Genomic DNA, 1,106,302 nt, shown 5'->3' on the forward strand with positions numbered 1-1,106,302 from the left:
CTAGATTGTTTTCTTAATTTCTCCTTCTGATTTTTCATTAGTGTATAGAAACACGACAGATTTCTGTATTTTAATTTTGTGTCCTACTTGACTGAATCCATTTATTAATTCTATTAATTTCTTGGAGGATTCTTTAGGGTTTTCGATGTATAACATCATGTCATCTGCAAATAGTGACAGTTTTACTTCTTCCTTTCCAACTTGGATGCCTTTGTGTCTTTTTCTTGCCTGATTGTTGTGGCGAGGACTTCCAGTACTACATGATACCTGTTCTAGAATATTCCAAGGAGACAAGATGTGTCTTAAAGGTAAATCCTTCAGGATAGAAAACAAAACATCTCAACTGCATATGTACGTAACAGTCCAAAAATGCTAAATGGAAGAAATGGAAAGTATTTCTGAAACTCTGATTCACAAGTTGGACTGAGTCGCAGTGTGTGCAGTTCCAAGCTGTGTGGGACGGCCCTATCCTTTACTGTACCCCTAACTGTCACTCATCAAGCCAAGAGCATTCTGCCTAGACCCACCCCCCCCCCAATGGAACCGCACCAACCACATTCTCTTTTTTGTCTCCCTATCATATAAAGTACTTGAAAAGATGGCAGCCCTCTTAGCCTCCAGACATGTACCCTGCCTGCAGGGGAGGGGGCACGGTTCCAGGAGGTCTCCTCCAGATGAGTGGGCTCAAGCTTGAACACGCATCATTTGAACACATTTCCTTTGAGAGTCCTTGGAGAACTAAAGATACACATTGTGAAAGGAACAAAGTGCGGCGGAGGTCACCAAATTCCATGCACTCAATCACCTCACTAACATGAAAATCATCTGGGGACCCACGCCACCCTCCAATGGTACCTGTCTCTGCACCATGAGCTTCAGAGCACGGTACTCCACGGCCTCTGCCCTTGACTGGTTGACCTTCACAGCACCTAACGGGTCCCCCTACCTGCTGCCACTCCTTTCCGGAGGTCCCCCACCTGCTGGCAGGGAACTTTTCTGAACCCTCCAGGGAGAAGCACAAGGCTCGCCGGGCATTTGATCCCGAAGCGCTCACCGCTCCTCCGAGGCAGCCTCTGGAACTTTCTGCCTGGGGGCGCCATCTTTAGGCTTTGGTCACCCAGGTAGGGCACAGGTAGAGGCCAGCCAGGCTGTCCTGGGTTAGGCAGGGCCTGGTGCTCGCCTCCAGGCTCCGTTGGGGGAACAGGTGCAGATGGAGGCTCTGGTGTGAGGCCGAGTGAGGACAGGGGGCCTGGGAGAGTCTGGGCCTCACATGGACGTGAGGTGCTCGGTCCCCTGACAACCAGTGGCGCCCGCGACCCTCAGGTTCAACCCCACGACCCCAGGCCGGTCCCCTCCGGCCTGCAGAATCTCGGCCTTGCGTCCCAACTGACCTCCGCCGGGGCGGCTCTTACCCAGAAGCAGCCTTACGTCTCCGCGCGCCATCCTAGCCGAGGCCCGCGCCAGTGGGCGGGTCTGTACTGCCTCCCCGCGGCCGGGGTGGGGAGGCACGTAGGGTCTCTGCGGCCTTGGCCGCTGGGGGAGCCAGGGGAAGCAGGGCCGGTTTGCAGGGCCTCTGGCGCGTCTCATCGCAGAGCCCAGGTGTGGTGGTTGGATCCATCGCCGCCTTTCCTGCCCCCACCCCCATGTGTAGTGGGGTCCCCCCTGTCCCCACCCTGGTCCTCTTGGGTCTGTCCATCACCACTTTTCCTGCTGGGTAGACCCCAGGGGGGGCACAAGGAGTCCACAGCGGCCTTGGTGGCCCTGCCCCCGCTCCCCGAGGCTGCCTTAGGCTTTCCTGGGGTTATGGTTGCGGAAACTGCTCAACCAAATGCCACTCCCTGGGAAGTTGCCCAGGCGAGAAGTACAATCAAAAGGGTGGGCCGTTCGAAATGGCCCCCTTTGGGTAGCACGTAGCTCTCTGGGCCAGCAAGCCCCATTTGGTGCTCTGGCTCTCCACCTGCAGGCATCTCCTGTGGCTTTCTTCAAGGCAGGGCTCGGCTCCCTCACTGCGATCCTCAGCCCTGTTACAATAAATAAATAAATAAGGTTTGAGGAGCCTCGGTTGAAGTACCTTAGAATTATTTCCCATATTAAATTGTTTCTGTGAAAATACTTCCTGAGTTAGTTCTGATCAGTACCCCCCTGTCCCCCAGATACTTTCATGTATGTGTTGTAAAGTGACGTTAATGATTTCTTTGCATGGCAGTTGCACCTGCTGGCCTGGGGGTTCCTGGAAGGCAGAGACTGGGCTTCTTTCTTTATAGCCCCAATCCCCCGCACAGGGTGGGGCATTCAGGAATTAAACGTGTTGAATGAATGGCTACTAAAATGCCCAGCAGGCTTCACTTAGTTCAACTCCCTCAAGCAGTTTTTATTTCCAAGGTGGTTGTATGAGGCAGTTAGGGCTTCTGTAACAAACCCCACAGACCAGTGGCTCAAAGAATAGACATTTGTTTCTCCAGTTCTGGAGGCTGCAAGTCCAAGATCAACGTGCCTGCAGATTAGGTTCTTGGTGAAGTCTCTCTCTCTGGCTTGCAGGCAGCTGTCCGCTCACGGGTGCTCACGTGACCTCTCTGTGAGCCAGAGAGAACTCTGGTACGTCCTTCTCCTCTTATAAGGACACGAATCCTATCACAAGGGTTCCACCCTCATGACTGTATCTAACACTAATGACCTCTCAAAGGCCCCCATCTCCAAATATGAGGTATGATCACAAAATACAGCAAATGTTTAAATAAAAACATCTTTATTACACTAGAAGGCTGGGAGGCAGAGGTGGCCTCGTGGGCAGGATCACAGCAGCTCTCCCAGAATGAAACCAACACGCTCTTGCCAAGTACACGGTACAGCAATGGATCTCAATGCTTATACCTAGTATGGTTAAAGTGTTTTTTACTATCTGGAGATTTAAAAATGTTTTCATGAGATTGTAAAAAGCCTAGAGTAATGCAGACAAGCAACCATGCATTCACTGATCCAGAAAAGAGTTATAATCGGGGCCCTGTATCTGCAGGTACCAGATTCAACCAACTGCGGATCATATATATTTGAAAACACAAATTCCAGAAACTTTTTTTCTGAATCAATATCTTGTTCCTAAACCATACAGTGTAACAACTATTTACATAGAATTTACATTGTACTGGGTATTATAAGTAATCTAGAGATGGTTTAGAATATATAGGAGGATGTGTGTAGGTTATATGCAAATACTGTGCCGTTTTACAGAGGGGACTTGAGCACCTATAGATTTTCGTACCTGCGGGGAGTCCTGGAACCAATCCCCTGTGGATACTGAGGGACAACTGTAGTATCATTGTCCCCAAGTCAAGCACAGTGCAGGATTCTGGTGGAACAATGATGACCACACCCACTGCCTGCTTCCCAACGGTGACAGTCAGGCTGGGATACAGGCCAAGCCAATCAACATCATTGGGGGAGTGCTTGGTTTTCATCCCATCTCAGGAGGACCTGGAGGGCTTCCAGGGGGAGGTGAGGCAGGGCTGGGGTCTGAAGGATGAGAGGCAGTAACCAGGTAGGGTGTTTACTGAAGGTGGGGTTGGAGGAGAGGGTGTAATCTAGACCTTGCTACTTAATGGGGGCCCATGGACCAGCAGCATCACTGGGGGCTTGTCAGAAAGTCCCTGCCCCAGACTTATAGAATCAGAATGTGCATTTGAGCAAGATCCCGGTGGTGATTTCTGTGTACATTAAACCTGGAGAAGCCCTGACCTAGAGAATTCTGTGCAAATAGAATCTAAAAAGTCTCGAGGGCAAGAGAGAATCTGGGGCCAATATGGGCAGACAGCATGTGGGCAGGTGGGTGAGACCATGAGAGAGAAGTTTGAAAACAATTGCTCTAGTCCCACCCCTCCAGAGTGAGTGAGGCCAGCAAGACTGAGATGTCGCTCTCCCAGAACGATACTCTCCAGGTCAGCATTCTACCTTCTTTTCCTTCTATTGCAGTGGTCCTCGTGTTTCAAGTGAATGAAATGCAATCCATAAACAAGACATTGATTCAGAGACTGTGGGCAGAGAACAAGGCTCTGCTTTCAGTGTTTGGCTCTCTGGGCCATGGGTGTGAATGACTGTCTGCTTGAATGTTTCTTCTTCATGTAGGCAGAGTTTAGCTGACCGATTAAAGCATCAACCGCTCTGAAGGCAGAGAAAACTTAAAACCCCAAGTTAAAAAGGGGCCAAGGAAATGCAGTACAGTTCACAAAATACATGATACACAGAAAACAATCTTACCAATAAGCAGATGCCCCCAAATTAGCAGGGATTTAACAAATCATATTACTGAAAGTCAGGTGACCAGTCTCATCCACTGCTGAGTGTGGGTTTGGTTATCATTACAGGAAAAGCATCCAGTAAGGCACAGGCCTGACAGACCCTCTGTTTCCTATAACACAGGGACACTGTCCGCTCTAGCCATCTAATGAAAGATCCAACAAAAAAGTGAACGTAGGGAGAACACAAGTACAGAGGTAACATATCAGCATTCCCTGGCCCTGACACTATTCAGTCAAGACACTAATTGGATATTGGATGGTTGCCACGCAGGAGTCTGGGGTCCAGCTGGTCCGTACTTGTAAGCTGGGACGTAATCACTCTTCCAGCATGGCTCAGGACCATTTCTGCCTGGAACCTGTGCTGGGCTGAGCCAGCTTCCTCCTCGCTCATGTGCTCAAGCCTCATCTGTGGAGCACCTGTTACTCTCGGCAGCACTGATTCAGCTGCCCAAGCAGCTGGCATGACTGGCATTTGTTTGGTGGCTTGGAGGCTGTTGTGTGCCAGTTTTTACATCATTTGATGGTTGTTCCTGACACCAGGTATGGTGCCAGAATGCAGGGTCCTGAGAGACTGGAGTATGGCACGCCTGTTGTGAGTGAGGTAGATTTGGGTCAGATGGGGGCTGGCCTTGAGCACTCGAATTTAGATTTTCGTCCTGCAGCTGCAGGGAGCCATGCAAGTGTTTAGACTGGGAGTGGTACAGCCTCATAGAGAAGGTGGATTCAAGGTCAGGGAGGCAGAGGGCGAGGAGACCAATAAGAAAACTAACGCCGGAATCTAGAAAACAGATCATTAGAACAACCTTAGTGAGGGTGCAGAGATTTGAGATGTGTAGGTGGTAGTCCCAGAAGGATCAGTGAGCAGCTCAGTGTGGGGCACTGAGGAGAGGGAGGAGATAAGAATGACTCAGGTTTCCTGCCCAGCCTGTGGGTGTGTGGGGTGCCATCCATTAGGACAGAAATGAAAACAGAACAGGATGAAGTACGAGGAACAGAAAGAAAATAATGGGCAACGTTTCTCCATTTATTTTTTAATGGTATTTTCTGATGATAAAAACAGTATGTACTTAGGAAGTACAGAATTTTAAAAAGAATTCTTAAATCACCTGTACTTCTGTTAGACAGAACTTCTGTTAACTTCTTGGTGCACTACTTTCCAGGCTTCGGTCTCTTTTTCTGTATGTGTGGGTGTGTGTATGTGGGTGTTGGTGCGCATTTAAAATTGTTGGTCTCACGGCCTAGACAGTTTATATTATTTTTTCTTTTACTACAATATAATCATTTCTTGATCTTTAAATTATTAAAATATATTTTAGATGGTAGAAACTATACAACTCACAATACTGACAAGGGAAGTAGGAAGCAAGTTCAAAGGTGAAATAAATCATTGATTCTCATCTACGATGGCTGAGAGCCAAAAGAAATCAAATAAAGCTGCAAATCCAGCAAGAGAAGTGAACGCACACAGCACAGTACAGAGATGAATATTAAGACTGACTGAAATCAGGGGTGGCAGAGGCGGGGACAGGAGGGGACGAGACACTTGCAGGTCATTGCTCACAGAGGGGAGCTCATAGTGTTGCATAAAGAGTAAGACTGAAGGGCTCTCTCTGCCGTTGTATAAAAGCTGTAATTACACGAGTAACCACTATACGAAAAGCACAAGCTCTCTGGGGTAGAAGAACTATACAAAAAAAACAAGTAAAGCAAACAGGTCACACGGTGAAAGGAAAAAATAAACTACACAAATGTGAACATAAAACATAACAGTGTGGCAGAAATGACATGATCTTGTCCTGGGAGGGGGACTGTCCTCCTGTATATTAAAATCACATTAGGTGACAGCCACTAAAACAGCGCACACCAGTGCAAACGCAGGGACGCACATGGGATCAGAAGAGACCAGAAATGGCCTCTAGTTGGCAATTAATCAATAGAATCAAGCCTAACGGCCGCTCATGTAGCAAACACAGCGTGGATACGTTATCTAGAAAAAGGGACGTACCAGGGGCTGCCTCTGAACGGGAGGGTCTACAGGTGTGCACAGGTGAGGCAGGTGACTGCTGCTTGTGTGATAAGCCTCTTGCCATTATTTGAATTTTTAATAATGTAAATTTATTACTTAAATAAAAATTCATTTAGAAATCCCTAAATCATCCCCTTTAATCCATGATTCCTGCTTCTTGGAGTGAATTCCATACACACGTTAGACTCTTACCTTCTATACTCACATTCATATGAATATAGTTCTCTTTAAAAGAGGATGCAATCTTGATGCAACATCCAGCAAATTGCTTTACTAGCTCCACAGTAGTTCCGGGTGTGTCCACATTTCTGTTTCTTTAGGACAGATTTCTAAAAGAAGTATTGATTCAGATGACCTGGGTATTGCAGGGCTCTCTGGAATGGTTGTTCCAATGTACATTTTCCGTCAGCACAGACAGTTGCTACTGCTTAGGCAGCTGTTTGTCACTGCACACTTTGTTCATTTGATTTTTAACTCCTTAAAATTTTGCACGTGTTATTCATAAGACCCGAGCACTTGTCATGTTTCTTGACCCCACTGTTTGTATCCCCACTTTTGTCCGCTTTTGCTTATGGCCTTTGCCTGTTTTTTTACTGGGCGGGCTTTCATGTTCCACTTCGTTGGTGTTTTAAGGGGAGCTGGGATTGGTGAGACATGCAGAAGCAGAAATGATGGTTGTGAAGAAGTCTGCCACACTCCCACATCACTGCAGGACTGGGTAGTGTAGCACCAGCGGGCAAGGGAGGAGGAGGAGGGGAGAACAAGAGCCTTTAGTGTGGTTTCTGCAGGTAGGCACGGGTGAGGCAGGGCAAGAGGCTTAAGATTGGCTAGGCTGAATAATTTCAGCAGACTCTGGGGCACAGGGGCTGTCCTTAATTGTCTGGTACCTGACTGGGGTGACAGAGCAGGTGGATAAAGCAGGTGGCTGGGGGTGGGCTCAGGATTGGCTGATTTGCATTAGAAAGGCTCCCCCAGGTGTGTTGTTTGCTCCCAGGTGAGTTGCTTGCTCTCTCTAGGAACTTGCTACCCCTGGAATCCAGTCCCTCCAGGGTCAGCAGGCTCCCAGATGTCAAAGCATCAGAATACAGAAAATAAAAGACATGCTTTTATTCAGTTGGCTTATTTGAATGCGATTTATATGCAAAGGACAGTGGGCCTTTTTGGTTTTGTTTATTTTTACCCCGGTGACCACTTAAGACCTCTGCCTGTGGACTGTCATCCTGTGGAGTGAGACCTTCCTTTCCCCGTGCCCCTTGATTTCTCTGGATCTGTCCTTTCTGTGTCCTGACTTCCACCCCAGGGTTAAAGAAACACTTTTAGTACCGTGTACCTGATAGGGCTGTTTTGATCAAATGTCAGAATATATCTAATATGCATGGCCAGAATTTGTTGTTCAGTAAATGTTAACTCCGTCCTTATATTTGTTACAAATATTTTCTTCAGTATTTACCCTCACAGCATTTTGATTTTAGCATACACCATTTTTAATTTTAAAAAATAATTTTCTTTTCAATCTCCAATTTTTAACCTTATAAAGACGATAGCATAACGGGTCTTGTCATCAGACATGCTGGTGTTTTGCATCTGGATTCTGCACTGACAGGAAGAACCTGGAGACTTTACAGCACCTCTGTGTGATTCAGTTTCCTTCCTTGTGGGACAGACAGGTAGACAGGCCGGTGCTGGAGATGCACGTTGGGGGATTACCTCCAAGATTTACTAGACGTCTGGCCAGCATATTTTGCAGACTTATTTTAGAGATGAATGGAGTGGACATCTTTGGATAGTTGCTGGGATGTAGTTTAATGACATACTTGACACACTTGATAAAAGCTGCCTGTGAAAGCCACACAGAATGGAAAAAAATAAAAAGTAAAAGCACCAATTTCACGCCACAAAGTTTCACAACAGCACCGCCTAGTGACGAGCACGCAAAATCACATCTGCAATGCCCCCCAGTGTATCGATGGAAAAATAGGATAAACCTGCATAGAAAACAAAAATGAAACTCAAATCAAATTATCCCCTTCGTTTTTAGAAAGCAAATACTCTATTCTGTTTCTCCAGTAACTGTTGCTTCATCTCCTAATGGTTTGAAATCCCACCCCTCCCTTTTTTTTCCTTGTCTGGGTATGGTCAAACAAAAAGTGTTCAGTCATGGAAAGAAGCGTACTTTTTAAGGATTGGTGCAGCAGCTAGTAAATCACGGCTCATGGACATGGCTCACGGCTCATGTCCAGCTCCATTAAGAATGTCTGCTTCACTTGGTGCACACTCCTCTCTAGAGACTGACCCACTTCGCCAGTCCTTGTGCTTGTGGCCGATGTGACTCAGCACTGCCGCTGGATGGTGCACAGAAAGAGGTTTGCTTTTGCAGGTGGGCAGCGCTGGGTCCACTTCCAGGGCAAACACTGTTCTGGCTGTTTTCCTGGGCATGTGCCTAGGAGCTGGTTCCTGGTCTGTAGAATTTGGAGAACAGTTTCCTTGCAGTGTGGCTGTGGGCGGGGGCTGCACAGGTGTTCCCCATCGACCATGCTCAGTCGCCAGGCTGAATACCCGGTCCCATCCTTGTGACCCCTTACGTGTGCTCACTGGGTATCTTTGCTGCTTGCGCTGTCTCCACTCCCAGGATGGGCCTCACATGCTAGCATACTTTATTTCCCTCCCATTTTCAGTATATTTTACATCTTGATAATTGAGCTGGGACCCTCCCTGCATTCAATGTGACCCTTGATCCTTTCCAGGAACCTACATAAAGTAGTGGAGGAAGGAGGACCCTGACACGTCACTGACTGTAACTTCAGAAGTGTGACTTGAACTAAGTATTAAAGAAATTTCCAAACCCAACAAGTTGGAAGTGTTCTTTATTCAAACCAAACTCTTTTATTTCCTTTTCCATATATTATTAACTTGGTGGAACATACAAGTATAAAAATAACATACAAGTATAAAAATAAGATGCTCTTAGAAAACTCCAGTTTTGAAGGGCACAGTACTTTGAACTTGGCTGTAGCGTCACTTCCAAGATGGAGCAAACACTTCTTTACTCCGACCCTTGGTCCTGTCACAACTTTAATTTAAATCAACGTGGTGTCCTCAAAATAGAAGTATGTCCCAAAAGGGAAATATAAAACGATCTGAAGCCTTTTCAGAAATACAAGTTACACTTAAGAGTTGTGTATTAGAGGCTGTTAACCTGGAATAGACACATCAATACGAAGCATGACATCTAGTGTTTGTTTCAGGGAGAGGTCTGCAGCTCTCCAGCCAGCACAGAAACACCACGAATCCAGGAGTAAAGTCCTCCTTTTTAAGAAAAAAAAAGGAGTGGCTGCTTTCAATGCCTGAACATAGGGATTTAAAACTTAAAATATATTTAGTGGTACAAATTAACGGAAGTAGGAGGTGGTACATCATTTTCAATTGCAAACATTCATCTTTATTACATGATATGTTTTATTCTCTTTCCTCTCATTGGTACTAATTCCAGCACTGAATACAATTTCCAACCTCACTGATGAGAACGTTACATCTACAACTAGGAAAGGGAGAAAGTTCTAAGTTGGTACCGCTAGCAAAAAAGAACACAACATTGTATGAGAAACTGGAGTTAAGGGAGTTTACTTGTGGTGGTTTTCATTATAGAATAATAGATCCTGAATTAACTGTGATCATTTTTTTCTTTATCTCAAAAAGATAACCTTTTCATGTTCTCTTAACTTTCATCCAGAAGCATTAACCTCATAATGAGCAGTTCATGTGAAATTTCACTCCAACAGATAAAATGAAGCTGAAACCTTAGTGAAATCAAGAAACTTTCGACAATCTGTACACCCAGCATTTAACAGAGAAAGAACAAGGCCTGTCTGTTGGAGACACTGGCCTTCTCGTGACGTTCTGAGCCGTGTTTGCATCATGAATAAAAATACTTCTATTCCAACTGAAATGAAGACAATTCTGTGGACAAACATCGCTGCTGAAGGAGGCTGTTTCAAAGGTGCTGAAGGTTTCAAGTCTCCTTTTAGTGATGCCATTAAGATGACAGCTGGGCTCAACTTCCGTGAAATCTAATTTATAAATCTATAATTTGGAATTATATAATTATACATCGTTATTGGCAAAATATTCTACTCAGATTGATCTGTGTGGGGTACAGCTGTGTAGAACCGACAATTTAGACTTCACCCAGTTGCTCTTATACAAATAATTTTCCATCTGTAAAGGGAACCATCCACTTCCAGCACTGCCCCATAGGTACAGGCAAACTTGGTCCAGCAGACATCTAGGGGCCAGGCAGATATCTTACTACCATACCCTTCCTGTATCCTGAGGTGCTCACTGGACATACCTGGAGTCGTTGCTTTGGCAGTGATGGGCCAACAAGCACCCGGAGACTTTATATGGGACACACAGGGCCCTCGGACGCCTGAGATCAGGTGCCCTGGGGTCACTCTTGCTATGGGCTGGATCTGAGTTTCAGGAACCTTTATGTGCCTCTTGGCCCAGCCTGCAGTGACTGGGCACATGTTAAGAGAAGGTGTGTTGTTCAGTCACACAGCACAATGCAGTTTAGAAACACTGGACATCTGCATGTAACATCTGTTATAAGAAACGCAGAGAAAGCTTGGGGACAGGTGAGAAAACAGTGTTGATTGAAGTGTGTGTCCTCATGAACCTCGTGTTTAATCCTAGTAACTAAGGGGACTACAGGTTTTGCAGACGCTGATGTCCCTAGGAGGCCGGACTGCTCTCACGTTCACATTCCACAAATTTGGCTGACCGCCGCATCAGGCTGTCTTCACTGGCCCAGGATGAGTCTCACCAGGGTGCTTGCCCAAGGCTGGACGCTATCTTTGCATTCACTAGACTCACCTGGGGACCTACTGAATGGCACTGACTGAATCGCACCAGGTGAGTTCCAGGATGGCATGGACCTGCGGGGAGGCAGTGGCCCAAGGGCCACACTGCTACTGCTGCCCAGGGGCTCTGAGGCTGACAGCAGTGACACAAGAGGGCCTGGTCCCCCTTCAGCTCTTCTTTCTGGAAGTGTCTGTGGCAGGTGTCCCCAGAGGGAGTGTGGTACGAAGTTGTGGGGCTCTGCACCAGCAGTCTGCGATGGAAACGGCTGCATCCAAATTCCTCCGACTTTTATTGTGACTTTTGGGGCAGCTGCTGCCGGGAGCCCTTCTCAGATGCTCAGACCCGAAGGGGACATGGCCAAGGCCCCTTTGGCTCCAGCCTCTTGCCACTGCCCTACGAACTTCCCAGTACACAGCCCTGACCTGCCGCCGAGTTCAGGCATCTCTCGTTTTGGTAGAACAGAGGTATTCTAAATAGCACTGCAGAGCATGTCTCTGCAACACGTTGTAAATCCCGAGGCTCCTTTGGAAAATTCCTAAAAAGCAGGCTGTGCAAAAAACTCAGGGTGAAATGGGTTGCCTATGCCATGCTGGGGTGTTCTTAGCTTGTCCACACTTTTGTGGTAATTTGCTGGCAAAGGGATATGATTTCTTACCTCGCCTTCCTCCCCCGATTCTAGAATTTTCCAAGTCCCAACCATCCTCTACATTCTGTTCCTTGAATGAAGCGATCTTCATCCTGGGCCAGTGAAGGTGTCAGTGCCACCTTCTCTTCCTTTGTCTCTGCTGACATCAGGCCTGTGACTCCAGCTTGAATATTCCTGAAGTTTGGGGTTTGCGGCTGTGTGAAATACATCACACCCCCAACTGATTCAGCAACCTTAAGGGTAAAAGAAATCTGAGGATTCCTAGAATGAAAGCTACTTTCCCAAAAGAGTGAATTCTGCGTATTTGGTTACATATTTTTGATAATTTATTTTCCTTCCCTGCTTTCAAAATGTATTTTTCCTGTTTCTTGTTTAATTGGTAAGTGGCCATAAATTCAAATCCAAAATTCTTAAAACCCACCAGCAATGTACACAATAACTTCTGTTGTGTGCAGTTTTCTTGGCACTAAATACCTAGTGTTGCTTTCGGAAAACCCCCTAATTTTTACATTTTATGGTGTTTAGTTGTTTTTCCTAAAAAAGAAAAAAAATCTTAGTGGCAAGCTTTTCCCTCTGAACAGTTCTGAAGTCAAGTCTAATAAGTTTTTGCAAGAGAAAACACACTGGGATTCCACCCAATTATTTGGTTTCCACTAATAAGGACCGAGTCTGTGAAACTGGATTATTGCTGTTGATGGAGCAGGCTGTTGGGCAGTGATTTATTCCCAATGACATCGCGTGGCGCGAGGCCAGAATTTAGAACCAAACCATGTTTGGCAGCTGCACCACGTGGGGGCCCAGTGAGAGGAAATTAACAAATTTTCACTCTCATGGGGAACCTATTAAACAATGAAATACTTTCTCGCCTCTTAAATGAGATAATGCAATCCCCAAACAACAAATGCTTTGCAAAATCTATGACCCCAAGCTCTGCGGAGTGAATGCTGCCTCGCTGGGAACTACTTTTATCATTTTGAACTGTGAATAATCCCCCTCCATCTCTTTCTGACCAAAACCTCTGCGTTTCATGATGAATCAGGTAAAATCCTTCCGAGCTGGATCTGCTGTCAAATGCAAGGAATCCGTTTAACACTAGGTACTCGTTTTAGGGTCAGAAGAAAAAGGAGATGGTGTGTGTAAAGGCCCGAAGACCTGGCGCCAATCACTTGTGAGGCTTTTACATTCCTGAGGAAAAAGATGAACTCACTCCCTATCTCATTTCTTGCTATTTTTTGAGTTTCAGTTACTGAAGACAGGATTTCATTTCAATCTTCCGAATAACTCATCAGGAATATAAAGCATCGCCCTATTTAAAAAATACGTTGTTTGTGGAGAAGTATCCATTTCCCATTAGAGAGTTGACAATGTTTTGACAACATAATGCTAAGTTGCATTTCTTCCAGGAAAGAACCATCTTCCAACATGTTCCACAGTGTGTTACCGGTGAAAATTTTGACGCCCTCAAATGGTTGCGACTTCCTTTCCTGCTCAAAGCAAGCCTCCTGGAAGGTTTTCCCAGCTAAGCCTCAATTTACATAGCTCGAGGAGGTGGGTGTCGCTAACAGGGTTTGACTCAACGTCCAATTTTCAGCAGCAAAGCATGCCAGGAAAATATCCCACATTCAATTGTCTATTTCATTCTTGCTGCTAAATTATGCTTTTGTAATTTAAGTATTTCCATTAAAATGTCACGTCCAATGACAGCAGAGATGAAAAGGTAGATAGATTTGATAGGAAATACAGAGAATTATAGCAAACTTCATTCAAACACCCTAGCTTGAAATCTAACTTGCTATTATGGATTCTGGGAAAGGTGCCTGCTAAGAATCTGATAGAAATGTTCTGAGCTTAGAAACCTAACATAGGAAAATGGAACAGAAGAAGCCTGCATGAAGAAACAAGGAGCAAAACCGACCAGGTCATAACTGCAGTTCCTTCTTTTTATTCCGGGGGTTTAGGTTTTTCACAGCAAGGGGAAAGGCACTTTCTCTGGGTGTTGCCTTCACTTCTGTGCCAAGTGGCCCACAAAACAGGAACCAATGAAATAGCTACTAGGACAAGAAGAGAATGAGACTTCTAGAGATTCCTGACTCTGAAATTCATTTAAAAAGATCACCTCTCAATTAGCTGAGACCGGATGTGAAAATAAGCTTCTGGTAACAGGGTTTCTCCTACCATCCCATCCCCAAAGGGGCGGCTTGAACTGTATTTTGAAGAACACCTAAGATTTATGTTCTTCTCCACAAGTACCTGTGAGAGCTGGAGTGTCTTTTAGGATACCGTGACACATATAAGTGACCCCGTATCTCTTTGGCATGGTCGTCTATTCCTCAACATGGAGGTGACCCTGGGATCCAGTGAGCGGAGCAGATGGCTGAAACATCCAGATGCAGACTATTTTGAACACAAATAACACTCCAGCCGGAGGAGAAACTCCAGTTAGCCCTTCCAGTGGAATTTTATTATATATCCAACTCATTGCAAAGCAAAGCAAAGTGAACATTGAACTTGGCACACAAACAAGAGAGAAGGGTTACTGGCTTTGAACCCTTCTCCTCATTACGTCAGGTCATATAAGGCTGATTACATCGACTTACAGGTTTCTGATTTTCTCTGGCAAAGGCTTCAAATGATAGTAAGAGGCGATTTCCCCAAATAAGGATACCACTGCAAACCCACGTCGGCACCAGAGATTGGACATGCCAAAGGGAAGAAACATGTGGGTCAACCTCTCAACAAATCCTATTTGTTTAAGCTGCTTCACATGAGCGTGCTTGACTCTAGGGGGTTGTGCAAATGGAAACACATGATTTCAAGGCATGGGAATAACTAGAAGTGCCCACCGAATCCTCTGTGGGTCTTGCATCTTCTTTCCCGGGCATTTAGCCATTTCCCTATTTCCCAAAAAGGTAACAATCAACCTACCTTTGGAGAAGACTTGGAAAAAGAAATAACTAAGCTACTGAAATAGAATTTGTTTTTCTCATTGAAATACTTTTTTTAAATTTTAAGTAAGAGTAAGCATATAAGCTAATGACCAGCGTGGCGACAGAACTCCTCGTGTGCGGTTCAGCACCTGCTCTGTCTGGCCTGTTGGAACGAGGATCCTTTTAGGTGAGGGCAACGGCTGGAGCCAGGCTGCTTGTACCCCCACCCAGGTACAGGACCCTGGGCAGAGTCGCAACAGAGGTAGTTTTTTTCACTTTTATGCCAACAATACGACAGAAGGATCGAGTACAAAAGAACAGGCTTCCTTCCCACTCCACCAAGATGGGCAGAAAGTCTTCCATCTTCAGAAGAGGCTGGTGAGGACCTTTGGGTGATGGTCTCCTCTGAGTGGAGTTTTCTCCAATCCAGGCCACAGAGAGACCCAGAAAAGGGGCTGCTGCTCTGTTTCCCACTGAGAAGGGGGTAGGATGGTTACATCACCAAGCCCCAGGCTGCTTCTCTTGCCGTGATATTGCGAGCCTTCTTGTACCGCTGGGATCTGGGTTGAGGCCTGGCGCAAAATACCCTTAAATGCAACGAATGCACAAAGGTTCCCATTAGCTACAAGAAGATATAAACTACATGTACTCATTTCTCCAGAGACGGGAAGGAGGAGAATTAGCCACATCTTGCTTTTTTATTTGGTGGCACATCTAGACAGTTTCGTATACCAGTCACATAAAGCCTGAAGCCCAATTCACTGTTTTGGTTTAGAAGGAGGTGTTTTTTATTGTCATTTTGTTGGAAGTAGGGAAGAAGAAGGAAGCTTTAAAATCAAGAATCAAAATACAGTGAATGCGGAAGGCATCTGAGAGCAGGACAGACACTTAAGACTAGTGGACATAGGAAAGAACCTTGCCTTTAACCTCTGCCTGCTGCACTTGAAATTTAATTGTCTTAGTAGCTGAGTTCAAGATTGATCAAGTTCCGGCTTTGCTCGTTACTTCCAGCGATGCCGGACAAGGGAGGACTCATCACTGACCACCTCGGGGTCTCGAGGGAGATGCCGACACCGGAACGGAAGGAGTAGCAGGATGATTAAGACAAGAAGGATGATGCCACACACGCTCATAAGCGTATAGGAGACGATCCACAAAATGGGCTCATTCAAAGGCAGGGTGGGGACACAGTTGCTGGCTATGTCGTCTGTTGAGAAAGGCCCAGAAATTTCAGACACCGGAGCACCTGCAATTTCTGAGGAGACAGAAGAGGAAAATCCACAGCTATGAAATGAGCAGTCCACCTGTAACATATGGCCCAAGAGACAATCCCATGCTTCATCAAAGCATCCCATGGGCACCATGTTGCAATGGCGCAGGCATCTGAAGGAGTCTCGGTGGCAGCCTGCCTTTAAGATTCAACCCCCTGCGAATGGAATGACAGTATATTTCAAGGATGCAGGTGTCGAACCTATGTGGTGGAGAACAAGTTATAGAAGGGCACATAGGGAAGCCCCAGGCACTTCGTCGGGGGCTGGCAGGGCTGCTGAGCTCTGTAGATGACAGAGCATCAGCTCCTGGTAGGGGCAGCGGTGTTGGCTGGTGGTGAGAAAGGAAGTGAGAGAAAGCAGGAAGAGCAGTAATGTGGACAGCCGAAAGCTCAGCCAGACCTGCCTGAGTCATGGGCGCTTCTTCCCTTGGTGGAGTCACCTGCGTTCATGCTTCCTGTCGATTCTAATTCTACAATATGGTGGCTCTCATTTTAGTTTTTTGAGGACTCTCCGTACTGTTTTCCATAGCGGCTGCAACATATGATCCAGCAATCCTACTTCTGGGTGGTTATGCGAAGAAAATGAAAACACTAATTTGAAAAGACATATGCACCCCTATATTCACTGCAGCATTATTTATAGTAACCAAGATATGGAAGCAACCTAGGTATCCTGCAATAGATGAATGGATAAAGAAGAAGTGGTACACAGATACAATGGAATATTACTCAGCCATAAAAAGAATGAAATCTTGCCATTTGTGACAACATCGATGGTCCTAGAGGGCATTATGCTAAGAGAAATAAGCCAGACAGAGAAAGACAAATACCATATGGTTTCACTTATACGTGGAATCTAAAATAAAACAGACTCGTAGAAATAGAGATCAAATTGATAGTTGACAGAAGGAAGGAAGGTGGGGGCATGGGTGAAAAAGGTGAAGGGGAATATAGTCAATGCTATTGTGATAAGTTTGCACGGTGACACGTGATTGCTGAACTTACTGGGGTGACCACATTGTAAGGCATATAAACATCAAATAACTACACTGTACACCTGAAATGAATATAATATTGTATGTCAACTATACTTAAATACAAAATTTAAAAAAATTAAACAGCCACACACACAAGAAATCTGCAATAGATAGTGTCCTCACATCAGCCTGACACATACTCTTAATGGGGTCCTCAACCACCCAGGTCCTGCTGGCACCCCTCACTTGTCCTAAATGTCACATCTACAGTGTACAGAGTCCAGAATCAAGAGTGGTAAATGACTGAACATTGAATTCATGCAATGGCTGGTAACAAAGAGAAACCTAGCTAAAACTTATCCGGTGACTCCTGCGAACCAACTCTTGGATGATGCTCTCACTGGGGAGGAAGTTGAGATGATTTCTGCAACCAGGTTTGGGGATTATCAGTATTCTGTTGAGGTACACAAGACTTATCTGCCCCTTTCTGAACTGCAGAATTTGTTTGGCCTTTTAAGTTTGACTTGGAAGAAGAAAAACGCCTCGTTAACCACTGCACCCCTATTTAATTGCAGAAATGAATATTTACGCACCAGAAGATCATGTTGCTAAGCATTTAATTTTTCTGTAACTACAGCTGCAAGATCCCAAGGCCTATCCAATAAGATCCTTTTGGACTGAGGAAAGAAAGAGTCGAAATAACAATGGCCTTGAAAGAATGGTTTAACATGAAGGAAACAACAATCTTGATTGATAAATTTTCTTGCTAATGTGGATTCCACGTGAGGATCCATGGCTTTTTCTAAGTGTCCAGGGACAGAAAAACAAGGAACAAGAGCCTGCAAATACCTCAGAACAAAGGGATGCTGACCTTGGGTTAATCCAGACCCCCCCCCCCCCCCCCCCCAAACGTCTGTAGCTGTAATGAGCGAAAGACATCCACAGGCCAAATCCTGCCTGCCATCTTTTTCTGAAAATCAAGTTTTGTTGGAACACAGCCACATTCATTCCTTCCCATGTTGTCTGTGGTTCCTTTCTTGCTGTAAGAGCAGACGGGAGCAGCTGTGACAGAGACCATCTGCCCCACAAGCCGAAAGGATTTACTACCTGGCGCTTTGTGGTGAAAACTTGCCAATCCCTGGTCTGTAGCATAAAAAATGCAAACATTTAACAAACATTTACAGTAACTAAAAAGAAAGCTATTCTTATTACAAAGGCAGTACAATACATATATATGGTATACATTTTGAAAATATGAGGAAATAAAAATAAGGAAATAAAAACACACTCAGAAATAATCAATATTCATATTTTAGAGTATAATCTTTTTCTAAGCATCAATTTTTGAAACAAAGATGGGACCATGTAGGACATGCTGTTTTGCAAACTATATTTTTACTTCTCATGTGATAAAAATATTTTCAAGTCATTTAATTTTTAACCATGTTATTTTTATGACGACACACAAAAAAAAACATTATGGATGTATAAAATTTATTTTTCCCCCTTTTCCCGCCCCCCCTCCCCGGGACTCCATTCCTCCCCCACCCCCCACACACCCCCACCCCACACCCCCACACCCCCACACCCCCACACCCCCACACCCTGGTTCAAGCCGTTGTTTCTCAGTCTAGTTGTGTAGCACACAGCTCCCTGGCTCATGCTGGCATTATGAGCCTTGTGCACCCCCTGGCTGAGGCAGTCAGTTGCTGGTTGGCTGCAGCACACAGCAAACAGCTCACACCGACTTCCCGCTGCTCAAGGCAGCTCAGCTCCATGGAGAGCTGTTGTTCACAGTCTTAGCTGTAGAGGGCGCAGCTCACTGGCCCACGTGAGAATCGAACCAGCGACCTCGACCTTAGGAGCGCCGGCGCTCCAACCACCTGAGCCACTGGAACAGCCCCCAATTTGTTTACCAATTCTTATTTATGATTTTTAAAGTAGTTTTCACTATCCCTACCATTATAAACACTGATGTATGAAATATCTTGTGCCAAAATCTTTGCTCATATTCTTAAGATTTTAAGAATGAGTTACTAAAAGTAAAATTATGGGTCATAGTATGGTACCTTTTAAGCACCTGGATATATGCTGACAAAAGATCCAGAAGAAAGACCAAGCCAGGATCTATGCTCAGCAACGTGGTATGGGGGTGCCTAATGCCCACTCTCACCAGCATTGTCAAATACAAGGAAGAACGATGGTCCTCAACACAAGATCATAATGTCCACAATTCTCTGATTACTAGTAGGGGGACCATTTAAAAAATATACTCAATGGCCACTTATATTTCTATCATTTCTATCATTTTCTCATTGATTTGTAAGAATCCTTTATATGGCAAAAATTTTCTTATGTTGTAAATGTCTTTTCACAGTAGGTCATTTTGTTTTTAAAATTTTATTTGCTTTATAGATACTTTAACAAATACAATTATGAGAGTGAAAAATGCTTAGTGCAAAGACAATACTCTAATCCAGTAAGTCTTGAAGAAATTAAATATCACTTGAAACCACTTCTGCTTGCAGACAAGATGGAGTAAGAAGGACCAGAATAACCCAAATAGTTATTTCCCACCCAAAATAACTAAAATAAAAACTGGACAAAACGTATGGAAAAAAAAAGACTCTGCAGGTTTTGGAAATTGGGTGAGGAGAGACTGTAATTCCAGAGATGGGAAATGGATAAAGCGAGCCCCACAACTGCCCAGCTTACTGATGTGGGAAAGTTTCCGGGTTGTAGCATAGAAAAGGGAGACACAGGCCGGGACTGGCAGCCTCCGTGAGTTGGGGTAACAGAGGTAGGAAAAGCTGTTAAGCGTTTGCAGAAAGAGTAATGGACAGGAGACAACTGCACAGAGAGAAATTCCACATATCATCAGAGAGGGATTCCCTTGAGCCTTCAGCTGAGTACTGACCAGAACATAAGCGAAGTCCAGTGAAAAAAGCACTTGAAAGGATTAGAAGGAAAAGTGCTTAGAGCTCACATATAGGGCTGAGAATAGTGCCTATTGCCAATTGTTTCCCACAATGAAAGAGAAAAAACAAATTAACAGGGCATAAGAGTACTAAGGGTCTTTCCTCTGAAATAGAAAAATTAACTATAGACTAAACACTACTCTGATCCCATCTAATGACACTTACAAACAAGAGAAGGATCAACTCTTTCTAAGTAACTTAACTTACCAACAACAAATCTCAAGTATATTTGTAAGGATACAAAAGTATTCACAGTTTTGGGTTCCTGGACCCAATTTCAATGTTTGGAGGAGGGTGGTTCCCACACCAACAATTCAACTCAATTCTCACACTCTCTACCTGGAGATAGCTATAAAAAAACAAAAGATCCAAGTCAAATTTCTAGAGATAAAAAGTGTAATGTGAGATGAAAAACACACTGCATGGTATTAATGGCAGATTATACATTGCAGAAAAAAAAGAACATGAAAACACAACAGAAACCATACAAAATGGAATACAAAAGAGCAAAATACTGAAAAAAATAAATATAGAGAACATCAGTAAACTGTGGGACCACTTAAAGTGGCTAAACATCCATGTAATCAGAATACACAAATGAGGGGAGAGGGTGGGAGGCAGAAAAAGGATTTGAAGAAATAATGAACAAAAATTTTCTAAATTTGATGTAAACTATAAACCCACAGATCTAAGAAGCTCAAAGAGCACAAGAAATATGGAGTAGACTACACCAATGAATTGCTGAAAACTACTGATAAAGAGAAAATTTAAAAAGCAGAGAGAGAAAAATTTTTGTACAAAGGAACAAAATGGATTAGAGAAGATTTCATGTCAGAAATAACGCAAGCTATAAGGCAGTGGAGCAACACCTTTAAAGTACTGTGGGGAAAAACATGTCAACCTAAATTCTATAGCAAGCAAAACTATCTTTCAAAAATAAAGATAAAATAAAGGCATTTTCAGAAATATACAAGCTGAAAGAATTCATCACAAGCAGATACCCACACACTGGAATATTATCCAGCCTTAAATCTTGCCATTTGTGACAACATGGATGGACCTGGAGGACACCATGCTAAGTGAAATAAGCCAGTCACAGAAAGACAAATACTGCACGATCTCACTCATATATGGAATCTAAAATACATAGTCGAACTCAACAGCAGAGAGTAGAATGGTGGTTGCTAGGGCCTGAGGTGAGGGGAAATGGAGAGATGTGGGTCACAGTAGAAAGTTTCAGTTATGCAAGATGAATAAGTTCTAGAGATCTAATGTACAGCATGGTGACTATAATTAACAATAAAGTATTGTATATTAGAAATTTGATCAGAAGGTAGATCTTAAGTATTCTCACAACTAAGAAAGAAAGAAAGAGAGAGAAAGAGAGAAAGGAAGGGAGGAAGGGAGGGGGGAGGAAGGAAGAAAAAAAAGACAAAAACAGAAAGAAAATAGTAATTATGTGAGGTGATGGGTATGCTAATTACTTTGACTGTGGTGATCATTTTACAATGCATATTTGTATCAAAGCATCAAGAGCTTTTGGTCAAGAAGGCAGAATAGGTAAATCTGTGCTCCCAGGACATCAAAATTACAACTAAACTACAGAACCATTATTGAGAACAACCTGAAGATTAGCCGAACTGAAGTCCTACCTCTAAGGACATACAGAAGAAGCCACCTACCTAGAGACTGATAGGAGGGGTGGAGAAGCAAAACAGGCTGGCCCCACACCCACATGTGACCATTAAAAATCAAGAGGGCTATCTCGGCTTCAGAGGTTCCCCTCAGAGGAGTGAGGGGTCCCAGCCCCACACCAGGATCCCCAGCACAGGGTTCCGGTGCCAGGGAGAGAAGTCCCCACAACTTCTGTCTGTGAAAACCAGTGGAGACTGTGACTGAGTGAGACAGGGTGGCTGCTGTCCCAGGTGCTCCTCTTAAAGGGCCCACACATGGTCTTACTCGTTGACGGACTCACTTGCTCTGACCTCCAGAGCTGGGGCAGCAGCTCAAAAGGTGCCAGGGACATACAGGAAGAAACTGAATTGTCTGGCTTCAGAGCAAGGGCTGGAGGGGCGGCTTCCTCCCAGATAGAGAACTACTGGCAGATGCCATTGTTCCTTTGTTGAGCTCTCCCCCCACCCAGTGTGCAGATGCAGGCGAGCGCCATTTCTGAGTCTCCATCAACATCACTAACACCATTCACCCCACCCAGGTGATTCCCTGGGACCCCACCCCACCCACCCGAATTGCTTCCAGTGGCTCTCCCATACAAATGGACTGTCTTGGCTAATGCTACGGACTTTCCTAAAATCTCTAAAAGGTTCACAAAACCCAAACAAGCAGCATCTGGTTTTGGGGTGCCCTGTACCTCTTGCTGAGCAGCCCGAAACACCCACTAGTGACAGCCAGAGTCACTTCACAGTTCAGCCTCTTGCAGGCACCTCCAAGCCCAGCACAAGTGGCAACCATCGGCAGATCACTTTGTAGTTCACTCCAAGTGGCCCTAGGCAGAGCACAGGCAACAGCTGACCTTGGCCTGACCCAGAGCCCCTCCCAAGAGGCTCCAGAACCAACACACCCAGTGGCCAGCTTCAGACCACAGGAGAGAACCACCCAACCACCTCCACAAATGACACACCCAAAGGGCAGACCGGGCAGGCACCAGAGCCCCACTAAAGCAAATCCTGCTCCACAGGGTCAGTCCCTACACAACAGCTCCTCCACTGTAGTCACAGCCAGACTTCACAACCAATCAGCCTGAGAGTCAATCCCTCCTACTGACATGCCAACAGCAACCAAGGCTCAACTACAACAGGAGAGCACCACAACCTACACAAGGGATGCACCTGAAACACCTGGATCAGGTGACTAAGAAGACTGTGCCACTGGGCCCCACAGAACACCTACTACATAAGGCCACTCTACCAAGACCCAGAAACATACCATGTTTCCCCGAAAATAAGACCTAGCTGGACAATCAGCTCTAACGCGTCTTTTGGAGCAAAAATTAATAGTAAAATAAGACCAGGAATATAATATAATATAATTATATAATATAAATACAATATAATACAATATAATATAATACCGAGTCTTATATTAATTTTGCTCTAAAAGACACATTAGAGCTGATTGTCTGGCTAGGTCTTATTTTTGGGGAAACAGGGTAGCAGCCCTACCTAATACATAGAAACAAACACAGGGAGGCAGCCAAAATGGGGAGACAAAGAAACATGTCCCAAATGAAAGACAAGATCAAAGCTCCAGAAAATGAACTAAACAAAATGGAGAGTTCCAAACACTGGTTATAAGGATGTTCAATGATCTTAGGGCGAACTTCAACAAAGAGATAGGGAACATAAAAACAGAGATAGGAAACATAAAAAAAGAACCAGTCAAAACTGAAGAATACAATAAATGCTATGGATTGTCCTAAAATCTTTCAAAGGTTCACAAAACCCAAACAAGCAGCATCTGGCTTTGGCATGCCCTGTACCTCTACCCCACACAGCATAGGGAATAGAGTCAATAATATTATAATAACGATGGGTAGTGTCAGATGGGCATTGGATTTATTAGGTGATCACTTCATAAGTTATATACAAGCTAATCACTATGTTGTACACTTGAAATTAATATTGTGTGTCAACTGTAACTGAAAAATTAAAAATTATTTTAAAAACCCCATCAAGTTGTACACTTAAATATATATGACTTTTATTTGTCAGTTATACCTCAATAAAGCTGAAAAAAAGAAAGAGATCATCATAGCCCACTTTACTATAAAATGCAGTAAAGGAAGCCCTTCCAGCAGATAATATGACATGGAAAGAAACCTTCATCTACACAAAGGAATAATTGACACCAGGAATGATAACTACAGAGGCAGTTATAACACCTTTATTTATAACTGTAAATACTGAAAGAAGATGATGGATTTAAAGCAAGAATAATAACAATGTGTTGGATGGCTTATAACATACGAATCAGTGCAGTGTGTCACAAAGATGGCAGAGGGGAGAAATGGCAGTGTTCTGTGGTAGGTTCTCTTACTGTATGAAGTGGCAGACTGAGATAAATTAAAGGTGTATACTATAAAGCCTAAAGCAACCACTAAAGTAACACAACAGAGAGTTATAGCTAATAGACTAGCCGAGGAGATAAAAAGAAATAAAGACACTCAATCCAAAAGAAGGTAGAAAAAGAGAAAAAAAGAACAGATGAGACAAAGAGAAAACAAATAGCAAGACGGTAGACTTAAACACAACCATATCAACCAGCACATTAAATATAGTCTGAAGCAGGGTTGGCAAACTTTTTCTATAAAAGATGGGATAGAAAATGTTAGGCTTTTTGGGTCACATATGATTTTTATTATATTCTTAAATTTTTTTTTTTTACATAACACTTTAAAAGTGCAAAAAGCATTCTGAGTTCAAAACAGGCTAAATGCCAGATTTGGCTGGCAGGCTGTTGTCTGCCAATCTGAATACCCCAACGAGAAAGCAGAGATTGTCAAATGAGATAAAAAGAAAGACCTGACTATATGCTGCCTACAAGAAACCCACTTTAAGTAATAAATACTCAAATATGTTAAAAATCAAAGGATGGAAAAAGCTGTACCATGCTAATGCTGATCAAAATAAACGCAGAGTGGCATGTTAATATTCGTGTCAATTCAGGACAAAGGGTATTACCAGGGATAAAGATGGCAATTTCATAATGATAAAACATTACATTCATAAACAGGAAAACAATACTAAACATTTATGCACTAACAAGAATTTCAAAATACACAAAACAAGAACGATGAAACTTCGAGAAGAAACAGACCAAAAAAAATTCACAGAAGTAGTCAGAGATTTCAACGTCCCTTTCTCAGTAATAGAGAAGTAGACAGAAATGGGTAAGGATACAGTCCACCCAACAGCATTGTCAACCAACTTGACCTAATTGACAATTGTAGAATAGTCCAGCCACAAAGCTGAATATACATAGTCTTCAAGAGCACACGGACTATTTACCAAGATAGACTATATTATGGGCCACAGAACAAATTCCAATAAAATTAAAAGGATTCAGTTCACCTAAGTTCTCTGACCACAGGAATTAAATTATAAGTCAATAGCAAAAAGATGTCTGGAAAATTCCTAATTATTTAGAAACTAAATAACACATTTCTAGAACTATAAAACTTGTAGAAGAAAATACAGGAGAAAACTTTCATGTCCTTGGATTTGGCAAACAATTTCTTAGCTACAACACCAAAAAGCACAATCCATAAAGGAAAAACAATTGATAAAATGGTTTGTCATCAAAATGAAGGACCTCTCTTTGAAACACAGTATTAAGAGACGGAAAAGACTGGGAGAAAATATTTGCAGGTCACATTTCTCGTAAAGGATTTGGATTCTGAATATAAAGAACTCTGAAAATTCAATCATGTGCAAAGAATTCAATGGAAAAGTGGGCAAGAAAATTTGAAAAGACACTTCAACGAAGATGTGTGAAGGGCAAAGAAGCCCATGAAAAGACACTCAAGATCATTAGCCATTAGGGAGATGCAAATTAAAAAAAAAACAAAAAACACAGTAAGAAAACATTGAATACCTAGTAAAATGAACAAGTCTCACTATATCAAGTGTTGGTGATGATGGAGAGAAACTAGGACTCTCACACACTGCTGGTGGGAATATAACATGATACAGCCAACTTTGGGTGGTTTCTTAGGAAGTGAGACATATCCCTGTTATGTGATCCGGCCATCCCACTCCTAGATATTTACCCAGAAAAAATGAAAATACGTGTCCAAGGACTTCTGCAGTAATGTGCACAGTTGCTTTATTTGGAATAGCCAAAACCCTTGCAAACAACCTCAAAGTTCAACAGGTGAGTGGGCATAAAACAATTGTGGTATAGCTAGGTACGCAATTAAGCACTGCTTAGCAGAAAAAAATGAATGAACGATTGATACATGAAACAAAATGGATATATTTCAAGTAATTAGGCTGAGTGAAAGAAGTCAACCAAAAAGGAATACACACTGTAATTCCATTTATATGAAATTCTAAAAAAGGGAAAACTTATCCATCGTGAAAGAAGGCAGACCACTGGTTACCCAGGGAGGTCAGCAAGGGCTGCGAGGAAGGCAGAAGAAAAAAGTACCCGGAAACTTTGGGGTTTGATGGAAATGTTTATGGTCTTGTGTGTGGTGAGGGTTTCAGGGGTGCAAATACATAGAAAATTTATTAAGTTGTACCCTATTATATCTTAAGAAAGCTGTTAAAAATCAAAAGCACCAAGTAGTCAGAAAAGTACGTCAAAGAACAACACATGTGATATGATCGCATTTAGGTTAAAAAAGAAACACGAAACCAACTCCACCTATGCTAAATACATAGGGATGATCAATTTTAGTATTGTTCTTTTAGGTGGAACACCCGAGTTATACATTTTCTCATATATGCTATATATATATCAATATATTAACACTATATATACACACAATAATATAAAAACCTCCAACAAAATCATTTTTTCCTCGATATACATGTGTTACTTTTATAATCAGAAAAGTCACACATTAAAAAAAAAAATTAAAACTAGCACCAATTTATGTTGTCAGACATACTGTATAACCTAGAAACACCTGCGTTGTCACACTGGCTAACTAGCTACTCGATATGAAAGGAAAGTTGATTTAAAACTACGTCTGTAGTATATTTTCTAGGAATGCCATTCACTGGACCTTTATTACACAGTACTAATTCAGAGAACAGATTTAAATTTTAAAATTGCATTCATTTATGAGAAGCTAGACTAAGCAGTGCGTAAGAGCATGGACCTGGGGACAGACTTTTGCGGTTCAGATCCTAGCTCCCTCTTATGAACTGTGTTATCTTGGTCTTGTTACTTCTTTGCTTCTCCGTTTCCTCATCTGTACATGGTGATCACTGCACTGACAAGTCACCGTCTTGTTGCTTAGATAACCAAGTGAATGAAACACACAGCACCACGCCTGGGTGGTAAAGTTACTGCTTCAGAAGAATGACCTGTGAACATATTGCTACTCGGAATTCTATCATCAGTGTATTGGGTTAGAATTTTGACTATGCATTTTCTCTGTCTTGTGCCCCAGAAGGTCAGGATCCAGATGATAATGAGGGCCTGAGGACGCTATGTCAATTTACCAACTCTAAAAATTAAAATGGTTGAGTCTTTTCCCGCCATAGCATACAAAACATAGTGAACTGCCCCTCCCCCACCCCCATCGACTCCCTGGTACTGAGATGTTTTCTGAGCTGAGTGTTCTGGAGTCACAGGACAGGCGATCTGCACCCAGGGCCATCATAGTCAGCGAGCAGGTGCAAGCCACTTGCCATCAGGGCCTCAGGGTTTTCTATCAAACAAGGAGGCAGGGCCGCCTGATCTCTGCCTCTGGGGCCTGTGGCTTTGCAGCTTTTGAGTGCATTCTAACTGGACGGCAGAGGCATATCTTTGAAACTCTGTTAACAGCTAACATTCCTATTTTTAAACATGAACATGGACCAGATGATCCACTTTCAACCTGCAGCAAAGGAAATTCACAGTGAAATGACTGCCACAATCCACGGCGTGTCTCCAGTTGTATAAGCTGAAATCTACACAGTGCTTGGGTGCTAAATGTCTCAATCTATAAAAAGAGATGGGTGGTATTTCAGAAGCTTTGGATACATTAAGAGAGTTGTCAGTTTTAACACTCTATTATTTTTCCAGCTATAGGACACTTGGCTCAGGCAACACAGAGGCTCCAATCTCCAATATCTGTTTCAGATGTGTGGGATTGTAGGCTGAAGACCCAGGTTGGTCAGCTGCATTACACACCGAGACTGCCACCTTGTTTATTGGCTCTGATCTAACACCAGAAGAGTGACTCTCTATAGGAGTGGGGGGTGATTGAAAAGCGGCAGGGCAGCATAACAGAGCATCTGGGGATCTTTTCCCAAAATACCCACCACCCTCCCACCCACCACCATTCTGATATATCCTGGCTGAAAAAGGATGTGAGGATATGGACCATGAGTACTTACAAAGCTCCCCAGAAGACTTCAAAGAGCTCCCACTCACTGCTTTCGTGCCACCTTGTCCCAGCCCTTCCAGAGACACCTAAGCTTATAAACCAGGTGCTGTCTATCAAACACAGATTATTATGAAAACTAAAGTAAAAGACACAGGGAGACAAAGGCGGCTCCCACAGATGTCGGCTTCATTGGGTGCTGGTTGTTGGCACAAAGGTGGAACTTCCTCCAACCGTAACACATAGAAATGAGGATAAAACAAAATTCCCAATTTTTAAATATGTAGCTGAGCCCAGAAATACACCCTAGGGCTGGGGTTCCCATGCCTCGGTGTGTGTGGGGGGGAGGGGACAGAAGACTTGACCCCAGCACCAAGGAGATGGACCCTAGAGCCAAGACACCAGTGCAATCCTGGTCCATTGGTGGAAGGAGCTGGAAAACTATCAACATGGAAAGTTGACTGTGTGCGGTCTGAGAAGTGGCGGGTGAGGAGAACAGAAAGAATCTCCCATGAGGAATGGGGCCTTCAAACCTCAAGACTCCAGCTGGGGTATGTAGCAGTGGGTTTTCAAATTAGTGAAGAAAAGAGGAATTATTTGAGAAATGTTACAGGAGCAATGGGGTAGTCATCTTGGGGAAAGATGTTTTAATCCATACATTCTATGCTAAGGTCAATCAAATATAAAATGAATAATATATGAATATGTCATATCCATATAATATTCAGACATAAAATATGACTAAATCACAATAGAATTATAATGAGGAAGGCCATTTAAAATGTGACATAAACTAAAGAGCCTTAAAGCAAAAGATTGATATATTTTAAATACATGAAAGTAAACATTTTATATTAAAATTCATTATAAATTTAAAAATTATTTACAATTGAGACATGAATTGTAGTTGTTTTCCTCCAAATGGCCAACTCCTCCATTACATAAAGAGCGCCTACAGATAAATACAAAAAACTAAAAACCCAACAGAAAAAAAATGTGAAAAAGATATGAGTGCATAGTTTACAGAAAAGAAAAAACAAATGCCTTTAGAAATATGAAAAGAAACTCAACCTCACCCATATAAAGTAGAACAAATTAAAACAGCACTGAGATAACATTTTTTACCTATCAGATTGACAAAATTTTCCAAAATGTAATAACACCATGTTGGTAAGGGTGCCAAGAGAAACAAGCCATCGTACCCATTGCCTGAGAACTGGTGTAGTTGGATATAAACAAGTATAACCTCTATGGAAGGGAAGGTGACAATATTCATCAGGATTACAAATGCTTATAACCTTTAACCCAACAATTCTACTTCTAGTAATGTCGCCTAGAGGTATCCTTTCACAAGTGGGAGCAGACCTTTATAAATGGTATCCACTGCAGCACCGTCATAACAAAAGACTGGAAACAACTTCAACGTCTACCAATAAGGATTGGTTAAATAAATTAGGGAATAGCCATATAATAGAAGATCACAGGGCTCACAAAAAATAATAACGAGGGAGCTCTTTATGTACTCATATGATTACCTCTCCGGGAGTGGGGCACTATATAATTCGTTGTAGCTTCTGAATATTACCTAGTCAACTTTTCAAATTAAATTAAGAATGATAATGGAGATAAAGGAAATACAAAATTATTATACAACTCGATGAAAAATGAGCCAGTATGTTTAAAAAAGTATAAAATAGCATTTCTGGCAATGAAAAATATAGTCAATGCAATTAAAAAGTCACCGAATAGGTTAAATAGAACGAACACAGCTGAAGAGAGAATGGGCAATATAAGCTGTATCTGAGGAAATTACACAGAATGCAGCAAAGATAAAGAAAGAAAAATAGGAATGAAAGGTCATGGGACATGGAGAAAATAATAAGAAATCTCAAAATTGATCTCACAGGAGACCCAGAAGAAGAGACTAGTAAGAATGTGTGTGAGGCCAGAGTAGAAGAGGTAACAGCTGAGAATTCTCTAGGAGTGATGACGAACAACATGATTAGCAGATTCAGAGAGCACAATGAGTTTTGAGCAAGATGAGAAAAGAATAACCTATTATCTAGATACAGCATGGTGAAACTTCAGAACAGTAAACATTTCAAGTTAAGTCTCAACATCAAGCAGAGAGAAGAAACAGATTACCCTTAACGGTACAACCACAGACCCTTAATTGTGGTCTTTTCATCAGCAATAACGATGGCCAGAGAACAACGAAATAGCATCTTCAAAACACTAAGGGGAATGATCGACCTGGAACTTCATACGTAGTTAAATTATGATTCAAGAGATGGGGCAAAATAAAATTTACCTTTCACACATGTTTATAAGAGAAATCCTAAGGTACAGTCTATAGTGGAAGGGAATTGCTGTGTAGTGTTCTACTGAATGGATAGATGACAATTTGTTTATCCATTCTCCTTTGTTCGACTTTGGGTTGTTTTTAGTTAGATGAAAATGATAGTTAGTTTTAGTAATTATGTAGTACTATAGTTAGTTTTATGGATAAAGCTGCTTCTGGTCAAGTTTTGGGGTGGACATACACATTCATTTATCCTTTGTATATACATAAGAGTGAAACTGCTGGGTCATAGAGTAGGAATATTTCACATTAGTAGAAACTATCAAACAGTTCTCCCACTTATACGAAACAATTTCAGCAAACTGAGAGTCCCTTAACTGAGGATTAGAAAGGAATTCCACAAGCCTACTCCATGTGTCATGCTTAGTGGTGAAATATGATAGGCATTCCCACTAAAGTAAGGAAAAAACCAAAAATGTCAATCATCACCATTTCTAGTCAATAGTCACTAAAGGTTTTACAAAAAGAAAAGTTATGAATATTATAAATGATAAAATTTGCATTAATTCTAGATTATATAACTGTTGTCATAGAAAATTCAAGTGACTCTAACAACAATTTAAAAGGGAGAATTCAGGAAGGTGGGTGGATAGAAAATTAATATACAAAAAAAAACCCCCCACATGCCTAGATACCAAACAATCCATTAGAAATACAGTTTAAAATAATCTCATTTATAGTAACAGTAAGAGCTAAGAGGGATCTAGTAATAAGTATATGTGTAAAGTCTTTTCTGGAGAAAATTATAAAAGATTGGTGTAGGACATAAGAGAAGATCTAAACAAATGATAGTTAGCATATTGGTGGGGATAAGACTCATACAGTAAAGATCTAATTTCTCCTCAAGTTAATCTATAAATTCAATGCAGTTCTGATCAAGATCCCAATAGCGTTTGTTCTTTAGGGATCTTGACAAGCTCGATAAAAGGACAAAAGCAGCTAGGACAATTTTAAAGAAGAATAGGAGAAGAGCTAGCCCTTGCCAGGTATTACATCTCACTACAACTAGAGAAATGAAAACCATGTGGTGTAGCACAAGGGTAGACAACTACACCAATGGAACAAACAGAATGCTCAGAAATAGACCCAGACATATCCTAGGTCTCGGCACATGACAAAGATCCTATTAAAATTCAGCAGGTACCGTGCAAAAAATTTTTCACCTGAAGCTAATCAAGACTCTAAATCAGGGGTGTCCAAACTTTTTTCAACGTTTTTCACCAAGGGCCATATTCGGTAAAATACACAAACAGCGGGCCACTCACTCGAGGTGAAGTACGTATTGCCTCACCTGGTTTATTTAAGTAAACTAAATATATTTTTGGAATTTGCTGCGAGCCAATAAACAATGGATTGCGGGCTGCAGTTGGCCCGCGGGCCACAGTTTGGACACCCCTGCTCTAGAACAAAGTTCAAGTTCAAGGACATATGAGGTTAAACGGACATGTTAACTGCTACCATTAGGAAATACTCAGCTAAATCTGAACATGATATATTCTATAAAACAACTGGCCTTAAAAAAAGATATTACATGATATTAATCAAACATTGTTAATTTTTAGGTGTCATTATAGTATTATGGTTATATAGGAAAATGTCCTTATTTTAAAGAATTGCACAATGAAATATTTAGGATTGAAATATCATGGTATCTGCAACTTATTTGTAAATAGTTCAGCAAAAACTACATATAAACAAATATACATATACTGAGATATGGCAAATGTTAAAAATTATTAAATCTAGTTGGTTGTTATGCAGGACATTATTGTATTATATTTAGTCTTTTCTGTATATTAAAATTTTTCATAATAAAATACTGAGAAGAATCAGAGGGGAAATTATTCAATAAATGATGCTGAGAAAATGAACTATCCTTTAAGAATTAGGGCCTTACTTCACATTTTAGAAGAAAAAGATTTTAAAGTATATGGTATCTTAAAAATAACAATTCTACTTTCTTAGATTAAGAAAGAATTTCTTAAATAAGTACAAAGTGAAAGCCACAAGATTAGTAAATTTTATTTGACTAAATTTAAGAGAAAATGTAAACAAAAGACACCAAAAACAAGTGAAATAAACAACAGAGAGATTATAAAATATTTGCCATGCACATAACCCTGAAAAATTAACAACTCAAATATATAAATATCTCATATATATCAGTAAAAAAGACAAGTAGAAAAACATGCCAAAGTTGTTAATAGAAAGATTCACCATCAGAAAGAAAACTCAAACATCCTATAAACATATGAAAAGTTAAGTCCTCTCGGGAAATCAATTAAACTGTGATACTATTTCACACACACAGACTGGCAAAAAACAAAAACAAAACAACTATGATAATACTTTGAGGGAGTGGAAATTCTGATTTAATTCTGGTGGTCTAGCTACTTTGTAGACAAATTTGACAGTAGGCAGTAACAAAGAAGACTGGCACACCGAATCATCTAGAAATTCCGTTTCCAGAAGATCTCATTCACAAGCACAAAGATGTTCACCACAGTACTGCTTATAATTGCAAATATTAGAGACAACCCAAATGTTAATAGAGGTGGGATTGGGTAAATAATCTGAGCATATTCATGCAATGGAAAACCATACAGAAGTCAAAAAGAATGATCTAGTAGTCATTACATGGAAAATCTCAAAAATGTAGTGTTGAGCTATAAAAGCAAGTTGACAAAGGATATGTACCGTACAACAGCATTCGTATAAATTAAGAACTACCGAAAAACCCAAACCAACCGACCTGTGTTTTGATATAAACACTTATTAAAAGGATATAGTGGTGAGCTTATAAGATGACCCCCAAGGATCCTGTTTCCAGTATTTACTCTTGTGCATTCCCCTCCCCTATCTACCAATAGAATAAGGCAGAAGTGATAGCATATTACTTCCAAGATTAGGTTACAAAAAGACTGTGGCTTCTGTCTTGGGTGCTCTGTTGCACTCTCTCTCTGGGATCATTGCTCTGGGGTGACCAGGTGCTCATCGTGGGGACATTCAGACAGGCCTGTGGCCAGGTCCATATGACAAGGAATGGAGGGCTCCTGCCAACCATGTGACTGAGCCTGGAAGCAGACCCTCCAGCCTTCAGATGGCTGCAGCTCATGAGAGACTGGACCAGAACCACCCATCTAAGCCACTCCTCCATTCCTGACCCTTAGCAACTGCACAGGTTGTAAAGTGCTGCTAAACTTGGGATAAACTGTTCCATAGTTATTTAAACTAATCCAGGGTACTTACAACTACGTGGTGAAATTATAAAGGTGCAGTAATTATGAGAAGAATATACACCAATTTCAGGATAAAGGGTAACCGTGGGGAACATGGTGAAGTGGGGTTTTAGCTATACTTATTTTTTATTTCTATGACAAATTTTTGAAGGAAATATGACAAAATGCTAACATTTGTTAAATTTGGGTGTTCTATAAGTGTGTACATAGTACATGATTTCCTGTAATTTGAAACACTTTCTTTGTTACTTAAAACATGTTGTAAATTCAAAATAAACACTTTGGAAAAGAAAAAAGGCAGGGTATCTCTCTCATTTATTATGGTGCCATAGACCACTGCCTGGCTTGTAATTGCAGCCCTGAGGGAAGTAATTACTTTAACGGCTAAACAATTTGCACTGAAGAGGAAACACATCAGTGTCTATTCCCACCGCTGGTAAAATTTAATGGTTACGTACCAAAACCTTAAATATGTTTTCAAAAAATAGCAACAAAAAACTTAAATAAGAGCACCTCACAGAGAATTCATGATGAAATGCAGGAAACCATCTCTGCCTGGAGACGCTTAATACTAAACAGTTTCCAACAGCAATTCACGCAGGAAACAGACGGCGATTATGTTCTCTGCAGCATTAACTAAAGTGGACGATATAACGGCTGTTGCCATAGTAGCCTCTACTTTGATGGTATTTAACAAGAGAACAGGAATTGTGGGGAAAATTGAGTTAGTTCTTAGACTCTCTGGGTTAAAAGAAATTAAAATGTTTGGTTGGGAGATACAGCAGTGCTTCAGGTTGTACAGTCCCAGGTAATGCCAGAGAGAGAGGTCCCCTCAGTGAAAATCTAGCAGGCTGAAAGAGTTCATGCATGTCTGAAAGGTACACACTTACTCATGACCAAGATTAAAAAATGACGAGACTCAAGGGCCCCGACTGAGTCCGTTCACTAAGGAAGTCTGCACTGATATTTAAGAAGATACACTGCAACGTATCAAATATGTACCTAAGACTAGGTGATTTTGTTTATATACAATATGAACTGGCATAATATTCCAGATGTAAGTTTTCCTTTTACTATTTCTCTCTTCTGTTCTCCAAATTGGTATTTTACTTTGCAGGAATGATGGTGTTGAAACAAAAAGAAGCCTCATTTCGCTGCTTTATTTACCAGGATTCCCTTTTAAGACCACGATTTAGGCAGTAAGAAATAATAAGTCTCTCCCCTCTGAATAAATTAGCCATGATCAGCATTTTGCCTACTCACCCTCATCTCCTCTGAACTCTTTGGCTGGTTTTAGATCAGAGTAAAGGTCTGGTCAGCGCTGAGGCCACCAGCATTGGTCACCGAGCGTCGCAGCCTGTCCCACAACTGTATCTAAGGTTCAAGACTATCTTTCCTCAAATTCACATTTCCTTTCCTTCACTGCACAGTGACCTTGTATTTCACTGTAACCCCCCAGTTTTTTCTGGTCCACCTCCTTGTCATTCATTCTTTCTTCTACCTCACGTTTGCTTAATTGTTCCCTTCCTTAGCACGTGACCAGCACAACTTCAAGATTTCACTCTGTTGCTGACCCTTAGCACTGTACCAGGGTCATTCAGTCGTCTGCAATCCTATTTGGAGGCACTGTGCTCTCCAGCCACTTCCGGGGGTACAATTTCTCTCCAGCGTCTCCAGTGATTCCGTCTACGAGTTACCTTTTCCACGCTAGCTCGGGCTATTAGTCAGAAGTACCTGATCCTCCCACCAAACCATGTGGCGTGGGAACACTCCATTTCAAGCAAACTGTTAAGTTTGAAGACATTTTTCAAGTTCAAGGAGTTTAACCATCCCATCTACTTAATGTGCTCGCCTGGTTTCTCTGAAGACCTGCCCAAGCCTTAAGCTAGACGTTGCAGAATAATGCTGCTGTGTCACCCTCATGCCAGCTCTTCAAAGGAATTCTATGAGAAAAATGGGCTCCTGGGTCTCATTACTTTAGGATTTTGAGAAATAGCAATGACAGGCATTTACTTCTTATTTTATAGTGAGGATTTGAGGGGAAAATAATATACACAGCTTACCTGTAAATTTTCCTCTTTCTCCATTCTAGTTTCACTATCAAAAACTATAGCTCATCCCCATGACCCACAGAGTAGTTTTATTCCTGGGATGAGGTGCCATTGCAAGTTTATTACGAAAGGGAACTATCCTGACTAACCCTCAGCAAGCATTTGCCATGTGCCAAGCACTGGACTAAGAGTTTTACGAGGATTCTCTCACTTTTTCCTCTCGGCAATGCCACGATACATTTTATGGATAAGACTTTGATCACTGATCATATACGTATGAATGAAACAATTCAATGGCAGCTGACTTATCCAGACTGCTTCCAAGTAGGTTAATTGACATAAAATACTCCAGTTCAGTCTCCCTGGCCAATTCAAGGGTCGCTTACCTGCACAGGGGCTTGCCGCAAAGCCCACCCTCTTCCGAGCTCTGTCAAAGACCACATAGAAGCCCTCCATCACGGTAGCACCAATCACCAGCGCATTCATGGAAGGCGAAATGCCGAACCGGTAACATTCATAATTCAGGCCAGCCCCCATCATGGGCTGAATGTAAAGCTGTTCAGGAGGAAAGAGCAGACAAGGAAAAGCATGAGTCAGGCACCATCGCATAACTGCTGAGGTCACAGTGTGCTCAGAACCTCCAAGGTGCTAGAGGGAGCTACAGAGAAAGAAGACACCGGCCCTGCCATCCAGGAGTTGAGATCATAGACGTGGTGATAGACATTACTGAAAATGGTAGCAGCGTGCACACCACGTGGAACTGTACACAGGTCCTGCCCTACGGAAGATAAGATGTCCATTTACCCACCCAGCATCCCCCCAGCAGTTATTTATTGAGCACTTAATATGGCCTAGATACTGTCGTCAGCACCAGAAGTACAAGGATGAAAAACACATGGCTGCTATCCCGCTGCAGCTTCCCATCCATGGGCGCGGCAGGCAGGTATATCCTGAGTGGCAAGTGCTCCAACAGGCTCCACCTACTGGTAATGCCGACCAGGGAACCTTGAGACAAGAGCAGTTGTTTCTCTCTAGCTCACAACTCTCTCTCCCCCTGGCCTCTGAGAGACAGCGCCCTTCTTCTTCCTCACTGGCTGCTCCCTCTCAGGCGTGTGTACTGGCTTTGCTTCACCTTCCTCACCTGTCAGCATCTGAGAACTCCAGAGTTCGGCCTCCTCTCTAGCTTCCCTCCCAGGTGACCCGTGCAGTTCCAGGGCCCACTGTACATCCTCTGTGCTCTGTGCTGAGACGCCCAAATCTTTATCTGCAGTCCAGGTCTCTGCAGCCATTGCCACACTCTTCTGTCCACCTGCCCACTCACCACTCAGCTGACATCTCAAATGTAACATTTAAAAAAACTGAACTTTGGAGCGGCTGGATGGTTCAGTTGGTTACAGCGCAAGCTCTGAACAACAGGGTTGCTGGTTCGATTCCCACATGGGCCCAGTGAGCTGCGCCCTCCACAACTAGACTGAAGGACAACTTGGAGCTGATGGGAGAAACACACTGTTCCCCAATATTTCCTAATAAAATTTAAAAAACAAAACACAAAAACTGAACTTTGGATATTGCCCCCCAATCTGCTCTTGTCTCAAGGTTTGCAGGCTCAGTAAATCCATGATACAGCCATTTACTCAGGCCCAGAGCACTAGGTCAGTATCTCTCACCCTCCACTGAAACCGTGACGAGAGCTGGAGGTCTGCCCTGTGAAACTGAACCTGAATTTTATCACTTCTCCCATCCCCATCGCTGCCACCCTGGTCCATTCTCATCCCCTTCTCTCATGAGCCACTGCAGTGCTGGTTCTTACCCAGCTCCACGATGCCATCTTTCCTAAGTGATCATGTCATCCTCTATCAAGGAGAACTTAAAAGTAGGCAACATGACACAGGTGGGATGATTTCCTCAGTACAAGAGGGGGAAGCCGTCACAATCAGAAGACAGAACATCAACAGATCAGCAGCTCTGAGGTGTGTGAGGACCGGGTCCTGCAGGTACCATGCAGTGTTAAATAAACACCAGGCACAGTCCTTGATCCCCTGGAGCAAGAGTCTGCGGGGAACTGAGTTACTTAATCAGTGAGCAAATCAATGTCATATCAGTAATAACAGTCCCTCTGGTTATTTTTTTTAATGGCAAAGTATTAAAATGTAGGGTAATTGGGGCCGGCCGGGTGGCTCAGGCGGTTAGAGCTCCATGCTCCTAACTCTGAAGGCTGCCGGTTCGATTCCCACATGGGCCAGTGGGCTCTCAACCACAAGGTTGCCAGTTCAACTCCTCGAGTCCCACAAGGGATGGTGGGCTGAGCCCCTTGCAACTAGCATTGGCAACTGGACCTTGAACTGAGCTGCGCCCTCCACAACTAAGACTGAAAGGACAATAACTTGACTTGGAAAAAAGGCCTGGAAGTACACACTGTTCCCCAATAAAGTCCTGTTAAAATAAATAAATAAATAAATAAATAAATAAATAAATAAATAAATAAAAATAAAATAAAATGTAGGGTAATTAAGGGAATAGAGTGGCTTTGTATGAGAAAAACACCAAATTTATTGTTTTGAAAAAAATTCTAAAGTACAAAATGAGTGACAAGAAAGACTTCACCCTGAAGGTCAAAAGCACTAAGAAAAACTTGGAGGAGCGAGTCGAGACTCACCGATTGGCAGTCTCGGGCCTTGTGGCAGGAGCAGGAAAGACCAAAGGGAGACCAGTCAGCGGGTGGGAAGGGGGGGTTGCCTTATGGTGACTGGAGGAGAGGGGCCAGCCTAGAGGCAGACTGACGGGTGTCATGGCAGGGTGGAGAGCTGCTCATTAAGCTTGGGAAGCACAAATACAGTATTTAAAATCTGAACAGAAAAGAAACGCAGAAGTCGTGCTGGAGAAAATGTACGTGATAAAACTGACACCTGAGGAAGACGATGTCACTGCCTTTCGATGTGCAGAGAAGACTGGAGGAAGAGGAGTTTCAAGGCCGGGAGGTGAGGAAGGAAGGACGCAGCAATGGCAGTTCCTGGAGTCTCCACCTGCTAGCCGTCAAGCTGCTGCTGTGTCCAGGGAACTGTTCCAGCACCCAGAACCCTGCCCTCGTTGGTCTGTCTGTCTGTAAACCCTTCTTCAAGGCTGGGGATCATTCTGTTCCTCGCTATATTCTTGGTGCCCAGGCATGTGGTATATGCTAGGCACCTAGGAAGGCCTCCATAAATGAGTGTGGAATGAATGAGCTTAGTCAGTGTTAAATAGACAAGTTCTCATGAGGATCGACTTAAATTAGAAAAAGGTGATGGGGACACTTAGCTGCCTCCGAAACACACACACACACACACACACACACCCCTACCTTTGAATGAACTAATTCCATAATAAAACCTAAACAATTATCAAGTATGATGACAATATGATACAAACTGAATTTGTGTCTTTAACTCTCTCCTTTCTGTGTGTGTCCCAGTTCCAATAAAAATGCAGGCTATAAATTAGTAACATGTTGGGAAAGGTTCAGTACTGCTGGATCTCAGAATAAACTGTCTGCCTTAAACTAAAATCAACACAAATAGATGAACCAGTGGTATTTAAACTGAAACTATTTACATTTATAGGGTTATGTGAGAAAAAAAAATCAGAATTTGCCTGTGAGCTGGGGATTGATTTTTTTTAGCCAAATAGGGTTCAGCCCATGTGTTTTTGGCAAATAGTGTTGATGATAGGCAAAATTTAGGATAATTACCTTTGATACGACTCTGTTCTGCACTAGCAATCATTTGCCCATCTATTACTGCTGGTGCCGGAAAGATCCCACGCAGGGGCCTCATTCTAAAACTGGTGACGGCCCTAAATGTCAGGAAGGGGCTTGGGCAGGCAGAGCTGAGGTATTAGGAGGTGACCCCAGTGCTGTCCCTAAGGGGTGTGTCACCAGCATTTGGGGCTTGTGAGGATCTCATCAGGTGGTAGCTCACAGCTACCTATCTCTGCCCTTCCGAACAAGGCAATGGAAAGCAAGTGGGAGGGTGATGTTGAGTAAGAATCAGGAAAAAAGTGGGGAAAGTAGATTTTTAAACATCGAAAATGTGAGCACTTCAAAGTCAACCAAACTAATATCCATAGTTTCATAAGTGAAAATAAGCCTGAATTCTTATACAAATGAACTGCAGTCCTCCCAAACCACCCTCACATGTCCTCATGCTCACCCAGTGCCCGGTCCTAAAAGCAGTTGACAGTCCCCAGTGAACCTCCATGGCTGTTACCTGCCCTGGACATAACAGATTTCCCCCCAAACACCTGCCTTTTTCTCCTGCTTCTTCTGAGTTCCCAATTCTGCCATCCACCCACATGCCATTTACTTGCCAGTACACGTTCACCTTTGTCCTCGAGCTAGGTTTCAACTTTAGTTATAAACCACATTGATGAAATAACGTCCACATTTTGCTGTTTGACAGACCAAAAAGTGATCGTAAAGAGCACATTATTTTAAAGATGCTGAAAACGTATCCTTCTCACGTCACTCTTTGCAGTGTTGTTCATCTAAGGATACTGCAGGTTTCTGAAAATATCTTTGGCAAGTGTTATTATGTCTCCTTTACAGTTAAAGAGACAGATACAGAAAAGGCGAAGTGATTTGCTTCAAGTTATCGTGTGAGTCAAGGCAGGGCTGAGATTGTAACTTGAGCCTCTCGCTCTCAGCAAATGTGTCCTCTGCTGGGCTGGACGCTTTCAATCTTTTCCCCAACAACTGCCCATTTCTGGAATGCAACATCCCCCATATAAAGCTGAAAATGGGGAGAAGGCAGTATTATCATTTACTCGTTTCTTCTGAAATCATTCCTTTCTTCCCATCCCCTGATCCCACTCCTTTATCCCAAATTCACCAGATTACGATGGTGACACACTGTTTGTTATGTATTTCACAAAGAGGTATCAGGCACGACCCTTTCCTCCATGGCTGTCAGGGAAGGAAGGATGGTCTTTAAAACTTACACTTCTCATCTTCAAGGAATTAATAATGTCATTAAGAAAGAAATATAAGTGTGTGTGTGTTTAGAAAACAGAAATCAAAGGCAAAAGGCCACAGCGTAGAATATACCCTAAAGATATGATCTCATGCCAGATGAGTCGACTAGAAAACATGCATTATGAGTTTGAAGGGCAAGCTCACAAATGGGTTATTCTGCCCAGCTGAGGTTTGACAAAAGACGGGTTGTTTGAGTTGGGTCTTAAAGGATGGGAAGAATTTGGATACACAGATGGAGTGGGGACGAGGGGGCATTTCAGTGGTGGTGGCGGGTGGTGGAAGCAAAGGTTAGGAGACAGCAGCAGGCACAAAGGTCTGGAGGACAGTGACCAATGAGTAGAGGGTCAAGGGTGTATAGGAAATAGGCCGGAGAGCAAGGAAGGGTCCCGTGAGGAGCTCATCAAAGGCCACAGCAAGGAAAGGGGCCGTCAGTACTCAAATAGTGGGGTTGAAAGCTGTGATTTAGCAAGATTAATCTGGCAACAGTTTTCAAAGGAAAACAGCGGGGACTTGGGCTGCCTGGTGAGCAGCCCAGAGGTTCCTGAAGAGGTGAATGGGGAATGTGAGTGACAGGACTGAGGGCTACGGGAAGGCGAGGATGGGGAAGACATGAGAACATGACTAAGGAAGACAGAACTAGGTCTATTTCATTAGATGCTTAGGACGAAGAAGGGATCGATGATTTATTGACTATGAAAAAAAAATCTTCATCTCTGAGACTCTGGTTTTCTAATTTATACATAAAAAGGAAAAAAAACATAGTATCGTGGTAAATGCTGCAAAAACATCCTCAATGTTTGACCTTTCCTTGTAGCCACGCCCTTGTGACGTGACTTTGCAGCTCCCCCCCTCGGGAGACCGCGGCTACTTCGCGACCCGGGAATGCGGGCGGGCCTTGGCCTCGTGTGGGCAGCGCTGTGCGAGAGACCTGGCCCGTCCTGGGTCTGGACTCCAGCAGCCCTGAGTGTTTCTTCTCACTCTGTCAGAACCCTGCCAGCCCTGCGAGAGTCAGCCCCTGGGTGGTGACAGACGGCGACCCCATCACTCCACTGACCCAGCCGCCAGACACAGAGGCCCTCGGAGCCCATTCAGGACCGAGGCCGACCTAGACCCAGCCGCCCACCAGCGGACCAGACACACGCGAGCCAGCCTGCGAGGCCAGCGGACCCGCCCAGACTCACGAGCAGGATTCAAGCTGCGGGTTTCCCTGGGTGTTTGTTACGCAGCATTGTTGTGTGTCTTATAGTCGAGATTGAATACACACGTGATATCTAAATACACGCACAATGCACGACCTGTTTTACTTTCGCATGCTACACGTTACAGAGAGAGACGCACAAATCCAAGTTCATACCTGAGGCAGGATAGTTATGCGGAAGGATCTGCTGGCGTTCTCGTCTCTCAGGTAGATGGAGATTTTAGGGAAGTAAGCCCAAGGTGTTTCGGAATTCGTCCAGCACGCCAGCTGGGACCCGGTCCAGAAGCCATCAGAGAATTCCGGAATCTAGACAAAACAAGATCCCGGGAGAAACAATGACTAGTCTGGTGCCTCAACAGGACAGCTGCGGGCTGTCCTTGTCACCTCGCCAGATGCCCGCAGGGAGAAACAGTGGACAGCTCAGCGAGGCCTCAGTCCACTGGAAGAGTAACGGTAACGACAAAATAACAACTAAAATTACTGAGGCACTGGAGTACTTATTAGCGTTAGGCACCAGTATGAGTGTTTTGCAGCAATAATTTGTTTAATCCTCAAACACCGCCATCATCAGTGCAGTAACACTATCCCTTCAGTTTATGAATGAGGAACCCAAAGCACAGAGAGGTGAAGTAACTTGCCCAAGGTCTCACAGCAGTCAGAATGACCCTTTAGAAGAGAGGCTAGATCCTAAATGTGCCCTTAAGGCTTCTGAGGCATCACCTCTCCTCTGAACTTCCTGTGCCCTGCAAGTTTCCTGCTGGTGCAGAGCCCTGTGTGGGCTCTTCGCTCTTCCGGAACCTCTTTCTCCTCCTCTAAGTCTCAGCTTAGATGCTGCCTCATTCAGGAAGCCCTCCCTGATTTCCCCCACAGAATGCTGGTGCCTCCCCAGAGATTTCCCCTCCTTGTAGCAGGTCTAGTTTTACATTTCTTGGTGTGTTTGGTTAACATGTTTCCTGCACAAGAATCTGAGCCCTCTGAGGACAGAGGCCTGTTGTCTGAACCCACTTGTAGTCCTAACACTTAGCCCATTGGGGAGACTCAGGAAGGATTTGTGGGAAATATGGGTGGGCAGGAACACAGAACGCCCACCTATGCCTCTCCTCAGGGGCCCGGAAGGACGATGACACCCACACATGCCACTGGTTGCTGAATCTGAGGATTAATTACAAGTTCCAGCCGGGCCGTCCCCCCAGGCCCTGCCGTCTCCCCAGGCCCTGCCATCTCCTCAGGCCCTGCCGTCTCCCCAGGCCCTGCCATCTCCTCAGGCCTTGCCGTCTCCCCAGGCCCAGTGAAGGTGACTGAGCAGGCGCCCCGTGTCTGCCGGTTCCTAGAGGGAGGACAGTGCTGGAGGCGCCTCTTCTAACACATCCAGCTCAGTGCCTGCTCAGGTGACAGCTACAGGGGCATATGATAGGGACAGAGTTAGGCGACCATTGACGGGAAGAAAGGGGCTGTCAAAGGCGCATCCCTGAGGAAGAAACCCTTGAGCCGAGTTGAGGGGCAGCTGGGTCTCAGTGAGGCATGGTGGGGAAGGGAGGGCAGAGCATGGGACCCCCCCCCCCCTACATGGAGGCTGGCCCAGAGGACAGGAAGGGCATGAGACAGGCTGGGAGGGAACCAGGCTCACCACTGTGCATGTATCAGGAATCATTTATCAGAGAGCTGAGCTCTGTGGCAGGTTGGGTGTCATTAATACACCCAAGTGGGATTAGTGTAGGTCCCTTGTTCTCTGAGTCCAAACTCCAGGGCCGGGGATAGACAGCCTCTTCCAGAGTCCAGATGGGTGGGTGGAAAGCGATGATGTGGCTGTGGGAGGGTCTGCTTAGGAGAGGGGCCTAGGACCCACCCAGAGAAAGGGGCCAGCCCCCCACCAAGAGGGGCCCAAGGATGGGAGAGGTGCAGGGAGGCGGGTGTGATGGGAGCAGAGACAGGTAAGCAGGGATGCTGCAGAGATGAAACGGGCAGGACTGAGCACACCGGGGTGTCCCTACCAAGTGAGTGCTACACAACCACACATGCAGGTGTCATCTCTCCCTCCCGGAGCGACAGTGGGAGAAAATCCCGTGGTCTCTTCATCTTGTGCAGGTTCTCTACCTAGACTGGTAGTGATTGATCTGTAAAATTTCTAATGCTGGCGTTAATATATTTTATCCTTTTATAAAAGTTAACACGTTGAGTACGGCGGGGTTTAAATCCCTCATATCCCTCTGTTCCGGCAGGTTTTTAGAAGAAACTACTTTAAAATACACTCTTCTCTTTAAAGCGTAAATGCTTCTATGTCATTTATTATTTTTATATGGAATTTTTTAGGATTTACTCACCTATGATGTTAGTAATCCCTCCTGGTGTGATACTGCAGAAAGCAGCTTCCTTTGTGCAGTGGGACAATATGTATTTCATGAGGTATCACCGAAGAGTTAAATAAAATAATTCGGTGTTTTTCCAAAAATAACATAATTCAAAATTGCCTAAGGGATACTAAGGTTCCAAATGTTATAAACAAATCACTACAGTTCTGGAAAACTCTGTTTATTCATACATCCACTGTTGTGAATGTAACACGTGAAATGACTCATGGGTGAAAAAATGTATCCGATTCAAAATCACTATTTTTTTAGAAAAAATAATAATATGAATTCTAAAAAGTGTACATATGATGTAGACTTTATTCATTAACGACATTTGCCCGTTAGATATTAACGAAACACAAATAATTCAATAAAACATGCAAAGTAAAACGAGTCAACAGTAAAAACGAGAATTCTCGTTATCCGTCCTTAATGCATGGCTCAGAAAAACGAAGATTCTCGTGATCCGTACGCAACGTGTTAAGTCGATTTGAAATATGCATCCTAGGGAAAAACCTCTTGCCGGATGAGCCGAGAAGAGGTGGGGCGGTCATTATGCTGGGTTCAGAAGAGTGAAGGGTGGCTGGGCCTGCCGCCGGGCACAGAGCTCCAACGGCAGTGCTTAGATCCAACTGCGACAAAGAACGAGACTCAGAGTGACCAAGTACTCGCCTAAGGGGCACAGCCCAGTCCTGGGTGGGACCATCTACCTCCAAAGAGGAGGGTGAGAGGCCTCCAGGGGCTAAGCCACTTTTCCTTAGGGGAGTTTCGACCTCCGGTCACAGAGCTTTAAAGTCAGAAGTCATATGAACATGGGGTCATCCTGCTTCTGTATTTTAGAGTTGGAGAAACACGGGTTCCAAGCCACCTAGGGGTCCCCGCAGCTGGCAGGGATGGAGCCCAGGTCTCTGCCATACACCCTCCCCCACCACAGGCTCATTTCAAAATACACACCTACAGACCATTTATTTGTAAAATCCCATTTCAACAGTCCACTCCCAGAGCCAGAGCCCAACAGCTGTATTGTGTTTAACTCTCTGAAGTCAGTCCTTTCCTTAACCAGCAGAAGAACCCAAGCCAAGAGAGCGGCTTAGAGGAACCCAGCAGATAGAAAGAACACATGCTTCTCTGGTCTACACACAATAAGGCAGATGCCCCGCCTCTCCCCTTGCTCCATAGGGCTTTCCCTGCCCAAGACACAGAGTCTTCCCAGGTTTCTCCTTCCTGATGCAGGTGCTGAAATCACAGGATCATTTTAGACAAACAAACAGATTTTGTCATTTTGTTCCTTCTGCCTCGTGGTTTTCCTCGTCAGTCACCGCTGACCACCTGATGTGATGACCTCAGGAGTACCCATGCCCGTCCGCCATGGCCCCCCGTTCTCACGGCTCCGAGAAGGGCCGACTACAGGCTAGCTGGACACACACGGATGCTACCAGCGGCTTCCTAGGACCGAGGGAGAGCATTTATAGCTCAGAGCATCACACGTGAACACGCTCGTGGTAACTCTGCTGAGGGCATTTTTACTATTGAGGACAGTCAGCAGATTGCCCCGTATTTCGAGCAGTCTGATTTGCAGCTAGCAAATCAAAGGCACTAAAAACATCACCTGCTATTTTTTTTTCTTTTCTTTTTTTTTTTCTTTTCTGATTCAGCAGATATTAGACTGCTCTGGGCTGCTGCCCTGGACACCTTTCAGTTCCAAAAAGGCCTCGGTGACCGTTCTTTTTTATTTCCCCCTCGGTGTTCTTTTCATTTGCCTGCTGCTCTTTCTACAGCAGTTTTAGAGAATTTTGAAGTTTTGGTTCAGGGCAGCCAAAGCCCCGTTTCCAGCCCAGGTTTCTGCTACCACCTAGAATAAAGCAACTGCCATACATTTTCCTGTCAATTGTTCTTCAAATCCAGCCATCCCAACGGCGTAGTGAGATAATTGGCCTGAATTAGTTCCCGCATAAAGACTGTCCAGGAAACACTCATTTTTGGTGACTTTGCAAGAGTGGCCCTGTGTGGACAGATGGTTATAAAAATGCCCAAGAAGCTAAGGGAAACGTTCACCCCACATACAAACAAACAGCAGCCGCATTGTGCTTTGGACATCGACAGAAGATTCTCTTCACTGAGCAGCTGTGTGCCAGGCACGTAACCCCCACCCTCATGACAACCCTGCAGAGAGAATGTGGAGGCACCTGGAGGGCAGGCAGGAGCCTCTTCCTCGGGCACTCAGCCAGTAAGTACCAGAAACTAGACGCAATTCAGTTCCATCTGGCCCCCACGCTATGTTCCTTCCCATCAGTGACATTCGGCCCCACTGTTTTCCCAAACTGGGAATTGGGGTCACAGCAGGAATACCATCAGCCAGATCCCCAAAAGGTATGCTGCCCTTGACCGTGAGTCCACTTGTATTTCAGGGTACGGCCATGCAGTAATTTTTATATTGCCTGACTGTGAGTCACAAACTTGTATAGAAGAATCATAGTTCCAACATGGCTTGAATGAAGGCCAAAGGAGACATACAACTTTTGGTTTATTTGTTTAGTTTTAAAGGCTACCAACATATTCCTAATTTATGATTTACTTCAATGCAGTATATTACCAAGGGTTTTTTTTCTTAGATTAAAAAAAAGTACTACACCAATGACACTATTCTTTGAAATATGAAAAAGCATTGTACCTTCAGATCCAAGTCCTCTCGGGTTAAAACGAAGGAATTATTTGCTGATTAACATTAAAGAATGAGATCGTGAACTTAATAGGTAATAGTTTTACAAAAACAAACAACCCTTCCAAATCGCCAGATGGAGGTGGTTAGAATCCATGGTCACACTGCCCCGCATGGGGTCGTGACCTCATGCCCTCTGAGACGCATCAGTGTTCTGAGAACTCACCAGAGACGTGCGGGCCACGGCTTCCACCACAGCATTGAACACCTTCTGGGGCAGGCGCAGCAGCGTGGTGCCACTATCCACGATGGCCTTGTCCGCGTTATACTGGAAGGGGGAGAGGGTGGGAGAAGGTACATGAGGGACGCGGCAGCTCAGAGCAACGCCTGGCGCCAGCCCTCCATCACTGCACGTCTGCTACATATAAACGCGGGCAGCCACGGGACCGCCTTAGTGGCTGCCATTGATTTCGTATTCCCAGAACTTGGGAACCAAAGATCTCCTAGCCCAACATTCTCTTTTCACAGATAAAGCAACAGGCCAGGAAAGGGAAGTGACATGACCAAAATCAATAGCCCTCCCAATGCAGAGCTTGTCTCTTACTCAGAGATGCCCAAAAGCCCTTCTCAGGAAGCCCCCACCCCCCTCCCCCCCCAGCAAAGAGGGAAGACCCATGTATCTTCAGAGGCTGAAAGGATATATTAAAGGGCATTTACACAAATGATGCAAAGTCAACGGACTGTTATGCTTCCAGTGGAAAAAGAGAACCAGAGATACATTCATAAGACAATCACATACATACACACACACACACCCCACACACACACATACACAGCCCCCCCCAGACACACACACCACACACATACACATACACACACGTATACACAGAGTTTGGATTTTATTTTAGGTCCTCTGATTCCACTACTGGCTTCTTTAATAGCAAATAAGTACCTTTTGACAATAAACACAGATTTGTAGACAGCGTTGAAACACTATCATGATGGAATGGACCATCATTTAGCAAGTTCTCATGGGTTTCTCAGAGGTGTCTGTGTAGGTGAGAATTTGTCGTGGACTGTGATGGTGAACGTGAAAGCAAGTGACGCACAGGTCGGAGGTGGTATGAAGAAGGAATACAGTGCGTGCCGGTGGTTCTTATAAACCATCCTGCAAATGTTGTAGCAGACTGGGTTCCCTCACGCCATCGTAATCACAAGGCCATCATGCGGCACCAATAAGCCAAAAGGAGTGCGTGGGTGTGAACGAGGTTAGGAAGGAGCCGGGCTCACAGCTCTGCGTGGCTGCCTCCTTGGAGCGCTGGCGAGCTACGCATGTCTTTAGAGCTAACTTTTCCTCACCTGAGAATTGCGTACTGGGGGGAAGGGGTTGGCTGTGAATGGAGAATAGAGCTGATGATTTATTTCTGGCTTCCTTTTGCTCACTTTTCAGTCCCTCTCTGTCCCCTCACGTGCGTATTGCATCCTCTGCAAGAGAGGCGAGGCACCACGAGGGCAAGAAGAATGGGGAACGCGGTGGCTCTAGGTAGGTCTCTTCACTCACCACTTTATGCTCATGTTCCCTCTTTAGCCAAGTGGTGGTAAGGAAGCATTTTTTTTTTGGCAGGGGTGTCATTGATTTAAACTTTCATACCAAAAGGCCCTATGACTTTAAATGTCATGAATCTTTGATTTATCTTGTACGTTCCGATTTCATATTCAGGTCCCAGCTGTAATAGGTGGGTGACCCAGGCACCCCCAGACAGGCGGGCACAGCACAGGTTAGGTACCTCTCTGCAGTCCAGATTCAGGCTCTGGCCTCCGATTTCCAATTTCAGAATTTCTATCTGATAATACCACTCCTCCTTGATAGGGGTATACCAGATGTCTCCTTTGTACAAACTTGGTTCAATTCCACCCAGGACCTGGAAAGGAAAATATTCACAGGTATGAGAGAAAAAGTATGTAGGCACGCAACACGTTACATAGAGCAGCAGGCACTCGTACAGCGCAACTTCCCTGGGATTGGGCCTTGCACTTCATTGTCATGTCACAAATACATGTACTTGAAAATTAAACAGGGAACATTTGGGGACCCTGTATGCAAAGGTCAAACAGCATTCTGTCCCAGTCTAATCAAGACGCTTTGGTGGTTTCCTTTATCTAAAGAAAGTGCACACCTTTCCAGCTTCACGATGTTGAGATTTCTCCCCCAAAGAAGGGCAGTAAAATAGTTAACCAAGCTACTGTAAAATAGACGGACAATAATCGAGTTCCTCAGAAGAGAGAGGATGACCCCACACCTGGCACAGAAAGCAGAACAAAACAAGTTTCCTAATCAAAACTTCATGTGACTAAACTATAGAACATTACAAATCCTGGGTTACCCTGTCCCCTGAAAAGAGGGTAAAAAAGGTGTCAGAGGAGGTGCACTGTTAGCAAATGAAAGCAGCTGAGACTGCTTCTCATGTTGGGAGGCAAAGGTGTGGGCAGCACCCACCTGGAGGAAGGCCCCTTGTGCCTGCTCCCTGTCACCTCCTGCATTAGATGTCTGGGTGCAGGGCCCACCACGGGGGTGCTTTGGCTAGAGCATACCCACAGTGCTGACGGCTTTGATTCTGTCTGGTTAAAAACAATTTTGCGCTGTGTGTGTGTGTGTATGTGTGTGTGTGTGTGTGTGTGTAGAGAAAAAGGACATACAGGTGTCCTGTGTCCTCATCAAACTTATGAAGTCACAGGCACCCCCATTGCTTCCCTTATCCACAGGAAGGCCCATCTGCGACACCCCTCACTGTTTCTCACATGCCCCTCACTCACCCATCAAAAACAGTTACCTTTCAAAGGAAAAATTTCAAAAGCTTTAATGGAATTTGGGGAAGCAACGAGAATCATCTTTTGGATGGCAGCATGAATAGGAAAGATAAAAGTCATACCTAATTTTATCCATTTTTAATAGGTTCCATAATAAGGATTATCAAAAATTTACAGTATGCCTACATGTCTAATATTTGTATCAGGGTCTTAATAAGAGAAAAAAGAGCTCCAGCGATTTGAGATTTTTCGCCTCTTTAAGACTGAAAGATACCCACAAGACTACCTCCGTTGGTACCAGATCCAGCCACTGGGATTCCGGCCCCACACATCTGCATGGAGAAAACATTGGGGATTTCTGCTTGTGTCACGAGCGAATCAAAGAACGTCTCCAGAGAGCTTGATGGCTGCGGAAGGATGACAAGGGACAATGCTTCACAAGTCGTAGTCTGGATGGCAAGTGACGCGATGTATGAGACAGCAGGTATGGTATACAAAATCATTTTTCTTTATAGTTAACTGTTTTCAACTCTAAACAACAAACAAGTTATGACTAAGTACACTAATTCCAACAGGACTTCCTACCACTTGGTGTTTTTCCTTTGGAATGGCTGTATTGTAAACATCAAATAGCATTTCCGGAAGCTATTAGGACACTGTCACATTTATCATGACTGCCTAGTAAGGCAGACGTGAGAAGATGTGGAAGTGGGTTACCATGATACACACTGGGTTCTAACCTTAGATGTTTTGGAGCAAGGAGAGAACAGGGTTTCCAGGAGCTGCCTTTGCAGCTTCAGAAAAAGTTTAGTCACCTCTTTTAGCCAGAGGTGTCCATCACAAAAAGGAGAGGTGCCTGACCCACAGGGACAGGTCATCTCAGGCCCAGACTGTGGATGTGGCTTAGCTCTGCCAGCTGTCCACTGATCTGTGGGGAGCAGGAAAGTCGCAGAAAAGGACAGTGCTATGCTCCTGGAGTTGAGAAGCTGTAGTGGTCCCCACTGCTATGTGGGAGTAGACCTACTTTGCTCTGTATGTCCCTTACATGTAGCCATGCATTCAAGGGAAGCCCCCGTTTCTCCAGGACTTAAAAGCAAATGGTTCCGACTTGGGGGTGCACCATGGGTGCTGGTGGTTAGAAAGGGAGGTACTGGACTGCATTTGGGTTTTGGCTTTGCCAACTGGGAGGTATTAGGGTTACTCCCTGTGGGGTGTTTGTTCTGGAGGAAAGCTTAATTGTAGCAGCACAGATGCCAGAGGCATATTCCCACCAGCTTTGGTTAACCAAAGGCATGGTCAGGTATTCTCTGTAAGCACTCTGAGCGGGGTAGGAGTGCCCCCCATTATCAAATGAGTGTAAGTCTTTCCATTTGTTGAGTTCCTTTGTACCTGCTTCCTTCTGGCTTCTGTGCAGCCTCTGGCAGGATCCAGCACGATCTCTACACATAATCTTTGTCAAAGCACTTTTTGTTTGGGTAACGAGTGAGACAAAGGTGTCTCTTGAAACGGGTTGGGTCTGGTGTTGACCCCATCTGCTGTTTTTCTTCTGTCCATCTCCCTGAGACACAGCCAAGTAAACACTGCCTGGAATTGAATCCTGGCTCCACCACTTGCTAACCGTGTGACTTGCTCCTTTGTATCCTGCTCTGTAAAATGGGGTTAATAATAGGCTTCTAGAGCAGGTCTTGGGCTTAAATGGGCTGGTATTACATATAAGGTTTGGAGTAGTGCCTGACACACAGTAAGGGATCTGTTCTTATTCTGTCAAGTGATTCTTCGGTAGCAATGTGCCCCAGGATCCCTCTAGAGGTCTAAAAGCACACCTTGCCCAGGACCCAAGAGAACCTGCTTCAGAAGGTGTGCAGTGGGACCCCGACATCTGCAGCGTGGGTGCTTCTGACATGCATCCTTGGAGGGGCATCTGGGTTCACGCAGGGACCGCCACACACTATGACCACCCCTGAGTGCTCGGTCAACCTATCAGAAACCCCTGTGTCCGGAGATCCAGGCCACCCTGCCCATCCTGTTTTCAGCCGTGCTTTCCACACGTCCTATTACTGTCTCCTCAACCCCAGGGACATGGAGCCAGATGTTGGTCATCTTGGAATTTTGCAGATGAAAAGACAAAAGGTCACAGGAGGGGTCTGGACATCCCAAAAGAACCCTGAACGAGTTTCTTCTCAAAGGAAGTTCTATGTGTTATCAATTCCAGGTAATTTAGCTGTTCTCCATCACCTTCCAAATAATCAGCATAAAAACAATCCTACTCACAGCTTTCATTTTTCAAAGTCACAAGAAGATGAAATGTTTGGCCCAAGGTCACACTGTCGGTGAAAATGTGTTTAAGGACGTAAGTTATTACCAGTGTGCAAATCCCATGTTAAGCTTACCCTATAGTAAGGACCGAGACAAGAAGGGCTCCAGAACCATCCAGCCTCCGCAGATGCAGTGAGCTGTGCATCCGGGACTCTGTGCCCTGGGCGAGGGGTAACTGCCTCTGACCCTCAGTCCGCACAGCTCTAAAATGGGCATAACATGGCTTTACAAAGTGGGCCTCAAGAACCGAACGAACAGGCACCTTATAATGTTCTCAGCCTCGTGTCACATGGGCTATCCTTTCTCCTTGAGAAGCCACAGGGTTGGGGACCTGCTTGCCCACTGCCCCCCACCCCCACCCACTCCCACCCTCTTATTTCAGCCCCCTGCACCATTTGCTAGTAAACTGGAAATGGAACAGATGTCCCCACGGGGAGAGAAAACAGGCTGTCCCTTTGGGATCCTCATGGACCAACGGGGGTGCTGTTGTCACCTTGTGTGCTGCTCCTGACACCAGGCTTCTTTTGTGCTCCCACTTAGCTTGGGCTCCAGGCCTGATACTGAACAATGACAGGGCAAAGTGTGGTGCCCGATTACAGGCAGAACCTCCTTCTGCTTTGCTCAAGTACACAAACCTGTCGGGGGCACACCCGGTGTCTCATCCTTCCCCCTCTGGCAATCCCTCCCGGTGGAAATTCCCCAGGCTTTGGCGAGCCTGCCCCCCTCCTCTGCACACCAACGTTTGGGTTGGCCCGAGTACAGATATTTGCAGAACATTCACTTCTGTCCTTCTCCGTTTGGGGAAGGTTCTGAGGCTGACGGGAGCAAGGTTCCAACCTTTCTCATGGGCACCTCACTACCCCCAGTGACCAGCGGCCCCCAGGGCAGGCTTTCAGGTTGTCCAGGCTCTGGCCACAGGCATCTGCTCAGAGGTGGTCTGGAGCCATGGGAAGGCAGCATGAAGCTCTCAGCCTGGTGTGGGCACCTCTCCCTGCTGAGGTTCCAGGGTCACAAGCAGGCTGCGTCTTCACGCGAAGGGATGAATTTAATAAATGTGTTTTCTTTTAATCCTGCCCTAATAAAAACTCCTATCCTAAACAGAACCGTAAACAAGGAGATTTGGAACCTATTAATATTTTAAAACTATACAGGTAAGACAGATAAAAACAAGAGACAAATAAACAAAAACAGTCACGCTACCTACTCTCTCTCGCAGGAAGGTTCAAAGAATTGTGCCATTTACCTTTAATTATAAAAATGCATAGAAATTCCCTTGATTGTGTGAGCACTGTTTCAACCACGTGATTCTCACCGACAGCCCATTCATCGGCCCCTCTAAGCATAGATGTTTAGCATCCCCTCCCATTACTCGATGTACTCGGATCCTCGGTCACTCCCACCTTGGCTAGGGCAGCATAAGCCAGTCCCAGTATCCCGTTCCACTTAATGCCAGGCAGAAAGAAGTTCTCCGACTCGAAGATCGTGGCGATGTTGACCACAAAAGACCTGTTGAAGCCTTTTGGGATGGTGATGACGTCCTCCCCCACCAGGCCGGTCCAGCTCCCTTGTGTGTACTTCACTGTGACATCAAAGCCCTTGGGATGGTATGTGCTGGACCTGGAGAAAGGAGAGGAAAGATTCTGTCTGCACGTCCGTGGGTGACAGGACGGCTGTAAGCAGTGCTTCACAAGTAACAGTGTTCGTGTCCACAAAGTAACAACTCCCACAAAACACAATCACTCATGCTTTGGTAACAACAGTGCTGTCCATGCCACACGTAAGCAGTTCCAGGGTTGACGTGTGGCCCCTGAGTTTCACTTCCCTGTGCCCAAGGGAAATCCCTGGAAGTCAGGTGTTTTACTTAACTGTGTGAGCCGTTGAGACACAGGCAAATTTGGGCACCTGCCTGGCTCTCTAGGTTTGTGGGGACCCTGCACTGCTGCTCTGTGACACTGGAAGGGGCCGGCAGCCAAGAACAAATGAGATGCCACCAGCACGTGCCAACAGCAGCCTGGGGGTCAGAATCATACATGCAACCGATGAAATGAATAAAGACCAAGCCATACGCACACCACCTCCTGAGGTCAGGTTCCGTCTCAAGCTTCTCCTCCAGTGCCTCAAAGCTGCTTATACTCAGAGCCAAATGTGGTGGACGAAGCTAAAGACACGCTGTGACACAAGTCACGGGGACACCATCTACAGCCCCCATATACCTAGAGCCCTGAGGCTAGAACTTAATCCAACATAATAATATGAACAAGGTACGACAATGGACACAGCAGATGAAACAGAGGCAGACAACAGACAAGTGAATACACAGAATTCCAGCCAGGAATGAAGCCAGGTGAGGGGAGGGCAGGTGACCTGGATGTCACCCAGGCCTCTCTGATGGGAGAGACCTGCAGGATGACAAGGAGCCACGAGGGAAGGACATCCTGGGGAGAGGACGGCAGGTGTCCAGGCCCTGGGCTCTCCATTCTATAAGGTAATTCTTATACCCAATTCAGTTTGAAAACTCTGCTTGAAAACATATAGTCAGGATCCCAATCAGTTGGCAAAACACGGCATTGAAACCATGGTCCCCCTAGGAAAATGAAAGATTCCTAAGAGAAGTGTCCCATCACCACATAATTCTGGAGTGTTCCTCTTTGTCCGCACTTTTCATTTCACTCTGTTTTAATACTAAGTTTCTGAACATTACTCTTAAAAGTTCCCTGTTTGAGAATTATATGAACTAGTACCATCTTCTTTGGGTTCAGGGAGGGAGTTAAGTCAGAGATGATATGACTTTTTTGGGGGGAGTGGTACATCTGAGAAATTTAAAATGTTCAGTCTTTAATTCAGTAAATTGCACCTATGAGAATCTGACCCTAACACAACACCCAGGAAGCACATAGAGGTTCATGAACAAAGACAGTCATTATGTTTTATTGATAATAGCAAACAGTTAGAAACCACCTAAACACCCAGTGAGAGGGAAATTGTTTAGTAAATCATGGTACATCCATACGATGAATTATTACACAGCACCGAAAAATAGTATTTACTAAGAAATTTTCAACGACATAAAAATGAGTAAAAAAAAAATTTATGTGTCAGAATCTTCTTCAAGATAATTAATTATACACACACCACTATTAACAGCAGCTGCCTCTGCGTGCTGGGGTTTTGTGGAAGAGACTCTCTCTCCTATGGTTAGGCCCTTCCACATTTTCTGCATATATAACTCTCATAATCAGGGGGGAAAAGTTATTTTAAAAATGTCTGGCAGACAAATTTTGGAGACATGTAATTTATTCTAACTTCATCATGGAATATAACATATGCAGAATGTTGAATTTTAATACTTACTTCCTATTTTCACTCACTCCATCATGGTCTTAAAGTGAGAGCATCTTGAAGTGAATGTTTTGTGTGCACGTCTCCTGACAAGGGCAGGTACAGATGGAACCGTGAGAGTGGATGGACCCTGGGACATTCCAGAAATCACACACGTGACGTTCAGGGTCTGGTCATGGAAACGTGGGCACTCGAGGTTTGGCGAAATGCAAGTTTCAGTGCCACCAGAAATTCGGGTGGGCTTGGCACACAATATAGGCTGCAAGCACTTTTGTTGAGTAGCAATGAAAATAGTGAATTATTCAGTCTCTTTCAGACAATTTGGGGTCATTCCTCAAGTTCAAAAATACACGACTGGTAACAGAAGAGGCTTATTATTTGGAAATGCTTGGAGACTATAATCTAGCACACGTTTTCTGTAAAGGGCCAGAAAATAAATGTTTCAGCTTTTGTGGGTCAGATGACCTCCGAGACTCAGCTCAGCGAGTACAATGAGGATGCAGCCACATATGACACATAAGTAAATATGTCTGGCTGAGTTCCAATAAAACTTTATTTATAAAACAGGCACAACAGGCCTGAGCTAGCCTGTGGGCCCTAGTTTACCAACTCCTGATTGAGACGCTTAGTTATCTCCCCCAGAACAGTCTAAAGTACCATGAATTTCTTGAGAAGTTGTTTTATTTTTACTTTGTCCGGACTTCCAAAAACATTAGCATCTGCTACTATTGACAATAACTGCCTGAACGTCTCTTTAGCATGTCTTCATAGTTTTGTGACCAGGTCGTTATTCCCCTCTTAGGGGGAGACATTCTGGATATTTTGGTGCCATTTGCAAAGAGATGAGAGACAGTTGAAGCTACACTGCCCCGGCTCCAATACTACTTCACCCACTTGTTAGCTGTGTGTGACCTTGGGCCAAGTTATGTAACCGCTCTGTGCCTCAGTGTCCTTACCTAAAAATTGGGGATAATATAGTGCCATCCCTCATGGTGTTAATTTTTAGGATTAAAAGAGTTAATACTGTAAAGCATTTAAGAACAAAACCCTAGAACACAGCAGGTACGCAACAAAAATAGCTGCTATTATTATAATTATCTAATCACTTCCTACCTTTAGTCAATGTATGAGCTACTAATTAGAAAATGTGAGATTGTTTCCCCTTAGAAAATGCCCCTATCGTTACAATTACTGAATATCCAGAACTGTCTCACTCTGAAGTCTAACCACCTCCAGGAAAGGGGGCACCTGTGAGGGGGCGACTTGGGTAAGGGGGGCGGGGAGGAGGGGGCGCCTTGCCACTTCCTGAAAGGTAGAGCCACCGTGTGTTCCAGGCCGGCTTTACCCCCTGGACCTGCTGCAGGACAGAAGTCTACACTGATGCTGAGCCAATGGGGCAGCCACAGGCGCTACTGAGCACTTAAAGTGTCATTATAGGGTGACAAAAACTGAACTTTTATTTAACGTGAGTTAATGTAAACAGCCACCTGTGGCTAGTGGCCACCCTTGCAGAAAGCACAGTCCTAGGTCATGTGAGTAAAAGGAATCCGAAACTCACAGTCCCTGGGATCCTTAGAGGAACCTCAGAGAGCAAAAGTCCCAGGCCTGAGCTGCAAGCAGCTCGAAGCGTTATCAATGTGCAGCATCCTATCTCTTGGCACTAAAAGGCCTTGGCTCTCAATCGTTCCACATGTTAATTAACTAAATCGAGAGAGAACCCCAGGTTGGCCTCTCCTTTGAAGACGCCCTTCTGCGTGCTCAGAAAGAGCAATCAATCAAGAGTGTGGGTAGCCAGGAAAAAGTCCACTCACAGCAATAAAATCACTTTGAACCCAATTCAGGAGACGCTCTGCCTCTGATGAGAGTGTTCAGGGAACAGGGGATTGAATAGTGAAATCAATTGAACTGAGGGGGAAAGAGCCGCAGAACATTTCATTATTGTAAAAGTAACCCACCATTGTTTTCAGAGAAGGGGGAAGGAAGGGCAGAAGTCAAAGGAACTGAATGCTTGGGTCATCACACTGAGGGCGGGTCCTAAAGAGCTCTGCCGAGATCTCGCTGGGGCGCTTCTGCACATTTCAGGTTTTTTGGGGATGTTGGCCTGGCCCCGGGGACCAGATACCCCTCTTACCTGTCCACGGTGCTGGAAATGACAGACCAGAGTGGATGGGGCCACTGATGGCCCAGGGGCTGCTTAGTCTGCCTGCCCCACCTGGCGGTTTATCAACATCCTCCACCATGTCCCATGCTGGTGGACGCCAACAGGGCCAGTCCCCTCCTGGACATGCAAACAACAGGCAGGCTCGAACAATTATCCAGATAATTGGGCAAAAACGTCTGTCCTCATCACAGGGAGAGATGAGGCACTCAGTCTTGGGGTGGCGTTCAGCGAGCACCCTTAAGGAGGTCGCTGGGTGATTCTCTCACATCTGAAGTTCACTCACAAGCATCAGCTGAGGAAAAGAAACTGCTCCCTGGTCACAACTGCTCTGTGGGATTCACCCAGATGGAGCACCGGAGGAGACATTTTAATGGAAGTAGACTTAATTTCCTGAATACATTAGCAGGTCAGAGGGATGAGTGTACTGGGTCTCTCATCAAGCTGACTGGCTGGAGGCTATTTTATTGGCCAAAAAAGAAGCCCAGTTTTTAAAACCCACCACCTTCTTTGTGCTATATAGTAATTCATTGGAACACTCGCGGTCATGAAAAGCGGGCTTCTGATGGGAACGAGCTACACAAATGACTAATGGTAGCCTGACATCTCATTCCATAAATCAAACAGATCTTGTCAAAGAAACCCCAAGCCAAATCTCCAATTACTGGAAAATGTGTCAGGAAGCATTAGACCTGAACACCCAAAGTCTGGGGGACCGAATCAGAGCCTGGCGAACCCAACCAGAAACCTCATTGTAACTGAAGGAGATCAGAGGGACAAGCAAATACAGAAACATCAGAGGCCAGAGAGCTGCATCTCAGAAAAAAACCTTTGTGAAAAATTGAGAAAGGAAGTGAGAACAATCTCTTGGCTCCCATCAAATTCAACAGTGGAAAGCATACCTTAGGCCAACTCCCAAGTTAGCTGAAAGCATTAGACAAATTAATCAGACATCATTTACATAGACAGTAAATTATGTTCATAGTTCATATCTTTACGACAATAAAGCTGTGTTAATATAAGTCTATGAGAAGCATGGGAAAAAACAGAGGAAGGGAGACAAAGGAAGGTTATGTGGATCTAAGCGTGGTAGCAGGGATACAGCTGAGGGAACAGAACTGCCGGATACTCAGAAGCGATGCTTCAATCTGATTCAGCTAAGAAGAAACCTGCTAGCCCTGCCTGTGGAAGACAGGATGGTTCTCTTGGAAAGAAAGGCAGTATCAGAGCTAGAGGCCCCAAATGTGAGTAATGTTTTATAGGTACTAAGAAAATGTCCGCAATACTTGCAACTGAGGAAATCCAGCTGAGGTCTGAATGGCATTAAGTACCAATGGGATGAAACTGACCATGTGGGAGAAGCCGGGGCTCCCTCTGCACATTGCTGGGTTCTGTTCTTTCTCCTTTTACTTGCCCAAGGAAGTAGAAATAGGTGAGGACTTTGAGTGCGCAGAAAGCTGGGAGGGAGACCAAAATTCTCTCATGGGGCTAGCAGGAGGGAAGGCAGAGCCACCATGGGAGCTACAGACATTTTCAAAAGCTTCCACATTAAATCTCATGTAAAGAAGCCAGAGAAGCTGAGTCTCTAAATATGAAAAACAGGAACATCTGCCACCTGAACACAAACCTGGCTAGCAAGGTTGGCAGGTAAGTTAAAAGACACGTCCTACTGAGGCCTGAAAGAGAACCATGGTTCAACCAAACAATGAACAAAGTAGAAGTTAAACAAGAAAGACGCCTGGCTGTCTGTAGTCAATTAAATATGTACACATATTAAATGGCATTGTACACAGGATTTGTAATATTGACTTTTATTTACCCTGGAATGTTCCATGATTGTATCTGCGTGGTTAAACAATGACTGGGCTGAAACATGGACTTTGACCTTTATTAAATCCTAGCTGTGACAAAAAATTAGCACTTAACTACCAGGAAGGAAGTAACCATCCACGGTGTTACATTTGAACATTTAAACCTGGATAGTAACTATACACATCACCCTAACGTCGGCTTTGCTCTGCTGTGCTGCTATTTTCTACTTACCATGTGTCTACAGATGTGCGATAGAAAAGTGGGGGAGGAAGCCTGCTAAAATGTAACAGAGCTGTGAGTGTGTTATGCTCTGTGTTGTGGGTGCCGGAATCAGGGTATAGACAGGAGCCGGGCAGCAGGAAAGACGTGGGGCTAAGTCTGCTTTACCAGGAAGACACACATTTCTTACACAGCTTTAAAATACACTGAGTTTGCCAGGAGTGCAACTATTGCGTGAATCGAGGGAAGGTGATACTTTGGTGTGGTGGTGGGTGTGGAGCTTTACCAAGATTCTTCACTGATTTGGAAAATCATGCCATCAACCCAAGCTGCTCTGGTGTCTGAGTCCATCTCAATCGGCTTTTATCTGTCTATACTGGGCGCGGCACACCATGCCCGTGGTGAGGCTCACAGCCTCGGGCATCACCTACGACGTCACATGCCTCTTACTACAGTCTAATCAGAGTGTTTCCATATCGAGGCACTGATCACCTCCTTGTATTCTCCCCTGCACTACATCAGAGCAATAGAACTACATGCACAGGTAAGTTACATTACCTCTGCATTTCCTTCCGGAGCATCACAAAGCACTTGGTATAAAAAGGCGGTGCTAGGGGGCGGCCGGATGGCTCAGTTGGTTAGAGCGCAAGCTCTCTCAACAACAAGGTTGCCGGTTCAATTCCCACATGGGCCAGTGAGCTGCGCCCTCCACAACTAGATTGAAGGTAATGAGCTGCTGGAGGGGTGGCCGGATGGCTCAGTTGGTTAGAGAGCAAGCTCTCTCAACAACAAGGTTGCTGGTTCGATTCCTACATGGGATGGTGGGCTGTGCCCCCTGCAACTAAGATGGAAAAGGGCAACTGGACTTGGAGCTGAGCTGCGCCCTCCACAACTAGATTGAAGGACAACGACTTGGAGTTGATGGGCCCTGGAAAGACATACTGTTCCCCAACATTCCCCAATTAAAAAAAAATTTTTTTAAAAGGGGGGTGAGGTGGGATACTGGGACTGAAGGTTTGGGAACTGCTGGCCCTGTGGGTAGGTGTCTTGGCCTCTGGACCTCCTGTGTTACACGAGTGAAAATGAGAGGTTTGGACCAACTAGATGTTCTGATCCATGATGAGGCAGTTCATTCAGAGTAAGCAGTCGGGTGGGGGGTGGCTTGCGGCAGAGGATTTGGATGCACCACCTTCGGGACAGGGGAAAGGGTAGCTGAGACATCATGAGCCCCTCACCTGCACACAGAGAAATAACCCTCCCCCAGGTCACACCTACTGTGGTTACAGCCACAGCTTCAGGGCACGTATTAGTCTCCATCACAAAGCAATCACTGTCCAGGAGTTTCATCCTGGAATATCAATGATGAAAGGTGACCAATACACTGAGTCATAAACTAAGCTACAGGTTCCTTGAAGGAGGGGCCAATCAGATATCTCTGTAGCCCCCTGAGGCCCCATGAAGCCCTAGCCACCACTCCCCTCCACCTCACACACAGGAGACCACACCTGTTTGTGCCACCAAATTGGAGACCACGAGGTGATACTGACAGAAGACAGATGGGAACCCCTCTCGTGCGCAGCAAGGCAGCCTACTCTATGAAAACTGCCCGGGATTTTCAGAAGCTTTTCCCTCCTTTCCCCACCCCCTCAGATACGTTGGGATTTAGTCCCCGGAACAAAAGACTGTGCACGAGGAGAGTGAGACAGGGAAGACATGAAGAGGGTTGATAGCAGAGAAATGATGCGGCCCTCGTGAGTCTGTACACAGTCCCTGAAGTTTCTTCCTGTTGAGTAGGATCAACAGCCACGTGTCAGCACACTTGTTTGATCTGTTGAGTTTAAATTTTAGGGTTACAAAAATAGAAGTGAAATCAAAGTGTGCATCTATTAGAGCAGCTACTGCCCCCCCTTCTCCCCCCCCCCCCACACACACATTTCAGGCTCTTCCGGAGCTGAGCCTGACAGGAGGCCTTCCTGGCTGTCCCTGAAGGCCACCCAGGGCTCCTCCCAGGGCTGGACCACACAGAGACCTCCATCCTGGCTCTGCTCTCTTCTCACAACCCCACCCCACGACCGCTAGCTTGAAGCCTGAATGCTTTGTGCTCACATTTGTCCTTTCTAAACAAGTCACGGATTTCTCAGAAATACCTCTCCGCACAGAAATGGTTTCCATGAACCACACCTGAACCCCTACTGAATTACGAGGCAATGCAAAGGTGGCTTTCCAAGCAACCCAGCACCCTGACCAGACGTCGCATACTCAGGTCCAGCGCCCCTCCCCCCGCTCGAACCCACCTCTGCAATAAATGTTACAGGATCAAGCGCTCCCTGCAACTCAGGTGTAACTACAAAACTGCTATTTGACTTGCATTTTTATATAGCGAATCTCATGAGAATGCACTCAGAGTATTAAGAGAATTCCCTATGGCTTCCCTCAGAATGAACATGTACACATACATATGCATACATACATATAATACACACAAATACATACACGTGCACATATCCCCCTTAAAATGGAACAGACTCTGGCTGTACTGCTCCAGAGTACTCTGAAGCATTCCTGTGGCGCCCCCAAACCTGGCCACACCCAGCTGTGGCCCCATCACTCACCTCTTCGTGTCAAAGTAAGAGTCTATGTAAGAATGCGGGGCACCAGCCACTGCGAAGTTGCTGCTCCCAGTGTCAACGAGAATCTGCAGCTTTTATTTTTAAGGGGAAATAAGAGAAACCATTAGGTTACTTGAATAAGGCAACGTTCTTGAATAATTCTTCTAAAAATTAAGTACTAAGAATTTATTACTTGGAAAAAACATTGATTAGAAAAATATTCAAAGCTGTTATAAAATTGACATCTGAACCCAGTCCACTAGGAAGCTTGTGGGCTGGGGTGTGGGAGGAGGGAAAACTGTTTTGTTTCCAATACATATCAAGCCTTAAAGAAAACAAATTCAGTGAACTCACTGGGATTTCCTTTTAAGCCATTGGGAATCATTAACAAGGTGGAGCCCTGTCTGACCGAGGGCTGTTGTCACAGGTATCGTTCTTTAGTTTTAATGAGGTATAACTTCCATATAATGAAAATGCAAGTTCTTAGATTTTCCACTGATGAGTTTATACATGGTACGCACCCAAACCAAGACACAGAAATCTCTATTTATTCCCAAAAGGTGCCTTTATGCCCCTTGCCAGTCAATCCCTCCTCTTCTCCAGAGGCAACCATTTTGGGACTCGGGTTACCATGGGTTGGTTTCACCGGTGGCGAGATGTCACATAAAGGTAATCATGTGGGTCTTTCACTGAGTCTGGTTTCTTCTGCTCAGCACGGTTTTCACATTTTTCTGCTGCTGTTGTGGGTCAGTTTTTCCCTGTTGAGGAGGATTCTTTTGCATGGATATATCTTGTACAACTCCTCTATCTCCCTCTTGATGGGTATTTGGGGTTGTCTCCTGTTTCAGGCTATTCTGAACAAAGCGCCTCTGGACATTCTTGTATAAGTGAGTTTGAGGACCTGTCTCCATTTCTGTTGGGTAAAGACCTAGGAGTGAAACTTGTTGGATCACAGGGTGGATGGATTTTTACTGTTTTTAAGAAACTGCTGAACATTTCTCCAAAGTAGATGCAGCACGTTACACCCCACAAGCAGTGGATTCATGGTCCCTTTGCTTCATTTGCTCCATGTCCTCCCCAAATTCAGTATTGCTGGTCTGTTTTATTACGGCCATTCCAGTGCACATGGAAAGGTACCCCAGTGTGGGTTTACCTTGCAGTTCCCTGGTGACCAGTGATACCAAGCAGTTGCACTGTATTTTAATGGTGTCACCCGTCTTGCTGAGGGAATAGTGATATGCAAGGGCAGGGAGGATATATTATCCATCTTTTTATGCCCAGTCTCCATCCCAAGGCCAGACACACAGCCAAATGCTTACAGAATAAAGGAATAGCTTTTAGAAAGAAGCAAAGAATATGTACATATAAGCCCAAAAGTTGATAATCAAGTTGGAAAAAAAACTGTAGACAAGGAAATCAAAACAGGTAAGCTTCCACCTAGGATTGTCTCAGTGATTATAGGGTCAATACCCTCAGTTTTGCCAAATCCAGTGTCTTTGGTCCTCCTCTTACGTGACCCATCAGCAGAATCTGACTCAAGTCATTCATTCCGTCCTCCAGGAAATACGTCCTTCGCTTTGGGTTCCAGGCACTACACTCCCCTACTTTTCCAACCTCCCATCTCCGTCTCCTGGCTGGGGGCCCCTCATCTCCTGGTGATGGAATTTACTGCTGTTCAGCTCTGGACCCACTTCTGGGCTCCAGGCACACTCACCCCCATGGTGAGTCACTGAGTCCCACAGCTTCAAACACCATACGAATGCTAAGGACTCCCAAAGCTCATCCCAACCTGGGTCTCCTCCCGGAGCTGTAGGCTGTACCGACTCAACACCTCCACCTGGAGTTCTAATGGCCACTGGTAGGGGTCAAACAGTGTCCCCACACAGACACATCAAAGTCCTAAACCCCAGGACCTGCAAATGTGACCTAATTTGGAAATAGTGTCTTTGCAGATGGAATTAGTTGAGATGAGGTCATGAGGGTGGGTCCTAATCCAATAGGACTGGTGTCCTTATAAGAGGAAAATGCCACGTGAGGGTGCAGATATGCAAAGAACATCATGTGACAACACAGTGAGAGATTGGAGAGACACAGATGCAAGCCGAGGAACGCCAAGGCTTGACAGGCACCACCAGAAAGTGGGAAAAGACCAGGAAGGATTCTACCCAGAGTCTCGGAGGGATCACGGCCCTGCTACCCCTTGATTTTAGATTTCTAGCCTCCAGAACTGAGAACAAGTTTCTCTTATTGTAGGCCACCCAGTCTGCAGTACAGTTATGGCAGCCCCAGGAACCAAACATACCACCTCAAGTCTGACATGCGCAGAGCAGAACTCCACCAGCCTGCTGCCCCCACGGACGGCACCATGTCAGTCAGTGGTGGCTCCATCATGTCTGCTCCAGCCAAAGAGCTGGGAGTCATCGGTAGCACCCCTGCTTCCTTCATGCCCCATAGCCAGTCCTTCAGGAAATTGTGTTGGCTCTACCTGCAGGGTCTGTTGGGCTCCAGCCTGCTTGTCATCACCTCCACAGGGACCAAGGAGGTCAATGACATGATCGTCTCCCACCCTTCCAACCAGTCTCCCCACATACTTCCATGGTCTACTCCCAACCAGCAGCCACCGCGACTATTAGTGCACAGCTCGGAGCTTGCCAGTCCTCTGCCCTCCCAAGGCTTTGGATGTCTCTCCTGTAACAGCCCAAATCCATACCTGGCTGGCGAGTCCCTTGCCTATCCCCCAAGCACACTCCATCCCCATCACCCTGGCTGCCACGCTGTTCCATGAACACGCCTGATGCTCTCAGCTGGGGCCTTTCCACCGGCTGCTTCTGCCTATGTGGGTACCTGTGTGGCACATATGCCATCACTTCCTTTCAGGCTTTATTCAATGGGTACTTCTCAAAGAAGCCCACCCTGGCCCCGCTTTGCAGCTCCTAGCCCCCGCCAGCACTGCCTGCCCCTCCTCCCTTTGCTCCCATAACACTCACCACCTCTAGCACAATGACAGCCGTGGCAGACATCTAACAGCACCTACTGTGTGCCAGGGACTCCATGCTTCATATACGCAGTTGACTCTTGAAACAACATGGGTTTGGACTGTGTGAGTCCACTTACATGTGAGTATTTTTTCAATGAATAAATAGAATACTGTGAATGTATTTTCTCTTTCTCATAATTTTCTTAATAACATTTTCTTTTCTCTAGCTTACTTTAATGTGAGAACACACTAGATAATACATATAACATACAAGTATGTGTTGATCCACTGTTTACGTCATCAGTAAGGCTTCTGGTCAACAGTGGGCTATCAGTAGTTACATTTTTGGGGAGTCACAAGTTATCCATGGATTTTCAACTGCACGGGAGTCGGTGCCCCAAACCCTAAGCTGATCCAAGGTCAACTGTATGAACTTGACTCCTCACAGCAGCACTGTCATCACCCCCCTCTTCACCGATGGGGAAACTGAGGTGCAGAGAGGCTGACATGCCTGCTCACGCAGGGCTGAGAGGCAGAACTGGGGCTCAAACCCAGGCTGTCTTCCTCCAAATGCATTCTCTTAGCCCGACTTACCCACCTCCTCGGCCCTGCGAGCTATTTTCTAATTCACGCGTCCTGCCCTTCCCTGTACGCCCTCCACCACTGGATGGGAGCTGTCTAGGGCAGGGACTTTGGCTGCTCATTTGATCTCCAATGCCCGGAACAGGGACAGGCATGTGGGAGGCACTCAAATATTTGTTGAATGAAGAGTTAACTAAATTATTCTCAAAATCAAAGACACTAACATTTCCCTTGGTACAAAGAAAATACAGATTCCGGCAACAAGCAAACAAACAAACAAGGTGCAGCCATGCACCTGAACGTGCTGTGTTGCCCTTTTGCAGAGGCACAGTTTGGGGTTGTTGGGCACATTCAACATGGGCCCCTAGTCCTCACCACCCGTCAGGGATTGAAATGTTTCCTGGAGGCAAGATGAACTTGTAAAGTTGCTTGGGTGAAAGCAGGAGAGAAGTGAAGTAACAAAGGATGGGAAAAACAACAAAATTCCCTCATGAGGCAAATCAGAGAATTTCAGGCCTTTCAAAGAAGAGAGCGTGGCTGGTAAGCAAGACACATTGAGGACCTAAAACACTTGCAGTGAGAAGTACTTTTTCTCAGTCATTAAAAAGCACGGATAATAAAAGCCACTAATTCCTGAACCAACATCTTTCCTCGCCATGCTCGTGTCCAATGAGCAAAGCGTGCCATTTTTACGTGTGTTTTCTGGGTCTCTCAGGCAACCACACACCCCACAGCCCAGCAGGATGTGTGTGGAAAGGCCAGGCCGCCTGGCAGCCCAGATTCTCAGGCTGGCATTCCACCCGAAGCTCTCCCACAACAAGGCGCTCAAAGTGGACACAGGACCATTGATCTTGGCACAATGGTCCCAGTGACGGGGCACCGTCTCTGTAGACATTTCACTCTTCTTTCCTGGGTGTGGAATTCCACCCACAGCCTCTGCATCATATTAGGACCTGGTCCAGTCATTTTACACACCCCCATTCTCACTTCTGCCATGCTGCACACTGTCCCCACTTGACAGAGGCAGGGGACACAAAAGCAGAGAAAGTTACACTGAAACACAGACTCCATTATTTTACACACCACGTCTAATGGCCCAGGCGTTCGGTACAACCATCTTCCCCAGCCCGTTCAACAGAAGCCAGCTTTCAAAAAAATTCAATTCAGAGTCACGGCTCGGCAAAGCTGGTCACCACCTGGTCGTTCCTGGAACATATGATGTGAGGAGACGAATTGCCCCAATAAATGAGGCAGCCACAGAGTCAGGCCAGGGATGGCTACCCAGGGAGCAGTAAACGCTCTGGGTTGTGCTGCTAGTAATGTCTCTGAGCAGCGAACAAGCCAACACCTTTTTCTACTTGATGACACTGCCAACAGACGTTTCTCAGGTAGATTGCTCCCCAGGGCTACGACTCCCTTTTTGCAAGTAGTCGCAACCACAAAGGAAAGAAAGAAAAAATAATGCCACTTGCCCTATAATTGCACACGACCCACTGAGAAAAGACTGAAACACGAGGGTTCAGGTGTCCTTCTTCTGGACGCCTCAGCCCACTCACCTGCTGCTTCCTTCTTCACAGGAACTTCCAGAATCCTTTCCTGTCTCCTGGGGTTCAACTCCATGCACACATAAGACTCTAACCCCAAACACTTTGTTCAGTCCCATAAGGGACACTGAAAATACGTACGCGGTCTCAAACTCGGGGACTGTTTTGCCCATTTGAAGCACAAGTGAAAAAGACTCAATCAAGCACACAAGAAGAACATTATCCACCCTCCACGAGGAGGAACACAGATATGTGGCAATTTTATGACCCGCCCCCCCCCAAAAACAAAAACTTTCTTCTTTGGCGTACCCTTCTCCAACAACATTCTCCAGTCCCACCCAAACTTGCAAAAGATTTTATGAAACAATCGTGAAACACAGACAACCATTATGCACACACACGTTACAGGTGGGTGGAAACTGGACCCATTTCAAAGGTGAACGGTTCTTTCTCCCATGTCCAGAGGGCAGTGCTGCCTTCCAGTCAGCATGGCTCGTCACTTGCTGAGCAGTGACAGGCACGCAAAGCCTGGGATCAAGAGGCACTCCACCAATCAGAGCATGAGTCTGGGCAGTTCCTTCTGCATGTTTGTCTGTTTCGTCATCTATGAAGCGGGTGACCAATCACTGTCAGGGGCGCATGGGAGGGGTAAATGCAGTCATGTGAGTTAACTGTAGGTTCTCACGAGAGAGCCACGATTGCCAGCATTGATCACATGTGCCATTTTTAGCAGGAGCCGGGAAGACTGAGGTCATTGGTGGCCATCCACACAACAAACTCCATGAGGTCCCAAGGAACCTCTGGCCAATGGCTGCTTCCAGAGTGATTTGAATGGAACAGATTCCTTTGGGAATGTTGCAGGGGACAGTCAGGACTTGGTTGCTCTGCCTTGCTCTGCCTAGACAAGCTTACTCCTTTTTAACATGGAACGTTGTGTAGGGGTTTATTTTCCTCCTTTTGTTTTGGTGCATTTTGGCACCTTTGGTGACATCTTTTATTGTCTTCTAAATTCTCCAATTTGCCTATCTTTGCTCTCCTACGTTTGCTTGAGGATAAAATCCTTTTTCTTTGTCTCTCTATCTGATGGTCCCCATAGCGACAATAGAATCGCTAATCCCCCTTCCTAAGATGGGCAGGCCCTGTACGTGAGTGAGCTCCGTGTGGGAGTGGCGGGAAAGCAGAAGGAAAGCAGCTGAAGAAGGCAAAAGCTGCCAAGAGAGAGTTCACCAGGCCAAATCCCTGATAGATTTGTGCAAAAAATTTATTTACGTTTTCTAGAATTGGCTAGGCTGGGCTGCCTTAATTAATGTCCCAGCTGCTCTATAAAATAACCACACAGTCAGCTCTTAAATGTCCAAGGATAATCATAGTTTGAAGTGAAAGACGGCAGAGTTTGTTGGTGTCCACCACACATCCTGGCACTCACTCCAGCTTCTGGGGCTTTCTCTACCAATAGACGCAAACCCCTCCAGAGTCCAGGGCAGCCCAGGGAGTGAATGCAGCTGGGGACAGCCCTCACCCCCAAATACACAAGAGCTGACCGACTGAGACCTGCCAGGTAACTGTTCCGAGTGTGCCTGTGGCACCTCCCAGAAACCTGCAGCTGAGCCGATGCCCTCAGCTCTTCCTTCCTGCCTCCCTTCCCTGCCCCCACCAGTGTCTCAGGGTAGGGAGAAACAAGGAAAAGTTGATTCAGGCAAACCTTGTCTAGGTGCCCCAAAGACCAAATACTGAGGGTGCCCCAAAAAATGTATACACATTTTAAGAAAGGAAAACTGTATTAAAATTGTAAAACTCAATATATGCCGATAACAAAAGATGAATACAAGTCACATTTGACTTCTGCAATGACAAGAGGTGCTCAAAGTAGTTACCATCAGTGTCCAGACACTTCTGATTACGGCGAACTACTGCTTGAGCAACGTTGACCAAAGTGTCACTTGTACGTATACATTTTTTTGCACCCCTGGTATGCTTTAACTTAGAGACCCTGAATGAAACAAAAACAGGAAAGCTATGAGCCTCGCAGGGCTAAGAACTGCCTACCACATACCCAGGCCTGGGCCTGCCTGCTACTGCCCCTTCTTAACCTTCTGTTGATGCCTCCGCTGGTAACTGCACAGAAAGCCATTGGCTAATTGCTGCAATAAGGTAAAATGCTGCATGAAAGGGAAGAACTGGGTTATGTGCCTCGTTAGTGATTAGCAGCCTGCGATTTCTCAGATCACTGTCTCTGTTTCAGTAGGTTAATAGGAAAATTAGCAGATCATTTAAATAATGGTTCATTTAACACAACGATTCCTAATTACACGCGAGGCCCATCTGCTGAAGCCTGCGGCAGACGCACCCACGGCGGCGGCCTCTCCCGCCCAGCCACAGGGCTGTTTGCCCAGTTGCTGCACGTGATTACCGCTGCCCGTCCCGATATTCAGGTCCTTTCGGTGCTTAGATTCTAGAAGTGAGCCTCATTTACTTAAACACATATGGTTGAAGGAAGCAAAAATCATCGCCACACACCATTTCTCCACAACCTAAAATTAACGGTGTTTTTATAAAGAAGAGGGGACTTCATATGCAAAGGGTCCACTCAACACAAACAGATGCTTAGCTGAGAGGCGCTTGGTTGTTCAGTTTATTCTGTGTGTGTGTGTGTGTGTGTGTGTGTGTGTATGCACATGCACGTATACTTGTGTTTTCACTACTGCACCATGGGCTCTACTAGGAAAACACGTATCCAGAGCCATGCAATTCTCTGGCTCCTTCTGGAAAAACCACAGCTGCCCAGTGGATGTGTGTGGGGAGGAGCCTGGGCTTGGTGCCTGGTTCCAGAATGTGGTGCCAGTTTTCCACGGAGTGTTTGGCAGGTGAAGCTGACTGAGGGTCGAGAGAGCAGAATGTAGGGTGTTGAGGGGTTGGTGTGGGGTCGCTGTTCGCAGAACTGGAAAGTTATCGCCAGATCAGAATCCTCTGCTCCTGAAACCTGCCACAGGGGGTGGTGGGGTGATTACAGAAGGGCAGGGTACTCCCCAAGTTCTGAAACTCTGCAAACCACCCATCCCTGTTAGGAACAGGGTGGAGGGTAAGGTGGGGAGATTTCATCACATAACCCATGCCCTTAAATATGCTGGCAAAAGTTGTCCATAACTAGGACGTTGTTTTCAAGTTCATTTCCTACGTATGTTCCCAGGACATACTGTGCACTGTCTCTGAAGTAGAGCAGCATGAAAAATACCAGCTTAGGGTCTGTTAGACCTGAATTCTGTTAGAATCTGAGCCCTGGCTTAGTCTCCTTTTGGCTGTGGGACTTCAGGCAAATGACACACCTCTCTGAGCCTCAGTGGCCTCATCTGTAAAGTGGGGTCATGAAGACTTGCTCTGGGGAACACATGAGATAATATATGTATGAGGCACCCAGAATAGTGCCTGGCACACAGAGATGTTTTAATTTCCCAAAGAGGGGTGTGGCTCTGCCTTTCCTCTTGTTATAAGGCTGATTTCTGTCACTGTGCCAAACACGACTTGCATTGAATTACCCACCAGACTTTCACTGGAGTCTCTGCATTGCAGCTAGCCTGGACACAGATCAGGAGTGGCGTGCAGAAGCTCTGGAACTCGCACAGTGTGTGCAGCCATCCACCCTGGTGCACGGAGACTGGTCTTGCAGCTGGTGACGCCGAAATGGATATGACCATGTGCTGGAATGTTTGGGAGTGACCCGTAGGTAGGCAGCGCCCACACTGGGCTGGAACAAGGCAGAGTTCCATCCAAAAGGCTGTAATCCCAGGGTCATTGATACTGTTTTCACCCTGCCTGCCTTTTCTTCCCCACCCTGGTCAGTGAACACCGCGTCCCCTGGCTCCTCCAGTCCCTTTCTCTCTGCCTCCACTTCCATGAATCCGTATGTCCTATCTCTTCTACTTCTGGAATCTTCCTGAAGCTCCTTCTGAGTATGTTCCTCTCTCTCCCCTCGCACCTCCTTGGATCACCACCGTGACTTTGTGTTGCTTACTCTGAGCACAGTGCCTGGCACACAGTAGGTGCTCAGTAAAGGCTGTTGAATGAATGAATGGTACCCTAACATCACGGAGGCCATCCTGTCCCAAGTCCATTTAGATTGAGTTTTCTGGCCTAGGTTTTCTCAGGGTCCCATGCCCTCCCCAGGGTTTTGGTTACTCTGGGGTCTCCCAATCCCAGAGTCTCCTAAACTCTAAGGACAATTTTTAACATGAGTGTTAATAGCATTAGTACACTTGGAAAAGAAGGGAAAATCATCCTCTAAATCCACTACCCTAATGAAGTTGTCTGTGGATTTCCAGCTCTTGGTCTCATCCTGACATGTGTGCTGACTCCCGACTTGTTTTCACTTAATATTCTAAGTCTCTATCTGTCCTTTTAGGCTGTTGACACTCAGAGATGACATCCACTTGCAGGTCCCAGGGGTGCAGTCACACGTCCAGGGCTGTTCCTGGACCAGGGACAGGCAGATCCAGGTCAGAACCTGGAGATGATACACCCCTGGGCTCAAAACTCCTGCAGCAGCCCGGTGTCACACCTGAAGCAGGTGTCTGCCTGTTTGCCAAGAGGCTGAACATGGTGGCATTTTCTTCAGGGATCACAACATTTAGTGCCTGGTTCTCTGCTTTGAGCAGCCTCACGTCAACCAAACTTCTGGAAGTCAGAGCTGGAAGCCAAAAAGTGCTTATTTGTTTGCAAAGGGGATAATGAGTGACAGGCGGGCTAGATGCTTCCATCTGCTCAACCAGCCCCTCCTTCTCTGTAGGCAAACTTGGGAGGGGGACTGGGGAGGCAGAGAAAGAGCGCAGGGGGCACCCTTTCTATGGAGGATGTCATACCCAGGGCGGTTCCCTCAGCCTCTGAGGTTCCCCAGTCTACCTGCTGGCAGGCCCCAACCCCAACAATTGCGAATGAAGGCGGGTATTTACAGTCACGAGTGCGAGTCCCAAGGCTGGACCTCATTCACTGAAGCCAGTAAAAATAATGATCCTTCTTCCCATGGAAAAGAAGATTCCCACGAAACTGCTTCTTGGAAAGCACTATTAAAAAGGACAAAGCAGGTTTGTCCCCGTCTTTTGGTGATTGTGGGGGGAGGGGAACAAACAGGGAAACTTCTACTGACACAGGGCAAGCTAGCGTTTTCTTCCCCAAAGAGACAACTAGAGCCACTCCCCCAAACCCACACACCTTTCCAGGGATTTTAGGACATGTCATTGAAGCAAAAAGTCAGCTCTTTTTGCACATCGTCCAAAAGAGTTTAAACAGATTCTCATCAAAGATGCAATGTCTTAAACTCAGAATGTTTCTGGAGTTTCACTAAATGTTCCGTTATGCTTGAGTTGGTAATAGCGATTGACAAGCAATTTCAGGTCTGAATTTTCAGAAACAATACATGGGATCAATTTCACCCTGGTTCTCAACATTAAAATACTGTCAGGTTTTGGTAAATGTTTAAAAATAAACAAATAACGAAAAAGCATCTACACTCACTGCAGCAACAGACAAGATTTTCAAGTTGCTATTATTATAAAATGGTTACCCCTCCCTCTTATTCTAGGTATTAAGATTCATTTTTTTAAAATTGTGGTAAAATACACATAACATAAAACTTACCATCATAACCATTTTTAAGTGTACAGCTAAGTGGTTAAGTACATTCCTCTTGTTGGGCATCCACCACCACTATCCATCTCCAGGACGCTTTTCATCTTACAAAACTGCTATTGTCCCCATTAAACAACAAGTCCCATCCCCAACGCCCCCAGCCCCTGGCACCCACCAGTCTACTTTCTGTCTCTATGAATTTGACTACTGTAGGGACCTAATAAGTGGGATTATACAGTATTTGTCTTTCATGACTGGCTTTTTTCCTAAGCATAATGTCCTAAACATTCATTCCTTGTAGCCATGGCCTTCCTTCCAGAGGCTAACGAGCAATCTGTATGTACAGACCACATTTTTCTTTAATCCATTCATCTATCCATGGACACTGGGTGGCTTCCACCTTTTGGTCATTGTAAGTAACGCATGTGTGCAAATATCTATTTGAAATTCTATTTCAAGTCTTTTGGCAAGACTTTTTTCTTTTTTCGATAAATATTTAGTGAGCAGCTACCACATTCCTGGGCCACGGAGATGAAAAAGGTATAGTACTTTTTACAGAATTCCCCACCTAACGTTCAGACAAAACAATCAGCCTTCTCTTTTATAATGGTTTTCAGTCTCTGTTGAATTGACTAATGGACTAATGAGGAATAAAGCACAGGTACCTATAGGTGATTTATTTGAGGTTTATCCGCTGAATTAAAAATGTAGGAAGTCTGTCCTAGCCACAGCAATCAGACAAGTAAAAGAAATAAAAGGCATCGAAATTGGAAAGGATGAAGTAAAACTATAATGATTTGTAGATGACCTGATACTATATGTACAGAACCCCAAAGCTTCCACCAAAAAACTATTAGACTCATAAATGAATTCAGGAATGTAATAGGATACAAAATTAATATTCGGAAATCAGTTGCATTTGTACACACTAATAACAAACTATCAGAAAGAGGACTTAAGAAAACAATCCCATTTATAATTGCATCAAAAAAATACCTAGGAATAAATTTAACCAAGAAAGTAAAAGACCTGTACTCAGAAAATTATAAGACATTGAAGAAAGAAAATGAAGAAGATACTAATACATGGAAGGATACACAATGCTCATGGACAGGAAGAATTAACATCGTAAAAATGTCCACACTACCCAAAGCAATTTATAGATTCAAGGCAATCCCTGTCAAAATACCAATGCCATTTCCCACAAAAAGAGAATAATCCTAAAATTTATATGGAACCATAAAAGATCCCGAATAGCCATGGAAGTCCTGAGGCAGAAGAACAGAGTGGGAGGTTTGCTACCTGAGATCAAATCATACCACAAAGCCATACTAATCAAAACTGCATGGTGCTGGCACAAAAACAGACACATAGATCAATGGAACAGAACAGAGAGCCCAGAAATAAACCATGCCCATTTGATCGTTTAATATATGTCAAAGGAGACAAAATATACAATAGGGTAAAGACAGTCTCTTCAATAAATGGCACCGGGAAAACTGGGCAGATACATGCAAAAAAAATGGAGCTGGACCACTTTCTTACACCATAGAAAGTATAAACTCAAAATGGAGTAAAGACTTAAATGTAAGACCCGAAACCATAAAACTCCTAGAAGAAAACATAGGCAGTAAACTCTCCAACATTGCTCTTAGTAATATGTTTTCTAATACATATCCTCGGGCAAGGGAAACAAAAGAAAAAAGTAAACAAATGGGACTACATCAAACTAAAAAATTTTTGCACAGCAAAGGAAATCATCAACAAAACAAAAAGACATTCTACTGAATGGGACAAAATATTTGCCAATGATACATTTGGTAAGGGGTTAATATCCAAAATTTATAAAGAACTCACACAACTTAACACCAAAAAACCAAACAATCCAATTTAAAAATGGACAAAGGACCTGAATAGACATTTCTTCACAGAGGACATATAAATGGCCAATAGACATATGAAAAGATGCTCAACATCACTGATCATTAGAGAAATGAAAGTAAAAACCACTATGACATACCTACCACCTCACTCCTGTCAGAATGGCCATTATCAATGAATCACAAAACAAGTGTTGGTGAGGTTGTGGAGAAAAGGGAAACCTCGTGCACTGTCGGTGAGATTGGTGCAGTCATTATGGAAAAGTTTGGAGGTTCCTCAAAAACTTAAAAATAGAACTACCTTATAACCTAGCAATTCCACTTCTGTGTATTTATCCAAAGAAATCCAAAACACCAATTCAAAAAGACATATATATCCCTATGTTTATTGCTGCATTATTTAGAGTAGCCAAGATATGGAAGCAACCTAAGTGTCCATCAATAGAAAAATGGATAAAGAAGATGTGGTACATATATACAATGGAATATTACTCAGCCATAAAAAAATGAAATCTTGCCATTTGCAACAACATGGATGGACCTAGAGGATATTATCGTAAGTGAAATAAGTCAGACAGAGAAAGACAAATACTATATGATCTCACTTATATGTGGGAATCTAAAGAAAATAAATGAACAAACAAAATTGAAACAGATTCACAAATGCAGAGAACAAACTGATGGTTGCCCAGATGGAGGGGTGTTGAGAGGGCGGAGTGAAAAGATGAAGGGATTAAGAAGCACAAATTGGCAGTTACAAAATAGTCATGAGGACAAAGTATAGGGAATATAGTCAATCATATTGTAATAACTATGTATAGTGCCAGGTGGGTACTAGACTAATCGGGGTTCACTTCACAAATTACATACATCTCTAACCACTATGCTGTACACCTAAAACTAATATAAAATAATATTGAATGTCAACTGTAACTGACAAATTAAAAATTAAAATACTACTTTAAATTCCATAATAAAATAAATTAATCAGCCCTTTGCCCTGCCACTCCACACACACACAAAAACATCTCTGTTTATTATGATATTTGTCAAGCTACCATAACCAATTTTAATACTGTGTAAAACACAGAAGAATTAGGAAAGTAAATTTCCTAATAGGGAAATGGACTGCCAATCACACAATCCACTATTTTGAATTATGCATACACATGACTAAATAATGACAACACGGTGTTTTAAACTCACCCACCAGTGGCCTTGCTAGGTTAGCCTGTTGTGTTCATTCTATGAAAATACACGTACGATACTATCAAAGTGCTTTGAAAGCAGAAAACGCGATTTAAGTCACAAAGATACCAACACCTGAAACACTGGTGAGCACATGAGACGTGAAGGATATTTAATCTAAGTTCCCTCCTATTCAGCTCACTATGGAACTGTGGCCCAGCCTTTCACTGACATCTTAAAATCTAAACTGTTATTTCTATTTTACCTAATCTCTTTGCATGCTGATCTGATCTGCCCACACTGGGACTGTGTCACACAGAAAAGCCATTGTTTTCCGGTTTGCTACCCTGTGCGACTTTCAGGCCAGCCACTGAAGGAACAGGCGATTTCTATGTGGTTTGTAAAAGGCTTTGATATTTTTTCCTTGTTAAACCCACGAGACGAATAAAGGTATTTTAACAGGCGTATAGCGATCAAAGATATCATTCTCTGCTAAAAAGATTTTTTAAAGCCCTTCCAAGTAAATTCCTCTCAGGAAAGACCTTAAATCTCCATTGATCTCCTCATATTTATGGTGTCCAGCTATTTTGAAAGAATGCTAACCCAGGAGAAATGACAGATGCATCCCTCTTTGACTTCTATACCAGCGAAATACAGATGTTTTCTTCATTAGGGTATAGAATAGTCACACAGAAATCTTCCAGAACATTCTAGAAATGGGAAAAATTAAGACTCAGCGAAAAAACCAAAGGCAACATATTAATCTTGCAAAGTTCCAACATACATGTGAAGCTCTTCTATATTATCATTAAACACATTTGATGCAGCGAAAGTAGAGACAGATATTAGGCACCTTCTCCTAATTCCAGCCTTTTGCCCTGGGCACTGGACCCGCTCCATCACCCACTCGGACACAACATGCCCTCAATTCCCCCATCTGTCTTCTGAATGATCAGTTTCTTCCTCCTCGACCAGGATCACTTCCTCCACCTGCTTCCAAACAGACTGTTATATTTCCCATCTTGAGAAAGTCAACACCCCATCTCTTCTTCCAACCCCAGCCCTGTTTCTCTGCAGTTCTTTTACAACAAAGCCCCTTGAAAGAATCGACTGCACTTATGGTCTCCACTCGAATCCTCCCTTCCTCACTCGAAGGCACCATCTCACCACCCCGTGGAAGTAGCTGTTCTCCACATCAGTCATGATCCTTAGGTGCCAAAGCAAACCACTGGACCTTCTCTCTCTGGGGCCATCATGGGACCTGGGACTGTCCATGCGTGACTCTTGGCTCCCATGACACTGCCATCTTCCAGCTCTCCTCCCATCTCCCTAGCTGCTTCTTCTCAGGGCCCTGGGGATTCCTCCACACCTCCCTAACCTCTAAGTTTTGGGGTGTCTCACGGCCCGTCCTTGGAGCTCATCTCCTCTGTCTAGACTCACCACAGGGGATTGCCTCCCTCTAACCCCGTGGCTTTACACGTCTCCTCTGCACAGCTGACTCTCAGATTTCGGTCTCCATCAGGGACCTCTTGCTGGAATGCCAGACTCATATGTGGCTGCCTCTGGACCACTCACCTTGGACACTGGAAAAGGCATGTCAATTTGGCATTTCCAAAACTAATCTCCCAATTTACCTTCTCAACCATGAAACTCTCATCAAGTACAACCCCACCCCCATTTCTCTCAGCTCCTCTCCCCCAACTCCCCCATCGTGCGTGGGGTTCCTTGGAACCCAAGCACATGTTCTTCTCAGAACTGGCTGTTCCTTCTGCCTCGAATACCCTTCCCCGCAGATCTCACCTTCCCTCTTTCTTCAGGTCACTGCCTCCTCTTTAGAGACGCCTTCCCTGGCCATCTTAGGTAAATTAGTAACGCTTCCCCACTCCCAGCATGCTTTTGCCCATGTTTTAATGTTTTTCACAGTATCACCACCATCTAACAACAATGTGTTTCCTTGGCTTGTCTGTCTCTCCCCTGCAAAACGTCAGATCCTGGAAGGCAGGACTTTTTGTTATTCACTTTGTGGCTCATTGCGCTGTCTTCTGTGCCTAGAACAGGGCCGAGCAAGTATGGAGTACGCAGGGAATATTTATTGAACTCATTCAGTCACACGTGAATTATGGTAACTGCCTTCACAAAACAATAACCAAACTCAATCACTAGACTAGACTTTACTAAGAAATACAAACATTGAAGAATTGAAATGAATGTTAATATCATGGCTTTGTCCACTGGAATCATTCCAGGAATTAAAACTGTAGAATCTCCAACCCAGAGACTGGAGCGTGGAATCCATACATTTAACAAGGTCCCAGGCGACTAATGTTCAGCCAGGTGTGGGTGTCCCTGGTGTGGTTGGGCCTCCTGCAATGCAGCACTGCCCTGGAAAACCATCCCAACAGGTGGTCAGATTTCTGCTGGACGCCTCAGTGACGGGAAGCTCATTACCAACTTCAGGGCATTCATTTTAGAACATTCTTCCCTTCTCAGTTTAATTCAAGAAATATTTCTTAAGGATCTACCCTGTGCCAGGCATAATGGTCCATCCTGGGCAAGAGGGAGTTGGTGCCTGTCCCCAGGGAGTTTCTACAACTTCTCAGGGTCCCATTTAAAGTCACCATCCAACCTCATGTCACCTTCCAACGACCCACTAACAAACATCTAGTTATCAATTTCCAGACATGCCAACTAAAAATCAGCCATGCCATGATGTGTGCAACAGACACTGGATTCTAGGTACACCTGCCCATGTAGCACAAAGACCTGTGAAAATACCTCTTAGTAAAAATTGTACTACATAATTTTACAATTCCCTAAAAACACTAAAAACTATATAAACATCAACATCGAACAAAGATGCGATTTGCACTTGATAAAGATACTTCAGCTCTCCAAAACAGCTCACCCATCAGGGCCGCTCACTGTTACCATCCAAGTGAAGTTTTAAATCAATCGAGTTTTAGTTTTCATCACTGACAGAGTAGGGCTTGCTAGTTTGGAAAATATTGATTACTCTTTGAAACTGCCAAAATTAACTCAAATGATTTCTCCCACTGCCAAAATAGATCTCCCTCAGCAATGAGTGTACATGCAGACTTTGGGGGCGGGGGGAATTCACCACACGATTTCCTGAACTCTGATTTATATGAAGAGTCTTGCAGTCTCACTGCAGAGCGTTGTTAATACGTCCCTAACTAGCACACCCGTCACACTTCTTGGTTCCGGGACAAAGTGGAGATTTGAGCTGGCTGCTCAGTCTTAAATGCTCCCTCCAGGGGCTGCCAGGGTTGGAGATCAATGAGCTCTGAGCCTAGCCGGAGATGAGATCGTAAGAGTCACAGCTGAAAGCCTCATACTCTTAAGTGCCAGGTTCCGTACAAAACGTTTCAATCCTTTGTGTTTCGAGTGCTCAGAAGGGCAGGCAGCTAGATAGTCTTGGCCCCTGGAGAACTGGCTATAAAAAAAGCCATAATTTTCTGGTTCGCCTGAATGTCACGATTTTGCCCCAAGTGGATGTGACTTGATTGGTGAAAAACAAACTTTATTAAATGTGTTTCTCTTCGGTCTACCTTTAGCGTGATAAGAGCCAGTGGTTGCTGGTGCTTAGTGTGTTTCTGTTATATGAACATCCATTTATTGAAGAACAAAAGACTTAAGAAGACAAATATTTTTTACAGTTTGGAAAATAAGGCCAGGTGGGATCTCACAGCACAGGGACAATTCTGTCCCAGAAGGCCTGCCCCCATCCTGCCGACATCAAATGGTTGGGGGAGTGATGATGGAAGAGAAGGGTTGGGAGACCTGCGATGCCTGTGCCCTGGAATCTGACAGGGGTTGAGGCCGGGGCTGGGATGGCCACGCATTAGGACCTGATCAGGAGCTGGGATGTCAACAGGATGTGTTAGTTTGCTGGGGCTGCCAACACAAAACTCCACAGACTTGAGCGGCATAAACAACAGAAATTCATTTTCACACAGTTCTGGAGGACGGAAGCCTGAGATGCCAGCAGGGCTGGTTGTGTGTCCTGTGGCCTCTCTCCTTGGCTCGCAGACGTCCGCCCTCTATCGCCTCTTCGTTTCGTTCATCTCTGCCTCTTATGAGAACACCAGTCAAATGCTAGGTCCCCCACCCTGACAGCCTCGTTTTAACTTAATTATCCTTTAAGGACCCTAAATACAGTTGCATTCTGAGCTGTTGGGGGTTAGGACCTCAGCATATGAACTTGGGTGGGGGACACAATTCAGCCCATAGCAGGAACTGGGCAGCATATGTAGAGATAAGGCCCTGAGACCCTGCAGATCACACAGTTTCCGTCCAAGACCCTGTGGGATGAGAACACTGAGAAGATGGAGGCGAGACAGATTCAACATTTGGGCTTCTCCAAGGTTCTGAAGCTCGGGACAAGTTGTGATAAAAAAGAAAAATACGGTGAATGTTTAAATAAAAAAAAATATTACAGTAAAATACACATTGCCATTAACCTCCCCCCCGCCCCAAATACTTCCCCTTGCTTCAGACACACTTATCCCATCGTTCTTGCCACTTTCTGAAGCAGTTCTGGAAGTCCTTTTTCGTGGCTTTCCTTCATCCTCCATTATGACAACACTCCGTGTCACACATCTGGTATATGGCAATTTCTGTCAAATAAAAACATCACGGTGTGTCCTCACCCACTTTATTCACCGGATCTGGCACCGTGTGACTTCTGGCTCTTCCCCAAAGTCAAAATGATTCAGGACATGGAAGCAGCCACAATAGCACAACTGAAGACACTCACGAAACAGGACTTCCAGAACTGCTTCAGAAAGTGGCAAGAGCGATAGGTGTATTCAAAGTGAGGGGGCGTATTTTGGGAGGGATTAATGGCAATGTGTCTTTTACTGTAATAAATTTTTTATTTAAACATTCACAGTATTGTTTGATCACACCTCATATATTTACTACAGACCAACCAAGGTAAAGTGAGGCCTGAATTTAAATGCTCAAAGGATTTGGACAGACTCATAAACACAACAAAGTGTCGCTCTCAATGTCATTATCCCCAGCTGTGTTACGCAGCGCCCTGAGGGAGACGGCGTTTCAGGGGAGAAGGTTTGATGGAGGCTCTCCAGCGGGGTGGGGTTGGGATGCGGATGCACACAGGCTGAGGCGCCCAGGACCCTGCAGCTGCTGTGAGGACCCTCCCATCCTGGCTTGAAGGGGCAGCCTGGAGCCGGAGCCGGGAAGGCACCCGCCATCAGACGGAGCAGTCATGGAGGGAAACGCAGCCAGGCTCAGCTGTAAGGGAAAGTGCGTGGGGTTTGTACACCGCCTGGCTCCTCTTCTCTTGTCCTAAGGGTCCAAAACGAAGCCAGGAGGAAATGGAGCTGAGAGGTACAGTTTGTGGAATTGACCCTCTGGCAGGGGACAGAGGGGCCCATCCCAGGAAAACGCCCTGCTTGCTGAGTCCCCTGGGGGGTGCATTGTTCATCTGAGCACCCAGATCAGATGCCTCCTGCTGGGCACTGGGCAGGCCCTCCTGCACCCACAGAGGTATCCTGGCACCTGTACTCCCCCGGCCTCCTCCCTCTGTCTCCCACGGGAATAAGGTGGGGAAGAGGGCAGGATGGCAGCAGGAGGGCAGCAGGAGGGCAGCAGGAGGGCAGCAGGAGGGCAGCAGCAGGCTCCACAGCCAGCCCGCCCCCCACAAACACAGGTGGAAAGAGATGAGCAGACACTGAGCTGCACCTTGACTTCTGAGATTGTTCCTGAAAAAAGAGGGCGGTGCTGAAACTCACGGGGGTGTAATTCAGACCGGCTGATTGGAAAAAGGGCTAAAGTAGGCCACACCTAGGCACTGCATAGCAATCACTGCTGGGAGATGACATTTATGGGTTAGACAAAGCTTTCAATTGTTCATGTCTATTCTGGGACTGCTCTGGCAGAGGAGCTTATTAAAGAAGGCCACTGGTGTATTCTCCAGAAGGCCAAGTGTCAGGGACAGACCAGCACATGAACAAATGAGTGACTCTTTACCGAGCATCTGTGCTTCTCCAACACCTGGCCCGAGAACCAAGGCACGCTGGCCCCGTTCAGCAGCGGGCAGTTTGTCTTAACCCAAACCAGGTCCACCCTGCCTTACCAGGCTCTCAAGTTTAGACTAGTGACTCTGAAAACTTCTGGATAAACTGCTCATCAAGAAAACTATTTCTACAAACACATGCAAAAAAAAAAAAAAAAAAAAAAAATGAAGCTGGACCAACTCCTTACACCATCTAAAAGAATAAATTAAAAATGGATTCAAGACTTAAATGTAAGATCTGAAACCATAAAACTCCTAGAAGAAAATATAGGAAGTAAATTTGCAGACATTACCAGTAATATTTTTTCTGATATATCCCCTCGAGCAAGGGAAGAGAAAAAATAAACATATGGGATTACATCAAACTAAAAAGTTTTCTCACAGCAAAGGAAATGAGCAATAAAACAAAAAGGCATCCTACTGAATGGGAGAAGATATTTATCAATGATATATCTGATAAGGGGTTAGTATCTAAAATTTATAAAACACTCATCAACTCCACCAAAAAAACAAACAACCCAATTAAGAAATGGGCAGAGGACATGAAGAGACATTTTTCTAAAGAGGACACAGATGGCAAACAGACATATGAAAAAATGCTCAACTTCACTAATCATTAGAGAAATGCAAATAAAAATCAAAATGAGATACCACCTCACATCTGTCAGGATGGCTATCATCAATAAATCAACAAACACCAAGTGCTGGTGAGGATGTGGAGAAAAGGGAGCCCTTATGCACTGTTGGTGGGATTGCAGATTGGTGCAGCCACTGGAAAACAGTACGGAGATATCTCAAAAAATTAAAAATAGAACTATCTTATGACCCAGCAATTCCACTCTTAGGTATCTATCTAGAGAAGTCCAAAATGCTAATTCGAAAAAATTTATGCACCCTTATGTTTATTGCAGTGCTATTCACAACAGCCAAGACATGGAAACAACTGAAATGCCCATCAATAGACAACTGGATTAAGAAACTGTGGTACATTTATACAATGGAGTGTTAAGCAGCCATAAAGAAGAATGAAATCTTACCATTTGCAACAATATAGATGGACCCAGACAACATTATGGTAAGTGAAATAAGTCAGACGGAGACAGACAAATACCATATGACCTCACTTATATGTGGAATCTAAAGAATGGAATAAATGAACTAATCAGAAATAGTCTCAGAGACATAGAGGAAAAACTGAGGGTTGTGACATGAGAGGGGGTGTGGGGATGAGGGAGAAGGTGAGGGGATTAGAAAGCACCATCAGTAACCACAAGACTGCCACAGGGATACAAAAGACAGTTTGGGGAATATAATCAATAATGTTGTAAAGATTTTATAGGGTATCTGATGGACACTTGTCTTATCAGGTAGACCACTTCATGGACAGTGTAGGTGCCTGACTGCTGTGGTGCACACCTGAAGCTGAATAATACTGAATGTCAACTATAATTTTATATATGGTCACGGGATGTGGAGTACAGCATAGGGAATAGAGTCAGTGGAACTGTAACAGCTATGTACGGTATCAGAGGGGTAGCAGACTGGGGGAGGGGGATTATCACTTTGTGAGGGGTATAAATGTCTAACTATTGCATTGTTTTGTACACCTGAAACTCATTAAAGAAAGAAAGAAAGAAAGAAAGAAAGAAAGAAAGAAAGAAAGAAAGAAAGAAAGAAAGAAAGAAAAGAAAGAAAGAGAGAAAGAGAGAAAGGAAGAAAACTATTTCTGAGTACGCAACCCTGTATGTGTACATCTGTCACTCGTGTGCCAGGAGGCAGCTTAGCACTGCGGTTTGGAGCGCACGGTCTGGGACCAGCCCACCCATCTTCAAATCCTAGCTTTGCCCTCATGAATTGTGTCCTCAGCGATATAACCATCTGTGCCTCAGATTTCTCATCTGTAAAATGGGGGTGGTAAATGGTAAACCCTCACCTTCCCGAACATTAATCAGTAGCTCTAGCAAACTAACCAGAAAGGCACTATCTATCTCTAATTTGTTGTTTTTTTCCCTTAAACAAGTGAAATTCTTGGAAAGATCTTTACACAGGTATTAATTCTGTTTACAGGTGAAGGGTTCAAACGTGTTTTTGTAGGCAGCAAACTTCTATCATCTTTGGTAGTAGAAAAGTCAAATGATGATGGAAACATGTAAACACATCATCTTCAAATCTCTCTCTATAGCAGGATTTTCTTTTGAAAAGCAGTTTCTAACTCGGTGTTCAAACACCACCTCAAAGGGGCATGTTTTAATTGTGTTTGCTGTTTTTTTCCAATTTTAGTATATGTGTTGCTGCAGCGAGCACTGCTGTTTTTTTCAACATCTATTCCATAACATGTCTCTGCCTGCCACTTGTAATCATAAAAGTTAGCAACTCTGGTACTGTGGCTTTCTGGGAAATAAAAGCATGCAACTCGTCTTTAGAGGTCTTGCTTCTTTAAAACAAACTAGACCAATAAAGTGCTGAAGGCTGCAAACTGATGTGACAGGCTGGAAGCAAAGGAACGTGTGAGCACAGGTTGTGTTGCCGAGCTGCAGAATCACCCCAACTCTAGCGACCTTTGTCCTGGACAATCTCAAGAGAAAGAATGGCATACACGAGTGTATCCGCTTTCTGAGATGGACAGCAGCACACGATCCACTTTTTTCTCCACCGAGCTTTCCTCACTTAACGTTTTCCAAGGTCGCCCTCATTCACCACAGCTTCATAGCGTCCCACGGTGTATATGCATGTGGCTTATGCACCGTCGGCCCCTTTTGATGAACAGCCGGTTGTTACAATCATGTGCTATCACAGTGCAAGTCATGTTACAATGAATAGACTTGTGAATTGCTTCTCATATTTTTTTCCCAATGTAACTCTTGTGCAGACTCCTAGGAGTGGATTTCTGAGTCAACGGATAAATGCATACTGTGTTTCCCGAAAATAAGACCTCACCGAACAATCAGCTCTAATGCATCTTTTGGAGCAAAAATTAATGTAAGACCCGGTCTTATATTATAAAAGACCAGGTATTATATTATATTATGTAAAACCTGTCTTATATTACATTATATTATATTGTATTATATAAGACCTCATATTATATTATATGATATTATATTATATTAAAGACCTGGTCTTATTGCATAGTAAAATAAGACCGGGTCTTACATTAATTTTTGCTCCAAAAGACGCATTAGAGCTGATTGTCCGGCTAGGTCTCATTTTCGGGGAAACACGGTAGTGTGATGAGATAGCATTTTAATAGAACTTTCTCTTCAAGCGAGCTCTGTAAATTGTTCTTCCTCATCTTTGAATGAAATCTTGGGCAAAGCCTATATTTTTCCAATAGCTCTGTGGTAACCCATTTAGTTTTAGGTATTATAAGTCCCATTTCATACCAACGCTTCTATCTGGCATCCAACACCCTGGGCCTTAGACTCAGAGACCTACAGTGGGGCAGGGGAGGCGTGGTTTGATTAATTTCTATCTCCCCATCTGCTCACGATGCCGCCTGATTTCTCCAGGACAGAAACAGGAGGAAAGGAGGGGTTAGGGGATGGACGTTCTTACTGGACTTCGTGGTGGGTATATTCTGGGTGTGTCAGATGGCTACATGCTCAACCTTCCTCTTGTGGGGTATGCAGTGGGCTCCTCAAAGCACTTTCCCTCTCCCCACACCCGCCACGGGTGACCCACACGTGCAGCTTCCTGATGTGGGTGAACCCACTGCTGGCCAGCTGGCCACTTAGGCTCCCTCCTTAGTCTCTAGCACCTGACAGTCTCAACCAGAGGTCAGCAAACCTTGTCTGTATAGGACCAGGGAGTGAATCAAGCCGGCTTCGGCAGCATGGTATCTGTCTCAGCTACTCAGCTCTGACACTGGGGCGGGGACAAACCAGCACCGCTGTGTTCCAGTAAAACTCAGTTTACAAAACCAGGCAGACTTGCCCACTGCTGGCCAGTTTGGTGATGCCTGTTCTTCCTCATACAAACCCCCTCTGGTGGTCGTCTCACATGGGGCTCCTTGGGTGACACCAATGTTTCCATCCTTGTGACAGGGTCCACATTTTGCCCACTGGAAATAAGTGCCTTGCCAATAACAGCAACAGACACAACAACAGACTTTTAGACTTCTCCTCTTTGTCTCTGGAGACTTCCAGGACAGAAAAAGAATGGCAAATTGCCTTAAACAATTTGTTACATTATTAAGCTATTTTTTTCTCAAAGAGTTATGATGACACATCATTTGGAATATTTTTGGCGAGAAGTAAACAGAAACTATAGGTCTGAAGTGGATCCAACAAGCAGAGATTTGTTTTTCCCATACCAGGAAGTCTCCCGAGATAGTTGGTATTAGGTCAACATCTTAAGGAAAATCAATGTCAAAACACTGCTGTTCCCACTGACCTCTCGCTGAAGGTCAGAAGTTGGCTGCCCCTGTCGAAGGCCATACGTTTACATCAAAGGCAAGAAGGGAGAGAAATTGCCATGTCAACCACACCTTCCACTTTTACCAGGAAACTGTAAGCTTTCCCAGAAACCCCCTGGGAGACGCCACTCAGGTCCCTGTCCACAGCTGTGCCCTCAGTCACAAAGGAATCTGCAGTGAAAAGCTTCAGGCCAGAGAGAGTTCTGACAGCTGGGAAGGTGCTTTGGTTTGATCACCAGATTGAAAATATCTACCACAGGTGAGGGAACAGAATCACTGTCATTGCCATGTTTCAAAAACTAGGCACAGATACAAATAATGAAAATATACTTGACACTGCACCTATGCACAGCCCTGAACTATTTCGTGCTGCTCTCTTATATATGAACAGACAGCCAACAATCGGCAGGTATTTGAGGAAAGTCTCTAGCATGAGACAGAGACCATGACAAACACCCAGACAAGGAACTCAGAGGCAACAGTGAAAAGGTGGGAAGCGGAAAGAAAACTTCAAAAGAATCACAACTTCCTTACAGCAATAGGAGATATGAAAGTTTGAAACAAGAATAAGGCACAACAAAAAAAGAAACATTCTGAGCAAAAGAAGGTGCTCTTGAAAATGAAAGCTAAGATGGCAGAAATGAATATGGAGATAGAATTGAAAGACAAAGAAATGGGAAACGGGACAGACCAATCTACCAGCAGGCCCAACCTCCGGATAACAGGAGGTCTAAAGAGAGAGAACAGACATTTCACTAGAAAATTTCTCAGAACTGAACGTCATGAGCTTCTAAACTGAAAAGACTCACCACGTTTAAGGCCAGCATTAACAAAAGTAAATACATAAAAGAAAGCCTCACTCAGACATCATCATGAAATTTCAGAAACAAGGTCTAAGAATATCACACATACAGTATCTCATTTATATCGCGACATTTCAGATACAAAGACCCAAAATCACAATTGCACTGGGCTTATCAGCAGCATCAGGGTAGAAGATACTGGGAACACAGGTGTGGAGACGCTATCTGGCCAGCAGCGCCAGGACTGCCGGGGAGCCCCTCGGCCCTCACTCACGGGGTGGGGTCAGAGGTGATGCTGACGTAAGGAGGCCCCTGCAGCGTTCCAGTGACGCTGTTGGAGCAGGAAGCTTCGCGCTAAGGTTTAGGAGGTCCCTGTCTCCCCCCCTCACCCCCCTCACCCCCCGCCCAGGCCTGAACACAAACACTGTGATTTTCTCCGGCCAGCGTGATGGTTCAAAACCCCAGGACAATGGGGTGTGTGTTCAGAGACAGGCGAGCAAGTCTGGGGTGAAGCGCCAGCTCAGAAATGGAGGGAAAGGAGAGGATGGTCCTGGGCACACAGGGAATCCACCCCCCACAAACAGCCCAGCTCGTGGGCTGCAGCCTGACCAGCCCGATGGGCACTGTTCTCTCTCCTGTGCGGGCGGAGTGAGCAGGCAGGTGGGGTCCGAGAAGTTCATGTCCTACAGTCACAAGCCAAAGTGTACACATGAGGTCTGACAATGAAGTTCGCGAACTTGTTGCCACGATGTTGCTAACCTTTTTTTGTTATCAGAGGGATTATTCATTATGAATTTGTACCAACTGGACAGTTAACCAAGTTTACTAATTGGAAGTGCTGAAAAGGCTGCGTGAAAAAGTTAGACGACCTGAACTTTTCGCCCACAATTCATGGCTCTGCATCACGACAATGCACCAGCTCACACAGCACTGTCTGTGAGGGAGTTTTTAGCGAGTAAACAAATAACTGTATTGGAACACCCTCCCTACTCACCTGATCTGGCCCCCAATGACTTCTTTCTTTACCCGAAGATAAAGGAAATACTGAAAGGAAGACATTTTGATGACATTCAGGACATCGAGGGTAATACGATAACAGCTCTATGACCATTCCAGAAAAAGAGTTCCAGAATTGCTTTGAAGGGTGGACTAAGCGCTGGAGTCAGTGCATAGCTTCCCAAGGGGAGTACTTCGAAGGTGACCATAGTGATATTCAGCAGTGAGGTTTGTAGCTCTTTTTCTAGGATGAGTTCGTGCGTTTAATTGTCGCACTTCGTATATTTACTGATCAAGACAGTAAAACATATTTTTGAAATCTGTGGGTACATAAGAGTTGATCTTATATGGAACATAAATGAGCTATTAGGTAATACATCCTTACCCACACAAAAGGTATGGGAGCCACACTTTGGTAAACTCAGTCATCGTCTCATCTAAGTGTTGGTGTTTCGGGACTTGGCCTGGCTTCGTAGCCCGAGCCGCCCTTCCACACCACAAGATGCCAGCCATTCAAAAGGCTTTGAAAGTCCTCATGTTCAGAATGCTCGCCTTCAAAGGAGGTTCTGTGGTTGTTTTTAACCTCAAACAATTTCCTTTGCACCCCACCCCTAACCATTTTCACTTGCTCGGCACCTATACATCACCTCTTCTTCTTCCAAGACAAAAGTTCAAAGTACACACAGCAGTGAGTGGCACAATCCAGAGTGACACAGAGCTTCCCCAAGTTAGACATTAGATCAGTTTAGGACGGATTGTAAAGAAGAGCTTTAAAACTGTTTTGTGATTCTGGAACCAAAGTGATGTTCTCAAATATATTCAAAGCTAGAGCATATTCTTTTTTTTTTTTATTCCTCAAGTATTAGCCTAACCTGTACCAGTCACGGTTCCAGGCAGGAGGGACACAGTGGCCGCAGCAGACCCTGCCGACCAAACAATTCTGACCCTAAAACCTCCAAATGCATGCACTGCGACTCCTCCTGATGGCTTTCCCCAGCCAGCTGTGGGACCCGAGTGCTGAATAGTTCCACCCCCAGCAGCCAGCAGCCCAGGACTGACAGGAGTTGGGAGAGCTGTAACTATTTGAATTGTCGCAGAGTTCCTCAGGGGGACTGAGCCCCACGCCACACCTGTAACCTCTCCATCACACACACTTCCTTTCTCACTTCCTTTCCCACTAAGCGTAATTCCTGGGATCACGTCCCAAAGGGACCGCCCACACATCCTCATCTCCGTCTGTTTCTGTGGACTCCTGACCGAAGACACTGTTGGAAACACAGGCAATGGTCTAAGTGGTCTCCTCCACACCACCTCCCCCAGGTACTGAGTTTAATTTCCCTTTTTAATTCAGAAACTCTCCTGGCCAACGATACTTAACTCCACCCCCACTGCACACACACTGTGTGACGCAGAGCCTTTCCATTGTGATCACAAAATACAGGGAATGCTGCTGAGTGCCACACAACAGAAAGGCAGGGATCTTCAATACGGGAAGCGGCGTGTCGAACCTTAGTAACAGTGTGTGACAAGTTTCAACTTGTTTGGTGCAGTCAGTCAGGTGTGAGGTACAGTTGAGAGGTGTGTTTTAAAGTGTGCCGTAAATCATCCTCCACCATCACAATGCTCCGTGTCACACATCGCTTCTGGTATATGGCAGTTTCTGTCAAATAAAAACATTATGGTGTGTCCTCATCCACCTTATTCACTGGATCTGGCACTGTGTGACTTCTGGCTCTTCCCCAAAGTCAAAATAACCATGAAAGGAAAACATTTTGAATCGATTCGGGACATCAAGGCAGCCATGACAGCACAAGTAAAGACACTCAGGAAAGACTTCCAGAACTGCTTCAGAGAGAGGCAATAACGACGGGATAAGTGTGTTCGAAGCGAGGGGAATATTCTGAGGGGGATTAATGGCAATGTCTCATTTACTGTAATAATTTTTTTTAATGTAAACATTCGCTGTATATTTTGATCACATCTCATGTAATGTTTTCACACTCCTTGTAAGATCTTTGTTCTAACAAAATCTGACACCAAAGCACAACTGTAAAGTAAATAGAGGACATGCTGGAGGCATTGCCCACAGCACCCGGGAGCTCCTGCTGTGCACCCTCCCAGCTGTACTGCACCCACCTGGCGTCACCCAGAACACTTTCCCCCAACCTCTCAAGGCTGGTGGTCCTCTCTGCCTGCTGGTCACCGCCAAACCGTACCTGCACAGAAAGGTCTTGTTGAATGGCCCTTTCTAAAGTGCTTTTTGCTTATGTTTTTTATTCATACTCATTACCAGATTGTACTGTCTTCATAACACTTACCTAAAATTCTGCTTACTTTCTTATTGTTTCCCTTCCCAACAGGCACCTAAGTTCTATAAAAGCAAGGACCAACTTTGAACAGTTGACGTTGCCTCCCAGGCCTTAGAACAGGGCCTGGCATACAGGAGGTACTTAATAAATATGCTGAATGAAGAAATGAAAGCATACTCATTCTTTGAATCTGGTTCAAGATTCTTCCTTCTCTTTAATCCCCAGTCACTGAGTTAGAAGTGATTTTTAACTCTCCTGCTGCCTTGCTCTATCTGGCAAAGGCATGTTAGGCTGAGAGGACTGTAAAAACCAGGCAGGGGAGATCAACAGGTGTCAGCATGCTGCCATTCCACACACGTGCCCACAGCAGATGCTTCTGACAGTCTCCCTTCACGGTTCTGGGCAGCTGCTCCCAGGCCAGCTGAGTTGGTGTGTTGAGTTACCAGGACTGTCTCACCCTTGGCACTTGACATTGGGGGCAGGTAATCGTGTGCATGTATACATGTGGGGGGTGGCGGGGGCGGCGTCTTGTACACTGTAGGATGTTGATCAGCACCCCAGGTCTCCATCCACTAGATGCCAGTGGCACCCACGTTGTAACACCCAAAATTATGTCCAGAGAATGCCAAGTCCCCTGGAGGGCACAATTTCTGGGTTGGGAAGCACGGAGTCAGACCTAGCTGCCATCCCTGGGTAACGCTCTAGGCACACCCCATCTTGGGAGCCCAACACTACCACACTTCCTCCTTGCTTTAGCCAAAATAACCACTGTCCCACCAGAAGGCAGGAGGCCCCCACACAAATTTCGTACTGGAACCATTTGAAACAGCTTCTCATTTGCCCTGCCTCTCACCCAGCACGTCCACTTCTGAGAACCCGAGGGCTCTAACAGCACGAATCCACCAAGTTACAGGCTGGCAGCAAAGGACCCTAACCGGCAACTTGCCAACTACGGAGAGGAGAGGAGAGGGGAGGAAGCTCCTGGAAACTTTGATATCAGTGCGATGACATCAGAAACGGGACATCGACAGGTCTGCTGAGTCTAACCATTTCAGAAGTGCCACTTTATTTATATGTCTTTTTTTGTTTTCCTAGTAATTCACTTTTATTGCTCCATGACACACTGGACACTTAAAAGGGTGTCGCCAGCACAGATACTTTGAGCAGTGCGGCTTTCCCAGGAGAAAACGCGCTCCACGTTTGCAACCTGCCAACACCAGGAAGCTAAGAACACAATCTGCTTGAGGTGGACTTTTCCAAACAGGCAGAGGAAACATTTAACCAAACAACTGTTCTGGAAGATGAAAAACACGCCCATTCTGCAGCGAAAACCATGAGCAGAGAAGGATCTAGTCTCCATCACGACCTCCACGTGGCATATCCACGGCTGGGACTGGGCTGGCTGCTCACGGGGGACAAATGCAGAGTCTCAGGCCGCAGCACATGCTGTCTACCCAGTGAGTCTGAACGGAGTGCTGGAAGTCTGCATTTTTAACCAGTTCTAGGCATTCTTAGCCTTTTGTAGTCAGCTGGATTGAGCTGTGAAACAAGGACTCCAGTTGCGGCTTGTGAGCCAGCAGCACCCCGCCCCTCCCTCCTCTTCCTGGCACTGAACCAGACTCTGCATTTTGACAGATGGGGGGAGGGTGCTTACCTGCATACACAGCTGATGGAAATCAGAGCTATCGAAAGCTCTCACAAGTAAAATGGAGTGTAATCATGGAAAGTCAGAGCTCCTAGAAGGGATCTCAGGTCCCCTGGTCAAACCCCCTAATTTACAGGGGAGGAAACTGAGAGCCTGAAGAACTCTCGCTCAACAAGCATGTGGCAAGCAGCGGACCTGGGGAGGGCATCCCAAACGCCGAATTCCCAAATGACAAGCACACCACACAGCCCTGACTGCTACCCAGTGGCTCTTCCGATTGGCAGAAGCCTACAAATGTCCCCAGGAAGCAGCTGATGTCGTGGGAAGGGCTCTGGGCACCCCGCTGAGGCTTCTGGAATCCTCGCCCACCTTCACCAAGAAGCGGCTTCTGTTCCAGCAACACGTCTTCGCCTTGCCAATAAGTCAGACCAGGTTATCCCACCCTCTCTGCCTCCAGGAAAAGCTTTATTCAATACTTTCCACCTTTACTCCCCACAGCCTCACCTTCTCAGGGGGCTGCTTTGTGGGCTGATTACTTGGGCTTCTGGCAGGGGGGTCGCATGGCTGACACACTGAAGTAGTTCCCTGCCCACTGCCAATAAGCCACTTATCCTGCCCATTTGGGAGGGGCTGGAGACCTGCAATGGGGAGGCCATCCTTAGGAGGCCAGGTGTCAATTCCCCTCCTCCGCCATTGTCAGTCTAGTGTGAAATGGAAGGAGAGGTTTCCTGCTGCCCTGTAGGCTCCCTGGAATGATGCAGCTGGCTCAGGCAGCCACAGCTTCACTCTTCAGACCGTCCTCTTCATCCTTCTAAAACGGCAGCACCAAAACGGTGTATTTCTAGATACAGGTATATGATATGCCGTATAATAAAACCCCGAAAACATCCACCCTCAGACCTGTGTTAGATAGTAAGCATTAACTCAAAAACAAACCTACTAGTTTTGTTTCCTTAAGGTGGCTATGTCAGCACTGCAAGAATATTTTTTCCTCTTTGAGACTTCCAAGAGCAGAGAAAAATAACCATTTTTTTTATTGAGTAGCAATAGGCAAAATATCAACTAGTCCATCTGGGCCAAGAGAGGACGAAGGGAGCCAAGTGACATGCAGTCCAACTGTGCGTCACGCACATTCTCCATAACCCGGGAAAACAGCCCAGAATATGGGACATGCATCCTTCCCTGCATTCCACCCATAAATATGTAAGCACGAAGGCACAGAAGCCGAGGTGAGCCAACCCCCTGCCTCACAGGTGTGCTGTTTTCTAGGTGGTATCGGTTTTCATCAGCGTTCAATGAGCCCCTGTATCAATGCCTAGCCCAGGCTGGGTAAGCAGAACAGAGTGAGTGCGAGCAGGCATCTGTGACAGATGGCAGTAGAGCCAAGTGTCAGCAGAGACCCATTGTTAGCTGTGCAGGGAGCTCTCAGGTTGAAGGGAGAAGTGCCTTCCTCACCATCACACAGGACCTACTCCTGCCACACTGTGCGTGAGGCTGGGGCAAGAGTCAGCAGCCACCAACCCACCCTCAGACTAGATGGACCCTGAATCCCGGGGCCAAGAGCTTGACCTGCTCTATTCAGTGTCTGAGACACAAAATAAATCCCAGGGCATGCGTGCTGCCAGGCACCACAGGGAAGGGAAAAATGCCACCTCTTAGTTCCTTGCCTCAGATTTAACACAACCGTGTGCTACCATGGAGTAGAAATCACTAACACAATAGCTACCCTTAACTTTTCCCTTTTGGCTTTTAGTTAGAAGGGGTCAGTGATCATTCTAGGAGAAAACAGGAAGCCCAGAGGAGGTTGGGCCCACCTCCCTACAGCAAAGGAAATCAGACAGAAGTCAAGAAAAGGCTGGGTGGCAGGAAGAAGTACTCAAAATGTGTCCGATTCAAAAGGGGTGACAAAAGCTTTACAAAATTTTTGAAACGTGAGATACAAGCTTCCAAGCCTTCTACATCTGGGTTGTCCCAACATGAGCATTTGTTTGTCAAGGTATTCAAATACCAGTGACCTGAGTTTTCACAAGTGGGCTTCCCCACATTCTGCAATAATTCCAGCAATTACAGAATTAGTGCGATACGACACGAGATGCTTTAAAGTTGTAAGCGATTCCTCTCTACAGAAAAGGATCTGAAACCCTCCTCTCCCCATCCCGCCACCTCCCCACATCCCCCAAGGCCCTGTTGTCATAGGTCCCATGTTAATACAACACCAAGACCACCGTTTGCTACCGCCTTTAATGAAAATTATATTTGAATTCCAAATTAAAATTATTGGCAATTAAAAGATGATGTAGAATGAAAGAAAAAAATCCACAGAATGATAAACTTAGAACAAATTTGTGCATTGAATTGTGTCCCCACCCCCAAAAGACATGTTGAAATCTTAAACCCGGGTACCTGTCTTTGCAGATGTCATCAAGCTAAGATGAGGTCATATCAACCAGGATGGGCCCTAATCCAGGGGCTGGTGTCCTTGTCAGAAGAGGCAAATTTTGACGTGTGCGCGGGGGACAATGTCATGTGAAGATGGAGGCAGAGGTAGGAGAGAGGCACCTAAGAGCCAAGGGACGGCAAGCACTGCCAGCGGCCACCAGCTGGAAGAGGCAGTAAGGACCCTCCCCTGGAGCACTCAGAGGGAGCAGGCGCAGCCCACACCCAGAACTATGAGATGACACATATCTGTTGTTTTCAGTCACCTAGTTTGTGATCATTGATTACAGAGCCACGGGAAACTAAGAACTCAAAGATCACCAACCGATGAGAAAAGGCAAGCATGGAGAGGTTGACACCTGCCCATGGTCACGTGTGTAATGCTGCCAGCATCCAGGCCCCTGCAGTCAGTCCAGGATGCTTCCCGCTACAGCCACAGCATTCACAGACAAATGAAGATGGTTATTTACAAAGGCCACATGCACAGAAGGTGCAGTGGTGCAGTGCTCAGACTGTGCAACTGGACAGACCTGATCTCTGTCCGAGCTCTGCCACTCACCAGTGTGGCCTTAGACAAATGACGTGGCCTCCCAGAGTCGCAGTTTCCCCAGCTGAAAATGAAGTAAGTAATTGTACATACTTCACAGGGCTGTTGCGTGGATTCAATGGGATGATCTGTGCAAAACGCTTACCAACACGCTTGACCAAAATCTTACCAAAATGCGTGCCCCACACGCATGAAATAAATGTTAGCTTTTAATATTGAGGTTAATGATTTCTCAGACTGTCCCTCCGAGTTGTTTTGAGCTATGTCTTGGGTTGTTGGCCTTTCTAAGTCCTCCCCAATACGGCCTTTGATGTGGAATTCTGTCTCTCAAGCTCAGGAGCTGTCACCTTTAGCTCAAATTTGCTGGTGAGACCCCAGCTTTGACTTTGTTATTTAATCCCAGTCATCTTTTCTGCTTTCATTGTCCTTAATAGTTTATCATCTCAGTTTGTTCCATCAAATTTCTTCTGGTCATCACCTTCCCTTTCTCAGCCTCGCTGGCAGTGAGCTTAATGTAATTTGGGGACACTGGATGGCTTACTGTGGAAAAGACAAACTCCTAAATTGCATTACGCTTGGTTTATATTTACAACCCAAAGTCTTCCAAAAAAAAACAAAAACTGGGTACTGCGAAATGGTAATCAAGCCAATGCATCACGATTAAAATGTGTGTCCCCAATGTAATTTCTTAGTTTTTTTACATTTAAATGTTTAAATATGAAAATCATTTTGCAGTCTGTTTTATCCACATTACTGGAGATGACAGGAACTCTTTCAATCGCAACCCCCAGAGCCTTACCGAAGCCATCACAAGGTATAAAGCTGCAGACCTTTAGCATCTTCAGTTGTATTTATTGTGTTTGCATGAGCCTTTTTTTTTAATAATGGAAATTGCTGTAATTATAATCACTTTAGAACACCATTATTATTATTAATAAGACCAAATTGCATGGTTCAAACAGATGCTGACTCTCTATTGTTAGAAAGAAGTGGAATAATGGTATCACACACCCAGCACTCATCTCCATGTCAACGTGGTCCTGCCAACCAGGACTTCTGGGCAGGTGCCTGGGATGCCTGGAAGTGTGGCAGGCAGAGCAAAGGACCCTCAGTTCTTGATGAAAGCATTCAGGGATGAGCACACGTCTGAAGTCGGCTTTCCCAAGGGCGAGCAGGCGTCTGTGGAGCTCTAGTCCCTGTAGAATCTTCTCTCTCGTTCTTTCCCATGCAGACCTGGATGCAACTATCCATTATGCCCTGCAGGAAGGGGCAGGGGTGGGGGGACAGCAGGGATGGGAGATTCCAGTTGTGGTTCTTCACACCTTGTCCTTAACTCATTAAGTCTTTGACACCTTGGGGTGTGACGTTCAGGTGTCTCTGGCTGGACAGGGCAGCCTGAGGCCACAGGCAGGAGGCAGGAAGGGACAGGGGCAGGGATCTGCCTGGGGTTCGCAGCTTGGGTTCTTGAGTTCAGCTGCCTGGGCTCCATCTCTGGCTCTCCCTCTTTCTTGTCCTGTTGCCCTGGGCAAGTCATTCAACTTCTCTGAGCTTCAGCTGTCCCACCCCACGAGGGGTGGTGAGGCCACCCAAGGACAGCACACATACACCACACAGCACAGAGCTTGCCAGGAGGGGAGCCCACCACACTATGTATGACTATTAATTCTCGAAAAAAATTCTTGGTTACTTACTGCTTGAATTTACAGTTTCATTTTTCTGTCCACCTAAGCAAGTTTTTATCGTAGGCTTCAGAGAATCCGCAGAAAATAAATGCATGACCCTTGGCCATGACAGAGCAGGAAAACTCATCACTTCCAGGTTCAGAAGTCTCCCACGGCAGGTTTCCCCCATAACTTGCTGCAAACACCCTGCTGGTGGTCAGACATTTCACCCGGACACAGGGGACAAACGAATCCTAATGTGCTTGTCACTAACACCTGAGTGTTTACAGGAGGCATTTGGAAATACGTATTGTACTAAAAACGAATCGTTATAAAGTAGCTTATAACTAAATCAGGCCAAGAAGGAGACACAGAATATTTCATTTTCTGTCAAATGTAAAAATTAAATCTGGATTGTTAAAAACAGCCTTCCCTGGAAACATGCTAATGTTTAACTGAGAAGTAACCTTGAATGAACTACTTCCTTGGCCAAGGTAAAGACAGAAGCATTAGGTATTCGATACATTCCTGTTAATTAAACGTCCTTGTTTTAAAGTAAAGATCATTGGATTAATTACTAAAGACAAGCTATTATTTATGAAAGATTTTTTTGGTTTGTTTTTGAGAGCCCAAGAGAAATATTTTTTAGTTCTTGAGGCTTTTTTCCCTTCCTCTCTTTCCGTGTATCACAGCCCAAATTTACTTTACTTTTAGTAGAGAGAATGCCCTCCCACTCAAAAGTCAACAGGAGCTTTTTTTTCATCAGGGCACATTTCCCAAAAAGAGAGTTATTCAGGGCCTGTTCCAAAAGGTTACTCTTCACCACAAAAGAGGTTCATCCTCAGTGTCTTGTGAAAGGGAAAATGTACACGAGTTCTCTCCACCAGCACATGCTTTCACGTGGTGGCTTTTCCCAGCACCAACATCTTGTGGTCAAGATAAACCTTCTCAGCTGACACCCTCACCCCCTCCATCCCTCCCACTCGCACCACCCACCCTGGAGATGGCAAAGACAACACTTAGACAAAAGGCAACTGGAATCAAAAGTTTTGAGCAGAATATGTATTTGAAGGTTTTTAAAAACTAAACAAGTATAGAAGTTATTCAGTCGCGTTTCTTTTTTTAAAAGCATTAGCATGGCATATCTTTCCTCTTAAGAAAGTCTTGAATAATTTAATTAGAATTACACCAAAGTCATGAGTCTGTTCTATTTATGGGATAATCATAGCTGAATTAAAACCCAAATGACAATGTAAAAATAAAATCTCTTCAGACAGTGTATTCAATTGATAAACACGTGGCTTCAAATCACTATTAGGTTATTAGGGAGTTTGGAAGGAGCCAGAGGGCCAAATCGACCCCTGGGATTTTGTTTTTCTTAAGATTACCGAGCCTGCTGACATTTTCTTTTTCTTTCTTTCTTTCTTTCTTTTTTTGCTACAAAAAATGCTAATAAATGAAAATTTGAATACGAGAAGAAAGCTGTTTGATTTTATTTTGCATTGAGAGACCACTTGGTCCCCGGAAGCCTAGCTCAGTCCGTCTGTTTTCCCAGCAGCTTTGCTGCATTTAATACTTTTCACACACACACAGGTGTGCAGACACTTCATTCGGTGCCAAGGGGCTGGGTAGCTGGACCAGCCAGGAGGAAGCTGAGAAGCCGACTCCGGGAGAGGAAAGCGGCGCGGAGCGAACGCAGCTCCCGCCACCCGCAGCTCGCCCCTCCGAGAGGGCTGCTTTTAGCGGAGCTCAAATTCCTTTCACAGGGTACAGCGCCCTTGGAGGCAGGCCACCAGGCTGCTTAGCAATGAGACAGCATGGGCGGAGGGGGTGGGGGAGTGGGGGAGAACGGAGACTAGTAACACAAAGTGATTCCCGGGTAATAACAGCGTCGCGCCCAAGGCCCACCCGTAGTCCCCTGGCTGGGAGGAGGTGTCGCCCACCATAAGGAAATCCCCTTAGAGGCAAGTTAGAGGTCCCCTCTCGCCGCCCAGCCTCACCGAGGAGGGGAGCGAACAAGTTCTTAAACACGTGCACACACCCCCGGGCGGGCTGCGCCCCTGGTAGGGCGGCCACCGCTCTGCATCCGGAGCGCCCGCGTCCTGCTCCCAGCCCAGCGGAGCCCTTCGCTTCACCTCCAGTCTAATTTGGGGACAAAGCTAAACCGCGCGGAAGCACGCAGCCCCCCAAAAGCCCGTGGCTGCAGCCGGGGGACCGCAGGGGCGGCGGGGCGGCGGCCGGCCACCACGCACAAACGGACGCCCTTCCACCTACCTTCTGCGGGGGGGTCCCGATCAGCACCTCCAAGTAGTAGCCGCGGCCAGAGTCCCCCTGCAGGTTGTCCACCATGGCCAAGAAGTTGGCCGCGCCCCCGGAGGGCTCCAGGGCGAAGGCGAGGCCGTCGGCGCGGGGCTTGGCGGGGGGCCCGGGCCCGGGGGTGGGGGCAGCCCCGCGGCCAGTGGCCGCGGCCACCTGGAGGGGCAGCGTGAAGGGCGCCGGGGAAAGCGCCGCGGCGAAGCGCAGGAGCCACTGGGCCAGCAGCGGCAGCAGCAGCGCCCGGGCCAGCGCGCCCATGCTGGCGGCGGGGCCCGGGGGACGCGCCGGACCCGGCCCGTCCTGTCCCGTCCGGCGGCGACTCTCAGCGACTCGGCGTTGCGCGGGGCTGCGAGGCAGGGCTGGGAGCGCACCGGGCCGGAGGAGGAGGCTCGGGAAGAGGAGGAGGCGCCGGAGCCGCCCCAGCCCGCGCCGCCAAGTTCAGTAAGTTGATCGCCGCTGCCCCCTCTGGCGGGCAGCGGCTGCCCCGCAAGGGCCGGGCCCCTTTCCGGCGGCCAAGGTCAAAGTAGGGCGCGGGATCCGCCCGGGTCCACACTGGCCGTCCCTGCCCACCCTCGCTGGTCTCCGGCCGCACCTCTTCCCGGGGAAACTCGAGTCCCGAATTTCCTCGGAACGCGCCCCAGCGGCCAAGGCCAACGGATGTGACGAGGCTCATCTGATACCAGAGGGGGAAAGTTTCGGGAACCCTTAAAGGGGCAGCGAGGGCCTGAACTGCCCCCCTGGGCCCGCGTGCGAGGGGGCCCCGCCGGTGTCCCCAGGCCCCGCCGGTGTCCCCAGGCCCCGCAGCGGCGGGGACTACCAGGGGTGACTCGGGGGTCAGAAGGGAGAGTAGGGAATCAAAAGAGCCGTGAGCATCACACGGAGCCAGCGAGTCTGCGCCTCCCCTCGCCAAGTACTTGGCTGCCGCCCTAAAGCCCACTCGAGTGTGGCCGCTTCTCTGGGCATTTCCCGCGTGCTGACCCCCACCCCGGCCCCCATCCCTGCCCATCTCCCTTCTCATCCCCATTTCGGCCTCAGAGGGATTTTGAAGAGGTCTGAGTGGAGGCTGGAAGTGTCGAGGTCTGGGGGAGGCGGGTGAGGACGCGAGAGCTTGGGAGACGTCTCCATAGGATTCCTGGGGGCGGGGGCCGATGGGGGGCTTGGCTGCAGTCGCAATTCTCCCTTTGCGCCCAGTTTCCCGCAGGGGGGTCGGGGGGATGACATCCGCAGCTGGCTTTTTGAACCTGGGCTTCTCCGCCCCAAGCTCATCAGTAATGCAGGTTCGGGGCCGCTGGGAGCTGCTCCCTCACCGCCCCCATGACGCCCTCAGTCCACCTAGCAAGTTGCTGTCACCATCCAAATTCAGAGCTCCGAGTCTGCACCGCTGCAACCAGCCCCTGACTTGCTCCCCCAGCAAGCCAGCTCCAGACGGAGGATTATCTAATTAATACTCGCTTAGCCATCGACACCAGGACCGCAGAAATGCATTCAGTAATTCAAGCAACGAGAGTTATTTTATTTTAGGTACTAAACGCAGGGAGGACTATTACACAAGCCAAGTCCATCGATTTCTGCTGAAACAAGGAGTAGAACCACCTTTCTGCGTCCTCCAGCTGAATTATGTCGGCTGTTGTTAAAAACAAACAAGCCCGTCTTCAAACTGGGGAGGTTGGAACAAAGCTTTGCTCCTCACTGCAATTTCCAGGTACTTCTACTCAGGATTTGATTTTTATCCCTGTCTTCTCAACTTCAAAATCAGGTCCAGCTCTGTGAGGGACACTTATGTCAGAGAGCTTCAGCTGTATTGATTTTTAAATGACTTTATAAATCACATTTTCCCCAAACTACATCCCAACTTTAACAAATCCCCAGCCACATAAAGAAAGGCCTAGATGAGTCCCCTGATGGAAACTAAACATATTCCACATAAATCTGCATGGTTATTCCATAGCTGTTACATTCATATAGTCACGTTTCAAAATCAAGGTCATAGAGGAAGTGTAATTTTTAAAAAGATGGTTATTCATACTCCTCAGTGTCCCCTCTTGAGGGGTTCAAGAGGCCATTGGGACAGCTCTCAGGAGAAGGTAACCTTCTGAGAAGCACATGGAATGTATTAAGGACTTTGACGTAGGGGCTACGTGATGGAAAAGTTCAACATCAGAGACATTTGCTCTCTAATAATTAAAAACCACAAGGGGAATTTTTAAAAATCAAGTCTAATTAAGCTTTGTCCTTCAGGAAACCCCTGGCTCCCTCTAAGTGTGAGTACACATGAGCTTTTCATTTGAAGAGGGCAGGTTTAGGTTTGCGGGTAAACTGGTGCATTGAAGACCCAGTCACAGAGGAGCTTCTGCAGCTTTAATGGATGGCAGGGCTGTCTCATCAGAAAACAATGCACGCTGAAGTGATGGCACCTGACGTCTGGCCCCTGGGTCGTTTCTATTTTTCTGAATGTCTCAGAGTTCTTGATCCCTTCTCAGAACGAAGGTGCTGGCGGATTTAGGAAACAATTGCACTGTCCAGGTGTTTTAATGGAAAGCACATGTGGCCATCCTCATGGGGTAGCATCAGTTTTCCTTTATATCATCCTTGAAGCACTTCTGCAAGAAAGAAGCCACTTCCCATCTTATTAGTGAGCAATGCAGGGGGGAGGGGGCAGGGGAACCCCTCACTCCCTTGACAGCACCCCACACCTTCAGACTGGCCATTCTCCCTCACTGCACCTGTAACTTTCTCTTCACCCTAATCCCCTTCCCCCCTTTTTTCCCCTCCCCCTTCATTTTTTTCTTCCTCTCCTTCGCTTCTCCCCTTCCTCTCCCCCCCTCTGTCGCTTCCCCTCCCCCTTGCTCCCCTCCCTCCAGCCTCTGTGAGCTCCTCTAATGTCAGCCGCGTACTTCCTGGTCCACTCAGGGAAACCATGGCCCTGCTATGAGATGGACCCTCTGTCCTTGCAAAGAGCAAGCAGAGCAAGTGTGTCATTATACACATTCCCTGAGGGTGAGGAAGGGTCTCCCCTCCAGCCCAAAGAACTCACCAGGGATTTCTGGAAGAAATCCATGGCACTGGGCCAGAGAGATTGTCATCAATGAGTTGATGTTCACTGGCTCTGACCACCAGCTCTGACTTCCTGTGACACCAGCAGTTCTCAAACTTTTTGTTCTCAGGACCCCTTTATGCTCTTAAAATTGAGGACCCAAAAGCGCCTTTGTTTATGTGCAGCATATCTAGCAAGGGTTACCAAATTAGGGAATAAAACAGGAACTGTAACATGATATAACAATTCATTTAAAAATAATAAACACATTGCACAGCAACATAATATTTTAATGAAAACTATACTTTTCAAAAAAAATAGTGAGAAGGACATTATTTTACATTTTTGCAAATTTCTCCCTGGCTTCATAGCAGGCAGCTGGATTCTCATATCTGCTTCTGCATTCAGTCTGTTAGGAAGCCTCTGGAAAATTCTCCCCATCACCCAGGAGAGCCTGGGAAAGGTATTATCATAAAAACAGTTTTGAGCTACAGGACCCCCTTGGAGAACCACTGTTGTGTACTTTCTTTCTTTGGTTTCTATCCTTGTGTCTTGTCATTGTCAACATATAAGAATTTCTATGCATCAGGCGCTGTGTCAATAACCGGCAGGAAAAGGCTTTTGCTGATAAGAGCTGATCCTTAAATTTGCAGATGAAGGGAAACAAAGTTTGCTGCCACCACCACCACCACCCCCCAAAAAGACCCCTGCCTTTTGGGATATTGATTTTCAAGCTGGTTACTAAGAAACAAAAGACTCAGAAAGAACCTTTGCTCCCCCACCCCTCCCTGCTCAAGAGAATCAGAGAGAAAAACCTGCTTCAGGGAGGAAACTTAGCATAATCAGGGGTCACTACACAGGAAGATCCACGCGGGAGCCTGTGGACCATCCCTCCCGAGTCCCATTGTCTCGGGGTTGGTTGCCCAGCAAGAATTTGCCTGCCAGGTTGTTCCATCTTCCTCAACTACCTGTAAATCACCCATTCTCACTTCTGAAATCTAATACCTCATCCCCCCCTTATCTCCTTTGTCCATAATGTCACATATACCCAGTGTTGCCTTGCTGCCTGGAATTTTCCTGCTTCTGTGAATTTCCCATGCACATGTACTAAAATTTGATTTTTTCCTGTTAATCTGTTAATTTGACTAGGTATTAATCCAGCTAGAAGCGCTTAGAAGGTGGGAGGAAAAGTATTCTTTGTTTCAGCCCCCACACAGACTAGATCAAGGGGCACTGTCCCTCTCTGTCACCCCAGTGCCTCCCACTTAGCAGGAGGGGACACCCGCCACCTGCAGTCCAGTGGGGCCTGTCATCCCTCTCCTGCAGCGTCATGTTCAACCTGCCTCCTGGCTCCTTCTCAGCAACTGATAAACATGCTTACAGCTCCCACTTCTCTCTCTCTTCTTAACCTGTCTTGGTCCTGGCCCCTGCAGGTTACTGTCCCACATCTGCACCCCTCCACCCCCCACCCCATAGCCACACTTCTTAAAAGTGCTGCCTGCAGCTCCTCACCTTGCAGAACACTCACAAATTGACAGGCCACATAAACATTTCTCCTTCTTATTCTTACCCACCCCCTGGGAGCACTCCCCAGGGTTTCTCCACTGAAGCTCTTTAAAGCCTGGCTCTTTATTGGAACCCCTCGGGGACTGTCTGTGACTCTTCCCTAGAGGTCCCCCTTAAATTGGTTTGGGGCAGCTCCAGAACTGCTATTTTTCAAAGCTCCCCAGGTGAAATGGGAATTGGAGCCTGGGAGAAAGGAGATGCAGGCCGCAGACTGAAGAGGTTGAGTCGTCTTGTGGTCCTGAATTGATCTGGATGTCTCAGTTCGTATTCCTGAGGTCTTTCATATTTAAAAGTATCTTTCCTCCTGTGTTGACTGAAATGGCCTAAAAACCATGAGCGTCTCTTGTGCCCAAATTAGAGTTTTGAAACATCACTACCCTCTAAATGGGGGGCTCCTGGAGAAAGCGATTGCAGGCCTGGGACAGAAACTCAACATGAGCCTGGAACCTCTCATTAGACCCAAAAGCAAGGGTGTTCTCAGGGTCCCGTCTTATGTCTAGAGCTGGGGCAGAGCTGGGACAATTTAAATATCATTAAAAGTAGTAACTTCAATGGCTCAAAACACCTCATTTATGTGGAAACCTATTCACTCATTATGTTCTTTTAAAAAGTGCATGGATTACCTTTGAAGAGTGTTAAGGAACCCAGCTCATTTTTAAAAACTGGCAGAGAAAGGAAAAGAATTAAACATTTGTTGTCGTGACTTTCCTGTACAAACTATACCGCAGAATGACCAAATACTTGACAGAGGGAGCCTTCTGTTTATAGAATTAGTGCAGCTAATACATGAAGAAGGGATGATAGAATTAGAAGAGTGCATTTTGCAGTCCCCAATGAGGTAATGGACCTAGGCATAGAGCACGCAGGGTGACAGCATCACACAAAAAGAGAGAGACCACCCGACATCTGTGCCTCCTCATGGGGGTCTACGTCCGCTACCTGTGAAACGTCCTTCCCGCAAATCAAACCTGAATCTGCCGAAGCCTCTACACCACAGGCTGGCAAACGCCTCCTGAGGCCCACGACTCACCTGCTGCCTGTTTGTGTAAATAAAACTTTACTAAAACACAGCTATACCCATTTGTTTAAGTAACAACAGAGGCCTTATGTCCCCAGAAACTTAAAATATTTACTGCCTACCTTTTTATTGACTAAGTTTGCTAACCCCTGCACTAGATCTAGAGTCCCAACGCCCTTATCAATGAATTGCAATAATGGGACATTATTTGGAGTCTGATTTGAAGAAAATGAAAAAGTTACTTAGGAGGTAACTAGAAAATTTGAACACTGGTTGGATGATGTCATGGAATTATTGTTAATATTTTTAGAAGCTGTCATGCGGGAGACCCTGCTCGCTCCGCCATTTGTCATGTGGGGTGGCCTGTGGGGTCTCTGCTCCCGCTCCCCACATAAGAACGCAGGATATGGCTAGGTGTGGGGACAGAGCCCCAGAGAGCAGTTTCCAGACTCTGGGCCTCACGTGGAAAGGTGCTGGCTCAGGTAGTAGATGGCCGTCGGCTGTAGCTGGTTAGCCAATTGGCCACTGATATAACTGCCACGGCTACATTGGGGAGTGGAGTCGAGGGGAGTCAAGGCGAGTTGGTCGGTTGGCAGCAAAGCGGACAGCAGGTCGCACGTCGTGTGAATCCAGCCTCCAGTGAGACTATAGTGGTATGACTCCCCTACCTATGGCTCTGTGGGTGTTCCTTTCTGGCCTCACCATATCCTGTGTTCTTGTGTGGGGAGCGGGAGCTGAGACCCTGCATGACACCCCGCGTGACACTAAGCCAAAAAGGAACACCAACGGAGCCATAGGTAGGGGAGTCATACCACTATAGTCTCACTGGAGGCTGGATTCACACGACGTGTGACCTGCTGTCCTCTTTTCTGCCTGCCAACCGGCCGACTCCACTTGCTAACTGCAACCCACTGTGCTAACTGCAATCCGCTCTTGCTAGCCTAGCCACCATCTTCTTGTTAGCCCCCATTTTCTGCTAGCGTAGCCACAGCAGTTATATTAGTGACCAATGGCTCACTGGTTACAGCTGATGGCCAAGTAGCTACAGCTGATGGCCATCCAATCACAGTTGATGGCCATTTACTACCTGAGTGAGCACCTTTCCATGTGAGGCTGAGAACCTGGAAACTGCACTCCTGGCTCTGTCCCCACAGATGCAATAATGGTAGTGTGTGTGTGTGTGTGTGTGTGTGTGTATCTAGTGGAGACACATGCTGAAATATTTATGAATGGAATGAGATTTGTTTCAAAATAACATGGGTTGGTGGGGAACATGCCAGGCAGGCAGTATTCTCAGTGAAAGATAGACTCCTAATAATAGCCCTGTCAACAGACACCATTATCATGCCCATCTTACAAATGAGACACTGAAGCACACATATGCTGAGTAGTGAGAATGGGATTCAAATTCTGGGGTCTGATTTCAGAGCCTGTGCTCTTCACCAAGCGGCTAGGGCCACCTGTTGGATATGGCCTTTCTGAAGATCACAGAAGGTCGAGCTGGAGGACCTTCAGCAAAATACAGGAGGGGCAACGGGCCAGGGAGATCCTACAGGCAGTACCCCCATATCCACGTGACTCATTTATCAGGCATATGCTGAGCCCTCCTCTGTGCCACTCACCACGTTAGAGCCGGAGCTACTTGGCCGAGGAAGATCAGACAGGCCCCTCTGTCAGAGACCACAGCTTAGCAGGAGAAAGACCCTAAGTACATTTCCTTTTTGGAAACACCACTCCAGCGTCAGGGATGCTGAGCCTGGAGACAGGCTGTGGGGACAGAGTCCCAGAGAGCAGTGTCCAGGCTCTCGGCCTCACGTGGAAAGGTGCTGGCGCAGGTAGTAGATGGCCGTCAGCTGTGATCAGATGGCCATCAGCTGTGACCAGTTAGCTATTAGCCACTAATATAACTGCCGTGACTATGCTAGCAAGCCTGGATTGCAGCTAGCAAGTGGGGTTAGCAAGCGGGTTGTGGATTGTGGATCGTGTCGATCCTACTCCCTGTGTGGCGGCGGTGGTGCAGGAAGACCCCTCATTGGGCTGGCGGATGTTTGCTTTTGTGTCTCGGCAGCCGCATGGAGATTATAGCGGTATGACTCCCCTATCTATGGCTCTGTTGTTCCATTTTGGCCTCACCGTATCCTGTGTTCCTGTGCAGGGAGCAGGAGCTGAGTCCCTGCATTATACAGGGAAACCAAGTAGGACATTATGGCAGGAAGCCACGAGGATGGTGGCAGGGGCACAGAGAGGGAGAATGTAGCACATAGAGGTGAAAGATCTTCACAACATCGGGCGTCAATTAGGAGCACGCAATGCACACATATCTCAGCAATGGGAGGCTGGGTGGCAGATGTCCCCTTTTATGAAGGGGCATGGAAGGACAGGAGCACTGAGCTTCCATTGGGTCCTGGACCCTTACTGTTTCACCACCTCTGCCATCTGTTCTCTGACTCTTCGAGGCAGGCGTCACGTGCCCACGTCACGAAGAACCCCGAAACACAAAGATTGAAGTGTCCCCAAGATCACAGTGAGAAAATGGTGATTTGGATTTGAACCCAGTCAGCCAGCTGCCGACGCCTATGTTCTTTGTCCTACATCATGTTGCCTTCTTAAAATGATGAAGCAGGCACACTGAGGGAAAAGGGAGTAAGGATTCACCTCAGACTTCCTTTGAATACCAGCTTTCCTTCAGCGTTTAAAACCGGTGGATACAAAAAGCCATGCACACTTGCAGGAACCCATTGTTTGGATAAATGAGGCCCAAGCATATTATATTACATCAGCTGGGTCCCACCTATGTGAGGCTCTACCTAGACAGGTGGGCTGCCAAAATCACGGACATTTCCAAATGTTTGTTCACTACACACGCTGCTTTTTTTAATGAGTGCAGAGGTGAGAGCCAATGGAAGGCACAGAGGCTCTGAGCCCAGAAACCTCACGTCAACTTCTGATTCTGCCACAGGCCATTGGAGTGTCGAGGGCAACTTCTGCTCCCTGAGCCTTGGTTTCCTTATTTGTGTGTCTACTGCACGCCTCCAGGGGTGCATTCTTACAGATGCAGCAGCCATGGCGCCCTCTGAAGTTGTGTATCAGTATGGCTTCCTGGCTTGCTTTAGGAGACCCTTTGTTACAACTAAATTATATTCTATAGTCCCTCAATTCCATTCACATTTTCACTGCTCCAAAGACAGAACACGGACATAGCGACCTGTGAAGGTATGGGTTTGGTGGTTATTCCTGAGGCCATGATTGGAAACCACTCCCCTTGACATGTTAGTTACCAAACCTCTTAAAGATCATTTGAAAAAGGTGTATGAGTCTTGGAGATTGTCTAAAACTTTCTGTTGATATTTTCAGGTAATGTCAAGAAAGCCCAGCACAAATGGTTGCAAGAGGGTGCCAGGGGCTGTGGGTATCCTGGAGACAGCAGTAGGAAACCCCTGTGGTGGGCAGGATAATGGTCCCCTAAAGATGTCCAGGTCCAAACCTCTGGAACCTGTGAATAAGTCACCTGATGTGGCAGAAGGGACTTCACAGGTGTGGCTACATTAAGGCACTTGAGATGGGAGATTACCCGGGTTCATCCAGGTGGGTCCACTGTACTCATGCTCACCCTTGACATCAGGGAATCTTTCCCAGATTCTCAGAGTTGAGGTCAGAGGGAGCCATGATTCCAGAACAGTCAAGAGAGAAGCAGTGTTCCTGGCTTTGAGGAGGAAGGGGACCACGAACCAACGGCTGCAAGTGGCCTGAGACCCTTGAAAGGCAAGTGTCCGCTGAGCCACCGGAAAGGAAAGCAACCCTGCCAACACCTTGATTTTTAGCCCAGTGAGACCCAAGTCAAACCTCTGACCTATAGAAGTGTAAGATATTTAAATTCATGTTGTTTTCAGCTGCTAAGTTTGTGGTAATTTGTTACAGTAGTGGTAGGAAACAAATACACCACTCAGGAAACTGTATCACATCACACTTTACTGCATAGACGACGATACTGTGTGTAAAAACATGGATGTTGACGACTGAGAGTCCAAAACTGATTCAGAAGTTGTCTGGAGTGTGAAAAATTTTAGGATTAATTTACTAGTTTATTTCACCTATATTCATCAATATAAAACAAAAATCCTATGTGATTAAGAAAGTATCATGTCATGATTTCATTGTAATACTTTTTTTTTCTTGTGGTTGAGAGGACTGCACAGCTCCGTTCAGGAGGCAGCTCAGCTCAAGGTGCCGTGTTCAATCTCAGTTGCAGGGGGCGCTGCCCACCATCCCTTGCAGGACTTGAGGAATTGAACTGGCAACCTTGTGGTTGAGAGCCCACTGGCCCATGTGGGACTCGAACTGGCAGCCTTCAGAGTTAGGAGCACGGAGCTCTAACCTCCTGAGCCACTGGGGCTGGCCCTCAGTGTTGCTTTATCTTCCCTGAAAGGGTCCTGGATGTGAGACCTGACCTGCTAGCTGGCTGTGTATGTCTAGAATTTGGGAGGTGCCTATCTCCGTGTCCTCATTCCTAATTACTCACTTCTGGGGCCTGGCCCAAGCACCCTCTTTCCCCGTTCATTCTTCTTTCTTTCCCATCGCGCTAAGAACAGCTTCTATTTCTCATTCTAGAGACTGGGAGTCCTCAGTTAGGCTCCCACGGGGGAGAAAGTGGAATCCTCTTTCCCATATTTAGCGTCCTTCTGGAGACCACAGTTCTCTGTTTTACATAGTATTTAATATTAATGCCAGTGCAAGCAGGGTCCAAATCAGAAGTGGGTTGCTGGCTGCAGACCAACTCGTTTGGCTGCACAGGTGTCTTCTTTAAAGTGCTGTATTTGTTTTGGTCGCCGTCTGAAAGTCTTCATGGCTTCCCTTTCCTGGTGGAAGTCTGGAGGAGGACAAATGCAAGCGCGTGCCTGCAAAAGCATCTGTTTTGGCAGGGGCCGTTTGGGGAATGGAACTGTTCTTTGTGTGGATTTAGGAGTCTGTTGGAGTAAAAGAGCAAAAGAGCGAAGGAGAAAGAACAAGGAAGGAAGGGCAGGAGAAAATGCAAGTTAGACGATGTGGGGGCGCTGGGAAGCTGCATGGTCATGTCCCCTCCCAGGAGCTTCCTGTGCTCAGTGGGGTTTCAGAAGCACTGGCCGGTCCAGTTTCAATCAGATCAGTTTCATCCCACTGAAGAGAGAAGCAATATGGGCCCCGGGAACCACGCTTCCATCAAGCTCAGGGCCCAGCAGCTTATAGTGGGTGGTCCTGGTGGGGGGGTTGGAGGAGGGGAAAGCACCCTTGAGAGAAATAATCAGGCACCATGCTCCCTGTACATATAGCAGCCAGCTGTGGTACTTGAACTCCGATTGCCCCCATGCGCTGCCTGCTGTGAGGTGAGGGACATTTGGTCTGGCAGGGGCCTCGGCAGGCAGCTGAAACCCAGGGGGAGAGAGCGGTGCGGCAGTTCCCTTTAGGATGCCATTCTAAGGAGGATGGGAGGAGGGCTCCAGGCAGCAGTGGAATGCCCGAGCAAGCCTGGCCCCATGCTGTTTACTCCAGCTTTTCCCTTGACTCCTCAGAGATACCCCGGAAACCCCACCAGCAGAGAGAGGCTGGAACTGTGGGTGGGAAAGCCTGGGGTAGTTGTGGAAGAGCTCCTTAAAAATCTCAAGAATTCCACCAGAATGTCACGCCCAGGACCCTCAGCCTTTGCCTGCAGGCTCGAGGGCCCTCTGCAAGCTGGTTCTTAGGCCTGCCCGCTGCCCCCCATTCTGCCTCTGCGCCTCCCCAAGAGGGAGCACGTGGGCTGAGCCCCGCCTCCAATTCCGTTCTCTGCTCTCTCCCAAAGACTCTCACTAAACTGGTTGCAGAGAGCCCATGCTGTTTACCCAATGCATCGATCTTAGCTTTTACCTATAAATATGTGTAGACAATGAGAGATTCCCAGACACACGAGGAGAATCAACAGCTTCAGGAGAGCCACAGAGCTGAGGGCAGTGGAGAACTTCACATAGAATCCGAATATTTTCCTCAGGAAAATTTCAGAAGCTATTAAGTTAGGAAAAAAGAGCTTTCGTTGGTAAAAGAGGAGCAATTGGAGCTCAAAAACATCTTGGAGAGAAAAACATGATTTTTGAGAATCAAAGAAAAACTCAGTAGGGGCAGTGAATGGCAGAACGGACAGAGGTAAGAGCAGACGTGACGAATTCAGCTCAGTGTAATTCAAGGAAGTACTGCAGCCCGGAGCACAGGAGGTGGGGACCACAAAGGGACCATTGAATAAGGAAGGAATCACTAGATCTTTTCTTCCACGTCACAGGGTCCAGGTAGGGAGACCGGAAATGGTGGAGGTGAAGCAACAACCAAAGGACGTTTTCCTTGAGCTGAAGACATCAGATCAAAAATGCTCCCCAAATGCTGGGAGAAATTATTTTAAAGGGCACTGAGGAACTCCAAGGATAAAGAGAAAAAAATGTTTCAATGTGTGACCAACTGGCTTGGGCTTGTTTCTAGAAGAGAATGTGGCAGAGGACAGAAGAACAAGTGACCCCAGCTAAAAATGGTGTCTTTCCTGTGGGAGGGAATAAAGTATTGTGTACAGAAATGCGCCATTCCTGAAAAAAGATCATACTCATGGAATACTTCAACCAAATGAAAAAAGAATATCAGGAGGAGGAATTCAAGAGAAGGAAGGGGCAGTGTATAAGTAACAGACCAATGATAAGAATAAAACTCAGAATTGAATCTGAACAGCTGTTGATAATATGACGAAAGACTTACTACAATTATCAAGAAAGGATTCTTGAAACAGAAGGTGTGATGTAAAAAAAAAAAAAAAAAAAAAAGACCACATAATAACCGAGAACCAAAATTCCAGATTATTTCACCGAACTCTTTCAGTTGGGCCAGAAGGGGTCCCACCTGGGAGAGGGTGGGGCTGCGTGGGGATTTGCTGAGGGCGGGGAGACACCTCTGGCCCCACCACAAAGACTGAATCCTGACACAGGATTGGCCTGCTGTTCCTCCTCACACTGCCTTAGTTTCCTCATCTGTAAAATGGGAGATAAAGCCCACTTCACTGGATATTGTGAAATTAAAACATAATACATGCCAATCACCTCCGACAGAGCAGGCACTTTTTAAATGCTTGATGGTCACTAGCTATTATTTTAATGAATAACAATTATTGATGGTGGGGATAGGAAAATATAGGTTCAACCATATTTAATTTTTTAAATTTAAAAACCTAGGACTTCAGTTATGCCATTATAAAAACTTACCGGAAACCCTTTCAATGTGCCTTTCATTCTGGGTTTGGAATATTAGCATTACCCACCCCAGGGACAAACCTGTGCCCCTGTGGCATCCTGTGGAATGAGACACCTCCCGGCAGACGTGGGGGAGACAGGTGGGGGGCTTCTGTCTCTGAGTGAGCCGTGCAAATGGAGCCTGGCTGACCTGGGTTGGATGGAGTTTGGTTTGCAGGGTGGAATTTGTTTGCTTTTCGTCTAGGAGGTTGGGACTTCTGCCCCTCAGGTGGGTGGGGGCCGAGTCCAGAGCCAACAAGAAAGCACCTGGTGAGGACAGTCACCCTGTGAAAATTCCCCCTCGGGGCAAACAGCAGGATGCAGCCCTGTGTACACAGAGGGATGGCAACTGTTAGTTTTCAGACCACAGGCATGGGATGTGGACCGGAAGCCCACGTTGCTCTCAGTGGCTCCCTTCAGTCTCCAAACTCCTGCAAAGGGCCTTACTCGGTGTGTGAGGAGCAGTGAAGGTCCCTAGTGGCCCCTCCCCCAGACTCTCATGGGGTAACGTCCCTTAAGAGTCACTCGGGTGGTGGGGGTATTGATCATTATTTTATTTGGTTTGGAAAGAAAATACCCCAATACTTTGTCAGGGTGTAGAATAGTAATGCTGCCCCCATGAAATGGAAACAATCTTACCTTATCAGCTCTTTCAGGCTGGTTCTTGGCTTTCTTTTCATGAATGTGGTCACTGGATGGGGAACCTGCACGTCTTCCTGCTTGGGAATGTGATTGCTGCAGTGTTTTTATTTTTCTAGCTTTGTGATAACCTCGGACTGGGGCATTTTGTACTCGAAGCTCAAGGCTAAATAAAAAAGCCCATATGCTTGACTCCCAGTTGTTACCACATTGGACATTGAACTTGATGGGGTCCCTTGATGGTAACCAAGTGTGAACCCTGGGGACGAGCTTTCACGGCCCTGGAAGGACAATCAAGGATAGGAAACTGATCTTTGGCTCCGAGCCCCAGCGTGGAGTTCATGAGCCCTCAGCTCCATCTGACCTGAGCCCTGGGCGGCATTTACTCCAGGGCTGAAACCCTCTTTGTTCTCTTTTCCACCGATTTCTCCACCTCCTGGTTCTCCTCTGTCCACTTGGGTCTCTCCGATACCCTGTGGGGGTCTCACCCAGAATCACTGCTTGAATCGTCCAGCTCAGCCCCCTCCTCGACTCCAACGCTACAACTCTGTGGCTCTGCCTCCGTGCCAGTCCCCTGGGGTGTCTAACAGACACCTCAAATTCAACAGGATCAAAATGGAACATCTGCTTCTTTCCCGCCTCCCACGCCCCCCAACCTTCTACCTGCCATCATCTCCACCTCAGTTACGACCCCACCCATCCTTCCGGTTGTTCAGACCACGCATTTGCGAGGCACCCTTGAGGCTTACTTCCTTCACACCCCACATCCAATCATCAGGTCATACTGGCTCTACCTTCAAAATTTGCCAGACACGGATGACCAGTTTCTTATTCCCCCACTGCCGCCCAATCCCAGCCACCAGCGTCTCCCACCTGCCCTGGACTCCGAGCAGATCCCCCTTGTTTCCTGCAAGTCTTTGCTCATAGGTTACCTCTATGTTTAATCACAACAGCCCCCTTTCTCCCCAGCTGGTTTCAGAGGCTCCTTGACCCTTACCCTCCTCTACATTTTTTGTTCCCTTCCCTCCCTCCCGCCCCCTCCCTTCCTCCATCCTTTTTCTTTCTCGCTCTTTCCCTCCATAGTGCCTATCACTTTATAACAACCCATACGAATGAGTCACTCATTCTGTTTACTGTTCACTGTCTGTCTCCTGCATATCGTCCCTCCCACAGCACGCAAACTCCACGTGGGCGGCAGTCTCTGCCTGTTTTGTTTATCGGTGCATCCCACGACCAGAACAGAGGTTGGCATGCTCCAGGTCCTCAGTGCGTATTTGTCGAATGAATAAAGGGCGGAAGGCATTGCAGGGGCCCCAAAACTGCTCCCAGGACCCCTTTTCTTTCCTAGAGTTCAGCATGTCCTACAGGTTGGGTGGCCCTTGAAAGTTCTCTCTGCTGCTGTGGTTCCTGTCACTGCAGACCACTCCTGATGCACTGCTGGGGTCAGCTCAGCCCTGGGGCCACTCTAGGGCCCAGAGAGGTGGCTGTCATGAGTGGGAGGCCACATCGCTTTCTAGACGGGCTGAACTGTCCATTATGCTATGACAATGGCGATGCCTTGGGCTCAACACATGAGGTGGGGACCCCCTCGTCATCTGCTCCAGGCAGGAGACACTGCTGGCTCCGAGCAAAAGAAAAGCTTATAGAGGAAAGGCTGGAGGAGCAAGCTGAGGACACCGAAAACCTCGTTTGATTTCTGCAGGTACTAACAAGAATAGCCTAATAAATAAAACTTGAACAATAATGTTGTAGGGTTGATACCATTTTTAAGTGAGTGGGCTCTGAAACTTCTAATTTTCGACAAAAGATTGATGATACACATTTTCATCGTTTTATCACTCAATATTTAGGATGTTATGTAACGCCATTTGTCCGTGTTCATGGAAACCCAGGTGAGTCAGGACACATCGGTGTTGGACACTTTTCTGAGGCGCGTTTCTTTTAAGCCCATTTATTGCCGCAGTTTTATGCCTGTTTCCCGTACTATATAGTTTTGTGCTAAAACATCTTTTTCAAAAAGTCGTGTTCTTTTGGAGGTGAGATGTATAAATTCTGAAAATACTGTTAATGTGAGCAGATCTGGGCAGGGACATTCAGGGTAAATGGTTTTCAACTGCATCTCCAGCCAGAGGGCGGAGGGAGGTGGTGGTCTTGGCCCGACTGCGTTCGGGGAGATTCTGCTGGGAAGGAAATAGGAGTGGAATATGGAACACACTGCACTGCGTTCTGGCCCATTCGAGCTCTGCTTCTCTTTTCCATATACGGCCTGGCCTGTTTCTGTCTCTCTCTCTCTCCCTCTTTCTCTCTCCTTCCTCTCTCAATCTTTTCCTCCCTCCCTCCCTTCTTTCTTGTTAACTCCTTTGCACTGTCCGAGGTTTACGCTCATTAGATGTCTTCCATCTGCAGGCCAGCTGACCCGGCAGAGAACCTGACTGACTGACAGAGACCAGCTTGAAGGGCTGGCTGACGTGTGGGGCACTCACTGTGTACACAGAGGGGCATGCTTTTTACCTTTGCTAAGTCATTTAGAAACCATCAGCCCCGTTTTACAGGAGGAAATGAGGGTGGAAAAGGGTTAGGAAGTAGCTTGGAGAGTAAGTGGCGGGAAGGTAACTGATATGAGATGATTTTGTGTTTGAGGCTATTTTGCGAAATGTAAAACCATATGCAACGTAAAGGAGGCATCAGAGCTTTGTTATGTGTGTATCTCCAGAGCGCAGGAAGGCTAGCTAATTCCAACGCCTGAATAAAATATTTTGCTGCAGGAATATTTTACAATATTAAAATAACACGATTGCAGGGCGCGATAAAGAATATCTGTAAGGGTTTCACTATGTTCACAACTCCTTGGAGCTCTCACCATGTAACAGGAGCTTCCTATACACCCCGACTCTCACAACAGCCCGAAGGGCCCGCTGCGTCTTACAGGTGAGGAGAGCCAGGCTCTCCGGCTCAGTGATTTCTGCTCCTTCCTCCACACCTGCTGGCCAGGGCTCACCACTTAGCATCTGGGTGCTGAAAGCGATCCGGGCGACAGCGGTTCGAACAGGCTCTGTCCCCTGTGCTGTTTGAGCAGCACATCAACTCCTCTAAGGCGCTCGGACCAGCCCAGCCCACAGTGACCTCTGCCCTCCATCATCCCACATGCACCGGACCAGACAGTCTGTGGATGAATCACAAGCCGCTTGGCCTCTGCTCTCAGTGTGTTAGCGAAGGTCCCACCTGGCCCCGCCCAGCACTGTGACTTCGGCCAGGTGCCTGTGGACTAGGGGGCCATTCTGTCAAGAGCGTCAGCAAAGATGAGCTTGGACCTTCTCTGGGCTCTTGGGGTCATGGTTTGGAACATGGGTGTGCTATTTTCAGGGGATGCTGCAGGGTCTCCCTGGAGATAGTAACCTAGATGAGAAGCTGTGCCCTTTGTCCTATACAGGAGAGGGTTCAGTCACCCCCCACTGATCTGAGGCCACGCCCAGCCCCACCCTCCAGATGCCCCCATTTCAGAATTCTGAGTTTTGCCACTGAACTGCATGAAATGCCTGTGTACAAGGAACATTGACAGTGTTTGTTTATCCAAGATGAATCTATCCACCGTAATCATTTATAAACCTTGGACCACGTTTTGTCTGCAAATATATCTCTCCCTGTCCTAGTCCATTGAGGAAGGTTTGGAAGAGCTGGCTGGTCTGGCAGTTCTCAGAGAGTTTGGCACTTTCTCTGTAGCCTGTAAGTTTGGTCTCCAGAGCTGAAGGGATGAGCTGGGTCCACCTTCAAAGGGGCAGAAACAGCTCAAGTAACACTTGGGCATGCTTCCACCAAGTGCACCTTGGGCAATTGCTTTCACAGCAGATGTTCCCTTTCCCCAGCCCTCCCACTACCCCTTCTGCTGGCAGGGTCCTCACGCATGGGGTCCTTTCAAAAAAATATGGATGTGGATATTGGATCAGTTTGTATAAGTTCAGTCCCTGACTGATTTTTCCTCTCCTTGAAGCATACTTTTTTTTTTCTGGCTAGGATATTTCTTGGGGGGAAAAAAAAGCATCTGTTGGTTGGTCGCTGAGTGTGTTTCTCTCAGCAGCGTGGATGAATCCCTCTTTGTTCGCTGCCACAAGCACAGGCTTTTATCTCCCTTTTGTTGTCTCCATGTGTGACACAGTACCAGGTAATGAAAGAGTTGTTTTATATTTCCATTCTTTGTTTCCAAGGAACAACAGAGACGGGTATTTCCAGACAAGTGAGTAAACTCTCAGAAGCAAGCGGCCAAGGAGCCTGAATCCCGGAGAACAGAGCTGAGTTGAAGAAGCCCTTTCCACAGCTCCCACTAAGCTGTTTATTTTCTTTCCTCCTCAAACGGTGACTGAGCCAATTCCCCACTAACAGGTGCGCACAGGTCCCTCCTGAGCGGACTGAGCCTGCAGGAGCCTAACGTCCAGACGCAGCTGGGGATGGAGCCGTCGGGAGGGCAGCCCTCTGGATGCCATTCCTAGCCCATCCACGTCCAAGGGAATGAGGACCCCTGGCCTGTGTTCCCACCAGCTCCTCAGGGCCCACATTTGCCCAGAGCCCCAGGGAATGCCATTTTTATCATGCTAATTAGATGAACAACCCACTAGCCTTTCAGAGTGAGGTGCTTGGAATTTCTTGCTCAGTATTAAGGAGAATCAGGAAGCTTTCAGAAGAGACAGCCCCTCAGGAACCCCTAGCACCCCATCCATCCTGCCCCCATCCCCAGGAACGTGTCCAACCGTCATCAGCTGCTGGGCTGCACATGGCAGCTGGTCCTGCAACGCTCTCATGTGTCACTTGCTTCATTATCCTCTCCTGGCAGGGTGTTCCAGGATATAAAGGTGACACTGTCATTCCATTCACCCAGCAGAGTTGGATCTATTGCAAACAACAGAGAGGAGAATGATGAATGTGGGCAGCTTGTCTCAAGTTCACAAGTAAGGTGGGCAAATCCCCAGTGTCAGGATTTTAACCTAACCACTTGAGAGCGTACCTGAGGCAGGGCAGGTGTCTCAGGACTATTTGTTTCTCCACCTTCGCTGGGCCAGGGGCTCCCAATGCACATGTCCCCTGCCAGGGAGGTGCCCGGGGAGGTGCCCTGCCCAGGTGATTCCAGTTTTTAGAGGGAGAGTAACGGTCTCCATCAGGGGCCAGGAGGGTCCTTCTCTGGCCCAGGGAAGCTCTGTGCGTTCGTCCCACTTCCTCCTTCCTCACCTTTCTCCCTCTGGCATTTATCATCCTGTCCCCTCCACTCCGTCTTTCCCGAGCCTCCAGTGTGTTACCTCCCTCTGGTGGCTCTCAGGACTGGCCCTGCTGCTGCCTCTCATCTCAAATCGCTAATGACGACGAAGACAACGGCAGCAACAGCTGACATAGATTGCTTTTCTGAGTTCCTCGGAGGTTCCAGCTTCACGATGTCCTTTGCCCGCAATAGCCACATGGAAATGGGCAGCCCCTGCAGCATTTTTCTACAGATGTATTTATTAGGTTTTCACAAACGTTCTGCTTTTTTTCAGACATCACATATTTGAAAAAACTTTTTGGTTGTTGTTCATCAATATACAATAAAACTTTTTTGAAAGGGGGCTATAAAACCTACACTACGTCTTTCCTGTCACAAAGCTTAGGGGGAGAATGTGAATATAATAACACCAATGATTTCCATTTTTCTCTTTACCAAAGGGCAAGAATAAATACTTTGCATTTCTATAGTGCTTTATAGTAAAGAAATATATTCTCATGATATAATTGGATCATCTCAGCAAACTTGCGAGGCAGGGGGAGCAAGAATTATTATCTGTAGTTTACATATTGAGGAAACTGAGGCTTATACAAGCGAGATGACTTTCTTGGAGTCACAAATAAGTCGTAGATAGCAGAGCACGAATTTTATTTTAGATTTTCTGACTGTTTCTGCTATTGACCTGAATTTCTTTCCTAAAATTACGGTTGGATATAAATTAAAAAAAAAGATGAAAAAACCAAAACAAGTGCTCACGCCATCCCACCACTAAATATAGTCATTCCCATATGCCCCCTTCACTGTCCATTTTCAGATGTCGTGCGGGACACAATCCTTTCTCTGACTCCCAACACATCTTTCACTAGTATTTCATGCTCTCTTTTCCACTTTGTTCCACGGAAGCTGACACATTGACACACACAGTTTTGGATGGCTCCATTGTCCCTGGCATGGTGCTGGGGACGCAGCTACTGCCCCAAGGGTGGAAGTGACCTAGCTGGACTCGCCTCCTGACAAAGAAAAGGAGGCCTTCTGGACCATTTTCCTGAAGAATAAATGACAGCAGCCATGTAACTTGGTGATTTAAGAAAATCACCATCACTGGTTTTCCCATTTGGTATGGGAATTGTCTCAGTAACATGACCCTTTTTACTGGACGGTGACCACGATGTCTTGTCCACCCAGACGTGTGCTGTGAGCTCCCAGGAGGGACAGGCCCAGCAGACATGGAGCCCCAGCGAGCCCAGGAACCCATGTGAGACCCTGGAGAGAGCAGCCTGTACTTACGAGCCCAGTGGGATTAGCCTCGATAGGAACTGAGGTGAAAAGGAGAGAAGCTGTGGGATCGGAGGGGGCTGCAGAGGGAGTGAGGGGAAAGGTGGAAAATGCGGAGGGGACTTCAACCAGAGTCCTGGGGAAGACCAGCTGGTGATGTGGGGTCATCTATAAGCCTGCTTTTTGCTGAATGAGGACAGCCTGCTTTATCCCCGGGGCTACTGAGCTCACTTGGAGATTTTAGGGAAAACCAGAAAAACTCGTTGTGTGACTGCACATTCTTTTCTGGTTTTGTTTTGCTTTTTTTGTAAGGAGGGCACAGCTCACAGTGGCCCTGAACCAGAAACCGTGGTGTTATCAGCACCACGCCCTAACCAACTGAGCTCACTGGCCACCCCTGCACATTCTTTTTTCTTGTCTGTACTTTTCTAACTGAGCTCTGCAGCATTATTGTCACCTCCACCTTGTGAGCTGGCCAGTCCCGGCACAAGTAGCCGTCGTCATGCTCCTCAGCGTTTTCTCTGTAACAGTCTGGGCACCTGGGTCTTGGTCATCGTCACTCTCACAGTGGCCTTCCCGTCTTCAATCTCTGAACTGTGTTCACTAGGATTACAAACAACTCAACTGTCCTCTCATGTTTATTTTTCCACTTAACAACCACAGAATCATATTTGTACAAGAAGAACTCACGTTGCCCTGCCCGTGTTTGCATCCGATTCCTGCCTTCTTACGTGCCATTTGCTGACTCAGTTTTTACAAAGGTCTGGAAGATCAAGGTAAATGGCAGTTTAGTGTCACACAAAGGGCACAGACTTGGAAGTCAAACATCCTGGTGCCACCACTTCCTCCCTGAGATACACTAGTAAAGTTTCTCACCCTCTCTGGTCCTCAGTTTCCTTCTCTGTGAATCAGGGCAAATGGCCCTCCCCATGCGAAACAGGAAGACGCCACGTGCTGTCATGAGTAAGCGTGGCCCACAGGGTCTGGCATGTGGGGTCCTTCCAGGTCACCTCGCTTCCTGGGTCCATCTCCCCAACACATTAATCTGGGGACTAAGGACACCTGGAACACCTACAATTAATTCTGTGAATCACTTGTCAAAAGCCAGGCAAAGCCCTTGGGCCAATGACATCTGGGAGATGACCAGAAGGGTTGCTCTCTCTAGGGCAAGGTGGTGGCGTTTGTGGCACGCCCCTGCGTCCTTGCGGTGACTTCTGGATGAAGGTGATGGCGGGCAGGCAGGTCTGCAGCTCTAGGGCAGGGCCAGGCCTGGAGTGGCCCCGAGGGAGGCTGGGCTGCCCCACTGAAGCCACAGCCTCCACCTCTGCAGGAGCTCAGTGACGCCCTCTGTGCTCCAACTGCACTTGGCCGGACTCTGTTGGCCACTGATGCTTCAACTAAGGTGAACTTTCAGACAGTGAAGCCCATGTGAGGCCAGGGGCCGTGGTAAGTGTACAGGGTGCTGGTGGGGAGGCCCAGGATTATTCCACACAGGGACGCTTCGGCGGCCCACTCCCTCTTTCCACCACAGTCCCTCCCCTTTTATCAGTTTTGCACAGTGGGCACGGCTAAGAAAGCCCCTTGGCCAAATTCCCCTGGAGGGCTGGAAGAGTGCCCACATTCAATACTCCATAACTTCACTTTCTGCTACTGGGAAGGAGGGGTGGTCAACGGGCTGGACAGTGACTGCTGTTCTCAGTGAAGCTGGCGTGGACGTTTGTGTGCTCCATTCCCAGCCAGGCGGGACAGCGGGGTCCTTCTTTATCTAGGAATTAGGTGTCTTGCTTTCTAACAAATATATTAGAGAAGAATAGAAGAAACCCTTTGCTCCTGAAATGAGGTAAGAAAGTTGAGATTGAATGATTCAGTCAAACCTGCCCTAAATGTTGAATAAGAATTATTATGGGTTGACTTGTGCCTCCACCCCCCTCTGCCCCACCCCAATCCCTATGCTGAGAACCTAACCCATAGGACCTGTGGACGTGACCTTGTGTGGACATAGGGTCTGCGCAGATGTAATTAGTTAACAAGAGGTCACACTGGAGAAGGGTGGCCCTGACCGAGTATGCTATGTCCTTGTAAAAGGGGATGTTTGGACAGAGACAAGCATACAGAGAATACCACATAAAGGCAGAGATTGGAGTGATGCTTCTACAAGCCAAGGGACACCAAAGATGGCCAGCAAACTTCTGGAAGCTGGGGGAGAGGCTGGAACACAGGCTCTCTCCCAGCCCTGCCCATATCTTGGTCTTGACTTCCGTTCTCCAGAGTTGTGAGATGGTAGATTTCTGTTGTTTTAAGCCCTTCCATTTGTGGTGCTTTGCTATGGCAGCTCTAGGACATTCACTCAGGAATCAGGACTAGGTTAGTCCTGGGGGAAGCATCATGGTGTGAGAAGCTGTACTTCCTCAAAGCAGGGGCAGCCTGGCCATTGTCTCCGCTGCAGGCACTAGTGCCAGGCGTGTGTCACACCCTCCTGCCCCTTTGGCCCACTGAGCCCAGTATCTGGGTGGGGCAGGGGTTCCTGTGCACTGGGACAGAGAAGACGCCCGTATGGCAGAGGCTGGATGCCATGTGGTCGCTTCTGGTCCTGCAACTTCTGCATCAGTTAGGAAAATCCCTCACGCTTGCAGGTCTACGTAGGTTTCTGAGGAAGCTTTCTTTGCAAGGAAAAGTTCTGTGGTGGAAAAAATTTGTGCACAGTTGAGCCAAGCTGTGGCCTCTCTTACTCAGGTAACGTGACTTGCTGGGATCCTGTTGCCTCCTGTCTCGCGGCTGGTCGTCCAGGGCTCTGTCCTTTTCATCTGTGGCTGCTTGTTCTCACAGAGGGCTTCTCCAGGGGCCAAGGCATTGCTTGACAGCCCCAGCACATTTGGGCATGTTTATTTTCAAGACTCAGAGCTCTCTCTCTTTCCTGTCCGTCTTCCGTTCCAGAAATGCCTGGGACACAGCTGAGCTACCAATTCTTCTCTTTTTTCCAGATGAAGACACAGCCAACCATCCTTCCTGGCTGGTTTTCTACATCCAGCACCAAGGGTTTCTAAGGTCATGGTGTGCTGGGGCTAACAGCCAGCCATTTGGGAATCAGCTGGGCATTGATAACCAAGTAAATACCGAAATTATTTACAAAGCAATGGTTAATGGTGACCAACAGCAAGAAAACCAAGGACATGGGAGACTGTTCCTTCCTGGCATTCTGTCCAAGGTCAGCTGTCAAACTTAAGGCTCCAAAGTATGCTGAGGAAACCCCTGGTGCCTAACATATAGTGTCGTGGAGAGGACGGCTGTTTTGGATTCATTAGAATGAAGAGTACCTAGAATCAGTGGCCCCTTGACGCATGTGTGCTGGTGTGAAATCTACAGACACATCTCCCACTGGGAGCCCTGCCCCACCCAGTTTAAAGGACAAATGAAGGAGATCTGGTTCTGGATGGCCCTGGGTGCAGAAACTCCTGGAGACTCTTCTAACCCCCGCCCGTGAGCAGAAGGTCGATCAGACCAGCTCCTTGACCACCTTGGGCTCTGAGGGGTGACATGCAGGCTGGTCCACCCTGAGCCCCGTGTGCTGGCGGAGCAGAGGCCTGGGTAGGAATCCTGGCTCTGCCATCTGCCAGGCGTGGGGCCTTGGGCGGGTTCCTTAACTTGGGCCTCATCTTGTTGTCTGTAAAATGGATAGAAGAACAGCATCAGCCGGCAGGTTGTATACAGTCCAGACACAGGGGGCCCGTAGAACATGCCTGGCCTAGCACATGTTTGTGGAATGAATATATAAAGCCAATGGCTGGCCGTGGGCAGCGAGGGGCAGGAAGGCAGCCACCCCGGGTGACTGGGTGACGAGAGGACACGCAGACGTCTGGGGGAGCAGCGTCCTGCAGGAGGAACGCTAGGTAACTGCCTGCTCCGCAGAGTTTGTTTCCTACCCTGGCTCTCTCCGTGGGTGGGGATGACACTGTGAGTGCCCACTCACAGTGGATTCACATGGTGGGTTCCTTTTCCTGCCAAACGCCTCTGCCAGGCAGTGAGCACAAGGCAGGCGGCGGCATGAAGCCAAAAGCCCAACTGGCGAGAAGGCTGTTTTGGAAAAGAATCAGCTGTGTGGGTTGGAGTGAGGTTTTCTGTGCGTTTCCATTATTTCCTCAGCCTCCCAGAAGCCTGACTGAGCCGTGCTCCGCGGACTGAAGGCCGGCAGCAGATGGACAGAGCTTTTCCTCAAACTTCTTCTGAGCCAATTTCAAAATACGCAGAGGGACTGACTCTGAGTGGTGAACATACAATGTGATACATAGATGACGGATTACAGAGCTGTACACCGGAAACCTATGTGACTTTGCTCATCATTGTCACCCCAAGAAACTTTAATTAAAAAAATACGCAGAGGGAGAAAAAAACCCTTGTTGCCCTGTTTCAGTTTTGAGGTTTCAGATACAGACACAATTAAAACTCCCCCCCCCCCCCCCGACCCCTTAAGACACTCTGAGATGATGGTGAGGGAACGGGAAGAAACGTATTCATTCAGGAATTTCTCACCCCAACACCCGTACCTTTTCCAACACTTTCCACTGTCCAGATTTCAAGAAGCGGGTGGCTAGGTTTTTGCTAAAGAGTGCACCCACATGTGTGTGTGTGTGTGTGTGTGTGTGTGTGTGTGTGTAAGAGAGAGAGAGAGAGAGAGAGAGAGAGAGAGAGAGAGAGAGAGAGAGAGAGATTACGTAGCAATGTTTGGAATGGCTACAGTAAAAACAAGTTTGGTTTAAGTCTGTGAGAGTAAATAGGCAGAGCCAAGTGTTTTTTTCTACTCAATTCTTAGCCCACCTAGGTCAGCTACCCCACTGAGTGACTGATTGATTGATAACTTATTCAAACACTCACGGAGCACCTGCTATAGCCAGGCACCAGTCTAGTGTTGGGAATCCAGCAGTAAACAAGGCAGGCAAAAAGCGTGCCCTTGTGGACTGACCTTGCACAAGGGGTGGGGAGTGTGGGCAGCCTCGAACACAAGCCCCAGGGGAGGGTCAAGGGCTCATATGCGCTCTCCGCCCCCCCCCCCGCCCCCCCATGTGCTTCCATTTCCTGTTTCCTCGCAGCTTCTCCACATCTGGCCCTCACTCCTGGCTCCCTACGCAGATGGAAACCCCCTGCTGTGCCTTCTTTTGGGAATTCGACTCACCTGGGTTCAAATCTAGGCTCTGCCACTCACCAGCGGTGGCAATGGGCAAGTTGAGCCCCATCTCTGAGACTCAGTTTCCACATATACAAGACAGAGCTGACACCTTTTCCTAGAGCTGGCATGAGAGCGAGAGAGCAGAGACAAAGCGCCCGAATGCGGGCTGGCACAGCTAACCTCCAATAAGTACGCACGGCGCTCACCAGTCTTTCTGGGGTCTCAGACCCCAGGGACTGAGGGGGAGTCCTGGCTCCTTGCAAGGCTTTTGGAGCACGTTTGTCCATCCCCTGGGAAGCGTGCCAGAAGAGTGGTGAAGGGGCTGTACCCTCATTACACAGGCTGTGTGGGGACAGAGCCCCAGAAAGTAGTTTCCAGGCTCTCGGCCTCACGTGGAAGGGTGCTGGCTCGGGTGGTGGATGGCCGTCAGCTGTGGCTGGTTGGCCATCGGCTGTGGCTGGTTAGCCAATTGGCCGCTAATATAACTGCTGCGACTACGGAGGAGAGCGGAGGAGAGTAGAGGAACAGAGCCGAGGAGAGTGGAGGAGAGTCATAGGTCGGTTGGCGGAAAAACAGACAGCAGGTCGCACGTCCGGTGAACCCAACCTCCAGTGAGATCATGGTGGTGTGACTCCCCTACCTATGGCTCCGTGGGTGTTCCTTTTCGGCCTCACCATGTCCTGCGTTCTTGTGTGGGGAGCGGGAGCAGAGAACCCGCAGGCCGCCCCCCACGACAAATGGCGCAGCGAGCAGGGTCTCGCACACGACAGGCTGCCCCACACCTTCTCCCGAGGCCTGGGGTGAGGGCAGGAGTCAGGAGACGACATGGATTTCTCAGCCAGCTGGGCACTGGAGACCTTTCTTTTGAGGGATGCCTTGCTCTCTCGGGTCTGATGTTTTTGTCCACTTATCCAGGGGTGTGAACCACAGGCATCTCCACAGCCCAGCCCCCCACCTTAATGGGGAGGACATAAGACTCCGGGGCTGGCAGGGGCCCCGACATTCACCATCTCCACCCAGGTGTGGGGACAGAGTCCCAGAAACAGTTTCCAGGCTCTCGACCTCACGTGGAAAGGTGCTGGCTCGGGTAGTAGATGGCCATCAGCTGTAACCAAGTTAGCCAATGAGCCACTAGTATAACTGCTGTGGCTACGCTAGGTTGTTGGTTGGTTGGCAGAGAAGCGGACTGTGGATTGTGTGGATCCTACTTCCTGTGTCTCTCCTGGCTGCCAGCAGACTGGGGTGTAGAAAGACCCCCTGTTGGGGTACTGGTGGATGTTTGCTTTTGTGTCTTGACCAGCCGCCATGGAGAATATAGTGGTATGAACCCCCCTATCTATGGCTCCGTTGTTGTTCCTTTTTGGCCTCACCATGTCCTGCGTTCTTGTGCGGGGAGCTGGAGCTGAGTCCCTGCATGACACTAGGAAACAGCCGTAGCTGGGGGTAGTGAGTGGCGGGGAGGTGGAAGAGGAGGTGGGGGGCGCAGGGGGCGTGGACTTCCACTGGCCAGCACTCAGGGCTGAGCTCCTGCCAGGCCCCAGGGGAGCTGCAGGGAGTTTCACAGAACCAACACCCTGCCCACATTTCTGAATTGATTGACTTCCAGGGAGACTGCAGGCTGATCTCTAGCTCAGTCCCCTTGTTGGTGTTTCTCTCCTGCAAAAGGGGTTCAAAGAACACTCCTGTGGTGATTTCCCAGCCCAGGTGCCCAGCGGGTCAGGCCATACCCTCTTGCAGGACAGCAGCCAGCTGGGCAGTAAGTGGACGAGCCAGTGCAGTCTTGACAGCAGGCCTCCCAGCCTGGCCCTGGGGGAGCCCCAAATTCTGGTGACAGGAAGGATGGGATGGTGCGTCCAGCAGGCCGGGTCTGCTTGGCGTGAGGAGTGACGCTCTCTGCAGGGCGCCCCTGGGCCGGGCGTCCGCCCTCTCCCACTGCGTCGGCTTTGCCTATGGCCTCAGGCCCCAGCTCCATACACAGGCCACTCTGTGCCTGCTGGTGTGTTCGTTTGCTTTTAATTTACTAATATTTGCTTCCCAGGGACATTGCTGCATCCACCCCTGTTTGCAGGGGGTAAGGCACAGGCCTGGGACTGTGGGGGGAGGGGTACAGCATGCTCGGTGCCCGGGATTTGGGACACTTCCACATCTGGCTTTTCAGTGATTCCACGACTCAAACAAAACACAACAAAGCAACAACACCGCCTGCCATCACAGCACAGCAACAACGTACAACAGCACCCGTCACTCCACAGTGGGACCAGGACCAGGACAGGGAGAGTGAAGGGCCCTGGGGAGGAGTCCCAGGTACGGAGCGGCCCACCCCCAGGTCAGATGAGAGGCTGCTTGTTCGGCTGACGGCGCCCTTAGAAGCCCATTCTTTCCCCAGAACCACTGAGATGACACATGCAGAGGTGACAGGTGTCAAGGTTAGAGCCAAAACAAAGCAGAGAAAGCCAGGGGCACCCCAGGGATGGTTCAGTTTGGAACTGAGGTTGACCAGCAACCAGCTATGCTCCATTTCAGGTCCATGAGACCTCACTGTGCCTAGTATTCTTTTCAGGGTGGGTCTGACTGACCAGTTTCGCAGGCCCACACCCTGCCAGTGCCCGCTGCCCCCTGAGCCTCTCCCCGCCCACCCGGCTATCCCCTCCACACCACCTGTAGCAGCTGCGTGGAGGACTGGGGCAGTGTCTCCTCCACGGGACGCTCCTGAGCGAGGCTTGTGAGGCTCCAGGGGCACCGTGCTGGGGCGAGGGCAGTCTGTGGCAGCGACCAGCTGGGTAACCCACCCCCGCCCACCTCCCTCTGCTGTCCCTCAGTCTGCTCCCGGGTGGCACTTGCTACTAAGGCAATAGCCTGCACTCTGCCTCTGGCTCTGCTGTCACCTGGGCTCCCACCAAAGGTGCCCATTGTCCGGACACGCCACCAAAATCTGCCCTGTGAGGTGGGACCTCACATATCGCTCGGACAGTTCTTTTAATTTATACTGCAAACATGTCAGATGGGTGTGCTTTGGCCCAATCTGGAGATGAGACGACTGAGGGAGACAATAGTCACAGGACCTAAGTTCCCAAACTTAGGAAATGGGAGGAGGGAATGATGGTGTGCCTTCCCCTCCCCCAGCTGCTTCCCAGGGAGCAGGGAGGAAACAGTGGGAGTGCGGCAGGGCAGGGGTGACTAGTCAGTGACATGCCGTGAGGCTCTCTGGGTCACAGGCATAGGCGGAAAATCTGTGTGTGTGTGTGTGTGTCATGTGCACACGTATGCTTGTGTTTTGTGCACGTGCACGTTTCCTAAATCAGTGAATAGTATTTGCATCCAAACTCTCGTGAAATAAAGGTGGTACTGAAATTGGAAATGGTTGTCTTAAGTGATACCGAGACCAAGTTATTCAAGGGAACTCTGAGGGCCCCCGAGAACTGAGGTTTTACCACGCAAGGTATAATCCCTGTTTCATGGAGCTTATCTGTAGTTAGAGAGGAGACATACCAGTTCCTGGAGGTGTGTGTGTCTCCTGAGGGGTTAGGACAAGAAGAGCTACAGGCATTTGGAGAGAGATGGGTATGTGTTCGGGGGGTTGGCTTGACTCTGGTCTGAAGTTTAGATCCATTTTGGGTTGACAGAGTAACATCGATGGTGATAACTGCACTGACGTGAAATGAGAGAATGAGGGAAGGATGGGTCCCTGGGCAGTACGTGGTTTTCCAAGGATGTGACTCTTGCACTGAGTCTTGATGGATGAAGAACGGCCACCCAAGTGAATGTCTGACCTAAGCTTTGTTTCAGGAAGACAGAAGTGCAAATGCAAAGGCCTGAAGGAAGAAGAGACTTGGCAGGTTTGGGGAGAAACCAGAGAGAGTGTGAATGCCTCTGGAGCTGAGCTGCCTCTGGGATCGTGTTCCCAGTGGGGTGGGATGCCATAGGAATGCATCATTCATGGGAGAGACAGGGCATTATTTACCCCTTCGCGGGGCCACCCCAGCTGTCCGGTGGAGGAAGGACTGTCAGGGCTGAGAATGGAAGGAGGGAGACAAGAGCCGCTGTCTTGTTGTACTAGGTGGTGTCTGTTAGACCGGTGGAGGAAGGAAAAAGGGGACAGATCTGGGGGATATTTTGAAGCTAGAGCTGGTAGATTTTGCTGATAGGCTGGACGTGGGAGACAAGGTAAATGAGAAACTGAGGTTGACTTGGACAACGTGCGATGATGGTTCCATTGTTGAGATGGGAAGACGAGTGGGTTGAAGCAGGGTCAGGGCAGTGACATTTTCTGTTGTGTTTAGGGGCCATGGCACATAACTCAGCTTCGGTTCCCTCCAAAAGCAGACCCTACGACAAGAGCATATGTGCACATCATTTCTTTGGGGGAGGTGGGCCAGGGACTGGGAAGACGTAAGACCCAGGAGGAGGAGAACCACTCAGCAGATGTGGTCTCGAGTTCCCACAGTGGGGCTTTGGGCTCAGTGCTGCTGGGGAGTGGGGGGTGGGGAAGTGATCTCCCACCAGGTCTTATCCCCACTCTCAGGGGCCACCCAGGGTGTGTCTACTACTCTGGTGTCCAGGTGTATGGTTGCTCCCATGTGGCCTCGTGAGTGGGCTCCTACAGACACCCAACGTTACAGCAGCAGAGAAGTCCTGGGGCAGAGAGCAGGGTGTACAGGGCCCCAGGGCGAGGGGCTTTCAGCTCCTCCCATGTGCAGCTGTTTGCACCGCAAGGCTGGGCGAAAGGTGGCTGAGAGGACATGAGGTGGCACATGCAAGATGTCCAGCACAACATCAAAAGAGAGAGTCTGTGAACAGTAGGACACGGGACCTGGAGCTCACAGAGAGTTTAAGTTGAGCTATACATTCAGGAAATGAGGGCAAATGAGGTAAGTGGGTGGCACGGAATCCTGAGAAGTTACATAAGGACAGAAAAGTCATCTGTGACACACTGGTGAGCTTGTCAGGAGTGGTTTCTGTGTTGTGAGAAACTCCCCGATAGGAGGGTGGAAGAGAGGCTGCAGGCCGCTTCTAAGATCCAGGCTCTGAAAGAGCAGACAGGGAGGCTAGAAGGAGAGCGCTGGGCGCACGCTGTGAGGCGGAGAAGTGGTCCCTACTGTGTGTCTGGCAGCTCCTTGCTGTCGCCACATTGTGTGCATATTGCATCTCTGGTCCTCCCAGCCAGCTCTGCTCCCTGTCGTTGTTCACATTTTATGGTGGAGGAAAATGAGACTTAGAAAGATTGTATTACTTGCCCGTGTTCAGATGGGTAAGGGGCAGAGAGGGCCTTTGAACCCCGTGTCATGGACAGTGAAGTCTCATTTCTTTTGTGACCACACTCTTGTAGAAGGGGCAAAGGCTGGGGGGGGGACACTGGGGGGGGGGGAGTAGGAACAGGAGGATAAGGAGCAGGAGGTCATTCTCGAGGTGGCGTCTCTCCCTGTAGGAACTCAGGTTCTGGAAGTTCACCTCGCAATGATAAGTTATCCTCCAGAATGACAACGGATGATGCGGTTTTCTGCCGCTGCAATTTCTGTGATGGGCGGGTTATGACAGCGCTACAGAGCACGGTGGAAAGGAAAGCGCAGGCGTTCCACACAAGATAGACTCAAAACCATTCCCTGCCCCTGTCTTCCCACTCCCCTTATGTTTGCTCTGCTGATGACCCAGGAACTCAGGTCCTGAGGATAATTTCTGAAAATAAGGTAAAAGGGTAACAGTTTGAGAGTTTTTCTTTTTCTACTTTTCCCAACAACAATGATCCCAGGATTCTGCTGTGTGATCGTAGCTAGTCTGACCTATCGCAAGTAGCAGCAGTGGACCAAACAGAGATGGAGTAAAACGCTGGCACAACAGACAGCTAGCTATTCGATTATAGACCTGGCTGCCCAGAGAAAGTGGTACCTGATTAGAGCCTTGATTAGAGCTTTGAAAACAGCAGAATACAAACTAAGTGCTGCATACTCAGGAAAAACCGCTGGGCATGACTTTCTCCATTTTGAGTTGCTGTTACCAATGATGACCTCTCACTGACCAGCAGGTGTCAGTGTGATGTAGGGCTCGCCGGACCCTGCCTGCAAACACTGAAATCTGCTCTGGAGAAAGCAGCTTGCAGACTCCTCAGACCCCAGTCTAAAGACCGGCCTAGACCTGCAAAGTCACAGTGTCTCGTATTCTTGCCTTTGCCATAGCATTGGCAAAGTGTTTGAGGGAAATAACTTCCGATTTCAAAGGAAATGCAAAAAGTATTCAAAGGACTAAAGAAAGTAGAAAGCAAATATTTACTTACATTAACCTCATTCAAAGGCCCTAAGGTAAATATAGACGAAACAACAACAACAACAAAAAATGGGCAAGGAAATCTGATACAGTATTCTAGAACATTCTAGAAATATGTTTATGGCAATAAATGGCGTCCACAACATATTGTTGATATTTTTTAAAAAATAGACTAAATTATCATGTGTAATGTAATCCTTTTATAAAATGTACATTCTATACATTTTAATTAAAAATAGTAAATAAAAATATTTTCTTCTGTACAAATATAATACAGTTCTTAAAGAAATAAACGGTGTGGCTTCTCTCACGCAAAGTTGCACACCTGGAAGCATTGTTAAACTGCCTTTATGGTCATAAGAGTTTCAGTTGGTCATTCTTTCTTGGTGGCCATCTTGCTCTGAAGGTAGAAAGGGGGTAGACCAGTTACTGCCTTTAGAACTTGTCTCATATGCTTGACCTTAGATTTTTTTTTAGCTCAGCACAAAAGGAACAAATGCTTCAGCAAGTTTAGCTGAATAAAAAGATGAATAAGCTTTAATCATGTCCCATAGGAATTTACACCTGGTGGGGAACAAAACACACAAGTAATTCTAGTAAATGTGGTTAATGCGGCTCTTTGCCTGGGAAGTCTTCCTGAGCCCCTCACATTGCCCAGGGGCGGCATCCGCTCTTGCACCTGCGTCTCTGTCCCAGGGCCTTTGCACAGCCAGAGCCCAGGGCTAACTGCCAGGGGATTGGCGTGTCCAGAGCAGCCCTTCATCTGTGATGGATGGGAGATGGTGGTGAACACCCGGCTCTTCACCCCTTGGCAGGACACCCTGAGGGCGTGGACCACAGCCTCCCAGAAATCCCCAGTGGGGTTGAGCCCAGGAGCCGCCAGTGGCAGCCATGCACTGTGCATGGGCCCTTTCCCTTCTCCATCTCATTTCCCCAACCCCACGTGTGCTTCTCAGAGTCACCTCCCAAATAAATTGTGAGCTCGAATCCTTGTCTCAAGGTTTGCCGCTGGAGCAATCAAACCTGGAGCAGGGAACACTCCCTACTGAGGTGTGTACCAGACGGCATTCGGTTTGCCCGTTTTTTTGGCCTGGGTCCCTCCCAGCCTATGAGCTCCACAAGGAAAGGGCCTCTGGAACTCACGGTATAATTACCCTCTTGAAAGATGGGGCGCTCCCTCATCCCAGACTTTTCTTTGCCTAACAAATTAGAGAATAGTTTTGCTCAAAATCTACTTCTGAGCAGAGGAGGCCAACGAATTCTAGGTCTGTTTCCATGTGGGACTTAGCAGAACTGTTTTCCTTTTCCATTTTTCATCCCGCCCCAGATCTTTTCTGTGTTTGAGTACGGACTCCACCACGTGTTGTCCTGTAAGACCTGGTTATTCCTATCACCATGTTCCTTCCGCCTGAAATGCCAGTCCCCTCCTCAACTCTCTCCTTCGCTGGGTCTGTCTGACTCCTGCACATCGTAACAGACATTTTTAAAATCCACATTTCCTTTATCTCCAGGTCGCTGTCCCTCTGCTGTGTCCCATGTTTGGCTGTGTCTGTTGTAGCAGCACCAACAACACTCTGTTCATGGTTGGAGAGCGCCATACTGTAATGGCTGAGGGTACAGACCCTGGAGCCAGACAGCGAGGTCCTATCAGCTCCACCCCCCACTCCTGTGTGGCCCCGGCAACTTACTACCCTCCCCAGGCCACAGTTTCTTTAGTGAAACATGACGACAATAACAGTGCCCACCTCACAGGGCAGCTGTGAGCTGTCACGGGGCGTAAGTGAATGCCACAGTCCCTTGATACAAAGGCATAGTACCCAGCACATAGGAAGCACTCAGTGTATCACCTCTCACGTTAGGCTTTCCTAATGTGCGAGGACGTGTCGTGGCATCTGCCTGCGCTTTGGCGGGCGCGTTTCTGCAGAGAGCTCCCTTTTCATGGGAGGACTGTCAGTTCGCCCGTGTAGCCAAGAATCAGGAACTCAGGAGGCCTAGGGCTGGGAAAAGTGTGTGGATAAGAGACTGAACTCCAGGAAATGCAAACATATTAATGAAACAGTGGAAAACATTGTGAGTAAACTTGTGTAACCGCCCCCCACCCCACACACATACACATTTAACACACAGTTAAAATATGTACATCTTTTCACACGAAGGCTTTTTTCCCACCTTCTTTACTCCAGCGGATGATCTGGTGTCTGTTCGGCAAACACATGTCAGTCTTCTCCCTCTAGGAGCCTCGCAGTCTCACGGCTTGGACCTTTGCACATGCTTCTCCTGGAGCTGTCCTTGAGGCTTCCTCTCCAGCTCCCTGCCCTGGGCCTGGCCAACTGCTCTTCAAACACTTAGCTTTGACACCCACTTTGAAAACGCTTTATTAGCACAAAGGTCTGCAGAAGTGGCCCACCTCAGCAGGTGCCTCTCTCGCTGTGTCTGTCTCTGCTACTGACCTTGACAATGACGGTTGTGCTGTCATTGTCAGCTTCCTCTCTGTCTTTCCTATCAGATTGCTTTATTTTTCTTCTTAGTGATTGCTCTCAGCTTATGATAAGCACTTTTCAACAGTATATTCCTTCCTTACGATGGCTTTTTATTTATGCCATATATTTTACTTCTTTAAATGTTGCAATCCCACAGTTATTATTTTTTGCTTTTAGCAGTCCATTAATGTTTAAATATATTATTGAAAAAAGAAAAAAAATTATACCTACTCTCATTTTGCCTAATTTTTCCACTTCTGGAATTCTGCATTCCTTCATGCATATCTGAGTTTCCACCTGGTATCATTTCATCCTCTGTGAAAAACTTCCTTTAATAACTCTGGTTGTCCAGGTGTGCTGGTCACAACTTCTCTTAGGGTTGTTTGTCTGATAACGTGCTTATTTCACCTTTATTTTTTATTTCTTTGGACATAAAATCCTAGGTTGACTGTTTTTTAAAAATGTATTTTCATTAACATATGGCCCATTTTTTTTTCTGATGAGGAAAAAGGGTGTTCTTATCATCTTATAATTGTTTTCCTGTATATAATATGTCTTCCTCCCCCCTTCCTGATTTTAACATGATCTATTATCACTGGCAATTTGATTATGGTGTGGTTTTCTTTGTGTTTATTCTCCCTCAGAGTTTGTGGGTGTTTGTTTTTCATCAAATCTGGAAATATTTTGTCCATTATTTCTTCAAAAAAAAGTTTTTTTTGTGTTCTTATATCTTTTTCCTCTCCTTCTGAGACTCCAATTATTTGTCTGTTACACGACTTTATCTGTCCCCCACGTAACTGAGGCTCTCTTTGTTTTATTTCAGCCTTTTCCCCCTCACTGTTTTAAGTTTAGATCATTCATGTTGCTCAGTCTTCAAGTTCAATGGTCTTTTCTCCTGAGGTGTCAAAATTACTGTTAGATTCCACCAGTGAATATTTTATTTTACACACTGTGTTTTCTGCTGTAAAATGCCACCCTGTTCTATTTTATAGTTTCCATTTCTCTATTGAGATTCCCCATATGTGCCATCATCATGCCCATGTTTTTCCTTTAAGTCTGTGACCATATGAATAATAGTTGCTTTAAAGTCCTTGTCTGCTAAGCCCACAATTCTCGTCACATCTGGGTCTTTTTCTAATGACTGATTTTTCTCCAGGTAACAGGTCACATTATCCTGCCAGTCTCCATGCCTAGTAATTTTTAAATTTTATGCAGGACATTGTGGAATGCTGGCTTATTAAGTGTCTGGGTTATGTTTTCTTTCCATAAGGAGTGCTGAGTTTTGTTCTGGCAAGTAGCTAATACTTGCAGTTCAGCATGATTCTTTTTTTTTGGGCGGGGAGGTAAGGGGAAGGGGAACAGGACTTTATGGGGCAACAGTGTGTACTTCCAGGACTTTTTACAAGTCAAGTTGTTGTCCTTTCGATCTTAGTTGTGGAGGATGCCGTTCAGCTTCAAGTTGTTGTCCTTTCAGTCTTAGTTGTGGAGGGTGCAGCTCAGCTCCAGGTCCAGTTGCCGTTGCTAGTTGCGGGGGGTGCAGCCCACCATCCCTTGCAGGAGTCGAACCGGCAACCTTGTGGTTGAGAGGATGTGTTCCAACCATCTGAGACATCCAGGAGCTCAGCGGCAGCTCAGCTCATGGTGCCATGTTCAATCTTAGTTGCAGGTGGCGCAGCCCACCATCCCTTGTAGGAGTCGAGGAATCGAACCGTCAACCTTGTGGTTGAGAGCCCACTGACCCATGTGGGAATCGAACCTGCAGCCTTAGGCATTAGGAGCATGGAGCTCCAACTACCTGAGCCACTGGGCCAACCCAACATGATTCTTTCAAGGCTTGTTTTGAAGCTTTGTTAGGGTGGGTATGGAGTAGCTTTTACTCTAGGGCTAAAGACTCACAGTTTCTGAGTCATGGCACTTCTGAAGTGTCACCTGAGTTCCCAGGGTGTTCATTTGAGATCTATTAATTCTGGCAATTTGAAACACTTATGCAAGTTCTGGAATGTCTGGCTCACAGGTTCCTGGTAGTCATTCTTTGCCTGGCCTTGTGGTGTTTCCCTATGTACCTATAGCTTACTATTCAGCCAGATTCAAGGGGACCCCATTACAGATTTCTGGAGCCGCTTCTGTGATGTCCCCTCCCGTCTTGTACTCTGTGCCATAGGCTTCCATCGTGTTAGCAGCCAAACTCCCATCTTTGTCTTTTCTTCTCAGCAAGATCACCACTCTCCTCTCAGCCTTGCCTTCCCTCTGCCATGACCTGGAAAGTGACTTAAGGCAGAAAACTGGGGAAATCGTAGGGCTTACCTCACTTCCTCTCCCTCGGAGACCTCAGTCCTGCTATGTTTGATGTCCCACATCAGCAAGTAGTTGTTTCATATGCTGTGTCCAGTTTTGTAGTTACTTATGACGGGAGAGTTAGTGGTACCAGTTACTCCCTTTGACCCCTCTGGATGTTAGTGTAGGAGGCAGAGACTGGGATTTTAAGTCTGTTCATCCCCAGCCCTCCTAGAGACTGACAGGCTGACAGCTGATGCCTGCGGTAAGGTGAATGATGGCCCCACCAGAGGATGCCTGTATTTTAGTCCCCAGAACCTGTGAATATGTTAACTTATATGGCAACAGAGACTTTGCCAGATGAGATTAAAGTAAGGATCACCCTGGATTTTTAAGGTGTGACAATGTAATGACAAGTCCTTGTAAGAGAGAAGCATGGGTGACAGAGCAGAGAAAGGAGATGTGATGGTGGAACCAGAGGTTAGAGTGATGCACTCTGAAGATGGAAGAAGAGGTCACAAGCCAAGGAATGTAGGCAGCTACTAGGTCCAGGGAAAGACAAGGAAATATTCTCCCCTGAAGGAATGCAGCCGTGCCAACTCTTTGATTTTAGATTTCTGACTTCTGGAACTGCAAGAGAATAAATTTGTGTTGCTTTAAACCATACTCTGTGGTAATTTGTTACAACAGCAACAGGAATCTATTATAATAGAATGCCTTATAAATATTTGTTGAGCAGACTAAGTGGGAAAAGTCCTGCAGGAATTGAGGTTGCTCAATATTCATGCCTTGGTGATAATTAGCTAACAATTTTTTATAATTTGTGACAAGTTAGATATGGAACAAAATGAGAACCCTTCAAAAGATGAAGTGCTGAGAAGAGGCAGGAAAAAAGCCCAGAGTGGTAACTGGGGGAAGCTGTGTCATCCTCTTGTCATGAGAGTTAGGACGTTCCCTGTATCTGCTAAAATAACTCCTCTCCAATGTCTGTCTTCCAAATCTCAGCTCAGCTCTTTGGAGTCAGAAGTTCAGGGACCTTTAATGCAAAATTCCTAGAGTAATTGAGTATATTAGTAGGAATGGAAAGTATTGTCCAGATATACTACATTTCATAGATAAATTTAAGTGACTAGAATAAGCTCACACTGAGATGGGCCTTTTTGACCCTAAAGCTCAGAGCTTGAGCCACCATGCCATGTGGCCCTAGTAGAGAACCAAGCCCATACGAGCACCTTGGGGACATTGCCCCAGTCCTGCCCAGCTGATTGACTACTGGGCACACAGGCGAGTCCTCGCACCAGTACCTGGGTCCTTACATTAATCCTCTTCAGGAACAAACTACCTGCCTATTTTACTTCTCAATTTTCCCTCCTTGGAAATAATACCCAGCTCTGTTAATATGAAAAGAATTATTTTATTCATATTGCTGAGCGTGGGCCCCCTCCCAAATTCCTCATTTGGCATCCACTCCTCTGTGCCCAGCAAGTGAATGAAAGAAAAGAGGACTTAGGGCTCTTTCAGCTTCACGTCTCTCTGCCAAGAATAACTGGTGACTTATTGCTAAAAGCCGAGCCCTGTGAAGGCCTGTCCATTTCTGTGAGGCCACATCTCCGAGCTCTCACCTGTGGTCTATGGGTGGTGGGGGCTGTTGTACCCATGATTGGCAGCTGCCCCTTCATGATGCTTCATTTAAGTCTCAGTCCCTCAGATAAAAATTAGTCTGCTTTTGTCCACACTGACTCTCTTCCCCAGTCTCAGTGTGAGTATAAATAGCTCTGTCTGTTCCAGCACAAGTAATTCACAACGCACACACTGGCTGCCATCTGATTGTAATTATGTAATCACATCTGTGCACACCGCCTGGGTTTGAAAGTGAAGTGATAAATATCAGCTTGCTGATGCTCAGGGTGGGTACCTTGGCTGAGGCGGTTGTGTTTCTTCTCATCCCCAAGAAATGGATACCGGGCCAGATGTTCAGCAATTATGAAATATTATATATAAGATTCAAGCTGCCACTTGGAAAAACTAGGGAAGACCTTCTGGTACGCTGGAAATTGATCTTGCCTGGCATAACTGAAAATCGGAGAGGGAGGGAGCAGAGTGTGGAGTATTTCTTGATTGAGCCATATACATTGCTGAGTGTGCCACTAACTTTAGAAAACTTGTCATGGGCTTGTGTGGGGATGGCAATTTGGATGCTCCTGTGTACTTGACTTTTAAATGTCTCACTGAACATTGTGTTAAGGGCATCTTGTGGGGACATGCATTAATTTAGTGCTTGCTCTAACAACCAGATGCTGGTCAGGTCCCAGGTCATGTTTCTGAGTAGAGTGAAAAGCAAAACGAGCTGTTTCTGAGAGGATCATCTTTACTTGACATGTGCTATTTTCTTGTTAGCATTTAAAATTAATTTCTTAGTTTGATTTGGTATTAAATTTGGGTACCCTCCCTTTCCTCCAAAGGACATAAAGACTCAGGAGAAAGGGCTTATTTGGACACCTGATGAGCTCGTCCCCAAATTGACTGTAAAAACGTGATTGGTGATACATGTGCTCTTTGGAAGATTTATAGTCAAAATTTGAAAAAAGCAAGACAACTTGCCTGAGATGGATGACCCAGAAGTATTTTTCCATTATCCATTTGGACAGCTATCCCTACACTTGCACTTGGAGAATATGCCTTACCTCAGGCCCTCAACCTCCCCCTCTAGTGTGAACTCCCAGGGAAGCAATTGTGCTCAGTTCATTCGTTCACTCATTCAGTAAATATTAAGCACCTATTGCATGCCAGGCTGTGTTCTAGAGGTTCAACAAAATTCCCACCCTCTTTGAACCTGCATTCCAGGGGTTTTGTTTCTATGAGAGCAGAGATGTGTTGGGCAACACTTCATCAAGGCTGGGTACCTCCTGCCATGTCTGCTCTGTGTTGTGGTTCGCTCCGGTCCTTCTGGTGCAGAGAACACCATCACTGTCACCGCCATGTTGAACGCCATCACTGTCACTGCCATGTTGAACGGCATTGCTGTTACCGCCATCTTGAACCTCATGCATGTGTTGTGTGTGCACCAACACACACATAGGGTTGGGTCAGCCCCACTCATCACTGCATGCATTGTAACAGTGTACATGTGTTTGCAGGCTCCCGCTCTTATTTTGTCGTTGATTCGTGAATGTGTTTACTTCTTTTTGTCCTCACCCCTCACTTCCATTTGCCTTTTCTCCGTAAGCGATGATATTCTAGTAACGTGCTTGATGGGTATCTTTTAATTGGAAGGTAATCTTTTTAAAGGGTGTTTTCTTGTTTTATGGGTCTGCATTTTAATTTTATGTAAATGATGAGGACTGGGGCCTCTTGAGCCAGACAGCTTGGATGCAAACCCCAGCACTGCCCCGTACAATCTGTTGACCTTGCTCTAGTTACATTACCTCTCTGGTCTCTGTTTCATCACCTATAAATTGGAGCTGATAACAGTAATCTTCACCACTGGATTGTTGTGAGGCTTAAATGAGTTAATATGAGTAAGGTGGTTAGAGGGGGTCTATTAGGTAGTCATCACACCCTAAGGGTTAGCTACTATCATTACTAGTCTATCTTTAAAGGTGGATGATCTTTGCGTTCCCCGCAAAGGCTAGAGGAAGACATAGTGATTAGTTTAGTTGATTGACACCTGTTAACCTGGCCCCTCATTGTCTCTCACCAACTGATGTGTGGGCAACCCTGGGGTTAGTTGTTCAGCCCCACAGCCAAATAAGTGACCACTCCAGGCAGAAAACAACTTCATGGCATTCTCTGAGCAAGGCTTTTGGGCAGGACCTTTGTGGTTAGAAGTCTGAGTCCGTGAAGAAACAGAAGCCACACAGTGAGTGAAACAGGGGAAGTTTAATATAAAGAACTCCTGGCCATGATAAAAGAGAAACTATAAGACACAAAGAAATACCAAGGAAGGACAGACTCGGGAGTTCAGATCTCACTGGGGAAGGTGTGGTTCAGACACTGACAGTGGGAAGTTTGTTGGTTTGGCCAGGCCAGAGCTGGTCTGGAGCTGCTGGGCAAGTCATGACACCCCCAGGCATGCAGGTGATGTGGGTGTGGCGGGGGCAGGAGACCTTCAGAGCACAGGGCTGCAGGAGAAGCCTGCAGAAGGGTTGTCACCAGCTGAGGCTGCAAGATCTCCCAGGGGCTTGTTCTGGGCCCATGCCTGGGTCCCTTTCCCCAGGACGGCCTCACACTTACAAGACCCATTGTCCACTGGAAACAGCAGGAAGCCTCTTCCTTCTACATGTCCCTCCAGCTCCCTCTACTGAGAAAGCCTAACACTGTGCTTACTTTAAAGGAGAAATAATGAAAGGAATTCTGTGGATGGTCACAGAGCATGACATATAGAAGGTGCGTTAACTTAAAAATCAAAGGCCTTCCAAAGTGAGAGGTAACAAGCATGTATTTGAGGTCAATGAGAATAGCTATTTGGGAATCATTAACTCAGGCAGAAGCCCAAGTATTGTTGCGATTTGGAGACAAAGGTATTTACCAGAAGGGGAAGGGGAACAATTCTATCAGCAAAAGGAAGGCAATTCTGTACTGCAGATGACATAACATAGTAATGCTAATTCTAAACAATGGTTTTAATTTTTAGGCCGGTAGTCATCAGACCTGCTTTCTTGTTATCTTTGCAAACAGCTCTTGGGGACACAGGTTGCCCAGGCCCAGTGCAAAGGTTGTTTTTCCCTGTTTTAACTTTCCATGGTTTGAGGCATCAGACATGCAAGGCGGTTCCTCTGGGATGGTAGCCCTGCTCCAATTTCAAGTGGCTCCGTTTATATTATTATTTACAGGTGTGTTCGTTGCTGAGCAGCAATAAATGGATGCTGTCCAATGCACACCACTCACTGCAGAAAACGGTGTCAGGCTATGTCACGGGGAAGCCACCCATCTGCATCTGACACTTGGCCCTTCCGGAAAATTGCTAGACTGTGTCCAATATTACTGAGCACCTACTGTGTGCCAGCACAGCAACAAAGGTGGGCAAGGGTCGTGTGCTCATGGGGTGCACATTCTAGAGAGGGAATTCGATAAATAAACTAACATATAAGAAAATATCAGGCGATCATCAGTGCTGTGTTCAATAAAACAAGACGGTGGTTGGGCAAAGAACTCTCTGGGCTCTAAGTATCAGGAAGGGCCCTGCCAGGTGAAGGCGTAGAGGAAAGGCTCCCAGGAGAAGGCACTTCGCCTGAAATGCTAAACTGCGTCCCAGAAATCCCAGCATTCATACTTGCCAACCTTCTCATTTTGTAGATAAGAAAATTACATGAGTTGATAACGAACATATTACTTTACATATATTTATGTTTTATTTTGATGTGTATTAAATAACAACACTTAAACCATTTGTATTGCTGTATTTCCTTAAGGATTCTTAAGATTTTTCTGAGTGAAAATTTCCTTGTGGCTCAATTTCGGGTTGGTTCACACAGGATCCATGGTGAGAAATGCGGGGTGCCCTTTAGGGTGCGCCCCTCCCTCACCCCATGCCTTTCAGAGACAGACATTTACTGCTCCTTCCTTCTTTCTCCATCACCTTCATTCTCTGGTCACCCGTGCCCTTTTGCTCCTTTCACAGAAGTCTCCAGTAAGCACTTTTCTCCTGAGAAGAGCTCCATGATTCAGGACGCTCCCCCATCCTCCCTGCCACCTCTCCCCGTCAAATCTCGGATCCAGTCAATGACCACCTCTCAGACAGCTGTCACTGAGAACACAGGGGCTGATGTTCTGAGCCGTCCTATTAGAGGACAACGTACTGTAACGTGTTACTTACCCCAGGTGTATCAGGGACAAAAAGCTCATTTTCTCCAGGGATGCCCTTGGCATCAACCACAGGCAGCTGGAAGAGGTATCTGTGGGTCAGGTAGGAGAGGCAGTCGTCTGTGTATGCTTCAGGCTGGTCCAAAGTAAAGCAAAATGAGCCTCCGTGTGTGTGTGTGTGTGAAGGAGACAGATTCAGTGGTCTCATTTTATTTTCTGTCCCATTGGACTTACTTTTACACACACACACACACACACACACACACACACACACACAGCAAAAAATGAATGGATAAACGAAATGTGGCACATACATACAATGGAATATTATTCGGCCTTAAAAAGGAAGGATAGTCTGACACAGGCTACAACATGGATGAATCTTGAGGACATTATGCTGAGTGAAATAGGCCAGACATGAGATAAATACTGTGTGATTCCACTGATACGAGGTATCTAGAACTGTCTAATCAATCCACAGAGACAGAAAATAGAGCAGAATGGCTGTTGCCAGGGGCTGCAGGAGAGAATGGGGACTTATTATTTAATGGATTTAGAGTTCAGTTTGAGAAGATGGAAAATTCTGGAGATGGATGGTGGTGGTGGTTGCACAACAGTGTGAATTTGCTTAACATCACTAAAAAATTGTTAAGATGGTAAATTTTAGTTATGTATGTTTTAGCACAGCCAAAATAAAATAGGAAGTTCTCACGTCCTGAAGCTGCAAACTCTGCTGCTTTCAGCAAAAGAAAGAGGGAAGAAGTAGAAAGTATTTATTTCCTAAGCTGACACTTCACTGGGACAAACCTAGGCTCCCTGGGGTAGCTCCTTGTCTAGGGACCAAATACCATTTTTTTCTTGGTATTTTCACATATGACTTTCCTCTTATCCTAACACAGTCTGAGCACAGACCTCGTCCTCTGCTGGGGAGAGCCCGTGCCTTTGAAAGTCCTCCCAGCCCAGAATTTGGCAGAGCAGGGAGCTACGCATTTGACTGAGAGCGGAGGGCTGGCAGGCGACAATCCTTGTGCGTCTCGCCCGGTTGATTGTTGTTGAGAAATGCACACCCTACCCCAATTAGTGGAGCAGGCATGGGGTACTTCCTTCATTATTGGAGTATCCAAAGAACGTTGTGCCAACACAAATGGCAGTTTGTGACAGATTGTGTCCCTTATTGGATGTGTCTCAGTGCTCTAATTTTTCTGAGTCCTGAGCATACGGCCACATGCCTCCCCACAAAAGACTTTGCTGAGTCACTACCATTTCCCAGAATGTATATAAAGAGATGACTACTTCCTGCAATTGCACCCCTCTCCACATAGATAAAACACATTTGCCAATTAGCAAGCTAGAGATAGTTGGCCAAACCTTAAGTGTCTGATTGATTGGCACCATTTCAAAGAGTGGGTTTCATTAGGCCACTGACAGATGATTTCACATCCTTTCTGTGGAGATTTGATCAGTCAGAAGTCTATGAACTCCGAGAGGGAGCAAACCTAACTAAGGTTTGGCGTCCTAAGACATCTGGAAGAAGGAACAGCCACAAGTCAAAAGTCTTTGGCGTTGGCATGACCCTAAGGCATTCGGAGAAACCCAAACATAGGTAAGAAATGTCAACACCTCAGGCAGTGCATTAAAAATCACAGTGGCAAACACAAGACCAGTGTAGACATGGTTAGAAAAATCAGGGGCTCAACTGGTACGTTTCATTCATTATAGTTCCATCTGATGGGAGAGGATTTGCACCTGGAATGAACAACGGAGTTACTATAATTTGTCAGGGATTGCACAAGTTCTTCTTACTTGCTTTATATTAATAGAATTCAGAGAACGAAACAACCCTCAGACCACAGCTCTTCCTTCCCAAACACAGATATATTGGGAAGGTATTAAAATATCGATTGGAGAAACATGCACCAGATTCACAACAGTGGTTGCATTTGGGTGGGGAAGGAGAATGGAGTCAAAGTGGGGTAAGAAATGGACTTGAATTCTGTAACACTTTATTCATTTTCTTGAACAGCAAGACCAATATGATCAGTCTTATGTAATTCTCGGTAGTAGAGTGTGGGGGCATGAGCTATATTACATATTTTTACTGTGAATGAAAAACTACCCCCGAAGCCACAAAACATGCTCATCCAGGTCCTCAGTACTTGTGCACTTGCTTGGTGTCACGGCCACATCTATGCTGCTCCTTCTCCACGTGCTTGTGGCTTCACCTTCCTGCACCTGATATCAGCGCTCCTCTGAGGCAGCCCGAGGTCCTCTTCTCAATTTGCACAAGCTCCTGACCTATCGCAGGCATGACTATCATTTCAATAATAACCCATCCTGATAACACTCCAAACTGCATCTATATCCTACACTTTTCTCCTGAGCTCCAGCTCAAATGAGCCACCCTGGCCCACGAGACGACTCCGTTTGGTTGTTCCACGGCTTTCTCAGACTCAAGTGTGTTCAAAATGAAACAGAATGTCCTGTCCCTAAACCTGTTTTTCCTCCTGGAATTGCTGTCTCAGGGAACATGGTAACATCTTCTATTAATTGTCCGATCCAGAAACCTGGGTGTTTTTCTTGGCTGCTGTCTTTCTCCCCCACTTCCCACACTTAGTCCTTCACATTGTTGTGCTTTTTCCAGAAGTAGCTCTGCATGCATGCAGTTCTCGCCATTGCATAGCAACTCCTGTCTTCTTCCATCGTGGACCTGGATTATTGTAACGACTCCCAGCTGTGGTTCTCGACAAGAACCTTCACAATGCACTCCGCACTATGGCCAGAACGATGCATCAAACATGCAAACACAGTCACGTCTCAATTTGCTTACGTCCATCGAAGGCTCCCCATGCCCTTGTCCATGCTGTGGGACACCTCTCTTTTCAGTGTCATCTCTTGCCTCTAGAGCTCAGATCTATCACGGTGGACTGCTCACAGCCCATGGGCATGGTGCTTATTCTTGTTCTCTGCCTCCCCCTGTCTCTCCAACTGCTAAGATAAGCCTTTGTCCTTAGGACCTACTCTGCCCCTACCTGGGCTACCTGGTCCTCCCTCTGGCCCCATCTTTTGTTGGCCAAGCCAGCTCTTGTCATCCATCTGTCAGGAGCAGATATAGTCCCCCACCCCACACATCACGCTCCCTCTTGAGGTTTTGTAACACTTGCAAGCACTTTACCGATGCCATTACTCGTTGCGTCCCTCTCTAATCGGTCAGCTCTGATCTGTCACCCCCGTTTGGTTCACTGCTCTGTTCTCAGTGATTAGCCCATCAAAGGCATTTCATAAGTAATTGTTCAATGAGTGAAGAAATGAGGGTTTGTGAGATTTAAATGGGATACGGCACATGGCCCCCCGCCCAGCTCACTCACAAATAGGTAGATAGATTGAATTCTTTAGCTTCCTCAGATAAGCGAGGTCATGCTGTATGTTCCTTCTGTCTGCCTTATTTCACTCAGCATAGTGTCCTCCAGGTTCACCCATGTTGTCGCATATGGCAGGATCTCCTTCTGTATAAACGCTGAGAGTAGAATGGTGGTTATCAGGGGTTGGGGCAGGGAAACCGAGGGTATTAGTCAAAGGTACCAAGTTTCGATTATACAAGATGATTAAGTTTTAGAGATTGACTACCAGCATAGTGTCTACAGTTACTAATTCTGTAGTGTAAACTTAAACATTTGCTAAGAAAGTCTTATGTTAAATGTTCTTATCTCACACAGAAATAAAGAGGGGGGAGGAAACATTTTGGGGGTGATGTTTATGGCATTGGTTATGGTGATGGGTTTGTGGGTGTATAGTTACTTCCAAACTCATAAGTACTATACATTAATCATGTATAGCTTTTTGTAAGTCAATCATACACATACCTCAATCGAGTGGTTTAACAAAAACCAGGTTGATGGTATTGCTCCTGTTAAGAGCGATGATGCTAAGCCTGTGTGTATGGAGGTCAGTGCCACCCATGCGGGTATTCAGTGAAGGTCATGAAGGTCACAGCAAGACCACGCCTGTGGGTGCTGCGGCTCCAGGAACAGCCAGGACACGCAATAGCTCAGTTGCCCTTAAGAAATTGTTCAAGTCAAAGCTGGATGTGGTTTCCTGTCCCTTGTGGGAAATGTCACCTTGTTTTATGTCAAAGCATGAGGCAGCCACTGCTCAGGGAGACACTAAAGGGCTTAGGTCATCAGAGAAGACACTGTTTCTGGCCCCAGTGAAGGGCTGACCTTTTCACCTTGAGATGGCGCTGTGGCCGGGGGTTGGGAGAAAGAGGAAGAATGTTGAAATGCACTGTTAGGGCCTTTAAAGACACATTTAAGCATTTTTAGGACACTGTTTAAAGATGTCCCACAATTCTGTTTGGTTGACTTGTAGACATATTCTCTCTGATCTTGGACAGATTTGTGTTCACTCTGTTTCCTCGTCTGTAAAGTGGGGCTCTTTCTACTCATCCTAGAAGGGTGCACTGAAGAGAAAAAGGAGTGAAGGGACTTGTTCCTTCTCATTGATTTGTGCTGGGCACCTGTTTTCTGTTAACTGCAGACCCCATGGTGCTGGGGAGTGGAGCCCACAGGTCCATGGGGTCTAAGGTGCAACACGGAAACACCTGCTGGTGGGAAGCACCGGGTCAGTTCCCACTTAATTATACAAGGTGTCTTAGTTTTGGTTTGGGCCGCAAAAGGAAGGAGGAATCAGGAGGAAGACCAGCTTGTGCCAGGCTGTTGAGTTAATTAGCAGTAAGCAGCTTTCCCCACCAGTACAGGGGCAGGTCGCAGGCCCTGGAACCAGGCCGCTGGGGCTCCAGGTCACCCCTCCACTTCCCACTGTGGTCAGGCAGGGTGCAGCCAGGCCCTATCTGCAAACTGGGATGGTAATAATTTCGACCTCCCTTCCTGGCTCCAGACTAGCATATGGTGGACGCTGGCTGTCACCATCATCATCAGCAGCAGCAGCAGCAGTGAAAGAGCGAGAAAATCCAGCGTATATATATCCTGTTGGCTCACTGTAGCCACAGAACTCTCTGCGTGTTGCTTGGTGTGACTTTTCTTGGGGGTTAAATAAGTTTAACAAATCACTGAATCAATGATGATTGAAAGGTCTCTGGTGAGTCACAAGAGATAAGCGACTGACTTAGAATTTGTGCAGCAAGAAACCCCCGGCTCGGAGGCCAGCAGTAAAAGAGCAAAGCTTATGTAGGGAAATATCCAGGACGCCCAAGCATCTGGGGCTGTGGCCTCAGGAGCATTTCTGAGCTGTGGGCCCTCAGAGCTTCGCGGGGAGAGAGGCTGTACCTTGGGAGAAGCAGGTGAGATTTTGACAACAGGTGTCTAACTTAGATGCTGAAATTCTACGTTTAGCAAGTTGTTTTTCTAGTTAAATGTGGTTGTTGTTTTACTTATCTAACTGTGGATTTGTGTTATCTTACTCCAAACTTTTACCAAAACTTGCCTTGGAGGCAGGTCATTCCTTACGTGGAAGCCATCCATGCATAGCCCAGCTTTACAGGAAGTCTCCCCTCCCCCACTTCTTTGAATTTCTGTTCCTTCATTCTTTTACTCTAATACACTAAGCGATTTTAATTACTTTTTACAGTCAGGTACGTAATTTCAAAATAAATTTAGACACATAAATTCAATATATAATTGTTCTAACAAATCCAAACATAGTTGTTCTAATAAATTCAAACAAATTCACATTTAAGTGAAGTGTGAATTACCTACCAAATCCTAAACCACTTACTCTCTGATCTCCAAGCCACCCCATGGGCCTTCACTTACCTGCTGTCATAGCCACGTTTTACTTTCTCTCTCCAACCCCTCTCTTCCTTTTCTTACCTCTTTACCCAGGTACCTACTTATCTGTCTTGAAAATTTCCTTTCATTAGTTGAATAACCTATTGAAATCTTCATTCAACATCATTACACACATCTCATGTTGAAGACAATTGCATTTTGGCTCTTGCATGAATGTAGGTTACTTCCATTATTAACATAGTTGACAGTTACAAACAAAGCTCAGACACCGTAATTTGCTCACTTGTGCTGCCATTTCTCTAGGATAGAAATGATATTGTTCTAACAGAGAGTGTGCGTACCGTGTTTCCCTGAAAATGAAACCTAGGCGGACAATTAGCTCTAAAGCATCTTTTGGAGCAAAAATTAATATAAGACCCAGTATTATATTATATTATATTATATTACATTATATTATATTATATTACATTATATTACATTATATTACATTATATTACAAGACTCAGTCTAATTTTACTTATAGTAAAATAAGACCGGGTCTTATATTAATTTTTGCTCCAAAAGATGCATTAGAGCTGATTGTCTGGCTAGGTCTTATTTTCAGGGAAGCATGGACTTTAAAATTTTTGGAACGAACACATTTCTTCCCCTTTAAAATGTTTGCATCCAGTTACCACCGTAGTATGTGAAAATGATCATTTCCTTACAGCACCACCAGCACAAACGTTCTCAATCTTTAAGCTTGATGTCAAGTTCATGTAAAAAAAAAGGTACCATCTTATTCTTGCTTTAGTCATGTATTTGTTTTTGCTTTTTTGTAAAGATGTGCAAACATTTTCCTCCCGTCTGCCATTTGTCAACTTGGTTAAGCTGGAACTCTATAGGTCTGAGTCTGTCCTTATATGATGCCAGTTAGAATTAGCCCACAGAGGAGTTTATGCAAGATTTGGGAGAAGAAATGAAGCTCCCGTCGTTACTCTCTGGAGATGGTTTCTGTAGATGAGGGGCAGACAGAGGCAGGGATGCCAGCAGGCTCTGTATGGTTCTGCTGTCGTCCACTCCTGCCCCCCTCATTCCCACCCCTGAGCTGGCTGACCGCACAGCTAGACAGGGGAGGTGAATGTGCTTAGTGACTCAGAGTGTCTTGTCTACTTGCCTACTCCTGGGATCCTGCACCTTTGCTACGGGCTCTGTGCTCCCCCAGACTCCCCCAGACATGTGGTCTAAATCTTTCCCCAGCCTGCTCCAGATCTGTGGTCTAAACCCTGCAGGAAACCCCTGCTCCAGAAACACGGATGAGTGACAGCTCCTTGCCTGCACCTCTCTCTCAACTTTGGTCGTAGGCCTTTTCCCATGCAGGGTTTTACATTTTCAGATACTCAGTTCTGTCATGTTCTTTATGATTCCTGGCTCATGCCTGGCATCAAAAGACCGCCTGTTCTCTAAGATTGTTTTTTAAGAATGTATTTCGTATTTTTTCTAGTACTTTCATAATTTGTGAACATTGGTAGATCTTCAGTCTGTGTAGAATATTCAGCTCATGATACGAGGTGGAGACTTAACTCATTTTACCCACATGGTCAGCTAGTTACCCCAACACCATTTCCTGAAATAATCCGTTCTTTCCCTGCTGATGTCACCTGCAGCCCCAAAGTCCCATCTGTCTCCTACAATGTGATCCTCAAGTCACTTAGACTCTTTCCTCCTTGGCTTCCTCATTTGCAGGCTAGGGATTGTTATTGGACCTAACTCACAGGAAATGGGAATTAAATGGACTGAATCATAGAAAGTGCCTACATGCTAATTTCGCAGTAAAGGGGAACTCTTATTACTGTGGTTGTGAAATCCTCTCATTGAGAAACACACAATCTCACCAGTTATTCAGAACGTCTTTTATGTCCCTCCGGAGAGAGTGGTAGTTTCCTTCACATATCTTGCATTCGTTTAGCTGATTTTCAGATATTTTATACATTTTTGGTTGCTGTTGTGTGTGGCTTCTTCATTTTGCAATTAGTTATACGAGTTGTGATAAAAAACAATGGTGAATGTTTAAATAAAAGAATTTGTTACAGTAAAAGACACATTGCCATTAATGCCCCTCAAAATACCCCCTCACTTCAAACACACTTATCCCATCATTCTTGCCACTTTCTGAAGCAGTTCTGGAAGTCCTCTTTCATGAGTGTCTTTAGTTGCACTGTCATGGCTGCCTCCTGTCCTGAATCGATTCAAAACATTTTCCTTTCATGGTCATTTTGACTTTGGGGAAGAACCAGAAATTGCATGGTGACAGATATGGTGAATAAGGTCGATGAGGACACACTGTAATGTTTTTATTGTAATGTTTTTATTAGACAGAAATTGCCATACCAGAAGCAATGTGTGAAGCGGAGTGTTGTCATGATGGAGGATGAAGTCAAGACACTCACAAAAGAGGACTTCCAGAACTGCTTCAGAAAGTGGTAAGAACGATGGAATAAGTGTGTTTGAAGTGAGGCGGGGTATCTTGAGGGGGGTTAATAGCAATGTGTCTTTTACTATAATACATTTTTCATGTAAACATTCATATTTTTTGATCATGCCTCATGTGCGTGTGTGTGATGTTTGTATATTTATTTTATATCTTGTCTCCTTATTAAACTCTGTTATTGGTTTCTCATAGTTTCAAAGACTATTTACTTAGATTTTCTTGGTAGATGTTACATGAACACAACTACACTTTTATTGTTTTTATTCTAATATTTATATTTTTATCCTTTCCCCCCTCTTCTTTAGCATTGATTAAGAGTTTTGGAACAGGGCTGTACAATAGAAATGTCTGCAATTGTGGAAATGGTCTATATCTACATCCTATAGACATTAAAGGAAATTACCTTGTGAACATACACATCGACCCTTCTAGGGAGTAACAAATCAGTAGTTCAAGGAACAATTATAGCTTTCTGGGAAAACTCTTTGGCAGTGTTAATTTATATTATTTTGACACTGTGATCAGAAATCATGCTAATGTAAGATTTCTACTGCTTGGAAAACATCAAGCTTTCCTTGTAGACAGCTTTTCTTTCTTTCTTTCTTTTTTTAAAGATTTTATTGGGGAAGGGGAACAGGACTTGATTGAGGAACAGTGTGAACTTCCAGGACTTTTTTCCAAGTCAAGTTATTGTCCTTTCAGTCTTAGTTGTGGAGGGCGCAGCTCAGCTCCAGTTGCCGCTGTTGCAGGGGACACAGCCCACCATCTCTTGCAGGAGTTGAGGAATTGAACTGGCAACCTTGTGGTTGAGAGCCCACTGGCCCATGTGGGAATCGAACTGGCAGCCTTTGGAGTTAGGAGCATGGAGCTCTAACCGCCTGAGCCACCAGGCCAGCCCCAGGACAGCTTTTCTTTTGGACATGAGAGGAAAAGGATGAAGAAAATAAAAGTAGAACCAGAAAGGGAGGGAGGCATGGCAGGGAGCAGGAAACCTGGGGAAAGACCAGCACACTTGAGTTCATCCTCACAGTGGGCTTTGGCAGGTGTGGACACTGAGAACACCCATAAGGAATTTTACCTCCAGGCTCTGACAGCAGTGTCACTGCTGGGAGTGAGGGAGAGCCAGAGGCTCAGCTCTTTCCTTCTTACTCAGTTCCTTCTGAGCCACGTGTTCCCTGTCTTTCCTGGTGCAGGAGGGTAGAGGCTGCAGCCACGTGAGGGGTGGGCCCCTGTTTTTGCCAGGCGTATGTCACTTTTTGTGCTGTGCTCCCGGCCTTGTCATAGCAGGAAGCTTAAGGAGGACAGAACTAAACATTCATTCCACACAAAGCCACGTTCTGGATACTGCACTTGCTGGACTCGACATCGCTGCCGACTTCTGTCATGTTCCACCTCCAATACAATGATGCCCTTCTGCAGGGTGCTGTTCTTCAGGGCTCTGCCACATTGGGAAAAGCAAGAGTAAGCCAAGTAAAAAGACTTAGAGAAGCAGCATGGCATAGAAACCGCGAGAGTCGGACTAGCTTGGGCCCGTGCACGCATCCAGCATGCGCTGGCCGCTTGACCTGGCGAGGGTCGGAGCCTCAGTCTTCCCACCTGTACAGGTCTGTACCTTGTAGAGCCGATGCCAGGAGTCCATAGAACGAAGCACGTGAGTGTACACCCTGCTTAGGACTCACGTAATTAATGCAAATCCCCTGATCACACACGTCTTCCTGGATGGCCCCCGCAGCCCTCAGCACTGCTGGTACTTCCAGCCTCCAGAAGCCCTCCGGCAGCTCCAGCACCACTTTCTCCCTCTCCTTCCTGCGCTAGCATCTCTGGTCCTCCAAAGGCCGGCTTTGTCAAAGGTTTGCCGAGGTCTTCCTCCCTTCCCTGCCAGCTCTCCTGTGCACTCTTTCGACTTGTGCATTTTGGTGGGGGACTCCTAAATTGGTGTCTATAGTCCTGATTGTCCCCAAGGCCTCACGCCCCATCTCTGGCATCATTTCTTTTCTGGCATCTCCGTCCCTCTTGCTCAGACTGAGATCCAGCTTCCTCCTGCTTTCCTGGGCTGGAAACCCGAGTCAGACATACTTAGCTTCTCCCTCTTCATATTTTCCACTTTCTATCAGCTGTCTCATCCTGTCAAGCCGAATTCTGCAGCCTCTCGTATCAGCGGTGGCATCTGGCCTCTCTTTTCCATTCCCATTATCATCCCTGTAATTCAGACCCGCATTACCCTGCACATGGACCCAGGCAACTGCCTTCTCATTTGTCTCAGCGCCCCCGATTTCTTCTTCTCCTCCGTCCTACACGCCGTGGTTAGGTGAATCTTTATGAAGTACGGCTCTGATTATATCAGTTCCTTGCTCATGTATTTTTAGTGGTTCCTTTGCCTACTAAAAATGGCCACATTCCACAGCCTTCCATTCAGGTCTTCTGGATTGGAACCCAATCGTTGAGTCCAAGATGTTCCTTCCTTCCTTTCTTCTGGTGTCTGTTCCAGCTAAACAGACTCTGTCTTGTTCTCTCAGGCACATCACTTGCAATGTAGAGAAAGTTCCAGCTTGTCAGCCTGGCAAAGGCCCTTTTTATCTGACTTCTGACTTTCTCTATTTCCTGGTATCCTTCCACGCCACCCACTTATACTTACATCCGGGGAAGAAAAACAAGCAGGTTATGGTTTCCCGGACACGTGTCTTCTCATAACTGAACATTTGTCACCGTTTCCTTCCTGCCTGCTGGGCCCTTATGGAACCCCACCCCCCACCATCTGCCTGGGGAACTCCAAGCCCTTCCTTTGTTGGAAAATAGTTATTTCTTAAACTCTCAGTTCAGATATCCTCTTTAGGAAGCTTCCTTGACCAGCCACTCCCTCCCAGGCCCTCAGATAAAATTAATTACTCTGTGTAATCTCTGGGACGTGCGTTTCCTTCTGTTGTTGTGTTTCTCACATTCTAAGTTAACTGATTTGCTTAGCTGTCCAATTCCCTTCAGGGAACGCAAACTCTTTGAGGCTGGGGCTTCAGCACAATGTCTGGCATGTAGTGGCTGCTCCCAAACATGTATTAACTTGAGAATTTAATTGACAAAGAAGGTAACAGGGGGTGTTGGCGTGATCCCTGTGAACCCATGTTGACTCCAGTTGTTGAGGACGTCTTTCCTAAATGCTGTCACAGCCAAAGTCTAATACTGCATCCCATGATTGGTCTGGGGGTCAGAGTCAACCTCACTGATCTGTAGTTTCGGAATCTGTCCGTATCCAGCCTGGGACAGCCTCCTGACATCATGTGCACTCACTGGGGTCACTCAGTAACCAAGGAGGGCTGTTAGGGGCTGAACCGTGTCCCGCAAATTCGTATGCTGAAGCCCTAACTCTCAGTTCCTCAGAAGGTGACTATTTGGAGATGGAATCTTTAAAGAGGCAAATGAGGTCACTGGGGTGAGCCCTAGTTCCAACTGACTGGTGTCCTTCTGAGAAGAACAGATCAGGACACAGACACACACAGAGGGACGACCATGTGACAACAGGGAGAAGCCGGCATGTACATGCCAAGGACAGAGGCCTAACGAGGAAATGAACCTACCGACCTGTTGATCTCAGACTTCCAGCTTCCAGAATTCTGAGGAAGTAACTATTGTCTAAGCCCCCAGCCTGTGGTGTTTTGTTATGGGGGCCAAGCTGACTAACCCAGAAGCCCTGTGACTTCACCCCAATCTCGGATCCTGGGTGGAGACTTGATCAGCCTAGAGATGTGAACTTGTTTCAGAAGCTCAGATTCCTTTACTGAACCTGAACCTACTCTGGCTTCAGTCCTTGGACGTGTTCGTTCTGCCACTCAGGTCTGGCCACGGCCTCAGCTAATGACAGTGGACACCTGCATACAGATACTGCTGAGGCCCATCATCTCATAAACCCTCCACAAATTCTATGGCATAGACTCTATGATTGGCTCCCATGTGCGATGAGGAAAATGAGACTCCATTACAGTACGTGGCTTGTCTTGGGTCACAGTAAGTAGCAGAGCTGAGATCGGAACCAGGTGTCTCATTTGTGCCCTTATGGGACTGGAAACACTGTTTCTCCCTGGAGCTCGACCCAGAAGGAAAACTGGCCCTGATTACTTACATATGTTTGCTGCCATCTCTTATCCACATATCACTCACCTATTCATGGTTTCTCAAACATTCCCCAAGTTCTCTCCATGTGTCAGCCCCACATGGAGAGACATGCATCCTGGATTTTCTTTTTGGCCATCAGGGCTATATGGAAGCAGGTGTCATCCTCAGAGTTTTTCACAGGTGCTCTTTCTGCACGTTTGTCCTTCGGACATAGCTTTTGCCTGAGTGTGTCACATTTTTGGAATTGTCCAAGAATATTTGTCGTGCGGGGCACCCTGCTCGCTGCGCCATGTGTCGTGCGGGGCGTCCTGCAGGGTGGCCTGCGGGGTCTCTGATTCCGCTCCCCACACAAGAATGCAGGATATGGTGAGGCCAAAAAGGAACACCTGCGGAGCCATAAGTCGGGGAGTCACATTAGTATATTCTCGCTGGAGGCTGGAGTCACACGACGTGCAACCTGCTGTCTGCTTTTCTGCCAACTGACCAACTCCCCTCGCTAGCTGCAATCCACCATGCTAACTGTAATCCGCTCTCACTAGCTCCCATTTTGCTGCTAGCATAGCCACAGCAGTTATATTAGTGGCCAATGGCTCACTGCTTACAGCTGACGGCCAACTAGCCACAGCTGATGGCCATCCAATCACAGTTGATGGCCATTTACTACCTGAGTGAGCACCTTTCCACGTGAGGGTGAGAGCCTGGAAACTGCACTCCTGGCTCTGTCCCCACAATATTGCTCCAGTTTGGGACGTGGCCCTTCATCTTTCGGATGTGGCTTGTATGACCTCTGTTCCTCCGAGAGGCTGCTGGGTGGCAGTCACAATGGTTTGCCTGTGCCTTGTGCCTCGTTCACTCTCATGGGTTCATCTGTGTTTGCATCGTCCCAACCTCTTCATCTCTTCTGAGGCTTCCCTTCCGGCACCCCTGCCAGTTTCCTTCCAGCACCCCTGCCAGTGGGCTCGCAGTCACCTTCTCTGAGTTTCGAATGGTGTCTCCACTTTCCAGTCTTCTTGTAACCACATCTCTGATCCTTTATCACTGTCTACCTGTCGTGTGTCCAGGTTTGCTTCTTTCTATTTCTAAGCACAGAACATCGTTCTTTCATTTTATTTCATTGAGGTTACTCTCTGCCCAGATTGTCATGTTCATAATTATAATGTATGTATGGACAGAGATGGACAGAGAGAGAGAGAGAGAGAGAGAGAGAGAGAGAGAGAGAGAGGTGGACACGGGGAAAGAACGAACGCCTTAAGTATTATTCTAACAGTGTCTGCTGTCTGCCTGCAGAGTGAGCTACTCTGTCACCACGTCACCAGCCAGGCTTCTTTGGCTGACGTGGATCTTTGAAGTCAGCTAGAATGATTGGCTTTCAGTAACAATATATTCACTAGTCTAGCCAAGAAGCCTGAATTGATAGCCAGTAAAAAAGTTATGCCAATGATTCTGAAAAAATATTTTATTTAAAATATTCCTTTTCTTCTGGGGAAAACAAAAGAGATGTTTAATAATCCTATTTCTACTTATTTCCTGAAAACTATCATCTTTTATGTTAAATTTGGCTGTATGTTTTTCTGCTCTTTGGAAGTAAATGCATCTAATAATTAGTGTGTTTCTTCTGTACTTGAAGACGTGTTGCGGCCAGTGGCATGGCTATGTCACAGCACCATCTGGAGTGTTAGCAGGACTTGCTGTGTGTGTGCCACATTTATTGTGTGAATGGGATCATTTATTGTGCCTCATATTCATTGCACCCGTATCCACAGAGCTGATGCATTCCTCATGGTTTTTCATTTGCCTTTGAAGAGTCTACTTGTAAAAACAGTGATTTTTCTATAAGTAGTGAGCCCAATCCTATAAACCAAGCGACTTTACAGCAAGTTTGCAGGTAGCAGCCTTAATGAATGAAAGAATATGGTTTCCTCTTGGCCCAGTAGCCCGACTGGGTCCCCCTCCCTCCCGGCAGGAGGCCAGGTTTGATTCATAATACCAGTGTTCTACTCTAGAGGTTGGTGAGACTGGGAAACTTGATAATGGTGGTGCTTCTGGCCCTGTGTGTGTGTGTATGTGGGGGGGCATGGGCTTGTGTCAGTGAGCAGCATTCCCTTCAGCTCATGAACACGTGCCCTCCTTGTGTGCCAGAAGCAATATGGCTTTTGAGCAGAAAGACGAGATGAGAGTGGGGACTTGCGACAGCCTAGGTGTATTTCTGGGGGGAAAAAAACCCCAAAAAAGCAAATCCAGACCTGGGAGGGAATTTTCTCGTCTTTGCTTCTCTGGCCTGTACGTAAATCATCACCCACACGTGCACCTCGCTTATTTGCAAAGAACCGCGAGACTACACTTTGTGATTGTGCCAGAGTTGCTGCCAGATGCATGTTATGTTTCCACAGCAAAATGTTGGCCAATTGATGGCACTCATGGCTCTGGCCACAAGGGACTCGGCGTGTCAATGAAGTGGAAGCACTGTGGTGGCTGGTCTCGCTGATGACAAGAGTACTGCAGAATGAAAAGGCACACATCTGAGTTTTTTGTCTCATGACTTTCGCTGTCATACAGAATGCCTGGAAGTCACATGTGAAAGCAAAACAACAGAACAGCAGGAGAGAATTAGAAAGACACCAGGGCACTGAGCTGGTTTCAGGGCCTTTCTAGATCGCACACGTTTTTCTGGATGTGGGAGTTTTCATAAATGCGATACAGAGGTCCCCATACAGCTAGCGGAGGGGCCCCAGATGCGGTGTGCATTCTGCTGGCAGAGTCTGGTGCAGGAGGGAGCAGAAGTACCAGCCTCCTTCATGGAGGGCCGAGACCTGCAGAGAGGGTTACAGTACAGGTGCTGGCTCTTGCAAAACCATCTCTTCCTCTCTCTGAAATGTCACCAGGGGCTCACTAACAAGTCATGGAGGCCAGGGCTAAGTCCTGCCAGTGGTTCACACGGGAAATGGGCCATACTCTGCGCTCCATACTCAGTGCTCCCGCCTCCCTGGTCCGCCTGCTACTCCTCAAACACGTGTGCATCCTCATTTCTTCCCAGCGTCCATAGGGTTCACTGGCTTTTTCCTAGGAACACCTTCTCCACCTTGGACATTCAACCAGATCTAAACTTCAGCTCATGTCGATGTCCCAGGTTGTCCTTCTTTACTACCTCTGCCCATTCCCCGAGGCTGGACTGAGTCAGGTCACCCTCGTGTGTGCTCCCGTAGCATGCGGTTCGTATCCCTACTGCAGCTCTTCCTGTGTCGTCGGGCCTGACTTTTTCTACCCCAGGATGGAGTCTTCCAGAGGTGTTTGTATACAGTTAGCTTCCAGCAGGGTAATTCAGAGGAGGTGATCGATGTTTGTTGCCAGGATATTTCAATGAATGAGTCGCCCAGAGCCCTAAGTGATACAAGTCTCTGGGCTGCTTTGGAGAGTGGCTGCTACAGCAGAACTGCTGGGTGTCTGTGGCAGCTGGATGGTAGGGATGCAGCCCCAAGGTCATGGCCAGGAACGTACATGTAAATTATGTGAGGATATGTTGACTATTGCAACGTGTAGAATCTTGCTCTCACATGTCTGATATGTGGTGCTCGTTAAATATGCTTCCTAACCTGTTTGTCCTGACACTAGTGTGTAGGGATGGGCAAAGGGCAGAGAACCTTAGAGGAAACTTTTGAAGACATCTCTGCTGTGCCCATCCAGGAAAAACATTCCACAGGGAGAGTTGTAGGAACTCGGCCAGATCAGCAAATGGGAAAAGAGGGTGCAGACACACATCTAGAATGACTTGTGACAGATCATGTCGTCAAAACAACTGCCATGCCAAAGAGCAAGGAACTTTCCAAAGCATAGAAAAAAAAGTGTGCCCAACGCGTGAAGGGACCCTGCAGGTCAGAAATGATGCCACTTCTCCTTCCAGTGGAAGAGCACACTGGACTCTGCTTCTCAGGGTCTGAACTTTAACAATGTTTGAATTCTACCTTATTCTTGTTAGAATTTCACCCTTTCCTGGGGCATTTGGGACCCACAGCTTACCTGGTCATGCACTGGACTAGCCTCTGAAACTAGAGTTGGATTTCCCACTTGAGACAGCGGAATGTGTAGAGCTGGGCGAGGTGGGTGGAGGAGGTGGGAGTCCAGTGAGTAGGCTGAATCCAATCATGTGTTATGTCTGTCTAGCATTCCTACCCTAGAGAAACATGCTCCCTTCTTAATTGTTATTATATTACGCTATATATTATATTACGTTATGTTACGTCACATTACATTACACTTACCTATCTGGTGGGCTCAGTCATGGTGCATTGCACTCTCTGGCCACAAGGGGGCATGTTTCCCCAGCCCAATCAATCACCTACTGCCACTTCCTGGATGCAGGAGTGGGCGAGGGAGTGGGCTGTTTACTGAAGCTGAGACAATTGGAATCCTTTTGTGGCTTTTTCTAGACTAAAGGTTGAGGCTAGAATAGGGTTGAATAGCTTTTTCTTCCTTTTGGTTCATGAACTAGAAGAATTTTGGTCTGGAATTATAGCAACAACTTTCCTACCATGAAAGTTGGATGCAGAGCCCGGAGAGACCAGCAGGTATGAAAAACCAGTGGCGGGAGGGGGCGTTCTGGCAGTGTTGAGTCCTGGTTCTAGCTCCTAGATATACAAACTAACTAACAAGAGTCTCTCCTCACTCTATCTACCCTTCTCAAAGGTAACTGTATTAGCCAGCATTCTTCAGAGAACCAGCACCAACAGATTTGCTTATTTGTTTGTTTGTTTGTTTATTCATTTAGTATAAGGACTTGGGTCACGCAAGTATAGTGGCTGAGAAAGCCCAAGATCTGCAGTTGACAAGCTGGAGACCAACGAGAGCTGATGGTGTCGTTTCAGTGGAGACTGGGGAAGTGCTGATGTGTAATGGCCCAGTCAAGTTGACACATAAAATTAACCATCAAAAGTCCACCCTCTGTCAACCTGGCATCCACATACATCCCCTTAAACCAAATGTAAATATAAATACACACAAACATATTCATAACAAAATAAGAAGAAAATACGACAATGACAGTGCTCATTTCCGTAACTGTTCACACGGTCATAGCTGGTATTTATAACGACTGTTCTGTATTCTCTTTGCCTTCAGCAAGCACTTCAGCTGCTTGTGGTGCTTTACGTGGGGGGGTGATCCAAATCTTCATTCTCGAAGGGTCTGGGCCATTAGTAGTGTATCTGGGTGGGGTTGTTGTGGTTTTTTTATTGACCTGATCACAGGGCACGGTAATACTAAGGGTCACCCTAAGAAGTCTATTAGGTTGGTGCAAAAGTAGTTGAGGTTTTTGCATTTATTTTGAACCTTTTAAACTGCAATTACTTTTGTACCAACCTAATATATTCTTGATATACAGTAGTCTCCCCACTTATCCATGGTTTTGCTTTCTGTGATCCATAAATATTAAATGGAAATCTCCAGGAATAAACAATTCATAAGTTTAAAATTGTGTGCCGTTCCAAGTGGCATGATGAAATCTCGTGCTGTCCTGCTCCTTCACTCCCAGGACATGAATCGGCCCTTTGTCCAGTGTCTCCACACTGTACATGCTCCCCGCCCATTAGTCACTTAGTAGCCGTCCTGGTTTTCAGAGCCACTGGGAGAGCATCATGGGGCTTGTGTTCAAGTACATTTTGTTTATCCATTCCTCTGTTAATGGACACTTGGGTTGTTTCCATCTTTTTGGCTGCTGTGAACATGGGTATACAAAGGATCCCCAGCTTTTACTTTAAGATATATGTGATCAGAGTAGGGGACCAGTTATACATGGACTGAATCGAGATCAGGTGGAGGTGGGTAAGATTCGCAGCCAGGTTTCCAATGGAGACCACAATGGACCTGAGGTGGGAACTTCAATGAAACATTTGAGTGGGGCCATGGCATTGTAGTGAAAACCAGGGTGAGGTTGTGGGTTAAGAGCACTTACACAAGCTAAAACTGGGGCATGATGGGTAGGAAGGAAAGGTTAAGGACAAGGGTAGAGGGACGGCCCCATCTGAAGGTCAGGAGGGTTGAGAGGTTGAACAAAGCAAACTGGGGACCATGCGGAGACATCATCACCGAGCAAGACCTAAACAACTGCTCTGCCCAGGATTTTATAAAATGTCTCTTTGGCAGGAACGAAAGCCCACATGGCCAACCTAGGCACTGAAATTCAGATCAGGTCATTATTATTTCAAAGCTATGAATAGTAGGAGCTACCATTTTATTGAACTCTTACTATGTGACAGGCAGTAAGAAGTGTTTTATGATCCTCAAGTCATTTAATAATCCAGGAAGCTGAGGCACAGAGAAGAACATTCTTAGGTTGTGGTCATGAGCTGGCAAGTAGCAGCTGGCTTCAAGTCTGGAAATTTGACTCCTGTGGTGGGCTCGTTCTTAACCATTATGTTATCCTGCCTCACCTGTTGACCTGTGATTGCTAGACCATTGGAAATAAGCTGCGTCTCACCTGGGGTACTTCAGATGCAAATCAAGGGTCTTAATACATTTTTTCCTTTTAAGTAACATTATACAAGACAATTGGTTTTTAAGCCGGTTGTGTGTCAGCTCACTTGGCTACTTATCAAAATTCCATAGGCTCGGGTTTCCCCCTGGGACAATTTTGAGCCCTGTGATTTTATAGGTCCTGTTCTAATGGACATATGGGAAATACTTTTATAACACATTGTCAGTAAAAGACGGGACCTATTCTCACATTGACAAATGTGATTGTTTCATGCTGGGTCCTTGCTACTCTCAGAGGTAAACACAAGAAGAGCCTAGGATCAGCCAATATTGAGGGTGTAGGCTGTGTCTGCTGGGAAGACCATTTAGTTAATGGAATTTCACACCAAACTAATCAGAATCAGACCTTTAACTATATGTCAGTTTTATGATTCTATGGCACTGTTAAATCAGGAGAAATACAGACAGATCTATTTATCTCAGTCTTCGCGCTCAGCTATTCCTTCTCCCCAGAATCTAGATTAAGTCATATCCTGGAAATAATCACAAAAATCAATGGAGCACAAATAAGAAGGTTTCTTTTTATTGATTGCATCTCATATATTCTTCTCTTTAAGAGAAGGAGAGAGGAAATGTGGCTTTGACCTGTTTTATTTCTATGGAAGAAACGTTCTCTTTGTTGGAGTGTCAAGAAAAAAAATAACCTATGAGATAGAATTGTCCCCTAAGGTAACAGTTGGAGCGGGAATGGGCTGAGGTTCAAAGAGCAGTGAGAGTTTGCAGGGCAGATTTTAATGTGTGCCTTTTCTATAACTTTATTTGTGCTCGCCAGCCGAGATGTTTGGTCCTCTGTCAGAACAGAAACGGTCAGTGTTCTGATTACCTTCATTCTCTCGCTTACCACGGACAAGTCTACAAGGCTTTCCTCTTGTTCGATTTAAATGCAGTTTTGCCTTCGGTATCAGTACGCGCTCACTACGATAGTGGCCAAGTGGGTAATTCCTGGGTTGGGACTTGAACATCTGGTGGCCTCTGAATCTGATGGCCTGTGATTGCAGCAGGGGTAGCTGACAATGGGGGACGAAAGGGCTGTTGTGTGATCTTCCACCATATGTTCCCATTTAACCTCTCTTCTGTCTCCTCTCCTCCTGTGCTCACAGGAGCATCTTCTGGTTGCTGAGGAAGCCTGTCTCTGGGGAGCTGGTGTCCCCCTACCATCACTGGGCTTTCCTGAGCAACCCACAGTCTACGTGGTTAACAGTATAAACAGACCATTGCTTGCCTATCAGTATTCAAATGGTTCCCATTTAACCCTCCTTTCTATCCCTTGTAGTTTTATGCCTTGTTCGGAAACTTAGTAATTTAATCAGTATGATCATAATTAAGAAGGCATGGAGTCTTACAATTCATTAAGTTTAACTGGGAAAAATACCAGTTCTTCCTTAATTATAGTGACTGCTGTATCATATGTAGCCAGTTCTTGTTGATGTCTTTCATGTAAGTCTTAATGAACATTGAGTGAGTGAATGGGTGTTAGGCGGTTGTAGAAGCAGACAAAAGCCATATTTTCTTGAGTCAAGGATGTTGGAGACACCTTGTTAAAGGTAAGATGCTCCCGCCAGGATAAAAGCCAGGGGGAAGCATCCAAATACTAGGCACCAAATGCTCTGGTAGACATCAAGATTTCATAAGCATGTCTGAGTCATCTTCATAGGGCCGTTCTTGGCATATGGTGCGTGCTTAGAAACAGGAGCTATTCTAGATGTGTGGAGAGTGTGAAATGGCCACAATGTAAACAGTTGATTAAGGGGGGAAAAAGGATATGGCAATGTTAGTCAGAAAAGTGAAGACTCAGACGCATGTCATCTGACTTTTTTTCCCGTTCCACCACATGTACTTGGCACCGGATAGTCCAATAACCAAAAGCTCATCACCATCGCCTCAAATAATAAAGATACACGGTAGATAATTCTTGTTTTTCACTTGCAATCCTGGGCTTTACATAGAACTAAGACATTGGGAGAATAGTGTAATGAAATAAGCATCCACGAAGCTGTCAAGTAAACCAGACCCCTGCTAGATTCTCTTCAGGGTTCTTGGGTTCAAGGTGTGGGTGTTGGAGCCCCTAGTGAGGGCAATAGATGTCACTGAGATGCATGGAGACCCTGGAGGTCACAAGCCATCCTTTATCTAAGCTTGGCTTATAGGCTCTTACCATGGTATGTATGGTTCCTGTTCCTACTTGTCAGACTCTGTCTTCTGCTACTGAAAATGTTCTCACTTGTGCCCTTGGAAATCTCTGTTCTTGGCTCTGGTGGGCTGAGTAATAGCCCCTCAAAATATTCACCTCCTAATCTCTGGAACCTGTGATTGTTACCTTGTACGGCAGACTTTGCTGGTGTGATTAAGTTAAATAACTTGAGATGGGGAGATTCTCTTGGGTTATGTGAGTGGGCCCTAAATGCCTTCATAAGCGTCCTTATAAGAGACAGGCAGAAGGAGATTTGAGACAGACAGAAGAGGAGAAGCTCATGTGACCATGGAGGAAGGATGAGAGTGATGTGACCATGAGGCAGGGGATGCTGGCAGCCACCAGAAGCTGGATGACACAAGACACAGATTCTCTCCTAGAGAATCCAGAAGGACCACAGCCATAGGAACACCTTGGTTTGGCTCACTGATGCCAAGTCTACTTGGGAAAATAAATTTCTGTTGTTTAAAGCCACCAAGTTTTTGGTAATTTGTTACAGAAGTCACAGGAAATGAATACTCTGACTAACAGGAAGTTGAGGGACTTAGGAAGTATTTTTTTCTTTTTCATGCTATGTATTATGCCATTTACTTATTCTATAAAACACGAATTGAGAGTCCCCTGTACACACACACACACACACACACACACACACACACACAGTATGGGCTAGATGTTGAGAGGTCGAGAGACACAAAAATAGCATAAAATATTAATAAATAATATGTTGAGTCATATTAAATTGCTAATATGCAACCATTTTGACCTATAAAGTTGTAATTTCGTAAAGTTCAATGTAATTCTTCTTCACCAAGCTTGTTTGGAAGATTATATTTTAAAAAAATGGCCACAAAATAATCTCTCATTCTATATGCTCTCCTTTAATGTGACTTTGATACTCTTCCTATCAAGAGTTGGGGTTGTCTGTATTTCCTCCCTTGAATGTAGGTGGACCTGTGGTTATGCAGAAATGTCACCACGTGCCAATTCATCAGAGGCAATGCAGAACCAATGCAGATGGTTCTCTTAGACACTCAGCTTCAGAGACCTGAGCCAACATGTGAGAAGTCTGAGGCTTCCATGCTCTGAGGAAGCCCAGCCCCCATGGAGAAGCCACACGTGGCTGCTCTGGCCAACATCTCTAGCTGAAGTCCCATTGGCCACCAGCCACAACCTCCAGACACATGAGTGAAGCGTGAAGCTGCCCCCCCCACCCAAAGAATCCTGCCATTTGCTGTTGGGTCACACCTGGCCTTCCAGTCTCCCAGCGGAGACTCAAGACATTCTGGATCAGAGACACTCCACCCATACGCCACCCATTCTTACATTCTGTCCCAAGACACTGTGAGGGGGATTTGTTTAAAATGCAAAGTTTTGGGATAATTTATTACACAATTTGGGATAATTTATAACCAAACAGCTTGCTTTCTTGGCTGATAAAAGGAGGTATGTCTACTTTCTTAATAAAGGAGAAATGGGAATAAAGCATTCAGGAGAATCCTGATACAGAATAACGACTCACGCTACCTTGGTTTCCTTTCTTTGGCATCAAAGAGCTTATAATATAAGGGATGCGACTGATATGGGCAGAAATAGCTATCATAGATGAGAGGGAGTATTAGGCAATGTGAAAGCTAACAGTTCTAAGACATAAAGTAGCTTTCCTGCGCGTAATCCTTCCTGGAAGGGAGCAGTTTCCTTCCATCTTGTTGTTCCACCATCCAGCGGCTCATCTGCCAGTCAGTCCATGCTCCAGCTCAAGTGGAGGGAGGGAGAGAAGAGGTCCAGGGTAGCCAATTCTTTTCAACTGGATGAAGCAGCAGCCACACATTGCATTGGCTCATAGATGCTTGTAGCCACACCTAGCTGCAAAGGAACCTTGGAAATGCAGTCTCCAGCTTGACCTCAAACTGCCCAGTTCTAGTTCTGTGGACAAAGGGGGAAATGGATTTTAATGAGCAAGATGCAATTTTTGACCGAGATACAATGAAAAGATCTGTAATTGAAGTGCAAAGCATAGCGAGAGGACAACACTCATCACCAGTTTGGGCTTAAACATTTGGGTTAGGTTTTTAGTAGGAATTACCAGTCACTTGAAGGAAGAGCAGGGTTTCAATGGAAATGCTCCCCTTACTATGCCAATAGGAATAAGCAGCATGCTTTCCCAACTCAGTGGTTTTTCTTTCATAGTGATTTTTAAGCAACAGACCAGTCACCAAAAAGCCGATCTTCCCTGGCCTCTGAGACTTGATTCTTTGAGACTTGAAGTTCATTTGCTGTTGCTTTCAAAGTGATCCCCAGAGGCGTGGGTGCCATGACGATGCGCTCTGTGAGGCTTGCAATTACAGAAGGGGTTACAGCACTACACTGACTTAGCAGCTCCGATGTCATCTGCTGCCTTCCAGAATTCAGAGCCAGACTGTATCGTTGCATCATTCTTTCCAGAGATGCCAACTGTTGTGCCAAAAGAGAAAGTCACACTAGGGATAGGGAACAAACAAAGGTATGATTATTATCTACGTGACTTTGATAATAATAAATGTGGAAAAACTTCTGATGCTACATATAAGAGAAATCTTTTAGAATATAACTTTTGACGAGGAATTGGCAGCTTACTAGCATTTTAAAACACATGCCATAACATGAAGATAAATTAATTGCTTTAGGAGGTGGTATGAGTCCCTCTCTCGGGAGAGAGAGGCATTGGTGAAAGTTTGGTTACATCCCTCAGGTTGGAAGTGGAGTGTCCAGTTCCTGGACTCACCTGTAGTCTAGGGTCCAGGTAAGCAGGCAGACAGGCTATGCCTGAGGGGGAAGAGGGAGATGCTTGCTGGGATTGAGGGCTCCTGGTTGTGGGACAATGGGAAGGAGAATCCTAGATGGTGAGATGAGAAGAGGAAAGACATGGGCTGTTGAACAGTTCATTGTAGGCTTACAATATAAAAGCTCCCCCAGTCTTCCTAGCAAAATTGTCTGGAAATTCTATGTTGCTCTTTAAAATCTAAGGGAAGTTCATTTATTTGTGGGCACCTGAAGAGGAGGAAGTGGAGTTAACAAGCGCCAATCCTAAGCCTCATTCTCCGAGTTCTCTCAAATATTAAGGATTTCATGTCTGCATAAACGCCATGTACTCTGTGAAGGAAAACGTGTTTTTAGCACAAGAAAGTAAATTTCAAGTACCTCGTACTTCTGACATTTCTTTGGGAGTCCTGCCTCTCTGGCATTTTCTGGTATCATGAGAGGAATTATTGAGGAAGACAGTTTTAGCTGATGCCTTTACCCACAGAGATGTGGGCTCCATTAATGAGGGCCTCGGGCATACCGGAGTGTGAGGAGAAGGGAACATTTCTAATTTACTTCCTGAGAACGGAACCACCACAATGCCAACTTCTCTTTAATGTCGTCTCCTCCAAACCCGAGTCTGTCTCATGATTCCAAACTTACTCGGTGCTAGGTTGCTAGGTAAGCATATATATATTATCTATCTATCTATCTATCTATCTATCTATCTATCTATCTATCTATCTATCTATCTATCTCTATCTCTCATCCGTCTATCTATTAATTTTTAATAAAGGGGCTCAAACTAGATTTGATAGAATACTATCCTCATCTGGATAGACCAATTTTAAAAACAAACAATGCCCTAATTCCAGTGGCTTAGCACACGTTTATTTCTTGTGCAAATGAGTCGATGTGGTCAGGTAGCTTTTCTGGGTTGTTCTCCAAATGCTCGTCAACAATCCTGGTTTCCTTCATCAGGTGGCTGTGCCACCTTAGAGTCCTTTGTTTGGCCCATGGCTGGGAGACTTGGAGCATGCTTCAGGGGCCGGGTGCAAGTGGCCCTACATTCAATGACCAGAGCCCAGTGGGATGGTCCCAACCCAACTGCACAAGAGGCTGGAAGATGTACATTTCCCTTATGCCCTGGGAGGCACATAGGGATTTGGCGTGTACCTATCTAGTCTTTGACACTAGTCGTTAAGGAAGGTTTTATGTCATTGATGACTGTCAATCATGCATGTGATTCCCACAGGGTAACGTGTTGTTCCTCTAACGCAGAGTTGGGGCCATGATAGTCCTAAAATCATGTCATAGAATCATCACTGCTGTGTGGGGGCCTCATCTTTCTTTAACCTCCCCCCTCACACCAGTTCCTCTTCTTCTTCCGCCCTCTTTCATAGCCGCCCACCCCACTGTGTTTATTACATATCCTTGACTATTCATGTGTCTTGTAGAACAAGCTGCCGAGGACAGAAGGTTTCCATGTCTCCACGTCTTTTCCAACTCTTGACATTACTCACTGTGGTTTTCTTGGTGTTATTTTCATCGCTGATGACTTTGATACCCATTCGTACATATACGTCTGTAATTGCTTGTTCATATCAAGTTTTTCTCTATAGGGTTTCAACTTTCTATAGAGTTTTCTTTTGCATTTATTTACAAGAGCCCTTGTCTGTACTAGATGGTAGCAGGCTGTTGATTTTTTATGTGGCAAGTATCTTCTCCTAGTTTGTCATCTCTCTGGTACCTTTGTCCATGGCGTTCATCATTTCACAAAAAGCCTTAATTTTGAGGCATTCCAATTGATCCATTAATCAATTATTTCATAGTTTGTTCTTTTGGTTCTTATTTACAAAGTCTTGTGCTAATTTTGAGTCATGGAGACATATTCCTACATCTTTGCAATTATCTTTCACTTTTAGATTTTTAAACTGTCTGGAGTTTCAACCTTTATATGGTATTAGCTGGGAATACAGCTTTATTCTCTTCTATAGTGATAGGATTTCTCATACGTCATCTACTAAGCAGTTCCTTCTTCCATCAGCGCTCCACGGTGCTGCTTTTCCCAGACATAAAACTGGTCTGGGTTCAGCTCTAAGCTCCTTCAGGGTTCCATGGGTCTATTTGTCCAAATCTGTACGAGAACCATATTGCTTTTATTACAACAATTTTCTCAAGTCAAGCCCATTCTGATCCACACTTTGTTCTTTATTTTCAAGATCACGTTAGCTACTCATGGATCTTTATTCTTTCATATACATTTTAAAATTATGTTGAAGTCATAAAAAAAATCTAGCTGGAATGTTGATTAGGATTGCATTGAATCTACAGATTAGTTTAGGGATAATTGTTATATATTAGGTTGGTGCAAAAGTAATTGCAGTTTTTGCAATTACTTTTAACCTTTTGAACCGCAATTTTTTTTGCACCAACCTAATATTAGGTAAACTGTATTATACTAATTTATACCAGGAACATGGCATAAATCTCCGTTTACTTAGATTATTAATATCTACTAGTAATTAATTTTTTTTGTAAAGGCATTATGTATTCACTTTTAGGCTACATTTTTTTAAAGCATGGGTATTAGTCATAATACAATTTAATTGGGATGCATTCTTGCAAGGACCTTCTGTTATATGCCATCACAGGTGCCTGTAGAAACATGCCCTTCTCAACCAGCGTTGGCATGCTCTACTTGTATTTCCAGCCTTCCTCTTAGACGGAGATCTTATGAAAATTTAAGAAGCTCCAATCAATTAAAATAAATGAACTGCACCCTGGGGATATGATTTAAGACATGAACTCTGCCTGAGTAGAAAAATTTCAGCCAACAAGGCTTCAACAGCACTTCCACACCAGGGAGCTCTGGAACCTTTGTTGTGCTTATCAAAATGACGTGCATACAGAGTGAGGAAGCTGGGAATGCGTGTCCTTTTGGAGAAAGAGTCAGGGCTCCTCCACCACCATCATTTTTGCAACAGAGAAAGGAGAGTTTATGTCACTAGTGTATCTAAGAATTCAGCCCAGGGAGGTCTGAGGCTGGTCCCGATTTTATTTTGAAGTCCTGTGTTTTAAGAGTAAAATTTTACTTAAAATTTTAATTCATCTCCAAAATATGTCAATTATGTCTTTCTAGGCATAAGATAGCAGGAGGTAAAATGGACTCTCCGGGAGGTCATGCTACTTTTCACCTGTGACTTTTTGTAGCCCCAATCCCACTGCCCAGGGGGTCAGTTTGAGGAGACTGGTATAACAAATTTTTGTAATAGTTTTCTTAGGGATTGTTATGGGTTGAATTGCGTCCCTCACAAAATTCATATGTTAAAGCGCTGACACCTGGGACCTCAGAATGTGACTGTATTTGGAGATGGGGGTCTTTAAAGCGGTGATTAAGTTAAGAAGAGGCCCTTAGAGTGGGCCCTACTCCAATCTGACTAGTGTCATTCTAAGAAGAGACCAGGACAGAGACGCACACAGAGGGACGACCATGTGAGGACACAGGGAGAAGACAGCCGTCTACAGGCCAAGGACTATAGGCCCTGAGAAGAAACTAACCCTGCCCGCACCTGGATCTTGGACTTCCAGCCTCCAGAACTGTGAGAAAATAAATGTCTGTTGTGTAAGCCGCCGGTGTGTGGAACTTTGTTATAGCTGCCTGAGCTGACCACTGCAGGGAAAGGCTTGCAGTTTAGATAGTAAAATGATGTCTCTGCAACCTAGTGGTTCTCTAGCCTTTGGCCCATCTACAAACTACTGGTGTTTTGGTGGAAAATAAAGACCAGAAAGAGCTGAGCACAGGTCAGAGGGGGGAAGAAAGGAGTGTGAAGAATGCAGGTAGTCCAAGGTGTGCTGCCAGTTAATGGGGGGGCAGGAAGTCTCTCTACAGGTGAAGTGGTGACTTTCTAGAGAATTCTCAGGAAAGAGGGTGTGCGGTCACCCCCTGTTCATAACACTATGGTAGGACTGGAACAGTAAATGAGAAGGGTTGTTCTGTCGAGGCCAGGGCCAGAGTGGTGGCCTGGACTCAGAGGCTACCCAGCAGCTCCAGGGAAGGGGACTGGGGGCAGAACCGAGTTTGGGACCTCGTAGACAGAATCCAATCCAAGAACCCCTGGCGACCCAGGGGTACTTTTGGATAGGGAAGGTCCGCGAATGATGGATGTCCCAGCATGAACAAAGCAAGAACTCGAGCAGAGCTTGGGTGCAGATTGTGGGGTGCCTGGGCTCCAGTTCTGAAGAAACTGGGCTCCAGGTGGGGCTTGGACATAGGAGCCTAAGGTAGTGCTGGAGCAAAATGAGACATTCAGCCACTTGTTCTCTCGGTCACTTTTAGGAGGGCATCTCGATTCGGGCACTGGCGAAAGCACTAGGAGGTACACTGGCTTGTTTCCAGTCACATCCGCTACGGAACTGGGACTTCGTCACTTTCCTTTCATTAGACACTATTCTGAAAGCTGGAGCTGGGACCTGGCCTACAGGGAGGGGAAGAAACCTCAGCTTTTAAAATTTGAAGGATGAGGGAAAGAACAATAGACAGGTCATTTTAAGGAGGGACTGAGCAGCAGTTTGGGGGTGAATTTTGTGTTGAGGTCAAGGGGCATCGAGAAGCTCTCTGAATGTGGACCCTGAGTTGTGACATGTGGAATCTGTCTATAGGGAGAGGGGAGGTTGGCATTTAGTCATATTACCAAACCCAAAGCTGTAAGATTTGAAAACAAACAATTATTTTAGCAGAAAATGAGAGACCGGCTTCAAGTTTTCTTGTTAAGGACTTGTTTCTAAACAGCTGAATAATTACTGTCATCTATTTAAGATTTCCAGATGGTTTCCAAAAATTTTCTGCTTTCTTCAAATTTTCTCAGCCTTTTTACACTTGTCTCAAAGATTGCCGTAACATTTCTAATTGGATCATAGCATTTACAACAAACATTTCTTGAGGGCCCACTTGCTAAACACTGCTGACTGAAATGCAGAAAAGCTTCCAGGGCGATTTTAAGAAGAGACAGGCATGTGTACGGTTTAGTGTTGTTAGGGTTTTTTGCCCCCATTATATTCACTATTAAGTCAATATCAACAAATCAAATACTGGTTTGATAAGTTGTCTAATTCTGGGTAAAATAGTAAATTTCATAAATACTCCATACAAATGGTATTTTAAGTTGACTTTATTTATTTATTTACTTACTTATAAGACTTTTTCTGACATCTACTTAAATGTTCCCAAACCAGAGTTGCTATAAAATCTTCCTCCCCATTAGGTTGACTTTAAACACAGAACAGTAACAATTTGTGTTCTATTATCTTACATAAGTACTATGGATTTTTCTATTCTTTTGCAGGAAAATTAAATCTGTTTGGGATCCTCTAGTTTCTGATTTTTCATTCAGAAAATAAAGCAAATATATCTCAAGGTCTCAGAGTGGCCATTACAGTCACTCTGCTGTCTGTTATAAATATTTGTCACTAACGTTGTGTTTCAGGTCCATGCAGGTCAGGGTTGCCCCAGAACTGTAGCCCCGACACCCCCTTCCCAGCCTCACCTCATTCCGTTCGTGTGTCTCACTCCAGATCCCTGCACTTGAAGCCACTTGGGTGTCTCGATTTTTCCATACAGGCTTACATTTCCTGCATTCTTTGATTCCTCTTCTATTGATCTCATTTAATTCAGTCTGCCCTGAGGGTCCTGTTGTGGGTTCCATTCCAGACCACCTCAGTAAAGTAATCTTTGGCTGGTCGGGTTGTGGCCTTCAACTTGTAAAAAATGCAACATCTGTGAAGTCAGTAAAGCAAAGGCAATAAAACAACATATGCCTGTATGTTTTCCTTCCTCTGTGTGCTTACTGCATTTCTACTTCTGTTTTACGTGACTGTAACTCTGCTTTGAGTTACAGATAGATATGTACCTGTACAGATACATTCCTATACGGATACGTGCATAGTCTTCTTGATAAATTATTATCCTTGAAGGCTACGGCTGTTATAGATATAGGTAGATACATAGATTATAGATCTAGCTATAGATGAAATCAGTGTAAATATAGATACAGAAATAGATGTCCTCTATCAGCTGATGGTGAGCTCAGGGAGGACAGGGCTATGTTTTGATCATTTCAGCATTCCCAGCGTCTGGAACCCACCTGCTCTGGGTCCCATGTGTTCACCTGGAGCTTTCCCTCACGCAGTGCACACTCGCTGGGCTGTGGTCTCTGTCCATTGCCTCTCCTCCCCACTGCACTGCAGCTTCTCCAGGGTGGGCAGGTCACCATTTATTCTGTGTCCCTGCATCTTGAGGTACATGATGCACAAATGATATCCATCTACACCAATCAGATGGAGACAGAGTCCCTGAAGAACTGGAAGATACAAGGAAAAGATGACAGCTATAATCCCTACGGTTCCATCTCTCACTCTGTCACGCCTGTGCGCCAATGTCACCTTAGAACCGAGGTTCTCCTCGGTGTGGCGCTCTAAAATGAAAGCGAGTATGCGCCCCCACGCAGCACTCTCCTTCCCCTGTTACTTTCCTCCAGAATGTTTATCCGCACACCATACACTTGTTTGTCTGTCCCAATGGGGTCTACATGCCAGACAGCAGGAATTCAAATATATGTGTTGAATAAATGGAAGACTAGAATATGGTATCAAAGTACATCTGAGGAACCATTAAGAACTTTTAATGATTTTTAAAATAAATATTTAAGGGTATGTAAGTAAATGAAAACATTTAAAAGTAATTTTTCAGAACAATAAAGTGTGCAAATAGCTTTATATCGATGCTATGTATGTACCATTCTTCACAGGCTGCATTTAGCTGGTGAAATTTATTAAGATCTGTGAGGGTCCCCTGCAAGGGGCCTTCCCATTACTTGGATAGAACTGTTGACATCACTCACCCCCATCCACGGTCTGTCTGGAATGAGGGCTGATAGGAAGCTGGGTCACTAAGGCAGCTTTTTCTTTTCCAGGATAAGAATCATAGTCCCAGCAGCTGTGAACCCAGACCCTGGGCCTGGCACATTCTCGATAGATGTTTCCTGAATGACAGAATCGCGGTAAGAATGCAATTGTTCAATGCTCCCCAGAAACATGGATCTCACGAATGAAATGCGAGGCTTATTTATACAGCATAAATTCTTCTAAATTAAATGTAGAAAACATGGTTGCAAACATGCTGTTAGGGGAGACGCGTGTCTCTGTTACTGTGAAGTTGGCCAAGAGGTGTGTAGCATGTGGGGTGGAGGTCAGGGGAACGTGAGGAGCCAGCACAGGTCCGAGCGGCGTGTGAGGAAACACGATGGGTTGGACTGGCCCCTGTGGGCACACACAGAGGCTCAGGGTCGCCTGGCGGTCTCTGCCAGGGGCTAGAATCCGGTGTCCACGCAGCCCAGGTGAAGGCGAGCCTGAAGCATGGCGCTCAGCCTTCCGGAAGCACTTGCTCAGTGTGAGGCTGAGCAGCCACGTTCCACATGACACAGCTTCCGCTGAACACGTGTCTTTGGCCTAACTTTGCTGATGCTGCAGGCTGACAGATGACAAACATGAGTTCCCATGTACCATGTGAATGTACCATAACCTTGCCAAATTTCTCATGATCCCCTTTTCTCCTGGAATTTTAGAAAAGACAATCTCTCTCTCTCTCTCTCTCTCTCTCTCTCTCTCTCTCTCTCTTGCTCTCTTTTTTAAATAAATGACACCATATTTGGGGGCTGTACGTTAAATTTAGAGTTTAAAAGAAAGGCTGCAGTGAAGGAAGAAACAGAGATGGTTTGATGGTTTACTTTTTCCTTTGATAGGTAACACCTGCTTGAAAATGGCCTGCTCTGCACATGCACGCACACATGCACGCAGGCGCACACACGCAGGCATACACACCTGTGCCCTTTCAACACTCTGACTGGCCTCCCTGCGGATTCCATGACCCACGATCCCATCTTTGGCATAAACAAGGGCAGGCTTGGGATCTTGGCCTCAAACTCACTCCGAGACGAGCACAGTGGCCTGATATACTGTAGAGCGCCACGTTCAAGCTAAAGCAGCTGCCTTGCTTGCTTCTTCTCGGCTCCCTTTTCTTCCTTTCATTTCTCCTTATTTTCCTGCTCTCCTTCCCACCTGCTCCCTCCCTCCCTCTCCTCGCAAAGACTTTCCTTTTCCTCCAGAGAGAGTGACACAGATGGAGGGAGACCTCGCGTGTCTTTCCTCTGCATATACCCCAGGACCCTTTTTTTTTCCTGTTTGGATTCAGCCTCCTGGGTTTTGGAATTTTTTTCATTGTTTGAATACATGTCTTTGGGTGACTGTACGTAGGGTCATCTGTGTCACACACGCCTCTTTTCTCACCTGTTCAGAGCATCTGAGGCCTTGCTCCAAATTACCTTACCACTCTTTGAACCATTAAAATAATGGGGTTGGATATGGAGGCTTCTTCAAACCCCTTTGTAGCTCCATTTTGGGGGACACTGTGTCTCATTTTGGAGAGAGTGGGGAGGCAGATTAAGAAGAGTGAGAGAGGGACACTTCCTTCCATGTCCTTGACCTCCGAGGCCTGGCCCTCTTTTTCTCTTTGTCATCGTGTGACCTCCCCACCCAGGGACCATCGCTGGGTTCCGACTGTCACCCCTCGGTGTTTCAGACCACGTGGACCCCGGGCCAACAGTGACGGTAAGAAGCTGTCAAGGAGAGCAAGCACATATTGGATTGGAAAGCATAACGTGCTGTTTATTTTATTCTGACAGGCGCCATTTTTTCTTTGTGTATGTCATTTTTTTTTAACGTGGTAAAATATAACATGTACTGTTTTCACCATTTTGAAGTGTAGAATTCAGTGGCATGGAGTTTGTTCACATGGTGCAACCATCGTACCATCCCGTGTGTGTCATTTTTCATGTATGTGCTCCCATTAACAATTTCTTGCTCTCTGGCAGTCATTGAGGATATTTCTGGGCAGTGATGGGTGTTCAAAATAAAGGGCGGTTTTAAGTCAAATGGCTCTGCAGGAAGCAGCTGAAACTCAGTGAGGTTGAAGCGGTTGATTCCACCAGGCCATTTACTCTTCGCTGCCAGCAGAGGGGGCCAGTGAGCCAAGCCTCGAGGAATTCTGAGGCCTTCACACCCGCACGGAGCCCGGAACCCGGGGAGAAGGCAGGCAGGTGCCCTGAGCAAGTCAGCATTTACCAAGCAAGCACCACGCCATGTAAGGGACACTGGAGCCAAACAGTGGCTAGCTGTTTAAAGCAATTTTTTCACCAGTATTTATTGGTTAAAGAAATCATCTGGGAAGAATGCTAGTTCTCCCGTCTCTTCCAGCGTGCTTCTGTCTTTGATTCTGAGCCTTCTTGTCCCAAGGGGGCATTACTTGGGTATTTTAAGCTGGATGGACAGCTCTTGTGTGCCACCCTAGTCAGGGAGAAAGGCCCAGGGTTTGTTGCCAAGCTTGGCATGGAATTTAATTTGATTTAGAGAAGGTGAAGAAATGGGGGTCATTTCTTGTACCTGGAACGGTGTGGAGTGCTGGTGTGAACGGTGTGAACACTGGGAACACGCAGCTGCTCAGAGCATTATGTTGACACCGCAGAGAAATCGGGGCTTCCAGCCTGCAGTTCCCAAAGTGGATCCAGCTGTGCTACCTGCAGGCCAGTGCATTCGCGGGGGGAGTTGCTCTGGAAGGTGCATGTTCTTACAGGCCGCCAGCACCCTTCAGTGGATCACCCGGAGTACACGGAAGAATTCTTTAGAAAATAAACCCCTGGCAATTCTAGCCACAGATGGTCAGATAAAAATGGACCGGTATTGTCAACAAAAAAGTGAAAAAGACAACTTAGTGGTTTTTAAACCTGATAACCTAGAATTAGTTGAAAAGAAACCCAACTTAAACACAAAGAGAGAAAAAAAAAAAATCCCAGCCAAAGCGCCAGGGTCCTTAACCACCCTTCACTAACAAACAACTCATCTTCTAACAGATGAGGAAGTAGTACTTTTTCTACCTGACCTTTGAACAATTTCAGGACAAAAACAATAAACAAAATGGAACAACAAAGCGCCCCCCAAACCCAGCAAACCTCAAAAACCTATTCTGAGTTGCTTTTATTCATCCTTTTGAACCACACTGAAAGAGCCAGCTGGCTTCAGTATTATCAGAAATGCTCCTGACTTTGGATTTCTCTTTCTTTCCTCTCCCTGGCTGGAAAATGAAGTCCTTTATGCAGATTACTGCCTTACGTCTGACTGTCTTGGGTCCATGTAATGGGGTTGCTGACATTTCTTTGACTTCCTAGTGGAATAATTAGGTGCTCTAGTTACCAAGCAACAGAAAGTCGGACGACCCAGGCGCAGAGAGACCTGGGCAGACTCAGAGGAAGGATGGATCCGCTTCCGGAAGAGCCTCTACTAGACATGGGGGTGGTGAGCTTCCTGCCACAGAGGCTGACACTCCCTGGTGGCCAGCTCACCTCCACTGTCCCCGGACAGGGCACCTGCACAAGCCAGCCTCCCATCCTGGGTCCCTGAGCACCTGCTGCGCGCACAGCAGCCCCTGTGCAGAATTCAGTAAACCCTTTTGTGTGTTTATTTATTATTTTAATGTGGTTAAACACACAAGACGTAAAACCGACTGTGTTAACACATTAAGTCATTAAGTGCTCGGTACAGTATTGTTACCGTAAACACAGTGTTATGCGGGAGATCTCTGGAACATTTTCACTTTGCACGATGGAAACTTTATATCCATCGATCAGCAATTCCCTGATCTGTCCACTCCCAGACCCTGAAAACCACGGCTCTGATGTCTGCTCCTGTGAGTGTGACAACTTCAGACACCGCGCACATCGTGCTGTATTTGACCTTCTGGGGCTGGCTTATCGCACTTCGCATCAGGGGTCCCATGGTTGCCTGGTCCTGGGAGGAGACACCACCTGCTCACTTCTCAGGTAATACAACCTTAACCAGGCAGATGGGACTGACCCCTGTACTGGGAGGCAGGCTTGTGATCGATGGGTTTTGTGATTCAGACCGCAAAACCCCTAAGAGAAGAAAAACAGCACCAGAAGACTGTACCTTCCTTCCAAATTTTGTCTCATGAAACTTAGTAACTCCTTCATGCCACATGTCAGGAATGCCCCAGAGTTGAAGAGAAGAGCACGGTGCAAAGCTGTGCTGTATATAGTGCGTCTGTCCCAAAATGTGTGCGTGGTTAGGCGAAAAAAGTCCCAGACTATAAGACCATGTCCCATAATGCCAGCCGTGACTATGCCTGGTTTTGAGAGTATGTGATTATGAGTAATTAATTCCTAAAAAGTTTTATACTTTTCTACATTTCATTAATTTTCTACACTTGACATTACCTTTATCTTTGCAAATATAAACATGTAAGAATGTATGGATGTATGTATACGTGCGTATGTGTGTATGTGTTGTATATACAAAGTCTGACAATTGAGTTCGTGAACTCATCCTAGAAGTGCTTCATACCTCATTGCTGAATATCACTACGGTCAACCTTGAAGTACTCCCCTTGGGAAGCTCTGCACTGACGCCAGCGCCTAGTCCACCCTTCAAAGCAATTTTGGAGCTCTTTTTCTGGAATGGCCATCAGAGCTGTCACATTACCCTTGATGTCCTGAATGTCATCAAAATGTCGTCTTTTCAATGTTTCCTTTATCTTCAGGTAAAGAAAGAAGTCATTGGGGGGCAGATCAGGTGAATAGGGAGGGTGTTCCAATATAGTTATTTGTTTACTGGCTTAAAACTCCCTCACAGACAGTGCCGTGTGAGCTGGTGCATTGTTGTGATGCAAGAGCCATGAATTGTTGGCGAAAATTTCAGGTTGTCTAACTTTTTCATGCAGCCTTTTCAGCACTTCCAAATAGTAAACTTGGTTAACTGTTTGTCCAGTTGGTACAAATTCATAATGCATAATCCCTCTGATATCAAAAAAGGTTAGTAACATTGTTCCAACAAGTTTGCAAACTTAATTGACCTCTTAATTCTCTGACATGTGTATATGTTATATGTGTGTGTGCCATCCAGGGGTTTGTTCTCCAAAGTGTGATTCTCTTTGTAAAAGTGAGTGATCACATAAATCTACTTATTCTTCCAAGGGGAGAAGTAGAAAAGCCCATTCTGAGCAGTGACCTGAACTGCCCTGGTCACAGGTGGGGGTCAGCCATGGGACTCAGAAAATAGGAATTGCATGGTTGTCCGTTCAGTAGGCCAGTTCGTATTTCAGCCACCTTGCTCAGACAGATTCTTCAGCTGTAAATTATGAAAACGAGAGCCAAGATTCACGGAATACTAACTGCATTCCACACGTGCTAAACATTTTCCCCATTAATCCTTACACCAAACCTGAGAGGGAGGTTCTGTTCTCATCCCCATTTTCCAGATGAGAAACCAGAGGCACAGCGTGGTCAGGTGATTTGGTGAAGCTGCCCAGAAGTGAGCTGTGTCTAGGAAGTGGCCTCCAGGGATCGTGCTCCAACCACCAGGCCATCCTGCCCCTCAGGATGTGGTGAGGGGTGAGAAGACACCCCACAGGAGTGTGTGAGAGACCTACAAAATAGATAGTACTGGTGAGACCCTTGGGAACTAAATAGCACATCAAGATTAGTTGTTAAAAATCCATTTAACATTCTGATACTTGCAGTAGAGCCTGTGTTCCTGGTTTCTAGACCTGGGTGAGAAGGCTGCCTTCTTGTGGGATCTGGTTGGGTTCACAGGGCTGGCAGATTCTACCTGGACACAGGGATCACCTGGTCTGGGTCTCTGTCATCCAGCTGCGTCCTCTGGTCCTGGCATGGATCTGGTCTATGAGGACGTGCGTGGCCAGGGCCGACCCACAGGCCAGGGGGAAGACCAGAATGAGCCCAGCCTCAGCAGAGGCCTCCTGGCAGCTTTGCTTCCTGTCTGTGGTTTTCCTGGGGACAAAGCCCCAGTGCTACGTTAGCGCTAAGGTTTAGCGTGCATGTCCGCAGAGTGGGTAGTGTATTGACTGGTTTACACTGTAGTCAAGTGTGTGGCTGTCTGAGCTAGGGCTGCTTGAACAGAAGACCACAGGCTGGGGGGCTTGTGGCTCACAAGTCTGGAGGCTGGGAGCCTGGGATCCGGGTGCCATCATGGTTGGGTTCTGGGGAGGGAAACTCCTCATGGTTTATGACTCCCAACTTCTTCCTCTGTCCTCACATGGCGAGAGTGAGCCAGTGCTCGTGTCTTTTCTCATAAGGGCACTAATCCTATTCCTGAGGGCTCCACCCCATGACCTCATCATCTCTCAAAGCCCCACCTCCAAATACCATCACACTGAGGATTAGGGTTTCAACACATGAATTTGGAGGAGAACACAAAGATTCAGTCCATAGCAGTGGCCAGTATGAAGGACACACCTGAGAATAAACTGGAAGAAGTTTCATGTTAATAATTTTAACTAGTAACTACTCTAGAACAATAATAGGAAAGTCGAGTTGGTTTTTGTGTGTCTCTCTAAAGACACAGGCTCTTCAAAAATTATGGGTAAATTGGCTTTAGACATGTCACATTTGGAAGAGCAGCAGGACAAAAGTATTGGTCAAGCCTTAAGCCACGTGGTGAAAAGAGTTTTAAAAGAGTCTCCTAGAATCCTGACTTCTGGTCAGCTCTAGACAATGCATGACTTTAAATGATTACAACTCTTAAAATGCTCCGTAGTTCTAAATTCAAACTAATTATAAAAACTCTGCTCTCTTTTGATTATCATACGTTTAAAAAAGTCCGCTTTGTAGCTATTCTTCCTCCATAGATTGTGCAAAGACTTCTGGGCTAAGGGTAGTAACATTCTGTGGTTATAAGTGGTGGGTCTCTGCTCAGATCTGAGCAGTTATTTGTTCAGTCAACAAACATTTGTTGAAATACAAAGAGGAAGCAGAAGATACTCCTCTGATCTCAAGGTTCTCTCAACTCTGTGGAGATGTCCACAGCTGTGTGTGTGTGTGTGTGTGTGTGTGCGCGCGCGCACGCACGTGTGTATGTGTGCAACGGTAAGAGGCAGCTTGGGTTAGGGTTTAACAGAACCATTTTTGGACTGAACGTGTTTCTCCATGGCTTTGGAGCTGGCCTGGCCATGCCAGAGCCGAACACAAATAAGGTTTAAATTATGTGCAATTAGAAATTTCCCTTTTCCCCTTTCGTCTGCTTTTGCTCATTTCTAATCTCGTTTCTTACTCTCATGCCCATCATCTAGCCTGGCATTAACGTAGCAGTACAATGTCTATAAAATTAAATTCACAAAGGCCTTGGCAGCTAATTCTGAATCCAGCTTTGATGTAGTCGCAACCCTGGGCTGCAGCCAACTGGTAGACCTGATAACGGCGCTGCAGAGCAGAGAGCCGGGCACCCACTTGAGATCCACCCTTCAACCCTGTCTGGCAGGGCAGGAGGGTGGCAGGCGGCTACCTAATCCACAGAGAAACTTGGGACGGTGGGAAACACTCAATTTGCTTCTTCGGGAACCCTAATCTCTGAGTCTCAAGTAAATCAGGCCTGGAGAGAGAGAGCCAGACCTTTTGAATGAAGTCAGGCCCAAGGGTTAGTAAATTGCTTTAAAACACCCGGTGCTAAGAAGCAGGATCCCAGGAGCCTATTTCCATGATATTTTCACTCTGCCAAGTTTCTTAGGGCTTGACAATCCCCATCATCCCTGCATTTGCCCCTCTTTCTCTCTCCAGCTGAATAATTTGGGTTGTGTAAAACAGAGATACAAAAGGTGATTGTTTTGAGCCTTTTGGGGGATTGGCTACATAACAGGCCCTTTAATTCCCAAGAAAATTGCTTCTTCTTTGCAAAATATACTGTACCATTCACTTCTCAACTTAGCCATTTCTATTCTGACATAGGTCCCTTTCAAATTCGATATACACTATGTAAATGTGAGCCAACCACCAAAAACTCCTTTCTAAAATGGAGACTGTTAATATTTTTCTTTGAAGCTCGTCACCTCTTTCAGGCAGGAAATTACTGTCAACTTCCTTGCTGCCTGGCACTAGTTAACTGAGCTTTTTCTCCCATTTTTTGAAAGGAAATACAGTGCCAGGGACCATTTCTAGAAATAAGTCTATATTTAAAAATCATTATCTTAAAAAATTGGCATCAAAAGTCAGTGACGTCGCTGTATTCACATCACGAAGCTGGAGTACAGGTTAAACATCTTTCCATTGTCTGTGCACTTGGTAGCTCTTGGTCTATTTTAGTAAATGCTTTAGTTCAGTGTAATTACTACGGTTTCTAAAGGAGTTTCTGTGTAATTACCACGTAGTTTACTTCATGGTAACTATGCAATTAACTTGTCCCACTTCTCTAAATGGAAAATAGTATAATTCTCATACAAATTGTTCGGATTTTATGGTTTTCAACCGCACCTTAAAATATCTATATTTAACATGCTTTCTTCATTTTCTCCCTTCCCTTTCTCCAAATAACATATCTGGTTTAGTTAATTATGTTTTGCTTTTATAGACCAAAGAAAGGCAAGATTGCTAAAATTTTATCGGGCAGCCCCAAATTATCAAGAAATCTATTGGGACATAAAAAAAAGAACAATGGGGGTTAAATTATCCACACAAATAAATGCTGGGTCAGGGTTTTTAAAGGACCTATTGAGGTCTGATGGAAATCAGGTCGTGAGCCCAGAAGGAAACCAATCCATTTGTCTCTACTTCTCGGTGTGTTAGAATTAGTGTTGAGAGGGAATTTGCTGGAGTGGGGCCCTTCGTATCTTCTGCTGTGAAGGTGAGAGTGGCCTTTGGAGGACGTCCCAGGGAAAATTCTCTCCTATTGTTTAAGGTTCAGGAGCTGGAACTGGGCACTAAGAAGATGCTTTGAAAAGGGAAAGTAACCCCAGTGCTAATTATAACCTAGGGGACGATGGGAAGTTTCAACCCATAGATATTTTCAAAAAAATCAGCGTGTTTCTGTCTGTATAACCAGTTTGGAGGGCATTTACATGGCCCATTGACACAACTATGAAGTAAGTTCTAAAAGCAAATCAACTTACTTGTCAAACTGTGGGCTCCAGGGCCAGCCCTAGGCATAATGCTTACTCTTCTGATAAATCCATCTGTCCATCCATCTATTCAAACACCCAACATCTATGGAGTGCCTGGGTGCTGGTGATGAAGAAGACATGTCCCCTGCCCTTGAGACCTTACAGCTCAGTTGGGGAGGGAACTGGGCAAAGGCCATGAGAATCTAGCAAGAGAGCACCGTGATGGCATAAGCAGGTGAGCTACGCGAACACACTCTCCCAGTCTGCAAATACTCTACCAGTGCACTGAACACCTCTGTGCTGGGTGCTCTCCTTGGTTGTGGAGATACAATAAAGAGTGAGACTCCCAAGACCCAGATTGTCATGGTGCTTCCATTGTCCTAGGGAGACAGAAAATAGGTCAGCAGGTAAAAATGTGCACCAGTTGCAGGCAAGGACATGTTCTGCAGGGGGTAGGGGAGAGATGGAGAAAGGAAGGGCTGTGCTGGATAAGGTGGTCAGGAAAGGCTTCTCTACGAGAGTGATATTTGAGCAGAGATGCGAATAAAGTCAGGACATGAACCTTAGAAAGATCCGGAGGAACCACAGTCTCCGAGGCGGGATCAGCACGTGGGCAAGCGAGGAGGAGGCTTTTGTCTGAGGAATGGTGAGGCTGGAGAGCAGTGAGCACCGGTGAAAGCTACGGAAATGAGGCCAGAGAGAGGGTGAATCATGGAGCATGTGTGGCCATGTGAACACCATGAGGAACTTGGGTCTTTATATTTGTGTGTTTGTATATTTTTGTGTGGGCTAGAAAGTCACGGGAAGATTTTTGTGAAGGTGCAAAACAAGATCTGATTTTTGTTTTTTAAAAGAAAAGTACTACTTTTCAGCTCTCATGTCAAGACCAGACTATAGGGGGAGCAAGAAGGGGAGCCAATGCTACTCTATATGGTGAAGGATGATGGCGACTTAGGGTGGGGTTTTTGTGGTGGAGGCTGCAACTAGTACAAAGGGGCTGCTGGGCATGTTCTGAATATCGGTCTTGCTACTGAGTTGGATGCAAGGGGGTGGAGAATGAATGGCGGCAAAGCCAGCACCTAGAATTTTGGCTTGAGCAATCAGATGAATGGGTTTGCTGACATGGGAAGGTTTTGGGGGGAGAAGAGTTGGAGTCGATGAGCTGAGTCTCATCCTCGGACGTGTTGTCTGTTTCACACCCAAGTGGAGACATTGAATAGGCAGCTGGACACATGAGTCTGGAGTTGGGGAGGGCCTTGTGAGCTAGGACTCTAAATTGGGGAGTCGCTAGCAGAGGAGGCATTTAGAGCAGCAAGACTAGCTAAACTCAGCAAAGAGAGTCAGAGTAAGAAGATAAAAGGCCTGGGGACGGAGCCTGGGGCGCGCAACATTGACGTACTGGCAAGAGGAGGGAGAGCAGGGGTGAGCAAACGAGGCTGAGAAGGTGCAGTTAGCGAGACAGGGAGAAAAGGAGCAGGGCTTGGAGTCAAGGAAGTCGAGGGAAGGAAGTGTTCAAGAGGGAAGGGACCATCACCCGCGTGGAGTATGAGAGGTCAAGGAAGATGAGAGACCTGCCCACTGGGCTTGATGACACGGAGCTCGCTGTCATTGCAACAGTGTTTCAGGGGGGTATTTGGGGACAAAAACCTAAATAGAGTAGGTTCAAAGAACGGGAGGGGAAGACACCTAACGTATAACAGCATTTGGGGGAGTTTTGTTATAAAGAGGAGAGATGTGACGTGGTAGATGGAGGTGAGTGTGGGGCCAAGTGAGACCTTTGAAAGAAAAGAGACATCACAGCGTGTTTACGGGTTAAGGAAGCGATTCCATGGAGAAGGAAGGACTCGATGATGTACAGAGTAAGGAAATGACTTCTGAAGCAAAGGTGAGAGGGAAGAATGCAGGCTCCCAGAGGAGGTGTGAGTAGAAACAGTCCTAGCAGGAGGGAATGCAGAGTGTGTGGGGGCAGGGGCAGAGGCTGGGGCTGAAGTCGGAGAAAAGAGCAGAAGCTCAGAAAGGCAAGTGACCTGAGGCTGTCCCAGAGTCACAGAGGAAGGTGGCAGCTGGGCCTCCCTACAGCCTGGGATTCCTGGGACTAGAGGGTGGCACTGCTGGTTCGGGTGCTCTCTGCCTCCAAACCTGGCTGTCTCCACCTTTCTCCTCCTCCCAGCCAGTAGGACTTTTAATTAGCCTCCCCTTCTAGGGGCCCCATTCTTCGTCTTTGACAGAAAATAGTTCAGTCTGGACTTGCCCCCTCCCCCCCTTTTTTGTGGTAGTCAGAGCAATGACTCCCCCCAAATGTCTGATCCTGATACCTGTGAATATGTTACTTTATATGACAACAGGGATTTTGCAGGTATGACTAAGTTAAGGTTTTGAGAGTGGGAGATGACCCTGGATTGTCTGGGTGGGTAGACACAAGGTCCTTTTAGGAGGGCAGCAGGAGCCTCTGACTCAGAACAGGAGAAGTGACAGTGGAAGCAGGGGTGCCAGTGATGCACTTTGAAGATGGAGGGAGGGGCTGAAAACGAAGGAACTGGGGTGTGGACTGTAGAAGCTGGAAAACGCAAGGAAATGGGTTCTCCCCTGGAGAGCCCAGAGGGGATGCAGCCCTGTGGAAACCTCGATTTCAGTCTTAGAAGGCTCATTTCGGACTTCTGACTTCCAGAATAGTAAGAGAATAACGTGTGCTGTTTTAAGCCAATGAGTTTGTGGTCGGTTGTTACAGCAGCAACAGGAAACTAATACATCTTATATGAGAATTTACCAGGTGTGAGAGCCATTATTTCGGAGCACTTGCCTTTGTGAAAGCGCTGAACCTGCGGATGGTTACTTCTGGTTTGGAGAAGAGGACAGGCTTGGGAGAGAGCAACAGTGAGCAGTGACTCCTTCAGTATCCATCATTCCAAAGGCCACTCACGCCGTAGGCATAGCTACCCAGACCCCAACTGTGACTTTTTCTTTGACAATGGTCACAGTAAAGAGAGTCATTTCAATAGCACGTGGACACGACAGAAGGAAAGAATAGTCTCAGCTCTGTGCTCTGCCCTGTGTCCCATGACCAAGGCACTGACCCCCAGATTCTGCTCTTTTTTACAAACAGAAGGTCTGTGGGATCCATATGGTGGACTTAGGCTTTAGAGTAGACAGGTGAAAGGCCTTTCGGTCATCTCATTGGGGTAAACAGTGTTTCCCTCGATTTATAAAGTCAGACTTCTCCACAACAGTCCCAAGAAAGCTGCCATTGAGTGGCTTTATGTCACTGCTGCTGTCCTTAAGCTAGTTTACACTGCTAGTTGCCGTTCTTGAGTGAGTTTTTGCTACTAAAATCAATGCATTCATTTTCTATGAACTTCCTGCTTCCAAGGCTACTACTCTTCATGGTTGTAAACTGAGGAAAACCACGGTGTTCCATGTGCTCTCACAAGTCACACGCGAAGCTAAGTCCCAAAGTGAGAATGAAAATATCATCCCATCACAGCTTTGCAGCTGGAAGGTCAGCCAGTCAGGAGGCTTTTTGGAATATTATGGAACGAGATGCCTGGGCAGTCTGGATTGGAAGTCTGTAGTACTCCAATTGCGTCCATAAATTAAACAAAGAAAACAGAACGAGAATGTAAGATGGGAGAGCGTGGGTGCTTTCTCAGACTTGGGGCTTACGTGAGGAGAGGACAGCAGGCGCTGGGTGCCCGAGATGTGAGAAGAGGCACAGAGGAGGGCAGTGGGAGAGAGGGTGTCAAAGACGTATTTCTCAACCTCTGGTGTGTGCCCTGAGTCAGCTGCTGAAACCAGGACCTTCCTACCAACTGGGCAAACACATCTCTCCAATGGCTCCCACAGGGACCCCTTTGCCTCCCAGAGCACGTTAGGCAGGCAATGTCCGGAAATGTTTCTGGTTGTCCAAACTGGGGGCAGATGAATGTTCTTGCCATCTGGAGAATAGAGACCAGGGATGCTGCTAAACATCCCACATTGAACAGGAACGGCTCCCACCACACCTCAAAGCACATACACGGGGAAAAAAACCACCTGGTTCCACAGGCCGGCGGTGCTGGGGTTTGGAAACCCCAGTCAATTCCTTGACATAGCCCCCCACTTTCTTTGACATCAGGAAAGGTGCTTGGAGAGAAGCTGTGTGGGGAAAGGTACATGCTTGGCTGGGGCGTTGTGAATATTTTTGCCTTAGAGATTGCAAAGTAATTAGATGGGGCACATTCTGTTTTGGAAGAATGGGAAGAATTATCTTGTCATCGCAGGACAATTATCCTATGAATATTTTGGCAGCACATTATGTTTTTCTATGTAATTGCAATTAACATGTAAGTGATCTCGTACTGCTGGTGTGTGACATTCCTACCCAGAAAAACATATGACTAGTGTTAAGGGGACAGCTACACACGTGTGGCACGTATCGAAGAAGAGGTGGCATAGGAAGCAGCCCACGTTGTTGGCTTCTTACCCAGCACCCAAGCTCTGCTGTGGTCATGTTTTTAGGTGAATTTTAGGTAAGGAGGTACAGAGGGGACCTGAAAAGCAGTCATCACTTATCCACGTGGAGAGTGGCCAGGTGCGTATGTGACTTTTCTGTCTCTTAGAAATACTTTCAGATCCAACACTGATTCTTTTGAAAGGCCAGCATAGTCCTGATGGCAAAGAATATTCTATCTTTTGTATCAGTAGCATACAATTTCTCTTCTCATACCTTTAAATGTTCCAATCAGGATTTATATATATATATATATATATATATATATATATATATATATATATATATATATATATATATATAAATATAAAATAAAATATATATACATTTGTAAAGGAAATATAGATATAGATATAGATATAGATATAGATATAGATATAGATATAGATTTTTTTTCCTTTACAAATGTGGATCTCATTTTTCTACTAGAATTTTTAGGAGTGTAAGTTTTTCTTTAATGCTTAGTTCTAATATACTTCTTGTCATTGTGTGCATTTGAGTATATACTAAAAGAATAACCTATACTCTGAACTTTCAGTAGTGATTTGCTCATTTTCTTCAATGAGTAAATTTTCTGAAAATGTTTAATCTTGAATTGGAGTCCTTTTCTCCTCAATTGTCAGTGCTGGCAGCAACGTAGGGAAGTTATCATGTGTGTTTGGGTGTTGGGCAGAGCTCTGGCCAGACCCTGGCACGCTGCCACATCGAAGGGGTGTGTCCCGGCGTGGCATGCAAGCCGCGTGTCCCAGCATGGTGTATGTGCCCAGCTCCCCGTGGACCGCTGTTTGGAATTAGGGAGGAAGCCCTGACGTGTGCTCAACCTGGTTCCCTCATCTTGCACATAGAATCAGGCTGGTGGGGACACCCCAGCGCTGCTGCCCATCCTTTGGGGTCTCGGAACTCAGTTTCCTCAGAGCCTGTGGGGATCACCAGGCCCTTGGAAACCTCACTCATACTTGCTAAGCATGCAAAGGTTGATGTGTAAGCACATGCGAGGATGCTGATTTTCAGTGATCCCCGCACTCAGGCTCTTCCAAGGAGGCCGATCGGGTACCAGACCTTGTCCCACTGTCCAGACCCAGCCTGGCATCCCATCGTAACCTCCCAATTATTTGGTGATGACAGTGGCATCTTTTAGTCACCGAGGCTCACTTGGGTTGGTTGCTGACACCACAGGTGTTTATTTCCTGTGTACAATCAGCCACCCAATTGTTTGATTATTTTCACTGTCTCTTTATCATGCTTCCTGCATTTATGTACTTCTTTTTGGTTCCTGCAGCCTCAGAACCTAAGTCAGGTCTGGGCTGCCCCAGTAGCTCGTTCCCAGGCCAGTGCATCCCGGATTCAGCTTCTAAAGCCCAAACACACGAAACGCAGGACACCGGAAAAGCATCATTTTCCGTGAGAAGTCTTCATTTACGAAAGAGATAACCGTGACTTATTTTACTATCACTGTGATCTTACCTAGTAGGTTTTAAAAATCGAATTAGAACTAGGGTCACAAATCAGCTGTGCAGACCTTGTTATCACTACTCACTGATATTTTTATGCTTTAAAATTTTCAGAACATTTATATATGCATTATCCCCCCGGCGCACTTAAAGCGTAATTTGATTTAAAAAGAAATGTTTGCACACACTTTTTCAGAAAGGTACAGAATATCCCCACCATACTTATGCAGAGTGACATGTGCACATTGTATGTGAGTTTGAAAATATGGTCTTCGTTTTACACTGCTACGGTCAAGGGCCAAAAACAAGACCTCAGGCCGGATCCAAACCCCATTTGTCAGCCTCCACCACCCATCAGCCTTCTTGCATCCTGTCTAACTAGACGTCAATCCTGCCGTCCGCTTCTGTGCAATCATTTCATAGTGGTTGTGTCTAAGCTGCTAGTTTAATAATCTAGATATTAACACACCCTGTGCATAGTCATTGGTGATAGTGGCATGTTTATAATCCACGCTGCGAATGTTTTCATCTTTAGAAACACAGTAACATAGTTCTCATACCAATTGGGAATCCCCCATGATCTTGTTTTCTTTTCAGCTGATGGTTTCTTCTGGCGGCGATCGCTGTCATGGCCATCAGAATGCTGCCGGGGCCACCTCTGTGTATTGTGGTCCATTGGCTGGGTCCCCTGCTTCCGTCTCCCCAGATGTCAGTAATGTTCATTCACCTCGTCCAATACTTATGGCATTCAAGGGACATCTCCACGTGCCTCCAGCTTGAACTCGGACATTCGAATTCTCAGAATTAAAAGCACTCACAGTCCACGTTCTGGATGTTAAGGTGTTCCTGTCTAACGCTTCTGGAGGATGTCTTGTGCTTCTCCTTAGCTCCGAGGAGGTGACACATCTGCTCACAGGGAGGGAACCCTGATTGTCCTGCCGATTTAGGCACAGTCAGCCTCGCTCTGATTCCTTCGGGCCCATACAGGGATACAGTGGGGACCGTGGGTTTTTGGCTGGCTCGTGGTGGCAGGGCACAGCTGCTCTTTCCCCCTTTTGCACTGGCTCGTCTCACCTATCATCACATCTCGAGTCATTTATAAAAAAGATAAGAAAATTGTAACTGTGGTTAAGTATTTTGTCCCAAAGTGGGCATAAAATGTTTATGAGGATAACATTCTGGTGTCCTTGACACAAGCACAACAGCTCTGATCTGGCTGCTGGGAACAGGTAATGGATGTAAAATCTGGGTTTATCTAAAATTTCTTTTTGGAGCAAATTAACCATCAACCAGGATGCCAAGAACTCCTAGAAGAGGTGCCTAACAGGTGGCAAATACACTGCAAAAGGAGGGCCGGTCCCCAGGAGGTACAGGGGCTCGCTCCAGGCAAACCAGCGCAGGTCAACTAGGTCCCCCCTGAAGAGCCCCCCCCGCTCATCATGGGACCTGTAAACCACGCGCTTTCCTCTGTTTCTCTGGACCCATGTCCATATGTACAGAGGGTGCCAAAAATTGTATATGCATTTTAAGAAAGGAAAAAACTATTAAAATTGTAATACTCAATGTATACCGATAACAAAAGCTGAATACAAGTCATGTTTTACTTCTGCAATTTCAAGAGGTGCTCAAGGTGGTTTCATCAGCATAACTTTAATACACTTTTTTCCTTTCTTAAAATGTGTATACGTTTTTTGGTACCCTCTGTTTATATTTTGGTCAAATGTTACTGTTATTTGTTGAAATTGTGACAATTTCATGGATATAAATTCTTAAAACCAAGTCAAAGTTACGCATCCAATGCCACAGTGCACCTCAGAATGTTTCTCACTGGTGTCTACATGGCCACAGGAGTAAGCGGAGAGCGGATGATGGAACTGAAGCATTTGCTTTACAGTGGTTTACCTTTTTATACTATCATAGAAATCTGTGCTCATTGTAGAATATTTCAAAAGTAGAAAAAGTGTGCAGAAATAGAATCAGTCACCCAAAACCCACCATCTTGGAACAACCTCTGTTGACATTTTGCATATTTCCTTCCAGACTTTTTTAAAAAAAATATACTTTTTTCTTTTTTAACATAATTGAGAACAAACACATGTATTAATCCTGATAGGCAAAAATAGTGGGCAGAAATCAACAAAATAAATTCAAATAGGGATGAATGGAAATTCTGATATTTTGTTCAATAAGTATTTTTGCAGATTCTAGTTTAGGGAGTCCTGCCTTAATATACTGTGGTTTAAGTGAAGAATGTCTTGCTTTTTTTTTTTAAGTTGGTCGCAAGCTGAATGTGGGGAAACATTGCCAGCACAATTAATTGAAGAGACTCCTGTGTCCAGGTCAAAGCAGGTAATCAGGAATATTTTTGATTGTTTACTACCATTCAGATCAATTTTGAGCATGCACTCCAATGTACATGTATTTATATGTATATCTTTTATTTACATACATGCAACTATAGTAATATATTTTACTTTTACCTCTATGCATGATCATTTTATCCATCGTATATATATATATACTTATGTGTCTACATCCATATCTAATTACATGTATTTATAAAATATATTACCATATTTATTATATTTATGTAAAACATATTACTATAATTGCATGTAATCACATATCTAATGTACTGTAGTGGTATATTTTATATATAATGTTATATCATGTAAATAATTACATTAAATAAATAGAATAACAATTGTATCAATATATTAAATAATTATAAATAAGATATATCATAATCTATTTTGTGTATGATATTATATATAATATATTGCTATAGTTACATGTAGGTAATTAACAGATATATTTGTATGACATATATGTGTGTGTACATATATGATGGGTAAACATGACAATCAATAAGTCACATTTGTTTCCCACATTTTGATTAGTTACCTGGGCTGTTTATGTTGGAAATCATTGATCTAAAAGCATGAGCTTTGCTCTGGGCACTCCAGTATGTACCGTTTACTAGAGATGGTTGCCTGGGACGGTGAGAGGTCTGGGAATTGAGTCACTTGGCGGCAGCTGGGAGACTGGATCTGCTTAGCAACTCCACTGAGACCCTATTGTCACTAAAAGTCCCTGTGTTCTGGTGCCAAGGCATGTAGTCGACTCATCCCCTCCCTCTTGGCTTTTTACCTCTTCTGTGACCATTCCATGTGTGTGCAATGTGACATTTATGATTGTATCCGAGCATTTCCAGAACACTAGAGGCCTGTTTAGTCACTCCTGTTATTAAAAAGACCAACTGGAAACATCACATAATTATAAAAGTGGCCCCAATGAGCTGTTTTGTGTGAACATTCGAATCGTATTACATCTACATGATTAAGACACGTATTTAAAAAACACACACATTCTCCAGTCTGGCACTTTTAGGCATAAAAGATGGGGGAATTGATATGAAAGACCTTTGCTAGTCTTAAAAGATATGTCTGCGATATTAATACACACTCCCGGTTTCAAGTGCCATGGTCACACATCATTTCACCATGGAAAAGCAGATGGTGGGCTTGCCTGAGACCCAAGCACTGCTGAGTTGTCCCCTCACTTTGGTATGTGCTGTGCCTGAACTCTGAGAAGTAGCCATTGCTTCCCGAAGCTGCCACCATCACCACACTAGCCAGTGGCTTGCTTTTGTGGCCATTTATTCCTCTAGGAAGAGGAAGAGCTCGATCAGTGCCCAAGAGCTTCTCACTATGACAGGGAGCAGAGAACCTCCTGGGTTTCTGCAAATGGGGATGCTGGGTGGTCAGCAGGCTCATTCCCTTGCCAAATCATTTGATCCAGCATGCCAGTGTCCTAGCTGGCAACCAAATCCCGGCCTCAGCAAAGTTACAAATTATTACATGTCATGGACACCGGGGATTGGAAGAACAGAAAACTGTATTCTTGAATGTTGGAGGGCAAGTGTGATCCCTTTAGTTCTCCTTAGTTCTGTGGCCACCTGGCAATGTCCCTAACCTCCTTGAGAAGTAGTCACACAGCAGCAGAGGCTCAAGGTATCTTTTTTTTTTTTTTTTTAAGATTTTATTGGGGAACAGTGTGTGGTTCCAGGACTTTTCCAAGTCAAGTTGTTGTCCTTTCAATCTTAGTTGTGGAGGGTGCCGTTCAACTTCAAGTAGTTGTCCTTTCAGTCTTAGCTGTGGAGGGCTCAGCTCAGCTCCAGGTCCAGTTGCCATTGTTACTTGCAGGGGGCGCAGCCCACCATTCGTTGTGGGAGTCGAGGAGTCAAACTGGCAACCTTGTGGTTGAGAGCCCGTGCTCCAACCAACTGAGCCATCTGGCCACCTGGGAGCTGAGCAGCAGCTCATTGACTTCATTCTAGTTGTGGAGGGCGCAGCTCGCTGGCCCATGTGGGAATTGAACTGGTAGCCCCATTGCCCAGAGCTCGTGCTCTAACCAAATGAGCCACCCGTCCACCCCTCAAGGTATCTTAAGTATGATCTTATTACCCATCTCATTTGGCAGAAGAGCGATTTGAGGCTGGGGATTTTCAGAGTGAGTTGGTGGGAAAACCCCAATCCTGCAATTCACTAATCTGTTTCTTTTTGTACAATGTCAAGGTGGGGACAACAATTAGAGGTAATTTGCATAACATGGCCAGAATTAATAAGACAACCTATAGAGTAATGATCCCTCCTAAACCAGGACCAGAATCCAGGACTCCTGAGTCGTGATCCTGTTGCTTCTTCAAAGCCACAGCTGTGGCACTGCCCATCTGTCCAAGGCTATAAGCTTGACCCATGGCCATGGGAAATGTTCACAACTGTTCATGACACAGTGGCACTATCTTTCTAATAATCGCTATTTTTCCATTTTATGTCTTTCTGCACAGTCTTTTGTGAAGGCCCTAAATTTAGAGGGAAAAATGCCATTGGTGAGTTATGTGGCTCAGTACAAAACTTCCTTTCACTGAGATATGAACGAAAAGTCTCTCTGTAATAAACAAAAAGTATTGTGCATAATTTCCCACTGGTCTTTTTTGTTAATTAGGCTCTTCCTCATGAAGCCTCTAATGCGGAGAAGAAATGAATAACTGGCTTTTATGCACAGCCTCCTTTCATTATGTACAAGGGCTCAAAATTTACAGTGAGCTATTTTTAGATCTTACATTATGATATAAAAGATTGCTTATTGCTGGTAACGCAGGAAGCAAATTGCGTTTCTGCTCCTGCCTGTGTGGCCCATACGAGCTTCCATTCTTGCTGATTCGTTAGGTCCAAAAGTGACTTGAGTAAATTCTGATCATTTTTGACATGGACAGTGGCTCTCAAACATTGCTAGTACAATTCAAGTTCAAATTCTGCTTTGGCCAATCAGGATGGAGGTTCTTAGATGAGTCAAATTAAAATTTTCTCATGTGACCCCTGTGGGAGTAAAAACCACAGGAAGTGAATATCATGCAAATGGAAAATACAAAGTCCTCGTGGCGTTTTTGGCCCAAAGATGGCTTCTCTGTACCCTCTCGCCTTCCTTCTCCGGTAAATGCCTCTTCCTCTCCAGCTTTTCTGCTCTCCTTCATTTCCTCCATGATTCATGTTCTGACTCTTTCTTTTAATGTGACAGAATGTCAAGGAAACTCACCTGATGATTCTTGTATTCTAGTGTCTGACTTTTTAAAAATAGAAACAACACACAGAAAATGACTATGAACTCAACAACCTCTTACATGAATTTTATTTAATTCATCACAATGGTTTCTATATACATTGAAGTAATGTTATACATAAGCATGTGAAGAATTATTTCTTCATTTTATGGGCCATTATGGACCCAAGGACACTTCACAGAAGAGCTGCAACTGCCCATATGTTGATAGGTTGAGAATTTATTTTTTCATTAATGGCTGCCTGGTTGCCAGTGATATACTGGGCACTGCAGGTAAACAGATGGACAGGCAACCATTCTGGCCTTCAGGTGGACGCGTGAGAACCAATGAGAGGCTGGGTACCTGGCTTGTCGTCTTCCTCTCTATGCTTAGTAGCTGCGTCACGTTAGGCACGTTGGTTTATCTCTTTGTACGTCAGTTTTCTCATCCATAGCATGGAGATAATATTAATGGCTTCCTCCACTGGATTGTAGCAAGAATTAAACGAGCGATGGCACGTGAAACATTTGGAAGTGGCTGGTTCATGAGAACTCTGAGTGTTGGCCTTATGTTTGTATGCAGCAGGACGGGGATGGCCCGGTCCCAGCCCCACCAGCCTGTGTGTGCTTATGAGGATGTTACTGTTGGCTAGAGGACCGCTCTCAGGCCCCCTCTCCTTAGCAGGATGTGTCCCGTTGGGTCTTCTAGGAAGTAGCTGTCAAGGTAGATTAGGAAGTACGAGGGTTACTGGGAAGGATGGAGGAGGAAGAGCAGGGTGGGTGGGCGGGGGGCCTCAGAGACTCATGTCAGCCGGCAGTGTGAAGGGGGGGAAGGAGGAGCATTGAGCGGGGAGAGCCTCAGACTGCCACGCCACTTAGAGAAAGTCCTGTTGGGTGTTGGGGAGCCCCAGAGCAGAAACTGCCCACGGAGGGGTCCTGGTTGAGCCGGAAGGCCCAGATCTGACACCCCTGCCAAGCTGGTTGTGCTGAAGCAGCCTGGAGCGCTTGGCCCGGGTGATGGCTGTGGTGGCTCCTGATGGTGCAGCAGCTGGAACTCTCCACTCCTGACAAGTTCTCCCCAGAGGGAGGTCTGGGCAGCACATGTCCACGGTGGCCTCTGGGGCCCTCAGCCTTCCCTTGAACCCCCTGAGCTTTCCTAGGAACCCCCAGGTATGTGCTGGGGGTGGAGAAGTCTATCCAGTGCTCCTGTCCCAGCCGGCCTCTCACTATGCCAGCCACGGGGCCACTTGCTTTGGTGCTGAGCCCTGAAGGATGGCTGCTTGTACCAAAGTCTCCCAGAACACACCTCTCGTGGGCACAGCTCCCAGCCACTGGTCCGGCCCCTCTGCTCAGTGAATGTAACAATGAAGAGTGGTTTTTGTCTTTTGATTTCCCATTTTGTCAACTTTTATTTGCCTCTTTAAATACGTTTAGTTCAAGGCATTGACTGATGGATTCAAACCAGTCAATTCCTCCCTGTCTCCTCCCTGCGCCCCCCCACCCCCTTAGCCCCCTTCCAAACTGCTAACTCCATCAACTTTCTGGTCGAAACACAGGAAACCAGGTGGGTCAAATGAACTGTTTGACCAAATAAGACTTGAAGTCTAAGTTCTCCGGTCTGGGACCCGCTGGTGCAGGCGGCATGCCTCCTCTCCCTCTCACATCTCCCGCTCCTGCTGCCTGTTTCTAGAAGTACAGCTGCTCACTGGAAGGGTCAGTGTGGTGGCCGAAGGGCTAGTCTCTGGCTAAGGTCCCTCAAGTGACAAGCGGCTGCAAACAGTGAGCTATTTGGACATCAAAACCTCCCCCCCTCCCCAAACAGCCGCAGAACTCTTTCTGTTGTTTCTAATGATCAAGCGAAGTTATTTCTGGAATTTGGTGGAAGATCTCACTCAAAATTGCTGCAGTCTTGACATCATGCATTATTTACATCTAGGTCAGAACTTTTCTGTTCTTGAGACCTACCTGTAGACACATAGATACGTTTTCAGAGAGAAGTATGTGAGAGCAAACGTTGAACCTGACTACTAGGGGTCGTTTCTGTGCCACATTTTGGTTTCCAAATGAGAAGAAGTGAAGTGGAATTTGGGCATCAGCGACGCCCCGCTGATGGCCAGGTGTGCCCTGCATTACGGGAAACAGCCAGCAGGTGGGAGAGGAGCAGTGTGGCAGAGCACCGGGCTGCCTCCGCTGCAGGAGCGCAAGCTGCCTTATAGGACGCAGTGAGGCATCGCCACACGTACGTCAGTGCGGCGCGGTGACTTCACGCCAGGCTCTGCCCGCCCCCCCCGCCCCTCCCCCGCAGGCTCGCACCCCGCCTGTTGTATTCTTGAAGCCATCTTGTCGCCCTGACTGCTGGCCTCTGGCCAATGGCGTAGCAGGCACGGTCCATTCATGTGCCTGCAGCTCGCCCTGTCCTCTCACGTCTCCCCAGCCTCCTTCCTTCCAGCCGACCTGTTTACTGCAGGACCCGTTCCCTTTCTGCTCACCTCACTTTTGTCCGTTTTCCAACCTAGCTCCGCCTTCATTAATATTTCAATATCAAATGTCTATAAAACAGTACAACTGCATTCAGGACGGAGGATGTTGTGGCTGATTTTTTGTTTGTACCTGACTTGTGGCCAAATAGGATGGTTATAAAAGGACACTGAGCCAGACCAGTGACATCAAATAAATGCCAAGGTAAGCAATTAAAAGGCTCCGTGTAGTACAGGCCCCTGGCGCTGCCCTAGTTAGGGGTCTGACAGTGGCTCAATTATAATGGCTCTTTTCAAGAGGCTGACACCCTCAGCTGGTCATTGTCACTCTGGGCTGCCGCATAATTGGCCACAGTTTTGCATTCTTGGAGTTTCTTTAATTTCGTAAATGCTGGTATTTGTCTTTTACAAGCATGTGGTTAAATTTAGCTGTTTGTTCTTTTATAGGGGCATGAGATGACCCAAAAATTACTGCTGAGAGATGCACCCCATCTCAGTGTCCTCCTGCATCCCTGCCCCTCCTGCCCCCTCCAGTGGCCCCTCCCCACAGGAGTCTTTGAAAGCAAACCTTGAGCTAGACTTTGCACAATTAGGATTGTGCAATTACCTGACTATAATGGGCAGAAATTGCTTTTTTTAAAAAAATTACGTGTGAAGTTCAATTTCATTCCCACATTCCTTTATGTGAAGGACTCAGGGATTTAATGCATTTTATACTTTTTATTAAATAAAGGACCAGTAAAAAGATGTGAACAACTTTTCAATCCATGATGAGGCCAAATATTTTGAGAATATAATTACTTCCTTCTCTCGACACACTTAATTTCTGGAGAAATACAGATGGAAAATCACTGACTATATTCCCTCCGTTGCCTTACATGCAAGGATGGCATTTGTTGAAATCAGATTTCTGCCCGTGTTTCTTCATCACTGGTGTTTGTCTTGTACCTTCTCCTTTTGATTTCCGAGCCTCACGCACCTGGTTGTGAAATTCCAGATACAGTATTTGTGCATCCACACACCGGCCTCTCTCTGTGCATTAGTCTAATCTTTTTTTTTGTTGTTTTTCTGATTTTTGCTTTACTGCCCACACGTTTTCCCATTCTCCAAATATTTCCCCTAACTCCTTCCATTTCTCCTTCATTGTATCCATTTAATAAACTCCTACTTTGGGATTCATAGCAAAAGTCACCACCCGCATGACGCTTTCCCCTGCCCTACAAGGCAGAACCAACGGCCAACTCGGTTAGGGTATTTACCTGTGATAACTTAAATGCTTTCCTCTGAGAAATTCTAGTTCCGTGGGTCAGTGAGACGTTTGCCTCATGGAAGTTGATGATGGTGATGGTGATGATGATAAAGAGGAAGGCAAAGAAGAAGAGGAGGAAGAAGACTAAGAAAAAGACGAAGATGAAGGAGGAGGAGGAGGAAGAGAGAAGAAGAGGAAGGATGAGAGAAGAAAGTGACGATGGCGGTGACGATGGTGATGGTGGTGGTCGTGGTGATAATGATCAATGCATAACTCTTTTATTCAAACACTTACAGTAGTTTCTTGCCATCTATCACAACTCGTAAGTCCTTTACTTCAGTCTCGAGCCTCCACCCTGTCTCCTCACTCAGCTCCCCAGTGTTCCTACCTACGGTGCTCTCCTCCAGTGAAGCTGCTCCTCACACGGTCTCACAGATGTGACCCGCTTTGTCTTACCTCCTGTCCTGGCCCAGCTGCTCCTTCAGCTGGAAACTTTCCACTCATCGCACCTCACCCCCTATGTAAATCTTTTCCTTCTTCAGGACCCCCATGCAGATTTCAAATGCTCTTTTCCTAGTCGTTCTAGATCATTCTGACAATAATAGTAATGGTTCCAGGAACTTTACTTTCTTACTTAATCTGTATATAACCCTGCGGTGTGGCTCTTACTATTTTCAGTTGGGTGATGGAGGCACAATGACATTTAGCGACGTGCCCAAGGTAACACATGGGCAGAGCTTGCTTTAAACTTTGTTTCTCTGGCACCCAAACTCTAGCTTTTATACCATCATACGCATGATGTTCTAGGTTAGTATATAAAATATATTGCCATGTGTGGGGACAGAGCCCCAGAAAGTAGTTTACAGGCTCTCAGCCTCACGTGGAAAGGTGCTGGCTCGGGTAGTAGATGGCCATAGGCTGTGGCTGATTGGCCGTCAGCTGTAACCAGTTAGCCAATTAGCCGCTAATATAACTGCTGCGGCTACGGAGGAGAACCGAGGAGAGTAGAGGAGCAGAGTCGAGGAGAGTGGAGGAGAGTAGTCGGTCGGTTGGCAGAAAAACGGACAGCAGGTCGCACGTCCGGTGAACCCAGCCTCCAGTGAGACCATAGTGGTATGACTCCCCTACCTATGGCTCCGTGGGTGTTCCTTTTTGGCCTCACCATATCCTGCGTTCTTGTGTGGGGAGCGGGAGCAGAGACCCTGCAGGCCGGCCCGCACGACAGCATGTCTGTGTACTAGCAAGACTGATGATTACTGTATGGTAATTTAGGTAACCTGCATAAAAACAAAATGCAGGGGTACCGCTGAACGTAAATGCAGAGGGTTTCTTTAAGGATAAACAAATGAGTTGATACCTGCAAAGACAGACTACTAATAGGTACTGGTTTAATATTTTGCATTGTTCACACCAGTATATTTAAAAATTATTTGTAAAGTGACATGACCTATTCCAGGAAATTAGAAAAAAACACAGCCTGCCCACAAAATAACTGCTTTCTAGTCCAACCTTCCTCTGCCTGGACACTGAACAAGATACCTGTGAGAATTGTCACATTGATACCTCCCAGCCTCTCTGCAGGAATGCCAAAGAGGAAGCAGAGGCCACAGAGATTAAAAGATTTTCCAGTCCACACAGCTAGTAAGTGGTTGGGATGGGATTAAATCTAAGTGTGTCTAACACAAAAGCATGGGCTGATAATGACGGTACGCACTTCAATTAGAAATTGTGTGTGTGTGTATATATACACACATACACACATGCACACATGTACACATAATATTGATTTAAATTTTATTTTCTTATCAAAAACTATCATATTCATACAGTATTGGTATGTATCATAGGCAATATAATATTGGACTTATTTGGGGGTATTTTTTATATTATGTGTTTTGGGGAACTTTAATTATAATTATCTTTCCTACTCTTTGGAAAAGTATATACATACTATAAAATGAATAATTAAAGTAGAAATAATTTTACATAATCCCAAATAGAGAGTAGTTGGCCTACCCTACTGTCATGGTGACCAGGAGTATAGATTCTCTGCAACAAACTGCGAAGGAACACAGCACAGAGACTATATAGCCCTGATCCACAGACTTCACCAATCCTCTACCCAAGCTCTCACTTCATTGTTCTCTGCTTCTTGCAAGTGAATTGTGGATGTAGATAAAAATGTCCACTCATTCTTTGCAGGTTTTCCCACCAAGAGGCAGAGTCCGTTCCCCCACCCCTTGAATCTGGGATGGCCTTGAGAGTCTCTGATCAGTGGAAAGCAGCAGCAGTGATGACATAGGAATTCTGTGCCTAGGCCGTGAGAAGCTGTGCAGCTTCCCTTCTCCTGTGGAACGCTGCTGCCATGTGGAGAAGCCCGGGCTAGCTAGCTGGAACCGTCCACGGCCCAGCGTGTGAGGGCCACCATTATAGATCAACACCTCAGGTGAGCTGTCAGGTGACTGCAGCTGTGGGACTGACCTCACCTGAGCCCAACAGAAGAACCGCTCAGCTGTTCCCAGCCCACAGATTCTAGGGCATGAAAAATGGTTGTTATTGCAAACCACCAAATTTTGGGATGGTTTGTCATGGAGCCATAGGTAAGTGACACAATGTCAGATCATTGGGATTTCCAACTACTTTGGATTTTCCAAGAGTTGAGTCCAGAGTCCCTGGATTTTGAGATGTTGGGACTTTGAGATTCTATGACTTCAATATGTGGGGATTTCAACATTGAACAGAAACATCTGTACCTAGAACATCAGATGAAACATAGGGTGAGACACGAGACTAGTCTGAAGAGGTGATTGGCAGCTTCAAATGCTCTAAAGAACTTGGGTTTACCATGTAAATGATAAGAGGTAGGGATGCTTTAGGACGTGAGTCAGGCATGACCAAATCTATATCTTAGAATGATCCCTTTGGAGGTTCACAAAACCTGGTTGGAGACCTATAAGACTGGATGGAGCTCCAGAACCACAAAGTGAGGCGGGATCATTGAGAGACACAGGTGCAAAGGAAAGATCCTGCGTTGGAAAGATGAAGTGTTGCTTGTGAATAGCCACTGTCTCTACTCCTGCACTCAGGGTCTAACTCCTGGGTACGCACTCACAGCATCTGGGATAGCTCTCAGAAGCTACAAACCTCCAGGCCCCACCTCAGACACTCTGACCCAGGTAGACGAGTGTGCGGCCCAGGCACTGGTATTTTGGGAAAACAACTTGGGTAGCTCTTCTGTGCAGCCATGGTTGAAAACCACTGGATTAGACACATGGATGTATCTGAAGCTGAGGACACAGGTTGAGGTTGAAGGTAGAGATCTGGGTAAAAGCAAGTGAGAGCAGGCAGAGGGCAGAAAGGAGTGGCTGCTGACAAATGACTGGGACGAACCAACCAGTAAGGATAGAAAGAGGAGAGGGGCCATTTTGGGGAACAGGAAGAAGGAACAGCCATTAGAGAGGTAGAGAACCAGGGGGGATGGCAGTTTCCTGAGCCAAGGCATTGAGACCTAGGGTCTCAGTGGTGGTTGGTGCAATGGGCATGTGTGCAAAAATCTACCGTGTGAACCATAAACCACCCAGCCTGAATCAACACACCCACTTTCCCACCATGTGACACTGCTGCCCCAGTGCCAGGGAGGAACATAGTCCTGGGCCATTTGCGAGGAATGACCATTCTATCTCATTGACCATGTGACCATCAAGTAAAGGACCTCCTGCAAAGGGGTGGATTTCATTTGATGAAAAGTTAGTGGAAGAGGACCAAATAAGGTGGAAAACCGAATATTTAAGTTCCGGGGAATACATTGAAGAAGGGAGTGTGGCAAGGGGGTGTTTATTAGCGGAAAACTTTTAACTTCTAGTTAGAGAGGAGCTTGGATAGTTATCATCATCTTTAAGACTGTAAGAATATTAGATGAAATACATCTCTTCATTAGTCCATTTCTTTCATTCGTTGTAATTCTAGAATCGTGACTACTTGGCTTTTGTTCAATGCCTGCTTGGGTTTTGGAAGTTTCTGTCTTCTTCTACCTGCCAAGAGGTGTGGAACTATTACTTTGAATGAGACAAACTCCATAATACACTTGACCCTTTCCTTCCACTGTCAGGTGAGGCCTCATTCTCCCCCCCGAGCCCTGCTCTTGGATGAAATCTTGAGCAAGTGAATAACTCCTTAAATCTTTGTTGAACCATAAAAAGGTGTTCTAGACAATTTTAGACCCTCCAACCATTGTTGATTCAGTATTTTAAATGTCCAATTTAGTTTAGTAGTAGCCAAGAGTGAACACTGAATTCAAAGTTGAAGGTTCTCCCCATCCCTGATTGGGAGGTCCTGGTGGCAGTTGGGGGTGGGGGCAGCGGGGTTAGCCAGTTTTTCCTATTTCTACCGCTGGTCTTCTGTCGCTTTCCCCACCCCACCTCACCAGTGCCTCCAGGGTTAGAGCTGAGACAGTGGTGGGGAGAGGGGAAGAGCAGAAGGTCAAAGACTGGTGTGGTTGAGATGTGGTTTTTGTGCTCCATGGGCCTCACACGTGGTCACCGTTGACCTGTTCCCTTGTGGGGTTCCCCAGAACTCCCCTGGGAACATCTGTTTGTTGATCCTGCGATGTAGGCACTGCTTCTCACTCATGAGCCTCCCCTCAGTGTCAGCATCCCACAGTCCCCCCTGCTGCTGACCTTGTTTCACCCTGGCTGGAGGTCCTCTTGGGATGGATGCTGCAGCTGATACTCAGTGCCCTGACCCTGTCTCTTGAATCCTCATCATCTTGGTAATGCCTGTGACTCTGTTCCGTGGGGACCAGATGATGAATGCCCAGCTTCATCATCCCTCAGGTGGGCAAGTTCCTCACAGTCTCTCTGAGGGTCCCCTCAGGTGCTCACAAAAGTGAACTGTTCAATACAGCACCGCCCCCCTCCTTACTGGCTAATTCCTCCTTTTACTGCAGGTACCCCCTGCGATCACCTCCCATATAAACACTTGCCCTCACACCTATGTCTCTGGGTTCACTCAAGAGGAGACCTGAGAGGAACGTCCCCACCTGCCTTTGGTGCCATGGAGGCCACCGCTGTTGGCTCAGCTGCCAGAGCCTCCATTCACACACTTCCTGCTTCCCAGACACTGGGCCCTTTGGGTTGCCCAGTTTTAAGGGACATGAGATAAGATCCCTGAGAAGTCCCCTGGGAACCCTCCACTGGACTTTGAAGTGATAGGACAGCATAGTCCCCACCCCTTCCTCGTAGGGGGCAGGATTCGGAAAACTCCATATTGTAAACCTCTTCTCAAAGAAGTTCTGAGGAGCAGAGTCTTATGTTAAGGGAGCAAACTGGTTTCTACAGCCTCCTTGGCAAGACCCCATGGGTATTACCCCTCACATTAGAATAGAGGGGTTTGGTGCCTGCACTTTCGAGCCTCATCCAATTGTAACATGCTGCCATTGGTGAAAGTGCTCAGTGCTGAGGAGGGACAATATAGAACACAGACCGAGGGTCTGAGCATTGTGAAGATGGGACCTTCTGTTCACGCGTGTCTCCTGGGCACCTGGGGCATAGTAGGTGCCCCATAAATGATATGGTGCAAAGTACAAGTGTGTGCTCAGATTTTAGGATTGGCACCATGCTCAGTACTGCACTAGTAAGGAGTCTCCAGGGAGACAGAGCCAACAGACATCTCTATAGCTATCTATCTATCTATCTATCTATCTATCTATCTATCTATCTATCTATCTATCTGATGTGATCTGACAAGCAAGTTCACAAACTCATCCTAGGAAAAATACCTACCTCATTAATGAATATCACTACGGCCACCTTTGGAGTACTCCCTTTGGGAAGCTATGCATTGACGCCAGCGCCTAGTCCACCCTTCAAAGCAATTCTGGAACTCTTTTTCTGGAATGGCCATCAGAGTTGTCGTTGTATTACCCTTGATGTCCTGAATGTCATCAAAATGTCTTCCTTTCACTGTTTCCTTTTTCTTCAGGTAAAGAAAGAAGTCATTGGGGGCCAGATCAGGTGAGTAAGGAGGGTGTTCCAATATAGTTATTTGTTTACTGGCTACAAACTCCCTCGTAGACAGTGCTGTGTGAGCTGGTGCATTGTCGTGATGCAAGAGCCATGAATTGTTGGTGAAAAGTTCAGGTCGTCTAACTTTTTCACGCAGCCTTTTCAGCACTTCCAAGTAATAAACTTGGTCAACTGTTTGTCCAGTTGATACAAATTCATAATGAATAATCCCTCTGATATCAAAAAAGGTTAGCAACATCATTGCAACAAGTTCGCGAACTTACTTATCAGAACTCGTATATGTGTGGGTCGATTTCTGGACTCTATTCTGTTTCATTGGTCTGTTTGTCTCTCTTGGGGCCAATACCAAAATGTCCTAATTAATGGATTTTTATAGTAAGTCTTGAAATCTGGTAATGTAAGTCCTCCAATTTTGTTCTTCCAGGTTGTCTTGACTGTTCCAGGTCCTTTGCACTTCCGTGTAAGTTGTAGAATCACTTTGTCAATTTCCACACACACGCACAAACTTATTGAGATTTTGGTGGGAATTGTGTTGAGTCTGTGGAAGAGCATGAGGAGAACAGGCATCTTACCCACATTGAGCTTTCCCATTTGTGATCGTGGTATACTTCTCCACTTAGGTCTTCTTTCATTTCTCACTAATTTGGCTTTCACTAGAGTGGTCTTACATCGACTTTGCTAGATTTACTCCTAGGTATTTAATTTTTTTGATGCTATTTTAAATAGTAGTTTTCCCTTTCAGTTTTAAGATATAATTGACTTAAATACTGCATACGTTTAAGACATACAGCATAATGATTTGACATACATATATTGTGAAATGATCACCACAATAAGTTTAGTTGACATCTATCAACTCATATGGTTACACATTTTTTTTTCTTTGTGATGAGAATATTCGGGTTTTACTCACTTAGCAGCTTTCAAACGTACTGTAGAGCAGTGTCAACTACAGTCCTCATGTTGTACATTCCATCTCAGGACTCATTTATTTTGTAACTGGCAGTCAGAAGGTGCAAACTTCCACTGATAAGGCAAGTAAAGTGCGTTGGATGAGTTTCAGTGAAAACACATAACTAGCTTTTTCTGGCTTAAAGCCTGACAGACGTAGAATTGAAAACTGGTTCTGCCATTACCTAGCGGTGAAGTTTGAGCAAGTTTCTTAAGCTCTCTGATCCTTACTTTACTCATCTTGTGAAGAACTGGCTATCTTGAAACTATTGATTAGCAGGGAGTAAAATCTCTCTTCCCTGCTAATACCCCACAAGGTTACAATACCCTCAAGATCTCTATGATTTGTTCTCCAAATAGTATCCAGCCCTGATATTTGAGATTTGGAGTCAATGTGGTTCCAGGGTAAAGGACTTTTATTACTAACATTTTATAAATGTGGAAGTGAGAGAGAAATGACCAAGAGGTAGGTACATTGTTTCCATAGGGGGGAAAAGAGGGCAGTGATGTCATACCCCAGGAGATCTCAGAAATAAGGGGGATTTGGTTGCCCTCTGAGATTATACTACAATCTCAGAGTACAAATATATAAAATGATCGTAAGAGATAAGACTGCCTCCCCCGTCTGAGAAAACCCTAGTCTGGACTAAATGTGTAAATAGTATTTTTAAAACATTTATTTAAAAATTAGTATTGCTTTAGAGGCCTAAGCTTGAGTTCAGTTTCACCCATTTACTAACTTGTGTCTTTGGACACTTTACCTGCCTCAGTGTCTTCGCTTGTAAATTGAGTTACCAGTTTCTCCACTGTTGTTTTATGCAGAGGATTAACTAGTTGTCAGTGCCAGACTGAGAGATACTCAAACTCTACCCTGTGTGGCAGTTACCTTGAGCAAGTTGTAGGCCTTTTTGATATTCTAGGTCTAGGAAAACTCAGAACTTACCACACCTTCCCTTTCCACACATTCCTTGTAAAGTAAGAGATTCTCTCTCTGTGAGAATCAAATTGTCAAATTTTGAAAGTGGCCCTGCAAAATGCTTGAATGAGTCTATGTTATTGGTTTATGTGTTACATTTTTGGTAGGGAGAGTGGTTTTCTTTTTTTTTCTTCTTTTATTATTATTTTTTAAAGATTTTATTGGGACTTTACTGGGGAACAGTGTGTACTTCCAGGACTTTTTTCCAAGTCAAGTTGTTGTCCTTTCAATCTTAGTTGTGGAGGGCGCAGCTCAGCTCCAGGTCCAGTTGCCGTTGCTAGTTGCACGGGGCACAGCCCACCATCCCTTGCGGGAGTCGAGGAGTCGCACTGGCATCCTTGTGGTTGAGAGCCCACTGTCCCATGTGGGAATCGAACTGGCAGCCTTTGGAGTTAGGAGCATGGAGCTCCAACCACCTGAGCCACCAGGCCGGCCCCAAGAGTGGTTTTCTTGATTTGTGATTTTTGCGGTTCCTAGCAAGGGAGCTGTTCTAAGATCTCCAAGTCAGCCTTCAGCAGAAGCATTCTGCCTCATGACCACCATTTAGGACACACTTAGTGCCCAAATGTACCGAGCAAACGTTCTGCATGAGTTATTTTTCTAAGTACTCATAGATACTTGCCTTTTGATCATAGTAATTGAGACTCCAACCCCTTCAGGGGTTTCTGGAAAGTGCGTTTGGTGGACAGTTGCTCCCAGCGCAGGGAGAAATTGTCGGAGAGGCTCTGCTTTCTGGTGGACCGTTGATAATGGAAAGTAAGCTTCCTGCAAATAGCTCCACTGGCCACTTTGGCCCCACTGCTCGTATGTTTGTCTGCATCTGACAGGCCCCTTGCTTCTCCCCTCTACCTTCTCTGCCATGTCCATTGGGCTTTACGTTCTCTGAGTCCTATTCGCTCAGTCCATTGAGAGGATGACATACTGAGACCTGTCTTTCCCTGTTCACACTCAGACCTGCCTTGCAGCTGGGCAAACCCTCTCCCATAAAGTTCCTGTCCTCAGACCCCCCCAACCACCCAGAAGGCAGCTCAGGCACATTAGAGCTGCCATGTGGCTTCATCTCCCATTTCTAGTCCCACATTCTCTTCTCTCCCCTTGGCCATACGGTCTCTCTCGACACTACTTACTATTTTTCCAGCTACTAGATGAAGAATCAGAATCTCGCCGTGCCTGCCCATTTCATCCAACCTTACACATGCATCATTTTATTAAAAACCATCCTAGAGCTCAACGTCCGTGTTCCATGTCTAAATAGAGGGAAAGGAAGTCACTCAAATTTGAAGCTCAGCAACTCAGTCACATTAAGTTGTGCCTCATTTCTGGAAAAATCATTTAGAAAATGCCCCTCGTTACTTATTCAACCTTGCGTTGCCCAACTTCCAGGGCTGTTCTTTACACAGGATGCCTAGGGCTGCCTGGCAGTGGGGCATGGGACTTGCCCTCGCATTTCCAAGAAGGAAACTAAAGGCAGTTCTCACAAGGTTTTACGAGTCATTCCTGATAACGGCAGACAGGCTATAAATGACTTGACATGGCCCGATAATGGACGGTACCTATAGCAAGACCAGCGACCCACGGTGCTCACAGACCCCACACAGATTTCGCTTGTTCCAGTGTTTTGGATCCCATGGCTAATGTGGGCCTTCCCTGAGACCTAGCTCCAGTTTCCCTCCCAGAGTGGACAGATTTGGTGGGGAGAGGAAGAAGGAGCCTCTGGTAGTAGAAGATTCTACTGTGAAACAGGAAAGCAAGAACTCTGCCTCATTTCAGGGCACCTGCGAGAAGGAGCCCTGAGCCTGAATGTGTTGTCACGGAGATGCCACTGCACCCTGAGAAGCTTAGGCCTCTCTGTGCACAGAAGAGACCTTGGTTGTCTTTAGTTCCCATTGTGTTGTTGACACTCAGCAAATGACTGTTACATAAAGTCACATACGATAGAGCTGAAAGGGGATCTTTGAGGGTATCTAGTTCACCCTCCTCCATTAGTTTTTAGATAAAGAACTAAAGCCCTGAATTGGCTACCTGGTTGCATAGCAACTCAATGATGACAACTAGGCCTTAGGTCTTCTGCCCAGGTCCCTCCTTTCCCAGGCAGGCCACACGGCCTCTTAGAGTCCGAGACAGAGGGAAGTTACTTGGTGGCGTCGCTCAGGTTGCGCGGACTCTCCCAGATGCCGTAGTGCTCATGTGTTTTGGGGAAGCAGGAGAGGCTGAGCTGGCGCTGGCACTAGGATGGGACTCAGCTGTTGGCAGGAAGTTAAGCCAAAGCGTTTGCAGCAACATTCCAAGCATCATGTGTGTCCAGGAGTCTCTTCTCCATAAACGCGGTGCTGCAGTGCCCAGACGCCCAGCGAGAACTGGCGTCAAGACCTTACTTGCGGTTCCGGTCTTCATCTGCACTGAGCGTGCCAGTAATGCCTCGTTCATTGGGCTTTTATGAAGATGCATGGCCCTTTCATCAGTGCCTAGCACAGAGCACAAACTCGGTGGGTATTAGCCATATTTAGTATTACTCAGTCCAGAACAACTTGGTCAGCCTAAACCAGGATGGTGGAAACTGGGGGTCCTCCAATGGGTTGGAGAGTTGGGAGACAGCCTCTTGGTCAAGGACATGTGGAGGACATGCCATATCGATATGCTTACAAATGGACCCGATGGTCTTTCTGGGTGTCCCTGGGCCTCTCTGTTTACGATAATCTGTGACATGTTTTAAAGAAAGAGAGCTTATGTTGCCACAGCTTTTTCCCCCTCTGTATTTCAATCACAGACTATGTGGCAAGAAGGCTAAAGTAATTCCAACTTCTGATTTCCTTAACTCATCTCCCCCCCACCCCCACCCCCACCCGCCCAAGAAAACTGTGTTTATATCCCCCTCCTTTGCCAGAGCTAAGTTTTAAATCACAGAGTCAAGTTATCAATGTTCAGCCAGAGGATTGTAGCAGAGTCATTAAATCTTATTACAAAGCCAAGTGCAGAAAGTAATCGCACATATTTGTAAGTAGCTTAGAATTGATTAAAAATGCATAAAGAAAAGCTGCAAAATTCTCCGTGGGCCTAAGGATGCTACCCCCTCAGGGAGACCATCCCAGCTGCTCATTCTCTGAGTAACCGCCTTTGTTTCCTAGTGAACACTAAGGAAAACGCGTGCTCCCAGCCCTCTGGCCCCTTGGAGCAGAGCCCGTGGCAGCCGGAGAGGTTGCTATGGTTTGGCAAACCCGGCAGGAGTGGAATTCATATTCCTTTCGCGAAGCATTAATGAAAGCTCACCCTACTGAACTTATCGAGTCTTACCCAAGCTCATGGCCCCGACCTCAGAGGCTGCATTTTTTACACGGTAGCACTTGCTACAATGGGTGGATTGGAAAGAGAGAAACAGAGACAAAGTATAGGGAGGACTTTCTGGGAGGAGCTCATCCACTTGCATACAGAAGGACAGCAGATTAACTGTGTGCAGTGGGATTTCAGCAAATTTCCAGGAAAATCCATTGATATTTGTCTCTCCTGTTTACAGCCTCGTGGCAATCATTTCCTGCAGCAATCAGTCAACCGTTATGCTGGTTCCGGGCCCGCCATAGGCAAACCACTGTGATGGGCACGCGAGGGTGAGAAATGACTTCAGTCAACATACTTTCAATGAACACCTGTTATGTTCCAAGAACGGCTTAAGATGTGAAAACACAGGCCGACTTCAACAAGTTCGTGTTATGGGGGAGGGAGGGATATATGCTATTGACAGATGTGTACACAGGGGCTGTGGAAGCCCGCAGGAAGTGGATGAGTTAGGTTCATGCTGTGGTAAGAAAGAACCAAAAACACACTCTGGATCTCAGTGGCTGAGTATGTAAAGTTTCCTTCCCCTTTTCCTTTCCTTCCTTCCCTTGTTCCCTCCTCCCTCCCTCCCTCTCCTTCCTTCCTTCCTTCCTTCCTTCCCTCCTTCCCTCCCTCCTCTCTCTCTCTCTCTCTCTCTCTCTCTCTCTCTCTCTCTCTCTCTTTCTTTCACAAGAATTAAGTAATACTTCATCTGACCTTCAGGAGAAAGGGTTTCTCCTCCTCGCTGGGGCAGGACTTGCCCCTTCCTCTAACAGCAAAGGCAGAACGGGGTTGGTCTGGTTAGCGCTGTACGAAGGGGGTGGGGCTTGGAACCCAGAGTGGCGCTCGCCCCCCCCTTTCTCTTCTGGGCATCTGGGCACAAGCACCAGCATGGAGGTGAGGAAAGGATGGGGGCATGTGGACGAAAGGAGATAAAGAGCTGGGGGTGCAGAGTGTGGCATGTACCCCTATTCATCTAAACACATATATTTTAATTAAGTTTCAGAATATGCATGCTACTGTGAGAAAAAGCCCAAACACTGCAGAAGTACATTCAAGTGCCATGTACAAGAGGCACATATTCTTGCTAGTTCAGTGTATAGCCCCTAGACGGTGTCGTCTTCTTGTTCTGAAACTTCCTTTTTCTCTGCAGCCCTCCTGCCATTGACCACATGTCTAAATCTGACAGTGGCTGCCCCCCAGTGCTCTGTGCCATGCGTGCTGCAGACCGCCTCTCCTGTAGCCACGTTTGCCAGCACCCACTTGGCTCTTCAGTGCTGTGTTCCATTGCTCTGGAGCCCTGACCAGCATCATTCACTAAAATCACCAGTGCACAGGGCTACCAAAGGGGACATCTGGTCACCTCGCTGTGGGTGGCGCACTGTCCTGCTGCGCAAGAGTCAAAGCAAACTGAATAATTTTCTTGCATCTGATTTCTCAAAGGACAGTGGCAACATGTATGTGTTTATATAATGAATTTGGGGACACTTAAATAGAATTAAACACACACACACTCACACACACACACACACACAGAGGCAAGCATCACACAAGCTCTCAAGGAAAGGCTTCAGTTCCCTTAAAGCTGAGACTCCAGGCAAGGCTTTTGGGAACAAATGCCCTACATTATGCTCAAGCCAAATGCTCAGTTGGCTTCCAGAATGTTCTGATCTTCCTAGAACCCACCTCCCCACCATGTTGTTCCTCTTCCCAGTCCCCATTCCTACTGTCTAATCACTGCACTGAGGACGTCTGTCTGCGCCTCACCTTCAGAGCATGATGACCTATGGCAGCCACAGTTCCTATGTTTCTCGCTCCCACCTTTGTACTAGCAAGAAGTGCTGGGAGAAATGGGGAGAAAATGTAACGGTTGCTCATCCACCTGGGGGTAGAGCAGGTTTGGGCCAAACGACATGGTCCTTATCAGTTTCTGGGAAAAGCTTGTTCTTTCCAACGGACTGGATGTTAATATAAGTAGCATTAGCCAGAGGACATTGAAGAACTTAATATTTTCCTCTTGTGAAAGTATTTTTTAAACCAAAAAATTAGAAAATAAAGACAAATAAATAAAATGACATTCATTACCTCCCCCATTCTTAGGCACTCTTGTCGATATAATTCTCAACTTTTATACAAACAAATCACTAAAAATTGCACCACATTGTATAGTTTCACAATCTGCTTTTTCAGTTACAGCTGGAACCCTGCTGTCCGTGGATGTGGTTCTACAACACTGTTGATATTTGGGATAGCTCATCATTTATTTTAATCAGTTCCCTAGTTTGATATTATTTCATTTTCAATCTGAGAAATGAATTATTACAGTTTTATGAATGATCCAGCCCAACATTCTGCTTTGATGTTAATATCTAAATAATGAAGGAAAGAAGAATAAGACCCTCTAGGGCAGCACGTGTGCATGGGGGTGGGGGTGGGCACAGTCTGCCTTTTCAGGTGAGTCTTTCAGCCTCCCCTTTCCACACCACCAGCTCTAATTGCCCATCACCTTGCTGCCTTTTGTCCCCTAGGATCTGGCTGGGGAACATAGCAGACTGTATTGCGATGTTCACATTCTAGAAACATGCAGTCAGGTTTTCCTCTACATGAGATGCTGTTCAATCAACTCTCTGCCCCTCCAGCTGGAATCTGAGTGCATTGCCCCCTAGGAATGGAGCAAATACGGCTTCATGAAAAACCGTGACTTCATTGGAGACCATGAGCACAGGGATATCCTAACCTTTACAACTGATGGACCACAGCTGTATGGTTTAGCTTACTAAAATCCTAACGATATCACTAGATGAGGCTAGAGGTTTCCATGGCAACTGAAATGATACGCAAGCCCTTAGAACAGCATGTCACATGAGGTCCGTGAACCAGAGAGGATGGATGGGGTGACCAGGCAGGAGACCCCACCTTTCCTGCATTAGCAGAGAGTTGACACTGGGTCATGTGAAAGTGGGAAATTTGTCTTCAGCACCTGCCTGCCTCTCCTCCCTCCCTCCTCCTCTTCCTCTCTCAGCCCCATCTTGCTGGGGCGACTCGGAATCTCTGCCTGGCTCTCCAGCTAGGAAGCATCCCACCGACCAGGCCTGTCCGTTCCTCCTTACCTAAGCTCTGGCAGGCTGCTTCTCTGGAAAGGATTGGTGCTGCTGACCTGGATACACTCCCATATTAAAGCCTGTGGAGGGCAAATATCCACTGATGAAATAGCCTTGACAGTGTTGTGCACTAGTAAATGTCCGTAGGTATGCTGCTTCATTCCAGGACTGGCACTTACAATTCCTTGGGAGTTCAGACCTAGCCTTGCTGGTTAGAGACTATGTTGAGAATTATGAGCCTGCAACCAGGTTGAGAGAAGGACACCATGATCAACTAGTGATGTCTGCCATGTGTGTGGGAAGGAAGCTGGTGATGGGCCGGCAAGCTAGGCACTTGCTAACCTTCCTTTAATCCAACTGTGAAATATCAGACAATGGAAGGCTGGAGATAAAAATGAAAATATACCAGCTGAGAGAATTTGTAATTTGTTTGAGTGCAAGCATCTTGAATGCACACCAATTTAACACCCTTCCCTTTTTACGCATGCTTATATTATCAAAGTCCTGGGGAATATGGATACATCAGATGACGAGGAAAAAAGAACAAACTATGTGTCTCCATAGCTCAGGTCTACATAGAAACATGGGTCTGCAAAGATAGATTTTTCTAGTTTCTAGTCATTGTGATTATTCCCTTAACTTTTACCTTAAGAAAGTGTGTTCTAGAACTTGAGTCCCTGGGGGGAGGGGGAAAAGCCTCCTCTTGAGTTAGCAGCTGTAGTTGGAGAAGTGCATGGCCTCATGATAATGGTTTGTATACTCTTAAAATTTGCACCTCATTTGCACAGACATTTGGAAGATAGGGCCAAGTATTTCTCCCAATCAGACTTACATGTGATTCCTAGAATAGTCTCCGTTAGAAGTTTAAAAACTATCTTTAAATTTAGTTTGTATTTAGTTATGCCTGTGCCAAAACTGGAGCACCAGCCTGATGAGCATAATTGCATTTCAAAAATACATTGTTTGGGGTGAAAGGTGATGATCTGAGGAGGTGTAATCAAGTCAGACGGTGGGTGGGTGGGGGAAGGGCAGGTCTCATGCAGCTATTAGGGTGGTGCAAATGTAATTGCAGTTTTTGCAATTTTAACCTTTTCAACCATAATTACTTTTGCACTGACCTGATAAATGGCAGTGACAGTGAGCACAGATGAAGGAAGCTGCTAATGAAGGCTTTCTTGCTTTTCTCTGGGTTCTCCAGTGAGTTAGTTTCCTATTGCTGTTGTAACAAGCGACCACAAATCTAGAGGCTTAACACAACAGGCAATTCCTGTCTTGTGGTTTGGGAGGTCAGCAGTCCTGAAATCAAGGGAGTCGCAGGGCTGGTTCCTTCTGAAGCCTCTGGAAGTTGCTTCCCTGCCTTTTCCAGCTTCTAGAAGTCATCAGCATTTCTTTGCTTGGGGTTTCTTCCGCCATCTTTAAAGCCAGCAGTGCAGTATCTTCTGGTCTCTCTCCTGTCTCTGACTCGGACGGCACATCTTTCTGTGTCTCTGAGCCTCCTCCTTCCCTCTCCCAACCATCACTGTGATTAGATCAGGCCAGATTATTCAGGAAAGTGTCCCCATCTCAACATCCATAATTCCATCTGCCGATACCTTCCTGCCTGGTGTTCACAGGTCCCAGACATGAGGACCTGGGCACCTGTAGGGGCCATTATTCTGCCAAGGCCCTAGTGGTCAGGAATTGTCCCCTTTGGCCTGCTCCAGTGGGGTGGGGCCACCTGGCTGAGTGGCTTCCGGTTCTGTGTTGTTAGTGGCTGAGCTCCTGGGTGAAATTTTGCCTTGATGACCTACCTCCAACCTGAAGACAATAACAGCAAAAACCTTCAATGGATTAAAGACATTAAAGAGCATCAGCTCTGCCGTTGAAATGTAAATGTGTTCTTTGTGGTTCTTCATGAATTAAGGCAACTAGGACTTTAGAAAGAAAATCAACACTCTCACAACGGCCTTTTCAAACAAACGAGTTTTCCAAAATTACAATCCATGAATCACGGCAACAGTTGCATGAGCTGCTGGTTCTTCTGCTTTAAAGGGAGCTCCAAGATGCTTGTGTTTGTTTGTCCCCACCCCACCCTCCGCCCCCAAATTCCTCCTCTGGTGTTGAGAGGTCTAATCTGGAAGTTCAGTGGACTTGTTGCAGCAGAGGGCACATCTATTGATTTTGTTCTCTGATCTGTTATTTCCTTTCCAAGAGCTTGAGTCACTGTCAACAAAACGGTGAGAGGGGTTTGATTACCTCTGAAGGTAGCATGCTCAGGTATGTAATCAGGGCTTAATTGGCAATGCTGAGTGCTGAGTCTGGCCCCTCAGATGAGCAGATGCCCCGCCCTGGGGGGGCGGAGGATAAGTGCAGACCTCTTTGTGGGGCCTCTTGAAGGCCCTCTGTTATGCTTAATAATAGAAATGGAAGGTTCCCTGATTGAGCCCATCTAGGCAATCAACACGGTTGTTTCAGCTGCGTAACACAATTTCAACCAACTCAGTAAACACAATTAATCCTCTTTAAAAGACATGGAGTGAGAGAAAAGAGGTTTTAATTTGTGTCATGCAGGGTGACAGGCGGGTTCTCTGCTCCCGCTCCCCGCACAAGAATGCAGGATATGGTGAGGCCAAAAAGGAACACCCACGGAGCCATAGGTAGGGGAGTCATACCACTATACTCTCGCTGGTGGCTGGGTTGGAGAAACAGGAAACAGGAGCCACACAGTTCTCAACCCTCACTGCACCGCTTGCAAGCTCAGCCACCGTCTTCTTGCTAGCCCCCATTCTCTGCCAGCATAGCCACGGCAGTTATGGTTACACTGGTTACAGCTGACGGCCAACCAGCCACAGCTGACAGCTATCTACTATGTGAGCCACCACCTTTCCACATGAGGCCGAGAACCTGGAAAGTGCTCTCTGGGGCTTTGTCCCCACAATTTTCAATGTCCTCCCCAGAGCTGTCAGCGCTGGGGCTCAGCAGGGTGTATGACCCAGAGCTGGACCTGCCCCCCCAGGTGTGGACCCAGTGATGAATGCCACAGACAGATGTGCACCCGGTCTCACATTCCCACTCAGCCTTCCATAGGGCAGGACTGCAGTCCTGGCCGTTCCTGGGTTGCCCAGCCCGAGCGCTGGCCGAGGTCTGGGTCATCTGCAGCCCTATGGCTGGGGAAGCTGTCTGGTGTCTGTTGAGGAGCCTCTTTTTCCTTCTCTGCGATCTGACCCCTCAGGTGCAGTCGCTCTGCTCCTTATGCCTTGCTTGGGGGGCACAGGAATCTTCGCCTGGTGCCCCCAGTGCAGCCTTGCTAAATGCCCCTGCAGCCATCCCCTCTGAGACTGCACTCTTCTGGGAGCTACTGTCAAATGTTAGGAGGGTCCTTGCTCCTCCTAAATCTGCCCAAGCCACATCCTCTAGCCCTGCAATATGGAGGAAGTCCCCACTCTGTCCCCTGGTTGCCCTCAAAGACACTCCCTGCATAAACTTTTAGATAAGCTTAGGTTCTTACTAAAGACAGGGTAAGTTACTGACTTCCACTGGGTTTTGGCTACTGACTGAGACCAAGAAATACTGAGAGGCCAGTCACCTTCCTGAAAAATAGAAGCGGGAAAAAAATCCTTGCTAACATTTCAAGTGTTTCTGCAACAAGATTGACCCGATGGGCTCGTAGGTGTGTATGAGGTCCCATGTGATGTGTAGAGGTCTAGGTAGGCAGTTTCAGCCCTGATGGGTGGGGAGAATGGGATGGGATGGGGTGAGGAGGGTGAGTGGGGCAGGACCAGCTGTCAGGACCAGGTGCTCAGTGGCCAGGCGATGCAAGAGTTGCTTTCCTGAGAAGGTTGATTGAAAGAAGGCTGGACTCGGGTTCCAGGAAGTGGAACCCAGATCCTGGGCCGGGGGCACAGAACAGGGAATTGGTCAGAAAGCCCTAGTCCATAAAATGGGGGTGCAGGGTCCAAACACAACAACAGAAGGCCATGGGTGCTGAGCTTCCATTTGTGAGGTTTTTGAATCCTTGATGAGAAGGGCCTGGATTCCAGGGGCGGGGCAAGATCTCTCCAGCTGTCTGCCCAAATCTCCCCATCACTGCGTCCCGCTCAGGTTCAGAACATCCATTTTTCTTTTTTTCATCTTCACTCCTCATGGGCAACAGATTCCTTGAGTGGCTGATGAATAGTGTCACATTGCTTGACTTGGCAACCCTCAGCCTGCACCCCCCACACCCCTAACACACTTGCCTGGCCCACCTGCGGGGGGGGGAGGGTGTTGAGCCTTTCCGCTGGGCCCGCCCCTCCCACCTTGGTTCTTGATGTACACAGCCTCGTCCTGCTGTATCCCAGGCTCATCCCTGAGGGCTTTGCTCAAATGCCCCCTAACTTCCGAAGCCCAGGCAGCGTCAATCCTTCCATCGTTCACTCCATAGCTGTTACTTGTGGTTGTTTCCTGATTTCTAACAGATGTTAACCTTTGGGATTTCAGAATGAGAAATCTCAGTTTTGGGGAATTCTCGGAAATGCCCACAAATGTAAGTGACCCTTAAAATACTTCTCCTGTCTTCATACTCTGTACTCACTGTTACCAAACCTAAAAAACGTTCATCAGTAAATATTAAATCCCACAATATTTTCAAAGAATTGCAACTATTCAACACTGGGAAAAAACACCGGGAAATGCTAACGAAGATTAGCAAAAAATTAAAATGTGGGTCACCTATCCAGGTTGACAGCACTGTGCAAAATGGACAATTTAGGGACTTATTTTGTGTTCAGAATGTGTTATTCCATCGAACAGCACTCATAAGATGTGTGTAGAGTAAATAACTTATTACTAATAATTGTATTTCCAAGAATGCCTCACTGTTAGCCACCAGGAACACACGCATGGCTACAAATGGCAACAAAATGCAACGTGACACTATCCATCAGCCACTCAAGGCAAAAGGTGCAGTCAAGAGGGGCTGATGACAACATGGACATTTGTCTCCTAAGTGTTCCTGCCCCGGTTTCGGAAGTGCCCACCTGACCTTTGGATGCCACTGTCAGCACTGTCTGCTCCTGCTTTCAATTTGATGTCAACAGATTCCTTCAAAACACGTCTTTATGATGATTATTCAGTTTATTTTCACTGTTTTTCTTATTTCTTGACCAATTTTTCTCAAACATGGGGGTGTGGAAAAACGTAAATTTCCGAAGAAACCTCAGGAAGGAACTCCTGCATTGGAGCAGTTACGTGGATCTGTGTTAATGTATTAAGAGTGTCTTCCCCTCAATTGTTTATGAACTCGTTGGAAGCAAACCAATATCCTAATGACGACAACTCTGAAAGTCTTACGTTACGAAGTTGTTATTAAACAAGTGTTGTCATTAAATAAATATGAGTATTATTAAGTACACTGAACAATAATAATAACTTCCTCTTCTTTTCTCCTGCTCTCCTCCTCCGTTCCCCTAACACCCCTCCTCATTCCTAGCAGGCATTTACGATGTGGCAGATTCAGGGCTAAGTTCTTGACATGCATTTTAAAAATCAACTTTATTAAGGTATAACTTATATCCAATAAAACACACTTTGGAAGCAAATGGTTCAAGAGATTTGACAAGTCAATAGTCATGTAACCACCACTGCAGTCTTGACATAGGATATTTTCATCACCCCCCAAAGCTCCCTCCCTTTGTCCCTTGGCAGCACAGCAGCCAATGACCAGCTTCCTGCCGCTGTAAGTTTTGTTCTTCTAGAACTTCATGTGTGTGGACTGATCAGTATGTACTCTTCTGAGTCTTACGTCTTTTGCTGAGTGTGCTTTTGGGATTTGTCCGCGGGGCTGCATGTATGTGTATCAGTAGATCATTCCTTCATTTTCCCTTTCCCCCCATCTTTTTTTTGGTCTGAGTCACATCTATTGTGTGGATATACTATGATTGGTTTACCTAGCCCCCTATTTTGGGCATTTGGATTTTTTCCACTTTGGGGCTGCTAAGAATAAAGCTGCTATGAACACTCATATACAAGTTTTTGTGTGGATGCACCTTTTTATTTGGATAAATACTTAGGATTAGAATTGTGGGTTGTAGGACAAGTACATGTTTAACTTTGTAAGAAATAGCCAAACTGTTTTCAAAAGAAGTAGAACCATTTTACTTTACCATCAGCAACGTAGGAGAGTTACAAATACTCCATGTCCCAGCCAATATTTGGCATTGTCTCTTTTCAATTTTACACATTCTGCTGGATTTGTAATGGTGTCTCATTGTGGTTTTAATTTACATTTTCCTAATGACTAATGATCTTTTAATGTGTTTGTTTAGCATTCCTGTATCTGCTATTATAATATATCTGCTCAAATCCTATGCTCATGTTTTAATTGGGTTGTTTGTCTTATTGTTTTTTTTTTAGAGTTCTTTATATACTCCTAACACAAATTCTTTGGCAGATATATGTGTCATAAAAACTTACTCCCAAATTGTGGTTTACCTTTTCATTTTCTGAACAATATCTTTACAAGAACAGAAGTTTTTAAATTTGATTAAGTTTAATTTATAATTGCGTTCTTTTGTTTCTGGGACTCCAATTATCTCTATGTTAGACTACTTGATATCTCACAGTCTGCGAAGGTTTTGTTCATTTTTTCAGTCTTTTTTTCCCTGTGGTTTATTTTGGATGGCTTTTATTGCTAATCTTCAAGCTTACTGGCCTTTCCTTCTATGTTTTTCTCCCATCCGTTCAGTGAAATTTTAACGTTAGATACTGTATTTTTAAAATCTCTAAAAGTTCCACTTGGTTTTTTAATTTACATCTTCCATTTCACTCATAATATTCATGTTTTGCTTACCATCCTTGAACATAGTTATAAGATTTGTAGTAACATTATTTATTTCCTCTTCTACTCATTCCATCATTTCTGGATCTGTTTCTATTGATGTATTTTGATCTTGATTCTTGCTCACATTTTCCTTTTTGTTCACATGTCTATTAACTTTTTTTTATTTTATTGGAGTTAGACATTGTATTTTATGCTACTGAGTGCTATGTTTATTGCTTTTCTTTAAAGAGCATTGGGCTTTGTTCTAGCAAGCAGCTAAGTTGCTTGTAAATGAGCTTAATCTTTTCAAGCTCTTTTTTAAAAAAAATTATGGGATGGATCTAGAGTAGCCTATTTTCAGGGCAAGCTTATCCCTGTACCAAGTAAGACCCAGCTCTCTGGTGTCTGTAATACATGTCCCATGTACTCAGTGAACCGTTACTGCCTGGTGGGTATCTGAATAACACCCAGACTTATGTGAGCTCTGGGGAGTTTTCAGACTGGGGTTACCACAGATCATTTTTCTTTCTCTCGTCGTTGTTTCTTGCCCCGTCTTGTGGATTATTCAAGCTGACCACGTGCTGATTCAGATCCAAGGGACTCCTGACGGAGATTGTTAGAGCTCTTCCTCTGTGTCGCTTCCTTCTCCTGGGATCCTGCTCCACACGTCCTGGCTACCACATGTCTCCTGAGCTATCAAGCCCCTCCCCTCTCCTCAGCAGATTGCTGGGAACTGTTTGGGTTTCCCTTCTCTGTCCTGTGCTCTGGATGTTGTCTCCAGACAGAGATCCTGGGCAGCCACAGTGCTCACCTCAGCTGTTTCCCTTTCATTAGGAATCACTGTTCTGTACTGTGTATTGGCCAATGTCTGAAAATGTTTCTTTCATATGTTTTGTCCAGTGTTGCTAGTTTGTTTTAATGGCAAGAGTGCAAATACTTATCAGTTACTCTTCCATGGGCGAAAACAAGGGTTTGTATTTTTAAATTGAATTCTTATAACCCTAAGAGGTTAGTATCATTATTAATCCCATTTAGGAAAAGTTAGGTACTGAGGGTTCAGAAAACTGATGCTATCACTTACCTAACAATCATTTGGCTTTGTACCAATGATTAATTAATTAATTCAACAAATACTGAGCCCATTGTTCCAAGCAATAGACTTGAGTCTAGAGTGGTTACTAAAGCATACATGGTCCTTATACTTATTTATCATGCAATTTCCTGGCAATGCCCAGCACAGTGCTTGGCCTATTGTAAAATGTAAATAAGAATAATTTGTTGAATTTATGTCAACAGATACAATTGATGTCCTAAGGGCCTCAGCTACTCTGTGGGTGCAGGGCCTGTCCTGCTTCCCCACTCAGTGCACTTCTGCAGTGTTCCTCGTTCAAGGTTATGGAGCGTTGGTTTGGTTGCTTCCCATGACAGGGAGCTTGTTATCGCACAGCCCATTTGGGAACTGTATTTTACTGCAGTTCGCCAGCCAGGATATAAGTGGGTCCCAGGCAGATGAAAATGTATAGAGGTTTCCTGCAGAGGAGAAAGGGCATAGAGTAGGGACCTAGGAGCCATGAAGATGGACTTCATTTGTCACTTCCCAGTGCCAGCACAGGGGTTGTTTATCTTCAAGTCTCCCAGGTCCTTCCCTCTGTGTCCTTACTCAGCAGCGGATGACAGCTTGTCAGAGATGTTGTGCCTGGAATTCATGTATGCTGTGTGAGCAGTGGGGTGGGGGTCAGCTGGACTGGCTGACCTCTAAGATTCTTCTGACATCTTAGAACCTTTGATTCAAGCTTTCTTTTTCCATTTCTCTTCAGAAGCTTTATTTACAGCCAGACCTAAAAAGTATAAAAGCTAATTCCTGCAAATACACGTCCCTGCACATTTCTTTGGCTAGAATTTCCAAAGAGTTTATTTAAAGTCTGTCCAATGTTGTCCTCTGTGCTGTACGATATAAATTCATCCAGCCTGATTTCATAGTTTTCCTCTTATACGTCTGAGTCCGTGCTTCCACCCAAAATTCTATTGTGTGCCATTGATCTGGATCTCAGAAGCAACGAGACTGTTCTCAGTATCAAAGGCCCTAGAAATCCATTTCCCAATGTTTCCATTTGGGCCTTGGATAGACAGGCAGGAAATGCAGGCCTACTGTGTAGGTACTCTGTGTGTAAACTGAGAGGTTTCTAAAGGAAGTTTTATTCATTTTAATAAAGCATTTTAATTTGCTTTGGAGAAAACAAAAAGAAATCTAATTGAAAACAGGGAATAAGATTACCCGATGAATAACATTCCTCTATCATAGCGATTTCAGGCTTTGAATAACCTTGTTAATTCAATTGAACTATGTGCCTGGACTGGCTGAACTGACGCTTCATCCAGGAGACAAGGGAGTAAATTGGATTGCTTGTATCTAAAGCACACTTCCGGTCCTGCTGGCCTGTTTCTCTCAGAGGACAACAGATAACGCAAACCCTTGGCTTTAGCCATAAATAGACCACCTGCCCAACAAACAGAAATATACTGAACTGTGGGTCTGAACCTTTAGAATAAAATAGCATTGTAGATCGCCTTTCACATAAATATTTCAAATGAAATGCATGAGACAAAAATATTGATTGCCAAGACTGATAGCACCGAAAATCGTATGAGTCTCTGCCACACCTAATAGATAAGCTTAATTCAATCACCCAGCTGGACTAATCACCACGAAGCTGAATTTGGAAGTCTCCAGTCAGGGATTTGCAAGTCTGTCAGCCATTCCTTCTGGTAGAAAATCACAGTTTCTGGAAAATATAGTCTTACATTTAAACTGTGCTATGATCTAATATGTGATATGCATGACCTCTACATGGTGAGAAAACTCACCCAGTCCTCCCATTGACATTCTTTCTGCTAAATTTAACTGCTTTGGCTGTTTGCACTTCTCATTAACCATACATGTGTCTTCACTCTCAGCACCAAGAAATTGATTCTATAGGAAATTCTCTTGACCTGGCTTGTATGAATAGTACTAATTATTTTTGTTTTATGTTCTTTCCCCCAAGCTATATCCCCTGACCTTTTCTCTTTTTCCCCCCTAAAGACTTAGCCCTGTGCATGAAAACAAAGTGACTTATTTTTCATTAAGATAAATTTTTATTGTAATATTACTGTTTTCTATATTTCCCTTTCCACCTGGAATAATAAAAATCTAGATAATTCAGTTATCAATCTCACTTTCTGATGAATAGAAAGATTAACATGTACCTTTCAGGGTAACAGATTTTCTTTGTCAGTTTGAGTACTCCACCATCTGAAAAATGTATGTTTCATAGAATACCTAGTAGTTACCGCACCTGGAAACAGATACACACTCTCCTCTTTTAGAGTTGTGAATAAAAGATACATGTGGGTAGTTTTTAAAAGTGGTTCCAGGTGAAGATATAATAAAAAAGTGTTGGCTGTCTTTAACGTATTTCAAGGTTTTAAGCTTGAAAAATAAGTTAGCTATACTGAGATCACATTCTCTGAAGTTTACTTCCTGTTATAAAGAGTAACCTTAATTAATTATTTTTAAAGACTTTTACTAATATATAGCTAATATACAACATTATATTAGTTTCAGGGGTACAACACAGTTATTCAACATTTATATACTTAAAGCAGTGATCACCATGATAAGTCCAGCAACCATCTGACACTGTCCCTTGCTATCACAGTATTATTGACTATATTCCCTATGCTGTACATCCCCATGACTTATTTGTTTTATACCTAGAGAGTTGAATCTCTTACTCCGCTTCACCTTTTTCCTCTTTTTTAAATTTTTCAATTACAGTTGACATTCAGTATTATTTTATATCAATTTCAGGTGTGCAGCATAGTGGTTAGATATTTATGTAATTTAAGAAGCGATCCCCCTGACTAGTCTAGTACCCACCTGGCACTATACATAGTTATTACCATATGTTGTTTTCATTTTCATTTTCATGAAATATCTTTTCCATTCCTTTACTTTTCATCTGTGTGTGTCTTTCAATCTGAAGTGATTTGATCCTCTGCTTTATCTCGTCTGCTGGTGATTCCTGCTAGTGCATTCTTCACTTCAGTTATTGTATGCTTCACTTCTGACTGGTTATTTTTCATGATATCTATGTCCTTTTTTTTATGCTTGCTATTTCTCTGTTGAAGTTCTCACTAAGTTCCTTGAGCATCCTTATAACCATTGTTTTGAACTTTGTATCTGGTAAGTTGCTTGCCTCCCTTTTGTTTAGTTCTTTTTCTGGAGTTTTCTCGTTATTTCATTCGGGATGTATTTCTTTGTTCCCTCATTCTGGCTGCCTCTGTATTTGTTTCTATGTATCAGGTAGATCTGCTATGTTTCCCAGTATTGACTGGGTGGCCTTAGGTAGTAGGTGCCCTGTGGAGCCCAGTGGCACTGTTTCCATTGTCACCTGAGCTGAGTGCTCCAGGAGCATCCCTTGTGTGGGTTGTGTGTGCCTTCCTGTTATGGTTGAGTTTGGTTGCTATTGGCACCATCAGTGGGTGGCATTGACCTTCAGTCTGATTGGCTGTGGGGTTTGACCATGTCCACAGCTTTCTGGCTGCTGTGCTGGGGGGCTCACCCCACTGAGTGGGATTTGCCCCAGTGGGTTCTGGTGCCTGTTGAGACTGCCCTTTGTTTGTGCCACTTATGGGGCTAATTGGGTGGTGTTCTGCTGTGGTCTGAAGCCAACCTCCAAGTACGTTTGTTCTGGGGCCTCTTGGGAAGGACTCCAGGGCAGGCTGAGGTCACCCACTGTCTGTGACCAGCCAGGGACTACCTGGTAGGAGCCACAAAGCAATCTAGGGTTTTTTATTGCCTGTGCTAAACCTGGAGGCACGTGGGAGAGGTCATGCTGTGAACCAAGGATGGCTACTACCATTACCAGGCCTGGGATAACTCAGTAAAAAGCCAGGATACCCTGAGGCCACTTGCCACCTGCTGGTTCCCTTAAGGTTTAGCCACTGATGAAGCCTTGTGTGCTACTACACAAGTTGGATGAGGCAGGGCCTCTGGGAGTTGTGGGGAGAGTTGTGGTCACCAGCTTAATGTAAATTCTGGTTTGGTGCCAGTGCTCAGCCTGAAGGTACTCAGCAAAAGTCTCAAAGTACATTGAGGCCAGTAGCCACCCACTTGGGGTTTGTCAGACTCTAAGAAAGAGTGCAACGAGGGCGGGCCTGGCTGCTCTTGGAGAAAGTGCCTCCAGGGTTGGGTGTTGGGTCCCAGCTGAGTCAGCAGGATGGAGCAGCGGAGCTCGCCGGGCCAACCAGTTTCAGATTTGGCTGTTGGGGGTGGGCTCCACACAGGAAAGATGGCGCATGCCTGCCAGCTGCACAGGAGGAGGGCTCCTCACAAGGGAAAAATGCCTACCGACCGTCCTCCTGGCCTCCCTCGGAAGTCACACGCCTCAGTCTGCTCCCTCGATGCCTCTGACATCCCCCAAGGCACTGCCCTCCGCTGGAGCCTAAGGCAAGTGCCTGAGAGCGAGTGAGTCTGTGCTCAGGTTATTTAAGAGGACGGCTGGATTTCCTGCTGCCTTCCATCTCCCCGAATGGTCAGAATCCCCACTATTTTTCACAACCAGATGTGGTGTGTGCTCCTCTTCCTGGCACAAGTACTCCAGGCTGGGGAGCTGTGGGAGCAGAGCCCCAGAAAGTAGTTTCCAGGTTCTTGGCCTCACATAGACAGGTGCTGGCTCAGGTAGTAAATGGCCATCAACTGTGACTGGATGGCCATCAGCTGTGGCTAGTTGGCTGTCAGCTGTAACCAGTGAGCCATTGGCCACTAATATAACTGCTGTGGTTAGGCTAATAGGAAAATGGGGGCTAGCAAGAAGAAGGTGGCTGAGCCTGCAAGCAGCGCAGCAAGGGTTGAGTATTGTGTGGCTCCTGCTTCCTGTTTCTCCAACCAGCCGCCAATGAGATTATAGTAGTATGACTCCCCTACCTATGGCTCCGTGGGTGTTCCTTTTGGGCCTGGCCACATCCTGCGTTCTCTTGTTGGAGGCGGGAGCAGAGACCCCACCTGGCACCCTGCACAACAAATGGCGCAGCGAGCAGGGTCCCCTGCGTGACAGGAACTTGATGTGGGGTTCTGGGGTCGCTTGCTCCTCTGAGAGGAACCTCCATGGCTGAGATATTTCTCCCAATTCTCAACTGCTACACAGATGTTTGCAGTTGCCAGTTCCGCCTCTGCACCCCTCCTACCAGTCTTGCCGTGGCTTCTTCTTTATGTCCTTAGGACTTCTGTTCAGCCAGACTTCAGATGGTTGTCCAGGTTGATTGTTTCATAATTTAGTTGTAATTTTAATGTATTCACGGAAGGAAGCAGACACAGAGTTTATCTGCTCTGCCATCTTGGATCTCTGAAAACAAAGTTACTTTTTAAGAGGGAAGATACCTTTGAAGGTAACTTTGAAGATTACCCAGGTTATTGTTTGTTTTAAATCTTATTGTAAAACATAGGAGAGCCAGAAAAACCAAACAAAACACATGCATACCTTAAATAGTCACTAGGATGTGCACACACTTGTAACTCATACCCAGGTCAAAAATAGCCCTTTGACGTCCCCCAGAAAGAAGCCTGCCCATGTGCTCCATTCCAATCACACCCAATCCCCCAAAGTAACCGCTGTCCTGACTTGTATAGCGACTGCTTCCTTGCCTTTCTTTACAGTTGACTCTTCAGGTGTGAATCCCTAGACAGCAGACCTTAGCTTCATTCATTTTTCTCTAATCTGAGAGTTTCTTAAGTCTATTTGAATTTACAGGTTTCCCCTCTTCTATCCCTTTCACTCCCTTTCTTATCCGTACAATTTCCCCGTGGAGGCACCTGCGCTGTTTGAACTGCAGAGTTTTCTAGTCTGGATTTTCCTCAGTGTGTAATCATGGTCCAGTCCAGTGTGTGATTCTTCCTTTACAATCCCTGCAAATAGGAGCTGGATCCTGAAGTTTCATCAGATTCAGATTTTTGGATTTGGTCCCTTCACTGAGACTGGAGGAAGTGGTGGAATGTTCTTTCATCAGGAGGCACAGGATGTGTGTGGTTTTTCCCCCCTTAATATTTGTAGTCATTGATGCTCTTTGCCTTAGTCTGTTAATTTATGTGTTTTATTTATTTATTGTTTTATGTATTTATTTAGTTGTAGGTGAGGTTTGCAAATTGATGATTTCTTTTTCATTTGTTAAATGGAATAATTTTATACATATAAAGAGATACTTCCTTACATCTACCGTTTGGTTACCCCAATAGCTTGTTTTACATGTAAACAGAAGTAATTATTGTATTTTCCCCACTCTTTACCAGTTTTCAAGATAATTGCTGTATTCTTCCTCCTTATTTACTTGTGTTTAAAATAATTAATTGGCTCCCTATCATTGTGCAAAGGTGACCAATTAGATTTTTAAAAAATATCATTATGAATGAATGGATTTTAATATATTTGCTGAGTTTCCATTCATGGTACTTGCTATACTTACTGAAGTTCAAATTGTTCCATTTTTGGCCAGTGGGAGCATTTTCAAGTTGCTCTTCATTTGATGTGATCCTTGTAATTTTTAATAGCCCCCCAACCTCCAGGTTTTGATGTGGAAAGATGTTTTAGGCTCATTTTCTGCATTTCCTGTACCAAACTTGGATCAACCATTTCTTTTAAAAAACCCTTGTTTCTTTTAATGGGAAATGTTATTTCTAATCACAGTAAAACAATCTAGTTTGAGGGGTACTGATGCTACTGGGGTTGGTCATTGTTTCAAGCCTTTAAGCCATTTTAGTGGGAACATAGAGGACCCACACACACACACACACACGTGTGAGCGTGCACACACACACAGATATGCACACACACATATAATCTATGAGTACATGTTGACACTTTGATTTAAAATAAAACTACAGCTCTTACCATACAATCTAGGAATCGTACTCCTTGATATTTACTCAAAGCAGGTGAAAACTTCTGTCCACACCAAAACCTGCAGACAGATGTTGATAGCAGCTTCATTCATAGTTGCCAAAACTTGGCAGCAACCAAGACGTCCTCCAGTAGGGGAATGGATGAACTGGGATAGCCTGACAATAGCATATTGTTCAGTGGCAAAAGGAAAACAGGCCATGAAAAGACATAGAGAAAATTAAATGCATGTTTCTAATTTAAAGAAGCCAATCTGAAAGGCTACATAGGTACTGTATCATTTCAACTCTACGACATCCTAGAAAAGGCAAAACTATGGAGACTGTAGAAAGATCAGTAGTTGCCAGGGGCTGGGGCTGGGAGGGGTGAGTCGGCGACACGTGGTTAGGGCAGTGAAATTATCCTGTACGATACTCTAACGGCGGAGACATGCCATTGTACATTTGTCCAAACCCACACAATGTGCGATGGACTCTGGGCGATGATGACTTGTTAATTTACATCCATCAGTTGTAACAGACGTATCACTCTGGTGGGGATGTTGGTGATGGGGTAGCTGTGCATGTGTGGGGCAGGGGGAATGAATGGGAATTCACTGTATCTTCTGCTCGATTTTGCTGTGACCTAAAACTTGTTATGGAAAAAAAATATGAAACTCATGAAAAACTTGGGCTTAAAGAAAGAAAATGGCTCCTTTCCCTTATGATAAACCACCCATCAAGTTGCATTTTTATGTCCCTTAATTATAGAAACATGATGAAGTGAAGCATTTAAAACATACAGATAAGTTCATTTTTTAATTAAAATATTTTACTAAAGCTCTTGGCTCTTTCCTCAAGATATATGTGACTTATCATGTTGGGCTCAGATTTCACCAGGAATAAACTGGCCATGAGATGGGACCTCCTGGATGTGGTCTGAGGAGTCTGCCTGCATCTCTGCTCCCTCGTCTTTGGTTCTGGCCTGTGTTGGGGCCACATCTGCAGGACTCCGTTGGCTGACTCATTAATTCTTAATCACTTTCTTTCAAGAGGAAATTCAATGGGGCTATTTTCTATATTTTTAGCTTGATGAGCTCTTCCCTTGAGTCTTTGTAGATCCTCCTGTTAGTTGATTGGAGATACAGTCCTCCAATGAGCTCTTGAGGTAATTCCCAGGCTTGGTGTGTGGAAGGTGGCTCTGTTTTTCCCAATTTGCTCTTCTGGAAACACTCATGGAGACGGTGGTTTTAATAACCTCAAGCCAGCTGCTCAGCTTGGTGGCTCCATTTGTCTCCCTACCTAAAGGTCTCATAGCAACATGGCATCAAAGACAGGCTTCCCGGGAAAAGCTGGAGATGACTTAGTGACTGGGGCACGTGAAAGTGAAGAGCTTCGTAAACTCGGGTGGCAGCTGTGAAAGGTGGGGCGTGGAGCCTTTGGCTGCTGAGAACTGTGACCAGCCTGCTGAAGAAGGGATGGGCCTCCCTATTGCTTGCTTTGTTTCTCTTTTTTCTTTTTCAATAGGCTCCACGTGTGTGATTTGAGCCCTGACCATGTTTGTTCCTGCTGTTCTTGCAGAGGGTGACAGTGATGGCAATGTTGAAAGTACAGCTCAGCTTCTGACCTTGAACAAGAAGAGCTACCATTCATTAATCATTTACCAAGGTTCTCAGCTGAATATTTCACTTTTGACTCTCGTAGCCATGTGCCTCTTTACACACATGACAGTTGGCCAAGCCGTGTCTGTAAGACGTTATTTAACTGGTTTCTGGCAGGGCCAGCTTTGTCCCTGGGACCGTCTACACCCAGGCCGGTGCCCAGCCATGTGGCAGTCCCGAGAGCTCAGAGGTTGAGCACTCGATCTGGAGGCCCAATGGCTTGGGGTAAAATCCGATCTTTCCACTTCCTGGCTGGGAGACCCCGTATTTCTCAGAATCTGTTTCTTTTTCTGTAGAATGTGGGTAGCAAAGTGCCTCTTCTTAGCATTGGTGTAAGAAGCAATGCATTAAAGTATCACAGCTCTTCGAGCAGCGCTTGGCACATCTGTGCCATGTAAGGAAGGACTAGATGTGGTTGTCATCGTGTCACCTCAAACGGGAGAAGAACATTTCTTAGGGACACACAGAACTGATCATTTTGGGAGGTTTGTTAAATCAGTGTCCAGGTTAAATTGTTTAAATTGCGTTTTTCCTGTTTTTGGTTTTTATTGCATTCTAGATTTCGATTGTGTCAAGTATATTTTTTCACAGATCCGCAAAGGCCAGATTATAAACATGTGCATTATAACACTGTGAGTTCCTATGTGTCACATCGGCATGGATAGAAGTCAGTTACACACATGATAGTTCCATTGCGTTGTGGGGAGATAGAGCGCTCGAGAAACAACTCTCATTCTTCCAGTGAACACATTTAGCCCCTGGTGACAAAGGAGCTGTCTTTGACTCAATCCTCCTCTTCTCCGGACAAGCATGGCCGGAACAGGCAGCCATGATGCTCAGCATCTCTCACTCAGTCCTTAATGCCCCCTTTGTGGTTAAGCCACTTCCACTGACCATGGCTCTCATTCTCACCACTGTCCCCACCTCCCAACCTGTGCTGGGCATCTGTCCTTGTGGTGGACCCAGGAGCCCAGAGCAATGACAAGCAGCTTCACGCTGTACCTCTTCTGCCTTTTCTTTGCTCAGGCTCTCCAGGGAACGTTGGTTCTTCCGGGTCACCTCCTTTGCCATGTCAACATGCCTCCATTTTTATTGGGCACTGTTATGAGCTGAATTGTGCCACTCCCCAAATTTGTATGTTGACGCCCGAATCCCTAACGTGACTGTATTTGGAGGCAGCTTCTTTAAAGAGGTAATTAAGGTAAAGTGAGGTCACAGGGTGTGCCATAATGCGATCTGACTGGGTGTCCTTCTAAGAAGGGGAGATTAGGGCGTAGACTCACACAAAGGGAGGACCAGGTGAGGACACAGGGAGAAGACAGGAAGGGAGGCCTCAGGAGAACCCTCCCTGCTGACACCTTGATCTTAGACTGCTAGCCTCCAGGAGTGTGAAAATAATTTTCTGTTGTTTAAATCACCTGGTCTGTGGAACTTTGTTATGGCAGCCATGGCAAACTAATACAGGCGTTAAGTGAAAGGTACCAAATGTCAGTTTTTATTCTCTGACACTTTGAGTGAACAGAATAATAGAGGCAAAGCAGTTAGCAAGTGTTTTCTCTGCCCCAGTGTTGAGTCAGACACTGTATTTTTAGAGGAGAAGCCTGGATGGGACAAAGGATATAGCACAGTGACTGAGAATATTTTTATGTTGCGTGCTTACGCTAGCTTTCACTCCAAATTAAATAAGTGCAATTGCATCTAAATACATGATATGTACGTTTTCTTTTACTTACTTATTTTATCGAGGTATGATTGACATGTAACATTATATTAGTTTCAGGTATATAGCATAATGATTTGATATTTGTATACATTTCAAAATAATCACCACAATAAGTCTAATTAGCATCTGTCAGCATACATAGATGGTATGTACATTTTAATAAGAAATATGGTACTTTGCTTATAATCAGGCATTTTCACTTTTTGAGAAAAGTGAGAGTGGTATTCAGAGTTCTGATAAAGCATTACAAGTATCCCCCATTGAATTTAATGGGGCTAGCCCTTTAGTTGATGTCTTTTGCCTTACGTCCTAGCTTTTGAGAATGAATAAAGCAGAGGAAAGATGTGTACAGGAAATAATTGAGGTAGGAAAGAAAGTTTCTTTTAACATTCACAGAATTTTTAAAGGAACCACGCAACATCACGTTAATTTATTTTATCTGAGAAAGAAAATACCTTTCAATTGAAAATCCCACTCGGTTCTCTTGTAACAGTAAGTGCCATATTTCCAAACCTTAAATGCAGAGTTGTTTCCTGAATATTCTATGGCTTTGAACCAGGATGGTCAAGCAGACCACCTCCACCTCTTGAACCTGTTGTGGTGCCAGGTACAACCCCATATGCCTAGTACAGGTCCTTAATATGTGTGTGGTCACTTCCTGTCGGTGTGTGAATAGGGGGAGCTGTAGAATGATGTTCATCTTCTCACTCTCCTGGATATGCCAGAAACTGAGGCTGCAGCACGAAGAACTTAGTGGTTTCAGCCTTCTTGTACATATGCTGAAATGCCATTACATCTAGTTGTCCTTAAAAAACCGGGTCCATCACTGAGAACTGCTCTCCACTTATTCTGTTAAAACATAACATCACAGAGTGATCCTGTCCTGATTTCAACCCTCCAGACACTAGCTTTTGCACAAAGAATGAAATCCAAACTCCTCACCAGGATCAAGGAGGTCTCCTGGATCTTGCTGGAATCTCAGCCTTGACTTAGAGTGTGTGTCCTCATTGCATGGGGTCCCAAAGATCGTTGTTGAGTTTTTTCAATTTTCTCAGCCATTTCCAGCTTCAGAGTCGCTCTGTCAAAGGAGAGTTCACCCTAACCTCTCCACCTGAATGATGAGGCCTATTTGCTTCCGGGTTCCTACACTTTTCCTTTATGGCCCTGTTTTGGCTATGAAAATACATAGTTTTATGGGATGATGCAGTATCGATCTCCTTCTCTAAACTGTAAGTCCCACGAGGGAGGGGTCCAATCTACTTTGTTCATCACTTACCTCTGAGCTGATATCCATCAGTAGTTGTTGAATACATGAATTAGTGAAGCTCATAACTGTTACATGACACCTAGCTGTTGTTTAAACGAAAATGTACACAGATTTCAAGAATGCTATCTTGGGACACTCCGTATTTTGTATGTTGCTAACTGATATTCATTAGCAGCTGGGAATGAATTTTTAAGCAGTGTGAACTGGAGGACAGTTCATCACCAGAGGACAGGAAATTACTTCTTTGTCGTCTTAAATGAGGTCTCCTAAGAACACGCCCTTGACCTTGGGCAATTGTGAATTATCCTCACATGCAAATAGGGTAACTTGATACCCTTTTCTTGGCCCCCAACATTAACATTTGATAAGACCATAAACAACTGTAATAAAATGCCTTATGTAATAGAATGCTTTATGCTTGTGTTGTTTACAAAATGGCAGTTTCAATTTGTGGATACATTCTGGGGAAGAAAGAGTTCTCATGCATACCTCGTCGTATTTAATACTGTCTTTGGGGGCCTTTCAGCCATGCTGTGCACTTCCTGCCACGTCTTCCTGGTTTACCTCAGAGGTCTACAAACCAGGCCATTAGCCAGATCTGGTCTGCTGTCTGTTTTTGTGTAACCTGTGAGCTAAGAATGGTTTTTTACATGTTTAATTGGTTGAAAAAAACCATCAAAGGAAGACTACTTCGAGACACCTGGAAATTACATAAAATTCAAATTTCAGTGTCCATAAATAAAGTTTTATTGGAGTACATTCCTCCTTACTTAGTTATTGTCTGTGGCTTGTGCTACAGTGGCAGAGGTGAGTTGTTGTGACGGATACGGTCTGCAAGCTGAAACTATTTTCTCGGTGATCCTCCATAGAAAACGTTAGCCAATACCTCGCTTATCTAATGACGCCCGGCAAGGTGTTCTTCTTGCTGGTTGTCAGCTGAGATCCTCTCACACCCTTCAACATACCGGAGTCAATGTAATTTCTGCTGGGAAGCCTTCCTGACCCCAGCTTATTCTAGGTCCCCATTCCCTATTTTCTCATGATTCCTGCACTCCACCCCGGCCACGCTGTGCTTTTTTTCACGCTAGCACTTGCTATAGTTAATACTGGTGGGATTAGGTGGTTAAAATTCATCTTCCTCTATAGACTGTAAACTTTGTGAGAGGAGGTGTCTGTTTTATTCACTGTCGTATCAGGAGTATTCAACATAACACAGACATATTTATGGAATGAATGATGGAGGTAGTGAATGTCATCTGTGAGTGTCATGCAGCGGGGGAGAACAATTTCATTGTACAAGAGAAGGGGCCTCTAGGAACTCGGCTGACCAGAGCCCATCTTCTGTACCATCCATTGGCCGCGGTCATGGGCCACCAGACAATCCTAGCTTATTATATCCAGGGCAAAAACCCCTTTTGCTTTAACTCAGGAAATCTCCCTGGGATTGCAAATGAGAAGCAAAATGACCAATGTTTATACTACTTGGTGGAAATTTTAGCAAAGCATGGAGCAGCAGCAAGCAACCCCAATGGCGAGCTCGTATTGACTGGCACAGATGCTGCGTGCATCGAGACTGAGTTTCGTGGGCATTATGACACAGTTATCCTAGGCCTGTCTTACAAATGCGACATCCAGGCCCAAGGGTATTATTATCCTTGTGTAGGGTTTGGATTAAGATCTAGATCTGTTTTTCCCTTGCCCCAAAAGTGAGTAACTGGTCCCTGAACAGGGTGAAGCGTAAGTCTCCTTTACTAAACAATCATTCCAAAAGTTTGCCAACACCTTGACATTCTCCAGGGGCGATAGGGTGCTACCAGTGACATGCAGGAAAGGGGGCTCCAAAGAACAGCTGAGAGTAAGTCCCAACCCGAGTAGCTGCTGAAGGCTGTGGAATGCTTTGCTTGGACCTAAGGATATGTTTACAGCACAACACTGAGAAAATCATCCATTTAGAAGGTATTTTTCTCAAGATTTCCCTTGGGTAATTCTGAAGGGCAAAGTAATTTTGAACCCAGAAGCACACAGTATTTACAGTGCCAACTTGTAATGGAAATAATGTCAGCATAACTGCTTGCAGCCTCTGAATTCACAATCACACTAAGGAATACATATAACAGACTTTTTCTAACACCAGGTAATGCTTATAAACCACAAATAGTGTATCCAGTAAAGACCACTTCTGACCGTCAGCAGCTCAACCACTGCCAGTCAATGTATTTTCCTTCTCACCGGCATATCCAAGCTGACAGGCAGCAGGTTAGACAGCAGTCTTCCTGTTTGTGTGGATTCCAGGTTCTGGCTTACGTCACTGTCCTTCTTGAGCAAGTTATTTTACCGTTTCTTGTAAGACAGAGCTGTCAGCTATGAATTTATTCTTAGTCTTTGTCTGTCTGAGAAGGTCGTTGTTATCCTTCACTTTAAGAAAAGGCATCGAACTTTGTGCTTTATTATATGAATATGTTCATGGGACAAACTATTTATCATGTATTTGGCAACAAAGAAAATATTAATTCTTAAAGGAATAATTCCAAAGACTGAACTCTTTAAACTAGAAATCAGTAAAAATGAAAATGGATATCAATATTCTAAAAAGGTCAAACATAGACATTTAAATGTACATGTGAGATATCTATCTATCTATCTATCTATCTATCTATCTATCTATCTATCTATCTATCTCTATCCATCCATCTATCTATATGAAATCATACCTATAATATACAGTCATTGATTTCCTGTTTGTCCAGATTTTTCTTGTTTTAAGTATAAATAAATCACATGTGCTCTAGATAACGTCTTCCATCGGTCCTCAGTGAGGGTTTCCTTGTCCTCTGTGGGCAGAGAGGACTAGGGGCTGATCACTTCAATCCAATTAAGATTATCTTGGAGCTGGTTTCCAATTTTAGCAAGATTTTTTTTCCCATCTGATAAGTTCCTGTTTCTTGGGTGTAGAGCTCCTAGTTTTTTGCTTGATCGCCCCATCCTAGAATGTCTAATCCATCGAGATATTGAACTTAACCCTTTGGCCCTTCACCTTATACACATCCAGAAAACCTGGCAGCTATGTTGACCTGTCATATGTGTTTTGCAGGCTCCCTCCCTCTCATAGGATGTTGTCTCCTAAGGGAGCCTGGGGGAGATTTAACTCTGTTTTAAGCCAAGACCCCTCAGCAGGCAGAACTCTCCTAGACTAATGATTAAAAAGTCTCTGTTTTCTCAGCTCTGAACATCGGGTCCTTCAGAGGTTTGGAAACTTAGCGCTCCCCTCACACACGTTCAAACGTGACTGATGACTTGAGAGGGAGACTTCTGTCTCTAACGGGACTTAATCTCACAAGCACTGGATTACGGTATGAAATTGCGATCTGTGTTTGTATCCAGCTCCCAGCACTGCAGCAGAGCTGCAAAAACACCTCATGGGGAAAGACATGCTTGTCCAGGGGCGACGCCAGGCTCCATCACTCCGTGCACGGGTGACTGCCCCAAGGCTGCTAACAGCATCCCTCACACTGGGCCAAGCCTCATGTTCAACTCATGACCAGACATGGCAGATATGCCCGGAGAAGAAAGCAGTCAGCAATGACCATCTTTAGTCCTTCTAGGCTTTGTCACTTCTACTTCTGTAGCTCTCCAGTCTTAAAATCGTGAGATGTGTAATGTATCCAACTTCTTAGAAAAACTTTGCAGTGGTCTTAGAGGTCTGCTATGGCCTACTGTATCTATTTGGAATCAGAAGACATAGATCACGATTCTTTAATAAGAAAAAATAGGATTTCTTCATTTTGGCACTTGCCTGTATGTACCACTCTAGTGGTAGAGGCCAGCAAAGCTGATCAGATTAGCGGGGAATATGCAGTGTCCTCCCAAGTTTAATGTTGGACTGTCAAGAAGAGTCGGGATCTAATATTTGTGTTTCCAACTTTGAAAGGAACAATAACCATACATACATTTATGATGCTTATAGGCATTTAAGACAACACAGTAGAGGAGAATTCAGCATCATAAAAAGAAGCAGAAACACAGTAGAAGAAATTGCACAATATTACATGAAGCAGAAGACAGTGTCCTGTGGGGCACTTTAATTAGAGCCCAGAAAATTGCAATGTCTTTAGAAACAACACAAAGAACAGGAAATACTCAGGGTAGAGTCTCAAAGGACTACTTAGAGGTAGACCAGAAAAATTATACTGGAAATGACAAACAGGGGAGAGAAACTTGGAAACAAAAGGAAAAAAGAAAAGTTAACTTTAGAAAAAAAAATCTGAAAGTATTTCAACATTATATAATGTTATACCAATCAGGTCAGCGTGCTGCAGAAAAGCCAGGAAACCACCAGGTTCGTTTCTCAACACCTCCGGCAAGGATGTGAGTTGCCAAGCACTTGAGAAAGCTGTGGAACAAATAGTCTGCACGGCTTGGACGTGGTTGGAGTGCGACATGATGGCGGTGGGCAGGAGAAGTGACAGTATAAATATTTGACTGCAAACAGATTTTTGTTCATTTTGGGGGTTCCCTGAGTTTGAAGCATCTTCCTGCTCAAACTATGGAAGTGTATCGTACACGTGTCTTTGTGACGTGTGTGTCCACGAAAGCAAAGGCTGAAGAATTGCATGTCACTAGTAGGTAGGGGAACTCTCCTTCCCAAACACACATGAGAGTAATCGGACATATGTGGATGTGTACCAAGGGGTCCCAAGTTCCTAGAGTACCTGAAATCAGTAATTTCCCGGAAAATTCAAGGCATACTGGGATGCTGTACTGGGACAGTAGAGAGAGAATATGGATTCTGGAGTCAGACCTGGGTTCAAATCCTGGCACCACACTTAATGGATGAGCATGAGCAGCCTTTCTGAGCCTCAGTCTCCCCATGTGTAAGGTGGAGGTAACACCCACTTCATTGATTTTTTGTGGTGATTGACTTGCTGCATGATTAGTGCCAAGCCCGATGCTGGGTACGTGGTCGCATTCCATAAATGACAGCTGTCACAGCAGTGAAGTGCACAGGGAGCAGGGACAATCCGGTGGCTTTAGCAGGGGCATGACGTGGAGGTGACACTTCAGGGGGAGGGGGAGGGCGGCAGTGAACTCCGTGAAGTCACTAGGAGATGAGAGGCAGGAGGTGCAGGTGTTACAGGAAAACAGGGGCTCTGAGAAGATGAGAAAATGAGAAGTGCGGGTGGGAAGCCTGTGATCAGCCCCCAGAGGCGAGTCCCTGAGTGTGGCTTTCCTCAGGTTCTTCTGAGCTCTGGTTTAGCTGTGACACTGTCTTCTCACCAACCACAAGGCAGTCACGATAGACCCGGCCATCCGGTGTCACCATGGTCGTCTGCCCTGAAGCTAGCATAGAGTCCAGTAAGTTTCAGGATTCACATATGACCTCATCCTGCTCACAGTAGTCACCACGGGACCCGGGCAAGCCACCGGCCTGCGTCGTCCCCACCGTCCTCATTTGTGAGATGAGGGGCTGAGATGTTTGACGATGTTTACAAAGCTAAGGATTCATGATGTCTAAGTTGAAGAAACACCTGATCCTTTTTTCAAAACAGGATCAAAGTAAGAAGTGTGCAAGTGTAATATGCAAAGCAAATTACAAACACCTGCTATGAGATAAGAGGGAAACAATGCAGTGGTCACAGTGGGCCACACGCCAGACTCACGTCTTCATTTATGGACCCACTGGGAAACAGGGTAACTGGGCTGGGGGACAGGCAGAAGGAGCAATCCCACCTTGTGTAATGAGGTCAAACAACCATCTTAGTGAGGGGTGGGGGCGGGGTGGGAGATGAAGGTCAAGGAAGGGAAGGCGCTAACGCAGACCCCAGTGCTTCCAGGAAGTGAGACCCGGTGGCTACTTCTTCACAAACAGTCACTGTGTGGAAAAGTGTGGAATATGATTCCCTCTCGCTTCTGTGGCTGGCAGGACTTCTTCCCCTCTGTTTTTAGCCTTTGGCCCAGGCCTGATTGGGCCAGCTAAGTGACTGGCCTCTTAATTCAATTTCCCTGACGAAGAAAACATTTTGTGCTTAGTCAAACGGCGGGTAAGGATGGCGTCTGGAGGCCCACCAGGAGACAGAGCAAATGGGCTTCTCATGAGGTCAGAAAAGAATTCCAAGGAAAACCCAAAAGGCATTGGTCAGAGTAAATGAAGGAAGGGCCGAGCAGGTTTCCTTTAGCAGAAGGTTCTGTGCGTGACCCCTCATTGAAAAAGATGTTGGCTGGGCACAGGTCTCATGCTAAGGGCTTTTGGTCCGGCCCACGGGCGGGGCAGGGGGCATGAGTGTGATCTTGGGTTTCCGGCCAGGAAATAGCACACATGAAGTGTAGGAACTGAGACTTCAGCGTTTCAATCCAGGGTTTCTGAAGTGATTGGCCCTTTTTCCCTCTCCCCCCAATCCCACTCTGTGTAGGCAGTTGGTCAGAGTGATGAATGAGATGGGACCCTATGCCCTCTGACCTAGAGACCTCCTGCAGGGTGACCTGCTACAAGGAAAAGGGGACAGCCATCCTGCAGTTCCCCTTTCTCCTTAGCTTTTCCCTTCAACGGGGAATAACCAGAATTGTTGCAAAGTGATGGGAGCCACGTCCCTTGTGAACAGCTGTAGGGAAGCTGTTCTGGGGGAAATGCTACAGTTCCTGTTTGTCTCATTCTGTCCTGTGTGGACAGAGCCTGACGTGGTCCCCGACAGCCCTGCCTCCTGGTGCTCATGCCTTTGCAAAATCCCCCTCCATTGAGTCTGGGTGGGATCTGTGACTTGCTTTGAGTTGGTAAAATATGACAAAGGAGGAGGGTGTCTGTCCTGTGGTCGCATCATGTTATAGCAAGTCTCTGTCTTATTGGGAGACCGGCTCTTGCTGCCTCCTGCTGGCCTTGAAGAAGCCACATGTCATGCTGTGGATGGGCTACCTGGCAGGGAGTGGTGGGCCCCTGTGGGGGCTGTGGACAGACTCCAGACAGGAGCCATCGAGGAACTGGAACTCTCCTTCTTGTAACTGCAAGGAAATGAATCCTGCCAACCACCTGCATGCCCTTGGGAGAGAATTTGTCCCTGGTCCAGCTCCCAGATGAAAACACAGCCCAGCTGACACCTTAGTTGTAGACTGAGAAGAGGGCCCAGATGAGCTATGCTTGAAAATTCCGAGCCACAGAAAATGTGGGGTAATAAATACGTGTTGTTTAAAGCCACTCTGTGGTAATTTGTTATGCTCCACAGAAAACTCATGTACCTCCCGGGGCTATATTCTCCTTGGGGACTTGACGCCTTCATGGGGAGAGCCCTCAAGGCCATGGGTACGGAGCCCAGTTCTCCCATCCTGTCCACACGGGCGGGCACGAATTGTCATCTATGACGGGATGATCTTCTTCTGACACATCTTCAGTCTCGAGGCACAGCTACAAACAGTGGCAGCACACTGTACAGGGCTCAGTGAACACAGCACTTCCCTTGGGCATGGATTCACCGAGGTTACTATCCTCCTGCAGTGTCAGACTCTGGGCTAGGTGTGTGGCAGAAATACTGAGCACAAGAAACTGCCCCCACCCCCCATCTAGAATCCAGGAGAAAAAGATTTAGATAAATAACATTAATTGAAGGTGCCTCCGTGGTCCAGGCAATGAGGCAGTCCTAAGTAACATATGGACCAGATACCGATGTTGGCTGTCAGGTGGTCTGCTTGCCATGTGCCTCATATGAGCTGACTGCTCTACCTGCTGCCGCTGAAACAGGGCTCTCAAATGCACCTCATTTTCCATCCCAGCCTTGGTTGGTTTGTGTGGCATTCTCAAATGCTGTGCATTCTGTTTTCCTAAATATTCCATAACTCAATGGTGCTCATTCTTTGCAAAATTTCTTTGGTCTTTGATTTCTGCACTCTTTTCCTCTTGCATTAGTTTCCCTTTTCCCTTCAGAAATCCGTGCCTTCTCCTCTATTAAATGCTGATCTCCAAAAGAGCATCTGCTACCCTGTTTCCCTGAAAATAAGACCTAGCCGGACAATCAGCTCTAATGCATCTTTTAGAGCAACAATTACTATAAGACCCAGTATTACATTATATTATATTATATTATAGACCTGGTCTTACAATATATTAAAATAAGACTGGGTCTTATGTTAATTTTTGCTTCAAAAGATGCATTAGAGCTGATTGTCCGGCTATGTCTTACTTTTGGGGGAACATGGTATGTTAGCCCTCTACTTGGAGGTTCTTTTTCAAGTGGACCTATGTAACTGACATGGTTCCCAGGGGCTGTGCAAATTCAGCTTTCTCATTGTGGAATAAGAGATGTGGTCACCATTTGAAAGGGGTTTACACATGGGAGTGTCTGGGAAGACCTTTGCAGACCAGTAGGTGAGAACCTGATTTGCCGGCGTCACACCAGCTCCTCCAGTGTCATTCATGACTAGTGCTGTGTGATGATTAGACATACGGTGTCCCATGTGCATCTAAAACAGTGGTTCTCAACCGGAGTGCTTTTGTCCCCTACAGGATACCTGGCAATGCGCAGAGACATTTTTGGTTGTCACAACTCAGGGGTGGGGACGTTCCTACTCGCATCTGGTTCGTGGAGGCCAGGGTTGCTGCTGGCCCCCTGCAACGCACAGTCCCCACAGTAAAGAACTTTTCAGCCCACAGTGTAGGAGTGCTGAGGTTGAGAACCCCTGATTTGACAGACTTAAAGTCAACCCCATATCCTTGGCAAAGAAAAGAGCACCAACAACAGAACTAGAGGAAGAGAAAATTCCCTCCACGGACCCCATTCTTTCCTTCAGATCAGCCCTCCTCTCCCCTTGACTGGCCGCAGGGTAAGCTCAAGAAAATAGAGTAGGCTGTCTTTTTCCTTTGAATTGCTGCCGGGTGCTACTATCCCTCTGTACTAACTTTATCTTGAGTGTGCCCACCACGAGTTCTGAATTAGAGACAGATAAGCCTTGTTCATTTAGAATCAAGCAGTGACCACTCCCTGACCCTGGGGCACTGTGATGAGAGCCAGGCCAGATGTCCTATATACACATTTCCGAGTGTGTGTCTAGGTGAAGAGTGGACATTCTCTCCTTAGGTACAGGAGCAAGAGGCAGGGGCCTCGTCTCCCTTCCCAGAAGGAAAGAGAAACCCCTTTGCTCCTGGTGGAGGGAAGAGAAAGGGTCCTGGTTCTCATCGTAACCGTGTGGCATGTGAGCACATCCTTTCACGGCCTGGGGAGCCCCACGGCCAGCTGGAGAGTTTTCCCAGTTCCCAGGCCTGATTTCTCCTTGAAGCATCAACGCACTTCCAGATTCAGACACATCTCTCTGGGCTTCTCTCATGCTCTCTACAGCTGTGAATTAACTTCCCAAGTATTGCTCTGCACTCAGGATCCCAAGTTTGCAGACAAATTGATTCAGAAATTCCCATCACTGTCAAATAGTTTCTTTACACCCAACCATTCCAGGGCCTCTGGGGACTGAGGGTGACTTGCGGATCTTCACCATCTGCCCTTTTCCTTCTCTGACCCCCATGTGAAGTGGGTCCTCCTGTCACACAGAAGAAGACCAGCAAGGCCGCTTGTCCAGAGGGCGTTCCTGAGTCACCTCCCATTAGGGTTCTTCCACAAAGCTGACCAGAATGTTCTCCTGACTTAGGTAGAGGAATTGATTCAAGTGTGCCTCCCGCCTTTCTACACACATACATTTACAGTTTAGGATGGGCCTGGTGGAGCCAACAGTCCCACCCACAGGATTACGTTATGGGGGAATTTGGCAAGTTCCCCTGAAATCAGTCTTGAGGGAGTTGTCACTTGCATCTGAGTGACTGGCAGCTTTGTGTCCCCATTATGGCACAGGGACATCTGCCTTCTCTGGATTCTCTCTGCCTTTGCCATGCGTACATACAGTCATTCTAGGATTCCTTCAGATCGTAGAATGGAGGTAAATGTGTTCTAAATTATTTCCAAGGGAAAACATAAAGTTGTAACTTGCTTCTAAAAACCTGGAATAGAGGATGCTAGGAAGCAGGTGTTTATACACGATAAAATAAAGCTCGAAGGTGAGACATATTACATGTATCACTCACACTCTGTTTCGGAGGTTTAAGTGCTCACTGGGGAGACATTGCTGCTCAGAAAGCAGATGCTGAGCTTGGATTCTGTCCTCCATGCGGAATGCCCTAAGTATGAGGGGTCATTCATTCCACGTCCATTCTTCAGGAGGGTGATGACAAAGCAGGCTGTCAGATGCCAGCCGTAGTGCCAAAGACCCCTTTCATCTGGAGGGCAACAGAGACAATGGCTGTCAATTGTGAAGATTAGCTATCAAGCACTCTATTCTGTGATTCTGTCATGTGACAAGAAACTCTTGCTGGATTTTTAAAAGTAGATATTTTAATAAGTAGATATTTTCAAAGTGAATCCAACTTGCCTCAAAGCTCAGCGAGAATGCACAGCAGCTGTCACCCAAAGGTGTTCCTTGAGTTTGCTTTATCCTGTGACCATACAAGGTAGGAAGACAATGCACACCCTGCGCCCTGGGAACCTCCAGGCCATCGTGGGCAGAGGAGCTACTGAGAGGGGAATTGGTGCATCTGCCCCTGGGGTTTAGTTTCAACCAGAAAACTTCCATTGCTTAGATTGGAGGCTGAGGTGTCGTCTATGGAAACATTGGAAAGACCAATGGTCATGTTTCTGCGAGGCAGCAAAGACGTGACTCTGCCTGAAATCACTGTGAGGTGAGAAGGCTTCACGAGTCTTCCATTCCACCCATGTGAAACTTATGGCCAGTACTTGGGTCCCAGGAGGAGGAGGTGGCCAAGGGCAGGGAACTGAGGAAGCCCCTCTGGGGACTGGTTACTGGTCTTCCCTCAATATCCCAAAGGACTGACCAAGCCAGGTTTGCAGTAACTGAGTATATGGACAACCCAGGAGGAAGCTAAGAAAGGTTACAATGTCTTCTTGGTCTCAGGAGAACACAGAACCTGTCACCTGCACGTAACTGAGTTTGAAAGTATTCAGTGAGATACCTTGAGCTCATTGATTCAATAATTGTTAAGTGTTGACCAGGTGGCTCAGGGAATGAGACTGAACAAGACAGATGAAATCATTCTCCCCACAGAGTTTATAATTTATTGGAGAAGAAAGAAATGGAAAGAAGATGGCAGCCATGAAGTGTAATGAGCATGTAAGGAAAGATCCAGCCTCCTCCGGGGTCAGGGAGACTCTCCCTGGAAATGCACCATCAGACTGAGAAGTGAGAGTGGGACAAGCTCCCCAAGCAGATGGCCTGTGGTGCCAACCGCTGCCCTGGGTCACACTCAGCAGAGTGAACGACCTTGAGCGAAGGGGACTTGAGCAGGGGAAACAGCTGGAGGTCTCCTCTTTGGTCTCCTGCACTCAGGGACAGCGCGGCCTCCGTCCCACGGCAACTGTGGAGGCTGTTTCAGAGGAGGCTGTGTTTTTAAAAATAAGTTCTTCCTTTCTTTTTCTCCCTCCCTCCCTCCCTCCCCCTTCCCTCCCTCCCTCCTGTCTTTCCTTCCTTCCTTCCTTCCTGTTCTCCTCTTCTTTCTCCTTATCTTCCTCCTTCCCTTCACCCTTCCTCTCCCCTCCCCCCTTCTATCTTTTTTGCAGAAAACATCAGCCAAACTCATTCGTATCTGTGAGGACTCATCACCTGGCATTTGAAATATGCCCAGAACTGTTCAGAAATCAGACCTCCCACCAGACAACTGGAGCTGGGAAGTGGAGACACTGAAGACCTGAGGGGAAGGATGAAGCCAGAGCTGCGCTGAGAGGGACGGGCGGCTGCCGCCAGAGACAAACTAGGTGCACCTGCATGTTGTGATAGGCAGCTGTTCGCAGACAATTTATTATGATCCTCGATGCACACTTGGCTTTTGTCTGCTAATGCTTGTGCTTTGTCTTTACCGTGTTTCCCTGAAAATAAGACCTAACTGGACAATCAGCTCTAATGCATCTTTTGGAACAAAAATTAATAAAAGACCCAGTTTTATTTTACTATAAGACTGGGTCTTATATAATATAATGTAATATAAGACCCGGTCTTATATTAATTTTTGCTCCAAAAGATTCATTAGAGCTGATTGTCCAGCTAGGTCTTATTTTCGGGGAAACACAGTATAAAGCCGGATGACCCAGCCCTTCCTGGATTACAAGATCCAGAGATCTGGAACCGCTTAGCTGACATAGGAGCCACTTGTCTGGAGCCCAGGGAAGCAGCCCTCATTGCAAAATGGGTCTAAACGGGAGACTGGGAGTCTGTTTCTGTTTCCATTGCACGCTCCCTAAGCTTTCAAAGGGAGAAGAATATGGCCAGGATGGCTTCTGTTCTCTTGCTCTGAGACCTTCTGGTTCATCAGAATAGAGCCTGTCCAGACTCAGTGCTAAAGGAAACATACAGGAGGACAGTTCTGCAGGCTTCACTGAGACAACAGGATATCGCTGGAGGTGCTCACAGCGCACAGAGGGTCAGAGGAAGGTAGACATGGCCCCATTTTACAATAACCTATTCATTAAGGGGTAGAAAATAGGTCACACTGATGTTTCCAAATATACTGGCTTATAGAGATTCAAATAACATAGAAATCAGAATTGAACGCTGGAAAACCATATCTGTTTATGTAAGTTTGGTGTGCTTACCTGGACAGTGGTGGTGACATCAATGTTTCTGTGAGCACAATCTTTGCGCCCTGGGGTGTGGCGTAATGGGCCCAGGCACAGACTTTCAAGCAGTAATTTTGTGTCTTTTTCTGAGGAAGGTAAATGTGTGCCATTACCCCTGTGGCCTCACATTAACGCTGGCATGCCTTGCAAGAAATCTCATTACGTTACTTATTTCAGAGTCAAAGTGCTTACATTATAAAGAAGCTAAAATTTCACCTGTAGGAAAATTGGCACAATTTCTTCTTTCACTCTCCTCAGTGCCAAGCATAAAAAATGCACTTTCTGTTTGGGTAATTTTGCACAGCAGGAACTTTAAATTATTTACAGCTTTCCTTATCTGGAACCAGAGGAAACACACCATTTTCCTTGCCACAATTTATACTGTGAAACGTTTTTAGAAAAAAAAAAAGGGAGTAAATTACAAGAGTCAGAAAGAAGAAAGGCTCACCAAAAAACACGGGGTGTCTTTTGCTCACTGTACCCAAGGTGGATCTAAGGGGCCCTGTCAGCGCAGTAAACATTGCGATGACTAGGAATTGCATTGTTCTTGCAGGCTTTTGCAAATGGGTTTCAAAAGAAGCTGCTGTGAATGACCAAATGCTTGAATGAAATGAACAGAACCTGGGTGTGAGATTGGAAGCCGCGCTAGACAGAGGTGTTAGCTGGCGGGGAAGGCTGCGGAATGAAGGCTGATCCACGTCTTGTGGGAAATTGCCAGCCAAGGACACCTGTTTTGGGAACTCAGTCCTCTCCAGCTTACCTAGCCGAGCATTTACAAGCCTGGGAAAGCAAAGGGAGAACCAAAAGGAAATTTCTTTCTCTCTTCTCAGCTCTCAGTCTTCCAGCAGATTTTTGATCTCCCGATTGAATGGTATTGTGTGCCTGGAGGCATCCTCCAAACGGTGCTCCAAGCACTGCCATATGTTAATCTGAGTGGTCCCCACTGCTAATTAAGAATTAGTGAGAATGAGTCCATTAAGAATCTGGACCTGCGTGGTTAGAGAGCTCACCTTACGATGGAGAGAAGCATTGATGTGCCATTCTTCTTGGGCCCTCTTTCTAATTCTATTAATTGACTCAGTTCCACTAACCATGACAACGGTAACAATAGCACTTTATATTCACTGCACCGGCATCATGATGATTGTTACAGGATTGTCTTCCTTGATCCTTACCTCAATTAAATACGTAGAGTAGTATAAATTTTACGATCAGAGACACTGAAGTTCACACAGGGAGGAAGAGGTGTCGCTAGGACCCAAATCAGACAGTCTGCCTGCAGAAACCACCCTGCCATGCTGAGTAACAAGCAAGTCCTCTTCAATGCAAGTGATTTGCTGCACCTCATGAAGCTCTCCCTTACCATCCTAGTAATAGCAATGTATCCTATTAATAGCCTATTAATATCAATAGCAATAACATTATCACTAACAAGACATTCATTGAGTATGATTTGCAGAACCCTCTGAACCCAAGGCCCGAGCATTATGCCCTACAACTGGAGCCCAACATACTTCTCCTGTTCTCAGATGTCTGTTCCCAATAAATAAAATGCTCTTCGTTAAATTCTGGCAACAGTGAAAGTCAGGGCCTCAGCTGGGTGAAGCACAGTGACAGGCAGTCAGGCAGCGACAAGTGTGGTAGTTCATCGGTTTGTTTCTGCTTGCATCTCACACCCCAGCCAGGAGGCATGCTGGTGCTCAGGGCAAAGAAAGCTCGAGTCTGAAAGAACATTGCCCCTGGCAAGGATGGGTGGTCTTCTCGTGACAGTACAGGAGTAAAGGGAAGTACTTAACCAGAGAGGGGCCAGTACAGAAGACCAAACCCACTGACCCCGCCTGACAGTTTCGGGACTGGCCAATGGGAGGAGAGGCAAAAAGCAAAGGGGAGGTAAGTGCCACATTTGGGGGCAGTAGGAGCTTCTTTGCGATTGTCGTTCAGATAGGAGACTTTGTCTAAATAACAGAAGCTTAGAGATAGGGAGTAATTAAACCCAGCGTGGGGGCTTTGGAGGATCCTCTCAAGAGTGAACTTGGGAGCCATCAGAATCCGGTTACCTCACTTCCAGGGTCTGAAATCTGGGCCAAAGAACTGTTTGCTTCAAGTTGTCCATCTGAAAAAAGGGGATAATTACACTTAGTTCATGAAATTCTTCTGAGAGTTAAGTATGACAAAATACACAAGCAGTATTTAGCAGAGTGCCTGACTCATATGGGAGGGTCAATTAATGTTATTTTCTGTCTGTCTTCTTCCTCCTCCAACACGTACAAGCCGTGAGTGAGTACCATAACTCCATCCGAGGCTGGCTAGGTGGCTTATTCTAAACCCAGGAGTTGGCACATTCAGAAACGTGACTAGTAGGGGTGATACAGACAAGAAGAAAAACCTTCTGAGCAGCTTCTGATCTCCACTGGCTGGGGAGAAGCAAAGGCTAAAATAATTACTCTATGTTCATAACCCTACATAAGAAGCAAAATTCCTCCTGGCCTGGAATGTGGTCTGGTTGGAGGAACATGGTCCCTCATCTACAGATAATTCCTCAATCAAGATGACTAATAAAAAAACAGAGCACCATAGGATCTTGAAGACACTTCAAGAAAAAATGGCAGATCAAGAAAATGGCAGGTTTAGAACACTCACCTGAAGAAAGTTCCCATGAAACAGATGGAAATTGAGGCTAAACATATCTTCAGAAAAATCTATAAAATCTTAATTAAATTATCATCATCAAGCAACATAAAGCAAAAGAGAAAAAAAAAATCAGAGATGCAAGAGCTCAGGGACCAGATAGTAAGACAGAGGAAGTGAAGCATGAAAGTAATACAGAGAGGAAGGTGAACCAAATTTACAATTTTCCCGATGTTTATAGGTATTATCAGCATGAGAGTTGGTTTGTAGAGGTGGTACATAACTGAACTGCAAACAGAAATAACTCCAATACTATTTGGACTATTTCATGGCATAGAAAAGGAGGAAAATCTTACTTAAAAAAATTAGAACAAGACAACTTTGTTATCAAAGGTTAAAAAAATAATATGAAAAACAAAATCTATGGGGCCGGCCCGGTGGCTCAGGTGGTTGGAGCTCCCTGCTTCTAACTCCAAAGGCAGCCGGTTCGATTCCCACCTGGGCCAGTGGGCTCTCAACCACAAGGTTGCCAGTTCGATTCCTCGACTCCCGCAAGGGATGGTGGGCTGCGCCCCCTGCAACTAGCAACGACAACTGGACCTGGAGCTGAGCTGCGCCCTCCACAACTAAGATTGAAAGGACAACCACTTGACTTGGAAAAATGTCCTGGAAGTACACATTGTTTCCCAATAAAGTCCTGTTCCCCTTCCCCAATTAAAAAAAACAAAAACAAAACCCCCTCAAAAAAACCCCCAAAACTACAAGCAAATCTCAATTTGTAACAGCATCCAGCAACATATTGGAGAAAATAATGCCAAGTGAGTGTTGTTCCCAGAATACAAAGTTACTTCAATATTAGGAAATCTTTTAGTAATAATTTACCACATTAATAGAGTAAAAGGGAAAAAGTTTGTAACCTTCATCTTAGATGCTGAAAAGACAGCTGATACACTCCTATACTCCACATCTAACATTAATAAGAAAAGAATAAGATTACACTTTCTCATCAATATAAAATATATCCAACTCAAGATATAACATCCAAATGCAATTTGTGATCTCTGTTTCTTGCCATAAAAGTCATTTTAGGGCCAGTTAGATATAGTTGAAGGTGACCTAGGTATTATAATAATTATTAATTTTATCTTTGATAATGATTGTATTTATCTAGATGAATATTTTTATTTTTTAGAGAGCCACAACTTCTGTAATTTAAGACCATATATATACATATATACTCGTATATACACACACATATACATACACACATATCACACATATACTTGTATTTGTCTATATATGTAATATATATATATATATATTGTGTGTGTGTGTAAAGTAAACAAGGTAGGATGTTAGCAGTTGTTGAATCTGCGTTGTTGGGTTGAAGGTCATGATGAAGAAAACATTAAAACACTGAAAGAACGTGGTGGACTTGAGAGCTGGAAAAGCATACTCTGCTTGGACGGGACTCTGCTTAACTGAACTGCCCATTCTCCCTGGGTTAATGTGTGCATTTAACACCATTGCAATAAAAAGTTGATGGCATTTTTTAAAGAGAGGAAAAAATAAGCTTTCTGAAAAATAACTTTTAAATAAAATTGCTATCAGTAAATTCATAGAAAAGACAGATAGTTGGAAAAGAGCATGGTGACACGATTGATTACCAGCTTAGCACGTTGATTACATTGCAAGGTATAAAAATGTTGACTCACTATATTATACACCTGAAACTAATACAACTAATGTAATATTGTCTGCCAACTGTACTTAAATAAACTACTGAGATTGATGCAATCATCAGAAGATTTTAATGTTAATACCAAAGCTTTACCTCATCCTTTTTAACAGCTGATACTAAATGAATGTGTCATAATGTATTTACACGTTTCCTAATATAGGTATTTAGGGTTAGCATTAGGGTTCCTAATATTGGTATCACCAAGTTTCTATTATATTTTTATTATATTTTATATATTATATTTCTGTTTCTATTTTATATAACATATATAAACATAAGCATATTATACTCAATGTAATTATATTAAATCAATATGAGATAACAGGGCTCAGGAACCTGAAGACCAGCCATGCAAATCAAAACTACAACGAGATAAGGCTTCACCCCAACAAGGAGAGCTGGAATCCAAAAGACAGACAATAACAAGTGTTGGGGAGGAAGTGGAGAAATTGGGACCCTCACCCTCAGACACTGCAGGTGAGAATGTAGATGGTACAGCCACTTTGGAAAACAATCTGGCAGCTCCTCAAATGGCTAAACGTATGGTTACCATATGACTCAGCAATTCCATTTTCCCCCAAGACAAATGAAAACATATGACCACACAAAAACGTATACAAGAATATTGATGCAGCTTTTTGTTCATAATGGCCAAAAAGTACCTAAATATCTATTAACTGATGAATAGGTAAATAAAATGGGGCGTACCCGTAAAATGGAACATTGCTTGGTGATGAAAAAGAGAAGTACTGATACATGGTAGAACACAGATGCACTGTTTTTTTTTTTTAAATTTATTGGGGTGACAATTGTTAGTAAAATTACATAGATTTCAGGTGTAGAATTCTGTATTACATCATCTATAAATCCCATTGTGTGTTCACCACCCAGAGTCAGTTCTCCTTCCATCACCATATATTCGATCCCCCTTACCCTCTTCTCCCACCCCCCACCCCCTTACCCTCTGGTAACCACTAAACTATTATCTGTGTCTATGAGTTTTTGCTTCTCATTTGTTTGTCTTGTTCCTTTGTTGTTTTTGGTTTATATACCACATATCAGTGAAATCATATGGTTCTCTGCTTTTTCTGTCTGACTTATTTTGCTTAGCATCATACTCTCAAGATCCATCCATGTTATCACAAATGGTCCTATATCATCTTTTCTTACCGCTGAATAGTATTCCATGGTGTATATATACCACAACTTCTTTATCCATTCATCTATCGAAGGACATTTTGGTTGCTTCCATGTCTTGGCCACCGTAAACAAAGCTGCAATGAACATTGGAGCACATGTGTCTTTATGTATAAATGTTTTCAGATTTTTTGGGTAGATACCCAGGAGAGGGATTGCTGGGTCATATGGTAATTCTATTCGTAATTTTTTGAGGAACTTCCACACTGCCTTCCATAATGGCTGCACCAGTCTGCATTCCCACCAACAGTGTATGAGGGTTCCTTTTTCTCCACAGCCTCTCCAACACTTGTTACTATTTGTCTTGTTGATGATAGCCATTCTGACTGGGGTGAGGTGATATCTCATTGTGGTTTTGATTTGCATTTCTCTGGTGATTAGTGATGTTGAGCATTTTTTCATATGTCTATTTGCCATTTGTATGTCCTTTTTGGAGAAATGTCATAGATGCACTTTTAAAATGTCCTGCTGTGTGAAAGAAGTCAGTCACAAAAGCCACATAATATATGATTCTATTTTTTTAAAATGAAGTATCCAGAATAGCTTTTAGACTTGAATAAATTCTTTTTTACTTCCCATAAAATAATACCCTCTCTCAACCCTATGTTGCCCCACACCCGAGTCTACACATTGTCACCTTTTTATATAGCCAAGCTTCTAGAAAGAAGAACAATCATATTTTCTCTATTTCCTGACTTTTGATTTACTCCTTAGTTCTCTGTGATCTAGATTCCACCCAATACTGCCTTAAAATTGTTCCTGTGAAGGTCATTAGTCACCTCACGTTGTCATCTTCAACCTCTTGGTAGCTTTCAACATGTTGACCTCTTCTTGCAGCTGCCTCTATAGCATCACTTGTCTGGGTTTCCTCTCAGCCTTTGGGTGGACCAGTCTCCATTTCCTTTTCAGGCTTGTTCTTACCTGGCCATGAAATGCAGTTTCTTGAGGCCTGGACCCAGCTCCTTTTCTTTCACTTTATACTTCTCGCCCCGGGGAATCTCCCTGTGCCCACAGCTTTGTTTCTCCATCCCTAGTCATCCTCTGAGCTGGTCCAGACTTGTGTATCCAGCTGCTGACTGGGCATCTCCACTTGGAAGTTTTGTTGACATGTCCAACTTGACCTGCCTGCTTCTAATTGTAGGATCCCAACCGCATACGTCCCCCATCCACGCAGATGGGGTTCTCCACTGCGTTTCCTCTCTGAGCCAGTGACCGACCGTCTATCCAAGTATGCGAACCAAGCTTCTAGCTCATTCCTGGAGGTGCTAGGTGTGTTCTGGAGTTGGCTTGACTGACTCATGATGGTTGATTGTGAAATTTTCCAGGATTTTGTGGGCTCGTTGTTAAATATCAGATTACCAAAAATTAATTATTAAAAATTAAATGATATTAACATACAAGTAAATAGGTTATACTAAAAACAAAGGTAATAAATATCTGTAACTCACTTTTTCAGTATTTACTATTATCTGTGCTCTTGAGAGAAGTTTCACCTATAGTGTCTGCACGATGGGAATCTTGTTGAACAGTGTGTGTCTTCCCAACCTGCCTACAGTGATGTCACATTGGCAGCTTGAAATCTGACAGGGGGGGAATATTTTCACTATGAAATTGGCAAATATTACCTATCAGGGCTTGATTTATTGCTCTGCTAGTTGTCTAGATTTAAGAAAATATTGAGGATATGTTCATAATGAGTATTAAACTTAAAGGTGTGTTATGCCTTTAGCCATTACAATGCAAATCACTCAAAAATTTGAGGAACAAGATTTCCAGCATTCAAAAATTATTAACCCATTCAGCAAAGAAATAGGTCAGGTCACTTACCAATGAGTAAAGTGCTGACACACATCTATATTATTTTACTTTAGTCTCTCCTGCAAACAAAAATATCAGCTAATGTTTGTGTGAGGAATTTTATCAGTTGGAACACAAGTTCTCTGTAGATATAAGAGTTCTGCCAAAATAAGTAAACACATACTGTGAGAATTAATTTGCTGTGTGGAATTAACAATGAAATAATTATTTATAAATTGTGTACTACAGGCTTTTATGAAAGTATAATTTCCTGCCTTTGTCCAATCATTGCCATTCTCAAATGAATTACTGTGTAAGACCCCTAAAAGGCCTCTTTATATCCACTCTTAACCCTGCCAACCTTTTGAAATCCAACTGTGGTCATTCGTCTTCTCTTTCAATCAGTATTTTATTGAGGGCCTATTATATGTGCTATTTTAGAGGCTGGATATAAGCAACAGTGGATAAAGCAGACATCAATTCTGGTCCTCATGGAGAATTAGAAATTAATAAGTTCTATAAAGAAAAATGGAATGGGGTGGGGACTAGAGAGGGCAAGTAGCAGGTTTGCAGCAAAAATAATAAAAATTGCACAACAATATGGCTGTATACCACTGCCCTCGGGACCTGCTCTGGCTCTACCCTCTGTGTCACCTGACACCCATTGTCCCATCCTGCTTGACCTTGATTGTAGGTCTCCCCCAACCCTACACTATGGCATCTTTCCCTCTCCCCTCATCCTAGTTCCCACAGAGCCATTGAAAACTCAACCTGGGTAAAAGCCTCAGGCTTACAGATTGTTTGAGAAAATAATTTGAATAAAAAGCTGAAGTCATATTCTTATTTCAAGTAAAATTTGTTACTCGACAGACAGTGATTGCTAGAGGGGAAATGTCTAGGGTGAATGAAAATGTCATTGAGCGTGCACATATTTTAAATGAAGGTAGTGGAATTCTATTGTGCTACGTAGTGTTACAGAAGTTCTGCCTTATGCAAATGAGCCTGTTTTGCAAGGCTGCCCCACCTGTTCTCAGTGGAGTAACAGTGGCTGCTGGACCTGGGATTGTCTTGGCTAATGGGAAGAAGGGCCTTTTCCTTCTGAGAAAGAATGCTAGTTTTCTATTACTGCTGTAAAAATTACCATTAACTTAAAGGCTTACAACACAAATCTATTATGTCACAGTTTTGTAGATCAGAAGCTCATCATGGCATGGCTAGTTTCTCTTCTTTGGGCCTCACAAGGCCAAAATCAAGGTGTTGGTCAGGCTGGGCTTTTATCTGGAAGTTCTAGGGAAGGAGCCTTCTCCAGGCTCACTTAGGCTTTGGAAGAATTTGGTTCTATGCATTTGTAGAACAGAAGTCTCTGTTTCCTTGCTGGCTGATGGCCAGAAGTCATTCTCAGTTTCTAGAAGCCCCCACCTTCTTTGGCTCATGGCCCCCTCCATATTCAAAGCCATCAATGGCCTGTCGAATGCTTCAAATCTCTCTGCCTCCCTCTTCTGCTTCTTTGAAGGGTTCATGTGGTTACACGGAGCCCACTAGGATGGCCCAGAATCATGTTCCTATCTTAAGGTCATTTGATTAGTAGCAGAATTACATCTGAAAAGTCCTTTTATCATGTATGTAACATATTTATGGGCATATCACCAGGAGTCCAAGTCATAGGGACCAAAATTCTGCCTGCCACAGTCTGCCCTCTGGTCTCCAAAGCCCATGGGCATCTCTCAGGCTTCCTAAGGCCCTCAGCAGTCTCAGCTCATCACAGCATCAACTCAAAGTCCAATATCTACTCAGTTCTAAAGGACCAGATCTCACCACCTAAATCTGAGGCAGATGCATATTCTATTAAGTACAGGGTCTGGGCACGATTGCTCCCCATCTAAGAACCTGTGACACTGAAGAGAAAACATACCCATCTTCAACATGCAGTGGTGGGACATATACAGGTTGACAGCTATAGACGTTCCCCTACAAAATGGCAGGAAATGGAGGGTCAGAAGAGGTACCGATCCAAAGTAAGTTTGAAATCCAGCCAGGCAAACTCTGTTAGATTTCAAGGCCAGGGAATGTTCTCTCATGCCTCTCGGCTCCGCCTCTAGGCTCTCATTTCAAATATGACCCCTGGGTCATATTTCTTTTTTTCATAAAAGGTAGCACTGCCTTCAGCTGAAGAATTTTATCAGCCTGCTTCCTGCCAGTAGAATTGGGGGTGTGTGCGTCCAACAGCCTCCTTTCATTTCATCCTCTTTGTCCCTTTTGGTCACAACTGGCAGTGCTTCTGCTCGTATAAAATTCTCAAGGACCTTGTGTGACTCTGGAGATGTCACAGGGATTCGCTTGATGGGCCAAAAGGCTGGTTCACCGATCCCACATCCTAAAATGCTGTTATCATCATAAAATTATTATCATCGAATTTCCCATTAAGAATGTTTTCTTTTGCAAAATTTTAGTCCAGAAATCAAGGAGTGAAACACAAGCACAGGTATTCATTTATCGTAAGTCAACTTGATCTAAGAAAATCTGATTTTAGGAAAACATTAGGAAGGGAAGTAGTTTGATTCTCTTTACCCTTGTTGTTGAGGAATCTGGACACTGCTGCAGCCACAAGGCCCTGCAGTTGGTTTGCTATTGGTTTTCCACTGTGGATCATTTCATATTATGAATAAGACTATTACAAACTCTCACTCAAGATCACACTTTGAGAACTACTGGTTGGAAATAAATAAAATATCACATCTGTAAATTAGATAGACATAAAATAGATGGATTCATGGTTGGTCCTTGAATAGAGAGTCTGAAATTTGAAACGAGTAACCACTGAGCCATTTATTCAAATACAGTGGCACCCAAATCAAGGGAACATATTGCCATAATCAAGAATAAAGCAATAAAAGTTTAACAGAGGAATTAACATGAAAGCAAGAAATTTAACAGGACAACAAGAAAAACATTATAGAAGCATCTTGACTGGGGCCATAGACATCATTGTTATAAGCAATATTTTAAAGACAGTCTAAGTTTCTCTTGACCATTGACCAGAATTCTTTTTTTTTTTAATTGGGGAATATTAGGAACAGTGTATTTCTCCATTGTCCTTTAATCTAGTTGTGGAGGTTGCAACTCAGTTCCAAGTCAGTTACCTTTTTCAATCTTTAGTTGCAGGGGGCACAGCCCCCCATCCCATGGGGGAATTGAACTGGCAACCTTGTTGTTGAGAGCTCGTGCTCTAACCAAGTGAGCCATCCGGCCACCTCTCTGGAAGCTCAGCAGCAGCTCATTGTCTTCAATCTAGTTGTGGAGGGCACAGCTCACTGGCCCATGTGGGAATTGAACTGCCAACCCTGTTGTTCAGAGCTCGCACTCTAACCAACTGAGCCATTTGGCCACCCCCACAATTCTTGAGAGTGAGAACAATTAGAAAAGAAAATAACTGGGAGATTAATAGAATATAAGTCAAATATATATAAAAAAAGCAAGAATAAGTGTTGGGATTTCAACAAACTGGTAACACTCACATATGTGTATTTACACACACACACACCCTCCTAATGTTTGTTCCTGTTATTTCTCTAGTGCACTGGAGCTAAAATCTGAATGTGGTCCCCATGAAACAACGAAGGTCCATAATTTACCAAGTTGGACATTTATCACTGCATTTCAAGAATCAAGGAAGGCTTTCAAATTACTGCCCTAAGACCATCCCAAAGATGGTAATTCCTGACATCCTGATATTCACATTTAGAGGTTCCCAGCCTTGGTGACAGATGACCATGGAAAGTACTGTGTCAATTGAGCAGGACGATTTCTTGTCATCAGTATAAGGAAAGATGCTCTTCTGAATTATTTATTTGTCAGGTTATGTGGAAAAGACAATGCTATTGACATAGTAAAATGGGTTTCCACTGGCTTCGCTCCCCCTGCCTGTTAAGGAGATTTCTTTCGAAGCCTGCTGAGGAAGAGGGGCAATTATCAGGAGTCCAGACACTCTGAATCTATTCACATAGCACAGAAAAGGGATTAACTCAAGTTAAAGGCAACAAAAGTGTCATCACGATGTTGTATGGAACTAGATGCTACCACAATTTATGGGGAAGGCCTGATTTTATGTTTTCTTCTTTTCCTATAAAAGCAAATATTGCATGAAAAAATACTAAGTAAAAATTTAGGTCATGGATAAATTATTTCTTTTATTTCCCAGTTTTAATTTAGCTCTTTTCATTCATTCAGCAAATATTCATTGAATTCCTACTATATACCAACCCTGACTGAGTTGGTTGATTAAATATATTACTTCTCATGCTTTTGGCAGCTCCTTTGAGATTTCACTCCTCATCGGTCCTCTTTTTCTCTTTCAGTAGATGGCCCCACTTAGGTTCCTATTTATTGAGAAGTATATTGTTAAAATCTGAATTCGCTTCTCCCACTTTTCTAAAGCAACAGTAATAATAATTATGATCGTCAGAGGTCAAGCTGATTTAATATATTCAAGTATTAACTTTCTTTCCAATTTCAATGCCAACAGATTTTCAGTCACTAATACAAAAAGGGTTAAATGTGACAAGTGACAAGGATTAAAAAAACAACTCAGGTACATTCCACCCATTAATGACCTTGGGAACTTGTTATAGAATGTTTTAAATTTTGGAAGGATGAAATACATGGTTGGAAAGGAACATTAAAAATCATACGCAGTTATAACAATACATTCAGCCAACTAATTGGGGCCTGTTTGCTGTAAAGAACCAACCCGACGTCCACCAGCAATGCAACAGTCAGCGTTAACAGTGGTGATAATGGGACGTGGAAGGTTGTGATGTGAAAATTATCCTCCAGTCAGCTCCTTCAGCCCTGATTCCAAATTGAACCCTTACAGAAATAGTTGGTCAGGACTGTGCTTTCAAAATAAAGCAAATGCACTTAAAAAAATTAAAATAAGTTAGAGACAATGGCTTTACCAGAACCATGTGGATTAGGTGGATTTAGCTGTAATTTCAGACAAAACAAGGTTAGTTTCAGGAGACTCTCCACCAGGACTTTTGAAAAGTTAAACAAAACATGCCAACGCACTAGAATTCCATGCTGGCTGCCTGGTGATAAAATAAATGAGTGCCCTCAGCTCAGAACAAGAATAAATGGTTATTAAGACCAAATGAATTCAAAAGACATAGAGCATACCTAGAGTCTTTTAATAAGAGTTTTATGATTTTTGACAGAAATTACCTAGTACCTGTAGAAAAAGCCAAGTTTGCATTAAGTCTTCTAGTGGAAAATCAAAGCAAGTGTTAAACAACACAGGTCAAAAGGAACACTTCTCTGAAATCAAACAAACAAACAAACAATCAACCCAAAATAATCTATGTGATATTAAAACAAAAAGGGGATTGTTTTGCCCAGAGTATCTACATTAACTACGTGTTACCAGCATCACTGGGTCTGGACCTCACTGCACACAGCAGCTGGCTCGGTCTTTGTGGCGTGGCCAGATGGTTACAGCAAGTTCAGTCTTAGAGTTTAATCTTTTCCTATCAGCCACGTGAAATCCATGCTCTTTTGCAAGGAATCCAAAGCCTTCCCCGTCCAGCCTCGCGTTACCGTGACCTTTGATTCTTCATGCCTGTGCATTATGCATAGGCGGGTCTCCTTCCCGCCCCCTCCCTTGTCTTCCTGTCTCCCTTTCTGTCTTTTCCCTACTCCAGCACCCATCACATTCATTAAGACCATGAGCCCTTGGCTCACATTAAATCTGGGAACCCCTCTCCTGTCTTTATGAGGGGGATGCGCTTTTCATGAAGGGCCTCTGCTAGTTTTCTGTGGCTGCTGTAACAAATTACCACAAACTGCATGGCTTAAAATGGCAAAAAATGGATTCTCCGACAGTTCTCGAGGTCAGAAGTCCCAAATGGTCTCAGGAGACTTACATCAAGATGGTGGCATGGCTGGTTCTTTCTGGAGACTCCAGGGGAGAATCCGTTCTTTTGCTCTTATGGTTGAAATACTTGTGTCGCCCTCAAATTTATACATTGAAATCCTAACCCCTAATGTGATGGCATTAGGAGGTGGTATCTTTGGGAGGTGATTAAATCCTGAGGATGGAGCCCTCGTGAATGGGATTAGTGACCTTAAAAAAGAGGCCCCAGAATGCTCCCCAACTCTCTCTGCCATGTGAGGACACCAGTAGAAGTCAGCCATCTACAACGGGAAGCAGGACCCTTACCAGGACTGGACCGTGATGGCAGCCTGGGCTCCAGCTTCCAGAACTGTGGGAAGTGACGTAGGTTGTTTAAACCACCTGGTCTGTTGTATTCTGTTATAGCAGCTCTAATAACCCGAAGCACTTGCCTCTCTCAGCTTCTAGAACTTGCCTGCATTCTTTGGCTGTGGCCCTTCTTCACATCACCCTGACCTCTGCTTCCATCATCACATCTCCTACTGTCTCCCTCATTTCCTGCCTCCTTTGGAAAGATGCTTGTGATTACGTTGGACTCATTTACATAATCCAGGACAATGTCCCCCTCACAATAGCCTCAATGTAACCACATCTGCAAGTTCTTTCACCATGTAAGGTGACATATTCACCAGGAATTAGGGTGTGGACACCTGCAGGGGCCATTCATTCTGCCCTCCACAGGGCTCACCAAATTCTCCATCACAAAGCATGTCCCGTCTCCTGCAGCCTGCAAGTCTCCTCACTGCCTTGCTGCTACAGCACTTGTGATCTGATATTTTTAGTTATTCACTCAGGCCCCTGAGAAGTTTCTGGTCTTTATGATATGTACTGGCCACTGCCTGCTCTCAGATCCCTTCCTCGGCCATTCCGAGATCTGCTCCTCACCTGGTGGGGCTGGTGCTGTAACCAGGTCACCCGGGCCGTCAGCTGATTCAGGACGAGCTCCTGCAGCGGGAGGAAGGCAGAAGCCGGGGCGTTTCTCTTCTCGTCCCTGGGATGGTGGGGCTCCTGACATCAGCTGTGTGTTCTCTGTGGAGTTCCTCCTGCTGGTGGCCCCACTCCTGCTTCTGTCCCCTCCCCTTATCCCTCCCGCCCAGAGGTGAGTGGTTTCCTGGTGTTGACAACCTCAGCGTTGCCTCACTTCCCCTAATGTGATCTTTCAATTCTTTGAAACACTTTTGTACATATTTAATTCTCCAAATTATATTCCTTCTATTAAATTATCTGATGGGGATTTTGTTTTCCTGGTAAGACCCTGATGGACACACCATTTCAACAGTGTGGGGAGGCAGACACAAAAAGTGGCTTGATGTGTGCTCTCAGAGGCTGACAGTGTGGCTGGGGACACACTGGGACAGAGGGTCCCTGCAGTGCAGGATGAATAAGGCTGCTCCCCTGTGTCAACAAGATGCCCTGGGGCATAGAGACGGGATTCTCCCAGAGACTTTGAGCTTGACATACATTTGTTTTTGAAGGATGGGGAGAATTTTAAGACAATAGGTGGGGAAAGACATTTTGGGAGGTATCAGCGGGTACACACAGGCAGGCGCGTGCAGGGGACACTGGGGAGTGGACAGTAGCCCAGTGTGGCTACCACACACACTCCCTAGAGAGAGATGGAGAAAGAAAGGGCAGTGACAGGTAGATAAGGCTGTATGTCCTGGGGCTGCTGTAATAGTACAAATCACAAATCAGGTACGACCACAAATCGGGTGGCTTAAAACCACAGAGATTTATTGTGTCACATTTTGGAAAAGCTGGAAGCCCCACAGCAACGTGTTGGCAGGGCTGTGCTCTCTTAGGAAGATGTTCTGCTGGTTTTCGGCAATAATTGGCATCCCTCAGCTTCTACAAGCATCACTCAGTCTCTGCCTCTGTGGTCACATGGTGCTTCCCCAGTGTGTTTCTGTGTCTTTGCCTGAATTTCCCTCTTCTTATAAGGACAGCAGTCACTGGATTTAGGGCCCAACCTAATCCAGCCTGACCTCATTTTGACTTGATGACATTTCCCGAAACACTATTTCCAAATAATGTCACAGTCACAGGTACTAGAGGTGAGGGCGTGGACACATCTCTTTGGGGGATACGGCTTCACCCAGGGCAGGCTGCTTTTTGGAGAAAACCCCAGTATTATGCTGAGACATGGCTATGGTTTGGTGACAGGCTATGGTTTCAGCAGGGGAGTGACACATAGGGACTACTGTCCACTGGTACATTTTCATGATCATTTAAACCAATCTCAGCCTCTTCTTTATTAACCAAAACAAAACCAAAACAAAGCAGCAACCTTCCTGCACCCCATTTTCCGTGTGTCTCTCTTCCCCTTAGGAGATACCTGGTCCACACTCACTGTCCCCACTCCCCTCCCCCACTGAGATCTAGACTGTATTTCCATCACGCTCATCTGCTCTCTGTGCTGTCAACCACCATCTTCCCACCTATTTGCTGATGGCACTGCACTCTGCTAAGTGGTGCCACTTATCCTGTCCTACCCTCACCTGCAACTCAAAGTGTCCAAAATTGAACTACTTACCTCCCCAGCCTGGTGTCCAGATGGCAATGCGGGACCCCACTAATCCCCCAGCTTTCAGATCAGCTCTGGAGTCACCCGCAACTTCTTCCTCCCACGCGTGCAATTATATCCTTACACCCCACAATTCCACCGCCTCTCACTGGAATGGCTGCCCCCATCTGCTAGATTGCGGGACCCTCAGTCCAGCAGCCCTAAAATGCTTGGGGCAGCCACAGTGATCTTTCATGTGAATCTGTCATGTGACTCTCCTGCTCAAAAACCTCTCCCGTCTCCAATTACCCAAAAGGTACAGACCCAGTTTCTTTCCATTTCTCACCAAGCAGGACGTACGTTGCCCTGAGTAGGTTGAATCAAATACTAACTACACGGCTCACATTCCTGTCCCCTAAATATGCTGCTTCTCATCTCTTTCTCTAAGACAGAAAGACTCTCTTCCTCCCTCTTCACCTAGTCAGCGCCTCCTTGCTTCATTTTAATGGGGCACTAAGCAGAGAGCAAGTGCAAAGCGGGCTACTGCAATTATCTTTCTGGAACTACCTACTCCCCGCCCTCTAATTCTCCTACTGAGGACCAAACTCAGGCGTCCCTTCTGCTAACAGCACAGGACCAAGCCTGACGTGAATGCAGAACCAGCATCTCGCCCGTCTCCATCAAGCATAGCGAGGCAATTTCCTAATGATGGGAACATTTCAAATACTTGTCAATTCCCAAATGGAGGGGGTAGAATTGGCAGATCACGTAAGTCTTTGATTTTCAAGCCAAGAAGACATAATTTACATAGATGACAGAAAATGTGTGCATGTTTACATCAAAGCCCTGCACATTTCATCATGGACCTGACCATCTGTGGAGGGATTGGCTAACAGACTCCTCACCTAAAAGCACCTCCCAGTGAAATTCCCGAATTTATATTTGGGGAGAGAGCAATGATATCAATGCTGAAAAGGGCCCCGGTCATCCCCTGGTTCAACCCCTTTGCTCTCTAGAGCTAAGAGCAGGCAGGTGTAGACAGAGCAGGTGGCTTACTCAGGTGATTTAGCTCATTAAGGTAACAGCAGGCACAGGTACTCGTGTCTCGAGCCCCACGCAGGTATCTGTATGATGACACTTCCCACTCCCATGGCAGCACAGTGAAGAAGTCTGGAGATTTGGACTCGGACCTGATGAGCTCCTCACCAGCTCTGTGACCCTGGTGAGTGGTTGTCTGAGCATGGGTTTCCCATCTGTACCAAGGTGCAGAAATCTCTCTCCTGCCACTCTCAGGGACCTGTTCATTCAGTCGTTATGCCTCTATTTCAACATTTACTGGTTGTCTTGCTGAATGTTGGGTACTGTGCTATGTGCTGTAATTCTAGGCCAAATAAAAATGTGGTCTTAATGTCAGTCCCCGATAACGTCTCTCTGGCTTTGTCCCCACTGTCTCTGTGGAACCTCCCAGTCCTCATGACATACACAGGGAGGGTTGTGGCGAAGATGCTCTTGCTCGGAGAGACCAGCCTGTGCCTGTGACATCAGGCCCCGGTCTCCGTGCTCTCCAGGTGCCTCTCGCCAATGCTGATGCGATGCTGCAGGTCTTAGTCTGCTCGGGTGGCCATGGCAACATACAGTAGATTAAGGGCTTCAACAACAGAAATTTATTTTATCACGTTGCTGGAGGCTGGAAGTCCCAGATCAAGGCACTTTGGTTTTTGGTGAGGCCTCTCATCCTTGCTTGCAAAGTGCCACCTTGTCACTCTGTCCTCACATGGCCTTTCCTCCGTGTGTGTGCATGGAGAGAGCAGAGAGAGAGAGCGGACTCTCTGGCATCTCTTCTTATAAGAATGCTCAGTGTGTTGAATCAGGGCCCACCCTTATGACCTCGTTCAACATTAATTACTTCCTTTGAGATGACAGCTCCCAATACAGCTACACTAGGGGGCGTTATGGCTTCAATGTATGAATGTGGGGACAGTACCAGCATTCAGTTGGTAGAACCAGGAGCAGGAGTGGCTACTTTGTTTGATGCTGCTGATGTTCCTTTGCTGCCCAGACAGCTTGTTCTACGTATTTGTGGTGTTTCCAGAAAAACAAACATCTTTTAGGCTTTATTGTTTACTTGTTCAGATAAGCAGGAAAGCCATCTTCACGATGCTGATTTCTCTTTCTGGAATGAACGGTACTGTCCCTCCTTTCGCTGAACCAACAGGGTTGGGGCTGTGACAGCACTGATGGTTATCTCCCAGTCCTCCCCCTCTTCTTCTAAGCTGATGGAACCCCAGTTTTTAGTTGGGCCATCAAGCCCCAAAGAAAGGCTTCATTTGTCAGCCCCCTCCCCCCACAGTAGAAGTTTTATCCCCAACCACGGATACTGGCTGAAAGGTCAACTGCAAAACACACAATTGCAAAACAAAAATGAATCAGGAGGGAAGAACTGACATGCAAGAAAAAGGAAGAGCAGCACAGATGGCGATAAAACACACATAAATTTAATTGATGATGAGCTATAAAAATAAGTATTTTTTTCAGGTTGATAAATGTGGAATTAAAGCTAGACAATGGGAATTAAAGCTAGACAACAGAAGGAATAGCCATCTTCATCTTATTAAGGGGTGGGCTAGAGCTATTGAAATAGAAAAACCGGTATACTCTATTAGAATTATAATAAAGTTTGTGCACTAACAACTTAAGAGTAACAACCAAAGAACAGAAAACAATTTGTAATTTCCTACCCAATGGAAATAAGTGCTGGTAAAGAAAAGTTAATAAAGAAATCAATTCAACAAAAGGCAGGAAAAGAGAAATAACAAAGCAAAGGAAAAAAGCATGCTAACACAAAATAAGATGGTAGTAATAAATCAAAATATGTCACAATAAATATTAGGTTGAACAATCTGAGAGTGCCACTTTTTAGGTAAGAATATCTGAACATTCATTATTGCATATGGTTTAACTTATAAGGCAGGATTTTATTTCCTCACTAAAAGGAAACAAATAAGGGAATGGACTTTTAAAAATTGAACTATATTACATGGTAGAACTATTTTTAGTTTTTTGAGGACACTCCATACTGTTTTCCATCGTGGCTTCAGTAATTTGCAATCCCACCAGCAGTGATAAGGGTTCCCTTTTGTTCATGTCCTCAGCAACACATGTTGATGTTTTGATAATAGCTATTCTGACATGATCCAGGATTTCCACTTCCGGGTATTTATCTGAAGGAAAAAAACAAACACTAATTCAAAAAGATATATGCACCTTTATGTTCATCGCAGCATTACTTACTTCCAATTTAAAGATATGGAAGCAACCTACATGTCTATCAATAGATGAATGGATAAAGAAGATGTGAGGCACACATGCACACACACACACACACACACACACACACACACACGGCGCCAAAAAAATGTATACACATTTTAAGAAAGGGAAAAAACTGTATTAAAATTACAATACTCAGTACATACCGATAACAAAAGATGAATACAAGTCATGTTTGACTTCTGCAATTACAAGAGGTGCTCCAAGTGGTTACCATCAGCATCCAGATACTTCTGATTACGGAAAACTACTGCTTGAGCATAGATAATATCTCTTAAAATGTGTGTATGTTTGGCACCTCTGGTATATATATAATGGAATATTACTCAGCCATAAAAAATGAAATCTTACTATTTGTGACAACATGGATAGACCTAGACCTGGAGGACATTATGTGTGCTAAGAGAAATAAGTCAGAGAGAGAAAGACAAATACTGTATGGTTTCACTTATATGTGGAATCTAAAAAAAACCAAACCAAACAAATGCACAAATAAAACAAAACAAAACAAAGACAGACTCACAGACACAGAGCACAAAGGGAGGAATGCCAGAGAGGAGTGGGTGGGGGCGATTGGTGCAAAAGGTGAGAGGGAATCCAGTCAATACTATTGTGATAAGTTCGCATGGTGATGGATTCAACCTATATTGTAAGGTATATCAATGTTGAATCACTATAGTGTACAGCTGAAACTAATATAATATTGTATGCCACCTATATTTAAATAAAAAATATCCTAAAAAATAAAAAAATAAGGACCAAAACCTTCAACTACATGATGCCAAAAAGAGGCATACCTAAGCGGAGTGTGGGAGAAAACTTGAAAGCAAAGTTAAATAAAAGATAGAGGAGTCAATACTAACCAAAAAGAAGCTGGTATAGTTAATGTTAGCAAAATAGAATTTAAGGTGAAAAGCACCATTAGGAAATAAAAACAGATGCATTCATGATAAAACAAACATTTTCCTCAGAACTAGGAACAACCATAAGCCTGCACATGTCTAAAAAAGTATGCAGCTTAATATATATGAAAAGGACAAACTATAAAACGAATTCACTCATAATCTATCTATCTATCTATCTATCTATCTATCTATCTATCTATCTATCATCTATCTATCTATCTATCTATCTCAGAAAATTACAAGAGGAAGTTGACGTAGGTACAATCTTGGTGAGGAAATTTCACACAACTCTATCAGAAATTGGTAGAACAAAAAGAAACAAATGTAACATTATAAAAGATATCTAAAATACCATTTATACACTAACCGAAAAGAATATTCTTGCAATTAAAAAATGGAGACTATACCTTCTTTTCCAGTTCATATTGAATATTGAAAAAAAATGGTTATGTATTAGGGCACAAAGGATAATCTTTAACAAATACCAGATAATTGATAGCATCCAAGTTACAATGAAATTAAATGTAATTAGAAATTAGGAAAAAAAGACTTGTGTAAAATATTTCCTTGAGGCAACAGTAGTACACCCCCAGGTACTTTGGGCAGTTTAGATGGCTGGTCATCATTCAGTAGCATCATTTTTATTCCTAAAAAGTTCATTTATAATCATCTGATTATGGGGGAGATTCCAACAAGCTCCGTTCTGTTAGGAGTTAAGTTTATACTTCAAATGACTCCCATTGGCAGTCGTGATAGGAATATAAAAATAAAATGTATTTTATCATAGTGTATCTATTATTATCACTATTTGTATCATATTGGCTTTATCATTGTCATATAGTATGGATGAAATATCATAAAGTACTCTGGGCCTTTGCCATGCGCTGACTTTAAATGAGTTTCTCTCCGAATGTTTCTCATCCTCTCTTCTCTCTTATGTGTTATTTGCATTATCCTAAAATCACAGAGTAGTACAATCAAACTCAAGACTATTCTGTCCGCCCTGAAAGGCCCAGCTTCTCCTTTCCCATCACCCATTTCCTTCTTAGAAGGCTGGTGGGCTCTTTGACATTTGACAACAAAATTAGTCAGGTATGTCTCACCATTTCTCTGAAGTATAAGCCCTTGTCTAATCCTGAAATGCAAATAGAAGAAACCCCACCTGAGATGCTTCTGCGGATGGATCTCCATGCAGGAGAGAGAGAGAGAGAGAGAGTGCTGGCCCACAGGTCAACACAGGTGGGGCAGGGGGAGGAGCCTGCTTTACCATCCCACACGATGTTCATTCGAGAAGGGGGAAGAATAAAAAACCATGTGAAAGTATTTCAAAGTGCTCTGCCCGTTTTATCCTTTGACCTCAAGCTAGAAAATCGGTAAGAGTGCCTTTTTTTAAATTTGAAGGGCAGTGGTGAAGTGGGGGGTGGGGAGGTATGACATAAAACCTACTTACTGCTTCCACCTCCGGGAAACCAGATCTGTTGAAATAAAGAACTCAGGCTAGGAATCCGAGAGAGATTGCGTTTCATAGGCCTTGTCCCCTGAAGCATATGTTAATCTCTTTATATGAGGAGCAGCTGGAATTTTCAATAATTAAAAGAAAACTCAGAGCCAGACATTTCCTTGAGGAGCCTGGAGACATTTAGGCTGCAGGGTCTGTGTAACCTCCGGCAGCTAACACTTCCAATACATTGGTTTACATTGGGCGTTTTAGATGCATTTGATGGTGACGATTGGCCATGCGAATGCAGTGGGAATAAATTCCTATTTCTTTTCGGGCGCTCCCACCCCAGAGATTATTGTTCTGACAGTATTTATACAAGCAGCAGGTGGTCACGGCAGGTCCAGCATCCAGCACCATCATTCCTTCTGGTCTTGGTCAGCCCCTGCACTGCTGTCCCCTCCCCACCCTTGCCAGTGCCTTTCTCAGGGAGGTCCCAGGCCCTCCACGCAGCCTCTCCTCCCTGTGATCAAACAGGCTGTATTTCTGGCTGCCTTCCTTTTCTCTCTGTGGCCAGGCTTCTGCTTTTTCCTGACACCTCTGATGAATGAAATTTGTGGGGTGATGATTTCCCAGGACAGGTGGGAATTCCTCTTCACTCTCTAACACCACATTTGAAAGGGGACACCTTTTCCCCAGCTGCCATCCATAGAATGTTTGCCTTTGGACTTGATTTTTTATGGTTTCTCTGTCTGCTGCCTTGCAAAGCCTCCTAGGGTGACAGGGAAAAACGGTGGTCATGTGGACAGTCACGGAGCTCAAGGAAGGTGTGTGAATGCAAGTGTCCTGACGCGTTCCAGCAAAATGGCACCTCTACTGGGCAGGGCCGTCCTGAGGTGACTGCTCCCTTGGGTGATGGGCAAGGCTCCCCACTAGCAGTTGCACCCTGAGTCTGTGACCACCCCTAGAGTTTCTTCTCGGACTCCCTGTCATCCTGAGCCACTTATACCAAAAGCATCAGGAAAGGTACAAGCAAGCTCGAAGCTTCTCCAAGCATGTTAGTTATACTTCTCCCGGGAAATCCACAGGGCAGGTTGGGGTCGGGGAGGGACCCTCTCATGCCCAGTTCTCATCAGAATTGCAGAACTCCAGCTGGGCATCAGGCAAGCACAGCCACAGACCGTTCTCCTGGCATTTTCAACCTTTACTTCCCAGTGAGCATAAAGGATTCTCCCTCCTCAATCGGATGCTAGAGGTTGGTTAAGGCAAAGAGAGGGAACATGGAAATGGGAAACACTCTTTAGAACACCAAAGCAAGAAACATATTTACTTCTTCATTTTCTGAGATACCCACTACAATTTCTGAACATTAAAAAAGTCACGCACCCATTGAGAATAATTGAAACTGAAATGTGAAAGGCATTGCGTTTCCATAAACCGTTTCCGAGGGTGTGAATTGCTTCTCTAGCCAACTGCCAGACGGGCTGCTTTATTTCCTAACCTGAATGCTAAAGCTCCCTGGGCCAAGGAGACAGTTTTGCCACCGACTGTGGAATTTCCCCTTCCTTCTGTTTCCTGAGGTGGGCTGGCGGTGGTCCAGGGCTTCCTGACAGGGGCCGACAGGCGGGTACCTGTTTCGCCCCATCCCAGCCCCACAGAGGCTTCATCCCACACTGAGCCTTGAGGAGACAAAAAGGGCATACGGAACACATCCTGTTTGGTTCCCATGCAGCGATGGCTCAATTTCTCCTAGTTTATGGGAATAAAATATGCATGACTGTTAACCTGAAGAGCAGGAACTTTAGGACTTTGTCCACAAATAGAATCATCACAAGAAATGTCTGAACCAAGCACAGCCTGGGGAAGACGGTGCTAGCCTCAGAGAACTGCTGAGCCTCAGGGAACTGCTTCTCCCAGGACTCAAAGTGGGCAGGGGCCCCAGGACAGCCCTGCTGTGTGCTCATAGACCCAAAGCTCCTCCTGCCAATCAGGTTGGGTACGGACCCACTGATGTGCCTCGTGTGAAGGTTTGAGATTGTAGAGATGTCGGGCGGAAAAGCCTTTGGAGGGTGGTTCTCTAGGGGTGGTTCTCTAGGGGACGGTGGACCTCTGAGGATTTTGAGTCCTGAATACTTTCACATTGTCTTATTATTGAAACAGTTTTCTTAGTATAATATGAAGATGCCATTTGTCTTTCTCACTGTATTGACATTTGCACTGATGGCACAGAAGCAATGGTGGGTGTATTTGAATTTGTCAGAGAAACAAAACCAATAGGATGTGTGTGTGCATGTATGTGCATGTGTGTGCACGTGCATGTGCATGCATGTGCACGTGCATGTTTGTGCATGTGTGCATGTGCATGCATGTATGTGTACATGTGCATATGTGTGCATGTGCTCGCGTGCATGTGCATGTGTGTGCATGCGTGTGCATGTATGTGTGTACACACATATATACAGAGAGAAAGAAAGAGAGAAATAGTCCTCTTTGGTGGGATGATATAATACATGTGTAATATATATACAGATATTGATATAGATTAGATAGTTTGGTCGATAGATCGATAGATTGTAGATAGATGATAGACAAGTAGATAGATTAGATAGACGGACACATGCGCACACACACGTAAGAGATATTTACTTTAAGGAAATGGCTTACAAAGTTTTAGGGGCTGGCGTGTTCAAAATCTGCAGGGCACGTGACAGACTGGCGGTCCAGTGAAGAGTTGATGCTGCAGCTGCAGTCTGAAGGCTGATGAGAGGCAGACTTCCCTTTTCCTCAGGAGACCTCAGTCTTTTCTCCTAAAGGCCTTCACTTGATTAGATGAGGCCCGCCCACATTATGGAGGGCAATCTGCTTTACTCAGCATCTATTGATGCAAACTTTAATCAAATCTAAAAATTACCTTCAGGGTGACATCTAGACTGGTGTTTGATGAAACAGCCGGGTACCACGGCCCAGCCAAGTTGATATATAAAGTTAGCAATCACAGTGGGTAGAGGCCTGGTGCTGTGGCATCAACTCTACTGGCATTCAGTGGATTCTCCACTACCATGCTCTCAGAGTAAAGAAAAAGAAACAAACAAACAAACAAAGAATGAAGAAAGGGAAGCCAGTTTCAGTTTCACTGAAGAAAATCCTTGGTGAAATAATAAAACACAGTTGATTCTATTAAATCTTACCCTTGAGTTCATGTCTCCTAACGTTCTGTGTCACAAGAGGGGAGAACAGCTCGAGCACTTCGGCTGTAGCGGAAGTGCAATACTTGTTGCAGGAGAAGCATTCATGTGACTGGGAGCTGCAGGCTCAACCAGCCACATTTCAGGTTTCCTGGAATTCCACTCTTACCTGAAGGGACTGACAGATGGCCTCTGGTTACCCAGATGTGGATATTTGGCAGAGTTGCCATGGAAATGAACATAGCTGGGCTATTACGCTAAGAAAACAATGGACAGGGTCTGGTGTCCAAGATAACATTTACTCTTTTGAGTAAAAACTAGAATAAAAAAAAAAAAAAGAAACGAAAAACAAAAAAAACGGAGCTGGATATTTCCCCAATACTTAAAGACTTTTCTGATGCTATATTTGACATTTTGTAATACACAGTTTAGTGAACCAATATTTTCTAATGATCAATGCATTATGTTCCAGAAGAAGGCCTGAGCCAAAAAGCCATTGCAAGGTCCAGCAGCGTTGTGCACTCTAATGTAAGAGGGTAGGGAAAGGCCACCGCTTCTGACCTCACAGCCTCCAGGGAAGGATGACATCATTCCGGCAGGTGGATTTCAAAGGCAGGGCTCCGGAGTGAAGGATCCCTCACTTGGAGAAGGCAAGTAGGGGCTGGGATGTACTACTTAGGATTGTTGTAAGACACGGAAAACTAACTAGATCTAGTTTGGGCTAGGGGGAACATTTTCTGAGAGGACGATGGGTTACCCTTTTACCAAATCCCAGGAAAGGCAAGAGAGCATATGCATCTCCAGGAGAACAAGACATGGAGACTCTCGTACGGCCATGAGTCCTGTTTGTTTTCTCTGCTTCTCCCAGTGTCCAGTGTCATCTTCCTTCCTTGCTGGCTTTCTCCTCATGGTGCCCAGGTGGCTGCCGAGAGTCCATCAGTCACCAGGCTAGAGAATGCTCCCATGGTTCTAGTTTGAAAAACTCCAGAGAAAAATTCGATTTGCCCTATTTGGGTCTGATGCCAATCTCCGGACTAATCGATTAAAGACAAGGATGTAGGGGGAATGGGATCATGGGGCACAGACATGGCCACTGGCATGCAGATCTGTGTCTAAGCATCCTTTCCAGAGAAGAGAGACTCTCAGAGACCTGCGTAGCCCCTTTCCGTGGGCTGCAGTATGGGAGAGGCTCTCTCTCTCTCTCTTTCTCTCTCATTTTTGCTTCTTTTTAAAATTATTTTTTTCAGTTATAGTTGACATTCAATATTACTTTATATTAGTTTCAGGTGTACAACATAGTGGTTATACATTTACATAATTTATGCACTGATCCCCTGAATTAGTCTAGTACCCACCTGGCACTATACATAGTTATTACCATATCATTGACTATATTCCCTGTGCTTTACTTTACATCCCCATGACTATTTTGTAACTGCCAATTTGTACTTCTTAATCCCTTCCCCTTTTTCACCCTGCCCCCCAACATCCTCCCACCTATCACCCCAACAAATCTAGTCCCCATCTGACACCATACATAGTTATTACAATATAAATTACTCTATTCTTTATGCTGTACCCTACATCCCCATAACTACTTTGTAACAACTACTTTGTATTTTTTAATCCCTTCCCCTTCTTTCATCCATCACCCCAACCCTCCTTCCATCCCACAAATATCAAAATGTTCTCTGTATCATAAGTTTGTTTCTGATTTTTTTGTTAATTTTGTTCTTGGAGTCCACATATAAGAGAAATCACATTGCATTTGCCTTTCTCTGTCTGACACACTCCACTCAGCACATTACCCTCCAGGTCCATCTATGCCACTACAGATGGCAAGAATGCATTTCCTTCCATGGCTGAGCAGTATTCCATTGTATATATATACCACCTCCTCTATATCCATTTATCCATCAATGGATATGCAGGCTGCCCCCACATCTTGGCCATTGTAAACAGTGCTGCAACGAACATATGGATGCACACATTCCCTCGAAGTAGTGTTTTGGGTTTCTTTGGATAAATACCCAGAAGTGGGGGCCTTCTTTGTCTCTTGTTATAACCTTTGTTTTAAAGTCTATTTTGTCTGGTATAAATTTTGCTACCACAGCTTTTTTTGTTTGTTTCCATTTTCATGACATATCTTTTTCCATCCCTTTACTTTCTGTCTGTGTGTATCTTTCAGTCTGAAATGAGTCGCTTGTAGGCAGCATATGTAAGGGTCTTGTTTCTTATCCATTCAGCACTCCTATGTTTTTTGATAGGAGCATTTAATCCATTTACATTAAAAGTAACTGTTGATAAATATGTAGCTATTGCCATTTTATTATTCATAATTTAAAAAAATTTTTTTTCATCTTGAAGAAGTCCCTCTAACATTCCTTGTAATACTGGTTTGGTGATGATGAACTCCTTAGCTTTTTCTTGTCTGGGAAGCTCTTTACCTGTCCTTTGATTCTAAATGATAGCCTTGCTGAGTAGAGTGATCTTGGTTGTAGGTCCTTGCTTTTCATCATCATCACATTGAATATTTTGTGCCAATCCCTTCTGGCCTGCAAAGTTTCTATAGAGAAATCAGGTGACAGTCTTATGGGAGCTCCCTTATAAGTTACTAGTTGCCTTTCTCTTGATACTTTTAGGATTCTCTCTTTGTCTTTAACTTTTGCCATTCTGATTATAATGTGTCTTAGTGTGGGCCTGTTTGGGTTCATCTTGTTTGGGACTCTCTGCCCTTCCTGGACTTGTATATCTATTTCCTTTGCCAGGTTAGGACAGTTCTCAGTCATTATTTCTTCAAATAGGTTCTCAATCCCTTGCTCAGTCTCTTCTCCTGGTACCCCTGTGATGTGAATGTTGTTACACTTGATGTTGTCACAGAGGTCTCTTAAACTAGCCTCATTTTTTTTTTAAATTAATTTTTCTTTTTGCTATTCGGATTGGGTGTCTTATGATACCTTCTCTTCCAAATCGTTGATTTGATCCTATGCTTCATGTAGTCTGCTGGTGATTCCTTCTAGTGCATTCTTCATTTCAGTTATTGTATTCTTCACTTCTGACTGGTTCTTTTTTATGGTTTCTATGTCCTGTTTTATGCTTGCTATCTCTTTGTTGAAGTTCTCACTGAGTTCCTTGAGCATCCTTATAACCATTGTTTTGAACTCTGTATCTGGTAGGTTGCTTGCTTCCATTTCATTTAGTTCTTTTTCTGGAGTTTTCTCCTGTTCTTTTATTTGGGATGTATTTCTTTGTTTCCTCATTTTGGCTGCTTCCCTGTGTTTGTTTCTATATATGAGGTAGATCTGCTATATCTCTCAGTCTTGGCTGGGTGGCCTTACATAGTAGGTGCCCTGGCACAGTCTCCCTGGTCACCTGCTCTGGGTTCTCCAGCAGTGACCCTTGTGTAGTTTGTGTGTGCCCTCCTGTTGTAGTTGAGCCTTGATTGCTATTGGCACTTCATTGGGTGGCTTTGGTCCTCAGGCTGGTTGGCTATGGGGTTTGGCTACATCCACAGCTTATGGGCTGCTGTGTTTATGGGGGGAATGGGCTTACCCCAGTGAGTGGGATTTGCCCCATGGGTTTTGGTGCCTGTTCAGACCATCCTTTGTATATGCCACTTGTGGGGCTAATTGGGCAGTACTCTGGTGTGGTCTGAAGCCAACCTCCAGATATATTGGTTCTGAGGCCTCTTGGGGGGGGGGGGGCTCTGGTACAGGCCCAGGTCACCCACTGCCTGTAACCAGCCAGGAACTACTTGGTAGGAGCTACAAAGTGATCCATGGTTTTTTGCTGCCTGTGCTAAACCTGGAGGCATGTGGGAGAGGCCACACTGTGAACAGTGGATAGCTGCCACCAGTACCGGGCCTGGGGTAGCTCCACAAAAAGCCAGGACACCTCAAGGCCTGCTGCCATCTGCCAGTTCCCTTAAGGTTCAGTCACTGATAAAGTCTCGTGGGGGTATGCAAGTTGTGTGAGGCAGGGTCTCAGGGTTTCACTACAGTGGGAAGTGTTGTGGTCACCAGGTTAATGTAAATTCTGGTTTGGTGCCAGTGCTGAGCCTGGAGCAGCTCAGCAAAAGTCTCAGAGCACACTGAGGCCAGTTGTGGCCCACATGGGGCCCATGAACTCTGATAGTTTTCCAAGAAAGAGTGCAATGCAGGAGGGGTTGGCTGCTCGAGGAGAAAGTGCCTCCAGCTGTGTGCATGTTGGGTGGGGCAGGGTCCCAGCTGAGTCAGTAGGATGGAGCAGCAGAGCTCACCAGACCAATCAGATTCAGATTTGGCCGTAAGTATGAGGGGGCAGGCTCAACACATTAAAGATGGCAGCCACCTGCCTGGCTGCGCAAGAGGAGGACTCCACACAGGAAAATGGTGACTGTCCTCCAGACTTGGCCTCAAAACTACACACCTCAGTCTGCTCCTTGTATGCCTCTGATGTCTCTTGTGTCACCATCCCTCTGCTGGAGCCCAAGGTGAGTACCTGTGAGGGAGTGAGTCTGTGCATGAGCCGTTTAAGAGGATGTTTGGTTTTCCCACAGCCTAATGTCCCACCCAGGTGGTCGGAATCCCCACTGTTTTTCACAGCCAGATGTTGCGGGGGCTCTTCTTTGAGGCACCAGCACTCCAGGCTGGAGTGGGGCTGGGGTTCTGTGATCCTCCATGGGGAACCTCCAAGGCTGAGGTATCCCTCCCTATTTTCAACCACCACACAGAGGTTCGGGACCAGCCATCCTACCTGTCTTGACAGTGGCTTCTATTTTATATCCTTAGTAATAAAACTTCTGTTTAGCCAGTCTTCGGATGGTTCTACAGGTTGATTGTTCTACAGTTTAGTTGTAATTTTAATGTGTTTATTAAAGGAAGCAGGCACAGTGTTTATCTGCTCTTCCATCTTGGATCTCCTTGAGCTGGTCCTTCTCATATGATAGATTCGGTTTCACGTTACTCCCAGTGAGAGTCACTTTGTGTTATCTTTGGTTGTCAAGTTTGAGCTGGTAATCAACCAGGCTACATGGAATTAAGAGGAAGACTCTGTGTCCATATGAGGTGTGAGCCTTGTGGGGGAGCCTTGTGTCCCTTGAGACCCAGTACAAGGGAGGCAGTGGCAGTTAGAGGGAGGCCCCTGCTGAAATGTCAAGGATAAGAGTCAGCCTGAGGGGGTTTTGCTGGCCCCTTCCCCATGGGTGTACCGCTCCATTGCCAACCTTTCATTTTATGAAGAAAGAGTGAGAGGGGAGGAAGAGTTTCTTCACTTGGTCTTGTGGGGGAACAAGGAGGGAGACCCCCCAGAGTCTGCATTGGGGCCAATTGATAATGAGTGATAAGTGGGAAGAAGTATGTCTGAGATGGTGCCGAGATATGGGCACTGAGTCACTGGGTGATCAGCGGCTCCTTTGCATGAAACATAGAGGCATTTGTGCAGAAACTGTAAATTCAGCATTCACGTGCCTTGTCTGATGGGTCTGTGTGACATTCAGCTGGGGACGTCTCATATTCAGTTGGAAATGGGATGGGAGGCTCAAGAGAAAGCCCTGGAGATAGGGCAGAGGCACAGGATTTGTGGACGCTGAAGCCACTGTGGTAGAGAGAGTGGTTTCCATGGTTACCAGTAGTGCTGGTCAACCCCAACACTGATGGGAAGGCAGGCAGATTCCAGAATCTTCTCTATCCTTACCACAGAGCCCCAAAATCAGCATAAAGTGCTTTCATTTTATTTCCCTCTTATCTCTGTCTAGCCACAATTACCCAGCAATATTCTGGATTTCTTATTTTGGCCCCCTCAACAACTCACTTTGCCCCACCAGCATCCTCGCCTCTGGCGGGCCAGGCCAGCTGAGATCATTATGCATTGAGTCTGTGGCATCTCCCTGCTATGCCCCGGACCCTGAATCCCTTTCCTGGACAATCTCATTCTTTCCTATTCTTTTAATTATTACCTCTGTGCTAGACCACTCAGGAATCTCTCGGTACTGATTAGACTGCCCTTCGGACCCACATGACCTGCAATGCCTCTCTCTCACAAATCCATCTTAGAGTCTTCTCTCTAACTTCCTCTGCCAGGGATGTCCTCACTTCCATGTGGCTCAGAGTCTACCTTCTGTCCTCATCTGTCATTGTCTCTGGGAGCTTCCCCTGACTGCCCTACATAAAGGGACACCGTGCCATTTTCTATCTTCTTACCTTGCTCTATTGCCTTCATATGCCATTCTACTGCACATTTAGTTTTTACTGGTTCCAATGTTTCTCTTCCACTGGATATGAGCCCAGTGAGTGCAGGGCACTTGTTTGCTTTCTTCATAGCTGTATCCCCATGACTTAAAGCTGTGTCCGACACATGGCAGGCGCTCAATAGATACTTGCTGAATCAATGAATTCGCTTACAAAGTCTCCTCTTTCCTTTCTATGTACAAACAAGGGTCCTTAAAACACTTTTTAGTATGGAAGAAGGAAAAAAAGTCCCTTCATTTATAAATGACCACATTTCCTCTTACTCTCCTAACTGCACAGCAGCCACACTTGACAAATGACCATCTCTTTGGGACAGTCCTCTTCCATGGAATAGTCACTTTTTGATTTCAGAGTGACACGGACACAGATTCATTCACTTGAGTTAGAGAAGATATCTGTTCCCACATCAGGAAATTCTTAGGTCAGTGCCCCCAAGGGAAGCAGAGAAAGGAGGAAAAAGAAGGGATTTTATAATTGATGAAAATTCTAATTTTAAAGTTTGTTTAAGTAATTATTTTCTGTTAGCTATCACAGCAATACACATATATTGCAGAAAATTTGAAAGAATATAGAAATTTAATTTTATTGATTTTATTTGGTAAACACATAGTGCTTACGCTGTCCTGGGCACTAGTCTAAGAACTTTCTTCGTAACAGCCATGTAAGTCTATAAGATTATTATCTTTTCTTTTTTTTAAAGATGGAGAAATTCAGATACAGAGAGGCTAAGCAATTTGCCTTATCACACAGCCAGACTGGGGTAGAGATGGGATTTGAACTTGGATTCTTGCTCTAGAGTCTATGCTCTCAAACGCTATGGTAATATACAAACATAACAGTGTTGATATTTGGGTATTTTTCTCTCCTACATAGGCTTTCATTTCTCTCTCTCGGCAAATTCTGGATCATTTTGCAGATTGCTGTTTAATTTTGTCAGTAACTCACTGCACAAAATATTACTTAATTAACATTTTCCATGTCATTAAATACTTTAAAAAAGATGACCTTTGTGGCTTCATGGCACTCAGCCCTGTGGACGTATCATAGCTAATTTAACCAGCTCTGACTCTTGAAGGTTTAAGTTGACCATGGTTTTCGCCATCAGGGATCCCCTCCGTGCATTGGCTCTCCATGAGAAACGTCAAGGTGAGAGTCCAACCTCTTCAACCTTTAAAGACGCTTTGATCTGTTCTGCTCTGGTTCTAAGGGAACTGTCATGAGCAGAGTGGGGCTTTGACTGGCAGCATTGATGGTTTCTGCGTGCTCTGTATTTCTGTGGCGCTATTGCCTCTGAGTCCAAGGATGGGCTTCCATCTTCGGCAGAAACAGTACGATCAGAACAAGTCATTCACTCACCATCCATTGAACAGACTCTTGGTACCTACCCCTGCATTCCTGGCGGTCCCCACCAATAAGGCTAAGGACCAGTCTTCACAGGGAAGAGGAAGTTTGTTTCCGTCCTGGCCCCTCACCAAACCTTCTCTCTCGAAGCATGATGTTGCCTGATTTGTGGAGTATCTTTCATGACAGCACGGCTGCTTAGGTGTGCTTTCCAGACAACAGAAGCTCACTGCTTTGGCGCCTATCACTTACAGTGCTTTGGCCACTTCTGATGGAAATAGGCTCAAATCCAGTTCTCAGGGCAGGGATTTGCTTGTCACACTATCCCCAGGGTCTAGAAGAGCATCTGGCACATGACCGGGCACTGAATTAACACTTGTAACTTAATGGATACGTGAGTATGGTTAGGTTTGCCCTAGTCTTCTGCCAAGGGAAGCCTTTGTGCTTGACTCAGGACCCACCTTCCCTGCCTGTGTGACGGCCACCAATGGTCCCCTCCTGCAGCAGGAACCCCCCCCCCCCCCAACTGCTGTCGGCTGCTTTTTTACTGCTGGTGGTGTCCTCTCATCAGATGAGGGCCAATAAATACTAATGAACATCTGAGAATAATTCAGTTGCTAAAGTGCTTCTTACAAACACAGTGCAAAAAAATCAGCTTATTTGCATCTTAAGGTATTTCTTACGATGTGTGAGGAGCGTGCCAGCACCTGTGACAAACCTGTGGTCTGCAGAGCTCTTGTGAGGGGGTGCTCTGAGGATGGCAGAGGGCACATTTGGCACCATTTTCCCTGCTTTTTGCCAGATATACACAGATGCTTGTTGCAATTTACAAAGTAACAGTAACTTGAGTGAGGGTATTAGCATTTCTAAAGAAAGAGTGAATTTATCAGAATGGGAATGGGGACAAGTGTTACAAAGGAAGATGGCCTCCAAGAATTCCAAACACTGCATGGGGAGGGGAGGGCTCCTGGGCGCCTGATGCGGAAATAGAGAAAAGGGGGCTTCTCTGTTTTAGGGGTGGCAGGGATCCCACCTGCTGGGTATTTGGCCCAGTTTGATGCCTTAAAGCTTCCTGTTCTCTTTGGTCCATGTGTGGCTTGGCGTCCTCCACAAAGCTGGTCCAAGCAGAATTAGACATGAGAGAGAGTAAGTGGGAAAAGCCTGTGAAGGACAAACCAGAGAGGGAGGACAGCGGGCTGGTGGGCTTTTAGGACGCAATGCAGGTCTGACACCTGTGCAAGGAAAGTGGGGAGGACCGGGTAGGAAGAGCTTCAGACTCCCAGAAAGTCTCTGCCAGGCTGACAGGGAGCCCCAGAGCAAAGACTGCCTTAGAGGATCCCGGGGTTGGGCAGAGATGGCCAGGCCTTTGTACCCCGCTAGGCTGCCTCGGGAGAGTATGGCCTCAGGGTCAACTCTACGGCAGATCTTGAAGGTGTGGCAGCCGGGTGCTCCTAGCCGGGAGCTGCCAGCCAGCTATGCTCCTCGCTGCAGTTTTCTCAAAAGGGCAACCTAAATGCTGCGTGGCCAGTCACGCAGGCACACCATCACCCCAGGAAGGTAGAAGCTCTGGGCTAGCCCTCTCTCCCTCCCCTCTTACTCATCCTGAATTGTCGTCATGTGCCTGGTCCTGGCTGTGTATAGACTTCTGTCCAGCCGCTCCCAGGAATTCCAGACCAGGTCAGAGAAGGGGCCTTGGTGAAAAAGAAGAAATGCCTAATGGAAAAGTGGAGTCATCAAAAGGCTGCCAGAGAGGACAAAACAGTGTTGTGGCATTATTTTCAAATACTCATAATTACCAGGAAAGGACCCACAGACCATGAACATAGTGAGGAAGGGACATGGAAACCCAGGTGGGTAGAACTGGTGTGGTTGGAAATCCACTGTCAGATCAATCATTATGGATGGCTAATAGCTTTTCTTTTCCTTTTCAGTGGGCTTTGGGTTAATTTCTATTGTCTCATGGTGAGCAGCAACTGTTTTGAAGCTGCGGTGGTCCTAGTTTATACTGTGGTTTCTCCTGCACTTGTGTAGTACACAGCCTGAAACACCATCCCTGCTGCCGTGGGCCTTGGGCGTCTTGGTCCCGAGCTGAGAGTAATGGCCACAGCTATGGCAACACCTCCCAGCTCAGAAGGTGAGGACACACGCTGAGAGCCATTGCAATAGCTTCAACTTTCTGGAAAAGGGGAAGTGGCTCTAGACAGGGAACCCACCACACTTACATTGCCGGGGCTTTCGTCTGCTCTTGGCTCTTAGCTCCTGGGTTCTCATTTGCTTTCGGGTCCTGGTTGTCACTGTTAGGCTTGGGCCTGCATAGACCTTGCTGCCTGGAATCTGACCTTACTCTGGCTCTAGCCTGCTTGCTGGGCCACTTGGACCCTCCCTAAACTGTGGGCATCTTTGTTTGGCACTTCTCACAGGTTTATTTGTCCTTTGTTGCAGATGATGAATATATTTTGATTTACTTAAAGGTGTATTTGTTTAGCTCAAATTTGTTTGTTTGCTTATTCATTTATATATTGACAATGTAAATTTATTTAGCTCAAATGTTAACTTTGTGGTGAAACATAGTTCCACTTTCAACCCTGTTTACCATTTTCTAGAGATGCTTTGAGCATATCAGTGTTTCCTGAAGTGCCGCTGAGCACTTCCTACGGTGGTTCCGGTGGTTTCTGCTCAGAATGGTTCTACCACTGAAATGTGCCCTGGGAAGTTTAATGACCTCCTGGTGGCAGATGATGGTTACTGCATGTTTATCACGATGACGTTCGAGAGCATGCGCGTTTCTCAGAGTCCCGTTACTAGGGTTTCCTGGTGGTGAGGAGGCACTGGTTCATGGCTCTCCACTGAGGCTCTGAAATGGATAACAAATGAGACCTGGAAACACCTAAGAATGATTTTCGTCCTCAAGATGCTAACAGCCTGGTTGGAGAGAGAAGACAAGGAATTCTTAAGTGTGGACGTAAAGTGGTGCCGAATGAGAGGCAGTGACATTCAATCCCATGGAAGAGAGAGTGAGGAGGTCTCTATGGTGTCATGTTTAGCTTGTGGCCATCTTCGCGCACTAGGAATTGCACTAGTAATACTTAATTACTGTGATGCTGTCTGATGGGAGTACTGGGGGGTGCGTGCTCCCCAGAGGAGGGAGGGCATGAGAAGGTGAGAAGAAGCCAGGTGGGAGCAGCACAGACAGGCACCAGTAACTTGAGGACAAGGATCCGAGCCATCTGATGAAAATACGAGGTTCAGTAAAGTGGGTGGTGACAAGTGAGGCTGGAAATCAGGGCAGATACCTCAGAGCTGCTAATTTCAAGACAAACAGTAAGCTACCCCCCCACCCTCCCGGCACAGTGTGCAGGGTTTCAGCAAAGAGGGCCACCCTACCCAAAGCCCGTGACTCATTAGCATGTCTGCCATAATTTTATTTAAAAAGTTGTAGCCCAAAGTGCCTGCTGCTCCATTCATTTGGGGTTCATTTTCCAGTAAGCTCAGATTCATCTTTTCTAAACCCACTTTGTGTGTCTGACCTATTTTCATAGAACCTACCACTTGCCAGGAATTGTTCTGCTCTTTGAGTCCTCATAACAGTCTTCTGAGCTAAGGACTGTTTATTGCCTCCATCTTGAGATGAGGAAGTGATTATGGAACTTGCCCGTGAACTGGGACCGTGTGGGGCTGCCTGGCTCCAGAGCCCATGCTTTTAGCCCTGTGCCACGCTGGGGCTCTGGACGCACCAGTTCTTTCTTGGATTCAAATTAAATGTCCCCTTGTCTATTATTAGATCTCCTAAGATGAAATGTTTAGCATTACTGGTAAGACGATGATGGATTAGCTGTTCTCGTTTAGATGAGTGAGATTTGCATCAGAAGCTCACATGTGGGAACCCCCGACACTGGTTACACAGTGATATAGACGGTGCTTTCCAACGACCAGTTACAGGAGAGTCCCTGCTCTCCTCACCCACATGCTCTTCTCTGTAGAGTCACTGTCATTTTGAGGACTCTGAAATAGTCAAGTGTCCTCTGGACACAGTGCCATGACTTCATCTCATCGATTAAGTATTTGGAAAGGAAAAGAGCAATAGTGTCACAGGTTCCCAAGAAAAAGTACTCATATCTTTGACCTAAGGTGTGCTTGGTCCAATGCCTCTTCTGTCTCCCATCTCTCTGCCTCGCATTTCCATTCCTGAAACAAGGTGGTTGAGTAGCTACATCATAGGACTGTTGTGTAAGAAATCTATATACATCAACTAGCTTGTGAGGTGATGCCAACAACTGAGGCATAATAATCACTCCTTATACTTTTCAGGAATATTTTCTCCCAGAAATTTCTCCCAAAAACATGGAGACCAAGCTTGGAGACCAAACACTGTGAGGGTAGCATTGTGCCAATGGGAGGCCTCAACAGAGATCCTAGAGAGAAGGTGGGTGGAGTGGAGAAAACACTGGGAAGGGAAGCAAAATGGTAAGAAACGAGGCAGGAGCCCAACGGACAGGATAACCATCAGAATCATGTGCACTCTCTAATACCGAGTGTTCAGCCATAAGTATCAACTGATCGTAAATATCCATTCTCACCCTTCCCTCAATGTTGCCTCTTTTTTATTATTAAACATTTTTTGTATTGTTAAGCATTACACATCCAAATGCTAGAACACAATCCTGTGTGGCCCTGGGGAAAGGAACACATTGGGAAGCTCATCTTGAGAACTCCCTGGAACCACGCAGCCGTCACGATTTCCCTAGTGCACGTTGCATGCTTTAGGGAATGTGTACTTTGCCCTCTTGTTTTCCAGATTTAGTGAATACTGAATGGTTTGTTGCTATGGATCTTGGCAATGCCCATGTGGCTTGGCAAGGCTCACCGCTGGTGCCATTGGCAGCAGGAGATAAACGAGTTGTGTCCCAGGAGGGCAAGGCACAGGGGGCAGGCCAATCGTGTATCTTTCCTTTGCTGTCTTCATAAGCACTCCCTAGAAATGCCATCTCTAAGCTCGGTGGTGAATGTACCGTACAAAAACACTCATGTGGGTAAAACCAAAATGCTTCGCAGTCATCATTCATGAGGAAACTACCACTCAGGTGGTCTGATGTGGTGGCTAAATGCTGTGTGGGCAGATCAGTCGCATCAGAGGCAGTACTTGGCAGGTGAAGGTGCCAGCCGTCCTGGGGCTTAGGGCCAGCACAGTGTTAATGTTTTTTGAATTGTACTTTTTGTCAGGTTATGGCTTCAGTGGTTTCCCTTTGTCCCCACCGTTCTATTCTGTCTTATATCCCACCCTTCCAAACATTGTGCTTCCTATCTGGTCTGCACTGGCCAGGTCCCCCAAGTACAGGCTCTCACAACAGCCTAGAGCTTTCCTCAGGGACCATGTCACAAAATTACGTTGAATCATATGTATCATATTTAGGTGTGTCTTCTCCAGCAAGTCATGGCCATAAAGCTGGAAAGTCATGTCTCTGGTTTACTGTCACCAGCCCAGAACCCAGTTGGAGCTCGATGCACGCTTGGAAAACAGTAGGCACCGGTAGACACTCCATTGTCCCTGAAGGAGTGATGCAGGATGGCTGTCACCTTGTTAAGATTAACATGCAAATGAACAACCAACCCATCCTAGTGTCTCCACCCCTGGGTGCGCTGCCTGTTTTTAGTCCAGCCCTCAGATTGGACCATCTGGAATTTGGAACATTTATCTCTACTCAGGGCTTGGTCTTCTCTCTCAGAATGAGATGGGCCATTTTTCTTCCTTGGTTTTCTGGACTTTGAACACAGTTTGATTCCACAAAATCTAAAACAGAAATCCCTGGACGAAGGGAGGCCCCCTTAAAGAAAATCATCCCTCTTTATAGAATATCAACAGAAATATTCTATTTTTTCCCTTCAAATATTTTGCATGTTACCTTTCTTAAGCTTCTATATAGGATCCCATATAGTGAATCCATTTCCTTTTTATCATGTCGCAAAACATTAGACAGATGGGGGGAGGGGCGGGGACAAAATGTAACTGCCCTCAAATCTGCCTCAACGTTAGCTCATTCATGTAGGATGAGCAGGAGACACGACGCATGCCTGTACTTGAGGACGAATAAAGCACCTGCTTACTGGCGATGGTAATTCCGGAAAAGGAGCAGCCTTTGCTGCCGTGAACCTTTGTCATCCTTGGGGTTGGCCTTCACCATTTTCACACAGAGAGGTCATTGGAGGGATAATAGGTTATACAAAATAAAAGAGTTTATGTTTATTCTGGTTTTAGAGGTGGGGAGGGGGTGTTGCCATAACAATATATAGGAGTTCTTAGATTAGACACAAACAACACACTTTAGCATTTAAAACTAAGGCTGTGATGTGTCATTGGGATGGAGAGTTTTGAGGGTGTATCCTAGACAAGCTTTGCCAAAAAGAGCAGTTTCTTTCTCTTTAAGAAAAATATCCAAGTGGCACGAAGATCTGTGTTTTCTTCTTCTGTTCCCCTGTGTATTCTAGGCCTTTATGTGGGTCTGTCCTGTTAGAGATGCAAACAAATGTATAATCTCCACGATGCATCCTCAATCAAATACACATCTTCCCACAACTCCCTGCCAGGCAGGAACTGATGTGGCTGATTTGGGGCATTGCAAGTGGCTTTGCCAGTGACGTAGCTGTGAATGGCCTGGAGTCACATCCAGGCTACAGAGCCGGGTGCGGCTGACACTTAGGTCTGGACTCAGCTGTCACCACAGCTCTCTCAGTTCAGCTTTGCCTGGAGTTCCCTGATCTAACCTAGAGTTCCCTAACTTGTTTTAGCCAATGTAAAGTGACTTCAAATTAAACCTAAACAATGGTTCAACAGCACGGTGAATTTGTCCGCTGGCCCCCCACACATGTGTCCTGTTTGGATACAGAAGAGTCAGGGTTCTTTGGGGATGGCCTTTTGCATTTGGTATCGAACTTCTCTCTGGAGCAGCTGAGTTGAGATGAACACGTGACATCTTGGTGACTTTCTCGTGCACGTCATCTGGTAACAGCACGTGTATTCCTGCCACGTTTCTAAACATGGCCCACAAGGGCGAGCGCTCCCAGCCTCTTCTACGTTCCCGAGTGAGTGGCAGGGAGCACAGCAGCCTCTGTCCAGGCCTTTGGGGGAGGCTGAGCTGTCTGGTCATTTCCCTCCTTCTTTCGGGAGGCCATATGCATGACTGATTCGTGGGATTGAGAATCATAATGACTGTGTCACAGCAGGGGACATTTGTCAACCAGTCATCATGCCTCGAGCTGCTCTGAGCATGTTCTGGGTACAGACTCTTTTCATCCTCTCAGCAACCCGAAGAGGCCATGTATCTGGTAGGGCCAGGACAATAGGAGGTCCGTGTGCCGCACCAGACACACGTTGGATGTGTGGAAACCCTGGCAGACCTCCATGCCCGGCCTGAGCTGATGCCCACGCAGCTGCCTTTGCTGGTCCCCAGCCTGACTGTGAACAGCTGGGAGGGCCTCTCATTGGCAGAATCTAACCAGATCTACTGGCAGAGAAGGGTGGGCAGTGGGTGACCAGGCTGTGCCCCTAGGGAGTCGGGGAGAATTCTGAGGTCAGTACAGGACTGAGCGTCCATACATAAGATAGGTCTCAGAAGCACTGCTATTGTCTCCTCTGTGCAGGGAGGAAACTGAGGCACAGAGAGCTCAACTCACCAGTGACTTGTACAAGGTTGTCCAACTGGTAAGTGGTGGGTTAGGAATCCAAGCCAGGTAACCAGCCTTGTAGTGCATGCTCCTAACCACCTCAGCCGTGCTACCTGTCTGCCAGGTACACGTGAGTCGGCTGCTCTGGGAAGGGCTTCCGTGGGGCCACCTCACTTAATCCTTATGGCAGCCAAGGAGGGAGACAGCAGGTCCACACTCAGTTGTCCTGTGCAGAGGTCAGGAAATAGGCTTGAAGGTGTGGTGTCACTGGAGCCTGCTGGCTGCTTCCCTGACAGCAGACGGAGGGCTTGGGCCATATCCTTCTTCCCTCTGGTCTGACTTGACAGCAGGAGGCCGGGCCAGGCTTGTCCAGGGGCTCCCACATCAGCAGGATGCCTGACGTGAACTCGAGCAGCAGTTGAGGTGAGCCACAGCACGTGTCCTTCATGGAGGTCTCTTGGCTGGTGGAGGTGGCAAGGGGTGTGAAAACCCCACAAAAGTGGCCATGACAGAAGGAGCTGGCATTTGAGCGTCTGCCATGATGGAGGACCACAGACAGCACTGGTGAATCAAGTGACAGCCTTGGGTCTCCTGCTCTATGCTTCCTTCTCGCTCAATCCTGAAGGCCTCAGGGAGGAGGTGACGAGAAGATAATCAGGAGGGATGAAAACAGACCTTGCTGTCTTCCTTGCGGATTTTCAGACCTTAGTCATGCCTGAACAGTGGCAAAACCAATAAGATATTGACATTTAGGAATTAGACCGGACTGACTTTTTAAAATCCGAAAATGAGGCTTTATTTGATGTTGACAAGAAAAGCTGTGGGCTTCCTGGAGACATTGTCCAACTCGGCAGACTAGGGAATTGCCAGCAGTTTTGCAGACCCTGGTGCATTCATGAAAGGAAGACGGCTTCCTGGTTACACCTTCCCCAAATTCAGCCACTTCCATAAACTGGTTACATAGCCATCATCAACCTTGAGCCCTCAGGACTGTCTGAGCTGAGGTCATCATCCCTGCTTTATAGACTAGAAGACTGAGGCTTAGAGCATTCACTGAGTTGCCTGATGTGAGGGCACAGAGCTCGAAAACAGAGGCAGACAAACGCGTGCCGCTGGCTCAGTGCAGTTAAGCTGGACGGAGACTGCTTGAGAGTGTATGTGCCGAGGGATCCGAGAGTTGGTTCCTGTCCAGTTTGGGACTTGGCGGTGGTGCTGTAATAAAGTGTCATGGAAGCGATTATATGAGCACTTAAGGAGAAACTGGTGTGCAGCTAATGAATCATTACTATTCTGGTCAAGCAGCCACTGATGGTGACAGTGGGTAAAGAAGCCAAGTCTAAGGTGCTATTAATTGCTAACTCTGACATTGATTTACTCAGAAGGACATCAAGGTAGTATCTTAGTACTTGGCAGGAGAAGGGACCAGACTGAAATGACAGAACTTCCAGGTCAGTAGTGCCATGGGGAGCAACGCTCTGTTGAAAAAAAAGAAAAATGTGAAAATGACGGTAGGGGAAAGACAGTTATTCCAGACTCAGTTTCTCCAGGATGTGGCACGAGTTGGAATCCCTTACACCTGGAATTCGGGTGCTTGGAATCAAACAAGGAGATTGTGGTACATTTTTGCAACCGGTAAGAGCTGAAACACGTCCTTCGCGTTGTAACACCTGAAGATTGACAGCGCTGACACCATCTGAGCCAGCCCCAGCCAGTGGGAGAGATGCCCCTCGCTGCCAGGTGTTCATGCCTGCAGTGCCTTAGTTTTCTTTCACTGTCTTCAGGATCTCACCTGTCTACATCTATATTTGCCCTTAAATTCACACCACATGTTGTTATTATCATCGTCATCACCACTATCATTACGATACGGTATATAAGGTCTGACAATTAAGTTCGCGGACTTGTTGCAATGCTGTTGCTAACCCTTTTTGATAGCAGAGGGATTATTCAGTATGAATTTGTACCAAATGGACCAACAGTTAACCAAGTTCACTATTTGGAAGTGCTGAAAATGCTGCGTGAAAAAGTTAGATGACCTGAACTTTTCGCCAACAATTCATGGCTCTTGCATCACGACAATGCACCAGCTCACACAGCACTGTCTGTGAGGGAGTTTTTAGCCAGTAAATAAATAACTATTGGAACACCCTTCCTACTCACCGGATCTGGCCCCCAATGACTTCTTTCTTTACCTAAAGAGAAAGGAAATATTGAAAGGAAGACATTTTGATGACATTCAGGACATCAAGGTAATACAATGACAGCTCTGATGGCCATTTCAGGAAAAGAGTTCCAAAATTGCTTTGAAGAGTGGACTAGGTGCATAGCTTCCCAAGGTGAGTACTTCGAGGTCACCATAGTGAGATTCAGCAATGAGGTATGCAGCACTTTTTCTAGGATGAGTTTGCGAACTTACTTGTCTGACCTTCATAAAATAGCATGGATTGGAACTTTTCAAAATGAAATATGGGAAGATAGTATGGAATAGTGGAGTGGAGAGGTATTAACTTTAAGCTACCCTTACTATGTTCCTTTTTTATGCAACCTTGTATAGTTGAATCCAAGTCCTTGCTAAAAAGATAAAATAAAAGGCTCATGTCTGTAGGCACAACTTCGTATCATAGAGTGAAACATAACAAATTACCAGTAAATCAAAGAAAAACGTACCTGTGATTCATAATTCGTAATTCGGCTGCCAGGCCATTCACAAAGTTGTTAGACAACATTAAAACAATGTCTTCCCTGCCTCTAACCTCCAGCATCAGGGTGTGATAACAAACTCTCATCCTGCCCGGCCTGAGGTCCTGAGAGCTCTGGGTTGCTGCTGGAAGACGAGCTCACAGATGTCGGTCCTTTGGCATAAGCTTGCAAGCAGAAATGGTAGCTAAGAAGTCATTTTCAAAGGTAAAACATGAGGATTTGTTGGACAATCCAGAGAGCACGTGATGTGTTTCAGCACAATAGTGACATTGCTATAAAAAGTACAAGGGAAGGGACGCAGTGGGATAGAGCCACGGGAAGGCCACACTCCACACTTGCTGTTTCATGGAGCAGTTACTTTGTGGGGCGTATGGGTTTCTGTGCACTTTGCTTCCAAATCACGTAGAAGCTGCTTTCAGTTCTTTACACAGCACCTTTTCTCCTTCTTTATAGGGACAAACCTCTTAAGGTGGAGTGAGTTGGTGACCCGAAGTGAAAGGGATCCTAGGAAAGTGTATAATGACTGTTCTGAAGTCCTAAGTGGGATAATAAAGCACAAAAACACACTATTTTAAGGATATATTTGAAACTAATTCCTTGGGAATGGATGAGGTATAAGGTGATTTTTACAATCAACGTAGGTCGGAACAGTGTAAAAATCTTTCATGTTAGGAGCCTGAAAAATCTTACTAAATCATTTAGAATAAAATTAAATACACTTAATTACATGTCCAAATATGAGTCTTTTAAAATATTTTAGGTGTTAAAATAGTGAGTAATAAATCTATCCCTTTAAATTATTTAGACAGGATGTTAACTTTCTATTATGATACACCAAGATCTTCAACCTTAGCTTTAGAAAGCACTGGTGTGTTTTAAACCTAACAAGCTTACTACCCAGCATTCGTTTAACTAGAACTCTCTGTTGGCCTTTAGAAACGTTTCTTCACTATGAAAATTGGTGTCCAGAAAAATGACCATGTTGCTGAATAAACAAGTGAAGCTGGTTGAATTTGATTTTGAGGGCCTTTACCTGACATTCTGGACTTTTCACCCAGGATGCTTTTTTCTTCTTTTTTCCCCTTCCCTCAGAACTTAAGTTGTTTTTCCTTTCCCATAAAGTTCTGCTTTGATATCCATAAGCACAAATGCTTAAACAGGTGTAATGTGCAACTCCTTCCAGCGACAGTAGCGACCTCCCTGTGAGTGAAAGTTCCAGTCCCACAAATGAAATACCACAGGAAAAATTCCAGACACAGGGAGGTGTTGGAAAGGTACTGTGGGGACACAGGATTAGGACCTTGCCTCCCAGAAGCCATGCTACACAGGGCTGTCCCATTCTGAAAATGCCCTTTGATCATTAAGACTGCGTTGTATTCAAATGGTTTGGATGTAGGGTACTTCAGTGCAGTCTCTTGCATTTAAAAAACAGTGATCTGCTTATATTAGCATAACCATTTTTTAAAAAAAGTTTGCATCAATGAAGTGTCAGGCATTCTGCTAAGTCTTTTCAGATTTGTTGTCTTGTTTAAGCAAAGTCTTGAATGTGTCCAGGTATCGCCGTCCCCAACCCCTTGCAACTCTTTCTGGATTCACTCAAGTCCTTGCCTTCAGTTTTTTTCCAGATGTCTCCTGCCTCAGCAATTCTCAGTTGCCTTGATAGTGTTGCCTTTATGGTTAATACATTAGTCTGGCGGTTGAAAAAATCAGAAGAGGAATATTTGTGATGTGAAAGTTATAGGAAAGTTAGATTTGTGTCCATAAATAAAGGTTTGTGGGAGCACAGCCATGCCCACTCCTTTCTGTATTGTCTGTGGTCGCTTTTGTGCTATGAAGACAGTGACTAGTTGAGACTGAGATCATGTGGCCCATAAAACCTAAAATATTTATCTGAGCCTTTCGGAAAAACTTTGCCAACCCCTGCACCAAGCCATCACTGTCCCATAATCATCCATGCCTTGAATTATTTCTGACCTTCTCACATACTCAGACGCATAAAGGGAGTATGTGCTTCGTTCTGAGTGTGACGTGAGGCATGACATCGATTCCCACAGGACGTGCGTGACTCACGCAGTGGGTAGTCGGGATTTGACTGAAGATATGAAGATGTAGTCAAAGCAGTAACTAATACTGTCTTTATTTAGTGTTCCCTATGATTCAAACTCCTTACAATCACCTAATATAATTGTCCCTCCAGTCCTGTGTAGGAGGTATTATTATACCCACTTTACAGATGAGAAAACTTGGGCATGGGCAGGTTAAGGGAGGCATTTGGAAACCAAGTCCGTGGGACTCTACGGACAAGACCCGGAGCCACTTGGCTCCGCTGACTTAAGACCTTTGGTGGAAAGTCGAAGGCTGAGTTCTGAGCTTTGCGACCCTGATTTTTTTAGCTGTGTGACCTTGGGCCAGCCCTTACCCTCTCTGGGGGCATGATGACAGAGTCCAAAGGGCTTGTGAAGAGGCTAAAAAGAGGTGGTGTCTATGGACACTTCTGGTAGACCTCGGGCAAAATGTAATGGTCAAATCTCAATGGGTTATGCGCTTTATAAAAGTTCCACATTTATCCTCGATTTAAAATGAACTATTTCCATTCATTGCAATGTTTTACTTATTTCATGATTTTAAAAGCAGTGTGTCCAGTGGCTTTGATGCTGATCTGCGTTGTTGGGAAAGGAACCCGTGCTAAACCCATCTCCTGTCTTCTGCCAGCATCTATGAAACAGTAACAGGCTAAGTTGCTAGCTTGTGAGTGGGTCAAGTCTCAGTCCTTTGCTTTCTTTATTATTTTTTTAAATTTTATATTTTTATTTATTTAAGTGTGTGTTTCCAGGACCCATCAGCTCCTAGTCAAGTAGCTGTTTCAATTTAGTTGTGGAGGGCGCAGCTCACAGTGGCCCATGTGGGGATCGAACCGGCGACCTTCTTGTTAAAAAGCACCGCGCTCTAACCAACTGAGCTAACCGGCCGCCCCACTCCTTCTCTTTCTTGATACGTGTGTGGCGCTGACTAATCAGGATATGGGCAGCGGTCGGTAAAAGAGGGCAGACCTTTCATTTGTTGGTTATACTCATAAAATAGCTTTTTGGGGCACGATGTGAATTTTGGATGAATAATAATAGTGATGGTAACTAATGTTTACTGAGCCAAGCACCGTTCAATGTGCTTCATCTGTGTCTCATTTATTACTAAAAGCACCTCTGTGCGGTAGGTGCTATGATTGTCATCAATCCGTAGGTGAGGAAACTGAGGCACTGAGAAGCTGTCATGTGGCAACGTCTCACGGCTAGCGAGTGGTACAAGTGGGACTCAAACCCTGTCCTGGGCTCCTGCTGTCTGCGCAGTGCTGGGGTGCCATCCTGGTCTCGTCAGGTAACGAGGGTGCACACACGGTTCCGGAAAGGCTGCTGCTGTGTTGGGCTAGAGAGAGAAAAGAGCAGAAAATTAGGAGTGGACACTGCCAGGCTGGGAGCGGACTGTGTCAGAATCTCCAGTGAGCCCTGGACCTCCCTGGGCTGCAGTGACCATGCTGAGCCAGGGACCCCAAAGTCTGACTCTGAATTACGTGACTTTCCAGACATTATTATGTGTAAAGTGCTTTGCACAATGAATAGAACGAAGATCTTAAATGGAAATGGAAGAAGTGGTATAGATCTGTAAAAACGAAATCCAACCAACAAACAAAAACCAGAAAGGCCTGAGTTCAAAATATTGGCTTTTACCAACAACACAACAAAAAACGGTACTGTTCCTGTGTCCACCTGTACAAAAAGACTTCACTGGACTAAGAAAAAAAGTTAAATTTAGTAACATTGTCAGATCCTTGGTTTGGTTACATTTTTATTTTGTCCGTTGACGGTATTGGTATTTCAGATGCAACATGAGAAAAGGTCTAGCGAAGAAAGGGGTCCAACCTGAAGCTGAAGTAGAATAATGTTGTATGTCAATTATAATTAAAAAAACAAACAAACAAAAAAATATATACATATATGTCACGGGAGGTGGAGTCCAGCATAAGGAAGATAGTCAATGGTATTTTAACAGTCATATAAGATGTCAGAGGGGTAGTAGCTTGGGGGAGGGGGTTATCACTTTCTGAGGGCTGTAAATATCTAATTATTATGTTGCTTTGTACACTTGAAACTGAAAAAAAGGGGGCGTCCATTCTGCACCTGGGCCTGCGAAGTTGCCAGTTCCCGATCACGGGAGGCCTCCAGCAGGTGGGGATACATGGCATCCACACACCACCCTTTCCAACACTGGGCAAACATTCCCAAGGACACGCTGGTGTTTGCAGCCCCAAAGGGCAAGGATGGGCTTGGAGTCTGGCCAGAGAAGTCAACGAAAATGTCTAAAATCTGCAACAAGAGGATCTGAGAGTAAAGGGCATGTGGAATGTCACATTGGAGAAGGACAAGACGTGACTTTAAAACTGTCCCCAAGGTTATCAAAAGCATTTTACAGACAAGGTTACCTGTTCTGGAATTTCACTGAATAAATGAATGCAAACTATGACAGCCGTGAGCTAGGGGAAACGGACAAAATAATTTTTTTCTGTAAGGAAAGATTTGATGAGCACTGAATTGATAAAAAAAAAAAAGTTGTGCAATTTGCCTTGGGCTGCCTAAGAAATACATTGTCAACTTTTTTTTTTCAAACTGAGAAAATGTAGCTGAAATCTGCTAGAAAGTAGAAAAGGGAACCAGGAAAGGATTCCTGGAAGCTAACACTTAGGAGGTCTCATTTTTCTTCTGCCCTCGCCTACAAGGTCCATGGTTACCCTGAGTTACGTTGGTGATTCTTTATCCTCAGATATTTAGTTATTGTTCCTGGCTTATGATACTCTTGTCCCTTACAGGGTTTTTTTAAAATAAATTTTATTGAGGAATATTGGGGGACAGTGTGTGTCTCCAGGATCCATCAGCTCCAAGTCGTTGTCCTTCAATCTAGTTGTGGAGGGTGCAGCTCAGCTCCAAGTCCAGTCGCCGTTTTCAATATTTAGTTGCAGGGGCCACAGCCCACCATCCCATGTGGGAATTGAACTGGCAAGTCTGTTGTTCAGAGCTCGCGCTCTAACCAACTGAGCCATCCGGCCGCCCCTCTGGCAGCTCAGCAGCAGCTTGTTGTCTTCAATCTAGTTGTGGAGGGCGCAGCTCACTGGCCCATGTGGGAATCGAACCGGCAACTCTGTTGTTCAGAGCTCGCGCTCTAACCAACTGAACCATCTGGCTGCCCCCTTAAAGGTTTTGTTATTTAAAAAAAGTGATATAGGTACTGAGCTCTTTCAAGCGAAGAACAGTCATCTTGCTATTAGGTGCTAGCAGTAAACAGTGATTTTGGAAAATTCAGATATAATGCCAGTGATGATCAGTCCCTACTCTCTGCCCAGGGGAAAACGGACTTGGAGAGAAGGTTGGAACCCAGATGGGAAATGGCAGGAGACCCTGATTCAAAAAGTGGGAAAGTAAAGGACGAGTCTCCTTGTTGCTGGTACTCTCCCAGTTCACGTTCCTCAGATCAAACCTCCATCAAACAGGTGCCCAGGAGGCCCCAGGAATTTTCACTTTCCTGGGAGTCCCTGGGCACCCCAGCAGCCCAAACCACCCCTGTCAGCAGGTAATCCTGGACAGGTATCGGCCACCAGGTGGCGCCTAGCAGCTCCAAGGACCAGCCCAGGTTGGGCCATGCGCCCAGATCCCCTGCCCAGGCAAGCTCACCTGTCACTGACACCATTGATTTATTTTCAACACCATTTTTTTTTTTTTTTAAAGGCCATTTTACTCTAGTAATCTTAGATTTAAAAAAAAAAAAAGAATACATTACTCCACCTCTCCCCACCCGCGACTTGCACTTCCCAGAGCCATTTTCAATTTTTTAGGCCTTATTTCTCCCTACTGTTTACCTCCATATTCTTCAATAACATGCTTATATTGTGATTTCTTCATTTTGTTCAGTTAAAGAAATGATCTATTGACTTTTTACTATAAGAGTTTTAGTTCTCTTATACCTCTTCCTCCTACCACTTTCCCTTTCTACCTCTTCCCAGTGTATTTACGTAACGACTTTTGGTTAATTCAGTATCAGTGTTTCCACAATTACTGTGTAAATATTAGTCACAGTTGAGCCAATGGTGTCCTGCAATTACATTTCCTGTCCTGCACACGTTTTATTATTCCTGAGGGTAATAGGTACTTCATGTCTTCCATTTGCTTTGTTTTCTCCATGGCCACCATTGATTACTCCTGCACATTCAAACAGAACTATCATTCTCTCCATTCATTGAGAAACATCCGGTAATCTGTTAGTATATTTTTTTTCTCGGCAACCTCCCTCTTGGAGCTCTCTGTGCCCTGCTCCCACATGAGCCGGCTGCACTCGCCCGGGCTCACAGCTCCTGTGCTGGGACCTCCTTCCTCAATGCTTCTGGGGGAGTCCTTTGCCTTTCTCTGGAGGAAGCCCTTCTTCCTGGGGGAGGGTGTGGGGAATGTCATTCTCTGTCACGCTTCACCCCCTAGTTGTGGTGACATAAATCTTCCAGCAGCTTGGCGAGAAAGGATACGTAGAAGGGAACACTTTAGAGATTTTCTCCATCTTTATCCCACCCTTCCACTCTGAGGTTTGGGCAGGATTGCAGTTTTTCCTTCAGGTTTTCAGACATGGCCCCTCTGCATTTGTGCTTGCTATTGAGAAATAGGATGTCCTTCTGGATAGACCATGGTGGGAGATTTTAGGAAAATTTTAGTAGAGTCTTCTATCCCTAGTGTTCAGAAATTTCATAAAGAAGTGCCTTTGGAATTTTAATTAATTAATTAACTAATTAATTAATTTTTGTTCTGGGTGCTCAATGTGGTTTTTCATTCCAAAAGCTCATGTCCTCCAATTCTGGGAAACTTACTTGCATAATTTTCTTGATAATATTTTTGTCTCTACAACCTTTATTCTCTTTTCCCGAAACTCCTGTAATTCAGGTTGGATTTCCTTGATTCATTTTCTATTTTTTCCCTCCTACTTTCCATCCATTTGTTGTTGTTGTTCTGCTTTTTGGGAAACTTCCTGACAACTTTATGTTTCAGTCATCCTGTGGATTTAAAAAAATTTCTGCTAATGTATTTTCAGTTTCAAGAGCTCCTTCGTACTGTCCAAGGAATCCTTTCATAGCATGCCATTCTTGTTCACGGTTGAGAATGTTTTGGTGATTTCTTTGGGGCCATTGATTGTAAGAATTTATATGTATGTATGTATGTATGTATGTATGTATGTATGTATGTATGTACGTACGTACGTACGTATGTATGTATTTTCCTTCTGCTTAGGTGGGACTTTCCTAAAATGTCTGTTATTCCTTGGATGTGTGTTTACATTTCATTGGGAGAATCCAAGTGTTCATAGGAAACGCTACACGTCATGCATGCGGGTTGGGAGGCGGGGCTTGTGAAGGGGTGGGCTCGTCTTCAGGCTCATTAGGTGGAGACCTGGCTTTTGCAGTGGGGAGCTCCATGCCAGGATCCGTGGGTCTTTTCGGCTGCGAAGGTCGCTTCCGCAAAGAGTGGGCTGCAGTCTCAAGGCGGGAGCGGAGGGCGCAGGCAGGAGTGGTGGTAGTTTGTCTTCTTGCCCTCTGGAGCCTGAGCAAGGGGAAGGGAGACTCTCAGCTAGGGGTGTGGCTTTCAACAGAATTCCTTTAGTCTAGAGTGACCCCCTCTCCCCCACCCCGCCCCCAGCACACACACAGGGTTCCTGGTGACTGCCCCAGAAGCGCCCTGGAGGTTTACCTAGGTCTCCTGCCAGGATCCGGGAAACGCCCACCTCAGGCTGCCTGGGGAAGGGGTGCCTGGGACAGAGCTTGCTCCTTGAAGATGCTTCTTTAGGTACCTGGTGCCTCCAGGTCCCTCATTCCCTCCAGGGCCCTATGGCCCTAATGCCTTGACCCCTCCCCCCCCCCCCCCACACACCGACAAAGACTCCAGCTTCTCCTTCGTCCCGTCTGCACACAACCACCTCTTCCATGGCTGCGCAAATATATCAGCATCTTTGGCCTCTTGCCCTCTTTTCCTGCCATTGTTTGTCCTTTTAGACTCAATTCTTCGTCTGCTATCTAGTAGGGTTTCTGAGGGAAGCTTATGTCCGGCTCTCCGCAGGTAACTGGAAATCCCTCCGCTTCTACAGTGTGTGTAGTTTTAGGTTTCAGGGAATGATCCTCAAAGAATTAAGGAAGTCTCCCCCCCTCCCCCGCCCCACCGCAAACACTATGTGAATGTGAAGACCAAGTTGGCAAGCCACAGAAGGCCTGAGCGTCGCCCATCAGCTGCTTGTTCAAGGACAGGTCACACTTCTCCAAATCTGTCTCCTCATCCCGACGACGACGAGCGGAAGTGGCTCACACCCGGGGCACACAGCTATCGGGGTGAGGAGCAAGGGTGCGCGCTTACGCGTCCTGCAAAGCTGAAGGTGTGACGACGGTCCATGCTGTCTTAAAGTTGTCACGTTTGTGACTGCAACGTAATATTTCTTTAGCCTTTTGAAAAACGGATTCTATGCATCATAACACAAGGCTACACTTCGATAAAGGACCGGGAATACAGACAGCAGACCGGTCCACCTTTCCATTTTGGAGGCTGAGTCTACTCCTTGCCTGCTGGTCCTCCCAGCCTCGCGCCCCAGGTTCTCCGCTGCTGCTTTAAGACTGCAGAGCGCCCCGGCGGCCAGAGGCAGGGGAGGGGTCCCCGCTCGCCTCCGCTCGGCTGCTCGCTCCTCGCCCGCCCGCCCGCCTCCCAGGCAGGGAAGGTGAGCGACGGATCACTGTGACTCGGGCCGCAGGAGAGGAAAGATGCGCCTGCCCGCCCGCCTGCTGCCTGGATGTGGAGGCTGAGGGCCGGCGCACGCGAGGCCGCTTGCTGCGCAGTCGGGGCGCCGGGCGCCCGGGATGAGCTCACGCCCGCGTCGGCGGCTCTGTGCACCTGCCGACCTGCCGGCGGCCCCCTGAGCTGACGGCGCACCTGGGCTGCAGCCCGGCGGGCCCGCTCTGGCCGCAGCGTTGGGCGCGGCGCCCGGGAGCAGGTGTGCAGGAGCGCAGCGCGCGGTGAGCGCAGCCCTTGCCCCGGAGCCTGGCCGCGCCGCGTGCCCGGGCGGCTCGGCAGCAGCGGCGGCGGCGGGCGGGCGGCGGCCCCCGGGCAGGTGGCGAGTGAGCGGAGCCGGGCGGAGCGCGGGGTCCCGGGGAGCAGACGGGACACGAGGATACTGGCCCTCTCCTTGTTCCAGAGCTTCGCCCAGGTGAGCGGTCACCGCGCTGCTGGTGTTGCTCCTTTTAAATTTCTGCTATTCGAGTGTCATAAAACAAACATCAAGCTTCTAAAACGGATTTCAGTGATTTGCCCCCCTTTTGTGTTATGAGCTGATAAAGAAACTGCAAACCACTCTGTCGCCTTTCACACTTAATCTAACTTTCAATAAAGGGCCCTTTTATTTTCTCAACACTCCTGTTTACCCCCCCCCCGCCCCGCCCCGCCCACCACCACGTTATCCGCTGCACCTGTCCATTCTCTTTCTGAACGTTTCAGAAGAGTCTCAACTTCCACCAGGTTCCTCCTCAGTGGTTCAAAAGTGACAGATTGCGGGGCCGTGATAAACAGAGGTTTTCAAGGAACTGTGCGTTGTTGAAAAAGCTGAGGGTAGTGTCGGGTTCGGGGCCATATGTTGACATATGGGCTCCATGTCGGGCTTAAGTTAGGGGTGACACCCACGCGTCGTTGCTTTCTCCACTTTTTGTTTTTGCTGTCGCGGTTGGCTTGAGAGCTTCAGCGGTGAGTCTTTCCTAGACAGAACAGGAAGTGACATGGACGATTTCTGGTCATTCTCCACTAAGGTTGGTGGTTTATGGACCCCATGGTGCGCAGGTGTGAGCTCTTCTCTATCTTGAAGCAATATCGGAGAAAGGCATCCAGATGAAACTGTTTTCTATTCTGGCAGAAATGTCCCACTTGGCTCTGTCTGGAGGACTTGGGTCTCCTCTGTGGACAGGCCCCCCATGCTCTTCCCTTGCCGCTGTCTGGGGAATAAGGTGCTGCTCCTGAGTGGCTCACGCTGTTCCCTGCGTGTGCCTGGGCAGAGAAAAGAGGCAACTCTCTTTTCTGCGCCCACCCCTGCTCACACCTGTGCCCTCTTAAAGCTGCTTTCTCTCTGCCTGGGCTCTGTACTTCTGCAGTGGAACTGTTCTGTTTTGGAACTGGATAATGTCAGTTGCTTTGTAATTCATGTATTTTTGTCAATTTTGTTGTTTTCCTGACGACACTAAGCCGTGGGAGGCCTGAGGCGCTGCCTGAGCTCCTGCTGCATATCCCCCGCCCAGCAGGTGTCAGCTGGCAGGAGCCACCCGTGGGCCTTCAGAGACAGACATAATTCTCCTTGAGGTACAGGTCCACGGCTGCTATCTGTAGGTAGCATGTCCAGGCTCACAGAGCAGGGGCCTCTGAACACACATCCATAAGTCATCTAAGAGATCGGCTTAGAGGATAATCTTCAAAAATTAGCCCTGACCCTCACACATGGCTGGTGGGAATGTAAAATTGTGTAGCCACCCAGGGAAACCGTCTTAGAATTCTTCAGAAAGTTAAAAATGGAGTTACAATATGACCCAACAGTTCCATTCCTAGATATACACCTAAGAGAAATGCAAAGAAATGTCCACACACAAAAAAATCATACATGAATATTTATAGCAGCGTTATGGACAACAACCAAAATGAGGAAGCAAATCAAATGTCCAACAACTGACAAATAGATAAGCCAGATGTGGAAGATGAACACCATGGAATATGATTCAGCCATGAAAAAGAATGAGGTAATAAGACATCCTACAACATGGACGAACCTTGAAAATACCATGCGAAGTGAAAGAAGCCAATCACAAAAGGTCACATCCTGTGTGATTCCACTTATATGAAATGTCTAGAATAGGCGAATCCATAGAGAAAGCAAGTAGAATGGTGCTTGTCTGGGGCTGGGGGTGAGGGGATGGGTGGGAGGAAATAGGAAGAGAAGGTTAATGAGTAGAAGGTTTTTTCTGGGGTAGCAAAAATCTTCTAAAATTAGATGTGGTGACGGGGCCCCTACTCTTGTGAATGTGCCCAACCGTTGAATTGTACAGTTTAAAAGGGTCAAATGTAGGCTATGTGAATTATCTCTTAATAATGCTGTTATTAAAAAATCAGCTCTGTATGTCATAATTATTTGGACATATCGAATGTAAGTGATTTAGAGCTTGGGAAAAGAAATACTTGTCCATAAATGGGAAGAAGGGAAAGAATGTGCCCTTTTGGTATCCGAGAGCTATTATTATGTCTGTGGATTTACTGACACATAGGAATACGGATTTGAAAAGTTTTAACCATTTTTTTCCAGAGTAAAATGTTAGTCTGTATTTGCACAAACTGATGGGCAGTAATCAATCCACGCTCTTTGTTCCTTAATTTGGTTCAATGAAGAAACAAATAAATAATGGCTCCAAAATACTATGGAATAAAAAACTGCTTTATTATTTACAAAAACTTGAACTCTCAGAATTTAAATCTTATATGCAAAGCATAGATTTTTCTTTCTATCTCTTAATTCATGGTAATACAAATAGCGAATGAATAACAGTAATCTGACATTTCCATAGGCTTTTAGATACTCTTAATAACTTTAAAATATTCTACATTTTTATTTTAACAATATGTTTGTTAGAAAAACAGCACAGGCAGTATTATTCCCACTTTATAGGTACTTCATTTCAAGGATTAGTAAGATTAAGTGATTTATGCTTAATCACATAATTGACAGAGATAAGATTAAAATGTAGGGCCCCATGCAGCAGCACTTTATCTTACTTGCATCATTTTAATGCAAAGGGAATGACCTTCTTACTCTACCCTCATGCCCAATGAGACACATACAGAGGTTATTTTATATTTAAAAATCCTCTTTTTAATCCTAGTCCTCAATGTCTATATGCATTCATGTTCTCAAAAATCAAGTGGAAGATTCTGAAGGAAAATTGAAATGTTTGCTCCTGGATACAATTTCTCCCTATGGACTGCCCTCACCCTTTCCCAGTTCTGAGCCTGGAGAGCAAATAGGACCGGGGTCACATGTTGCCTCCTCTCAGAGGTGAAGAGTCCAGGACAACAAAGGATGGAGCTTTTCTTGGAGGCCCATCTTATTGCCTTTTGTGTCTTTCCCTGGTTGTTGAACTGACTGAAAGGTGGCGCTATAAAAGGGAGACAAGCAAAGCCAGACCCTTTCTCCTGTGACTGATCCAGCTCTGGCGATGGGAATTCCACCCAGGGAAGAGGTGCTGCTGAAGAGACGGAGATGGGGACAGGAGACCTGGGTTTGATCTGAAGATCACTCTATCACTACGTGGCGGTCATCGCGACTGAGCTCTCCTGAGTTTTGATTATATCACCTGCAGACAAGAGCTGGGCCGCTGAGACTTCTATTTGACACAGTGCCGTGAAGGCCATTTGTTAACGCTGCAGCTAAATATGATTGTGCACAGGGAACACTGTGGTGAGTGAGGCTGGGCTAGGTACTTTCCTTGATTTTTAATGATGTGCACAGTCTGTTGCTAGCCAAGATGGTAGAGTGGCGAGGGTTAGCTAAAATGCCCTTTCAATCTCTGCATAGGCGTGACCCTCCCAAACCTCACACGGCCAACCTCCATCCTTCTAGCTGTGGGAGGAAGGAAGACAAGAAGACCAGTGTTTGCAGAATTTGCCCAGTTTGAGGCACTTTCTTCGTAATGTTGACCTCAGTCACCTGGCTAAGGTGTTGATCAGATGAGGGATGAACATGGGACCCTGACTGGGAGTCACAATGATTTAATAGTGAGAAGTTATTAAAAGGAGCCCAATCGTTGTGATTCACACAGGGATTCCTTTGTTGGTTCAACAATCATTTATTAAACATCCAGCAAGTGGCAGTCCCGCCAGCCCTGGGGGTATGAAGATAAGAGACTCACACTGCCAGCCTGTGAGGAGCTCAGGATTCAACATCCGGCTTCCCGGTAGAGTGTAGGTGTCCAGAGCTGACTGGGCAGAGTTGGTATTAATATCTTGGCCATACCAGCCACTAGCCATGTCACTTTGGGCAAGTTCCATAACTTTTCCAAATTTGGGGTTCCCGGTCAGCACAATGGAGGAAGAAGTCTCTTTACCTCCCAGGGTATTGGGAGGCTTAAGCAAGAGGACCCGGGAGTGGGGGAAAGGGGTCATCAATAAAGACCTGGTGTTCTTGAGTATGATTCAAGCACAGGAGCACTGGATGGTCCCTGAACAAGAGGTGGTTAAGCAGCCAGATGGCCGGTGGGAAACCAGAGAGGGCTGCTAGACCTCAGCCTGGGTGAGAGCAGGTGACATTTGAACAGAGTCCAGAGGGTTAAGGGTGGGCTCTTCCCAAGCAGAGGGCAAGGAGGGGATTTCGGGAAGAGGGCCCAGCATGATGCACTTGGTGTGCTAGGGCAGCGGTGGATGCCTGGTGACGCTGGCCCTTGGCAGGCCTGCACACTGGCGATGTGGGAGAAGATGAGTTTCCGGGATGGGATGTGGTTTTCAAGGCCCCTCTGTACAGTGGGAAGGAGCCTGGATTTGACAAGGGGAACCAGTTGAAAACAGAAATCCCAAACTGTGTTTCCAGAACACTAATGTTTGCACTCTCCTGTAGTCTATTGAGTGTGCAATAGCATCATGTCTAAAAACCAATCTATGCACCTTAATTAAAAATACTTCATTGCTAAACAGTGCTAACCATCACCTGAGCCTTCAGTGAATAGCAATCTTCTTTTCATTATTATTATTTGAAATATTGCAAGAATTACCAAAATGTGACATGGAGACACAAAGTGAGCAATGCTGTTGAAAAATGGCATGGATAGACTTTCTGGACACAGGGTTGCCACAAACCTTCAATTTGTCAAACAAAACAAAACAAAAAAACCAAACCAATATCTGTGAAGCGTGAAGCACAGTAAAGCAAAGGGCCATAAAATGAGGTGTGCCTATATTGGAACAAATACAGGGATGCAATTTAAAATGTTAATAATCTCTGTCCTCCCCAAGTCCCTTGCAGTCCCGCCCTGGGGTAACACATATTAGTAGGCTGGCCAGTGCCTCCTCCATACGCATAGAAATGTAGACACACACTTAGAGAAACCCTGATTACAATGGTCACCCTCTCCTAGCAGAGGGGCTGGTGAAGGGGCTGATATTCTCAGATAAAGGCTCTGCCTGGGGGTCCCCACCGTCCTTGTCACACCATCCCTGTGACTGACTTCTCTTAAGGTCAGCCTGTGTGCACGTCACAGAGAGGCTCATGATAAATGAAATGCCATAAATGCTCCCTATACTGGGCATTTCAGTTGCTATAGAAAAAAAGCTTCTAAATGTATCTCCAGCTAGCACGTTAATGAAGAGATCTGATGCTATATGACCTGAAGGAAAGAAAGAAAGAGAGACCAGCAGTGCCTAAAATAAAAATAATGCCATATATTTTTTAACCCACCCAGAATATTTTATTGCATATATTTTTTTGATCAGTCCGTCAAAGATTTGGCATAGTAAGCAAACTATGTCCTATTCGTGGGGATGCTACTCCTGGATAAATTGTTCCCCCTCCTGAAGAGAGACTGAGGCATTTAGTGTGGCTGTGACAAAACACGGAAGATTGTGGTTGTAATGGTCAGCCTGAGCGGGTCTGAGACGACAGACACAGATGAGGCTTGCCAGAGAGTCAGCTTTCTACTTCAAAAATGTCCAGTGAGCTCTCTCTATTATTTGGATATCAAATTTGTCTAACAATTGATTTTTAAAAATCATGTTGATTCTTATTCTTACTTGCGAGATTAGAAAACAGGCACCCAGGCCATATTTACAATTAACTCATTTGGGAGGAAAACCTTGACTTTTTGGGAAAACTCTGTAGCTGGCAAGAGCCTCTCTGGTCTCATGGAAAACAAGAAGCCAAAGGCCACCCAATAGCACCTGGTTATGACACGTCCTGTCCTGTGGAGGTGAATCTGAAAAGCCAGGGGCTGCTGGTGTCTGCAGATACACGAACATCAAAGGTCAATTGCGATGTGATGAGTCTGAACGGTGAAACCAATTCTCCCCTTTGACTGCAGAGGATTCTGTGTTGAGGAAGAAATTGATGTGAAGTGCCCTCTCTCCATTGAGGCCCCAGCAGGAAACATGGCAGGCAGAATAAAGGACGTGTACCGAGATGTGGGTACCAACGAGACGTGATGACATAACTAAGGGATAGCCCCAGCAGAAAGCTTTTCTACTCCTAAGAATGAAGGGAGTGAAGGGTCTTACAGCCCCCTGTGATAGAACTGGGGGAGACAGGGTTCCAGACAGGGGAGGTAGTCACGAGGACTGACAAAGCCATGGTGTGGTAGGGAGGAGGGAGAGGTGTCTAACCGGACCTCTCTCTTCCTGCCCTCTGGTCTCCTGCCCATGTTTATACTGGCTGAACCCATTGTAAGCCAGTACATCAGGGAGCCCGGATGATGCCATCCAGGAGATTCAGCTGCTTACGGCACCGAGTGCAGGGAGGCAGAGGGACAAATGGAAACTAACCAGTACACATAATGTTGACTCTGCGACCTTATTATATTTTTAAAGTTATAAATAAACATTAGTTGAACTTGCACTTTTATTGTATTTCTAAACTTATATTTTTAAGGGATCATGAGCTATTGCTACATATGACACATTGGATCCCACGTGAAGGCTATCGAGGCTTCATGGTGAAGAAAACATTATTGAGAAAGTAAAGAGCTTCTGTGCTCAATGAAAAATTTTGGTAAATATGGTCTGTAACATTCTACCTACCCACCTGCATTTTATTTTGTAAATAGCTACGCTAAGATGTAACTCACATACCACACAATTCAATCATCCAAAGTGTACCATTCAGTGGTTTTTAGGATATTCACAGAGATGTACCCCCATCCCCACATCTAATTTGAGGGCTCTTTTGTCACCCCCAAAGGAAACCCTTACACATTAAAAGTAAATTCCCTTTCTCCCTTTACCCTACCTCCCGCAGCCCTAGATAACTACGAATCTATTTTCTCTGTATGGATTTGCCTACTGTGGGCATTTCAGATAAATGGAACATACGATATTGGTCCTTCGTGTCTGGCTTCCACACAACCCAGTGTTTTTAAGGTTCATCCCTGTTGTAGCAGCATAAATCAGGACTTCGTTCCCCCTTTTTATGGCTGAATAACATTTTATTATATGGACATACCATATTCTATTGATCTATTGATGTACATTTCAGTTTCCCTCTTTTTTTTGCCTATTATGGATAATGCTTTTAAAAGGTTCATGTAGTCTTTGTGTGAACATCAGTTTTCATTTCTCCTAAGCGGATACCTAGGAGTGCTGGGTCACATGGTAACTCTATGTTTAATTTTTTAAGGAACTGACAGCTATTTTCCAAAATGGCTGTATCATTTTATGTCTCCAGCAACATTAAATGAGGGTTTCAATTTCTTCAAATCCTTGTGAACATTTGTTATTGTCCTTTTATAATATTTAGTGGCATCTCGTCGAAATCTTTATTTGTATTTCCCTGATGACTAATGATGTTGAATATCTTTTCATGTGTTATTGTCCATTTGCATATCTTTGGAGGAATGTCTAATTAGATCCTCTTTGCAAATTGGGTCATTTATTTTTTAATCATTATGTCGTAAGCGTTCTTCATATATTCTGGATGCAAATCCCTTATCAGATGTATAATTTGGGAATATTCTCCCATTCTATGGGTTGTGTTCTTAATTTCTTGATGGTGTCATTTGCAGCACAAATGCTTTTAATTGTGATAAAGTCTGATTTATGCATTTTTTTCTTTTGTCACTTGTGCTTATAACGTATCTCATAAGACTTTGCCTAATGCAAGGTCACAAAGATTTACTCCTGTGTTTTCTTCTAAGAGTTTTATAGTTATAGCTCTTCCATTTAGGCCTATGATTAATTTTGAGTTAGTCTTTTGTGCATAATGTAAGAACAGGTCCAATTTCATTCTTTTGCATGTGCACATCTAATTGTCTTAGCATCATGTGTTGAAAAGATAATTCTCTCTTGAATTGTCTTAGCACCCTTGTTGAAAATCAACTTACAATAAGTGCAAGGTTTTTTTTTCTGGACTCCCAATTCTGTTTCATTGGTTTATATGTCTCTCCTTATGGCAGTACCACACTGGCTTGATAACTGAAGCTTTGTAGGAGGTCCCCTCTCAGTTTTATTGAGATGTAATTGACATACAGCATTGTGTAAGTTTAAGGTGTACAACATAATGGTTTGACATATGAATATAGTGCAAAATGATTTCCATGAACATTTCTGATGTGCCAACACAGCTCTGAGCAGAGATGACGCTTTGTATAAATATCACAAGAACCTTACAGGTTGTGTTCTGTTACCATTCCCATATTACAGATGGGAAGCAGACCTTGAGAGATGAAGTGAGTTGCTTAACGTAATTAGAGGGATGAATTCTAGCCCTTATCTGTCTGACTCTAAAGTTGAATTTGTTTTGAAGAAGTTTCTTTTGTTCACATAAAATTTGTCACATACAAGATAGATTTCTTGGGAAAATTCATTGATGAAGACCACGTCATTACCTGTCAGCACCATATTGGTGAACAATTGCTATGTTTACTTAAAAATTACCCATAGGAATGGATTTGATAATGCACTTTTCCATACTGATTTATTTGTATTCAGAGCACTTTGGTAGATAAAGAGAAAAAATAAAGCTGATTCTATCATGTTCCACTCCTTGGCACCTTCCAAATTCAGGCAGGTCATCAGGCAGTTATAACTGCTGGATTTTTCCAGTCTGAGTAACAGGCAATAGCAGAAATACGTAATTTTACTGCATCCTGCCCCCACTGGCCTGACTTGAGGCCATCCTGTGAAGTGCCCAGCCTGGGACAAAACGTTCTCTGTGAGCTGGGCCAAGCCCCATTTTTGCCTCACTTTCCTGTGTGGTGAGTTCAGATCAGGTTGCTATTATAAGCCGATGCTCATAAAAGTCTGTGAATAAGAAAAAAGAGAGCATTCAGCATTGGGAGATTTATAGTCCTCTCGTGGGACCAAGAAGGTCATTCTGAATATCTGCTTGGAGGTAAATGCACAGCTTTGCGCTTTCTCGGCAGGTTCTAAGTCCCCTCCTCTAAGACAGATCGTTGCAGTTTCTTCTAGGAAGTCTCAATGTGGAAGAAGGAAATTGGGTGAAAGAACATTTTGTATTCATCCACACTTCTTCCTCTAGTGGTTGATTATGGAAACCCCCAACCTAACAGATGGCTGGGTGTTGGGCTCTGCATTGGAGATTCTATTATTAACAAATGAAATGTGTGTGTCCTCCACGGAGAGCTCTTAGGAGGGCAGCTCTTCAGCCAGATGCTGACGCGATATCGTATTAGCTGGGACTAAGGCAGCTCGGCACACGGAGGAGAGAATTTTAGAATCAGCGACTTTCACTCTGAAGGGCAAGGATAAGAGTTAATTCTGCATTAATCTTTCACTGATTGGAAGAAGACTCTTAAGCCTTAAGGGTTACTTCCTTGGCATTTGACCGACCAAGACCCCTGTTTGAGTGGCTAGAGACAGATTAAGAAACACAAATGAAATTTTCAGAGTAGCAATGGATGGGCAATCGTTAACTGATTCATGATTCTTTGGGGTTTATTGAGCCAAATATAATGATAATACCCCTTAGGGACCCATAGTTAGCCAACCTTAACTCTCAGTGGGGACTGCACATGTGGCTTCTTGCAGTCTGGAGGGATCCCAGATACCTAAACAACTTGGAGGATGAGGGACCTGAAAAAGTGAGGAGGTACCAGCATTGCTACAATAATGAAAACGTCAGATGACTTTTGGCTTGTTACATATTTTTTTTTGTTACTTTATGCTTACAAACAGCATCAATAAATATTGAATAATTTCGGTTGCCATCGGACAAAAATACCCAGACATTGTAATACTTAAAATATATGCAAGGGAACCTACAGCCTTAAGTCATGACACTGTAAAAGGTTGAAAGGACAAGTGTCTCCCTTTCCTGGTGGTTAACGAGAGGGAGAGAGGCAAGTTATGTTTAAGGAAATGTGTGTCTTGCTCCATAATGCAAAATTACTTCCACATTTTACTTTTGAATCAACTCTACTATGAAAAGCAAAAGCTTAGTTACTTCAAGAAAAGTTCTCTGGCTCCAGATTCGTGAAGAGTGTCTAGCTCTGTACAGTATAACCGTCTGCAGTAAGGGAAATATTTCCTATCTGCACTATCAGTGTGGTAACCACTAGCTACATGTGACGGCTGAGCCCTTGAAACATGGCTAGTGCAACTGGAGGATGACATTTTTATTTGATTTTAATGAATTCACTTTTAAATGCAAACAGGCACATGTGGCTAGTGTCTGAGCTATGGATTCTGACATATTGGCCAGAGATATAGATGGTAACTTCTTACAGCTCACTGACACCTTTTTATGCTGATGACTTTTCATTGAAGAAGTACAATGAATACATAGTAAAATAAAATACAATTAATAAGAAACATCTGTTAGATAGGGCAAACTTTCCTGAAATTGTGTGTCCTTTTTCATGTCCCACTGTCGTCCCCCTCTGAGATGTAACTGTGGATAATAACGTCTCATCCCTTCCAGGAATTGTCTGTGCACTTATCAACTTGTAAATGCATACACATGTCATTACGTAAGTGGGAACATACAGTATTCGCTGTGTTTTCTACCCTACTTCTTTCACTTAAAAACATCCTGGAGCTCTTGGCACGTGGATGCTAAAGCGGCCTTGTTTTTTAACGCCTGCATAATATTCCATTACCCAGGGGCACCATTATTTATTTAACTGCCCCCCACCCCCCATAGTGGATATTTTGATTTTTTACTTCCAGTTGCTATCTTAAACATCACTTTGATGACCATCCATCCAGTCACATCTTTGCAGAAGTGTGTGTGGTTGGTATTTTCCATGGCCATAAATTGCATGAGGAGAGACCTATTGAGATAGCAGCAGGATACAAATCAGTTAGGATTTCACAAGTTGCTCTCAGAAGCAAACCAGAGTGAGTAGATTTTCCATCTGGTGGCTGTAATGTTAGCTGTAAGCACCACGGGACAAGCGTTTGCTGTCTGTTTTGTTCACCGATGTACCTCATGCACCCAGAGTCCTAGCCCAGGGCAGGGACTCAATGAATCTTTGTTCCATGAATGAGACATCCTAGTCTGGAGCATTTTCTGAGGTCTTTCATCTCCTCAGGAAAGGATCTGTGGAGATGGAACAGGGCACCTTTCTTACAGAGAGCAAAGGCTGTGCGTACCTCTGATAATCCAATATGGTTTGTTTTTTAATTGCTGCACCAGCTCCATTACTGTTCCTACAGAGTGGTAATAAACAAGTTCACATACCGCACACATATTCAGAGTTGCTCTTCACACCTTTTCTTAGTATTTGGCAAAGTCACACCCGTATGGATATTGGTATGGATAAAGCTGTTGTCGCCCCAACTGTGGACTACGCGTTCCGCTAGTTGCTCCTTTGGCCCTTCCTTGGTTCAGAGGACCCTGCCCTCCGCCCCCTCAGTGCCTACGATGTTTCTCCAAGGTGATGACCTGAGACCGTGGCAGTTTCCAACTGGACTTGGAACCTGGCCTTGTCTGTCCCAGCTTCTCCCACCCACATCTGCGTGAGCGCTGTCTGCCCTTCTTCTGTAATCACCCATTCTCCCTCCCATCGCCCTGGACCGACACCTCTGCAAGGGCTTATGCCAGGTAAGCCCTGGAAACAGGCCTCTTTTCCTTCTGTTACTGCCTCTGGGTTTTGGCTTCTGACCTCTCCTTGACCTGTGGCTCTGCCCTCTGGGGGGACCTGGGGAAGTGAACATGAGGGCGCATGTTACTTTGCTGAGGGAGTTTTATAACGAAGAAGGTAAACTGGGCTCTCTTCCAATACATTTTCTGTGCAATGGGAGCTACAGAGTGGAGCATGATTCTCACGTGCAAGGGGACTGTGGGGGGCTGGGGTGGGGCTGCGTGAGTGTGACAAGGAGGAGTGACAAACAACATGGGAAGAATGGCCCTGGAGTCTGCAGTTGTGGAGGAAAGAGGGTTCCACCTAAAAGTGCGACTAGCTTCCACCCAGGCAGGACCAGAAGGGCCGGGAGAGAAGGAGACGAGAGAAGGCTGCCTTTGAGGCTCAGCACAGGTGCTCAGCGCACGTTCCCTTGTCCATAGACCTTGTCGGGCTTCCTAGGTGATTCACTTTGCTTCATTATTGCCTTTTAATTGAATTTCAGGTGTCCTTATTAAGAACATAAAAGGGGTCAAACAACTCAGAAAAGTATTAAAAAACCTGATATCCCAGCACATGGACGACCACCAGTAGCATTTTGATTTGACGTTTGTAGTTTACGGAAATGAGCTCATGTTTTCCATGTTGTCTGTTCTAAATCAACTGCTTTCCTTTTTCTTTTAGTTATTTTCTCCATTCTTCTTCCCCTCTCCCCACCTCAGCCCAATCAGGTGTCAAATGTATACATTTGACATTTTCCACCCCTATAAGATGCCTTACACACACACACACACACACACACACACACACACACACACACACACAGAGTATCGGTTATTATTTGTTTTACAAAAATGAATTTATATACTCCTCTGTATCTTGCATTTCTCAATTAAATGTGGTGGGCGAGTTCTTAAATCACAGATTTTTAAAAAAACTTTTATTTATTTAAGTGTGTTTTTCCAGGACCCATCATCTCCAAGTCAAGTAGTTGTTTCAATCTAGTTGTGGAGGGCGCAGCTCACAGTGGCCCATGTGGGGATGGAACCAGCAACCTTGTTGTTAAGAGCACCGCGCTCTAACCAACTGAGCTGACCGGCTGCCCTGATTTATTTTTTTCTCTTTTGACTGTAATGTTCCAATGTTTGCATGCTCCAAAATCTATTTAACATCCCTCACTGATGGGTACTCAGATAATAGTCTTTCTTTTCCTTTTCCTTTCTATTTTCTCAGCAAATAATGCTGCAGTGAATAGAATTGTGTAAATAGCTTTAAGTACTACTTATTTTTCTTTTTTATCTCAATGGGATAGATTCCCAAGGGTAGGATTGCTAAGTGGAAGGGTACATGTATTTTTCCTTCTTGTTTTTTTTTTTTTTTTTACCAATACAGATTGCCAGACTCTTAAAAACAAAGCTACAGAACAGCACGTTGCCCCCAGCACTGTCTCAAAGCGCTTTCTCCCCACATCCCACCAACATGAGACTTCCCACTTCTTTGACTTTCTTTCGATTTCATGGTGAGAAGCAATATTTAAGTGTTATTTAAGTTCACATTTCTGGCCTATTGATGTGCTTGAGCGTCTTCTCAGATTTACCGGCTGTGTTTTCTTCTTCCATGAACTGCCGTATTCAAATCCTGTGCCCATTTTCCTATTGATTTGATGGTCTTTTTGTTATCTATTGGTAGGTGTTCAATCTTTTGTTGACATTAGGCCTTTATGGGTTGTACATGTGGTGAATGTGGGCCAGACCCAACTCCCATTGGTCTTCCATGCTGTTTTGCTGTATTTTGCCATTCAAAGAATGCCTGTAGTTGACTGCCTTTTACAGCTCCTGGGGTGTCTGTCATGTTTACAAGTGTATTCCTGGACCCTAGGTTAGACATACTTCTCCAGGATATTATACTATCTGAATTGATTGGTTTAAAAATAATTTAAATCATGTAAAAGTTTTTCTTGTATAGTTTATAAATTAAGCATATTTTAAGTATGTCTGAAAGGAGATCAGGTTCTGATTTTATCTCGTCTCCACTTTGTGTGACTTCTCTAAAGCCATTCAAATTTGGTTCATGTAAATCAAAGCGAAACCTCCAGATAGTTTCCTTCTCTTTTCCATCCTCTTCTGCTTCCATGTCTCTTTTCCCCCCGTCTTCTCTATGTTCCAGATCTGTCCTGTCGCTCTTACCTGCCCCCTTTCTTCTGCTTTTCCATTCTTGTCTCAAGCCATAAGGTCTCACTAACAGCAACAATACCAAAACCAGTAGGAAGAGCAGTAGTAATTACTTAGTTTACTGGGCTTTTTGCTCTCTGCATGCCAGGCACTGTTCTGGACGCTCTACCCACTTGAACTTGTCTAATTGTCACAGCAGCCATGTGCCATAGGCAGGGTAAGCAGGGTGGTATTTTGAGGTGAGAGACTGAGCCACCACCCAGGGTCACACAGCTCCATGGGGCCCTGCAAGGACCTGACCCCACAGTCTCCATCTTAATCACCCCGCTCCAGACCCACATCACGTGCCAGGAACATAAGGCTTGTTCCCCTCACCTTTCCCACTTGCTGTTTTGGTCTTCTGGTCCTCCCTATCCAGTATCTCCCAGGAATGATGGTAGCCCCTCAGGTATTTTATCAATGCTCCTTCCAGTGGTGTGAAGCCACATGAAGCCACAGAGCTGAGCTGTGGCTGGAAACATGGCTAGGGGACACCCAATGAGTGTGGGCTGCTTTGCTACTGCTGTCCTCAGAGTCACGCTGGGTCATGTCACAGGGTGCTAAAGCCTGGTGCTAAACCCAGAAGGATCCCTTCTCCACATTCAAATCTGAGGCAAGTCCTATTACGGGGTCCAAACACAGTTGCCTTGAATTCCTCACATCTCTGGGAAGATCGTGTGAACGCTAGTCTTTCAAGAGGGGACAATTTGCAACCCCTGATTTTAGACCCAGGCACATGGAGGGCACTGGCTGAAACTCAGGAATCCCTCAGGCACATTCTGTCCTGCTGTCCCCCTTCCCTCTCTCTCCTCCCAAACTCTTCCCTCCACCATCTCTCCTTCCCTTCACTCTAATCCCAGTGGGCTGCCATGATCAGCGCTCACCACACAGGCTTATGTTTCTCTTTGAAGTGTTCTCTGCTTCTAAAACGTATTTGATACCAACCCTGCCTTGACCTTCTCTTCTAATGCAAATCCCTAGACTCAGTAACTGTCTTCATTTGAAAAATAACTTGTTAGAGTGCCCATCAGCAAGCCACCTGCCCGGTGGGGAGTAAAGAAATATTTATTTTGATGAAATGTTTATGCAAGTTCGATTATTTGACATGTAAGGAGGTTGTTTTTCCTCCTGCATCTGGGTGTCCTTTCTGCTATTCCAATTCTATGTGTCTCCCGGGAAGTGCAATGGAGGAGATGTAACTGAGGGTCTGTGAGGTTTTGCCTCATGTGATGTTTCTCTTGGAAACCTCGTCTTTCTTTTTCATCACTCAGCAGATATTCACCGAGCAGTTACTACATGCTAAGTCCTGTTGTAGGTGCGCTGAATGCAATAGTGAAGAGAAAGACAAAGTCTCAGCTTTCTCAGAAGTGAATGAGCCAATTGATGAATACATGCATTTATAAATAAATATGGGAAAAATAAGTTCAGAGGATAAATATTGACAGGGTAGAAATGCTACTGGTGTGGGGGTTGGAGAAGCGAAGGCATTTGAGTGACGGAAGCAGGGTGAGAGCCATGGTGGAATCTGAGTGAAAGTATTTAATGTAGAAGGTGGGATTGTCCTGGTTGTGTTCGAGGAAAATTGAGGAAGCCAGTGCCGAGTGGGCAGGTGGAGACATAGCAAATCTACCCCAGAGGGTGGCGGTGGTGGTGGAGAGCGTAGGGCCCATGGTAAGGACGTTGGGTTTTATGCTATGAAAGATCAGAAGGCAATGGAGAGTTTTGAAAAGGACTTCTTGTGATCTGGTGTGTGTGTGTGTGTGTGTGCGTGCGCACGTGTGTGTGTGTGTGTGTGTGAAAAGATCATGCTGGCTGCTTTATGGAGAATAGACTGTGGGCGTGAGGGTAGAAACAGAGAGAAAGATTAAAGGCCTCTGAGAAATGATGGTGTTCTTGTTTTTGGTCAGTGGTTCTTCTGTCCACACAGGCATCCCAGATGGAACCCTGTGAGTCATCTTGGTGTCTTATCTCTCACCATTTCCTGTCTATCTCTCATCACTTCCTGCCCATCTGGCACCATTTCTTGCCCATCTCTCACTTCTTCCTCCCTGTCTTCCTCACCACTTCCTCCCTATCTCTTACCAGTTCTTCCCTATCGCTCACCATTTCTGCTGACCTCTCTATCACCACTTCCTGCCTATCTCTTCCCTGTTTAGAGAAGATGAGACCTTACCAGACCTGTGAGTTTTGTGCTTGGATTCAGGCCAAGCTCTGCCCTTAACTGGCTGGGTGCTACTGTGTAAGTTTCTAGGCCTTTTCCGAGTTGAGGTTTCCTTGTCTGAAGAGTGGGAATGACAGTAATAGCACTTATCTCACAGACAAGAATTGAATTTGGTAAGCTGTGTACCATTCTTGGCGTGGAACTGGACATACTAATGCTGAATAAAAGTCGGTGATGAGCTAAAGAAGTGCCACATTGACATTGACAGCAATCGTCACCACTCTTAGTAGTATTTGTAAGTTCTGATCATCTCACCTTTCAAATGTCTTCTAATATTATAAGATACAAGTGTCTTCATCCCAGAGCCATGGCTTTTATCAGGTTTTAATCAGTTTCCATCGGGACTGAGGCTAATTTTCTAATGGCCTCCCTGTGTCTTTCTCAACCCCTCCAGTCTATTCTCTGCAGTGTCCTCATCAGGGAATGTTTCCAAAACGTAAATATGATTGTGTCACTTCCTGCTTACCATATACCTGTGCTTTCTTCTTGCCGTCAGGATAAAGTCCAAACACCTCCTTGTACTGGTCCTTCCACGCTCATCTCATCTCCTGCTCTGGGTGCACATGCACGGACACACACACACACACACACACACACACACCAATAGTGGAGTTTCACGTGCCACTTCTTGATTATAATTCTAATCTCATGAAATTATCATACTTAGTATCTGAATCCCCCACTAAATTGTGGGATTAGTAGGGACTGGTGTCTTAGTCATTTTTCCTTTACATACACTGGAGTGCGTAAAGTGCACTACTGTTAAGTATACAGCTTGATGAATTTTCATATGTGTATGTATCCTGGTAGCCTCCACCCACATCCAGACAGAGAACATTTCAAGCAGCCCAGAGGCTTCGCAGGACCCTTCCCAGTCCACACCTATTTATCTTTAAGCTCTCAGGAATTATTGCCGTGACTTGTAGGTAGCAGGCATGCTCTGAATATTTGTGGAAGGTCTCCATCAGTTCACTGGAGGAAGAAATGAATGGGCCACTGCTGACACTCTTGACCATCTGTGCCCTTTGCAGTTCTGAGACCAGAGGTGTAATAGTGCCTGATTTCAATTTAATCAGAGCACTGCAGCCAGAATGAGTCTTTGTCAAGTAATAAATTTACTCAAAATGTTTCTACAGGTCCATTGTAGACAGTAATGATTCCACGCAATGGTTCTCTGTGTAATCTTTATCAAAGCCAATGCCCATATCTCATTTGATCATCTCAACAATCCTTTATATAAGAAGAGCAGGTATGATGATTTCGTTTCCCAGGGAAGAACCTGAGACTCCAGGATAAAGTCTGAACGCCTTCTCTGGGCATATGCACCAAAAATGGGCCTCTGGTACATATGGTGCAAGTAAGGTGGGCAAGACCCAGGGGTCCTCAGCCAAGTCCTTGGTCCTGTCTCAGGAAACCCTTTTCATGCCGCTTGCCTTTTGATTTCAGGCATCTTGGGTCCTGTTATGGGTTGAATTGTGTCTCCCCCAAACAATATATTGCAACCTTAACCCCCAGTATCTCAAGATGTGGCCATATTTAGAAGTAAGGTCATTGCCAGTTGGAGAGTCCCTCATTGCATATGACTGCTGTTCTTTTTTTAAAAAATTAATGAACTTTATTTTTAGAGCAGTTTTAGGTTTACGGTAAAAGTGGAAAGTACAGTTTCCACATGTCCCCTTCCCCGTACACACAGCCTCCCCCACCATCAACATCCCACATCAGTGTGGTTCATTTGTTACAACCAACGAACCAACATTGACACATTATCAACCAAAGTCCCTCATTTACATTAGGGTTCACTTTTGGTGGTGTATATTCTACGGGCTTTGACAAATGGAATCTTTATTTTTAATAAACATATTCAAATAAATGTGATGCAGTAGATTTGAGGACCACGCTTGAAGCAACACTGCTCTAGGTCATTGATAATCAGATTAAAACTAGATTCTTGTTTTTTTTTTTTATTAAATTTATTGGGGTGACAATTGTTAGTAAAATTACATAGATTTCAGATGTACAATTCTGTATTCCATCATCTATAAATCCCATTGTGTGTTCATCACCCAGAGTCAGTTCTCCTTCCATCACCATATATTCAATCCCCCTTACCCTCATCTCCCACCCCCCACCCCCCGCCCCCGTTACCCTCTGGCAACCACTAAACTATTGTCTGTGTCTATGAGTTTCTGTTTCTCATTTGTTTGTCTTGTTCTTTTGTTGTTTTTGGTTTATATACCACATATCAGTGAAATCACATGGTTCTCTGCTTTTTCTGTCTGACTTGTTTCGCTCAGCATTACTCTCTCAAGATCCATCCATGTTGTCACAAATGTTCCTATATCATCTTTTCTTACCGCCGAATAGTATTCCATTGTGTATATATACCACAACTTCTTTATCCATTCATCTATCGAAGGACATTTTGGTTGTTTCCATGTCTTGGCCACCATAAACAAAGCTGCAATGAACATTGGAGCACACGTGTCTTTATCTCTAAATGTTTTCAGATTTTTTGGGTAGATACCCAGAAGAGGGATTGCTGGGTCATATGGCAATTCTATTCGTAATTCTTTGAGAAACCTCCACACTGCCTTCCATAGCGGCTGCACCAGTCTGCATTCCCACCAACAGTGTATGAGGGTTCCTTTTTCTCCATAGCCTCTCCAACATTTGTTATTATTTGTCTTGTTGATGATAGCCATTCTGACTGGGGTGAGGTGATATCTCATTGTGGTTTTGATTTGCATTTCTCTGATGATTAGTGATGTTGAGCATTTTTTCATATGTCTATTTGCCATTTGTATGTCCTCTTTAAAACTAGATTCTAATGTAATGACACTGAGGCCGACAACCATAGCCAGACCAGTACTATTACTTCAGAGCTCCTTTTCAAAAGTAGCCTTCAATGCATAAATGGTCTCCACTCCAAAAGTTCACATCTAGATTGGAACTCACATCATGTACTTCTCATAGAAAGAGTTGGTGTACACACAATGTAGTGCTTGGACCTGCCTTCCAAAGCTTATTTCACTCATAATGTTACAGGAATAAGGTTATTTTAACAATCACATTTTAAAAGGAGGCAATAGAAATGCAAACTCAGAAGTCAATAGGCAAAAATATTTTTTAAAACAATTTTGAGGACTGGATTTTTTCCCCCCTTCTTCTGCCTCCCGAACCCACCCCACCCCCACTCCAGTTCAAGCCGTTGTTTCTCAGTCGAGTTGTGTAGGACACAGCTAGTCGGTCGCCAGTCCTTGGTCGGCAGCTCATGGCAGCCCACGGCAGCCCGCAGCAGCCCACAGCAGCCCAGCTCCAGGGAGAGCCCTTGTTCACAATCTTAGCCATAGAGAACGCAGCTCACTGGCCCATGTGGGAATTGAACTGATGACCTTGGCGTTAGGAGCATGGTGCTGCAACCATGCTGTTCTTATAAGAAGAGAAAAGACACAGAGACACACAGAGGGAGAAGGCCATGCAGTGACAGAGACTGGGTGATGCATCTCTAAGCTAAGGAACGCCAAGGACTGCCGACCACTACCTGGGAGAGGCATGGAAGGACTCTCCCCTACAGTTGCAGAAGGATAGCCCTCCCGACAGCTTGACTTTGGTCCTCCAGTACTGTAAGACAGCAAATTTCTATGGTTTTAAGTCATCTATTTTGTAGGGCTCATTTTGGCAGCCTGAGGCACTAACACAGTTCTACTTGGGCAACAATTTATCCTCTGGGTCAGAATTAACTACACGTGTCATAAGGGAGCGTGCCTTCCCCCTGTGGCCACTGCTGATCTTTGCACCTGAAACGCCTCCTCACTTATCCCCATCCACGTGCAGCCCTCACCCCGCCTTTAGAGCACAGTTCCAATGCCACCCCTTCAGGATGCTCTTCTTGGTTCTCCAACGCAAACGGAGGAGTAACAGACAATGTAACTGTTGAGGCCGTTCACCAAATGTGCATGGTTTCTTATTTAGTATCATTCAAGTGGACAGAGAAGTAGCCTCTTTGACAGACCGTCTCTCTTCTGCTGGGAAGTCTGACTGTAGAGCAATAGGAAGACAGGGTAGCTGGGGGGTGTGTGTGTGTCAATTCCATATGGAATGCTTCCAGGTCAAAAGTTCATCTTCAGGAGGCCAGGTATTACATCAATTAGGGACAAAGAATGAATTATATTGTCGGAGGAAGTCATCAAGAGGATGTGACAGCCAGCTGACCCTGGAGCTGTAAGGGGCAATTGGAGGTTCCTCCCCTGAGCCCCTCCACCTGCCGTTCCTGTGCTAGGAACCTCTTCAAGGAGAAACCTTGGGAGAGTAAGGTGTTGTTGAGACCATCTGGATGGTATACATTACTGAACCCCATTAAGGCCTCTATATAAACTCTTAAGATTCTGGTGGGCAGGTGTGGCCACCCACGACAAACCTCATAAGGTACATTCCCTTGCTTATTAAAACCAACACCTACCAATCTGGAATGGCCTGCAGATTTCCCCCTGGGAACTCCTGAGGAGGTTCTGAACCAACGCACATTAAACCTAAAGGTATTTGATAAAGTCGGCTATTCCTGATGTTTGCTTGATGCCCCCTTTCCTTGGTTCAGTTTTGTGCATTGAAGGCTCAGCTCAATTGCCATTTCCTCCGAAAGGTTTCTCCGAGGGTGAGTGTGAAGTGCTCTTTCTCTTCTAAATGTCCACAGCCCTTTATGAGCAAGTGTCTCAGAGCAGGCGTTACTTGCTCCCCTGCATTTGAGACCTGCATTCCATCCCACCCATATTTACGGAGCAGTTCCCCTGGGCCAGGCCTTGGGAACAGCTTCTTGAACAGGAGAGATGCAATGTCTGATCATGGAGCTGACAGTTTCATGGGGTATGTTTTTAGACTGAAGTAGGTTCTAAAAATATTTGTGCAAAGAGAGTGAGAGTTTGTTGCTCTGTTAGGCCCATTCTAGATAATTAACGGAGTCAGTCTGTGGCAGATGCATTAGACCACCACCCAGGATTGGCTTCCTGGGGGCAGGGCCGGCACATTTGCACTGGAACCCCTCCCCGTCCAAGGGCCTGCACTTGGGGTTAAATGCTCTGTAGTTGCCATCTTGAAATTTTTGTTAATTTTTAAAATTAATTTTATTCCTGTGTTTACGACTCGGGCACCATCCTGCCTTCTGCCATTTCCGGGAGCGGTTTTTGGCTGCCTTCTCCTTCACTCCATGGTGTCCTAGGCCTTGACCAGCCTGTGTCCCCCATCTTGCAATCACTGCTGCTTGCCAATAGGGTAGCGCCTGGGTCATGTTGGAGGAGACGGCCTCAGTTCTGCTGTCACCCTCAGCCTCCCTGGTGGGGGCCGGGTTGCAACTGTCTCTGCCCCAGGCCACACCTGTCATGGCATATTCCAGAACCGACTTGCGCGGGAGAGCCTCTCCCACCTCTGGCCCAGGTACAATGCTTCCCAGCACAGAGACTATGTCCTTTGGAGATCTCCCATGCGCTGCAGCTGGGGCAGTGGCCTGCGAGAAAGGGAGGCTGCCTGCCCGCCTCAGCCCAGGCGGGAGCACAGCGCATTGGTGCAGCAGTGGGTGGGCGATGTGGGCCACGGGTGCCATCTGAGTCACGTGCATTCACTGTGCCCAAGGGAGCATGGCATTAAATAGCAAATAAAAACACCCTGACAGGCGGAGTGAGACAGAAAAAAGGGCACACGTTCTCTATTTTAAAGTACCTTTAATGGCACTTTGATTAAAAAAGAAGCCCGTCCATTTTCATCTTGTGCTAGACCCTGCAATTATGTCACGGGCCTTGCTCCCAAACACAGTGATAACCGCAGCCATCACTTAGGTCAGTGACCACGTGCTGGGACTGTGCCATCAGTCTTCACAACCATGAGGGTTGGAGACCTTGATGATTTCCATTCTGTGCATAAGGATAATGAGGCACAGGAACCGTGCACGGTCCCCACGTCGGGTCAGTGGCCAAGCTGTGCTCTGACCCTGGCTGCACCTGACCCTACGGCTTGACTGCCTAACTGTTAAGGCTGAGTGGAGCTTTGCAGGTGGCTGGTGTGCCGTTATGGATTTGTGAACTGAATGAGTGGGTGGGGAGCTGGGTGCAGGAGCAGAAAACACCCCACTACCTGCCTTCTGGGATAGCATTTAGGAAAGACCAGCGTGTGAGTGCCCTGCGCAAACAAAGCCAGAGGACACTGGGGTGTGTGATAGGGCAGGGCTGCGGGGCTGTGCTGAGGTCCTGAGTGGGCAGCAGCACGTGACCACCTGCAGCTGCAGAGTGATGGTGAGCTCGCAGCATCACAGGCTCGGCTGGCCCTTCCTTGTACACAAGGCCTGGCCATCTTGTGCCCAAGTCGGGTAAAGCACCATTTTGTTTCTGCCTCACCATCTGCTTTTCCTGTTATTTGTGAACCGTTCTAGGTATCCATAATTCCCCTTTTGTATCTGGAGGGGCACATGGGGCCCGGGCAGAAGACACCCAGTGCCCAGGAAGCCCACTCATTTCCTGTGAGACTGCCCCCCCCAGTCTTTATGCCCTGCCTGTGAGGATCCTAAATTGGGGTGCATTCCAGCCCTGTTGGTCATTATTTGGCGAAGTGATAGAATATGGATGCATAAGCTTTTTAGAGCTCTCATTTAAATATTATTATGACTTCAAGAACCTTACAGAATATTCAGGAAATGTTATCATACTGGCTTTTCACAGCAATGTGGCAGGGGTTGTATGTTTGGAGTTACTCAAATTATCAGCAATTTCAATAATTTTTTGCACCATTCAGAGAGCAAAATTAGAGTTGCCCATGTTTGTAGTCTACAGCGTATTTGAGATAATTAAAAATTAGCTCCCGAAACCACAGAGATCTTTATAGGAGTAGCGAAGATTTGGAAACGTCATTCCCTCCAGGCAAATGAACTGGACTTTTATGACAGTAAATACGAAATCTGAATCCAGCTGCACATTTTATTAAAACTGCCATCCTTTATTTCATGGTCACCTCTGCTTAGCTGACAACCTTCCGGAATAGTCACCCCTGGCCATATCTTATGTGCACCCGCAAGAAAATCACTAAAAATAATGGACTGTTGAAATGATTATTTAAGCCTCCAGGAAATGCATTCTGATGACTGTGCGTGACTGTGGTGGCTGCTCTCTCGCCGTCCTGCCTCCAGTTCGCCTCCACTTCTCCGCTGCTGCTTTAAGACTGCAGAGCGCCCCGGCGGCCAGAGGCAGGGGAGGGGTCCCCGCTCGCCTCCGCTCGGCTGCTCGCTCCTCGCCCGCCCGCCCGCCTCCCAGGCAGGGAAGGTGAGCGACGGATCACTGTGACTCGGGCCGCAGGAGAGGAAAGATGCGCCTGCCCGCCCGCCTGCTGCCTGGATGTGGAGGCTGAGGGCCGGCGCACGCGAGGCCGCTTGCTGCGCAGTCGGGGCGCCGGGCGCCCGGGATGAGCTCACGCCCGCGTCGGCGGCTCTGTGCACCTGCCGACCTGCCGGCGGCCCCCTGAGCTGACGGCGCACCTGGGCTGCAGCCCGGCGGGCCCGCTCTGGCCGCAGCGTTGGGCGCGGCGCCCGGGAGCAGGTGTGCAGGAGCGCAGCGCGCGGTGAGCGCAGCCCTTGCCCCGGAGCCCGGCCGCGCCGCGTGCCCGGGCGGCTCGGCAGCAGCGGCGGCGGCGGGCGGGCGGCGGCCCCCGGGCAGGTGGCGAGTGAGCGGAGCCGGGCGGAGCGCGGGGGGCGAGGCCGGCGCGTCGCTCGCGGGAGGCCGGTGAGCAGCAGGGGCATGTGGATACTGGCCCTCTCCTTGTTCCAGAGCTTCGCGAATGGTGAGCCTTTGGGTTTGTGGTGAATTTTATTTCTTGTATTGACCGGCGTGCGGGGGCACTGGATGCATGGGTGAAATCATTCCCTGTTTCCCCCCATCTGTGCTTACATTTTCATGCTTTTATATATTTTAAATGATTTTTATTTCCTTTGGGAGGAGTGGAGGCAGTGAAGAGAGGCCGGGGGTGGGGAGGGGGGGAATTTGCTCTGTAATCATTTAGAGGAGCTTACCTTGCAAAGTGACAGCTCGCAGCTAACTCCAGTACTAGATAGCTACCTCATTCAGAATAAACCTGGTTTGGTGAGAGGAGGAGAGACGGGAAGATGGGCACTTTGACACATGACAACCTCCAAGGGACGTGGCATTCCAAGTGCAGGCAGGTGGAGGGGTCAGTTAAGAGCTTTGCCTTCAGATTCAAAGCTTTATGAGCATTTAATTCTGCTACAATTCAGCCTCAGCAGCGGTGAAGAAGGCTTTAAGAAAAAGATCTGTCCTTCACCCCCCCCCTTGCTACTACACACTTCTCACAGGCATTTATGTAAAAAGATGCACTCATAAGCATTACATCATCTGAAATGTGGACACATTTTTAAAGACACCTGTATAGTTGTAAAATCAAATCAGTGAATATTGTAAATAGCCTTGCTTTCCCCGTTGCCACCCAGCAGTACATTTTGAAATGCTTTCTTCCTGGGTATTTGAAAAGCTATTGCTCTTGACTGAGTCAGACCCAATTAGCAAGTGTGACTGCACCTTCCTTTGCCTGTCACCGCGTAAATATGAACTTACATGTATGAATGGCTTTCTCTTATTCGGGAGTGAGAGGAAATTGTCATCACTCGGCATTGCCTGGGAGTAGCTACCGCGTCAATTCCCATTTCAATTTTTGGAACACAAATCTGCATAAAATGTATGACTTGCTGACAGTTAGAATTAAAGCATTAAGCCGAATCCCTACCCAGGAGAGAGGGAGGGAGAGAGAGAGAGAGAGAGAGAGAGAGAGAGAGAGAGAGAGAGAGAGAGAGGAAATCTCAGCCTGGTGAGAAAATACCAGAAGCCAAGGGGGAAGCTCTAAGATTTTCCTGGAAGATGCACAGGGAAGCTGTGAGGTTAGCTATTTGGGAGTACATTTTCTCTGCCTATCTAGATAGTACTAAAATAATCAACACACCAACAGGCCAGAGGAAACACATAAACTTGGTAAAATTAAAAATAATAAAGGACGACTAAGGAAAGGTAGAGCTAAAGGAAGGAACTCCTGAAATTCCCATTAAAATGGTATTTAGCTTCCTAATATAACCTAAAGCAAAGTGTTCAAAACTTTCATTTGGAGCTTTCCTAGCAGGAAAGAATTGCAACAAGTTCTGACATGACACCCGTCTTTCCCAGAGGGCACTACACACCTCTTCTGCAGCCTCACGGGAATTTACCTGGGGGGATAGATCTGCTCTGGCTAATGTGTGGTGATGCATGGAGGCGAGCCCTTGATGCTGCTGTGACTTGGAGAGAATGCAGAAATGCTCACGTACGTGTTCCAGTGCCACAGAGTCTGACGGCCTGTCTCACCCATCAGGGCGTACACCCCCGGCTCATGGGAGAGGCCTGGGTTGCAGGATGAAACACAATTTCCATCCGATTGTGGAGTATGTGTCTCAGGATGATGGAAGAGACGGTGCCTCTGGCTGTCGGTCTGTCAGTGCCTACTCTACAGTTCCATAGTTATATATGGCCAAAATCGTATGGAAGAATTTCTGACACAGTCTCTGGTACAGAGATGCTGTACCTATGTGTGACTTCTTCCGAATTAGTGTTCATACTAAAATAACCATAAAAGAGTCATACAGAGTGAGAAAATGGTATGAAACCTCCAACATTCTACTATAAGGAGAATAGATACAAAGCATATGTACACATAGACATACCAAGTCCTGAGACCATTATCTTCTTACGCCTTTTTCAAGAAAGACCTTGAATGTTGATTGATAATCACTGCCATTGCTACTGTAATGAATGCAGGTAGATTTCACAATATAAGAGATGGAGCATTACCTGCAAGTGGATATTTCACTCTATAACGTGTTCTGATCCTACCTACCCGAAGGCTGTGAGAGTCTCTTATATAAAAATGGCCCTCTCTTCATCAGATCAAGCATTAAAATAATCATAATAATAATTTAAAAAGCCTTGAGCTCTTTCATTTTGGGGGACTAGCTTTAAATAATTTTTCAATGAATGATGTTCAGTGTTCAATGCATGATATGCAAAGGATCCTAAAATATCTAGTCAGAGCAAAAATAAAATGGGTCCAGTTTCAAGGCTGCCTGTTCATAGGACCATATGTCAAAAATGTGAAATTAAATGGTTCCTACCTATCTGAATGAGACTTGGAAAAAAATAGAGAAATATTTTTTTTCAGCAACTGTCATATTTTGGTCTGCCTTAATTTTGAAAAAATCCTGAACATGTGTGATCAAGGCCCTATGAATTCGAATGCCTAAGCTGATCAGTGCTAGGCCTCAAACATCAAAATGTCGGACAGAATTTAAAAAATTCCATTTGTAAAATATTATGCAGTTGGATGTGTCGGGGTGCTAAGAGAACAAGAAACCCGTGATGTATCTGCATTTTAACAGGCGACAGCAGTGTTCTGCCTACAGATAAATGGGATTTACATTCATTTCTTAATAAAAGCAGGATGGCTGGACAGGCTGCAGATAGTATTTTGGGTAAAAAAATGAGAAGTCCATCATGGGTTAAATCCTTGGATGAATGACCTCACCTGATTAGGTGCAGTCACCACAGTGAAAGCAGTGAACTTGTTCTGCAATGTTCCAGAAATCGTCACGGGAGCCCTTTGGTTGCAGTGCAAGGAGATGAGGTCCATATATGTGTAGTCACACATGCACACACGTCCCTCCCTGTCTGCTCAGGACAGCGTCACACTGCGTTGTGTTGTATCACCATTGCTCTTGGTTTTAACCCCCGTGAGCACATTCTAGTTTAGAATTCTTGCGAAAAGCAAAGGCAGGCCTTTGGACAAGCAGCATAAGCAATAACAAGCAGGTTTATTATATAGGATCTATTTTTGCTCGCACCCTTACATCTCTGTTTGATGTACATGTCACCTTTTCCTGAGCCGTGGAATCGGGTGCTGTGCTGCTTTGCTGTTTGCAGGGAGTTGGTGGACAATAGTGAGGGTGTGGTGGAGGGTGAGGAAAGGGTGCTCGTCAGAGAGAAAACGGGGTGTCCAGCACCCTTCAGGCTTCACCGCTTCATGGCCACAAGGAATTACAGGCCGTGAACTTGGTATTTTATATGAATTTAGAAGCAGACCTTTGTGAGTACAAATGCACTTGCATAGCTTTTAAGATGGTTTTTCTTTAATTCATGTAAATATATGTAAGTAAAAACTATTATCAGGTGAATCATGTCAGGGCCTCCTCTCCTCCGCCCTCCCCTGTTTTCATTAAGCAGACTCAAATTCTATCCCAGAATCGCAGGGTTCATCAAAAATTTCTGGAACCCTTAAGCTGCATGTCCCTACAAAATGCTCTCTGTAGGAAAACAAAATGCCACGCAGACCTTTAGTAAATGCCACCCGATCCTTCCCCACTCCTTGACTCCCTTCTGGATGACACTTTGGCATGACCACAGTTCACTGCTGCCACGGGGGATCAGTGACTCCCTGGGCAGAGCTGGTATGATCCAGCACGCTGGTAGTGGGAAGAATTTTTGATGAAAAAAAAAAGGTAATTTAAATCCGAAATTCCTGGACCTCCATGTAGCTGTCAGAATGTTTTATCATTGATGTGTTAGGGATGAGGTGTAATGAGTATTTCCTAAAGAGACCCAGGGCAGTGTGCATGGAAACTCCATGTAAAGGGAAGAGAGATGGGGAGGGAGAGAGAGATGGGGAAGGTCATTTTGTAAAGAGAGACCAGTGAACACTGCAGGAGACCGGAAATTTATGTTTGAAAAATAAAAGGATGGCTTTCTCGGTGGATGCGTTTACAGAGTCCTGGCATCGAAATGTCATGAAACGAGTTGACTTCTGTGGGTGACATTATGAATGTGCCTCATTCATAATTAATAGGCGGGGGAAATAACACGTTTAGCATGGGGTTAGGCAGAGCCCGGAGTAGCATGTTCGGAGACCATCACTCCCGTTCTCCCGGTTTCCCCGTGTGTCTGGAGCACAGAGCAGAGCAGACAGGGCCCTGGGGGATGGTGTGCAGACCGCTGTGTCTGGGCATTTTCTTGGCGGCCGTGCTGAAGTGCATGCTGGCTCTTGGTGGCCAGCCTGGGAGAGAGTGAGGTGGTGCTACCTGCATGTCAATTGTGTCCCTGCCATAGGACACTAGTGGGCGGCAAACCTCACAAGACTGCTGCAGCCTTCAGCAGAGCGGGTGACACCGCCGCCTCCGAGGGAGAGATGCTGTGTGCGGGGTTAGAGGCTTTCCTCCCCTCGGTTTCTCACGTTCCCGCGCCCAGATTCCCATGTCAGGGAGTCCGTTCTAAGGGGAGCAATGCGAAGGCCAGCAGCACAGCAGGCCAGGCAGGGTCCAGCCAGCCGTCTTTGTTTCCAATATTACAAAGGAGGACCATATTGAAAGCGATATTTTGAAATCCAGAAGGTGTATAGAAGGGCAAAGGGGTGTCGGGGGGCTGCAGGGCTCGCCACCGGTGCACTCGCATACCCCCTTTCAAACTGGCAGGGGAGCCGTGCCAGGCGTGTGTGCGTCTTTTCTCCGAGGTGGCAGCTCCAGGAGCAGCCCTGCGCCGGATTGGCTGACCTTCCAATGTCATTCCAGGACGCGCCGCTGGCTTTTCTCCTCCTGCTGATGGTGACAGGGGTGAAGCTGGCGCTCCGCTCCTCTGCAGTCCGTCAGTCTCAAGGCTGCCAGGCCAGGAGCCCCCTTCTTTCCACCCCCAGGCAATTTGGGCAGCACCTGTTTGCCTGGACCGCGCGTTAACTCTTCGCGTTCCTGAGAGCTGGGCACAGAAATTCTCCTCTTCTCGCTCCCTGCCCCTCCCCCTCTATATTTATATTCTTTCCTTTCATTTTTTGAAAATGTGAGAAAATTGAAAGTTGCATTTTTCTCACTGCATTTATGGGTTAAGATAAGACAATGAGGATGGAAGATTCCAGCAACCGGACATGTACCCACTAGGACACTAGTTCTGAATTCTCAGGGTGCAGCCCCTTCTCCAGGCAATGCACCATCCACCAAGGTGGGAGGCAGGAAACACCACGGGGTGGGTGCACACCACTGGTTTTTGGTTCAAGGGTTCGCTAGCCCCTGACCAGGATGATCGCAAGGAATGGATTCTGAGACCTGCTCCCCCAAATTAGATTCTTGCTTTGTCCTCTGTAAACGCAGGTAAAGCCTTGTATGTTCCCTTGATAGTGTCTAGGGCAATCTGTAGCTCTGTTTGTTTATTTGGTGCTTATTCAGTTAGTGACTGCCTCCCTCCCTGGACAGTAAGGTCCACAGGTGCGATGCCCCCTCGCGTCCTCACACACGCGTGCGCAGAGCGCATGCGCCGAGGAGGTGGCCATCTCTGCTCAGCGCCTGCCTGAAGGAGGGACAGACATTCACCGAGCCCTCCTCCCCTCTGGAACCTCGTCTCCTCTCTCCTGCCTCTACCTTCTTGCTTGCTCCTTGCCAGCCGCAATCTCCAATGCTAACACATAAACCATTGTGAGAAATGTACCTGTGTGAATTCCTCAGCTCCGGCCATCTCCTCCTGGCAAACTGACGCCATCGCTATAGAGGCGTTTATTTACTAAAACTGCTTCTGGGGCATTTTCTTCAAAACAGATTCACATTGGAGTATGCGATGGGAATTCGTTACAGTTGCATCACGTGACAGGATTGTTGTGGGCGCCCTTCCTGCTTGGGGTGGGTCACATGTCATGGAAAGGAGGCCCGTAAGCGCCCTGGACCCCTCCCTGTGAAGCGTGTGCTGCCATGTGGGGTGGAGCACAAACCCTCTACAGTGTGCAATGCCCGGTCTCATCCTGAGCACCAGTCAGAAACATCAAGCCCACACATACGTTTCCCTGGGGTTTCCTGGGAATTCATTGCTTTATCAAAGAGCCACCCAGGACATCAAAATAAAGCTCAGTTCTTAGGACTTAACCGTCTCAAAAACAAAAACAAAAAAACAAAAACAACAAACAAACAAAAAACCCACCCTATTTTCTTAAGTATCTTATTACTTTATGGACTTCTCATCATCTTTTTTTCTTATTTTTACAGCAGAACCAAATGTAAAAGTTTGTTTCTTCATCAAAGTAACATGAAAGGAGTATGTCTTAATCACTGTGAAAATTTTGATTTTAACAATGCAATATTTGATTTTAAGAATGCAATATTTATCATATTTTGATTTTTGGAGATCTGTTTTTCTATGTTGGTCAGTACTTACAATTTTAAAATAAAAATCATTGAATTGGATTAATTTTTGGTCATTAAGCCCCCTGGATTATGTAAATATGTATCATGGTTAAACAGAAAGTGGATGAATGGTCTTGACAAGATACATGATATGATAAGAAGGAAAGAGGCTGCTACACAGAGAGACAAAATGACGGGGATTAATGAATCTTGCATGCATCCCTACTTAAGTTATTTTTACGCAGAAGACAGTGAGTAAGATTTAAGAGTGAGCAAGCAGTCCTATTTATAGAAAGCCGGTTTTAAATGCAGCGGCTGAGAGAGGAAAGAAAGAACTGAAAACGCGAGAGATCACCTCCATACTAATGCTGGCTTCCCCTAACTTCCTGGAACCATACGGAATTTTTGGAGGAGGCAAAAAGCGTAGCAACCCTTGCTGAACTATTTAGAATCGCTTTGACTCTGCAGAACATTCTAGAAATGCTTTCAGGGTTTTAAGTCCATGCAAGACATGGGTAGCAGGGGGTGGGGGCCAGTCTATGTGTTATTTGAAACTGGTGCTTGGGTGAAGGGAGGATGCTGGATTTACAGGACTGCTACAAACATTTATTTGACAATAAGCATTGCCTTTCTGGAAGATGTTCAACAGCAGAAAGTAAGGGCAGAATCCACAAGCATGTTTCTCGTAGAACAATTGCGGGGAGAAGCATTCCGATTCAGGATCTTCTGATCGTCACAGGTGCTTCCATGTTAACCAGATATTCAATTCTGGAGATTTAAATTGTGGGGTATGCTCTTCGCATTAGTCATGCAGATGGGGCAGGCAATGTCGCCACAGGCTGCGGGATTGACATAAATGTTACTGGACAAAGGGAAAAGAACACACTTGCTCTTAAAAATCGTCTTCCTGGCCGGCCCGGTGGCTCAGGCGGTTAGAGCTCCGTGCTCCTAACTCCGAAGGCTGCCGGTTCGATTCCCACATGGGCCAGTGGGCTCTCAACCACAAGGTTGCCGGTTCAATTCCTCGAGTCCCGCAAGGGATGGTGGGCTCTGCCCCCTGCAACTAAGATTGAACACGGCACCTTGAGCTGAGCTGCCTCCCGGATGGCTCAGTTGTTGGTTGGAGCGCGGGGCTCTCAACCACAAGGTTGCCAGTTCAATTCCTCGAGTCCCGCAAGGGATGGTGGGCTCTGCCCCCTGCAACTAAAAAAAAATTGAACATGGCACCTTGAGCTGAGCTGCCGCTGAGCTCCCGGATGGCTCATCCACAAGGTTGCCGGTTCGACTCCCGCAAGGGATGGTGGGCTGTGCCCCCTGCAACTAGCAACGGCAACTGGACCTGGAGCTGAGCTGCGCCCTCCACAACTAAGACTGAAAGAACAACAACTTGAAGCCGAACAGAACCCTCCACAACTAAGATTGAAAGGACAACAATTTGACCATTGTTCCCCAATAAAGTCCTGTTCCCCTTCCCCAATAAAATCTTTTAAAAAAAAAAAAAAAAAAAAAATCGTCTTCCTCCCTAGGACTACGTCTGTTCCTTGTAATATTTGGTTGTACTAGTTGTAAGTAGGCTGCATTTTCTATTTAGAGTAAAATCCGTGAATTTGTATGGAAATAATGCTTGGCTTATGGGTTGGGAATCTGGACAAAAGCCAGGTCCTGACCTATCCCAACATGCTGCCTTTTATTATATGAAGAACAATCTGTAAAATGGGTTGTTTTGGAGCCATTCTCCCCGGGCTGGGGGATGGGCATGTTTGACAAGGTGGTAGAAAGAGATTTGAACTAACTACCGTCTTTGATTCATAGCAGCCTTGCCTCTTTTAAAATTAAAATGAGGAATCAGGGAACAGTTTTAGGCTTGGTTTTACACAGAATTTCAGCAATTCTTCTTGTTGCCCACTGTACATAAATACAGTGAAAGTCAGTTTATAGTTCTTTCTAGATACCCAAACTCTCAAATTGTTGGGTGCTGTTGCAAAACAACAGTGGTGGTGACACTCCCAGTGAAGCATCAGAGTCCCCAGGTGCCTTCTTCATCCTCATGGGACCAATACGATGATCATATTAAGCTGAGGTCAGAAGCAGGTGAATAGGTCACCTTGGGTAGACAGGGTGCTGACTGAGGTAGCCTGTGTCACACACAGAGGGGCCATGTCATTTGCAATAGCTGATGGCACTAGTGACTCTTACCATTGATTCCTCTCCCTAATACTCAGCAAAACATGGATTTTTCTCATGAGTCCTGTTTTTTCACTCGTTGGACAAACTTTAGGGTGATGAGAAAATTTCCACTATTATATCATAAGGCAAAAGTAAAGTCTGCAGATAATTTGAACCACTGCAATTCTATGTGCTTTTAAATTTTATCCCTCCCACCCTTTGCTTTTTTTCTACATGAAGGACCCGAGTGGTATTGTGGAAACTTTTGAGTAAACATACTTCCTCATTAGAGAAACCACAGATCCATTTCTTCTCTCCACAGTAGCCCTCCTGTGGCATGATTTGATCTTGGGTTCCCTCAGGACACAGAAAACCCCAAACCCCAGTCTGCATAATTACCGTGTTTATTTCTTAATATCAGTTGTAGAGCATTTTTAATAACTGATTTGTAGCTGCCAGGGTAGAAATAAAAATGCTTTGTAATATTACGTGTGAGACTCAGGAACGAGCTGACAACCCCCAACAACAACTGCGTCTATTCTTGAAACAGACAACCTGACACCATAGAGAAGGTGCCATAATGATAGTATCCTCCCTGCTGGACCTCATCATTGCTAGTTCCTGCAAAGGGTAGTCATTTGTCTAGTCCATTGACCATTGAAAAGGAAATTCATAAAAAATGAGAAATGCTCCCTAAAGAACAGAATTCTTCATTCATAAATTATTCAAGATTGGTAAAACCCAAGTTAGCAGTCTCTGGTACCTTGATATGGTAGCAGAAAGTGAGTAGGATGGTCAATTATCAGACGTACTATAATTCACCGAAATCAATAGCCATTAAAACTTTGGTGGCTACTGTTTTACAGTAGGCTTGATGGATATTTATATAGAAACGTGGGTAGAAAAATTTTGACCTAGTGGTGATATTGGTATTTCTTTTGGGTAATTACTTTGATCAGTGGTTGGTTCATCTGTGTCTCGTGGGATCTCACATCACCAGTCACAACAACCCCACACCCCTTGTTAATAGTCACAAGGGACCCCTCATTCCTTCCCGCCCCACTCCCATTGCCCCATCACTGAAGATGGGAGCATGAGAGTTCTGTGTTATCAGATGCTTGAGGCAATGGAAGTAAAAGTTATGAGAAGACCAAGAGCATGGAGGAAGGGGCTGCACCAGCCTCCATGTTAGGACAGCAGCATGTGCAAGGAGGACGGAGGATGCAGGCTTTCCCTAGGCCACGTCTTGACACCTTGAGCCCTGTTCTTGTTAGTAGGTCTCCATCTGGATCTTCCCAGGTAAGGATCAGGGACACTGGTCCCAACTCTCAGGTGGGCTAGGTCAGAGAGAAAGATGCTATGGAAATTTCCTGGAGAGCCTTGCCCCTCATGAGACCCCACTGCAGATTCTGATGCCGGCGCCATTTTGGGAATGGGCTGTAGTTTGAAAATCTCCTCAAGTCAAATTCTGATCTGTACCTTTGTCATCTTTTCCCCACCCCCACAGAGGCCCCTCATCTAGACTGTTTCTAAAGCACACCTGATAGTTTATATAGTTTTTTATAGGGTTTCCCCGCCAACTCTGACCACCATGGAGTCTGGTTCTGCAGCCATGGGGTATGTGTGGCCTAGAAATTTGGATTGTTATTCAGATCCAGGAGGCTCTGGAAAAGTATCCACTTGGAAAAGGGGCTGCGTGGCCCCTGATTGATGTAGAGAGGGTCAAACATTAGCTAGAAAGTCAACCCAATAAAGTTTCAGGTGAACCCCAAGGTACTGTTGGGGAACTCTGTATTGAGTGACTTATTGGGGGTGTATTTGTGTGGGGTTAGGCAGATTTGGGGAGAGTTGAAAGTGAAGGCTGGTAACAGGGAAGACCCTGAGTAGAGGGAAATGGGATCCCACCTGGGGCACTTCTCATTTGGGTTGCTAGTAGCTTGAGAATCATTTATGGATATGAGGTTGGACAATTACGTTTGTGAACTCATTCTAGAAAAAGTGCTACACACATCATGGCTGAATATCACTACGGTCACCTTTGAAGTACCCCCCTTGGGGAACACTGATGCCAGTGCCTAGTCCACCCTTCAAAGCAATTTTGGAACTCTTTCTGGAATGGCCGTCAGAGCTGTCGTCATATTACCCTTGATGTTCTGAATGCCATCAAAATGTCTTTCTTTCAATGTTTCCTTTATCTTTGGGTAAAGAAAAAAGTCATTGGGGGCCAGATCAGGTGAGTAGGTAGGGTGTTGCAATACAGTTATTTATTTACTGGCTAAAAACTCCCTCACAGACAGTGCCGTGTGAGCTGGTGCATTGTCGTGATGCAAGAGCCACGAATTGTTGGCGAAAGTTCAGGTCGTCTAACTTTTTCATGCAGTCTTCCAAATAGTAAACTTGGTTAACAATTTTTCCACTTGATACAAATTCATAATGAATAATCCCTCTGATATCAAAAAAGTTTAGCAACATCGTTGCAACAAGTTCACGAACTTAATTGTCAGACCTCATTGATTTGCTATCTACAGATACAAATATGTATAGGGGTGTGTGTGTGTGTGTGTGTGTACACATACTCCATGTTTTGAATTGTCTTAGCATATTTGATACTCAGGTTCATTGCTAGCATGGGCTTCACTTATGGACTTGGTCCCACTGTGTTTTCTCACACGTGCCCCTTTGCTAGCCATCTGAGTCCCAGCAGAGAAGCGCTTTTGCAACCTAAATGTGACCACATGGCTCCAAGCAAGAGATCGATAGTGGGAAACCGTTTGGGTTATTTCATTGAACAAGCTTAAGGGATGAGCTAGGGTGGAATGACACAGCACAGGAAAGCAAACTGTTTTCAGCCTGAGGTTTCTGACACCAGCACGGGTGTATTCCACAGGCCTTCATTGAAATGTCAGCGTGTGCTCCTTCCACACTCAGCTGTAAATGACTTGGGACTATGGGCTTTTTCGGATTTTCTTGGCCTCTGCTCCCTTCTTGTAGGTAAATGACCCCCCACTAAGCCTGTGTCCTTGCATTAAGTTGTTATAAAAAGAGAAAATGGACTGGAAGGATACATATGCATTTTAGACCTTGTCGGATATATAATAAAATTGAGGACAGTTATTAGTGGCAGAATAATCCTTTCAAAACATTGTGTCCTTGATTTTTGAACTAAAATAGACTGGAATGTGTGCTGGAGAGAGGCCTAAATTCAGAACCTTAAAAATATCATTTTGTGTCCTGAGATCCTATTTTAGGTCATATTAAAAATAACTTTCCCTCCTAGGCATCTTAACCAAGTTTGCTGTTATAATGCTTTGGTGGTTTTATTGTGATTGACTACAGAAATTTTATTTCAGAGCGTCTGTTTTGATTTTTTGCTTTAGAAGAAAATGGCATGAAAGACCTCGCAGGCTGAAGAAACATACCTTCTGCTTCCTCATAATTACAGGAATGAGGGTAGCGCTGTTTCTCAGCAGTAGGCGCCTACACCCATGTCCCTTGAAAAAGTGGGGAGGGCCCCCTCTTAAGAAGTCACAAACTCTCCCAAGGGAGTCTGTAAAGAAGAAAATCCGTTGAAAATAGCTCATGGTTCCTCTCTGATTCAGAGTTTTCACAACCGACAGAGCCTTGTGCAGACTCTTCTCTTTTAAAGTTTGAGCAAAGTAGGACGACCTTCCTTCATGTCTCCCCCATGGAACAGGCATAAATATTTCCATCATCAAATGGAATAACCTGCGATAGACCCATGAGCAATTGTAAATGGTTCAACACGTTCCTTAGAAAAAATAAAAACGAGAGATTGTGTGACTCAGGTTTATTATTAGAACCAGTCATCTTGCTCCACAGAAAACGTTTATTACGTACCTTAATAAGGGTTGAGTGTTTTTCCCTTAGGTTCCTAACATCTCTCAGTACGAATGGACTTTAGGAGGTGCAGCCTGACCAACGGCCAAGGCAATTTAAAGCAGTGCAATGACGCTATCGCCCTGCAGAAGCATTTGCAAGAAACGGCAGGGTTCTCTGTCTTTAGTCTGTCGCCACCATTTTCACCTTTCTGTCTCCCTCCTTGGAAACTGGGAGCTAATATCAGAGCTTACGTGCACACAATGCGAGTGAGGTAGAGAGACAGATTCCCCTGGGGTCTGAGGCCTCCGCTGCCTCGGTATTGATTTCCTAAGTCACAGGTGGTTAGCTGTCACCTGGGCAGGTGGAGGGACACAGCTGGGCCCTCAGCTGCTCAGGGCACAGTGAAGTCTAGAAGAAAGGGACAGTGTTCTTTCAGCCTGTGGGTGTCTCCCTCAGGGTGACCCTAGAAATCTGTGTCTCCCTCGATATCTTTGAATGGAGGTAGGATGGTATTTAATTATTTTTTCTGAAGTGCACCAGTGTAGGCATTATGGGTTATTCTAAAGCCCCAAACAGAGCCGTGAGATACAAAATAAACTGAATGGAACCCCTTGGAAGTTATTTTAGGCTTTTTATTTTGGGCAGGTATTTTAGACTTACTATTATTTTTAGCAGGTGGGAATATAAGACTCCCACGCCCTTCTTTTATGATTTGATCAATTTCATACAAGACATGTTCCTGAAATGGTGTTCTTCAGTTAAATTGGTGGTTCTCACCAGGGGCCATTTCACCCCCCAGGGGACATTGGGCAATATCTGGACACATTGTTATCACAGCTCTAGGGAAGAGGGGCTGCTGCTCGCACCTAGTGGGTGGAGGCCAGGGATCCAACTAAGCATCCTACAGTTCACTGGACAGCAACTCATGACAAACAATTATTTGGTCCAAAATGTCAGTAGCGCCGAGGTTGAGAAACCCTAAACTAAATAGGTTAGAGCCTAGTTGCTACAATATAATATCAGTTTTATGCTTTTTTTATGGATGCTGGATTGGTCCCGGAGAGCCAGCAAGAGGGTGATATTCTGAATCTCAATTGTGATTCCTTTGGTTACAAAAATCATAGCTAGTAATGCTTGTCGTTGATTAAACACAATTTACTGTTTCCTTTTTCTTTCATGAATAAAAATAACACAAATCTGTGTCCCCCTTTTCATCAGTCGCTAAGAACATGAATGTCAAGGTCTTCCAGGGTTCCTTGAGCCGTTTTCCCCTCAAGTGATTATGCTAATTAGTGTTTGATCAGATGATTAAATGATAATTCGATTAATTCCCTATGCAAAATGTTCTGACTGTATTTTCTCTCTCCCGGTTACCTTATGCCCGAAGCACCCTTTTGACAGAGGCCAGTTCTTCCTGAAGATGTGGGTTTCTGTTTTCAAAGCTCTGCAAATCCTCTTTGGTGCCAGGGAAAAGGAAGGGGGCTGTTTTTGTAACCCACCTTCCCAGGCAAAGGCTGGACTGCAGAGGCCTCTCAGAAATATGGAAACCTAGTGAGGAAGCACTGAGTATTTGAAGCCATTAGATGAAGAGACAGGCGGGAAGAGGAGGGAGTGGCCCTGTGGGGAGGAAGCCATGTGCTCCGTGGTCTCCCAAACCTTTTTCTCTGGGAGACGGACCTCCCTGTTTGCATTCGTTTCACTCCGAGAGTGTTATGTGAGTGATTGTTATGTGACTGTGAGTTTCTATGTCAGTGGGGGTCATGGAGGGGTGTTCTCAATGTGTATTTCAAGTGTGTATTTCCGTAATGTGTTTCACCATTTTGTTTTTGTTTGGTTGGTTTATTACTAGCATCCCTTAAGGTGTTAGTGTTTGTTCATCAGTGTTTTCATTGAGTGAATTTGCTTTTCAGTCTTGGTGATTTTGACGCTTGTTGAGTTTAAATGCTTATGAAATGCTTTGTGATATAAGAAAATTGAGAGTGCGTAGGAAGGAACGTGAGTGAAAAATATGATGGCAGTTTTGCTATTAATGGTTTTCTGCTCTAGGACAAGAGTTTACTGTGGCCCATTTTGTGGTTTGACCAGCTTAGCCATGACTGATTTTTCTTTACACCCTGTCTCTTTTTTCACCCTTTACATTAGCATAACGGGGCGGTCAGTCTGGTTACCAGAAACGTATTTAGAATATGTAGAATTAAAAAAAAAAATCAGAATGTGCATGTGTTTTGATCTTGCTGGAACTTTTAGCATCTTTCTTTTAAGAGTAGGCCACAAATGAAACTACATATTACTGGTCCCATGTACCTTATCCTAAGAACTGCTGATCCACTAGGAGTAATGACAATAGAGGGAGAACATATCTGGTCAGATTTTCACATCTCGCCACTCCGAAAATTGTGCAATATCATTTGTAGAGACAAAAATCTCGGTTTTCTTTGAAGAAAGAAATCCTGCTTGTACTTCTTCCTATAAAAAGAAGGAGAGTAAAAGTAAATTCACATTTATGGAGCATCTCAAGTGTATACGCAATTGGCTTACCATATTGTATGCATTAGTTATGATTATTATAATAATAGTGATGATAATATCAATGGTAATAGCTGATACTATTGATTGCTAGGTGCGAGGCACTACTGTAAGTGTTTATAGTATTTCCTACAATGTGCAAAGCTGGGAGGTCGGCATTGTTATGGTCACCATTGTAAATAAGGTGGGATTAAGTGCTGTGCTGCCTGTCACACAGCTGTTAAATGGCAGAACAAGGCCTAAACCCACATCTGTTTATAAACCCACTTGTCTCTGTGGTCTCCACTCATCCTCAGTCAAATAAATGAGTACGTTTAATCTCAGTTTTACAGAATATGACACCAGGGTTTGGAGAGAGTGAACACTGGCTTATGGTCAGATGGGAACTATGATTCAAGGGCTTTATTTTCTCCACATCATGACCTCAGATTTTTCAAACAAAGCCACATGCATTCATTGGAACTTTGAAAATCATTATATTAAATTTGCTTTAAAGTGAGCCAGGAAGGACTTGTTTTGAAACAGAGAAGCTATCTATTTTTATGAATTAGTGTATAAATGGGGAAGATTCATTTACTTTTCCTTGTCAACTCTCAGTACTTACTTGAGTTAAATTAGGTAAGTAAGAGAAGGTGAATTAACTTTTATCCATGTCAGTTGTTGGACTATTTCGTGATGTTACATCCTATTGCTAGCGTGCTTGAGAGTGAAATTGGAGGAGGGAACCTTTATGTTACGTTCATATTACACGACAGGATCTTTACTAATCCTCAAGTTCAAATTGTATATCTGTTTTTAAGTCAATTTAAGAACGTTTCACTTGTTCTGAACTGACCATCAGTTTTCTCAATGCCAAAATATTTTTTGAAATTGGTAATCAGAGACTGAAATTGAATGTGAATTTTGTATCATTTGGGGCATTTATGAAAAGACACAAATTGGTTTTGTTAATGCAAGTCCAAGTCTTATCACTGCAGTAGAATCCACGGGATTTGCTTCTTGAAGAGTTTAGACAATCCTACCTAGACATTCTCACTGATTGAACTTAAAAGAAAGCTCTTATAATCAGTAAGAATAATAGATGTATGAGCGAGCTGTGGTGACATTCTTTGTTCTCTGACGTTAACTGGTAATGTTCAAACCAGTTACTCACATATGACCTACTTGCCTTCCATGGAGTGTAGGGGACGCCATTGTCCCGATGTGATGAAAGTAACCCAGCTCTGTTGGTGCTCAGAGCTGGAATGGCCCAAGCTTCCCTCTGCTGGTGGCAGAGCTCTTGTCTGGGTGGCTTCCTTCACTGCACGCACTGCCTGGGGCTCATTAGTCCAAGGTTCTAACGCAGTCATGGCCCGGATCCCCCAGTTGGACCCCTGTCATGGAGGTTCCTTCATTCCTATCCAATCAGCCATGTCACAAACCTTAGGTTGTGTCCCCACAGAGGGCCTGACCACAGAGATATTAAAACACTGAAGTAACCTCAAGTTTATGGCTATGGTAATGCCCAGAGTCATTTTTTTATGGAATGATGAACGAACCTATTTATAATAATTGCTAATAATTATTCAGCTCTTATTATGAGCCAGAAGCTGTGCTAAGTGCTTTATTGTGTCATCTCATCGAATATTCAAACAAGTCTTTGCGATACTCATATCATCACCATCCATTTTACAATTGGGTGAAATCAAGGCTTACGAAGGTGAAGGGACTTCCCTAAAGTCATACATTTGGGATCTGAACTTGGGCCGTCTAACTGCAGAGCTCCTGTACTTGACGCTCAGGCTATACTCATCAAGTAACGAGCTCTTGACTTTTCTGCCAGTTCCTGAGCACACACAATATTTTATGTGGCCTTACTTATCTGGAGAACTGGAGATATGAGTTATGCCAAGGAGCTGGGACAGGCCAGATAGCAAGCATTCCTTTTTTAAGTTTCTTAAGAAGATGCTTGAAAAATGTGGCATTGTGGGCACAGTTTGGGAGTTTCACAGTGTGTTTGAATTGCAGTGTTTCTAGAATTTCAGCTTATTTCTGAGGCAGGAGGCTTAGTCACTCAAATATCATGAAGCATACACTACCTACCCCACGTTACGAGGTACCTATCACGTCCACTTCCCAACATGCTGCTTGTGCCCCATATCTTTATTTCTATGGCGTTCGGATTAAACATCCAACCCTCTGAATGTTGGTGGACAATGCTAGGTGGCTCCAACCTGTGCAGATCTGAGAACATTGTCACTGCATCACCTGCCAGCTGGCATTGCCACACAGCTTCTCTCTAACATGCTTTCCCGCTGACCCATTTCACCAAGTGCTCATGTCTACCCTGAGTTCCCTTGCATCAGAGACTTTAGACCTTAGGATACACCTGAGTCAACACCACCCAGCCTGTACAGCACTGCACGGGAGCAGCTGAGCTTGACGGGAGAAACACTCCACACTCCGCCCTCTGATTGGCCTCCTGGCAAGTTAGGACCGCAGACCTCCAGGGAGTCCTGAGCTCTGCCCTCAGCCCCAGTGGCTGCCCTAGTTACCGCCTGTTTCTGTGGGATGACAACGTCACACCTTCTCCTTCCGCCACGGACCTCAAACTCCCCTTCCCTTTCCAGACTCTCAGGCGATGACCTTATTTCTTTTACCGAGAACCCAGAAGACTGAAATGAACTACTTGCAATATCCCCTTCCTCCCCACCTCAAGACATTCAGTGTATCACTCTGTCACTGTCTAGATCTGTTTTGAGTGTTTCCTTTCCTCCTATTGGTGAGGGAGGGGTTCGGTGATGGGGATGACTGAACACCGGATGCCCGACGCTAGACAGATGAGATCCACAGCAGTTTTGTAGTCACATATCGATACTCACAGCCCCAGTGAAGGGGACATCCACACCATTCAGGGCCACAGAGGGGTTTCACTGGGAAACAGAGTGAACGACCAGAAGAGGTGGGAGGCGGCTTCATAGTGACAAGAGGGTGGGGTGCCCTGTGGTTCCTGGGGGAGGATGTGATTGGCTTGTTTGAATAATTCCGCAAGTCTGCGGGCTGGCAGGAAGAAGCAAGAACGCTGCCTGGTTCCTTGATACACTGGGTTGTTTGGTTAGGGGACTTCTGTGTGGGGGAAAAGGGTAGAGGATCCCTAATGGCTGGGCCATTTGAGGCCTTTCTGATTTTACTGATGTTGAGGCAGCGCTTCATACTGAACCTTAACTTCAGACCCTACCCCACAGCACCCATATACCGCCTCCTCTCCCCTACAGTGGAAGCAATGGCCTTGTTCCCCGTAAAGATGGAGGCCTCCATCCATGTCCCGAATTCCATCACGTCCCATCACTTTGCTCTTGAATTTATGATCTCACCGTCAGGAATCCCCAGGTTTTCCTGTCGTCTGGGTAGCACACCAACATGATGTTCTCCCGTAAACATACTGACGTGTAAAACATACTCACAAACAAAAGCCCCCATTCTTGTCACTGTTGCCCTCACCTACCTCCTTTCTCGTACACTCTTTAGAGCAAAACTACTGGAAAGAGGTGCATATACTAGTGCTTCTCAAACTAAGTGAGGGGAGGACTCGTTTTTCAGTTTCCAATCTCTTGCAGGTGGACGTGAGGTCCCACCGTACAAGCCTAGTACACAGGTTATCCCACACGCTGCTCTCCACGTGAGGTCAACCATTCTGGAAGTTGTCTATACCCACTCACTGATCACACAGTGAATATTGCAGCAACATCTCAATGTCTGTGTCTTATTGCTGACCAGGTACAAGTGGCTGGTCTGCACACAAGCTGAGTAGGGTGGTCTGAACTCACTGTACCGCTCCATCTCTGAAACTCTCTTAAATGCAGTATCTTCTTCACAACTCCATTGAAACTGCTTTTGTCATCGTCGCTGATGACCTCCATATTTCTAGTCATTTTGCCTGACCTCTCAGCAGCTTTTGACACAGCAGATCCCTCTTTCTTTCTTGACACACCTTTCTGGGATCTGGGATATCCCTCACACCCCAGGTTTCCGTTCTACCTCACTGCTTTCTTTTTGTTGCCTTTAATAACTTCTCTCTAGTCAAACCCTAAACGATGCAGCTCCTTGGGGCTCAGTTCTCAGTCCTCTGCTTTCCCCTCCCCTTCCCTTTCCCTCCCTTCCTATCTACACTTACTCTGTATATGATTTAATTTAGGCAGAGGCATTACATGCCATTCATATGCTGATGGCTTCTGTATTCACATCTCTGTCCATGACTTCCCCTGAGCTCAAATTCAGACCCTCAAATCCCACTGCCTACCCAACACCTCCCCTTAGAAATGCTATAGCATCTCCAGCTTTAACTTGTCTACACAGAGCTCCTGGGGTTTTCTCCCCACATCTGCTCCTATCCCAGGTCTTTATTATCCAAGTTGAGCATAAGTGTTCACCCTGGACCACTCTCTTTCCTCCCATCTTGTATTCAAACCACCAGCATGTCCCACTGAGTCTACTTTCAGACCAGGACATTTCTTCCGCTTCTACTTCCATTCGAGCTGCTCTCATTCTTGCCTGATCTCTGCAGTGACCCTCCAACTGGTCCCTCTGCTTCCACTCACTCTCACAGTTGGATTTCCACCCAATAGCCAGATGCACCTGCTTAAATTGTAAATCAGACCTTGTCAGTGCTCTGCTCTAAGCCCATAGGGGTGTCCCATCATTCCTGAAATAAGCCCAGCATTCCTTACTATATGACCTGCAGGGCCTCCACGACCAGGCTCGGGCTGGCGATACCACGCTTCCTTCATTTCAGCCACAATGGCCTTTCTCCAATGTCCTGAGCTTGTGCCTATCTCAGCAACTTTCTACTCACTGCTTGTTTTCCTGGAATGCTCTCTCCCAGGCCTCCTCATGCTCTACCTTCTCGCTCCATTCAGTTCTCTGCACAAATATCACCTCCTCGGACAGGCCTCCCAAGACCACTTGATCTAAAATAAAGTGGCCTCCTTTATAACTCTATGTCTCCTTGCCATGCTTTGCATTTCCTCATACTAGTCGTGGGTGCTTGGGATAACAGTTGTTTGTTTGTCATCTCTCTTCTTCACCTGGAGAAGCAGGGACTTTGTCTGTTGTGCTCATCTCTGCATCTCAGGCACCCGGAAGAGTAACTAAAGACTTCAGGTTCCCAGTAAGCATTCACTGATTGAATGACCAAATCAGTGAGTGCTGTTTAGAGGAATGTAAGTCTTAGGGGCCTGATGTCGTCGCTCCCTTTAATTCGATTTCCTATTATGCTCTTCCCAATGGGCTGACAGTATCTCTCTGGATGCCAGGAGTTTCTTCATGTGGAATCGCTGGACGTGCCTATTGATTGAAAGGTCAACAAGCATTATGCTCTAGAATTTTCAATTCTGACACCATTCCTGTGGGCATAACAATAAAAATGCCTTAATTAAAAAAACACACAAAAACAAGCTTTGTTGAATATCTATGTAGTAATAGAAATATATATATTTGAGGGAATGCAATTATATTTGTTTTAGCAACTTTCTAGCAAATGTTTGTTGAGCATCTATTAGCTACACAAAACTGTGAGGCCCATGAGAGCAGGGTTTCATGTTGTCCATTACAGTGTTTCCAGATCCTAGAACAGGGCCTGGCATATAGATTGCTCCATGACCATTTGTTGAATGAATGAATGAGGGAAAATCACTATACTGAGGACTGTTTAGGAAGTAAGTCCACTCCCTCTTTCGTAGGCCGTGGCAAAGCCCCAAGGACGATAGGGCAAGCTCATACCTGTCATTGTCTTGTTGGACGTACGGAGGAAGGTCTGTCGTGTGTATGAACGCAGACCCACCTTCTGATTAGCCTGTTTAAAGGGGCTTCAAGGAGAAGTAGGCTTCACAACTTGGCTTTTAAGGATGTGTATGTTTTGACTGGACAAGGCGTGCAGCAAAGAGACAGGCAGGAGTAAAGGTGAACAACAGGGACCTTCCGGATGTGCAGGAGGAGGCGTGTGGCTCCATTGTTTCTGTGCTAAGTCACAGTGAAGATGCATTTAAAAATGGGATAGAGAGCAGAATATGGAGGTGCTTGAATACAAACGCAAAGCCAAATTACATTTTAATTTAAGGTTTATATGTTAAAATCATCATCTCAAAGCCACGTGCGGAACCAGTGCTGTATTTTGGCTGTGGTGCGCAGGGAAGTTTGCCACACGGAGAGGACTGGTGGGAGGGTTGCCAAACACAGGCCAGCCCCAGGGTGTGGGAAGGAGGCAGCCTGCCCCTAGGATGTGGGGGTGGCAGCGTACTGACCGAGGTGGGAAGATGGATAAAGAGGGCTCTCAGTCGGGATGCTCCAAGCGCGACTGCTGGTAGAGTCAGGTCTAGATTAGCCCTCACTCAGTGGATTTATTGGTAGACAAAAGGCTTGGATGGGTTTGTAGCCTTATATGCTTAATTACTACCCATGCTATTATTTCTTTATTTGAAGCTCTATGAAATTTTCCTTCCTGTAAACTGTGTGACAGAATGGAATCCTTGAAAGGGGGTTTATAGCACCTGATAAGAGCCATTCTGTAGTTGAGTTATCACAGCATGACCCAGGAGACACTGACACTTGGGCTGCAATGCGTGCAGATCAGAGGGCACACCCTGAAAGATTAAGCCATCAACTTAATTCGAGGGGAAGGCAACAATTTTAATTTCTTCTAGTTTTCATATTTCTCTTGAAAGTAAAGCATACAGAAATTAAAAATTGACAGGGAGTTTGGGTTAAGGTTCCATTGTAGTAATCGCCATCTGTTATTTTCTAGCAAATTGAGCTAAATTTTGATTCCCTTTGATATGAACCTGTTTGGGTTCTGTAGTCACCAGGAGAGGAAGGGTTAACCACAGGTATGAAGATTTATAATTTTTGTCATGCAGTGTAGCTAAATTAACCTTAACATGCACAGTATAAAATGGCATCTTCCAAATACCCATTTTCTCTTATTTATGTATATGCTCCATAGAAATCTATGGTATGGTTAGAAAAAATATAAGTTAAAACTTTTATTCCTAGTTGTGAGTTTCCAAAGTCTTTCTTAAAAATCAGCAGAAATTAACTTAGTATAACTTCAACATCAAAATAATGTACAACTCAGTTGCTATCCCACATTCATGGTCTTATTTTTTGTTATGTGACTTATGTGGTTTCTTTTATGCTTTATTTTTTCTTTATCTTTTTTTAAATCTTTTTATCTCTGCCTTTCTCTCCTCACCTTCCACACTTGTTCACACACACCATCTATGTGTCCTTAGATTAACCATTATTTCTTATAATAGATTATTAGAAACTCCTTTGCTTTTGGATGCTGATAAAGCTTTGTATTTCCAAAACTGAAATTGAGATAAGGAGTAAGAGAATACACACACACACACACACACACACACACACACACACACACACGGTGCCATAAAAATGTATACACATTTTAAGAAAGGAAAATTGTATTAGAATTGTAATATTCAATATATATCAATAACAAAATATCACATTTGACCTCTGCAATTACAAGTGGTCAAGAGGTGCTCAATGTGGTTACCATCAGCGTCCAGACACTTCTGATTACAGCGAACTACTGCTTGAGCAATGCTGACCAAATTGTCCACGTGTGTACATTTTTTTGGCAACCCTGGTGTGTATATACAGATTGTGACAAACTGGCATTAGATGAAGTGGCTGATCGTTTGTAACAGAATTTTACTAACAATTGACATGAAACCAACAGAAACTCACCAATGGGCTTCTCTGGAGAGTGTTTCTTAATTAACCTGAAATATTTACTGTGCTTATTTTATGCCCTTTCAGAATATGGAATAAGATAAGAAAAGGGTAAAGATGGTTTCTGTCCTTAAAGAATTGGCCATTTCCTTGGGAAATCATGACATAAACAAGTATGAGGAAACAACTTCTTTTTAAAACTGAGGTATTATAAATTAATAAAAGAAGGCGATAATCTGGGTAATTAATTTAGTTAGATTAAAAACTGAGTTGTTGATGTTCAGAAAAGACATTAAATTTAAAAGTGGGGGGCGAGCAAGCTTTGTTAGCTGACAGCAGGGAAGGCTTCCTGCAAGAGGAGAGTCTCCAGCAGAATCCTAGGAGGCATGGATCAGTGCTGGACAGAGATTTAAGGAATGGGTTGGGTATTGGCAGCAATGGTGTGTATGCATGTGTTTGTACACACATGTGCATGTGAGAGCATGTGTACATGCAGCTTGCAGGCTTGGCAGTCATGGTAAATACTGTAAATTTGGAGACTGATCCACAAGTGTGTGGGAGGCTGAGGAGCAAAATTCAGGCAGCAGCAAAGAAGCTTTCAAGGACTCTCAGAGCAAGGCTGTGTGGGGAAAGTTCAGTTTCACATTTTTAGGGAGGCGTTTAGACATGGAAGCTCTTCTTCGGCAGTCATGCTTGTGGCAAACAGCTGGTATGGAGGTAGCAGTGATTGCTGTTATTTCAAACCCCAGAACTGGCTCTAAGTTTTTTATGACATGGAAAGTAAAGCGTTTTAGTTTAAGGCAGGAAAAGATGAATGAAAGAAATACAATGAGGACAGCCTAGTGAGTTCCCTGTCCGTTACAAATGAAGAGATTTACAAAAGGTAAAATTGATGGCTCTTGGTATTCTGATACCAGCCATGTTTTATGATTCTGTAATTATCTGAAACACGCTGCCCAAACCTTGATGTCTGGTCACACGTGGAGGTTTACATGCAGCTAACTGGGTAAAGGCAACATATGTCCTAAGACGATTTGACCAGAATAGAAGGTCCTATCACCCTGCATGAGCAGTGTCAGGAAAAAAACAAAGATCTTTAATTAGTAATCATACTTACAACCTACTCAAATTTAGTCTTCCTTGAGCCCTTCCCCTTAGTCCTTTTAGTAAGCAAAGAAGAATTACGTTTCAGTTCTCTGACTTGTAAATACACACTGTCTTTCAGCTTTCCTGTCATCACATCTGACTGTCCCAGTGATTTGCTGCTGTTTTCCTTATTTTAAAGAGCTCCCATTTCAGACAGCCTTATATTTCTTACTTCACATGTTCCTTCTAAAAAAGATTCCATTTTTAAATGCCGACTGCAGCGACCCCTTGAATGGAGCTTTCGGAAAACTATTCTGGAAGTGGCATAAAGGAATGAAGAAACATGGAAAGGCTTGAAGGAGAAAACTTAGGCTATTGCTGTAGTAACCGAGGGCATGAGAAGATGAAGTCCAGGACCGAATAGTGACCGTTGCAAGGGAGATGAAAGGGTAAAACCGAAAAAGTCCTCATTCATAGGATGGGAAAGTCAAAAATGACAACTTGACAAAAAATCAAAATGGGGGAGATGTTTTAAGAAATTGGAGCAAACCTGTTTGTCATGTTTTGGTAGAGATGCTCGCTTTACTAGATTATTGACAGTAGATTTTTAAAGGAACTCACTAAGTGAAAGGCATAATAAATACAATCTATTATTATGCTCTAGAGAAGTTTTTGCTCAATAAGGAACTTCATGCTAATTTCCACACTCAAACCTGTGGGGTCACTGACTTAAGTCGGTGAAAATCCTAGATGGAGTTGGGCTCTAGCCACGTGGAGCTCCTCAGCCAGAGACCCTCCTCCCCTTGCTTTTCCTGTCTTTATTTTTTCTCATGACTATGGAGTTCAAGATAATGGTTTTTTTTTATCTCAATATAGATTTATGGCTCTAATTTTTTACTCAAGTAAAAAATTTTCTATTCCTCGTCACGTGGAAGAAGACCTTCATGTGTGTCCCAACACACATGATCTTCCTCCACAAACATTTACCTCAGTCCATTCCTGACAATGACACCCTTCTTTTCCAGGCTCAAGTCCTAGAACGCAGGCGGTTTGGAATGAGGGGGCCGTTGGCAACCACCTGTCAATCTTTTGTTTGAGAGACTAGAAGGAAGGGAGGATCAAAGATGGAAATTGACTTCTGTCATAAGACACGATATGATTTGGACGAAGCTGGGATTTACCCCACACTGACCTGCCTACAAGCTTTAGATAATTTATGTCATTTCAAATGCATGAATGGGAAGGAAAGCAGAAGAACTTGGAAAGTAAAGTAGAGGTCGGAGCAGATTAATATGTACATGCTGTATTGTATGTGTGTCCTAACAGCCTGGCCCACGAGCACCTCCTCGGTCACCTGAAATGAGTTTTTTTATACCAGAAATTTGCGAGGATCAGTAATGACATGACATTAGCTCTGTGTTCCTGAATTCGTGGTGTAATGAACACTATTAACTGAACACGTGGACACAGCCATTATGTGCTTGGCCCTGCATGTTTCTCCCAGGACCGAGTGTCTTCTGTGAAAGTCCAGGAAGATGTTGTAATGACCAGGGCGACCCGTACTGTCTGGGAGAAACGCACCCAGGGCCGGAAGTGCTCATCCCTGGGTGCAGCCAGCTCAGCGCCATGGCTCCAGGCGATCTCTGTTCAATTATGGTAAAATGTTAAATTAGCTGAAAGAGAATTTTTCTGGTTACTTGAATCCGTCTTTTGGACTCCATAAATCATTCACTCATTAAATCATTTACATTAACCCTTCTGTACTAGTCCTCGAGTAACCAGCTCTCAGGAGTCTTCCTGTGCTGTTGTTCCTCATTTGGGTTTTCTTGGTCATTAGCCCAAGGCACCATGAAGGCTCTGACATACAGGAGCTGCGCTGTGTGGGACGAGTTGGGGAAAGAAAAGTACGCTGTGTACCGCCTGTTAGATCAGGACGCCCGAATTCTCCCTCCTTCCGTGGGGAATATCATATGTGTACTAAGTTTTATTTTAAATCTAGAAAAAAGTTCTTTCTTACAAACTGATATTTTAAAAATCTTTATTAAATTTATCGGTGTGACATGGGTTAGTAAAATTATATAGATTTCAAGGGTACGTTTCCCTAGTACATCATCTGTATACGAGTATTGCATTATGTGTTCGCCATCCTAGAGTCAGTTCTCCTTCCATCAATAACTGGTCATTTTAAAGTAACAATTCTTTTTCTAAAGATCATCTATTTTTTTTTTTTTGAATGTTTCTTTTTTCCCCCAACAGGTTTTAGTTGTTATATAAATTTAGTACTATCTTATATTTTTATCATATCTTCAAAAATGATGTGTTAGAACAAAGAATGTTTTTAAGGCCATCCCATCTTCAACCCTTGTCTTGTTGGAAATTGGAGAAGCACATATGAAGTTCGGAATTTCTTTCCAAACCTTCAGTTAACTTTGGCTATTCCAAGAGCAAATCATTCTATTCATGAGTGAGCATGGAATAAATGTCTTATGAGAGTTTGTCGTTTATTTAAAAGAAAAAGAACACATTGCATGGGGCGGCGGGCTTCTGCATGCACGCGACCCTGCAGGGGCAGGCTGTGCCTCCTTTGCAGGTTGGGTCCTGGGGGTTTTGGTCCCCGGGAGGTTGGGCAAGTGATGAACTATGCAGCATCACATCACTTTTATTTTTTTCGCTCTCGTGTAAATGATGACAAATTGCCTAGCTGTAAATTTGAAAGTTCCTGAATGGCACTTTTGTCAAAGGCTTTAGAACAAAGTGCTTACTCGGAGAGATTTTTTCTGTCTTGGGAGCCGGGGTGGAGGGAGCGGGCCTCATTATTATGCATCATGACACAATGCATTATGCATCACGCTTGCTTTTCTGCTTTTTAAACACTTGTTATGGATGATGAAACTAATTTAAATGGACAAACAGGGCGCTCTCCGACACATTCGTCCTGTGATGTCATATTCCTCTTCCAGGGGGCTTCATTGCCACCTCCCATGGAAGCCCCTCGAACATGCATATTTTAACAAGACACTTTAATAATTAGCTTAGAGATCATTGTCAGTCAAGGGGAAATAACCTTTTATCAAAGGTGCCGTGAAAATGGTGTGTTCAGAGAAGAAACAAGTGCTCTGCTTTGCACTTACGCTTGCTTCTTTTCCCTCCTGGCTTTCATACGGAATGAAATACTACAAACGGGGAACAGTGTACAAAAAAGGCAAAGTGTGGGTGTGGAAGGGGAAGCCAGAGCTGTCAAATTGTTAAGACAAATGGGGCTTAGAGAATCCTAATTAAACCTGAAATTGCTTAGAAATCGGAAGTATGTATTCCTAGTCGTTGGCACCAAGAAAAAAAATCTAATTTACTGCATATCTTTAAATAAGGATAACCCATTATTTGGCCGTCCGAGATTTCAATCCTTACCTATTGCATAGGTGAGTGTAGTGAATTTAAATGCTGGGAAATCCACCTCCAGGGTTCAGCATCAGATAAAACAGGGAAATTCAAAAAGGAGCAGAGCTGGCAAGTAGGTGTAGATTTTGCTTTTAAATTTTCTTCCCCAGGGTGTATTCTGGTTATATCCTGGGAAAATTTTAGCATGTTTGAACCCTCAGAAATATTTGAGTATTTGAAAAATAAATGCAGGTATGTCTTCTCAAGACTCAAGGACTATGTTCTCAAGAAAATAGGTTTGTTCTGAAGGCAGTCCTATTGTGTTGCTTAAAAACAATAAAATGCTCTCCGCTGGGCTAGGACTTTGGTTCCTGGGAAGATGCTGGGTTCTCTGTTGCAAATGATGACCAGGTCCTCTCCTGTCATTACGCCTCTTGATGGGGCTAACGACCCCTCCCCTTCTTTTTTAATTTGGGAGGCAGGAAACATGAGCAGCATGTTGAAGTCTTGAATTCATCATCACATAGTTAGGGGTAGAGCTAAGGGCAAACCACGACCATTTTTCCGCCTTTGCCCAAGCTTCAAATCTCACTACCCCTCTCTCTATAGGACTTTGGCTTCCATTTATTTAAAATGCCCTTTTGACACAAGAGCCCCACCCTTTACTTCTTTTTGCTACTTTTTAAAGTTGTTTTCATGGTGGATTGGCAGAAGTGATAGACAGAGGGTCAGGAGCTGAATCTTCTATGTCTGGTTGAGTCTCTAACAGGGGGACCACATAGGGTCTCAGCCAGGTGGCCTCATCGGTGGTGGTGACCACAGCACAGCAGATATAACAGTGATAGCTACAGACCATGGAGTGCTTTCTGTATGCCGGGCACTCCTAAGACCTTCATTATCACATTGAAGTCCCACAGCAGAGAGTTAACTCACATTAAAGCTCTCTGCCCTTTACAGATGAGTAGACTGAGTCACAGGCAGGTTGAGAAAATTGCCGCATGCCACTAGAGATGGGTGTGCAGTTTGACTTAATCTGAAGCCCCACAATCTGGCTTACAATGTGTATCATGTACACCACACAAAGACACCGTGAAATGCAAATCAAATGGTCCCAAATGCGTGTGAAAATACCTTGAAAAAGAACACATATCTGGTGTCTGCCACTCAACTCTTAGTGCCACTTTCTCAGGATTTCATTTGCGAAACACGCATCATTGCAGCTGCTCTACAAGACATTGGTGCTCATTAAGTGGAAGAGATTTGATTAGCATCGGAAAATTTTGCCTTTTAATTTTTCCAGCAGAGGTCGGTGCCCACGTTATCCTGGGAGATAAAGGGACCTACATTTGCTCGTCTTCACTGCATAGGTTCTTGTGTCTCAGGGAGGGAGCAACCTGCCTTTGAGGAATTATCTACGTCAGTCCAGGTTGTGGGCTCTGGGAGTGGAGCCTGCTGGTTGAAACAAATGAGCTTTGTTTAGGGGGAAAATAGCCTTATTTATGGTGGTCTGTCCAGGCCTATTCATCCTGAGAAAATTACCAGATGAGAGGCACCTCATAGTGTACAAATATAATTTAGATTGAGGTTGCTTTAAGATTGCTTTTCTTTCTTTCTTTTCTTTTTCTTTTTTCTTTGCAACTAGAAATAAACAGAATGGTGACAACCCGAAGGCTGAGATTGATAACAATAGGTCTCTTTTCTCCATTCAGTCTCTAAACTGTCAGCTGTAACTGCCTGCCCCATCACAGCGCTGCAGCAGTTGAGCTTTTTCCTGCAGAAGCAGATCAAGTCACGTGTGGAATATTTGATACGTGGCTCTTTTCAAATGCTGGTTTTTGTTTGTGCTTTTTTTGAACTTGTAAATTGCCATCACATTTTAAACCTTGTAATTGCCTTACAGATTGCTGTTTTTAATTAATAAGAATATGCGATGACTAGACCTTCGCAGTATTTTCTTTTGCCGTTAAATAATTGCAGTTCAGTGTGTGAAGCACCTGGACATTTCGGTTATCTGATCGACTTCTTTTTAACTGGATCGCCTAGTTGACTTGTGTGGCTGGTCCTAATGCTTTTATTTATGCTGGTACAGCTGCAAGAATGTGGTTCTAAGTCAGTCAATTCCATCTACCGGTCACCATCTCAACTTATTCTTTCCTTATATCCCTTTCCCTCTCTACTCCAAGAGGAACTAAAATCTCTCCATGTCATTGAGCTGTTTATTTGTCAGTGTTGCTCCTGAGCCGTTAGTACGAACACAGTAGATAAACAGCTCCCTTCCTCATCGTTGCACATTCTTTATGTGAGCTCTAAAAATAGGTATTAGATGTAACTGAGAAAAGCAGTATTTCTTTTTTCATAGCACATCTTTTCAGGGGAGATTTCAGCACTTCTAACTTTGGTTCTTTCTCACTACACTGAGACGGGGCTCCCACACTGATTATTCTTAAAATTTCAGTGACCATACTGGTAAAGCTTGAAGCGGTTTCACTTGAGGTTAAACATTGAAAAAGTTTTCTAAAAGGGTTCTGAAGGGAGCAATTGGATGTATACACAGCTGGAGAGTCTGCACTGTTCTGTGGTTCTTCGTGTGTAGGAGAATCGCTCAGTTGGCACACCGAGCCCCTAGTTTGGGGGCACAAATAAAGCTGTTTTTCAGCACGCTCCAGTTACATCCTGGTCACACATGCTTATTAGTGCCTTTGCTTTCGGCTTCCTCTTGGGTATTATGCGGTCTCTTGGCTGCACCAGTGACTTTCAGCTGTGTCTGTGTGACCACTGGAAAATTTCAAGTGACCAGAAGATTCAGTGAGTCAGGCCTGCCCCATCCCTCTGTCTTCATGTGCCAGTTATTTGGATTAATGACTGCATGTTTGGTCTCCCTGGCTTCTGTTCTCTTGCCCAACTATGATCTTTGGGTCAAAGAGATAATGGATTCAATTTCAATCAACTCATCTCCAGCCTTTTGTAGAATGAAATGGTGTTTCATTTCTGCTGTTTCCATTGTCTCTCCTACTATTTAATATGTATTTGTATGCTTTTTATGCAAATGAGCTTTGTTTCTTTCACTTTCTCTACCTTCTTATCTCTCTCTTTACACTTCAAAGCCAAATTTCCCTGAAGACATGTCTACACTCACTGACCCATGTCTTTACCTTGTAGTGGCCCATCACCCAATTTGCCAGCTCCAATCAGACCTTTCCCTTCACTAAACAGTTTGCTCCAAGGTCTCCAATGACTTCCCTATTGCCAAACTCATGGGCAGTTTTCAGGACTCACAGTACTTTTCAACACTGATGACCGCTTCCTCCTCATTGAAGCAGTCTCTTTGGCTTCCAACTTCCTCACGCTCTTGTTTTCTCTTGTTTTTTTCCTAGTCTCTGTCTCAATCTTCTCTGCCAGTTCACGCATGGCCTTTAAGTGTTAGGATTCATTCATGCTCAGCTCCAGGCTCTCCTCTGTCTTTGTTCTCTTTCCCTAGATGATAAAATGCATGCCCATAACACTATTTCCAGCTCTGCTCTGAGTTTCAGACCTCTATATTCAATTGTCTAGACATATCCACTTCTCAAAGTTACTTGTAAAGCTCATAGGGCAAACCACATTCCATCTTTTCCCTCTGTCCTCCACAACCATTCCATAAGAATGTGGGCAAAAATTGTTCAGATGTATCCATAAAGAGCGCATGGGAGGTTGGTAGGAATTCAGGTGTCATGGGAGTCCTGGGTATGATTGTTTGTTGAGAGCTGTGGTGGCAGGGACAGTTGTCTGGGTGTTAAGGGACAGTGCATGGGTGCAGCACATGACTGAAGATGTGAGTACAGGGTCACCTGAGAAGACTGGGTTGGCCATGGCCATCTTTCACATACTCTGGTTGGTGGTCTTTGACCTGAGTACCCACAGTGAAAGTGAAAGGTTTGTTTCCTTTTAAGAGTGGCTATTTGGGGTAAGGCAGCTGTGAGGTCGAATGTCAAGGATTTCTGTCCATCATCTATTGGCTGTATAATCTCAGTTACATGGCTTCCTGCCCCTCTCAGGTTATTTCGCCCCATCTAAGGAAAACTTTACTCTCCAGTCATTCAACAACATTTTCCCTGCATACCTCACAGCCTTTTCTTGTTCTATTGGCCTTCCCTTATAAGCCATCTCTTCTGCTCCCCAGTACCAGGAGACTGGGGGATGGAGAAAACATTCTGTTTTCCCCGAAGCACTGATGCCTCAGGTGGGGAACACAGTGGTTGTGAATCACAATCCAAAATCAAGTTGGACTTACAGTGGTCCCACATGCCTGTCCCATCAGAGATCCCACATGAGGCTTCATCAGGAAATCTACTCAGCCTGACTCAGCCCAAAAGAAGTTTATGTGGAAGACACAGATTTCTCAAGGTTTCTCAAGATGAGACAGTAGGGCCAGACCAGAAAAGGGACCCACGCTGGGCTAGCTGCTCTCTCGGCCTCCAGGCTCACAGTGTTTCATGCTGTTTCTCTCAGTGTGCCATCATCCTTCTCTCTCTGCAGACCTCCTTTATCTACTTCTCTGGAAAGTGCCACCTGCTCTGCAGTTCCAGGCCCCCTTCCCAATTCCTGAAGGAAAGAGTCTTTTCCTGCTTAGGCCCATCTTTGGATGAAATAGAAATCTCTTGATTGTGTACTTTGTCTTTGTGATTCATGTTGGTGAGCTTGTGGGAATAATTAAGTCAACTAAAATTCACCAAGCATGATTAAGCATTTGGTGGGTATCAGACACTTGACTGAGTGAAGTCAGGATTTCTTGTTGGAGGGCAAAAGTTTAAAAAAGAAACGCTCACTTGAAATGGCGGCTCTCTAAAATGTGGAGTCTCCGGTACTAACTTGGGGTTCTGGGTAATACATAACGCCCTCAAAAAGTCAATCTATGCTTCAAATATCATGGGGAGGGGGCACTCTTTCTTCCTCCGCAAGTCTGCATGTTATAGCACGAAATGGTGAATTCATTCTTTCGTTGGCAAACGCCCACTGGAAAGGATTTGTGAAACCTGACCAAGGGCACAGTAAGCCTGTGGTTTTATCTGATGATTGGCTGTACCACGCTCTGTTCATTTAACCTAGTGACATGCCTTTCCCTGGGGGCTCCATGGCACCTAGCGAGTATTTCCTACACCAGTCATGGTACAGCCTGTCATTTCAAACTTGCAATGACCCTGAGTAGATGATTTTATTTTTATTCCAGTTGTACAAGTTGTACAGTTGTACAAAACCGAGGTGAAGGGAAGTCAAAGCTGGGGCAGCAAAAACCTGATGGGGCCAGGATCCAAACCCAGAGCGCTTGGACCCCAAAGCCCAACACTCTACCCATCCACCTAGGTCCTGGTTTAAAAAGTTACCCATCAGGAGTAGTGGTTGGGCCTCCAAGGGCCATGTTCCATGCTCCTTTTCAGCCAACCTTCAGAGAAAAGTTACACTCCTCTAAAATGAAAAGCAGCTTCAGTTGTCTTCTCTGTTCACAAGTTCAGCCACGTGGCCATAATCCGACAGTTTCAATGGAGGGTCCAGCGGCCTCTGGCATTGTGAAGCAGTGGACGGATGGCTGCCCCTTCTGGAGCGTCACTGTCCTCTGACCCCAATTCAGGAGGCCACACCACATTCACTGCTGATATGTTTTTTTGTTTTTTTTTCTCCAAAGACTGACTTGCTGGGTCTTTAGCTAAATGTCATGTCTGCTTCTCACACCCAAGTCATCCCACTTTTCCTGGATGCTGTGCTTGTCAGTCACTTGCAAGGGGCCATTTTGAAGGAAGGGTTTTGTGAAATGTTTTCTTAAAGCATTATTTTAATGTCCTGAAAATGTCTTTTTTTCACCTCTGCCAGAGTTCAATTCAACAAATAATTGTTGAATGATCACTATAGGCAAGGGACTCCGCTGTGAATATAACAAAGATGAAAATACCAGTTGACAAGAAGCATGAAGTTTGATGGACACAGACACATGTCAGTTAACACCAGTGGGTGGGGTCTGTGCAGGGTGATCATAGGCTCAGTTCATTGGCCACTTAGCTACTTTTAATTTTATTTTTAGCATCTTGATTGAGGTCTAATTTGCGTAGTGTATGATTCATTTATTTTAAGTGCACAATTTGCTGATTTTTAGTACATTTACAGAGTTGTATGAGTATTACCACAATCCATTTTTAGAACAACCCCAAAATACTTCTCCACCATCCAAATTTGCAATCACTTCCTATCCTACCCCCAACCCCAAACCTTGGGCAACACCCCCTGCTCTATTTTCTTTATAGATTGGCCTTTTCTGCTTCACTCACATAAGTGAAATCATATAATATGTTGTCTATTGACTGGCTTATTTCACTTAACGTCATCATGTTTCTGAGGTTGGTCTGTGCTGTAGCATGTATCAGGGCTTCATTCCTTTTTATAGCCATGTGATGTTCTATCATATGGATGTAGGACATTTTGTTTATCTACTCTCCAGTTGATTGGTATGTGCATTGTTTCTAGTTTTTGGTTGAAAATAATTAATGCTGCTATGAAAATTTGTACGCATGTTTTTGTGTGGACCTACGTTTTCATTTCTCTTGGGTCTGTACCTGGGAATAGAATTGCTGAGTCATATGGTAAAATTAGGTTTAACGTTTTAAGAAACTGCCAAATTGTTTTCCAAAACAGGCGCACCATTTTACATTCCCAGTGTTTGAGGATTCCAATTTCTCCACATCCTTGTCAACGCTAGTATTATTTACTGTTTTTATTAGAGCCATTCTACTGGATGTGAAGTGGTATCTCATGGTGGTTTAATTTGCATTTCCCCAAAGACATAACATTGAGCATCTTTTCATTGCACTTACCAGCTATTTGTAGCTATTTTTAGGTGAAATGTCCATTCAAATCCTCTGTGTATTTTTTCCTATTGTTTTTTTAAAGAACACTGTAGAGAAAGTCGAGCAATGTGGAAGTCTGCAGATATGGTGATTAGTTTTAGAAATCAGCAGCAATGCAGTGTGCCCTACATTCTGGATTGTTCTGAACCTGGTTGTTGAAATCCATCATCGTACCTCTACACCTCAACAAGCACAGTCGGGTCTGAGACCTCATCGGTCTATACCACAGGAGCAGAGGGGTGCCCTGGATGGGGTGCAGGGTGCGTTGGCTATCTGGTGTGCTCTCTGCCCCTAGCAGATGCTCTCAGTGCACACGCAGGTGCCCAGACCTTTCTGTGTCAGTGTGATCTGGAGATTTCCAACTGCCAGTATCTGCCTCTTACTGCCTGTGGGATTTTCCCACAAGGCTGGTCTGTCCGAATAGGGTAGGCTGGAGGTGCCAGAGAATTAACTGCCCCCCTCCACCCCGCAGCAGCCCTCCACCAATAACTGATGATCGGTGGTGGTACGTACCTAATCAGTCCGGGTTCCTATTGCACAGCAGTGTAGGCATAGTGGTGTAGCAACAACAGAAATGTGTTTCTCACAGTTCTGGAGGCTGGAAGTCCAAGATCAGGGTGCCACTATGGTTGGGTCCTGGGGAGGCCCTTTTATGGGTTGCAGTCTGCCGAATTCTTGTTTCCTACATGGCAGAAAAAGAGGGCAAGAGAGCTCTCTGGGGTCCTTTTATAAGGGCACTAATCCCATTCATAAGGGCTCCAAACTTGTGACTCAATAACCTCCCAATGACCCACACCTCCTAATACCATCATATTAGGGGTTAGGATTTCAGCATAAGAATTGCTCAAACATCCAGAGCATTGCAGTGTATAAATAACCTGGCTCCCTCAAACCACAGGTAAGACTTCTGAGGTATGTATTTTGCACAATTTTCTCAAGCTTCCCCACAAAATGAAGCTTCAGGCCCATTTTTACAGCAGCTGTTACAATGCACCCACCCCAAGTGGCAGGACAGTAGATATCTTGCAATTCAACCCTTGATTAGCATCCGCCTCTGGAGAGCTCCAAGACACTGCCTCTTGTTCAGTGGTATGGGCTACTTGTCCTGCCCTGGGACATGGTGACAACTGTGTCCTCTTGCCTCCACTGTGGTCACGGTCATACTACCTTGGGGCATGCTGGACGTTATGATATGATCCTAACATTCCAGAGCTGAGTGCAAACAAACACCCTTAGGATCAGGCAAGGGTGTCATCTAGTGAGGAGGGAGCACATCAAAGATTGTTCAAGACCAGTCAGGTTGACTCTGGGAATGGTCAACAGAGGAGGTGTAGGACAATCTCTGGGTGTAAACTGGAGGCTAGATACAGGTTGAGGAGACTGGATTTGGTGGCCCAGGGGTCATGCCACTACACGAAGCAGAGGGGCAGCACTCTGTGGGTGGCATATGCTCTGGAGATGATTTTGACCCCCACTGAGCAGTAGGTGAATATGTAACCCCCAGAGTCTTCAATTGTAAGATTATAACAGTGTGTGTGTAAAGGCTGGGCCTGGCTAGGACCTCAAGGTGAAAGGTCATCCTTGGTGGGTGTATTTGGGTCCACTGATCTTCCTGAGGCGTGGTGACTAGAAGTGGTGACTAACTGAAGGACAATTGGGATGGGGCCACCATTGCGCCAGTGTTTTAGCAGGAAGGTTTGATGTCTTAGGTCAGTTCCAGGGAGACAGATCAGGGAGGGTTTGCATGTAGGACATTTGGTGGGGCAAGCTCTCAGGAAACAAAGCAGTGAGGCTTGGGCAGAGAAGGAGCTGCTGTGAGATGCCACCAGAGCCTCAGCCAACCTCGAAAGACACTCTGAGCTGATGCCCCTCAGAGTTGTCCCACTTGAGCTTGGTCCCCACAGCTCGTTTGACCAGCCATTGGATGAGCAATGTCTCCAGTGAAGGGGCTTCTTTGGGTTGAGGTGGATTCCCTAGAGAGACTCAGCTGTGAGCTCCCAGCAGGCAACATGCTCTGCAGGGAGGGGGTGAGTACCTGAGACCTGAGGTGGGAGGCTGGGCAGCAGATTATAGCGTCCCTTACAGACAACAAGCGCCAAACCGTGTCACCCAGTGAGCAGGAAGCCGAAGGGCACTGGTGGCTTGTGCAATGCAGCGTCTCACAATCATATGCTGCAGCATATGAAGATGCCCCTTGGGGCGATGACAGAAGGGGGGTAGGACGTGTCCCTCCTCACCACCACCCTCAGCCTGTTCATTCCTGTCCTCTCTTCTCGCCTGCCCCACCAGCGTTTGGCCACTCTGTGGTTCTGGCTCTGCTGTTACTTCTCCATCAACTAACAAGATGCCTCCCTTTAATTTTCTTGTGACTTCTGGGCCTTTATGTGGTCAGGCCCTGTGAACGAGTCAAGGTTTCCCCCTTCTCGGTGTGCTAGGAGAGAGCTGGGAGGGCTGCGGTTACTCGTGAGGACTGAGGAGGTCCAGGAGCGGACTGGAGCTGCCCAAGGGGCATGGGCAGGAGGTGTCCCCCAGGGGGTGTGAGGGCAGGGGGACCAAGAACCTGCAATTTGGTTGATGACAGTTAAGGGTAATCAAAAGACCAAAGACAGGAGCCAGTGCCTAAGTGGCCATCCAAAGGCTCAGGAGGCTGGCCTGGAAAAAGGCAGGTATGAGAACCTGTGTTTAGATGGCAGGTTTATAGGACATGGATGGTTTCCTTACAGTGAAGGAACTGGGCACCATATGGTTAGGTGGTCAGTCAGCAACAGAGGTCAATAATAATAAACCACTAATCAAATATTTATAATGCTTTTCATTACATATTATCTTGGGTCTGCTATGCAAGAATAATTTCTTATGATGATAAGGCTAATGGGAACCCACCCCTTGCCTGCATTTGTGCATATTGTAGCATTTGTACACTTTCTGGACCTCATCATTGTTAAAAGGAAGGATGAGTTTTGACTGCCTTCAAGATTTGGAAATAAATGATGTCACTTTTTCGCCAAGGTCATCCAAAGCTATTTGTGTAGCTATTCTACATTTATAATACAAGAGCTAGAATGAAAGTTTAAATATTATCAGGTACCCACCAGGTAAATTCGGAGAAATGAGTACCTACAGGATTGGGCATTGTGGGAGTTGGGTGCCACCCACATGGCTCTGCCTCTGTGGAGCTGACACTAAAGAGCTATATGAACAATGGCAGCATCTCAGAGTATGTCAGCGACAAAGTAGACTGTGCGTTAGGAAAACATAGTGGGGGACTTAATGTAGCCTGTGGGTCACGCAGGCCAGTCAGACCAGCTTCAGTTGTGACAAGGCATCCAGGATTATAAAATTGGCGTGCTGAAGGAACTGAGGAAAGGTCAGCAGGGCTGGAGTGCAGAGGAGGAGGCTATACCAGGCGGAACCCCAGCAGGAAACAGATGGCACTCTCAGGTTAGAAAACATCGGGACTGTTTAATAAAGCGACCATTTACAAGGCTATGGGCTGGATGTCCGGAGAGCATAAAGGATGATGCAATGCCCTGGGTCCCCTGATGGCTAACTTGTCACTGGCCATGAGCCTGGTGGGGTGAGGGGATGGCGGAATGGTTCCCAGAGCCTGGAAGGAGAGATCCGCTTTGACAAGAGGAGTGACCCTTGGCTGATGGGTGCCACAGGAGACTCATGAGGAAGTGAGCCAGAGGACTTCACTCTTTTACCCACCTCTGATCTGGGGGGCTCCCACTGCCCAGAGCCCATCGGAAGTCAGAGGGCAGGGGCGGCTCATTGGTGTAGTCGATACTGACCAGATTCACGGGCCAGAGAACAGGGTGGAGACAGGCTATGGATGAACAAACGGAAGGGATCTTCCCGGAGAGAGGGAGGGTGGCACAGAAGTGGGCAATGGCCAGACTATAGTTCATATTAAGGATTAACTCTTAGTCAAAGGCCACTGGGCAATTATTAAAGCGTTTAAGAGTTTCTGTTTCTCATTTGTTTGTCTTGTTCTTTTGTTGTTTTTGGTTTATATACCACATATCAGTGAAATCACATGGTTCTCTGCTTTTTCTGTCTGACTTGTTTCGCTCAGCATTACTCTCTCAAGATCCATCCATGTTGTCACAAATGTTCCTATATCATCTTTTCTCACTGCCGAATAGTATTCCATTGTGTATATGTACCACAACTTCTTTATCCATTCATCTATCGAAGGACATTTTGGTTGTTTCCATGTCAATAAATTTAATTAAAAAAAAAAAAAAAAAAAAAAAAAAAAAAAAAAAAAAAAAAAAAAAAAAAAAAGCGTTTAAGAAAGGGGGTGTTGTGACCATATTATTATAGGAAGGTAAAGAGGTAGCAGAGTGGAGGAGGGATTTGAGAAGAGCAGGAGTGGATTCTGGAAGGCCATTTATGCAGCTGTCAAAGTTCATTAGGAGAGATGATGGGGGCCAGGACGAGGGCTGAGCCACGCAGCTGAGGACAAGTGGCCAATTCGAGATAAATTTAGGAGAGTCCAGTGTGGACAGCTGGGTGGACGTGCCTTTCACTGATAAAGGGAACGATGGAGTCTGAGCAGTTTGGGGAGTGAGGAAGGAGAAAACGTAAGTTCACGTGTGATCCTGGTCAGTTTGAAATGCCTGTGAATACATGGAAGTGGAGTATCAAAGAGCAGGTGAAGGTGTGGGTGTGGAACTCAGGAGACCGGCTTGGGTAGAGTGGAGAGCTGACTTAGACAGTGAATTAGGCAATGGGTGTGGCCGAGATCTCTGAAGAGCAAGTGTAGAGTGAATTGCATAGAGGGACTCAAAACCCTAAAAACACCAACATCTTGGGATTAGGCAAAGTGAGGTGACTCAGTAAAGAAGACCGAGAAACAATGGCCATAAGTGCTGGAAGATCAGCAGGGACAGGGCGGGAAGTAGGGTAGAGTGGGCTGCAGAGTGACTGGGAAGTGGAGAAATGGAGCCCGGGATGTGTGCATGTCCTCAGGGAAGGCTTGCTGAGAATGGGGAGGGGCCAGATAGGTCAGTCGTGGCGGGGGTGTGAGGGCAGAGGAGAGCCGGACTCAGTGAGAGGACCTGAGCATGTTTAAATGCTGACCCCTCAGTGGAGAATCAATGGCAATTGAGAGGACAAGGACCCAGGAGTAACCCAATCATTCATTGAGAGAAAATTTGGAATGAGGAGGAAGCCAAAGCCTTGCCATCCTAAGAGCATTCCTCCCCGGGCGTCATCCCCTTCCGGAAGAACAACGTCTGCGCTTCCACTTACAGGAAGGTGTGCGGACTCAGCACCACAAGGCCACAGCCACACTCAGAGCCCCAGGGGCCTGTCTCCCATCTCTGCAGACACAGCCAGAAGAGCACCTCGCATGGGACAGGACTTTGTCTCCACTGTAACCCAAGCGAGGGGAGGACGGATCAGATCCTGGCACATTGGTAGAGTTGGTGGTGGAGGTGAGGCGGTTCAAGGCATTTTTAACTGAGTATATCTCTTCTCTATAAAGGGGGAGGGAAGACTGGCTCCTGAGCGTGAGGGGTCTGAGGTGTAGGGAGGTGAGAGAAGGTGAAAGGGTCATTTTGGCGAGCAGGAGAGGCCCGTGTAGGTTAGTGACCATGCGTTTGTTCTGACACGAATCTTCCCAGTTGTGTGATTTTTGCGAACACTCAAGGGTCCAGATGTGGGCGTGAAAGTAGCTTTTCCCACCCTCCCATCCTCTCACCCTCACTCTCTTCTTTCCTTACTAATCTGTCCAAGTTGGAGTTCAGTACGTACGTGTCTGTATATTCTAAGATCCCCAAACAACTCAGAAGTTTGGGGATCATAGAAACACAAATATGTCACCTTTATAGGTGATGAACACATGAGGAGGAAGAGAAGGGAGAGGCTGGAGGCCTGAGATCGGTTATTAGTGTGTGTTGCAAAAAAAAAAAAAAGTCTCAGGACGGATTCTGCGTCCTGGTCCTGCCACATCAGAGAACTTAAAGCTTTTATATTTTTCTTTAACAGATTTTTAGTCACCTCCGTTGGCTGCTTCAGTTGTTTTCTCAGCCTTGGGGAGGCGATGAGGTGGCACACGTGGGCTCACGTGGCAGGTGGTCTCGTCCTTTCACTGCCCTGTGGGCAGAGAGAGGCCATATGAAAGTCACAGCCATCATTTGCATTTGTAAAGCGAAACCCAGGGATCACATCTGTGTCTACCATATGGCAGATGTGCCGTATGTGTTTTTAAAAACATCTGAGTTGTCAGCTGTGCAGCACTCATTCCAGACCTGGGGAAAGAGCAAGAGACTTAAGAATGCGCATTCCTTTTCCTCCTAGAAATCCACTTATCTGACTTACCTTCCGTTTAATTCGCATGAAGAGAATCACAGTTTGTCATGATTCTGAAATGTCGACAACAACTACCAAATGCTGCTTTCTGAAGAAGGACCCTGGAGGCCGGGCCGAGCGGGGCTGGCTGGTGGGTGTGCTTGGCTGAATAACGCTGCCACCTCCCCCAGGGTGCTCATGCCTAACCCCCGGAACCCGTTGATTATCTTAGGTGAGGAAGTCATTTTGCAAATGTATTTCAATTAAGATTTTGGATGTGGGGAGATTATTCTGGGTTATCTAGTAGGCTTGATCTAATCACAGGGATCCTTGGAGGAGGGAAGCAGGATGTCAGAGGGACAGTAGGAGATGTGATGATGGAAAAAGAGGTTGGAGCAAAGTGAGGAGGGGGTCACAAGCCAAGGAATGGAGGTGACCTGGAGAAGCAAGGAAACAGATTCTCCCCAGAGCCTCCAGGGGGAGCACAGGTCAGCTGACACGTTGACTGGAGCCCCATGAATCTGATCTTGGACTTCTTGCACCCATAACTGTAAGATAATAGATGTGGTTTTTTCTTATTGTTGTTATTGTGGGTTTATTCAGAATGGTCATAGAATGTCCTCCTTTTTGGTTGGAATTTTAAAGAGCTACTGCATTTACAAACTTTCCATACTATTTAACAAGCAAGCATTGTCAGGTTGGGATTTGAGGAAGCCCAATAGACATCACCGTTCTCTACTAACTTGCCTTTTTATTTTTTTTATATTTTTTTTATTAGTGTTAGGTGTGCAAACCAGCATAATGATTAGACATTTAAAAAATACGGAACGTTTCGTGAATTTGTGTCATCGTTGCGCAGGGGCCATGCTGATCTTCTCTATATCGGTCCAATTTTAGTATATGTGCGAAGGGAGCACGATTTGTGTTGTTTTAAGCTAGTACATTTGTATTAGTTTGTAACAGTGACAACAAGGCACTAAAACTGTAGGATCATTTATTTTAGATGTTATGTATGTGTGTGTGTTTCACTGCTCAGATATCATGATACATTTACATGATCGGTTTCCCAGGACAAGGGGAGGCAATGCAAGCAGTAAACTTGAGTTGATGTGTTAGCTACCATCTCAACCCACAGACCGTATGGATTCAGAGTTAGAGAGTAGGCACCACCCAATGTAAGCCCCAGTGGTCTGGTCCTGTCCACCCAGCTCAGTCCAGAATACAGTAGATGTTCACTCATGTGGCAAACACAGACTCTGAATGAAGGAAATGGAATGTTCCTTTTGGTCCAAGCTATCTCCTTATATATGTGACTCAACATTGTCCTTTACTTACAAACATAGCTGCTGATGTCTAAAAATGTCAGGGTAGGGTCATGACATTTGCCCAAAAATACACTAATTTACTTTTGGAAATAAGACATTTCAGTGGTTTAGGCTATGATTTTATAGGGTTGCAAAAAATTTTCCCCCTCATTTATACTAAATTGCTCCACTTTTCAATGCTTTTTAATTTTTACAATGCTTTATTATTATTTTTTTCTAATTTAAGAACAATGCATACTGAATATGTAAAATTTGTAAAACACTCGAAGCACAAACCAAGAAGCCAAGAAAACAGTTGTAGTTCTACACTGTAGAGATGGATACTGTTAATATTTGGGGATATCTTTTGTCAGTATTCATAATTAGGTGCTTGTCTGATTTTTTTTGCTGCTTCTTGAACATTTCCCCACATCAGCATATATTCTGTAATATAGTTTTATAATGGCAGCATTCTATTTTATTATATGTATCTTGCACAGTTGACTTAGCGAATCTGATTCCTATTGTTGTGAATTTAGGTTGTCCCTGGAATTTTATTGTTGCCTGTTCATGGGCTTTGCCCATTTCTTTTTTGGTATGTTATTTGAAAAATAGGTTTCTAAGATTTTTGTTGCATGGTAGGGTTATTAATTTTTTTAACAGATATGTACAGTTTTGTAGGTCATTGTTTGCATTTTAATTTTGCTTATAGTGAACTTTTTTTGATATATACATATTCAATTTTATGTAGTCCAAAGTATTTGGCTTTTCCGTTTTGGGTGTATCTGTGGTGATTTCTGTTCTTTATTATTTCCCAATTGATTTTCTTTAGTTCTGAGGGCATACTTGATCTAACCCGCTTTTTCTTTTAGGTCAGATGCAACTTTCCTTCTTCATGGTGGACCAGTGCTGTTTGTAATCCTTAATCACCCTCTTAGTTCATTCCATGTTAAGAATAATTTTTTCCCCCATAACATATTTTTGACCTAAAATCTCCTCAGTTGGCTAATTAGATGGCTTGGTCATTTAATCTCATCTTTTAGCAGATTCAGGCTGAATTCAAAATATATAGAGATCAGTATGATGTGAGTCTATGGATGTGAACATACTCATATTGTGAGTGAAATACCTATGGAAGGTAATTTGCATCTAATTTGCATCTTTACCCCCAGATGATAATGAAATAAATTCCTAGTATATGGCTTCTATTTCCCTCATTAAAGTGATGTCCCCTACTCTTAACAACACAAACCGATAAATTATTAAAAAATTAAATCCTTTGCATTGCATTAAAATTTGAAGAAGAAAAATGATTTATTTCTAACAAGGCAGGAAAAACAAAATAAGCTGAAAAAAAATTCTGGGCTTCTGAAATTTCCCATCCCACTCTCTCCCTGCTTATGTGCCAAACAATTGGTGTAAAAACAATCCTAAACAAATGTTTATAGAGGCTGCACTCCGAAATACTGGTAATGAATTCTACATAACAAGCTCGCTCTTCCCCCCGGCTATTTGAATTTAAAGTATACATTTTGTAGTAATTTTGATGACTTCATTTTGAAACGGTTCTTAACAGACATTTTGGAAATGTCTCACGTCATGAATTTATTCATAAACCAGCCTGTCAAAAACCTTAGCTTTCACTGGGGAGATCGTATCTGAGATGCCTGGGTAACTGTTCTACCTGTATCGTCTGCCATCTTGAAAGATCATTACTCATTTCCATTACCGCTTGGATGTTCTGGCTCGCTGCCTGCTGGGTTTTAGGACTGTGTGGAGACCATGGCATTGAGTTCTCATCTATGTAGCACTGGGTAAGTGCTATATTCCTCCTCTAATTATGATGGTAACTTGTGCTTGGGAGGTTGTGGTGTTTACTGTTAATGGTCAATGTTGCTCATCGAAAGGTGATAAACCAATAATAGGATCTTGGAACAGGAGAGTAAAGATAAGCACAATATGTCATTTTTTTTTTTCACTCTAATACCCCTAATGATGACTAATAGGCCTTCATGTTTATTTGTTCAATAAACAACCATTGGGTTTGAACAAGAGGTCAACATATTCAGCAGTGAGGCCAGTGCTCCATCAAAGGACATTATTTGATGGCTAGAGCAAGTACTGGAAAGTTTTACAGTAATCTCATTGTAGTTACAGCATGTTTCCTCCCCCTCTGAACTCTAAGGGGTGAAGAAAACAAGCAGATGCTTGTGTCTTTCCATTTCCAGTTGACGGCCCTTTGAGAGTGCCCTTTCATGAAGCGTAACACTCATGCACGTGTGTTAAACCAGCCCTTCTCACACATCCGCGTGAATATGCGTCACCTGGAGAATTTTGTTAAAATGCAGATTCTGGAGTGAGAGGCTGAGGTTCTGCATATCTAACCAACTCCCAGGTGATGCTCAGACATTGGCGGGTCCACCGACCACACTTTGAGTCGCATGCTGATTCCAGCATTCAGGATGGAGGGAACAGAGCCCATCAGAGTAGACTTAGGGCCTCTTCTAATAATAGGGCATGTGCTTAAGGCGGCAGAATAGTGTGATGGATAAAAGTGCTCTGGGTGTAAATCCTGGCTCTGCCAGTGCTAAATTTTGGGTAGTCACAACCAACTCCTAAGTCTCTATGGCCAACGACAACAAATATTTACTTTTTGCTCATATGATGACAGTGTCTGGATGAATGTTGGCCACACATCTGCTCTTTTAGGATCCACCCTGATGGCAGCCTTAGCTGGGGCATGCCATTTTCCCTACATCTGTTGGGAACCTGAAGTGGCTCCTAAAACTTCTGCTTGGATTTGCTTATGTCGTGTCTGTTCACATGCTATTGGTTAGAGTAAATCACATGGCCAAGCCTGCTGTGAGTAGGCAAGGAAGTTGCCTCATTGCGCATGGCCGCAGGTGGGGATGGAGCTTCCCCTACAGGGAAGGGCGTGAAGAGTTGGGACAAGAACACAATCTTCCACAGCCACTGGGCAGCTATGCACTCTTGTCCTTTTCACAGGGCTGTTTCTAGGATTGAATGAGCTGAAATGGGTAGCACATGGCACTTGACACATAGGAGAAGCTCAATAAATGTTTGCAATTATAACTGTTATTGTTTTTCTTCTTATTCCTCCCCTGATCCTCAGTGCCTGGTCGCTGCCTCTTCCACGCTGAGAAAGATCCCTGTCCTGGCTTCCACGATAGCTGGGACACAGAGGCCCAGCACGGACCCAGCGATTCAGTCACCTGAGGCCCGTTGGTCAGTTAGGGGCTCACCTGCAGTTCCAGGTGGGCGGGTTATCACACAACCAGTCATTTCTAAATCATTTTAGGCAGTGGCTTAATTTTCTTGCCCATCACATTTTCTGAGTTTTTGGCTTGAGTTTCAGATCACTTGATTCCTCCTGTCTACTCTTGTATTTTGGCTTATGACCCGTTTTTTGATCATTTATTCTACAGATATTTATTGAGGATCCAGTGTATGCCAGATGTTGTGTGAGTAACAAGGATACATACAAAGTATGGTTACTGGTGAATGAGAGGTTATGAATGTCTGTTACACGGAAGCTCTGGTTCATTACTGACCAACCACCAAGTGCTTGTGGATGAGGCTGCAAAGGTAGAATCCAGCCTGAATTTCCTGGAATCTGGGCAGCTTAAACATATTCAGTGAGCCAAGGTGGTAGTAGGCTTGTGAGCAGGGCAGGTACGTTACCTGGGCTTTAGGAAAAAATATTGGTCAGTATTTGTAGGCTGGAGGAGTGTTCAGTGATTGGGAACTTGGTGGAGGGAGAGATTGTAGGGGTGTGAGTGAGCAGGGCTGGGCTATATGTGTCTGTGGGAGAAGACTATGACGAAGGACCGAGGACCTCTGACAATCGTGATGCCTAATCAGAAAGGAATTGTGACTAGGAAAATGGTTTAGGTGAGGAGAAAATGATGCATTCAATTTGGACCATGCATTTGTGTTGCAAAATGGATAAGCAGATAGAGATGCCGGTAAAGGGCTTCAGATAATCTACAAACCAGCTAACGAGATCAGCTAGTGGAGGACCCATTACATAATACATGTTGGTGTACAGAAGGAAGAGTGTAGACCAAGGCATGTGCGTCCTTAAATGCTGAAGGAAAATATCTGCGGTAAGGCAATAGCTCATCTTACCACGTGTGTAGTTTTTTTTTCCAGTTTGACTACGAATATGCATGCCGTATTCATGACTCTGCACAACAAAGTCAATATGTTAAATTTAACTGTGATTTAAATTGATGCTGCCTAAGTGCCCAGAGACCCATGAAACACAAGGGGGGAGGAAAAAGCAGCCACTGCCACTGTTGCCTAATGATAGAAAAGATTCGAAAATCAAAGGCATTGGCTTAGCCTCACTGTGCAGCAAGGAACAAAACCAAATTAATTATGAATGAGATGAATAAATAATTTAAATATATCACTTATTGGCTCTTTATTGCTCAACGCTTGAAAAATTATTTCAATTAGAAACTTAAACTGAGTTTGATAGACGACGAAGAGTGTGCAGCTCAAGATAAATGCAAATCCCTTTGTGATATAAAAATTTGATTTGGCTGTATGAGGTCTATTAAAAAGAAATTAATAATCTCCAGGAAAAAGAGGTCGCTCCAAGAAAGGTTGGCCTTTTCCCACAGAATATTGCTTATTTTAAGAGGGAAAAAAATCAATAAGCTTATTATAGAGATAATTAAAAAAAAAAATCAAACCACAAAATACCACCAACCTCCCAAGCAACCAAACTAATAAACGTTTGTTTCTCTGGATTTCATATTAAAATCATAGGGTGGGAGCGCTACCTGTATTTCACATGATCTTAACTTTTGTCTCATTCCCAAGGAAATGATTCATTCTCTCTGTGTTCGTCGGCCACGTAAAACACAGCAGTGCGGTTTCCATTTGTTACACCTGCAAAGGGAGGGATTTGTCTGGTGGGAGCCACAGGGGATCTCATCCAAGACAGAACTACCTTAGAAAGTCAGTTTGATTCCTATGCTTCCGTGCCCAGGTGCTGCGAAACCCTCCCTCTACCTCGCTGACAGAATGGCTAATTAATGAGTGTACTACCTTTTGCATGTTCAGTCTAAACCCCAGAATCCTTCTCATCACGGGGGCCACTGCAGACAGGCAGTGCTAGTTGAGCAGAATAGACATGTGGCATGAAAGCTGCCTGCCATCTGTCTGAGAATCTGAGCGACGAACACTTTGGTCACATCTCCCTGGCATAGGAGCAGTTTGTCTGGTTTGGTGACCACCAGCACACATCCATCACCTTATGGCTTAGCCCAGGCTGCAGAAATGAGTTCTTTCTATTTCACATGTGGACAGTTAAGGGCCAGAAGTGAAATGTGAAGGAAATAAGTGACACGTGGACCTTCCCTTTTTGTACCTCCATCTACGTCTGAGGGAATTAAATACGTGCTAAGAGTCAGATGTCCTCCCCCCTGTCCCATTACAAATGCAGTACTCATCACCAACAAAAAGCAAACGCAAAACAAGTGAACAGCGGGGCCACCAATGCCCAGTTTTAGGCAGTTTTTGACAGATTTTGAAAGTTGCTAGAAATTCTACAGCAGGGCGTGAAAACGGATAGTCCTCAGCACAGATGTGGTTTGCTTGGCCCGTAGGGTGTTTATTTCTGTAATTTGCCTGAGTGGGTCCCCGACTCTCCAGATATCACAGGCCTCTTCAGTGCCCTTTGTCTCGATCCCAGCAACATCTGAGGACAACTGACGCTGTGCCTCCGAGCAGCAGACATCTGTCCTTCCCCCTTCTCAGTCACGTGTTTGTTGATCCCTCCTGTCATGGATTGAAACGTGTCCTCCTGAATTCATAAGTTGCAGCCCTAAGTCTGGATAGAGCCTTTAAGGAGGTGATTAAGGTTAAGTGAGGTCACCAAGGTCACCCAATCCAACAGGACTGGTGTCCTTGTAAGAGGAGGAAGAGACACCAGGGCTGTGTGTGCACAGAGAAGAGGCTTTGTGAGGACACAGGGAGAAGATGATCGTGGGCAAGCCAAGGAAAAAGCCTCAGGAGACACCGGGCCTGCTGCCACCTTGAATTTGGATGCTGGCCCCAGAACTGTGAGAAGGAAACGTCTGTGGTGTTTCCTGTGGCAGCCCGAGCAGACGAAGACATGTCACCTCCTCCTGAAACCATGGCTGAGCTGCAGCAGTCTCTGCCCAGGGCTGAGATGGGACCCACACCAGGTACCCTTGCCCCGAGGAGCTCCTCAGGCATCCTCACACTTCTATTTTTCTGAGCATTAAAGAATCAGGCCTTCGTCTGAAAGTCTGAAAGACCTCGGGGCTTCTTACCAAAAAGCCATCTGAATTTTTGAAAGGGTGACAATATTTTTACTTTGAATGTTTGGTAAGGAAAGGAAAAGATGGGGCATTGAAAGAATTACATCCTTTCCCCATGCCTCTCACCTCTCCACTCTCCCCTGTGAAGGAAACCCATGCCCGACAGGAAGCTGTTGACCTGCGGCATCCTGCGGCAGCATGGCCCAAATGAAATAGAAGTGAGAGGACCCAGAAAACGCTTTATATTGCAAAGGGCAGGGAGTGGCTGGTGGAGGAGAAGGGTCCTTGGAGAAAGGGAGAAAGGCAGAGGGGAGAGCCTCTGGCTGAGCTGAAGTCAGTATGTTTGGAGAAATTGAAATGTGATGGGAGAGTAAATAGAGGGTCTGCAGCTGAGTGTGTGTGTGTTGACGGGGTTATAATGGGGTTAGAATGAGGACACTACATTTTTTTGACTTTGTATAATGAGCATAATTGCCCTTTGGCATGCTCCCAGAGACTTCTGTAAAGCTTTAATTTTACTTAAATTATTTTTGCCTGTCAGCCTGGTGTTTTCTAATGTGTTTGGTGGTAATTCTCTGCTCTGCTTTATGTCATAGGTGACAGTATCTCAGGCTATACACACACGTATGTATACTCATGTGTTAATGTATATACATATACACGTATATAAACATATGCACATATACATATATGTTTGTGCATATGTGTCTACATATGAAGTTAAAGTGCTTTTTGTTTTATAGTGGGCTTAATAATACATAGGATTTGGTCAATATCATATCAGCCATGAACCAAAGAAATGGCTTCGAAATTTACCATTTTAGACAAGTTCTTGTTTTCATCATGGTTTTCCTTATCAAATAATTTGACTCAATGCGAACTGGTATTTGGTCTTTTGTTTGCAGGTCATCATGTCTTTTCAGAGGGAACTACTTATCTGCAAGATCAATATATTACACCTATTTCATTGATGTGAAGACCTGTTTTTATCAGCAGTGATAATATTGCTCTTATGCTTGTAAGGATTGAGAGGTGGAGGCTGCAAGGGGCCAGCTGGTTGAAGATGGTTCTTATATTATCATGAAATCAACCAAGAGCACACGTGCTAAGTTTACCAGGGCAGCCATAGCAAAATCCCACATGCTGGGAGCTTAAACCACAGAGATTTATTGTCTCACAGTTCTGGAGGCCAGAAGTTTGAGACCAAGAGTTGGTTCCTTGTGAGGGTCATGAAGGAGAATCTATTTTAGGCCTCTTCCCTAGCTTTGGTTGGTTTGCTGGCAATTTTGGTGTGTGTTGGCTTATAGATTGTTACATGGTATTCCTGTTTGCCTGTCTTTGTGTCCAAATTTCCACTTTTTATAAGGACATCAGCCATATTGGATAGGGGCCCAGCTGACTGCAGTGTGAGCTCATCTTAACTGATTACATTTGCAACAGTCCCATTTCCAAACAAGGTCACCTTCTGAGGTCCTCAGGCTGCAATACAAGAGTTTTGGAGGGACACGACTGAACCCCCAGCACATGCGAATCTATGCACCTAATAGCGAATAAATGAGTTCTTTATAAAGCTAAAGAAAATCAAATAGGCCTCAAATGAAACGAGTACTGTTTTCCCTTTCCGCTTCGTGTTCTCAGGATGCATTATTTAGTTCTCTCTGCTGAGCCGAGTGAGGGTTGCAGGGACAGAACACCTTTGTAAAGCATGCCCCCGTCAATCGTGTTCAGGGAGCTGGGCAGGGCCTCCTGGCCTGGGTTCCTGAGGTTGGGATTAAGACCATGGGAGGAGGGGCACATGTATTTATAGCTCAAATGGGTGTGTAGGAACCGGACAGGACAGGAAACCATTTCACTGTATCCTGACTCCAAGAATGAAAAAGGACATGTGTTGATATTTTATTATTCTACTTATTATATAAATAACTAGTGAGCGATGGTGATTTAAGAGGATATCGTCAGAGTATTGCATGCTATCTGTTTCCCTCCTCGATTTATTAGGCCTCTTAGAAGATAGATGTAACTGCATCCCACCCGCCATTCATTTACGAGAGCACTCGTAACGGGTTCTGCTTCCATCAGCCGGTCAGTGCTAATCACATTTCCATAAAGATGTTTCCCCATTATGTGAAGCATCAAGGATGCATTCTGGGCACATAGCACACACGAGTGGGATACTTACTATTTACCTGTTATATGATCCCTAGGAAATTGTGTAAACTCGTATTTAAGTTATTTGTTGTGCTCTGTCCTGTAGCATCCCAGACACCTTCGATGCTTTACTGCACTAGTGACAACATACGTACATGTGCACACACATGATTAACCTTCCCAAGAGTCAACCAACACCAATTGCCTCTTCACGTGATTCCATATAACAGGATGAGGGGAATACGAGCATCAGGAAAGCTCCAGTGAAAATCAGTCACGTGATCTTATCCCGTATCGTGTTCTTTCAATCTCGAGCACAGAGAAGGATGCGGAACTCTGAAAGTAATGCCCTCATGAGAGCAAAACAAGCTGTCAGGACTAAGCACTATGAGTTCCATTATGTGTAAGATAAAGTGGACTCTAACCAGGGCCTCTGAGAATAGCCACTTATGATAAGCTCCATAAAGGTAAACATTCACGGGGGCGGGGTGGTTCTAACTACACAGTTTGAGGCTCCTGTGAATTCTGGACAGTGCCTTGTGAGCCTCTGATATTGGGAAGGAATGGGTGTCACCCATCCATTCCTTTTCAGACCCTTAAAAGCCCAGGCTCTGCCCTGGTTGGGAGGAACACCCAAGACTTACTGATGCTAAACCAACTGAGACCCCAATCACAGCTATGGAGACAGTGTCTGCTTGGTCCAGGCTCCCAGCACTGAGGCTGGAAATGAACATCTGACTTAAGAAGTAGAGCAGAAAAATCAATCTACTCTTCTGCATCATGTGTGACATTTTAATTACCTATGCAGCTTATCAGGACATAATGCAGCAGCTGCTATGATTATGGAATTTTGTCCCAATTATTTACAAAGCTACATAGCTACTTCCGTATTGTCATTGTCACGGCTAGCAGGCTCACGTTCTAGAGCAGGTGTGAAGCCTGATTTATGATCCAACTCAGGTAATCACTCTGTTGCTGTCACTTTTTCTGTGGAGCCAAAGGATTAAGATTTGAGCTATTCTCTAAAAGTTTGATTCGTTTCTACCTCAGTTGTGTTCTGCTATCCGTGATCTTTCCCCATCTTCTTGATTGTCTCAAGGCTTCTCGGGTTTCCTGCTGTCTTGAAGTTTTGTCAAGCTCATCTTCCTGATAATATCCTCCCAACAGATGGCTGTGCAATATCCTCTAGTTATTCCAGAGGATACGATGAAGCATTTATAGTAAAATAATTGTCACAGGTTCTTAGTAATATTGTGTTATTGTTTCAACAATATTGTTTTATTATTGTGTCAAGCAGGTACCAGGCAATGACACAAAAATATTAGCATTTTTCTAGTACAAATTCTAGACTTAGATTCTGATTGCTCAGTAGAAAACAATTCTTTTGTTGGTTAAATTTAAAACTATAGCAATGTTACATTATTTCCTTACACCGTAAAACAGGGTAAAAATGTTAAACTAATCTTTTTGATTGATTACTGAATGTCCTCCCAATAATGTGGTTTAAATTAAAAGTTGGATTATGCCTTTAGATTTAAATCATCATAGAATCCTTTCCATATGTTTTTACAGTAAATGGATTCTAATATTAAAATCAAAATCCACATATTGTGTGCCCAAATTGCTAAATTTATAGGACCCTGGATTTTGGAGGAAGTGCTTAAAAATAGGTATTGCCAGAAGTCACTTTATATGACTAGTTCTAGGGCAGGGAAGTTGGGGACAAGAACCAGCATTCCCAACCCAAAATGAAACAGAAGAAATGGACCAATATTGGTAAGAGATGTGATAGGTTTAATAAGCTATGGCTGTGCTTTCGTTTCGCTTGGGAGGTCATGATACAGTATTTCCTCCAGTGAAGCTATGAAATGAAAGTTCTTTGTCTCACCAACCAAATTACCCTTTAACCCAAAAGGGAACCAAATTTATTTACAAACAAAACAGGACAGGCAGGGTCCACTTCCCTATTGCCTGAATTTTCATTATGTTGCCCTTTTACATTAATAAGCAGTGTGCGCTGGTGACACATTTATTTTTTTCAGACCACAGACATATGGATTTAGAAAAAAAAATCTAGATCCATTTGTGTAATGTTTTCTTAGTGAATAGCATGTATTCATTGCAGAGCTAAACAAAACACATTTAGTTAATGGTGAATGTTTATGGAATTCTCGGAAGAGAGGTGAGGGAAGTGGAAGGCGTTTTTGATTCTGGTGTTAATTTGCTTGAGTGCTACACACACAGTCAGCTTTCTGCAGAACGAAACAGGTCGTTCACTCTGGGTCACCTTGCCAGCCAGCGGACGGATGGGTGTTCACTCCAGCTGACGTATTGTAATGCCCATGTTTCTGTGGCTTCTTTTCCTACTTCATGTTTGCCGTTAATGCTCATTTTAAACTGCTTTCCTCAGCATAAAATTGGGGAAAGAGAGGAGAAGGTGAATATTACAGCCTGATTTCTCTGCCTTGTCTTCCGGGTCTGACCTTGAATTCTGCCACTTCCATTCCCCAACGTCTATCCATGGATAGAATGTTGTGTCAGAATGTGCTTGAATGGCTGCCGTTATTGAGTGTACCTTAAGTTTGGGTTGAGCAGATCATAATTGTAAATGTGAAGAGCCTCACGTTATATTGAACTGCTTCCTGGCACATAGTGGGAACTCAATAAATAGATTCACAAGGGATGAATGACAGTGAACGCATATGAATAAACCATGACGAGTAGATTCTAAGAGGAGCCACTGTGCAATTTTAAACAGTACAAGACAACCCAAGCATTTTGACGTTATAAGGAAGGTAAATCTTTCCTTGAGAAATGGTACAGGATATAAGTCCCAAGACTGATATGAGCATGTGGTAGATCTATTTGGACCAGCCATTTAGCAATGGTGACAGTAGATTATGGAAGTCTACTGTGTGTCTGGACCAGACTCTATATGACTTTTATTAGATTGGTACAAAAGTAATTGCGGTTTAAAAGGTTAATGCAAAAACCACAATTACTTTTGCACCAACCTAATATGTTATATATGACAATGGCATGCCAATAAAGACATGGATAATTTGGCAGGGTGTAGCCGATGTCCCAGGTCTGGAGGAAACTCTTACATTGTTTGGTGATCTACTGAGTGGCTGGGATGCAAGCTTCATGTTTAAAGCTGATGCCACTTTTGATGGCACCCTGACTCCTGCATTACTGGGGGCTTCTCCCCTAGAGTGCGGGTCTGACACGACAGCAAATTTTGTTTCTGGCAAAGACTTTCCCAGCTCTATGTCATGGATTAGACCTGTAGGAACTTCACAAAATAGCAAAAAGCTGTGTCCGTATTGGGGAAAGTTCAGTATTTCAAATATGTTTTAAAAACTGCCATGTGTTTTGAACTGAGTCCTTGGGCTTTGAAATCAGGCACAGCTGGGTTCTAATCCCAGTTGGTAAATTGCTAGCTGTGTCATCTTGGGAAAATTACTTAGCCTCTCTGAGCTTCAGATACTCAATTTTAAAAACAATGACAATAATATTGAATTTTTATGTTCGTCTGAGAATGAAATATTTTATGTATATATATTTGTAGTTATATCTGGTGCATAGCTTATAGTAAGCTTATAGTAAGTGCATAGCTTAGCTTATAGTAAGTAAAATATTTATAGTAAGTAACATACAAATATTAGCGGTTATTATTATAATTATTATTATTATAATAAATACTGGTTGTTTCTTCCTCTCAAGTATTTAAAATGAACATCAAAGACTCTGAAAATCCCCATGGCAAAGAAATTGCTGACTTGCTTTAACCAACATTTTCCCACATGAATTGTCCAGAGATCTTGTTTTTTCACACAGCACCCAGAAACAGCATCCCCTGGAATGAGCTTTGGGAGGAGTGTCTTAGAGCTCCTCACAATTAATTAATGTGCATGCAGACCTCCTGGGGGTCTTGTTAAGTGCAGATTGTGGTTCATGGGCTCAAGACTATGTCCAAGAAACTCCCAGGTGTTCCTGGTCCCACTGGTTCATGGGCCTTGTTATAGGTGCAAGGACTCAACACGAGGAGAGAGGAACTGTATTCCTGAGATTTTTATCTAAGTTATTTTTTTGGGTGGCGTAATCCTGTATCAGTAATAAAGGCAGCATATAATCGCAGTGGAAAACACTAGTAGGAATGTATGAGGAGGAAAGTTGCATGAGTGTGCTGTTGTACGTGAGGCTTTGATGATACAGCTGTCTCCAAACCTCAACACGAGAGAGACGTGTTGGCGTTCTCACCATTGCGTCCCCAATACCCAGGGCTTCTCTTGGCATCTCACAGGCAGATCAATACCTATTTAATGACTGACTGACCGACCAACCGACTGACTGACTGACTGACTGACTGACTGACTGACCGAAAGGACTGAGTCCTTTTTTCCTGGACGTCTCATCAGATGACACACCCCAGAGTTTGGGGGAAAGCCAGAATGACATGGATAAGATTAACCATTTAGGTATCATATGAAAAATGGTATTTTATATTTTCTGTCAGTTAAAAACAAAAAAGTCTTTCCTAAAATTCTTCTGATAAGGGTGCTGTTCCTTGCAGGCTCTTCCTGTCCTTTATTTTAGGCAACTTCAGGAACATGGCGGGACAAGAAAGGCAGTTTTCCATGAGAGTAATTTCTCAGTGAGCTTATGGAAGGCGGTGTGGATGGGTCCAGTTATTTCTTCACTATAGCCCCTCATGTCCTCTGAATAAGACATTTTTTCTGAGTGTGTTATCACAACTCCTGGAGAACAATCCACAATCAATTGGGAAGGGCCTCAACTTGAGATTTCCTGCAGACTTGTGTATAAGTGGGGTCAGGTTCCTACTTACAGCTTTGAACTTCTCCCAAGAGAGTCAATGTTTGTAGCTCAAAACAAATTGCTTTGCCCTAATATAAATTTATTTCCTCTTTAATTGCATTGATCTCTACTTCCAAAAAAATGTTTAGTGCAGAGTCATTCAGTTTGTTTGGACAGTACTTCTGTACTAGAGGACTTTAGGAAGCAGAGGACTAAAGCGTGTACTTTAAGTGCGTGACCAAAAACAATGAATTCATAAAGCGTGCCCTGATATGGCTTCATCTAGAGAGAATCTGTTATGCAAAGGTGATATTAGTAAAGGTTGACTTATTTCTAGAAATTAATCCATAGCATGTTTTATATATCCTCATAAAAAGGCACATGAATTTCATACTTAAAAAATCTTGACTTACAGTAAAATTTTTCCTTAAGTCCCAAAATAGTGCATGTTCATTCCATTACACACAGAATCAAATCTGACCTTTCCAATATTCGATAGCTATTAATATAAAGGAGAAGAGCGAGGAGAAAGCAATTTTACCATTTCCTTTGGGATATGACCCCCAAATGGAAGTCTTTGGAAAGCAATGGAATCTTCACATTGGGCATCCTCAAAGCATCAGTATCATTTGCTTTCAACAGTGTAGTGCTAATGGGCGTGGGAAAGACATTTTATGCAGTTTTATGTGGGAGGAGTTAGAAATACCACCCAAGAGTTCCATGAGACTGGTTATGTGCAGCCAGACCACTGCTCTGGTTTTCTGCAGAGCTGCAGTGGAAGAGGTTTTGTCCGTTAGTCTTTATGTCTCATGTGACTCCATGAATGTCCTTCCTTTGTCTCCCTCTGGAGAATTCCTTTTCCATTGGAAGTTCTTTTAAACAATGACCCTTCTCCAAGAGCAGAACCGAGGCCTTGCAGGGATTTATTTACACACACACACACACATACAGTAGAAGGTTTAAAGCTACATATGCAATACCCAATGTCACCCCCACCTAGTGCTTGACAAATGCATGGGTTCAGCTCTGTGGCGACACACAGGTATGTTGCATGTATAGTGTTGCAATGACGTGTTGCTGGTGGTCAGAATTGGAAGGACCCATGGCTGCTCCTCTTACGTTGTAAATCAACACTGGGTGTGGGGTAAATTGCCTCCCTGGAGTGACAACTGGGACCTGCTGACTTTGCCGTGTGACAATCTCAGCAATTTCTACTCCTTCCCTGGGCTATTGCTGTTTAATTGGGCTTCGTCCAAGGCCCATTTCCGTTCCTTCTGCTCTCTCTTTTCTTCTTTGGTTGCTGTGTTTGGGGGTGGAGAATGATACCAATAGAAGCACCAGCTGCCACCCTGACAGGCTCAGAGTATGAGCTCTGGGGTCTGAACCTTTCATGTGACTTTCATGAAGGCAGGTAGCTTAGTGGCTGCCATGGTGAACCTTGGGGAGGGCACATTAAACTGTGGCCTACCTGAAGTCTTAACTAAAACGTACCATACAAAAATAGGTGGAAGTGTTACTACTGAATTATTTTTAAAACACTGATAATGACTCAAGAGATAAATGTTTAACAAGCCGTTTTATTTTTGTGGAATGTAACTCAATGAATCATCTTACATGTGGCCTCAGAACTATTCCAGGCTTGTATCACACATTTAGCATATATAACTGCTCCATGTAACATTTGAAGATGGAAGCCAGCGTTTTCGATTTCTGTAAGACTGAAGAACATTTTCTGAACTCGGTCTTTCCAAGTATCAGAAGCCATCCATCCAAAAGACTGTACAATAGAACACTCTGCTCTTTGGTGCCTTTTGCCTCCACGCAGTCCAAATGGTGGCGGAGGGAAGATAAATCACTTGCCCATACTCACATGGGGAGTTGGTAGCAAATCTAGTAATTTGATCTACTCCCACTCTGCTATTTCTACAACTCCATTGGGTTAATGTGGGCATTTGGCATAAAAAATGCACGATACAAATTTAAACTGAGGCCTCTGACTTCTTACATAAGAAATGCAGATGGATGACGGAAGATACTTGGAAGCCTTCCCAGGCTGACGCTGTAGTAAATTAGACAGTATTCCATAACTCTCCAATGAGTGGGCCAAGCCAGACTTGAGGTGGATGATATAAGTGGCAGCGTGATTAGACAGGCTTAGGTCATTTTGTGTGCAAATGGAAGAGTTGCTGCAAATACTGTCCAAGCACAATTACTCAGAAGACATCACAGCATGATGGCAGAAAGCAGGGACCCTGGAGCCAACTTGCCTGGCTTCAAATCCTGGCTGTATTGCTGAGGGACTGGATGACTTTGGGCAAGTGACAAAATATCTTGTGCTTCAGGTCCCCTGCTGTAAGAGGGGTTAATAATAATAATACTGTCTTATAATGATGTCATGATGATTAAATGAATATATAAAACACTTAGAACAGTATGTGGAGCACAGTAAGGGCTACAGTAGTCATTGGCCGTTCTTATGGTTACCTGTTGACATAATGCCATACCTTGATGCTTCAGACTTTCCAGAACATTCTAGTGCTCATATAGGCAGTGTGTGTCAAGTCCGTGAGAAAGAATGATCCCTGTGAATGTTTCTTGACTTGTGAGAATTGCCTTTTGAGATTTTGTGCCCTACAACTGCTGGATCTTTCTCACCAGCCTACTCAAGTGAGTCTGTGCACTTAGGAGATTGTCATGTCTTTCCTTTGCCTGGATGGACATGGCTGGGAAGATATTTTAAAAACACATTAAAATAACGCAACCGGAGCTCAGCTCTAACTTTGTGAGTCCATATATGCTTATTAAATGTCACTAACCCTTCAGAGTAATTGAGTTGGCAATGGGAGCTGGGGTAAGATGGCAGAGTGAAGCTGGGTCACAGAACTTCGTGCCCCTAAACTTTAATGCACCAAGTAAAGGACAGCAAAGTGAACATGAGCAGAAACTAACAATGTGGCAGGAGGTGATGGATGGATCCTAAAAATGTGGGTCCTCTCCAGGCGAGGAGAGGCAAGCAATCTCAGGAAACAAATTGTGACCCCAGCTATCACCGTCCCCAAGCAGTAGGTCCAGGGAAGTTGAATGGGCAGCGTTTTGAAATACCTCTAGAATATCCCCGCCTTCACCAAATTTGGGGAGAAGCAGACTGATGGGGGTTGGTATGCCAGATATAGTAAATAAAAATACAGGATGCCCAGCTAAATTTGAGTTCTGCATAAACAATAAATACTCTTTTATACAAGTATTTCCCAAACATTGCATGGGACGTTGTATTAGTTTCCTAGGGCCCTAGCAAAGCACCAGAAACTGGGTGGCTTACACAACAGAGATTTATTCTCTCACTGGCTGGAGGCTGGAAGTCAGAGATCAAGGTGTCAGCGAGTTGGTTCCTTCTGAGACTGTGAGGGAGGATCTGTTTCATGATTCTCTCAGCGTCTGGTGGTCCCAGGTATTCCTTGGCTTGTAGCTGCATCACCACAATCTTCCATGACATTCTCCGTGTGTGTGTGTGTGTGTGTGTGTGTGTGTGTGTGTGTGTGTGTCTGTGTCTAAATTTCCCCTTTTGATAAAGACACCAGTCATTTTGGAGTGGGGACCAACCTTATTCCACTATGGCCTCATTGTAACTAATTCAATCTGCAAGGACCCTATTTCCAAACAAGGTCACATTCTGAGGTGCTAGGGGTTAGAGTTTCAACATAGCAATTTGGTGGGAGGCACAATTCAACTCATAAGAGACATACTTACATCTTAACAGTATAGGTCGTTTCTTATCTGAAATTCAAATTTCACTAGGTATCATGCATTTTCATTGACTGAATCTGGCAATTCTGGTTGGACGTTGGGTTAGTAGGTAACATACCTGTCCTCACCTGGTCACACTCCAATCTGCATGTCCTAATCTCTTCCTGTAAGGACACCCGTCATATCAGATTTGGGGCTCACCCTACTGACCTTATTTTGCTCTATTCACATCTTTAAAGTGCTTATTTCCAAATAGAGTCACTTTATGAGGTACTGGGAGGGTCACCACTTCAACATAGGAATTTGAGTAGAGGCAACCTGGCCCGTAACAGTAAAATCCAGTTAGTCAAGATATGATCCAAAATAACTCAGGAATGGTGGAGCAATGAGAATATAAGTGCTGGTGACTTTTTAAGTCCACACAACTGCAGAGTCATCATGACAGAATGTAAGTGTTCTTAACTGTGAAAATGTGCACTAATATATGTGAAACTGGGGATGGAGAGGAATGAGGAAGAAGGGTAGCGCAGAGCTCATATAAACTGCGTGAAATCACTAACCAAAGTAATGCGCGTACAAGCCTTTGTGGAGCTTCTTCCTCTGTTTAATTATGCAAACGTGATTCCTTTAATATGATCTCAAAATGTAGTCAACCTTGTGTTCCAATGGAAACTCTTGAGTTTCTTGATATCACATACCCACAAGTTTGTTGGGGTTTCCTTTCAAATGTCTTCTCAAGTTCTCTTTGCAACTAATCGTGGCTGCTATCCCTGGTGAGGATCCTTGAGAATTCTGTGCGCCACTGGGTGCCCGTAGCCCCCTCCTGCTGGCTCATCTGAAATGTTGAAAGCCAACGCAACCACAACGTTTGGCTTGTGTATCCCAGACCCCAAATGCTTTTATTGTTTTTCATATTATGTGATTCAGTTTTTATTTAACGAACCAACTAGTAATTCTTTTTTAAAAAAATGGTTTTAATTAAAGTTTATTGGGGTGACAATGGTTACTAAAGTTACATAGATTTCAGGTGTACAATTCTGTAATACATCATCTATATATCACATTGTGTGTTCACCACCCAGAATCGGTTCTCCTTCCATCACCATATATGTGATCCCATTTACTCTCATCTACCACCCCTCTCCCCCCTTACCCTCTGGGAACCACTGAACTATTGTCTGTGTCTATGAGTTTTTGAGATTATTATGCTAATTAAGTGAAATAAGTCAGGCAGAAAAGTTGAGAACTATATGATTTCACTTATATGCGGGATATAAAACTAAAAACAGCAAAGGAACAAGACAAAGACCCAAATGCTTTTATAACCACAGTTTCCCCTTTAAGAAATTACTGATATAGTCACGACCTGTATTATCATTCCCAATTTAAAGATGCGTTGATAATTAGTAGAGTCAGTTTGTTCTTACATGAGGTAGAAACACTGTCAGACACAACAGTTTTCAGTTTGGACGTGAAGGTAGCAAGGATGAACCAGAACTATGAGTAAATTCGATTCTTACTTGTAATGGCCGATTCACCCTAGCCTGCTGCCATGCTTGTTTTTCTCTGCTTTCCAGTTTCTCATAATAATTATTTTTAGTTTATACATGAGCTATATAATAAATTACATATGTGTAATTCTTAAATAAAAGATGAAATTAGGTGGTTTATAAAATTATATGTGTAAATAAAGTCATGAAAACCATCCTGCCTTTACACGTTGTACATGCTCAAGAGGTTGCCGGTCAGTGTGTCAAGTCCCTTCACAGAGCCAGCGTGCAAGTCAGGGTCCCTTTGCTCACAATGGATAGGACTTGGACTTGGGAGTCAGCACAACTTAGGTGTAAAGCCAGGCTCTGCTATGTAAAGCTCGGTGACTTTTCTTGCTGTGTGGTTCTCTGTTTCCCCCACATTAAGATGGAGGTGACGATGTCTACGTCTGTGGTTACTGTTATAATCAAAGAGATGGGATTTATAAACTGCCAAGCACATAACAATGCTTGCTAAAGAGGGGATCCCTGCTTGTATGATTGAAGAACACGTCTGGGCTTTATGTGCACGTCAGTTATCTTTGTTCCCCTTCCATCCCCCACGGGTATGGGTGTATATACCGGGGGTGACAAAAAAGTGTATACACATGACTCGTATTCATCTTTTGTTATCGGTATATACTGAGTATTATAATTTTAATACAGTTTTTTCCTTTCTTAAATGTGTGTACATATTTTTTGGCACCCTCTGTGTAAATCTATTTGAAATAAATCTAAACCCCTTACGAGCTGGTTCCAGCTAATCTCTCTTACCCCATCCAGCCCCTCGCCATCTATCATCTATCTTTATTTCTATGTAGCTACGTACCTACCTACCTACCCCCCCATCAATCTATCCATCCTGGGCACATGGGCATTTTTGTACCCCTGGCCATGCCCAGAGAGCTCCACTTTACAGCCCTCACACCACCATCCCTCGGCCAGGGATGCTGTTTCTCCAGACCATTCAAGTCCTGGCTCAAAGAGATGGTCACTGACTAGAAATTCTGAAGTCACTGTCCGTCAACTCACATATTTTATTTTTCTTATCACATTTTGTTGTCTGAGAGTATTATTTGTTAATTTACTTTCTATACTGTTTGCCTTCCTCCCCTCCCCTCAGGGAATGGCAGATCCATAAGGACATGGATTTTATCTACCTCATTCCCTATAATGACCTAAAACAGTGTAGGCATTTGGTTCATATGCAATAAAATCTTTAACAAGAATATAGATATTGTAGCAGCATTAGAGGTTATAAACTTCCTGGAGGAAAGCTTGACAATACATATTAAAAATGGTATATACCTGCATCTGTTTGAACTCAAAGTTTTTGATACTCAGAATTTAGTCCATTGACATAATTGAGGATGTCGGTGAAAAGTTAATTCATGTTTATTATCACTCTCTTAAGCAGCTGTGTAATATCCTGATATCCAGCCTTGCATGTCCTCATTCTCTTTTTTTTATATGTCAGCAAAGAATATCTTTTCTTCCCCTTTAAAAAAATTCTTATCAAAATGATTAGTCTCATACACTGGAAAACAATAGTTTGCTGTCCCAAAGTAGGATAGGATCATCCAAATTCATGTTTAATTTGTAGTGATACTTTGTCCTTTCTTTCCTTGAGTAATGAGTTTTTTTCTTTTCTTTTTTACTCAATTTATTTAGGATTTATGTTCTCTATATGTTTACATTTACCTTGGAATTTTGCCATCTGCATTTAAACTAGCAAACATCTATAGTTAAATATTACTGTAGCCACCCTGTTTCACAAAAATAAAGCAGAACAAAACAGATGCTATAGACTGAATGTTTGTTACCCCCTGCCCCCCCAAAAAATCATACGTTGAAATCCTAAACCCATGGTGATATTATTGGAAATGGGTTCTTTGGGAGGTGACTAGATCATGAGGGTCGAACCCTCATGGATGGGATCAGTGTCCTTGTAAAAGAGACCCTGGAGAGCTGCCTGCCCCTTCCACCATGTGAGGACACAGCAAGAATGTCCCTCTATGAACCAGGAAGTGGGCCCTCACCAGACACTGAATCTGCCTGTGCCTTGATCTTGCACTCCCAGCTTCCAGAACTGTGAGCAATAAATGTCTGTTGTTTCTAAGCCACTCAGTCTATGGGATTCTGTTAATAGCCAATCAGACTAAGACAACAGGCTTTTGGAGCACTTTGATTTTAATCATCCATCTTAAGACGTACGTGCTCTTATTGTTTTGTGCACGTCCACATTTTATTTTTTTAACTCAGAAATTAGGCATTATTTCATTATTGCCTTGCTCAGATGATAGTTGTTTGGATTTACCCACAGTTTTATCATTTCATTTGTTTATTCCTACTTGTATATCAAACCATAATTGTAGGATCATGTGCCTTTTTCCCTAAAGTATGTTGTTTAGACTTCCTTTTATTTCAGGTCTCTGTTGTATGCACTCTCTTAATTTCTGGTCTCTCTTACTGTCCTTACTTCATCCTTTCCATGAAAGAGTTCCTGGCTGGGAACACAATTCTACAATGACCGTTATTATCCCTCTGCGCTTTGAAGGTAATAATTTACTGTGCCTGGCTTCCATTGGTGCACTTGGGATGTCAGCTGTCATTTAAATTGTTTTTATACGGTGGGTATGGTAGGTGATTTGTTCTTTTTCTATGACTGTACTTTAAGATTTTTCTCTTTGTATTTGATGTTCTGTAATTTTATCAAAGTGTGCTTAAATATGAATTTATTTTTATATATCCTACTTTAATTTATTTTAGTATATTGTACTTTGGGGATTTTTGATCCATATTTTCTGTCAGTCCTGGAAATTATAACATCACTTTCTTTTTAATTATTTCCTCTCATTCATTTTTATGTTCCTGAGATTCCAGTTAAATGTAGATCTGGCCTTCTCGTTCTAGTCTTCATTTCTCTTGATGTCTCTCATTTTCTTTATCACTATTCTGTTATTACAAATAAGTTATCTTCTAGAATTCCTCACTGGATATTTATTAGACATGATGATTTTGATGACGGTGGTGATGATGATAATGATTTTATTATTATTTTTTTCTGAATTATGTTTCATCCAAGATTCATGTTTATTTACCTTGGTCTTCCTCTTTTGTGAGGTGAGCTTTCCGTGAATATGTAATGGCTGTTGGCTCTCTATTTATATTCAAGATTGAGCAAATAGGAAAGAAGCTCGGAGCATTATGTCAGTGGTCAGGGCTTACAGAAAAACCATCTTTGCTTTGCAGTGAGGGGGGTGTGCACTTCAGAATCTGTGGAAATCTCTTGATTGCTGATAGCTCTATTTTCTTTGCCATAATGATATTCCCCCCCGCTCCCCGCCTTTTCTTAGCCCATTACTCTTATTCAAAGGAAGCGTTGGGGGAGAAGAGGGAATGTGAGTAGACTTTTCCTGCCATTTCTAAAAGGTCAATGCGATTTTATTTTTTGAACAGTCTCATCATATTAATCTCTTGCTTGAAGCACGCTAACTTCCCATAGAACAAAGACCAGGAGCTCTACCTTGACCTTCAAGGTTCTAAATAACTTTCTCTCCAGATGAATTTTTAGCTTAATCTTAACCGATGCTCCATCTTGACTTTGGTGTATGTTTTGCTTACTTTAGTGTCTCAGGGATTTGCACACAGCCTAGTCCCTCTGTCTGAAAGGCCTTCTTCTCCCTCTGGCCTCTCAACCCCAGACCCACTCCTCCAACCCCATAATATATAAAATTACTCTCGTACACAGCCTCATGGCATCATATAACATTTGTAGCATTTATCAGAGATGAATTTTGCCTTTTTTCTATGATCGTTTGATTAAATCTGTCTAACCTACATGTATAAGTACCCTAAGCATAGTAATTATATCTGACTTTGCTTTGCATTTTATTCCCTGGTCTCTATTGAGTGAACAAATGCATAAATAAATGACAGATGAGTAGTAATAACAAGGAACCTTGGATGGTCTCCTCAGCCTGTTTTCTGAGGCTGTTTAGGAGACCCAACGTGAGCCTGTTGAGTGACCATGGCTTGCAGTGTAAAGATGCTTTATTTGAGTCTAAGGATGTTAATGTGGTGTTACATATTTGGACTAATTTTATCTTCATAACTTTATGGGCTAGTATGTTAGTTCAGTTTAATGCAGTGGAATAAGACTGATTCACGTCACTGCAAGTGATGAAAGCTTATTGTAAAGGATTCATTCGGCAGTGGGAATGCTGGGATCCTCAGAAATTTGACCAGGTATCAAGAAAGAAAGAGAAATGTTGCCCAGGTGCACCTTCTGGAAAGTAGAGCTGGAAGGCACTGGAGGCTCCCAGACAGCCCTGGGTACCATGTTGTCCTGTTGAGCCATCACGTGCCATTCACGGTTCCTACCATTAGTGTCACTCAGGTTCCAGGTAAAGCTGCTTTTATCCGTGTCTCTTATTTCACTGCCCACTATGAAGTATGCTCGTTCTTTCTCTTTCTCACTCTGATGATCTTGGCTCTGTATTTCATATTAGAATCTCAGAAAGAAAGAAAAGACTGGTCGTATGGCAAAGCTCTCATAGGAAGAAGTCCCAGGCTGACTGTGGAGCGTGTGGTACAAAAAGCACAACTGTCTGTAGGCGCTCAGGGGCTCTCTCCTGTGTGCTGGACAGTGTCTCAGCTGGCGTTATTCCCTTGTTTTCAGTGTGGGGGAGCTCAACCCCATTTCAGCTTCCCATGGGACCAGTAGCTTTCTTCCTGTTGGGGCTGTGCACCTGAACCCAGCTTCCGATGGGTCCCCAAGGCCCCTAGGTACAGGCACCCAGCCTTCCCCAACAACAGCAAACAGCTGGCATCTAAGCCCACCCACCTTGTGCCCCAGGGGCCTGATGATCCCCCCTGCTTACGGGTTACACTCACACTTACCTGATAAGGAGGGAGAACAGCACAGTGCAGGGGACGGCTCTGGAATTCATAGCCGCGTTGCATGGGTATCAGTGTCCTGAACCAACGTGCCTTTCTGTCGGGTCACAGAGATCAGGAAAGCTGTGACTTCTCTTGCTGACTCTGGCTTGTGGGGCCTTGGCTCAGGGGTCTTAGTTTGGTGTAGTGGGTTGAGTAATGTCCCCCCAAATCCATGTTCACCTGGAACCTTAGGATGTGACCCCATTTGAAAACAGGGTCTCCAGATCCAGTAAGGCTGTGGAGATGAAAGCATTTGGGATTTAGGGTGGGCTCCAAATCCTATAACGGGTACCCTTGTAAGAGAATGTAGAAGAGATTCAAACACTGAGACACAGAGGAAAGAGGGCCCTGTGAAGATGGAGGCAGATATTGCAACAATGCATCCGCAAGCCAAGGTCTGCCCAGGACTGCTGACAAACACCAGGCTGGGGAGGGCGTGGGGTGGTCCTCTCCTCAGCCTCCAGGGCCACCAACCCTGCCTGCACCTCAAGTGCAGACTTCTGGTCTCTGGCACTGTGGGAGAATGAATTCCTGCTGCTTTAAGCCCCCCAGTTTGTGGTAGTCGGCTCTGGGAGCCCTAGGAACTCCATACAGTTGGTTCCCTAGAATCAGAACCTAAGAAGGGGATTTTTGTGCAAGCGATTGAAGGACCCATGGAAGAAGGGCCCTGTGAGGACCCAGGGGAGTCGGGAGAGTGGTTTCAGCTGGAGACTGGACTCAGCCTGACCTCCCAGGAGAGCTCTGGAGCACGACATATCCTGTGGGGTTTGCTGCCTGTGGCAGTGGGGCCAACCTTTGGAACTCTAGGTCGGCCAGTTATTGACTGTGGGCTGCCTGGGAGGAGTGGGGAGTGCCCTCCAGAGTGAGCTGGTTCCCGTTTGGCAGGGACATTCTCTGGGGTCAGGGGGTGAGGTGAAGCTGAGAGGCATCGGCGGCTAGCACTCATAGCAGCAAGGAGACGGGTACACCGGGTTGGAGAGGGGCTCTGCTGGCTAGCCATAGCTTCCACTATGCCAACAATGACTTCTGAACCCAAATCCTGCGAATTTGTGCAATTTGTTGTGGGTCACAATACGTGACAAGTGGCTACCAGTTTGCATGGCAGGAGATACAAAGGGCACAGGGACACACAGCTCATCAGATGCTGGCGTTCTTCCTGCTGTCTGCAGCTGGGAAGGAGGAAGACTCATGATTCAGAGGCACAGGGAAGTGAGCTGATGAAGTTCCTGAGCCATTGAGGCCTCGGAGATGGGTGGGGCTCCTGCTGAGGGGACCATTCCTAAGTCTGCCTGCTCTCAGACAGAACCATGAAGAGCTGAGGGTATAGGATGCAGGTCGGAAATACCTTTCACCCGGAGGAAAGGGACAGGCGATAACCACTGCGTTACTTTTGCATCTGTTATGTGCAAAACACTTACTAATGAAAACTAGGAATAGAATTCGCGTTGACACAACAGGACATTGCATCAATCCTTATTATTAACACGTTTTTTGTGGGAAACGAGTAAACTCGTCATATCGCCTCTATTTGGAACCAGCAAAAATTTTGCAAAGTAAATAAATAGAGACCTCTTTTTAAACTAAAACACTGAAAGTTTCATAGAAAAATATCAAATAGAGCGAAAGATATGAATATTTTATGGAAAGTCTAATTTTGGCGAGAAAATGTCAAAAAAGCCCCGCGTTACGACGCGGTTTGGCGGGAAAATGCCCGCTTACAAAGTGTTAAAATTCTGTACCAATTCACATCCATCTCCTTTTGCGGTCTCAGCATGGGTAGCAAAAATGAATCTTTTTCAAGGCCTCCTTCCCATGAGCACAGTCACATTTTATGAAATAATAGAAAACATTCACATGAAGATGACATCATAAACTCCAGTCTTCAATTATTTTCTCTGTCTTGTGTGCAACATAGGCCTTCCCCCTGGAAATAAAACACGCGTGTGAGATTCGATTACCTGCCTATTTTAGGTGCGTTGTCAGTGTACCTACATGGGATGCCTTTCCGAATCAAAACCAGTCTTTGAGGCAGTAACAATAGTATCACAGACAAATTGGTTTCAGACTTTTACCTAAAGTAATTGAGAATTTAAAAAAGTATTGTTCAGGGTTCCCATTACATCTTCATCCCATCTTTAGCTTGTGTTTGATTTACTTAGAGGCACAGTTTAGATGGCAGGGAACCATAAACGAGGCACAGAGAACGCAGACTGAGCAGATTCTGGAAATGCACCTTGCAGAAATGGGCTCGAGGAGGCACCTGTCCCACTTGGCACAGGTGCTGAGAAAGGGGATCTGCTCACCACCCGCGGGAGTGGCACGCACCGCTACACATAATCAGAGTCCCACTTTCAAAACTGCATTTCAGAAAACTTTCCGAAGGCACACTGTTCTTTGAGATGACTGTCACTGCTTTCCATGCCCAGGACGACCTGCTCCATCCGGTTCCCGCCATCTCAGCTCCTACCAGAGTTATGACAGCAGCCTGAGTGTGCACCGAGCCCTTGAGGGCACCCAGCCCAGTCAATGAGCCACGTGGTTCTGCGTTTCCATGCACAGCTCTCTGTCTCTCCTTTGCTCAGCACACCCCGCTGGCCCGTGCCCGCTTGCAAGCCCTGACGTCTCTATCTCCCTGGGATATTCTGACGTCTGCCAGCCTGGGAGCGTTAGGTCATAGCACACCCATCGCCCCTGCCTTCCATGACTGCTGTTTCCTTTCCACACATTCTAAATCCTTCTAGGAGTTTCCAGAAGAAAAGACTGCCCAGGTCCTCATGTGCTCCTCAACTTGGCAACTTTTTACCTCTTCTTAAATTTTCTATTTCTATTTATACTTTATTTATATTTTATTTTTACTTGGCTTTGGCCCTCCATACGCTTTGCTGTATTTTAGTAACTGCTAACAAGGTTTCCTGATTAGGCTGCAGAAATTTCAGGGGTGATGCTCTGTTCCTCTTCTTACCAGCTCTATGGTGAGCTTTGGGCAGCTTACCTAAATGTTCTGTGCCTCAGTTTTCTCATCTGGAAAGTGGGGTTAATAGTGACATCTGTCTCCTATAGGGCTGCTGTCAGAATTAAGTGAGTTCAAGCTGTAGGGAGGGTGAAACTTTCCCCTTTCCCTGTTAGTTCTTCTGGCTGGTCAAATAATTCAAATGACAAACAACAGATTAACAGGAGAGAATCATTTTTAAATATATGCACATGGGAATTCACATAAGTTTGAAAACGACATACAGTGATGCAAAATGAGATAAACGTGTTATTCTGGACTGAGGAGGTGGGAAGCAGGGGCCTAGACCTTCAGAGGGAAGTAAGGCAACTCACAAGGAGATGAACAGAGTTAATGTTTGGGAAACAGACATTTGCTGGGCTGTCAACAATGGGACACACAGAGGACTCTGATCAAAGGGCCTTGCTGGGTTCCTCCCTGTGTGTCACTCCTGGTTCCTATCAAACTGTAGTTCCCTATGGTGACAGCTGCCTTCCTGGAGCAGCTCCTCTTTCTAAATTATTTTCGGCGGTTAGGGGGAAGGTCAAAGTTTCTTCCTGAGTCTTCTGGGCCTGGTGGTTTTCCGCTTGATACAATCTGTGTGCCAGAGTGGGGCTACTCGCTCCGAACCCCCACAATGCACAGCTTTTAGAGCAGCATCTGGCCAATTTCAGGGGGTGAATGTTAGCTTATTTCTTCGTCTGCCTCCCCAATCGTGCTGAACAGATGCAAAGGGCCGCACAGCCTGCTTTGACCATACCGGTGATTTGACGAAGCTGCACTCTGATTTCACGGAGAAAACGGAAATAACGATGACTGTGGGTGACTGGTGAAGTTGCTGCAAGACCGTTGCTGTGCTCTGCGGTCCCAGACTTGGATGGCACACTTTTGCACGAATTCACCAATCTCCTGGGCACTGGAGATGGGTGTCCCAACATGCTACCTCGACACTGGGACCCTAGTAGGCCAATGGTGGAGAAAAATGTTCAAAAGTGTTGGGGAACTGATTCTAAATTTGGTTTTCACATTTCAATAAATATGAGGAGAAAAAAATGAGGGAAACAAGTCTTTTAATAATATCACAGGCTACTTCCTGATTTGTTTGGCGGTGGGGAATGAAGAGCCGTATGTAATAATTATATTTTTAGGAAGATAGTGATATGATTTAGAGGATGTTCCTTGGTTTGACCAGGGGAAGAGCTGAGGGTTCTAGGCTGCTGAACACAAGGTGCCCAGGTAAAGCTCCGAGACCCACCTCTCCAGGCGTGATTGAAGGAGGCCTGCCCTAGAACTTGGGGCTCTCGGTGGGGTGCTCACTGTGATGCCATTGGATGCTGGTAGCGCTCACCTGGTGTGCTCTGGGGTACAGGACTCACCTTCTGGAGTCTGAGCAGTGAGGGTGCTACACCATCTTTTCTAGAACATTCTGCAGAAGAAACTCAAATGATGAAGAATGTTTATGGGGGAACAAGTAGTTTATCACGGGGAAGTAGATGTCACTCTTTGCTCTGGAGTCTTCCTGGGGAAGAGGGAGCCTCCTCTGGCATTGATCATGGGCAGAGCCTTGGAGGAGACTGCAGAGGGCAGGGCGGGACCCCGCGAGCCTCTAAGGTGGAGACTGCAGTGAGGAAATAGGAGCAAACATCCCCCACTGCCTTCTAGAGACATTTTAGCCCCCAAATGACTTTACCCAGACATCGAAGGAGGTCGTTATCTGCCGTGTTTAATATCAGTCCCTCTGATAACCTCCCCTTTAGGATAAACTTCAGCCATATCTCAAGTAGACCTTTCCTTTGCCTTTGAAAGGAAAAGTGGTGCTTGCCTGCCTCTCTGTGAGCTCCCGCATCTGTCCCCCCAGGCCCTGCTTGCAGTGCTGCTGACTTGCGTTCCTGCTACGCTAGCTTCCCTCTGATTACAGTGGGCGCGTTTCTTGGGAAGCCTGCTTTTACCCTGAAACACTCCCAGCTCTGGCGATCACAGTGGACCAGTGCTTCTTTCTAGCAGCAGATGGATTTCTACGTTTACCAGGGAAAGACAGTCCTGTGAGGTCTGCCGAACCTTGCCAACACCTGCAAATGGACGTTGTGTATGACGTGAATAGATCCAGACGGGATTTCTTCATTAGGCCCAGACATTGGCTGGTCACTAGTGTTGTCTCACCGGTTATGTCTTGCAGGAATTGCTGGGAGGGGTAGAGAACAGTTGTCTCCATTGGTGGAAGACAAAATGGGATTGTGGCAAGCGTTAGATCAGACAGTGCCCAGGAAAGCACTTGGGCACTTGCGTAAAAATGCAGGACACGCATATGTTATGATGCTGTTAACAGTATGGTCACATGGCAGTCCCCAAGGGAGTGTGGCTGTAAAGTAAGTGATGGGCCCCGTTAGTGGCCCAGAGCTGCCAGCTAGGGTACAGGGTGGGCTTGGGGTGACCTTATTTTCTTTAGTGAAGCCACAGCCTATGTGTTAAAAGCCTGGGTGAATTTCTAAAATCCACCTTCTCGTTGCTTGCTGTCATTAGTCGACATTGGAGAGTTTTAGAAATAGTTTTCCACTTAATCACACTTTTTATTATTCTTGTTTTTTTTTCTTTTTGTTTCTGTCACCAAATCTCTGCATATGTAGAAAAATAAAATGCAGTATATCCTTTAGTGGGGAGGGAGGGGGGGAGAGAGACAGAGAGAGAGAGAGAGAGAGAGAGAGAGAGAGAGAGAGAGAGAGGTGATGTACCAAGGATCATAACTGACAAACTGGCAATGTCAGGTCACTATGGGCTCTACTGCTCAGAAGATACCAAATGTCACAACTGGCAGCTCATCCAGTCAACGAGCTGTGATGTCCAGGACTAAATACCGGCAAGGCTGGAATTAATACCAAGTGATCTTTCATATCTGAAATTCAGTCAGGAGCGGTTGTGGGACGTGCCATCCTGAGGTCGCTGTTCTGAATATCGGCTAGCTTGGCACTTTAAAGGAGGGCTGATATTTCCTAACACGAACAGGGCACACGTACTTTGAATTTTCCTCCAGACCTAGCTGGGGAAGCTCACGCATTGATGTCATTCTAAAGGTCAACATTCTCAGTCTGAGGAAAATGGCAGCATCAGGGGAATAAGACCGCCCTGTGGGGTGGGAACGGCAGGCATGCCTTGTGTGTGTGTGTGTGTGTGTGTGTGTGTGTGTGTGTGTGTGTGTGTGAGGGGGGAGGAGGGCAGGGAGGGCAGGTGGTGGCAGCTGCTGGCTCTCTAGCACCTGCCTTGTGTTTGGTTGTGTGGTTGCCCGAAGGGAAGTGCATCCCGGGTTCCTGGCAGGACCTGTCTGTCTCTAGATTTGCCCCATTCTCTTCACATGTCCAATGCTATGCCCCTTATTTCAGGCTGAATAGTTGTATGAGATACATCTACAGGCCGAAGGCAGCTGTGGTTACTTGCTCGTGCTGGTACAAATGGGAATGTTGCTTTTCTCAGAGTAAACATCTTTAAAATTTTATCTTTTATTTTTCTGAACTCACCCCTTCCCACTGGGCTGCTAACATGTTTGTTTTGAGTTCTTTTTTAAAAATTCATATTTTCCTTTTTCAATTACAGTTGACACACAATACAATATAATAATAGTTTCAGGTGTACAACATGGCAATTAGACATTTATATAACTTACAAGGTGATCACCCCAATAAGTTTAGTCCCCACCTGACACCATAATAGTTATTACAATATTATTGACTATATTCCCTGTGCTGTACTTTACATCCCCATGACTGTTTTTATAACTTGCAACTTGAAGTTCTTAACCCCTCCCCCGTCTGACATGTTTTAGGCTACGGTGAAATATCTTTGTGCATTATTTTCCTTCCTTTTCCTCTCTAGTGCTCCCCTGACCCATAAGTCTTGCATATTCCCAGCTGAGTATCTTTCCTTTTCAAACAGAGAGTGACAGAATTAAGAGGGTTTTATTGTTATTTTTTAAAATAAAATTAGTGATGGTGATCAAAACCTGGAAATGGTCATTTCAGTAAGGTTTTCGAGGCATGTTTCTGTTGGATGCCTCACCAGCAATCATTTTCTTACAGTAAAAAATCATACAGGACAAGAATTTGAAATGACCTACTTTGGAAGTGACATCAAGCCTTAATGTTCATGTTCAGTATTGTTGTATAGGCTCTCCATATTTTAATTGATTATGTGTCACCTTCCATCAGATTTAAGAACATCACACATCACATATTCTGTTCTGATATGTATTTAGTTCTTTGGTATATGTGTCTATATGTACCAGTTACATATAGAATTGGAAGGATATGTTGTGTATTTTTATAGATAGGGGAAATGGGGAGAATCTCACCTTACTTTGCAGTTTGGTCCTAACAGTTCATTATTTTTAATAGGTAGCAATCCGACCAGTAGCACTTCCCACTGTAGATTTAATTAGTCTTTCCCCCCTCCTTTTGCTAGTTGACAGAGCTGAGAGGAGGGAAACGGCGGCAATTTGAAACCTTGTTAGAAATTTATGAAGTGCTAAAATGTTTTATTCCCAGAGGCTGGCTTGCCAGCTGTCACCGGCGTGCGCTCCCCGTCTGCCTCCCGCGGGTCTGGAGGGAGGCTGCCACGCCAGCGGGCACGGGGTGCGGTAAATGATGCTCGGTAATTAGCACGGGGTAGAGGGGAGCTGATGATTCCCCCCGCAATTGACCAGTGGTGTGTGAGACAAGAAATGAGGGGCGTCTGGAGGAGATGCAGAGCCGAGAGGGAGACCCTTCCGTGCCTTTGATAACACACACTGGCAGCGCCGTGAGAGGGCCTGGCGTGGGGCGTGGGTGTCAAAGCAGACAAACAGCAGAGCTTGTTGGTGCTCTGCAGCGGTTACTTAGCCCGTTTCTAGCAAAACGGCCCTGAACTAATTTCTTCCCGAGAACGCGCCTTCTCGCAGCTCTTACTGCGCGTGGAGGACGGTTTTGTGCGGGGGCGTATCCACTGCAATGACCTGAAGCCTCCAAATCCTTCCCCCCACGTCTCTAGTGCCTCAAATTTCTTTCTCAGGGGACAGTTCTTTTGTTGCTCTTAATTGGAGATGATCACTCGTGGCCACAGACACCCTGGAGAATACACAACTTATAATAAATGTGAGGAGGGCACGTAGAGAGCGCGGGCTGGAGGGAGAGTTACCGCCGTGGGACCTGGTGGAGACCCAGAAGTCCCACAGAGGCAGCAGGAGGGGCGGGAGGGCAGGCCAGGGACTAGGACGGGGCCTGGCAGGTCCTTCGCAGTTTGCCTCCAGGCTGGGAGGGGCGGGAAGGAGGGGTGTCCCAGGGGCGGCCTTCCTGGCCTGGGGGAGGGGCCGATGAACCGTCTGCTTTTGCTTTCATCTCCATGCACAGAGAGGTGGCAATGACACTGGTCAGGAAGCGATGCCCTGACCCCATCGCCCTTCATCCACTTCCTCTCCCTCTCCAAACTAACAAAGTAGTTTTGATGGCACAGAATTTTCTGACAAGCTCATTTATTTTGAAATCTCACTTTCAGTGTCCCAGGACCCTCCCTAATGAGGAACTTCCCTGTCTGTATTAGTTTGCTGGGGCTGTGGCAAAAGCAGCTCAAGCTGGGTGGCTTAAACCACAGACATTCTGGGTGCCAGTTCTTCCTGAGGGCTGTGAGGGAAGAACAAGTTCCAGGCCCCTCTCCTGACTGGTACGTGGCCATCTTCATGTTCACATGGCCTTCTCCCCGTGTGCCTGTCTGTGTCCACATTGCCCTTTTTGGTAAGGACACCAGTCATGTTGGATTAGAGCCCACGCTGATGACCTCATTTTACCTCGCTTACCTCTGTAAAGATCCTGTTTCCAGATAAGATCACATTCTGATTTAATGGGGTTAAGGCTTCAATATATGACTTTTGAGGGGACATAGTTCAGTCCACAGCACTATCTGTTTGTCCAGAACTACATGTCAACAGCCCATGGAGGACAAGGCCCCATGAGATACAACACTTTAGAAGATACTGCAGCTCCCCTGTGGGTCTTCACAGCCCTTTGTGCGTTAGGACTCACAGGGGTAGTGTGGTAGGCTGAATAATGCCCCCTCCATCCCAAGTGGCCTTGTCCTAATCTCTGGAATGGTTCACCCAGAGATGCCCGTGTTCTAGTCCTGGAACCTGTGAATATGCCCCACAGGGACTTTGCAGGCGGGGTTCTGTTAAGGATCCTGCGATGGGGAGATTGTCTGGGTGGGCCCAGTGCAGTCACAGGGGTCCTTATAAGAGGAACGCAGGAGTGAGTGAGAGAAGGGGTGGAGAGAGAGAGAGAGAGAGAGAGAGAGAGAGAGGAAGGAGGATGGGGCCATGAGCCAAGGACTGCTGGCCACCTCTGGACGCTAGAAAAGACAAGGAAACAGAGTCTCCCCAGAGGCCTTTGGAGGGAACATAGCCCTGCCAACTCATTTGGTCTTCTGACCTCTAGAATTCTAAAATAAACTTGTGTTATTTTAAGCCACTAAGTTTGTAGTGATGCGTTACAACAGCCACAGGAAACTAATACAGAGACCAAGCTGGTGGTCCACTACTTGACTTGGAGTTGCTGACAATTTTCAAGACTCCACCTATGTTCCATTCTGTTCGGAGGCCAGACCAGCAGTTTCCATGGGGAGTTACCTGGTTGCATGCAGGACAGAGGCATTGAGTGCAAGAGGGTAGAAATTCAGCAGGATTCTCATGTCACATGAGGAACAAGGAGAAGAGCAGAATACCTGGCTGTGATCCAGGAATCTCGAGATTTAAAATAAGTCTTTCCATCCCTTTTGAAACACAGGCCAAAGCTCCAGTGTCTCACACACACACACACACACACACACACACACACACACACACACACTGTGGTCTGTGACTGGGTCGACTTACAACAAGGTGTCCTAGGGGAACCCCGTTCTGATTAAGCTTGAGCTCCAGCCAGGAGGATGGAGGGATGGTGGGAAGGGCTCTTTGGGGTCCGGCACAGCAGGTGGAGATGCTGGAGGGCTCAGGTGCCAGCATAAGTCAGTGCACTGTTCTCCACAGACCCCGTGCGACAGTCACATCTAATTTCCCAGGAACAGGGGACAGCCAGGCAAGACATCAGCCAGCCCAATGGGGATGGGGGGGGGCGGATTTGTAGAAGGGAAATCACTCCCCTTCTGTGACAAAATGTCATAGCTGTAGTGACTTTGCTGGCCCTTGCCTGCCTGACTGTGGCAAAGCAGCTACACTGCTGGCAACTTTGAATGTCTGTAAGTGGCACCTAAGGTCTGGGGCAAGGCTGGCCAGGAAGCAAATCCATATTCTGCTCTGTATGATCATGTGCAAGTCACACGCCTCTCTCAGCCTCAGTCTCCTTTTGTAGGAAATGGGAATGATCCTGTAATATTTGCAGCAGGATTGAGGCGAGGACCAATGGAAATGAAGGATGAAAGCATCAAGTGTACAGCCTGATTCTCAGCAGGGTCCCAACAGCTCACCACCTCCCTCCTTTGGGGGTGGAGAGTGATGGCTGGATTTCAGTCTGGGACAGCAATGCTGAGAAGGATGGGAGAGGGGATAGGTGGGGTTGAAACAGAGGCTGCACCCCATGATTTGTCGAACAAATCATACCAGGACTTAGTGGCTTAAAGCACAGGACTTTCATAATTCTGTGGGTTGGCCAGGCAGTTGTCCAAGTAAAGGCAGACTCTGTGGGAGGTTGGACTCTTTTACACGTCTCAGCTTCCGCTGGGATGGCTGGGGCAGCTGGGTCTCTCCATGCATTTCCTATCCCCAGTGGGCTAGCCGAGCTTGTCCACTTCGTGGTCCCACGTCTCCAGCCAGCCCCAATGCACAAGCACTTTGCAGGCCTCTACATGCAACACATCTGCCAATATCCATTGGTTAAAGCAAGTGCATGCCAAGCCCACATTCAAGGAGTGGAGAAGCAGACTCACCTCTTCATGGAAGGACAGCAAAGTCAGATTGCAAAGGGCGTGCGCAGAGGGACTGGGAAATTTATTGCAGCCATTCTATAAATAACCTACCATAGAAATTGAGTGACATGAACTCTTGTATATGTAATAGAATAAAACTATGTATCATCACTTCTCTGGTAACTTTACGTATAGAGCTATGGAATATTCTAGAGATTAATTGCACAGGCTTAGGAGCTACATTATATGGGTTGCCATTCGAGCTCCAAGACACCAATTGTATGATCTTTGATCAACCTTTTGGTGCCTCAGTTTCCTTATCTATAAAATGGGAATAATAATAATATTTCCTTCCTAGGGATGTGGGTGTTAAGGATTATATGAGTTAAAATATGAAAAGCATTTGGCACAGTACACACTGCAACTGCTAAATGAATGCTATCTGTTTTAAGTAACATCTCATTTTGCTCTTGAACTGGCACGTCAGCTAATGTGTGTATTGTATCTGAGTGCACGTGTGTATATGTGTGTGTGCGTGTGCGTTCGCTGGGGGGCAGGGCCACACAGGAACTGTGGGGTCCCCTGCACATCACTCCAAGCCCATGGACAGCCATGGTGCTACCTTAGCTCTGCTCTGTGTGTCCTTTCTTCCACCATTCCCATCCTGCTGAAGCCTCTCAGGGGAGGGGAGATCTTCCCTCTCCCGTTAGCAGAGTTTCTATCTTCTCAAAACACTTCTTCCCTCAATGCCAAGGTCCTTCTTGAAAACCTAGGCAACATCTTAACCTCAGTCTTATCCCCACCACGTCTTTCTACATGCTGCTTTCTGTGTCACAGGGACTCTGCTGTGAGGTCATATCCTTGGTCTTCCGTACGTTGTGTATTCTAGCCAGACTCCATCATTGAACCTCCAAGCATTACCTACCCTTAATACAGGATGAAGATTTGGGAATTTAGAAAAACTTCTCCCCTTTCAATCGCCCCATAAAGTTTGGCTTGCCAGCTGAACTCTTACCACAGACTCGAGAAACACCATCAGAGCTGATCACAACCCTTTATTCTAGGCTGCTGTGACCTCTCTGATGCAATGGCGTCTATCAACTTGGTGAGTGAAGGAGCCACAGGACAATTAGGAAATGAAAATGCCTCGTTTTGTAGCATATGCTTTTGGTGCCTGCCCAGACCGTCTCAGTCCGTAAGATTTCCAGGTGTCAGACTTCAAGATGTGGCAGTGACAGCACTTAGCCTGAGGGCTCTCTTTGGAAGACACAGCTGCCTCGGAATTAAGTAGTCCTCAGCCAGTGGCTGCTGGGAGGTGGGGAGATGTACCTGAGCCTCTGGGGCAGGCTAACTGAGGTGTGCTTCTCCACTGGCTCTCCAGGTAGCCCAACAGTGAAGCTATAGTGACTCACCTGATGAGTCAGCCTTCATTGGCCATCTTTCCTCTTGTTTCACTTGCCCCCTTCCTGGCCTCTGTGTCCCGAGATCACTTCCCAGATAAACTATTTTCAATTGAGTCCCTGTCTCCGTGTCCTCTTCTGAGAGAAACCAGAGGTAGACATGTTTCATATGTCAGAAGTATCACTCCTATTGCAAAGGTTATAGGGCAATACCTGTTAGAAGAGTGGAGAATGGGTTGGGGAAGTTATGTTGGAAAGGGGCCTGTTGCACTGCTTACGGTGGACTCTTCTGTGCTCACAGGGTGTGGGGATGAACTCTGGAGGACAAGACTAGCCTAGGGACAGCATCAGAAGAAGGATGGGGCATAGGACGAAGGCGTTTGGTGTGGGGATGATGTTGGCCCACCAACTGATCGGAGTTTGAGAGGAGGAGCTGGTCTGATGACAAGGAAGACTTTGCCACTATTCCTTTCCATTTTTGTCACCGCTATGTTCATAGATTCACTGCCCATGTGAACGGAGAGAAATGTCAAACACTTGCACAACCCCCTTCAATTTGCAGATGAAAAATTGACATGCAGAGAGACTCAGTGGCAAGCTCAAGGTCATTGTCAACTATAAAGAGGAAGTCAGCTAGGTATTCCATCACCAACAATGTATTCAGGAAAAAGAAAAGACTGAACTCCCGTACATGCAGACATGGCAACCCACGTGCAGGGACTGAACTGGACAAATATGCAGGAAGTACTTTACTGAGGGGAAGAGACAGTTCAGGGGGGGCTGGTACTACCATAGAGTTCTGTTGTAAGCACAGAGTTCTTCCTGTGGGGCTCTCATGGTGACATAGAGTGATAGCTCCTCCCATAGGCCCTCCACTTTCTGCCCAGAGTAAGGTCTCTGTGATGAATTTTAACATTAGAAATGCAGCAAGCTGCAGAACCATGAACTGTGAATGATGATGACAGGGGCCAGCTTCGCTCCAAGGGCAGGTCAGATTTTGTTTGTCTTAATTCATTCTACGAAGCTTCATTGTTTTTCTTTTCACTTCTTGACTCTAGCAGTTGTCCTCTGTATGCATATTAGGTGTGTGTCCCCCACTAGGCTGATCTATAGCATAATTTCCACAATAGAAAAGGGAGTTAAGATGACTGTACTCATCTTAAGGTTATTTAAAAGCAATTACTGCCATTAGTTGGAAGTGCTACTGCAGGCTACTCTGATGGTAATGTGCACACAACAATCCAATTAGTTTGTAAATGGATTAGTCCGTTTCTTGACCAGTGCATTTGCTTTAAATTAAGTATAACACAGGTCTAAAGAGTATCAGTTTAATCTGTTTACTCTTTGTATAAATGTGTTATTTCATCTCTAAGTAGAGGATCTACTCACTCCCTTCCCTCATTAAATGTTACTTCATTTATAGTTTTGTTTCTTAAACTACAATTTATGGTTTTTTTAGTTCCATAATGTTTATTAAATCATTTTACCCCTTTCTGTAGTTTTAAGGATTTCTAGCTGGCTTATCCTAAGCATCCACTGAGGCACAAGCCCGGGTGAAGGTGATACTGTAACATCAAATCACATGCTAGCCCAGTGCTGACCAATGCAACTTTCTGTGATGTTGGAAATGTTCTAGAACATTAAGCCATTTAGTGGCTGGCAGCCATTAGGCAGATGTGACTAATGATGAAGCAGTGGAATTATTAATTGTATTTAATTTTGATGAATTTGAGTGTAATAGTCATATGTGGCTGTTGGCTGCCATATTGGACAGCACAGTTCTGGAGGACAAAGAGCTGTAGCTGAGTTATGGAAGGTTTTGGCCAATCCAAGGCTCCTTGCAGCCCAGAAATACAGGTCTTGGTGTCACCACATTGGACTTAGCAGGTACAACCATATTTTCTGTGGAGTAAGGTCATTTTGTGGGATATAACAGACCAAGGAAAACCTCCTCCTGATTCACTAACTTGGATGAATCCTTGTAGATACTTCTCTAAAACATATAATAATTAAGTAAAACAATCTGTTCATCAAGCACCTGCCATGTAGCAATAGCATAGAGAAGCTGGCTTCCAAAAGAGAATCGGTCTCCCATTCAGGAGACAAAAGCAAAATGGGTGTTTACCTGAGCTTTGCCACACAGTGGAGACTAAAGAGCTGATTGAGTAGATTCAGGTGTAGGATACCTGACACGGTGTTAGAGATTTTTGGACCATATTTTCTCTTGTTGTTTGCCATCCATTATTTCCTTCATTCATTTGACAGATATTTATTGAGTATCTATCATGTAATAATTGCTGGTGCAATACTAGTGAACAAAACACCTTCCTTCCTTCTTTCCTTTCCTCCTCCCCTGCTTCCCTCCTCTCCTTTCTCCCTTCCTCTCTCCCTCTTTTCCTCCCTCCTCATGCATTCATGCATTTATTTATTTCCTTGAGCTTTATCCACAGGGTTTCATTTGAACATCTGTGTTCTTATCCGGTGCTCTAACAATATTTTAAAGGTAACTGCCTGTCTTCTTGCATATTGCCTCAGAGCTTCCTGGTCTTCGTGCCAAATTGTCAGATGTCGGTAGAGCCGCAGGTAATTTTCCTAAGAAAGAACATTTAATGGTGTCTCTGAGTCATGGTGTAGTTTGCAGCTGCCTGTGCATGTTCGGCCCCACATATGTGTGGGAGAGGGGCCTAGCTGCTCTCAAGGCAGGGGGAGGAGTTGAGCTGGCTTTGGAAAAAGGAGAGGTACAGCAGAAAGGAGACACCCACTGCAGACAAAGTCTTTGGGAACCCCTTCTTCTCCCAGGATACAAATCCTCAAGCTACTAAGTGAAACCCTGAGGTTTGTGTAATCCGTCAGTAGCTTTTTTATTTTTATTTTATCATTACCGTGCACAATGTGCTCTTGGGATACAAAATAAAAATACAAGGTAACCTTCACCTTCTGGCCTCGATTGTTCTTGAGCGGCAGTCACTCCCTTGGGGTGAGTTTTGCCATCCAGGTGGGCTGTGGAACTATGAAAAATTAGCCTGATTTTGCTGCGCAGTGAGTTGTAATACAGCCAAGTAAACAGAACAGAGCATTAGATCAATGGTGGGACCATTTATATTATGAATATCGGATTCTAGAGAGGTGATGTGTTCTGGTGTGCTCTAAATGATTGTTCTTATTTTTTAAATGCAACTTAAAATTTTGTTACATTAATAAAATATAACATGTATAGAATCCTGTTGAATTTAAGAGACAAGAGTACTCTTGAAAAGTTCCTGATGTCCTCACTCCAATCACTTTCCCTCCCACAGAGGGCACCCCTCTCCTGAATACCATCTTAGTTAATCTTTGCTTTTCTTTGTAGCTGTACCACATATGTTTCTAACCCTAAGTAATGTCTTACTAAGATGTGTATGCTCTTGAACTTTATGTAATTAGAACCACAGCAAGGTATTCACCTGGGACTGGCTTTGTTCTCCTCAACATTATTGCTTTGAGATTTATCCATGATGATGTGCATAGTGGTTCATCCATTCAACAAATAATTTTGGGGGCAATTACTGTGAGTCGCACATTGATTCTAGGTGCTGGGGAACAAAACAGGCAAAACCCATGTTCTATGGCAGTTGAATCCTAGTGGGTAAAAGGGGGTAAGAAACAAGATAAATATAGATTATGTAGCCCATCATAATTGATGTATGGAGAAAAATTAAGCAGCAAAGAAGAGTAATTTTAGGGGCGACATGGAGTTTCAGCAGGAAGGCTAAATGGGGGGCACTTGAGTACATTCCTGGAGGAGGTGAAGAAGAGAGTCATGGAGATGTCCTGTCCGGGGAAGAGCTTTCCAGGCAGAGCAAACAGCAAGTGCCAATGCCTGTGTCTGCCGTGTTTCAAGTACTATAAGGAGCGTTGCTGTGGCAAGAGCAGGGTAAGGAAGGGGGTGCAGGAAGTGTTGATAAGAATAGAGAAGAGGTGGGGGACAGAAGCCACTGGAGGTGTTTGAGCAGTGGTATTATATGACTTAGGTTTTAACAAGATTTCTCTGGCTACTGCGGTGAAAATACACGTAAAAGGGGATGGAGCCAGCAGGCTAGGTAGGGTTATGGCAGTTCTGCTCATAAGAGATGATATGGACGTGGTAAAAGGGGGTCATGTTTCCAGTAGGTGTGAAGGTTGAATGTTAGGATTTTCTGATGAGTTGAATTTGAGGCGACAGGGAAAGTGACAACTGCTTTCTAATTTCAGTTATAATTGCTATAGTCTGAGCAATTAGGGTGGCAGCGATGCTGCTTATGGAGATTGGGGAAAAGGAAGAGAGGAGAGGTCAATGGTCATGGAGAAAAAGACCAGGGGCTCAGTTAGGAGTGTTTCGGTTGTGATTTAAAGTCAGTATCCTGGCAGAGATGGGAGGAGGTAGTTGGGTATAGACGTTTGGAGTTCAGATAAGAGATCTGGGCTAGAAATAGAGATTTAAGAGATGCCATCATAGTGATACTATTAAAAATCTTCAGAATGGGCGTGACCATCAAGAGACGAGAGAAAGTCTAAGCACTGAATCCCAGGAATGCTTCAAAATTTAGAAATCAGGAAATAAGAGGGAACCAGCAAAGGGCACTAGGGAGGAGCAGCAAGAGTCTTGAATCCGTGGGAGGAAAACCAAACATGATCAACAGTGTCAGTATCCTTGCTTGAGTGACATGTGGGTCACTGGTGACTTCTGTAAGAATAGTGGAGAGGTGGGGACAAAAACTGGCTTAAAATGCAAGAAGAGGAGGCTGAAAGGGAAAGCAGAGCCATGCTAAGATTTGAGAGGAGAAAGTAACACAGGAGAAACATCAACATTGCAGATATTTATATGCTGTTAGGAATGATCTAGTAGATAAGGGAAATTTGATGATTTAAAAGAGAAAAGGAAATATGGCTGCATAATATCTCTGGTCAGATAGATACATAGGTAGATACATAGATAGATAAATAGATGGATGATAGATTTAAGTAAATAATTAGTAAGTAATATATATTTTATTGATAGGCTTTTGTGTAGTACACAGGTTTGTGTTTTGTTTGTACAAATATATACTAGCAAGAGAAGCATATTTCTTTTTAAATATTTTTTTATTTTTCAATTCCAGTTGGCATACAATATTATATAGTTTTAGGTGTACAATATAGTGATTAGACATTTATAAAACTTACAAAGTAATGACCCTGATGAGTCTAGTACCCAACTGACACCTTACATAGTTATTACAATGTTATTGACTGAATTCCTGTACTGTGCTTTACATCCCTGTGACTGTTTTTATAACTGGCAATTTCTACATCTTAATCCCTTCCCCTTTTCACTCATCCCCCAATGACCCTCCCGTCTGGCGACCATCAAGATGTTCTCTGTATCTACGAATATGTTTCCGTTTTGTTTATTCATTTATTTTGTGTTTTTTTTTAATCCCACATATAAGTGAAATCATATATTTGTCTTGCTCTGTCTTTCTTATTTCACTTAGCACAATACTCTCTAGATCCATCTATATTGTCACAAGTGTCAAGATTTCATTCTTTTCTATGGCTGAGTAATATTCTATTGTATATATGTACCACCTCTTCTTTATCCATTATTCTATCTATGGACACTTAGGTTGTCTCCATATCTTGGCCGTTGTAAACAATGCTGCAATAAACATATGGATGCACATGTTTTTTTCAAATGAATGTTTTGGATTTCTTTGGATAAATACTCAGACGTGCAATTGCTGTGTCCTTCTTTGTGCCCCATTGTAGTCCTTGTTTTAAAGTCTATTTGGTCTGGTATAAGTATTGCTACCCCAGCTGTTGTTTTTTTTTTTTCGTTTTTTTTTTTTTTGTGAAATATCTTTTTCCATCCTCTTATATTCAGTCTCTGTGTGTCTTTTGAACAGAAGTGGGTCTCTTGTAGGCAACATATGTAAGGGTCTTTTCTTTTCCACTCAGCCACCCTATGTCTTTTGATTGGAACATTTAATCCATTTACATTTGAATTATTGATAGGTATGTAGTTATTGTCATTTTATTATTCATAGTTTTGATTTTTTTCCCTCTTATTCTTCTTAAAGAAATCCCTTTAACATTTAATACTGGTTTGGTGGTGATGAACTGCTTTAGCTTTTTCTTGTCTGGGAAGCTCTTTATCTGTCCTTCAATTCTAAATGACAGCTTTAGTAGGTAGAGTAATCTTGGTTGTAGGACCTTACATTTCATCACTTTGAACATTTTTTGCCAATCCTTTCTGGCCTGCAAAGTTTCTGTTGAGAAATCAGCTTTTAGTATTATGGGGGCTCCCTTATAGGTAAGTAACAACTTTTCCTTAATGCTTTTAAGATTCTCTTTTTGTCTCCAACAAAGAGGAATGGTCATGACTACAGTGGAGGAGCTGCTGTGCAGAGGCTGACCCCATGGTGCAGGATTCACTTTAGCAGAGCTCTGGTGTCTGCCAAATCCACCCTTTGGTGTGTTGTTTGTGGAGGTGAGGTGGTTGGGTGGTGCTCTGGTGTGGTCTGAAGCTGGCCACTGGGTGTGTTGGTTCTGGGACCTCTTGGGAAGGGCTGTGGTGCAGGCCAAGATCAGCTGCTGCCTCTGCCTAGCTCAGGACCACCTGGTAGGGGCTTCAAAGTGACCTACAGATGGTTGCCACTTGTGCTGGGCTTAGATGCACCTGGAAGACACTAAGCTGCAAATTGAAGCCGACTGCCACTAGTGCTAGGCTTGGGACTGCTTAACAAGAGGTACGGGGTATGCTGAGGCCCACCACTGCTTGTTTGAGATTTTTGAACCTTTGAGAGATTTTAGGAAAGTCTGCAGCATGAGCCAAAACAGGCCATTTGTATGGAAAATCTGCTGAAAGCGGCTAGGGTGTGCCCAAAAGTTGGGAGGGGCAGGGTCTCAGGGAATCACGTGGGTGGGTCAAACGGTGTTAGCCAGGTTGATGGAGACTCAGACTTGGTGCCTTCCTGTGTCTGTATGTGCAGGCTGGGTGGGGGCAGGGCTCAACAAAGGAACAAAGTGACATCTGTTCAGACAGAGTCCCCCTTCCAGTCTTCACCCTGAAGCCAGACCATTCAGTTCCTCCCCGTATGTCTCTGAGGTGTTTAGAGCTGCTGCCCCAGCGCTGGAGTTCAGAGTGACTGAGTCCGTCAGCAACTAAGTAGTGCACAGTCCTTTTAAGAGGAACACCTGGGATTCCAGTCGCCCTCTGTCTCATTCAACCACAATCTGCTGGTTTTTAAAGCCAGAAGCCAGAAGTTGTGGGGACTTCTCTTCCCAGCACCAGAGCCCCGGTACTGGGACCCCTCACTCCTCAGCCGAGATAGCCCTCCTGATTTTTAATGGTCACACACAGGTGTAGGACCAGCCTGTTCCAGCCCTCTTACCAGTCTTGATGTGGCTTCTTATGTACGTACATATCTGTAGGGTTTTAGTTCAGCTAGACTTCAAGTGATACTCATTAATGGTTTTTCTGTAGTTTAGTTGTAATTTTGATGTGGTCATGAGAGGAGGTGAGCACAACATTTACTTATTGTGTCATCTTGACTGGAAGCCTAACAAAAGCATATTTCCATTTCCATTACCCCCGGTCCTGGCTAGCACTTGGTACTGGCAGACTTTCGAATTTTTATCAATTTTGGGTGTGAAATTTACATCTCCCATTTAATTTTAATTTACATTTCCCTTTTAACTAATGAGGTTAAGTGTCTTTTCACATATGTTTGGACCAATCATGTTTCCAATTCTGTGAAATGCACTCTAACGCCTTTAGCCTAATAGAGTTCGCTTCTTCCTTTTTTTTTTTTTTTTGAGTTCATTGTATATTCTTCATACTAACCTTTTTTTCTGTTATATGGTTATTGCTACTGCAAATATCTTTCAATTAGTCATTTATATTTTACCTTTTTATTGTTTTTTCTTGATAAATAGGTGATTTTTGATTAATTTTATAATTTTTGATTAGTGTTTTGCACCTTTAAAAAAACGCTTTCCTCTTGAAAGTTTTTCTTTTATTTCTAGAACATTTTGTTGTGCCTTTCTTTTCATTAAGTCCTTCATTCACCTGGCATTGATTTTTGTCTGGTGAGAGACAAGGATTAAATTTCATTTACCTCCATCTGGATAGCTAATTGTCCCAGAATCATTTATTGAAAAATTCCTTTTTCCCTTCCCATCATTCTTCTCTCATGCATATCAGATTTCCACATATGTGCAGGTCTTTTCTGGCCTCTCTAGTTTGTTCCAGAGGTCTGCTGATTTATTCCTGTGCTGACACCACACTGGCTCAATTGCCAGGGTTTCATAATCTAGTTTTCTAGAAGGGCAAGTCCCTGCTCTTCTCACCTCTTTAGACTTTTGGGTAAATTTTGATGTAAGAAATTCAAGCTCCTCTGAAAAGTCATTTTAGAATTTAATGAGACATTAAAATATTGTGCTAAAAAAGACAGACTCTGGAGCCAGAATGCTTAGCATAGAACTCTGGCTTCACCTCTTACTAACTTTGTGCCTCAGTTTTCTCATCTCCAAGACAGGGATGACAAAAGTATTTCCTCATAATGGGAAGAGTAAAGGGTTACTATGTGTTAAGGCCTCGAACAGTACCTGGTACCTGGGAATTACTATGTATGTGTAAAGTGCCAGAAGTATTGTTATTTTTTGTTAAGCTCTACTTAATAAATTGATTGATTTAGGAAGTTTTGATGGCTTTATATCACAAAGGCAAAAAGAAATTTTGAGACATGATAGGATAGTTCCTGAGATCAAGGACTTGTGAGAGATATTGAGAACTTTTGACCAAATAAAAACATCATATCTGAGTAACTTTCTGTGCCGTGAATAAATTTTATTTATAAAATTATTCATTATAAAATAAAAATCATAAAAAACACATAATAAATAAATGAATTAATAATAATTTTCCATCTCAGGTTTTACTTTTTAATGTAAATTGGCTTTTCCCCCCTTCCAGTATGTGAAAATCCTCACTGCATTGTTTTGGAGTGGAGATGAAATTTAATCTCTCTAGTAGGTTAATATATTATGTCAGTGTGGAGAGCAAGTATAGAAACAGCAACACAGATATGTATAGCACAGTTGCTGCCAGCAGTTGATGATGCAGAAACAATTTCTTGTGGGCAAGATGGTGTTGAATGGGGTGTTATTAATGGCACTTTACCATGTTAATTTCTGGTTGGACTGTCTGTGGGACCACCCACTGCATTTATTTGCGGGTTGCTATCAATACAATCTGCTCTGTAGCTCTTCAAAAGTGGTTGCTTCAGCCACTCTGCTTTCAGGCCATAAAGATCATTAACTGGCATCCCGCTATGTTACAATTAGAGTAGAATTTTAGACCTCGATACAAAAGCCCTCTTCAGTGATAAGTGTTAATTTGTTTACTGGAAAGTGCATTTTGGAAATCGTACTTTTGAGTCAAGCAGACATGGGTTCAAAGTCTGACTGCTAATTACCAGGTGGGTGATTTGAGGGACATTACTTAACCTTTTTTGTAATTTATTTTTCTCATCCTCAAAGCTGAGATGATGGTGCTAGTGGTGATTGTGATGATGAGGCTGCTGTCACGTTTCTCACGTGATCGTTGTGAGGTTGAGACCTAATCCATTTAAGTAACCAGCACAGAGCCTGGCCCACTAAAAAGGGTGGGGGGGAGGGTGGTCATTAAATTCACTTGCCCTTAACATCTCTCCCAAATCTCTGCTCTGCTCTTCCGGATGGACTTTATTTGGGTATACACAAGTGTACCAGTTTTATATTGCTGCAGTAGCAAATACTCACTCACAGGCGTTTATTCTCTTGTGAGTTTGGACGTCAGAGGTCCCAAATCAGTTTCACAGGGCCCATATCAATGTGTCAGGAGGCTCACAGCCCCCTGCCCCCCAGAGGATAGGAGAGAACGCGTCCCCTCGTCGTCAGCAGTCAGAGCTGCATTCCTTGGTGCCTTGGCTCCGCGCCCCTTCCTCCATCGTGAAAGCCTCTCCTTCACAGCGGTCAACCCTTTTCTTCTGCTGTATCAAACATCCCTGTGCCTCTCTCTTATGAGGACACTTACGATTGCATTTATGTCCCCTCATCCCAGATAATCCAAGATAGTCTCCCCATCTCAAGATCTTTAACCTAATCACACCTGTGAAATCCTTATAAGGAAACGCTCACCTGTTCCAGGTATTAAGGCCTGGATCTCTTTGGGGGGCCATTCTTTAGCCTACCACAGTAAGAATAAAGCAACTTCAAAATGCAAACATTGGGTGTGGGCCCGAGTCCGTTACAGCATAAAACCACCAGGCTCCACAAAGTCACATTCCATAGAATGCTCCTCATTAATTAATAAGTGTAGTGATTACGCGTAACAGAGTGATGAGAAATCAATTCACTGAACTTGGTGCTGTGGGGACTTCTGTGAAGCCCTTGGCAGTGCCAACAGCAGAGGCGAAAGCTGCTTGGAAGTTATATATTCTACACCTTTGGGTGCTAAGAGTACCTTGGTCTTCAACCTTAGATGTTGTGTGGCTGTACCGGTTGTATGCAAAGCTGTGAAGGTCACAACTTGTGTCCCTATAAATGGTGGGCTTTCTGTGATGCCCATCAGACTGTAAACTCCAGGAGTGTGTGGTCCATTTCTGTCTGGCATCTTATACACTTTACCTACTGCAGTGCCTGGTATGGAGTCAGCATTTGCTGTTGGGGAAGCAAAGGAATGAATGGATGGATGTTCAGTCTGAGAACCGCTAAGTACCTCCTCATCTGTGGGACCCAGGACAGTGGTTTGTCACCTTTGGCTGCACATGCGAATCTTCTGGGAGAGATCCTGAAAAGGGAAGTTCTGGCCTGGACTCTATTCGCTGAGACTCTGAATATTTGGTCTGGATGGGGTCATGGTACTCACTCCTTCTAGAAATATCCCAGGTGAATCTACTGTGCAGCCAGGTAGCTAATTATTAGTACAGAGGAGGGGTTGCCAAGCTTCAGTGAGCATGGTAGTCACATGGCGGCTCATTAAAACCAGGTTTTCGGATTCTCTGGCTCTACGGTTGGGGGCTGCGATATGCACGTTTAACCATCTCCCAGGCAAGGCTGATGCTGTTGGTCTGGGGACCCACACTTTGAGAACCACTGCTCTAGAAGGTAGTAGAGAAGTCCCTTGGTATGCAGGGGGCAAATAATTGGGGGTGTCCTTCTGCAGTGTGGTGTGTGTGTGTGTGTGTGTGTGTGTGTGTGTGTGTGTGTATGCAGATACAAAAGATATTAAGCACACACTCTGTGCATTTTAAATATGCAATTTCATTCCTCTGTCCAACAGCTTTCCAAGGTACGCATTTTTTTTTCTTTCCTTTTCTTTTCTTTTGTTTTAATTAGTTTCAGGCAAGGTAGGCATTTGTAACCTTCGGTTTGGCCATGATTGGCTGTTTAGTACGTCACAAAGTAATACCCTCAAGGAGACTAGAGCCCATTTTCACTATTTTGTGTTCATTTTCTTTCTCCGATTCTGACCACTGTCCTGGCTCTGACTTTAGGTGATTCTGCTGTGAGGGGACCCTTGGAGCTTAGTCTATTCTCCCCACTAAATCCTGTGTGAGGGGAACAGCTTTTGTCCTCCGCACATGACACACAGTGTCTACTGAGCTAAAATGTCTTGAATCAACTTGAATAGAGAGCCGGCACGCTGACTAACCTACACTTGGATAATGACACCAGTTTGAGATTTGCTGAGCTTAGCATCATTCTCCACTTCTGATAATTTGGCTAGGACCTTATAAATTACAGGAGATATTTTTAGGGCCTTCCCACTTATCTCAAAGCCTCCAGGCAAAATTTCAATGGTGTCACTCCTTGCTGGCTGCCCTTCCTAGCTTTCTGAGCCCTCTCACCCCAGTGTCCCTGCCACCAGAAGCGTGTGGTCCCTAGCCGGCCTTGCTTGGATCAATGACCTTGACCCCACCCAGATGGAGCCCAAACTTCCCTTCCATCCACTTTATCCAAGCTGAAGTTGTTCATTCTTGAAACACACAGCAGCACTCAACTAATGCGGAAACTGGCATGATTAAGGTAAGTTGCACTTAGAAGTAACTGAGGCTTCGTGCTCTATGGAAATCTTGAATTTTAAAGAGGAGTTTGTCATGACTGTCCTGTCTGGGAATGTATTGGGGAAGGGCACATCTGCGGACCCTTACCTGGGCTGCCCTGAGTTTGTCTGGCAGAGACTAAATGCAGGGCTTTAGGTTCCTGACCAAGCCAGCCACCTCCTCAGCTCACTTTGGCTTTGCCTGGAGGTGGCAGTCAAGTGTGGCATACTTGGCTGGCCTGGCTCAAAGCTAACTGGGAATATCTGAAGCATCACATCTCAAATCTGGAAGAAGGCCTTCCCTCTGTATTATTATTTTTTCCTTACAAGGGCTTTAAGTTTCAGTGATAGCAAAACTTATAGAACACTATTTTAGGTGCTTTTAAGCAGTTGCTTTAAAAGGTTGTCAGGTACAGGGGTTTCCTCTGCTCGCCTCACATACAGGTGTACCCCAGTTCTCAGGTAGAGTCTGGTAAAAGTTTGCTCAGGGAAGGTTTGCTGCGGCTCTTGGTTTAAATGTTGGCAAGAAAGAGCCTCACTTGCACCTCCCAGAGATGGTCCTTCCTGATCAATACTTCCACCTGTGACAATGGGCTGGCCGTCAAAAATCATGTCTGGAAACTGTAGGCTGAAGTGCAATGAGGAACTGAGACTATACTGCCTGCCAGATTTCGGAGATTTTCTTTGCCCGAGAAAACTGTAATCTACAAGTTTGAATTGACTGTGGGAAGTAAAAGCTGTATTTTATCCTCAGTGTTATGGGTTGAATTGTGTCCCCCCCACCCCTATTCTTCTATGGAAGTCCTGACCCCCATGACCTCAGAGTGTGACTGCATTTGGAAACGGGGCCTCTAAGGAGGTGATTAAGTTAAATGATGTCATTAGGCTGGCCCTAATCCAACATGATTAGTGACTTTATAAGACAAAGATAATTGGACACATGTATACACAGAGGGAAGACCATGTGGGGACACAGGCAGTAGGAGGAAAGAGACAAGCCAAGGGAAGGGCTCAGAGGAAAGCAAAACCACCGACGCCTGGATTTCAGACTCAGCCTCCAGAACTGTGAGGAAATAAACCTGTTGTTTCAGCCACCCAGGCTATGGCACTTTCTTAAGGCAGCTCGAATAAACCAATACCCTCAGATTAAATTAATACAAGAAAGGGAGAGGTCGTTAGTCAACACCCTTTTCCTACACCAGCTTCTCTGTCACTGTCACCATCCCAGCCCTCAGCAGCAGGAGCTGCCCCTTCCCTTCCCAGCGTTGCTGCAGACCAGGCCCCTCCTTTGCCCTCTCTCCCTTGTCTAGATATGGTGCACCCCCCTTTTGCCTTGGACAATGGCTGAGATAAAGGAAGGTGGTGAGAGGAGGGGCCACAATCTTCTCTTCAGCCTAAGCAGGCGAAGCAAACAAACTGTACATTGGATCATTATTATTGCTACTATTTTAATGCTGATGATAGTAACGACCCTTCACTGGACATTTTATTGGGCAGAGATAACACTAAATAGACATATTTCTTTGCGTGAATATTAGCCAGTTATTATTAGTTCCATTTTAGTGATAAATAACTAGAGGCGCAAGGAAACCTCAGCAAGAAGTTGGTCAGTCCCGTACATGTCAGGTCAGGGACACACAGCGAGGAAGCCTGTGTCGTCCTGGTAAGGCCCAGGCTTGGGACTCATCAGACGAGGAGACCAAGGCGATGCTGACCCAGGATTATTCTCTCTTCCCTTGTGACTTAGTGCCATCAGCCCTATAATTACTTGTTGATGCATGACATACGAATCGCTATCCAGAGAGGTTGCAGAGCTTTTAAATGCAAACTTTCCAAATAGCTGGGTAAAGTGCTGATTTATTTCCTTATGAAGCTGTGTCTCTCATTTTAGCAAATGTGTGATCTTTATAATATGCATCATTTCTGCATTACAGTGAAATCAAAACCTGCTTTTATACCTAACAGTCAGAATTCAAGAAATCCATTAGTAAAATCAAGAAATTAGAATAAGGGAAAGTATCGTTTATAGTCCTAACTCCCACAATGCTGGAACATTCCTTACAGTCTTTTTTCTATGTATAAACTTGTTTTTCTAATTGAAATAACAGGGTCATCACAATTTCACTCACTGGTTAACATCATATTTTAAACATTTCCTATAGTATTTCATAGTCTTTTTCAATTCAATTTTTGATCCATAATATTCCACTAAACTAGTGCTCCACCGTTAATCATTTTCTTCCTTGGCTTATTTAGATAAATTCCAACTTCGCAGGGTTTTAAATAAGATTGGAAAGGATAACTTGGTGCAGAAATCATGTGTGCTATTTAAGAAGGTAACCTCAGAATCCGTCATAGAAGAAAGACCCCAGGCTTGGGAGCCCACAGACCTGGCACGAGTTGCAGCTCTGCCATTTCCAGCTACTTGCCGTGCTTTCGGTAATATCCAGGGCCTCTGTTTCTCATTCTTAAAATGGGACTAGTACCTGCCCCGTAAGATCGTTGTTGTCTTATTTCATCCTGCAGATTAAAGGATACAATGACATTTAAAGTTTCTTGGCACGATTGTAATTAAGAACTTTACCTATGGTCAGGATTAAAATGATAAAATAGTTTCCCCAAAGAGGAAATACTGGATGAAAGATTATAACATTTTTCAGGATCTTGCCACCTGTTACCTACTGTGTTTCCCTGAAAATAAGACCTAGCCGGACAATTAGCTCTAATGCATCTTTTGGAGCAAAAATTAATATAAGATCCGGCATTATATTATATTAGACCCGGTCTTATATTATAGTAAAATAAGACCGGGTCTATATTAATTTTTGCTCCAAAAGATGCATTCGTGCTGATTGTCCAGCTAGGTCTTATTTTTTGGGGAAACACAGTAGTTGTTTTCTAAATGTGCATACATTTTCTTTTTTTTTTTTTTGAGCTTTATTTTTATTTATTTATTTTAAAATTTTTATTTATTGGAGTGACATTAGTAAAATTACATTGGTTTCAAGTGTACAATTCTGTATTACGTCATCTATATATCACACTGTGTGTTCACCACCCAGAGTCAGTTCTCCTTCCATCACCATATATTTGATCCCGTTTACCCTCTTCTACCACCCCCCTCCCTTACCCTCTGGTAATCACTCAGTTGTTGCCTTTGTATATGAGTTTTTGTTTGTGTTGTTTGTTTTTTGTTTTCAGTTTTATATACCACATATGAGTGAACTCATAATTCTCAACTTTTCCATCTGACTTACTTTGTTTAGCTTCGTAATCTCAAGATTCATCCATTGTTACAAATGGCAGTATTTTATCCTTTCTTATGACCAAATAGTATTCCATTGTGTAAATATACCACATCTTCTTTATCCATTCATCTATCAAAGGACGCTTTGGTTGTTTCCATGGCTTGGCCACCGTGAATAATGCTGTAATGAACATAGAGGTACATCTATCTTTACAGATAAATGTTTTCAAATTTGGGGAGTAGATACCCAGAAAAGGAATTTTTGGGTCATATGGCAATTCAATTATTAATTTTTTGAGGAACCGCCACACTGCCTTCCACAAAGGCTGCACCAGTTTGCATTCCCACCAACAGTGTATGAGGGTTCCTTTTTCTCCACAGCCTCTCCAACACTTGTTACTATTTGTCTTGTTGATGATAGCCATTCTGACTGGGGTGAGGTGATATCTCATTGTGGTTTTTATTTGCATTTCCCTAATAGCTAGTGAAGTTGAACATTTTTTCATGTATCTGTTGGTCTTCTCTATGTCTTCTTAGGGGAAGTGTCTGTTCGGGTCCTCTGCCCATTTTTTAGTTGGATTGTTTGTTTCTTTGTTGTTGAGTTGTGCAAATTCCTTATATATTTTGGATATTAGACCCTTATCGGAGGCACTGTTTGCAAATATCTTCTCCCATTTGCTTGGTTGCCTCTTTGTTTTGTTGATGGTTTCTTTTGCTGTGCAGAAACACTTTCATTTCAAATGAATGCAAATACATTGGAAACACTGGCTATTTGTGCATTTCTTTAATGGCTATAAATTCCACGTGTTCCCTAACTAGTTGTATTTTGTCTTTTGTGACTTGTCTGCTCACAAAAACTTTGAATTGAATTGAATTGAATAAAGAAAATGCAGTATCTCATTTGCATCAGTATTGCGCTAGGTGTTAGAAATGCAGGGACAAATGGGATGCAGTCTGGACCTCTTTGGAACCTTCCTTCTAGTGGGGAGAAAAACACGCAAGGAATCAATGTCACAGCGATACAGGCAGTGACAGGCATCTGGATGAGGGAAGAGGACAATGTGATTGATTCCTTTGCCAGTTTATCTCTGGATGGCTCAGCAGTTTTTAAAATTGATTTGTGAAGAGTTGATCAGCTCAGATTTCAAACCAGTTCTCATTTCTCTTTTGTGTCGTAAATGCAAATGAAGATGATAAGACAAAACCCGCGATTGTCTTCTTTTGTCTACTCTTGTCCTCTTCCAAAAGCAGGTCACATTTTGCTTCTGCATAAATATGTGAGGTGATGCCTCACCCCTTGGAACCCTAGCAGGTGGAGTTGATAAAGCCACAGGGTGGTAGACATTGCATATATTAAGCAAGCAGAAAAACCGCCTACATACTTCTGGAAACATTCATATGACATTAGTGAGGAAATAAGACATTAACTGAAGAGAAGGTCCTGGAAAACCAAGTGTGAACTAACCGTATTGAAACTCTGACGGCAATAGTGGGTTGGAGGGCTTAATTGAATTTTTAGAGACAAGGCTGCCAGTACATTATCTGCACATTTTGCAAACAAATCTGTTTATATTCAAAGAGGCAGGTCAGGCAAACACTGCAATATGGAGGAAAGAGAGTGCTGTGATTCACATGTGTGCAGCCCTTGGTGGGAAAGCAGGAAGGACATGTACTCACGCTGGACTGCAGGCTCTGGCCATTATGTCTTGAAGAGGCCTTTTCCATGGTGGTTATTGATCATTATTTAAAAAAATTTAAATGTAATTTAATTTTTTAAAATTAAAATGTAATTGACACACAACACATTAGTATCAGGCATACAACATAACGACTCAATGTATGTGTATAGTATGAAATGATCACCACAATAGGGCTAGTTAAGCTCCAGCACCACATAGTTACAATTATTTTTAATTTAAAGAAATATTTTAAAGGCTCCTCTAGAGCAGCTGTACAGCCTGATCGCTTTAGAAACTGAAGGCTGAGCGCCTCTAATGAGTGTTTCCTTGGATTTGAGGCCCTCGGTTTCATCTTCTGGCTGCTTTCAGAATTCCTTAGGGTGACGTGGCTCCTCAGATGCCCCATGTCCCTGCTCATCTCATTCAATACTCGCTGAGCATCAGCTCCTCGCCGTTTATTAAGTGCTGACATTTGGAAAATTTAGTTAAGGCCTGTCTGTATTTTAAACTTGAGGGTAACTGATGTTGCAATTTTAAGGAAGCCAATGAGACATCCTGGGTCCCTCCCCACCCCTGGAATTAATTGAGAGAGAGAGGGAGAGGGAGAGAGAGAAGAAGAGGCAGAAGTCACATGAAAATCAAGATACCGTTTTATGACCAAGTCGCAGTGTGAACCCCAGAGCCAGGCCAGGCTGGACCCCATTCAGTTTACCATGTGGACGAGAGCTAGAGCAGAGGATTTGCTCCCTGCAGGCAGGCAGGTGCCAGAGGAGAGGGGAGGGGATGAATGTGCCACTTCCTTCTCCCAAACTCGCCTCTTGTCTGAGGTAGGGAGGGCAGGACCAAAATCTGTGGGTGGTATGCTCCAGTGCAGGCTTTCTCCACTGTGACCCTACGGAATTTGGAGGTTGGATAATTCTTTATGGGGGGGCCTGTCCTGTGCATTGTTCAGCAGCATCCCTGGCCTCTGCTCATTAGTGACTGTGGCACCACCTAACCCCTGGTGTGACAGTCAACAGTGTCTCCTGGCATTGCCAAATGTTCCCTACGGGGCAAGATTGCCCACCGTGGAGAACCACGTCTCCATTAGAAAGACCCCGTAAATGGAAGAAAAGACCCAGAGTAGGGAGCTGAGACTGTCAGGGGGACGTGAGGCAGCAGCATCCCCGGTGCCCCTCATCACCCCAGCAGGCAGCGTCCACGGCCGTCCTCTGTTCTGTCCCAGCTCCCGGTTACACTTCCTCCCTCCTGCTTTCTCCATCCCCCCTTCTGGTAATCACTGTCACCTGCGGACTATTGCCAGGGCAGCGGCTACCTGGCTCTGTTTCCCAGGGCCTACACACCTCCCTATCCCCCTGCCAGGGCCTGGCCCAGCCCTTGGCATAGCATGGCCTCGTATTATTGATTTTAGAGAATGTTTTTCACCCCCAGATAATTGGAAGAAAAGTGAGTGTGAACATTTTCCCATATAAAACTTTAGCTGTCTGTGTAATTTCCCCAGATCACTTGATGCATTCCTCTGACCTGCCGAATGCATAGATCTTACCCAGTACAAAAAGCAGAGACTTTTAAAACGGTGCGAACAGTGGCAACTTGTTTCTGTCTGCAGTGCTGGCTCCGAGCCCAGTCCTGGCAGAGTACCATTAAACAGTGATAATAGTCACATAGATTACCTTCTTTCACATTTTGATTCCTCTCAAAAAGTGATTTTAATTCATCATTCTCATACTTATATCCTGGAGTCCAGCTATAATCTTCCAGTTAGATGATACATGGAGATAATTAGGACCAGTGGAAGGGCAAAAAGTAGCCTCTTTTGCCAAGCATGGTCCCTTGAAATTGTCTCAATAATTCTCTAAGCTATTTTAGGAATTAGAACCAATATGCAGTTAATTACAGGACCCTTTTCCACGTCACTCACAAAGGGAGATTCCGAGAGGATCAACTTGTAGAATCAATATATCTATTTCAAGGCAGAGAAATGCAACCCTTTCTTTATTTCATGCTTCTTCCTAGGAAGGCGTAAGAATCTAGACATTGTCCAATCAACCTCCAAGGCCCGTGGCTGTACCAACACATCACATCCCTGAAACATTCCCACACTAGCCTCAGTGCTGGGCACTGTCACTGTCAGAATGTTCTACTTCACATGCAGGCAAAATCTGCCTCCCTTAACCTCCTTCTGGAGCGTCCTGGGGCCGCGAGAACATTTCATCCAATTGTCCTCAGCCGTCATTGCAGAATCTTCAGCATTCTTCTATCACACATGTCCCAGAGTATCTCCTCTCGTGCCTCCACCAGCTTCATTTTCCTCTGTTATGGGCTGAATTGTGTCCCCCGAAATTCATAGGTTGAAGCCCCGACCTCTAGTTTCTCGGAATGTCACTGACTGTATTGGAGACACAGCCTTTGAGGAGGTGATTCAGTTACAATGAGGCCATTGGTGTGAGGCCCTACTCCCACCTGACTGGGGTCCTTTAAGAAGAGCAAGTTTGGACCCACAGAGACAACGGGGGTGCACGTGCACAGAGTGAAGACACCCAAGGCTGTGGGCCGAAGGCGGCGCCTGCCAGCCAAAGGCCTCAGGAGTAAACAAGCGTGTCGACGCCTTGATCTTGAACTCCCAGCCTCCAGAATTGCCAGGAAATAAATGCCTGTTGTTTAAGCCCCTGAGTCTGGCATTTTGTTATGGCGGCCGGAACAGATAACACGCCCTCTGCTTCCCCACCGTCCTGAGTGTAACTCATCTGTCCTGCCTCGACTTCCTCTCTGTGTAATACTATTCTCATTGTCATTCCTGTCATTATTGTATCTTTGTTTAAGTAACTAGTAAAACTGAGAAGTAAGATGAAGTTAGGACTGATCAATGCCAAAGGACGTCAGAACTTCTGTGAGGTTGACTGTGATTCATTCCTAAAACAGTCCTCAGACGTTTATACTTACAATTTAGCTTTGTCGCCTGTGATATTCTTCTAGTTCACCAGCCTCTTATATTTTAAAGACAGGGTTAAAGAATACTTAAGTTACTTTGTTTTCAAGCCTGTGGAGTTGGTCCAGATGTTGCAAACATGAAAACCGTTCTTCGGATGGTTACTTGGGACCCTGAGTTTATTTCTATTGGTTAATATTTCTTCTAATAGTAAGAGAATTACTTTCTAGCATTTCCTGATTGTGCCCACGTTGGGCTTCAGTCATCATGGACGAGGGGCGTGTACTATGTAGTGACAATGACACTGCAGCCATCCAAACCCATGCAAATGAGGACCCTACTGATTTAGAGGCTGGGGTCTTGTAAGCCTGCACCAGCCCCACCTCCCTACTCCTCCGGCACTTTGTGTTACTTGGCGACCTTCATGCCAACGTCTCACACCAGGTATTCTCCTGTAGAGACCGTCATCACGGGGTCAAAAGCGTGCGCGGCTGTGATGGACTGTGTGGGCATTATTTCCTCCTGATGATACCATTTAAGGTTAGGACTACTTCGTCTTTACAAATAAGATTTGCTTTTTATCAAACGCTGTAAAATGCTGTGACTGGCACTGTTGTTCTGCTCCCTTTTAGAAACGAGCCATCCCGGGGTGGTTTAATTTAAAATTTTCCAGGAATAACTCTGAGACGTTACAACTCAATTTGATTTTCAGAAGTCATCATGAAGGGAATATTTTTAAAGTCTCATGGCTTTACGTTTAAAAATGTTCTGCAGAATTAATTTGGCAATAGCCAGCCACCCACTCCAACCCCAACCTTCTAGACAAGGTATACCTCCAGGGCATTTCTCCAAATGAAGTGTCAAATCCAAATCAAGTCACATTTCCAATGTGGGATAATGGAGTCTATTTTATAACCTTCTTCTGAGCCTCAGGGGTGCTTGGGCCCATTACACAGCTGGTTGATGCATGTTGGGAAGGGCCTCGAACGACTGTGAGGTTTCTGCTTGCTGAAGCTCAGGCCACATTTCATAGGTTCTGGGGTAATTAATAGTGTATCTAGTTGCCTTGAAAATGTTCAAACTCCATTCTGTTATGAATACTTAATAGCAAGGAGAACGTGATTTTTCTCTTTTTAGCGAAGTTTCTGTGACTCAGCAAATCCATGCTAGTGTGATAGGCAAACTGTCAAACTTAATAAATTCCAACTGAGATTTGGTCCCATGAGGGAAAACCTAGTGCTGTTGTAAATTAGCATTCATGACACAATGTATTTTGAACACGCTACATTTTTACCACAGATTCAGGCCTAGAGGATGTCTGTAGAAGAAACTGCTCTGAAAACTGTGTTTCCTGGGTTTGGTTGTTTCAATTCTTAATCATAGTTTTAATTTTGGGAGGAAGTACACCAAGGTAAACAATTAGGATTTTCCAGAAAAACAACAATGAAAAGACAAGCAAATAAGTGCTATAATCAAAGACATTTCAGTGGCAGAGTTTCGTTTTGGTTTCTCGTTTTTTGTGCAGCTCTAGCTTAAGGATTTCAGCGCTGAGCCTCAGTCTATGTAAAAGTAAGAGATTACAGAGACGAAAGATGACAGAGACTCGGTTTACAAGGCTTTGTTTGGAATGATCCGGAAGAAATGCAGTATACCCAGCCCCGCACGTCTTGTTGTAAGAATCCAAAACCATTATTCTGTAACAAAGTTTAGATCGCAGGAGTCTGACTCGGGGGTTTTGACCTTGAACTTTAAGGAAAGGAACACAGAGCCGTAGGTGCCTGGGCGTCGCTTCTGAGCAGAAAGCTCCACACTTGCCTCTCGTTCTCAGAGGGGCCAGAGCCCAAACGCAATCCCTGCTTAAAGGACTCCTGCGAGCAAATCCCAAGTCTGTTCCTTACTACAGAGTTCAAAGTTCATGTGGTTTCTCATCTCTAATATGAAAATAGCAATAACAGCGGCCTGCAAGATTTGTTTGGAGGGTTAATGAAGTTTTGTATTAAAATTTTGCAGAGTCCTGGCACATAATACACATTCAATACATGTTAGCGATTCAGTTACAACCCAAACAGAGGCAATAATAATAGATTTAAACTCAATTTAAAGTTTAATAATGCCTTGGTTACCTGTCTTGGTAGAAACGAGGCTAGCAAGCCAGGTAAGTAGAGATTACAATACTGCCATCTACAGATGCACCCCACCGAGCGAGGGGGACACTTGTGTGCACTGCCTGGGACACACACTGGAAGACCGTGGATAGCTTCATCCCTCCCGTTCTCTCGGCCTCTGTCTCATCACCTAACACATTGTGTCACGATAAACACTCCTGTGACTGAAGCAGACAGTGGCGGGAGAAAATGCTTTTGAACGAATAAAATACTCTATGCTTGTAAATGCACAGGTGGGATTATGATCATTTACAGGGAAAGGTAAATTCTAAAGCGTTCTATTCCATGGTTCTTATTTGTGCATGTTTGACTGACTGTAATCAAGCAGTCATGTGTCCGGGAAGTATTCTCTGAGATTCTACGACATGCTAGCAACTGTTCAAGAAATTGGAGCTGTGTCAGGGAGTGAAACCAACCAAATATCTCCCTTAGGAGCTGAAATTTGATGGTGGAGAGAGACAGAAATCAAAACGTATAACAAACAAGAAAATCATGCAGAATAGAGAAAGATGATGAATGCTGTGGAGCGGAGCAGCAGATGAGGGCAGCTGGGAGTCCTCACTGTGGGGGAGGCCACTACAACGTAAACGGGACGCTCAGAGCAAGCCTGGCTGGAAAGAGCTGGAAGGAGAAGGTTCAGCAAAGACCTGAGAAGGAGGGAGGCATGTGGTTTTCCAGGCGGAGGAGGCGCATAGTGAAGACCCAGCGGTCAGAGCCTGCGGGGACGGCCTGGGGACAGCGGGAAGGCCAGCGTGGCTGGAGTGGAGGACAAGGGGACATCAGAGAGGGAACAGCGAGCATGGGTCATGGAGGGAGGTTGCTTTTATGTGAGAGAACGGGAGACCTGGGAGGTTCTGAGCAGAGGGCAGAGGCGACCTGACATGTTTAATGGGGATCACACTAGCTGATGGAGTTGAGTGTGTGGGTCAGGGGCAGCGTCAGAAGCAGAGGGAGCCATGGTGGGAACTTGGACTGGGAGGTGGCAGAGGAGATGGCAAGTGGCTGATTCAACTCTGCAGGTGCAGCGAATGGACCACCTCATGCAGTGAACGTAAGGAATGAGAAAAAGAGAGGCATCAGGTGGACCCCAAGTGTTTGGTCCGAGCATCAGTAAGAATGGATGGCATAAGCTCTTTTATTTAAAAACTAATATTTCACAGATGGACTATTTTTGTATGTACCTCGTGTGGTTCTAACTTATCTCTTTCTGAAATATTAATAAATGTGGAAAAGAATCACTTGGAAGAGGAGGGAGGCAAGGGAACCACTTGGATGTGGATCCCACAACTTGGTTATAACTGAGAAGACCAGGAAATTGGATGAAGAATTTAGTAGGGTTCCCATCAACAGAATTGTTTTTAAAGACTTCAGTGTGAGCCTCCCAAGTAAGCCTGTGTAGGAGGTATTTGTACATTCCACATCCCATCACTGAGAGCCTTGTGAGTCGGTGCGCTCCTTGCCGGCTGATGTGCTAGGTCGGACAAGTAAGTCCGCGAACATGTTGCAACGGTATTGCTAACCTTTATTAATATCAGAAGGATTATTCATTATGAATTTATACCAGCTGGACAGTTAACCAAGTTTACTATTTGGAAGTGCTGAAAAGGCTGTGTGAAAAAGTTAGACGACCTGAACTTTTGGCAACAATTCATGGCTCTTGCATCACGACAATGCACCAACTCACACGACACTGTCTGTGAGGGAGTTTTTAGCCAGTAAACAAATAACTGTATTGGAACACCCTCCCTACTCACCTGATCTGGCCCCCAATGACTTCTTTCTTTACCCGAAGATAAAGGAAATATTGAAAGGAAGACATTTTGATGACATTCAGGACATCAAGGGTAATACGATGACAGCTCTGATGGCCATTCCAGAAAGAGAGTTCCAAAATTGCTTTGAAAGGTGAACTAGGCACTGGTGTCGGTGCATAGCTTCCCAAGGGGAGCACTTCGAAGGTGACCATAGTGATATTCAGCAATGAGGCATGGAGCACTTTTTCTAGGATGAGTTTGCAAACTTAATTATTTGACCTCGTAGGGTGAGAATCAGACACACTGTGATTTGTACGCGTCGAAGGTATCGTGTAAGCGCTGAACAGGGCTACTTCCAAGCATGATGGGAATGAAACACATTCTCTAGAAACACAATCACCTACAGATTTTGCTTTCTGTATTTCTTTTCTTTTCTATGTTCTTTCTCCTAGTATTCAGATATGGATTGTCAAATTCTCCGTTTACATGGAAATATTTAATTTTTCACGCTTAGCTATCTGTTTAACAATTTTATGGGCTGTCAGTGATCTTTCTCCGTATCTTCTCCTGTTTTCCATGTAATGTTACCATGTGGGGTTAAATCAGTATTTAGGGTTTACATGATTATAACTGTGCAAATATTTGCTATAGTTAAGCCGCATCGCATATCATGAACACTTTCCCTTTCTATTTTACAGCTTTGTGTTTTTCCTAGGGCTAATAATCACTTACTTTTGTGTTTACTTGGTTTGCACTGCATGTGTAACTAACTTGTCCCCCAACTTCTCCGATAGAACCAAATACTCCTTTTAACACATTCAGCTGCTTCAGGGTCTTCAGATGTTTTGTTTTTTTTCTTTGAAACACCACTCTGGGTGCCTTCTTTCGGTACCACTGTAGGTCACACATTCCCCTTTCTTGGCTTGCTGCCTTTTGATTCATCTTCCAGCAGCTTGTTGCATAGGGTGACTGAGAGTTAAAGTTTTTGACTTTGCATTGTCTAAAAACGTCCTGATTTACATGCCTGACACTCTGGCTGTAGAATTCTAGGTCAGTCCCATGTGTTTTGGCCTAAACAGGCTCACCGAGGTCCAGAGAGAAGAAGTAGTGGGCTCGTGGCCTCCTCTGGGCGGAGGTCAGAGCCTGCCAGCAGGTTTCAGCTATGGAGGACCCCAAGGAAGACGGCACCCTGTGTCCCAAAGAAATGGCCTTCCTACCTCCACGGAGGCATGACCTGAGTTCCATTTAAGTGTTGGTTGCGTTGTCTGTATACTCAGTGCTGTGTACGCAGCTGGTGGACAAGATCAACAGTGTCACCTATAGCACATCCAAGGTACAAATGTTTTAGCAATAAATAGAATCACGAGAATGAGCAATATCTTGATAAACCAAGGGGTGAAAAAATGCAAAGCTGGATAAGCCGGTATGAAAGTACAGATGACAAGAAAGTCAGGTCAGTTCCGGGCCATGTTCCCCAATGTTCCATGGTAAGAGGGGTGTATCATACCTGGAACCCAGACCCAGATGTTTTTCTGTCACTGCTTTGGCGGCAGCATGTGTTGCTGGAGTGACAAGGCCATGGAGCATCTGTGCCATCACTTCACCCATCAGCCCCTGAAACTCCATTTTACTGATAGTAAAGGAATTTACACGTAATCCTAAGCACGCAGAGGGAGAGAGGTAAGATGCTGGCAGCCCTGAGATTCCAAAGGCAGTAGATGAGCGATTCATGATTTAACCTACCGGAGAAAGCTACAGGAAGTCACAGCAGAAGAAGCCAGTGACCAGGTCCCTACCTCAGGCTGGTGAACTGGAAGGGCCAGGTTAGGGGCAAGTTAATCCTCTAAGAGTCTTTCTCATTCAAGAGATTTTACTCACTTATGACTTTGGGTATATTTGCAATTGTGAGAATGGTCATCCGTTTCATTACTAAAACACAAACTAAATCCTGTGCATTACTGGAAAACTAAATTACTTTAAAAATTAGACTTTTCTAAGTCCTCAGGCCAGAGCAAAGTGGAAAGCTGACTGCTCCTGGTGAAGCATGGTGAAGTTGTAGTGCAAGAAATTGATGCTGAACAATGAGACTAACTAAGAAGGTGTATGTTTTTATCTTTCCACTTCCGTGCTTTCACGTGACACTGGCGCTTAAGGTTTCATTACTGGCCTAAGATTTTATATTTTTTTCTGTTGAGGTACCATTGCAGGTCCTGGTTTTCATTCATTTTGTTCTTTAATCTTAGGCCAGGTGATTCAGTTGACTTCCGTTGATTTCATTCTGCCCCTCTCTTTGGTAGTCTTAGTTTATTGTTGCTTTGCTGTTTTGTTTGTTTCCAGTTTATATTGCTATGTGGTTGGACATTCTTTTTTGTAATGTTTTCCCTCTCTCCAAGCCTTTTATTCTGTAGGAAACAATTTTGTCCACATTATGATGTGAGCTTTGTTTCCCACTCGATTTTCTGATGACTTTCTTAATTCATAATTCCTTATGTGAATCTGTACTCAGTCCTCTTTCTTCATTAGTTTGTTCTACTTTTGTTCCCAAATTTTATGCTCCGCAATCCCAAGGGGTCCTTTGCATCATTTTGGTTTATTCTTGTGCTTTACTGCTTGTGACCATAGTTCCTAATGTGTCATCTCCTCTTTCCAAATCACCAACCACCTTCATGCCTTTGGAAAACTTGGAGCTTAAATGTAAATGCTGGAACATAGCAAACTACATGCATATTACTCATGACAGAGTCTGCATTCTTCTCTGAAAATGTACACTTAACCGCCAGCAATGTTATTGAGAGTGACTTTCATCCATCCAAAAAGACAGAGACTTTATCTCTAAAATGAATTCCCTATACGCATATGGAAGTAATTCTCTGGAAGGATATTGCAAACAACAGTTAGATGTTTTCTGGGTAAAACACGAACATTTTTCTTATTTTTTTTTCCTCCAGAGATTTGTAAAACACATAGCAAAATTGAGCTTTTATTCCTTGTTGCAAAATCAGTACAAATATTGGATAAAAAGAACATTCTTACACATAGTAGCTAAAACCTCATAAATGTGTTCTTCTTATAATATCTGAGAAATTCTTTTTCCCAGCCACTCATTCTTATTCCTTGACACCCATAGCATTTAGATTATAACAGACAATGAATATGAAATACAGGTCAAATATTCCTGGAAAGGAATTATATGTATCTCCACAGTATCTTTTAAACATTTATTTATTCATTTTCGATGGCTTCTATTATCTACTAGTCCATGCATCACATATCGTCATCTGTATGCAGTGACCCTCTTGTGAATCACAATATAGTGGGGTTGGGGTCCATACTAAACAACTAAGAAAAGAACTGTGAAAGAATGATGCAGGAATCTGAGAGACAGGGCATGGGTCTAGTCTGGGAGGTAGAAGACCAGGAATAAACCCCTAAGCAATTGATGTTGAAGCTGAGATTCAAAGAGTGAGCAGTTTGAGCAAAGGATGATGGAGCATTCCAGCACAGGGTCTGTATCTGTGCAGGCCCTGAGGTGGGAGGGGGTTTGAAGACCCAAGGCACTGGGGAGACCAGTGTGGGGCTGCACCCTCATAGACCATAGGCATGAGGAAAGATTGGTTTCTTTTCTATGCACAATTTATTAGCATCAAAATCCAAGAAGGCAGATTAAATCTCAACATGAAATGCACTGCCATATCACCCCGATAGCCGGTAGTGCTAAAAAAGAAGCCCAGTTCTCAGTTCTCCTTTTGGATTTGATATTTCTCACTCTAATTCTAGGAGAATTGCTTCATGTACTTTGAAGTTCTCCTTATTAGGTACATAATCATTTAGGATTATTGTCTTGATGAATTGGCCACTAGGACACAGTGATGTAGCCACTCCCGCTTTCTTTTGAGTAGTGTTGGCATTAGCATAGCATATTTTTCTATTCTTTTACCTTTGGTTTTTTTTTTTTTTTTTTTGCATGATGGTCCGATGGTCCAGTTTACAGTGTCCTGACTGGGTAGGTGATGTTTTTACCAATTGAGCTGCATAATACAATATTCCTTTTCTTTTTCTACACAAGCGTTTTTGTTCTTCTTGAAATTTTTTTGTTTGCTTGTTTGGTTTTTACTTTACTGATTCACCCCAAACACTGCCGATTTTCTCTGGCTGCCCAAATCTCAGGTGCATTGCTGTTGTATGAGTTTCATCTTCTCAGAGGCGTCTCTACTGGATCTCCCACCAGCTGTACCTGGTGCACACCTGTCGCCTCCGCCCAGAGATTCCCGTCACTCATCTGTGTTCACCTCTTTTTTGATACGCTGGCTCCTTCATTTAGTGCACGTCCCCCAGTAGATTCGCGGCAAAGGGTGCACAGATAGTAAACATCTGAAAATATCTTTGTTTTTCATCTATGCTCAGTTGATGCTTTAACTGGATGTAAATTCTCGGTTGGAAAACATTTTTCCTTCAGGATTTGAAAGCATTGCTTCATCAGTTACAGAGTTATGAGAAAAGCTAGTTGTAATCTTTATTTTTCTTTTTCTCTCTTGAAACTTTTAGAATCCCCTCTTTGGTTCCCAAGGTTCTGAAATTTCATTCTCATGGAAATTAGGTGGGTCTGTTTTCATCTGTTGCACTGGACACCTGATGGCATTGAACCCTTTTGACCTAGCACTGTGTGTCGCTGATACCAGGAAATCTTGAATTCTGATTTTTATTTCCTCCCCTCTGTTGTCTCAGGAACTCCACAGTTATTCAGATATTGGGTCTCCTGCACTGATCCTCTAGTTTTCCCAACTCTTCTTCCCTATTTTCCCTCTCTGACTTTTTATTCAACTTTATCTTCCAACCCTTCTGTTGGTTTTTCATTTCTGAGGGGTTTTGTTGTTGTTGTTCTCAGATATTCCTTGTTAAAAAAAATAGTGTCCTATTTGATTTCATGGGTGCAATATATTTTTCGAATCTCTGAAGATATTAATGATACAGTTAAGTTTTGTTCTGCATGGTCTCTGTGAACATGTTTTCTGTTTTGTTGTCTTGGACTCTCTTTTGGATTGGAGGCTTTCCTCCGATTCCTGGTGCTGCCTGATTGTCTGCACACGTGTAAGAATGGGGACGCTCCGTGACTCAATATAGCAGCCAGCTTCCCTCAGGGTCATCAGACTGATTGGCAGTGAGGAGAGGATCTTCAGTACTTGGCTGGTGGGGTTCCCAGGAGAATTCCTCTAGCCTGGGGGTTAGGACCTGGTTATCACATCTTGGCAGCTAGCTGAGGTGGGAAGAGAGCTGGCCTGGGCTGGTGGGGTATGTCTCAGCTTAAATCTCCCTTTTACATCTCTTCTCCCACAGCTGGGTTTGGTGGGCCTCCGTCCAGAGACTGTCTCTACTTTATCTTTTCCAGAGAAAAGCCCTGCAGATTTCTATGTAGGTGAAGAGGGCCACTCACTCAGCTGGATGGTGGGCAGGGGTGAGGGAGAGCCTGGCACTCTCACCTGCTTCTTAGATTTCCAACCTACCTTCTTTAATTTTGCTCTCCCCTGCTTCCCGAGCTACTTGGCCCTCCCGCTGTCTGCGTCTCCACGGTTCACCCAATATAATTGGGATTGATTCTTAGTTTTCCTAACCACCAGCTTGAAATTTAGTGTCCTATGTCTGCCAAGTCAGTACCACTGAAACTATTCCTTCCTTTCTCATTTTCTGCATTCTTATGGGCCTTAAAACATTCCTTTCACAGCCGTTTTAGTGGGTTTAAGGAGGCAGCTAGAGTACATGATGGGTTCAACCCACCATCTTTTCTGGCCAGTCTTCCAATGTAACATTGGCTTGCCAGGGAGAAGGGTGTGGAATGTAAGCGACTCATTCAGGCAACAAATGCTGGCCATTCCCTAGCAGCAGGCATGGCCCTCCATGCTGGACGTTGCAGTTAATGAGGGGTTCTGCAGGCAAATGTTCTCTGGGTCATTCAAATCACAAACACACCAGATGTGGACATTTGGAGACTCCCACCAACCCTTGGACAGAGACGTTCAACTTGAAACTGCAGCCCTTCCCTGTGGATTTGGTTTCCTCTGCACACTTCTCCACAACAAAATTATGAAGACACTTCCTTGTATAAGTTTTGTTTTCAAACACGAAGATGTTTAATCTGCTGGTGGTTGTTTTAGGATGGTGTGCGAGGGTATCAAACAGTTTTCCCCAAATGGAAGCCAATTCACCCAACACTATGTACGGAGAAGCCATTCCTTGCCTCTCTGATTGTAGTGCCATCCCTGTCACCAGCTGAGCTCCCCTGGGTTTTTACTAAGGCATCTTGCAGATCCCTGCCCTGGATCAGTGTCTCTGGGAGAGGGACTCCCACCATGGCGTTTGGAAGCACTACCTCAGTGCATCACCCCCAGGCTGGCCCGAGGACCAGCAGCATTGGGGCCACCTGGGAGCTTGATAGAAGATACACTTCTTGGGAGCCACGCCAGACCTGCTGAATCAAAAGCCTGGTGTGGGGGGAGTGGAGGGGGCAGCACTGTGTTTTCACTAGGCCTCTGGGCGATTCTGACGTTGGCTGCAGTCTGAGAATCACTGAGGCCTGAGTGTGCGACGAGGCCCTGCTGCTGCTATGACCACAGCGCAGATGGTGGAGCTGTGTTGGCAGTTAATGGTGAGCGCTGATGCAGGCCTGTGTTTAGCTCACTTTCTCCAGCTCTTTTCCTGTCTGTATCAGGGGATGGATTGGTATTAGATTTGCATAAAGATGGCACACACATGACAGGGTGGGAAGTCATAGCTTCCCCTGCGGCTCCCGCACACTGCTAAGGGCTGAGGGCTTCTCTTGCTGTTGGAAGGGCCCAGAAGGGAGTGCTGGGCACAAGCCCCAGGGCGGCCTCCCCTGCCCAGTGGCCCACCTCACTCTCTCCAGGGTTGACCTTGGCGGGCAGGACACACGCCCCTATCCTTTTAATCTACCTGATTTTTAAAATATTTATAATGGGTCTTCTGGACAACGTATAGTTGGGTCTTGATTTTGACTTGACATCCAGTGTGATAATTTCTGCCTTTTAATTGGAGTATTTAGGCCATTGATATTTAATGTGGACATCAATTTTGTTAGATTTAAATCTAACATCTTGATAATTGTTCCCTATTGATTCCATCTGTTCTGTTCTGTTTTTCGTATATTTTTTCCTTGTCTGGTCTGCTATTGGATTAATGGAGTTTTTTTAATGATCAATTTTATCTACATTAATAAGTTAATTTCCATGTTTGTTTTTTTTAAGTGGTTGCTTCAGGGTTTACAATATATGTCATTAAACTATCATGACCTACTTTTAAATAATATAACACGTACAGTACAATACAAGAAACTTACAACCATAGACTGTCATTTCCCTCTGCCCACCTGCCTTTGTGTGTTAATACTGTCATTCATTCCATCTCTATACATGTTGTAAAGCCCGTAATACATTGTTACCATTTTTTATTTAAACAGTGAATTGTCTTTTAAAAATATATATTATTTTTTAAATGAGGAAATGTGTGTGTGTGTGTGTGTGTGTGTGTGTGTGTGTGTGTGTGTGTGTGTTTATTTACCCACATATCATTTTTTGGAACTCTTCACTTCATTTGTGAAGTCACAAATGTCTACCTGGTATCATGTTCCTTCTGCCCGAGAGACTTCCTTTAACATTTCTTGTGTTGCTGGTCTGCCTGCAACAAATTCTCTTAGTTTTTTGCTGTCTGAAAAGTCAGTATTATTTTGCCTTCATTAGTGAAAGATTTTTTTTTTTTTTTTTTTTTTTTTTTTGCTGGATATAGAATTTTAGATTGGTAGGTTTCTTTTTCCTTTTTAAACAATATTTTAATTTTTTTCTTGCCACTGTCTTCTGGCTTGCATTTTTTCTGATAAGTCTGCCCTCATTCATCGTTTCTATGTGTAAAACGTGTATTGAAAAAAATCTGGCTGCCTTTAAGATTTTTCTCTTTATCACTGATTTTCAATAATTTAATGCTGATATGTCATGATAGGACTTTGTGTTTCTTCTGTTTAGTATTCATTGAATTAATGGGATATTTGGGATTCCAGTTTTCATTAAATTTTAAAAATGTTGGATATTAATTATTCAAGAAATTGTGTCTGACTTCCTTCTTCTGGAAGTCCAAATATATGTATGTATGTATGTATGTATGTATATATATGTATGTATATAAAACATTAAGTCACATGATATTGTCCCATATTGCACTAATTTTATGTTTATTGTCTTTGGGCCTTTTTTCTTTGTTTTATAATTTGTGTACCTTCTATTTTTCTATTGCTCTGTCTTCTGGTTCATTGATATTTTCTTCTGCAAGGTCTAGTCTAATCTAATATTAATTTCATTTGCCTGCTTTTCATTTCATATATTGTATTTTTAATCTCAAGAAATTCCATTTGGGCTATTTTTATATTCTTTATTTCTCTAATCAATATCCCTTGATTTCCCCTATGTCTTGAATATATTGGGAGACTATTTATAATAGCGATTTCAGTGTCCATGTCTATTAGTTCTGTCATCTATCATTTCTGTGTCTGTTCTTATTGAATAGACTTACTCTTGATAATAGCACATATTTTCCTGCTTGTGTCTGATTTTTTATTGGATGCCAGGTATTGTAAATGTTACATTACTGATTACCGGATATTGTTCTTTTCCACTAACTAGTATCGAAGTCATTTGTTTGCAGTTAAGTTACTTAAAATCAACTTAATCACATCTGGGTTCCACTCTGGGGTTCCTTTTAAGCCTTGTGATTACTTTGGCCCCACCGTTGTGGTGATACCCTTGTGAGTGTTCTATTAGTTCTTTCCACTCTCTCTGGCTGGAGCATGAGCTAATCCCCCCCCATGTGAGCTTCGGGATTTTTCCACTTGCTGTTTTCTGATGTTTCTTATTCAGCATCGGCATTTTCCTCACATACATGCAAATATCAGTAACCACCTAATAACTCATCAAAAGGAGCCTGCTTCAGATCTATGGAGCTCCCTGTCTTTGCAGTTTCCTTCTCTCTGCTCTAGTGGCCTTGTCCTCCCCACGCCTCACATTTTGTCTACTCAACTCAGAAATTCCATCAAGTTCTATTTGGAATGATTTCAGAACTCTCTCCAGAAAGTAAGCTGGGCATTGGTAGGGCCCACCTCATTCTCCTTCTTTTATGGCTTACTGTTCTGTGTTGCCTGAATGTTTACTTGCAGGAAGAAAAAATCCAGTTTCTGGGTTTTGTTTTTGTTGTTTTGTTTTATCATGGACAGAGACAAAATTTTGTATTTCTAAGTTCTGTGTCATTGTGAAGTATTATCCAATTATTATTCAGGATGACAGTTGCATCATTGCTTTAGTGCTGGGGAATAGAGAGTATGATTGAAATATATTAGAGTTAAATGCACAATTGCTATAATATATTTTTATAACCTGACTTGGAATCGTTTCATAAAATCTTGGAATGCTTTCCAGGTCATTATAAAACCATCCATTTATCTGCTTTCAGATTGTCTGATTAAGATGACACTAAATTTTAAGGCATTTATTCAAATATAAAAATGTTTGGAGTTTTAGAATCAGCTAAGGGTTATGCTTTCTAGATTATATTGACCTAAGGCTCAGTTATATTCCTTTTCATTTTGGAAGACCTTGACAGAGGCAGCTCATTTTACTAAGCATATCCACACACATATTCCTATAAAATCAATAAACGTATTTTGGTCCTAAATGGCATTCCTGCAAAAAGAATATATCTGGTTTGCAAATCTAATGGTCTGTTTTAGTTCTCATCTTTGCTGATCTCTCTGAAGCAATTGACACTTTTGAAAACCACCGGGTGACTTCCCCAAATGCTGTCCTTTTGTTTTAAGGCATCATTCTCTCTAGGATTTAGGCTACTGAGCTCATAATTTTCTCTTTATCTTCATGATGGTTCTTTCTTTTCTCATTTCTTTAAAATATTTAATATTTAACTGAAGTATGTTTTTAAAGTGTACATATCACAGTGAAATTTTCAGCAGTCGAACACATCAGTGCACCCAGCACCCACATCAAGAAAATGAACACAGCCAGCAGGACCCTCACAAATAGTACTGCTATGAATATTCTGGTGTTTTTTTGATTTTGGTGAGCATGTGCATGCATTTCTGTTAGATAAATACCTAGGGGTTGAATTGTTGAGTCTTAGGGTTTGCATACGTTCAGATTTTGTAGTTACTGATGAGCAGTTTTGCACAGTTATTTTACCAATTTACATTCGCACCTGCAGTGTATGAGGTTCCTGTTGCTCTATATCCTTGAGACACTCAAGATATTTTGTCTTTTCCATTGTAGTCATTGAGGTGGGTGTGTAGTGGTAACTCTGTGTGCTTTTAATTTGCATTTCCCTGATAAGTATTTTTTCGTGTGCTTATTGGCCACTTATATGTTGGCCTTTGTGCAGTGACTTTCCAAGTTCTTTTGCTCATTTTTTATTAGATTATATTTTTCCTATTGACTTGTTGGAGTTCATTGTGTATTTTGGGTATAAGTCCTTGCTCAAATATCTTTTGCTCACCTTTTATATATCAGCTATCCCTGAGGATCCATCTCTGGACGTTGTTTCTCCTTGTTCTTCACTCTCCTTGGTATATCTCACCCAGTGATGGGCTTCAGCTTCCCTTACTATTCAATCTCTCTTTGGGTTCAGAGACCCCTATTTCCAACTTGCTAATAGGTGGTCCAAGGGCAGTACCCCCTTGACCTTAGTGAAATTGACATTGTTGTTTCCTCTGCCCAACCAGCTCTGCCTTGTATGTTCTCTGTTCTTATTCATGGTGTAACTGCAGCCGGGACAAAGGTAAGACAATTAAGCTCGTGAACTCATCCTAGAGAAAGTGCTACATAACTTATTGCTGAATATCATTATGGTCACCTTTGAAGTCCTCCCCTTGGGAAGCTATGCACTGATGCCAGCGCCTAGTTCACCCTTCAAAGCAATTTTGGAACTCTTTCTGGAATGGCCATCAGAGCTGTCATTGTATTACCCTTAATGTCCTGAATGCCATCAAAATGTCTTCCTTTCAGTATTTCCTTTATCTTTGGGTAAAGAAGGAAGTCATTGGGGGCCAGATCAGGTGAGTAGGGAGGGTGTTCCAATACAGTTATTTGTTTACTGGCTAAAAATTCCCTCACAGACAGTGCTGTGTGAGCTGGTGCATTGTCGTGATGCAAGAGCCAGGAACTGTTGGTGAACAGTTCAGGTTGTCTAATGTTTTCACGCAGCCTTTTCAGCACTTCCAAATAGTAAACTTCATTCACTGTTTGTCCAGTTGGTACAAATTCATAATGCATAATCCCTCTGCTATCAAAAAAAGGTCAGCAACATCGTTGAAAATAAGTTCGTGAACTTAATCGTCAGACCTCATATATCTGCTATTAAACTTGGATCCTATTGGCTGTTTCCGTGCTCACTCTCATCACTTCTGTGGGCCTGTCCACAGCTTCTCGTGGTGACATATCAGATACACACATATAGTTCGGCTTTCTCCTCCCTTCACACCATTAGTGCCCAGGGAGGTCTGGGCCACCGCACAGCAGTCTAATTGGATGTCCTGCCTCTGGTCCTCATTCCTCATCTACCCAGTGTTTACTTTCTAAAAACTACAATCTGGGAAATTGCTTGTTTTGTGTCAAAATTTCATTATTGACTCCCAATGGTTTGTTTAACAACTTTATTGAGGTATAATTTATACACAATAAAATTCACCCATTTGTACAATGCAGTGGATTTTAGTAAATTTGCAGATATGTTCGGCCTTCCCCACAGTCAGTTTTAGACCATTTTAATCACCTCAGAAAGAAGCTTTGTGTCCTTTAGTTGTCCCTCTCCTGTGCCCTCACCCTCCCCTCCTGCCCTAAGTAAACCACCCATCTACTTTCTGTCTCTATAAGAGTTCCCTCTTCTGGACATTTCATGTGGATGTAATCATATAGGATGTGTTTTATTGTGACTGGCTCTTTTCACTTAACATACTGTTATGCAGGGTCATCCTTGTCTATAGCATGTGTCAGTATTTTATTTCTTTATTGCTGAGTAAAATTCCATCGTATGGATATACCAGATTTTGTTTACCCATTTTTCAGTTGATGGACACTTGAGTTGTTTCCACATTTGGCAATTATAAATAATGCTGCTTTGAACATTTGTGTACAAGTTTTCATGTGGGCATCACAGATACCTATCAATGGGACTCCCTATTGCCGGCAGAATTAGGCACGTGCTTTTTAGCCTGAGCTCTGACACCCCTTATGATTCTAGATTTCACACTAAGCGTCTGAAATGTAAGCTCCTGGAGATCACCACCCAAGCCTTGGTTGTCAGTGTGCCCCCTTGGCACAGTGCCAGGTTATTAGGAGTTGCTGCATACGTATGTCCAGAGGAAATGAGTATGTATAAAGAACCACAAGTTCCCGCTGCAAAATCGTGCATCAGTGTTCGTTCTGCCCTGAAGTTCCTGTTATCCAGTATCTTCTCACTTCCCCCCTTCTTATGACAATTTCGTGTCCTAACATTGCTATGCCCTCTGCCTAGAATCTACTTCCCCTTTTCCTTATCTTCCCAACATTGGGTTTGTTTCTCTATTAGTTATGCTCCTGTAACATTTTGTGAATAATTCTGTCACAACACTCAGCTAAGGAATTGTCATTGATCTTTCAATGACCATGGACCCCTCTGGACCAAAAAGTCCTTGAAAGCGGTACCATGACTCATACAAATTTTCATTTTTCGGGCCTGGCACAAGGCCTGGTACACAGCAGGTGCCCAGTGAATGCTGTGGTGTGAATGAATGATTGTGTCATTCATTGCTTCCTGTAACGTTTCTTCCTCACCTCTTGTTTTGACCTTGCCATTGGTGAATTTTAAAGACAGCACCATTGAATTCTTTTTCTTTTTAGCGTAGCATTCTTCTTTCTGTGGTTGCTGAGCCTTGGTTATCTCATCTGTTATGACGATATAAAACATGGAGAAATCTGCAAATGAAGCCCTCCTGGTCCCTTCTTCAGCGCCCTCAGTATCGACGGCCCAGGATTTTATGCCCTGAATCTCACCACAAGATTATGCCAAATGTTTTGTTTAGGTTTCTCTTACTAAACTGCAGTTATTTTCAAGGAACTTACACACACACACACACACACACACACACACACACACACACGTAATTCACATTAAGATTGCCTGTGCCCTTACAGGAGGGAACAAATATTAACTGTATTTAAAGTGCATGCCACACTCTGTAAAATGGAATACTATTATTTAAGCAGATGAAGATGGTCCCTTAGATGGAAGAAACAAAAGCTGTTAGAATACAGTTTGGGTTTTCTTTTGCCTGTGGCCATATGATGTGTATCTTAGGGAATCAGTTTATGTTACATTATTAATCCCAGTGGTGTGAAATAGAAAGATTTATGTGAAATTCCTTTAGAAATGTAAGGAGAAGTGACAGTAAACCCCCAGAGATCACTTATCTTTTTAAGTACTAAGATTAAACGTTTATTTTGCATTTTTCTCACAGTCATTTGAATAATTTCACAAGCTGGCTCTTGGATTGTGATTTACTATAGGAAACTATACATTTAATTAGGAAATATTTCTTATATACATTCACATTTTCAAAGACTTGCTATTTTTAACAAGGCTACTTTTAAGATACAAAGAACAAATTAAAATATGACTAAATTTGATTTAGTTCAAATTACCCACAATCCAATTGACAGAAGAGTAATGTGGGGAGGGGGGAAAAAGAACCTGGGTGGAATTAATTAGCCTTGAAGAGTGACAGTTACCTTGTTCCTAACAATATGTTTGGGGTAATGTCAGTTTCCTAGAAAGCTCAAATATAAAAGCACAGTGCTACTATCAGCATTTTTATTTGAGTAGAAAGCCGCAATGTTTAACTAGTAACTAAGCTTCTAATCTAAACCAATTTCTGAGCAGTAATTTTCGTATTCTGATTTATGGAGCATTGCTGAAGCCTTTAGTTATAGTTGGGAGAGAAAGCTATCAAATAGTTACTACTTGACGGACATCCCTTTCTTCTGTTTGAATAAATCTATTACTTTTACAAAGTGTATTTTTGCCCACCATCTTTTGACAAATGACATTCACTGATTCCCAGATCAGAGATAGTCAGCAATGGCCCCAGAGGGCAAACTCATGGTCACTGCCAGTGAGAAAGACCAAGAGAAAGTAGGTGGAGGTTCAAGTAAGCTATCTGGAGGATACTATGTTACTCTCATGGACATAGCTTCCCCAAGATTTGGCCTTGTAGAATAAAGGCAGCCATAGTGTGAAATGAAGTCTTCATCAGAAAGATTAAATGCCGCTTCCATGACCTCCTTACCCTGAATCTTTGGTCAAGTGACAATCCCTCTGAATCTGCAAAGTGGAACCTACACACACCTGGCAGAGCTGTTGTTCACAAGAGTAAATGAATAACACATCTGGTCTCTTGACATTGCTGGTATGACATTGGCCCTAAATGAATGTCATTTTCATCTCTGTCCAGTGAGGTTCTTCCAAGTATCTAGGGCTCCTTTGTTCCTTGCGAAAATGTGACTGGATGGGCATTTGTTTTTAGAAAGTCATATATAAGCACAGATATCTGAGAAGTAGGTCGTCATGGCACTTATAAATATTTTCTTTAGTTTTGGGGTTCTAGATGTTGAGTTACCTCTGTTCACTTAGGTAACACTCCATAACTATTTGTTAAGGAGTGCGACATAGGTGCTCCATAGATCATTTCAAAAGCTCAATGTGTGTGAACAGGTTTGCGGGTGTTTTATTTTTAGTAATTAAAACAAACCATTCAAATAACCAAGATCAAGAAAATAGTGTAGAAAATTACATTACAGAAAATGTGCATCCACTAATATTTACTTGTGAAGTCCGTATAGAACGATGCCATTATGTACAAATCATACTAAGAGAATGAAGCAGGGTCTATAAAAATTGCATATTTTATGTATGTGACATAGTACAATTATATAGATACTGTAGTTAAGGCACGTAGGCAGATGGACCAGAAAAGAAAATATAAAAATTGAAACAAACTGCCATAGTCTGGTGGAAGTAAGTGATGCTTTGATGCTTTTTTCAAGGTTCTTTTTATTATTGCTACGTATTTTCAATTTAGAAAATGCATCGTTGATTGGACACTATTTTCAGAAAGCCAATTTTGTTTTTTAAAATGCTTTACATGTGATCTTCAATTTTAATTAACAAAAATTGTAACTCACTTCATTCAAAATTCGCTCTCAGCGTACCTACAGACCAGAGCCATTTGATCCTAGCAACTTCATCAAGGCATTCATTCACTTAGCTTCTCCTTAGTCCTCCTTACTGGATGTTAGGCTCTGTGCTCTTGGTCACAGTGTGAGCGAAACAGTATGTTGTTCCCACGAGACATTTGCTTTAGAGGGAGACAGACAAAAACTGAATACAAAATACATAATAGAGATTCTGAGAGTGGAAATGAGGATGGTGCCTTATTTTCCAGCCCCAGCCTCTCTGTCTGGAGTAGGTCATGCAACTCAGAATTATTTCATTTCAGTTGAGCCTTGCGATGATTTCAGTCAGCCTGAAACCAGGCTGACTGAAGGTCAAGTTTAGAAGGCGTGCTTTACTGACCGATGCTTGTGTTGTCTTCTTGTAGTTTTCAGCGACGACCTTCACTCCAGCCTCTACTTTGTCAATGCATCTCTGCAAGAGGTAGTGTTTGCGAGCACCACGGGGACCCTGGTGCCCTGCCCTGCTGCAGGCGTCCCTCCTGTGTCTCTCAGATGGTACCTAGCGACGGGCGAGGAGATCTACGATGTCCCTGGGATCCGTCACGTCCACCCCAACGGCACTCTCCAAATTTTCCCCTTCCCTCCTTCAAGCTTTAGTACCTTAATCCATGATAATACTTACTATTGCACAGCTGAAAACCCTTCAGGGAAAATTAGAAGTCAGGATGTCCACATCAAGGCTGGTGAGTACCTCAGGTGTGACTCCTCTGCACCTGCTGGGGGGACGGGCGGCAGTGACACATGTTACAGCTCCAGCAGCTGGGGACCCATGAGAACCCTGTCCTCAGTTCACTGGGACCCTGCTGATGGCTCCCTTGAGAGGTTCTCTTGACTGGATTTCAGAGTGCCTGACATTGGTGGAACACAAATGTGAAATGACTGGTTCTCACCCTCAATGAAACAAATATGCAGATGCCTGTAAATAACCCCCTTTGCCTTTTTTCTTACTGAGGTGTTTTAATTTCTATTCAACATTTTTGCCATTTGAACAAAGACCTGTCAATAAAAAAAAAGTTCAGTGCATTTGTAACCCCTTCTAACTCTGCTTCTTTAAATCACTGAACACTGGACAATGAAAGAAACCTTTCTGGAGGACTAACAGGAAGTTTGTGATCTAATTCTTGGGTGAGTTCTACTGTACTTACTAACTATTCCTTGAGCTTCGTTATGGCTCAGGCCTGTGCCAGGTCCAGGGAGTTGACGAGGTGAAAAATACGGTTCTGCCCTCCTGGGACTCGTGTCCTAATAGGGGAGTCAGACATGGACACAGAACGTTGGGTCAGAGTTTATGATGGAACATTGGCCTCTGCTCCAGGCACTGCGATAATTGCCGAGGTACTGTGGGAAAATCGGGAGGGAAAAATAAAGCCCAATACAAAAACGCCATCAGCTGAGAAGCAGTGAAAACCCTGCCATCAGTTTGACCTGACACGGCTGATGGCGCCTTCGAGATGCCAGCATCTCTTGCCGATTTCAATGTGCTGTACACCACTGGAACTAAAACTTGGAATCAGTGATATCTAGTTGGTCGGGTCTAAACTCTACCCCAAACTTACGCATTTTGACTAATTGATACTCGGACTCAAACTTTCAGTGTCTCAAACCTAGTGCGTTTGTTTCCTTTCCACTCTTGGTTCCTGCCCTCCCCACACTCTGTCCTAGAGGTGGGCAGCAGACGGAGTGGGGAGGAAACAGGGAGAAAAGAAGACAATGAATTGAGCTGGAATACAGCCATAGCACCAATGTGTATTGTAAGCGAAGCAGAGTCAGTCTATTATCCTTGCGGTCCTTGTGAAATAAAAAAGGCTCTTCTAACATTTTTGACTGTGTCACATGTTGCTGCAATGCCATCGATGAATAAACCTTGAATCATTTTGCTCCTTTTAACATCACGATGTATTTTTTTAAAAATTGTCGTCGCTACAAGTCAACCCAGGAATACAAGCCTGAGATTCACAGACATCAAAAGTTATCCATGCAGGACGTATTGTGTCATTCTATAGATTGAACAAAGCGCTGAGAAACAAACACACAGCTAGACTCCAGTTAACAAACAGTGTCTTAATTTATTTTTTTAAAGCCTAGCCTTTCAAATACTATCGTACACAGACATAACGTAATGCAGGCAAACACAATGTGACTTTGATTGCTGTCTCATACACCCGATAGCTGGAGGAGCTTTGCAGTAATTTCTGCAGCAACGAAGAGGTGCTACTTGAAGACATCACAACACGAACAAAATACAAAATGTGTCTGAAAGCCTGCATGGGATCTCTTTGATGTGAGCAATCAAACATTAGACTGTGACTCATTCTGCCAGCGAGTCATTTTCCCAACTATATTTTGATCTCCATGACATGCTCGTGAATTCCAACACTTACACCAAAGTGCACTTAAGGGAGGAAGGAAGAGATTGGCTTTAATCAAGAGATATGAGAAATTGATACCCCAAATAATTTAAATAAAGCAAATGAAGTTTGTGTAGGAACCTCTCAACCTGCGCCTGGGGAATTTAGTGAATGCCTTTTACCTGGCAGACTGAAGATTTTAATGACGTGGCATCGAAACGTAGTTTTAAACTACAAAGCACCACATATAGAAAAACCTGGAACTTCCAACAGCTGTACTTGTATGTGTTAGTCTGCTATTTCAGTCTCGACTTTCCTGTCAGATAAAGGAATTAAAAGCTCACTCCTGCTTTAACTGCAGTTTCTAAATTTGTCATAGGACAGATTGTTTTGCACGACAATTTTGGCGGGTAGAAACCCCACCGTCTCATCTGCGTCTATGCTGCCTGTCCCCTCCCGCACAGATATGTCATTGCTGTGTGTGTGGCATTCTTCGCGCCTGCTGCCCTCCTGGATCTGAGGCCAGCACACACAGGACTCCTGTGTCAGTTCGAACTTACAGGATGGACAGTCACATTGCCCCAATGAATATTTTTCCTCAGTTAATTTTACTTCTTATTATGAATACACTTTGGTTGTAATAATCTTTTACATGTTTTTATTGGGTGCTTGAAAATCTGGTTTCCCCAGTTTTATGCAGCTGCTAGTACAGAACTGGACAGCTACTCAGAACGTCAGGCAGGGATGTTTTTGTTACCCAGTGACGGCTGTTGTGCAGGTTTGAGGAGCATGAGCACTGACTTACGGGGCATCCCCATGTCTCAGGTCATCTTAAATGTCTCAAGGTCCCCCGAGATTGGCATTGGGATTTTCCTGGAATAATCCCTTGGGTAGAATGGCCTTCAGATCGCTCCTTTGACAGTACAGAAAATTCTCATTCTTAATGGTTTTCATTGACTTGACCGAGGTCTGAGTGCCAGCAAAAGAGGAAAGGGTCACTCATCATGTCTCATTGATCAGCAATCCTAGTTCTCGTCTCAAATTAAATACTTTCTTGCCTTTTCCGTTCTAAGGCCTGGAATGCAGATGGACCCCTTGAAGTGGCTCTGGCCCTGCCTGCTCTGTTCACTAGGGAGCAAATGGTGATCAGCTCTATGACCTTGGGCAAGCTAAACAATTTCTAGTGATTGCCTTTTCCTTGGTAAACTGTGGTTAATAACAGATGACTGGGACTTCTGAGGATGGCCAGGATGAAGGAGCAGTCCCTGGATTTCATCTTTTATCGGAAACAACACAATAAACACACAAAATATATAAAGTAACAGTTCTCAAGAATGGCCATCCCATAGTGAAGGAAAGCGATCCTTGAGAAACTGGAAAAAACAACTGAGCCCCATGAGTGCCCCAATTTACTGCCTTAAGTTTCCAGATGTGGGACGCAAAGACCGGCCCATAATTTTTATAAAAGTTTTATTCATGATTGCCTCAAATTAGAAGCAACAAGGATGTCCTTCAGTATGTGAATGAATGACAGACTCTCTCCCTGACAAAACGTTAAGACAGGCTCCTCTGAACTCTCTTCTCGACTAGTTGTTGACCTTGACCTTTTGTGTCTGTCCTCTCTGAGCTCAGTTTTAGCGAGTCCTGCTAAGTAAGTCATTCCCCGACCTTTGATAGGTGACCACTCTTGATATCTGATCAAGTCTGCATTTCCCCCTTTGATGTGCAAGTCTTCAGCCCGCCTTTAGCAGGAATCCCTTACCCTTTGAGGTCTCTTCTTAGTAATGTTCTATCCACTGGCCCTCTCACTCTGCTTGTTGGTTCTTTCTCGCTCTCTAAATCCTCATGTGTTCTTGCTGTATTCAGAGTTGAGCAAAAATTCTCCCTCCTATTGGAATAGTCATAACCCCTATTGCAAAAGTCTTAAATAAAGTCTTTCTTTACATTTTAAGAAATATAAGAATATTTTTTCTTTAACAAGAAACTGTGGTCCATTTATATGATGGAATATTATTCAGCGATAGAAAAAAAAAGAGCTATCGACACATGGAAAGACGTGAAGTGACCTTAAATGCATATTGCTAAGTGAAAGAAGTAAATCTGAAAGGCTGCATATTGTATGATCCCAACTCTATGACATTTTGGAAAAAGCAAAACTATGGAGCCAGTAAAAGGCTCAGTGTTTGCCATAGATGGAAGCAGCAGGATGAGTAGACAGAGCACAGGACATTCTTAGGGTAGTGAAACCATTCTGGATGATAGATACCTTCATGGCAGATCTGTGTATAACACAGAGTGAGCCTTCATGTAGCTATGACCTTTAGTTGGTAATAATGTATGAATATCGGTTTATTAATTGTAACACATGTATCACACTGACGCAGATGTTAGCAATGGCAGGAACTGCAGGCAGGGAGGGGGACTATATGGGAACTCCCTGTCCTTTCTGTAAAATTTTCTGTAAACTTAAAACTGATCTAAAAAAAAGTTTATTCCAAAACACTGAAGAATTCTTCAAGTAGCTTCATATACACATGGAGTCCCCAAGGGAGTGGATGATATAACCAAAAAAAGTCGAAGAAATACTGGCCACCATGTTCCCAGTTTGATGAAAACTATAAACCCACAGGTCCCAGGACCTCAGGGAAACCCCAAATACGAGCCATATGAAGAAAATTTACCAAGGCACTTCATCGTCAAATTGCTCGGAACCGATGACGAAAAGAAAACGTGAAAAGCAGCCAGGGGAAAAAGAGGACACATTACACACAGAGGAACAAAGATGCAGATGGCACCAGATTTCTTGTCAGAATCAATATAAGAAAACAGTAAAGCAATATCTTTAATGTCCTGAAGGAAAAGTAATCTGTAAATTTAGAAAACTATATGCAGTATAAGTACCTTTCAAAAATACAGGTGAAATGCAAGCGTTTTGGACACACACAAGCTGAAAGAATTGATCAGCAGCTGACTCACTCTACTAGAAACCTTAAAAAAAAAAAAAAAAGAGTCTTACAATCAGAAGAAAAATGACACCTGATAGAATCTTGGATCTACTCAAAGGAAAGAAGAATAATGAAAATGGTAACTACAGGAATAAATAAATCATATTTTTTGTTATTTAAAACCCTTTAAAAGATAGTTGATTGTTTAAACAAAATAGTAACAGTGTCTCAAGGGGATTGTAACACATGTGGCAATGATAGCATTAAGGTCTGGATTAAAGACATACAAGTATAATATTTTAGAGTTCTTTTAAAATATGGGAAGTTGTATAATATCATCTGAATGTAGATGGTGATAAATTATAGATGTATTTACTACTGGTAACCAGAGACTCATGGGTAATAAGCCAACGAAGTAGAAAAAATGGAACTATTATAAAAATACTCAGTCCGAAACAAAGAAGCAAAGAACAAGAGAAAGGAAACTAAGAACAATATGACATTATTTACCTCTGTTTGTGAGGAGAGTTTCCCTTTAGAAATGACTCCTATCTTAGTCTTTTGAAATTAATTTCATGCCAGATTTCTGGACACGTAATTGTCCAAAAAGTGACTCAAATTTGAAGAAAGCTGATTCGATGATAAGATAAGTTTCTCTGTGGCTATCTTAGCAAATCAAAGATTTACAAAATTCGACCTGGAGGATTCTCCTGTCCCAATCCTCCCTCATCTCAAATTTGAGGAAACTAAAGCTCTGGAGAAGGAAGGAAGGCTTGCATCCATATTTATAGAGCTGAGGGAGACGACCTGGATTAGACACAGATGTCTCCTTAGGTCTTGGATCCATGCAGCTTTAGCAAACTTGTCCATGATTGCTTCATCCACATGAACCGATCAAGTCTTCACAATCACCCTGTGTGGTTGATATTTTTATCAGAATCTCCATTATATAGGTGGCAAGAGAACTTAACTTGTCCACTCTGTGAGTGGTAGGGCTTGGATTTGAACCCAGGCAGTTTGGGGTACAGGGTGGGCAGTGAACCCCAGCACCTCCCTGCCTCTAGCCCAGATATCTCATTCCTGGAAGTCCCCTCTGAGCTACTCCAATATTGGGGGTTTTTGGGTGGGCTCCCTAATCATCATCCTTCCCTAAGCAATGGGAAGCTGAACAATTGTTTCCCAAAATGCTTTGCAACTGTCATTAAAAAAAAAAAATCACTTCCAAAGAGTTAATTGTCACATAGTTTTCAAGGATTTCCAGGAGAGGTTGCCTTTGTTGAATTTTTAAAATTCTTTTTCTTTATAGTCTGAAATTGTTTCCTTGGCCCTCAGAGGACATAGAGAGCTGTTTCCTATCATAAGTTCTCTTAAGAAGCTACTTCCCATATCCAGATGCATTTAGTGGGTAGATGAACTCTTTTTACATATGTACACTGTTACCCTTCAGTATATAGTGTAGCTTATTTTAATGAAATGAAAGTCTTTAAGAAGGGAAATGTGCGTTGCTTGAACTTTCTTCCAATACAATTCATAGATGTAAGATGCATGTACTGGAATGAGATACTACTCTCAGAATGAGCCAGTGGACTGTGTTACCGATGCTTCTCTTGCCTTCCAGTTTTACGGGAGCCCTATACAGTCCGTGTGGAGGACCAGAAAACCATGAGAGGCAATGTCGCGGTCTTCAAGTGCATTATCCCCTCCTCGGTGGAGGCGTACATCGCCGTCATCTCATGGGAGAAAGACACTGTTTCACTCATCTCAGGTAGGCTCCGCGCTGCCAGGGCGGAGGGCGCCGGCTCACCTTCTCACAGGCTGTTCAGATATCCAGCCAGGGTCTCTGCCAATGAGTTCATTACGAGTAAGAGCTAGTGTACTTAAGGTGGCCGCTAAATTATGATCAAATGCGACATCAGTGTTTTATATTGGTTTACGTGGCTCGATTGAGGAGAATTTCAGTGAATTGACAGATGGATAGAAATTAGTGACTTGAGTTATACCTGATAGCCTGCATTTTACTTTTATAAGGAAATTGTGGTTGTATTTCTGCTCCTGGAAATAAGGAAGTAGGATTATTGTGTCCGTGAGAGACTTCAGTGATACTCAGCCCTGATATTCTGCAACTGATCTCTAGAAATCGGGAGCCCTGGTCTCATGCTGTTTGATTATGTGGTATCTCTGACTTCTTCTTTGAATATCCTAGTCACAATACTATGCAACACTGAAATACATTGGTATGAAAGTAATTTCTTGGCTTATGTTTCGTGTCTAGAAATGACACAACTGAAATGTAGCTTTTAAGAGGTGCGGTACTTCTTCTCTCGTGGTTTTTGAGTTCTTGCTGTGTGCTCTTTCCCACAAAGGGCACGTAGGTACACTGCCCAGCTTTCCTGTTTTAGAAGTCTTTGGATAGTGAGTGTCGGCTGCTTTTGGAAAAGAGTTGTGCTGAGTATAATGAATTATAAATGGTTGCCTTTCTTTGTATGTTCTGTATAGTATGCGTTTGGGCACACACACACATTTTCATGTAATTCTTGAATACCATCCAAGTTTTGCCAATTTATAGAGATAAGAAATTAGAACTAAACTCTCATGGTGACACAGCATTTTTGTTCTTCGGCTTATTGATTTGCTAGACAGAATATTTTCTGTTCAGAAACAATGAAAAAAATCATTAAACCAATAAAAAGTCCAAATTAAAAATTAAATCTTTGGTCTTTAAAAGTACATTATAGCCAAGTAGGATGTAATAGATGCTTTTAGCTTTCCTTAGTATCCTCTTCACAGTGAACGTGACGTTCTTCACACTTCACTGAGCAATAAATTCCTTGCTGTTATTTTTATTCATCATCATAATTTGTTCACTTACTGTATTGAAAAAATAATAAGCCTAAAAACTGAAATATGATTGAAATAATCAGAGTAGAGACTCACTTGTACACATTATTTACTAATTATTTATGATATTAATTGCTTCTCTTTAGAAGTCATTTTAGTTTCTTGATGGGAGAGGGAGAGATTGGATGACAAATCCATCTGGCTGTGAGTTTAGGGATGGGAAGAATTTGGGACAATATTTACAGTGTCCCCCCCTCAGGGACCCAGGCTGTTGGAGGCTCTGCTTACTTACAACAGCCATCAGAGAACCTCAGGCCTCCCTGGTAGGGGAAGAGAACAGGGAGAATTGCAAACTGCTTCTGTGTGCTTCCACGTGGAGGTGACATATGTCATTTCCGTTCATGTTTAATTGGCCAAAGCAAGTCACATGGCCATGTCCGACTGCAGTGGGACATGTGCCTGGTAGGAGAGAACAACTGACAATCTGGGTGAGAAGTCGAAATATCTACCATGAGGTTTTATAGATCTATATGGATATCTATAGCTAGATCTTATATAGGTTTTTAATATAGGTTATATATAAAATGTAATGTGTGTGTTCTTGTGTTTCCTAGACATCTTTAATTAGAACTGTACTCACATGCAGGTCTCATCTTTTTGCAATCTATGTGAATAGACTTTTTTTTCCCCTCAAACATGAACCTAATTAAATAAAACAAAAGGAGTTTTCCATCTGGTGAGTGCAGAGGATGCTGACATGCAGAGTCAATATTGTGCTAATAGGAACTGATAACTCACATGTATTGTCCTCAATCACATGTTAGAGCTTTATGCTTTGGCAAAATTTAAAAAATAACAGGTACCATGGATAAACACCTGGCTTTTCTTTACCACAAAAGTATCTAGAAACCAGTGTAGCACAGGCTTTTATCACATTTAGAAACACATCAGTAGCAAGTTTTGTTTGTAAATAAGTCATTTCACTAAACACAAGTTATTCTCAAGACTCTACATTGCAGAAATGATGATGAGAGAGAGAGAGCGCTGTTTTTACACTCAGGTAGTTCAACATGAGAACAAGGCTCCCAAACAGCATTATGATCCAGAGACAGTCTGAAAAGTCAGCCTTATGATGTGAGTTGCTGTGGCTTACTGTGCGACCCTGTTCCCAGAGCCTGAGCCCCACCCACTGATACTGCTAAAAATGCCCAGGGAAGGAGGTCATGAAGCCACCAGAGATGACACAATGGTATCTGGGGATCTTAATAAATAAACCAGTTTGGGATGGTTTAGGTGAAGAAGGATTCCATTTCTCTCTGGTGGCATGGACCCTGAGTGCGGCAAGGCATGGAAACCACACCGGGACAGGGAGGCTCAGAGGATGAGCCTGGTTGGGACCTCCCTCCTCTGGGCCTCAGATGCCAAGTGATGGGGGAGGCGCTTTTATTTTGGAGGATTCACACTGTCCAATTTCAAAACTTCCTATAGAGCCACAGTAATGGAGACCACGTGGCATTGGTGCGGAGAGAAAAGCATGTAGTGCAATAGGACAGAGTTGAAAGTCCAGGAGGAAATAATTACATGTGTGGTTCACTGAATTTTATTAAACTATTTACATACAATATTATATTAAGTTTCAGGTGTATACCACTAGTAATTCAACACTTATATACCTTACGATGTGATCACCATGGTAAGTCAAGTAACCAGCGGTCACCGTACAAAGTTATTAGGATATTAACTCTATTCCCTGTGCTGTGCCTTACATCCCATGACTTATTTTATAACTAGAAGCTTGCGCCTCTCAATTCCCTTCACGTTTTTCCCTTCCCCCATCATCTCCACTTGTGCAACCATCAGTTTGTTCTCTGTCTCTATGAATCTCTGTTGTTTTTTAGATTCCACATATAAGTGAGGTCATAAGGTATTTGTCTTTCTCTGATTTATTTCATTGAGCATGATATCTTCTTGGTCTATCCATTGTTGTTGCAAATGGTAAGATTTCATTCTTTTTAAAAAATGTCTGAGTGATATTCCATTGTTTATATGTATCACATCTTCTTTATCCATTCACCTATTGATGGGCACCTTGATTGCTTCCATATCTTGGCTGTTGTACACAACGCTGCAGTGAACATAGGGTGCATTTGTCTTTTTGAATGTGTTTTTGTTTTCTTTGTATAAATATCCAGAAGTGGGATTGTTGGGTCATATGGCAGCTCTAGTTTTAATTTTCTGAGGAACCTCCGTACTGTTTTCCATAGTGGCTGCACCAGTTTACATTCCCACCAGTGCACACAGGTTTTCTTCATGTAAATTCCGGGAGTGGAATTTCTGGGTCTGACTCTAGGGGGCGACCTTGAACAGCACAGAGGCCCCGGGCCTGTGGGGCATTTGGGAGCTCCAGGAGGCCATATGCACAGCAGGTGGTCTCTAAGACATTAATGGGTCTCTATTTTGTAAGTAAACTGATAACTGAGTAACTCCTTGTTGCGTTAGTTTAGATTTAGTCATTGGCAGTGGCCATCAGCCCACCTTTCTCTTCCTGGAATTCCAAGACCTCTCAGCCTCCAGGGAGTCTGGCTGGGAAATTTGTCCCAAGAAACGTGCACACATCACTTCCCTTAGCTCTGAGTCTCCACATGGAGAAGAGCAAAGAGCTAAATCAGCCATGAATCTGAGCCTGTGTAAGTGTCCTCACACAGTAAGTTGGGCGTAGGAGAAGGTGGTAGTGCTGGCTGATGTGAGCAAGCTAGGAGTTCATGGCGGTCACAGGAAGGTCATGGCGCTCTGTCCCCACTCAGGGCTGGGCAGGAAGCTGCCTGTGCAGGCCGAGGTCTGTCTGCAGCGGCACTTTGGCTCCACCCCTCAGCCTCTGGGCCCAGAGCGCCCCCTTGTGGGAGGCAGGAGCAGCAACAGACTGCTTTTAAGGGGTGAGCCTTGCGCTTATGCACAGGTCCCAGGCGAGGGCGAAGGTAAATGGCCATTTGTCCTGGGGGCATTCCTTTCCTACGGAAAAGAAAAGTTGCTGTATTCCTCTAAAAAGAAACGAAATGGTTTCGATTGGCGTGTCTTATTAATTTTTGCCCTTTATCTTGATTGAGGAAACACATGGCTGGGTTATGTTCTCGTAGGGGAGAGTAGCACCTGCCAAGTGTCTGGGTTTCAAGTGAGCCGCGCAGTTTCGCTGGCCGCTGTTCCAGCAGCTGCTGTAAGAGCTTGATGCATTGATTTCCCTCCGCGGGAGGTTTAAGCTGTCCTGACTCTAGGCTCCGGAATGGAGTGATGCCTGTTTGTCATACAGGGTCACTAGGTCACCGACATTAAAAACGTAAATAAGTTCATTTATTTTAAACAATGTTTGGAAGGAGTACCCCAGGGGTCTTGTTATGGACTCAATGTTTGTGTCCCCGGGAAATTCATATGTTGAAGCCCTCAAACGTGACGGTATTTGGAGACGGAGCCTTTCAGAGGTGATTAGGGTTAGATGAGGTCATGAGGGCGGGGCCTCCGTGATGGGACTAGTGTCCTTATAAGAAGAGACACCAGAACTCTCGCTCTGCCACAGGAGGACACAGCGAGAAGGCTGCTGTCTGCAACCCAGAAGAGGGCTCTTACTAGAACCCGACCACACTGGCACCTTGATCTGGGACTTCCAGCCTTCGGGACTGTCAAAAATAAATGTCAGTTGTTTAAGCCACCCAGTCTGTGTTTGTCATAGCAGCCTGCGCTGCCTAAGGCAGGCCTAGGCGTAGGGATCCATAATTCCTCAGGGCAAGGAGAGGCTCCTGGGGTCTGATGCCGCAGTCCCTCTGCTTTGCCACCTACCTGGGCTCTTCACCTGGGCCACCAGGTGCCCCATGGGTGACGTCACTCTCAGACGGCGGGACAATGTGTAGAGGAAACCTGTCTCGGGGACAGGCGCACACCATGGCATGTGATGTCCTCAGCGATGGACACTGACATCCTTACTGGGATGCATCCTGACTCCCTGCCTCCTTCCTTAATTAAGATGAACTAGCAGAGACACATGTGGTGCTGTCTGGGTGCATTTTTAATACATCCTACCATTGCTCTAAGGCAAAATGAGAGCCTTTCAAATAGCAGAATATTCATGGAGTCCGATAACAAGGGAGTAGTTTGGACAGTGCTGTGCCCTCGGGGAGTTTGCTGATGTGGAGATAGACACGTAAGACCTCATCCTGGAAAAGAACAATATCCACAGCTTCATATGTGGGTTTCACTCCGGCCTATTGTGAATCTCTTCCCGATCAGGGAGGCCTGCAGTGAGAGAGCCCAGTATTCTGTGTCTGTTTTCGCTGATAAAATTCTGGAATCTCACTGAAGGTTCAGCTACATTAACATCAAAGACACAGCCCAAGGGTAACCAGATTTGGAAAATGGAAAAAGCAAACATTTTCCTCTTCCCAGAGAATGTGCCATCCTCTTCAGTGCTGGCCCAATCTTCTCTTCCTGTATTTCCCATCTGAGCATCTCTGCTCATGACGACTCAAGGAGAATTTTATCTCTTAAGATCAATGAGCTCAAGTCCAAGGATGATAGTTTTCTTCGTGTGTTTTGGGTAAACGTGAACAATTTTCTTCTCACATTAAATATCAAAGGACATCAGCCCAGCACTTCACAGAATACACTTGTGGCTGTCCTTGGGTGTCGCATCTGGGTCTGGTCATCCTAGATAAGGCAGGGTCTGTGTTTTAAGGGGCATTCCCCTCTCAGCCCCCCGCGGAGAGAGTTCTGCTCTTAGGTGCCCCTGGGAGCGACAACTGTGCACTGTGGGGGTGTGGGAACTACCACAGGCCTAGGGGCAAAACACTGCAGGAACGAACGCACACCCTCCATCGATTTTCTGGGGAGGGAGGGTAAAGTTTCACAAAAGAGATGGCCATTGAAGAATGTCTGCGTTTGAGGATGGGGAGACAATTACATTGCAGGAACCCTCAAACCAGTTACATGAGGTTTTCCTCAAGAATGCTCCTGCAAACTTAGACTATGAGCAGATCTGATAGAATCTACTCTCTTTTGAAGGGAGAGAAGCACAGCTAGTGGGAGCAGCAAAGGTTGTGCCACGCTGTCTGTGGTTCTGCAGCTGTGACACACAGCTCTGGGAGCCCATGTTCCCTTTTTCTAAGGCACTTATATTTTAATTTTGTTCCTAGTCACTGAGCATTTTCAAGGTAATTTGCTACATAGCTGCTCAGGTTGCTATGGTGATAAGACCCAGTTCTGCCCTCAAGGTGCTTATGAGTAAAGGGAATGAGATCAACATCAAAATGTTTTAAGGAACAGACCTATAGTTTCTGGAAAGCTCCATGTTTGATTTTAGTACCAGGGAGTTGCAGAGTTAAAGAAGCATTTCTTAAACATTCACTAAAAAGAAATTGATAGGATAAAAGGAAACTAAATGGAACATTTTTCTTTTTTCCATCCTTTCTGCCTCTCTCTCTCTCTCTCTCTCTCTCTCTCTCTCTCTCTCTCTCTCTCATATTCTCTCATTTATCTATCATCTATCTATTGTCTGTCTGTCTATCATCTATTATCTATCAATCATCTATCTATCAATCATTTATCAATCATCTATCATCTATCTATCTATCATCATCATCTATCTGTCTATTTGATTTTCAGCACATAGGGGTCTCCTTTCACACACTGGAAATTACTCTTAGCACAGGAGGTAGGCAGCAGACTGGAATTAGAAAGGAGTAAAGATGTAATATTTTCATTGTGGTATGTTTTTGGAGAGTGAGATAAATGTAAAATAGATTCCACACAATAGTTTATAGGAAGGGAAGATCTTGGTCTCTTTTTTGGAGCCATGAATTGGTTTTAATTTTGCTATTTAAGTCTATTGCTCACTAAATTAGTTTTTACATGTTACTCTACTGCTACCTGAAAGTAATTAAAAATGGTTGTTTACAGATGGGGAGGAAATTATGCAGGATGCTGAGAATGAAGGTCATGTTAGATGAGTGACTCAAGTGAGTGATTCCAGAAAAAACCCACTAATGAGATCCTAAAAGATCCAGAGTAAACAGAAATTCTAAGTCTCACCCTTTGCAAAGAAGACAATTCCCGTTCTCAAAATTGGGAACTATGTATTGTAGATTATACCCCATCCCCAACCTCCAAGTAAAAATGTTTTTGACTTCTGAACTACTGAGACAGGCAGTCACATTGTGCATGTAACATATTAAAAAAAGAACGAAAACAAGAAAGGAAAGTGTGGTAACAGATCTAGGCTGGAGGGTCTCAGGAGTGGTGTGTGTATGTATATGCATGTGTGTGTGTGTGTGTGTGTGTGTGTAGTGTGTGTGTATGTGTGTGTTCGTGCGAGTGTAAAGCGCCCCATCTGCTGTGCAGGTCAGACCAAAATGCCACTTGGTTTCCTACTCCAAGCATTACTAGGAGACTAAGACTTGTATTTGCTCTTATAACAGATTTGCTGGGTAACCTAGGAAAAGTGCCCCCCACCCCGCTCTATTTTTTTTTTCTGCCTCCGCTTCCTCATGTACGTAAAAGATGGTTTCACTGGTTCCTCTCACAATAAAATGGCAGGATATTCAAATTCCAAAATGAATAATTTCTCTAGCCAATAGTAGTTGTCCAAGTCTCCAAGTTACATTTTCTTTTCTTAGATTGAATCTCATAGAATTTTTATTTTCTGCGTGCCAGAGGTTCGGTGACTCAGAAGGCCTCCTAGGATCCGGCACAGAGTTGTCCCCATCGTTGAGACTTATTACAGGGAAAGGATACAGAGCAAAATCAGCACTGGGAAGAGACACATGGTAGGAGAAATCCGGAGGAACTCAGACGTAACCTTCTAAGAGTTCTCTCCCTATGGACACAGGGACACACTCAATCCCCCCAGCAAGGAGCAGTGACAGCAGATGGACGTGAGATGCTATCTACCAGAGCAGCTCCCTATAGGCTCGGTTCCCAAGGATTTTGATGAGTGTTGGTCATGTAGGCACCGTCTGATGAGCACATACATGAATTCCAGACTCCCAGAAGGAAGCAGTGTTCAGCATAAATAGTGTTGTTTGTACTGTGTAGGCACAATGAGCCACGCTTGTTGTTTAGGGGGGTGGAGCCCCACCGACATCCCCGTTCCCAGGCACCAGGCAAGGGTCCACCCTGCAAGCAGGCCTTTCTGAGTGAGGACAGCAGGCCCAGACCCACCACGTGAATGCTGCTCCGTAGAATTCAGTTTCCTCAGTGATGGTGGCCCATTGTCTTCACTCATCCGACAGTCCCTTTAGGAATATGCCCAACACCAACTACTGGAGAAAGCGAGTGAATAAGACACTCTACATTTTAAAGATGTTATTGCCTAATATTCGTATATTCCCAGCCTTAGATAGACCTCACCCCAAATTATTTTAATACCCCCAAACACATTGACCCAGATTCTTTTCTTGCTCTACCGAAATGTAAATAGGGTTCCATTTTCTCTTCCACTCTTAGGGAACTTCTGCCTGCTCTCCTCTCTTCCTATGACGTTTGCTTCTTTCTAGGCACAGGAAACAGATGGTCGACCAAGTCAGATAGAATGTGGACCCAGGTATATTTTCTGCTCTCTCATTCATCTTGGAGTTTCATTGCAGGAACGTTGAAGAGATTGACAGGATCATTCGCAAAATAATATCAGGCAGTGATAACGATAAGTGTTAACATTGTCATCAAGCTAAAATCGGAGGTCATGAATCAAAATTTGCTTAGACAATGTGCCATAGTATAAAAAGCGGGATGTAAGATTTACAAACATAAATCTTAAACATAATGTTTAAATATAAAAATGTATAAGCATAAAGAATAAGAAGTCGATGTGAAATCAAGGTCAAGGCCTGAGACAGACGTGGATTGTATGGGGCTCTTCGTGCTGCTTCCTTTGCTCTGGGCTAGAAAGTCCCTCACTAGGTGGGTTGGTGGCAGGAGCGCCAGACAATCTCCCAGCAGAGTCCCAGGGACTGTCAACCTTTTGAGGCTTTATGGCTGGGCACATGGGACAGGGCAGTGAAACTTCTGGTGCCCTACACTTCCTCTCTCCTCAGTAGCCCTCTCACCAGTAGACAGGAGCCCAGGTCATCACCACCATTTCATTTCCCCTCCATTCACGCCAGTTGATCTGAACTGCTCATCACTGTTTCTCCAGATCTTTCTATATGTCTTCTGATCCCTTTTGTGTTGGTGGAGGTGGCTTGGCCAATCTTTTCCTCAGAGATCTTAAACTCCCCATTCCCAGCCCTTCCTGGGTCTACTCTGGAGTCTTCAGAAGGTTGTCTTTTTACATTGCGGAGTCTGAAACCAACTCTCTCAGATGACCCCTCCTCCCTCCAACCTTGTACTTATGTTCACGGTTTCTCTCACACTACATGCTCCTTTTTCCTTCCAGTCTACTCCCCAAACAGTGCTCTTGTCACAATTCCCCTGAGTTTTCTAGCACCTTGTTTCATCAGTTCTATCCTCTTGTTCTGCCATCATCTCTTTAGTGATTACTGTGTTTTTTCTGACACAGGTGCTCAGGTCTCCAATTTTAAAGAAAACTTTCCCTTTGCCAGCTTTCATATTATTGCATGTTTTTATTGATTATGTTTCTTTTTTCCTAGAAAACTTATTAAAATAATAGTCTATACCCGCTACTATTTTTAATCTCTCTTGATTTGGGCTGTGCCTCCTACCTTCCACTGAAACACTTTTTCAAGGTCACCCATGACATCGTAATGTCAAATCCCAAGGCTAGCTCTCCGTGCAAGTTCTCGCTGACTTCCTTAAGGAATCTACACAGTTGACCTTCTCCCTCTGTCCGTTGTCTTCCTTTGGTTGGCAAACTACACAGATCCTTTCTCCTCTCTGATGATTTCTTCACTGTCTCTTTCCTTGTCTTTTCTTTCCAGCTCAGAAATGTCAGTACACCCCAGAACTCAGTCTTCAGCCCCTTCTTCTATCAATCTACTTTCTCAGTGGTCATCCCATCCCTTTTCCAGGGCTGCATCCATCACTTCCATTTAGATGATCTAACTTTGGACCTGTCTTCTCTCCTTGGTTTGCTTGTTCCCTTCTGCCTGCTGCCATCCTGCCACCTCCAACCAAGTATGCATTTGCCTTTGCATGACTCTTTTTTTTTTTTTCCAGATGGTAACTATTAGCTTCCAAAGTATTGCAAGCTAGGTGATAAACAACACACATTAAAACAATACCTTTAACCACACCTTAAAATAGCTAGAAATGTATTCCATTGCAGTTCCAGAGGTTAGAAGTCCAAGATCAAAGTGTCATCAGGGCCACAGTCTCTCTGAAGATTCCAGGGGAGAGTTCATTACAAGCCTCTCTCCCAGGTTCTGTGGTCCCAGCAGTCCTTGGTGTTCCTTAACTTGTAGATGCATCACTCCAGTCATGGCCTCAGTTGTCACATGGCCTCTTCCCTCTCTGTGTGTCTGCGTCTCTTCTCCTCGTCTTATAAGAACACCGGTCATATTGGATCAGGGCCCACCCTACTCCAGTATGACCTCATCACAACTAATTACATCTGCAGTGACCCTACTCCCATATAAGGTCTCATTCTGAAGTTCTGGGAAGATCCTGAATTTGGGGAGGACTCTGTTTAAACGAGTACATTAACAAATCCTTCCAATGTCTTTTTGACCTTCTCAATGTATTTGATGTCTTTCTCTCTCCTGCTGGACACATCATAGATAGCTGATAAATGCATATTAAATGAGATCCTTAAATAAAAATACTTTTTAAAAGGAAGGACACAGAAAGCAGAACGCCTCAGCAAGAAGTGCTGCCACCCAAGTGTTCCTGTGCGGTGCCCCAGCACCGCCAGCTGCCTGGCCCTCCGCTGATGCAGTCTGCCCTGTGTCAGACTGGGCTGGCAGCCAGGATGGGCACAGAATTAGGAGGTCCGGAGCCCAGACACCAGGGTCTGTAGGCAAACTGCTTGGCTTGCATTTGCAGATCATGCTCTGGACTGAATTGGGACCCCACCCAAATTCGTAAGCCCCGACCCCCAGTGTGTGACTGCACTTGGTGATAGGGTATTTAGATGGTACTCAAGGTTGAGTGAGGTTGTAAGTGTTGGCCCCTAGTCTGATAGGAACGTGGCCTATGAGAAGAGGAAGAGAGACATGTGAATACAAGCAAGAAGGCAAGAGAGACCTCACCAGAACCCAACCATGTTGGCTCCCTAATCTCGGACTTCTGGCCTCCAGAACTGTGAGCAAATAATTGCTATTGTTTGAGCTGCCCAGTCTATGGTATTTTGTTATGGAAGCCTGAGCTGACTAATACAGATAATACACATATAAACTCACTTTCTGAATCCAATTCTGCAACTTCTGAACTCCTATGTTACCTCGCTCCTCGGCCCAACATGCCGGGTTACTGCTGCAGTGCTCCATGACCTATCATATAAGGCAGGCTGAGGACACAGTGAGTACTGACACTTCTGATACATGATACTGTTTTCGGGTGCCGTAGGTTATTTGACCTCAGAGTCCTGTGTTTCCCTCTTTTAAGGGAGAGGGGGACAAGGTGTTCCTGTGCTCGGGACTCCATGAGTCCAAATGAGGAAGAAATTGCTCTTCCTGTGGAGCTCATTAGGGAGTCAAATCAGCAGTAATTCCATTTGAGAAGAGTTGCTAAAATGTGAGCTATGCTAAGGGAGTCCTGGGTAAATGACCCGAAATCCTATCATTTCAATGTAAGAGCATTAGAATGCTACTGAACTAATAGTCTATTGGATTTTATAAAAATAAGCAACTCTTCCCTTACTTTATTAAGTGTTTACTTTTCTTAAAACAGAAATTGGATGATATAAGATGAGCCATGAACTAGAGTGAAAGGATCTTACTTTTCCCTTTAACCATCACAGATAAATCAGAACACACATTTGCAGGAAAGGTTTGGACTTACATTAAAACAGTTGCACATATTTGGATTATTAATTAGCTAACAACGTATGTCATGTTATAACTAACAACCTCACAATAACCCTATAGGTGGTTATTCTCATCGGCCCCACTTTACAGATGAGAAAACTGAGGTGCATAGAGCTTCAGTAACTTGTCCAGGGTCCCATTTTGCAGTTCTCCCTCTCTAGATGATAGAGATTTTTCCTTTTTTAAAAAACATTTTTTTTCAGCTCCCACAGTGCATAAATGCCTAAGTGTCAACAAAAATTGTCAACTGAGTGACACGCAACCTACAACAGCCATAACTTTAGAGAAGGGACTTACTTAACAAGAAAAACATTTCCAAGTATGCTATGATCCAAGCCAGACAGCACCTTCTGGACATTTGACATATTTAGGGCACTTCATTGTCGTTTGAAGACAATACGCTTAATGTTTTTTGAAACATATTGCACAGCTAGAGAAAAATAAAAATAGACTATCTAGGATAAAAATTATTTAATTTTATTTAAAATCATCCTTTCCCATTGACCTTAAGTATAACATATAATGGCATATAGTAGGAGCTCATAAATGTTTCTGGAATATTGAATAAGCAACTTTTCCACCATCAAAATGGTGGTGCTATTTCCTTTCACATAATTCTAAATGCTTTAGGAAGAGCTTTCACTCTCCCATTTTTTTTCTGTTACTCCAAAGTATGATTTCACACACACTTCTCCTTCCAGTGCAGAGTGTCTGGGTGGGAAATCAGAGGCATTTCACAGCTGATTTTCCCAGCACGATGCTGTTCTAAGGGAAACAGATGCTCCAAATCACCAATATTTATTAGTCCCAAAGCCAAAGCTGTCTCCTGTGATTTGTATGAAATGATTTTATTTTTAAAACCTCCTTACAATTTTATGCTGCAGCACTTGTTAAAATACAGCAGTGAAGATGGGTGGGTGGATAAGTCAAGGGAAATCCGTATATGCCAAGACCTTTAGTGGTGTTTTATAGCACTTCCTGAAGCACTGGTCCACGGCTAAGCCCCTGTGTCTGAGATGAGACTTTACTTTTCCCCATTGTCTAAGGGGAGATGTACACACAGTCACTCACTCAGTAAACACAGAGCATCACCTCTGTATGTGTGGCTTTTGTATGTGGGTGTGCCTGTTTCAAGTAGGGACCAGTGTGCTCCACTAACTTCTGAAACTGCATCTAAAAGCTGTAGAATTTCTGTTGGTTAGAGCCCTGGAATATCTTCCTGATCTGGATGGTGACACCCTGAAAAGGTCACATGGTGGACAGCAAGAATGGTGGCTGCCTAGCTGGTGGGCGCCCCCACGTGGGCCTGGAGGAGGATGGGGCTGCTGCCTAGAGCATCCCCCCATCTCTGTCACAGATCAGATAGCCTTGGATAATAATTTGATGGATGAAGATAGTCTCCTGGGCAGTGAGTCTCAAAGTGGTGACTCAAACCTGGAATTTTGTGGTGGCTGTTTATGCAGTACGAATTTAAAAATGCCTTCGTTTCTGTCATTTAAGCACTGACAATGCATAAAGCGTTGTTATCAAAGTTGCCATTGATTATTTTGTGACCCCTTTAAAAAGGACCCACGTGAAATAGAGGCACGTGAACATAACATTTAAAATCAATCGGCTTGCTGTATTGAGGAAACTGTAAAGACTGATGGGGTACTTTTAACTATTGATTTAAAAGACGTTTATTGAAAATTGCACTTCTCAAAATGAAACATTTTGAAATAGACTTAAAATTCTGAGTTTCTGAGTTTTATTTCAATAGCAAATATTTAAAGTGCATTTTGATGCAAGCAATATGCCTTATATCCTGGAATGTTTATCTGTAGTTTCTGGGAGATATATCTATATCTATATCATGTATAGCTCTATCTCTATCTCTATCTCTATCTCTATCTCTCTCTATGTCTATATCTCCCGTGTTTCCCCCCAAAAAAGACTTAGGCGGACAATCAGCTCTAATGCATCTTTTGGAGCAAAAATTAATATAAGACCCAGTATTATATTATATTATATTATAAAGACCGGGTCTCATATTATAGTACAATAAGACTGGGTCTTATATTAATTTTTGGTCCAAAAGACACATTACGGCTGATTGTTTGGCTAGGTCTTATTTTCGAGGAAACACGGTATATATTTATATCTATATCTGTATCTGTATCTGTATCTGTATCTGTATCTGTATCTATATCTATGTCTATATCTATACTTACCTTTATAGGTGGAAATGTCCTTAGATGAATGTTTCTTGACTTTTTTTGACCAGGGATGTGTGTGCTGAGGAGGTAAAGAAACTATGGGACAGCCGATCCCCAGAAAAACACATAAGCACCACAACCTGCATGAATGTCAGGCTCTTTCAGCGTCCCTTCAACTTGTCACCCATCACTTAGATGAACTGCAGTTCATACCAGGTTAAGCCCTCTGTTATAGAGCTTGGGAAGTGTCTTTTGTTTGTTTGTTGTTTGTTTGTTTGAAGTAACTTTCGTATTGAAATCTTCAGCTTCACCCCTTTTCCCATCTATCAGTTCTTGCTTTATTTGCTCGCCACACATACATTTGTTTTCTCTCTGTGCTCATTGCATTGTGCCCATAAGTTCCACTACAATTGTTCTTGTACCAGGGAAAGTAAGGGGTTTTCACAAAAAGACTTCATTTTCAAACTACAAATGGTGTTCGGGAAAAAAGGCCAGAGAGTTTCTCTCTCCCTAATTAGATGGTGAGATTTTTTTAAATTCTTGGCATTGTCATCTATTTGAATTGAAGCCCTATGATTGAGAAAGCCAAACAAGCTTGAAATTATGGAGGGCCACTTCCCGGAAGGGAATGCAGCCAGGCTGGAGCCCTCCACGAGAAGCCAGAGCACGCACCATCTGGATGTACGGGACATGTTTTTAGAGCTCCGATTTCCAAGTTAAGTAATTTGTTCTTTAGAAAACTATTCTAGGGTTCAGTGTTTTAAAAAAAATTGTCTATTCGTAATTCTATTACGAATGGAATTACCATATGACCCAGCAATCCCTCTCCTGGGTATCTACCCAAAAAATCTGAAAACATTCAGAGATAAAGACACGTGTGCTCCAATGTTCATTGCAGCTTTGTTTACGGTGGCCAAGACATGGAAACAACCAAAATGTCCTTCGATAGATGAATGGATAAAGAAGTTGTGGTATATATACACAATGGAATACTATTTGGCGGTAAGAAAAGATGATACAGGAACATTTGTGACAACATGGATGGATCTTGAGAGAGTAATGCTGAGCGAAATAAGTCAGACAGAAAAAGCAGAGAACCATGTGATTTCACTGATATGTGGTATATAAACCAAAAACAACAAAAGAACAAGACAAACAAATGAGAAACAAAAAGCCATAGACACAGACAACAGATTAGTGGTTACCAGAGGGTAAGTGGGGAGGGTGGTAGTAGATGAGTGTAAAGGGGATCAAATATATGGTGATGGAAGGAGAACTGACTTTGGGTGGTGAACACACAATGGGATTTATAGATGATGTAATACAGAATTGTACACCTGAAATCTATGTAATTTTACTAACAATTGTCACCCCAATAAATTTAATAAAATAAAGTTTAAAAAAAAATTGTCTAAATTCCCACCACAAATAATCAAATGTTCAACAAAAGTATATCTCAGCTTTGAGGTTAATTTTTAAATGATTCACGAAGATTACTGAGGACCTTAAAACTTTGCATTATCATTATTTCCTGTCAGTCTGTGTCCCAATCTATGTCCCAGTTATTCCCTCTTCGGCTGAATTCTGTGTCTGCTGCCATTATGTGAAGAAAAAAATATACAAATATATGGTATCTTTTCAACTGTTTCCTCTTCTGCTGAATTCACTAAAGAAGAAAGCTAAACACACCATTTCTGGTCACGTCTTCAGTGATTCCACAAAAAAAGGTTTCTATGAGACTCTGAAGTCGATTTTAGGCATGAGATACACAGAACCTCTGGTTTCTTTGGGGCCTGATGAATGACTTTGATTGCACTCCTTGCGTGATTTATTTATGATCTTGAACACAGCAATCCAGGTTTATTTCCCGGAATCTCTTGCTCTTTTCACTGGGTTTGACTTGTTGATAAAAAGATGAATAGAATACATACATGTTTCTCTTTCCTTTTATCAAAATTACCATAATCTTTATTTGGAATGTCTTTAATTTTATATTGATATTTTTCAAAAGATTTTTTTGTTGATGGTTAAGTACATGCATAATTATTATCTATTGAAGAAAAATAATGAAGGTCAAAAATTACTTTCATGTATTTAAAAAAATATATTTGTTGCACTTTCATCACAGATAGTTAGTTTCACATTGTACACCTGTTTGCTGGTGTACATAGGAAAACAATATCCACTGTTGCTTGTATATTAAATTCAGGAGCTATTATTAAGCTAGTTTTTACTACTTTTACTATTGATTTAAGATCTGTTATCTGTCCCCTTGTGAAATAGTTATTCAGAAGTAGAATAGGAAGGCCTACAGTTCTGGATGTTTCTGATTGGGAAGGTCTGTTAGATTGAGGCAGCATGGGGGCCAAACATTTTCAACTTCGTATGTGACCGTACGGATATTCAAAGTGACGAGGTTAGAACCTACGGAAAGGTTCGGGAAGATTCTTTGTGTATGTCAGGTTATTACATAGAATGTAAAATCCAGTTTTATAGAGAAGTTTATTTGTTTACTAGTAGCTATCAGATGTGACCAGAATTTAAAGACTGGTGGGAACAGAACAATTTAGAATGCTCTTTTCCTTTGGATTTACTGTTGACTCCTTTATCTTCTGTCTCAAATCCTTTTGAAAAAGAATTAGGTGGGACAGAAACTATAAATGAAGGACCGTTTTCTGAACTCGGCTATAGAATCCTATGAGGGACGGAATGTCAGATGGAAATGCATGAAAAAACTGGAAGAAAGGAAAAGCAAAAAGGCCACATGTATCTATTTCATTCTCCACGCCCATGTTCTTTCTCACGGCTGCATGATAAATTCAGGGATTTATTGATTTTTCTTTTCTTCTCTGCTCTAGCCTGCTGACCTGCTTTGGTTGACAGGTTTGTGTGGATCCGACTGATCTGACAGTCACAAGTGTGCCACCATGTTAGTCCTTGTGGTCTGGAAAAATATTGTATCACAGTGAGCCCTTATCAGCAGTAACTGAACACAAGAGAGACCCACTAACACGCCTTTCTCTGCCTGAATTCCTATGAATTCAGGGACGCCAGGCTCAAATCAAAAGCACCTGCAATTATTTGTGTTAATAAGTGTACATTTTGTGTGTGTATATATTTCTGTTTGTATAAATGTTGGGGTGAGAGTTGTGGCTTCTTTGGTCTTAGTCGCAAACATTAATTGGCATTTAGTTCTTAAAATAATACCTTGATGATATCTGGGATTTGCTTCAAGTTAATCTAGTACGAGGGGGCAGTGTGCAGCGAGGCTTAATCCTGTTGAAATGGGTGATTGGTACAGAGATGTTCATTACACTGGTTTTTGTGTACATTTAAAATATTGTATAATGAAAAGTTGAGGAAAATACACCTGTATAAGAAACCGTGGTATTTTTTCATTTGAAGCTTCAGAGTACACGGTTCAACAAGAACAATTGGCACCTCATCAAACCAGGAATAGGCAGATTATGAATGTCACATTTTAAAAATTAATGACATACTCAGTGAAGTGTTGTTTCCCTGCTGGTTATGAGCTCTGAAATTCTGGGACAAGACTAGAAGAATAAAGAAGATTGTCCTTGAAAAGTAGTGATGCTTCTGTAAGTTAAGTGTTCCTTCTCGGTTTATAAGATGGTATGTTTTCCATCAGATTTTCCAAGCTGTATCCATGGAGAGGTTAAACAGATAGGAAAAATGTCATGTGGATTCTGGGTTCAGAAAATTTAGGAAAGGATATGTGAAACAATAGCAGCACAAGTTTTTACTAAAGGACCCCACACCACGAATCCTTAAGTGATTGTGGCAATTTTTATTTACTTTTATTTTCCAAGACCTTCCATGATAGTCCTTAGAATACAATTTGGAAAAGACTACCTTAGAATTTAAGGCAACTAAAGCTGATTTATATAAAAGCAGTGTTCTTTTAAGCCTTAGGTTCAATGACTAAAGATTAAGTATGGCCTAGGTGTTTTCATAGCACCAGGCATCGCTTATGGGTAGAACAAATCTGAAAATTTTATTTTTCTAGAATCTGCTTTATAGATGTCTCTGGTTTTATTAGATTCTGATTTTATTTCGTACTTTTCGGGCATCATTTTTATCACTACTGCTATAAAGCAAACAGCATCGTGACCAGCTCCAGAATAGCCAGGTGTGGAGTGGGCAGGAGAGGATGTGTAGTCATGCCAGGATGGAACAGCAAGAGGGAAGCGACCATGCGTGAGTCCTCAGGTGGTACAAGACCCCAAAGAGGAAGGAGCTTGGAGAGGGAGGGCTGAGAGCAGGGAGGGCCTTCTGGGCCTCCTGGAGGAGTTCGGATTTGTTTGTAGGGATAATGAAAAGCTGTTGAATCTTGGGCCAGGGGTGATGTAACCATGGTCGCTGTATGGAGAACAGTGGGGAGTGGCAGCAAATGTATTATTGAATGAGTGGTGAGGAGACATGGTAGAGACTTGACTGGAGTAGTAGATATGAGGATAGAGAAAAGGACAGATTTGGGAAATGTTTGGGGAAGATTTGATGTGTCGGCTGATAGATTGGATATGCGGGGTAACAGAAAGATTGTCATCCAGGGTGACTCAGGTGTATGGGCTAAGGAATTCGGTGGATGGTGGTACCATGAGTAGGTGGAGAAACTGTATTATGTAATTTTATTAATCAGGATTTGAATAGCTTTGATACGAGGCAAAGCCCTTTAGGAACTCTTTTCTTTGGGGGGTTGGGAGAGGTGTCCTATTAACCTTTCAGCTCACTAAAGATATCTTTCTGAAGCTGGCTTTGCACATACTTTCACAAGACGCTGGGCCTCGCTTTGCTCACGCAGTTTTCCTGTGTTTCATCCTGGGTTTTATCTGACTTACCCAGACTGCCTCACCACTGACTGCACTATGATATATTCCCACTGACCAATTTCGGGTTAGTCCAGATAAAGGAAAGTGAATGGTTTAGGCATTTGAGAAGATAAGGGCCTCTCTTCTCAACTGCCCCACCTGAAAGATCTCTGGATAGGACAGCTGACATTTCACAATTATTTGCTGTTTAATCTTGTTTAGTTATTTAAACTAAGTGTGAAAAGGTCAAGAGCACACTTTCTCTCTTGTCTGAATGTGGTTTCCTGGAGAAGTACTGCCTATGTTCTTCTTACTCTTCTAGGTGTAATTTCTGTAGAACTTCCAAGTTGTCTAACTTTAATTCATCTTTATAAGTTCAAGCTATTCTCTACTCAGCCCAAAGTCACCCCCTTCCTCATTCTTGTTTATTATGTGGAAACTTTAGTTCTTCCAGACTAGTCTCAGCTGTTTCTTCTTTGGAAGAAATTCTTTTACCCTCTCTTTGTAAGTTTTATACTGTCCAACCTTTGGGTCATTTTCTTTGCTCTCTTTGATCTCTCTCCAGATATTCCTGCATTGAGGACAGTGCATACATTATCTTCTAAAATAAAAAGTGAGGAAAATTAACTTCGATATCTCTCTAAGAAAGTAAATGTGGTCAAAGACAATATCGATTTTCTTGGGAGAAACTTTGTGGTCATGTTTCTAATTAGATCGTGGTCACAAATTGTGTCCTTTTCAACTTGTTCCGTTCGTAGTGCACTATAACCGTCTTCCATTCTTCTTAGTTTTCACTTTTAAATCAGGATTTGTTTTCTATTTGATGAAGACCACATATTTTCTCTTGTACAAGTTACAAGCTATATATTCTCTTATACAAGGTACAAATATGTATATATTTGACTTGTTTTCTATTTGTTCTAATTGATTCTGTTTTAAGGAATTCTGAGTCACCTATTCAAAAGCAACTGGAGACAAATTAAAAAAATCAGTTGTTGAGGAAATATTTGTACACCCACATTCATAGCATTAGTCACAACAGCCAAAGATAGAAGCGACCCAAATGTTCATTGAGAGATGAGTGGGTAGACAGAATGTGGTATATCCATGCAAAAGAATACTACTGAGTCTTAAAAAGAAAGAAAATTTGACACTTGCTACAACAAGGATGAACCTTGAGGACATTATACTGAGTGAAATAAACCGGGCACAAAAATATAAATACTGTATGATTCCATTTAGGTGAGGTCCCTAGAATAGTCACATTTATAGACATGGAGAGTAAAATGGGGGATGTCAAGGGTTGGGTGGAGGGGAAATGGGCAGTTGTTATCTGATGGGTGTAGAATTTCAGTTTTATAAAACAAAAATGCTCTAGAGATTGGTTGCACATGTGAATATACTTAACACTACTGAGTTTACTCTTAAAAATGGTTAAGATGGTAAGTTTTATAGTGTATATATTTTACCACAATTAAAAAATTATAACATCTTTTCCCTTTAAATAACTACATGGGAAAATTGACTTTGTTCATAGATAAAGATCTTAGATAAATTAACTTTAAATAGTTTCATATGTGTGACATTGTATTTTACAAACAGCTTCACAAATCATTGTAAGAATATTTCTTCCTAGTACTTTTTAAAAGAATGTTGATGGTATTGAATTTGGATTTTTTAAAAAAATTATAGCCATATGTTAAAAGAAAAAAAAGGCAGCCCTTAGAAAATGAGAAACAAGTAAATTGTAGACTTAAAAATTGTAATAACATATGGGGAAAAATATGATGATAACTTCGCCAGCCTTAATGTTTTTGAACACTGTGGTTGTCTGAATGACATATAACTGGGATCTAAGATGCAAGAAAGCAAGGATCTGTTTGACCTGTTTTGTTATGTCTAGAAGAGTAGTTGGCACATGGTGAAAACTCAGTGAATATCTGTTTAATGAGTGCATGCAGAAGATGTCTGTACGAATTGCCACCTGGGCATGTCGTGTATAGAACACCCTCAGCCAATCATACAATGCTTGTAGACACAGAGATCCTTCCTGGAGTCTGTTTGCCACATATCACTTATCAGAGAGCTTTCAGCAGCTCAGCATTTTGTATCTGAGAGTGAATAAGCGGATCCTATACAGGAAAACAGTGGGAAACTGAAACATGGAGAGATTTGTCCATTGTCTCAAAATAAATGAGTAACAGAGCTGTCCTCTGTTCAGGACACTAAATTACGCAATAACCCCTTAGTGAGCACCTACCGTGTGCAAGCCCTCTACTTGGCTTTGTGCATCTAGCTGTGAATAGGACAGAAAGAGTTCCTGCACTCAAGGAATTTACAACCTGGTGTGCATTGGGGGGGAGGAGATATAACTACTTCTGAGCTCACTAGTATTTACTCTCCACCACTGTTTTTGTCTTATCTGAGCCCCAGTTTTTGAACTTTATTTTTTCCCAATCACAAGCTTTTGGTGGGGTTACCTAAAGAAAGAAAGTAGGGTCCGCTGGCGTCTCCAGGTTGTCTGGGTGATCTGCCTCTTACACACAAGTTGGTACGTGTTAGTCTGACAATGACATGACAGGCAGTCTAACTGGAATCCATTCCATTAACTTAATAGATAAAAATTCATCTTTTAATCTCCTAGAACAGTGTTTCTTAAATGTGCACGTGGATTGCCAAGGGGTCTTGTTAAAACGGATTCTGATTCAGTAATTCAGGGTAAGGCCTAAGACTCTGAATTTCTAATGAGCTCCCAGGTGTTGCAGAATCTTCTGGACCATGGCTACTTTATGAGTGGCAAGACTGTAGGCTCTTGGTCCTGCCTGTACATTCTAACCACCTGGATGGATTTGTATGAAAACTGATGTCCTGTTCTTAGAGATTCACTTTCATTGGCCTGGGCTTGGCTTCTTTTCAAAAGCTGTCCACGTAGGTTTAATGTACTCCCAGTGCTGAAGACCGCTGCCCTGGACAGGCATGACTGGCTCTTGTTTGTCACCCTGTGTAACTGAATCCACTGCTGATATTTGGATGCATACCAGTGTCTTTCAGGGGTGCAAGGAAGGTCGGGGGAAACGACCGTAAGAGCACCAGCACAGTGACCAGTGATCAGAGATAGGCTCGCCGGGCAAGGGAATGGAGTGGTTGATCCTTTTCAGACATTGTGGATTATACATGACTTCATCCAGTGCCCCTCTCTAGTGTTCCAGCCCCTGGTTTAATGGAGGGCGAAAGGGCCTTGTATTCTGAGATAAAACTGGAAGGAAGGTAGTGAACAAATCAGTTTATATCTATGATAGATGATGACAGATAATATTAGGAGGTAGAGTATATATATATTTATAGATAGATAGATAGATAGATAGATAGATAGATAGATAGATAGATAGATAGATAGATAGATAGATAGATAGATAGATAGATAGAGATAGGTAGGTAGATGATAGATAGACAGAAAGACAAATAGGATAAAGTAGGAAGAAAAACAAACATATACATTTCAAAATGGAGGGGCAAGAATCGATGGTAGCCTCTGAGGGACTGAAGTTGGAGGGTCACAGATACACACTGTGAACATGTAGTTTCAACAAACCCTCAGCAAGTTAAACAAGCATTTATTTTTTGATAGCACGTTTAAATAAAAATAGGAATCAAGGCTTTAAAAGAAAATACTCTTCAGGATGAAAATACGCTTCTCTTGCTAAGGACTGCTTTTTCAGATACTGTCCATTAGCTGCCAAGCCCATGACAGGCTTTCAGAGAAGCATGACCTCAGGTAAAGGTAGGTAAAGGTGGGAGGACAACACGCATTTTTCCACCTGAGCAGAAAGCGCTTTCTGGCTATTTTATGAGGTATTATTTTTACTGCATTATAAAACTCACGCAGGATGTGGTTCTCATGTGGTTTTATCCTCCTAACCAGGTTCCTGTTATACATGTTGGGAAACATTTTCCTCCATGGACCCTCTTCTCCAGGAGGTGCAGGGGCAGCAAGATAATCCACTGCCTGTAGCTTTGGGGGTGACCACATGAAGTGGTCTTTAATGATATGTTGGTCTCTAAGAGCTTCGCAAGGCTGTGCAGTGTCCCTCTCGTAACACCTGCTGTTCACTAATGTCAGGGATAAAATAATAAGGCCAACCAAGAGCTAAAAATAAAATTCAACTGAGTAAATTTGGAGATCTAATTGGCTTTATTAAAAGATTCATCAATTGGGCAGCATCTCATCGGACAAACAAGAGAGATACTCTTATGGGTTATACAAGATGGAAGCCTTTTATAGAAAGGAGGGCCAGACAGAGAAGTCATTGGCAAGAAAAAATGAAAGTTTACTGAGGGAAAGTAAGAGTTCAGATGATGATGGCTTCTCATTGGCTGAGCTGCTGCATTTCCATTGTCTGGGCTTGTTGCTGGACACAAAGAAAATCCTCCTTCCTCCTTCAGGAGCAATTAGGAGGTTGCACTTCCTGCTTGGGAGTGTGAAGTCCCTGTCTTCTGTTATAGTCTGTAAGGGAATAAACTGACGCTGTAACTGAGGACATCTTCCTGTTTGGGGTAATTGAGGACAGTGCTAGAGCATGATAGCTCCCTCTGCGGGCCTTCCTGACTCCAATTTCACTTGAGGTTTCCTTTATTAATTTTCACATAGGGAAGCCAGTTAATAGGAAAACATTAAGTTAAAAAGAGACTTAACCGGCCATGAGCTTTTGGCAACTCTTATACCTTGCTACGCATCACTTTGAAAGAGTCTGTGGCGCCCTTGTTTCTGATTCCTGGGATGTTTCGCTTGTTTTTGTGTCTGTTGCTTAGTCCTAGTGACAACTAGCACTGCAGAACTGCAGTTGGCTGGGGAAACAGAGGGACAGGGTCCCGGGGCCTGAGAGCTGAGGGCGTAAAGCCTTCAAGAACAAAAGGGACAGGAAAACACTCACCAGGGACTTTTCTGTTCCTATAAAATGAAGCACCCAAATGGAGACCTGGCTGTCCCCACGGTGTGCAGAAGCCATTGTACCTGCAGGGAGAGGAAATGTAGGTGACAATGGGCAGGGGCAGAGTGCAATTGCTTGGCACCTGGACTCCACCACATCTGGGCAGTTACTTAGCCCCTCTGCCCCTAGGTTTCCTCTTCTGGAAGATGATGTTGCTGATACCACCCATTTTCTATGGTTGTTGTTTGGACTAAATGGGACGTCACATGGAAAGTACTCATATTGGGGCTTGTCACGCACGGTGCGAGTATCATCATCCTCATAATTAGAGCACTTTTCCTTGGGCATCCATAGCATAGGGGTGAAGGGACAGGGACAGGAGAAAAGCCTCTTGTGTCCTTATGTGGCATTTTCTAAGTGTGGTTGGTCTCCCCGGATCACTACTGGATAATTGAATTTCCCCACTGAGGAGAATCTGCCTACTGCACAAGTACCTGTGGTCTGCAGCTGGTCCTCAGGCAGCTGTGAACTAGGAGAGATGTTTACCAAATGGATGCTGGAAAGTCTGTGGCTTTGGGCCACAGCAATGGGTGGCCTGAGATATTCAGGGAATGGAGCTTCAGTGTGCGTAACCACCATCTTGATATCCTTCCCTCCATGTCTTCACATCCAAAGTCAATGCCACCAAAGTTCTTTGCTTTAAGAGAGAGAGGACTGCACATACAGTCCATTGCTATGGCATACCATGGCATTCACTGAGTGATTTATTGGATGAGTGTTTACTGAGCGTTTCCATGGACCAGGCATTGAGTGGCCGGAGTGTGGGGCGTGGAACAGTCAGCAGTACTTTTGGGTTCCTGTACTCATGGCCTATGGTCTTGGGGAGACTGCACATAATCATGCAATCATTATCTAGTTATAATTGTGAGACATGCAAGAAATGGGATGGCGGGTGGGATTTCCTCCTGGTTAGAATGGCCCCTCAGCAAGCCAGGTGCAGCCTTGTTCACCAGCAGCAGCTTGGTACCTGGAATAGGCCGTGGTCACATGCCCATCTGTGAACCACTCGCCACATCCAGGGACATAGTGGTGGTGACCGAGGGCTCATTGCCAATGATGCATGACTACTTCCAGGAGAGCCCAGGTGTTTTTACCTTGAGAGGGTGAAATGGATGCCCTGAGACAAAAATGACATGTGTCCATAAACCAGCATTAAACAGGTGGGAGGAAAGTGTTGGCACCACAGCAATCCCATGTTGTGTGAGACTGGCCTGTGCATAGCGGGGAGGGCCTGGGCACTGATGCCAACAGGACACACACGACACACACACACACACACACACACATACACACACACACACAGACACGCACATATGCACACTATTGACAACCAAAGAAAGTGCCTGTGTATTTCCAGAAACCCCTAAATTGGGGCTTCTGCTGAGCACTCTACTGCTTCTACTTTTTTTCCCCATTTACTTCCATTTTCATTAAGTGCCTTGAAAGGAAGTAAACCTAATCCCAGTGGTATCTTTTGGGGTAAAGCACAGCTTGGAGAGAAGCATACTTGATATCTGCTCTGCACATGTACCCTTGGTGGGTGAAGAGAGCTAAGGTTTGAGCTTGCGGTCCCTTTGGGTTGTAGTACAGCATTTCGTATGCCTGCTCTCAGATGCAGATATGCCACTTTCCAGGTAAAGCAGGGAACTCCTGATGGGTAAAAACAGTACATGTTTAGATGGACATATCTGTCACCAAATTAATTCTTATAGGAGGTAAATACAAGGGAAAAAATCTATAGAACTGCAGGATGAAAGATAGCCGGGACTATGCCTTTCAAGAAAGAAATATTAACGGAGGGCTTCTTAGACATTTGTTTCTCATATGATTGTAGGCACTCATCAATTCTGATGCTTTCGTCTCCTTGCAAATTTTTTTCTTTTACTACTTAATGCCCTCATTCTTCATGCTTTCAAGTTATCTCTGTTACACTTACCAGGGCCTAGTCCCCGAGGGCTACCAAGGGACTGGTTATGCGATTTTATGCTCTAATCCCATGCGTACAGTAAGTATTTTGAAAAAATAAAAATATCTTGATAGGAATATTCTAAGTAATAAAAATCTCAATTGTACAGTTTTATTTCTTCAAATATTTATTCCCTATATTGTTTACATTTATTTACCAAGCAAGGAAATTCTGCTAAAAGAAATAGGCCTGCTTTAGAAAATGGAGTCAAATATCTCTCCATTTTCATATTGCTGTTGCTTACGGCAGAGATCTTAACAGTTCTCACCCTCGCTCCCTCCTTCCTTCCCTCCCTGCCTGGTATAGTTTGAGGTATAGTACTCACATGCTGGAAAGTTCACAAACTTAATTGTCAGAACTCATAGGTCCATTTTGTTAGGGGAACCTGTGATCATTAATTATTTTACAGTCTAAACTCCACCAAAAGCAAAGAAGGAAATCAACACCCTTCTCATCTATACTCAGAAAAGTCAGTTTGTTTTCTAGTCCTAAGACTAGAAAGACAGCAAATTAATACAGTTATTTATTTTAATTATGAAACATTTCAAATGGGGATTTTGTCTGTCTTCTCCCTTGTCTGGTTCTGGGCATTGGACTATTTTGTTGAAATGATTGTTGGATGAATACGTGCATTTCAAATAAACAGAAAACGACAGGGAATGATAAAGCAGGCACTTCAATCCAACACAGAGACAGAAGTATATACTTTGTCACATTGCATTCTTTGTTCATAAACAGTAATTTTGGATAAAGCAAGAGTCCTCCTCACATTTTCTATGCATATTTCGACACCTTTAAACCTGTTTATGAATCGATAAACCACAGAAGCTGTTCCTTGGTGGATTTAAGAGCGTACATAAATGATATCAGACACGTTAAGATTCACCTTCAAGTTCCTTTTAGATCATTTTCCTCCCTGTTTTTCTACAGAAACTGCACCAAAATATTCTACTTCCCAAACCTCAAGGTCAAGAGTTGGTGAGCCTGGGGGCTACAAATGTAATCAGGACCCAGAAGTAGCTGTCCTTGGGCGCAGGCTAAACTAGGTGATGAAATTAGCCTGGAGGGGAGAGAGATGATGTCAGATCTTAATGTGATAACATCGCCCTGGGTTCTCCTTGCAATAGAACAGGCTGCTTTTTTTTCCATTAGTTATTGAGATGGATGCTTCTTTTCTCATTAAGTTTCTGTCATTGCTGGTTTGGCTTTGATCACAAGTTGTTTTCTGGTTGCTTTGATTGTCAAGGACATTTTATGGGAGAGGGATTTCTTGGGTTAGCGGACACTACATGCTCTCAGCCCTTATCCAAACTTTGAGGGTCAAATGTGTTTCAGAATTTCCCAGATTTTAGGCAGGCGACATTGTATGTATTCTGAATGTTCTGGACAACCCCCAGTGGAACACAGGGCAATATGGCTTCGCTATTTCTGCATCCAAAATATCAGAACACGGAATTTTCATTGGGTTGTAATAAGCAAGGACCACAACAGTCTCCTGTCAGTTAGGGCCAGGTTTTCCCCGCAGGTGAATCATGAAAATACTTTCAGTTTTCAGATATTTTTCCATTTTTGTATTACATATAGATTGTAAATGTGTTGGTGTTGTTATTGTTATATTGTAAAGTTATACATTTTTTGGCCAGTTGATGGCCTCATTTCTGTTTTCCAGCACTGACTCAGATCTCTTTCTTCCTCCTTCCCTCCCTTCCATCCTTCCATTCTTTCTCTTTCTCTTTGGTCATTTCATTAGGATTTGGAGGGAGGCAGCAGTGTACGGTCTTCAAGGACTCAGGTTTCGAGTCAAACCCATCTGCGTCCACATTCTGTTTTTACTTCTCACTGCATGCATGACCGTTGTTCCACGTAACTCCCGGGGTTTGCTTCCTGAGATAATCACATCTCCCTCCTCAGGTGCTGTGAAGACACAAGATGATGCTGTGAAGACAATTAACATGGTTCCCAGCACATAACTAGCGCTCAGTGATTGGCAACTGCTTTGTCACTGCTGTTGTTGACAGGTCGTACAATATTATACTACATTTGCTATTCTCTTGGAAGCAATGAATTTATTCACGTTTTTTTAATTGTGAAAGGTATTTGGTCTTTCCTTGCATGTAAGTTATTTGGCAATACCTGTCTGAAAATATCATCCATCGTGGTTCTTTTTGGCAGCCTTAGCTTTAATGTCACCTGAGGGTACAGTGCACACAGCCATGTGGCCACGTGAAGAGCCTGACTGCTGCCCTCTGTGAGTTTAGACAGATAAGTAGATAGGTAGATAGATATGGACTGAGGATAGATAGGTGACAGATATGGATGGATGGATGGATGGATGGATGGATGGATGGATGGATGATAGATAGATATTCATCTGAACCTTAGGTGGACAGGAAGTACCATGAAATACCATGAGATTCTGCATTTACATGGACCAGAGCACACCAGAGATTCTTTCCAAAAGGGACAAGGGAAGAAAAAGTATGGGTGAAGGTTATTTCTTTGTTGGGAATCCTAGCCCTGCCGCTGTTGAACTTCCTCTGTTTTTATCAAATAGATACATGTATGTAATTTTGGTCCTAGATGACATGTTGGCACATCTCAGCGGGCAAACCAGTACTTGGGAAGGGACTGTTCCTATGTTGCTGAAACCCCTCAACACCCATTATTTCAGGACGCTCCCCCCTCGCCAAAGGAGCACATAGGATTTCGGTGTGATGACTACGGGAAATTGAAGATGTAGTGCATTTGGCTGTTATTGAACAGATGGGATGTCCATGCAGACTTTGCAACTTTCTATTTATCTCAGTAACTAAAATCCATATTTTCTGTAGGACGTATGTCTTACATTCGTGATTTTATTTGGTTCTTTATTCACCATTTTGCATATTATGGTTGATTTCAAGTACATAATAAGACCTTTTCTGTGATTGGCATTTTCATTTTCCCGGGTAGATAGAGTGCATCTTTGAGTTTTCTTCCCTTTTGCCCCCAAATTCCCTTTTTCCTGTGCTTCTGTGTGTACACACTGCAGGGGCATCTCCAGGGGGCCGCAGTCTCCTTCTTCATGTTTCAGACTTGAAAGTCATAGTCAGAGGCAGCTGTATTTTACAGATTGGCAATTTTCTATAATTAAGCTTCATGAATATGAAGATTCTTGTAGAATTCCCACGATGCCCCACGGTGAGGATTTGCACCAAAGTTCCTTCTCCGTTCACTGTGACCTATTAGAGTGTCTCTCTGGCTCAAGTGTAATATGACGTTTGCTCCCATGAAGGGCAAGCCACATATTCGTTCATTTTTGAGCCTTCGCAGGAGCAGTCTGAGAGGTACGCTTGTCCAGAGGGCTTGACCAAAAGACTGAGAAGGTTGGGTCTTCACAGACCCAGGGAGAGTCCGAAAGTAAATGCTAGCGCTGTGAGCCCAGGGGGAGGTGACATTTGTGCAGTTTCCTTTGTTATGTTTTCTTCTGCCACCACTGGCTTTGTCCGGGCAAAATCTCAGAATGAGCCAACTTCTCTGTAACTGAGAAGGGGTTCTTCCTCGGGGACAGAGGTTTTGCTGACAGCTCCTGGCAGGAGAGCTTTCCCTGCCCAATTTGTTTCCACGAAGTAGCATCTTCTGAATGGGAGATGATGGATGGTTTGTTCCTGTTATTTTATTTACTTCTGGAAATAGGTGAAACATTCATAATTGGAAACTCAAAAAGTATTTTTAAAGAAGAGAGAGAGAAGTCTAGTTGTACCCCACCCGCTCCCCCTCCTCCCTTTCCCAGGCCTCAGTACCCCACCCTCAAACAGGTATCTATTGTTATTTGTTTGTTGTCTGTCCTTCCAGAAATGCTCTGTGCATAAACCAAGACATAAACATGTATCACTTGTACCAGAGAAGTGCTTCCGGAGTCAGCAGAGCCTCAGTTCTCCTGCTGAGCACTTCCCCATCTAACTGCCGCATTCTAGAGGATTTTTGTCTGTCCCCGTCATTTCCTGAAAACAGTGGCCATGTTGCTTTAGTGTCAGTCTTCAGAGCAGTGGTTACTCCTGCTTCCACACAGCTCTCTGGCCTTCCTCTTCTTGGCTGAAAATAAAACCCTGGAGTTGGTCCATTTCACTTTTTTTCCTTGCAATTTGAAAGGCACTTGGACTAGCCACCTGATGTTGCTTTTAGCTCCTTTTACACTTTAAAAAGAGTTTTACTGTGGTTTGTTTGCTTTTATTGTCTGTGAAAATGGCCCAGCTAATTAGGCCAACAGACAACCACCTCTTAAGGGCTAATTGTTGATATATTCCTCATGTCAGCCCCACAATCACCTGTGGGGATGGGTGGTTAGGCCCCATGACCCTGCCCATGAAGGTAAGCTTCTGTCCCCCAGAGCCATGCTGAGGTGACTGATACACTCCATCGTGACCCAGAAAGATGGCTACCCATGCAGTGAGTGTAGACATGAAAGCAACGTGCTCCTGCAAAAACCTGTCTTATATGATCTTTTGCTAAAATAGAGTCACTTGAAGACCTTTAAAAAGTCTTTATTAAGCAGATATTTTAATTTTTAAAACAGTTGTGCCTTTTTTGATAAACATAAAGTTTTAGGGGTACCATACTTACATTAAGGGGTTAATGCAGAACACTGCTTCATATGCGGTTGGTGCTTATTCTCAACTTTCACAGCTTCAACTTTGATCTACATTAGCGAAGGTAAGATAATTGTACCATCACACCCTTTCTCACCTTGAGCTGTTAGGATTCGGTTGCTTTCTGTTTCTTGCTTTCCTTGCTGTGGGCCTGATGCCTGGGCCTGGCTGTTTTTGTCCACATGTTACACATAATTAAACTCCAGCCTTTAAATTGCCAACATCAAAGACAGCTGGAAAGAAAAATTATATTACTGCAGTTCGTTGTCTTGAGGTAGCAGCCACAACAGAAATGATGCGGACAGGCGGCAGTGATAGCGCACAAATGGTCCATCTTGTTCTTTTTAGAGAGAAGAACACAGCAGCTCAGGCCGACACATCTTTCTGCGTTGGAGTGTCTAATAGTGCATTTCAGCTTTGCCTGTCAACCTGAGGCCGGAGCGAAGAAATAACACACAGCTTGTCTGACAGAGCGGCTACTAACGGCACAGGTGCCAATAGCTTCGGCCCAGGCACGACAGGGTGTGGTTACAAGGTTTGCACAAATAACGGAAACATTTTCATGTTAGGGTATTGAAGGGATTTGGGAGGAACATGGAGGTCTTTGCCATTTGTGTGTGAAAATAAAATAGAAACTCTAAGAAAGACAGAATGTGACCTCTAAGGGGTGTGTGTGTGAGAGCAGGACAAAATGAAATGAGAGTGATGTGTTGGCATCCAAAGGGGAACAAGAGAAGCAGAAGCCTTAGAGGTCTGCTTCCTGGCAGGATGTCTACTTCTGTGTGGCCTGTTTTAGACGATGCACTGCAAGGAAGCTCTCTCCTCCCACGGCTGCTTAAACCAGCGATCGCAGCGTGAACGTGCGTCTCTGCGTTTATCTCCCTGTCCAGACCGAAAGCACCTTGATGGCAGAGATGATATGTTAAGTCATGGCTGCGTCTTAACCCCAGGGCTCAAGCCTGCTACTTGCTAAGTGTGGTCAGCAGACTGATTGGCTCCAAAGGTGTCCATGTCCTCCTTTCCAGACGTGTGACTGTGTTACCTTACATGGCAGAAGGACTTGGCCGATGTGATTAAGACTTTGAGTCAGGGAGACACCTGGATTATGTGGACTAGCCTGAGGTCATCACCGGGGTCTTCATAAGGGAGGAGGAGACAGGAGGGAAAGATCAGAGGGGTGGGAGATGAGAAAGCTCAGACCGCCATTGCTGGCTGTGAAGATGGAGGAAGGAGCCACTGGCCAAGGAAGGCGGTGCCTCTCAAAGCTGGAAAAGGCAGGAAATAGCCTTTCCCCTGGAGCCCTCAGCAGGAACACAGCCCTGATTTTAGCCCAGTGAGACCCATTTAGGGTTATGATCTCTAAATCTATAAGCCAATACATTTGTGTTGTTTTATGCCACCAAATATGTGGTCACTTGTTGCAGCAGCACAGGAAGCTCATATAGTCAACCAGCAATCACAATGGAATGAATCCCCTTGCTTCGCGTAAGCTGTGACGTGTGCAGCATCAAAGGAGTGCCGAGAGACGCCATCGAGTCTGTTTAATTCTGTGCATTTCTTTCTATGTGTCCATTTCCATTGAAGTTGTTAAATTGGACTTTGGCTCCATAGCTGGTGTATGTGTTATTCCCCTGACAGTCCATATGATTTGCAAGGAAAAACACAAAGATTTTTACCAACCTTAGGATTATTACATAGGTGATTGGGTTAAAAAGTTAACATTTTTAAAGCGTGTAATGGGCATGAATCTTAAGCCACAACCATATTATGTGTTAGAATTGGTATTGTATGTTTGTACAGCCTCAGTTTAATTTCTTATATACCCCCCATTATGCTGAATGGTGGAATCTTAATTTATTCAGTTCCTGTGGTCATACGCAAGTTAAGGATTGCTCAGTCAATTCGGGGCCTCCTCCAGCCTCAGGCAGGGGCTTCTGCTATGTTCAGGATTCTAACCTGAGTTGGGGGTAGTTATTAAGACAGGCCAGTCAGAGGGTATGCGGCCCTCCTTCCATCACTGGCATCAATCCTTATTCAAAGTCTGCAGCCACCGAAACGTCCATACTCCCATCCATCTGGGTAGATTGCCTGTGGCCTCTGTGGTCGCAACTATTAATATAAGGCCTCTCCAGAATGCCTCTCTCAACAGTCTCTGTGGTCCTCTTGGGACACCCTGGAAATGCTTGCTTATTTGCTATACCTGCTGGAGGTAGGGACTCTGAGTTTGTCCCAACTGGACACACCCAAGCATCTGTCTTGTCTCTACAACTCCCGGGTTGTGCTGTCGTGGGGAAGCCTTATAGAAAAGTCAGGCTGTGTTGGGCGTCCACAAGCTCTCTACTAGTTTTGATAATTCACTAAAAGGATTCATGAAACTCTGGAAAGCTATTATTCTCATGGCTATAGTTTTTTACAGTGAGAAGATGTAGATTAAGATAGCAAAGGAAAAAGCAACAATGGAGGACAATGAATGTCACCAGCTAAATGGGGACATGAGGGACAGCTGTCTTCCCTTGTGCCTGCCCCTTACAAGGAGAGCTCAGGCATTAGCTTCCAGCTGTCCTCTCCTAGTGGAGTCATAAGGGCAGTGGTTAATCCTCCCAGCAGTAATGTGTGACCTCACGTATGGAGCATTGCAACCAGGGAAGCTCACCCAGCCTCGGTGTCCAGGGATTTGATTGGGGGTTGGTCACGTAGACGTGCGGTGCTCACAGGACTGCCCTGAACTACTCAGTCTCCAGCCCTGCTCCCAGAGGTCAGACTCAGAAATGTGGCCCAGGGACCCAGAAGAACCAAATCAGGCCTTCACCATAACTGACACTGTTAGCGTCAGTTATTCCAGGTATCCAGACACTCTTATCAGGCAGGATGTTCCAAGGGCTGAGTGGTTCTCTCTCAGGAGCCAGTCAACAGCTGGCCCTCTATGGGCATGTGCAGGATTGGAACACCCCAAGCCTGCTGTGTGAACCCTTCACTGAACACAGGAACCCTGAACTGTATCTCCTCTTCTGCTATCAGGCAGGGCTCCCTGTGGCTTCTCTTCTGTGGGTCATACACAGGGTCCCCTGCTCCTAGCTTGTGGGTGCGTCACTCAGCCTGGGCTGGGAAGACTGGCTATGGCTGATAACATGGCCTTCAGCGTCTGTTGCTCGGGTCACCAACTTCATGTCCCAAACGTTGAAGGGTTTAGGTTTTTGAAGCTCAAAAGCCTGATTCTTATGACTGAAAGTAATTTGACCCTCTCACTCCTCCATAATTTGCTGTAACTTCCACCCTGAAGAAAGAATGCTACCAACTAAAGGGGGATGTGAGGGCCGAGAGGAGAGTGGTCAGATCAGGTGGTGGGGACAGCTGTCTCCTCCTGTGCCCGACCCTTCTTCAGAAAGGCATCCTCCCCAACAGTGCCTTGATTTCCCTTTTTATTGGCCAGACTTGGGTCACATGTCCACCCATAGACCAACCACTGGCAGAGGGAATTAGTTTTTGTGTTTGACTGAAACCAAACATAATTCATCCCCTAAAACAGTATATTTGCATCAGAACAAAATCAAGATATGTCTTGCGTCATCAATCAACAGTGTGTGCTGTAGAGAACACGGGGGCTATAACAGAGTGCTGTGCTGGGCAAGCTGCCCCAGAAGTGCCTTTCCAATAGACGGGACCTCACAGCAGAAGCAAGTGAGTTACACTTACAAGTGTCAGTCAGAGGGGTGGGGCATCACTGATGGGATGACACAGATGACATATGCGCAGATATTCAGAATATGTATGCTTTTGAAATGAGAAGGAAGACCAGTCAGCCCTTAGAGACTTTCATGGTCCTATGTCCAAGCCCTCAGGAGACTAAAGGAGGAGGTGCTAACGTATGAACCAAATAGACGACCCACAAGTGATGTATTCATTAAATATCCACTGATATTTTTAAAGGTTCCACTAGCCCCTTCCACCATAATTGTGCCCAGCATTTTCCTGCTGAGAGGGAGCCACCTGGCTTGCAGGGCTCAAGGCTTGTTGGGCAGGTGGGCTCACCTTGACCTTTCCTGCACAACTTCTCTGTCTGGTGACCGCACAGTGGCACAGTCACCTCTCTGCATCCTTCCTAGACCATCTCTAACATGAAACTGCCAGGTCATATGTTTTTACAGAACCGTTTATTGTTTGCATGTCACTGTTCTCATTTCCAGGTCATTATGTTAGTCTTTTATTACCAGGACCAGAGGGGTGATGTATTCAGAGCAGGTATTTAGCCAACACACAACAATGTGACACTGTGTTCTTAAATATATATATTTTAAATTATTTTGTACCATGGGATAAACAGAATCAGTCTAGTTATTGAAACTACGAAGGCATTGCCCCGTGGGAGCCATGGAGGGGGTGAGGAACAGGGAGAGGGCTATGTTAGATGGGCAGACATGGAGATGTGTGTGATGCCTCTGCTGCTTTGTGGTGGCCCAGAGGTGGCAGCAGAACTGGTGAGGGGCTCAGGGCACCGGTGGGGAATTAGGGTTGGTGCCAAGACGCTGGTCCTTTATGTTCAGGCATATGAAAAGTGCTGGCATCCAGGGTACACCCAGCCCAAATAGCCTCTGCAGGCAGGTGCAGGGGTCTAAGGACTGTGTACTTAAGGGGAGGTCACGGACGAGTATGATGCCCCATCATGGCTCAGCCAAGGGACAATCGTGCCAAATGCACCGTAACACCAGCAGATTCAAAAATGAGAAATACAGGAGTGATTTAGCTTCAGTCACTTGCTGAGCAGTTTGTGTGTGTGCAGACATGTATCTGTCTAGTCAGAGAAAAAAGTTAAGGAAGAATGTTTGCTTTTTAATTTAATTGATGATTTATGTAATTGTACAGGTTGGTAAATATTTTAATAGTACCCTGGAAATACCATGTTTCCCCCAAAATAAGACCTAGCCGGATATCAGCTCTAATGCCTCTTTTGGAGCAAAAATTAATATAAGACCTGGTATATTATATTTATTATATTATATTATATTATATTATATTATATTATATTATATTATATTATATTATATTATACCTGGTCTTATATTAAGATAAGACCGGGTATTATATTATATTATATTATATTATATTATATTATATTATATTATATTATATTATATTATAGACCCGGCTTTATATTATAGTAAAATAAGACTGGGTCTTATATTAATTTTTGCTCCAAAAGACGCATTAGAGCTGATTCCAGCTAGTTCTTATTTTTGGGGAAACACGGTATGTGCCGTGCGATAGCTACTGAATGTTTTAGTCTACTTTTTTGAAATCCTGTTTTTTATTGTTGTAAGAATGCACCATATACCAGTTTTACAGTCTTCGTTTTTCCACTTCTTTTTCTTGTCCATATGGACACGTCTCTTGCATGTGCCAACTGAGCTTATTTGAGTCACTAACGAACGTCGACGTCTCTCTGTGCCCCCGTGCAGTACAGTGCTGCCCACTCAAATCATTTCTTGGCAATTTCCACATGCAAGACACATGGGTGGATGATTCCACAGCATCTGGATGTTTTGGAACAGCTGGGTGATGTTCAGTGTTGTATTTTTCATGCAGATGTGGAGCATCTTAAAACCAGCCACGTACTTATTAGTGTTGAAAGTCCTAGGGTTTCTGAGTCATGAAATGAAAAATAGCTGTCACCTCCCATAATCTGGTGAGTTTTGAAGGTAAATAGTTGCAGAAGGAATACTTTGAATGGACAAGATTTCTTAAGTGATATGTAGTTTATATTCTAACTCTACAAACGGTTTTGTGTTGTAAGTGTGCTGCCACTACTAAATCTTTTCCCGTTCCTAGCAATTTCACCATGGTTTATGTAATGACATTTCTTGGACGTCAGTCAAATTTACTTAATGATAATAAAAACTTACAGAAAATTTGCCAGGAGACATCAAATTTTACTTTGTATCGTTGACCTAAAACTAACATATAATCGGGTTTCTTTGAAATATAAGATTTGGAATATTTAATAAGCTGTTGGTAGTTATTTTCTCAAATAGGTCTGATAGAGAAACATTAGAGAAGATTCGGAAACACTGCAGAAGTAAGGATGTAGATATAATTGTCAGAGAAACAGCACTTATACACACAGGGGCTAAGGCCCAGACTGTTGGTGTAATAAGTTAGGAGCAAATCGAGTGGCTGTTCTGAGCGGTCATTCCTGTCTATACATCTTTACGGTCACACTGGGCTGATGTCGGACTCAGGAATTGGAACGACTCCTACAGGGCAGACCCCAATAACATGATGACTGCAGGATGGCAACACTCACCCTCGCAGTGAAAAGTTAACACAGCCCAGTATGTGTTCATGGCTTGAACTTTTCCTCCTTTAAAAACCCAGAGTAAAATTTCAGCAACTTTGCATCTTTACGATGTTACAGATTCTTGAGGTGAATGCATAGGGCTGTAGCTAAGAGCAGAGAGACACTTTGGAAGAAGATACTGGAAGCAAACCTGGGGGGCTGGAGCGGAGCACAGCTTCCTGTCATACACGTGTGCACGTGGATGCACGCCTGCGTGTGGGGCAGGGGTCACTCGGAAGCTCTGATAGGACCTGGGGGACAGTCCAGTTACCCCCCTGCAATTCTACCACATGCCAGACTCCACTGATTATGTGAATTTTGTGTTCCGCTTTCTCCCGAATCCTCTCTGGAAGCCTGCTAAGCTTTCCTCTTAGATACTTTATGTTTGAGGTCACTATTTCTGTCATCTCTAAATATTTCATCCAAGGAAGAAAAACTAAGATGAACTCAGAGAAAAGAAACTAAGTTCATAGGAAGTTCAGTGGACAAGGAAACTGACTCTAGACCAAATCAGTGACTCATCTTTTCTCTTTGGGAAGAAGAAATCGAAAGTCAGGATATCAGGTGAACACCTGCTTCTTTCAGTGATTTGCAGGGTAATTAAACTCTAGGCCTTGTATGCCATCCATGTCTCTGTGTTTTTAGTCATGGTTTTTCCCGCCAACTTCCTTCTTTGGCTTGGCAGGAACAGCACTGTAACACTTTATCCCCAGCTTCCTCCTGGATAAAAATCTCTCTTTAGTTAATCCAGTTGATTTTAATTTTATGGCCTGAAGCATAACAGATTATATTAGATGTGTAGTTTTCATCATGTACTCATTATATTTTATAGGGGAAATATCTTTCATGTCATAATACTGTTTAAATAATCTATTGTTTTGGACTATTCCATGTACAAAACAAAATATGTCTCTTACTGTAAATGGCATTTGTTTCCTTCTTCTCTCCATCCCTCCTTCCCGTCCCCACCAATTGCCTTTAGTTTACTAAGAAACCACAGTAAATATACTTCCACGTTGAACGGTTCTGCTTTTCCCTTTTGCAAAGTTGAGTTGAATTTAAATGTAAATGAGATAAAATACCGTATAACAGACACATGGTGTTAAACCCTTGACCCAGAACCACTAAATGTGACTGTTTTGCAAATTATGGGAGTGTTTACCCCAGACAGAGGGTCAGAATGCACATTTGCCACATAAACAGGGAGAACACCTTGCATTCTTGCTGACTTGCCATGAGCTTCGAGAACTCTTCTGTCCTACATGTGCTCGTGTGACCAGTGGATAAGGCTTAACTAACTAGTGACTGCCTTAAAATGGACAGTTTGGAAGGAGCACACAGTTCCATAAATACAGATCAGTTTTCATTTGCATTGCATTCCCATAATTCACTTAACAGCCTTCGACACTCCAGTGAAATCTCATCTTGATGTGCCATGATCTCTGTAAAATCTTGTGCTCTTGGTTCCCGATTTACACGGCTCCTATCAGGGGACTCACATTCCGTCACTGCGTCTTGTGGCTTTGAGTGCCTGTGTAGCATATTAAGTCATCAAAACCAGGAGAAACGGTGCTGCTGGTTTTCTTTCCGGCGCCCAAGAACATTTTTCTTAATCGCCGTCACTTCCAGGACATCAAACAACCACCACAGAAGGAAGAAATGGGACGTATTAGGAAGAAAAGATGCAGGAAGAGAGTATATAAATTCTTCATGAAAGAGTCCATTATACTGTTGTACTAGGGAAATGTCATGGATTTCATAGCTCTTCGTGAATGTTCCTGTGGACAAAACCTGAAGCCGGAACAAAATGAAACTTTTTCTTTCTTTCTTTCTTTTTCTGTCATGTATCCTTATTTGTAAAATTTAATGAAAAAGTGTGACTGCCTTGCTTCTAGCTATTTAAACAATAATTTCAAAAATCTTGCAGTTGTATTTTTCAGAAAATATATTTTAAAAAGAAAACAATACCATAGATCCCCTCAGATTTTAAACTCCTAGTCTGATTCTGTTTTGTCCCAACCTTTACATGTTTGCGCCATGCTAATGAAAGTCCTAACTGCAGATAAATCGCCCCAGTCCTTCCCCAAAACACTAGCTGCTGAGTGGAGAACTGTCATCACACCTGAGCTTGGCTTCGTACTCTCATTAGAAAGAGTTGGTTCACTCATCCATCCAGACGTCTTTATCGACCTGTGCTATAACGCTGGCTTTCCGCGCTCGGCCGAGCTGTGGGATCCAGGGGGCATTCTGAAACCATCCGCATTGAATCCCCATCTTGGACCAACTGGATCAGAATCTATGTGCTGGACATTGGGACCTTGGGAGTTTAACAAGGTCCACGATGATTTTCATGCTCAGTGAGTCTGATGGTGTTTGTAGAGCAGGTGTGGACAGAATAGTGCACGTCTTAGTCAGCTCGGGCCGCCATAACTAAGTACCACGGCCTGGGCACCTAAAAAATGGAAGTTTATTTCTCACAGTTCTAAGGCTGAAGGTCCAGATCAAAGCGAGGGCAGGGTTATCCTGGGGTTCCTCTCCTGGGTGTACAGACAGCGCCTTCTCCTCATGGCTGCATGGGGTTGTCCCTCTGTGAGCATGCCCCTGTATTTCTCTGTGTGTCCAAATTTCTTCATATAAGGTCACCAGTCATCTTGAATTAAGATCTACCCTCGGGCTCTGAAAATTCCTCCCCAGGCAGCTTGTGTAACTGAATGTAACACGGGTTCCTAAGCTTCTGGGACCTTGATGCTCTGATGTTTGATAATTTCTATTTGATAACAGGTTCCTTTCTTATAATATATGTAGTCTCTTCAAATTACAGAAAATAAAACAACCAGTTCAGGCCCCAATGGGTGGCCACTCAAGTGTAAGTTAGAGGTGAAAATTTCCACCTGTCTTACTCAATTCAAGATATAGAAAAATGTTGTGTCTGTTTACAGGTAGTAGCCATGATACAAATGCAACTTATGCAGAGGTGCGCTGCATTCAAGAACAATGTTATTCTATTACTCTGTTCAGTTTCTCTATCTACCCGTCCATCCACTCATCCCCCTGCTAGAAAACATTTTATTCTTTTCCTGATACTGTGCTAGGTGTACAAATACAAGGTACTGTGCTCGGTGCAACCACAGAACAGAGTCTAAGCTCCAGGCTCTTTCTTATCAGAGCAAATACACCCCCTTCCCAGGCTCTCTGAAGACTTTTCGGTCCCGGTAGGTCCCAGAATGGTCACAGTCACAGGACAGCTTGTGTGCAGGCTCCGTGTGGGGTCTTCATTCACCTCCAGAACCTAACTCTTCTGTGAGTAGGAACAGAAATATTTATCTTTTGAGAATCTGTCCAGGTGGGTCTGAGACAGGTGGGCTGGAGACTGGAGAGCTAGACCATGGCTCTCTCCACCGTCACCTCTCACTGCTTCAATGGGACCTGTTAACCACAATCCAAAAGGGAAGTCCCCTGCCGTGTGCCGCCACCGCCGTGCTCTCCTCCTCTGGCACCTCTTTGCCCATTAGACCAGCATCAGTCCCGCCTCATCCCTGAAGCCTGCTTTGTAGTTAATGCCAATGTTGAGACTTTTCTTCTTCTGGATTGTGGAGTCCAACAGCCAGGGTTCAGGATGAGTTGTGTGACCCTGAACAAATGACTTTATGCCTCTCAGCCTCCATTTTCCCATCCAATACCCAAAGCATGAGCAATAACACATATATGGTAAAGATGCCATGAGGATAAATGAGAGACTCACGTCTATAAATCATCCTGGGGACTATCTATCAGCCATACAGGTCCACAGGAAATGACCCTTCCCACCGTGGTCTGTTCTGGTGTTGAGTTTGACTGCCTTCTCTTGTTCTCTCGTTCAAAAGAACTTGAACCACTTAAACTGTAAAACACTGGCCTTCTATCTCCAATTACGTTATAAATTCATTTAAAGGAGAAACAACATTTTACTTCCTGTTTGTTGTCATTGTGTCTGGTGAAGTATTTGGTACATAGTAGAATTATATGTTATTAAATTGACTTGCCCTGTGATATATCTTAAAGCATACGAGTGCATTAATGAGCTGTGACCTAACAATGCTAGCATGGCAAACCCTTATTTCCAAGGTTAAGCTCACCTGTCTTGCAACATTCTTTTTTTTTTTTTAATTTTATTTTATTAAATTTATTGGGGTGACAATTATTAGTAAAATTACATAGATTTCAGGTGTACAATTCTGTATTACATCATCTATAAATCCCATTGTGTGTTCATCACCCAGAGTCAGTTCTCCTTCCATCAACATTCTTTATTAGCTGATACCTTATAATATATTGGTATAATTCAAAAAACTGATACTATTACTTTTAATTCTCAAGGGCTAAAGCAGTGATTCAACTATATTATTATTTTTTTCCTGCTGCACGTCTTTGCAACTACTATTAATCTGGGTTTTATCAGTCTGTAAGGATCTCCATTTCAGAGCCAATAAATCCACTGAGTTGGAACCCAATAAATTCTTATCTGAAGTCTTAAGATTGGGATGTTCTAGAACGTCCCTTCTAGGTGTTTTTAATTGCATTAAGTTCTTAGTGTTACATACAGTTGTCCCCTCTTACTCACGAGGCATACGTTCCAGGACCCCAGTGGATGCCTGAAGCCATGGGGAGTATTGAGCCCTGTATATGCTGGTTTTCCTGTGCATACACACCCTTTCGCTTAAAGGAAGCACTTGATGGCCTCTCTTTGGCATATTCCAGTTGCCACCATCACTACTGTTGCGCTTTGGGGTCATTATTCAGTACAGTCAGGGTGACTTGAACACAAGCACTGCCATAGCATGACAACCGATCTGATGACCCGGATGGTCCTGAGTGTCTAATGGGAGCGGATGGTGCAATGTGGAGACTCTGGGCAGAGGGACGCTTCACATCCAGGCCAAATGCAGCGTGCATCACACTACTGAGGATGGCATGTCATTTAAAAGTTATGAATTCTTTATTTCTGAAATTTTCCATTTCACATTTTCAGACCACGGTTGACTTCAGGAACTTAAACCTCAGAAAGCAAAACCACAGATGGGAGGGTGGCTGTTGTGTTTTAAACCCAGGGGGTGGGTGTGGGGGCAGAGTGGTGGTGGGGGGAGCCACTCTTGAAAGCCAGTGGCTTCTGATTACCAAAATGAAACCACTAAACCAAGACAACTCATTTGGTTTTGTTTTCATTCAAATGACAGCTTGACCTCAGTAAATATTATTTTTTAAATGGACATTAATTCATGAAACAAAGAGCCCCCTTTGAGCTTCTAGAGGAAGAGGAAACACCCTTGAATACTTAATTAAGGTACCTGACCTACAGGTACCTGAGGCCTCCCCTTTTCTGCTCCAGTACCTGTGTAGCTGCAGTGACATACATTTAAATGCCCACCACACAGACCACACTGAGGCTGCCACCCACTGTCACGTGGCTCACTGCACGTCACCCACATTGCCGCATAAACTGTTCGTCTCGTTAGGAAAACTCTTTCGTGGCTAATAAAGGCAGGAGGACACATAAACACTACGTGTGCAGACACTGTCACGCGGCGGGTCCCCTTAGGTATTACTGAGGGTGGCTTTCTCCTTCATCAGGCACAGGTTCTCTTCTGACATGGACACAGTAGACCAGGTGATCTTGTCCGTTTGTACTTCTTGCTGGAAGTAGAAATGTTTTCCTAAATTGCTTCCCTGTAGTGTTTAAAAACATTGTAGAAGTTCTTAGCAGCTGATCTCACGTCTGCTTCTCTCCTGGAATGTGTGTGTGTGTGTGTGTGTGTGTGTGTGTGTGTGTGTGTGGCGTATGTGTGGTATGTAGTGTATGTGTAAGTGTGTTTGGTGTGTGTATATATGTGTTGTGTGTGGGGTGTGTGTGTGTATATGTGTATTTATGTGTGTGTGTGGTGTGTGTGTGGTGCGTGTGTATGTGTGTGTATGTGTGTGTGTGGTGTGTGTATGTGTGGTGTGTGTGTGTATGTGTGTGTGTGTGTGTGTGTGTATGTTGTGGATGTGTGTGGCGGGAGGAGGGGATAGATAAAGGGGGAGCTCTTTGACTCTGTTCTTTTTCTGCCTTCTTCCTCTCCCTATAAACCTTTTTGGTTATTTACACAGATGACTAATGGCAGATTGAGCCCTTGCATACAGGAAATGTGTCCAAGGCAACCGCTCCCATCCACACCTTTTCTTTCTTTCCTAGGCTCCTCTTCTCCTTAACCACTGGCTTCCTAGAATATCCAGCCCGTCTCTCCCACTGACCCATACACCAATCATTGGCTATCCATTAACTAAACTGACTTCCTTAATAGCTTCCCATTATTTGTTTTCTCTAGCACATCTCTAGCTAAAATTGTATGAGGCAGTTTACACACAACTGAAGGTAAGGATGGCTGCATCATGCTTTCCCTTGTTTGCAGGAAGCTGTGACTCAGGGAGGGGAGGTTTTAGGGCAGAGACCAGAGCCGAGTCCAGGTCTGTCTGACTCCAGCTGTTTTCCAAACTGCAGAGGGAGGTCTGAGCATCACTGGGCCCTGTTCTCCATGTCAGGGGAGAAAACCCTGACACACGCTGCAGTATCTCCTAAAAGAAAAGGCATCTTTGCCTGCAGCTTTCCCCACAGGCTCCACCCCTCCCACAATTTCCTCCCATTACTGGTCTTGGGGCTGCTTTGAGGCGGGTTTTCTACAGCCACACACCAGCCCTTGCTTTGCATCTTGTGTCTTGGTACGCAGCAGCACAATCTAAGGCTCATTAAGGGAGCTAATCAATTCCATGCCTCGCACCAGCACAGCAGATTACCACACAGCACAGCAATTAGCAGTCCTGCTTTAACACATGGCATTTCCATGAATCAATATGGAGCCCACGGAAGACAAGGCATGGTTTTTATTTTTTTTCCCCTCATTAAGAAAAATACTGATGCCTAAAATAACTTTTTAGATGTTTTCAAGTATGCTTTTTAGGAAAGGGGAAAGCATTTTTTATCTTGCAAAATTATGCTTTTGTGTGGGCCAGTTGTGGACCGAGATGGCTTTTATCTCTCCTGGGATTGTGCCATAGAACTTAGAATTTGGAATTGCACCCTAGGCAGTCATGACACACACACACACACACACACACACACATATGCACACACACACACACAAATACACACACCAAAAAATAAGCACAAAAACTTTGTAAAGAATCACAAAGAACTGTACAAATGGAGAACCCATTATTTTATACATGGGGACTTACTCCAAAGTAGGTACCATTTTTAATATTAGCTAAAAATCTATGTCCAATGAATGCATATTCTATGTGTGTTCTTTTGTCATTAATATTTCATTTAAAATATACAATTTTATAGCCCACATAAGTTAAAAATTAATAATACTAGCTAGACACATGATGGCTCAAAATGAATTCCAATGTACTTTGCCCTGGTCTTATCAATCCTGCCGATAGCTTGCCAGTAACTAAAATGTAAATATCACCAAATCTTCAACTTGATGTCACTTGTACTAAAGGGCTTCAGTGGGAACTCTTGGTAAGGGACTCAATGTCATTGTTTGCCGGGCAATATATATTCAGTTATTTTAAAACAGTGGGAGGGAAATAGACTTCTCTTCCTAAAAGCGATGCAAACAATAGCAATGCTTTTTGCATTGTTCATTCTATTGCAGGCACAGGTGAGTTTCTGCTTCGCAAAAGGCATGCGTGGGAGGGATAGAGAGGCTGCTGCAAGAAAAAAATGCAGGGTCTTTATGGGGCTGTGATGACTGGAGTAATTAGCAAACATGGAAACTCCCTGCTGAAGAGCTGGCTCAGAAGGACGGCCGCCTCAGTGTCTCGAGAATGGATATCGTTTCAAACGGGTCTGAAATGAGAGCGCTATCAGCATGGAGTGGGAGAAGGGCCTCATTCTATTTTTAAAAAATACCCAACATTCATGTTTTTCATATTTTCCTAGCCTGTAATTACTCTTAATCAAAGTACAACAAATAGTAAACAGTAAAAATGAAATAAGTGTGGTGACAGTTTGCCAGTAACGAGGAGAAAATGTTCCATCTGTCTAGCGCGAGTAAAATGGGTGTAATTACTGCTCATTTTTCTCGTAATTGCTGAGTTATTCGTTTAAAGCTTACACCCAACTGGTGAACAGTGAGTACTACCCATTCCCTAATTACAGCCCAGCTTTGTCGAGCTTGAAATCAGGGAACGCAAGAGCTGACAAAACCATCTGAATTCACCCTGACGGCTTGTGGAGGATTGTGACTCTTTCATTTGAATTTTATAAACTCCGGGTTCCCTTGCCACCCAAGTATTAAACCACAGGGCTTGTAATTCTATTTTAGATTATAATTCATTTTTAGGCTACTAGTCTTGAATCCATTTCCAGTGACCCACTCATGAGGTCGTTTTTGCTAGAAAGGATGCAAGCTGATGAGCACCTTCGCGTCCCATTAATGTTATATTTAGTTTCTTTATAGCCAGGGCTCTATTAGTGGTATGTCAACATCTTGTTATCAAGGAAATTCCATTTGAAAGTTCAGGAATGCAGTGGGTCCTCAACACCTGACAGTACAGATTACAGGGCAGGGCAAATGTCGAAAGGAAGACAAATTTTCCTGGATCATTTCCGTTTGACACAAATCGAGGATTAAAGCAAATATAGCTGCAGTTCATTTATTCTTATAATGCATTGTCTTACTTCCAAGGTTCACTTAAAGACTAAATTCGATTTTGTCCTCATCAGAAAAGTGAAGGCTGTGGATGCCCCCACCTATGATTCTTCCGGCACGAATAGATATTCTGGGTTCATTCTATTTCAATCCTCCTTTTCTGACAAAGTGAGTGTTTGAGTGACGAAGGTGGGCTCCATCCTGTATTGACCACTGGGTTCTGGAGCATTCTGAATGAACCCAGCTTGTGCCGTGTGCCTCTGGTCTACACTGAGGACAGGGACATTTATTAATATTTCAGGGGTGGAGTCTCAAGCTATGGAGAACTTATGGAATGAGGTGTTGTGAAAGGAAGTCCTGAGACTCCTAGACAAAAGTACTCAGATTGCAGTGGCAGCAATTAGGAAAATAAAATAGGCATTTTATTTTTCTCCTCCCAAGTCAAGTCGTTGGAGTTACAGAAGAGGAGACAATGACAATAGAGCCTGTTGGGTTTATTTCATTCCTCTTATGTTAGAGGCACTACCCTGAAAAAAAAGGACGATTATGGTAACATTTGGTGTGGAATATTCACAAATAAACCCCGCACTGAAAAAGGGGAGATGAGGGAAGGCCTTAGTGGTTATTAGATAACCTAAAATCAAACAACCAAGGTCATTTCCATCTGTAGCTGCAAGAACAGCAAATTCCTCTCTCTCTCTTTCTCTCTCTGCAGAGGAGAGAGAATATTTAACCTCTTGGTTGGGATAAGCTGGTGAAAATCATGGAAATGCATTTTTAAAAGTCTTCATTCTGACCCTCCCCACCCCCGCCCCCCTTTCCCCCCACACCGCCCTCCGGAACTGCAGTGTCCCAGGTTCTTTTGAGCTCCGCATAAATGTCTTCACTGCCCTGATCTCCAGCGCATTATGCATAATCCTTTGGCTGTGCTCGCCAGCTGGGGAGCAGAGATAGCAAATGTCGGAGGTTTGCAGCTTTAAAAATGGTGCCGATACTTCACCCAAAAGCAGAGAAAGGAAATGAGTATTTGCATAATCTATCTAAGTTACCCAGGTTTCATTCAATCTTCTTATCGTGTTTGAAAAATTCTATTAAGAGAATATTAGAGCAAAATGCATTTTTCCTCTTCAGAGAATTCATTTTGCCTCTGTCTTTGGGTCCTTGAGGACTTTTCATTTATTTTAATTTTTTTGTGCAGGGCATTTTATTTATTTTACTTTGTTCCTACTCTTCTCTATTTGAGTCAGCCGCACATGTTTGGGTCAATGCTTTTGATTTGGAAACCTAGTGCTGGGCTATCGTAAAATAATCATTTAAAAAGTTCCTAGATAAATGGAAGTGTGGACATTGTGATATCTTATCTCCTGGAATTGAAATAGAGAAACTAAAATTCACAGTGTCCGTGACATTTTTATTCCATGTTAATTTCTCCCATTTCCTTATAAAACAAATCAGAGTGAAGTTAGTTGTTGTGTACTTGAAAGGACTACTCCTGGGTTGTCTGCCACCTTCTCTGCCAATACACACTCGCAGACACACACATGCTCTCAGACCCTCACACACACTCAGACACTCCCACACTCAGACACATACACACTTAGACACACATGTACTCTCAGACACACATACACACACTCAAGTACTCAGATACGGCACACACACACACACACACAGACACACACACAGACACAGACACACACACACACACACACCAGCATACAACTTCTAAAGTAGTAAGCCTTTCCAGATTCTGTGCTGCTAAGACCTGCTGGCCGGCTGGCCTCCCTTTTTCAATTAGATTATTTTCATTAACTCTATTTTCTAAATCTTCCCTTGGACTCCTCAGCAATTTGCAGTCCGGACTGTTCTACTGAAACCACTTTCTGGAAGGTCACCAGGAACCGTTTCACTTTGAATCCCATCAGCTCACACATGTTGGTGTCCCTGCCTGTCTTGCCTCCCTCCAGAGTGCCGCCCTCCGCTGCTCCCTTCTCTTTCTCTCCTGTGTCTTCTCTCTCCCACTTTCTTTCCCGTCAGTTCCTCTTCCTTCTTCTGCCTTGGCTGCCGCCTGTCTCTGTGCCTCTTTTCCTTATCATGTGACCTCCATACAGGCTATTCCCAAATGCTTTCATTCTTCTGTTCCCCGAACACGTGCTACGGACTTGGTATGTGCAGCTGCTGTCCCAGAACTGGGGGACAACAGAGAATAAAGGGAACAGGTGTCCCTGTCTTTACGGAGTTTGCATCCAGTGGGGGAAGAAAATAGACAGCTATTAAAATAAACTTGTAAAATATGGGTGTTTGATGATAAGTGCTGTAGAGAAAAAGTGATCAAGGAAAGCTGATGAGAGGTTCAGGCTGTTTAAATGGATGTTGGGGGAAGACCTCGTGGAGAGGTGGGCATTGGAGCAAAGATGCGAGGGGAAAAGACAGTATGTTTGGAGGAGAAGCCTTGGAGGCAAAGAGGAAGCGGAACCTTCATGAACATTTCCATGGCAGAAGCCACAGCACGCGGTGGTGGTGGAGTGAGGACCCTGAGCGCGAAAGCTCAAGCTGTCATGGGAAGCCCACTGCATGTGGAGGGAGGCTGGGGCCAGCCCTGCACATGCTGCAAAGGGCTGACAGCAGGGCCTGAGCCACCCAGGAGCACGGCCGTGGTCCAGTGCTCTTTAAATAGAGTTGCTTACATTTTCTATCTTTGACATTTTTTTTATTTTTTTATTCCTGGGCCAAGAAAAAGAAATGGCAAATACACTGTGTCCTTCCTTAGAGAAAAAAATAAGCTTGCGTTTTTTTTCTATGGTTGTCTCCAAGCTACTCACACCCACACATCTTATACCAGTGAACACTCTCTTCTACAACTCACCTAGGCCCAGGTGGTTTGGCTCGATTGTGCCCAGCAGGTAGTTCTTACAATCCTAACTGGTGCCCATGTGGGTAGTGATTTTATCTCCAACTTCTAGCTACTGCCCTTCTTCCTTCCCACACAGTTCATTGCCCAAATAGAATCAGCGCGTGTGCATGGTAAGGACACAAAAAGTCACACACAGGCTTTGAACTGATATAGATGGACACAATATAATAAATGAACGTATTTCTTTAGCCTGGGATTTTCGAATAACTGTTTTAGATTTAAGCATATTTTATTTTCCTGATTTGTTCAGTTGCTATTTGCTAAGAATAGGAATTTCCAGGACATATTGAGAGTGAAGAGAGTGACATATTTGCAGTTACGGCTGTGACCTCTGAGCTGTTGTGAGGGTGTGTGACGTTACATATCAAATACTGCACACCCAGAAGGGATGCGAAGGTGGGTCTTGCTCTCCGATGTTGCACAGTCCTTGCCGGCCTCCCAGGACCCCCACAGGGTAGCCTTTCCTCTATGACCCTCTGCCAGATGCTACAGAAAAAAAAAGCACTACTCACTACCTCCAAGACCCACCTATCACATTCAGAGTTGGAATCCATTAAAGTAACCATCATTCAACATTTCTTTTTGTTCTCTGGTGATGATACATTAAATGGGTGACAACCAAAGACTGGGAAGATATCCATGAACAATTTAAAGGGGTTTTGTAAAGCAAATCAGTATGGAACAATGAATGTAGGCAATGACCAGGAAATGCGTAATTAATTCCCCTGCAAGCTGTTTGGCAAAATCTCTGGCAACAAATCCTGTTAGGACAAGTCCAGGGGAAAAGTGATGCCATGAAAACCTTAAGCCCGTGATCTGAGTGTCTGTACCCACAATCCTCCCAGTGATGGTGGCGCCGTGGTGTGCAAATGGAGCTAACGTGCCCTTGAAGGGCTGCCCACAGGGTCACAGCCGATCCTCAGTTCCAGAGCTGCTGGACAGAACAATTGTAATAACCTGGTTTGTGGAGTGTGACAGGAATGGTTCAGCCCTTTATGTTTCCCCTCTGTAGTGCGTGTGTGTGTGTGTGTGTGTGTAAGACAACTCTAGTATACACGTGTATCTATACATAAAACACCACTGTAACGTATGTGTGCATATATGTATATCTTTTAATATATGTGTATATATACAATACATATGTTTTAGATGTATATACATATGTAACACAACCTTTACAATATTTATACATGGACATACATGTGCATTCATGCATGACAGCCCTTTTGTGTGTGTGCACGTATGAAAGACTTCTGCTGAGTGGGGCTGTTATTCTGTCAGCCCACTCTGATGGGCCATAATATAAATGGACAGATTCTCTACAGTTAGGCTTTATGGCTATCTAATTAAATGTGGCCATAGAAACAGTGGCTCACTAAGAAATGCTTAGAAGTACTCTCAGGAGGGCTCCTGGGGAGGAGAAGGAAGGCAAAGCTGTATCACTGTCCCCTCCAAGCACTCAGTCCTGTCCCCAGACCCTGTGCACTCTGACCCCAGGTCAGGGCTGTGAGAATTTACTTCTTGAAGAGATTCGTGGCCTTTCTCTGGCTAATAGTTAAAGTCTCAGGCTGTGTTTCATCATGATTTTTGAGATAGTCAGTACACAAATAATACTTGTATTTAAAAGAAATTATTTTTAATGTGATTTTTTTCTGATGGAACCACGAATAGCTGTAAGCTCTTCTGACTTGACATGCAAATTCTATTCCACTCCTCTGGGTAAACACTTACTGAGTGCCAGGCCTCAGAGATGGGGGCCCTGTGGTTCTTATAGCCACCAGCACACGATGGTGGATGTCATGGGTGTGTGAACATGGCCGTTTGTGCCAGATGACGATGCTCCAAGCAGGGTGGACAGAGACGGAAGGACATGGGGGATGTCAGAGTGATGCCACCAGCAGACTCAGGGGACCGTAAGTTTGTGTGTGCAGTGGAGGCAGAGTGACGTAGTTATTCATTCTTTGTTTCAAAGCGAATTTCTGAGCACTCACTCTATATGGCAAGGCCCTGTGTCAAATGTAGTTGGGTGACAAAGTTGAATACAACTTAGTCCCTGTTTCCAAGGAGACCAGAATTAGGTAGGTAGAAAAAAACAAATGCACTCACTAACTATGAAATAAAGTACTAAGTCACTTGTACGGGAGGGGAGGGTAATAAAACCACTAGGGGGTTCAGATGCCGCCTCCATGGGGGCAGCAGAGAAGTGTCAGGAGATGCTGCATTACATTGGGCCTTTCACCTCTGAGCCAGTCCTGCTCCCAGGTTCACACATCTCACTTTTTTTCAGCAACTTCCTGATAAATACTCTCTCTCTCTCTCTCTCTGTCTCTCTCTGTCTCTCTCTGTCTCTCTCTCTCTCTCTCTCTCTCTCCTCCTCCTCCCTCTCTCCCTCTCTCAGTTTCTGGATTACATTCTCATTGCTACTTGACTCTTTCAATATAAATTCATTCCATTCAAACTTTGCCGTATTCTTTTACCTCTAGCCTCTGGCATCACTTGTCTATCGAGTGAAGTGTTGGGTCACATCAGAATTTGCTTTAACCAGTGCAATTCTAGAAAGAATTTTGTGTAGTACTGAACCTCAGACTTATAGGAGTCACCTACCTTTACGTGTTTCTTTTGGTTTCTATATAAATTACCTAATTAAATATTTAAATATATTTTAAAAATTGTGTCCAAGTTAGGGCTGCAGCATTTAGAAATCTCTGAAGTGTATCAAAGAACACTGATTTCTTTGGGTCGGACCAGCAGTGGCACACTGTTGAATACGTCTTTCTTTTTCTTTCTTTGTTACAAGGTGAGCAGAGCCCCAGAGCATGAGGGGACATTTAGCAGAGACCTCACTACTCAGAATGTTGGGAAAGGCAGGTGAGGCCCCTGGTTTCACTGCCGAGATTCTGAGCAGGAGGGAAAAGGCTGCTATGCCTGTGATGGGGGCACTGAGATTGATCAGAGCTGGTGGTGAATATTGTACCAGGGATGTGCTGCTAAAAGAGACAAAAGGCCACCAGGAAGCTTCCAGCTTTTGAGGCAAAGCAGCCAAGTTTCAAAGCCAGGGATGGACAGGTCAAGGAGAGGCAAATGCATGAAAGTGTCACTGGCGTGTCCATGGCCATCAATGCTCTCACGTGTCCCAGAATGGCCATAGGTGGACAGGGCAGCTGTGGTAGGGGAAGCACCTACCCACCCTCCCTCGTCACATGGGCTATGGGCTGCTTGTGAGGGGAGGAGGTGCCCACAAGGGACGCCAGATGGGGCCCGACTCGGTTGGGAGGCCCAGAGTACACTACTTCCTGGCTAGTGGATGGCTGCTGCTGACAAATGGAGCCTGTTCCAAGCACTGGGAGGCTGGATGGTCCCATTGCGGGCCTTGGGCAGGGGTGGCTGAGGTTCCCAAACGTGGGAGGGCACACCGCTCCCGGACGTGTGGACCATGCCCTTCTCGGGGTCCTTTGCTAAGTCTGTCCGCTCCTGGCTTTCCTCCCCTTGGACAACGTCCCTGGGGAAGCACCAGCACCCAGGGCTGTTCCCTCTGGTAACTTCCCTCTTCTCTCTTTCCTCTCCTCTCTCCCTTTTCCTCCCTCCTCTCCCTTCCATCTCTCTCTCCTCTGTCAATTGCCTTTTCATCTCGTGAATGGCTTTTTCTACATTTTTATTTATTTATAGAATGACAATATTAATATGACGAGGCATAGGCAAATTCTACCAGTAGGCTACAATAACTAGACCCATTTTAGGGGTGATTTTATTTATTATTTTCACCCTCCCACATCTGAAAGACCTGCGAAGCCCGGTTGTTGCAGCCTCGGGGCCTTGCCGGGATCACGGCGTCAGCACTGGCGTCAGCAGTTCTGGAAGCAGGCACAGCTCCTCGGAGGCCCCACGCACGGCCAGGGAGCTACCTTTGCAAACTCAGACCTGTAAAGGGACACACACTCCTGCAGCGTGCTTCCAAAGGCACACTCTTAAAGGACCTTCCAGCACTCAGGCAGGCTGGTAGGCATTGGCTGTTTGCCCCCGTTTCACAAGCAAGGCACCAAGATGCAAAGAGTTTGAAGAACTTTCCCGTGGTTGCAGGGGTGGCATCAGATCCAGGTCTCTGGCTGGGGGCTTCTGTCCCCATCAGCCCTTTATTTTTCCTTTTGCATGGTAGTCCTACATGTTGTTTATGCTGGGGTGGGGGTGGGGGGGCGGTCTCCTAAAGAATGAGGTTTTAACAGACACTGAAAGATTATGTGTTGTAGTTACATAAATTCCTACTTAGGGACAGAGATAATGATGGGTGACTTCGCTGGCACTCCCAGTTCTGAAAATCTGTCACCCAGATGCATTTGGCTGAACATGGAAAACTACCTAAATTGTGCCATGTGAACAAAGAGGTTATCTGTTTAAATGACAGTTCCCAATGTCTTACCTCCTGCCCACCAATCCCTTACTATGGGACATGAGAGAGAGGACAAAAGAAGGAACCACACTGGGTAAGAATCCTGGAGTCGCTGAGTCAGTCGGAGGAAAACAGTGACCCATGAGAGCAATCTGACCACCACAGGGAACCCAGAACCGCACTCGAAGCCATGCCCAAGAAAGTTGACAAATTTTATTTTCAAGACATAACAGAAGTGGTTGATGAGTGAGGCTCGGGAGCGATTTCCTGGAAGAGATCTGAGCGCTGGAGTAGGGAATCTGAGCGAGTGCAGCAGGGCGGTACCTGGCTTCATTCTTCAGGTGGGCTCATTAGCCAAGAAGAGTCGCATAAGGACCGAAAGGACAAATGAGGTGGCTGGGAGCTCCGCATGTGAGCTGACCTGTAGGCAGGTGGAGGAGACGGTGGGAGCCCTCTGAGTCACATGGAAACGGCATGGAGTGGTATAAAGACGCGTGTCTGTAAAATTATTCCGAGGGACTCAGCTGAAATGTGTAAGTCCAGCAGGTTCAGCACTGACATACAAAATTTCTATGTAGCAGCATGGTAAATTTGTGGACATATTGCTAAAGGGCCTGGCAGAAAAGTTACATAATCCAGTTTTGGAAAAGCGATAGTACTTTTACTCTCCAGGATTACGAGAAAGATGCTCCAGCTCTCAGGGTATTTGTTTTGTCATGACGAACCCGGGTTCTGTGTGGGGGCTTCTCTTCCTGGCCAGCCCCTAAAACTCATTCTTTTTACCTGACATTCCAGGTGTCCTACCTCCAGGGTCTATTAGCTCTGATCCCTCCTCCTCCTCCCACAGATGGTCAAAGACCAAGGACTGTGTCCTCCACATTTGTCAACTGAATGTCCTCTAAGAGCCCTAGTTAAAAGTCAAATTACATTTCAATTACTATCTGTCCACTTTTGGGTAACACTCTGCCATATGATAGGCCAGAATAAGTCACATGGCCAGTCTTGACGTCAGTGCATGATGGGTGTGTGATTTCCCCCAAAGGAGTCTGACAGGGTGTCAGTTAGCTGAATATGCCGTCTATACACAGAAGAAAGACAGTTTCATGTTTTCATAAAACTCAATCCTTCTAAAGAAGTAAATTCTGCTAATTTTATTTCAATTTAATTTTGACTTCCCCAGAATCAAAGATCTTAAGGAAATTTATAAGGATCATCTCATCCGATTCCAGGAATGTTGGACTCATGATTCCGAACCCCCGGGCCTTTGTGTGAGGGTAGGGACTGAATTTTTTCAAAGAGCAAGCAGTACCATACATATCCTAGTACTTCCCACAGACTAATTACTATGATACACAAAGATAGATAGATAGATAGATAGATAGATAGATAGATAGATAGATAGATAGATAACTAAGTACTTATCATATGGCAGGGACTGTTCTTAAGTTTTTATATATGTTTACTCAAGAGTCAGCAAGCTTTTTCTGTAAAGGGACGGACACTAAATATACCAGGTTTGTGGGCCATGATATCTACGCACTGCTTGACTCTGCCTTTCTAGTGGAAAGGCAGCTGTAGACAGTACCTAAACAAATGAGCATGGCTGTGTTCTAATGCAGATTTGTTTGCAAAAATAGACAGTGGGCTGGTTTGACTCAGGGGCTGTAGTTTGTGGAGCCCTGTATTTTTCCTTATGACAATCCTATCGGCATCCTCGTTTTATAGATAAAGAAGCTGAGGCTCCGAGAAGTGCAATAACTTCTAAGAGGTCACCAGCTGGTAAGTGGGGGAGCCAGGCTTTGAACAAGGCAGCTTGGCTTCAGGGTCCACGTTCCCCGTCATCAGGATGATTGCTTCTCTGGGGATGCTATTCTCATGGATTCAGACAGGCTAACGAGAAAGAGGGAATTGATTCCCAGATATTTAATAGTTTGGCTATTTTAGGGATGATATCATTTGTCACCTAAACAAAGACACACATTATTCAAGCTTCCGGCATGCTGGCGTTCTGTGTCGTGTTTAACCACTATAGATACAGAACTGGTAAAACTATTAGGTTGGTGAAAAGTAATTGCGGTTTTTGCAATTATTTTTAACCTTTTAAACCACGATTACTTTTGCGCCAACCTAATAGATACAAAATGGTAAAAACGTACCACCTGGATGATTTCTGGCACTCACTCACATACAAGTTGGAGGAACTTAGGTTTCTTTTCTGCCAGCAGGGTAGAGTAAAAGGGCAACACACAGACCTCTTTTGTGAGTGTCTTTACTTCATCCTCCATCACGACAATGCTCTGTGTCACACATCGCTTCTGGTACAGAAATTTCTGTGAAATAAAAACATTACGGTGTGTCCTCATGCACCTTATTCACTGGATATGTCACCATGCGACTTGGTTCTTCCCGAAAGTCAAAACGACCATGAAAGATAAATGTTTTGAATTGATTCAGGACATCAAGGCAGCCATGACAGCACCATTAAAGACACTCACAAAAAAGGACTTTCAGAACTGCTTCAGAAAGTGGCAAGAACGATGGGATAAGTGTGTTCGAAGCAAGGGGGTGTATTTTGAGAGCAATTAATGGCAATGTGTCTTTTACTGTAATAATTTTTTTTTTGTTTAAACATTCACTGTATTTTGTGATCACACCTCACAGAATGAGGGCGAGTCCTGTGGTGAGGGGAGTGACAACAGACGACCTAAAGTTAGAAGGCCTGCATCCAAATGACAGTTGGTCAGTTTCACGGTGTGACCACGCCCACATCACTGTGTTTCTCTAAATTTGAATTTTCTCCTCTGAAAACTGGAGATGAGCTGTCTACTTACAGGCATGCTGTGGGTAATAGAGGAGTCTGAGTAAGCACAAGTGTCCAGTGAGTTGTAATACCCTGCAGAAATGTGAGGAATCATTGCCACCGTGGCTGTCCCCAGGGAAGGTTTTGCTTTTGCTGTATTTCTGAGTGACTGAAGTGTGGTTGATTGCACAGAGAGAAAGAAGGCTCTAAACACATCCTAGCTGCAATTAGAATTCCTTAATTGTAAGTTGCTCGTACTTGTTAAAGGAAAACGATCAGCTCTTTAAATCTCAAGTGATTTTCTAGAAGACTCAGAATTGTTCAGGCTCTCCACAGCATTTTCACTCATCAAGTGATGGCAGACGTGGTCCACTTTGCTACTGTGGTCCCCTTGTGTGGACAACTTCCTTTACCTTTCCTGCTTGTTGTAATACTACATAATATTTAAGACTTGGCTCACTCAGTTGCCGTAATAATCTCCCAGGCCACACTTGTCAGTGAGTCTTCTGTCTTCCCTAGTCCTTTGCACTTACCTCTGTTTACCAAGGTTGGTAGAGGTCATCTGTTTGTACATTCATTGTTGTCTAGTGTGAGTCGGGCACTTGACGAGCTGCTAGGGAAATGACGATAATCAAATATGAAATAGGCAAGGCCCCTGTCCTCGCTTCGTACAACCCTCTTTTCTCAGTTAGAATTGGAACAATTTGGGGGCAACACGAGGTCTTCCTCCCGTCTTAGTCACTGAGGATCTGGAAACCAGATGTCCAGTTTTACTTGTTTTTCTGATGTATGGAGAAACGATCTAAGAACTCGAGCTATTTCCTTATAGCGTTGGCTCTGTACTACCTGTTTTGACTTCACTGAGAAGGTATATTTCCTCTAGCCTCCTAGTTCTTCATCATTCTAGCAACATATATTTATTTAGCATCTACTATGTAATGGGTACTCCGGGGATACGGTGGCAAATTCTATAGCCATGAACTCCTGTCTTTCGGAAGCTTACAATCTAGTGGAGAAGATAGGAAAAAACAACAATAAATTGAAACGTATAATAAAGTGAAATAATTACAGATTGCTATAAATGTTCTGAAGGAAACAAGCAAAGGAAAGAGAGCGTGCTGGGGCAGGATGGGAAAGCACCTATTTTAAATTAGGAAAGCATGAAAGAATGAGGAACGCGAAAGAACCAGCTACATGGAGACCAGAGGGTGATATCGATGAGCAATGCAAGAAGACAGTGCGGCTGCAACTGAGTGAGACTGACAAGGAGACAGAGCCACAGAGCGAGGCGGCACAGATTGCCCAGAGGCTGGGAGGCGCTGGGAGGCACTGGGAGGAATTTTGAATTTGTTGTAAGTTCAATGAGAAGTCAGAGAAGGACTTTAACCAGGAGCGTGACATGAGCTCACGCTCACTAATGAAGATAAGGGGGAATGAATCGTGTAAGAGGAAATGGATGCAAAAACCAGCTAGGCGGGTATTTCAAGATGGCCACCTAAGAGGGGATGGTCACAGAAACTGGAAGTAGAAGTAAGTGGATGGATCTGAGATACATTTTGGAGAGAAAAGGAATGGGACCTGCAGAAGGATGTACTGAGTTGGGATGAGAGAGATGAAGGAGCATAGAGGTGGAAGGCTGGTGAAATCAAGCATGATTTCTGGGTTGAGGAATTGGGTGACTGGTGGTCCCATTTCCTGAGAGGAGGGAATGTGAGGTTTTACAGGGAAAATTAAGGATGCTTTTAAATAGATTGAGTTTTAAATATAATAGACACGTGGAAGAGCCAGGTGGGCAGGTGGACATATGGATTGCATCTGGCTACCTAAATCTGTGAATCATAAGCCATATAATTGTAGCTAAGATCAGTACTTGAAGGAGACACTCAAGGAGAGAAGAAAGGGAGCCCAGGATGAATTCCTGAAGAACATGGACATTTAGAGAGCAGGCAAAGAGGGAGTAGATGTCAATGGAGCACCCAGTGGGATAGGAGGAAACCTAGGAATATGGGGTGTCATGGACATCAAGTGAAGAATCGTGGGGGGGCTTCACTGTGTCAGATGCTGCTGAAAGGTCAAGAGGAGGTGCGGGAAGTATTCACTGGGTTTGGTACCATCAGAACCATCAAAGATTTGGACAAGACCAACCTCTGTAGAATGATGGGGCAGACGTCACATTGAAGAGGTTGAACGGGAATGACCAGTGAGGCTGCGACGATGAATGTGTGATCTCCTCCTTTGACAGACGTGACTGTGTGTGAGAAGCAGAAAATGGGACAGCAGAACAGGAGAATGTCTAGTAAAGGGATTTGGTTTTATTGTTGTTACTTGCTTAGGTTTTGGTTTTGCTTTTTAAATAAAAATAAGATCTAGCCAACATGTTTACACAATGAGCACAATAGAGAGAGAAGACGCTGCTGAAGAGCAGACATGAAAGAGGGAAGAAAACAGGGGAAATGAGGTCCTATGAAAGCCACAGGGTTAGGGGCTCTGGGGCTTCTGCAGGGGCGTATGCCTTGTGGGGGTGACTGGCGATGGGTGCAGAGTTGAGGGAGATTGTAACGGATGAAGTTTAAGATGAGGTCTCTGCTCCGAGAAAGGGTGGAGACAATGGAGAAGGCTTTGTAAGAGCTTTTAGGGGAGAAGGCAAGGCCATGTCTTAGGGAGATTAAAGAAGCCTGCTAAACCCGGGACTGTGGGCTTCTGTTGAGTGACTGCTTCAACAGAGGCGGGCTCACGGAAAGCTGGTTGCTGTGTTGTGCATTACCGTGTATCTTTGTATTTTGTATCTTATTCCCCAAGATTTCTTATTTTCTTTTAGAGAAACTGGACAAAGTTAGTCTCCATGTTTATAACTTTTCACTCCGATGTGAATTTCCTTTTGAGTTTTGTATCTATTAAATTTCATAAACGTCTCTCATTTATTCAGATTACTCATTCCTGTATCAGAAATTATGTAAATGTTCATTTTGTCAAATTGGAGTAGCTAAAAAAGAGATTTAAAGTAAGCATTTACTGAACTTCAAGATGTATATATTATTTATGACTTTTATAATAAGAGTATGTATACAGTATATGTCAGAACAGCAACAACTAACATAAAAAACATACTCAGTTTATAAAAGCTCATTAATTTTTATAATCAAAGATAGTTTTCTTTATGTTGCTTAAGAAATGACTGGCATGAATAAGCTGTTTGGAAAAATATTCAGTTAATTATACCTTCTCATCTTTTTCAAAATGTTTTTGAGATATTTCATAATTTGTATTTGCCTGGGAAGTTGGCATGTATGTGTGTGTGTGTGTGTGTGTGCACACAAAGATTTTTTTTCTTTCCTAATCTGACATTTACTTGGAATACATAACTATCTGTTAGAGTCAATAAGAGTCAGTGGAGGTAAATTTTAGCCACCAAGAAAGCAAACTCGAAGCTTCTTCAGATACCCTGGCCCTCTGGCCTGACTTTCATACACAACCACCAGCCCTTCTGCTAGGTCAGTATTTGAGATCATAAAAAGTGCTAGTATTGACTGTTGTCTCCCTCTGGGTTTCCTTCGTTTCTTGGGAACAGTGGTCTGCATCCCGGGAACCCTGCTTCTGAGCATTTTTAGTGTGGTTGTGCTCTTCAGGCACCTGGGAACCGCCCATGGAGAAGGGGCTGCTCTATTTCCCTACTTTACGATGTCATCCTCTGCATTCATCTAAGGGACTGGGGGGAGGGGAAGTGAAACAAGCCTCGTCTGTTTTCAATCCAGTCCCCTTAAGGCAATGCTGGGGACATATTCTAGGTAGATATTTGGATAAGACAAATATCTTATCCAAAGACAGGTTTTATATCTCTGAGCCTTATTCATCCATTTCCTACTTGTATTGTGTTGCCAGAAGCTAATGGAAAGCCAGTTCTGTTTTATTCCGTTTTAGCACCGTGATATAGGCAAGGGCAGTTGTCCATGTTAGAGAATGGAAAATGAGGTGTTGGTGAGGCTGTGCATGGAGCAGTATGCAGACAGAGAACAGACGAGTGCAGCATTTCGTTAGGATGTTCCATTGCTGTATGACGCAGACATTCCTGCCAACTTGGAATGGCCATATATGTTCCGAGCAGAGCCCCCAAATCACCCTCGAGCCTGGCTCCTCATGCATACTAGTAAACAAACCTTCTGAGTCAAAGTCCTGCGCCTCAGAAATTCTGAGGAGACCATGCCTTGGGCTGTCAGATGAGGAGTGACATCATTATCAAGTCAGATGTAAGTAAGCTCTGTGGCATGCAGCTTCCATTGTCTTACTCCACCTGACAACAAAAACAAAATAAAAAGCCCCCACTGTCCCTAGGCAAATGTTTTCTCTTGACGGCATCTTTACATATGAAAGTCTATCCTGGGGGAGGAAGACAATGGAAAATGATTGCAAATCTCACCCTTTCAATCCCCTGTTTTCGAGGGTGGGGCCTCTGCACCCTTCTGTTTGTAGAGCCATGCACAGGCCTGTATTCATTTAGTCTCTTGTTTGAAAGGAAGCTTTCCTCTTACCTTAGAGGAAGTTCATTGCAGATAAACTTCACCTTTCTTTTGCAAAAGATGTTTCCTTGAAATGAAAATGTAATGACTGTTAGATCAGTAGCATGTAGCTGCCAGCCTGTCCCTTTGATCCAGTTAGGGCTGCATTTGTTAAAAAGCCGCCTTATTGATTTTTCAGCTACTTTTTTTTTTGCTTAGTTTGGATCATTTGTATATATGCACATCACAATTTTTGCTACATCAAAATGCTTAGTGAGTTCACTCCACTCAGAAACTAGCACACAAAACAAAGGGACTTCTTTATATAAAAATTTCTGCCACTTAACCTGCGGTATGTTTCCTCAGCGTATCTTCAAAACATTTGACGTAGTCTCCAATGAAAGAGCCAGCCCTGATCTCCCCCTCAGAAAATGGTGCCATGTGGAAAAGGGGGAATTTGACAGAGTGAGCAAACACATCTGGTATCGGTTCTGGGGACAAGAGTCATTTCCTTTCAATTAATTACTTAATTGGTTACATTTGTGGGTAGCACTAGCTTCCAGGAAAGTGTCGACATATGTGTGGATATATGTGAGGGTAGCTCTTAATTTAGTAATACATTGAAATTTACTTAGGTAGCTAATGTAATCCTCCTTTATTTGATCCAATTATATTACAAGAAGTGAGCACATTATAAACCTTAATGTTGGTTTTGTACATTCAAACCAGTGTTAAGTGCCTTTAATTCTTACCAGATATTTCCTGAGGGCGGGCTCTGAACCAGCTCAGTCAAAAGCACCACCAGAAAGACAGAACTGTGTTTGGTCTATTCCATCCTCGAGGCAAAACCATCTTACCGTGTTTCCCCGAAAATAAGACCTAGCTGGCCCATCAGCTCTAAGGAGTCTTTTGGAGCAAAAATTAATATGAGACCCAGCATTATATTATATTATATTATTATATTATATTATATTATATTATATTATATTATATTATATTATATTATACCAGGTCTTATATTAAAATACGACCGGGTCTCATATTAATTTTTGCTCCAAAAGACGCCTTAGAGCTGTGGGCAGCACCAGGCACCTTTGGAGTCCTACCTGGAAACTGGCCCCCTAGTGTTAGGGTTCACACACCTTCCTGTTAAGACACCTCATGCAGATATTTAAGTGAACGTGTGTAAAAGATTTTATGTAACTTATTTAAAAAAGAGAGAGCAGGCTAGATGTTATAACCAGTCCACAAGAGAACTGAAACAGAAATATTGAAATAAATATGCAAATGAAGGCAGAACTGGTTTGTCTATGGGGATGGGGTGGGGGTGCAGGTGGGGAGGGAAGTCAGTTAAACCCCTACCAGATAGGGTAACATTTGTGTGTCTGTCAGTTATATGTAAGCTGCAGAATTGTAAATAGTTCAAAGATAACGAAAGCCGAGAATCAGATAATTTCTGAACATTTCATAGTTTTCCATTGAAAGACAATTTTTTTCCCTACACCTTTGACAGGGTAGCTTATACTCAAATCCACTTTTTTTTTTTTTGCCTTTAAAGTTAAAAAAGCACCCTGACTTAGGGAACCAGGTGAAGGTCCAGGCATAAGAAGAGAGGAAGAAGGTGATTCTGGGGGGCTCCCAATAGTGTCTGTGGTTATATAAATAAAATTTAGCCTAACACAAGCAACCCATCAATCGAGTATTTAAAAGTATTTTTGTCTTTTTTAGAGATTTTTTCATTGCGGTGGTAATGGATGTCAAAATTTGCTTTCCTCGTTCCTTAATTTTATCTCTTCTATTCTCTATTTCTGCGGCTGATCCATGACCTTGTTCAGCACCAGCCCTCACTCCCACCTTGACCCCTCTCTGTGCATCAGACCTTCCTGTACAAGCAGTTCTTCGTTGCTCAGCTGGATTAGCATCTGGGGCCATCTCTGCGCACTGCCTCCAAATCAATTTGCCAAATACGCTTGATGGAAAATTGAGATGGAGAGGAATGGATACCCATTAGTGGAGGAACGGGGAAAGCTGGGTTCTGATTGGAATCTTGCCCCCAAGCCCCCCATGACTTCTTCCAGCAAACGCCAACTCCTCCCGCTCAGTGTAAAGAAACCAGAGGGTACCGGGGGCAGCCATGGGCCTGACACCTGCTGGCCTGGTATCCAATGAGCATTGTTCTGTAAATCAGAGCTTCTGGCTGCATGAGTCACAAACCTCTTCCAGTTACATCGTGGGGAAGTTACACTTTCCTAAGAAGTCCATTTTCTTGCTATTTCCCTCACTCTCCCAATGAAATCTCACCCCATGAAGTAGTATGTTGACCTGACACCTGAAACAGGTTTTATGACAGCCTCCTTGTGAGTCCTGTCATGAGCCCCAGAGGCTGAAGTATTGGAGAAGAAGCCCGGAGAATGTCTGGTGTGGGGAGAGCACCCCAAGTCGCTACTTGTGAGCTCACCCCAAAATCCTTGGCTCCGTTATTGCATCCAGGCTAGTTTTATTCTTATGAAGGTATAATTGACATACACACACACACACACACACACACACACTTTTTCTTGTATAGTAATACAAGTTTTGACAAATGCATAGAGTCACAACCATTGCCACAATCAGATATGGGGGACACGTGCATTGTTTTCAGTTATGGGAGATTATGAACACAGTCATTGTAAACATGTATTTTCAGGTTTTTATGTGAGCATGTTTTTATTTCACTTGGATAAGTACCTAGGAGTAGCATTTCTGAGTTGTATGGTAAGTGAATGTTTAACTTTATAAAAAGCCCTCAAAGTGTTTTCCAGAATGGCTATATTCGTTCTGAATTCCCGGCAGCAACGTGTGCGAGGCCCTTTGCTCCCGTCCTCATCCTCCTATTGTCACTGGCACTCGGTGTCATCAGGTTTCCTCCCTACCTCCTCTTTGGCCATCCTAATAGGAGCTGTAGTGTTGGCTCACATGATTTAAATTACATTTCCTTAATGACTAACATGTTGGATCTTTTTCACCCCCATGTGCTTATTTGCTATTTGTATATTTTCTTGAAGTATCCGTTCAAATCTTTTGACTGGGCTTTTTACAATAGCTTTCTGATTCAAATTTTATCTTTCACAAAAGAAGAGTGTGTTAAGTCTAGTAACAGTGGATGGTATATTTACAGTGCCTGTGGATGTGATAGGAAAACAAACTTCAGGACAGATTATTTCATGGAGCCTTTAAGAGTAGATATTAAATAAAGGGGTGGCCAACAGAAGCCTCCACTAAGGATAAGCTGTGCCCCAAGAACCTGAATTCCTTTCTTTTTGATGAGCTAATTAAATTGTGTATTAGAATAATTTAGTAAATTTAATATTTTATTTCATACTTGTGAATAAAATGGAGAAATGTGGATTGCATAGCAATAAAGTTAGTGTCAATTATGTTTTTTTTGAAAAAATAGTACCCCTAAAATAATGATTTTTTTTTAGGGATGTTCTTAACCCAATTAACTAACTCACTTATAATATTCAAATTAAGTCCCCACAATTTATTGAGTGCTCTGTAGATTCTATCTGACAGGGCGTAAATGTACAGAAAAACCTTAGGCAGAATAAACCCAGGTGTCCACGACGCAAGTTTGTAGTCCTTTCTCACAGTGGCCGTCCCCAGGCCACCAGGTGAAGGTGGCTGTGGGGACAGCAGACGGTGCGGCCTTCGTGTCCATCCCCATCCCACCCCAGGCGCCAGCTGTGCCCGGCCCCCACTTCCTTGTGTCCCTCCGAAGGCCACGTCCAGTGAAGTTCCATTAGGGCAAAGGCCGTGGAGAGGTCAGCGTGGATTTCATCCAGTCCCTTTTAAAAATGCATTTATGCTCTTTGTTTAGATTCTCTGAAAAAAGAGCACACAGTCTGCGTGTGCATCAAGGAGCCTGTGGATTTGTGTGCACTAAGTGGCAATTTTCTTCGTATCAGAGAGGTTTATCGAAACACAGTGCTTCAGTGTCCCAACGCAAGGCCGGATTTCAGTCAGCCCACACAGCTCTTCATTTAGGAGCCGAATGAGTCAAGACAGTTTTCTTTGGAAAGCAGCTGTAACACTTCGTGTTGCTTTGCACTCTTCACGTGGACAAAGACAAACACTGACGCAGGCCCTGAGGTCCTTGGGAAGTGGGCATCGGCGCCTCACTTCTGAGGGCGCTTCCTGTCTGGGGCTCTCCCGCCGTATGGGTTAGGGTGAGAGGAAAGCTAGGTAGAAGCTGCACCAGCGGTTTCCACAGGTGCCTGAAGCTGTTTCACCCCTGACCTCGCTTCTTCTAAGTCCGTGGTCTTCCACCAGAGGCCGATTTGCCAGGAGTCCTGCGGCAGTGTCGGCAGACGCTTTGGATGGTCCTGGTTGGGAGGGAGCTGCTGGAATCCAGTGTGCTGAGGGCAGGGTCCTGCTACACGTCCGACAACGCACAGGTGTCCCCATGACAAACAGTTACTTGGCCCCAGATGTGTGTGGTGCAGAGGTTGCAAAACCCTGCTCTAATTTGCAATACTCGGGAGGCAGTGCAGACAAGAAGCAGGGTCCTTTGGTCCATTGTGTTGCAGGCCATTGGGTGTCCGGGAAACTGAGAGGATTGCCAGTGCCTGGTGCTGGCGTGAGTAGGGGCTGGGAGGGGACAGGCGGTGGCCTCTGCTGTTCAGTGATGCTAAAGAGGGTGCCACCCTTCACTGGCCCCGTGACTTGCTTTTGTCCTGGTCTTGACTTCTGTCAGGACTTCTGTGTCCCTGTCTGGTGTCCCATGACCACCCTCAAGTTCGGTGACTCACTAGGAGGACACAGGACTCAGAGGCCGTTCGTTACAGTGAGAGAATATTCAGCAGAGTCACTAAGGGGAAAAGACACATCAGGCAATCTGGAGGACTCCGGACACCGGCTCCCAAAATCTCCCCATGGAATTGCACAGGACACACTTCCTTTCCCACCCATGAACTGTGTAACATGTGCCTCGGGCCCCAGGCCAGGGAAGCCCGTTGGAGACTCGGAGCCTGGGGCTTTTGTGGGGTGTGGTCACATAGGCACAAAGCACCAGAAAGAAAGCTGGTGACTGTCATAGAAGCTATTGTCGGTACCAACAACCCAGATAAGCTTATGTAGCGTGTTCTAGGGCCCCTGGTGTACAAAGCAACCTGATCAATTAGGAGCATAGGGAACATTTCAAGGGCCAAAGTCAAAGTCAGTTGTGCAAGCAAGCCTGGTGAAGATATGTGAGATTTGAACAAGGTTCTCTCTTGCATGCTGCAATCGTCAGCACCCTCCCAGTTATTTTGCAAATTCCCCACTCGCCTCTCAGTGAAGCCCTTTCTGCTTAAATCAGACACAGTTGGCTATTGCTGCTTCAATCCACAGCCAAGAATTGGCTCACACATGATGTAATTAAAAAATAACAACCATGAGCACATTGGGCTTTGCATTGATTGTGTGTATGCACGTGTGTGTGTGTGTGTGTGTGTGTGTGTGTGTGTGTGATTTCAAACCATTATCTTTCCCATTTCCATCAGAAAGTGAGCTTTTTGAAGACTCTTTGGAGACCATAGATGAGTCAATGGGGAGAGTGTAATTCATCCTCCAGTGGTTTTTAAAAATGTGTATTTAAAATATACCCCCCCTCTTTTTAACAGACTAGACCCAGTGTACTTGCAAAGATGTTGCTCATATCATATTTACAGTTTTGTCGCTGTGTAAGTCTGTTCCTAAGAATGACCTTAACCTGCCTGTAGGTCGTCACATATCCCAGGCTGCTTACTAGGTCTGCCATTGCGATGGTCAAGGACACCCCTGTTTTCTGAGGTATGTAATAAATATCGCTCATGTCTATGAGGCAGATCCTAATCTCTGAGGAAAACAATATTACCACGGAAGCAATGAAAGAGCCTAGTATGAAGAGTTGAGAATTTGCTGGAGTGTATTTGGCTATATTGTCTGACTTTCTCACATACCACGTCTTCTCTCCCTTTCAGTGTGATTGACGGTAATGATGATGAGACTGCTTTTAAAATGCTTCTTCCTTTTCAGATTATAAAAGTGATGCAGAGTTGTTGTTAAAAATATAAAAATGCAGGAAGATGTAAAGCTGATCATAAAAATAATTCATATTTCCATTATTCAGAGAAAATTGCAAATATTTTTGTGTATAATATTCCCTTCTACTTATATACACACACACATATTATACTCATATACACGTGGGAATATATTTGTGAGTGTATATTTGTGCACATATAGACGTATCTATACATATGCATGTCTAGGAATGTGCATATACATAGTTGTATTTTATATATAATTTATATCATTTGGATTCTATTGGTGTTCTTCTGTAACATGCATTTTATTTGTTTCATTGACACTGTATCAATTTGATATATTCTTCTACATTGTTGAAGAAAGTTAAATGGTCTCATTATATTTCATTCCATGGCTATACCGTAGTTGTAATTCCATTGTTAAGTACATAGCTGTTTCCATTCTTTATGGTTACGTGTCATGGTGTGTTGAAATCTTTAATCAAATTAGGTGCACATACGATTTTCCCTCAAGACTATATACACTGTTATTGATGGAATTTCTGCATTAAAGAGTTTGCCCATTTTTCAAACAATGGAAACTTATGGCCAGTTGTCCTCCATAAAAGTTGCTCCATATTTCACACTGAGAGCTCATTCTCACAAATTTACCAATCTTAGTGATTGTAATTTTAAAAAATCTGAACAGTCTGGTGTTTATAAAGGTTTTTCATCATAATTACAGTGTAAAATAACTTTGATTAGTAAGGAATAGCCAGGAAACCTTTAAAAGAAACAGATTGGCCCCTTTTCTTACCAGATGTCAACCTGTTCAATTTGCCGAATAGCAGGAAGAGGAAAACAAAACAGAACAAGACAGTATCTTGACCCTAAATAAGCCCGTAGGGTGTTCTATTACCTGGACTTCCCAGACGTGGATGACCAGGCGTCAGCTACTCCCGCACGAAGCCAGGGGCCTGTGGGTGGTGCAGAGCAGGCCAGGCGCAGGTGGAGTGCTGTCAGGCGGGTCTACGTGGCAGGCTCCTGGGTTTGGGGTTGGGGTCAGGTTCCAATAGATGGGCCCCTCTCTGAATCTTTGTTGGTGGCTTTGCCCCTCGGGCGGGACTGGTTCTGAGGACTCAAAGAGACTTTTTCTTCATGTGCAGAAGTAATCTGTTTCCTAAATTCTGATTATGTCACATTTACTCTTTTCCTAATTATCCCTTATTTGTTCAATATAAGATAATGAATTCTGACAAACAATCAGTGAATGCACACCAAGTGATATGCTTCATTTTAATTGGCTTGCCATTTTTTTTCTTCTCTGCTAAATTACAGCCCATCAGCCCGAGGTTCCCTGTGGTGAGCAGCTAATAATGTGGCCAGGTGCAGCCCATTTTATTTCCTAAATAAGAAATAATAGCAGCAGATCCCCCTAATGTGAAGTGGAAATGTGGGCCGTGATATCTGTTCTCAGTGGCACTGCATGCTAAGGCAAGCTTTCCATCCTGAACTCTATTCTGACAATTTTCCTTTAAAAATGTGATTGCAATTAATTTGCATTGCACTGATGAATTAAAATCGGTGGTATTTGTCAATCCATAGAGGGCTTTCTTTGAGACTTCTGAGCAATCTCTTGTTTATTTTAGCCTTAGATTTCACAATAAACAAACCTCTGTTAGAGTTAAGAACACTAAGCCACTATAGATACAAATGAAAATACCACGGTTAAATGGCCCAATTGAACAAAATTCCATTCCGTTCATTTTGCGAAATGGTGCTAGATGACGTTGTGTCGTTCCACCAACCCTGGAAACACCTACCCAGTGGAATGTTGGGAAGTCTTTTCCTCCTGTCATTTCACCGTTAATAACACTTGTTTCTACTTGGGAATATTTTAGTGGTTTTTCATTAGCTACAATGAGGTGAAGGTAACTGTTTGAAACTCCTTTCTAGATTACTGGATTATTAAGTCACCAAGCATGGATGTTCAATTTTTAATAAACGCAAACATCCTCTTTCTGAGGGTGGAGTGACAAGCATTTTTACCATCACGTGTTGACATCTATTACAACATCTGTGTGCTATTTTCATGGCCAGGAGGCCACAGACGTTCTTAAGCCCCCTGAAAACATATAGGAAAGCTCGCAAAGGAAGGGGATTAAAGATCCCTATCTTAGTTCTCTAACGTGGTAAGAAAAATTATGGAGGAGAAAGCAAAAATGAAGAAAACAGCAGGTGTGGCTGAACCCCCGTTCCCACCAAGGTGGACGTAGTTTTCACTTCGCTTCCTCACCGTGTTTTAACTCCAGCCCCTTCCCTCCGTATCCACTGCCACGTTCTGCCTCAGCTGCCGTTTTGCACACGTGTCCTTGTCCCTTTGTAGACCTTTTCCACACGGCAGCCAAAGGGCTCATCAGACACCATCCAGTCATGCATTGCCGTGTAACGAACAGTCCAAGACTTGGTGGCTTAAAATAGCTACCATTTACTCTGTGCGTGACCATGAAATTTGGGCAGGGCTCAGCTGAGCAACTGCCCTGTAGTCCGACATGTGTGGACCTCAGCTGGGGAGGCCTGAGTGGCCAGTAGGATGGCAATCTGGTCCTTCCTTGGCACAAGGCTGATTTGTAGACTTGTCGAGACTTCTCAGTCATGGACTGACCTCTCCATTCTCAGCTCATTGCTTTGTGTCCTTTCCATGCACTACTCTAGCGTGGCACTCTTGCAGTTAGATGTCTCACATGGTGGTTCAGGGCTTAAGGGACAATGTTTCCAAAGACCAGGGTGAAATTGCAAGGTTTCTGTGACCTGGCCTCGGAAATCCCAGAACCTTCCATCCACGGAATTTTCTTGGTCAGGCAGGTCACCAGGGCCATCCCAGCTTCAAAGAGACGGGTTTAATTCCAACTCTCAATAGTGGGAATAGCAACAAATTTGAGCTGTCTTTAATTTCTCACAAAACACGTTGGATCATGTGACACTGGAGCTTAAACCCCCCCAAGGCTTCCCATTGCTTTTCAGATAAAATCTGACCTTGACCTGAAGCACGCTGCGCGTTCCTGCTGACCAGGCTGGTCTCAGAGGGGACTCTCCTAGGCTGTTCTCTATATTTTAACATCCAAGCTTCCTTCATTTCCTTGAACAATAATGGCTTTCCCCACATCACGTTCATCTCCTTCTGCATTGTCTAGTTGAAGCCAAGGTATCTTCAAGTGCATTCAAGTGCTACTTGATAGGGAGAGCCTTCCTTGACCTCCGGGGACAGTCAGACCCCTCTCACATCCTTTCCGAGCCCTCAGAGTTATCACATGGTTAATCGTGTGATTCAACACTTGCATTCTTCACTGGAATGAGAGGCTCGTGAAGGCAGGGTGTTTTCGTCCTGTTCTATACCATCTCTACCGCATCTAGCAAGCACATTGCCTTGCACACAGTAGGCACCTAAAAATATTTATTAAATGAGTCATCTCATCACCCCAGATACAGAACTGGTGCTTATCCGCGTGCCACAAATTACACAAATTCCTTGAAGCCGTTGTCTCCCGAGCTACTGTGGCCCTGCACCATCCAGTGGGCAGCCAGGCCACATGCATGGCTACAGGAAGGAAATGCGGCTGTTCCAAAATGGGAATGCTGTGAGTGTAAACCACACACCACGTTTCAGATGCGGAACAACAGAAGGAACGTAACCCAGCTTATTAATATTTTATATGGACTGCGTGTTAAAGCGACAGTAGTTTGGATATACTGGGTTAATGAACTACATTATTAAAATCAATTTCACCTATGTCTTTTGACATTTTCATGTGACTTTCTCAAAATCTAAAATCATTCACATGGCTCTCATTTGTGGATCACATTGTACTTCTGTTGAATAGTGCTCCCCTAACAGAGGGCTCTCTGGTGAAATACACTTGAAGAAACGCTTCAATCACTCTCCCTCTTTGGAAGGTTTCTCATGAACTTACCTGAGGCCCTGAGAATCCTGTAGTGAGACACTAGTTTATGTTAAGCCAGTGTTTCGGAAGCAATTTGACCATGCATGGGATCCATTCTTTTTTGGTGCCCTGTGTGTTCATCTTCTGTGAAACGCACTTAGGGAAACCTGGTGAGGACCCTGGCACTGGGATGCCTGACCCTGAAATCATGGGCGTGGCTCATGGAATACTGACTCTTGTTACAGAAATTAGAAGCAGAGCCGCCTGAAGTCCCTTCTTGTCAGGGGTGGAGGTGGAGTGGGGGACATACAGGAGAAGCTAGGTTCCAGGACACTCCCGGAATTGCACAACCCCTCACGGAAAGCTGTACAAAACTCACGAGTCCCCCTGAGTGCTGGAAGTCACGTCCTCTCTGAGGTGGACACAGCCTCGCCAGCCCCAGGGTTTGGGGCCGGCCTCACTGAGCTCTTCAGAGACACCTGGGCTGTTTCTTAGTTTGCGTTATTTCTTACTGTGCTTTAGCTTGTTGAAGCGGCAAACCCAGATAGCATACAACCTCAGGTGTACAATGTGTGGAGAGAAGTGTCCGGCAGACGGGGCACCAAGGGAAGAGAGTCACAGTGCCATATTTCCCTGCAACTCCCTTGGACTGGCTGCCAGTCATGTGAGCATTTTATTTCTTCTACCATAAATGGTGGCTATTTGCCCACTGGACGTTCCCAGTTTTGTTCTTGCTCGGAAAAGACGGGAGATTTAAATGCGCCATTTGTCAACACAGAATCCTCAGCATTGCCATTTGGATTATGTCTTGCACCCCACTTTCATTTCAAAGGTGTCTGATGCTCATGCAAGGTGTTCTGCAGCCCTCTGAGCCTGGCACATTGTCCATCTTCCCAAAAGGAAGAATCATGGCGTCTTATAAATGAGTCCCACAGATGCCACGATTCTCAGATGGGTTGTTGCCAGAACCCTTCTGGTGCTTGGAGCACCAGGTTATCAGAATTCAAATGAGAGTCTGAGGCATCTTCATGGTCTCACCATGTTCTGCTCATCCTGGGACTAGCCTGCCCACCGTCTTCACCAAAGCCAATACTGGCCTCCATTGCATTTGATTCCAATAAAGCATTTTCACCCCCTTCCTCAGCAAAGCCCCCTGATTTCTTGCTTTTTCTCACTGAAGTTCCTCTCGCCTCCCCACTGTGCGATTAGAAGGAACATTGCGTTGTGTTATTCTACCCAGAGCGGAGAGGCAATGCATTTCCTGTGAGCATAAATCTTAATTGCCATCCCTGCTATAAATCATAAATAACCCTAGCCCGAGTATCATCACGCATAAGAAGGAAGAAAGCCAGGCAGAACATAATAAAAAGGTATTAATTGATAACTAACCAGGTGTTCTATCTTGCTTCAGTATAAATTTTATGACAACAATTTTGCTTAATTGCTTCTTCTGGCTTTGAAAAGTCTATATGAGGTGTGTATTTTAACTCTTTCTAGACCTGATTGGAAAGAAAATACTGATTTAGAAACCTTGAAGCAATTCATCACATTCAAAATATTTTACACAAAAAGAATGTGAGAATTGCACTGGGTGTGAACCCATGGCAGCTCATAGAACTAACAGCCTAAATTTAAGGAAGTAGAGAAGCAAAGGTGGCCTGGTACCCTTATAACCAAAAATGCTGCATCATTTAAGAAAACTGAAAATTTAACTTCTTAATATGGTAAGTTATTATTAAATTTGCCAACAAATACATCAGTAGTTTCCAAACTAAGCTGCATTGAACACTTCTCTGGGTGAATTTGGAATTTCTTAGTGCATTTGAATACTGGCTTTGATGATTGTTAGATCTGAAAATCACTTCGGAGCAGAGGTCTCTTGTTGAGAGTGCAATGCATACGTGCAGAGTAAACGAGGAGAGAAATTTTACAGTAAAAATACTCGTTTAACTTGATCTAACCTGCATTTCCAAAATCTATTTGGGCATTTGTTTTGTGCTCCATCTCTTGTTTTCTTTAGAACACCAGTTTAGGAAATGCTGAAATGTACACTGATGCCTGGTGTGTGATGGGATGGTTCCTTTTTGCTACTCTGCTAAGATAATCTGTCCATTTCTCCCTAATTTTATTGAATGCATTTAATTGAAGAATATTTTGTTGTTCTTTCCAGCTTAAAATAGATTTTTGCAATGTCAGTCTTTATACCTAACTCCATTACAATATACTTCTATGGCATTCCAAGATGATAGCAATGAAATATCATGTGATGTCACTGGGTTTTAGGACAATTGTTTTCCTGCTGTCGATAGGATAATCTTCCAGTCAGGTTCGTTATGAAGGTACATATTTCAAAATCAGTCTCTTCCTAGCATTTGTGGTGCTTTTAGTTTGATACTTCTCTCTTTTGACACTGGGAATCAAAGGATGGTGAGTGAGGGCAACAAAGGATGAAGCCTCGCCCTCCTGGCAACTCCCCAGTTGAAGGCTGCATGCTCATCACTCCCTTCACTCTCAGCATCGTAAAGTCACCTTGGCCGTCCCCCTTTGCACCATCTTCCTGCTGCATCAGGGGTGGCACACATTGAAGGAGACCTGTCCAGTGAGTCTAGTCTGACCATTCGCCTGTTTTCATTTTGCTTCTCAAAGATTTTATATTGCTTTTTACAAAGCTGAAATCCCTGGAAAGATGAAAATTGTCTAGGCCAATTCAGAATTACACCGGCCTGTGTTGTACAGGGAAGTCGGGTCTGAGTAAGTTGAAACATTTGTTGAGTAAGATGTTCTTTGTAGGCTTCCTCTAACTGATTGGAACCATTTATCTTGCTGTGATTTCACAGCACACACATAATTGTGATTGTTTTATTAGTTCTTTGCTGATTAAGTGAAATATAATTGTGCTCTTTGAAACAAAAAGAAGAAAGTACGAAGTTAGTTGATTTAAAAAAGCTGCCTGGGAATGTAAGTGTGGGGGTTAGTGATGTTATCAGTGGTAGAAAATGACACAGTGGCCGGACTAAACAGAACTTCAAGTCAATGGAGGCTAAAAGGTGCAGTTGATGGGATGTGGGCACAGACCCGGGGAAATGGTCTCCTTGGCAGTTGTACCCCTCAGCCATCTCAAGTCTGTGTGACCTTGGGCAAATTCTTGACCTTGGGCAAAACCTAGAGTCCCCTTTGGTAAAACTTGCGGTTGGCCTAGATTAGAGGATAAATTCAGCCAAGAGCCAAGTTCAGCCAGCTAGAATATTTGTGTTCAGTCTACATATAATGCTTAAAAGTTTATTTTGCATCATTGCCAACATTTAAAATTTCAAAGGCACTGTACAATCTAGATATCCAGCTGAAAACCATATGTCTAGCAATGCAGGCTCCTCTTCCCACTGACGTCAGTGGTTCTGGTGCTCACCCTTCCAGGTCAGCCATGTCCTGGCCACCCCAGGGCGGGGGGGTGGGTCCCTCACACTGAGACAAAATACTAGTCACCAATTATGTTCACAATGTGCTGCTACTTCGTCCTGGTAATTTAGTCATAGTAAATGATTTATAGTATCCACATGGCTATGAAAAGTGAAATATTTGTTTCAAGAAAAATGAGATACAGCATATTTTTTTGTAGCAAAACATGTGTTTAATAAGTAAGTAAAGAGTGCTTTTTCAAGTTTAAAACCCATCCAACTTTGCTCATCTTTGCAACCATTTTGGCCCTTGATGGCTTTCAGTTTGTGGTCTTTAGTTTGGAGCAGGGGCTGGCAAACTGTGGCCCAGAGGCCAAATTCAGTTTACAACTTATTTGTGTAAATAAAGTTTTATTGGGCCATAGCCATGCCCATTCATTTGCATACTGTCTGTGGCTGCTTTCACACTTGAAATACAGACTTGAGCAGCAAAATAATGACTGTGTATCTTGCAAAGCCAAAAATATTTACTATTTGACCCTATGGAAAAAGTTTGCTGACTTTCAGTTTTAGCTCCGACGTGTGTACAGCTTAGAAGTCATCGCTCAACCTCGCACAACAAGAAAAAAGCTGAACAAACTGAAAACCGATGACTTTTTTTGGAAGCATCAGAGAATTGAGGTCACAGGGCAAACTGCCACTCTGAAATCTGGAGAGACAGGTCCAAGCAGAGAAGGGCAGCCAAGGTCATCTTATTGGGAGTAGAACTGGTAGAACATTTAAATGGTAAGTTTGACAAATTGCTGGCCGTGAAGTGAGTGGCTTGAGAGTTAAAATTTCCTGGGAGTGCCTGTGCTTTCCTGTTTGTACCTCAAGGAACCTTATTGTGTTCTCAAAAGGAGATCTGACAAAAAGCCATTCTTGGTCTGAGCATGGGGAGTAGAAAAATCATTTGATATAAGACCATTATATTCTCGATAATAAAGCTCTGGCTTCCAACACAAATTCCTTTACCAGAGCTTTAGCTGACCTGGGAACAAGCAAATTACCAACTATAGCCCCCTCAAGCTTTCCTCCTATTTCACATAAAGGGGGGGGGGGGAAGCTGAAAAAAAAATTAAATAGACCACTTCTGAAGGTTATAACCCACAGAGGGATTCAGGTATACTAAAACCTGAGATTTATTCATAAAATCATGGAAAGTTTCCTCTCCTCAATCCCTTACCACCACATCAACAGGGCTCCAGAATAAGCAGTGTGCGTTACAACTGAGAGAGCCAGAGAGCAAGGACTCTATCTAAGAAGGAATTCCTAGGGAAACACAAGGACACCAGAAGAGAAAAAAAAAAAAAAAAAAAAATGAAAACCAGGAAACTAGAGGAAACGGAAGCTTCTGGCACCTACAGCTGCTTCAAACATGAAGTACAGCCCAGCTCCTTGCCAGAGTCATATACAACCACGCTAAAAGCTTGATTATCTCAGTTCTGAATCCTCAATATATCACAACTATCTTTCAGCAAAAAAATTATAAAGAATGAAAGCAAGTGAAAAAACATATTACAGAACAAGGCAAGAATCAGAACCAGACTCAGGTGACACAGATGTTGGAATTGCCAGACTTGGAATTTGAAATAACTATGATTAATACTCTAAGGGCTCTAACAGAAAAAGTAGACAGCGTGCAAAATAATATAATAATAATAATAATAATAATAATGGAACAGAATATCGAAGAAATGGGGAAATTATAAAAGGTGTAACATATGTATAATGCAAATATCAAAAGGAGAAGAAAGAAAAAAGAACAGAAGAAACATTTGAAGAAACAGCTGAGAATTTTCCAAAATTAATGCCAGACAACAAATCACAGATTCAAAAAGCTCAGACAACATCAAGCAGGTTAAATATCCCAAAATTGTACATCCAAGTATGCCATATTCAAACTGAAGAAACCAAAGAAAAGGAGAAAATATTGTAAGAAACCAGAGGGTCAAAACACCTTACCTGTAAATGAACTAGGATAAGAATTTCATTGAACTTTTGCCATGAACCACGCAAGCAAGAGAGTGGGGAGAAATATGTAATGTGTTGAAAAGAAAAACAACAACAACACATAAGAGTCTATCTCCAATGTAATTATTCTTCAAAAGTGAAGGATAAATGTCTTCTTAGACAAACACTGAAGGAATTCATCATCAGTTGACCTGCCTTGTAAGAAATGTTACAGAAGCTCTTTAGAGAGAAGGAAAATGACGTAAGTCAGAAACTCAGATCTATATAAAAAGGAGGGGCATTATAGAAAGAATAAATGATGGCAAAATGGAATTGGCAAGGCAAAGTAGACAAATCCATTATTGTGGAGACCTCAACACCTCTGTATCAGTGACTGACAGAGCCAGCAGGCAGAAAATCAGTAAACATAGCTGACCTGAACAGTACCATCGAACAACAGAATCTAATTGACGTTTATAGAACACTTCAACAACAGCAATACTTGTTCTTTTCAAATTCACATGGAATATTCACTGAGACCACATTCTGGGCCATAAAACACACCTCAACACATTTAAAATCATAGAAATCATACCAGATATGCTCTCACACTGTAATAGAATTAAGCCACGATGGAAGTAAATTTAATTTAGTAACAGAAAAAATAGCTAGAAAATCTCTAAATATTTGGAGAACAAAAGCACACTTCTAAATAACACAAGAATCACAGAAAATGCTCAAGGGAAATTTTAAAACATTTTGAAATAAATGTAAATGAAAATACAACTTATAAATATTTGTTGGGTGCATTGAAAACACTGCTTCAACAGAAACTTACAGCACTGAATAGACATTAAAAAGGAAGGACTATCTAAAATCAATCATAATGCCTCCAATGTAGGAAACTAGAGAAAAATTTCAGTATAAGCCTAAAACAAGCAGAAGAAAAGAAATAAATATTAGAGCAGATCAATTAAATTGAAAGCAGGAATCCAATAAAAAAAATCAATGAAACTAAAATCTAATTCTTTGAAAAGACAAATAAAATTTGTAAAACTCTAACTAGATTATGGTGAACACACAATGGGATTTATAGATGATGTAATACAGAATTGTACACCTGAAATCTATGTAATTTTACTAACAATTGTCACCCCAATAAATTTAATTAAAAAAAAAATGATAATAAAGAAATATTATGAAAAATGTTATGCCCACCAATTTGGTAACTTAGATGAAATGAGTTAATTTCTTGGAGGACATGCAGGCACTGTCAAAATTTATGCAAGAAGAAATAGATAATCTGAATAAGGCTATATCTATTAGAGAAATTCAATTCAATAATTAATGACCCTCCAAAAAAGATAACAATAGGCCCAGATAGTTTCGTTGGTGAAATCTACCAACCATCTAAGGGAGAAATGATACCAATTCTCTACAATCTCTTCCACAAAACAGCAGAAGAAATACTTCCTAATTTATTCCATGAGACCAGTAAACTATAATGCAGGCAAACCTCATTGTATTGCACTTCACTTTATTGCACTTCAAAGATAATGCTTTTTTTTTTTTTTTACAAATTGAAGGCAAGATCTTCCACCAGCAAAACGATTGTGACACATTAAAGGCTCAGCTGATGGTAATCATTTTTTAGCAATAAACTATTTTTAATTAAGGTGTGTACATTGTTTTATTTAGACATAATGCTCTTGCACACTCAGTAGACTACAGTGTAGTGTAAACATAACTTTTATATGCACTGGGAAACCCCCAAATTTGTGTGTCTTGCCTTATTGCAATATTTGCTTTATTGCAGTGGCCTGGAACTGAACCTGCAATATCTCTGAGATATGCCCATACCAAAACCAGACTAAAAATATTACAAGAAAGGAAAGCTACAGAACAGTATCTCCCATGAACAGAGATGCAAAATTCCTCAACAGTACTAGTAAAGCCAATCTAACAATGTCTAAAAAGAATTATGCACCACGATCAAGTTGATTTATTTCATATAGTGAAGGCTGGTTCAGCATTTGAAAATCAATTAATATACTCCATCACATCAACAGGCCATTGAAAAATAAACATATCATCAGAACAATAGATGCAGAAAAGGCATTTGATAAAATAACATCCATTTGTGATAAAAAGCTCTCAGCAAATTAAGAATATAGGGAACCTTTCTCATCTTGATAAATAATGCTACAAAAAGCTACTGTAAAAATACTTAATGGTGAGAAATTAAGTGCTTTCCCTGTAAGACTGGGAACAAGGTGAGGGTGTCCCCTTTACCACTCCTGTTCATCATCATACTGGAAATCTTCACTAATGCAATAAGATAAGAAAAGGAAATAAAAGGTATACAGGTTGGGAAGGGAGAAATAAAACTGTTCATAGATGACATCACTGTCTAGTTGGAAAATCCCAAGGAATTAATCTAACTAAATAGGAACAGAACCTAAATATGAAAAAACTGCAATACTCTGATGAAACAAATCAAAGATCTACATAAATGTTGAGATATTCCATATTCGTGAATAGGAAGATTCAGTTTTGCTAAGATGTCAATTCTTCCCAATTTGATCCATAGATTCAATGAAATCCCAATAAAAAATCCCAGCAAGTTAATTTTTGCGTATCAACAAATTGACTTTAAAATTTATGTGGAAAATCAAAAGACGCAGAAGAGCCAACCCAATATTGTAGAAGAAGAAAATTATAGCACTAGCACTACTTGACTTTAAGATCTCCAGTGGTCGTGACAGTGTGGGATTGTCAAATGGTCAAATTAATGGAACAGAATGAGGAGCCTATAAATAGATCCACAAATACATTCAACTGATTTTTGACAAAGGAGCAAAGGCAATTCAATGGGAAAAATATAGTCTTTTCAACAAATTGTGCCAAACACAATTGGAAGCATGTATTATATATTTATATATGAAATCTAGACATGAAATTTAACGAAAAACTTACAAAATTTACTTTCATAAAAATTAACCCAAAATGGATTATAGATGTAAATATGAAATGCAAAGCTATATAACTTCTAGAAGATGATATAGATGAAAATCTATGATTTGGTTATGACTTTTTAGATACAACCACAAAAGCACTACCCATGAAAGAAAAAAGTGATGTTAGACTTTGTTGCAAAGTTCTGCTCTGCAAAGGGCACTGTGAACAGCATCAAAAGACAAGCCACAGACTGGGAGAAAATATCTGAGAAACACACATCTAAGAAAGATTTTCATCAAAAGTATACAAAAAACCTTTAAAACTCAACAATTATTAAACAACGCAATTTTTAAAAAGGGTAAAAGATATGAACAGACATTTCACCAAAAAATATATATACATAGGTGGCAAATAAGCATATAAGAAGATGCCATTTTATATTATTAAGACGTTGCAGAATGAAAAAAGAGATACCACTACATATTTATTAAAATGGCTAAAATCCAAAAAACTGACTGTACCAAATGCTGATAAGGATGTGAGACAACAGGAAAGTGTTTCTTTCATTGCTGGTAGGAATACAAAATAGTAGAGCCACTTTCAAAGACAGGCTGGTGATTTCTTTCAAATTAAATGTAGTCTTCCCATATAATCTATCAATCATATTCCTAGGTATTTACTCAAAGGAATTTAATGTCCACACAAAAGCATGCCCACAAATGTTTATAGACATTTTATTCACAATTTTTCCAAACTGGAAGCAACCACAATGGTCTTCAATAACCGAATGGTTAAGCGCATTCGGTACATCCATGCAATGGAACATTATTCAGTGATGAAAAGAAATGAGCTGTCAATCTACAAAAAGATACAAAGGAACCTTATATGCATATTGCCAAATGAAGACAGCCAGTCTGAAAAAGTTACATTCTGTATGATTCCAACTATATGACATTCTGGAAAAGTCAAAACTGTACAGACAGTAAAAAGATCAAAGGTTGGGGGAGGGGAGAGGGGCCAGAGAAAGGTAAATAGGTGAAACAGAAAATATTTTAGGGCAATGAAACTTCCATATGATATTGTAATGCTGAATACATGACATTATGCCTTAGTCAAAACCCATAGATTGTACAAGACAAAGAGTGATGTTCAATATAAACCATGGACTTGAGTTAATAATAAGGTATCAAAGAAGTTCATCAGTTGTAACAAATTTACCAAGCAACACATATAAAGTTTTAAAAGAGAAAGTTTCATGACTACAGACCAGGGTTGGAAAACTTTTTCCCCACCTATCTTTTTAAATTTTGTAAACTTTATTTTTAGCACAGTTGTAGATTTATAGAAAAAGTGAGCAGATGGTACAGGCAGTCCCCATATACCGCTCCCTGCCTCTCCCTGTAATATTCTCCCTTGCTTCAGTGAGCTAAACTTTCATTTGTTCAAAGAGGACAGTTTTCTAAGAAATAAAACTCCAATGTAAAGTCATTTGACATTGACCTCCAATGACCTCCAATGACCTCCAATGACCTCCAATGAGGTTAATTGACATTGGGGAAGTAGATTACTTTGATTTGCCCTATATACTATTTACATTTGAGACATAATGGTGACATCTGACCAAGCAGAAGCTAGTGGGAGCCAGCAAGAGCCAAACTAGCTTAGAAATGACTGCATAAATATTAATATATTCCATATGTTGTGAGTACTTACTATTTGTTAAGGGAGCATTGTGTTATTTGGTTGTGGATTCTTAAAATACGTTAGATTATTGTAATTGGTTAAAAAAAATTATTAGCAAAATATTTATACATAAAAGCAGAATCTTAATTACAAAGATAATTATAAAGTGTTTTTTTTCAAGGGCAAGGGCAAATACAGAAGACAATTCTGCTCATTTTTAATATAGCAACACATTGACTCACCTATTATTTTGTGATGGATTCTGGAACACTGAGAAAGATGAACATCTCTCTCTATATTTATGTATATGATAGAACCAAAATGAGACGTGCGTGAGATAGTTTCTGTTTCTTCAACAGTGATTTTCAGCTAAGAAACTGTAATGTGAACCAGACCTTGAATCACAGAAAAAGCATCTATTTCCCTTAAAAATGGTCTGAATAGAATTCAATAGTTTTTCTTAATGTGTATTGTTAGTGTCACCCAGATTGTTTTGGGGGAGGTAACGTTCAAGCATATTTTCTTGATGCAAAAAGTTACCACAATTCTGTATTCTGTTTGCTTTTGTTGGTGGTGTTTGCCCTCCAAGGTATTTACCTGTCAAGCACACGCCATATTTATTTACTCTTTCCAACCTTTCCAATGACAACCCCTTGGTTCCTTGCATTGTAGAAGTTTGAATAGATAAGAGATCTCTTCTTTTTATTTGAACTGAATAAATTAATAATGGAAAAATTCAATAAAGTCTTTGACAGAGTATCATGGGCCTCTGAATGGCCTCAGATTCATCAACCAGCACATATCAGTGAACGCCAGAATATTGGGGCTCCTGTGCTTTCAAATTGGTACTTTCTTAAAAGGGGAAGCAATTTTGTATTTGAGATTAAGTATCAGAAGGTTTGATAGTGTTACCAATCCTGTAGGAAAAAAATTACTTTTCTAAAACACCCACTTTTCTAGGTAGTAGTTACGTATGGAATAGTTGTGTCTGCTGTGTTGATATGACAGGGTTAGGGTATTTCTTGCCCAGCAATCATGTGCCATTTTAAAGCTTGTCTCTTGTGCATAGGCTGGCCAGGTCACTGAAGGGACACTGGGTTGCTCAGATGCTCCCGCTTGTTAAGAGTTGGTCTCAAGTAAGACCAGAGGCCAGCTGGGAATTAGAATCTAAGGACACACACACACACACACACACACACACACACCCCATTAGCAATAAGCATGCCACTGATGGTAGGATACTCCATCTCCTCCATGTCATAAATTTGATGTTGCCTAAAGAATTTATCATTTAGTGATGTCTGTGTCCTAGGACTGGTGTAATACTGCGATCGATCCCTGCCAGCTTCCTTGCATGTTTCCTTCCTTCCTTTCTTTTAAGAATGTGTTGTCAGAACATTCCTTCCAGTAGAATGAAAGAGAATTGGGATCTGGCCCCCTTATAAACTGAAGCCAGAATCTGTGGTTGACTTGTGCCTTCTCTTTTCTGTTGATAAGTGTTCTTTCTTTAAAGAGTTGGCAGGAGAGGCAATGCAGTAAACACGAGGTGATCTGCTAAGCAAAATACTGACAGCTTTCCTCTCATTTCACTTAAGAAGTACCTATAAAATATACACTTTCTTTGGATTAAAGGGAAGTTAACAAATCAGACATTACTTTTTTCTGGGTCAAAAAGGTTTTCTAGTTCTCGCCCCAAGATAAAGAAATACATACACACACATAGGTGTGTGCACCTGTGTAGTTTTGACCTTTTCAACAACTCAATCTAATTTTAATGAGTTTGTTCCAAATATCTCAAAATAGCACTGTGTCATTATTTTGAATGACATTCAGTCAAAGTCTTTAACAGCTCGGAGGCCATTTTGCATATGTTCATCAACATATCCGTACTAATCCCCAAAGAAAGTTCATGCCAAATTCTGAAGGAGAGGAAAACAGTAGCGCTAATTGTTTATGGTAAAAATAAATTATCAGGAAGGACACATTATGTGGGGGATGGGGTTCTGAAGAATTTTCTCCCTTTCAGGTAAAAAGGACGCGTTCACATTTCAGAGCCCACAGAACCTGCTTACACTGTGCTACGCGGCAGAGCGTGGCTGGGCTTTTAATGGTGAGCCTGCACCGTGCCTTCGAATGACCTGGTTCTTTAGAACCCCACCCAGTATGTGCCTTTCCCTGGCAAGTTCTCAATGTAGAGGAGGCAAATAGAATTATCCATTCATCTGTCCATCCACTGTGATGTATCTACCACGGGCCAGGAATTGTCTCAGGTCATATTTTGAAAACAGGCCACTTCTGGTGCAGACAATGTCGATGGATGTCTGGAAAGAAGTCAGAAGGTGAATGCAAGGACACGTGGTGGTACCAAGGAAGGCATGATGGGTGCTGCCTGGGACTGGGGGTTTCTGAAGGTGCTGAATTAGGGGGTGCAGCCCATGAAGGCTGTTACCTCACCTAAGCCCGTTCCCACCTGTTCTTCTATCAGGAAGTGAACAGGGTTAGGGCCACGAGCATGAAACATTCTCAAGGGCCATCAGCATAGGGGGTGCCCTCCAGAACGACTGTGGTTGCTTTTTTGGCCTCAGCCCCTGGACAACGCTGCTGTCACAATAAGTTGTTCCCACTCCGTAGGTCCCATTGCTGTGCTTGACTGAGACCACCTCTTTGTATTGCAGACAGCCCGGTTAGGTTGTAACAAATGGCACTCGGTTCATGGCTAACTGCCCCAGCACCCTCTTTCCGTCATCTTCCCCAACATTATCACAGAGCAGACCATTTCTTCCCCCCCAACCCTATGCCAAATATTGTGTACGTGGTCTTACAAAGGTCATTTTGCGTAATACGCATAACAGTCTTATGAAGCAGTCATTAGTGGTTTTGTTTGTCAGATGACAAAAAGCAGAAGACGGAAAGCTCTAAGTGTCTCGCCCAAGGTCATATTCTGGGTAGGGCAGACCTGGTTAATACCTACGTGAGTAGGCTCCAATCCCAGGCTCCCATCCACGGGATGTCCTGTCAATCCATGTCATGCTGTAATATGTGCAGGGCACCTTGCAGTGACTCATGGCTCTGCAGAATCTCCACCAGTGACACATTTCCAAACTCTACGGCACGGCGTATTATTGCACCCAATCTAGCATTGGTTACTGTTTTCCTGTTTTTACCTTTAGTGAGTGATCCTTTTTTGACCTTATCCCCATAAATTAGTTTTTAATCATGGGCATCTTTCTCTAGGCTTTACAGATGAAAATAATTCTCCACAATTTTCAGTGTTATAACACCTGTGCTCAACTGAAAAGGGACTCGTGAGAAATAGCAGAATGTTGTATCCAATATGGTGTTATATGTGAATGGACTGAGGTGATTTTCTGAAAAAAAGCAACACAACAACAGCCAAGAGTATCACACTGTTTAACTTGTGTTCTGAGGAGCAGATTGAAGATTCCATTCTGCAGTGTTAGATTCAGGGGGAAACACTTGCAGATAAGTAGGCAATGTTAGCAGCTACCTAAGATGTAAGTCCAGCTTACTGATAAACATCAGCTATGCGCCACCTGGAAATGCAGCCTGCGTGTTCAGAGGATTCTAAACCTGCTCAGAGTGCTGTGTAGGAATTCTAACTCTGAATAGTTCAATGACAGTTAAGAAGTTTCCAGGACACAGTAGTGAGGCAAGCTGAGCAAGTGAAGGACGTGTAGGTTCTCAGCTGTTAGAAGTGAACAAGGCACTAAGAACAGCCGCAGAGCCACGCTTCTGGTCCAGCTCCTTTCTCTCCACTCACACCAAACACCTTAACAACTGGCTCCCTTAACCCCATGCCATTCACCCCACCCAGTTTCCCCACGTGTTTCCTGGCCGTGCCTGTACGTGACAGCAGTTCTGAGTCGTCATTCTTGGTCTTGGAGCGTCTATGAGTTCCACCTTCATGGTCACCCATTTCTCCTGCCTGAAGCTCAGTGAAACCTTGGATGGTGGAAAATCATGGTCTGTGTAGTCAGGCCAGACAAGGATCCTGATCCAGGCTCCACCCTTCACTGATCTGTGATCTGGGCAAAGCACAGTCCTTTATATTGAGCAGTTAGTTTTCTCTTCCAGGGGTATGACACTGAATGACGCTCTGAGGTCTTTTAAAATAGTTTCATAAGGCCACACACACTGAGTGACTGGGGTTGGGAGGCTGACAGTGGAGGCTGGCACATCATGACACAAGTCTGGGAGTTTGGACATTATTCCATGGGGGCTGGTGATTTCAAAGCTATTAATAGCAGAGATTTAACAAAATAAAATTGAAACCTTTTTATGAAGTCCTGTCCTATAAGACATACACCTTAACTCGCAAATGTTCAGTGTGATTTAAGTCAATCTTCGTCCCCTCCTTCTGCTTCTTCTTGTGCATTCTTGAAGAAACTGGTGGGCAGACGGAAAAGGGTGTACTGATTTATAATGGTGGATTAAAAAATAGAGGCAGTTTATTTATATAGAACTTTTGGCTATATTATCCAAATATGAGCTAGCAGAGAATGAAGGAATATATTTATTATTTTAAAAAATAGTTTGTATTCACAAGTTTAGGAAGAGAATAGGTGCTAGATTGCAAGCTCTGTTTTTTATCATTTGTACATATTGGATAATGTCATGTTCATTGCTGAAGATGAGTTCAAAAATTACCAGCTTGTTTTTCCACTTTCCTTAAAAGTGGAATATCTTGCATCTTAAATGGGTGTTAATTCATTATTGTTTATTTTTTCTTTTCATTTTGTTTGTTGAGGAAGCATGCATAAAACATTGACTGTAACTATTGGCTGCCTAAGTATAGAAATCGAATTTTGGAGGTGAGAGCTGCAGGGTAGCTTGATGTTTATTGATTATTCCCATGGAAAAAGTGACGTGTTGATAGATTGTGATTTCATTGTGAATAATCGTTATTTTCATGGTCTTTGGAAAAACAGCAGAGAGAAGTGGAGAGGGCTACACCAGAAGGCTGTGATGTGTCATATGAAACAACTTGCCCAAATCCTCTCTTTCCCATATAAATACAATCTTGAGTTCCTAATTATTAAGATGGAAAAATTCAACTCTTGGAAATAAGACTACAGAATAATGATAATTGATTGTGATTTACTTTTCTTTACTTAAGTGGTTTCACTCTCTTTTTTTTATGAGAATAAAGTTTTTCTTCTTCTCCCTCAGTCAAAATAATTTCCTTTGTTCTTATTCAGTTATTTTTTTTTGTTAAACATTTTTTTCACATGTAGAACAGTACAAATTGAATAGTTTACCCAGAAAAAAACTCCTATTCTTTTCTTTACTCTAGATAATAGGAGAATGAAAGACTAGAATATTTATAAGCATTCTATACTATAATTATATATGTTGTTATGATTATTTATTCCTTTTCTAATCAATCACTTTTTTCAATCTTTTCTATGAATCTTTAGTAAAACAAGGTACAGTCCCATGATATCAACATGTAGAGGCTTTTGCAGAAAAGATGACAGTTTTTCACAGCAATTTCCCCATCACCACTAGTGGAAACTTAATGGCATCCACTGACACTTATAAAAGCTTTTACCTCTTGGTCCGCTTGAGATTAATTACAAGTGTATTCCTCCTCCTTAGAGATGTCCTGACCAATGTTCGTATTAACCAAGCGATACTCATGTGACAAAAGAGACTAGCATGCAGTGAAGTGGACTTTGGCGGTACCTGGGCCACCAGCATCCCACAGAATGTCCTAACCCAGTGGGCAGCACTGCACCAAGAGCCGGGCTTCCAGAATCAAATGATTGGTTCTTGGCTGGGATTACAACCCAAGCTCCCTGGAGGCAGGGGCTTTGATCTTCCCCAAATTCACTGAGACAGCTGAAATTTCATGGGAAGGTGGCAAGGGTTTCGTGAACCAAATGCAAATGGATGTTGACTTTTCAACTCCAGCTCAAACCGGAAGGCTTTGCCAGTGCACAAAAAGAAAACCCTGGCTTGTAAATCAGGAAATGTTGATTTTCTGATTTGAATGGACTAAATATTCAATATTCCAGTTTGAATGGGCTAAAAGTTAAATTGCAGCATCTTTAAAAATGTTTTTAGTTATATAGCTCAGGGGTTAAGATTTTAATGATTGATGTGTGTTAAGTAGAGATAATGTTATTCAGAGGCTTCATGAGAATTTAGGAAGGAGTTAGCAAATGGCAAATTTAGTTTTTTGTAATAAAGACCATATACCTCACTGTTGCAGTAAGGCAGCCAGTTATGGGCTGCATCATCTTTGTTCTTTAACCGATGCTAATAAAATATTTTTATAAAACTTCATACACACAGAAAACGTTTTCCAACGTGAGTCCATGTTATAATTAACCTATACTTGTGAATGCCTCATTAAAAAATCAGTGTGTAGGTAAGCATTTTTATAGAGAAAAATATATAGTTAATATGAGTTATAGCCCAGAGTTTGTCATGAAAAATTATGTACTTTAGGTTCAGACATGACCCTCGTTTTCTGGTCAGAAAATGTGGAGATAAAAATTAGATGATTTCAAGGTAATTTCTGGCTTGCTCTCTGTGATCTTTTCCAGATCCTGTCCATTGTATCCCTGTTTCACTGATGAGGTTATTATGGGTGTTATTATTATTAATTTTCTCCCAAAGCTATTATTCTCCTTTTTGGGTGTGTTATTATTTAGTGTTTTTTGTTTATTTGTTTGTTTGTTTTTCAGTAAAATGATTTTACTAGATTTCCTTCCTCCCTTCCTTCCTTCCTTCCTTCCTTCCTTCCTTCCTTCCTTCCTTCCTTCCTTCCTTCTTTCTTTTTTTTTCCATTTTGGAGGAGACTGAGTCTTGTAATGGACCCACTGAATCTCTCGGCTGCTCTTTTTAATTTTTGTGTAATGGAATTAGTGCCGTGTTTTTCTTTTTAAATGCCATGTAATGAGGTTGCTGACCCAGATGTCATCTGTGCTGCCGTTTAGAGTCCAGCCTTCCCCTGCATCTCGGTTCTATGATTTGATGGTTAGAATGTGGGATTATTATGTACAGTAACTTGCTTTAAGAACGATTTGAGGATTGCATAGATATTGAGGAGACAGTGCTTCTTTCTGCAGTGGCCAGTGGATTTCCAGAAGCTTTGGGTTTCAAGCACACATTTTTGTCTCTGCACACCTCCGGCCTTCTGGGCAGACATCTGCTGTGTCACCAGAAACATCTCACCACCCCCACGCGTGTGTGTGGCTGTCGGTGCCGCCTGGAAGCTAGTCAGAAATGCAGACCCTCCGGCGTGCCCAGACCTCCCGTGACAATCCACATGTAACACAATCCTCTGGTGACTGTCACACACACTGAAGTCTGAGAAGCGCTGGGCTAAAACTTCCATGTCCGTGCTGCCACCGCTGGGCTGGAGTTTCTGAATGCTCCCTCCCAGGAGTCAGCTTTGTCCCTCTCCTTAGTCAGCTCTGCCTCTGGGACATCGGACCGTCCCACGTGCCACTTCTCACTCCATCCGTCACTACTGATGAGATGTGCACGGGGTCGTTTTCCAGTTAGCATTAGACAAGGGACAATGAAACCTCTTGGAAATCATCCATGTTTCTTGCTATTGTAGTGACACACGGAAAACAACAACAGCAACAGCAACAACAACAACAAAAACCAAACCTGTGGACGTATTAGTGCTCATCGTATTTCGAATATAGGTACTTCTAGGCATTTTTCTTTAACATTCAATAGAATTTCCGCTTGGATCTATGGGCTCCAGCATGCTCCGTCCCTCTGTCCCTGTCTGTGTCCTTATACCTGTGGATTGTCAGGATCACCAGGGTGGGCTTTTGTCAACTCCAAGGTCACAGTTCCTCCAGAGTTTCCCTTGGGGCACAGGGCCTCAGACACTGTACATGTGAAAAGCTTCTTGGGGCGTCTGGGGATCTGCCATGTTGGGGGCCTATTGATCTGACTTCGAAGAGGATAGGGATGAGAGCCAGCTATGCTGAGGGATGTGAAAGTACTTTGCAAGCCGCCTGTGGTTCCTCATATCGCCGGGCACCCTTTGCTTTTTCCTCCTGTTCTGCAGGACGTATTGATTTCACAGGTCCGAGTTTTGCCAGGCCCTCCCTGCCCCACCGCCAACACTGCAGGATGGAGTTGATTTCAGTCCCTGTCATGATAACACTCCAGCATCGTGCCTGGAACTAATTCCAAATCATCTTGCATCTGATTTGCAGATGGATTTGCAAAATGTATGTAATCTCTGTGTTCCCCAGGCCTGACGCAGGGACCTCTACCACCCGGTAACTCACATCCAGGGCTTTGGGGCTGGCGTTGTGGGTTCCCCAGTTGAGCTGTGCCCAATCCCTCACAAAACATCAAGGAATGGAACTAAGAAGAGTGGGAGGAATATGGAATTTCGTGGGCTTCTTTTCTTGCAGATTTCTCCATGACACACATGGGCAGCGGTGGTCAAGTTGTAGGTCTTTCGCTGACCAACATAGAATTGTTTTCCCCCTCAGTTTTCTTGAGCCATAATTCCATCCACACCAGCGATTTGCCTCATTCCTTAATGGACAGTAATCTAGCCCTTCAACACACAGGAAAAAAAAAATTCATCACTGAATTTTACTCCCTTTGATTGTTTTCTTTTTTTGCAAAGCTCAGCATGATGCCCTATGGTCAAACTCTGGGATCCTTAGTCCTCCCTTTGAACCTGAATTCACAGACTTGATGACCTGAACTTGCTGCCATGAGCCCCACACTTTACTTTAGTGCAGAGGGCACATCACCCCCAAGACATTTGGGCCTATCGACACCTTTAAGACTGGAATGGACATGGGACTGTGACATCATGACAACACTGGGAATTTTTCTTTTTTAAGTTGGTGACGTTCCTTCACAAATGGGGTGATTTTCTTCTTTACAAAAGAAGGATTTTGCTCCCTCATGGACCATGTTAGTGGGTCATATGACCGCGCCCTATGTAAGAGGCTCAAGACAAACTCAGGCAGCAGTTCTGGGATTTAGCTCCATCATCTGTAACACAAAGTGACACAACCACAGTCCTCTGTGTTCTGCCTCCCAGGCCTATGCAACTCATTCATTATGCACACGAGCAGTTTCTCAGCATCCCCCTGAGACTATCTGATTATTACATTGCTTTCACTGAACATTCTGGAAAGACTCAAGGAATTTCCTTTAGTGCTAGCTGGCCTGTCAAAAGGAAATTCCCATTTTTAAAAAAATCAGAATATATTCTCACCTTTTGCAATTTTCTGTTTTCTCCTGTCCATTCCCCTGGCTGATCTGAGGATCCTGAGTTGGGGTGATGCTGGGAAGAGACCCCCAGGGCAGCTGAGGCAGGTGTAGGGGTGTGGGAAGACAGGATGGCAGAGGAGGCATTCATATTCCCTTCACCAGTCATGCCCAGAAGCGTTTCAGAGTCCTTAGGTATGTCTGTGGCCTTCAGTTCTGAAAGGTGATATGCCACCACAAATGCGACTCTCTGGGAGCTGAATGAGCAAACAATAAATAAATGGAAGTCAAACCCACTTGGGATTGTCAATCCCATCTGTCCTCTACCTAGAAACCAGCCAATGCTTTGGGTCATACAGTGTGTGCTTGCCTCAGATCGCCTTTTGTGTTGCTGGCTGGGCCCATTACGTACCATTGCTTTCCATTTATAACTCAGGTCTCTTGGAAAATACAGTACTGGTTTTATAGACTTCCTTTGATGAGTCCAACTTGTATCTTTCTGAAGTCTTAAGTGGTCTTTCTTCAACAGTGCACGTATAGCCAGGTGTCCTTGGTCGTGTTTTATTGCTTTCTAAAGTTCTCTGGTAAATTTACTTCCGATCTCTCATCTAGTTATGGCTTTAATAGTCTGCCTCACATACTGCCATGCGTCTCCGTTGCTCAAATATCAGGGTGCAGTCTGTATGAAGCCACACCCCTTTGCCTACTTAGGGACAGTCACTCCATGATATTTATACCTGTTGGTCCGTCTGGCCCAGGATGCAGTTCTGCTCACTTATGCTTTCTTTAAAAATCTCAAGTAATTTGTTCTAAACGCTGACATTTTGCTTCTCATGAGGCAGCGTTCAGGACACAATTTCTACTTCTAGTATTTATGAGGAAGACTATGTGTTATCTAACCAGAGTTTCATTTTCTCCGCATCTTATCTTCTTGTGCATGGAACACGTACAGAATCTCAATGACTGGGAATCTCTGAAACATTATGTGTGTTCATATCTATTTCTCCATGTGGCTGTCTTGTCCTACCGTAAATGATGTGTTTAAAATGCACGTTCTGGGAGTTGTTACAAAGGTCATATGTTTACTATGTATATGTTTATGACGTGTAACTTATGAATGTTTTTATTTTTGTTCTTGAACTTTCTTTTTGGGACTATTATCTTTATTAAATGAATTGTGTTCTCTCTCTCTCTCTCTCTCTCTCTCTCTCTCTCTCTGTGAGAGAGAGACTGCTTCTTTGCGCTTTTTTTTTTTTTTTTTTTTGCATTGTGGCACTAAAAGAAAATAAAATACCTGCAAGTCACAGTGCCAACATTTGATGCTTTATGATTTGTGCTGTTTGAATAAGTATTTTCATTATTTAAACACAGTCGTGTGTCTCTTCTTGCTGATATCTGAGGTGAGGATTTAGATTTAGACATGAAATTAGCCACTGGGATGTACACATCAGAACTGACTTACGCGTGAGTTACTTTGTGGGGTTTCATTACATATGGTTCTCAGGTCTAGACAGCCAGCCTGAGGAGGGCTAAACCAGCCACCATTAAATACTGGACTTCAGGACTATAATCATAAGCCACAGAATGACATTTATCTGAAGTGATGACCTTGTGACTTGAGCACATTTCACTAGTATTTGCTAATCTCACCAGCATATGGGATCAGGGAATTAAAAATGAGAAGCAGATCAAATAAATTACATTTTACAGTATCCTTGGAGGACAATATGTGACTCTGGAACTGAATGTATTTGACTGAGTTATTTATTTATATTTTTTGAAGGAAAAATAAAAAAAAGAATTGCTACTGACATGAAGATGTTAAGCTTTAAAAGAAAGTAGGAATAAATTAGTATAAGCTATGAATTACCAACTTGAATACCTTTTCATCTATTTCTGGGTAAGGCCTGTGTGTTCAGTTTCGAATGTCCTCTGGGAGACGTGGGTGCCAAGTGGGCCCACCAGCCATGGAAAATATCCCGTACCAGGCTGACAACACTCAAAAGTCACATTTTGGAAAGAGTGAAGGAAATGTAGATGCCGACCTGACATTTCCTCGTATTCCTCTCCCCATCCCAGCTCCCCTACACTCACACCTGGGAGAAACTGTGAAAGTTGCTGCAATTTTAAGATTATGTGTTTTGGAATGAGACAAACCTGAGTTTGAAACCTGGCTTCCCCACCAACTAGCTGAGCACATGTGGGTATGGTATTTGACAACACTGAGCCTTCATTTCATCACTGGTAAAACCGGGATGATGGTACCTCACTGTTATTAAAGATGTAAAAAGGTGCTGTGTGGACACTTCTGCCTCAGAGCTTCACAGAAAGCACAGTTTAAGCAGCAGTGACTGACAGAAGGTGGCCCTTGGGCGTTAACACAAAAACTAGACTTCCTGCCATTGTAGGATGCTCCCTGAGCATCTGCAAGAAAGGACCAAAATATTATCTTCTTTTGAAAGATCCTCTTATGATTTAACAGGATCACTGTGCTATATCCAGAGCTGTGTGTCTTTCTTCTTTCCTATGTATTATTTGTGCCTTGTTGAAATATTTTTCTATATTATTAGTCTTTTTTTAAAAAATTTGTTTTATCTTTATCTCTTGTTTTGCCTTTTATGTCCTAATTTTTTGAGTTTACTTTATTCTTTTAGCTTATAAAATGGAATATGTAGCTAATTTGTTTCCAGTCTCTCTCTTTAAAAGATGCACATTTAAAGGTATAGATTTCTCTAATGAACACTGCAGCTACACTACACAAGATGTATTTTTAAATACACTGTAGTTTATTTTTAGCAGGTCATTTGCGCACGTTGATATTTCCTTGGCTTTCTGATATGATTGGTATTTTCCATTTATAATACATTGTCGTCATTCTCCTCCTATCCTAGGGAAGCTCCCTGCTGCCTGTTAAATTGCCAGAGTTTTCCTATTTCTCTTACTGGTGTGGAATTAAAAATTCTGTTTCTATTACTTGCTGTTAACCTAATGATTTTGACATCTGTACTTCACTCACAAAGCTTAAAGTTAATGAGCATATCTATGCTTCTCCTGAACTTGACTGCTTTCATTCTGATCTCTTTCTCCTACTTTCCATATTTGTTTTGTTTATAATTTTAATTCTACCTTCTTTTTAACATCCCCACTAGTCTTTTAAAAAGTTAACACTTGATTTACTAATGTTTTCATGGAGTTCTTTATCTATCATTACTCCTACTGGGATGGTCTGAATCGTTAAGATCTGGTATGGGATGGACCCTAACCCTTCGGGACAGAGGCCTAGACCAGTCAAGATGGGCATGGCTGAGTATGCTGGGCACACTGTCTGAAGGCCCACCTGTTACTATCAGACTCATTTCCTTCTTGCTAAATTGTAATCTTCAGTAGTTTACTCAGTGAGGATCTGAGAGGAGTAAGTTCTGTCATTCTTTTTATGTCTCAAAAGATCTTTGTTGTGCTTCATTGTTGGCTGACAATACAGCGGGGTAAAGAAGTCTATATTGGCATTTACTTTGCTGCAGAATTTTTGTGATAGCTTCTTAAGATTTTATTACATATTTTATTGCTGATGAATATATTAAGTTTTGTTGATTTTAGACATTGAAAATATCTTTCCTATTCTGTCACCATTTTCACTTTGTCCATGGTTTCCTGCATTAAACAGAAATTCATATTTTTTCTTAGTTGATTTTTTAGTTATAGTTTATGTACAATAAAATGCACTGGTGACAATTTTTCAGCTTAATGCGTTTTGTCATTTGCATATACTCTTACACGTATTGACACTACCCAAAACAAGATATAGAGCATGGCAATTAACTACAACCATAGAAAATCCCCCTTTTCCCAATACTAGTCAATGTCCACCCCTCCCCTCAAAGATGCAGCCTCTTTCTGAATTTTATAAACACAGAGTTGTTTTACCTGTTCCTAGTTCATATAATTAGAATCATGCTGTTTGCATTCTTTGGTATCTGGCTTCTTTTTCTCAATATTATACTTACGAAATTCACACATATTGCAGCTCCAGAAGTTTTGCCCTTCAATAAAAATAAAAATAACTCCCACTCTCTTGTCAGACCTTTGGGATGTTTCCAGTGTTTGACTAATATGAGAAAGGCTGGTATGAATATTTCTGTATCAGTCTTTTGTGGAAATATGTCAGTATTTCTTTTGGGTAAATACTAGGAGTGAGGTGGCATATTTAATTTTATAAGACACTTTAAATAGGTACCATTTAAACTCCTGCTAGAAATACATGATAGTTACTCCTCCACATTCTCTTCAGCTACTAGTATGACACTATTTATTATGTGACTATTTTAGTGTGCATGCAGTGGTATTTTATTATGTTTTTAATTTGCCTTTGGTAGATTATTAATGATGCTGTTTCATGTGCTCATTGGCCATAGTCTGTCTTCTTTTGTGAAGTAACTATTCAACTATTTTGCTGAATTTTTATTGTTTTTTTGTCTTACTACTGAGTTGTTCATGTATTTTGGATATAAATTATTTTTCAGATATGACATTTTGTTTCCTATTTGTGCCTGCCTATCTATTTTTAAAAAAATGGTTCCTTTCAATTTAGCAAATTTAAAATAAATAAACAAAGTCTAATTCCTTGATATTTTTTCCTTTTCATGATCAGTGCCTTTTTTTCCATCTAACAAAAATCTTTGTTTATCCCAAGGTTGTAAAGATACTCTTCTAGGCTTTCTTTTAGAAATATACTATTCCATATTTTACATTTAGGTCTTATGATTTGTCTTAAATAATTTTTACATAAAGAGTGAAACAGGACTCAAGGTTCATTTCCCTCTATTTATCTGATTCTTACAGCACTACTTGTGAAAAAGAGTTTTATTTTTACCCTTCCCCACTTAATTCACTTTGCACCCTGGTTAAAAAAAAAAGAATCATATATTTGTGGATCTCTATTCTGTTCCACTGATCTTTTTGTCTATCATCATGCCATTTCCACACTGTTTAATTATATATGGTTGGTCTAAAAACAAAATAATGTAATTATTTTTAGGTGGTTTTGCATATACAATCTTGATTACTAAAGCTTTATTGCAGACTTAAAAATCAAGAACTATAAGTAAATTTTCTTTTTTGATATTGTTTTGGTTTGCCTTTTGAATTTCATTTTCTTGTTGTATTGCACTAGCTAGGGCTTCTAGTACAATGTTGAATGATGATTACAAGTGAATAAAAGTGATGAGTGGATACCTTTGCTTTGTTCCCAATATTAAGGGGAAAGCTTTCTATTTTGTTTTGTTTTTATGGGAAAACCTCTGATTATAGATTCCATTTCTTTAAGAGGTATTGAGCTATTTATTCTGGGGGTGCCCAAAAATGTATACACATGACTTGTATTCATCTTTTGTTATCAGTATATATTGAATATTACAATTTTAATACATTTTTTTCCTTTCTTAAAATGTGTATACGTTTTTTGGCACCCTCTGTATTTTTGTTTTCATCTTGCATCAGTTGTGGTAAGATGTCTTTTTCAAAGAATTTGTTCATTTTATTTAAGTGGTCAATTTTATTAGCATAAAGCATTTATTGTTTACAATATCTTCTTACTATCTTTTAAATACCTGTATGATCTGGAGAAATGTTACCTTTTTTATCCCAAATATGGATAATTTATATTTTGTCTCTTCTTTTCTTGTATGGTTTTGCTAGAGTCTTATCAGTTTTATTAATCTGTTCAGAAAAGCAACTTTTCACATTGTACATGTTCTATATTTTTCATTTGTTTTTATTTTATTAATTTCTGTTTGATTTTTATTTGTTTCCCTTCTTCTACTTTAGTTTAGTTTGTTCTTTTTCTAGCTTGCTAAATTAGGAGCTTTGATTGGTTATTTTTTAACTTTATTTTTCTGTTTGAACAGGCAATTAAAGCTATGAATGTCAGTCAAAGGATTCCACACATTTTGATATGTTGTGTTTTCATTATCATTCAATTCAAAATATTTTCTATTTTTCCTTGTGGTTTTTCTGTAGGCCATCACATACTTAGAAATGTCTTTTTTTTAATTTCCAAACATTTGAATATTTTAAAAGTTATCTTATTACTATTGACTTTAATTTTAATGCCATTGGTGTCAATGAATTATTACAATTTGAGGGATTTACTTCATGTCCAAAAAATATGATTTATCTTGGTGAATGTTTTATGTGCTCTTGGCAAGAATCTGTATTATGTAGTTGTTCAGTGGTCAATAAATTTTAATTATGTTAAAGTGGTTAGAAGTATTACTCAAATTTTCTATACAGTTTTCAATTTTTGGTCTCTATCTTGCAGTCATTTGGGGAGATGTGTTAAAATGTCCCACTATGAAAGTAGGCCTTAAGAAAAATTCTTCCCTTAAGTCTGTCAATTTTTGCATTGCATGTTTTGAAGCTCTTTTGTTAGCTTCAATCAAATTTAGGTTTGTTATTCTTGACGGAGTGACTCTTAACATTATGAAATATTCCTCTTTATCTCTGGTGTTACTATTTGTCTTGAATTGTATTACATCTGATATAAACATAGCCATCTAGATTTATGACGCATAGTGGTTGGATAGTAGGTGGTTTTCCAACATTTTATTATCAATCATGTGTCTTTATATTCTAAGTGTACTTCTTGTAAGAAGCGTACATTTAGATCATGACTGTGTTCAAGTCTTTTATCTTAGTACATGTTTCTCTTATTTCTTGCCTTATTTTAAATGATCAAGTAATTATTTAACTCTATTAACTTTTTAAATATATATTTTGTGTTATTTTTTTAGGGGTTGCTAGAAATTACAATATGTATTTTTGTCATTATCTAATTTCCAATTATATTAAACTCTTTACAAAATGTGAGAAACTCATGACTGTGTAATTCCATCTATTTTTCTGCCACATTTTGTGCTCTTTTATTCCTCTGAAGTCTATGAACCCTACAAGATGTTGTTAATATTTTGCTTTGAAAAAATTTAGCTTAAATCTATATGTGATATATATTACATATATATCACAAACATATACAGAGAGTGCCAACAAATGTATACACATTTTAAGAAAGGAAGAAACTATTAAAATTGTAATACGTAATATATACCGATAACAAAAGATGAATACAAGTCACGTTTGACTTCTGCAATTACCAGAGGTGCTCAAAGTGGTTACCATCAGCGTCCAGACACTTCTGATTATGGCGAACTACTGCTTGAGCAACGCTGACCAAAGTGTCTACTTGTATACATTTTTTGGCACCCCTGGTATATGGTCTGTACACATAAATACAAACAAATTAAGGATAATAAATAGGCTTTATTTTTTTCCCATATATTGCACTTTCTTTGGTTTGTATTCTTTCCTGCAAACCTGTGCTCTATCTGGAATTATATCTCTTTACCCTGAAAACATTTTTTTAAGCATTTCTTGTAGCATAGGTTTTCTGGCTACAAAATGTCTGAGTTTTTCTTTGGCTGAAAGTGTCTTTATTTAGCTTTCATTTTTGATATATACTTTGGATAGATATAGAATTCTATATTCACTGCTTTTTTTTTCTTTAGCACTTTGAAAATTTTATGCTACTGTGAGAAAGTCAGCTATCATTCTTTTCATACTTCCTTCCCCTGCATATGACATTGCTGTTTTTCTATGGCTACTTTTAAGATTTTTTCCCCCCCATTTTTGGTTTTTAGCAGTTTACCTCTGATTGGCTAGATATGATTTTTAACTTCTTGGTTTAATTTATCACATTTGTGGTTTGCTTAGTTTCTTGGATATGTATATTACTTCATCAATTTAAATATTATTGGCTATTATCTCTTAAAATATTTTTTCTCCTATATCTATCTCTCTCCTTCTGGGACTCCAATTATTTATATTGCTTGACAGTATATTACAGGTCTAGAATGCTTTTTTCTTTCCACTTTTTGTTCTCTTTGTGTTTCAGTCTAGATAGTGTCTATTGGCCTGCCTTTGATTTCACGGATTTTTTCCTCTACTATGTCTAGTCTGCTAATAAGCTCATCAGCTCAATTCTTGCCCTCTGATATCACATAATTCCAGTCTGATAGGGCCCTTTAAGTTTTGTTTTTACTGTTTCCATTTCTCTGCTGAAATTCCTCATCTGTTAGCACATGTCGATGTTTCCCCCTAGATCCTCCATCATAGTGACTTTCAAGTCCCTGAGTGACAGTTCAGACAACTGAGTCATTTCCATATTTGCTTCTATGAACAGCTTCCTCTTTTAAACATGGGCCCCATTTTCTCACTTCTTTATGTATCCTGTAATGTCTTGTTTCATGCTAAGCATTGTGGTGGCATTGAAATAAGAAATATTCACTTCCTGAGAAGGACATGCCCCTCTGTCAGGCTGATGGTGTGGGCCGAATCAATGCGGCATGTGGCCGCGCTGGCCCTGGACTCTGCTGCCGAGCTAGAATCTTCAGTTAGATCCGGTTCACCAGGGGCTTTACATGTTGTAAAGGTGGGTTGAAACTTTACCTTCAGAGGAACTGGGATCTGAGCACCAGCCAGACTCTTCAGATCTCTCTGTGCTTTGCAGGGCCAGCCACCAGCCTCCCAAACCAAGGGAATGCTCTTGTTGCTTCACAGCCGGACTGTCAGCATTTTGAGTTCTGGAGTGTTCTCTTTGCTCTCTAGACACTTTCCTGGCTTTCTGCACCCTGGGGCATCTCTTTTTGCCCTAGGAAACCGCCTTTGGAGTGTCACTACAGTGTATTGTGAATGTCCAGGGATCTTTGCAGGCATTTGTCTCAGTTGTTCAGCCCTTCTCCCAGTTTTTGGCAGTTATTTTGTTTGCTAAATATATTCTTGCCTCCTTACTTTCCTACCATAAACTTTCTTTTGCTATTTATTAATTATATATTATGAAATATTCTATGTGTTGTATTATGATACTTAAATTTATGATACCTTGCCATGTTGACATCTTACATCCAGTTTGGGAAAAATAAAGTGGCATAGAAAAACAAAGAAGCACATCAATAGGAATGAAACCCCCGAAACCCAAGTTTCATAAACCTAAAGAGAACATTTCTCGTTATGTAGAACTTAAGCTTATGACAGATATTATATATGTCTGGGGCAAGGTGTGGGTATCAGTCAGATCAGTCAGGATCCATGGAGAAACAGAACCAGTAGGAGATAAATGGATGGATGGATATGTAGGTAGGTAGGTAGGTAGATACGTACATAGATAGATAGTAATTATGTATTTCAAGGAATTCACTTACACAGTTATGGAGTTGGGATGGGTGAGTCTGAAATCCACAGGGCAGGCGATCAGCGCTGGCCGGGGCCTCCAAGGCAGGAACTGATCTGAAGTCCACAGGCAGAATTTTGTATTTCTCCGGGAAAACTGAGTTTCCGCTCTAAGGCCTTTCAACTGATCAGATGGTGCTCACCCAGATTATCTAGCATAATCATCTTTACTTAAAAGCCAACTGATTGTAGATGTTCACCAAATCTACAATATATCTTCACAGCAACTCCTGGACCAGTGCTTGAGTGGATAACTGAGTGCGACCACCTTGCTATATAAGTTGACACATAAAAGTGACAGGCGCAGTGGTAAGGGTCTGTGTCAGAAATACACTTTAAGGAAGAAAACAACTGTAAGCCAGGAAATGAAAGCGTTCCTGATCCGTTCATTGTCCCACAAGCTGGCGTGCGGGGCCGGGTACCTTGTACCATGGGCAGCTCAGAGTCCAGCTGAGGACCTGTCTGCACCCCGTGACTCTCCTTTCTTATAAGCCTGTGAGAAATTCTACCAAGCAGGGACATAATCATTCCATCTGGGTGTAGGCATCAGCTGCTGCTGGAGTTGTCTGAGAGCCAGCTGCCCAGCACCTGGAGAACCCCAGGCCCAGGGGAAGGTGCAGTCCCTTCTGCAAGGAGGAGGGAGCCCCGTTCAGATGCAGCCCTCATGCCTGCAGAAAGGGAGGCCCTGCTTCCAGTTGGCTCATTAGCTTGGCTGCCCTGACTGAAGCCCTGGGGCCACTCTCTGATCCTTTTGCTCATTGCACCGAAACAGCCCCTAGGGAATATTAGGGGATATACGTCAATGTGTTAACTAACAGAAGGCATTTTGTTCTTGCAGGATATGATTATGTGCTCATTGCTCTTTTCTGTCTACTTTTCTATATTTACAGAAGGTTTTACAGTGTGAATATATTAATTTCATTACAAAATCAGTGCAACTGTTAACATGTGGAATAAAAATGGCAACGAGTTTACATTCCCTAAGGAATAAAATAAGATTCTTACTATTTTTGCCTTTTCTGTAAGTCTCCACCTGTGATTGCCATAAGCATCTCCTTGAATGTGCAGCCTGGAGTGCCTGCGTGTGGGCAGTGGTCCATGGGGGAGACCCAGGAAGCCCTAACCTCGGGAGAGCTCATCTTTGTGGGAAGTAGGACAGTGTGCACATGTAGCATACTAGAAATGTCTAAAAGTCATCGTCTTTTTTTTTTTTTAACTACACCAGCAAATCTTAAAGAAAAAAAAAATGCATTTGAACCATATCTTAAAACACCTCTTGCTTTAATAAAGTTAGTCCAGTAACTTTGCTAACATGCTGTCTCTGTTCTTGATTTATAGAAAACTGTCAAATTGGTATAAAATTTAGATGAGGAATTCTAGCACATAAAGAAGAATGTGACAGGGAAAGAGAGCATGGGGCACATGCATTCTGCACCCTCTGCTGAACTCTTCAGTCAAAAAAAGTTTGCATATCAGAAATGGAAAAAGGAATAGACAGAAAAAATACCACTCGACACTACCAGGAATACTAGATCAAGACTTGTATCTTTGGAGAGAATAGTTCCCATAGAAAGTAGCAAAAATATCTTAAAGGCTGAATTTTAATGTTTTTAAACTAGTGTCCCAATACTTTTCAAACCAATTCACTTTAACAATATTCACCAATAGTTTATGTTGTGGCGGAGACTGATCTGAGCGGCAGGGATAATGACACAGTAGTGAACAAAACACACCACTCTTGCCTGTAGAGCTGATCTTCCAGGGAGGCGAGACAGATGACGGACACGACAAATGGGTCAGTTATACAGTGTGTTAAAAAATGGAAAGTGGGGGAGATAAGGCCTGGGGAGTGGAGTTCCGTACATACATAATGGGAATTATTGTAGAAGATGCACTAAAAATACTGCTCAATGCATTCCTTGCAGTGGGACCATGTGGCGCGTCCACTCAGTAGTAGGTCACTGAGGAAAACGGCTCTGATCTCATGAGATTTACTTAGTCTGGATGCTCCGGTTCAGTCTTATGAATGCCCAAGCAGAGACTTCTTGTGAACTTGCCACTGGTAGTGTTCACTGGTTTCCAGAGTGAATTACATTGTTATTGTGATTTAGTGGGGAGAGGAGAAGCAGAAACAAAGAGTCCTGGCTATGTCCCAAGCACTAAGCCAGGCGCTTTCGTTGCCATTCCAACATCTTAGCAAAAAAAAGCATGTGGGCATGAAGAAGTGAGTACAGTGAACGGGCGATGGAAGACGGGGACCCTGATGTGAGGGACCGCCAAGCCAGGGCCAATTTGTCCCCTCCCACAGTAGGCGGTGTCTAGGGCCAGGATAATTTTAGAATGCTATGAAAATGTTTTAATTTCTTTTAAAATTGGAGGAGAAAAATGAACATAACCCAGCCCAGATTATATTAATATTATCTTTATACTGCTGCAGTCATAAAATATAATATTTAACAATTGTTTTTCATGGAGGAAGGACCCGTCAATGTCCTATGGTGGCCCTATCCACAGCCCTATGTCTTTCACTGCCAACACCCCCACCTTCTGTTTTATTCTTTGTCATTTCTCCTTCACACTGAAGAAAAGATGCTTATGCATATGGAATGGGGGCAGCTTTAACCTGCACTGAGCCCACCTGCTTCATGTGCCATAAAGATATGCCTACAGAGGAGCTATGAGGCGCATGTTGTCACCTAGCATGACCTGGCACCTGGTATTTGTGGGATGCATATCTATCAAATGGGTGAATAAACGAGGAAATGAGGATGCTTGCGAATGAATATTTGAGTGAATGAATGAATGAATGAATGCTTCCGTGAATTAATGGAGTAATCGAAGGAATGAATTTAAGTGAATAAGTAAATGCATGAGAAAATGGGTGAATGCATGCATGCATCAATGAATGACGGAATGCTTGAGTGAATGAATTCTCGAGTGATGAATGAATGTTTCAGAGAATGAATGGATACATAATGAATAAATTTTAAGTAAATGAGTGAGTGAATGAGTAAATTCTTGAGTGAATGAATAAATGCTTGAAGAAGGAATGAATGACTTGAATGACGACATGAATGAATTCTTAAGTGACTGGGTGAATAAAAGAATTAAATGTGTGGGTGAATAAGTGAAAGAATGAAACCCGCAAGGCCAGTGCTGGTGGTGATGGTGGTGGTGGTGATATTTACTTTTCTTCCTGGCTGATGGACTGTTCGTTATTTTCAGAAAAATGTGGCATCGACCCACTGAATGTTTCAGACAATGAGGTTGTTTTCAAAGCATTCTGTGCCACATAACGCACACTGCTTTGAACTAAAGGGAGAATTGAAAATAATTCGGAAGTCAGTTAAAGATGAATTTGCTAAATCCAGTGCACGATAAGTTCAAATGACTTTGGAGCAGTGAAGAATGTGCTGGGCGATGAGCCCCAGTATGGAAAGCCAGACTGTGCTGCCTCAAGGGTCCGAGGACGCAGACAGCCTTGTACTGCGTGGGTGCATCAAAGGGCAAAGGCCCAGCAGTTACTGTGTTTCCATATAGAGACGGTTACACAGATCCCGGGGGTTATGTTACGAACATTTCAGCCTGTGACTTTAAGCCTTTCCTCTGCTCTGTGTGATGAAGTGTTAGGCGTGTGCTGGGCCATGGCTTCCTGCCACCGTCTCAGGACCTAGTCCCAGCGTCAGTGCCAAATGTGTCCTGAAGCCCATGCTTACAGCGAGCTAATTGGAAAACCCTGAACCATGAAATTCAGGACAATAACACATGTGAAAGTAGAAAAAGGGTGGAAGCTAAACAGTCCATTTAGCAAGAGGCAAACTAGGACTGGCTTTAAATCTGGATTTAAATGTCCATCCTTTGGGTTTGAAAATACACATTTTAGCTTTATTTATGGCCTTTCTTCATGAAGCTTTTATTAGCTGGAGTGTAAAACTTATATAAAAGGCATGTGTTGTAGGTGTGTGTGTCAGGGGTGGGGGACATAGGTGTGGAACTGACAGGAACTATAAGGTCCTGTTTTCCAGTGTAAGGTTGGAGCCTGTATTTTTGGCAGAACGCCTTCACAGTTTGCTAAATGTGGCCAAAGTGATCCATTAGGAAGTATTCCCCCTCTCTTAAAGGTAAACCTCACCTTCTTATGTAATGTTAAACATGAATGTGGCCTGGAATCATGAGCCCTGCCACAGGTCAGAAAATCTGGCTGCCGTTTTTGTACATCTTGAAGACCCCACGGCATTAGTTGTAAACATATGGCTGTTGATGATAATTCAGAAGCCATGTACAATGTAGGGACAGCAACTGAGCTTTGTGCAAATGAATGCCAGTATAGATCTGATCTTACCCAGGGTGTTCCTTTTGTGGGACTCATGTCCCTGACACAGTGTCACGAGGCTTCTCCATCACCACATTGGTATCTTAGTGTCCTTTTGTTGGGGTCAACCTCAGTGAGAGGGCTGAAATCCTGGCCAGGATGAGTCAGCTCAGCGACCCACGGTCACCACCCCGACCCTTGAGAGTTTGGGTAGCTACAGGCGCTTCTGCTTTCAGTAACAGTAGACCCTTCACTTTGTTGTCTTCTCTAGTGTCTCCTCTTTAATTACCCCAGATGGCGGGTAAGGGGTCAGGTGACATAAGCCTCGTGGGCCACACTGGTCATTCAGTCATAGACGCCCGGCAGCCCCGGGACACAAGTACAGGTCTGGCCCAAGAGGAGAAGCCTGTAGCTTGGCTGGCAGAAGAGGGCACACATACCAAGGCTGCCCTCCTTGGATCCCGTCTGTGTCTTCACTTCGCAGTGTTAGCAGCGTCTGACCTTCGTGGATTATCACGCCACTTTGGGGCGATGTGCTTGGGGAAGCAGCATTCTGCTTGTACTCCAGCCCTCCTGTCCCAGCCCTGCTTCACTCTCCCCCACTTTCCCAATACACACCTTGAAGGCAGGGAAAGGAACTGGATCCGTAGGATGCATCTTATGGACACACCTATTATCCTTAAAGCCAAGTAATTCTCACTCGAATTCTGTATTAAAATAAGCTTCCACATATTATGCGTAAAATGTGGTGTCATGCATTTTTAAGTCAAGGCACAAAACATCAAGAAGTTTGGTACCCATGGCAGGCACTTGGCAGTGTCCTGTCACTGCCTCAGAGCTGGTAAACCCATCATGGTGTCTCAGCCTCTTTATGCCTCTCTCTTTTCCTCTTCCTGCCAAAGCCAGCTCCATTCTTTCTTCCATGTATTAAGGCTTCTACGACTTCAGACCTGTATCCATCTACCTTTCAACTTCTGCCATCTCCATATCTGCTGATAGCCTTTGTAAGTCACCCGTTCAAGCTTCCCAGGCAGAGGGTCTGCTATTCAATGTGCCACATGGGCACACCCCACCCTCACTGGGCAGCTTCAGGTCTAAACAACAGTGGCCAAGGAGGTGAGTCAGATATTACAAAGCCTGACCCTTCAGAAGGAAACCCTGGGGTTTGGGGAGATGAGGGAGTTTTTCGGAGTTTCTCAGACAGGTAGGGGAACTACACACTTCACACTAACAACTTTAGATTCCACTCAACTTCCCCTTTTCATGCCCCGGGGCCATTTCTCTCTCTGTGTTCCATGCAGTTTTTAATGTCATCCCTCCCTTCACCTGCTAATATAGCCTAGGGATCTCACCCTTGAATAAGCCTTGAGCTCCGAATACATTTGTTCAACACGTAAACCAGGAAAGTGTTTCATGCTTCAGGAGACCTGAGATCTTTACGATGCTTCCTTGAATGTAGGTACGGTGGGAGGTTGGGTACAACCCAGGGCTGTGAGTCTGGCTTTGGGACGCAGATAACCCAGGAGTGGGTCCAGATCTGCCTCGCACCATCGGCATGAGTTTGGGTAATTTATTCAACCGCTCTGAGGTTGTGTCTAAGGTAGAGATACAATTATATACAAGAATGTGTGCAAAATAAAAATACCGGTGGCTCCCAACACTATCAAGTCCAAATTTCCTTTTGCTAATGTCTGGGAACACCCCGTTACTTCCTGAAGTGAAATGTATAAACCTTTCTACACACACACGCTCTGCGTTCATAGACATCGCGTTCACAGTGATGCGGTGCAGAAGGCAAGCTGCAGCCCCCAGTGCCTGAGCATGTACGTAGGGAGAGACATGTTTTATTAAAAAGTGATTTGTATTTTATCTTGTCTTTAGATTATAATTAATTCATTACACTGAGTTTTTAATAGCGTTATTCAGGCATGATTTGCATATCACAAAATGCACGCGTTTGAAGTGTACAATTCAATAATGTTGAGTATCCTTACAAAGTTGTGACACCATAACCACAACCTAATTTTAGAACATTTCCATCAACCCCAAACGAAATCCCATATCCATTAGCAGTAACTCCGTGTTCTGCCCCCACCTTAGCAACCGCTAATCTCCTTTCTGTCCTACAGGTTTGTTTTTGGAACTTTCGTGCAAATGGAATCATGTAATATTTGCGGTCTTTTATGTCTCTTGTTTTTCACTTATCATACTGTTTCTCAGGTTCTATCGATAGTTCCTTTTTTATTGCCAAATTGTATTTCACTATGTGAATATATCACATTTTGTTTATCCATTCACAAATTATAAATGGCGATGCTATGAACACTTGTATACAAGTCTTTTGCACGTTTTTAAACATCACAAAGGTAGGAAGGTAATACTATTTATTATTTCCAAGAATGCCATTGGGTGAAAGACTCTTAGGAAAGTTCTGAGCTGAAAAACATGCAACCTTCCTTTAGTTTACATTCTTGAAAAAATTCAGTATAAATTAGCACTGAGTACAACATATTCATGTTTATAAGCTAAATGGAAGTCGATTGTAGATTCTGATAATCATGAACAGGATTCTCATCTATCTGAACACAGCAGGACATTAAAAGGCTTATGAAACTTGGTGCCATTACCTGCCACAGGGGATTAGCCTGCACATTTAGGACTTTGGGAATTTCTGCTTGTCCCTCCGGAGACCCTACAGCCCCACCAGCACCCCAGTCACCATGGAGACACAGAGTCTCCATAGGTTTCCAGAATGCCTGCCAGGCTGGCATCACCCCATTGAAATTGCACTGATGGACCTTTATTGGCTGTGTACAATGCACCAGTCATGTTTTGCACACTCGGTCCATTTCATCTTGACTACAGTCCCGCGAAGGATGGCAGGTGGCTGAGAGAGGAACACAATGGCCCCAAGCAACACAGTTTGGAGGAGGTGGGGCTGCTGTGAGGCCGGGGCAGGTACTGCGTGCCATCCCCGTGAGCCCCAAAACACGGTAAAGGAAACCCAGAAATGCTGATAGAGAAATAGCAGGAGGAAAAATGGTGGGAGGGGTGCCAAATAAATAAAGCAACTCTGCCTCCTTCACTCTTGCTTATTTGTGGGCAAAATCAAAACTGTTTCCTCAAATTCACTCTGCAGTTTAGTTACCCGGCCTCCCCGAAGACCTTGGCTGAGACAAATCTACCGTTTTCATCTCTCTCCCTCATTAGGAAATTCATAATCTTTTCTCCCCCCTGCAGATGGTCTGTTTTGAAGAGTATCCTGAGGTACTTTGTTTCCAGTGGTAACTGTGTGCTCCCCTCTCACATAAGGTTTTAGGGGGACAGACTGCCAGAGATGTTCTATGCTGATTTCATTTCCATATTTGGGAAGCCTGACCAAATACTTGAATGTGGTCATCTTGAAATGTTTGTATCTGGAAGCAGACGGCAGGACACAGACGAGGTGGTGCTGGCAGACGGGAAGGCTGCCTGCCGGTCAGGGAGCTCCAGCCTCGGTCTCTGCCTCCAATCACAGCTTCCCCCCTTTCCTCCCACGGCCAGACTTCCCCACAGGAATGCTCTTTTTCAGGAGGCTCTTTTGGTTTTGGTTTTTCTGTGTTTATAACTCTGCGTCTAACCATGCAACTGAAAACTGTGAGTTACTAAATCACCCAGAGGAGTTCATCCACTAAAAAATTTTATAATACATACATATGGAAATATATTTTTCAAAATCAAGGTAATATCATTGATCTAGTGGAAGTCTGCCTCCTTCTGGAACGGGCCTTCCATTGCTTCTCTCCTAGGCATCTGTGGGCCTCGCGACCTCAGGTGACTTTAACAGGGTGACTCACCGTCCTGGTTAGCCAGACACAGAGGAGGTAACCAGGATGCTTGACTTTCACAGTGAAACCTGGACCGTTCTGTGCCCACATGATGGTCGGTCACCCACCAAGGGGTTTGAGTTTGCAAGAGTACCCTGGCAGTTTTGTCACTTGAGATGGCGTGGCCCTCTTGGACAACGCATTCTCTTCCACTTCCGCAGAAACATTTGGTGTGGAGAAGACAGTCTGCCTCCTACTCATAGGCCACGGCCTCCATCTGCTAGACTTCACATGCTTCGCTTTAACATCTCTCTCCTGTGTTGATTTTCAGCGTGTGGGCTGCAGGAGTCACACTGCCATCACTTCCGGTGGTCCTTTTTCTAGGGCAGGACAGAATGAGGTTCTGTGTGTGTCGCAGCGGGCCATCATTTCCTTTCCCCTTTGAAGGCTATGGAGGTGACCTCTGGGAGCCCCGTGGCAAAACACAGGGCTTCAGCTTCCGACACTCAGACACATCCTGGTTTAAGATCTGTGTAATTTTGTGTGATTATATTCGATTGCTCACTCAATCTCTGATCACTTTCTAATGAGCTGTTATTTTCAGAGGCAGTAGGAAAATCAGGAAGAGAGGGGGTGCTACGAGGGAATAGATAGGAGAGTGACTGGTGAGGAGGAATTCCAGGTAAACACAGCTCAGCTTTCTCTGGGCCAGTGCTATGTCGGGAGGGGTGTGTTACGTGATGTTGAGAGGACAGACAAGAGCAAAAGATTGTGTTATAGGAGTGGAGTACACCCCTCACAGAGAGAGGCCGTATGTGGGAAAGTCAGCAAAACGGACAGACGGCTGGTTTGTTTAGTCTTTGAAAACATTGGCGAAGTCCTTTGTTCATTTAAAGACTTTATAGTTTTAGAGTATTTTAGGTTCACAGCAAACCTGAGGGGAAGGCACAGAGAATTCCCAAACACCCCCTGCCCCCCTACACGCACAGCCTCCCCCACCATCAACAGAGTGGGGCATCTGTGACAATGGGGACACGTCATTGTCACCCAGAGTCCAGAGTTTATACCAGGGCTCGCTCTGGGTGTTCATTCTGTGGGTTGGACACATTATAACGACGTGTCCACCATCATGGTATCATACAGAGTAGTTTCACTGCCCTACACATCCTCTGTGCCCCAACTGTTCATCCCTCCCCCCAACCCCTGCAACCACCGATCCTTTTATTGTCGCCGTAGTTTTTTCCTTTTCCAGAATGTCATTGAGTTGGAGTCATACAGTCTGTAGCCTTTTCAGATTTCCTCCTTTTATTTAGTAAAATGCATTTAAGGTGCCTCTGCATCTTTTCAGGACTTGACAGCTCATTTCTTTGCAGTGCTGAATAATATTCCATTGTCTGGATGGACCACTGTTTATCCATTCACCTATGGGAGGACATCTTGATTGCTTCCAAGTTTGGGCAATTATGGTTGAAGTACTTTTAAATAATGAAAACTATGTGAATTGAAACAGTTTAAAAAGTGAAATATCCCCAGATATTAAAATTGAAACGTACACAAAGGTCCCCCAATCCAGCCTTCCTTCATCCTTTTGCCACCAGTTCTGTTTCCCTGAAGCAGTTTCAGTAACTGCCTTCCCATCCCTCCAAATGGAAACGACTGCTTTGTCCGCTTGCTTTTGTCGTAGTTAAGTTTAATGAAAGCATGCTATTGGGAAAGCTGGGGTCTGATTGAAGCAGAGAGAAAGAGAGACAGAGAGAGAGAGAGAAAAAACCATTTTACTGTGACAAACCTTCACAGATCTCATGTTTTTTAAAAGATGTAAAGCATTTGCAGAAAAGCCAGAGGAAAATAGAGGAAATGAGGTGTCATTTCACCAAACAAATGCTGATGGGTGGTGACCAAAGAAATTGTCTCAAATGGCAGCCCCCAAAGCAGTGACGTGTCACTGTGGAAACAGACTTAAATAAAATCAAGGGCGTTTACATTCTTCCTAAGAATTTTCTTCCTCTGAGAAAATGATAGAACTGCATGCATTCAATATATGCCCATGAACACATTTTTTGGCAGTTATACTTTCAAAGGATTTATATGCCCCTGAAAAAAACAACAAAAAAAACTGTTGCATATGGGATACGCTGCCAGCAGGGGGCGCTGGGTCCTCGCGTCTTTAGTCTGAAGCACAGGGTTTCCTCTGTCTTGGTTCCCATCAGCATTACCTGGGGTCAGTGCACAGGTGTGCAAATGGAGGTCAGGCTGCCTAGACTCCAGCCCAGCTCCTGTTCAATCCAGTCTGAGCCCTTAACTATTACACTGTTCAGTCTAATGTTGGCCATATCACAATTGGCCATTTCGGATTTTTCTTTCCCCGAAGTGACATGTATGAATATGTGTTAACCCGTGGCCCCTAGCGTAATCCCCGTAAACAAAGAGGGCTTAGTATAATATCAACAGGGCGGAGACTGAAGGCGCCAGGTCCTCCGGGTTCAGCCTGCGCCTGGTGCGGTTGCATAGTCCCTGCAAGTGGTCACGGAGTCTGGCGCTGGCCGGGCGTTTCCGATCCCGTCCTGCAGTCCCGCCCCGGGCGGCAGTCTTCCCGCAGCCGCTGCGGCCTGGCCGCGGGTCTGCCGGTCGTGCTCTCGGCTTTTCTAGGCACCTCCTGCTTCACGGGTGCTCGTTCCATTGGGGAATAGGAGCTCCCTCCTTGTGTTGAGGCAACACGTGTGGACCCCTCGTGCATCCTGCCACGCGGGTCTGACATCTCATCTTCCTTAGTGGACGGTGAGAACTTGGCAGGGGTTGAATATGAACAAAAAGAAAATTTGAAAGCTCAAAGACACACTTTACAGGGACTCACAAATGCCTAAGTAGCTTTGTACCATTCCATTTCCGTAGGTCTGATAGTAAGAGGACTTTTGTACGACTTGTCCGTCCTGAATCAGTGATAGTTTGTGGCTGCAAATTTTTGTCTGGCGCATAAATGAGAGCATCAATCTCCAAAACTTCAATATGAACTTCTAGTAAGTTCTGTTTCTACCCCCACGTGGGAGAAATTTTCAGCAATTTCTTTTATACTTTCTGCTGACACCCACAAAGGAAAACGGTAGCAACTTACAATGCCATGTACCGTTTATGGCAAAATGAAAAGAACGAGAGTCGACAATTTCAGTGGTGAATTCTTACATATATTTTTTTCTTATTTTCTGAGTAATGAACTAATTTGTCAAATAGGCCGCAGGAGAAATAAAGAAAAAAATAGAAATAATTAAAAAGACATTTTAGTGTGGTTTCCCAAAACTGTGAGCTCAAGCAATTCTGATATGTTTTGGTGGTATGAGGTAGCAGAGAAATGTTTTTCTCTTCTTGACCGTATACTGATATCTAAGAGACAAGGAAAGGAAACAAATTGTCAATCATTGCCTTTATTGAAAGAGAATGAGACGAATTCTAATACCTGACTTGGTTGGCAGGAAGAAAAAGGGATATTCTCTACAACACCGGGCTTAGCATCCCACTGGGGAAAACTCCCATAGTGGAAGGATCACAGTGGGAATCCTGAGAAATGGCTGGTGGGGCAGTGGGAAACCAGCTCATTTTTCTAATCAGTGCTGCAGAGGTGCTGGAAGGAAATTGGAAAGTCCTGGGGCAGCAGCTTAGCACTGAGTTCCACAGGGCCCCAGCCCAACCACTGAGCAGATAGTAAGTACTCAGTTGCTGAAATCACCAAGCTCAAGTCTGTTGGCATGGTAGCCCAGTAGCCATTTTGTGATGTGGGTGACATCGCTTACCTGGGTTGCCTTGCCAGGAAGTCAAGGTCAAATAGTGCATGATTTCTCAATGGAAGGTTTGAGAAGGCAGTCGGGGGGTGGGGGTTGTCCAGAGCTTCCCTCACCTTGAATTTGACCTGACCTGATGGCGAGGGAACCTCAATGCTTCTCGATGAAAAGTTTCTGGGCGCATGGGTCTTAGCAAAATTCAGATTGAGCTGTTGACATCTTCGAAACATTGATCTTTCCAAGTGCATGATAATCACCCAGAGCACCATAAAAAGGCAGACGCCTAGATGTGCTCTCCGCCCACCACGCCCATGCAGAATCAGAAATTCTTGGAAAAGGACAAGGGATATGGATTCAGGCTCCCCAGCTGAAACTTGGAGACTCTCTACCCTGAACTCTTTTTGCTAGTTAGGACCTGATTTCTCTTTTCAGGAATTCTGTCATCCCACTGACCGTTTAGAAAATAAACACATGCACATATATAATGCTTATGCATGTTTATATACACACATACATGTGTTTTTAAAAAGATGTATATATGGGATTTTTTTTTTTTTTTATGTACAAGCAGTGAGATAGTCCTTGCTTTTTAAAACTGCTACAAAAAATATAATGCATGTGTTCTCTTGGTTGCCGTTACCATTTCAGTCAATCATTTCTTTTCACTCTTTTTCTTCCTTGTAGTCATCCAAAGACCATTTTCTTCTTCTGTGTAATCATTCAAAGTTTTTTCTTTTTTTCGTATTATTTGTTGATTTTAAAATAGCTTTTTATAATAATAGATTTTCTTAATTCCTAAAGGAAATGAAACACCATACAGCATGTCTCGTTCTTTCTTCCTCTCCTGTAGTAAAAAGTAGTGAGAGAGGCACTCACCGTGGCTGTCTCCAGCAAAACATGGCCTCGTTTATTTAGTCCTTGGTTTATAATTACAATTTAGGTATTCATTTATAATTATGATCAGTCTCAAATTCTAAACATGACTTTGGACCCTAGATCTACTGAGTTTCTGTTTCACATGGGAAGGTAGGAATTGATTCTGAAAAACTGACAAGATTGTGGATCCTGTGAGGCCCTTATGAGATGAGAGGACATTTCCCTTAGCTTCTTATTCTGTGTATAGTCCCTTGTCTACACTTGGTCTGTCCTTACCTAGGAGAGCTCATCCTCCAAACATTCCTGTTACTGCTTTTTTGCTTTGTTTAGTCACATTTCTTACCTTTGTGTTTTAAGAGTTTCCATTTTAAACTTTAAGTTTCTTATTAAGTTACCTTTAAAAAGAAAGCGCATTTTCTGGAGTGACATCGACAGGTTGTCAGGATACAATGTGGTTGCCCTTTAATCGGGCACTGTTTTATGTACATAATAAAAATGATGTGTATGGGCTCATAAACTCACTTTATCATGGCATCTATAGTGAAGGAAATTTCTCCAAGGACTGCCGAGAACAATCGAGGTGTAAAGTCATTTCCAAAGTATTAAAATCCAGGATGGTTTGTGAAATGGGACGAAAATTTGGTAAAAATAGCATTAAATGCCCCTTACTATTTAAAGAAAGATGGTCATCCCTTTAAAAATACATATAAAGAAGAAATGTTCCAATATTTGTTCTTATCAATATTAAGAGAACCATCTTATGAAGAGAACCGTCAGCAAGGGTTCTGCCTTGCTATACGTGAAATATTTGGTGGGACTTTGGATCACGTGGTTGTCAGTTTGCAGTCTGGTTTCTCTTTAGTACCTGCAAACCCAGTCACCATCTCATGCTAGAAATTGACCTGCTGGATAGGAGTCTGTACTTTATAAATACAAGTAACTTAGATTATTCAATTACAGCTGATCAAGGTACAATCAAGTGAGGACATCTTTGTTCTCTGTGATATAAACCCATGATGGAAAGTTTCTGAGACTGTAGGACTGGTGGGCATTCCTTTATCTAATGATCCTTGGACACTAGTCATTTAGGTAGACTTGTGCCGTCTATACAAAGACACAACGTCTTTTTAAAACATGAACTTTCGATATATGCCCAAGAGTATGTATGTTAACGCAGCTGTAAGTCAAAATATTGTCAGATCACAAAGCAAGTATTCCTATTACTTATGGTCAAACCCAGTTGATCCAAACTGTGTTGGATCATTTTGACATGTTCTAGTGAAAAGTCCACGTGTATATAATCTGATCTCCTCAGTGTTATAGTATCAATAGCATCAAACGTACGTCTTTCCTTAAAGGTGGTGATTCTATACAGTGATCTTGATTTAGAGGTGGAAAAAAGTTTACAGCAATTTGAAGCAACTATTATATATCACTTTTCATCCTATACAATCTTTTTCTTACTTAGAATAGTGTTTCTTGAATATCTCACAGGATTATCCAATTAGTACCTCTCACCCAACTAATACATTTTCTACTGTCAGAATAAAAATTGGTTTAAAATTTGTCAGTGTCCTCATTCACATTTATAATAATTATTTTATGTGAGAAAGTTATATTAATATGTCATTTCTCTAACTGAACAGAATATTATTTGGATCAATGATCAAGTTTTCATTCTGCTTCTTATTTTGCCATCATTGAGAAGTACTACAGTGACTGAATCTTAATTTTAAGCAAATTTCAGAAGCCAATTGAATAATGCCTTCAATAACTCAATACTGCAGAGGTTATAAGTGATAGGTTTCTGGTAGTGAGAAATGGTTCTTGCTTTTTGGGTTTTACCAGTAAAACATTTTTATATACACTGTAAAATATCTGCTTGAGTAAAATTCTGTGTGTTTTAAGCACTCACAGTCACTTGCATTTTTATCTTTCCTGGGTTTCCTGAGCAGATGACACGCTATGTGGATTCTAGAGTTGGCTTTCTCATGTCAAGGCTTTACAAATCTGAACTAGGCACTAAACCTCGTCATCTTTCTGAAAAGTAGAGATAGCAATGCCTGAATATTTAATTTTAAAATATGTTAATAATTTCTCAAGTGTTGGGGACTATAAGGTATTTCATTCCATTCACTCATTCATTGATTCGTTCACAGATTTATTGATTCACTGATTCATGTGTCAGCAATTTATTGAATGCCTTCTGTGTGCTAGGTTCTGGGCTTGTTGCTAGGTACTGAAATATAAAAGACCGTGTCTTTAAGGAGCTCACAATGTAATGGAGAAAACTGAAAAGTAAACACACAACTCTGACACCGTGGGTAACTGATCAATTTCAGTTCACTACGTTAATGGTTCCAGAAAAGCTATGAGGTGTCATGAGAGTAGAGAGATTACGCTGAGGACCCTACAGGAGGTGACCAAAATGCATTTTATATTTCACATGTCGTTTGATCTGCCATCTCACACGAGCACCTAAAAATAGGATTAACCTCTGCAATTTTTAAAAACAATTCAGTGGCATGCAGCCTATTCACACACAGGAGAGTGTGTTGCTGTATGAGTAATCATCTACGTACAGTTTTCTGAATGAGAATTTCTAGCCACATTATTTAGTCAATGCCATCTTCAGGCCACAATACAATGCCAGTTATGGTTGACCAGATGACTGTCAAAATTGGCCAGTTTTCTCAGAATTGTCCACAGTTGAGACAATTCTGAGACACAGTGAGAGACTAGAGGGGCCCTGAGGGGCGGGTCCACACAGGAACACCCCCATGGAACTAGTTAGGAGAAAATGTTCCTACAGGCAGTGACAAACATTTCCAAGGTACGTTAAACTATCTTGTTTTCATTTTTACAAGAAGGATGGCTACCCTTATCCCTCGATCTTCTACTGAAATAAGACTTCCCCAGAAAACAGTCCAGTTTTGTTCAGCTTGAAATTGTGTTCTTTAACTTCTTAAATTAGTTCACTAGAGCAATTTGTAATATCGTAAAAATCCAAACAAACAAATTTTTTAAAAAACCCGACAAACTCAACATCTACAAATGACAAGATAGCTAGCACCCTACTATGGGGCTTGGGATTTTTGGTTTCCTCCCAGGTTTGGCTCTGCCATTTGCTGTGGCCCAGAAAAATCAGGTAACCCCTTGGGCCTCAGTTTATCGTAGTGAATGAGCAAATTGAGCTAAGTGACCTCTTGGGAACTTTCCATTTCTAACGGTCTTATTTCAGTGATACTATGACTGCCTTAGGATGTTAAAAGAAATAACGCAGGAGAAAAAAATTACAGGTTGAACTGGATTTGAGAATTGAAGTAGAAATTGACAGCAAGTGTTTGCAACATACTTTTGGGTGGTAACTTGTATGTTATCTTAAGAATTCTGAGTGAGAAGTGTTTCATTATCTTACGACAATTCTTGGCTGGCAGAGGAAGGATTGGCTGGAAAAGAGTTGAATACATATTGGGTTTAATAATATAAATAAATATGCCCTGTCTGTTTGCAAAGAATTAAGAAAAGGAACCTCTGCATTTTCCTATGCTGTGTTGTATAATGCAGGGCCTCCCCTCCTCGCTCAACTCAGGAGGTGCCTTTCACACAGAATGGTCTCCCAGGAGCCTATTGCCATCGGCCCTTCCATGTGAAATGAGAGCGCCGTTGTTATTATGTGGGTCTCTAGAATTCCCTGGAAATTCTCAGAAGGGAGTAGATGATCTTCAGATAGTGTGTATGCTCTTTCTGAGGCATCACAGATAAGCCCCTCCAGCACGTTTGTACAGCACCATACAAATATACCAACAAAACCCTTGCTGGAGTTCTCAAATCTAGAACGAAATGTTGGGATTTGTGCTGGTTTTTTCTCTCTCTTTTTTTTAAAATTCCACCCATAGAGACTGTTTCTAGGAGGCTTTGTCCCTTAATCCTAGCTGATTGTTAGATGATTTGTTGTCTTACAATTAAGTGCAGATGGTTTTGAGCGGTAATCAGATAAACAACGATGCAATTTAGGGAAGGTTCAATTTCCGGGACGGATTTGCTTCCTAATCCTAGACTAAAAAAATTAGAAAACCATTTCCAGATGATCTGTCCTGTTTTACAATCACAGCAATATATCAGGAGTCCTTACGCATAGGACATAATGCCCATTATGACGTTGGGTGAGAAGAAAGATGTGTTTTAAGAACACAACATATACTTGTAGTCTCAGAACTATGGGGCATGAATCTTAGTGAAATTGGTTTGCAAAGGGAGGTGAAAAGGTGAAAATGCACAAAGGTTGTGTAAGTGCCAAGTTCTCGAGATAAAAATAGGATGAAAGAGTTTCCTGTAGATTTGGTGAGCCATACTAGGCTTACCTGTAGTTTGCGATCTGGTTCAGCGGGAAAATAGGTGAAACAGTCAACCTTTGGCCTCACATTGCTCATGAAATAGCTGAGATAGAATATTAGGTAGTTGAAGAAGATAGAAATATTTCTAACACGGAGGATTTGGGGACAATGTGGCAGAGTCTAGACGTTGTGCACACTGGGAACAATAGGTAGGTACAGACGGGTTCCTCAGTGAACCGTTCTTTTCCAGAGGTATGAGTTTCCTGTTGAATCAGCGTTGGGAAATGCAGTGTGCTGAAAGCCACCCACCCAAGTGTCAACGTAGATCAAAAGGGCTCCTGTCACTCGCTGGATGAGGCTAGGGGATGTGGGAATGGCTGCTGGGCTTCTTCTGGATTTCACACTTTGGAATTTCCACTTTCCATCGGGCAGTTCCTCTTTCCCGTTCGGGAGCCTTGGTGCTTCTCCAAGGACAGGTGGTGACAGCCACCTCCTGGAGCCGGGTGGCGCTGGGTCTCAATTTTTCAGTCTTGCTTCTCAGTCCCATAGAAGAACTAAATAAAAAGAATTACTCTTTACAGCCTGACCTAAGATTAGCTTGATGGTGTAATTCCCACGTGCAGGTGAAGCAGGTGTGGCCCACTCAGCTTTCCCACACACATCATGTGTGTCTGTGATGGACATTCGGGGGTTATAACTGGGGGGATGACAAACGGGGCTACAGAACTTCCCTGGCCCCACAATTTAATTTCTTATTCAAAATGTTCCAAGAGGTCAATGTTTGGATTTGAGTATGCTTCTCCTAGGAACTTAGGTTTAACTTTTACCAGAACTTAGCTTGGGCCTACTGTTGTATGCTGGGTCAAATTCCCTGGGGGTGCTCATTCTCTCTCTCTCTCTCTTTTTTTACTTTTTAAAAAACTTATTTTTTAAATTTGTTTTTAATTTTTCAATTAAAATTAACATACAATATTATATTCATTTCAAGTATACAACAGAATGGTTAGACATTTGTATAACTTACGAAGTGATCACCCCCATAAGTCTAGTACGCAACTGACACCATCCATAGTTATTACAGTATCATTGACTAGACCCTTAAAATGGGAAGAACAGGGAGGGTTTCCTACCTGCTGGGGTAGACAGAACTCTAAGGTGACCTCCGAAGACCCTTGTGTATAATCTCCTCACACTGAGTGTGGGAGGAACCTGCGAATATGTTGAGATCTCACTCCTGTGATTGTTCTCTTATGTGGGAAAAGGGGTTCTGGACTTGTGATGAAGGTCTCAGATACACTGACCTTAAACACAGAGATTACCGGGGTGGGCCTGACCTAGTCACATGCTCTCTTTACATCTGGGTCAGAGGTCAGTGCATGAGAAGAAATCGAGGGGTGGGGGCCATGGGTGACCGCCAGGAGCTGAGAACAGGCTCTAGCTGGCAGCCAGCAAGAAGAGAGGGGCCCCAGTCCCCAAATCACGAGGGGCTGGGTTCCACCAACAGGAAGGATGAGCTTGCGAGTGGGTTTTCCCTCAGAGCCTCCTCCATTGAGAATATGGCCTGGCTGACTCCTTGATTTCAGCCTTGGGACAATAATAGTGTTTCCTGAGCAGAGAACCCAGCCATGGCCGGCATCTGATGTACAGAACTGAGAGCTAGTAAACGGGCATGCTTTTAAGTTGCTGAGCTTGTGGGGATTTGTCCATAGCAATGGACAACTAATACACAGGCTCAGCAATAGTCAATGGGACCATTTCATTTCTTTGATTAAGTATTTCAGCTGCAACCCACTCTCTCCGCTCTGCACTGTGGCACCGAGGCTGGGCTTCTGCAGACCTGCCTTCTCCTCACCAGCTGCTCCATTGGGCTCTGCCAGTCAGGGCTCCTGGGCTTGTCTGGAAGTTTGGCAGAGAGAAAAGGGGTGAATTCCCACCTATGGCCTCCTGTTTCTGTCGGTAGCTCCCCAACTTTACCCCGCAGTGGCAGTTGGTTCCTGGAGCCGCTTCCCGTTTCAGAATGCAGGGTTCCCATTTCTGCCCCTGCAAAGCCAGGCTCAGTGTGCCCACCCTCTCGGAGATGCAAAGGCCGGCCAATAGCATTCTGTGTTTAGAGGTCTGAATTTACAAGGTCCATCTCCTGGGCTCCTGAGCTCAAGTGTCTGCCAGACACCAAGATGTCACCTAATAGGTCTCTTGGAGGTCGAAGTCCAGCCCAATGGGCCCTTTCCCCACACCTCTAGGTCCCAGTAACACCACCTGTTCCCTCTCGTTCTCCCAGCCCTGCGGTTACTGGCTCTCTGAGGCTGCAGGGTCTCCTTCGTGCCTTTTCCATTCTGTAACATCTGGTTAGCAATCCTTTGTATTAAATTCTATTAAGATAACAGAAGGGCTTCCTGACCTGGCCCTCACTGGTACACTCTTCCCTGTCTTATTGGGTCTCTTGGGGTGGATAGGAAGAGGGCCTCACAGCCTCAGGGGGACCACATCAGCTCCCTTTTGGAGATCCCACTCCCGAGCTGCCACCCTTTGTTGGTTAATATAGCCCTTCCTGGTTAAGGGGCACTGGACAGGTGTTTGTGGGTGAGCAGGAAAACAACCATATGTCCTGAGCCGCAGGAGTACACCCTTGTCGGAGTCGGCTGACTTCGACCTTACCAAGATGCTCAGCCTATCAAAGGATGAGTATTTTAGGAAACACCCTCTCTTTGGGAACACTCGGCATATGTTCTCACTTTAGGGACCATCAGCATTTTCCACATCGTCTGTGAAACCCAGCGTAAGAAAGCTGAGCCTGGGCAATCGTATGGGTGGTGTAGCCTCAGGATGCATTGTAGCCTACTACCCACCTGCCACAGCCCCTCCCCATCAGTCACCTGGGCACCCCCTCCCCGACCAGCTGGCCCGGACAGATAGACCCTCCAGCAAACCTTTGAGCTGGTTGCAGCAGTCATATGTCTTGACAACTAGTATTCTACAAAAGCACTCCACGGAGAGTATGAGTTTGTTGAGGATATCTTTGTCGAATGGGAGGAAGGAAATATTCTAAGTGGGGTGGCAAGGGTCCAGAGTCAATTCTGATGAAAAAGCGATTTTTATATGCAAAGGGATTTACAAAGTCTGTGCAAAGTGCCGTTGAATTTTTAATTAAACATGTTTAACGCAGTAACGGAGAGGCAGAAGGCATTGGGGCCACAGCTCAGAGAGAGGATGTTGGGTGGGTCAAGTTGAGTGTCAAGCCTGGGGCTAGATGTTGATTTGGAGCTGGGATCTAAATGACCAACTACGCGCTGGGTGATATTGGACTATTGTAGGATGAGGTAGCCGTCTCTGCTCTGAAATCAATGAGGTTAAGAACACAAAGGGCAAAGCACAGTGTCTGATACTTCACAGACATTCAATAAAACTAGGCTCTGAACTTTTCCTTATTTCATTCATTTCAATGTCATTTCATTTGTTTCAACATTTCGTTCAGCTTTTCTACAGCAGGTTCTCTAATGACAGCATTTTGTTCAACATTGTTTTGCTACAATGTTGATGAGATGCTGTGAGTGGGTTGCATTCTACATTGTTTTGCTTAAAGTTGCAGAACGCATGGACCATGTTAAATGAGGACTTACTGTATATGTCTGGCGAGGCTATGACAGAATCTTGATTTAGTTGGCATGCTTTGCAGCTTGTAGATCAGTAGTTATCAGCAGCTTCTTGCAGGGCGTACCTCCAAGTGGTTTGCTGCAACCCCATCACTTCATCCCAGCCCTTCTCTTCACTTGCTTAGCTGGAGTATCAAAAACCTTACTATAGCAGATATAGTCTTTTAGTTAAATGAGGAGGAACGTGAGGCCAGAGTGTGACTTGTGCCAAAACAACACCTTATATATGGAAGAGGCTGGATTAGAACCTGGGTCTTCCAGTCCCAAGGGTGAGTTCCCTCCCTCTGCCTCACTACCTCAGCCATATTGAGCAGATAACTTATTTGGTTCAGTGCCACAAATAAACCTTTCAGGGAGCTGTGTTTTATTTAGTTTGGCTACACAAATGCTGAGGGATGGTCACAGAATGACCACCACTTATCCTTCTTAGCCTCTTTCTTCGTCAGCACACCTTCACAATCTTGGGTGCATTTTTAATCTCAAAGCAGATGACCAAAGAACCTTCTAGAATTTTCTGGAATGAAAACTTAATACCTTGGCCTCTTTGGAGCTCAGTCAACTCCTTAGGAATGTTCTGCCAAGCTTTGTTTAGTTAAAAATGGCATTTATGCTTTAATTCATCTTTATTTGTTTGTTTATTTATTTATATTTTTCTCAAAACAAGAAGATAAAAGGCATTCTTTATGTTTTACCCTATTTTACCACGGTGATGACTTTTGGAAAATCCACTCTATGTTAACTTTCTGGACTGCGTTCAGATAAAATTTCAATGTGTACTACTCCTGCCATGTTAATTTGTCTTCTGAAAGACAATTCTGTATGTCAAAGTCTTGCCTGCGTAATACTTTGGAAGAAAGGTCTAGTTTAAAGTCAGAAATCCTGACTTCTCAGCCTTTCAAACCCGCTTCATTCAACTCAGTAAATTGAGAAAAGATTTTAAGAGAAGAAGGCTCTCTTTTGGTGTTGGAATTGAATGACTGCTTTAATAAAACTGGAAATGCTTTCAGGAGCTGGCTGCTGCGATTAAGCTCTTTCTCTGGTAATTCAGAAGGGGAAATAAAAACGCAATCTATATTTTAATATATCGTATACGGTACGATAGTATGTATCATATATAATATGCATTATATTCTACTAGCTTATTCTATCTATGTTCTACTGCTTTTTTCAATTGGAAATTAATCACCCAGGATCCCAAATTGCTCATGGCTCATTACCAGTCACCTACAGTCTTGCAGCCGTGTGGGAAATCAAATACGGGTGGGCGCTTTAAGCCAAGCTAGTTTGGCATTTACTTACTTAGTTAAAGATTATCACCAAGCAGAATCCTCTTGGGAGGAGTGCTGGCTCATTGGGCCCCATGGGGAGGGCGGTAATTAAACTCCGAAGGCAGCACTGATGTTCAGCTAAAAGCTTGTCTTTAAATAGTAATACTCTCGCGTTGTAAAGTGGTGGGCCCTCGGGTGGCTGTTGACACAGTGAGAGGAGCTGGCATTTTTTTTTTTTATATAAAAGCCAAATTGAAGAAACGGTTATGAGCTCATCTGCATAAAGCAATATGATTCTGCCCGAGGCTGCAGGCAGCGGGGAGTGATTAGAAACCACCGCTTTCCCGTCTCCTCCACGCTCTGTGCTAACATGCCACTTGTCACTAAAAAATTGGAGGCACCATATGCCAGGCTGCCTCTGCCCGCGCCCCTTGCTGATGACACAGGGAGGAATTCCTCCCTGACTGCGAGTGGGGGGGAGGGGCGGCTGCAAGAGTGCTGTGCCACAGTCTGCAGAGGAGATGTGTGCCTGCCCCCACCTCCTCTCCCCTCCCTGCATCTCCCAGCGAGGACAGGGACATCCCATTGTCCCTGGAAGTGTGGCAGAGACCTCACAGGTTTGCTTAAACAATTTGATGCACATTTTAAGGAGGTGGAAGCTTTGCTCTCTCTGGAAACTGGCCTGGCCTTTGCTGCCTGGGTGGCAGCTTTGCAGTGGGGCCCCCTGGGGCTTAAGTCCTCACCCTCATGAAGCAGGAGAGGCCCCTGCCTTCCCTTGGCAGGGGTTCCAGGTGGGTGTGCAGGACCAGTCAGGAGGGCCTTCCCTCCTCCTCACAGCCCTTTGCTTTTCCTGTAAAACATACTTTGTGCTCTGTTTCTCAATTTTCTGTGCTCTATTAATTGTGCAGCCCTCTTTTGCTTCAATGTGTAAACAGTGCCTTACAATTTTAACTTGGGGAGCATGATTTTCATGTGGCCTGACAGCTGCACCCAGGCCTTAGAAAAGGAGAGGACTGCATTTGGCTTTTGAGGGATTAGCTTTGAGGCCCCTACTGGTGGCAGGTTTCGGTGCAGGGTGGCTTCTGCGCTGACTTGATTTGCAGCCACCATTTCGCGTTTTCCTCCGCCACCCGAGACTGTCCTTTCTAACAGCAGGTGCTTGAGGAGGAAAAAGGGAGACTGTGGTGAAAAGGGCTGATACAGACAGTGCTTGACCTTCATCCCAGGACAATGAGGTCATGTCCTCCCTGGGATGAGTGGGGTTGGGGACAGAGGACGGCGCAGATCCCCCCTGACTCAGAGTTGGCTGCTGGTGGCACCATGGTGGTTGCTTTGCTTGGTCTTATGGGGGAATTTCGAGGGGTTAACTTAGGCCTCGAGAAGAATTGCTCTCTAATAATCCCCATCACGGGGGTGTCAGCCTTCTAAAGTGTCCTCTAGGACCCCGCCCCCAATGAAGTCATCTCCTCCCTCATCCTCTGCGAAAGATACTGTGGGGCAAGTACAGGACGCGATTTTTCTTAGAAAGTCCCATACTTCTCTATTTTCTAGATGGGTTTTGGGGTGAAGAGCACAGCAAATATTAGAGGGGTCACAGATCTAACTTTAGGAAACGTCATCTACAGACTTTTGTTAATCTAACTTAATTTTATTTATTTTTTAAATGAATGGGCTGCATCTCAAAGGAGTGGAAATAACCTACAAATCCAAAGCCACCTGAGGCCAGTGCATGGACTGGGGAGGGAAACCCAATTTATTCCCTGTCCCCTCTGTGCCGGGAGCTGTGCTCAGGGGGAATAGATCTTGGTGTGTTATCACCCATTATTTGTATATGGAAACTGAGGCTCAGATGATAGAGCGCCGGAGCCTGACGTTGCTCAGTACAGTCTGCACCCCGCCTGCTGTGCTGGGCCTGGACAAGCCCCTCGGGCGTCACCACACACGAGTCTCACAGCCCTTGTGTCCTGGGCTCGCTGGGTGTGAGTGGCAGGGGGAAAGGCCATGCTTCCTTCCAGTCACTGCTCTGGCTTCTCATGACATTTTGGCTGTTATAAAATATTACAGTAAAGACTTGGAAACTAGGTGCGACTCACAAGAGAGGCTTTTTAATTTGCTGGGGGAACCAATACATGTGGAGTTCCAGAAACCACAGGACAGGGTGCCTCCAATGGAGGGGCTCAGGGAAGAAACATTTTCCTGGATTCATGAAGATTAAAGGAACACTTGGTAGGTTCTTCAGTTTTGAATTCTGGCCCCCAGTCTTTCTGGTTTTATGTGTTTTTAATTGAATGGTAGTGAAGGCCTGGCTCAGTGTCCTTATTTGGAAAAAAAAAAAAATGGTATCTGCCCCCAAGTTGAATTTGACGATCCAATGCAGATTGAAAGATAATCTTCATTTGGAAATGTTCAGCTGCTAAATTAATGACCATGACAACAATAGTAATGGCCACCACACTCATTTCCTGGGCTGCCATGACACATTAGCAAGAACTGCGGAGGCTTAAAACAACAGAAATGTGTTCTCTCCCAGTTCTGGAGGCCAGAGTCTGAAAGAAAGGTGTGGGCAGGCCGAGCTCCCTCTGGAGGTTCTAGAGGAGGTTTCTTCTGCCCCTTCCAGCTTCAGCTATCTCCAGGCACCATCGCTGTTCCTTCACTTGTAGACGCATTGCTCCACTCTGCTCCGACATCACTTGGTGTCTCCTCTGTGTCTTGCTGTGTGTCTTCTCCTCTTTGTATATAGACTTTCATTAAATCAATCATTAAAAAAAAATGACCTCCATCCAAAGGAATAAAAATAACCTGCAAACCAAATCCATGAGAGTCCTTCTCTTCTCATTAAATGCACACCAAATTGGGAAACTGTATGAAAACAGGGGTGCCCTGGCTGAGTTGAAAGGCGCTTTCCCTGCCTGACTCAGTCCCCACTTCCAGAGGGCCCCCTGCTTAATGCACTGGAGTCCTGGCAGCACATTTTGCAAACCATCCGTCTAACATCTGCATAGTATGGGAGAAGACACTGGGCCAACAAATAAATGGGATCTGGTAACAATCTTAACCCTAAAAATTTTCTCTCATTACAACTTCAAATTCAAGTTGAGTGGGTTCTTTCCAACCATGGCTATAAATAGCATTTTAACTTTCCTCTTTTGAGATTAAATATTTTTGAAACATTCTATAAATTTTGAATAATCTTGTACCTCTTCTAAAATCAACCAGTCAGAGAACTTGAGAGATGGTCTCAATGAGAAAGAGGGAAGCGAAAATGCTGCATTTTCAGAGACGTGGTTTCACTTGTTACATCTTTGAGCTACTGGGCTTTTCCCTCCACCTTCTTTTGTGTGTTCTGCGTGGCTCTTTCTTTGTTTCCAGCTGCTGACCTAGGCAGGCGGTGTTCTTCTTGAGTGTCAAGGCAACAGCATTATTCCGGATGGATCCCTGCTGTTTTAGGAGGCCACAGCCGAACACCATTGCTGTCCAGTGCAACAGTTAGCACTGGATCCAAAGCAGAGATCAATTTACATTTACCCCACATGCCTACTTTCTGTTATTGTCAAGGCAGTAAATGTTGCAGAATTGGGATGCATTTGGCAAAGTCTTTCTGGACATCAAGATGCTGGAAAAAATGATACTTCCTTAAGGATAGTCTTACAATATTTTACTTATTAAGGTTCATGTCAACAGATTGAATAGCACCACAACTTGCCAAAAGTTGGCCTTAGGTCTTCTAATACATATATTTATGTGCATACGTATGAGTATGTGTGTCTCTATCTGAAAACCTGAAAACCCACAGGATTGCAGATGTTAGCCCAAAGTATCTTTCCCTTAACTACGCCTTGATTCGTAAATTTCTGGCTGCCTGTATTCTCTTACTTTGCAATAGGTTTCAAGATTCATATATGCAGAGTGCCTCAGACTTGAGACCCTATCAGAAGGGAAAATCCATTTGTCTAAGTTACATAAACCCCTTGCCTAATAATGATACATTTCAACACTTTCTAGTAAACATGTTAAAATTTCAGACCTCTATTCATTTAATTAGTGAGAAAGTAAACTTTAATTTATGAAATAAACTAAACCAAAAGAAGAGGTACCAACAGCCATTTTTAAGAGAGTTCTCTTTGTGATTCTTCTCTTAAAATACTTGAGTTTAAGCTCTGCGATTTATTCTTGTGTATTTAGAACATTTGTTATCTGGTGCTTATTAGCCTGTACCTTATTTTGTTTACGAACTCACCTTCTACATAGGTTTCAAAGAAATGTTTAAACATAGTCTGTTACTGAAGCATGGCACAAAATGAATATTGAAATAGGCTCCACTGCAGAAACTTCTGGGTTAGAATGTAGTAATATAAACTGATTTTTTTTTTTACTGAAAATTTATATTCTTTCTGTAATATATAGAAAACATGAATAAACAAAAAGAAAATAATGATACGATAGCTTGTAAAAATAATGACACCGATTAATATTTTATATGTAGAAAGCCTCTCCTCTATCAAGATTATGTTGATAGGTGACTGCATTGTCTCCTAGCACTTGCATTGTTTTTCATTTGGCTCAGTATTCTCTGTTCGTAGAATGATGTGGCTAAGACCAAAAGTGGTGGATCCAAGAGGGAACAGGGTGACAAAAAGGGATGGATGAGGCTTATAGGACATTTTGACAAAAAAGCCAATGAGATACAATGGGTGGTACACTGAAGGGTAGATGGTAGTTTCTTCTTGTAACTGTTTGCTTATTATCAACCTTGTTTCTGATTTATATTTTTTAAGTGTTTATATCCTAGAGAATTTTATTTCTTGGCTCCTTTGCCAAGCTTCGTACAAGAGTAGAACACACAAAGAAAATACAGCACAGTTTAATACTCCAGAAGCTCACAATGCCGTGTGGGGGTGATGCAAGGGGTAGACTTTGGTAATTAAGATTGACAGGAAGAAGATTATGCCATGTGTGAAGGCAGACTCTCTGAGCCCAATGGGAGTAGGGGAGAGAGAGATTGGTTCTACGTGGAGAATCGATGGAGGCTTCTTAGAGGAACTCTCGTTTGATCTGTACTTTCCCCTCTCAAGAATCTAAATGGACCTTAATGAATGTTTAGTGAATGAAGTAATGAATAGAGAATGTTTTGTTTTCTCTGTTTTTTGGTTGTGTGTACAAAGAGGTGGTGAACAGGCATCAAATGTAGAAGGAACAGTCCATGAGTCTGACAGCAGCTGATAATAAGTCAATATTTTTTTCAGAATTAATGAATATTGAGGAGGAGCATACATGAAAATAAAGCACCCCTAAATGCATAATGCAACTCCACATAAGAATGTTTGCAAAAAATTGTTTATACGGAAATAATACAATGCACACAAGGACAGTACCTTTTTATCATGTTTTTTTTTTTTTTTTTTTTTCCATAGCAACTAGGAAAAAATAGGAACATGACAACATTTGCAAATAATTATTTGTGGAAAATGGTTTTCGTTAATAAAACCATTAAATAAAATGAGACATACAATGGGAGTAGGGGAGAGAGAGATTATGTAGACATAATCCAGGAATACTCTGGATTATGTCTACATACAGAGAATATGCTTTAACCTAAGTGTAGAGACCTAGGTCATATTTTCCTTTTTCGAAAACTCAAGACTTGATTTTTTAATTTCAGTTAACCTATTGCATCATCCTTGCCCATCCTGTGAAAAGCAGACACACACGGGAAAGAAAAGAGTTATTGCTCGAGCTTCACCACTTCTGATAGGTGTATTGCATCTCACTGGGATTTTATTTGCTTTATTTGCAAATGGTCATAGGCTTTCAAAGTTGTGTTTAAGCAATAAAATCCTTTTCTCCAGTAAAATCTCATTTGAAATTCAGAGTCTGTAACAGGTAATCAGGCTCAGTGCCCTGGTCGGCCCCGCATGGACATGTGGCGCTCATCCCTCCACCCGCTCGCCCCCGACACCACACGCTTTCCTCTGAGATCCCCAAGGCTTCTCTGGAACACCTGGCGCTCCTGGTGGAGGTGGGGGACTCCCTAGACAGCCACCTGACTATGTTCAGGGGGCTCCATCTAATCCCGAATCTGAATCTATAAAAAGTGCTTCTAAATTTCTTTTTCATCCTATAAAGTGCAAGTGGTTCTCTTCCCCACATGAATTCATCTCCCTTGGTGCCGTCTTCACCCTCTGCTACTTCGCCTGTGTAAGAAAATGGAACCTGGAGAAATCAATCTCAACCTTTATTGGGTCTGAACCACCTGGATAGTTAATTAAAATGCACATTGCTGTCCTGTTTCTCCCTCCACGCGTCCTGCTCCCATCTCCTGGAGCAAGTCTGTCTGTGGGGCTGTCAGATCTGATTTGAAAATAACAGCCCTGATGATTTCACAGCAGGTGGTCCAAAGGGCATGCGTGGAGAAAGAAAAAAAAAAACAACAACGGAAAAATAAAATGAAATCACTGCTCTGGAATCTATAGATGGCAAACACGGAAAGTAAGCACAGTGTCAAAGCAAATTTTCATTTCATACTTAGGAATTGCTCCCTTTTCAATTTGGGCCAGAGGCTACTTTGCACCAAAACGGAAAAATCAGACTTCTTTTTAAAGATGGAATCATTTCCAAGAATGATTTAAAATGTGGGCATTATACAGTTTTGAGCCGTTATCAGAAGCGATGTGTTTGAGGAAGCTGCACAGTTTGGTGTTCCCACAGGATGGCTGGGCCAGTGGGGCTAATCTGCTGTCTGGAGGGCCCCACTGCTCCCCCTTTCCTAGCCTAGTGATGCACTTTGCATTAAATAAAGACCCCTCATATCTCTGCACTGGAAATGAAGGAGCACTAAAACCTCACTGGGGCGAGTGACCGGGGGTGCTGGGGTTACCCCGCATTACTTAGGTGTCAAGCAGAACTGTCCTTACCCGATGTCAGTCAAACCCTACACCTGTCCCTTCATCCATCCCTTTTTCACTAGCCCACTCACAACTTAGCATGTACGGAGCACTCCATCTGAGGTCCAAAGACGAATGCCCCTGGATACCTGCAAGAAGCTCTAAAGCCATCTGGAAGGAGGAAGAGTGCTTTATGGAAAGCAGAAGCTGCTCGGGGAGTGTGTCAGTGTGCTGCGGCTGCCATAATGACCCACCACATGCGGCGCTTGGACAGCCGAGCTCTCACAGTCCAGGGTCAAGGTGCAGGCAGGGCGGGTTCCTTGGGGCCACAAGGAACCTGCTCCAGGCCTCTCCCCCAGCTTCTGGCCTTTGCTGTCAATCTTTAGTGCTCCTTGGCTTGTCGAAGCCTCAGCCTGAACTCTGCCTTCATGGGCACGTGCAGTAGGGCCCACCCTACTCCAGTGTGATCTCATGTTATCTAATCTTGTCTTTGACAATTCTATTTCCAAGTGAGAGTGTGTGGTACTAGGGATTAGAAATACTGTAGCTACGCAACATGATTTGATCACTATGTGTTTAAGAAGGAAGGGAGGTGGAGAGGGAAGGATGAAGGGAGAAAGGAAGAGAGAGAGGGAAGGAGAGAGAGAGAGAGAGAGAGAGAGAGAGACTGAGGACAGACTTAGGCAACTGACTATTGTACCTTCTGTCCTTGCAAACCTTTCCAGAAATAGGCTGTACTTTCGAATCACTGTGAGAAAACTGAAAATTGTTCTTTCGCTTGTGGCAGATCTAATGTCACAAGAAGAAATAATTAACAAGAGAAAATGCTGCCTCCTAAGGATTGAACTGTGCCCCCCCCACCCCCAATACTCATAGCTTGAGAATGAGTCCTCTCTTCCTCCCTCCCCTCTGCCTCCCTCCCTCTATTACTTTGTTCAATAGGACTGATGGGTAGATAGAGTGGCTTTTAAAAAATGCAAGTCAGATCATACTCTCTGCTGGCAACCCTCTAATGGTTTTCCCTTTCATTAGAGGGAAAGTTCTAGAAAGTTCTTCCTTTACTGCCCTGGTATAAACTGCTCCTGTGACCTCCCATGACCTTCACACCATCTGACACATCATGCACCTTCTTTGTTTGTTATCTGCCTCTCACAGCTGGAAGCAACATTGTTCCATAGACTGTTTTGTGCGCTCTGTCCCCAGCATGTGGGACACTTCCTACACAGAGTGTGTCCTCAAAGGTCTTAGAAGTGGGAAGGACCAGTATCAACACACAGACTGTGACAACTGCTGGGAGGTGGGGTTGTGCATAAGTCACTCTAATTTGCAGAGCAACCTTCTGACCTATGTGACCAACACACTGATTAAGTTGTCTGGGCTCAGTTTCTTTATCTGAAAAATGGGGACAATAATTGTACCTGCCTCACGTGTGATTGTGAGGGTTCAGTAGTTAATATTAAAAAGCTCTAGGTCAGTGCCTGTGTGAAGTGAAAACACTTAACTTTATATATTTTAACATCATTTTTCCTTTTCTGTTTCTTTTGAAGTTTTCTATTGTGGACAGGAATTACCTTTATGATCAGAATATTTTTAAAATGCAGCATTTTAAAAAAACAAAAACAATCATACGATATATGATTTAGACATTTGTGCCTCCGAGCTTTGTTCTGGGGTTAGGTGTGCACAAGGGACTTTGTCACCGAACAGACAAGAAGCTGTGGACGAAGTGCCAAGTCCACTGCAGCTCCCCCAAATGAATGACGGTGCGTCTGACAAGAGTAGACTGCGTGTGTGATGCCACAAAGACTCCTCTTACTAGATTTTCCAATTTATAGGCTCTTTAATAAAACATCCTTTTGACCCTCAAAACAATCCTCAAGGGACATTATATCTTGTTGTTGTTCATAATGCACAATCTGAGGCTCAGATTTTTGCACCAAATCATGTCACCAAAAGGTGGCTGAAGTCAATGACAAGAAACCCACCTTCAATTATAGGTCTCCTGCTCTGGGGCGCCTTCTTTACAGCTACAATATCTCCTTCTGATAAATCTCTTTAAAACCATGCCCAAGCCTGCCCAAGGGCAATTCTGTTTCAGACCACGCCTGCTCTGAATATGTGGAGCAGAAGAGAACTCATTTTCTGTCCTCAGCCACGTTTCTTATTCAGAGCCGGCATCAGCCTGCTAGCATTTCCGCACCAGACCCGCCAGCTCTTAGTCTCACGTATTTATCTGCCTGTCACTCCCACTGGCCTGTGAGCTTCTCAAGGCCAGAAACGGGCTCTTAAACATCCCTGTACCCTCTGCACCCAGCACAGTGCCTGGTGTATAGTAGGTGCTCAATTAATGTCCGTTAAGATTGGAGATGAATGCATTTTTTAAGAAATATTCTCTATCTAAAGTTAATTGAGCTTCCCCAGTATTTATGAAGCTAATGACTTATTTGTTTGACTCCATAAAACATCAGAGAGCTCATGTCCTGATTCGTAAATGCAGAATGAAGGTCGTAAGGAGACTGATGCTAGCTGGCATAGAGTGGTGCGGGCATTTGCCAGGAACCGAGCACCTGTTACCACAGTGACTTTTCGGTTCCTGTTTTTGCCAGACTTTACGGATGAGGACATAAGTCTGGGGAATTATTTTCCCATGTTTCTCTATGCTATAACATGATAAGTATACTTTTTTTTTTTTTTAAAGTGCTGACTGCGTAAGGCCCTCTTCTAAATCTCCTAATATATAGTATCTCTTTTAAGTCTCCCGCAGACCTCTAGGGTAGGGAGTACCATTGTATCCATTTTACAAATAAGGACAATTAGGCACAGAGGATGTGAGGAAATATGCAGATTATATAGGGATAAGTGGCCGGCCAGGATTAAAACCCAGTGACTTGTTATCAAAGGTTGCACTTAACTCTGGCCACCTGTTGGGTAAGCAAATCCCATCGGGGTGTGTCTGTCACTAAAGCCCATCCTCTTCCCCCCACACTAGAACTCTCTATTTTTCTTCTCCTCTATTGGGTGGTTGGGTATAATTTCAGACACTCAATTGAAATGCTATGTTGAGTCAGAGGTCACACTAAAAGAGGTCATTAGAGCCACCTATTATTTGATAGAGTTCTCTAAATTCTTTCCAAATCAGAGGATAATAAATAATAGATAAAATGTGTAATCCAGAAAGTGATGTGGACTAATTACCTTATATAAAATATTGAGTAAGATGATGAATACATTAAAAAAATACACATCGCTCTTAAATAATTGTCCTGTGTGATGAGCAAGACATCTGCTCTCCAGATGAAAAGACTATTGGTCAGGGCATCATCGTATGAAATACGGTTATGAACATGAACACTGGTGATAAACGCCGTCACCCTGCGCAGTGAAATGAGGAGGCTGGTGACATGCCTGCAGGAATTCACGTCAGCATCTGGAAGCAGGGCCTGTGCGTTTGATCACCTTCAATCCTCTCTTGATGCGGGAGGCCCCCTTCAGCTACATTTGAGGTGCGTGCGTTTTCTAGTCAATCTTCCTATTTTTTTCTTTTTCTTATAAACGAGAGAAAGTAAAACCTTGACTTTCTCCTGAGCTGTCACGAATGACATTTACTTTTTTTTCCCTGTGGAAACTACTCGAAATAATTAATATCCAAGAATATAATCTTTATACAACTACTTTGCTCCTAGAGAAATTCGAAGGTTGGAAAATGTCAAAAGGAATCTGAATTGATTTTGCCACCTGGGGTCAAATTTTCTATTCTCGTTATAAAAGTCAATTTTTATTTAAAAAAATTCACATTCTATAACTTGGGAATATCCTAATTTCAATGGATAAGAAAAAGCATACAGTTGTCTATTTAAATTCTTATTTTAATGTAGAGCATTGGTCTTAAGCATTTACCCTCTATTGTATAATCTGATCTTCCATGGGAATAATGTAGATGGGAAATCACTTGAGTAAATTTTAAAATATTGAACCACTTTAAATTTGGATCATACTTATACCGTATCGTTAACAGATGATTTATCAAAAAAAAAAAAAAAAAATCGGAAGGACTCGTTTCAAGGAGTTTACTTCTATGCAGCTAGAATATTGTGCGGGATGACATGCTTTAATGACCTAAAGAAGACTTAGGGCCTAATTTTCAAACCCAGGTGGAGGGAGGAGGACAAGGATGGTTAGATGGATGTCTGGATGGGTGGACGGACGAAGGGAAGGACAGGCAAACAGATGGACAGAGGAGTGGATAGATGGATGGATGGATGGATTGGTGGGCAGATGGGTGAGTGGATGGATGGATGGGTTGATGGATAGATGGATGGGTGGTTGGGTGGGTAGGTGGATGGATGGATGGATGGATAGATGGATGGATGGATGATGGAGGATGGATAATGGATGATGGATGGATGGGTGGAGGGATGGATGATGGATGGATGGATGGATGGATGGATGGATGATGGATGGATGGATGGATGGATGGATGGATGATGGATGGATGGATGGATGGATGATGGATGGATGATGGATGGATGATGGATGGATGGATGGATGGATGGATGGATGGATGGATGGATGGATGGATGGATGGATGGATGGATGATGGATGATGGATGGATGGAGGGATGGATGGATGATGGATGGATGGATGGATGGATGGATGGATGGATGGATGGATGGATGGATGGATGGATGGATGATGGATGGATGATGGATGGATGGATGGATGGATGGATGGATGGATGATGGATGGATGATGGATGGATGGATGGATGGATGGATGATGGATGGATGATGGATGGATGATGGATGGATGGATGGATGGATGGATGGATGGATGGATGGATGGATGATGGATGGATGGATGGATGGATGATGGATGATGGATGGATGGATGGATGATGGATGGATGGATGGATGGATGGATGGATGGATGGATGATGGATGGATGGATGGATGGATGGATGGATGATGGATGATGGATGGATGACGGATGGATGATGGATGGATGGATGGATGGATGGATGGATGGATGATGGATGGATGGATGGATGGATGACGGATGGATGATGGATGGATGGATGGATGGATGGATGATGGATGGACTGGTGGGCAGAGGGGTGGTGGATGGGTGGATGGGCGAGTGGGTGGGTGGATAGATGGATGGATGGATAAATGGATGGGTAGATGGGTGGATGAATGAAAAGATGGGAAACGTGGACAGATAGGTGGATTCATTTCCTATGAAAATGCTTATACATTGGTTAAGTTTTGTACTTCAGATCTTTAATTAGGAAACTAGGGAAAGAGAACCAATTTTTAAATAGGTTTGGAATATTTAAAATACTGTTATGTCTGTATACATATCAGACCACACAAAGACAGTGATTGTCACACACCTTCACACATACATGGATCCAGTCACGCACACAGGCAGGAGATGTGGGTGGTTTCAATCTTTATGAAGCCAGATCACGTGGTGCCCTGGTGTTTACCATACCCTGAAACAATCTCACGGTCCTCAGAGCCCTTGGCTGCTCAGCTTCCCCGCCTTTGCTGACCAGCTGCAAGTGAGATATTTTTTCAACCTACTGGTAAAGTCCATCAAATGCAATACTATTCTTTCTTTTAGCACACACTCACAGACATCCAGGCTGGGTCTGACCACTTCACTAGCTGAAGCTCTCCCCTGCTCCATAAGGCACTGGGAGATGCCCTCCCTCCTCGGACTTGGCCTCCTAGCCCTCTCTCCTTGGCTCACTCCACAGCATCTCCTGGCTCTTTCCAAATACTCTCCACACACTCCTGCTCAGGGCCATTCCATTGCCGCTCTCCCAGGCAACCACAGGCTCTGCTCCTCTGTCTCCTTCGCAGAATGGCCTCGACCGTCTTGTATCAACAGCATACCCCGTCATCCTCCATAATCCTTTCTTTGATTTCTTTTTTGGTCCAGAGCTTTGTATTCCACTCTGTGAAACCTGTCTGCCCACTGTATTTAAAATTGCGACTGAATAGGACATCTCTTATCCCCCTTCTCTTGGGTTTTCTCTGTAACCCCCATCACCACTGCACACACCCATGTGCACCCACTTATTTTGTTTGTGGCCTGAGACCCTGTGTGAGGGGTGTGCATGTACGTCCTCTGCCCTTCAGTGGTACATCCACAGGACCTAGGATGCAGCTGCTGGGATTTCCGCCCCAAATTGTTGAAAGAATCTGGTTTGGGAGGAGGGCTGAGACGAGCCGTTAATTTTGCTAAAACCCAACCGCTGTCTTCGCTGATATTTATTAGTATTTCAGTGTCATAGTTCATTCTCAGTTTTCTCCACTGGTGTAAATTTTAAAAGAATTTCATTCTATAAAATATGTAAAACAACCTCTTTTATCTAAAGTACTAAAACCACAACATTGATTTGGAACCATTCAATTTATGACTTTCTTCTTCTATTTATTTGTTTATTTTTTAGTTTTCAATCGTAGTTGACAGTCAGTATTGTTTATGCGACTTCCTTCTCCTGCAGGGATAAGAGCATAAAAAAGAGTTCATTGAAACATAAGGGAAAAACTCTCGAGTTTTTGAAAACATTTTCCTTGAATATTGTAGCTGTTTAACGAGGGGGCCGTGGTATGTGTGAGACCCCCGCTCTGCCTCCTCCTTACCAGATGTCTTCGGACTCAGTGTTTGTCCTCCCCAAGCTCAGGGTTTCGTCTGCCATGTGACACCCATGTCATGTCAGACAGTGGAGCATCAAGTGGGGTGACAATGTGGCCAGTATCACTGCCTCGTGGTTGATTTATCAGTTTAATTGACTTTCCTCCTGGAAGAGAGGAAGGGAGTGGGGGCAGGACCTGTGTTGCCCATGACATGGCTTGTGTTCTGATGGTCAGGGGACGTGGTCTGTACTGATATGCAATGGAAATGGCTGGGGGGGGGGGGGAAGCACTCGCTGCCTTCCCACCTTCCCTGAGGCTGAGCTGCGAGTTCTGGGTTAGCGTTTCCTGTGGAACCCACTCTGTGCTTCCTTCACCCCGTGCTTACTGAGCAGCTGCCTTGATGAGCCAGAAAGTGTGCCAGGCACAGGGACCTGGTGGTGGGAGACCCCCATGTGGACCCTGCTCGCCAGTCTGCGGTGCAGGGAGTGACCCCACAAGGCTGCAGTGAGACAGTGAGCTGTGCTGGTGCCAGGAGAAGAAACGGGAAGAACCCATGGGCACGTCGTCTGTAGGAAGAGACTGGTGGTGATTAGATGTGAGAGAGTCACGATGGTGTGGGCAACGTATCAGGCAGAGGGAACCTGGATGCTACAGAGGGCGTCGTGTGCTGGGGCTGGGGCCATATGGGGGGTGCAGATTAGGGGCCGAGGTGAAGCTGCAAATGCCAGCAGACACTTAACCTGTCATGTCCCACAGCCGTGGTCCTGGCCCGAGCAGTGTAGAGGAGACACAAAGAGATCAGAGCTGGGGCGGACATATTCACATTTGCAATATGAACTTTTACTCTGCCTTTTTGGTGTGGCAAATGGTTGGGGGTATGGGGCTGATTGGGACTAGAAGCACGGCTACCCTTGGACCATAATCTAGATGAGAGTTGGAGAAAGCTTGAACCAGAAGACAGTGGGGACGAACAACAGGCAGAGCTGAGAGGTGCTATGGCAGAGAACCAAATGGTGACACTAGATGTTGAGAGGGAGAGGGAGAAAACAGGAAGGATGTGGTGACTTCCTCACCAGGTAACAAGGTGGACGGTGGAACCTTTTGAGCCACATGGAAGGATCCGGTCCAACTGCTGGTTTAGGGTGCAGAGGGAGAAGTTCAGTGTTAGATGGGCTGGTTTCAAAGTGTCCCTGAGATGTCCAGGTGGATGGGGGAATGCCTCTAGGTGTGAGGAAATACATTTTCTCTTGCAGCAGTTCAATGTCAAGTAAATGTTATTTTAGGTTATTTTTAATTCAGTGAGACACTTGAATCCTTCCATAGCATGGATCTGGGGTGATTCACAATTTTTTATCATGGCATAGAAGGGGCAGAGCGTTTACTTTCAGTGTAAAATCAGTTAGGGGGATTTCCTGAATTCAGAGCTTCCCGTAGATAAATTGTAGACAACTGGTCAGCTAAGGGGCTGGGGATTCTTTCAACTCTTGACCCCATAAAAGCATTTTCTAGCCCTCACTCTTGTTTACCAACTAAAATCAGATCAAGAAGCGAGAGCTTGTCAAGTCTGCATGTGACTCAAAAGAGAGGAAGAGGAGTTTCCATTCCAGCATAAGAACAATTATTTTAAAAATATAAATGTATCAGGAAGAACCAAGGGTGCTTTCTTTCTTGGCCCTGAATTTGTATCTCACTTGTCCACATTCTAATGGGTTCTGTTTGGACAAGCCCCTTTTGGGGGCTGTGTGCGACTGAACCAGAGACTGACCTAGTGGGCCTGGGGCAGTTGTGAATGGATGCTTAGTTCTTATTATTGCATCCTCATATCAAGGCATTTCTTGAAATGCCACTCAGAGTTGAAACAATATGTTTGTAATACAGAAATTGTTTCTTCAAAGCATTGCTGGGAGCACTGGGAAATAAAAAATATCAGGTCTGTTTCTGTCAACTTTATTGCCTCCTAGAACTGTACTTTCTAGGTGAATAAAGGTTCTTAGTTTTGTTTTCTTCCTGCATAAAGGGAAGAAGGGATACCAGAGTGCTAGACAGCCATGGTTACTCTATCGCTCCGGTATTTTACAATGAAAGAAAGATTTCCTCTAAGAAGAAAGGGGGGTTCTGAAGGTGCTAATGCACATTCTTCCAAACTCAAAGATGTCTCCTCAACATTCCTAAAGCGCTTTGATGTCTAAAAGTCTCAAAAGTATATACGTTTACCTTGGATGTTTCCCATCCAATTAGATTAGGGTCCAGGTTGGAGCTAATGTGGGGGAGTTGACCGTGAAATGGCCACTGACAGAGAGAACTGACCACCAGGCCCCAGGGTGCAGACCATTGGTCAGCTAACTGCCAGTGTCAAGGGGAGCCATGTGGCTTTGGAAGGATCCAAGGCTCTTCAGATAAGTCTACTCCTAACTAACACAAGCACATATTAACGCTTGGAGTGACATTTCCCGCAAGCGTAATCCTATTCAAGAGTAAAAGCTACTTAACAGCCACCAAGGAACCCCCTCCATATTCTGTAATAGAAACATGCGACACTCATGGTAGATGCACGTCGGTGCCTTTTGGCACTGGAGGGTGTGGCGGAAGCTTTCTGGTGGCTTACTCGAGAACCTTCCCAAAGGCGAGTGATGGAATGCTTTGAGAAAGAGGAGACTGAGCATAGGAAATCTTGACATTGCCAAGGACAAATGTGTCTTAAGCATACCTGTGATGTTGTCTGGCGGATACTTACCCCGTTAATTGTTGCTACACCTATACTGTCTTCTAGGATTCTGAAATCACGACACTGTCTTAGTAGGTGATTTACTGAGGCCAAAGCAAAAAGCACATCAAGTGTCCCGCATCAAAGGAGGAGAGAGAAAAGAGGGCTTTCCTCCAGCCTTGTAGAAAAATGAGGCACAGGCACACAGCATTTATCTGTAATATAGACAATGGTGTCAGTGATGTCAGACCATGATGATTATAATAGAAACAGCTCTTTCTTTCAGTTCAGGGAAGAATATTTTTTCAGCGCATACTGCGAAGGGCTATTTTAAAGTAGGGCTGTCCTAGGAAATTCAGGACAGATGTTTATGCATATTTGATCTGTAAAAACATTGATTTTTATACTTTCTAAATATGTATGATAAAGTAACAGAAGCCAGGAATTAATGTAACAGAATGAGTCCATCACGCTCTTGGAGGGGCTGCTTTGGTCCTTCAGTTAATGTGCTGAAGCTTGCCCAGGTTCTTACGTCTTCTTTGAGCCTCATGGAGGAAAGAGGAGAATTCCAATGTGCAGTGGGATTGTGGGATTCACCATTCAGTGTGGGCCAGGGCTCGGGCTGTGGCCAAGCCCATACACGGAGAGCACTGTAAGTTAGATCAGTGGTGATTTACCAAATCATAATGAGGACTTTGCAGGAATCCTGTCATCTGTGGTACAGGAGCACACAGAGCTTTAACGTGGGGCCCTGAGATTTTGGAAGACAAAGATGGAGAATGACTGTCCACGTGTGTCACTTTAGATCGTGGAAATCCCGGCAATGACAGGACTAGAGGTGCACTCTCGCTCCCAAAGCTCTGAGGAGTGCGGTTTTCAGAGAGGCAGGTGGGCCACACACAGTGCTCTCATCTCAGATTCCACACAGGTTCCTTATTCAGAGGCAGGAGTGGGCTCATGCTTCCTTTGCACCAGTAGCTACGGCAGCTAACAAAGTCATTGCAGACGGGTGTGCTGGACTTCTTCCAGAACATATCAGTTATCCATCACTGTGTAACCAACCACCCCAGACCTCTGGGACTTAAAACAACAGCCATTTATGTAGCTTATGATTCTGTAGGTTGGCGGTTTGGGCTGGACTCAGCAGGACCCGGTCATGAGTTTGCGATCAGCTCCTGCTCAGGGAGGTGACCCGCTTTTGGGGTCAGCCAGCTGTATGTTGGGAGATGGGAGGCACCGGGCTAGTTGTCTCTTGTCATCCAGAAGGCTAGCCTGGCCTTGTCCACATGGCATCTCAGCAGAATTCAGAGAGAGACAGATAGAGAGAGAGAGAGAGAGAGAGGTGCTTAAGGTCTCTGGAAGCCTCAGCTGGCTGCTGGCACACAGTGACTTCCACCACATTCTAACAGCTAATGTGAAATACAAAGCTACCCCATGAGATTCCAAATTGTCTCAAAAATCTGGTCTTTGGCCCTCCAGCCAGTGCTCCAACCACGCTCGTTGTGTTCTATGCCCCAGATCCCACCTGTCTGCCATACCAGCTCTCAGTCCAAACCTCCCCTGGCAGATGCCTTGTCTTCCAAGTAGCTGGAAAGCAGAGGACAATGGAACAATCCTGTTTAATAGTCTCATCCCAGGACAAGTGTCCAGAAGGCCAGGACCCCCCGGCGTAGCCCTCCATGCCCCACAGCCTGAACAAGCCCAATAAGATTGTAACTGGGGACAGTGACACTGCCTGGGAGGCTTGGTCTTGTGGCCGCTCACCAACATGGCCTGAACCACATACGCACCCTCTTCTCCACACTCAGGACTCTCCTGAAAATTGTGGTCTTTGCCAAGTGCTCAGAGGAGTCTGGGTGGTTGCCACCTAGCACTGTGAGAGTCACAGGTCTGTACGTGGGAGCCATTCCCATCTGAGAGGCAGGTCTCTCAGGCGGGGGTCCCCCAGAAGCAGACCCTGATACGAGAAATTGAGTGCAAGCAGTTTATTTCAGAGGCAGTCTCAGAACATGTTTAAGGAATTGGGGAAGGGAGATGGAGGAGGGAATCAGCCCATAACAGGACTGTTGTCCACTGGGCACCTGCCATTGGGAATGAGGCTCAGTCCCAGCTGGTAACCCTGAGAGACGTGGCAGAGCATCTTTCAGAATGACCCTGAGGACAAGGGTCTTGCATATTTGTGGCAGAGGGTTGCTCATGGAGGCTTTGATCCCAGCACTCGCAGTCTTGTTGGCAGGCTAGAGAAGGCTCTCAGGTGTTTGCAGTAGGACCTCTCTAGCTGCAACTGGAATGTGGGTGCCTCAGAGCATGGAGTGAGCTTTGTGAGGCCACACAGCCAAGAACTGAATCTGTGTGATTTTAAAATCCTTGGTCTTTTTCACTGGACTAGGCACCATTCCAACCCCAGAGCATGCAAAGCCCTGAAAGGGAAAGAGAATACGCGAGGAGCCAGGTCTGCTGGGGAAGGGCCATGAGCTTGGAACGGCCGAGGCCATACGGGTGCAAGAGCTGGACACTGTGGAAATACAGGCTAAGTCAGCAAAACAAACGAGAGCAGGAGAGAAGAGGGAAGGGTGATAAAGGAATAGTTGTTTGAATACAGGCACTGAGGGATATTTCCACGGTGCACAGAAGGCTTGGTGATGGAAAACAAACTCACTCTGAAAAGTTATTGTTTTAATATCTTAGCAAACCACTGATACATTCAGGAAAGGGCTTATTAGCAACATATAATTGTTCCTCTTACCCAAATAATCTTCGTCTTATGTTGGTGTGGGGCCTGTGACACATAGCCGTTGATCAACGGTGCTGGTGCCGTGTATATGGCCCTACATAGACTCTGCTGGTCTCGATGGCATCTATTTTGATCTGGCTGTAACTGCCCTCTTGCCCACTGCTAGACAGAAAAGAGGAGATGTGCTTCATCCCCCCAAACGGGAGGCATGGTGTCACTCTTCAGTTTAATTTTGTGTTCCCAAGTGTATTTATTTGATGCCATATTATATGTATGTATTTGTGTAAAGTAAATGCATCACAAATAAAGACCCACTCTAGGAGCAGCATCTCAGAACACAAGTAGTATGAGCACGTTCCTTGTAAAGTTATGATGAACTTCTCTGCGACGTCTCTAGCATGTTACTCGCATCAGATGGTGGGAACTAAACGTAATGTACTTGAATTTCACAGGTATCTGAATTTTTTAATAATGCATTTATTTAAAAAAAAACAAAAAACGCCTCTCACCCATTTTTATCAAAAGCTTTCCCTGAGCCTAAAAGTCACCCTTTACCAGAAAACTCCAGAAAAAATAATGAATTACTTTACTAGTCCAAATTCTGTCTAGCAGACATATTGTATATGAAGAGTTTACATTGATTATTAGTACATGGCAACACAAAAAATGCTGAAAAACTTTAACTCCAGGCAAAATGTATATGTATAAAATCTTACATAGGATCTTACATATGTTACTATATATATATATATATATATATATATATATATATATATATATATATTACACATATATATATATGCTATTTGATAGTTTTTATGTAAACTTTGATGAAATATCTAATATTTTGAATTCTTTTATCAATCAAAGCACACACACAAAAAGGGAAAGATTTCACTCTACAAATACTTCTTATGCTATTTCTGTAGATTAGTATACCTGCACTAGTGAACCTAGTAAAGGAGTTCAGAAATAAACACATAGAAAAGGAAAGGAAGAAAGTTAATTCTTACCTGTGGTATTATTCCATAACTACACCAATAATAAAAGTTTTAGAATGTCTTGTTACTTTTCCAAATTTTAGATTTTTATGTGAAATAGTCCTTGAAAATGACATAAAAAATAAAGCTTAAATTTGAAAAATTTGTTTATGAAAATTCTAACTTTAACTTGTTCATGATTTAAATTTCTTTAAGGACAAAAACTGCCACCAACAGGTTTATTTTTTTAATTCATTTATTTTTTAAGATATATGCTGGCATTTTTTGTTGTAAACCAAACTCCTTTCGTTAAATCAAGTTCACACATTCATTCAAAACGTTTTTGAGAATAATGCATTTTTAAAAGTTGAAAATTATATGGGTGTCTGCAAGCATTATCATGAGGAAACACAGACAGAGGAGTAAAGTTATTTCTCCAATGTCAACAAAATTAATAAACACACTGTCTTCACTGGACTCTTGGTCTCTCGCTTCCTGGTTGAAAGCTGTCTGTGTTGCATGTAACCGAAGCATAAAACCACCTTACTGGCCCTTTGGCGTTCATTGTCCATTGACTGTTATCTTATTGTTGACTTATGGACCTCTTACGCATGTGTCAATTGTACTTTGCTTCTGCCCTCCCATCCCTGAGTACGAGACCACCCCCACCCAACTCTGGGTGCCAAGATAATGATACAGAACTGAGCCTGGAGAACAGAGAGAGGGCACATTTTCCCACTGTCAGCTTTTGGCATCCACGTCCTACAATCCCTTGACCAACCCCCAGCCCCCTTAGACATGGAGGGTTAATACCTTCCTCAAATGACATTTGTTTGCTCAGGAGAGACTGCAGACCTGCACCCACAAAGGTTCATGAACTCCAGTTCGAAAAGACTCACCATGGAGCACTCTCCACTTTTAAAACTGAGGAACTGAAGTCCAAAGAGATGACATGACTTAGATTTAGTTATCAGTATTTATTGTTTTAAAGGGGGGAAAATCAAATTAATGAAGGCATTGCAAACGACATTGCATTCTTATTAAACACGTTTTGTGGGATCTGTGCTTGATGATCGTGAACATCCAATCTGACTTCCCCGTTGAGCAAAATGAACTGTAATCAAGTGGAACGAATCACTTTGCTCTCCCCCCTCTTGTTGATTGGAGTTAGCAAGCGCCAGCTGAGCTGAAATGCACTTTGTGTGCTTAGCGCTTCTCCTAGGAGAACCGGGTGCTGTTTTGCACGTTGAGTGTGTACGGGCTTTCTGTCTAACCGCCTAGTGTTGCCCTTGCTTTAATCAAAACTTCTGCTTCCCTCTTCAGTTTAATTGTGACACATACCGACAGAAAGCACGCACTTTGTGCCTAATTGTGCTCTAGGAGAGCATGTCTCAACCTCAGGGTTGAGTCTGGCTTTCTCAGCTTCAGTGATAGTGACATTTAGGGCCAGATAATTTTTTTGTTCTTGGGGACAGGGGCCATACTGTGCATTTTAAGATGTTTAGCAGCATCTCTGTCCTCTACCCACTAGATGTCAGTATCACCCACCCTCCCACTCTCAGTTATGACCAAAAATATCTCCAGATATTTACCAAAAGTCCTCAGGAAGGCAAAATCGCCCCCAGTTGAGAATCACTGTTTTAGATACAGCAGGGGTTGTGCGATTATTGGAAAAGCACAGTGAGAGAGAGAGAGAGAGAGCTTCTAGACCCTTCTGCAAACTTATTGAATTAGAGTCTATTGGAGGCTTAGCAAGTAAAGCCTGTTTCTGCTGTTATCATGTGCTAACTAAATCTAATTGGTGATGCCTCATATACACACTATATATTTTTCCATCCATTGTCAGTTTAGTGTTGGTGTTTTTTATTTCTCCTTTGAAAACTTATAAAAGTGTAAACACACTTAAGGCCTTTAAATTGTTGCCAGCAGTCTTTGATTTTGAAACACCTCCATGGCAATGCTTGAATGGAAGACGCTGCATTTAGTCCTGCCCGTCTTGCTTGACTTGCTGTGATTATTACAAGGAATCAGTTTCTCTTGAAAAGGAAAGGTATTTAAAGGAAGGAAGAGTTACTGGCCCGTGTCTCCTGAGTGTGGGCATTTTGGGGTACCACTGAAATTGAACTTGAAGTTTGTGGGGTGTTGGCTCATAGAATTTCTTCTAGTGGAAATTTATCCCTGCATTACAAGCTCATCTACTTCATGTACGTGGTAGGATGAGAGGCTGGTGTCACTCCGGAAACATACTGATTCACAGGAGTTAAATGCCAGCTAGTAGACATGAGATCTGAAATAATGTAATTATTCACGTATATTAGGAGGCAGGGCCTACAAACTTGAGGGTCTAGAATGATGCAAGAAGGCAAATAGCACGTTTTATGATCTGATTTAAGTGACCCAGGTGATTTAAGTTTCATAGGTGCCTGTTTTTGTTGTACTTTTTTATTCAAACAGTAAGCAAAAGAATGTTGCATTATGGTTTTCCAGAGAAATAGAACCAATAGAATGTGTATATATATACATTTATCTATGTATATATTCTCTCTATGTATCTATATGAGTATATACTTATGTTTCTCGATATAAGTTACTTCTTCAATGTCAATGTCAGCACAATTAATAAGTATAAAACCTTCCTCGAAGTTTTGGTGTCTTGATTCCAGGTCAAAAGCTGTGCTGTGTGTGATCTAAACACAAAACCAACTTACTCATGTTCATTGTTCATTGAACGTCTTCATATTATTGATTTATTGACTTAACGCCTATGTGATAATTATACTTCGCTTCTGTGTCGGACTGACAACTAGGTAGGTTTTCTATGTCACAGTCTTGAGTCAGACTTTCTTCTTCCCCAGGAAGCTTAGTGTTCGCTCTTAAGAGCCTTCAACTGGCCAGATGAAGTCCATCTATAGCATCAAGGGTAATCTTCTTCACATAAAGTCAAGCGCTTGTAGATGTTCACCACATCTGCAAAATGCCCTCACAGCACCACCTAGACTAGTATTTGATTAAACAACTAGGTACTAGAGTCTGGCCGTGTTGCCACATAAAACTAACTGCACACATGTACGCACAGCTAGCAGGAATAAAATAGAAGGTTACTTGGACATTTTCTTGAATTATCAGATGCATAAATATCACGATGCACGGATTTTCTTTCGAAAATTCGATGAAGCTTAAGTTCATAGAAGTTTTATGTGGTGGTGGTATATAGATACAGGCAAAGCCTCATTGACAATATGTGTGAGATGGTTCGTGAGGCTCTCTAACCACCTGGCTGCCACGTCAGCTAATGACTGAGCCTGTGCCTCACCAAGTAGTGAAGCAGGACATGTCAGGCCGTTCTGGTCTCTTGCAAATGGTCAGAACACAGGGTGATGTCCTCTTATGCTGCAGGCCTGGCAGAGCTCACACACAGCTTCCTCCAGAAATAGGAAGGGGTTGTAGCCGCTGTATGCAGGAACATCATTCTCAAGGCTCTCCTCCCTTCCTTGGACCCCTGCACCACTGGACCCTGGGTGTGCCTCCCTCTTCATTAAGTACCAACATCTTTGGGAACAAAGAGTTTGTCAGGTATGGGACCTACATGCTGGGACTGCAAGCTGAGGCTCAGAGCCGTGTGCAGAGCCAAACTGGTGATTCAAGTTGAGCCCATGGGCCAGATCCAGGCCTAAAGCAGGAACAGGCTGCAGCTACAAATGCCCAGTGACAAGGAAACAGGGCCTGGGCTCTGTGTGTATCAACAGCACGCCTCTGACCTTTCTCCTGCAGTGTCAGGAGGTAAGGCTTGGGCTAACATAATGCTGCAGCCCCCAGAGATACCACCAAACTGCCCCCCTAACACGGGGGCGTCACGTTGCTTTCTTTCATGGTCCTACTTATTTGCTGTTCTTACATGCATGGCCCTATTTTCATGTGCTTAAATTGTGACATTTAAGGTTCCAGGCAGAATGGGCTAATGCATATTAAGATGGAAAACAATATTAAATGGCATTCTAGAAATATTTGAATGGGAGGGCTTAGCGATCATTTCAGTCAACCTCGCGTGAGATAGTAGAAGAAACGGGACCCTCAAGATGTTCTATGGCAGCCCTGCAAAGGCTGGTTTTAGTTTCTAGGGAAAACAAACAAACAAACAAAAACGGACTTGGAATTGTTACTAAATAATGAAAAAAAAGGATGTGGATTCTAAAGTAATTAAAAAACATATGGTCCAGTAGTCCCCCCTTACCCACGGATTTGCTTTCCATGTTTTCAGTTACCCATGGTGAACCCCACAGTCCAAAAATATTAAATAGAGAATTCCAGAAATAATTGCTAAGTTTTAAATAGCGCGCCATTCCGAGTAGCATGATGAAATCTTGTGTCAACCAGCTCTGTTCTGCCTGGGATGTGAATTGTTCCATCGTCTAGTGTCCCCATGCTGTGACGCCCATAGTCACTTAGTATCCTCGTGGGTATCAGATCCGCTTTCTTGTATGGCACTGCTTGTGTTCAGGCGACCCTTACTTTACATAACAGTGGCCCTACGGCCCAAAAGTAGCAATGCTAGCAATTTGGATATGCCAAAGAGAAGCCATGAAATGTATATATTATAGAAAAAATAGAGTATATGTAGGGTTCAGTACTATCTAAGGTTTCAGGCATCCACTGGGGGTCTTGGAACGAATCCCCCCATTGATAACAGGAAACTATTATATTAGCAAAAAGAGTAGACACATAGATTAATGGAACAGAATAGAGAGTCCAGAAAAAAACCCATGCCTAGATGGTCAATTAATTTATGACAGAGGAACCAAGAATATACAATGAGAAAAGGACAGTCTCTTCAATAAATGATATTGGGAAAACTGGACAGATACGTGCAAAAGAATGAAACTCCTCCACTACCTTATACCACATACAGCAATTAATTCAAAATGGAATAGAGGCTTGAAAGTGAGACCTGAAACCATAAAACTCCTAGAAGAAAACATAGACAGTAAGCTCCTTGACATAGGTTTCGGTGATGATTTCTTTTTAATCTGACACCAAAAGCAAAAGCAGCAAAAACAAAAATAAATAAGTGGGACTACATCAAACGAAAAATATGCACAGAAAATGAACCCATCCACAAAATGAAAAGACAACCTACTGAATAGGAGACAATATTTTCACATCATATATTTGATAAGGGGTTAATATCCAAACTAGATACAGAACTTACACAACTCAATAGCAAAGAAACAAATAATATGATTTAAAAAAAGGACAGAAGCTCTGAATAGACATTTTCCCAAAGAGGACACACAGATGGCCAGCAGGCACATGAAAAGATGCTCAGCATCATTAATCATCAGGAAAATGCAAATCAAAAGCACAGTGAGATATCACCTCACACCAGTCAGAATGGCTATTATCAAAATGACAAGAAATAACAAGTGTGAGGATGTAGAGAAAAGGGAACTCTCGTACACTGCTGGTGGGAGTGTAAATCGGACAGCCACTATGGAAAACAGTATGGAGGTTCCTCAAAAAATTTAAGATAGAACTATTATATGATCCAGAAATTCTAAGTTTGGTATTTATCCAAAGGAAATGGAAACACTAACTGGAAAAGATATCTGCACCCCTATGTTTATTGCAGCAAATTTACAGTAGCTGAGATGTGTAAACAACCTAGACATCCATGGATGGATGGATGGAGAGAGAGAGAGAGAGAGAGAGAGAGAGAGAGAGAGAGAGAGAGAGACATTAATACCACATTCGTAGTAATAATGAGAGTTCTTATTTATTGAATATTGACTATCAGCCAGATACTATGCTAGACCCTCTGCATAAATTTTCTCGTTTGATTCTCATATAAACCCTGAGAGAGGTGTTTATTGTGTCCCTCTTGAACAGGTGAGAAAATTGATGCATAGAGAAGGTGATTAGCTCAGCTTGGACACATGGACAGAGTGACCGCATGTCATAGAGTATACACCACATCGGGCCTAGAGCCTTGGATGCCAGCCTTGATTACTGCACTAACTCTGGGACCTTGGACGTCACCCAATCTCTCTAGGTTTCAGAATTTTATTGCTGTTTCCTTTTAAACAAGAATGTTGGAAAATATGGGCTTTATGTAAGTCCTTTCTATCTCAGACGTTCTGGAATACCTAGAAAGTACATTGAGATTACAAAGGGCCACCAAAATTTACAACTGAATAGGATTGTCTCCCATTCAGAACGCATCAGAAAAAAGAAAATGAAAAAAAAAAGGAAAGAAGAATCACGTGAAACTAGATAAGATTCTCTCTCCCCTTCCCCCAAAATGGAAGAGATTGCCAATCTGCCAATCACACTCAGTCTTGAAAATTCCCTTTCACAAGCAGCAAACAAAACTAATGGACACATCATCCTTCCCCCTAAATCCTCAGGGCAGACCAGGCTTTAGGACATGAGGAGGTCCATGATCTGGGCCGCTGGTTCCTGTCCCGAATGTTTGCAGAGCTGAAGGGGCTCCAGTACCCTCCATCACGGTGTCAGCCTCGAGGGATAACGGTGGTTCACAGATACCCACTTGATTCATAAAGTAGAGTTTGTTTCTTTTGTTTTCTTAGAATCCACATGTGGGTATCGATTTGTATCTCTGAGGCCTCCACCAGTGATTTCATTGTCATTAAAAATAATAAATAAAGGCAATAATGTGTGTGAATCTGTGAGTGGAAAAAGCCGACTGGATTTCTCCAACACTGCTGGGCAGAGTCCCTCCCTTCGCTCATTTTCTCCCTGGAGCTGGCGTTTCTTTCCTTTCTGACCCCTGCCTGGTCTCAGATAGAGATGGATTTTGACAGGATCAGGAAGAGTTGCTCTATTTCCATGGCAACGTCAATTCACATTCTGCAGGTATATGGGAGGCCACTTAGGCCACAGACTAAATGAAGACCCCTGAAGGTTCCGTGTGTTGCGGTGCCTGGCCAGAAATAACTTGGCATGCCACTGCTCCTCCCAGCCCCATGGACAGAGGCATTAAACTGTCTGGATGCCAACTGTCAGCTCTGGTCCTGTCTTCTTGCTAAAGAGGAAGAAACAGGAAGTGCAAATGTGTGGGGGGAGGGGAGCGAGCTGGCAGCTGCATTGTTTCCATGGTCTCAGAAATAGCTGAATGGAACATGAACTACATTCTAACTGTTCACCCTAGGGGCACCAGATAATTTGTATTTCAGCAGAAGTATTATAATTACATAGTTTAGACTTAGAATTAATTAGCATTTTGGGAAGTAGTGATAAAACCAAGCAGTTATTAAAAAATTAATTTTAATAGAAATCTTTTGAAAGATTTTTTTTTTTTTTTGACAGTGGAAGGAGGTAAAGGATGACGTGATTCAATGATCCCATAATCAACATCAGTGGCTAAATGCCCTTATCATTGGGTGTTAACACTCATCATTTGGACATTAAAAATCCAAATCAATATGGCACAAATGTGTGAGAGCTATCTGTGGGGGGAAGAAGTTTAGTGTAATCCTTTAAGAAAATGTGCCATGCTCCCAAATACATGGGTTATATCGACCTCATTGACGTGAAACATCGCTGAGAATCACTTCAGATGTTGTTTTAGACACATGAGGTAATGAGCAGTCATTAAACACAGTTGGAAGAATAATGTTTGAAACCAGCAAGCCCTGTCTGTGCCATGTACTGTATGCGGCTGTCCTGGGCAGCTGGGAACAAGGACAAACCTTTGGCCCATGAAGCCTTTGCTCTGTTTAGGTCCTTAGAGCGAGGAGCCAGAAAGGACTGCTGATAGTTAAGGAAAAGTGCTTTTACCGTCAACTGGGGTTTTATAACAGCTCCCTTTGTAAGTTATTAAATTCAACGACATTCCCAGTGCAATCTCACTTTCCTAAATCCGATCATTGTTCTGTGGTTATGTAAAAGCCTATTCTTATCTTTAGAAGAAAGTGTTGAAGGATCTGGGGGCAAAGGGACGTCAGGTAGGCAAGTTACTCTCAAAGTGCTGACGCAGCAAGAGCTACGGTTATTGTTATTGTTAGAAACACAGACGGGGATGGAGAAAAGTGGCAAATTGTTGTCGAGGGAGAGGCTCAGTGAAAGTGGTGCTGCAGGTGACTGGACTCTTTGTAACTGTTGCTTAGTTCGCTTTTTTTGTTTTTCAAAATTTTAAAGTTAATGGCGTATACAGCTTTTGATGAAATGATAATTTCAAAATTCTCTGGAAGTTAGGAAACTGTGACAATAGAGATGGTACTACTTCAAGAACTTTGATACGTTCAGAAAAGGGTGTTTCCTATTTCAGAGTAACAGTAGAGTACTTTCTGCTCTGTTCTGAGAGCTAGCGATGTGATGAATTTGTATTAAAGTCCTAGATTTTAACAAAGACTGGGAACTCATTCTCTCAGGAAAAATAGAAACAAGTTCTGCACAGTGCCTCTTCTTCTTGCAAACAATATTTCATGCTCTTTTTTCTCTCCCTCTGCAGACTACACCCTTGCCACTGTTTTGGGATCAAACGATCAGGGGATCCACTCAACATCTTTATACCTAGGGTTTCCAGGCGGAAATTCCTGTCCATTCTCAGGAATTTATTTCGCTTTCCCATTCCCAAACCTTGAGAAAACTTGGTCAGGAAATCGGCTACTGAACCCAGTAATACCCACAATGGGAAATAAACCTACTACTCACAATGTATCTCTTAGACATTTTTCCTATTTATCGCTAGGGTTTCTGGGCAGGAATTCCCGCCCGTTCTCGGGAATTTTTTCACTTTTCCATGCCTGAATCCCGAGAAAATTTGGTCAGGAAATCAGGAAAATCGCTTCCTTGAACCCAAGTGGTTGGTAGTATCGGCTGTCACTTTGTGGAAACGATTCATCGTGGAGAACAGAAATCAGTTTATATCTCGGGATTCAGGAACGGGAAAGCAAAAAAAATTCCTGAGAACACGCGGGAATTCCTGCCTGGAAACCCTATTTATATCTGAATCAAAAGTGTTCCCTTCAGAAGACTCATTGAATTAGAATAGTTGGGTTCATAAGCTCTGCAGATAAAGCTGTGTTGTAATGGTTCAATAACCACTATTTAGTGCACATCACGCTTTTACTAGTACAGCAGAGAAAACAAGGAATGAAAGCAAACTTCTGCAGGGTTCATTTGTGCATGCTGCCACTGGGCCCTATAAAGGAAAAAACTACCTTCCTGTATAAATGATGTCAGTATTTTTCACCTTATTTACACCATTAGATACTGTCACGGAGCATTAGAATATGCATCAATGCAGCCTGGGTTGTCTGACTCTTGTCTGTAGAAATCTCTATTGATTTTATGTGACGACGTCCAGAGGGAAACAAAGATCCAGGGGTGCTATGGTTTATTTTGAATAAGGAGATAAGGTCTTATATTCTGATATGTTGAGTTGGAGCCTGGGGCATTGCCTAACTAATCCAGAGTACTAGCAATGAGCTGTGTTTTAAGAGAATTAAATAAGAGGAATACTACCATTAAAAACACAGCCTTGTCCATTTTCCCTGCGATGAGAAAGCATCGTGTGGCTCCTCAGCTTGGTGACAGCACAGGGTGGGAGCCAAGGTGATTCAGGAATTATAAATAGAGCACACAGGACTGAGGTGACAGTGCTAATGTAATTCTGTGGGAACAAGGAGTATGCTTTCCCACATTTGTTGGATATTTTGCACTTGCCACAGTTTCTCTGAAATTATTTTAGGAGCTTTCTTTCATTCTTGGAGACTATATATATATATTTTTATACCAGGGACTTCATTTTTTTTAACAGGACTTTATTGGGGAACAGTGTGTACTTCCAGGCCTTTTTTTTCCAAGTCAAGTTGTTGTCCTTTCAATCATAGTTGTGGAGGGTGCAGCTCAGCTCCAGGTCCAGTTGCCATTTCTAGTTTCAGGGGGCACAGCCCACCATCCCTTGCTGGACTCGAGGAATTGAACTGGCAACCTTGTGGTTGAGAGCCCACTGGCCCATGTGGGAATCGAACTGGCAGCCTTCAGAGTTAGGAGCACGGAGCTCTAACCGCCTGAGCCACCGGGCCGGCCCCATTGGAGACAAATTTTTAAAGAAAAATGTGTGCCTGCTAGTTCTTGCTCAGCTGACGCCTGTCTCTGTGTGTACAAATGGCCTCAGAGTTTCCAGATGGTTCTGCCCACAGTCTGTCACAGCGCTATTTACCTGGCAGTCTTGAGACCAGAGCCTCGGAAATTTCTGTAGTCCCTTTCTGCTTCCTTTTCCAATCTGTGATCTGTTTCCTGGAAATAGTGTGACTATTTTTCACTGTACTTATGTTTTCTTCATTGTTACGTACATATTCTGGTTTTAAAATTCCACTTCTAAATATGTTATTTTTCTTACATTCTCTCCGTTTGTTCAACACCCATAAGCATGTTTTTGTTCTTAGATTTTTGTTTGTTCCCAGGATGGATTTTATCCTCTTAATCACTGTGCTTCCTGCACTCCGATGTAAATAGTGCACACATGTGTTTGTGGGTGGTAATTTCCCTCCTCTCAACAAGATGCCTCCAAGCACCCACCTCTTTCTGTCCAGGGGCAGATTGTGTCTCCTTAGAGATGACAAGTGAGCAGAGGGAGAAGCCATCACTGTCTCCTGCTATGACCCTGTTCTTTGCTGTTGACAATTACATCTCTCTGTACAGGGTGAAATTTAGTGGCATTCATGGAAAAGAAAAGAGAAGACAAACAGAGAAGGCAGACCGAGTAAAGCAGAGTAGGTAATAGAGGGCACAAGGATGCCAGGAAGACCAGCAGAAATGAGAGAACAAAGAAAGGGGTAGCAAGAAGGTAGAGGAGAGGAACAAGAACCCGCCTTTATGCACCACTGAGGCTTGTCAGAGAGAAGTTTTAGAGGAAACGGGCCAGCCTGGAAGCTGAGATGACCTGCGGTCCTTCCCTGAAGGCAATGCCTGGTCAGTGCTCTGAATAGCTCCTGCCGAGGGGCCCCTTGTGAAAAGAGCAGCTTAAAGCATTAGTACTCCCAAGCATATAAATATAAAGTCATACCCATTCACTAGAAGAAGATAAAATACACAGTAAAATTTAAAGATTACGTGAAAGGCACACATTGACACGTTGATGACTCCCATGAGCAGTTCACCAGGTCGTCAGAAGTTGATGCGTCCTAACGCATGTCCAGTGACAGGAAACCTTGGGGGTACTACTTGCTCTTGGCCACAGATGGATGTGGACTGACAGATGCAACGTGAAGGCAGCCTCACACTCTCCTCTGTCCCTTCCCCTACTGGCTTCGAAGCTCATAAATCCCACTGTCTAGGACAGTTTGGACCCCAGAACATCACAAGGTGCCTTTTATTTCCAGCAACTTGAAGTAGTAGCTGTAAGATTTAGAAGGACAGTGACTCACCATTGTATCCCAATGTACAACAGGGGGCCACGTGGGGTAGGTGTAAGATTAATATTTGTGAAATGATACGTATGAAAGAAACTACACTCAGTCATTTGTGTGAGTGAGAAAGGACAGGGCTCCTTCAGGGTAGAAAGGACAGATGGATCTCTTTCATTTGTGATCCCTGAATGGAGTTTATTGGAAGGCGATCAATGCCAGGTGATTCCCTCGCCCAGACACACATGCCCTCTTGTTGCAAAGCTGTGCAACCTGTCTCTCCCTCTGTTCTCATTCCAGACAACTTTCTGCAAGTCTTTTCCTCAGAAATACAACCTCCAATCTGGAAGCTTTTCGGTCGGTGACAGGGGGCTGATGCGCGTCGGGGGCAAGGGGCTTGTTCTGGTGGAGAGACCATCACTTTATTCAGTGAGAATTACAGAATTCATAGACTCATGGATGTAGGAATTGAAAGGGGCATTTGTGATCTGATTCTGCTTCAGTCTTTTCCATTTTTTTAGTTGAAGATGCCTTTTCTTTGAAGAAGTGGTAAAGTTGCACAGCTAACATCATGTTCATTTTGATTATTTTCATGATTAACATGCGCTGAATTTATAATATCTTTCTTTCAATTTGAACTCTCGTATGTTACTCTAATAAAGAAATTTATGGAATGACTTACATTACACTTAACTCTCTGCATTTTTAAGTGTATCATATATATGAATATATTTTTAACATCACTCCTTATCAGCTGTGTTTTCTTGGAGGGTGTTATGAATTTCTCTCTGTTTCTTTATCTGTAAAATGAGTACAGCAATACCTGCTGTACTCTTCTCTCCTGTCTCAAGAGTAGCTGAGAACATGAAAGCATGTTATGAGCTGTGAAGCAACATATATGAACAGAATTACACAAATTAATATAAATCCTCTCAAATAAATCTAACCATTATTATTAACACATATGTACACAATACAAGGCAATTCCAATATATTTTTTCAAAAGATGAAGATTTTTATGGAATTCTTGAACTATAGAACAAACATTATTTTCTCAAACACAAATTTCTTGCTTTTATGCTAATATGTAAATAAGCATAATTGTAATATCTTGAAAGCCTAATATTTAAAAATAATATATTCTAATTCCTAAAAGGAGGCGTCATTGGAAGACAACAACCAGTCATTTCTGACTATGCATTTTCATATTAGTGATTAGTAATTGATTCTAATCAAACATCAACTCTGAATCTTTCACCTTCTCCTTAGGGGTTATAAATAGCATGCTGATTCCTATTTAAAGTGTGGCTGGAGTGTGACTCTCAGCATATTCCATTTTATTAATTTCATTATTGATTTATGTAATTTATTTTCCACAAGTTACAAAAACAATGCCTGTTTGCTTTCACAGCCGAGTGATTCAGACTAGTAACTACCCAAAGCGAACAATTTCCTTCCGAGCCTGATGGTGTAATGAATCCCATCACAGGCTTCCCTCCACCCAAAATAAATGTGCCATCTTGATTTAGAATTCTTCCATTTTAGGGGGGAAAAAACACACACACACAATAAAACACATTCAACTCTACCATTTCCCCCAACTACAGTTAGCAAATACCTGTTCATTTTGGGTCATAAAAGTCCAGGGATTGGTGCTTTTGTACGGCAGCCCCATGAGGAGGCATCTATGCCAAGGTTGAATGGAGTGGGGAAAGGATGAGGGACCCAGAGGAAATTGCCACACAACAGTCTGTCTAAAGGGCAGATCTAACCGGCTCCTATAAAGACAAGTTATTTAAAAAAATGGGAAATGTACATGAGAAGTGCTAGAGTTAGCTGCATATACAGACAGCAGTGTATATGTGACATACAGATAGCGGTGTATATGTGAATGTGTGTTGTGCTTGTCAGGCATAAGTCAAATAGAAGAGCTGCACATTTTAATGCTGTATTACACTATTTTCTGGAATAAGACCCTGGTATTTAATAATTGCTGCTGCTATTTTAACAAGGAAAATCTGTTTTCAAATCAAAGTGTAACTTCTCTACTAACATGCTTTGTATTTGTGGTAAGGTCTTATTAATAGTCGAGTAGGGCAAAATACCTGTTTCCTCCTTTGGTCACCATCAGATCACTATTTTCCATATTATATGTGGGGTTAATATTTTAGTAACACAACAAGGCAAAACATCTCTTCTTTTTCCTTCTAGACCACTGCCATTTTTCGGCCATATGTAGACTCAACGTTTTGGCGAGTAGACAGCATATGAGAAACGTAGAGAGGCCCACTGACCCCCTAATCTGCTTCCAGTCCATAATTGCTCTCGAACGACATTTAGCACTTCATCTTTGAAGGGAACAGACATTGTGTGAACAACTTGGTTTTGCCAATTAAGTGAGATGGAGCAAGTAACTGGCCTAACCACCTTGAATTCTTTCATCTTTGCTGTATGAAGTCAGTGGGCCAGCAGCTCCCACTGGCATTTTTCATGTTTATCAGGGAAGCCATGGGCAGTGCGGGGTTCAGGAAAGTGGTGCCAGACCTTCAAACAGAGGCTCTAATTAGCTAGACAACTCATTCTTCATTGTCTGTCTGAGAACCAGATGTGATGGTGTCGTCATTCTCTGGTGCACGCGAGCTTGGCGGAGATCAGTGCCCAAGAAGCCTTGACAATGCCCATTTGTCTTGGAGATTTACAGGGCAGCTTACAAAATTGGTCACATGTCTTTGAAAGGCAAGCCCACACTGGTGAGTAACAAAGCTTTAAGGTTTCAAAAGAAGCACAAGTGAGTTCAACCGTACGACAGTCATATTTTACTTTACAGTGGATGGTTTTGTATCTCTTTTTTTTCAAATGGTTCTTTGCATCATTTTCAACATCTTCCTGAATGAAAATAAGCCAAATATAGCGACTTTGCTCATTTCCTAGTCATACATGTTCATTAGTAGAGATGCTGGTGATGTGTGGTCACCAAGTATATAGGGACTGGACACGGGAAGTGTGGAGGGCTTTCAAACGAGGGGTGTTGCAGCTCACCATCACCAAGCCATTTTCTGAGGGATCTTACTTGATGAGCTGAGATCCCCAAAGAGAAATCGAATGGGTGTCTTTGACGCTAGAAGGTTCTGACGGCCACCTCTTGCCTTAGCAACAGCCTGTTGTCTTAGTAACATAAGCCTTCCTGTAAACAGTGTTCATCCAGGGGCGAAAACTCATTACAGCACTGGCTGTTGAGAGGTGTTCTCTGAAATTCCGTAAGGCAGAGTTTAAGGAAGCAACAAGCTGCTGTAAAAGGGATGAAGAAAAGTCTGAGAAATGAATTTTTCTTAGAATTTACCAGGCTTTTTCTATTTTTTTTAGAATGTTATGAGTGAGTTATAAGCATCACTAGACTTTCCTATTCACATTGCAAATAAACCAGTTAAAAATAACCGGAAGGAAGTGTTAGTATGTACTTACCTCCACAAAAATAGCTCTGTTCCCTGTTTACGTCTGCGAGATAAAATGGTGCAACACTGCCATTGTGAAACGGTGCTGAATTTCTGACAGCTTCTGGACCCAGCTGCCCCAATGGTTTGGGTCTGGCTGCACTTCCTGAGTGATGGTGGGCTAAATCCATTGCCACTGGTTCCTCTAGCCTTTTCTTCTCGAGGTGTCTCAAAGCTCTCCTAGTATATCAGCCAGCTGGGAAACGGGTAAGCAGGTGGAGGGACTCAGGTACCAAATGATGACCAGGCCTCACCTTCCAGCTGGCACAGGCTCAGTCTACCTCTGAGTCTTCCGAGTCATGTGACGCCCAAGGACCACTGAACCCCCAGTGTCTTCCCTCAGGAGAGGACCCGACCCGAGAGCTGGGGTGACACACAATTTCCACTCGCTCTTTCTTTTTAAATTGCTAATGATGCTTTTCTGATAATAAAACAATGCATGCATGCATTGGACAGTTTTAAAAATACAGAGAAACACTGAAAAGAAAACAAAAATAGCACTTATGGTTTCACCCCCAGGGATCATTAATCAGGAACAAGCACAGTTCAGGGCGGGGGTGGGAAGGAAGGGTGTCCGAGTCACGTGGGATCTTAAACCTCTGCTAACACTGATGGTGTATGTTATTTGAGGCATTTCTGTCATTTCCCTTTTGCTTTACAAAGTTGGCATCAAGCTGTTCCGACAGGCTAAAGCTTGCTTCTATTCGGATATCTTAATGTAATGCCCGCTACCCCAGCATTGCACATCAAGAATTCTGTTCTCAGTGAGAGGTGGGCTGTTCACCTGAGGAACGGATGCGGCATGAATGGTGGTGGGACTTGAGCGGGAGCAATGGAGAGTGGCGAAGGCAGGGCTGGACGCCTCCCATCCAGCTCTGTTCTTGTGGCCGTCACCGTGGTCATGCCCTCGATCCTGACAGCCACATGGCTTAGGAGTCAGCCCCCATCCCTGGTACACACTTGGTACTGGGTGATGAGCAAATCCTCTTTCATTGTTCTTCCCCTCCCTTCCTCTCCTCTTCTCTCCTCTTCTAAGCCCTCCTCTCCCCTCCTTTCCTTTCGTCTTCTCTCCTCTTCCATCCTCTACTCTTCTCTCCTTTCCTCGCGGTTCCAACCCTGGCACACATGAGCTTCTAGGGCTGAGGGTGAGATGTCTGTGTCCCACGGTGGGCTCTCCCAGACATTTGAGCTACTAATGAGAAACTCTGGAGCTGGTACGAAATACCCAATAGCTCCATTGAAAGCCTGGGACAGAACTTCTACTAGCCAGTGAACGAGTGGCAATGATAAACTACTATGATAATCAATGCTAATCGATCCACAGTGGCAATACATCAGCGTTGAATTCAGAGCTGGATTTATTGTATCAACTGGGGTTGCATGTTACACAGTAAAGATGCTATGCGGCTTAAAAAAGAAAAGAACCAGGTCTCAATCTTTGTGATTTGAAAAGTCCAGAGGAAATAAATCCGGATTTCCTCCTTTAATCAAAGAGCAATCCCATACTCTAAGATTCAGGCTCCAGACCTTAGGTATATTTTTGTTTGCGAGTTCTCCTAACTCCCCGAGGAAGGTAACTGACTGGAAAAATAATGGGTGTGGGTGGCTCATGTGGTCGGCATCCCAGGGTTCCTTGAGAGCCCTAGCACATTCTGGCTGTGACCAGCAAGAGGAACGTGTACTCTTGTCATACATGTATGTGAATAGGTCTATTTTGATAAAGCCAGCAACAGAAGTGACTGGAGTTTATTTTTCAAGAACATTTTTCTACTCCGGTCAGATGCATTAGTAAAGAGGGGGGCATATGTGGGCTGATACTGGTGCTAATTATGTTCTTAGTCTAAGCATATCAGGCAGTAAGCAAGCGCACTGAGATGTAAAAAGACCTGGGGTGGGGAGCGGGGGTGGGGGGTGGGGAGCCTCAGCGCAGAAAGCGGACAACAGAGCACTCTTTGAATTCAGCTCTGACTCATCAGCAGTGTGGCCTCTGGTAAATCACTCTCCAGACCCTGGTTTCCTCAACTATGAGAGTAACATAATAAATCCTCGTAGTGTGGAAGGTTGTCGTAGAGAGAGTATGCGCGAGTGTCTTTGTGGCAGATGCTTCATTAGAGGAAACAGTGGTCCTAGCTGTCAGCTTCACTGACGCATCAGGGGTTCTTAACCCGTTGAGTGCCAAGGGGCTGCTTAGCAATCCAATGTAGCCTATGGACCCCTCCTAAGAATAGTGTCTTCAAATGCATAAGACAAATATGTAGTGTTATAAAGGAAGTCATTTATCACATTTTATCAGTACACGTGGCTGACCGAATAGTGACTCCCAAAGATGACTGTGTCCTAATCCCCAGAGCCTGCGCATATGTTACAGGGTAAGGGGGAGTTAAGGTTGCACAAAGCATTAAGTTTGCTAATCAGCTCACCTTGGTGTGAGAAGATTATCCTGGAATATCTGTGAATATTGCAATTTTGCTGAGTCAAAGTGTCATTTTTACTTTAAGTCTTTGTTAATTTAAATACTACAATGTGACATTAAGATCTATTTTAAGTGATGATTTTTCAAAATCTAATTTCCTAGAAGCATAGAAACAGAACTGAGTTGACATCTAATTGGTATAAGTTACTGCTTTGAAATTACAATGCTTATTTCTTGGTGGCGTGTTTATTGTGAAGGGAAATGTGCTAAAATGTGCTCAGAAGCAGAAGTAACATTTTTCATATTCTGTTCAATGTAAACCTCATTTTCAATAAAAGGAGGAAAATTCCATGAAAGATTCAAAAGTGGTAATTGTTAGATAACCCTCATTACTTCAGAGCTGGAAGACGGTTAAGGCAGGCCATGAAGGGGAGTCAAGTTCATTTTCATATTTGAAGGTGAGGAGAAGCCTCACTCAATATCACTGAAGCCAGAATTTGGTGCACAGCCTTTAAATACTTCCTCCAGCCCAGGTCTTGAGTTGTCCTGAGAGGAATGCAGCTGTCAAAGAGCAGTCTCACACGTGTGTGTCTTTCCACAACGTCAGACTATGAGAATAAAGCCTTGGATCCAGTCCTGCTACTCGGTTTCCCACGTAACCAAGGCTCCGGCCGCAGCACAGTCCCCAATAGTCAAGGCGGAGTGATTCCACACAGGAGGCTCCCACAGGTGTGCAAGCGGTAGGGGTTGGGCGAGGCAAACAGAGTCTTAGGAAAGAAGCATGAGAGAGAGTCCTGTGTTCAGCGAGAGTCCCGAGGCGCTGGTGTGCGTTTTGTCGCGCGTTGGGTCAGGACGGTGAGACGGTCAGGAGGTGAGGTTTCGGGGGCTCCGTCTGGGACGAGTGCAGGTGCGGCTGTCAGCTCGTCAGGGGAGGCCTGAGCGAGGAGCCATCAGAGAGCTCTGGTCTTATGCCCGAGACTGGGTGTGGTGCCCCCACCTGCAGTCCCATAAAGTGTCCAGGTGGTCATACTCCACCCTGCGTCTGGACTTACCTGGTTAGGTGCTCACTGGGTGAGCTTTCAGGGGAGGCTCTGGCATGACTGCATGACTGTCACTCTGTGACTGACACAGCTATCGGGGACTATGCTGTGTCATAGAAGGGACTACGATTCAAGTCCCTTTTGTGTTCACAATGAATGCTCTATACATTAGTACTCTGTTACAGTGAAGTACCTGACCCTTCAACAAAAATGCAGGAATACACAGCCCATTAGAATAAATCTAAATCTAAACCCCTAAAATAAAATAAAAGTTCACTCAGGAGTGTCTGAGACTTGCCATCTCTTGCTTATCACTTAATGAATATTCAGGGGTCTCAGAAAGGCCTTCTTTGATAAATCAGTGCCATTCAGTGGATTTCTGTTCTCTTGTGGGCAGCTAGATCAAATCTCCATTGCTTTTCTTCCTGTATATCTTGACCAAGACTGGCAAAAGTTCAACCATTATAGTCTCTCTAGAATTGCATAGATAAGATATCAAGTTGCCAATCTTAGGCTGTGTGGTTGCAGTGAATTTTGGAGATGTGTAAATTATTAGTGTTGAACTTAAGAAAGTCTGAAGTGATAGGATGAGAGACTCATTTGGTCTTTGAACCTGGATACCGTTTGTCAGAACCACTCTGTTCATCGAGTCTGGGCTCAACTCGACTTGACCTGTGTTACATGTTGACTTATGTCTGCCCAGCAAATTTTGACTTTGAAGTCCTAACCCCCAGCACCTCAGAACGTGACCTTATTTAGAAACTGTTGTTGCAGATGGAATTAGCTAAGTTACGATGAGGTTATACTGGAGTAGCGCGGACCCCTAATCCAATAGGACTGGTGTCTTGATGAAAAGGGGAAGTTTGGACACAGGGATACATTACATGCCCATGGAGGGGAAGGAATGTCAAGCTGAGGAACTACCGGCAGCTAGTAAAGAGGACTGGAAGAGATCCCTTCCTAGCTCCCCCAGAAGGATCATAGCCCTGCTGGTACCTTGGTCTCTGACTTCCAGTCTCCAGAACTATTCTTTAAGCCACTCAGTTCTCAGTAGTTTTCTGTGGCACTCCCAGCAAACTAACACACCCCTTTAACATGCTCCAGCTAAATGAAACCCACACATGCTCAAGCAGTTCAGACGCGAGGCACATTATCCTATAAATGGCATCTCATGCAATAGCTAATTCCACCATTTTTATTAGTCATAGCTTGTCTGGGTCTTAAGTTTTATTCGTCTGCTAATTGAGGAGGTTGAGTTTTTCTCAAATCTTTCCATTCGCCTGCCCCTACAGGCAACATTACACAAAGCCCAGAGCATTTGGAGTTTGCCCAAAACAGCCCGCTGCCAGCTTCAACCATCTGTGAAAACTGTATTAAGTCTTAAAAATTCATGTGGATTTTTATTCTGTGCCACATTACGGGTGTTTGGTTCAATATGAAATAATATTTGTAATTGCTTGTCATAAGTAACATCAAAGCATTGTAGTGTGGATTCTGCATATATCATGGGTTTGTATGCCTTGACACACATTCACGTGTCCCAGGGGCTGGGATCTCAGCTGGAGAGCCAGGGGGCTGCGTTGTCTATGGTCCCTTCCAGCCCTGACACCCTGGGCTCCTAGGGTTGTTTGTATATGGGTCACATCATTAAAGACCAGATGGCGTCTCTGTGCGTGAGTCTCCCAGGTAACTTTGTGGATGCCAAAATGTACACTTTCAGAATAAGTTCATGGAAAATTGAAAGGCCACTCATTGAAACTATTTCACTGGGTTGCATGAAAAATCTGTGTCCAAGTGGTTTATGTGTCTGCTGGGCAGCTCCCCAGTAGGGCGCTTTGGTCACAGCCAGTTGCTGAAGGCATCTTTCCATTTTGTGTATAAGCACTGATGACAGTCAGGAAAATGCCTCAACTTACATTCTGCAATCACATGCCACTGCTTTCTTCACTGAGGCAGTTTGTGACCAAGTCACTTAAAAACAAGGTCATCGTGCACATACTCGTGCCTCTGAGAGGGAAGGGCTGGCCCTGGAGTTGGCATGGCCATGGCCCCTGCTTAAAACTGTTGGTATCAACTCAGCAAGTTTCCTCATCCATAAAACTAGGAAATTGATGCATCATGGATGTCCTGTGAAGAATAAATAAAGTAAGTCAAGCTTTTTAATAAAGGGCTGTGTGGGTATCAAGAATTATTTGGTGCATTTCTGCATAGAACCAAAAGGCACCGAGGGGGCTACCATTGGGGCTGACTGCCTTGTGCTCAGGGCCAGTTTAGTTCATGATGAACTAAAACCAGGAGGATGAGGCACTGAGAACAAGATTCTTCAGCTTTGGTTAATGTAAACATTTTCATGGAAAATAAGAGTAACCATCTGATGAGACTGAGATGGTTTAGTGACCCATAGGTAACGGGGTGAACAGATGTCAAGTGCATTTTTCAACATAGGGAGGTAGACCAATTATCTTCCAAGAACGAAGTGGGTTTGTAGTGTCAAAGATCCAGTGAGATCATTGGTAAAGTTCAAAAGGGGTAATAAGATATGTTAAGGGTGAAATCACAAAACAAAAAAAGTGATGGAGCGGTTGGTTACTTATCAACATGCCTAGTCTAAGCTTTGGTGACAATAACATATAAATCCAACCCAATTTGATTTTAGCTATTATTAAAAAAAAGAAAGAAAAGAAAACAATGAAAGCGCTATCTAGTTCTCTTGAAAATGTGGAGGTGAACTCCTTGGGTAATGGACTGCAAAGCCAGTTGGGGCACACTGTCCACACCTTTAGAAGAAGTATATCCTGGATCACAGGGGGTGGGGTCTCACACAGATTCGTTTGGTGTCTCCATGTGGGAGAGGCTGTCCTCTAGACACTAGCTATATAGCAATAGACTCTTACAAAAGACAAGAATCCCCATTCTCATGGAGCTAATATTCTATTATAATAGCAAGGGAGACAGAGAAATAATTGTGTATTAGGGAGGTGGTGATCAATGCCCAGAAAAAAAAAAATAAAAGACCCCTAAGAAGCGCAACATGGCTGAAGGAGAGCAGGTAAGAAGGTGAGAGAAGAGATGAGAACTGTGGGGGGCCAGGTTGTAAAATGTCCCATGAGGACTCTGGGTTTTATTCTGAGTAAGATGGGAATCAGGTGAGGAGCCACAAGAAGGTAAATCGGAGGGAGAAGTAAACACCATCTCTGTGCCCTGGCGTTACAGCAACCCTGCCCTTTTCAGCCAGCTCTGGCCGTGAGGGACCCTCTTCTCCTGAGCATCCCTGGCCCGCAGGCAAGGGGAACTGCAGTGTTGGCACCATTGGGTCAGGGTTCCAAGAATGTTCATGCTCCAGTCCATCTCAGAGGTTACCTTTCCTTCATTAGACCCCTGGGTGGCTTTCAGGCCTTGACACCCAAGTCTTACATGGTCTTGTATTGGTTTCTATCAATTTCTCTGTTTCTTATCTTTAGAAATACACTGCAGATTCCTAGGTGAAGGCTCTTTTTAAAATCTGTGTTTCCCATTTGCACATAAAAAGGCACAGAACAAAACTTCAGTGTCTTGCCACAGCGTACTCAGCTTAATGCGTTTTTTAAAAATATATGTGCTTGTGAGAAAAGAGAAAATTCCTGGATGAGCTCGGTGAGAATAAAATCAGGACATTCTCAATGGAGACAATTTTTATATATTACAGTGAACAAAAATAGTATAATTTTTTTTAAAGGGAGGACCAGAGAATTAAATTAGAAAGGGAAGCAAAAATATAAAACTCATAGGATTAATGCTAAATGTAACACCTTGGTGGAAACTCATCATCTGTCCTTGTCCTTTGGGACAGAAGCAGTAACTTCCTACAAAGAATTAGGGTTGTCAGATTAAATACAGAACGCCCATTTAAGTTTGAATTTCTGATAAACAATAAATAACGTCAGTGTAAGCAGATCCCAAATACTGCAGGGGCCATAATTATGCAGAAACTCGTGTACTGTTTATAAGAAATTCAGATGTAACTGGTGTCCTGTATTTTTGTTGGTGAAATCTGGCAACCCTACACAGAAGATATCCTGACCCATCTCTAGGCCACGTGACGTGAGTAGTTTTTGCACTAGCAGGGAATGAGTGTTGAGTGTCCCTGCAACCACTGTTCTCTTTGACCTTGCTGTTTGAGAAGCGCCATCTTGGCTGCACACTTCCCATATGGCCCCCCAGGTTCACTCTTGCACCGTGTGCACCCTGCTCTGGGCCCCAGGAAGGTGGCTGCATCAATGGGCTCCCTGGTCACCTGGCTTCCTAGTCAGGTCAGCTGATGGACAGCACCTGCAGGAGCCTGGAGGGCCGGAGAAGACGCTGTCGGGTGTTTATTTTATTTTCCCGGCTCCTTCCTGTTAGGCTGTGGCTCCTCTTGGACTCTGATGAGCCCTTTGGTCCTAGTGGAGTGACAGCCTTGAGTGTAGTAAGTCCCCAGGTACTGCACTAAGTCTGTAAACTGTCCCTTTTTAGATTCTCCTAAATCACTAGCCTTGAGGGTGTCATATGTGTCCTTCTGGAATGCTTTTATGATAAAAGATATGAAATAGGTATCCAAGGTCAAGTGTTGTATCTATAACCATGAATGCATAAATAGCAAAGAGCAAACAAACAAACAAAACAGATTTGGAAAAAAAAGGTAGTGTTGGCATTCTGGCTGTGCTATTCAAGCAGTGAGGTCTTGATGGGACTTACTGTGCCTTATAAAATGGGTATCTACTTCTGAAAGTTTCCTGGACCAATGAGTAGAAATAAGAGTAGTCATCAGCCAAAAGAAATAAGCAATAACCTCTGTGGAAATAAGCAATTTATCACAGAAATGCCCATCTCCTCCATAGAACAAGACCATAAATTCTGTAATTATAAAACATTTGTACTTACGACGGTTTTAGAAATTTTAGAAATCCAAATATTTAGTAAGTGAAAAGGCAAACACTAACAAACAAGTTTGTCATCTTGAAACATTCTTTCCCACAATCTAGTCTTCCCTCCCTCCCTGCCTCTCCCTCTCTCCCTCCTTCCTTCTCAGTGCTTCTGGGGTTCTCCTCTCAAGAATGGTGCCCAGCACTTCACCTCAAGCTCAGACACTTCGGTGACTCCTGTCTATGCATCTAGTAGGTTTTCAAACAATATTTGCTAAACTTAATTGCATGTCTGCTCCTTTGACCCAATTGTCTTAGATATGGTGGGGGAAAAAGTAATGGGGAAATAAAGTTAAATTCCTTAATTGTTTCTCTAAATGCTCCCATAGAATTAGCAGACATATTGAGGCTCAGCCCATCCCACATGGGAAAGAACTAAACACCTTGCCAATGAGTGGATTCTTACTCAAGACCTGGGATCTTTCATCTAGAGGCTGGCCCATGTTGGAAGGTTCTAGCTAACGGCATCCTGTATGTAGTAGAGTTCTAGCTTTTTGTTGGCTTTAATCAGAGTATCTGAGCCAGGTGGTAGACGGACAGAAGTCAGTGAAGAGATTGACTGTTCCTGTCAAAACTATTCATCCCTTATAAATGTTGTGGCTCGATTATTTGTATTGTTGAGCTAGGATCCCTCAGCAGATGACTACTTATCAGACATAATGTGTTTTACTATATCACGCTCTATCACCACATAAACAGATATAATGGTTTCTTCTCCATCCCTTTATAGTTTGCAAGTTTCATACACTTATTTCAATGCAGTCTGTTTTCTGGTTTAGTTAAATTGAGATGGTTTCAATTAATACTGAATTAACAATGTTTTATTCCGAGCTAATTTTTCCAGGGATTATTACCCATCCTCCATGATGTTATGTAAAGTTCCAACTCTCTTATTCATTAAGAAATGGGCTGCATATTACATTGTTATAATGAGAAACTCTCTCATGTTCTAACTAATCTCCCCTCTTAGACAGCTTTGGGTATTCTGTGGATTCTAAAATTCTATTTGAGAGTTACAGTAGTGTTTATTTCTTCTCCTTTTAATATTTGCTACCTTTTTATATATTGGTGATGGATACATATATACAATATTATATATTATAATATACATTTATAATCTTAAAGTGTAATCTCTTTTAGATCTGCTCATAAATTATTCTGAACAATGATATCTCTTTCATGATATCTCACTGACTTATATAGAAGCCAATGCATTTCTAATATACATATATTTTTTGGTCGTACAGAAATGGTGTCCAAAATGCCCATCTGTACAGAAGGTGAAAGTCAGCCTTATTTATATCTCTGGAGCCTCTACCATTCCCCAGACCCTGGGTTCAATCCCCTACATACTTTGTTTAGTCCTCACAGCAGTCTCGCAGAGTGGTTGGTGTTAGCCTCATTTTTTAAATAAGCGAACTGAGGCTCACAGAAGTAGAGTAAGCTTTCCAAGGTCACTGAACCAGTAATGGTGGCAACAGAGCATTCATATAAAATGACAGTGGCGATCTTGTGATAACAATAGCCCATATTTTCTGAACACCCGTTGGTGAAGCAGGCACTGTGCCAAGCATTTAGGCAACCCAATAATAACCAAATCCCATTTTACAAATGAGGAAACTGAGGCTAAGCCAGGTTAAGCCCTGTGCAGAATTCAAGCCCAGCTCTAATATTCCTAACCCTGAATTATGCGGCCCACCATGTGCCCAGCAGTTACTAGTACACTGAATGACACACCAAGGATACTGCCGTCTGGGAATCAAAGTATTCATATTTCACAATTGCAATGGATTAAAAATTCATGGCACTTTGACAGATCGTGGTAGCATTTCCCAACATTAGCTGGAAATAAGCTTCCATTTAGTGAAAGGAAGCTGTGCGCAGACAAATGTGTATACCTGTTTTTATGGAAAGCAAGTATCCAAATTGTCTTTAAATCTGAGTTGCTTGGAAAACCAGTGGACAATGTTGAATTTTTGTTGAGAGAAGTGACATATATAATAAATGCTAATTGTAGCAAATTTTGAAAGCATGGTCTAAATCATTTATATTTATTCAGTCATGGAGAATAAATTAGTTAAATGCTTGCTGGAGAATGACCAGCTGGAAGTACAACATTCAAATGATTTCTGGTGTGCTCTCATGTAAAGAGAATGACTGCCTTCTAATGAAAATGTTCGCTATTATTGTCTGGCCACTAGATGCCCCCAAGTCTAGACTTTGCTTCTGTGATTTTCTCATTTATGTGTCTTTGTTGTTCTTCTGTGGATCTGATAAATCTCTGTTAAGCAATCTAAAACCGACTGACTTGGGGACCCTCTACAGAGCAGGTCTGAGGTTCCCTACCCCACGTGGGTGATGAGGGGACCCTCACTGGTCACTCGAGGCAGGGCTTGAAGGAAAGATACACCCTGAACTTAACAAACATCAAAGGTAAAGGATCAGAACGGGTGGGGGCCGTCTGCTCTGGGGAGTAGGGTGAGAAATGAGCCTTGTCTAGATTGCTTCCTTTTTTTATTTTTATGTAATTGGCCTCCTCTGACCTACATTACTGTTCAAGGTAATAGAAATACAAAGCAAACCAATTTCTTAATTTAGATGGAATTTATCCTCATTAGGTAAACTATATACCTAATAATATATGTGCGAGCATTATGAAGTAGAATTTATTAAAGAATTTGAAGCTCTGGAATAATTTTTTTTTTAAATCAATGAAAAAACTTGATTTATTCAAAACATATTTGTTGAGTGCCTATACCTTCCAATCACTGATCTCGGTGTCTAGGATACTTTAGCGAACAAAATAGACAAAAATCTTCCCTCATGGGATATCCGTTAGGGGGAGGGGTACCTACAGTAAACATAACACGTATGTAGGTTATATCATATGTTAGGTGGTGATAAGCACTGTGGATGAAAGAAACAAGGCGAACAGAGAGGAGGTTGGGAATGGCAGTGTCTGGGGTGGAAGTGCCAAATAGGGGCAGTGTCAAAATGGGCCTCACTGAGGACGTGGCATTTGAGGAAATGCAGACAGGGAAGAGGCAGCTGGTGAAATGTACTTAAGGGAAGAGCATTTCAGGCAGAGAGCAAAACTAGGCAAGGTCCCAGGGGAAAGCGTGATTGGCGTATTGCAGAAACAGCACAACAGCCAGAGGCTGGGTTCACAGGGGGTGTAGAGTTGCAGGTAGGTCAGAAAGGAAATGGGGAGCCAGGCCTCACAGAGCAGGCACTGCAGCCCCATTGGACCTTTGTGACATGGGGACCCATTACAGGATTTCGAGCAGAGGACCCGACTTCTGTTTTAGGAGCTACAGTGGCTACCAAGTTGAAAAAAGACAGTAGTGGTGGTGGGGTCAAGACTAGAAACAGGGAGACCTGTTTGCAGGACTCCCCGCGGTAAATAACAGCATGACAGTGGCAGCAAAGCAGGTGTGAAGACGCGATCATATTGTGGATACAGTTTGCAGGAAGAGTGGACAGCATTTGTTGATGACCTGCATATGAGCTAGGAGAAAAAGAGACCAATTCATGGCAACGCCCCAATGCTCTGGATCATTAACTTTCAAAATGCAAAAGAGACTTTTCACTAGAAATTATTTATTCCTGAAAAGAGCATTACATTTGTAAGGTATGCACCATCCCAGGACGTTGGCCAAGTGTACGGAGCCAAGAGGAAAGCAAAGAAAGGAAGTTAACAGGCGATGGGCATCCTGTGGTGTTCCAGGGACTTCACCTGCCCTTGCTCATTCACTCCCTACCAGCCCTGTGATATCCAGGTGGGACACGTGACTTCTGGCTCAGATGTGAAGAATTCAAGGGGTGAGGTGGCAGTAAAACAGGGGTGAGGCAGAGAGAAAAGGGTCTCTCGGCCATCCTTAGCCCTGCCCTCATGCCTCTTTACTTCCCTTCACCTGGTACCTCCGGTCATGACCAGGGAGCAGAGCAAGGCATGATCAGCCTCAAAAAGAGAAAGTCCTAGTGTTAAGATCCATGTCATGCAACTTCGCTATGGGACCACGGTGACGAAAAACTACAAATATCTGGACGCTACACACAGGTCCTGGTGTTTTTAAACGAGCTGCATGTATCACGTGCAGCACTGTTAAAAAACCAGGCAGACAGATGACATCTCACATTGTATCTTTGCCGAAACAACCGATCTTTCATCTTTGTTTCCATTTCCAAAATTTAGGAGGAGGAAGGATTTTTTTCTTTATGTGTATTTTCTGGCATTACTTTTCTTTTTTAAGCATACATCTATGGAGCATGGTGCCTGTGGTTTTGGCCTCTCCAGTTATGTGTGAATACAGTGCACGTGGTGGAATCTCATATAATGTTCTTTGCACATAGCTGGTCAATTGCTGAGCTTCTTTTTAAATTGCTGTGACCTCTCCTGATCGCGTCTTTGTTGCCTCTTGGTGGGGAAATAGTTAGGATTTAAACTGTGTCTGATGAGAATGATTCTGGAAATGAAACCAAGGAAAATGAACCACTTCAATAATCTTTGGCTGAGCATAGGAGTGGCAGCAGCGAATAATAAAATTACTAGGACTTCCAAGTCCTTTTCGCTGTTGAAGCTACGATTGGGGTAATTCTCCTTCCCTCCCAGGTTAGAGGTTTTCTAGCTGTAATCCTCAAAGGGACCCCTCATGGGAATGGTGTCCCGAGTGGGACAATTTCCCTTATTCCCTTCCTGTGTGGATGGGTGGCTTTCCCTTCTGTTTGACTGCATGTTGTCCAGTGCCCATGGAGTCAGAAAAAGATACAAAGCTTATTCCTCCCCTTTAAATGCAGTGGTGTTAAATCCCTGCAGAGCGAAGGGATTTTTGTTTTCATTCAAACTATCAGGCAATCTTGGACATGACTGAGTCTTTAAACAGCAGTTAACAGAGACCGAAGGCCATCCTCCCATGTCCCCAGGTGGGGAGGAGCCATGATCTCACCCGAGATTTTTCAGATCCTTTGGTTCCATGGAGGTGTCTTCATCCCTCATTGTGGAAAGAGCAGGGCAGGGAGGGACGGCTTTGCTCTGGGTGCTGGTTCTCTCAACAGATGTGTGTGTGTCCGCCACAGGCCACTGTTACTGTTGTTGGTGGATACGCTCGTGGAGACACACATGTGGAGTTAATGAGGGAAAGTTAATTACATGAACTAGAACATACATGAAATTTCTGAAAATTCTGAAAAAGGAAGAGTAATATCTCAGTTCACTGCCATAGCTTTTCCACTCACTCCAACTCTGCCTTCTCTCCTTATTTCAGTGAAAGCCAAAGCATCCATCAGTCCCAGGACCGAAAGCCTGGACGGCTCTCTGGAAAGCACTCTCCTGCCCCTCACAGCAGTTCTCTCTAGAATGTCTGTGGAGCTGCCCATCCTCACTGCCACCTCTGGTTCTCTCTCCAGATGACTAACCTTTGCATGGCCTCCTTTATCTCCACTCTGGCTCCTTCGCAGGAGATTCTCTACCCTGCTGTCCTGCTCATTCTGCTAAAATTCAAATCTGCTCACGTTACCCCCCCTACTGAACAGGCTGAATGGTTCCCCATTGCTCTGCGGGGAAATCCACTCTGCTTGGGTGGCTGCCAAGTATCCAGGGGACCCTTCCAGCCTCACCTCATATAACACCCAAGCCTGCTTGAGATGGAATGGCTTGCCTTTTACCTCCTAAACTCTTTAGCTACCCGGCATGCTTACCTTCCACACACAGGCACACACGGGGAGTGGGGGACAGAGAGGAGAGACAGGTGGAGAGAAACCTCCCTCTCCCTGAGATTAGTCAACTATCCCATGGGAAGGCCAGGAATCAGAACTTAAATAAAGGCCTCTGAGAGGCCACACTTAAGGGAGTGAGGCTTTGTGCTAAAGACCTGATGCTTCGGGCAGAGGGTACTTCTTCACAGTCCCACCCTCTTACATTGCACGCAGCTGTTACCTGTGCTCCCAGCCTGCTAGAAACAGAACATGAGGACAAGCCAGTTGTCACAGGCAGGTGCCAATGCCACCAAGCCAGGGAGCAGGTGCTGAGGAAGGAGCAGACGTCCTGTAAGGAGGTGAGCAGGAGCTCAGGGGAGCCACAGGGGTGCAGCAGCCCCACACATGTCCACCCTGATGTTAGCTTATTTCTAGAACTGTCTGATGACTGGTGTTGATTGCAAGGACTGCAGGCTTGTGCCACACAGGGGACGTTGAAGCCAGAAAGGAAGGGCTGCCCTGCTTCCTAGAACATCAGTTCACTCCACAGAAATACAAAGAGTTAGTTTTGATGCTAAAGCAGAGCCTTACTGTGGGCTACAGTATGAGATCTGTGTGCATTTCAGGGCAAGAACATGAAGTTGAAAATATCTTGCACAGCTGTGGGCCCCTTTATGCTACAACCCCAGACCCTAAAATAAAGCCAGGTGACCACAGTATGTTAGTGTTTGGGGGAATTTTGTGTGTCACACTTGGTGTCACACTAGGTGTGACAGCAGCTGCAAGAGGTGATACAGCCAACAAGAAACCAGAGGAAAAAGCTACCCACAAACACTATTAAATAAGCTTTTCTAAGATGTAAGGCCATGATTCTCACGCAAACATGAACATGAGTCAAAGATTTTGTGTACATCATTCATTAAGGGGGACTGCTAAGGTGTCGGAACTGCTGCGATTGAGATCTGATGGACAGGACAATCTAGCTGCACGACCGTGAACAGCAATAGTCTGCATTGATTCAGACAGGACGTGTTTGTATTCCCATACGTTTTCTGTTAGCTACCCTCTATCTCTGTGGAGTTTAAACAGTCTAGTCAAAGACAAGCAAAGGTAAAGGTACCAAACTGTGTCAACTACATAAGGGTGCTCAGCGTCCACATCATCATTTTTTACCCATTTCCGTCTTCTACAATTTCCTGATGACGTAGTTGGAATAGTGAAATATTGGACCTAACCACAGCTGGAAGTTTGGTTCGGCTTCTGCCGGTAGGGAGATAGCGGAAGGTTAAAGGACCTGTGGTGGCGTTGGGACATCCTTGAAAGTAAGACCATACATAACCTTTCATCCATTAGGACCCCCTCTTACTCCATAGAGTTAACAATTTATAGATATTGGCCAATAGAAGAAATATGAAGATAATAGCTTAATTCCTAGAAAAATAGAAAGTACTTGCTCGGTGCCCTGGTAGGGAAAGAAATAATTATACAGAGGGTGTCAAAAAAATGTATGCACATTTTAAGAAAGAAAACATCTATTAAAATTGTAATACTCAATATATACTGATAACGAAAGATGAATACAAGTCACGTATGACTTCTGCAATTACAAGAGGTGCTCAAAGTGGTTGCCATCAGCATCCAGACACTTCTGATTATGGCAAACGACTGCTTGAGCAACGCTGACCAAAGTGTCCACTTGTGTACATTTTTTTGGCACCCCCGGTATATCTGATGTTTAACTCCTTTTCACAGAAAGCTTTAGTAATACACAAGATATCTATGTATTAGGGCAACCCAGGCTCTTCTGTTAACGTGATAAGAACCAGGCACTCTCCCACCCATCTCAATGATGGTGCCCTTTAAATGGAAAGATAGTGCTCAAGGTTTATTAATGGGTATTCACGGTTGTTAAATGAACGATGTAAAACTCTATCTGATAAACAGCTTAGTTTTATTGTATATGTTTATTATAATATGTCACCATTATAGAGAAAATAACAAATGTTATTAAACAGAACATTTTCATAGTTATTTATTGGGTGGAGACATCATGGCTTGTCAATCAACACAATAAAAGTGTTATGAAAAATAGCTACTAAAGATATAATTTCCATTGTAATTTCTTGTCAAAGTCTTTGGGCCAGTGACATGAAAACCAAGCTGACTTAACCTTTAAATCAGTATGTTACCCATTTAGCTTGATTTTTCTCTTATAAAAACCAAACTAATATTTTAAAAGACTAAAACCACACTTATCCATAATACATATCCCAATAAATGTTTATTCTTTCCTCCTTACTTTGCAAACAGAATAAAAATTAAATTAGAATAAAATCTCAGAATGGTGAAACACTTTTGGAACTTTTTACATCGATGTTTCTACGTTATAAGTAATGCTAAATCATTAGGAATTTCTACTTATGTGTCTATGCACATGCATGTTTGCTTTTTCACTATAAACTACATTTAATCATATGTTTTTTTATTTTCTAGAAATTAAGAATCGTGTATAATTTTTAAAATGAGTCACAACTAATTTGTTGTCAAATTTTATGAGGTGTCTTTGACTGACAGTTGATCAATATATAAAAAGCAAACCAGATATATTTTTGAAAATAATTGCATCCACAGCACAGCAAGTCTGCCTTAATTACATTTTCACAATTAGGCAGGCTCAGTTTCATTAGTCTCCCTGATAACATTCTGCATATTATCACCTCATTTTCAAGCACACAACCGTTGGAAGTAAGCCAGTCTGCAATCTCTATGTTTGCTTCTCTGCTTTGCACCTCTAAAAGTGCTGAGGCACTGTGAGAAGTTATAAGTCGTCCTGCTGAAATTATTTGGGAAAAGACATAGGGCCTCAAGTATAATATAAAAAAAGGGAATAAAAAATTCTAGAATCACAGCATTTATTGCCCTTCCCTTTCAGGGCCCAACCTCTGGGAATATGTGTGACCTTTTGCTCTAATTTTTTTTGAAATGACTTTCAAGAATCGGAAAATGTAGTGATTTCTCTGGTCTTGATTCTCAAAAGCAATGAAGCTGTCCTTTAGTCCAATTTTAAAAACATGAAATTGTTTTGAATGATACCTCTGTTGTAGCAAAGGAAAACAGAAATATTCTACGTAAAAAATAAAAATAAATAGAAAGTTGTTCTTAGGAGAAGGGAGGAAAAGCTAGTGTGAAATATCTGTGTAACCAACAGTCATAACTTTTATTAGTTTGGGGGCTAAGCATTTGTTTTTAATGTATTCAAAGAAAACATGCCCAATTGAGTTATGCTTCTCTTAGCTATAAGGGCATAAAATTAAGTCTGAGAGAAGGTGCGTCATAGAGTGCATAAGTATACAGTAGTGATGTTTAGAGTAGTGGTTAGCATAGCTATACTAGAAATGATGAAATGTACGCAACGTAGCTGTCCATCAGTAGATGACTGGATAAGGAAGTGGTACTTATATACAGTAGAACATTTCTCAGCCATAAAAAAGGAGGGAATCTTACCATCTGCAACAACATGGATGGTCCTAGAGGGTATTATGCTAAGTGAGATAAGTCAGACAGAGCAAGACAAACACCATATGATCTTACTTATATGTGGAATCCAAAAAACAAAATAAATGAACAAAGCAGAAACAAATTCACAGATGCAGAGAATATTTTGATGGTTGCTGAATGGGAAGGGGTTGGGGCATGGGTGAAAAGGAAGAAGGGATTAAGAGGTACACACTGATAGTTACAAAACAGTCATGGGATGTACAGCACAGCATAGGGAATATGGTCAATAATATTGTAATAACTGTGGATAGTGTCAGATGGGTACTAAATTTATGTGGGTGCTAAAGTTATATAAATGTCTAATCATTATGTTGTACACCCCAAAGTAATATAATATTGTGTGTCAACTGTAATTAAAAAATGAACAATTATTTAAAGATCATGAAAAGTAGGGAAGAAATATACTTACGTGAGTAAAGAGACTCTGAGTGATCTCCATTTCTATGCAAGAATGGCCTCAAAATGATGCTGTTGAGCCATTTTCATGAGGGATAGATGAGAAGGAGCTCACAGGAAGGAAAGAGACCACTCATTCTTCCCACAGGAGTTGTGTTGCTCTAATAGTAATTATAGTGACTTAGGCAAGTTCTGAGATTTCTTGTTTCAAGCTCAACTGGGAGCCTTGCGTGGACCCCCCGGGGTGAGGGAGCAGCCCCGTATCAGTAGCAGTGGCTTTTGGTTCTGGTTCTTGCTCTGTCGTTCATTTGCTTCTTTGTGGTTTCCTGAAAATGCTCTGCCACTCTCTCAGCTGCCATTCTCCCTCCAGGGTCCCTGATTCCCTTCCTGTCGGCCTGAAGGGTAGTTAGTTACAGAGAGCCCAAACCCAATTCTAACGAAAAAACCAGGCACCACTGCACGTGAGTTAGGTCAGAGCTTTTTATTGTCATTATTTACTGTTTACACTCTTGAATGTGGTTCTGGCTTTATTGTACATTTCTTTAAAAAAAAAAAGAAAATCATACTTTTGTAGCATTGTTCAATTGTTTTTTGGCATTTCCACCAATACTGAATAATGTTGGGTGTTAAGTACATTTCATATTCCTGACCCGGGCTGTCCTTGGCTCCCATGAGCTTTGTATCCAGTAAGTGGCTGTATAAAAATGCATTGAATAGCCTTAACATAGGTTTTTTCTAGGTGAATAGACATTGTTAATACTTTTCCAAATCAATACATTTGGTAGATTGACTAAAACGTTTTCTGATTGCATCAGAGAGAAAACATATAAATCTTATTATCTAGAATGGCTTTTGTCTTTGAACCAATATTGTCTTTAAAGTCCGTTATCCAGATTCTCCGTGGGGTTTATAATGGCGTCTCCAGTGTACGTGCTTGTCCAGATTATCACTCTGACGTCTGTTCCCGAGCATCCCCGGCACCGCACCTGTAATGGTCATGCAGTCTGGGGCTGGGCTCTATGTTAAACACTTTCAGCAACAGCGGTGCCACATTTCTACCATCAAAACTGTACACATTACATAATTAGATATGTTTTTAACGTGGAATGTTTGTGAGAAAAAAGTGATTTCTACAAGGCTTTAAAATTCATCTTGACCTTGTCTCAGGTGTTTAGAAAACAGTCTGTGACATTTCTAAAAGTAGCCTGAATTTGTTATGTGTAGAATGTGACTTAATGTATGTCTACGAGCAGGTGACACCAGTCTCTGACACGCTGTTTGTTCACACAGAATCTAGATGTGTGAAGGGAGGGACACTAGAAGGAGAGCATCTACCCGACCCCCCAAAAAAGGCTGGGGAAATGCTTCATCTCGGGCTTCAATAATTCTGTGCTTTTATGTGTGAAGCCGCATGTAGGTACAGAGAACAGCCTCTTCTCTAAACAGGAGGCTGAGCCTGGGCACAAGAACCCGCCTCCAGGCCACGAGGCTGGAGCAGCATCTAAACAGGACTCATAGGGAAGTGACCTCTGACCTTCTGTTTGACCCCACAGCCCACCCTCTTACTTGTCCAGAGTGTGTGCAGGCAGTTTCTGTCTCTGCGGCCAAGTTTTGGGGGTGCATGTAGTTTCACAACATTCAGTTTTGGTAAGTTAAATAAACAGTGTGGTAACAGGAAGCCTGATTTTATGTATTTATTTTTGTTATAGCTCACACACATTGCTATCTTTTACATGATATAAAGGACCATTAGACGTGTGTGTGTGCGCACGCACGTACACGGACATATGAAAATAAAATGTAAAATATTTGCAAACTGCTTTTTTTCACTACTAAAATACAAAGTTTTACAGTTAAAAGAAAAAGGCAAGACCATCTATGACAACCCATGCAGAAAATCCTGTATGAGGTGTTTCTAGAAGGACTAACAACATAACCACATAAGGGAACCCCGATGAGCAGGCTGTTCCCCCACCTCCCTCTGTCTGATGTGATGCTACCTATGCTTCCCGGGGCTGAACCAGGAGCAAGGGGCTTCAAAGCGCTGGGTGGAGAGTCAGTGGACCTGGTGGGTCGGCTTGGTCAAGACACTCACAGTGTAAGTCTCTGTTTTCATCACCGAGAGTTGGGGCCAGTAATAGAATCTACAGGATTGAAATGTGTTCTTGCAGTCAAGCACTGAGCACCGTGCCTGGTGCACAGAACGGGTTTAGTTACTGCTCGTTATGCTGTTGTAGTTAGTTGATGCAGTTCTAGTAGCTGTGGTAGGATTAGCAGTGGGGGTCATTATTGGATTTAGAATTTATCGTTCACCTGAAATTACACATCTTTCTTATGACCAGGAATTAGTTTTTCAGGATGTTCCACAGATTTGGAAGATTATACGTAACAAAGAAAGGGCCATAATTTTACTATAACATAACATTTTAATGATTTGCTACTTTATTTGGCAGATACAAAGTAAGGCAACTACAACCACTATGGAAAACTCAATATCTTAGGAAGCTGGTCATATGTCTACCCTATGACAAAGTCATCCCACACTCAGCCATACCCCCAACAGTAATATTTGTTTTTGCTCACAATGCACAGGTGCTAGAATGTTCCTAACAGCACTCTTCATAATAGCTCCAAAAAGGAAGCTACCAAAATTCCCCCAAACAGCCAAATGGGGAGATAAGTTGAGACATGTTCACATAATGTATAATGCTACAAAGAAATGAGAATGAACAGTCAACAACTACTCACAACATGGATGAATTCCACAGGCGATGCTGATCAAAGGGAGCCAGACACGAAAGGATATGTAGTGTGTGGCTCTGTTTCTATAAAGTTCAAAAACAGGCAAGACTGACCTACGCTGTTAGATAGTGGTTGACTTTGGAGGATGCGTAATGATCAGAAAGACTCAGGGTGTGGAGAGGGGGCTTTCAGAGGTGCTGGTCATTTATTGTGCCTTATTTGTTGGTCACATGGGTGGGGTACACTGGTGAAAATTCAATTAGACTGTGCACTTAAAATACATGTACTCTTAGGTATATTATACTTTACTAAAAAGTTTTGTTTTAAAAAAGTAGGCAGAACAAATGTCAAGGTAGAAAATACATCATGTTTATCTCTTAAAATACTGAGCATAATTTTAAGAGTTTAAATGAAGTATTTCTGGATTTTAAACCAAATATATAATTTTGATAAAATTCTGAAATAATCATAAATTTGAGCTCAAATTAAAAGCATACTTCTCAGGGTTGATAGACAGCATATGTAATTGAGCACAGCAAGTACTGTGGGTTATCACTTCCTTCCAAAACAGAAAAGAAGTGAAACATTGAGTTTAAATGTTCTTTCTAACGGGTAGGTTTGTCGGAGGATGTAAGTAACATATGGTGGAAATAATTATAGGTGATTCATGAGTATCAACAGAAATTAAACATTCTTTTGAAACTCCAGTGCTGAATGTCAGGGAAATTACAAAATTCTGCTATAGATAAATACTATTTTAGCCATTAGCATTGTTTTTCACTTTCTCTGCTTTTTTTTTTTTAACTTTCTCTATTTTATTTTTTTTAAGGATGGGGGTCTCTTCTTTCCCATTCATTTGTTTTGTTCTTAACTTTCATTAGACCAAGATTGAGGTTTTTATGGCTGTTTTTATTTTTCTAGACTATTCAGTGGTAAGAGAGTATTTTCATATTCATCTTAATTTGTGAGTATTGTGTGAATGAAATTTGAACATATATATTTAAAAAATTTACTTATAACCTTTCCACATTAAGATACTAAGTGTTCTAGAAGTTTTGTTTTCTTCTTCGGGCTCTTCCAAACATCCCAATTCTAGTTAATGAAAATGTATACTTTATAATTTAAGTTCAAAGATACATAATTTTAGAAATAAATACATATTGTTTTCACAAGGTCTAGAAGCCTAGGTTTGTCCAAACTATGGCTACTGGACAAAGGTAAGGGACTAAACCCTCTCACTGCTCCCTCTGAACTTCCCCTCAAGTTTACTTCCCAGTTCATCGTTAATTGCATTGGTCATATTGATTCAATCTCCAGAAACACACTCAAAATCTCTTTGGCTGGTTAGTTAAGAGCACAAACACTTTAGCTGACAAAGTTGTGAACAAACTCAATTTTAAATCTACATTTTACGAACTATTTGCAATCACCATCATTATCATCACCATTATTATTATAAACCCACTACTCCGTGCACCCCCTCACATGCTCACACGTGTGCACACACTTAACTGTGCATTTTGCATGCATTATCTAAGTATATAGATCACATAACAACCCAGTGGGTGATATTAGCCCCATCTAGCAAAGGAGGAAACTGAGTCTCAGGAAAGTTAAAGTTAAGACGTGGCCGAAGTGTACATCAGGAATGAATGGCTGAGCTGAAGTCGAAACTCAGAGTTAACTGGTTTTCCCCGTTCTGTATTGCTCTCATAAAATGATCACTGTATCTGGACTAAGTGCCTTCAAATGGGGACACTTCCACAGAAATGCAACCAAGTTTCCGATGACGTTCCTTGTCCCATGAGGTTTCTAGTCTAGCTGGGGAGTGAAGTAGCATCCACAGAAGGATAAACCATGTTATGAATAAAGCAGCCTATGGTACTGGATAATTGATAACATGACAGTTTGAATCTCCTACAAAATCAATGGAATGAAATGCCAAGGAAACTTGAAACTACCCAAACTGAGTGGGCTGACGGTTTCACATGCCAAGGTAAGCACAGTCACTAGGGAAGACGTCGGTAATGCGACTGACGATGCCGTGATTCAAATAACTAGATAGGGAAGAAGGCGTCAGAAAGAGCACCTGGTCGTGACCTACAGTCATGAAAAGGAGGCTCCAGATCATTCCAGGAGAAGCCCTGCTGCCGCATCCAACGCAGAGTCCTACAAGAAGGAATCTTGCCCAGCTAGCCCTCTAAGATGGGCTATCCACGCCCCTGTCTTCAGATGGGCTCTGTTCTGAATGTGAAAACCTAAATCAAAGCGTTTGAAGGCTCCAACAAGAACTCAGGAGGCCCGGGAAGAGCTGACCGCACGCAGTGCTAATGCTGGACGGAGTGCGAGATTGTCAGCACCGTGCATGGGTGTCTGAAGGAGGAATGTGGAGCGCCTCACGCTGGAGAAGCTTCTGGAAGTTCCAGGTCTTCAGAATCCAGAATGGAGTACAGGCGAGGCGACCACAAGCCTTGCTATTGTTTGGGGTGATGGGCATTTGTTTTCTCCGTAGAGGTGCACAGCCTCAGACCCCCTTGAGGACCCGCAGAGAGACAGACTGCGGCTGGGTCAGGTATTGTTGACCCTGCGCTGGGAGCCTGCAGGAGCCCGGCTTCCTGGGGACGGAGGGGTCTCCTCGCAGGGATTCTCAGAGGACATGTCGAGAGCAAAGTTGCCCTCTGCCTCTAGTGGCCTCGGACCCCCTCTCATGCACGCACGTGGGCACGCGCACACACACACGTCCTGCCTGCACAGGCCTTAAGGTCATCATTACTTATTATGTCTGGGGGAATGCTGCCGTCCCCCGTGACAACCATGATTAATGAGAATGTGCAAACCTGAGGTAATTTGCTGACATATTAGATCTTTGTGAGGCACCAAAATGCAGGCAGCATTTTTCAAACTCCGCCCCGCCGGGCCCCAGGGGCTGTGCGGACTCAGGGTGGAAGGGGGTGGGGAGGGCTGCAGTTTCGGCCGCTGCTGCATTTTTAGCTATTCCATCGGATTGTTTTTTTTTTATCATTCTTGGCAATATTTTGGATGAAGAAAAATAAGTGTTGCCTACAAAAAAAAAAAAAGGTCAGAAAACAATAGGAGGGAATAGTATATGTGCTTCACAGGAGCGTGCCAAGGAAATTCTTGGGCCATCTTCTGGAGTCTTCTAAGTGTGTGTGTGTGTGTGTGTGTGTGTGTGTGTGTGTGTGTGTGTGTGTTTCCGTGGGCATCTGCAGGTGTTTGCTGAGGCTGCCATAACAAAGCACCAGAGTCTGTGCAGTTTAAACTACCTGGATGTATTGCTCACAGTCCTGGAAGCTAGAAGTCCAAGATCAAGGTGTGAGCAGGGCTGGTTTCTCCGAAAGCCTCTCTCCTTGGTTTATAGACAGACATCTTATCCCTGAGTCTTCACATGGTCGTCTCTCTGGGTCTGGCCTAATCGCCTCTTCTTATATGGACACCAGTTATATTGGGTGAAGGCCCACCCTGAGGACTTTATTTTAATCACCTCTTTAGTGACCCCATCTCCAAATACAGTCACATTTGGAGGTGCCGGGATTAGGACTCCAACATGTGATTTTGGGGGGATGAGAGTCGGCCCGTCACCTGAGCAGGTTGTCTGTGTGTGCCTGGATCTCATGGAATCTGTGTGGTGCCCACTCCCCATGAGCACAGCCCAGTTTCCGAGCCCTCGCCTGTGGTCCTGCTTCACCTTCCGGCGTGTTGGAAAGCGTGGCTGCCATCAGGTTGGCCTGTTTTGTTGTCAGAACGGCTTCTTACGCATCCTGCCCTTGAGTGAGTTGCTGCTTATTTCAGAGGTAAATCCATAGGTGTCATAATGAATCCTAATATTTGTCTCCTTCTACTTATACGACACACTTGCTATGAGTTTAATCATCTGAAGGTCCCAAAAGTATGCGTCACTCTCTTCCATGGATGCAGGCCACTCTGTTTTTCTATTTCAGTCTGGCTGATAAGTTCATAGCCATTAACTGACATTAGTTGGCAGTTCTTGCCGGCAGGTAAACTGAGTTACCTGCTCTTAGCAATGTCTCTGCCAGTTTGGCGACTGGCCCTTCATTCTCCCAGAACAGTATCGATGCTTCTGCTCAAATAAATGAGTGCTCCATATGGACTGTCTTGTTTGCAGGGACTTAAGCTCACGGCCCACTGGGAGGCCTGACCTGTGTGACCCGAGTCCCAGACACTCCAAATGCATGGCTGTATTTGTGCTAACAGGCATCGGGAAGCTGTGTGCTTTCTCTTGTCATCGTCTCTCTTCCTGGTGACATCCATTAGCCCACACCTACTTTCTGCACTGTGCTCACTGCTGGGGAGAGTCAGCATTCCAGAAGGGGGAGAATAGGAGACACCCCATAGGATCGTTTAGAGAAATGAGTAGTGACTCCTTTTTTTCTTAAGCAAAAAATACTTTACCGCACGAAAGTTAAAACTAAAGCACCCCCTCTGAAACAAACACACAGATGAAACAAATCAGATCAACTGTGCCTTCGCTGGACTTCGAAGTGTCTGCAATATCGTTGTCAAGTACCCACAGGCCGGGTCATTAAAAACCCAAAAACAAATTATTTCAAAATGAAGTTTAACAATTCCTGTTTTGTCCCTTTAAGAAACAATATATCCCATAGAAAATGATGGCATCTATCTCCAATTAACTAAAGCAAATTTATGAAAATTAGAACTGGTATGCTGGTAGATTAGCAGAAGATTATTTTCCAGAAGTTTTCTTTAGTTAAAAAAAATGATTTTCTTTGGGATTACTTTAAATAGCTCTTCATGAATTTAAAATATGATTCATTATGAAGAGAAAAAAAACTCGCATCCGTCTCCTCAGGAACATATGTTTTGAAATGTGATGTAATCTTGTGATCTAAATGTAAGAACTGAAGGACGAAGCGTCCAGATTCCCCATATTTGTGCATAGACACTTACCCCTCTGACAGGTCTCAGTGACATAATAGAAGGAAAAGCTGCCACAGAGAGACAAAGGGTCAGCAAAGTGAGATCAATCCAGCTTTGTCACCGAACAAGTGATGAGGCATTTGGCCAGTCTCTGCTCCTCTGAGCTTTCCCTCCTGGAGAAATGGTGGAGGAGGATTCGTCCCTGTGAGCAGAGGACCTGATGTGATGACAGCTTCGTGGGGAGAGAAGCTGGGCTACCGGGAGAGAAGGGCTGGTTCCACACCTTCTTAGCTGTGTGTCCTTGGGCAGGTGGCTTACACATTCTCAGTTTCTCCATCCATAAAGCAAGGAAATATAGTACCCAGGTGATCAGGTTGCTTTTGGAGGAGTGAAAAAATTGATTCCCTGCAAAAATTGATTCCCTTAGAACAGAATTGGGACCCAAGTGCCACTTCATACATGATTAGTTGCTGTTGTTTTAAAAACATTGGGGTAAAAATCTCTGGGTCTGAGGTCTACCCGCTCTAACTAGCTGGGAGTGAGGAGGGCAGATTGTCCCAAGTGGAGAAATGAGAGTGGTCCAGGTGGCCTGGACCTCAGCAAGGCAGCTGGTCCCTGTCCATGGTGCCAACTGGTTGGACAGTGTTGGCATGAGCTTGTTTCTCTGACAGGTGAACAGCCCGCTTTCTCTGCATGTGACATCAGAACTTTAGAAGTAAAGAGCTTAACTTGATGGGATCATTTGCTACTAATTAGTCAGAGTTCATGTCAATTATGCTAAACCTCTGAAAAGAAAATTGCTGTTTACCAGTTACATTTTACCCCCTCTGATGCATTAAAGGGAGAAAATACCAGAAACGAAATGGCTAGATAAAACTGAATATGACAGCTAGAGCCTGGGAGGGAAAACTGTGAAATGTCCATAATGAAAATAAAGTTGCTAAACAAAACCAAAATAATTCACAATTTTTCTTGTATTGTGTCATCCCAAGGCTACAGGTTTAAAACTGTAAGTTCTTTATTAGCCTTGAGTTAAGAATGTTATTAAAACAAAAACAAAAACAAAAACAAAAACAAAACTACCTCAAGCTTCATGACTAAGAATAACCTTAATTCTCACACGAGGGAAGCTTAGGAAGGACGGATGGGAAATCGACCTACAGCGACACTTTGCGGTTGACTCATCTGAGACAGGGTGGTGCTGAGCTCTGGAATTCTGTGAGCCACCTTGGATGAGCAAACCTTGCCTAGGTGAGAGAAGCACCGGGAAACACAGGCGGCTTTGGTGTGACTTTATTGTGAGCCTGTCCGTGGCATAAATTGTAGGATTCAAGGCTTCTTTTACCACTTTCAACGTGATAGGCAAATGAATTTCATGGTGTCACTCACACTTCTGAATATATGCTTTCAGAAAGCTCTGTATTTCTGAAAATATAACATTCACTCTTTCACATAAAATAGTCACATGACGATTTCTATAGATAGGGACAAACAAATAGCAGACATTTAAATCTGTGGATAAAGATCAACTAAATATATAAGTAATTTATGGATTAAATCTGTGTGTATAGGTACGTGTATAAGGAAATAGGGTATTGAGGTTAAGAAATAAAGACAAATCAACTTGCTATTTTAAAAATATTCTGATGTATCTTTGTGTCAGTAACAGCTTATACTTAAATTTGATTCCTATTTCTACAAATCCCCTTTCTTTTCTCAATAGTTTAAATACAGATTAAGTACTAATGATGAAAATATGGGAGCCCTCTGGTGGTAACAGGTGGTGAAAATACCTTTAGGTATACAGACTAGTTAGTATATTTATTCTTCAGCTTAAATTCTACATTCATGAGAGCCAGTTATTTTAAAGTTACTGAAAATATAGGGAAAACAATTAGTTAAAGATGACCAGGTGACCAAAGTTAACTAAAACATTTTTAAAATTAAATGTGACTGAATTAAGAAAAAATATATAAATGATTTTTGGACGTGATGATCAGTCAAGTTCAACCAATTCTTATGAGTTTTTCTAGAAAGGAACAGAAATCAAACCATGTCAGGTCACAGACGAGTTTCAATGTCCTGGAAGTCTTGCTGTCCACTCTTAGCAACTCAAAAGCCCTTTGAGAAAGAAATTGCTACCCTTTGCCCTGAAGGAAGTGAGGGTACGTAAGCTGGAGAAAAGAGAAGAGTTGTATGTTATCTGCGAGGGTCAGAAAGGCCATATTTATAATACTGATTCCACTCCTCGCTGGAGTAGTGGGGGAAAGACACATTCACATCCACACAAGGAGGAACTTCTGATTAAAAACAATAGTTAAAAAAAAAAAAAAAAATGGAACGGGCTGCCTGGGAAGGTAGTGAGTTCCCTGTCATTGTGACTATCTGAGCAGCAGATGGAGACTTGCTAGTCAGAATTGCCACGGAGGGGATTCAGGCTTTCAAGGATTGGACAGGACTACACGATCCCATCCAACCTCCCACCCTGGAGCTGTGCGGTTTAATAAGCAGCAATCATACAAGAGCTGCTGACGTCATTGGAGGCTGTCTGTTTAACTCAGAGCTTCAGGAATGGAAGGTGGTGTCAGTGAAGGAGGTGGGTCGAGACCAGAGTGAATGCTGTTTGTCTAGAGTTCCCGGAGGGGAGATGTGTCTGGGCTGTATATCTCCTTGTTGCAGAAGGATTAGGGCACATATTGCCTCTGGTCCCCGGCAATGCTTTAGAATCACAGATGGCACTGTGCATATGTCTGTGGGATGCTGGTATTGCTTGGTGAGCAGCAGTTCCATTTATATTGCGCTCCTTGTGACCACATCTGCATATCTCACAGTCATTTTGAGATTTTTGCAGGCACGATTTTGTCACCCAAAACAGCGAGGATATGCTCTGCTTTTATTTTTATGCTTTCAAAAACCAAACAGACCTAGTATGTGTCAGCCTTGCTGAAAATATTTTCGGCCAAACATGTTTACAGTCAAAGACATTGTCTGACCAAGGGGTCATTGCTCCCTCCTTAAATATCTCCAGAGTTAGCAGCAGTGCCCTTTGAAGAGAGAATATCATTTTGTTCCCTGGAGGAATGAGTGAACTCACCTAATTATTTCCAATCGGGTGCAGTTTGTAACATTGATTTACATAAATTTGAACACGATTGTGCTGCTACCCACCTCCCACACGCAAACATTCTCATTCCATTGCTCTGAGGTACAACTGGGGCTGTAGGAACCTGTAAAAAGTCGCGAGGGGTTCCTGGGGACCAGTGCTCCAGCGACACCAGAAGCTTTGTGAGGCCAGCGGCTCTCAAACATGCATCACATCCGAATTACGTGGTGGCCTTCTTAAACCAGATTGTTGGCCACCACTCTCAGAGTGCCTGTCCCAGGTATCTGCAGGGGGCCCCAGTATTGGCTTCTCTAACCAGTTCTCGGGTGACACTGCTGCCACTGGTCTGGGGACCACCCCAGGAGAACCCCTGTGCTCGGCAGATAGAGCCCTTGGGTCTGGTCGCGGGTGGGGTGGCTGGAGTCTCAGATACTCGGCATGAGATCTTCTTACAGAAACTTGCAGGAAGGGACTTGCAACAAGAAAGAAGTGGGTCACATGCGCTCCCTACTGCCTTCTTATCTTCCTGTGGTCATTCTGTTCTTATCCTCTGTATTAATGTCCTGTTGCGGTTTTTATAAATTAGCATAAACCTAAGTAGCTTAAGACAACATAAAGGTATTATCTTACAGTTGTGGACGTCAGAAGTCCAACGGGCTAAATGGGTCTCACTGGGCTTAAATCAAGGACTTGGCAGAGCTGGGGTTCTTTGACTCACTGCCTCCTTCTGTCTTCAAAGCCAGCGATGCCTGGTGAAGTCTTTCTGACAAAACATCTCTCTGACACTGACTCTTCTTCTGACTCATTTCCACTTTAAGGATGCTGGTGATTTCACTGTTCCCACCCAGAAAATCCAGGATAATCTTCGTACTTTAAAGTCAGCCTGTTTATTCACGGGTTGTGGGGGTTGGGATTGAACGTCTTTGGGGCCATTATTTTGCCTGTCGCACGTGCCTTCTGGACTCCTGACTCCAGAAGCAGAATCTTGAGTGTGAAAGCAGTTCTACTGCTTGATACCTGGGTGGGGCTTTGGAGCAGGTGACTGAATTTCTCTAGATCCCTGACTGTCAAGGAGCTAAAGTACCTACCCCACAGTGTGAAGATTAAATATGTGGGTATTTAATTACAGAGATAGATATGGATACGGTTATAGGGACAGATGCAGACATGGGCATAAACACAGACATGCCACCTCCTGGCAAAGCGATTTCAGAAATTCTTAGCTTCTATTATTATTATTATTGTCATCATTTTTAGTTGTATTAAGAGTCATGCATCTCAACCATAGTCCCCCAGTTCCCCACTTCATAGGCAAACACTATTACCAGTTCTTTGGGTATCCTTTCAGAGACAGTTTATCAATTACAAACATATGCAAATTCATAATTTATTTGCACAAGTGGTAGAATATAGCTCACACCTTTATGCATAATACTTTAATTCATGTCAGTTTCCTCACTCTTTTAAACGTATAGTTTCTGTTTTATAAATGCACTTTAATTAACTTAGCCATTCCTTTATTAAAGAGCATTTAGTGTTGATCAGCTCTTTGGCAATTACAAACAGGACTGTAATGAATATTCTTATAAGTTAATAACCTTGCACATGACCTGTGTATCTGTTATATAAAGTCCTAGAAGTGAACCTTCTGAATCAAAGGTAATGTACATTTTAAAATTTGATATGTATTGCCAAATTGGTCTCTTGAGATCTTTTATCCATTTTCTTTCCCATCAGTACTCACGTGTGAGTGTCCACACACATCCTTGGCTGGCTCATGTCATCGAGCATTTTTATTTCTGCCACAGTAATAGGTGAAAAGAGAATCTCATACGTTTGATTAACATCTCTCATTATGAGTGACTCAAGCGTCTTTTCACATATTCCTTCACAATCATAGTTCCATTCCAGTTAACCATCAATTTATGTCCTTCATCCATATTTCTTTTGGGTAGTGGATTTTTTTCCTTGATGATTAATTTACATGATTTTAGTACAGTTTAATGGGCTTAAACTCTTTTTCCAAGATATGAATTACAAAAAATTTTCTCACTTTGCCTTTGCCTTACAGAAATATTTGATTTTCACGGTGTTGAAATTATAAATTATTTATGACATCATAGTTTTGTACCATACTTAGAAAGATGTTCCCTGTCTTAGGTTATGTAAAACAAATTCAGATTTTATCCTCTAATAATTACATTATTTGTGTTGTTTAAATCTCTGGAAGTTGTTTTGATTTGATAAGTTACATAGAGATTCAATTTCAGTTTTTTTCTAGAACTTCCAGTTGTCTCAGCAACATTTATTGAATAATTGTTTTACTTTCTACTGGTACCCAATCCCCGTTTTATCACATGCTGAAAACATTTATATTTACTTGGTTTTCCAGTCTCTCCTTTCTGTCCCATTTGTCTATTCATCCACCCTGCCACAGCCTTAAAATATATTTATACATCTGGTAAATTTATTTCTGCCTTATTTACTCATATTTTGAAGATTTTTTCCTAATTGTTTTTGCATGTTTGCTTTAAATAAAATTAGATTATGTGTCTTGGGGAGGGGGAAATCTGCTTGGTATTTCATTAGTGTTGTAGGAAATGCATAGATTGATTCAAGAATTGCCCTCCTTACAATATTTAATGTTCTCGTCCTAAATAGTGTCTGCCATTCCACTTACTCAGATGGCCTTTCATATATCTGAGAGCATTTCAACATATTGGTCCTATGGTTTATATTCATTTATTACATTTATTCTGTTCCTACTGTGGATTAGATCATGGTTTCAAAATAGTGGTTGTTTGCAGGTACTTAGGCAGGCTCTTTTTACATTCCATATTTAATCAGCCACTCCATGGAATTATCTTTACCGTTGTAATACTTTTTAGATAGATTCTCATGAATGCTTCAGTTATACAATTATATTGTGTGCAAATAATGATGATTTCCCTCTTCTTTTTTTAGTATGGGAGTTCTAATTTCCTTTCCTTATCAGGTCGTATGTTATAGCATTTAATTTCATCACCATCTGTGATTCGTTCCCCATTATCATTTCTTTTTTTTTTTAAGTTTAATATGCCTATTGTTTTTATTTTATTTTATTTATTTTTTCTTTTTATTAGTTTCAGGTGTACAAAACAATGCAATAGTTAGACATTTCACCCCTCAAAAAGTGATAACCCCCTCCCCCAATCTATTGCCCCTCTGACATCGTATATAGCTGTTACAATTCCATTGACTCTATTCCTTATGCTGTACTCCATATCCCATGAATATATAAAATTATAGTTGACATGCATCTTTTTTTAATTAAAGTTCATTGGGGTGACAACTGTTAGTAAAGTTACGTAGGTTTTGGTTTTACAGTTCTGTAATACATCATCTATATTATTCTAAGTGAAATATCATTTCTAATTTTGTGTGTTTGCTCATTCTTTCTTGGTTAGTTTAACCAACCATTTATCTATTTTATTAATTATTTTAAAACTTTAGATCTATTGTTCTGGCGTCAGTCTGCTTTCTAATACAGATTCTTGAATTCATTTTTCATTAATTTCTTCCTTTTGATTTACTTGTATATATTTTATTGATGTTTTTTCTAACCATTTAAATTGGATACTTAATTCATTTATTTTCCTTCTTTCCTGTTATTTATATAAATGTCCAAACCTATGGAATTTCATTTGAGTATTGCTTTTGACATATGATATAGGTTCTGATAGGAACTTTTCTTTGTGGCCTAATATTTCTTCAAGATTGGCAATGTTTTTCCTTGGATACTGGAGAGGAAGACGGACTATCCGTCTTCAGGTTATAGAGTTAAGTAAATTACATATAGATCTAGCTTATTAACTCTGTGGTTTAAATCTTCACTATCTTTATTTTTTATGTATACTTGATCACTCATGGGTTGAGAGAAGTAAATTATAGTCTCCTGCTACTAAAATAGTTCTACTTTTCTTTTAGTTCTTGTAGGTTTTGCTGTATGGATTTTGATGTGATATTTGCATTATGTGTAGCTATTCGTAGCTCCTGTACCTTTGTTGTAGATTATGTCCTTGACCATCATAAAGGGCCATTCTTTGTCACACAGATACTCTGCCCCCAACTCTAATTGTCTGCTACTTAAGAGCCTGACCAGTGTGTTCTCTCTGTTTGCATTCACCTGATGTGATGTGCCTTTTCACTTCTTGAATATCCAGTACTTTCAATCACTTTAAAACTCACTAAAATAATATATAATTAAATTTGTGTTCCAATATGGGAGTAAGTTTAGCAAATTTATTTTGTGCTATATCATCTTTTATGTTATGCTTTCTCTTTATATTGCCTTTGGATTTTTACCCACTTTTGTTCTGTGTGTGTGTGTGTGTGTGTATTTCTTGTTATGTTATGGATGCTGATAGGCTGTTTTTAGTTCTTATAATGGCTGACTCCATAATTGTGACAGACTTGATCTTCTTTTTCCAAAGACAGTATCAACCCTCCACAGTGACTTGTGATGAAATTATAAAGTAGCCTAAGAATGCCACCTCTCAATTTTATTAATTATATGTACCGGTTCTTCTAGTGTTTACATTTATTTTTTAATTGATTTCTGTCCATTAAAGGATTTGTATTTGACCCCTGATTAAAAAAATAATAATAATCTGACTATTGCCTCCCTTCTGCTATGAATTCTTGTGAGTTATAGTAATTCTAAATTGCTGTGATTTAAAACTATTGGTATCTGTTCTGTAATTCCCACAGTTGTTTTACTCTGAATCCTATAGTTAAATAGAACTAATGCAGAGTCAGTCCCTTTGCTATGATTTCCTGATTCATGGTTCTATCATTTTATTATAAACATTTTTAAATTATAGAAAAATTAAAATAATTGTATATTGAGCACGTATTGACCATTACCTTCATTCTACAATTGATGTTTGCTATATTTGCTTTATAAACTACCTATATATTTATTGAACCCTTTATTCACCAATCCATCTTGTTTCTTGATGCATTTCAAAATGATTTGCAGATATCAGTAGACTCTTGAACAATTTAGCATACACATTATTAACCAAAATTCAATATTAATAGTCTTCATTGATGTTTTTCTATTAGCTCAGATTTTTTGTCTAATTATGCTTCCATTTGAAAAGATGCTCTGAAGTATTTAGAACTGAATGCAATTTTGCCTGAGTATAACATTTTATTTATGTGAATATCTTTTATTGTCCCACTATGTTCAAATGTGGGATGTTATTGTGAAAAAGATGAGTGTAATTTTGACTCACTTTCTTCTTTCAAGGGACTTGATTATTTTTATCCAAGTATAAAATGTTTCTTATCTTCAAAAGTCCTCTAAAATAAATTCTAATACAGACAAGGGTCGTCTTGTCTCTGCTATATCAAATAGTCTTCAGAGATTATGACCATTTAATCTATATATTCAGATCTTATCCTGATTATTTTACACTAGTTCCTAAATTATATTTTTAGTACTTTTTAGTTCATTGACATGCTTCTCTTACCCACAAATACTAGTTATGCAGATTTTGGATCTCCTTCCATATCTCCCTCGAGTTCTTTTAATTCTCATTCTCTCTCTCTCTCTCTCTCTCTCTCTCTCTCTCTCTCTCTCTCTCTCTCTCTCTCTCTCTCCCTTTTTCTTCCTCCCCCTCAGCTATTATCCTAACCAGTTCTATATATTATGGACAATCTCTGCTTTCTTTGGGCTGATCTCAACATGGCAGTCAGTTTGTGATTAAAAGAAAATTCCCTTTCTTTTTCTCCTGTGCTCTTAACTAGCTTGTGTTTAATCTCCTTCTTGTCTACGTGTAGCCTTTTGTCTCTGCTTTGAGCTGTCTGATGGTTTCATTAAATTATTTTCATTCATGGCTGTATGGTTTATTTAAACAAGTCACTGGCTCGATAACGACGCTTTCTACTTGAGTGTTCATGTTCTGTTTGTTTTTCCAGTGCTTTTCTTAACGTGTCTTATATTATATTTATATAAACCCATGCTGGGAACTTTTTGATTTACTTCACACCTTCTGATAGAAGTCCTTCCTAGATCAGGTACTTATAAAGGGTTTATTCAGGGGTGAAGTCAAAACCAGATTAGCAGAAATTATTCCCAATTTATAATAAGCAACTTCTGACATTCTGCTATATTAATGTGTGAGTTATTTTGCCTTCACTTCTCTCCAGGCAACAGAAGACAGCAGGGCCTGGCTGCTTCTAAATTTTGAGCGTCTCTTCTCCACACATTTCCTGTACAGATGGGGAAAGAAATTATCCAATCCTACCTCTCCTGCTGTTCATTGTACCAGACAAGCTCTGGGGCAGCTCCTACACCAGCCCACCGTCATATGACCAAAGTTTCTGACTCAGTAAAACACTAGCTTTATTCCTCTCAGTGTGACTCCCCTACTTTGAGGAACTTACTTTGTTGACTCTTCCTGAGTTACTACAGGTGCCTCTCCTAGTCACTTTCCACATTTCCATTTGTTTTCCTTGCTTTTGAAAGGACATGTGCCTTTATGCAAATCTCTAATTTTTTTGAATACCAAATTGTGTATTATGTGAGACCTTTGATGAATTTCTTCTATGAAAACTCTTCTCCATGTGAGAAGTAAGTACATGGCTATTCCTCTTATTTCTAGCAGGGCTCCTTTCTGTTCTGTGTAGTGTCTTCACAGTTGTTATATTGCTTTTTCTGTTTTAGTCCTACATTTTCAAAAGCAGGGAATTTGGATCATTGGAAATTGGGTGCTTCCTTCAGAGTAGACTTGACAGGAAATTTCCACATATTCGTACGTAATGTGTGGAAATCCTTTTCATCCTTTTGACAGGCCTTCAATGTACGTGTGGAGATCCTCCTTTTATAGATGAACGGAAGAAACTCAGGTAGCTCACCTGCCACAGCCAAGGTCACCCAGCTAATGCATAGCAGAGCTGAGTTCTGGACGCCTTCCTCAGTTTGCCACCTCTCCTCACTGGGAACAGAACCCAACACAGATAGACAAAGTCCTCAGAACATGGCAAGAGCTTTGACATTTGAAACACATTAGAGAAAACAGAGAATTGCCCTTATTTATCATGAGCAGACATTGCCATGGTGGCAGACTGTCTAATTGGCTCATACGTATCTTTCCGTTCCAGTCTATGATCCTGCTCATTAGTATGCAGTTCTCTTCATCCCGATTGGGTAGGGATTTGGGGCCACTATGGACCTTGTTCTCGTGTTGATGCCCTGTTGGAGAGTGGAATGGCTATCACATGATATGAATGGTCCCAGCCAAAGACTCGTCCCCCCTTAACTGCACTGAGACACGATTGCTGCCTTTGCTAATCCAGGGACCAAGATTTTTACTTCTTTTTCAGTCTTCTTTAGTGAGTGATCAGTTCCTCTCCTGATGTTTTCGGTTAGGATCATTTTACAGGACGGCATGGACTGTTTACTCTTTATCCAACCCCAGTGCTTCAAGCATATTAAGTTGCCATATAAATGTTTGAGTGCGTCCGTTCTTAAGGAAAGAGTTGTAACACTTTTAAGATTCTCCTTTTATTTATCTCTCATCATCAGCAATAGTAGGTACTTACTGACATTGTGCTAACCAATACTCGGACATTAGATTTCTCCTAACAAGCTGGACGGCAGGAAGAAGGTCGGGGGCAAATGAAGCTCTCTGAAGTATTGGGGAACAGGCAAAGGAAGGCACATTCTGCTGTTGCAAGCATTTGTGCAATGAGGACATAAAGTCACTTGCCAGTCATACTACAAAATCTGCCAGAATCAGGGCTTCCCAGTTTCGGGTACGCCCTCCCACTCGGGAGCTGCGACCTCTTCTCCTGCTTTTAATAAACTATCTTCCTTAGGAAAAAAAAAAATCTGCCAGAATTGCAGCTGTCAGCTTGTCATCGTGACCTTTTCTAGAGTCACATGCCATGGAATTTTATGTCACACTAAGACAATATGACAGAACTCTGCCATTTAGTAAGTTCCCCCATCTTCCTTATCTCCTATATATGTGTGTATATGTGTGTGTGTGTGTGTATACATATATATATACACACATATATAGTGCCAAAAAATGTATACACATTTTAAGAAAGGAAAAAACTGTATTAAATCATAATACTCAATATATTCTGATAACAAAAGATGAATACAAGTCACGTTTGACTTCTGCAATTACAAGAGGTGCTCAAAGTGGTTACCATCAGCGTCTAGACACTTCTGATTACGGCGAACTACTGCTTGAGTAGCATTGACCAAAGTGTCTACCTGTGTACATTTTTTGGCACCCCCGGTGTGTGTGTGTGTGTGTGTGTGTGTGTAACTTGTATGTATATATATCTGTATGTGTAATCATGTGCACACACACACTCGCAGCCCTTACTGTTCAGAAAGAGGCAGCCATCTTTCTGTCTCACAGTAGAAAAAGAAAGATCGAAAATATGAGAACTCATTTCAAATATCATTCTGAATTTAATATGGAATTATCTAATTACATCTAATTGAACCACTGAAACATAAACTACTGATTTCATCCCCAGTCAGAATTTTGCAGATTTGTCCCATTATCCTGTATAGAATATAGCATTTGGCACAAATCCTAGAACAGACCTTCTTTGCAGCTGTATTACTAAGTATTAGCCTTGATAGAGAATTATTGGCATCAGGCATCAAGATGAAAACCCTGCCATATCCAGTCCCTCCTTGCCTGCTAGTAGAGAGCTCTCGTGCACACTGATACCCCACAACCTGGTGGCAGCCGCTGCCTGCCCGATTATCAGTGCCACACTATGTGCTTGATGTAAATAAAATATACAATTGTGCTCTATACCAATAGCCAGATAATACATTTCATACACTGTATAATATGTGTAGGTTATTAGAATGACTATTGAAACTTATTTTTAGTATAAAATTATGTTTATGTGGTCAAACAAGAAGTGCAGGTGACATCGCTCCATTTAATTTTTTAACTTCCGTAAAATATCCTGACCTTACTCATGTCAGTGTGCATACATCTCCCAAACAAGCTTGTATGAGATCACAGTTGTTCAAAAATTCATTCTGAATACTGAATTTTTATTTCACAAGTTAGATTGATGCATTTCCGGGGTACTTTCCAGGATAACTCTTGTTCTGGGTGTATATTTTTACTGCTCGGTATTTACATCTGTCATGCATTTGTGTCCGTGTTTTAGTCGTCTTGATTTTGTGTAGATATGCAAACACAAATTTTATTTTTGGAGTGTGCCTGGTTGAGCAGCCTCTTAGTACCTCAGCATCTCGGGAAGTAATATGATGGAATATAATGGGCATCTTTCAGCAATAACGCTAACACGGGACCTTGCTGTCACCACCAGTATCCGCAGTGAAAAGTAATTCCTTGTTAAATACTGCATCTGTATTAACATCTGTATTAACCATCCACATAGTTTGTGGTATGCACACATCTTATAGCCATGCCAAAACTCATGATTTGATTGATTTGTACACTTGCATGCAGTTCAGCATGTGTTCTTCTGGAAGCCATTGTGACTAAATTACTATCATGATTGTGCTTTTCCACACTGATATGTAGTGCAATTGAGAAAGCAATTTTAATTTAATTTATTCTGACAACTATGTATACCTGGTACAGACTTAATATGATGTGAGCCACACACGCACACTCACGCTTGATTCTTATGAACACACCACCTGGGTATGCAACCGAGACACACTTGATTCTCTCATGCACTTGATTGGAAGTCTATTACCTCTCATGCACCATTAAAGCATTTCCATTAACATTTTATGAAGATTTGTGTTTCTGTCAAAGAGAAAGGATGTCTAAGCTAGGAGGAACCATCATGAGAAGTTGGACACTAATAGGGAAGCACCCTTCTTTCATTAAAATTCCATCTGCTTTCTGTTACAAGCCCCGGAGCCTGGCCGTCTCTTATAGACCCTTTGGAGCCTGAATGATTTACCCTCATCTATTCAATGGGAGACCGAATTACAATGGGACACTGTCTTTGGATGATGAGATGGAATGCCCATCTCATCTGAGAGGATTTGCTAAACATCTCAGAAATCTCCCAATCACCTGCCCTCGCCCACCCCCGCCCCACTCTGGTGTGCTGTATGAAAACTACAGGATTATTTATAGACCTCGCCATGAAGGACAAGACATATAGACTTACATGTGTCCTGGAATGGCTCGTCTCAGCCAACTGACCAGCACTAATGGACAAAATCTTGGGCAGGAAAGCAGATGAACCACAAGATTCACAAATTTACAAAATGTGATTAAAATCCTAAAATGCAAAAAATATATATATACATATATATATTATATATATGTATATATATACACACACACACATATATATGCACGTACACACACACATACGTACATTTCAATTGTTGCTAGAAATTTCCATATGAATTAAACAGCCTCCTAAACATTTCCTTTCAGAGCTGAAATGATGTCTGTAATTAAAAAGCAGCAACAAGAAAGCTTATCTTCAGTAAATTCTTAAAATGCTCCATAAAATCCATATATAACCTGAACTCGTGAGCCCTCATAGCTTAGATAAACTGAATACATATGAAAGACAAAATCTCAAAAATTTGCAAATGAACTTCATTTCTGATTAAAACCTAGGTAAAAATATGGGCAATTAGTCAAATGGTTGGAAGTCATTTTCCACGAGAGCCACATGGACTCGGAAGCCCAGGCTATGTCCCTGTATGTGTTCTTTTTCAAAGCCATCAAGCTTGCATTTATGGGTAAATGACATCTATTATGTTATCAGAAGCAAAGTACTGAGTATCATCATGTAACTGTGAATGAATGAGTGAGATCCCTGCCAGAATGTGTAGCAGACAATGGTGTATCAAAGACATTTGGGGTCCATTTTCAAGTGCTAGTCTGGGTCGATGCCATTCAGAAGATTCAGACTCTATAGGCTCTTTAGAAAACCAGGTCTGGCTGGTTCTGCTGGTTTCCCCAGTATTCAGCCCAAGGAAGAATCGTCATACATATTATTTTATGTAAAAAATTCAAAAGTAAAATTCAGAGTAAATTATTAACCAGTTTTCATATGTCATTCTAGAACTTTCCAGTACATATTAACAACTATGCTGATGTATGTTCAGAAATGTCGTTAACCATTTCATTGACTAGATATTCTATATATCCCAAGTCAGAACTTGCTTAAAAGAAACCAAAAACGTCAAACTTAATATATTTGATTTTATTTCTGCCTTTGAAGAGTGATCCTAATTGCTTTAGATATTGCAGATGTAGTCATCGTATTTAAAATTATGGTGATTTGCAGAGTTAATAAAAATAAACTTAAATCGAATATATAATTGTGAGAATTCCGACGAGGAAAGGAAAGCCTAGCCTTTATTAACAATTTTTTTTAATTAAAGTTTATTGAGGTGACAATTGTTAGTACAGTTACCTAGATTTGAGGTGTACAATTCTGTATTACATCATCTATAAATCCCATTGTGTGTTCACCACCCAGAATCAGTTCTCCTTCCATCACCATATAGTTGATCCCCTTTATTTAAAACAGTTTGTTTAATGAAGGCAATTTACTCAAGATGGAGTAGAAGATGTGTTAGCTTTTAGCTCAGCTGATTACTTTAATTCCAGGGCTTTCATGTGTTTATACCTTCAACAAAAACTGCCAGGAGAAGAATATGGGCATAAGCTTATGTGACTCAGTGAAACTATCGTTTTTAAAATCAGTTCAATCACTATTTAGAATATAGCATTAAAGAATATACGAGAATCATAGATGACTTTTGAAATCACTTATTTTGGTCTCACATGAACATCTTGGCCCGTCAAAACTTTATTTTAATTCTTAAAAAGTGAATGTGATGACTTGATGTTTTCTTTTCCATTTTTAATTTCTAAGACCATGAGAAGTCAGATTAGCATAATGAGTTTATCGTTGACGTTGCGGGATGCAGTTTTTATAGGTGAAGCCATATTTTGGAGAGGTAATTATGTATATAAAGATATTATGGTAGGCAGAATAATGGCCCTCCAAAGATACCCCCATCTTCATCCCCCAAACCTGTGACTATTGTATATTACATGGCAAAGGGAGGGGAGGTTATACATGCAATTAAGTGACCTTGAAATAGAGAGATTATCCTGGATTCTCCAGATGGTCACAGTCTAATCACACAAGTCCTGAAGAGCAGAAAGCGTTTCCCAGGCATGATCAGAGGGAGACAGGACCCCAGGAGAATGGTCAGAGAGATGCAATGATGCAGAATTTGAAAATAGAGGAAGAGGCCACAAGCTAAGACATTGAGACGGCCTCCTCCAGAAGCTGTAAAAGGCAAAAAACAAACAAACAAGAAAAACCCCAAATTATGAATTTTCCCTTCAGAGTCTCCAGAGTGAACATGTCTCTTCACACGTTGGTTTTCACCCAATGAGACTCATGTCCAACTTCTGATGTCCAAAAATGTGAGATTATGGACTTGTTTGATTTAAGCTATTAAGTTTATGGTAATGTGTTACAGCAGCCACGGAAACTCTATATTGCTATGAATGTGATTTAGCTTCTCCCTCTCTACTCTGAGACAAAACTGTAAGAACAGTAATTTAGAGTTGGTGGTAGTGAGAATGCAGCCCCTCAGAACCAGAGAAATAGGTTTTAAGTTTGCAGAGTAAACAGACTATAGCAGTCCATGTTGATAGAATGAAGGAACATGGCTTTTGTACTGTATTTTGTTTGAGGTATGCAAGCAATGTTTAATTTTACTATGTCAATATTCCAGCAATTATAGGGACAAAAGTACATGATCAAAAATCCTCTTTGGTGAAGCAGATGGATTTTTAAGAGTGCAGCATTCACATAAAAATACAGCTCTGTCTTTTTTTCCCTCAGAAATTCTAAGTACATAGGTTTAAGTTTGGTCGATGCAAGCATCACACACGTACTTGTTAAGCAACTATATTTTGTATAAGATCTTATGGGAGAATAGACTTCTTCACAAATAAGTTGTCTAATTTAGGAGAGAAAAATGTCAGATAACTTTAACAGAAATGTGATTATTCTTTCAAAGAGGATTATTGCTGCTGAAAGTACAAATGTATTGTATTCAGGGTAACCATACCACGGAGGTGACATAAAAGGGGGCAGTCCCCACAGACGGGCTGCCAGGCCACAGAGGAGACCCTGTGATCTCCAGCGTCGCTCCATCCTCCCTTTCTGCTTCTGTGCAGTGTCGTCCTTGCTGTCTTGAGAGCTGGCCTTGTCATCGGAATTTCCCCACGAGGACTTTGCATGTCACGGGGACTTATGTTTTCATTCTTAAATACAATTTCCAGTATACGACTTGCGGGTTTCTTAGGGAACGTACAGTGGCTCTCCCTCATGTTGGAACCAAACACTATTCCTTTCATGGTAGTCAGTAGAATGATTTCCTTTGGGGGAAAGCCCTAGAGCTCTGAGTTGCTGAGAGTGATTATTAAAGAGATTCACTGTGCCACTTGCCCAGCTGTTGAATCTTTCTTCCTACCTGAGCCAAGATCATTACACACAAGGAAGAGCATGTGCTAAGGTGTGCTCTTGGCCAAAGTAAACTTTATGTGACTTCTCAGCAATTGGCATTTTGCACCTAGAAGCATAGCTGTTTGGACTAAGGATGCCTGGTCAATTCACTTAGTCCAGCCACCCTCTTTAGACAAGCAGAGAAGTGGACACATCACCTCCAGGGCTGCGAATGTCCTCACAGGGTCCACCGCTCCCCCATTCACTCTGTCCATCCCTTTTGCTTGTTCACCTTGTCCACTCCCTGTGGCACCCTGGGAAGTGTCAGCTGACCTGTCGCAGCTCTCCCATATCTGCTTTCTCTATCCAGACACCGCTGTGTGGAGGCCAAGCCCTGAGGTTACCCACCCCTCTGCCGTGGCACAACTCCCTGCTCCAGGAGACAGAGGTAGGGGGCTGACATCGAGGGAGGCGGCTCCTCATAATGGCTCAACAGCATCCAGCTCATGTCGTTTGTCCATTACTTTGCCGTCCAGCAGGTGCTTATCCAATGGAACACTTTCTTTGCGCCCTCAGCAGGGCATAACGGGAGTGTCAGCAGCCCCTGCTCTCTGATAGCTGGCACCTACTTGGGGCGACACACACGTAACCAGAGTGCTCCGGGCTCATCCGCCTCAGCCAAGGTCTTCTTTTCCATTTTCCTCTGGGAAATAAATGTGATCCTAACATCATCTAGTGCACAGGATTTCTTTAGAGATAAAGGAAAATGCTAGCGGAGGGCGATGGAGATGTACAATAATGAAGACTAAGATGCTTGGTGTTATTTCCCAGGTGTTTGAGACATCCAAGTAATGGACTGAAATCAGTTCTGAACACATCCGTGGGTCTCCTGGACACTGAGCCCCTCATGGAGGTCCCCCAATTTGTGGTGTTGAACAAACCACTCTTGCACGAGCTTTCAGCCACAAAAGCACAAGTCACCTCAGCTCCTTGGCTATCCCCCCCACCCCCAGGGACCTTTAAGTAAGATGGAGCTATCTTTCCTCTGTTCTGTCTAGAATAAAGAAGCGCGCCTTATAAATTTTACCGAGAAAACTTCACATCAAACAAAGACGTAAAGATTTTTTGAATCCTGTTAAAATGATTGTCGTAATCAGGAATCTAAAGGGCTGCACCTTAAAATATTCATATAGATGACACTAGTGATCTTGATAAACTGTCCTGATTTTTAATGACAGTCTCCATTGTTTGGACTATTGAATAATCTTTCAGGAGCACTGAAGAAAAGTTATGCTTAGTGTGGAGGTATTCCAGTACCACTTCTCTGTCCCTGGCGGAAATAAGGTCTCAGGCAGGAATACAAAGCCAAGTATCCCACGTAGCCTTTGTTCCTTGACCAAAAGGTGTTTTGACGAGACACCAATATACAGGCAAGTGGATCCTTCATAAAGCAGAGTGTTCATTTCAACAGATACATACTTTTTCTTTAGTACAGGGACCCATTTCTTAGACTAATGGGAGATCTTTGCATTGAAAGGAAGAGTCTGATGTCTGATGACCCACCTTCAGTGTGAACTGCAAAGCCCGAATTATCAGAGAAAACAAGAAAATGTTTCTCTTTCTAAGAAAATCATGTGTGTTTCAAACATGCTTAGTTGCAAAGTACTGTAGTTACTGTGTTGTGAAGGTTTTCTGAAGAAATGGAGACTCTTCCCAGCGAGGGTTCAGTAACTGGCATCTAGAGAGCAGCCATCACGACGTTAGATCCTAACTGAATTTTTAGAGACCATTCTGAGGCACTTGGTAACAGCAGATTTTATTAATATGTATGACCAGTATGCCACACTTTTAGTTTTCTGTTCTCCCTTATCTACCTGGAAACAGGTTGATGGGTCAGGGAAAGCATCTAGAAGAAAGGCTTTTGTTCTAAATTGGAGAACCCCTCCAAGTACAAAATTAGCTATCTAGTAGTGCTGTACACATGATAACCTACAGGCTTCATGGCTAAGATACCCCAAAGGGCTGAACAAAGGTTTCCTGCCAACACTAGTAATTGCTTATCAAAGGAAGTGTGCCATTTTGCCTCTAAAATAATGTGGAGGACCAGTGGCAAATCAAATAACGTGGAGAAGGGTCCCTGAAAGATGGAAGGAACTCTGCATTTAGAAAGGCAATGATGTGAAATTAGGAAAATCATTGGATGTTTATGGTATTTCAGAGAAGGGAGGCAAAGTGGAATGGGCCATGGCCCCTGACAAACCCGGGTACTGGGACAGAGGAAGAAACCTGGGACTGAGCATTTCAGTACGGAGCATAAGGCTTTGGCTGTCGACTCCCAGTTGGGAAGAGAGTGCACAGGAGCTGCTGATGTCTCAGGGAGGCTGCCTGTTCTGGATGTTCTTGAGAATGCTCCAAAGTGGACAGGTGGGGTACTGTGCAAGAAAGATGTAGTTATAAAAAGAAGGCTTTACATCATAATCACCATAAATACAGCATGGTTTAAGGACTCCAATGATTCTTAAATAACACCGTGAGACTTGCTTGCCCATTTACTGGGAGAATACTACTGCTATTGCAGGAGAGCTCAAGACAGACTTTCTGCCCTGACGTGCGAATTCTACCCTCTCCATCTGGTTGCCTCTCATAATTCCACTGGAACCAATAATGTTGTAAATCGGAAGGCTGCTGATGGATACAGAAAGCTAGTAAAATAAACATGTAGGCAGGATGGAGTTCAGTCGAAGCTATTATTTCTCTTTGGCTTGGGACTGCTTCAAGTTGAAAGTGCGATCTGAGACACTCATTAAATCAAGAAAGAGAAAGAATCCACGCACAGAACAAAGCTGGAGGGGAGGGTTGGAGGCTAGCGTGGAACCCTTAACTGACATGGTCATTGGGTGAATCTGTTGGGGGTCAGCACACCTGGCCAATCACTTGAAGGGACAGGAGCTGGTCTAAGGAAGGCGATCGACTATGGGGCTTTGGTTCATGCACAGGTCACAGGAGATCCCATAGGGCATTTTATGAGTAGCGGCACCACTCACAGAGTAAAACTTTGGCTGCTCTGAGCACATTTTTTTGAGGAAGTAATACTTATTTTGGAGGCGCCCCGTTATACCATTCTTAAAGGTCCTGAACTATTAGCAAGTTCTATCTGTTCAGCCCTAGAGAGAGAAATGAAATGATCAAAGAGAAGCCGTACAGGAGGTAGGAAAGTATTCAATTGTCAGAGCTTTCAAAGCAGTGGGTTATGGTGCTGAATACTACCACTATCACTATACTTACAAAGAAAAATATATTTGTGTTGGAATTTTACCAACTCCTAGACATTTTGATTCAGGTCTCAGGTGTGTTAAGAACTCTCTCTCCCCTAAACTCTGCATAGGAAGGGGTAGGGTAAGGTAGCTTCAAGACCTTATAGAACCATGAGATTCTGTGATTCTAAGAATTAAGATGACCTGGGATAACAAAGCAAACAAGTGAAAACAGAATATGACTTAAAGAGACTGTTCACTTAAGTCACCAATCTTGGGACAGACCCATCTTTGTGTGATCACAGAGGCCAGCACACAATAAAGGCTTATAGGTTCCCAAATAAAAGTCATAGCAGACTCTGAGGACAATTTAGATCCATGATGGAGAAGCAGAGAGGGAGGGAGGAGAATTGGACAGGTGGAGTGAGGTACACGTAGGGCAGGGAGGTGGGCAGTACACTCCAGGGCTCATAACAAAAGTCCGTGCTGCTCTGGAATCTGCCATGGCTCCATCAGAAGAGGCAGTGAGAATCAGGAGGCCTGGGCCCACTCTCCTCTTCTCTACTCTGGAGCAAGTTACAAATATTAAGCTCAGTGTTCACATCTCCCAAGAGAGAGGATCAGGTCCAGACGATCGCTCCAGTTTCTGTTCAGTCTTTAAACACGTTAGGCCACAACTCAGGTTTTCTTTTGAAACAGATTGTGTATTAGTCAGTGATTGATGCAAGAATGCAGTGTAACAAATAACCCTGGGATTTAAAAGCATGTATCTTTCTTGTCGTTGTGTTTCTTGATTGGCTGGGTATTGCCTGACCTCAGCCGGGTTTGGTTGGGCTGGATCTGTCTCTAGGTACCAGGCTGGGCCATGTCAGGTCCTCTTGAGTCCCCTCCTCCTTGAGCCAGCGGACATGTGGGGTGTGCTTTGCTCAGGGAAGAGCATGGCATCATCAGAAGCACGTCGTCACGCAAGTGCAGTCAAAGCCTCTGTTCCAGACGCTCTGCTGGTGTGATCTGGGCTGTAAGTCACGTGTCCAAGTCTAACGTGAGTGTGCTGGAAAGTACATGCTTCCTGCGTGTGAGGCTGGTGGAGGGAGGGAGCTGTGGTGGGTCAACCATAATCTGGCATGCCCAGTCTCCCACTTCAGTGATCGATCCTCCCCTGAGCAGGCTTTGGCATGTTTTAAATTCACAAAGGGAAGAGTAGCTCATTTGATATTGCAAAGCAGGAGGGGAAAAAAAGAAAACAAAAAGCATTAGATTTTCTCTAGTACTGTACATTATGTCTTGTCTTAAGGAAATCCTCCATCTGCACAAAGTATTTCAGAGTTTTCCCTTCACTCACTTTTTCTAAATTGTCAAAGTGTTATGTTAACAGCCAGGAGAAAGTTTGACACAAAGGCCTGTTTGTGATCTATATAAGGTGCATAGGAATATAAGCATGGTGTAGGGCTTTAATAATTAAAGCATTAATATATTTCATGCTATTGTGACCTGTAGTCACTACAACGGTAGAACTGATGTAAAACCAGGGAAAATAGCACCCACCTTCCTTCTGTCAGTATTGGGTAGTAGGACATTACATTTCTTTGTTCTCAAGTTTGCCAGTGGAATTCTGTTGGCCCAAATGAAAAGTCATAGACTGCTAATGTGATTTCATTTTTTAAAAATAATGGTGGACTCCATTTGGACATACAGGTAATGACATAAGCCTGGATTTTGTTGTGATAATGGAGTGACCTAGTGGTGAGAAGTGGAGCCCTGGGGAGCTGGCTTCCCCAACAGGGACACGGGCTCAAACACAGGCCCCATAGTGGAATCCAGTAATCCATCTGTGGTTTCAACCCTCTGACATACGGAGTAGTAATATGAACGTCCTCTTTATTTGTAAGATGTTACAGTATTACCAGCTAGAACTCGCTGATAATTCAGGACCTTTAAGAATAGTATAAGGGGGCTCCCCCAAAATAAGTATTACTTCCTCGAAAAATGTACTCAGAGCAGCCAAAGTTTTACTCTGTGAGTGGTGCCGCTACTCATAAAATGCCCTATGGAATCTCCTGTGACCTGTGCATGAACCAAAGCCCCACTGCCTTCCTTAGACCAGCTCCTGTCCCTTCAAGTGATTGGCCAGGTGTGCTGACCCCCAACAGATTCACCCAATGACCTTGTCAGTTAAGGGTTCCACGCTAGCCTCCAATCCTTCCCTCCAGCTTTGTTCTGTGTGTGGATTCTTTCTCTTTCTTGATTTAATGAGTGTCTCATATCCCACTTTCAACTTGAAGCAGTCCCCAAGCCAAAGAGAAATAATAGCTTCGACTGAACTCCATCCTGCCTACACATTTATTTTACTAGCTTTCTATTTCCATGAGCAGCCTTCCGATTTACAATATTATTGGTTCCAGTGGAATTATGAGAGGCAACCAGATGGAGCGGGTGGAATTCCCACCTCAGGGCATATATTTGACTCCCTTTACCCTCATCTACTACCATTCTCCCTCCCCCTTATCCTCTGGTGACCACTAAACTGTTGTCTGTGTCTATGAGTTTTTGTTTCTTTATTTGTTTATCTTGTTCCTTTGTTGCTTTGTTTTATATCCCACATATGAGTGAAGTCACATAGTTCTCGACTTTTTCTGTCTGATTTATTTAGCTTAGCATAATAATCTCAAGATCCTTCCATGTTATTGCAAATGGCAGTATTTCATCTTTTCTTATGGCAGAGTAGTATTCCATTACATATATATACCACATCTTCTTTATCCAATCATCTATTGAAGGACACTTTGGTTGTTTCCATGTCTTGGCCACCGTGAATAATGCTGCAATTAGCATAGGGGTACATATATCTGTACGGATAAATATTTTCAGGTTTTTTTTGGTAGATACCCAGGAGAGGAATTGCTGTTTCATATGGTAATTCTATTCTTAATTTTTTTAAAGATTTTTTTATTGGGGAAGGGGAACAGGACTTTATTGGGGAACAGTTTGTACTTCCAGGACTTTTTTCCAAGTCAAGTTGTTGTCCTCTCAATCTTAGTTGTGGAGGGTGCTGTTCAGCCTCAAGTCGTTGTCCTTTCAGTCTTAGTTGTGGAGGGCGCAGCTCAGCTCCAGGTCCAGTTGCCGTTTCTAGTTGCAGGGGGTGCAGCCCACCATCCCTTGCGGGAGTCATACTGGCAACCTTGTAGTTGAGAGGACACACTCCAACCAACTGAGCCATCCGGGAGCTCAGTGGCAGCTCAGCTCAAGGTGCTGTGTTCAATCTTAGTTGCAGGTGGCGCTGCCCACCATCCCCTGCAGGACTCGAGGAATTGAACCGGCAACCTTGTGGTTGAGAGCCCACTGGCCCATGTGGGAATCGAACCGGCAGCTTTCGGAGTTAGGCGCATGGAGCTCCAACCGCCTGAGCCACCGGGCCGGCCCCCCGACTGATTTTTGACAAAGGTGCAAATGCGGTTCCATGGAGGAAGGATCACCTCCCCACCCCAGCAACAAATGGTGCTAAAGCAATTGGCTATCCACAGGCAAAACAAACAAACAAACAGAAACAAACAAAAAAAAGGCCCTCGACCTAAACCTCCTGTCTTATACAAAAATTAATTTAAAATGCATCACAGACTTATATGTAAAACGTAAAATTATAAAACTTCTTGTTTTAATGTGTAATCCCAACTAAATCAAACAAAAATTGTAGAATTTGAACGTCTGGAAAGACTTTACAAATCATCTAGCAACTAGCTTGTACTCCAACCCCAGCAGTATTCACAGGAACTGTCAGTACATGGGGCCTTCTTTCAGTCAAGGTGATTTGGCTCGGCAGCTGTAAAGCTAGGCCGCTAGTATACTGTGTCACCTTGTACTTTAGCCACCAAATCTAAGAACTGGAAAATACTGATTCTGGAATAATCTCACCAATCTCATGCCTGAGGAAAAGACCTTGTGTGTGCCCTTGCCGTTCTATTATTGGGAACCCATCCTGTTATTTGAAAAGCTTCCTAGAGCATTGTGGGGGCAAAGTGGGTGTTTAGAGACAGGTAACCCTAGGGTGTAACTCTCCATCTCCTGTCAACCCCAATTTATAAATAAGCATAACTGTGACTACTTTTCAACGTTATGAGAAAATAATGGTTAATAGCTGGAATAGGTCTTTGGACAATTTGGGTATCAGTGCACTCTGCAGGAGGTCCTGATTTAGTGTCTAGTGAGGCATTTCTTGTGACACCTAATATATTGCTGATGAGCAATATACATTTATTGACAATAATGAATAATTATGCAAATCCCCAAGTCCTTCCCTTTCTTCATACACAGGGCATGCTGACATTGTTTTTCGTCTTTATAATTGAGGTGCTGCTGTGGTATTTTGTTAATTATTTCCACTTGATGGCCCAATGGGGAAAATTGTCCACCTTGTTCTCCTTGTGTGATGCTTCATTTCATCATGACGGGCAATTACTGAAGAGTCTGTGCGGAGTCCCCAGCTGAGCGCCCATCCCGTAGTGAGTGTGGCCTTCCCAAGGGTCCAGTTAGATTTTGATTGAGTTCAGCCACTTGATTTCAAGCCTCTAAACTCAAGTACTCTGTGTTTTTCGAGCTAGGGGTTTGGGTTAACTCAAAGACACTGGGAGGTTGGCACATGGCCTTGCATCTGCAGATGCTTCACCATCCTTTGCACCCCGTTTTAGGCATGTCGGCATTCTCTGCCTGCCTTTGAGCTGTTTGTTCACACACATTCTGGTTGTCCTGGCTGAGAGGGGGGAGATCGCTGCCCGCATGTGTCCATAAGTGGGACTGTAAATATATTATCTACCCATGAGCTTTGTATGGCATTCATGTACAAGAATCGGTGTGCCCCGCCACTAAATTATCATGTGTGTGCAAACAGTCCAACAGGGAAATAGCGATGAAGTGGTTGGTAAGGAAAGTTGTGGAATTACCTGGGCCGAGCAGCTTAGATGTGAGGCCAGGAAGCCAAGGGGAGGCGAGAATGAAAGACGCGGTTAGATGTGTGGTGTCAGGTGGGTACTCACTCCTTACGTTATATAAATGCTTAATCTTGTGTTGTGCCCCTGGAAACTAATATAATATTGAATGCCAACTGTAATGGAAGGATTTAAAAAAAAATGTTTTTAAGAAAGACCAATTAGGAAGCAGCAAGGGGTTCCAGATACTCCCTGAAAGTCACCGTCCCTCCCAGGTGAAACCTTGTGGCTCTGACTCAGGTATTGTCCAGTCTTTGCTAACCGCATACCTAGACAGCAGGGAAAGTGGGAAAAATGAATGCTGCCACCAGCCGGCAGCAAGAACAAACTCAGTCCCCTCCAAGTTTTCATTTTCCTTCATTGATAAACTGGATTTTAGGAGAACAGTTTTCCAAGAAAAATATACTTGGGTACAGGGACTGGAGGTGGGGGGGGGCATCAGAACATGAGCAGCGTATGATTGGGCTTAGGTACCAGGCTTTCTCCGTCAGTCCCACATGGCACCTGTTGTAGCTGGTGTCTGCGTGTCATAGCACTCTTTTTGTTTTGGATGGATGGATGCATTAATGAAGGGGCAACATGACCATTGTACTTGAAAGGTGCTGATGACTAGAGACAAACAGAAAATGTATAGCGGTTACAGCAGAAATTCTGTCTTTCACAACCAGGAAGGAAGAATCAGCAGGGCAGGTGATGTGTGGTCCTGGTTACAAGAGCAGGCAGGCTTCACCCTCAGGTGGCCTGGATACAAACCCCCGCTCGGCAGCCTTGGAACCTGGGCAGCGACATGACCCTCTGGGGCTCAGTTTCCTCATCTGTGTAGACCAGAGAATGGCTTGGAGGTTCGATAAGCTGACATGTGGCAAAATGAAGGCTACTTACTCTTATTTCCTTTTACTGTGCCTGCTCATGGCTTCGTGTCTGGCTCCATGATGAAAAAGGGTGTTCTACATTAGGGTAAGGTAATTAGCTTTGCCCTACCTGGTAGGCTGAATAGTGGTCCCCAATTATGTCCACATCCACAATTCCAGGAACCTGTGAATATTACCCAAGGTGGGTCCAGAGTTTGCACTTTTTTTCCCCAATTTTTTTTATTGGAGAATATTAGGGAACAGTATGTTTTTCTAGGAGCCATCAGTCATTGTCCTTCAATCTAGTTGTGGAGGGCACAGTCCAGCTCCAAATCCAGTCACCGTTTTCAATCTTAGTTGCAGGGGGCGCAGCCCACCACTCTATGTGGGAGTTGAACCTGCAGACTTGTTGCTAAGAGCTTACTCTCTAACCAACTAAGCCATCCAGCCACCCCAAGAGTTTGCACTTTTAAACTGGATGCAGTACCACCTTTTGAAAGTCTGTAAATGGAACACTTTACATGATATTTTGCAAAAATTTGCAAAGCTGCAGTTTTATTTGCAATGAACTCATTTTCCTCTGATTCCATGTAATAAGGTCTAAAGGTTACACACAGCTGTAAGCTCCGTGAGAGCAAAGAGTTTGTCTTGTTTGCCAGTTGATCTCCCCTGCCTGATAATCGCAGAACCCAGTGTGTGCTCAATAAATATGTGTTGACTGTAAAAGTTATGTTGCAAGGGGTTACAGTGGTACTCAAGTGCAAGTTTTCTGCACACTGATGTAATTTGTTTTATTGTGTTTTATTTTCCTGAATGGAAAGATTCACGTGACATGGAGTGTGTGTGTCTCTTTGTGTCTGTGTGTGTGTGTATTGGGCCATCCTATGAAAACAGAAGGATGACAATGTTTGCAACACTAAATAGGGATATTTGCCTTAGAGGGAATTTTATGCACACATATCATGTTTGGAGACAGTTCTGCGTCTCCAACCAAAGTCTAACAATGAATCATGAAGTGATATTTTCACTCTGTGCCCACACAGCCGAGGGCCAGCGTCTTTGTAGAGAGAATGGAGAGCAAGTATATCTGTGGTCAAATATTTATTTGGGGGCAAGACTAACGGGCATGTCAAGCCTGCCTCTCTGACAGTCTCAGAGATCAAAAGAAGTTTCAGGAATTTAGGAGGCAGATTCACCTTCATAATAGATCAAACGGGACCAGAACTCTGAGAACAGATAAGAAAGATGGGAGTGGCGCTTCCCGTCTGGATGGAGCAGACAATGTGGTTTGAGGTATAATTGATAGAACCATTTAGAATCAAGTTTCAGCTGATTCCCCGGTGTCATTTGGAGAAGTCCCTTTGGAAAAAATGGAACTTTCTGCCTCAAGTGCCAGTATTCACTTGACACACAATACTTGGCTGACTTAATCACATTGCCAATCAAATCTCACAGAAAGGAATAAGCAGGGTACACAGCCAATAGAAATCGAGGAGATACATTAGCTTTCGTTTTGTTTAGTCTGATGCATTGGGATAAGAATCTTCGACCTTCCTCCAGAGATGGAGTGAGGAGGGGGCGGTTGACCCTCCCCTACCTTCTTGCCTTGTGTCTCCTGCACTGTAGAGATTTCTTATGGAAAGCTACAGGGTCTCATTCCCCAAGGGAGGGCTGGGGGATCCTGACAGTACCAGGGGCCATTGTGTTTGGCTAATCCTGTTCTCCGAGGACTCACCTTAGTTTTCTAGGCTCAGGGAAGCAGTCCTGAGTTTGCCCAGATTTGAAGGGATTTGGGGGCTCCTGCTCAGGCTAATGGAGCTGACGAGCCCTTGAGCGCTGCAGCATGCCCCTGTAGGAATGGCCCATGCCCAGAGCAACAGGCAGCTGGCCCTCTCCTCCTACTCTTTCTCTTCCGGGAGGCTGGAGGCACAGAAGCCACCTGGCTAGAGAGGTGCTCGGTGAACCTGGAATCAGAACATGAGGGCTGCGTGTTACCTCAAATGGCTAATGGCGTCGGTTCCAGGGTTGACCCCCAGGTACGGCTGGGTGATGTTCTTCCTGCTGCATCTAACTCCTTAACAAATACCCTCTGTGGGGCATCGTGTCCTTGCACATCGGATTTCTTTCAAAGGGTTCGCCAAGGACCAATGTGGAAAGACCGAAGGTGAGCTAAGATGGCAGGCTGGGTTTGACTGAGGACAATGTTTGGTTTGTGCTGCGTTGTGCCCCCATCCTGATGCCATTTCGTCCCCATGTTTAGGGTGCTGACTAGCTGGTTGCCCCCATGGGGCAGACAGGAAAGCCCTCTGGGCATCTTCCATATGCCCCCACCCTTCGAGTTTATGCCTCTGAGAATATCTGGCTCCTCACTCCATCCCTCATTCCTGGTATGCTCTAGAACAACGGTCTTTAATGGTATCCACATTTGAAACGAAATTGTGACATGTGGCCCTCGGCAACTTCAATGCTGCTGCTTATATTGTTATCCCCTGACTATTGATAATGTGTAGAAGGATGCCAAGCACCCTACACCGTTCAGAGAATAGTAACAGGAATGTGGATGCTTGGATCTGTTTTGACCGTACGCAGTTTCTACCTGTGAAAATACACACTGGGAGCATCTAGCCAGGTAACTGCATGGACAATACAAGAGTGACTAGAAAGACGCAAGGAAGTGGCAAAGGTTTTCTGGAACAGCGTCGTCGATCTTGTGAGGTGAGCATGGATGTAACTCTCGTAGGCAGACTTGTCTGTGTAATTCACCACTGTGCCTGTAGCCGAAGGTTGGGGAGCCGGCCCCAGACATACGCCCCGACCCCTGTGCTGGCTTTTCTGGACATGAACTTGGCCTGACCTTTTTCTTCTGAGCTTCCAGAGCTGCCAGTGGAGTAGAACTGGTCTCTTGCCACCCCTGTGCCTGGCCCACGACTGTGCACAAATGTAAAAATTGACCAGAAGTTATAGAGAAGCTGTTTTTGACCAGCAGGCAAAGTGATCTTCTGAAGACCTCAAATGTATCTGAAAAGTTTAGCTTCTTATCTTCCCTTTTGCCAAAATATGCTATATGTGTATAACACATATACACATATAGAGAATATATATACACACATAACTGATACATGTATGCATCTGTAACATGTTTGTTTAACATATGTACATAAACATATATAAACATATTTTCATGGCTGTATGTATATATGTTGGTATATATGTGTGTATACATATATATACACAGAAGCTTGACTAGGAACTACAAGATTTGAAGTAAATATATACATTAGAGTTTAGTAAAACCAAGAAAATGCTGTCATCCTATTTAATTTTATGAAATGAACAAGAAATTTAGGGAAGGAGAATTTTAATCTCAACTGTAGCATTAACGTTTTGACCCTAACATTCATTTATCAGAGTTCTGTTACTACATTTATCTTACTACGTGGTAGGATGGCAATATTGTTGACGTTTTAACTGGCGTTATGTTCTGGAAATACTTTATCTTTAACTCGAGGTGCATTGTATACTCTCCTGTGGCTGCCAAGACAAACCACCCAAAACTGCGTGGTGTCAGCAACAGGTATCTATTCTCTCACAGTCTGGAGTCCAGAAGTCAGATCCAGGTGTTGGCAGGGCCATACACTCCCTGGTGGCTTTAGGGGACCATCCCTCTGTGCCTCTTCCAGCTTCTGGCGTTTGCCCGCTGTCCTTGGCACCCTTGGCTTGTAGACGCATCACTGTAGTCACATGGCTGCCGTCTTCTCTGTGTCTCACAGCGTCTCCCTCTGTGTGTCTGTCTCTGACCAAATGTCCCCTTTTTATAAGGACGCCAGCCAGTCATATTGGGTTAGGCCACCCCATTGCCCTCATTTTAATGTGATCGCCTCTATGAAGACCCTGTCTCCAACTAAGATTACTTTATGAGGTTCTGGGGCTAGATTTTAAACATATGTTTGGGGGGAGGGGACACAATTCAATCTACCGTGTTTCCCCAAAAATAAGACCTAGCCCAACAATCAGCTCTAATGCGTCTTTTGGAGCAAAGATTAATATAAGATGCAGTCTTATATTATATTATATATTATATTATAGTATAGTATAGTATATATTATAGTATATTATATATTACATTTTATATTACATATTATATTATATAAATAAGACTGGGTCTTATATTAATTTTTGCTCCAAAAGATGCATTAAAGCTGATTGTCGGGCTAGGTCTTATTTTTGGGGAAACATGGTATAACATAAGTTCTAATGGAAAACTTTAAACAGTATGTTATGCTGGTAAGGATCTATGCATGAACACTGTTCCAGGTCTGGTTATCCATGTATCAAAATTTAAAAATACAGGATAATTACATTTGTAACTTTGTACTTTTGAAAATAAATTGTTATTTTCATATTACTTTGTTAAAGTGGAAAAAACTGATATTTGCTACTTATAAAAAGAGAAAGGACTTTAGGAAAGAAATAAAATAAAAACTTTTGTTTGCAATATTTCTCTAAATTTGTGTCCCAGTACAGCATAGGGAATATAGTCATTAATGTTGCAGTAACTATGCATGGTGTCAGATGGGTGCTAGGCTTATTGGGTAATCGCTTCATAAGTTACATAAATGTCTAATTACTATGTTGTATACCTGACACCTATGTAATGTTGTGTGACAACTTTAATTGAAAAATTAAAAAGAAAAAAACTTTTAATTTGTATCTGCCTGAACTGAGCTCTAGCTGAATCTGAGGCCGAAGGGGGCTCTTCTGTACTGCGTGAGGCCTGGTGCAGGTGTTCTGCCTCGGGTCCCATAGCCAAGTCCTGCCTCGTCATGCATGGCTACAAATGTGCCCCCACGGGATGCTCTGTTCCACAAATGTCCTTGTATTTTGAGACAGGGGCTATAGTTAACACTTCATTAGAATTGCTTACTTTTAATGGAACATGTAGTGTTGATTAGGGATATTTATTCTTATAAGTTTCTGAAGTGGAAATATCTATATCCTGTTTACATCTGTGTTCTCTATTCTCTCTCTCTCTCTGCCCCCCCCCCTTTAGGGATACTAAATCAATTAAAATTAGTGATTTTCCTTGTTAATGAAATAATGTGTACAATATTTCTGTTTAAAATGTTCTTCAACAGACTCAAAATTGGGAGCAGTCACCCATTCGGTGTAAATTGCTTGCAGGTTCTCCCATAAGCCACTGTGTGGCAAAGTCAGAAAAGGGTAAATAAATTACCCAGGCACTCCCTTCCATGCCCTCTGGACTTTTATGCCTAGTTAGTGTCTAAGTTTATAGAAAAAAGAAATAGAACACTGGGGTTGTCACGGAGACGTCTAAGTCCTGTCAACACCTTTTGCTCCACTAGTGACAAATGACACTTACTACATCAGGACATATTTCATTGGATTCTGCTCAGATAAAGATACTTAACCTTTACTCATAAAATTGTGTCATTGTAATTACTTAGTAAAAGACCTTATTAGATAAGAGTATTCTGTGTCTATAGATACACATTTTATTGAGTCTTATTACATATTATGTTGATGGCATATTTGAAAGTTGGCTTTTTCTTCAAGACTGTTAACGATGGGAAAAACCTGCAGCAATGAGATTTTGGTTTTGTGAAGTTGTCTCATTTGGAAATAAATAAAAAGTGTTGTTTCTGCAAGTTATTATTGAAAATTCTGAATAAAATACATAAAGTTTTTTAAAAAAAAATAGACTTTGTATGAAGCCTTTTAAAATAAGGCTGTCTACCCATGCACATGAAATTAAAATAGCCAAATATGTCATACATATTTGGGGCTTTTAGGGCATCTTCCCACTACGCAAGACTGGAAATAAGTTCCATTTTGAATACCAGATGCATCTCATTGGGAGGGAGTGCCAGGATGCAGACCTGAGAGACATTCTGAGGTCCTATCTGGGCTCCCCAGGAAAGAGTATAGAAATTGATTAGTAATGTCTGCCCTGGGCATGAGCAGGGCACATGTTAGTGGACACGTCCATATTGCCATCCCTGCAGTATGTCCAAAGAACGAGAAAGGCAACAATGTTGTGGACGGAGCATCCGTTGTGTTGTAGAACTTTTCTATCTCTTCCATGAGGGATGCACGCCTAGAGCCTTCTCATTTGCAGTTGTTCTCAGGCAAGGAAACCACAGCCTTATAAGATATTTTTCCAGGTGGCAGAGAAGCAGCTCTGCAGATCCCTTCTCACCTTCCCCTCACAGGAGACTCAGGATTAGTGTAGTCTCCCCTAGAGCACTGTCATGGGTAGAATCATGGAGACATTTACCTTTGGAATCCACATATTTTTCATTTCCCTCTAACAGGGCTTTTTCTTCAAAAACCTTTGTATTCTTCTTAGAGCAATGATTTTTTAAGCACGGTGATTATCGTTTGCTGAGTTAAACTGAATTAACCTAGAAGCTCATCAGAAATATCTGAGTGGCTATTGTAGCTTAATTTCACTCTACAACAGTATGATAAAATTTGAGTTATTTACAGTCTGATATGGACATATATATGGCTCTACCCATCCCTTTATTTTTCTTGTATTCATGAAATATCGAATTCAGTATGATATTAGACACAGCAATTAACTTATGTTCATGTTTCTAAAATGGATTCTAATGTGTTTTCTAATATAGTTTTCAAATTCACTGTTTCATTGCAAAACCGTTATGATTACTTAGAAATCAATTATTTTTTTCTTATGTCTTGAAAATGACCTTTGTTCAAAAAGAACAAAATCTGAATGAACTATTATATATTGACAATAAAAAACAAAAGCAAATAAGAAATAAAAATAGATATGCACTTAATTCTCACAAATTTACTATGCTATTAAAAAATAATTTTAGGAAATTTCCTACTGAAGTAGGAATGATTCTATAGGAAATATAAATATGAACACCAGAGTTGTATCTGTAATCAGAAGCCTCGACCACATCAGACAAATGTCACTTTTTCAGATGACAGAATATTAAATTGAGTAATCCTAAAGAACCATTTGAGTCCTTTGATTTACACATTACAGTAGCAGTTAGTTCCATGAGAAGTTCTTGAATTTTAAATTATACAGCATTTTTTCACAAATATGCTCATTAAATAATGATATCTTTAATGTATGTACATTGTCCTCTTTTCCTTTCAAAAGAAATCCTGAATTTACTCTGAGAGCCTCTTGCTCTAGAATCCGACCACTAGAGAGTACTGTAATACTATACCTAGATAGCATCCATCATGACACATTATTGTGATTTTTCAATATGGTATCTTTAGTATTTTCTTGTATTTTGCTAATTCCAGCAATTCAGTTGACCTTAATAAAATCCCCATATTTTTTCTGTAAATTGCTGATTATGATTTTCCTCCTAAAACCTGAAAACTGTTATTTTTCATCTTGACCTTTGTCTTGAAATAGAGTATGTTTCAGACCTGTCTTTCTTTGTCTGCTTATTTTGGAAAAAACAACATTTATGCAAGAAATGAACATATGAATGTTTGTTTCATTTATGAGATTTAAATTTAATAAGCATCTGATAAACACCAGGAACCTACCAAGTGTGGGATGATACTGAGTGTGTCTCTACAAATAACTGCAAGGCTTTACCCTCCTAAATTGGTAAAGCACACGCAGACAGTGAAGACGACCTCAGACTAAATGCAGTAGGTCAAGAGATTGGTGCAGACCAGGAAGTAGGGGCCTGGGAAGAAGCTAGCACAGAGTAGGGTGGTCAGGAAGACACCAGGAAGAAACAGGGAAGGGGCAGGGACTCAGCCTTGAAGGACAGGTGGGAACCAAATTGTTAAATCCAAGTTGCACGGTTCAGGAAAGGAGAATCATCCCGACATCCAGCCAAGGCAGGGCTTTTCAGGTAATATGTGAAACAGAGTGTGGCAGTCATCCTTTTGAAAGAACATGTTTGCAGCCCAGAAAAATTGATGGGTCTGCATTGCGAATGGGCTCTCATACCTGTTATAGGAGTTTGGAGACAATCCTTTGAGACAGAAGGTCTCAACCTTTTTTTCACCTAAATAAAGAAAACCCAGGCTATAAAATACATGTCATTGTATATGTGTGTGTGTGTGTGTGTGTGTGTGTGTGTGTGTGTGTACATACAAATTTTATTTGTTGATTATATCTCAATAAAGCTGGAAAGAAAAAAGTAGAGAGTACGGCAGGGATGCAGAACATGGCTGTGCCCTCGTGGTGGTGGGTGGGGTGTAGGTGTGAGTAGGAATAGTTGCAGGGGTGCAGAGAGCATAGAGAGAGGACGTGTCTTATCAAATGTGAGAAGGCCTCCCAGATGGGTCTCAGCTACCCACGAGGGAACATCTGTGAAGGGTGCCTCTGGATGATTACCTCACCCTTACAGAGATGTGGGCTGATGTGCAGATAAGAGCTCACATCTTTTTCTGGGACCAGAGCAACTTCCCGGTCCAGGCCTGGGCCAGTTTTCTCATCCTTCAGGACCCTGGACTGCTATTCTGGGATTCACCACACAGTCTTCAAATCAATGCACCCCCCTACACTGTGTTCCTTGCATACATCTGGTCTCTCTCCCTAGTGTCGGGCACAGTGACCATCTCCAGTTCTGGGAGGTCTTTGGATTCTCCAGCATTTATCCTTTCCTCTTCAAATATGTCTTGAAGTTAGTGTATTCGCTGCATTTGTAGTATGAACAGTCTAACAGTGGTGCTACGTCCTCTTGGAGAGTTGTGTTCAGGACACCATAGATGACAATGCCCTTTTGTACTCAGGCATGTTATGTTGCTATTTGTACCAGAATTTGAGTCAAATTCCACGTGCTTTTCTTTTTTATATTAACAGTTATAAAATCATGACTCCATTATTTAATTATAATTACAAAGTCTTTGGTTGGGGGCAAAAATCTGCTTTTTATGATCATTTTCAGTATTAATAAAAAGTTTTGAATGCCTAACACGTACAAAACATAGCCAAATCAAATTCTAGGTATTTTTCTCTTTCTCCTGAGTAATTTCTTCCTTTTCTTCCCCTAATCTCACCTTGGGTCTACAGATTTGATCCTGGAAAAAGGCTGAGGCATATATCCCAAATTCTGCTGTATGTAACCGTGGATATATTTTACTGAGGGGAGAAAATTTTACCTCAGTTACTCATGAATATTTATATGCAGCATAAAGCTGAAACTTTTAAATATCTCTTCCTTTCTTTCTCCTATTTCTTGACAAATCCCTTCAGCTTTTAGGCCTGTTGATTTACCTGATTCTATATCAGAACACTTTGCAGCCCGAGGCAGGTTCACGCTGGCAGGTGACTAACTTGTTGAAGATTTTTTTCTGCACTTTGATTATAATAATCTGTGCTTTTCAAGACATGCCTACATTGCTAATTGGATCAGTGTATTTCAAAGAGCAAGATGCAACCCATTGTTGGGTTATAAAATAAATTTAGTATTTCAAGATTAGCATTAAAGTAAAAGATGTAAGAGAGGAAAGGATATACTAGAAATGTCCGAGTGTATCTCATGTAGAAAGTGTAAGTTCTTTACAAACATTGTGCATTTCCTCAAATAATATAAGAGAGGTCGAGTTGTCTCACTTCCTCACCAGCACATTCTGATTGTAGTTATTCCCGGAGCTATGTAGTGGTATCTAATTATGATTTTATTTCGTATTTTCCTTATAATGGTATTAAGCATTTTTTAATATACTCATTGGCCATTCAAATATCTTCTTTGATGAAGTGTCTGCTGAAATATTTTGGGCATTATTAATTTGGATATTTGTCTTCTTACTATTGAATTTTAAAGAGTCTTTATATATTCTAGATACAAGTCCTGTTTCAGAGATACATTTTATAAATATTTTCTCTTAATCTGCAATCGGACTTTTCATTTTCTTAATAATGATTTTGGAAGATCAAAGGGTTTTAATTATGAGGAAATTCATTTTATGAATATTTTTTCTTTTATGGTTTATTTTGTGTCCTAGATAAAACATCTCTGCCCAACCCAAGGTCACTTCAATTTTCTCCAAAGTTCTCTTCTAGAAACTTTATAGTTTCAGCTCTTACATATAAGACTTCAGACTGCAGGTGCACTTCTGAGAAATTCTCAGCCAGGCAGATGAGGAACCCCAGAGCAAACATTGCTTGTTAGAAATGTGCTGCTTCTAGCAGAAATGGCCCATTTAGTACCCTTATTGTACTCAGTCATCTTCTGGGAGCATTCTGGTTACAGTGTCTAAAGTCTTGTCCGGTTGTGGCAGTCAGCTGACTACGTCACCCACAGCAGGTTCTCTTGAACGGAGGTATGACTGACATACTTCACATCTAATGCTGTCAGATTCTGCAAATCTAGCCAATTACACTGTTTGATTTCCAGACGTTAAACCAATTTTCCCAAACCAAGATAAATCTCACTTAGCCATGCTGTATTATTTTTTTAATGCATCATTGGATTCAACTTGCAAATTTTTTTTGAGGATTGTTCTTTCCTTTTTGGTTTTGCAACAAGATTAATACTGGCCTCATAAAATGAGTTAGGAAGTGTTTCCTATTTTTCTATTTACCAGAAGACATGATATAGAATTGTGCTACTTCTTTTTTAAATGTTTGGTAAAATTCACTAAATTATCTTTGCCTGGGCATGTTTGGGGAAGGTTTATAAATGTAAATTCAATTACTTTAATAGTTACAGAACTAGTTAGGTAATCTATTTCATATTGGGTGAGTACTGGTAGTGTGTGTGTGTGTGTTTAGAAACTGATCCATTTAATTTAAATTGTTGAATTTACGTGTAGTGTGTTGTCCATATTACTCCTTTATTTTCCTATTACTATCTAGGAGATCTCAGTGATATTCCCCATTTCATTGTTGAGGTCTCAGGTAGAGAGAGAAACAGAGAGAGAGAAAGTGTGGACCTGGAGTGCTGTCTTTATTGGGGTCGAGGGTGGGGTGCCTAGGGTTTCATAGGTTCACTCTTTATTGGTGAATCTAAAACATAAGAGCAGGAATTAGGGCATGAGAAGGGAAACGTGGGGCCACTCAAGGGGTCAGTTATCCAGGTCACCCAGGATCTCTCAAAGGGAATGTCATGGTTAGACCTGCCTGGCTCTTTATCTCACTGTGTAGCTGGAAGTGTGTTGACGCTAGATGGATGTCTCTGAAATGGATGCCTTGGAAACAGCATCCTGCTGTCAGACGTGTACATTACAATTGTAAAAGTTCATCCTCAGGCACTGACGTCACTATAGCCTTCTCCTCTGGTATTGTTTCCTGTAAACTCTGGCTGCCTTGACCTCCTCACACGTGAAACTCTGTGCCCTTAACCCAGAAGCGAGACCATGAAATTGTGTGGTTTGTCTCCCTGCCCCCTGTTGTGGCTGGGACCTCTCTCCAGACAGCTGGCTCGGGAAATTACAGAGGTCACCTCGTTGGTTTTCTTTCTCTCGGGATTCTCTGTCCTGCACTGCCTATTTTCTAATTTTCTAAACTGTTATTTCAGACACTTCGTCCATTTCTTCAGTTACTATAAAAAAATAAATATGGGCCTTGTTACTCTTTCAAATGAAACTTTTTAATGCTAAAACTCTCAATATCCAGAAACTGGAAGTATTGCCACTTCTTATTGTGAAATATTTTTATGAATGGATATTTGGAATGTAGTATCTAAATCCACCCGGAGGTATTTGAATGACTTTCTATGCTTACCATGTTTGGTTTTCTTCCCTCCACATGAGTTAATAATGGGCCATAGCACTGTTATTCAAAGAAATATTAAGTGATTTCTCAGAGAAAAAAAAAAAGCCCAAATCACCTAAACACCTAGACAGGTCAGATGATGAGATTGTACTCCCATTCATAACTCACAGAAAATGGACTATTTTAAACTGCTACCTGGTAGAGAACAAATGCCTCATTAATCAAAACCATCTTAGCCTAAGAAGGCTAGCTACATCGTTTAAAATGAAGACTGACATGAGAGGGCCTTCAGCATTCCGTGTTGCACGCACGAGTGAGCGCTTCTGTTAGCGCTCACTCTGGATGCGCTGCAGATGGGATCCTGTACTGAGCTTCCCGTATGAACAAGGAGGCCAAGGAGGAAATGCAGAGCCAGCTGACAAGCAAACACATTTAAATATCCTTTTAAATATCCATTTTCATAAATCGTTTAAATGAATCTTAGGATAAAAAAAACAACAACAAGAACTAATACCAATTTAAGACTGGAAAGTCTGCCGTTATGTCAGAGCTAGAAGATACTCAGTTTTCAGATCATCAATGTCCCTCATTAAATGTGTCCCCGAAACTGAATGTGATGCCCAGAGGTGACTTTCTGTCATCACTCGCTCTGAGCCCCAGAGCTTTGTTCTGTGAAATATCTCATAACCAACATGTTCTTCATATTATCAGTAAATAACTTTTCAACCCCTGAAACCTTGCAGTTTCCACTGTATTAACTTTTTAATTCTGACTACAAGCCATCTTACTGGGATACCTGAAATTCCAGCTTGTCTTTCAATGCACTACTTACCCAGATAGTGATATCTGCACTTCCAAATGTAATAACTAGTCTTTCCCTCTCACCATCCACACTATTGAGGAACATTGTCGGTGCTAGCCTGAAGTCAAGGCTTAGAGTCCCTTATTATTTCCTTTATTTAATATATTCTTTACTCACATTTCTTTATTTTTTCATTGTTTATCCTCGCTTTGGGCAGTCATACGGCCCAGGGCTCAGATTGTTGTGTGCCCCTTAGTAGCAGTACAAACCTCCTTTAAAGCAGAGATGCACAGTGTCTTTTGTTTTTGTTGGTAACAACTCAGTGGGCACAAACCCACCAAGTAGCCAGAAAGCCTTAAAAAGAACTGGGTTCCTTTCATGGGTCCTTGAGAGACAGTATTGCCCCATCAGGTGGTTTGATTGGGTCTGGTTCACAGATGGAAATGTGTGTCTATTAAGATATTAGTAGATGCATAAGAAACACCCTGAAACTTAGTGCCTAAGATAAACAGTATTTTGTAGCTCATGATACTTTGGGACAGGGAACTTAGCAGGACAGTTTCCTGCTTGTCTCTGCTCCTGGTGGTGTCACCTGGACTGGGGCTGAAGTAGCAGAGGGAGCCCTCCCACCTGTCTGGAGCCTCAGCTGATAACTCAAATGGCCAGGCTCACTGATGTTTGGGGCTTCACTTGTCCTTCCTGTGACCTCTATTTTTATAAGGAACAAGCATCTCATTCTTTAAGCTCTCCCTTCCATGTGGCCTCTTTCCATCATGGTAGCTTAGTCTCCATCATATGACCACCAGATGCTTCCTGCACCAAGGTAAAAGCCACAAGACCTTTAGAAGAATGGCCTTGAAACTCCCATGACGTCACCTGCATGGCATTCTTTTGGACAGATCAAGTCTCAAGACCATCCCAGATTCAAGTGCTGGGGGCATAGACTCCACTTCCTGAATCTGGGAATCAAGGCAGAGTCATATGACAAAGGGAGTGTTGACACCGAGAGGCCTGATTTATTGGAACCATTTGTAACATGTATCACTAAGGCTTATCCCAAGACCACACCAGTGATTATAATTCTAAGTCACGATAAACAGCACAACTTCTACCTTTAAACATAGCTCTTATACACGTATAGCCTCAGAAGGATAAAACGTTACGATGGTGCTTCTGATCCCACTTACCTGGGCAAACGGCCCCTGCTAGGTCCTCCCAGAGTCCCCTTTGCTCAATGCCCTCAGGATATAAGTATAACCCAGTAGGAAAATTGTCTTTTTACTTGACTGTCTCCTCCACTAGACTCTCAGCACCTAGGGGGCCATGGCCTGTTTGTCCTGTTCTCTGTGTCTCCCACGCTTGGCACGGCTCCAATTATAAAGAAATTATCTGTTCACTAGATGAAAAGAAATAATTCTGCTTTCATAATATGTATTTTGTATGGCACAAAGTTAAAATCCTTACTGTGCCCAGATTAGACTGTTTTCAGACCTCCTAGATCTTACATCTTCTATGTCTAGTCACCTAATGTATGAGGGAGAAATGCATCAAATGCAGCTCAGATTTTGTTCCGTTTCCTCCACAGCACATGTAGTGCTGCTCGTCTTCTCCTGTGACTCAGAAAGTTCTGGCAGGGCTCCTCTTGACCTAAGTGACAGTCACGGCTGAACTAGGATTCCATTCAATGCTTTCACTCTGCCACACAAAATAAGTGTGACCGTATACACTGGCAGTGCCTGCAGACCTCAGGAAAACCAGTCATTCTAGGAAAGAGGACCCATTCATTAAATCAGATGGAAATGAATACGAATCACGCAATGTCAGGAGCACAAATTGAAGAGCGTTTCTACACAGTGACAGCATCAAAAGCTCTAATCAAGGAGAGACCACACCTTCCTCTGCTCATTCTTCTGTTCCCAGCCAAGGGTGTAGAGCCTCACGGATGACGAATCCTATTTGATTTAAGCAATAGTAGGACTTTCTAAAGAGGATATGTAAAAGTCAAATTCTCTCCCACGTTTATTTGTTTAAATGGAGGACAGTTCATAGAGCAGATTTCTAGACACCCACCAAGCGCTTGGATAATACGTGACGTCCGACGGGACCTGTGCTGTGTTAAAAACGCACCCGGTTTCCAAGGAAACGCTCTTAGCCTGTGCTTGACCTCAGGTCTTCACTCCTCAAGGGCCCATGTGAGCACACAGTTGTTTCAAACTAGTAGAGAGAGCGGATCTTAGGAACTCATTTGCAAAATTTTGCCCCATGTCACCCACTTCTTGTGAAATCTTTGTTTTAACAGATCTCCAACCTTCTCTGTGTTCACGGAATCTGAAAGATGATGGTATGTTTGGTGTCCAAATCCTGTTCCGTTTGCTATTCACGTGAATTTCCAGAACATTTTGCAAATGTGAAGTGTTTTGTGGCAGTATGTTGTTTATGACACAAAAGGATCCCTTTGAAATTAACCCTCGGTGAGACAGTTGTCAGGTGATGTGTAATGAACTTGTAAGTGTGGAAGACAGGACAGATGTGAGACAGAAGTCTGAGATAAGAGGGAGTCAGTGTGGGAGACTTAAGTCCATCTCAGAGCCTTTTCACTTCTGTGTGTGAGGTATTATACACTGAACGTTGGTGTCCCACCAAAATTCAGGTGTTGAAACCTAACCCCCAATATGATGGTTTTAGGAGGTGGGGCCTTTGGGAGGTGATGAGGTCACAAGGGCAGAGCCCTTATGACTGGGATGAGTGCCCTTACAAAAGAGACCCCACAGAACTCCCTCACCCCTTCCTATACATGAGGACATAGCAACAAATGGCCGTCTATGCATCAGGGATCAGGCCCTCACCAGATACTGAATCTGTAGGTCCTTTGATCTTGGACTTCCAGCTTCCAGAACTGTGACAAATAAATGTATGTTGTTTATAAGCCCCCCAGTCTATTTTTTTTTTTTTTTTTTTTTTTTTTTTTTGTAGCAGCCTGAATGAACTGAGGCATTAGGGAATTAAATTAGCTAATCCATGCCCATGACTTGGCACAATACTTATCAGGTAGTTCAGTCAGTTGTAGCCCCAGTGATGCTGATGATGGGTAACGTTATGAAACAGAAATGCCTGAATTTCATATTATTTTCTGAAACATTTTATTAGTCAAATTTTCTGAGCACTTAAAACTGTAACTGCTGTTTCCTTGCAAAATGTTCAAGAGAATACATAAGATTTATACGTAAGAATACGTAAGATCGAATACATAAGTTTTATTAAAAGGCACAATGTCCTCATCAGCTTCCAAGTGTAGGGCTCCCTGTCAGCATTTTTGGCTCAAGGGGATTTTGCCAGATTTTGTGATTGATATCATCGTGACAAAATCTGGGGTCCTGGTAAGAGTAGAAGGTGTGTGTGTGTGTGTGTGTGTGTGTGTGTGTGTGTCTGTGTGTGTGTGTCTGTGTCTGTGTCTGTGTGTGTGTGGGGGTGTGTGTGTGTGTGTGTCTGTGTGTGTGTGTGTGTGTGTGTGTCTGTGTGTGTCTGTGTGTGCGTGTGTGTCTCTGTGTGTCTGTGTGTGGGGGTGTCTGTGTGTGTGTGTGTGTGTGTGTGTGTGTGTGTGTGTGTTGATGGAAATGACGAAGCCAGTGACTCAACATGGAGGGTCGATCGTACCTGGGATGCTTCCCTGCTGTCTCGCGGGCAGCTCTCTTACCTACAGCTTCAGGTGTACTAACAACATCACACTGCAAACAACCTATGTGAGAACAGGGCCGTAGAGGGCATAGTTCAGTAAACTGCAGGTCTGGTTTTCCAGGTACCCAATTCCAGGGGGCTTTGTCTGTAATTTATTCTTTGGAAAATAACCACTTCTATTTGAAACATTGTTATAATTTTATAGTTATGTATGAATGTACATTCTCTATTGGAATATACTAGTTCATTTGTACATTTTCCTTTCCAGTATTTTAAAGGACCCTTGGTTAGATATAATGCTAATTTTAATAGTTACATCCATTGTGATCACTTCTTTGTTGTGTGCTCATCTACACCTTGTGTGTCAGGTGTGTGCTTGCTGGAAAAGACACAATGGCTGGCACATTATCAGAAGTGCCTCCTTTCAGAGGCTAGTGGAGTGGATGGACAGACAGTTAAATGGGCTGTGATAGGAATATACTGTGAAGGGGAGGGAGAGGCCTTCATATGTTTTCCAAATTTCCTCAAATTTGTCAATTCATTTTTTTCTCAACTTGCCTCTCCCAGGTGATGTGAAGAAATGACTTATTGCTAGCTGCTATATTACTCATTTCATTAAAATCAAGCCTTAAACTTTTTGTGTTTTTAAAGGTTAAAAAAGGTTAATAAAGTGAGGACCTGTTTTCCTAAAATTACAATTCAAATATATATATTCGATTCAATTGAACATAGAACTTCCCCCTTAGGAAACAGTGATTACAAACTAATGGACAAAGACAATATCAATTTTGAGGTAGTTCCATTTTTTATCTTGTTTACCTATAGTGAGCGATAGCCTGCCTAATGACAGGTAAAGAAAAACAGTATCATTTGGAAATATACAGATATTTTGCTCTCTTTGGAAAAGAAGTATTTTTCTGTATTTAGAAATGTCTCATATTTAAGCTCTCTAGAAGTTTTCTTTTTTCCAGAGCAGATGATTTTAATGATAATCTGAGATAGCTACCGTGTTTTCCTGAAAATAAGACCTAGCCGGACAATCAGCTCTAATGTTATGAAACATTTACTATAATATTAGACCGGGTCTTAATATCATATATCATATCATATCATATCATATCATATCATATCATATCATATCATATCATTTCATACCATACCATACCATACAATATAATATAATATAATACAATAAATATATAATATATGCTGTCTCTTATATTAATTTTTGCTCCAAAAGACACATTAGAGCTGATTGTCTGGCTAGGCCTTATTTTGGGGGAAACACGGTAAAACCGCTTCTTAGGAATTAAATATTATCTGTCCTAGAAAGAATAAAATTCACATGACCATTTAGAAATTGTAACAGTTCCCGATCAACCACACTGGGAGTTTAACAAGATGAACCATTTGATTATTTAATTATACAGACAGCACTGCTCTCTTCTGACTGTATAAACACTGCCAGTAAGGCTGGATGACCCTCTGTAGAAAGAACTAGAAGACCTTGGTAGGTCACCAGGTCAGCATTCTCCAGAGGTGGAAATGGGGCAAGTTTGGAAGTCACAGCCCCCAGAAGTGCTGGGCTTTGCTCTCTGCACATAACCTTGATGGGAACAGGGCTGTGAGAACAGCAGCTGAACACAAACATGTTCACTGAGGTGTTGTATGTGACACTGCCTTGTACATTGAACTTGTTATAAAAATGCAGAGTGTCAAATACTGCCACGGCTCTTAAGTAGAAGTAGGACTAGTAATGACATTAGTAGTGGTAGCAGCAGCAGTAGTTAGGGTCCCCCTTTCACCAATATTTTCTTCACATGGATGGGCATGGCCATTTCAAGTTGAGTGTTTTACTCATGATAAGCATTCCTTTCTGAGACATACCAATAGACCCAGATGCAAGTAGCTTCTAACTGGTATATTTTTCACCTGATAATCTCCCTCATCGCTCAGCTAAAACTGCCACCCGAAATTAACTGCCAAACCATCCTTGATTTTGGAAATCATCCTTGTTATCTTGGATTAATGAGGCTAAATCTGATCTAACTAAATTTAGCTAATTCCCAAGGTTAGAATTTTTTTGGAAACTAGACTAAATTGTGAAGAATCCCTTTTATCTATTCTCTGTTATTTGTGATATTCAGTGACATTTTATTAGACTATTATTTGCCATTTAAGCATCTTTTTAATATAGTTTTGTGAACTAAATATTTTAGAATTTGAGTAAAAGTCGTTTTTGGTAAATGTGGTAGACATGAATACTAAATAAACAAAATCCCTCTAATAAGTTAAAATTTAACAGTGCAAACGTCCCCATGATTAGGAAGTCACACGGTCCATGGTATTTCGAAGCTCACTGAGTTGCTCTGGATTTGGACTCCTGGATGTGGCACATGATATGCACACGGCACCCAGACACAGCTTGCCTCCTATTAACAGCTCAGAAGGGGCTTCAGAGATTCAGAGAGTAATCAGGTTTGACGTTCTGAACTGATGGCTGACAGAGTGTAAGGGCCAAGGTTCGGCGTGATTTCAGGGACTTTTAATAAGACTTGGCAAGTGGTCAGGCCACATAGCTCGTCACTCAGTAAATGCCAATATGCCCCCACCCCATCAATTCCCTAAGAGGGCCCCTGAGCAGAAAAAAAATAAAATAAAAATGAATGTAAACACAAAGAATCTTTAATAGAATTTTGTGTATAGAGAGTGATTCTTTCATAAAATTGCTTTATTGTCCATTTTATTTGTGTTCATTTACACAAAGAGAAAACAAAACTAATAAAGTCTTGATATTTCTGAGATTTTTTTTTAAGAAAATGAAAGCAAAGAGAAATTTCTTGCAAAGGCAAGTATAAAATCCATACAGAAATCTCCAAATTGTATTATTAAACCAATTATAAGTAGTTTCAAGTGGACCTAAAATATGACCTTACAAATTGCTCCAACCCTTTCAACCTAAAATAGAAGAAAATACTAACAATTTACAGGGAGAACTTGTTTCGTTTTCAAGCTGGATACCAAAGAGGCTGAATTTTGGATTAAAAAACAACAACAACAGAAAAAAAAAACACCCACAAAAAACAAAAATCTGAAAGTACAAATAGACCTGACCTTCAAAGAGATAAATTTCTTATCTTCAAATGTGACTTTTATTTTCTTTCATTAAAACAAAAATACAAAGAAAATAAAAAGAATATCCCAGGATAGCTTCTTCTCAAATTAAAAATACAGAGCCACATCAAATTATTTTTGGAACTAACCAAGAAAGGAAAGGGAGGAGGAATTTCAAATATAACATACTACCATTTCTCACTGGAGTTAGAATTTTCATAAAAAATCTTGTAAGTCTTTTGTCAGATTAGACTAACTGGATTCAGATACTCATATCACCTGTAATACTAAGCATCCTTTGAACCCCCAATTTAACTGTAAAAATCATCTAATTCTCCGCTTCCTTTCTTTTGAATTTTCCTGAGAGTACCCTTGGAAAATAAGTAGTACATATTAAATATCCTGGGATTCACTGACTTCTAAAGCCCTCTCCCATCTAGGACTGCCTGTCTCTCTGCCTCTATCCTAACTTCTCCTAAGAGTCCCTGATCACACATGCACAAAAATAACCCAGATGTGAACTGTACACCTTTGTTCCTGCAGTTAGTTCTATGATAAAAATCCTCCTCTCCCCCATCCTTTATGTGAAATTCAGCCGTTTTCACAAACTGAGTACAAAATAGTCTCTCCCACCCTCTCCTCCTCTAGGGAGCAAGTGGCTTTGGTCCCCTCTGTGCTCTCACCTCTGTACATGTTTCTGTCTGAACAAGGGGTTCAGGTGACTCAACATGCATCACCACCTCCTTCTGGTTTGCCGGCTGGACTGAGACTCAGGGAAGCAGGGAACTACCGTCCCAGATACCCCAGGGCTCCGGAAGTGGTTAGGATGCACTCAGATGCAGGTCCATGTTCTCTCACTTATGTTAACTGTGGCACTGGGACAGTGACATTGGGAGTCAAGCCAACCTGGGTTGTGTGACCTCAGTCCTCAAGAGACATGGCATAGCCGAACCTCAGATTCCTCATTCCACTCCTAGGAGTGTTGGGGGATTAAATGAGTTAATATGCAAAATGCCTGGGACATAGCCATCAGGGAAGGTCACTGCGCTTCTGTGTTTTCCCTCATGCTCCTGAGCACTGAGTGAAATGGACAGTCTGGAGTCACTGCTGTATTTAGACCCCAAGTGATCGCCATTACGTTAAACACTCCACCGCTATGCTGTAGAATTTATTCCTTAACTATTCTAAAAATTCACCAATTTAATGTCTTTCTGTAAAAAAATGTAGGTTTGGCCCCAGAAACTTTACGTAAGGGATCTGGTTAAAGAAATGATTGGAAATACAGATAAAGATCTATGTGGAGAATTTTATTTTGTTTTCATTAAAATAGTCAAATATTAGAAGCACCCAAGAGTAGAGCGATTAATTAAATTATTGCATATCCACCCAATGGATTATTACACAGCATTAAAATGATGTATACAAACCTTTAAGTGACTGGAAATCACTCATAATTTAACAACATTTATACAGTATCTACTGAGTACACACATAATATCAAGTAAAATAAACTGAATGCAAAACTATTTAAATAACAGTGTACTCTCAATGATCTGAATACACATACTTACATGTGTAGAAAAAAGTATGGAAGGAAATGTACAAAAAAATGAATAGTATCAGTGCTTGGTCAGCTATAGCTGTCATCTATTCCATCCTGCTAATGGAATTACGGGGAATTTATATTTTATTCTTTACAGATTTATTTTACAAATTACTTTCAGATTTTTCACACTGTGCATATATTTGTAATTAGAAAAAATGTATTTTAAAAATCTATCAAAATGAAAAGATTAATTTCTGTATATCTTGATTTTTAAATATATGCTGATAAACATATTAATGTAATAATTTTTTCAAGCTAGTATTTTCTTTGTATTTTCTCCTCCTATAAAATATAAGCTCCCAAGTAGATACCTGATCACTGCACTGTACACCTGAAGCTGAAGCTGAACAATAATGAATGCCAACTATAATTTTACATATATATATATGTATGTACATACTTACAGGAAGTGGAGTACAGCATTAGGAATAGAGACAGTGGAAATGTAATGGCTGTGTGCAATGTCAGAGGGATAGTGGATGGGGGGAGGGGAGTTCGCAGTGTGAGGGATATAAATGATAAACGTCTAAGTATTACTTAGTCTTGTGCACCTGAAACTAATAAAATATATATATTTATATATATATATGCTCCCAAGAGCTAGGAATATGTTTTTTTCATGTTTAAATCCCAGCTCCGTTCTTGGTGGAAATTCATTCATATTTTACTTTTCTTGTACCTAATATTTATTGAATGTCATTTGGTGCCAGATGCTATGTGTGTGGATCCTGACAGATTTTAGACAGTAAGAGGGATATGCCAGATTCTTTGCATGTGGCTTTCAGAAGTGGGTGAGACTGAGAAACCAGTTTATTCACTAGGTTGTAATTCTCTGCATTTGAACTCTTCAGGTTGGAGGCCATTCTAAACCTTTCGTCCAAGGGGACTTGAATGGCCTCAGTCTGAAGTCGGTGTTAGAGAACCACGCAGTGTGTATTAATGTGCACACAGTGTGCGTTAAATGTGGCCTTACATGTGACATAAAAGAAACAGAGTTTGAGTCATGTCTAATTAATGTGCTGATGTTCAGGTCTGTATGTGTTTATTGTCTCATGGCTCTTTCTAGTGCTTGGTTTTGGGCTGGTAGACTTTATTACTTTTTGAATTTTTATATTAAAAATTTTTTATCATTAAAAATGGACCTGGTGGTTCACCAGATTGATACATCTGAAGAACAGAAGCTTCTGGCAGTGCCTATTGTGTACATGCTTGCTTAGCCTTTTCACCTATGTTATGTTTTCAGAATCTCACTGAATCATAACCATTGCTTCCCAGGATGTAGTTGCTGTGACGTTGCTGTTCGGTCCTTTGTGGGAAGCGGCTCTTCAGCTGCATTTCATGGAGCTTGGTGGGAGCCTAGGAAAGAAGCTCAGTGTTTGCAGGGATCCAGAGATTCCTCGGTCCCACCCGTGGCTCGCCTGAGTCCTACATGCATAACACATTCTCCCTCCTGGGATCTGGGGCCTTATGTGCACATGTGTTCTACTTTCCTTGTGACTCTGAGGGATACTTGAAAGAAACTCATGTGATTATCATTTTCTCAGTTTTATTGGAGGTAGTTTCTTAGAAAATAGTTGTAAATTCATGCTACACAGGAGTATTATTTCCTAATCGACTCTTGTTCTGTTACTATTTTAAAATATATATCATTTTAGACGGGCTATGGCTTACAGATGAACTCTGATCTGGTCATCTGAGTGTTATTTTATAGATGTTTGCATTTTCCAAACATTGATCAAACGTTTCTTTTTAACCCACACTAGGATAATAAATGATTTTTAGTCTTGATCAACGCATACAACTGTTTGTCACTTACAGTCATGTTTTAAATAGTGTTAATATAACTACGTGTTCAGGAAGCACAGAGGACTAGTTATTCAGGGATTCCCCTCCATTATTCCGTGTGAGATCTGAGCAATGTATTGATTGTTTGATGAAGACGTGTACAATAACCATGGAGATATTGATGGGAATAAGAAAGCGCTTTTGAAAAGGGAGATAGAGAAGTGAAGTTCCATCCTCAGGTGGGTAATACGTCTTGGTTCCCGCAGCCAAACTTGCTTCGCCTTTGCATGTCTACTGCCCGCTTGGAGAGGAAGAATGAAGGGCCTGGTCAAAATTCCTTTCATCTGAGATGATCCAAGATCACATTCCAGCTTTAGAGAAAAACTCCACGGTGGGCACAGACGTTGGAGAGAGGGATGAATCTCAGCACGAGCTGACAGAATTAAAAGTGTTCCCTGTAAAAGAAAGAAAAAATTAGAATACTTTGTAGTTGTACTTTTAAATCACTTGCAGACACCTCATTTCACTTGATTAGACTGGGAAGGTTCTTTCGTGTTCTCAGGGGTCTGCACTCATTGCCTGTAATTTGTATTAAGAATGCTGGCATTCTTATTTCCAAGACGAGGTGGGCACATTGTTTAAAATTCCCTGGAGATTTCTGTGTTTGAAGTTTATGCACCCATAGATTATTTAATATAGAATTGGCCTTACCTGAAGCTCACTTGATGAGTGAATAAACATCAGCGCTCATTCTAACCCGGAATGAGCTGGGAGGTCTGCCCAGGGGAAGAGCTCCCACCTGTGTGTATGAATGCTGCTTTCACGGCAGTGGCTGCTCAGGTGACCATTGCCCCATGGAGTATATTCCCAAGGCTAGAGATCTCATATGAAATGGTCTATATCTTGAAATTATTTTCATAATAAAGCTATTCTGTTCAGAGAAACTCTCTCCCTACCTCCCCTTCCTCTCAATGAACTTAGGTACAGTTTGCTTGCTCTTAGTTTGACCTTGTTCTACCTGAGATGGGCAGGGAATGGGCTGCTTTGGGATGGTGTTATAGGTTCAATTGTGTCCCCCATCAGGACATGTTGAAGGTCTCCCATCCCCCCCGTCCAGCTAGCTCAGAATGTGGCCTTCATGTGGAACTAGGTCACTGCAGATGTCATTCGTTAAGATGAGGTCACACTGGACTAGGGTGAGCCCGTAATCCAATATGACTGATGCCCTCATGACAAGGGCGGAATTCGGACACAGACACAGAGAGACATGGCCAAGTGAAGACACAGGTAGAAACTGGAGTTATGTGGCCACAAACCAAGGAATGTACAGGGCTACCAGAAGCTGGAAGAAGTTCTAGATCCATTTCTAGAGGCTTTGAAGGCAGTTTGTGCTGACAACTTGATTGCATACTTCTGGCTTCCAGAAATGTGAGAGAAGAAATTTCTGTGGTGTAAACCATCCAGTTTGTGGTACTTTGTTATGGCAGCCCCAGGAAATTAATACAGACGCCATATTGAAAAATGAAGTCAAAGGCAAAACCCAAGACAAGTGGCACAGGCAATCAGCTCATCAAATACCTTCCTTCATGTGCCGTGAATTATTCAAAACTTTTTGTACCTGTCAATTTGAAGACAGAGGCTAGCATCTCTTGGTTAGCTGTTACAGATCCTTCTAAACATGTTGCTGCCAAACAGATGACTGCTAGACTCCGCTTTCTATACTTTTGTGCAGTGGGGAAAAAAATAACCAAAAATTCAGCTTTTGACTGAATATTGAGATTAAGCTCACACACCTGCTGAGAAGGTCTGAATATGAAACTGGACAAGAGATGTCAAGGGAGACTTGGTTAGGCAAAGCGAAACTGAGACGCCATCTGTCTCTCCCTCCCACACAGTCATGCAGCTCCTTCTCTGAGAGGATTTCAGAGGGACAGGAGGTAGTCACATGATGAACAGGTAACCGTTGGATTTATTCTCAGTAATAGGTACTAATGATACCCAACATAATAACACCCAGACTTGGCTCTGGCTCACAATCTGCCTCCTCTGTGGACACATTTGTTCTCATTTACTCTCCTTCCCCTCAACTCCACACATGTTCTTTCATTTCTATGTTCTCACAAAAATGGTGGCCATTGAATAGGAAACAGTGCAGGCAAAAAAGTTGGCCAATGTACATGAAGAGGATGGTGGGGGGAGAGCGTCTCCAATGAGCGATTATAATAGATTATATTTTCTTTTTACAATGAGAGTTAAGGGTGTGCTTTTTAACCCCTTTCATTAATCCATGTCTGTTGAATCCAGATTTCTGTTGCTTTAGCTATGGTTTTGATGGTAAGATCCTTGTCAACTTGGTTTACATAGTTAAAACGAATTGGGGAATTTAACAAATAATTTTTTACTAAACCTGGAATGTATTAATACTGAAAGATCTGTGATGGAAATTCAGCACTGATTTTGTATAATCCTTTGTGGTACTTGTTATACACAGTGGATATCTCTCAAATGGGCCAGAAAAAAAGGTGGTGCCCATTAGTTAGGTGTCTTTCTTATAACATTAGCTTTTTCTTTATGACCTTCATTTATATTATTTCTCTCCATGAAATATTGGTTATTTAAAAGGATATTCTCTAATTAAAATTTAATCTCAAGACATGAAAGAAATGTGGCTTCAGTGCTAGACAGTTATAATGGCTTTATTATATCCTTGCTCAAATGACAAGCTGACGTTTTCTTAGCATGACATGAGAATAATTTCTCAAAGATATAAAAATGACTAAAACGTATGTTGGAGAAAACCCTTTTGTACTCTCTCAAGAAGAGAGCAAAGAACACAAGGAATTCGTATTCATCCCTTATAAAGGAATACTCTACTTTTATTCAACACATGTTGAATTAGACGGACGGAAAGAAAAAATTTACCATGTTGTATTCCACAGATTTTTGAATGGTACAGGATGGGTACACTCTACGCTATATTTACTATGAAAATGGTTTATCTAAGCCAGTGTAAAATGAACATGTTCTACATTGGTTTGTAAACAGTTACTAGGTGGGAAAATGTGGGGAAAAAATATAGGGAATTTTTTTTAAAAAAAAACAAGATTCACTTACCCCAGAGCAGTGAATACATACTACCACACCCCAATATGTCATTCACACTGGAATGCATTCTAGCAGGGTTTAGTAAGATTGGACACACTTCTAAAAATGTAAAGTTGACAATGCTTAGAATTTTATCAAATATTTTCAAAGAACACAGCCTGACTAATCAGTGGAGGGTTGGGGGGACGGGGCTTAAAATGACCTTTATTCCCATGGTTTTGCAATGAAGATTCAATACAGGGATGACCATAAAACGCCTTTGTAAACTGTAAAGCATATAGTTTGGTTTCTCAAGTAGTGAGTAGGTGCCTGGTGGGTTAAGACGTGGGTGGAATGGAATTGTGGAGCAATATCATGAAGGTACTAAAGAGATGGCTTTCCTTTGGGCACAGATATAATGTCCTGACCTATCTCAGACTGAATAACCCAGGACCTCAGTACCCCACCTCCTTTGACGTCTCTCCCACCTTAAAGGCTGTTGTCCAGTGTTCTATATCTCTCATACTAGTCGTTATTATTATGGTCACTTTATACCGTCATCATTTGTTTAAAGTTACAATTCATACCCGTTTCTTCGTTCATCATTCCTTTTTTCACCCCATCCTTTCCCTGAGTACACTTGCCTTTCCTGAAGCACACCCTTCAGTTACAAGGGACAGTCTGTTATTTGCAAACTCAGTTCTTACCAATTCTGAGAAATTAGCAGATGTTTTTGCTCCAGATAGCACTCTTTAGCCATTTTTTCCCTACTTTCTCTTCCTGGAATTGTAACTAGCCATATAGATTTCCATCCCTCCTCCAACTCTCTTAATCTCTCTTTTATATTTATGTTTATTTTTCTCTTTAGGCAATATTCTGGGTAATTTCTTTAGATTTATTTTACTGTACACTAATCTCCCCAACTCGGTCTAATCTAAATACTTGTATCAAGGATTATATTTTTCTTTTCTGTACATTCTACTTCGTTCTTTATCCAATTTATCTGTTTTTGACACTATCCTGTTCTTTTCTTTTATTCTCAATTGAAATTTATATTTCTGCAAACATTTTGAAAACATTCACTGCATAATCTATATTCCGTGATTCCATTTTCTGAGGTCTCCATTGTTTCTTCTGACTCTTTTCTTATGGTAAATTGCGGCGGTTTTGGGGTGGGAGCTCAGGATGAGAAGGGCAACTTGAGCCTTATCTGTAAGCATCCCTGTTGGCTCAGTCCTCTAGGAAGGACTTGCCTTCCTTCTGCCAGATGTTCTTAGAAACTGGGTCACCATAGTTTGTGTCTTGGCCTGAGGCTTCTTAGCTCCTGGCGATAGTGTAACTCCAAACCCCAAACCTGAGCAAGCCTAGTGCAATATTCGACATGTTTCCTACCCAAAGCTCAGGCAGGCACAGGCCAAGCTTTGCTAAGACTCTTTTTATCAGTCCACTCTTTTTGAGGTTGCAGCTTTCTGCAGAAGTTCCCTCAACTTGCACAGGACTAAAGACTGCTCTTTTCTGTCTGCACTGCTTCCTAGAAGAGCAAAGTTCCTACAGCACCCATCGCATTCATGAAATCTTTACTTCAGAGCATTCATTCCCTCTTCAGTTGTATATTCCCTAAGGATGTTCCTTATCTGAGAACTCTGTGGTTTATTTAAATGGATATGTATAACTTTTACCCAACATTGCTAAGTTTCTTATACCACGAACGATTTCATAATAGTTATTTGTTTATATCATCAGAAATCAGAGTTACTCCAACTTGCGTTATGACTTACTGGTCATAATAAACTCTTTGAAAAAAAAAAAGGGAAAATAAGATTACAAATAACGGACCATGCTTTCATGATAGAAATGACCAAAATCAATCAGAGGAGGAATTTTACCTCAGTATTCTAAAAGAAAATTCATCAGATGGTTGTAAAACAAAAATTCATTTAAAGTAATAAGAAATAGGAAATATATGGAGAATTGGGACTAATAATTGCTCACACTCCAAAATTGAATACTGATTTGACAGGGTATCATTGAAAAATAGAATTTTGCTGGTCGCTAGCTTCTAGCAGAGCCCAAGAAGGAGTAAACATAGGAATTGGTTATAGGTTACGAGAGCGAAGATCACGTGTCTTATGAGTAAATGTTAAGGTAGTGAGATTGCATGCGCATTGGCTTTCATTTCTGAGAGCGTTTCCCACACCAAGTGTGTTCAGTGCTGTGCTCCAGTCTGAGCCCTGAACCTCAGACAGACCAGCAGGGGTGCCAGGCACAGTCCACGGACTGACAGGGCGTGGACTGCAGCTCAAATGCTTGGCCAGGCGTCCTCAGGGCCACGCCAGTCCCTCTGCAGCTCGTACCACGTACCCATGTTCACAGGGAGTCTCGGAAACAGCTTTGTACATTCTGCAGTTGCCTTCAGCCTGAGTCTCGGAATCTGAAAAGCTGCAAAGAGACCTCAGATCCTGTTTTCCTTTTAATTTTTCCAAGGAGGTTACAAAACCCATTAAGAGTTCCTTTGCAATGAAAAATAAATGTTTTATTCAAGTGTTTATTCCTTTTTAAAGACTTTCTTTCGTTTATATTTGCCTGGGAGGTAGCCCAAGACAAAACAAAATAAAAGCCCCTGCTAAGATCTGCAGGCCAGTTATGACTCCACAGCAGGTGCGATTCCACAGTGATGTGCATTGGCGTTTATCCAGGGGGCGCTCGTGGTGTGGCGGTAAGGGCTGGATCCACCTGGAACTCCTGTTACCACTGACCCCTGGGAGGTAAGGGACTCTGCTTGGAGGTGCAGGGGGCCGATATGGACGGCAACGCCCCATCAGCCCAGACGGCCCCTGCCCTGTCTTGGCTGGGATCACTTTACCATCTTTATACCTAGAATCACTTCATTATTTGGATAACAAACTCTTCTTTCTGATAAAGGTTTATCACTTTTTAAAATATATCTTATGCTTTTGAAGGAAAGACAAAGCATCACCATTACACAAGGCTGCGATTGGGGGGAAGGGAAGAGGCATTGCACCCCAGCAACACGCCGGCTGAGCCCATCTTCAGCAGTCTTGTGAACACCAGTCACCTCGGCCAGCGCAGTGACCCACAGTCCGCGCCCCAGTCCTCTGGGAAGTCACATAGCACTGCAGAGGATCCAGGAGACAAAACCCAGCCTCTCTCAGCCCAGTCTTTACATAGCCAGGTAGACACGGTAGTGAGACTCTCACAGGTGTGCTGAGGAAATCTTGTCTAAGTTTGTCTGACGAGACCTTTTTGTAATAGTCTGACATCTGGAAGTCCATCAGTAGTGGAATGAATGGAGTCGTTCATTCGTTGGACAGATAGTTAATGAGCAAGTACTATGTGTGTGTCTCTAAATGCTGGGGATACGGCAATGAAAAAATCAGAAAAATGCATGTCCCATTGCCGTGGTTCTCACAGTTATACAATGTAGCACTGTATTTCCATTAAAAATAAATGACTAGATTTCTCTATAGCAACATGGAGAGGGCTTAAGAAAACAAATTGTTAGGTGGAAAAAGCCAGTTTTCCCATAAGTGGTAAGCTATTTATGTAAACTTGAAAGAAAGAAAGAAAGAAAGAAAGAAAGAAAGAAAGAAAGAAAGAAAGAAAGAAAGAAAGAAAGAAAGAAAGAAAGAAAGAAAGAAAGAAAGAAAGAAAGAAAGAAAACGCAGAGCACCATGACGCATAGTTCACGGATGCATGTATGTGTGTGACAGAAGAAAAGCTGTAAACTGGGAATATAGACACTTAATCCCTGATAACAGTGGCTTTTAGGAGAAAAAGAGAAGACCTGGGAGGGAGTAAAGGAGAAATTTACCTTTTCCTGTAAAGTTTTCTTTCTTTCATTAAAATACGTATCAGGAAGTGTTAACAATGGCCAGTTCTGAGAGATGGGAACACAGATGAGCATTTTATGTCTGCGTGGGTGGTCCGTGCTTCATCAATTAAATGACAAATGGCAGGAGCAGGTGCAGAGGATGGAGGAGAGGACAAGTGAGGACAAGATGGAAGAAAATAAGCCCCATGAGGCCGGAACTGCGTAAAGGACTGGTCTTGTGTGCACCTCAGAGACCCCTTGCTGCAAAATGGAGCCCATCTCTGCCGTGTCTCTGCCTTGCCTCCTGCGGCCTGGCTGGCTTTGCCCGAGAGTCACCGTCTCACTGTCCAGTTTCGGCAACATCTTTTGCACCTTCCCTGCTCTGCTCTCAACCGTTGTCCCTACTCACACACTACAATTCACCCTTTGCTGCTCGTGGGCTCTTGCCTCGCGATCCGAAAATCATCCACCGCCAACTGTCCTGGCACCGACCCCTGGACCCCCTGGAACCCCTTTTACTGCTCATGGCTTCAGTGGTGTAGCTCAGCAAGTTCCTCCCTCGAGCGCCTGTGCTGTGCTTCCCTGCGTCACCCCCTTTGCGCCTGTCCCGGCCTTCTGCCAACCCCGAGTTCTCTGTATCGCCACAGGGAGATGTTGCATAGTACCTTGTCCTGAGCCAATCCATCTTTCCTTTCTATCCCTTTCTTCCAGGAACCGTGTGTAACTCACCTCTTCTCGGAAGCATCATGAATATAGTGCGTCTCAAATTTTGGTCATTCATGAAACACCTTTATGCTTTCTGCAGTCACTGAATACTATCTACACTATTAAATGTTTTTTAAATAACTCATTTTCTTAAATCAATATGATTATTTAAAAAATTGCATTGCTACCTTAAATAGTATTACTAGCCGTATGTATGTAGTAAATTATATATTAAATATAGTAAATATATATTACTATATATTATATTATATATATCTGTATTTTTTTGTTTCCGTATTTATATATATAAGTATCTAAATATGGAAACAAAGCAAAATGATAATATTCAATGCTGGCCAGGTGCAGTTGCCTTCCAAAGGGTCTCAGCTAGTTAGGCGCATAGCTGGTGGGTAGATAAAGGCACCCTCCCAAGGTTTTCCCTTTGAAAGTATCAGGAATGAGGAGACTTCTACAGGGGCAAAATTCTCGCTATGTGTTCTAGCGGCATTTCTCTGCAGAGTCTCATCAGCCTGTAGTCCAACAGTAGTTCCCACCCCACTCTCATTAAGCATAGGTGTATTATGTTCCAGTTTTTGTGTACGTGGCACTTATGTATATCCAAGTGGCACTGTTTTACCCTGCTTTGTTTGGTTTGTCCTTCTATTTTATGGTGTGTTTTCTTTCTCTATAACTAAGAATTAGCCTTTAGTAACAGGGTTACCTTCAATTTCATTGCTAGGTCTGCGTATTGCGGGCAATTGCTCTGTGACTGTATTAATAGTATTTTGTTACAAAAGGTACTGCTAGGCGATGGATTTCATGATCAGCTAGATCTGGGGAAGCCATTTAGAGAGTTGGGTTCTGGTCACAGAGGAAGGCTCTGGGACACGGAAGCTCTACCGAACCCCATTGGGTCAGGACATTTACATGACTTGCTTTCTACCGTGGGTGTTTCTGTATGTATACACTTGATACACATTGTTTGAGTGGCTCATTAAACTCATTATAATTCCCTTAGACATCATTATGTGTCATCGGGAAACAGACAGAATCCTAGACCATCAAGTGATATGGCTTGAAAAAGAAATCCGCTGTTTTGTCTGCCACTGTTGCTATCAGTGCAGCCAAGTCTGTGGCCAGTGCGCAAAGGGAAGACTTTAAGAATCCCAAACATAGAAGGATTATTAGACACGCTTGGACATGGGGAGCATAGTCACAAAAAAGAACAGCTAGATCTCCAGGATGCTGAGCAGGGCTCGGCAAACAGATTTTTACTCTGACGCACAGTAGGAAATACATAGTAAAAAAATACATGTTATATTGGGACCCAGTGTGCACATACATATACTTAGACACATACATGCACACGCACACACACACACACACACACACACACACACACTCACTCCTATGCAGGCACATATGAACTAAAACAAAGCCTTCATAAACTATCCCTACTACTTGTGATGCATGTGATTTATTCTATCTACTCTATTTTATTTATTTGAAAATAAAATTACAGTCCATGAAATCGATTCCACAATCCATTAATAGGTCACTACCCACTGTGTGAAAAACCACCACCCCGTAATATTAAGTGGCCACAACACAGTGTCTATTTTCATTCCTAATGGTCCCTGTTTTTCCAATTTTTTTTTTCCATAACCAGTCATATGTCATCTGCATCAGGCAGACTAGCATGATAGTTACTTCTCACTGTGTTTCACGAATAAGCCCAGGGTCTTCTATTCCGTTTGGGTCCAGAACATAGACGGGATAAAGACAGCGTCACCGTGGATCCAGGGCTGTGCTTTGTTCCTCCTTCACTTCCTTTACCTTTTTGAACACGTTGCTTTTTAATCAGTATCACACACACCCGTGATGGGAACAGACAATCAACATGAACTATGCATTCCCTTTCAGCCTCAAAAATCAGAAAGCTCGTGGGACAGGAAATAATGTGGATGCCCCTCTTCCAAATACTGTTAGTTAACCTGATGCAGTGAGCCAGCCTAATAACATTCTTTTTCCTACCCTTTCTACAATTTATAAGGGGCTATTTTAAATTCCCCCAAATCCAAAATACGTCCCCCACAGACAGCCAGTGCCATACCCCAAGGCTGTTCCTTCCCAGGAAAGACATCCTTCTGCACCCATTCAGCACCCCTCCCCCAAACCTGAGTCACCCTGACCACATCTTTTTGCCTCACTTCAGCACCCAGACCAATTCCACGTCCTGCCAAGTCTATTTGTAAAATGCATCTTATTCCAGTTCCTGAACAGAGCTCAATGTTTCCCACCTCAGGACTTTTGCACGTGCTTAACGTTCTTTGTTTTGCTCAGCCCTACTCTTTCCAGCTATTGTGCCACATCTGAAACGCAGCCTCCACGGAAACCCTTAGTCTCATGTCTCCTGTCTAAATAGCTCCCCCTTATCTATTTCAACATCCATGTCTTAATTATCTTAGGAGACTTCATCATAGTTCGTGATTGTTCTCTTTGTCTATTTACTGTTGTCTCTCACCCCGACTGAAATATTTGCTCCTAGAGGTTGGAGCAAAACCATTTTGTTCATCATATAAATACAATTCAAGTTTTTTATGCTTCTTGGACTCTTTAAAAATCCTGAAAATAATTCATTTAGAAAGCCAGTTCTATTCTTTCTAAGGATTTATTCTATAAAATAACTAGAAATCTAACTAGAGGAAAGATTAATGACAGACTCGAATGTCTGCTCAAGAGTGAAGATCTGATCATTAAAAGCCTAAATAGGGTAATTAGGTATTCCGTCGGAATGCAGCGTGCGCGCTTAAATTAGTAGTGTCTAATTGAGCCTCATTTAACTGCAGGAGAATTTCACTGAGAGAATTTTATTTACATAAGAAAAATGTCTAAGTAAGATTGCTTTGAGAGAACTTAAACAGATAGATGCCAAATTACTCCTTCCTGATCAAACCCAGCCCAGGGTTGCTAGCTTATTTCTCATGCCCCGTGTACACAGGTCATGTCACTCTTTCTGGCCAAGTGGTTTCTTCCAGGCAGTTCAAGGACCAAGTTGGGGCTTCATGATTCTTGGACGTCTTGATGATACTTTCATAAACAGAACAGGCCCCCAACAATACGATGCCTTATTTTCTTGAGCCTATTTTTGGAAAAACATCAAAATACGTATGTCAATAATATCCAAACAAGCATTCAATGCAGGATCTGTAAGGGGGGAGAGAAAGAGCAGGTAAGTCAGGCAAATAGGGGGTCACTTGTTCTCGGAGAGGTTGCTGTCATTCAGGGAGGCAGGGCGAACACAGGCAAAGCACCAGATGGAATGCAGTTAGGTGTAAAGTCTTCTGTTATCACAACAGTTCCAGAAAAGCAGGGGATCACTCCTCTCCATAGCGGATTAAACTTCAGGTTTAGGTGTTTGGAGGGGAAGGATTACAAAGATCAGGGTAAATATCTAACGCCCTCCACTCTGCTTTTAAGCATGCGCAGATGTGATCAGATTGAAAACCAAGCAAAATGAAAGGCCATTTTTGACACATTTACTCCGAACATAAATATTTTCCTAGATTTCTCTGCTTCCCCTCTGCCATGTTGCTCAGATGAGTTTGGTCTACACCTGCTGTGTCCATATGCTTGCCACCCACTGACACCTTCTTCAAAATAAATTTCAACTGCACAAGTAATGCACTAATCGAGCCTTTTAAAGATATTCAAATCCATGCGACTATGAAATAAAACATACTTCTCCCTTCCCTTCCCCTAATCGATTCATGATTTCAGAAGCAAGTACAGTTAACATTTTGGTGGATATCTGCTGACGCCTTCTTCTCTGTTCATTTATATACACTAATTTACACACACACACACACACACACACATTGCCTTTTGTATATAACCTTGTATATTGTTCTGTAATCACTTTATGTTATGTCTAGAAGATTTTTCCATGGAGTATGTATACATTTACCTTACTGTTTTTCAAATGGCTGCATGGTATGGATGCACCCTAATTTGTTTATTTATGTATTCACCCCTTGATGGGCATTTAGGTTTGTTTACAATTTTTAATTTTTTTAAACAATGCTGCAGTGCAGTTTGTGTGTATACATTGGTGTGCAGTGTGCACACACATGTGTTTCCATTGATAGTGTCTTCGAAGGCAACTAGTTGGATCAAAATGTATTCAGTCCTTATATTTGAAATATGCTAGCAGATTGCCCACCAGAAAGCAAATGGCTTTACCAATTTATGCTCTTACCAGGAGGTGTTCGTGTCCCCGCACCCTTGTCAAGACTACACATTATCAAATATTTACATTTTTTTCTAATCTCCTGGAGGAAAATAACATCTTATTTTAATAGTCAAATCTAAATAAATTATGTTCACAAATCAATTAACATCTAATTAATTTCATTTGTGGAAAATTGACATTTTTTGCAATATTGTGTGTGTAATCCTGAAATTTGATATGCCTCCCCATTTATCCAGGTCCTCTACCATATCCTTTGGCAATGATTTGTGGTGTTTTTAAGTTCATTTCATATATTATTGGCTGCTTATAGCTAGATACTTCATAGCTTTATTGATTTCGCAAGTGGGATATTTTATTGCAGATTACAGCTATCCTTGAGTGCCTTTCTCTAGCAGGTACTTACATGGCCATTCTTATCTAATATCACAGTATCCTCAAGGTCATGTTGCCCATTGTACAGAAGAGGAAACTGAGGCTCATTTAGGTTCCATTTCTATGTAGGTTTTGTTGATAGGAATACGCAGAGCTGAGATGTTTGTACCATCCTTTTTGGAAGTTCTCTCTTCTACTTTCATAATCCCACACCCTCCTGGGTTGCTGTTTCTCTTCTCTGTTGCTGTGTCTTTTACGTGCCCTCTTCCTTCTCTCCCCCCAGGGGTTGTTGGGCATCATCCCCATAAAAGTTTCCTCAACGTGCATGTTCCCCAAAACTCTGCCTCCAGCTTCACTGTTATCATGTATTACTCGAAGTGACCCAATTCCTGTCTTCCCTAAAATAGAGATACCCTCGCTCAGCTTTCCTGCCCTGTCAATGCTTTCAGTCCCATGGGTCCCACAGACTCAACTCTGGACTGAGCTTCTCCCCAACCAACTTGTGTTGATTCTTTAGTTCCCATGTTTCTGTGCACATCACCTCTGTTCCACACCACTGTTCCTGCACTTGGTCCCGGCCTTGCCATCTCTCACTCCATCCTTGACCCAGAGTCTGGGAGCATAGGGGGTGAGGGTTTAAGCTCCCAGCCGGAATGCCAGGGCATCAAGCTGGCTGAGATACGTACAGGTGTGTGCACACAGGCACACACTTCCCCTCTGTTCCTCACTCTTCTCATCTGTACAAAATGGGAATAATAACAGTACCTGCCTTGTGGTGTCATTGCAAGAACTACATGGGCCCAAACACATATCTTTGGCGCAATAGTGGCTCACGCTAAGCACCATATCAATTGGCTCTGGTTAGGAGTAGTGTTCATGCCAAGATGTCTCTGTGTCCCAATGTCTGGTGTTTATAAGGACAACCCACATTGGATCAGGGCCCGCCCTATCCAGTATCACCTCATCGTAATTCCATCTGCAGTGAGTGACCCATTTCCAAGGAAGGTCACATTCTGAGGTCCTGGGGGTTATTACAACTTAGGAATTTTGGAGGAGACCAAATTCAACCTATAACACCAGGTTAGACACCTTATCTTAGGGGCTTACTCCTTTCTCTCTCATATACAACCTTCAACATAATTTTCTTTAAACAGTCATTTTTATCAGGCCACTCAGTTGCTCAAGAATATCTGTAGTTTCTTCATGGCTGCATCTAATCATAGCTTGACACGGACACATCACATCACGGAATAGACATGCCTCAGAACCAGTGAGTTAAATTCCATTCCAAGTTACATCTGAATTAAGAGAAATTGATAACTTTAAAGTTATCATACTATACATATACATGTATATATACATATATATATATATATATACACACACACACACACATAAATACATATACATATGTATGTATATTTCACTTCTGTTTTAGTTCATCCTAATTTAACTTTCAAACTAAAAATGTAAATACCCATTCAGAGGCTTGTCTCATTCCTAATGCTGTATACTTAGAACTTAGATTTGAATCTTGCGTTCCTCTAATTTTTCAGAAACTGTTATGAAAACTGATTAGAAGAAAGCGCAGTTTCATTTCACAGTATGGCTGTCAATTGGAGGTGGCAGGCACAGCTGATAAAAGTTTCATGGTGTTGCATTACCATTTGGCATCTTATTAGAAGAACCATCTGTTCTTTTAATTACTATTAACTCACTTCAGATTGCAATAGCAAAAAACCCCTAAGATATATTTCTGACTAAGTGAAAAATCAAATACGCTTTTAAAATCTTCCTGAAAATGATATTGTCTCCATTGAAGATCTAACAGCCTGGCCGCACAGGAAAAAGACAGACAGCATCATGAAAGACTAATTAACACCAAAATCTTAAAATGTGCTCATCTTTACATAAGAATATATTAGAGTCACTCCTAGAGGCGAAACCATCTTTTTATGTTTTATACATGAGCAAGTTTCATGTTGAAATCTAAAAGGAGGTATTTTTGAGTGCTTTCTTTTTCCCCAGACTTAAGAAGAGTCATTTTGTACACAAACAATGACAGACTGTTCCATCCGCTTGTATCTTTAACAAATATTTTCGGATGGCACAGCCAAGCACTTCTCTGTGTAATGGAGGAGAAAAGTTGAGCAAGGCACGCTGAGTTCCTGCTATTCTAGTAGGAGGAGAGAAATGTCCAACAAGTCTCCAACATACACAAGATAACTGTACAACCATGTCATAAAATCAAGAGCTCTGAGCACGAGTGACCATGAATGTGCTTAATGTGGGCTGACATTGCTGGAGAGTTGACTTAGGAACTGAGACCAAAATGACAGGATGGAGCCAGCCAGGTAGAGACCTGCACTCAGAGCCTTCCAGGTAGGGCTATTAAAAGGACCGTGTGGCCGGGGCACGGTGGAAGAGGGAGAGAGTGGAGGAGTGAGTCTCGGACTTGTGGTCTAAGCCTAAACCGTGGTAGTCCACCATGATTGGGGATAGTCTAAATGAGCTAAGTGATCCACTGTGTTAAATGACCAGGGGTGTTGAGTGGAGAATGGGCTGAGAGGAGGGGGAGTGGAAATGGGTGTTAAGACCCTTACACCTGGGGGTTTCAGTGGAAAAGGAGGTTCAGCATATATCTTAGAAGAAGAAATAAACAGACCTGTTAGATAAGACATGAGGGGTGAGGAATGAATCATTTGGCAAACTTCAGAGGGTGTATCTGATGTTCAGATACTGACAAATATGCCAGATAATATTCAAATAACATGATGATTGTGGAGGAGGTCCCCGAGTTTCTGTGAAGATCCCTTTCTACTACAGAAAGGATGTCTGAGGAAAATGTCTGTATGGCACCCCTGTCCACTGCCCCTCACTGGGATGCATAACGTCTGTCTGAACCCCAGGAGCTGTCGCTCTCTGTTCTGCACTACTTGGTACTGCACCATCAGAAAGAATGTGCCGTAGAGCTTCTGCCCAGTGTGTGCCTACAACATTCCGAATTGTGCAAAGGCCCCGTTTTGTTTAGCAGTTTTATCTCTGTTGATAGAAATATCCCTCTAGCTTAGCCAGGCTAGCTGAACTGCTACCAATCTGGGTTTATTTTAGTGGCCCTAACATACAAGCTCATGTCAACTAACATTGGAGAACCACTTCAGCATTTACTTGTAACCCATTTACTCTTAGTTTACGTAAATTTCTAACAGCTTTGGTCAGTCTGGTTTCTACCTCTCAGCATACTGAATGTGTCACATTGTGAGCGTGTTGACAGGGATATCAACAGCTAATAGTGTGGTAGTGAAAGAAGGAACAGATAAACTCTTAAAGACAGAACCAGGGGCTTAAACACCTGGGGACCATTTAGTGAATGTTGAAATATTTCTGAGATATTTTTCTAATATCTGAGCAGCAAAGATCAATAATCAGTGTCAGCAATGATGACCCTGAACCCAAAAATCATTCACTGTTGTTCAAGTGACTGACTTGCAAAGTGTTTAACATGACAAAAAGTATGTGTTATATTTTAGAAACGTTTCCATCTAAAATGCTGATAGTTTTCCAAGGGAAATACAGTTACCTATAAATTTTGGCTTTGCAGAGTTATATGTTACCAGACAGTTCTGAATAGTAAAGGGGTGTGTGTGTGTGTGTGTGTGTGTGTGTGTGTGTGTGTGTTAGATAGATAGATGATAGATAGAAAGTATGTAGTTTATTATTATCAATATTAATATCAATATTTTATATTTTAATATTTTCCAATTTTAATGGAAATAGATTTTCCTATTTTAATGGAAGTACATTTAAGGAAGTGAACAAACTATTTTAAATTATACAAAAACCTCTTGTAACGTAAGGAAGGAAGTGGGGCACAGTGGCACGTTAGGGAGTAGTTAAGATGATTCCTTGTTACCACGGAGCCAAAATAACTCTGCTGTGCCTGGTCCCCTAAGAGTTTCATGAATCTCAGCAGTTCAGACTGAGCCCTAGGACTCTGGGCCCTTGTGGGCCTCCCCTAATCAAAGGCTTCTATTCTTCATCCTAATTTTATGTTTTAAAATGTTGATCAATTTTGAGATGGGTTTCAATGAGAAATGAAGGCCCAGACAGAGATATTTCAAGTTAAGTACAGTAATTCAGTCAACATCTTCTCCCGTCCTGTGACTATCTCAGAAAACATTTAAGACAAACAAGGTTCAAGTTTTTCTGAAATGATGTGTCTTGAGAGAGTCTTAATTAGCATGCTAAGTGAGTAACATAAAAATAAAGTTAGCTATTGTCGGAGCAAAGCGAGTGATTAGATGACACATGCCTGGAGAATTGAGGCCTGTCAGGAGTCAGTGGGTACAGTGCTGCTCTCTCCAATGCCTTTGCCAGCACGTCTGAGGAATATACAGAATGCTTCCACTTAACATTTGCCGCTGCTGGTGCCCTGTCAATTCTAATGAAAATACTCCATATTGGAAAGGTGACAGAAAGTACGTGCATAATATTTTCTTGTCCCCCTTTGCTGTCTGTCATTCTGTACTTTAAAGGAATTGGTTATTAAAGCATTATATAAGTATGCAAAACATATTGAAAAAGAAAAAAAATACTTCAATTATACACAATATACACTGGTAGGAAATGCTTGGTATGTGATGACATATGACAAGTGGTAAAAGGTATTTTTAGTTGCTTTTGTTTGGGTGGAGTTTAAAGCAGAAATATCTAGCATGTACAGCATCAGCTTTTCCAGCTATTCTAATAAGTATTGTATTTATAGACTATTTAAAATAAGTAACTGCATGGAATTGTTTAAAAAGTGAATTTATCACTTAAAGATATTTGATACTATTTTTAATTTGTGTTCTTTTGAAAATCTTATGGTAAATCCATATTTGTATTAGATTTTTTTCCTCTTCAATTCCTTTCAAATTGCTCTCATTGTGCATAAGAAACCATAAGCTGTTTTAATTTTATTTGAGCAACTTATCTATGAATAAAGTATAGTCCTTGCAAGAAATAACCAAGGGCTGTAGAAAATGTGTTCACAACATAAATATTTCAGACCTATTATCAATGAAGTCAAGTCCCCTGGTAAATTCTTATTCAAATAAACCAAAGAGAATTCTAATGAGCCTAAGGGAAACAAACAATAAAAGAAGGTGACTTTTTGGTATTTTAGTCTTTACTCAAAGAGACAAAATTATATTCTCTTTCAAGAAGCATTGCAACAGATGCAGAAATATTCCCTAGAAAAGAGTCCCACAAGGAAGAAAGTGTACTGAGTCACCCACCATGTAGGTGCAGCAGTTCACTTTGAGGTTTACTCTTTTGGCTCTGTTTGGTTTATTATCAAATTGTAATTGAACAGTGAATTGTAGATATTTACATTTTCAAAGGAAAAGACCATCTTCATCCTTTTTAATGCCACACTGATATTCGATCTCTAAATCTTGGCCATTTCTGTACAGCTGAGTTGTACAAGCGGGCATCACCGGTCACACAGAGTACATTGTACCCTGCACTGATATGAAAGCAGAAGGACTGAGTATGGCGTTTTTGCCCCTGAGGTGAAAATAGTTATTGTCTGTTATTTGAGTAGAAATTAAGAAATAGCAGCATACTCTAAAACATTGAATGTAAGAGGGATTGATCTTTCCTTAGAATGTAGTGATGTGTTTCTTATTGTGAGAAAATTAGATAGTCTTTCCTGGGAAGTTTGTGGACTATTCTATTGCTTTATTTTTGTGCATTTATTGAAATACCTCAAACTGAGGCAAATATTTACACTTACATGAGGTAGAAATTTATAAGTGAAAGTTAATAGTCCCTTAATTTGTCACATTCTGAAAGATGATCAAAGAAAATTGACTAATTTCGTTATGTACCAATTTTATGCCAACTCTATTGCTATACAATAAATACATGACCTAGACCTAAAAAATTAATTTATGACATTACATTTTCTAAGTATATATTTATTGTATAGCATTCTTACAGAAAACTCCTGATTTAGGCTAGTTGAAAACTGAAAGTAGCTTGGACCTTTAAAGTAACACACACACCTATGATCAGCCCTTGCATGGTTTCTTCAGGTGAAAAATACTCATTCAGTAACTTTGTTTATGTGACCGGGTTGCTTTGGTTCTGCTTTAACTGGATGATCATTTCCCTCTATTTCAGGATCTAGATTTCTCATCACATCCACGGGAGCCTTGTATATTAAAGATGTACAGAATGAAGATGGATTGTATAACTACCGCTGTATCACGCGACACAGATACACTGGGGAGACGAGGCAGAGCAACAGTGCCAGACTTTTTGTATCAGGTAAATGCTCATCAACACTGTTTCTGCTCTTCCTTTGTCAGTGTCCTGAGATGGCTCAACCAAAAGTGTGGATTCCGTGACTAAAATGAAGCCCTCAGGTTTTTTTTTTTCTTTTTTTCCAAAATAGCTTAGCAATTTAAGGTGCTTTTTTGTTTGGTTGGTTGGTTTTTGTTTTTTATTAACCAATACCAACACAATGCAATACAATAGAAATACAGATGTTCCAAGTGAAGTCATTGCACATGTGTAGAATTCCAAATTCCTGTGGCCCAATATGATTTCTATTTGGAAGACAACACCTCCTTGCCCTATGTTTTTGTATAATCTGTCATTGACAGTGCCAACCAGCACCATGATGCCTCCCACCAAGCAGAGCTGAGGGAGAAGAGCAGGGTTCTATGGAACAAATCTCTTGTTCCACATAGCATGTCTACAATGTTGGGAAAATTACCCGTATCTAAAGTTAAAGGGGTAGTCACACTCTTTCACCCCCATCCAGGATTATTCCCAAGTGAAGGAAATCTGAGAGCAGTTGATTCCACTCTGATAAATATGTGCGTTTTGTGCCTTCTTTCATGGGATATATCCTTTGAGAAAAGATCAACCTTTTGCATAATCTTCAAAACTGGCTTGTTATTGGCCCATCCGTCAAACAAATGAGCATGCAGTGATGCATTTGCACTTCATGGAGCAGTCTAAAGGTGTGGAAAGTCCATCTCAGAATTAGAAAATCAAATATAAAGTATCGGACCTCTGCCCGTTAGAGCATAAAATTGTTCCATGCAATAAATATCTTAATTTTGTTTTAATGATGCTTTGTGTGGGAGAAGTGATGGAAAGTTGTTATACATAGGGGTAATTAAAACCGTTGTCACCCGAACACCTACTGACTGTCCTGATAATGCCCTATTTGGATACCTCTTTCCCATTCACATCCTCAAAATAACCAAAGCCCACCTGTTTTTCAAAGTACACCACAAAAAGATATCAGAATTAAGTGATTTCTCCTCCGAACTTGAAACTATTTTTTCTTACCTGTTCTGTGTCACGGCAACTGTTACTTTTGCCCTTGTTATAGTTATGGTTTGTTGCTTCTGTTAAGGAAAATTCTTAATGCTAAATGATGAGACATGGGCAGTGACTGCAAACTGCTATTCTAAAATTCTATGCTTTGAAGGAAAAGATAAATGACTTTTATTTTAAATTAGACTTATATTTATTAAAAAATGTACATGTGATGTATACATGGTGATGGTGTGGGCATGTTAGTAGCAATATTTTTAATGATCCCAAACTCCTCCTAAAATTAGAACAGACTAAATAGGATGATAAAAGAAAAAAACATATGGATGACATTTTCAACAAAAGTAGGTGATGGGGAATCCCCAGAAACTCTTGCATATGGTAGGAATGGACAAGCCAACAATAGGACCAGCATAGGAATAGCAGCAGTGGCCCAGAAGCAGTGGATAGTGAAAAGACCTATTGGGACTACTATATAGTCACAGAACTGCAAAATCATCAATAAATGCTCATCTCCAAAAGTGGAAGACAGTCCTTTGAGTTGAACCTGGGAAAATATACCTAAGAATATTCTCAACAGTTAGACCTGCAGGAGCTCTGAGCTGAAGGTGAGTGCAACAGGCCATAGAGTAATCAGTAATGACCACACAGTTCACTGATTGTCTAAGTCTTCAAAGATATCAGAGGTATTCAGGAAGTACCCTCTCTGAAGAACAGATACTCACCCTGAAGGAAACTGCTGGATTTAGAAATTAAATTAAGCCAGAGTAGAAAACTAAGAGTAACAGAGAGAGAAGGCTCAGGTAGTGTGGGGACCCTAGAGAAATTCCACCTTATATCATGTTATAAAAGAAAAATATTGCATGAAAAGGTGAAAGTACTACCTTAGAAAACAAGTAATGTAGTGATTTAGGAATACATGAACGAAAGTAGAAACCACTGATGTAACTCTGAGAACTGCAGTAAATTTTGAGTTCTTTTGTGGTGATAGCAAGGGAGAATGCTAGAAAAGCTTACTTACATCATCCTCTGTTGCGAGAAGCTTCTGCTAATTTAACTAAGAACCCAATCTCATTTTAATGGAACAAAAAGAAAAGAGATTTAACCTCCTACAACTTTATTACACAAAGAAAGATGAAAATTAATCAAATAATGTTGTGACAATTAAAACTAAGTTTTAAAAATTGTACACAAATCATATGAAAACTATAATTTATTATTTGAAAATAATTTAACACTTTGAAAGAGCAGCATAAGTCAGAAATAAAGGGGTTCATGTTTAAAATGGCTAAACAACATGAACTTGTGAAACACAAAATGGCATGATTTGGGAAAGAATTAGAAAAAATGAAAAGTTGTAAAATTCCAATTAAATCGGAAGGAACACATCAGAGAATAGACACAACAGAAAGTATAATGTATGAAATAAAGACATGTAAGTAAACATGGGCAGAAAATTAAATAACGAGATAAAAAGGACTAGTGGGAAAATATATACATGCCATGCGAAGATGATAAAACATATGTATAATTAGAGCCTCTTATGAAGAAAACCAAACAATAAATCAGAATATATATTTAAAACAATGATTTGAGAACATTTGCTGTAATTGAAGAATACATAGTTACTACATATTGAATAGATACACTGAGAAAATAGATCCAGGATAGTCATGCAACTTATTCTGAATAAAACTTATAAACTGTAAATATTAAGACAAAATCATTTGAGCACCCAGGGAATACATTCAAGTTATTTATAAGGAGGAAATGTCAAGAGATTAATACATAGAAAACAGAAAGAACAGTAAAAGTAATAATAAACACATTTTCTCCTTTTAAAAATTGATTAAACAAAGTGGCCTAATTTAAAAAAAATAAAATTGTGGTGATTTCTATAGTAGGACTAGGTTATTTGAGCCAATCTTCCCCCCTCCCCACCCCGAGGACGAGAAAGCCTGTTTAAATGTGTAAAAAATATCTGCTTGAAGTTGTTAGGAGCTAATGTGAAAAATTACAGGGTCAAAATCCAGAAGAAAATGGTGGCAGGAAGTGAGTCTGACATTGAGGGCCGCTTTTACTGTAGGGGCGATTCTAAGGGAGACCGATTACATTCTGAGACAGTGAGACCCTCTTTTGAAAGCTTAGTAGGGTCAGGGAGGTAAAACTTTTAGTCTAGGTCCCATCCAAGTAGAGCATGATAAGTGCCCCATGCTTTGGGTTGAAATGCCAAAGGACTATACCCTAAGAATAAGGGGAAACTGGAAATGGAACTGTCTTCCAGGAACTAATGCTGAGCTTCATGTCACCAGGTTTTAAGATTGGTTAAGATGATCTCGCATTACTAGGGCTGTAGTAATATCCTTTTTGCATTCCTAGCTTTAGTGATATTTTTGTCCTCTCACCTCCCCCTCCCCTTCTTGATTAGCCTTTCTGGGGGTTTCAAAATGATACACACCCCCATGCTGGATAATTTATCAATATTTGGTAAAATGTCATGTAAATTTATTCTATGAGCAAGTAATCTAGGAAACTTCCCCAATGATAGAGGAGCAAAAGAATGCCTTATGCGCAGAATTACTAATCAAAGAATTTCTTATACTAGCAAAACCTTGGAAGGAACCCCTATACCCATCAGTAGGGGATAATTATATGAATTCTGGTGCAGACACTGAATGGAGTAATATACAGGCACAAAAAGGAATGTTGATAGCCTCTATTATTGAAGTAGAGTAATCTCCAGGATATATTGTTAAGTGAAAAAAGCAAGGTGCAGGGAAGTATATAAAGTATACTATGTTTTATATAAGGACCGTAGAGGAATATTTGTGTGGACCTACTTATAATTGTGAAAAGCAATATTGGAAGGGTAAACTAAAAACTAATAAAATTGTTTGCCTCTAGGGGAAAAAGTAGAGGGGAGATGGATTTAAATAAGACTTACTTGAATATATCTTGTTACATAGTTTCATGTATATGATTTATATTTTGAAATACTAAATTTAAAAAATTAATGCTAAAAATGGAAAATACACTGAAGCAAATAAATTCAAATGCATATCAAGTTGTTGAGATAACCAAACTTAGAAAATAATTATTTTAAGTAACTTTAAGATATAATTTTGATTATATATATGACAAATATATATTTTTTTTAATTAAAGTTTATTGGGGTGACAGTGGTTAGTAAAGTTACATATGTTTCAGGTGTTCAATTCTGTAATACATCAGCCATATATCACATTGTGTGTTCACCACCCAGAGTCAGTTCTCCTTCCATCACCATATATTTGATCCCTTTTACCGTCATCTACCTCCCCCGCCTCCCCTTACCCTCTGGTAACCACAAACTATTGTCCATGTTTATGAGTTTTTGTTTCTTTATTTGTTTGTCTTGTTCCTTTGTTGTTTTCAGTTTTATATACCACATATCAGTGAAATCATATGGTTCTCTATTTTTTTCTCTCTGAATTATTTCACTTAGCATTATAATCTCAAGATCCATCCATGTTGTCACAAATGGCACTATTTCATCTTATGACAGAATAGTATTTCATTGTGTACATACACCACATCTTCTTTATCCAATTATCTATCGAAGGGCACTTTGGTTGTTTCCATGTCTTGGCCACTGTAAATAAATCTGCAGTGAACACCGAAGCACATATATCTTAACAGCTAAATGTTTTCAGATTTTTTCAGTAGATACCCAGGAGAGGGATCGCTGAGTCATACGGTAATTCTATTCATAATTTTTTGAGGAACCTCCACAATGCTTTCCATAACGGCTGCACCAATCTGCATTCCCACCAACAGTGTATGAGGGTTCCTTTTTCTCCACAGCCTCTCCAACACTTGTTATTATTTGTCTTGTTGATAATAGTCATTCTAACTGGGGTGAGGTGATATCTCATTGTGGTTTTTATTTGCATTTCTCTGATGATTAGTGACGTTGAGCATCTTTTCATCTCTATTGGCCATTTGTATGTCCTCTTTGGAGAAATGTCTCTTCAGGTCCTCTGCCCATTTTTAAAAAATGGATTGTTTGTTTTTTTGTTGTTGATTTGTATGAGTTCCTTATATATTTTGGATATTAGCCCCTTAATGGAGGCATTGTTTGCACACATCTTCTCCCATTCAGTTGGTTTCCTCTTTATTTTGGTTTCTTTGCTGTCAAGGATTTCTTTTGCTGTGCACAAAACTTTTAGTTTGATATAGTCTCATTCATTTATTCTAGCTTCTACTTCTTTTGCATTTGGAGTCAAATTCGTAAAATGCTCTTTGAACCCAAGGTCCATAAGTTTAGTACCTATGTTTTCTTCTATGCAGTTTATTGTTTCAGGTCTTATGTATGTGTTTGATCCATTTTGAGTTGGTGACAGATAGCAATCTAGTTTCATTCTTTTGCATGTGGCTTTCCAATCCTCCCAGCACCATTTATTGAAGAGGCTGTCTTATCTCCGTTGTATGTTTTTGGCTCATTTGTTGAAAAGTATCTGTCCTTATTTATGTGGGTTTATTTCTGGGTTTTCAATTCTATTCCATTGGTCTATGTGTCTGTTTTCCCACCAATATGCACATACTAGCTGAAGTCAGGGAGTGTGATTCCTCCAGCATTGTTCTTTTTTCTTAGGATTGCTTTAGCTATTCAGGGTCTTTTGTGGTTCCATACAAATCTGATGACTTTTTGTTCTGTTTCTTTAAAAAATGCCATTGAGATTTTGATGGGGATTGCATTTTAACTATGGGTAATATGGCCATTTTAACTATGTTGATTCTTCCAATCCATAAACATGTAATGCCTTTCCATTTGACAAATATATTCTGAAGGCAAACACAGCTTTAAAAAATTCTTAATATTCATTGGGATGCCTTATTTTAAAAAAACATTATTAAAATTACTTCTTTTAAAATATTTATTTACAAAAATATTGTTAGTATTATTTTTGAAAACTATATTTATATTTATAGTGGGAGATCAATAAGAGAGGGGAAATAATTATGTTTATATACATATATATATTTTTTTTTCGGGGACCAAGACTTTCAGTGTAAGAAAAATGCTTAAAATCAAAACATTAAAGTACAATCCTTGAAATGTCAAACTCCAATTCAAACTATCAGTACATACTTGTTTTTTGGTTATTTATTTTTATTTTTTGAATATGTATTTCCAAGGATTTTCCACTGAAAAGACCCAGAAGCAATGGGAAACCAATAGCCACAAGTAACTCTAACACCTAGATGACAGTCACCTTTAAATATCATTCCCCACTTAAATGGACCATGGCTCCTTGGAAGAAAGGTGGATTATAGGTGTGGAACAGGAAATGTATCAGATGAGCCTGAAACATTCACGGACTCTCCTCAAAATGAGCCAATCTCTGAAAGGATTCTCATTGGTCAAAAATGTGATGCATTGAGTATCAAAAACAATGATTGCGATGTCATTTACCTTCCATGAAGTTTTAAGTCTCTTAGGTGCTAAGAGTTGGCACTTATGGCCTGTGCCTTTTTTAAATTACATTTATTGGGATGACAATGGTTAGTGAAATTACATAGGTTTGCCAATCTGATTCTGTGGACTTGTATTAAAAAGAGAAAAGATTGCATTTAAGTGATATATACATATTTTTAAAACCCTTGAGCTCATTATGTTTATATATATACATATATATATATATGTTTTTATGTATATATATATATTTATATGTATATGTATTTTTTATTTTATTTTCTGTATATACCCTGTCTCCCCGAAAATAAGACCTAGCCAGACAATCAGCTCTAATGCATCTTTTCGAGCAAAAATTAATATAACACTCGGTATTGTATTATATTATATTATATTATATTATAATATATTATATTATATTATATTATATTATATTATATTATATTATATTATATTATGTATTATATTATATAAGACCTGGTCTTATATTATAGTAAAATAAGACCGGGTCTTATATTAATTTTTGCCCCCAAAGACGCATTAGAGCTGATTGTCTGGCTAGTTCTTATTTTTTGGGAAACACGGTATATACACACACATATAAACCTATGTACATATATGTACATACAGTATATATTAAGTTGGTGCAAAAGTAATTGTGTTTTTTGCAATTATTTTTTACCTTTTAAACCATAATTACCTTTGCACCAACCTAATACTTACATATACATTTAATATTAACAAAAGCAATAGTAAGAATCTCATTGGTATACATAGCAGTAACTAAGGCACCATCTAAAAATCCTCCCTGTCTTTCCTACAGCTGCTGTATTTCAAGATATCCAAATAACTCTAGTTCAGGAAGCTAAGTTCTTACATATAGAATATTTACATCTACTAAATGTGAAGGAAAGAAGAAAATTAGAATATTGCCATTTTCAACCCTTAATAAAATAACTAATTAAGACAAACAGTATCATATGAACTTGCTGATCAATCGAACAACACTAAGCGTGGGAAAGCCACACATTATCTGGATGCAGAGAGAAAGAAAAACGGTCGGACCTGATCTAACTGGTCCATTAGAACTTAATTTCAGTTTATAAGAAAAATGGCAATAGAGGAACAAGTTAAATGACACTCTGAAGAAACAAAATCAGAATGTGGGATTTCCTATAAGACAACTCTCCTGGTTTCTTCAACAGTCAAAGTCATGAGAGAAAAAAAAGAAGGAGGATCTGTTTTGGATTAAAGAAACTCATGAGACAGGAACAAAATGTCAACTGCAGAACAATCCTGATTTAATTAGCTGAATTGTAAATAATAATAGTATAATAGGACTTTGTTTAGCTCACCAGTAAAAAATTAATATGAAGTAGATAATAGATGATATCAAGAGATTATTATTACTATTGTGTGATATTGGAATGGGGTTATATAAGGAAAACTTACTATGTTACATAGAGAAGCATACTACTAATATAACATCGGTTCTATAATTCGACTCAAGTATGTTAGCACCAAAAGCAAAGACTATAGAGAAATAGATGAAGGATCAAAAAATGTTAATACCTATTAAGTCTGGGTGATGGATATATTGGATGCATTATATTTTTTTGTCTACTTTTGTGTGAGTTTGCAAATTTTTATGATAAAAACTTTTTTTTAAATGTAGGTAAAACATTTTAATATAAATACAGTGCTGTTTGGTTATACTATTTCTATATATGACCAAATATTCCCATGAGAGCTTGTCCCAAACATTGCTTAAATAGTGTATTTAAAATGTAAAAGAAATCTCCCTTTTTTTGTAAAACAGCTTTATTGAGATTTAATTACGAGCTATAAACGTTGCCCATTTTAAGTGTGCAATTCAATAATTTCAGTAAACTATAGAGAGTTGTGCAACCATCACCAGAATTCAATTTTAGAACAATTCCATCATCCAAAAACATCCCTGCTGTTCATTTGCAGTCAATTCAAATTTCCATCCCAACTCCAGTCAATCACTAATCTACTGTCTGTCTCTTTAGATTTGCATTTTCTGCATATTTTATATAAGTTGAATCATGTAATATGTGGCTTCGTATGAGGCTTCTTTATTTAGCATAATCTTTTGAGATTAATTCATGTTGTTAACATGTATCAGTAATTACTCTTTTTTATTGGTAAGTAGTATTCCATTGTATGTACGTGTGTGCATCACACATACTATATATATACACACACACACAAATATATATACTATGTATACACATTATTTATATGGGGTGCCAAAAAAATGTATACACATGACTTGATGTGTATACACATAACAAAAGATGAATATCTTTTGTTATCAGTATATATTGAGTATTACAATTTTAATACAGTTTTTCCTTTCTTCAAATATGTACACATTTTTGGCACCCTCTGTATACATACTATATATACTCTATATGCTCTCTCTCTCTCTCAGATAGATAGATAGATAGATAGATAGATAGATAGATAGATAGATAGATAGATAGATAGATACCATGTTAGATATAGATACCATGTTTCCCCCAAAATAAGACCTAACCGGATCATAAGCTCTAATGTGTCTTTTGGACCAAAATTAATATAAGATCCGGTCTTATTTTAATATCAGGCCAGGTATAATATAATATAGGGTCTTATTTTAATATAAGACCAGGTATATAATATAATATAATATAATATAATATAATATAATATAATATAATATAATATAATATAATATATAATATAATACCAGGTCTTATATTAATTTTTGCTCCAAAAGACGCATCAGCTGATGGTCCGACTAGGTCCTATTTTCGGGGAAACATGGTAGCTAGATAGATATCTATCTATATGTACACCTATATCTATCTATCTATCTATCTATCTATCTATCTATCTATCTATCTATCTATCTATCTGCACACACACTCATTTTGTTAATCGATTCATTAAATGATGGACATTTAGATTGTTTCCACTTTTTTGACTATTATGAATAAGCCTGCTCTGGACATTTGCGTGTAAGTCTTTGAGTAAACATAGGTTTTCATTTGTCTAGGGTAGATGGATAGGAGTGGAACTTTTAGGCCTTATGATAAATTGAAGTTTAACATTTTAAGAAATTGCCAAACTGTTTTCCAAAGGGTCTGCACCATTTTATATGCCCACCAACAATGTCTGCCCGTTTTATATGCCCACCAACCAGTCTCTTCTCCACATCTTTGCCAGCACTTGTTACTGTGTTTTTAATACAGCCAACCTAGCGGGTCTGAAGTAGTATCTCATTCTGGTTGTAATTTGCATCACCCTAGTGACCCATGGTGCTGAGCTTTCTTCTATGTGCTTATTAGTCATCTGTGTATCTTCTTTGGTGATATATCTATTCAAATCTTTTGCCCACTTTTGATTTGATTATTTCTTTTTATTATAGAATTGTAAGGATTCTTTATATTTTTAGGTGTAAGTCCTTATCAGAAATATCATTTGCAAATAGGTAATCCCAGTATGTTGCTTATTTTATTTTTCCTTTCTTAATGGTGTCTTTGAAAGTTTAAAGTATTTTAATTTTGATGAAGTTTAATATATTGATTTTTTCGACACTTATGTTTTTTGTTTTGTGTCTAAGAACTCTGTCAAATCCAAGATCACAAAGATTTTTTTCCAATCTTTTCTTCTAAAAGTTTTGTAGTTTTAGCTCTGATATTTAGATCTATGATCCATTTTGAGTTAATTTTTATAGGTGGTCTGAGCTGAGGTACAAAATTCTTTTTGACATGAATATTCAATTGTCCCATTCATTCTTTGTAAAAAGTCATTAGAATTATACAGCACTATCTTAACCATATTTGAGAAATGTCTATCAATAATTAATTTTAGGTAGAATAAAACATGTTTAAGGTCAATCACTGGGTATTGATTTTTTTTATGACTAGCATCAGAAGTGAGAACCTTTTGTTTCCTGGAATTGTGGGCTCATCCTGCAAAAATATTTATTAGCCACCCTGCCCAAGGAGGGTGACAACTTGTTTGTGTCACCTTCTGCCACCCTAATCGTACCTCCTACTCTAAGGAGTAGAGTATGGCAGATTTTGTAACTATTTAGTCCTTAAGAAAGTAACTTGTTCTTCAAAACAACACTATGTGAAGTTTGTCTGTAATTTCCTTCAGGAGGTGGAATGAACCAATAGGTCTTTGCTGGCGAGGACGATGTACCTGCTATTGTGGGCTTTCTATGTCTCTCATTTTCTGGAGCCCCACGTCTATCACGTGTGTGAATATAATTATGGAATACAGAATCCTTCAGTTAATGAACGATGGAATGGAACTTCAGAAGAGTCCTGGAAACCCGATCACAAATTCCTTAGGAAACGATTCAGGTCCCCTCATCATATCCCATGATAACATTCTCACTGTTCTCAGAAGGCACCAGAGACATGAAAAGAGCTGCAGGTTTGTCCAGGCCTTTATCTCTATGATTGCTGTGGAAAGTCACAGCAGGAGCAGTTCCGGCTCAGTCATTTCATCCTGTTTTCATCTGTGTCCGCTAACTGCCCCTAGTGGCTGACGAGAGAATCACAACATTTTAAGGAGATCTTGCCAGATGGTTCTTACTGGATAAGAGAGAGGCTATCCAGAACTTTCTTTTTGGGTTTACTGAAGGTGGATCAAAACAGCTATAGTGCTTTCCTGAGTAAGGCAAAGATAAGAAGGTTTCAGGATTCAGGGGCCCACTTCTGTGTGCTTGTTCAGTGCAAAAGTCAGTCATGTGTGAGCTACGGTTGAGAGAAGGTGTGTTTTAAAGTGTGCTGTAAATCATCCTCCATCATGACAACGCTCTGTGTCACACATCGCTTCTGGTATATAGCAATTTCTATCAAATAAAAACATCACGGTGTGTCCTCCTCCACTTTATTCACTGGATCTGGGAATATGTAACTTCTGGCTCTTCCCCCAAGTCAAAATGATTCAGGACATTGAGGCAGCCATGACAACACAACTGAAGACATTCACAAAAGAAGACTTCCAGAACTGCTTCAGAAAGTGGCAAGAACAATGGGATAAGTGTGTTTGAAGCGAGGGAGAGAATTCTGAGCGGGATTAATGGCAATATGTCTTTTACTGCAATATATATATTTTTAATTTAAACATTCACCCTGTTGTTTGATCACATCTCATATAATACAGGCCAAACATCATTTGGTCAAAATGGCTAATCATCCATTGTTTGTAGCTTTTTAAAAAAGGACCATGTCATAATTGATGATCTAGAAGTTTCTTTTTTGTTTTAATCATTCGATGCCATATCTTGATTGTCTTCATCCTTCTCATGTCACCTCAGATATCATCTCAGAGAAACTGTCCGTGAAGACCCGTCCTAAAGCCCCTCACTCCACCTTTACTCACTCTATTGTCACCCGCTTTCATTTTCTTCACTGAACTTACTACAAGCTAAATTATCTGTATGTGTGTACTTGCACGCTGCCTGCCGCCCCACACATACCTGCCCAACTGGAACATAAGCACTACGAGGGGGGTCCTTGCCTGCCTTGTTCACCACTGTGTCACCACTGCAAACTCTGTGGGTTCCAGACTTGGGGTTCAAACAATATCTGTGAAATAAATATATGAGACAAGGTCAGATTTCATAACTATGTGTAAAACTCTTTTTTGTGTGACGTAAGGTTTACTAGCATTGAACACTGTTTCTCCCACTGTTGCTCTTTTGAACGGGAAGTTGAACTTTGCTTCATTATAAGACAACCCAATTCTTGGCCCAACTCCTGTTTGAAGAGTGCTTTTTCTGGTGTTTCAGTTATTTAGTAGGGAATGAAAATCAGAACCATTTTAAAAATTCTGAGCAGAAGAACTTTATATAAGTAGGACTTCTTTTCTGTTCTAATGCAACACTTTAAAGAGCTGTATCAATGGTTGGTATGACATACAGAATTTATATTATGCACAATGTGCTATGATTCCAAATGACCATTTCAGCTCCTCCTTCACTGTACCGAAGTTTTTCTTTCTTCCGCAGATCCAGCGAACTCAGCCCCATCCATACTGGATGGGTTCGATCATCGCAAAGCCATGGCAGGACAGCGTGTGGAGCTGCCTTGCAAAGCGCTTGGGCACCCTGAGCCAGATTACCGCTGGCTGAAAGACAACATGCCCCTGGAACTTTCTGGAAGGTTCCAGAAGACTGTGACAGGGCTGCTCATTGAGAACACCCGTCCCTCAGACTCAGGCAGCTATGTGTGTGAAGTGTCCAACAGATATGGAACTGCTAAGGTGATAGGCCACCTGTACGTGAAACGTAAGTTGGACGGTAACTCGCAATGGTGATGTTGGCTGCCACTGATGGAGTTCTTGTCACAAGCTGATCTCTGGGCTTTCTCTGTAGCATTCTATTGACTGTCACAGCAGTCCGGCTGAAATCAATATCAGCCCTATTTTGCAGATGTGGAAATTAATGCTCAAATTGCTAAAGGTTATACAGCTGGAGAATTTAGGACTTAGGCTTGAATTCAGGTCTGTCTGATCCACCTCCAGGCCTCCAAGGTTTCCATTAGGCCATAGGATACAGTTCTAAGAACATTAAGTAGCTGTGAATTCAGAATGGTCAGCCTCTCTGAAAACTGACGGAGGAAGATGGGCAGGATTGTGCTGTCACACACAATCCAATCAAAGTGGGTGTCCTTGGCGTGTTTCCATATGCTGCTTTAAATTCCTAAACGGGGCTATCATCAGCAGAAATCTAGGGCTGTAATTATTCAAATATTGGACTTGGACTCAATATTATAGACCATTTAGTCTCTATGGTCCAAGTATGGTGGCGATATTTTATCTGCAGGTCATCTGTGGTGACCGTCTTGAGGAATGTGTGGAGAAGGGTGCTGAAGACAGACTCACAGGTAGAAGGGATGTGACCGCAGGGGGGTGCTCTCGGCTAGTCAAACACACTCATTTGTCCTCCTGCAGAAACCAAATCAAAGTGAGTTAGGATCACGTGGTCAGAACTGAGTGGCAGAACTTTGGACAAAATAGGGGATTTTTAGGTGCCAAAATACTGCCATAGATAGATAGATAGATAGATAGATAGATAGATAGATAGATAGATAGAGATAGAGATATAGCACCAAAAAATGTATATACATTTTAAGAAAGAAAACTGTATTATAATTGTAATACTCAATATATACTGATAACAAAAGATGAATACAAGTCATGTTTGACTTCTGCAATCACAAGAGGTGCTCAAAGTGGTTACCATCAGCATCCAGACACTTCTGATTACGGCGAACTACTGCTTGAGCAACATTGACTAAAGTGTTAACATCCCTTAAAATGTGTATACATTATTTTTTTGGCACCCCTGGTGTATATATGTGCATATATATATATATATAATTTGATGACCTGAACTGAACAAACTGAGTCACAAAAATCTGACACTGTAAAGGGAGGCATTTCCTTACCCTGGCTTTTGTCCAGCCCCATACCTGTTTATGGAAATGCCTCTTCAGTGTCACCCTGAGTGTAGACTGCTTTAGCATGATACTAGCCCAAGAAAATATATTTAAAGTAAATATCCCAGTGACTTCCTGGACCCAGCTGCCCAGGGTGAGTCCTGCAAATATCTCTCTCGCTTGCTTAGATTGGGGTTAGAAAGAAATGGAAGCTAGTGCCTGCAGTTATATTTCTATAGCTGAAGAACATGGTGAGAAATAAGGCAACACTGAACAGCTGATGAGAATTATTCCTACAGGCTCAAAATCTCGTCTGTGTTAAGACATCTTTCATGGCTCCCTACTTTATGTTGAATCGAGTTTATATCTTAGGATAGTATAGAAAACATCTCAGCTGAACCTGTCTGCTCATGTTTCCCATAGTTTTGCTTCAAATAAATCTATACCTGCCAAATCAATTTCCTCCTATTCCCTGTACAAACCAATTCCTTTCCTGATTGCAAGTCATATTGCTCTCTCCACATTGAAGATGGTTTTCAAATACTAGAGTGTCTAAAACTTCCCATCTTTCCAAGTCAAGGACATGCCCCATCTCCAGAGACAGTCACTGTTCCCCTCCTGTCTTCTACTCAGTTCAGCATATTTTACTGTTCTCTCTGTAAAGGCATTTATCACTATCTATATTTTAAAAGTTGTTTGTGGAAAAGTGTTAATTTTGACAGTAGCTTTTCATCCTTGTAGTCTTCTGCCACATTTGGACAAGTTCTCAAATGCTTCTCGAATGTTCCCATCCTCCCTTCTGACTGCTCCTTTGTTTTTTTCTCTCTTCTCTAGATGAAAAGCGTTTTCTTGGGTTCTGGATGAGAGTCCTCTTCTCTTCAATCTCTTCTCTTTTCCTTTGATGCTCTCTTTTATCCTTATGGCTTCAAATCCCTCCCCTCTGAAAATAGCCCTGACTCTGTATGTGTGGGCTCAGCTTCCTTTCAGAGGAGCATGTCTCCAAATGTTATATTAGCTGTTTAGCTGGCACTTCCAAAGAACAGTATCACAAATGGAAGTCTCCACCATTCCATCTTGTAAATGGCTGTCCTTATTCAAGGCACCTTCCCCCACGGACCCTCCAAATGCAAACTTTAAATCCTGGATCATCTTTAAGCCTTTCCTTTCTACATCCAAATCCTTCCAAGTCCTAGAGATGGAATCTTAGTGTTCCTCGGCTGGGCTCCTTGCCTCTACCCTGTCTTAGATCGAGTCTTAATTGTGCCTCAACTAGATATTTGCAATGCCCCTTTCCTGACCAGTTCCTGACCAATGCCCCTTTCCTGACAATATGGTCAGTCAATACTCTGAAAAATGTGTTGGACTATAGCACTCACTTACAAAAATTCTAGGAAGCTTTTTTCAGTTTCCTCTGATTTAATTCCAAAATCTAGAGGCTCTTTGCAATCTTGTCCCAGACTGCCTTTGTAATTACTCTCCTCCTATTCCCCTTCAGAGACCCTCCTATTGCATCCAAACTGGTCAGAAAGTCTTCCTGAGGTATGGCTGTGCATCGTGCTCTAATCCACGCAGTCCCCAGTCTCTGTGATGCCCTCTGGCTTCAGCTCTGTCCGTCCTCAATATCTGAGCACTTCCTGTTGCTCCCCTCCCACATACTGTCTGTTTCTAAAATGCTTTTTGGTTACTATATTCATTCTCATATTTGCCTTGTCCACCTAGAACTCTGAAGTCCTTAGAACCAAAGACCTCACCGTGTGTTGACATGAACTGTCAGGAATCCCCAGGGGAGAAAACTGTTTTTTGGGTTTTTTTGGCCATTTACCTTTTGAGTGGATTTGGTTAAGTTAATTGATCTTTTTGAATAACCATTTCCTCTTCTGCAAAATAGAGATGATAATACAAAGCTTTCAGGACTATGGGAAGACTGACAACATACAAAAGATGTTTGGCAACTTTAGCGCACATGCTAGTTGCACCAAAAATGTCATTCATCTTTGTCTTCCCTGGGTGTTTAACCCCATCCTTGGCATGTAGGAGATGCTCAATGAATCCTTGCTACCTTGAATTGGGTTTGTGGAATGAAAACGTAGGAAGTCAAGGATGAGAGTTCCAACCCTGTCCAAACCTGTGAGACTCATTTTAAAGAAAAAAGAACAACAACACTGTTTATGGTCACAAATTTTAATGTCAAGCTGTTTTCTTACAGCTGTGTGTTATTGGCCCTGGTTAAGCCACATAAGCGATGTGAGTATATGTGTGTGCAAGAATGGCCTAGAGTAAACCCATCCGTGCTACCTTGAGACAAGGCAAATTGGGTTTAAACATTCAGATATTTCTGTCTTTACTGGCAACTAACATATTGCATTTTTTAATTGTCTGTGGGTTGATATTCATATATAGTCAATGAGAAACCAATTTGACCAAGAGTAGTCTGTTTGCTACAAAGAGAAAGAAGGCCAGAAAACAACAAAACAAACAAAACAAAATAAAACCAAAAAAAAAAAAAAAAAAAAGCAAAAAGGGTACTCCTAAACAAAACGGAGCTCCCTGAAATAATTCCCAACGTGAATTTGCGGAACAGGCTCGCAATGACGCATTTGCCTTGTCAAAAGTCCAGTAGGTTGTTGACATGATACCGACATCTGTGATGTGCTTACCTTCTCTTTTCTCTTACCCAAATCTCCAGAGCCACTGAAAGCTGCCATCAGCCCCAGGAAAGTTAAAAGCAGCGTGGGTAGCCAGGTTTCCTTGTCCTGCAGTGTGACAGGAAGTGAGGACCAGGAACTCTCCTGGTACCGAAACGGTGAAATCCTCAACCCTGGAAAAAATGTGAGGATCACAGGCATGAACCACGAAAACCTTATAATGGATCACATGGTCAAAAGTGACGGGGGCGCGTACCAGTGCTTTGTGCGCAAGGATAAGCTGTCCGCTCAAGACTATGTGCAGGTGGTCCTCGAAGGTCAGTGGGTCTGTTACAGGGTTCGGCTGAAAGAGAACCCCAACCCACAGCACGCAAACAGAAGGATAAGGGGGAGCAGTGCTGCTGACTCCGGGCTTTCAGACTTCTGTCTGTCGGGCCCGCTAATAACTCTACCTAATTTTTCAAGATAAATCCGGCAAATTAAAGAATAAGTTCTGATGACATGAAAATTGTATATGATAGACGTAACATAAATAATGTAATTAACATAAAGCTCAGTAACATACATTAAGTAACATACATGGCCCACTCACATGCTTAAAGATGCTTGTCGGAATATAGACATCTGAACCTTGAAACTGATGGTTTGCTTGCAGTTCACCATCCCCTAAGCCAGGGTTTCTCAGTAATGCTCTGTTTGGAGGGCTGTTCTATGCACTGCAGGCTATTTAGCAACACCTCTGGCCTCTACCCAATAGATGCTAGTAGCACCTCCCTACAAGTTGTGACAACCAAAAACTGTCTCCAGACACTGCCAGATGCCCCCTGTGGGGCAGAATAGCCCCTCATTGAGAAACACAACTTTAGAGGCAAAGTGCAGGGCAATGTTTCAATATAGTTCCTGGTGAAAAGATGGCATTTGATTTGTTAGCGTCCTTGGTTGGGTCAAAATAGTCACAGATTTCGGTGAATGGAATTTTTGAAGAATAACCTTGGGGTTTATAATAAGTTTTAGGTATGTTCTGTTTTTTGTTTGTTTGTTTTTAATTTAACTGTCTACTGCCTACTTGCATCTTCAAGCTTATTGATCAGCCAGGGAAAGAAGCTATTAAGGTAACATTCAAGTGAGACATGTGTTTATCACCAGATAATTGAAGTAGCTTTTATCTGTGTATTTCTATGTCTTGTTGGAAAGTGTGTCTTCATATATAATTTAAAATCTCTCTGTTATCCACTGATTAAAGTAATTACAGATTTTCATGTAGCCTAAAGGGAGAGAAAATAAAATCCATTTATATATGGAAATAAGTTTAATATGTCTTGGTCCTAAGTGGATATTACTATTATTACTTTTTTAACCTTAGCCAATTTCTAAAAACAAGCAGGCTTAGAATGACATTCCTACTTTGATTCAAGCATTTACTTGCGGGCAATGAGTTTTTTAAGGCAGACATGAAATTAGCTGAAGGCACGGTACTCATATTAAATGCCCAACACTGTGTTCCACATAATAATTAAGTGCAGAAAGTAATCAATTTGTACTGAACTGGTTTGTTAATGGTGATGCACTGTAGTCCTCACATAGTCATTATTTTTAGATGCTTTGTCGAAAAGAGAGAGATTACCTTTCTAGGCCTCGTTACCTTGGCAACCATCTCCTGCGACTAAGAAAACCTAAAGAGCATATTGATAATCCATAATGATGTCGAAAGAGTTCAGGTTATCAGAGAATGACAGCAAGAAAGGTTTCAAAGACACTCAGGTCTCACTGGGAAATTAATGTCTGCTTTCATCTCCAAAAAAGCCTGTCACTTGAATAAAAAAAAAGAGGGTAGAGGAGCACACTGAGAATACTCACAGATTTATTTGCTGCATGTCAGTTTCCATTCAGGACAAGAAGCTTCGCTTTATTTTTTTTCTTCTGAGAGGTGGTAGTGCTAATGTAGTAAAAGAGAGGAGAGATGGAATTACAAATAGATATCTAGTATCTGCTTTAAAAGGGGGTCTAACTAGAATCCTCAGATATAACCTCCTATTATTTCCACTGAAATAGCTATGGATTAACCGAAATTGTAAAACCTCACAATACTGTGGATATAATGCAGAATCTGGGAGTATTTCCTAGGAGGCCAAGGAAACTGGAATGGAAGTCTAAAGAAACTGGAATCTAATAATTATAGGTTCAAGATCAAGCCAGAATAACTGGAAAATGGAATAATAAAAAAGAATGAAAACAGGTTCTAGAAATGATAGAATAGCATGTATCAGACTAACCTGCAAGGACATAAAAATTCTGAACTTTGGGAAAAACAAAACTATATGTTCACACTAAAGATACACCTAAAAGTAGGCAGAAAGGATTTGGCCCTTGAAAGAAGTGGAAAAGATTAGTGATATCTATGTTGATACCACATTTCTCCTGAGGACATTCTTCATAAACTAGAAACATAAGAAAGTGGGGGGTGAAAATAAACTAGAATATAAGAAGGAGACCAGAAAACTGAAATCTGATGGGATTGAGGTATAGGAAGACAGAGGTCTGGGATGTCAGACACCTGTAAATTGAAGGAGGTGAGTGGGTATTACAGGAAAGAGGAAATAACAGTAGTGAGTCCTGAAATATGAAATAAATTTACGTGGAAAACTTGGTTGACACCTGAACTGCAAAAATGTGAAGGAGAATCCAAGTATACCATAAAAATAACTAGACATTCCCCCCAAAAAAGGAAAAAAATTAAAAAGCATACTGTGACCAAAAGTCAAAAGATAAAATAGGCAACAGAAACAGATCCTAAGAGCATCCAGACATTAGAATTAGCAGACAAAAACTTTAAAGCTGCTATTTAAAATATGTTCAATAACTTAAAGGAAAATTTGTGCATAATTAATGACACATGGGAAAACCAGCAGAGAAGTGAAAACTATAGAAAGGAACCAATAAGAAAAAAATCACTACATGGAAAACTGGAGAAGGAAGAAGTAAGGATCAGTGAATTTGAAGATGTATTAAAATAAATTATCCAATCTGAAGCACAGAGAGAAAGAAAACTTCAAAGAAAATCAGCAGAGTTTCAGTGATATGTGGGACATTTATCCTATGTTCTGATATACATATAATTGGAGGCCCAGAAAATTAGGAGACAGAGAATGTGGAAGAAAAATATTTGAAGAAATAATGGCCACAATTTATCAAAATTTGGTATAAAAAATAAAGTTACAGATCCAAGAAACTCAGCAACCCCAAGAAGAATAAATACAAAGAGAAAATCACATGCAAGCACATCACAGTCAAGTTGGTGAACACCAAAGGTAAATAGAAAATCATATAATTCTGAGGGAGGAAAAATATTACACAAAGGGAGCTATCGAAGCAAATGATGGATGACTCCTCATCAGGTATTTTGGAGGACAGTAGACAATTGAGCAACATCTTTAAAATGTTGGACAGGATTAAAAACAAAACAAAACAAAACAAAATACCCTGTCAATCTAGACTTCTATTTCTATCAAAAATAGTCTTTACAAATTAAGGCAAATTAAAGGCATTTTCAATTAAAAAAAAAAAAAAAAAAAAAAACAACACTCAAAAAATGTGATGCCAGAAGACCTGCACATTAAGAAATAGTAAATGATCTCATTCAGCATGAAAGAAATGACCTAAAATTAAAACTCAGATCTGTAGGCATAAACACCAGGAGAAATGGTAAATATGTTAGTAAACTCTGAGCAAAATTGTTTTTTTTTTCTTGTAATTTCTTTAAACAACTGACAAATTCATGTGCTTGGAAGTTGTTTAATTATTTGTATGTGCCACTTCCTTCCATAATTTGTCTTCCTGCAGATGGAACTCCCAAAATTATTTCTGCCTTTAGTGAAAAGGTGGTGAGTCCAGCAGAACCAGTTTCCCTCATGTGCAATGTGAAGGGAACTCCATTGCCCACAATCACGTGGACCCTGGACGACGACCCCATTCTCAAGGGTGGCAGTCACCGCATCAGCCAGATGATCACGTCAGAGGGGAACGTGGTCAGCTACCTGAACATCTCCACCTCTCAGGTCCGGGATGGGGGCGTCTACCGCTGCACTGCCAACAACTCGGCCGGAGTCGTCTTGTACCAGGCTCGAATAAACGTAAGAGGTGCTTGTCAAATCAGCTCCTCAAAAAAACACACATAACCCATTGTAGTGGAGAAGAAGGTTTCTGCATGCACTGAGCTGGGTCTTGGAATGTCCAAACGGATTAACAGTTCCTTCCCATTGCCTACCCCTTCCTTACTACTCAAGAATGGCACTGATGGGCATAATCTTGGAAATGGCATTTCAGTTTTTTTAGTCAGCTTGTTCTCCTGTTTTACTCTTAGATGTGTCCACTTGATCGTCCCTCTGCTGGTTTATGCTCTGCATGCTCTTTCCTTCCTCCTCTTCTTCTGTTCTATTACATTCATGGTAAACCTTCATGGACATGGTATTTTAACTTACATTCATGGTGCGACATGGCATAACCTCCATCTTCATAATCTATTTTACAGAGAGAGTTAAACAATTAAATTGCTACCAGTGTTTTCACTGAAAGAGCATGCTTATTCAGTGCGGACTAGTTATTTTTATGGACTAAATTACGTTTTATCATATACTAATTAAAATTTTTAGTAGAAGTAGTCGATAATGAAAGTATTTAACGTTCATTCAATTCATTTGAAAGTTAAGAAACTAAAGGAAAAATGTTTTCGAGAAAATGCCAAATGCAGAGAAATTAATTTAATTGAAAACAATGTCCTTACATTTAAATAGTCTACATTTTTAACTCAAAGAAAAGTGTACCCATTTCCTCACATAAGATGTACCCTTAAATTATTTTCAAGAGTTTCTTTGTGTCTCTCCAGGGCCTGCAAGTATTCGACCAATGAAAAATATCACAGCAATAGCAGGACGGGACACATACATTCACTGTCGTGTGATTGGCTATCCATATTACTCCATCAAATGGTATAAGAACTCTAACCTGCTTCCTTTTAACCACCGCCAAGTGGCGTTTGAGAACAATGGAACTCTAAAACTCTCAGACGTGCAAAAGGAAGTTGACGAGGGAGAGTACACGTGCAACGTTCTGGTTCAGCCACAACTCTCCACCAGCCAGAGTGTCCATGTGACAGTCAAAGGTAAGGCTGTTCCCCTCTCTGTCCCCACACAGCACATTGTTATTTAGCCTAACCATTTCACTGCACCAATGATTAGGAGTGGGAGAATCTAAGAATCTGCATATTTAGAATAAGATAGGCTATCCCTTAGTTATAAAGACTGAGAAATGATGGAGTACACGACATGTTCTGTTCTCTTTGTGACTGCATTTTCACAAGATCTGTGGTCGGTACAGCTTTCTTCGCGTGCCGAGTTTTGGCTTGGTGTTCCAGAGGACATGTGTTGTTCATATTAATGTAGAAAAAAAGAAATACACCATTGACTTGAAGATATAGTGGTCTGATGCATAATTCTAAAATATGTATCTTTCTTTCTCTAAAAACATATAAATTGAAATTAAAATATTTATGTCTATTTATCCAAAGGCCACACTTCTGGCAATTTTTCCAAAAGAAATAATCTTAAAAACAGATGAAGGCCAATATATAAAGAAGTTCATTTCATTCATCATTCGTAGTGGTCAAATATTAGACATAAATGAAATATTTAGCACTAGAATACGTATTTTTAAAACGTAGTTTCGAGACCCCAGGGGATCCCTGAGACCATTTTAGGGGGTTGGCAAGAAGACAACCATTTTCATTATAATACTAAAATGTTATTTGCCTTTCTTATTGTTTCAACATTTGCACAGATGCACAAAAGTAATTGTGGGTAAGCCTGCTGGGTCCTTAGCACGATTCACAGTAATGACACCAAAATGTGCCAGTAGTCATTGTATTATTCACCATCATACACTGTCAGTTGTTTTTTAAACCAGTTTCATTAAGAACATTTGATAAAGCCAGAAAATAATAATTTTAATAAATCTTGACCCTTGAATTTATGTCATTTTTAATGTTCTGTGTTTTGTGTAACAAAATAGAAAAAAATGCACAAAGCATGTCTGCTACCTACTGAGCAGGAGGGTTATCTCAAAGCAAAGTACCTGTGTGCTTAAGTAAAAAGCTCAACGAGCCACTTTTTAAAAAAAAGGTGGAACTCACCTTTAGGAGGCATGAACTCAAGGGCCATTTAAATCATTTACTTTTATTCTCTTTTTTTTTGTTGTTCTTAATTTTTTTATTAAAGTATACAAAACAATGTAATAGTTAGACATTTATCATTTATATCCCTCATAAAGTGATAATGCCCTCCCCAAACTACTACCCCTCTCACATTGCATACAGCCATTACATTTCCACTGTCTCTATTTTCTATGCTGTACTTCCATTCTTGTGACTATATATATATATATATATATATATATATATATATATATATATATATATATATATATATAAAATTATAGTTGACATTCATTATTGTTCAGCTTCAGCTTCAGGTGTACAGTGCAGTGATCAGGCATCTACATCATCCCTGAGGTGGTCTCCCTAATAAGACAAGTGTCCATCAGATACCCTACAAAATCTTTACAATATTGATTACATTCTCCAAACTGTCTTTCGTATCCCAGTGGCAATCTTGTGGTTACCGATTGTACTTTCTAATCCCCTCACTTTCTCCCTCATCCCCACCCCTCCCTCATCTAGCAACCCTCAGTTTTTCTTCTATATCTCTGAGGCTGTTTCTGATTAGTTTGTTCATTTATTCTTTTCTTTAGATTCCACATATAAGTGAGATCATATGGTATTTGTCTTTCTCTGTCTGACTTATTTCACTTAGCATAATGTTCTCTAGGTCCATCCATATTGTTGCAAATGGTAAGATTTCATTCTTCTTTATGGCTGCATAATACTCCATTGTATAAATGTACCACAGTTTCTTAATCCAGTCGTCTACCGATGGGCATTTCGGTTGTTTCCATGTCTTGGCTATTGTGTATAGTCCTGCAATAAACATAGGGGTGCATACATTTTTTTGAATTAGAGTTTGGGTTCCTTGGATACATAGGAGTGAAATTGCTGGGTCATAAGTTCCATTTTCAGTGTTTTGAGATACCTTCATACTGATTTCCACAGTGGCTGCACCAATCTGCATTCCCACCAACAGTGTACGAGGGTTCCATTTTCTCCACATCCTCGCCAGCACTTGTTGTTTGTTGATTTATTGTTGATAGCCATTTTGACTGGGGTGAGGTGGTATCTCATTGTGGTTTTTATTTGCATTTCTCTGATGGTTAGTGAGGTTGAGCATTTCTTCATATGTCTGTTTGTCATCTGTATGTCCTTTTTAGAAAAATGTCTCTTCATGTCCTCTGCCCAATTTTTAATTTGGTTGTTTGTTTTTTTTGGAGTTGAGTTGAGTGAGTTTTTAATAAATTTGGATATTAACCCCTTATCAAATATATCATTGACAAATATCTTCTCCCATTCAGTAGGATCCCTTTTTGTTTTATTGATGGTTTCCTTTGCTGTGAAAAAACTTTTTGTTTGATGGAATCCCACATGTTTATTTTTTCCTTTTACTTCCCTGCACGAGGGGATATATCAATAAAAATCTTACTCCGGGTAATGTCTGTAAACTTTCTTCTTATATATTCTTCTAGGAGTTTTATGGTTTCAGGTCTTACTTAAATATACTTAATCCATTTTGAATTTATTCTTGTATATGGTGTAAGGAGGTGGTCCAGCTTCATTTTTTTGAATGTGTCTGTCCACGTTTCCCAGCACCATTTATTGAATAGGCTGTCTTTACCTCAATGTAAATTCTTGCTTCCATTGTCATAGATTAAATGACCATATAGGTATGGATTTATTTCTGAGCTCTCTATTCTGTTCCATTGATCTATGTGTCTGTTTTTATGCCAGTATCATGCTGTTTTGATTACTATAGCTTTGTAGTATAATTTGATGTCAGGTATCGTGATACCTTTCACTTTGTTCTTATTTCTCAAGATTGCTGAGGCTATCCGGGGTCTTTTATGGTCCCATATAAATTTTAGGATTATATGTTCTATTTCTGTGAAAAACATCTGTGGTAGTTTGACAGGAATTGCATTGAATCTGTGTATTCTCTTAGGCAGTATGGACATTTTAACGATATTAACTCTTCCTATCCATGAGCATGGTATGTGTTTCCATCTATTTGTATCTTCTTTAATTTCTCTCTTCAGGGTGTTATAATTTTCTGAGTATAGGTCTTTTACTTCTTTGGTTAAATTTATTCCTAGGTACTTTTAGTCTTTGAAGCAATTGTAAATGGGGCTGTTTTCTTAATTTCTCCTTCTGCTATTTTAGTATTGGTATATACAAATGCAACTGATTTCTGAATATTAATTTTGTATCCTGCTACTTTACTAAATTCATCTATCAGCTCTAATAGTTTTTTGGTGGAGTCTTTAGGGTTCTCTCTATATAGTATCATGTCATCTGCATGTAATGACAATTTTACTTCCTCCTTACCAATTTGGATGCCTTTTATTTATTTTTCTTGTCTGATTGCTGTGGCTAGAACTTCCAGCACTATGTTGAATACAAGTGGAAAAAGTGGGCAACCTTGCCTTGTTCCTGATCTTAAAGGAAATGATCTTAGCTTTTCCCCATTGAGTATGATGTTAGCTGTGGGTTTAACATATATGGCCTTTATTTTGTTGAGATATGGTCCCTCTATTCCCACTTTCTTAAGAGGTTTTATCATAAATAACTGCTGGATTTTGTGAAATGCTTTTTCTGCATCTATTGATATGATCATATGATTTTTATTTTTCATTTTGTTAATGTGGTGTATCACATTAATTGATTTGTGGGTGTTGAACCAACTTTGCAGACCAGTAATGAATCCCACTTGATCATGGAGTATGATCTTTTTAATGTATTGCCGAATTCTGTTTGCTAATATTTTGTTGAGGATTTTTGCATCTATGTTCATCAGGAATATTGGCCTGTAGTTTTCTTTTTTTGTAATGTCTTTGTCTGATTTTGGGATCAGAGTAATAGTGGTCTCATAGAAAGTGTTTGGGAGCCTTTCCTTCTTTTGAATTTTTGGAATAATTTGAGGAGAATAGGTGATAATTCTTTTTTGAAAGTTTTGTAAAATTCACCTATAAAGTCATCTGGTCCAGGGCTTTTGTTTGTTGGGAGCTTGTTGATTACTGATTCAATTTCCTTGGTAGTAATCACTCTATTCAGGTTTTCTGTTTCTTCTTGAGTTAGCCTTGGAAGGTTGCATGCTTCTAGAAAATTGTCCATTTCTTCCAGATTGTCTAATTTGTTGGCATATAGTTGCTCATAGTAATTTCTTAAATTTTTTTGTATTTCTGTGGTGTCTGTTGGCATGTCTCCTCTTTCATTTATGATTTTACTTATTTGGGTCCTCTCTCTTTCTCTCTCTGTCTCTTTCTCTTATTTATTTATTTATTTATTTTTTTGATGAGTTACGCTAAATATTTGTTGATTTTGTTTATCTTCTCAAAAAACTGGCTCTGGGATTCATTGATCTTTTGGATTGTTTTTTTGTTCTTTATTTCATTTATTTCTTCTCTGACCTTTATTATCTCCCTCCTTGTACTCCCTTTGGCTTATTTTGCTGTTATTTTTCCAGGTCATTTAAGTGTAAGGATCAACTGTTGATTTGTGATTTTTTCTTGATTCTTTAGGTAGGCCTGCATTGCTATGAATTTCCCTGTTAGGACTGATTTTGCTGCATCCCATAGATTTTTGGTCATTGTGTTTTCATTTTCATTTGTCTTGAGATAACTTTTGACTTTTTCTTTGATCTCATTGTTGACCGATTCATTATTTAAAAACATGTTATTCAGCCTCCATGTATATGTGTGTCTTCCAGTTTTTTGTGTGTGTTTTTTCTGTAATTTATTTCTAATTTCATAGTGCTGTGGTCAGAGAAGACAATTCGTATGATTTCAATTTTCTTAAATTTATCAAGACTTGTTTTGTAGCCTAACATGTGGTCTATCTTGGAAAATGTTCCATGTGGACTTGAGAAGAACATGTATTCTGCAGCTTTGGGGTGAAATACTCTGAAAATATCGATTACTCCTGATGGTCCAGTGTGTCTTTTAAGGCTTCTGTTTCCATATTTATTTTCCATCTGGAAGACCAGTCCTTTGTCAGAGGTGTGTTGAAGTCCCCTACTATGATAGTGTTACTGTTGATCTCTGTCTTTATGTCAGTCAATATCTGTTTTATATATTTAGGTGCTCCTATGTTGGGGGCATAGATGTTTACTAGGGTTATGTCCTCTTGTTGGATCGATCCCTTTATTATTATGTAGTGCCCATCTTTGTCTTTTAATATATTCTTCATTTTAAAGTCTATTCTGTCAGATATAAGTATTGCTACTCTAACTTTTTTCTCATTTCCATTTGCATGAAATATCTTACTCCAACCCTTCACTTTCAGCCTGTGTGTCTTTTGATCTGAGGTGATTCTCTAGTATGCAGCATGTGGAAGGGTCTTGTTTTCTTATCCACTCAGCCACTCTATGTCTTTTGATTGGAGCATTTAATCCATTTACATTTAAAGTGATTATTGATAGGTACATAGTTATTGCTATTTTGTTATTTGTAGTTAGATTGTTTTCATCTTTCCTCTGCTTACAGAAGCCCTTTAACATTTCCTGCACTGCTGGATTGGTGGTAATGTAGTCCATTAGCTTATTCTTTTCTGGAAAGCTGTTTATCTCTCCTTCAATTTTAAATGATAGCCTTGCTTGATAAAGCAATCTAGGTTGTAGGCCTTCGTTTTTTTATCACTTTGAATACCTCCTGCCACCCCCTTCTGGGCTGCATAGTTTCTGTAGAAAAGTCATTTGATAGTCTTATGGGAGTTCCCTTGTATGTAAGCCACTGTCTTTTCTTGCTGCTTTTCGGATTCTCTCTTTGTCTTTGACCTTTGCCATTGTAACTATAGTGTGTCTTGGTGTGGGCCTGTTTGGGTTTATCCTGGTTGGAACTCTCTGCACTTCCTGGGCTTGTATGTCAGTTTCATTCACCAGGTTAGGGAAGTTTTCGGTCATTATTACTTCAAATATGTTCTTGATCCCTTGCTCTCTCTCTCTTCACCTTCTGGTATTCCTATGATGCGCATGTTGTTGTGCTTGATGTTATCCCACAGGTCTCTTAAACCATCTTCATTGTTTTTTATTCTTTTTTTCTTTTTGTTGTTCCGCTTGGGTGATCTCTGCTAACTTGTCTTCTAATTCGAGATTCGATCCTCTGCCTCAATTAACCTGCTGCTAATTCCTGCAAGTGAGTTCTTTATTTCAGTAACTGTGTTCTTCAGTTCTAACTGGTTGTTCTTTATGATTTCTCCATCCTTCCTTATGTCGTCACTAAGCTGCTTAAACATTCTTATCATCGGTGTTCTGAACTCTGTCTCTGATAGGTTGGTTTCCTCTATTTCGTTTAGTTCCAGTTCTTGAGGTTTCTTCTGCTCTTTTATTTGGGACATGTTTCTTTGTTTCCCCATTCTGGCTGACTCTCTGTGTTTGCTTCGATGTATTAGGTAGATCCCCTAGGGTTCTTGGTCTTTGCTGGGTGAGTTTATGTAGTATGTGTTCTTTATGTTTGACTTGCATCACTTCTTTATTCTCCTGTGCATGTGCTCCAAAGGTGACCCTTGTGTTGTGTGTGTTCTGTTAAAGTTGAGCTTTAATTGTTTTTGGCTTGTCAGTAGGTGGGATTTCTTCCTAGGCTGTCTAGCTGTGAGCATTAGCTATGCCCTCAGTGGTTGAGCTGCTGCATGAGGGTTGACGACCCAGATAAGGCTTGGCCCCTATGAACTCTTGTGACTGTAGAGAATTCCCTCTGTGTGTGTCACTTGTAGGTCAAACCTAGTAATATTCTGGTTTGGTCTGGAGTTGGCCTCTGGGTATGTTGTAGGCCCCTCGTGTAGGGTAATTTCAGAACAAAACAAATCAACCAGCACAACAACAACAAAGAAAAAAAACAAATATACTCACATGTAAAAACAACTGATAACTCACACTCAACTCAGGCAAAAATATCAAAAATACAAAAAAAAAATCAATACAGAAAAATGGTAAGAGGGAGGAAAAGTAGGGCAAGGAAGAGAAAAAAGAAAAAAAGAAAGAGAGAGAGAGAGAGAGAGAGAGAGAAATAATATATGCTAAAAATGATAGTATTATGATAGTAGTACAAGAAAAAAACCAGCGCCAGTCTTGACTTAAGCCCACCAAACAATCTCCAGGTTGTACAAAGAGTCCTCTACGTCTTGCGCAGGCAGATCTGGCCATCTGGCGCCCAGAGTAACCCTGACACTGCAGTCCTAGATGAGTGGGGCTATGAGGTGTGGTTGGTAGTTTCTACAAAGTCAGTGCAGTTTCTGCTCTCGCCTGCACATACATGCGCTGAGAGCACCACAACCAGCCACTGGGACATGGGCTTCTTCCCTGTGCACGGGTCTCCTGAGTCTTAGGGCACTTCTTTCATTGGGGGGTGTGGAGGACTTGAGATTTCTGAGCTGCTGAAAGCCCAGAGCTGCCTCTGCCCCCTGCGGTTAACCCCTGCATGTATCTCTGCAGCTGTAATTGTCCTGCTGCAGCAGTGGCCCAGGAAAGGTGGCAGCTGGGAAGGGAGGTGTCTGCTGTCTCCCAGCCCAGCAGTGTCACACTCTTCCCATCCTCTTGCCTAGGTCACAGTTGCAAAGCAGCTTTTTCCAGGCCCTGAGCACTAGAGCTCCTCTGTAATCTGACACTACTCTTCAGTTCAGGGACCAGCTTGAGTCTCTGGAAGGGCAGGGGTAGGATTGGGAGGGTGGGGGGAGGGGCCCAGGTATGGTGTTTACTTCCTTTGTCCCACCTAGGACCCAGCTAGAGGTCTCAGCTGAGGTTACTGCCTCAAATGCTGGATATGCTGCTCTCTCGGCAGGAGAGATCAGCTGTGGGATGCAGGGAAAGAGCCCACCTCCTGGCTCTTGTGGTCTCTGTTCTGTCCTGGGACCCCCTGCGTCTCTGCAGCCATGGGTGTGGTCCACGTCTCCACTCCACTCCCTTCCCTCTTCCCCTGCTCGCTCAGTTTGCCCACCTTAAGTAATCCTCGTATGAGTCTCTTAGCTGTTCTGTGTGATGAGCAGAGAGTCCTGTGATGGGTTACAGATGTTCAATTTGTGGTAAGTTCGGAGAACTCAAGAAGACCACCTCGCTGCCCCCATTCCCATAACGTCACTTGACTTTTATTCTTAATAATTTCCATACCAGCATAAATCAGTGCATTAATCTTATCCTTTTAATTTTAAGTGACAGAAACCAACTCAAACTAGCTTATGCCTGAAAGGAAAATTTGTTGGCTCTTATAACCAATATATGATTTTAGGAAACAATTTAATCAAATAGTTTTATTGTCAGGAGTTTTTTTCTTTTAAGCATATATTATGCAATATAAACCTTTTTGGTTCCTATGCAAGGACTGCCACATGAAAGAGCGAGGATAACCGTTTTGTGTACTCTTTCACTGTAGCTGTCTGGTGACAAATGGCTGGTGAGTGAGGCTGTTGTTGGGATTTGTGATTTGCAGCATTTAGCAGGCTGCTCAGGGAAGGCTTCCTTGAGAAGGTGAGAGCTGAGAAAGGACATAAAGACAGAAGATGGTATCAGCCAAACAGATATCCGGGGACAGAACATTCTAGGCAAAGAGAACAGATAGAACAAAAAGTGTGTCTCTGAAAGCAAATGGTAGAGAGGCTGGTGAGGCTGGGCCAGAGTGAATGGGGAGAAATAATAGGGGGTGAGGTCAGAATCGGGGGTTGATTTCACGTAGGACCTAATACTCCCAGGCTTGGGTGATAAGTACTCTGAGTAGATGGAAGGATTTATCAGATGAGTGTAAGCAGAAGTCACATGGCCTGACTTAGGTTTTAAAATGGTACTTCTTAATTCTGTGTGGAGAATTATGATAAAGGGCAAGAAGGGAAAAGCAGGTGAGCTAACCCAAAGCTAACCCAGGTGAGAGGCGGAGGGGCTTGAACCAGGGAGATGACAGTGGAGGTGGCAAGTGGAACGCAGATACTGGGTGTATTTTTAAGGTCTATACGGTAGGATTTCCTAATGGATTGAATGTGGGTGAGAGAGAAATAAAGACGGAAGGATGACTCTGAAATTCGGGTGAGCAATGGAAGGCACTGTGTTGTCACTAACAGGGCTTGGCAAAAGATGCAGTGAAACAGTCTAAGGGAAGAAACTCAAAATTTAGCTTTTGATGTGTGGAGGTTGAAATATACATTAGACAAACAAGTGGATCCATTAAGTAGGAAGTTGAATACATGAGGAAGTGAAATGTGCTTATATGCAGATCTTGAGACAGCAGGACTAGAAGACGTGTAAAGTCATAGCTCATGGGCAAGGTCACTGGGCTAGGTGAGACCATCAGGGCACTTGGGGACCTCACTGCAGGCTGTAACTTCATGTAGACAGCCTTCTCACTCCCTTAGTCAGGCTCACGTTAAAATCTATTCACCAAATCTGAGGAGGTAAGATCTGACAAAAACTGCAAGCAAGGGCTGCTTGAAACTTCAGTTTGCCTCTTTACATTTTCTAGGTTAGATGAATCAATGTATCGGCCATGGCCCTATTTATTGTGAAGTTTAGGAACCTAAATTAAACTAGCTTAACAGCAAGTACACAGTGTGTTGGGGAGATATGGATGGAGAGTCAAGGTGTGTTAAACCACCCTTCTGGAGGGGCCTGAGATAGTGTCGGTCACAGGGGAGGCCTGGTCTAGACCCTTGATTACCATCTGGGCCTTCTCCCTGTGTTTTTGGTGCTTCCCTCAGCAGATCGGTTTAGTTCCCTCAAAGCAACTTCTCCATATGGTGGGTAAGTTGGCCCTGGATATCTCTGGACTCACATGCCCACAACCTACTGTGGAAAAGAAAAGGTCTCTGCCCTGACAACTGCACACAGGAGAGTCCTAGGGAGGGACTCTGGTGGCTCTGTGTGGGCCAGCAGCTCACCCCTGCCCAGTCACTAGGGCCAGAACCACAAGGGGCCAGATAAGCTGCCTGCCTCCCCCACACCTTCATGCCGGGAGAAGACGGCATTATCCAAAGAAGGAGAAAAATGAAAAAACAGACAGTGCAGGCTGGTTGTGAATTAAAATATGAACAGGCCTGATAGCGACTTCAGAATGTGTGTTCACTTTACTTATTAAAATGTGCTCAATAAAGAAAGGACCCTGAGCCAGTCAATGCCTCTGAAAATAGATTCTATCCAATGGCTAAGAATTGTCCCTAACAGAAACCTACCCCAGAGGATAAGAACCATATTAGTCAGTGGAAGCCAAGCAAAGACCATTGGTGGGGTGGGAGGTTTGGAGAGGAGGCCAAATGGAAGGAGGATGTCAGGTGTGGTGGTCAGAATGAGAGAGACGAAGAGAGACACGCGTTTATATTGAAACTGAAAGATCCCCATGAAACTCACAGTCAAGCAAGCACGAGCCATCCATCCCTGGTGACAGATTAGATCACTGCACGGCCTCCATCGTCTGAGTATGTCACACACCAACAAAACTTTGGGAACATTTTAACAACAGGTTTGCCAAGAAGCTGGGGGATATGGAACTTGCTTTAAAAACACAAGTACAGTTAGTGTTCTTTTGATGTAAATTAATTTATTGGGCACGTGTCTGGGCAGAGGAGAGAGCATATACATTTTGTTAATCATTATTTGAAAACATGTCTTCTTCTATTTCAAGGAACATCTTATAAACTAAATACAATTGTTGACTATCAGAACTGTAAGGGAGCCGACCTTGTTTTTATTTAATTTCATCTTTTCTGTGTAGACAAATGAACCTGTATACACGGAAAGAGGACATTGCCGGCTGGGTAGATAGGATGTACCCTGCCTTCCCCTGTGTAGGACTTCTCAGATGAAAACTAATAAATTCTGGATTCTCGTATGTCAGCATAGGGCATCTTTTTCTTATATTCACATGCATTTCACCCTAGCAAAGATATGTAGAGAAATTTGATTTAAAATACCACTTTCATTTCTTGCTTGCGATGACTTCTAGCTTTCAATGTACAGTAACAATTACATGCCATTAACAATTTTAGCCTTTGCTTAGATGTCGTTAGAAAGGTCATAACCAAATTGACTTCTGAACATTTGAATTTGAATTTTAAAGTGTTTTGAAATGAAATATATAAATTAAATCATCCTCCCATGGTCAAAATTGTAGTCCATCAAAGCTTTTAAAAATTAATAAATTTTGCTGTTTTCAATTATGATAGTGATTATGATAAAAGGAGAGCGAAGTGAGCAACTGAGTGATGGGGAAAGACTGGGCCTGTTGACTCCCTGTGGATGGGGATTGCAAGACGTTCTTCTTATTTTATTCCTGTGAATACAGCTCCGCTACCTTTCTGGTTAGATGACACAGTGACTAGTTTATTCAGATACTCTTAGAAGGGCCATACAAAGCCTTGAAAGCTGGCTGCCTTTGGAAGTGGACCAATCATGCTGGAAACTGTGAAACCAAATGATCTTTATATTGTTTCCTGGAGGCTCATCTTTAACATTGAACAGAGTTGTGTGCGTGTGTGTGCACACATGTGTGCACATTTAGATGACATTTGGAAACAGTACTATTACCCAGTCATGTCGTTTTTGGTACTAGTCATGGACCTTTGCTTATTTTGTAGCATGACTTGGAAATTTTGAGAAAAACTCAGAGATTAATATAAATATTAGGTTGGTGCAAAAGGTAATTGAGGTTTAAAAGGTTAAAAATAATTGCAAAAATTGCAATTACTTTAGCACCAACCTAATAACATGTTATAATAACTATTGATAATGGCCAAAACTTAAGCAGTTCTGAAATATATTAACCAAACAGAAATGCAATTTTGCTGCTTTCAAACATGTGGAGAAATAAGTCAAAATCCCTTCTTTCACTTCCTTTCAAGAAGCAGTGTTATATTTAACACATTCCAAAGCTTGTTCTTTCTCATGTTAGGTACCACATTGAACTTGAACGGTGACTAATTGAATTTTCTAATTTCTAGGGACCGACACTGCCACGAAAGTTAATTGGCTGCTAGATAAAAATGTCACCTTCTATTTATATTTATATTAAACTTTATAGTTTACACAACACTTTCATGTGTGTAGCCTTAATTGATACCCACAGTAACTCTGTAATGTAGATAAAACATAACCAGAAAAACAGAATAAGAAAGAGCAGGAGATTTGCTCAACATTATCCAGTAACATCTTCAGGACTCAAATACACACCTTCAGATTCCAGTGCAACCCTGTGATGTGTTTTAGAAAAGTAATTCACATTGCAGTGGTGAGCCTAAGTGAGGAGAAACTAAGGCAGACAACCCAGGAAGAAAGCTTTTTAAAAAGTAAAGAAAGGAGATTATTTTAAAAGTAAGAGCATGAGATATTAAGGACCTAATTTAAGAGACAGAATTAGTTAAGTTGGAGAGATGAAAGGAAGGGCTGGATTTGGTCGGTGAGAGTAGCTAAAACCCCAAGATGACTCCTCGAGTTCCGTTCTGGATGAGGGAGAGGGGAGCCTAAAATATTAGTGGTTTGGGAAGGTCTTGTGAAGGGTAGGGTTTGATATAAAGTGTTATGGACCACCATTCTGGATTCAGACTATGGGGACTTTGAATTATGGATTTGGAGGGCTGAAAACTGGTGAGGACAGATATTGAAAGTGAGAGTGGACAAGAGTGTCTCAGAAGAATCAAGCTTTCCAAATTATATTTTATGGGTTTTTAAAGTTAATGTTTGCCAATCGGGAGATGAAATGCTGATGCCAGAAATGGGATGAGAACAACCACAAACATTAGCTCTTTCATATTTTATTTCAATTTTATATTCGTAGCACTTTCCCGTTCTAATTTAAGACAAATTTGTATTGTGTCCTGCTTTAAATCGAAGGAAGAATTAATTGTCATTGACGGTCTTTCTGACTCTTAAGGATGTGAGCCTTTGTGTTCTGTAACCTCGCAGGGACAAGAGTCTACACGATTTGACATCAAAAGTCTGCTCCCGACGCAGCTTTCGATCATACGGGGCATCTTGCCTGTCACCACCACATCCTGGCAGTGTTGCTGTTGGTGCCATTGGGGAAGTGAGTGCTAAATTTCAAACGGTGCTCACAGTGGGTCTGCTCGCTACCCATCTCTCCTTGAGTGGCCAGGGGTCACTCCTGGCCAACAGTGGCGGCGTCACCCACTCCTACTTTCTGACATGTGCTCATTGGCTGTTCCAACTGGAGCAGTATCAACTTCTACCGGGTTGTGAACCCAACTGTTAGGGATGAAGAGTCTTTCCTTCTTTATCATGTTCACTTTCTTACACTCTCACTGTCTAGCCCCTGGTGCCATTTACAATATTGGTTATAGGAAACATGGCATTTCAAGGTTGTTTTTCCCTTGTAGAAGCCTCATTGAAGTTGAACATGCTTAATTTAGGGTCCCGGTTGCTGGGGTCTTGTGTAGCCATACATTTCAGTCATTTGTTATTGTTTTACTGATTTTCAACAACCACTTAGGGCATGTATAGTTTCTAATATGAATAACATGGGAGAAAATAGATCTAGTAGGGGAACATACAAGAAATGCATTAAATGTGCAACCCCTTTGTGGCAATTTCTGATTTCAATTGGAAATGTAAACTCTCTTTGTTAATTTACTATCCCAATGTCAAAAAACGAAGGCTGATGAAGTGAGGAACGTCCACTGTCTCTTCTTTCTAAACTACCAAAGAAGCAATCATGTTTAAATGTGCTTCCATGGCTGCCTTTGCTCACCTGGCCCGAGAATTCATGCTCCCAGCAGCCACAGAAGGGCGGGTCTTAACTTCCCGTTACATTCCCAGCACTGAGCTCCCGTCTCAGCTCGCAAGCTACCCTTCGGGCAGGTTTGTCCTGGAGGCAGAATCCTGGTAATTCCTCCGTCATTCCCTAAAAGGAAGCTGATACCCTTCTCCAAGGAAACTTTATGAATATATTTTTTAGAGAAAAATCTCAAATTGCTTTTCTCTCAATGGTGAATATCTTTTCCAAGACTGTTTCTTGTCTCTTTGCCTTTGATTGTCCTTACTGGGACCTTGATTAAGACGTTTCTGAGCTCATGGGAGATACATTCCTACGTGTGTTTTCTGTGTTTATGTTTATATTTCCACGGTCCACATTGAGGTCATCAGCACACATTGAGGGTTGTAGATGTAGAAGTGGGTGTCCAATTTCTTTCTCTAAATATTGGGTCAGCTTTCCTAATACCATTTATTGAAAGGCCCATGTTTCCCACTCTTCTCCATATACCAAGATACCATAGTGGTGTGGTTAGAGACAATTTTAGTTCTGTGAAATGTATCGAAGATTTCTCTACAGACATTTCAGTTTAAAAAGTGTTCGTTTTTCTTATATTATCTGGCATAAATTTCCTATATATGTTCAATTAAATTTAATATTACATGTGGGGACAGAGTCCCAGAGAGCAGTTTCCAGGCTCTCAACCTCATGTGGAAAGGTGCTGGCTCAGGTAGTAGATGGCCATCAACTGTGACTAGTTGGCCATAAGCTGTAACCAGTTAGCCATTAGCCACTAATATAACTGCCGTGGCTACGCTAGCAAGCGTGGATTGCAGCTAGCAAGGTTGGTTGGTTGGCAGAGAAGCAGATGGCAGATTGCAGCTACCAAGTGGAGTAGTTGGTTGGCAGAGAAGCGGATGGCAGGTTGCGGGTTGTGTGGCTCCTGCTTCCTGTGTCTCCAACCCAGCCGCCAGTGAGACTATACTGGTATGACCCCCCTATCTATAGCTCCGTGGGTGTTCCTTTTTGGCCTCACCACATCCTGCGTTCTGGTGTGGAGAGCGAGACCAGAGACCCTGCATGACACTATGTTTCATTTCTAGCTTTTAAAAATTCCCTTCGTTGATCAGTTATTAAACTGGGTGTTAATAGTACCATGTATAATTGTTGATTTTCCCATTTTCTGCTATAATCGCTGACTTTTTTGGTCTTGAATTATCTACTATATGATTTAAAAATTACTCTTCTTACCATCTCTGTTTCACATTTCCTTGGTAGATCTTTTCCCATTTCTGGAACTCTTGCTTTTCTGTAGTCTTTGTTTTATGAACAGAAATTCTCATGATTCTAAACTTGTTCACATTTTTAAATGTTAAAGAAACTACTTAGTTCCACATAATGTGATTATAGCTATAAAGCACCTTCCATAAAAAGCACCTTGAAGAAACATCTCCTATTACTGACACTAGAATCACCTCAAGAGACCACAGTTCCTTCCACCATATTCTATTACAGGCATCTGGTTGGCAATAATACAGGTGACCCATTTTTCTTGAACGTGCCTTGGAAGAAGATGCTGTCATGCTTTCAGAGTTAGTTTTAGTGTGTTACACACCCCAATCCCAAATAGTTTGTCTTTTTCTTCTTTATGTCTAATTTACATCTTCCCAGCTGATGAAAACAATGGTTCCCATTTCTCTTCCTTATCGTTCTATTTCATGCCTGAAGGGTGTTTTCCTCCTGAAATATTTAATTGTATTTTCTCTCTGAACATAATTGGTAATTTTAAACAACTTGGGGGGGGGGGATGTTATTTTTTTGTTACCTTTCTACTTATGTTGTCATATTCATGACTCTAAGTTCTCCCAGTCTGGCAGTCCAAAACACCTTGTTTAAAAGTCATTGCAGAACAGTTAGCTCCTCTTATCCCAGATTGATTCCCAAGTTACACTATTTTATGTCAACTATGCTACTCTATTATCTGCTATGATGCTTTTGAACCCCATACTTTAGGCCTCACCTACTGGAAACCCTTTATCCAGTGTATGTAGTGTGTGTGTGTGTGTGCTTGAGTATTTATACACACGTGTGTTTTGATTTATTTCTGCCATGCTGTGTTGCATTTGTGAGTCAAGCCTTTTGGGACTTCTTGGGTTCTAATTCTGCTGCTAGCACTGACTTCTTCCTCAGTTTAGTTCTAGCTGATATATACTTACTGAACTTGTGAATATGCATAACTCCATAGTGAAGATAAAGACAAAATTTCAGTTCTGGACACTGGCTGAACTTGGAGCAGCTGAATGAGTAAAAACAAGCAAACACAGACTTTTTAAAGATAATGAGCAGCAGTCTTAAAATTAAACTTTCAAACTATTTTTTCCTTGCTTCTACCATCCCTTTTCTGTTCTGTAGGAGATTAGGAAGATACTGATAATCATGTACAGAGAATTCTTATTAAAAGAGAACCCTTCACCCGTGATACTTCTCCTCTGGTTGTGATTCCAAATGAATAAATGCAACATGGATGGGTGGAGTGTACAGAGGCAATATTATAAAAAGACCAGGTTTTGTTATTAATAGTATATATTTTTTCCTTGGATGAAGCAAGCTGTTGCAGGTTGGCTCCTCAGGAAACAGTGTCCGAGAGAGAATTTAGCGTACAGGATGTTTAGCCAGGAGGCACTAATCACTGCCTCCTGTGACGGGAGGGAAAGGATGAGGAACTGGCTGAGGGAGAAGACGAGTCGTGAGGCAGGCTGATGGCAGCCCCCTCTAAGCCCACGGGGAGCTCTGCAGCAAGCATGGCCCTTCAGAGCTGTCCTGGCTGGGGCATAACGGACTGCGTCAGTCAGTCATTGGATGTAGGCCACCACAGAAAGGGCCTGTCCTAGGCGGGGTGGATCTCTGCAGCTGGGACAATTTTTGAAGTGGCCATATGATAATTGAAGAATGCCACCTGACATCACGTCCTTTCTTAAAATGGAATCTAAGCTATGTGTCTTCATGTACATCAACTCCCACCAGTTACTTGGATGTCAAACAGCTATAGATGTGCATGTTAAACACCTTCAAGTAAGAATATTTTTTTTTACTAAATTGCTCCCACTTTCTGTATGACATTAATCCAATATTTCAAATGAGAAGTGAAACCTGTCACAGTAGCATAATTAGACTCTACCTTTGTCATAAAAACAATTTTTAGCTCAAAGAATCTCTTTAGCTCTTTGATTTCTTTAACTTATCCAGGTAATATCTGTGCATCTACTGTTAATGAGATCAAGTAATAATAGGATGTCTCTGCCGACAAGATGGGGGGTCAGTGGGAGGACCTACAGACAAGTAACTATAAGACACAGCAGGAGGTAGTGTCTTAAGAGAGAAGCAACACGGCACAAACAGAAAATATGTTGACTGGCTGGGAGAGCGGAGGACAGACAAATAAGAAAAATACCGATTTCAATACAACACCATCGAAGAAATATGAGTGAGGTGTGTTAGAAGCAGAGAATATAGACATCCAGCCAATTCTAGGGGTAGGGGGGATGGGAAGTCTAGAATCATAAATAGGTTTCCAGAAGAAACTGAGTTGAGTTCCAAAGGGATGTGGAGCCTGAAACGGTGTCCAAAAACAGAAAATAGCTGAAGTAACTTTTCATACTATAAGATGATAGCGGTGAGAATGGGGCTAGGGTCAGGCATAGGGACAGTAATGAGGACAATGTGTAGTCCCTCACGTTCAGAGCCAATATGGCTGAAACAAAGGGCGCACATTGCATGTAGACACACTGTGTGAGTCGGCAGTGATAGATATCAGATCTTGTCTCATATGATGCCTCCTGCTTGAACCTGAAGGCAGCGAAGTCATTGAATCCTTGGGCCATCCTCCCACAGTGTTTGGGGAAATTAATCAGGTTGAGGTTTATAACTGGATTGCAGTGCAGAAAGGTTAAAAAAAAAAAATGAAGTCCAGTTAGGATGCAACTGAAAAAGTTTTTAATAAAAGGTGATAGTTGTGTGTTTGGGGGGAAAGAGCCAGACACAGGAGATATTGAGAAGTGAGGTAGACAAGACATAGCAACCCACTGGACGTGGTTGAAGATAAAGGGAAATGAACACCTGGGAACACTTGTATTATTCTGTGCTTCGTGCATCTGAGAGCTTTTGGTAGCACTAATAGAAATAGGGAACTGAAGATGACGTTTAGATTAAGGCAGAACATGATACGTTTGGTTTGGAATTTGAGATCTTTCTCGGACATTAAGATGAAGATATCAGCAGACAACTGAACAAGCAGACACGAAGCTTGATAAGGAGTTTTTGGTTAAAAAGGGAGATTAGGGAATCAAGGGCATCAAGCTACAGCTGGCCTTGTGGGTGTAGACAGATCTCAGGGAAATGGGGGCAGGAGGCTTGGCCAGGCACCAAGTAATGCTTCCATTAGTGTGTGGACAGGGAGGGCACACAGCAGCCACTTACATTGCTGAACTCCTTATTTAAGGATTGTAATCTCTTCCATAACTTGTATGAATTTTTCAAATGAGTAAGCCACCCACCCTCATCCTCTCTCTGCCACGGGATGTATGAACTCTTATAAAACACTTGTCTATGTGATATAAATACCATTCAGGAAGCAGGGATGGTGACAGCATGTATTATTCCTGAGACCATATTATTGGGCCATTTAATTAACTTAGGAATAATTTCAAATCATATTTACCACGCAAATACTATATAGTTTAGTTCTAATAATTGAAAAAAACCTTAAACCTCATTGGCCATATTGGAACCTTTATTAAATAATTATACATAGGAAAACTAACATGCGTTTAAAAATAATACCACCATCAACAAAGTGAAAAGACAACCTACAGAATGGGAAAAAATATTTGCAAGCCATATAGCCAATAGAGGGTTAATATCCAAACTATATAAACAACTCATTCAACTCAATAGCAAAATAAATAAATTATTCAATTTAAAAATGGGCAAAGGATCTGAACAGACATTTTTCCAAAGAAGATAAATAAATGACTAACAGGTACATGAAAATAGACTCACTATCATTAGTCGTTAGAGAAATGCAGATTGAAACCGTAATGAGATATCTCCTCATCCCTGTTAGAATGGTCAGCATCAAAAAGATAAGAGATAAGGAATATTGGTGAGGATGTGGAGAGAAGGGGACCCTTGTGCACCGCTGGTGGGATTGCAGATTGGTGCAGCCACTATGGAAAACAGTATGGAGGTTCCTCAAGAAATTAAAAATAGAGCTACCTTATGATCCAGCAATTACACTTCTGGGAATATATCCAAAGGAAATTAAAATACTCAACAAGATATCTGCAGTCCTGTTTTCATCGCAGCATTATTCATAATAGCCAAGATACGGAAACAACCTAAGTGTCCATGGATGGATGAATGGATAAAGAAAATGTGATATAGATATTTATATACATACACACATACAGAGGGTCCCAAAAAAATGTATACACATTTTAAGAAAAGAAAAAGACTGTTATTAAAATTATAATACTTAATATATACTGGTAACAAAAGATAACTACTAGTCATGTGTATACATTTTTTGGCACCCCCAGTATACATACAAACATATATGCGCACACATCCATCCATGCACACACAATATGGTACTATTCAGCCATACAAAATGAGGAAATCTTACCATTTGTGACAACATGGAAGGATAAGTGAGATACATCCGACAGAGAAAGACAAATACTGTATGATCTCACTTATATGCGATATCTAGAAAACATCAAATGCATAGAAAAAGAGATCAAAGTTGTGGTTGCCTGAGGCAAGGAAAAGGGGGAGGAGGAATTGGAGGCAGGGGGTCAAAAGGCACCAATTTCTGGTTATCAAATAAGTGAGTAGTAGAGACGTAATGCCCAACACGGTGACCACAGGTAGCACTGCTGTTTGATACACAGGAAAGCTGTTAAGAGAGTATGTCCCAAGAGTTCTCCTCACAAGGAGAAAATTTTCATTTTATGTATTTATTTTTTTATTGTACTATATGAGATGATGGCTGCTAACTAAGCCTATTGTGGTCTTCACATCATCATACATGTCAATCAAACCATCATGCCGTACGCCTTAAACTTATACAATGATGGACATCAGTTATTTCCCAATAAAACTGGAAAGAAATTAAATCTTGAAAAACAGAAGAAAAAAAAAAGTCCTTCCAGCCCATTGGAAGAACTTCAGTGTAATCTGGAGAAAGGTGAATCCCTGCCGTGTGTGCAGCAGGCAATGTTCTGATATTACCCGCCATGTGTGGGTAATGTGGGTTCAGACATGCAGACACTGCAGGTTGTTGGTGCTCGTCTCCAGTGAGGATTATGAAATTTGTTCTATATGAATTTGGTTTCCCATGTGGTTTTCTTTTGTTTTTAATTATAAACAGTCCTTTAAGTCGTGGCACTTTCCTTGAACCTAGGAGTTTCAGAAATGAGAGCAAATATGGATGACTTGGCCCTGCTATTGTTTTCTGTTCCTAAGAGAAAATGTTTCTTCATGAGTTAGAATTTGGCCCAAACTGAGTCATCTCTGAAACTCCAGTGTACTGTGTTTTTTGTTTGTTTGTTTTTTTCTTATGATGCCTGTCTTAAAAGATCACTAAGCCAAACAGGAATTCTTGTTTGAACAAGCCTTAAATAATTTGTTTTATTTGGAAATTTGGAAATTTCTCTAAATGTATGCGACTCGCTCTCTTAACTCAGCCATGCAATTTAAATGTGGCCTTTCCAGTCTAGGTCGAGAGAAACATATATATGGGTTAAACATGTTTTATTTTTTGATTTCTTACACAATTTGGGCTGTGACAAATATACCCAAGCCACAACTTCCTAAGGGAACCTTAGAGAGACACCCTGCAAGTCGTCCCCACCATGTCACAGGGACAATGCCTACTCCTTCCTTGCCCTTCCCACCCTCTGGATCACTCCGGCCTGCTTCCCATGTCAGTGTTTGGGTGTCAGTTAATATCAGTTCATATGGAACCCCAAGGGGAGCTTAGAGCAAGGGATTGAGAGGGCTTCCAAAGGAGCTCGCATTGGTGTGGATACGAGTAGCCATGGCTTCAGTCAGCACCTGCAGGCTCCCACAACGCCCTCTTACCCCCCATCATGCCCTCCTGAATCTCACCCTGATGCCCTTCCCTCCTCTGGCAGACAGGACCAGCGGCCTCATTCACGTTGAGCAGCTATGGCTGCTGCTGGCCTGGAAGTCACCCTGCTCAGTGCAACAAGCTCACGTAGCAATTCAGGCCATAGCTGAATAAGCAAGGACAGGCCTTGACTTTATCTCCCCAATTTGCCCTACCAGTAGGGGGAGAGATGGTTCATTGGGACCACTAGTTACAAGTGCTGGGCCCGTAGGCTATAATCAGACCACCAAATGGAGCCCTATCAGCTCATCCTTATTATGTCCTGCATGCATCGCCCTTTCTGCTCATAACTTCAGGATTGTCTAACTTTGCGAGTATAGACACAATTTCATCATTATCTCTAAAAGATGTTTTTAAAAACTATTACGCGATTAAGATATATAAGACACTACTTACTCCACTAGTAGTTGTGAGAAATAAAAAAGATAAACTCGATACATCTTCTGCATCTTATGTCACTCTACTTAAAGAAAAAGACATTCCAAAGATCACTAGACTCACGTGACTCATCCTGTGATATGTCCCATCGGAGAGTCTTCAACCACAGGCTCTGGAGTGCATAGAGGAAGACTTAAATTGTGTTCTGTCAACAGCGTAGCGAACTATATCACATAGGGTCTGGGAGCTACAATTTGGGGGTCTAAAGTATGTTGTAAAGTAACAGAATGGGATAACTAGCCAGTCTGATGGGCGGAGAGACCCCTGTGTGATGTGTCTCATGCACAAATCGCACATGTTCATGAGCCTCACAGTTTTAGAGTCACAGCTTGCATCTCAATGGACATCACAGAGCTTTAAGCTTATGCTGGTCCTGGGCATGTCCAGTGGACATACGGACACCTAAGATGGCTGTGTCATTAGGACCAACTTTCAGAAATCGACCATGGGATTTGCATTTCCGTATGGGCAGGATTAGCAGATGCAATTTTTGGAGGCTCCGTGAAGCAGGTAAGATGTAAAAAAAAAAAAAGAGAGAGAACTTCTTAAAGAATGAGAAGAAAGAGCTTGTGAGAAAGAATGGAGCAAGGGAGTTGGATGAGAAAAAGATCTGAGAAGATGAAAGTCCCCATTGCTGTAAGTCAGAAGACTTGGGCTTGAGGCAGGCAGGCACTTTGAACAGAAAGAAATTAAGAGCTGTCAGCCTGAGAATTGTGTGGTGGCCATGGGGTTAAATTACCATTAGAAAAAAGATGACAAGATGTGGAGCTAAGGAAATAAATGATACGTGGCAATGAAAGGAGAGCCTCCGTATGTCTCAATATCCACGTAAAAATTTGATTTTTTCCCAGTGAATGATGCGCCTTGGGACATAAAACAAAGTTACAAAGAGGAAAGCTAGAACAATGCTGATTGGGCAACCGCTATGTACCCCTTTGGCTCTATTCTGCTGTGTTACAGAAAGCCCTTCCCCAACATTCTCATGAATTGTCTTTTATTATCACCATTTTATTCACAAATAAATAAAATCATGGCGTTAAAGAAACTGGGTAAAGAAAATGCTGCTCATTACCCAAGATTGACTGACACCCAACCCATATTTCTTTCAATATGTCATATTCCGATCTGGGGGAAAATTTAAAAAATGTTTTTTTTTCTCCTACAAAGAATATACAATTAATTTTTGAGGGACAAGGCACAGAAAGATGTTTGCCTGACTTAACGTTCTTGTTAAGGGTTTAGAAAGAATATGAGTCTAAATTTACATTTGGCAGCATTCAATGCTTCTGAACTGCCTCGGAGAAAGGAACTTCATGGGGAATGAAGTAAACAGACCTGGTAATAAGTGACATTTCGCAGATATTTATGTGCTTTGGGGTAAGAAGTTTATGTCAAAACCTGTTGCAGGCCCCATTCAGAATTTCTGCTCCTGTACAAGCTTCCACTGTCAACCAGATTCAGAGAATTTACCTTAAAAAGTGATAGAATGAACCAGAAGTAAGCATTGTGTCTCCAACAAGAGATTTGGCTTTACCAAAATCACTACAGGAGTTCTTTGAATCACTTGCTTTACTGTTTGCCTCCAATTTTATATCTTATGAATGAAAATAAAAGATTTGGGGCGCTTTCAATTTTTTTAGCATGTTATACAGCAGGTTTGTGATTCTGAAGCAAAGGAGACGGCATGTAGTGAGGAGAGAATTGACGTGATGGACAAGTAGGTCTTTTGATTTAATTTGCATTTTAAAAAGTGCATCCTCATGTAATGTGAGCAAAACAAGCAAGAAACCTGATTTTGACATTATTCTGAGAAAATGACTTTTCCCTCTAAATTCCTCCTTTCATCATGAAAATTTTTTATTTTAATTATTTGGATAGGGTATTTTTGGTTTTGTTTTTTTATATAAATATGTTTCAAAACATTTTAGCTATATCTTTTTCCCATTTAATACGGTAACTATAACTTAGGATTCAGAGTGTTAACTAAGTACTATGATTCTGTATGAATTGTAAAACAGCTGACTATTAAGGGTTCCGGCACAGAATAGTCCCCGACCGCTGTGTGTGTTGCGTTCCTATGTCTACACGTCAGTTTGTGCCTAGTTTCTCATTCCCCTTAGTTTGCCGACTGTGACTTCTCACTGAGCCCTCATCAGTAGGCCTGTATTCGCAGTATCTGGTTACGACCAAGAAATGAGATAACTAGGAGTGTGGTAACAGTTTAAAATATGTGCAAAACATGGGATTTTTCTTTGAATGACATGCATGGGGCACCCTTCATTTTCAGCAATGTGGCTTTATGGCTAAAGTTTCTGAAATTTACTTCTATAGCTGTAAATACATTCCTTAGAATTCTAAAACCCAACGAATTACGGATATTTTGAAATTATGGAAAGCTTGGATTTTGCTTTTGTTTTCTTTTTTTCAACTATGATTTCTTTGTAGCTACTTCTTGCCTCTGTTCTTGAAAAATAGTATGCATGTGCCTGTTCTCCAAACTTTCTTCTTCTGTAAGGACACATGCTTATATTTAATAATTATTGACAGCCTATACCCTACATATTGTTTTCTTATTAAATAGGTAAAAAATATGCTATGTGTTATCTAGCTTTCTTGATTTGGGAAATAGAAAGTAAGTTTTAATATATTTCTCCTCCTTATTATAACTGATAAGAGACATGGAGTTCTTTCCCTTGGCCGGTAATCTTTCAGCTTAACTGTTTGTTTGTTTTTTTGTTTTGTTTTTGGGGTCTTTTTTGCTCATCTTAAAGACTTAGGAAATAGAGCCAGTGCTAAGGAACCAATTCCGGTCCGTGTGAAAATTTGTGAACACCTGTGCTAACACATTCACTTTTCACAGCAACATTTCTTGTTTTACAATTAAGGAAACTGAGGCACAAAGGGACTCGATGACATTAGTTAGTAGCACAGCTGCACTTAAACCCAGGTCGCCTGGCTCCAAAGTTTTCATCTTCAAAATATGACCTGCAATTCAGATAACGAGCATCAAACCAACAGTGGGTGCGAGGTCGTCTGAGTAGACGTCTGACAACCAGGTTTCTGTGTGTGAGAAGCCAAAGAAGGGGAAATGTAGTTATTTTTTATTAAAAATGGAAGTTTATTAAGTTAATAATACTTACATGTATAGTAAACATTTAGGCCACGTGGGACCGGATTTCGAGCACCTTTGTGCTTAAGACGGAGCTGCCCCATCTGATGCCAACAGAGTGTGATCAGAGCAGCCTCCCACTGGTCTTCCTGCCAGCGCCAGGCAGAACCTCATCTTGACATCTTCTCTTAGCATCAGACCCACTCACTGCAGACCCAAAGCTCCAGCTTTACATTGAGAATCCACAGCAGTTTCCACATTGAATGCACTTGTCAGTATCTTATACTATTTTTGTTTGTTTGTTTCTCTGGTAAGACCTCACTTGAGCCATCTGCTTACTTACTAGTCCTCCTGCTCTGACTGTATTTGCTGTTCTGAGTTCTAATTCCCAACTGCTTGTGCAAGCATATAGTAGCAATAATAATGACAATAATGATAATAATAATAATAATAGAAGAGCACGGCTGTGATCTCTTGATACCCACTGCCCGTGACCACCCATGAAAGCTCTGCTGTGCACAGATGCTGTATTAAGTTCATCGTTGTATGCCCAGCACACACAGTGTTGTCAAGCACAGGCCAGGTGCTCAATAAGCACTTTTGAGTGAATGAATGATTGAATGGTTTCTATTCATATGTTTCACAGCTGGATCCCTGATGTCTCCTCCAAGTTGTTAATTGCAATGAATCTACAATTGATTTAATGAATAAATTCTGCAGACATTTTACTATTTAATAACTTCATTCTATAGAATCATCTAGTATAATAACTAGTTTATATTGGATTATTTGCATGCTTAATAAAATTATTTTGCAACCGTGGTTATTTTCAAGTCCCTGTCAAAAAAAAAAAAGACAAGATCTGAGCCCTCATTCTACAGTGAACTAGTTCCATGAACATTTTTGAGTTTCAATTTCCCCATCTATGAAGTGAGGAGACCCTATAAGGCTGATAGGGAACGTATTGAAAATCTGCCCATAATCACATAAGTAATGGTAACCGAGGAAGGAGTCACACTTGGCTCTCTGGCTCCATTTAAACTATTTTCTGATGCTGAAAGCCTATGAGGCCAGCTAGGCAGTTACTGAGGAAGAGTGGTCCTGAGGCGAGAAAGAGCAATAGTACTTTCTTGGGGAAATTTAATCAGGAAAGAACCTTCCAGACTGAGCTTGGCTGTGTCCACAGCTGGCCAGGCTGAAGGCTATAACCTCATCCTCATTTGCAGCTCATCCCAACAACTCAGAAACTGGCCGTGAGTCATTTCATAGTTTGAGGTCATGCACGTGGAATATATAAAATTGAGGGGTTCAGAGTAAAGATGTGATCATCCTAACATAAAATACCTATTTTTAATTAACATTTGCTATTAGTTGTACATTAGATATAAAAAAAAAAAGTTTAACAAAAAAATTGGAATCTCTGCTTCCTAACAGGTTTAGGTATGCGTATCAGGAAGGCAGGAAATAAATGGATGGAGGGCCAGCAATCACGATGATGATAATAGCAAAGCAGGAAGAAAATCTCCTCATTTTATAAAGCTTCTAAGGGAAAAGCAAACCCAAATCCTTCTTTTACAGAATTTATACCAAAGAGCACAGAGTCTGAAATGTTTTCATTCCAAAATGATTGATTTTTTTAAAAAGTTTATAGAAATAAATTGCATTAAGCATATTTGCTGCAGTGCACATCAAGCCATGCTTTTCATTTAGAATGATGAGAAAAATCAAATCATAGGACAGCACAGCTGCAAATCTTCTATTGGTTCATCCGTTTACACACTAGAGCAGTGACTGTATGACTCTTTCAATGTCATGCAAAAGGTTAAAGGAAAAAAGAATGTGGACTATGTATACGGCTCATTATCATCTTTCCTCTAATACGTGTTTTTTCTCTTCTTTCAGTCCCACCTTTCATCCAACCTTTTGAGTTTCCAAGGTTCTCCATTGGACAGCGGGTTTTCATCCCGTGTGTTGTGGTCTCAGGGGACTTACCCATCACGATCACCTGGCAGAAGGATGGCCGACCAATCCCAGCGAGCCTTGGGGTGACCATTGACAACATTGACTTCACCAGCTCCTTAAGGATTTCCAACCTTTCTCTGATGCACAATGGGAACTACACCTGCATAGCCCGGAACGAGGCAGCCGCCGTGGAGCACCAAAGCCAGCTGATCGTGAGAGGTGAGTGAGAGATGCAGGACACATCAGAGCTACACAGCCTGATTAGGGTGTTTGCTTGAAATGTTATGGAAATAACTAGAATTCATAGCATTTGCTGTCATCCCATTAAAAAACAAACAAAAAACACAACTATAGAAACCAGCTGTGAACTCCCCTAAACTCCAAACCAGGTTTCCTTCACCTAGAATACAAAGTTTCAAAAAATTAGCACCAAAGAAATGTACCAGAAAAGACATGGGAGCCATAGGATTTCATTCATCAAATAGGGCTTTCCTAGATTAACCCATTGATTTTGACGACCAAAGTCCACGAGGCCCCTGCCGTGTTGTATTTATTTTATGTAGCACTTTTTAATAATGTTGGCACTTAGATTGATGGCTTTTAAAAACATTTGCCAAAGCCATATATTACGGTTTTTCTAAAAAGTAAAAAAAGAATGGCTTTATATATATATATGTATATATATATACATACATATACATTTATTTTATTTATATTTATATATAATCATATATATATAATTTATATACAATTTATATATAATTATATTTATATATAATTTATATATAATTTATATATAATATTTATATATTTATATATTTATATTTTTATATATTTATATATAATTTATATATATTATATTTATATATAATATATTTATATATATTTGTTTTAGGTTTAGAAATGTGATTTTCTTGTGCCTCTCTTCTGTTTAGCATTAAATCTTTCATTATTTTGGGAGACTACTGCGACATTTATTAAATTGAGCAAATCATGGTAATATTTATGAAAACAATTAAAAATAGGGTAATCTAACTTGTAGAAAACATTGGCAGGAGTCTCAGTACATCTAAAATGTAAGCAGCAGCCTTATTTCAAATCTCTAGTCAAGTGACCAAATTCTCATTGAGGTTGATACTCCTCATCTTCAAAGAGAGCAGTTAGTGTTCTGGGAAGTCTGTTGAGTGTGGGTATTCTGCGATTTTATGGTTTTCGCAGAGCTACATGTGTTCATCCACCAGTACAGCGTTCACCCACATTGCCAGACTAACTCTATGAAGTTAAAGATGTATATTAATGTGATTATTTTAATTTTAAAATCCCCAAACACTGGGCTCTCAGCGTAGTTATCAGGGGGGGATATTTCTGTCATCTTCAGGATAGTCGCTAGCTCTGAGCCGATTCTTTCCTGAGCAGTAGATTCCAGAGTCTTTCCTCAGTCCTCAAATCTTGCCCCCATGACAACTATTCTTCCTTTCTGGCTGAAAAGCAATGCACTTTCTATCTATTTGCCAACAAGAGAAAGTGAAGCATACAGATTCGTATAAAGAAATCAACTTCGTATTTGTAAAAAAAGTTTTCCCTGAGTAAATGAGTATGAAAATATATGTTCGGTTAGATGCAACCTAAAGATACAAATGAATTTTTTTCTCATTCTACCTTGTACTTTTGAGTATAAGAAAGGGATACATGAATTTTTTCCCCCCATTTTTTAAAGATAAGTGTATATGGGAACCAACATGGTATCTGCTTCCTGAGTGTTTTCTCATAAGAAGAATTGACTCTTACTATGTCATTTTTGAAGGGCAAGCAGTACATCAGCCTGTCCCCTCTATATCTGCTCTGTAACATCCAGGTCAGAGAACAGAGCTGCTAGATAAAAATGTCCACAAGTGTTCTTTGTATCACTTTCCCTTGCAGAAAAATTAACCAGACTTTTGACCAAGGCAAAGATCATATGAACTGAAATGGAACCGAGCCATTCAGAAAAATATAGTTGATCATAATTTGTTTAATGGCTCCATGTGGTTCTTCTTCAAATGTGCTAAATAAGCTTCTGTGACCTTAATATTAAATCACCAGTTAGGTGATAAAACCCTGAGAAAGGAAATGTGCTTCATGAGCAGGTCAGTGACTGGAGAAGTAGTCGGGGACAAGATGATGTGGGACAGTGGTCATTCTGGACTTCACCATAGAATCTCCTGGGAGATCTAAGGAGACACTGATGGCTACTTCTGGTCCCTGCTAACCCCAATTAAATCAGAATCTTTGGGAGTAGACCCATCTCTCAGATCTCTAGGGTATTTTTTGTCTTAAAAAAAAACCAAACTCACCCATAAGTGGTTCTTTCTTTTTTTTTTAATTAAAGTTTATTGGGGTGACAGTAGTTAGTGAACTTACATAGGTTTCAGTTGCACAGTTCTGTAATAAGTCATCTATTAATATGTATCACATTGTGTATTTGCCTTAAGTTTTGTCACACGTTAGAATTATATGAGGAGCTTTAAAAATTCATGTATCCCAATTCTTATATTCGGATTGCAGCCCATACTAGTTAAATAATCACCTTTGGAGGTGAAACACAGGCTTCAGTGATGTGTAAAATCCCCAAGTTGATTCTAATATGCAGCCAAGTTTGAGCCCTAGCACCATGGTTAATTTGAATATACAGCTATTTTAGAAGTCTGGATTTTTTTAATTTTTTTTTTTTAATGCACAGAAAGGTCACTGGTGACTTTAACCAGGTCAGTGACATGCCCTGATTTATCTTTTTAATTATCACACTAGCAGCTGTATGATGAATGGACAGAAAGCAAGAATAATAGGTAAGAGGCTATTTCTGAAGTTCAGGCAAGACAAAAATTCCTTGCATGTAGGTGGTAATGGTCAAGGTAATGAGAAGCAGCTGAATATGCCATATGTTTTGGAGGCCAAGCAAACAAAACACGTTTACTAAGTGAATGTTGCAAATGGGAGAGGAATTTATAATGGAAACACATATTTTACCTAATCAGGTAAATGGAATATTCTTGAACTGAAGTGGAGGAGATGCAGGGATTAGCAGTTGTGACAAGGGAAACAATGACGTGGGAGGCACAAGAGGGTCTAGACTCAAGGCATTCCAACATTTAAGGTTCTAGAAGAAGAGGAAGAGTCAGCACAGGAGACAGGGAGATGGAGCAGCCACGGAAATGGAAAGAAACCTGGGGACTGTGGGGCCTTAAAAGCAAAACAGGAAATAGATCCAGAAAGATAGGTAATAAAGTATATCAAATCCTGCTGAAAGTAGAAAGAGGGAAAACCAAGAATTGGTCATTGGATTTAGGAAGATGGATATTGTTTGTGACCTTGAAGAGCAGCATAGCTGCCATGAATGCCTGACTAGTGGGGCTTAACAGAAAAGGAAGTGAACGAATGTGTGGGAACTCAACAAAAGACAATTAGGCAGAAAAACAGAGAAGTTAGAGATGGACATGGGCAAGGAAAACTTATATGCTGATGGGAATGAGTCAATAGAGAGGAAAAAAATATGTGACAAGATAAAGAGGAGATGGTTATAGTAACAAAGTCCTTGAATTAGTGAATTGGGTTGGATTCTTTGCACCAGGGAATATGTTCAAACTAGTATAGTAATAACCATGGTTGGATGAGGGGGCTCCAGACGTTAGAACCAAAAGAAATGGCTGGAAATTCTATGGAGGCAGATTTGGGATCAAGTAACTTGAAACATAAATTTGAAAATTTATCTAATGGGGTCATCAGAGAGGACTAGGTAATGGATTTATTCTCCTACCATCAACAGCTATAAAACTGGACACAAATTTATAAAACAACCATTTTCAGGTAGTGGGACAGGCAGCACAGGGCTGTGATTCTTGAGAGAAAGGAAACATATGAGCTGAATTCCAAATTCACCCCAGATATCTGCCTGGAGCAATTTCCAAACTATGGCAGAGGATGCGGAGCCCACACAGACAATTGTGATCTTGCTAGGTGGGAAAAGCAGAGTAGCAATTTAGAAGTACATGTTTCTCCAAAAATAAGACCTAGCTGGACATTCAGCTCTAATGTGTCTTTTGGAGCAAAAATTAATATAAGACCCGGTCTTTTTTACTGTAATATAAGACCGAGCCTAATATAATGTAATATAATGTAATGTAATATAATATAATATAATATAATATAATATAATATAATATAATATAATATAATATAATATAATATAGTATAATACTGGTTGTGTATTAATTTTTGCTCCAAAAAGACGCATTAGAGCTGATGGTCCGGCTAGGTCTTATTTTCGGGGAAACATGGTATTGAGGTTCTGGATTTTGTCAGGCAGAGCACCAGAGAGTAAAGAGATGTTCAAAACAAGGTTTCTAAAAATCTGTAGAGGGTTTCTGCTGAGTTTTTAGCTGAATATTACACTTCACATGCATATGGTGAGACTCTATGAAATTTAGCAGAGAACACCTGCTAGGAGTAGGTGCGATGAATGAAGATTCCAGAGATTACTTAGTGCTGAAAAATGTTAGAGTTCTGACTAGCTAGAGTAGAGACACATGAGGAATTCAGTGAAAATCTCAGAGAGACCACATGCTAAAAGTAGGGCTAACCTAGCTCTGAAATAAGGGCTACTGTAGTCCCAACCTAAAAAATGCCTTGACAAGATAAAACTTCTCCACCATTAAATTAAGTGACTGGAAGAATAATATTCAACACTCTTAAAAGCAAAACAACAAAATCCAGACTCTCAATAACATAGCATATTCACAGTGTCTTGTACACAATTACTAGATACATGAAGAAGCAGGAAAATGTGAGCCATAAAAATAAAAGGAAAAAAAAAAAGAAAAGAAACAGACTAATGGACACGCAGATGTTGGAATTAGCAGGCAAGATTTTAAAGCAGCCATCATAAACATTTTCAAGAATTCAAATGAAAACATGTATGCAATGAGCGAAGGAGAGCATGCAAGAAGAGAAGCTTTTTTTTTTTTTTTAAGTACCAAAAGGAAATTCTAGATCTGAACACAATATCTAAAATGAGAAATTCACTGGATCTATTTAATAGAGTATTGGACACTACAGAACAAAGGAATATTGAACTTGAAAGAGGGCAAGAGAAGGTATCCAAATCTTTTCACAGAAAGAATAAAGACTAAAAAAAATGGCAAACAGTGCCTCTATGAACTTGGGCAATGTCAACCAGTCCAACATATACATTGTAAGAGTCTCAGTAGGAAAGGCAGGGAGAATAATTGACTGGAAATTTTCCAAATGTGATGAAAAGTATAAATCTACAGTAAAAACAATCAGTGAAACCCAAGAAAAATAAGCACAAAGAAAAATCATGCCATGGCACATCATAATAAAATTGTTCAAAAACTAATGATAAAATATTAAATCTAACAGAGAAATCAGACTCATTAAAGACTGTAGAACCAATTAAGAAAACCTTAGACTACTCTCTAGAAAAAATTTAGCCCAGAAGATAATGGACTTTACACAATAATACTTTATTGTGTGATTCATAAAAAAATAAAATATTCAATGATACCATCACAAAGGACAGGGAGAAGGAAAATGGAGTTTTGTTGTGAAATTCTTCCTACATTACTCACAAAATGGTATAATATTATCTGAACGTAGATGGTGCTAGTTAAATATGTACATTGTAAACTGTTGAGCAATTACCAAAAATGAAACAAACAGGTATAGCTATTAATTCAATAGAACAGATAAAAGAGAACATTACAATATATTCAGTTAAACATAAAAAAGTTAGGAAAAAAGACAAAGCATAACAAAAAAGAGATGAAAGAAGTGGAAAAGAAGTACATGGAAAATTTAAACACAATTACAGCAATACTTGCATTAAGTATAAATGGATTAAATATACCAATTAAAAAGCAAAGATTATTGATCTTAATGAAAAAGTATGATTCAAGTACATGTTGCCACACTTTAAATATAAAAGCATAAGTAATTATGACCTTAGCATCTGGCTGGTAGCAGAGAGCTCCAATTTGATGAATGAACATAGGGAGGACAGAGGTGTTCAGCCCCATTTTCTAAGGTTTGTGAGGGATAAACAGCACCAGTTAAGACATAGAGTCTGTGCCATAGTCACAGTTTGCCTGTCTGCTTATTGCTTTGAACCAGTACGTGCTTGATATAGGAAGTGATGGGGAGCTACAAATGTCTTTGAGCCAATTGCCTTGAGGGAGGAAGACCAGTCTAGTCGCAGTTGATGGGCTGTGGCTCTACTGACAAACTTGCCAAGGGAAGGCCCACTGGCCTGTAAGCCTGACTCCCCAGACCTTTTCCCTGCTTCCCTCCTTTCCTCTCATCTCCCTCTCACCCCTCATCATGGTGTGGACACCTGTCAGCTGCAACCTTGAAACATGATTGAGGGCACATCACATAAAAAGGCCCCGGGGTCATCTAAGTATCAGGAAATTGGAGCAATGCCCTTGGTAATACAGCCAAAAAGGGTAAAAGAACAACATATTTTTGAGGAAATTATAGCATTTGGGGATAAATTTCATGTGAGAGATGCAGTCTATAACTAAGACATTTGAGCTGAGGTGTAGAATAAATGGGTATGATACAAATGGAACTAGGGGGCCCAAATATGACCTTGGGTCATTATAAAGCTTAGCACACTTTTGAAAGCCTGGGTTATTGATTTATACAGACTTAATTTAAAATAAATTAACTGTTATAAAGGAAATAAAAGAAAAAGAAAATGACTCTTAGCTCCTGTGTGTGCTCCATGGCTTACACTGGCAGTGGACCAATGATGTCCCTAATGTCATCCCAGTTGGGTGACCTTGGCACTAATGAAGCCATTTGGAGGGAAAGTACTAGACTTAATGACAGAACCACCTGCCCTTTGATTCCTATTATTGGCTCTGCACCACTGAGAGGCCAGCTGCCAACACAATGATTTCTTTATGTGTAATTTTCTCATACTTCTTTATATCCTAAGATTTATCTGTTGTTTCTGGGTTTTAATGATGAGCTGCCACATTGAGAAACAAATACACTATCTAAAAGGTCTCTGGTTGACATTTATTTGGCAAGGAAAGTAAAAATTTTACAAGGGCACTATCTTGTTGCTATATTTATTGATCTAATCTTTGATATAACCATATTCATATTACCATTTTACTTCATCCATTCAGTTTTCCAACAAATATATATTAAGCATCAATTTTATAACAGATATCCTGAGTGTCCAGGGGACTGTGGTGATCAAAACAGAGAGCTCAAGTCCCTGCCTCACAAAACTCACATTCCAGTAGAAGAGAGAGACAATAACAACAGAATAAAATAAATAATGTCAGGTATCTGACATTAAGTGGAAGCACTTAATCTTACCCACAGCATCATACAAGGTGTCCCAGACTAAGCAGGCTTTGATCTGAGATAAAAATAATGTCAGGTATCTACATGTACTGTGAGAAATAAAGCTTGGTCAGTGGACTGAGAGTAACAGGCATGAGAATGATATTTGAGGTAGGATGGACAGGGTGAGCCATTCAGAGATTGTTGGGCAGAGACTTGACTAAAATGAGGGGGTGAGTCACAGAGCCTCCTGTAAGAAGTGAGTCCCATGCAGAGAGACCAACCAAGACCCTATGTCAGAGTGAGTTTTATGTGTTCAAAGGATGGCAAGAGACCCATGTGCTCACTGTTCAGAAGAGAGGAGAGTTTAAGGCAGGGGTGGGTCGTCTATTCTTGGTATGATGGAAGTCATGGGATTTTAGTTTCCAGTATCATCTATTAAATCTTACCTAGACTTTCACCAACTATCATCTTGACTGAATGCCATCCAGTAGACAATGGCAATACTATTTATTTACATGACCCCCCAGCTGCCAGCACCAAATAGCTTTCAGTTGTTTATCTTAAAAAAAAAAAAAGAAAAGAAAAATAAATACTGAATCTTTGTCCCTATTGACAGTAGCTAGGGAATCCTACATCCATTCTTTGAAAAATATAGCTACTTTGAGGTCATGAATTCCAAATACAAAGCTCCAGACTGCACCTAAGGTTGAAAAATACCTGTTCTTTTGCAAACATACCCCACCTCCACTGGAAAAGTCTCTCTGTTAGAAAACTGATACATCGGCAAGTGTGCTCACTGTACCATACCAACTAAAGTGTTGCACAAATAAAAGGAAAATGGAATATAATTTTAAAAAGAGGAAACCAGCAACTTTGTGGAATTATACACCCAGACAACACAGAGTATTCAGTCTTTGGGTCCTCTCATAAATTTTGGTCCAAATTGTGGCAGTCCTGAAGGCTCTGCCTCCTTCTGGCTACAGATCTGTATCTCCGTGGACAGAATGCTCCTATACTGCTTTGCTGTCTTCCCTCAGGTGGTGCCTCGCAGCCTTCCTCCTCAAGGACCTGAAGTGCTGAGGCCACTCTGATCCAAGTCATTAACTGAGCCATGATACTTTGGACAATGTCTATTTCCCTATCCTGTAAACTAAAATAATAATATCAATTTATTCATTTATCCTTTCAACAAGTATTTGCAGAGAGCTGTCTATGTCCCAACACTGTGCTCCGTGCTGGGGACATAATGATCTGTGAGAGAGGAGTGGTTCTTCTTCTCACAGGTTGTACAGCCTGATCTGGGAGACAAACAATTAAACCAGCAACAGGAAACAAGCGTGATAAAGGCTATGCAGGGTTCTGTGAAAGCACTTAATCTCACCCATAGCATCATACAAGGTGTCCCAGCCTAAGTGGGCTTTGATCTGAGATTATAATGATGATAATAGTAATAATAGTAGTAATAAATGATAATGCATTAAACAAAGAACTGCAGAAGCATGTGTGAAGACGGAGCAGCAAGAGTGATCATGGGTACTAGAAGAATACAGAGGACCTCAGAACGGCTGCAGCAAAGCCTGGGGGAGGAAAATATCCAGAGAAGAAGCTGTTGACCAAGGACCCAAGTCATAAAGAACCTTCAAAGTATTGTCAGAGTCTGGATTGTATCAATGAACGGTGAGGATGTACTGATGATTTTAAGCAGGGAAATCACAGTCATCATTGTGGTCTTAGAAGGATCCTTCTGACCACTGTGTGCAGAATGGATTCGAGTGGGGCAGCAGGTGGCAAGTAGACCACTTAGGAGGCTGTTTCCGAAGCCCAGATAAGAGCCAATATTGGCCTTGTCTCAGGCTGAGTTCTTCTGAAAGCAGAGTGTGAGGTACAGAACTGGCCAATCGCTTATTCGAGATGTACCCTGGATCCCAGAGTGAGAGAGTAGGGGAAAATGAGATCAGAAAGGGAGGAAAAATAAATAAAGATTGTTTGAAAAAGCCAGTTGCTGTGTGGGCCACTGGGGCTCACTTGTCCTGTGTGGGAACCCTCTGATGCGTCACACAGAACAGTGGTTCTAGAAGTCTTGTCCCTGAACCAGCAGCCTCAGCGTCACTGGGAGCTTGTTAGAATGGCAGAATCTTAGATCCCACCTCCAATTTACTGAGTCAGAATTTCTTGTGAAGACGTTCAGCAATTTGTGTTTTAATCAGCATTTTGGGCAATTCTGATGCCCTCTAATGGTTGAGAAACACAAGCATAGAACACACCTTAGAATTGTCCTATGTGATTGGAGGATGGAGCGGCAGGATGTCTATCCTGTCTCCTGTCCTTCAGTGGTGTAGGATTGTCTCCCGCGGTCCTGGTCTGCCTCAGTGAAGGTGCATAAGCGCTGTGGCTTCACGTGGTGCCCCTCCACACACCCTGTCTGTCCGGCATGACTAGGGCGTGACAGGGGAGATGAACAGAATTGGAAGATATGTGATACATTTTCCAAGAATCATCAGTACCTGATACAACGTGATGAAAGAAGGGAATACAAAAGATAATTCTCAATTATATGGACCATTTCCAACTGTAATTACCTTATACTTACAATATGTCAATGGTTATTGTCCATGTAAGCCTCTTTGATCAGTCTTTAAGTGACAGTCCTTTGGATTAGAACCAAATGGAGGGGAGTGGCTATGGATCCATTATAATTAGACATTCTTCCAGAGGCAATGCAAGAGATTAGTTATCTGCCCATTTGACAAGGAGTTCCTTGCTCTTAGCTGAATGGGAACCAAACAGACCATAGAATGTAAATGACTGCATACCTGCCTTCCACCTGGGCAGAATGAATCTGGCATGATGACATAAACTTTGTAATTTATCCTTGAGGATGATTATTTTTTACTAGAAAAATTTGCTCTATAAAATCTCTACCATTTTTTCCCTAGGAGTAATTTTCTCAGCGTGAGGTCGTCATCCCTGATCACCTTTTTAACATTTATTTACATTTTATTGAATATACTTGTCTTACAATATCATCTAAATGAAGTAAATTTGCTTACTAGTTAAGCAACGTTGGAGAGATCTGTTGGCTGTATAACTTATTTAATTTGAAGTTGGGAACTGTGTTTGTTATGTTAAAGCTGGACATACCTGCATTTCCTAAATTGGCCAGCACTCCTGCAACACTTAATATGAGATGTGATCAAACAATATGGTGAATGTTTAAATAAAAAAATTTATTACAGTAAAAGACACATTGCCATCAATCCCCTTCAAAATACTCCCCCTCACTTCTAACACACTTATCCCATCATTCTTGCCACTTTCTGAAGCAGTTCTGGAAGTCCTCTTTCATGAGTGTCTTTAGTTGGGCTGCCATGGCTGCCTCGATGTCCTGGATCATTTTGACTTTGGGGAAGAGACAGCAGTCACATGGTGCCAGACCTGGTGAATAAGGTGGGTGAGGACACACCGTAATGTTTTTATTTGATAGAGATCGCTGTATACCAGAAGGGATGTGTGACACAGAGCGTTGTCATGATGGAGGATGATTTACGGCACACTTTGAAACGCACTTTGTCTCAACTGTAGCTCGCACATGACTGACTGCACCAAAGAAGGTGAAACTTGTCACACACTGTTACTAAGGTTTGATGCACCAGTTTCTGTATGGAAGATCCTTGCCTTTCCATTGGGTGGCACTCAGCAGCAGCATTCGCCATATTTTGTGATGACAATGGAAAGGCTCCAGGACACACATCACTTCTGGTATATGGCAATTTCTGTCAAATAAAAGCATTACGGTGTGTCCTCATCCACCTTATTCACCAGATCTGGCACATGTGACTTCTGGCTCTTCCCCAAAGTCACAATGACCATGAAAGGTAAACATTTTGAATTGATTCAGGACATCGAGGCAGCCACAACAGCGCAACTAAAGACACTCATGAAAGACTTCCAGAACTGCTTCAGGAAGTGGCAAGAACAGTGGGATAAGTGTGTTTGAAGTGAGGGGGAGCATTCTGAGGGGGATTAATTGCAACGTGTCTCTTACTGTAATAATTTGTTTTTAAGTTTAAACATTCCCCATATAATTTGATTATACCTCGTATCTTCCAGGCACTGTTCTGAGAACATGTGTAAGTTTAGTTCATTCGATCCCCACACCAATTCTATCAGATGAGTGCTGTAATTATCCTCCGCTTACAGATACGGAAATTAAAGTTCAAAGACATTTGATAACTTGCACAATGCCATCCACCTAGAAGGAGGAGAGTTGGAAGTCCAACCCAGGTGCTTAGCCCTCAGCTCTCTGGGTTGGATCTCCAACTCTGCTCTAACCTTCACCCTGTTGTCTCTTCTAGAAACACAGCAGTGGAGCCCATCTCCAGCAGCTTCTTATGTTTTGATATTGTTCCCTCCTCCTTGATTGTTTTATGGTCAACGTGCTCTTCACTGTGGCTCCTATCGTTTCAACATGCATCTCAGGCCCTTCCTAACCTCAACTCTGATCTTCCTCCCTGTCCATCACACATGGTGGCTGACATGCCGATGTCTAACACGTAGGCCCACGTTTGTGTCTAAAAATGGAGAATTCTGGAAATTGCAAGGCAGACAAGGTTAGCTTTCTCAGAAATTATGGAAAGGGGAGAGAGGGCACCCACATTTGCTGCTAAATTATAAATTATCTAATATATATGGAACATAATCCATTTCCTCTCGAACAATCCTGTTACTGCCTCATTGAAAGCCCATCCCATATTAACCATTGATCTGCTGGAAAATATTCCGAGATTCTAACACCTTCAGATGCTACCATACCTAGAAAAATCTGCATTTTCTTTTGAAAACTCAAATACTCTTACAATCACAATAACTTAAAGCGTTTGTTTTTGCAAGTGTATTTTAAACAGAGTGTATGTGTATGTTTCACACAGGGATGGATTTTTTTCAGCATTTCACAAAACTCACCAAATAAGTAGTTGCTTGATTTGCTTATTTTATAGATACACTGTAAAGCCATCATGGTACCTCATTCCAGCCAGCCCCTATGGTCCCCTTTTGGCCCCAAAGGATGCTGACATCGGAGATAATGGTCTACGAGCCTTCATCAGATTTGGGGGAAAGTTCAATAGCGTGTTGTGTTCTTCATTGCCTTTAGGGACTGCTTTAAATCTTCCTTCATCTCCTGTTTCGGGAAGAATACATATCAAATGCTTTGAGAACTTCACCCCCATGAGGAATACTTACTCTTGATAATTACTCTTCAATAGGCAGATACGTTTTATCTGTTCTTGAAATTGTGGTTCTGATTCTATTTTCCATGGAGTGGATTCCTGAAGGCCTTCCATAACACACATCAACACCAGAATGTCACATTCCTTTGGTTTAGTCCACTTTCCACACTCAAGAGTCTAGTTTTCCTGGGTGCAAAGTGACTTCCGTCTGCCGAAGCTCATTGCTATAAATAAAACAAATTGCCTGCACTGAGATGGCTTCCCTTATTTGTCCCAAATTGCAAACATTGTTTTTTAAACTCCCATGTATGTAAAATAGTCTTTGTGTTTTAATGTTCATGAAAATTCTTGGACTTCTTAAAACCGTACCTTCACTAAACTGTGATCTTGTCTGAATTACTGATGACATTTCTGTCTTTTCAGTTCCTCCCAAGTTTGTGGTTCAGCCACGGGACCAGGATGGCATTTATGGCAAGGCTGTCATCCTCAATTGCTCTGCCGAGGGATATCCTGTCCCCACCATAGTGTGGAAATTCTCTAAAGGTATGAAGTAACTTGTGCTTGTTATCTGCCAAACATAGGTTACATTTGAAAGAATTAGGGAAGAATATGTAGTCTTTCCAGAGATGTTTCTTGGAAGTAGACAAGCTCCCCCAGATCTGTCCTTACTCATGTGCCCCCAGTAGTCATTTCCATTCAGATCATGAAAGCATCAGTTTCTGTGTAACTCCCTGGGAGTGACCACGAATGGGGAGGCAGTTTATTCATGAAAGTTATTTCTGCACCTGGAAAAATTCAGTCTGCCTGCCTATGTTGTATAACCCTAATCTACTCGGAAACCACTGCACACCCTACATGGGGAATTACAAGTAGAAATTGTCAGAATTCCTCATTGGAAAATTATTTTCCCAGCATTTAGATGTATGAAATTAAGTGGTTTTAGAGGGTTAAAAATAAAATCATTGGTTGTTTTATTTATCTGGTTACCTTTGTACATGATATACAAATTACATACAAAAACAAACACATCCAATGTCCTATTTTGAGTGTCTAATGTTCCCTGCTTTCATTTCTGATCGTGCTTTCTCTTCAAAGGCAAAGTAGCATTTCCCTTTGAAGGTAACATTGTAAATATCACATGAACAGAAATGTATAACGTGTAAACTAATGGGGGAACCATTCTAGGCATCGTAAAAATAATTTACGTCCATCTTATCATCTTCTCCAGGAATTTTAGCTTACCTGTACTTACGAACATATTGAAAGTTCTCTTTCTTTTCTCATTTATTCATCTTAATTCCGTCATTTGTTTATCAAACGGTTGAGGGCCACATATGCACTGGTGGGATAAACAAACAAACATACAAATAAATAAATTTAATCTTTTTGCTAACAATCTAAGACCTGCTATATATGTTTAATTGTTATGAGTGTGTTTATTTATTTGTTTATTTTTATCATGGTTTGTATTCCAGATGTTGCTTTTTAAAATAGCATGTTGAATTTTCTTATTATGAAAATAACAATAGAAGAAAACTACAGAGCACACTGCCTCAATACCCTCTACTCTATTTCTTTTCAGGAAGAACGGCAGAGGGAGGGAAGGAGGCAGTAGACACTATTTGATTGCAGGGAGAATCAATTAATTTTTTATAAATCTCTGAGGCTACTCCCCTGCAGCAGGCCACATGCATTATCCATGTGAAAAGCACTTTATTTAAAAATAAAAGCCTGTTATTCAGAGTATCTTCCCATGTCACTTCTTATTTCAGTCTGTATTTGCAGCCTCATGGTGCATTAAATGGAAACAAATAAGCATCATACATTGAATTTAGTTTATACAGATGTGCACATAGGATATTATGAACATTTTCCGTGACACTTCTCTTCTTCAAAATGATTTCTAATGTTTGGCATCGTGCAGATGTTCCGTGCCTCTCCCTTCAGTTGTGCCCAGGTTTTCATTACGATAAACACCGCAGCAATGAACATCCTTGTATATTAATGCAATGTGCGTATGTGTAATTGCTTTCTCAAGCTCAATCCCTAGAAGTGAAATAGCAGGACCACATTTAAGGCTTTTGGCCCAGACTGGCCCAAGGCCCTTTGGAAAATATGAGGGCAATTTACACACCCACCAGCTGTGTGAGGCTGTGTGTGTCCCTGCATCCTCGCCAATTAGATAGGATCTTTTTATTCTCAGTCTTTACAATGTGATGAGTGAAATGGTTTCCTGTTTTAATTTGCATATTTAGACCACTAATGATGTTAAAAATGTTTTATCTTATGTTTACTGACCACCACTGTTTCCCCTTTGGGGAATTTTTTATTCATGTTACTCGCACATTTATTTCCATGTGTTATTTATTTTCAAGAGTGTTTTTCATAGATTAAATGCTTCATGTTTCATGGGTATTACAGATATTTTATTCCTTCCCATCACTGATGTGCACATTAAATTATAGTAGCCTTTTTATCTTTAGGATTCGTATGCAATATAAAATCATTGAGTAAAAAATTAGGCATTACAACAAATGTTTGAAAAGTTAAATTCCTCCCAAGTAACATCATTCAAAGATAACCAAAGATACCTACTGTAAACATTTTTGTTTAGCCTTTCAGACCTGTCCCCAGGCGAACAGATAGATAGATAGATAGATAGATAGATAGATAGATAGATAGATAGATAGATAGATAGATAGATAGATAGATAGATAGATAGATAGATATAGATATACATATAATTTTGTGTTTTTTAAAAGTATTTGATCATATGATTTTTCCTGACTTATTGTCTTCTTTCTTCAGTTAACAGAATGCTGAGTGTCTTTCCATGTCAACAAATGTCAACAAAATCATATTCAGTATGATTTTTTTAATGTCTGTGTAGAGTTTATATTATACATCAAATAAGTACATCTATGTCTTGCCTTTGTTAGCATTGAGTTCAGTGACTTAAATAAGAGGAGTCTGGAGGTAGATAGTTCAGGACTGGTTTAATTTTACCCTAAGTTATCAGGGACCCAAACTACTTATATTTTTCTGTTCTGTCACTCTTGGCAAGCATCTCCCGCCATCAAAAAAGAAATAGCCACTGGGTTCCAGCAGCCACTTCCACATTTCCATGAAAGAGGAAGAGGGAAGGGAGGGGGCTGGCACTCCCACCTGACTCAGCTCCCTCTAAGGAACTTTCCAGAATGTGTCATTAACCAATTCTGCTACGGTCTCACTGCCTAGGTCACCCTGAGCCACAGGGGTCTGCAAGCTGTGCTGTAGCTAAGCACGCTGTTCTCATGACTATAGCGGGTGATGTTTCACTAAGTAAGAGGGAAGGACAGACAGTTGGCAGTTAGGTGTGTCCAGGACTGGAGTTGGATAGTGTGTGTTTGTTTTCTCCAGTTTTCACTGTAAAAATGTCACAATGACTTCTATCTCATTGATCTTGGTGCAGGTGTCCATTTTTTTCCCCGGGGATAAATTTCTATACATAGAATTTCAGGCTCAGTAAGCAATTTCTATGGCTTTCAATATGCATTGGCCACCTGCCAGAATTTTATTGATTTACACACCCTCCCATAGTATTGCCTGTTTTTTACTATCAAAAAAAAAAAAAAAAAAGACAGGTACTATGCTGATTTTTTAAATATTTCCAAATAGAATAGGGGTTAGTGTGTGTTATTATTTTAATTAAGCAAGTAGTAAAGATGTTTTTTAAGAAGAAGATAACCTTGCTCATGGAATGTGTTTCGAGTAATCAAATATTCACTAAAAGTATAAGCGACAGCGACGTTCTCTTACTGTGACCAAAAAGATGCAAACAGAACAGACTTGGGTTGTTTCTCTGAGAAATGCAACAGTGTAATCCTGGGGCTGCAGCATTTCAGAGTAAATCTCAGTGGTTTAAGAGCAGCTATCACAGCCATGAAACAATCTTGCTGAAAAATAATGTTATTGCATTTTTGACCTTGGGTCTGGATACACAAAGTCGAAGACGTTCAATTCTGTGTCCTGAGTTTTGTCTTTTACGTGAACAAATGAGGCCTCTTGTTTAAAGAGATTTTTTTTTTTTTAAATTAGGGCTTACTGCCATGGTGGGCCTCATCTGTGCTCCCAGAAACCCACAGCTAAGCACAGGGGTGTCGTTTACAGTGGAGGGAACAGATTTCAGCCGCTGTCCCGCAGACCACAGCGATCTCCTAGCGTGCTGCTGAGGGGCCAGCAGGGGGTGCTCATGTGAGCAGTAGCCTGGGCACTGGCCCGTAGACTGCCTGGGTGTCCTTTGCTCTCTGACTGCCCACAGACAGGGCCACTTCTGACCTCCAGGGAAGTTTTGGTCATGGGAATATCCAAGCACAAGGGTCAGAGCATGCCTGGGGGTGGGAGAGGAGTGCGGAGAAGTTTGCATTTAAAATAGGGTTGTCAGGGAAGGCCCCGGAGAAGGTCACATTTAAGTAAAGACTTAAAAGAATTGGGAGATGAGCCACGTGCACATCTGCAGGGGCAGCCCTGAAGGTTCAAGGACCAGCTAGTGCCACAGCCAGGGGCGGAAGTGTGTTTCCATCAGGAATGTGCCAGAAACACCAGAAAAGGCACTGAAGCTGGGGCAGAGTAAGGGAAAGGAGATCCTAGAGGTCCGAGGAGGTCAGAGTGCTCGTCAATCTTTATATGGCTGTGGTTTTGCCAAGGTGGGGTGAGTGGTGACAGTGACGCTCTCCTTTCTTCTGCAGCCATACTGAATCCAGCACTTAGGATGCTTTTGGAGTAGCCCAGGAGAAGTTGTGTGATCTGCCTCGCATTTTAAAAGGGTCCTATTGGCCCTACTGTGTTGAAAGTAGACTATGTGAAAGGCAGGAATTGCAGCTGGAGGAGACCTGTTGGGAGGCCTGTGTCGTGATGTGGCCTACATCAGGTGACAGCAGTGCAGGAGCAATAAGCAGTTGGATTCTGAGTCCATTTGGCTGATGCTCTTGATGTGGGTATGAGAGAAAGGGAGGCGTCAAAAGTGGCGCCCAAGCCTTTTAGAAGAGCAACTCCAGGGTTGGGACTCAGGCGGGATCAATGTCAGGAATCTGGGCCTCTGTCTCCGAAAACACAGCATCAGTTCCCAATATGAGGAATGAGAAACTTTCCAAATAGCCTAATTTCTTTCTTTTTCTTTTGGATACATGCTTTCTCCATTGTTAGTGCCTATACCTTCTACGTTCTGGTCTGCCATCATATGCCCAACCTCAGCTTCACCTGAGTTTTATGTTAGATAGACTGAGTGCTCCCCGTGGGTCCATTAGCCACAGTTTTTATAGGGAATATTCCAAGTTCTTCTATGTTCAGAATGGCTTGTCTGTTACTTTTTCTTTTACACATAAAGTCAGTTTAGCTGGTAGTAGGTTGGTGACTCACATTGTTTCCCCAGAGGGGACAAAAGCTGCCTGGCATCCCATCAGAAGGGACTTCATCACTTTGCTGCATGCACCAGAGCAGACTCTGAAGTCTTCACGGTAAATCTACAGTCTATGCCTCGACTGTATTATTTCGGGTCATTTTTTCCCACAGATGTGGTCTGCACACTTAATGTGTGCGTTCCAATCATCTTTTGTTTAAGAAAACTTTTCTTGCATGATATCTGTAAATATTTGTTCTCTTCCTTGTTTTTCATCTTCTTCTTCAGGGTCTCCAATTACGGTGCCATGGAACGCCCTTCACCTGTGTCCTGTAGGTGTCATTTTCTCTGATTTTTTTAACTCGTTTACTCCCACTATAATTGGTTTGATATTTTTCATGCCTATTCTCTGTGTCTTTTTATCCCAGGAAAGTCTGTTCTCCTATGTGCCCGCTCCGATTTTGCCTTCATTTTCTTCAATGTATTTTCCCCTTTTTCCTCCAGTCTGGCCGGCTCACATGTCACTCTTTCTTGAGCTCTTGCTTCACAGTCAAGTGACTATTTTATTCATAGCTTTTATCTCAATCATGGCAACATTTTTCTGGTGCCATTTCATTGTTTGATTTCTATTTCTTTCTTCCATTTTTTTTTTTTTTTTGCTGCTAGATCCCGGCTTCCTTTTGAGAGCTCACATTTCAAGAAAATTCATATCCTGAGAAAGAGATTGCTTGGTGCAAACATCTGGTTCCTTAGTTACCCTACTTCTCGGATTCTAAGACCCACACCAGGTCCAGGGAAGCTCCTGCCCCACCCAGCCTGTGCACTCTGTAGTCACTGACGTTGGTTTGTCCCTCAGGTGCCCCCACCCATGCACACACACGCTTTGACAATGCACACTTAGCGGATGCTTGCTCGGAGTCACAGCGATGGTCCATCTCCCCTTATCTTCCTACATCTGCTCAATGTACAGTGTCAGTTGCCCATTTACGTATTTTGTGATTGAGATTTTAGCTATTATGTTGCCCAATTTCATGTAAAATAGAATTTGTATTTTCTAGTTCTTTTTCTCCATTTGCTTTTGTATGGTTTCCAGGAAAAGAAGAAATGCTGGTTTTATGCTGCCATCTTTAAACCTTGACTCTTATCGTTTATATATTAAGCTTTATTATTAAAGTTGGACTTTATTTTAGAAAAGTAAGTAAAGTAGGAATCTAGGAGAAGTAGGAGAAATTATCAGTTAAGAGAGTGAGCTGAGTTGATATGCACACGACACGATCTAGCTGTGTTACTGCAGGAGAACGACTTAACCTGCGTAAACCACAGCTTTCCCACATGTGAAACAGATAAAATACGGGGAGTAATATGATGATTAGTACGACGCTCCACAGAAAGCATTTATTATGGTGCCTGACACGCAGCAATTAGTCAATACGCATTAGCTGCTGTCATCATCATTACTGTCATTATCATCAGCTCACATGGGTAGCCAATTGTCCTAAAACCATTTATTGAATAGCCCATCCTTTTCCCACTAACTTGATTTGCTTTAGAGTCTATGGAAATAATGTGCCTACTGAACTCTGTTTTTTATCCCTTTCTCTGTTACACTGATCTGTCTGTTCTGACATCAGGACCATGAAAATTAGAGGTTTATCCTTTCCTAATATATTTCAATATCTAGTAAAATAATACTCTCCTCATTATTTTTTTTTTTTTCAAAAATGTGCCAGACTTCTCACATGGATTTTTGTTTACTTGCTTTTTTCTAGATGAAAGTTAAGATAACTTTATCAAGTTTCCCAACAAGATTATTCTGAAAAATTTGTGAGATGGTAATAAAGTTAAAGGTTAACATGGAAGAAACATCAAATATTGAGACTTCCTAGTCAATGCCATGGACAGTTTCTCCATTTATCCAAATCCTCTTTTTTTTATGTGCATTGCAATTTTATTTTATTTTATTTTTTGTACACATCTGTGGGAGTGAGTATTTACAAACTTCCGCCTACAATTTTCTTTGATCCTCTTTGGTCTTCTGGGTGAAAAGGTGTTACATCTGCATCCACTGTTGGTTGAGCCTCTGCAACTGTCCATGTGTCTTTCTTCTCCCAGCAAGGGAGAGGTTGTCCTTAATTTGGGGGGAGTTTATATTTTCTTCCCGAGGGCTGCACTTGGGATGGGCCCCTCCTCGTCCTGCCTGTTGCTCTCTAGATTGGCTTTCTCCCCACTCCTCTTCCTGTGCCCTTCCCGCTCTTAGCTGTAGCACATTCACACAAAAGCAAAGTTCTCCTGACCCACTTTTCCTTGGAGGCTTCAGAGAATCCATCATCGTTTGGTACAGAACCGTTTGCTTTTGCTCAGGTAACTCCCAGTGTTCCCAGCAAGTGGTTGGAGGTTGTCATTTCTGTCTCCATAAGGGACAGTTACCACAAGGTCTAGCTGTCCCTTACCACTAGGGTCCCAGAAATGTCCTCTTCTGCTTGTTGTCAACACAACCCACGTGCCAAAATGCTTTCCTCTTGTCATAAACTCTTTCTAGGGGCCAATGGGACTTTGATCTTTTGTTTAGAAATCCATAGAAATGAAACCTGACACTGGTAACAGTGCTCTGATGTTCCCATGCAATGTGTCCAATTCCAGACTGAGAAACACACACTGTGCAAAGTACCTGTTCAAACTGCTCAGGTGACCCCTCTGGAGCCCCCTTTTACTTCAAGGGCTTGCCCTACAATGCCTCACCTTGGTCCTGCTCACACCTTCTCTCCCAAGGTCGACGTGACCTGCCAGGACACTCACAGTCCCCAAGGCCTGTGTCTTGGAATGCCATGAAGCACATATGGCATGGGACAAGGCCAAGTTCATTGAGCGGGTTAATTCTAGGACATGTTTGCTGCCAACACCAGTTCAAAACCTCCCTGGTGAGATGACCAAAAGCACCTCTTTCTTAGCAGTCAAGAGATGGCCAAACTGCAAACCACCAGTTTTCCATTCAAAAGATAAGTCTGTGTGGGAGCAAACAACAGGCAGACAAATACTCCAGTAAATAAGACTGTGCTTTGTATCCCCTCTAGGCGAGCAGGAGGTCTCATACTGAAGTAACTCAATATGAGATTCATACGGCCCAGTCAGGATGGTCCTTGGTTGTCCGGTCCTCCAAAATTTCTTCCTAAGCTCTGATCCTTTCATCCTGCTCCCTATGTCCTCGCAGGTTTCACTCTGCCCTGACCTCAGGCCTGAGCCTTCCCCTGGTTGAGTGTCCAAGGCGTTGAACCTCATTTCTTTACCCTCATGACCACCCACATTGACCTTGATTGCCATTCATAGCCTTTGCTTAGAATAAGTGTCCTCTTCAGACCCCTATTCTGGAAAGTGGATGCCTGCCTGGGTCATCTCCTTGGGACCAGCCATCCAATCCTGGTCCTACCCATCCACTGCCCCACCTCCCTGCCTGCCTGTCTCTGCCTATCACGTAGAGCTCTAACCATGTCTGCTCCTGGACTCACCACTTGTCCTGCTCTCTGTGTGGGTTGGAAGGCCCAAGCCTCTGAGCCCATGGGCTCAACCTCTTCTGAGCCATCAGCTTCCTGGACCTGCAGCGATCCTCCTAGGTTTTTCCAGCGGCACCTGTTTCAGACTCAAGCACCAGCCTCATCCAGGCTCACAGGTTTTGACAGTGTTCCTTGTCCCTACTAGCACACAAATATGTGACAAGATATGAATCTTGAGCTAATACGTGGGAAGATCTCAATCTAAGAAGGAGAAGAAGACAACACCTCCTCTGACATAAGGGATGAAAATAAACCCAACCTCAGAGCCAAAGGTGGCTCCTTGCAAAGGCAGCTGTGCCTGTGAGCTCCCTAAGTAGGGACAATGGCTCTTGCTAAGCAAGAATGAGTCCTTGGAAAAAGACAGTGAGCAGAACAGAGAGGATGCGTGTTGAATGTATTGTTTTATTTTCTTCCTTTGAGGGTAGAATAAAACTCACCCAGGATGGAAGCCTTCTACCTTCCTCTGTGCTGGATTAAGTGGAGCCTCCCTGACCCTGGGAGCAGCTCCAAGGCCACCGGGTACCCCCACCCAAGGGCGGTGCACGTACCCCAGCCTTGGCAGGGTCACCAGGACAATAGACCCTGGGGCCCATCTTGCCCTCCGTTCCCCTTTTTTCCCCACTCCTCCATCTTTCCTCCTTCTCATTCCATTTGTCCAGGAACTTTCTAGCAGTTCTCTTGTGGACAAGTAGCCACACTGAGGGCAAAAGTTTAGGGACTCTCTTGTCCCAGGGAAATGCTGGCTGAAGATGTCGTAGTGTGGACACAGCCCCAGAGGCTCCTCCCAGCTCACAATCCCAGTACAAAACTGTGGTGACATCAGCATGAAGCAGCCACTTACACTGCCTCCAGCACCACATGTCCAGTGGCAAGTGCTCAGGCATGCCAGTTCATGATTCCATTTGCTGATGAGTGAATAAGAGACCAACGTCTATCTAGATGATAAAAAAAAAAAAGGACCCTTGCAGATTAAGTACAGAGTTAAAGTCGTGGGATTGGCATGCTAAACTGGTGGACGACCAAACTGTAAGAAACCCTGGGCTGGCACGAATCTCACCCACCTAAGTCCCTTTGGATAGGATTCTTCATTATAGACATAAAGGAATTGAGGGCAGAAAACTGAATTGCACAGGGAACAGAGTGATGTGAAGATTTACAAAATGCATCCTGGGTAGGGTATGATGTTTTATCAAGAAGGGATTTGATGCAGGAAATCGGTGTGTGCCACAGTTTTGGAAGGATGGGCAGAAATCAGCTCTGTTTCAGGAACTTGAGAACCGTGGGAACCACAGGAAGCTGCTCCCACCTGGGTCACAGCTGCCTGCAGCACGGAAGCAGTCATCTATTCTTCTGGAGCTAGATGCTTGGTATCTGCCCAGGCCCCAACTCTTTGCTTCCGAAGGAAGATGACAGGTTCTCGCTCCGTGCACCTTCCAAATCGCAGTCAAGTGCCTCTCACTGGTGGAATATAAACCAGAACCTGGTGACACCTGAGCTGGGGAAATGCTTTTAAAGGCTTCCAGGCCTTGCAATTTAGGGGAAAGTCTGGAAGGGCTGCAGTAGTGCCAAAGATCAACAGTCAATATCGGATGCGAACATACAGACACGTGTGCCATGCGTATGTTGTATAGTGTGGAAGCTTCTCTTTGGGCTTGGGACTAGCTCTCCAGCCTGGAACTGACCAGTGACTCAGGACCATGCCTCTCTCCACTTTGGGGTTCTTCTCCAGAATAGGACACCCAGAACTCCAACCTCCATCTCTGAGCAAGGGTCCCATTGCCAGCGGCTAAACCTGACACAGGGGCAACTGCTGTTGCTGTTGGTTCTTGCTCTCTCCTCCTCCTGCCTCCACCTCTGTCTTTGTACCTATTCACTCCTGCAACCCCGTTGTTCTCAGAGAAGGAAAAGCCTCTCCCTGAGCAGGAAAACCAAACTCATTCCGCAGGAAAATGCCACCCTCTCCCTAGGGGTAAAAGGAACTGTCTTTTGGATTTCTTGGTGAGAAGGATTCCTTACAGCCTTACCACTTGGGTACAACGCAGGGAGCATAAAGAGATCTCCTTCCCACTGTCCTATTCTACTTCCTGTCCACCTCACTCCACCCTGCTGGGGGGACTCTCTGAGTGTGCTCTGTGACCAACTTGTCCTGACCCCTGCATGTGGGTATTAACACGCATGTGTGGAAACCTTGTTTCCTTTGGTGTGGACAACAACCTATACAGTGTGGAAATGGGTTCGTCTTCCTGTTCCATGTAGGATAAGATTCAGGCTGCAGAGAGAGTCAGCTCCTTGCCCAAGGGCACAGTGCGTACATTTCAGAGACAGCATCACAATCACGATATGAGCTGCTGCCTTCAAGTGGGTTCACTTGGTGACACTCGGCTGTTTTTTTCTCCACTATTCCCACACCCTCAGTCTTCAGCAATGTTCACCGCTGGCACGTTTTCAATAAATAGGAAAGGTCACACAGTATTAACATAACCAGCAATTCAGTGTGTGCCTTACATGATGCTGTAACATTTCCTTTTCATGTAAGGGAGCATTCAAATTGTCCCAACTTGACCCCAGCTACCCACAGAAAATTGACAGCTTTTTAATTAATGACTTCCGGTTGCTGTAGTGTCTCTTCTAGCTAATTACCCAAGGTGCTTACCTTATGCTAACAAGATCACAGACTTTTGAGTATTGTACGCACTGTGTTAAATTTTGCTCTTTACAATAAATAATGAATCTAAAGTGTATCTCTGGTGATTCTGTCAAATCATGATGAGTCTATGTCGCTCAAATTAAGCAACTGGAACCCTTGGGACTGTAGTCCTGATGGTAGAAGAATTGGTTCACTATTATTCTGTTTAGCAAACGTGATCAGATTTATAAAATAAATGGTGCAACCCTTCACGTTAGGTTCATTTTCTGATGGAAAAAAGACAATGTTTTTCAAATGCACTTATGCGTTTCTGGCTTCATTAGGACCTTTTAATAACAAGGCTGCTTCTCTCTCCCAGATAGGAAGTAATAGATAATCCTTTTCTGCTATTTTGTTGAGACAGCTTAACAATGTAGTTAAATTTCATATTGTAATTCTTCAGTATAAATGTGTCAAATATTACAAGTGTTTTTCTGGTGAAAGTTCTTTGAGGAAAGGAAAACATCTGTATTTTTGACATGAACAGTCCTGTAACTTTCTCACAGTCTATCAGCATTTTATTAGATTTTTAGGGTTCTATAACACAGTTTTACATAATTTATACCTCCCGTAGCATTTTGAGATTTCCTGGTCTGTGTCCTTATGGATATATTTTTTAAAGCCTTCATTTGGCTGAATTTTCAGCTTGTGTGTTTTAAACCAGATCTGGCTCCCAATTTGCAGTTGACTTCGAGAAAAACATGATTAGCCTTTACAAATTTTCAAACTGTGGACCAAATTTAAACAATTAAGTAAATATTACAGGTTTTTGCCTTGATTTTTTAAAGCTTCAGTAAAATCCTTTATTCTTACCGTAAAGAACGTATTATCCATGTTCTTTACAATCAACATACAATCAACTTTTATAGGAGAAAAAAACCTTATCATCTCAGTAAATAATGAAAAGGTAACTGATAAATTCAATATCCAATCTTGACTAAAACAAGAACAAAAATATTTTTGTGTGTGTAAAATGGGAATATAGAAACACTTTTTAAGACCCAAATGTACACTTGAAACCTATGTAATTTTACTAACCATTGTCACCCCAATAAATTTAATAATAAAAAAGACCCAAGTGCTTTGGCAAATGAAGAAGAAAATGACAAAAAGTCCAATAGCTACATGATGAAAGGATATGGATGTCTGTTCACCAAAAGACAGGTACACATTGCTGATGCATTCATGAAAAGATGCTCAAGCTTATCTATAAGCAAAACTAAGCAAGAAAAAAAAACACAGAGTTAAATCACGCAAATTAAAATAATGAGATGTATACTTTGTTGATGAAGATTAAAAACAATTAGTGTAAATGTGTGAGGAAAAATTAAACCCTGGCCAGCGCTGTTGGAAATAAAATTGGCACATCATTTAGTAAGCAACTTAGCAATGCTTTTTTGTTTTTTTTAATTAGATTTATTGGGGTGACATTGGTTAGTAAAATTATATAGATTTAAAGTGTATCATTTTATACTCTGTCATCTGTATGTCACACTGTGTGCTCACCACCCAGATTCAGTTCTCCTTCCAGCACCATATTCATTTTAAGATTTAAATGTGCAGGTTTCTACCCCAAGGGTTAACCCAAGAGTTTACCTATTGCTGTATCTTCCTCTCTGTTAATGAGTTGATTGGTCAGGAGGGGTTCATTGCAACACGGTCTTTTCGAGTAGGAAAGATAGGAAGTAACCTAATTATGAAATGATTAAACAATTATAAGCAGAAATTTGTAGAAAAATAAACAACGGCAGAAAAATATTTGGGGGTTTTCCAGACATATGTGTGTTACTGATTTTAATTTTAGTTTTGCTGTGGAGATAGAACATAATTCATATTATTTTTATTCTTATAGAATCTATTGAAATTTACATTATGGCCCAAAATGTTGTCTCTTTTGATAACTGTTCCATGTCCACTCAAAGCTGATATGTTTTCTGCTATTATACGGTGTAGAGGTCTATAAATGTCAGTTAAGTCAAATTCATTAATAGTGGTATTAAAGTCATTTATATTTCAAATATTATTCATTCTTCACTTTCCTTTCCTTATTCTCCTTTTCAAATGATAATTACTTAATGTTAGAGTGTTTGATATTGTTCCAGATTTCTAGGATGATGTATTCTATATTTTTCAGTCTTGTTCAATTTTTGTTTTAGTTTGGATAATTTCTATTGATGTCAAGTTTACTTTCCTCTGCTGTGTCCAGTATGCTGATGAGCCCGTTTAAGGAATTCTTCATATCTAATGTTGTTTGTTGTTTCTATCATTTTTATCTGCCTCTTTTGCACAGTTTTAATATTCTTTCTCAATCACCCTTGTTTATGGATATTAATTATAGTTATTATAATATTCCATACCAAAGTTATATTGATGATTTCTTCTCTTATTCTTTTCTTTTCATGCGTGTGTGTGTGTGTGTGTGTGTGTGTGTATATGTGTGTGTGTGTCGCATATTTTATTGAATTCTGGCCATGGTACATAAAACAGTAGAGACGAGGTAGGTTATAGTTATTTCCAGTTCTTCACTTCTTACATGCTTTTCTGCCCAAGACCTTGCCACCTTGTCCTCCCACCCTGTGCCAAAGATAAGATTGTTTACATGCCCTGTATCTCCTTGTAGGCCTCTTTACTCTTAACAACACTTAGTTTACCTAGTAGCCTGTGACTTCTAATGTTATTCATTCAAGGAAAAGTATGATTTTGTAGATTAACAGTGTTTTTTTCATATTGTTAGAATGCAAGTGACATGCTTTTGTGTCTTTCTTCATCCTTGGCAGGAATAAAGCTCTATTATTTTAAATTCAAGTGTTCACGTATCCTTTCTAGAAGTTCTATTTTGACAGAAACCACCTGTTGTATGGATTCTGCTTGTCCTTCTTCTTCTGTGTGAAAGGTCCCCTTACATACATTATTAATGTCCTTTAACTCTGGTGGGGCTGAGATACCTGAAGCAGAGATAAGGGAAGGGAAGCAACAGCCGGTCTGCCACTGTGAGTGAAGTGGGTACCATAGGTAGATGCTCAGTTTGGTGTGGAGATAGCAAGAGGAAGTGTCTTCCATCTCATGTCCCCAGATACAAAGTCTGAAGTTTCCTGCATGAGGAGTAAGGTGACACCTGCCTGTTGAGCTCCCATGTAAATTTTGGGGCTTTGGAGGCCAGCAGGTCCTCTGTGGAATACACTCTTGGCCCACGCTTTGGGCTTTCTCCAGGAAGATGGGATTGGTCCTCACGCTTGGGCCCTCTCCCCAAATCCTCAGTCTCAGTCAAAGAGCAGAGCCCTATTAGCCTTTTAAGGCTTCAGTCACGCCCTTCTAGTCCCACCCCATGTTCCCAGGAGAAAGACAAGCAACATAGCAAGTGAACGCAAACTGTCTTTCCCCCCAAATCTCTCAAGACCTTAATCCTCTGTGTTGTTATTTCTAATTAGTTTTTCAAAATAGATTCGTATATATCATATCATAGCTGTGGCACTATCTCCTGAGCGGAAGCACTCTGAGGAAAGTGCAGTTTTAATCCTGCCCAGTGATCTGACTGATTTATTTAAATGGTATTGAGTGGTATTAACAGTGCGAGGCTGAAGTCTGACCACACCTGGGAGAGAAATCTGCGGTACTTGTGTTCTCTTTATAGACTCAAATGTGTGTCATCAACGAGGTCCTCAAATGCCATATGCCTGAAGGGGTCCTTCTTTACCCTCGTATTAAGTCCCTGGGAACACAGGGAATTTATTTAGTGCCATGCGAGGTGTCTACTTCTGTAGCCATTCTACTGGGATGTCTTTGAATAATTGATCAACTTCTTAACACTCATTACATTTGGCTTTTTATGTAGAAACTATCTGAGAGGCCTCTTACTTTTTATCTCAGAGTTTGAAATACCGTCATTTTAAATAAATATGTTTCTCTCCAAACAAGAATTTCAATGTCGGAGGAAAGAGAAAATAAAATTAACTTGGTGTATCACACGACTGTCCTCTATGATACATGTCAAATGTCCACGTCCATCACTTTTCTTTACTAGTCTGGTGAACTTGAGGTCATTGCCTCCGCATATGTATTCTCGGTGGCATCATGCTCCTCTGTTTTATTCTTTTCCAGGTGCTGGGGTTCCCCAGTTCCAGCCCATTGCCCTGAATGGCCGGATTCAGGTCCTCAGCAACGGGTCTTTGCTGATCAAACACGTGGTGGAAGAAGACAGCGGCTACTACCTCTGCAAGGTCAGCAACGACGTGGGCGCCGACGTCAGCAAGTCCATGTACCTCACGGTCAAAAGTAAGGAAGAAGCATGCTTTGTTTCACCTACTAGGTGGGGGGCTTAAGTCTTCAATTGTCTCCATGCACATTTGTTTAACAACAAAATGAAGACACGAACGTTGGCTTGATACGGCTGGTTTGATGTGTTGCAGTGCTAGAAGCACAGTTGGAGTGGACAGTAAAATCCAGCCCATTTTCCCCTTGAGTCTGGGCGTGGAGCCCCATGTTTGTCTCGCTTTGAGTCCCGTGGCCACTGGTACAGGGTCTGGACAACCCAGCAGGGGAGCACATCTCTGCCGCGAGCACCCACATGTCTGTCCTGGTGGTTTTGTTGGGGAAAAGCCCAATATGTGGTCTCAGATGTGTTCGTTTCAGAGCTTTGTTTTCATACATTTTATTACTTGCGAGCTGGTTTGTTCATAGATTTTTTTTTTCTAAAGATCCTTATGAAATTGAGCAGCTGGAAACCTCATTACCTAAAACACACAACTACAACAAGGCAGAAACGTGTAGTGCTATGCTTAGGGTGCATGGTGTTGACCTATTTTATAGCAAAGGACACCTAATTATGAAGTTATTTTCATACTTCGGTAACTAAACCTCCAAAGAAAGGACATCAAGTGGACCAACTTTTACTGAAGGCTGCTCATCAGCAAATGGTTGTTTAGTTTGTAGTGAATGGCTATGTCTTTCTTTATTTATATAATTTCCTGTTGGATAAATTGTGATTTCTTACTGACTACGGGCTTTGATCAGGTTTCCTCTGTTTTATTTTGATTGTGCTATTGATAGATTGCAAAGAATCTCTATCATCTCATTTATTAGGGGCATAGGATTTAAAAGTGAAATTCAGTGGTGTGTGTCATGTGATATTGAAAGGCCAGCTACGCAGACTAGTATCCACTCCATTTCATTAATAATTTATTCTAGTCAGTATTTCCAACAGGACAATGAAAATACCCAGTTATGTCTTTGCTATATGTGTATATCATGGAAAAAAACCACAGTTCTGAAATAGGGTTGCTTCAACATACATTTTGCACATGTCCAATGCACCATTTGACTGCTAAATTTTATTCTCTGGAGGAACCGACTTGTAAGAATCTGGAGACAAATTGTCATATCACTTAAATCCAAAGTTGAAATGATAATTTAAAACATAATAAATTGATAAACTATTAAGGAAGCTCAAAAGCTGAGGGCCAATGCTGATCAATGTCAATCCTTTCCCAACAAAGGAATATATGTTGCAATCACTTTGATATATTTTAAACTTATAAAACATTTTTATTCCATGTACAGATACATATGTAGATAGATAGATGATAGATAGATAGATGGATGGATGGATGGATGGATGGATGGATGGATGGATGGATAGATAGATAGACAGACAGATAGATAGATATTCTAATATATACACGGCCCTTTCACCGGTGTAGATACACTCAACCATGGACTTTGAAAGAGCTTATGTTTGAAAGAGGAGATAATAAGGAAGTACGTAGAGCCTACTGATTTTAACGCAAGGTGTAGAATAATATGGGCCATAGATGTGCTTTTCAGAGGAGAACAGAACTGTCAGCTTGAGGGGATTAGCAAAAGCTTCATGAAAAAAAATCTTAAAGAATGAGTGGAATTTTAAAATGCATAAATTGAAGATTTTCCCCACATCCCCTCTCTTCATACCTTTGGTGCTGGTAGTGGAGGATGGGGGCACACCACAAGGAAGGAGCCCCCCCGCGGTTCGTGAGCTTTCTCTGTCATGTGGCGATCGGCATGGGTGTGTACAGCTCCTGTCCAGCAGGGCACACGCATGTCATAACACGGGGCATATAGACAAGGTATGATTTGTATTTGTTTGTAGAATCAGTGACTATGGAACAGAAAGCTGTAGCCTCTGAGTACAGTCCTAAAGGATGCAATGGATTTTAAAAGGTAGAATTGTTGCAGATGGACAGAGGCAGTCACGTGAGGGGGAGCAGAGGGAGCAGAGGCAAGAAATTCAAAGACCCAAGGCAGGTGGTAACTGTGTGAATGCTGTACCTGCCACATGGAGGGGATGAGAGAGGGAAACGTTGAAAGTGAGCATGCATCAAAGAAAACTCATTCTTAGAGCTGGCCAGTTTTGGATCCTCTCTAACCATGTAAACTTTTAGTTGAGAGGCACATTTATGTAACAGTGAATTTTACCAATTCTTAATAACCCTTGGATGTCTTTATAAATTATTTCAGCTTCAAGCGTCTGGTATTTTTCACCCTTTAAAATGATAATATTTAAATTCCAAAAGGTAAAAAGTAACTTAAGAAAGCTATGGGAGCATGAAGACGGAAGACATACAGTGAATACATCTGTTGCTCAAATGATATCACTAAAGAAAAAACAGCGACCGCACATGGGGGTGACTTTCACTGGTTCTTTGTGTGTTCGTTGGACCAGACTAGTAAGTGTGTACAGATGAACACACTGAGGCAACGCACATGGCATGGGAGGTCTGCTGAGTGGTGTTCAGCTCTTTCACTAAGGAGACAGGGAGGAGGTTAGAGCACCGAGCCTGATGGGGGCCGCACCAGCTTCCGGCAGCTGCCGAGCTTCCGCTGGCAGCTGACCAAGCAGATTTGATGTCCCCGCAAGTGGTACCAGGATTATACCTGGCACTGCCAGGGAGGTTCTGGGCTCTTCTTATCTGATGATAACCAGGCTCCCATCAGGCACAATTTCTTTAATGTTTTACTGCTTTTATTTTCCTACAGATAATTTAGGGGGTACATTAAAGTGCAGACAAACCCACACACACGTGTGCATTACAGAATGCACACACCAAAACCACATGCTCTCTCAGTAGTAACAGAAGAGTAACAGCCATCATATCATTATCCTTTATTTTAATCCCTTAATGGCCCTAAAAATGACATGTACCCCCACTCATGTACACACACACACACACTCACACACACACACACTCACACACACACACACTCACACACACATCTTAGCCTGTACTAACACAGGAAAACCATCACAAATGAGCTAAAACTACCTATTCAAAATGCAACAGGACAAGAATAACAATAAAACATGGGCACCTTGGCCAACCATTGAGGAAAACATTGTATAGAATCACTCAAAAAGGGACAAAGATTTCTCCCCAAACAGTTGACTTTAATCTTTTACAGACTAAATAATTTCTCAGTATTGTCATAATATATTACATAAAAATGGTAACAAGTCTACTCTGAGGTGGTAACCACTACTTCAACTACCTACCAGCAGTAGCTCCCAAATGAAAATTCTATTGGGGAAAAAGAGGAATCTTACTTTTCCTCGACAAACCATATGAGATGGATGTGGGGAGGGGTGCAGAGTGACGTAATCAGTAGGGGATGCTCAGGGGTTGGACAGTGAAAAAGCCTCTGGGATTGCACCCAAAGCCGTCTGGTCCTCCTGGTTCTAGCACTTCTAATTACTGTGATTTGGGACAAATTGCTTTACTTCTCAGACCCTGTAAAATAGGAAGAAAAATGCCTTCCTCCCAGGGTTATGAAAATTACATGGCATGATACATGTGAGACTACATTGTGAAACAGAAAGCACTCACCATACGTGTTCTAACACGTACAAATACTAAGTGGTCCTGCTGGTTGGAGAGAAAGAGAAAACATATATACTGATTGTGCTGTGTACAGGCTCATTTCCAGAAAATCGTTCTGAAGAAGAAAATGAAAAGGTCATAAGACAGGAAAAAGGAAGAGGAAATGTGACTCCCCAGATCCACGGGGTATTTTCATCAGCCCTGTAATGCTCATCTATGGGAATGTGCCTTCGGAAACTCTGAAGGCCGGTGTCTTTTCCTAACCCTGGCTGTTTAACATAATCAGCAAAGTGTTTGGGAATTTCAAATTGAAAAAATAGTTGATAGATACAAAAGAAATTGCACTGCATTAAGTAAAAATATTAAGTGTGCTCCTTTTTCTTTTTTTTGTGTGTGAGCTACAAATATTTCTAAGTTCAATAATTAGGAAGCCGTCTGCCGGATCAAGTGATATCAGGAAGTAAGGCAGCTTCTCAGATGAGAACTCTGGACTCTGGTGTTGGGTTTTACACCTCATCTCTGCCGACAGGGTCTGCTGTCGGGCGCTCACTCTGGGCTCACTGGGGAAGCTGGAAACCATGCACTCTCTGCGTCTCCTGTCTGGGAATTTTTCTTAGCGTCACTCCAAGGCTTTCATAACCTACTGCTCCAAGAACAGAGCAAATTAACAGTGAATACCAACCCTCCCTTTTTTGGGGACTCAGACATGAGGAAGCTGTGGGCAAAAAGATCAAGCAATCAAGTGTGGAGTGAATGGTCAGGTGAAGCATCCGTCAGATAGAAGCACCACCAGTGCAAATCCTTCTAGCTTTCTTGGCATTCTTGCTTCTGGTTATACATTGTTCTCTCAATTCTAGTTTATTTTTTTTTACCAAAAATTACCCAGGAATAGGGAGCCTATACATCAAACAAGGTGAAGGACCCCAGGCAGAAAAGACAGAGGGACTGGCCTCTGTTTTCAAGCAAATTTGGTGACACCCCTGACCCCAGGCCCACCAGGGGGTGCAGAAGTCCGTTCCTCTACACCAGGGGCCATTTGCAATCTGGGGAATGTGTTCTTCTATGGTAAGAAAACAGCTCCAAAATCTGCTGGATCTCTCATGCGGGTGAGCCGTTCCTAATGTTTCTCCCAGGTGCCAAGATTGTATCTTCCCTGCCAGCTTTCTACCACCAGCTGGTCTGAGTTTGTGTGTTTGCAGGAGCACTGATTTCTGCATGGATCTGTGGCCCATGGCACACAGACAGCTCTTTTGTCGGCTTCCCTGCACAGGTCCTTTCTGATCCCCGCATGCGTCCTGAAAGGGCATCCCTATCAGACAGAGCTGGTGTTTCAGTTACTCTTGAAATCTAATGCCTGCCACCCAGCCCCCAGAGCCAACCACAGGCTCCAGTGCAGCGTAGGCCCTGCACATGTGTTTGGCCACCACATATAATTGCTTAGCAAAAGGAAAAAAAAATTGCTTAGCTCTGTGCCGACACATGGTAGGCTCAGACCAAAAGCAGCTGCTGTTGAGGTTGAGGCTGTTAACGCTGTTGTTATTTTCATCACCGTAATTCCTAAATTACGGCTTCAGACCCTTCCAAACAAGACAAACCAGAAGAGAACGTGAGGTGTTCCTCATTCAAAAACACCAGTTTACATATTTTCGCAACTTTAGAGTCCTCCGGCCTCTCACTTCACTTTGTCCCACACACATGCACACTCTCGTAGCCCTCGCCCTTCCCCTCTGAAGGCCAGTGGTCGAAAGTATCTGAGGCTCTCACGGGGCTGTCTGCGAGTACTAGCAGAGGACGGGAAGAGGCACGGAAAGGTGTCGGGGGCAGCTGTCCGCTGTGGAAAACCCTCGAGGGCTGTAACATTGTGTCGAGTGGCGGCTCCTTCCGGTGCAGCATCTTGTAGCCTATCTAGCTATTTGCATGTCACTTCTTAAGTGAGCCTGGAATTCTACCAGCTCAGGATTCTTTGGGGTTAATACGGAATCTGTAAAATGGGAAGGCTAGTCTACTAGCCACAATTGGTTGCTGGCTCTCATCTCAATGTCCCTCCTCTCCAGGGTTAAGGCTGTGTGCCCAGCATTCATATGTTGGCGTGATAACGATTAGTGTGTCAGAATGTGATCTTCTTTAGAAAGGGGGTCCTTGCAGATGAAATGAGTAAAGATGAGCTTTTATAGGACTTGGGTGGCCCTTAATTCAATATGACTGATGCCCTTATCTAAAGGGGACATTTTGACACAGACCCAGAGGCAGTGCAGCCATGTGTAGACAGACACAGAGGTTGGAGTTTGCTGCCACAGCCAAGGGAAGCTGGAAGAAGCAAGGAAGGACTTTTCTGGAGAGTCTTCTGAACGAGCATGGCCCTGCCAAAACATTGATTTCAGGCTCTGGCCTGCAAAACTGTGATACAATCCATTTTTGTCATTTTAAGCCACCCGGTTTACAGTGCGTTGTTACCGCAGCCCTAGACAGCACCGAAACACTAGTGATCGCAGACGTCTTTTGCAGTCTTGTGCCTCAGGAAGGCTCACCACAGGCTTGCTCAGTGTCTCCAGCAGGGAAATCCTAGTCTGTCTAAACCAATGGACACGAACTCTAGTCTGACCCAACCGAGGGCAGCCTGTTCCCTCTGAACGTAATTGATGTAAGGATGGCACGTGACCCGGTTATGGCCAATGAAATGTGAGCTCTTCTGTGACATTTCTGGAAAAGATTTTGTTATTCTAAATAGAAGGCTCTGCAAGAGATGCTCATCTCTTTTAATTCCTGACCCTACCTGGAGGTGACACCTGGGTCTGTGGCCATACAGAGACGATGGTAGAGCCACGACGAGCAGAAAAGTGGAGTTTTAGCCCCACGTACTGCATCTGAAACCCCACACTCGCAGTCATGAGATGGTGGAGCCCTCCCTCGCCTTTTCTGTGTAAGCCAATATGTCAGTCAGGGTTTTCTTACTTGCACCTGGAGACATTCGAACCAAATGGGTAAAGAGACAGTGTTATCAGCAATTAATAGGGCTTAATTCAACCATACGCTGCTGTCAGACGGGCTGAAATAGACCTCTCTGAGGGACAGAAGACTTTTATTTGGCTTGAGGAACTATAGGGATTCATAAAGCTGGGGGTTGGGGTTGGACGGGTCTGTGGGAGGAATGACATTTGAGGATCAAGGGCAACACGCATGCCTGGGGCACCTTTGGTGGCCCACACACAGCAGGGAAGCCAGTACCTGCTGGAGGGAAATGGCAAACACCAACGGCATTTTGTAATGTTACTGGGGCTGCTGCTCCTCTAGGAAAACAAAATGTAGTTTCTCCCCTTACTTGCTGCTTCTTCCAGGTGGAGGCTCCCTCTACCCACCAGCCGGAAAATTATTTTTGCCAGTTTGCGGTAATCTCAGTGATTTCCAGGTTCCTCAGTTGATTTAAGATCCTTCCTCTCCCATGGCCTGTTGCGGGCGCCGGCATAAGTGCTCTGAGTCCCCAGTTAGCTGTCACCCTCCATGCTGGCCTGCACGGAGAGGCTTGCATTCCCATCTGGTCCCTGGCCATGGGGTCACTTCCTAGATGCTCACAAGAGCCCGCTTTTGTCCTCTGGCTGTCCCTGGTCAGATCCAGCCATGCGTTCACTCAGCGGTGCTCACTGTGTCCCCTGGTGTCAAGGACTGTTGTAAACACTGCATAGTCAGTGAACGAGACAAAGTACTAGTCTGCCGTCATGGGGCATATGTTTCCATGGGGAGAATGACATGCAGTGGGTGTGTTATACAAGGCCCGGCAGAGAACAGAATGAGGAAAGGAAAGGAGGTGTGCACGTGCTTGGGGGGCACGTTTCAGGGCAAGTGCAAAGCCTGACATTGAAATCGGTTGCATTTGAGGAGCAGCAAGGAAGCCATTGTGCTTGGGGTGCAGTGAATAGAATGAGGCTAGAGGGCGAGGCACGGGCTAGATCCAAGGTCAAACTCTGGACTATATTTTAGTTATGATGAGAAGCCATTGGAGGGTTTTGAACGGAGAAAAGCATTGTAACAGCTATAGCTACAATTTCTTCTAAAAGTTGTCATTCCTCATCTAATTCTGACGATAACACTCGTAATTCTGCATCATGTCTGACTTATTGGAGGAGCAGGGAGTCAGGAGCCCAAGGAGGGACTGGGAATGTTGCCTCGGCCTCGGGTGTCCCATGTGGTCACTGATTGTGTTTCTCATGCCCTGTAGTTGGAAGGGCCACCTTTCAGAAACCCAGACAGACCCCTGCACACCCCATGCTGAGCTATTAGGACCACAGACTCCTTTAGGGGACCCTTGCCAGTGACTAGCTCTTCTTCTCTACCCCACCCCCATCACCCATTTCTCTAGGGCACTAATCTCTCTGCATTGTGAGTAACAGTGGGGCTTTGCTTTGGGGTTAATACGTGTGTGTGTGTGTGTGTGTGTGTGTGTGTGTGTGTGTGTTTTCTTCCAATTACAGTTGCCATACAGTATTACATCAGCTGCCGGTGTACAGCAGTGATTAGACATCTATGTACCTTACTTGGTTTACTGTGTAGATGGGCAGAGGAAGGTCCCGTGGCTTTCCCTGGCCCTTCTCATGTGGTAGTCCTCACTCAGCAGTCTGAGAATCATGTCAGTCCCTGAGTTGATCTGTTCCAACTCTACATTCTGGAACTGAGGAAATAATCACTGGGTGGATTTAAAGATCTGTTAGGTCCACTGTTTCTGGACCTAAGCTGAACCGCGTCAATCCCCTGACCGACATACTCCGCTCTGATTGGTGGACCAGGGTGGTGTTTGGGTCTCCAATAATTAGTGTCAATTCTGGGTCAGTGCCCCACATTTGAGGAGTCATTTTTCTCTTGCTGCTTCTAAGATTTCCTCTTTCTCTTGGGACTTCAGAGTTTGGCTGCAATGTGATTTCCTTTGGATATAAGTTGACTTGGGTTGAGGAGCTTCTTGGGTCTGTAAGCTGATACCTTTCTTCAAAGCTGAAAAGTTTTCAACTGTTATGTCTTCTAGTAATGTTTATTTTTGGTCCTATTATCTCTTGCCTGTCATTCTAGGACACGTTAGTCCACTTCATGTTGTCCCAATACCAAGATTTCTGATACTTGGATCATTTTCCTTCAGTCTTTTTTCTCTCTCATCAGATTGCATATTTTTTCACCTACTTTTACCATTACTGACTCTCTTCAGCTCACTCCAATATGGATTAAGTTCATGCACCAAAGTTTTCATTTTAGTTATTTTACTCTTTAGCTCTAGAATGTTATTTGGTTCTTATATCTGTATATCTTTGCTGGATTTCCCATCTGTCTATTAATGGTGCATATGTATTAATTTATGACAATGGACATATTTGCAATAGCTGTTTAAATCCTTGTTTGTACTTGGCAATATCTGAGCATTTTCTGGTCAGTTTCTATTGTCTGTTTTGGTTTCAGTATGGGATACGTTTTTGTTGTTGTTGTTGTTTCCTATGTCTGGTATTTTGTTATGTTTTGTTTTGTTTTTTAATTCAATACTGGACATTCTAAGGGATGCATTGTAGAGACTCTGGTTTCGGTCTTTTCCTCCAAAGAGTGGCTTTTGTCTTAGCAGTTAGCTAGACTTAAATGCCAACATCAGTCTCCCTTACTGTGGGCAGCAGCTGAAATCTCTGATCAGTTCTTTCAGCCTCCAGCTCCTGGGTTTATCTGGCACCCCCTGTGGCCTCCTGCATTGCTCAGTAACCATCCAAGATTTGGGCAGATAGCATATGCAAAGTTGGGACATACACCCTCTGTGACTCCTTTCTTTCCATGATATCCCCCTAATGTTTCTAAATCGGAGTGCTTTCCTTTGGGGTTTTTCCTATTTTACACTGTATTTACCAAGTTATTCACTATGTCAAGAATATTAATATTCATATTTGTCATTTAACTGTTTAATACTTAAGGAATTTATTGTGATGGAAATTATGAGTGAGAGTTGTAAGATTTTTCACAAATGGTCAGTCAGTTGTCCTAACATTGTTTGTTAAACATTCTTTTCTTGCCTTAATTTGAAAATGCCGATAATTTCATTTTAGAGAAAGATAATCATTGAAATGAGCTGTCATGTCAAACTTCCTGGTTTCTCTGCCGATTAGTAGCTGTGTACCTTGGGTAAGTTATATAACCTCTCTATGCCATGGTTATTTAATGCTCAGATTACTTCAGAGTGCTGTTACAGGGGTTGAGTTCATGTAAAACTAAAAACTTCCCAGAATACAGGAATGACATTGCATCCCTACATCACACCATATACAAAAACTAACTCGAAATGAGTTATAAACCTAAATATAACAGCTGAAACTATAAAAGCCTTAGAATAATTGGAGTAAATATTTGTGTTCATGAATTGGCAATGGTTTCTTTGGCATGACCAAAAGCATAAGCAATATAATGAAAACTACATAATTTGAACTGTATAAAAGCTAAAACATTTTTGTGCGTTAAGAAAATAAGACAATCTGGAGAAATGGAAAAATTTTTGTAATTCATATATCTGATAGGAGACTTATATTTAGAATTCTCACCACTCAATGATAAAATCACAAACCACCCCATTAAGAAATGCACAAAGGATTTGAAAAAACATTTATCAAAAAAAGACACACAAATTGACAAAAAACACGTGAACGTCACTAGTCATTAGAGAAATGCAAATCAATAGTACAATCAGATAGCGTTTCACACCCATTAGGATGACTGAGTTAAATAAAAACACGAGTGTTGGATACGGAGAAACTGGAACCTTTGTGCATTGCTGATGGGAGGGTAAGATGGTGCAGCTGCTTTGGACAACAGCTTGGCAGGTCCTCAAAAAGTTACACAGAGAGTTACCATATGACTTATTTCTACTTCTAGTTATATACCTAAGAGATATAAAATACATGTTCACAAGAAACTTGTACATGGATGTTTATATAGCTGTACTAGCCATAATAGCTAAAAAATGGAAATAACCCCAAAGTCCATCAATTGGCCCATGGATTAACAAATATGGCATATGTACAATGGCATATTATCCAGCCATATAAACAAATGAAGCAGCGATACATTCTACAACATGATTAAACCTTGAAGACATTCTGCTAAGTGAAATAAGCCAGACGCAAATGACCATATATCATATGATTCTATTGATATGAAAGATCTAAAGCAAATCCATGGAGACAAGAAGTAAATTAGTGGTTGCCAGGGGCCAGGAGGCAGTGGAGCGTAACTGCTAATGGGCACTGGTTTCACTGGGGTGATAAAAGTGTTCCGGAATTAAACAGTGGTGATGGCTGCATAACTCTGTGAACGTACTCAAAACCACAGAACTCCATCCTTTAACGTATGAATGTTATGGTGATGTGAGTTATACCTCAGTATAGCTATTGTTTTAAAAATCCCAGGCTATCTAGCAACTTCGAATGGACCTGTGCAACAATTGTTGAGTTTGGGTTTTGAAGTCAAGTCCCGGTTCCTCTGCATTTCACTTATGTAAATTTGGGCAAGTTCTCCAGTTTTCCCAAGCCACATCCCTCGTCTGTAAAACAGAGAGAATTGCGCATCCTGTATAGAGCTGTGACGATTAAGTGATGGTATGTTTTGACTGCAGAGTGTCTTCCGAAGATAAGCTCTTAACTAGTGGAAGCCTCTGTGCTGGAATCCTGAATGCTGATGGATTCACCTGCACTGAGTTCTTTCTCAATGTCCACACCTGAATCATGCGGTTAAATGACTGTGTCTTTATAACATTACATAGGATGGAGCACGACCCGCCTCTCCTCGCACCTCTCCCCTCCGGCCCTTCCCATTACTGTCGCATTTTCCTTGCTCTGCTCCCACGTTTATTCTTCCAGATAAACGTGTCTATTTCAGAAACAACCATTGCGGGGTATTTAAAATTTCACTTTTTATGGAATTATTTGGGATGCGGGACCCATGTCTTTACAATGTTGAGTCCTCACAACCAGAAATAGGAAAGTGGCTTCCATTTTCCATTTTGTCTAGTCGTCTTGTATGTCCCTTTAATGGAGATGTACAATTATCTCTATTTGGGACCTACACATACTATTTTTTCCACAGAATGTTGAACGTTGCGTGCTATTTTCAATAGCTATTTTAACTTTCCCTTTTATTTGTACAGTTGAAGTCCAAACTCTTAATAGGTTTACATTATTCTAAGACTCCTAATTATGTTTGAATGCTTTTGCAGCATTAACAGCCTCTCAGTGAGATGGTCAGTGGCGACAAGGCTCAAAGATGCCTGCAGATCAATTTCAACAGTAGCTGCCTAGTTCTTTCATTCATTCAACAAACATTTGCTGAGTTCCTACCATGTGCCAGGCAGTCAGTCAAGCATTTGAGCTGGGATTCCCAAGTTGCTACCTTCCCACCTCATCCCTGTCAATGCCCTCAGCCTTAGCCCCCCAGCCACACATGGGTAGTGGAACAAGTGGGGTTCATGCTTGTCATAAGAGAGAACACATACATGCCATGGGGACCAGTGGGGGCCTCCATAAGAAGATGTCAGAAAAGATGTATTGTCCACTTCGGCTGGTGTTAGAGTGATTTTGGAGAAGGGTCAAGGAAGCAGCCGTTGGCTCTGGACTGGATGCTGTCGGGAGTGGAGGTAATTCTGTGACTGGACATTTTAATGAATCTTATCTATAATGGAGGAGGGATGGAGCCAGGCCAGAGCTGTGGTTCCTAAAGACTCAGTCATCACTCATGTTAGCCAGGAGAGCAGATGTTTGGTCATTTTGTGATTTGTTTAGACAATGTCACGCTGCTGTCTGTGTTGAGACACGATAATGAAGTGGACTTGTTTTATCTTCATTCATTCAGAGTAGCCTTGTCTGATGTTGGTGTTTTGTGAAATTGTTTACACTCAACAAGAGAATACCAAGGCCCATCTGGAAGTTTCCAGCCAGCTACTGGACCTCAGACGCTATTTTTCTCCCTCTTGTTTCTCTTAATCATTGCTATCACATCACTGCTATTTACGTAATTCATCTTGAATGGTTGCAGAAGACAATGGAGAGCTCTGTTTAAGAATATCGAAAGAAAAGCAGGGACACACTAGACGGTTTTACTGCAAACTCAGCCAGAGCAAGAAATAAGCTCTTATTTAAATCCCCACACTTCTAATCAGTTGATTCTAGCACCTCAAGCTAGGAATTCATATGTCTGTATCTATCCATTTAGCTGCTGATTTTAAGAACCACCCTGGATGAGTACAGCCTATATCCACGCAGGCAAATAAGAAATAAGAGCTTCCTCATTCTGAAGCTGTGGTCCTCTGATTTTCAGCTCATTCTGGGGGCCAGAACTGTGACTATAATTGTCAGTGTTTCATATTACATGCTGAAGGACTACGCAAGATTATATAAGCACGGCAGAAGCATTGATTGAGAATGGCTGACTCAATACTCTCATTTTCTCTAAGGAGAACCACAAGGAAACAGTCTTCATCTGATTCTAATGTTAGTCTGCTCTCTAAGGAATTGGACAGAACCCTTAACTTACGGGCCCAAACGCATCACCTCCCACTGCTGTGGCCTGACCCTCCTCTCTGGGTGGTGCTGTGGGATCTGGTCCATGCTGAGAAGTCCCCATCTTGCTTCCTGCCCCTTAATACTTAGCTTTTATATTTGCTGAGAGTGGAGTCTTTACTGTTAATGAGAAAGGAGAAAGCCATGTGCATTCCAGGAAGAAGGCACAGCCAGTGCAAAGGCCCTGAGGCAGGAGAAAGCTGGGTGTGTCCCCTCAGCGGTGCTGCTGGGTAGAGAGAACACAGTTCAAGGAGGAGAGGATGAAGTCCTTACAGACCCATGAGGACTTTGCACTGCACTCGGGGTGAGTGACACCGTCTCTTCTTCTGTCCTTCCTAGCGAGTTTACCTGTATGTGTCAGCTTTTCCTTTTAAAAATGAAATTATACAACTTGGATTGGTTTGCTTGTTTTTCTGTTTGTTTGCTTTTAGTTTACAATATACCGTAGTTGTCTTTCTAGTAAATATACTTAACTCCCTGCTGTTCTTGCTAATGGGGGCACCATATTTCACTGCTACATGGTCTGGCTTCTCTTTTGTACACATTCTCTTATGGGACACTCAGCTTGGAACTGATTTCACGTGTTCATGTCCTCTGAGAATAACATTCTCTGGCCTCGTAAGTAGTATGTTCTCATCACTGTTTGCCTCAGTGAGAACGCAGGAGAGAATGAGCAGGGAAGCTGAGCCCAGACCCTAGGGGGCCTTGAGGGGGAAGTTTGAGAATATATATTTTTAGGTTTTCATCACTCTCCACGTTTAATATACTGCTGAGTGCTGCTAGAAAACAATGTTTTCTCCCCAAAGACAGAGGTTAAATGCCCAGTCTTCTAAGGCTCATTTATAGATTTGATTCAGAATGAGCCATTGCTAGAAATGGAAACAGAATCGAGTCAGAAAGTGCTCCGGGATTCTGAGGCTACAGCCATTTGTGTTGGACATGGAAGAGGAGGGAGAGCATTTTTGCTTAAAAGCTGTTGATCAGGCAACAAGGGGCAGGCACGTTCCTCTGTGGAAATAAAAGAGAACAGGACCTTCAGTGACCATCAATTAATTGCATTAGATACACAGCCCCACCGTTGTTGCCATTGTCATTATAACCATGCAGCCAACTCTGCGTTACGGTGGCCGGGGCTTGACGGCGGGAGAAAGGACAAGGAGAAGTGCACGGCCATTAAAGAAACTAGTGTGTCCTGAGCTGTCTCCTGGATCACTCCCTGGCACCGCCAGTAAGCCTCCCTTTCTCACATGCCACCAGCAAATGACGCCTGTGACTGTGACAATTAGTGCGAAGATACCTCCCAGGGTGTTATTGTTATTGTATGGGGTCTAAGTGAATGCCTTCTGGTCACCCAGTCCTGTCCCCCAGGAGAGGCAGGTGCCAGGCAGTGGGTTTGGCGCTTGTGTGTGTGTGTACGTACATATTCATATCTATAGTATAGATGATTTACACCTATGTCTGTATTTTATATATATCTAAATTATATACATATACATATTTTCTTCCCTCTTTATCTCCTTCTCATATAATGTAAGATGTACTGACTCCGCATTGTAGTATTTCAGTTACAGGATAATAAAGGGAAGAATGAACATCCCCCCAGGGACATCACATCCTTTTTTAGGAAAGGGTTAGTGTGTGTTGGGTTGTGCACAGTGCAGTTGTATCATGCTTGGTAAAAGTATGACCTTACTATTTATTCAGAGATTATGTATGGTTTAAGGAAATGTGTATGGATCCCAAGTTGACAAGGAGTGAACTAGTGATGGTTAATGTTATGTATCAACTTGACTAGACTAGGATGCCCAGTTGTGTGGTCAAACACCAGCCTAGGTATTGCTGTGAAGGTATTTTGTAGATGAGGTTGACATTTAAATCAGTGGACTTTGAGTAAAGCAGATTACTCTCCATAATGTGGTGGACATCATCCAATCAGGTGAGGGCCTTAGGAGGAAAGACTGAGGTCTCCCGAGGAAGAGGGATGTCTGCCTCCAGGCTGCCTTCAGACTGGAGCTACAAGACCACCTCAACCCTGGGTCTCTGGCCTGCCCTGCATATTTTGGACTTGCCAGCCTCCATAATTTCACGAGCCTGTTCCTTAATATAACTCTATCCATTATCCATCCTATCAGTTCTCTTTCTCTGGAGCATCCTGACTCCCAGACTTTGGTGCTCATGGCCTGGCAGCTCAGAAAGAATCATGTCTCCACACTCTGCCTTCAGCACTCACAACCAGGACACCTGCCTCCACAAAACCCTACATTCTAACATGCTGTGGAAGTTCCACATTGTTTGCAAAGAGTTGGAACTGAAAATGATCTGTCTATAAATACTCAGGGTCTGCCACATTTTAATTTGAGACTACCCAATTTAAAAAACTCAAGTTGAAAATATGCACTGGCTACCTACTGTATTAGTTTTCTCTAGCTGCCGTAACAAACTGCGACAAGCTTTGCAACTTAAAAATAAATTAATAAAGCCCGTTTATTACCTGAGAGTTTGCAGGTTGAGGCATGTGGGGGCGTGGCCGGTTTCTCTGCTTTGCCTCTTACAAAGCTGACATCAAGGTGTCAGCAGGTCACGTTGCTTCTGAAGCTCTGGAGGAGAGTTCGCTTCCAGGTTCCTCTGGTTGTAGGCAGAATTCCATTGCTGGTTTCTGTGCTGGCTGTCACCTGGCAGTCACCCTCAGCTTCTAGAAGCCTCTCTCTGTTCCTTGTGTATAATCACTTTACGTCTCAGAACGCGTGTGGGCCGAATCCTTCTCTCACTTCAAACCTCTCTGACTTCTCTTTAAATGCCTCTGCCTCGTGTCTCTTGCCTCTTCTGCTGCTTCATCAGATGGACTGACTCTCTGCTTTCCCCCACTTTTAAGGGCCAGAGCCCATGTGATGACATCACAAGTATCCAGATCATGCAGCATCTTACTCGCTCAGGTCAGCTGATTTGCAACCTTAATTCCACTGCAGTATGCTTTTGCCATGGAAGGTGATTATTCACGTTCCAGAGATCAGGGCGTGGATATCCTTGGGACCCCATTATTCTGTCTACCACAGCTGCTGTGGGCTGGGACTAGGACGGTGCCTGACCTTTGAGGCCCTCACAGTCTCACTGGAGAAAAAAGCCATACGCCTGATGGTGACACCATTACAAACCACAGTAGGGAGAACGGCAGCTGGGTTCAGCAATCTCACAGCAGTAGCAGCAGAAGGTGTCGGAGCCATTGCCACCTGACCCACAGTACCCACAGCCTGCAGTGCACACAGTAGGTGCTCACTGGTTGACTGAATAAGTGGATATAAAGGAAAATTGATTGGAAGACTAAACAAATTTGAATTCTCTCCTTAATAACCTGTTCATTTCATAATTATATGTTGAAAACACGCTCTGTGCTACATTCTGTGCTGGGCCCTGGAGAGTCAATGTGGGTTTTTACCCTCCTGGAGCTCACAGCTGGCACACGTTGTATAACTAGATGGACAAACATAGAGTTAAAATCCTGGATAGTGCCGTGAAAGAATTGCATTAAATTCTGTGAAGACACTTGGTAAATGCAGGATAAGTGAAGAGACTGAGGAAGCTGGTTTGTAAATGGAAAACGAAAAAGCAAAGAGGGTATCACAGGCTGACATACAGGGGAAACAGACCCCGAGGTGGGGGTTTGGGTGCAGGAAGCTGATTGGGGAGAGCTCGATTAGCACCTATGAGAGAGCGCAGGAAGTAAGAGGGGCAGAGGGAGAGTCAGGGTACAGGTGTAAGCAGGGCCCCAGCTGATCCTACCGAGAGCTCTGAAACCTGCAGAGTCATCTCGAGCTGGAGCTGGACGCCTGGTTTTACATCTGTCCCATCAGCCAGTCATTTTGACCTTGTGTGTGTTGAGTTGCCTTGTGTGTCAAATCCCTGGGTGGTAGGTGTGATGCATGTTTTTAGTGACTAGAAAACTTGTGATTATAACAAACAAATACATTTAATATTATTGACTGTATGTCTTATATGCATGGGAATTATTGAAAAGTCTGGTCTTGATGGGCGGTGGCGAGAGCATAATGAATCAATTTTAATTTCCTCCCATCACTGCCTTTACCGGGGTTCAACCTCTCAGGCAGGTGGCAGAGCTTTCCACTGTGCACTCATATCATCATGGCAAGTCTGGTTTAAACTGGCATTCCAGCTTCCTGTTGGCCGGAGGGTCTGGTCTTTCATTCTGCGTTACCGCTTGTCTTGAGTTGGGGTTGGGGTTATAGGAGGGGTGAGGAGGAACAGCAGAGCGCTTATGTGTCTTGGCTACAGCTGTTTCTCCAGTACGTGCAGACCATTAAAACTTGGTATGGCAAATAGCCTGCGTCCAACTCCATTTTCTTACACCAGCTGCGTGTCCTACAGTTCTGTTCAATACCGACACTAACTACTGTGGTTGATGTCTGTGCCCAGAAGTTCAGGGTCTCAGTTCCACAGGACTGCCTCACTTCAGATGCAAGCATTAAGTGGAATCCCGAGGCTACCACACGCCTTCATGGCTACCGACAGATGAGGGGCTTCACACAGCCCCTTCAGTTTTAGTAATTCACTGGAACGACTTGTAGAACTCCGGAAAACACTATGCTTAACAGTTACTACTTTATCAAAAAGGATATGAGTGAACAGCCAGATGAGCAGGTGCGTAGCACAAGGTCAGGAACAGTCCTGAGCACAGAGTTTCTATCCCCATGGAGTCACCCTCCCAGTGCAGGTACATGTTCAAAACCAGGAAGTTCTCCCAGCCTCATCGTTCAGAGTTTTTATCTAAATGGCATGACTGAGGCAGGGTTGATTAGATCAGGACTGAGCTCAATCTCCAGCCCCACTCCCTTTCCCAGAGGTTCCGGGGTGGGACTGAAAGTTCCAACCCTCCAGTCATTAAAAGTGTGCTTTGTCTTTCCAGCACAGCCAGGCCCTTTCTTTAAAATACCAGAGGGCCCACCTTGAGTCACCTCATTAGCATAAATTCAGATTTGGCAGAAAGAGGTCCATTCTAAATAACAAAAGACATTCTTATCACTCAGGAATTCCCAAGGAGTTTTGAAACTACTGTGCCAAGACCCAGAGACAAAGACCAGATGTATTCTTTATTATATCACATAACTAAACACTGGCTCCCTCCTGGGAATGTATGTGACTTATTTGGCAGGGAATTTCCCGAGTTAGGGGGTTGACAAAGAGATAAATAACTAATCCCTACCCATGGTGCTCCCCATTTTCATACAGAGACTTGCTGCTGGACTCTCTCACTAGTAACCATCCATCCTAGGTAAGGTACCAACCAATCCCAGGCAGTTTCTGCAGTGTCCATGGAAACTCATGCATCCTTGTCATAACTATCCTGCTCTCCATCTGCCATCTCTCTCCCCCTGATTCACATTTTCCTACTCAGGAAGGTGTACAGCAGATAAACATGTCACCTGCCAGTGAAAGTAGCCATTGGGAATATGAATTCCATTCTCCCACTGCTTTGGCCCTCCTGACCTCTATGAGTGAGTCTCTTACAACCCCCCTCACTTGGGTTTGGAGGGGATAGGCGACACAAGTTAGAGTGCTCCCTTATAGCTCAGGACAATTTTCTCTTTCTCTCCAGTTTGCCCCAACTTTGTTTTATGCACTGGAAATGAATGGGGACTAGGGTGATCGTTAGAAGTGGCAGATCTCAGTAAGCTCTGAGTGGGAATCCGGTCCCGGTACTCTTTAGAAAGTTTAAGGATAAGACACCTTGATCCTCAGTCTTGTGTCATAGAAGCCAAATCTGGGCAGTAGTGAGAGTCCTTCTCAGCACCCACTTGTATTTTCTTGGCCACCTAGCTGGCCCTTTTTAGTGAAATATTTTTGCCTGATTACAGCAATTACACCTGTTCCCATGCCTTTTTTAAATGGAATAATAGTGGAAAGATATAAAAGTTTCTCCTGATTCCAACACTCAAAGATGATTTTTAAAAGGAGAACTAACAGAAGTATTTCTCTTCTGTCTATCCAAGCTCTGAAAAATGGAAAGGAGACAGAGGGATCCAGTAATAGCATCTCATTTGTTGCTGATAAAATTGACATGGAACAGTGCTGTTTATATCCATAGGCAAATGAGCTTCCTAACTTGAGCCAAGAATCCAACAGACTCACTCCGGTAACCTTGAGCATCACTGGGCTCCTGAGAGCCTTTGTGCGCTCCCAAAGCATAGACCCGCCATGCGTACCTTATGGCATGAAGACATGTATTAGCCATCTATGGTTTTGTAACAAATTGTCCCAGATTTACAGCTTGTAACAACATACATTTGTTGTCTCCCAGTGTGCTTGGATTAGGAGTCCAGCACAGCTCTCCTGTGCCTTCTCAGCATCTCTCCCAAGTCTGCGATCAAGGTGTCAGCTATGGCTGAGGTCTCATCTGAGGCCCAACCGGGGAAGGCTCTGCTTCCAGGTTCATGTAGTTGGTGTCAGGATTCAGTTCCTTGTGGGCTGTTAGACCGAAGACCTCAGTTCCCACTTGGCTGTTGGCCAGAGGCTGCCCTGTTCCTTGCAATGAGAATGTCTCTGCCATGGCTGCTTGCTTCACCAAAACAGGCATGTTGAGGGGACAATAGAGTTGCAAGGTGGAAGTTAGATTTTTACGTAATGTAATCACGGAAGTGACATCCTGTCTGTCATGTGTGACCTACTCTATTGGTTAGAGTCACAGGTCCTCACACTTAAGAGGAAGGGGTTCCAAGAGGGCGAGAATACCAGAGGCAGAGTCACTGGCACCATCATAGAATGTGCCCACCACAAGTTGCGTGTTTCTTAGGGGCTGCCATCTCCACTACAAAGTAGAAGAAAGGGCAGAACAATATATGCCTAATCCCTCCTTCCAAACTCACAGTTAAATGTAAGTCACTCCTCCCATCAGTTAAATTAGGGAGGCAGCAGGGAGAGATAAGGCGTGATACACTAGTAGAGCTGACCTCATGTGGAAGGACGCATCAGGATTGGTGGGAAACTTCCCTCCCCACCTAAAAATCACAAGCATATCGGTAAATCTCCTGCAGTCTGATTTTTCTCCCTGCTTATAGATGCTCAGGCATTTTTCTAAGCATCTAGAAACATTGGACTTACTCTTGAATAATCCACCCTGTATTCTGATCTACATGTTGTTGACATTTTTCTATCATTCAAAATTCTGCTACTTTTTTTTTTTTTAGTGTTCTTCACTCTCCATCACATGACTAGCCCTTTGTCTATTCAGCCCTGTCCTTTGTGGCCAATTCTGTTTCCTGGTCCCTTGTAACTTCCAAGCTGCATGAGCAGCATAGCTTTTTGTGCCATATTTCATCAGTGACAGGAGAGAGGACAGTGACATGCTCCAAGGACGTGGGATCCCAGGAATCTGCAGAAACCATGCACACCCTTTGCAGGATGTCACAGGATGGAGACTGAGCTTATGGTCAGTGGTCTCGTAGTCCCTGGAACTGGCCTCAAACAGGGAAGGATGCCAGGAAAAAGGGAGTCTTGGAGACACTGGGGCAGGTCACACATGCTACCAACCCAACCCCTCTCTCATTCACCATTCAAGTCTTGGATGTGCCAACGTAGCCCTTCATTGAAGCAGCCCTTGATTACTTCCGGCAGCCTCCACGGACATAGCATGTCAGTAATCTTTCAAATGTTCTCATTAGCAGAGAGTTGAGACGTCAGCCCGTCCCACTGCAGCACAGCAGCCATCACTGAGCCGTCCCTGGCACTTCAGTGCTGTCTTAATGCGAGCGTTGCCCTTTCACTGATTAGCAACAGAGATAAAACGAGGCCACAGTGAGGCTGTCTAGGGATTCAGAAATTCTGGTTTGATTCTTCTCGAGGAAGCGTAAAATGCCTGCATTTTTTAGTACATTAGCAGTCCATCCATCACATACGTCCACTGCGAACGTAGGATGTGAAAACAATCATAAAACAAATTGCAGAAGATGCATTAAGCTAACTTAAAATATTTATTTCCAGCTCACCGTGGAACACCACATACCTGCTCTGTCTTTATTTCACTCCTGCCCCCACACATCCTGAAATGCAATGGCCACCTCCCTTTGCCCGCATTCCTCATTCACGCCCCTGACAATTCCTTAAAACACCAAAACTCCTCACCCGCGTAGAAATTCCTCAGTGACATCACAGGCCACAGGAAGAATGTCGGGGTTCCCAGAGGCTGCATGGTTTAAGCTCACAACAGAGCCTGTGAGTGCCCAGCCTGTCTGAGAGTTTCTAACTGCCCGATGCCTGGAATTGCAGGAGTCAGCCAAGCACATGTGCAGTCTCAGATTTACATCAAAGGACGTGAAGTCAAGGTCACTGTGAGCAGAATCTTTGCAAAAACAGCACAAGGTGAAGGTGTGCTAGGGCTTCAAAATCAACAAGGAGACCATGGTCCCACCAGGCCCAAGATCTGTGTCAGGTTAAAGATGGATCCAACGCCACATGTAGGTGACCGACTGCCTGATTTGCTTTGGACTCTTGGTTTGAGCTGTAAAGATCCAGGGTCCTGGGGACTCCTCACACAGTAGGGCCTTAAGGACTGAGATTTAAACCTTTAATCTTCCAGGCTACATGCTATCGACTTCCTGTTTCTCCAGTTCTGCTTTGTAGAGTCTGAATCACTGTTACTGCTTTTCTTGAATGTTAACTTTCATTGTCCCCGAGTCCTGAGCAGGACATACACCCTCCCACCCCAAAGTCCTGTTCTGCTGGGGCCTCCTTCTTGGCCGAGCCCTGCTCTGTGGGCATTTGGGAAGTGGGCATGGGATTCTTGCCCGTGTTCACTGAGGCCCTCTGGACAAGCTTCCTGATGAATATTTAAGGAGCAGGAACCTGGAAGACTGTTCTTCCTCCACCACCCCCATTCCTTCTCCTGGCTACAGCAGCATGACAGCGTCCTTGGTCTGTCCTGCTTCCGCATGATGAGAAGCGTAAGAGCCCACAGGAAGCTGGGCACGTTCCCCAGTTCAGAGAGGCTTGTGGACAATGTCTTCCCCAGTGTTGATTCCTGGGATCAAGGGAAAGGGGAGATGAGCTCCACCCTCCATGCCAGCATCAACCCCAGAAGGGAGAGAGAGAGAGAGAGGCAGACTCTGCCCCACGTGCCTGGTAAAATGTCCCCACCTGCACCAAGTCCCATAGACCTCCCCACAAGAGAGGTGTGTGTGTGTGTGTGTGTGTGTGTGTGTGTGTGTGTGTGTGTGTGGTGAGGGGAGTCTAAAGAAGCCATGGTCACACCAGCGACCTGTGCTAGCTTGGGCCATGCCCCAGCTCTCCCTTTTCCTCCTGCATCCAGGAGGAGCTCAGGTAAATCCCGCCAACATGAGAAGGTTCCCAGACTCCAGGACTTGCTCTTGTTAGAAGAATAGGCCCCTTTTTGTCCTAATGAGGTCCCCCCACTCGGAGGGTGACAAGCTCCCAGCACAGCTTTGACTTAAAGACGTTAACTTGAATCAGCCATCATGTGTCATTACCCTGACAGGCGCAGCAGCCACATGACACAAGCACCACCAATCACTCTGGAAGCCTCTGGAGTGATCCTTGTTGATTCGCCCTCCCAGGTTTCCCACCCTGTTGCAGCAGGGTGGAAAGGCGTGGGTGCTGATGGGACCCAGGAGCTCCCCTCTTTCTTCCTCTTGGTTTTCTTCCTCTGGATCCCTAACACTTTTTCGGGCTTTCTGTGAGGTCATGCCCTTGGCAGTTGTTGGAAGTGAGCTCTACTTTGTTAATTAAATCCCAGGACTGAATTTCCTGGGTTTCGGCATGCAAATCTTAATAGCGCTGAGCTTTCTTGCTTTGTAAAACATGGCTTTCGTCCACCCACCCCTGGCAGCTGGAGAAAAGTGAGGCACGCCTGACAACTTCTGTGGCTTTTCTGTCTCACCTCTCCCACGCCTGGCACCCCCACCTGAGCTGGCCTCCTACTTCCAGCTCCTGCTTACCTATCTTTGGTGGAGAACACCTTCAGTAGCTTTCGTCCGCCCCCATTCCTTTGGAATTTATGTCTCGGACTTCTTAGGTATGCATGGTAAAAACCAAAATGCAAAATGGGCACAGGGTCTTAAAAATAATTAAACTGAGACAAGTCAATGGCAGCACAATTGTGAATTTCCATAACTGTTCGGGTGGAGCCTGTATGATGAAAGCATCAATGTTCCGGGGTCAGTGTGAACATACTGGGATGTTAGCCATGCACATGTAAGCACAGGATGGTCCCATGCTTGGGCACACAGCCCACCTGCTTGCTGTGTGGGCCAGAGGTCATTAGTATGAACAGGAAATAGGAAGCAAAGCCTCAGACACAGGGGAGTCAGGGTTACCAAACTAAGATGGGTGATAAGGCATCACCATCAAGGGAAGAAGTTGGGGAATGCTACATGGTTATGGCTGGAGAAGTTGAGCAGAGATAAAAGGGAGTGATCAGGAAGAGAGTCCCAGAAGGACTGTACCCTTTAGGATAGAGCGGTTATGCACAGTAACAAGCAATCCCCAGTTCCCTGCGAACTATACTTAGTCCACCGCCGCGTCTTGTCATCTCTGTACAGACCATCACGAGGGCTGCCTGAGATTTATACACAATCTGAAAATGGCAGTAACTGTGAACTTCGTCATCCATGGGGAAATCATAACAAAGAACTAAAAACAGTGTTTTTTTTTGTTTTTGTTTGTTTGTTTGTTTGTTTGTCAAACAGTTATTTTATATTTTTGTACAGCAAAATTGCCTTATGGCCAATTAGTTATGTGATGAAAATGTTTGCAACAAAAATGCCTGTGGCGAGGTATACATACCAATGGAACCAGTGGTTGGAGTGGTGATTTTGAATATGGAGGAAGGGGCTGTGAGCCAAGGAATGCAGATGGCCTCTAGAACCTAAAAAAGGCAGGGAACAGATTCTCCCCTAGAGCTTCCAGAAGGAACTCAGCCCTGTTGACCCTTGATTTTAGACCTCTGACTTCCAGAACTGTAAGAGAATAGATTTGCAATATTTTAAGTCACTAATGTTGTGGTAACTTGTCACAGCAGCGATAGAAAATCAGTACAACCTCTTAGCATTTTTGCAGTACCTTTTCCCAGCAAACACTGACCGAATGATCTTCACACAGCAGACATGGTAGCTCTGAGGGTGAGTTGTGGGCACTCGGGTGCCTGTGCTCCAGGAGTTGTCAAGAGAGTTAGAGGTCAGTTGTCCAGTTGTTATGAGAAGTTCAGTGACAGTGATGCAGTAAAGCTGTCCCATGGCGTCCCATCCAGTTCTCCCCACATACCCAGCCCAGTGACCTCGGTGGCCATGGCCTCCTCTCAGACATTGTTAAGATGGGATATCTGCGATTTAATGGTCTGATTGTGATTCAGTAGATACTTGTGTAGTACTTACCGTGGACCATTTTCCCCAAGCTCGTTATCAATATGAACTTGTTGACTCATTATCCCAACACTGTGGCATGGTAGTATTACGTGAGTATTATGAAATGAGGAAACTGAGACTCAGAAAACTTACCTCAGACCACTGGGCTTGCATGAGGCAGAGCCAGCACACGTGTCCCAGTTCCCAAGGGTCCCAATCTGTGCTGTGTCCCCAGTGGGCTGGGCATTTTATTTCTTTAGCCAAAGGCGACTGAAACCTAGGTTTTTACTCCATATGTTTGTCCCACTGAAATAATACCCTACAGAACTGGAAGTTCTATGAAGATGTAGAATAATAAACTAGCCCACATCCATGGAGACTCATCAGAATAGGGAAGGGCCAGAAATCCATGGTCTAAGGTGCCCCCGTAACATGGTGAAAAGATGCTGGAAGCCCAGGTGCTCTTCAGAGTGGGAGCTTTGGGAAGTACATTGTGATGGATTTATCCATCAGATGTTGACTGAGTCTCCACTTTGAGCCAAGCCCTCGGCTCAGGAAGCTGTTTCTACAAAGTGGCTGGGACATATGGACAGCCATGTTCAAGATTTAGAATGCTCTTGTAATATATGCAGTTGTGTAGGAAGAAATGAGTTGTTTTGTATTTAGGTGTGCAGATTAAATTCAATGCACAGAGGAGATATTTCCAACCGCAATGTTTCCACTCTCCATGTAGTGCTTGATAAGAAAGCCACACTGTACTTCATCACTTAGGGCTTTGGTAAATTTGATTTCAGTAAAACAACCTTCCTTTTGAATAATGGAAAAATTACCCATGTGATAGTAAGTTCTTTTCCTTAGTCCCGTTGACAATACACACATATGTTTGTCATTTCTAACATGAGAGAGCTCTTTATTACATATAATGATGATGGCCTCTGGTGCAGTGTAAATGGATCTGGTGTTTTTTTTCTGAAAAGAAATGCAAGCCTGATGCATCACCATTATCTTTTTGGTTGCATTGTCAGTAAGAATGAGGCTAAATTTGCTTGCAAATGAATGCACTTGAAGAAGTAACAAGGAGGTGAGATTTGAATGGAAGATGGGGTTTGACCCTCATGGATGTGACACTTTTGTCTTCCCTCCAAATGGACTCAAGTCTGTTTCCCATCCCACTGACTGCACTTTCTTGCTAAGAAGGTCAAGGTGATTGATGAGATCAGAAAGAGCTATACGGAGACCTAAGTAGCAGCTCTTTTAGTCTTAATTGTTGGCATTTATGTAACATTCTTCAGATTAAATATGAGAGAAAATAAATGACTCCATATTTTTGCAAACCTGACATTTTTCTCTCTTGTGTTTTCCTACTTCAAAAATAAAATGTATGTCTTCATGGTGGCTCTTACAGAAAGTTACCGTGGACATAAGGCTAAGGTGAGGCCACACATTGTTTGGGGTTCCACCCATGTCTTCCTTCTGTGGCTGCCATCAGCCCCAAACTGTATCCTGCTGCCTCTGTAGTCTGAAGGTAGATAGGTCCTTAGTCATTGGTTACCATCACCGCAGAGAAACATGAAAATGTATGCTCTGCTGGTTTGGGTCTCTTGTGTGTCATCTGTAGTAGATTCTTCAGCTACATAGGCAAGTAAATTAACCCTGACACTATTACGTTTCTGAAGAGGCTAGTTTCACAGAAGATTTTATTTATACGAGCTGCTATCGTTGTAGCCTTAGGACCACTAAGGCACGCTAACTCTGAGGTACACACAAAGGTTCAGAGCTGGAAGACTAGAGTTTCGCAAATTGAACCTTCCTGTCTGAAGAGGAGGAGACGGAAGTTCAGGCTGGACGCGCACTTGGGGTCCATAACCTGCCTCCAGCCGTGGGCCTTTGTAGACACTTGTCTTGCCACCTCGTACCTTAGGAAAAACAAAACAGTGGTTCAGGATATGTGGGGTAGTATCATGCATAAGTAGAAACACATATGCACCCACATAATTGCCAACTGAATGTTTTAAATGTGCCAGGCGTTAATGATAGGGACCATGAGATGAGTGAGACAGTGACTGGGTCCAGAACATTACAGAATAGCAAGGATCAAAGAAGGGAAGCAGGAAACGGAAGCACTAAGGACACAGCAGACAGGAGATCAGGGACTCAAAGAACTTTTCATCTGACTTACTTTTTAGGAGTTCAAAAATCAGCCACATCTTGTATCAATATTACCAAGTGTGGAAAAAAGCATATTAACAGCTTAATTTATTCGCTGTTTACTATGAGCCAGGCTCAGTGGGAACCACTCTGCTTGTATAATCGCATTTATCCTTTCATCAGCCTCCCATTTTACAGATAAAGAGCCTGGGGCTCAGAGATGTTGAGCAATTTGCTCAAAGTCACAGAGCTGTTTGTACCATAGACTGGATTTGACACCAGGCATGACACCCACCCTCTTTACAACTCATCGGGACTTAGCAGGATAACTTGATTTGCCTTGACTCACAACACCATGTCACCTGAAAAATGACTCCATGCCTGAAAGGGAAGCATAACCCAGATAGATATTCTAAGACCAGTGTGATGAGAGTGCAGGCACATTTAGCTCTCCCCAGCCTTGCAGGTTCCTTCTGGACGAGGACTGTTTTCAGGCTCCACTTTCTAAGTGTGAGGCCTGCTGGTTAAGAAGGAATGTAGGCTTCTTTAGTCAGGGAACTGAGACTTGAGGGGTGAAAGGCTAGACATACTGGGGAATTGTAGTGGGTCACACAGTGGCCAAAAGTGAGGCAGACAGGAGATTGTGGTCCTTACCTGAGGCTGCCAGATGCTGACACAGCCTGGAGGCAGCTTAACGTCCAAGGAACATTACCCAGCCATGAAGCAAAGGGATCAGAGCTATACTGGATTCCTTGTAATTGCCTTCATTCCTGCTGTGTAAGGAAAGTAAGATGCAGAGAACTAGGTGTAGCAAGTACTCTTTTGTCAAATAAACTGTGACCACAGAACTCTGCACTGTGCACATGTATGCATGTGTGCATGTGTAGTACACAGGATTATAGAGAAAAATATGAAAGGACATACATAAGGTTATAACAGAATCTGCCTCCATGCCTCTTCACCCAGGGTTAACGGGAAGTGTGTTCATATGGAGGGAGAGGGACCTAAATATCCATAATTAAATACACAGCATATATGATGCATTTCCTTTTATATGAATTTACATAAGTATGTGAGTACGTACACACATGTGTCTGTGACTAAAAAGAGTATCATGAAAAATGGTCAGCAAAAACTTGATTGGAATTGCGTCTAGACGTTAAATTTTAGATGATCTTTATTTTCTTCCTCAAATGTAAGCATATTTGTTTAAGTTTCTTGGAACTCTCAGCTAGTTTGAGTGAAGAAATATTATTTTAAATATTACTTTGGCTTTAAAAAAATATATTTTTTAAAGTCTTACATATTTTAAATAACAAAATGCAAAAACCCTGTATCTTCCTTTAACTTATAGTTCAACTCACAAATTTTAGTATTCTGTATCAAAATTTGAACAAGTTCTTTTAAGGGATTTTTGATTAATGTTTTCTCCCATCTATAAATTTAGTTCATTTTTCATCTTGGCAGATTAAACAATATTTATAAATTAAATATATTTGATTTAGCTTATAAGTACTCCAATTATCAGACAGACAAAAGCTTTCTGGGAATACAAATAACTTTTATAAATCAAATAAATTAAACTTACAAGTAAATTTAGTTATTCCTATAATTTCTCAAATGTTACATTATTGTGTCTAACTTCAATAAGAGTTCCAGCTAATATCATCTGTCTAAATCAATTACTCACTTATGCATTGAAATTAGAATTACAAATTTGATGTGAAACACATATCTCATAAACAATTAAACTGCACAAACTTCTTATTGTAGAGGTAGTAAGATTTGGGTTTTCTTTTCTAACACATTCCTGTACCGAATTGTAACTTTCTGTAGGTAAAAGATGCTTAGCTGCTGAGGAAAAATGACATGTAAACATTTGGAGGGGACCTTCATCAGCATCGTCGGGGGGGGGGGGGGGTGTTGCTCAGTATATTGAGGTTTCCTAACGACCAGGGAGGCCCCTTGTAGGGAGAGTAACTGGTTTCTAGTTTTTGAAACTCAGTCCCACCCTGTCTATGGCTGCTGCCTCAGAGCCCTTCGCACGGGGTCTGTCACACCCCAGGCTCCCTCGTCACACGGCTGGTTGCCTGACTATGGCTGTTCCAAAAGCCTGCTACTCCTCAGGGGTCCAAGCCACACGATTTGATTCAACAAATCCTTTTGGGGCTCCATTATATTTGACTCTTGTCCCCGTTCCTCCCATCTTCAGGGTCGTAAGAACAAATATAAATCAGTATCTTAGTACAGAATGTGTGGTCTTGTCTGACTCATGCTGAAGGTGAAGATTCTACTGATATAGTGTGCTGGAATCCCACTCTGGAAACAGGTACTATTGTCTACAACAAAGGAAGGACGGAAAAAGGGTGGGAGGGAAAAAGAAAAAGGAAAAACATGGTGATGGTGGTATGTCAAAGGGACACGGGACCCAACAGAAAGAGCTCCCAGTGGCCAAATCTGGAACAACCTGAGAGAAAAAATAAAGTAGTATTAGGTTATGATCTAAAGTATAAAATAAATATCCACAGTCCATACTGATATTAATAAGATATTAGATAAGTAAAAATAAATAGGAATAAGAAACAAGTTTTCCTGGCCAAAAAAAAAAAAAAAATGCAAATGAGTTGTGTAGACACAGAACCTCAAGGAGGTTTCACATGTCTCTCCCTCCTTCGGTGTGAGCTATGCATGGTAACTTCCTCCAAAGTGCACAACAGAGGAAGAGGCAGGGGTAGAGGAACTTCACAGTGAGAAACCTGACACCACCGCAGCCCGGTGGCCAAGGTCAACATCAACAGTGATGAGTCATATTAATAACATGGACCCTTGATCTGACACGATTGAGAATGGCGCCATACCTCCGTAGTCTTCCCCTCAAACAAACTCATAATCTCAGTCTAATGGCAAGACACGTGTGAGACAAATCTCAGTCGAGGGACATTCTGCAAAATGCCTGACTAGAAGGCTTCACAACTGTCAGTCATCCAAAACAAGGGAAATCTGAGAAACTGTCACCGCCCAGAGGAGCCAAGGGAGACATGGTGACTGAATGCAACACGAGATCTTGGACAGAAAAGGCGAATCAGGTGAAAATGAAAGAAACCTGAATAAGTATGGACTTTAGTTAATCGTGTGTCAATATTCATTCAGTAACTGCTCAGTGTGAGGTATTACACAGTAGGGGAAACTCTCAGTTACTGTGTAATATCAGAAATTCTCTGTACTATCTTCACAATGTATCTGTAAATCTAAGTACATTTGAAAATGTAAACTTAAAATGATGAGTTAAGGTGGGTGTGCGGGGGAGACGTGGAGCTTTATAGCTACAGACTTCAAAATACCGCCATGACCTCAAGACAGCATGATGCATTTCAAATCCTGAGAAATAGGATGGGATGAACTGGAGGCCAGTGCTGGGCATTTACAAAACAGTTCACCCCGAATGCTGTTTGATACTAATAAGTAGCGTTTCCCATAAACTTTAGTTTTATGAAGGGCCATAAAAATGGACATTTTTCAAAGACTTGGTTAAAACGTTATGAGCTGCTTTCCTCTATCTTCAAGAAAGTAGGGGTTGGGGGACTTTGTGATTCCACTGTGGTTCTCGAGTGCCGTCTCAGCCCTTGTGAATCCAGGGCCTTCCAAACACTCACTTAAGTGCTGTGCCTTCAAGAACAGAGCCTTCGCGTTTCCTGGGCATCACAGCACACTTCATCTGAGCACTGGTCCTTTATCCTTCAGTCATCTCTTCCCTCCCAATAGCTGAACAAATTGCTTAAATGTGAAAACCAAAAATGACAAGTTAATATATATGTTGCCACACTTCAAAGAGGCATCTGAACCTCTGTGTAGGACTGTGGTTCATGTGTGACAACGTGTCACAGTTAGGTCGTTGTGGGTGACTGCGTGGGTTTGAGACGTGTGGAACAGCTAAGCCTCCTCACCCAGCGCTTGCATGGATCTCTTTCTTCCGTTTCATAACCTAATGAATCTGGATCATTGCAATGTAAAATCTTTTCTGCTCCTTGCTCACTCTCCCATCAGTGCATATGGCTTCATAAAAATATGCAACACAGTGAACCAAACTACTTTAAAGTCAGTATTCAAGAGAGAAATTTCTGTTTCAGCCCAAAGAAATACCCACTAAATTATAAAAAATTATTGACCGAGGAATAAGTAAAATTATTTGTTTCACATTTATATCTACCAGGCATGCCAAAAAAAATATATACAAGTAGACACTTTGGTCAGCGTTGCTCAAACAGTAGTTCGCCATCATCAGAAGTGTCTGGACGCTGATGGGAACCAGTTTGAGCACCTCTTGTAATTGCAGAAGTCAAACGTGACTTGTATTCATCTTTTGTTATCAGTATACATTGAATATTACAATTTTAATAGTTTTCTTTCTCAAAATGTGTGTACATTTTTTGGCATCCTCTTTATTCATATCTATATTTTGTCTCCAAATTCCCTGTGCATCTCACCCGCATTCTTTATTTGGTGAGTGGCCACTGTTTTGAGAAAAGGTCAAGAGCAGATCTTCTAGGGGCCAAATTTCTTGGGTTTGTGTCTCGGTCTACCATGTGCTAACTTCATCTCTCTGTCTCAGTTTCCTCAACTATATAGCAGGAATAATAAGAGACCCCATCTCATTGGATTGATAGCTAGATGTCCAAGAGATAATCTATAGAAAGCACTTAGTAAAATAAGTTCTATTTAATTGTGAGAGGTCATTATCAAACTCATATGAGAATGGCTGTGCTTCCATGCTGGAATCATGATCTTTCAAAATTAGAGTACGTGGATGCAGGGATGGCACTGAAGTTGTTATGCCTGGTGAAGCAGCACCAGTTTACTTGTATCTGATTCTGAGAAGGGGTTGAGGGAAGGAGGAACGTGCCTGACCTCTACTCCCTGCTCCCTTCAGTTGGCACAGACAGAGCCTAAGGAGGCTGATGAAGGGACGCTGTCTCTGTCTTTTCTCCATGGTCGCAGTGAAGATTAGGTGGCACCCAGGCGTGACAAGAGTAGAGATGGGAAGAAGCAGCTTGCCTCCTGAGCTACAGAGAGTTTTATCACCAAGGCTGCCTCTGTTGATAGGGTGAGCAGTGAACTGAGGGCTCCAGGAGGGTAGGTCTCCAGCTCACACACAACAGGGGTGGGAACGAAGGTGCTGTAACCTCCCTCGTATTTGGTAAATTTTGGACATTTTGAAGACATGAGAAGGAGGCATAAGGGGAGGGTGGGGAAATGACAACTCAGAGTGTTTGAGAGTGGCTGGGAGAGTGAGAGGCTGTGCCTCAGGTAACTGGAGGGGAGGGGCCGGGGTTAAGATGAGGTCCCACACACAAGGCAGACTTGATGCAAAGGACAGTGAAGGTCAAGTGGTCAGGACAGGCTTTACAAACAGAAACAGAGGCAGTAACAGGAGAGAAAAAACACATATGTACATGTATGCACTTCACCTACTTATGGGCGTTGTTGGAAGGAAGGTCTGAGTTGGAGAATGAGCAAGGTCTTCCATGCACTTGGCCTATCCAGACTTCCTCGGAACAACCTGCGTGTGTGATGTGTGTGCGATACACATGTGTCATCCACCATCACGTCATGGCACACACCATACCTGCTTTAAAAAGGTGGTCTTTACTTCAGTCCGATTTCTATTTCTCAAGAGCCCGTGATCAGTTACACTTGGGATTGAATACTTAAGTGACTGATCACTCAGCGGAAGACGAGAGACACTGACTTACTTACATCTTTTTGAAATAGGTGGCGTTTTCAGTTTGGAAATTCTCTGGGGTGTGTGTGCACGTGTGTGTGTCTAGTCCTTGAGACAATCGTCCTTCTTAGTGTCACTTGAAGTGACATAAAATCTCAGATAGTCATTTAAGTAAATATGAAAGTTAGTTTTTAACTTTGTAATTTGTGACTATATCAGAATTTCAGATTAGAATTTGAGGGGTTTTTTTTGTTGTTGTTTGTTTGTTTTTTTGCCAGTTATTGCTCTCTGCCTATTTAAGCATCAATGTTTATTTATAGAATTAAATTTACATTTAATGTTGTAGATAATCTTGGCATTTACAGTGGAAAGCTGGATACCCCGAGACATCTTTTCTCATCATAGGCATTTCCCCATAGGTGTCATGGCCTCCGTCTTGACACCTCACATTGCTGATGAAATATTGTTGTCAAAGATAAACACATTGCAAAATAACTATAATTGTTTGCCTAGAGGGTAAAATCTATTTTTTTCCTGTCTTGTTAACATTCTCTTAAATTACCTACCAAGTCCAAAACTGCCAGAGATATTTAAATATGTCTCCAGATGTATTTGCATATGTAATTTAACCAAATCTTGTTTGAAACAGTCTTGGTTTTAGTGCGTTGTATTTAGTGCATTGGCAACTTGTTAATGAAAGATTATATGCCTCGATTTCTTAGGGAGAGAAATAAACTGGATTATAGGATATTTAACGAGATTTTCATTTTCAATTAAAAATATCCCCCATTACATTTGTACTTAGCCAAATGTTTTCTCAATTACCTAGTACAGATGTTGTTATGACACTGTGGGTTATTTTGAGAATCCATTTCACTTCCTCCTGATGTCATTTACTCTTCACTTATCAGAAGTCGAGGAAACACCCGTGTCATTCCCAGGGACCCCCACGTATGGGGTGAGGGTATGCTGAAGCTCTCCCTCCTTCGTGCCCTGGCCTGTCTGAGCAGGTGGCAAATGTGGGTACAGCTTTCCTGAGTGTCACCTGCATTAGAAAGGCCTTTCAGTGTATTCCCATCGATGTCGTCATTTTCACATCCAAAACTCTTCCAACCTTCATATGTGAGCGTAACCTTTTTCTAACGCTGTGACTGTTTCAATTTCACCCTGAAATGTTGCCGAGGTCTTTTGTTAGGTCATGCAGATAACTGCTCTAAATGGCTCTGAAGATAGGGGGGGAAATCCATTTCCGTAGATATAGGGATGTGTCTGCCTGTCTAATTATCACATGTCTTCCTCTTAGGTCCCAATTCCTTGGCCTGTCCCAGTCCCCAGTCCCTATGCTCTGGGGCCACCTGCAGTGGCTCACCTGAGTCACACGACTAGCCCTCTGTGCCTCTGAGTGTTCTGCTCTCTACAATGAACACCCCTTCTCCTCTGGGTAAAAGTGCCAGAATTTTATCTTTGTAAGCAGATACCTATATCTAGGCATGTAGCAGCTGCTATGTGCCAATGATTGGAGTCCATACAATTGAGACGTCATCTTTGAGTTCATGGAGTTTACAGTCTGGAGGAGTGGTGGACGGACGAGTGAGGTGTGGATAAAAATGCATATGTGACATGGTATAAACTGGGAGGTGTGGAGGGACCCGGGCGTTTCAGTAAACTGCTCCCGTGGCGTTTGGTGAGCATGATGGACTCCAGAGGACACACTGCTGCCTTCGGAAAGGTCCAACACTCCACCTGATCTTCACGCTGCTAGTTCTGCACATTTAAAATGCAATGCCTCAATGCACATTTATAAGAGAAGAAAAAAGCAGCTATAATACCATGTGCTGGCAAAGGTGTGGAGAAGCAGGGTGTCGCATACTACGCCAGTGGAGATGTAAAATGGTGCAACCACTCTGGAAAACAGTTTGGCAGTTTCTTATACAACTAAGCTCACACTCACCACCTGCTCCACACCACGCCCGGGAGCACTGAGTCCAGAAGCATGAGCACCTATGATCACAAAACTCCCGGTACGTGAGTGTTCACACAGCTTTATTCCTAATAGCCAGATTCTAGGAAATGCCCAGGTGTCCTCCAACAGGCGCATGGTTGGCCATCTCTGGTCCATCTGTCCAATGCAGTCCCACTCAGCAGTGAAAAAGGAGTGAGCTGTTGATGCACACAGCACCTTGATGGGGTGGCGATGGCAGTATGCTTGCTGACACTAGTTGATCTCAGAGGTTCTGCTTCTAGCACATTCTCAAATGACAAAACTACAGAGATGGAGGATAATTCAGTGGTTGCCAAAGGACAGGGCAAGAGGTCAGGGTGGGGCCAGGTGCCAACACACAGCGGTAGCAACAGGGACTTCTTTTGTGATGAGGGAACAGTTGTGCATCTTGACTGTGGTGGTGGGTATGTGAATATATAATTAAATAAAGTTATGTAGAGCTAAACACACACACACACACACACACACACACACACACACACACAGATGCAGGTTATACAGTGGTGAAAACCGAGTAAGGCGTATAGTCTAGTTAATAGTAACTTCCAGTGTCAGTTTCCTGGCCTTGATATTGTCCCACAGCTACATAAAATCTCCACACTGGAGAAGCTGGAGGAGGGGCACTCAGGACTCGGTCCTATTTTGCAACTCTCTTTGAGTCTATCCAAATAAGTAATTTTTAATAAGTAATGCCCCCGAAAGAGTAATGCCAAAAGACAAAAGACGACAGATGGATATGTAAAATGCACAGAGGGTGCAAAAAAAAAAAAATGTATATACATTTTAAGAAAGGAAAACTGTATTGAAATTGTATTACTCAGTATATACCGATAACAAAAGATGAATGCAAGTCATGTTTGACTTCTGCAGAGGTGCTTACAAGAGGTGCTCAAAGTGGTTACCATCAGCATCCAGACACTTCTGATTACAGTGAACTACTGCTTGAGCATAGATAACATCTCTTAAAGTGCGTATTTATTTTTTTGGCACCACCAGTATGTATGTAGACATTAAAATGTGGGAGTTCAGAGGAGAGAGGTCACATTGGACATGTGAGGTCAGGAAAAGCTTGGTGGGGAGGGATCTTAATATGAGCTGAACGAGGAAGGATGCATGGAAATCAGAACTGGAGAAAAGGAGATAACTTTCCGAAAGGCAGAGCAGTGCCCACCAGCCATGGAGAAGGAGACACGTGTTACCTGGCCACACGTGTGGCACGGGGGACGGGGAGGAACCCAGCACGGGCTCAAGTGCGGAAGCAGAATGTTTGGTTAATAGAGGAGTAAGTTAGTAACTGGAAACAGGCTATAACAAGACTATGAAATACCTCAGATTGTAAGCTGTGGAAATAGATAGCAAATATTGAAAAGCCACTGTAAATTGCAAGTGAGAGAATGTCATACTAGGAGTGGCATTTCAGGAAGCCAAACCTGGCAGAGCTTTAGAATAGATTGGAGGGGATGAAGGAAGGGAGGGGCAGACAAATCGATTAGGACAGGATTGCCACAGCCCGGCACAGGCTTGAACTAAGGTGATGGTCGCGGCACTAGGAAGGACACGTCTGACTTGGAAGGTGCTATGAACATTGACTAAAAGGGCCAGGTCACCGCCTGGCCTTAGGGACCTGGGATCAGTCCAAGGTGGAGCCTGGGATGCAGGAATAAGGGGAAGGAGGGACACCGGGGGGAAGTTGCCACATTTCATTTTGCCCATGTTGAGATTTTGTCATTCCATCCGATTGGAAATATCGGCTGACTTCCTGAGATGTGAGACTGCAGCTGAAAATAGGGTGGGTCAGGGCTTTTCTGTAAGAAATCGTCAAAAGCAGATGAGATTGGCAAGGGAAGAGTGGACACTGAAGGGGGGTGTAGACACGCCCATACGGGCAGACGTTTCCCACACAGACTCCAGAAAATAAGAAATGGCTCTTCGCTAAACCCTCCCCCTTGCCACTTTGTTCAAGGCCTGCCCTCCGCCCAGACAGGGCCCGGCTGGGGAGCACACCCTACAGAGGCCTGTACTGCCGCTCCCCGGCCACTCCTTTAACAAGCTCTGCCACAGGCTGTTGTCACAGCAGAAACAGGTGCACTGCATCAGCCATGGCAGCCAGTTCTGAGGGTCCCCGACGCCAGAGAGGAGGGGAAATCACTCATTGTCTGAGGGGCTCAGGCAGCCTCTGTGAGCCCACAGACCTCGTCTCTACAATTAGCCCTGATTGCAAGTTCTGCAAAGTGTGCCCCCTCATTTAGCCGTCAGCCTCCTTGCTCTTACAGCTTCCAGAAAGCAATCACCAGAGTCAGACCTTGTTCGGGAGGTTGTTTGCTTGAAGAGCTTTCTCCTTAGTTGGAGGTGGAGGGATGGTGTCACCATCAGCAAATGTTTCTTAGATTGTTCTAGAAGGTCAGAGCTACCTGTTTTAGTATATGTGCTGCTGAAGTGAACATGGGAGATCAGCCTGTTTTATGTTGCTGTTTGGTTTTTTAATATGAAGGTGAGACAAGGAGGGATGGTGCAACACCCGGGAAATTTTCCAGGGAGAGGCTGCAGCTGCCTTCCCATATCTGTGTTGTACTTACACAACCCAAGGGAATTCCGTTTGGTGCTAACCTCCACCTTCGTATACAGAATGGTTGTCTTAGGATAACTGTCTGTGTGTTCCCACCACACTCCCAACATTTCTTCAAGTGTGAGATGGAGAGGAAAGGGTGCTTCTTCCCCATCTTTTCTCTACCGAGTGAGAACACTGGCTTCCTAAGGAATATGAGGGGACGTAGTGCCGTGAGCACCTGGGAAAAAGGGGGCAATGTCTGTGAAAGCACTAGCTCAATGGAGAATCTGCATGTCCAACCAGAAACTGGGGATTTGCTGCCATTTGCATGGACAGTGAATTTGCTGGCCCAGCAAAGCAGGCTCTGGAAGGGTCTTCGGCCATGGTTTGCAGACAGGTCTGTGCACCTTTGATCAGGTGGTCACTGGGCTGCTCACACCTGCATCAGCGCTATTTTAATGGGACCTTAGATTCAAGCCACTGAGCTCATATTATTATGTCAAAAGCAACATACTTTGTATGTGTCCTACTTATAAAAGTCTCAGACAAATCAGAAGGAATAAAGTAGAAAGGGAATATTACTCATTATTTACCACTGTTAATGTATTTACTATCTTTTAAGACTTTTAGTTTTTATTCCTACATATAGATCTACATTCAAGAGGGGCGGGGGTGGGAGGGAGAGAGAGAGAGATAATATACTTTTTAAAACCAAAAGAAATGATTATGCCCTATTGGCCTTTTTATTCAATCAATAATATATTATGGATATTGTTATGGACTTAATTCTGTCCCCCCAAAATCTATATGTTGAAGCCCTGTCCCCTCAGTGTGACTGTATTTAGAGATAGGGCCTTTAGAAAAGTAACTAAGGTCAAACAGGGTCTTTAGGGTGGGGCCCTGACCCAATAGGACTGGTGACCATATAAGAAGAGGGAGAGATACCAGGGATGGGCGTGCACAGAGAAAAGACCAAGTGAGGACACAGCGAGAAGGCGGCCATCTGCCTGCCAGCCAAGGAGAGAGGCCTCAGGGGAAACTACACGTGGTGACCCCTTGATCTTGGACTCCCAGCCTCCAGAACTGTGAGAAAATTAATTTTGTTGCATAAGCCACCCAGTCTGTAGCCTACTGTTATGGCAGCCTGAACAGACTAACACAGGCATCTTTAGGGGGTTAAAATATGGTTTTCAGTGTTTTAATGGCTGAATAATATTCTATTCTATGACCGTATAATTACTTATTCCAACAAACAGGAACATTTGTGTTGTGCAATCAGGTTTTTTGTGTGTTTTTTTAATTATAAACAAGGTTGCCATGAGCATCCTTCTCCATAAACTGTACCTAATCAGTTTATTTGGATAAAATACAAGAATGGAATTGCAGGGTCAAAAGGTGTGTTCATGCCAAACTGTGTCACATGGGACCAAACTGGCTTACGAAAAAGCTGTACCAACTGGCATTCCATTTGTGGCATTTGAGCACCAGCATCCCCACCTCCTACCAACATGGACATGTTCAGTCTTTAACCTGCTCTGTACTATTAGGCAAACATGATCGTTTCATTTCATAGCAAAACAAGGTCAGTCTCTTGATAGCTGATTATTGAAATTTCTATTTCTTCTTTTAAAACAACTTCTCTGTTTCCTGTTATTTTTTTGGAGATGTTTTGTTATCTTAAATATTTATGAACTCCTGCTTTCCCGTGGTACTCCTTTGTCTGTTGGATGTAAAAAAATCTTTCCAAATTTGCCTTTTTTTTTCTTTAATTTTGGTTGGTTTATCAGTTGGCTTATGTATTGCCGCACAGATTATTTGAATTGTTATGTAAGCTTTACCTGACAGTGTCTGGCTTGAATAGCATGCACACAATTTCTTTTCCTCAAAGTATTTACCTAAATTACTTATGAACATTTTTTTAAACAAATATCAGGGGAAAGCAGGGGTTAAGCATATATGCTACACACATTATTTGGAATTTAAAAAGCAGGGTTTATACTTTTTGATATAAGACAACCAAGCAGCAGTGTCCACGTGTCAGGAGACTGTTGGGAGCTGGACTGCCCCATCGTTGTGGACCAGGGGGTCTCAAAGGGCCGTCACTAGACAGCAGCACCATAGTCTCAGGGGAACCTGTTAGACGCAGACTCTGGGGTCCCCCCAGACCTGCTGAGTCAGAGGCTGAGTCATCTGCACTCCAGCGCGCCCGCTGGCCAGGTGACTCTGAAGCAGGCTCAAGTCTGAAAACCGCTGCTCTGGCCGCTGCAGACAGAGCTGCCCCTGACCTCACGTGCGTTTCCCCCGAGCATCCTCCAGTGGTTTCAAGCTTCCATCCCATCCCTGTCACGAGAGACACACCCACTCGGAATAGGGCATTTTCATTACAGCTCATTTGCTATTGGCAGAAGCAGACACACACACACACACACACACACACACACACACACACACGTTTAAAACCCCAGTCAGTACTTCCTCTTAAAACTGGCTGGATTTCAGAAAGAGATACCGTCACAGCCCAGGGTGAATGAGAGCCAGAACTCAGGGTCCCCTCCCTTTTGGGCACCCAAGCTGCTTTGGGGAGGAAGCAGGTGCTGCTACCGGGCTCCGGGAAGCCTCTGGCGGCACGCTGCTTCCACGTTAAGCAGAAAAGGCCGAATGAAGCAACACCTCCCGTGCCCACGGCACAGCTCCTTTCCAGTCTGGCCTGGAGAAAATGATGCTCCAGTCTTTCCTCCTGGGAAACTATACGTGATGCTATGCAACATGCTTTCACATGCCTGAGCATTTTGAGACATGCTTAAATATTCCCTATACCTGCTTTATACACATACCCGGGGAAATACACACCACAAACCCTCATCTATCAAGACAACGAACTGGGGAAATCAGAAAGGAGGCGTTTTTCATATAACATTTTCATCGATCATTTTCTGTGGCTTTTTGCTCAGACGTGTACTGTGGAGAGCACGTCCCTGCGTGGAAGTGGGCACGTCCCTGCACGGAAGTGGGCACGTCCCCGCGTGGAAGTGGGCACGTCCCTGCGCGGACGAGCGCGGAAGGAGACCCACTAAGGGCCCCGCGTGTGCGGCTGGCTGCGCTCCTCCTCCGAGCAGGGGAGTCTTCCTAGCGGGGTTTCTGCTTCATTTAGAGCCGTCAATACCTCAATTAGTGCCTGCTGGACTCCCCGGGGAGGCACAGTCACACCTGCCACTTCACAAGCCTCTGACATCTAAAACCCCCTGAGTGCCGCGGAGTCATAAAATAGCTCCTGCTCTCCAGGGATCCCTTGTTCCTTCCTACCTCTTCCTTTGTCCACTGCCCTAAACTGAAGACACCAAAAGATGCGGCTTGCCAGGAGTCACGTTGAAAATATCCCACAAAAGGGCCAAGCGGGGTTGCTGATTCTACGCCTGGTTCTGAAGCTCCCAAGCCACAGCACAAAGCGAGAAAAAGCGCTGACTGCCGGTGCGTGTGTGCAGGTGTGCCAGAGGGTGTGTGCATGCACGCTTGTCCTGGCCTCAGCTCGTGAGCTAGGACACGGTCTCCATCCTTGGGGACCGTTAATCCTACCACTCAGTACGTGAGAAGAATTTCGCCTGCTCTGAACTAAGAGAGAAACGGCAGCTGGTGCAGGCTCTCAGGAGGCTGGGATTAGCTGTGTTGCGGGTTCCTTCCGAAGAGGTGTGTTTCTGTCTGCAAAAGCGCTGGTGTTAACTTTGTGTCTCCATGGCCTCTCTCAGCCAGCCATTGCTTTAGCAAACCTTTAAGACAGGCCACGAGACCTTCTGAGCACTTTGTTTCCTTTTTGAGGGAGAAAGCTCTTAAGAAAGAAAGAAATATATAATGGTATATTTATTTTCTAACAGACATTTAAAAAGCACATTGTCTTGGCTTTCACCCAAAATTTGGGGGAAAGAATTTAAGAAAATCCAGCGCCACTGATGGCTCAGGAATCGTCCCCTATGCCACCAACACACACACACACAGGCGTGCTCACATATGCACATCCATACATATGTGTGCACGCATGCACACACTGTGCGCATATAGGAGAATGTACATAGGCACACAGGCACACTCACACACACACGTCACACATGGACACGTACATAAACCCTTCTTCTATGGATCTGTGGCAATCGTCCCTTTGAAAACACCACTCAAAACCCTCTTCTTGGAAAGTAAGCAGACCATCAACCCATTCCTTTCATATCAAGTTACCAGAATTTATCACCTAAAAAAAAAAAAAAAAACTCCCTTTTTTCTTTCTTTGAAAACCTATGTTGCCAATTTCTAGGTAATATGATGGATACAATCATTATGTTATTTACCGAATTTATTAATATTTCATTTAAAACCTACAAACATCAAATTTACATTTAAACGTGTTTTATCTATTGTTCAAGCTTATTAAAAAACCACATGATATCTTAAATCTTTAAAATCTCTTTGATACCATCCCCCTAACACAGTTTTTGTTTTTCCCTCTGGCTCTTGCCTGTGTGTGTGTGTGTGTGTGTGTGTGTGTGTGTGTGAAGAGCTCTTCAGCCTTGGCGGAGTGTAAATCCAGTTTGGAAAATAGGTTGTGGATGCCAACATTGGCTGGAAAGAAACTAGCTGATATTCTAAACCCTGGACAGTGTACAAAGGACGTTCCGCATACTTGATGTTGGCAGCTGCTCTGTGTTGAGGGAGCATTGCCATGGTACCCACCGAGGAATCAGCTCAGAGTGTAAACACCCCCTCAGATCATGGCTCGTGAATCGGCAGAGCCAAAATCGAGAGTCAGGTCCTCTAATTCTAACCCTGCACTATTTCCACCACACCCTTACCGGACACTAAAGGAAGGCTCTCAGGTGACTTGGGAAGGCGACGGGAGGGCCGATGCAAAGGCCAGCTCTAAAGTGCTGGTCCTCACCTGGACAGCTTGTTGAAACAGATTACTGGCCCCAGAATTTGCGTTTCTAACAAGTTCCCAGATGATGCTTCTGCTGGTGCAGGGACCCCTCTCAAAGAACCACTGTTGTAGACAGATTAATAACAAAGATTGCTGGTAAGATCACAAACGTGTATAACTATTGTTGAGAGCTGTTTGGCATGGCCTCATAAACATAAAGATATACATAGGTGTTGAGTAGAATTTTCACTCTTCTATATGCTCTCTAGAGAAATTCATTTGTAAGTGTCCAGGGTTCATGTACAAATATGTTGTAGTTGCATTGTTTGCAATGGTCAAAGCCTGAAACCTCACAAATAAAGAAACCATGGAATAGTCATACAAAGAAATATTATACAGCAATGAAGAGACCTGCAGTCACTATAGCAGATACCACACAAACATAAAACAGAATAAAAGAAGTTAGACACAAAAAAATACAGAGAGCGTGATCAGATTGCATATACATTCACAAACAAGCAAGAGTCACCTCTGTTGTTCATGGATGTATACCCAGGTGGAAAAACTATACGCTGTCCCGTTTTCTGGTTCCACCACTTAAAACCATTGACCTTGAATTCAGTCTTCCTGTACCTCAATTTCTGCCCTCCTGGAATAAGGGTAATAATAGTACCTACCTCCTAGGGTTGCTCTAAAGATTAAAAGCTAATAAAGTTCTCGACATTGGGCTTAATACATATTAGCAATAATTATCATCATCAGTATTACACTGGATATCTTTAAAAGGACTTTTTGTGTCCTCGATACTAGCATAGTCAAATAATAAAGACATTCAGGGAAAAATGATAAATAAACCAAACATTATCACCACATCCAGATAACCAAATTAACAGAAACGCATATGCATTGTATGCAAGGAAATGGGAGCATATTATCCGTGGCCAAATGGAGAGGCTGCTCTAGGAATGGCTACAGGCACAGGATGAAGACCAAGTGGTCAGAATGGCTTCAAGGAAAAGATGAAATGTCGGAAATTAAAAGTATAGTAGGGATCGCAGAGACAAAGGCAGGATGAAACTCCTGGGCACTGCCGCACTGTGGCTAAGACTCTTTAGGTGGAGGAAGCACCTAGAATGCCCTAAAGAGGAGGTGGCTTGAGCACTGAGGCTCGGAGACATTGCCCTGAGTGGCAGGGAGCCACAGGCAATGGTGTCAGCAGAGTGTGAGATTTGTCACCACCATGCGGCAATGGGATGTGCTTTATCTTCTCTCTCTTTGCTTCTCGTCATAAACAGCTGTATGTAAAGCTCCTGCTCAAATGTTAGGACATGGCTTTGGATCTAACTACCGTGTTTCCCCGAAAACAAAACTGGGTCTTATATTAAGTTTTCCTCCAAAAGACACATTAGGGCTTATGTTCAGGGGATGTCCTCCTGAAAAATCATGCTAGGGCTTGTTTTCCGGTTAGGTCTTATTTTGGGGGAAACACGGTATTCTGTATATCCATCCCCAAGCCACTGGAAACTGCTGGTTCTGTGTCCATGGAAACCTCTTAGCTTCTAAGAACTGCACCGGAAGACTTTAGAAGGGGGAAGGCTGTACGGGGAAAATCCATACCCAAGCTCCTTGGATCCTCATAGGCTGTTGGCCTTACTCTGCATTCCCCAGGGTCCTCTCCATGGGCCACCTGGTTGTCCTGGTGACACGATGGTAGGCTTCTCTGGAGCCAGTCATCAGAGAGAGAGAGAAAGAGAGAGAGAGAGAGAGAGAGAGAGAGAACTCCAGTGCCCAAGATGGAAGCTGCAGTCCTTTCATAATAATCTAATCTCAGAGTGGTTTCCACCACTTCTGCCATATTCCATTGGTCACATAAACCCACAACTCCAGTAAAATGTGGGAGGCGGCTATAGAATGGTTAGTATACCAGGATTCGAGGGTCACTGGGGATAACACTGAGGGATGGCTAATCCACTGCCAATTATTTGTTTCTAATTAATATTCTGGACCTCATCCGTTTTTTTCATGATGACATGTTGTATATTCTTACGTTTTTTAAATTTATTTTTTACTATCACTATGGGTAGGAAATCAAAGTCTACTTAATATTTTCTTTTTTATTTCTATGTAATTATTAGGAGGTTTTCTTTTTAGGCAAAATGTATTATCTATGTACATGACCAGACAGGAAACAGAAAGAGAGAGAAGAGAGAGAGGAGAGAGAGAGAGAGGATGATGACCTGCCCATCTCTATGGGAATTAGAGAAAAAAAAAAAAAAATACTGTTTTTGGTAGCTTTGGGTTAATATTCATACTTGTCATGCAAAATAAATCAAGTTTCTTCCAATAATGTTCTTTGAAACAAGTTCAGAGTGAATATCGTATAAAACCCATTAAATGGTCTCCGTCTTTACGCTGACACAGTTAATCAGGCCACGAGGCTCTGACAAAGCTGCCAGGAAGTGGAGATGGTGTCAGTCTTGTTAAAGTTTAACATCAAATTCAGCCCACTGTAGCTTGGAAAAACATATTTGATTAATGGTTATAATCAAAGTAACTTCATTATGTAAGCATAATGGCCCAGCCGAGAAGATATTTTAGTGTGTGCTAAGAACTTATTAATTCCTGGCTGGAGAAATCATTTTCTTTATGGGGATTAGAGCTGCCCAGTAGGCAGCCTGACTCGCTAAAACTTTTATGAACAATAAGTATTTGGACAGGAGGAATTTTTGATTCCGCAGCAGTGATAATGGCACTTTGTGTTTCTGCGGGGGCTTTCTTCCGACACACTCAGTGGGTTCCACTCACATAATCTCATTAATTCTCATCACAACCCCTGGGAGGCTGCAGGTCTCATTGTTCTTATAGATGAGAAAATGGAGATGAAGCTGAGAGGCAGAGACCCCAAATGGAGAAAAAGCCAAGCAGCCTTTGAAGGCCTTGAGAAGAAACAGGCACAGGTTTGGAAACCATTTCACTAGCAAAGTGCTACAGAGGTTTTCAGGAGGGATGCTTTGTACACCAACCATCATAGAAGCATTAGTCGCAACAGTCAAAACAGGGAAGCAACCCAAGTGTCCATCGATGGATAAATGGATAAACAAAATGCAGCATATACACACAATAGCCTCTATTCAGGCTTAAAAAGGAATACAATTCCGACACACCCTATAACATGGATGAACCTTGAATGCATTATGCTGAGTGAAATAAACCAGTCACAAAAGGACAAGTACTGAATGATTCCGCTGGTATGAGGCCCTAGGGCGGTCAAATTCATAGAGATAGAAAGTGGATGGGGGATGCCAGGTGCTGGGGGGGGCAGGGAACGGGCAGTGAGTGTTTAATGGGTGCAGAGTTTGAGGTGGGGAAGATGAAAACATTCTAGAAGTGGATGGTAGAGAAGATTGCACCTGAATGCCACTGAACAGTACACTTAGAAGTGGTTAAAATGGTAAGTTTTATGTTAGGTGTTCTGAAAACATAGGTTTCCTGTGATTGGGAAATGCAACTGTGGGTTCCTTGATGGCCCCCAGGTGAGGTAAGGAGAGGAACAGAGGTTATAAGAAGGCTAATGGTGGTGGGTTGCACTGTATTAGTAAGGGGACGAACTGCTGCTCCCCTTAGGGTCCGCCTTTGTATGCATGACCTTCTGTCGTCATGGCATTAGAGACAGAGGAGGTCACTGGCACCCTGGTCTGTCTTCAAGACTGTGGCTAGTCATGCCCAAGCCTTGCCCGAGAGATTAACCCCTCCCAGCCCCACATTTTCATTTTCCTCTGGGTCCTACAAGTCTTGTAGCCAATCCTGCCAGCATTACATCTCAAGTATGCACTGGGCTTGCAGGAGGCATGTTGGGTTCCTTATTTTGCGGTTGAGGAAATGGAGCTGTCAGAGACATCATGGGGAGTCTCCCTGAATGAAGTCCGCCCTCGTTGGAGGGGCTCCCAAAGAAGCTCTGGCTGCCCTGGGGTCCCTGGAGCCATAGGTTCTGTGTCCTGGGGTCCACCTCGGGTCCTCCTCTATGGGTAGGCACAGAGGCTTTGCACTTGGATTCAGAAGACCTGGGTTCTCCTTCTATCTTCCATTTATTCATTGCATGGTGTTAGGCTAATTACTTACCACCCCGATCCTACTTTAATATGAGTCAATGGCTAAGACTTCCCCTTCTCTGCTGAGAACATGTATGCTGCTGTGGGATCTCACATGTAAAAGTGTCTGAAACCCGAAAGGATACAGAAGCACAGATGTATCATTTACTGTGCGTGTCTTAGCTTAGACCCACTTAGCTTCCCTAGACCCTGGAGGAGGAAAGGAAGAAAGGGAAGGGAAAGGATAGGGGATGAAAGGAGAGGGAGATGCTTATTATCCCAGGGATTAAAGAAGATAGCTTTACGGCATTACTTTTGTGGTGATGGTGATGCTTTGAAAATCTTACTAGATGAAAGAGAGCTTTTGATTAAGGTTAGGAGAAGGGCATAGAGGGACTATGTTCTAGTTTAGCCAGGTTTAAACCCTCCAGTTCTGTTGCCTTATTTATAAATAAAGTAGAAAGAGGACAAGATATCAAGTATTAAATGAATCCTAGAATTCTCTTATAGTCTAATCTTAATTTATTTCCCTTTCAAGATAGGTGTTTGGTGCCTGCTTCTCTTTGATCATCTGCGTAGACATCTGCTGAAATGACTTTAAATGCAATGAATCTGCTAGAAATGTTATTTCTACATCTCTCATGCATATTTATAGCATAATTTGGAATCCACTTAAATGGTACTTATTAATATGTCTTGGGTCATTTCTATGGCCAGAATTTCTATCCCATTAAAAGGAAGGAGGGAACGAGGAAAGTGGGGAGAAGAAAGACATGTGGAAAGGAGAGGAGATTTAGAGCTACAAAGGCCTTGGGGAGCATCCTTTTGACCAGTTTTGACCCACGTTGTATAGTAGGGTCAACTGGAGAGCTTTACATAAATCTATCCCTGAGCCCCACCCCAGCTCACCTATGAGTCAGATGAGAAATCAAGGCCCAGGGCAGCCAACAGTCTTGCCCACTCATGGCAGCATGACTGTGGATAGCATGAGGATGGAGCCTAGACTCCTTGCTCCTAGTCTCCTTTCTCGGCTCCTCCATGTGTGAGAGGGGCCCTGCTCTAACCCAAGGCCACCAGACCCCAAGTCACACCTGCAGAGTCCAGAGTCCAGCACTTCCGGTGGGTCTCTACCCTAAGCAGCAGAATTCAGGAATAGGGCAGCCATCTTAGTGCCTGATATCTGAAATACTCATTCATGTTTCCGCCTAAGTCTATTTTAAAATAGAATAATGAAAATTAAGTATTCAGTAAATTTTTATCGACGGATAACATAACAGCAAAAATAAATTTTGATTCCAATCTGTGCATGAAATGTTCATTGTGGAATCCAGGCAGTGGATATATGGCTGTTCAACTTTATGTGTGTTTGAAATTTCTTCATAGTCAAACTTTGGGGGATATGTAAAAAAAAAAAAAAATGTAGTTGAAAAAGTAGTTTAATGTGTTTCTGTGTCAGAACATCTCTCTCCTTGGCCCTCCCAGCTGGAAACCCTGGTGTCCCTGCCTCTGTTGTCCAGCTCGAGTGTCATCTAGCCTTGTTGCTTTGTTCGTGGCCCCGCACCCTCCTCTCTCACCTCTGTTCTGACCACATGGAAGGACTGAAAGACTTCCCAGAATGCAGGACTTTCCTGCTCAAACATGGGAAGTCCTGGGCATCTGGAAGGTGGGCCACTCCCTATGATGGGGTCGTTATTGATGATGATAATGTTAGTTTTAGGATAAAAGTCATTCAAGTCACATCCTGGTTGACTCTTGTATCTGGGCCTCTGATGCTCATTCATCTTCTCTGGTTTTCTCTTGTCTTCTCTGTAAAATCAAGATATTCAACTGGATGCACATGACAGGCAGCTTGTCTATCCAGGATCCTTGAATTTCCTTTTGTTTCTTTTTCAGTGGTATTCTCAGCAGAACTGGGGAGAGAAAAAAATAAAAATGTATTTGGATCAGTTTTGTATTATTGGTAGAGACATTAAAAAGAAGAGTAAAGCTTGGAACTAATCTTTAATATTAGTGATTGGTTAATATAAATTGTCATTCTCTTTATGTTCTTGTGTTGAAAAATCAATGTCTGTATTAATTTATTGCTGAAACCTGTGCAAAGATACGGCGATGTGCTCTTCATATTTGTTGGGCTTACTGTTATGAATAAGGTCAGTTATCGCTCGTAGGTAAACTCACCAACTCCTCAGTGCCTCTGGCATGATGGAAACACCCTTTCAAATTCTTAATGTAGTGATATACCCTCTGATGTAGGGTTCTGTTGGGGATGGAGGAAGGGAAGAAAGCCCTGATTTCTAGAGTTTGCCGGTGTCGGTGGTGTAAATCCTCACACCGTGTCTGATTTCAAGCTAAATAGGTAATGTCACTGGACTGCAGGGTTGGGTCACGATGTGCATATCAGCTTCCTCTGGCTGGTGACAGCCGCCCCACTGCATCTTTATGCTGCAAGAAGTAGGTCGCATGAGGCTCCCTCATACCATATGAATGCAGACTTGCTGAACACGAAGGCGCTCTTAGATGGTATCATGGTTTATGGAGGAAATTTATACGCTGTTACATAACAAAGCGAAACAGCACCCACCTTCAGGGGCAGTTTTGCAGGAGAAATGCACCAGCACACAATCTGTGAACAAAGCTCTTTTGGTCTGGATTTCCTCTGCTTCTGCTCACGGGGTTTGCCCACTGCCTGTCCTTGGTGCCGGTCCTGGTAAATCACCTCATCTGTTTGTTTTCCTTCAGAAATGTGTGCAAAGCACTGCCCTGCTGACATGTTGTCTTCTCTCGGTGTCCACGACTGTGGCAAGTGAAAAGGTTGTATCTTCTGACGTTAGCATTGCAAAGAGCCATGATAATGACCCTTCTTCTTCTTTTTCTTTTTTAAATCCTTTGACCACTCCTTTAAAGGGCTGAAAATACTTGGGCGGGACCACCAGAGGACATGGGCTTGCCAGAATATTTCTGACCAAATGCAAAACTTATTAACCAGAACTAATATGCCCATTGTGGTGGGGCACTCTTCTAAAGCTCAGTCATACGGCAACACCTAGCTATAAGGAAGGCTCATAAATACATTCTTTTATTCAGGCATATTTTTGTATAATGTCTCCTGTTACAAACTTAGTAAAGAAAGGAAAAATGGGCTTGGGGTGGCAACTGGAAATCTGTGCTCAAGGTCAATAGTCCATACCTATTGTTAGAGTTTAAGAGGGCCCAATAAGTAATACTCCTGAATTCAGAATCAAGCGAAGGTTAGACACAGGAGTAGGGTAGTTTGATATTAGCTTTCTGGAGTAGGTGGGTTTTCAAATCTTACAGTCTAGAATTAGGGAGACTTACCCACCCAGTTCCTGACAAGGCTGGAGACACAAACTTCCTTTTACTCGGCCACACCCCCTTTCACTATCAGAAGTTTACGGATCAGACACATGTCCTCTGCCAACAGATAACCAGAAAGGACTGGGCCACGCTGGGCTGGGCAGTTCCTCCCCAACTCCCAGGTCAGATAAGCCACTGTCCCTCCATTCAAGAGAGAGGACAGGAGTGTTGCTTGAATAGAAGATCCCTCCACATGGAAGCAAAAGGCGTGGGGCATGTCCTACCTACCTGTTTTGGCGGCTGGGACCTCACTTCCTTTGTGACGTTGCTGTGTATTTCTAGTCTGCAAATTCTTCTGCATGTATACAGTGGTATGTTAGTATAATAGCTGTTCCTGATCCATGCTTTTCCTTTCTGTGGTTTCAGTTACCTGCTGTCAACCACTGTCCAAAAATATTAAATAGAAAATTCCAGAAATTAACAACTCATAAGTTTCAAATGTTCCGTCATTCTGAGTAGCATGGTCAAATCTCACACCAGCCCACTCCGTCCAGCCTAGGATGTGAATTATCCCTTTGACAAGCATATCCTTGCTATGTCACTCGTTACTCACTCAATATCCGTCTGGTTATAAGATCAGTTATCACAGAGAGAGAAATCACATTCACGTAACTTTTATTACAGGGTATTGTTATAATTGTTCTGTTTTTATTAGTTATTATTGTTAGTCTCTTATTTTGCTTAATTTATAAATCAAACTTTATCATAAGTCTGTATGTATAGGAAAAAAGAGTATACATAGGCTTTGATATTATCCATGGTTTTAGGCATCCACTGGGGTCCAGTGGATAAGGAGGGACTACTGTAAATGTTTCACTGTCAGATCTCAAAAAACTTATGAATAATCATAAAATATGTAATACTAGGTATCACAGTTCATTCTCACAAAATGCTTTCATTGCTTTTCAATGAACTCTGTGTCTGCAGCCCCCTGCACACCCTGCATTTCCAGCAGATGAGCCAGTGCAGTTCCAACACGAAGTTCAGTTAGAACTTTTGTTCATAGTAACTAATAAGATGGAAGCAAAACAGCAAAGACTTCCATGGGAACTCCATTCATTTGTCAATGGCACTGAGTGACTTCTTTGCTGAATCAGAGGAATCAGACTTCTTTGCTGAATCTTTCATATTAGAAGAATACTTTCTCAATATTTCGGGCTACGTACAATGTAATGGCTTCAGACCTTTAGTCTTCATTATTAACTTTTCTCCATCTCTTTCTTAAATTTGGTAATCAGCAAAACAATAAACCAAGCCCTAATGCATAGCATCTACAGAAGTGGACATGAGCTGACTCATTAACATCTAAGTCCCACATCTGCCTGAGATCCCAGACTAGCCCACCCAGAACCCCAGTTCCCTGCAGCCCTGGCCATTCCTGGTGTAGTCTCGACCCTCCATCAGGTCTAAAATGCAGGAACCAACAGGCAGCTTTTCATGTCTCCCCACCTGTACACCTTGGCTCACTGTCTCATCCCCAGACATTCCCACATTTCAACGTCAGTTAGAGCCAGCTCCATAACCATTGCCACAACCCCCGGGCCCCCAGCCCCCACCCCAGAGGCAAAGCAACAGAGGGCTCCTTGCCTTAAAAGCAAAATAAATCCACACACAAACATAATTCAAGTGAAAACAGAAATACTGTGTTACCTAAGTGTCTTCTTCTGCAATAAGTTGTCAGTTGTGGGCTAGACAGAACAGAGACTGTCCTATTTGTTCTTGGATACTTTAATTAATTTTCCGATTTTCCTCCACATTTTGGCCTTCAGTTTTATCCAACGAATCTTACTATAGGAAACCAATTCCTGTCTTTAAAAGAGTAAGTAATTGCACAAACAAAACAAAGCATCTTGAGAGATACTCAAATAATTTGCCTCCTGGAAACAGATTTGTTTTTTTTTTAAACTAACGTCTCAATCGTATTTTAAATTTGTAAGTAATTTTATAACGTATGCAAATATGGAGTTGGCAATTATCATAAACAATTATTGTTTTAACTAGGAAAAATTACCTTGGCTTACATTATTGAGATGCTATAATAATACCCCGTCCTAAAGACATTCTTCCAAGAGCAGTCCTACTGCTTGCCATGTCAGTGTTCAATAGACATCCCTGATTCTCCAAATCCTTCACAGGAAAAATGACACTGCCACCTTCCTTTCTGGTACATTTTTAAGGAGAAGGCATTTAAGGATGCTTCCAGAGAGATGCTGAGTTCGTCCAGCATCATTACATGAGTGAAATGTCTCCAGAACCAACTTCTTCTACCCTCTTGGACACTGAAAATTTTTTGTTAGTCATTCTGGAAAGAAATCTTAAGTATTGTAAATAATTCTATGTCTAATTAAACACACCACACCAAGCCAATTTAACGTTTCCTCAATGGCTGAGGATCATTTTTGAACACCCACGATTGGGGTCTCCTGCGGTGCCCTGAAACACTCAGGGGTGAGAGGGCCTGACTGCAGGGGGGGACACCATGTTTGCTGGACCTAGGTGGTCCCACGTCACCACGCTTTTTGAGGTTCATGCCTCCTCAGTGCCATTCTCTTCTCTCATATCAGCTCTTTCATTCTTTCGCTTTTGTTGGTGTCCACACTTCTGGCAGCCTTCCCTGCTTGCTAAGGGTTGGTGTTAATCTGCTGTGGGCAGAAAGTAATCTAAGCAACTTATCTGCCCTGCTTATGAACATGAAGAGACTCTAAGAGAGTGTCTGCGGCTTTCTCCTACTGCTGAAATGTTTGCATTTTGTACAGGTATTTTAGTGATATTTTGGGATTCTCCTTAGACACAATTTATGATTGCTTCATTTTTCTCATAAATATATTCCCTACGGTTGAGGTTTACTGAGACGATGCCACAGTAAAGAAAATTCTCTCTATGTTTAAAGGAAAAGTGATAAGGAGACATGTCGGAAGAACCTTGCAGATTGGCCTGGCCTCTCCCCATCCCTGCATTCAGGAGAGTGGTCCCCAGCACCATGAGCATGCATCACAGTGCACAGGGCAGGCTGGGCTCCCAAGCGAGGCTTGTGCAACAGAGCAGGCATGACCCGCTGCCCACGGTGCAGATATCCAATGCACCTGTGCAGTTCCCCTTTGGTCAAGGTGTGAGCGTTCGCCTTCAGCTCTCCATCCACACACAAGACGTCCAAGTTGCACACACTCTGCTCAAAGGAGCTCTGGAGCATCCAGAACCCTTTGATGGTCAACAGTGCAGAGTTGAAGGTGGAAGTATCCACAAGTGAGGAGAGAGATGGGGAGGAGTGGTCCACTCTGCTCCCCGCTCCTCCCGGAACTTCACCCTGGCCTCCTTGGCTGCAGAAGGTGCTCTTGGAGAGGGTGGTGTGCATATCCAGCCTCCTCTCTGGGCAGGGCCCCACAGTTGGTGGCTGTCTGGACCAGTTAATGGGGCCATTGTCTCCCCACGGCGACACTGAGGTGGAGTACTGAGGGAAGGGACTTCTGTTCCAGGTGCACAGCCCAGTAGAACCCTCTCATGCTGCTACACAGGCTGGCATGAGAAACCTCCCACCTTCGTGATCTCAGAGGAGGAGCAGCTCTGGTCCCTGGGTTTGCTTCATCCTCCAAGGTGGCACGTGTCAATCCCTCCCGGACCCTTCCTCCCCACCCTCAGCTCCCCTGTAGTGGAAGCTTGGCGGCATGGTTTCCACAGCCAGTAAGCATCAAGCTGGAGAGGAAGATGCCAGCTCACTTTCTTATAGCTAGACCTGTCCATGGTCGAAGGGGAACATTCCTATCCCCTCACCATAAACTCTGAATCTTATAAGCCCCTCCCCCTTTCTCTTCTGTGCTCAAACTTCTTCCACAGAGATTGCAAAATGGTGACACCACTTGGGAAAACAGTGTGGCAGTGTTTTCAAATGTTAAACACAGCATTGCCTTGCGACCTGGCACATCCACTCCTAGGAACATACCCAGAAAAAAAAAATGGTAACATATGTCCACACAACAACCGGGACATGAGTGTTTACAGTAGCGTCATTCATCAAATCCAAAATTGGAAACAACTTAAATGTGCATCAACTGGTGAATGAATAAACAAAATGCAGTATATACATACATGCAATGGACCATTATTTCACAACTGAAAGGATACACTGTAATATGGATGAAACTTGAAAACCTCCTCAGTGAAAAAAACACCAGAAAGCTAGACACAAAAGAAAACATACCGTAGAATCCCATTTATAGGAAATGTCCAGAAAAAACAAATCTAGAGGTACAGACTATCCGTTAGTGTTTGCCTAGTTCTGGGAGTGGGAAAGGAAAGTGACTATGGACAGGAGGAAACTTTTTTGGGTAATGTAAATGCTCTAAAATTTGACATGGTGATGATTAAAAATTCTACATAGCTGTACTGGGTTGTAAGTGTGTGTGTGTGTGAGTTGGGTAATGAACATATACTTGGATTGGGTTGAATAGTGCCCCCCAAAAGTTCATATTCACCAGGAACCTCAGAATATGACCTTATGTGGAAATAAAGTCTGCAGATATAATTAGTTAAGACGACATCACACTGCGTTGGGGTGGGTTCCAAGTCCAATGACTGGTGTCCTTGTGAGAAATCCATGTGAAGACAAACACTTAAGGATGTACTCAATGTGCAGGTGGGGGAAGAGAGTGGACAGATGCTGCCACTAGCCCAGGAAGGCCTCGGGCCACCAGGAGCTGGAAGAGGCAAGGAGAGATTCTTCCTTAGAGCTCTCAGAGGGAGCATGGCCCTGCTGTCACCTTGGTTTGGGACTTGCGGGCTCTAGAACTGTGAGAGAATACATTTCGATTGTTGTAAGCCACCTAGCTTATGGTAATTTATAATAGCCACCCTAGGAAACGAAGACAATACCACAACCCATTCAACTGTACACTTAAAAGAAGTGACTTTTATGGTATATAAATTATACCACAAGAAAGGTATTAATGAAAACTAAAATTTTGTTAAAATTTGCTTAAATAGGCTAGAGGAAGGGATGGATCGGGTTGGGGGATGGTGGAGCCAGTTTTCTGCTTCTCAGATATGCTGGAAGAGAAGTCTCACCACAGTTGTAGGTAACTTACTGGAAAATGTGAGACTCAGGGATTTTTACTCAGTGCCCAGTTTGTCCAGTCCACATCTGGTTGTGCCTGCCACATGCCTGCTCACTGTAGAGAAACTTCCAAGTGTGATTGCCATGGGTGTCCAGCCTACGGATGGCTTGGGATGTGTCTCAAACCACTGTGGTAGGCCATAGGGGAGACACGACTGAGTAGTACATGCCGGTCTTAGAAGAAAGCATGGTGTGTCCATGGTCAGGTGCCCAGGAGGCATCGGAGGGCTTGTGAGGTGCGGATTAAAGAGCACCACTCTAACCTTCGAAATGAGGGAGGATTTTTATTTCCAAGATTGGAAAAATGAGGCAAAAAGCAGGTAGAAATACAGACTTGTTTTGGTTATTTTTCAAATCTTCCTGGTCCTTTTTGATAACCTCTTGTTTCTTTGTCACGTTTCTAAAATATCTTTAAACATTTTATGTATAAATATTGTAGGGTCTGTATCCAGTCATTCTAGCATGTGAAGTCTGTGGGAGGCTGATTCTCAATTATGGTGCATTGTTTTCTTGGGTTTTATACTTTTGGTTTGAGAGCTCAGGTACAGCAGAGGTTTATGTGGGAGAATTCCAGCGGGTATGGATGGAGGGTGCATCCATCTAGTCTGCATGCGTGTTTGCTTGTGCTGGATTCCTCAGGCCCATCACCAAACTAAGGTCACCGTCATATTAGTCCTTTAGCATAAATTCAACTCCAAACCGATGTAGGGTCAGAGCAGCTACAAATTCACGGGAGAAACATTTCTTTTCTTCATTCATAACAGAAGCCACGGCAGTCTGCTTCTCCCTTTGGAATTGTGGATTTTGTTGTTGTTGTTGTTGTTGTTATATTCTTGCTCTGAAAATAGAGCCCATTGAGGCGTCTGGCTTGTAGTTCTCACTTTTAACTTCCTGCCTCTCAGGTAGTCAAGGTATCAACACCATAACCCCTCTGGCCTTTCGACATCCACTTTTGTTTCTGGTTCCTGGGGTTTCTTTCACTTTCTTATAAGCTTCGTATGCATTTAAAAAGTGTTTGTTATATATTGTCCAGCATTTCCAGGTGATCTGTAGAGTGGGTGTCGGGTCTTATGTCTCTAGCATGTTGCCAAGAATGGAAGTCTGTAGGTGAAGTGGAAGGTGCAGAAGAGGGAACGTGACATGTTTCACAAATAAAGGTTCCCGTTTTCTCAGTGAATTGGGGCTGAGATCGTCTGCCAGAGTTATGGGAGAAGAGTCGGTCTGAGGTCTCCCAGTGACTATAGAAATTTGTAACAACTGTGGGGAATGGAAATGTCTATGTACAAGTAATCGCAGGGACTGGTCAGCAGTCATCGGGACTCCGACTACGTTGATTCATAAAGTTTTATTTCCATAGTTGGAAATGATAGTTAGAAACATAGACGATTACATAAGGAGGAGCATAATTTTTAATAGGCGCCCCCTTTCCAGTCTAATCAGCAAGTAAAATCATTTCCCAACATGTCCTAGGGCCAGGGGCGTGCCTGTGACCCATGTCTTCCCTCAATGGGATTGGAAGAGAGCGACATCCTCTGAATAGGAAACCACTCGCCCACTTCTGCTTAGGGCTCATTTAGTCAAGTTTCATTGTTCTGTTCCCTCCCCTCTACGTTCATCCTGATTCTTGCTCAGCATTTTCTTGAATACATTTTATTTCAGAGAAACATCTCTTTCAGCACGATTTAGCTGAGTGTTGTGGTGGGAAACATCAAGAGCCCTGCTTGGCCCAATAAGTTGTGTCCGTTTTGGATTTGCAGTTCCTGCGATGGTCACGTCCTACCCAAATACTACCCTGGCCACTCAGGGGCAAAAGAAGGAAATGAGTTGCATGGCCCATGGTGAGAAGCCCATCATCGTCCGCTGGGAGAAAGAGGACCGGATCATTAACCCCGAGATGGCCCGTTACCTTGTGTCCACCAAGGAGGTGGGAGAGGAGGTCATTTCTACACTGCAGGTAAAAACATGACAAACACAACAGACTGGAGTCTGACGTCAGGGGCAGAACAAGCCTGTTTTTTCACAGAAGTAGGTGTATGTGGGTGATAAATAAATAGCAAATAATCTTTTGGAGCTCATAGATGAAACACCATTTCTCTCCCTCTTCATACAGCAAGATTAGTGAGTAGCCCTGCAAAAATGGTGCTTTATCCTAAGTGTTATTAAGAGTAAAATTATTACGAACAAGGCAGGGAACCCAACCGTAATAAAAAAAAAAAAAATGTGAGAAATAGTCTCTTAATGACAGTTAATCCTGGAGGAATGATACCCTATGCTGTGTGCATGTTTTAACTTCCCATAGAAAGAAAAATTGGACAGGCTTTGGGACAAAAACTTTTATAAGGAAAGATATTTTGTTTGTTTGGAAAAAAAATCCAACATAAAAAAAAATATTCTGTCCATTTAGAATCATAAAAGCTAGAAAAAAGTATTAGAGTCTTGTATAGTTTTTAGCACAATTGGTAGTTAACTGAGTGGTGCTTTAGTATTGGGGGCGGGGAGATGCTGCAACACACACATGAGAAATAAACAGCCCTGGGCTTGAAACACTGATATTGATTTAGGCACATGGTCCAATCCTGGAGTCCTTCCAGGGCCGACCTCTAATGAGGGGGCTGCGAGACCGGCTTTATTCAGTATTTATAGATCTGTCTCTGTAAAGCAGGGTTGCTTTGGATGTTTTAAAGGCTCACTTGGGGGGTGGGACATGTATATGTGGACTATCTATCAACCTGACCATGACATCCTACATAAATTATGCATCCAATTTAAGGAGCTGGCAGCTGACATCGTTAATGTACACTGAATCTATCCACCTGCACCATTACAGCTGTGCTGAAATGGTTTGCTCTGAGAGGGGTGTGTGCGTGTGCATGTGTGTGCCAGAGGTGGGAGGAGGGGTGGGAACAGAGAGAAGACTTTTACAGGTAAAGCCATTTTACTTGATCTCCCACTCTATGCTACTGAATAAAGTGGGTTTCTTTCTGCTTTACACATAGATTTTGCCCACAGTAAGAGAAGATTCTGGCTTCTTTTCCTGTCACGCTATTAATTCTTATGGGGAGGACCGTGGAATAATTCAGCTCACAGTGCAAGGTAGGAAGGAGACAGCAGAGGGGGGAAACATGGTCGTCTTAGGACAGTAAGCGAATGCCCAGGCTTGCGCATCTGTGTGAGCACAGCCTGCTGTGTAACACTTCCTCATTCTCGCAAAAGTGTGAACCTGCGGAAGCCATATTTTGCAGTGCCCATGAATATGTCAGGGTGCAGCCTCAAAACACAGGGAACAAAGTCTTTAAAGGAACTGGGTCACATGACTTAGAGTCCTGCTGAGTACACAGCAGTGGAGCAGCTGCCTTCTCTGCTCCATTTTAGGCATCCTTACACTGGACACTCCCAACGAAAGAGAAGTTTAACATCAGAAATCTCAACTCTAAATAGTTCTTGCATGATAGATTCCAAACTAGAAGAATGACATTTAAATCCTTCAGCTTTGGCCCACCTCTGCATGTGCTGTGAAAATTGCCAGTCTGGGGAAGGTGGCATTTCTCCTCCCTAAAATGTGATTAGGAAAAAAAAATGCTTCCAGGTAGAAAGCACCTTCCAGCGTGGGGTGCTGACAAAGCGCGTGTGTGTCACACTCAGCGCGTCCGCTCGCGTCTCATGCGTGGACTAACCCCGTGTCGTGTCGATTGCACAGAGCCCCCGGACCCGCCGGAAATTGAGATCAAGGACGTCAAAGCACGCACAATCACCCTCAGATGGACCATGGGGTTTGACGGGAATAGCCCCATCACTGGCTATGATATTGAATGCAAAAATAAATCAGGTAAGTCCTTCATTTCCTCCAGCTATATTTCCACTTCAAAAAGCCCTTTTGTTTTCCTCCATTTTTATTTACCTGTAAGAATAAATCTGAGCTCATGGGAATTCAGAGGAGGCTTGTCTTACCAGTTGGTGTCTTTCCTGGCCCAAAGCCCCTCCACGTGTCACTCTGCGGGAGGGAGTTCTGGTGCCAGGCGCACTCAGGGGCTCAGCTCTGCCTCCTTGGTCTCTCGGAGCCAGCTGTGCCTCAGTCTTGCTTCAGGCCGCCCGCTTGGCCTTCCTTGCCACCGATCCGCACGTGCGTCACTGCTGACAGCATTATTTTTTTCTATTTCCTCGGCTGCCTTTCACTTCTCATGTGGACTTTCACTGTGTCTCTAATAGAGATGGGGAGTTAGAGCACCATCCGCATGTGAAAAGGGGCTAGAAAATTCTCAGAAGCCACACGAAGAGCCTTATTTGTCACTGTCTGGACACTGTAGATTACCCTGTCATGACCAGTTTGCATGTTTTGGCTGGAGCTGTAGTGAGCACTAAGCTGGAGGCAGCTTGGAAGGCAGGTCAGGAGTGAGGGAACATTTCAGTACAAGCGTGCAAGGGGCAGTATGAGAACACAGTCTGCGATGGGAAATTGAAGAAACCCTAAAGAACTGCCAAGGGAGAGGTGTCAAGGAAAGCACTATGTGAGGATGGAAAAAAAGTGCCTCAATCCAGGAACAGTGCTTTAGAAACCATATTTGAGACTTGCAAGAAGTACCATATTTTGCCGTGTATAATGCGCACCTAAGTTTTGGCCTAAACTTTCAGGGGAAAATATATTTCGTTTTAATTTTTTTCAAATTTTTATTTGTTTACATTAGGTACTTGCTTTTTATATTATAAAGGAATTTTAGCATTTATTTTTAAACATAGTATGGCACAAGAAATTTTATGTAACAAATAATTACAAAACACAGGAACAGATACAAGGTACAAGAAATTTCATGTACTGGTAACAAATTTACGATATTAACCATTATAGAAGGCCAAGAACTCTTCATTGTTGCAAGTTCATTGAAAGTTCAACAAAACCGATTATTGTAGTCCAGGGTATTATTTTGCATACGGATATCGTTATTGATTTCTAGAGTTATAATTTTGACTCATAAGCATAAATAAAAGAATTAAAAACATTTATACAAATACAGAATTAGTACTACCCATATATAATATGCATCCTTATTTTTCCCTCAAAATGTGCACATTATCAAAATACGGTAGCTGGATCTGAAAGATGGTTCCCTCAGCTTGTCCATCTTAGGATGCAGCTAGAGACCTGGAAGTGAGGCAATGCAAACACAGGGCCCAAGGCTGCAGGCCCACTGTCACCAGGAAATGTGGCAGACATAGCACAGGCTGGGGGCAGGGGAGCAAGGACCTAGGCAAGCAATCCAAATCTAAGAACCATCTTTTTCACCAACAACATTTTCAAATGCATAAATTGCTTGAGCCCTACATCACCAAAGTCGCAAGCTCCTTGTCTGTGACCCTAGGTGCAGTCAGACTGGAGGGCAGATTTCCATCCTTCATGCTCTGTTTCAGCCACACACCCATGTGGCTAAGATGTTTTCACAGCTCTGGAGCAAGGCAGTTTGGGGGTTAAAATGAGTCCCAGGAGAGTCACTGAGGAAAAGCTCATGGGACAGGCAGGCCCAGCTCCATGACCTGAGACGTCCACCAGGGCCCTCCAGGGTGTCTATCGCTTTCCACTGGAAAGCCCTGGGACGAAGGATCGAGGATGGCTGTAGGTGCAGCTGTGCTCACTGCCTAAGTTGTGTTAGGCAGCACTTTCATGTATTGGATGCTCCTCAATAAGTTTTGAGTGTATAAAATACAATCACAGTTTCAGTGAGTGTAATTTACAGGCTGAGTACATAGAAAACAATCTGCCAGTTACAGCTTAAATGTCACTTCCTCCAGGAAGCCTCCCCTGACCACCCATTTTATGGTATGCCCTTTCTCTACTCGTATAGCATCCTGTGTACCTTGGAACACTTGGTGGGTTTCTGACTGTTTATTTACTATCTGCCCCTCTGCTGGGAAGGTATTTACTATGTGTCCCACCCCTACTGAGCAGTTGTCCCCCTGAGGGACAGAGACTGTGTCTGTGCACCCCTGAGGGCAGGGCTGTTGTCTGAGGAGCCCTGTGCTATGTCCCTGCATCTCTCACAGAGACCAGCACATATACGAGCCTCGTAATAAACATTTGTTGACTTCTTGATTCTCAACCCGTTTTAGGCCATGAAATCATCCCTCCAAGATGCTGTCTTTTACTTTTTTGTTAATTTACTAAGAACAATGTGTTACCATACTTCACAGTCTCCCCATCAAACTGGGTCCTTACAGCTGATGCTTCCGTCGATGCTTGCACGGAAACTCACTGGCCCCAAGAAAGCGCCGTTCTGCTGTGACTGTTGGAAGTTCTTGCATTTCTTGCACCAAAACATACCTTCCTGAATCCAGTGGCCCTCTTCCCCCTCCAAAACCCTTTGGTCAGGTGACATGCCTTCCAAGATTTGAGAATAGATGACACTCTTGGTTTTCTATTTGCCAAGAAAAGTGAAATATCCCAAGTTGCTTTACTTGTATCTCCTACAACCATCTCCCGAGCCTCTCACTCGGGTCATGCTCTGTGTCAATCTCCCAGGTGTCACCCCACCAGGTACAGACACAATGGAGCCCTTACCTCCCTCATTCAGAACATGCGACGTCTCTTCATGTGGCTGCAGTCCCACCGTTGCTCCGGCTGCTACATCACTTGCTAGTGACCGCTGCTTGTCCTCCAAATGGACCCCAGGAACCCCTTTAAACGCCCCTCCCAGCACCTTGCCCTGTGTGCACCTTCAGCTCGTCTGTCTGCTGCCTCTGCTTCCTTCTCCTGTTTGGAAGGCAGCCTGTCTCGTCCCAAGTCCCCTCTTCGGGGGCCTCTCTTCCTCTCCACTCACAGATACCTGAATGGGCTTTAGCACCTTCACACGCTCTCCGGCACCCTGGAATGTCACCATCCAGGCCAGGAAGCACAAACTCTCCTATGCAGGTAGCCATGGTGGGTTTGTGTTGATTTATTTATTGGTTCTAGACTTGCTCCTACCTTTCGTGTGATTTTGTCTCTAGAACTTTTGGGTACCCTCACTCATTCTGGCCTCTACACTTCTTCAGATCAAGTTCACCCTCTTACATTCGTCCTGGATGACCTGCCATCCTCCTCACATGGGGTGTCTGACCCCCAAGCTGGGCTCACCAGTGAGCATCCAGCAGCACTGGCTCCCAGTCCTTTCCCACAGGGGCTATTTGGAATTTCCAAGGCAGGAATGGCATTCTGAGCTGCCCATCCCTTTAAGACACCCGTGTCTCAGGGACGTGTCATAGAATCCTGTCTACTTTTTCGGCAAATGCTTCTGACCTCTCCTTTTAAACCAAGGTACAGATCTGACCACGCACAGTTTTCCCAGCCTTAGTTCCTGCACACCCACAGCTGTTCCAGTAGCTCTTGGCCAAAGTCCCCCTCTTGAACTTGGCCAGACTCTCTGCATTGCTCTGCCTCATCAGGAAGCCAAGTGAAGAACTTGTCAGAAAGTCTTCATGTCAGCATAGGAGACTTTCAGCTGGCGTATGGAGAACTGAAATCCCGTCCCATGGGGAGTCCTGTAGAGAATGCATGGAGGTCCTGAGCTATAGGACAATGACCGGCAGCTCGGCGATAGCACAGCTGAGGTCAAATGCCAACTTCACGTCTCACCAGCCATGTAACAAGGTCTAAGTTTCTTGACCTTCACAATGAGAATAAAAGTCCCTACCTCACCAGAATATTGTAAGCACTCCATCAAATAAAGCAGTCTGTCTAAACTCCAGCTGTGCATCAGAATGACCCAGAGACGGAGGCTGTTCTAGACACAGGTTCTGGGCAGCACCCCCACCCCCCCTGCAGATGCAGCAGGTCTGTAAGTGCAGCTGTCAGAGCTCCCAAGGGCTTCCAGTGTGCCCATGGATTGGGGCCTGTGGAAGTCACACTGTTATCATGCCTGGCACAGCACTGAGAGAACACATGTGACTCCACGAGCTTGAGCTCCCTTTGCTGCTGGGTGTTCCCTGACTGCTTCCTTCATTTCCACCATGAGCCTGTTGTCTGCCCATCTGCAGGAGGCTGAGCTCTGGGGACCGTACCGTACAGATTCCTTTCCTTCTGACTTATGGTTGGTGTTGCCCAACAGCAGGCTAGGAGAGAATGATTTAGACAAGAATCTGGCAGAGGCTGTGTTCTGTGTGCACAGCTCCCCCCATGGGCCCCTCCTCTGAGCTTCCCATGCTGTTGCTTCCCTTTGGCCCTCCTGAACCCCGAGAGGGAGCAGATCCATACACTTGCTAGATGCTGGGAACCTCAGCACCCCCTTTATCCCCGCCCACCCCTCTGTAAAATAGACTCTGTAAGCATCGGCCAGTGTGACTTATAAACCCTCCTTGAGGCTACATGCACTCTCTGCTTCTAGAAACCACCATCCCCTCTGAATAAAGGCCCACCACAATTTCATTCCTGACCCTTCCTGTTCGTGTCCTTACCCGAACCCTCCCCATTCATGTTGTCATCCTTGCTCTTGGACTTCCAAACATGCATTTCTGCTCATGACTTACTCCTCAGAAGTCTTTATTTTGTCTGTGGTATATTCTTGCTAGTTGTATTTGCTTTTCAGTTTGCAGTTTCGTCCTGTCAAGTACCAGGATCTCTCTCTGATTGTTTCTAATGCCCACTGCTAAAGTCTCATGCACACTTTGTTAATTATCCATGACCTGTCTATCTGCACATCTTCGTCTGAGATCAGAAGTAGCACTTTTGGTCCCTTTGCTGACTCTTTTCTCCTGGGTGGTCACTGGCCTGTTTTTATTCCTCCTTCGAGGAATAAAGGACATGGCATCCTGTGATGCCATGTCATTTGCCAGAGTATGTTTGGATTTACCTAGACTCTCCTCTATTCAGTTGCTTTAAAATCCTTCAAGATAACACGTTCTTTCTCATCTTCTTGACTTCTAGCCAGAAGTCTATCCTGTGGTGTTGTGAACCATAGTCTAATAGTCACGACCATTGACATCATCTTTCTTCTTTCAAAGTCTAATAATTTCAATGAAGAAGCTGAAACACAGCCCCTTCCCCAGGGAGCTTTCACTTCCTGCCCAGGACGCCCCCTGCCTTGGTCACTCCCCCATGGGCTAGCCACATAAGTTGATTGGCAGGAGGAGGTGGTCAGTAGACATCAATATATCTGCTCTTCAGGCTCTCAGCCGCCTCCTAGACTCACCCTCCTGTGAAGATGGCCATGTCTTTACTGGCCCTTTACTGGTCCAGAAACCTCTATCTTGCCCTGGGCAGAGCCATCACTACTACAGGTGTCTGCTTCCTCCTGGGGCTAGTTAGCAACTTTGTTTGCATCTTGCAATACCTGGGCCTCCTCTCTGTTGTCCTTGGTGGCTTCTCCCCCACAGGCTCTCTCTCTGTGGGACAGGGCTCATATAGGTGTGTTATTTCACTGGCACTACATTCCCTCCCCCTCATTTTCCTCTATTGGTTCACATTCTGCTCCTCTCCCATCATTTGATATTTTGCAGTATCTTTTATGTCATGTTCTAACACCTTTAATCTTCTTGATGTAAATAATATTTTGTCTTTTAGTTGGAATGCTAGTTGTTTGTTTCTATTCTGTTCCATTCCCTGATAAGTTAGAGTGAAGGTAGGCTTGAGGCCACAAATTTCTCTTACAAGTGTATTTCTCTTGCATGTATGGTTACCTCTGGGCAGAGCAGCCCTCTAAACATCCATCATCACCGTTAATGTGGAAAGGGGCGTGGGGTCATTCCCGGGACTCAAGTGTCTGTGTATTTGCTGTTTATTTATTCATCTATTAAACACGCATTTATTATTTGTCAGGATCTTGGGGAGCACTGGGAATATAGCACTGAACAGGGCAAATGTGGTCCCTGCCCTCATGGGGCTTCCCCAGCAGGGAGCACAGAATCTCAATGAAATTCTTACGAGTGTGATGAGTGCTCTGTGACAGCACAATGAGAGGTTGGGCAGTGTGCAAGCATCCTTTTGGTCTCCCGTCCCAGGGAGTTCTTTGCTCTTCTGCAACCAGCATCATCTCTTGACCACCCTCCCCAATCAGCACCTCCTCTAACTCTTTCTGAAGTAAGAACCATTTACTGACTTTCTCATCGTTAGCTGAAGCCCTCAAATCAGCAGTTACCTATTGTCACAAATTCAATAACTCTTCATGCGAGGCATGTGCTGTCTTTAAAATTAGCTGTGGTTAAAAAATAATTCGTATGATAAAGGATCTGAGATTAAATGATTTCAAAAGTTAGAACTGAGAAATACATTTGGTAAGCAGTGTTTATGCTGGAGACTGAGGTCAGTTTTATGGAAGTGTTTCATTTTTACCACTCTCTTTTGGAGAAGAAGGGCTCTGGCGTGGCTGGAAGTTTTGCTGGTTTTTAAATACCTTTTAGAACCAGGGATATTTTTTCTTTTGGGTGTGCATGGGGGTGTCTGAACCCTAATTCCTTTTATTATCCTGTACAATGAGTGCTTAAATGTGGCTGCTTTCTCCTTCACTGGCAAAAGCTTTCACCACGTCCAACTTCCTCTGTGATCTCCACCAGTAGGCCCGCTGTCTTGCCTCAGACGTCCCCCTGAAAGCAGGTGCCCACAGCCCTTGTCCCCCGTCAGTGGGGACAATGAGTGTGGTATCCTCCCCCCTTTGAGGCGAGAGCATCGCACTAAGAATTCACTTTGAGTTTGGTTATTTGTTTGGTTTTTAATTTTTAATTCCTACTTGTGAATTTGCAAAGGCAGAGGAAAGCAACTCACATCTCTATCTCTTCTTTTCCGAAAAACAAAACCCAAAAGACTCCTGGGATTCTGCTCAGAAAACCAAAGATGTCTCCCCCCAGCTGAACTCGGCCACCATCATTGACATCCACCCTTCCTCCACCTACAGCATCCGCATGTACGCCAAGAACCGGATCGGCAAGAGCGAGCCCAGCAACGAGCTGTCCATCACTGCGGACGAGGCAGGTGCGTGTGAGCGTGGACGCCGGTGCCCAGGGCCCCGAGCGGGCTCTCAGGTTCATGCAGAACCAGACCTTTGATGAGCGTTCTCCATAGTTCCACGCCCTTCCAGAGACACAGACAGTGCTCTGCCTCCTACTTGGCAGGCGCGCCTCTTCAAATGGGGCTTCATTCAAGGTTCTCATACCCAAGACTTAAAAGAAAGACGTAGGACCCTAACAGTCTAGTGCAAGTTAAAGGACTCTGCAGGTTTCACAGTCTCTTTGTTTGGATGCTGGAATCAGGTGGCAGGAGAACCATGAGTCTGTCTTGCTCGAGACCCCGAGCCGTCCAGGTGAGGGAGGGCGTTTAACTGGGAAGCAGCAAGAGTGCTTGCTGTGTGGGCAGCTAGGGAGATGGTAGTACTAGTTATTTTACCGAATAGAAATGCCACGATTTCTGTAAGAAACTTTGTTGCTTTTTTTCCTACTACTAAGTATTTCATATTCAGTTGAAAACTTAGAAGATAGAGATAAGCATTGTGAAGGAGGCAAAACAGCTTCTATAATCCTACCCACTGGAGCTATCTATGGATATGTTGGTATCACCTACTAAATCATTTTTGTAACCTGTTCCATCACCCACGCACACATGCATGCACACTCACCCCCTCACACACGCGTGCAGGCACATACGTGTACACACACTCTTCAACACCATGGTCCCCTATGGCCACCATGGGCTGAAATGAACTGGTCTGTGGAGGACTGAGCAATTAGGCGGCAGCAATAATGCTGGCTGACAACACACCTTCTGGAAGGAGAGGAGGAAGCGAGCCGCCCTTGGGTTTTTCTGGGGAAGGAAAGATAAGGAACCAAAGCTTGGCTCATCTCTTGGAGGGAACAGTGTCCAGCCCCCAAACCTAGCTTTTCTTTACTTGCCAGCAATCAGAGCTAATCAGCCACCACCTACTGCTATGGTAACGTTGGAGGCTTGGTCTCCGACCCCTAGTACTCATCACCAAGGTTAAAGCGGTCATCCCCAAAGGACCAAGGGTCCAATGGGAGGTCTGTTTCACCTTTTAATGGGGGAAGTAGGGTTGTTCCTGACTTCCTTTCCACCGCCTCCCCTCTGTTGTGCTCATTAATGGCATTCCAAATAGACATCACTCAGATATCTCTTATGTCATCTCCAATTGGTAATGAAACCTTCTACCATTTAGTTAACACGTTCCGTGTAGTGTTGGGCTTGCCCGCTGTTTTCAGTTATTCATGATTACACACACCGCTGTGATGAATATCTTAGGGGTATGCCTTTTGTCATTTCAAGATTATTTTCTCAGGTTAAATAGCAAGAAGTAGGATTGCTGGATCAAAGCAAAAGCAAAATTTAACTCTTTTGATAGGTGTAGTCAATATTGTCCTCCAGGAAATAGGTTAACATGTACAATTCTTCCTGAACAGAGAATGAGCACTCATTTCTCAGCCCTGTAACATAACAGTTCTTGAAAACTGCCTTTAAGGGAGGGTGATAGGAGAGCTTTATGCTTCGGTGTCTGAGGATGAGCCATTTCTACTACTTGAATTAGAAATCACCTAGAGTGTGATTTCTTATCTCCAAAATGGACATAATGATGCCTCTCTCCTCCTTATCACAAACATATTGGATAAACAAAAAAAAATTCCAAGCTCTAAAAGTACTTTTCATTTCTTAGAAATAAGTGGGAAATGAGTGTTAGCATGATCCTGCAAAAATAGAGTCTTATTTACATATTTATATAAACAACCCACTAACTTCCGGGAATTTCATTGCACTGAATATGTAGGGAAAATAAGCTGTCCCCCAAAATGTGATCTCTGAGGCAGTGCTCCATCTTTTCCTTCCTCTTGACCCCTTTTCTCAACTGCGCCATCTCGACAACCTTTTCAAGGTAACTCCATTTTTCTGGTGGTGCTTTTTGTGGCTGCTTTCTGTATTGCCATTATGAATGCTGGTGTTGCTTTTGATTTCATTTCCTCTGTGACCTCTGCTGCAGCTGGCAGTTGCCATGGCAGCGTTTCTCTCCCCAGCCAGGAGGACAGGTGAACAGCCTCTCCTGACCAGTGGTCTGCAGTGCAGCTTGCATCTCTGTAGACAGACTGATGCAGAAGCCGCCTTCTTGGCTCCTGGGGCTGGCCTCTTGGATTTGAACCTGGGCGCTAGCCACTGGCAGCCTCACACAGCCCTGTCATTTACTATTCAGATGAGCTAAGGGAAAATGCAGGGAAAGGAACAGGGTTGAGCAAAGTAAAGCTACAAAACAATGTGGCTTTGTCTTGGTGCATAGGTTTGCGTGACTAAAATAAAATAGTCCTTTTTCCTCGTTTGACTCACATGGAATGGAGGGTGACTATCCTGACCAAAGAAACCCTCACTGGAATTGCCTACAGTAGCCATAGATTGCCACTGCCATTTCCCGGCAGGGATGCCCCCAAGCCTATCTTTTAGAAGCTGCAGCCATCTTGAGATGACCATTCCCCACCCTAACTGACCCTTTTCCTTAAAAAAAAAAAAAAAAGAGTAATCATCTCTCAAGCAGTGAAAACCCTCAGGTGGAATCTCTTGAAAGCCTTAGATCCACTCATTATTATGGTAATATAGTGCCCAAGTCTGGAGCACCTGAGGACACCTTTCACTCCCCACCTGGCTGAGGAAGTGAGTCTGTGAGGCATCCTGGTCTGCGTCTCCCCCACCCTACTATCTGAAGCCCCACTGGACTCCCTATGGCCCAGTAAGTGACGGCCTGCCATCTTCTGTCCCTTCTCTGCATGCGTGCTACATCCTGCCTGGAAGTCCCTCCAAATTCCATGTCTCCTTTTCTGTGCTCTTCCTTGAAAAGCCAAATCAAGGGTGTCCCCCAGTGGGACACCTTCTCCAGTCTCCCTGGATGACATCACTGCCCCTCCCCCAGTACTGAGTAGGAAACTTTCTGAAAATGACCTTTGGGCCATGTTGTCCTTTCTCCGTGGGGCTGTGTGCTGCTCATTTCTACCCCTCATATGTGTCTGGCATAATGGAGATTACTCAGTACATGTGGGAGGAATGTTCATAAATATGACTTAGAGGGTTGTCGTAGAATAAGTGTAACAATGAGCAGTGTGTGTGTGTGTGTGTGTGTGTGTGTGTGTGTGTGTGTGTTGAGGAAATACATCATGGCTAAAACCCACACTGTAATTCTGAAGCACCTCAGAAAAACAGAGAAAGGCGCAAGGGTAGGGCTGGAAGGTGGAAGGAGAAGACGGTGGGAGAAAGAAGCAGGCCCACGCATCAGAGCTCCGACTTGGACCACAGGAAACATCGGGGCCTGCGGCCTGAGATGCCTCCCCTGTCCTGATGGATGGAGCGTGTCCCACGTCGAGCGGCTGCCCCCACAGCACACAGCCTGTGTGTGTGTTGGGATTGGCTCCGCCTATTGTCATGCAGACCTTTACAATTGGGTGTCAGTTTCTAAAAGCTGGGAACTTCAGGTTGAAACCTCAAGTTTGAATTCCTCCTGTGTCCTGTTTGGGAACAATCAGCTGGGGCTCTGTGTAGAGTGGTCGCCCATACACCCCCAGTTAACCACCAGCCCACACTGCTTGCATGTAAGGTTCAGCAAACGGGAGCCAATGGACCAAATTCTGCTCATAATTCTTGAGCTAAAAATAGTTTTTACATTAAAAAGAAGAGGAAATAGAAGGATATGCAACACAGGCTACATGCAGCCCCAAAGTTTAAATATTCCCTATTTGTCCCTTTACAGAAAAGGTTTACAGATCCCTGAAGTAGGTCTTGCCATGGTGGGCTCGGGGGTTTGGGATGCCTGTTGTATCACCCATTGTAAAGCTTTGTGAAGGAGGAATCACTGCTGCTTACATAGCATTCCTACCTAATGTTGGAAAATAGCATTGTTCCAGTTCCACCAACACTGAATTTATTTTCATATGAAAGCACACAAATGCATTATCATACCCTCTAATACATCTGACCTCAGGACACAGCCGCAAAGCACAGATCACGCTGTCTGGCACACTCTTCCCGACTCCCCTCAGCAGCCCTTCGCCCCTGAAGGGGAGAAGTCCAGAGATAAAGTGGGGACACTGCTAAGAGTTAATGAGATCAACTCCTAATGGACCAGAAGTGCAGGGACTTGCCAGGTTTCCTCGACACAGATCAGCCTGTCACATCCATGGCTGACCCTCACCCAAAACCAACTTCCCCATTAGCAGCTGTGCCCTGAAGGTCACGTGTCACTTAGTGCCTGTGACTGAGTTTAGAGTGGCTGATCCTTTCGTCGTTTCATTATGAATCTGTCCGTGGAACATGGAAGTTCAATTATAAGGGAGCTCCTTGAAAAACCGCTGAGTTTTCTCAGACGCATCAGAGAATGGAAGGTCAGGATTATGGGAGGGTCACCACACAGAGTCCTTGGGTTTCCATTGGATCTGGCACTAAGTCAATGGTCTTTGCATCCTTTTTCATAACCTCTAAGAGCAGCAGCTCTGATCTAGAAGTTTCCTGTGTGCTGAGCTAGAGGCTGAAGGGAACAGGATATGATGAGGGCTTAAGGAGCGAAAGCCATCATCAATGTGTCACAATAAATGGATGAACATTGGTGCATATTAGCCCATGGCGACATCCATTGTGCTCTTCAATGAGAGAGTCAGATGCACAGGGTCTGCCCATTGAGAACCAGGGGCATCCTACACCCGAGCCTTCAGCAATCTGCTTCTGTAGTTGCTGTGTTTCTACAGCTTCCATTTAGAGATTTTGGAAATCAGACAAATCACTGACCTCCTTGCTGTTCCTCATTCATGCCCAGTATACTCCCACCAGCTATCCTAGAATGTTCAGGAATATTCTGGAATATTCTGGGATTATTCTGGAATGTTCTTCTCCCTCCTTCTATACCTCCTTCAAGTCTTTGCTCAAATATCGTCTTTTCAATGAGTCCTAGTCAGGACTCCCCTTCATTATTTAAAGTTTAAAGCTCGACCAACAACCCCCTCAGTCACAAGTAGTCCCCTCCCTCCATTAACTCTGGTTTTTAAAAATAGCATTTATCACCATCAAACATACCACACAATTTATTGATTTATTTTGTTTATGATCTATTTTTGGTTAGTTGCCTGTTTTGTTCACTGCTGCATCCCAGACACCGAGAACAGTGTTTGGCACCTAATAGATGCTAAATAAATAATAGTTTAGATAACTAAGCTATTTATTTAATAAATAGTTATTTAAATGAATGCAACTTTTCCCCATCTAGATATGAACTGTTCTTGGTTTTATTTTGGTTTTTAACTAAACATAGTCTTGGTCTCCTTTGCCCGGCAAAGAGCATTCCTCTCACCCACAGTTCTTCTATCAGAGATGGACACGTGGCTGTGGAATCATGCCGTTATCCCCTTGTCCATTCTTTTATCCACTTTTGTACCCAAGTCCTTGCCTAGTTTCAAACATGGCACATACTGTATTTCCCCCAAAATAAGACCTAGCCGGACCATCAGCTCTAATACGTCTTTTGGAGCAAAAATTAATATAAGACCTGGTATTATATTATATTATATTATATTATATTATATTATATTATATTATATTATACCCAGTCTTACATTATAGTAAGATAAGACCCGGTCTTATATTAATTTTTGCTCCAAAAGACGCATTAGAGCTGCTGGTCCGGCTAGGTCTTATTTTCAGGGAAACACGCCAGCAGGCCCTCAGTAGGTTCCCCAATAAGGAAACCAGAGATGGCGATTTGGGAGTGATTCCCACTGGCGTGGTTCACTGCTGAATGACTGATTTATCCCCAAGTGTCTCCTGGTGAAGCCAGGAGATTGACATGTGGAGGAGAGACTATTTAGAGGGCAGAGGGGAGAGCTGAGGCTGAGCCATGGGTCTGTCCTGGAAATGGGGACCGTCCTCCCACCACTGCAGTGGGGACCTTCACAAAAAACCAAACCAAACTGGAAAAACAAATTGTCCCCAGTTCATGATTGCATCATTGAATTTATATTTTCTGAAAGAATCAAGGGTATTTTTGTAAGCACTTTCCTTGAACCTTTGTTTTTAATTATGATTCTCTCTCCACAAGAATATGAAGACTGCGACCGTTTATTGCCATATTCTTGAGAAGGCCGCACGAAAGGCCACAGCTCAGACACCCCCAAAGGACGCAGAGGAGGCAGCGCCCCTAAATTGCCTCTGATTCCCAACAGCCAGTCTCCCTGTTAAATCGGATTTACCACGATTAAATTAAAATAATCAAGCATCCGTAGAGCTGTCAGAACTTAACATAATTTTTTAAGAAGGATTCTTTTGTGAATGAACTGCATGCTTCTCCTGACCACAGAAGTATCAGTGGTGATGAGAAATCCATTCCACGTGTTTTCACTGAATCTGATTACCCAAAGGTCCCCGCAGAACGGGCTCGTCCCTGTGAGCAGAACGTAGGGGCAGGGCTACAACAGTTTTCACAGTCAGCTGCTTGCCGGCCTCTCCCTCCGTCACTGTTCTGGAAATGAACTTCAGCTACTTCAGCCTTTGCACTTAAGGAACTGATAAACCCAAGAGGCTGCAGCACCCCCAGAAAACCACGGTCCCCACGATCTGCTGGAGGGAGAGGTGCGCTCTGAGTTTCAGCCTGCGCACATTCATTTTCCCTTCAAAGCAAGGTCTGGTTCTTGACTGGGTCCCTGAGGATGCACCCTTAGAGTCTATTGGGGGAAGAGAGAAAGGCTGACACCAAGACTGCTTTGCAAACATGTGCCCAGCCCTACTGTGACGAGTCCCCCAGCTGGGGCGGGAGCTCTCAGGCATGGGCAGGAAACTGATGGAGACAAAAGAAAGCTGGAGGACGAAGGCTCTGACCTGCCCAGGGCCAGGTGTGTTGAGGTTCCACTGAGATGTTGGATGTGGCTGGGACACGGGGTGCTTGGGGGCCTGGGGAGCAAAACAGAAGCATGAAGAGGACAGGACACAGATGGTGAGAAGTTAGTATGATGGGTGAGAAGTTTGTAGGGTGCTCTGGGCTGATGTCCCCATTAAAAGTGTAAAAGGGAGACCAGAATTCATGTTTAGGAACTGAATAGAAACTGGTAGCAGACATAAATGTCGGATGTCAGGGTGAGAGGCTGTGTGGACAGTGAGAGTTTTTCTGACAGTGGCAGAGGACAGGGGACAGGGGACATTTAGACTAGACTTCAGGGCTGAGGGATGGCATAAGCAAGACTGAGAACCAGGGGCCTGGGGTAGGAAACAGCCTACAGACCTGACTCTCCTCCTGTTTCTACCCCCATCCTCCTCTGCCCCCTCCCCCATTCTTGTAAACTTTCTAGCTGCTTAGAGACGCTCCTGTATTCCCATTTCCCCTCAAATTCATATTTCAAAAATATAGTGAACCGTCTTTCCTGGAAACCGGCTCCCTCTCTAGACATCCTTCTTCTCTCCTAGTCCCACCAGCCCTGACCTGTGGCATCAGCTTCCCCCTTCTTCCTTGATGCACGGGAGCCCCCATCAGGTCCCATTGCTCCTCTGGCAGCAATCCCACGTCCAGGTCTTCTTCCCCACTGTCACAGTGATGATCCATCCCACACCATGTCACTGGTCTCATAGCGGCCCAAGGCCCGGCATGCTGGCCCCTCACCACATGAGTCTCATAGGCTAAACTGCCCCACCCCAGGCCAGCGCTGTCTCATGCTGAACACTCTTTTCCAATGGCCACTGGAATCCCCCAAGCCGACATTGTGTTCCTAAAGCCCAAAACTCTTACCTTCACTCTCTCATTCTGATTTCTTGACTTCACCTCTTACTGTTTTGTTGAGAAGATAGAGACAGTCAGGGTGGAACTGCTTCCCTGGGCCAGCAAGGCTCCTGGAGGCCCCCCACACACACACTGCTTCCTCCCTCCTCCCATCCCGCTCAGCCCTCCATGTCTGCTGCTGCTTCTGTCCTCATCGTCCCTTTAAGTATATCTTTTCTTCTTGTTATTCGAATTTCTCCGTTTTGTCTCCTATGTAAAAACACCCAGTTATAATAACAACGATTACGGTGGCTTATACTTACTGAGCACGTTGTTTTCATCACCTTCTGACATACATTTTCCTGTTTTATTAGCTAGAGAAGGAAAACGAGGCACACAGAAATCAAATAACCTGCAAAAAACCACACAGCTACTAAGTAATAGAGCCAGAGTTTGAACTCAGGGGGAAAGATTGAAATGCCCATCAACTGAGCAACCACTGACAGTCCCTGACTTACAAAGTTTCCACTTAATGATTTTTCCTACTCCATGATGGTGCGTGTGAAAGTTATATGTACTCAATAGAAATGGTACTCCAAAGCTTGAACTTTGACCTTTCCCCAGGCTAGCAATATGCCAGATGATACTCTCTGGTCATGCTGGGCAGTGATGGGGCAGGGAGCCCCAGCGCCCAGTGAGCCATGTGAACACCTGATACTCTAGTGTGGTAATAAATGCATATTCAACTTAGGACATTTTCAACTTCCAATGATTTTACTGGGACATAAGCCCTCGTGAGTCGAGAAGCGTCTATACGACATGTTATTACTCAAAACTTCTTCCTCTGGAAAAAAGGACAATGCTTCTCTTGACCTTGCCTGTCTCCAGCCCAACCCTTATCTTTACCTTTCCTTTCACTGCCCAAATCTTCGAAATCAGCTTATGTTCACTCCTGCTTTCTCAGCTCCCGTATGCTCCTCACCCTCCTGCATACGGGCACCCGTCCGCAGAGTGGTTCTTTTGCAGCTGTGATCACAAAATCGTCACTCCAGCAATGTGTTCTCATCCATAGGGGTCTCGCCCTGCTGACTTCTGGGTCACCGTTTGCTTCTACTTCTCAGATAACACTCGCATGTATGCTGTGTTATATCGTACTTGTGCGTGTGTGTGTGCGTGCACGCACATCTGATTGTTCTGGTTAGATCACAAACTCTGGGTGGACAAGAGTGCTTATATCCCTTAGTTCTATATTAGGTACTTAGCACGTAGTACATTTCTAAGACATATTAATTGACCATCACTGGGTGTCATTGGAATCCGTACAATCATGAGAAATAGGTTGGTGTGAATTGCACGCTCCGTTTTACTCTTCAACTTTGCTTGTGCCATCAGAGGCCACAGCCTGTGGTTCACAAGAATTTTTGATTGAAAAGTGTAAAGAACTAAAGCGATCAGGGAGACTCGAGGCAGAAGAACCAGAGGTTTGTAGGGTTTTTTTTGCCTCAGTAGCTCTGAGTAACCCGAGGGACCCCAAAGCCATGTCACTAGAAGAGACTTCCAAGGGAAAGAGAAGGGTCTTCAACAACCACCACACATAGAGTTTTCCAAAAAAAAAAAAAAAAAAAGAATGAAGCATTTTACCATTACCTTGAGGTTTATTAATCAAGCTGTCAAAGACCTGGGGAGGAAGAGCACGAGGACAGGCTTGGAGTCAGTTTTCCTGGGAGCAAGAAAGCCCCGGCTACATTTAGTACACAGTGACTCTGCCCAAGGGATTTGCCCATGGAAGCTGAAAACGCTGTCTGTGCCGACAAAGCCCACGCCTGGGGACTGTGGAGGGCTCTGTAGGTTTCAGTGCACTCTGGAAGTCATTCTAACCTGTGGGTTTTGGTCTTTCAGCTCCTGATGGCCCACCTCAGGAAGTTCACCTGGAGCCCATATCCTCTCAGAGCATCAGGGTCACCTGGAAGGTAAACCAAGCAAACGCTTGTCTTCTGGCACTTTTTCCTTGGGGGCGAGCACTTCACTCATGTTAAGTGTTATGAGGCCAAAACACTAACATCCCATTCTGTACAATTAGATTCAAATCCCTTTTTGTAAGACCCAATATTTGTATCCCTATTTCGAATACTTGGACGGCAAGCCTACGTCCACAGAGAGTGCTGCTGTGTCTTGTTTTTATCTGTTGAATCTTGATTGAGTCCTAAGTGCTGGTCTCCAGGCAGAGAGTGAAAAGGGTGTGTCTGCCTCACTAATTTCATCCCAGGGGGACTTCTAATCACTTTTCCTATGTGGCAAATCGTGGTGTGTAGTACTTAGTCCACCGAGGTGGCAGGAAGGAGAGCAGTCCCCGCTGTGCCACCAGCTGGCTGTGTCCTCAAGCACGCCCCTTGTTTCCTCACCAGTGAGTGCCCTGCTGAGCGTCCAAGGTCCCCAAGTGTGGCCCGCAGGTGCAGACTGGCCACTGGTCAGGTGGGGGCTTCTGACTAGTGGCTGGGAGAGAGAGAAAGCTTGAGTGCAAACAACTAGAGCGACCAGCATGCTGTTTGTCCAGAGGACATGTTTTTCATACCAAAACTTTCCCGGGGAAGGAAGCAGTGGATTGGTGCTCTGTGCAAGGTCGTCACAAACCAGCGTGTTAGGAGGGACCTTAGCTGGTATCACTTACCTGGTGGGTGAAACTGCCTTGGGGTCTAGCCAGCCCTTAGTGTGCCCTTGGAGATAACTCCCTTAGGTCACATTCCATTTTATCTAGAGAGTTCTTGTCAGGCCAAACTGTCTGTAAAGTTGTACTTACTGCTCCAGTTCTGTATTTCTCTCATCACATGTTTTCTTCTTGCCTCTTTCCTCCCCCTTTTTCCTGTGTTCTCACTCGGAGCAGAGGGCAACAGCCCCCGTGAGGTCTTCCAGGCACACACCTCCTGTAACCATTCAACACTAAACCTGCTGTACCTGTCGCTAGGTTTTTCCGTTGAGCAGCAGCTCTTTCATAAAGTGACCAGAGTCTATAGCAAAAAGAGCTTTCATTGTAGAAGTGGATGCCCCCTTTGGTGTTAACACACGTTCATGCAGGAAGCCCCTTTGTGTCAGCTTTTCACAGCCCCAACCTGGGAGCTGTGATTCCGGCGGGCAGCATGCCATGACTGTTCAGTGGCTCAGACAGCGCAGGCCACACGGTGTGGGAAGGGGTGTCATTCCGCTTTGTGAGCACACCCGCCAGCTGTGAGCATCACACACTGGGTTATGAAAGGCACTTGGCAAGCCCTCGCCACACACACAGCCCAGCCACTCTGCAAAAGGAATGCTGACTCACTCTGACTTGAATTAAAGACTCTGTGAAGTTTGACCCACTCGCTCTCTTCAGCCCCTTGCATTTTTGCCGCTGAAAAAGAGCAGCTATTACGGTAGCCCCTAAAGCTTTTTGGGTCTTGCTTGAGAGATGTGTCTGTCCACGGAGCTCTTATACCCAAACATAGAAACTTTTTAGGCTTTAAAAGGCATTACATCCTTTCTGTCTCCATAGAAAAACAGCAACAGAAATCAGTAAATTGCAGTTAAGTTTCTTCTTAATGTCAAAAGGATGAATCTGGTGTAGGCTATTAAAAGGAAGCCTTGCTGCCATCGGATCATGAGGCGGTTGTAATACGCTGTTCACAGAAAGTGATTTATCTCAGAGTAGCCGTGCCATTGCCTAGCCTGTCAGCAGGCAGACAGACATGTGGGTGACTTAACCAGTGAATGAGGTAAGGGCTGCCCATTCGATGGCTTTTCATTTCTCATTAACCTGATTATGTAAGAAAAGTGCATCACTGATTCAACCAAACTGTATGCTCTTATCCAGAATCTAAGGGATATGTAAAGTAGGATATGGTGCAAAAAAAATATGCCTCGATTTTATGGTGTAAAATTCCAGATTTACATTTTGTGTAAGGAGGTGACAGGAAAGGAGAAGAAAGGAGGAAGTGAAGAAAGAAGGAGAAACCACGTGAGCCCAAGGAGGGAGCCCCGCCTCAGGCAGCCAGGATGGAAATCGTAGGCCATCTAAGGTAGAAACCCATTCAGAGTCACAGGCCAGCTGATCACGAGTGAAAGATGTGCTTCACGGAGACACACACAATAGAAGGGAGAAGAGCTCGGGCTTTGGGTGGGAAAATGGCATTTTAGATGCTGAACCTCTTACAGCTCAGGAGCACCTTTCTATAGCATCACAGGCATGTTAAACTTGTTTAACTATCATTGTACAAACCCTTCAGTAACATACACCTTCTGTTGAACAAAATGAACAACTTTCCCTCTTTATTTCAGTTATTTCTTTCACCAACATTTCAGATTTTAAGCTTTTCAAGTCTAGCAGAGGTGGCCCATGGCCTACTGAATAGAGACCAAAACCCAAAAGACACTCTAGGCTGTTCAACAACAGGCGGCACCAGCCTGTCTCAGGGTTGTCACTCTCTCCTCCCCAGTTACCAGGTACCAGGCATGACCACAGCTGTCATCTTCTCTGCTTCTCCACAGTCATTGCTCACACTGTTCATTAATTGCATTCTCCCCTCGGCCTGCCCAGTCCTGCTTACTCAATGCTCCCATCCTGTACAGCTCTCTCTGTGAACATGGGTGAATCTCCAAAGTGGAATTTGTTGTTTGGTCCTCTGTGTTACCCATTACTCAGTGATGTCCCCATCACATGTTTCTAATTTCCATTTGATTGCATCGCTCTTTTGTCCTGTGAGCTCATTAGAGGCAAAGACTGTCTCATTCATCTTTGATTTCCTGTGGCTGGCACATTTGCATGAATGAATGAATGAATGAATGAATGAATGAATGAATTCTTATGTGCGTGGGAAATGATAAGGCCTATAATACAAGTGTTCCAAATTGCACTGGCCTCTGAAGCATTATGTCTACAGAAACTGCCATGGAGAAGGCATCCCGGCTCTCAGGACCTGCCAGTACCAGGCTGTGATACAATGAGGGTCTAATTCATGATACAGTAAAATACACCTGGGCATACAATGGCGGACACCCAAAGATGTGATCTATATTCAGTGTACCAGATAGACCAACCACTTTACATGTGGGTTTCTACTAAAAATGTATTGAAAAGTGAATAACAGTAACGGTCCAATTCATTTGTGACAAGTTCTAGAGGAAATGGCCATCTGCAGATCACTTCAAACGTAAGCCCAAGAACAAGTAACATATGTAATTGTCTTCATTATGCAAGATGGAGGCTCGGAAAGAGCTCTTAAACACTTTTACATATTTTGAGTTAAATAAAAATGCTAAGCAGTGCCGTACCAGGAACTCGAGCGATAATGTAAGTGGTTCTAAGTAAAATAAAAATGAAGTAAATAATAATATCCACTTTCTCGCTCTTTCTCCAAACCCTTTGAAAAACCAAAGGGTCTGCGTAAGCAAACACAATTTACTTTACCACATGTTTTTACTGGAATTATTCAAAATCAGAAAGAATATTTAAAGCTACAGATTATTGATAACGATGTATTTGATTAAGTACCTGAAAAATCATAAAACTAAAGAATTCTTTGGTTTTTCAGAAAATTCGTATTTTAGTCTATCTCCTAAGTGTAAAACTACTGACAGAACATGTCTCTGTTGACAGTCACCTTGACAGGTCACCTTCTCTTCTGGTCAGTCTCAGAATCAACTGATCCCATTTGATGCAAATTAAGGACGATTTGATTGCCTGTTGTTTAGTGTGCTCATAAAAGAAAACTTTTAGTATTTGCAATATTTAATGATTATCAATATCTCAAAACATTTCTCCAGAGAGAAATTAAAGCAGAGATTTTTTTTTTCTTGTTGATGTAAATGTTTTGTTTCGTTTTGAATGAGAAATTGTTTTCGAGCCATAGGCTGTCCCCAAAATATGAAATTTTCAATTGCTTAAATATTGCACTGCTGAAAACAATTGTCAGACTAATGACTCAGAGAATAAGTTTCCTGAGAATAAGTTTCCCCCTTTCTTGAGTCTCAGTATCATACCCTCTGGCCAAGATTTTATTTAGAATAAGCAGTGTTACAGAAGAGACACATGACTTCCATAAAATATAAACATTGAATGTTTAGGGATGTAATTAAATTTCAGCAATCCAAAGAATGCTTTTAACTAGAATACCACATCACCACAATCTCCAATAATTCCAACTAATTGAGGCATCATTACAATCTATTCTATGCTTCAGAGACGAGCTCTTACACTGGGAAAATGGCTAAGTCCACCATTTTAAAAGTAGTGACCTTCTCAGTCATGACTTAATAAACGGCAGGCTCCACTTGACTCCGCCATTTAAATCCCTCTACCTCTAAGAAGTGGCACACATGTTGGAAAAAGAACACCTTCCACACTGGCATTTCCTGGCTTCCTGGGAAAGACATCTCCCTGGGCATTTATTTGCTCTCTGCCCAGTGCTGTGCCCATCTTTTGCCTGCATCCTGTCATTAGATCTGGGCTTGGGGTGAACCCAGTCCTGTCCACAGGGGGTCCTGAAGCTAGAGGGACTCACGTAAGATCTAAGGGCTCATGACTGTAAGAGTGAGGGCCCCCACCCAGGCATTCTTACTCTGCCTGTGGGCTTCTAAGCAACCGAGAAGCTAACGCATGTGGAACGCCAAGATCGTAGTGCAAGTACAGTAAGCTACAACATATATTAGTGCCTTTTCCTAGCCTTCTAACTTCATCTTATAAAGTTTCCCCAATACCATTGAAGTTAGAGAAAACAGGCAAAATTTACATTTTTACCTACCAACACTTTCTTTCCAAATTATAAATTTAACCTCAGAGTAACTTGAGTAAATCGACACCCTTTGTTCTTACACCAATTGAAATTCGAAAGAGCTGCCTTGACATTAATTTTGCCTAATTTTTTAACTCTCACTTTAATCTTTAGGCTATGAAAAATTACAAAATTTACATTTCTTTTATGAACTAATCAATCAGTTCTAGAGATGGATTTATAGAAGCTTTATTAAAAATCCTGATGACCAACATGACTTAAAAATATTTAAGGAATTCTCAGACCTTCTCATCTTAACAAGTCTGAAAACTCTTTCCTCTATAACAAGAGATTAAAAACCCAAACTAGTTTCAAAATCTCTTGGTCAACCATATAGAATCGGATCATTCTCTCTTGACTTCCTACAGGTGACTAGACTGTAAACTTTGTGAAGGTAGAGGGAATATTTATTCACTATATCCCCAGTAGAAGCACAGTGAATATTTGTTCAATAAATACATGAACACTCCCAGTGTTCACTTTCATGTTAAAATATGTATATCAAGAAGGGTAGCTTTTCCTTTGGAAACCTCTGGACTCCTTAGAAAGCCCTACCTGACTATATTTGCATCTCACTTTTTTGTGCATATAAAAACTATACAGAGACCTTTAACAAAACCACTCATTTCTTATTTGCATCATTTGGAATATATTCTGCATCTCTCTTCATCTGTCCATTGAATTAGCCCTCATGGTTTGGCCATGTGATTGGCCTTTTCCCAGGACCCCAGTCGTCTATCCCAGAGCAGAGCCAGCAGCGTGCCTGCTCAAAGGGCCTTGACTGGCATCCCAACCTCAGCAGGCAGTCCTCTTGGTTCTTGCTTCAAAGGCAGTGAGGAGATGCTGCCCACCTTTCCAAAGGCTCTCCAGCCGCCAAGAGTGAGATCCAGGTCTGACACCTGGACATGCTGGGAAGCGATATTGGCTGGGACTCAGCACAGGAAGCATGTCTCCATTCAATCCCAGTGGAAGTGCTCTATCTCTCCCGCTAATTGACCCTGACAGGACACAAATTGAACTTGGACTAAAGTCCAGGACCAAGGCCATCTACATTCATTCATTGGCAATGCTTTCAGATGGTTTCTTCTGAAAGCTCTACATTGAGCCTGGGCAACCCTGGCACAATGCAAGACACCATAGGTCAGGGCAGTACTTTCATCATTCTGTTTTAGAATGGTTAGGTTATAAACTATTAGGTTACAATGTTAGGAGGTAAGGATGGTGTTTTTTCGTTTACTTAGAGAACATGTTATCAGAAATGCAAATAAGAGTAATGAGTAGGAACCATGAGGTTGCAACTTAAGAGCACAGTGGACACTTGTGGTTGACCAGCCGTAGGCCTTTCTTGATTCAGTACATTAACATCACATTTTACAAGTAGACTAGGTTCTAAAGTTAGGATGCTAGGATAAAAATTACTTATGGTTAGCATAGTATTAAACATGACATAATCATCTAGTAAGTATACTTTAAGTAATTTTAGCCCTGAAAACTTACAGTGTCATAGATGTATTTCTATGTAATATTTACAGGTAAAAATAAAGATATGTAAAAATAGACCTCCATAATATGTCATTACATTATGCATAAAGTAAGATTAGCATAAGTTAAAGGCATCTGCAGCAAGTCAATTGTGTCTAATAAGAATGAATACTTTGACGTCGTGTAAAAAGGACTGGGTAGACTTGAAGAAAATTAGCTATTACTCCGATCGCTATATCTGATAAAAATGACCTGGAGCAAGTTACTTTATTTGTCATTACTGAAGCTTGAACCCTTTTCATCAGTTTCGATCTGAGTGCCCTTTTCATTGTTCATATGGACAAATAAATAACAGTGCATTTAAATGGCATATTCTCTTTCTACTCACCTCACAGCAATGCCTTGATAACCATGAAGGTAAAGGGTACAAGAGCACTTTAGAATACCTGGGCTGGTCTCTTGAATAACCACCCAGATTTTGATCCCCACCCTGGATGCCTGCCCCTCTCATGGCTCTGGACAGTGCAGTCCTTTCTGATAAGAAATGCCTCCCAGTAAACATAAATATTGTGAAATTGGCCTGACAAAATAATAAATATAATTTCTATTTTAAATAATCTAATTAAATAAATAGGTAATCATTTTAAGGAAAGTGTTCAGAAGACTACCTCATGTATAGTTTTACTGGTTCTCATAAAATACCGACTCTACTTTTCACAGAGAACAAATCTAAAGATCAAATTAAAGTGAATAAGACATTGAGTATTATACAGTCACACATCCAATAATGCTGATTTGGTCAATGATGGACTGCATGTCTGATGGTGGTAAACCGTGTAGTCTAGGTGTGTGGTAAGCTCCACCATCTAGGTCTGTGTAAGTTTCACTCTATAGTATAAGTTTCACTCTACGTTTCTCAGAACGTATCCCCGTCATGAAGCAGTGCATGACTGCAAATGAATTGAATGACTTCTACTGAGTGAGTGAATGAATGAATGTACGCTCTTTAATGTGCTTATTTTTCTTAGCTGTCATTCTGACATCGTGCTAATGATAATCCCCATCTTAGAGAAATTAATAAGGTAGATAAGTTAGTAAATGGAGTGCAGATTTAGCATGTAAAATCAAAAAGAAAAAGGAAAACCTGTATCCAATCCAGAATTCCATAGACATCAAATGACATCTGCTATGTCACGGACCTGTCTCTCAAGGCAAGGGAAGCAATCTAATGTTACTTTCATTATTTAAAACATGCTGGACAAAGTTCTTCCGGATTTGTTGCAGGAAGAACTCCAGCAAGGATAGCACAGGCAACTGCCCAAGGAGACTTTGCTCCACCTAATTTACACATTCTAGTTTCTTGGTAACGTGGAGCAGAACAGAAAAACACAATGTATGCTTTGAGATTCATGTCAGCGATACAAATACATTTCACTCAGTGCACTAAGATAGAATCAACAAATTCTATTTTAAGGCAGCCTTCCAAAATTGTTTTAAAGACCAAACTTCTCTTCGTATTCAAAATTTTTAAAACCGATCTTACATTTTTTTCAATGCCTGTGATGGATTTCTCCTGTTAGGACATTTTTTGAAAATTTTAAGTTGACACTGAAAATAAAAGTTTCTTGTGCTTTCAGTATTCAGAGAAATACAGGAAATAAAACAATGCTACCTTTGAAAAGTATATCATCATTCTTGTGTTCCCTGCTAGTCACAATCTAAAGTTGGAAATAAGCTCTGGTTTTATATAAATAACAGAAGAGCTCAACAGACACATTCTTACTGACTTTGAGAAGGAAATTCCCAAAGAAGGGAAGTGTGGTTCAGGGAACTTGCAGTGTTGCCCCCAGGGATCTGTACAGATTCAGTGGCTCCATCTGCAGTTGGGGATGTGTCAGGCACATCTCCCCACTTCAGAACCAGGGTGCTCCCTTGTCCCGATGCTTCTAGCATGTTCCTGACTGAGCAGAATAGCCTACTAAACACTTTTTCAGTGTTTTTCTCTCCCACTACCCACTCATGCAGGTTGATGCCTGAAATTCCTCTAGTTGAGGCTAGGGCCTTTTATTACCCAAAGTACAGACAAGACAAAGGTAAATAATGACAAGAGCAATGCCATTCTGTGCTTAAATCATCACAAATGTGTAAATGGCAGACATAAAATTTATAGCCCAAAGTCTACTGTTGACAGGCATTACTTATCTCCTGATAAAACACAAGTTAGAACTTTGCCATCCCAGCAAGGAGGGTAACTGACTCTATCAAACACTCAGCCCAAACCCCGGCCTTTCTCTGCCCTTCCGCTCTAGGTGGCACCTCTCCACTCACCTTCCACCTCCCATCCCACCTCCAACCTCAACCCACCCAGTGAAATCTACCTTGCACTGGCTGTGGTCCACAACACTGTGTCCTAAGGGGTCTGCAGACATTTTCTGTAAAGGGCCAGAGTAAATACTTTCAGCTTTGTCTGTCAAAGGTCTCTGTCTTAACTCTTCAACTGGGCCATTGTGACTCAAAAAGCATACACAGCTGATAATCAAACAAGTGAGTGCAGCTGGGCTCCAGTAACACTTTGCTTGGTACACTGAAACTTGAAACTCATGTGATTTTCACGTCACAAAATAGTCTTTCTCTTTTGATTTCTTTTTTTTTTTTTTTTTTTTTTGCAACCATTTAAAAATGTAAAAAGCATATACGATCTTAGCTAAAACAAGTGGCCAAACAGACTTGGCTCCAAGAGCACAGTCTGTCAACCTTGCTTTACTAAACTGAGAGGGGACCTAGGGAGAAGCTACATACGATTGAAATGTGTCACAAGTAGCTTCCTGTTAATTGGTTCTTTGGACAGAGATGTAAAGCCCTGAGGAACTCTCTCCAGGTGGGAAGTTAAAGCCTCCCTGTCACTCAGCAGGTCCTCTGAGCTTCAGATCTTCTTCAGTTCTTGTAGGCAGACCCTACTTAGCAGAAGTTACAGACTTGACACAGGGATCTGGCATATGGTTGAGACAGGTCATTCCTTTACAAAGCCTCCCTGTCAAGAAGCCCCTGCCTTCTGCATCACTTAGCACATCTGGGCCCGCTGTGTCCCTCCAAGATCTCTGTGTCCTTCTGCTGGGTCAGCCCCACCCTCCTTGGCCATCTTGCCATCCTCAAGGGCAGCCTTGACTTACAAGACAGCTATTTCCTGTTGGACACCCTCCCCCCACACACATACACCCCATCTGCACAGGAAGAGCCAAGTCCTGTGGGATCACACAGCTACCACTAAATAGTTGGGGCCCAGCCTTAGGCTCCCAGACTAGTACACACTCCCTCTCAGCATCTAAACACAAACCCCTTTCCCTCAAACTCCCCATAGCCTGCAGACTTAAACGAGCAGGCTGGACCAGTCTCCCAAAACCTCACAGTCTCCAGGTGGATTCTTTCCTAGCTTGTTCCCAGCTACATCCCTTGCTGGCCCCCAGAAGCTTCTCTTGTGTGTCTCCACCTCATTCTCTCTTTCCCCGGTCTGAACCCAGGGTGCCTCCATTCTCCCTGCCAGGTCCTCAAATGAGTCCATTCCCAGGCTCAGGGACAGTGCGAGCATCACCCTTCTGACTGACGCAGGAGTTCTCTCCGGCTTGGCAGAGTGGCACCAACCAACCCCCCTCCTCTCCAGCTGCCTGAGTCGGCAGCGGAGGCTTAAGGAGGAGGCGTGACATCTAGAGGCTCTGAGGTGAGGCAGGGGCTCTTCCTGGAGCCCAGCTCTCACAGCTGCTACACACAAAACAAAGCCTGGTCTGCACACGTGCCCTGAATTATTTTGTTAGGTCACTGGGCAACACCACTGGATAAGCCCTTCTAGCTGATGAGAAATGCTGTATGTGGCTACCAGACAGTGTGCTCTGCAAAGGACAGCAAAATTCAAAAAACTAAATAAATAACATGGAGGGGCCTAGAAAGAGTAGCTATTCAACAAATGTTGATTGGTTAGATGAGTGAATGAATGAGTGAATGGGTGAATGGATGGCTGAAATGGGAGCCACCCTACAGTTTAGAAATTGAGTAAAGGGAGTCCTGTCTTGCAGTATTAACCTCAATTTCATCCCATAACATTCTAACAACCTGTTTCTCAATTTCTACATTTGTGTCCCAAGCCCACACACACCCTTGGCAGCCACTTCCTGCTCACCTGCCAACTCTGACTAGATTTGGGTGACTGTTGGCTGCACATCCAAGTTCTCGGCCTCTCAACATAGTGCATACTTCAAACCTTCTGTCATTCATGATTATTCCTCAAACCGGAATTCACTAGGTCCTTTGTTCTAAGCACCTCTCATTGTCAGGTCATGTGTCCACTGTTTGTTTCATAACATGACACCCCCTCATTCTGTCCCAGCCCTCGATGGACAACTTTGGGGAAGGGAATCAGGTGGCCAGGTAGAGCCCTCGTATAAGACCTATGATACGGATAGTGTATTTTGTGTAATGCAGTTCTGAGAGATGGAAATGAAAACATGCTTTGAGGCAATGGTGAGAGTCTTCTCCGCTCTCTGCCGTGGCTCCCTCAAGCATCAAGCGTTCACCTAAAGAGGCTGTGCTGTCAGTCTTGGTGGCACCATCGGCAGTGCTCTGTCCAGCAAGACAGTTGTTCCCCGCCAACCAAGCCCCCACGTGGAGCAGAGCCGCTGGGCTGCTGTGTGGCTCGCGGGATCCTGAAGGTCTCACAGGCTTACTTGCGTTCATTGCCTTTTGTTCTGGAGAGAGAGAGAGAGAGAGAGAGAGAGAGAGAGAGAGAGAGAGAGAGAGAGAGAGAGAGAGACAGAGAGAGACAGAGAGAGAGACTAAGAAACTGGGTTACTGGTGACCTGCAAAATCAGGGAATGTACGGTCATTGCTATTTGACTAAATTGTCCATCCCCATTGGAGCCAATTCTAAACCTTTTAATGACTCCCCAGTGAGAACAACACTGGTTCTCAGACTGAGCATGCCCCAGAATCCCCTGGAGGGTTTGTTAGAACACAGGTCACCAGCCCCCGCCCCCAGCGTGTGTTTCTGATTCCAAGCACCTAGGTGGGACCCCAGTATTTCCCTAGCTTCCTCCCCACTCCTGCCTCCTCACCACCCCCCACAAGCACCACAGGGACCTCCCTGAAGGGTCACTCTGAGCAGTTCTCCCTTCCTGGGCCATGTCTTACTCTCTCCCCTGAGTGCCACTGTGTCTGCCAGTCGCTTCTCTTGAACCCTGCTCAGCAATGGCTGGTCACCCTTCAGGCTCAGATGAAGTACGGCCTTCTCTGGGAATCCCTCGGTCCCTGTTTGGAGGCGACATGGCTCCTTTTTCCCATCCCTGACACGCTGTGTAAACCTTCAGCTCGGCAAGCACGACATTCTGCTTTTATCACAGATCGTCTGTGATGTCCTGCCCACAACAGTCACCAGTTCGTAGCAGTCACATTTAAGGCATCCATTTGCTGAGCATGTGACCGAGTGGCTGTCCTTTATGTGGAGGAGCAGGGAAGGGGCTGAAGGAAGTACGCAAAGATGAGAAAGGCAGTCTCTACCCCGGTAATAAAAGGCAAACAAGGATAGGTTCCGCTTTGAGTGAATTTGGAGGAATCTAAAAGGAACTTTTCAATTCATTTTTCAACTGAATTACTCGACATGTAGGAGCAATACAGTGTTTTTGGAATGCAGAATTCTGCAGTGGGGGCTTTGGCGCTCCGGTCAGCAGGTGGACCTTCCACTGAGCAAAGTCCACTGGCCTGCAGTGGGAAAGGGGAGAGAGAGGACAGGGAGCAGGACCTGGCTGGTGGCTTTCCGAAGCAGAGATGCCTGTTTTAATCGCTCACATCCATCGAGGTGCTGTGAGCACTGGCGCCCCTGTTTTCACCGGCTCCTTAAAGAGTGACGAATCTGCCACGGGCAGCTTGCAGGCTGGTTCAGATGCACGCATAAAACACAGGCAGTCGCAAACCACACAAATAAATCAACATGGTGCTACTGTTGTCATGGAGATCAAAAGACTGCGTTTCTTAAAGGAACTGGGAGTTGGGAGGCATTTGAAGGCTGGAGGAAGGGCACCTGGAAGGGTGAAAGAAGGCTGTTTCAAGAGACAAGAGGAGAAAAAAAAAATGCCAGGCTAGAAAACGGAGAGGGTCAACATGGCAGATAAATGAGACAAATGGAAAGAAACTGGGATTATTTCTGGATGCCAAGGTAAATGAAAGGAAGAGGAAAATTCAACACGGAAAACAATCCTTACATGAGAAGTGGAACAGTGAGTAGGTAAGGCCTTCTCTTAGAGCTCTAGTACCTTCAAAGGGATTTGAGGGAAGGTAAAAACAGAACACTCGTGTATCAAACTGTAAATACCAACTTCTTCCCATGTGGGCAGGACTCAGATTGTTGAATCCTTGACTATAAATGAAGGGAGCCACTTCATTGAAGGTTTATTTTTTTTAATACTCACTTCCTTTCCAAAGTCTTCCTTTAGTATGTATTAAGACGACTGGTTGGTTGCCAGTGAGATTTGGTATAAATCTGTATGTCTGTCTAAAATGATCCTTATTGAAAACACATGTAACCCACCAGTTGGCTGAATGAATGAACAACATCTCTGGAATCCTTGTTTTAAGAAAGAAAGAAAGAAAAGAAAGAAAGAAAGGAAGGAAGGAAGGAAGGAAGGAAGGAAGGAAGGAAGGAAGGAAGGAAGGAAAGAAGGAAGGAAGGAAAGAAAGAAAGAAAGAAAAGAAAGAAAGAAGCATGGCATTGTCTAATTAACTTGCTCTTCAGAAGCTACTTTCTTCCCTGAGGGGGCCTGGGAAATAAATCCAAAGCCGGCTTGCATCTCTCATTCATATGCATGACTCACTATGCTAAGTGACAGCATGGAAGCCAGCTCTCGACTTGATTCCACGTATGCAGGTTTCAGCACACTGTTCCCGAGAGCCCCTTCTGGACGGCCTCACCCAGGCCTTTGATCTATAGCTAGGTCTTGGGTTTGCAGTCCAGGAATCTCTTCTGTCTTTACACCCTTCCTGTTAGCCCTTTATCCAATCAGATTATATACCTGCAACTGAGGTCAGTCTTACCCATCACTTTCGTTGCACCTCACATATGCTCAAAACCATTCTCTCCGTCATCTACATGTTTTCTGATGCTGTCCACTGTGTCCAAGGCCTGACATGGACAAGAGTGGGAGAGATGTCGAACGTGTTGGTGGGAAGCCTTGTGCTCTTGGAGCTTGGAAAGCAGGCATTTGATATGGAACAGTAACCAAAGAGGAGAAGAAAGTGATCATTTCTCGTTGAGTGGTTTAGTGGATGGGCGTGTGCCAGTGGAGACCAGACAAAGGACAGCATGCGTTGGGTGCAGGCAGGCAACAGAAACTTCTTGGCGTGTTAGAAGTTGAGCTGGCCATGGAGAATGAGTTGGGTTTTCATCATAGAAAGGAGGAAGAAGAGCAGTCTGATGGGGGCTTTCACGCAATGGGAAAATGTAAGACCGTTGGAATTTCCATACTATCTAAGCAGTCAGAGAGAATCCTAGGTCATCAAGGAACCTCCAGGGGACATTAGCCTGGAAGGACTCCCACAGGGCTCAGATCTCACAATGAGCCCTGCTGCCATTTGGGGAGACAGAGGGCTGAAGTGGTTTCTTAGAAAAATGTGTCTTTTCCAGTATCATGCAACACAGATCAAAACATGTCTCAAGACCCTCTACCTGTTTTCTTCGTCCTTTCTTCCCACCCACTATTAACTCCATTTGCTTAGTTTCATCAAAGTGAAATAATTGTCTTTCACCCATTTTGTCAATTGTCCTTTGATGCTACTTAACAACTAGAGAACAGTGTCCTCAAACTGTCTTCCCGTTAGTATGACTTCTCCACAGATACAAGCCAACCATCTCCCTAGATTCCAGGTAGACACATGCTCCAAGCAGAAATGTTTAAAGCATCACCGAAATAATTTTTAAAGTAAACAGCATTGTGTCCTAACTTGTTTAGGGATGATATGGAGCCCACTGCTAGACCAATGGCTTGAAGTGGCGGCCCTGAACCACACCCTTGCCCTGCTTACTGGTTGTCCATACAACTCAGAGAGCCTCCAGGGTCATGTTCAAAAAACTTTGGAATTAGCACTACAGCCCCTAAAGTTTCCTACAGTTAATGTGCAAAATTCCTGCATTAATGGATTTTTTAAAGAGATTTTTGTTTTTTAGTAAGTCCTCAAGTATTTCTTTAATGTAAACACATCCCTAAATTCAAATGTGACTATTCATCCTACCAATTAACAATAGAAACTTAAACTTTGCCTAGTATAATTAGAATTTTTGCTTGCTTTTGTGCATGAAAACATAATATTTTCTGTTCATGTGATTTGTTAGGTTGTTCTTTGATTAAAAAGTGCTTTGTTTAGTGTAACTTTACAAACCTAATTAACAAGCTTTGCAAAAAGGAAAAAAGTGTTTTGAGGCTCTGTGAGTTGTGGAAACCAAGTACAACTTTCAGAAAACCCAGGGTTAGAATTCCAACTCTACACTTCCCTTGAGAAAGATGTTTTAAGCTTTTTGACCTTCGGTTTCTTCACCTTGAGGATAATAAGGACAATGAGACTTCTTGAGGTTGTTTTGAGGATAAGTGGGAAAAAGCAAGTGTTCGATAAGTGGTGGTGGTGAGGTGGTGCAATGATAGTGGTAACTGCAGTGGTGGTGGTGCTGGCACTGAGTGAGGGATAGAAGTGCTGGTGATAATAGTGATAGTGACAAGGCTGCTAATGTCAGTGATGCTGGTGGTGGAGTGTTGGAGGTTGTGGCAGTGATTTGTTTGTGGAGGTAGTGACGGGATGGTGGGAAAGGTGGGAGAAGTGGTAGAGGTCACAGTAGTGTGAGGTAATGGTGTTGTTGGTGATGTTGGTACCAATGGTAGCAATGTTGATGGCGATGGTGGTAGAGATGCTATTGGTGGTAACGGTAGTAATAATGCAAGTGTGGTGACATTGGCAACGATGGTGGTGGATGTGGTGGCAGTGATGATGGTGGTGATGCTGGTGATGGAGCTGGTGGTGATGCTGGTGGAGGTTGTGTCAGTGAGAAGTGGTAGTGCTTGTGGTGGGGCATAGAGGTAGTGGTGGTGGTTGTAAGAGGCGGTGGTGGTGATGTTGGCACTGGTAATTGAGATGGTAAAGATGTGGTGAGTGCTGATTGGTCATCACGGTTGTAGTGGGGGTGGCTATTGTGGTTGAATTAGAAAGGTAAATAACCTAGAGATGATTTCTGTATATGCCTTGTACTAAAACAGCTTTATTGGGATGACATTAACATGCCATAACATTCACTGTTTTAAGTGTACAATTCAATGAGCTTTAGTTTGTTTACAGACATGTGTAGCCATCACCAGAATCCAATTTTAGAACATTTCCATCATCCACAACAAATCTCATACCCAAGAGCAGTTACTCCCCACTCCTTCCACACAACCTTTCTCAGATTGTTTTAAAACCCACTAGGGGCCTGCAAGCTATGGAATCAGCACTTGTAGGAAAAATCTATTGCTTCTTTCGCAGGTGCAACAATTCATTCTGCGTGATAACTACAGACTGGATTAGAACTGTGAAAAGAAAAGATGTGAAACCACCACTACCTTCAAATAGCTCATAACTCTATTCAATATGTATCTCTTCAAAACTGGAATATTAAGAAAACTGGAAGAGAGCACTCTTGTGTGTTCCTTGTGATAAACATAGTCCCTTAAGTTAACATATTGTATTGCACACCTAAAAGAATAATAACAAAATATCCTATCTCATTAACAGACAATTGAAACACAACCTTTTTGAAATAAGACTGTCATCCATTTCTGGGGTTTGAATCTAATAAATAAACTGAAAAACAGAGAAAATGTATCACAGAGGCACTTAACACAGTATTTGTGATAGAAAATTACAAGACAACAATATCCCCAACAATGGAAAAATGATTAAATAAAACATCAATATATGGAGCATGATTTGTAAAGACTGTGAGGAAAACATGGGACTATGACCCTGGTAGCATATTAAACGAAACATATCAAACATCAAATAGCACAGAGTATGAAGACAACTATGTAAAAAAAAAAGCCAAACTTCAACTTCACTTTGATAAATAAATGTACCAAAATGTGAACAGTGATTACATAGGATTGGTGGCTGAATACTTTTATTATAAAACAAAATAAAATAATTTTTTAAAAAACTATTTTGCAGAGGAATCTAATAAGAATAACCTTTATGTCATTCTAGAACCAACCAGACTAAAATTTAGTTCTAAGAAAAATGTTAAAACATTCTATTTATTTTTACAAAATATTGAAACCGAATGGAACAAAAACAGCTGTGTTGTCTCTCATACTTAAACTAGTTAAAATGTGTTTTTATCCAGGGAGAGGGAAACACAGGAAGATTTCTCCACCTACCTGTGCAACCTGATCACAGGCATGATTATCCCTCCAAACTCACGGAATTAGATGTCAGCAGGAGGTCCCCCTAGTCGTGTAGGGTTTCCCTGAATTGGCTGCTGTACGCATTTTCTTGTGGGCATTTCCTCCACTTCCCACACTTCCTTCTTGGCCTGATTCCATAGCCTTCGTACTGGGATCCTGACTCGGTATCTTAGGAAGGTTTCGAGCCTCACAGAGAGCCAGTTGAAAAATTAGAATACTTAATGGGTGTAAACCGGATTAAAGCCATACATATCATTTTTATTGGGTCACTGTATTTAACATCTAAAAACTATGTGAAACAGGAGAAATGTCTTGGTTTTAAATTTAATTTTTAGATGACTTTTGCAGGAACATTGATTGTATTAATTCATTAAATCATACAAATGCAGTTCAGTGGTTGTGATAAAACAAATCCCAGGTAATCAAATTCTCAAAATCTAAAATCTTTATACCCAATTTCAAAGCCAAGTGAAAAGTCATCGTTCATTAAGCCAAAAACAGGACTGCATAGACATCTGCTTATCGTCAGAAAGGTATGAGCTCTTGTGTCAGGGTCTCACTGTGCCAACTCGACTGAAACAGTCGTGGTTTGCATGACAGGTTCATTGATCTCTATGAGCGCCAGCCTAATGCATAAAATCAGACCGGTTGAGAAAAGCAATGGGAATCTAAGAAAACCATAAACGAGGAAACTTACTTTTAAAAAGAAATGTGATTTTACTGCTGTATGTAGCTCAGACTAACACCTAAAGACAGCCGGAGGCATCTAATGCCTCTGGGAGGTTGGCATATTAGGCAAATTCTTAAATATTTGCTGAATTCATTCCTGCTGCTATCTGCTCACAACCTTCTTCTGCCTTCTCACTGGGTGGACGCCCCTCATTCACATTTTGCTGGTGATGGAGGACTGCCCTCCAGGCAGCCCCACACTGCCTGCCATGTCTCACTCCTGTGCTTCAGGCACCCTCTGCTCCATCCCAGTCCCACCCCTTTCTGCAGGCCCCACCCACCACATCTCCCTCCACATCAGAGCCCTGGCCATCCTTCCATGCCCACCTGAGGTCAGCGTCTTCTGCCTGCTCCCATCTGTTCTCATTTCACCACCTTTGGAAGCCTGCTGGTTCTTCCCACCCAGTACCACACGCTTCGACACTTTAGATTTCTCTACAGTTCCGTAAGTGTTTATTTCCTCTCTCCACCTGGATTGTAAGCACTTTCAGGACAGAGAAAGCATTTCAGAGCCCTGGAAGACCTAAATCCATGGTTTGTACTGAAATACAAACACACAAACACACATACTCCTGCACATATGTATACACACACATACACATGTGCACACACACTCACACAAGCATATACATATATTCAGTACTCACACATATGCACACAGACATAACACAAGTATACATGCACACTTGTGTGCGCGCACACACACGTCTGTTGACTGCCTGAAAGTCTACAAAACCTTTATTCATTTAAAACATCATGTCCGTGTTGTTCTTATACATGAAAAGAATCTGGTTTCTTAAAAAAGGCCAACGTGTCAGCCAAAATTGTTCTGTCTTTGCGTCGGCAGACCCTTTATCATTAGCCGAGAGAAGCTAACTCTAGCCTCACCCTGAGCAGTTTAAATCACCATAAAATGATTCCCAAATGACTTAGGCCTTAAAGAAAGGGGTTTACCTTCCTATCAATGGTAGACCCACCTCTACATCAGCTTTCAACCTGGAAACACCTTCATTCTGGAATATTCCCTTTGATTGTAAGCTCCATGAGGATAGCGACCTTTAAAAACAAAAATTACTTCTGTGCCCCAGTGCCTTGAATAACCTGGCAGAATGGGCAGCTCAATAGCTTTTGCTGGTGAATACATGCTGGCTGGTGTACGCTGAGGTGCCCCAAACACAATCCATCTTCGAAACTTCCCTGCCGGTTAGAGAAGTCGGCCATGGCAGCACGACCAAGGGACTGGGAGCACAGGCTCAGGTGGCAGGTTCCCCCGGTGGCCCCTCATGTTGGTGTGGCCTCCTCTGTCAAATGGGGGTGGGTGTAGGGCTGTGTCCCAGGCTTGTGGTGACATCTGGATGAATAAATCCAGGAAAGGAAGAGTGCCCAGCCATGAGCAAGCACTTCCATTAACTCCGGAACCATCCCTGCACCTATTATTGGTATTACAGCGGTTACTTGATTTGATTTTTGTTTCCTTGAGAAGTGGGTGGGTGCTGATCTCCCTGTCAAGTATTCGTTAGTGAATTCTTTTCTTTCCTGTTTAGGCCCCCAAGAAGCACTTGCAGAATGGGATTATCCGAGGCTACCAAATAGGCTACCGCGAGTACAGCGCTGGGGGCAACTTCCAGTTCAGCATTATCAGTATTGACACCACTGGGGACAGTGAGATTTACACCCTGGACAACCTAAATAAGTTCACCCAGTACGGCCTGGTGGTGCAGGCCTGCAACCGGGCCGGGACGGGACCTTCTTCTCAGGAAATCATCACCACCACCCTCGAGGATGGTAGGTTCTGCTGGGCCACCGCACGTGGCTTTCCTTCCTCAAGGGTTTGTTCTGGTCACAGCTCTGGTTCCCCACAGTCCGGCCCCCTGCTGGCTTTGCAGTGACAAAAGTGGCTGGGCCTGTGGGGACCAGGGTTTCCAGTGGGGGAGCGTGCTCTAATTAACTGGAGGACTGCATTGATTTGCTCCCGCCCTTGACATATCTTGATTGCAAAGCGCAAATCCGTTCCCTTTACAGCATCTTCCTCATTCATTTTAAACACAAGAATTTGGCTTTTCCCAAGTGAAACCAAGGCTCTCCATGACTGCAGAAGTCTGACCAGAATGTAGAAATCCAATTTTCTAAGAATTTCTCCCAAATCAATGTTAAGGAGGATTTTTTTCCTTTTTCTTTCGTTCTTTTTTCTTCTTCTTCTTTCTTTTTTTTTCTTTTTTTATGATTGCTTTCTATTTTCAAGCATTCTGAGACCAGAGAACATGAATGGACTTCCTGGAGCAAATCTCACGGTGCCCGAGCGCCCTCTAGTGACCATAAGGAATTAATTCTTCCTTTTACCGTGACCTGGGGAAGACAACCTAAAATTTCCCATTTCCAGTAGTACTTGTAGAGAGAGAAGCCTGGTGTCCCGAGTCACAGTCTTTCAGATAAGATATGGGGTTAACTGTAGCAATAAGTAGTAGGTTTTAAGGCGGCAAGCTTGCATTGCAATTACCTCTTGTGCAATTAGCCACTTGATAATAAGTTTGAGGAGTCAGTGATGATGTACGTCTATAACTTCTGATACTTTTTACAGAAAGAGAAATCTTAGCTAACTAGAAACTTTAATATTGGGATTTTCTTTCCATCTTCATAATCGTTGAAGTAGTGAATAAAAATGCCCTTTGGTTTACACTTCAATGCTCATTTTCTATGGATGCCTGTTCTACAGTCAATATTTTGTCCTGTCTCCTAGATACAGCATTTAAGGTTTGCATAAATGCAATATGAGAAATACTTCAAATATTCTTTTAACCTGTATCTTAGTCCATTTTCTCTCTTTCCTCTGACATGATGTTATAGTATTGAAAGGGGGTCTGGGGATGGGGTGGATAGTAAATAAGCTATGATTACATGTCTGCATTTTAGCACTTTTCAATTAGGCTTCCAATTTATATAGAAGATATTAATAAATAGAGGGAATGTATTGTACAAGGTAAATGCAACTTAAAGCAGTGACTTACAAGAGTAATGGGAAAGTAAACCAGATAAGCAATGGTCTTTATTCATGCAATAAGATCAGAAGTGTTCTCAACTCCTAAAGCCTGAGATGACCTCCTTAAAAGTGGTATCGTTAAGCTGGAAAGAGAGACAATGGAAGTCTATTAGGACATATGCATAAACTTATGATATTTTACTTGGTTATCATAATATTTGTATAGGGAGAATGGTGCTCATTTTTTCCTTAATTTTGGGACGTGAGTACAATTTTTTCTTTTGCTTGTGCATTGAACTATGAAGCTAATGTTGCTTATTCAGTATTGCTCTGCTAATTAATAAGACCACCCACCGTTATTACAGATTCTAATTATTTAATTTCAGTGCCCAGTTACCCCCCTGAAAATGTCCAAGCCATAGCAACATCACCAGAAAGCATATCCATATCCTGGTCCACACTTCCCAAGGAAGCCTTGAATGGAATTCTCCAGGGGTTCAGAGTCATTTACTGGGCCAACCTCATGGATGGAGGTAAGAGGTTTAAACTAGGGCTTTGCATTTGCCTCCAAAAAATATGTGATGGAATTTGCAGACTCCCAACCTAATATGGGATTCTGGATACGGCGGGCATTTCTTCACCAGTGAGCACTTTCCTCTTTTCTCTAAGTCATTCTGTTCTTATCTTTCACCCAACATTTTAACAGGTGTATACAGCTGTTTAAAGCATTACATCCCTTCAAAGGGTAGTTTGAGGTATAGGAGGGGCTGGCACCTGGGAAATATAAGCATGGATGTGATCTCTAATTATGAGTATCTATGTCAAGCCTCTGCGGGCAGCATCAAAACCTTGATGTGTATCTAGAAAGTTCTACTCAATGTGTATCCTACACGGTTGCTCACTTCCTATCCCCCAATAGAACTCAGCAGGAACACGGCTTACGTTCCTGAAGCTGCACTCTAAGGGGGCTCAGGAGGAAAGCCAGGGCACCTTAAGCGGCACAGCATCGCTCCCTGAAAGAAGCCGTCTAACCCCAAACCCTCTTTTTTTGTCTCCTTCTCGTCCTCTTTCTGTGTCTCTTCCTCCGCCTTCTCCCTCTGCTTCTTTTCCCTCGTTCTTCTTCATTCTCTGTGTTTGTTTTTTCCTTTCCAAATTCCCCTGCGTGGGCCTGACTTTGAATGAGAGAGGACCTGCTCGGGTGACGGCAGGACTGGATTCTCTTGGGTAGAATCCGTGTCGGTGTCTGTTCTCAGGTGGAGGATGGTGCTGAGCCAGGCTGATGCCCCTCCGTGAGCATGACAGGTGCACCCCTGCGCTGCAGCCCCTAACAGGAAAGGCTTCCCAAGGTCGGCTCACTGCTATGTCCCGAGATTTGGGGGGCCACACCACACCCTCCCCTGCTCTCCACTCCCCAGCGTCCCCTGTCCCCCTGCCCCTGGGTGCTGCCTCCCCTCTGCCTGGGGCTCCTTCCTCTCTGACTGGGTGTGTTCTCCAGGTGCAAGCTCACCTCTGAGTTTGAGCAAACACAGCTGGGCCCCGCAGATATATCCCACTCCTGCTCAGGACCCCCTGGGTCAGCTCAGCCAAGCAGGTCACTACCCCTCCCAGGTAAATGAGCCTCCGATGCTGCAGGAGGCTCCACTATTGATGCCAGAATAGATAAAGGAAGACACACTAGCAAAATAAGCATGATTTCCTCAGGAAATAGCAGTTTCCTTGTCTTAGCTATGTATGTGTGTAAGCAGACGCGCTTGTCAGGGCTGAGGGCAAGATCCGATTCCCCCTGATGCCGAGGGTAGCACCTTGCACAGCACCAGACACTGGGAGGCGTTCTGGAAAGACTCACTTACTCCATCCTGCAGCAGAAGTGTTAACTGAGTGTGTACTCTGTGCTGGGCTCATGCTAGACACCAAGGATGCAGCGTCTGCCCGGTGATGTGTTCTCAACTAGTGAGCGAGGGAGGAACTCGTGGACGTAGAGCCACAGCCCAGTAATGCACCACCAGCCCCACTGGGGGACAGAGTACAGTGGATGATTCCTTCACAGCTTCGTCCTCTCCTCCCAAAACAACACTTTGAAAAATCCCATAGATGTAAAGTATAGAACAGAAATTTGCCATAGTATCTACTTTATTGACACAACACTCTAGGAAATCATTGTGCATTCTTGTTCTGGGTTCTATCCCTCATCTTGAAGAAGATACAATTAAACACCTGTGCACACTCACCTGGAGGCTGTGTTACACTTAAATCATTCCTGTTTCATTCTTGTTGGAAATATTCGCAGAATCCCGTGGTGACCATTCATATTTTCACACATCACTCATATTTGCTAATACTGTCTATTAGCATCTTAGTTCTGTGATAGATGGTGTCTGTATGGTTCAGTCAACTTTACATTCATAAAGCTTTAAATTTGAGATATTCAGACGCATGAACTTATTTAAATACACAATGCTCGGAAATGCCGACCACTCCCAATGACACTTTTACTCACTGTGTTAAGATCAGTGTGACATGCTAAGTAGATATCTAACCTGATATCTAGTTAGTTCTACACTTAACTCCCCAAAGATAAGAAAGAAGCCCTCTGAAACACAAACCTTCTTACAGATAGTCACTCCTTACCTGTTGCCTCTGAGAAATGACATTTATGAATTAGCAGGAATTTTACCGAATTACTGGGTTCTTTTGCACCAGCTCTTGGGGCTGTGGTCTGAGGTTCCCACAGACGCAGATCAGATAGTGGCTGTGTAGGGAACTGTACCCACTGACCCTTGAGAACACACATACACACACACACACACACACACACACACACACACACACACATATAGGCTGGGGGAGGCAAAGATTGTCACTACTGTGATTGGTAGTTGCCCCAAATATTTACAAAAATATGTATAAAAAGGGATTTTGTTATTATTAATCTGATCAGATAAAATAAAACTGGTTAATATATATTTGATAATGTGGGTTAAATATATAACATACCAATGAAATTTCTAGAATTTTATCATAATCAGAAAGTTAACTAATTTTTAAGACCTGACAGAAGCAATTCATCTGAGATTGCTAGGAAAATCATACACTTTGGAAAGTCCTATTTCCATCTAAATCTGAGCTATTTTTTGTCTCTTTTGTCTTTCTTCAAGACAAAAATGGATGATTCTAAAGCAAAGCAACATTTAAGCACCAACCGGGGGTTTACTGTGGTGGTGGGCGGTTGAGGGGTGCTTCGGAAAAGTTATTTCCACCCCATTGTTTTTCTGCCTTAAAACCCTTTGAGAATGAGGGAGGATATAAATAAACATACGAAATTATTTTGTTTCAGAATGTAATGTATTTTTTAAAAGCTTTCTGTAATAGAAATAGTGTGATTTCTGAATTTGTATTTTATATATTCATTTCATATTATTTTGCTCATGACTTCAACTAAACACTACTCTTTACTTCCTATATATATATATTTTTTATATAGCTCTATTGAGGCTGTGAAAGGTAGATGACAGAAATCCATATTTAAGCCATAAAAAAGAACAAGAGCTAAAAAGAATTGGAAAACGAAGTGTGCTGTTTTGCATTTGGCTTTTTCGTAATGTTCCTGCTTGTCTCCTCCACATCTGCTAATCGTGGAGGGTCTGCTAGTCAGAAAATATCGTTCTATCAGGGAGGACGGGGAGTGTGTGTGTTACGAGTTGGTTCTGGCAGTCAGCTTGCTTTACAAATCTTTGGGGGATAATATTGAATGGGGCGTTTAACTGCAGTCATGTTAAATGACTGGTTCATGATAAATGAGTTCATCAAAACAATATGAACCCCAATATGAGTTCACATCCAAAAATGAATTCTAATTAGTATAGTAATTCAGGCACAGATGTAATTCTTTTGTTTTAGTTGTCGCTCTCTTTAAAAAGGTCAGGCGGCCCACTTGGCATTCTCCATCTTAACTCCTGTCCCCTCATCACTGTGTCTCACCAGGAGCAGCACTCCCTGATGCTCGCAGCTTTGTCCCACATCATAAGAGCAGAGCCCATTTTCTCCATGAGATAGAGATGCCTGCCCTTCTTAAAGGGCAAAGCAAACAGACAAACAAACCGCAAAGGCACCAAGAGTCAAATGAGTTGGTCAGATCCTCATAACCAGCGTCTGGTACGGGGCCCGTGTAACCCACCACCCCTTAGCTGCCTGTCCCCTGAGTGTGTGTGTGTGTGTGTGTGTGTGTGTGTGTGTGTGTGTGTATGATCTTCGGCATAGTGTAGAACTTCCTAAATCTAGAAAGATCTTGATGAGATCTATACTTACACTTTGTCCATTAACATTTGGGTATTTTATCCTAATCCAATTGACCTATGTTAGACATATTCAGGAAAATGAAGACTATAAATGAATAATATAATGGAAAGAGCCCTAAGGTTCACCCTTCCTCAGCGCTGAGTGTTTCCAACCCTCTGGGCCTAACAATTGTCAACTTTTTGAATGCACACCAACCACACAAGCAAACATTTATCTCGTTTTCATATGCCTTCTGTTGACTTCCAAACTGTTCCCCTAAAAGTCTGCATCCTGCTGGCCTCCCCAGAAGACACTCAGCCAAAGGCACCTTCTGGGGGCCCCCCTTTTGCCCTGCTTTCTCCCCCAGCAAAGGGTCCTGCCCCCAGAACTCGCCCACAATCTGCTCAAGGTGGTAACAGGCAGGCCTTTGGCTCATGTTTGTGTCAGAGGCTGTGTCTATGACCTAACATCCCTCATGTCCCCATTTCTCCACTCCCCTCACAAGCCCAGCCATACAGGCCACCCCTTACCCCCCTAACCCCCACTCCCGACGTGTATGACAGGCCTTGGCAACCCCATGGATAGTTGAAAATTCAACTTTTCTCCTAAGTCCAGTTCAAGCCTGATCCTTTTGGTGACAAAAACCCAACAAACCAAACAGACATTCCAGACAGTCATCATCATCACAAAAGTAAGGGCTCATTAATCTCTGAACTTCTGTGAAATGTGGTAGAAAGAACTTCTGTGCAATATGGTGGAAGGAAAGACAGAGATCAGGAAAAGAAAATTGAGCTGGCTGAAAGCCCACTGAACCAGTCCATGTGACAGTTACACTGAGTGGCCACGGTGGAGTGGCTGAGATCGTGGACTGGGGACGTGAGGCCACACACTGCGGTTACACAGCCCATGCTCTCAGCCACTATGCCAGGTTCCATGACCTTGGGGAAGGTGTTGATCCTCTCTCTGCCTCAGTTTTCTCACCTGTAAAAGGGGTGAGCCGTAGAAATACCAGGACTATTGTGCTGGTTAGATGCGATAACGTGTACCCAGAACAGCGCCGGCACCTCAGTAAGCTGGCACAGCATGTCAGCCATCTTCACTAAGGCAAGAGAGAGCAGGGAAAACTGATGAGCAACCTCACTGCTTTCTGAATTATGCAGAGGGGTCCTTCACAGCCAGCCTTGCAGCTGGCCAGGAATCCCTCTGGACCTCCCCCTCCCATCCCATTCTCTTCGCAACCTGCACACAGGGATGCAGGCGGTCCCAAACATTCCACAAACGGCCACTTGCCTGAGGCGCGAGCAGTCCCTCAGGCCTTTCCCTCCTGCTCTACTTCCTCTGTAGGTGGCTCATTTCAAAATCCAGGACACCCATGGAGGTATTAACGCATCATTGTATGTTTTCTCAAATTGCCATGTATAATATGCCAAAAATGGGAGAGCATAAAGTTTCAACTCTGAGTATCATTAGCTGATTCCACTCCAGAAAATGAAGCATTTTTAGCTAACGCTGAGCTTCTGACGCGTCAGCATGTCGCTCCAGCAAGGATGCTGACAGAGTTTGCTCCAGGTGAAAAGCGGACTTGGTCCAGCTGCCCCTGCTTGGCTCAGAGGTTAAAGAAATCAGTGCTTAAAAACACATGTACGTTGACTTAGAGTTGGTTTTAAAAACCAAAACCAAGGCCAAAAGTCAACATGAAAAAGCTTCTCTCTCTCTTTTTTTTTTTTTTTTTTGGAGGTGATACTGTGTTTGCTATCTTTATTGTCGTGATGGTACCGCAAGTATATGCATATGTAAAACTCACTCAGTATTGCAATTTTTAAATTTATTTTTAATTATCGATGATGTACAATATTATGTTAGTTTTCAGGTGTGCAGCATAGTGATTAGACATTCACATACCTTATGAAGTGGTCAGCACACTACGTCTGGTGATCATCTGTCACCATACACAGTTACTGCACAGAACCTTCTCAATGAGCAGGAGGAAATGTGTCTGCAAAGTGAGCGCTGTGTCCACGGGTCCTGGGGTGGAGGTGCGAGGCGCATGCATCATGAGCTAATGCTGGAGCACTTTCCGGCAGCAGCAGCCATGGTGCTGGCGTTGGGTTTATAACACTTAACTTGGAGTGAATTGCTCTGTTTTTCTGCCCGGTGTTCTGTTGCAGTTTGGTGAGAATGATCGCTTCCACATGGAAAGGCTGTGCACGGTCCCTTTGAGTAATTTCAGGGTGTGACACGTGGCGGCGCGTGGCCCAGTGCTGGACATGAAGGACAGCGTGGGGAAGGACGCGTGCCCACAGCCACGGTAACCAGACGGTGTTTTCTTGTCCTCCAGAGCTGGGTGAGATTAAAAACGTCACCACAATGCAGCCTTCCCTGGAGCTGGACGGACTGGAAAAATACACCAACTACAGCATCCAGGTGCTGGCGTTCACGCGCGCGGGTGACGGCGTCAGAAGTGAGCAGATCTTTACCCGGACCAAAGAGGATGGTGAGAAACGGGGAGGGTGTGGGTGGAACTTTCAGCTCCTGTCTGAAACGCCCACCGCCCACCGGGGATTTATCAGGCTCCTGCTGAGTGGCCTGTTCCGGCTGCAGCTATGATGGGGAGGCTGGGTCAGAGAGCTCTCGCCTTAACTGTCAGCCTGCTCTTGGCTTGGCTCCCTGCGAGCCTTTCGCTGCCCTCCCAAAATATGCCAGCGTGATTCAGACCATCAGCTTCCTGTGCCGCCTTTGTTTCATGTATCCATTGTTTCTCTCTTGCCTTACAGTTTATTTTGGCCAAGTATTATTTTAAGCAAAAATGCCTTTTAGCCCAGAACTGTTAGACTTGCCATGTGTGTTTTGTATCCCGATGGAATAATTTCAGTGACTCTTCAGCCATTAAGTGTAAGCTCTGGTTATTTCCATCCTTCTACTTGAGAGTTACGTAATGATCTAAGTCATATTAGTCTGTGTCAGCTTTAGAATTACTTTAGAATAAGCCCTTAATTGGAGAGCTTCATGTTAATTTTTAAATGTCTTACAGAAATACATGATGATTTAGTAAAATTTTAAACTATGGCACACTTTTTTTCAGACCATTAATTCTTGCCATGAGACATAATTTGGCCTTAGTTATGTGACTATTTCCCAAACCTACAAAAACTACATTGCAAATATTTTTTCCTGTATTGCTTTTTAAGGGAAACCCTGAGGGGCCTTTCCCAAGCCTGTTTGAAGAACAGTTTAAGTTCTAATGAATATTATAGCAGTAGTGAGAAAAGCAGTGTCCACCTTAATAAAGGAAAGAGCCACTGATATCAAGTTGATCCCCACGTGGAACCCTACAAATCAGAGCTGTTATGCCAGAGGGAGGGTTGAGATGAAACACCAGGTTACCTAAATTCTGTGTTGACTCAGCTCTGCTAGTTGTCAGTCTTCTTTCCAGGACTCTGTTCCCAGGAAGCTGGGCAGGGTGGGGTGGGAGCGCTGTCACCCGTTGCCCAGGACCCCCCGTGTATTGTCAGGTTTGATGTCTGTGCAGCCTGTTCACTACGCAGAACATCAAACATGCTGTTGCCCCACCTCATATCCATCGTGTGGAAGCAAAGCTCCGGACTCACGCTCGGGGGCCTGGCTAGACCCTTCTGCCAGTATTTCTGTCCCCTAGCAACTCCCCTGACATTCGCAGCCTGCCGTCTCCCACCTCACTGTCAGTTCTCACCTCAACAACCCGGCCCTGCTCCCACAATCAGTCCCATCCATCCACCCTCACATGTAATTTTCCTGTCTCTCTCGCCCTTTTCACATTATAAGGCCTGCACACAAATGAACCTCATTAGCTTTAGTTTTTTTGGAGCACGCAGGTAATTCTTTCCAGGAGTGTGCAGGTGTCAGCCAATTCAGCTCAAAGAAATTGGATTATTTAGAGAAATCGAAGGTCAAAATGCAATGCCATTAGGAAGTCACACATTAATAGAGAAATCTACAAAGCTATGTCCTGAGTGAAGATTGCTCTAATTTAATTTAAAACACGTAGTAGATAAAGAGCCAGGTCTAGATGCTGGCTCTGGCACCTGCTGCCCGTGGGACTTTGGGCGCCTTACCTAACCTTCTCTGACTATCTTCACGTACAAAATTTCCATAACGATCAGACTGCACAGAATTAAGATATAAAACGTGAAGTGATGTGTGCAAACACCTAGTTTGACACATAGTGGGATGGTTCCTGACACTAGATATTTGATTATTTGATCTCTTTAAGAGCAGAGGTGGAACACTCGTTGGCATTGATGAGCAATAGCACAAATGTCACTAGAATGATTATTTAAAGAACAAATTGATCAGCAAGATGAATTTTGACAGCTGCATTTTTCAGAAGACAGTACAAAAATCTAATAAGAAGGGAAGGCTGTCCATAGTTTTTATTGATTGGTCATTTTGGATCAATTTTTAATTAATCATAAAGGTCTGTTTCGAAACTTGACCCTGAGACCCAAAGTCTAATTTGTCAATCAGTGATTCTCTGCTTTCACATCTGGTGCTGATGGTGCACGGAGATGCAATCCGTTATGGAACGCCCTGCCTTGGGTATACCAGTTACCCCAGGGAGGAGGGGACGGATTCCACGTGTGCTGGTGTGCAGGGCAAAGAGTGATGCAGATTGGATGTCAAGACTTACTTGGGATGAATCATCAGCATTTTTTTTTAAAGAAGCTGAACAGAGATTGGGTGCAAAGAGAGAAAAACTAGTGTAATAATGAACTCATCTCCCAAATTTCACATGAAAAATGCACCAATTTAGAAATGCTGAAGAATTGTGCAGGCACCTCTTACAGACTCAATATCTAATATAAATAGACATTTGGGCAGTTTATAGAACGTATTGCAATTTTATGTCCGATTGAAAGAAGGGACAAAGGTTAATTATCATAGAATAAATGCTTCATAAAATTAAGAATATAGATCCTGTTTATTATTCTACTATGAAGTCTTCTAGTTTTGAAGTTTGGAATACACTGCCAACTTCAATTAAATTATGTAAAAATGTGGGTAAAATTCTAGTAGAATAATAATTGCCAACATTTATTAAGTTCTTTCTTAGTAAGACACTGTTCTAGGCACCGGTTGAGGTTTCAGAGTTTACTGATGTTCTCACAAGTAAAGAAATATTGATACTAATATGTAAACAACAAACATTCAATTTTGTCTTCTACGCCCATCCCCTCAGTGTCAGGAGGCCTAGAGTTTTAAATTATATTGTTGGGTCACAGATTGTCTTAAAAAGGAAAAATTTATCACTTGCTAGTAAAACATATAAAAACAGAATAAAATAATAAATAAATAAAACTAGATAAAATAAACAGTCAAAAATAAGACAAAAAGTTTACTTATGCAGGAGATAGTTTACAATTGCAATCTTTGCTTGCAGAACAAGTTTTCTGTACCTTCAGCAGTTCCTTAGCCTCTATAAGGATTCTTGGTCAATAGACATATTCTTAGGCCCACGCATATATTCTTGGGCCTATAGATGTAGCCACGGAGCTACAATTACAGCCTTGGGTCCAGGGACGTATTCTCAGCGTCTGTGAGAATGGATCAGCTCTCAATTCTCTTCCCAGGACTGCTCAGTCAATGAGAACTTGGACCTAATTTTTATACCGCAAGAACACAAAAGATTATTTGCTGATCTGGCTTTCTGGTCTTGATCACAAGACAACTAATTCTGAATTCTAAAACGTCTGTGAAATCCTAGTACCATTGTCTTGACCGAGACTACTCTAATCTGAGCAAACTGTGGGGAAAGAGAACCAAAGACAAAATGTAACCTATTAATTTTGCAATTGTTATTTTCATTCTGCAAGCATAAATTCGTTTCAGCCCAATCCTTTTCTGCAAAAGTAAACATTGTTCCTGTATAAACAGAGATGGCTATGTTTAAGATCAAGGATTTTCTGGGCTCCTCACTAATGCATGTAACTCAGTAAGATATTATGTGAGAAAGGCAGCGGGAGGTGTGGCATGTGCCCTTTTCTCCCTCTCACATTATTAATAACCTCTCAGGTAGGACTTGGGAAAACAGAGCAAGGAGTGAGTGAAAAATACAGATAGCAGGATGTCTCAGACTTATCTGGCCACCCATATCTTGAGCCACGTGTTCTCTTGAAGGCACGGATGGTGTGTCCTCAGGTGACTGTGTAACTGAACTCAGTGCACCCTGAAAGCGGGGAACTGTGTGTGTGTGTGTGTGTGTGTTTGCCTAACTGCAGCAGGGCTGCCCCTCAGTACACACTGAAGGCGTTGTGTGTTGGGGGGTGGGGGGCTGACAGTTGATTAATCAGTTAATCAGTTCATATCAGTGCGGCTCACGGCTCCGGTGTCCTGCAGCATGTGGCAGCGCTGTGTCGTGCTCTGTGCAGCAGCAGGCATGCCAACGGCACAGCAGACCCTAAAGGCCCTGTGCCATGTGGATCTCAAAGCTCTCGCCTCTGCAGCAATTCTCTTACAGGTGCCTGTGAAGTCCCTGGGCTCCTGGGGCCTCAGCGGTGCCCAGTGGGAAGTGAGAGGCCCAGCGGGGGACCCCATGCTCCCGCTGTGCTTCAAGAACCACTCCACTTCCGCTTGAGTTCTATATTGGTTTCCCACGTGACCCTTTCGTTAAAAGATGTGTCTCCTTTAAAGATTACCCGGAAACCACTGTTCTAGTAAGAGCTAAGGCCTGGAGATCGGGAGCTTGTGGAAATTTGAGGAGAAAAGGGACATGTTTACTGGGTTGGCGGTGATGACTGGAGTATGGGAGCATCCATCCAACGTCATGTCATCTGTTCATGGCTCAGCAAGGCCACTGTGCAGCTGGGCTCAGGTGGGCCCCATGGCGGGTCCCATGAGTATGCGCACACCACACACATGCCACTACACACGCCACACACACCTACACACACATGCCCTAAACACATACAACATGCCACACACATACACACTACACACACGCCACACACATACACACTACACACACGCCACACACATACCATTGCACACACACGCCACACATACACCTACACACACATGCCCTAAACACATACAGCATGCCACACACATACACACTACACACGCCACACACATACTGCACATGCACGCCACACACATACCACTACACACGCCACACACACCTACACACACATGCCCTAAACACATACAGCATGCCACACACATACACACTACACACGCCACACACATACTACACACGCACGCCACACACATACCACTACACACGCCACACACACCTACACACATGCCCTAAACACATACAGCATGCCACACACATACACACTACACACGCCACACACATACACCCACATACATGCCCTAAACACATACAACATGCCACACACACACCACACACATACACACTATACACACATGCCCTAAATGCATACCACATGCCACACACACCACACACATACACCTACACACATGCCCTAAACACATATAACATGCCACACACATGCACACTACACACACGCCACACACATACCACTGAACACACACGCCACACACATACCACTACACACACTCCACACACATACACACTACACACATGCCACACACATACAACTACACACACACGTCACACACACCACTACACACACGTCACATACACACGCCACACACATACACACCACACACACACGCCCTAAACACATACAACATGCCACGCACATAGACACTCACACATGTACACGTACCACACAGCACAAACACACAGACACACACCACCCACACACAGCACAAACACACACATACCACACATATCCTACACAAACACACCACAGTACAAACACACATACACACTACACATATACATGCTACACACACGTGCCCTAAACACATACAACATACCACATAGGCACACCATAAACCCACACACCACACACACAGCATAAACACACACACACGCCATACACACACACACACACGCCTATGCCTGATCAACAAGAGAAATGATCATGACAGAAATGCCGCTGACTGGAGTATCTGTACATATACTCAGCTGATGTCTTTCATACTTCGAGGGAGTATTTTTTTTCAGAGCACCAACTTTGATGTTTGATTAAGATATATTGTTAGAGGCCTTAACTATATTGATTCATTTTCTATGCTGTGTAACAAGTTACCACAAACTTAGAATCTTAAGACAGTACAAATGTGTTATTATCTCACTGTTTCCATGGATCCGGGATCCAGATTTGGCTTCATTGGGTCCCCTGCCCAGTGTCTCACAGGCTAAAATCAAGGTGTTGGCAGGGGCTGTGGTCTTACTTGAGGTCAGGTCCTCTCCTGAGCTTGCAAGTTGTTGGCAGAATCCAGTTCATTGTGGTTTGGGAGCTGAGACCATATCCTCAGCTCCCAGAGTCTGTCCCCCATTCCCTGTCATATGGCCTCTCTACATCATGGACATTTGCTTCTTCAAAGCAAGACAGAAAGGGCCCAAAACCCTAGATCATCATGTAACAAGGTCCTGGAGTGGGAGAAGCATGCTACTTTCCAGGACCTAAAAATGGCCCACTGGTACAGAACAACACCAAGCCAGGAGGGGAGCCCCGCCACTGACCTGGCATGTCCACGCACAAGTCTGGGGGTCACACCAAACTTACACATTTGTTGAGGGGGACAGAGGTCGAAAGAGAATTTTAGTTTGTGCTTTTGCAAATAGGAGATAGCTGTGTCATGCCCTGCAATGGGGGACTAGAGGAGAGAAGATAATATGCTCCCTTGGCATCATGGTAGGTCTAATGCGCCTATGAATCAGAGTGGAGATGTCAGTAGCAATTGGATTAGAGCTATAAGAGCATCAGTAGCACAGAAGGGAGGCCCAGGCAAGTTGGGAAAATGTACAAGGGATGGTTCTCTGCAGCTGCCTCCTTTGCTTCAACCAGTCAGATCTGAAGTCGGAAATTTACTCAACAATGGCCAGGAATCCATGACAACTGCGTAAGCTTGCCTACATCTTCATAAGCAAAAAAAGCAGATTAGTGAAACGTAATCTGGTGACAAGGAATGTTTTCATATGTCCTACATCATCGCTGTCTTCTGCAATTCTCAACATCTTGTGTTTATAACTCAAAATTGAGTCATAAAGTAAAGGCCAGAATTCTTTAGAGTCATGTACAATAAGGAAATGATGATGGTTATTACAAATGAGAGCTAGGATTTCTTTAGTGCTTATCGTATACAGGAGTCCATATGAATTCTTTACATGAATAATCTCTCATAATCTGAGCTGTAAAATGATAAATAGTGTAATTATTGTTCCAGCTTCATAGATGAGCAAACTAAGGCTTATCAGAGAAGTTCGTGGACTTCCACAGGTCACAGCACCACGTGGTAGAGGTGGACAAAAGCCCACAGTGGGGCTGCAGGGCCCTCATCTTTAGCCATTATTGTGTCGTCCAAACCAGAACTAAAATTTTAAATTCTAGCTCTTAAAGTATTGGCTCAGCAACCCAGAAAACATTTCAAAAGTGTCTACCATGTTTCCCCGAAAATAAGACCTAGCCAGACAATCAGCTCTAATGTGTCTTTTGGAGCAAAAATTAATATAAGACCCAGTATTAGATTGGATTAGATTAGATTAGATTAGATTAGATTAGATTAGATTAGATTAGGTAAAACTCAGTTTTATGTTATAGTAAAATAAGACTAGGTCTTATATTAATTTTTGTTTCAAAAGACTCATTAGAGCTGATTGTCCATCTAGGTCTTATTTTCGGGGAAACACAGTAGTTCCTCGAAGTTTCTACATAGTTATTATTTTATTGAACAAAATTCTAGTAACCGTTCAATTACAGATTGCATCAGATACATCATAAATCAGTGTATGAGGAACCGGATGGGGATTTCGATAGTAAGTCCAATAAAAGCCCTTTGATATGATGTGATCAGAACAACTTAGTAGAAATAACCAATTACAGCAATGAATCACTAAATTTTCCAGTGACCAGGAGACATACCATAAACATGTATTTCAATTTAAAACATGTAAATATAGATTTATTCTCTCATCACTATCTAACAAAGTTAGTCTCATTTCTCTAAGTTTGGGTAGGGAAATTAGTGTTGTCATATTCCATCCCATGAACTCTAGCCATCATAAATCATCTGCAACTTCCATTTTCAGTTTCGTGATAGTGGAGCAAAAGCATTTGTCTTTTTTTTTTTTTTCCATCTGTTTGCCTTCACGTTTGCTGTGTGTCCCATTCTTCTCACTGGTCTTGCTCAAACCTAGCTGAACCTTCCTTTTTTGTTTCTTTCTTACCTTTAGAAAGCTTATCCAAAGATGTCCCATTAATTGTCATAGAAACAGCTTTCTTCGTGCTCATGTTTCATTGATTTCCATAACAAATTAAATTGCATTATCATGACAAGTACAAATGTCACAAACAGGGAGGAAACAAGTGAGACTGACTTCCATTGAGCAGCAACTCAGGTGGCTGTGGCCGAAGTGCCTGGGATCCTAGAAAGAAGCTGGCCAGAGGGAGTGCTGGGCATGGTGGTTGCTTTATAGAAGGAATGGAGAACGTTGGCTAATCTGGGGCATCCATTAGGATGGAAATACCAAGAGAAGGTCCCCTCTGCCCTTGGTGTTTGGGAGGAGCCTGGTGGCTCTGAGCCAGCTTGCAGATTCGTGGATATCTTGGCTATTGCGCTCGCCTAAGGAAACCTACACACAAATGCCCTTCACACTCAGGACAACGAACGGTGCCTTGCTCCTAAGGACGTAGTAATCCAGCCTTCATCACTTATGTGTGCTTCCTTTACTAGACCCTCTGCTGCCAGCAGGATGTGCCAGAAACTGATACCAAGATCTCTATTTTCAAATAGGAACTGTTTTCAAATAGGAACTGTCCAAACCATGTGTACTCTCCCCAGACTTGTTGGTTTTGTTGTATTGACCTAGGAGGGTCAAGGTGGCAGTTATGAGGCACACATTCAACCCCCCAAATATTTACTGAACAGTTATGTTGTTGTTGGAGCAGGAAGAGACTCAAAGATTCCTCCAGGGGGCTCACAGGAGACTTCTATTGGTTTGAATTTCAAGACTTCCATCAAGGTGGGAACCACACTCCAAGCAGACAGTTAGACAATGAGGAAGGAAGCAAGAGCCTCCAGGCTTTTCTTACAGAAGCATTTTTCTCTTCTCCCTGTGTCTTCCCTTCCCCACCCCATCCTCCCTCTGTAACCTGGAAAACAAAAGGTTGGGGGAGGGCTGTCTGCCTTCAATCTCACTCCCAAATTATGCTTAATATTTTTAATACCATTTTCTACCACCTTAGATGGTTTTCAGACTGAAACTTGTCATCTATACAAACTGTGAATCTTTGACACAAAAATCCATACTCATAAAAAACGTTGCTGCACCTCTCCCGGGTCAAAAGAGGTGCCATCACAGAATGTTTGGGGCCAGGAAGAGTGGCCCCTGATGACTGAGGTAGTTCCCCTCATTCATCTTAGCTCCAGAGGCAAGATATACACCTCCAGCCCACTCAAAGCCAAAACCTGCAGTAGAAATAAGAGGGCCCCAGAAGCTAAATTCTCCAGCTATTTGGAGGCAGGAAATCACCAGGAACTGAAGTGGGTAGGGAAGGGTCCCAGGAAAACAGGGACTTGCAGTGATTGTGTGAGTTCTGGTAAAGAAACAAGTACTCATGACCCATGTTAAAGAACAGTAAGGCAGACTTTACTCAGGGGACTACTGAGGTAGGTGTAGGGTCTGCCCCCAATGGGGGACGTGCAGTAGGGGAGAGAGACAGCTGGACACTGAATACAAGCAGTCACAGTGGGAATTTACAGCCAAAGAGCAAAGGGGTACGGCAGGGTCTTTGGATGGAAAAGTACAAGAGGAAACAGTGCGGGTAAGGGAGGGACATTCTGATTAAGGTGATCTAACAGGGTGTTTGCTGAAGGCAGGCTGATGATCGGATGTGACCTGGAGCACAGTAGAGGATGAGGACATTGATGAAATATCGAGGGTGGTCAGATGTTGAGGGGATTCTGGCTGACCCAACTTAGCAGGATTCTTGTGAAAATGGAGCCTCTTAGAGAACATGTCCAAGGACAGGCCTAGGGGCGCTCAGAGAGACTCGTTGTCAGTTCCTATGGCTGCTGTAACAAAGTGCCACAGACTTGCGGGGGAGTGGGGCTTCAACAACAGAAATGCATTGTCTCATGGCTCTGGAGCCCAGAAGTCCAAAACCAAGGCGTGGGCAGGGATGGTTGCCTCTGAGGCCGTGAGGGAGAATCTGCTCCCGGCCTCTCTGCTCGGCATGCAGTTGGCCGTCTTCTCCCTATGTCTGCTCACCATCTTCTCTGTATGCATGTCTGTGTCCAAATTTCCCCCTCCCCCTTTTTTTAAAAGGACACCAGTTGTGTTGGATTAGGACCCACCCTAGTGACTTCATTTTAACTTGATGACCTCTGGAAAGACCTGATCTCCAAAAAGGTCACATTCTGAGGTCTTAGGGGGTTAGAGCTGCACTATATGGATTTTGAGGAGATGCAATTCAGCCCATAACACTGACTCTTGAAAAGCTGAGCAGAGAGAGTGACCAGGCCCAGACGGCCTAGGGGGTCATGTCAGGCGGAGTGGGTCTGAGCGCCTGGGTGGAGACCATTTTTGTGACTAAATGCACGGCTCTTCTAGTTCCAGGTCCTCCCGCGGGCGTCAAGGCAGCTGCGGCCTCAGCCTCCATGGTCTTTGTGTCCTGGCTTCCCCCTCTCAAGCTGAATGGCATCATCCGAAAGTACACTGTGTTCTGCTCCCACCCTTACCCCACAGTAAGTTGGTAAATAACCAAGTGCCTTTCAAGCGCCTTCAGCCACAAGCTGCCAGAGCTCATCGGGGACGGTTCTGGTCCTTTGTTTTCCACCTTCTTGGGTCTTTCCAGTGGTTTTATTTTCCTCCCATTGTCTCCAAATACAAAGCAACATCCTCATTTACACCTCATTTGAAAACACACATCTGAATCATTGTAAGGGATACAATTGTCTAGAATTATTGTTTATTTGGTGGCTTCCCACAAAACTGCCAACCAGCTTATCAAAATCAAAACCCAGAGGCCTTAATTGTGCCTTAATTGATAGTCAGTGGACAACACCTATTGATTTTGCTGTTGGACTCCTCATTAAATGCACTTTATGCCTTCCCTGCCTCTCCCCCACACCTCCTTGGTTCCCACCTCCCCCCTCCCTCTTTGGTTTCCACCTCTCCCCCCCAGTCTTCCTTCCCTGTACCCTCCCCCACTAAGAAGCGCCGTAGGCAAACCCTGTTGTGCTAGAAATAAGGGACTTTAATGAGGATCTGTGACCCACACAGTGACAATAGCAGCTTAGTCGATTGTGAAGGAATTAAAAGTTAGAGAACTTAATATTCCAAAGTGCAGTATTTATTACCATTAATATTATTACCACTGAATAATACCTATAGAGTTAAACTGTTTCCTAGACCAGATACCAAAGGGAAATTTTAGAGAAAAGAAAATGGTTCATGAAAATCTGTGGAGTTTTCATGGAAATGTTTATGACATTTTGTGAGGTAGGTGCCGTGTCTAATCCATCTTTATATCTCCCAGCTCCCAGCATAGAACTTGACATGCGTAGTTGTTCAATTAGTGTTTGTGGAGTAAATGTGCAAACTAATTTTGGTTTTATTATGGTAAAATATCATAACATGCAATTTACCACTTTTAAGTGTATAGTTCAGTGACATGAAGTACATTCACACTGTTGTGCAACCATCGCCCTTATCCATCTCTAGAACTTTCCATCTTCCCCAACTCAAACTCTGCTCCCACTGAAGACTAACTCCCCACACCCTTCTCCCCAACTCCCAGCACCCCCATTCTTATGGATTTGACTACTCTAGAGACCTCATATAAGTAGAATCACACGGAATTTTCCTTTTGTGACTGACTTGCTTCACTCAGCATAATGTGCTCAAGGTTCATCCATGTTGTAGCAGGTGTCAGAACTTCCTTCCATTTCAAGGCTGAATAACGTCCCCAAACTGATTTGTTAATTAATCTTTTAATTCAACTGATATGTTTCCCTAAATCTACAGTCTATAAGGGACCCAAGGCCTGGTGCACTGTACAGTGAGCACGATTAACAGTGGGGAAACAGGGTGAGCGTGTGTGCAGATCAGTGAAGTCAAGTTCACTGCTGAACATATCAAGTTGTCTGTTCTGCCATTTGTATGTCAACAGCGGCACCTCCGGGGTTTAAGCAGATACAAACACGACATGGTCAGAGTTGGGTTCCAGAACTTTTTTGTGGGCACCTTATTTAGTTTTAGACTGCCGTAAACTCTCACCTGCTGAACCCTACCATCAAAGCCCAGAGATGCCAAGCAGTGTAGACACTGAGGTGACAGGCGGGGCAGTTGTATTCCTGTACTGAGAGGCAATTCACTGAGGACCCCTCTGTTAGCCCTAACATGTCACCATTTTGCCAAAGAGAGACAAAATCATTGCTGACGTAAAGAACACCCATATTCCACTAGAATTAGAAGTGTTTCTTTACTCTTATTCATCCATCCATTCATTTATCTGTTTGCTGTAGGACTCACATTTGCTATTTTGACACGAACCAGCTAGAAAGAGACTGACGGTACAGAGAACACCAGCAGCTCCCTCGCTCTGTCTCACCAATCTGGCCTTTAGCTCCAAACGAAAGAGCCCACCCTGGCTTACCTGACATGAGTCCTGAGTGACTAAGCCTTAGATGAGCAGCCCCCATTCATGGATGCCGTGGGCCATCCCCATCCCCATCCCCCCAGCCTACGAATTCCATACGTTGAAAAAGGGAAGAGGTACTGTCCTAAAAACATGATCGAACAGTCTGTAGGATGGAATAGAAGTTACTTGCCCAGGGATTTCCGTTTTCTCCCCATTTAACCACCCAGCACTTTCTCAACAAGACCCTTCTAAAAATGGCAGTAATGGGATCCAGCCAACCAGAAAAGGGAAATAACTGAATGTCTCCCCTTGTTGACGTCTTACAACCACCACCTCTGTGCTGTCTTTTGACCTTATTCAAAAAGCACTGTGGATCGCAAAATACGATCACCCCAGGCGCCTGTGGGCTCCTGGACAGCACCATGTATGAAGCTCTGCAGGGAGGGCCCCGAGCCCTGGAGCCGTCGTCAATAAAGCGAGGTTTATTCCTGAATCGGGTTTATTCCAGCTCTGTGCATCCGCATTGCTCCTCTCTACTTCAAGTGTTGTTTAAGAGCACGAGGGCTGTGTCTTAATAGACTCTAGTTTTTAGAGCAGTTTTAGGTTGACAGCAAAATTGAGTGGGAGGTACAGAGGTGTCATATCCAAGGCCTGTTTTTAGAATAAAATAATACGGTGACAAGGGAAGATCAGTGAGAACTAATGCACTTCTCTTCAGAGGTGAGCCCTTGAAAATTCCATCTATTATTCTGTTTTTTTCACATGAAATTAATAAGAAAACTGTAAATTACTGAAGGGGGTATTTTTTTCCATCTTTACTTTCTGTTATTTAATTTTAAGTCAGAAAACTGGACGTTCTCAAATTTTCAGAGGCTTTTACGTGTCTGCCTATGCGTCAGATGGACAGCAGAGGGCAGTCGTAGCTCTGTATTGCTTTTGCTCCTGTAGCTGAATTTTTTTTTTTTCCTCTGAGATGATTTCATAGTTCAATGTAGAACATGGGAGGATAAATCAGGACACAGCATACCCTGTAATTTAATCTTCTTTATAAGATTCCCTCAGCTAACCTCCTTGCTGACGTAAATTTTCTCTCAAGATCCCCACTTCATCTCCCTTGCTTGGGAACGGACCTTGTTAAAAGACACAGGCTGTTTTCTCTACCTGGAAAATACATTGTCTAATCATAGGTATTTGTTTCATGGTGTTCTCTCAGTTCAGCTTAGTGAAAGATATATGGGTGGATGGGGGGTTGGTAGAAGAGGGTAAAGGGGGTCAAATATATGGAGATAGGAGAACTGACTCTGGGTGGTGAACACACAATGTGAGATATAGATGATGTATTATAGAATTGTACACTTGAAACCTATGTGATTTTACTAACTAATGTCACCAAAAAAAAATTTAAGAAAGAGTAAAAAAGATATTAGAAATTGAGGCTTTGTGTGGGGCCAGACAAGAGACTATAAATACTCGTACATACAAAGACTGGTTGTCTGAAAGTGCAGCCTGGTAAACCCTAATCTCACTGTGAGGGACCAGCAAATGCAAGGAGTCATCGACCTCCCCCATCAGAGATTCGAACAGTAAAATCTCAAACGTCATTTGATTCTGAGATTCATCTAAATCAGTTTTGGACCATGGCTATTAATTTGAATAGAGATTGATTTGAACGATCAATTCACATGCTACGATAAGCCATGGAAATCGGGAGTCGCTAAACCTGTCAGGCCCCAGAAAATCAAAGCTTGATTTCCTCTCTAACCCTCCTCCCTACACAACGCAGTCCATGAGAAATGTTATATATTAAACAAGCACTAAGACATAGAAACTATCTATTTTATGATGCTAATCTGATTTTCACCAAGCTGAAAAATGTGAGATTAGATAGCACAAACTGCTCCTTAATGAAGACTAAACTCAGAAGGCCTAAAATATTTGCATCAATGAGCTGGGCTCCGCAACAGTTATTCCAGTTTCAGACACTCATGTTATCCAGTTCCTGCACATAGTAGGTTGCTTAGTGAGCAAATGATAATATACCAGCAGTCTTTGTATCCGGAGGACGTTCAGCAATTAACTCTCCATGATTAAGCAAGTGTTCTGGGAAGCAAGGAAAGTACATTTCCCCAGAGCCAGACGACTTTCAGTCAAGGGAGCAGGTGTGCGTACGCTTCCCCACCCTCCCGAGAGGGCGTGTAGTGAAGCCGTAGTGGGGCCGAGGACAGGAGGGCACGGCGTCAGGGCACCAAGTGTTCAGGAATCTCCAGTCACCAAGGGGTGCAGTAATGGAGTCAGGCAAACCGTATCTAAGTTGATCATATATAATCATATAAATGTGATTCTGTGCGATGTTCATTGTTTCTCTCTCAGAAGTCACCATGGACCTCCCAGTTGTAGAATCCCTCTCCCTCTTAGAGAGAGGCAGTGTTCTTCCTGTTTTAAGTTTTAGACGAGCATGTGAAATATAGCTATTGATTTTTAAGTTCATTCTTTCTTAGCTCCCATTCTCTTTTTGTTCTTTCTCTCTTTCGTTGATGCTTCTCCCTGGACACCCCACCCTGAACGACAGGCATTTTACTTTTTCGTGTTTTTTTTTTTTTAATTAAAGGTATTCAATTTATTTATTTTTCTTATCAGTTTATTTTTTATTAGTTTCTGGTTTACAAAACAGTGCAATAGTTAGACATTTCACCCCTCACAAAGTGATAACTCCCCTCCCCCAATCTGTTGCCCCTCTGACATCGTATATGTCTATTACAATTCCATTGACTCGATTCCCTATTCTATGCTCCATATCCCATGACTATATATATTAAATTATAGTTAACATACAAGCCGAAAAGCTCACTGATTTACACCAACCAACAGTTTCATTTTTCTTTCCCATTCATCTCCACTGTGAGTTGGTGGTAGCTCGGTTCTACGTTATCTTCATTCCAGGAAGGACCCAGACAGGTTTTATGGCAGAGGGAAGGAAATCTCTGGAGGGTCTGACATAGGCATAAAACAGTCCAGCACAAATCATCGACCAGAATTCATCACATGACCTCATTCAACCACAAGGGAACCAGGAAGTACGATCCTAACACGTACTCAGAGGGCAGGGAAAGCAGAATGTTTGAAGAACAGCTCTAATAACAACCATGGGAACTGCAACGAAAAAGGACAGAGTGCCTTTCTTGAGTTCCTAGTTCTAGGGAGGGCAGAAAGTACCAGAGATTGTCACCGTTCAGTGTCATGTGGCAAAGGACATAATAGTGGCATGCACAGCACAGGGTGACACAGGAACACAGGTGAGGGGATGTTACTTAAACAATAGTCAAAGATGGTTTCCTAGGACGTAATACAGCCCTGGCTTGCAGGAGGGAAGAATTTTGCCAATGAAAGGGTATTAGTATGGTCAGAGGAAATAGCATCTGCAAAGGGACATCGTGTCACGAGGATCCTCTCTCTTCAATATCTTTCTAACCCTCCCCCTCCTTTCACACCCGCTGCCATTGCCTTGGTTCAGGCCCTCACCTGGCGAACCCAAACCAGGTCAGAAGGTGTTCCACGACTAGTGTCAACTCCCAGTCCACTGTCCACATCACTCTCGTGATTGTTCTTTCAAATTCTGGATCTGATCACATCAATCCTTTGTGCAAATTTCTTGACTTCTCCCTTTTTAGCTAAAAAAAAAAAGTTCAAAATTGCCATGATTCCCTGTACAGATTTCCACAGTCCTGTCCAGTCTCACATTCTCCTAACCTTCCCCCATCCGTTTTCTTTTCTACTTTATTTTATAAAGGATCGTTATGACCCTCTAAATAATTTCTGTGACCCACGTCTTAAAACTGTGGTTTTCCATCAGTTAATTCCGATGATTACTTGATGCAGGAGGGGTTGTTATTATTATCTTCACTATACTGGTACTGAGAATGTGCTTAGCAAGACAAAGAGAGGGTCTACCCCCAGCAGGTGTGTGAGCTCAGAGTCCAGGCTCTACATTCTTACCTTGCCTGGGAAGCGGGCTCCATCTCACCTCAGAAATCCCCAGCGTTGATTCTCAAACTCAACGTTGACGTAACCATAATCACCTGTATCATTGTTCGATGGAGCATAGTTGGGCCCCTCTCATGACTTGTCAATTTCTTAAGTGCAGGAACCACAGTTAGTCACTGCTATGCCTTTGAAAGACCTGTTATTATGCTGAAATAGTGGATGTTCGGCAAATGTGTTGAACTAAATTTTATGGAGTATGGCTCTGAGGGTAAGTCGTATAATGACGTTTCTGCTCAGTAAGGCAGGAAAGTGTGTTATAAACCTTGGGATGCTTTCTATCTCAGAAGGAGTTAGGTGAAATGCCTGATGAAGTCACAGCCATGGAAATCATTCTTCTGTAGTTCTGACGAAGAGATCTAATGGTGGATCTCTTTTTGCTGTAATGGCAAAGCTAGAAATTATGGAGATGCCAAACCTGGCCTAAGAATGCACAGTCACGTTCCATTTACACCTATGCAATTAATTACTTGTTCATCAGAGCTCCGTTGAGGACTTCTGTATGGCTAGCATGTGCTAGGCTCTCTGTGCCTGGTTACCCACCATACTGTCACATGGCTGGGAAAAAATCCTAGAAAAATCTCCTTGAGAGAAAGCTACATCTGAGCATCTCAAAACTATGAAAACCAATTCCGCTTTTATAAAAGCTCTTGGGAAGCACATTCTTGAAGTTTCCATGAAAATATCTCATTATTCCATGGCCAATTCTCATAGAAATAGTTCTACATATTCTTTAAATTTTTCATGCTGTAATTTACATCTATTTATTAGACTTTGATCTTTTCAAGGAGTGGGGAAACTGCATATTATCTTTTGTAATTTAGTCCTTTAAAAATTGTCTTCCTTCCTCCTTGAACCTGTCCTCAATGAACCAACCAATAACTGCTCTACCTTTCTGTGGGATCCATATTTTAATTTTTCTTTTTGATCATCATAGTGGTCATTCAATTTCACTGAGCATCAAGTGAAAACTGTCAGTTGCTATAGTTGGTTAAAATGCAGGTGACACTTCCTCTAAGGTTGGGTGAAAGCTTGGCCTTTAAAATCCTGAGCCCAATTTTGTACTCTATGGAGCAAAGGGAAAGAGAGGCGTACTATACAGAAACAAGCCCCGGAAATCTCTTGAAACCCAGTCTCTCAAGACAGCCTACCCAATTGTGCAGCTAAATTGCCAATAAGTATCCTGGCATTGCGATGACATTCATTCAGAATAGATGGCAGGTGTATGTCATCTGTGTGTGTCGTCATTGCTGCGTCTGCTTCCTCAGTACCACAGATTAAAGTGCCCTTTGGATCGACCAGCTTTGAAAGATTCTGGCTTTGAAAACATCTTTTTCACTTGGCCTGACACAGACATTACGGTACCACTTAAGGTAATAAGTTGGCGTCAGGTCTTTTTGAATGAAGACAATGAAAGTAGCTATTCTTTCCCATGCTGTATATTACACAGATATTATTTTTATTACTAAGAATAGCCTGTCTCGGGGTGGCTAGTTAGCTCAGATGGTTAGAGCACGGTGCTCTTAACAACAAGGTTGCTGGTTCGATCCCCACCTGGGCCACTGTGAGCTGTGCCCTCCACAACTAGATTGAAACAACTTCTTGACTTGGAGCTGATGGGTCCTGGAAACACACACACACACACACACACACACACACACACACACACACGAATAGCCTGTCTCACTAATTTCTTTCTTGTAAGTGAGAAGTTATATGATGCTAAACTAGGCCTTTTGGCAGAATTTATTGAATAGGTGATAGCAGTTAAATTAATAAAGCACTTTTACAGATAAATAATTTGCATGGCAGAGGGTATGACAACAGAGAGGGGATGAGACAAAATTGTAGTAAATGCACGTGATTTTGTTAGAAAGAGCCTGGGAACTGTAAGGCTCCTGCAATGCCCGTCTGGCGAATTGGACAGGTCCCCTGGTACTGAACAATAATGTGGAGGAACCAGTAACACGGAAGAACTAAGTTTCTTTCATGCCTTTTCTGGATATCAACTCTAATTCACTTGTTCGGCTTGGGAGGCTTTTTTGAAAGTAGCCAATAGTCATATATATGATAGCAATGACAGAGATTTCAGTCACATACAGAAGAAACCACCAGAATTGACCCGGATAATACAAATAGCTTTAATATACACTACTATTCTTTCTGTAAGTGCTGGCACCTGCTCTCCCCCAAAAGGAAGTTCTTTGTGCTATAGTATTTTCTTCTTTTAGAGATGAAAATAGTGAAATAAATCAACTAAATCAAAATGTATTATACATAAGGATTTTGAAAACACAGGCAAATTGTAAATTGATCCAGCTAATGCTTATTCTTAATGTAAGCCAGGCATTTCCCTACCACTAAACAGAAAGATTTTATGTTATGAATGCGCTGTTGCCCAATAATTAAAAGAACTACCCATTTTGTTTATTCTGCTTTGGGGGAGTCTTTTTTTTTTTTTAAAAAATCACTGCTGTGAACATTCTAGCTACAAAATCAGAGCATTCAAGTTCTTTTTAAAAATCTGCGTGTTAATAATCAGATACAGAGCGGTTTAAAGCACCATATTTCTTTGGTAGAATTAGTTTTTCATTAAAAAGTTAATTGAATTTTCTTAAAGTGGAAGTTTTTTTTTATATCCATCAGTCACACTGAATAATTTGATCTGAGCAGCCTACGACTCCACAGCCGTTCTCTACCCGTTTTTTTTTTTTATTATTGTATTCAAATAATTTCTAGGTCATTATTAAACTCACTACTACAGGCATTTCCTCAGCTCATTCCAGTGAGTGGCTAGTGGGTCCCGACACGGCAAGGCTCTGATTCATTACCCTGGGAATATGTGGAGGGAGGCGTGAGGCAAGGGCCACCCTCAGAGCCCCCGAGCTCCATCCAGCAGGGGAGAGAGGGTAGGAATACGCAAGACCATAATCCAAAGTGGAATCAAGAAGAGGAGTATGAAAGACACATAAGCAAAGGACCATTAGGGCACCTGACGGAGGGGATTAGAGAAGGCTTACAGGGCTTTTCAAGTTCATCCATTGAGCGAAATCATGTGAGGAATTTGAGAATGAATTCAGCAATTATTGGGGAAACATTCAGTTTTATAGAAATTACTAAAGAGCATTTAAAGTAACTGATGGTGGCTAATTTATCCTGTTTACTGGTTAAAAAGTATCTTAGACAGGAAAGGGAAAAGATGACACCCAAACCACAAGGCAAACAATCCTGGAGTGAAAGCGGGTCTGAAAGACACTATCCTCAGGCGAGCTGGGGGGTGACATTGAAGCACTAGGAGAAAATTAACCTTCTAACGACCTTTCCACTCTTTTGAGGAGTATACGGTCCAGTTCTTTAGAAATCCTGACTCCACCCACCAGACCTAAAGCAATGACACCGAAAGGCAGAACACTTGACTGTGAGCTGTCTGGCTTGCGTATTGCAATGTTTATACCATTTGCTGCCCTTTCCACTCTGGGTACAATTTTAGGCAGGCAAACATATCAGAAGTCTTATTAAAAAACTTACTATAAATACTTCTTTAAAGTCAACTTCATGAAGTTTCCATTTGTGTTCCTAGGCATTTGGCAAATGTTAATTGTGTCCTCGACTAACAAAGGGGAATAGTTTTAGAAAGAGACTTCAAATGATTTTCTTTCTAGATTTTAGCAGGAATTTGTCAGAACCCCACTTTGCCTCATTTAAATTAATTTTCCATATGCTGAGCCATGACCATCTCTTGTTTCCATGGGACAGGAACTTACCTTACAATTTACACACTGGAATTGAACTCAATAAATGCCTATTCATTCAAACTCAGCAACTTTTTATGAGCTTTTACTATTACTAGGCATGGCGCTAAGTGCTTTTGCATGCGTTTCTTACCACAACCCAAAGGAGAGATCTGAAGTCCGGCAAATTTATACGGCTGGCCTTCCCTATACCTCTGGCCATCCCTGATCAGCCACAAGCCTCCACACTTCTAGTGAAGTGGTGCTGTCACGACACCCCACCAGTACAAACCACCAACATTCCATTTGTAAGTACAGTATTTGTGATAGCTCCATACGTAGACTATATAAATATTTCAAGTGTGTGTCGCAAACAGAATACAAAGGTTTCCCCTCAAGAACACTATGGATTGTCCCTGTTATGTGACATCAGCTAGAGAGAAAAGCCTGTTCTTCTTACTTCACAATCTCTCATGGGCCAAGAAATAAATCACCTGGCTGCCGCTGAGCGCCATTTCAACTGACAGTGATCCATTAATAATAAATGGTAGGTTAACTCTGGGTTCTGATAGATCCAACATGGTTAAATACTTTTTAGATGAGAAAGAACAGCCATTTTATTCTCAAATGCTCCCAGGAATGTATGAAAAGCGCAGAATAATTGAGAACCCCAGTCCACAGATGCCCTGTCTGCTCCATCATGCCAGGCACAGAGCAGAATTAAAAAGCAGCTGTGTGCAGCATTCCCCATCAAGAACCATGCTGACGCAAGCCATGTGCCTGGCACCAAAGCTTTCTTACTGTTGATTCTGTCTGTATTTCCACAGGTCATGAAGGAACACTTAAGTCTTCCCTTAAAATAAATGTTTAGCCCAATTATACTCATCCATTCAAGATTAATTCACATTTTAGACATGGTAAAATCTTGTAGAATGGCTAATATCTCTGTCTTAACTGAAAATGATGAGACTAGAGAGTTAAAGATCTATCAGAAGAAAATTAAATATTTAGATGAGAAAAGTGTCTTTCTCCCCTCCCCACAAATGTCTCCTTTTGCCATATATTTGATTCATTAATCCCTAAGAAACTACTTTGGGAGTTTGCTTTTCTCTATGCTGCAATGTTTTATCTTGTTGCCCTGAAGAGCCAAGCTTTTCCTTGTTCCTTTCTAACCCTCCGTGCTCATTTAATGCTTCAAAATCTTTGCTGTATTAACCTCGCTGAAGTATTAGGAAAAATCTGGAAATAAAGCTGATCCTTTCTCATTGAACATTCATCGGAATTTGGAAGGGAGTGTCTCATCATGACACACATGTAAAAATTAGCAAGTCAGCTTAAACACAATTAGATCATTATGTAGGAAAATCTGGTACCCACTAAAAAGACAATTAATTAAACAAATGTAATCAATGCTAGCATATGTCATATTAAAATACTGAGGAAAATGTGTCATAAGGAAGCAGTATTCACCATCCCTCTTTCACAGAACAAGCATTTTTGGAGGAGCCGTAAGGAGAAGAATTTAATCAAATAGATTTGCTTGACTACCCTGAGTGAACCTCTGATTAATTTTTCCTAGTTAGCTCTTTTTCTCTTACCTGTTGCCCCCTCTTGAACTTGTTAACAATGGTTGAATAATGCGCCATCTATCAATATGTGATGCTGTTTAAAATAAATATGTAATTTGCAGTACACTCTTCTGATGGAGGATGTCATACCTCTCAAGACACCCATTCTCCTACAGGGGCCGTGTATAAGCATCCTTAACCCACCAGACTGGAAGTGGCAGCCAGTCCCAGCACAGACTTCTGTCCTGTGAGCAGGGCTAGCCTCGGCTGCTATGGCTAGCCTTTAGTCCTCTCAAATGTGACTTTCCAATCTCTATGTCCTATCAGACTCCAAAACCACTCTCAGAGCGGTTTTCTTGGAGCTCAGCCCCCCCACCTCCAACCTTTAGGTGATAGAAAGAAAATATTAAAAGCAGCCAGAGGAACAAAACACATTATATAGACATATAGACATAGATATCTCACACCAAGAATATCCTAGTCTTGACTCAGCCTCTTATGGCACCCAGAGATGGATGATGGGCAAACCTTGTATAGGTGGCATCAAATTTCTTGTTAGGAAAGAAGGTACGGGCATCTTTGGGATGATTCTCGTCTTTGACGGCCATGGCCAAAACTTCCAGACAACAGCAAGTCACATTTAATATCCTGTTATATACATTACAAAGAAAATGAGTCAGTGCTTTAACTGTTTAAATTGTTCAGTTGGCAACTTTCTCCTCACCTTTCTACTGAGAATGGAAGAATGATGCCTCATCAGGGGCATGCAGTGGCATCAAAGGGTGGCAACTTTCCCAAGTAACTAGTAGGAACCCCTGAACGGCCTGACCGTTTCTTTCCATCCTAATCCATAGAGAAACCTCATTCCAACCGGAGGAAGTTTATATAAATAAACCATTTTTCTTTTAGCTTGGGGTCAATCTTTTATATAAATGGTGAAACAAATAGTGTTGCATTAGAAATCATATTTTTATCATAGATTTTCACCCTGTCTTGTGTCGCAGGTAAAAATTAAATAAAAGGCTTATTTTGGAGGTCATCAAGGACAAATTGTACTTTATAGACAAGATACCTACTGAGTCTTAACTAAAAGCTATGCATTCTTCCCAGAAAACCCTTTTTTTGTAAGTACATTTTAATGCTCTGTTGATGCTTAATATTCATAAAAGTGTTATAATTTGTACATCATTAGCCTTTATGAAATTCATTGGCAACAACATAACCTGGGAACATCACAGAACACAAATAAGTACACAGAGTCTTGGATTCTCTCTTTGGTTTGCCTGGAAACAAGCCAAATTCCCTCTTAAATTCTAGAGGGGTTAGTTTTTCTCATGATTTTCTGAAGCCGCAACAGGACTGGTGTGTGTAAGGGGGTGGGGGCAGAGGGGCAGGTGGGGTCCAAATGCATGTACACACATGCACTCGTGAATGCTTGTGCTTCCCTTTAGTCATTGGATACTGTGTAGCTGTAGTTAAATACTGGACAATGGGCAAGTCACTGCCATTCCTTTTTATTGAGGGAGCACAGGATTGGTGACGACTAAGAGGTACAGTCAACATTTGCTTTCCCTGTTTAACTTCAGAGTTGGTACAGCAGGTTACACCGCCTCCTGAATCTACATAAGGTTTACTTAACGGCTCACAAGGGTACAAGGACGTCCTTCCCTCATTTGGCCCCTTGCGTTGGCCGCATGGAGAGTAAGGAAACAGCACTGGACTTGGGAGCAGGAGGCCTAAGCTTGAGCCTCTGCTCACCCTTGTCTGGCACCGTGACCTCAGTGAGTCCCTTACTCTGTCTGTACCTTAGCTTCCCTGCCTTAGTCAGATTTTATAACAAAATATCCCACTGAATGACTTAAACAACAGATGTTTATTTCTCACAGTTCAGGAGTCAGGAAAGTTCAAAATTAAGGCACCTGCAGATCCCGCATCTGGTAAGGATCCACTTCCTGGTTTTTGTTGTCGCCTCATGGAGCAGAGCGAGAGCTCTGGTCTCTCCCTCCTCATAAAGGGCACTGATCCCATTCAGGAGGGCTCCACCCTCGTGGACTCATCGCCTCTCAAAGGCCCCACCTCCACATACCATCACGTGAGGGCTTAGGACTTCCACATATGAATTTGGGGGGAACACAAACACTCAATAACATTCCTCATCTGTTAAGCTCATCTAATATCAGCGTACCTTTTCCACATGGTTTCTTTAAGGAAAGTTGTTTCCTGTCTTAGTCTGCGTCTCCTGTGAAGTTTCATCCGTTTTTGCTTCGTATGTTTTGAAGCTTTCTGATTAAGTTCATAAGTGTTTAGGGTTGCTGTGTCCTCTTGATGAATCAATCCCTTTATCATTATGAAATTACCTTCTTTATCAGTGGTAATATTCTTTGCTCATAAATCTACTTCAACACTAATATAGCTACTCCAGCTTTGTCTGTTTGTTTGTTTGTTTGATTAGTGTTAGCATGGGGCAGCTTTTCTGTCTTTAATTTTTAACCTACTTGTGTTTTTATATTTGAAAAACATTTCTTGCAGGCAGCATATTGTTGGGCATTTCCTTTATATTCAGTCTTACAATCTCTGCCTTTAATTAGGATTTTAAATCATTACACTTAGTATAATTATGGATATAGGTTTAAATCTATAATCTTGCTACTTGGTTTAATTGTTGCCCTGTTTGTTTCCTTTTCACTCTTTTTCTGACTTCTTTGGATTAATTGAATATTTTTTATAGTGCCATTTTATTTCTTTTGTTGGCTCATTAGCTTTATTTTGCCCTTTATTTTGTAATTTCAGTGGGTTCTTTCAGATTAATAGCATATACCTTGAACTTACCACATTCTACTTTCAAGTGCATTCTACGCTTTATATGTTTTCAAGATCATTCCAAGTTAAGCAGGTATCAGCACCTCATTCCTTTCTTTTGTTGAATAATGTTCCACTATATGGATATTTTGTTTATCCATTCATCGGTTGATGGATATTTGGGGTATTCGTATCTGGAAATGTTTTACTGGATGTCAAACACTGTGAATTTTACGTTGTTGGGAACTGCACATTTTTATCCCCATAAATATTTTTTTACTTTTGTTCTGGGAAGCAGCTAAGTTATTAGGCTGGTACAAATGTAATTGCAATTTAAAAAGTTAAAAATAATTTTAAAAACCACAATTATGTTTGCACCAACCTAATACTTAGTGACAATTGGATCTTTATGAACCTTATCTTTAATATATGTTAGGCCATACCAGTGTGATGTTCAGTGTAGGGGTAATTGTACCCCACAACTGAGGTAAGACCCTGGTGCACTACATCCAGTGTCCCGTGAATCTGGAGGGTTTCCAGCCTGGCTGGTGGGGTCGGGCACTAATCCCAGTGCTGCGTGAACGCTGGGTACTGTGACCTCCAGTCCCTCCAGGTGGTTCTTTCCTGGCTTCAGATAGTTCCTCACAGGCATGCACAGACCTGCTCAGCTGAGTTCTTTCTCTGTGTAGCTCTCCTCTTTCCAGCCCTCTGTCCTGTGAGTCCAGTTCCCTCGCAGTCTCTCAGTTCTGTCTCCACTATTCAGGGAAGCTGCTGGGCTCCTCCTGGGTTCCCTTCTCAGTGTCATGGCCTGGAAACACAAAAATATACAAACCCTGCAGTGATAGGCCTTACCTCATCTGTTTCCCATGTTTCACAGATCACTGTCCATTTCCTGACGTGCAATGCCTTTGAATCTGTTGTTTCCTATAATTTGTCTGTTCTTTGGTTTTTTCGGGTTGGAGGCTAAATCTGGTTCTTGTTACCCCATCTTGTGACTCCATAATTTTAAGGGTTAAACTACTCACTGGTGGCTGTCCAGTGAGTAAAAGCTGCTGTACAGAGAAATGTATGGGGAGAGATACAATTATAGCAAATCCAGCCATTCAGACAAGCATAAGTGGCAGCTTTGGTTTCTCGTGGTAGATAATATGTTACTAAGCACTCTTTTAGGAAATCCACTTGTGCCATTTGCCTCCTTGAATGTGGGAACGTTTATGTCTCCTCTCACAGGTGATCAGCGAGTTTGAAGCCTCTCCTGACTCACTTTCCTACAGAATCCCTAACCTGAGCCGGAATCGTCAGTACAGTGTCTGGGTGGTGGCCGTGACTTCAGCTGGGAGAGGCAACAGCAGTGAAATCATCACGGTGGAGCCATTAGCTAAAGGTGTGCCTCTGTAGGGAGGCCCGCGCTCCCATTGTCATTTGGCTATTTCTAGGTCTCTGTTCTGTCTGACATAAGGCTGACAATGCCCGAAAACTCAGGTAAAGTAGGTTATCACATTTCAGCCCAAGAACCAGTGTTGCTGCTGGCTGGCCCTGGGCTTTTGTGCAAATCAGAAAATAATCCTCCCAGAAGGGAACACAGTACCAAGGATGAGTGGCTTTGCAACTCAGTGTGGCTGAGTTGGGAAAATTAGGGAGAGAAGCCCCCACTCACCTCTCTGTGTAGGTGAAAATCACAACATGGCAGCTTCCCAAGGAAGCTCTACTTTCCTCAGAATCAGGTATCACACTTCTTAAAGAGAAATGTCTGTGTTTTGGTCTATCGAATTTGGAAACTTACAAAAATAAAATCATTAGGTCTTCTTCTGTTCATAGAATACTCTGAACAAAAATCTTAAGTAACAGTGACAAGTTGGAGTCACCAGAGAACAAACACTTCCTAAAAGTAAATATAGTATCTTCACATTGAGATGTTATACTGGTTCCAAAAAGCACATACGAAGAGATGCAGAAAATTCTTATTCTACGTCTGGTAATTAGGGTCCCCCTAAATTGCCACTCATCATGAGTAGATGTATTTAAATAACAATCCCAGGCTACCAGGAGATGCCCCCAGATTTTGGAATACACCACGTTGGCAATTTATTACTAATAAGGCTTATCTTATAAGGGTTACAGATGCCTGGAAGAGAAAATGAACATTCCCAGGGTCCAGTTTTACCCCTAAGAGCTCTGGTGTTTATTAAGGTGATAGGTAAGAAAGAGGCAGAATAAAAGAGTGAGAGGAAAAGAGAGTGGTGTCCCACTTTGAATACAGATAGAAAATAAGTACATGGTTGGTAAGGAAAATAAATGCGTGGAATAGTCTTGTCTATTATACTCCATGACCATGATATCCAGCTATGCCTAATATGCATTTTCCAGCACTTTGAGAACAGTGATCACCAACCAATGGGCAAGGGACTGCACTGTGGGATAAAACACAAAAATAAATAAAAAATACAGCCTAAGTCTAGGATTACCTGTACCCTGTATAGCTTTACATCTTCCCTGCTTTAGTGTGTTCAGTGTCATAGCTCCAGACATCGCCAGAAATGGCCTGGTTAATGTGGCAGGATATGACATACATAGAGGGGCACAATTGAAAACTGACTTGTCTAGAGAGATTACATGTCATTTGTACATTTGGAGTAAATCATTTGGAGTGCCTATGGTATGTCAGGCACTATGCTAGGGATACAGAAGTATTTTAGTCAAAGGAACCTGACTGCTGAAGCAAATATTCCGGAAGTTTCCAGTGGCTTAACAGAATAACACAGTCAGTCCAACACAGATATTTCTGGGCAGGTAGCAGAGCAGGGTCCAGCCTCCAGAAGAGGACTACAGCTGTTACGGAGGGAGTGAGAGAATGGAACCTTGGACCCATTTCTGGAGGAATGCCGTCCTGTGGAAGAGCCTAGGCCAGGATTGGACCCAGAGAGCACGGCCACATGGCTGAGAGCAGTACAGGAGCCACTGGGGTGTCCGGGTTGCAGGTGGACTGCAGGTTCTCATGAGAATCACCTGAGGAGGTTGTTAAACAGACTTCCTGAGCCCACCAGAGAGCTATTGAATCACAGGGCCAGAGTAGGAATCTGCATTTCTCACTAAGAGTCTAGATGGTTCTCTTGCCTGCTCCTGATCTGAAAACCAGGTCTGCTGTGTTCTGTTGCCTACTTGGAATTTTGGACCAGGACCCTTTAAATTCCAACTGGCAGAAATAGGCATGAATTCTAGAAACTGGGTGTGTTGGCCTTGAAGTTGGTCTAGCTGCTGTTTCTCAAAATGCAATGGGAAATTGTAAGTCCTGGAGTTAATTTTAGGGGTTCCAGCCAGCATATTAAAGAACTAGAATGGAATAGGATGGAAGAGAGTCAAGTAGTCTAGACTAGACTTGGTGGGGGGTGGGGGAGCGTAGAACATGTCAGAACACAGTACGTTTTAATTTCTAGAACTTGGTCTTTACTCACTCACCCATCCCAGTGTCTGTAGCTTCTGGGATTAAGGTAAAATATATTTGTTACAGCAGGGAGAGGGCTCTTAAAAAGCTTGAAAGCCCCTGACTCTAGCTGGGTTTCCCTAATGACTCCCATTTTGCTTGGAGAAATCATATTAAAGGATGATCTGAAGGGCTCGAAAGGGAAAATGCCAAACTATCAATGCCAGGAAACCAAAGCCACGTGACCAGGATATTTTCATTATTGTGATGGAAAATCAGAACCATCAGTGACTCATGAAGTGGTCTCTGCCCTAGAATGCTCCATTCCGTGACAAAGGGTGCCATCCACAGGCCAGCTCTGAAGACCCTGCTCTAAGGAGGAAGAGCTTGAGTTGCCCCCTCAGTCGAGGGACATTGCTTCAAACCCGTGGTTGGGTTTCACTGCAATATTTGCTGCACAAAACATGCCCAGCTTCTGAGCCGCCTGGCATTTCCTCTTTCTCTCTGCTCTTACCCATAGCACTCAGAACAACAGCAACAAAAAAAGTCAGAGTTATTTGATAGAACTTCATAACGAGGCTTGTGTTCTAGACCCACCTCTCCTGGGATTCCAGGGCTTTCCAGATGAGTCTGCTCCTTACTAAACCAGAAATGGTGCGGGGGTCCCAACACTGGTTCCATCTTTATGGGTCCAGACTCAAATTGGGGTGACATTCCACCTGAATGTCTATGCATCAGCACAGGCTGAGCTTCCGGAGGGGACGTCCCACAACGCAGTATCCCCGTGCATGGCAAAGGTCACGCAACAGCTTTGCCTCTGTCAGCTTTTGTGTCTCGCTCAAGAAGGTGGCACCAGAGCCTGTCGGTGCTGGGCCCCGCTGGTCAGTAAGGAGGCGTCTGCTGACACAGGTCCACCATGGGTTTTCTCCTCTCTACCTTCTGGGCCCTTCTGCGACGTTGGGGCTGTGCCAATGTCAGATGCTCCTGGCAGGGGCTTCTGTTTGAGCATCTGAGTCACTGACCCAAGCCAAGGGTTGTTCTTCAAGAAAGGCCACTCTGAAAACATTTATTTTCCTTAATGTTTGTGCTGAAGATCAAGTTGATATAAGAAGGTCAGGAAAGCACCACAAAATTGATAAACAGAGTTGTTTCAGTTTTATTTCTTCCTGTCTTTTGGAGCTTTATGTTTTGTACTGTCTATTCTCTCAGATATTAAAAGTATATTTTAATGTGCAGTTTTGGGTGTTGAGATAGATTGTTTAATAAAGTGCTTTGAAAAATAATTGGGTTCATAGAAAACACAGCTTGGAGCTGCTGGTCTAATGAAGCCCCAGATATTTAATTGGGGCTCCTCATGTTTAGTCAATAGAAGGGAAAATATGCTACCATAGGGTTGTCAGGTATTTGTATGTTCTTACAATGGAACTCCCTGATGCCAGAGAATAACGTTGACAGGTGTAATGTGAATCAACAGTGCTGCACTCACCATTTTTTGGGGGTATTGCTGTATTGGGGAAAGTCATTTTGATGTCTGTGTAGACAAATCTGTGAATTAATTGGGCTTCTCCTCTGGTTGGTATTCCAGCTCCTGCACGAATCCTTACCTTCAGTGGTACAGTGACTACTCCATGGATGAAAGACATCGCCTTGCCTTGTAAAGCTGTTGGGGACCCTTCTCCTGCAGTAAAATGGATGAAAGACAGGTAACCAGTAACCCAATGTATGCCTTTAGTGAAGTCCTAAGAGATCACATGAGAGTTACTATGTCGGGTCTGGTGGTCTCATTTTGTATTCATTCACACTAATGAAAGCTATGAAACCAGCCAACTCTTCTGAGGTGCAGGGAGGGGAGGAATCTCAGCTTTAGCACTAAAAGGACCTGATCGCTTATGGAAATCCTCTATCAATTCAGAGCCTTTAAATTCATAAAAGAATGCTTGCAGGGAAAATCGTCTGACCAACCCAATATTCTCTGTGGAAGTTTTCTGTACTGTATCATGTAAATTTCTTACATAGCTAAGATGAAGGTATCGAAGGTTATGTAAGACTTAGCGCCCATCTTTTCTCCTTCCAAGATAATGGACCAACTAACCCTAACTGAAATGCTCTGAGAAATAACTGTAAGAAATGGAATACATTAGGAGGACTTGGCTAATGCAAAATCTGGTTTTCTATCCTCAATAGTAATTATTAAAATAATACCAGTGAAGACAGAAGGGAGAAAGTGGGTGAGAGCTATTCTGTCCTTGTAACTTTTTAAAGTGCTTAATCTCTGTTCAGAGGAAGAAATTAGGTTACAAATAAAGGATTGAGAATTCACTAATGAGCATAGAGATTTGATATAAAATGGATTCAGAGAAGTACTAATTTTTAAATAAAAGCATTTAAAGACATAAACTATTGAAATAACAGTCTTGGTCCAGTGACCACTTTTCTCATCGTTTTAAAAGTCAGTTAATCCAAAGGAAACAAGTATGCTCCCCAGGTCAGACAGCTTGCTGCCCGGTGAGGGGACGTCCTCAGATGACTGAACAATCACCACCGTGGCGGTGGTTATGATGGTGATGGAATTCTCTTCGTACTGGGGCCAACTCATCACCCCTTGACATACCACACAGTTCATTTTTGTGTCAAAATCATTAACATCTGTAACTTTAAGTGAATCTACAAGAGATCCCCAAATGTACTTGTCCATATATGATTTGGTCAAAATGGCACTTCTGCCCACAGAAGGAATTCCCAAAAGAGGAAGTCACCGGTGCCTGTGGGGGACACAACAGGCATGGACAAAGGTGAGGAGCCAGAACCCAGGCCCTCGACACAGACCTTGCATCAACATAGTGTTCTCTACGAAGGACAAAACTGTGTTATTTGATTTTCCTTGCGATATCCTCATAGTTTAGTTGTTACTTAATACAAGCTTCCAACGGCACTGTTGGCTTCAAAGAGAGTCTATGCTCTTCCCCAACCTCAGCTAATTTGGATTGTAATTTCTTTAATCTGTGCCTTTTTCTTCCTGTGAGGCAGTAACGGGACGCCCAGCCTGGTAACGATTGATGGGCGAAGGAGTGTCTTCAGCAATGGGAGCTTTGTCATCCGAACGGTGAAGGCAGAAGATTCCGGCTACTACAGCTGCATCGCCAATAACAACTGGGGGTCCGACGAAATCATTTTAAATTTACAAGTGCAAGGTACAAAACTGTGGGACTCTTTTTCATGACATTGGTTGTACGTGTGCCTATAGACAAAGAGGAAAGTGGGGCAAATTGAAAAGTCAGCCTTTATAAAGAGCTAATTGCTATTTTCATATTACAAAAGAAAATATGTGTTCATTTTGGAAAATAGAATTAAGCAAATCAAAGAAAATGAAAAGCATTCATAACCCTAGAGACAGCACTAGCTACATTTTTGTGTATAGCGAGCCTAGTTTCATTTTTCTTTATGTGTGATCAATGAAAAAGTCCTTCTTAGTAAGTTCTACTAATTGCATTGTTTACTCTACCTATGTGTAAGTGTAAACCAGAAAACACAAACAAAACGTAAGTCTGAGTTGAGGTCTTTTATTTCTGCTAATTAAATTATTATATGCAATATGTAAAAAGGACACTAACTGAAAGTCTGTATTACTACCGTGTTTCCCTGAAAATAAGACCGGATCTTATATTAATTTTTGCTCCAAAAGATGCATTGCGGCTTATGTTCAGGGGATGTCATCCTGAAAAATCATGCTAGGGCTTATTTTCTGGTTAGGTCTTATTTTAGGGGAAACATGGTATAATATTTAATTGTGTATTTAATGCAGCCAATGGATTTTTTTCTTGACAACGTACACAAAAAGTACACAACCAATTCAAGATTGCAAATTAAAATCAAGTATAAAATCCCAAATGGCCACTGATTGGGTTCAGGTTGAGCTGCACAAGTGATATTTTATTAGTAGAAAAATCAAAGTGTATGTTTCTTTGGCTATAAGGGTTGTCACATTAATAAATAATGGCCAGTAAAAATAAAATTAGTATTGTCCTAAGTGGGAGGGAAAGGGCAGAGAAGAACTATATTTTTAAAAAATCATCCAAAATTGATCTGGAATTTCAAATTGATTGAAGTCAGGAAAAATCTAAAGCATTTTAATAGACACTATATTGTGACTCTAAAGATCTGGATCAATTTTTTCAGGCCTTTAGGTTAATACATCAGGCTTCTCTAAGAGGAAAAGACAAGGACATTTTATGGGACACTTTCTATATAATTTGGATAACCTGATTCTGAATTTCTCTGGCATTTCTGTCCTCAGAGCTAATCCCAAATAATATTGAGGCCCATTAGTAGAAGTATGTATTGTGCAAACCTTGTATGAGCATTCAGATTGTTGAGTATTATTGAGCATATATTATTTTATGCCGCTCAATGGCATACCTTTGCTTTTCGGAGGAGAGAGAGAGAGAGAGAGAGAGAGAGAGAGAGGCTTGGGGGGAGGGGAGGGCGTCGCGTCTTGCAGGAATAGCTAAGAAAGTGGAAAATTTTGCAGTTCTTCTTCCCACAAGTCACTTTCCCCCTCCCTCTTTCTCATCCCTGAGAACAGAACAGCTAAGTGGATGCCATTTATCTTTCTCACTTGAATCATGGCTGAAATTCAGGGTAAAATAATGCATGTATCCTTCGTAAGTTTAAAGAGATTTCAATCAGTAATGAACAACTCAGAAATTCAAGGGATCGGTGAGGAATGTGTTAGATATAAATCCAAGTAGACGTGTGGTTGAATTTTCTTTAAATAATAGATTCACTCTGTTCTAGCTCTTTAGCCCAGGATATCAACTAAATAGACATTTTGACAGAAGTGAATTGCATATTTTGGCAACCTTAAACACTTATTTAATAAATGGCTGTTAAAACTGATTTGGTAAATGACTGTTGAGGAAGATTAAAGATGTGAAAAACTGATTCTTGTTTTCTAAAACCTGTTTCCTACCCAGTCCCGCCAGACCAGCCTCGGCTCACAGTATCCAAAACCACGTCTTCTTCCATTACCCTCTCCTGGCTCCCTGGAGATAATGGGGGCAGTTCTATCAGAGGTAAGAAGAAATAGGTTGTCCACAATCATCCATCAGTTGTCATTAGCCACAGGCTGATAAGTGACACATCTTCATCAAATAATGTGATGTGTTAGTTTTTCCTCCAAAAAATACATCGTAAAATTAATTCTTCCATTACCTAAATAAGAAATCACACATCTGTTTTTATGGTATTTGTTGAAACTTATCATTTCTCCAAGGAATCCCATTCACAAAATTATTATCGTGCATCCAATCCGAGTGAAATATTAACAAATGCAAAAAAAAAGAAAAACAAATTTGGTAATCTGTCCCCTGAGGTTCTCTATACCGTTTCTTCCCCATATTGTCAACGCTGTATCATTCATTCATTCATTCATTCATTCATGTACTCAATCAGTCATTTAAGTAATCCCAGTTACTGTTCTTATAAAAGTATTAAAAGATGGGAAATGTAGAGTTTAGATGGAAAGCGATCTATTGGCACAAAGCTTTTGCAATGAGTGCGTAGTAGAAAAGAATAAAGGAAGTTTATACTGAAGGAATGAGATCGTGTGATAATACTAGCGTGAGTGGCGTTGGGAGAACATCATTCTGAGGAAGTTGTAGGCCAAGAGAAGGGAGTCAATCCAGAAGAGACTGAGGATGCTCTAGAGTGAGGGTCTGGGTGATAAAAGAGGTCTCACAGCGGTTGGAAGAGGATGGCAGACTTAGGTTTCCGAAGGCAGAGGACATTCTTTCTTCTGAGATGGGAGGAAGGGTAAGAAGACAACTGGAAGTACAGGAGCATTTTGGGGCGAAGCCCGTGGTATAGAGCCAGCTCCTTCCAGCTCATGAGAGCAAGTTGCTGCACCTTTTCCCAGCTTTGCACTCAGTGATATTTACACACCATGGAAATCAGAAATGCTACCACGCAGGGCTCTTTTTTTTTTTCAAGAGCCAGTTGTTAAGCATTTATTAACACTCCACTGGGTGAAGGGGAGGATCTTCCCCCTTTTTTAGGAATGAAAAAGGTGAGATTTTTATTTTAAAATAGTTGGATGGGTAGGAGTGAGGATGTGTTTGTGGGTTTGAAGAGCGTGGGAAAGATTTGTAACAACTGCCGTGTGGACGCCAAGGGCGTTATTAATAGATGAACAGCGTCATTGCCAAGTGGGAGGGAGGCCCCAGCTGCACGTAAACAACACAAGTTGTAGTGGTCACAGTCATCACACTTTAATGACTTTCTCACGTGATGCTGGGCAGCAGGGAAGAAAACTGCATCACAGGTGACCAAAGTTGGTGGCTGGCCGGATGTGTAGCCGGAAGTCAGAACAGGGAGTGGAACCAGGCTCCTTACTGGGATGGTCGACCAGAGGTTCCAGGCTGGTTAGGGAACGTATTCATGGGAAAAAATACGGGGCACTGAGGGAAGAGTTCAAGGGACCCTAGTGCTCTAGGTTCAAATGAAATGAAGTCTTGGTCTGTAAGCGTGGGCGCCTGGGAGAGGTAGTTCAGGAAGAGCGAGAGCAGAAGGTCTTAGAGATGAAGCCAATGTCAGTAATAAAAAGTCTCCAGGAAAAGGGGTCCCTGAAACACAATGGCAGCCAAAGCCATTGGCATGGGGGGTCCCAGGACCCAGGGTTAGAAAAGCCTCCCACAAGTGGTTTAGATGGAGGAAATGAGAAGGAAAGCACAACCTCCGTGACATGCAGGCCACCGAGGAGGCATTTTGGACAGAGCCAGAGTGGAAGTCAGGATATGACGGTGGAAGCATAGAGTACGCAGACCCATCGTCAGGTACTGAAGGAGCTGCAAGGTGTGCTGATCAGGAACACAGAAGAGAAAATGAGGCTCAGGAAGGAGAAGGGACCCCAAGGCTGCAGAGGACTTGAGGGGAGGGAACAAGGAAAGAGTAGGGAAGCTACGGCTGTGGCCGGGGTGGAGGGCTCGGAGGTGGGTGGTCTCCAAGGGAGTGGTTAGGAGCTCTGTAATATGGAGGTGACAAATGCTCTGCCTGTATAAACCTGGAGTCTGCGGGCAGGCTAGAAGATACCAGTCTGTTAGTATAAGGACACCGTGCATCAGGCAGGCAAGTCCTGGGTGGCCTGGGTGTGAACGTTTAGGACACAAGGACAGAGCAGACAGGATATGTTTGCCCCCAGGAAGGTGGTTGGGGTAACAGGGACGGAGCTCATACAAGGAGGAATGTCTCAGTGACCACAGGGCGAGGAGCGTGGGATCCAGATTCTGATAGTGGGGTTTGAGTCTGTCATGCAGGGTGTCACGCGGGGTCTCAGCTCCCGCTTCCCACACAAGAATGCAGGGCATGGTGAGGCCAAAAAGGAACACCCACGGAGCCATAGATAGGGGAGTCATACCACTATATTCTCGCTGGCAGCTGGGCTGGAGGCACAGGAAGCAGGAGCCACACGATCCGCAACCCACCGTCTACTTCTCTGCCAACCAACCTCACTTGGTAGTTGCAATCTGCCGTGCTAACTGCAATCCGCTCTTGCTAGCTCAGCCACCATCTTCTTGCTAGCCCCCATTTTCTGCTAGTGTAGCCACAGCAGTTATATTAGTGGCCAATGGCTAACTGGTTATAGCTGACGGCCATCCAATGACAGCTGATGGCCATTACTACCTGAGCCAGCACCTTTCCACATGAGGCCAAGAGCCTGGAAACTGCACTCCTGGCTCTGTCCCCACAGTCCTACTCACGGGACCTGGAATGGTCACCTAACCTCGCTGAACATTAATGTCTTCATCTGCACTGTGGAAAAAGCAGTGACTATTCATGGGCTTACAAGCAGACAATGAGCAGCACATGGTGAGCACTCAAAACATGGACAGCTGTTGCCAGCAGTGGCAGAAGTAGAGGTAATAGGGTCATGTGCAGAAATGAATTGTGGGAGGGACTTTTCAAACTAAGGAGAAGCCAGGTTCCCATTGAAATGTTGGGAAGCCTACAGGATGGGAGCCACTTCTCTTTGTGGTTATGAACTGAGTAGGGTGTGTTTGAATAGATTCCTACCCCCACTGACAACATATCCCCTTTCTAGAGCTTTGGATCTCTTACATAAGGATTTGGGCACACATGCTCTGAAGGGCAGGTATTTACAGATTGCGTGCCCATTTCCTGCTGTCCACTATGCCTTTAAAAGGGAACGGGCGGAAAGTGGTTTTATTTTCACCACACTGCCCAGTAATACCACCATAGTGATATCCAGTGTGGCCTAAATCGCTCACTACTCAACAGGTAATCACGGCCTGGGTTAAATTTCCTGGAAGCAGGAAAAGTTCCAATGTTGTCTTCCAAAGGGGTGTGAATTCTGAGACCTCGCACCCGTACAAAATGCAAACATCAGCCAACTTCTGGTCAAAAGCAAATCACGTACTTTTGAATATTTCTTGTCTTCTGCAGGCTACATATTGCAATACTCGGAGGATAACAGTGAGCAGTGGGGAAGTTTCCCAATCAGCCCCAGCGAGCGTTCTTACCGCCTAGAAAATCTGAAATGTGGGACTTGGTATAAGTTCACTCTTACTGCCCAAAATGGAGTGGGACCGGGGCGCATAAGTGAAATCATAGAAGCGAAAACATTAGGGAAAGGTATGTATGCCTCTTTCTTGTTTCTAGATTTCCTCTGTTTTCCAGATCAGGGGTGGGGTGGGGGGTTGGACTCACAAAGGATGTGTCATATACTTGCATGTTTGTGTGTTTGAACATTCTTTTTCCCAAAATGGGTTCAGCAACGTTACATATAGCATAGGAGAGAGATGACCGGTGCTTACAGAGTATTCTCATTCTTTTTTTTTTTTTTCAATATTTCATTTGCAATTAAAAAGTGTCATTTGAAAATCAAGGGTTTTGGTGGCCAGGCTGGGCAGCCATGAAAGATGCCATTTGTACTCTTACCTTCTCCCTTCCTCACCCCAGAGCCCTTCTATATAACTTTCAGGTTGCCTCTTAGGCCCTGCTTTTCAGGTGGAAAGTGGCTGGGATAGATTGTCCACCTTTAATGTGAGGTGTTTGTTTTTTGTTTTTGTTTTTGTTGTAATCCAAACATGGGCCCCAGGGAGATGAACCTCAGGGAAATGGCATTCAGTGGTGAAATTTGCAGCCCAGGAGCGCCAGGAAGAGGGAGGTGAAAAGAGATTCCTTGTAGGTTTCCCTCACATCTGAATCTTATCTGGTGGGGTGGACTGGATGGCAGGAGAGAGAGAGAATTGAGAAGGCAAAGGTGCTGTTTGGATCTGGCTGGAGTTTTAGATAACATATGGTAAGAGTTCAGATGATGAGGGATTGATTTATGCAGAAATGTGTCTCCCGGGGCCCTGGGAGCCCGTATGAAGCATTTGGAGCATGAGGGACACCTGTTGGTACTTCCCAACTCCAACTCTGTCTCCTCTTGAATCAGGTCCGTTCACATGAGAGTGGAAACAGGTGAGCTCAGCACACCGCAGCGGGTGCTTCAGAACCACTCAAGGAAAGGCCTCCGCGAAAATAGCATTGCTCTTCCGGGATCTCTAAGACACACATAAAGAACCTCTAGCCACCCAGTTTCCTCTCACACCTAGCTCATCACAGTAGGGGAAGCTCACTGTGTGTGGGGTCCTTATTAGTAGGGGACAAATTGGGGGTGGCTTGTGGCCCACACTGGGACAGGTGGAGAAAGCGGGGGTGCGGGTGCCGACTCCGCCATCTCTCTCACGCATCCTGGGCTCACCCCACGGTGTGTCCCTCCGCAGAGCCCCAGTTCTCCAAGGAGCAGGAACTCTTTGCCAGCATCAACACCACGCGCGTGAGGCTGAACCTCATCGGCTGGAATGACGGCGGCTGTCCCATCACCTCCTTCACGCTCGAGTACAGGCCCTTTGGGACCACAGTGTGGACCACGGCTCAGCGGACGTCTCTCTCCAAGTCGTACATTCTGTACGACCTGCAGGAAGCCACCTGGTACGAGCTGCAGATCCGCGTGTGCAACAGCGCCGGCTGCGCAGAGAAGCAGGCCCACTTCGCCACACTCAACTACGACGGCAGTAAGCTGGCTGGTTCCATAGCCCCCTGTCTGTGTCTCCGGGCACGTGCACCGGCGCACTGTCACTCCCCATCTGACATTCCTCCTTGGCGCAGTGACCACTGCCCACAGGTTCCATTAGGCTCTGGGCCCACTCCCTCCAGGGCTCCCTGGTTCCTTATACCCACGTGACCAGGGCTGTGATCCAGAAATAAGCGGCAGAGGGCCACTGGGTCGCTCATTAGGGAGTCTGGTGCAGGAGTGATTTCGCTTGGGCTGCAAGATTCTTTACCAAGTGCTTCTGTTCCTTGTCAGTGACTGTGAATTAACACCGCTTTTGTTGTCTCCCACCCCTCCCCCACCCCATCCCAATCCACATAACAGCTTTCTGTTTTGCTCTCATTAAGCCCTTAAACTGCATGTGCAAAAACAGTTTTCCACGGTAAAGGAGCTTATGTTACTGGTAGTCTCTGAGCAGAAATAGAGGCACTGATAGAAATAGAACCATGTCATAGGACATTAGTGCACCTACGTGCTAACACACACACACACACACACACACACACACACACACACGAAGCTTGCATGGCCTTTTTTTGAAAGTCAGGTGAGAGGTCTTGTGAGGTTTAGTTGACCAAAAAATAAATGCTTAATTTTTATCCTTTTTTCCTACAACTACTAGTATCAAGGGCAGTATGTTGGTAGCTGAACAAATGCCCAGCCCAGTGAAGCTGAAAGGTAGTGTGTCATTGGAGGCTCTGTCTTGGGAACTTGGGGAGTCCTGACAGCATGTTAATGATGCTTCCTGCAACCTGGCGGTGACTGTGACGCGGGCAGCAGCAGTCGCGGTTTTAGAGGCTCTAATCACAAGGCCAAACCGGCTGCAATGTATCAGAATGTTTGGGGCTCCTGGCTTAGCTCCCCTCAGCGCCTTCTGTCCAGTCTTCACTGCTCAGACCAGACCACAGTGCTGGGTGACTTAACCTAGAAAGTCTGTACCTGAGCAAGCACCCCAATACTTCATTCGCCCCCAGGCAGGCTAAGGGGTGTCCACTCCTCTGTTTATATGCTCTGGCAGGAACGTCCTTGGAGTGAAGGTTATACTGTTCTAAGAAAAGACGGTCCATGAACCCAAGAAACAATCAAAGAACCTAATGGGGTGATGTTGCCTGGGATCCTCATGTCATTGCCTCCGGCACGGTGGCCCCTAGGGCCGCTTCTTCCTGCTCTGGCAACTGTGTGAACCCAGCCTGAATCTCCTGTCTGAGGCCATTGCTTTGCAAAGTCCTCCCCAGCCAGCGCCCTGGCTCGTCTCCAGCATTTCAGGCCGTGGGCCCGTGAATGTAAGAAGGTCCTTTGGTAGAAGCCCCCCTGGTATTGGTCACAGCAGCCTGGGGCCCCACCTCTGTGGTGCCTGCTGCCCCATGGCCCTGGAGGCCTTGCCCAGCTCCTTCCTGCATGCTAACCTGTTCTCTTCTGGGGCTGATGCTTTCCTGACTTTCCAGCCCTCAGTTACCGGTGACGTCATTCAAAGATGTCCCCATCACAAAGCATCCCACAGTCAGAGCAGCCCTTCCGACTTGCTTTCTCCCCGATGTGGTTCAATTGTTTGGTCTTTGGCACTGACCAAACACTTCACTTAGTATTCACAGGTTCCCGGAAGTCCTTTGCTGTCTGGTACCATTTGGGTAGGAAGTAAATTTCTTACTTTAGATTACTGACTTGCATTAATGGCCTAAATAATCACACTCCGGCATGGAGTTTATCTATAATCTGAGCAGATGCTGGACTACCTAGTGTGCCCATCAGTGATATGGTCACAGCTAGTCATTTAATTGGAAACCACTCACGTGCAGAATTTGACACTGGCTCTAACTCACAAAGTACAATGTTTGCAGATTTTCAATGTTTGTCTTCTAACAATAAAAAATGCAATGTTCTCACCTTCTCCAGGAGATTAGGTTATAATCATGAAAAAGTCTTGTGAGCTGCATTTTTCTGAAATTTGAAATGATTTTATGACACTAAGAAATAAGGATACATGTTTATATTTTCCTTGCAAAACATTATGTGTTTCTTTGGAACAATTTGATAGATATATAGCTTTAATATCTCTTTTGTCACATCTGCCTGAAGAATTTTCTTCATTTTGGGAAAACAAACATTGGCAATTAGCCTCACATCTATACCAATCAGATTTCAGATTCTTCCATTTCTTTATTTGACTTTTCCTCTGCCAAACATTTCTGCTTGTCCTTGTGGTGTCTTGGTTTTGCAAGCTCATCCTCACCTGCATCCCTTATGTGCCCCTTACTGGGCTCTGAGCATTTGCAGACTTGGGGTTCCAGCCAAAAGCACTATAAAGTTGGAAGAACACTCTTCTTCACCTTATCAGATTGCAACGGGGACTGGGGTTCTGCTATTTCGACTCTACTGACTAAATGCAGGAGAAAGATGATTTTTGCTCATGGGGAAATTATATGATTTTTGTACTATTTCTCCTAAATCTCTGGCTTCTTGGCCCTTGTTTTACGTGGAGAGTACAGTAAGATGGAGCATTTTACATGATGGAGGTGCCAAAGTCCATGCCCCATAAAAAGCGGACATCTGTGTCTGAATCTCTGCCCCGCTGTATTCAGCCCCTGCACAGAAGGCAGCGTACAATAGCTCAGCGTTCAGTCTGCTTAGGTGCTTCCTTAGAATTCTAAATAATCTGAATTTCATAGCACTGTTTAACAGTGTCCGGTCAATAAGTAGCTTGTTTTCACCTGGATGGTTCCCCTTCGAAAAGTTGTCTGTAGCTCTTATAACCTAAAATAAGAGTTTCTAAAGTGCATTTGGCCTTACCCCTGTGATAAAAAGCAAGTGAATAACCAAACACAAAAGGATTTTAAGCTTCTTTCAGCCAGCGTATCTAGTACAGTCTCCCTGCAGACTCTCCTCTGTTCCCTTGCCAAACCTATTGTTCCTTTTTTGATGTGCAATTTTTCAAACAGCCTCTGTCAGTGCACTTTGGGTGACACTGAGTGCCAAGAAAATGCACGTGGCTTTTTTAAGCACCTGGCCTGGACATTATTCTTCTAGGTGCCCGCACCCAGCAGTACGCAGCAAAATGAAGCCTCTTTCAAAGAGATAACACTTTACCCTCGGTGCACATGCTGATCTGATGTGCTGTAGAGTAAGTCCGAAGGTGGACAGGAGGAGGGGAGTAAGCCAGTAGGTAAATTAGCGAGGACCTAGAAAAAGCGTCCCTGTCATTTCCCATCATCTTGGACACCCTTGGATCACACGGCGTGATTGTTGTAACCCGCCATCCCTAAAATCTCTGCCATGCTGTCTTCATTAATAGCCATCTAACATCATGGCCCTGCTTTCAGGTACAATCCCTCCACTCATTAAGTCAGTTGTCCAAAGTGAAGAAGGGCTGACAACCAACGAGGGGCTCAAGATGCTGGTGACCATCTCCTGCATCTTAGTGGGTGTTCTGCTGCTGTTTGCACTCTTGCTGGTGGTCCGGAGAAGGAGGCGGGAGCAGAGGCTGAAGAGGCTGAGAGGTGAGTCCAGGCTCTGCCGTCCACCCACATGTGCCCACTGTCACTGGCCTGCCAGGTCCCCCAGCTACCTGATCCTGTGAAGTGCCTTCAGCAAGACCACAGAGCATTCGGGAAAAAGCCAGACACATGTTACTGCTCGGTCCAGCGGAAGCTGAGTAAAAGTCAGCCTCTCACCAGTCTCCTGAATCCTAGATGTCAGTAGGCAAAGGAAATTATTTTCTCATGGGATTTTCAACCCACCTTTCTTTAATTTTCAGCCATTCCAGTATTGCCACCAATTACGCTTTCTACCGTGCTTCCCCCAGAATAAGACCGGGTCTTGTATTAATTTTTGCTCCAAAAGATGCATTAGGGCTTATGCTCAGGGGGTGTCATCCTGAAAAATCATACTAGGGCTTATTTTCTGGGTAGGTTTTATTTTGGGGGAAACACGGTATCAGATGAGCTCTGGAAATGAGAACTATTGTATTGTCAGGAAGCAGAAATTGAGGGCTGATGGTACTGGTAAAGCTTTGTGAGGTAGAAAATATATGCTTTTCCGAATTAGAAATCTGAGCTGGTGTAAGAGTTTCAGTCTAAGAAAAAAATAATGGGAAATGGGAACATAGGCCAGATGAGATCCATGGTTGCTGGGCACTGTTATTTAATGCCTGGCCCGGTAGGGTTCTGGCGACGAGGCTATTCCCAGCTCCTGGCCAAAAGCCATGACTTGCCCTTGCTCTGTAGGGTGAGGACAGTGAGTTCTTTCATACACAAAATGCTGTGCAGGACAAGTGTGTCCAAGTCCTTTGCTTTTTACCGTCAGGGCATTTAACCAAGCTGCCTCTTGGTAAAAATACATATACACCTTGTTCGCATTTTGTGATCAGTGCAATGTGGGGTAACGTCATGCAGCATCCTGTATAGTCTTCAAAGTAACATTTTAGGAACAAATCTGGAAGCACCCCCCCAAAACATATCTGTGATGTCCCCAAACCTTGCGGATATATGTGGAAAACATTGACCTCCCCAGTAAATACTCCATTTGATCATGACCCAGTTAGAGCAGCAGAACGTTGCGGCGTTTCCCCCAGTCTTCCCTTATCCAAACGCTCCTCGTTATGTGACTCTGGCACATGTTGCTATCATTTTGCGTCCACTTTGCCAACAAATTTAAATGTTTGAAGTCCATTGCACTCCATCTGTACACTTTAACTGTCCTTCCATTTAAATCTTCTGCAGCCCAACAATTCAAATGCACCATCGATCTCATTGAAATAGCCTCTCTAACTTGTTAAGCACTTATCTTTTCATTTTACGGACCCTGCTTGAATGAATCCTATATCCCCCACGCTAGGTGCTTGATGTACAAAGATGGAAAGAAAGAGCCTCTGAATTCTAGGTTTAATGTAGAGGGGAGACATATCAGCATCTACCAGGAAAAGACCAAAAAAAATGCCATGAATGCTCAAATGAGGCTTCAAGCAAAGCCTATGTAAGCACAAAAGAGAGAGTGATTAATCCCAACTGGGGAGAAAAGGAAAGGCCATCTGAGAACTACATGAAATAGCACTAAAAAGATATAATACTGCCTAGTATGTTGAGAAGGTCAGTGTAAAGTGAGCTATGTTGTATTTCATCCGCAAGTGTTCATCACTGAAATACCAAAGGGACTTTTTTTTAACCCTTTCACAGAAAATAGAATCCCATAAACTGGACATCAGGGGCATTATTATTGAGGTACCGTCGATCGACCAATGGCGGGGGAGGGGGAGCGGGGGAGTTTGTCCTTATAGCATGTAGACAGCCTAGTTGCATTTAGAAGACAACGAATTGCCCAATATAACATTGTTTTAAAGCAACAGTCAAATCTTATTAATCATTTCTATTTGATGACAAGGGTTTGGCAGCAAATAGGTTAAACATCAAGGCAATCTTTCCCAGTGTTCTAGCACCCTCTGCCAAATTCCCCTTTTCTTTTTCCCCCTTCCCCTGACTGCTCACTCCCTCCTTCCCAGCTACTGTTTTATGTTCCTGTTCTACTTCCAACTTAAGTGCCCCAACCTCACTCTTCCTTGTAAAGAGCAAGGAAGGGAAGCTAAAGATATTGCTGACGTTTACGGATGCATTTTGGTTAGACTGATGGTGGGCTCATGCCTCCTTTATTTTCATTCTGAACAGTTCCTGTAATTTAGCTATTGCTTTGCAAGGGCTTTGTCCGGAAGAGCTGCTGGAACTGGCATTTTTATTGTTGGCACCTCTACTTGTAGACACCCACGTTTTGTAGTGGGTCTCGGTAAGGAAAGCCATACATCAGGTCAGAGAGCATGGTTTTTCATTGCCCGGAAACAGTTTTGTGTTCTTTGTGCGGGAGAAAAGATAGAGCCAACACCAAGGTTTCAGTGGGAAGAAAGTAACTGCTGTGGCAAAGAAGATGTATTCATGAGGGAAGCCGAGGAGTGATGAATTCCAGAGCAGAGGCTTGCACAGACAAAGGCATCTGCAGACTTGCATTTTGTCCATGCTTAATAAAGGCTTCTGAGTCAAGAGTCTGACAGGAGGGCAGCGAGAATACAGAGGGTCGGGTACCCAATTCCATCTGCTTCCTAACAGCAAGTTTTTATGTGGACGCACTAAAACGCATTCAATTCAACAAGCCATGGTTGGTTATCTACCATGTGCCAGATGTAACCTTTTTAAAACCCAATAGCAAAATCTTCTTATTAATCATTTCTATTTGATCACAAGAGTTGGACTAAGTCCTGGAGAGAAAAGACTATGAAGTCTCCATCCCAGAAGCATAGGCACTGACACTGTAGTGGCAGTGACTACAGGATTAAAGGGACAGGCTCATCTTCCTAAAACTGTGGGAAGGGTGCCGTAGAAGGACAGAGTGAGTGACGAGGAGTCAGTGAAAGGCCTGGCCTGGTCCCAGAAAGGTCTTTGTCTTGTAGCCCTGCAGCCCCCCTGACATGTTACTTAATGACATGGGAGGAAATTGCAGCCGCAGAGTTTAATGTAGTAAGTGCGTCTCTATTAAACAGAGTTCATTAGTAGATCACTCAATTACAACCTGACCCACATAAGGCACAGATTCTGTGCTGGATTAGAATGAGCTCAAATATGTTTACAGATTCGACAGAAAGACTTATTTCACGTAATATTTTTATCGTCCAAAACGAGGATGTTTTTAACAACTTTTCCATGTTGCCTGAGCAGCCGCTGATCAGGATCAAACATGGAAATAAGAAAATGTGGATTATTGAAAAAATATCGTATGGGTTTCTAATGGACACTGTTAGTTACTATGTAAGGTCAACTTCATATTGCTGACCTTGTCTGATTGCTGCAAACTACCAAATGTTTATAAGCAGGATATGTTTTCCCGTATAGCCAAGCAACCTAGTTAGGTGAATACAATATAATATTCTTTTATATAAATTTTTTTTTTAAAAAAAAAGAAAGAAAATGGGACTCAAGCAATCTAGCCAACCTATATTCTCCCTTCCTGAATACTTTACTAATTTTAGAGCAGAGCAAAGTCTAAATTGTCTGCAACTGCTACATTTTTTAAAAAAATCTATCACCTTATCCAGGAGTTCAGAAGCCACATTTTGCTTTTGATGATGCCCTGATTTTTCCCCACTTCTAGAGCCTTTGAAGCGCTAGGTTATAGAATGAGTCACTGGCTGGGCCCATGATCTCAGCAGCCCTGACCTTATAAAAATTTGATTCCCGTGTCAAGTAATCAATGCCAGGACCCCTAAAAGCTTCCTCCTTTAGTAGGAGTTTACCCGAGAGCGTGCCAAGGGGCAACTGGCAGTGCCGAGCCAAAAAGCTACTTCCAATACTTCAAATAAGCCAAAAATAAAAGTCAATGGATGATACAAAATTTGGCCAGGCCTCTGTGTCAAAATGCCCTTATTCCTTGGAACAGAAACATATTTACTATTTTAAACATGGTTTGGAAAGGGTTAATCAAACTGGACAGTTCAGAGGCCATTCCCGGGGAGAGTCTAGTCTGGTGGTTCTACAGGGGGACAGTTGACCGGTGAGCCCTGAGGTGTCGTCATCATTGTCTGACTTCTGACATGACATTGATCTGCTCTGCAAATGAGCTAAACACTCTCCTCGCTTGGAAGACCAGACGTTGGCTTGAACTTTAAAACCTAAAGGAAGAGGGGTGTGTGCCTAGGAGACTGGTGGCAGGTAGACTTGGCGGGGGGGACTTAAAGTGCGTAGAGGTGGTCACGGCACTTCCGCAGAGCCCCGTGTGAGCAGGAAGGACACAGTGCTGTGAGTGAGGCCATCGGGGGGCGCAGCCTGGAAACACAGTGCTGTGAGTGAGGCCATCGGGGTGCGCAGCCTGGAAACACAGTACTGTGAGTGAGGCCATCGGGGGGCGCAGCCTGGAGACGTCGTCGCCGAGCTACTAGTTGCCCAAGTTGTGCTTTCCGTGGGAACAGAACTGCGGACTCTGAGACTCTTTCATTCCATGCTTTGGGTTGTCATCCTTCTTCCTTCATCCTTTGTTGCTTTCTCTTTTTCCCTTGTCTTGATTTCTTCATAAAATTACCCTCTGAAAACTCCAAACTTGTTATGGCATAACTAAGTAAAAAGGGGGTTCTGTGTTAGAAAGTGGGAAGCAGAGGAGCCCTGGGATGGTGGCAAGGCCAAGCCAAGGGCAGCCAGTGGCACGAGGACCAGAGAGGGGACAGCCAGGAGGGACAGTGCTGGCATCAGCCCCAGAGCTTCGTCCTGCCTGGAGTCTGTTCTGTCCATGTTTGTCCTATTAGCAGTTCGCTCAGATTCCAAATATCTTTGGATTTCTTTTCGGGTACTTATTTTATATCAGCGTTCATTTGAACATGCTGATGGTTGGAAGTTTTATTTGTGATCTTGTAAAAAGTGAAACGCAGACGTATAGCCCTTACAAAGTACCTCTTTATGAGACCCATCCCAATGCCACAGAAAAGCAGGGGCTGCTGCAAGGGTGCTTGCAGATACACACTATTGATGGATGGTAAAGCTGGGTACGATCAGCCACCCCCACAGTGGCTTTTTGTTGCTGTGGGTGTGTGCAAGTGACAGCCCAATGGAGGCACTGCCCTAAGCATGTCCCATTTTACTTAACTAGAATTTTGGAAACAAAAATGTAGCCATGTGGCTGTGAATGAGATTCCTCTTTTTTAAAGATGCTTTTGGGCATATAAATATGAGGCAACTCAGACTCTCGACACTAGCTCAGTGCAGTGACTGAGACTGGCTGTGCCCGCCCCCTGCAGCCATGTGGTCTGTGCCACGTGGTTCGTAAGGACCATCATGCCCTGTGCAGGCCCAAGATGGGAGGAACGGTCCACGGGAAGAACAAGGGGACTGGGGGAGACTTGATGGGCAGGGCAGTTCTGGGAGCGAGAGGTTGGGCACGGGACATCGTGCGGCAACACTAGGGACCCCTTCCCTGGAGCATCCAGTGGCCCCAGCTCATTTCAACATCTGTCTAAGACACAGCACAGGGGGTCGAACATTTATTAGCAGGCTGATTTGAAAGCCTTCAGTGCTCTTAAGACTATGATTCCAGGACTTTTAAACATTATCTTAAGTGGCCCCAGATTCTCTTCTCACCCCCATACAGAGGTGTGTCCAAGCTGCTTCCATCTTCTCTTCCCACCGTCTCTATACAGACATGAACAAGTGCTCCGCTATGTTGTAAGCCAAACACCTCCACCCAAATCCCTGCTTCCACATCCTTCCAGATGCCCATTCCTGTCTCTGTATTACCACACACAGCCCTGCGTAGCCCAGATCGTGCCATTGCCCTGGGCTCCCTGCAGTCCCTCTGCCTCCACACCTGGCAGGTCCCTGATTCCTGCAGATGTCCTCTATCTACTATAATGTTATCTGCTCCCTGCTCCCCTATTCTCACTGCAGGCCTCTAACCCAGCCCTCACAGCCTCTCACTTTGCCCCACCCCCATTCTGAGCACTGATCTGTGTGTAGGTCGCCTGATCTGTGCTGGTTGGCGGCATCCACACCCACCCACCAGCACCTCTACCCTCCTCTTCCCCTGGGGCCAGTTCAAAGCTTCCAGATTAGGACCAGTCACACAAAGTCACCTCCCCGTACCTCCTCCTTCATGTCTTGACCATCCCCAGTTCACAAACACCCCTGGAAACATCACTGTCCTCCCAAACTGACCTACTCCTTGCTTCCCCAAGGAGCTGAGAATTCGAATGCACAGTAATTCTGTGGCATGGAGCACTCTTCCCATCTAAGCCTGTGCTCCCCAGAACCCCCGGCTCCCTTTGAGGAGTAGGGAGTCTTGCATCCTTCCAGACTGACCCAACCTGAGACAATGCTCTCCTGGGATCGTCTCCCTCAGTCAGCGGGCACTAGCATCAGCTCCTCTGTGTGTCTCTGAAGCTATGACACATAGCACTGTATGTATAAAGGGCCTTAAGGATAGTGATGAAAAAGGATTTTGAACACGTAGACATTGCTTATGAACTCCCACTCAGCTGCAGCAAATGACTGAACATATCTGGGTCCCAGTTTCTTGGTTTCTGAATGAGGACGATAATTCCCAGACAGAGACGGACGTTAAGGGGCCAAGAGCTATCAGTCCCACAGTAAGTGGCACGATGCACATTCCTAGTACGTGCTCAGCTGTGACCCCAGCCCACCCCAGGCCCACGCTCCAGGAGACAGTTACACATGGTCCCTGAAAGGCAACTGTGCCACCCAGACTCCGCCAGCGCTTCTCATTGGTGAACTCACAAAAGTGAATTTCCATTGATGTAACTTTTATCACATGAAATCAGAAGAAAGAAATAGTAGCTAAGACAGAAAAAGAAAGGGATCTGCTGTAAGAGGATGAGCGTAGGGAAGCCTGGACCAAAATGCCCTTGGGCACCTAGACCTGTGGCCCAGCGTAACCTTGACAAAGACGCTGTGGACAGGGAAGCCCTGCGGTTAGAGCCAGTCAGCATGCGAAGGGGACTCTGTTCTCGCCTGGGCCACACTGCAGTCCCCGAGCACGTATGACAGAAATCACAGGAGAGAAAACTGACGACTGACTACGGGAACCGGAAAAGAAAGGTGACGACGGGCAAAACGGGGAAAAGCAGGTCCATTCTGCAGACCCTTGAGTCTGTGTTTACCTACGAATCGTGAGCTGACGTGTTTACATCTGGGAGGGTTTTCTCCCCTCTGTTTTAGAGTATGAACGAGGCAGTGCTCGGTTGTTACACATAACTAATTATCCCCACACTTCTGGTATTTTGCATCTATATCTATTTACTTTGCAAGTGTTAAATCATTCAGGAAGAGAGGAAATTCACTGTATTTACTTTGTCTTTGCACATAAATATAAAGACATGAGCTGGGAAATTAAACGCTGTTTTGATTTCTTTGCTTCACCGTATGGGTGGGAGAGAAGGGAGCTGTTTCCTTTCCCAGGCTGAATCCATCTGTGCACAAAACTGGGCCTGTTGTGAGGTTACAGTGGGAACTGGCATGGCTGACTTGAAAAACTGCGCTTTGCTTCCGGGGTGCTAGCCCATGTGTGGTTACAACCCTGTGATGTCCTCACCTCTCAGTAATACCATGTTTCCCCAAAAATAAGATTGTGTCTTATATTAATTTTTGTTCCATTAGGGTGTATTTTCAGGGGATGTCTTATTTTTTCATGTACAACAATCTACATTTATTCAAATACAGTCATGTCATCTTCTGGAACATCGTTGTAACGTACTAAATGCGGCCGTCTGGCTGACGATCTTAACTGGGGCTTATTTTTAGGGTAGGTCTTATTTTGGGGGAAACACGGTAGCAGGCAGCTCCCTGACATGAAAATGATGGCATTTAAATGTCAACCCCCAAAAGATGAAAGATGACATGAAATGCTCACACGTATGTATTTCTACACTAGAGAGCCAGTCACACCATCAGCTGAATACATTTCCAGAAAGTTCTGTTCATTGGACACTACGTTTGACATCAAGACTTTTTAGAGAGCAATGAAAGAAAAACAAAAGGAAGGCTTTTGTGTTGTAAGACAGGAAACGGTCATTTTTGCCCGGACAAAATCTGTAAGAAGAACAAATTATATTTTAAGGAGAATGAGAATTTCAAAGCAATGTCACCAAAAAACTGGAAGTGTTTTCCTACATCATTTTTAGACAGGATTTCTTTTGTCAGGAGTGGTAATGACATCATGCCATTTATATCATTCTTTGCCCTACCGAAGGGACTCACAAGTCTATAGTAACACCTTTTCTAAGTGATCTATGGTGCCAGAAGCTTTTTAATTTTTATATTTTCATAATAAAAATACTAGAATTTGTATTACATAAGTGAATTGCTTTCAAAATGTTAACTTTCTGACTACCGAAAATAAAGTTGGGTTTTCTAAAAGTAAATAGGTTGTAATGAATAAACAAATAAGTAGGTTGTAATAAAACCATTAATAGGGGTCTGGGAATTTTTATGGCCCCAGAGTGTTATTTTTTTTTTGTAATTTAAAAAAGGAAAAAGAAAAAAGGGAAAAAGAAAAAGAAATATATATATTTCATATATATATGCATATATCTTATATATATATTTCTATAAGAAATATATAAAATTATATATATATAAATTTAAACATATGTATTTCCCATGTAGAAGGAATGCGCTAAACTTTTGGTTATTAGCAGTAGTGTGCGTATACAATTACATTTCAAATGGCTATTATCTAACTCTGCAGAATATTTGTCACAAATGCCTAAGTGAATGTTAATAACTTGTTTATCATGCACTAATATTAACTTTCTTTCCCCAGATGCAAAGAGTTTAGCTGAAATGCTCATGAGGTAAGAACAAAACCTACCGTCCCAGATATCATGTTTAAAAGAACAATTTCCAACTTGCCTTAATGATTTTTTTAAATGACAGTCTGAAATTGATAACACATATTGTTTTTGACATACAATGTCCATTCTATGTACCAGAGTATCCATGTTGAATATATAAATAGCAAATAATATACCTTTATGCATGCCATAGGTAGTTTTGCTATTAATTGGGCTCAACCAATAGAGTGTTTTTCATTAAACTGGAAATAAAAAGGCACATTATAGCTGAGTAGCTTTGGTTTTGCTTCCACCCACATACACATATACCACCTTTGAGGTTAAGCCTTCTTCCAACAGTTAGCCAAGTGAAGGAAAATCACAAAAGGAAATAGGTGGTGCCCTGTGCTCTCCCGAGGCAATGGGCTGATCAAGAAAGATTCTGCTTGCCCTCAGCTCCCATGGCACCTTCAGCACCTCTCCTAGGGCGCTCACCAACTTCTGCTGCAAATCTCTCGTCACCGTCTGGTCTTGGAGGTGATAGCCTGATGCAGCATCGTCACGTTAGCACCCAGCACTGTAGTTGCCCCACTCATAATTGCTGAGTAGATGAATGACTAGGGCTAGTTGAAAAAGTAAGTAAATGTTCACATAGAAGACGCCCCAGTATTTGCTTTTTAAACTTTTTATGTTGTAATGATCAAACCCAACATGGAAGAGGGTAATCAGAGTCTAGAACCAGATAAGAAAAATGTCAGGGACCCTGATGGTGGATTTGATGTTGCCATTTTAGGATGTCTAAAGTGGGAAAGAAAGAGGATGGGGTTTGGGCTCTCATCCCACCTCAGCACAGTTGGCTTTAACTCCCTCCCCCGTCTTTGCCTGTACAATGAGTACTTTTGTTCTTATTCACGGAGGGCCCATGTCCCATGTCACCAGTATCTTTAAAGACCTAAGGCAGAGGTCACCTACCATTGGCCCATGGATGACATTTCCCACAGACATCTCTGTTTGGTCATACTGTGTTTTAAAACAAAGTGGATTGTGGGTAAAGGACATGCAGAAATCAAAGATCTGAAATACTTAGTGTGAGCAATTAGATGATCATTGGTGCCATTTTCCATGATTAGGAAGATAGATGCACAGGGTGTGGACTTTTCATTTCCTCTTTTACAGACAGGGGTTGAAGGATGTTAATGAGAATGAAAAGACTTGTATGGATCGTGTTGAATTCCAGATGCTTTTTCAGCATCCAGGGAAAGTGTCAGATAGCTGGCAGCAGGAATCTGGGGCCTAGAGGGGAGCTAGACATGCCAATGGCCTGTAGAGTATCTTCTTCATAGTGACATCACACTGGATCAAGCTCGCGTGAGAAGATGATGAAAACTGACCTGAAATGCTTTGAGTCCATGCTCTTGTGAAAGTCTGTACTTGTTTACTAAGCAGGGATAAGGACGTTCTGTGGTCACATAGAAGCATCCAGACATGTATGCACTTGTGTCGAGCAAATCTGACAAAACACCTGGGGGTAAAAGACAAAGTCGTTTGATTTATAATAACTCATTTACCTGGTAAAATAAATGTTCTCTTGTAGACTTGAAAATATTAATTAATTGATGCCATTTAGAAATCAAGACATTTCACATAAAATGTTGGCTTTCTGCCTTCTCTTGAAGTCAGCTCTGACGACCTGGGCATGGCCATTTGATAACGGCTGACTGGAGCTGCATCCAGCGTGCCCTTTAGACTGGGCATGACTTTTGTCAGCACAGCGGGACCCTGCCCAGCCCACTTCACTGATTTTGTACCCTAGTCTGTTTCCTGTAGTGTTTCTGGCCACTTCCTCCTTCACTCCCCAACTGTAGATCATTCCTCAGCCCAAAGCCCATGACACCAGAGTCTGCGTTTTCTGACATGTTCAACATTAGTTTAGTTAGGATGATCTGGTATTAGTTCCTTTGAGGTCCTAGAATGCATCCCTCCCCCTTCTCATTAGCCCGGAGCAAGACATTAGAAAGCATCTTCTTTGTTAATAGGGCAATTACTGTGGTTGAAAGACCACCTGTTGATTTCCGCAGGAATTAATAATGGTATTCCCAGTTGACAGTTGCCAACATCAAATTAGAAATGATAAAACTAGTAATTACTCCCAATTTAGGCAGTTGAGATGGTTTTTCTCCAAAGGGTGAAAGTGATTGAAAAGGAAAAGAATTTCCAAGCTCCTCACGTAGGTGGATTCTTATGGGATTAATTTAGAAGTAAAAGCGATGCTTTTAATGGTGAAGGGTTAATTCAATCTGAGTTTCGCAGGTTAACAGGCCAAGCAACAACAGACCTTGTCACTTACCTGTGAGTTTAGGGACAGCAAGATTTTGAATGTGGACTGAAAAGTCTAGGCAAGTCATATCCCCTGGTGCAGAGAAGGCTATGGAATTGTCTTCTGGATCTTTGCTGCCACTCTCTCGGGAAGTTGAGGACTTAGCAAGCCGTGCAGGGAAAACATAGAACCATAGGATCTACACTCTCGGCCTAACGCGGCCCCACCTGGTTGGGTGATTTGGGGTATGTCATTTCCCCTTCCTGTGTCTAACTTTCCTTATCTAAAAACAACACTTAGAAATTGTTCCTAGTTTTATCATTCTGTGATCTTGGTGAAGGTAACGTGTATTTTCCAACCGTGTTCCACAAAAAAGTCTCTGCATGCTTCAGTGGGATTGGTTGTCCCAGGGCCAGGCAGGCAGATGCCACTGTCAGACAAACACAGACAACCTGGAGTCCTCCAGGGATGTCCCACAGGGCGCCATCTCCCATCTCTGGGCTTCATGCTACTGGACACTCATCCCTTTCACCCAAGCCAATCATCCTAGAGAAAGGAAAAAAGAAAGATTTCACCTACCGTGCCCAGATAGACAGGATTTACCTTTTATATGATTAGGCAAGAATAATTTTTAAAAAACTGCCAGCCTTCTGAGGTGTGAGATTGGCCTGCCCTAAGGTGCTAACCAACATGTGGTTGATGTCCGAGGACCAGTATTAGTAAGAGCTAGTTGTAAGCAGAAAAGCGTTCAAACTGAGAGTGTAAGTTAGTTCAGCTTTGTCGATATTCCTATTTTTATTTGTGTAGTATAAAATATACCCACCCAACTATTATAATGAGACGTGATCCTGGTAGACCTAGTTATTTTATACCTACAGAATGTTCCATATCATATTGGGCGGGGGGAGGGGGGCGGTGATGTGCAGACATCTTCATTAGTTTGTTTTTTTTCTCTGCAAATCTTAAGGAAGTAGTAAGACTTTGAAGGTTGTACCAACTTCAAGTAATTTATTAGCTAAGCCCAGAAATACCATCACTGTGAACCGTCATCATCTCTCTGTCATTTTAATCAGACGACAACCAGATGGCAAATGGATGATGGACTATATTTCAATAATAACTAATATATTTAGCATGAACCTATATTATATGAAAGATGCAATTTTGTTTTCACAGTGAAAACATTCAGAATCTTGTTCCAGGTAACAAATGAGATTTCTTTAAATAGCTTTTTTTTTTTTTTTTTTAGGCTTAGTTGCTGTTCTGATGATTGATTATTGTAATTTTGGAGATTCAGCCTTCATATAACAATAGATTATAAAATATGGCAGCAAAGATCAAGAAACAACTCAGTTGGGACCTAATAACCCTTTGAGAATGACAAGAGTATTATTGCCCCAAAGCAAAGCCTCTGGGACATGTCACCGAGCTCACACTTTTCCCGCTGAACAACATGAATTATCAACAACCTTCAACACGCATTTATTGAGCACCTACTTTGGCCAAATACTGTTCTAAGTTCTAGGGATGTACGGGGAACAGAACACATGAAAACATCCCTGTGGAACTTACATCCCAGTGGGAAAGACAAATAATACAGAAGTCGATTAAATAGATGCTATGGAGTATTAAGTGCTAAGGAGATAAAATTAAGCCGAGAGTGGGGAGAGGCAGTGTGAGGGCCACTCCGTAGAAGGGAGAGAGCCAGCCACCTGGGTACTGTGGTAGGGATGGGGGAGTGTGTTCTAAGCAAAGGGAACAGCAGGTGCAAAGGGGGGGGGGGAGAATTAGCCCCTGAATCTCAAAGTTGATTGGCCATTTTCTTTCCTCCCACGCAGGGCTTCACAGCAACAATCCTCAGAGGAGGAGTTTACCTCCAGCTTTGATTGCTCTTGCTCATAAAGTCTAATCATATTCTGAGTCTCTGGGCCACTTGCAGTGGTGCACGGCAGTCATTTAGCTGGCTTCCTGTGTCCATCTGACAGCACGCCCCTTATTGTTAAGGATAGCCCGCGCTTGGGTTCATGGCTGGTTAGTAGAGCAGCTGCTGATGGCCTCATAACTATTCATGATGAGCAGAAGGAACTAGCTCACACTTCTATTTTTGGTGCAAGGACAAGCTCAAGTCCCCAGTGAAGTTTCTAAACAGATCTTTCAGATATTCTCAGAGGAGTAGTTCCCATATGTTTCTGTGGAAATAGAGCTTGTCTAAGCATGACGTAACTGTAGCCCCCCAAGTCACCAAAATGTTCTTCATTTTATACAAGTATTTGAGTCTGTGCCGTAAAAAACAACAAAATAAAGTGAGAACTTAGTTAAGGAAATAATTTTAAAAAGTGTACAGACCGTGTGAAACATTCGGGCGGAAACGTTTGAATCTGGGCACTGCCTAATTAGCATGATTTAGCTCTATAACCCAGTTACTCATCTGCAGAGTAGGAAATCTGGTTCAGAAGCAGCCCCAGGTAGGAATGCTGCAGCTTGCAGAAGCTGTCACTTTCCTGGACTGTTTTGTTTACACTCAAGTGAAAAAAAAGGGTGATTATGAAATATTCAGAATATTCACACGGACTTCCTGTGCAAATGTCTAAAGGGCCTCTTGAGTGAACTTGACCTTCGGCCACGTGGTTCAAGAATGCCAGGGGGCTACTAGACTTATCGGGCGCATCACTTCATACATTACGTAAATGTCTAACCACTATGCTGTACACCTGAAACTAACAGAAAATAACATTGAATATCAACTGTAACTGAAAAAAATAAATGAGTAAAGAGTGGATGAGTTGTCAGGGACAAGGAAGGATCTGAGACTCCCGGCGAATGTGTGGTTAGAGCAAAAAGCCCTTGACAGCTAGTGTGGATGGATGCCCCCTTTGTTCTCCCTTAAATATCAGGAACACAGTGATAAATCATCCTGGAGGGTACGAGGCTCCAGAAATCTTTCTCAAAGCAGATTTTGACAATTGTTGAGCTGGAATTATGGATGCTAGGGATTACTGCATTGATTGAATTATCTGAGTGACCACTGCTTCTTAGACGGTGTTCAGTGGACATTATTTTTAAAATCTGCCCTATTCTGGAAAGTCCAAGCACCTACTCTTCTAATGTGGGTTTCTAATTAAAGCCTTTATCAACTTTTTTGTATTTTTGCGTAACATGCAGATTGATTTTTTTTTTTTTACCACAAGCTGTAACTGAATTCGATTATGCCATTTTACTGCCTATTTTCGTTTAATTTCTACAGACAGCTCACTCTAAGAATAATTTTCTGGTACACAAATTTTGAGATAAAATTCTTACAGTAATTGCTTCTTTTCCATGCTAAAATGCAATACGAGTTAGGAACACTAATGTCAGGGAAGTTAACAAGGCTTATGATTGGTTACTAGAACAAAAATAGAACCACTCCAGCTATAACTGCAAATCCATTAGTAAAACCCCCATCCAAAGCACAGCTGGTGCCCAGGCTTCCTCCCTTACCATCACTGGAACAGCTCCTATCTGACAAAGGAAAATGGTGTTGGTTTAAAAACCACTCTTTTTGTTTCACTTAACCTTCACACAAGAAATGGGAAATTCCAAAGGTCCTATTGATAAATATAGAACCAATCTCTATTGACAGTTTGTATTTTCTGAACTTCACAATTGACTACTGAAATTTAGTATGAACAAATACCAGTGGAATGAAGGGAAAGTTATCCACTTCTACCCCTGCCAAGAGATTCACAGAGATAGTGTTAGATTATATTAGATAATATCTAATTATTATTGGATAATAAAACACATTAGGGTGTAAGCCTATGTTGGCATACTGCAACGCTGAACTGCATTTGTTAATTCATTCCCCCTGTTGTATCCCCAGTAAGAATACCCGGACTTCAGATACCTTGAGCAAGCAACAGCAGACCCTGAGAATGCACATCGACATACCCAGGGCTCAGCTTTTGATAGAAGAAAGAGACACGATGGAGACCATTGGTAATGTGCCATGTTTGTGACTCGACACAACATGGCTGCTACAGCCATGCCCTCTCAGCCCAATTCTGGGAGGTGGGAAATGTTAGATATGAGAATGTCTTGAATGCTACCTGAGCAAAGAAGTTAGAAGGTAGAGAACTGTTATTGAGGAGAATAGTAAGTACCAGCAAATGTGGAGGAAAATGAACTTACATATACCTCAGAGGTCACCCAGCATAGGAGTTCCCCAACTCTGATCCACTTTGGGTTTTTCCTGGGGAGGCTATTGGTGCCGCTCCATAGAATGAACACCTGTAATCGAATAAGCCAGAAGGGCCACACACCAAATCTCTGTCTTAGAAACCTGGTCTGTGCTCTCCTCCTCAACTCCAGTAAGGCCTTCTTTAAAGAAAATGTTTAAACTCTACGTAACACCTAACAAACTAATGTCTTGGCGCAAGGCCTCTTTTCTCCATCCCTCAGCACCCCATAAACATTCTGGAAGGTTTCTTCACAGTGCTTTTGGAGATTCCCCCAGTTTCTTTGTTCCACGATTGCAAAACAGACACCTGGAAAGCTTTTGAGACTTGTTTGCCCAGAACCCAAGTGTCTTAACTTTTTCTGGCCTCTTTCCATTCCAAGTCCACCATGCCACACTGGCCTGCCTAGATAGTTCTATTTACTCCAGAATCAGAGTCTTCATATTTCCATGTAATAATGCTCAGGAGAATAGCTCACATTCACTGAGAGTTCTCTAAATGTCACATGTTTCATGAGCACTTTATGTGCATTATTTAACTTAACCCTCCCAACCAATACAGGAAAAAAGTACTACTAGGTAACTGGGATGTGGAGAGGTGACATAGCTTGAAGGTTACACAGATGGGTAGGAGCAGAACCGGGGCGAGGCCCCCGCCAGCCACCTACTTGGCCTCCACTGGCCACCTGCTTCCATAGCAACTGGCTACTTCACAGAACCCCTTGCCTTAGAAGCATCACTGAACTTCCTAGTACCCATATAAACTCTTTGAGGCAGGTTACCAAGGCTGCCAATTTTCAAACTTCACTCTGTGTTAGTTCTGGAAAGTGTTTGCTGGCACTCAGTCCCAGGGCAACCCTTTCCTGTGGCTTGGCTAAAACTGCCCAGCTCCTGGCATGCACCCTAGATAGCTCCTGCCAGGAAGGCAGTGGTAAGTGGCCAGGTTGGCAGGGCATCTCCATCGCCCCTTGACCCTGCCTTGCTTTTTTATGTTCTAGTAGAATAGCGGAGATGTCTTGACCTAATGGCTCATAAATTCTGAGGACTGGGCTGCCCTTGCCGGAGTCAAGTTTGTTCTGGGTGTACCAGCACTTACGGAAGGTTGGTCAAGTCCAATTTGGCTTTCGACCAACCAACTCTGGTGAAATACTACCCTTGTTATATGAGGAGTCAGTGCGCATCCTGAAACACACAGGAGTTTATGCGCTTACTCACATCAGAGCAAGGCACCACGTTTTGTTTCTCATCACCTTTTCTTTGCAGTCGCATGTCTGGAATCTCTCTTATTGAACTCAGTAGATTGGACACTAAAACTAAAATTCACTTTGACACCTCAGGTTGAAAATCAAAATGTAACTCTTTCGACCTTATAACACGGATATGACATTTGCTAAATGCCCCTCGCTAGACGTGTTAATACTCCTACCTGTGGCTGTTAAAGTACATAGCGAGGCGCATCCTGGGAGAGCAGAATCGCCTCCTAAACCAGAGGAAGATCTGCTCCTGATCTCTGTATGGAATCGCGACCCTTCGCCAGAGATACAGCGGGTTCCCTGCAGTATCATCTGTTACCAAGAGTCATTTACCTCCTGGCCATACCTGACAGTTGGTCGATGGCATTTTCTAATTATTGGGGAAGTAGAAATGTGATGCTTTAAAACGCCCTGGGCTCAGGCTACAAGGTTCCGAGATGAGAGTGCCATTAATTGCTACCCAGAATGAAATGGTCAGCCTCACACATTGACAGGCACCTGAAATTTCCCATTAAAAGTTTGTAACCTAGCCCGGCAGATAATCTGCTCTGCATCTAGCACAGCTACGTGTTAGAAACCAAAACACATCAGGATTGTTCCGGAAAAACAAAGGTGGATGTCAGGCCTCTGATGCCAGGTCCCATTGTAAGAAACCGTCTCCGTAGGAAGGCTGCCCTATTGGAGGGGCCAGTGAAGGCTGCGGGGCCAGCCCCCCAGCTCTTCTCCAGCCACAGCAACAACCTCCCCTGTGCCACACACCGGGATGCCAGCAGACACTTTGGCAGTCTTCCCTCTCCTTCTCTGCCAAGAAATTTTATTCTGAGTTCAAGAGGCTTTCCTCTCCTGCCAGAGCTTGAGTAATTGGATTTTATAAGGTTCTTTCTGTTCAGAGCCTTTTTTGGGCACAGAAGTCTAGCTGTGGTGTTTATGACTTTCACATTACTGTTCTGTGTCAAGGCACACTAAAGCTTGATCCCTGCTGACTGATAATTTTCCCTGCTTGAACATTTATGAAAAATCCATAATTCCTAACCAAAGTTTCCTTTGGAGTAAAAAAGCTCTGAAGAAAGAGTGAAACGTATCACAACCAAGTAATGAAAAATCTTGACACGACCAAATAATGACACACAGCTTAACCAACTGTTCCCTTTCCAAGCACCAAAATGTTCCCAACTCATCTGAACCCAGCCTCCTGCTTCTCGAACCTTCAAGTGCCTACGCCAATAGGACTGGAAATCTGACAAGTGAGTCAGTCATTTTGAGAAGTCAATTAAGGGGCGCTCTAAAGTAATTAGAGCTCAGAAGAGGCGGGGAGAAAAGGAACATACCTCATACCCTTTAAAACAGGAATCCGTAGGCTCTGAAGACTGGCCCTTCTCTTTTCTTCTCCGCACCGTCCAGCCCCAAACATTCGCTAAGTTCAGTGTGAGAGCTTGCCCCAGTATAGACCACTGCAGTGGGGTTTTTCTAGTACTCAAACAGAGCTTATTTCAAATGCAGCTGACGTCACTGGTGAGGTCCCTGGTGAGCTTTTGACAAACACATAAATCCCAAATGCTATTGAACAGGCAGCTGCAAAACAAGCTGAATGAACAGACCAAGACCAGGGGAGAGGAGCGACCCTTCTCTGTGACCACCCTCTTTAAGTCGTGCTCCAAAGCTAACCCCCAAGGATAAGCTTCTATTTTTAGCGTTCTATACCGGTTCTTGTACAGTGCTTGAATTTTCAGTTGTTTTGTTGTTTTAGATGCGGTTATAGTTATTATTTAGATTATTTTTGTTATTGTTTAGGTTATTTCAATGATTATTGTTGCTATCAACAATAACACAATTACTCCAGAGAGAAGAGGCCAGGGAGTTATTTAAAGGGGGATAAACATGTTTACTTTCTGGGTCCCTGCTGTTCTGTAGACGACCGCTCCACGGTGCTGTTGACGGATGCTGACTTTGGAGAAGCCGCGAAACAGAAGTCGCTGACGGTGACGCACACGGTCCATTACCAGTCAGTGTCACAGGCCACCGGGCCCTTAGTGGATGTTTCAGACGCGCGGCCAGGAACAAGTGAGTGGTCCAACAACCCCTAAACTGGGTGGGGGTGATCAGTTGTGACAACACACTCACTGCTCCATCCCTATCAAATGCAAATGTGGGGTCCTTCAGCCCTATCACTAAGAAACAAAGAGGTACAATAACCCCGTTAATTGGGATGTTGTGGTTTTGTTGTCTGATCTAAGCTGTTATTAAAATTGTGTCTGGTGGGGCCAATTAACTCTTGGTATTGGTTTACGATGAAAGTGCTAGAAATTTCAAGCCAAGTTTTTTTGTGTTTGTTTTGTTTTTTTTTAGACAACACAGGAAAAGGAGAAGGTAATTAACATTAGTGTGTATCCACTCTGTGCCAAGACTGGGATAGAAAGATGATGTCATATCTTTTGCAATAACCCTGCAAGGTACTTACTTATACAGTTAAGTATTATAGCCTCTATTTTATAGATGAGGAAACTGAGTCTCAGAGCAGTTAGGTGAACAGCCCAAAGTTATACACATCGTATATAGTAAAACCAAGATTCAGCTGTCGCTCTGTCTGTCCTTGAAGCTCGTGCTTCCGTCCTGAACACACACTGTTCGAGAAAAATAGAGTTCTGGCTAATCTGGAGATTATGCTTTGTTTAGTTATTAATATATTCATCTATAATATATGGAAATTAATTACTGCGATGCAGTTAAATCCCTAATGTGCATTTGAAGCTTATTAATTAGATCTTCTTGTTCCTTCATCATTGAAATTGTCCCTAAATCTCTTTAAAGGCTGAGAAATTGATGTCCCGGTTATTATCTTTTTGGAAGCTTTGATGTTTAGCTCTTAAATCTCTAACCACTCTCTTTGCAAAAATGTATATTCTTAGAATGTTATAATTAGAAAAATAATGTTAAAAGCTATTTTTCGTCACTTCTCTCTTGTAAGGCTTTTGTGATAATGTTCAGAGCTTCCTGAAGCGAGCTGGTTGGTACCTGAATAGCATGGTAATACTCAGGGAAACCGTTTTAACAGTTACTGAAATTCATTTGAAAACCTGTGTTCAAGAACATGGCAAAGCAGTCTTGTATTTCTCCCTCCTGTCCAACCGCACCTTCCTTTGATGGCATCAGTACGTTCTGAAGACATAAGTGGGACATGAGTGGAAATCAGCTTTGCGAGGGGTGTGTATGTATGAGAGCCTTGCTTTTAAAAATTGCTCCAGGGTCCTTGACATGCTCTCCAGCCACTGGCTTTTCCATCATGATCTGCCTGTTCCTGCTTCGGGCCACTTCAGGGCTGCAGTGATGGCTTTCTGAGCCACTTATTGCTGTTAAATCAGGGAAAGATGACACGTCCCAGGGGACTTAGATCCATGGGTCCTTGCCTTCAGCAACCCTTGTGCCAGTCAGCATGGAAGTTAATGGAGACATCTGCAGGTGAATAGGACAGAGGCAGAGAAAACAGGACACATGCCCCAGGTAGGCTCCCAATATTTTGTGTGTCAGAATCATGCAGGGTGCCTGTTTCAAATACCCAGTACAGGGCTCCAGCCCTGCGATTCTGACCCACCTGGTCTAGGGTAGGGCCCAGCAATCTGCATTATAACAGACATCCTGTGCGATGCTGATGCTGGTGGTCTGGACCCCTCCTCATTGAGAAATACTTCCCCGTTAGACCTGTGTCACCTGTGTCGTGCTTTTAGTGCAGCAGTGTAGGACCGCTTCAGTTTGCCATGCTCACAGCACGTCCGTTCTATCTGCCAGGTAAAAAGAACGTGCATTTCCACTTCCCTTTCAATGTTTGATGAGTGGAGAAATGCACAAAGGCGGGTGGTAAATAGTCAAAATGAGAGAGGAGACCATGAACCTAAAACACTGAGAACTTTCTAGATGAGCGGGATCAGCCCCCAAATAATAGGAAGGTTGGTTTCATGGCATTGAAAACATTACCAGGGACATGAACCTGAGTCACGAGCAGAAACTAGAACCAGTGAGAGGTGAGTGGCAGGAGGAGGGACACGGGAGGGCGTGTCCCTGTCTCACGGGAGCTGTAACATTGTCAGCAGGGGTGGGGGCATAACTTGATAGATGGTCCAGTGCTCGGGGCTGGGGGGACATTGTGAGTAAGATGCAAAAAGACAGTCATTTTATTTCAGTGGAGGAAGTTAGACATTAAACAAGGACCTAATGTGTTTTCCATTTATCAATGTGTACTAGGAAAAACTAGAACAGAAGGATGTGAGGGTGAGTCAGCAGGGATGTGGGGACACTGGGAGGGGCCACTTCAGGATGAGTCTTTTGGGAAGATCTCCGTGGAGAAGGGTCACAGGCAGGAATGGGGGAAGGGAAGGGAAAACTCCTAAGGAATGCTAGGGACAGAAGTTGTACTGAAATGTAGTGAGCTACAGGGAAGGTGGTAAGGCGTGAGCCAAAGAATCAGCCGGCCTGGCCTTGGAGGGTGTCCTCGGCCTACGTCACACATCTGCATTGCATTCTGAGCACGTTGGGGTCTCACTTGGGAATCTGATCCCACTGAAATAACTACAGCTTACAGAACGGTACTTTTTCCTTCTGGGATGAACGTCACTAAGTAATGTTTTCAAATGTTAGGCAAATTGACTCAAATTCTTGCATCAGTCTCTAGTTCAAAAAAAATAGTTATTCATTCAGCATCTGCAGAAACTTCTCTATTAGGAAAAGATATTTGGGACCATTTTTCATCAAATAGTCCCCCAAACGCACATTGTGAGGGAGGGACTAAGAGCATCTCATTTTTAGGAACTAGAAACAGTGGTTGACTGACCCCTTACAGGATCACTGCAGGAGTGTAAAGCCAGGCACCTTCTGCATTCCGGTTCTCTGGTTGCTCCTTGAACTGCAGAGCTTATCACCTCTGCCCAGGTGTGACACCGGTGTCACCTCACCCCCCTGGAGCAGGGTCTTCTCGTTGCAGTGGGGCGCATGTGCCAAAACTCTTTTAGTGTCTATTTTGTCAACTACAAAGAACATTATCATTCTATTCTAATTATGTTAAGGCTGTGTTGTCATTGTAGGAAATCTTTATTGTAAAGGAGGACATTTAAAACCTGCTGTTTGCACACTGGGGTGACAGCATCCTGGAAGTTCTGTGTCTCAGCGTCTTATGAGTTTGCCAAAGACTTGCAGCAAATTCTTATTACAAGGAGGGGAGAAATCGCAACAATTTGCTGTTTATCTCTTTCAACCTGTGAAAGCACATGTCCCGGCTGTGTCCACAGCCCTGCTTCCCTCCCTGTCTGTCCTGTGTGTTAGGGTCCACTTGAAAGCTGGGACTCGATTCATGTCCCCATCCCCAGCTGCAGATTCTACACCAGGAGGCCTTCGGTAGATACATTTAAATGCTGACCAACTGTCAAGTTCTGAAATCAGAGTAAAGGGGATAGAAAAGAAAGGACGTTTTTTCTCTCTCCTTGTTCTCCATTTCCGGAGACATCTAATTGGCTGAGTGGATGTATCTCCTTCCCCAGTTAGAAGTGTCCCTTTTAATTTGTATGAAGTCTCCGCCCAGCACACTTTGCGGAGACTTACCGATGAGATCATTATCCAGAACTTAAATCAACTTTTTTACTTACAAAATCTGCAAGGGTATGAAGACACGTGAAGTGATAAGTACTAGACTTGACCTGCTTGTTTGTTTGTTTGTTTGTTTGTCTGTCATACTTACCTGGAAGTTATCCATTCATCCATTCGTGCAAAGAGGTTTACCCAGCATCCTGATATATGCAGGGCTGGACCTGGAAAAGAACAGGACACCGTTCCCATCCTTATGAGCTCCACTGATTAGCTCAGCTCTTTTCTGCATCCCAAGCATTCTTAATCATCCAGTTTTCCGATTTTCAATGGGTATTTTGTTCTGTCCAACCCTCTTAAGTTGAGTTTCTAGCCATCCTGATCAACCTACCAAATCTCGGCCACCATCTTTGCACGAAACAGGACGAGTTCCATCTTTTGCCAAGTGTTTGTTAGGAATCGTGGGCTGGGCCCCAAGACTGATTGAGCCCTCCCCATATGCCCGCAGGACTCAGGCACGCTAACCTCCCCTACGTCTCACAAAGGTTCCACAGGTGGGTGATGTAATCACCCCAGCCTCAGAGGTAAGGGAAATGAGCACATGCAATGAGTTCACAGACAGTGAGCAATGAAACTGGATCAAACTCAAGCAATCCAACTTCGGAGCCCCACTCTCAACCCTTCCATGAGGCTCCTTAAAGAACATCTAGATCGCTTCTCAGCCTTTTGGCTAAGATCAAGTGTAAAGAACATCTAGAGACCAAATAAGTTTCACATATCTCGTAAGGAAGAAGAGTTTACAACATGTTGAGACTTTGGAAAAAAATACACACTCTACCACCCAGAATGTTACTAGACACAGCAAATCAAGAAAAATACCTGATTGGGTGAGGAGCCTCCAGTATATAATAGGCCCTTGGTAGGTATTTGTTCATGAGGTATGAGAATGGTTGGGCCCATGAGTTGCATCCTCTCCCTGAGACAACTGGGGAGTTCACCACAAAAAGCTGAGGCCTCAGCACAGCAGGGAATAAAAGCAATAAATACCATGATTGTAGTGCACATGACATGTTTTATAACCCTATTATCCACAAAATCCTCTGTTATCCCAAATTCAGGATCATTAAAATAATTTGATTCAATGGGCAGAAGCTTAATTCAGGTTCAGACCCGATGTTGAAAGGTCAAAAATTATTTTTATCACTTACCCTCTAATTCTTTTTAGCTGTTTAGCTTGCGTGATGCCTCCTCCCTAACTTCTATTTATATTAGAATGGTGAGGAGCCAAATAAAATACTTTCCATGCAGGGGCAGTAAATTCGAACATTTATTTTGTTAGATTAGCTAGTAAGATATACAAAGAAGGCTACTGTGTGGAATCCAAGTAAAATTTTTATTTTAGCTGCTATCTCAAGAGCTATCATACAGAAGAGTTCAGTTCAAGTACAAAACAGCTCCAAAAACCTGATTATTAGAAAAATGTGTCAACTACCCCAGTATGCTGCATACTGAGACAATTTTGTCCAGAGCAGAATGGAAATGCAGGCTGTAGATTAAGGAAAGTAGTATCATGACCTACATTTCCAACATTATCAGGCCACTGGTAAGACTGTCCTCATCTAGCAAAAAAGGAGTAATGAACCTCATGAACTTGCAGAGAGTTCCAGCTTTGAGTAGAGGCTGGCATGTGCATCTTGACCGTGGAGCTTTCCCCGTAGGGTGATCTCAGTGAGAAAAGGGGCTGTGGAGTGAAGGTCTCTGCTGCACCATTGGTGGGCAGGCTTGACAGGAGGAAACCCAGGTGAGGGTTTAGGGGATTTGTGTCCTTGAAATGGGACTATCAAGCTGAACCCCTCTCCCACAAGCGTTCATACCAAGAATAAACCTGATTTACAGCTGTAGTTGCAAGAAACTTCAAGAAGAATAAAAATGAGAACCCTCAAAATGTATGTAAGGGACTGGGTAATTTTCTGGAAAAGATTCATTAGCATTTAAATAACAAGCCCCACTTATTTAAGCTCCACTTATCAAGTCGATAGTGCCTGGAAGACATTTAGCCTCCTACCCTTGAGAATGTTTTTCTCTCTCTCTCAGAACCTCTCTCCTAGCATTTCAGTGGAGAAACACAATTATCATTCATACCTTGCTGTCCAGAGAGCTTGGCACTTTAGCATAACTCATTTACATTCTAATCAAGGAAAAGAAAATAAAATCTTCTGATAAAGTCTTCTGTGGGATTTTGCCAGTAAGGGATGAAATGTGTCTTAAAATCAATGCCCCAGAGAATATGCACCAAGATGGAGCATTTTGATGACCCAGGAAATCTTAAAATATATCGATTTGGCTGCCATCTTAATACTTCTTCCCTGCAGTGTAGAATGATGGATTAGGTTCAAAGTCCAATAACTATAAACTTGCAAAGAGGAAAAGCCTTCATTTAAAAAGAAAGTCACTTCACCACTTTCAAGTCTCTGCCTCCCGTGACCCAACAGGGAATTATAAACAAGCCAGTGTCATGCAAATACCATATTAAAACATTCAGATGTCCAGGGTGAGGACATGTGTGGTCAATAATGGGTAATCTCTGAACCAAAAAGGAAAGTCTTGGGCGCCATCTTCATCACTTGATAGCTGAGCTGTGTCATTTCTCCTCTCAAAGCTTCTGCTGCCTCATCCATAAAGTGATCTTGGACTGTTTGTGTTCATCCAGAAACCTATAGGTGCCAGGGGTTAGAGTAGACACTACAGATGGACCCACGGGTGAACAGCCAGCCCCTGTCTTGGAGAGACTTCAGGCTCTAGGACACGTACATAAGTCAGGGTAATAATGCCGCAGGGTGGCCCTCTCGGTTTTGTGCCTTTGAAACTGCTCCGTGTGTGTGAACAGTAAATATAGTCTGCTGTGTTGAGAAGTGGCCAGACCATTTTGAAAGATAACTGCATAAAATTCCTCTTTGAGAAGCAGAGACTTCAAATGTGAAAAAGGCCCATCTAGGATCTTATGCTGCCTTTAGGCTGGAGCCCCAGGAAAAAGCCTTTGCAGGTAACTGAGTCTCTCTGCTTTTCCAGAGAATTCCAGAAGAGGGAATGCTCTAGTCCACTCTGGTGTCCAACGGTCTGTGCTCTTACAACATCTTTTTTCTTAGCTCACCAAAGAGTCAAGCTAAGAACTCGGTTCACCTCGCTGACTTGCTACCTTTGGTTCTGGATTTAGAGAAAGTGGAACCCATCCGGTACCATCCCATGTATGCACAAACCTCTGTGCTTTGGAAGGTAGTAGACATGTGAAATCCAGATTATCATGAACTATTTATTCTCCAGATTGAATAATCCAAGTCTTCGTCAAAGTTCAAACAATTCCACTGAGGAGATAAGCTACCACACGCGAAGAGCTAAGAGAGTGCTAGGACAGAACGGTATTGTCCCTCAGCTCTGGGAACTTGCACTTTAGTTCATGAGTAAAACAGTGGTACTAGAGGCAGTGAGTCAATACAAGGAAGCAGTGCCATGGGGGACAGCTGTATTCGCTCCCTAGGCCTGCTGCAACAACGGGCCACCAACGGGGTGGCTCAGAACAGAATGGTGTTGTGTCACAGTTCTGGAGGCCAGAATCAAGGTGTCAGCAGGGTCACACTCCCGCTGCAACCTGTAGGGGAGGTGCCTTCCTGCCTCCTCCTAGTTTCTCGTGGTTGCTGACGATCTTTGACATTCGTTGGCTTATAGCTACAGTGCTCCAGTCTCTGCCTTCATCGTCCTATGGCCTCCTTTCTGCCTGTGCTGTTTCCTCTTCTTATCAGGACACCAGTCATGTTGGATCAGGGCCCACCCTATTCCAGTGTGACCTCATCTTAACTAATGACATCTGCAGTGACCCTATTCCCAAATAAAGTCTCATTCTGAAGTCATGGGGGTTAAAATGTGGACATATCTTTTGTGGGGGACACAATTCAACCCATATCAACACCTCAATGTAGAAGAACTGTGGAAAGGAAACCATGTTAGGGCATATTTGGCTGCGCTCCGGGGTATCCCAGAAAATGTAAATCTCAGACAGTTTAAGTGATGTGCGTTGGGTCATGAAACTATTAAGAGCCAAGAACAAGGCTCAAATTCATGACTCCTGAGCCCCGTTGGAATGTCCTTTCCCTTACGGGGTTTACTGAGATGCTTAAGTATCACGTGACCACCTCAGGCCGTGAGACAGGAAGCAAGTGTTCTAGACGGGGATCACCAGGGAAGGCCCCCTGGAGGCCTGCACCCCACAGGGTGGGTCGTAGGGTGGGTCAGAAGCACTGTACTCCACACCTTGACCACAGTTGACCACCCTTCTCTAGAGACCAAGACAGACTTTATTCTTGGCTCCTCACAGATCCTACCACCAGGAGGAACGCAAAGGCTGGGCCCACAGCCAGAAACCGCTATGCCAGCCAGTGGACTCTCAACAGGCCCCACCCCACCATTTCAGCACACACGCTTACCACAGACTGGAGGCTGCCGACGCCCAGGGCTGTGGGATCAATGGACAAGGAGAGTGACAGTTACAGCGTCAGCCCCTCACAGGACACAGGTAGGGCCCGCATGCGGCCTCCCCAATCCCGGGCACGAGCCTGGCCCACACCATGGGCTTACTGTCTCTCAAGGTCATTTTCAAATTGTTCAGCCATTTATCTAACAGCTACCAATATAACTGTGCACTGACGATATCAGGGCCCAGTGAATTCTGCAAGATAGAACCAAAGGGCATCCATTTTGCATGTGTCCTCTATCCCACATGCATGCTGCTCTTTCCTTCTCATTCCCACTCCCCTGACAGAAACACAGACATTTTTAAAATTTTCACCCACACGATTGCAATGATTTCTGGTGATGCTCTGAGGGCGTCTGACCCCCTACCATGTCCAGGATTAAGACGCTGCACTTGAAGGTATGTGACAAGGTCGGAGCACCCTCTATAGGGAACATAGGCTGATCCGTTTGACAATTAAGCAGGGGTTGATTAGAAGGTAAGTCATCTAGTCTATGCCACCAGCCACCAAGCTTTCGCTCCTGAGAGAAGCCGGGGCCTAAGAATAGCTCCGGGTTGCCTACCTCCCCCCAACCTGAAATTTTGAAAAGAAATTATATCTAAACCTAATAGCTGTAGGGAATTTTAATACTCGTGTTCTTTTGTTCTGGATGATATACTTCAAAAATAGTGTTCCAGAGGTGGAGCGTCAGGATGTACTTTTATTTTTACGGCTATTATTTCTCTTAGAAGAGTCTCAGAGTTCCACAGAGGTGACTCAAAACTTTGAAACTAGTGGGCTTAAAATGCAAAGATTGTTCGGACCAAGATGCACCCCCTTTCTGCCTTTCTAGTCCCCATAAAGGGTGGCAGGCCCGAAGAATGAGTCTCAGGGATCAGAGGCCATTCTGCAGAGTGGCCGATTTTCATGCAGACTCACATCTCCATTTGGAATGCGCATCACATCTTTGCTGAGCTGAGGCTGGAGGAGCTGAACTAAGGAGCTCAAGTCATTCACTGCCAATTGAAACGTCTCTATGGCATACATCAATATGCAAGCCACAGGAGGGAGGGAGCAGTGCAGGTCACTGACACCGCATTCCCAACTGTCTTAATGAAAGCCGAATTTTTTAAGGAGGGGGTACATTACTGGTTTATGGAAATGCCCCAGGCTGGAGGCATCTGACTACAGCAGTGATGAGGTGGAAAGAAAGTTCCCTGAGCCCACTTGGCTAAGGCTTAGGAAACCAGCCTCAAGGTGACAAAAGCGGCCCTTAGACAAAGACCAGGACTCCTGCTGGGTTGTCCAGTGACCTGGCAGAAATAGCACAAGCCAAAGAGGGTCATCAGTCTGTGCAAACTGAAAGTGATTGTTCACTCGTCTTGTTTTCTCTGTTTCACGGCACAGATCGAGCGCGAAGCAGCATGGTCTCCACAGAAAGTGCCTCCTCCACTTACGAAGAGCTGGCCAGGGCCTACGAGCACGCCAAGATGGAAGAGCAGCTGAGGCACGCCAAGTTTACCATCACCGAGTGCTTCATCTCAGACACATCCTCTGAACAGTTGACGGCAGGGACAAATGAGTACACAGACAGTCTGACCTCCAGCACCCCTTCAGAATCGGGGATCTGCAGGTTCACTGCATCTCCCCCCAAACCTCAGGATGGAGGACGAGTGATGAACATGGCGGTTCCAAAGGCACATCGGCCAGGTGAGCAAAGCCCCGCGCGCACCACCATTTAGGGAAGCTCGTCCTCCCGATTCATACTTGTCTGCCCTGAGAGCCCTTTTTGGTGTTTGACTGGGCATTCTATTTACTGACTGTGGCATAGTGAACCACCCCAGAGCTACTGGCTTGCGACAACCATCACCTATTTTGTATATAAATCTGAACTCTGGTCAGGGTTTCATGGGGACAGCTCATGTCTGTTCCAGCAGTGTCAGACAGGGAGGCAAAATTAGGGCTGCAGTAGCCACTTGCAAAGTGGCTCCCCCATCTGGAGAGTTGGTGCTGCCCATGTCCTCCTATGTGGGTTCCCCCACAGGTGGCTTGGGATTCCCCATAACCTGGTGACTCTGTTCTAAGAGCCAGTATCCCAAGAGACAATGCTCATGTCTTAAGGCTGAGCCTGGAAACTGACACATCACTTCTGCCATATTCTATTGTTCAGGAGTCACAGAGCCCAAGGAGCCCAGATTCCAGAGAGGGAGACTCCCCACCTCTGGATGAAAGGCGTAACAAAAATAGGGGGGCTGTGTCTTAAAACTGCTGCTCTGAGGGCTTCAAAGGAGAGGGGTTTTACAGGGCCCCAGCGTTTGGGACTTGGTTTTACTGAGTTACCCAACGTGACAGTGACAGGCCAATGTCACGTCCACTGTAGTTTGGTGTTTGCCTTTGGTGAGAGAGGTCTGGGTGTGCAGACGGAGCTGCAAACCGAGGCCTGCAGGGTCTGGCCGATCGTGTAAATGAATGAATGGAGCAGGGTGAAGGGAGTGATGGAGGCCCGGACATTTCACGAGCTCAGTGACAGTCTGGAGAAAAATGACTTCAGCAAGCTCCCGCCAGTTGATCCCAAGTGGAAGCGGGACCTAGTATGAGCGAGTTTCCCAAGAGAAGCCAGAGATCTTGGTTTCGTATGATACTTGTTTCTTAAGTGTCAGCACAGATATTTGCATTGTACAGGGCAAATAAAAAACATCTTTAGACTGAAGCCAAACTATGGCAGCCAGCTGTAGTCATTCTCTGAAGAATCACTTTTTTTAAAAACCCTGCAATAGCTGCCTATAGAGGTTCCTTCACAGACTGGCCTATCTCTTCTCATTGAATCCAGTTTTATTTCTCTTTTTTCCATTTCCTGAACCACTATACTGCTTGTATTTCAAAAATTTATCTTCACTCTTAAATTGCTGTGATTCCCTTGGTTTTTATGGCATAAGGCCCAGCTGAAATGAGCCTTATAAATGCATAAAAATACATAAAATAGGAATTGTCTATCCAGCGACTAATCTTCCGAACAGAGTCAAGATCCATGCCAATGAACAATAAAGAATGATGGCTTCATTTATCTTCATGCTGGCTCCCTCCTCAGGGAGATGGGGAGCTGTTATTTGTGGGTATTTTTATTTCAAGTGTTTTTTGTTGTTATTGGAATTTGTATGCAAGTCAAATGCAGAAAAACATAGGACAAATGTCATGACTTTCTGTGCCTGTCCAGTCTGAGTGTGAGAAAGAGAGGCGGGGAGAAAATGGGCCTATGGGCATGTTCTCAGCTTTGCTGGGCTTCAGTGGCTGCATCTGTAAAATGGGCGTAGCAGTGCTACCCAGCAAGGGCTCGCTGGCCAATGTGCATAGACGTCAATATTATGACACTGGCTCTTGAGAAAAGAAAAAAGCTTTTATTGGGAGGTCAATGGGCAAGGAGACAGGAGGCAAGGCTCAACTCTGTCTCCCAGATCCAGGGTTTGGGACAAGATTTAAAGGGCTTCAATACCAGACCTTCCTGGACAGCGAACCCTTTGCGTTGGAAAGGTTTCCGTGTTCGGTTTCCACTCATGTCCTGGGCCTGTGGTTCCATGTGGGTGGGGGAGCAGTTAAGGGTTCACAGGTGTTACTCATGAGTGCTATACCTGAGGTTTAAACTTTGGTTCCGGGTCGTGTTAGAAACAGGACAGGAGCAATTTGAGCTGGTTCTGCATTTACAACATCGGTGCCTACCATATGCGGTTTGTGTAAGTAAGTAGCACATACAGGTAACATAGTTAAACTGTTGTTTGTGTTGTTGCCTTGTTGACTGTGGTTAGAATTCCCAGTGACACCAGGGTGGTCTCCAGATGTGCTCCTGGCTCCCCTCGTCCTTCCTTCTTTGGTTTATTTTCCTTTAGTGGCCCTTCACACCCGGGAAGGCAACACCTCATGTGTGTACCACCCAGCTAAGTACTGGATGCTCCTATCTAAGGTCCCATTTTCCCCTCACAGAATGAGCTCCTGGGTTGTATGACTGTTCTGTTTGTACAGGCCTTAGCAGAGGCCTGAGTTTCTTTCTGATGACTTGTTCATATTGTTTATTGAGAAAAAGAATGAACGTTTTTTAGGACACTGCTACCTGGCTCCATCAGAGCAATGGAAAGATCACAACTAACTAAGTTCCTATCATCTTGATATGCTATTTACACTGTAATGACTTTATAACTTTAGGTATGAATAGTTATTTTGAAATGACAGTCCGAATGGCCACAGATTTTTTTTTTTGTCCACTCTAGATGACTATATTGTTAATGAACATTTGATATGCTTTTTAGAGAAAGTATTTCATCCTTCTGGAAGCCTTTCTATTGTTCGTTTGTAATACAAATAATTTCAACACGGGGCACAAAACCCAGGATTACAATTTATTATCTGCTGACTGGAGGCTGTGCCAAAACCAGCAGTTCCTTGAGCTGTGTGCCATGTTCTCTCCTGGTTCTACATGGTATCAGTTAGTATGTGTCTCTGGGTAGTCTTCGAAATCTCTGGATATCTTTCTCCTCATCGTCAGTTCCTTTTTTGATGGTCTTTTATTTCCCCACTTACAACCCCAAGCTTCTAAACTCTCTACAAATCAGGGTCAAGTTAAATGAACTTGGCCAAATAGTGGCTGCAGAAAGATAAGAACATGTCTTAGGTTTCCCTCCGAGTATCTGGCAGATACCAGGCAGCAGGGTGACAGTTCAAAAAATATTTTTAAATAATTTAGTGGAATATATACTCCTAATGCTGCGTCTGGCGTATATAGTAGGTGCTTAATAAAAGTTATTGAATGAATGAATATATCATGGTTGTGACAATGGCAAGGCTGGCCTATTGGTTAAAATATTATAATTGTTAGAAATTATCCGTAAAACACGAGAGGGCACTTAAGTGCACTTCATCTTCCAGTCTAACTCTAAATAAAGCGATGACTTTCTGTTCTTGCTCTTAGTCAAAGGAATCTCTTCCTCGGATAAGGGAATGTGGACAGCTCACACATGAGGCAGGCATCAGAATCTAGTTTTGGACTTTTAATAATACCTGCATTGTGAATTTTCTACGCCATTTGTGTAACTGTTTTGTTTTGTTTCAATTTGGGATGGCTATTCCCATCTTAAAAAAACATAAAACAAAGCAAACAAACAAAACTCTCTATTCCTCTGAGAAATAGCTGGAAAGTTCAACAGCTCCTTTTCGTCTTGGTCAAGGTAGCTTTCGATACTTTGATTACAGTATCTAGTCTTGGTTTCGGGTCGCATCTTAAGCCAGTTTCTAACATTCTTGGGTTACTTCTACTTTTTTATTCATGATGTTTACCCTGTGCATTCAAGAGATGCCATTGCACAAAGCTCCTTAAATCAATTTAAAGCTTCAAATATGCAACCTAATACAGCCTGGCCCGCTAGCAGCGGGGGAGCGTGGGGCCCCTTAGAGCTCTGCTGTCACACTCTGGGGCTCTGGACTTAAGTGTGTGCATGTCAGCCATTCTGTGATGAAAGCAGTTGACCTTTTCCAGCTGGAAATGGCCACTGCCTTCTGACCACTTGTTGGTCCTCTGAAAAAGCAGTTATATGAAGCAGTTCTTGGGTTTTAATTTCAGGATCCAGTATTCCCCTCCCTCACGCTCTCCTGAGTGTGTGTGTTTCATTGAAGAGAAGATTGGAGAGTGAGAGGCAGGGCCCTTACCTGGAGGATGTGTGACCTCTGCTCAGGTTGCGCCCTCTAACTGCGGCTGCCCTTCTCCTTCTCAGTTCTCACTGTGGTCACACTGCTTTCCTCTGTGTGGTTCTCATATTGGTTCTTGGATCAAAATTAGACGCCAGAGATCTGGACTGCCAAAGAAGGCGCACCCCAACCTCGCTCTGCCTGCAGCTCTCTTGCCAGCTAAGGACTTGAGCTCTGCTCCTGGCAGGTAAACTGGCTCCCACCTCATGACCCAAGGTGTCACACTTCACTCCTCTTAAACAAGTACGTCCCCTCCTTCCCTTTCTCCTCTGAGTCGGGCAACTGGGGCCCCATGCCCCGGGCTTGCCTCTTCCTCTTCTGTTTTGCACATCAGTAAAATTAAAGTTTGGGTTTTTTTATTAGTTTCAGGTAGACATTTACACCCCCCACAGAGTGATAACCCCCTCTCCCCCAACCTACTACCCTTCTGATATCATATATACGTAGCTGCTACAATTCCACTGGCTCTATTCCCTATGCTGTACTCCACATCCCATGACTGTATATATATTAAAATTATAGCTGACATTCAGTATTATTCAGCTTCAGGTGTGGTACATTTATACAATGGAGTATTACTCTCTGTCATAAAGAAGAATGAAATCTCACCATTTGCAATGGTATGGATGGATCTAAAATTCAGTTTTGAGATTTCTAGTGTGATGTTATTCCGAGAGCTGTGGAGTTTCCCTTCAAGTGCAAGCATCTTTGGTGCCTACACATGTGCACGTGTGTACGCACAAACACACTCACACACACACGCACGCATATACCATGCCCATGTACACACGTAAACATGCACACATTCACACATCCCTGTGCGTGCACACACATACACACGTGTACACACATTCACACACACACCGTGAACATGCACACATGTGTATGTGCATGCACACACATACACATGTGTACACATGTTCACACATACACACACCATGCCGTACACACACGTGTGCATGCACATGTGCACACATGTAAACACATTCACGCCCACGCCATGCCCATGCACACATACGCACACGTGTGCACACATGCACTTACACTGTTGTCCTGGCCTCCACTGTCACAGACATGGCCCTGCTTCTTCCCTCCCAGCCTCTCCACTCCCTTTTCTTCCTTCAGCACATATCTGTTGAGCTCCCACTCAATAACTGACCCTGGTTTAGGAGCCGGGGATACAATGGTAGACAAGACCTCAAAGAGGGTAAAAGGGGCCAATATATGGTGATGGAAGGAGAACTGACTCTGGGTGGTGAGCACACAGTGTGAGATATAGACGATGTAATACAGAATTGTACACCTGAAATCTATGTAATTTTACTAACCAACGTCACCCCAATAAATTTATTTTAAAAAAGACCTCACTTTGAAGGAGCTTATGTCCCTGGGGGAGACAGACACTAATCAAGTAAATAAATGATATAGTTTCAGATCATGGCAAGTGCTGTGAAGGACAGAAAGTCAGGGAAGGGGGTAGAGTCCAGCAGGATGGTCAGGGAAGGCTTCCTGGAGGCAGTGAGACATGAGCTGAGACCTAAATGATGAATGGGGAAGAGAGAGCCAGGCAGAGAGTCTAAGGAAACAGTGGTCCAGAGAGAAGAGAGAAGATAAAGGCTGGGAGACAGGACTCAGTCTGGGAGCTGGAGTTCCCTCTGAGCTGCCAAACAGACAAACTTTCAAATACTCCCTAAGTTTAAGGTTGGAAGGACCCCGGGGCCATCAGCAACACCTCCACATACTGCTCTGCAGTCCCATTCAGGTGGACTTGGACATTCGACTGTGCTCTTCCTAGATCCCTGCTGGAAAACCAAACCTCTCTGATGTGCCTTTGCAATTTCATCTACTGAGGGACCCTGCTGTAATTTTAGCTTGGTGTCCCTCAGACACAAAGTGATGGTAGGGCTTGTTCTGAAGGGTTCCAAGCTTGGAACTCTAAGCCCACTTGCCTTTTGCACCCACGTGTTCCCTATCCTGCCACTGGTTACAAGTACCTGAGCCTGCTGACCTTTCCAAGCTCTATCAAGGACTGTTACAGCTGCTGCTGTCTGCGTGTGTCCCCTAGTTCCCGAGGGTGTGATCTGTTCTGACTGCCCTTTCTCTGACTTCAGAGCCCCTCAGCTCGCTGTTCCTCTTGGGCGTCTTATTGGGGTTCAACTCTGGTTGTTGGGGAGCCCACAAGACATGGAAGGTGAGGAGAAGGCCGGTGCCTGACAGACCTGTGATGGAAAGGCAGGAGGGCTCCCTGTGTCCTGCTGAGTGAACAGAAGGAAGCTTCTAGATTCCAGCGCTGCAGGTGAGAGCAAAGGCTCTCACTACAGTGACAGCATCTCCTGAAAGGCCCTGTTGAAACACAAATGTGTTACATTCATGTATTAACCCATATTTATTGACTATCTTCTCTATAAAAAGTACTGTGCCTGGTGTCATCCACAGACATGAAAGTGTGAATATATGAAACTACCACTTCCCACAATCTCCTTAGTTGATCAGAATAGCATGTGGTATCACAGGCAGCAGACAGAGAGTAGAACACACAGACGGATACATGAGGAGGTCAAAGAAACGAGGCAAAAATCCAGCTTATGGAAGACAGCTACTACCCCCTACACACACACACACACACACACACACACACTCACTCACTCACATACACTCACACAGACACATATACACTCACTCAAATACATACATACACTTACTCACACACATACCCCACACACATATACACACACACAGACTACACACATGCACACACTGACACACACACAGACTACACATAGCCCAGTGAGATGTCATGATGCATCAGGAGCAACATGACGGTCCTGGGAACACACAAATAGGTCAGAAGGCAACAGCAAAGACCATCGTCTTTCAGTGTTGTCCTATGTGGATACAGCCAGCACCAAGTTCTAACGCGTGCTATTTCCCAAACTCGCCATAAGCAACAAGCCATAAATCCAAGTGATGGAGTCAACCCTGTCACGTTGAAATCCCTCACGTGGCTCCCCACTGCTTTCAGGAAAAAGCCCTCCGAGGTTCTGAGAGGCCAGGCCCATCCTCCTCACCGGTCATAACCCCTGCTCTCCAGGCTCCAACTGCCTGACCTCCTAGACTCCACAGGCAGCTCTCTCCTGTGCCTGGAATCCCGTCATTTCCCGGCTGCCTCAGTCCTGAGGGGTGACCCAAGCTGCACAGGGCTGTTGAGAAGGGTCTGCCAACCCCATGGCTGAGAGGCACAAGCTTCCAGCCAGGGTTCCTCCCCGGTGGCCATGGTATGTGGGTCCCCATGGGTCCCATGTGGGAGCTGTCTTTGAACCTCATGGACCCTTTCCCAGTGGGGGCTTCAAAGTCCCTGCTAACGAGTTCCAAGCTTGCCTAAAAGTTGGGGCAGATTTTCCAATGGTGCCTTTTGTTCAAAACCACGTTAGTTCAGCCACCACAAACTCAAAGCCACACTTCATAGGTCGGTGTCGCTTTTAGACTTCACCAGCGAGTAGGAGGATGGCCGTATCGATGAGCTCTTAAAAATGCATGAAGCCTCTTAAGTACAAGCCAAGGATGGGAATAGAAGCCGGGTCCGTGGACCTCTGATATCAATCTCACATTATTTATTTAGGGTTTTTCCTGGTTGCCATTTGGAAATGAGGATTCATTTACCGAGAGAGGTTGGTTTACAAGTTTTCATTACCATCCTGCACCATTAATTTTAAACTAAAATAGTGTTAGGTCTTACCTGCCTCTGGTATAGGCGGACGGCATGCTTCCCTTGTAACTAGCTCTGTGGTGCTGTATTGTCATGGCAAGTCAAGTGTGGTCTGTGTGGCTTTTGCAGAAATTGTCAGAACTCAAGCACTCTGTGCTGCTTACTTTTGCGTTACTATCCAGCTCCATCGAAACCTAGATATCAAGCCTTGTTAGAAATTGATGGAAGATCCTTTATCTGTGGCCCAGGGGAGATGTCGGCCCCGAGGGATTCTGAGTCACTTTCATTCCAAATGAATTTCTTGTGGAAGCCTATGCATGTTTCAGAGCTGCAGACTAACGAAGCATTGCACAGGCGGGGGAAGGAGGCTGCTGCCATGTGCCGGGGAATTCTGGGCTCTCCAAAATGCATTTGTTTGCCCCATACTCATCTCCAAAGTCCGAATACAGATGTGCTTAACCAGTTTTCACAGGTGAGCGAGTTCAGAGCATGAGAAATCTTTCAGGCTTACAGGTACCCTTAGAAAGTGTGGAGCCCCCTTCATAAGAGCCAAAACTGGAAGGGGTCATAGAACCACTTAGAGGCAGAGGCAGGCGTTCGGCACAAAGCTTAGAACTCGCTAAGTCAAGCTTTTCCCATTGTTCTACGCTCCTCCACTCCCCTCAGGTCAAGTTGGAGAAAGACCCTCCTGGCCACTGCTGCCTGGGGCCCTCTCCTCACTTTGTGCCATGAAGACCTGAGGCCATAACTCCTTGTGGGCTAGTTGAGGCTGAGGAGTACGAGTCCTTATTCTGATTGAATTCAATGCTCTTCAAGTGAAATGAAAGTGAAATAAGGCTCCACTTGCAGTTATGAACTTTGGCCATGTCACTAGCATTTCCCCATGGCAGGGTCCTTCTTTGTGGTGGGGATGTCCCGTGCATTGCAGCCTATCTACAGCATCCCTGGGCTCTGTCCAATAGGAGCCAGTAGCCAGCCTCCCAACTGTGACAACCCAAAGTGTCTTCCTTCAGTCATAGCCACATGTCCCCAGGGGCAAATCCCCCTCTGCTGAGGACCACTGCTCCCGATGTGACGTTTTTCCCAGGTGTGTGCATGGTGAACGACAGGAGCTGTGGTCTGAGAATAGAATCGTGGAATGTACATCCATTACAGAGTTTCAGCATCGATTCATTCTTGTTGTTTCAGTATTGATTTTGCCATTCTTCTTCCAAGGCTAAAAGGCATTCAAACTTTGTGTGTGAGTCTGAATACATTGAGCAAGTTCGGGAAGCTTTGCTTTCCTGATGGGGAGGGAGAGTCTCCTGGTTTTCGACGAAAGCGAGGCGGGTTTAATATAGCAGCTTTCACAGAGTCGGCCAGCCATGGCCTGGAGGCCCCTTAGCGGGAGTGGCAAGCTTGGAGCACACACCTGTGACGGCTGTGGGACCGCCAGGGCAGCTGTGCTGGTTCAGGGCTGGAGGCGAGGGGTTGTTATGGCAGCGGTGAGCAGAGTGGATAGGGACAGAGGGAGAAATCGATACTGACTTATTTAGTCTGAACTTTTGGAAATATTAGTCGCACCAAAGGTCCCCAGAGGGCAGTGACAGGAGGATTGGAAATGGACCATTATGTCAAATAATAAAGCGTAACTTGGAAATAATGGTGAAATTGCCCCTCATTTCTCAAGGCGTGAGACAAAGCAATACGTGGTCTGCAGGTGGCAGGGTGAGGGGTGCAGCTTGTGGTCTGGGAGGGCTGCAGGCTGATGAGGCAAGGTGGAGAAACACGTCGGTAACAGGGAGGCCCCAGGGAGGGTGCGCGTCACTGCCGGGTGAGGGGACAGAGCCTTCTTGTCATCTGTCATTTGTCACCTACATCTGTTCTCACAGTGCCGCCTCTCAGTGTCTCTCTCTCCATTCTTCTTTGCCGCGTCCCAGTATTCAGTTCACTGGTTTCCTTTTCTATTCACCTTTCTCTACTTGTGGCTCTTTGTCTCTTGTTTTTGTTTTGCCCTGGTTCCATGTCTCCATGTTTCTTCCGTGTGTTTATGTGTGTATATGTGTGTGTATAGTGTGTGTGTGTCCCCATCTCTGTGATCCGATTCCGTCTTTGTCTCTCTTTCCCTGTCTCTGCCCCCCTCCCGGTCTTTCCCTCTCTCCGCATTTTCTCTCTCTCCCCACCACTCCGTCTCTGTCTCTATCTCGCCCTCTCTCTCCGTCTCTGCTCCCCTCCCTCACGCTCACCCTGCCCCATCCATCTCAGCCCATCTGACCCCAGCCTGGTCCAGCATCCCAGCCCCTGCCCTCGGGTTTTCAGAGCGCTTTCTTCCCAGCCTCCTTCATCCCTTCCCCTCACTCCTGTCTCTGACACATGAAGCATCACTGTCCCCAGGGTCACAACACAATGGGGTGACTGTTGATGATGCACAGATGCTCGGTTAAACGCCCAGATGGGACTCCTTGGCCCACTGTCACCGTGTTTGTATTCACGCTGACTTTGGGAAGGCTGCTAACTAGGTTTAGCTAACCAGGAAGCTGCTAGAAATGCAGGCAGTTAGGTAAGCAGGGTGAGAGGAAGATGTGGGAGGGCGTGTTGGGGCCCCCAGATCCTTTCCCTCCAGCTTTTCCAACGTGAGCCGGGCCCTCCTGCCAACCTCTGCCCTCTTCTCCATGCCTCATCTTCCCCTCAGGGTGCTGTGTTCCCCTCTGATTTCCCTTCCACTGTCTCTTTCCATCACACACACACACACACACACACACACACCACACACATATGCACACGCATGCACACACAGACACACATATGCACCCATGGACATGCACACATACATAGACACACAAATTCACAGACATACATAAACACATACATGCACACACACATGTACACACACACCCTCTCCTGATGCCATGTTGCTGTACAGCACTGTGCACTCGCAGTTTTACTCCTTTTCTGGGCCTTTTATTTCATGGATGGATGTTTCAGCACAAGGGAAACAACACTAGAAAAACAGAGAGAGAGAAAGTGGAGAGGAAAGCTGGAGGAATGCAAGGGGGAGAAAGTTAAATCACAGACGATGTATGTCCTTGCTGAACATAGGCGTGACCTCCACTGTCACTGGTGTCACTGGAGACAGCCCTCAGGCCGGGCTTTGGCTCCACCCATGTGTGCAGATATCAGGGGACATGTGTGCCTGACAGAGGTGACTCCGGAGTTCAGAGCAAAAGATCTGAACTCCTGGGTCACTGCTACTTCGAAACTCATGGAAGAACTCAAGAGGATCCTGGGTGATTGGCTCCGGGCCACGGTGCTACGGGAAGAGGTGCGGGTGGGTCAGACAGATTCCTTCCGAGAGGCCTCTGCTCCCTCCTAGAGGAGACTCCAGGAGCGCCACTTCCAACCTAGTCCTGGGGGCCAGCTGGACAGGCGTCTGCCTCCCCAGGGAGCGGGACAGCTAGGGGAAGGGACTCTGGCTTGCCTCGGTAGAAAAGGAAGGATGGGTGACACGTTAGCCCACCGAGGGGCTCCTATGAGCTCAGAATACACGTTGGGGACCCCATAAAACACAAGCATGTTGGCTGCTGTCATTAGTCATTAAAGAGACATCCCCCTTTGATGGACGCAGAGACGTCCCCCTACAGTAGAATTATTCAGAGATGCTTCGCGTGAAGTCCCCACCTCATCACAACCAAGAAGAAAGAGCATCTGTATTTGTGTACTGTGGCTCCTGTAACAAATGACCGCAAACTAGATGGCCTAAAACAACACAAATATATTCTCTCACGGATCTGGAGGCCAGAAGCCCGAAATCAAAGGTGTCAGCAGGGCTGTGCCCCCTCCAGGAACTCTGCAAAAGAATCCTTCCTGCCTCTTCTGGCTTCTGGTGGCCCCAGGCGTCCCTCGCCTTGCGGCTGCATCCCTCCAGCCTCTGCCTCCATCTTCACGTGGCTTTCTCCCCTCTTCTCTGTCTCAGATCTCTTGCTGCCTGTCCCTTATAAAGACACATATCTTTGGATTTATGGCCCACCTTAAATCTAGATGATCTCATCTCAAGATCCCTACCTTAATTAGGCCTGCAAAACTCTCCAAATAAGGTCACGTTACGCATTCTGAGGATTAGGACGGGGACATATCTTTCGGGTGAATACTAATCACTAATCAACCCACTAAAGACAGAAACCAAAGTCTGAAAAAGAGTTCCTGGTTAATTTCCCTGGCAGATATCCAGCCCCAAACTTCAGCCCCCCTGAGAAGGAAGACATCTGACAGCACATTTTCACATCTGTTATCTAATGAAATCATCCTGTAACCCTAGGTGGTAGATTCTTCTATCAGTCCCATTTCATGAATGAGGAAACTGAGAACACATTCGTACCAGTCAGATTAAATGCAGGCAAAGTCACCTAGACCTTCACTCTTTTTTTTTTTTTTTTTTTTTTCTAGACCTCTGCTCTTAATCTCCACCATTGGAATCATTTAGTTTTTCCCATGTGAAACAGGCAGATGAAGAGCAGGGCGGTTAAGAAAAGCAGGGGTGCCAATATCCAGATTGTCACCACAGTTCTCCACTTCACTTCTCTCTCTCTCTCTGGAGTGATGTGGGGGTTACCTTGGTATCTGTAGGTGTCTGAAGAACATAGGAGGGGGACAGATGGTTAGAGAATGCATTTTCCTGATTGGTTCTTGGACTAATTAGCACATGGGGTGGGATTTTAATGGATGCAAGTGTCTTGAATAAACATAGCTCACTACTGACTCCTAAGTTCTTTCTTCTGTGTAAGTGCATGAATTATTAAGAGAACTCATTTGTAGCATTCACACTGTTGAAAGGGCTACTTTGGGTGTTAATCAGAAAACACAGACTGTCGAAAGAGCTAATTAGAGCATCACACAACTTAATAATGCTTTGCCCACAAGACTGGCTCACTCAGAGATATTGGATGTTCAGAAATACTGGGCAGACATGCAGTGAGCAAATACGAATAGCTGTTGTTTATGAAGAAGTGGTATTCAGGATTTCCAGTTCTCACAGTCTTTTTCAGCTGCCCTAACCCTCTTGATCACTAGATCTACAGTGGGAACCCCTACAGACAGGGGCAGACATCATGGGCTTTGTGCCTTATTTCACACACATTTCTTCCATGTTATCTGGGACCTGAGCATTGCTCAGGGACCAAGACGTGATTGCTTTTAAGGGGTTTAATAAGCCCTGTTCATTCATTGGGGAGCTGCTGGGACAGAAACTCATTCCCAAATCTGTGACAACACATTAGAAAATGTCAAGTGTTCAAGGTTTAGTTGGGTCTCAGAAACAGCATGAGACATTCTTGACCTACATTTTTAAATAACCCTGGAGGGAAGTGAATTCCACAGTTTGTCAAGTATTTGGAAAAAAAAAAGTGATAAAAAGTAGTCACGTAAATAAATGAAAGAGCAAATTAATATAATCTGCTTATTATGCTCTTAGTAATAAAACATAATCACTTTAAAAATTGGATATGTGAAAATCCACAAATTTCAAAATTTGGTAAATTAGAGTGTGTTGATTCATATATAAAATGTTCTTCACACTACAAAATAAGTTTCCAGTTTAATTTTTAATGACAGCTGTTAATGCTTTCATGATATTTGTTTGCAAATAATATACCTTCAATAGAGAAAATGAAGAATACATTCGCTACCATAAATGAAGATAAATAATTTTCAATGTCATCATAAAAGGCATTCAGGACATGAGGATTCGTTTTTAAAAATCAAATACTTCCATTTTTTAGGAACAAGGCTAATACGTATCACAAGATATTCCTGGACCTCAACGTTAGACTCTATACTGCCAGGCTTCATGCCACCATTTTTGCTAAGCCCAAACCCAGATACGTCAAGCTACTCAAAGCCTTCTCACAAAAATGCCAAATTAGGTAACTTCTTTCCTAAGAATGTTATGGCCAATTTATTGTCAAGGTTTTTATTATTATTGGGCTTTCCTTAGATCCAGTTCGCTGTATGAAGCCAACTTTGAATTAAAGTAGCTTTGATTTCAAAGAGCCAAATCCAAAGTGTCACTGGGCCATTTTAGTGGACTACGTGCTCCAGCTCCTAATGGAATTATGGAATTACTCACCATGACTTGGTGGGATAAAAAACGTCCTCAAAAACCAAGGGGAAAATGCTAAGTGGATTTTTGCATCATAAATACCAAGTGACATAACAGTGTAATGCAAGGACATGGAAATCAACTTGGTAAATTGCCCAAACATAAGGTCATGGTTCCTCTTAGCCTAGGGGGAAAAATCCTTAGAAAAAGAATAGCATTTTGAAAATTCGTACGCTCGTTTAAGTTGTATAAAATGTGTTTTTCAGCGGCTGTCTTTGTTGTGTTTCTAGTTCTCTTATACCACTGAGTGGTCCTTTTCTCCCCGTTCACGGGTTATTCCCTTTAGTGAGAAAACTTAAGTTTTGAAGGTTCTGGGGTTTAAGCCACTGTCTAAATGCACACAGCTTCCATTACTTTATTACTTTATGTCACCTAGCTCATGACAGCCTTGCTTGGGACGGGTGTTGCCTCAATCCTCCCCACCCTGTGCTAAGAGCCCAAAGGGGCAGGCTGAGGAAGGCATGACTGACAAAAAGGAAAGCAGGGAATGCTGTGCGAGTTAAGCGATGAGTTACGCCTGAGCCCTGTTCAGATAACAGTGCCCACTAGGTACGTCCTCTTAGGTACCCTCCAACCACATCAAGCTCAGCATGTCTGAAACCAAACCCATTATCTTTTCCCACCAAAATACGATCTTTCTTCTAGACATCTTTTCACATGAATGGTTCCACTACCCACCGAGTGTCCTGTATTTGAAACCTGGGAGGGAGGCATCTCTGACCCCTTCTTCCCTTTCACCAGCCCCACCTGTCACCAATTCTGAAGCCATCGTCCTTGGGCGCCCTTCCTATCTCAGTTCCACTGCCTCTCGCTTCCCATGGCTGCCCTGTGAGCTCAGCCCAGTCATGCTCCCTCGCCTACACGTCCTCCTGCTGGTCCCTTGGTCTCAGGACTGCACGCCCCCAGCCCGTTCTCTAACCAGAGATGCCCACCTGTTATGCCGTAAAGGAGTTAGAGACGAGCCAAGATGATGAGCTCCTCAGCCCCCAAGACGACCAGGAAGAGCCCCCTGCATTCATCCCAGCATGCTGCACAGACACCCCTTGTCTGCGTGGGTATTAGAGTGAGAAAGGTGGGCAGCACCAAGCTCCAGAATGAGCGTCGCCTGGTCCCAAACTGCCAGAGGTCAGAGCTAGGTTTAGTCCAGCACAAGCCTGCCTGGGGAATGTTGGTTGCAATGTGTGTCTAATGCCTGGTCCCTTATTGTGTTCGTGCATTGCGGGTGGCCCATGACATGTATGAAAGACTCGAACCAAGGTCATGATGATGGGAATGAGAAAGACTGAAGAGCTATTTTTCAAGTATAATTAACCTGGAGAGGAAGGTGTGAATGGGGGCTCTGATTCCACGCACTAATACTGCAGGTGGGGGCAATATTAAACAAGAGTGGGCCCACAGGAGAAAATTGCACTGGGGGCCCAGGTTGGGAGCGGGGCTGGCCATCATGAACTGGGTGTGTAGACTCTAGCATGTAAAATTCAGTGTGGACATTCATGTGAAAATCTCTAGCAAAGTATCTGAAATTCAATTCAAGGGCCCAGGAGAGGGCCAGATGGAAAGGACGGACGTGAGAGCTCTTCATAAAGAAATGATGCATGCAGCTGAGCCCTCAAAGAGAAAGGGCTGCGCACAGGCCACTGGGAAAACCCTGTATTAGAGGATGGGTGGAGGGCAAGGATCCAGTAAAGGACAGTGACAAGTGGCTGCCAGAGCTGTAGGAAGAGATTGGGAGAGCAAAGTGCCATGGAAACTGAGCGTTCCAGAAACAAAATGATCAATGGCATCGTGTTATAGCTGGTACAAGTTGGATGTACCAAGAAAACACAGAATGTGGAGATGAGAGGTCATAGTTGACCTTCAAAAGAACGATTTCAGCAGCTGATGCTGATGGCAGCTGTGCCACTTCAGATTTTCCAAACAGCAGACACCAAGATGGATTAGATATGCAAGAGATTTATTGGGGAGATTTGTCGTGGAGAGTAAAGAAGCAGGGAGCAGGTAGGGAGAATCCACAGACCAAGATGCAGATCCGACACCTGTGAGAGGAGGGAGAGGAAGGTTAGGGCGGGAAGAACATCCGACCTCAATGCACCGATGGAGGCTGCAGGCAGGACGATGGGGAATGCCCAGCTGGGAGGACAGGTACCCTGGGCGTCCAAGGAGTGCAGCTGGAGACCCCAGCTGATGTCTCCCCACGGTGGGTTCTCTTGAAGGAGACCCAAGGGTGCCTTCCCGTGGCCCCATAGCAGCCAGAGTGAGGGGTCTCAAGAAGGAGGTAGGAACACGAATACTCTGGTGTAAGCTTCTCTTTCCTCTACACACAGCATCACTGAGACAGAAGACTCCAGAGTCTGGCAGGTCGGCAGAGCCTGGTAAGGCTCCACATGCTCTGGGATTTCCAGCAAAAGCATCAGAGAAGCCCAGTGACTTCAGGGTCACACAGTTTTGGGGGATTGCCGAGACTAGATCCAGTGCTCATTGGTCTTTCCTTGTGGCCCCTGCCTCCTTCCTCAAGCCCAGGGCTGTCCCGAGCACTTCCACCCACCTAGGGTTCCTTCTAGCGTGTTTTACACCTATTGTGTGCTATCACCTCTGATGGAGGGTTTTCTTTCCGTTGTGGGGTTTGGCAGAATCTTTTACCTCTAGTTCTCTGGTTAAAGCATGACATGAGGAACCTAAGTTTCTGAGCCGTATAGAAGCCCCCTCTTCCTGGGCCCCATGGGAGAAGTGTGAGGGCGAATCCACCGGCCTTTGCAGGGAGGGTTTTGGAAAATCGCATCCAGGTTCAGTGACAGTCCCTGCTCTGAGCCCTGAATAGCCTGTCCTGCCCATAGGGGCACTCAGCACCCGTTCGCCACATGCAGAAACCAACTCACTGCTCTGTGTTTCTTTGCAGGTGACCTCATACATCTGCCTCCATACCTTAGAATGGACTTCTTGTTAAACCGAAGTGGCCCAGGCACCAGCAGGGACCTGAGTTTAGGGCAAGCGTGCTTGGAGCCTCAGAAAAGCCGGACCCTGAAGCGCCCCACGGTCCTCGAGCCCATCCCCATGGAGGCGTCCTCCTCCACAGCATCCAACAGAGAGGGACAGCAGTGGCAGCAGGGGGCCGTGGCCACATTACCTCAGCGAGAAGGGGCAGAGCTGGGACAGGCAGCTAAAATGAGCAGCTCCCAAGAGTCGCTGCTGGACTCCCGGGGCCATCTGAAGGGAAACAATCCGTACGCAAAATCGTACACCCTGGTATAACAAACAGCATGACTGGACAGCGGTTGTAAATACAATTTAAAAAAATTCAATCAAAGCTACCTTTTTTTTACGGAATTCCAATATTTATAATTAAAGAAAATTGCCAAAATATATTTAAAGAGAGAGAGAGAAAATACTGAAAGCACAGACAGTGCAAAGACTCTCCTGCTGTTTTTTCTGTCTGAGTGTCAGCTCCATCTGCCTGGGCATCTGATTTTTTGGGAAAGAAGTCCAGTTTTATGATCTTCACAGGCTATTGCATTTTTACTGATTTTCTACACAATGCATGGGGGACCAATTACACCTTCTGACTGGAAGTTCTAGCACACAAGACTCAAGTAAGAACACAGGAGGAAAAATGACCCTCTTTGTGAATTTAAAAGGAACGCTGATTCGGGGCCATGGGGAAACTAGTCATGTTTGCACACTTTTCTTTCCCATTAGAAACTCGGTCCTCAGTCTGACCTTCTTCTGTTGTTAATTAGGACAAGTGCCATCAGTGAAGGGGCGGGGGGAATCAATTTGGTTTTCTTTTTTGTTTATTTTTTAATTTAATGAGACACTCTTTGCATTTTGTCTAAGCGAAATAAAGAAGAAAAGGTTGTCTGCCTTTATTTCAATGTCTACGTCTCTCGTCTCCTACTGATTGCTGGGTTCTCCTTCCTACTGATGCTGGCGTTTGCAAACACCAGGGCTGAGCCCAGAACCCAACGCGATAACCAGAGAAGATACCCACACTCTGAACTCCCTGGGAATGGCTGGGAAGAGCCCAGAAGGTGCCGCTGGCCTCAGTCATGAGGGGCTGGCCAGGTATTCGAAGCCTCCCGGTGCTCTGCTCCTCACCTCCAGAACAGCACCTGGCCCTCTAGCTGCACCACAGGTCGGCACACTATGGCCTGCAGGCCAAATCCAGCTCACTGCTGTTTATAAATCAAGTTTGTTTGGAACAAAGCCACGTGCCTCATTCCCATTTTGTCTGTGGCTGTTTCATGCCCCAGTGGCAACATTGAGTAGTTACAGCAGCGGTGGTGTGGCCTGCAGAGCCGAAAATGTTTACCATTTAGCCCGCTGCAGAAAATGTTTTCCAACCCCTGTCTCGAGTCCCACGTGCAGCCCCAACTGGAGAAAGGAAGGGAGGACCAGGAGGCCTCCACACATCCTGCCCTCCGGGACCAGTCCTGTTGTGCTGTGACTGGTATCTAAATGTGCAGTAGACCTCTTAGTTTATCTCCTCCAATCCACTCCTGTCTACCCAGAGGAAACCAGTCAATGGTACATAACGTTCCTCTGAAATCAACTTTTTATTTTCCTTCCTCTCAGTTTAAATTATTTACCTTGGGGCTCATCCTCAGAGAGAAGTTACTCTTAAACAGCCTGAACTGCATTCTTCATTTATGACCCTTACACAGTGTGCTTTAGAAAGGGTATATAATCCTCCTGCAGCACCCACACCCCATTCCAAACTCTCTTCCCTCAAAGGGAAAGACAACTAGGTCTCCATGTCAGAGGTTTGGCACTGAACAGAAGCATGATCTGCACAGTTGCCCAGGTAACAGACTGCACAAGTTCCTTCATCTCCCTTAATATTCTCTATAGGCTCCTCGTTACGCTACCAGCATAGAGTGGTGCCAGTTATTACCATCTGGGCACATGTCCAGACGTTTCTTTGCTTTCTCCCTCCTTCCCTCCTTCATTCCCTCCCTTTCTACCCTGTTTCCCCAAAAGTAAGACGTAGCTGGACAATCAGCTCTAATGCATCTTTTGAAGCAAAAATTAATATAAGACTTGGTATATATTATATGTTATATAAGACCTGGTATTATATTATATTATATTATATTATATTATAAATATTATACTATATAAGACCGGGTCTTATATTATAGTAAAATAAGACCCAGTCTTATATTAATTTTGTTCCAAAAGACGCATTAGAGCTGATTGTCCAGCTAGGTCTTATTTTCGGGGAAACACGGTAGCACCCTCCTTCCCTCCTTCCTTCCCTCTTTTCCATTCTTTCTGGTTTCCATTTATTGTCCCACAGGCCCATATGCCTCCATTAAATGTAGTGACACTGAGTGGCTGCATTAGTCCCAGGACCATGTCAAGAGCACCCCTGGTGCTATCATTAGGTGACTCCATGGATGTGAGATGTGCTTTTTTTTTTTCTGGCTACGGTTTCAGAATTTAATACATGTTGAGAGCTGATTGTTTGCACCTCAAAGACTGCTTTCTTGATGCAAAAGAAATGAAACGCTACTTTCTGGGGGGGAAAATTAAAGCTCTATTTTTCTTCAATCTAAAACTTCTATATTCCCCGAATTTAGAAGTTTACCTTTTTTTTTTTCTCTCAAGCTGTGCAAAAATAAAAAATTCTACATCATGTCTGCCTCTGGATTGCTTTCAAGAATCCTGCTTTGAAATTGCTCATTAAAATGGATTCAACATGTAAGCCCTGTGTCAAACAGTCCACCTCCCTACCTCTCAGGTAGGGGCCTAGGATTTATGTCTACAAAGAAGTCTGTATCTGTAGATTAAAGGGGCACTGTATAGTTAAAAGACCATATTGAGCATGATAATAATTAATTTTCCTCTGGACCTCTGCCTGTCTCTAATCTCATTTATAATATCTTTGAGCGGTCATCTTATTAGCCTAAGGTCTGCAGCCAGATGGCCTATCTTAGAGTGGTGAATCAGAAAAATTCTTCATCCTCTGCCAATGACAATAGGTCAATGGACAATAGCTGTTGGGTCAATAGACAGAGTTTCCTCCAAGGCATCTGCCTGGCTGGCGATCTGAAAAATGCCCACCTTCCTGAAGTGAGCAAGGTCTTCTCCTAACGCATAGTCAGCTGCCAGCTCACAGAGCTGTGGGAACCCTAATGGTTCCATTCAGTGCCCATGTCTACCTGCCCACTTCCCTGTATCCACGTCTGCCAGGACTGCCCTGGAAGAGGGTGGAGAAGTGGGGGTGGAGAAAGACGGAAGAGTAGATATAAAGCGTTACAGGCTGGACTGCACAAGCTCCAGTCCCACCATCTTTACGCCTTGCTACCAATCTTCATACTCTCTTAAGATGCAGAAAAACTACGTTTGCTTAACCTGCCCTTAAAATAAGCAGTAGATCACCACTCAGTTAAGGTCCCTCTGACCTCAAACCTTGACTTCTGCATATGCCAAAAGCTTCGTGAGATTTCTAAGGGAATAACTGAGGCCTTCCTGAGAAGGCGTGAACTCTGTAAATCTATTTCCAGCCATGGTAAACAGCGTGGCCAGCCTCCAGAGACTGGAAGGCTGAGAAGTTGAAAGGGAGCTAGTAGAATATTCATATTTGAACTATGTAAAGCATGTAGCTCTGAAGGTCACTTGGGAAGACCGTCAACAGTCTAATATTCAGGGGTCCTGAGCCCCATGTTTTCTCTCCACCCATTGACCTCAAAGGACCTGTCAAACACAGAGCCAGAGGGAAGAGCCTGGAGTGAAGGGAAGTTTTCTGTGGTTAGAAACCAAGATGCTGGGATGTCCAACAAGGACCTCATTTAAGAAAGTCTTCAGGCCTGTGTGAAACTGTTGGCTTGCTCTGGTGTGCCTGTTTATTGGAGAAGAATCCGTGATGGTAGAGCCCTTGAGTAGCCTCAGACTCAGTAGCTCTGAGTCTGAGCATGGGCTGGGACAGTGTTAGATGGTAGCTAAGGACAAGTTCCTGGCCGAGCCCCTCACCCCTCACCCCAGTGAGTTAGGACCAAAGCACTCGGCATTACTTGGGCCACTCAAGTGTCATCAAGCGTGGGAGTGGTAAAGAACCATTGATAGACAGTCCTCCATGAGTCTCTTGCATTTCTGTATGTCTTCTGAGCAGGGGTGTTGGCTGATTCTGTTCTCCATGATCTTTTCAAGGATGTTTGCACAACAAATAGCCTTGGAACAAAGAGATCTGTCTCACTGCTCGGCAAAAGGCACATTTGATCCCTGACCAGAATAATAAAAACAAGGTCTCACTGGGAGGCAAAGGTTGGCAGGATTGCCAGTAGTTGCCCCTTTCAAAGTTTGGGGTTTCCTAAACTATGCATTAGACACAGGTGTTGCTACTGTCACTCTTCCCTGTCGAGTGGGGCGGTGTCGGGCAGGCTCCTCCAGCTCCTCGGATCTTCACTCCAGTCTCATCTCAGTGAAGCCCTCCCTGCACACGCATTTAATGCCACATCCTGCCTGGCCCCCGGCATTCCCGCTCCCTTGCCTCTTCCCAAGCTCTCTGTCCATGTCCTCTTCATCTCAAATTTACTATATAAGTAACTTACTTATAATGGTCATTTTTCATTATCTGTATTCTGTCAGTAGAATGTCAGCTCCGTGAAGACAGACTACTTTGTTTTGTTCACCTGTGTCCCCAGTTCCTAGAACAGTACCTGGGCCCATAGTAAGCATCCTATAAATATTGTTTTAATTGGGAAAAAACGGTTTTTGGGTTTTCTAAGCGCAGAGTTCCTCAGCTGCGACACAAACCCACTGTGTGCAGTGCCATCTAGGCTGCTCTGCATCCCCCGGGGGCCTTAGAGGCATAGAGGAACCAATGGGAACATGGCACTCACGCCAATGGCTGAGCTGTCACAACATGCTTCGTCTCTGACCCGGGACTCTCACGTCCTCTGCCAGCATGCATGGCACTGTGGCAAGCCAACTTATTGACTTTCCTGTACAGTAAGGATCTGAGACCCTCTATGGTCCTTGATGGTAACGAGCTACACACGGGCAACACCAACTCTGTTCTACTCTCTGTATCAGGACTAATTGCAGCTTACACTTCTGGGTGTGAGCCACTCACATATTTTTTGCAGATTGATGGGAATATTGTTTTTGTTTGTTTCCTCTTTTCAGTCTTTCACTTTCAGAAAGAAAAAACTTAGAAAAATAGCTTTGAGCACATGGCAAGGGGTGCCTGTTTCATCTCCCAAGAAAAGCTTGGCAAAGCCAGAAAGTTGTTTGTGTTCCAGAAACTTCAAACCAACTACAAGAAGAAAAGTCAGTGTTTATAATCTTTGGCATTGTGCCCGCCTAGAGAGAGTTGCGTTCTGCCTCAAAGAGATAACCCTTCCACGGAGAAAAGAACAACTGGGACATACATTCCTGTGTGTGTGGGAAGAAGGTGCTTGGAGGTGTCTGCAGGGACAGCACGGCCTGAGGCCAGACCAGCACCGAGCTGGTTACCACGTCCATCCTTTCATCACAATCTGAGGGAAAGCAGCATTTCCAGCCACACTACATGTGGGTAAGTCCTCGAACAGTTAATTCAGTGTTTGCCTCAGTCTCTCATCCTCTGAGGTCACCCAAGTGACTCACTGAATAGTGGGGAAATATTTGAGCAGTCTATTAAAAGATGCTTCCTGTTTGTAGATCTGACCTTCTAAGTGTCTTAGAAAAGTACAGCTTCTGCATTGGAGCGATGGTGATGGTGATGGTCCTGGGGTGCTGATCCAGCATTCAACCCCCAGATATGTGGAAAACGAGAGCCCTTGCCCTGAGCGAGAACACAACCCTTCATGCAACCATGGTGCCCACCCCCTTGGTAACATACAAATCAAGCACATCCCACATACCACGCCAACAACCCTCCAGCATCTGTTTTCCATCCAAGGCGAGAGATCGCTCTGCCATTGCCCAGGAAGGTGACCTGACAACACACCCAAGAGATGCGCTCTGCACATGCCAACATTAGAATTTATTTTATTTCAATGTAGTATTCGCACAACACTCTATCTATTCCTCTGACTGTTTGACCACAACATAAGAGAACATTGGTGTTCCACTGGGCTTCCAATTATCTTCTCTTAAAATTCTTTCACCACCTTTAGCTGAGTGGATCTTAGTGGATGACATTCAGCCCACTCGGTAACGAGAGTTAACACTCAACATCAAATGCTAATGTTTCCATTAAGAGGAGTAAGAGTCTTTTGCACCAATACCAAGAATTATGAAGATGCCGCCAGGGATGATCAGAGCAGGAAGGGGACATTCTAACGGCTCTGGGACTGACCGAAACCCTCCAGTGTGCCTTCTTGTCAAAGGCTGTTCTTGAGATGTGTTTATCTTTCCTGCCCCATATGCCCACCTTGCCATATACGAAAATATGTTTGTTTCATGATGTCAGGTCATAGGAGGATTTGGGGTTGGCAAAGCACACGGTGTAATAGCAAGACCACTGCATTGGAGATGCTCAGCTCTAGCACCAGCTGTTCTAGGAATTCACCAGGGTATCTCATGCCTGGTCATCTGCTTTGGACATTGGCAAACAGACCTGCTTGGACCAAAAAGTTTCTAAGGCCTTTCTACTCAACACGGATATGTTCCTTCTCAGTGTCCATCGCACTGGGAAATATGTGAGCTCCTCAGAAGTGTGAGCTCTGAGGGCTGCAGTGTTTTGTACCCCTACAGACCCAGAACAGGCATCCGCCCAAACTGGTAAGTGTTTCTAAGTGACGCTCGTGAAGTAAATGTAATAGGTGTGCAGGTGTTTGAGGGAATGTAAAAAGGATGCTCGAAATGTCCGTGAACCCAGGGTCTAAGGTACTTTTTTAATAAATTTCTAAATTCAGCTAATTATTGTGTGTTTGTTCTTTATCCTGCAGTCGAGGCAGGGAGTACAGAAACAACCTGATTATTTGAAGGTTTCAGGTTATGGCGAATTCCCTGCATAATGCATAAAATCTCACACACTGACAGTGAAAGGATTGACCTTCCCTCAGGCCCTTCTAAATAAAAACTTCACTTTAGGTAAGCTCTATCCCAATATCATGTTTAGCAGATTTCTAAGTTTGTGCTGGTAACCCTTGTGTGGTACTCAGCAGAAAAGCGATTTTTGTTGTTGTTGCCATCATTGGTAAAAAAAGGCTGGTGGTCGCCCGCCCACTGCTCCTACCATAGTTCATGAGTCAGTAGGTACGTCATAATTCTCACTCTTGAAAACATAAACCAATGTTCTGTAACTGGGGCTCCTGTAAGGCCAGCGCCTCTGAGGCTGACCCAGTTCTACAAGGGTCAGGCTGACCCTTCAGGACCCTCTCCAAACCCCACTCCATCTCTTCTCTGCACTTTCATCAGACAGACAACCAAGAAAACAGAGGTTATCAAAAGATATGTCTTCCTTTTTCTGCATGCACCCCCAAACTCTCCTGAGCTACACCCTTCCTTACTCCTGCCCTCCCAGGGCAGTAGGAAACGTGGTCCCTGCCTACTTACAACTCATCTGTCTCTCTGTACTCTGGATCGCAACCTCTCCCACTTTTACAAGAGCTCCACGCCTCACTCATATTTCCTCCCATGTCCATAGGTAAAGATATTCAAGTCTTTTCCATTAAGAATAAAAGAAATCTTTCCTTCCACCCTCCATTCCCCGTAGACAGGCCTATGTCTCCCCTTTGCTTTTCAATGCAGCATCTTGAAAAAGAGGACTCTGTGACCCAGCCCCTTACCACCTGTCTGCCCCTCGTCTACTGTCTCATCTGAAGCTGCTCTCCTTGGGGCCACAGTTGAGTTCCCTGTGGCCAGGTCCCAGGGCCCCTTGGCAGCCCTCATTTGGAGCAACCTCTTTGCGGCACTGGAGAAGTTGTCTTCTCCCTGGTTTCTGGTTCTTTAACTCTTTGGACTAATTCTTTCCATTGCATTGGTAAGGTCCTCATTCTCCAAAGCTCCTTCCAAATGTGGATGTTCCCAGAGTTCCACCCTCATTCTGGCGCATTTCTTTTTCACCCTGGACAATTTCAGCATCTCATCGGCAGTCAGAGGGGTAGTTACCATGTATAGTCTGCTGATTCCTGATTTGTACGTCCAGCCTGAACTTCTGCCCCAGGCCCCCGTCCGCAGCCAGCAGGCTCCTGGGCATCTGCCCGTGTGTGGCCCAGGCAAACCTGCAACTCAGCCTACACAGCGCCTATGACTGTATATAGGATCCCACGGCTCCTGGCTCCTTCCTCCTGAATCCCGAGCTCAGTGGATGGTTTTGCCATCCCAGCCAGGCTCTCCTCACCCCCACACTCACTTGCCATGTCCTTTGTTCTCACATTTCCCCTCTGCTTCCTAATCTCGTTGCAGCGGCTCTGGCTCAGGTCCTTCATTCACACGGATTACGTTGCAACAACTCCCTGAAAGAGGTCTTGGTATCTCCAATGCTGCACACTTTCCAATCTCATTCTCTATACCAGGGCCGTACGAGTTTTCCTAGCATGCAAGTCTCATTGTCATGTATTACTTAACATCTTTTAGTGATTTTCCATTGCCTTACATAACAAGTCCAAACTCTTCAGCATGCATATAAGACCGTTCATGATCTGGCTCGTATCTAGTCCAGTTTGCCTACACTAGACTACTCTTTTATCTCTCTCAACACGCCTTTATCCCCCACCTGTCTGTCTCTCTCTCTCTCTGTCTCTGTCTCTTTCTCTCTCTCTCTCTGTCTCTCTCTCTCTCTCTCTCTCTCTCTCTCTCCCTCTCTCTCCCTTTTTCACACATACAAACACTCTTTCTCTGGCAAAAAAAGAAGTGTGACATTGGGTAGATGCTGGTGCAATCTGCTGGTCCTACTACATCCAGAAGCTACCAGAGAGCATGATAGTGGCATTTTGAAGATGTAGAGAAGATGCTAGATTGGAGATGATGCCCTATGCGGTTGGAATATTGTGTTTCAAGATGCGGCATAGATCTCAAACCAACAGCCACAACATGGGGATAAGTTCACAACGATAGAATCAGGGATCCAGAAACAAAACTTTGAAAATTGAAGTGACTTTACTCACTACTGCCACCAATAACTCGCCAGGAAATTTGTGATTTCAGCCCCACAGCATGAGGTTCTGTGCGTCTAGAGGCCCCAGTTACCAGCGGGGAGTCATTTTCACCAGGAAACACAGTCAAAGTCAAACTAAACTTAAATCTGCAGTTGCTTCCTAGTCATTTTGGGTTCTTTCTAAAAGCAGATCAGCAGGTGAAACGAGGTATTGCCATCCTGGTAGGAGTAAATCGATCTGGAGCATCATGAGGAAATAGGGTTTCCACTTTAGGAGTGCAGGAAGAAACATATTTGGCACTTGGGTGATTCACTGGGTGTTCCCAGGCCCATTTTTAACTGTGCGTGGGCAGTAACAGCAACCATAGACCTAGATAGGCACAGTCACCGGGGGTGCCTCTTCTCAGACAAGCCACATAGACCAGCAGAAATGCTCACCGATGGGGAAGGGAGTCGAGAATGGGTCCAGAGGAAAGAGAAGATGAATACCGGAGACAGCCTTGGGACTGCCTGCCTCAGCAGGGGCTATGTTTTGTCCCACCAACTCTCCTCTTATAAAGTGTTCCACAGAAACTGAAATCAGCCACAATCGTGAAGAAGCCATGACAGGATGGACTGAGCTTAGTGTGAGAAGGGAGTAAACTTCGGCAGAGCATGGTGTGGACTCTAGTGGACATGGTTGCTGCTCCACCCAGATCCCTCAAATCTCGGCTTTTCCCGGGTGCCCACATCCCAGCTGCTTTTCCAGGAGTGATTTTCTCCTATTGGCAGCACAACAGCTTTCTTCAGTGCACTACTCTTGAGCTACTGGGATTGCATTTCCAATCAGCACAGAAGCCAGAATGCCTGGGAGTGGACAACCCCCTGGAGAGACCTACGCCCATGACTGACATGCAGGAGCCCGGAGCCCAGCTCTGTCACTGCGATGTGGACAAAACTCTGAGCTGCAGTTTATGCTCCACAACTCCATACAGGATACGCTGAAAGCTGGGACCTGGCCAGGTATCCCGTCCGTGCTTCTTCCCTTTCCCAACTGTTCTTCCCCCACTCCCTTTTTGCTTTCTCCTTGTAGCACGTTAATAAATCATTTGCAGATAAATGCACATTTCTAGGGAGCCCTACCTAATGGAGGGTTTTACGCTTCATTCTGCCATGGACCTATCTCGGTGCCTAATGCGTTAAATGTTCAACAAATACTTGACAATAAATAAATAAAACCATAGGTAAATAAGAGTAGGCAGCATTGCAAATGTTAATAAATCTTTTCATATTCTTCTCATTACGGAATATTATTATTCTCCCTATTAATCTTAAGGTTTCTTTGGGGAAATGTTCATTGAATAAATACCATTGGAACGTCTCAATGTGCGGTGCGAGGAAATCTTGGCCAGAAGTGAAGGGAAAGTGTAAGATGAAGTCCTCCTGAAACGCCAAATGCTCAGCTGCACTCTCGAGGGCACATGAGCTGGCCCTGGGGAGTCCGCTCTGCAGCTGCCCAGGAGCCAAGGGGAAGGCAAACAGGAACCTCATGAGAGCCCACTGGCATTGTGTCCAACAGACAGCGAGGTGGAGGCTTGTTCCCTCCCAGGCCCTGTCACAGATGAAGGGCTGGAAGGACCCTGCTGGAGCAGGCTCTCGACAAAGGACCTTTTCATCAGGGTTGGTTGACAGGCTGGGGGAGACGTAAATCAGTCGGGACTTTGAAGCCCAGGACAAGGAAATCATTTGGTTTCTGCAGCAGGTGGGGCTCAGGCAGGAAGCATCCAGTTTGAGCACTATCTTTGATGCCAAATCCTGTCCAGGTTGATAACCTAATGCGCGTTACCATGCGGACTACCAGTAGGTTTTTCAAAGATAGAAGATGAGCTATTTATAGATCTTACAATGCATGTGGCACCTTTAACACCATTTCCAGAAATTTGGGTTTCACTTGCTTTTCAGGCTCTTTTGTGATGGCTAGCTTTGTGCTATTCATCCTCCCAGCTCCCTGCTAAGAGGGGCCCAGGGTTTTGAACACCTGGGGCAAGAGGTTGTTGACTTGAGCTGAGCACATTTCAAAAGGGAGCCAAGAAAAGATGGCATTTCACACAAAGGTTAATATGAGCTACTCTTTGAACCAAAAATAAACATGGCTTCATTAGAACCTGCCTCATTATACAGCTGGAAACCATTCTACCCCCTTGAACATACAACACACCCAGGTCTTTTCATCAAGCAATGAATTGAGACTTAATGGAACAGCTCAAAGACATCTTACTGGCTTTTCTTCAATCCCTCCAAAGACTTTTGCACTGACTTACCCCTGTGCATTCATCCTGCAGGAAACTCAAAGTGATTAACAGTATGAGGTCTGCAGTCAAATAACTGGGTTTGGACCCGGGCTCTACCATGAATAAGCTTGTAACCTTGGCAAGTTACTCCCCAGGTACCAATTTCCTTATCCGTAAAGCAGGGAAAATAATAGTGACTCCTTTTAAGGATGTTGTGAGTATGAAATGTGAGAATTAATGCATCTAAAAGCTCAGAACAGTGCCCGACACATAGTAGGTCCTCAATAAATGGCAATGATTGTGATTAGCTGCTCCTTTTGGCCCACTTTTTAATGTCCTATGTGCAGAATAACCTGTCAATGGATAATGTCCCAACAAGCCTCTGTTTCAGTGGTGCCGAGCACGGTTTCAGTGTCTGGGCTGCTAGGTGTGTATATGCACAAGGCGACACTGCCCCAGGGACACTGGGTGAATCTCCATCGTCCTGAATTCAATCCCTACACCAACCCCTTGTATGTGAGTGTGTTTATGCAGCTCCTTTCCAATTTTATATAGTCTTTTCTGCTTACTTGAGCCGGTTTGGTTCATAAAGCTAATTACAGTAACACATATTAAAGGAAGAGGAAGGGGGGACAGAGGCAGATAAGGAAGGGGGGTAATTAAAGCCACCTCCTAAAGGGCAGTTACCGAAAATGTATAAACAGTAGTATTTATAACTCGAACTTTAAAATAAACGCTTCCATTATCATCCTGAAAAGCACCTGTTTAAATTTTTGTTTCCTTTTTTTAAATTAAAATGTCTTGGGGTGACAATGGTCAGCCAAACTACGTAGGTTTCAAGCATACAATTCTATAATTCATCATCTACATATCACATTGTGTGTCACCACCCAGAGTCAGTTCTCCTTCCATCACCACATATTTGATCCCTTTACTCTCTTCTACCACCCTCCTCCCCCGTTACCCTCTGGTAACCACTAAACTATTGTCTGTGTCTATGGGTTTTTGTTTCTTCATTTGTTTGTCTTGTTCCTTTGTTGCCTTCAGTTTTATATCCCACATATAAGTGAAGTCATATGGTTTAAAATTTTTAAATAGTAATTAATGTCATGTAGCTACATGTCCTTGTTTATTTCTTATTTATTAGACTTAATAAAAGTAGTAAGTGCAAGTTCTTTTTTCTCAGATGTTATGTATTTTCAATAGCCAATCTATATGGAGTAGCACTTGAGTAAATAAGAAAACAATCCATTTGGACCCAAGAGGTGTGTGGAAGTATAATACAAGGGATCCCTCACTTGGGAGTCAACTTTTCTGCAGTCTCGACAGAGTCCTGCTGTTTCAAGCTTCCCACCCTTCAAGAGTTAGACAGGATTTATCCAGCTTACATATAAAATGTCATAGAGAGTTTAACTAATACAATCTTTAACCGAACTTTATGAAATTGATAAGCTTCATTGAAAACAGCTGAATTCATAAACAGGAATGGAAACGTGATGCAGACAGCCGTGCATATGTAGCAAGCTTGAAACGTTACATGTTGGAGCAGACAGATCCTTAGGGAGCTCCCAGCAGTCCCTGCCTCCTGATAGTCATACCTCCATGTCACCCCCTTCCTTGGAGTGTGGGCAGGACCTGTGACTTTCTTCTCACAAATAGGATGTGGTGAAGGTGATGGGGAGTCACTCCCATGATTACGCTGCATCGGTCCTCACTTTCACACCCCAGCTGGCCTTCAAAAGATAAGGTGTCATGGTGTGGAAAGGACCACATGCCTGGGGACAGTGGGTGGCCACTACAAGCTGTGGGTAGCCTCGGTCAGCGTTCAGCCTCTGGTCTTACAACTACACGGAAATGAATTACGCTGGACACCTGTACAGCCTGAAACCTGAGAGAGCGGATTCTTCTCTTTGGAACGTTCAGATGACATCAGCGCCAGTCAGCACCTTCACTGCAGCCGAGTGAGGCCCCAACGCAGAGAAGCCAGCTGTGTCGTACCCAACGAAATAGCTCACAGAAACTGTGCACTCGTACATGTGTTGTTCTCAGCCATGAAGCTTGTAGTAATTTGTTATGTGGCTATACGTAACTAATCCACATATTAAATAAGTGACTAATACAGGTATTAAAAAGACTCGGATCTGTGTGAAGACTTAACAGTTCTATTTCTCCATAACTTATCTCAGCCTCCACTTCAATTGATTGAAAATAAAAACTCAATTCAAGAAATTGGTCATTTCCAATTTAGAACTCAGCCCATGGGAGTCCGTCATTATCCAAATGGAGGGTTCCCTTCTCCCTGCCTTTGCGACCACTTAAGTCTTGGGGAGAGGAGAGGAGGGGGACATACACAGGGTTCAGAACAGGCTGGCTGGGGCGAGGTCTGTCCTCCACCCTTGATGCTGCTTCCATCTCAGTGAAGCTGTCCCTCGTGGTCGTCAGGTATTCCACTGCTGACAGCCACTGCTGAGGTCCCGTGGTCCCTACCATGGCCCCTGCGTCTTATCGTTCTGACCTTATGGGCCCCTGGTCTACCTGAGGGCCTGCTCCTCACCGATATTCAAGACCTTGAGACTGCCTTGGGACCTCTCCAGCTTAACGCCTTCCTCAACCTTAGGTCATCTGCTACCCCAAGGCCAAATATTCTGGCCCCATCTTAAAAGGCTTAAAGTGTTCTCAAACTACTATGCATATGGGGTTCAAGACTCTGCTTGAGTCTTGCCTCTTGAGAATTTTAACTCTTGCAGGAGGCAGACCGTGGATGAGGGTCTTCTCAGACACCCCTGCCCCCCACCCTCAGCTCTGCTCTAACCTCATTGTCTCCTAAATATCTTGCCTATCAAATCCTTATTTTCCTTTGCAAGTGGTCGGAAAGCTGCCCTTGCCTTATATTCTGCCCTTTCCAGGACTTGGGCTTATTTTATACTCTCTGTGCTCTGCCTTCCAAGCTTTCATGTCAAAACTCACAAATCCTTTGTCTCTCAACAAAGCCTGGCCCTTGTAAATCAAAAATCCCTAGGTTTTTAGAGTGTTACCTTTACAGAGACTTTCAAGAGTCAGATTGAAACTCAAAGTCAAGAATTTGACCTTTGTTTGAGACATTGTCATCTTACCCTTGAGGTCTGGGAGACAGAAAGCTGCCTGAACACCTGTGGAAAGGTAAGAGGAGGAAGTGAGAGGAAAATAGCAAGATGACCCTCTGCCACACGTGGCCGTGTGTGACAAGCTATGAGGGTGTACAGGGAAGATTACGCTCCCCCCGCCAAAAAAAAAAAAAAAAATATGTTGAAGTCCTAACCTTGGTACCTGTGAATGTGACCTTATTTCAAAATAGACTCATTGCAACTGTAATCAAATTAAGATGAGCTTCTACTCCATTAGGGTGGGCCCTGTTCCAACATGACTGGTGCCCTTATAAGAGGAAAAGTGACCCAGACAGACAGGGAAACCAACTACGCGACGCCAGATACAGAGATAGGAGCAGTACATCTCCAAGCCAAGAAACAGCAAAGGTTGCCAGTATCCTCAGATGCCAGAAAGAAATAAGGAACAGATTCTCCCCCAGAGCCTTCAGAGGGAGCATGGGCCTGCCAACGCCTTAATTTTAGACTTCTAGCCTCCAAAACTATGAGAGAATAAATTCCTGTCATTTGAAGCCACCCAGTTGGCATAAGTTGTTATGACAGCCCTAGAAAATGAAGACAGACAGCTAGGCAGGGACTGGTTACGACCATGAAACGACAGCGCTCTCCACCGCTGGTCTCCACCACCGAGCTCCGCCGTCCATGAGCACGTCAGTTATTCTTCAGGGGCAAGGGAGCAAAGCGCCCAGCCGAGCTGGGTTTAAGCAAGGAGGAGATTTGGTTGGCGCAAGCAGCAACGTGGGACACCTGATGAGCGTCACAGGCAGCTGGAGACAAGCGCTCTGTCACTTTGCAGCTTCGTCTTTTCTCCTCCTGTTCTTCACCCTTCAAAAGTTCCACTTGGGCTACCAATCCTGCCATTTTGTTTCTTCCTTGCTATTATTTCCAGCAATTATTCTTCCTCTTCCTCTGACTAGCCAGTCAATGAGCACAGTTTTTCTCCTGAAAGCGCTGAGAGCTCATTCGGCCTGAGGCAGAGTCCACAGTGGTTCAGGCTGTGGGGCCAGCCTCCCTGCCAACCATCAGCTCGGTGTTCACGGGTGAGTTACGAACCTCTCTGTGCCTCATTTGTGAAATGGAGATTATAAGAGTACCTCACAGTGTCGTTTGGAGAATTAAGTGGGTCGGAAGACACTTAGTTTGCACGATTACGTGAGTTTATGCACGTAACTGTGGAGAGCAGGGTCTGACGCAAAGTAAGCCCTGTATATGTGCCCCCATTTCTTGAAGCAGTGGCATGTTATGCAAAGTCCTTTTAAATTAATAATAAAACATTTCTAAACAAACCTGTGACATAGACTTGCCATCCCCAGAAGTTACACAAATGAAGAGAGTGGAGCTCGGAAAGGTTTCGTATGGCAGCCAAGATCCCCACGCAGGCAGAAAGGGTAGCCACGATTCCAAAACAGCCTCCCATTTCTAAGTGCAGAGACTTCTCACTATACACTTACCTCTCCCTTTACTTTGCCTCTTTCTCCTCTGTCAACCAACATACCCAAGTCTCCCTCATCCTAAAAATACCCTTCCCCCCACCCAGCTGGGATCCGACTGTCCCCTGCAGGCCCTAAAGCTTCCATCATCCGTCTCCACTTTTATGTACTAGAATCATAGAAGTAAGTGGCTGGCACTCAGCATTCCCACATTTCCAATCCTTGTTTACTTCATAACCCTTTGCAATCTTGTTTTCTTTCTTGCTTTCTCCCAAAAAAAGCTTTCTTGAAGGTCAGCAAACAGTTCTTGAGCGCCAAATCGAATGGCCTTCCTAATGCTCAGACTCCCTGACAGCTTAGTACAAGGGAACTCAGTATCCATCAGCTCCCTCTTTGAATCCTCTCCCAGGCTTGTCCCCTACCCCACCTGGCTGCCATACAAAATCCTACAGAGAGAGTGGCTTGAACAACACTTATGTCTCATAGTTCCGGAAGCTGGAAGTCCCGGACGCAGGTGCCCATGGATTCAATTCTTGAGAAGGCCTTGCTTCCTGGCTTGTGGATGGCTGAGTCCTCACTGTGTCCTTACGTGCCCTTTCCCTGGTGAGTGCACAGGGAGCTGGCATGGGGGAGCTCTGCATTCTCTACTGCTTCTTAGAAGGGTGCTAATCCCACCATGAGGGACCCATCCCCATGACCGCATCTACACCTAAGTACTTCCCAAAGGCCCCACCTCCAAATGCCATCACACTGGTATTTAGGGCTTCAGTATATGGATTTGGGGGGCAGCACAGACATTCAGTGCATAACCCTTTCTTGTCCTCCCTCTGGGATTCTGAAGGGTTGAATGATGCGCCTGCCCCTCTGTCCCCCACTGGCTCCATGGGCTTCTCCAGTTGGAACCAGGGGCTGCCCTTGCTCCAAAGCAAAGTCACCAGGTCAGTTGGAAAGAAAAAAGAAGGATGTCATGTTCTCACCATCTGAGGATTTTATTTCTTTTTAAAGCTCTAGCCCAAGGAAAAGATGGGAAGATTTTAAAAATACTTCTCCTAAAAGAGAAAAATACTCTCTTCAACCAGAAAAGAGAAAAGAAAGAGAATTAAATGTGTGCAAGGTCTCTGAGAAGAAGCCATGACTCCACCCCAGGACCGGCCACAGGGGAGGAGGCAAGGAAACCTCTGATATGTTTGAGGACCCAAGAGTTGAGGAGACCTGGGGACCCTGGGGACCAAGAAAGAGGGCATCTGTGTGGACTGCTGAGACCAAGGGCACGAGGTGGGCTCACAGAGGCCCCGACCTCTGATGGGGGACAGAGGAATCAGACAGAGCAGCAATGGACGAGGCGTCACTGTCAGAAGGGTAGAGGCACGGGCCAGCCAGAGCCGAGAAACACCAAGGGAGCATGGAGGCCGATGTGTGCAGACACCCAGCGAGGCCCAGTTCCTCCCCTGCTGAGATGCCACCATGTTAGTGCCTAGAATGAATGTGCCCCCCTCTGAAGAGAAAGGGGGTGGGCAAAGGAGCCTGAATGTTCACTGTGTTTACCATGCATTAGGGAGAGTGTGTTTCTGCCCCCTGAAGAACGGGGCCTCCGAGGACAAAGTAAGTTACATGAGCCCTGCCATTCGGGAAGCTGATTAACAGTCCCCGCCAGTCTTCGTGTTGGGTATGTTGGGTGCTGCTGCTAAAGGTTCACGGGGAGGCGGTGGGGAAGGGATGATGGGGATCAACTGGGGGACAACGAGCGATGACAGGTGGGACCCATGAGGGGAACCGAACCCGTGAGAACAGACTGGAAAATGTGTGGGTCTCTGATCTGAACACTCCATCTTGACCTCCTTGGTCAGGGAGGCATTCCTATCGTAGGCTTATGGGAATGGTCAAGCACACAGCACGTGACACTGGGCAGATAAGACCGACAGTAGTTTGTTAGTCACATACACACACAGCCCAGGGGAAGAGGACACCACATGCCACTCAGGACCACATGCCATGCAGTGCCACGTGACGTTACACTTGGGCACAGAGGGACCCAGCAGGCGCTGTGGGAGGCAGGCTCTGTTGTAACGAGGGGGATGAGGTGCCCCCTGTTTCCCACAGGAGGCTACGGTTGGCTTGTTTGTGTAGTTCTGCAGCCTGGCAGGGAACTGAAGCCTGCCACCGGCAGTGAGCAAGCCCCACCTGGTCCCCGTGATAGGACAGCGCTTTTGTCAGGAGACTTTATCTGAAGGAGCATAACAGGGAAGAAACTGGCGGTGACGCCACCTGTGTTTCCCCAGGTGTGCAGGCACACATGATTTAGGCCGTATACCAGTCTCTTTCATCTCTAAGCCTCCAAGTTCAATGACAGGCTGTGGGGTGTCCTGCAGTAGAGGCTGGCATTCTTTGTCATGCAGCTAAGCCCGCCCCCTGCCCAGGCGTCGGAGAAGCAAAGCAGGCATTCAGTGGGAGCTGGCCCGGCTGAGGTACCCGGGTGTGCCAGCAGATTAGGACAACGTGCCCAAGCAGTGACAGTGCCTGCACCCTGGCCTTGCCTCCCAAGGCTCAGGGACCATGGCTGCTGCTTCTCCTTCACCCTGGACGCCTCACACAAGTGCCCTGTGACCCATTCTCACTGCATCCCACACAGGAATTTGGGGGAACATAGTTCCAACTTGCCCAAGCCAATGTGGTGAAGCCACCACACAACCCCCTCCTTTCTCCCAGGCCCAGAGCAAGTTCCATCTCTTCCAGGAGAGACTTTCTTGATTCTCTCAACTGAAAATGGTCTCTTTCTCCTCTAAACTTCCAAAATGCCTTATCCTTCTCTAATGGTGTTCCTCATTTTCTGCTGCATAACTACTTGTGATTACTTTTAGCTCCCTAAGTAATGATAATGAAGCCATTGCTCGCCAGGTCGCACCATATGTCACCTCTAATCCTCCCAATGGCCCAGAAAATAAGCGATCATCCCCATTTTCCAGGTGAAGAAACACTGCACAGGGCAGGTGCCGGTGGTGTAAGGCGGAGGGGGCGGTGCTGGACAACCAAACTCCGGCTCCTGATTCTGCCCCCAGGATCCTCACCCGGCTCTCAGCGACCTGGGGGCGGGGCTGATCTTGATCTGTGTAACTTTCAGGACAACTAGTTCTGGAACACGGACAGGATAAGAATGCCCTTTGGAGCCATTCAAATCCTTTTCCTGTGTGCACAGCCAAGAACCCATTTTGATAGGGACCTGACTCGCAATTGGTTAAAATCTCACGTCGCCACGCAGTCGTTATTGGCAGACCCCTCCCTGTTTACACAGCTTCACACTATCCTGACGATGCTTCCCATGCGTCAGGTCTGGGCCCACTGACCGTGCCTCAGGCTTCTGGTGCTGTATTCTGGGCACACAGCCCTTTGTCCCCTTGTTTGATGCTCACACCTCCCCAGGGAAGGTTTTACATGTGAGGAAACTGAGGCTTGCAGATAGTCACTTATCCAAGGTCAGAGGTAATGAAGAATAAGAGCTGGGGTTTCCGCAGCCTCAGCTCCCATGTCCATCGCGGGAGATGCTCTTGCTCCTAGTCCCCCTCACAGGTGGGCGTGCGCTTCCACCCGCCAGGTTCCAACTTCCATCAAGCCGCCCTTCTCTCCTCCAGACATGCCAGCGCCCCCCTTCAGGGGTTGCCAACCCTGTCCGCTCTATGCCTTAACCTCCTGTCATTTCTGTCACTTCCTGCCCAGCCCACCCCACCCTGTCCCACCCCTGCCATTTTCCACAGGAATGAGAAGAGCTCATTCTGTCCATGGGGCGTTGCTCCCAACCTTGCCCCTTCCGGCCCCTCCTTCACATTCCTAGAAAATCCATCCTCCTGGAACACAAATATCATCAATAGCTCCTCCACTTACAGTTTTGGTGACTTCCCATCGCCCCTGGACATGGCCCTTCAGGCCCCTCTGACATGGCCTTCCCAACACCCAGATTCAACCCCACACCTTGTGCCATGTTGAACTCTCCATGCTCCTCCGGCCTTGGGTTCTTGAAGCTCATCCCTCCAGTGGGGTCACTTTGCTATGTCCAACTCTTCCCAGCCTTCGGGATTCCCTTCAGGTGTCACCCTCGGAGCCCACACCTGGGCAGATACTCCCAAATACCCTGGGAAACCTCCAGCAATGCCACGATCATCCGGAACTCTCATGCTCTATCTACTTGCCTCTCCTCTCAACAGATGGCGAGCATCTAGGACCAAGAAGCTCATCGTTTCATTTTGACACCCCCACTGGTCTAGGCCAGAGCCTGGTGCATAGGAGGCTCTCAGTAAATGCTTGTGGGATAAACATAATAACACAGCTGTTGCCGACTGAGTCCTTACAGCGGTCCAGGCACCTTCAAAGCCCTTCCTAGACATCACCTTACGTGATCCTCCTGACAGCTCCATGAGACAGTAATGTTCATTTAACAGAGGCTGAAACGGAGGTGCAGAGAGCTGCAGTGACTTCTCCAACACTATGGACGAATGGCTGAGGCAGGAGCTGTGATTCCATGCTTTGCATTCGTAACCACCACACCGTCCCCTGAGCTGCCTGTGCAAGGCTTCGGCAGATGGAAAGCTCTAGGACCCATGGCAAAGCAAGGGTTAACTTACTAAAACAAGCTGCCCTGTAGGTTCTTTGACGACAGCAGGGTGCTATTTAATGAGGGAGCATTTTCAGGAGCTGAATTATAGAAATTAGCCAGCTTGGTTTAGGTCCAGTTGTGAACTCATGAGCGTCTCTTCAGCCTTGAAAAGAATCAACAGCTTTGTGAAGAAGGAAAAACAGTGCATGTTTAACAAAGAGCCCAGGGTTAATAGAAAGGATATTCACACCAATTTTACTGAGGACGGAATATGTGATCAAACAAAGGTTTCATGCAAGCAGGCTGATGCCCTCCAGAAATACTGCCCTCTCCTCGCTTAGGGGGATGCTTTGCTTCTTGGGGTGACCAGTTTCCCCTTGCAGATAAGGCTACTCACAGACACAGCTAACCCTGTGGTCAATAGAGTCTTTTTTTGTTGTTAGTACTTCTCTGAAAGTTTTAAAGGTTTATCATTAGAATGAAAGCAAATGTGATGCTATAAACAGTTTTAAGACCTCCCAGTAAGAGGGAAGTTCTCTCACAGTCGTGAGCAATGGCTAATTTTAATTAAAGTTTCACTGCTAATGTTTCATGACTTTCAAGTAACTGTTCAAGTTGATATTTTCAGGCAAAGGATGTTTTTGGGTTGAGGCCCAAATGAGTGATTTGTGAAAGACTTGCTTTGTCCAAATGCCTACAGTTTAACGGGAACTTTTAAGTTGTTTTATTTTTATTTTATTACTTTATTTTATTATTTTTATTTCTTTATACCTATGCTCTTGGATTGATTAAGCTCTCTTAACAGCCAGCATGCCTTCTGTTTGCTCTTATAAGGACTCAGTGCTCTTTCCTCCACACTCAAGGCGCTACCGTAACTCCCCACAGCAGATTCGCCACAGAGGCAGGGCTCACGGCAGCTTGAGCACAATGAGAGATCACCAGCATGCCTCATCCTTGTTCCTTCCTTCAAATTCAAGTGAAAACTGAGTATAGGTTCATAGGTGTCAACAAGGATGCCTAAACGGAAGCCTTATGACATACTCTGTATTGGCAAAACCAGTATAGTAACAAAGAATCCAACTAATGGTACGTGAGAAGTTATTGTATGTACAAATTTCAGGTTTTCTTATATTTTTTCATGGGTGCAATTTTTTGGTTTGTTGTGCAAATGAAAGCCACCATTAGTGGGCACAAAAGCATTAATCAGCGACAGTAGTCCTGTGTCCTCCCCCCACTCCTGAGCTACTGCAGACTGGAGACCTTTGATAATTGAGTACCCATATCCCCTCTCTACATACACAAAGTGGTCTGGAACAAAAACCATTGTGATGACATTGTGAGATCAGGTCAGTTAACCAAAGTCACACACTGCTTCTGAGCAACCACGTAGAGATTGGAACCCACAACTGGCTAACTCCACATTTTGCTCTTGTCTGTTCAAAAATCTGCATGGATTATAGAACTCAGCCACTGAAATAATGAGGAGAAAGCAAGACTCAGCCCTGGGAAGGACCCGTCAAGAATGGCAGCCGGTGTGTGCAGCCGGCACTGGGGGAAAATTGCACCTCTGTAAGTTCCTTTGAGGGACCTCTGCCTTAGCACAAGTGGTGGTGGGAGTTTAATTCATGAAAACTCTGTACTTCAAAGTCAGTACCTTGAGCAATAGTTCCTGGCTGAATAAAGGCTTTGTGGCCATTTTTATATCAGCCAGAACACAAGTAGCTGCCCACACAACACGGTTCAGTGAAGGCTCCAGAAAGAGGAGCCAGGGCATCACAGAACCAGATAAGGGGAAAGGAGAGGGCCAAGCAAGAATGGAACAGAGATGGAGTCACTCAGGTTTCCCCAGCACTTAGGGGACAACAGATTGCACTCAGCTCCAGAACCAGACTGTTCTTATGACCACATAGGGCTTGGGGATTTTATGCACATATTATAGCTAAATTTCCTGCTTATTAAACTATGTGTGCATTTTCAGTAGTACAGTTTGAGTCCTTCTCAATCATTGCCTTAGATGTGCCTACAAGACACCACTGAGAGATCCTTTCCAGAGAGACTAAGGAGGTTGTGGAATGGGAGACCGTTTGCACGCTCTGGATCTCAGAATAGATGGGCCAGGGAAATCTCCCCTATTAGTGCAGCTGAATGGGGCCTGCCCTTGGCTGGATCTGCCAAAGGCCATATATTTGTCATAAAATGAAATGAAGGAAATGGGGGTATCTCTCAATCATGACTTTCTTCAAGCACATCGGAGTTGCCCAATAAAAAAGGATGAAAAGAAAACCAGAATAACCCAAGCTTCTAAAACTAAGTTCTGGCTCCTCTTTCCAATCAATCAAGAAATATTTTTAAGTGCCTACTACATGTCCAGCACTGTCCAGTCAATGAAGAGGAGAATATAAATCTGGAAGATGTGGTTCTCACCCTCAAATATTTTACCGTCTTGTCAGAGAAACAAGACAAATATATTTGATGGATAAAATAGGACAAGACACATAAAACTTAGTGCCAAATTAAGTATCCAGGAAGAAGGGCCATAAAGTTCAGCCTAGTCATGGGAGGCCTCAAAGAGGTAGTCATCAGTCTGAGAAGGAGGACAGATTGAGAGAGTGTGAGCAGAGGGTGTGTGAGGGGAACATGGTATGTGGAATGTCTTCTCAACCTTAAAATGAGGAAGCCAGCTGGATCAGCCTTGTGGGACTCCTGTGAGAAGCAAACTTAAGTAGACCATACGTTTCCACTCAAAACTGATGATGAAGACAGAAACCATGGGGTTCCCATGAGGACGACCAGTCAGGCAATTCACCTGGAAGCCTCCCTCCCCCTAAGCAGCCTGCTGCCTTACCATACCAACTCCACCCGCTGCTTCCCAGGGGCTTTCTTCAGGCTGGGAAGAGAAGTCCATGGGCTCTTCCATGAACACAGCCACTGTGTCACCTCCCCTCCCTTTCCCCAACCCAAGCAGGGCAGCACCCATCCTCCATGATGACCACTGAGGAATATTCAAGCTAGGGCACCTGGAAAAGCCTGAACCTCCACCATCTAACGTTGCAAGAATCCGGGAGTTCGCTGCGGGATGAGTGAACACCGCAAGGTTGCACTGGCTTGTGGAGACCCAGTCAAGAGGGCATCTGTCACACAAGCAGTAAGAACATGAGCGTGGTACTTTCTACACTGGGAGCTGAGGCGGTGGAGATCGCTCCAGGGTCCTCCAAAGAATCACCGAGTATTTGGATTCTCAGCTTCAGAAGAACTCAGAAGGTCTGAGTGTCAGCCAGAGAGGCAACAATAACCGGTACAGATGACTGTTATTTCACCCAGTTAACCTAGGAAATGTTTGCTGCTTTTTTTGTCAACCTCTCAACCTTCTCCTCAGAGGACCCAGTGCCTAGAAGAGAGCGAGGGAGGAGAAGGAAGGTGAGGAGGAGGTGTGGCCTGCTCTGAGGGAGGGGAGACAGATGCGAATCAAACTTTAGAGTGATGTTTGCAGAGGAGAACTGAGTCTTGAGGACCAGAGAGAGACAGTTGTAAGAATTAAAGGGGCTGAAAAAGAACTACAGGCTCTGGCCTGCAGTGCAGGGAGCAGCTGCCTGGAGGAAGGGAGAGGTCATCCTCATCCTCGTGGCGTTAGGAAGGGCAGACATTGGAAAAAAATAAAACTACAGGGTTCCTGTTCATCATTCCAACGAGTTGAGGCTTCATAAGCAGCCAATTTCCTTGTAAATGTGAGTCAGTGAATGTGTTCAAACTTCCAAGTTAGAATTTTAAACTTATACATAAACCTATTACTCAAGCTGAGCCCATACCTTCACGAGTGCTTCTTACCAAGAAACAGGAAAGAGGAAGTCGCAAGTGATTATTTTGATCATAGGAACATAAGACACGTAACTCATGAAGCTCTTTTCTTTTTATTCCTGCCATGGCCCTAAGACGTTCTAAGGTGACAACAAAAGCCATTTTTCCTCATTCACAGCAACCTTAATTTCAGTTGAGAGAAAATGCTCCAAAAATCGGTTGTTGTGGTGAACACTATGTTTACCTTGCAAAGATGTTAAACATATATGCAAAACGCCATATTTACATAAAACAGCATCCTGTAAACTTAACCACTTGCTACAAAACAGGTTTTAGGACCTACCATTTCAGTTACTTTGATTGTGGGAGAATTACACGACTAGGGAAATCATTATAGCCCAAGTCTTCAGAAAGTCCCAGTTACCTATGAAAAATGCTAACATAAAATTGATATGATATTTATAGTTATTTTTCAGTTGTATTTTAGTTTTGATGCCTAAAGTTGCAATTTACTCAATAATGCCTCCACACCCTGAAAACATTACTCAGCATGTTAAGGGCTCATTGTGACCACCTACAATGTCATTCACACTAGATCCCAATACATTGCTCTAAGGGTCCTGCTTTTTATTTCCAGCATGCAGGGAAGGGGGCTCTTTCTGGCGGAAGATCCTTCTCATGAGCTCCACTTCACAACTAGAGAAGCAAAGTAGAGGGAATCAAATAGCTTTGCCTAAGGTCCTGAAGCAAATGCATCAAAACATGAAACAGACATTCTCTAGTCTTCTTGCCAGGGCGGCTTCTTAACATGGTGAGGACCATGAGGGTCCAACACCTTTATTCCTCCAAGGTTAAGAGCATAAAGAAGCCATCAGAAAGGGTCTCCTCTTGTTTGGCTGTGACTGTAAAGAACAGTCACTCCTAAAAGTGGTAGAGTCGGTCACTACCCAAGTATTTAATGTTTTCTTTATGAAACTTTCCAACTCCCAAAGAAATTTAAAGAACGTTGTTCACAAAACATCAGTGCTTCTTGCTTAACCATTTCATTTGAGTGTTGACCCTGCCCATACTCTCTCATCGCACCCAGAAGTGCAGGGAAACTTTTACACCTCTGCTGTGGGTCTGAGTGGGGCTGGCTTGGAGAAAGCTGGTGTTGACCAGTTCTGATGGCCATAGTCAACCAGCTTGGTAGCTGTCTTTTGGGCAACCAAAGTAATTCCTACAAAACAAAACCCATTCCAAATTTTATTTCATTATCCCTATCAACAAAGGCACATGACCACTGCAAAGCCAACCTTAAAATCCCAGGGTCAGATAACTTTTAATATTTCCTAGGACTTGACATTCTTGTAATAAAGCTTCTGAAAGCCAAGCATTGAATTGTGTCCTCAAAAAGATATGGTGAGGTCCCAACCCCTGAATTTGTGAATGTCACCTGATTTGAACAGAGGGTCTTAGCTGATGTAATCAAGTTAAGATGAGGTCACACTGGAGTAGGGTGGGCCCTGATTCCAGTTACTGGTGTCCTTATGAAGAAAGCAAAATGTGGACATAGTGATACACAGGAGAATGCCATGTGATGACAGGTAGAGACATTCTCTGCCAAAGATCAACAGATGCCACCGAAAGCTGGGAGGAGGCAATGAAAGGTTCTACCTGGAGGAAGCATGGCTCTCCCAATACCCTGGCCTCAGACTTGCGAACTGTGAGAGAATATATTTCTGCTGTCTAAACTACCTTTTGTTGTACTTTGTTTCACCAGCCATAGGAAATTCATACAGGGCTGCATAGGCTCTACATTATTTTTTGTTTGTTTGTTTTTTTAATTTCACTCATTAAAAAGCACATATTTCAGAGGTTGCAAACCTCACTGACATGTCCATTTCTCCCTCGCTAAAGCTCACAGATGGCAGGGAAAATGGGGTCCCGTTGACCCCTCGCAGCCGCCCCATACTTAGCCTTCTTCAGCTCAAGGCTGCAGTGGGCCCCATCTGGAAAGGCATCCAGGCCCACCACACACCTGGATCCTGGCCACAGAGCACCCTTCACATCTGGCCAAAGCAGAACCACCCCAAAAATATCAGGGCTTTGAAAACCCAGTTTGTACATCAGGGCAGCAATGGATAATAAAAAGTACATCAAGCAAACTCCCTTGAAGCCCTTTCAGAGACGTGTGTGAGAGCTCATACACTGTAACCTCAGTGACAGATGCCTCCAAATTTGGTCACCCTAGATGGAGTATGGCTGGAAAACTGAACACACGGCCAAGAGTCAGCAGTGTTGGCATTGTTTCATTCTCCTTGCTGCTGCACAGAGCAGCTCTCCATAAATCACCCTAGCCTATCTGGACTCCAGGAACCCCAAAATAACTATGCCTGCCTCCCCAGTATGTGAAATGACCACATTACCATGCGGTGCCTGTGAAAAGCAAGGAGTCACCCTGTAACTAACAGCATAGGGATCTGAGTTCCTAAGAAGTGTGGGAGAAGAAAGGCATATTCTGAATATCTGGTTCTTCTGAAACCCATGCCTGTATTTCAAGGGAGCAGATGCTAAGGGGAGTAAAGATTCTGCAGATGACATTGATGCTGAGCAGTCACCCTAGGATAATTGTTATTAATAGTCATGATTGATCTCCAGCTCTGTGACATCCTTCACACGGGCCAGATTCTGGCCTGCTGGGGACATCTGAGCATCCCTAAATCCTCGTTCAGAAAGCCAGGCCCTTGTAGCAATCTGGTGGGACAAGAGAAAATAAACCAATTAAAGCAACACCACTCTGAGATGACCTCAAAACGAAAGGTGCAGCTCTCCTGGAAAAATCTGTGAGGCAACGCTGATTGCATTTACGATTCCAAATGGCAGGAGACCAAAGGCGGTCAGATCAAAGACACAAATGTAAATCATCCATGTTGGAGAGGAAGAGCTGGTACAAGGAAGCCTTTTCCAGGGCTAATTCCCCACTACCTGAGATAAACACAGATACAAGAACAATGGTCAGATGTCATTATGGGTTGAACTGTGAGCTCCCCCAAAATGATATGTTGGAGTCCTAATGGCCAGGACTTCAGAATGAATGTATTAGGAGATCGGGTCTTCACAGAGGTGACCAGGGTTAAGTGGGGTCATTAGGGTGGACTTAACTCAACATGACTGCTGTCCTTAGAGAAGGGAAATGTGGGCACAGAGACTTTCATAGAGAGAAGATGGTGAGCAGACAGAAGGAGAAGACGGCCATCTACACGCCAAGGAGAGAGGCCTGGAGTGTATTCTCCCTCGGCCTCAGAAGGAACCACCTGCCCACACCTTGACTTTGGACTTCTGGCCTCCAGAACTGTGAGATGATACGTTTCTGTTGTTGAAGCCCCAGATACTGTGGCACTCTGCTACCACAATTCGGCTTTGTTAGCAAACTCACGCAAATGTCCTCTCCAAAACCCTCAATTCATTCCACTGACCACTATGATTTTCTGCCTTATGCTTTTAGTGGGAAAAACAGATCATGAGAAAGTAAATGAGCATCACTGACTTACTCTTTTTATTTTTACCCATAGAGCTTATTCTACCAGGCACTGTCCTAAGCGCTCTGCGAATATTGTCACGTCTTCCACTGACCACCTCTACGAGGCAGGTATTAGTGTCATCCCCTCTAGTCTAGTAAAGAATGTGGGATGAGGAACAGGAATTCTTCACTTTGCGGTGGGGGTGGATAAGGAGACAGAGGAGCCCTGCGATTAAAAACCTGCCCTTTGGCACCTGAAAGCCTGGAGTGTGAACCTCACCTCTACTGCCCACGCGCTACCACCTTGGCTACTTGCCAATCTCACTCCTCTTCCAGGTCTCCTTGTGCAAAGATGGGAGACACAGAGAGATCATATCTCAGAAGCCCCCTGCGATGCTTACATAAAATCCTTCAAGCAAAGCACTGGGAGGGAGCAATGCCAGGCACGAGGGAAGCACTCAGGAAACTTAGCTACGTGAGGCAACGGAGCACCAGGGTCCGCTTGGAAAACCCGATGAAGTCTGTGTGCCCTCGCCCCAGAAAAGTGCACGTGGACCTCCTGGTGCCATCCCTGGATTCTGAAAGTGCCCCTGGATCCAGGCTAAAATGTTCCAGTCTCCACCGAGGTGTCCTACAGGCATTTGGAAATTTGGGTCTGGAATTCCAGAGACTAGTCAGGGCTCAAAAAGTGCACTTGGGAGACATCAGCGTACTTTTTTTTTTAATTATAGTTTATTGGGGTGACAATTGTTAGTAAAATGACATAGATTTCAGGTGTACAATTCTGTAATACATTATCTATATCTCACACTGTGTGTTCACCACCCAGAGTCAGTTCTCTTTCTATCACCATGTATTAGACCCCATTTACCCTCTTCTAGAGCCCCCCTTACCCTCTGGTAACCCCTAAACTATTGTCTATGTCTATGAGTTTTTGCTCCACCATTTGTTTGTCTTGTTCTTTTTTTGTTTTCAGTTTTATATATGACAAAATAAAGAAGCAACCAACTGAATGGGAGAAGATTTTTGCAAACAGCACCTCCGATAAGGGGTTAATATCCAAAACACACAAGGAACACATACAACTCAACAACGAAAACTCAAACAACCCAACTGAAAAATGGGCAGAGGACCCGAAGAGACATTTCTCCAAAGAGGACATACAAATGGCAAATAGACATATGAAAAAATGCTCAACATCACTAATCGTCAGAGAAATGCAAGTAAAAACCACATCAGCATATTTTTGTACAAATCTGTGGGCACTGGCGATACCCGCCAGGGAATAACAGAGAAAAGGGAGTGCAGTGGGGCGGGGTTGAGGAGGTCAGCAAAGTGAAGAAGCCCCAATAGAAGAGAACTGCAAACCTGGACCACTCGAATTTTAATCACAGCTGAGTCACATCTTAGGAACACAAACCAACAGGACAAAACCTCATATGCAGTCATTTCAAATTTCATTCAATTATACTTCACCAGCAAATCATTCTGTCTTATTTAGAGGCTGAATTTTTTTTTAGCTTGTTTCTCCAGCTGTTCGATTTAAATTTGTCCCTTTGTGTCCTCTCTAAAAACTATATTTCCAAAACCAAACTCATGGTACACATTTAGAAATAAGATTATTTATATGATTTATAAATTTATGTATGAGACATTTTATAAGCATACAAAAATAGCATTTAGTTATCTACTTTTAGCAAATTGACTTTATTAGAAGCAACAAAATTACATGAAACCACAGGGACTCTGGAAAGTCTCATGCATGTTTGGGGATGCTTGGGTAAATTCCAGTGCGTCATTGGTGGGCAGAGAGCAGCAGCCTCATACATGTTAGTTTCTCTTCCCTCCTTTTGACCTCAGCCTCAGGAAAAAAAGCAGGAGGAGGAAGGGAGGGAGGGAGGGAGGGAGGGAGGGAGGGAGGGAGGGAGGGAAGAAGGAGGGAGGAAGGAGGAAGGGAGGATGGGTGGGAGGAGAGCAAAAGAAAGAAAAGAAGATGGAGGGAGGGGGGAGGGAAAGAAGTAAGGAGAGAAGGAAGGAATAGAAAGATGGTGGGGAAGGCATGGGGTAATGGCATCTGCGGACGTGGACGTCTGACTCTCTTAGATGTTGGGATCTGTGGGCCTATCTTGCCACCAAATTTCAAGGTAGTTGGTGTCCATGGGTTTTTAGTTTTGTTGCCCTACTTGCTCTATGTGTTCTTATGGGAATTAAGGGAGTTTTCAAAGTCATGCTGCTTATCCCCCTTCTTTCTCTTTGATGTTTTATTCAATAAACTTGTTAAAGATCATTTGGTGATGAAAGCAGGTACCATCGTTAGTTAGAAATCTGCCCTTGACCCATGCTGGTAAGCACCACAAGAAAATTTGCAGAAAATCTGGGGATATTTTTTAATCACTCTTTGCAGACCTACTGGTCACCAATGGCACAGAGAGGGACAAGGTGTTGAAAGTCACAGACATTGATGGCTGAGTCCAAAACGAATCTGACTCTCAACGTGAAGTTAGGATACATTCCCGCTGTACGGCCTATTATGTTGCTGTCATGGTACTTTAAACAATGGGGAATCATGAGTACCCACCATCTTGAGAACAGGAACCCTGTCTTAATCGTGTTTTCATCCCCAGCACACAACATAACCCCTGACACAAGACTTTTTTTAATCTATTAAGTGAAAGAACGATGCGTATGTTCTGAGTCACATCAGCTGAATCCTATGAAATGCTTTTCTTTGCTGCACACAATCCAGGCTGCCTGTATTACTAGGAAAGAGGAAGGATGTGTGAAAACAAAGCTCACTAATGGAATTATTTCTGTGATATCTTTAGAGGCACCACTGGCATTGGTAGCTATGGAGCGGATATTTTACACGCTCTTTGGTTGAGTTACTTCCTTTTTGGATGTAAGATGAAAACGAATGTGTTTCTGAGTCACATCAAAAATCATCCTGTCTCCCTCCCCAGTAACGGCAGATCAGGGCATCACTGTTAAATATTCTATGCCCAACAGCACATGGCCTACATAAAGACCATATTTATTCATGTCCTTCTGCATTCAATATGTATTTTTTCATCATCTACCATGTGCAGGCAGGGAGACTATCACAGTGAACAACAGTTAGACACACAACTCAGATATTATAGAGAGAAGATATATCAGTGAAATAGAAGTTAATGTGATGAATATTTCACTGACCATGGCCTATGCCATCTGAAGAGATCTTCTCATAAGTATTAATAATATGAGAGCATGGTGATATAAGAAAGCATAAGTGTGTGGTCTTTGTCCCCAGTTCCAGGCACACAGCTCCTAACAGCCGTGGAATCTTCCAAGTGATAAGAGCGTCTTTTGTGTGCTAAGGAGATGACTGGTGGTTGGGGGCCTCGACATGGCTTCCGGTTTGGACACCAGGAAGACCAAGGCAGGATTAGAGGGTTGGCACTCTCAGCCCCACCTCCACCATAAGAGAAGGAGAGGGTCTGCAGGTGGACTCAATCACCAATGGCCAATGATTTAATCAATCGTGCCTGTGTAATGAAGCTTCCATAAACACCCCTAAACAATAAGATTCCCAGAGCTTCTGGGTGGAGGAGCACAGCAAGACCTGGAAAGATGGCATGCCCAGAGGGCATGGAAGCTCCGTGCATTGCATTCCTGTGCCTTGCTCTACGCATCTCTTTTATCTCTTTTATCTGGCTGTTTCTGAGTGGTATCCTTTACAATAAACCAGTCATTATAAGTAAAGCACTTTAAGTTCTGTGAGTCATTTTAGCAAATTATCAAACGTGGATGGGAGAGGGATTGTGGGAACCCCCAATTTTGTAGCCAAGAATTGTGGGTATGGTATAATAAGGAATATAGTTGGTCTTTGTTCCAATTTTTGGCACCGAGTTCCTAAAAGCCTTGGAATTTCCTGAGTGATCAGAGTGTCTTTTGTTATTCTTTTGACCACCCCTGAGTTTGTGCTAATGAATTGACTTAGGGTGATAGCCTCAGATGGGGCTGGTCACCAGAAAGACTAAGTGATTGGAGGGTGGGCACTTTCAGTCCTACACACAGACTTCCGGAAAAGGGGATGGAGATTGGGCTCTATGAAAACTCTCCAACAATAAGAGTTGATGCACTTCTGGGTAGGTGGGCACATTCACAATAAGGTGCTGGGAGAGTCGCAAACCGAAGAGGGCATGGACGCTCCACACAAACCTCCCATACCTGGCCCTATGAATCTCTTCCTTTTGGCTCTTTCTGAGTTGTGTTCTTTATAATAAGCCAACAAACATAAATAAAGTGATTTCCTGAGCCTATGAGCCCTTCTAGTAAATTACGAACCTAAGGAGAGGGTGATAGGTACCCACAGTTTATAGCTGGTCAGTCAGAGGTGTGGGTAAGCTGGATTTGGGATTGGCTTCTGAAGTGGGGGCAGTCTTGTGGGGCTGAGCCCTTAACCCATGGGATCTGACTGTAACTCTGGGTAGTTTGTGTCAGAATTGAATCAAATTGTACGACAACAGCTGGTTTCCCCAGAAAACTGAAGAACTGCTTGGTGTGGAAAACCCCACACATTTGTCGTCAGAAGTGTTGTGAGTAAAAATAGTACAAGCATCTTGGAGAAATGTGCATGTACTGATTCCAAAGTTGTGAATTTATAGGCAAAGTATGAAGACGTCAATCTCCACGTAACTGAATTTTACGTAGGAAAACTATTCGGGAGGAAATTACTATGCTCAAGTATATAAAATAGATTTCCATGTCTAGGATAGTCCAGTTTGCCATTAAGACCCTAGAACTTTGCTCTTCTCTTTTTATTTTTTCTTAAGGTACTTAAAGTGTCTTTTCAAGCTTCATAGTGGTATAATATTTCACTGATGGATAGTACAATTGTCTAAGAGAATTAAATAGAAATAGGCCCTGAACGTGACCTGGTCCAATGTGTAGACATTCAGATGCAAGGACACTGTGGCTCAGAGCAATAAGAGCCTCAGTCACTTTCAGCAAGTCACCAAACCAGTTAGTGGCATAACCAGACCCAAGACTCAGGTAGGCTGACTCTCCGTCCAAGTGGTCTTATTTAAGACTATAACTCTCAGTTAAAAAGAAAAACAGAAAGCAGGGAACCCTCTAGGAATAGCTCACCCTACCCCTCAAAAAATCAGTATTTTCAGACACGCTCTATAAGCAGAGACTATGATATCTAACTGATGTTTAAGGAAGGCTGGTAAGGCAAGACATGATTTTTACAGCCCTGATTGGAGACTGCAAAATAAATAAGCCATCTTTTCTTTCTTGAAAATGCTTTCCTTTTGCCTTGTCTAATTCTGCAAAAAGAAAAACATCTGTCCTCCTCAGTCAGTTCTACCCATTTTGAAATCTACATACTTAATTGGGCTTAGGTGACAATAATTCTCATCTACACAGTAGTGACCTACAAGATTTACCATACCATCTGCAAGACCTGTTCTTATATGAAGGGCCTAGTGGACATGTTATAAATACTCAGCTCTTTACACCTTATCTAAGCTTTTCATATTGGATTCCTGCATTGTTAACTGCATAACAGTAGATGGAAAATAGGGCACTTAATGGAATAAAACTGGTTGGAATAAAACTGGTAAATGCCTTTGGAAGATATTTGGATGCTTAGCAGATATACAGGGTGGGTGTCCTGAGGCTGGTGCAAGAGAAAGAAAAAAAGATGGTGTCCTTTGATTTCCTTAATGGATATGACAATTTACTTCTTCTTCTCAAGAATCAGTGTGAATTTGTTGCCTATTAACAATGGACAGTCATTGGAATTAATTCTTGGTTACTAGGTACTTATTTCCTAAATGGAGAATACCTATTAGCATGAATATTCAAATGACTTTGTGGGCTATTAAAACTTCATTTGTTCTACCGACAAAGCCCTGGATGATTTTGGAAGCATCCTCTTTCAAGTAGCATCAACAACAGAAACTTCTAGGTCTTCAAAGTCAGTCTTTTGAGCTCACAATAAAGGACAGGATTATATCCATTTCCTGGAAGAGTTATGCTGTTGAGCTGGGAATTTCATCTCTATTTCTTCGTGATTCCCCAGGATCATTAGACTTCTGAATTGTATAATAGATTCCAACTTCATGAAGCAGTCAATGGAGGCTGGACCAATTTGTTTGTTTCCTGGGATTTAGTAAAACAGTCACTTGGAGATGGGTTGGGACTACCAGTGTATTTCTCAAACTCTGCCAAGATGTTTATAGCTCAAAAAAATTACTTCTGCCAACAGAAGCTTCATGCTGTAATAGTCTTGAAGGAAATTCACTGCCTGCCAGTGAGTTCGGAATGTATATAGATTGAATAAGAAAAATTAAACTTGGAAACCCCTGGAGAAAGGGCACAGATTTCCCAAGTGGGCTGCAAGGCTGTAACCCCTGCCTTCATCTTCCCTCTAACTAATGCGATCTGCCTACCTTGAGGGGAACCTGCCCAGGAAAGGTGGGGAGAAAGGAAAAGGAAAAGGGGCGCTGAGGCAGCCGGCAGGAAGGATTTTCCCCATCCTTTATGGCCAATCTGTGGACTAATAAAAGGTATGGGACTTTAATCCTTATTCTCAAGCAATTTTGAAGGTACATATGCATAATAATGAAGGCACATATGCATAATTAGGAAGTAATGCTTAAAACTTTTTTTTTCAAAGAAGCATGCCATTATCATTTGGAATATGGCCATAATACCTGCTCCCCTCCCCCCAGTGGACTTTTTCATCTTCTAAAATGTATGCAAGTAAACTAGTACTTTCTCAAGAATCACCCTAGATGTTTTATGCTAAAACATCTCCAAGGAACGAGTTGCATGATGGCAGTGATGATAATCACAGTTATGGCACTGAGCTAGGAGTTTATGCATGTTATTGGCTTACATTCAACCTGTGTAAAACATGTCACTCTCCATACTTAACAGATGAAGAACTGAGGCCAAGAATAGTCAAGTGACTCTCCCCAGGTCAAGCGCAACTAGACAATGACTAAGTTGGTGCTTGAACTTCACTCAGTCTCTCTCCAAAGACAAGTCTTCTTGGCAAATACATGATAATGCCCTGAAAGAAGGAAAATAATAATACTATGTTATTGTCATTTGGCTATTTCTTACTAGAGGAAATGGAAGCCAGGTGAATAAACAACAAACACATGAGCTCCATGGATGTTGTGAGCTGGAAGTGATCTTTTGGAGAGCACTACCTGCCTGCTACACTTTAACCCCAGGCAAGAATCCATCCATCACTAATGGGATGAACAGGAAACAGTAAAAACACTAGGGAATACTAGGTAGTAAGAGCCAAAAAAAACAAAGATTCAAATTTTAGCAGAATACAGACAAGCAAAGCCTAATGGTCACCACTAACTCCCTCACTTATCACCTATATATTGAGCACCTGCTATGGGTCAAAAACTGAGAATAGGAACTGAGTATCCTATCGCCAACAGTAAACATGACAGGCAAGGCTCCCATCCTCCATTCTCAGGAGGAAGATGGTAAGCAAGAAAATGATTAAATATATGCCTTGATTTCAGGTCATGCCAGATCTTTATGGCATCCCACTGGATCTCCTCCAAAGCCAAGCTAAGTGAGGAATCCCAAAACCAGAATGATGGAACCCCAGAAGATTGCTATGGCTTCCAACTGCGTCAGCCATATTTATTGCCAACTGCGTCAGCCATATTTATTGCTATCCAGGGATAGAAAAACTCCAAAATGTAGTAGAGACCGTTTGCATCCTCACAATGTTTTGTTCCAAAGCCTCCATTTGTTTCTTTGCTTCCATTTTTCCCCTTTGTTGGGCTCTTTCCCTGTGTTCTGCCATCTTGGTTCCTGTAGTTTCCCCTCTGCTTCCCCAGCCTCCCCTTGCTCTGTACTCATGGTTGTCCTCTTCCTAACGTACATCACCTCACCTGTTCCTGTTGACCTTGACCCTCTTACTGGGGGAATGTGGGCTGCTCTGCCAGCCCATTCCCTCCCACCAGAATCAACAGTAGGGCTGCCTGTGGGTCTGCAGTGGAAAAATCCTAACTTAAGGGGCAAGGAGAAGTCACCTCATACCACAAAGATTTCCCTCATTAACTCCTGAGGAAGCTAACATGCCATTATTTGAGACTAATTCTTTTGGATTTCTACTCAGAAAGTCCCCTGTTTTAAATGAGAAAATGTCTGAGTAGAACTACCTAATTCAAGGATTTACCCCTGAGTGCCAATTTTTATGTGCAAATACTAAAAATTCCAGAGCTAAGCAGAGGTCCCTCAGGGACCTAGGCAGAGAAATTCAAAACAATACCTTGAGGGGAAGAAAGCGTGTGGAGTCCACACGGTGTGAGGCTTCTGCTGGTACAAGCTTTGACTTTCTAACAAGCATCTCTTAGAAATTGAATTACAACAGCATGGTAGTCTTTCTCTTTGCTGTGTACTGTGGTTTGAGAAGATTAGCGTCCCCTCCCCAAAATGTATGTCCACTTGGAACCATGAGCGTCACCTTGTTTAGGAAAAAAAAAAAGTCTCTGCAAGTCTAATTAAGTTAAGGATCTCAAGATAAGATTATTCTGGATTATCAAGGTGGACCCTAAATCCAATAATAGAAAGACAGAGAGAGATTATACAGACAGAAGAGGAGAAGGCCATGTGGCCACAGAGGCCGAGACTGGAGTGACATGACCATGAGCCAAGGAACACCTAGAGCCAGCGGAAGCTGGAAGAGTCAAGAAGGATCCTCCCCAGGGCCCTCAGAGGTATCACGGCTTTGCTGACACCTTGATCTTGGACTTCTCCAGAGCTGAGAGAATACATTTCTGAAGTTGTAAGCCATCCAGTTTGATATCGTTTGTTGTGGCAGCCTTAAGAAACTAACAGATGGGGTAAGAAGACACCTCTGACCCCAACCATCTTCCCATCACCTCTTCAGGAAGCCTGGTGGAAGCATGTGTAACAAAGGTCACCTAACTAACATTTTTGTGTCACACACACACACACACACACACACACACACACACAGATTTAATTAGGCAAATGACTTTTAAATGCAAAACCATGCTTTCCGTTTTCTCCTAGAACCTAACGTGCCTTTATGATTGTTACATATTTTTAATGACTCAAAAAAGCTATGAATCTTTCATATGCAAATGATGCCTTGAGCCCATGTGCAAGCTCCCTGGGAGACATTTACTGAGGCTGTTTTAGGTTTTCCTAATTAGATGCTCTCAAGTACAGATCTCCTACTTACGACACTCCTTTTATGTGAAACCATCCCACAAATTCAGTTCAACTGGCATTTTTATTTATCCACAGATCATCAGTGGAAGTTAGCTGAAATAATTTAAAGAGGCAGTTATGTGCTTCTGGCAAAAAAATAAAAATAAAAATTTTTTAAAATCAGCATTTCATGGCTCTTGGCGAGCTTGAGCCAAAAACACGAGGGGCTGCAGCAATTTCCTTTGGTTTGACGTTGACTATGCATGTTTTCACATGGCGGCAGGAACCCAGGGAATGGCATCCTGGGTCAGGAGTGCTTTGGTGGACGAACTGGGGCATCAAGAGCAGATGTGCACCCAACTCAGTGGGTCATCCCAAGGGGAGGGAGGTATGGAGCTGTAGAGAATCTGACACTCTCCTGACCAAAGTAGTGTGTGTGTGTGTGGGGGGGGGGGGCTCAGTAAAGTGGTGGCCCCAGGCTGGAGGTGGCCCTGAATGGCAGACATTCTAGGGTTCATGCTTTTGGACAGACACAGGAGTGCTGGCCAAACCTCAGGCCATCTGTACTCATGGCCTTGGTGTATTCAAGAGGAAACCCAAAAAGTGAGAGTGAGATAACAAATTCATCAAGACGCAGAATATTCTAGAAACCTACACAATCAAAAATTCTATTGGATATTTTTTAAAACACACACTACAAAACTAAACCAATCTGAATATTTGCAAATCTGAATATATCTGAACATTTGCCAAATGAAAGAATGTCAAGTTGAAATTGGTGGCTTGACCAAGTAATATAAGGAAGCTAAAGTCTCCTTCAAGTCTAATGAAATAGCTGTCGAGCCACTCCTCCTGAATTATTCTGTTTGCTTTGGTAAGACCCAGGGGCAAGTGTTCCAGCTGCCAGCCTGTTTACTATTGCATTCCAGGAAGACTCAGCCAGGGGCATCCCGGAGAAGAACTCAATTGCACCGTAATTCCAACATGGATTTTCAGTGACCTGCAACACGAGACCCAACGTTTATCCTTCTGCTTCTTTGGGCATCCTTTGTAAGTCTTTGTCAGTCTCAGAGGCTAATCCGTTTCCTTGAGTTATCTCAGCAGACCCCCTGACCCACAGAGAATTAACTTCTTCCTCAAAGCCCCAGAGAGGCTAGAGAGAGGGGAGGGATGCTAAAAGAGGGAGCAAATACTTTGCTACTAAAGCAAAACCCTTATGTGTTATTACAAAGACAGAAATCGTGACTTCTAACTCTTTAAAGGCATGCTATTTAACAAATTAACTTTGAACTTGAATTTTGAGAGGTTGGTACATCATCAATTAAAAGGTCATCCACCCTGGCTATGCCAGTCTGCAGCGAATGTCTCCACTTAAAAGGCTTTCTCAGCATTTCAAATATTTTGTTTGTACCAGATAAAAGCTGCTTTAGAACACAAAGGTCATATTTTCAGTGATTTATCTTTTACAAGAAGGCACACTGGGCGTCTTTTAAATTAAGCCACCTAGATAGTGAGAAATCCTTTAAGTGACCAGTTGATGGACAGCGACTTTGGGAGGACCCTCTCCCTAAACTGCTTTGGGCACAACCAGGAAAAAGCTGCCATCTTTGATCATTACCAGGAAAATCTATTAGGGTTTCCTCCTCCCTTAACTGTAACAGTGACTTTGGGAGGACCCTCCCTAAACTAAGTCAGTGGGTAATAGCGCCTACCTACTATGACCCACTTACCACAGACTGTGATGTGCCTGGCCGTTCCCGTGCCCACTCTCTAATCTTCAGAGCAACCCTAGGAAACAGGTAGTGTTACCTCCCATTCTCCAGAGGCAGCAGTGAGACGTGGAGGCATTGAATCCCTTGCTTCATTGCAGACAGCAGACTCTTTTGTCTCCTACCCCTGGGCTCACCAGGCACAGGATTCCCACTAGAGCCACTGGGCTGTCCCCAGGCGCTAAAACCAAGTCTGGTGCAGATTCGTCCAACTCAACTTGCTGGGTGCTGGATATTAACAAATAACGGGGTGGGAGGTGGGAGATGAGGGTAAGGGGGATCGAATATATGGTGATGGAAGGAGAACTGACTCTGGGTGATGAACACACAATGGGATTTATAGATGATGTAATACAGAATTGTACACCTGAAATCTATGTAATTTTACTAACAATTGTCACCCCAATAAATTTAATAAAAGGAAAAAATAAATAAATAAATAAATAAATAAATAAATAAATAAATAAATAAATAAATAAATAAAATAAATAAATAACAAAAAATTTCCAAAAAGAGTAACAATTAGTCCTTGGTTTCAAGGAACTCACAAAACTTTGGAAAATTAGGACTTGGGATATCATTGTTCATTGTATGTGTCAACTTGACTGGGCCACCGGTTCTCAGGCATTTGATCAAACACTCTTCTTGGTGTGTCTGTGAGGGTGTTCCTGGATGACACCAATGCTTGAATCCGTGGTCTAAGTATAGCAGATTACTTTCCCTAATGTGGGTGGGCCTCGTCCAATCAGGTGAAAGCCTGAGTAGAACAAAAGGACTGTGTAAGAGGAAACGTCTCTCTCTGCCTGACTGTTGGAGCTGGGACATCAGTCTCTGCCTTCAGACTTGAACTTGACCAGAACTATACTCGGCAATCCTGGTCTACAGCTTGCTGACTGTACGTCTTGGGACTTCTCAGCCCCCATAACTGTATGAAATAATACATCTACTATATACTATCGGTTTTGAAGAATCCTGACTAAATCAGGACTCCTCAATAACACAGTTATAATAATTGAGAGGAGGGATAAGACGCATGGTTTTCGGCTTTGTGATTGAATCATAGGAAAGGGCTCTGTGAAGAGAATGGTGCAAATTCAACTGTTGGTCCCAGTGGTTGTGAAAACATTGAAGCACCTCAGAACAGTGCCAGCCCGCGAGAATAACGAGCCCCGTTCTTACAGAAAGGAACTTATGCCTGCTGTACTCCCCAGCCTGGCTCAGGCAGTCAGCAGGTGAGGAGAAACCGGGAGCTTCCTCCCTGCACATTGAAGTCCCTTCCAGGGAGATCTAACTGTGTGGCGGGTGCAGGACGAGTAAGATGCAGAGGGGACCACGGGGGAGGGTCTGGCCGGTGAGCACAGCAGCCCTCAGTCTGCAGCCGCAGACATGCAGCCTCTGGCGTGGTGAGGGGTTGGCTTCCAAGTCCTCACTCCTGGTGACTCTTCTGGTGCCTGGTGCTGCATCCTCTGACTCCGACAGCAGCTCAAACCTGCCACAATGACACAGCACAACCAGGGCTTCAACTCACAGCTTGTGAGTTTAAAAAGAAGCTTTGCAACTCACCGGAAAAACCATCACTTACAAGAAAGGCTGTTTGGGTCACAGAACTCACAATCCTGCAGGATCCAGGAAAACACAATTTTACACCATAAACAATGGATGTGGAATAAAGTGAGAGCCAGTTTTTCCTGCCCCGTGCAAGAATTCATACAAGGTATGAATAAAAGAGAATGAGACTCTGACAGAGTGTATGTCCTCACGCTGCAGTGAAAGAGCACCCATACAAAAATGCCTGAAAGTGGGTGTCAGTGGGTGTCCTGAGTCGCGGCCCCATGCCCAAGCTGGCCTACCCTCTGCAGCCAAGCCCTGCAGGGTGGGGTGTGATGGTTATTATGTGTCAACTTGGCCGGGCCATGGTGCCCAGTCATGTGGTCACACACCAGCCTAGATGTCACTGCAAAGGGATTTTGTATGTATAAATAACATTTATACCAGTAGACGTCGAGTAAAGCAGATTGCCCTCCATGAAGTGGGTGGGCCTTATCCAATCAGTTGAAGGACATAAGAGCAAAGACTGCTTCCCACAGAGGAAGGAATGCAGACTTGAGAATGCAACATAGAAATCCTGCTGAGATTCCACACTGCTGCCCTGTGCAACTTGAATTAAGACTGTTATACCAACTTTCTCCTGAATTTCCAGCCTGCTGGCCTGACCTACAGATTTCAGACTTGTCAGTCCTCACAATCACCCAATCACGTGAGCCAACTCCTTAACATACATCTCTGTATTTCTTTGAAAAATGTCAACTAATTCAAAGAAGAAATGACAAATACCCCTCCCCACCTGGAGAAGTTTCAGGTCACAAATACAGAGGTGACCTGTGCCTGGCGTCTTACCTGGGGACCAACATTTGCAGCTTTTTAGCCACTCCAGGTGGTTTGATGAAGAAGTGATAGCTGGGACAGCCCACTAAGTTCCTCACAAGACAGACAGCATTCCTTCTGTAATAAGCAAGGTTCTCCAGAGACACAGACAAACAGGACGCATAAAGCTATATAATAGAAGAGATTTAGTACAGGAATTGGCTCACATGGTTATGGAGGCCGACAAGTCCCACAGTCTGCTGTCTCTAAGCTGGGGAACCAGGAAAGCCTGTGGTATAATTCAGTCTGAGGCTGAACCAGATTGGGAGGAGGTCACTAGTGTGAGTCCCAGAGTCCAAAGGCCAAAGAATCATGGGGGCTGATGTCAGAGCTCAAAAAAAGATGGATGTCCCAGATCAAGAAGAGAGAGAATTTGCTCTTCCTCTGCCTTTGGTTCTACATGGGCCCTCGGTGGACTGGATGGTGCCCGTCCACATGGGGAGGGCAGATCTTTACTCAGTCTATTGACTCCAAAGATAAGCTCTGAAACACCCTCACAGACACACCCAGAAATGATGTTTTACCAGCTGTCTGGGCATCAAGTTCACTCATAAAATTAACCACCATACCTGCCTTGCAGAGAACAACACAGAGTGTGTCAAGGGGACAACGACACCCGCCAAGGGCTCCAGGCAGAAAGATCTGGGTGGACCAGTGACCCCTGATTAGATGGCAATGTGCAGATCTCAGAAGCTCTCAAGAAGAGACAGTGACATCCAAAGACAAGATACCCCCTCCCACCCAGGCCATGGCACTTTCTAATGCTGCCATGCTTGAATGTACTCTCCACTATAAAGAGAAGAGACCCTGGGTAGCCAGAGGAAACTGCACTGGCAGTGCTTAGGTTTAATGAGCTAGTTCTCTCTCCATCCCCACCATCCAGTGGGGGCTTAGGATACATTCATGAAAGTGACGTTGCATTTTGGACACTTGGGATTGAGGCCTGAGATTCATGCTGTCTGCAGAAACTTGCATACTAAGATAGTAAATCATCGTTCAGGAAAACTGAAAAAATATTCCTTGTCATAAGTCATGGTGTCTTTTAGCCTGGAGTCCATAAATTTGGGGGAGCCCTCAAGTCCAATAATTATATATCTTTTCCATCCTGTGTTTTCACTTGAAAGCCAGCCTTTAAAAGCAGGAGCATATTCTGAAAGCCTAAACGCTCATGTTTGCCTCCAGATTTATGGCGTGATTAGACCAAAATGGCAGCATTTCACTTTTGTGTGTCTCTCCAGGATTCAATAGAAGGTTTTTCCTTTTCCAAGGGGTCTACACAATACTTGAGCTTGAGAAACACTCTGGTACTGAACAGGGGGGATGATCCCAGGCAAAAGACATTCTCACATACTGACCCGCACACCCATATCTGGTGAACTACTTCACCGCTAGTAATCATTTTGGAAATTAAAAGAATTGAAACACAACATGTGTGCTGTGACTTATGAGGCCATATATAACTTTAACGTCCACTTTAATCCAATCCCAACACGGTAGGATTCGATGTTCTAAATGTTTTAACTGCAATGTGCGTATGTGTGTGCGTGACCGTGTGTGTATGTGTGTGTATGTGTGTATTTTGAAAGGAAAATGAAACTAAATGTCTAACATTAAAACTATAGCCTTGAAAACCCATTTTTCCCCCCATTGCAAAACAAACAAATACTATTTAGTCCATTTAGGACACATGCATGTTTGTATAAACTGATGTTGCTATTTTGGAAAAGACAACTCATTAATGGTGGGGTCCAAATGAAAATGAGTTCAAAACAGCTGGTGGGGCTGCAGGGTGAGCAGCAGAGACTCTATTCTCTTTCTTTTCCCTATTAAAGAGCCTGATAACTTTCTTACCCAGGATCTTGATTCTGGCTCGTGGCCTCGGGCAGTAAGCGCAACACAGTCACTGGGGAGCAAAACGATTATTAAATTGAGTGCAGAGTCAATCAACCGTATATAATCAAAATTAAAATGCAGCTTCTAAATGTAATTTATCTCCCCAATGATATGCTTGTGTTGGAAGCACAGAAAACCTAATCTAAGATGCCCGGAAGTTTCTTAGTCAGAGGCAGAAAAGAGACGCTGTCACTTAAAGCAGGAGAAATACTTTAAAGGGTCGTTCACAAGACGGAGGTTGAATCATGTTCTTTTCCCCGATCTTCTGAATATTCTCGCCTTTCCTAATAGAGTAGGAAACACTGCCTCTTCACAAGCTGTTTAAACACACTTTCAGAACAAAGTATGAATGAAAGATAAGAGACTGTAACAGAATTTATGGACCAATATGCGTTCAACGCTCTCAGTCACCTTGAGTTTCTAGAAGCAGTTTCAGACTGAAGGCCACGGGACTGATGAATTACTTAGGGAGGTGACCATGGAAGCAAATAAACATACTTCTCCAGAAGAGGTGACAAATGCTGCAGATTGCACTGGGAGCCCACAGGAGAGCGGGGGGAGCCCTTGAGGAGTCACGAAGGACCTCGTGGGGTGCTGCTAATATTGAGCTGAATTATTAAGAATGTATAAGATTTTAGTTAATGAGAAAGAAATAAGATATTACAGAATCTAAAAAAGAAGATAAGGCAAGGGAATGATTAATGAGTCTCTTCCCTCTCAGACATTTAATAGACATTTGTTGAGAGCACATAGCGAGTTGGTCACAGCAGGCTCACAGATCAGAAGCACAGGATACACTTTTCTGAAAGACTCACAGTCTGGTGTATTTTCTTAGCACTAGCAACTGGACTTGGGGCTGGATAATTCTTTATTGTAGAGGCCGTCTTCTGCATTATAAGATGCTTAGCAGTATCCTGGCCGCTACTCACTAGATGCCAGTAGCAGCCCCCAAAGAGTCACAACATAAAATATCTCCAGACATTGTCAGATTTCCTTGGGTGGGGGAGCGGTGCAAAATCCCCTTGGTTGGCAATTAGTGCTCTCGGGGAGCATAAGAGCAAGTTAGCAGATGATGCCGTGCAGAGTACCTCACGATGGAGACATGCAAGAAGCACAGAGAAACCCCGCCCAGAGAAACGGAAATTAAAGCCCTGCCTTGTCATGGAATTGGGAGAAAACATCCAGGAACAAGAGAAAAGAGCACAGGAAGTAGCAAAAGATGTGCCAGAAAGGATACCTCGAGGGAAATGCCAAAGAAAAGAGCAGAAGGGAGAGTTTTTAACTGTGAAAGTGGCTGGATGTTTGGGTGTGGGGAACACTGAGAAGACGCCTCTGGGGTTTGTCACGAGGTCACTTGAGGACCTCACAGTGAGCTTTCTGGAAGCAGAGTGTGAAGATGAGGCCAAGTGAGAAATGAGGCCAAAGAAACTGTGACACTGGAGGGAAAGGGTTGTGGGAGGGTGGTTGGGGGAGGTGTCGGGGTTGAAAATAAACACAGATTTGTTTAGAAAAGGAAAGACATAAACCTGTTTGTAAGCTAAGGGAGAAGAATGGGAGCAAAGGGAGAGCCCAGGAACGGGCATGCACCTTCTGGAGTAGGGGCTCCGAAGACTCGGAAACAAGAGAACAAACGGGGACATTTCCTTTGAAAAGGAAGAGAGATTTGCTTCTGCCTCGGGGTGGGATGGCGTTATGGCAGGTCAGCGCTCCCCCTGCAACAACCACAAAAGTGGATAAATTACAAAGCTGTATTTTTAAAGCATCAGAGAACTGTGGAAGCAAGAAGGACTAGGTAGACTAAGATGCCAGATATGGGAAAGCCATTCTGAGGTGAAATGATGGTGGCCATCCACTCTCCTTCTAGGGGACTTTTTAATTCCTGGTGGCAGCTGAGGGACAGGACAAGCAAAGGGCTTCTGTTGGGAGAAAGAGAAACAGCAAAGCTTCTAGAAGCAACTGAGGCTGCTGTGAACTAATTGGAGACAGGAGGGGCCTTGGGACATTCTCTGAGTTCTGGAAACATGCAGGAGACTGGGGAGGAAGGTCAAGAACTCTAAACAACACTGTGAATTCTCCTGCATCCGCTTGGTGCTTAAAAAACAAGGTCTGTCACGGGGTCCACCTTCAACACAAGACATCTTCCCTGAAGACGTCTGCCAGATTTTGAAGGATGTGTGTGGAGGTGCGGTGGTTTAAAATATGTTCGCAAATATTTTGATATCCTTCCTTTCAGTGAAGCTAAGTCCCCTTTCCTATAAGCGGGTTCTACTTAGTGACTCACTTCTAAGGAAGAGAATACAGCAGACAGGATGAAGTGTGACTCCCAAGGTGATAAACACACAGTGACGTCCACCTCGCTCTTTCTCAAATCACTCATTCTGGAAAAAGCCACCTGCCATGTCATTAGGACACACGAGTGCCCTGTAGAGGCTATAGGCTGAAGAAATGAGGCCAACAGCCAGAGAGGAAAAAACAGCATAGGCGAACAGCCAAGTAACTGGGTTTGCAAACAGAGCTCCCAGCGCCAGGTCAGTCTTCGTCTTGATGGCAGTGCCAGCAACATCTTGACTGCAATTTCGTGAGAGACCAAATCAGCAAAATCACCCAGCTAAGCTGCTCCCAAACTCTTGACCCACAGAAACTGAGATGATAATGTTTTTTGTTGTAAGCCTCGAAGTTTGGGGTAATTTGTTACACAGAAATAGGAAACTAATACACATGTGAAGTTACAGAGCTACATTGAAAATCTCTGAAGGGGAGAAGTGAACTTTCTGGTCTTTCAAGACCGAGATGACAACCTGCTGGGCTCTCAAGCAAAAGCCTGAAATGGTGGAGAACCATATGTGAGCTTAGACACTAAAATTGCGGCTCAGCTCCCAACTTGGCTCAATGCTGATTGCACTAAGGTGATCGGTCTCTCATTCTCTCTGCCTGACAAAGGAAAGAGCAAGTCTTGTTGCTGGACGATAACAACAATGGGAGTCTCTACTGTCCTTTTATGCACAACATGAATTTTTAAAAATTAGATATGCAAAGAGGCAAGGCCTTATGACCAATAACAGTAGAAAAATATTCAATAGAAGTAGAAACAGAGATAAGCTAGATATTGGAGATAGCAAACAAGGATTTTAACTTGATTAATGTTTCTTTAAATGAAGGAAAAGAATAATAATACAGACAAAAATATGAAGGATTTTGCCAAGGAGTATAAGTTCATAAATAATCAAATGAACATCTAAAATTGGGAAAAGTATAATATCAGTAGTTGAGATAGTAGTGGACAGGTTTAACAGCATACTGAACACAGAGCATAGTAGTAAATTGGAAGAAAAGCTAGTAGAAACCACCCACATTGAGGAGAGGAAAAAATTGTGGGCAAAAGAGTTAAGAGCATAAATGGCATACAAAATACTCTCAGAAGGTCCAAGATAGATACATAGATATTTGGTGTTCAAAGAGGAGAATAAAGAAGGAAAGTTGTCAAATAGATAATGACTAAGAACTTTCCCGTGATGAGAAAAAGAAGAGAGTTACTTTATCTTCTGAAATAGAAGCCAAAGAGAAGAGGGTAGAGGATGAAGAGGGATTCAGATATGGAGGTGAGGGAGCGTTTGCACAGCCGTATCTTTTCAGGGAAGTAGGACACTGAGCATCTTGAGAGGATGAGGCCATTTAAGGAAGTAAGTCTGCAACTTGAAGAGAAGAAGGAACAGATCAGCCACTGTGGGAATTAGCTACAATAAACAGAAAGAAATATGGAGTGGCAAGGAAGCCTCAGCTGAGGCCACATAAAATAATTTGGTGGTGAGAGTAATAACATGAGTATCTTTCTCTCGTAGCATCTAAAGTTTCAACATCAAAACTATAAAAACATGTACATATTCACACACGCACACATGTACACATTCACACACACACATATACACCTAGATACACGCACTCACGCACGTACAAGAATTTAATCAATGTTAGGTAAAAACAAAATGGATGCCAAGCAAATGCAAACAGGTACTGAAATTAGGACACAAGAAAGCAGTTAAAATGGTCATCATCTAATCCAGACCAATTGGGGAAACTAAGATAAGGAAAGATAGATGGGTGGGGAAAACGAGGGTGAAGTTACAGGACCACTGGTCTGATGGAGAAACAGAACATTCAGCGTGAGACAGTGGAAGAAACCAACGTTTGTAGCCATGTGAGGACTTTGCTCTCCTTGATGGCAGAGTAACTCTGAGTGGTCATCACATCCAGAAAAAGGCCATGAATGACAGTTTCTGGAAAGAAATGGAACTGAAGATTGTTGATGTCAAAAGGTTGAAAAACTGTGAAGCCAAACTTACCTCATTTTCCTAAATCTGAGAAAAGAACCCAGGTCAGACCCTGCATTTCATCTCCTGTCCTCAGTTTCCTAACATAAGCTAGAATACAGTGGGTTTTTTTCTCGGATTTTTAGTTACGTTCTAGTTTTTAAGAAAAAATTCATCTGTAAGCTTCCTTGCTGACATGTAGCGGTCTTTTTAAATGTCTACTCAAATTGATAAAAATAAAAATATAGAAATAACATCCTTTGAAAAGTCACCCTTGTATAAAATGCTTGCCTGTTTTCTTTTTGAGCCCCAGCTAAAGATAACATAAAAACTTACAGAATTTGAACTTCAAAAAAAACTCCACCTGACTCTTGAAATTCAAGGTGGAAAACACCAGGTCAGCACATTTCAAAAAAAGAAGCAAGTAAGAACAGCCAACTCAACGTGACAGCTCAGCTTATCCATAAAACATCAGCTGGTAGAGGCAAGTTGTTGGGACAACTTAGAGAAAAGGTGACTTGGAAAATGCTGTGCAGTGACCATGACCCCACAGCCTCCCCTGTATCCTGACTTAACAGTTTCAAATGCTGCCTGTGATCTGTACCTAATAAGGATGACCTCTTGCTTGCGGAGGGAGGGTGATAACTTGTGAAAACTTCAGGTCGAAGTGTTCTGTGAATGCATGGTGGTGTGGCGTTTGGAGAGTCAGTTATCAGAAGTTAGATGCCTCTCCGAATGGGTCTCCATGACTTAAGCACACATTCATAGAAATGTCCTCATTCTCAGATAGACTGAACTCTGCAAACCTCACAAGTGTGGATTTTTTTTTTTTTTCATGAAACTCAGTTTTCTTACCCGTGAGCTTCTTTAAATTGCGTGCTTCGAAGCCAACATCTACCTTTAAAACCAAGGTCAGAGTCAGCAGGATCACATAATTTTTTAAAAATACAATTTCTATTTAGTTTTATTCTACCATGTTCCATAACTCCCAAGGTCAGAACTTGTTTTTAAAAAATCTATTGTGCAGTGTTTATTGAGAGGGCTAAACCTCGAAAGAAACTAATTTTTCATAAGCTTAACTTCATTTACATGATTGTGGTTTGCATTTTTAACTTTTAAAGACATTAATAAGCTTCTAGAAATAGTTTCCTAGAACAATAGCTAAAGGAACATGGCCAGTTTTTATCAGCAGGAAGCCTGACTACCCTTGGGCACACTTTTTCCTTTTTAGCATAATGAATTTATTGTACAAAATTTACTTTGTATTTGGGACTTAGCAATAAAGTTCCATAACAAATCCAGTTGAAATTTCCTAATTTTACACCAAAGTGTCTAATACAAGATTTATAGTATTTGAAATCATTGTTTTCTCACTGATAGGAGACAATTTGTTCTATTTTCCCTTTTAGCTTTTCTTTCCCCAATTTAGAGCCTTGATGTAACATAACTTCAACAATATTCAAAAACAGTCACTCTTTCACCTCCAAAGTCTCAGTTAAAGTCTCAATAAAATCAGCAAATAATTCCAGAGAAACCATCTTCTAAATTATTGATAGCTTTGCAAGTGAAGCAATTTTTATGGTAGCCTTCCCAAATTAAACATTTTGGTGATAAACCTGGGAATTAAAATCTCACAGCATTTTAGCTTACTAACAATTTTACTTTTGGGGTGAAAAGGTTGCAGAACCTGTTACCCTAGTCCATTGTATCTTGACAGGTTGCTTCTATTTTCAGCAATAAGCACTTTACATTTTCTTGACGAACATCCTGCAGAGCTAGCTATAGAGGTACCTGGGAGAACTAAGTATTAGATCTTACATCTTTATATTTTATAAACTACGTTAATCACTCCCTCTTTAAAATCACTATTTGGGGGAGGGAGGGAGGAGATGAGGGTAAACGGGATCACATATATGGCGATGGAAGGAGAACTGACGGGTGGTGAACACACAATGTGATATATAGACGATGGATTACAGAATTGTACACTTGAAATCTATGTAACTTTAGTAACCATTGTCACCGCAATAAACTTTAATTAAAAAAAAAACACTATTTTCACATAGTTGTACTCTGAGTCTCATGTTTGAGGGCTATGCCTGAGGACCCTGAACCCAGGGCTCAAGGGGAGTGGGAAATAAAGCAACACAGCACATAGGGCGTGTCTTCCTTAAAGACTGACCCCGTTCCCTAGTGGGTAATTTCCAGTGCAAACACTGGAGAAGAGAATGAACTTCTGGGTGAAATTTTAGGCCAGAACATCAGTTTTCAAAGACATTTTGGGCCTCTGGGCTGATCATGTCATGGGCTGGACACGACATGAGATACAACTTCGAGTTTCTCCTCTGTGGTCTCAGAAAGGAAGTCAGTCCAATAAGAACAGCCATGCAGGACTTAAGTTTCAACACAGGTTCCCTCTGTGATGCAAAAACAGCCCCAAAGGATTCTATTACACGATGCTGATGCTGCTAATTCCCTGAGGCAAACAGTCATTGACCCCTTTGTAAAGGTGCCAGGTATTGAGCTGTGCCTGGGGCTCCACCATCCTCTCCCTCTGTTCTAGACACTTAGCCAGCGTTCAAGGCTCGTTCAGGGTGCCCCATTCAAAACACAGCTGAACCAGAAGGTTTTTATTAATGTTTAGATTCAATAATAATAATAAGTGGTGAGGAACTGTGACTATATCTGTACCACGTAAGAGCCTACCGTGTGCCAGTGCCAAGCCTCGGTGGTTTGAAAGTGGGAAAAAAGAAGATAACCTGAGTCATACCTTTAAATAATCAGTAATCTCGGTGTGCAGAAGACTGTACACGAGACGACTGATGAACAATCGTAAAATACAAACAGAAGAAAAGCATAACATGTCTCAGTATATGCTAGACATATGCTAAGTACAGGCAAGCCAGCCAAGCTAGTTCATATAGAGGTACATCCAGGGAACAGTCCAGAAGTTGAATATGAGGAGAAAACCATGACTCAGACCTCAGCAAGGATGTAGGAGCCAGAGACCCCTCAGGAGCAGTGAGTAGAACACCCAGAAGAGAAGGAGAAAACCAAGTACACCAAGCAGGGGGCCTATAGATCCACAGCTGGTTTTCCAGAGCAGAACCAGCCAGGACCTAGAATTCAAAGACTCCAGCAGGGCAAGCTGGCATTTCTGGCGCTTCTGTATGCATCTTAACCTTCCTCTTCCAAGCATTTTGGCCACAGGCCTGAGGAGTGACCTGCAGTTGACAGGATGAGCCCTGGGGGTGGCCCAGCCCTTTCACCTGAGCTCTGTCTCTGTGTGTCCCAATGACGTGAGGGTGCCAGCACCTTCTCAGAACACAGAAAACCCCTCAACACCTGATTCTGGGGTTGAAGCACTTCCCCAATGGTTGAGATATGCTAACACTCTCCAGGTTTCTCCACGTGACCTCTTTTTTGAACCCAGAGCACAATTGCTCTGGAAAATTTCTGACAGGATGTCCACAATTGTTAGGCTGCCATATCCTGCATAACAAAGTGGCACATTTAATATTAATAGATTTTCTATTTACATCATTTGCTGCTTAATGGTCTACTGTAGATAATCTTCAGAACTTTCAATATATCAGATTAGCTGTACTCCATTGGTTTCCAGCCTGTTCTTTCTGGGAAACATTTTTCTAGACTCATTAGTCAATCAGCCAGTCCTGTGGAGGCGATGTGTTTTCCAAATATCTTACTTTTGGTGGCACAAGAGATAAGAAACACCCCCAACAGAAGAGCAGTGATTAAGGTGACGGTTTTCATTTCTTTCGGTTCCTGTAATAAATTACTACAAACTTCGTGGCTTAAAAACAAGACAAACGTATTCACTCACAGTTCTGGAGAAGTCCAAAGTCAAGGTGTCGGCAGGGCCATGCTCCGTCTGAGGGCTCCAGGGGAGGGTCCTTCCTGCCTCTTCCAGCTTCCGGTGGCTCCAGGTGGCCCTTGACTCGTGACTGGAGGGATGGCTCCACTCTGTGCCTCTCTGACCAGATGGCCTTCTCTGCCTCATTCACTTACAGACATTGGTCATTGGCTTTGGGGCCCACCCAGGTAATCACTATTATCTCATCTCAAGATCTTTCACTTAATTACATCTACAAAGACCCCTTTCCAAATACAATCACACTCACAGGTTCTGGGGGTTAGGACGTGGACATATCTTTTTGGTAACTACCTGTCCCAGTCTCCCTGAGACTGAGGGGTTTCCCAAGATGTGGAATTTTTAGTGCCAACATGGGGACTAGATGGTGACTCTAAGTCTGAGAAGCAGACTCCAGAGAACTAACACTCTTCTGCAGAGTTCGGCAGTGGTTCTCAAAAGTGTGGTCCCACAGCCGCAATGTCATCTGGGAATTGATTAGAAATGCAAATTCTTCGGCCCCACCCCAGACCTACTGAATCAGAAACTCTGAGGCTGAGGATCAGAAATCTAGTTTAACAACTGCTCCAGGTGATTCTAATATATACTAAAGTTTGAGAACCACAAGTGTAAGATTTGAATCTTGGCCAAAAGAGAATAAAGGTTGGACAAAGGAAAACACCTAACTGGAACTGTGGCTCTCAGCTCTGGCAGCACATTTGAGTCACATGAAAAGCTCTATAACAATACAAATGCCCAAGCCCTATAATCGGTCTAGGGTGGAACCCAAATGCCTGTGTTCTTTAAAAGCTCCCCAGGTGATTATAGTGTGAGCCAGGGCCAAAAACCTAAACCACAAGACTTAATCCAGGGGCAGCATAATGAGTGAGTGAGAAAGTGTGGGTTTCAGAAGACGTTTGACTCACACCTTTGTGCTCCAAGTCACAGAATTAACAAGACTATGCTTTCATTTTGAGCTTTAAAAGAATGAAAGACCATATTTCTTTGGTCTAGCTACAGATGGACTATAAAATGTAATTTCAGGGTAATTTGGGAAACAGGAATATGTGAATAGTTGAGGTGTTAGAAAAGGTCCCAAATTGAGACAGGGTAAGGAAATGATTTCACGTGGAAGAAGGGAAGAAATACTGACTTTCACTGAGGTGGGGGGCTATTTCCCACGCTTGATGATGTGAGCCCAAGGAACTACAGCAGATTGATAGCATGCTGCCCTCTGCCCATGTATATCTAGTCATTGTAGAGCTATTTGGGCTACCATCTCTTTTCCTTCCACATAATCTAAAATCAAAGGGTTATTTCTCTCAGATGTATTTTATTTGGAGTTTGAGCATTGAAAACCCAGGAAGCTGGTGATGGAGATTTCGTAGCCAACTGATAGAAGCCATGGACATAAATAAGATTATCCTGGGGAGAAAAAATGAAGGCTGAGTGTAGACCCTAAAGCAATTCTTCTGTTTGTTAGTATGTGGAAATAAGAGGAAAACCCAGTAGAGGGAAGAGAAGAAACCAGCAGAGAGAAGGAGCAAAGAAAAGAGGGCAGAGAAGCATGGGATTATCTCTAAGTGGGTGTAAAGCAAGATTATCATCAGTGATGTGTGGAGTGATGCAAGTGAGGGCCAGTCCTCAAACGCCAGGTGGAAAAGTGCTTTCAAGAAGTGTAGACAACTTTTAAAAAGCAAGTTGGCTGTAAAGGGAAGGAGAGGAGTCCTAAGGAATATCGGGGTTGTGGGATGATTTTGTTTTTAAAGACAGAGTAGACCCAACCATATTTTTATGGGGAAAAAGGAGGCTATGATGAGAGAGAAACCAGGGACTCAAGAAAAAGAGTAAAATTTTGCAGTGCCTTTCCTAAAGAGACTGGAAGGGGCTGATCCCACACAGGAGCAATGGTGCAACTTTTCAAGGTAATAGATATTTCTTGAACAGAAACAAGAGAAGAGGTGGGGCTAATAAATACTGTCATAAGAGAAACGGAGTCAGGGTTTATGTTGGAATGGCTTCAGTCTGAGTAGGAACACAGGAGGGGAGATTATCCACTAAGAGTTTAAGGACAGCTGGCAGTAGGATGGGTGTTTAAGAAATTTAAAGGCTGTACGGCAGCTGCTGTGGAAAAGAAGCAGAGTTGACTCTGAAAGAAGGAATGAGTCCCAGGGAGGATGCACTGAGGTTCGAGCTCAGGTGAGCATTGGGGAGACAGGTGTCACTGAAAAAAAGGGGCCATTGATTGAAATTCTGTGTAAGAGTGTTACATCCTGAGTTATCTTCCTCAACCTGGCAGATGGCTGTAGTTTATTCACTGAAGAGACTGAAACAGAGGGAGAGTATGTAGAGCTGAGATCAGAGTATAGACTGAAACATAAGAATTAAATAAAAGTTTACACACTCAATGGTGAGACTCTTGGACCCCTTTCCTCTTAAGTTTGGTGCAGATGGGCTGCCACACTTATACTGTCCCTCCTACACACTCACACTAGGGGGAGTTTAGGATTTCTCTTCAGCTCTGACAATGACCTACACATAGCAATGAAAAGACCCAGCCAAATTTATCTGCATTGAATCTACCAGTCAACAAGTTCTGCCAATAAATACTTTTTAATGCACATTAACTATGAACTGACAGCCAAGGACCAACAGATATTTGAGGAAAAGGATCTAGCCTCACAGGGTTTCTCAGTCTCTGCACTATGGACATTTTGGGCTAGATAATTCTGTTTCAGTTGAGGGTATCCTGTGCGTTGTGAAATGCTTAGCAACATCCCTGGCCTCTACCCACTAGCAGGGGTAGCACCCCCATTCCAGTTGCAACAACACAAAATATCTCCTGAGTTTGCCAAATACCCTGGAAGGTAAAATCCTCCTCCTTTTCTTCCTCCCTTGACCACCTGCTCAATTGAGCATCACCAACTTAGCATGAAAGGAAAGACAAATTCTAAAAACAACAAGTAGGGAAAAGAAAACTATTCGGCAGTAAGAAAAGATGAAATAGGAGCATTTGTGACAACATGGATGGATCTTGAGACTATAATGCTAAGTGAAGTAAGTCAGATAGAAAAAGCAGAGAACCATATGATTTCACTGACCTGTGGTATATAAACCAAAAACAACAAAAGAAGAAGACAAACAAATGAGAAACAAAAATTCATAGACACAAACAATAGTTTAGTGGTTACCAGAGGGTAAGGGGGGGGGGGGTAGTAGATGAGGGTAAAGGGGATCAAATATATGATGGAAGGAGAACTGACTCTGGGTGGTGAACACACAATGGGATTTATAGATGATGTAATACAGAATTGTATACCTAAAATCTATGTAACTTTACTAACAATTGTCAGCCGAATAAACTATAATTAAAAAAAAAGAAAGAAAACAAGGGTGACGCAAGGAGAATAATATATCTTTGGTGGAAGGAATGACAATTAATATACTGATAGATATGGGTAAATACTATTTTAATAAAACAAAAATACAGTATTATTAAAAGCAATTATACTCAGTCAACAACAACAACAAAAACAGATCTTGGAAACTAAATATATGAGATCAAAATGGAAACTGCAATAAAAGTATTCAAACACAAAATTGAAAAGAATTTTCCAGCTAGTAAGATAAAATGAAAGCAAAATGAAAAATAGGAGAGAAAAATAAAATGAAAGAACCATTCCAGATAGCCAACCTCCAAACAATAGATGTTTTAGAAAGTAAGTTCAGGGAAAAATAGAAGGGAAAATAAATTAAGAAAATTGCCAGAAACTGAAGGGCATGAGACTCTACTTGGAAAGTTTGCTTTAAATATTTGGTACAAGAGGATGGAAGACACTTACCTCAAATCATATCACTGTAAATTTTCAGGAAACTGGGATAAAAACAAACAAACAAACAAACAAAAAACACCCTAAAAGGCACAAACAAAAGACTGTAAATCAAAATGGTATTTGGTATCTCTTTAGCAAAATGAAGCCTATAACATAATAAAAACACCTTCAAAATCTTAAGAAACAATACCAAGTGTTGACAAGGATGTGGAATTAGTAGGATTCCCATACATTGCAGGTGGAAATGCAAAATGACACAGCCACTTTAGAAAACAGTTTGGCCATTTTTTACAAATCTTAATATAAACTTACCATATGTTCCAGAAATCCTACCCACTCACAGAAAAAGAAATGAAATAAAAACATATGTTCACACAAAGACTTGCGTGGATTTATTGAAGAATGATTAATAAGATTCTAAAGCTGATACAAACCAAATGTCTATCAATTAGTTAAGGGATACATTGCAGTATATTCATACTATGGAATACTTCTCAGCCATAAAAAGGAACAAAATATTAATACATGTAACAATATGGGTGAATCTCAAAAATATTATGGTAAATGGGAAAAGGACAAATGCAAAAGTCTATAAACTGTATATGATCCCATTCATGTGAAATTTGGGGAAAGGCAAAACTATAGTGATACAAATCAACAAGTCAGAGCATTGGTAGCCTGAGAATTGACTGTAGGGGAGCAAATTTTTAGAGTGATATAGCTCTTCTATATCTTGTAGTAGTGGTTACACAATTATATAAAATTACCAAAATTATAAAATGATGTACTTTTAAGGAATGAATTTTGTTGCCTGTCAACAATGAAACAGTAAAGCTGGGGAAAAAAACATTATAAGAAATCTGAAAATAATTAGTCACAACCTAGAATTTTATACCTAGCCAAGCAATCATTCAATTGTCAGAGTTAAGACAAACACATCTTCAAAAATGCACAGTCTCAAAAAATACACTTTCCAGATACTCTTTCTTTAGTCAAAATTCAAAGATATGTTCCATCAACATGAAAAAGTTAAGTAAGAAAAAAGAACATATAAAAGCCATAAGACAGGAACTCCAACACAGGAGAAAGGTTAAGTGACTGTCTGCAGGCTAGATAGATAGGCACTCCAGGTTGAAAGCGGGGCTGCAACCCTTTTAGAGCAAGATGATGGAGGAATATGTCAGAAATAATAATAATAATAATAATAATAATAATAATAAGGAAACTGTAGATTACTTGAGATATTTGAAAATAATGAGGACAGATACAATTTTAGTGGATAGTTTGGGATTAAAATAGTGTTAAGTACATAAAACTTAAGCAGGAAAAAAAAATAGACCATTATAAACTCCAGGGAAAGAAAATGTAATGACAGTGCAGTAAATGACTCTAAATAATATTCACATGGACATAATAATGAAAATACCAAAATTGATGGAAACATAAGTATATTGACAGGAGAAGGGAAGTTTGAAAAGGACATAAATCTTCATATTTCATTTAGGAAGTGCATATATCATATCTGAAATTTAAATATTAAGAATTGTACTATATAAGCATGTTTTAGAAATGTAGAGGTAAATGCTCAAATAAACATCTGAAAAAGTTGAAAAATGTTTCCTTTGGGAGACACAATGTGCAGATGATAAGGGTGGGGCAGAGCATTGCTGTTTTGTTTTAAGCCTTATAGAACTATGTAACATTTTTTAAGTAAAATTTATCCAAAAATATGCAGGCAACGCATCAAGAGGGGAGGGGGATGTTTTCCCTGATAAATGGCTGAAACAGAGGCAGAAGCTAACAAGGAAATGAAGGTAAAGTGAATACAGTTGGAGGGAATGAACAGAGAGATTCAAGACATAAGTCATGTGCCTGTGGATGAAGAGCAAAGTCAATAAACAAATGATGGTGTTGTAGAGATGCAGAAGGGAGCAATGGAGGTGGCAGAGGGATTCAGCGCTCAGATCAGGACTTTTTGTTTTGAAAACCATCTTCATTAGTTTTCTGTTCCTCTGAGACTTTAGGTCGAGTCTCTAAACACCTAATTTTATTTCTAAAAAAAAAAAAAAACTGTTCCTTTTGTTCTATTCTATCTTAGTTCGTCAATAGAGTAAGAGTCATAATAGTAAATGAGTTATCAAGGAAATAGCTGTTATTGTCCAAGTTTTAAAGAGTCATGTGACACTAAATAATTATATGCTGTAGCACTTTGCTGGAGACTCTTCCATCTGCAGATGAGTGTGCTCATCTTTAAATACCCTGGTCTATGATTTAAGATTAACTAAAAACTACAACACTCATGATGAACATGATTAAGAAAACAAAGCCTAAATCATTACCTGAATACCATGATTTAAGAATTTACTTCAAAGAACTGCAAAAGCATAGACAGGCTAAAAGCCATGAAGTCTAGAACACAACCAATGGCTTTAAATATATCTTCAAAATGGAATCATAGTGCCCATCTGAAAGAGCCACTGTCAGAGTTAAGTGAGATAAAATGTGAGAGTACTTAGAACAACACCTGGCACAGCATGTGTGCTTGATACTCCTGTCAGCAGTCATACCAGTAGTAGTAGTAGTGCTGCTTGTGGAGGTGGTAGAGGTGATAATGTTGGTGGTGGTGGTGGTGATGGTGGTGGTGGTGGTGATGGTAGTGGAGGTGATGGTGGTAATGGTGGTGATGATGATGGAGGTGGTGAAGGTGGTGGCGATGGTGGAGGTGGTGATGGTGGTGATGATGGTGGTCTTGGTGGTGGTGATGTGGTAGTGTTAGTGGTGGAAATGGTGGTGGTGTTGGTGGTGGTGGAGGTGATGGTGGTAGAGGTGATGGTGATAATGGTGGTGATGATGATGGAGGTGGTGATGGTGGTAGTGATGGTGGTCTTGGTGGTGGTGATGTGGCAGTGTTGATAATGGAAATGGTGGTGGTGGTGGTGGTGGTGGCAGTTGGCATGGTAAGAAGTAGTTGTACAGTTGCTCAGGTTCTTCTTCCACTCACCTGTGTTGTCTGCTTTTTTTTTCTGGTAGATAGTTTCTGCCCCTGTTTGATTGCTTGGGATTCAGTCACATAGTCACTTCTAACAGTGAGGTAGGCTGTTAAGTGTAGACTGGCTATGTTCTAAAGGCAGGGAGAAGACAGGCTGGTGAACCGCTAGCCATGTCTGCCGGAGTGGCCATCTGTAGTCTGGCCTGGCCTTAACCTATCTCTTCGGGCTTCAATTCCACAACACCACTGCAATCTCCTATGCATTTCCCTAACTGGAATAGTAGCTATTCTCCCAGCAAACTGTTTTCTTGCCTCAGTGTTTGCCCTCCTGGAATGTCTCTTTCCTTGTCTCCACACATTATAAAGTTCTATGCTTTCTTCAAGACCCGTACCTCTCCATAAAGTATTCTCTTGGTTAAAATTGATCTCACTCCCTCCCCATTCTTCATCTATCTGTCTGCCAAAGAACTTGACACATTTACTTTATTTGTGGGCATGTCTGGCACTTCCATTAAAAAGCAAGCTCCTTGCAGACAGATGGCCATGTCTTAACAATCTGCCTAAACAAAGCAGACTGCAGGAACTATTTGTGCCTAATCATACCATTCGCTTTGTGTCCCTGTGGAGTTGATACAATACCTCATACATAGCAGATGCAAAGTGAAATGGTACTAACTCATGCCCTCAGGTGCACCCCCATCCATGGACTGACCACAGCTCTCTAGCTTCTATACTGAAATATGTTTTATTTGCAGAAACTGAGAGTTGGTTTGAGAGAACTTTTAGGAGGCATGGAGGATATCCTCTAACCATGCACTTGTCAAGGGCATGCTGGGAAGTATTTTCTCTAACCTCAAAACCAAGCTAGAGGAAAATTTTCTTTACTTATTTGTTCCTTTTTTTCCTCTTCCCTTCCTGCCTCTCTCCCTTTTTTTAAATCCATCTCTTCCTTTTCTTACCTGTCTTCCAACCTCACTCCTCTCCTGGACTTTACTTCTTTAAAAAAAAAATACTTTCTTTTGGTCTGCTACAACCAAAGATAGGTCTGGATCAATAATCAGCTCAAGTACAAAATTACCCAAGCATCTTCTTCCCTCTTTGGACTTCTGCAAGCCAACACAAAATTTTCCAGAACAGAAGGGAGAGCAGAGAGAAGAAAGTAATCCTGTTCCAATCTCCCCATGTGCCGTGAATCCAAGGCCTTCTTGCTCAGAAATGTGCTGTGTTTCTCTATTCAGACAAGGTAGTTTGGATCCACTTCAAACAAGCTGCCATTGATGTTTTGCACCTTGATGTAGATTACGCTAGAGCTGCTGAAATGTAGTTTTATGAGCAGCCAAAATAGAAATAAATTTACAGTATCCTCTCACTCAAAAGTCGAGGACTATACTTGACATACACACATCAATCTCCACCAGCCAGTTTCTCTTTTTTGACAGATGAACTTGTCAACATACTTCAATAACTAATGACATCGGCATTGTTATTCCTGTCAATTAGTGTCACCCACTTACTGGATTAGAAGGTAAGAACTTTGGCTGTTTCATTGGCATCCACTGAGGTGTCCTTGAACAAGGCATTGTGGAGAAAAGAGCACTGAGACACTTTGCAGAGTGAAGGAAAAAAATGTTTCAGAGAAAAGGCAGCACCCAACCGACACTTTGCTCCAGGCAGGTCAGTCCCCAGCAATGAGTAAAGGAAGTTCCCCTTGTGGGGAAGGGTGATAATTGTGACCCACAAGGACAAATAGCCAAGAGTCAGTGCAGTTAGAGGCCATGTCACACAGGAGCTAAAGGCACAAGCTCTGAAAATGGTCTGCTCAGATGAAAACAGTGGTTACACCATTTATAAATGACCTTGGGGAATCATTCAAAGGTCTCTGTGCCTCTGTTTACTTATCTGAAAATTGGATAACCTATGAGATGGCTTGCGAGGATGAAATGATTAAAATGAGATTGTCCTTGCAACATCCTTAGCAGGGCATCTGGCACAGAGTAAACGCTCCTCCAGCATCAGTCAATGTCAGAGACTGGCCAAGTGCCCACCACCTCCATTTCCTCCCTCTGGGCAAACAGGAAGACTACATTTCCCAGGCTCCCTTGTAATTAGGACTGTGCTATATGATTAGTTCTGGCCAGTGGAATGTAGGTGAACTTGGGTGCTACTCTAGGACTGACAATAAAACAAACCATGTGTAGTAGGTTGAATAATGGCCACCCAAAAGATATATCCCAATCCTAACTCCCAGAATCTGTGAAACTGACCTTATCTGGAAAGAGAGGAGTTTTTGCAGATGTATTAGGTTGGTACAAAAGTAATTGCAGTTTAAAAGGTTAAAAATAATTGCAAAAACCGCAATTACTTTTGCAGCAACCTAATAATTAAGACAAGGATCTTGAGATAAGATAATCATGGGTTTAGGGTAGGCCCTAAATCAAATGACAGATGTCTTATAAGAGGGAAAAGAGAGAGAGAGAGAGAGAGAGAGAGAGAGAGAGAGAGAGAGAACACAGATACACAGAGAAGAGGTCCACATAAATATGGAGGCAGAGATTGGAGTTATGTGTCTACAAACCAAGGAAACTCAAGGATTGCCAGAAGCACAAAACACTAGGAGAGAGGCATGGAACAAATTCTCCCTCAGTATCTCTGGAAGAAACTAACCGTATTAACACCTTGATTTTGGATTTTGGCCTTCAGAATTGTGAGACAATAAATTTCTGTTGTTTTAAGCCACCTACTTTGTGATAATTTGTATGAAAGCCCTAAGAAACTCATACACCATCTAATCCCTCCAGCTCTTTCTCTCAAAAGCAAATGTCCTAAAGATAGCAGAGTCTCCCAAGAGATAGAGCCTGAATCCCTGAGTCACCCACTGGATGGAAAGCTGCCCAGGAGAGCTGCAAATACTCATCAGACTTTCTAGGAGTGAGCAACGCATTTTTTGTATAAGTCATTGAGAAGTGGAGTTGTTTGCTACAGCTAGCATTAATTACCCTGAGTAATATAACTATTATTATTAAGAGGTCTAAAGTCATAATCTAGATGAGACAGAAGGGAAGAGTCATCTGAATCGTAGGCAAGATGAAAAGAAGAGGAGTCAAGCAATTCTACCCCTTCATCCTCAATGTTATATTAAGTTCTGGATCTTTCTCATGGATAGGGTCCAGGATAGAATGACCTACACAAAGTCCTGCTTTTCCCACCTTATTCCTAAAACCTACAGTAGTTACTCTTGGCTCAGAGACTAAGTCAGACCACTTTTTACAAAACAGAGCTGTTTTGTAAAGTCCACAAACCTCATGGAGAGACACTGACCTCATTTCCTGGGGAGACCTCACATTGAGAATGAGTGTGGTCCCAGGTCAGAGGAAGCCAAGAGGCAGACCCCAGGACTGATTCCACACAGTTTTAAGCAAGTTGAACATGATAAATCTTCTGGAAGATGATAGCTTGTCATATTGCCCATGAAGAAAACTGGGAAATCATAGCTTGGGGCTTAGATATTGGAGGAAAAGAGAAGAAATGAGACTCAGGAAACTGTGAGGGGCCACTGTGCAATTGGTCTCATCCCAAACGGAACTGATTTTAACTGGAATAGCTTTTCATAAATAACACAGGTGCTGGGGTAAAGGCTGGGCTCTGTGCAGGCCACAGCCTCAAGACTGCAGGCAGGACCGCTGAGGGCTTGTGTCCGCCAGAGAAGTATTGTCATGAGGTGTCTGGGAGGCCCCTGGGAAGCAATTACTTCAAGGCAGAGAGCCTTGAAGTAACTAAGACTGGACCAAACACAAGGAGTTGTTCTCGGGGAGCAAGGGCCATTTTGAGAACGGTCGGGAGGATAAGGGAGCCAGGGAGCATCAACAAACAAACAAGTGGTCACCCAGAAGAAGCAGAGAGAGTGGGCAGCAGGTAACATCAGGGGTGGGGAGGGATAGGCGCATTTATGTGTAGAGAACACCATCCCTGTTTAACTCGAGATACAGAAGCAGACCCAAGACGTCCTGCATATCCCAGAGACCTGAGCACCAGGTCATAACAAATCAATGAAGACAACTGCGTCTCTAAAGTGACCTGAAATTCATGTTCTGCTAACCTGAAACAGCAGAGGGCAGGTTTGTGTGTGGTTCCCAAGGAGTCAAAAGGAAAGGCTTCATGGCTGAAGTTCCTTGGTCAAGCAGGTGAGGCTGATGCAGAAACGTGTGGTCCTTTTATGGACATCGTAATATTCATTCTTGGAATGTCCTTTCTACTCCTTTCCACCTCGCCAGTCCTAGAAGCTTCTCACTTCCCAGTCTGACCATGGAGACCTCTCCATTTCTCCAGGACTCCCTTGTTTTTTCATGAACATCAGCTCCACACCCTGCATTGCTCTGTCACACTCTTATTTGCCTTGTCATGTACTCGGGTAGTACATCTCCCATTGGAATAAGCCTTCCAGGGGAAATAGAGGCCATGTCTCTCTCATTTGTGTGTCTACAGGACTTAGCCAGAGCCCGGCAAAGAGCAGATTGGTTACACCGTCCTACTCCACCTTCCTTCAACCTGCAGGCAAGATTTTCCTTCAAGGAAGGGCAGAAAACAACACTTGATGGATGAAAACTACGTCAATTCTTGCCAAATTTAATCTTAAGAGGCTGATTTCTTAATAAAGGGAGGTTGTGAAAAATATGATGTAAACAAAACATATGGTCCATATGGTCCAGAATTCTTGGAACCTGGAATTTAGCTAAAAACACCCACACATCTCCCTTGCCATATGTCTTGGGTTAGGTTCCCCCAAAGCAAACTTTGAGGCCAGGATTTGAATGTAAATGGTTTATCTGGGAGATCATTTAAGGAAGCAAGAGAAGGGGAGTGAGGATGTGACATGGGAATGGAGCAAAGCTCATAAAGAGTGCGTCATCGAGCAGGTTACGGTGTGTACACAGGGCTGACCCCTATAGGGAACTCTGGGAGGCAGGACAGAACCTAAGGAGGGCAGAACAACCAGGTAGAAGGGACATGTCCTGATATCAGGAGTTGCTGTCATGGCCCTGGAAGCGCTTCATCCAGACTCTCACACGTGACACAGGCCTCTTGTGAAAGCCACCATTATTTGGGGTGTTGATGAAAGCAGCAGTTTAAATCCTCACTGCCACACCTCCTGCCCTCCACTCTTTTGAGATTTGGACTAAAATGGTTGTGGAGTGACCCGTTATTTGTTTGTTCTGCTCTTCCTTCCACTTCCATGCCCAGGGCATTTTAGCAAAAGGTGGTGCCACCTGGCCCGGAAGAGGCCTCCCGAAGCATGACTGGGGAAAGGCTCAGCCTCAGATCTCTGCTGGAAATTGGGGGAGGGGCTGCAACGGCCCTGTTTGTGCGTTAAGCTTCCTCAGGAGACACATGGCCCTGAAGGACTCTGGGCTGGAGCCTGGCCGTGTGGCCATGGACAAGCCCTTCCATTTCTCTGAGCTCTGCTTTACTTGTTGATAAAATGCAGGGGTGGACGAGATCCCTACAGCAGCTTGCCACACGGAATGCTCTTTGATTTATCAACAAGAAGGCATGGGACAGAAAAGCCTGTGAGTGGAGCATCTCGCTGAGGAGCAAGGAAGATGGGCTAGTCGCCTTCAAGCCCCATCAGCACTGAGCAGCAGTGAGCCTGTCACTCCCAGCTGCCCTCCAAGCTGGCTGGGAGAAGCCCCTGGGGCTCAGGTGGGGGTGAGAGTACCCAGCAACTGAGAGCTGGATTAAGAGCCCTGCAGCTGACAAGGGAGCAAATGAGAAAATGCCTGTGTTCTCTAAGCAATAATACAACCGGAGCCTGTTTAAACTGGAGCCACAGCTGCCATCCCAGAGGAACCGCCTTGCCGGGCTTACTCCTCAAACCTCCAGAATGTTAAAACAGGGCAAAACAGGGCAAAACAACCTTTGCACTGGACCTGAGCAATCTGTGTCCCTGGGGACTGTTTGCAAAGATAACAAGAAAGCAGGTCTGATGACCGCTGGACTGATGACCAGGGGACTGGAAGTTACAAACATGTTTAGAATGAGCGTCACTGTGTGATGTCGTCTGCGCTATAGAACCGCCTTCCATCTGTGGATGGAACTGTTCCCCTTCCCTCTCTCGCCGACAGACACCCCTCGCCTTTGTCTGCTCATCGGCACAGTGTTGGGGTTTCTGCCTAAATTAATGATTCCCAAATAGCTATTCTTATTGAGCTCAAATAAATGTTTGCTGCCTCTCACTTTGAAAGCCTTCTTTGTTTTTAAGTTAACAGTCCATCCAGACCCAGACCATCACAAAAGCCAAGCCCAGTCACTCCACGACAGCGCCCTGGAGTTCCCTCACCATCGCATGCCCACCTAAGAGGATATCAAATTAATATCTCACTTCCTGCTGTGCCCCCCACCCTTCATCTCCCCCAGGAGGGTGACAAAGATGCTCGTCTTCCTTCGCCCAGAGCTTAACTGCAGTGGTAGAACTGGGATGCCGCAGGAATATTACAAATGCTGCAGAGCCAGACTCGCTCCCTCCCGCTCACGGCTCTGCGGTGACAAAGCCATTCCCACCACCACTGTGTTATCGGCTTGGCTGCAGAGGTTGCTGGCTGGGTTGCAATCAAATCACACAAAAGAGCCTGTGCTACACCTAAACCACTAGAAAAGCTACAGTGACAGCGTTGCTGGCCCCACGCCAGCCTCTAAGGCAGGACAACTCATGGTGTGGGGCTTGCCCATGGTCAGTCAGTCACTGCAGCTGCAGATGCCATAAAAAGCTGCCAGCTGGCTTTAGCCTCAACACCTCCCTGTGGGAAGGGGTCCCCCTGAAACTGTGGGTGTGACGATGTTTTCATCTTCCATCCCTGCACACCTGACCTGGCGGCCCAGTGATCTGCCAGGAATGTCAATGGCTTCATCACTGGGCCACGATTTGGAACCCCAACAGATTTCTACTTGAGCCTTCTTATGTGTCTGCCTTGTCCTTATGGAGAGGGATAGTGTGCGCCACCCCCCACCCCCCATTAAGGCCTTCTCCATTAGCGAGGGTGATAATAGTAACACATGCGTAACCGTTCAGTTTCAAGACCACACCAAGTGTGAAGGCACAAGAGACATGGCCCAGAAAATCCCACTTAGTTTCCTATGGCTGCTGTAACAAATTGCCACATAAGTAGCTTAAAATAAAACGAATGTACTGTTAGCGTTCTGAAGGTCTGAGAGCAAAATGAGTTTTAAGGAGTAAAACCAAGGTGTTGACAGGGCTGAGTTTTGTCATGCCATTTCTTCCGTATAGAACATCCCTGGCTCCAGGGAAAAAGTGTTCCCTGACTTTTCCAGCTTCTAGATGCCGCCTGCATTCTGTGGCTCACAGCCCCTTTCTCCAAGGGCATCACTCCAACCTCTACTTTCGTGGTCATATCTTTGTCTGACGCTGTCCTCCTGCCTTCCTCTTATAAGGACCCTGACATCACATTGGGCCCACCCCAGACAACCAGCATAATCTCCCCATTTCAAGGTCCTTAACTTCGTCCCATCTGCAAAGTCCCCGGTGCCATGTAAGGAAACAGTCACAGGTTCTGGGGATTCGGAACAGGACACGTTTGGGGCCATTAGTCTATCTACCACCACCACTGTTGGACTCAGAGGCAAGAGGACCCCATCAGGCCTTGAAGGGATGAGGGAGACCCTAGGGGGGTCACTGAAGACTGTAGAATGTTAACGGTGCCCTACGTGGATAAGAAATAGTGTCAGTTACAAGATACATTGGCATTCAATGCCTCATACTGGGTGACATGAGTGTCAAAAACTGTGGGCTCTCAAATCAGACCCAACTGAGAAGTTAGACTTCATCCCTCACTAGCTGCATGAACTTGAGTGGTTCCTTATCCTCTCTGAGCCTTAGTTTCCTCATCTGGAAAATGGGGATAAAGTACCAACTTTATGGGGATAGTTAAGATTAAATGAAATAATAGACATAAAGTGCTCAGCCTGACACCATTCCCTCACTACCATTCAGGGGGATTTATTATACCCCCTCTACAGAGGGGGAGATTGAGGCCAGAGCAAGTTATGGTTCTCGCACAGAACAACACTGATTCTAATAACTAAGTCAGGGCCAAGCGACTCTGCTGCCCACAGGTCCAAGGTGGTCTGCTCCCCCAGGGAGAGTGTGGAGAGGAGGGGTGACGTTCCATGCAGGAAACATGGCATGAAAAAACGGTGATGGGCAGGATCCTGGATTTGCAGTATTCGGTCACCTATTGTCCTCGAGGTCACCACAATCTTGGGGACTTTTAGGAGGGAGGTGGCCTAGAATTGTACCTATGCCTTGGAACCCATCTGTCCTGGACTCCATTGTATGTCTATCCATGGAAAAATGGGATGGCAGGAAAATCCACCACACGGCTGGCTTTCTAAGACCTTCTTTAGAAAGGGAAATGAAAAACTGAAGAGTACAAGGCTGACTTTGAACTCTGACCAAATCATGGCCTTTCTGGGCTGTTTACTGAATGAAAATATGGGATTTCTTTATGTCCCTGTGCCCTCAAATCTGTTGGGGGAAGCACTTTCCATAAAGTGCATGCAACAAACATGGGCATGAATGTATTCGTTCATTATCGCAGCAAGTATGTACCGAGCAACTAAACTGCCCATTAAATGGATGTCCCAGACCTCGTGGAGCTGAGTGAAGGAGACAAGTATGAGTCAAAGAATCACATGAATGTCTGTGAAATTAAAGATGTAACAACCGCTATGGAGAATAGGACCTACTGTGTGTGTGGGGGGGGGGGTAGCAGAAACTGCGATGTGTTCACCAAAACCTGTCTCGTCAGCATCCTGGGCACACAGGGTGTCTACAGTTCCAGCTTCCCTTGACTATCGGCGTGGGCACATGCCTGCTTTCCAGCCAGTGGAATTGACCTAAGTCACTTCTGGGTCCAGCCCATCACAAACCTTTCATGTCATCCCACACTTGGACAATGGCCGTAACTCAGAACACCAGTGTCAGGCCCCGCTGTGGGTCAGAAATGCACTTGTATTGGGTGCAGCCTCCAGGACGCGGGGGGTTCACATTTCACAGTAGTTAGCTTTATCTCAACTGCTCCAGGAAGTACCGCAGCAGCTCAGAACTGGAGGATGGTAGGAGTTAACCAGACGCCAAGGCAGAGGGGCAGACGCCAAAGAGCTGATGTGGGAGGGAGGAGAGCACATCCGAAGAGTGAAAAGACCCAGGGCGTGAGCAATGAGGCCACCAATCAGGGGTCACAGACCACAAGCGCACGGGGAAGTCATGGAAGGGTTCCCAGCTTGGGCAGGAAGGCGTGGAAAAGATGACACGATCAGATTCACATTCTGAAAAGGTTACTCTGACTGCCACAGAGGAATGTACTAGAAAGAGGAAAGTGGTTGAAAGTGGAAACATCAGAGGGCTGACTGCGGGAATGATTCAGGAGTGGAATGGTCTGTCCTTTTTTTTAGTTCCGTGGAGGCTTTTGGACCAGTCAATACTTAGAGAGTCGGCCACAAGCTCTCCTGTCTCAAGCTGGACACTCCGAGTGTGGCTTCCATATCATACTGATTGATTAGGGGGCGGGGACACGGGTGGCCATGGCTGCACCAGGGGGAAACATGCAGTCAGGGTGATATTTTCAAAGTTGATGAGGTTTACATGCAACACAGCAGGGAGATGAGGACGTCTCCCACCTAATTGAATGCTGCGTGATTGCACCTGCGTCGAGGTGTTTCTGTGCAGTAATGCACTCGACAGGTCCAACGCTTTGCCTGGGCGTAGACAAGACTATCATCTAACAGAAGTTCATCTCACAGATAGGCTAGGAAATGGTTCTTCTGTTGTCGGGACTTTAAGAAAGACCCCAACTGGAGCTCGGGAGCTCTAACAGAGAAACGCTTCTCCATCCTTCGTGAGCAGTCATGACTCGTGTGATGGCATCTTTTAAGACACTCAGGTGGTGGAGAGCATGGATGCATAGAAATAACGAGAATGACTCGCCTTGGGGGGCCAGAATCTCCATGTTTAGATAGGCCTTGCAGGGCAAGGAGCAGAGAGAGAAACAGTCCAGCAGCTCCACTTTGCCATTTCCCTCGTCGCTTTGTCCATAAAGCCTGATAGGACCCTGTCTTAACCCGTCGTTATTCCTGCTCTGTGGACCCTCACCTCCTAGGGAGGTCACATAAAGCAGAGCAGGTTTTTCACTCACTCTTCCATGTTAGTCAATTAAGCATCTGTTAGCAACAGACCAAACTACTTCCAAAAGGAGTCCACTGTCACAGCCACGAGGAAAACAGAGCCAGCATTAAAGCAGCAATGAAGAGCCAGGCAGTGGATGCAAATCCAAGCTGTGTAGCAAATCAGCTGGACAGTGGATAGAGTCCACAGAGTTGCCCAGCCTGATCACATTACAGTAAGTGACATCGGGAGAACTGGGAGCCCTGCTTCTGCAAAGCTGGATATTATGGACTGAATGTCTGTGCCCCCCAAAATCCACATGCTGAAGCCCTAACCCCAGTGTGATGGTACAAGGATGTGAGGCCTTTGGGGGATAATTGGGTTTAGATGAGTCATGAAGGTGGACCCCTCATGGTGGAATTGGTGCCCTTGAAAGAAGAGGCACCAGAGCTCTTTGCGCTTGCAAGGACACACACAGCAAGAAGGAGGCCATCTGCAAACCGAGAGGAGAGCCCTCGTGGGGAGCCACATTTGCTGACACCTTGATCTCACACTTCCATCCTGCAGAACTGTGAGAAATACATGTCTATTGTTTAAGCCACCCAGTGTATGGGGTTTTGTTATAGCAGCCCAAGCTGCCCAAGACACTGAGCAGCGCAGGCTGACCAAGCGACCCCACCTCAATGGTCTGTGCTTTGAATTAGAATCAAGTGAAATCTCCTGCACATGCCGTTAAGATGAAGCTTCATCTTAAACACAAATCCTAAATAAACTCTAGCCCTGAACTCTTTCTCTACAATCTTCTCTTATAATCATTCTAATTCATCTAGGTTAATCCTCAGGGTATATAAAATGTGTTCACTCAAAGGTACAAAAAACGGACTGACTGCGAGGCTTGAGAATAGATGACCCTTTGAAGTTAAAATCAGTCAACCCCAAATAGGTGACCTTTGAAAATGACCACCTCATGAGATGGCCTGTCGCTGTCACTTGAGACTGAAACAATCCCTAAGCCTCCCTCAAAACACAAGGACGGACTATAAGGGAGACAAGATAAAAACAAAGAAAGGAACTAAAAAGAGTGGAAGAGAAGAGAAAATTTTTGTTATTTGCAGATGATATTCCTGTCTATCTGGGAATCCTAAAGAATCCACCGAAAAATGATCAGATCATACATAGTTCAGTAAAATGTTAGTTACAGAGTTAAATACACAGATATCAGTATTTTTCCTAGATAATAGCAAAACCAACTAGAGAATGCTTTGGGGAAAGATTCTATTTAGAAGGACGAGAAAAACCATGAAATATCTAGAAATAGAACAAAAAGAACTATATGAAGAAAATGATAAAACTTGACTGAAAGTCATAAAATGCTATAAAGACAAAAATATCAAGACATGTCCATCGTATACCCTACAACATCTTTACATTATTGATTACATTCTCCAAATTAATTTTCAAAACCCCGTTTTGAAAATTAATTTCTATTTTCTAAACCTCTCAACAATACTGAATGACAACTATAATTATATATATATATATATATATATGCATATTTATATATTTGTATGTATATTGTTACAGGAAGCGGAGTACAGCATAAGGAATAGAGACAGTGGAAATGTAATGGCTCTGTGCGATGTCAGAGGGGTAGTGGATGGGGGAGGGGGGTTCACACAGTGTGAGGGATATAAATGATAAACGTCTAAGTTTTGCTTTGTCTTGTGCACCTGAAACTAATAAAAAAAAGTATCAAGACATCAATCCTGTCCCCACTGTGCCCCAATTTATTGATAAATTGAATGTAATTCTGCCTGCCCATGGTGTTCTGCTCCTTTTTGGGTGCCTTGGATATTCTATTCTTGGAAGTCTGTGAGACCTGAATAATTCTCTCGTTTAGCTTGTGTGAATGGGCTTCTGCTCCTTGCAACCAAATGAGTAAGTGACCCTAGGCTATCTTCTCTCTCCTGTGGGCCCGTATACCTTGACTCTCAAATCTCCTCATGCAGCCTCCTTCATTTCTCTCCAAATTGGCTTTTGCAGCTTCCTACAAAAGAATAAAATACAATTGTTTTGCTTTTTTTAAAAAAATAGCTGTAATGCAGCTTTAACCTGCCACAATACCAGCGTTGGCCCCAATTCAACAACTTCTTGCCATTTACTGGCTCATTTCCCATGACCGTTAGTTCAGACTCACAAATGAAGGACTCTAATTGGCTGAGTCCACCTCCCGGGACAGGCGCCCACCACGGACCCAGCTGGCTGGAGCCAGGAGAAGCCGAGTCCCAAGGAACTCTGGGTTGGATTGAGTCAGGAAGACGGGCATTGGAGACAGAGGCGATGACTGGCTCTTTACCACGTGGATCTGCCATTATTAATGGCTTCTAGTTATTAGACACCTGAGATAGGCACGCAGGTGTATTTAATCTAATTTTAAATTCCTAACATTTTTCTATCTACCTTGCCAAGTAGATTTTGTCATCTCCTTGATGGTAAGGAAACTGTCTGTTCTCGGTAGGTAAATTCTCTACAGTCACTTGGCCAACTGACCTGTAAGTCACAGGTGAACCCAGTACCAAGTCTCAAGTTGGGGTCCTGCTGCCCAAGTTGGGGTGGCACAGCCACGTCCCCCAGGCTGGGAGGTGCTAATAAATTGTGCCTCTGGTTCTGCAAATCTGAGCACCTCCTTCTCTTGGGCCTTGCCCTCATACTTCTCCACCAACCAGTCACCCACCCTATTTACCTGGTAACGCCCATCATCTCTCCATCAGTCACTCAGGGTGGCTGTTCCTCAGGAATACGTGAGTGGTTCTCCAAGCCCAGGTGAGCTGCCTTCCCTCTGTTCTGCCACAGCACAATTCTCTTTCCATTTTACCATCTGTTTATATGGGCCTCTTCCCCACCAGCTGGCCACTACCTGAGGGTCAGCCACAGCACCAAGTGCATGTGCATAGTAGGATTACAGTAAATGTGTGTGAAAGAAAATTGAGTCAGTGATGCTCCAACTTGCTGACACCCTGTGCAGCCGCACTCGGGCACTCTCTGGGACGTCCCCCGCCCCCCTGCCTTCTAGGATAAACACTGTAGCCCACGGGAATGCAAAGGCCCTCCAAAGCCTGGGGCCATGGAAACACTTCTCCTTCCTCTGGCTCTACAAGGCTACAGACAACATTCCCAATGCCCATGCAGAGGGGCACAGCCGCTTGCTGTGAGCAGGAGTTTGACACTCTCGGGAATCCACCTGAGAAGCAAACCCTGAACTTGATCCTATGGCTCAGAGGGAGTCAGGTGTGCCCTTGTGCTGTGATTGGGATGAGAGATGTGCATCAGAACCTTGAGGGGCTCCCCGAACTTCACGGGCCTCACCCCACTCTCCGCCTTCTGCACCAGTGGGCCATTGCCACGGAGGAAGGGCTTCCTGGACCCTTGGAACATTGGAGAAGAACCATCCCCTAGGATTTCCTGCTTTGCATGGAGAGTCCCCCCTAGGGAGAACAACCTCACTGTAAAACCAGATCTGCTTCCAGGTGGGTCACAGCCAGGAGAGACCTGTATCAGCCATCAGCGCCCAGTAAGGGACACCCGCTTCCTTTATGGGAAACATTCAGAGGATGAGGGAACAGTGAGGGTGCTAGGAGGACAGATGTGGAGGGATTTCATCTGAATTATGTAAGCACTCGTTTTGTTCCCGACTTTCCTTCCATTACTACTGCAGGGACCTCCCAAAAAACACTACGTCGCCATCCTTTGAATTTCTGTGGCATTTGTACTCACCCCCTATCTCAGGAGGCTTTCTATGGAGTGTCCCCTCAACCTGCTGACCTCTTTTCAATGGGGACCTCAGGCCAACTAGAGCCCCGAGGAGCCCTGGCTGGTTCCTAATTCCAAAGCTATTCTAGTTAGTGCTTCTTTAATTAGAAACCCATCAGAGGAACCCCCGAGCTTCTCCCCCACCCCTAGCATCCCCTAACAGAGACTCGTCCAGGAGAAACCTCCTTACACAAAACAATAAATTCATCTTCAGGTGGATTTTTTGAGATAGTGAATCCTCCCAACCGTGCCAGTCCTGGTCCATCTGAACCTCTGTGACCACAGACGGGGCTCTGCCAGGGGAGAAGCATCACCCCCACCCCCACTCATCAGCGTGCACGCTGGTTGCTTCCACCATACTTTACACCTGCATCCCCAGGCACGCGTGTGTGAGCACACACACACACACACACACACACACAGCACTGTCTCTCCTCTGTCCACCATCCTTCACACTCCACCTGGATCCTTGGTTAAGGAGCTGGCAAAGGAAAGAAGTCGTTGCCCACAGTGGATCACGGTGCTGTCGTGAAGCACCTCAGGGGGCTGAGGATGACAAGCAACTTCCACCCAGGTCCTCACATGGCAAAGCTCAAACAGCAGTGAGACTTGGGGGCTAGGGGCTCCTGCCACCTGGGGCCCAAAGGCAGGCACTTCCCTACACAACGGACCTCCCCTCACTGACTATGGAGCCCTTTGTGGTGAGCTGTGCAAAGCAATTTACCTGTGAGGTATGCAAGGTGAGAGCGAAGCCAAACAGCTTCTCCAAACTGCAGGTCAAGGGACATAACCCTAACATGCAGCAAATCACAGTGTGTGGAGCTTGGCGAAGCAGGGGAGATGGGAGGACCACCATCCCCCTCGTGCCCGGCAGGTAAGTGGCCGAATGGCTGTCAATGGTGGCAGTGTCCCGTTCGGAGTTCTGAAAGGCACCTGCTGGGTTAACCCGGGTGACACATGCCAAACACAGATGCATCACCCTCCCATTGTGCTCCTGGGGAGTCAGAATTCCCCAGTGAACCTTCTGAATGTTTGGCACCCAGGCTCCAGAGCTCCATTCCCATCACAGAAGAAAATGCATTGCGATCTCCGGTCAGTCGGCAGTCAGTGCTCTCCAAATGGGAATGGGTCTCTCATTCTCAGCAGAAAAACTCCTACCAGAGACACCGTGTTTCAGCTCTAAACTTAAGGAAAAGAGAAAACAGCCATGGGGCGTGAGGTGTCTCCAACACTGGGGACTTTCCAGATCAATACAAAGGGAGAGACGAAGGCAGACACTTTAATCACGCATCTCAACTCCATTTTATTACAACATCAAGGAGAGTAGTTGCAGGAGGAATGATACTGGGGATGAACACAGAGATTAAGCCACTCACAACTGCATTGTCTACACTTTCCTAAGAGGGTATAAATATCACGGGTCTCTGTACATGCATTGTGGGACTGCTGTGTGTGCAGTGTGTGCAGATGATTGCTCTCTACGGTGTTTTCTCTAATTTCTTGACAGATGGTGGTTGAATTTGGTGTCTTCTGGCAGACTAGGAAGGGGCTCTCCCGCTAGGACTGGGACCCAGCCTTCTTCTTCTGGAATTTTCTGAACTGAGACTGAATGGCCACCGCAGCACGTTCTGTCTCTGGTGCATCCATGTCGATGTCAAATTCTTCTTGAACTTTCTTCTGCCCATCTGTAGCAAGAAAAACACAGACATAAGGCCATCACTGAGCTGAAAGCAAGCAGGAAGGCAGACAGCGGCTCTGGCTCTGGAGGAGCAAAGCCTCCGGACCAGCATGTGGTGTGCACTCACCACCCACAGCACAAGACCCAGTTTGCAAACTCAAGTCCAGCGGCATGTGTCCTGACCCTCCTCAGAACCACCATCTTCTGGTCGCCTGAACCCTTCGCCTGCAGCTGTGATGAAACTCGAGGACATGGTCTCACCATCTCGGATATTTTCTGTACCTGATTCTCTGTGTCTCATGACCACGTTATACACAGAGTGTTAAACGTATTAGCTGCACTGTTACGTTGCCCTGGTTTCGCATGTAGATACAATTCAAATAGTGCACAGGTGTGGACCCAGGGGTAGCTGACACTTGCCACAGCTCTGAGTTAGTGACTGAGCTTCTGTGTATACTTCTACTGCCAGTGGCAGTGGCTTATTGAACCAGGGCTCCTGTTTTTTATCATTGTCACCAACGAAGGACACCATTTGACCTTCACAGTGAGGCTGAACTTCCACCAGTGTTACGTTTTGTGCCCACGAGGCAGGCTTAGGAATTCGTTGGCTCAGGCAGAAGGATATAACTAATTCACACTGTAATGATGGTTGAAAACACGCTATAAGCCAAGTTGAAGTGAAAACACGAACTGATTATCCCTTCGTGCCTTGCACCTTACTAAGCGCTGGCCAACTTCGAGCCAAAACTAAAAACAAACAAATAAATAAAATCCTCTAGTTATAGAAGGGAGAATATTTAAAACTCCTCAGTCCAGTGAAAGCTAATCATAGGAACCAACAAAGTCCTCTTTACAAAAGGGGAAAAAAAACCCGACTCAGGGACCCGTCGCAGACTCAGGCTGCCCCGTTGAACAGCCACAGTGAGAAAGGCTCCAAGAGCAAGAGCATGATGGTGACCTGCATGCCTGGGCGGGGGCCAGACAGACTGCTTTTCTAAAAGGCTCTCGGGTGGTTCTAAGATGCAGTCTGAGTTGAGATCCAGCTACTTTGTCTACAGACGAAGCGACAAATAGGCCCTCAAGTTAGCTCAAGGCAGAGCTGGAGACAAGACCCACCGCTAGGTACCTGCGCCAAGAGACTCACTGCCACCCGGGTTTGCACCTGGAGCCCAGGAGTGTGAGAGACATATCCCGCGTGGGGACAGGGAAATCAGGAACACTACGGCAGGAGAGAAAGCCCCAGCTGGGGAAGAGGGACAGGGCTCTATTCCTGACTTTGTCACCAGGCAGCCTGAGTGCATCACTAAGCTAAATGTGGTCCATTCATTCACTTCCTCTCTCAGTGACTTTGGACAGAAAAGTTCAGGCAGCATTAAAGGTGGAAGACACTGGGATGGTTGAGAAGTGAGGCAGGTGGTTCTCTCCTGCTTGCTAGTGTTTTTTTGTCTCTTAGGTAGGTAGTTAGATACACAGATGATAGATAGATAGATAGATAGATAGATAGATAGATAGATAGATAGATAGATAGATAGATAGATAGATAGATAGATGATGACAGACAGACACATACATACATATAGATAGATGATAGATGGATGGATAGATAGATAGAGATAGAGAGAGAGATGATAGGTAGATAGATAGATAGATGATAGAGGGATGACAGGAATTCTTATCTATTTATTATATACATGTATATAAATCAGCCCTCATTCCAGATCGATCTGGTTGCATGACTTTGCCTCTGCAGACCCTGGGGCAGCTCCTCTCAATTTTCCTGGAGACTGAGCAGGTCCTGCTGAAGCCCTGAACTCACCTCTGCCTGGGAGGCGAGGACGCTGGCTCTGTGAGCCTCGCTGGACTGATTGCTCCGTGACCTAAATCAGCAGACTTGTTTTCCTCTATCCCAGATGTGCTGCCAATGCCCGTAACCACAGAGATTTTGAATGCGTCCATGTCCAGGACCTGTGTGGGGCCCCTATCGTAACCTGTGAGTGCCCAGATGATAAGAGACTAAGTGGGACACCTCTTCACCGCATCAGGGCGCCATTCACACTTTAATCGGCACCGCGGGCCAGGGGCCCTGTCTTCAGAGGATCTCCTAAGAGGTAGGACCATGGGGAGGGGTAGGAGATTCCTGAAGCTCAAGCCAATACTTTAAAGCTGTTTTGGGACCATTAGCACAGGAACCTGACACTGGACAGCGGGTGTCCAGCGAACCTGAAATGTGCACGGCTGCCGCTCCCACGCTCACAGCGATAAACCCCTTCATACCAGTAACATCTGCATAAGTGCCGCCTCCAGAACTAAGAATTGTCATTTTTCATAGGATGAGTTAATGTCCCCAATCCTTTCCCTCCCAGAGGACTCCTTGCATCTACTGTATCGTAATCGTAAAGGGGACAAATTAGCTCTGATTCAAAAAGAGATGAGAGATTTCTCTTCTAGATGTAAATGCTGCTGCAACCTGAGATTTTTGAAGGGCCTGATTCATCTTTTCCCATTTAAAATAACAAGAAATAAAACAGCAATATTATTTTTTGACAAATGATAAATGAAAATGCAGAAAAAAATCTGTATATTTAGGGACTATGTAATGAGACAGTAAAGACAGGACATAAAAATAAATTTCATAATTATATCGTAAACTAATACCTTTAGTCAAAGATGATTTATAGATTCCTGCCCCCTTTGAAAAATATTACAGTATTTTTAAAATAAACCACTAATATTTCAGGAATTGTTACTTTGCATTCACTGTGTTGAGTCGAGCGTTCCCTGGGGAAGGTCTGCCATTGTTACTCCTTCTGAGCTGGCCAGGGATATGCAAAGCCGAAGAGGGGGAGCCGGTTTGTGGAGGAGAAGGGACAACTAATTAGATTTGGTGGCACAGGGTTCAGTGCAAATGAGGTAAGGGCCTGGAGATGGCCCCTGTGGTCCTGGGAGCTGCAAAAGCACAGCTCCGAGCACCCCCGACTCAGCAGAAGAGAAGGAATGATGCAAGAGGGCATCCAAAGGGACCACAGCCAGGTGCCAGCCTGCAGAGCCAGTCTGCAGAGCCTCGGGCCCTGCAGAAATCCACATCGCCTGCCAAGGCTTCCTTCTATCACCTTGGTGAGAGCAACAACAGTGGATGCAGGGTGGCCCCATGACAGCCTCCCCTCCCCGTCACTCCAGGCCAGAGACAGGGTGCCCACTGGAAGCACCAGGGATACTTTCTCCTTCTGAAACCCAGAGAGAGGACCCCGGCCATGTCTTCTGGGAACAGGAAGGGCGCTGGGAGGGTGTTCTCTCTACAGGGCGTGCCCCCAGCCCTTCACCCCACATCTGGTTCTTCATGGGGCAGTCTACCTTACTCTACTTCTTCCTCTCCTCGCTGGTCTATGGTCCATCACCCCACTTAAGTGTGAGGTCCATGAGGGGAGGACATCATCCACCTTGTTCCAGCAGCTCACACAGAGCCTGGCACACATAGGCGTTCAATTAGTAACCATTGATTGCAAGTGAGTTCATTAATTCATGTGACAGGCAGCTGTCCAGTGCAGTCACCCTCCGTGGTAACCACTTCACCTCCCTGTGGGAGGGGTTCCTCCCCCCCACATCTACCACCTGGCCTCTGGGAGGTGGCTTGGCAGAGCCTCTGTGGGGCCAGCTGAGGGGCACCGATCATAGAAGACAAGGTGAAGAAGATGGTAGGTTTCTTCCCTACATGGAAAATGTGGCCACATTGGAATGACATACGGAGGTATCGTTTAATGGGGAAAACGCAGGCAGTGGTCAGGGCCTGGATGGCCAGCAGGTGGCATGGGTGTCAGGAGGTGGACACCTTCAGATACACAGCCTGAGAAACCCCCATAATGTGCGCACTCAGGCCAGGGAGCTCTGGGTGGGCTTTCAACCCCTCCATACAAATCGGAGCCTGAAACCAGCGCAGGGCCAGGAAACAAATGAAAGGCAGGCCTGGAATCAGGCAACCAGCGCCCTCCAGACTCCTCTGGGGTGAGGCTGCTCACTCCCACACCTCTGATCCTCCCACTCCCGATGAGGCAGGCGGCAGAAGCGGGGGTGTGGGTCCAGGTGAGCGTGGACTTGGGGGTACCTCCGCATGCTCTGTGCCCCTCGGGATGGTGCATAGCTTCCCTAGGTCTCAGGTTGCTCATCTTGAAAATTAAGTGAAACCCTTTTTGAAAAACCTGCTCCCCCCAGGCACAGGGTTATGTGCGGGTCAAGGCTGTTTATAAATTAAACTACAGGCCCAGTGGTGTTGGGCAGGATGTGTGGGAGCTGCAAAGCAGGTGAGGGGCACCTGGGCAGTCCCAGAGTGCCCAGGCCTGGGGCCCACATCTGCTCAGTGCTGACACTCACGGATGTTTGCCCCTAAGACAGAGGGGAAAGGAGCACTCTCCAGCAGGGCCGGCCATGTGGCCATCAAACACAGCCAGGCAGGGCACCCAGGGGTCAGGCCGTCCCCGGCCTCGCCCTCACGGGAGGGCAGGGGCATTTGCTGGGCTTGCAATAGGATGCCCTCCACTGAGCAGGGAGGGCAGGGGCATTAGCTGGGTTTGCAATAGGATGCCCTCCACTGAGGAGCACAAAGCATAATGACTCTACCTGCAGACCAGGGCAGCACACCACTCACAGGTCCTGTGAATATAAACCCAGGACATGCAAGAAGAGTGCCCCCAGTCTCCGTAGCTAGGAGGCACTGAGAGCCAGCAGCCTCTGCACGGCTTCTCCATAGGAGGGATGGTACACCTAAGTGAGCAGGGCTGGGAAACACGTGTCACTGCCATTTCCAGACTGCTGTGCAGCCATTCTCCTCACCCTTCTCCGTGAGGCTTCATAAAGCTGTCTGCAGCTTATATCTGCACTGGTGGGCTCTACCTAACATTTTTATTTAGGATTCTGCTGCCTGAAGTGGGCAGAACACAAAGACACTCTGTTCCTAACTGTGGCTTTTTGTCAGTCTGAGCAAACAAGCAGTATTTCAGGAGAACACTTTGTCAATGGTCCAGTAACACACAGTCGCTATTATTTGTATCCCTTTGGGGTTCTAGAATTTTATCATTTCTATGTGTCCCGCTGTGAAGAAATTCTGAAGCTGAGCGGGAGAATGGTCAAGAGATTATTCATACCAATTAGCTGCTTTAATGTAAACAGATAGCGACTGCCCGCTCCCCGGGAGAATGAGAGGAAACCTGACTTCCTGAGCACATGGCTCAGGAGCTGTGGGAAGGACCCCCTGAGTGCATTGTCCTGCATGCCTGGCGGGGCCAGGACCTGCCACGAGCCCTTCAGAGTCACGTAGACTCTGCCAGGTCCATTACCTGCGAGACCTTGTCTCAAAGACAGGAGGCAGTCTGAGGAACTGAGAATCCAAATCTATCAGGCTGACATTGCAGTTGACATTGTCCACCTGCCCAAGTATCCATCTATCACATGTCCATCTACCTTCTCTCCCCACTTCTCTCTCGCAGAACAAAGAGCACAGCTGCAAAGCGGTCCCAAGCAATTAGACTTTTCTCCCCGGATAGAAACTTCAGCAAACAAGCAGGACACAGCACAGAGCTCTGCCGCTGGCGCAGGCATAATGAAGAAATGCTGCCCCGCAGGACCCAGTGCTCCCACTGCTGTCCTCCCACCAGGAAGGAACCCTGGCCCGTTCCGATTTCCACTTGGCACTACTATAGATAGTTCCTAGGCTATTTTCCTGAATAACTGCCTTTTCCTCATAGAAACGGAGACAGGAAGGAGCCCCGCTGGTTTGTATTTGATTATGTCATAAGAGAAATGTTCAGGTAGTCCTTCTTAAAGACGTCATTGTAGTAAGAGCCACCCTTTCCTGAGCGTTAAATAGATCCCCCTGCACAGACTTAAGTGGATTTTCTTTTACAGATCATTTGATGGCAAATGTAAAAGAAAGAATCATAAATATAAAAGGGAAGAACTACTACCAGCAGAAGACAATCCCAAATGAACATTACGAGTCTCTGACACGGTCATGAAAACCCATCGAATGGGAAAATGGTTTGACGTACTAAAATCCGGTTTGTGTGTCTCTATTCCGACAAACGTGGAGTCTGGCACAAGAACAGTGATTACGAAATCAGTCCCCCAGCCTATCCTCCAGTTCTTAGTGAGCAGCTGTGTGAGTTGGCAGGGCTGCCATTGCAAAGTACCACAGGCTGGGGAACTTAAGCAGCAGACACTTAGTCTCTGTCTGGCAGCTGGAAGTCCGAGACCGACATGTCGGCAGGTTTGGTTTCTCCTGAGGCCTCTCTCCTTGGCTTGCAGACGGCTGCCTTCTTGCTGTGCTCTCACATGGACTGGTGTCTCCTCTTCTTCTCATAAGGACGCCGCCTCAGATTGGGTTAGAACCCATCTTCATGACCTCATTTTAACTGGATCACCTCTTTAAAGGTCCTGTGACCAAACACAGCCACATTCTGAGGGACTGGGGGGTTCAGGGCTTCAGCATATGAATTTGGGGTGACACAGTTCACCCCATAACAGCACCTAACCTAACTTGGGAACTCTGTAGATTTTAAAGTAGCTTTGTATCCTTTGTCTTGTCTGGCTTCTGCAACCGTTTATGAGAGCCGCAAGAAACATCCATTGTCCCTGTTTTACAAAGGTGCAGAGATGACAACGTACATCACCCAAGATGTCCTGGTCAGGGCTGGCCAAGGGCTGATCCGGGATCCAGGACTTGCTCCAAACCTTGTTTTTGGTCTGCAGTGTTGCATTTCTTTCAGCTCCTTAAACATAGGCCAAGATGACAGCCTCCTGTGTGGACCAGTTCATGTGGTTCTGGGGGCAAAAAATCTCTTAAATGATCCAAGTCTAAACACATCATACAGCCAAGCAGTTTGAAAAATCTGCTTGTTTACAAGGTGGTCCAGGAGAACTGATACCGAGCTCCATCATTGGCAAATGGCCTGGAATGCCTACTATGGGCCCCTCACTGTGCTCAGTGTTGGGGAGAGCAGAAAGCAAACCCAAGCCCCTGGTCTGCCGGGGGAAATGGAAAATAAAAAGGGACATGCAGAAATAAGTAACGGAATTTCAGAAATTCCAACAATAAAGCAAAGTGATGAGAAGCAGAGCGTGTGTGTGTTAAGGTAGTCAGGAAGGAGACTGTGGGAAGAGAAGGCCTGTCCCCAGAGCCAGCCTGCGACCTGCCTGCCCAGGGGAGGGGCTGCAGAAGCCCGACAATGAGAAACAACACTTTTTAATTAATTAGTCTTCACTTTTTGAAAAATTATTCTTGACTCATGCATTCACAATCTAAGTGGCTGACGTCAGGTAATTAGTATAAATTCTTTAGAAATTAACAGATATGCAGTCATCCAGAGCAAAACAGAGGCGTTAATGCATCCTGAATATACGACGAAAAAAGTTTGAACCTCGCACCATTCCAAAATGTATCACATTAACCACCACGCTGGATCAAAGGAACTCAGATCTGTTCGTTTCTGATGATGTAAAATCAGTGCCTAGAGGTACTGGCACTAAGTTATAAACATAGGGACTGGCCTGTGCGCACACACATACACACACAAAGGCTTGCGTTTACATATTCATAACTCTCCATATTTTAGGGTTTATTTTATAGAAACAAATTACCTCCTAAGGCCTAATCCTGCAGATCAGAAATTGGCACATCAGCAGTAAATTGGGATATAATTGTCCTGAGTAGGAGTCTGCCTGATTAGGAGACGCAGCACAGAGCATACTATAAAAGGACCTACACTTTAGCTCTCCATAAAGAAATAACAGTGATTTGACTTAAGTATGCCTTGCAAATGGGGCGTTCTAACGCCAAGGTTCTCGGAATGTCCTACTTTCTTTCAAAGTGTAATATTAACTTGAAAGAAATTAACATCTGTCAGTTGTATCGCCCTTGCCTTAAGCTAATTGACACAGCACTCGGGTTCCCTGCCTCTTAGCTGGGGGTCCCACTTGTCCTGCACCAGGGTCACCTATCAGCCAAGGAGAGCCTGTGTGGCTTCCTTCATAAGGACCGAAACCCAGGGCCATGAGGAGGGAAAACAAAGAAACAAGTAAGGATTGGAATTTTTATCCCTTAAGCCTCAAATTGGATCAAAATATACTCAGAGAACAAGGCATTCAGTGTTAGAGAAAAGGTCAATCCCTCCCAAGAAAAGAAAATAATAAAACAAATTTATAGACCTAGTTTATAACAATGCTGGCATAGAGCATCCATTTTATGAAATGCCAATAAAAAATAATAAAAAACAAAAACAACATGTTCTTTTAAGAAGCTGGAAATTTAGCCTAAAGAGGACACAGTATCCTCAGCCAGTGGTTCCTGAGCTCAAATAGTCCCTCTGTCCCTGGGCAGAGGGTGGGTTCCAGCCAGCCAGCATGGGAGCTCCAGCTCCCAGAAACGTCTCCTCCCTGCCCACTGGTTGGGATTTATTGAACGGGGGCTGCTGGTGCAGACAATTGCAATTTTCCAGGGCTTGGCTAAGCCGTGGAGATTAAAGAGCAGGGTCAGGCATTGGCAGCAGCAGGCAAGGGGGCTTTCTGCATCTAAACTGTTCTCACATCAAATAAAACACAATTCCCATTCCTGCTACCTTTCCATTTACCAAGTTCACACCTTCTTTGGTACTTGCAGCTTTTCCTGAAAGAGTGAAATTCTCTTTTGTCCTAAAATAGAGGCACTCTGACCCCCCAGGCTTCCCCACTCACACCGGGCTGTGGTTAATGCAAAGCCCGATTTGCTGGGCTCAGGGCGATAGCTTACTGCCAGCTCCTCTGGGTCTGGGCTTCCCATACTCAGTTTCTCTGGTCCCTTACTCGATGCACCTTGCTTTTATAACATGGCTCCCCGGCTGTGGCATTTACATTATCAAGTGTGCGTGAATCTTTGGGAATCTATGGAAGAAATGAACACTGATGAGATCAGATTTTGTCCCCAAATACATTAAGAGAACAAAAAAAAGACAATGGCTTTATTAATGACTTTCCATCCTTGGTGTAAGGCTTCCAATCTACGATCCAATATGGCGGCTTGAGCACCAGCCCATATTTTTTCTATTGAAAAGGCAAACTTGGTTGCTAGTTGTATTAGTCAGATCAGGCCACCATAACAAAGTCCCACAGACTGGGTGACTTAAACAACAGACATTTATTTCCTCACAGTTCTGGAGGCTGGAAGCCCAAGATCAAGGTGTCAATAGGATTGGTTCCTTCTGAGGCCTCTGTCCTGGACTTGTAGACGGGCGTCTTCTTTCTGTGTCTTCACGTGGTCATCTCTGTGTGTGTGTCTATGTCCTAATCTCTTCTTCTAATAAGGACACCAGTCATATTAGCTCAGAGCCCACCTTTAGGGCCTCATTTTAACTTAATCACCTCTTTAAAATCACCAAATAAAGACACATTCTGAAATATTGGGGGGTGAGGGGGTTAGGGCTTCAAGACATGAATTTCAGGGGGTGGACACGATTCATTCTATAACAATAGACAAAAGGCCTACATTTTCTAGGGAAAACATAAAGACAGGCGATGAGGTATGAGGGGAAACAGCTTCACTTGGAAAGGCTCAAATTCAAGTTCCAACTGCGCAAGTTGGCTCAGAATTGCCTTTCCGAGGTTCAAATCACCCCTGTGTTTGCGGTGGGGATGATAAGGAATCTAGGTTTGTGCCTCAAGGTGTTGACAGGGATGAGGAGAGAACGTGCACTTTCCTTTTCCTTCTCACTTTGAAAGGCCTTATTATTTTTAGGTTAACAATGACATGTTTTTTCTTCCGTCCAATTTCTGATACGGATGGCCATTTCTTTATAGCACTTACTACTTTAAAAATCTCAGTTTTTTACAGAAATATTTCCTGCATATTCGGAACCCTTGCCAACCATCACTCGCAGGCTTTCCTGCTGGGCCTTGCCCATTCTCTCCTCGTAAGGTATCAGCGGCTCCTTCCACGCGCTGACCCATCCAGCTTTTGAAAGTATGAAACTTTCTGAGTGCTTGAAAACACAGGACACGAATGTGAGCAAGGGGAGTCTCCCCTGAAGGCATTTCCCTCATCAAGTTGAAACCCACTCCCTTCACTCTGCTCCAGGCCCATTTTTTCCTTCCTGCCAAAGCTTCAGAATAGTTTTTCTTCTTTTTTTTTTAAATATATTCCCTGATTTTACCATTTCAGAGGATGGAACCTTCTCGGACTCACGATTCCCCTTCCTTCTAAACTTCAAAACACCAATTTTAAAGGATTAAACTCTGAAAATTTCACTGCCATAGAGAATTGCACAGAGTTCCCCAGTTTTCAACGGAAAGAAAAGTCAAATGCAATCATAATTCACAATGCAATCACAGGACCTCTTCAAGTCCTCTCAAAGGAGCATTAGTTCACTTTATTAATATAAAAACCTGACTTGAGCACGTTGAGTTTCTAACTCGCCTCAAACCCTCATGCTAGAGGCTTTGGCTTTCAAGGGGAAAGGCAGGAGCTGGGGGAAATGGAAGGTACTCCAGGACTCGGGGAGGGAGGAGGAGAAAGGCTGATAAGACTAAAGGCCAGACAAGCCCTAGGGTTCTTGTGGGATGATTAGTCAAGCTTCGTGAATGACAAGAAACACAAACAACAGTGTGGATTGAAAAGGTGATGGAAGGAGAACTGACTCTGGGTGATGAACACACAATGGGATTTATAGATGATGTAATACAGAATTGTACACCTGAAATCTATGTAATTTTACTAACAATTGTCACCTCAATAAATTTAATAAAAAAGAAAAAGTCATTGCCTGCACCCTGGAAAGGGAGAGGGAAGGAGCCGTTTTCAGGCTTTGGGATTGCCCCTTTGCTCTCTGTGAGCTGCCAGATTGAAGATACCTTGCATTTCTCCAGCAGACGCCTGCCCGCCCAGCCAGCGCTGGCAGGTGTCTCTGCATTCTTCCTGCACCCCCACCGGCAACTAAGCTGAGGGGCTGCACTGTCTCACCAGACACATTCCCATCTCTCAGAGCGATGCTTGAAAGGGGGTCTGAGAAACAAAACAAGAGCCGGGTCCACACCAGGTCCAGCTGCGGCCAGGCTGATTCATGCTCGTTACTGCTCACAATCTCTAACTCCAGGCTGCCACCCACCTTGGTTCCCCACCCGGTCACACATCCTGTGCTTCGCTTAGCTCTCTACTCTTGCCATGTGCGACAAGAAAAAGAGGAACAGAAACAGATGAGACTACATACATCCCCGACTTCCCATATGTTGAAATTCTCTGCATGCATTCTGAACGTGGTCAAGCGTTCCATGTCGGAATGTCCTAGGGACACAGATGGGTCCTGCACAGAGGTGTGTGCCTCTGTTTGTAAACGTGTATTTGTGTGTAAACAAAGATTACACTTTGGGTCTAGGACCTGCCAGCCTGTGGATTTAAACTCCACACACCCTGGTTTCCTGACACACAGCCTCAGTCTTGTACATCCCTTTCCGCATGTTTAAGGCAAAGACACATCACTTCTATTTGTGTGTTGTTTTATTGTGCTTTGTTTGTTTGTTTGTTTTTTTAATAACACTGCCTTAAGAGCTCATGACCAAGCACTTACTGATTTGTTGGGAATTGCTGTTTAGAGGTGAGTCATTTTAAGCTTTGAATTTTGCTATCCTCCTTATCAGGAGGATGGGTTTACATATTTATGAAGACAGAATAAGATCTAATGTGCAAGAAGGAATAAAGTTAGGTGGTTTCTGGACCAGGTTGCTGAACCATAGAGTGCTCCAGACTTAGCAGGGCTAGCTGACAGCAGAGTGTTGGTTTTAGTTTTTGCATTATTTAATAATAATGTTCTGATGGGTTCCAAGAAGAAATGGAATAAGTAGTGCTTTCCGAGGTAGTAGAAAAGCTGTGAAGCCCAGAAGAACTCAGGTGGGGGCTGTGCGTGGTCTGACGAGCCACTGTTTAACCAGTGTCTTTTATGTGACACGGTGACAGGAGAGCAAGGCGCCTGCCCTTTGTATAGGCCATCAAAGCCCCCCCATCCAGAAGTTCTTACAGACCGAAAATAAAGCAGAGTATTGTTATTTCAAGAATTCCAAAAACAGACATTTCCAGTGGCAGGCAACGTGATCCCAAATTACTCAGTTGTGAAATCATTTTTAAAAAATCATCATTTTTCAAAGGACCAACATTGAAATAGCATCCCTTAAAGCATTCTATCAGCAGAGGTAGTAGAAGCATTTCTGTCTAGATCAAAAACTTAAGCCATGACAAAGTACCCATTTTGGGTGGCAGCAGCTCAAGGGAGCATTAATAGAGGCTGATGCCAAGAAACTGATGGGGAAACCAATTTAGACAGAATGTTAGAAAAATAAAATGTCTAACATCAGTCTATTAGCGAATGGAAGCGTTCCCCAGAGCAGTCGCATCTGACCTTTTGCTAAAGTCATGTTCAGTTGAGCTGAAGAAATATACACCAGGGGTTATATTTTGCCAGGTTTGAATACTCGGGATGACCGACTAGGCTACTTTCAGCCCAGATCTGTAATTGGCAAGATTTTATGGTTTTGTTCAGCTTTGAGATGTGTGAACAGAATAAGACTGAACGTTTGATATGAAGGTAGCTCCAAATGTCTTCTAAGATCCAATTCTAGCCTCCTGCAAACTAATCAGGCTCATAATTTCAAAATTATCGTTCAACTCTTCTGTGCATTGCCGTAATTTCAGGTGTCAACGGGCTGGGTTTAGAAAATTCAGGTGAGATATTTCAAGAAGCAGCTGTAACTCCACATTTAATTACCATGGGGCTAGAGAGGGTACATATCGGCACCTCATGCACAACTGCAATAAATGAGTGGCACCAGGTGGCATGGCCCAGATCCACAAGTGAAGTGGGTATAAAGTTTCAAAAGAGAGTTGGAATACCTTTTGATTGCAAAACTGGCATAAACATTTAATCTCATGGGTAAGCAGAGGATACAGGGTGCTGACAGCAGGCCCTTTATGGGTGCAGGTGTGTCTATTTCAGCCCTGGGAGCAAACCCCCTCTTTTGTGCTCCTGCAGTGAGTTGGCTGGTGCCTACACCTGTCCTCGCCTGGAGGCCAGTCCCTGGCCAGGCAGCCTCACTGCAAAACTGAATGTGCAGCACGGAAACATCCAGGGAAATGAGCCCCCTTCTATGTTCAGAAGTCACTAGTCAGAAAAGCAGTTTGACCAGATAAAAGCCTAAATCTTCCCATTTTCACCCATCTCGTTGAAATGCTTATATGACTGTGTTTCCCCAAAAATAAGACCTAGCCGGACAATCAGCTCTAATGCATCTTTTGGAGCAAACATTAATATAAGACCTGGTCTTATTTTACTATAAGACAGGGTCATATAATATGATATAATGTAATATAATATAATATATAAGTATAATACCAGGTCTTATATTAATTTTTGCTCCAAAAGACGCATTACAGCTGATGGTCCAGCTAGGTCTTATTTTCGGGAAAACATGGTATTTGTTATCACATGTTCACAGTCGGTGACAGTCCTATTCAGATTCTGTCCATTGTACCTTCTTTCCCCTCCACTAAGAAATAGCACTGGATTTCTCCTTTGGACTCACAGGTCATATTCCCTCAATGCGGGCAGAAAATAAAATCAAAAGAAGTCAAGCATCCTATCTGTGTTGGGACAGATACAGCCACAGAATTATCCAGCGTCAAAATGACACTAAAAACAACATCTTCCCAAACGGGGACAATTGGGACCTAAAGATATTAAGTGATTCACCGTGGGTTAACCACAGGCAAATGGCCAAACCACAAGACAGACAACAGGGACAAGAAACTCCGGGGACTCACCCTTCCCCCGCCCTTCACAGCACACTGAGAATCAGATGTGGTTTCTGGCCTGACTAGCCAAGCAGGCTCAGAGGCCCTGCAATCAGGGGATGGCTAAAAATAAAGATCCTAAAAGCCATCTACTAAAATACCGAAATGCGGCTGGAGAGGAGGTGGCATGGCGACAACTAACCCATGTCTAAGCTCAGCAAAAATTTGGTGCTAACTATCTCTCTATTTTCTTCCAAAATGCCTGGGAAACGATTATTGAGTGTGACTACCTGGAGGAATATTTAGGGCACTTTTCGTGGCCAGAAAAGGCATTATAACCTACAACAGGCATCTTCATGGGCCGTTTCTGATGACCCAGACCATTTACAAAGCACACTACAAAAACACCTTTTTTGGACTGTTGGGAAATTGAATTTGGGTTAAGTGTACATCATTTCAGACAGTCGACAGGACTATGCTTGCAGTGAAATTCGGAAACCCTAAAATCTAAGAAAGGTCGGCAGCAGGAAGACTCACTGTCTCATCGTAATTAGCGCAACTACTAGTGACTCGGAGGGAAGTGAGTTCTGCCGCGTGCAAAGGTCGGTCCTTCCTTTCACCCTGGGGTCCGTGAGCTAATTGTGAAGGTGGAATGTGAAGTGGCAGTTATGCCTCTCACATCAGCCTCTGGCCGTGAAAGCAGCTCTACCATCGGAGCAGACTGTGCTTTCTAAATGAATGCCGGAGCACCATTCAATTTTCAGTTATCTTCAGGGTCTGGGACAGTGGAATGGCAGAGAGAGAAGAACATGCTTTAAACGTATGGAAGAAGTCACTTGCCAAGCACAAAAATAGCAGCAAGCTTTCATTTCACATAATTGTAAATTACCGGAAGGGGTGTTCTCCGAAACGTTGTGAAGGAGGCCATATCACTGTCTTCCCCGACCCCCTCCCCTGCCTCCTACCGGGGTCTATGAAATCAATACATGTTTCAGCTGGTCAAAGGTCAACTCAATTCCAGATCCCAACAGGAAAAAGGAAAGTGGCAGCTGGAACAGGACGACTGTGGCCAGTACCCAGAAGCGCCCCCCCCACACACACCCAGAAAGCTGGGAAGGAGCATCTACTGTTTAGGTTTTGGGGAGCAGGAGAGGGAGTCTTCATCAAGGGAAATAATTCTTAAATGTCTTATGAATTCCAATCTAGTTATATGCAAGTAATTAGCCTTCTCACTCGTGACAAGCAGCAATTTCTGTAAAAATAATAATAATAATAAGTACTCCACATAATGCTGAAAAAAGTGAAGTTTATAAATAATTACATTCTAAGTTCAGTGGTCCCAATACTGGCTGCCCTTCTTCCCTCTGGAACTTCCAATGTCCGGCTTACGTCAGAGGGGCTCAAAGCCTCATTTCCTTCTGGAATATCCTCACTGAGGTGTGTGAGACAACAGTTCCCCCGGCTGTGTGGGGAACGAAAGGGATGAAGATTTGGGTTCTGCTTCGCACTTAATTAAGAGAAGAAGATGATCTTTCTCATAGTTTTTAAGCAGCTCATCTTGCAGTCACAAGTTTGAAGTTTAACTCAAAGCTCGCTCTAAATGAAAGCAAATCCACTCCCTGATGCCTCTCCAGGAGAGGGAAGGAAATTCTAGCATCTTCTGCTAAACCGCTGGCTGGGGACAGGTTTGAGCTACATCCATCCCAGGTTAACGCCCAAGCCTCAGGCCAGGCAGCTGCTATTCCAGGGCTCTCAGGACACCTACAGTCACTGGTGGCCCCGTGGCAAAACCTTTCCTGTGGCCATTGCAGCTGCCTATGTGGCTTCCAGCCCCTAGTCACTGGAGGAGGCCTGCCCACATCTTACTCCTTTGGTTCCTGGTGGGCCCAAACGCCAGGAGGCAGGAAGCTTGGGCCCCCTCCCTCCTGCTAATAACCTGACCTGCAGGGGGAACCGTGCCTGCTCCGCCCCCCACCCCATCTATTTCCCTGTTGACTTGGGCTCCATCAGACTTTCCCTTCAGTGCACAGCTCTGGATCCATTCTCACACACTCCCACCCGCCACCCCATCCTGGCTGCACTCCCATTAGGGACCCCACCTCCATGTTTGGCCACCTCCCTTTTCTTCTAAGTAACACCTGGGGAGCTCGGGCTTAAACTGACGGCCTGGAACACACGTCAACCTTCACAGGGACAGCCTAATTGCTCTAAGAATGTCAAGTACATCATCTCTCAAAAATAGAGCTGACTGCTTTTCTTTCTTTAAAAATATTAGGCCAACCAATGACACTACACAGTTAAAATAAAAGGATGACACGGATGGACTGCTTTTCTGACTTTTTCTTCCTGAAATCAACCCAGAATTGGTATACAAAAATCATTCCCACTTTGTCTTTGTAAAGCTGTGATCACTTATAGTATAATAGGCTGCATTTTTTCATCAGGGAAAACTGAGAAGGGCCTGGGGTGACCTGGCCCCAAGGTCCTGCAAGGAAAGTGCATTGGCAAGATGCACGGCAATTTTTCAGCTCCTGCCGTCCTGACCCAATGTCTGCCCTCTTCCCGCTCTTCCCAGCCATTGTGCTGTAGCTTTGGGTGGGTTCATCGAGTGCGTGGTCCAAGAGGCCATCAGAAGACAGAAAGAGGGAGATCTGGGTAGTTATGCTCTTGCCTCATTCTCTGCTAGGGTTGCCAGATAAAATACACAGTGTTCAGTTAAATGTGAACTTCCGATAAACAACGAAAAAATGTTCAGTGTAAGTATGCTCCAAATATTCCACGGGACATATTTATACCATAAACCTTTTTTTTTGGCTTATCTGACGTGGAAATTTAACTGGACATCTCGTATTTTTATTTGCTAAATCTGGCAACCTTGAAAGTCTGCAAAATTGTCCAGAAGTTCAGGTATGTCCTTTAACAGAAGAACGCATCCCCACCGGACGATCCCCCCACACTGCACCCTCTCTGGATTCCGGTGCCTCCTTCCCAGCCCTGCCACTGCTATTCTGAGGTCTACACCACTCTTTGTGTGTTTCCCTACACTCTGGACACCTTTGCAAATGGTCCCTTTGCAGTTAGGTCTCCTCAGATTACGCAGGTGGCCTGTGCTCTCCGTTTCCTCCCAGCACCATGACTGATCCATTCATCACGAAGCCCTGCTGACTCCATTCTCCAAGCATCGCTCTTTTAAAATATTCCATCACCACACATATTTGGTGTCAGCAAATATTTCTGAATGAATGAATGAACGAATGAGCAAAACAAAGTTAGCGTCCATACTGTTTTTACAGCATCTCTTTTCTGGTTATTAAAGACCTTAAAGTCTGCACTGTGAAGAGATTACATTCTAACCAACAAAGCACAGAAAGCTACCAAGGATGTACTGCCAGGAGGGGTGGAGTGAGAAGGGAAGGACCAACTGATGTGCTGGCAAGACGAGAGAGGTTTCAGTACGTTCCAGTTAACCATCACTGCGAAACGAATTACCCCAACACTTAGCAGCTTAAACACAAGAACTGAGTGTTGTCTCCCAAGGTCCATAGGTCGGTGGGCTCAGCTGGGCCCTTCTTACTGGCGCCTTCCATGCAGTTGCAGCCAGATGGCCCTGGAAGCTGGGGTCACCTGGAGGATCTCTGCCCACCTGTGTGCCAGCCTGGCCGGGGTACCCAGCAGCCACTGGCAGGTTGGGCATCGATCCAGGAGCTGCTCCACGTGGCTAGCTCAAGCTTCCTCAGAGCACGATGGTTTCAAGGTAGTCGGACTTCTTAAGTGGCAACTGGCTTCTCCCACTGCAAACACTCCCAGAGAGGAAAAGGAGAAGCCCCCAGTTTCTAAGGTCCAGGCCCAGCAAGTCACGTGCCTTCCTGTGCTGTGCGCGGTTGGTCTAAGGGGTCACAGCCTACCTGACGCAGGAAGGGGGACTCAGAACCCCCTCTCCAGGGGCCAAAGACCTTGTAGTCATCTTTGATCCTCCATAAAGCATGGTGCAAAACCAGAAATCATAGAAATTGACAACCAGTATACAAAGTGACCCAGGATATTTGCTAAGTCCATTAACAAGTAAGGAAACACAGAAAAAGCAGGGAAGTTTTATGCCCCTTGTTTGTGAAATTAGATTCAAATTAATTTTCACACCAAGGAGTTTCCAATTATCTATCTCCTTACTCCAGGATAGCAGTTTAGAAAATGCTGGAAGAAAATGTACCATGAAATAAATAATGCATGTTTGTTTTTTTAAAAAAGGACGTTTGTATGTGGCACCCATCACAGGCCAGCCTCACAGCAGGCAACGTGCGCAGGGTCCCACACTCAGAAGGCCCAAGCTTGACTAATGCTCTGCCCGAGAAGTTTTTAACAAGGGCCATGTTTCCATTTTCCCACGGACCCTACCACTGATAGTTGGCCCTGCCCCTCACAGAGGGTAGAAAATGAAAGGCGGTAACCATCAGAGAACAACTGGGAAGGAGATTGTTAGGCCGTGTCTTCCAGAGCACTTGACTGGGTGACACTGCTCCAGTCTTGTGACAAAGTCCGTCTGATGTGTGGTGGCTCGAGGTATTTATCTGCTCTCCTGACTCCCCTGAAAAAGTGAGTGCGATGGCACCTGCCACTGTGGCAAAGCCAGTGATGCCACCAGTCTGCTGGACTAGGTCTCAGCTCAGGGCCAAAATCTCCACTGTCACATCTGGAATACAGTCAAGAAGGTCATGATCACCTTGCAGAGGGAGAGATGGTTACTAGACTCATCGTGGTGATCACGTAGTAAGATATATACACGTCGAATCACTATGTTGTACCCCTGAAACTAATACAATATTGTATGCCAATTATACTTTAATAAGGAAATCTTTTAAAAAGATTCAGAGCCAGTCTATTCTCAGCTTGCCCACGTTAATGAAAATCAGTCAATTCCTAAACACAAGGAGAAGCCCACTTAAGAGAGAATAAAAATTGTACCTGGAGAGAAATAGCACCAGTTCCTGAATGAATAGTCCAAATTGAGCTAAATCTTCACAATTAATTAGCATCGATCAGAAACTCCAGTGTTAGTGATTGAGAACGCTGGAGGAAACCAGTCAATAATGTTGAGTGGAATTCACATGCGCTCACGCCAGGCCCCTGGGGCTCCCCCCAGGACCATATTCTAGAACCACTGGCAGAGAGCTTTCTTGTGAGATGCAGGGACACCCCTGCCCTTGGGTCTAAAGCAGGTTCAGTGGTGGTTCTAAGGGTGCCCCGGAGATGGTCACAGGGACACCAAGACTTCTTGTTCGCTGAGCAATAGTATAGAGCATTCATTATGAACACAAAAGGGACTCGCGTCATTCCGATATCTGTGTCAGTCAGAGCGACAGTCATGCCAGAGCCTCCCGTGAAAGCTCACCCAGGAACGCCCTGACCGGGTAACTCCAGACGCAGGGTGGAGTGTGACCACCTGGACACTTTATGGGACTGCAGGTGGGGGCACCACTCCCAGTCTCAGGCATAAGACCAGAGCTCACTGACGGCTCCTCGCTCAGGCCTCCCCCGAGGAGCTGACAGCCGCACCTGCACTCGTCCCAGACGGAGCCCCCGAAACCTCACGTCCTGACCGTCTCACCGGCCTGACCCGACGCCCGACAAAACGCACACCAGCGCCTCGGGACTCTCGCTGAACACAGGACTCTCTCTCTCATGCTTCTTTCCTAAGACTCTGTTTGCCTCGCCCAACCCCTACCGCTTGCACACCTGTGGGAGCCTCCTGTGTGGAATCACTCCGCCTTGACTGTTGGAGACTGTGCTCTGGCCAGAGCCTTGGTTAATGCCCGTGGGAAACCGAGTAGCAGGACTGGATCCATGGCTTTATTCTCATAGTCTGACATTGTGGAAAGACACACACGTGTGAGGCTGCTCTTTGACAGCCATGTCCCGCTCATGACAGCAATGCATGTGGGAGAGCAGGTCCAGCCTAAGAGAGAAATCCAGTTTCTGAAGACAGTTTATACTGTTTTATCAACGGAGAACATCCTTTCCCAGGGAGACACACTGACATTTCTACAGGCTTTTGTAATCACAGATGAACCCCACTAATAGGAAACCTACAAACCTCAACCATCTTATCACGTATCCCAGGCTGAAATTCAGGTTGGTCCTCTCTTCTGAAAAGCTGCTTGCTGTGCAAATTAATTCTATAAATAAAATTATGAGTGTATCACCTACTTAAAAGTCAAGAATGTTTTCAAGCGCTTGAGAAATGTTATGTCCATATGGATAACTGATAAACAGAATATGAAACTTTCTGTCTCCTGCTTGGGGCAGGACTCTAAAGGACAGAAGGATCATTATTTTCCTGGTACAACTTGGTTCACAGGCTTAAAAAGATCTTAAATGACAATTTTTTAGCATAATTTATATTTCAGTTTTTCACTAAAGCATATGGGCCTTCTCCATTTGATGTGGAACAAAACTCTATCTTCAGTTAGTCTAAAGTTATCCAATGTTTAATCTCAAAAAGAAGAAGGAGAAGCAGAACGAGGAGGAAGGAAAGAAGGCAGAGAGGGAAGAAGGGAGGGAGGGAGAAAAAGTATGGATACACCCACAAATTAATATATTGCTTCAATGTTTTAGTTTAAAAATTAACATGGCTGTCCCTGTAATTAGTTTGACATCACCTGTGTTTGCGAGAGGCTAGTTAACTAAATTGATGAGCTAATGACGCTGTTGAAACTCTGGTTCTCAGCATGGGCAAGCCGTTAACCTTATTCTGTTCCTTAGTCTGTTCCATTGACTCACACCACAGCCCACTCTAGCTGCCAGTTTGCAACCTTAACCCCCGTCAAGCGGGAGCTCAGGAGAGAGTATAAGTGGAGACAACCTGGTGTGTTTGGACTGCTGGCCAGATAACCAAAGCTCCCCATCTCTGACTAATGTGTCCGTGGGCAAATCACCTGACTTTCTGAGCAGCTTTGCCTGGCATGGCCTCCCTACCCACCCTCCAAGTCTGCAGTGGAATCAAACAGGAGATTATGCACGAGATTGACGGTTCTGAGTTCCTTGTCAGCACTAATTCCTAAAGTAATCTCCAGTCAACTCACTTGTTGGACCGTATTACCGATCGACCAGGTTTGTGTGGAGACCCTGATGGTTTAAAGGTCTGGCTTCACAAGCAATTGCAATTTAATTCTTTCCCCATCTGGATCACTAGCAGAAGCAACCTTGTGTACCCATATGTCCACATCCTCCTCCTGGCACATGGATTCCTTAGAGTGTGCAGAGCCAACAACACAAAGGACATCCCGCTCGTAATATTTGAAAGCCGTATTAGTATTTCATCCACTGTTGTTTCGAATTTGTTTTTCTATTTGCTTCAAATGTAGAAAAAGAAGGAGCGAAAAGCCAAGAGACCCCCGATGGAGAGCAGAACCATTTGACTTTTCGCCACGAAAGCGTCACGTGTCTGCGGTTTTCACGGCAGCACTCGACACATCCGCACAGTGAATCCTGGGCTTCGTGCAGCCCATGGTTTCAGTGAACTAGCAGGAAAGATTTCCAGCTTCCTGGCCTGGAAATCGGGGCACACCTTAGAGACCAGTCGCTTTAGGAAAGTGTTTTTCCCACAGCCAGGGGCAGCCCGTAAATATTTGAAACAGCACATTTCTGATACATGTTGCCACTCAACATTCTTTGTCTTTGTGGCTTTTCGAAGAGTCTTAGCATAGGACCGTCAGTGCCCACTAAACTCCTACTGAAATCTAGGCTCGATTGGAAGGGAGCTTCACAAGGCCCTGGCCCCAGACGCCCGCACACACAGCCTGTGGAAAAACCACAAACAACTCTGTATTGCAGCTGCAGGCTCCTCTCAGTCGGCCCTCAGACTCCCATCTACCGCATCCCACGTCTGAAATAGAACCAGGTGATGTCAACTGCTGTAGGCAGATACGTGGCGCCATTCCCCGGTAGCCGTCCTAGAAACTGCATTTCTTCCTCTTGCCGCTCATCCCACGCTTCCCATGCACAGGAGCATGAAGACCCAGGCAAAGCCTCCTGCCAGATGCGACCGTCTCCCTCCGTGTGATAGAGAGCGCTGTCAGCTTTTGTTCCTGGATCTACCCTCGGCTCCTTCTTACTCCAAGCTGATCTACTTTCCCACGTGAGACCTCACTCCTCACCCTTCCAAGGAGCGGTGATAGATGAAATATATCTTAGGCAAAACCTGCCCAAGTCCATTCGTACTTATTGAAAGATCGTCATGCACAACAACAAACACCAAAAGGAAAACGTTTGGTATCTGTTGGATGATCTGCAGTCAAAGGGGGCGGGAAGGCGTGCAAAGTGTTTGGGGAACAAATAATGAATCGCATTCCTTATTTGAAAAATCATGCTCAGATTCACAGCAGTGTAGCTGTCTGTCTATGAAAACAGGTCTTTCTCAGTTCATTTCTTTCTCCACCTATTTGATAGCAGAAAAATAAAATCACAATGTGTGTGTGTGTGTGTGTGTGTGTGTGTGTGTGTGTCTCAAATCCAAAGGTGAGATAAACATCTTTGGTTTTGGCTTTATTCAAAACCAGGAGAGGAGAGTAGTACCCAGCACAACAACGTTTATTCATCGTAAGCAATGACTAATCGTATCAAAGCAAATGAAATCTTATGTGTTCCTAGCATCTCCCCACACCTACTAGAAATTTCCCAAGCCACAGTGTTTCCCAAAAAAGGGGCACACCTATTCAAGTATGGTGCTTGAGTGTTTGCTCAGCATCTCAGACCTCAGAGAAATACAACTGCAGTCAGCCTCTTCGTAGGCTCAGTATAATACCTGCCTTCCGGGAATTTACCTATAGCCTGATCTGGAGCGGATTCTTTTACTAAAATCAGGTGTGTCTCTGCCCTTCACCGCCAAAGACAGATCTTTTTGGAAATAAATGTATCACAGCTCACTAAGTCAAGAGAAATCCATTCCAGTTTTAGAAATTCAATTTAGCTCGGGTAAGCCTCCAAGCACTGAAAGGAAGCTCCGTCACAGGTTTATTATTCATAAATCTTTCCTTCGGATTGCAAATCTCCCAGCAGTCACTCTCCTTTCAGTATTTTTTTGACTTTTATATGTCAATAAAAATTTTTAACTCTTGGAGCATGAGGCCACAGATGAAGATATCCAGCAAAATTACTGTCTTGCAAAAAAATCTTTCAGTTGTCTCCAAACTGGTAATTGATGGTGAATAGTCTAGATTCAAATGGTTGTGTCTGTATCTATAAACGTGTTTGAATTTAATTCAGCAGATGAGTTGTAACTGGAGCTGCGAACTATTGTTTCACTCAACTAGGGCTTTATATCAAGAAACAAATGAAATTCTTGGCCTGAACTAATCAAATAATGAAGTACTTTGTTCACATGGGAATGAAAACCTCTGAACCACCAAGATCCTAATGACTTTATTTTTAATTAAAAAAATAATAGCCCTAATATTTCTAAAAAACCTATCTCCATAATGCAGACGAGATGAGAAACATCTGGATTTGATAGGTTGTGTATTCAAAGGTTGGTTCCTGGAAAGTGAAGAGGCATGCTGGGTATATGTCTGACAATTAAGTTCGCGGACACATTCTAGACAAAATGGTCCATACCTCACTGCTGAATATCACTACGGTCACCTTCAAAATATTCCCCTTGGGAAGCTATGCACCGACGCCAACACCTAGTCTACCCTTCAAAGCAATTTTGGAACTCTTTTTTTGGAATGGCCATCAGAGCTGTTGTCGTATTACCCTTGATGTCCTGAATGTCATCAAAATGTCTTCCTTTCAATATGTCCTTTATCTTTGGGTAAAGAAAGAAGTCATTGGGGGCCAGACCAGGTGAATAGGGAGGGTGTTCCAACAGTTTTTTATTTAATGGCTAAAAACTCCCTCACAGACAGTGCCATGTGAGCTGGTGCATTGTCGTGATGCAAGAGCCACGAATTGTTGGCGAAAAGTTCAGGTCGTCTAACTTTTTCACGCAGCCTTTTCAGCACTTCCAGATAGTAAACTTGGTTAACTATTTGTCCAGTTGGTACAAATTCATAATGAATAATCCCTCTGCTATCAAGAAAGGGTTAGCAACATCATTGCAACAAGTTTGTGAACTTAATTGTCAGACCTCCGGTAGAGTGGTAAGTGTCATATTTCATGGGCATTCTGGATATGGAGTGAAAAACTATCATATTTCACATCAGTAAATACCATGGCAACAACAACAAATCTTGGAATTACAAGAATCTGGATTCCAAGCCAATAGCCCTCTTGAGAAAATATTTACTATAACAAAATTCCAACAGAGCCCAGGAATTTGGATCCCTCTGGAGTTTTAATGTATATGACTTGTGTCTTCTGTGATCTAAATTGCAATTTCAAGGCTTTCATAACTCACTCCCATAGTCTTCATGCTTTAAGTGTTAAATGGAGACCTAAACTAAATTTATAACATTTTAAATAAAAACTTTGACTTATAGATGATTAATGAAATTTGGGATTAATTGGCTACTTACAATTAACTGACTACTGTCCAAATCTCATAACATTTTGATGTTCTATGCTTCATATTTCTATTCTCTGGGACCCTGCTCCTTGAACACATGTAGGCAGTTTCATTTGTGTTAGGAGGAAATATACATTAAGGTAAAAGATCTCTCTAGATACCTGTGATGACAGAGTAAAATAATTTGAATTTCAGTGGAATATAATATTGGTTAAAACAAATATTCTTCTCATATTATGAATTTAAGAATGAAAAATTAAGCAACTTCGGTTTTTAGGAAAATGTCTTTTAGACCACTTCTAGAAGTCTTTACCCCAACTTTTGTTAGGTTGTTACTGATTTTATCTGTTCATTTTTAGAGGCAAAAGCACAAAGTTAATATAATAAAAGATCGTGTACATCATACATGAGCAGTTATGTTAATATGCATAATAATTTGAATTTATGTAGCACCATTATTCCATAACTATCAAATAAACTCTCATTCTAAATACCCCTTTTTCTTCTCAGAAGTGACTATCCTCTGATATCTAGAATTATATAAAGAAGGGCTTTCCTCATAGCATCTTGAATTTTTCCTTTCAATTAATTTTTATACCTCCAGAAAAGACACACTCGGTTTTCACTAGAATGGCTCAATTTGGTGCTGAAAGAAATTCCATGCCTTGGAATGGCAGAAAGTCATAATTCCCGTTGGTGTAAAGCTCGGAGCGTATAGATGTGCTTCAAAGGGCAACAGGGTAAAGCTGAGTGGCAGAGGCATTGAACGCAGGGACCTAACTCTGTCAGGCACAGGACCCCACTGTGCCTGATCTTCAGACTCCAGGCCACCCACACATGACACGGGAGTGACACTAGAGCAGCAGTTCTCACAGTGTGAACAAGGAACCCCCAGGATGCCTCCCTCCTTTGAGGAAGCATTCAAAATCAAAATTACTTTTATAGCACTAAGGGTGTTTTGTTGTTGTTTTTGTTTCGTTTTTTGCTTTTTAAAATCTCATTCTCTCCTTAATGCACAGTGGAATTTTCCAGAGGCTCCATGGCCTGTGACATTACAACATGTTGAAAGCAGTGGCAGTAGTCTTCTATTAAGCCAGATATTAAAGAGATTGGCAAAAATGTAAAACGTTGCTATTCTTTCACTAAATATTCTTTTCTGTTTTGGAAAATATAATTGCTTTTCATTTTTAAATGTTACTTACGCTAACATAGCATAGGTTTATCACTGTATTTTTAATGAATGCACAAGTAAATCTTTCTAGAATTTCTCTGCTTCAATTTCTAATACAGGACCCATCAATAGATATAAACAACATAAACAAAAGTTTCTGGGGGTCTTCAAGAATGTTTAAGAATGGAAAGGAGGTGTGAGAGCAAAGGAAGTTGGACAACTGAGGCAGTAGCGTATCTTCAAGAAGGCTTTTCCCTTCCCCAATAAAATCTTAAAAAAAAAAAAAAAAAAAAAAGAAGGCTTTTGACTATACAACCCCATGATTCTAAGGTTGTGAGGTTCACGGAAATGAACACAATGAAGAGATGGATACGGATCTGTGCCGCAGGAAAATTGGGAAGCTCCTGTGGGGCAGTCCCTTCTTCTCCAACTCACACAGAGGAGACAAGAAGAGCCCTGGGCTTCATGAAAAACTTGCAAAAGAACTCATTTCCTTCCCGTCCTCCCTGCCAGCTCTCATCAGGATATTCTTGAGCAACAAACCCTCTACTTACTGATATGATGACCTTTCACCCCAGAGGTCACCATGCTGACCCTACCTAATAGGATGGCCTGAAACAGGTGGGTAAGTCAGATGAGTGCAGTACAGAGGAACATTCTAGTACTTGGGTCTTGCTCAGGTCCTAGCTCAAACTCATGACAGAGCATCCAAAGTGGCTCTGAAGCCCCCAAGGAATTTTTGCTGCTGGTGTGTGAGACTGGCATCATCTACAATTGGAGGGACAGGCACCAGCACATATCCCGTCCAGCTGGAGGCAGGACTAGCTTTACACAAAAGGTCCATTCACTTTATAACAAAAAGTAAGAATCTAACCTCCCCAGAACCCTAGATGCAGTCCTGGGCACTCACCAGGACTTTTCATTATTATAAGTCATCCTCCATCACAACCACTAAAATTGGGGAGCTGGGCTTACACCTGGCTCTGTCTCCCTCTAAGACCATATTCCTCCCATTCCTGGTCACATCCCAGCTCCTCCACTCCCAGCCTCAGTTTACCCATGCATAAAATATGATCATTCCTACAACTTAAGGCCAAGGTGGAGGCTGCAGTCACAGGCTACGATTTCTCCCGTCTCCGCTACTACTTGTATTTGCTGGTCAGTCATTGATCCTGTACCTGCCCTGGGACCAGCACTGTGCTCTGTGTACAGGGATGGCTGAAGCAGATTTTAAAACCTCCTTTAAGGAGCCAAGCACTTCACAGCTTTCAAAGCACTCATTGCACTTGATCTCATTTTATCCTCACAATAACTCCGATGCTTGTCACCAAGCCTAATGAGGAAAGCAGAGAACTATATTTGCATTGTCATTACCACGCTGCCCAGAATGGGAGTCTTCCTTTGGAGAGGAAACAGTTCTTATTACACTGCTTTTAGCTAGCTCAGTTTCCTTTGCAAAACCAGACCACAGCACTCACTGAGAATTGCTAAACTCCACTGGAAGCCACAGTGCAGACATATAGCGTAAGCTGATTTCAGTGGAAGGCATGATCCACACCGGCGATGTGCCCAAGGGGGTAGGTGCCAAAAAAGGCAGTCATCGGACTGCTCGTGGCATCTTACCATTTTCTCCGGATGTCTTGTCTTTTCCATTGGTTGCCCCAGCACCTTGTCGCTAAAAACATAAAAAAAGAAAGTTGTTACCAGATATATTCAGAATTATTTTTGTTTCTTTCATTGTTTCCAATATCTCTTATATTATATCAAGTTCTATGTTACTTTAACTCAGATGGTTTAAACAAGGTACTCATGAGACGAGGAAATGATCAACTCAAGAAAGGATCTACTAAAGTTGCACAGACTGCCTCCCTCGTCCATAAAAGGGACACCCAATGGGAGACTATTGTTGATGGAACATAATCTCATTGAAAACATGAGGGGAACAGCCAGTAGCTTGTACCAACTGTGAGAAGATCACAACTGTCACCTTTGTCAATGGTGGCCATTATACTGCTATATCTCATTCTAAACACCATGTCCAATGTCTTATTTTTAAATACATTTTAATCAACTAAAAAGATATTATGTTGCTGCTCCTATCATGAGATATTCTTCTGTCATCACTTATGCCTATCCTGTGCATTGTCAGTGTACCAGGTTGACCAGAAGTATGACTATTTTATGGTTAGACTTAAATCTTTGAGTAAGAGTCTCTGGGTGTGAGGTCTGGGGAGCTGTGTCAAATGCATTACATGTGTACACATATGACCGTGTTTCCTCAAAGCTTATCCTGCTACTGTCTTTAAATAATATGATGTTCTAGTCCATGGAGAGAGAAGTATTTTGTCAATCTAATTTTCTAGTAATTATTGAAAATATGCTTTAAGTTGAGAAGGATTGAAGAGACTGCAACGTCTCTAACTTTCAAGGGGAAGAAAATTAAGCCAGGTAGGGAGCCTGATTTGTTCAAAGTCATGCAGCTAACTGGTGGCACAGTCAAGACTGGAGACTGGACTTTCTTGTCCATAGGCTAGCGTCTTGCAGGAATTGTCATTGTTACATAACTATCTGAATGGGACTCTGGAAAGAGAGGCAGAACACTGAGCAAGGAGAAAACCACAGGAGGTGACTCCCTCTGAGGGATAAAGCTGCCCTTAAAATTTCATTTGGGTCAAGAACTTCAACCTAAAGACAATATTAAAGAAATAATAATCAGTTCCCATTAGAGTCAATGTCGTCGTGAGAAATTCCCAGGTCCTTGGTCAATCCTTGATTAGGAAAATCATGCTTTCAGGTTCTGATTAGTATAAATAGGGTGAATGATAAAGACGTTAACAAAGTTAACCATCCCTGTGTATGCTTATTGCCTTGTGCAGATAGATGAGAACCCAAGAGAGACGAAGTCAAGTCTCCCATTTGCTACCAACCCTACTACACACATACACACACACACTCACACACATACACACTCACACTCACACACTCACACTCACACACACTCACACACTCACACTCACACACACACACTCACACACACACACACACACTCACACGTGCATACACTAAATCCCAGTCAATGTGAAATGCAAATACCCACCCAGAGTCAGGGAGATGCTCTGCCCCGATCTGAGAGGGGAAAAGCACCGTTCTCTAGCAGGAAGTGGCAGGAAAGTAGACAAGTTGGAAAGTTTACACAAATAGGGTCCTTTCTTCATATTAAGCTGGAGCATCTGAAATGTTCAGAGTGGCAGCTCCTGCCCCTGTCCCATGGAGGGAGACGTCCACAGCTCTTAGCCAACCATCAGTTGTTCTTCAACAAACTCCATTCAGGTCCCCACGTTACGGCAGCGTTACTTACAGCACTTACTTTGTAAGATGCACCATCTTGATTTAAACCAAATTACTCAATTCTTAAAGATAATAGATTCACAAGTGAAAACGCCTCTTTCTTCTTGCCTGTGCTTATTCTGATGTCTCTTCTTTTCAAACACAAAGCCGGTACGTTCCCTGCACTCAGTGGAAATTGGGCCACCATCATAGAGGATCACGCAGCTGTCAGCAGCTGAAATACTCCAGGGTTTAAATCCTCCACCCTTCTCTGCATAAATGCATAGGTGGCTCATTGAAAACATCAAATTCCACAAAAAAATGAAGGACAATGTTCTCGTTTAACAAAGTCAAATTAAATGGAATACAAGTACAAAATAGATGCACACTCAATTCCACGGTCTTTAAATACCTCAGACACTGACACTTTTCAAACGTCTTGAACACTTCATTTCATTTTAAAAAATCACTTTTTAGGAACCTCAGGAAATCCAAAATGAAATGTGCATGGGGGAGATAAAGGGGTCATTTTTTTCAGGATTTCTAAGACAGGGTTTTGTGTCAGGTCTCAACTGATGGAGGCAAAATGAAGCTGATAGACGTCACAAGGAGATGGTGTCTCAGATCAGAAAATGATCCTGACAAAAACAGAACCAGTCATTGAAAGCATCTCTTTTCAGAGGACTTTGAGACCTTGTGACATTTTTAAGGCAAGGCTAAGAGCAGCGGGAGAATTATCCAAGAGTTTTCCTGTTCCCTGGGTCTACAGTGCTCAACACATATGATTGTTTCATCGACAGGTGAGGTGGTTGCCATTTCCTGAATCGGTAAATGAAGAGTCTAGGTCAGGCTGGGTTCTGGGGGTGATCAAACACCACACATGCCAGGGCCAGACAAGCTCCAAGTATGCCAATTCTGACAACATCCCTGATGAGGTAGATACCATCCCTGTCCTCATCAGATTGTAGGCTAAGGCATAGACAAGAACGTGGTCAAGGTCATGCAGCTGGAAAGTGGCAGAGACATAACTCCAACCCAGAGATGCTGGCTCCGGAGTCCTGCCTTTGAACCACTGAGCCTGAGCATCTCCCAGTAACGCCCCGAGGGCCTCCCTCAGCAAGTGGGGAGCAGTGAGGCAGGGAGATTCCTGTGTGAAAGTCAGTGTGGCTTCATTAGCACATACAGGCTGAGAGTTCTGAGGACATGATTTATAGGAAGAAGCAGAATCAAACCAAAAGTCCAGGGATAAATTGTAGAATTGTTGTGAGGTGTTGTTTGTTTGTTGTTTTGTTTCTAAGTTTAAATAACACAAGAATTCATAGCTAGACTATGCTAAAATGGATGGATGGATGGATGGATGGATGGATGGATGGATGGATGGATGTCATTCTCCAAAGTTCAGTAGGAAAAAGTGCTACATTTTGCCACCACTTTTTCATAGAAGGTAGCACCCTGAGGAGAAGGATGCCTTTCCTCCCCACCCACTCTCATCCCCAAGTGAGAAAAGACCCAGCTTCCTCCAGCCATTAGCCCCAACCATGAGTTCAGCATCCTGAGAACCTGTGTTGTCTGCTGAACAGAATTAGCCATACCTCAAGAATATCGTCGACTCTAACTGAACTAATAAATAAGATGAAGTGTTACAAGGAAAAGGCATGGTGCACTGTCTTCATGGAAAGGCCCAATATGAGATTCTAGAGGTCCAAGTTCTTTTCTAGAAACATCAGCAATGGTCCAATGATACCGTGACTACCACCATTGTATCATTCACTTTACATAGCCATCCAACTTCATATAGTAGGGTCTGCAGAGAGCAGGACACATCCTGTCTGACCAAATATGCACAGCAACAATTACCAGGTTAAAGCAGATGTGTAGAATATACTGTCCACATTATAGAGAAAACCAAGCACAATTGAATTGGCAGCATCCCACACGTGGCAATCAATACCTTCCTATCAGCAGAAATTTGCTTCATTGTTTTCAGATTGATCTGGAGAGTCAGTTGTCATGGCCACTAAGGACATCGTGGTTAATATACATGGACTTTTGCTTATGTTTTTCTTTGGTGCGGGAGCAAGTAGAGGCCAAAAAAAAAACAAAACAAAAACAAAAACAGCATTGATTTGAACACCAGCAAAACCAGAACTCGGAGCTCTCATAATTCTGCTTTCAAGAGAATCTCGCTGTGTTTCCTGCTAGCTGCCCCTTGTCATGGCACTTGGCACAGATGTTCTCATTCAGGTCCTCTCCTGGTCAACTCCAGCCTCACACCCACCCTACTGACTTCACATTCATAAAACACGCCTGTTTGGGAGGCTCTGCAGCCCCGGTCCCACCCCAGATCCAGCACCTTCCTCCATATTCTCCTAAATGTCGGGAGGTTAACAGTCCCTTTGTTCGTGGCCATCTGAAATCAGAGACCCTGCTGCTCGAGCCAGCTCTATGCCCATCCTCCTCGGGCACATGGGCATTCCCTCTCCAAACATATCCAGACAGCGTCCCTGTCGTCATTTAAGGGACAGAGGGTCCTGCACGAGGGAGTTCTTGCATTCAATTTACCCTCATGATCACAAATAAGAAAGCTCCTCGGCTCACCGGAACACAGACCTTCTCCTCAAAACTGCCTCTTTCTATATTGTCCCCATTTCACAGTCAGGAAACGTTCAATACTCGTCTAAGGACGCAAGGCAAGAAGTTGAAATTACAGCCTTAAAGTGACTTTCTTCTCCAGCACAGGCTGGCGCTTGCACGTGTGCTGTGGAATGTGTTGAGTGGCTGTCAGGAAACCTGGGGAATGAGACAGAACCACTGCCAGAGGGGACACCCAGGGGTCCTCAACCCTTAGACACGCACCAAGCACCTCACATCTCACGTCCTTCCTTGTGGTGCTAACGAACAAGACAGCATTTCAGAATTTAAGAAACCTGCAATTAAGAGAAGCCTAAATAAAGAAGATGTGTGATAGTTCCTTCTGATACTCTTGTATGCGCTGATTAGCTATAAAGACGCAGGAGTAGTATTAAAAGGCATAATTTTTGAAATCGTTTTCCTGACTGTCCTGTTGCAGCAAGGGCTACAGGAAAATAACAAAGAATATGTCTTCGTCTGCTTTCCCAGAAAGCAGAGCCTGAGACAAATGCTGTTTGTGCTACAAATGCGGGGGGCTAGGGAGGAGGGAGGAAGGATGAGAAGAGGAGGGGAGAGAGCCGATGCAAGGATGCCTCATCCAGCTGGCACTGCCAGCTGTAGCCAGATGCTGATCCTGTGCCCTCCGAGGCTGTGCCATCTGCGTCTGAGGACAGAGCCCTGTGGGGAGAAGGCAAACAAGTTACCCACCAGCTCCTGCCTCTTTCTGGTCCAAGCCATGTGTCACAGAGCATTACTTCCTAATGCTTCGAGGCTGGGCTCTGTCTTGCACCTGGCATCTGCCTGGGGACATGGAGGAAGTCCCAGCACAGGAGGTGGAGAGGTGGAGACAGTCGGCGTGGGCAGGAGGTGACATGCTGTTACTTCACACTTGCCTGAAATCTGCGGAGCCCACGCCAAGCTGGCCACCCACAAAGGTCCTCACTGATAGGTCTGGAGTTACACATGGGAGGTGTCTGACTCAGCACATAAATGTGGTTGGCTCACTCTTTTCAACCATGTTGCAAAATCATAGACAATCCTTTTACAAAAGATACCCTACTAGTGGAACAGGCCACATCAACTTTCTGGTAAGGTACCGGCTTTGGGTCCATTTCTGCCTGGACTTTGAGCTGAGAGTGGGTACTAAGGCACGTCTGACTGCTTCCGTGCTACATCTAGGGGCTGTATGCACATCAGTAATCCTTAGGTCTCAGCAGTGTCGGCATGAATAAAAAGTGAGCTGCCATCCTGCCCATCACCAACAGACGCAAAAACAGCCTGCCCGTGTGTTCTAGCAAAGTCTAGGCTGCCTGTTAAAATGACTGCCTCGATTACGTCTTAGCCCACTCACTCTTCTGCCTGGTGGAACGTGTTACAAAAGCTTCTTGGGGTAGTCACCACTGGGTAAGGCATAACAGGGTAAAAAACTCATGAATCGAGACAAATCCTGCATGGGGTCACTTATATGTAGGATCTGTTTAAACAGAGTAGAAGGGAGGTCAGGGATGAGGGATGGGGGACGTAGGGAGAGGATGGGAAAAGGGCACAAGCTTTCAATTAGGAGATGAATAAGGTCAGAGGATCTAATGTAGAACAATAGCTGATAACGTGTGTTATAGAATTGAAATTTGCTAAGAGAGCGGAACTTAAAGAATCTTTCACAATGTACGTCTATCCAATCATCATGGTGTGTACTTTAAGTATGTTACAATTTTACTTGTCAATAAAGCTGAAAAATGATACTATTTCAATGCAATATTTTAGAAAATAAGAAGTACCGCAAAACGTCACAAGCAACAAATATCCACATTGGACACAAAGACAGGATCCTTCAGTATTAGTGGTATTTCCTTTTGCCACAGGCTCCTGTGTGGCTGAACCAGGTACTGGACACATGTAGGTAAAAGAGCCACGTAGAATAAGTAAAAGATTCAAGAAGCCAAGTGATTTCAAGGCTTTCAAAAATTATTCTAATACAGTCTTCGAAAGCTTTTCGTTTGCAGCTCTCTCAGGGGCCATGACTGTGGGCTATGAATTTGTACTGTCACTTTGAGAGTTTTCATTACACGATTTCTAGAATACAGTAATGAAGGCCCCCATCTTTCATACGTTGCCATTGCTAACCATAGCATTGGGCATGCCCGTCATATGTCATCGTGAAACTGAATTACCCAAACCTGCTTCTCATTAATGCACACTCAGATTATGTCTAATTGGGAAATCAGCCAGTGGGTATTATTTCATCTTTAGGGTGAAAAACGAGTTCCCATTAAAGGATATTTATTTTTTATTCCAGAAGTTTGAAAAGAATGAAATATGAAATGAATTCTAGCAGGTTAAATTTGGGGTACAGATGATATTCCAAGATTATTTTCTGAATCTACACCGATAGCACTTAAGTGGATAAACCTATTCATGCTGAGAACTTAGCTTGATATTTAATTTGATGAGATGTGACTTGACTCGAAAGTACCCCTTCAAAAGCCCCTTAGGGCTGGGGAACAAAGAGCCTTCTGAAGCAGTAAGGACCCCAAGTCACTCCCAGCATCCCACCTACTCTCCACCCTTTCCTCTCCCATCTCCCCAAGAGACTCACTCATTTTGTCAGCAAATATTGGAAGAAGCTCTATGCACCCACTTGCTTTGGCAACACTGGAGAAAAGATGACAACTCACAAAGGGACAAAGGACAAAGGGACCCCACAGAAGCCTTTGGCTCACAGAGGTGTTTCTTTTCAGCCTGTTATCAAGCCATCAGGGAAGGAACTGGAATGGGCTCCTCATAGTTCTTGGGTCAGCTTGTCAGTGCTACAGCACAAGGCAAACTGCTCAGTTAGAGGACTTTGGTCTCTCCCAGCCTAAGAAATAAAAGATTCTTTTGAAAAGCAGATTGTCAAAATTAAGGACAATCACCAATGTGCAAAACCATTGGCAGTGAAGTTCACGGCTTCAGTGTCAGAGGCCCTGACTCAAAGCAGGGGTGTGTGTGTGGGGGGGGTGTTTCTCATGCCTGAACTAACTTTACTTTTCCATGGGTCAGGCCCTGGGCTGGGCTCCGAGGGTCCCCAGGAGAAGGGCATGTTCTCTGACTTGCTCACAGACTGGAGGGACAGACAGAGACTAAACCCACCATGTCAATACTATGGGGAAGAGCCTGACCCAAGATGGCTAAGGTCAGGGCCATGGGCGAGGGGCCCCCAACTCACACTGGTGTGGGTGGGGGTCAAGGGGTCTGCCTCACCTTGAGAAAGGAGTGTGGGTGACATCGCCCCCTGCATCTGTGATCGCTAGGGAAATCCCCGTCGGAGTCTCTGTTCCCTCCCTCTGAGAAGAACAGATCATAACCTCTGGCTCCTACTGGCCACATGTAAGGACCTAGCACCTAGTAGGTGTGTTCTCCCACCTATCCATTCGTCACAGTGTTTTCCAGAAAAGGCATTATTGGGTGGCACCGAGTGGAGGGCATCTCTGTGCCAAGAGAAGGGGAAAGACTTGTTTTAAGGAAGGACTTGTTTCAAGGTGCTTTCTAGCATTTTGCCTTCTGTTCCCAAACTCTGATCTCTGTGGGTTGCAGAGATTTAGCAAAGAAAGAGAGAAAAATCTATCTCATGCCCACGGTGGCTTAGAAGCTCTTGTTAGCAAGTGCTACTTAATGCCACCTATCCCCTGGTGATGCATTTTTTCTTAAGTAATTTTCCTCCATGGTGCTGTCTTCCTGCTGTGCTGTTGCATCCTGACATTCACATTTTTGATGGTTTCAGTGTTTCTACCACCCCTGAAATGGAAGCTTCGTGCCAAGCCATGCCTCCAATGGTTCATAAATAAGAGGAAAAACACAAAGCTGTGTGTCTTTGGTGTAGACTGGTTCAGATGTTGCAAATTCTTTGAAAAATTAATACCTTGCATAGGAGAGGCAACAAGACGGAGACCTGCCTCCAAAGATCTCTTTCCATCCTTCCAAGCTTTTGTTCTGTGCTTTCTTTGGATCACCGTGTTTATAAAGAAACAAGAATGTGTGTTTCTATGGTTTTATATTTAATGTTTTATTGACAAAGGATCACGAGTCTCTTAGATGAAATATCAGCCTTTAAATAAACAGAAGAGTGAAACCACGTGACTGAACAGTGAAAAGGGATAAACAGCTGGGTCAGCCAGCGGGTCGCTGATGATTGCTTGGGCCCCTGTGACCAAGCTGGTGGCTTCTCAGGAACATCAAAGCATGGCAATAAAGGCCTCTTCCAAATCAGAGTCCCCGAATTTTTCTGAAGAGGAGACATTTATGCCAACATTTTGTGATAAGGACAGAATAGATTTAATTTCTTGCCTCTCCTATTTTTAAATATCTATAATTCTCCTGGTAACATTCTGAAAATTGAGCATTAAAAACTCCACTAATTTAATCCCTAAGGTGTAGAAACTGATGTCAAAAGAGAGCTTCAGCAGGAAGCATTTTCGTTTTCTAAAAAGTTGGTTTAAAAAAAAAAGATGGCTTCAATGACAAGCCTTAACCTTCCTAACTCTTCCTCCTGGCTGGCTCTCACCATCGAAAGTCCCAAAGGCTGGAATTCTGCCTCAGATGCTATATTCTGCTCCCAGCATTTTTATCCTGACCTTTATAGTTGTAGAAATCATTAGCACTGTTGCAGTATTGGGAGACCATTTATTAAAGGACCCACCTTTTTAGGGATTCATGTTTTGTCCTCTTGAGATTCAATTTATACTTTCTCCTACAGCCATATTTTTTAAATTAGTATTTTCTACTCTTCAAAAAGAACCTTCTTTGTGCCAATTTTCTTTTTAAATAACAGTGTTTTCTACTTATAAACGGAGGATACGGTCATTATGAAAATTGGGGGGAAATAAATGCATCGGGGGGAAGCACAAAACCGCGTATCATCCAACCAGTTGGAGACAATCCTTGTTAACGGTCCGTGTGGGGCAGAGCGAAGCATCACAGAAAAGACCTTGCTGGCCCCGGGGCTCATTCCTGGCTGCTCGCTGTGAGGCTCCTGGAGCCTCGGAGCCTTGCCATAACCCTCTCTCCCAGACACGGTGAGCTGGTGGCAAAATGGAGTGTCAGTTTAAAGAACAGGACAGAAACCCATTTGAAGACTGGTGCCAAGGCTACTGTGCAGCAGAGAACGATCCCTACTCTTGAAATGCCCCCCCTGCTGTTTGAGACCTTAGAGTGACCTACGAGGACCAGTGGCTGGAACTGCCATCACACTCGGTCATTTTCCTACACTTCTAATACGTCAGCTATTAGCACATTTCGGAAATTGTCGCCATTTACGATTTAATTTATTTGAAAGCCTGTGTGATCGTACTATTGTCAAGACAGTGTAAATACCTCACATAACAATAGGGCTTAATTTTTATTTAGAGTGTGGTGGCAAAGGATGTAGGTTCTGGCACTATGGGTGGAGAGAAGGGGACTGACTCTAAAGAGACAGAAAATAACTTATGGGGATAGCAGAACAGGCCATAGCTCAACTGTGAGACCTGAAATGTGTCTACACTCATAGACTATAAAACTGAAAAAGGTAATTGTTACTATATATAAATTACACTTTAATTAAACTGATCCAGAAAAGAAAAGAAAGTGAAGAGTGTCCTGGAATCACACTGTCCAGGTTCACCCAGCCCTGTCCCTCAGCAGCTGTGTGACCTGTGCAGGCCACTTAACGTCTCTGAGCCTCAGTTTCTGCTTCTGTAAAATGAGGATAACAATACACCTACCTCATCAGGTTGTGAGAATTAAATGAGATTAAAAACAGTCATGTTGCATGGATCAGGTCCCTAAAAGGAAACTGACTGCAAAGTAACGACAAAAGAGATTTAAAAAGAGTTCTGCCCCTTTCTTTTCCATGGTCTTGACTTGCTAGTGAAAGGCCATCGGGCTCAGCCGTGTGAAGACCAGGAGAAGACTGGCTGTCACATGGGGCTGAGTGACACTGAACATGTGATGGGACTCCTCGCATGGTGGCTGCTTCATCTGCTCAGTTTCTTCTTCATGTAGGATTCACTTAAATTTAGTTAAACAGGTATCTCACATGGCTGCTATGAGAATCCAAAGAGAGGAGTACTAGTATTTGCCATCATTGTTTTCATAAAGTAAGCAGCCTCTGTTAGTTACCAATTTCAGTCAAAGTTTCCTGGGTCTCTGATCCTGGCATGGATATAGTTTTTGTGTTTGGTGCAAATCACAGCTTGCATTTTTTTCTAGAAAGAGAAGATGCAGGAGGAGGGTGAATGATGACCGAAGGCGCCATGTGGAAGGGAGCTGGGAGAATCTCACGGCCCTGGTACCATGTGTGCATGTCCAACCCCACCTATGACTCTCACAATCTGAGGTTGACTAGAAGGATGATGAATCAACATACGCTCCCTCCATTCATCCCAGTTATAGTTGAACACACTTGCCTGCAGCTGTGTTTGGAAGCCCCGAGCATCTGTAAAGTGCTAGCATGACCCATGAATGTGGGTGTCATCATTCACTTTCCACATCTGAACTGCACGCAAAGAAGGGCTTCTCCGTCCACCTCACTTTCTTTTTTGTCCTTCCTTAGATTAGCCTCAGAATAAAGGTTGTTTGGTGGAAAGTCCAGATGCTTTCTAGAACAGCTGCTGTGATGAAACAAAAGACAATCATGGGCTCTCAGACAAAGACACAGACAGCCAATATTATGTACAGCCAATAATATGTACACTATTGTTTCTCACAGTGTACAAGAAAGGTACCAGATTCAAGCAGGCCAAAAAAGGACAGAAGAGATTAGCTTTCTCTCTCTGTCCCCTAGATATGGCTGACCAGCCAAATGCCAAGAGAAAGAAAGGGGGTGAAAGCTGTCAACAGAAAATCAGTGTAAAGGCAGAAACTGAGATGTGCCTAGGAACTAACTCATTTAAGGATAAATCTGCCTTACAGAGATTGTAAATGGAAAAACCAAAGGCATGGCCAGTTTTCCAGAATTAAATGAAACCTATACTGTGTCACACTGTGAAAACACCCAGCTTGCCTGTCCTCTCTAAAATCATGTGGTTTGGGGGGAACTTTTATATTTCAAAGGCCAGAGAAGCCGACACGAGGTCAGAAAATCCATGCGTGGTTTCCCCAGATGAGAGAAACCGTCCACAGAGAAAAACACATCTTTGCTTTGCTTTCAGCAGTAACACCGGCATTCCATTCCCCCATCCCTTCCCCAAAATGGCTCATAAAATTCAGTGCTGGGTGTAATCAAACAAGAGGCAAATGATGGCCAAGGGCCACAGAATGAAGCCGGGAGAATGGCCGGGAGAATCTTACCCTGCCAGCCTCTACACAGCCACCCATCCTGGGCTCGGGCTGGTCACTCACCACAGCCATATGGCTGCACATGGTTGAGCCCGTCAGAATCTATGCCTCAGCTTCCTGACCAAGGGGACAAAACGGGTGCAGGAGAAGAAAAAACACAACCAAAGCCACCGTGAGCTGAGCGAAGTCCACATTTAGTGCTGCGTGAATGATGATGATTCCAGGTTTGGCAAAGATGTGTTCCTGTCTTTGCACCTGGACACCGGACTGTCTCTGCAAACGCACAGCTATGTTCTCTCAATAGCAAGAACCTAAACCTTCGATAGCAACAAGCCTATGACGTGGATACAACAACTATTCCAACTGGATAAACACCACACTTGAGACACAGAGAGGTTTAGTAGCAAGTCCAAGGACACAGAGCTGCTGAGGGGAGGGGGCGGAGCTTGAACCTGGGCAGACTGGCTCGGGAGTCCACTCACTTGCCTGTCCACAGCGAAAAACACTGGCTTGGAAGATGGATAGACTTGTCTTTGATGAGCCCTCTGCCACCACCAGCACAGACACTTTATGCCTCAGGCCCTCTGGTGGCAGAGTGGACGGCATGCTTCCTGAGCCTCTTCATTGAGGAAACCCATGACATCATACAAGATTCTGTGTGTGGAAATGCATGGACCATTTCAGACGAAAAGCTGGGGTGAACACACTTCACCCCACTCTGCCGCCAAATCGGCAGGTGCGTTTCCCGCACCTGTGAGAACAAGGCTCCGGGGCATCGCAGGCAGCTGTTGCTTGGTGATCCCCTCTGCCCGGGGTCCTCATTTATTTTTCGCACATTTAACTAGCTTCGTGGACTCCTGTCCTTACACTCCTCCTATGACAGCTAAAGCTCAGTCCTCCCGCGGTGACGTCTTGTGATAAAGCGCAGATGTTGACTTGGCCCCGGTGCTTCCCAAAGTGCTTCTCCGAGAGGGCGTATTCTGAGGCTTCAGAAGCTAGAGACTTTCTTTTTTGGTAATAAAGAAGCAGCCAGGTTTTTTTCCCCCACTCAACTCAAACAAAAATAGCTTCAGAACCTGGGAGAACTCTGAGGTTGTATACTTCGGGAAGAAAGGAGAATGCATTGTCCTAAATCAGCTGTCACAGCTCAAGAAGCGAACTAAGACACAAGTTAGAAGACGGATAAAGGCTATATGGACCATCTGATCAGCTGCTCCCTGGGCAGGTGAAAATTCTAGCAATCTCCCCCTTAAAACAAAATGCACACATCCCACCACCACCACCACCAGCACCACCTACCAACTCGGTCTCACAGCCGTGCCTCCTTCATGATGGATGTTTGCTCCATATTTTATTTTCAAATCCCTCCTAAATCCAGAACAGCATAATTTGCTAGAAAACAACTCCTGTCATAATTTAGTGAAAGGATGCCTTCTGGGGACGGGGCTGTTGCAAATGGCCGAAGCTCACACCAAGAGCTTCCGATCTGTACATGTTGACACTTACTATAATAAGAACTCTTTGCTTCCCGAGCACACAAGTTTCTTTAATAGAACAAGCCTGACACATCTGCCCTCAGTGTCCCCTGACATCGCACACTCAAAGAGAGAAGATGGCGACAGAAGACTTCCCTGTGGGAAAGCTCTCAGTACAAAACAGGCCACAAAATGTTCATCTGCATTAAACAACCAACACTCAGTAAAGACGTTTGGGATCAGAATTGGGGGATTGTTTTCATATGGGGCTCATAGTTTAGCATGTATGTGGTCTTTAAAAGAGATATACTTTCCAAGTGTTTTTGAATCAATTGTATTACTCCATCTTCACAGAGGGTTAACTGGCATCACCAGCTTCTTGTTCAAGCATGTGGGCTTCTGCAGAGCCAGCCTGAAAGCTCCATCTGACTGGGGGGAAAGACCCTCAAACTGCCTGTCTCCATGTTCAGGCATGGGCCATTCCGAAAGCCTCCTCTTGGGGAGGGAAAAAATACATCAAAATCTCCAGACATTGCAAAGGTATAATGGAATTATGTTTCATCAGGTTTCTCTCTATAATATATATTATATATATATATATATATTTTTTTTTTTTTTTTTTTTTTTTTTTTCCACTAAAAAGCAACCAGACAACTCCTGCCCTTCCCCAGGTATTCCAAAGGAAGACCAGCCTCAAGGCCACGTAACTCCTGTGGTCACACAGCGTCTGTGGCTTAGAAAGGCCCCGGGCTTGGTGTAATGCTCTGTTATCACTGTCTTCAAATTCTTAATGTTTACCATGGACCCAACACTTCCGTGTTTCACTGGGCCTCACAAATTGTGTCACTGGTCCTGTCCCCACTGCCCAATCGCAGGCTTGCTGAGACTTCCCAGATCTGTATGAGCTACCATCGCCTCAGAAGAGGTTTGTTGCAGAGGTGGATGGAGTGAAGGATTACAGAACAGTTGCTTGCTTTTAAATTGCCTCATTTCTGAGATCTGTTTGACGCTTCAGTTTATGTCCCGCTTCCTTGTCACAATACTAAAGGGACAGAGAAGTGAGAGCAGGGTCCCCTGAGGGCACTGCTTGTAGCTCTAAAGTTACATTACTCTGCATTTATATTTTTGTCATGCATGAATTCAAAATCCTCATCCAAAATTCGACTGTGGGGGAGCGCTCACCTGAATTTCAGCCAAATCTGGCTCTCCGTAAGAACTCAGCAAAAAATGATGACAGGGAAAGTCACAAAATAGTGCCCCAAAAATGAAACAAATCTGCTTTGAAGATGGGAAAGATTAAATCTAGATGAAAAAAATCACAGTGAATTTGCAGGAGGTATTTGGTGGAAGTACTTGACAAATTGCTACATCTATTTTAAGACGTTATCTTCAAGTAGAGGTAAAATAGCCCACATTTCTAAGGTATAGAACATTGCCAGAAATAATATTTGCGACGTGGCACTGTATTATCTCGATATTTTGACAGGACTTATGCATATGTGAGAACAGAACTATAAATATAGGATGAGCCCATGCTTTGAACAAGCTCCAAGGAGAAAGAAATAATAATGGTTAAGAAGCCACCAGGGGCTCTGAGCGACAAAGCGTACAACGATAGCCCACCACAGACAAACACTAATACTCACACAGAAGGTAGATTACAGGCATATCTAAATTCATTTAGACATTTCTCACAATTAGAACATGGAATTTCCAAGATACAACAATATGCACAATTCCAAAAATCTTATTGACTGTCCTCATGTAATCTGCTTCCAATGTACCGAATAGATTTTTTTTCATTTAACACTTTTAAATAAAGAAGTCAGTAGAACCCAAATATCCATTGATGAGCATGGGAAATGTTCTACATGTTTAAAGCAATTTAGATCACTAGGCAGGAGTTAGAAATCAACTATGGTGTCATAATAGACATATATACATTCATTGGACTTAAGGACTGCTAAATTCTCATGGTGCTCGAAAATTTATGGCTTTTAAAACTAACCATTATCTATGGTCATTATTCTTCAATCAACGTGTACTGAGCCTCTCATTTTGTGAACATGGACTGCACTGGGAAGGTTTCCCTAAATACTTCCTTCCTCCCTTTCCTAGGCCTGCCGAATGACATTGACATTGGTTTACACCATGAATGGAGCTGTCCTCTGTATTGACCCTGTAGCCCAGTTAGTTTTACGTGATTCTGTGTTTCCCACTACCCTATGAGGTCTTTGAGGGGTAATGTCTTATTCATTCACCCAGAACAATATCCAACACATAATAGTTTCTCTGTCAATGTGAGTTCAACAGTATGTGTTGGGGACATGAAAAGGTGTAGAAGACTTAGTGCCTGTCTTTTAAAGTTTCATAATCTAGAAGGCAGAAAGAAACATGACTGACAAAATAAGTGATTACCGATTATACCCATAGTGGTTTTGACAATAGAAAGGGCCATCATCCCCTGAGAAATTGTTTTCTAAGAGTTTTATTTGGGGGGTTCAGAATGCTTTTTCTTATTCAAACTGAGCCACGGAGGATAAGACAAGGAATGAAGATGAAGGTGACTGGTGTAAACCCAAAGTCAAGGAAACTCTGCCAAGCAAGGCGGAAGAGAACTTTGTCAACAGGGACCTTCATGAGCGTGTTCCCAGCATCCGTACTACTGACACTCACCACTGTCCCCATGTGGGATTGGGATGCGAGCGTGAGGGGCTCAGAGTAGAAACCTAAATCTCTAGAAATAAACTAGAAGACCTGGTAAAGGAAAGAATGACTTTGCCAAGTTTTCTGTCATTCTTTTTTTACTGGAGACTAATAAAAAAATTCAGGACAGGATTATTTTTAATATATTTCACGACCAAGTCTTAAATGGAATTGAGACAAGTGAAAAAAAAAAATGGGTTGCATACAGGATATGACAGAAAATGAGAAATTTAATAGGATAGAAAATGTGTAAGTGAAACCTAGAATGGCTTTTCCTCAAGAAGCTCTGTGATTTTGAACAAGATTAGCCTTTGGGCACTTGGTTCCCTATTTTAAAATGATAACTTTAAATGAAATGACAACTATGACCTCCTTTAATTCTCCGCATTCTGAGTAGGGCCCTAGAAACGACAGTCTTTCTCTAGATCAACAGTCTTCAGGCCGCTGACTGCACCCCAGGGAGTGGCAGGGTTACTATGTTCGAATGCACAAGTGTGCACAGCACCACCTTAGGGGGTGCCATTGACACAGGCAACAGTGCAAACGGCACCTCTGGGATTGTGAGCTGCTTAGTTCTCACAACTGTGCATGGTAAAGAGAGCTTTAGAATTTCTGTTTATATCTGCTTAGGATCTGAGATCAATAAGAAAGAAATTGGGTTTTACCAACAGCTAATTGGGTTGATACTGACATCGTCACTTGGTGGGGAGGAAAAAGTGAGAGTCTCATGACCGAGGCTCATCCAGGACGCCCTCACTCTTGCCTTGCTCTCAGAAGATTGCCAAGTGCTGCACTGCAGTTCCTTGTGCTGCCTTAGGAGGATTTACAGATTGGGCAGTCCACCTTTAGCTAAACGAATCTCCCACGTGGTCACACGCTACAGCGTGGATGAACCTTGAGGACATTATGCGAAGTGAAATAAGCCAATCACAAAAAGACAAATACTGTGCAATTCCACTTAAATGAGGTAACTAGAGTGATCAAATTCATAAAAATATCAAGTAGAATGGTGGTTACCAGGGGACAGAAGGAGAGACAGAAGGAGAGCTGTTGGTCAATGGGTACAGAGTTTCATTTTCACAAGATGAAAAAGTTCTGGAGATCTGGTTCACAGTAATGTAAATACACTTAACACTGCTGAATCTTACATTTGAAAATGAGTAAGTGGTAACTTTTATGGTATGTGTTTTTTATCACGATAAAAAATTAAAAAATAAATAAAATTTTTAAAAACCCTACATAAAATTTTCACAGACTGAAAATGATACTGCCAGCAAAAGAAATGATGGAAGTGCTACCTCACCCTTCAACTCTTAGAATGTCTTCCTGAGAACCAATAGGAGCTTAAAAACCAGTCATCAACGTAGGCTCAGAAGAAATGTAGTTACCAAGACTATTTGAATTCTAGATTTGCACGCTTTTCCCTTAACAACTAACTTTCACAAGTATATATCGTGCCTTGAAATTTTGGCAAGGGTTATTAAAGCCATTATAATTAACAAGATATCTAAAATTATGGTTTATCTCATCACTCTCTTCTTTAAATATTTTTTGTATGTTCCAGAGCTATGCTTAATATATTAGCACATTAGCACTTATACATAATTTAAAAATAATTTTAAAAAAACAGATTGTGCATACATGCTCAAACATTTCTTTTTTAAATATTTATTTTTGTATGTTTTATAACTATACTTCACATATTAGCATACTAACACACATTATTTTAAAATAAATTTTAAAAAATTTGTTGTGCAGAAATGCTCAAACGTTTTTCCTGAAAGTGTACACTACCAAATACTTTGGAAAGCGCTATCTAGAGGATTGCTACACAAGGCCATTCTGGACACCTTTCCATTGCTCTGTCATGGATCTGCGAGACGGTGGATGAGACAGTTCCCCAAAAGTTAAGCTCTGAATGTCACTTTTTAAATACTCATTGAGAAGTATTGTTAGAACAATGACAGCTAACTGTGGGAAAGTCAAAGAAGGAGACAGGGTAGTGATGGTCTCACTAGGGAGAGGACAGAATCATGTCATATCACCTGGAACTGTGTGGGGAGATGTTCCTATAACACAATGGTTTGAACTTTCACTTGTTGCTAGCTCCATCTACAATCCTTTGAAATGGATGAAGAGAGATGATTTTGAAAAGGAGGCCCAACACCCTCACCCATCTTGGACGTGGACAGGTTTGTGTCACACTCCTGTCTACAGATGACTTCTCACCCCTCAGTGATAAAGGGACTGGTACCCAGCATGTTCCAGCACAGTTACTCTCAGGCTCACAATTGGATCAATTCATGGTGTCAGGGATTTCTCTGCACATTAAACAAGTATGGGGAAATGTGAAAAAGAAAAGCCTAGGCACAATTAGGCTCAAGAAAAAAAGTGATATTTTTCTAACAACCCCTAATGAAACAGTGGCTATTACTTAATAAGGAAATTATGTATGTAAGAATCTGAAATTTTAAAACATGTATAATTTCTTCATTCGTTTTTAAATATTGGAACTTAGTCATGTGATGGACAGAAAAGTGTATTGACTAAAACAAAAACGTTGGGGGGAAAGGGAGAACATTTTTTCTTATTATATTTTTACTCTCTTATTTGGTTAAGACAAATAATAGTGAAAATGGTCAAGGGATCCTGTTTCTAGGCATTGTACAAAAAGAAAATAGTCACGTGGTTAGAATGTTGGCCCAGGCACAGGTGTGCTGTCATGGGGAAAGATGACCATTCTTTTGTCATGCCACTCCACAATAGTCTGGGATTGTAACACCAGGAAAAGCATAATCTCAAGCCAACCCAGGTACAAACTTATCTATAAAACTGTCATAAATGAGGATTTTAAAACTAACATTCAAAGACACTCCAGACCACTGGGTGAAATATTTCAGTCTTGGCAAAGTCCACAACTGCCCTCACACTGGGGGCAGAAACCTTCCAGAAAAAGGAACTCCCCTGCCCTCCAACCTAGTTCCACTGTGGGGTGAAAATGTCTCATTTGAATAGTTCCAACAGTTTACACTTTTTGGCTTCTTTCCCCTTAGATGTTCTGCAGGGGAGTTTTCCATTTGTGGATGATTACCTGCCTGCTTTATGATCCTAATTTGTCTTCCTTTTATTTATAAGGTGGCAGTTTAAGAGTAAAATAATAAAATAATGGCATTTAGTGGGTGATTGATTTTTCCACTCGCAAGGTTATAAATACGGCCAAGCATTTCCCTTTCAGAAATGAAATGAGAAGCAATTCAGTGAGATTCTGAAGCATAGATTTAGGACTATTTGCAAGGTGCAAACAATATTCATGCAGATTGATGCCTGGAATGTGTAACTTATGCTGAATTTCATGTAAAGCAGCCCAAAAATGAATGCTGGATTTATAGGCTTGGGCCATTGACAGGTGTGGCAAACTTGCTTGGCTTGTGGCACAAGACAGTGATCTATAACACATTCTCTCATCCATACGCAAGTGACATCTGTACCAAACCGAATGGAAAACACTTCTCTATTCACATGTATACCTCACCTCATTCTGGTGGCTGGGAGAAGAATGGTAAATAGCTTATGCCTGGGGATAGTAGGAAAGGAGAGACAGACCCCGTTAGCCTGCATGGGGGTATGGACACACAATTCAGTGTCTAACCTCCCAGGAGAACAAATGCAAATCGATCTCTCCTTTTTTTTTCTTTTTAGCTATGAATTTTCATCTATTCCCGTTTTGGATATAAATCAATTTAAAATATTTAAATAGGCAACTCTCATTAAAATATTTGTTCACACTAACATGAGGATTCCTTTGTAACTCTGAATCCTAATGTTAAATACGCCATTTGCTTTCTGAGGCCAGAGGCCAGACTCTGCAGTGTCTGCAGCGTCTTAGGGCGCTCTCTTCCTAAGACCTGCTTCTACTCTTCCCGATCTCCTCTCGGTGCACAAACTGGTTTTCTATTTCAACACAGCAAACTGTTTTCCAAGGTATTCATGGGCTCCTCCTGGCTCGTTCCAGTCCCTTCTGTTTGAATTTCATAGAACTTATCTGAAGTGGAAGGGTCTCACTGGAGACAAGCCTGAGCTACAGGATATTAGAATTCTCCCGCCCTCCACTCCCCTATTTTCTTTGACATTTCCCCAAATGTCAAGAGCTCTTTCTGTTGAGATCCTTCCCAGTTTTTCTCATTTTTTTTTGCCTGCCGTGAAAGCACTTATTTTGCATATACAACAAAGCACCCATTTCCAGCGTAAAAGGATTTCAATGGCAAACACAGGTTTCAAACGTGGAATGAAGAACAGAAGACAGAACTTTTCCTCTGAAAACATATTACAGCCACAAATCTCAATGCTTAGAAAATAGCGTGTCTGGTCCATTGGTCACATTCGGTGATAAATCCACCCCCTGATGTCCATGTTTTCATCCATTAACTGAACATACCAAGAGCCAAACCAGGCGCTAGGCAGGCCTTGTGGGTAACATGAACCTGGCCCCGTCCTCGGAGAGTTCGGTCTAAGCAGGATAAGTCTAATAAACAAAATGCAACCCATAATACTTGCTGTGGACTGGATGTTTGGGTTTTTCCAAAATTCATAGCTGAAATCCAAATACCCAAAGGTGATGGCATTAGGAGGTGGGCCTTTGGGAGTTGAGTAGGTGGTGGGGGTGGAACCCTCCTAAGTGGGAGACCCCACAGGGCTCCCTCGCCCCTTCCCCATGTGAGGACACAGCGAGAGGTCTGTGACCCAGAAGAGAGCCCTCACCTGACTGTGCTGCACCCTGATCTTGGACTTCCAGGCTCCACAGCTGTGAGCAATAATGTCTGTTGTTTAGATACCACCCAGCTGTGGTGTTTTGTTAGCACAGCCTGAACAGACTACGGCAATACTTTAACAGCATGATCTGTAATGCTGTGTTTTATAAAAATGTCAGTTAAATATAACATAAACCTATACCTGTGCATCTCCCAGAAACCTTCTTTCCCCCAGTAGGACGCCCTTTCCATAACGTCATTCTAAATTACTGAAAAGCCACACCCCAGACTTGGGCTCATAGTATGATTCATGTGTTCACATAGTTCAATGTGCTCAGTGGACAAAGAACACGAGGACCACAGACAAATTGTGAATGCCTTCCACCTAGGACGGCACCTCAAATAAAACATGAGAGCAGAAATTAGAATTTTAACAAATAATGCAGAGAATGTATTCATCATAAATTCAAGGCACTTTCCATTACAAAAACACCCATGTTTCCTCACTATCTTGGTCACACTAGTCTACTAGAGCTTTAATAAAATCAATTGTGACTATTTATTCAATTTTTCTTTCTGAAAAAAGTAACACATCCTGCATTCTGTCATTCTTAAAATTCAAAAGAGAAAAACAGCACGACTTCTTAGTGCCACAGCATTTGTTAATGAAATGCAAGGTGCAGAAACAAATTGTACGGCAGTTCATTAAATTGTCAGTGCAGCAAACACGTTTTCACGCTGCATTGTGGCCTCTTCCCAGTTAAGAAAAGTCAAACTTCGAACCCAAGTTGTAACTAGTGTCGTTCTGGATCTAATATTTCCAGTTAGAATACATAGAGTGTCTACCGTTGCATGATCCAGAAAAACCATATGGATCTTGCTGGATCTTTCCATATCTTTGCTGCAGTACACCCACAAATGAGGTTAAAATTGCATAAGAAATTGAATTGTCATTTCCCCTTCTGTTGCTAGGCCCTCGGGGCCAATTGCAAAATCCATATTTTGTTCAGTTACCCTCAGAATCTATGCTTAACTGGTCTAAAATATACAGTTCTTTGCAAACCCAACCTATGAGCATGTGTATCCATTCACTGTTACATCATAAGGGGCACACACTATAATAATTCTCATTTTAGGTCTGTTTCATCTCACTATATATCTCACCGACAGCTTACCTTCATGGCTAATTAGGTGCACCCCAAACCAGTGTCACATGATATTTTGTAACCAAGGGCTACTTTTGACCAAAAAAAAAACTGTGTCTTTTCTATTTCCCCACCCCAAGATTTAAGAGGGACTAGCCTCTCCTGGCAACCTCTGTCCAGGAAAATGCCATTCACTGCTTTCTTGTCTCTTTAGAGACTCAATGGATAAAGGCTGTAGCTTCTGTGTCTGTGCTAAGGGCAGACATGTGGGTCTAAAGATTTGCCCTCTAATGTCCTCGATGTGTTCAAACCATGCCTCTGACAGGCTCGGCCCTTTCCTTGTGACCAATGTCTGGAGAGAAAAAAGGCCCATAACCTTGGCACCAAGTTGCAACATCCCATGGAAGCCAATGAAAGAAAAGCTCCCGTGACAGGGAAACCAAAGACTTTGGAAGCTGCTTTCCCACCAGGGTCTCAAGTCTAATTAATAGCTGTCAGCTGATGCATTATGCAACTGGGAGTGCCCCACCCCTCACAAACAGGGCCATGGGGTGTCACTTGTAAATCAACTCCCCAAATGTTTGGCTTTATGCATTAAAATTTTGCTCCTGGCTCTTCTAAATAACTTCTTTTGAAAAACAGCTTAACAACAGACACCTGAATACGAAAATGGGACTAACGGTCATGGTTCAGGGGCGACTCTTTTTTTCAAACCATATTGGGCGGCTAAACAAAGGAACCCTGTTCTTCCCTCTTGTGCCTGGGAGTCCAGTGGGGAGGGAAGAGGAGCCGTTTTGTAAAACTTCATCCTTGGAGGCCAGGATTTCTGACCCGGCGAATATACCTGCATTTTGATCCCTGCGAAACGATCTTCCGACTCACAGCCTGCTCTAGGCACAGCTGACATACGTGAACACTGAAATGTGGACACCCCCACAAGCCACCTCCACTCTCTCACGGTGCCCTAAATTTGGACTTTACTTTCCTTTCTATCCTGGTGTTCTTTTAAATCACATGTCATTCCCCCAGAAAAGCGTTGTCACAGGGGATAAAGAAGACATTGCGTTGTAAAGTCACCCAGTTTAAATCTGGCTCCAGGTTTCCCCCCCTCCCCACCCACCTTCCCCTTAAAAACTGGAAGAGCACAGCCCACTGCAGGGAGCACGTGGCACTTCGAGGGTCTCTCTGCCCCACCCTGCCCTGCTGGGGCACTGGCCCAAGGGGCAGCTGTGAGCTCGGGAATTCTGCAGTGGGCACTGAACCTCAACAGCTAGAGCAGGAACTATTTGCCCACCAGAATCTAATAAATCCTGAAGTCAGAGTGAAGTCGGACAACATCCTTTGCTGTGGCCCTTGCAGTAAATTAGTTACACAAGTAAGTAAAGGATCTGAAATCCATCCCTGCCTGACAGTTATTAAAACTAAAAGCCATGTGTAATTCATCCAACTAAAGAGAAGCTTGGGGAGAAAGGCGCGGGATCCAGTTCTCTCCCCAGAAAGGAGCTTCTGTTCAACTTTATTAAATGTCTTAAGCAGATTTAAGTTTTAGTCAAAGGGTAAGTTCCCATTCTCTAAGGAACACAGGCCCAGAAATGTGGCGATCAGCCAGAGGGCTGGTCACCCAGCTGGTGGCAGCTGCAGGTGACGTGAAGGGGGTGAGGAGGAGGGAGGAGGCAGGTGTAGGAGGTGGGGGTTTGGCGGCAGCGAAGGAAGGCAAAGGAGCCAGATGTGCATATCGTGGGGTGTTATCAGCATCAAAGGGACTAAGGCAGAGAGTTCCTGCAATCGCCCACCAACTTGCCTACCGGAGTGCTGGGAGTGGGGCTGCAGAACTGCCCTAATTAAGTGTTCAGCAGAAACGAGGTTGTGACTCTAATCATGGGATGAGGGCGGGGACATTTGCTCTCTCCAGGGGGACCCACAATTAAGTGAGCACCACCGAGCTGGGACATTCTGGAAAGCGCTGGGCAGGAAGCCACGAGGAGACGACGAGGTGGCTAAGCCAGCGAGGAGAGCTTGCAGCAGGACCACCACTCCAGAGGAATCCCTGGTAGCTCACCTGATCCAAGAGAGGCGGCCCCAGGGCGATGTGGGTTTCTAAGAACACTTCTATATTAAACTACTGTTTGTAAAAAACCAACTGCACACAGCCATCCCTTTCTGTTACAAGAAAGGTGAGCTGATGAAAATACAGAAGCTTCTGGAATTTCCACTGAGTCCAGCAGAAAGCCCCCCACCCAAGGGCGTAGGAAACGGAGGCCTGGTCCTCACTGCCCTGTCTCTCCTTTAGCGCCCCCACCTTCTCCTCGCCTCCATGCTCCTCCTCCTCTTTCTCCTCTATTCAGAGTATCCCGTGTACATTCGGACATCCACCTGGTGGCCGGCCACCCAGCATTACAGCCCAGTCCTGGTTTCGCCTTTCACCACCTGGTGGCTTTGAACCAGTTGACCTTGAACTTCTCTGTGCCTCAGTTTCCTCATCTGTCAAGTGGGAATAATACTGGCACCTACTCACAGAGTTGTTGGGCGGCTCAAATAAGGTAACACGAGTGGGGCGCTCGAAGCCCAGCGGGGTCAGCGGGAGCTGCTGGTGTGGTTATATCCTTGTTGGGAGGGTTTCAGCGTCCTCCCCACACTTGCCCTCTTCCTTGCTCAAGCTGTTCGCTCCATCCCAAACCCCATTCCTAAATTTTATCAGACTTTGCCCACTCTTTCTTCCTGTCATGTTTATATCAAAAGTCACCCATCAGAGAGACAAAAGCAGTCAAGAGGTATTTTTATTTCCGAAGTTGTTCATTTTACTCTAGACTTCCAAAAAAAGGATAACCCATCTGCCAAGGGGAAAAAAAAAAACAGAGAAGATAAAAGATCTTAAAAAGTAATTATTTAAGTGCTGACCAAAAGGAAATGAAAACAGACTGTCTAGCTATGGAATCAAATTAGAGGGCGGTGCTGCAGAACCCAAATCTGCCTCCGTTGAAAGAAAGAAAGAGAATATGACCTTTTAAAAATAAAATGAGCTATTGGGTTGCCCCAACAAAGTATATTCTGCACAAACGTATTCAGAGAAGTGACTTCCAATGAAAAATTGTCGCTCATCTTCTGCCAAAGTCTCTCCCATCTTTGAGGCACACACAGAGACACAGTTTTTTTCGTGGTTCGTGCGATTCGCATTTCTCTCCCTGGTGCTCTGATTAAGTGCAGCCGTAGTTTGTACAGGCAGTGCTTCCCCGCGGCTGGGTGGGCAGTGACATCCTTTCCCCACCGCCTTCCACCCTCCAGCAGCTGGCTTTCCCCAGAGGGCCTGCCTGCTAGCTTTCTGAAAGGTGTTCAGTAAAGCAAACACATGCAGGAGCTAGCACACATCTTCGTGAGAGACTCGGACAATCGGCTTTCTCGTCTGAGGGCTAAAACCCAAAGCACTTTCCGAAGTCACAATTAAATCAGTGGCAAACAGTGCGTCCCTTTCTCTTTCTAAGGCGCATTTTTACAAAGTTGCAAACTTAACCAGTTTCTGCACTTGCCATGCAAACTAAGCTATTACCCGCTCGGGCCTCAAAACAAACAGTTACAGGGCTGGCGTGCTCTTCAGCACACTGGGAAAGCCTTCGCGTTTTCTGCGGCTCCCTGTGCCTCCAGGTCCCTCCTCGCCCCGTTGCCTAGCAGCACCACTCACCTCACTCATGATGCTTTAACAGCGCTGCTCCGTCTGGTCCAGCTGCTCAGCTCGCACAGCACTGCCCAGGGCTTGCTACTCCACCGGTCCTGGATTTTCTCTTAAAAAGGGCTGCCCGGTGGCATCATGCCTCCCGCAAGCCAATGGGATTCATTCACCTGGCTGAAAGCCTGGCAGATATCTGAGAGCACAAAGGGCCACCTAGTGGAACAAAGAAGGAAGGCGTGCTAGGTCACTGCTCCAGATTCTGTCAGGGACAGAAGCAAGGATAGCTTAAAAAAATCAGCCATAGTCAGAGGTACAAAGAGCATCACAGGTTTGCACCATTCGTTAGTGCAAGGGATTTAAACACCTGGAAAACACATTCTCAATGTCAGTGGAAAGAAGGTTTGCTTTCGAAGGGAGGGCAGTTCTGAAAGCAGCAATGTGCGTTGCCTCACATCCCTCCACGTCTTCTGGGGACGTGCAGCTCCCCTGCCCTGCCTTTCGTAGCACAAATCTCAGCTGTTACAGGTGAGCGTTTTCACTCCTTCTCCGCGACCCCACATCCTCCAGCCTGCTCATGATGCAGGCACCTCATCCCTGGTTGGAGGACACGAGCAGGTCAGAGTCACGCTATGATGAGAGAGGAGAGGAGCTCCCGCAGCTTTGTCTCTGCTTGTCATAACTTCGCCACCATTGGGAGATGCTGCTTTGAGCCTGGAATCTGCTAAAGGTCTGATCACCTCGCCCTGTGCAGCCTCTCCACGAAGAGGTCCAACCCTCTTGCCCTGGACAAGTGAGACCCTGAAGTCTCATGGCATCCGAGTGGACCCTTGACTTTCACAGGGGAGACTCCACAGACTGGGGAACGTGGGCAATGCACAGAAGTGAGATCCATGTGGCTGCCTGTCTTCTTGGCCCATCGCTGGACAGGGTGACCTGTGCAACTTACCAGCTTCAACTGGTCCCATACTGAAGCATGGCCTCAGCACGATAACAGCAAGCCACGTGGGTAGTAACTGCTCTGACGACCTCCTGCAGATACAGACACCTCCAAGTGGCGGCTACTAAGTATCTCCTGTAGATAAACAGATGAGAAATTGGGGAGTGGTTACAGTCCTCAGATGCCTCACAGGGCTTCACCCATCACTCTAACAGAGAGGCTCAGACCACAGTTCCCTGTGGAAATCAGTGCTAAGGACAGCCCCGTCTCTGATGGTCCCCCACTGGCGTCTATATGGCCATCGCATGGCGGCCTCGCCTTCAGTTCCCGCCTCCACAGGCTCCTCCCTCTTTCCCCGCACAGTATTTCCATCCCACCTCCATGCCTTCCTGCTCCGGGCTTTCTGTTCCCAGTGGCCACCCCACCTCTCCACCCCAACCGTCGTGGCAATTCCACTTCTCTCCCTGTTCTTTCCTCCCTGTCCTCACTCACTGCGGGGAGTGACCCACTGGGACTGCTCCAGGTAGATTCCTAGGATCTCTGCCTTGCTGCCACCCTGAGACACAAGTGTCCTGGTGGGAACTGTGAATATTTGAGTCACCTACTGTTTAAACCGACCAGTTGGACCCACAGCAGCTACTTCCTTGAGCTTGGAGCAGGAAGTAGGAAGTGGTGACTGTAGGGCAGGTGCAAAACCTAAAGTCTGCCCAAAATCTAACGCTGCTGCTCGAACTCAAGAGTCAGCAGCTCCATGAACTGTGCTCCCTGGGTGCCAGGACTGGGCCACCCTGGGCCTTGTCCTGCTGGCAGCCCTTTAGTTCCCAGAAGAGGGTGGATGAGCTCCATGCCAAAGAACGAAAGCACAGCGAAAGGAGAGAACAGGAGTCTTTCTAGAGCAACATCAAAGAAAAAGCTGCCAGTGTGGTTCTTCGCTGAGTGTTCTAGCCAGAATGCATGTTTCAAGATGGAGCAAGGATGGAGAAAGCCAATCTACAGTGTGAGCACTTGATGTGAAAGTTCAAACCTCCCCAGTGTGGGTTACTGCTGGGGACCCTGCTTTGTTCCTGGGACATTGAGAAATAACAGCTTTACATCAGGACTGAGCACTTGGGGAAGGTGGAAGTTTGGGGGCAGGGGGAAACTCAAGGAACACTGGTGTCCCATTCCCTGGCCAGTCTTGAGGTGGGAGTTAATGGGTCTGGCAAGAAGATCCAAGTGTCCACTGGGGCCTCCTCCCCTCACTACCCCACCTCCCCTCTGCAGAGAAGGGCCACCCCAGCTCAAGTCAATCCTCTCCTCGCCCTAACTCAGCACCCCTCACGGTGACCTCCTCTCCTTGACTTCCAGTATTCCAGCCCGTCTCCACCCGTACAACCAAACTCCTCAGGGCCACCTCAGTGCGCGATGAAAAGGCCACACGTCCCCAGATGGCACCGGTGAGCACAGGCTGCCCACAGAAGGCAGGCCAGGGGCCCTCGTCTCTGCCACGTGAACATGAGTGAACAGGATCACAAGGCGGCAAGAGGCACAAGACTCTATGGCTTATGGGAGCCAATCCTCTTCATTTATAGCCACTTTACGTAGGAATTTGCTGATAGAAAGTCGGGAAGATTGATACATTCATTATAATAACTCATATTTCACAGCGCAACAGAATATATATATATATATACTTAAATAGAGATACAGCGAGAGATAGCTATATTTAGGTATCCCGACCACACGAATCATTTGCAAACCAACAAAGGATCTGCCTGCCAGCGCACCCTGCCAGCATCTTCCTTATCCTGGCATTTCCCCTTCCCTTCCCTGCCCCCAATTGCACGCATGGGGGACCCCGGCAGGATGCCTTCACAATTCCCCAGGGGGGTAGAAGTGGGAGAAGAGGAAAGGGAACAGGGTCGTTTCACACAGGAGGAGTAGAACCACACCATCCTCAGGGACGCCTGTCTACTTGGGGACTTTGAGGACCCGGTGCTTGCAGATAGAGGATGAGATCTCCCAGTGGCAATGCTGACACGGTCCCACGTGTGGTTTTGCAGGCTGTGCTCAGGCAGAGGGGACAAGTGGAGGGACACACAGAACCAGCCTATGCTCTGTTGGTCTGTTGGTCTGGCTCCAGTGCAGACATGAATTTTCTAATAATACAGTTGCACATATAGATTTGCAACAGCTTGGGGTTTGGGGAACAGTGAACAGTTGCTGGAGTTTCCAAGGGGCAGGGGCAGGATTGGTAGTGCCCAAGCTGGGCTGTGACACTGTTAAGTAGAGTGTGCAATTGTTTGGGACAAATCAGGGGGTTATAAAGGCTGTGGAGGAGAGGATGGATGATGTCACAGGCTGAATGGTGTCCCCCCCAAATTCATATACAAGCACACCTTGTTTTATTATGTATCACTTTGTTGTGCTTTGCAGACACTGCGTTCTCTTCAACATTGAGGCAAAACCCTCCCTCAGCAAAAAGATAATGACTCACTGAAGACTCAGATGATGGTGAGCGTTGTTTAGCTATGAAGTATTTTTAATTAAAGTATGTACATTGTTTTTGTAGACGTGATGCTATTGCACACTCAATAGAGCATAAATATAACTTTTATATGTACTGGGAAACCCCAAAATTCATGAGACGTGCTTTCTTGAGATATTTGCTTTATTGTGGTGGCCTGGAACCGAACCCACAGTATCTCTGAGGTCTGTCTGTATTGAAGTACTAAACCCAAGTACCTCAGAATGTGACTGTATTTGGAAATAGGTTCTTAAAGGAGCTAACTAAGGTAAAATGAGATTGTGTGCTTGGACCCTCATCCAGTAGACCTGGTGTCCTTGTAAAAAGAGGAACTCTAGATACAGACTCATTGTAGAAGGAAGACACGGTGAAGACTTAGGGAAAAGATGGCCATCTATAAGCCACGGACCGGAGCCTCAGGAGAAACCAACCCTGGTCTCAGACTTCCCGCTCCCAGACTCTAGAACTGTGAGAAAATACATTTCTGTTGTCTAAACCACCCAGCCTGTGGGCCTCAGTTATCGCAGCTCAAGCAAATGCATACAGGTGATGGAGCAAATACTGGAGAAGACTTTCTGGGAAAGCCTAGAGGGATCTTCAAGGGAATGTGATTGTGTTTGCCTTGTGGCCTTCAATTCAACCCAGGACATCTTCAGTAAACCAGTTCTCTCCTGTGCGTGAGCTGTGGCATGCTGTTTGTAGTGGGGACACAGCGTCAGAGCCTGGCTGCAGAGGGGAAACCCCGCTGCCGTGGTTACACACGGTGCCCACAGGTAACACACGACGCACGTGAGTGCACGCTCCACACGGTTCCATGGTTGCCTCTGGCACCGAATGCTCCTTCTGTCATGTCCCAGCTGCAGGTGGGCCCTGGGCCCCCAACTCCCAACCCCTTCCGTTCTCTTGGGACAGTGGTGCCCCAACGTGACCAGCATCAGACCAAGATGTAAAGATGCCCTAGAGCCCCGTCTTGGAATCCCAAAGGACAAGGATGGTAACTAGATGGTCTTTGAACCTTTCCATGTGGTTCTAATAAGCAGTCAGGCTTGACAATTATTGCTTGAAGCAATGATGAGACACACACCACTCACTCCTTCCAAACTTCCCAGGCTCCCTCCTGCTTCCTGCCTAACCCCCTCCCCCGACCTCCTTTTTGGATCTGTGTGGACATTGTTGTCTCTCACACGTATGAATCTTATGGAAACAGCTTCAGCACGTCCCTATCATATGACGTTCTTCATATCAAGCAAACACCATGTTACATGGTAGATGGAGTCACCAATCCGAGCTCAGGACCTTACTCTTTGATGTGAGCAATTGTTTCCCACACGACCTTGGCAGAGTCTCTCGGCTCCTCAATGTCTCATTTCCCCCACTGGTAATACAGAAATATTAAATCCTCACATCTGCCAACCTAAGCAAAAAATATATACACTAAATATATTGAGCTAGGAAATAAATTTTGAAGGAACTTCAAGAGAATTAGATCTACAGCTTCATATATTAGATCTTAGGGAATGCTTCAACCTTGCTGGATTAAAATACAGGCACGTGGTTCTATAATTTATGAAAAAATATATACAATGTGGATAGATTATTTCCATCTTCTTGGAAGTGTGATCCTGCCCGAAGGTGCAGAGTTGGACCAGGCCATCTTTCAAAATCCTCTCTGGGGTTACTTATAGGGGCTCTTCGTCACACTAATAATAAATGTATCGTGTGTGTACAATTTCAGGGGATGTGGGGGCTATAAAAAAACCACCTCCTGCTTCGTTTCCCCACCTCTGCTTCTCTACTTCTTCATGTGCTGCCATGTGCACATGGAGCCCTGTCCAAATCTCTGAGCAGGGAAGGCTTCCGGGTGGAGAAGGGACAGTCAGCCTCCTCGAATGGAGGCTTCATGGCCCAATGTCAGTGGCCAAGCTCCCCCATCCCTTCTGCCTTCACTGTCCCCCACCCAGAAGCCAGCTATAGCCTCTGGGTGTCTGTGCAGCCCCCATCCCTCACTCTCAGCACTCCCCATCCAAACGGGTGGGCCCAGGGATCTCCTATCTTTGCTTCTCCACCTTGTTTCCTGCTGCCTTGAATTTTAATCCTTCCTTCTAGCCCTCTGCCAACCTCTGGGTGTCATGTGACCCAGAGCCAGAAGCCCACCCCTTTATATGTACAGATGTGGAATGTTCTGACAGCGTTTATTTATTGTAACAACTCATTCCAGTGTGTGTGCTTGTTTACACAAATCTTGTGTCTCAGCTCTTTGACTGTAAGCTTCATGACAGGGGTGAGGCCACCCCACTGTTCCCTCCACCATTGCCCGTGGCTGGCCCGGCGCCCAGCACCAAGTCAGCTTCCCAAATGACTTTCCAATAAGTATTCTATCAGTCACTGACTGTGAAAGTTGCTACATAAAAAATCTTGTTTCTATAAAATTAGATTCACTTTCCAAACCCAACAGATAAGAATCTTCTCCTTTGAAAACAAGAAAAAAATGATATTTCAAAAATCTCTGTGCCGTCAGAATTTAAGCAAACTTTTTAAAGTGTTAAAAAAAATTTCTGGCAAAACAGACCTGTATGACTGTATGTTATTGCCTTTTTAAAGGAAAAATAGATTGATAGAAATAGTAGGCTGTGGCCTTCTAAAGTTTGGTCAAATAATGACCCACTGCTGCCATTCTGCCCATTTTTTTGTCCCCACCCAACATATGTGTTGTCCCCATCTCCTCTGTACTTTAGGGGTCACCCTTAACTGGCCACCCTGGGGAACAGATGTGTACATTCCATTATTTCTTGAAGGTGTTGAAAATTTGTCATCTGTGAGTATTTATTCTCTCTTCCCATCCCCCTCTTTCTCTCTTTCCCTAAAATAACTTGTGTTTACATGTGCAACCGTCCATCACACCTTGACACTCTTTTACAAGATACCAGCCAGTGAGAGAGAAAGCGGGATGACAGAATGGGCAGGTCAAGTCTCTCTATCACAGTTCTGTGGGTCTCTGTCTTGTCTCGCCTTCCAATTTCAAGTGCTGCAGTCTTACCTGAAGCTGCTACTATTCTCAAGTTTTAAATTACTCTCTGTTTGTGGATGAAAAGGTCATCTTATGACCTGCAGTCCCTTTTAGCCCAATTAAGTATCTAAGTCTGTCCTCGGGATAAGGACGGCCTGGATTGCTCACAGAGCCTGCGTCACCCTTTGCCGCTCTCTCTCTTTGAGGAAAAGGTCAGTGGACATTTGTATTCAAAGGGTCACATCTCCGCTGCTCCCATCCTGGGCCCATGCGGGGGGCCTGCCAATGGGGCTCCGATCTCAGCTGCTATGACAGCTTTCAGCATTGTGCTTTGTTGAGTTCTGAACTACTTTCCCTTTGCCCACTTCCTACACAGGTGAGCGCCTCTAATTCACTGTCCAGCAACTGTTCCCCAAATTTCAGATTGATTCTGCACAGCCAGCCCGCTTGTCTGGTACTAGAGGCTGAATTGTGTCTCCCCCAAAATCATACATCGAAGACACCCTAATCACCAATGTGACTATATCTAGAGATAGGGCCTTTAAGGCGGTCATTAAGGTTAGATGAGGCCATCAGCGTGGGGCCCTAACCCAATAGGACCCATGTCCTTATAAGAAGAGACAGTGGGGATGTGTGTACATAAAGCATCGCCTCTCGGTTAGAGTGGGGGCATGTGGGAACCCAGTACAAATGGAGTCCTGGCACAGGTTTGACACAAAATGTCACTGGAAAGACCTATTTGGCAACTGGCAGAGTCTCCACATTGGCCACATGTCCTGTGGCATAAGAGCTCTCACAGTGGGGAAGGCCAACTAGAAGCTCTGAAACTGCCCCCACCTAAGCTAGAATGAAAATCAAAAACAATATCACATCCCAATGGAATAGCAGAGATTCGTGCTCCCTTTTAAGAGCTGAAGGAAGCCAGGATGGTGGTTCCCAACTTCACTTAATTCACCAGACTGGTCTCTACAAAAGACAGACCATTGAGGAGGTAAGTAGAGTGGTGCAAACTCAACAAAATGGCAACCCCAGCTGCAACTGCTCTGCCAGATGTGGGACTTCTGCTAGAGAAGCTCGACATGGCCTCAAGCACATGGTACCACATGGCCACTGATCTGACAAGTATGTCCTCTTCCTCCATTACTAGGGAGAAGGGTCAGAGCACTGAGCCCCTGGTATGACACCATATCTCTAGCAGATCGGCCAGCACTTTGGTTGCAAGTTGACATCTTTACATCCCTTCCACCCTGGAAGAGACAGCAATTCACCTTACCTGGAATTGGCACATATTCTGGTGAGAGTTTGATTTCCTGCCCGCAGACTTCTGTCCATCCAAATCCCAGCACAACTGTTCAGGGCTTAACGTGTTTGACCCAATGACTCGGGATACTGCATGACATCACCTCTGGCCAAGGGTCCCATTTTATGTCAGCCAAGGTATGACGGAGGGCTAGAGTGAATACACCACGTAAGTCTGGACAATGCAATGAGGGTGTTGCCTTTACCGGCGGCACCAGGGAGACTAAGGTTTGCAAGAGTGAATCGCAGAAAGGAGGTTACAGCTGTGAGAGCTCTGCAGAAGCTTCCCTTGAATCTTGGATGGAATACTGACTTATGCACAAAGTACTCTCTAAAGCCTAAGTGGAGGACACTTCTCAATGCTGGGGACCGAGCCCCTGAATCATTCCTGGAGGTTCCCCAGGATTGGAAATCATTTCTGTTCCCACCAGCCAAAGCGGGGTGACCTCAACATACACACGCATTGCACAGAAGCCTCACTGGGCCATGGCTTAGCAGTGGGGTTAAATCAGTTTCAAAATACAGGCTGCTCTTGGCTCGCCATAACAAAGCCAAAGAGCAAGCCTCAAAAGACTCAGACTGATCCACAGGTGACTCAACTACATGCCAGAAAAATAACACAATGCTCTTTAAAGGAATGTAATAGAATCTAGCACCCGACAATATGACATTCAGAAGGTCTGACATCCAACACTCACCAGGCATGCAAAAAAAGCAGGAAGCCATTGATTGCATAGGAACTAATCCTAGAGATGATGGAATTAGTACACTCTCTCCTATACCCTTGCTCTACAATCCTATATCTGGGATTCTGCAAACCACATTTCAGGTTGGAGCATCCCTCCCTTCCAGAACCAGCCCAGAGGAAGCACAGTAGGGATTCGGCTAGGCTGAAGGAGGAAGAAGAGGCATGTTCCTTCCTGTTTCTGTCTTGCTGCCTATTTGATTCCTGTTCCCACTGCTGGCAGCACTTCTTTACCTCCACAGTAACAATCCCTCCCAGTTGAATCTAGTTTGTGGTTCTTCCAACATTGGCAGAACCAGCCTCGCCACACTCTCCCTAGAGACAGCCGCACCAACCAAGCTGCACCCCTTCCTCAGAATCCTGCACTTCAACTCCTTGAGGTGACGTCCTTCCTCCAGGCTTCTAAATTTTAACAATCCTGGTTCTTCCCTCTGCCCCCCAGCCCCAGCATGGTAGCTGCTCCTGCAATTGCTACCTCTGTGATACCTTAGAGATCTCTTCTTGCCCCTTTGGTCAACCCGTCAACAACTTTACAGCTCATTGTCAATGTTTACGTTAACTCCTGTCTGGGCAAAGATGGGCGTGGTTCTGCCCCCTGTGAGCCAGCCTGTAAAGCCCTCTGGCTGCCTTATTTCCTTTAATGCTCACAAAATAAATGAGATGGGTAATTTTATCAACGGCGAATTTCCAGCTAAAGAACATGAGGTTCAGAGAAGGCAGTACTTAGCCCAGCCCCACAGGGAGGGACGCCGAAGGCTTGTTTTTAAAGACAGGCAGCGTGGCCCCACATTTTATGTGCAGCACATACGATAACATGCCTGGGCTCATTGCTATGAAGGGAAATGTCACTCCAGAGATTCGTAAATACTACAGGGACTGTCTGTGATCCCGCAAACATCTAGAGGATGGCAAGGTGGGTCACGTGGGAGGAAATGAGTCTTGCATCCGGACAATGTCTGCTTGAGAGACCCCAAGTGATCTGGAGATAAAAATACCAGAGGAACAGGTGATTTCACTGTTGTCAGCTACAATATTAACTTCCAATTCTCTGAATTCAAACAGTCCAGCTAGTTTCCCTCAAGAAAAGTAGTTCATATGGTAATAAAACTCAAGAGTTTGATCATGGTTTTCCTTCTTGGGTGTATTAACATGGCGCACACCTCTGTCTTGTTCTTTCTTGTTCCTTAATAGGGTCTCTTTCCTGGACTAGGGGTAATGGTGGGCAAACAAACAGGGCAAAGACGTGTGTCTGTGTCTGTGTCTGTGTCTGTGGGGGGGGGGGGCTGAAGAAAGGAGTCGACAGAAGGTAAACGACATGTTCCCAGCAGCACCTTCTATTGCACTACCTTGTACCACATCTGAACGGGTCATGGGAGAATGATGTACGGTTACCACTATCCGGCCTAATGCATATGCCAGCAGAATGCTGGGAAACTGTGCTAACATCCTTCAGAATGAAAGCAAACATGACATCCAAAATTGATCTGCAAAACCTTGTCATTTTGGTTATTTCAAGATTGTAAAACATTAGCATAAAAAGTGGTAAGTTCATTCCATTTAATGTGATTCTGGCTTTAAATAATTCCAAACGCTAAATCATGCTGAAGACCTTATTACCAGTATTGTAAAATTAGAAGACATATCTCAGTCAGTTACACTCAGTGAACTAAAAGTGTTTAGAAAAATTTAATTCCCTAATTAAGCAGCTGAGGGGTGGGGGCTACAAGTTCCTTACCCCTTGGCTGGTGGCTCTGCATCACTCCAACCTCTGTTTTGCTGTCACAGCTTTTCTGACCTTCCTGCCTCCTTCTATCTTTTAAGGACCGTTGTGATTACATCGAGCCCATTGGATATCCAGGGAAACCTTCCCCTATCAAAACCATTAACTTAATCCTATCTGCAAAACCCCTTTGGCTGTGAGGTAACATTCGCATGTCCCAGGAATTAGGATGTGGTCATATTTGCAGAAGTCAAGTTCAATAAATATTCTGCTGCCACACTGCCCACATCCCACAGCTCAGGAAAGAAAGGGCTTCTACCCAGCCACGTCCCTGCTTTAATCTCTCTCTCTCTCTCTCTCTCTCTCTCTCTCTCTCTCTCTCTCTCTCACACACACACACACACACACACTATCTGTCATCATGAGATTTGGACCATGAGAAATCTTGCCTCTATTCAACAGGCACTTCTCTGGCTCACCCTCTCTCACACACACACACCACCCCACCCCACCGTGAGGAAAAATAAATGAAGTGCATTCAGACATGAATTCTCCAGATGGAGGCTTGGGGTAAATCCCAGGCCTCTGGTCCCAGGTCCAAAACACTAGAAGTTATCTAGGATGTTGATGCTTCACCTTGAAACTCAACTCCAGCAAAAAGTTCTGGGAAATTCTCACACATTAAAGAATTTCTCTAAGTGTCTGAAGAGCTGAGAATCTAACCTGATTCTCATTCTGTAACAGGCAAAATCCTTTTTTTTTTCCCAGATAAATTAAGTGTATTATTTTTCATAATGATGAGATCTAATACTATAATTATAAAAATAAAAAAGACTAGTGTAGCTGTCTACTGCTGTCACTATTCCTTTCAACATCTGAGGATAGAATTTTTTCACATATAATTCTATTAGTTAACATGAAAAACATTATTTCCCAGTAGTTCAGTGACTTTTATAAAGATAAAACTTTGAAGGTTATCTTCAAAAAAGCTGGAATTCTTAAGCAGTGAAAACCTGAATATAAGGAAAATAGCTGTCCTTATTGTCCATGAAAAATCCACAGGATAGAAGCATTCATAGGTAATAGTTATTTGAGTGGGAGGCCCCATGTTCTTACTTAGAAATGTAGCTCAATTAAAATACATTTCCATTTTATCAAAATTAGCTGCACAATACATAGGTGAATATTGGATAAAGTTCCGGACAAATAACAAGACCAATTTCAAAGAAGATTTCAAGGAAAAAGAAAATGTTATTAAATTGGGAAACCAAAAAATTTTTCTTTGGTAATTGTTTTCATTAATAATAGCTTCCAGTTTCATGGGTAATTTGCCTTTTTAATTATGGAAAATACACCTTAAACAATGAAAGCTAAGTTTTTCTACTCTAAAAATATTAACCTCCTGTGGAGTCAAATTAAGATGAGCATCTCTTCACATTTGCATGAAGTTTAACTTTATTTTCTACAGAGTGAGTCTGAAACATGACTCATCTTTCACATTCTACCATGTTTGTGCACAGCTAGAGCAGATAGAGTTCTCCTGCTTAGGCTTATTTTGGTTTCAAAAAACAGTAACCATTTCCCACTGGCTTAAGCCAAAGGGAAGGATTGATTGTAAGGCTGCCCCCTAGACTCCAAGGACAAGCGGGCAGGTGAGCAGTCAGGACACCAGGACTTGGGACCTGGCGGCCCCTAGAACACGAGGAAACACCGATGATTAGCTTCTCCGCTTTTGTTGTAAAATTGCCCTCTCAGTAACTCAAAGCCACATGCAGATGGAAGATGGCCAACCACAAGCCCAAGTTCACAAGTGTGGTTTCTACTACATGGGATCTCCATGCATACATGTGGTCAGATTGCCCAGAAAATTAGCCCGGCTTGGCTACCCACCTCTGGGGGGACTGACTATACCTGGGGCATATGGTCCCATAACAGACTCATGGCCCCAGGAGCCAGCCCTGAGCCTGGCAAGGCCAGCATGTCCTTGAAAGGAGGCTGGTTGGACAGACTGTCAGCTCTACACAGAAAGAAACTCCCACTCTTGCGGGTTCAGATCTTTGGTCCGAGGAAATCTGGGGTTCATTCAGGCCATGTTTCTAAAGATGAAGGAACTGGCATTTGAAGCACAGTGACTGATTGTCATGCAGGGTCTCTTTTCTGGTCTTGCTCCCCGCACAAGAACGCAGGATATGGTGAGGCCAGAAAGGAGAACCCATGGAGCCATAGGTAGGGGAGTCATACCACTGTAGTCTCGCTGGTGGCTGGGTTGGAGACACAGGAAGCAGGAGCCACACGATCCACAACCTGCTATCCGCTTTCCTGCTAACCAACCAACCTCACTTGCTAACTACTATCTGCCGCGCTTGCTAGCTCAGCCCTGGCAGTTATATTAGTGACTAATGGCTAACCGGTAACAGCTGATAGCCAACCAGTTACAGCTGATGGCCATCTTCTACCCTAGCCAGCACCTTTCCATGTGAGGCCGAGAGCCTAGAAACTGCTCTCTGGGACACTGTCCCACACTGATCACCGGTAAGGACCACCCCACACCTTGCAGGATACTTAGCACCCCTGGTCCACCCAAAAAGTGCCAAAAGAGCTCCCTTCCCAGTCACGGTGACACTGAACCAGCCCAGGTCATTTGAAGTGTCTCCTCAGAGTTCAGCACTCATCCTGCTGCAAAACACTGCAGCTCAGTCACAGTGAAACACACAGGTGTGAGGTCAGCCCCAGAGCAAGCGGTGAAACAGCACAAGCCGTGAGCACACCACAGCTGCCTCTGCCAGTCCACCGGCCACCAACCTTAAGCAAACCGCTGAACCTCCCTGAACCGTGATTCCTCAGCATCCAAAACATGAACTAAACGATGCCTTCCCCATAGACTTACTGGATGAAGAAAATCGAGTATTGGGTTGAACAATAGGAAGTGTCTGGTTTTACAGGTCAAATAGTTGAATATGTGCAGTTTCCCTGGGTTCACACCAACATTAGAGGGCTTTAGCACAGTGCCTGGCACATAACAAAACAAAAATATGAATTCTCCAAAGAACAAAATTCAACTTGGATTGTGCAAAGAGCAATTTAAAAAATGACTTCTAGGTAAGAACATTGTGTCCGCCCCCCCCCCTTCACCACCAACCCTGGACAGAATCGATCACATGCCATTCACAAAGGTATAAACAAGTGGGAAGAAAGAAACGTTTGGGGGAATTTGAGTTAAACACCATCTGTGACCACTCATGACAATTGGAAAGTCAAAAAGAAGGTACCGTCCCGATGGAGTCTCAGAGCATGCTGGCCATGTGTCCTCCGTTTATGGAAGATCCTGGAGAAAGCTACTCTCTAATCATTCAAAAGAAGACGAAACACAGCCTTCCCCTCCTTTCCCGCGAGCAGGAAGTGGGGCTGGAATCAGTAGCTGAAGGGGCTGTGGATTTCGAGATGGTTTTAATTTTTAATTGTTTCAGCCTCACCTTTTGCATAATTTTGCATAAAAAATAACTTTTAAGTCAAGCTCCCCAAGGCCCTAACCTGTCACGTGCATACAAATCCGACTGTCCAGTAGTCAGGAAAGCACAGAGAATATTAACTGCCTGGGTATAAAACATGAGAATGAATGTTCCTTGGCACTTTCCACTGGCAGTTAACTTTTAATTAAAAGCTGAAAAAGACATTAATTATCAGTTAACAAATTTCAATCTCTAATCAGACGAGGGAATTAATGTGTACCAAAAAAAGGGCTCGATAATTACTTCTTGCAGTTTAGAAAAAGGGTGAAGATAAAAGTGTACCTCTGCCCCGTTCTTCCCTTCTGGCTTCAGGAAACATGGATGATGTTTGCCCGTTTTCCAGGCTGAAGATTTAAGGGTCCTGTTATAAATAACCTTAGGCGGAAGGGCACCTAACCCCAGCGGAAAGGGAAGCTGTTGGCGCATCTTTGCAAGCTGGATTTTCTCCACACTCCAGAAGCTGCTGGCGTTCAAAGCAAATTCGACCCAGGTGGGAAAATTAGGGGTTCTCACGTCTCGTGACCTTACAGCTATCACATGGGCGGAGCTTCCCAGTGGAGGAGCAGTTATTTATACCTTGTGTGTATGTATATATATATATATAATACCTTGTAAATAACTGGTAAAAATTATACCAGTTATTTATACCTTGTGATTCCCTGGCCCCAAACCTCCTTCTGAGAGAGTCCCCCACTTTCTTCCAGAATGGGCATTTTCTTTCCTCTCTTTGTTTCCTTGGAAGGAAAACAAGCAACTCTCACTTGACAAGAGAAGTCAGCCATTGAGGATGAAAAGTAGAGGGTCAAAGACATTCCATTCCTCAGAGGAAGTCTTGCTCCCAGATGGCCAAGCCAGGTGGTCACCCTGCTGGGGGCCACCAACCCCATGAATGAATTAAGACCTGGGTTAAATATAGCAAGAACAAAAAATTGTTTTTTCACTTGGAAGACCCCGGTGTAGGCTGTTTTAGTTCCCCCACTGGACCACAAGCACACTTTGAGGTCGCAGAACTGAGGAAAGGGGTGAGGAAGAAGATTTGCAAAGGTGAGACAAGAGGTAGCACCGACCCACTGCTGTCAAAAACCCTTTATCCTCAGAATGAGGGGGGAACACATTCCAAACTGACCTGTGCCTCTGTGCACATGAGCCCCTGAGTAGAACCAGAGAATCAAAATGGAATTGCAGTGGAAAAATGAAAACAAAAATGAAGAGTGTACGTAGGATTAGGTGTGACGCTGTGGTCTTACTTTATTATATCCCCTAATAGCTTACCAATGTGTGAATTGAAAATCACCGCCACTGCCCCAGTCACTGGGGAGACTTGGAGGAAAACCAATCTCATTGGAGCAGTGTCCTCTTCTGTGCGGGCAAAGACAGACCCATTCACAGCCAGCGAGGAGGCACCTGAAATAGAAGCTGGTCCTGGGAAGAAGCCAAAAGCTCCTGGGCACAGTGATGCCAGGGTTTATTGTTTTGCATGGGACAATAGCAAGGTCAGTAATAGGAGCGCCATCCCTTTCATTAGGTGAGAGCAACTGTGTTGTCTCCGAGAAGAAACAGCGCTCACCTTGGCCAGGTGACCCTGCTTTGCAGGTGAGCTAGGAAGGCTGGTCATGAGACTGAACTAGACGTAGGGCACAGCTAGAAATAGTACTGATGGTTCCACCTGGGGCCTCAGCAGCAGCGGGAGTCCCCATCAGCACCCAACCCAACCTAGAGGTGCTCAGAATTCAAGACTCATGAAGGGACCACATTGGAGAAAACGCAATCCTCCTAAGAAGGTCCCCATAATCGACCCTTCAGTAAAGAAACTATATGCCTCCATCTCCATGCAGGATGGGTCCAGAAAAACAAACTATGAACTAATCAAGAAAAAGACAGCAAAAGCCCCAGGACTTTGTCCAGATCTGATGAGAAGGTGTAGAGCCCCTCCTGACAACAACTGGGCCACTTTATAAGATAAACCAATGCTTCTTCTAAGAAAAAAGGAGAGTTTCCTACATAACTGGAACATCATTGTCACACCTAAGAATTTGCCATTAATAAAGAATATTATCGAATGTACAGTCCATAGTCAAACGTCCCAGTCGTCAGAGACCCCATCAAGGATCATGCGACGTATTTAGTCATCAGGCCTCTTTGGTCTCTTTTTACCTAGAACAGATCCCTTGCCTATGTTTTCGGTTTTGCATTTGTTTTCCTTTGTAACATAACTTTTAAGAGTCCAGGCCAGTTGTTTCGTAGAATGTCCTACAGTTTGAATTTGTCTGATTGTGTCCTCATTGTTAGATGCAGGTGAAACACTTTGGGCCAGAAGCTAAACATTTGATGCCCTTCCCTTTGCATCAGAGCAGGAGGCCCTGATGTCAGCTTCTCCCTGACCCTGATGTTGACACATGGCTGGGCTGGGAAGGCAAGTTTCCCCTTGTAATTAATGAATAAACTAGGGAGTGTAACTCTGAGACCGTGTCACTATCCTGTTCCCCAACAACGTTTCATCCCAGGATTTCACCTGACTCGGTTACAGTGACAATTGCAAAATAATCATTTTCTAATACCATCATTTTCCATCGAATACTATCTCCTCCTTTTGTTTTGGTGTTTTGCACTTGCCCTGTGGATTTGAAGGAAGGAGAGATCTCTAGCTGGGGTAATAAAGGAAACCTCAGGAAGGAGCTGGCATTGGAGAAGTGGAAGGAAATTGAAAAAGCTGCTTTGGGCACCCTATATCAGGAAACAGATACTTGCTACAGAGCCAGCTACAGTGTCCTGGCTGGCCTCGGTGACAATGGCACTTCTTTCTCCAGTCTTCTGCTGGTTTGTGTAGACACACGCATGAGGAGCCATGTTGAGGAGAGGTGGGACAAGAATTGTGTCCACAATCGGGGCAACAGGTTGCTAGGCTCCTGGGGTGCCAGGAGAAAGTCAGGCTCTGGCCCTCGTCCATTGACCCAGCAGGTCATCTGAGCCTAGTACCCCCACGTCCCTCAGACACATAACTATAGGGCACGTGTGCTCAACACAGCTTCCCAAAACATCGATGCTGAAGGTTTGGGGGAAATAGACATTTTTATATGAAAACAAGTAGGACTATGATCAGAATGCAAATTATAAACAAAATGTGAGACTAAAATATGAGATTTATGTAAATGTTTTGTCCTTTTGATAACCCATTCTGGGCTATCCCCCAGAACCCCAGGGATACGCATCTTCTCTCTGTGCTTCAAAGAAACTAAGAGGAACATTTGAAAAACATTGTCCAAAGCCAGTGAAGCAATGAGTGGGCCCCAAATGTCAGATATCAGGGAAGAAAAATAGATAATGAGCAGACTTGATGATACAAAATCAAATGACAATTTGACTGAATATTGATTTTTTTTTAAATCAATACATGGTCCCAGGAAGGAAGAATTACTAGCAATTAACCTTTAACCATGTTGTTTTTTATAATACCCTTATTGGTAGAGAGGGCTCTGAAAAGCTCTCCTTGTTCTTTTCCTGCAGATAACTAGAACACTTCATGGAGTGTGTTAGTAAAGAGAAAACAGGCCCTAACATTCTTTTAGGGTTTAATTTTAGGGTTTTTATTTTAGGGTTCAAATTCTATACTTTGCAGAGAGAACACTTTAAAAATCCAATCAAATAGAATAAGCATCGCAAAATCTTATCGGGATTTGGCATCTGGTTCATCATTTCATAAAATAGAAAAAAAATCAATGCTTTAAATAGAACAAAATGAAGTCATTATTTTTATGGAATTTTTGAAAATCTAAACTCTAAGGGCTCAGATTTAATTAAGCCACCGTAAAGTGAAAACCAACATAGCCTATAAGTGTAGATTTTTATGAAGTGGAAGGTACGCTAATTTTTATAATTACAAAGTGGGAGACTTCTCTGGGTCTGTCTGTCCATTTTAATTCTGGGCTCTCTTAAGTTTTAGTTCATTGCCTCTTTGGAACCAAAGTCTCAGCAGCTGAAATTTTAATGATGTCAGAAAGCACACTCCACTCTCACCACTGTTTCTGCCTGGAGAGCATGTTAGGTTACAGACTGTGTACACGTGGAGGAGAGCGTTTCACTCTAAGAACCCAGGGCCTCTAACACAGCAAGAGAAGCTGATCACCACTCTCCTTGGTCTTTCGCAATGGGGACATGTGTCAGGGCTGAGAGGTCTGCAAGGTGAACAGCTGAGTGTAAAGCTCCACCCCACCTCAAAATCCTTAAACCCCATCTAACCTGTGTCCTTCCTGCACTTTCTTTCCTAGTATTTATCAGTTTACAGTTATGTATTTATTTGTCTAAGGTATGTCTTCTCAACTAGACTGGAAGTTCCATGGGCCTGGGGGTCATGCTCCTTGTCTGTCCCTAAGTTCCCAAGACAAACATGTGCTGCTGAATGAATGAATACATGAATACATGAATGGCTTCCAAGTAGCAATCTTATCTGAGAGTTTTCCTCCTTTCCCGGGCTTTCGTTACTTGGTAATTGGCCTACAGCCCACCTGGACTTTTATTCAACCAAGTGGGTAGGCTCAAGATTCTGGCTTCCTTGGAAACTCAGTCACTGATCCAGCCTAGATCCTTTGAGCCCTTATCATGTCCCAAGAACTATGGCAAGAGCTGCAAATATAAAACCAAGGATGCAAACAAATGTGTGAACACACCAACCAAATCAAAGCCTGCAACAACTGTTTCTTTTCAAGGGCAAGCATACTGATGCTTTCATTTTTAAAACACAATATGAAAAGAGAGAGAAATTATAAATTTAGGAAGAAAAACAAAAGAAATGGCCACCTTTAATCATCAGTATCCAGGCCCAGAGGAGAGCATGCTCTCTGATTTCACCCCCTGGAGCACCAAATTTTCCTCTCATCCAAACAGTAGACATCAATGGGCATCCCCAAAATTTCTTATACATAACTTCAGCAACCAACTAGCAAATGGCTTTAATCTCAAATGCCAGCTCCTACTGATTAGTAGCTGTGGGTTGAAGCCACTACCATGCTAAGTGGGAAAAGGCCACCATCAATTAGTGATGTCTGCCATGGTTACCATATGGCATATTTTTGTCAGTTCTGCCCTAGGACATGGACATTACTCTATGGAGATCAAAGGAGCATTTTCCAACCCCGCTTTAGCACAATTTGGGACATACAATAGGTGGCCAAGAAAAATTTAATTAGGTCGATTAGTCTCCATTCTAGTGGTGTTCACTTGGTGAGTTTATGCCACACTTTCTATACCATTTTGCAGCTGAAGAGTCTATGGGAGGATAATGATTTTGGGGTGGAGACATTACAAATGGCCTTTGCTCTGATTCTAATTCATAATTATCTGATAGAGTAACATTCCTTTAAGTCTTCTGACTTATACAACAGAGCCCAAGACCTTCCTGATTTAAGTTATACCCAAGAAGATTCCGTGTTTCCCCAGGATATGCAGCCCTTCCACACTTGGTTACAAACATTCATCTATTCATCTGCAAGTTCTGTAAAAGCAAGGACGACTTCCAACTCATTTTTGTTTCATCAACCCCAAGAACAGTGCCTGCTACATAGCAGGTTCTTATTAACTGTTACTTCAATAAATGAACTGAAAATCTTACACAAAGAAGATGGAAAAGTTGGCTCAACAATACCAAGATCTGGATATTTGAACCATGACTGACACTTCATATTTTAGAGTAGCAGGAAAACTAAGGCAAGACATCTCTGAGTTCGAAAGAAAAAGATAAATTCTGTTCAAGATAAGGTAGAAAAGTAGATATATTATCACTACTGCCTGCTATACATTTTTTTATCAAAAATAGTACAAAATACTGTGATGTTTAAATATATAAAAAATAATTATGGGAAACTCAACAACAAAAAACAAAGAATCAAATATTACAATGAGAAAAGAAATTGAATAGATATTTCTCCAAAGAAGATCTACAAATGTCCAAAAACCACATGAAAAGATGCTCAATATCACTAATCATTAGGAAATGCAAATCAAAATCACAATGAGATACTACTTCAAGCCCATTAAGGTGGGTGTTATTAAGAAAGAAAGAAAGAAAGAAAGAAAGAAAGAAAGAAAGAAAGAAAGAAAGAAAGAAAGGAAGGAAGGAAGGAAGGAAGGAAGGAAGGAAGGAAGGAAGGAAGGAAGGAAGGAAGGAAGGATTGCTGAGGTTGTAGAGAAACTGAAACTCTTGTGTAATGTTAGTGGGTGTGTAAAATGGTGCAGCTTCTGTGGAAAGAGTATGCTGGTCCCTCAAAAAATTAAATTATCATATGACCCAGCAATCCCAATTGTGAGTGTGTACGCAAAGAACTAAAAGCAGGGGCTCAAACACACATTTGTGTTCATAAGAGCCAAAAGGTGGAAACAACTCAAATGTCCATTCATGGATGAATAGATTTTTAAAATGTGGTCTATACATATAATGCAATATTTTTCAGCCTTAAAAAAGGAAGGAAATAATCCATAAGATCCAAGATGGTAGAGTAAATATTGTGCCTACTTTCTTCTGTGAACACATTAAAATTACAACTAAATTATAGAACAATCAACCTAGAAAACGATCTGAAGTCTAGCTAAACAGAAGTTTTATAGCTCAGGATATAAAGAAGCCATGTCGTGACTGGTAGGAGGAGTGGAGACGCAACATGAACCGGCCCAAAACCTCCGTGTGGTGGTTGAGTATCAGGAGTGATTTCTCAGCCGCAGACGTTCCACCCAGAGGACAGAGGGAGGGAAGCCCCACACCAGCCTCCCCAGCCTGCAGTACTGGTGGTGGGAAGAGGAGCCCCCACACACTTGGCTGTAAAAAACAGTGGAGATTCTGACCCTGAGGTGGACAGAAGGCTGCGGGAAACCCAGGAGTCCTCTTAAACAACCCATTCTCAGACTCACTCACTCGCAGGCACTCACCTTGGGCTCCGGCAGAGGGACAGTGGCTCAGGGGGCATCAGAGACATATGAGGGGGCAGACTGAGGTGTGTGGCTACAGTGAGAGGACTGGAGGCCAGTCAGCATTTTCCCTGTGTTGGAGCCTTCTCCCACACAGCTAGCAGGCAGACGCCATCTTTCCTGTGTTGAGCCCGCCCTCTACGCTTACGGTCATATCTGAATCTGATTGGTCTGGTGAACTATACGCTACTGATTCACTGGGACCCGGCCCCACCCAACTCCCCCAACACCAGAGACACTTTCTCGGAGCAGTCTGCTCCACCCATGTTGCACTCTTTCTTGGAAAACTATCAGAGTCCACACACCCCAGGTAGGTGGCAATTGGCTTCCTTGTGCTCTGAGACTTTTCCTGAGTAGCTGCAGGCTCAGCACTGGCACCAAACGAGAGTCTATGTTAACCTGGTGACCACAACTGTTCCCACTCTGGTAACTCCCTGGGACCTTTGCCTCACCCTACTTTCTTACCGCATGAGGCTTTGTCAGTGGCTGAACCTTAAGGGAGCTGACAAGGGGTGACTGGCTTTTTGCAGAGGTACCCTAGGCCTGGTACTTGCGGCAGCCGTCCTCAGCTCACAGTGTGGCCTCTCCCATATGCTTCCAACTTTAGCCCATGCAGCGAACAAACATGGGTCATTTTGTAGCTCCAACCACATAGTCTCTGGCTGATTACAGTCAATGAGTGACCTGGGCACGCACCAGAGCCCCTCCCAAGAAGCCCCAGAACCAGTATACTTGGAGGTTGGCTTCAGACCACAGCAGAGCACCACCCAATTAGCCCCTTAAGTGGCACACCCAAAGGGCAGTCTCAACAGGCACCAGAGCACTGGGGTGAATCTTACTCAGTGGGGTAAGCCCCCTGCACAGCAGCCCATAAGCTGTAGATTTGGCCAAACCCCACAGCCAATCAGGCTGAGGGCCAATGCCACCCACTGATATGCCAATATCAATCAAAGCTCAATGATAACAGGAGGGCACACACAAGGGACACTCCTAGAGAGCCCAGAGCAAGTGACCAGACAGACTGCCAGGCCCCACAGGGTACCTACTACATTAGGCCACCTGGCCAAAACTGGAAGACATAGCAGATCTACCCAATACATAAAAACAAGCACAGAGAGGCAGCCAAAATGAGCAAACAAAGAAATGAAAGAACAGAAGGAAACTCCAGAAAAAGAACTAAATAAAATGAAGGCAAACAACCTACCAGATATAAGTTCAAAACACTAATTATAAGAATGCTCGAGGAACTTAGTGAGAACTTCAGCAGAGAGATAGCAAGCATAAAAAAGGATATTGAAACCATAAAAAGAACCAGTCAGAAGTGAAGAATACAATAACTGAAATAAAGAATGCACTAGAAGGAATCACCAGCAGACTAGATGAAGCAGAGGATCGAATCAGCGATTTGGAAGACAAGGTAGTAGAAAACACCCAATTGGAACAGCAAAAAGAAAAATGAATCAGAAAAGCTGAGGATAGTTTAAGAGACCTCTGGCACATCAAGCATAACATCATAGGGGTACTAGAAGGGGAAAAGAGAAACAAGGGATTGAGAATCTATTTGAAGAATTAATGACTGAAAGCTTTCCTATCCTGGAGAAGGAAATAGACATATAAGTCCAGGAAGCAGAGAGAGTCCCAAACAAGATGAACCAAAACAGGCCCACACCCAGGCATGTTATAATTAAAATGGCAAAGGTTAAAGACAAAGAGAGAATCCTAAAAGCAGCAAGAGAAAAGCAACTAGTAGCTTATAAGGGAGCTCCCATAAGATTGTTAGCTGATTTTCCAACAGAAACTTTGCAGGCCAAAAGGAATTGGCACAAAATATTTAATGTGATGAAAAGCAAGAACCTATAACCAAGGGTACTCTGCCCAGCAAGGTTACCATTTAAAATTAAAGGACAGATAAAGAGCATCCCAGACAAGAAAAAGCGAAAGGAGTTTATCACCACCAAACCAGTATTACAAGGCATGTTAGAGAGACTTCTTTAAAATGGAAAAATATATATATATAAAATTATGAATAAAATGGCAATAGTTACATATCTTTCAATAATTACTTTCAATGTAAATGGATTAAATGCTCTAATCAAAAGACATAGGGTGGCTGAATGGATAAGAAAACATAACCCTTACATATGCTGCCTATTAGAGACCTGCTTCAGATTGAAAGACACACAGAGATGAAAAGTGAAGGGATGAAAAAGTTATTTCATGAAAATGGAAATGAAAAAACAAAAAAAAGCTGGGGTAGCAATACTTATACCAGATAAAATAGACTTTAAAACAAAGACTATAACAAGAGACAAAGAAAGACCCGGTAATCCCACTTCAGGATATTTATCCAAAGAAACCCAAAACACTACTTTGAGGGGATGTGTGCATTGCAGCAGTGTTTACAATGGCCAAGATGTGGAGGCAGCTTAGCATTGATGGAAGAATAGATAAAGAGGAGGTATTATATAGAGAGATACATATCTATAGATAGATGATAGATGAAAGAGAGAGAGAGAGAGAATGGAATATTGCTTGGCCAGGGAAGGGAGTGGGTTCTTGCCATCTGCAGCGGCAAGGATGGACCTGGAGGGTATTGTGCTGAGTGGAGTGTCAGGCAGAGAAAGACAGATGCAATGTGATTTCACTTATATAGAGAATCTAAAGAACAAAATAAACAAACAAACAAAAAACAGAAAACTCATAGACACAAAAAACATTTTGAGGATTGCCAGATGTGGGGGAGGTGATTGTGGGTGTGGGTGAAAAAAGAGGAAGGGATTAAGAAGTTCAAGTTGGTTGTTACAAAGTAGTCATGAGGATGTAGGGTATAACATTAGAAATATAGTCAATAATATTGTAATAACTATATATTGTGTCAGATGGGCACTAGATTTGTTGGGGTGATAGTCGGGAGGGGGTTGGGGAACATGGTGAAAAAGGTGAAAGGATTAATAAGTACAAATTAGTAGTTACAAAATAGTCATGGAGATGTAAATTGAAGCATTGGGAATATAGTCAATTATATGTTAATAACTACGTATAGTGCCAGGTGGGTACTAGACTAGGCAGGGGAATCTCTTGTTAAGTTATATAAATGTCTAACCACTATGCTGTACACTGGAAATTAATATAAAATAATATTGAATGTCAACTGTAATTGAAAAATTAAAAAGTGGGGAGAAAGTGAAGAGGAATAAACGGTCCAAATTTCCAGGTATAAAACAAGTGAGTCACGGGGATGTAATGTACAATATGGGGAATACAGTCAATAATATTGTGATAATGTGGTACGGTGTCAGATGGTTGCTGGACATATCATGGTGATCACTTCTTTAGTTATATAAATGTTGAGTAATTATGGTGTATCTTTGAAACTAATAAATACTGTATGTTAACTATATTTTTAATAAAAGTCTTTCAAAAATTAGGAAGAAAATTCTGACACGTGCTCCAACATGGGAAAGGAATACATCATACTAAGTGAAATACACCAGACACAAAGGACAATATTATATCATTCCACTTCTGTGAGCTACTTTTAGTGGTCGAATTCATAGACAGAAAACTAGAATGGTGGTTGCCAGGAGCTGGGAAAGCAGGGAATGGGGAGTTTAATGGCATAGTTCAGTTTGGGAAGAGGGAAATGTTTTGGAGATGGATGTTGGTGATGACTGCACAACAAAATGAATATGCTCAGTGCCACTGTACTTCATGCCACTTGAAAACTATTAAAATGGTAAACTTATGTCATGTCTGTTTCACCACAATAAAATA

General features: G+C 43.7%; 3 protein-coding genes, 2 long non-coding RNA genes and 1 pseudogene across 7 annotated transcripts; 2 read left to right on the forward strand and 4 right to left on the reverse strand.

The window, feature by feature from the left end:
• Positions 1–298: 298 nt before the first annotated feature.
• On the reverse strand, positions 299–99,777 carry BACE2 (beta-secretase 2). 2 transcript variants are annotated; one of them, XM_074325117.1, is made up of 9 exons: positions 99,092–99,777; positions 62,159–62,247; positions 53,419–53,635; positions 49,981–50,109; positions 48,682–48,816; positions 47,121–47,222; positions 42,044–42,193; positions 36,071–36,239; positions 299–2,021 (listed from the first exon to the last, which is right to left on the reverse strand). In XM_074325117.1, exons 1-9 carry the CDS (start codon positions 99,389–99,391, stop codon positions 1,786–1,788), a joined length of 1,527 nt encoding a protein of 508 aa, XP_074181218.1. In that variant the 5' UTR covers positions 99,392–99,777; the 3' UTR covers positions 299–1,785. The 2 variants fall into 2 exon arrangements, with proteins under 2 accessions (XP_074181218.1, XP_019601314.2); XM_019745755.2 differs by lacking the exon at positions 299–2,021 and adding an exon at positions 14,259–16,006 and having other exon boundaries at positions 99,092–99,771.
• On the forward strand, positions 99,453–108,695 carry LOC141570049 (uncharacterized). The gene is made up of 3 exons (XR_012493805.1): positions 99,453–99,574; positions 100,655–100,835; positions 108,388–108,695. It is a non-coding gene; the product is annotated as an uncharacterized LOC141570049 (long non-coding RNA).
• A 208,823-nt stretch (positions 108,696–317,518) lies between these two features.
• On the forward strand, positions 317,519–956,565 carry DSCAM (DS cell adhesion molecule). Of its 2 annotated transcripts, XM_019745768.2 has the most exons (34): positions 317,519–318,302; positions 435,256–435,573; positions 441,802–441,948; positions 690,012–690,158; positions 702,674–702,952; positions 706,792–707,067; positions 710,591–710,887; positions 711,633–711,908; positions 738,280–738,558; positions 751,347–751,466; positions 766,633–766,806; positions 822,949–823,145; positions 824,188–824,284; positions 824,889–825,017; positions 831,951–832,118; positions 841,753–841,823; positions 860,869–861,109; positions 862,688–862,834; positions 868,915–869,070; positions 879,262–879,395; positions 894,660–894,813; positions 898,436–898,553; positions 899,878–900,041; positions 901,824–901,922; positions 905,308–905,496; positions 906,636–906,926; positions 910,282–910,458; positions 919,259–919,289; positions 925,448–925,563; positions 928,966–929,115; positions 929,401–929,421; positions 936,992–937,189; positions 938,535–938,837; positions 955,593–956,565. In XM_019745768.2, exons 1-34 carry the CDS (start codon positions 318,260–318,262, stop codon positions 955,943–955,945), a joined length of 6,060 nt encoding a protein of 2,019 aa, XP_019601327.2. In that variant the 5' UTR covers positions 317,519–318,259; the 3' UTR covers positions 955,946–956,565. The 2 variants fall into 2 exon arrangements, with proteins under 2 accessions (XP_019601327.2, XP_019601328.2); XM_019745769.2 differs by lacking the exon at positions 929,401–929,421 and having other exon boundaries at positions 317,520–318,302.
• Positions 359,415–359,515, reverse strand: LOC141568189 (U6 spliceosomal RNA; annotated as a pseudogene).
• Positions 919,152–928,789, reverse strand: LOC109454792 (uncharacterized). The gene is made up of 3 exons (XR_002138524.2): positions 928,383–928,789; positions 921,616–922,131; positions 919,152–920,790 (listed from the first exon to the last, which is right to left on the reverse strand). It is a non-coding gene; the product is annotated as an uncharacterized LOC109454792 (long non-coding RNA).
• A 72,436-nt stretch (positions 956,566–1,029,001) lies between the features above and the next one.
• Positions 1,029,002–1,082,021, reverse strand: PCP4 (Purkinje cell protein 4). Its single transcript, XM_019745650.2, has 3 exons — positions 1,081,864–1,082,021; positions 1,056,486–1,056,537; positions 1,029,002–1,029,408 (listed from the first exon to the last, which is right to left on the reverse strand). Exons 1-3 carry the CDS (start codon positions 1,081,870–1,081,872, stop codon positions 1,029,281–1,029,283), a joined length of 189 nt encoding a protein of 62 aa, XP_019601209.1. The 5' UTR covers positions 1,081,873–1,082,021; the 3' UTR covers positions 1,029,002–1,029,280.
• Positions 1,082,022–1,106,302: the final 24,281 nt, after the last annotated feature.

The sequence above is a fragment of the Rhinolophus sinicus genome, linkage group LG01 (genome assembly GCF_036562045.2).
Source record: "Rhinolophus sinicus isolate RSC01 linkage group LG01, ASM3656204v1, whole genome shotgun sequence".
In the NCBI taxonomy this organism is placed as follows: domain Eukaryota; kingdom Metazoa; phylum Chordata; class Mammalia; order Chiroptera; family Rhinolophidae; genus Rhinolophus; species Rhinolophus sinicus.

Bases quoted from the DNA above. Each gene is read 5' to 3' on its own strand.
- DSCAM (XM_019745768.2), top strand. From the start codon at position 318,260: ATGTGGATACTGGCCCTCTCCTTGTTCCAGAGCTTCGCGAATG. The intron at 690,159-702,673 runs GTAAATGCTCAT...TTTCTTCCGCAG, and splicing joins TGCCAGACTTTTTGTATCAG to ATCCAGCGAACTCAGCCCCA. The intron at 894,814-898,435 runs GTGTGCCTCTGT...TTGGTATTCCAG, and splicing joins GGTGGAGCCATTAGCTAAAG to CTCCTGCACGAATCCTTACC.
- BACE2 (XM_019745755.2), bottom strand. From the start codon at position 99,391: ATGGGCGCGCTGGCCCGGGCGCTGCTGCTGCCGCTGCTGGCCCAGTGG. The intron at 48,817-49,980 runs GTGGGTATCTTT...TTTCCTTTCCAG, and splicing joins GTACCAACGGAGGTAGTCTT to GTCCTGGGTGGAATTGAACC. The intron at 42,194-47,120 runs GTGAGTTCTCAG...TGTTTTGTCTAG, and splicing joins CCGTGGCCCGCACGTCTCTG to ATTCCGGAATTCTCTGATGG.
- PCP4 (XM_019745650.2), bottom strand. The intron at 1,029,409-1,056,485 runs GTAAGATGCCAC...TTCTTGCTACAG, and splicing joins CAAGACATCCGGAGAAAATG to ATGGGCAGAAGAAAGTTCAA.